Below are 1,153,433 nucleotides of genomic sequence, written 5' to 3' on the forward strand. Positions count from 1 at the left end.
ATGACTCATAATTTTTCATGACAAAATTCTCAAGCTCGGATCTTTTAACAGTCTTCAGCCTTCATCTTCAGGCTGTTAACGAGAAACGAGCTTTCAATTGTCATAAAACTATCTCATCTATTATCGATGTCCTCGGGATATTATTACTGAAAATTTTCCCATTGAAAATGACCGTTTAACCTTGATTCCATATATGCTCTATCAGATTATTGTCCGGCGATATGAAAACATCTAACTTTCCAAGGAAAGGCCTAAGAGTTTTTGTTAACATGGAAGTCCTAGATGTAAAAAATCGCGCATTGCGGCCAAATACTATGAGACACGTCAAATTCGTTATTTCCTGGAATTATTTCGCTATCCATTCAACAATCCCATGAAAATATTTCAAGCGAATATTCTAAAAACTTATAGAGTCCCTCAATGCCATTTCTATATCGCGATGTCCAGTTTCGATTCTCCTTCGCCCTAAAAGATGCCACAAATCTTATCTACCGATCTGAATCCCCTTTCAAAACAAAATTCGAACTGTTCACATGTCACATTTGTCTTGCGACGTTCACAAAAAACCGCACGCTACCGTTAAATGGATGAACGTATGAATGCGACCACCTTTAAGAAGCGTCAGTCTCAAGCTGTAAAATATTATCACTCTATTATTTCTGAAGATCTAATCAGTGTCAAGTCTGAAAAGGAGGAACGTGGTACATTGAATGAAAAACAGTGCAAAGGGTTGTGACCGATGTCAAGAAGGGTGGCTGAGAAATCATGCGGTGAAATAACGGAAACCAGTTATCGAGATTTTTCAATAGAAAAAAAATGAACGGTGTCCCTGCGTGATTTGTGAACCTTGTTCCGTTATTATGTGTGGTTCTGGGGTGGCCACTTCGCTTCAATTCGATGTGGATCGCTATAGCTCGTGAATGTCTTCTAGATTTATTATCGATTTGGGTGTTGGAAATTTGTCCTTTGCGATCAGGTGCTACTGCATTAACTGAGTAGGAATTAACCAAAATAAAAATTATTTTGGAATCAGTGAAATAATTTCTGCAAATACGAAATACTACAGGAACCTTGTCTTGATTTACTCTTCTAATTGGAGTTTTTTTTAAGAGTTTGAAAACTTCAAATGATAATGAAAGGTGTTTTTTTAGAGCTATAGAACTTCAAATTGCAATAAAACAACGATGGATTATTCGATTGACATGAATTTTATTTATCCGCAAGATAATCTTGTGGCATTACATTTAAAATATGATTTCTGGCATATGACCGCCACGGCTGGCTCGGATGTAGTCCAATCTGGACGTCCAATTTTCGATGAATTTTTTCAACATTTGTGGCAGTATATCGGCAATAACACGGCGAAAGTTGTCTTCCAAATGGTCAAGGGTTTGTGGCTTATCCGCATAGACCAATGACTTTACATAGCCCCACAGAAAGTAGTCTAGCGGTGTTAAATCACAAGATCTTGGAGGCCAATTCACAGGTCCAAAACGTGAAATTAGGTGGTCAACAAACGTGCCTTTCAATGAATCGATTGTGGCACGAGCTGTGTGACATGTTGCGCCGTCTTGTTGGAACCACAGCTCCTGGACATCATGGTTGTTCAATTCAGGAATGAAAAATTTAGTAATCATGGCTCTATACCGATCACCATTGACTGTAACGTTCTGGCCATCATCGTTTTTGAAGAAGTACGGACCAAAGATTCCACCATCCCATAAAGCGCACCAAACAGTAAGTTTTTCTGGATGTAAAGGTGTTTCGACATACACTTGAGGATTAGCTTCACTCCAAATGTGGCAGTTTTGTTTGTTGACGTATCCATTCAACCAGAAGTGCGCTTCATCGCTTAAGAAAATAAAATGGACGTAGTGCGCGATACGTATTCCGCACAGAAGAACCATTATTTTTGAAATGAAATCGCACTATTTGCAAGCGTTTTTCGGGCGTGAGTCTATTCATGATGAATTGCCAAACCAAACTGAGAATAAATCACTTGAAAGCTGTTAAATCGGTAGCCATCTTGAACAGTAATGCCAACTTAAAGTTATATATCACGAAAAAAAATACCCGTTACAAGACATGAATATTGTTGGAATGAATCCTTTCAGATTATGGTGCAAAATTTCATTTATTTTTTAAATATAATTTTCTGCATGTCTGCCGATGCTACAAGTTACACACTTCGTAAAAAGTCTTGCCCCCCCCCTTCCTAGATTTCTCAAGAAATAAACAATCTATGTTTTGGAAAATCTTTGTTTGTTGCTCTTTGCTTTATGCAAGATGAGACAAACTAGGAAAAATATGAAAAACTCTTAATTTATCGATTAATTACAGTTATTCCACAACTAAATCCAAATTCTGTGGTCCGTTTCACTACCTCTTCTTTCAACTAAGCCTAAGCACCCCTCGAATCAAGTCATAAATGAAAATTTCAGGAATATCGTTCCCTTCTTCCTGAAGGGCTAAATTCAATTTCTGAAAAGTTGAAGCTCGTTTTTGGCGATAAGATATTTCTTTCCGTGAGTAATCCCATACGTGCTCAATTGGATTAATTTCTGGTGAGTTTGCTGGCCAGTACATTCTCTGGATATTGATCTCTTGAAAAACATTCTGAACCCTTCGAGGTGTGGTGGGGCGTTAACATTCTGATAAATAAAATTATCCCCAAATTCGTTGCACAGAATTCAATGATGTTTTCTACGTAGATGGCACCAGTCATTGTTCGTTCAAGGATAATAAGAGGGGTATCCGACCGACCTCACACATTATTAATCCGCCTTGGTAGGGTACAACTTCCTGGACGAATTTAAGTCGCCTTAGTCTGCCTGGCCCTGTACCTCTCCAAACCCTTTCTCCTGGACTATCACTTTTTGTGGTAAAAGCCAGTCTTGTTGGTGTTCTGCCCATTGCCGATGTATAGAACTATATTCAGGTAATAGCGAAGGTACTCTTAAATGTCTTCTTACCCTTAAATTTGAGGAATGAAACCGTCTCCTTATGGTACTGGTAGAGACTACCAGTCTATAGGTCCTTGAAAAAATGACTTTGAAGGGCTGTTACAGATACCGTTCGATTCCTTCGAGTAAAATTTGCCATATAATGATCTTTCCTTGCAGATGTTACTCAGGGTCGACCAGGCACCGGTCACCGGGCAACGCTACCTGTTTCCAGGAAAAGGGCCACTATGCACCTTACTGAAGTCCGTGGAATATTCAAAAGTTACGCAATCTGGTGGTTCGACAAAGCTTCTTGATGTAGAGCTACTATTCTTGCCCAGATGTCCCAGCATTTTCCACGGAATATTCTCAATATTACAACTCTTGTTATCCGCTGAAAACTGATTAACTTCGAATACACCTGTATTCTCCCGAACAAGAAACATTTTTTGCTGATTTATCGTTCTCATTTAAGTGATAAGATATTGTGAAGATTCTCCACACAAAAAATTGCCATGTTACATTCAACAAGTTGAGATTTGAAAGGGATGCCAAGACTTTTGACAATGTGTGTAGTCCATTTCGATCAGTCCAATTTTTCCAATTTCCAATAATGACTTCCAATGCTTCAAGAGTTGCCGATTTGTTAATAAAAACCAATAACGTAACATAGCATAGCCCTATAAAAATTAATCAAGAGGCATTAAGTCACACGAATGAGGGGGCCATTTTACAGGATCACTCCTGGAAATAAAGTTGTCACCAAAATGATTTTTAAATAAATTGATAGCCAAGTTGCGCCTTCTTATTGAAACCAAATGTCGTCGATGTTCAACTAATTAATTTTTGGAAACAAAAAATTAGTTAGCATGGCTCGATTGTACTAGCCATTCACCCGGCAACTCCTTCCTAACCGCACCAAACAGTCAATTTTAATGGATGTAATGGTGATTCGTTAATGGCTTGACGATCATCTTTTTTCCTTATAAGGCAATTTTCATTACTGACGGAGCCATTCAATCAGAAAATAGCTTCATCACTAAACTTCGTTGAAAATTATCATCTTCGGCCAGTTTCAAATTAGCCCAATCAGCAAAAATGCGACGTAAACGATGGTCATTTTGCTTTAATTCTTGCACGAGCTGTATTTTATTGGCACCTAAGCCAATATCCATACTTAAAATTCTTCACGTAGTCCAAGGAAAAAAGCAAATAAGTTGAGAAGGGCCTCGTATCGACATTTCGGAGGACATTCTTTGTCTTGTTGATGGTTTTGAATAGAGAAGAGTAGAATTAGTGCGAAATCAATCAAAAACTGCACGAATTCCTTGCTCTCTAGGTCGATTTTATTGACCCTAAATTGGACGAAGTGCTCTATGAAGTTCGCGAACTGATTCATTTTTTCAGAGTAAAGTTCCACAATTTAGAAACGTTGTTCTAGTGTTAAACGATTCATGATTAATTGCCTAACCTTACTGAACAGAAATGTCAACACAGTTTGACATACCATCGAACCATAGACAACAACTATCGAAACTTCTCATGCAGTTAAAAAACACCCATTATATTTAGAATAATCATTTTAAAATTTCGTGTTGATAAGATCATCAGAACCATAAAAAATTATATCAAAATATAAACAAATATTTCTGTCACTATAGATCCAATCAAGTTGAAATTTTGCGTGTACTTTTATGAAGAATATCAATTTGAAGTCTCTTGCAAAATTTTATGCTGATATCGTCACCAAAAGCGTACCAAATTCAGGAAGAATATCGAAAAAAGGTAGGAAACTAATTACTAGATTGTTCATTCATTCTTCAATTGCGGTCATAGTGACCACATATAAACAATTATATGATCTCCGAGAGTACAATTTGTGAATCAATGAGAGCCCTAAAGGACCTGAATTCACATCAGTGCCTTCTTTTAGTTATATTCGATATTTGGTATATATATATATACATTCTAAATCGTAAACTGTGAAAACTTCATTAATAATGGTTCAAAAGAAAAAATTTTTATGGAAGATTCCAAAGATTTTGCACTGCAAATACTTATCGATATTTCTATGAAATAAATTTTCCAAATTTTGGTAATTTTCTAATTGTATCTACTCAAAATGATCTCACAAATTTTATAATGAGTTATGCAATATTTTGCTGTTCTCGCAAAACGTAGTATCAGTATCTGAATGGATAACCTCTCCGTTATATTCACTGTTATGTTGTTTAATCAGGAATAGTAACATTATTTTATGTGGTAAATTTTAAGTGTAAATTGAAAATCTTCCAAATTCAGTGTTCTTCTTGAGTATTTTAGATATATAATTTTTATATGACCAGACAGCTGTCTAGGTCTAGGCAGATGCCTAATTCAAAAATAATGAACGCACCACAACATATATTTATGGTATATGGTTCAAATGATGCAAAAAGTCAATTCAATTACGAGAACATTCACTTATATGGACTCAAATTGAGAAAATTTCAGTGAAATATCTCAAGAACGTCATAAAAAAAGTAATCGATTACATCGGCTTCTTCAGATACTACAGAAATTTGCTTTTTCCAAAAGGATTTCATTAGTTTGGCGGCTTCTCAAAAAGACCCAACTTCAAAGGGATTCGCCGTATAAGAAGCAAAAGTGTAAACTACGGAACAATCGAAATTATTACAAATTACGTCGGAAAAACCGTATTAAAATTCTTCGGATCTCGATCTTATGAAGACTACTTATAGGTATCGATACAAATAAATGGCGGTGAGTAGGTTTGTTAAGAAGATGATATCTGAAAATTGTAGCTCATTAAATGAATTATGAAAGACAGTGCTGTTATGTATTGTTGTTAAAGTGCTCGTTTTGAAAATTCTTCATGACATTTTCTGTGATCTAGAGGAACTTATGTATTATACCGGGTGATTCAAAAATATTTCGACAAACTTCAGGAGATGATTCCTCTGAATATTCAAATATAAATTGTCCAAATAAATATTTGTCCAGAAACTCTTCGTTTCCAAGCTACAAGTTGTTGAAGTGTCATATTTATTTTGTTTTTTTTTTAAATAACTTTTGAAATACTTATCACAATTGAACGAAGGTTTTTGAGGTGACAAATATGTGTTATTATTACTCCCATTCGTAGGGGGCGCCACCTTCATCTCTTCTATGGAGATTCATAACTTTTTGAGCGTACTTTTAGAACATTTTTCATCGATTCCTCTATCATATCTACGTAAAAAAGCTACGCTTGTTACAAGTAGCTAAATAATAATAATAGTTTATTAAACATAAACAATAAAACCGTTTTTTAGATATTTGACTAGATTGGTGAATTTTGGGCTAGGAGAATGGTTCAAATTTTGACTGAATCAACAGCACTCAGCGGATAAGCTTAAATTATTTTTGTCTCTACAGGCTGGTCCGAAAGGGGTACAACATGATAATACCTTGTTTTAAATGGGAACGCCCGATCATACTGATAATCTCCATGAAATTCTGATTTCGAAATACCCAATTTGTCATCATTTATCTGTGGTAGTTCTTTTCGGAACACATTTCTTTCGGAAAATTTGTTGGTTATAATCGTTTAAACTGAAGATCATATCTTGGAAACCGTTCTAGATAATTGTACGATTTATTTTTTATCGAATTCCCGAAAAGTTTTAACGTCTTCTCCAAATTCACGGATCACTCTACAGTTGGTCGGAAAGACAGTATTTTTTCAGAAATTACCTTGAAAAAATACAATAAGTTCATTTTTTTCAAATGGCATGCCCTGAAGTTTTTTGTCTTTCGGATCGCCTAGTGAGTAGTCTCATTTTTTGTCTCGACAAGTTGTGCCTGAAATTAATAATTTTTAAAATGCTCCGCATTTAACGTTTTGTATTGGGGCTGGCAGTATATATAATTGTATTCACACATACAATTTATTTACTTATTTAATACATATACAATGTTCTACAGTACAATGTTCAAACGGATAAGACTCAACTTAATATCTATTAATAATATCAATAATATTCAAAAACATTTATTTCAAAAAAATGAAATGGAATCCGGTCCACGTGAACAAACATAGTAAGATTTCTCTCAAGGATGAGTTCGAAATGACGGCACATTTTCAGCTGAAAAAGTCTCATCAATATTCATCGCTCATATAATCTGCTTGGATGTCTGTAAATATTTTCTCAGATAGGACTGCACCTCATTTCAATCATGTTTTGTCAAAAAAGTTTTTGCAGGCGCAGATCATATGAGCGATAAATATTGATGCGACTTTTTCAGCTGAAAATCTGCAGTCATTTCGAATTTCTCAAGAAAATTCATACTATGTCGCTGTTTTTTCATGTGGTCTTCTTTTCATTTTGTCCAAACGAATGTTTTAAATTATTTTGATCATTTCTTTGATTTGGCTTATCTTTAATTGAATATTAGTATTAGATATTGAGTTGAGTTGAGTATTTTTTTCCCCATGAAACTGTATTATTATTTTATGGCAAATACGAGAGAAATGGAAAATTTTAATTTTTCCCGAAGAATGAAAAGAGAAATGAATATTCCCTATTCAACGAAATATACTCAATCTTGAAATGACCTTGATATCAAACTCCAAGGTCACATTGAATGCCCGCATTCGATGTCCCCCTGAAGACTAAGAAACTTTCATTTAAAACATTTTTGATCCAGGGTCTTTCCAAGGAGTTATTTCAGTAGATCTTTTAAAATGGGTCACCTTGTTAATAGTTTCCTCATGACTATCAAGTATGTGTCATATCAACTTATCAAATCGGATCACACCATAATCTTCTACTGTTTTGAATAATTGGGGAAATACTCTGATTCACTAGTTTAAAAAAAAATCAACTGTTTACACGTCACGAACCCTCCAACTCATAGAACAGACAGAAAACGTCAAAAATAAAATTTCAATAAAAAATACATACATATACAATACCTATACATATAACGAGAGTTGAAATCTGAATTACACCTCGTTTCAGTCGTTTCTCCATATTTATAAGAGTATAGAACTACTATTTCATGATCATGATAAAAGAACCATTTAATATTTTCTGGAACCATTATATGATATAGCTGAAATAATATCCGTCCGAGTGACTTGGTTATTTGTTTTAAATCTTGGACGACATAGCAGCTGAAAAACTTCGTTGGTATTCGACGTGTTGTCTTGTCAGCATCCTGTGTGCATATCTCATTCTCTTCGAAGATCTCTTTTGTCGAATCATTTTCAGTTTGTTAATGATTTCCAGTGGTAAAGGATGTAATTTCTAGCAAAAAAGTTGGAATAGAGGAATTCGTTAATTCCTCCTGATGAGACACTCAATGACTGGAATATTTTATATGTTATTATTGAAGGAGTTAATGATTTAGCAAGTGGGATTTCATTCATGAGGCTAAAAGGAATGTGAAAAACTGCTTTATAATATTTATGTGTGAAACACATTAAAATAGTCATCGGACAACTTCTGAAAATTTATATTGACTACAATTCTTTTTAAAATATCTCAACTACAATTTTTTCATATACAACTGCCTCTCAAAATATATTATGGCAATATATCCTGAATATTTTCCTTTTTCTAATTGTATTTTAGGATTCAAATCATTTGTACCCTTCAGTGAATTAAAGAATGATAAATATCAGAAAGGAAAAATTATATTAGGTGTACCTACAACTTTGCTCCCGCCGTTTTGCCTTAAGTGGCTGTAGCGTGTATCGGTAAGTGGTAGTCCAAATAAACAGAATAGATCTTAAAGATATGATAAAGTGGTTTTACAGCATAACAATGCTAGACCCCATGTTGATAAAGTGGTCAATAAATACTTTGAAACGTTAAAATGGGAAGTCCTACCCTATCCGCAGGATTCTCCAGACGTTGCTCTCTCGGACTATCACTTGTTTCGATCAATGACACACGTCCTGGCTGACCAGCCCTCCTTGTCTTACGAAGAAGTAAAAAATTTGATCGATTCGTGGATCGCTTCAAAAGATGACCAGTTTTTTCAACGCGGGATTCGTACGCTGCCCGGAAGATGGAAGAAAGTAGTTAAGTAGTAGCCAGCGATGGACAATACTTTGAATCATAAATGTATAACCAGTTTTTTACAATAAAGCCTCGAATTTCGAAAAAAAAACGATGAAAGCAAAGTTGTATGCCTATGTACAGGTGGGCAAAAAAGCGAGGTAAGCGGCTATATCTCAACCGGTGTGAAAGCAGCAAACCGAGATAGCAAACTTTGACCTTGAAATCCTCGTACGAGACTCAATGATTGGGCGGATTTCGATGCAAAAATACTTATTATTAAATGTGCCGAATTTGCGGTTTCTCGAAAACTATATATAGGATCGAATTCAAATTTGGAGGTGTCCTCCAGGAGCCATAGCGCCTAACAACTGCATATACGGCATTTACGTACACCTCAAGGGGGCCCATGGGGGGCATCAAATGTGTCAAATTTGAGGTTTCTCGAAAACTATACATAGGATCGAATTCAAATTTGGAGGTGTCCTCCAGGACCCATAGCGCCTGACAACTGCATATACGGCATTTACTTACACCTCAAGGGGGCCCATGGGGGGCATCAAATGAGATAAAAAAATTCGGTTTCTCGAAAACTATACATAGGATCGAATTCAAATTTGGAGGTGTCATCCAGGACCCATAGCGCCTAAGAACTGAATAAACGGCATTTACTTACACCTCAAGGGGGCCCATGGGGGGCATCAAATGTGTCAAATTTGAGGTTTCTCGAAAACTATACATAAGATCGAATTCAAATTTGGAGGTGTCATCCAGGATCCATAGCGCCTAAGAACTACATAAACGGCATTCACTTACACCCCAAGGGGGCCCATGGGGGGCATCAAATGTGTCAAATTTGAGGTTTCTCGAAAACTATACATAGGATCGAATTCAAATTTGGAGGTGTCATCCAGGATCCATAGCGCCTAAGAACTACATAAACGGCATTCACTTACACCCCAAGGGGGCCCATGGGGGGCATCAAATGTGACAAATTTGAGGTTTCTCGAAAACTATACATAGGATCGAATTCAAATTTGGAGGTGTCATCCAGGATCCATAGCGCCTAAGAACTACATAAACGGCATTCACTTACACCCCAAGGGGGCCCATGGGGGGCATCAAATGTGTCAAATTTGAGGTTTCTCGAAAACTATACATAGGATCAAATTCAAATTTGGAGGTGTCATCCAGGACCCATAGCGCCTGACAACTGCATATACGGCATTTACTTACACCTTAAGGGGGGCCATGGGGGGCATCAAATGTGTCAAATTTGAGGTTTCTCGAAAACTATACATAGGATCGAATTCAAATTTGTAGGTGTTCTCCAGGAACCATAGCGCCTGACAACTGCATATACGGCATTTACTTACACCTCAAGGGGGCCCATGGGGGGCATCAAATGAGATAAAAAAATTCGGTTTCTCGAAAACTATACATAGGATCGAATTCAAATTTGGAGGTGTCATCCAGGACCCATAGCGCCTAAGAACTGAATAAACGGCATTTACTTACACCTCAAGGGGGCCCATGGGGGGCATCAAATGTGTCAAATTTGAGGTTTCTCGAAAACTATACATAGGATCGAATTCAAATTTGGAGGTGTCATCCAGGATCCATAGCGCCTAAGAACTACATAAACGGCATTCACTTACACCTCAAGGGGGCCTATGGGGGGCATCAAATGTGTCAAATTTGAGGTTTCTCGAAAACTATACATAGGATCGAATTCAAATTTGGAGGTGTCCTCCAGGAACCATAGCGCCTGACAACTGCATATTAGGCATTTACTTACACCTTAAGGGGGTCCTTGGGGGGCATCAAATGAGATAAAAAAATTCGGTTTCTCGAAAACTATACATACGATCGAATTCAAATTTGGAGGTGTCATCCAGGACCCATAGCGCCTAATAACTGCATATACGGCATTTACTTACACCTCAAGGGGGCCCATGGGGGGCATCAAATGTGTCAAATTTGAGGTTTCTCGAAAACTATACATAAGATCGAATTCAAATTTGGAGGTGTCATCCAGGATCCATAGCGCCTAAGAACTACATAAACGGCATTCACTTACACCCCAAGGGGGCCCATGGGGGGCATCAAATGTGTCAAATTTGAGGTTTCTCGAAAACTATACATAGGATCGAATTCAAATTTGGAGGTGTCATCCAGGATCCATAGCGCCTAAGAACTACATAAACGGCATTCACTTACACCCCAAGGGGGCCCATGGGGGGCATCAAATGTGTCAAATTTGAGGTTTCTCGAAAACTATACATAGGATCGAATTCAAATTTGGAGGTGTCATCCAGGATCCATAGCGCCTAAGAACTACATAAACGGCATTCACTTACACCCCAAGGGGGCCCATGGGGGGCATCAAATGTGTCAAATTTGAGGTTTCTCGAAAACTATACATAGGATCAAATTCAAATTTGGAGGTGTCATCCAGGACCCATAGCGCCTGACAACTGCATATACGGCATTTACTTACACCTTAAGGGGGGCCATGGGGGGCATCAAATGTGTCAAATTTGAGGTTTCTCGAAAACTATACATAGGATCGAATTCAAATTTGTAGGTGTTCTCCAGGAACCATAGCGCCTGACAACTGCATATACGGCATTTACTTACACCTCAAGGGGGCCCATGGGGGGCATCAAATGAGATAAAAAAATTCGGTTTCTCGAAAACTATACATAGGATCGAATTCAAATTTGGAGGTGTCATCCAGGACCCATAGCGCCTAAGAACTGAATAAACGGCATTTACTTACACCTCAAGGGGGCCCATGGGGGGCATCAAATGTGTCAAATTTGAGGTTTCTCGAAAACTATACATAGGATCGAATTCAAATTTGGAGGTGTCATCCAGGATCCATAGCGCCTAAGAACTACATAAACGGCATTCACTTACACCTCAAGGGGGCCTATGGGGGGCATCAAATGTGTCAAATTTGAGGTTTCTCGAAAACTATACATAGGATCGAATTCAAATTTGGAGGTGTCCTCCAGGAACCATAGCGCCTGACAACTGCATATTAGGCATTTACTTACACCTTAAGGGGGTCCTTGGGGGGCATCAAATGAGATAAAAAAATTCGGTTTCTCGAAAACTATACATACGATCGAATTCAAATTTGGAGGTGTCATCCAGGACCCATAGCGCCTAATAACTGCATATACGGCATTTACTTACACCTTAAGGGGGGCCATGGGGGGCATCAAATGTGTCAAATTTGAGGTTACTCGAAAACTATACATAGGATCGAATTCAAATTTGGAGGTGTTCTCCAGGAACCATAGCGCCTGACAACTGCATATATGGCATTTACTTACACCTTAAGGGGGTCCTTGGGGGGCATCAAATGAGATAAAAAAATTCGGTTTCTCGAAAACTATACATAGGATCGAATTCAAATTTGGAGGTGTCCTCCAGGACCCATAGCGCCTAATAACTGCATATACGGCATTTACTTACACCTCAAGGGGGCCATGGGGGGCATCAAATGTGTCAAATTTGAGGTTTCTCGAAAACTATACATAGGATCAAATTCAAATTTGGAGGTGTCATCCAGGACCCATAGCGCCTAAGAACTGCATAAACGGCATTCACTTACACCTCAAGGGGGCCCATGGGGGGCATCAAATGTGTCAAATTTGAGGTTTCTCGAAAACTATACATAGGATCAAATTCAAATTTGGAGGTGTCATCCAGGACCCATAGCGCCTAAGAATTGCATAAACGGCATTTACTTACACCTCAAGGGGGCCTATGGGGGGCATCAAATGTGTCAAATTTGAGGTTTCTCGAAAACTATACATAGGATCGAATTCAAATTTGGAGGTGTCCTCCAGGACCCATAGCGCCTGACAACTGCATATACGGCATTTACTTACACCTCAAGGGGGCCCATGGGGGGCATCAAATGAGATAAAAAAATTCGGTTTCTCGAAAACTATACATAGGATCGAATTCAAATTTGGAGGTGTCATCCAGGACCCATAGCGCCTAAGAACTGAATAAACGGCATTTACTTACACCTCAAGGGGGCCCATGGGGGGCATCAAATGTGTCAAATTTGAGGTTTCTCGAAAACTATACATAGGATCGAATTCAAATTTGGAGGTGTCATCCAGGATCCATAGCGCCTAAGAACTACATAAACGGCATTTACTTACACCTCAAGGGGGCCTATGGGGGGCATCAAATGTGTCAAATTTGAGGTTTCTCGAAAACTATACATAGGATCGAATTCAAATTTGGAGGTGTCCTCCAGGACCCATAGCGCCTGACAACTGCATATACAAATCATGATGAAAGACACATACTGAAAACCACATTGAAATAAATAATTTTTCAAAATATAAAATTGCGTGAAAATTCAAAAAAGTTGAAGGGGATGGCACAGGGTGCAACAAATATCCTTCATAAATGCATCAACATTTGCCAAAACTAAAACAAAAATTGAACTGTTTCAGGATTTTCTTTCAAAATATTCTTCTTTTGAGAATATGAATTTGTTTCATAATCTTGTCCAGCAAATTAAGTTTTATGGACGACTTGATATTAGTTACTGATCCTGCTACTCACAAAAACATATTTTCTTTCATCACGGTATGATATGAAAATGAAGCGTTCATTCATTACAGCATTTTCAATGCACACTTCTGAGCATAGGCCTCTACCAAATTCTTCTACCTTGAACGATCTTGCGTCGAGACCATCCAGGTTTTTCCCGCAGAAGCCGTTGGGTCATCTGAATGGGGGACGACCAACATTGCGCTTGGTCTCTCGAGGACGCCACCCATGACGGCTACAGTCCATTTTATTTCGTCCCTTTGCAAAATGTCCCACCCAACGCCATTTCAGTCTCACTATACGGTTACATCTGACACCCCCGTTTGAGATTTTAAGTCTTAATTTCTAACTTTGTCTCGTCTAGTGATGCCCAATAGAGCGTAGATTTCATCGTCATATATCTTGCCAGTGACAACTATTCTGCTGAAGTGACATTTCTGCATAACTGAAGAGGAAAAATTAATTCAATTAACCATTACTTTATTATTTGTTAATTTGTTTAACCGCATGTGATATTAGAATTTAATAGATGTTTTATGACAGGCGTTCACTTGGAATCTCATTGGGATGTAGAGGGACGTCTTTGATGTATTTTATTTTTATTACATAACCCACTGATCTACAAATTTTTAAATTTTCATTCGGTGGTATTAGTGTTCAATGCTTTTACCAGGTTTTTTGTTTATTTACCTTATTATTCATATATTTTTTTCAGTTTTCATATTTTCCTTACATTATGTATTTGTATTTTCACTGAAAATTTAATAAGGAAATTGATATTATTCATAGTTAGAACACGGATAACTGATAAACTCTGGGTGATATACGTTTTAAACATAATTGTATTCGAAGCAGTTTACTTTAATATTTGTGTGCATAAATTACTAACATAATTGTAACTCCAAATTCTACATCATAATCTATGCTATTGTATAATTTTTAAGAAATTTTTTTAAATTTTGCTACTAAAATTATCCACCAACGACCTTCAATGGGTGTAGATAAATGCCGTATATGGAGTTGTTAGGTGCAATAACTTTTTGATAACACCTCCAAATTCGATCCCATGTATAGAAATAAGGAAAGATGGCAAATTTGACACATTTGATGCCCCCCATGGGCCCCCTTGAGGTGTAAGTAAATGACGTTTATGCAGTTATTAGGCGCTATGGGTCCTGGAGGACACCTCCAAATTTGAATTCGATCCTATGTATAGTTTTCGAGAAACCTCAAATTTGACACATTTGATGCCCCCCATGGGCCCCCTTGAGGTGTAAGTAAATGCCGTTTATGCAGTTCTTAGGCGCTATGGGTCCTGGATGACACCTCCAAATTTGAATTTGATCCTATGTATAGTTTTCGAGAAACCTCAAATTTGACACATTTGATGCCCCCCATGGGCCCCCTTGGGGTGTAAGTGAATGCCGTTTATGTAGTTCTTAGGCGCTATGGATCCTGGATGACACCTCCAAATTTGAATTCGATCCTATGTATAGTTTTCGAGAAACCTCAAATTTGACACATTTGATGCCCCCCATGGGCCCCCTTGAGGTGTAAGTAAATGCCGTTTATTCAGTTCTTAGGCGCTATGGGTCCTGGATGACACCTCCAAATTTGAATTCGATCCTATGTATAGTTTTCGAGAAACCGAATTTTTTATCTCATTTGATGCCCCCCATGGGCCCCCTTGGGGTGTAAGTAAATGCCGTATATGCAGTTGTCAGGCGCTATGGGTCCTGGAGGACACCTCCAAATTTGAATTCGATCCTATGTATAGTTTTCGAGAAACCGAATTTTTTTATCTCATTTGATGCCCCCCAAGGACCCCCTTGAGGTGTAAGTAAATGCCATATATGCAGTTGTCAGGCGCTATGGATCCTGGATGACACCTCCAAATTTGAATTCGATCCTATGTATAGTTTTCGAGAAACCTCAAATTTGACACATTTGATGCCCCCCATGGGCCCCCTTGAGGTGTAAGTAAATGACGTTTATGCAGTTATTAGGCGCTATGGGTCCTGGAGGACACCTCCAAATTTGAATTCGATCCTATGTATAGTTTTCGAGAAACCTCAAATTTGACACATTTGATGCCCCCATGGGCCCCCTTGGGGTGTAAGTGAATGCCGTTCATGTAGTTCTTAGGCGCTATGGATCCTGGATGACACCTCAAAATTTGAATTTGATCCTATGTATAGTTTTCGAGAAACCTCAAATTTGACACATTTGATGCCCCCCATGGGCCCCCTTGGGGTGTAAGTGAATGCCGTTTATGTAGTTCTTGGGCGCTATGGATCCTGGATGACACCTCCAAATTAGAATTTGATCCTATGTATAGTTTTCGAGAAACCTCAAATTTGACACATTTGATGCCCCCCATGGCCCCCCTTAAGGTGTAAGTAAATGCCGTATATGCAGTTATTAGGCGCTATGGGTCCTGGATGACACCTCCAAATTTGAATTTGATCCTATGTATAGTTTTCGAGAAACCGAATTTTTTATCTCATTTGATGCCCCCCATGGGCCCCCTTGGGGTGTAAGTGAATGCCGTTTATGTAGTTCTTAGGCGCTATGGATCCTGGATGACACCTCCAAATTTGAATTCGATCCTATGTATAGTTTTCGAGAAACCTCAAATTTGACACATTTGATGCCCCCCATGGGCCCCCTTGAGGTGTAAGTAAATGCCGTTTATTCAGTTCTTAGGCGCTATGGGTCCTGGATGACACCTCCAAATTTGAATTCGATCCTATGTATAGTTTTCGAGAAACCGAATTTTTTATCTCATTTGATGCCCCCCATGGGCCCCCTTGAGGTGTAAGTAAATGCCGTATATGCAGTTGTCAGGCGCTATGGGTCCTGGAGGACACCTCCAAATTTGAATTCGATCCTATGTATAGTTTTCGAGAAACCGAATTTTTTTATCTCATTTGATGCCCCCAAGGACCCCCTTAAGGTGTAAGTAAATGCCATATATGCAGTTGTCAGGCGCTATGGTTCCTGGAGAACACCTACAAATTTGAATTCGATCCTATGTATAGTTTTCGAGAAACCTCAAATTTGACACATTTGATGCCCCCCATGGGCCCCCTTGGGGTGTAAGTGAATGCCGTTCATGTAGTTCTTAGGCGCTATGGATCCTGGATGACACCTCAAAATTTGAATTTGATCCTATGTATAGTTTTCGAGAAACCTCAAATTTGACACATTTGATGCCCCCCATGGGCCCCCTTGGGGTGTAAGTGAATGCCGTTTATGTAGTTCTTGGGCGCTATGGATCCTGGATGACACCTCCAAATTTGAATTCGATCCTATGTATAGTTTTCGAGAAACCTCAAATTTGACACATTTGATGCCCCCCATGGGCCCCCTTGAGGTGTAAGTAAATGCCGTTTATGCAGTTCTTAGGCGCTATGGGTCCTGGATGACACCTCCAAATTTGAATTCGATCCTATGTATAGTTTTCGAGAAACCGAATTTTTTTATCTCATTTGATGCCCCTCATGGGCCCCCTTGAGGTGTAAGTAAATGCCGTATATGCAGTTGTCAGGCGCTATGGGTCCTGGAGGACACCTCCAAATTTGAATTCGATCCTATGTATAGTTTTCGAGAAACCTCAAATTTGACACATTTGATGCCCCCCATGGGCCCCCTTGGGGTGTAAGTGAATGCCGTTCATGTAGTTCTTAGGCGCTATGGGTCCTGGATGACACCTCCCAATTTGAATTCGATCCTATGTATAGTTTTCGAGAAACCGAATTTTTTTATCTCATTTGATGCCCCCCAAGGCCCCCCTTAAGGTGTAAGTAAATGCCATATATGCAGTTGTCAGGCGCTATGGTTCCTGGAGAACACCTACAAATTTGAATTCGATCCTATGTATAGTTTTCGAGAAACCTCAAATTTGACACATTTGATGCCCCCCATGGCCCCCCTTAAGCTGTAAGTAAATGCCGTATATGCAGTTATTAGGCGCTATGGGTCCTGGATGACACCTCCAAATTTGAATTTGATCCTATGTATAGTTTTCGAGAAACCTCAAATTTGACACATTTGATGCCCCCCATGGGCCCCCTTGGGGTGTAAGTGAATGCCGTTTATGTAGTTCTTAGGCGCTATGGATCCTGGATGACACCTCCAAATTTGAATTCGATCCTATGTATAGTTTTCGAGAAACCTCAAATTTGACACATTTGATGCCCCCCATGGGCCCCCTTGAGGTGTACGTAAATGCCGTATATGCAGTTGTTAGGCGCTATGGCTCCTGGAGGACACCTCCAAATTTGAATTCGATCCTATATATAGTTTTCGAGAAACCGCAAATTTGGCACATTTAATAATAAGTATTTTTGCATCGAAATCCGCCCAATCATTGAGTCTCGTACGAGGATTTCAAGGTCAAAGTTTGCTATCTCGGTTTGCTGCTTTCACACCGGTTATATCTCAGGATCCACTCATCGTAGAGACTTGCGATAAAAATTTTTACCACTAAAGTGTACAAGAAAACACACTGGAAATTGTTTTGAAGTTCATACCTCTACCGCAAGGGGGCGTAATAGCTAACGTCGAGTAAAAAAATGAATTTTACTCGAAAATGTTTCATATGAAGTTGAATAAAAAATATCATCAATGTAATCCTTGGAAAATTCTTTATCTTTTTGAATTGTCACTTTAGATTTTACGACATCAAATAAGGGTAGGTGGAAGGGAGAAATCTGACTGATCGCCTGTAACTTCAGTTAGGCTCAACATTTTTGAGCAAATTAGATCTCGTCTGGAAGATAATATCTTGTTGATTGAGGACAAAATATACTCATGATAAATTTGTTTTTCTACTTTCCTAACAGAAACAGAAATTCCATCAAATTTGCATGAAAAAACCTGATGGTCGCAAAGCGATAGTTTCAGGCGTTCTGAAGTTATGGCCGAAAAAAGATTTTCTTCAACTGATGGACTACGAAAAACCAAATTGTGTCTTTAAGTTCTGACAGAAACAAAAATCCAATCACATTTGTATGAGAAAACCTAAAGGTCGCAAAGCGGTAGCTTCAGGCGTTCTGGAGTTATGGCCTAAAAAAGATATTCTTCAACTGATGCAATGAAAAACTGAATTGTGACTTCTTTCGGCCATAACTCCAGAACGCCTGAAGCTATCGCGACCTTTTGGTTTGTTCATACAAATTTGATGGGATTTCTGTTTCTGTCAGAACTTAAAGACACAATATCACTAAGTTGTCCCAACAGCTTAAATTTTCCCACCAGTTCCAATATTGTCGACCTAGAAGGTGCTTCACGACACAAAAGTGCTTTATTTCTGCGTGACTGTTTACCATTTTTATATAGAAGTTTAACAATTTCAATTCGTTGTGAGATCGTCCATTTTCAGTAATGGCAGTAATTGTCAAATGTCGAAATATGACAGCTTTCTAACTAAAATCTTCCCAGATAGCGGGCTATTCAAAATGGAACCTCTCATTGGAAAACTCTAAACTACATTGTGATTATTACAGAAATAATTGCATCTACAGTTCAATTCGTATATATCAAGTAGAAATGAAAGGAAGTGAATAATAGATGTATTTCATCCTACTCCAGACAATTGATTAAGGAACATATACATTACAAATTTTCATTCAGTATTATGGAATCCTATCACGTTCCAATAGAAAATTTATTCAACATTACAACTAATTCTCGAATAATAAATACAACTTTTGCTGTGATGTCATCTATTACAAAGTCTCGTTAGACCAGAATCTCCATCATAAGCACGTGCATCTTCCCCTGTATATCAAATTCGTGATCGAACGTAATTATCCTGACAAGATTATCTGAGTAAATCAACTTCTAATGGCATAAATTCATACTCTCCGAGGAACCTGCATCCTGCAGCTTGCACCTTCTGCGGACACCGCGAAAAAACTAGGATTTGCTGATTGCTCACATGGAAGTAGACAGGATGGAATGTGACTAACCTAGAGACCTAGAGCAAGTGTCTAGTAGTTGTCTCGGGTGTACTATTATAGAAGATCCCAACCAGCATCTCATTGAAAGTGTTTTATGTTTTTATTAAATGCACGCAACTCGCTTCGTACACTGTTATTCGCGCAATTTTAAGCTTCAATTAGGTAATTGTTCACAATTTCTAATAACGAGGCAATAACTATGATTATTGATGGTGAAGATGAACTAAGGCAAATGGTGACTGAGGTTTCCAAAAGAGTTGGAATTAAAATGAATCTCCAAAGACCAGAATCAAGAGTCCCAAAACTACAATGATACAGAAAACGACAAAACATATACTATATACTAACAGCAACATATAGAAATAGGAAAAAAATGAAACCGAAGAAATTGGAAAAAAACGTTCATTTCTCTTAAGGTCTTTGCAAACTTTCCAAAATATTAATAATGAAATCCAAGAAAAAACATGCACAATTTTTTTATCGATTTGTACCTGATAGTCTTCATGACCCATGGAGCTTAAATATGATCTGTGAATCAATAAACAAAGATCTCTAAGAAGAATAGAAAGAACCATGAAGAAAGCAATTATGCTTTCTCGTCTTACCTCTCTCTCATGAGGAGTCGGCCCTCCATAGTAAAGGGTTTTCGAATAAGAGGTTTCATTTTGATATTAACATAAACCAATAATCAATTCAAAAATAATGGTTTTATCAATTGTGAATTAATAACAAAGTAAATAGTATATTAGCATGCACACAAATTTTCAAATCTGGAAAAAGTACCTCCTCGAACAGGCCTCGAACCCGCAACCTCCGAATCATTAGTCCAGTACTCCACCACTAAGCCACCGAGGATGTTGAAAATTCCAACCGCATACGGGGAACCCCTTCTCTCCCGCTCGATGATTGAATGATTTACCAATAATCAATGTGAGTTATTTCATTGTAAAGAGAGAGCTATGCTATTAACGATGGAAAATGATATCAGCCAAATGGCCGCCACTGCTATCACCATATCCTTTCATGAAATTTTCCTTCGACCAGTTAGCACCTTTTGCGGCTGTATGCTTTCGATATCTTCGCGAATTCCGTCTTAAAGGTCTTGAATCGATTGTGGAGCATTGGCAGTGACCTTATCTTCCACGCGGCTCCAAATAAAAATGTGTTAAATCACAAGATCTGGCTGGCCAATTGGGATCAATTCAAGAAATAACAATGTCAGAAAACTATTCTTGCAAAATCGCTATCGTTTCGTTGATTGTGTGGCACGTAGAGCTGTCTTGTTGGAAATATATGTCACATAAATATTTTCTAATTCTGGCCATGAAAAAACATTAATCATAGATCGAATCCATTCACCGTACCCATTGCACCTGCCTCATTTTCGTATAAGTAAGGTTCAATCACACCGCAAGCCCAAAAACTGCACCAAACAGTAATACGCTGAGGATGAAGACATGAAGAGGAAGATGAAAATCCGGATCATTTTGATGCATTTCAATGACCCAATCAGCGAAGATACGACGTTGCTGGTGATCGACCGACTTGTATTGATAGAACATTAAAACCCTTAAGAATTTATGCAAAATATGCAGTTATATCGTTTGTGGAATGCCTAATTCCCAAGATCGACGAGGAATCGACAAATCTGGGTTATCTTCAACACTACGGGCTACAGCAGCAATACTATCAGTTGTTCTTGAACGACGCACACAGTTTCTATTCTTCACATCACATCTCAGTAACTCAAGTTTTCCCTTCTGCTTCACTTTTGCCGGCCGAGAAGGTGCTTCACGATGACTGTGACTGAAAAAATTTTCACCATTTTCGTAGTTCAATTTTAACAATTTCAATGCGTTGTTGAAATATGTATCATTACATTTTTAGGAGTGGTGTAGTTTCATTTATTAAATGCGAAAAGGTGACAGCTTCAAAAGTGATAGCTGCCCAGATAGAGGGCTGTTCAAAATGAGACCTCTCATTTGAAAGTTCTTTATTTACGGCAAGGTGCAGTCCATGTCGTTTGAAAAACTAAAAAACTGCGATGAAATTGATGTATTCAAACCTTGACTGTTCTTTGAAAACTCATCTCCTTGTCAGTTATTGTATTTACGTCCAGGACCGGCGATAGGGGTTAAACAGTGAAGCTAACGTTTCAGACGCCCCTATTTGAGGGGCGGCAATTCGGCGCAGTTTGCTGGACGTTTCATCGTATTTCATCCTTGATTTTCAAAAATAACACATAGAATCAGAATCCCAACCAATATAAACAGAATTCCCTATTATCCTCATTGAAAAAGGAATAAAATTATTATGTATTTCACAAAGTCGAAGAACACTACCTTCGCTTTTGAATTATTTAAAAGCTGATGTTAACACATTCAACATATGGAAAATGTTAATGTTTTTTACGCACAATAGCAAGATTCCTCTTCGGAAGAAGCAAGTTCTGTATTATCATCAGAGCAGGTGCTGTTGTTTTGGAGGGGGATGGTTATGAGGTAGTTCATGTTATTATTGATTCTTTTTCAATGGGGAATTCAAACAATTCTTTGCTTTAAGTGCCAAAATTACTCACGACGGCCCTGTTTACATCCATACTGACTGCTGTTATATAGAAATTAGCATGCTATCTAAATTCGTCTAATATTAGAATTTTAAACTATTCTTCAGATCCCTAGATCAACCGTGCAAAATATATGAGCAACAAAGTAATGTGTGATGCTGAATGGGAGATTTAGGCCCCAAAATTATTATCATGGTCTCCCTGCAGTTCAGTTATAATTTTCATCTTATGAAGAGAGATTTTACACCTATGAAATATTTACAGATCGGAAACTCAAGAGAAGGATTCCTCTGTAAATTTTTCAGATTTCAATATTTATGGAGAAGTCCTTTTGTTTGACGCACCGAGAAATTTGTAGCATTTCTGTCTCCATTCAATGAAACACATGAAATGAAGGAATGCAAACTGACACATTCTTGTAGAACAATTTCTTTTGAAATTCGATGCAAAAGACCCCAATCATGTCAATGCAACCAGCTGAGGAATTCGGGGTACTTGTAACATATCAACGACATGATCAGATTTATCGGTAATTCAAGAGAAATATAAGAACGATCACCAACGTTTAGTTCAGTCATTCGCTCTCAATTTTAAATTGAGAAATTCGAAGGTAGATAACAAACATGAATGAAATTTGTTGCATTTTCCTATTTGATCAGTAGAATAATGTTTATAAATTGCAATCATAGAATAATAAACATAGATAGAGGGATTATACGCAATTTTACATGTCCCCAACATTAATTTAGATTACGTTATCGTATTGTGATTTCTTTTCAAATCCACAATCTTACTATATCCTTATGAATGTATATCATATTGAATGAAATATATTTATTTGAGGGACTCCTGATTTAATATGCAAATTTGAATATTTGGAATGCGATATTTTTCCTAATTGTCGAATTTATAATAAGCAGAATACTTATTGTTTTCTGTACCTATCTACCTGCTGAAATCCAAGGTTTAGCTCTCCAAGTGTCATCGGCGTTTTTTGGCGTGTTTGAAGTTTGTTTTCTGAATTTCTGAAATATTAAGGTATTTATTTCAATATATTTTGAGTTAATATAAAACGTTGATTCACTAAGGGACATGAGAAGTGCGTTCTTTGTGGAGAAACTTGCGAATTGACTTAAATATCGTATCACCGATATGTTTTCATTTCCGCGCGCTTCATGTCAAATTTGATAGTTTATATTGGGGACAAAAATTTGCTTACTGAAAATGGCATATGCTCCCTCTATCTATGTTTATTACTCTGAGATTGCAATAGTCTTACCGATAAAGTGCTCTCTGCTTTCACACAGCACGGCACTGTATCAGGATGTAAGGGGCAGGTTGAAGGATTGAAATGGAAGAAAATGGGATTTATACAATGCATACTGTCCTCCTAATAAACTGTATTCTTGATGTATGTAAAATGTCCGTAAATGAAACCAAAACGTTCTATGCAACAACGAAAACTATTACCAAACTTCAATTTCTGCCTTTTCTTTCCGATAACAATACCTCTAATAATTAATTTAGCAAAACAAAAAAAAAGCGCTCAAAAATCATTTGACTAACCCTTGTTTGGACACAGCCCCTCAAAAAGAATGAAATTGAACAGACATATTTTGCATATGAGGAAACTCAACAAATAGTTGGTTGGTATTCTTCTATGGTTGTTTTAAGAGGTAATAAAAGCTACCCACTTTATTTTCCGACCAAGAATTATCCCTTCAATTTCTTTTCACTTGCTGCTTGTATACATTTTTCAAATTTATAATGAAAAAAAAATTTTTCGTATGATTATATTTTATTTTCTATTGTACAGGGTGGGCAAATAAGCGAGGTAAGCGGCTATATCTCAGGAACCACTCATCGTAGAGACTTGCGGTAAAAAATTTTACCAGTAAAGTAAACAAAAGAAAACACTGGAAATTGTTTTGAAGTTCATACCTCCACTGCTAGGGGGCGTAATAGCTATCGTCGAGTAGAAAAATGCATTTTACTCGAAAAATTTTCATATTAAGTTGGAAAAAAAATATCATCACTGTAAACCTTGGAAAATTCTCTATCTGTTTGAATTGTCACTTTCGATTTTGCGACATCAAATAAGGGTGGGGAAAGATAGAAATCTGACTGATTGAAATGTCTGTAACTTCAGTTTGGCTCAAAATTTTTGAGCAAATTAGATCTTATTTGAGAGACAACATCTTGTTGATTAAGGAAAAAATATACTCATGATGAATTTGATTCAGCTGCTTCCAATAGGGAGCGCTAAGTCAGAAGTTCATTGTTTTGTTCATTTTTCTCTGAAATTGCAAATGTAATGATAGGATTTTCTTAACAGAAACAAAAATTTCATTGAATTCGCATGAAAAAACCTGAAGGTCGCAAAGCGATAATTTCAGGCGTTCTGAAGTTATGGCCGAAAGAATATATTCTTCAAGTGATGCACTGCGAAAAACCAAATTGAGTCTTCAAGTTCTAACAGAAACAGAAATCCCATCAAATTTGTATGAAAAAACCAAAAGGTCGCAAAGCGATAGCTTCAGGCGTTCTGGAGTTATGGCCGAAAGAAGACACAATTTAGTTTTTCAGTGCATCAGTTGAAGAATATCTTTTTTCGTCCATAACTAGAGAACCCCTGAAGCTATCGCTTTGCGACCTTTTGGTTTTTTAATACAAATTTGATGGGATTTCTGTTTCTGTTAGAACTTGAAGACTCAATTTGGTTTTTCGCAGTGCATCAGTTGAAGAATATCTTCTTTCGGCCATAACTTCAGAACGCATGAAATGATCGCTTTGCGACCTTCAGGTTTTTTCATGCAAATTAATGAAATTTTTGTTTCTGTTAAGAAAAACCTATCATTACATTTGAAATTTCAGAGAAAAATGAACAAAACAATGAACTTCTGACTTAGCGCTCCCTATCGGAAGCAGCTGAATCAAATTCATCATGACTATATTTTTTCCTTAATCAACAAGATGTTGTCTCTCAAATGAGATTCAATTTGCTCAAAAATTTTGAGCCAAACTGAAGTTACAGACATTTCAATCAGTCAGATTTCTATCTTTCCCCACCCTTATTTGATGTCGCAAAATCGAAAGTGACAATTCAAACAGATAGAGAATTTTCCAAGGTTTACAGTGATGATATTTTTTTTCCAACTTAATATGAAAATTTTTCGAGTAAAATGCATTTTTCTACTCGATGATAGCTATTACGCCCCCTAGCGGTGGAGGTATGAACTTCAAAACAATTTCCAGTGTTTTCTTTTGTTTACTTTAGTGGTAAAATTTTTTACCGCAAGTCTCTACGATGAGTGGTTCCTGAGATATAGCCGCTTACCTCGCTTATTTGCCCACCCTGTACATTTATTACAAGGGATAAAAATTAAGAATTCAAAAATGAGAATCTTTTCAATGATGTTGGTTTAAAAACTAATTTGCGTTATAGTGAAAATTTGTTGTTGGTTCTTGAATAAATACAGTTTTACGTCTTTATTTTGAATTTTACAATAACCGTTTTTTCAGCAATTGCCAAGCCTTTCTGTATAGGTAATATTTTCATTTGAAAATTCTTAAGAAAAATAAATATTTGTTCGTAATTTTCAATCTGGCAGGATTCCAATCAACTCACACTTATCCGACAAAAATTGTTGTTTATTTTGTACAACACATATTTAACTGTTGATGTCGGCAGACAAATTATTACCTGTTACTGAGCGTGTAACAAAATGAAGAAATAAGCTCAATAAAAGGATACTTTTCGATTTATAATTCATATAGTAAACACCATCCATAAAATGTATTGGGAATAAATGAAGAGTTTTGCCACACCATTGCTTGACTCTTGAAGATTTGTCACTTTACCTAGATCATATATTGCAGTGACAACTTAATGGGTTTGGTTTTTTTTCCCAACCAAGTGCTCCATGGTATTATAAAATCATTCAATACGTTATGCGTTTCGGATGATTCCATGATATTTACGAGTTACATACAACTAGAATTATTCTGTAAGATGAGGCTGCGAGACTACATATTCAATCAATTTATAACTATTGTTTGATATTTTAATGCTATCTGACATTGACAGAAGCCATTATTTCGAGAGATTCATAGACGATATATATCAAAATATTAAAAAGCTCTCTCGCATGAAGAATTGTAGGTGTAAATAATGGTACAACGATAGAATAACACTTCTACAGTTTCATTTCGAATGAGAATACACGGTTTTCGTTACAAGAGGCGATATATTTTTCGGACGTCATGGCAGCCATGTTTTAAGTGACAGAACTATCACTATCTGTCATTTGTATCTCGTTAAAATCGAGAATTGATTATAGCAAAATACACTGCGGAAGAATGATCTGATCCTCAAGATGATTATGATTTTAAGAGCGCATTCGAGTATTTCATAATTTAATTTTTTGATTTTTAATCTTTGAACTGAAACTGGTTCTGGAACTTAGAAGATTGATGGAGTAAAACAATAACCATTTTTGACAGAAAAACTTTGCTTAGGGCAATTCTATCACCTATGACATAAAAAATGTGTCCATTCCAACTCATTAATTTGACCAGTAGGTAGTAACTAAGTACTGTTATTTCATATTCGGATTACCATTTTTGATCTGATCATTTTATTTATTTCAATAGATTATATACTGCGATACTTTTATTTTATATACTATAGGGTGATCCAGGTTGAGACCTTGATTTCACAACCCTGTTTCAATGACAGATGTCAAACAAAACTGTATATTTCGTTCATCTACTCCCAAACGTGTGGAATTGTGAAAATTTACTACAAAAAAAAAATAATCTCTAGTAAGTACGTTTTATGCATTACGGGCAAATTATGGCCGGCATAATCGTCCATCTGAGCAGACAATTGGTAGATAGAGAAACAATTTGAAGATACTGGATCTGTAACTGGTGTCTTAGTGCCCATACATCATCGAAATGTACGCTCAGCCGAAAACATTGCTGCTATAAGTGAAAGTTTTGAAAGATCCAAATTTTTCCATCCCTCTCCGAGCACAACATTGGGCCTCTCTTACGGCACGCTATTGCATATTTTGCATCTGGATTTGCATCACCATCCTTACAAGGTTCAGTACTTCTGTATTCCTGGATTCATTCCAGGTATTCGACAAGGTATGGCATAATGGCTTATTCATCAAATTGAAAAATCTTCTTCCTCAACCATACTACTCAATTCTAAAATCATATCTCCCCAATCGATATTTTTCTCTATCAAAACCAACTAAAATAAAAGCAGGGGTAACATAAGGAAGTATATAGGGTTCATTGCTTTATCTCGCATATACAATCGACATTCCAGAGAATCAGACACTTCAATAGTATCATTTGCATATGACATAGAAACAGTCACAACCCATGAAAATGCGGCTACAGCTTCCGAAAAGCTCCAAGAACATCTGAATGAACTGGAGATAGAGTATTAAAAATTGCACCTAACCATCAATGAAACAAAATCAGTCCAAGTAACATACACCAACAAACGAAACATATGTCCACCAGTTAAAATAAATGAAAATCAAATCCCGGTAAAAACAGAAATCAATCACCTAGGAATCCTTTTAGACCAACGCCTCACCTGAAAGCAACACATTCAAGCTAAAAAGACCAATATAAAAATCAAATTCCGATAAATGTACTGGCCAATAGGCAGAAAATCCAAGCTATCCCTCCAAAACAAGGTACTGATTTACAAAGCCATAATTAAACCAATATGGACAAACGGTATTCAATTCTGGGGATATGACAAAGCCACAAATATTCAAATGATACATAGCCTGCAATCCAAAATACTTCAATCGTTAACAGATGCACCATGGTACGTTTTCAATTTGACCATAAATAATAATGATTTGAGAATCCCCTTTATGAATGATGAAATAAAAAATTTACCAAGAAAATATCAACAAAATCTGGAAGGACATGAAAACAGCTTCATAGACCAATTAGCAGAAAATCTGTTCAACAGAACGAGATTACAGAAAATTTGACCAATTGACTTCAATTGAACTTTTGTGAATAATATGTGTCAATATGTTTGATAAATTCTAGATTTCATTTTAAATTAACCACAGTTATTCCATACTTGTGAAGAATAGATTGTAAATTTCAATAAAGGATATACAAAAGGCTTCGAAAGGCAGTGAACATCCTCATGAAACTGCTGAGAGGCCATTACATCCTAAAAACTCACTGTATGGTGCGCAATTTGGTCTGGCCGAGTGTTTAGCCAGTACTTCTTGTAATATGAAGATGGTGTTATTCAAACCGTCAATTCTGATCGCTTAAGCCTAATGATGACCGATTTTTTTGGTCGGAAATTAATAATATGGTATTGGAAGAGATGTGGTTCCAGCATGATGGTCCAACAAGTCACATAACATGTCTCGTTTTGTCTTTATTGCAAGAAGAATTCTCAGGTCGCGTAATTTACCGTTTCAGTTAACTGAATTGGCCACCAAGATCTTGTGATATTTTTTGTGAGGTTATGCCGATAATCCTTAATCTACTGACGATCTGAAAACTAAGAAGTTATTCGTTAGATATTTCCCGAAATATGCCGGTAAGTCATCAAAAATGATCTCACAAGGATCAAGTGAAGTGCTCACTTCCCGGACGCTTTTTCTCTGAGAAAGTAGCATTTCCCGGCCTAGTCCGGAAAGTACGTACTTCCCGGACTAGGCCGGAAAAAAATCATAGAATCCATAGCAACCGAGATAACGGCTGACAGTTCATATGAAATTAGTTGTCAAAAATTTGCATGTTTTTTGATCGCAATCGCAATTAAATATGGAAAGCAGCATAGCGATAGTGTTATTTAACATGGTTGCCGAAAAAATATTTATTTATTTATTTAATAATTACACCATTCTACAGCCTAGGCCAATTACAGAATGGAAAAATAAATATACAAGAAATGAAACTTAAAAGTTATACACTGAAAACAAAGAATAAATATATTGTACGCAACACGCCCGAAAATGGTTTTTTTGGACTCACAGACTTCTAGGACTCGCTTACGCTCGTCCTGGGATTTTGTCTATTCGTCCAAAAAAACCCTATTTTCCGGACTTGTTACGTAAATTACTATTGTATTCCATACAGAATAGTGAGATCCAAGCATTATATTGAATAAAAAATTCAATCGGTATTCTTAAAGAAAGTGTGTTTTATTCACGTTCACTACAACTACAGAATGGATAACCCTGTACATGTTACTTAGTTATTATCTCAAGTCTATAAATTGAACAAGTGGTGATATCTCGGATCAAGAAAATTATCTCTCTGCCGTCTGCATCCATCAATCTCTTCATGCGACGGAACAAATTACCATCGTTCAAAGCCGCTTTCAGGCTATCCCATGATTTCGGCTGTATCACTAGGTGGTGGTCAAGAGCGAATACTTAAAGGTGCAAAAGCTGCCAGCTGACCGACTTGCCTTGACCATGGACACACGAGGCACGTTGAGGTAGGTTAGGAAAGAGTCCGGCAAGACCGGAAAGAAAATAAAAGTAAGCTACTCTAATGAAACTTGTTTTTGAAATGAGTCAGCGACACTTTCAGAATAAATTCGCCTACATCTGCCGATATTTTTCCATGTTGGAAATTGATGATTAAGATTGCTAATCGTACTCCGCCATGTCTTATATCTCTCATCTGACAAAAGGCTAATGACTTTATCCATCCTCCCGAAGAAGTTGTTTTATCGGACAAAAGGGACTGTGATTCGGTCGTTAGGTTTTTCGACTTGGGCAAAACGTACCGGGCTCGATTTCCACTTTTTACGGTGTGTAAATTACGTTTTAAGTTCCCAGCTATAATTTTCATGCAAACAGATCGTTTCGAGATTTCATGGTGAGTTTTTTCGTTGCCATAAAAACATCATTATTATACCAGGACTCGCATTCTGTGATTTGCAGATTCGAAATGATCCCCCTAAACACCTCGAGATATCTCTGTATTTTATTTTCGAGTAGAGCGGAACGACACGTGTGGAAGACTTAGGTGAAAAAAAAATAAAGTCATAATATTATCGGCATTCAGATATTTTCTATGTTTATCCGGATTTCTGTGCCAAGTGTAGTAACATCATTCACTTAAGCCTCCTTAAGATTGTTATTGGTTGCTCAACTCGTTGATATTTATGAATAACAGATTTAACCACCAACTGAGGGTATTAATATAGAAAGAGTTAGCAAAACTGTTTCTACATAATATGTCTTACAAAAATTTGTAGATATAACCATGAATCCCAGGCTTTTTATTCTTATCAAACAAGAAGTTTGAGTTTTGGGTAAATTAGACCATAATGTGAATTTCCAGATAATATTCAGCATAATTGTAAGCTGAAGTCAAGATTGTTATGCCGAAAATGTTAGGTCCACGTGGAAAAATATTCTATTTGCCATCCTACATACTTGCACCCAATTTTAATGATTCTTTGTCATTAAGATTTCAAGAAATATTCAAACAGCAAACCATTCTTCAATGCAACATGGATTTTAAATGATTAATAATAAGTGAAATTACTTAAATCAAATGTATTCAGAGGTTCAAGGATACGTCCAATATATTCGTGAATTAAGTATCTATCCAGATCATTTCCTTCGCTTCAGTTTTTAGGAGACATGTTCCTATATAGTTATTTATAATACAAGTGCAGAAGGCATTGATATTCTTCCACGAGTTCAAAATTCAAAAACGAGCCACGAAGTGGCGAGTTTTGGAATGAACGAGTGGTAGAATGAGCCTTCTGTACGAGTATTATACATTATTTTCTCTAATTCATTGCATTTTCATTTAAATTAATGAAATATTTCCATAAATATAATTTAGTGATTTTTGCATTGAAAAATGTTGGTTGGCAGAACTAATTTCTTTAAGGCAAATTGATGAATTGACAGATAAAGCCGCGGCGGAAAGTTCGGAGTACCAACATAGAATAATAAAATATAACCATGAAAACTGTGCGTTTCTGATATATTCTCGCACGATTTTGTTCTACAAGATGTGGAAGAATGAACGGAATAACCACAGAATTAGAGAAAATTCATTTCCGCAATTAGCTGCAGAAAATTGTGCTTGTGAGGAAATCTCTGGTAACTCTTGTTATTTTTTCAGTCCAAATATGCGAATTAAGATCATTAAAAAGTTAAAATCCAAGGTCATATTTTCTTTATGTATCTCGAAAAAGTAAAAACAAAAAAAGGTTTCACCTACACTTATACCAATCATTCAATATACTCAATTCTACTCTTCTGAATTTCCATGAAATTTTCCAAGAAACATTCGCACATTTACAACTGTATGTCCTCGATAACTTCTCCAATTACATGTTTAAGGTCCAATCACACCACTAGCCCAAAAAACCCACCAAACAGTGACACTTTGAGGATGGATAGGCTTTTAAACAACCATTCTTTTTCTGTACTCCAAATTCGACAATTCTGCTTATTAACGTAACCCCAGAGGTGGAAATCGGCTTCATCACTCAACAAGATTTTTCGATGAAAATCCGCGTCATTTTGATGCATTTCAAGAGCCCAATCAGCAAAGATAAGACGTTTCTGGTGATCGACCGGTTTAGGTGTTGTGTTATCTGAACTTTCAAAGCCTTGAGATCCAAGTCATTATGCAAGAATGCATAATTGCCACAATCGACGAGGAAACCACCAAAAATCTTGGTTTTCGTCAACAATACTGACTACAGCAGCAATATTCTCAGTTTTTCTTGAGCGACGGTCACGGTTTCGATTATTAGCTTCTAACTTGTTCTAACAGCTCAAATTTTACCACTTGTTACACTATTGCTGGCCGAGAAGGTGCCTCGCTACGACCAAAAGTGCTTTAGTTTTACGAACTGTGAATGGAAAATGTCAACCATATTTGTACTGAATTTTGACAATTTTAGTGTGTCATTGAGGCGTGCTTGTATTTTCCATTTTTAGTAATGGTGTAGTTTTAACTTGTCAAATGTCAAAATATGACAAGATCAAAAGTGAAAGCTGCCCAGATAGCGGGCTATTTATACATAAACATATTTCAGAATGAAACCACTTGATAATACGAATTTCAAATAAGATATTAACTAACGGCAAAATGACGTTGAACGTTAGAAATTAAATTCACCCGATAGTTGCAACAAAAGATGGCACGTGCCCGCATAGTTTTTCAATGATAACTATTACAGGTGTTTTTACCCGATGTATTATCGCTATGCGTTAGGCACGTTTCACATTTCGCTCATTAGGAGCACATTCCCCTTTATCCAGAAACGTGCATGCCTATTATTAGATATTCGAAAGTGCTAGGGTGTAAGTGTTTATTCAGTTTTTTGCGTTTTCCGCCATTTTATTATTCGCATTTTTGAAAATACCCACTACAGGCACCCAACATAGGATAGAATAAACTATGTTTTCGTATTGAAACTGTCAGAAGCAGCTATGGTTCGTTAATTAATTTCCTTCATCAATAATTTTCTTCTGATAACAGTGGTCTCGTGAGTATGAAATGAACAGAAATTCAATTAGAAAATATATGATTTCCATTTCCAAATCAGCATAACCACTATTATGAGGTAATTAGAATAGAATATGACCCGACTAAAAATATTTTGAACACAATTTTTTGCCCTACAATTCTCAGCAATTGCTCAGAACACTTCGGTACAAATATCTTACTCAATAATTCAAATAGTTAGTTATTTCATTTTTACATCTGAAGAAGTATGATGAATATTATATCGATGCATGCTGAAACACTATATTCACTAGATAATTGGTATTTGGAAGGAGGGGAAAGTTTGCCCTGTTTTCAAGAATGGCTGAGACGTTGAGAACCTTAGACCATTTATCACGGTTCACTGTAACCAACTTGATTCGTTTTACTCAGTATGTGTCCACTGCTTTGGATGAGTCCTCCCAAGTGGATATTATATATACAGACTCTTCCCAGGAGTTTGGCAGGCTGGACTATGGGACTATGGAGTTATTCTGACAAAGTTGTCTTCTTTTGGCTCAACAACGAATTTCATCTTTGTTTGGAATCTTACCATACAAATAGAAAATTATTCGTTCAGTGTTTTGGATTCAGGTTATTTCAATTCTTAGCGCCCTCTGGAGTTCCACAGGGGTCTATTTTGGGGCCTCTGCATTATGTTATTCATGAATGATTTGAATTCATTTCTGATCTCTCATTTCTGTTATATGTTGATGATTGTAAGTTGTTTTGCTGTATTGTTTTTGTCCAGGATTGTTGGGATATTCGGGGACATTGATAACCTGATAGATTCATGTAAGAGAAACTTGCTTTCATTAAATATAAGAAGGTGCAATGTGATGTCCTTTGGTCGTGGGAAATCTAAAATTCTTTTTCAGACCAACATTGAAGGGAGTGTTTTGAACCGAGTGAATGGATGAAGCGATCTTTGGATTTTATTTGATCGAAGGAAAACTTTTGTGCCGCATGTGATGTTATGAATTTTGATGCATTTCAATGACCCAATCAGCAAAAATGCGACGTTGCTAGTGATCGAGCAGCATGAGTTCTTATGCTAAGTGAACATTAAAAGCCTTAATATCTAAGTCTTTATGCAAAATACAGTGTAATGACGTTTGTGGTATCCCTAATTCCCAAGATAATAATAATAATAATAATAATAATGGACGAGGAATAATGGACGAGGAATGGACGAGGAATAATGGACGAGGAATAAATAAAACTGGATTTTCATCAATACTACGTGCTGCAAAACCTTTACTATGCGTTTTCGTGAACGAAAGCCAAATTTTCAGCAGGATTTCTAGTATATTGTAATGAGACAGAAAAACAATATCCATATTTGATTGTTTTAATGGAGAAATCAGTATTCTTGATCGTTATTTTTTTCCTTCAACATAAAATATCATGCTCATATCGATTCCCTAGAAACCTGACTATCTTGTAGTCTTGTTATTGACTGTGAACAACTTGAATTCGACTAGAACACAGCATTTTATCACCCCATTTCCACTCGGTAATCAGAAATTAATGTAGAATCTGATGAAATTCACGATCATCGAAGACACAGTGATTTTCTGCACAGCTCTTAATGAAGTTAATAAAATTCTCAATCAACACGAATTTTGAAGCAGCCAATGGATAAAATTCCTGAGATTTTATCGACTGATTATTCGAAAGTCACCAGGTAAATTTACGATAAATTGGATTTGCGAAGTGTCCATACACTGTTTGACTGAACGAATGGGGTGTTCTTCCAGGAACAGATACATTAATAACTCTGGTTTTTCCCGATATCATCACCGGTTCTTGGGTTCTGGTAGTGGCAGTAGCATTTTGTTGTGCCTGGTAAGTGTAATTATCATGTATAAATTTTGTGATAACATCCAAACGGCCACAGTTGGTATTTCAGTTGTCTATGCAAGAGTAATATCGGTGAATAATTTGTAGTACATACCTCTGGGTGATTTCGTCTTGCATTGCAGAATTCTTAGCAGTTACACGAGTTTGTAGTACAAGGAGGTGTGGTCGAGATATCTATGCGTTGCCTGGGTCGACATTCTCTTTCACTTATCTTACCAACACGTGTTTTATTGATTGGAAATTGGAAATTTTCTGGTTAAATTTCTTTTGATTTCATACTCGGGAGAACGATGCTATCTGAAAAAGCAAACGAGTTTCAGTTGATATAGTCTTTGACAATTATTCACCATTTATCTATTACTTTCAGATGTTCCGATCGAGTACCTACAAGTACATTTAGGATTCGTGGAAAAAGTAGGTACATGAGATGAACTTAAAAATAGATATACCTTGTTTCTAAGTATTCAGAATTGTGCAAAGGCTCAATAACCGTGAATAACTCAAGAATCAATAGATTTTTCTTCTTCTCCTTTCTCAGAAAACCCCACTCTGGACAGTATCAATGGATTTTTAGCATTTAAAAATACATATTATAGTTTATGTTGAGTAAGGTTATGTTAAGTGAAGATGGGTTCGTTATCATCATAGGTCAGAGTATTACTCTGAAAATTCAAATACACGAATAAAAAAAATGTTAGCGAATGTTTTTTTAGCTGCATGAGAAGTTTCGATGATAGTTGATTATGGTTTGGGAGTTGAGAATGTCAAACTGTGTTGACATTTCTGTTCAGTAAGGTTTTGCAATTTATCTTGAATTTAACATCAGAACAACGCTTCCAAATTGTCGAAATTAAATTTGAAAAAATATATCTGTTCGCGTTGTAGTTCATAGAACACTTCGTTCATTTTATGGTGAATATAAACGGCCTAGTGAGCAAGGAATTCGTATCGTATATACATTAATATTACTCTTCTAGATTCAAAACTGTCAACAAGACAAAGAAATATGCGTACCGAAGAAAATATTGCTGCTGCAGCGCGAAGTGCTGAAATGTCGATACGTCGCCATTATCAACTTGTTGGTCTTTGTCCTTCGACTACATGGAAAATTTTACGTGAGGATTATGGCTTCCGCGCCTATATAATACAGTTTGTGTAAGAATAACAGCCAAATGACCATCGTTCATGTCGGATTTTTGCTGATTGTGCTAATTTAGAACTGGCCGATGATGGCATTTTCGCTGAAAAATTGTGTTCCTAAGTATGAAACCGACAGTCCTGAGTGCCTGCGAAATTTTAAAATTCTCTTCATCCTCAACTCGTCACTGTTTGATGCGCTTTTTGGGCTGGTGGTGTGATTGAACCTTACTTATGCAGAAATGAGGCTAGTGCAACTTTTACGGTGAATGGATTGCGCTACCGAGTTGTGATTTACGATTTCGTATGGTCGGAATCGGAAGATATTGATGTGGGTACATTTATTTCCAACAAGAAGGCAGTACGTGCCTCACAAGCAACGAAACAATTACATTTTTGCAAGAAAAGTGTTCTGAGTGTTATTTCTCTAAGGAGAGACTATAATTGGCCACCGATCTCTTATGATTCAACATCTTTAGATTATTATTTTTGGGACCACGCGAAAGGTAAGGTATATCCCAATGCTCCACAATATATTGAAGACCTTGAAAATGAAATTCGTGAAGTTATCGAAAATGTGCAAATTGTTGATGAAAATTCAGAAGTGTAGAATGGAGTATTTAAATGATGTATATAAAATAAGAAAAAGTAAAAAGTACAAAAGTAAAAGTATAAGTTTCTGAAAATACTTTTATTTTTTACTTCTCATGAAATGGACAGTTCACCTGAAACCAAGCTGCTTAGTCCCAAATTGAAAAATATTTGTTTATTTTGTCAAAATTCGAGTTCAGTTCATAGAACCAGAAATCAGTAATTTTTATGTTGTGTTTGGCGGTAAAAATCAAGGCAAGATGAAGATGCATCTCCTTTCAAACCAGAAAAAAATTAAAAATCAACACCCAAGTCATACAACGACCAGTATTTCAACGAAAATATATCCTATCGCGATTTGTTCAATAATTCAAAATAAGCAATCTACACGGTTGAAGCATACCAAATAAATAGCCATTAAGAGATCGTCTAGCAAAGATAAAACTACAAGCGAAAAATAAAAGTCACATGAGAGAAACAAAACGGAATTTATATCAGTCTTCAAAAAGATATCGTGATTCTAATAAATTCCGATTTCCATTTTTCATATATTATTTTCGAAATGTTCCTACAAGACATATCGACTTGATCTGGTACTGTGGATGGTATAAATTGTCACTACGTAATGACAATTTAATAGGGTGGTATAGAAGTATCGAATATTACACAAGGCTCTGTTCAATTCCCAACAGTGAAGTGATTCGTTTGAGCCGGTTTACAAGGCGGTTTGTATGGAGAGAATTTGTTTGTTTGATACGGGATCAAAATAAATAGTTGGCTTTTGAGACTCCTCCGATATCACAGATATACACAGGATAATTCAGAATAACGATTATCCAAGTTCGCAATTATCGGACAATCTTGAGATATAATTCCTATATGCTATTGTTTATGAAAGCTTCAGTTCTCCAATACGGCACGAAATTTTATTAAAAAAAATTTCAATATTTTTGAAACTTCTGGAATTCTAAAAAGGATCACGCATCGCATAAAAGGGAAATCGGCTTTTGTTGAAATTGCTTGAATTTTTTATATGTTGTACTGGGTGTCCCAAATTCGTTGCTCACTGAAAGTATCTCGAGAACTAAAAAAATGAATGAAAAAATTAAATAAAATCATTGAATAATAATATTTCAGGTGACTGAAGAATATGCTGTCGCCGACGAAAAAATCAAAATAGTTCACAAAATAATTTTGAATGACCTTGAAGTGAAGATAATCGAGAAAGTAAATATTGTGAAGATATAATTCACGAATATTTGTACATGAGAAAGCTGTGTGCAAAATGGGTGCCGCGCGAGCTCACAATCGATCGAAAGCAACAACGTGTTAATGATTCTGAGCAGTGTTTGAAGCTGTTTAAGTGCAATAAACCTGAATTATTGCGTCGATATTTGACAATGAATAAAACATAGCTCCATCATTTCACTCCGGAGTCCAATTGACTGTCAGCTGAGTGGACTGCACACGATGAACCGAATCCAAAGCGAGAAAAAACACAAGATTCAGCTGGCAAGGTTATGGCATTAGTATTCTGGGTATAATACTCATTGATTACCTCCAAAAGGACCAGATCATCAAAAGCGATTATTATATAGTGTTATTTGATCTCTTAATGGATGAAATCGTTAAAAACCGGTCCCATTTGAAAAAAGGTGCTGTTTCATCAAGACAATGCGCCGTGTCACAAATCAATGAAAACAATGGCAAAATTGCATGAATCGGCTTCGAATTGCTTCTGCATCTACTGTATTCGCCAGATCTGGCCCCCAGCGACTTTTTCCTGTTCTCAGACCTCAAAAGAATGCTCGCTGGAAAGGAATTGAGCACCAATGAAGAAGTAATCGCCAAAACTGAGGCCTATTTTGAAGCTAAAGAAAAATCATACTACAAAAATGGTATCGAAAAGTTGGAAAATCGCTGTAATCGCTGTATCGCCCTCGAAGGCAACTATGTTGAATAATAAAATCGAATTTTGCCAAAAAAAAAATGTGTTTTACTATTGTAGACCGGGGACCTTTCAATTGGCCTGTTACATACATAATTCGTCAGTTTAATCCAGGAGATGGTAACATCATCAATCGCAATTGGTATTCTTATCTGAGGGGGTGGATGAATTATGTATTTTATAATGGCTTCAAATCTTACGAGTATGAGCTCAAAACTTTCTCAAGGATCTAATCTAGGTCCATTATTGTTTGTCATCTTCATAAACGATCTTCTGTGCTCTCTTAGTTGCAAGGCTTTGGCCTATGCGGATGATTTGAAGCTTTATTTCAGAATATGACGAACTGCTGATGTTTTGCGTCTTCAATCGAGTCTGTAGTTTGTTCACGAATGGTGCTTGCGGAATGGGATTATTTTGAATTTGAAAAAGTGCTTTAAACTTACTTACAAGAGAAAAATGCAGCCGCTCACTTTTACTTATCATATTGTGGACCACCTGATTGCTACTGGAAGCCGCTTTCGTGACCTGGGAGTCCTATTTGGCAATGATTTGAGTTTTGTCCCACACGTTGAAGAGATATGTGCCTCTTCTTGTAGGTCATTGGGATTCCTCTTCAGAAGCTTCAGGGAGTTTGATCATTTGTCTGCTCTCAGGAGCGTTTACTTCTCGCTTGTTGTTAGTAAGTTGGAATAAGCTGATTTGATATGGTTTTCAATATGTGCAACTCATCCCTCTCCAGTTGAGCGAATCCAAGGATATTTCTTAAGTATTTCATGTTCAGAACCAATAAGTAGTTCATCTCGAGTCTTCAAAAAATGCATTTCATTCCACTAATATCTTATAATCTAACTAATTACGAATATCAAATTAAATAATATAACAACCCTCTGAATGGAAGCTCTTCTGTTGGAAACAATAAACGTTTATTCTTGTTATATTCCTTAAAATATCTGAGCATGAATGGAATTTCATAGCTCAATTTTTTTTTAACCCACTCCGTAGATCTTCTGTGCGTGAAGAAATCATTTTTCCCTATTGTGAACTTCAATCAACTGTATTAACAATCGATGCATACTCGATTTAGTTTATATCTTTGAAAAAATTTTTCGACAATTGCCAAATTTTAGAAAAGTTATTTTAAGCACCCAATATAATCTAAACAGTGGTATACAGGGTGGCCACTTTTTTAATGGGATTGTATTGGTAACTTTTAAACCATAAGAGTTAGAAGGTCGGTCAAATGGAGAAAAAGTTGCATGCATAGAAGCATTATCAAGCAGTTCAAACAAATCGAGATTATCAGGGCCGGTTTTCGAGATATCATAAGAAAAGTAAATTATGTCATTTTGATTTTTCTTTTTTTCCCACTCTATTTCAAATATTATCAAAAAATGTTACAGGAATTTTTTATTCGACAGTAAATTATCCTCAATTTGACGTAATCAGATTTCGTATCCAACGTTTCGTACTCTCAGGGCCACCCTCAACCTCATTTTTTTCAATACGGGCCTGTATATTTTATGACATTTTTCGAAATAACTTTTGACGCTGAATTCAACGATATATCATACAATGTCATTCAAAGTAGATTTTCAGGTGATTTTGACCCTTATCCAATTTTCTTTGGGTCGGATCTGTATTACCTTCATTTAGTTTAATTAACAACATCCATTATGCAATAAATTTCGATAAGAAAATCAACTTACCCATCTTGAACTGAATGGAACATATTAGAATCAAATCAAGAACCCAGTATATTGGTTTCTTGGTTCTTCTTTTATAATAATCATTTAAATATTTCAATTCATAATAGATAAACGAAAGTATCATTTAATGAAAGAAAAATCAAATGATTATTCGAAAGTAAATGAAAATTAATGAAGTAAGTGTTCGAAATGTCCATCATTTTGTAAAATGCACTTTACGGTTCTGGAACCCACACTCCTTATACATTTGCTTGTTTGATCTCCTTAAATACCTTCCAAAACATTCTCAATTTTCTCCAGAGGTATCACTATGGTTGTATTTGTCATTTGTTCCGTTGAAACAAATTACAGAATCGAACTTTATTTTGGGATCATTACGATATAATTTTTGCAAGGCTTGGTATTCAAATTTAGAATCATTGTATTCGCGTCTCTTGACTATTTTATTAACATCAGTTTTTGAAAAATTCCATTCACTGGCCACAGTTCTCGATTTTTTTCTGGGTTCGATTGAATTTGGGTCAGATTATTGATATCGTTAATAGACTTGTTTTTTCTTACAGACACACCATTAGATTTAGATGAGGGTCAAAAGCACCTGAAATTCTACTTTGAATGACATTGTATGATATATCGTTGAACTCAGCGTTAAAATTTATTTCGAAAAATGTCATAAAATATACAAGTCGGTATTGAAAAAAATGAGGTTGAGGGTGGCCCTGAGAGTACGAAACGTTGGATACGAAATCTGATTACGTCAAATTGAGGATAACTTACTGTCGAATAAAAAATTCCTGTAACATTTTTTGATAATATTTTACATAATTTACTTTTCTTATGATATCTCGAAAACCGGCCCTGATAATCTCGATTTGTTTGAACTGCTTGATAATGCTTCTATGCATGCAACTTTTTCTCCATTTGACCGACCTTCTAACTCTTATGGTTTAAAAGTTACCAATACAATCCCATTAAAAAAGTGGCCACCCTGTAAAGAGCGATGATGCAATGAAGACATTTGATCAGCATCACGGGCTCTGCTTAATATAAAAAACTCAAGCAAATTCACCGAAAGTCCAATTACCTTTGATGTGGTGCGTGGTTCTTTGTTTTGATAGGCTAAGTTTAAATTTATAGCAATATCCTATTGTAAATAGTTTAACACTTATGGCATGTTAGTAACCTAGGCGTCACGTTATTGAGTCAAAAAATCGTAATAGTTCAAGAATACAAATGGAGTTCGAAATTAGAGATACAAGCTGCTCAATAAAAAAATATATCAATATCAAAATCAATATACTCAAAAGCCTGTTATGATTTCATCTCGAGTGAAACATTGAATAAATGATCGTCTTGCCATCTATAGCAATCAACATTCAATCAATGTATTGGTTAGTTTATGATTCATGAAGTTCTCTACCACTGCACCATTAAGTGAAGATTTTTTTCAAAATTACATACTGCAATCTCAGATTGCTGTAGCGACCTGGGTGACCAGATACTCATTAAATCCATGGCAGCTGCAAATTCTTTGACATTTTGACAGTGATTGATACTGAAAAAATCTTGATAAATCCAAGAACAATAATTGAAGGCCGTAGGTTGTTTAGATAAAACCTTAATTCAATCGGTCAGAAGGTATAATTTTAATTCATTAAGAAGACAGATTGCTACCGAAGATTATGGTAAAATGTCTTCAGTTTGAATTTTTTTCATATTTTCCTTATTGAAATACTGCTCACTTCACGATACATTTCAGGACCTTGCTCCCATTCTGTTCATGTACTCTCATTTAGTTCCGCCTGGCATTCATTGCAACTTCCAGAGTTCATTCAGTAAGGTTTGGACTGCCGTATTGAAACATGAAAATTTTCAAATCTTTCTCATTTTAAGGATCAATCTTTTGTTATTTCTTCCTAATTTTCCTGATTTCCTTTATCTCTTCCATTGTAGGGAACAAGCTCTTATTTCCTAATAATTTTCGTAATTTCTTAATTTTCATTCAATTCTATTTATTCAATGATAATGAAGAATGAGGTTCTACCGAAGAGTCACTGAAAGTATTAGGTCCACAACTCTGCTTCCGCCGTTTTGCAATAGATTGTTGTAGGGGTAAGTGGTAGTCGAAATAAATAGAACGTAGATGTCATACAATAAGCTTAGGTATTTGTAATCATAACGCCATCGAAATATCAGTCGATTTTTGTGTGCATCATAAAGTTATTCTTGATTAAACATGACAGCTTAGGAGCCAAATTCTCGTCATTTGCGGGAGGTTTCAATTTTCTGCTTTAATATGAAGAAATCTGCTGCTGAGGCTCATCGAATGCCCTCAAATACCTATGGTGAGGCCGTTATTAGTGAAAATACGTACCGAGAGTGGTTTCGACGATTCAAGAACGGTGATTTTGATGTTGAAGACCAGTATTGCGGTAAAAGAGAGAATTTTTTCGAAGATGCAGAATCGAAGGCATTACTCGATCAAGACTTGTGTCAAACACAACAAGAATTGGTGGGATCATTGGAAGTGACGCAAGAAGTCATTTCAATTCGCCTGAAGTCATGGGAATGATTCAGAAACAAGGAAATTGAGTGCCTTACTAGTTGAAACCGAGAGATGTTGAACGGCGTTTGTTTGCTTGTGAAAAACTGCTTGTGAGGCAAAGACGGAAGGAATTTCTACATCGAATTGTGACTGAAGACGAAAAATGGGTTCAATACGAGGTTCAATACGATAAACCCAAGAGCAGAAAATCATGGGGATATCCCGACCATGCTTCCACATCGACGGCCAAACCGAATGTTCATGGTTCCAAGGTGGTTTGGTGGGACCAGCTCGGCGTAGTGTTTCATGAGTTTTTAAACAACTGAAACAATCACGTTATCGTAGTTAATGTGTTTGAGCCAAGCATTGGAAAACAAACGGTCACAATACAACGAGAGACATGATAAAGTGATATCACAGCATGAAAATGCGCGACCCCAAGTTGCAAAAGTGGTCAAGACATAGCAAAAAAAATTTATTCAGAACAGTTAAAATTTGGAAGTTGAATTAATTTACAACTTTCTCATCAAAGGAAACAGTAGATTGATGCCATATCCTTAAAATAAAGTTAAAGTTAACTTATTTTAAAAAAAAAGTGGAATCTTTTCCAATTCAATAAATATTATCTTTAGTAAATATAGAAATGAAAAAGACTATAGGATTAAATTCATCTTCATTTTAATAACATCCACCTGTCTGTTGTTGGTATACTTCTATAGTGTCCCCTTCCTCCATGTCCAAAGATGTTGGGGTATCTGTTTCATTGATTGAATTTCCATCGAATCGGAATCGAAGTACATACTGGAAAACGTTGACATGGAAAGTCCTACTCCACCCGCCGTATTTTCCAGACGTTGCTGCCTCGAACTATCACTTGTTTCGATCAATGGCACACGGCCTGGCTGATCGGTCTAATGAAGAAGTGAAAAATTGTATGGATTCGTGGATCGCTTCAGAAGATGACCAGTTTTTTTCGTACGCTGACCGGAAGATGGAAGAAAAAGAAGTGGCCAGCGATGGATAATACTTTGAATCATAAATGTATAACCAGTTTTTTACAATATATCCTCAAATTTCAGAAAAAAAACGACGAAAGCAAAGTTGTACGCATTCGTAAATAAACAAAATAACGGACTAGCTGAAGTGTAGATCAACAGTTAATCACAAGAAAACATGCTGGCTTCGTAGGTGAATAGCGATAGACCAGTTTCGGTATTTTTAGAGCTCATCAGCATCATAACCCAATCCACGATGACAGCCAAGTGAAAAAGAAGGGCATTTCATTGAAACCAACAGTAGCATTAATATTATACAATGCGAAGAAATTCAGGATATTATTTTCTGAGTGATTTGGGGTGGGAAAAATCCTTCAGGCTTCCTCCGGAAATGCTTCGTTTTCAAGATAAGGTAGTTAAATGTATTCCAAATAAATAACATATTCCTCGATTTTTTCGAAACGGCATAACGGATATTTGAACGAGATTTGGTAAAAATAAATATATAAATAGGAATCGATGCAGGCCAAGCATACGAAGACTTGAGTAGAGTCAAATCGCTTGAAGGTCTCCTTATTGAAGAGCTAAACTGCAATAAATTAAATGGCAAACAACCATCGACCCTTGACGCATCGAATAAAATGAATAAGCTAAGGAAAGACAAATAAAAAGTATAAAATAAGTAAGTAGTGAAAAATCATTTTTTTTTACTACCACTTTTTATTTCAATGCACTTAAAAGGAGAAAATAATGTTAAAATGAAAGAAAATTCATCAGTGCATTCACATCATGAAATTTATATGATTTAAAAGCTAGTCGCGAGATTTTCTTTATGCAGGAATTAAATCTTATACAAGACTCAAAAGGCAGAGTAGTAGTACTCTCTATCTCGACTTAACCCTTTGTGTCCTAGTGTGTCCACTGTGGGGACACAAGTTAATAATTTTTTCTCAGACGCCTAATGCGCTCATCGTATAGCCACATATTGCTTAGTTCGCGTAAATACCGTATCTACACATAGGAGCGCGAACTACATCGCTGATCCATACGGAAACGCATTGGATGTAAACTAATATCCACGATTGTGTACTAGCTATATGAAGCAGCTATTTTATAGTTTTTCGAAGTGAAAAAAAAACATGGAAGGTAGGTTTTTTTCTCGGGAAATATATAAAAACTTATTATAATTTGTCATGTTCGTGAGCTAATGTGAATATCATCTAATAATAATTTTATTTTTCGCGTGAATGTCGGTGGTCTCGTCTTGGGGACACAAGGCAAATGGTAACTTTTTCATTTTTTTTTTCAGAGAAAACATCATTGTTATTTCGTGATTTGGAAGAGTTGAATTCTCAGGATTTATTCTCTCTTCTAGAAGAAATACCATCTGGGAACAACTCGGAGGTTGATGATTGTTCTGATGCTGAGTTACTTCAAGGGAATGATGTGGAAATTGAGAATGACTTGATTGACATAAATTCTCTCGATATCGTTTATGCGGACAATCTTTTAGAAATTGACTATTGTGTTGTACATCATTCCAATAATTCAATGAATGTAGCTGCAGATCAAGATTTATGTAGCAGCGAAGATGAAATTGATTTGAATAATGTTAAGCAAAAAATTTTACGGAATAATACGATTTGGACAACTGAAAACTCGTACTGCCCACAAAATAAAAAAGAATTCAACGAATCTTATGGATAGTTTAAAAAATTTTTTCAGAATTTCATACGAAGTAGATTTTTGTATTAGGTTTCATTAAAAATAATAATATGATTTACATTGTGCGAAATTTCTTGATTGCCTAGTGTCCCCACAATGAGGACACTTCCTAAAGCAAAAATCCCTTGTCCGAAAACTCAAAAACATGTTTATTCACTTTATTCAATCATACTTGAATACTATTATTTGATTTTCAACAGAAAAATATGGATAAAATTAATTCCGGTCACAAAGGGTTAAACACTAGGTTCATTTTCCTAAGGATCACACATTCATATTTTTCACAAACAAATCTCGCGACAAGCTTTTGAATCATTCAAATTTCATAATGTAAATGAATTGATGAATTTTCTTCGATTAACTTCATTTCCTCCTTTTGTGCTTATTATAGTAAAATGATATTTTACTATTCATTTTATAATTTCTCCACGGATCATTTCAATATTACTGTCCTACTTCACGTTCTTCAACAGATGCTGTGTTGTCGCCCATAAAAAAACCGCATCTACATGAAAATAACGCACCTTGGGCTATATATATTTATGCAGCATTAGAAGTTCTCTATATTCCACCAACGTTCGAAATTACAGGCTGCACAATTTTTCGTAACAAATAATATAGGTGATGGCGACGTGTATAAAGCTTGGAAAGGCGCGTGTCAAACACCTTGTCATTTGTATTCAATCCGGGGAACAGCTTCTCCTCTACAGACCGACTATTAACAAACATGAACTCGGTAAACGCAGTAGGCATATGAAATGCGATCCCTCAGTGGGACAGGCCATACATAAATCACCTAGGAAGAATGCCGCATGTATGGTTATTGTTACCTATTTTTCAGTTGTTTCATGACGCACAATATAGTTATCAATCTGAGATGTCAGTCCTTTTGATGGATCAAGTGCCAGTTCTTGTATGTGTAAGTAAATCATTTATCGATGCTTCGAAAGGCACAATTATAGGTAGGATTTGAGTGGGGTGGGCAAAATCGGGATTGGAAACGAATAGCTTAATTTGAAATTTCATTATTTCCACTATTTTCCATAACATTAATACTCTACACAAATGAGATAATATTTGTTTATTACCTACCCACATTTGATGGAATTTTATTTCAACCAAACATTTCGGATATATTCTACTTCCATATTTTACTTGATAAAAGTATCAACGAATGTCACAGAACAGGAAGGCATTTGACGCTTTACAAAACTGGAATTGGCGTTTAGTTATACACAACTAGTGATACCTTCTTCAAATTAGTGTAATTGGCTATGTGCATGTTTTATTTGTTGTTACATGTAACCCCAGAGTAGATCGGACCAAAGAGTGGTGATACTACTTTTATTCTGTTTATTGAGTACAAGATTTTCCAATAAGATATTTCATTTTAATGGATCAATATATGGGAAGCTGTCACTAAAAATTGAAGCATATACGCTTCAAAACCCCATTGAAATTGTTAAAATTCTCTACAAAAATGGCAAAAATTTTGAAGTCGCAGTTCACAAAACTAAAACACTTTTGGATCATCGTGGAATACCTCCTCTATGGGCAATCGTGAAACTAGTAGAAAAATTTGGGATTGGGATAACTGAGAACATTGCTGCAGTAGCTCGTAGAGTTGACGAAAACCCAGGTTTGTTGATTCCTCGGATATCTTGTGTATTAGGACATAGTAATGATTTTTTATGAACAAAATTGGATATTTTTTTCGACAACGTTTCTTTTCAATTAGTTTTATTGCCTATGATCGTAATAAGCGAGTTGTTCATTTCACAATATCTGGTGAGTCCCTAAAAGAGCTTGAGTTCGGAATGAACAGCATTGCCAAATGTTCAAGCAACTTCTCAACAGTTTACTGCGTGTTCATTGGCTCATGTGTTGGAATCAAATGATGTCAAACGTATGTGAATTCTTGCATGTGGTAGAAAAGGACGGAAAATCAGAAGAACGTTTGAGATTGCTCCACTCATACTGAAAAGTGAGGGCTTCTAAGTGGGGCTGGGGGAGCTCAATTGGCAAACTTTGACAGATGCGGACAAATGCTCGTGGTATAATTCCCCCTTAATAAGAAGAAATCGTCGGATGAGGCTCATCGAATGCTCTCAAATACCTATGGTGAGCCAAGAGTGGTTTCAACGCTACAAGAATGGTGATAGAATTGATGAAGAGAGAAGGTTTTCGAAGATGAAGAATTGAGGGCATTACTTGAACAAGACTTCAAACGCAACAAGAATTGGCAGGATCATTGGGAGTGACGCAATAAGCCATTTCAAAACGCCTGGAAGTCATAGGGATTATTCAGAAACAAGGAAATTGGGTGCCGTATACGAGTTGAAGCCAAGAGATGTTTGCTTTTGAACAGCTGCTTGCGAGGCAAAGACAGAAAGGATTTCTGCATCGCATTGTGACGGAGACGAAAAATGGGTTCAATTCGATAATCCCAAGCGCAGAAAATCATGGGGTATCCTGGCCATGCTTCCACGTCGATGGCCAAACCGAATATTCACGGTTCCAAGTTCATGCTCAGTATTTGGTGGGGCCAGTTCGGCGTAGTGTATTATGAATTGTTCAAACCGACTGAAGCAATCACAGGCAATCGTTATCAAACGCAATTGAGGCGTTTGAGCCGAACATTGAAAGACAAACGGCCGCAATACAACGAGAGACGTGATAAAGTGATTTCGCAGCATGACAATGCTCTACCTCATGTTGCGAAAGTGGTCAAGACATACTTGGAAACGTTGAAATGATTATTCTCCAGACATTGCTCCCTCGGACTATCAAACGAACTGCATGATCAGCACTTCGTGTCTTATGAAGAAGTAAAAAATTGGATCGACTCGTGGATTTCTTCAAAAGATGACTAGTTTTTTCAACGCGGGATTCGTACGCTGCCCGAAAGAAGGGAGAAAGTAGTGGCCAGCGATGGACAACACCTTGAATCATAAATGTATAACCAGTTTTTTATAATGAAGCCTCTCATTTCGGAAAAAACGGCGGAAGCAAAGTTGTACGCCTATGTAATTAAAAAGGAACCTGAATCTTCCATAGGAATTTTAAGAGTTTTCAGCTCCAATTCTTCATCCAAATCATCAGTTCATTTGAGAGTATTCTCAGCTCGAAATTCGAAGCATACCAACATTTGAGCAAAATGAGAGTCCTCTGTTCACCTGGAACAAGCTCAGAAAATGCAGCAGCGCATCAGTCGAATTTACGACCCTGAAAATATTCATGGAGCAAACAAATGCATTGAAAAATATATCAAGATGTGGGGCCATCTGAAGACAGATAAACTTTTTTATTTCATTCCATATTTTAAAAGACAGATTTACTATCACTAGAATTTTTTCGCTATATCGTCTTGAAGTATTTGCATTCAATAGGTCATCTAGGTGCGATGAGTATTCCATGTAAGGAGAACATGTTTGGTCCTATTTGAATCTGTCAACACATCTTATGAATAATTCTTGGAGATTTTGGTTGAACGATAAGAAAACTTTGAAAGACGCAGTTGGTATTCATTTTTTCTATTTGTCCTATATCTTTCATACAAAATCATTTGTTTTATTGGACGGAATTGATGACTTTTCTGTATCAACACTATGAGCTCTTGCCTAATCTTGAAAAAATTTCTAATTGAAAATATTTTTCAGGAGACTTCATTTTGCAAATATCAAGAACGGTAAGGTCGGTAATTTTTGACGTTGGTGAATACGTATGCATGATAGAACTTTCCGAACAAATATTAATTTTTTTATGAATTTTCACATGAAAATATCATACAAAAAGTCTTGTCAAAGGTTGAAACTGCAATAGCAATTCTTAAATAATTAAAAACAAAGACGTAAAAACGTATTTCGAATTATTGCATGTGGTAGAAGAGAAGGGTATAAATCAGAGGAACGTTTGAGATTGCTTCACTCATCCTGAAAACTGGTGAGAAAACGCTGAGAAGAGAGCAGTACTTTAACTTTGGCAGATCATGTGGTATAAACCTCTTGAAGCTTTTTAAGTTCAGGTAACACAAAAAATCAAGCCGGTCGAGTACCAGGAACGTCGAATCTTCGCTGATCGAGTCCTTGGAATGCATCAAAATGATTTTCATCCAAAAATTATCTTCAGCAAAATGAGACCCATTTTCACCTAAGAGGCTATGTTGATATTCTCGGAAAATCCAATGATTTTTGTTGAAAAGCCTCTTTATTCTCAACGTGTCACTGTTTGATGCGATTTTTGAACTAGTGATGTGATTGTACCCTACTTATTCCAAAATGAGGCTAGTGCATCTGTTACGGTGAATGGATTGGGCTACCGAGCTATGATGAATTTTTTTTATGGTTGGAATCAGATAATATGATGAGGACGAAGTTTATTTCGAACAAGACCACGCTGCATGCTACACAAGCAACGAAACAATATCAATTTTGCAAGAAAAAACCTAGTCTAGTAATCAATGAACAAGAAGTACCGTCTTGGAAACGGATACCGTTGGTAATCTAGAATACTGGATTATGCTAAAATGTTGACGAAAGAGCTGGAGGTCAGATTATTCATTTTAGAATGTTCAAATTACAAAACTTAATGCTTATTCTGACACAATCCTCACGAAATACCCTCGAATATCTCCAAAATAAATAAAGATGTAATATCATTAACATTTTTGCGTTGGAAAAATCCTAAAATATAAAACAAAATGCGAGTCTTTTCAGCTCATAGTGGGTATAAATAGTTTGAAAATAACTTAATTGCAGATTCTGGATCGTGAGATATAATTCTGGTGGCCAGAAATCTGTGAAACAATGAGACCGCAGCATGCAATAAATGGAATTCTTTTCGGAATCAGACGAATATTTTAAATCGTGAATTTCAAGAATTTCACGTTTCTTTCATTGATCCAGATTAACATTAATCAATTGAATACAATGTTTCTTCTTCGAATATGTTATGGACAATGGAGTTTTAAAATGATCATTATAAATTTCAATTTCCAACATTGTTAGTACGAAAAATCTGGTTTGACAAATTACGGCTTCATCGGATTAGTCGCTAAATGGACTGTACATAATACGAATTTTTGCTTAGTTTTCTAGTTACTGGAGCTGAATTCTGATATCAGGCAATAAATAAATGAAAAATTACATTTCTCCATTCAAAGTATGTCCAATGAAACGATCAACTATAGCAAGGTTTCATTTTAGATTAAAAATGTTCAGGAAAATTTTTATTATATGAAAAAATAATTTTTCTTCATTTAAATTATGTCCAATGGAATGATCAACTGCAGTTAGTTTTCATTTTCAAATGAATACCTACCGAATGTTCCTAAATCGGAGGTACAAATCAAAATAAAAGATTCCTTGGATAATTTTAAGAAAAAGTCCTACAAAAAAGGGCCCCCAAACACTTTGTTTCGAGATACAGGATGTTTTTGTAGTCCTTTTTTATGAATTTTCTAGTTTATCGACTCTTCATTAATCTTCGCTACGGATTGGTTGAATAAGTATCAAAACTTATATTTGATTTATTCATCAATGCTTAGTAACAGGATCTAATAAATTGAATTACTAAAATGCTAGTAGCAGACACGACAAAACTACAAAAAATCAAAAGGTGTTGTACGGGACCAACGTTTTTTTTTTTACATTTTCTAAACTACCAGTGGTCCATCATAAAAAAAAAGGTTCTGGAAGATAGAAGCAGACACTGTTCCAGAAAAAATATTGCCTGTAGATTTGCATTCAAAATTAGCATATCTTATGATAAAATCTTTGAATTGGAATACATATGCCAAATTTTGATATCTTGTGGGGGAAAAGTACTATCAAAAAACTTGAAAAAAAAACAAACAACCTGTATCTTGAAATCAAAGCGTTTCCAATCCGAAGAATCTATAATTTTCGTTTGTACCTTTAGTTAAGGAACACCCTGAATATGTGAAATCATTTCTTTGTCATTCACATTTTTTCAATTTCAGTCATTTAATATCGACTTCAACGTAAAGAAAATGTAAATAAATTCAATGAAAATAATCTCATGAAAAACAATGATAAATTAATTTTAGGTTGTCATTTGAGGAAAGAACAACATAGGTTTGATATAAAAGACAACACCAAACTAATTCATCACTGCGAATTGAGCTACAAATAGGCAATTCCAGAGGAGGTAGAAATATTTAAACATATCAAGAACACATAATACAGGACACTAAATACAATGTTAACAAAGAATGTTAAAGACGCATATAAAATTTTATATTGATGCTCCTCAAGGACACCACTGCATCGTCGGGAAATTCAACACCTGAGTCAACCTTGATTGGGAGAAGAGAAATCCGTCAGCACGAACGTCAGTTTTGTTTGTGTTTTTGTCTGTCATTTTATATTGTTTGACCTTTCATATTATGCCTTTTTGACCGTTTATATTTTTTTATCTTTATTTTCCACTTTGTGACTTTTATAATTTTGATCGATGTTTTACCATATGACTATGGAACCTTAAAATCGTAAGTTTCAGTGAGCAATTACCCGAACTGTAGAATTATGTTCTTCACCTTTTCTTTAAATTTTTCGTTCAACTTGATATATTGTACTTAAGAGTATAAACTTTTTCAGAATCTTTGGTTTGATAATGGCGAATACGCCGAAACATGTAAATAGATGATTAAATATACAAGGTTCCACCAACGGAAATTTTTTATAGACTTTTCCTTCAACTCAATACAAAATAGACACAATTAAATATTATTTAATAAACCCATCATTCTTGTTATGATTTGATAATTCAGGACTATTTTGATGGAACTTCTATTTCTATTTTATATGTCATTAATATTTCCATGTTCAAATGATTTTTCTATCAAAAATTTTTTTGTGTTCATCAATTTATTCAGGTTTATGATTCTATTGATATTTTTCAGTTTTTACGTGGTACCTACGCAATGTCAACAAAACTCCCTTTCTGTTAATCTCCAAAATCAATAATGTATGTCTATGACTTTTTCTTAGAAATGTTGCGACAAATTATGTCGAACTTAAATTTTAGGGACACCTCCTGAAACGAAAAAAAAAATAAATTCCTTAATATTATGATAGAACGAAAAAAAATAATTAACGAAAATAGGAATGAATAAATTTTCAAAGAAATTCTAAATTCCTTCACGTATATTAAACGCCTCTGAATTCAACGTACTAGACACCTATAAAGTGTTACATTTGTAGAAGGGGTTGCAATTCCCATTGAATATTTCACAAAATCCTCATTATATCTCCCAGAACGATAGCCACCTTCTTTTATTCCAACCTTTCTTCTTTGGTCTTGAAGTGTAAGTACTCTCCAAAAATTTAATCATAATCATATAGGCCTTCTATTAAGTACTTTCTCAAACAAAGATCACATAATGAATCATTCAGGACCGTTAAATGATCAAAACAAAGCATTATCATGATTGAAGCTGTATTCCCACGGACTATATTCAACTTTTTATCCAATGCATTACCAGAGAAACAGTGGTTTAGTGTTACCCATTGTTTATGACACTTCAAAAAACAAAAGTGAATCATTTACAGTGTTTTGTCTATTGTAGTTATTAGGGTGCTTTGGCGTTTATTATCGCAGAGCCTAATGGGAGGGTGACATAAGGTCGGTTTCGGCGTGACCGTCGACTTCATTGCAGATATTTCACCCTTGAAGGATGCAATATGCTGGTGGAACTCCTGCGGAGGTTTTGTGTTCATTCGGAGGGTAGTTTAGATGGTCATTGGTTATATTAATTTATGGATGTAATGTTACTTTGGCTTGTGCCCTTTAGACGTTTGACCAACGACGTTCACACGAATATTTTAAATAGATTGATGATTAGGGTCCCCCGAACAGATTTTGGTATATCACATTCATAAATTCACTACAAAAACAGTCGCTCAAAAACAACATATTATTGCTATTGTAGCACGTAGTGTTGAAGAAAATTCAGGTATGTATATCGATTTCTCGTCGATCTTGGAAATTAGGCATTTTTTATGGCCTGAATTGAATGATATTGATGTGGACGGCGTTATTTTCAACAAGACGGCGATAGCTACTACACCAACAATTAAACAATCGCAATTTTGCAAGAAAAATTAACTGGCCATGTTATTCCTCGAAAAGGTGATCATAATTGGTCATCATGATCTTGTGATTCAACACCTTTAGAATTATTCTGCCTGAATTTTCTGTGATATGGTCGAGTCAACAGGACAATAGAAAAGAAGAAAAATATTAAGTGGGTTGGTATTTTCTCTCCGATATTCTTTTTGAATTTTCTATGGTTTTGGTGACGCAATCAACATAAGAGCAGCCTAATGGAAAAATTGTCACCGATTAATTTTTCTGGTTTTTTTCGTATTTCGTAGGATATGACCACCTGAATTAGAAAGTCTTTTTTGATCCAACTCAATCCTATGACTAGTTTTAAAGATACTCAAATTCAAATTTTTGTATAGGAAGGTCATTCACGAATAATTGATATTTTTTGGGTTTTAGGTAAATCAAAAAAAACGCCAACAAACGAAAAAAAGTGGGGTTTTGCAGAGACAGATAGAGTACGCCAATTTTCAACTACCGTTTGAGCTACAACGGTTTCATCTGTCCTCTTTGTCGGCATTCGTCATCAGTTTACACACCCGTTGTTTTCGGTTTTTTGTTTCATTTTCCTCACAAAATTTCTTTACTGCAGTTATCAAAGAACTGAGCTGAGTTATTCGCATCGAAAAATTGTCTGGTCTGTAGTCTGTACCTATTGTACAATTTATTGTGTTTCATTCAAATTCCAATTCATTTGTTGAGATATCACTTTCAAATTGACTATATCTATATGGTGTTTCTAAATTGGGGGTACAAATGAAAATGACAGATTTCTCGGATCATTTCGGATCTCGGATCTCGGATCGGAGTTTTGTTATTGTTTTTCATGAAATAATTGAATAAAGACCTTTATTATTTTTATTATTATTATTTTTATTTACACCTTCCCTTCACAATATATTCAACATGAATTGGCATAGATATAGATAGGTATTCCATTTTAAAGTTATCATCTTGTGATATGCTTATTTTGTATGTAAATCTACAGGGTAATTTCTGGAAAGGTAACCGCTCTATTCCTCCAGAACTATTTTTTGGTGAAACACTGGTACTTCAGAAAAATGTAAAAAGAAACTCTGGTCTAGTACTACACTTTTTGGTTTGTTGTAGTTTTGTCGTATCTATGCTATCGATTTCGAGAAAAAGAGTTCAAATAGCTCTATAGTAATCCTCAAGAAAATCCTTTTTCTCACTCGTATTTTTTGGGGACTCGTCTTTCAGGCTCGTGCCACAAACTTCCACACTCGTGAGAAAAGTTCGATTTTTCCCACTTGTTGCACAAAATACTATTTCCTACAATTGTATTAATTTAAATGATGATTTAAGGTCCGGAATTTACATTCCCTTCGCCTCTAATTTCATTTCTCCCATTTTTTGCTGTTTTCTGATCGGGAGGCTTTCCTCCCTACTTCATGTCACTTTTTTCTTTTATTTAGTTCTTTGAAAGAGGTATTTCCTCTCATCTGTCTCTCTTATTTTGATTCGTATTATCTTTCTTAATTCCTTATTCTCGTGCTCTTTCAGCGTCTCTATTGTCTTCTTTCTTTGTTTATTGACTATTTCTTCAATAGTTTCAATTTTCAGTTCTTCTCTGATTTGTTGGTTAGTTATATACCATGGGGCGCCAACCGCTGTTCTTATTACTGAATTTAGCGTACTTTGCAACTGATCATTATTATTGTCCTTCGTATTGTACTAGGTAACTCCTGCATACGTAATGCTTTGTATTATCTTCAGCTTGTTTTCTAAGGAAAGTTTTCTTCTAGGGTTGAGCAATGGGTACAGTCTGCCGTGCAATTGCCTTGTTTTTTTTTCTGTTTTGGTCTATCTGTTTGTTAAAATTCATTCTTTAATCCAGTATTACTCCCAGATATTTTGCTTCCTTTTTCCATTCTATCGTCTGGTTTTCTATTTTGACGTTTCCTGCTTTCTCTTTCTTTAATGTTGTTCCTCCGAAGTAGATTGCAACTGTTTTCGATGTGTTCACTTTGAATCTCCATTTCTTGAAGTATTCCATCAGTCTATCTGTAGCTGCCTAGTGATTTTCTGAATTCTACTGTGATAATAAATGGCAGTGTCATCTGCAAACTGGGCTATCTTGCATCTATTCCAAATCGAATTGACCTTCGTTGGCAGTATTTATACATTTCTTGAGTTCCCATAGAAACAACTTTTCAAAAACCCAATTTCATTGGTCTATCAAGCGAAGCCTGGACAAAGTGCCGTGAGGATTAATATTTCTCACTCTATGAGCAATACATAGTTAGGAAATTAAGTGAGCTATGAAGAATACGCTATTTTGAATTCTTGTATGTGGGAGAAAAATCAACGGAAAATCATCAGAGGAACGTTTGGGATTGCTTCATTTATCCTGAAAAGTGGTGGGATACCAGAAATGCTAAGGAAAGGGGAATAGTTTAACTTTGGCAGAATGCCATGTGGTATAAACTCCTCTTAATTGAATGAATTTGTAGGGAATTTCATTCATTTTGTTTTCGTATAGAATGTTCATTCACGAAAAATTTATATTTTCCGAGTTATTTACAAAAAAAGGTATACATGTAATTTTTTACCTTTTTTCCCATTTTTTTAATGTTACGCTACGAAATTTTGGTGCAAAAACTCAGATTCGGAATCAGCACTCCAAGAAACATATAAATCGAAGAAAGCAAAACCACCCCAAAACATTACCGAGAGGGCATTTTGTGAGCACAAATTGACTGAACTAATAGCAAAATAAAAGTAAAACTGAACAAAAAAAACGGGTGAGCCACTTCCACTAATCTCATAATATATCTCTATATGTATATGTATGCATATTTTATGATGATGTTAAAATAGCCTGAATAACGAGCTAAATTGTTCTTTTCGACGGCAATATCCAACACGGCAAATACACCCGTACTTGAGATATCGTAAAACTCCGTAATGGCTGTACGGAGTCGATCGAAATGCTGCTAAATTACATCAATAACGATTCGTTAAGAAACGTGATTTATCGGGTACCATCACACGGTGGAAGATTAAAAGAAGTCGTGTATCTGATGAGTTCGAGATAAAATCTGTCGGTGTGCGTTGTAAATATGTTTCATTAAAGGGTTTGGAGCAGGGAAATTGGGACTGGCTACGATAGAGCTCGAAACGAAAAACGTGTTTTGCAAAATAAGAAAACGACATTTTAAGATCTTTATAACTATTCGTCTCGTGTTTCTTGAGTCTATTTGCCGGTTATACAGGGTGAACAATAATGAAATAGTACGGTTTCGATGAATCTTCTTTTTTAGGTCTTATCTCTTTGGTATATATCAGTGCATTAAATCACGAGATGCATTTTCGGAGTACTGCCTGATAACTTCGGGTGCTCCTCAAGGTTCTATTCTTGGCCCTCTACTATTCCTTGTATATATAGCTGATATGTATAAGGTTGTTAAGTTTGTTTTTATTGCGCTGACACTCAGAGGTTCAAATCTTTTTCCTACCCTTTGCGATTTCTAAAGCTGTCGGACGGTTAAATGAAGATTTGTCAAGCATTGTGCAGTATTGCAGAAGGAACAATCTGAGAATAAACGTTAAAAAATGTTTTTATAGAACATTCTTTTCAAGAAGCAGCATGTCTCGATGCAGTTGAGAAATTATTTTTTGGCACTATGTTATTTGTATCGCCAGAGGCAGTTTCTAGATTTCCATTCGAAAAGAAAGTCGTGTATCTGATGAGTTCGAGATAAAATCTGTCGGTGTGCGTTGTAAATATGTTTCATTAAAGGGTTTGGAGCAGGGAAATTGGGACTGGCTACGATAGAGCAGTGCTCGAAACGAAAAACGTGTTTTGCGAAATAAGAAAACGACATTTTAAGATCTTTATAACTATTCGTCTCGTGTTTCTGAAGTCTATTTGCCGGTTATACAGGGTGACCAATAATGAAATAGTACGGTTTTGATGAATCTTCTTTTTTAGGTCCTATTTCTTTGGTATATATCAGTGCGTTAAATCACGTGATGCATTTACGGAGTACTGCCTGATAACTTCGGGTGTTCCTCAAGGTTCTATTCTTGGCCCTCTACTATTCCTTGTATATATAGCTGATATGTATAAGGTTGTTAAGTTTGTTTTTATTGCGCTGACACTCAGAGGTTCAAATCTTTTTCCTACCCTTTGCGATTTCTAAAGCTGTCGGACGGTTAAATGAAGATTTGTCAAGCATTGTGCAGTATTGCAGAAGGAACAATCTGAGAATAAACGTTAAAAAATGTTTTTATAGAACATTCTTTTCAAGAAGCAGCATGTCTCGATGCAGTTGAGAAATTATTTTTTGGCACTATGTTATTTGTATCGCCAGAGGCAGTTTCTAGATTTCCATTCGAAAAGAAAGTCGTGTATCTGATGAGTTCGAGATAAAATCTGTCGGTGTGCGTTGTAAATATGTTTCATTAAAGGGTTTGGAGCAGGGAAATTGGGACTGGCTACGATAGAGCAGTGCTCGAAACGAAAAACGTGTTTTGCGAAATAAGAAAACGACATTTTAAGATCTTTATAACTATTCGTCTCGTGTTTCTGAAGTCTATTTGCCGGTTATACAGGGTGACCAATCATTATTGGTCACCGTACTATTTCATTAAATAGTACGGTTTTGATGAATCTTCTTTTTTAGGTCCTATTTCTTTGGTATATATCAGTGCGTTAAATCACGTGATGCATTTACGGAGTACTGCCTGATAACTTCGGGTGTTCCTCAAGGTTCTATTCTTGGCCCTCTACTATTCCTTGTATATATAGCTGATATGTATAAGGTTGTTAAGTTTGTTTTTATTGCGATGACACTCAGAGGTTCAAATCTTTTTCCTACCCTTTGCGATTTCTATAGCTGTCGGACGGTTAAATGAAGATTTGTCAAGCATTGTGCAGTATTGCAGAAGGAACAATCTGAGAATAAACGTTAAAAAATGTTTTTATAGAACATTCTTTTCAAGAAGCAGCATGTCTCGATGCAGTTGAGAAATTATTTTTTGGCACTATGTTATTTGTATCGCCAGAGGCAGTTTCTAGATTTCCATTCGAAAAGAAAGTCGTGTATCTGATGAGTTCGACATAAAATCTGTCGGTGTGCGTTGTAAATATGTTTCATTAAAGGGTTTGGAGCAGGGAAATTGGGACTGGCTACGATAGAGCAGAGCTTGAAACGAAAAACGTGTTTTGCAAAATAAAAAAACGACATTTTAAGATCTTTATAACTATTCGTCTCGTGTTTCTGAAGTCTAGTTGCCGATTATACAGGGTGACCAATAATGAAATAGTACGGCTTTGATGAATCTTCTTTTTTAGGTCTCATCCCTTTGGTATACATAAATATCAGTGCGTTAAATCAGGTGATGCATTTTGTGAGTACTGCCTGATAACTTCGGGTGTTCCTCAAGGTTCTATTCTTAGCCTTCTACTATTCCTTGTATATATAGCTGATATGTATAAAGTTGTTAAGTTTGTTGATATATATTTTTATTGCGATGGCACTCAGAGCTTCAACTCTTTTTCCTACCCTTTGCGATTTATATAGCTGTCGGACGGTTAAATGAAGATTTGTCAAGCATTGTGCAGTATTGCAGAAGGAACAATCTGAGAATAAACGTTAAAAAATATTTTTAGAGCAGTGCTTTAAACGAAAAACGTGTTTTGCGAAATAAGAAAACAACATTTTAAGATCTTTGTAACTATTCGTCTCGTGTAGTTGCTGGGTATACAAGTTGACCAATAATGAAATGGTAATTCGAATGGTGAAAGGAAATTGACACGCAGCGTTGATCAAAATGGTTGACAATTTTTGAGTTCATGCTTCCTGAACTGAGTGCTATATCATATCATCACGATCTTCGTATTTAGGTTTCAACCAATTCGGATATAAAATCTCCCGCTGAATCCGAATTTGCAATAAAAAAGATTGCATTTGAAATTTCAAAGTTGAGCCTCATTTCTCGTATAAGGCCCTTTTGGGCCCAAAATCTGATGGGCCCATTCGATTCCTCGGACGAAATTTCTAAAGACCCCAGTATCAGAATTCCTATTTTCCACCTGTGCGCGAAATAAATTCACCGTTTCCCGACTTTTGAACCACCAGGTATAGTTCTGTGGTCTCCAAGGAACTTAAATGAACGTGTGCTCAAAGCTCAAAGCTTTACTCGAATTTTGTTAATATATCTTATTGAAAGAATTCATATTTCTCCGCGAATTGTCGACATGTAATCATGAACATATACAGGGTCATTTAGGAAAGGTTGATCATAAGACATTTCTGAAGAATAAAATAGAATGTAGTGAATTCTTTCCTTTTTTTTGCAACTTCCGGTTATCCCTACCAAAAGTTAGCCATAGTTTGCTTATTTTAAATGAAAATGACGACTACATCGCCCGAAAAAAAATCTACAACTATATTATATCAAATTTGTGTGAGGTAATAAAATTGGATATCCAAAACATAATTCCAATATTTGATACCTATATTGAACACGTTGAGCAAAGATAATTTCTAAAGATTCTACTTAAAATCTTTCAGAAACATTTTATGATTACCCTTTCATATAAGTATTGTAAAAAATGTGATTGTTGCAAAAACAGTAAAAGAATTGAGTACCTTTTCAAAGATTAATATCTTCTTCAAAAACTGTACAACAAATGTGTAATGGTAGGTACTAATACTAATGATAGGAAGGATGATATTGAATACAATATGCAGGTTCTACCCTCAGTGGAGATTTATTGAATTCATGGAATTCAAATGAATTGATTCACTGCATAATATTCTCCAATAAATTTTAATTATTTTGTGAAATATAAGAAAATAATTATCTGCAGTTTCCTAGTGGTTTTCATTTCCTTCGACGATTTTAAAGATTTATTTTCAAATATGACGAATCTGAACTCTTAAACTTTTTTTGTCTATCTGAAACTGTCTCCTTCGTAGATATCCCCTCAATTTTTATAGCTTTTGTGGTGTGCGAAATACACTATTGCCTTTTGTTATGAATTTAGAAGTTATTCACGAACAATGACTTATGCAGATCAATGACACTTGGGGTGAAACAAAATACTAGTAATTGTCTAACCTCATAATTTTTTTGAATTTTATAGGAACATAAAGATGTCACTCAAACCCTTTGAATATTTTGTCGATATTCAACGGTTGAACAGATAAATCAGGACTCACTGTAGCTTCCCATATCTCCCGTTTTATGCGTTGGTCGTATCATAAAATTTTATTACTTTTTTTATAGGGTGAGGTACCCCTGTTTGTTTATAAAGAATATTTCCTGGGTTAATTCCATCACAACATTTGAATTTATATGTGTGAATTCGAATATCGCTAATGCATCTCATGGAAAAATCGAATATAGCTAACACATACATAGGACATAGGTATAAATACGTATTTCTTGTTGAGGAAGAAAAAAAGAATTAAGAAGTAATTTTGGATATATATACATTATTTTATCTCAAAAAATTATCAGTAGAAATATAACCTGATGAAGCCACAATGTTTGCAAAACAATTGTTGAAAACATTAGCAGACAGAGGAAATTACTTTGTTTTATTTCATTTCATCAGTAGAAGGACACTAAAGAACAACATGCATCTAGGAATGGACCTAAAAATTACAAGAAATTACTACCAAGAAGACAAGAATAACAAAGGAAAATATGTATCAGCTCAAACAGAACTATTTTGATATATCTTGGAAATACATTTTGGGTCAAAAGAATGCGGAAGAAGCTTTTTCTCAGTTACATCAATACTTCTTCAAGGTTATATACCAAATAATGCTACCGAAAGAAAAAGTTATGAAATAAGGGAATTATATATTTTTTTAAATGATTTATTCAATGGAATTATAAAAGTACAAAAAATCAACAATCATAATCCTCTTAATAGTAGGTACCCTAAACTGGTATCGAGGATAATAAATACAGAATTCAAACTAAATTAAACAATGCGTCTGTAACCAATTAAATGTTGTTGCGTACATACACACTTGATGTTTGATGGAATCGCAGTTCCACATCAAAACAAAATCTTAACGAAAATACCATATCTAACATAAATTTGATTTAATAAGGGGACACATCATATTACACTAATTCTAAGCACTCTTTTATTTGAATTGAAATTTGCTAATAGAACTCACAGATTTTATGGAAGTAGGTAATTGATTCAATATTTTTGAGAGCTTGTGCTCTTGGGTTATTCAATCCTTTCTGGCTTTTTACTTTTGTCTAATTTAAGTTTTGATGTATTCTTGTTTCATAACTATGAACATTTTTTGTATACTCTGTATTGCACTTCTGTATTTTATTAATGATTTTAAAAATTAGTTTACATTGTTTTAATTCTAATACTTTCTGTAAATTTTCGTATTTGCAAATCAGAGTTGAGTTGTGTAGTATTTGTTAATCGATGATAATTGAACAATATTTCAATAAATTTATTTTGTAGCGTTTGTATTTTTTTGAAGTGTGTTTTTCCACAGGATCCCCAAATCGGTATGGAGTATCTTATATGTGACATGAAAAACGCATCTGAAGTTTACTTTTTTTTATGAATAAGATCGAACCTTATATATATAACTGAAACCATCGGTATTATCTTATTGACCATGGAATCAAATCAAATTAAGATGGAAAACTCTTGAAATCGAGGATATGAAGGACACATTAGAAGTTTTTCACACAATTCCAATAATTGAAGCAGATCATTCACCCTCAAGGGCATACAAAGCTTACAAAAAAGTATACACAGATGAAATACAGAGCGATAAAAAAAAGAATGAAGAGTATTTGAGAACAGCTGAGAATAAAGAAAGCATTATTGGTCAATACAATGTAATTAAAAATCGAAAAAAGTAGAAATAAATCGATCTACTAAACTTGAAGCTGATGAATTAAATGTTCATTTTACTACAGTAAATAAGAAAATTTTCGAGGAAATATAAACCATATCTCATAACACAAATAAAAAACCGAAAATTCATAGTTCAAATGATGAAAAATCATGCTTATTATTCGAATGTACTAAGTGAAGTGAAGTTGAAAAAATAATAAAATGCATTTAACCGGAAAAAGTTTCTGATATACTGATATTTATAATTAATCTATTGGTATCTTAAATGATGTCAGGGAAGAAGAAGCGAAACCGATTTCTTTTATTATAAATAAATATTTGCGGTATGGTTATTTTTCCGAAGAACTGAAAATTGCTAAAAGGAGTCGAAGATAACTGCAACAATTATTTATTTATTTATTTAAATGTATTTCATCCAACAGGCACATGCCCAATTACAGGTGTAAGTAACAATGTTACTATGTTGTATAACAGAGAGTTGATTAGGGGGTACCTCAAGGATCCGTACTGTGGCCCATTTTTTCCTTATATACACTAATTATCTTCGTCTTATGCTAGTTCTGTGATGATACATCTATTATTTTGAATTCAGGGTACGAAAAAGAATTAATTGAGGGTGTCAAACTACCTATTGAAGAAGTTTTGTCGAATTCACTCAAGTTTAAATCAGATAAACTAGTAAAGTGAGAGTTTGGAGGCAAGAAGAATCGAGCTTCTGTGAAGTTCGCAGGAATTATAATGGACAGTATATTGAATTGGATTGCATTGAGTTGATTATATTTGTAGTGAATTGTTTGTGGAAGCTTGGCTAATATTGTTTTAGATCGTTGATGACATACGGCATATCTTTCTCTTCACAATTAAATGAACAATCAATAATTTCTCTTGGAATATATCTACCTAATCATTCTTTTAGTAACATCAAAATGAAACCTCTCATTAGAAAACCTTTCATTTCACAAGTAAGTATATTTAATAAATGAATTTTAAAAGATAAAGTCAAGGTGAAAAAAAAATTTGAAAGGTTCAAACAACTAATCTGATTTATGACAATATCGCATTGTACAACGTCAAATTATGAAAGTTAAAACATTTTAACAGGGTGAAAAGTCTTTCATAAGGGGCATAGGGATCAAAGATATTTCTTACAGAAGGTACCCGCACAGCCACCAATAGTGCCAATTAAATTTAAAGATTTTACTTCGAGATAAAGCTGTAGTTATTCAAGTCGGTATGTTAACAGCTACTGAAATCAGTTATCTGGAACAAGGGGTGTTAAAATCCTAATTCAATCTCTGCTCGCCATCGCTCTGACTTAAATGATTACCTCCATTCTCAACATGTTTCTATCGGGTGTAACATAAGGCAGCAAAAAGTATTATAGCACACTTCAAACACCAATTCTGATTTTCACACTGATAACAGTACATTTTTCATTGTGTTTCAGTTACTACCTTCATTAAACGTTGGCTTCATTGATTTCTTTTCGATAAGAAATATACACGGTGAAGGGTCAAGTGCAGAAAAACGATGCAAACTTTACGATGGAGTTTATTTTTTCGTCCAATATGCATAAGAGAGTACCAACAAGGCCTGGTAAGGAATTTCATTTTCATTTCAAGCTTGGTAGGTACATCGTTTAAGTAATATATTCCATACATAAAAAATTAGGAAATTACCATTCAAATCTCCCAAAGCCGGCCAAACACTGCTACTATAATCAGATTAATTTCAAACGTTAGGTTCTGTTCTATCGTACGAAAAGCATAAAACCTTTTTTTTATTAGAAATCGGTGATTGCTTAGAAATTTAACGAATTCTCGTTAAATTTCTTTATTCGTTTCGTTTATTCAAACGAGACTTATAGAAACAAGACAACGAAGCTTATATGAGATAAATTACTTGAGTTGAAAAATTTTAATTTATCGAATGTCGAAGAAAGATCAAGAGTTTTTTGACTAGAGAAATTCACGAAGCTGTAAAGGTTCATTTCTCAATATTTTAAACGCAAATTTAATTTTAGCAATATATTCTGTTGATTAGAAACGAAAGAGAAGATCTACTCAATTATGATTTGAAGTGGTTTTTATCGCTAGTAAAAAACGATGCTGCCAATGGGACAAAATTGGAAGTTTTCTAGTTTAGGTATGAATAAAATTCGTTTGCTGTTTTTACATGTTATGTGCTGGATGGTTGGGCATAGCAGACACCTTTAAAGCATACAAGAGGAGAGTTGGTCCCACCTCTACAAAACCTATGAAGTTACTCTCAATTCCACAGCTTGTCCAACAGCATTCAGAATTCATAAATCTTAATTCAATGGTTCCCTTATGATCTGCTCAAAACATGCTCCCTGGTCCAGATACTATTTAAAACTATTGAAAAATTCGATGAGGAATTTCACAAACTCAATAAAACAGTAGTCCCATTTCGGCACCATGACGCCAGACCAACATACAGCAGTATTCACAAGCTCACTATCATCAATTCAGTTGATATCCAACATCTACTCTAATAACAAAGACATCTCTTCGACCATAATTTGCATACCATATCATGTAGGCATAGAAGGAAATGAAGTTGCAGACCAATCCTCGAAACTGGCAAGATCCTCTGATCTTACCACCACAAACTTTCAGATTCAGTCAGCCCTAAAGGCGACAATAAAGTTGACTGGCAAACCAATTGGAATAGCAGCAATAACAAGCATTCAGGCATTCTAGCCTGAATTCGATTCCCCGATAAAAATCAGTCTCAACAGAAAAAACAAAATACTAATGAGGAGATTAACTACCAAGCTACCACACGGCTACTTGAACTTGATGTCATCAGAAGAACATCCTTTATGCGATTACTGTCGAGAAACTAGTTTAACTATAGAAAATCTTCTATCTCGCTGTCCACATTATGATGAACTCCGTCATTGAATGGGACTCAAAGAAAATATAAAGGACAACCTCAGCTCAGCAACACATATTGAAGCAACAATAAAATTTCTGAAAGAATGCCTATCGTACAATCATATTTGATTAATGTAACTTTAGTTCTATGTTTCCTTTTCTGTAAATATTCCTAAATATTTTCTAAACATTATTACCTGTAAGAGGAATAGAATATTGTACCATATGTCAATGGCCTAGTTGTCGAGACATGTTAATTCAAATAAAAAATTGTTCGCAATGATCCATTCTGTCAGCTCATTACTTTGCTATTGTGAAAATAGTGAAATGAAAATATATTATAAAAAAAGAATTATTTTAAATGCCTACCAGAACAAAATACTCATCAGATTGAAAGAGCACGAACATAATACTAGAGAAAATATAATTATGAAAGAAAAAAAGCGGAAAAAAGGATTGGCCAAGGTTGTTGTACGTATATAGCTTCAACAATTTATCAAATTGTACCGCAGAAAACCAGGGAACTGACAGATTCAAAAAAGAAATAAAAACATGGCTTATAACAGAGGATCGATACATGTTCCATAGAGTGATCAATTCTAGTTGAGAATTTAATGAGAAAATCTAGACTGGAATCACCCGAATGCAGAAATCACAGGCTGAATTAGGATTCTTTATAAATTCCCAAACATGTACCTACCACCGATGAAGATGATACACACCCGATAATGAGAGAAAAAAAATACCGATTATGACAAAGAAAATGATGATTTGAATAAGAATTGAAAGGGTTGAAATTGTTCATTTTGGTTTCTGTTTTCGAGTGAATTTAATTTTGATTTAAAATAGCTGTACACATTTGTCATTGAATAACTCCACAGTATTTTAAAGTTTATTTTTAGTTTTCGAACCAATAAAAAAATTTTGGCGTTAAAAATATGCACGACACATATACCATGTGATTTTCTTGAGTTGAATTAGTCAAAAATATCGAAAAGGAAAAATAACTCACGAAAAAAAATCGAATAAAAGGTTGCTGGTCTTGAAGAGGAAATCCACGTAAGCCAGAATCTCTTCCATTTAATTCTGCCTTGTGGAGAGTACGGGTGTCAACTTTCAAACTTCAAATTAAACCCCTGTTTTTTATTGGAGATTCCTATTCTATCTCAGAAAACAAAAGTTTTCTACGAATAATTTTTCACCAATAGTTACAGATGACTCCGTTATCCGAGTTTGAATTTTCCGTCTGAAAGACCTTAACGTATCCTTAACCTATATGTACCTTAACAAATATGAACGAATACCACTGATCAAAAATGTAAAATAACCGCATTTGCTCCAAGTTTGTTCATCCATCTTCATCACAATTACGTTTTTTTACTGATTTTTTTTAATGACTGTGTTATGAGGAATTTTCTTTAATGTTTTCACTATTTTTGTTTTGTTATGTTGACTTATTCTATTTTTATAATACGTTATTTCTACCTAGTATATATCTTTTGGAAATGCGTTTTATTTGGTTTTTGCATATGCAAAATTCATAAATGTATTATTGAAATAATTGAAAACAAATTATTTTTTCAATTATTTCCATGTCGGGAAGAAATTGTGAACTGGAAATATATTTTCATCTCATTTTGGTGGCAAACCTAACTATATTATTTATTTAAATTATTTCGTATGCATATTGTCACTGTCACTTGAGATATGGTGTGTTAAATTGGGGTTGTGCCACTGATGTTGGGAGAGATTCATACTGCAGAAGTACGCAATAAGAATTACTGGGATTCCTTTTCTAGAATCATGTAGGGCATCCTTCAAGGATTTAAAAATACTCCTTTTGGTAGGAATCTATATTTTTGAAGTTTGTAAATATGTGTTCATGAATAGATATTTGTTTGTTAATGATATCAAACACTGTAATAATACCAGAGAAAAACTTTTGTAAGCACCTACAAATCACAGTACTGGGTATTATCAAAAAAATCTGCAGTATATGGGTTGTAAAGTTATTAATAGGTTACCTGTAGAAGTACAAAATTCTCCAAATTTATTTATTTTCAAGTAGAGAGTTAAGTCATTACTTTTAGATAAAAATTCCTATTATATTTTCTGAATGAATATGTTTATTTCGACGTTGTCTTTTGTTATATGCTTTGTATATTCAACATAAGAAATAAAGATTATCACTATTATTATTATTGAAAATATATTCATATTTTACCTACTTTTTTCCAATGAGAATTTTTATAACCAATACCCCTTATACAGTAACATGGATCGGCCACTGTTTCTTTTCTATATTTTCTGGGATTTCAAAACGTAGTTTGATGATGATTGAGTAAAACAAGAAGGAAATATCAATGTTAAGTTTGAACTCCTTTCTTTATCGTTCTCGATAGCAATTTTTCTACATTATTATTATAATATTTGTTTTTGATGCCACTATCATGATCATTCATAAAACCTCCACTGAGATATATTATTGGGAACAATAAGCCGATATCTAGGCGTGAATCGGTAGACATTAAAATTAATTCTGCATAGACTTCCAACTGACTGACGAAGCTAAACTATAACTTTCAATACAGCTGCAGTTCATAAAGTACATAATACGAATTGAATAAACCACTTACGATTGTTCTACACTGTCTGGTGACCACATCGCCCAAATGGAACCCTAAAACGGTCGTTTGTTAAACGCAAGAATAACCACTTCAAGTGCCACCTGAGCGGCAAAGATATGAGTTCACTCGAGAACATAAGTGGCCATTATATTTCACATACGTATGAAATTTGTGACAATTTCATTGTTATATTCTGTGGAAGTTAGGGTAGAATATCCCTCTTCTAATCTCGTAACCATCGGAAGTCTAAATTATTGAAAATCAGGGAATAAAGTCAGTTTAAGGGAGATTTCTATACAAAAGATCGATCTGGAAGTAGATAAAGTTATTTTTCTGTTGAGTGGGTTTTGTAGTCGAGTATTTAGAATGGGCAGGAATATATGGAGGCACAGGACTTTAACAGATGATTTCCTTGTAAACCACTTGATTTTGCCCTCAATTGAATAGAAAACTTTCAATGGGATATTTTACCGGATCAACGATAACTTGGACGTCAGTTTCGTTCGATACAATGGAACCCCAATTATGGTTTATCGTTCGATTGTTGGATTGTGTTACTTATTTTTGAAAAAAACTACTTATGACGGTCAGTCTGCCAGTCATTTGAGACTAACTCCGCCAACGCTGTCTAGCTAGCTTCTAGATTAGAAATGCTTTCTTTGCATAGACATACATATACTGCTGTTGCAATTTTATAATAATAATAAACTTTATTTAGCACTTGGCTATTGAAAACAATACAAATGTAATCCACTAACTTAATTAAATTCTTCATAAATATAACTCATTAAACATTTTTTGAATTCTCTATAATTATTACAATATTTGATCTTTTCAGGTAGTTCATTGAAGATAACTAATCCCCTGCTAACTGTGGATTTATTCATTAATGAAGTATTAACTTTTTCTATGTAAAAATCATCTCGACGTCGTGTATTATAATTATGTATCTCATTAGCAAATTTTAGGTTTTCACTCAAATATTCAGATAACATTTCATTCCTTGCTTTGAATATTAAATCTAATGTTCTATAAATAATCCTTTGATTGACACTCATCAATTTCAAACAATTTAACATATTTCTTATGGGAGTTCTTTTATTACATTTCAAAATAATTCTCATACCTCTATTTTGTACTTTTTGTAACCTATCTATGCTACCTTCATTTAAATTAAACATAACTGACGAGCAATAATCCACATGAGGAAGTACCAATGATCTAAACATTCTAAACAACATCAGTGACGTATTCATATCAATTTTACCCCTTATTCTAGATATGCTCTATAAGAGTCTTCTTAGTTTGAATACTTCAAAAACATTTTTCTTGACATTTTCAGCAACAGCCCATGATCAACCAATTTCTGAAATATTAAACATCTACTCTTTGAGTTGTGTAGAATCAGACAGGTGCTGTGGTTGCGAATACATAAAGAAAACCGAAATAATTAAATATTTGGGAGTGATCATAGATCAACATTTGAGGTGGAATCACCACATTACTTTCATAGGCAGAGAAATAGGAAAGTTGTTCAACAAATTTTATCTACTTAGAGAAATCCTCAATAAAAACATCTTGTTCATTTTATATATTTCTCTTGTTGAGTCAATTCTAAGGTATTGTATTATCGTATGGATTGGAGCTTATGATAGGAATTTTCATATTTTAGAAGTTATTCAGAATACAGTTATTAGGATAAAGCTTAGAAAACCCAGGCTTTTTCCAACCAAGGATCTATATGACTGTAACCAGCTATTGAATCTGCGCAACCTACGAGTATATTGTCTGTAATGCTCAATATACCTCTCAAAGATAAGCCAAATATTTCCATCGCTAACCCACGATTATAAAACCAGAGGAAATGAATTACAAAATCTAGAGATACCACTTTTCAATAGAAACCCAAATCAGAGGTTCTTGCTTTACTTATTGCCGAAAATGTACAACATCCTGCCTGTCGAAATGAGATCTCTTCAGATCAATAACTATAAAATTTTTAACAAAAAATTGAAGAAATTTGTACTTGATAATTCATCTATATTCAGAAAACTTTTTTCCATTTGACCATATGTTTCCATATAATTGCTAAGCACTCATCGCTTCACCTTAATTTTTTTCTTGCTTGATCACCTTTGTATTGATGATTTATTTTAATGATTTTTGAAGTTCTAATGTTCATGTAGGTACGAGAGTATAATATTGAATTAATGTGCCAAATATTATATCAGAAGAAAGTGGCGCACAAACCTTAGTTTTGGCTAATTTCTCTGTTATATGAAATACATGTATCTTTCGTACGTCAATTAAGCAAAAGCAACTACATAAAATTTAAGAAAGCTCAGAAATTTTGAGATTGTTTCGAATCAATCAATCAAATTTATTTCTCAAATTATGTATTACAAAACATCCTGTAACCATTAATAGTCAATAAAAATGCAATGAACCAAAATATCGACAACATTTAAATGAAATTTACTTGAAACCATCTGACAAAATTCGTCAACATAGTAGTAAATCTAGAAATCAGAAAGAATCTGAGACATCTTTTATATGAATGGGAGATGGTTATAATTTTGATGGCCAAATAATTCGTGGCTTTCTGTGCTAGCTTTATTTAATGATCCTCAACTTTTGTGAAAAGTATGTTTATATGAATTTTTGATTTTCTAGTGTACTAATCTACACTAAAATTTTCAGTAAAATCTGATAGATGTCTTCTTACATCGTCTGGCATCTGCTAAGTCTGGGGTCCTATGTTCTACAATATTATCCCAAATCATTTAAAATCCCTGGATGATGAACGATTCAGAGCGGAGGTAGAGTGTTCTACTGAGGATGGCAGTGTATGAGGTGATCGAACTTTTTGAGAGCAATATTTTTTAAGATAAAATTGACCTCGATTGACCTCATTTGTGAAATATGTCAATGTTTAATATGTCATTCACACTTTATATATGTATATGGTTAATAATAGTATATTCTAAAACGCAAGTTTCAGAATGGGCTCCTATTCCAACATGAATGCGAAATTCGTAAACGAGCGACGAAGGAGCGAGTGTTGGAATGGCCTTCTGCAACGAGTATTCGATGATATTTTCTCTATTTCAGTCGAGTTTTGTGTAATATAGTCGAAATTCAACGAAAATTTCAGATTATACATGCTAGTGATTTTTGTATTGTATCTTGGCAGTTGGTGTGACTGTTACGAAAATTGACAGATTATGGAATTTTAATTTGATCGTACGTTTCGAATTTTTGAAATAATTTATAATTACGCATTAAAATCGTGAATTATGCCTGACGAAATCGATTTAACACCACCAGAATTAAGAGAAATTGCGAATAATATTTCAACTCAATTCACTATATCCGAATTATAAAATATTGACAATTGACGTGAGTTGAAATTTGATAGGATATTCTGTGCTGACAACCACAAAACGAAAAATATAACTGAAAACAGTGCTGTAATGAATTCATTACAGCACTGTTTTTAGCACTGTAATAAACTCATTACGATACTATAAATAAATATTAAATAGCTTAATTCACACTTTCCATTTTTTTTACATTTATCACGGAGCTCAAACATTGGCACCAAGGACTAGGTTCTCAATTCCACTAAAAACATCAAAACTGAATTTCAAAACGTTTCTATTAAAATTTTTCGACACAATGGACACACTAATTCAACTGAAAAAAAAAACAAAAAGAAGTAAATGATAGAATACCTAATTTCTGGAATAGACTGCTGTTCAAAATATGTTGTGATTTCTATCAAATAACGCACATACCTACCTGTAAGAATAATTCCAACAATGAAACAATTTCTGACCCTGACGAAGACAGAATAATAATAATAATGGGGTGGTTTACTTGCTAGAAACAAACGACTACCCCTATCTATTTCCGGAAACAGTTAACCTTATCGAAGTCGATGATAAGTACGTTCCACTTCGTCCCCAATTAAGTAGATTTGAACGTTAACGGACAATTATTAGCCTTTATCGGAACTATTCTTCGAATGCATCGGTTTTTATAGACTTTTCTTCAGTCGTGAAAATTAACGCAGATTGATGCTTTGGGTTCGGTCTTCTCCTTATCTCTCTTATTCTTTCACATCACCAAATAAGTCACAGGATCAAGTGAGGATATGATAATCCTTGTAATTACTGATAGAGGGGATGCGAGAATCCTTTATATGCCTCAACTTAGGAAGAAATTGGTGTTCATTTCCTGGTAGACAAACAGTGTCAATATTAGAGATACTATCAGTTTTCTAAGAAACCTCTGGAATTCTTTAGGTTCTTTTAGTTTATTGTGGGTAAATAATAATAATAATGCCTTTATTTTACATGAAGAATTAAGAGTATTACAACAAAAAAAAACACAACAAAAATCATCATGCAAGATGCAAAAATGGCGAAGTCCAGATGAGCAACTCCAAGAGTAGCTCCCTGATCTACTCAACCAAAAATGGACGATGAAAATGTAACTGGCCTTAACTTTGAACTTTTCGAAATAAATTTTTGTTACAAAGGTTGTTTTTGTTAGAGCTATAGAACTTTAAATTGCAATAAAACAACGATGGATTATTCGATTGACATGAATTTTATTTATCCGCAAGATAATCTTGTGGCATTATATTTTAAATATGATTTCTGGCATATGACCGCCACGGCTGGCTCGGATGTAGTCCAATCTGGACGTCCAATTTTCGATGACTTTTTCCAACATTCGTGACCGTATATCGGCAATAACACGGCGAATGTTGTCTTCCAAATGGTCAAGGGTTTGTGGCTTATCTGCATAGACCAATGACTTCACATAGCCCCACAGAAAGTAGTCTAGCGGTGTTAAATCACAAGATCTTGGAGGCCAATTCACAGGCCCAAAACGTGAAATTAGGCGGTCACCAAACGTGTCTTTCAATAAATCGATTGTGGCACGAGCTGTGTGACATGTTGCGCCGCCTTGTTGGGACCACAGCTCCTGGACAGCATGGTTGTTCAATTCAGGAATGAAAAAGTTAGTAATCATGGCTCTATACCGATCACCATTGACTGTAACGTTCTGGCCATCATCGTTTTTCAAGAAGTACGGACCAATGATTCCACCAGCCCATAAAGCGCACCAAACAGTCAGTTTTTCTGAATGTAACGGTGTTTCGACATACACTTGAGGATTAGCTTCACTCCAAATGCGGCAGTTTTGTTTGTTGACGTAGACATTCAACCAGAAGTGCGCTTCATCGCTAAACAGAATTCGCTTATGAAAATCGGGAACAACGGCAATCTCATTTGGGGCCCATTCGACGAATCTACGCCTTACTTGATGATCGTTTGGCTTCAATTCTTGCACGAGTTGGATTTTGTAAGCACGCAGACCAAGATCCTTCCGCAAAATCTTCCATAAAGTATCCACTTTTTTCCACATATTTTAGTTATATTTGCATTTTATTCGTTGGCAATACCGCTTAACCTCTGCCAATTTTTGGGTGGAGATTTGAAATGTTGTATTCGTATTGCCCATCCACATATAATAATAATATATATTTTTTTTTTATTATCCCCGACTTTTTTAGGCAAAAGTCGGGGATAATGACTTTATTTTCTCAATATACATAAACATAAGTATTACAAAGAGGAACATTTATATAGTCATATCCTCATTGAGAAGAAAGGCCGTCCAGGCTTGAGCATCTATACAGATTGCTCAATCCTGTTGTACTTAACCTATGTATTTACACAAATGGTTGCTCACATTAAAACTAAAAATAAATTGATATTTCAGAAACAACAACGAAAAAAAGAAAAACCAAGACATTTTTCAAAATTCAATAATTGTATCAAATGACTTAATTATTATGCAATCCAAAATAGTGCTTGAAGAGTGTTGCTTTAAATAAAGATGGTTTAAGGGATTTGATAAACTCTCTTATTATTATTATTATACGACTTTTGCCTATACGCGTAGGATTTTTCCTCGCCGTCGGCTTCTCACTCCTCGCTAAGAGGAACATTCACTCAATCCCAGATATTTAAAATATCAGAAGGGCTGAGCTCGGTCGTGTCCGGTCCTTGTGGTCCCCCTGGTTCTCGTCGAACTTCTGGTCCTCTTACACGCGATCCTTGGACCTGTCCTTCGCTTCCTAGGAATTTTCTCACCGTCCTTGCAGTACCTAAAAGAACAGCTTTTTGCATTATATTACATATATACTCACTAAGTCCTAGTTGCTTGATATTTCTCTTGAGATTTTTGGGTACTATTCCTGTTGTTGAGATGATAATTGGAATAGTTCTCGTTGATATCATTCCCCACTGGCGCTTTATCTGAAATTCGAGGTCCCTATATTTTGAAATTTTTTCGACCTCTTTTTGACGCATGTTGTTGTTATTAGGTATTGCTACGTCGATGAGTATTGCTGCCTTTTGTTGTTTATCAACTAGCAATATGTCTGGCCTGTTGTGAGGGACTGTTTTATCAGTCAAAACTGTACGATCCCAGTACAGTTTATAGCGTTCGTTTTCCAGGATGGTTTCCGGTCGGTACTTGTAGTATGGCACTTTTTCAGAATTAATTAGTGTTAATTTAGTTGCCATTTCTTGGTGTAGTATCTTTCCTACTGCATCGTGTCTCTCTTTATATTCATTTCCTGCAAACATTTGACATCCTCCCGTGATATGTTGGATTGTCTCGTTCGTTGGACAACCATAACGGCATCGATCGTCAGTAATAGTTCGATCCTTTATGATATGTTTGCAGTAATTTTTTGTTGAGATCACTTGATCTTGGATGGCTAAAAGAAATCCTTCCGTTTCTGGATACATCGCACCTGATGTGAGCCAATAGTTCGACGCTTCAATGTCGACATGATCCTGGTTCACCTCGTTGAAATGTCGTCCATGTAGGGGCTTTTCTCTCCATCTTTGCAGTTTTTCTTGGATTGTCTGGTGGTTGTATGACAATTGCTCCTTATGCAGTTGTAAAGGTGTTGATTCGTCTGCTTCACACAGTACTTTGTAGATCTCTGACGTGCCTGATTTGTCTTTGAAGTATGTTCGTAGGCATTCAATTTGACCATGGGCAAGTTCCATGATGTCTATCAGACCTCTGCCTCCTTTATTCCTCGGCAGTGTCGTCCTCTCAATGCTACTTTTCGGATGGTGCTTGTGTGCTTTCGTCATCAAGGTTCTCATTTTGCGTTGCAGGTTTTCCATATCTGTTTTGGTCCATGGAATGATACCGAAAGAGTATGTAAGAATTGAACATGCATATGTATTGATAGCTCTCGTCATGTTCTTGCTGTTGAGGTTTGTTTTCAAAATTTTGTTGATTCTCCTAATGAACTCAGTTGTTAAGTCTTCCTTCATTCTTTGATGGTTTATTCGTCGGTTTTGTTTCATTCCTAGGTATTTATAAAGATCGTCCGATTTCATTGCTTCTATCTCCTGTCCATTGGAGAGAGCTATCGGTTCATCTTGGATTTTTCCACGCACTACGCTAATAGTACGACACTTGTCCAATTCGAATTTCATCCCCACGTCTTCCGAAAAATTTTCCACCAGTTTGACCATAATTTGCAAGTGGTTTTTGTTGCCTGTTATAAGTTTGAGGTCATCCATGTATAGCAAATGATTGAGTGCAATATTATTTCTGTTTCCTTTCACATTGAAACCTTTTTCAGTAGCATTCAGTTGTTTAGAAAGGGGGTTCAGCGCCAAGCAGAACCATAAGGGACTCAACGAATCTCCTTGGAAAATTCCCCTTTTTATTGGAATATATTTAGTAATTATGTTCGCTGTAGAGAGTTCGATATTCGTTCTCCAGTTGCACATTGCATACTTCAGAAAGTTTATTGTAATTGGATCGATCTTGTATATTTCCAAAATTTTTGTCAGCCACCCATGTGGAATAGAGTCGAAGGCCTTCTTATAGTCAAAATATGTCATAAAAAGATTTCTGTGTTTTTTGAAGGCTTGGTTGCATATGATGGAATCTATTATCAGCAGTTCCTTCGATCCTAGTGCATTCTTGGAACATCCTTTCTGCTGTGCTGTCATTATATTATTTGTCTCGCAATGTTTGTAGATACGAGATGCTATACATGATGTGATGATTTTATATATTGTTGGTAGACATGTAATTGGTCTGTATTTTGATGGATCCGCTGTGTGTTGCATATCCTTCGGTAAGAGGTAAGTGGTCCCTGTTGTTAAAAATTTGGGCATTTCCGTTGGATTACTTATAACATCATTTATGGTTTTTATTATTATTATTATTATTATTATTATATCCGGAAGACTATTATATACTCGGACAACGTTGTAGGAAAAACTTCGTTGAACAAATGTAGTTCTGGCAGATATAAATTTTAAAAAATTATATTGAATCGAATTTTACTGAAATCCAGAAAATAATGTCTAATATTTTAAAGCTCGTCGCACTTCAAATTCGAATTTAAGACTTTGATAATTTATTACCAATAACTAGTAGATATATCTTTATGATAAGTCTGTAGATACATCCTCGTATATTCATACAATTCGATACAAAATCCGCCAAAACGTTTTCCATGCATGAGTTCATGCCGAGCTTCTTATCGCCCCAATATCACACTTGATTGTGCAACAAAATATCACTCTCGGCCTACAAATTCTCCCTGTCGGAGGTCTCCAGATGCCCTCTCCGAAGAGCAGAGTATCGTAGTTCGATTGCGTGTGAACGGGGTGGTCCCAGTGCTCTTATCTGATCGGTGGTACGCCGCTGGATGCCACTTCGATGCAGAAGTTTGGGGTTGTGATTTTTATTGTGGCTTGATCTGTATGAGAAAAATGGTCTTCCTGGAATTGGATATTAACGCCGTAACGGTTTCTGTTTTTGGATTGTTTGATTTTCATTTCAAAATACCTGCTTAAGTACTACCAGTTTATAATTTCGGTTTATTATTTTCGATAATAAATATCGTAATCGTTCGAAACCAAAGGACTATACACCGCATCAAAGGGAAAGTGGCTTTCGGTAAATTTCTCAATTTTTTTTTTATGTTGTTGATCTTGTGATGCTGATCAAATTTGTTCCGCTCTAAATCATCCATTCAGATAATACAGAGTGGTCCATTTTTCAATTAAATAACTGTGGCGTTAGATAGAACAACTCTTTTCATGAAAAATATTCATTTGAACATATTTTCTAACAAGCTTCGTTTTCAAGATTTAACTCATCTTAATAGTTATTTATGCAACAAGTGCAATAAACAATTTTTGCACGAGTTGCATACAACATTTTTTCTACGTTCATGCAAAAAGCAAAAAATGATTTTTTGAGGTGCGGCACTAGGTGTAGGAAAATGAAAAGCGCAACTTGAATACTTTATTATTAATATCGATTTGAATTAAAACAGGAACTAATACGTTACGAACAATTTAACTCAAACTTTATTTTTACCCTCAATGTTGAAAGTGAATGAACAATTGGTGCAATTTTCAATATGAATATTTCGTAGTGAAGTACTTTTTAAATCCACTTCTTGATTTGTTACTGCTGTAAACGTACTAGTACTTGGTAACTGTACATCGTTATTTCCTTCAGGCTGAAATATTTGTTTGTCATGATGACAGCACGTTGAAGTATAATGACAGATGAGTGCAATAAAAACTTTATTGCACTAGTGCAATAAAGAACTTCTTTTTCCACTAAATATAGTTCAATAAAATCTTGCTTTTTGCATGAATGTAGAAAAAAAAAAAGTTTGGAAAAATCAGTTTTTACCTATAACTATAGTATTATTACATTCATTGATTTGATTTTTAGGTATTGAAGTAAAGATAATGTAGTGTTTCGAATGCCAAAATTATCCAGTGACGTAGATATAGAGATGTACATCTCTATATCTACGTGAAGATCATTTTCCTATTGAAAATCTACAACACTGTCTTTTTATCGAAAAAACTATTTCAAATATGATATTGACAGTTTCACTAAAATGAGGTCTCTTGAACTTTTTCCATTAAATGTCTCGTTTTCAAGACAATCGAGTACAAAGCAAACACAATCCGCAAAAATCTACAAAATAGTTATTTCAAGTGTGGAAAGTGATACTTTTCAGCAAGAGACTGCTGTCGAGTGCGAAAAAGGCACTTTCCACATGAATTAGGAACAATATTTTTCCTACTAGCGTAAATGAAACACTTTCACAGATAGTTTTCGTTTTTGATTCCGACTGACGTTATATGACGTTATATTTTTGTGGGCTCAGTCGCATTGTGAATTTTTGAATTTTATTATTGGCGCATAGAGACATGCCAAAATTTCATGATTGATGCTATTCACTTTCCGCACGCATATGCGTGCGGAAAGTAATACTTTCGAAACGCTAGTAGGAAAATTAATTTTTCTAATACAGGCACTGTTTTATGCAGAATCTAATTACGAAGGTTTTTGTTTTTTTTAAATGAGTGCACTAGATTTCTGTGCCATTATTCGAAAGCTTAATTTTTACTGATTTCAAAAATATACAATATCGTTCCGTTTGTATCAATTTAAATAATAGAAAATGCTCAAAAAGCCTTTTTTCATCTAAGAGTCTCAATATTTTTATGGTTTCAACTAGGGATTCACGGCTTGGCTTGATATTCAAGCTACTTGGCTAAAGCTCAAGCTCAAGCAGCTTGAGCTTGACTTCAAATCGACTTAAGTTCAAGTCAAGTATCAGTTGTTCAATGGCAAGTCAAGTATTCATTCATCAAGTACTTGACTTAACATTGAAAAATTACTACTTGACTTCAACTTGAGTTGATTTCAAGTCAAGCTAAAGCTACTTGAGCTTGAGCTTGGGTCAAGTAGCTTGAATATCAAGTCAAGCCGTGAATCCCTAATTTCAACTGTCTATGGACAGAAGGAGACTGATCTTATTATAGGAAGCTCTTTTTTTCACTGCTCATCAAAAGTTGAAACCATAGAAATATTGAGACTCTTATATGAAAAAAGTTTTTGACCATTTCCTTATATTTATATTGATACAAACCATACAATGCTGTATATTTTGAACAGTACAAATTAAGCTTTCACAAAATGGCACAGAAATCTAGTGTTTCCTATTTAAAAAAACATAACTTTGGGTCATAGCTTTCTAATTGAAAATCCTACCTGCTACAAAGACGAGCACGCCACTGGATCTTACGTTGAAAAGTGCCTGTATAATGTTCAAATTTTAAAGATCTATCATAAGTAGAGCGGAGTTATAATTTTTTTTCGATATCGCCATTTTTCCAATTTTCGCTTAAAACTCGAAAACAAAAGAAAGTGGCCAAAACTGAATACTACTCTTATTGGTTTCTAAGAAAAATAGAACGTGAATAGGGTATCAGATTTGGTCTATCTCCTCTGATTCAAAAGTTGTAGTGCTAAAATCATATATAAATACAAAAGTAGGGAAAACCCCAGTCCCCAGTACAGAACACAGGTAAGTATTCACTTTTCATTGGAAGTTAAGAATCAATAGTTGTGCGCCATCTGTTAAGAAGTTAGTTAAGTATTCAATAAATGTAATATATGCAACCAATAATGCATGGAATTGAAAACTTGTCTGGTGGGTTGATTTAGGAATATTCAACATTCAACAAAATTTACTCAATTTCTACTTCCTGTATGTTGTCTTCATTTTCAGTATTGATGCTAGGGTTTGTAGTTTTTGGAGGTTGGATTGAATTTTGTAACATGTTAATTTGAAATGCACTTTTGAAGCTTACAGAAGAATTCGTATTAACTCCTCCCTTTTGCCTGTTCATTGAAAATTGATTCTCTTGAGGATCCTGAAACAATATTCCAGTAAATATTGTTACTTTTTTTATTAGGTCTATGGGTAAGAGAAATATATTCTGTGGTCATTATGACAAGCCCAAGATATGATATAAGAAGACATAACCCTAAAATTACTTCAAATGCAAATGAAAACAAAGCATAATATATATAATATATAACTTTCATATTATATTTCCTCTCAATAAAATATTTACTATATACTTTTAGTAGATCAGCTTTATAAGTTTTATATCTTCTGAGTAATAATGGTGGTTATTGGTTAGGTATGACAGATTGTAAACTAATCAGAACTTTCACTCCTATATTCTCTTTAATAAACTTCGGTTGTATTCTAGTTTACACATAATACAAGAATAAATTAGGACAAAGCAGATGATAAATAAGACCGTAAAAAGCAACTATAATTTATTATATTACAATTTTTTCTTTAATAAAGATATTCCTATGCCATATATATTTTCATTTTGCAGAATCCAGTTCGCCTTGATGTGTTTGACAAAGACCTTCTTCTCAGAAAGAAATATAAAGGATCAGATGCTATTAGAAATAGACTACTGAAATCATTGTCATGCTCAATTTCAACTAATGCAATGAGTTCTCAGCACAAGAAAATTGGTAAATTCTGTAAATATCCCTTTTGTGAGACCACTTCTAATAGAATGATTAGACAGCCTTCCCATTACAGCAAGAAAAATTTTTACAAATTTCCCAAAGATTCTCGATTAGCAAAATGGAAAAAAGTTTGTAACATTCATCCAAATGTTAAATGTACACATTTTTATATTTGTGAAGATCATTTTTTACCATCAGACTTCATGCTAAATTGTCCAATTAAATTGAATAGCAAAGCCATTCCTAAGGAAAGATCAATGCCTGAAGAAATCAAAGAGCACAATTATGCAGTTTCCCCTAAGGATTTTATTTCCACTGAGCAAAGTCACAAAAAGAAATATGAAAAAAATACACAAATGCATATCAATTGGGCAAGAGCTTCAACGGATGATAAAATTAATTTCTTGAATTCTTTTTTTGAAAATCAAGAAAATTTGATGTGTGCTAAACCAAACTCTCAAAAATCTATCAAACAAGATGAAGCATCTCCAAATTTCATCTGTTCAGAACAAAGTGAGTTAAATGTTAAAACAATGAAGTCATCTAGGGATACCAAAAATGATTGCATCAATGGATATAATTCTTTGAATATTAATTTTTTTGAGAATGAACAAACACTTATTGATAGCAAATCATTTCATGAAAAAACTTTGAATACACGCCCTTATGTACAACCAAATTCTTTAACTGATCTAACTATTATTGATGGCTCTTTAATATTATTTTTACCAGTTCAAGTAGGACTGCCTCCTTCAGAAAGTAATATGGATATTTCAGATAATTCTGCATTTCAAAATTATACTCTAGAGAAAAATAATTCAGATTTGCCATTTCAAATCACGTCAGTTTATTCTTTGAGTGATTCAAAAAGCAGGGAAACCAATTAAAAACCAGGACATTTGGGAATGTAAGTTTCCATCATGTTTTAACTCATATTCTCATTTCATAAAGTCAAAAAGCAAAAAACATTTTTTCCATTTCCCAACTATAATTTCAATGTTGAAAGCTTGGAAGAAAGTTTGTGGAATGGATTCATCTGTTGATTGCTCTAATTTCTATATATGTGAGGATCATTTTTCACTTGCAGATTTCAATGATGCCAGACATCCTATCAAACTTCATATAAATGCAATTCCTAGATCTCTATCAAAAGATGAACACAATTATGCTCATCAAAAGACTTGTCTACTAAATGATCATAATTATGCTGTCAATTCAAATGAGTGAATATATATTTGTTAATTTAGAATGTACAAATTAGTTTGTGTGATTATAATATAATAAATTCATAACATTTTTAATTTTTTTTTAAATGAATTCTTTTTTTAATTCAAACTTTTATATGTGATATATTATATTTGTATATAATATATTTTGACTTGTTTCATATCATGTAAATGATCGATTGGACTAATAAATATTATTATTATTATTACTGAATAACTTGATTTGGAATTATTTCAATTGTACAGTATAAATATCAAAAAACTCTTTCACTCTTCATTTTTAATAGATACACAGGGTGTTAGTGCGTTAGGCTTCCATAGATGCCAAACCAGACGTTTTAGGAATTCAGTTGCAAAGCATTCCCTCTGTACTCTCAATTTTGCATCTCAGGAAATTATTTGCTGATATACAGGGTGTTCCTAAATAAAATTATTCAACAGATGAGTGATTTTTTAAATGGAACAGCTCTTATATTTTTGCATATTTTCAATGCTCTTCAATACTTCTATCATGATGCAAAATATTAGGGATATTTTTCCAATGGTACGGATCTTGTTCAGAAAAAAATGCAAAATTTCGACGAAACAGTAGTTCGGTGAAACCCCTTCACCGATTTCCAGAAGCGATAAAAACATTAATTTGATCAGAATTTCTTTTAACTTAAGAATTTGCCTAGTCATCATTCCTAAGTGATCAACCTCTTTCATACAGTTTGTCCGTTATCAATGTCTAAATATGAAGAATTTCAAATTGTTTTTTCTCGATTTTTTCAAACGTAACACCCTGTATTTTTTCAATGATAATGAACACAGTTTAAAACCTTACATTTTTTTAAGAATATTTTGCGTCATGTGATAGAGGTATTGAAGAGCATTCAAAATATGCGAAAATATAAGGGATATTCCATTCAAAAAATCACTCATTTGTTGAATAATTTTATTTGGGAACACCCGGTATATTAGAAAATAATTTCTGGAGATGCAGAATTGAGAGTACGAAGGGAATGCTGTTTTGGCAACTATGGAAGCCTAACGCAGAAGCCTGTTGAATAAATTCATATGTCTAAATTTTTTCACGATTGGGATCATAAACTAATAATCAATCTTATTTAAAAAAATATCCACTGCTATTGAAAAAATTTCTTTTTATTTCCATATGGTCGTGCTAATATTCTTAGTCTCTTCATGGGCTCAGAAGGAATATTCATGGTATAAGATCACTTATTATAGTTAACAGATATACCATTCTTTGTTTTTCAATAATAACCTTGATTATATGTTAGATAATTTCAATGATTATTTAAATATTCAATGAAATGTTATAGATGTTTCTGATTATCAAGTACAAACAGAATTAATTCATTCCATAATTGAAGATTCAAATAAACTAAGGTTCGCAAGCAATTAGTTACTGATCTACAGGATGATGGAATTTTGATATTTTTTTGGTGTGCCACTGCCATTCTAAAAAAACAAAATCTACGCATCGCAGTTTGTGAAGTCCTCAGTTTTATACTTGGTCCACTATTATGCTGATGGTTGGCAGATATATATGTTTTTCATCTTGTGAAGAAGATCAGACTGTAACAGCCCTGAATTTCATTAAATGCAATTCCTAGATCTCTTTCAAAAGATGAACTCATCAAGAGACTTGTCTACTAAATGATCATAATTATGATGTCAATTTAACTGTAACAGCACTGAACTTCGATCTATGCAACATTTTGGAAGTATTTCACAAACATTATTCATTGCTTAATGTAGGCAAGATAGTGGCAGTTTTATTCAGGCTTAAAATTAGGGACTACTCTTTTTGGTTTCAGGTGGGTCTTTTATAAAAGGGGAAGACATTGTGTGAGGACATGCCTCCTCTAGATATCTTTCTGGAAAGTGAGGCTTCGAGATAAGCTCCTCAGGGTGGAAAAAAAGCAGGAACCTAAAATTGGCGACTACTCAGGGCACCTTCACATTCTAAATGAATGCAAGGAACTCCTGGATGTGGTCACAGATAACCTACCTCTGAGATTCAAGTTTCAGAAAAACTTCAACAGGGCATTTCTTAGTACTAAGCAATGGGCTAATAATGAAGGAGGGTCTGCGGTATCTATACTAATGGCTCAAAAACTGAAGATGGACGAGTGGGAGCCGGTGTACAAGGTTTCTTTACCCAATTAGCCTTACCAATGGATTTCTGCCCTTCAGTGTTCCAGGCAGAAACTCTTGCCATTAGGGAATGCGTTTTGCTATATATGGAACGCAAATACCGAAGAGCAAAAATATGTATAATATCTGACAACAGAGCAGCCCTGCTAGCTCTTGATTCACCACAAGTTAAGTCAAAGGAATGTAAAACGTCCCTCAACGTACTCGGAGAAAGCAACCAGGTTAACCTTACATGGGTGCCTGGCCATTCTGTGAAACCCGGCAATGAAACGGCAGACTGACTGGCCAGAGAAGGGGAGTCGCAATCCCCTTCACCGGGATAGGCCAGAGCCATTTTGTGGCTTCCCAGCCAGTCATCAAGCGAGGGCAGTAAAGGAATGAAAACAAAAAAGGAACCTTATTGCATTCTGGCGGACGAACAATGGTCGAAGACATGCCAAGTCACTCCTCATCTACTTGACGAGCTGGACTAAAAAAAATTCTCTCACTCAGTAACAGGAACTGGGGAAACTGACGGGCGCACTCATATGGGACTCTGTCCTGTGATGCATCATCAGAAAAACATGGGAAAAGCGCCTGAGGACACATGTCGCTTCTGTCAAAAAGCCACTGAGACAGTCAAACACTTGCTATGCGAATCTGGAGCTGTTCACCGAAAAAGCTACAACATCCTTGGCTCCTGGTTTTTAAAGTTGGAATTAGTGATGGATGTAGCCCCCGAAAGGTGATAAAGTTCATTGAGACACTATTGCCGGACTTAAAAACATCACGGGGATGCACAATAAATCTTTAAGTCAAGGCCCAAGGTACATGCGAACTCGAATGGTCTATCTATCCTCTCTAATCTAATCTTTTGTTTTTATTTTATTTATGAAGAAAATCCAAGTGTGAACCAACCGAATCCATTAAATATCTATTCTTTATTAAAATACTGAAAATATACGAGTCAAAATTTTACATATTTGTTATGAAATATAACAGATATAATACGAGAAATCGCAGATAGCTGCAATGAATTTTGACATGAATTTTAAACGTTGGACATTTAAAGACAGCTTAATATAATATTATCTCCTATATAATAATGAAGATAATACGAAGCCTTCTTCCGATGTTCCTTGCTAAAACTTTTTTCACAGAATACTGCGGACAAGTCAGTTAGCACATAACGTAACCCACAATTTGATTTTGAGTAAGAGTTCATATCCAAAATCTTATGATTTGAACAAGGTGAAGTGATGCGCACAACGTTTTTATGAGATTCTTCCGGTTCCCGCCCAATAATAATCATTAAAAATCTAGGCAACCATGAATGTGGCAAATCTAATTCAACTATGCAACACAGGAAACTTTAGGAGACGTACCCGTAAGCCGAAAACAGCTGACTTATATTAGAATGACGTTAATTCAAATTACGAATTTCTCATTATTATATTATATTTAATCTCCAAGATAATGAAACAGGAAGAAAAATAATTCATATAATCTTATGGTATAGGTAAATCAGAGGAGAACTGAATTTCAAACGAAAAATATCTTCATTTTATGGATAAAAATACAGAAAAATCAAATTTCTTCCTTCCCGGTTCCTCAAGAATCCAAAAAATTCAATATTCTGGAGCTAATCATTCCTTAGCGAATTCTAAATTTTCTGAAGAAGATAGCTTCATTGTAAATAGGCAATCTCTAGTAAAGAACAGGAATACTATAAACCCAAATAATACTTCAGAAGATGGAACTGATTGGAGTTGTAGGGGAAATAAATTTATTGAAAGTTCCCAGAACTTATGTGTTCCATCGAGAGAATTATATTTATCTTGTACATCAAGTAAGCACATTTCTCCACGAAAAAATATCGACTTTTCTCAATTAAAAAAAAATAATGCTGAAAATGTGTCCCCATATTCAAAGTCAACAGTCAGGCGTAACAGAAAAAGAAGTGGAAATAAGGATAATCAGCAAATTTCTATTGACAAACATTTTCTTTTATCAAAGGATATTGCAAAGAAACAATTATTGACTGAAAATTCAATGCAAAATTCTAAATTTCATTCTAAACCATTAAATGAATCAGAAAAAAATATTAATGTTTCTGAAACAGAAAACAATTACGATGAGATGGGGAAAAATGAATCTGATTGCAAGTTCAATATGAATATTGCTCTGGAATTAAGCTCAAAGGTTCTAAATGTGGATTCGAGAAGATCTAAATCCCATAAAAAGATTACAGACTATTTTCCCCTTAAGAAATCTATTTATCAAAAATCATCAACCACAGGAATGAGATCAAAATGGATTTCAATTGATTTGTTCGAACAAAAAGCAGTGTGTGATGAAACACTTGAAAAATCAAGTGATGAAACTAAAAACGAAAATGATGAGAAATGTCTAAAATCCACTGAATTTCTTCAGACTTATTCAAAATCTGATTCAATTTTCAGAGGGTTCAAAAATAATTGCATGGAGATATCTGTTCCAGCTACTGAATTGTTTATTAAACGTAATGTTTTGTGTGATAGGTCAGAAGACAGAAAAATATCAATGAAAAAGAGTTGCCTCAGTTCCATGGAACAATATTCCTCTACCAAAAAAATTCACAAGAATTTGAACAAAAAAAAATTTCTTACAGACAATGAAGGAATAAGGCAAATTACTTCATATGATAATTTTCCTAAGAAATACAAAAAAATATCGATCAAAAAAATTAAGTATGATGGCTATAGCAAACAAATTAATAACACAATTGATGATCGAGATATTGAACCTTTGCAATGGGATTATAACAAAAGTGATGAGAATAAAAAAATCAGCAGTCGATCATTAATATCTAATCATAAAGGAGAACAGATTTTCGAAGAAAATATTTCTGAATATCGTTTCCCCTCAAGCCTGGAGGTCCCTGAGATATTAAAGGATAATCAAATGGAATCAAGCTCGTCTAATATAATGAATGATTCGAACCAGTTGAATTTTATACATGATGAATATGATTTCTCTTCATTGCCTCAAAATGTGAATGCTAATGGGGAAATCAACCAAACAGAAATTAACTGTAATATTCCTAAAGCTGATTCGTTTCAAGAAAAAATTCCGAGAATTTCAACTCCTAAAATTATCAGTTCAAAGACAGATGAAGAGGGTAAAATTAAGAACTATATCAATTACGAATCCCCCAATGAACATTCTTTATTGGTTACTATCCATGACAATTTGAAAAGAAAATGTTCATCTTCACCAGAACCTCGACCAGAACATAAATTAGAAAACCAAAAAATAGTCTGTGCAATCCACACAAATGAAATTACACAAAAATCAGATGCTGGCAACTTCTGTGTGAATATAAAGAGTGCTAGGCAGGATAATGATAGAATTGATAAATTTCAGGTGAAAATGAAAAGCAATAGTCAAACCTCTGAAATTAATTCACCATTCAACATAGCTGAGAATAATATATGTGAAAATGATAACTTCTATGGAAATGTGGAAAAAAAATATATTTCAATAAATACACAGAGTTCTAAGATAGACATAAATGGTACTTATGGATATAATAAAGAAACAATTCAAAAAAATAACCAGATGTCCAGATGCAAAGCAGTACTACCATTCACCACATATGAATATGATAGTCTCGAAGGTGTATCAAGTTCTATTGTTAGAGATCCAGAATGTAGGCAGTATTTGAAAGATTTAATTGAGAAAAATAATACCTCTGGAAAGCAGTTATGTGAGAAACCACTGCATACATCTGGAAATATTATAGATGATATTTGGTCTTCTGACAAAAATGTAGCGCATTTTGAAGAAAAAAATTTTCTGCATTACTGGGAAAATATTTTATCACAGAATCAAGAAGATTATTCTCAAAACTTAATATACTATAACAATGAGTTGGGGTCACAAAGAGATATTCTAGAAAAAGAAAAAATTTCACAAGAAGGTTCTGAAATCTTTCAGTATTTATTGAGTCAAAATTGTGTTGAATCAGATTCACTTATGAATAATGCACTCAAGAACATGAATACAATGAGTCAGAAGATTACGCAGAAGAGGTGTTCAACTTTTGAGAGTAACAGCAATTCTAACAAATTGTTGGAAATAGCTTTAAATATCTATAGAGAACAAATGGAAAAGTCTATTTTATTTAGATCACAGTCAACACCGACTGTGAAATCCTCAGAATTCAAAGTTATAAAAGAAAACGAGAACCATATATATCTTTATAAGATAATTAGAAATCATAATGCTGGAATTTCTGAGAATATTGATGAAGTTTTCGAAAACGAATCATCCACATTGTGTAATGATTATATTTCCATAAGATCTGAAGCCGATGAAAAAATATTATTTGGTTTGAAAGCGATATGTGAAAATAAATCATATCTTTATGCAAAGATGGATGATGGTCCTCTCAGTTTAGTGAGAACTAGGCTTAATGTTATTAATGAAATAAATAATATTTTCGAACATATTCTCAATGATTTGGATGCACAGAAGTCACCATATTTGGAGATTCCCCGACAAACATTTGATGACTGCATGTTCATGAATGGCAGGTAATTAATTCATGTATGTATAATTACAGAAAATAATTTGGGTAGTGTGAACATTCACATAAATATACAAGGTACTTCTAATTAACTTAAGCTAGTAGTATCTGATCACACAGACGCCTAGGAGAGTCCTATTTGAAAATATTATAAACGAAATTTAGTATCATTTGAAATCAATATCTCTGTGTTGTATTGAAATAATTTACAATTTTTTATATTCAGAGCTCATATCTTGATATATTAATTATCTCACCATCTCTCCAGGTTTCATTATAATATTATAATTTGACGGATAGTCTGAAATAAGTGTACAATACAATTTTTCTCCTCAGATTGGAACTTAAATCGAAAGAAAATCTCAAAATGATAAGGGTAAAGTACAAAAGCACTGCTAGTCAATTCAAATTTTGTTTAATGATGTATATATTGGCAAAAGTGCTCCAGGTTCTAGAGGCAAACTCAAAAATAACACGAAGAGAACTTTATTACCAAATAAAGCATTTGGTATCAAACCAAGGCTATATTAATCGAGCTGTAAGAGCAGTTAGTTGTATGCTATTTGTAGGACCATGGGATTTGAATATTATAGCACACAAAGGAATGGTTTTTGGAAATTTGAAAATTATTATGTCTTCAAATGAAATTGTGGACTGTAATTTACCTGGTAATTTTCATATGAGTTGTTTATATGCAACAGCAATGCAATATTTAATGTTTACAGGTACTTTAATACCACAAGATACAGATGAAATTGTTGAGTTCAGGTCTCCAGCTTCCTTCGTTCTAGTGGTAGAGAAGGAATCCATATTTTACAAGTTACTGGAAGAAAATCTTCCCAATAAACTCATCAGGTCTTTTATTATGATAACAGTAAGTTTTCAAGGAAAATATCTGAAGAGTTGGAATTCAAAATTGAAATAAAAATCAAATGAGAAATTTAGTATATATTGAATAAACAATGTTGAGAAAGTCCAAGCCCAAACAAACACTTAATTTTCATCTCATATTTTCGCATTCTATGAATTCCATATCAATATTTTTCATATAGTCTAATCAAACTCCTCTCAAAAAATTATATTTTATAAATAATATTTGATTAGATATATTCTTTCCAGGGAAAAGGCTTTCCAGATCTAAACACTCAACTTTTTTTGAGGAAACTATGGATGGTAATGTCCATTCCAATATTGATTTTCACAGATGCTGATCCTCATGGTGTAAATATTATGATGACATATAGATTTGGTTCTTTGGTAGGTAAATATTTTTTCCTCAATATTTTTAGACATACACAATAAAAATATACATGAAAAAGTTCATCTCTTTTCAGGCTAATGCTCATTTATCTCATCATCTTGCTATTCCGAAGGCTCAATGGCTTGGTGTATTTCCATCTGAGGTTGCGAAATTAAATGCAGAAAAACAAACTTTAACAGAAACTGAGAAGAGTGTAATTCGAAATTTATTGAAAAGTCCTTATATGAAGTTAAATAGTAAGATTGAAGAGGAATTAAAAATCATGCTTCAATCTGGTTACAAAGCAGGAATAGAAGGAATAATTAAAAATAATACATTTCTGAGTGAATTTTATTTTCCATTGAAATTTTATAACAAAGATTTAATATAACTAGAGATATAAACACATTGGAAACTCAGATGTTAGACTACTATAGTTTTCAAGAACATTTGTGGTGATAAATTTTGAATAATAAATATATTTAAATTCATAACAAAACTTTCATTTCAAGTGGAAGTTACCATAAATGCAAATTACCACTTGCAAACAATTATAACAATAATTTTTCTATAATTCAACAGTAGTTAATATTCCACTATGAGAATTCATCAGTTCCATCAACTTGGTAGGTTTTTATGAGAGTTTCAACAGGGATATCATCGGTTATTATGTTTTGTGGTGAGCAAAAGTTGAGGATATTAATATCATCTTCAATTTCCAAAGAGTGTTCGATCATATTTTGATCCTCCTCTTGTAGCTCTACCATCTGATCATTATATATTCGTTTGTTTTTGTTTAGAGAATACAATCGCTTCGGTATGTCACAATTTCTGATTCCACTTGTATGAATCTCATTTACCATAGCTAAACAACTAGCAGACTTAGCATTTTTGTTTAGGGATAATTTAGGGCCATCAATAGAGCTCAGCAGATGTGATGTAGAAGCTGTACAAGCTAAATTACAATTTTCAACTAGATTTGTATAAAATCGATGACAATTAGAAAATTTTGCATATTTCGATATTGGGAAACCTTCCTCACTTTTGATACTAGTGATACTTTCGGTCAAATCAATTAATGAATATTTTTCGTTCAAGGTATAACTTCCAACATAAATTATTGATTCAGTTGATAAATTTCTGCTTAAGCTTTTGCACGAAGTTTCTGTTTTCTCCATATCATCAAGTTTTTTTATAACAGTTTTTAACTTTTTGCCTCGATTTGTAGAATACGATGATTTCAAATTTGTGGTCTTTACTGACGAATGAGCTGATATATTACTCTCGTTGTAGCGCTTCTTGGAAATCTACAATATAAACTTGTAACTTCATAATTCTGGATAGTTTATGGTATCTTTACCCTAGGCATCTTGTGAATTAAAATTTACTGCAAGATCGTTTCATTATTCATACTCTACGAAATACGTTTGAATTTGAATGAAAAATTGAATTCTGCGATTCAGCTTGACGCAATCGTACTTTCATTTTATTTTCTGCGCAGACGGTAATGGTTGCTATGCAGATTTTGAACCAATCATATCTTACCATAATTCGGTTAAGTTCGGGAAATTGCGTAATTCATTTTTCAAACTCATTGATTAGCGGTCAAACCTTTGTATTTATCTATGATCAAACCATAAAAAAGCCATTGCTTGATAATCACTAGATCTTAGGGCAATTCATTGTTGGTAGAAAGTACCCGTCTTCAATGAAAAATACTGCACTTCATAATCTGAAATGGCATGGTGAGCCATAAAGTGAAGTTTAGTTAAAGTTGAAGATACCGGCGAAGTTGGAGATACAGCGTCATCTATTGACCATATATTGGAAAACACCCTTATAGTTCAAGAGGGCCAAGGGCCTGAAGAGAGGGTTACTCTTTCCTGAATACTCATGAAGAGGATGTTGGAAATTATTATTGATATTTGTATAGATTCATATTCAAAAAATTACCAGAATCGTATACATGGTATTAAGAACAGATTCCTACTTTTTCCCAAAACCAGTCCTACTCGAGCTCCACCCCAAGCCGGCGATTGCGCGGAAAATAATGTTCCATTCATAGACCATAGACCTATAATAACATGGACTGGCCCATTTGATTCGTTGTTGTAAATCGAGTAAGTTGCGCTTTGATCACACCACGTTTATTTCTTAACTCTAATGTTGAGTCCATCGTGAAATATGATAGAATTTGAGAATTAGGAAAGAAAATGAAGAAGAAGAAAGAATTTGAGAATTTTAAAATGCGATAATATGTAAATGAAGTTGAATGTTGTACAAATGTATGTGGATATAAGGAAATAGGATTGATAAGGATTTGGGGCTCACCTTGCTGATCTTTTGTACCGCTTTCGTGCTTGTATCAAAAGAGACCTGGTGGACACCTTGACTCGCTGAAGTGGCTTCTCCTTTTCAAAGTCGACGATGTACGATGTTGTGCTTCCTTCGCTCGCTGTGGAAAATCTTGAATCGAAAATTATATGCAGTATTATTCAGGACGCAACAGTCTATGGCCCAAAGACAATGTATGGACGCAACATAGTATGCTGGATAAATATACATATATTTGGAATATACTACCAGAAAATAGCAAGGTCTTATCCAACTGCATCTGGAAAATAATAAAATCTACTATAATAGAGGAAAGTCACCAAATATGGAATAGTATCCTAATATGGAATACCTCCATTTCTCTAAAACTATAAGTATGAAACTCAACATTCGACCATCTTCTGTTTCATTCGGTCTACTAACTATCGCACCCACACCATCGAGTCAATTGCGCGAATGCTTCACGTGTGGCAGGCGTATTTTGTTTTGTTGCCGTGCAGAAAATTTTAAAGGTAAGTAATAAACGAGTATTACCAGCTGTTATGTTTGTTTACATAAGTCTTATACTATTTAGTATATCGGTATTATGTTTATTTCACCATTTTGTGATCTTTTGTCAATAAAATATTGTGACTTTAAAAAATATTTAGAGGAGTTTGAACTAGTATAAAAATCCAAATATGGACAGTCGTCGGTGTCTAATTATGGAATATTCCATAATTAGGTTTTAAGATTTCATATGATAGATACTTGCTATTATTAAATATATGTAATGTTTGCTTTTAGAATGTCTGTTTCACAATCAACCAAACAAAAAACCTGGGATGAAGAAAAAATGGCACAAGCTATAAAATTCGTCCAGAGAAACGAAGAAAAGTATCTAGCAGAGGAAGAAAAGCTGCTGTAGCTAGAGTCATAACATCTTCTCCCTACAAAAATGATTTAGAAAATAAAAATATGAAGAGACAAGAAAAAGAAAGTAAACTAGTCAAGACAAAGAAAAAGAAGAAAACTGCGAAGAGAAACAAACAAACGGAGAAAAATAGTGAAGAAGAAGACTCTGAGGAACTAGACGTTATTCAGTTTGATGATGGTAGTGAACATGATGAGTTGATGGAACAATTACCTCCTGACTCTGCTGATGCAGAATGTATGTTCTGTTCAAGACTTTTTTCCATGGATAAAAGTGGAGAAAACTGGATTAAATGCTTGATGTGTGGGCTCTGGGCCCATTATGATTGTGCTGGTCCAGAGTTTGATACTTGGATCTGTGACTTTTGCAAGTAATTATGTAACTTCTTTCATTTATCACAATATATTATATTTATTTGATTGATCTCAAAGATATTAATGTCCATTTTTGTTATTGTTAAGTTGATTTATGCTTATATTCCATATATGGATACCTATTCCATATTTGGTTACTCATTTGTGATTTTGTTTTTTGTGTTAGATTTTAATTTGATAACTAATATATTTGATTAAAGGCTGTTAATTACTACATATAAATGTATGACTGATTAGTAAAAACATTAAACTGATTTAATTTATATGAAGTTTTTTTTTTATATCCCAAAAACAAAATGGTATTCCATATTTGGTGACTTTCCTCTATTAAAGGAGAAAGTTGTTTTATTTGCTCAGGGGTTAGCGGTTTTTCATCCCGAGATTTGCGATTGAATCATCATTTTGGCATTCAGTGATCCCTGCCAAATATACCTTTCATTTCCATCATAGAGCATAATGGCGACTCAGCCGTGGCATGTTTTGTTTTAATGGTTTTATAGAGTGGCACAGCCTACGACGCCATCTCTCGGGCAAGCACAGAGTTACTACATATGTGTTTGAATTCCATTGTTTTATGTCAGTCAACTTATAAATGTGGATAAGATAAAATACACAGAATTTTCTTAACGATTTGTTCATTGCAAACATTTCTTCATTGTTCTCTTATAACTTATAATACAAAAACGGAACATTCAACATTCCATTATCTAACATGATCTAACCTAACGGAACAGTTATTAAGATACTTTAATGGTAATTGGTGTTCTGCACATTATTTTACAAACACGGTGTACAACAATTATTTCAGGCAACATTACGAAAAAATGTATTCACTTATTTAAGAATGAATTGAAATATCAACTTTTGTTTAGGTATGTGAACATTGTGAACTCTAGTGGTTCTGGAAGAGTATGAAAATTAAAATGAAATACATATTATCTACCTTTCAAAACATATATGTACTTACAAAATTGCAAGGGAATGTGTTTTTTATATATTAAAAACGTGATGGTATATTGATTGATAATTATTCAATTCAATCTGTGTCTGCAGAATTGATTTATGAAAATCTGATTGCTTACGATCTCGTCAACTAGGTTTAGGTCACCATGATATGATATTATGAGCTCGAACCGTCTTTATCAAGCTGGCTTTTCCGAATATACCTACATGATTTATAGTTTGAATTTTCACTATAATCACCAGAATATTATTGTAGCAAAAGCCTTAGATAATTTTTTATAGATACCTGCTTGAACGTTAAAATGTTATCTATAAGGAATGAAATTCAGAAGAAGCTTGATGAAAATACATATAGGATGTTTCGATCTCGATGAAATAGGACTTATTATTTCTTGCAGGTGCTATTCGATGGAAACAGTGTACCTATATAAATTTAGATTTCGCATTTTTTCAACAAATTAATGTTTCTATTGAATATGATTAACCTATTTTTAATTAAATGGAAAAAAATATGAATGCAACAGAAAAATTTAATTCATTATGTATTTATATATATTTGAGAAAATATTTTCATTTTGGCGTCAACGTAATCAGCAGATTATTATTATTCTTCTGAAGTTGGATTGCACATTTATATTGAAGTAGGTATCAACGTTGGTTAGTAGGTAACTATAACTGCTATCTGAATGCAATCATTACCATCCATGAATTTTTTATTCAAACAAATAATAATTGAAAAAATTGAATTTTTAAAAATTCATAACTGAAAAACTAAAATTCTCAAGTGTATGGTGCTACGAGGATACTCAATACATTAGTTTAAGGGCAGAGTTTTGCAATTAAACGTTTTTAATAGGCATCTCTGAATACGTATCTGAATCATCCTCGATAAATCTTTTTTACATTCCTAGTTAAAAATATTCTTCAAGACTACTTCTACGGCATAAGTTCCCCTCAATGATTAGGGTGTAACGTATTCCAGAGAATACTCATGGTCTAGTGGAATAACGGAATTCGGAATGCTCAGCCATTCTTCTTTGTGATGACGTAATCAAATTTCAAAAATTGTGTCTTTCAGATTTCAGATGAAATTCAAAATGATCGTTTGGGGCTATACCACTTAGTGACTTTTTTCTTATAGACATGCTCAGAAATCGCCAAAGGACAACAGATAAAGCGGTTTGCAGTGAAGAAGACTTTCAATATGCTAACACGATAATTGATGAAGGGATATCGAAAAGACAAGCTGCAAAACAATATAACATCCCAATCAACACTTTGAGAGATCGAATGAGAAATGAAAATAGGAGCAACCCATGACTAAGTCGTAGGCTCATTTTCATCCCACAGCAAAAAAAATGAAATTGTTGTACAAGTTAACTTGCTGAGCTTAACATTATAAAAAACAATGTTGATCAAAGCAGCAGAACAGCAGAATTGGTTTGAATATAAGGCTTCATGAGACACAACCCTTCAGTTTCTGTACGCAAAGCTGAAGCAATTAGATTCAATAGAGTTTCTGCCTTTAACAAAGAATAAATAACACTTTTTTAGAACCAGCTTGGAATCATGATGGAACTACAAGTTCATTCCGATCAATATTTAGAATGCTGACGAAACTTGTATAGTATATCCAAAGTCACTTGGAGGAAGCCAGAATGTTTTGATTATACAAGGGTTGTCCAAGATTCCAGAAATTCCTTTGGGGTCAATGAATTCATTGCCTAACTAATGGTTATTTGTTAGACACATTTCTCAGCGTTTATTAAATGTAAATGATAAACTTTGAAATAAACAGAAAAAACGTGAAATTCCATCCTACCTTTAGTGTGAAACCCATAATTTATAGCTTAATCTATGCATGTTCTCTTAATATGTCAATTTCTGTAACTATTACACCAAAAAGAAGTCTTACGGAAAGATGAAAGTCCTGTTTCATTGAGAACTTCGATCCAAAAAATGTTCTACATAATTTTAAGAGCCTAGAATACATACATTCAATATCTTTTATCTTTTAAAAAATTTTAATGAAAGGCTTATCGAAAATTATTGAACTTTTAACTCTAAGGATTGTCATTCGGCCATTGAAAAAGCACAAGGCAATAATCTTATTCTATAATAATACCATCCAATCAAATTATACAGTTCTCTTTCGCGGTTGGCATGTTCAAAAAAATTCAACAATTTTAAACAAGCTAAAAAATTTCAATGGTAAGCATTGCCCATGATGAATAATTTCTTACTGCTTAATAATATGAAATGTAGTCTACGCAAATAAAAAATCAACGAAAATCAAGAAAATTCTGAAAAGTACCATTGAAATACCCTGTATTACAACTTTAAAACAAATAGCTAGAAGTCAATATTGTAAATACATCAATTTAAGATTCGACAAGTTTTTAAGTTTTTAATATATATATTCTTTTGAGAAAGAGCAATACAAAATATTAATTCCAAACAATCAAGCATATGTGTCGATGAATCTCAGTATTAGCAGAGGAAATGTAACGGGGCATCATACATTTCAACGTATGATACAAGAGAACAGATAAAAACCTCAGCAAAAACTCTGTCTCCCCGTATCGGTGTAGTGACTGGTTTGTGTAAACGTTTACAGAATAAGCTGACATAATTTATATTGAAGGACTTCCTCTTCAACCAAAACAAAATTTCCTTTATCCTTTCTTTTCGGTTGACGACTCTATAATTTCCAATTGGATCCTAAAACAAAAAGAAAAGAAGCAGAAAGGAGTACTAAATATTAGTTTTCATTATATCGATTTGAAGTTAACTACCCATTCTAAAAAAGAATCTGAAACTGAATGGATAGCTTGGAAACCATCATGAAATTTATAAATCGGACAATCATTCACCAAGTGGTCAATGGTCTCTTCTACACCACACTCACATAGTGGGCCATTTGAAGAGGGTACTATTACAACGACCATGACCAGTTCTAAGTCTATTCAAAATACACCAAATTTTCCTAGGAAGATTGAAACCTAGAACTTTTTCTGAGGGATCAACAATAAGACTTTTGTTGAAAACGTTAGAAGAAGTCCATCCCGAACGCCAAATTTCCTTGTCGCTTTCATTGAATTCAAGGAAGGTGTTAGTCCATAAAGGTTTGCGTGATTTTAATCTAGCAGTTCTAGAATATGGGAAATAGGATAAAATAGGAAATGAGTTCGGATAGAAATGAAATTTATCCCAAGATTTCTTGACTGCAACCTGTCTACGAATATGAGGTGGAACTATATGTGATAGCACCGGTAACCAAACTAAAGGAGTAGATCTAATAGTCCCACTAATAATTCTCATAGAAACATTAAGCTGTGCATCAATTTTATGAACATGAGCACTATTAAACCAAACAGAACAGCAGTATTCAGCAGCAGAAAAAACCAAGGCCAAAGCTGCTGTACGAAGAGTGTTGGCATCAGCCCCCCTTGAAGATCCTGCTAATTTTTGGAGGATATTATTCCTCGACTTTAATTTCAAACGCAAATTTTCTAAGTGAACCTTGAAATTCAAAGAAGAATCAAGTTTAACTCCAAGATATTTGGGGGCAAAATTATGATTCAAGACGGAATTATTGAAAGTTACTCTCAATTTTCTGTGTTTTTGTTGATAATGATCTCAGTGTATGAGTATTCAACTTTATTGCCGATAATTGTATAATGTTATTCTGATTTTGATGTTCATTGAATTTAGGTATTGATTGTTATTATTATCTGAGTTTTTTGGTGTATAACAAAAGCGAAAAATGGACACAGCAGTCATTATGTACTTACATTATTGCCACTAGGAATATAATGCATTGAAATTTCTCGTGAGAAAAAATGAAGGTACAATGAGAAATGCCAACATCAATTATTAAAACATTTCATCACAACCATTTTCAGACACTTTAAATATAGAAGAAGCTTAAAATTCAAGAGATCTTTCAAAATGACAACATTAGTAATTGACATGTTCTGTTCTACTACCTATATATTAATTTTTACAAAATATAATAAACATGTGCAGTCATTAATCTTTTAATTACAGACCTACAAAATGAGTAGATGTATTATTATTTTGTTACATAAAATCTCAGTCATGTCAATGAGCTTTTGTAGAAAGTGCTCATAAAATCAAGAATATTAAGTTTTCTGTCTGAGAGAAATTATAACTCACACAATATTAAATTATAATTACTATCTATAACATTTTGAATTTTCCTACGTGTAAATTTTGTAGAGGTCTGTAATACGCGTTGTCTGCTTTCAAGAGATTGAAGGGAAAAAGAAAAAGAAAATTTCAAAAATAATCAACAACAAACATTGAAACATCAAGATGATTTTATACATAATGAGTTACTTATACTAGTTTGATTTTTAACGATTTCTAACGATAGCTTCATTATAATATTCATAAAATATTGAAATTCTGTTCAATTTCTTCAACAATTTGTAATTATTATATCAATAAAAAATTGATTTAACAAATAATTTTAGTTAAACCTGATTTTATAATGCCAAGAATTAGGGAATCTTTGCAAGATAATAATACTTGAGTCTCTTATTGATGACATAACTATGTACATCGACATGTACATCGATATGTATATCGACACCAGTTTGAAGTTTCTTGGATAGACAAACCTCATCTTAGATTGATTTATTGAAAATTATGAAGGAATCAATGCTTATCATTCTCAAATTGAAGTTTGAATTTTGATTATTATTTACAAATGGCTAAAATATGTTTTGAGATATTATCTATGTCTAAAAAGCGGATTAGTAACATAGAATTTACAATGAGTTTGCAGAATTACGATCTGATTGCCTACCAACGTAAAAATAATTTGATGAATGAAAGATTCCTTTTTGATTGTTTTTCTTTATTTACCAATGGAGCAAGGCAAGTTCTATGTAAGAAAAAGATATAGCGGCAATGCTCAGTTCTAGTCGCTAAAATTATGTTAAAAAAAATTTGATATATTGATTAGTCGCTAAAATTATGTTAAAAAAAATTTGATCAGTGGATATACCAGTCTTTTTAGACTTCTTATATTCTACAAACGTATTGTCAATCCTATGTTCCGAGAATTTGGCGAATGTGTATGTGAATTTGAATAAATGGATAGTACTTGAATACTAAAGATTTGAAGAACTCAATGACATTTGCTCCTCAAAAAATGTTTATCAATTTAGTTTAACCTAATTTAAATGATGATATTTTGAATGAGAAGCGTATACACGATGATTTATCAGATCACCGATAAACTTATGCCATATGAATGATCAAGTCATTTTAACAAAAAAATATTAAGGGAACATATGTCCCATTTCAAGTTGAAGTTTTATTGTTATTTTCGTATAACTTTCGGAAAATTGGTATTGAGAGGTTTTTTGAGGTGTCGAATTCGAACCTGATGTTATTGCCAGTAAAGTATGTCCCCCTTGAATAATTCAATTTTCATATTGTGAAATTTAATAGTATGTGAATAATGAAATTTTTATATTCGAACGAGCCCTAGGCTTAAATTAAGACGAAGAAGAAGAAGAACAAAGATACAAATTAACAATAGAATTCTCATCCCTATTGCTGAAAGCATAGAATATCTTGTATATAATGATTTTTGAAATTATTATCATATGTATAGCATTATTATGACCGAACTAGTCACTAACTTTGACTTGTCTTCCATTAAATTCAATTTTTGATATCAATGATATTCTCTTTCAACTTTAATTCACAGATATACCAGGTGATTTTTCTGAATTGAATCAGTCGAAAAACTCATGGAAAAATGTTACGATAAAAAATTTATGGTTTTGAAGGGGAAATCCACTTATGTTTTAATTTCCTTCATTTCTCTCACCCTTGAGGGGGGGGAAGAGGGGCAAACTTTAATAAAACATGCGCAGTACAATTTTTGAAACAAAACAATCCTACTTTCTCTTAATGAGAAATAAATGGATATACATTCTCCATAATGGTTAGAAATTCAGTGTTGTTTGTAATCTTGCCCTGACTAGTGTTGTTATTTATATATTTGTTGAATCTTCTTTGTGCTTGAGACAATGTCGTTTAATAACCAGAGTTCCGACATGATCCCAATACAAGTTGGTAAGTACTGTTATATGGATCGTCTATATTGTTTTATATTTTCGAATAGATTATTCAATTTGAAATTTGATATTATGATCCAATAATAAAAAAATAAATTATGACTTTTCAAAATATCACTGAATTTTCTTAGGAGTTTTTCAGGGTTCAAAATATTTATTTTAGAAAAAAAAAATTTAATCAAGAATGACAAATTGAAAATGAAACGTTTTACTCTAATACCTAATTAAATCTTAAATTTCTTATCTATAATTCTTCAACCTTCTAACAAACTTCAAATTTTTGCGGACACTTGTCCGCAAATAATTCGATTAAATGTTTCAAAGAAATGTCTTATTTTGACCTGAAAAATGCGCCTCTGAGATCTTGACATATTTTCAAACACCATGTATTATGATTTTTGAATTAATTATTATCATATTTATTTGAGATTTTATGCAATGAATTGATCTTGGCATGAAAGTATTAGTCATTTTCGATTTCTACGGAAGTTATGAAATATTATCCTCAATTTTATTATTTTCCCGATTTTTATGAGATATTTAAAAAAATAGAGTAATAATCTTACTTTATTAGAAAATTATATCATCTAGATTTGAAACATGATTTTTATTGCAGAATATGCAGAATATAAACGGAAGAAAGAATATTTGAAGAGAATAGTGAGACTCACGACATCAAAGATGCAGGATGACGAAAGTGATGTGGAGAGCGGCTCAATGAGCTACAGAATCCATTACAAAATCTACATAGAGGCTCTGGAGCAATTATTAGGCAAGGAAGTAGTTGAGAGAAAAATAAAAGATAAGGAGGAAAGAGAAAAGAGAGAGAAAGAAGAAAAGAAAATTGAAGAAAGAACCTGGACCGAAAAGTTAGCAATTTTCAAAGCTATGAACAGAGCTTCTTGCTATAAGCAACTCTTGGATCAAGTAATTATCGGACAAGAAAGTATAAAAGATGCAAATTTGTTAATGGCGAACCTCTGTAGCCAGGACAAACAAAGAAATACACATAGACATTTAGAATTCACTCCTACTGTACCAAAAAGGGCTTTGTAAACTGATGGTTGTTAAAATATGAATAGATAGAACCAAATATGTTGAATCAAAAAATATACCAAAGAAATATTAAAAACAATTTCTCATTCTGGAGTTTTAGCATTTATTTTCAATACTCCATTAAATTTATCAGAAAAAATTATAGGGTTCTAATTCAAATTATTATCTGAGATGATCTGAAAATATGTAAATATATTGTATATAGTTCTGTATTAAAATAAAAAAATATAAAAAATAAAGCTTTTTAAATTATTCGAAATGAACTCAACTGGTAAGATTGCGGACTAACAGGTCATTAAAAATAAAGAAAATCTTCCCTTTGAATCATTCAATTTTCATTTTGTGAAATTCAATCGGATGTGATTAGTGGAATTCTTATCTTATCTATATGAGAAAAGTTACAAAATTATAATAGAATTTTCATCCCCATTAATGAAGGCAATGAATATCTTGTTTGTAGTACCTCCTTAAAAGATTATTCCATAAGAAAATCATTTACTGATGTAGAGAAAATTCATATCTATGAGAAAAATTCATATTTTCTTTATTCGTGAAATATATCAATGTTGTGCAAAAAAATTATCAAATAATATTAGATTCAAGCATGTTGTGTCACTCATATAGAAATTGCATGTAGTTATATTTCTGTTTCTACTCTGCATCTATATTTTCAGGTTAATAATAACTTTTTCCGAAAGAGAGAAATTCGTATTTTAAAATTTTTCAACAAATATTATGTAACACAGCTGAATTTACCTTTTTTTCAACGCAATTTTCAAATATAATTATTTGAATCAACCTGCACATGTGCAGTTCAATTTATGTAACAAAAAAATCCTACTTCCTGCTAATGAAAAATAAGTGTATAAATATATTCTTAGTACGAGTTATAAATTCAGTGTTGTTTTTAATCTTACCCTGATTATTATTTATATTTATATATTTGTGAGTTCTTCTTTGTGCTTGAGACAATGTCCTCTAATAATCAGAGTTCCGACATGCTCACAATGCGAATTGGTGAATACCTATTTCTATGTCGTTATCAATCTGTATTTCAATTATTCCTAAACATATAATACTCATATATACAGGCTCCTGCAATAGTGTGTTAGGCTTCGATAGTTGCCAAACCAGATGTTTTAGAAATTTAGTTGAAAAGCATCTCCTGTGTACTTTCGATTCTGTATCTCTGGAAATTATTTTCTGATATACAGGGTGTTACAATTACATAGATATTTTTCTATGTAATTGTTGATTTATTTGGAAATGAACATATATTTATGTATTTATTTTTAATTTTGCATCTCTGGAAATTATTTTCTAATATACAGGGTGTTCCAAAAAAAAATATTCAGCAAAAAAAAATGATTATTCAATAAATGAATAAACATCCTAATCATCAACAATCATGGCGCCACGAAGCAATAACAGTGTTGAAATAAAGTGTAATAAATGCCTCAAAGAAGTGAAAATTTTTATCTCGTGTTCAAAATGCAATAGGTCATATCATCCTAGTTGTGTCCTGAAAATTTGTGGGATATATGTGGATGAAGACGGAGAAGTAATATGTTGTAAAAATATAACCTCAAAAAAATACCAATGCCAAGAAAAAGATCTTGAAATTCAGAATCTCAAAGGCCAGTGCGATATGAAAAACTTGGAAATACAGAAACTAAAAAGTCGTCTTTCCGATTTAAATGAATTATGCTTCGAACAATCTATGGGGCCTCAGCAAGCAACAGTGCTTAACGAAGACTTGGAGCATTTGGGGGATGATGTTGCTGTGAATGCCATTACTCACACCAGAGACACTGAGGGACTGAGGTAAATTATTTGAATAAATTATTAGATGAGAAATCCTGTTTAATAATAGAGTTGCATGACAAAATTGATATATTAAAAAAGCACATAAACCTCCTTGAAAAGATAGAGAAGATTTACCCGACAGAGCCATCTACGAGAATGGTGCCGGATGAATTAGTCGCGTCTGTGGAGGAAACTGTAGTGACTGATGATTTCATTCCTGTCATCACGAAGAAATCTGCAATGTCCATTTCCAAAGATAATGGAAATATATCAGATAGCGGTACAAAGAGCAAGACAGAAAACTTTCTAACGAATTTCGTTTCCAATAAAAAAGGTAGAAGATCGCAAAAAAATAAGTTGAATCGAGGAAATCATGAAACGAAAAAGGACTTGATGGTGACTGGGGCTGGTGCTGTTTCGTCAGATTTTATGGGTGCACCCAGACGTGCTTGGATGTATGTGGGACGTGTAAACGTAAATGTAAAAGAGTCGCAAATAGAAAATCATTTAAAAGGAAAGTTTCCAGGGGAAGACTTTTCCGTTGAGAGGCTGACAAAGCGTGATGCAGCGCATAGCGCGTCCTTCAAAATTGGCGCAAGTTTATCACTCGTAGAGGATCTCTATAAGCCTCAAAATTGGCCTACGGGTGTGGTAGTAAAGCGTTTTCGTTTCTTTCAAAGTTCAACCAACCAATAATCTAGAGGGAAATGTGAGAAAAATAAAAAAATCCAAAAAATTTCGATATGACGCACTATTGAATATAAATGTGCAGAGCTTGGGTAACAAACTGGAGTTAATTGAGAAGGTTTTGAACACTGATAATTACAAAGTGGCATGCATCACCGAACATTGGATGAATACCAGTCAGATTAATGCTTTAAACATTTTAAATTTCGAGGTGGCTAGTGCCTTTGCTCGTAGTACATTCATCCACGGAGGTTGCGTAATACTGGTACGGAGTGATTGCCAGTTCGAACCAGTGGAATCTATAAATGATTTATCGGTTGAAAAACACATTGAAATGTGCGCAACCTTCGAAAAGTCCACTAAAACATATTATTTCTGTGTCTATAGATCCCCTCAAGGAAATTTCGAAATATTTGCCGATCGGCTGGATGAAGCCCTTAATATAATTGCCAGTACACCATTTGAAAGTAAAGTACTGATAGCTGGCGATTTCAATATAATCTTCAATGAAATAAACAGTGAGACACGAAAAGTGAAAGAAATATTAAACTCGTATGGTATGCATGTCATTTTTGATCAGGCATCCCGTGTTACACAGACATCGAGAAATTGCATCGATAATGTTTTCACGAATCTAAATCGTTCTTCCTATAAAACAGCCACAGTTAATTATCACTTGTCGGATCATCTGGCCCAGAGACTGGATATACAGCAAGCGAACATCCCTGTGAAACAGAGATATAAGATGGTGCGCATTATGAATGAGAAAAATACAAACCTTTTTCGTGAACAGCTACGGAACATAGATTGGAGTTCTCTTCGTGTTAGCTCAGCCCAAACTTCCTTCAGAGATTTCCACCGGATTGTGATACATTCTTTCAATCAATGCTTCCCTGAAAGAAAAAAGAAGATAGTTAATCCTTTGAAGAAAAAATGCTGGGAAAATCCAGAAATGGTAAACATCAAAAATAAACTTGATGCAGCACACACAATCTATGAGGTAAAAAGAGATGAATGTTCAAAAAAACTGTACATGGGATTAAAACATCAATTCAGGCAGCTCTTGGATGTTCATATCAGAAATGAAAACTCTAGATACTTGAATGAGGCGGAAAATAAAAATCGTGCAGTGTGGCAGATTATGAACTCAACAATAAAATCAAACGCAGGGAAAGTATACCCCCCCACACTATCGGAAGAAACTTTTAACCGGTATTTTTCAACAATTGCTGAAAAATTAACCGGAAAAAACACAAACCCTGAGTCGAGTGAGAGACTATTGAAGAATAGAAAGGTTGAATCTTCTCGATCATTTTTTTTGAGCCCCACAACCCCAGAGGAAGTTAAAAAGGTCATATTAGAAATGAAAAACAAAGGTTCGCAGGATGTCTATGGCTTCTCAGTGAAATTGCTGAGGGAAGTTGTCGACTGTTTGGTGGTGCCAATCTCTGACCTCATGAACGATTGTTTTCAGCGAGGATATTTTCCAGATGAACTGAAAATTGCAAGGGTAATACCTGTGCATAAGGCGGGCAGTCGGGAAAATTACGAGAACTACAGGCCAATATCGATCCTGCCAGTTATGTCAAAAATCTTTGAGACGCTTCTCAAAACAAGATTGGTCTCGTTTCTGGAAAAAAATTCGTTGCTCTCCATCTCACAGTATGGTTTTAGAGAAGGTAGGTCCACCATATCGGCATTGGTTCACCTTGTCGAGTTCATTATAAAGGCGCTGGATGATGGGGATGAAGTTATGCTAACCTGCATGGATCTTAGTAAGGCGTTCGATTGTGTCAACCACGATATGCTTTTACGTAAGCTGGAGTATATCGGTGTGAGGGGTCCAGCATTGGATTTGTTGAGGTCGTATCTGAGGGATCGGTGCCAGGTGGTGGATGTGGATGGTAAGAGGTCTTCCAAAGTTAAAATTGCTGCAGGAGTTCCCCAGGGATCAGTGCTTGGGCCCATTCTATTCCTCATATTTATCGATGACCTGACAAGTAACGTTGCTGCAGACGATGAGACTATTTTTGCTGATGACACGTCGTTTTTGAACAGAGCAAAAGACAGAAATTTACTGCTAAACAAATCACATGGAACGATTAAAAGTGCTATCGAATGGTTCCATTCAAATGACATGAAAGTAAATGAAGAGAAAACCCAGGAGATGGTAGTGAGTACAAAACTTCATGAAACGAAAACTATTTTATTGCTCGGGGTTTCAATCAGCGCAAATTTGACATGGATGAAACAAGCTAATGAGTTATGCAGCAAACTATCCTCAGCATTATTCGCCATACGACGAATAAAAAATATATTAACAGAAAAGGAAGCGTTACTCACATATCACACACACTTTCACAGTAGGATGATCTACGGCATAATCCTATGGGGTGCATCTCCTGAAGCAAATAGAGTGTTCCTGAAACAAAAACAGGCATTGAGGTTGATGGCGGGAGTAAGCCAAATCTCAAGCTGTAGACCTCTTTTCAGGAAATATGGTGTGCTTACCTTGTCATCCTGTTATATCTTAGAGTGCCTACTATATGTACACAAAAATCGGGACACTTTCCAGAGACATTCGGCGGTTCACGACCATAACACCAGGTTCGGAGGCAACCTTATAACCCCAAGGCATAGATTGACTAAAACCCAAAACACGCACATCTTCAATGGTACGAGATTTTACAACAGACTTCCCCAGCGGCTAACATCGCTGCATGACATAACATTCAAGCGTCAAGTCAAAGCGATTCTCATCGAGGGTGCATTCTATTCCATGGAGGAATTTATGTCATACCAGTTCTAGTCAGTATTACATCGTATTTTATCTAATTTATTTTGTACATTGTGTGTATATTTTTATATATCTCTGTGTTTTTAGTTTGTCCAATATGTTAAAGTATTGTTTTTTATTAATTTGTATATTTTTAGAATTGACATCATTTAGTATTCCACATTTATGGAAGATTTTTCTTGAAATATGTATTAATATTTCTTGATTGTTGACATTCCCTGTAAAATTTTGAGGGTGACGAATAAATTTGAATTTGAATTTGAATGAATAAACATCCTAATGCTTTTCAACTAAATTCCTAAAACGTCTGGTTTGGCAGCTATGGTAGCCTAACGCACTATTGCAGGACCCTGTATAATATTCTCTTCCCTTTGAATTAAATTTTCATATGTGAAATTCAATCGGCTGTGATTCGTGAAATTCAATCGGATGTGATTAGTGAAATTCGAGCGATACAAGTTTAAAATAAAATTGTCATTTCTATTGATGAAGGCATTTAATAACTTGTATATTGCGTGAAAGAATTATTGAAAATAAAAAAAAAACAAATAAATTTTTCGAGTATACTTCAAATTGATTATATAGAACGAAATATATGAGGAAGGACTACTACAATTCAGAACATTAATGAAAAAATTAAGTATAAATCAAAACATTATGCCAATTTGACGTGATAATATCCTACCAAATTTCTACCCAACCTGAGACGTATATGTAGTTCATTTGGACGGCACACCTCAAGAAAAGCATTAAAATTACGTAAGAACAATAAGGAAGATGAAATTTATTTTGTATATGTATATTGTAGGTTTATATTCCTGTATTGAAATATAGAATTTAAAAATGAAACTTTCAATTAATTGGAAGAAACTCAAATGAGGAGATTGCAGACTAGCAGTAAATTATGTCTCCCTTGAATAATTCAATTTTCATATTGTGAAATTTAATAGTATGTGAATAATGGAATTTTTATATTCGAACAAGCCCTAGGCTTAAATTAAGACGAAGAAGAAGAAGAACAAAGATACAAATTAACAATAGAATTGTCATCCATATTGCTGAAAGCATAGAATATCTTGTATATAATGATTTTTAAAATTATTATCATATGTATAGCATTATTATGACCGAACTAGTTACCAACATTTGACTTGTCTTCCTTTTAATTCAATTTTTGATATCAATGATATTCTCTTTCAACTTTAATTCACAGGTATACCAGGTGATTTTTCTGAATTGAATCAGTCGAAAAACTCATGGAAAAATGTTACGATAAAAAATTTATGGTTTCGAAGGGGAAATCCACTTATGCTTTAATTTCCTTCATTTCTCTCACCCTTGAGGGGGGGGAAGAGGGGCAAACTTTAATATAACATGCGCAGTACAATTTTTGAAACAAAACAATCCTACTTTCTCTTAATGAGAAATAAATGGATATACATTCTCCATAATGGTTAGAAATTCAGTGTTGTTTGTAATCTTGCCCTGACTAGTGTTATTATTTATATATTTGTTGAATCTTCTTTGTGCTTGAGACAATGTCGTTTAATAACCAGAGTTCCGACATGATCCCAATACAAGTTGGTAAGTACTGTTATATGGATCGTCTATATTGTTTTATATTTTCGAATAGATTATTCAATTTGAAATTTGATATTATGATCCAATAATAAAAAAATAAATTATGACTTTTCAAAATATCACTGAATTTTCTTAGGAGTTTTTCAGGGTTCAAAATATTTATTTTAGAAAAAAAAAATTTAATCAAGAATGACAAATTGAAAATGAAACGTTTTACTCTAATACCTAATTAAATCTTAAATTTCTTATCTATAATTCTTCAACCTTCTAACAAACTTCAAATTTTTGCGGACACTTGTCCGCAAATAATTCGATTAAATGTTTCAAAGAAATGTCTTATTTTGACCTGAAAAATGCGCCTCTGAGATCTTGACATATTTTCAAACACCATGTATTATGATTTTTGAATTAATTATTATCATATTTATTTGAGATTTTATGCAATGAATTGATCTTGGCATGAAAGTATTAGTCATTTTCGATTTCTACGGAAGTTATGAAATATTATCCTCAATTTTATTATTTTCCCGATTTTTATGAGATATTTAAAAAAATAGAGTAATAATCTTACTTTATTAGAAAATTATATCATCTAGATTTGAAACATGATTTTTATTGCAGAATATGCAGAATATAAACGGAAGAAAGAATATTTGAAGAGAATAGTGAGACTCACGACATCAAAGATGCAGGATGACGAAAGTGATGTGGAGAGCGGCTCAATGAGCTACAGAATCCATTACAAAATCTACATAGAGGCTCTGGAGCAATTATTAGGCAAGGAAGTAGTTGAGAGAAAAATAAAAGATAAGGAGGAAAGAGAAAAGAGAGAGAAAGAAGAAAAGAAAATTGAAGAAAGAACCTGGACCGAAAAGTTAGCAATTTTCAAAGCTATGAACAGAGCTTCTTGCTATAAGCAACTCTTGGATCAAGTAATTATCGGACAAGAAAGTATAAAAGATGCAAATTTGTTAATGGCGAACCTCTGTAGCCAGGACAAACAAAGAAATACACATAGACATTTAGAATTCACTCCTACTGTACCAAAAAGGGCTTTGTAAACTGATGGTTGTTAAAATATGAATAGATAGAACCAAATATGTTGAATCAAAAAATATACCAAAGAAATATTAAAAACAATTTCTCATTCTGGAGTTTTAGCATTTATTTTCAATACTCCATTAAATTTATCAGAAAAAATTATAGGGTTCTAATTCAAATTATTATCTGAGATGATCTGAAAATATGTAAATATATTGTATATAGTTCTGTATTAAAATAAAAAAATATAAAAAATAAAGCTTTTTAAATTATTCGAAATGAACTCAACTGGTAAGATTGCGGACTAACAGGTCATTAAAAATAAAGAAAATCTTCCCTTTGAATCATTCAATTTTCATTTTGTGAAATTCAATCGGATGTGATTAGTGGAATTCTTATCTTATCTATATGAGAAAAGTTACAAAATTATAATAGAATTTTCATCCCCATTAATGAAGGCAATGAATATCTTGACTACTGTCAAGAAGTTGTCATATTTTCTTTGTATTTTTGTAACGTTTTTTCAATAGAATACAATCAGTATAAATCTACGGGAGATGATTACCCAATATAAGGGGCCTGTAGCGATCCTGGTATACCTGAGGATTCGAAAAATCATCACTTGGAGAATCGGTCCTGGTTGAATAAACCCTCCCGATTTTGGAGCAGATTTGGTACCATTCACTTGAATATTGAAGGGATTTCTAAGAACAGGAGTGATTTATTTTATCGACATTGGTCATAGACAATGACGTGGCGGTCATTCTTCTTCAAGAAAATTTTTCTGAACAACAACTCCGTGAAAGAGGATTTTTAGCAGGTTATGTATTGATACATTTCCTATTGAGTTCTGTTTGTTCTTTGGCTTATTATGTTGGAAAATCATTAGTTAGGTTTTGGCCTATAAATTTCGATTTGATTCTTTCTTATCCTTCAATTCATTGTGGTGATGTCAATTGTCACCATTCAATGTTTTATAAGATGGAACTTATAACATTTATTGCTCCTCTCTGGTTCTTTTCTTTTTTGTTTTCAGATTTGATTACAATATATATGCGTTGTCAACTTCTGGTGAAGAGGAAGGATGAAAGGATTTTATTTGAATGAAGAAGAAGCCCTTCAATATAAATGTGTCAGCTTATTTTGTAAACAAACACATAAACCAATCACCACACCTATACGGGGAGACAGAGTTTTTGCTGAGGTTTTTATCTGTTCTCTTGTATCATACGTTGAAATGTATGATGCCCCGTTAATACATTTCCTCTGCTAATACTGAGATTCATAGACACATATGCTTCATTGTTTGAATCAAATAATTTGTATTGCTCTTTCTCAAAAGAATATATATATATATATATAAAAGATTATTCCATAAGAAAATCATTTACTGATGTAGAGAAAATTCATATCTATGAGAAAAATTCATATTTTCTTTATTCGTGAAATATATCAATGTTGTGCAAAAAAATTATCAAATGATATTAGATTCAAGCATGTTGTGTCACTCATATAGAAATTGCATGTAGTTATATTTCTGTTTCTACTCTGCATCTATATTTTCAGGTTAATAATAACTTTTTCCGAAAGAGAGAAATTCGTATTTTAAAATTTTTCAACAAATATTATGTAACACAGCTGAATTTACCTTTTTTTTTCAACGCAATTTTCAAATATAATTATTTGAATCAACCTGCACATGTGCAGTTCAATTTATGTAACAAAAAAATCCTACTTCCTGCTAATGAAAAATAAGTGTATAAATATATTCTTAGTACGAGTTATAAATTCAGTGTTGTTTTTAATCTTACCCTGATTATTATTTATATTTATATATTTGTGAGTTCTTCTTTGTGCTTGAGACAATGTCCTCTAATAATCAGAGTTCCGACATGCTCACAATGCGAATTGGTGAATACCTATTTCTATGTCGTTATCAATCTGTATTTCAATTATTCCTAAACATATAATACTCATATATACAGGCTCCTGCAATAGTGTGTTAGGCTTCCATAGTTGCCAAACCAGATGTTTTAGAAATTTAGTTGAAAAGCATCTCCTGTGTACTTTCGATTCTGCATCTCTGGAAATTATTTTCTGATATACAGGGTGTTACAATTACATAGATATTTTTCTATGTAATTGTTGATTTATTTGGAAATGAACATATATTTATGTATTTATTTTTAATTTTGCATCTCTGGAAATTATTTTCTAATATACAGGGTGTTCCAAAAAAAAATATTCAGCAAAAAAAAATGATTATTCAATAAATGAATAAACATCCTAATGCTTTTCAACTAAATTCCTAAAACGTCTGGTTTGGCAGCTATGGTAGCCTAACGCACTATTGCAGGACCCTGTATAATATTCTCTTCCCTTTGAATTAAATTTTCATATGTGAAATTCAATCGGCTGTGATTCGTGAAATTCAATCGGATGTGATTAGTGAAATTCGAGCGATACAAGTTCAAAATAAAATTGTCATTTCTATTGATGAAGGCATTTAATAACTTGTATATTGCGTGAAAGAATTATTGAAAATAAAAAAAAAACAAATAAATTTTTCGAGTATACTTCAAATTGATTATATAGAACGAAATATATGAGGAAGGACTACTACAATTCAGAACATTAATGAAAAAATTAAGTATAAATCAAAACATTATGCCAATTTGACGTGATAATATCCTACCAAATTTTTACCCAACCTGAGACGTATATGTAGTTCATTTGGACGGCACACCTCAAGAAAAGCATTAAAATTACGTAAGAACAATAAGGAAGATGAAATTTATTTTGTATATGTATATTGTAGGTTTATATTCCTGTATTGAAATATAGAATTTAAAAATGAAACTTTCAATTAATTGGAAGAAACTCAAATGAGGTGATTGCAGACTAGCAGTAAATTATGTCTCCCTTGAATAATTAAATTTTCATATTGTGAAATTTAATAGTATGTGAATAATGGAATTTTTATATTCGAACAAGCCCTAGGCTTAAATTAAGACGAAGAAGAAGAAGAACAAAGATACAAATTAACAATAGAATTGTCATCCATATTGCTGAAAGCATAGAATATCTTGTATATAATGATTTTTAAAATTATTATCATATGTATAGCATTATTATGACCGAACTAGTTACCAACATTTGACTTGTCTTCCTTTTAATTCAATTTTTGATATCAATGATATTCTCTTTCAACTTTAATTCACAGGTATACCAGGTGATTTTTCTGAATTGAATCAGTCGAAAAACTCATGGAAAAATGTTACGATAAAAAATTTATGGTTTCGAAGGGGAAATCCACTTATGCTTTAATTTCCTTCATTTCTCTCACCCTTGAGGGGGGGGAAGAGGGGCAAACTTTAATATAACATGCGCAGTACAATTTTTGAAACAAAACAATCCTACTTTCTCTCAATGAGAAATAAATGGATATACATTCTCCATAATGGTTAGAAATTCAGTGTTGTTTGTAATCTTGCCCTGACTAGTGTTGTTATTTATATATTTGTTGAATCTTCTTTGTGCTTGAGACAATGTCGTTTAATAACCAGAGTTCCGACATGATCCCAATACAAGTTGGTAAGTACTGTTATATGGATCGTCTATATTGTTTTATATTTTCGAATAGATTATTCAATTTGAAATTTGATATTATGATCCAATAATAAAAAAATAAATTATGACTTTTCAAAATATCACTGAATTTTCTTAGGAGTTTTTCAGGGTTCAAAATATTTATTTTAGAAAAAAAAAATTTAATCAAGAATGACAAATTGAAAATGAAACGTTTTACTCTAATACCTAATTAAATCTTAAATTTCTTATCTATAATTCTTCAACCTTCTAACAAACTTCAAATTTTTGCGGACACTTGTCCGCAAATAATTCGATTAAATGTTTCAAAGAAATGTCTTATTTTGACCTGAAAAATGCGCCTCTGAGATCTTGACATATTTTCAAACACCATGTATTATGATTTTTGAATTAATTATTATCATATTTATTTGAGATTTTATGCAATGAATTGATCTTGGCATGAAAGTATTAGTCATTTTCGATTTCTACGGAAGTTATGAAATATTATCCTCAATTTTATTATTTTCCCGATTTTTATGAGATATTTAAAAAAATAGAGTAATAATCTTACTTTATTAGAAAATTATATCATCTAGATTTGAAACATGATTTTTATTGCAGAATATGCAGAATATAAACGGAAGAAAGAATATTTGAAGAGAATAGTGAGACTCACGACATCAAAGATGCAGGATGACGAAAGTGATGTGGAGAGCGGCTCAATGAGCTACAGAATCCATTACAAAATCTACATAGAGGCTCTGGAGCAATTATTAGGCAAGGAAGTAGTTGAGAGAAAAATAAAAGATAAGGAGGAAAGAGAAAAGAGAGAGAAAGAAGAAAAGAAAATTGAAGAAAGAACCTGGACCGAAAAGTTAGCAATTTTCAAAGCTATCAACAGAGCTTCTTGCTATAAGCAACTCTTGGATCAAGTAATTATCGGACAAGAAAGTATAAAAGATGCAAATTTGTTAATGGCGAACCTCTGTAGCCAGCACAAACAAAGAAATACACATAGACATTTAGAATTCACTCCTACTGTACCAAAAAGGGCTTTGTAAACTGATGGTTGTTAAAATATGAATAGATAGAACCAAATATGTTGAATCAAAAAATATACCAAAGAAATATTAAAAACAATTTCTCATTCTGGAGTTTTAGCATTTATTTTCAATACTCCATTAAATTTATCAGAAAAAATTATAGGGTTCTAATTCAAATTATTATCTGAGATGATCTGAAAATATGTAAATATATTGTATATAGTTCTGTATTAAAATAAAAAAATATAAAAAATAGAGCTTTTTAAATTATTCGAAATGAACTCAACTGGTAAGATTGCGGACTAACAGGTCATTAAAAATAAAGAAAATCTTCCCTTTGAATCATTCAATTTTCATTTTGTGAAATTCAATCGGATGTGATTAGTGGAATTCTTATCTTATCTATATGAGAAAAGTTACAAAATTATAATAGAATTTTCATCCCCATTAATGAAGGCAATGAATATCTTGTTTGTAGTACCTCCTTAAAAGATTATTCCATAAGAAAATCATTTACTGATGTAGAGAAAATTCATATCTATGAGAAAAATTCATATTTTCTTTATTCGTGAAATATATCAATGTTGTGCAAAAAAATTATCAAATAATATTAGATTCAAGCATGTTGTGTCACTCATATAGAAATTGCATGTAGTTATATTTCTGTTTCTACTCTGCATCTATATTTTCAGGTTAATAATAACTTTTTCCGAAAGAGAGAAATTCGTATTTTAAAATTTTTCAACAAATATTATGTAACACAGCTGAATTTACCTTTTTTTTCAACGCAATTTTCAAATATAATTATTTGAATCAACCTGCACATGTGCAGTTCAATTTATGTAACAAAAAAATCCTACTTCCTGCTAATGAAAAATAAGTGTATAAATATATTCTTAGTACGAGTTATAAATTCAGTGTTGTTTTTAATCTTACCCTGATTATTATTTATATTTATATATTTGTGAGTTCTTCTTTGTGCTTGAGACAATGTCCTCTAATAATCAGAGTTCCGACATGCTCACAATGCGAATTGGTGAATACCTATTTCTATGTCGTTATCAATCTGTATTTCAATTATTCCTAAACATATAATACTCATATATACAGGCTCCTGCAATAGTGTGTTAGGCTTCCATAGTTGCCAAACCAGATGTTTTAGAAATTTAGTTGAAAAGCATCTCCTGTGTACTTTCGATTCTGTATCTCTGGAAATTATTTTCTGATATACAGGGTGTTACAATTACATAGATATTTTTCTATGTAATTGTTGATTTATTTGGAAATGAACATATATTTATGTATTTATTTTTAATTTTGCATCTCTGGAAATTATTTTCTAATATACAGGGTGTTTCAAAAAAAAATATTCAGCAAAAAAAAATGATTATTCAATAAATGAATAAACATCCTAATGCTTTTCAACTAAATTCCTAAAACGTCTGGTTTGGCAGCTATGGTAGCCTAACGCACTATTGCAGGACCCTGTATAATATTCTCTTCCCTTTGAATTAAATTTTCATATGTGAAATTCAATCGGCTGTGATTCGTGAAATTCAATCGGATGTGATTAGTGAAATTCGAGCGATACAAGTTTAAAATAAAATTGTCATTTCTATTGATGAAGGCATTTAATAACTTGTATATTGCGTGAAAGAATTATTGAAAATAAAAAAAAAACAAATAAATTTTTCGAGTATACTTCAAATTGATTATATAGAACGAAATATATGAGGAAGGACTACTACAATTCAGAACATTAATGAAAAAATTAAGTATAAATCAAAACATTATGCCAATTTGACGTGATAATATACTACCAAATTTCTACCCAACCTGAGACGTATATGTAGTTCATTTGGACGGCACACCTCAAGAAAAGCATTAAAATTACGTAAGAACAATAAGGAAGATGAAATTTATTTTGTATATGTATATTGTAGGTTTATATTCCTGTATTGAAATATAGAATTTAAAAATGAAACTTTCAATTAATTGGAAGAAACTCAAATGAGGAGATTGCAGACTAGCAGTAAATTATGTCTCCCTTGAATAATTCAATTTTCATATTGTGAAATCTAATAGTATGTGAATAATGGAATTTTTATATTCGAACAAGCCCTAGGCTTAAATTAAGACGAAGAAGAAGAAGAACAAAGATACAAATTAACAATAGAATTGTGATCCATATTGCTGAAAGCATAGAATATCTTGTATATAATGATTTTTAAAATTATTATCATATGTATAGCATTATTATGACCGAACTAGTTACCAACATTTGACTTGTCTTCCTTTTAATTCAATTTTCGATATCAATGATATTCTCTTTCAACTTTAATTCACAGGTATACCAGGTGATTTTTCTGAATTGAATCAGTCGAAAAACTCATGGAAAAATGTTACGATAAAAAATTTATGGTTTCGAAGGGGAAATCCACTTATGCTTTAATTTCCTTCATTTCTCTCACCCTTGAGGGGGGGGAAGAGGAGCAAACTTTAATATAACATGCGCAGTACAATTTTTGAAACAAAACAATCCTACTTTCTCTTAATGAGAAATAAATGGATATACATTCTCCATAATGGTTAGAAATTCAGTGTTGTTTGTAATCTTGCCCTGACTAGTGTTGTTATTTATATATTTGTTGAATCTTCTTTGTGCTTGAGACAATGTCGTTTAATAACCAGAGTTCCGACATGATCCCAATACAAGTTGGTAAGTACTGTTATATGGATCGTCTATATTGTTTTATATTTTCGAATAGATTATTCAATTTGAAATTTGATATTATGATCCAATAATAAAAAAATAAATTATGACTTTTCAAAATATCACTGAATTTTCTTAGGAGTTTTTCAGGGGTCAAAATATTTATTTTAGAAAAAAAAAATTAAATCAAGAATGACAAATTGAAAATGAAACGTTTTACTCTAATACCTAATTAAATCTTAAATTTCTTATCTATAATTCTTCAACCTTCTAACAAACTTCAAATTTTTGCGGACACTTGTCCGCAAATAATTCGATTAAATGTTTCAAAGAAATGTCTTATTTTGACCTGAAAAATGCGCCTCTGAGATCTTGACATATTTTCAAACACCATGTATTATGATTTTTGAATTAATTATTATCATATTTATTTGAGATATTATGCAATGAATTGATCTTGGCATGAAAGTATTAGTCATTTTCGATTTCTACGGAAGTTATGAAATATTATCCTCAATTTTATTATTTTCCCGATTTTTATGAGATATTTAAAAAAATAGAGTAATAATCTTACTTTATTAGAAAATTATATCATCTAGATTTGAAACATGATTTTTATTGCAGAATATGCAGAATATAAACGGAAGAAAGAATATTTGAAGAGAATAGTGAGACTCACGACATCAAAGATGCAGGATGACGAAAGTGATGTGGAGAGCGGCTCAATGAGCTACAGAATCCATTACAAAATCTACATAGAGGCTCTGGAGCAATTATTAGGCAAGGAAGTAGTTGAGAGAAAAATAAAAGATAAGGAGGAAAGAGAAAAGAGAGAGAAAGAAGAAAAGAAAATTGAAGAAAGAACCTGGACCGAAAAGTTAGCAATTTTCAAAGCTATGAACAGAGCTTCTTGCTATAAGCAACTCTTGGATCAAGTAATTATCGGACAAGAAAGTATAAAAGATGCAAATTTGTTAATGGCGAACCTCTGTAGCCAGGACAAACAAAGAAATACACATAGACATTTAGAATTCACTCCTACTGTACCAAAAAGGGCTTTGTAAACTGATGGTTGTTAAAATATGAATAGATAGAACCAAATATGTTGAATCAAAAAATATACCAAAGAAATATTAAAAACAATTTCTCATTCTGGAGTTTTAGCATTTATTTTCAATACTCCATTAAATTTATCAGAAAAAATTATAGGGTTCTAATTCAAATTATTATCTGAGATGATCTGAAAATATGTAAATATATTGTATATAGTTCTGTATTAAAATAAAAAAATATAAAAAATAAAGCTTTTTAAATTATTCGAAATGAACTCAACTGGTAAGATTGCGGACTAACAGGTCATTAAAAATAAAGAAAATCTTCCCTTTGAATCATTCAATTTTCATTTTGTGAAATTCAATCGGATGTGATTAGTGGAATTCTTATCTTATCTATATGAGAAAAGTTACAAAATTATAATAGAATTTTCATCCCCATTAATGAAGGCAATGAATATCTTGTTTGTAGTACCTCCTTAAAAGATTATTCCATAAGAAAATCATTTACTGATGTAGAGAAAATTCATATCTATGAGAAAAATTCATATTTTCTTTATTCGTGAAATATATCAATGTTGTGCAAAAAAATTATCAAATAATATTAGATTCAAGCATGTTGTGTCACTCATATAGAAATTGCATGTAGTTATATTTCTGTTTCTACTCTGCATCTATATTTTCAGGTTAATAATAACTTTTTCCGAAAGAGAGAAATTCGTATTTTTAAATTTTTCAACAAATATTATGTAACACAGCTGAATTTACCTTTTTTTTCAACGCAATTTTCAAATATAATTATTTGAATCAACCTGCACATGTGCAGTTCAATTTATGTAACAAAAAAATCCTACTTCCTGCTAATGAAAAATAAGTGTATAAATATATTCTTAGTACGAGTTATAAATTCAGTGTTGTTTTTAATCTTACCCTGATTATTATTTATATTTATATATTTGTGAGTTCTTCTTTGTGCTTGAGACAATGTCCTCTAATAATCAGAGTTCCGACATGCTCACAATGCGAATTGGTGAATACCTATTTCTATGTCGTTATCAATCTGTATTTCAATTATTCCTAAACATATAATACTCATATATACAGGCTCCTGCAATAGTGTGTTAGGCTTCCATAGTTGCCAAACCAGATGTTTTAGAAATTTAGTTGAAAAGCATCTCCTGTGTACTTTCGATTCTGCATCTCTGGAAATTATTTTCTGATATACAGGGTGTTACAATTACATAGATATTTTTCTATGTAATTGTTGATTTATTTGGAAATGAACATATATTTATGTATTTATTTTTAATTTTGCATCTCTGGAAATTATTTTCTAATATACAGGGTGTTCCAAAAAAAAATTATCAAGAAAAAAAATGATTATTCAATAAATGAATAAACATCCTAATGCTTTTCAACTAAATTCCTAAAACGTCTGGTTTGGCAGCTATGGTAGCCTAACGCACTATTGCAGGACCCTGTATAATATTCTCTTCCCTTTGAATTAAATTTTCATATGTGAAATTCAATCGGCTGTGATTCGTGAAATTCAATCGGATGTGATTAGTGAAATTCGAGCGATACAAGTTTAAAATAAAATTGTCATTTCTATTGATGAAGGCATTTAATAACTTGTATATTGCGTGAAAGAATTATTGAAAATAAAAAAAAAACAAATAAATTTTTCGAGTATACTTCAAATTGATTATATAGAACGAAATATATGAGGAAGGACTACTACAATTCAGAACATTAATGAAAAAATTAAGTATAAATCAAAACATTATGCCAATTTGACGTGATAATATCCTACCAAATTTCTACCCAACCTGAGACGTATATGTAGTTCATTTGGACGGCACACCTCAAGAAAAGCATTAAAATTACGTAAGAACAATAAGGAAGATGAAATTTATTTTGTATATGTATATTGTAGGTTTATATTCCTGTATTGAAATATAGAATTTAAAAATGAAACTTTCAATTAATTGGAAGAAACTCAAATGAGGAGATTGCAGACTAGCAGTAAATTATGTCTCCCTTGAATAATTCAATTTTCATATTGTGAAATTTAATAGTATGTGAATAATGGAATTTTTATATTCGAACAAGCCCTAGGCTTAAATTAAGACGAAGAAGAAGAAGAACAAAGATACAAATTAACAATAGAATTGTCATCCATATTGCTGAAAGCATAGAATATCTTGTATATAATGTTTTTTAAAATTATTATCATATGTATAACATTATTATGACCGAACTAGTTACCAACATTTGACTTGTCTTCCTTTTAATTCAATTTTTGATATCAATGATATTCTCTTTCAACTTTAATTCACAGGTATACCAGGTGATTTTTCTGAATTGAATCAGTCGAAAAACTCATGGAAAAATGTTACGATAAAAAATTTATGGTTTCGAAGGGGAAATCCACTTATGCTTTAATTTCCTTCATTTCTCTCACCCTTGAGGGGGGGGAAGAGGGGCAAACTTTAATATAACATGCGCAGTACAATTTTTGAAACAAAACAATCCTACTTTCTCTTAATGAGAAATAAATGGATATACATTCTCCATAATGGTTAGAAATTCAGTGTTGTTTGTAATCTTGCCCTGACTAGTGTTGTTATTTATATATTTGTTGAATCTTCTTTGTGCTTGAGACAATGTCGTTTAATAACCAGAGTTCCGACATGATCCCAATACAAGTTGGTAAGTACTGTTATATGGATCGTCTATATTGTTTTATATTTTCGAATAGATTATTCAATTTGAAATTTGATATTATGATCCAATAATAAAAAAATTAATTATGACTTTTCAAAATATCACTGAATTTTCTTAGGAGTTTTTCAGGGTTCAAAATATTTATTTTAGAAAAAAAAATTTAATCAAGAATGACAAATTGGAAATGAAACGTTTTACTCTAATACCTAATTAAATCTTAAATTTCTTATCTATAATTCTTCAACCTTCTAACAAACTTCAAATTTTTGCGGACACTTGTCCGCAAATAATACGATTAAATGTTTCGAAGAAATGTCTTATTTTGACCTGAAAAATGCGCCTCTGAGATCTTGACATATTTTCAAACACCATGTATTATGATTTTTGAATTAATTATTATCATATTTATTTGAGATTTCATGCAATGAATTGATCTTGGCATGAAAGTATTAGTCATTTTCGATTTCTACGGAAGTTATGAAATATTATCCTCAATTTTATTATTTTCCCGATTTTTATGAGATATTTAAAAAAATAGAGTAATAATCTTACTTTATTAGAAAATTATATCATCTAGATTTGAAACATGATTTTTATTGCAGAATATGCAGAATATAAACGGAAGAAAGAATATTTGAAGAGAATAGTGAGACTCACGACATCAAAGATGCAGGATGACGAAAGTGATGTGGAGAGCGGCTCAATGAGCTACAGAATCCATTACAAAATCTACATAGAGGCTCTGGAGCAATTATTAGGCAAGGAAGTAGTTGAGAGAAAAATAAAAGATAAGGAGGAAAGAGAAAAGAGAGAGAAAGAAGAAAAGAAAATTGAAGAAAGAACCTGGACCGAAAAGTTAGCAATTTTCAAAGCAATGAACAGAGCTTCTTGCTATAAGCAACTCTTGGATCAAGTAATTATCGGACAAGAAAGTATAAAAGATGCAAATTTGTTAATGGCGAACCTCTGTAGCCAGCACAAACAAAGAAATACACATAGACATTTAGAATTCACTCCTACTGTACCAAAAAGGGCTTTGTAAACTGATGGTTGTTAAAATATGAATAGATAGAACCAAATATGTTGAATCAAAAAATATACCAAAGAAATATTAAAAACAATTTCTCATTCTGGAGTTTTAGCATTTATTTTCAATACTCCATTAAATTTATCAGAAAAAATTATAGGGTTCTAATTCAAATTATTATCTGAGATGATCTGAAAATATGTAAATATATTGTATATAGTTCTGTATTAAAATAAAAAAATATAAAAAATAGAGCTTTTTAAATTATTCGAAATGAACTCAACTGGTAAGATTGCGGACTAACAGGTCATTAAAAATAAAGAAAATCTTCCCTTTGAATCATTCAATTTTCATTTTGTGAAATTCAATCGGATGTGATTAGTGGAATTCTTATCTTATCTATATGAGAAAAGTTACAAAATTATAATAGAATTTTCATCCCCATTAATGAAGGCAATGAATATCTTGTTTGTAGTACCTCCTTAAAAGATTATTCCATAAGAAAATCATTTACTGATGTAGAGAAAATTCATATCTATGAGAAAAATTCATATTTTCTTTATTCGTGAAATATATCAATGTTGTGCAAAAAAATTATCAAATAATATTAGATTCAAGCATGTTGTGTCACTCATATAGAAATTGCATGTAGTTATATTTCTGTTTCTACTCTGCATCTATATTTTCAGGTTAATAATAACTTTTTCCGAAAGAGAGAAATTCGTATTTTAAAATTTTTCAACAAATATTATGTAACACAGCTGAATTTACCTTTTTTTTCAACGCAATTTTCAAATATAATTATTTGAATCAACCTGCACATGTGCAGTTCAATTTATGTAACAAAAAAATCCTACTTCCTGCTAATGAAAAATAAGTGTATAAATATATTCTTAGTACGAGTTATAAATTCAGTGTTGTTTTTAATCTTACCCTGATTATTATTTATATTTATATATTTGTGAGTTCTTCTTTGTGCTTGAGACAATGTCCTCTAATAATCAGAGTTCCGACATGCTCACAATGCGAATTGGTGAATACCTATTTCTATGTCGTTATCAATCTGTATTTCAATTATTCCTAAACATATAATACTCATATATACAGGCTCCTGCAATAGTGTGTTAGGCTTCCATAGTTGCCAAACCAGATGTTTTAGAAATTTAGTTGAAAAGCATCTCCTGTGTACTTTCGATTCTGCATCTCTGGAAATTATTTTCTGATATACAGGGTGTTACAATTACATAGATATTTTTCTATGTAATTGTTGATTTATTTGGAAATGAACAAATATTTATGTATTTATTTTTAATTTTGCATCTCTGGAAATTATTTTCTAATATACAGGGTGTTCCAAAAAAAAATATTCAGCAAAAAAAAATGATTATTCAATAAATGAATAAACATCCTAATGCTTTTCAACTAAATTCCTAAAACGTCTAGTTTGGCAGCTATGGTAGCCTAACGCACTATTGCAGGACCCTGTATAATATTCTCTTCCCTTTGAATTAAATTTTCATATGCGAAATTCAATCGGCTGTGATTCGTGAAATTCAATCGGATGTGATTAGTGAAATTCGAGCGATACAAGTTTAAAATAAAATTGTCATCTATTGATGAAGGCATTTAATAACTTGTATATTGCGTGAAAGAATTATTGAAAATAAAAAAAAAACAAATAAATTTTTCGAGTATACTTCAAATTGATTATATAGAACGAAATATATGAGGAAGGACTACTACAATTCAGAACATTAATGAAAAAATTAAGTATAAATCAAAACATTATGCCAATTTGACGTGATAATATCCTACCAAATTTCTACCCAACCTGAGACGTATATGTAGTTCATTTGGACGGCACACCTCAAGAAAAGCATTAAAATTACGTAAGAACAATAAGGAAGATGAAATTTATTTTGTATATGTATATTGTAGGTTTATATTCCTGTATTGAAATATAGAATTTAAAAATGAAACTTTCAATTAATTGGAAGAAACTCAAATGAGGAGATTGCAGACTAGCAGTAAATTATGTCTCCCTTGAATAATTCAATTTTCATATTGTGAAATTTAATAGTATGTGAATAATGGAATTTTTATATTCGAACAAGCCCTAGGCTTAAATTAAGACGAAGAAGAAGAAGAACAAAGATACAAATTAACAATAGAATTGTCATCCATATTGCTGAAAGCATAGAATATCTTGTATATAATGATTTTTAAAATTATTATCATATGTATAACATTATTATGACCGAACTAGTTACCAACATTTGACTTGTCTTCCTTTTAATTCAATTTTTGATATCAATGATATTCTCTTTCAACTTTAATTCACAGGTATACCAGGTGATTTTTCTGAATTGAATCAGTCGAAAAACTCATGGAAAAATGTTACGATAAAAAATTTATGGTTTCGAAGGGGAAATCCACTTATGCTTTAATTTCCTCCATTTCTCTCACCCTTGAGGGGGGGGAAGAGGGGCAAACTTTAATATAACATGCGCAGTACAATTTTTGAAACAAAACAATCCTACTTTCTCTTAATGAGAAATAAATGGATATACATTCTCCATAATGGTTAGAAATTCAGTGTTGTTTGTAATCTTGCCCTGACTAGTGTTGTTATTTATATATTTGTTGAATCTTCTTTGTGCTTGAGACAATGTCGTTTAATAACCAGAGTTCCGACATGATCCCAATACAAGTTGGTAAGTACTGTTATATGGATCGTCTATATTGTTTTATATTTTCGAATAGATTATTCAATTTGAAATTTGATATTATGATCCAATAATAAAAAAATAAATTATGACTTTTAAAAAAATATCACTGAATTTTCTTAGGAGTTTTTCAGGGTTCAAAATATTTATTTTAGAAAAAAAAAATTTAATCAAGAATGACAAATTGGAAATGAAACGTTTTACTCTAATACCTAATTAAATCTTAAATTTCTTATCTATAATTCTTCAACCTTCTAACAAACTTCAAATTTTTGCGGACACTTGTCCGCAAATAATACGATTAAATGTTTCGAAGAAATGTCTTATTTTGACCTGAAAAATGCGCCTCTGAGATCTTGACATATTTTCAAACACCATGTATTATGATTTTTGAATTAATTATTATCATATTTATTTGAGATTTCATGCAATGAATTGATCTTGGCATGAAAGTATTAGTCATTTTCGATTTCTACGGAAGTTATGAAATATTATCCTCAATTTTATTATTTTCCCGATTTTTATGAGATATTTAAAAAAATAGAGTAATAATCTTACTTTATTAGAAAATTATATCATCTAGATTTGAAACATGATTTTTATTGCAGAATATGCAGAATATAAACGGAAGAAAGAATATTTGAAGAGAATAGTGAGACTCACGACATCAAAGATGCAGGATGACGAAAGTGATGTGGAGAGCGGCTCAATGAGCTACAGAATCCATTACAAAATCTACATAGAGGCTCTGGAGCAATTATTAGGCAAGGAAGTAGTTGAGAGAAAAATAAAAGATAAGGAGGAAAGAGAAAAGAGAGAGAAAGAAGAAAAGAAAATTGAAGAAAGAACCTGGACCGAAAAGTTAGCAATTTTCAAAGCTATGAACAGAGCTTCTTGCTATAAGCAACTCTTGGATCAAGTAATTATCGGACAAGAAAGTATAAAAGATGCAAATTTGTTAATGGCGAACCTCTGTAGCCAGCACAAACAAAGAAATACACATAGACATTTAGAATTCACTCCTACTGTACCAAAAAGGGCTTTGTAAACTGATGGTTGTTAAAATATGAATAGATAGAACCAAATATGTTGAATCAAAAAATATACCAAAGAAATATTAAAAACAATTTCTCATTCTGGAGTTTTAGCATTTATTTTCAATACTCCATTAAATTTATCAGAAAAAATTATAGGGTTCTAATTCAAATTATTATCTGAGATGATCTGAAAATATGTAAATATATTGTATATAGTTCTGTATTAAAATAAAAAAATTTAAAAAATAAAACTTTTTAAATTATTCGAAATGAACTCAACTGGTAAGATTGCGGACTAACAGGTCATTAAAAATAAAGAAAATCTTCCCTTTGAATCATTCAATTTTCATTTTGTGAAATTCAATCGGATGTGATTAGTGGAATTCTTATCTTATCTATATGAGAAAAGTTACAAAATTATAATAGAATTTTCATCCCCATTAATGAAGGCAATGAATATCTTGTTTGTAGTACCTCCTTAAAAGATTATTCCATAAGAAAATCATTTACTGATGTAGAGAAAATTCATATCTATGAGAAAAATTCATATTTTCTTTATTCGTGAAATATATCAATGTTGTGCAAAAAAATTATCAAATAATATTAGATTCAAGCATGTTGTGTCACTCATATAGAAATTGCATGTAGTTATATTTCTGTTTCTACTCTGCATCTATATTTTCAGGTTAATAATAACTTTTTCCGAAAGAGAGAAATTCGTATTTTTAAATTTTTCAACAAATATTATGTAACACAGCTGAATTTACCTTTTTTTTCAACGCAATTTTCAAATATAATTATTTGAATCAACCTGCACATGTGCAGTTCAATTTATGTAACAAAAAAATCCTACTTCCTGCTAATGAAAAATAAGTGTATAAATATATTCTTAGTACGAGTTATAAATTCAGTGTTGTTTTTAATCTTACCCTGATTATTATTTATATTTATATATTTGTGAGTTCTTCTTTGTGCTTGAGACAATGTCCTCTAATAATCAGAGTTCCGACATGCTCACAATGCGAATTGGTGAATACCTATTTCTATGTCGTTATCAATCTGTATTTCAATTATTCCTAAACATATAATACTCATATATACAGGCTCCTGCAATAGTGTGTTAGGCTTCCATAGTTGCCAAACCAGATGTTTTAGAAATTTAGTTGAAAAGCATCTCCTGTGTACTTTCGATTCTGCATCTCTGGAAATTATTTTCTGATATACAGGGTGTTACAATTACATAGATATTTTTCTATGTAATTGTTGATTTATTTGGAAATGAACAAATATTTATGTATTTATTTTTAATTTTGCATCTCTGGAAATTATTTTCTAATATACAGGGTGTTCCAAAAAAAAATATTCAGCAAAAAAAAATGATTATTCAATAAATGAATAAACATCCTAATGCTTTTCAACTAAATTCCTAAAACGTCTAGTTTGGCAGCTATGGTAGCCTAACGCACTATTGCAGGACCCTGTATAATATTCTCTTCCCTTTGAATTAAATTTTCATATGCGAAATTCAATCGGCTGTGATTCGTGAAATTTAATCGGATGTGATTAGTGAAATTCGAGCGATACAAGTTTAAAATAAAATTGTCATTTCTATTGATGAAGGCATTTAATAACTTGTATATTGCGTGAAAGAATTATTGAAAATAAAAAAAAAACAAATAAATTTTTCGAGTATACTTCAAATTGATTATATAGAACGAAATATATGAGGAAGGACTACTACAATTCAGAACATTAATGAAAAAATTAAGTATAAATCAAAACATTATGCCAATTTGACGTGATAATATCCTACCAAATTTCTACCCAACCTGAGACGTATATGTAGTTCATTTGGACGGCACACCTCAAGAAAAGCATTAAAATTACGTAAGAACAATAAGGAAGATGAAATTTATTTTGTATATGTATATTGTAGGTTTATATTCCTGTATTGAAATATAGAATTTAAAAATGAAACTTTCAATCAATTGGAAGAAACTCAAATGAGGAGATTGCAGACTAGCAGTAAATTATGTCTCCCTTGAATAATTCAATTTTCATATTGTGAAATTTAATAGTATGTGAATAATGGAATTTTTATATTCGAACAAGCCCTAGGCTTAAATTGAGACGAAGAAGAAGAAGAACAAAGATACAAATTAACAATAGAATTGTCATCCATATTGCTGAAAGCATAGAATATCTTGTATATAATGATTTTTAAAATTATTATCATATGTATAACATTATTATGACCGAACTAGTTACCAACATTTGACTTGTCTTCCTTTTAATTCAATTTTTGATATCAATGATATTCTCTTTCAACTTTAATTCACAGGTATACCAGGTGATTTTTCTGAATTGAATCAGTCGAAAAACTCATGGAAAAATGTTACGATAAAAAATTTATGGTTTCGAAGGGGAAATCCACTTATGCTTTAATTTCCTTCATTTCTCTCACCCTTGAGGGGGGGGAAGAGGGGCAAACTTTAATATAACATGCGCAGTACAATTTTTGAAACAAAACAATCCTACTTTCTCTTAATGAGAAATAAATGGATATACATTCTCCATAATGGTTAGAAATTCAGTGTTGTTTGTAATCTTGCCCTGACTAGTGTTGTTATTTATATATTTGTTGAATCTTCTTTGTGCTTGAGACAATGTCGTTTAATAACCAGAGTTCCGACATGATCCCAATACAAGTTGGTAAGTACTGTTATATGGATCGTCTATATTGTTTTATATTTTCGAATAGATTATTCAATTTGAAATTTGATATTATGATCCAATAATAAAAAAATAAATTATGACTTTTCAAAATATCACTGAATTTTCTTAGGAGTTTTTCAGGGTTCAAAATATTTATTTTAGAAAAAAAAAATTTAATCAAGAATGACAAATTGAAAATGAAACGTTTTACTCTAATACCTAATTAAATCTTAAATTTTTTATCTATAATTCTTCAACCTTCTAACAAACTTCAAATTTTTGCGGACACTTGTCCGCAAATAATTCGATTAAATGTTTCAAAGAAATGTCTTATTTTGACCTGAAAAATGCGCCTCTGAGATCTTGACATATTTTCAAACACCATGTATTATGATTTTTGAATTAATTATTATCATATTTATTTGAGATTTTATGCAATGAATTGATCTTGGCATGAAAGTATTAGTCATTTTCGATTTCTACGGAAGTTATGAAATATTATCCTCAATTTTATTATTTTCCCGATTTTTATGAGATATTTAAAAAAATAGAGTAATAATCTTACTTTATTAGAAAATTATATCATCTAGATTTGAAACATGATTTTTATTGCAGAATATGCAGAATATAAACGGAAGAAAGAATATTTGAAGAGAATAGTGAGACTCACGACATCAAAGATGCAGGATGACGAAAGTGATGTGGAGAGCGGCTCAATGAGCTACAGAATCCATTACAAAATCTACATAGAGGCTCTGGAGCAATTATTAGGCAAGGAAGTAGTTGAGAGAAAAATAAAAGATAAGGAGGAAAGAGAAAAGAGAGAGAAAGAAGAAAAGAAAATTGAAGAAAGAACCTGGACCGAAAAGTTAGCAATTTTCAAAGCTATGAACAGAGCTTCTTGCTATAAGCAACAGTTGGATCAAGTAATTATCGGACAAGAAAGTATAAAAGATGCAAATTTGTTAATGGCGAACCTCTGTAGCCAGGACAAACAAAGAAATACACATAGACATTTAGAATTCACTCCTACTGTACCAAAAAGGGCTTTGTAAACTGATGGTTGTTAAAATATGAATAGATAGAACCAAATATGTTGAATCAAAAAATATACCAAAGAAATATTAAAAACAATTTCTCATTCTGGAGTTTTAGCATTTATTTTCAATACTCCATTAAATTTATCAGAAAAAATTATAGGGTTCTAATTCAAATTATTATCTGAGATGATCTGAAAATATGTAAATATATTGTATATAGTTCTGTATTAAAATAAAAAAATATAAAAAATAAAGCTTTTTAAATTATTCGAAATGAACTCAACTGGTAAGATTGCGGACTAACAGGTCATTAAAAATAAAGAAAATCTTCCCTTTGAATCATTCAATTTTCATTTTGTGAAATTCAATCGGATGTGATTAGTGGAATTCTTATCTTATCTATATGAGAAAAGTTACAAAATTATAATAGAATTTTCATCCCCATTAATGAAGGCAATGAATATCTTGTTTGTAGTACCTCCTTAAAAGATTATTCCATAAGAAAATCATTTACTGATGTAGAGAAAATTCATATCTATGAGAAAAATTCATATTTTCTTTATTCGTGAAATATATCAATGTTGTGCAAAAAAATTATCAAATAATATTAGATTCAAGCATGTTGTGTCACTCATATAGAAATTGCATGTAGTTATATTTCTGTTTCTACTCTGCATCTATATTTTCAGGTTAATAATAACTTTTTCCGAAAGAGAGAAATTCGTATTTTAAAATTTTTCAACAAATATTATGTAACACAGCTGAATTTACCTTTTTTTTTCAACGCAATTTTCAAATATAATTATTTGAATCAACCTGCACATGTGCAGTTCAATTTATGTAACAAAAAAATCCTACTTCCTGCTAATGAAAAATAAGTGTATAAATATATTCTTAGTACGAGTTATAAATTCAGTGTTGTTTTTAATCTTACCCTGATTATTATTTATATTTATATATTTGTAAGTTCTTCTTTGTGCTTGAGACAATGTCCTCTAATAATCAGAGTTCCGACATGCTCACAATGCGAATTGGTGAATACCTATTTCTATGTCGTTACCAATCTGTATTTCAATTATTCCTAAACATATAATACTCATATATACAGGCTCCTGCAATAGTGTGTTAGGCTTCCATAGTTGCCAAACCAGATGTTTTAGAAATTTAGTTGAAAAGCATCTCCTGTGTACTTTCGATTCTGCATCTCTGGAAATTATTTTCTGATATACAGGGTGTTACAATTACATAGATATTTTTCTATGTAATTGTTGATTTATTTGGAAATGAACATATATTTATGTATTTATTTTTAATTTTGCATCTCTGGAAATTATTTTCTAATATACAGGGTGTTCCAAAAAAAAATATTCAGCAAAAAAAAATGATTATTCAATAAATGAATAAACATCCTAATGCTTTTCAACTAAATTCCTAAAACGTCTGGTTTGGCAGCTATGGTAGCCTAACGCACTATTGCAGGACCCTGTATAATATTCTCTTCCCTTTGAATTAAATTTTCATATGTGAAATTCAATCGGCTGTGATTCGTGAAATTCAATCGGATGTGATTAGTGAAATTCGGGCGATACAAGTTTAAAATAAAATTGTCATTTCTATTGATGAAGGCATTTAATAACTTGTATATTGCGTGAAAGAATTATTGAAAATAAAAAAAAAACAGATAAATTTTTCGAGTATACTTCAAATTGATTATATAGAACGAAATATATTAGGAAGGACTACTACAATTCAGAACATTAATGAAAAAATTAAGTATAAATCAAAACATTATGCCAATTTGACGTGATAATATCCTACCAAATTTCTACCCAACCTGAGACGTATATGTAGTTCATTTGGACGGCACACCTCAAGAAAAGCATTAAAATTACGTAAGAACAATAAGGAAGATGAAATTTATTTTGTATATGTATATTGTAGGTTTATATTCCTGTATTGAAATATAGAATTCAAAAATGAAACTTTCAATTAATTGGAAGAAACTCAAATGAGGAGATTGCAGACTAGCAGTAAATTATGTCTCCCTTGAATAATTCAATTTTCATATTGTGAAATTTAATAGTATGTGAATAATGGAATTTTTATATTCGAACAAGCCCTAGGCTTAAATTAAGACGAAGAAGAAGAAGAACAAAGATACAAATTAACAATAGAATTGTCATCCATATTGCTGAAAGCATAGAATATCTTGTATATAATGATTTTTAAAATTATTATCATATGTATAGCATTATTATGACCGAACTAGTTACCAACATTTGACTTGTCTTCCTTTTAATTCAATTTTTGATATCAATGATATTCTCTTTCAACTTTAATTCACAGGTATACCAGGTGATTTTTCTGAATTGAATCAGTCGAAAAACTCATGGAAAAATGTTACGATAAAAAATTTATGGTTTCGAAGGGGAAATCCACTTATGCTTTAATTTCCTTCATTTCTCTCACCCTTGAGGGGGGGGAAGAGGGGCAAATTTTAATATAACATGCGCAGTACAATTTTTGAAACAAAACAATCCTACTTTCTCTTAATGAGAAATAAATGGATATACATTCTCCATAATGGTTAGAAATTCAGTGTTGTTTGTAATCTTGCCCTGACTAGTGTTGTTATTTATATATTTGTTGAATCTTCTTTGTGCTTGAGACAATGTCGTTTAATAACCAGAGTTCCGACATGATCCCAATACAAGTTGGTAAGTACTGTTATATGGATCGTCTATATTGTTTTATATTTTCGAATAGATTATTCAATTTGAAATTTGATATTATGATCCAATAATAAAAAAATAAATTATGACTTTTCAAAATATCACTGAATTTTCTTAGGAGTTTTTCAGGGTTCAAAATATTTATTTTAGAAAAAAAAAATTTAATCAAGAATGACAAATTGAAAATGAAACGTTTTACTCTAATACCTAATTAAATCTTAAATTTTTTATCTATAATTCTTCAACCTTCTAACAAACTTCAAATTTTTGCGGACACTTGTCCGCAAATAATTCGATTAAATGTTTCAAAGAAATGTCTTATTTTGACCTGAAAAATGCGCCTCTGAGATCTTGACATATTTTCAAACACCATGTATTATGATTTTTGAATTAATTATTATCATATTTATTTGAGATTTTATGCAATGAATTGATCTTGGCATGAAAGTATTAGTCATTTTCGATTTCTACGGAAGTTATGAAATATTATCCTCAATTTTATTATTTTCCCGATTTTTATGAGATATTTAAAAAAATAGAGTAATAATCTTACTTTATTAGAAAATTATATCATCTAGATTTGAAACATGATTTTTATTGCAGAATATGCAGAATATAAACGGAAGAAAGAATATTTGAAGAGAATAGTGAGACTCACGACATCAAAGATGCAGGATGACGAAAGTGATGTGGAGAGCGGCTCAATGAGCTACAGAATCCATTACAAAATCTACATAGAGGCTCTGGAGCAATTATTAGGCAAGGAAGTAGTTGAGAGAAAAATAAAAGATAAGGAGGAAAGAGAAAAGAGAGAGAAAGAAGAAAAGAAAATTGAAGAAAGAACCTGGACCGAAAAGTTAGCAATTTTCAAAGCTATGAACAGAGCTTCTTGCTATAAGCAACAGTTGGATCAAGTAATTATCGGACAAGAAAGTATAAAAGATGCAAATTTGTTAATGGCGAACCTCTGTAGCCAGGACAAACAAAGAAATACACATAGACATTTAGAATTCACTCCTACTGTACCAAAAAGGGCTTTGTAAACTGATGGTTGTTAAAATATGAATAGATAGAACCAAATATGTTGAATCAAAAAATATACCAAAGAAATATTAAAAACAATTTCTCATTCTGGAGTTTTAGCATTTATTTTCAATACTCCATTAAATTTATCAGAAAAAATTATAGGGTTCTAATTCAAATTATTATCTGAGATGATCTGAAAATATGTAAATATATTGTATATAGTTCTGTATTAAAATAAAAAAATATAAAAAATAAAGCTTTTTAAATTATTCGAAATGAACTCAACTGGTAAGATTGCGGACTAACAGGTCATTAAAAATAAAGAAAATCTTCCCTTTGAATCATTCAATTTTCATTTTGTGAAATTCAATCGGATGTGATTAGTGGAATTCTTATCTTATCTATATGAGAAAAGTTACAAAATTATAATAGAATTTTCATCCCCATTAATGAAGGCAATGAATATCTTGTTTGTAGTACCTCCTTAAAAGATTATTCCATAAGAAAATCATTTACTGATGTAGAGAAAATTCATATCTATGAGAAAAATTCATATTTTCTTTATTCGTGAAATATATCAATGTTGTGCAAAAAAATTATCAAATAATATTAGATTCAAGCATGTTGTGTCACTCATATAGAAATTGCATGTAGTTATATTTCTGTTTCTACTCTGCATCTATATTTTCAGGTTAATAATAACTTTTTCCGAAAGAGAGAAATTCGTATTTTAAAATTTTTCAACAAATATTATGTAACACAGCTGAATTTACCTTTTTTTTTCAACGCAATTTTCAAATATAATTATTTGAATCAACCTGCACATGTGCAGTTCAATTTATGTAACAAAAAAATCCTACTTCCTGCTAATGAAAAATAAGTGTATAAATATATTCTTAGTACGAGTTATAAATTCAGTGTTGTTTTTAATCTTACCCTGATTATTATTTATATTTATATATTTGTAAGTTCTTCTTTGTGCTTGAGACAATGTCCTCTAATAATCAGAGTTCCGACATGCTCACAATGCGAATTGGTGAATACCTATTTCTATGTCGTTACCAATCTGTATTTCAATTATTCCTAAACATATAATACTCATATATACAGGCTCCTGCAATAGTGTGTTAGGCTTCCATAGTTGCCAAACCAGATGTTTTAGAAATTTAGTTGAAAAGCATCTCCTGTGTACTTTCGATTCTGCATCTCTGGAAATTATTTTCTGATATACAGGGTGTTACAATTACATAGATATTTTTCTATGTAATTGTTGATTTATTTGGAAATGAACATATATTTATGTATTTATTTTTAATTTTGCATCTCTGGAAATTATTTTCTAATATACAGGGTGTTCCAAAAAAAAATATTCAGCAAAAAAAAATGATTATTCAATAAATGAATAAACATCCTAATGCTTTTCAACTAAATTCCTAAAACGTCTGGTTTGGCAGCTATGGTAGCCTAACGCACTATTGCAGGACCCTGTATAATATTCTCTTCCCTTTGAATTAAATTTTCATATGTGAAATTCAATCGGCTGTGATTCGTGAAATTCAATCGGATGTGATTAGTGAAATTCGGGCGATACAAGTTTAAAATAAAATTGTCATTTCTATTGATGAAGGCATTTAATAACTTGTATATTGCGTGAAAGAATTATTGAAAATAAAAAAAAAACAGATAAATTTTTCGAGTATACTTCAAATTGATTATATAGAACGAAATATATTAGGAAGGACTACTACAATTCAGAACATTAATGAAAAAATTAAGTATAAATCAAAACATTATGCCAATTTGACGTGATAATATCCTACCAAATTTCTACCCAACCTGAGACGTATATGTAGTTCATTTGGACGGCACACCTCAAGAAAAGCATTAAAATTACGTAAGAACAATAAGGAAGATGAAATTTATTTTGTATATGTATATTGTAGGTTTATATTCCTGTATTGAAATATAGAATTCAAAAATGAAACTTTCAATTAATTGGAAGAAACTCAAATGAGGAGATTGCAGACTAGCAGTAAATTATGTCTCCCTTGAATAATTCAATTTTCATATTGTGAAATTTAATAGTATGTGAATAATGGAATTTTTATATTCGAACAAGCCCTAGGCTTAAATTAAGACGAAGAAGAAGAAGAACAAAGATACAAATTAACAATAGAATTGTCATCCATATTGCTGAAAGCATAGAATATCTTGTATATAATGATTTTTAAAATTATTATCATATGTATAGCATTATTATGACCGAACTAGTTACCAACATTTGACTTGTCTTCCTTTTAATTCAATTTTTGATATCAATGATATTCTCTTTCAACTTTAATTCACAGGTATACCAGGTGATTTTTCTGAATTGAATCAGTCGAAAAACTCATGGAAAAATGTTACGATAAAAAATTTATGGTTTCGAAGGGGAAATCCACTTATGCTTTAATTTCCTTCATTTCTCTCACCCTTGAGGGGGGGGAAGAGGGGCAAATTTTAATATAACATGCGCAGTACAATTTTTGAAACAAAACAATCCTACTTTCTCTTAATGAGAAATAAATGGATATACATTCTCCATAATGGTTAGAAATTCAGTGTTGTTTGTAATCTTGCCCTGACTAGTGTTGTTATTTATATATTTGTTGAATCTTCTTTGTGCTTGAGACAATGTCGTTTAATAACCAGAGTTCCGACATGATCCCAATACAAGTTGGTAAGTACTGTTATATGGATCGTCTATATTGTTTTATATTTTCGAATAGATTATTCAATTTGAAATTTGATATTATGATCCAATAATAAAAAAATAAATTATGACTTTTCAAAATATCACTGAATTTTCTTAGGAGTTTTTCAGGGTTCAAAATATTTATTCTAGAAAAAAAAAATTTAATCAAGAATGACAAATTGAAAATGAAACGTTTTACTCTAATACCTAATTAAATCTTAAATTTTTTATCTATAATTCTTCAACCTTCTAACAAACTTCAAATTTTTGCGGACACTTGTCCGCAAATAATTCGATTAAATGTTTCAAAGAAATGTCTTATTTTGACCTGAAAAATGCGCCTCTGAGATCTTGACATATTTTCAAACACCATGTATTATGATTTTTGAATTAATTATTATCATATTTATTTGAGATTTTATGCAATGAATTGATCTTGGCATGAAAGTATTAGTCATTTTCGATTTCTACGGAAGTTATGAAATATTATCCTCAATTTTATTATTTTCCCGATTTTTATGAGATATTTAAAAAAATAGAGTAATAATCTTACTTTATTAGAAAATTATATCATCTAGATTTGAAACATGATTTTTATTGCAGAATATGCAGAATATAAACGGAAGAAAGAATATTTGAAGAGAATAGTGAGACTCACGACATCAAAGATGCAGGATGACGAAAGTGATGTGGAGAGCGGCTCAATGAGCTACAGAATCCATTACAAAATCTACATAGAGGCTCTGGAGCAATTATTAGGCAAGGAAGTAGTTGAGAGAAAAATAAAAGATAAGGAGGAAAGAGAAAAGAGAGAGAAAGAAGAAAAGAAAATTGAAGAAAGAACCTGGACCGAAAAGTTAGCAATTTTCAAAGCTATGAACAGAGCTTCTTGCTATAAGCAACTCTTGGATCAAGTAATTATCGGACAAGAAAGTATAAAAGATGCAAATTTGTTAATGGCGAACCTCTGTAGCCAGGACAAACAAAGAAATACACATAGACATTTAGAATTCACTCCTACTGTACCAAAAAGGGCTTTGTAAACTGATGGTTGTTAAAATATGAATAGATAGAACCAAATATGTTGAATCAAAAAATATACCAAAGAAATATTAAAAACAATTTCTCATTCTGGAGTTTTAGCATTTATTTTCAATACTCCATTAAATTTATCAGAAAAAATTATAGGGTTCTAATTCAAATTATTATCTGAGATGATCTGAAAATATGTAAATATATTGTATATAGTTCTGTATTAAAATAAAAAAATATAAAAAATAAAGCTTTTTAAATTATTCGAAATGAACTCAACTGGTAAGATTGCGGACTAACAGGTCATTAAAAATAAAGAAAATCTTCCCTTTGAATCATTCAATTTTCATTTTGTGAAATTCAATCGGATGTGATTAGTGGAATTCTTATCTTATCTATATGAGAAAAGTTACAAAATTATAATAGAATTTTCATCCCCATTAATGAAGGCAATGAATATCTTGTTTGTAGTACCTCCTTAAAAGATTATTCCATAAGAAAATCATTTACTGATGTAGAGAAAATTCATATCTATGAGAAAAATTCATATTTTCTTTATTCGTGAAATATATCAATGTTGTGCAAAAAAATTATCAAATAATATTAGATTCAAGCATGTTGTGTCACTCATATAGAAATTGCATGTAGTTATATTTCTGTTTCTACTCTGCATCTATATTTTCAGGTTAATAATAACTTTTTCCGAAAGAGAGAAATTCGTATTTTAAAATTTTTCAACAAATATTATGTAACACAGCTGAATTTACCTTTTTTTCAACGCAATTTTCAAATATAATTATTTGAATCAACCTGCACATGTGCAGTTCAATTTATGTAACAAAAAAATCCTACTTCCTGCTAATGAAAAATAAGTGTATAAATATATTCTTAGTACGAGTTATAAATTCAGTGTTGTTTTTAATCTTACCCTGATTATTATTTATATTTATATATTTGTCAGTTCTTCTTTGTGCTTGAGACAATGTCCTCTAATAATCAGAGTTCCGACATGCTCACAATGCGAATTGGTGAATACCTATTTCTATGTCGTTATCAATCTGTATTTCAATTATTCCTAAACATATAATACTCATATATACAGGCTCCTGCAATAGTGTGTTAGGCTTCCATAGTTGCCAAACCAGATGTTTTAGAAATTTAGTTGAAAAGCATCTCCTGTGTACTTTCGATTCTGCATCTCTGGAAATTATTTTCTGATATACAGGGTGTTACAATTACATAGATATTTTTCTATGTAATTGTTGATTTATTTGGAAATGAACATATATTTATGTATTTATTTTTAATTTTGCATCTCTGGAAATTATTTTCTAATATACAGGGTGTTCCAAAAAAAAATATTCAGCAAAAAAAAATGATTATTCAATAAATGAATAAACATCCTAATGCTTTTCAACTAAATTCCTAAAACGTCTGGTTTGGCAGCTATGGTAGCCTAACGCACTATTGCAGGACCCTGTATAATATTCTCTTCCTTTTGAATTAAATTTTCATATGTGAAATTCAATCGGCTGTGATTCGTGAAATTCAATCGGATGTGATTAGTGAAATTCGGGCGATACAAGTTTAAAATAAAATTGTCATTTCTATTGATGAAGGCATTTAATAACTTGTATATTGCGTGAAAGAATTATTGAAAGTAAAAAAAAAAACAAATAAATTTTTCGAGTATACTTCAAATTGATTATATAGAACGAAATATATGAGGAAGGACTACTACAATTCAGAACATTAATGAAAAAATTAAGTATAAATCAAAACATTATGCCAATTTGACGTGATAATATCCTACCAAATTTCTACCCAACCTGAGACGTATATGTAGTTCATTTGGACGGCACACCTCAAGAAAAGCATTAAAATTACGTAAGAACAATAAGGAAGATGAAATTTATTTTGTATATGTATATTGTAGGTTTATATTCCTGTATTGAAATATAGAATTTAAAAATGAAACTTTCAATTAATTGGAAGAAACTCAAATGAGTAGATTGCAGACTAGCAGTAAATTATGTCTCCCTTGAATAATTCAATTTTCATATTGTGAAATTTAATAGTATGTGAATAATGGAATTTTTATATTCGAACAAGCCCTAGGCTTAAATTAAGACGAAGAAGAAGAAGAACAAAGATACAAATTAACAATAGAATTGTCATCCATATTGCTGAAAGCATAGAATATCTTGTATATAATGATTTTTAAAATTATTATCATATGTATAACATTATTATGACCGAACTAGTTACCAACATTTGACTTGTCTTCCTTTTAATTCAATTTTTGATATCAATGATACTCTCTTTCAACTTTAATTCACAGGTATACCAGGTGATTTTTCTGAATTGAATCAGTCGAAAAACTCATGGAAAAATGTTACGATAAAAAATTTATGGTTTCGAAGGGGAAATCCACTTATGCTTTAATTTCCTTCATTTCTCTCACCCTTGAGGGGGGGGAAGAGGGGCAAACTTTAATATAACATGCGCAGTACAATTTTTGAAACAAAACAATCCTACTTTCTCTTAATGAGAAATAAATGGATATACATTCTCCATAATGGTTAGAAATTCAGTGTTGTTTGTTATCTTGCCCTGACTAGTGTTGTTATATATATATTTGTTGAATCTTCTTTGTGCTTGAGACAATGTCGTTTAATAACCAGAGTTCCGACATGATCCCAATACAAGTTGGTAAGTACTGTTATATGGATCGTCTATATTGTTTTATATTTTCGAATAGATTATTCAATTTGAAATTTGATATTATGATCCAATAATAAAAAAATAAATTACGACTTTTCAAAATATCACTGAATTTTCTTAGGAGTTTTTCAGGGTTCAAAATATTTATTCTAGAAAAAAAAAATTTAATCAAGAATGACAAATTGAAAATGAAACGTTTTACTCTAATACCTAATTAAATCTTAAATTTCTTATCTATAATTCTTCAACCTTCTAACAAACTTCAAATTTTTGCGGACACTTGTCCGCAAATAATTCGATTAAATGTTTCTAAGAAATGTCTTATTTTGACCTGAAAAATGCGCCTCTGAGATCTTGACATATTTTCAAACACCATGTATTATGATTTTTGAATTAATTATTATCATATTTATTTGAGATTTTATGCAATGAATTGATCTTGGCATGAAAGTATTAGTCATTTTCGATTTCTACGGAAGTTATGAAATATTATCCTCAATTTTATTATTTTCCCGATTTTTATGAGATATTTAAAAAAATAGAGTAATAATCTTACTTTATTAGAAAATTATATCATCTAGATTTGAAACATGATTTTTATTGCAGAATATGCAGAATATAAACGGAAGAAAGAATATTTGAAGAGAATAGTGAGACTCACGACATCAAAGATGCAGGATGACGAAAGTGATGTGGAGAGCGGCTCAATGAGCTACAGAATCCATTACAAAATCTACATAGAGGCTCTGGAGCAATTATTAGGCAAGGAAGTAGTTGAGAGAAAAATAAAAGATAAGGAGGAAAGAGAAAAGAGAGAGAAAGAACAAAAGAAAATTGAAGAAAGAACCTGGACCGAAAAGTTAGCAATTTTCAAAGCTATGAACAGAGCTTCTTGCTATAAGCAACTCTTGGATCAAGTAATTATCGGACAAGAAAGTATAAAAGATGCAAATTTGTTAATGGCGAACCTCTGTAGCCAGGACAAACAAAGAAATACACATAGACATTAAGAATTCACTCCTACTGTACCAAAAAGGGCTTTGTAAACTGATGGTTGTTAAAATATGAATAGATAGAACCAAATATGTTGAATCAAAAAATATACCAAAGAAATATTAAAAACAATTTCTCATTCTGGAGTTTTAGCATTTATTTTCAATACTCCATTAAATTTATCAGAAAAAATTATAGGGTTCTAATTCAAATTATTATCTGAGATGATCTGAAAATATGTAAATATATTGTATATAGTTCTGTATTAAAATAAAAAAATATAAAAAATAAAGCTTTTTAAATTATTCGAAATGAACTCAACTGGTAAGATTGCGGACTAACAGGTCATTAAAAATAAAGAAAATCTTCCCTTTGAATCATTCAATTTTCATTTTGTGAAATTCAATCGGATGTGATTAGTGGAATTCTTATCTTATCTATATGAGAAAAGTTACAAAATTATAATAGAATTTTCATCCCCATTAATGAAGGCAATGAATATCTTGTTTGTAGTACCTCCTTAAAAGATTATTTCATAAGAAAATCATTTACTGATGTAGAGAAAATTCATATCTATGAGAAAAATTCATATTTTCTTTATTCGTGAAATATATCAATGTTGTGCAAAAAAATTATCAAATAATATTAGATTCAAGCATGTTGTGTCACTCATATAGAAATTGCATGTAGTTATATTTCTGTTTCTACTCTGCATCTATATTTTCAGGTTAATAATAACTTTTTCCGAAAGAGAGAAATTCGTATTTTAAAATTTTTCAACAAATATTATGTAACACAGCTGAATTTACCTTTTTTTTTCAACGCAATTTTCAAATATAATTATTTGAATCAACCTGCACATGTGCAGTTCAATTTATGTAACAAAAAAATCCTACTTCCTGCTAATGAAAAATAAGTGTATAAATATATTCTTAGTACGAGTTATAAATTCAGTGTTGTTTTTAATCTTACCCTGATTATTATTTATATTTATATATTTGTAAGTTCTTCTTTGTGCTTGAGACAATGTCCTCTAATAATCAGAGTTCCGACATGCTCACAATGCGAATTGGTGAATACCTATTTCTATGTCGTTACCAATCTGTATTTCAATTATTCCTAAACATATAATACTCATATATACAGGCTCCTGCAATAGTGTGTTAGGCTTCCATAGTTGCCAAACCAGATGTTTTAGAAATTTAGTTGAAAAGCATCTCCTGTGTACTTTCGATTCTGCATCTCTGGAAATTATTTTCTGATATACAGGGTGTTACAATTACATAGATATTTTTCTATGTAATTGTTGATTTATTTGGAAATGAACATATATTTATGTATTTATTTTTAATTTTGCATCTCTGGAAATTATTTTCTAATATACAGGGTGTTCCAAAAAAAAATATTCAGCAAAAAAAAATGATTATTCAATAAATGAATAAACATCCTAATGCTTTTCAACTAAATTCCTAAAACGTCTGGTTTGGCAGCTATGGTAGCCTAACGCACTATTGCAGGACCCTGTATAATATTCTCTTCCCTTTGAATTAAATTTTCATATGTGAAATTCAATCGGCTGTGATTCGTGAAATTCAATCGGATGTGATTAGTGAAATTCGGGCGATACAAGTTTAAAATAAAATTGTCATTTCTATTGATGAAGGCATTTAATAACTTGTATATTGCGTGAAAGAATTATTGAAAATAAAAAAAAAACAGATAAATTTTTCGAGTATACTTCAAATTGATTATATAGAACGAAATATATTAGGAAGGACTACTACAATTCAGAACATTAATGAAAAAATTAAGTATAAATCAAAACATTATGCCAATTTGACGTGATAATATCCTACCAAATTTCTACCCAACCTGAGACGTATATGTAGTTCATTTGGACGGCACACCTCAAGAAAAGCATTAAAATTACGTAAGAACAATAAGGAAGATGAAATTTATTTTGTATATGTATATTGTAGGTTTATATTCCTGTATTGAAATATAGAATTCAAAAATGAAACTTTCAATTAATTGGAAGAAACTCAAATGAGGAGATTGCAGACTAGCAGTAAATTATGTCTCCCTTGAATAATTCAATTTTCATATTGTGAAATTTAATAGTATGTGAATAATGGAATTTTTATATTCGAACAAGCCCTAGGCTTAAATTAAGACGAAGAAGAAGAAGAACAAAGATACAAATTAACAATAGAATTGTCATCCATATTGCTGAAAGCATAGAATATCTTGTATATAATGATTTTTAAAATTATTATCATATGTATAGCATTATTATGACCGAACTAGTTACCAACATTTGACTTGTCTTCCTTTTAATTCAATTTTTGATATCAATGATATTCTCTTTCAACTTTAATTCACAGGTATACCAGGTGATTTTTCTGAATTGAATCAGTCGAAAAACTCATGGAAAAATGTTACGATAAAAAATTTATGGTTTCGAAGGGGAAATCCACTTATGCTTTAATTTCCTTCATTTCTCTCACCCTTGAGGGGGGGGAAGAGGGGCAAACTTTAATATAACATGCGCAGTACAATTTTTGAAACAAAACAATCCTACTTTCTCTTAATGAGAAATAAATGGATATACATTCTCCATAATGGTTAGAAATTCAGTGTTGTTTGTAATCTTGCCCTGACTAGTGTTGTTATTTATATATTTGTTGAATCTTCTTTGTGCTTGAGACAATGTCGTTTAATAACCAGAGTTCCGACATGATCCCAATACAAGTTGGTAAGTACTGTTATATGGATCGTCTATATTGTTTTATATTTTCGAATAGATTATTCAATTTGAAATTTGATATTATGATCCAATAATAAAAAAATAAATTATGACTTTTCAAAATATCACTGAATTTTCTTAGGAGTTTTTCAGGGTTCAAAATATTTATTTTAGAAAAAAAAAATTTAATCAAGAATGACAAATTGAAAATGAAACGTTTTACTCTAATACCTAATTAAATCTTAAATTTCTTATCTATAATTCTTCAACCTTCTAACAAACTTCAAATTTTTGCGGACACTTGTCCGCAAATAATTCGATTAAATGTTTCAAAGAAATGTCTTATTTTGACCTGAAAAATGCGCCTCTGAGATCTTGACATATTTTCAAACACCATGTATTATGATTTTTGAATTAATTATTATCATATTTATTTGAGATTTTATGCAATGAATTGATCTTGGCATGAAAGTATTAGTCATTTTCGATTTCTACGGAAGTTATGAAATATTATCCTCAATTTTATTATTTTCCCGATTTTTATGAGATATTTAAAAAAATAGAGTAATAATCTTACTTTATTAGAAAATCATATCATCTAGATTTGAAACATGATTTTTATTGCAGAATATGCAGAATATAAACGGAAGAAAGAATATTTGAAGAGAATAGTGAGACTCACGACATCAAAGATGCAGGATGACGAAAGTGATGTAGAGAGCGGCTCAATGAGCTACAGAATCCATTACAAAATCTACATAGAGGCTCTGGAGCAATTATTAGGCAAGGAAGTAGTTGAGAGAAAAATAAATAAATAAATAAATAAATAAATAAATAATCATCTTTATTCCCTATCATCTTCACATATCTAAAAAATGAAATGGAATAGTGTCAAAACAACAAAATTATATTCTGTTCACAAATTAGAAATATATTCATCCAAAGAGTATGGCTCCAAGTCAAGGAGATATCCGAATAAGCTCTTCTTAAATATAGTTATATTTGACATTGCTTTCATCTTCCTTGGAAGAGAATTATATAATTTCAAACATCTATATTCTGCCTGCTTCTGAGATGTTGTTAGGTTATGTTTGGGATAGATAAAATCTTCATTTCTGGTGTCGTAGAAAGTTCTATTATTCTTATGCTTCTCAAATAGCATATCATTGTTTCTGATGAAAAGGACACATTCTTGTATATAGAGTGCATATATTGTCAGTATTCCAGATTTCTTGAAAACACCTCTGCAAGAGTCATTATATTTCATGTTATTGAGTATTCTTATTGCCTTCTTCTGTAGAATAAATAGTTGTTTTATATTCCCGGACCCATAAAAAACAATACCGAACCTCAGTTTTGCATCTATCATCGCATAGTAGACCATCTTCAGGTAATTACTGGAGAGATACCTGTGGTGGGATTCTGTAACGGCAAAGCGAAGCGAAAACGTGACGAAACGACAGTTTTGCTCGGTTCGGTATTCTGTAAAGGGATTCGGCAATAGTCGTGTTTGCCGAAGCAAAGAACGACCTCATGACGATAACGAAACATTTTAGGGTTCGTTGTCATTACGAAAAGTCCGACGACGTTTTCGATTGGTTTACTTTTACCACGTGACCAAGTCTTAAGCGTCATATTATGACACTTGAATGATTTCGATTTCGAGGTTATAATTTTGAATGTTTTGCTTCACAATATCACAATTCTTAATATTAAGTTTGAAATTCATTCTATTAATTATTGAAAAATTTCCTTTCTCCTCTTTGGTATTGATTCTCCATATGAGTCTTGATTAACGATTGGCGCCATATAAAGGAGTCATGACAACTTCCAGGAAATCGAGCATTGGCATTCAATATTGAAAGATCAGAATTGCAAATCAACTGCACATTAATTGAGTGATATCCTTTTCTGTTCAAAAAGGAATGCTCTTCTTCTGATGGCTTCAAGATTTTTATGTGTGTACAGTCGATTGCTCCAATTATTCCTGGCATTCCACATTTTTCAAAAAATTTCATTTTATTTTGGGTCTTCTCAGAATCATTAGGGAATTTAATTCTTCCTTGGAATACATGGTTAATCAATTTAGTCACTTCACTAACACAACGACTGACCATGGGTTGACTTACTGCTAGCAAATATTCTTGTCCAATACCGCGTTGGTAATTTCCACTGGCAAAAAATCTCAGAGTTATCAATATTCGCTGTTCAAATGGCGTTCTCGTGTTCCTCCAATAATTATCCATAAATGGTTTCAATTCATCGAATAGAACGTGAACTAAATGTTTCGACAAACGGAAAACGTCTATGAATCTCTCATCCGTTAAGTTAAATGGATCACTTCTATCTCGAAGAAATCTATTCTCCTCTCTTGTAAGAGTTAGACGAACTCTTCTTGAGATTTCCTCGTCGATGATCAGAATCATTGAAAACATGATGAATATTTCTTTATACCTATACACTCTATTAGTTGACTCCCCGAACTTATTTTGTAGTATGGGTAGGTTTTGTAACTGGAATAAGAATGAAGGTTTTGAATTATAATCCATTGAACGAGGTTCCATTTCGAATTTCTTCCAGTGCTCAAATAAGACTTTTTGTAATACTCAATATTTGCATTCAGGTGCTGTATTCAATTAGCTAATTCATTCTTAATGATAAACTAAACATTTCAAAATGGTATGGAACCCTTTGTTAAGTTACTTCCAATGAGAGTCATAAATCAAAATATAATTTCTGACAATACTCAAGTTAAATACTGTGGATTATTCAAAGGACATTACAGCTAGAGTCCATAAAAGGGACTCTTATCTCATTGCTCTTATTAGAGATTATCTCAGGTACCTCATATGTCAAAACCTGCAGAATCCTAGAGTAGCTTAAATATCTACTTATTTGCAACGTTGCCAATGTTCCTTCGTGTAAAGTCGGTAAGCTCCGACAACGAAACTAAAAGCGTAAAGATAACGAAACGATAAAGAAAAAGACGCTTACAGAATACCGCATTCGCTTCGCTTCGTAACGTTATCGCTTTCGTTTGCTATGGTAACGAAAGTTACAGAATCCTACCCCAGGCCACAACTCTGAAACCATAAACAGATACCATTATTTTCTCATGAACATAATTGATGTGTTCCTTCCAATTGAGATTCTTATCTATATCGGGTGTCCCAAGGTGAGTGGCCTATTAGATTATTATGGAAACTATTGATGGTAAAGATTTCAAATTTTGTGGATAGATATTTGGCCATGTAAGGTACATTTTTAAAATAATTTCACATTTCCAGTGTTGCCGGATGTACGACAATTTGGCAACAACTTTGTTATTTTGAATAGGACATCCGGTATTTCTATTTTTTTTATGATACTCCATAAAATATTGAATCTATTCACTCTTACTTGTCCATCCATATCTTCAACAGTTTTTGAGTTATTAATTATTTTTCGAAATTTTTGATCAAATTGGCGTATTACGAAAATGACTCTAGTTCGTTCAATATTTGAGATTTAAGTCAGAGATTTTGCAAGTCGTTAGATATTGATCTAACAGTGACATGTGTCACTGCTCTTTAATTATGGTTGTCAATAATACAGGACGGACCAAAAAAAATCATCATTTGCCAAGTTACAAAATTGTAAAAAAGTCTATTTTTTCAAATTAGACACCCAGTATATTTTTCAATTTTTGGAATCAGTACAACACACTGTACAATTTTTCTATTCACGTCCCTATACCTATCTCAACTGAATTCCGAGTTATATGCGTTATATGTGTATATCTTTCTTGAGCCATTATTTATAGAAAAACCTCGGAACAAAACACCTGTTAGGCAATTATTGTTTATTTTGACATTTATGGATTGAACTGATTCATTGATATATCGATCTATGAACCACATAGAGAACATAACAATACAAAAGATATTAACACTTATTGAATCAATGTGAAATCTAATAAACGCATATAACTCGGAATCCAGTTGTGATAGGTATAGGGACGTGAATAGAAAAATTGTAGAGTGTGTTGTACTGATTCCAAAAATTGAAAAATATACTAGGTATCTAATTTGAAAAAATAGACTTTTTCACAATTTAGTAACTTGGCAAATGATGATTTTTTTTGGTCCGTCCTGTATTATTGACAACCATAATTCAAGAGCAGTGACACAGATCAGATCAATATCTAACGACTTGCAAAATTTCTGACTTAAATCTCAAATATTGAACGAACTAGAGTCATTTTCGTAATACGCCAATTTGATCAAAAATTTCGAAAAATAATTAATAACTCAAAAACCGTTGAAGATAGGGATGGGAAAGGAAGAGTGAATAGATTTAATATTTTATGGAGTATCATAAAAAAAATAGAAATACTGGATGTCCTATTCAAAATAACAAAGTTGTTGCCAAATTGTGGTACATCCGGCAACACTGGAAATGTGAAATTATTTTAAAAATGTACCTTACATGGCCAAATATCTATCCACAAAATTTGAAATTTTTACCATCAATAGTTTCCATAATAATCTAATAGGCCACTCACCTTGGGACACCCGATATGTATGCCTAAAAATTTGGTTGATTCTAAGCAGTTGTATTTTGCTTGGCTCAGTGATATTGTATTATTTTCTTCATTTCCTGAATTGGTTGGTGAAAAAAGTATGAACTTGGTTTTTTCTTCATTGAGAAGTAGATTGTTGTTCTTGAACCATTCATTTGTCTTATTTAATGTAATTTCACATAACCTTTCCAGCAGTGTGTAATGGCTTTCAGTCAGAAGTAGATTTGTATCATCTGCGTAATTAACTACAGTAACTGATTGTTCTCTCATCTCAGCATCTAGTCTGAAATCATTCAGATATATAATAAACAATAACGGTCCCGCGATACTTCCTTGGGGTATTCCTAGTATCAGTTCTTCCATATTCGATGTGGTGATTTTTCCATTTATTTCGATTTCAACCATTTGTTTCCTGAGTGATAAATATGACTTGACCCAATCTAGCGCCGGTCCTCGGATTCCATAATTCTCCAATTTTTTGAAAAGTTTTTTACTATCCAAACAGTCATATGCCTTCGTTAAATCGAGAAATACTCCCATTGCAAACTCTTTGTTCTCAAAAGCTGCCACTAGTTTGTTTATGAATTGGTAAATTGCTGTTTTTATAGATTTTCCCTTCAAATAACCATGCTGATTTTCTCTGAATATTTTATTTTCTATCAAATATTCCATTAATTGTTGGCAGTAGACCATTTCCATAACTTTGGAAAAACTGGGTAGTATGCTTATAGGTCTGTAGTTGTTATAATCATTTATATCACCTTTTTTATGGATTGGCTTCACAATTGCTATCTTCAGTTTGTCTGGAAAAATGCCATGTCTCAATGAGTTGTTCATGATGTGAGTTATATGTCCAGATACCTCTTCAGCTGTTTGTTTGATAATGTGGTTAGAGATCTCATCAAATCCACTTGAATATTTGTTTTTCAATGATCCTATAATCTTTTTTGTTTCCATTTCGGTAATTCTTCTCAAACGCATAGATTTGTTAATTTCTTGGAAATTGTCAACAATTTTTCTGTCTTGAATGCTCCTCGTCAATGTCGTTCCTGCTCTTATGAAGAAGTTGTTCATTTCATTTGCTGTTTGAAAAGGATCTCCAATTAATTCAGTTTTCTTTTTATTTGTATTCTTCAAAGAATTTACTACAGCCCATACCGTCTTACTCTTGTTATCTGATCTTTCTATCAAAGTTCCATATTTTTTCTTTATCTGTTTCAATAATAGTTGGTCATATTTAATTTTTGTATCACGATATTCTCCTTTGAATCTCCCATCATAAGTACTCAGTACAAGTAATATATCCAGTCTGTTTTTTATCTCTTTAATCTCAGGATCAGAACTGACCATTTTTCTTCTCTTATTCTTTGATATTTTTCTCAATGTAAAAGCTCTGTTAAAAAGTTGCAAATATATGCTATGGAACATATTGAATTGGTCATTTACATCCTTTTCAGTTATTTCATAAAGAGCTGTCCAATTTTGGTCTCGTAACAATTGTTTGAAATGTTGAATATTTTGTTGTGAGTATATTCGCTTATATGTTTCATTTGATTGTTGATTTCCCATTTTGAAAATAATTTTCTGTGCTGTGTGATCAGAAATATGTGTTTGTATAATTCTGGTTTCATAGGATTCCTCAATATTTGTAAAAATGTTGTCAATACAGGTTGCTGTTGTGGCTGTTATTCTTGTGGGTTGATATATTGTTTGCTGTATGTTGTAAGTTTTCAACATGCCCAATATTTCACATTTTCGGCTTGTGTCATCCATAAAATTAATATTGAAATCTCCAATCAGGGATATTTTTACATTTTCATTGAATAATTTTATTAATATTGGTTCTAATGCTCCAGTCAATATGTCTACGTTCCCATCATTATATATGGCCATACAAACATGCGTGCTTCCATTCAGGCTATACTCTATTCCTACACACTCAAATTTTCCTTTTCTTGATATCTTCTTGATGTCTTTTCTTTCTTTGACTTGCATTCCAGTTTTTGTATATATTGCTACTCCCCCATGTTCCTTCTCATTTCTACAAAAGAAAGTAATAAGTGCAAAATTATTGATAGCATAGAATTTTAGTTGGTTTTCTGTTTTCCAATGTTCTGTTATGCACAGGATTTTAACATCTTCATTTTCATTCAGTATTTCCTCTAGGCGATCCTTAGCATTTCCCAAAGAGCAAACATTTTGATGTAGTATACTGAATTGTTGTTCACTGTTTTTGCTCATGACTTCTTTTTTTGTATATATATCTTTGATAGATTGTGGCTTCAAGCTTTGTTTTTCTCTAAAAAATGTTGTCCCCTACGGAAATCAAATCTTGCAAAATTGATTCCCTCTGGCCAGAATTCATTTTTATATATTTCATCTTTTATTTTCAGTGGAACTCCTACAAGAACACATTTATAGTTCAAATTTTCTTGTTTTCTGGTGTTTATTCTTGTCACAGATACTTCATTCTCTTCTAACTTCCCTTTGTTCATTATGTATTCTTTTACAACTTCTTCCTCTACACTTTCTTTTACTTGAGAGATAAATAGCCATAATTTCTTATCTGCTTTGTCAGATTTCACTGATTTGAATGTTGTTTCTCCTGTAAGTGTTGTTCCAGTTCCGACATTAATTCTTGGTTTCTTCTGTCTTCTTGCTCTGACTTTAATGAAATCCTCTGACGGTGAATTGGGAGCAGGTCTTATCAGTTTGTCTGTGGGTGTCATTTCATGTGTTTCCGTTACTATTTTCGGAATTTTGTGTTTATTTATGTTTTCGGATTTAGAGTGAATTTCTAGGTTAGAATGGTACCTGTCATGCGTGGTCACAGACAGTAAATTATCATTGACACTGGTTTCTGTTTTCTCTGCTGGAATTGCACTTTGTGTAGCCATCTGTTGTCTGGTAGATGATCTTGTTATTTTGTTACGCTCGTAGGGTTCTATGTTCAAACCTCTGGTAGGGATCTTCTCAATTACGTCAACTGAATTAATCGAATGGTTTTTTGAATTGTTTACCTTTTTTTCAAGGATATCATTTTTTTCCATCTTTCGTATTCTGTCTAATAAAAGGCTATTGTTTAGTTTGAGAATTTCATTTTTATCTCTCATTTCCATAAGTAATTCCTGTAGATATCGGATTTCCATCCTAAAGATATTTGTTTTGGCATCCTCGCTTTGCTTTAATTCTCTTTGTTCGTTTGTTCCAGCGCAACAAACAATCTTATTTCCATCAATAACTTTTAGGTTTGGTAACTTTTTGGCACAGGCTTGATGGAAAACTGAAAAGCACTGCACACAGATTTTTATTCTACTCATTTTCGAAGCACAACACAATAAAAGATAAGGAGGAAAGAGAAAAGAGAGAGAAAAAAGAAAAGAAAATTGAAGAAAGAACCTGGACCGAAAAGTTAGCAATTTTCAAAGCTATGAACAGAGCTTCTTGCTATAAGCAACTCTTGGATCAAGTAATTATCGGACAAGAAAGTATAAAAGATGCAAATTTGTTAATGGCGAACCTCTGTAGCCAGGACAAACAAAGAAATACACATAGACATTTAGAATTCACTCCTACTGTACCAAAAAGGGCTTTGTAAACTGATGGTTGTTAAAATATGAATAGATAGAACCAAATATGTTGAATCAAAAAATATACCAAAGAAATATTAAAAACAATTTCTCATTCTGGAGTTTTAGCATTTATTTTCAATACTCCATTAAATTTATCAGAAAAAATTATAGGGTTCTAATTCAAATTATTATCTGAGATGATCTGAAAATATGTAAATATATTGTATATAGTTCTGTATTAAAATAAAAAAATATAAAAAATAAAGCTTTTTAAATTATTCGAAATGAACTCAACTGGTAAGATTGCGGACTAACAGGTCATTAAAAATAAAGAAAATCTTCCCTTTGAATCATTCAATTTTCATTTTGTGAAATTCAATCGGATGTGATTAGTGGAATTCTTATCTTATCTATATGAGAAAAGTTACAAAATTATAATAGAATTTTCATCCCCATTAATGAAGGCAATGAATATCTTGTTTGTAGTACCTCCTTAAAAGATTATTCCATAAGAAAATCATTTACTGATGTAGAGAAAATTCATATCTATGAGAAAAATTCATATTTTCTTTATTCGTGAAATATATCAATGTTGTGCAAAAAAATTATCAAATAATATTAGATTCAAGCATGTTGTGTCACTCATATAGAAATTGCATGTAGTTATATTTCTGTTTCTACTCTGCATCTATATTTTCAGGTTAATAATAACTTTTTCCGAAAGAGAGAAATTCGTATTTTAAAATTTTTCAACAAATATTATGTAACACAGCTGAATTTACCTTTTTTTTCAACGCAATTTTCAAATATAATTATTTGAATCAACCTGCACATGTGCAGTTCAATTTATGTAACAAAAAAATCCTACTTCCTGCTAATGAAAAATAAGTGTATAAATATATTCTTAGTACGAGTTATAAATTCAGTGTTGTTTTTAATCTTACCCTGATTATTATTTATATTTATATATTTGTGAGTTCTTCTTTGTGCTTGAGACAATGTCCTCTAATAATCAGAGTTCCGACATGCTCACAATGCGAATTGGTGAATACCTATTTCTATGTCGTTATCAATCTGTATTTCAATTATTCCTAAACATATAATACTCATATATACAGGCTCCTGCAATAGTGTGTTAGGCTTCCATAGTTGCCAAACCAGATGTTTTAGAAATTTAGTTGAAAAGCATCTCCTGTGTACTTTCGATTCTGCATCTCTGGAAATTATTTTCTGATATACAGGGTGTTACAATTACATAGATATTTTTCTATGTAATTGTTGATTTATTTGGAAATGAACATATATTTATGTATTTATTTTTAATTTTGCATCTCTGGAAATTATTTTCTAATATACAGGGTGTTCCAAAAAAAAATATTCAGCAAAAAAAAATGATTATTCAATAAATGAATAAACATCCTAATGCTTTTCAACTAAATTCCTAAAACGTCTGGTTTGGCAGCTATGGTAGCCTAACGCACTATTGCAGGACCCTGTATAATATTCTCTTCCCTTTGAATTAAATTTTCATATGTGAAATTCAATCGGCTGTGATTCGTGAAATTCAATCGGATGTGATTAGTGAAATTCGGGCGATACAAGTTTAAAATAAAATTGTCATTTCTATTGATGAAGGCATTTAATAACTTGTATATTGCGTGAAAGAATTATTGAAAATAAAAAAAAAACAGATAAATTTTTCGAGTATACTTCAAATTGATTATATAGAACGAAATATATTAGGAAGGACTACTACAATTCAGAACATTAATGAAAAAATTAAGTATAAATCAAAACATTATGCCAATTTGACGTGATAATATCCTACCAAATTTCTACCCAACCTGAGACGTATATGTAGTTCATTTGGACGGCACACCTCAAGAAAAGCATTAAAATTACGTAAGAACAATAAGGAAGATGAAATTTATTTTGTATATGTATATTGTAGGTTTATATTCCTGTATTGAAATATAGAATTCAAAAATGAAACTTTCAATTAATTGGAAGAAACTCAAATGAGGAGATTGCAGACTAGCAGTAAATTATGTCTCCCTTGAATAATTCAATTTTCATATTGTGAAATTTAATAGTATGTGAATAATGGAATTTTTATATTCGAACAAGCCCTAGGCTTAAATTAAGACGAAGAAGAAGAAGAACAAAGATACAAATTAACAATAGAATTGTCATCCATATTGCTGAAAGCATAGAATATCTTGTATATAATGATTTTTAAAATTATTATCATATGTATAGCATTATTATGACCGAACTAGTTACCAACATTTGACTTGTCTTCCTTTTAATTCAATTTTTGATATCAATGATATTCTCTTTCAACTTTAATTCACAGGTATACCAGGTGATTTTTCTGAATTGAATCAGTCGAAAAACTCATGGAAAAATGTTACGATAAAAAATTTATGGTTTCGAAGGGGAAATCCACTTATGCTTTAATTTCCTTCATTTCTCTCACCCTTGAGGGGGGGGAAGAGGGGCAAACTTTAATATAACATGCGCAGTACAATTTTTGAAACAAAACAATCCTACTTTCTCTTAATGAGAAATAAATGGATATACATTCTCCATAATGGTTAGAAATTCAGTGTTGTTTGTAATCTTGCCCTGACTAGTGTTGTTATTTATATATTTGTTGAATCTTCTTTGTGCTTGAGACAATGTCGTTTAATAACCAGAGTTCCGACATGATCCCAATACAAGTTGGTAAGTACTGTTATATGGATCGTCTATATTGTTTTATATTTTCGAATAGATTATTCAATTTGAAATTTGATATTATGATCCAATAATAAAAAAATAAATTATGACTTTTCAAAATATCACTGAATTTTCTTAGGAGTTTTTCAGGGTTCAAAATATTTATTTTAGAAAAAAAAAATTTAATCAAGAATGACAAATTGAAAATGAAACGTTTTACTCTAATACCTAATTAAATCTTAAATTTCTTATCTATAATTCTTCAACCTTCTAACAAACTTCAAATTTTTGCGGACACTTGTCCGCAAATAATTCGATTAAATGTTTCAAAGAAATGTCTTATTTTGACCTGAAAAATGCGCCTCTGAGATCTTGACATATTTTCAAACACCATGTATTATGATTTTTGAATTAATTATTATCATATTTATTTGAGATTTTATGCAATGAATTGATCTTGGCATGAAAGTATTAGTCATTTTCGATTTCTACGGAAGTTATGAAATATTATCCTCAATTTTATTATTTTCCCGATTTTTATGAGATATTTAAAAAAATAGAGTAATAATCTTACTTTATTAGAAAATCATATCATCTAGATTTGAAACATGATTTTTATTGCAGAATATGCAGAATATAAACGGAAGAAAGAATATTTGAAGAGAATAGTGAGACTCACGACATCAAAGATGCAGGATGACGAAAGTGATGTGGAGAGCGGCTCAATGAGCTACAGAATCCATTACAAAATCTACATAGAGGCTCTGGAGCAATTATTAGGCAAGGAAGTAGTTGAGAGAAAAATAAATAAATAAATAAATAAATAAATAAATAATCATCTTTATTCCCTATCATCTTCACATATCTAAAAAATGAAATGGAATAGTGTCAAAACAACAAAATTATATTCTGTTCACAAATTAGAAATATATTCATCCAAAGAGTATGGCTCCAAGTCAAGGAGATATCCGAATAAGCTCTTCTTAAATATAGTTATATTTGACATTGCTTTCATCTTCCTTGGAAGAGAATTATATAATTTCAAACATCTATATTCTGCCTGCTTCTGAGATGTTGTTAGGTTATGTTTGGGATAGATAAAATCTTCATTTCTGGTGTCGTAGAAAGTTCTATTATTCTTATGCTTCTCAAATAGCATATCATTGTTTCTGATGAAAAGGACACATTCTTGTATATAGAGTGCATATATTGTCAGTATTCCAGATTTCTTGAAAACACCTCTGCAAGAGTCATTATATTTCATGTTATTGAGTATTCTTATTGCGTTCTTCTGTAGAATAAATAGTTGTTTTATATTCCCGGACCCATAAAAAACAATACCGAACCTCAGTTTTGCATCTATCATCGCATAGTAGACCATCTTCAGGTAATTACTGGAGAGATACCTGTGGTGGGATTCTGTAACGGCAAAGCGAAGCGAAAACGTGACGAAACGACAGTTTTGCTCGGTTCGGTATTCTGTAAAGGGATTCGGCAATAGTCGTGTTTGCCGAAGCAAAGAACGACCTCATGACGATAACGAAACATTTTAGGGTTCGTTGTCATTACGAAAAGTCCGACGACGTTTTCGATTGGTTTACTTTTACCACGTGACCAAGTCTTAAGCGTCATATTATGACACTTGAATGATTTCGATTTCGAGGTTATAATTTTGAATGTTTTGCTTCACAATATCACAATTCTTAATATTAAGTTTGAAATTCATTCTATTAATTATTGAAAAATTTCCTTTCTCCTCTTTGGTATTGATTCTCCATATGAGTCTTGATTAACGATTGGCGCCATATAAAGGAGTCATGACAACTTCCAGGAAATCGAGCATTGGCATTCAATATTGAAAGATCAGAATTGCAAATCAACTGCACATTAATTGAGTGATATCCTTTTCTGTTCAAAAAGGAATGCTCTTCTTCTGATGGCTTCAAGATTTTTATGTGTGTACAGTCGATTGCTCCAATTATTCCTGGCATTCCACATTTTTCAAAAAATTTCATTTTATTTTGGGTCTTCTCAGAATCATTAGGGAATTTAATTCTTCCTTGGAATACATGGTTAATCAATTTAGTCACTTCACTAACACAACGACTGACCATGGGTTGACTTACTGCTAGCAAATATTCTTGTCCAATACCGCGTTGGTAATTTCCACTGGCAAAAAATCTCAGAGTTATCAATATTCGCTGTTCAAATGGCGTTCTCGTGTTCCTCCAATAATTATCCATAAATGGTTTCAATTCATCGAATAGAACGTGAACTAAATGTTTCGACAAACGGAAAACGTCTATGAATCTCTCATCCGTTAAGTTAAATGGATCACTTCTATCTCGAAGAAATCTATTCTCCTCTCTTGTAAGAGTTAGACGAACTCTTCTTGAGATTTCCTCGTCGATGATCAGAATCATTGAAAACATGATGAATATTTCTTTATACCTATACACACTATTAGTTGACTCCCCGAACTTATTTTGTAGTATGGGTAGGTTTTGTAACTGGAATAAGAATGAAGGTTTTGAATTATAATCCATTGAACGAGGTTCCATTTCGAATTTCTTCCAGTGCTCAAATAAGACTTTTTGTAATACTCAATATTTGCATTCAGGTGCTGTATTCAATTAGCTAATTCATTCTTAATGATAAACTAAACATTTCAAAATGGTATGGAACCCTTTGTTAAGTTACTTCCAATGAGAGTCATAAATCAAAATATAATTTCTGACAATACTCAAGTTAAATACTGTGGATTATTCAAAGGACATTACAGCTAGAGTCCATAAAAGGGACTCTTATCTCATTGCTCTTATTAGAGATTATCTCAGGTACCTCATATGTCAAAACCTGCAGAATCCTAGAGTAGCTTAAATATCTACTTATTTGCAACGTTGCCAATGTTCCTTCGTGTAAAGTCGGTAAGCTCCGACAACGAAACTAAAAGCGTAAAGATAACGAAACGATAAAGAAAAAGACGCTTACAGAATACCGCATTCGCTTCGCTTCGTAACGTTATCGCTTTCGTTTGCTATGGTAACGAAAGTTACAGAATCCTACCCCAGGCCACAACTCTGAAACCATAAACAGATACCATTATTTTCTCATGAACATAATTGATGTGTTCCTTCCAATTGAGATTCTTATCTATATGTATGCCTAAAAATTTGGTTGATTCTAAGCAGTTGTATTTTGCTTGGCTCAGTGATATTGTATTATTTTCTTCATTTCCTGAATTGGTTGGTGAAAAAAGTATGAACTGGGTTTTTTCTTCATTGAGAAGTAGATTGTTGTTCTTGAACCATTCATTTGTCTTATTTAATGTAATTTCACATAACCTTTCCAGCAGTGTGTAATGGCTTTCAGTCAGAAGTAGATTTGTATCATCTGCGTAATTAACTACAGTAACTGATTGTTCTCTCATCTCAGCATCTAGTCTGAAATCATTCAGATATATAATAAACAATAACGGTCCCGCGATACTTCCTTGGGGTATTCCTAGTATCAGTTCTTCCATATTCGATGTGGTGATTTTTCCATTTATTTCGATTTCAACCATTTGTTTCCTGAGTGATAAATATGACTTGACCCAATCTAGCGCCGGTCCTCGGATTCCATAATTCTCCAATTTTTTGAAAAGTTTTTTACTATCCAAACAGTCATATGCCTTCGTTAAATCGAGAAATACTCCCATTGCAAACTCTTTGTTCTCAAAAGCTGCCACTAGTTTGTTTATGAATTGGTAAATTGCTGTTTTTATAGATTTTCCCTTCAAATAACCATGCTGATTTTCTCTGAATATTTTATTTTCTATCAAATATTCCATTAATTGTTGGCAGTAGACCATTTCCATAACTTTGGAAAAACTGGGTAGTATGCTTATAGGTCTGTAGTTGTTATAATCATTTATATCACCTTTTTTATGGATTGGCTTCACAATTGCTATCTTCAGTTTGTCTGGAAAAATGCCATGTCTCAATGAGTTGTTCATGATGTGAGTTATATGTCCAGATACCTCTTCAGCTGTTTGTTTGATAATGTGGTTAGAGATCTCATCAAATCCACTTGAATATTTGTTTTTCAATGATCCTATAATCTTTTTTGTTTCCATTTCGGTAATTCTTCTCAAACGCATAGATTTGTTAATTTCTTGGAAATTGTCAACAATTTTTCTGTCTTGAATGCTCCTCGTCAATGTCGTTCCTGCTCTTATGAAGAAGTTGTTCATTTCATTTGCTGTTTGAAAAGGATCTCCAATTAATTCAGTTTTCTTTTTATTTGTATTCTTCAAAGAATTTACTACAGCCCATACCGTCTTACTCTTGTTATCTGATCTTTCTATCAAAGTTCCATATTTTTTCTTTATCTGTTTCAATAATAGTTGGTCATATTTAATTTTTGTATCACGATATTCTCCTTTGAATCTCCCATCATAAGTACTCAGTACAAGTAATATATCCAGTCTGTTTTTTATCTCTTTAATCTCAGGATCAGAACTGACCATTTTTCTTCTCTTATTCTTTGATATTTTTCTCAATGTAAAAGCTCTGTTAAAAAGTTGCAAATATATGCTATGGAACATATTGAATTGGTCATTTACATCCTTTTCAGTTATTTCATAAAGAGCTGTCCAATTTTGGTCTCGTAACAATTGTTTGAAATGTTGAATATTTTGTTGTGAGTATATTCGCTTATATGTTTCATTTGATTGTTGATTTCCCATTTTGAAAATAATTTTCTGTGCTGTGTGATCAGAAATATGTGTTTGTATAATTCTGGTTTCATAGGATTCCTCAATATTTGTAAAAATGTTGTCAATACAGGTTGCTGTTGTGGCTGTTATTCTTGTGGGTTGATATATTGTTTGCTGTATGTTGTAAGTTTTCAACATGCCCAATATTTCACATTTTCGGCTTGTGTCATCCATAAAATTAATATTGAAATCTCCAATCAGGGATATTTTTACATTTTCATTGAATAATTTTATTAATATTGGTTCTAATGCTCCAGTCAATATGTCTACGTTCCCATCATTATATATGGCCATACAAACATGCTTGCTTCCATTCAGGCTATACTCTATTCCTACACACTCAAATTTTCCTTTTCTTGATATCTTCTTGATGTCTTTTCTTTCTTTGACTTGCATTCCAGTTTTTGTATATATTGCTACTCCCCCATGTTCCTTCTCATTTCTACAAAAGAAAGTAATAAGTGCAAAATTATTGATAGCATAGAATTTTAGTTGGTTTTCTGTTTTCCAATGTTCTGTTATGCACAGGATTTTAACATCTTCATTTTCATTCAGTATTTCCTCTAGGCGATCCTTAGCATTTCCCAAAGAGCAAACATTTTGATGTAGTATACTGAATTGTTGTTCACTGTTTTTGCTCATGACTTCTTTTTTTGTATATATATCTTTGATAGATTGTGGCTTCAAGCTTTGTTTTTCTCTAAAAAATGTTGTCCCCTACGGAAATCAAATCTTGCAAAATTGATTCCCTCTGGCCAGAATTCATTTTTATATATTTCATCTTTTATTTTCAGTGGAACTCCTACAAGAACACATTTATAGTTCAAATTTTCTTGTTTTCTGGTGTTTATTCTTGTCACAGATACTTCATTCTCTTCTAACTTCCCTTTGTTCATTATGTATTCTTTTACAACTTCTTCCTCTACACTTTCTTTTACTTGAGAGATAAATAGCCATAATTTCTTATCTGCTTTGTCAGATTTCACTGATTTGAATGTTGTTTCTCCTGTAAGTGTTGTTCCAGTTCCGACATTAATTCTTGGTTTCTTCTGTCTTCTTGCTCTGACTTTAATGAAATCCTCTGACGGTGAATTGGGAGCAGGTCTTATCAGTTTGTCTGTGGGTGTCATTTCATGTGTTTCCGTTACTATTTTCGGAATTTTGTGTTTATTTATGTTTTCGGATTTAGAGTGAATTTCTAGGTTAGAATGGTACCTGTCATGCGTGGTCACAGACAGTAAATTATCATTGACACTGGTTTCTGTTTTCTCTGCTGGAATTGCACTTTGTGTAGCCATCTGTTGTCTGGTAGATGATCTTGTTATTTTGTTACGCTCGTAGGGTTCTATGTTCAAACCTCTGGTAGGGATCTTCTCAATTACGTCAACTGAATTAATCGAATGGTTTTTTGAATTGTTTACCTTTTTTTCAAGGATATCATTTTTTTCCATCTTTCGTATTCTGTCTAATAAAAGGCTATTGTTTAGTTTGAGAATTTCATTTTTATCTCTCATTTCCATAAGTAATTCCTGTAGATATCGGATTTCCATCCTAAAGATATTTGTTTTGGCATCCTCGCTTTGCTTTAATTCTCTTTGTTCGTTTGTTCCAGCGCAACAAACAATCTTATTTCCATCAATAACTTTTAGGTTTGGTAACTTTTTGGCACAGGCTTGATGGAAAACTGAAAAGCACTGCACACAGATTTTTATTCTACTCATTTTCGAAGCACAACACAATAAAAGATAAGGAGGAAAGAGAAAAGAGAGAGAAAAAAGAAAAGAAAATTGAAGAAAGAACCTGGACCGAAAAGTTAGCAATTTTCAAAGCTATGAACAGAGCTTCTTGCTATAAGCAACTCTTGGATCAAGTAATTATCGGACAAGAAAGTATAAAAGATGCAAATTTGTTAATGGCGAACCTCTGTAGCCAGGACAAACAAAGAAATACACATAGACATTTAGAATTCACTCCTACTGTACCAAAAAGGGCTTTGTAAACTGATGGTTGTTAAAATATGAATAGATAGAACCAAATATGTTGAATCAAAAAATATACCAAAGAAATATTAAAAACAATTTCTCATTCTGGAGTTTTAGCATTTATTTTCAATACTCCATTAAATTTATCAGAAAAAATTATAGGGTTCTAATTCAAATTATTATCTGAGATGATCTGAAAATATGTAAATATATTGTATATAGTTCTGTATTAAAATAAAAAAATATAAAAAATAAAGCTTTTTAAATTATTCGAAATGAACTCAACTGGTAAGATTGCGGACTAACAGGTCATTAAAAATAAAGAAAATCTTCCCTTTGAATCATTCAATTTTCATTTTGTGAAATTCAATCGGATGTGATTAGTGGAATTCTTATCTTATCTATATGAGAAAAGTTACAAAATTATAATAGAATTTTCATCCCCATTAATGAAGGCAATGAATATCTTGTTTGTAGTACCTCCTTAAAAGATTATTCCATAAGAAAATCATTTACTGATGTAGAGAAAATTCATATCTATGAGAAAAATTCATATTTTCTTTATTCGTGAAATATATCAATGTTGTGCAAAAAAATTATCAAATAATATTAGATTCAAGCATGTTGTGTCACTCATATAGAAATTGCATGTAGTTATATTTCTGTTTCTACTCTGCATCTATATTTTCAGGTTAATAATAACTTTTTCCGAAAGAGAGAAATTCGTATTTTAAAATTTTTCAACAAATATTATGTAACACAGCTGAATTTACCTTTTTTTTCAACGCAATTTTCAAATATAATTATTTGAATCAACCTGCACATGTGCAGTTCAATTTATGTAACAAAAAAATCCTACTTCCTGCTAATGAAAAATAAGTGTATAAATATATTCTTAGTACGAGTTATAAATTCAGTGTTGTTTTTAATCTTACCCTGATTATTATTTATATTTATATATTTGTGAGTTCTTCTTTGTGCTTGAGACAATGTCCTCTAATAATCAGAGTTCCGACATGCTCACAATGCGAATTGGTGAATACCTATTTCTATGTCGTTATCAATCTGTATTTCAATTATTCCTAAACATATAATACTCATATATACAGGCTCCTGCAATAGTGTGTTAGGCTTCCATAGTTGCCAAACCAGATGTTTTAGAAATTTAGTTGAAAAGCATCTCCTGTGTACTTTCGATTCTGCATCTCTGGAAATTATTTTCTGATATACAGGGTGTTACAATTACATAGATATTTTTCTATGTAATTGTTGATTTATTTGGAAATGAACATATATTTATGTATTTATTTTTAATTTTGCATCTCTGGAAATTATTTTCTAATATACAGGGTGTTCCAAAAAAAAATATTCAGCAAAAAAAAATGATTATTCAATAAATGAATAAACATCCTAATGCTTTTCAACTAAATTCCTTAAACGTCTGGTTTGGCAGCTATGGTAGCCTAACGCACTATTGCAGGACCCTGTATAATATTCTCTTCCCTTTGAATTAAATTTTCATATGTGAAATTCAATCGGCTGTGATTCGTGAAATTCAATCGGATGTGATTAGTGAAATTCGAGCGATACAAGTTTAAAATAAAATTGTCATTTCTATTGATGAAGGCATTTAATAACTTGTATATTGCGTGAAAGAATTATTGAAAATAAAAAAAAAACAAATAAATTTTTCGAGTATACTTCAAATTGATTATATAGAACGAAATATATGAGGAAGGACTACTACAATTCAGAACATTAATGAAAAAATTAAGTATAAATCAAAACATTATGCCAATTTGACGTGATAATATACTACCAAATTTCTACCCAACCTGAGACGTATATGTAGTTCATTTGGACGGCACACCTCAAGAAAAGCATTAAAATTACGTAAGAACAATAAGGAAGATGAAATTTATTTTGTATATGTATATTGTAGGTTTATATTCCTGTATTGAAATATAGAATTCAAAAATGAAACTTTCAATTAATTGGAAGAAACTCAAATGAGGAGATTGCAGACTAGCAGTAAATTATGTCTCCCTTGAATAATTCAATTTTCATATTGTGAAATTTAATAGTATGTGAATAATGGAATTTTTATATTCGAACAAGCCCTAGGCTTAAATTAAGACGAAGAAGAAGAAGAACAAAGATACAAATTAACAATAGAATTGTCATCCATATTGCTGAAAGCATAGAATATCTTGTATATAATGATTTTTAAAATTATTATCATATGTATAGCATTATTATGACCGAACTAGTTACCAACATTTGACTTGTCTTCCTTTTAATTCAATTTTTGATATCAATGATATTCTCTTTCAACTTTAATTCACAGGTATACCAGGTGATTTTTCTGAATTGAATCAGTCGAAAAACTCATGGAAAAATGTTACGATAAAAAATTTATGGTTTCGAAGGGGAAATCCACTTATGCTTTAATTTCCTTCATTTCTCTCACCCTTGAGGGGGGGGAAGAGGGGCAAACTTTAATATAACATGCGCAGTACAATTTTTGAAACAAAACAATCCTACTTTCTCTTAATGAGAAATAAATGGATATACATTCTCCATAATGGTTAGAAATTCAGTGTTGTTTGTAATCTTGCCCTGACTAGTGTTGTTATTTATATATTTGTTGAATCTTCTTTGTGCTTGAGACAATGTCGTTTAATAACCAGAGTTCCGACATGATCCCAATACAAGTTGGTAAGTACTGTTATATGGATCGTCTATATTGTTTTATATTTTCGAATAGATTATTCAATTTGAAATTTGATATTATGATCCAATAATAAAAAAATAAATTATGACTTTTCAAAATATCACTGAATTTTCTTAGGAGTTTTTCAGGGTTCAAAATATTTATTTTAGAAAAAAAAAATTTAATCAAGAATGACAAATTGAAAATGAAACGTTTTACTCTAATACCTAATTAAATCTTAAATTTCTTATCTATAATTCTTCAACCTTCTAACAAACTTCAAATTTTTGCGGACACTGGTCCGCAAATAATTCGATTAAATGTTTCAAAGAAATGTCTTATTTTGACCTGAAAAATGCGCCTCTGAGATCTTGACATATTTTCAAACACCATGTATTATGATTTTTGAATTGATTATTATCATATTTATTTGAGATTTTATGCAATGAATTGATCTTGGCATGAAAGTATTAGTCATTTTCGATTTCTACGGAAGTTATGAAATATTATCCTCAATTTTATTATTTTCCCGATTTTTATGAGATATTTAAAAAAATAGAGTAATAATCTTACTTTATTAGAAAATTATATCATCTAGATTTGAAACATGATTTTTATTGCAGAATATGCAGAATATAAACGGAAGAAAGAATATTTGAAGAGAATAGTGAGACTCACGACATCAAAGATGCAGGATGACGAAAGTGATGTGGAGAGCGGCTCAATGAGCTACAGAATCCATTACAAAATCTACATAGAGGCTCTGGAGCAATTATTAGGCAAGGAAGTAGTTGAGAGAAAAATAAAAGATAAGGAGGAAAGAGAAAAGAGAGAGAAAGAAGAAAAGAAAATTGAAGAAAGAACCTGGACCGAAAAGTTAGCAATTTTCAAAGCTATGAACAGAGCTTCTTGCTATAAGCAACTCTTGGATCAAGTAATTATCGGACAAGAAAGTATAAAAGATGCAAATTTGTTAATGGCGAACCTCTGTAGCCAGGACAAACAAAGAAATACACATAGACATTTAGAATTCACTCCTACTGTACCAAAAAGGGCTTTGTAAACTGATGGTTGTTTAAATATGAATAGATAGAACCAAATATGTTGAATCAAAAAATATACCAAAGAAATATTAAAAACAATTTCTCATTCTGGAGTTTTAGCATTTATTTTCAATACTCCATTAAATTTATCAGAAAAAATTATAGGGTTCTAATTCAAATTATTATCTGAGATGATCTGAAAATATGTAAATATATTGTATATAGTTCTGTATTAAAATAAAAAAATATAAAAAATAAAGCTTTTCAAATTATTCGAAATGAACTCAACTGGTAAGATTGCGGACTAACAGGTCATTAAAAATAAAGAAAATCTTCCCTTTGAATCATTCAATTTTCATTTTGTGAAATTCAATCGGATGTGATTAGTGGAATTCTTATCTTATCTATATGAGAAAAGTTACAAAATTATAATAGAATTTTCATCCCCATTAATGAAGGCAATGAATATCTTGTTTGTAGTACCTCCTTAAAAGATTATTCCATAAGAAAATCATTTACTGATGTAGAGAAAATTCATATCTATGAGAAAAATTCATATTTTCTTTATTCGTGAAATATATCAATGTTGTGCAAAAAAATTATCAAATAATATTAGATTCAAGCATGTTGTGTCACTCATATAGAAATTGCATGTAGTTATATTTCTGTTTCTACTCTGCATCTATATTTTCAGGTTAATAATAACTTTTTCCGAAAGAGAGAAATTCGTATTTTAAAATTTTTCAACAAATATTATGTAACACAGCTGAATTTACCTTTTTTTTTAACGCAATTTTCAAATATAATTATTTGAATCAACCTGCACATGTGCAGTTCAATTTATGTAACAAAAAAATCCTACTTCCTGCTAATGAAAAATAAGTGTATAAATATATTCTTAGTACGAGTTATAAATTCAGTGTTGTTTTTAATCTTACCCTGATTATTATTTATATTTATATATTTGTGAGTTCTTCTTTGTGCTTGAGACAATGTCCTCTAATAATCAGAGTTCCGACATGCTCACAATGCGAATTGGTGAATACCTATTTCTATGTCGTTATCAATCTGTATTTCAATTATTCCTAAACATATAATACTCATATATACAGGCTCCTGCAATAGTGTGTTAGGCTTCCATAGTTGCCAAACCAGATGTTTTAGAAATTTAGTTGAAAAGCATCTCCTGTGTACTTTCGATTCTGCATCTCTGGAAATTATTTTCTGATATACAGGGTGTTACAATTACATAGATATTTTTCTATGTAATTGTTGATTTATCTGGAAATGAACATATATTTATGTATTTATTTTTAATTTTGCATCTCTGGAAATTATTTTCTAATATACAGGGTGTTCCAAAAAAAAATATTCAGCAAAAAAAATGATTATTCAATAAATGAATAAACATCCTAATGCTTTTCAACTAAATTCCTAAAACGTCTGGTTTGGCAGCTATGGTAGCCTAACGCACTATTGCAGGACCCTGTATAATATTCTCTTCCCTTTGAATTAAATTTTCATATGTGAAATTCAATCGGCTGTGATTCGTGAAATTCAATCGGATGTGATTAGTGAAATTCGAGCGATACAAGTTTAAAATAAAATTGTCATTTCTATTGATGAAGGCATTTAATAACTTGGATATTGCGTGAAAGAATTATTGAAAATAAAAAAAAAACAAATAAATTTTTCGAGTATACTTCAAATTGATTATATAGAACGAAATATATGAGGAAGGACTACTACAATTCAGAACATTAATGAAAAAATTAAGTATAAATCAAAACATTATGCCAATTTGACGTGATAATATACCACCAATTTTCTACCCAACCTGAGACGTATATGTAGTTCATTTGGACGGCACACCTCAAGAAAAGCATTAAAATTACGTAAGAACAATAAGGAAGATGAAATTTATTTTGTATATGTATATTGTAGGTTTATATTCCTGTATTGAAATATAGAATTTAAAAATGAAACTTTCAATTAATTGGAAGAAACTCAAATGAGGAGATTGCAGACTAGCAGTAAATTATGTCTCCCTTGAATAATTCAATTTTCATATTGTGAAATTTAATAGTATGTGAATAATGGAATTTTTATATTCGAACAAGCCCTAGGCTTAAATTAAGACGAAGAAGAAGAAGAACAAAGATACAAATTAACAATAGAATTGTCATCCATATTGCTGAAAGCATAGAATATCTTGTATATAATGATTTTTAAAATTATTATCATATGTATAGCATTATTATGACCGAACTAGTTACCAACATTTGACTTGTCTTCCTTTTAATTCAATTTTTGATATCAATGATATTCTCTTTCAACTTTAATTCACAGGTATACCAGGTGATTTTTCTGAATTGAATCAGTCGAAAAACTCATGGAAAAATGTTACGATAAAAAATTTATGGTTTCGAAGGGGAAATCCACTTATGCTTTAATTTCCTTCATTTCTCTCACCCTTGAGGGGGGGGAAGAGGGGCAAACTTTAATATAACATGCGCAGTACAATTTTTGAAACAAAACAATCCTACTTTCTCTTAATGAGAAATAAATGGATATACATTCTCCATAATGGTTAGAAATTCAGTGTTGTTTGTAATCTTGCCCTGACTAGTGTTGTTATTTATATATTTGTTGAATCTTCTTTGTGCTTGAGACAATGTCGTTTAATAACCAGAGTTCCGACATGATCCCAATACAAGTTGGTAAGTACTGTTATATGGATCGTCTATATTGTTTTATATTTTCGAATAGATTATTCAATTTGAAATTTGATATTATGATCCAATAATAAAAAAATAAATTATGACTTTTCAAAATATCACTGAATTTTCTTAGGAGTTTTTCAGGGTTCAAAATATTTATTTTAGAAAAAAAAAATTTAATCAAGAATGACAAATTGAAAATGAAACGTTTTACTCTAATACCTAATTAAATCTTAAATTTCTTATCTATAATTCTTCAACCTTCTAACAATTTTCAAATTTTTGCGGACACTTGTCCGCAAATAATTCGATTAAATGTTTCAAAGAAATGTCTTATTTTGACCTGAAAAATGCGCCTCTGAGATCTTGACATATTTTCAAACACCATGTATTATGATTTTTGAATTGATTATTATCATATTTATTTGAGATTTTATGCAATGAATTGATCTTGGCATGAAAGTATTAGTCATTTTCGATTTCTACGGAAGTTATGAAATATTATCCTCAATTTTATTATTTTCCCGATTTTTATGAGATATTTAAAAAAATAGAGTAATAATCTTACTTTATTAGAAAATTATATCATCTAGATTTGAAACATGATTTTTATTGCAGAATATGCAGAATATAAACGGAAGAAAGAATATTTGAAGAGAATAGTGAGACTCACGACATCAAAGATGCAGGATGACGAAAGTGATGTGGAGAGCGGCTCAATGAGCTACAGAATCCATTACAAAATCTACATAGAGGCTCTGGAGCAATTATTAGGCAAGGAAGTAGTTGAGAGAAAAATAAAAGATAAGGAGGAAAGAGAAAAGAGAGAGAAAGAAGAAAAGAAAATTGAAGAAAGAACCTGGACCGAAAAGTTAGCAATTTTCAAAGCTATGAACAGAGCTTCTTGCTATAAGCAACTCTTGGATCAAGTAATTATCGGACAAGAAAGTATAAAAGATGCAAATTTGTTAATGGCGAACCTCTGTAGCCAGGACAAACAAAGAAATACACATAGACATTTAGAATTCACTCCTACTGTACCAAAAAGGGCTTTGTAAACTGATGGTTGTTTAAATATGAATAGATAGAACCAAATATGTTGAATCAAAAAATATACCAAAGAAATATTAAAAACAATTTCTCATTCTGGAGTTTTAGCATTTATTTTCAATACTCCATTAAATTTATCAGAAAAAATTATAGGGTTCTAATTCAAATTATTATCTGAGATGATCTGAAAATATGTAAATATATTGTATATAGTTCTGTATTAAAATAAAAAAATATAAAAAATAAAGCTTTTCAAATTATTCGAAATGAACTCAACTGGTAAGATTGCGGACTAACAGGTCATTAAAAATAAAGAAAATCTTCCCTTTGAATCATTCAATTTTCATTTTGTGAAATTCAATCGGATGTGATTAGTGGAATTCTTATCTTATCTATATGAGAAAAGTTACAAAATTATAATAGAATTTTCATCCCCATTAATGAAGGCAATGAATATCTTGTTTGTAGTACCTCCTTAAAAGATTATTCCATAAGAAAATCATTTACTGATGTAGAGAAAATTCATATCTATGAGAAAAATTCATATTTTCTTTATTCGTGAAATATATCAATGTTGTGCAAAAAAATTATCAAATAATATTAGATTCAAGCATGTTGTGTCACTCATATAGAAATTGCATGTAGTTATATTTCTGTTTCTACTCTGCATCTATATTTTCAGGTTAATAATAACTTTTTCCGAAAGAGAGAAATTCGTATTTTAAAATTTTTCAACAAATATTATGTAACACAGCTGAATTTACCTTTTTTTTTAACGCAATTTTCAAATATAATTATTTGAATCAACCTGCACATGTGCAGTTCAATTTATGTAACAAAAAAATCCTACTTCCTGCTAATGAAAAATAAGTGTATAAATATATTCTTAGTACGAGTTATAAATTCAGTGTTGTTTTTAATCTTACCCTGATTATTATTTATATTTATATATTTGTGAGTTCTTCTTTGTGCTTGAGACAATGTCCTCTAATAATCAGAGTTCCGACATGCTCACAATGCGAATTGGTGAATACCTATTTCTATGTCGTTATCAATCTGTATTTCAATTATTCCTAAACATATAATACTCATATATACAGGCTCCTGCAATAGTGTGTTAGGCTTCCATAGTTGCCAAACCAGATGTTTTAGAAATTTAGTTGAAAAGCATCTCCTGTGTACTTTCGATTCTGCATCTCTGGAAATTATTTTCTGATATACAGGGTGTTACAATTACATAGATATTTTTCTATGTAATTGTTGATTTATCTGGAAATGAACATATATTTATGTATTTATTTTTAATTTTGCATCTCTGGAAATTATTTTCTAATATACAGGGTGTTCCAAAAAAAAATATTCAGCAAAAAAAATGATTATTCAATAAATGAATAAACATCCTAATGCTTTTCAACTAAATTCCTAAAACGTCTGGTTTGGCAGCTATGGTAGCCTAACGCACTATTGCAGGACCCTGTATAATATTCTCTTCCCTTTGAATTAAATTTTCATATGTGAAATTCAATCGGCTGTGATTCGTGAAATTCAATCGGATGTGATTAGTGAAATTCGAGCGATACAAGTTTAAAATAAAATTGTCATTTCTATTGATGAAGGCATTTAATAACTTGGATATTGCGTGAAAGAATTATTGAAAATAAAAAAAAAACAAATAAATTTTTCGAGTATACTTCAAATTGATTATATAGAACGAAATATATGAGGAAGGACTACTACAATTCAGAACATTAATGAAAAAATTAAGTATAAATCAAAACATTATGCCAATTTGACGTGATAATATACCACCAATTTTCTACCCAACCTGAGACGTATATGTAGTTCATTTGGACGGCACACCTCAAGAAAAGCATTAAAATTACGTAAGAACAATAAGGAAGATGAAATTTATTTTGTATATGTATATTGTAGGTTTATATTCCTGTATTGAAATATAGAATTTAAAAATGAAACTTTCAATTAATTGGAAGAAACTCAAATGAGGAGATTGCAGACTAGCAGTAAATTATGTCTCCCTTGAATAATTCAATTTTCATATTGTGAAATTTAATAGTATGTGAATAATGGAATTTTTATATTCGAACAAGCCCTAGGCTTAAATTAAGACGAAGAAGAAGAAGAACAAAGATACAAATTAACAATAGAATTGTCATCCATATTGCTGAAAGCATAGAATATCTTGTATATAATGATTTTTAAAATTATTATCATATGTATAGCATTATTATGACCGAACTAGTTACCAACATTTGACTTGTCTTCCTTTTAATTCAATTTTTGATATCAATGATATTCTCTTTCAACTTTAATTCACAGGTATACCAGGTGATTTTTCTGAATTGAATCAGTCGAAAAACTCATGGAAAAATGTTACGATAAAAAATTTATGGTTTCGAAGGGGAAATCCACTTATGCTTTAATTTCCTTCATTTCTCTCACCCTTGAGGGGGGGGAAGAGGGGCAAACTTTAATATAACATGCGCAGTACAATTTTTGAAACAAAACAATCCTACTTTCTCTTAATGAGAAATAAATGGATATACATTCTCCATAATGGTTAGAAATTCAGTGTTGTTTGTAATCTTGCCCTGACTAGTGTTGTTATTTATATATTTGTTGAATCTTCTTTGTGCTTGAGACAATGTCGTTTAATAACCAGAGTTCCGACATGATCCCAATACAAGTTGGTAAGTACTGTTATATGGATCGTCTATATTGTTTTATATTTTCGAATAGATTATTCAATTTGAAATTTGATATTATGATCCAATAATAAAAAAATAAATTATGACTTTTCAAAATATCACTGAATTTTCTTAGGAGTTTTTCAGGGTTCAAAATATTTATTTTAGAAAAAAAAAATTTAATCAAGAATGACAAATTGAAAATGAAACGTTTTACTCTAATACCTAATTAAATCTTAAATTTCTTATCTATAATTCTTCAACCTTCTAACAATTTTCAAATTTTTGCGGACACTTGTCCGCAAATAATTCGATTAAATGTTTCAAAGAAATGTCTTATTTTGACCTGAAAAATGCGCCTCTGAGATCTTGACATATTTTCAAACACCATGTATTATGATTTTTGAATTGATTATTATCATATTTATTTGAGATTTTATGCAATGAATTGATCTTGGCATGAAAGTATTAGTCATTTTCGATTTCTACGGAAGTTATGAAATATTATCCTCAATTTTATTATTTTCCCGATTTTTATGAGATATTTAAAAAAATAGAGTAATAATCTTACTTTATTAGAAAATTATATCATCTAGATTTGAAACATGATTTTTATTGCAGAATATGCAGAATATAAACGGAAGAAAGAATATTTGAAGAGAATAGTGAGACTCACGACATCAAAGATGCAGGATGACGAAAGTGATGTGGAGAGCGGCTCAATGAGCTACAGAATCCATTACAAAATCTACATAGAGGCTCTGGAGCAATTATTAGGCAAGGAAGTAGTTGAGAGAAAAATAAAAGATAAGGAGGAAAGAGAAAAGAGAGAGAAAGAAGAAAAGAAAATTGAAGAAAGAACCTGGACCGAAAAGTTAGCAATTTTCAAAGCTATGAACAGAGCTTCTTGCTATAAGCAACTCTTGGATCAAGTAATTATCGGACAAGAAAGTATAAAAGATGCAAATTTGTTAATGGCGAACCTCTGTAGCCAGGACAAACAAAGAAATACACATAGACATTTAGAATTCACTCCTACTGTACCAAAAAGGGCTTTGTAAACTGATGGTTGTTAAAATATGAATAGATAGAACCAAATATGTTGAATCAAAAAATATACCAAAGAAATATTAAAAACAATTTCTCATTCTGGAGTTTTAGCATTTATTTTCAATACTCCATTAAATTTATCAGAAAAAATTATAGGGTTCTAATTCAAATTATTATCTGAGATGATCTGAAAATATGTAAATATATTGTATATAGTTCTGTATTAAAATAAAAAAATATAAAAAATAAAGCTTTTTAAATTATTCGAAATGAACTCAACTGGTAAGATTGCGGACTAACAGGTCATTAAAAATAAAGAAAATCTTCCCTTTGAATCATTCAATTTTCATTTTGTGAAATTCAATCGGATGTGATTAGTGGAATTCTTATCTTATCTATATGAGAAAAGTTACAAAATTATAATAGAATTTTCATCCCCATTAATGAAGGCAATGAATATCTTGTTTGTAGTACCTCCTTAAAAGATTATTCCATAAGAAAATCATTTACTGATGTAGAGAAAATTCATATCTATGAGAAAAATTCATATTTTCTTTATTCGTGAAATATATCAATGTTGTGCAAAAAAATTATCAAATAATATTAGATTCAAGCATGTTGTGTCACTCATATAGAAATTGCATGTAGTTATATTTCTGTTTCTACTCTGCATCTATATTTTCAGGTTAATAATAACTTTTTCCGAAAGAGAGAAATTCGTATTTTAAAATTTTTCAACAAATATTATGTAACACAGCTGAATTTACCTTTTTTTTCAACGCAATTTTCAAATATAATTATTTGAATCAACCTGCACATGTGCAGTTCAATTTATGTAACAAAAAAATCCTACTTCCTGCTAATGAAAAATAAGTGTATAAATATATTCTTAGTACGAGTTATAAATTCAGTGTTGTTTTTAATCTTACCCTGATTATTATTTATATTTATATATTTGTGAGTTCTTCTTTGTGCTTGAGACAATGTCCTCTAATAATCAGAGTTCCGACATGCTCACAATGCGAATTGGTGAATACCTATTTCTATGTCGTTATCAATCTGTATTTCAATTATTCCTAAACATATAATACTCATATATACAGGCTCCTGCAATAGTGTGTTAGGCTTCCATAGTTGCCAAACCAGATGTTTTAGAAATTTAGTTGAAAAGCATCTCCTGTGTACTTTCGATTCTGCATCTCTGGAAATTATTTTCTGATATACAGGGTGTTACAATTACATAGATATTTTTCTATGTAATTGTTGATTTATTTGGAAATGAACATATATTTATGTATTTATTTTTAATTTTGCATCTCTGGAAATTATTTTCTAATATACAGGGTGTTCCAAAAAAAAATATTCAGCAAAAAAAAATGATTATTCAATAAATGAATAAACATCCTAATGCTTTTCAACTAAATTCCTAAAACGTCTGGTTTGGCAGCTATGGTAGCCTAACGCACTATTGCAGGACCCTGTATAATATTCTCTTCCCTTTGAATTAAATTTTCATATGTGAAATTCAATCGGCTGTGATTCGTGAAATTCAATCGGATGTGATTAGTGAAATTCGAGCGATACAAGTTTAAAATAAAATTGTCATTTCTATTGATGAAGGCATTTAATAACTTGTATATTGCGTGAAAGAATTATTGAAAATAAAAAAAAAACAAATAAATTTTTCGAGTATACTTCAAATTAATTATATAGAACGAAATATATGAGGAAGGACTACTACAATTCAGAACATTAATGAAAAAATTAAGTATAAATCAAAACATTATGCCAATTTGACGTGATAATATACTACCAAATTTCTACCGAACCTGAGACGTATATGTAGTTCATTTGGACGGCACACCTCAAGAAAAGCATTAAAATTACGTAAGAACAATAAGGAAGATGAAATTTATTTTGTATATGTATATTGTAGGTTTATATTCCTGTATTGAAATATAGAATTTAAAAATGAAACTTTCAATTAATTGGAAGAAACTCAAATGAGGAGATTGCAGACTAGCAGTAAATTATGTCTCCCTTGAATAATTCAATTTTCATATTGTGAAATTTAATAGTATGTGAATAATGGAATTTTTATATTCGAACAAGCCCTAGGCTTAAATTAAGACGAAGAAGAAGAAGAACAAAGATACAAATTAACAATAGAATTGTCATCCATATTGCTGAAAGCATAGAATATCTTGTATATAATGATTTTTAAAATTATTATCATATGTATAGCATTATTATGACCGAACTAGTTACCAACATGTGACTTGTCTTCCTTTTAATTCAATTTTTGATATCAATGATATTCTCTTTCAACTTTAATTCACAGGTATACCAGGTGATTTTTCTGAATTGAATCAGTCGAAAAACTCATGGAAAAATGTTACGATAAAAAATTTATGGTTTCGAAGGGGAAATCCACTTATGCTTTAATTTCCTTCATTTCTCTCACCCTTGAGGGGGGGGAAGAGGGGCAAACTTTAATATAACATGCGCAGTACAATTTTTGAAACAAAACAATCCTACTTTCTCTTAATGAGTAATAAATGGATATACATTCTCCATAATGGTTAGAAATTCAGTGTTGTTTGTAATCTTGCCCTGACTAGTGTTGTTATTTATATATTTGTTGAATCTTCTTTGTGCTTGAGACAATGTCGTTTAATAACCAGAGTTCCGACATGATCACAATACAAGTTGGTAAGTACTGTTATATGGATCGTCTATATTGTTTTATATTTTCGAATAGATTATTCAATTTGAAATTTGATATTATGATCCAATAATAAAAAAATAAATTATGACTTTTCAAAATATCACTGAATTTTCTTAGGAGTTTTTCAGGGTTCGAAATATTTATTTTAGAAAAAAAAAATTTAATCAAGAATGACAAATTGAAAATGAAACGTTTTACTCTAATACCTAATTAAATCTTAAATTTCTTATCTATAATTCTTCAACCTTCTAACAAACTTCAAATTTTTGCGGACACTTGTCCGCAAATAATTCGATTAAATGTTTCAAAGAAATGTCTTATTTTGACCTGAAAAATGCGCCTCTGAGATCTTGACATATTTTCAAACACCATGTATTATGATTTTTGAATTAATTATTATCATATTTATTTGAGATTTTATGCAATGAATTGATCTTGGCATGAAAGTATTAGTCATTTTCGATTTCTACGGAAGTTATGAAATATTATCCTCAATTTTATTATTTTCCCGATTTTTATGAGATATTTAAAAAAATAGAGTAATAATCTTACTTTATTAGAAAATTATATCATCTAGATTTGAAACATGATTTTTATTGCAGAATATGCAGAATATAAACGGAAGAAAGAATATTTGAAGAGAATAGTGAGACTCACGACATCAAAGATGCAGGATGACGAAAGTGATGTGGAGAGCGGCTCAATGAGCTACAGAATCCATTACAAAATCTACATAGAGGCTCTGGAGCAATTATTAGGCAAGGAAGTAGTTGAGAGAAAAATAAAAGATAAGGAGGAAAGAGAAAAGAGAGAGAAAGAAGAAAAGAAAATTGAAGAAAGAACCTGGACCGAAAAGTTAGCAATTTTCAAAGCTATGAACAGAGCTTCTTGCTATAAGCAACTCTTGGATCAAGTAATTATCGGACAAGAAAGTATAAAAGATGCAAATTTGTTAATGGCGAACCTCTGTAGCCAGGACAAACAAAGAAATACACATAGACATTTAGAATTCACTCCTACTGTACCAAAAAGGGCTTTGTTAACTGATGGTTGTTAAAATATGAATAGATAGAACCAAATATGTTGAATCAAAAAATATACCAAAGAAATATTAAAAACAATTTCTCATTCTGGAGTTTTAGCATTTATTTTCAATACTCCATTAAATTTATCAGAAAAAATTATAGGGTTCTAATTCAAATTATTATCTGAGATGTTCTGAAAATATGTAAATATATTGTATATAGTTCTGTATTGAAATAAAAAATATGAAAAATAAAGCTTTTTAAATTATTCGAAATGAACTCAACTGGTAAGATTGCGGACTAACAGGTCATTAAAATTAAAGAAAATCTTCCCTTTGAATCATTCAATTTTCATTTTGTGAAATTCAATCGGATGTGATTAGTGGAATTCTCATCTTATCTATATGAGAAAAGTTACAAAATTATAATAGAATTTTCATCCCCATTAATGAAGGCAACGAATATCTTGTTTGTAGTACCTCCTAAAAAGATTATTCCATAAGAAAATCATTTACTGATGTAGAGAAAATTCATATCTATGAGAAAAATTCATATTTTCTTTATTCGTGAAATATATCAATGTTGTGCAAAAAAATTATCAAATAATATTAGATTCAAGCATGTTGTGTCACTCATATAGAAATTTCATGTAGTTATATTTCTGTTTCTACTCTGCATCTATATTTTCAGGTTAATAATAACTTTTTCCGAAAGAGAGAAATTCGTATTTTAAAATTTTTCAACAAATATTATGTAACACAGCTGAATTTACCTTTTTTTTCAACGCAATTTTCAAATATAATTATTTGAATCAACCTGCACATGTGCAGTTCAATTTATGGAACAAAAAAATCCTACTTCCTGCTAATGAAAAATAAGTGTATAAATATATTCTTAGTACGAGTTATAAATTCAGTGTTGTTTTTAATCTTACCCTGATTATTATTTATATTTATATATTTGTGAGTTCTTCTTTGTGCTTGAGACAATGTCCTCTAATAATCAGAGTTCCGACATGCTCACAATGCGAATTGGTGAATACCTATTTCTATGTCGTTATCAATCTGTATTTCAATTATTCCTAAACATATAATACTCATATATACAGGCTCCTGCAATAGTGTGTTAGGCTTCCATAGTTGCCAAACCAGATGTTTTAGAAATTTAGTTGAAAAGCATCTCCTTTGTACTTTCGATTCTGCATCTCTGGAAATTATTTTCTGATATACAGGGTGTTACAATTACATAGATATTTCTCTATGTAATTGTTGATTTATTTGGAAATGAACATATATTTATGTATTTATTTTTAATTTTGCATCTCTGGAAATTATTTTCTAATATACAGGGTGTTCCAAAAAAAAATATTCAGCAAAAAAAAATGATTATTTAATAAATGAATAAACATCCTAATGCTTTTCAACTAAATTCCTAAAACGTCTGGTTTGGCAGCTATGGTAGCCTAACGCACTATTGCAGGACCCTGTATAATATTCTCTTCCCTTTGAATTAAATTTTCATATGTGAAATTCAATCGGCTGTGATTCGTAAAATTCAATCGGATGTGATTAGTGAAATTCGAGCGATACAAGTTTAAAATAAAATTGTCATTTCTATTGATGAAGGCATTGAATAACTTGTATATTGCGTGAAAGAATTATTGAATTGGTTTTGGCTGATATTTGATATAAATATAATAAATTCAGTCAAAGTCTGAAAGGAAAGAACAGGGTATTCAAAATTCAGCAAGATTTCAGGATGTATTTGTTTTTTCAGGTCAAAAACCATTCGGGCGATTGAAACCTCTTGATACAAGTTCTCCATGATGACCTTCATTCATGGTATACGTTTGTTTCATTCTTCCCGGGACACCCTGTATGATGGTTTTTAAAATTATTATTCCATTAGTGAATCATTAACCAATGTGGTGAAAAGACGGCTTCAATTTAATCCGCCATTAATTAATTAACTGCTTCTTGGAACTGCATGAAATTGAGATGATTTTAAACAAATATTTCGTAGAAAGTTTACAATCAACCTTACAGCAAAATAATTGTGAAGAATAATACTCCTTTTATATAGAACTTTCCATTACAGGAATTCAAAAATTGAAAAATAACAGAGGTATTAAATTGCATCAGTTTGATTATGTATTATTTTCGATAAAGTATGCGCTACAGTTGTTTATTAGCCTGTATCAGGCCCAACCAGACATAGCAAAGACATCTTTTACATCTGCGTGTTCAACTGTCATTTATCTGCATTTTTATTTGTTTAATAGCGTGTACAACACAATTTTGTTCAGAGATATGATATTTATTAGAAAAGTTTAAAAAATTCAATATCCGTGAAAAGTACCATGTTTTATGTTGTGCATAAAAATGATCAGATAATCTTAGATTCAAGCATGTTGTTTCTGCTATGAAAATTGCATTTGTATATTTTCATATTATGCGGAAAAGGGTCCTTCCGCCAAGACATGAAAAAAAATCCTGCGATTTTTGGATTATACTATTTTTGCGTAATCATCGGTAATTTTCACGCCATAATTATTACGTAATATTTTTTACGTGGAAAAAAAGCAGGATAGTTTCACTGAATAAAATAAAAACGCTGACAAAGTTCCTCGATTATGACTAGAACTAAACGAATAAAAACTGTGTATATTATGGGGAACATTTTCCATTTTTTTTTGTTTCTTTCTTTCCATTTATTTTACTTTGTTTCAATCGTTCGATATTCGAAGCTACCCTGAAAATTTCAATTGATTATTTCTCTCCGTTAAAGAATGAAAACGTCGAAATCTATATGTTAATAGAATTTAATTTTTTTTAAATTTTATTCTATTCATTTTATACATTTTGATTTTGTTATATCTTTTCAGGTTGATAACTTGAAATATAAAAACCTTTTCTCATTCAAAATATCTTACTATTTCGAATCGGTTCAATTCAGTTAAGTTCTGCTATACTTCTACTCTCACCCGTCATTAATAGTACTTATGATGAAGAGGTTCAATATTTATTGCGATTAAAAAACTTCACTTTCAACGGTTTCTAATGAGGTGATCAGTGTTAAGAGCTCGAAATATAGAATACCTTGTATAAAGAGTTTAGTATTTGCAATTTTTTTTTTGGTAATTGGTGCTTAGTAATCGAAGCTCTTTTTCAAGTGCTTAGTGCTCGAAGTACATTTATCAGTACTCGTCAAAGCTACGATGACAGGCAATTATTCTTAACGACGTCATCATCATAAATAATTGAAACAATCAGAGTCCCATAGATACATCCAAAATCAAATACACAAAGGGCTTGGGTAATAATGTAATAATAATTGGTGATTACATTAGTAGAAGACCTTCCTGGAAGTGTTCTTTCACAAATAGAAAAATTGTACCTAGATAATACAAACTTTCTTATCGATTTTCCAACAAATTCCTATATTTATCATCCAGCTAATTAAAGTCTAAGATGTACTAAAATTTTTTTTTTCGAATTATTATTTAGAATTTTTTCGTTTTTTCTATCAATGAGGGGGTTATGTCACCAATAACTCCCACTCAAATATGGCAACAATACTCGAAATGAATACGGCATCGATGATTTAACATCAAATAATTTTCTCAATAGAATGGAACCAATTCGAGGAATCATTGCCAAATAGGTAATTCAAATTTATATAGGGAATTGGAATCAGTAAATGACATAGACAAATGCATCAATAATTCGACAAAAACAAAATCAATTCAGCCCATATAGACCTTCTAAATAACTTATTTTAAACAATTAAGCCCTAATTGACATTATGTGAAAGAACTAACCATATAAAAAACAGGCTTAAAAAAATTTTCAACGAAATTATAACATAATTTTTTTCAATAATATAAAATTCAGTTAAATCGAATCATTGAAGAAATAATCAGCTTTCTCAAATCGAAATTCATAGATCGACACGCGATATGTCTAATCAACACATCAGAGTATTAGTAAATTGAATAGTTCAAAATTTTACCAACAAACATTACGACATACCACCAAAGGCATGAAGCTTTTGTAAGGAAATTTAACATCATGAATAGTTTCAAAACTCAAAAAGCTCCAGGTGAGGATGAAATAAATAATAAAATCCTCAAAAATCTTCATCGAAAGGCCATAGTTCAGCTTTATTATATTTTAACACTGGCCTGACAATGAAATATTTCTCAGATGCCTGAAAAAACACCAGTGTATCTTTCTCTGAACTGAAAATATATTCAAAATTTGCAACAAACTATCGCCCCATAAGTCTTTAATCAAACATGTTTAAAGGTTTTAAGGAAATCATTCAAAACAAAATAAAAGTACATAAATTCAAATATAAAGACCTCATTGATGAATCGTGAACTCCTTATTCAACTATATTCAACAATCATACTAATCGATGAAAAATATACTATAACAAATGAAAAATAAAAATCAATTCAAGGAAAACTAAAGTCATCTATTTCACCCATGAAAGGGAGATCAACAAAATTGTGAATAAGTTAATATTAAACAGCAAATCAATAAAAATGAAACTATCTAAAAAAATTATATTTAAACGCACATTTGAGAAATATAGCACAAAGGCTATAAATAATACTTCGAAACATACAATAATACTTCGAAACATTTCCATTCATCGACAGAAATAATAAACTCAGTAGAAAGTTAAAACTAACAATATACAAACAAAGTATTGAACCGCCTTTCTTGTATGCAAATCCAATTAGTTGTATCTACTACATTGAACACCAATTACAGAAAACTTCAAATGATCTAGAATAAATTTCTTCGAACTATTTCAAATAGAACGAAACGAATCAATATCGGTAAGATAAGAACCATCCAAGAAAATAAAAAAAAAAACAAATAAATTTTTCGAGTATACTTCAAATTGATTATATAGAACGAAATATATGAGGACTACTACAATTCAGAACATTAATGAAAAAATTAAGTATAAATCAAAACATTATGCCAATTTGACGTGATAATATCCTACCAAATTTCAACCCAACCTGAGAAGTATATGTGTTTCATTTGAACGGCACACGTTAAGAAAAGCATTAAAATTACGTAAGAACAATAAGGAAGATGAAATTTATTTTGTATATGTATATTGTAGGTTTATATTCCTGTATTGAAATATAGAATTTAAAAATGAAACTTTCAATTTATTGGAAGAAACTCAAATGGGGAGATTGCAGACTAGCAGTAAAGTATGTCCCCCTTGAATAATTCAATTTTCATATTGTGAAATTTAATAGTATGTGAATAATGACATTTTTATATTCGAACAAGCCCTAGGCTTAAATTAAGACGAAGAAGAAGAAGAACAAAGATACAAATTAACAATAGAATTGTCATCCCTATTGCTGAAAGCATAGAATATCTTGTATATAATGATTTTTAAAATTACTAGCTGACCCGGCAAACTTCGTACCGCCCTATAATCAAGAAATATCTGTTACCTTTTCATCTGAATTAAGTTAATTTCTTCATTAAGTTCGAGCAACACAATGCAGGGCTTCATTTTTAAACTTAAATGCCTTGCAATATTGACAAACAACGTTCATTCGTCCAATAGCAACGATATGCAGTGCACTGTAGTCAATTTCTTTGTTATAATTAAATGCAGCTCTATAGGGGTTAAACGCAACACTTCTATTTTGTTGGTTTCGTTTCCATCGATTCCGTTCAACTTCATTCCGCTTTTCACGTTGCTCATCAGCTTGACTTGCTCTTGTATTTCTTTGACTTGCAGCATTACGGGTTCTGCGACTTAAGTTTGTACGTCTAATTTCCGGCATTTTTATGAACAAAAATTCAACTGAAAATAACTATAGTACCATAGTATAAATCCTTCTTTATACTATGATAGTACCTATTTTTTGTGAAAGTATGAAAATGGTCTATCAAATCTTTCCAACACTATATTACAACGTGAACACCAGATGGCTCTCGAAATCGCTTCAAATCGCTTTAACATTAGGACTGTCTTACTATCCTTCTTTATACTATGATACAAATTATCCTGTAGAAACCAATGTGAAGAATACACTAAGAAATGGTAAATGAATTACGTAGGTATCTTGTTATTATAACTCCGACCACAGACAAACCCTGACCGATATTGCATTCATTCAATGTTTCTCGCTTGTTGGGCTCAACCTTTGGTTATGTACACAGTCACAACTTTGTGGAATTTCTCCTAATTTTCCCACATGTATTACATATAATTCACACTCGCATTCATCCTTATGTCAACATAAAACTTTTATTTTTTCTCAAAGACTTGAACAACCACTAAACATCCATGCCCTCAACGGGATTCGAACCCGGACTTTCGGTGCCTCAGTCGAGATCTCTGTCGACCACGCCACCGAGGCGGCTCTAACCTATATTTGCAAAGAGTATATAAACATTATAAACTACGTTTCTTTGTTTCAATGTCAACTACGTGAATTATGCAACTTTCGTAATTTTTTCTCAAATAAGAACCTTCTCCTAATAATAACAAATACAACAAAAAAAGAATTAGTGAAATCGGTCCAGCCATTCACGCGTGATGCCATGACCAAGGGAAAAAGGGATTCATTTATATATATATGGAATTTTTTATTCTGTCATGACAAATTAAAGATAATTCTTACCAAAAAAATTGAAGTTTATAATTAACAAATGGAAAAAAGTGGTTAATCGTAGAGGGATGAAAAATTGAGAGTATAATCAGATTTCTTTTTTCGACAGTCGACAGAATAAAAAAAAATGTTTGCCAAATATTAAAGTTTATAATTCACAAAAAAAAATTGGGGTTGATCGTAGAGGGGTGAAAATTGAGAGTTATACGAGATTTTTCATTTAAAGTCATGAAAGAATAAAAAAAAATTTTTGCCAAAAAATTAAAGCTTATAATTAACAAATAAAAAATGAGGGTTGAACGTAGAGGGGTGAAAAATTGAGAGTCATATGAGATTTTTCATTATAAGTCATGACAAAATAAAAAAAAATTCTTGCAAAAAAAATTAAATTTTTAAGTACCAAATAAAAATAAGGGTTGATCGTAGAGGGGTGAAAATTTAGGGTTGCATGTATTTTTGTATGATGTATCATAAAAAAATAAAAACAAAAAATTTTGTCTGAAAAATAAAGAAAAAATTAAGGGGTGGACCACCCTTAACATTTAGGGGGATGAAAAATAGATGTTGTCCGATTCTCCCCCCTGACTAATATCCTCGCTAAGGATCACGAAAATCGGTCGAGCCGTTTCGGAGGAGTTCGATAAGGCACACCGTGACAGAAGAATTTTATATATTAGATTATCATATGTATAGCATTATTATGACCGAACTAGTTACTAACTTTTGACTTGTCTTCCTTTAAATTCAATTTTTGATATCAAAGATATTCTCTATCAACTTTAATTCACAGGTATACCAGGCGATTTTTCTGAATTGAATCAGTCGAAAAACTCATGGAAAAATGTTACGATAAAAAATTTATGGTTTTGAAGGGGAAATCCACTTATGCTTTAATTTCCTTCATTTCTCTCACCCTTGAGGGGGGGGAAGAGGGGCAAACTTTAATATAACATGCGCAGTACAATTTTTGAAACAAAACAATCCTACTTTCTCTTAATGAGAAATAAATGGATATACATTCTCCATAATGGTTAGAAATTCAGTGTTGTTTGTAATCTTGCCCTGAATAGTGTTGTTATTTATATATTTGTTAAATCTTCTTTGTGCTTGAGACAATGTCGTTTAATAACCAGAGTTCCGACATGATCCCAATACAAGTTGGTAAGTACTGTTATATGGATCGTCTATATTGTTTTATATTTTCGAATAGATTATTCAATTTAAAATTCGATATTATGATCCAATAATAAAAAAATAAATAATGACTTTTCAAAATATCACTGAATTTTCTTAGGAGTTTTTCAGGGTTCAAAATATTTATTTTAGAAAAAAAAAATTTAATCAAGAATGACAAATTGAAAATGAAACGTTTTACTCTAATACCTAATTAAATCTTAAATTTCTTATCTATAATTCTTCAACCTTCTAACAAACTTCAAATTTTTGCGGACACTTGTCCGCAAATAATTCGATCAAATGTTTCAAAGAAATGTCTTATTTTGACCTGAAAAATGCGCCTCTGAGATCTTGACATATTTTCAAACACCATGTATTATGATTTTTGAATTAATTATTATCATATTTATTTGAGATTTTATGCAATGAATTGATCTTGGCATGAAAGTATTAGTCATTTTCGATTTCGACGGAAGTTTTGAAATATTATCCTCAATTTTATTATTTTCCCGATTTTGGAGAGATACCGTTAAACTTTTTATGAGATATTTAAAAAAATAGAGTAATAATCTTACTTTATTAGAAAATTATCATATATCATCTAGATTTGAAACATGATTTTTATTGCAGAATATGCAGAATATAAACGGAAGAAAGAATATTTGAAGAGAATAGTGAGACTCACGACATCAAAGATGCAGGATGACGAAAGTGATGTGGAGAGCGGCTCAATGAGCTACAAAATCCCTTACAAAATCTACATAGAGGCTCTGGAGCAATTATTAGGCAAGGAAGTAGTTGAGAGAAAAATAAAAGATAAGGAGGAAAGAGAAAAGAGAGAGAAAGAAGAAAAGAAAATTGAAGAAAGAACCTGGACCGAAAAGTTAGCAATTTTCAAAGCTATGAACAGAGCTTCTTGCTATAAGCAACTCTTGGATCAAGTAATTATCGGACAAGAAAGTATAAAAGATGCAAATTTGTTAATGGCGAACCTCTGTAGCCAGGACAAACAAAGAAATACACATAGACATTTAGAATTCACTCCTACTGTACCAAAAAGGGCTTTGTAAACTGATGGTTGTTGAAATATGAATAGATAGAACCAAATATGTTGAATCAAAAAATATACCAAAGAAATATTAAAAACAATTTCTCATTCTGGCGTTTTTGCATTTATTTTCAATACTCCATTAAATTTATCAGAAAAAATTATAGGGTTCTAATTCAAATTATTATCTGAGATGATCTGAAAATATGTAAATATATTGTATATAGTTCTGTATTAAAATAAAAAAATATAAAAAATAAAGCTTTTTAAATTATTCGAAATGAACTCAACTGGTAAGATTGCGGACTAACAGGTCATTAAAAATAAAGAAAATCTTCCCTTTGAATCATTCAATTTTCATTATGTGAAATTCAATCGGATGTGATTAGTGGAATTCTCATCTTATCTATATGAGAAAAGTTACAAAATTATAATGGAATTTTCATCCCCATTAATGAAGGCAATGAATATCTTGTTTGTAGTACCTCCTAAAAAGATTATTCCATAAGAAAATCATTTACTGATGTAGAGAAAATTCATATCTATGAGAAAAATTCATATTTTCTTTATTCGTGAAATATATCAATGTTGTGCAAAAAAATTATCAAATAATATTAGATTCAAGCATGTTGTGTCACTCATATAGAAATTGCATGTAGTTATCTTTCTGTTTCTACTCTGCATCTATATTTTCAGGTTAATAATAACTTTTTCCGAAAGAGAGAAATTCGTATTTTAAAATTTTTCAACAAATATTATGTAACACAGCTGAATTTACCTTTTTTTTTCAACGCAATTTTCAAATATAATTATTTGAATCAACCTGCACATGTGCCGTTCAATTTATGTAACAAAAACATCCTACTTCCCGCTAATGAAAAATAAGTGTATAAATATATTCCTAGTACGAGTTATAAATTCAGTGTTGTTTTCAATCTTACCCTGATTATTATTTATATTTATATATTTGTGAGTTATTCTTTGTGCTTGAGACAATGTCCTCTAATAATCAGAGTTCCGACATGCTCACAATGCGAATTGGTGAATACCTATTTCTATGTCGTTATCAATCTGTATTTCAATTATTCCTAAACATATAATACTCATATATACAGGCTCCTGCAATAGTGTGTTAGGCTTCCATAGTTGCCAAACCAGATGTTTTAGAAATCTAGTTGAAAAGCATCTCCTTTGTACTTTCGATTCTGCATCTCTGGAAATTATTTTCTGATATACAGGGTGTTACAATTACATAGATATTTTTCTATGTAATTGTTGATTTATTTGGAAATGAACATATATTTATGTATTTATTTTTAATTTTGCATCTCTGGAAATTATTTTCTAATATACAGGGTGTTCCAAAAAAAAATATTCAGCAAAAAAAAATGATTATTCAATAAATGAATAAACATCCTAATGCTTTTCAACTAAATTCCTTAAACGTCTGGTTTGGCAGCTATGGTAGCCTAACGCACTATTGCAGGACCCTGTATAATATTCTCTTCCCTTTGAATTAAATTTTCATATGTGAAATTCAATCGGCTGTGATTCGTGAAATTCAATCGGATGTGATTAGTGAAATTCGAGCGATACAAGTTTAAAATAAAATTGTCATTTCTATTGATGAAGGCATTGAATAACTTGTATATTGCGTGAAAGAATTATTGAAAATAAAAAAAAAAACAAATAAATTTTTCGAGTATACTTCAAATTGATTATATAGAACGAAATATATGAGGACTACTACAATTCAGAACATTAATGAAAAAATTAAGTATAAATCAAAACATTATACCAATTTGACGTGATAATATCCTACCAAATTTCAACCCAACCTGAGACGTATATGTGTTTCATTTGGACGGCACACCTCAAGAAAAGCATTAAAATTACGTAAGAACAATAAGGAAGATGAAATTTATTTTGTATATGTATATTGTAGGTTTATATTCCTGTATTGAAATATAGAATTTAAAAATGAAACTTTCAATTAATTGGAAGAAACTCAAATGAGGAGATTGCAGACTAGCAGTAAATTATGTCCCCCTTGAATAATTCAATTTTCATATTGTGAAATTTAATAGTATGTGAATAATGAAATTTTTATATTCGAACAAGCCCTAGGCTTAAATTAAGACGAAGAAGAAGAAGAACAAAGATACAAATTAACAATAGAATTGTCATCCCTATTGCTGAAAGCATAGAATATCTTGTATATAATGATTTTTAAAATTATTATCATATGTATAGCATTATTATGACCGAACTAGTTACCAACTTTTGACTTGTCTTCCTTTAAATTCAATTTTTGATATCAATGATATTCTCTTTCAACTTTAATTCACAGGTATACCAGGTGATTTTTCTGAATTGAATCAGTCGAAAAACTCATGGAAAAATATTACGATAAAAAATTTATGGTTTTGTATGGGAAATCCACTTATGCTTTAATTTCCTTCATTTCTCCCACCCTTGAGGGGGGGGAAGATGGGCAAACTTTAATATAACATGCGCAGTACAATTTTTGAAACAAAACAATCCTACTTTCTCTTAATGAGAAATAAATGGATATACATTCTCCATAATGGTTAGAAATTCAGTGTTGTTTGTAATCTTGCCCTGACTAGTGTTGTTATTTATATATTTGTTAAATCTTCTTTGTGCTTGAGACAATGTCGTTTAATAACCAGAGTTCCGACATGATCCCAATACAAGTTGGAAAGTACTGTTTTATGGATCGTCTATATTGTTTTATATTTTCGAATAGATTATTCAATTTAAAATTTGATATTATGATCCAATAATAAAAAAATAAATTATGACTTTTCAAAATATCACTGAATTTTCTTAGGAGTTTTTCAGGGTTCAAAATATTTATTTTAGAAAAAAAAAATTTAATCAAGAATGACAAATTGAAAATGAAATGTTTTACTCTAATACCTAATTAAATTTTAAATTTCTTATCTATAATTCTTCAACCTTCTAACAAACTTCAAATTTTTGCGGATACTTGTCCGCAAATAATTCGATTAAATGTTTCAAAGAAATGTCTTATTTTGACCTGAAAAATGCGCCTCTGAGATCTTGACATATTTTCAAACACCATGTATTATGATTTTTGAATTAATTATTATCATATTTATTTGAGATTTTATGCAATGAATTGATCTTGGCATGAAAGTATTAGTCATTTTCGATTTCGACGGAAGTTTTGAAATATTATCCTCAATTTTATTATTTTCCCGATTTTGGAGAGATACCGTTAAACTTTTTATGAGATATTTAAAAAAATAGAGTAATAATCTTACTTTATTAGAAAATAATCATATATCATCTAGATTTGAAACATGATTTTTATTGCTGAATATGCAGAATATAAACGGAAGAAAGAATATTTGAAGAGAATAGTGAGACTCACGACATCAAAGATGCAGGATGACGAAAGTGATGTGGAGAGCGGCTCAATGTGCTACAGAATCCATTACAAAATCTACATAGAGGCTCTGGAGCAATTATTAGGCAAGGAAGTAGTTGAGAGAAAAATAAAAGATAAGGAGGAAAGAGAAAAGAGAGAGAAAGAAGAAAAGAAAATTGAAGAAAGAACCTGGACCGAAAAGTTAGCAATTTTCAAAGCTATGAACAGAGCTTCTTGCTATGAGCAACTCTTGGATCAAGTAATTATCGGACAAGAAAGTATAAAAGATGCAAATTTGTTAATGGCGAACCTCTGTAGCCAGGACAAACAAAGAAATACACATAGACATTTAGAATTCACTCCTACTGTACCAAAAAGGGCTTTGTAAACTGATGGTTGTTAAAATATGAATAGATAGAACCAAATATGGTGAATCAAAAAATATACCAAAGAAATATTAAAAACAATTTCTCATTCTGGATTTTTAGCATTTATTTTCAATACTCCATTAAATTTATCAGAAAAAATTATAGGGTTCTAATTCAAATTATTATCTGAGATGATCTGAAAATATGTAAATATATTGTATATAGTTCTGTATTAAAATAAAAAAATATAAAAAATAAAGCTTTTTAAATTATTCGAAATGAACTCAACTGGTAAGATTGCGGACTAACAGGTCATTAAAAATAAAGAAAATCTTTCCTTTGAATCATTCAATTTTCATTTTGTGAAATTCAATCGGATGTGATTAGTGGAATTCTCATCTTACCTATATGAGAAAAGTTACAAAATTATAATAGAATTTTCATCCCCATTAATGAAGGCAATGAATATCTTGTTTGTAGTACCTCCTAAAAAGATTATTCCATAAGAAAATCATTTACTGATGTAGAGAAAATTCATATCTATGAGAAAAATTCATATTTTCTTTATTCGTGAAATATATCAATGTTGTGCAAAAAAATTATCAAATAATATTAGATTCAAGCATGTTGTGTCACTCATATAGAAATTGCATGTAGTTATATTTCTGTTTCTACTCTGCATCTATATTTTCAGGTTAATAATAACTTTTTCCGAAAGAGAGAAATTCGTATTTTAAAATTTTTCAACAAATATTATGTAACACAGCTGAATTTACCTTTTTTTTCAACGCAATTTTCAAATATAATTACTTGAATCAACCTGCACATGTGCAGTTCAATTTATGTAACAAAAAAATCCTACTTCCCGCTAATGAAAAATAAGTGTATAAATATATTCTTAGTACGAGTTATAAATTCAGTGTTGTTTTTAATCTTACCCTGATTATTATTTATATTTATATATTTGTGAGTTCTTCTTTGTGCTTGAGACAATGTCCTCTAATAATCAGAGTTCCGACATGCTCACAATGCGAATTGGTGAATACCTATTTCTATGTCGTTATCAATCTGTATTTCAATTATTCCTAAACATATAATACTCATATACAGGGTGTTTCCTAAACATGCGGCAAAAATTCAGGGGGTTGTTCCTTGGACTATTCTAAGAATATTTTGTCCTTTGATGATTTTTGAAAAACCTATTTGTTTCGAAGATATAGGGGAAACAAAATTTCAGATAATAACATTTTATTATGAAAAATTACATGAAAATTCAACTCAACCTACAAAAACTGTTGAAAATGACCACCTCTACAGCATACAAGCATCCAATCTTCTCCTCATTGACTACCGAACCCTTTCAAAAACACCAGGATCATTTCTTATTAAGTTACACCCAGCAATGATCCGATTTCGCAAGTCTTCCACATTTTCTACTGGAGTGGTATAAACTAATGATTTTAGTCAAAAAACTGGCCGTTTTTAGTAATTGGAATGTTGTTAAACAAATTTAAAAATAAATTGTACCTACTTAGTAAACACAGTGCGGTACGCATTTTTATTTAAACTATTATTAATTTTAAAAATATGAAAAATGTTGTTCGCCCTGTATCTTCGAAACAAAGAGGTTTTTCAAAAATCATCCAAGGACAAAACATGCTTAAAATAGTCCAAGGAACAACCCCCTGAATTTTTGCCGCATGTTTAGGAAACACCCTGTATACAGGCTCCTGCAATAGTGTGTTAGGCTTCCATAGTTGCCAAACCAGATGTTTTAGAAATTTAGTTGAAAAGCATCTCCTTTGTACTTTCGATTCTGCATCTCTGGAAATTATTTTCTGATATACAGGGTGTTACAATTACATAGATATTTTTCTATGTATTTGTTGATTTATTTGGAAATGAACATATATTTATGTATTTATTTTTAATTTTGCATCTCTGGAAATAATTTTCTAATATACAGGGTGTTCCAAAAAAAAATTTTCAGCAAAAAAAATAATTATTCAATATATGAATAAACATCCTAATGCTTTTCAACTAAAGTCTTCAAACGTCTGGTTTGGCAGCTATGGTAGCCTAACGCACTATTGCAGGACCCTGTATAATATTCTCTTCCCTTTGAATTAAATTTTCATATGTGAAATTCAATCGGCTGTGATTCGTGAAATTCAATCGAATGTGATTAGTGAAATTCGAGCGATACAAGTTTAAAATAAAATTGTCATTTCTATTGATGCAGGCATTGAATAACTTGTATATTGCGTGAAAGAATTATTGAAAATAAAAAAAAAACAAATAAATTTTTCGAGTATACTTCAAATTGATTATATAGAACGAAATATATGAGGAAGGACTACTACAATTCAGAACATTAATGAAAAAATTAAGTATAAATCAAAACATTATGCCAATTCGACGTGATAATATCCTACCAAATTTCAACCCAACCTGAGACGTATATGTGTTTCATTTGGACGGCACACCTCAAGAAAAGCATTAAAATTACGTAAGAACAATAAGGAAGATGAAATTTATTTTGTATATGTATATTGTAGGTTTATATTCCTGTATTGAAATATAGAATTTAAAAATGAAACTTTCAATTAATTGGAACAAACTCAAATGAGGAGATTGCAGACTAGCAGTAAATTATGACCTCCTTGAATAATTCAATTTTCATATTGTGAAATTTAATAGTATGTGAATAATGAAATTTTTATATTCGAACAAGCCCTAGGCTTAAAATAAGACGAAGAAGAAGAAGAACAAAGATACATATTAACAATAGAATTGTCATCCCTATTGCTGAAAGCATAGAATATCTTGTATATAATGATTTTTAAAATTATTATCATATGTATAGCATTATTATGACCGAACTAGTTACCAACTTTTGACTTGTCTTCCTTTAAATTCAATTTTTGATATCAATGATATTCTCTTTCAACTTTAATTCACAGGTATACCAGGTGATTTTTCTGAATTGAATCAGTCGAAAAACTCATGGAAAAATGTTACGATAAAAAATTTATGGTTTTGAAGGGGAAATCCACTTATGCTATAATTTCCTTCATTTCTCTCACCCTTGAGGGGGGGGAAGAGGAGCAAACTTTAATATAACATGCGCAGTACAATTTTTGAAACAAAACAATCCTACTTTCTCTTAATGAGAAATAAATGGATATACATTTTCCATAATGGTTAGAAATTCAGTGTTGTTTGTAATCTTGCCCTGACTAGTGCTGTTATTTATATATTTGTTGAATCTTCTTTGTGCTTGAGACAATGTCGTTTAATAACCAGAGTTCCGACATGATCCCAATACAAGTTGGTAAGTACTGTTTTATGGATCGTCTATATTGTTTTATATTTTCGAATAGATTATTCAATTTAAAATTTGATATTATGATCCAATAATAAAAAAATAAATTATGACTTTTCAAAATATCACTGAATTTTCTTAGGAGTTTTTCAGGGTTCAAAATATTTATTTTAGAAAAAAAAAATTTAATCAAGAATGACAAATTGAAAATGAAACGTTTTACTCTAATACCTAATTAACTCTTAAATTTCTTATCTATAATTCTTCAACCTTCTAACAAACTTCAAATTTTTGCGGACACTTGTCCGCAAATAATTCGATTAAATGTTTCAAAGAAATGTCTTATTTTGACCTGAAAAATGCGCCTCTGAGATCTTGACATATTTTCAAACACCATGTATTATGATTTTTGAATTAATTATTATCATATTTATTTGAGATTTCATGCAATGAATTGATCTTGGCATGAAAGTATTAGTCATTTTCGATTTCTATGGAAGTTTTGAAATATTATCCTCAATTTTATTATTTTCCCGATTTGGAGAGATACCGTTAAACTTTTTATGAGATATTTAAAAAAATAGAGTAATAATCTTACTTTATTAGAAAATTATCATATATCATTTAGATTTGAAACATGATTTTTATTGCAGAATATGCAGAATATAAACGGAAGAAAGAATATTTGAAGAGAATAGTGAGACTCACGACATCAAAGATGCAGGATGACGAAAGTGATGTGGAGAGCGGCTCAATGAGCTACAGAATCCATTACAAAATCTACATAGAGGCTCTGGAGCAATTATTAGGCAAGGAAGTAGTTGAGAGAAAAATAAAAGATAAGGAGGAAAGAGAAAAGAGAGAGAAAGAAGAAAAGAAAATTGAAGAAAGAACCTGGACCGAAAAGTTAGCAATTTTCAAAGCTATGAACAGAGCTTCTTGCTATAAGCAACTCTTGGATCAAGTAATTATCGGACAAGAAAGTATAAAAGATGCAAATTTGTTAATGGCGAACCTCTGTAGCCAGGACAAACAAAGAAATACACATAGACATTTAGAATTCACTCCTACTGTACCAAAAAGAGCTTTGTAAACTTATGGTTGTTAAAATATGAATAGATAGAACCAAATATGGTGAATCAAAAAATATACCAAAGAAATATTAAAAACAATTTCTCATTCTGGAGTTTTAGCATTTATTTTCAATACTCCATTAAATTTATCAGAAAAAATTATAGGGTTCTAATTCAAATTATTATCTGAGATGATCTGAAAATATGTAAATATATTGTATATAGTTCTGTATTAAAATAAAAAAATATAAAAAATAAAGCTTTTTAAATTATTCGAAATGAACTCAACTGGTAAGATTGCGGACTAACAGGTCATTAAAAATAAAGAAAATCTTCCCTTTGAATCATTCAATTTTCATTTTGTGAAATTCAATCGGATGTGATTAGTGGAATTCTCATCTTATCTATATGAGAAAAGTTACAAAATTATAATAGAATTTTCATCCCCATTAATGAAGGCAATGAATATCTTGTTTGTAGTACCTCCTAAAAAGATTATTCCATAAGAAAATCATTTACTGATGTAGAGAAAATTCATATCTATGAGAAAAATTCATATTTTCTTTATTCGTGAAATATATCAATGTTGTGCAAAAAAATTATCAAATAATATTAGATTCAAGCATGTTGTGTCACTCATATAGAAATTGCATGTAGTTATATTTCTGTTTCTACTCTGCATCTATATTTTCAGGTTAATAATAACTTTTTCCGAAAGAGAGAAATTCGTATTTTAAAATTTTTCAACAAATATTATGTAACACAGCTGAATTTACCTTTTTTTTCAACGCAATTTTTAAATATAATTATTTGAATCAACCTGCACATGTGCAGTTCAATTTATGTAACAAAAAAATCCTACTTCCCGTTAATGAAAAATAAGTGTATAAATATATTCTTAGTACGAGTTATAAATTCAGTGTTGTTTTTAATCTTACCCTGATTATTATTTATATTTATATATTTGTGAGTTCTTCTTTGTGCTTGAGACAATGTCCTCTAATAATCAGAGTTCCGACATGCTCACAATGCGAATTGGTGAATACCTATTTCTATGTCGTTATCAATCTGTATTTCAATTATTCCTAAACATATAATACTCATATATACAGGCTCCTGCAATAGTGTGTTAGGCTTCCATAGTTGCCAAACCAGATGTTTTAGAAATTTAGTTGAAAAGCATCTCCTTTGTACTTTCGATTCTGCATCTCTGGAAATTATTTTCTGATATACAGGGTGTTACAATTACATAGATATTTTTCTATGTAATTGTTGATTTATTTGGAAATGAACATATATTTATGTATTTATTTTTAATTTTGCATCTCTGGAAATAATTTTCTAATATGTTCCAAAAAAAAATTTTCAGCAAAAAAAATAATTATTCAATATATGAATAAACATCCTAATGCTTTTCAACTAAAGTCCTCAAACGTCTGGTTTGGCAGCTATGGTAGCCTAACGCACTATTGCAGGACCCTGTATAATATTCTCTTCCCTTTGAATTAAATTTTCATATGTGAAATTCAATCGGCTGTGATTCGTGAAATTCAATCGGATGTAATTAGTGAAATTCGAGCGATACAAGTTTAAAATAAAATTGTCATTTCTATTGATGAAGGCATTGAATAACTTGTATATTGCGTGAAAGCATTATTGAAAATAAATAAAAAACAAATAAATTTTTCGAGTATACTTCAAATTGTTTATATAGAACGAAATATATGAGGACTACTACAATTCAGAACATTAATGAAAAAATTAAGTATAAATCAAAACATTATGCCAATTTGACGTGACAATATCCTACCAAATTTCAACCCAACCTGAGACGTATATGTGTTTCATTTGGACGGCACACCTCAAGAAAAGCATTAAAATTACGTAAGAACAATAAGGAAGATGAAATTTATTTTGTATATGTATATTGTAGGTTTATATTCCTGTATTGAAATATAGAATTTAAAAATGAAACTTTCAATTAATTGGAAGAAACTCAAATGAGGAGATTGCAGACTAGCAGTAAATTATGTCCCCCTTGAATAATTCAATTTTCATATTGTGAAATTTAATAGTATGCGAATAATGAAATTTTTATATTCGAACAAGCCCTAGGCTTAAATTAAGACGAAGAAGAAGAAGAACAAAGATACAAATTAACAATAGAATTGTCATCCCTATTGCTGAAAGCATAGAATATCTTGTATATAATGATTTTTAAAATTATTATCATATGTATAGCATTATTATGACCGAACTAGTTACCAACTTTTGACTTGTCTTCCTTTAAATTCAATTTTTGATATCGATGATATTCTCTTTCAACTTTAATTCACAGGTATACCAGGTGATTTTTCTGAATTGAATCAGTCGAAAAACTCATGGAAAAATGTTACGATAAAAAATTTATGGTTTAATTTCCTTCATTTCTCTCACCCTTGAGGGGGGGGGGAAGAAGGGCAAACTTTAATATAACATGCGCAGTACAATTTTTGAAACAAAACAATCCTTCTTTCTCTTAATGAGAAATAAATGGATATACATTCTCCATAATGGTTAGAAATTCAGTGTTGTTTGTAATCTTGCCCTGACTAGTGCTGTTATTTATATATTTGTTGAATCTTCTTTGTGCTTGAGACAATGTCGTTTAATGACCAGAGTTCCGACATGATCCCAATACAAGTTGGTAAGTACTGTTTTATGGATCGTCTATATTGTTTTATATTTTCGAATAGATTATTCAATTTAAAATTTGATATTATGATCCAATAATAAAAAAATAAATTATGACTTTTCAAAATATCACTGAATTTTCTTAGGAGTTTTTCAGGGTTCAAAATATTTATTTTAGAAAAAAAAAATTTAATCAAGAATGACAAATTGAAAATGAAACGTTTTACTCTAATACCTAATTAAATCTTAAATTTCTTATCTATAATTCTTCAACCTTCTAACAAACTTCAAATTTTTGCGGACACTTGTCCGCAAATAATTCGATTAAATGTTTCAAAGAAATGTCTTATTTTGACCTGAAAAATGCGCCTCTGAGATCTTGACATATTTTCAAACACCATGTATTATGATTTTTGAATTAATTATTATCATATTTATTTGAGATTTTATGCAATGAATTGATCTTGGCATGAAAGTATTAGTCATTTTCGATTTCTACGGAAGTTTTGAAATATTATCCCCAATTTTATTATTTTCCCGATTTTGGAGAGATACCGTTAAACTTTTTATGAGATATTTAAAAAAATAGAGTAATAATCTTACTTTATTAGAAAATTATCATATATCATTTAGATTTGAAACATGATTTTTATTGCAGAATATGCAGAATATAAACGGAAGAAAGAATATTTGAAGAGAATAGTGAGACTCACGACATCAAAGATGCAGGATGACGAAAGTGATGTGGAGAGCGGCTCAATGAGCTACAGAATCCATTACAAAATCTACATAGAGGCTCTGGAGCAATTATTAGGCAAGGAAGTAGTTGAGAGAAAAATAAAAGATAAGGAGGAAAGAGAAAAGAGAGAGAAAGAAGAAAAGAAAATTGAAGAAAGAACCTGGACCGAAAAGTTAGCAATTTTCAAAGCTATGAACAGAGCTTCTTGCTATAAGCAACTCTTGGATCAAGTAATTATCGGACAAGAAAGTATAAAAGATGCAAATTTGTTAATGGCGAACCTCTGTAGCCAGGACAAACAAAGAAATACACATAGACATTTAGAATTCACTCCTACTGTACCAAAAAGAGCTTTGTAAACTGATGGTTGTTAAAATATGAATAGATAGAACCAAATATGGTGAATCAAAAAATATACCAAAGAAATATTAAAAACAATTTCTCATTCTGGAGTTTTAGCATTTATTTTCAATACTCCATTAAATTTATCAGAAAAAATTATAGGGTTCTAATTCAAATTATTATCTGAGATGATCTGAAAATATGTAAATATATTGTATATAGTTCTGTATTAAAATAAAAAAATATAAAAAATAAAGCTTTTTAAATTATTCGAAATGAACTCAACTGGTAAGATTGCGGACTAACAGGTCATTAAAAATAAAGAAAATCTTCCCTTTGAATCATTCAATTTTCATTTTGTGAAATTCAATCGGATGTGATTAGTGGAATTCTCATCTTATCTATATGAGAAAAGTTAGAAAATTATAATAGAATTTTCATCCCCATTAATGAAGGCAATGAATATCTTGTTTGTAGTACCTCCTAAAAAGATTATTCCATAAGAAAATCATTTACTGATGTAGAGAAAATTCATATCTATGAGAAAAATTCATATTTTCTTTATTCGTGAAATATATCAATGTTGTGCAAAAAAATTATCAAATAATATTAGATTCAAGCATGTTGTGTCACTCATATAGAAATTGCATGTAGTTATATTTCTGTTTCTACTCTGCATCTATATTTTCAGGTTAATAATAACTTTTTCCGAAAGAGAGAAATTCGTATTTTAAAATTTTTCAACAAATATTATGTAACACAGCTGAATTTACCTTTTTTTTCAACGCAATTTTCAAATATAATTATTTGAATCAACCTGCACATGTGCAGTTCAATTTATGTAACAAAAAAATCCTACTTCCCGTTAATGAAAAATAAGTGTATAAATATATTCTTAGTACGAGTTATAAATTCAGTGTTGTTTTTAATCTTACCCTGATTATTATTTATATTTATATATTTGTGAGTTCTTCTTTGTGCTTGAGACAATGTCCTCTAATAATCAGAGTTCCGACATGCTCACAATGCGAATTGGTGAATACCTATTTCTATGTCGTTATCAATCTGTATTTCAATTATTCCTAAACATATAATACTCATATATACAGGCTCCTGCAATAGTGTGTTAGGCTTCCATAGTTGCCAAACCAGATGTTTTAGAAATTTAGTTGAAAAGCATCTCCTTTGTACTTTCGATTCTGCATCTCTGGAAATTATTTTCTGATATACAGGGTGTTACAATTACATAGATATTTTTCTATGTAATTGTTGATTTATTTGGAAATGAACATATATTTATGTATTTATTTTTAATTTTGCATCTCTGGAAATAATTTTCTAATATGTTCCAAAAAAAAATTTTCAGCAAAAAAAATAATTATTCAATATATGAATAAACATCCTAATGCTTTTCAACTAAAGTCCTCAAACGTCTGGTTTGGCAGCTATGGTAGCCTAACGCACTATTGCAGGACCCTGTATAATATTCTCTTCCCTTTGAATTAAATTTTCATATGTGAAATTCAATCGGCTGTGATTCGTGAAATTCAATCGGATGTAATTAGTGAAATTCGAGCGATACAAGTTTAAAATAAAATTGTCATTTCTATTGATGAAGGCATTGAATAACTTGTATATTGCGTGAAAGCATTATTGAAAATAAATAAAAAACAAATAAATTTTTCGAGTATACTTCAAATTGTTTATATAGAACGAAATATATGAGGACTACTACAATTCAGAACATTAATGAAAAAATTAAGTATAAATCAAAACATTATGCCAATTTGACGTGACAATATCCTACCAAATTTCAACCCAACCTGAGACGTATATGTGTTTCATTTGGACGGCACACCTCAAGAAAAGCATTAAAATTACGTAAGAACAATAAGGAAGATGAAATTTATTTTGTATATGTATATTGTAGGTTTATATTCCTGTATTGAAATATAGAATTTAAAAATGAAACTTTCAATTAATTGGAAGAAACTCAAATGAGGAGATTGCAGACTAGCAGTAAATTATGTCCCCCTTGAATAATTCAATTTTCATATTGTGAAATTTAATAGTATGCGAATAATGAAATTTTTATATTCGAACAAGCCCTAGGCTTAAATTAAGACGAAGAAGAAGAAGAACAAAGATACAAATTAACAATAGAATTGTCATCCCTATTGCTGAAAGCATAGAATATCTTGTATATAATGATTTTTAAAATTATTATCATATGTATAGCATTATTATGACCGAACTAGTTACCAACTTTTGACTTGTCTTCCTTTAAATTCAATTTTTGATATCGATGATATTCTCTTTCAACTTTAATTCACAGGTATACCAGGTGATTTTTCTGAATTGAATCAGTCGAAAAACTCATGGAAAAATGTTACGATAAAAAATTTATGGTTTAATTTCCTTCATTTCTCTCACCCTTGAGGGGGGGGGGAAGAAGGGCAAACTTTAATATAACATGCGCAGTACAATTTTTGAAACAAAACAATCCTTCTTCCTCTTAATGAGAAATAAATGGATATACATTCTCCATAATGGTTAGAAATTCAGTGTTGTTTGTAATCTTGCCCTGACTAGTGCTGTTATTTATATATTTGTTGAATCTTCTTTGTGCTTGAGACAATGTCGTTTAATGACCAGAGTTCCGACATGATCCCAATACAAGTTGGTAAGTACTGTTTTATGGATCGTCTATATTGTTTTATATTTTCGAATAGATTATTCAATTTAAAATTTGATATTATGATCCAATAATAAAAAAATAAATTATGACTTTTCAAAATATCACTGAATTTTCTTAGGAGTTTTTCAGGGTTCAAAATATTTATTTTAGAAAAAAAAAATTTAATCAAGAATGACAAATTGAAAATGAAACGTTTTACTCTAATACCTAATTAAATCTTAAATTTCTTATCTATAATTCTTCAACCTTCTAACAAACTTCAAATTTTTGCGGACACTTGTCCGCAAATAATTCGATTAAATGTTTCAAAGAAATGTCTTATTTTGACCTGAAAAATGCGCCTCTGAGATCTTGACATATTTTCAAACACCATGTATTATGATTTTTGAATTAATTATTATCATATTTATTTGAGATTTTATGCAATGAATTGATCTTGGCATGAAAGTATTAGTCATTTTCGATTTCTACGGAAGTTTTGAAATATTATCCCCAATTTTATTATTTTCCCGATTTTGGAGAGATACCGTTAAACTTTTTATGAGATATTTAAAAAAATAGAGTAATAATCTTACTTTATTAGAAAATTATCATATATCATTTAGATTTGAAACATGATTTTTATTGCAGAATATGCAGAATATAAACGGAAGAAAGAATATTTGAAGAGAATAGTGAGACTCACGACATCAAAGATGCAGGATGACGAAAGTGATGTGGAGAGCGGCTCAATGAGCTACAGAATCCATTACAAAATCTACATAGAGGCTCTGGAGCAATTATTAGGCAAGGAAGTAGTTGAGAGAAAAATAAAAGATAAGGGGGAAAGAGAAAAAAGAGAGAAAGAAGAAAAGAAAATTGAAGAAAGAACCTGGACCGAAAAGTTAGCAATTTTCAAAGCTATGAACAGAGCTTCTTGCTATAAGCAACTCTTGGATCAAGTAATTATCGGACAAGAAAGTATAAAAGATGCAAATTTGTTAATGGCGAACCTCTGTAGCCAGGACAAACAAAGAAATACACATAGACATTTAGAATTCACTCCTACTGTACCAAAAAGGGCTTTGTAAACTGATGGTTGTTAAAATATGAATAGATAGAACCAAATATGGTGAATCAAAAAATATACCAAAGAAATATTAAAAACAATTTCTCATTCTGGAGTTTTAGCATTTATTTTCAATACTCCATTAAATTTATCAGAAAAAATTATAGGGTTCTAATTCAAATTATTATCTGAGATGATCTGAAAATATGTAAATATATTGTATATAGTTCTGTATTAAAATAAAAAAATATAAAAAATAAAGCTTTTTAAATTATTCGAAATGAACTCAACTGGTAAGATTGCGGACTAACAGGTCATTAAAAATAAAGAAAATCTTCCCTTTAAATCATTCAATTTTCATTTTGTGAAATTCAATCGGATGTGATTAGTGGAATTCTCATCTTATCTATATGAGAAAAGTTACAAAATTATAATAGAATTTTCATCCCCATTAATGAAGGCAATGAATATCTTGTTTGTAGTACCTCCTAAAAAGATTATTCCATAAGAAAATCATTTACTGATGTAGAGAAAATTCATATCTATGAGAAAAATTCATATTTTCTTTATTCGTGAAATATATCAATGTTGTGCAAAAAAATTATCAAATAATATTAGATTCAAGCATGTTGTGTCACTCATATAGAAATTGCATGTAGTTATATTTCTGTTTCTACTCTGCATCTATATTTTCAGGTTAATAATAACTTTTTCCGAAAGAGAGAAATTCGTATTTTAAAATTTTTCAACAAATATTATGTAACACAGCTGAATTTACCTTTTTTTTCAACGCAATTTTCAAATATAATTATTTGAATCAACCTGCACATGTGCAGTTCAATATATGTAACAAAAAAATCCTACTTCCCGCTAATGAAAAATAAGTGTATAAATATATTCTTAGTACGAGTTATAAATTCAGTGTTGTTTTTAATCTTACCCTGATTATTATTTATATTTATATATTTGTGAGTTCTTCTTTGTGCTTGAGACAATGTCCTCTAATAATCAGAGTTCCGACATGCTCACAATGCGAATTTCTCTCACCCTTGAGGGGGGGGAAGAGGGGCAAACTTTAATATAACATGCGCAGTACAATTTTTGAAACAAAACAATCCTACTTTCTCTCAATGAGAAATAAATGGATATACATTCTCCATAATGGTTAGAAATTCAGTGTTGTTTGTAATCTTGCCCTGACTAGTGTTGTTATTTATTTATTTGTTGAATCTTCTTTGTGCTTGAGACAATGTCGTTTAATAACCAGAGTTCCGACATGATCCCAATACAAGTTGGTAAGTACTGTTATATGGATCGTCTATATTGTTTTATATTTTCGAATAGATTATTCAATTTAAAATTTGATATTATGATCCAATAATAAAAAAATAAATTATGACTTTTCAAAATATCACTGAATTTTCTTAGGAGTTTCTCAGGGTTCAAAATATTTATTTTAGAAAAAAAAAAATTAATCAAGAATGACAAATTGAAAATGAAACGTTTTACTCTAATACCTAATTAAATCTTAAATTTCTTATCTATAATTCTTCACCCTTCTAACAAACTTCAAATTTTTGCGGACACTTGTCCGCAAATAATTCGATTAAATGTTTCAAAGAAATGTCTTATTTTGACCTGAAGAATGCGCCTCTGAGATCTTGACATATTTTCAAACACCATGTATTATGATTTTTGAATTAATTATTATCATATTTATTTGGGATTTTATGCAATGAATTGATCTTGGCATGAAAGTATTAGTCATTTTCGATTTCTACGGAAGTTTTGAAATATTATCCTCAATTTTATTATTTTCCCGATTTTGGAGAGATACCGTTAAACTTTTTATGAGATATTTGAAAAAATAGAGTTATAATCTTACTTTATTAGAAAATTATATCATCTAGATTTGAAACATGATTTTTATTGCAGAATATAAACGGAAGAAAGAATATTTGAAGAGAATAGTGAGACTCACGACATCAAAGATGCAGGATGACGAAAGTGATGTGAAGAGCGGCTCAATGAGCTACAGAATCCATTACAAAATCTACATAGAGGCTCTGGAGCAATTATAAGGCAAGGAAGTAGTTGAGAGAAAAATAAAAGATAAGGAGGAAAGAGAAAAGAGAGAGAAAGAAGAAAAGAAAATTGAAGAAAGAACCTGGACCGAAAAGTTAGCAATTTTCAAAGCTATGAACAGAGCTTCTTGCTATAAGCAACTCTTGGATCAAGTAATTATCGGACAAGAAAGTATAAAAGATGCAAATTTGTTAATGGCGAACCTCTGTAGCCAGGACAAACAAAGAAATACACATAGACATTTAGAATTCACTCCTACTGTACCAAAAAGGGCTTTGTAAACTGATGGTTGTTAAAATATGAATAGATAGAACCAAATATGTTGAATCAAAAAATATACCAAAGAACTATTAAAAACAATTTCTCATTCTGGAGTTTTAGCATTTATTGTCAATACTCCATTAAATTTATCAGAAAAAATTATAGGGTTCTAATTCAAATTATTATCTGAGATGATCTGAAAATATGTAAATATATTGTATATAGTTCTGTATTAAAATAAAAAAATATAAAAAATAAAGCTTTTTGAATTATTCGAAATGAACTCAACTGGTAAGGTTGCGGACTAACAGGTCATTAAAAATAAAGAAAATCTTCCCTTTGAATCATTCAATTTTCATTTTGTGAAATTCAATCGGATGTGATTAGTGGAATTCTCATCTTATCTATATGAGAAAAGTTACAAAATTATAATAGAATTTTCATCCCCATTAATGAAGGCAATGAATATCTTGTTTGTAGTACCTCCTAAAAAGATTATTCCATAAGAAAATCATTTACTGATGTAGAGAAAATTCATATCTATGAGAAAAATTCATATTTTCTTTATTCGTGAAATATATCAATGTTGTGCAAAAAAATTATCAAATAATATTAGATTCAAGCATGTTGTGTCACTCATATAGAAATTGCATGTAGTTATATTTCTGTTTCTACTCTGCATCTATATTTTCAGGTTAATAATAACTTTTTCCGAAAGAGAGAAATTCGTATTTTAAAATTTTTCAACAAATATTATGTAACACAGCTGAATTTACCTTTTTTTTTCAACGCAATTTTCAAATATAATTATTTGAATCAACCTGCACATGTGCAGTTCAATTTATGTTGATTTATTTGGAAATGAACATATATTTATGTATTTATTTTTAATTTTGCATTTCTGGAAATTATTTTCTAATATACAGGGTGTTCCAAAAAAAAATATTCAGCAAAAAAAAATGATTATTCAATATATGAATGAACATCCTAATGCTTTTCAACTAAAGTCCTCAAACGTCTGGTTTGGCAGCTATGGTAGCCTAACGCACTATTGCAGGACCCTGTATAATATTCTCTTCCCTTTGAATTAAATTTTCATATGTGAAATTCAATCGGCTGTGATTCGTGAAATTCAATCGGATGTGATTAGTGAAATTCGAGCGATACAAGTTTAAAATAAAATTGTCATTTCTATTGATGAAGGCATTAAATAACTTGTATATTGCGTGAAAGAATTATTGAATTGGTTTTGGCTGATATTTGATATAAATATAATAAATTCAGTCAAAGTCTGAGAGGAGAGAACAGGGTATTCAAAATTCAGCAAGATTTCAGGATGTATTTGTTTTTTCAGGTCAAAAACCATTCGGGCGATTGAAACCTCTTGATACAAGTCCTCCATGATGACCTTCATTCATGGTATACGTTTGTTTCATTCTTCCCGGGACACCCTGTATGATGGTTTTTAAAATTATTATTCCATTAGTGAATCATTAACCAATGTGGTGAAAAGACGGCTTCAATTTAATTCGCCATTAATTAATTAACTGCTTCTTGGAACTGCATGATATAGAGATGATTTTAAACAAATATTTCGTAGAAAGTTTACAATCAACCTTACAGCAAAATAATTGTGAAGAATAATACTCCTTTTATATAGAACTTTCCATTACAGGAATTCAAAAATTGAAAAATAACAGAGGTATTTAATTGCATTAGTTTGATTATGTATTATTTTCGATAAAGTATGAGCTACAGTTGTTTATTAGCCTGTATCAGGCCCAACCAGACATAGCAACGACATCTTTTACATCTGCGTGTTCAACTGTCATTTCTCTGCATTTTTATTTGTTTAATAGCGTGTACAGCACAATTTTGTTCAGAGATATGATATTTATTAGAAAAGTTTATAAAATTCAATATCCGTGAAAAGTACCATGTTTTATGTTGTGCATAAAAATGATCAGATAATCTTAGATTCAAGCATGTTGTTTCTGCTATGAAAATTGCATTTGTATATTTTCATATTATGCGGAAAAGGGTCCTTCCGCCAAGATATGAAAAACAATCCTGCGATTTTTGGATTATACTATTTTTGCGTAATCATCGGTCATTTTCACGCCATAATTATTACGTAATATTTTTTACGTGGAAATAAAGCAAGATAGTTTCACTGAATAAAATAATAACGCTGACAAAGTTCCTCGATTATGACTAGAACTAAACGAATAAAAACTGTGTATATTATGGGGAACATTTTCCATTTTTTTTTGTTTCTTTCTTTCCATTTATTTTACTTTGTTTTAATCGTTTGATATTCGAAGCTACCCTGAAAATTTCAATTGACTATTTCTCTCCGTTAAAGAATGAAAACGTCGAAATCTATATGTTAATAGAATTTAATTTTTTTTGTTAATTTTATTCTATTCATTTTATACATTTTGATTTTGTTATTTCTTTTCAGGTTGATAACTTGAAATATAAAAACCTTTTCTCATTCAAAATATCTTACTATTTCGAATCGGTTCAATTCAGTTAAGTTCTGCTATACTTCTACTCTCACTCGTCATTAATAGTACTTATGTTGAAGAGGTTCAATATTTATTGCGATTAAAAAACTTCACTTTCAACGGTTTCTAATGAGGTGTTCAGTGTTAAGAGCTCGAAATATAGAATACCTTGTATAAAGAGTTTAGTATTTGCAATTTTTTTTTGGTAATTGGTGCTTAGTAATCGAAGCTCTTTTTCAAGTGCTTAGTGCTCGAAGTACATTTATCAGTGCTCGTCAAAGCTACGATGACAGGCTATTATTCTTAACGACGTCATCATCATAAATAATTGAAACAATCAGAGTCCCATAGATACATCCAAAATCAAATACACAAAGGGCTTGGGTAATAATGTAATAATAATTGGCGATTACATTAGTAGAAGACCTTCCTGGAAGTGAATAGAATAGAAAAATTGTACCTAGATAATACAAACTTTCTTATCGATTTTCAAACAAATTCCTATATTTATCATCCAGCTAATTAAAGTCTGAGATGTTCTAAAATTTTTTTTTTCGAATTATTATTTAAAATTTTTTCGTTTTTTCTATATATGGGGGGTTATGTTACCAATAACCCCCACTCATTACTCCTATGGCAACAATACTCGAAATGAATACGGCATCGATGATTTAACATCAAATAATTTTCTCAATAGAATGGAACCAATTCGAGGAATCATTGCCAAATAGGTAATTCAAATTTATATAGGGAATTGGAATCAGTAAATGACATAGACAAATGCATCAATAATTCGACAAAAACAAAATCAATTCAGCCCATATAGACCTTCTAAATAACTTATTTTAAACAATTAAGATTAATTATGTGAAAGAACTAATCATATATAAAACAGGCTTGAAAAAATTTTCAACGAAATTATAACATAATTTTTTTCAATAATATAAAATTCAGTTAAATCGAATCATTGAAGAAATATTATAATCAGCTCTCTCAAATCGAATCATTAGTTTTTACGAAAGATGTAATAACTTGTTCCTTAAAGAATAATGCAATCTCCATCATTCACAGACCTAAAGGATTAATTTATGGTGATGCAACTAGAGCTGAACATCTGGCAGAATCGTATGCCGAAATTCATAGATCGACACGCGATATGTCTTATCAACACATTAGAGTATTAGTAAATTGAATAGTCCAAAATTTTACCAACAAACATTACGACATACCACCGAAGGCATGAAGCTTTTGTAAGGAAATTTAACATCATGAATAGTTTCAAAACTCAAAAAGCTCCAGGTGAGGATGAAATAAATAATAAAATCCTTAAAAATCTTCATCGAAAGGCCATAGTTCAGCTTTATTATATTTTAACACTGGCCTGACAATGAAATATTTCTCAGATGCCTGGAAAAACACCAGTGTATCTTTCTCTGAACCGAAAATATATTCAAAATTTGCAACAAACTATCGCCCCATAAGTCTTTAATCAAACATGTTTAAAGGTTTTAAGGAAATCATTCAAAACAAAATAAAAGTACATAAATTCAAATATAAAGACCTCATTGATGAATCGTGAACTCCTTATTCAACTATATTCAACAATCATACTAATCGATGAAAAATATACTATAACAAATGAAAAATAAAAATCAATTCAAGGAAAACTAAAGTCATCTATTTCACCCATGAAAGGGAGATCAACAAAATTGTGAATAAGTTAATATTAAACAGCAAATCAATAAAAATGAAACTATCTAAAAAATTATATTTAAACGCACATTTGAGAAATATAGCACAAAGGCTATAAATAATACTTCGAAACATACAATAATACTTCGTAACATATAATAATACTTTGTAACATATAATAATACTTCGAAACATTTCCATTCATCGACAGAAATAATAAACTCAGTAGAAAGTTAAAACTAACAATATACAAACAAAGTATTGAACCGCCTTTCTTGTATGCAAATCCAATTAGTTGTATCTACTACATTGAACACCAATTACAGAAAACTTCAAATGATCTAGAATAAATTTCTTCGAACTATTTCAAATAGAAGGAAACGAATCAATATCGGTAAGATAAGAACCATCCCAGAAAATAAAAAAAAAACAAATAAATTTTTCGAGTATACTTCAAATTGATTATATAGAACGAAATATATGAGGAAAACTACAATTCAGAACATTAAGGAAAAAATTAAGTATAAATCAAAACATTATGCCAATTTGACGTGATAATATCCTACCAAATTTCAACCCAACCTGAGGCGTATATGTGTTTCATTTGGACGGCACACCTCAAGAAAAGCATTAAAATTACGTTAGAACAATAAGGAAGATGAAATTTATTTTGTATATGTATATATTAGGTTTATATTCCTGTATTGAAATATAGAATTTAAAAATGAAACTTTCAATTTATTGGAAGAAACTCGAATGGGGAGATTGCAGACTAGCAGTAAATTATGTCCCCCTTGAATAATTCAATTTTCATATTGTGAAATTTAATAGTATGTGAATAATGAAATTTTTATATTCGAACAAGCCCTAGGCTTAAATTAGGACGAAGAAGAAGAAGAACAGAGATACAAATTAACAATAGAATTGTCATCCCTATTGCTGAAAGCATAGAATATCTTGTATATAATGATTTTTAAAATTATTATCATATGTATAGCATTATTATGACCGAACTAGTTACCAACTTTTGACTTGTCTTCCTTTAAATTCAATTTTGATATCAATAATATTCTCTTTCAACTTTAGTTCACAGGTATACCAGGTGATTTTTCTGAATTGAATCAATCGAAGAACTCATGGAAAAATGTTTCGATAAAAATTCATGGTTTTGAAGGGGAAATCCACTTATGCTATAATTTCTTCCATTTCTCTCACCCTTGAGGGGGGGGGGGAAGAGGGGCAATTTTTAATATAACAAATGGGAACAACTTTTTTTTCTGCAGATTCCAATTCTATAATTTTATTTTTAAATGTTCTGATTTGATATTTAATAACTTATCAATCTGTAATTTCAATTACTCTTGAACATATAATACTATCATTTCGAACTTCGTGAATAAGTTATTGAATTGGTTTTGACTGATATTTGATATAATTTATAATAAATTTAGCCAAAGGCGATGAATATCTAGAACAGAGTATTTCAAAATACAGCATCAAGATTTCAGGATGTATTTGTTTTTTCCGATCAAAATAAGAAGTTTCTTTCCATAAACATGTGTCCGCATACGCTTCATTACCGAAGTACCTATAAAGCGTTAACAATTCAAGAATTTTTTAGGTTTTTCTTCATAGCTTTTTCAGTTTATGAGATATTAAGATCAAATTTGAAATTAAGGTTATATTTTAGGGTTTACGTCATCCACATCCTTTTTCGCCTCAAATACTTTTTCGTAGTAGGTCGCTGGTGGATTCTAACATATATACTTACTTGTCTCATACATTCTCTGTAATATCTATTATACCAATAAATATTATTATGAAATGAATTTCAATGCATTTTTGAGTTGAATAATTTTTTGGAATTCGCTACATTTCTTTGAAATTTTTAACAAAAAGTAGGAACCTTTAATCACAATGAAAACAAATATTTCTATGTGTTTGGTTTGTGATCTGAATTACAGAAATCCTTGAAAAATGTAAGAAACCCTACGAACCTATATTTCAAATTTGATCTCAAAAACTTTTTGGGATTTGTGGGTTTTTTTCTTTTAAGGTGTTAACTGTTTCATTGAATTTCTGTATTGTTGGAAGAGTTGTCTTTAGTGTATTGCTAACTTTATTTGTATATTTTTGTAAAGGATTATTTTTCGACATATGCTGTCTTTTCTGACATTACAAGTCCCGCATTTTTGTCTGCTTTCGTTAATATAAGGTTGTTATCAGTCCTACTTTTTTGTATTGATTTTATAATTTTTTGAATATATTTATTATTTTTAATTTGTGTCTGGTTGCATACTCTTACCTTTGTGTTCTTATAGATTTTCAAATCATCTGCTATATCTTCTGCTATTCTAAGGTATTCCGGGTTGTTTTTTCCTTGTACTTCTATATCAACTGACGTCCTATAAACATCTATAGTTTTAGGGATTGGTGCGAATTTGTGTCCTAGGTTTAAAATTCTCAACTCGTCTTCATTAAAATCAACCTCTGACATATTAGTAAACCTCGTATGAAATTTGTGGTTGTTCGGTGTTGGCGTTCTTATGATGTCCTAGAATCTTGACCTTGAATGTATGTTCTTGTCCGCTATTAGTTTCCAGAGTTTTGCTCTCCTTTTTCTATCTGGTTCGTAGTTAGAATAATATATGTCTTCTTCCAATTTTTCTATTAAGCTCTGATATTCTATGGTATGCAGGTGTATAATTCTTCAAATTATTTCAAATAAAACAAAACGATCCATTATTGATAAATTACATAAGATCGGTATCATAAAAACCATCCAAGAAAATAAAAAACAAATAAATTTTTCAAGTATACTTAGAATGAAATTGAATTTAATATCTGAACTACTTCATTTCGGAACACTAATATAAAAATTAAGCATAAATTAACACATCATACCAACATGACGCGATAGTCTCCAACCAAATCTTAACCCAACCTGAGACGTGTATTTTATTTATTGTATGTATTTATTTGGACGACACAACTCTAGAAAAATATTAAAACTACATAAGAACAATAAGGAATATGAATTGTATTATGTATATGTATTTTGAAGGTTTATATTTCTGTACTGCAATAAAGAATTTAAAAAATACAAATTTATATTTATTCGAAAGGAACTTGATTGAAGAGATTGCAGACTAGCAGTAAATAATGTTCTCTTCCTCATGAAACATTCAATTTTCATATTACGAAATTTGATAGTATGCCAATAATAAAATTCTTATCTTCGTACAAAGATTCAAATATACAATAGAATTGTCATTCCCACTGCTGAAGGCAATGAATTTCTTGTATAAATGTAATTTTTAAAATTATTATCATCATGTACAGCATTATTATGACTCAACTATATACTAAATATTATCTTTTATTTCTTTGAATCCAATTTTTGGTATCAATGATATTGTTTATCATGTTGTTCACAGGTACACCGGGTGATTTTCTGATTATTAATTATGAATTATTGATTATCAATTATGAATGAGATTATTTCTCTCAAATTTGAATCTATCTGCACATGCGCAGTACAATTTTTGAAACAAACAATCCTACTCTCGCTTAATGTGAAATAAATGGATATATATTTTCCGTTAGGGTTAGAACTTCAGTATTGTTTGTAATCTTGCCCTGACTAGTGTTCTCATTTATATATTTGTGAGTTCTTTTTTGTACTTGAGACAATGTCGTTTAATAATCAGAGTTCCGACATGCTCCCAATCCGAGTTGGTAAGTACCTATTCTATGTCGTTATCAATCATCTGTAATTTCAATTATTCTTGAACATATATAACTTTCATTTCAGTTTGCGTGAATTAATGATAGTCAAAATATAGAAAACAGGTTATATGATAGATAGATAAATGATTATTTAGATTCAAATTAATCATGAAATTATATTTTTTACATGCATGCATTTTTTTTACATTTTATGCAATTAATTGATCTTGGTGTTATAGTATTAGTCATTTTCTATTTGACGCAATTCATTGAAAAAATATTCGGCTGTTTTCCATGTTTTCTGATTGTGGAAATGTACCCTTCAATTTTGAAAAGAATATATGAAAAAATAGTATGCGAAACTTTTACTTTATTAGAATATTATTTTATGTTTATTGCAATGGAAACTGTTATTTCAGATGCAGAAACTGAAAGAAAGGGATACTTAATGAAAATATTGAAACTCACTATTCCAAAGCTGAATGACAAAAATATTTTGGATAGCAGTTTAATGAGCTACACAATTCATTACAAAATTTACAAAGAGGCCATGGAGCAATTATTTGGCAAGGAAGTAGTTGAGAGGAGAATAAAAGATATGGAAGAAAAAGAAAAGAGAGAGCAAGAAGAAAAAAAACATAAAGAAAAAACCCCAGCCGAAGAGTTAGAAATTAGTGAAGCTTTGAACAGAGCAGAGTACTATAAGCAGCTCTTGAATCAAATAATCAGCGGACAAAAAGATAAAAAAGATGCTAATTTGCTGATAACTAACCTCAGCAACAGGGACAAACAAAAAAAGAAACGAAGACATTTGGAATTCACTCCTACTGTACCAAAAAGAGCGTTGTAAACTGATGATTCTGGAGTACAAGCATTTATTTTCAATGCTACAAGTAATTCAACAGAAAAAAATATAGGGTCGTTATTTAAATTATTATTTTAGATGATGTGCATATTCATATTGTTTATAGTTCTGTTTTAAAATAAAATTTAAAAAATTAAACTATTTCATTTCTTCGAAAAAACTCGGGGAGGGCGAGCAATTAAAAATACATTATGTTATCTTTCCTTTGAATCATTCAATTTCCATATTGTGAAATTTAATGGGATGTGATTAGTGAAATTCTTATCTTTGAAAAGATATACAAGTTTACAATAGAATTGTCATTTCTATTGCTGAAGGCATAATGAATATTTTGTATATAGTCCTTTTTAAGATTATTATTCCATTAGCAAATCATTTACTAGAGCTGCGAAGAATGATGACATTATTTGATGATTATTCAATGAATTTCTTCTTGGAATTGAATGACACTTGTTCTTGAGAATAATTCTCTGAAATAGAGAATTTCTCATTGCAAGAATGTAATAATGGAAAAATTACGGCGGTATCTGATTTCATTATATTGATTGTATATTATTTTCGTATATATAATCTGTAGCTGTCAAAGAGCTTGTATCAGGTCCTACTAGTACTAGTCAGAATAACGACAACTTTTACAACTGCGTGTTCGACTGTAATTTCTGTGAATTTTAATTTTTCGGTTTGAAAGCCTGTCTGTTACAATTTTCTTCAGGGCTATACATGGTGTAACATGAGCCTAGTGGTGAATGCAGGCCTTTCAAGCCTTTTCCGCATTCATATGCGTGCGGAAAGTGAATAGCAGGGCCTTTTTCCGCACGAATTTGGAAAAGTACTACTTTCCAAACGTCAATGCGTGTAGAAGGTAATACTCTCGAAACGCTAGTAGAAAAAATAGTAAAGAAAAAAATGCTCCTCAACATAGCTGTCAAAATCAAATATTTCAATTCTAAAATTGAATTATGACTCGGAAAATAGCAATAATGGGTATTTCGATATGATTTTGTGTAACCCACTATCTGAATGACAACTATTCAAATAAATGGATGGATAGGAAATAGTGGCCCTGTGTCATGGCAATCAAGGTCACGGGATCTAACTATTCTCGATTACTTTTTGTGGGGTTATTTGAAGGATGAGGTATATGCCACTGAAATCACTTCGCGGAATCGGGTACAGCAGATATGCCTCGATAACTCTTATAGTATTCATTTAATGTATAGTAACCCTCTCTATTTTTGTATGTAGAATCCATTGAAATAATAAAAAATATAGGTTCTAATTTGTAAATCTTGAATTTTGATGAATTTTAGTCGCCCAAGTTCATGATCTTCTGATAAATACCCTTTTCATTTTTTGTCCAAACCGCAAACAATCTTATAATACTACGTATTCGCAGAATTGAAAAAGAAAAAAAATCGAAAAAATCTTTTTCTGCCGAAATTATGCCGAAAAATATGAGTCCTCATACCATTTTTTTCATAAGAATCCTATCAACTTATGAACCGTCGAGTTTTCACCCAAAGTGTGGCATATTGCCGAAATTGCCGTCAAAATCTATCCAATGATGCAATAATATACTGGGTGTGCCGTTTGAAATGAGGAAGTAGTCGTCTGTTGCCAGTAAGTTGTAGAGATCTGAAAATATTTTAGGGAGAAAGATCATTGTCTCAAACCCCAATATGCAAAGTTTCAGCTCAAAATTATAATTAGTTTTCCATAAACGTCTAATAGCCCATCCAGGTGAATCACCCTGTATGAAGGCTAGAGGACTTAGCTCTGAAACAAGCGTCAAAAACGCATAGTGTAATGGACAAATAAAGTCCAGAAATAGACATGAAAACAGGCGTCAGAAGAGGTACGAAAATGAAATAGTGTCATATAGAGTTTGAAGCGACAGAATACGTGCTTCTGGAAGGAAATGACACTTACAAAACAAAATCTTACTGTCATGAAACAAAGCAATAAGCTACAAATCACAAAATGCAGTATAAATATAAACATGAAAAAATTCTCAACCAATATTTTCATTAGTCGAAGATAATAATAATAAGGTTAACAATTAATTGTCTACATGACAGATGTAGACACAACACAAGCATGCATCACATCTGATCCGGATAGAAATATACAGGGCGCGTCAAAATTATGGAACAAATTTATTTTCTCAGAAGATAAATATTTGGCAACAAAATCCTGAGACAGATCAATTTTTGTTTCACTTTTACCAAATTTTTATGCATTTTTGAAGTATTTTTGTTGCATCCTGTGCCATCCCCATCAAGCCTCTAAATTTTTTGAATAAGGAAAGTGGGTCATGTGGTAATTTTTTGGCAAGGTCTCTGTATCTTCTTTACAGGCGTGCAGAAATTTTCAAGAAAAACATTTTTTTTCTTCAAAAATTAGTTACTTCGAAGAGGTTTTCAGTATGTGCACTTTGTTGTTTGAAGCGACTTATTCAAACAGAATACGTGCTTCTGATATAAGACAGTGTCATACATTAATCTTCGGCCATTTTTTACGATTGAGCTTGACACCGATGTGATGAATTTATCTCTGTAACGACTGCTGTAGATATTTATCTACACGACATGCCTACTTGATATATTCTCGTCTTGGATCATTGTGTTATACCCGTAACCGCGAACTTAATTTCAGTTCAGCACACGCTAAAATGCCGTTTATTGCTGAAGGAAAATGCATTTACATAGATTTTTTTTAACAGTTGTCTTATCATATTTTCATATCTTCTCTACATAAAAGTAGGTTTCGGGTTACCCTTAACTTACTAATATCTTTCTAATTTACTGATATCCTGCTGAACCTTTTAAAGTCAATCTTCATTCAATTTTTCGCATATTGCAAAAAAATAACACATTTCGTGCACAATGAGTTAAAGTGATATTCATCAATTTTAGAAAAAAACACATACTTAAATTGATGGGGTAATGGGTATAAAAGAATTTATTTGCGAAAGTGTAGATAATATGTCGAGAAGTATTTCGTTTTGTATGCGTGTGTCTGATTTCAGCCAGTTTTTAATTTTTTTTTAAATTTCTAAAATTTTTCCCTTTGGTATGCTCACATCCCTTAGGGGGCTCTCTTACAGAGTAGAAATGCTGCCTTAAGTTATTTCACTCAGAAATTGAATTCATTAAATATGAATTAACACATTATTCGGAAAAACACAGGTCCACGTTTACAATTAATCGAAAATTCTAGATATTCAATAGCTAATAAAATAATGATGCGAAGTGTGCTATTATTTCAAATGAACTTGTTTGAAAGAGTATCAATCCTAGATTCTGAGGAAAATTTAACTTTTCGAAAATTCGATGTACAGGGTGTTTCACAAGATGTGGAATAAAGAATATAATTTTCTCAGTCCGAACCTGCGATATCGACAAGTCATCAGGTGCAAATGTTAGGCATTGGTCTATACTCAATCCCCTCAAATTTTCATGAAGATCCATGCAGGCGTTCAAAAGTTATGCCGATTGAAAGTTTTTGATAAAATAAATAAAACAGCCCGTATTTCTGAAACGAATATAGCTAGAGCATATTTCGACACTGATTCAGACTCACCAAAATGCCCCACATCTGCTCTGGAAGCCTGTACAATCATTCGTGAAACACCCTGTATAATAGACCCATCTCATTGATAATAAAGAATTATCTCTTGACTTATTCGGATTCATTAAAATTAAGACAACAAGAGCAATACAAATTTCCACAGATATAAGAGAGTACTCACTGTAAAATAACCAATCTGCGATGGGACTGACTGCAACACCACACTTATAAACCTTTTGTTGGTTCCCTAATCCAAGAACCATAGTGGTAACGTATCCACCGTAACCCCATCCCCACAAACCCACACGAGTCTTGTCCAAATATTTGTACTTTTCGAACAGATACTGTAAAACTGACATTTGGTCTTGAACTTCTACACCACCGAGCTGGTGGTATAAGGCTTTGTCACTGAGTCCACAAGCACCTCTAACGTCTAATTTCACGTAAACTACATCACTGTGGCTGGACATGTACGTCCCCCAGTCCACTTCGTATTCGTCAGTCACTGATTTGCTGCCTGGCCTGCCATTACTGAAGCAAAAAATAAAAATTAGGCAAGTTCTCTTTTCTGGACTAAAATTAAATTAAATTGACTCTCCTTCTTTGGAGTCCATTTCATTGACTTTTGGTTTATTAGTCCAGTAGACAAATACAAAAAAGGTGAGTCTGCTGGTAAAAATTCCGAACTTAATGATACTTCTACAGGTTGTTCGGGGGTGTTGTGGGATGACTCTGTCAAGTTATCCAAGGACCATGTGCTTACTTGAGGGCGGCCGAAAAACCTCAACATTTCCGGCCTTTTTTCAGTTTTTTGCTCATAACCTCTGAACTAAGTAGTTTTCGAGCAAAACTTTCATTGTTAAAGTTGTAGATCATTAAATTCCCCACAATTTTGTATTCACAAACTTTTTCGTAAACCTAATATATATATATAGATTTGTTTGACCGCTTATACAGACCCGAATCGATATACTCTACCGACTTTTCAGTCCAAAACTGACGTTGTCAGACCCGACTCCGGGACTGGTAGCGTTTAACCATATATTCTTGATCAGGGACGTTCGGGGATGCCAGGGATAAATTTTCAGCCGGGTGTGAAAAATCGGTGAAACATCATAATATATACAGAAAACTTCAGGGTTCGGCCAGTGCGAGGGCGCTTATATCGAGAGTAACACGCTGTATATAATTGATATATTCGATCGACTACTCCAGACCCTAAATATGACAACGCTGTAGATTGTATATAAACTTAAACCTCACACTCCACACTGCTTATACAAACCCGGTATATAGGACCGACGTCGATAGAAATCATTTTTTATTTGTTCTTATAGAGCTCGTAAATCGGATATTCCATTTTTCTGAAATATACATCTAAAAACCATACGATTTGAAGCTTATACAAACCCGGTACATTGAATCGACGTCATGAGAATTGGATAGTGATCCTTTCGATTATGAACCTAGCAGTCATACTTGAAGAATTTATTAAAACTAATAGTATTTTTCCATAGGTAGTCGTTGTGATAAATGCTTTCTTTTAGAGAACTTGGAATTCTGCTTAAGGGAACAGAGATACATGAAAAATTTTATGAGTGGTACAAATTTTCTTATTAACTTGAATGAAACGCATACGTGAACGTAAGAGGTTCTTTCATATACATTTTTTTTAAATCTGTCCCAAACGTAAAAATCCGAAGTTGATGGAGCTGTACTTCTCACTGGGCACGAAACAGGTTCTGTCATATGTATCCTTCGATAAGGAAGCAATTCGTTCAAAAATATACCAACGTTGGGCCTAGAGCATGCGGAACACTCATTCTATTGAAAAATGATTTCACGCCTATCAATCAACGAAACTTCCAGAAAAGAAGTTTCATATCTGTTTCCGAAAATTCTTCATAATTTTCCTGCCTATGATTGCACGAAACTAGTGAATGCGGAACTTTCTCTTGAGAAAAAAAGAAGTAAATTCGCCAGATTCGAAAATATTTCTGGCAAATCAAAAGTTGCATGCCAAACATACTATTCAACCTCAAAGCGAAATAATTATCGAATTGGGATCAACGTGGAAAATGAAGACGAAAAATGAACTAAGGTAGAAAATCTTTTAAGAATCAAAAGAACTTCAAATTGAGGGTTATCAATAAATATGACTCAAACGACCGCAAATGAGTCATACCAACTTATTCTCCACGGTTCAAGTCTTATTTGGAATCATCCTGTATAGAACTTGAGTTATTGTGTAGTGCAGCATGTTTTTCTGCTTGTTACAGGAGAGCCGCATGCGATCATTTTTCTCCAAAGACTTTGATCTTCGGATTTTGAAAAAAAAAAATTATCAAGCAATTGAATTCGAATATTTGATGAGTAATTGTCGTTCGAAATCGATTCTGTCGGGCGCAGACATGATGAGTATAGAATCAAGTTTAATGATTTATGACTAACTATGATATAACCTTATTTTATATTGTTTTGTATAAACAATGAAAATATTATATAAATGAACCGAATAAAAACCATGCTTAACAATCGAAACTATGTTGGAAATGATGGCCAATCATAAAAAGAACGGTTTGAATTCAATCAATTAGGAGTGTTAAGGAAGAATACAATAGATTGGTATAGTGTTATGAGGAGATATTGAACGTTTTCTGTGAAATTCATAGGAATATCGAAACTAAAAAGAATGAATCAAAATAAAATCATTGATATAAATGTTATATCGATAACTGGAATGATCTAATTCTTAGTTACAACTAGTTGAATAAAATAAATATTCTTAGAATTTGTCTCAGAACTGAAATCATCTGGAAAAATAAGAATGTGTGAGTGAAATAGATATTGTGAGCGGGTACTTGATTGAAAAATTCATTGAAAATATAATTATAATAAAAACTGAAAATATCAAATAACTGCAAGTCTGCAAATAAGGTTTAAAAATAACAAAACAAAAATAAAATGAATACTTTTCAGTCTCAAACAAATATTTTCAATTACACTCTATTTTTGCTAGTATTTTTTATATACCAGGATTTTAATTCGAACTCGGGCATCATTCTGGAAACTTGGCGAATGCATGGAAATGAATTCCATACATACATGTTTTCTAGGAGGATTCTTATTCCTTACATGATTCTTGAAGTGTATTAGTACTAATTGCTTCTCCTCTCCTGACCTTATATGGCGTTTTACTTCTTTGAGTGATCACGTCAGTTGATGAGCCTTGAAATATAAGTATCAAATATAAGATTTCTGGGCTTTTCACGGCCATTATCTGAAACAGAACCTATATAAAACATTTAATATTCCTGCATATTGAGAAGGTGTACACTCTGTTTGTGAGGTGCGAATCAAATTTTGCCTCAGATATAAACATTAATTATTGAACTGTTCAAAATAATCATCATTCGTTTTTCATTACAATAAATATTGGAAGTCATAACACAAACATGTATTTTGTTAGATGTAAATCAGAAAAATTTCTATGGAAAATAACAATTCTTTTTCTTTCTAAACATATATAACACTAAATGTAAATTATTCATCAAACTTAAAGAATCATCGAAAGTTTTACTTTCACATGGCAAATGACTTATTGAAATCTGTGGACTTCAGATAAGGGAAATTGTCCGTGGCCACCAAGATTTACTATCGTTAGATTTGTTCCTTTGGTCAAATTCAAAGAGTATCATTCATCAGTTGAAAAATTTCGAAATAAATTATCCGGCACTGCTAAATTCAGAGAACTTGGTGGCCACCGAATATATCTGAAGTTCACAGATTATAATGGATAGGCTTTAGGGTGACTTGCTATGTGGAACTGAATTTTTTGATTATTTATATAGTTGGATGAGCAATTTATATTCCATGTTATCATTATGAAAAGGAAATAAAAAGCGATTTCATTTCTCATAGAAATTTTTTCGATTAACATTCAAAAACCACAATATTGTATCACATCTATAATAACTAACAGCAATAAAAAATGATTACACGAATAGATTCTACTGAAAAAAGCTCCTGTAGAATGTTTTTGTTTCATTACTATAGTACCAATGATAAGAATGGTATGGGAACTTTTCTTTATACTCCATTTTCAACTTTCTTTGTGTAGCTTGAAAACAGATATACAGAAGGGCAGACCAAGAAACAGATGAATGGACGGACATACAGACGTACGAAAAGATAATCAGACATACGGATGGAATGTCATACATACATACAGACAAACAGGCATATGGACGGAAGGACAGACAATGAATTTGACTTATGATTTTTCATCAGGGATTCGCAACTCTATCGTTTCAGATAATTTTCGGCTTAACATTCGAAAACGAAAACTTTCCTCGAAAAACGAGTGCGCAAGTACTATTTTTCTAATCTTTAACATTCTGTGTGATTCGAATTAGGAATGCATGTATGAGGTTCTAAGAAAAAATTAAAATTTTCTTGGTTAGGAATAACTTTCGATATACTTACATAATCTCCCAATCTATAATGATGACCCATCGATGCACATTGCTTATGAACCTCTCTTTCAAAGTCGATACCTACAGAACAGATTATCAGTTGTTTCATAATTTGTATCACTAAAATTAGCGAGGCAATAATGAGTTATTGCTTCGAACAATATCATAATCTAAAGAAATTGTCTCATGGAGTATTCATAATCTATTCTATTTAAAAATATAATAATAATTTTTACTATGCAGTTGCTGCGCGCGGACATTGTTCCTTCACATCTCAACACAACTCATACCAATTAAACGATACCACAATAACACAAAAATTTCGAGCCCTTTTGTATATCAAATAAACAAGATCGGACCCAAATGCGAGAACGCCCCACTCTGTATATAATTGTTATGGTCAATCAACGTCTCCATTCCCTCAATGTGGTTGACCGCAGATGAAAGGCAACGATTTCAATATTAGATATTTTATGTTATCCGTATATAAACCTAAAACTAACACTTGGCTACTTATACAAGCCAGGTAAAAACAGCCGTCGTCATGAGAAATGCTCATTTCGAATTTTCTGTACCCAGATCGAAAATGAAATATTTAAACTATTTGCATTATATGCATGTGATGTATGTAAGGAAGTGAAACGACTTCATGATTTGATTCTTGTATGAAAATTAGAAGGAGTAGTTCAATTATTTTTCGAAATCAGCCTCATTTCCAAGATACATTCCGTACAGCTCTAATAGTGTGTTGGCGAGTTTATGGTTATTGATATTTGTAACTGCTCTGAATAAACATCGAATACAATTACTCTACACAATGTTCGAAATTATTTTTGTGAAGATGATATTTCAGACATATAATCAGACTTTGGAAAAGAATATCGAAAGAGTAGAGTAGATACTTTTTTGAAATAAATCGATGCTTACGAGTATATCTGACCACTTTCAATACAGACACACGAAATCTTAGAATATTTCATTCTATGGTGCACTAACTCATTGATATGAAATGAGAAGAAGAATTTTTTCGAATGACCAACAATTTTTCATTCTCATAAGATTTTGATGGAACAAAGCGTAGATGTTGTTTGTTGTTGTGAAATAGATAAATTAATCACTTTATTTCCATATACAGTTGATACTCCTTCTAATTTTCATACAAGAATCAAATCATGAAGTCATTTTCCTTCCTTACATACATCACCTTCATATAATGTAAATAGCTTAAATATATGATTTACGAGCTGCGTACAGAAAATTCCAAAAGAGTATTTCTCATGACGACGCCCGTATTTACTGGGCTTGTATAAGTAGCCAAGTGTTACTTTCAGGTCCATATACAGAAAAGATGAAATATCTAATGTAGAAATAGTTGCCTTTTATTTTCGGCTCACCACATTGAGGGACTGGAGACGTTGATTGACCATAATAATTATATACAGAGTGGGGCGTTCTCGCATGTCGAGTTCGATCTTGATTATTCGATATAAAAAGGGCGCGAAATGTTCGTGTTATTGTAGCATCGTTTAATTGGTATAAGTCGTGTTGAGAAGAGAAGGAACAATGTCCGCGCGCAGCAACTGCATAGTAAAAATTGCGACAGGAATGGGTATTATTATTATTACATTTTTTTATAGAATAGATTCTGATTACTCCATGAGACAATTTCATTAGTTCATAATATTGTTTGAAGCAATAACTTATCATTTTCTCACTAATTTTAGTGATACAAATTATGAATCAACTGAAATCTATTCTGCAGGTATCGACATTGAAAGAGAGGTTCATTGAAATAAGCAATGTGCACCGATGATCTAATATTGAAATCGTTGCCTCTCATCTGCGGTCAACCACATTGAGGGAATGGAGACGTTGATTGACCATAACAATGATATACAGAGTGGGGCGTTCTCGTATTTGGGTCCGATCTTGTTTATTCGATATACAAAAGGGCTCGAAATTTTCGTGTTATTGTGGTATCGTTTAATTGGTATGAGTTGTGTTGAGATATGAAGGAACAATGTCCGCGCGCAGCAACTGCATAGTAAAAATTGCGACAGGAATGGGTATTATTATTATTACATTTTTTTATAGAATAGATTATGATTACTCCATGAGACAATTTCTTTAGATTATGATATTGTTCGAAGCAATAACTCATTATTGCCTCACTAATTTTAGTGATACAAAGTATGAAACAACTGATAATCTGTTCTGTAGGTATCGACTTTGAAAGAGAGGTTCATTTAAATAAGCAATGTGCATCGATGGGTCATCATCACAGATTGGAAGATAGTGTTAATATATTTAAAGTTATTCCTAGCCAAGAGTATTTTAATTTTTCCCTAGGACCCCATACATGCATTTCTAATTCGAATTACACAGAATGTTAAAGATGAGAAAAATAGTTCTTGCGCTTCGAGGAAAGTTTTCGTTTTCGCATAATAAGCCGAAAATTATCTGAAACAATAGAGTTTCGACTCCCGGATGAAAAATCATAGGTCAAATTCTTTGTCTGTCCTTCCGTCTGTATGCCTATTTGTCTGTATGTAAATTCATAGATCTTGGTGCCCACCGACAATTCACATTATCTGAAGTCCACAGATTTTAATATGATATTTGACATGTGAAAGTAAAACTTTCGATAATTTTTGAAGTTTGATGAATAATTAATATTAAGTGTTTTATATGTTTCAGACGGAAAAAAATCAATTAGCATAGAAATTTTTCAGATTTACATCTGAAAAAACACACGATTGTATAATGATTTCAAAACTTAATTGCAACGAAAAATAAATGATGACTATTTTGAGCAGTTCAATAGTTAATTTCTGTTTTATATCTGAGGCCAAATATGATTTGTTCCTCACAAACAGAGTGTACCGGGTGGGCAAATTTCGATGTTTTAGCACTACAACTTTCAAACCTGAGGTGATAGACAAAATCTGATACCCTATACTCGGTCTCTTTTTCTGAGAAAATAGCAAGAGTTGTATTCATTTTTGGCCACCTGCTTTTATTTTCGAGTTATAAACGAAAATTGGAAAAATGGCGATATCGAAAAACTTTTATATTTCCGCTAATACTGATGCTAGAGCCCCGAAATTAAAACATTATACAGGCACTTTTTTACGTAGAATCCAGTTATGTTTCTTCAAAGGGGAACACTAAATTTCTGTGTCATTTCTTGAAAGCTTAATTTTTCCTGATTTCAAAAGTATATAACATTGTGTGGTTTGAATCAAAATAAATAACAGAAAATCGTCAAAAATCTTTTTTTAACTAAGAGTCTCAATATTTAACTTCAATTTTGGGTCGAAGCTTCGTAATTATTGACCCTTTTGAAAAAACAAGACCGCTACTGGATTTTACGTGAAAAAGTGCCTCGATAATGTTTCAATTTCAGAGCTCTATCTTCAGTATTTTCCCAATTTTCGCTTATAACTCGAAAACAAAAGAAGGTGGCCAAAAATGAATACTACTCTTGTTACTTTCTCAGAAAAAGAGACCGAGAATCGGTATGAGATTTTGTCTATGTCTAATGGTTCAAAAGTTGTAGTGCTAAAACATCGAAATTTGCCCACCCTGTACACCTATTGAAGTAGGCAGGAATATTAAATGTTTTATATAGGTTCTGTTTGAGATAATGGCAGTGAAAGCCCAGAATGTTTCAAAAAAAATCTAATATTTGATACTTATATTCCAAGGTTCTTCAACTGACGTGGTCACTTAAAGTGAAGAAGTAAAACAGAAACGTCATATATGGCCAGGAGAGGAGAAGAATTTAGTACTTCAAACACTTTGAGAATCATGTAAAGAATAAGAAGCCTCCCAGAAAACATAAATGTATGGAATTCATTTCCACGCATTCACCAAGTTTCCAGAATGATGACTAAGTTAGAATTTAAATCCTAGTATATATAGAATTCCAGCAAAATAGATTGTTAATAAAAATATTTCATGGAGACTGAAAAGTATTAATTATATTTTCAGTGAGTTTTTTAATCAAGTACCCGATCACAATATCTATTTCACTCACATATTCTAATTTTTCCAGATGATTTCAGTTCTGAGACAAATTCTAAGAATGTTTATCGTATTCAATTTAGTTGTAACTAAGGAGTATTAGTATTAAACTTATTATAAATTAACAAAATCATAATATCTATTTTGCCATCCTTGATGTTTTCTCGCTATAATGGTCGATCAAATACAACTCATCTCACAAAAGTTTCGCTGTGCTCTCATCAAACACAAGAACTCATAACCAAAATTTCAGATAACTTATTTCATCACCTAACTCCAGATTCAGACATAATATAATCGTGATTGGTGGATATATTGTAAGATATCGATATTTTCTGAATTCAATTACAATCGTTTGAGATCATTTCTACTCGATATTCGAAAATTACGGACATTCTAACAAATTTTCATTCATTCAAAGTAACAGTTGAGATTATTCAATAAACATATTTCATGAAATAGCTGAACCATGCGAAAAATGCAATATTATCTTGATTTTTTCAGTTCTCAACGCCACTTATACAATTATAACAAAATGGTATATCGAATAGACGCGATAAGACCCTGTGATCTGACAACACCGCTGGGATCGACAAGGTGGGCTGTACATGTCAGTCGAGTATATGTGGGAATGAAAAGTCGGCGGAACGTGACGGGTCTCAAAAAGAGAACAGAATATATAACTTTCTTGAATGAAAAAAAATTTTTCCCCTCTATGGATGCCTAAGGAGTTATATTTTCAAACAGCTGATTTTTCACATATACACTCCAAGAAAACACTCGGATCACATGGGTCTGAGGTAGCCTGCCAAGTATAACGGGACTGAATACGTCTGTTGGATAAATATATATATATATATATATATATATATATATATATATATATTGATATATTGATATAGTCGATCAAATTAATATTCCAGTAGTCAAAGCAAAAAAGGTAGGGTCTGCTGAAAAAAATTCCGAACTTGATGAAACTTCTACAGATTGTTCGGGAGTATTGTGGGATGAGTAATGCAACAAATGGACCCTGTGCTAACTTGAGGAGGGCCGAAAACCCTAACATTTTTGGACCTTTTTCGGGTTATACACAATCATTATTTTCAATTGATTCTTGGTTATTATTTATTGATTTTACCCAGTTGATCTGAATATTAAGGTTCAAAATAATTATGGATTGATAGGAATTTACAGTAAAGTGCCACGATAACATTGAAATATCTACTCTTCACATAAATAAATAAATAAATAAATAAATAAATAATAAATAATAATTTTATTTCAAGGAATCCTCAAGATAACAGAGATCAAATGAAATAGACGTCACAAAAAAATATAACTACAAGAGTTTAGTAGCTTCAAAGTATTCGCTCAGCGAATATGGCTCAATATTTATAAGAGAGTTTTTCAGTCTTTTTTTGAACACATTAAGGTTACATGAAATTCTTAAATTACTAGGAAGTGCATTGAACAATTTTATGCACATGTGAGATGGATGTTTTTCCGTCACTGATAATCTGTGAATTGGATAGTGTAGATTTTCTGATCTGGTTCTATAATTATGATGAGTTGTATGTACTTCAAACACTTCTCTATGTTTGAAAAAAAATACTAAACACTCAAATATATATAAAGCGTACAGAGTCAAAATACCGTTCTTTTTGAACACCCCTCTACAAGACTTTCTAAATGACATATGATACATAATCCTAACAATTTTTTTTTTAACTCTGAAAATTACATCTACCGCAGAACTACTGCCCCAGAAAATTAATCCATACCTCATAATCGACTCAGCATTTGCGAAATATACAATCATTAATTCTTTTTTACTTATATACTTTGACAATGTTCTTATGCCAAAACTAATCTTACTGAGTTTAATTCATAAGTTCCTACTCAATGTGGTCGTACCATTTCAAAAATCTATCAACATGTAGACCCAAAAATTTTGTTGATTTTTCTATTACTACAATTCTATTTCCGAGCTGTAAGGTGTCATCCAGATCTCTACGCGATTTATCAGTACTGAAAATTAATGCTGCAGTTTTATCTTCATTTATTTTAAGTTTATTGGAGCAGAGCCAATTTTTAATTATTGTGAAAATTCCATCAGCTTTCTCCTTTAGAACAAAAAAGTCTCACCTTGTAATAATACGTTTGTATCATCCACAAAGCAAGTAATAATAATTAAAAGGTATTCAACCAATATACACAGATCATTTACATATAGAATAAATAATAACGGGCCCAGTACACTACCCTGAGGTACTCCTGTTTCAACTTTTGTGAACTCTGATTCAGATAACACACCTTCTACTGTTATAACAACTTTTTGATGGCGACCTCCAAACATAGGCTTTTAGTCGAAGCTACCTCCCCCCTCCACCTTCCTATGTTCAATATGTCGATATTGATGAGTAATTACTATAATTACCATAGCACGGCTGGTAATTGTTAGTTAGAGGGTCAAAACCTTTGTTTTTTGTCAATTTTTGGCTTTTTGAGAAAATTCCTCTAATTTTGATTTATGGAGATGATAATGTTTTTGAAGAAAAACTCGCGGAAGCTGGAAAACTAGCGGCTGCTTTTGAGATAGATTAAGGTTTTTCTCTATTATATACTGTAAGACGAAAGTATTAAATTGTTCGATTATGAACACACGGATGAGGCACCTCAAGATCCAAAAATCGCTTTTAAAATAAATTTCTCTTTAACATAATTGATCAAACACTAAGTTCCTTAAAGTTTTTTGTTTTATTGTGATATTCTTAAAATAAATGACGAATATCTATCAAAATGCTGTCATGCTCTTCAACAAAAGCTAACTGATCAGGAAAAAAAGAAGCTGACGTGAAAGAAAATGATTCATTCAACGAGATAAAAGCCCTAATATTGTTTTCATTATCTGGAGCGTCAAATCCTCTTGAAATTCTACAATATATTTTTGAAAATACTCTAACTTTTTCTCTACCGAATCTTAGAATCCTTCTCACTTTACCAGTGTCTGTTGCTTCTGGTGAGAGATCATTCACTAAATCAAAAATGATTAAATCTATTTGAAGTCTACCATGTCATAAGAAAGATTTTCTGGTTTGGCAATCTCAGATATCTTCTTCTTAGTACGCCGTCTCCTAACGAAGGTTGGCGATCCATCTGGCAATCAAAACTCTGGATGTAGCTGCTCTATATCTCAGATATAGAGCAAGAGATACTCGATAAAATTGATTGATTGATAATATAAAAGAATTTGCAGCAGCCAAATCTAGAAAAACATCCATTCAATTTCTGAATTGATGCTAAATAAATGATTATGCCTTTATGAATAATTTATAGAAGAATACAGCTTAATTTTTGAAACATACATTTGAATAGTATTATGAAGCAACTGACACCATAAAGTTTTTAAGGCAATAAAGGTTGCTGATAGATTTTCAACCATTCTACACTGAATTCTTAACAAAATTTGAAAAAATATTTTTTTTCTCCACCTCCCCCCTTTAAGAGGCGCTAATAGTAATTTACGTAACAAATCCGGAAAATAGGGATTTTTTGGACGAATAGACAAAATTCCAGGAGGAGCGTAAGTGAGTCCTTGAAGTCTGTGAGTCCAAAAAAACCATTTTCGGGCGTGTTGCGTACAATATTTTTTCGGCAACCATTTAATTTTACACTATCGCTGCTGCTTTCCATATTTCATTGCGATTGCGATCAAATAACTAGCAAATTTTTGACAACTAATTTCATATGAACTGTCAGCCGTTATCTCGGTTGCTATGGATTCTATGATTCTTTTCCGGCCTAGTCCGGGAAGTACGTACTTTCCGGACTAGGCCGGGAAATGCTACTTTCTCAGAGAAAAAGCGTCCGGGAAGTGCTCACTTCCCGGACGCTTTTTGCCGAAAAAATATGTTCCGCACGCGGGCGTTGATGTCCCTTGCGCGGGCCCTGACTGTATCTCAATTGACATTGGGTTTACGAAAAAGTCTGTGAATACAAAATGGTAAAGAATGGTCTTCAACTTTGAAAATGAAAGTTCTGGTCGAAAACTACTTAGTTTGGAAATTGAGCAAAAAACTGAAAATTGTCCGAAAATGTTGAGGTGCTTCGGCCCTCCTCAAGTTAGAACAGGGTCCTCGTATTGGATAACTAACTTTACAGAGTCATGCCACAGCACCCTCGAACAACCTGTAGAAGTTTCATTAAGTTCGGAATTTTTTCCAGGTAAAATTTATTTATCCACTGGACTATATATTCTTCATTTTTTTTGAGATATTTCGATTTCTCATAAATTAGAAAGTCTTTGAATTGGTGTTACATTTTACTCACACTTCAACAAGAACAGGATAAGCAGCATCTCTCAGTTCTTCCCGCCAACTTGGGGGTAGCAGCATTTGTACCTGCGCTCTATTCCCCTGGGGAAGTGGGACTTCCAAGAACTTCTGCTTGGGCAGGACTAGTTCTTGCAAACGTGGAAGATGTGTGATTCTAGTATCGTACAGCACCTTCAACAGACGGTGGGACGTCGCGTTATGAACGCCTGCTAATGGAAGACCTGGCCCTTCGCACTGAAGGACATAGTAGGAATGGCTGGAAGAATCTGTACGAGGGCTAACCTGAAGATGTGAACGTTTATTACAATATGAAATATTTCGGATTCACATTGAGTTCTGTATTTTACATTCAGAATATTCATTCTGAGATAACCTTTAGTTTACGAATAGGCAACACTGTCTACAGTGTTAAACACAAATAAAGATTGCGTGAATAAGGTTCTGGTTATGTAAAACTTAAGCTCAGTGCCATATCTAGGGCGTGGCAAAGGTGGCACTTGCCACGGGCGCAAAGCCCACAGGGGCGCCCAAAAATATCAAAAGAAAACAATATTGGAGCTCCAGGCGCAATAGTTCGAAAGATCGGTTTTCATTTTTATATGTATATACGCCTCGCAAAGAGCGATGCCGAGGGATCTGGGAACATTTGAAAGTTTGCTAGCCTTCCATAGAATTTGCGTACTAAGCCTAAAATAATCTAAAGATCAATAAAACTTTTATTTAAGGGAAGAAATAATATAAATATGGCTTTGTTCAAGCGTGCCGTAATCGAGTCATAAATATATCTGTTGAACGTCGGCATGTTCAAAGGTGCCGCATTCAGATCTTAAATATTACGGTCGAGCGTCGACATGTGCTATTACCCATATTTTCTCGAGTTTTTTGCGCTTCATCAAACTTGTCGGTACCATCGTTTTAACATAATTTTTCTCCCGAAAACCGAAAAATTCACAAAAATGAAGTTGAGCTGACATTTCATGCGAGCGAGTGGGCATTCGAAAAATTGTTGGTGGTGTTCCTCTATGATTCCAAGGGGTAGAAAAGCCCACCCTCAAAACTTCGTGATAACTTGTTCTTTATTCATATTTTACAATAAGTAAATTAATTTTGGATAGACTAATCCATCCTTAACAAATAAGGTCTCTAGTAATTTTTCGATATTATTCACAGTTTTTGAAAAAAAAAAATCAACAGATAATACGCCCGAGTTGTGGAGGTTGGAATTATTTTCGACCTCAAATTTATCCAATAGGCGGATGTCAAAACGATTTTTATCGAGAAATGGTACGAATACAAAATTAATGAAAAAAAAAAATTATAAATTTTTCACAAATTGAAAACTACTTTTCTAGAGCCATCTTTAGGGGGCTGTACCGTAGGAGAGGCAGGCGCAAAAAAAAAGTTGTCAACCTATTTTTTGACAAGTAATTACTCTCTGAATTTTTTTTGCAAATATTCATATACACCCTGTATAATATTGTTTATTAGTTTAAACTTCAACGAAAGTATATGACTTAAATTATGAATGAAAAAAGTACTATAAGAAAATATAATGGGTGAAAAAAAAACTTCGAAAATGGGGGCGCTGTCTAACATATTGTCACAGACGCAATAGTACTTAGATACGGCTCTGCTTAAGCTTGTTAAATACAAGTTTAAATATTACCATGAAGACGATACAACCTAGGACACACATTATACAAAGTTTTTCATAATTATTACCTGAAATATTTAGGATTTTTACTACCTCCACCGATTATTATTTATTTGAGATAGAATATACTCTGTCGGTTTCTCGAAGGTTCATCACCACATGAATTCAGAATATATACAGAGTGCGCAAGATATTAATTGCAACTTCATTTTTCAAATGGAAGACCCTGTATATTTTTTATATTTGACTAGCCCTTTTTCACCTGATTTCGAATATATATATAACATATGTTTGGCCTATCTTTCTTATTCTGAGTACCACAGAGTTTCAAATTTTAAGAACCACCTGGCAAGCTAAGTAATCAGTTTTCAAGTGGAAGGCTGCATGCCCTTTTTTGAGTTATCTCATTGGCAACGATATATGACATACGTTTGTCATTGAATGAAAATATTCATCGAATATACACTATCCAGAATCGGAAAAATTTGAAATATTTTCACATTATGTCAAGAACAATAAAAATAAGAAAGCTACAAGGAGAGAATATATGGAGTTGCATCCAAATCATCGAATTCCAATTTATATTGAAAAACGTATGTCATATCCTTGCCAACGAGATAACTCAAAAAAGGGCATTTTGAGTTATCGCAGCCTACCCTCGAACCTACCACTTGAAAACTGATTACTGAGCATGCTAGGGGATTCTTAAGATTTGAAACTGTGTAGTACTCAGAATAAGAGAGATAGACCAATCCTATAGTAGATATTTGAAGTCAAAGAAAAAAGAGCTAGTCCAATATATGAAAATATATTCCATTTGAAGAAATCAAGTTGCAATCAATATGTTGTCCACGCTGTATATATTTCGTTTTGTGAAATCATTTTAAAACACACTAGTCGATTTCGTGAAACTTTTGTAAAAAAATTTTTTGTACCTCTTCTAGTAACAAAGTTATAGGGGGGTCAAATTATGGTGAAAAACCCGGTACGATTTAAAAATCTTGAAAGATATTTATTAATTTGTGTGGATGATGAACGAAATATCAGCACACATGTTAGCGAATCAATGTTGTCAACTGCTTTGTGACTCGATCAATGTAATGCGCGAAGCATGTTTATCTGTATTTGCACATTCCTTGGCGTCCGTTTAGTAAACATTGGCATTGATTTTTCTTCGAGGAACCTTATTCTTTAAGTTGGTAGAATACAAAAAATATACATATATACTGAAGTACCTACATGAAAATACCAGTTCAGATATTTTGCCCTAGGATATTCATACTATTCGATGAAAGATTTTTAAAGGATAAACTTACCAGTGCATTAAAATGAGTGCAATTACCATACAAATATCTACTACTCCATAGTACATCGGATAAGTCACATGTGATGCACCGACGAGGATCGTCTGTTGTTGGGTCTCTTACAACAAAAAGGTGTCGTTGACCAGGTTTATTTTCTTCTGTTGCTAGGTAGTATCTATGGAAAATAGTAAATTATAACATTTATGGATTTGAAATGACATGATATTATGAAGAACATCAGAACACAAATAACGATCCAGGTTGATAGTATAATAATAATAATAATAATAATAAAATATATTTGTACAGGGTGGGCAAATAAGCGAGGTAAGCGGCTATATCTCAGGAACCACTCATCGTAGAGACTTGCGGTAAAAAAATTTACCACTAAAGTAAACAAAAGAAAACACTGGAAATTATTTTGAAGTTCATACCCCCACCGCTAGGGGGCGTAATAGCTATCGTCGAGTGGAAAAATGCATTTTACTCGAAAAATTTTTGTATTAAGTTGGAAAAAAAATATCATCACTGTAAACCTTGGAAAATTCTCTATCTGTTTGAACTGTCACTTTCGATTTTGCGACATCAAATAAGGGTGGGGGAAAGATAGAAATCTGACTGATTGAAATGTGTGTAACTTCAGTTTGGCTCAACATTTTTGAGCAAATTAGATCTTATTCGACAGACAACATCTTGTTGATTAAGGAAAAAATATACTCATGATGAATTTGATTCAGCTGCTTCCGATAGGGAGCGCTGAGTCAGAAGTTCATTGTTTTGTTCATTTTTCTCTGAAATTTCAAATGTAATGATAGGATTTCCTTAACAGAAACAAAAATTTCATTGAATTTGCATGAAAAAACCTGAAGGTCGCAAAGCGATAATTTCAGGCGTTCTGAAGTTATGGCCGAAAGAAGATATTCTTCAACTGATGCACTGCGAAAAACCAAATTGAGTCTTCAAGTTCTAACAGAAACAGAAATCCCATCAAATTTGTATGAAAAAACCAAAAGATCGCAAAGCGATAGCTTCAGGCGTTCTGGAGTTATGGCCGAAAGAAGACACAATTCAGTTTTTCAGTGCATCAGTTGAAGAATATCTTTTTTCGTCCATAACTAGAGAACCCCTGAAGCTATCGCTTTGCGACCTTTTGGTTTTTTCATACAAATTTGATGGGATTTCTGATTCTGTTAGAACTTGAAGACTCAATTTTGTTTTTCGCAGTGCATCAGTTGAAGAATATCTTCTTTCGGCCATAACTTCAGAACGCCTGAAATTATCGCTTTGCGATCTTGAGGATTTTTCATGCAAATTCAATGAAATTTTTGTTTCTGTTAAGAAAATCCTATCATTACATTTGAAATTTCAGAGAAAAATGAACAAAACAATGAACTTCTGACTCAGCGCTCCCTATCGGAAGCAGCTGAATCAAATTCATCATGAGTATATTTTTTCCTTAATCAACAAGATGTTGTCTGTCGAATAAGATCTAATTTGCTCAAAAATGTTGAGCCAAACTGAAGTTACACACATTTCAATCAGTCAGATTTCTATCTTTCCCCCACCCTTATTTGATGTCGCAAAATCGAAAGTGACAATTCAAACAGATAGAGAATTTTCCAAGGTTTACAGTGATGATATTTTTTTTCCAACTTAATATGAAAATTTTTCGAGTAAAATGCATTTTTCCACTCGACGATAGCTATTACGCCCCCTAGCGGTGGAGGTATGAACTTCAAAATAATTTCCAGTGTTTTATTTTGTTTACTTTAGTGGTAAAATTTTTTACCGCAAGTCTCTACGATGAGTGGATCCTGAGATATAGCCGCTTACCTCGCTTATTTGCCCACCCTGTACTTGAGCTGTTTACAAGAACAGATGTACACGTCAGTCATACATAAAATCAAATTAAAATCTATCACACATAAATTCTTCTACGGAATAATAACATTTAGCTATAAGGATCCTTCGGACAGCTATTTTGAACTTCCTAATATCAAGGTCAACAATTTCAGTCGGGAGTCGGTTGAACATTTTTACTCCCGCATATGTGGGTGACTTCTCATACATGGACAGCCTGTGTCCTTCCAACAAGAGTCTGTTTGCATTTCTCGTCTCGTACGGATGCCAAAAGGAATTTACTTTCATGGAAGATATATTATTTTTCACATGTAGTAAAAGTCTGTAAATATACAGGGTCTTTCACGAGGAACCTCACCCATATTTATACGGGAAACTACTGAACGTATTTTCATGAAATTCAGCACTTATAAGTATTTCACGATGCTGATGAAATCTAAAATATTTTCAAGGCATGAGCACCACCGGTTTTTCCGGAAATGACGTCAACTTCCGTTTTTCAAATTAGAACACCATTTTTTTATTGCAGAAATAGATTCCTTAGAAAATTTCAAGTTATTTTGATGTAACATTTTTCAGTTTTGGTTGGAAAATTCTCTCTGAGCGGGAAAATTCGAAAAAAAAATCGAAAATAGAGCTCCGCTGAAACAAGAAAAACTTCGAGGTTTTTGGATGGAAAATTTTCATTTTTGGGATTTTTCAAGATGTAAGATTGATGTATCCACTTTGAAAATCGAAATCGCGATTCATGATACAGGGGGTGAAAAAATCGCTATCAATGTTAGGGATGACAAAATCGTGAAAAATCGATTTTTTCAAATTAGAACCCCATTTTTTTATGGCAGATATTGAATCTACGTTAAAAAATAATGTGAGTGTATGCATCACACCCTTGCCCTAAAATGGATATTTTCTGAGTTATTCACAAAAAACTGTTTTTCGTCTTGAATTTTCAGCTATTTCTTTTCCCTTCACGCCAAAAAGATGAAATTTTCAGGAACTGTTATTTGAACCATGCTGTAGATTTTTCACCCCTTCTTGAAACCGACTTCAAGTTACTATTAGGAGAACCATGGCAAACTCTCGCAGTTATAACTAGAGAAGATGCTCAAAGTTTTGACCGTTAATTTCTAGACATTTATTTATACGTCTCAGGAATGCTTCGTGCGTTGCTCTTCTTATTTCATCGGGAGGAAGAGATCCGCAAAAGTGTTTAAAAACCAAATTGAGTTTCAAAACTATGAATCTAAAAATCTAAACAAACCTGAACGCATTTCTGACTCGTTCTATGCAGTCCTCTTCATCAGTCAGGGGAGTTGAGTAGACAATATTTTTTATCCTACCCCAAACATAATAGTCTAAAGGAGTTAAATCGGGAGAACGTGGTGGCCAAAGATGTGGACCATTGTTCGCCAACCATCGATCTTCAAATAGCCTGTAGAGGGTATTTGACACATTGAGTGAATTGTGTGGAGGCGCGCCATCTTGTGGATACCATAAGTCATTATGGTTCTGTACTACTGGCTCAATTATTTGAGTCAATATGTCAGAATATCTATCTCCTAAGGGAGAACATTCTTTAAATAATGCAAACATGTGTAGTGTTCTATCTTACCAGTTAAAGTCCCATCATAAATGTGAACATCGAGAATTGCATTATTTTTGATGGCGCAAAAAACATTGAAACTCCAGGTCTCTTGACAGTTCCATTGTCTGAAGTGGTGGTTGTTCTCTTCATCCCAATAATGACTATTATGCCTATTGAAAGAACCATTCTTTGTGAATTTAGATTCATCTGTCCAAATTATACAGTCCAAAAAGTTTTCATTCTCTTGAAATCGAATCATCATAGCTTCGCAAAACTCTGTTCTCCTGACGAAATCATGTACCCTATTGAATTTATATGGGTGCATTTTATGTTTTTTCAATATTCTCCAAACACTCGATTGAGATAATCCCAGATCAATCTCGGTATCTTTGAGAGAATTTTGAGGATTCACACGAAAATATGCAAGAACTGTAATTTCGTTGTTCTCATCTTCTACTACACGTTTTTCTCTGTGTATAGTTTTCTTAACGAAAGATCCGACATTTCTCAAGTTTTTCATGGTTCTGTTAATGGTATCTCTCGTTTGTCTGGGTCGGTCAGGAAACCTCTCAATGAACAGTCGAATCGTTCTATCTACAACTTTATTACATTCTCCATGAAGTAGAATGAGATTCAAATAATCTGCATTGGTAAAATTAGACATAGTGATCGATTTCATAACTTAATACGAATTATCACCAAATTAATAGTAAACACAAAATGCTACTGAATAAAGAGGAATTTGGCAGATGTAATTAATGATATCTATCATTAAAAAAAAGAATGTAAAACATGGTAAGTATTTGCATATGGTTCATAAGGAATTATTTATTTATCACTGGAGAGAAAACCGATGGCCGATTAGTTGAAATAAAGAGGTTTCCGATACAAATTCGAATCAAAATTCGCCATCTATTTAGGAACAACCTGTAACTTTTTTCTCTTGCATATTAGGGTAGTAAAATCTAAAACATGGTTTAAGTAACAGTTCCTGAAAATTTCTTTTTTTTGGCGTGAAGGGAAAAGAAATAGCTGAAAATTCAAGACGAAAAACAGTTTTTTGTGAATAACTCAGAAAATATCCACTTCAGAGCAAGGGTGTGATGCATACACTCACATTATTTTTTAACGTAGATTCAATATCTGCCATAAAAAAATGGGGTTCTAATTTGAAAAAATTGATTTTTCACGATTTTGTCATCCCTAACGTTGAAAGCGATTTTTTCACCCCCTGTATCATGAATCGCGATTTCGATTTTTAAAGTGGATACATCAATCTCACATCTTGAAAAATCCCAAAAATGAAGATTTTCCATCCAAAAACCTCGAAGTTATTCTTGTTTCAGCGGAGCTCTATTTTCGATTTTTTTTTCGAATTTTCCCGCTCAGAGAGAATTTTAGATTTCATCAGCATCGTGAAATACTCTCAAGTGCTGAATTTCATGAAAAGACGTTCAGTAGTTTCCCGTATAAATATGGGTGAGGTTCCTCGTGAAAGACCCTGTATATGCAAGGGAATGGGAGAATATTATATCTTTTGAAAAATGGTCTGCACGAGTCAGTTTGTTTGAGGTCAAATATCAAGCGTATTATGCGCTTCTGTCCGACGAACACCCTATTCGCGTCCACACTATTGCCCCACAGTATAGTTAAATAACTCATATTACTGTAAATCAATGCATAGTACATTGACATGAGTACATCTCTCTTTGATGTCCATTTCATTGTGTTAATAGCAAAGAAACCAGAGTTAATTTTTATGCACACATCATTCACGTGGTGCTTCCAGTTTAAGAACTCATCGGTCTTGACTCCCAAGAACTTCGTTTCAGGTGCAGTATGGATGCTCCCCAATTCTACCTCCCTAATATAGCTAGTTTTAAAATTCAGGCAAACGGTCTTACTTAGGTTCAATATGATATTATTACTGCTGCACCATGCATCGAAGTCACCCATTACAGTTCTCAGCTTAAGTTCTAGCTCCCCAGGCGACGCCGCCGAGACCACAACTGCTATATCATCAGCAAACATGGTTACCTTGCCGCTTTTTATTATTTCTGGTACTTCATTTATGAAAATTAAAAAGAGAAGTGGTCCCAGCACCGACCCCTGGGGGACACCTGTATCGATGTCGAAGTCCTCCGAAACATACCGGCCAACTCTTACACAAATCTTCCTGTCATTCAAATATGATCTTATCAGTTTCACTATATTTCCTCTGAAGCCACAGGCATACAGCTTATCGATCAAAAAGTCATGATTAATTATGTCAAATGCTTTTGACAGGTCGAAAAAGAGAACAGCTACGTGATTACCGACATCCAGCTCAATATAAACCTTCTCAAACAAGGACGCAGCCGCACTCTCAGTCGACCCGCCAACACAAAATCCATGCTGTGACTCAGAAATGCCAGAATTCTACCAACAAAGGACATCATTCTATCGAATAACAGTCGTTCAACTACCTTATCTATAACATTCAATAAAACTATTGGTCTATAATTGTCAAGATTGAGAGGGTTATCTTTTTTGAGTATGGGGATCAGCAGCCCCCTCTTAAGCCCTGTAGGAAACATTCCAGTCACAAACATCTGATTCGCCAGAAATTGAATGGGGGAAGCCAATTCAGCGGACAATGATTTAACCAATTTTATAGTCATTCCGTCCGTACCAGAGCTGTTCTTTAATTTCATTTTCTTAATTATATCCACTATTTCGCTTGAATCTACATGCGTAACAAAGAAACTTTCGGAGATGCTCCTCTTTGACACCGTACAATTCCAACAATTTCACTTTCTGAGGACCATTGTCCAGGTATTTAACATTAAAGTCTCCACAAAAGAATAAACAATTACTTATTACAATAGGACAAAAGTTCAAACGCCTTGCTTAGAAAGACATCAAAGTCAACCGACGGAGATCGATACACACAGATCACACAGTAACTGAACTTCTCTAAAGAGACCTTTATAGCACATACCTCACACACATAGCTTAGTGCATACTTGCTGCAGTCGATTGAACGCACATTGTGTCTCAAATCTGCTCTACCATAAATTAATGAACCACCATGGCTACCATCTTCTTTTATGTAATTTGCAAGGATATTGTAATTAGGAACATTCATGAGATTAACATTTACGCTACTACACCAGTGCTCAGTAACGCACATAAAATCACAGTTGGTCTCTCTTGAAAACACTTCCATTCGTCGCAACTTGTTTGCCAGACTCTGGACATTCACATGACAAATCTAATAACATGGACTGGCCCATTTGATTCGTTGTTGTAAATCGAGTAAGTTGCGCTTTGATCACACCACGTTTATTTCTTAACTCTAATGTTGAGTCCATCGTGAAATATGATAGAATTTGAGAATTTTTAAATGCGAAAGTATGTAAATGAAGTTGAATGTTGTACAAATGTATGTGGATATAAGGAAGTAGGATTGATAAGGATTTGGGGCTCACCTTGCTGATCTTTTGTACCGCTTTCGTGCTTGTATCAAAAGAGACCTGGTGGACGCCTTGACTCGCTGAAGTGGCTTCTCCTTTTCAAAGTCGACGATGTACGATGTTGCGCTTCCTTCGGTCGCTGTGGAAAATCTTGAATCGAAAATTATATGCAGTATTATTCAGGACGCAACAGTCTCTGGCACAAAGACAATATGGACGCAACATAGTATGCTGGATAAATATATATTTGAAATATACTACCAGAAAATAGCAAGGTCTTATCCAACTGCATCTGGAAAATAATGAAATCTACTATAATATTCAAGGAGAAAGTTGTTTTATTTGCTCAGGGGTTAGCGGTGTTTCATCCCGAGATTTGCGATTGAATCATCATTTTGGCATTCAGTGATCCCTGCCAAATATACCTTTCATTTCCATCATAGAGCATAATGGCGACTCAGCCGTGGCATGTTAAGTTTTAATGGTTTTATAGAGTGGCACAGCCTACGACGCCATCTCTCGGGCAAGCACAGAGTTACTACATATGTGTTTGAATTCCATTGTTTTATGTCAGTCAACCTATAAATGTGGATAAGATAAAATACACTGAATTTTCTTAACGATTTATTCATTGCAAACATTTCTTCATTGTTCTCTTATAACTTATAATACAAAAACGGAACATTCAACATTCCATTATCTAACATGATCTAACGGAACAGTTATTAAGATACTTTAATGGTAATTGGTGTTCTGCACATTATTTTACAAACACGGTGTACAACAATTATTTCAGGCAACATTACGAAAAAATGTATTCACTTATTTAAGAATGAATTGAAATATCAACTTTTGTTTAGGAATGTGAACTCTAGTGGTTCTGGAAAAGTATGAAAATTAAAATGAAATACATATTATCTACCTTTCAAAACATATATGGACTTACAAAATTGCAAGGGAATGTGTTTTTTATATAATAAAAACGTGATGGTATATTGATTGATAATTATTCAATTCAATCTGTGTCTGCAGAATTGATTTATGAAAATCTGATTGCTTACGATCTCGTCAACTAGGTTTAGGTCACCATGATATGATATTATGAGCTCGAACCGTCTTCATCAAGCTGGCTTTTCCGAATATACCTACATGATTTATAGTTTGAATTTTCACTATAATTACCAGAATATTATTGTAGCAAAAGCCTTAGATAATTTTTCATAGATAACTGCTTGAACGTTAAAATGTTATCTATAAAGAATGAAATTCAGAAGAAGCTTGATGAAAATACATATAGGATGTTTCGATCTCGATGAAATAGGACTTATTATTTCTTGCAGGTGCTATTCGATGGAAACAGTGTATATAAATTTAGATTTCGCATTTTTTCAACAAATTAATGTTTCTATTAAATATGATTAACCTATTTTTAATTAAATGGAAAAAAATATGAATGCAACAGAAAAATTTAATTCATTATGTATTTATATATATTTGAGAAAATATTTTCATTTTGGCGTCAACGTAATCAGAAGATCATTATTATTCTTCTGAAGTTGGATTGCACATTTACATTGAAGTAGGTATCAACGTTGGTTAGTAGGTAACTATAACTGCTATCTGAATGCAATCATTACCATCCATGAATTTTTTATTCAAAAAAATAATAATTGAAAAAATCAAATTTTTAAAAATTCATAACTGAAAAACTAAAGTTCTCAAGTGTATGGTGCTACGAGGATACTCAATACATTAGTTTGACGGCAGAGTTTTGCAATTAAACATTTTTAATAGGCATTTCTGAATACGTATCTGAATCATCCTCGATAAATCTTTTTTACATTCCTAGTTAAAAATATTCTTCAAGACTACTTCTACGGCATAAGTTCCCCTCAATGATTAGGGTGTAACGTATTCCAGAGAATACTCATGGTCTAGTGGAATAACAGAATTCGGAATGCTCAGCCATTCTTCTTTGTGATGACTTAATCAAATTTCAAAAATTGTGTCTTTCAGATTTCAGATGAAATTCAAAATGACCGTTTGGGGCTATACCACTTAGTGACTTTTTTCTTATAGACATGCTCAGAAATCGCCAAAGGACAACAGATAAAGCGGTTTGCAGTGAAGAAGACTTTCAATATGCTAACACGATAATTGATGAAGGGATATCGAAAAGACAAGCTGCAAAACAATATAACATCCCAATCAACACTTTGAGAGATCGAATGAGAAATGAAAATAGGAGCAACCCAAGTCGTAGGCTCATTTTCACCCCACAGCAAAAAAATGAAATTGTTGCACAAGTTAACTTGCTGAGCTTAACATTATAAAAAACAATGTTGATCAAAGCAGCAGAACAGCAGAATTGGTTTGAATATAAGGCTTCATGAGACACAACCCTTCAGTTTCTGTACGCAAAGCTGAAGCAATTAGATTCAATAGAGTTTCTGCCTTTAACAAAGAAAAATAACACTTTTTTAGAACCAGCTTGGCATCATGATGGAACTACAAGTTCATTCCAATCAATATTAAGAATGCTGACGAAACTTGTATAGTATATCCAAAGTCACTTGGAGGAAGCCAGAATGTTTTGATTATACAAGGGTTGTCCAAGATTCCAGAAATTCCTTTGGGGCCAATGAATTTATTGCCTAACAAATGGTTATTTGTTAGACACATTTCTCAGCGTTTATTAAATGTAAATGATAAACTTTGAAATAAACAGAAAAAACGTGAAATTCCATCCTACTTTTAGTGTGAAACCCATAATTTATAGCTTAATCTATGCATGTTCTCTTAATATGTCAATTTCTGTAACTATTACACCAAAAAGAAGTCTTACGGAAAGATGAAAGTCCTGTTTCATTGAGAACTTCGATCCAAAAAATGTTCTACATAATTTTAAGAGCCTAGAATACATGCATTCAATATCTTTTATCTTTTAAAAAATTTTAATGAAAGGCTTATCGAAAATGATTGAACTTTTAACTCTAAGGATTGTCATTCGGCCATTGAAAAAGCACAAGGCAATAATCTAATTCTATAATAATACCATCCAATCAAATTATACAGTTCTCTTTCGCGGTTGGCATGTTTAAAAAAATTCAACAATTTTAAACAAGCTAAAAAATTTCAATGGTAAGCATTGCCCATGATGAATAATTTCTTACTGCTAAATAATATGAAATGTAGTCTACGCAAATAAAAAATCAACGAAAATCAAGAAAATTCTGAAAAGTACCATTGAAATACCCTGTATTACAACTTTAAAACAAATAGCTAGAAGTCAATATTGTAAATACATCAATTTAAGATTTGACAAGTTTTTAAGTTTTAATGTAGATAATGATCTCAGTGTATGAGTATTCAACTTTATTGCCGATAATTGTATAATGTTATTCTGATTTTGATGTTCATTGAATTTAGGTATTGATTGTTATTATTATCTGAGTTTTTTGGTGTATATCAAAAGCGAAAAATGGACACAGCAGTCATTATGTACTTACATTATTGCCACTAGGAATATAATGCATTGAAATTTCTCGTTAAAAAAAAATGAAGGTACAATGAGAAATGCCAACATCGATTATTAAAACATTTCATCACAACCATTTTCAGACACTTTAAATATAGAAGAAGCTTAAAATTCAAGAGATCTTTCAAAATGACAACATTAGTAATTGACATGTTCTGTTCTACTACCTATATATTAATTTTTACAAAATATAATAAACATGTGCAGTCATTAATCTTTTAATTACAGACCTACAAAATGAGTAGATGTATTATTATTTTGTTACATAAAATCTCAGTCATGTCCATGAGCTTTTGTAGAAAGTGCTCATAAAATCAAGAATATTAAGTTTTCTGTCTGAGAGAAATTATAACTCACACAATATTAAATTATAATTACTATCTATAACATTTTGAATTACGTGTAAATTTTGTAGAGGTCTGTAATACGCGTTGTCTGCTTTCAAGAGATTGAAGGGAAAAAGAAAAAGAAAATTTCAAAAATAATCAACAACAAACATTGAAACATCAAGATGATTTTATACATAATGAGTTACTTATACTAGTTTGATTTTTAACGATTTCTAACGATAGCTTCATTATAATATTCATAAAATATTGAAATTCTGTTCAATTTCTTCAACAATTTGTAATTATTATATCAATAAAAAATTGATTTAACAAATAATTTTAGTTAAACCTGATTTTATAATGCCAAGAATTAGGGAATCTTTGCAAGATAATAATACTTGAGTCTCTTATTGATGACATAACTATGTATATCGACACCAGTTTGAAGTTTCTTGGATAGACAAACCTCATCTTAGATTGATTTATTGAGAATTATGAAGGAATCAATGCTTATCATTCTCAAATTGAAGTTTGAATTTTGATTATTATTTACAAATGGCTAAAATATGTTTTTAGATATTATCTATGTCTAAAAAGCGGATTAGTAACATAGAATTTACAATGAGTTTGCAGAATTACGATCTGATTGCCTACCAACGTAAAAATAATTTGATGAATGAAAGATTCCTTTTTGATTGTTTTTCTTTCTTTACCAATGGAGCAAGGCAAGTTCTATGTAAGAAAAAGATATTGTGGCAATGCTCAGTTCTAGTCGCTAAAATTATGTTAAAAAAAATTTGATCAGTGGATATACCAGTCTGTTTAGACTTCTTATATTCTACAAACGTATTGTCAATCCTATGTTCCGAGAATGATTTGGCGGATGTGTATGTGAATTTGAATAAATGGATAGTACTTAAATACTAAAGATTTGAAGAACTCAATGAAATTTGCTCCTCAAAAAATGTTTATCAATTTAGTTTAAACTAATTTAAATGATGATATTTTGAATGAGAAGAGTATACACGATGATTTATCAGATCACCGATAAACTTATGCCATATGAATGATCATGTCATTTTAACAAAATACATTAAGGGAACATATGTCCCATTTCAAGTTGAAGTTTTGTTGTTATTTTCGTTTTTTTAATAACTTTCGGAAAATTGGTATTAAGAGGTTTTTTGAGGTGTCGAATTCGAACCTGATGTTATTATTGCCCTCATTCGTAGGGGGCGCTACCTACACATTTCTTTCTTTTATTGAGATTCATAACCTTTTGAGAGTACTTCTAGCACATTTTTTAGTCAAATAATCGATTCCTCTATCATATCTACGTAAAATTTTTCACAATAATGCCAAGGAAATGATTCTGACGTTTAATTAAGTAGTTTTGTTTTTTTAGGGGACGCCACCTATTTTATTACTATTTCCTCGTTTGTGGAGGTCATCAAATAAAAATAAAACTTCAACACCTTGTTCTTCGATGAGCTGATAAACCACCCTGTATTCGCAATAAGAAACTGGTGTTTTTGAGCTGTCTTCAATTTCGATGAAAAGCATTGATATCAGATCCACCTCAAACAAAAGGAAAAATTCCTGGATAAAAACAAACATCAGTCAAACACAATTTCATAATAACCATTCACTATTTAATAAAATTTCGTACTTCATTTATTCTTCGCCTCTGCTACTCAAAAATTGATTTCACTTCCCTGTTTTTAACCGAGTGGAAGCTCGGTTGAGGGGTCGCTTTCTTCAGTTTTTCAAACGACACTACGAAGCAGGTTTCGCTCTAGGTTTGCAGTCTTAAAAAGGCCATGAATCGGTGGTAAAACAACAGCCGATTGGCCAACCTTCAGGTATCTGCTTCTCTATCTTTGCTACTTTCATCTGAGTCTAAACTAAGGCACTCTTCAAAAAATTCTTGCATTGAACGATAGACGTGTTCCAACACGCCACGCAGTTCGTGGCCCTCATCAGCATAGCTCTGGAAAGTTTTTTTTAACAATGTAATATTGATCATTTGCTTTAATTAGATATTTTTTTAAATGAAAGTGATCCAGATGAAATAATTTCTTCAACTTGATATTTCGTCTACCTATTTTCGAAACATGCTTTTACGCTAGTCTTGCATCTTTGTTCACAATGAGTAGCAAATATAGTACATCTATTACAAATACAAAAAGTGACCGTTAAATTAAAAAAAAAAAAGACAAAAATATCAAAATATCCAAAAACCTGTCTGTTGTAATGTCCGTACACACCTCGTAATATATGCCTATGCTTTATCTCATCACGCTAAGTTCATCACACTTTATACAGAATAGTCTCATCAATCATCATGCATATACCCCCAAGTTAACGTATACAGGCAATATCTAGCTTATTTAATAATAATAATAATAATAAGCTGTTCTCTTAGGTACTGCAAGGACGGTGAGAAAATTCCTAGGAAGCGAAGGACAGGTCCAAGGATCGCGTGTAAGAGGACCAGAAGTTCGACGAGAACCAGGGGGACCACAAGGACCGGACACGACCGAGCTCTGCCCTTCTGATATTTTAAATATCTGGGATTGAGTGAATGTTCCTCTTAGCGAGGAGCGAGAAGCCGACGGCGAGGAGAAATCCTACGCGTATAGGCAAAAGTCGGGGATAATGCCTTTATTGAAGAGAATAAAAAATATTACAATTCCAAAAAAATACATCAGAAAAAATCAAATATTTGACAAGATAATAAAAAAAATTGCTTTGAATAACATCAAAGTACCTTTCCAAAGATATATAAAAACGTTCTTACATTCTTGTTAATAATAATAAAATACCAAGTATGTGCGATCGTTGTATTCCAAATAGAATGATATGCAATTTTCACTGACAATATACAGGTGGTGCCATTTTTAAATGAGAAGTAGGGGGTAGGTACCACAGGGCTGTCAAATGTACCACCCTTTTTCAAAAATCATTGGGAAGGTACTTTCATGTTAAACAAAGTAATTTTTTCATGTTTTTTATTATCTTGTCAAATAAGCCAGATATTGTTTGTATACGATAACTTGTTACACCCGGTCGATATGTAAGTTTAAGTTAAGTGAACCCTGGATTCATACATAAACTTCATTTGTCTAGACAACTCAAATCAATCTACTCAGTTAATCTCTTCAATTTCATTATAACCTTTGGTTTCTGACATAGTTGACAATTTTATTTTTATTCCTTGCAAAATATAAAAACCCACAATTTAAATTATAAAATCAGTTCACCATCCCTATGTACGAGTTATTGTTTCATGAATCCGTATATTTTATAATTTACTTTTTCTACATTCATGCAAAAAGCAAAACTTCATTGAACTATATTTAATGGAAAAAAAAGTTCTTTATTGCACTAGTGTAATAAAGTTTTTATTGCACTCATCTGTCATTCTACTTCAACGTGCTGTAACCAATTGTTCATTCACTTTCAACATTGATGGTAAAAATAAATTTTTTCTACATTCGTGCAAAAAGCAAAACTTTATTGAACTATATTTAGTGGAAAAAAAAGTTCTTTATTGCACTAGTGCAATAAAGTTTTTATTGCACTCATCTCTCATTCTACTTCAACGTGCTGTCATCATGACAAACATAAACGTTCAAACCCACTACATATTTATCAGATATGATGCGAGATTGGCAATACGTTTTAAACAGTTACATATTTTATATTATTTTGTATTAATGTTAGCAGCCAGAGATAAACCAACAATGCCTTCCCGAGAATAAATCCTTAATCAAAACTGATCCGATATTAATAATGAATTATTCAAGTTGCGCTTTTCATTTTCCTACACCTAGTGCCGCACCTCATTAAATCATTTTTTGCTTTTTGTATGAACGTAGAAAAAATGTTGTATGCAACTCGTGCAAAAATTGTTTATTGCACTCGACGTGTTGTCCAACTCGGCCTAACGGCCTCGTCGGACAATTTCACGTCGAGTGCAATAAACATTCACTTTTTGCACTTGTTGCATAAATAACTATTAAGTTCAATCATGGTTATTGAGATTATTATGTTGTTGAAGTAATAAATATTTTTAATTATAATTTTTCATTTCATTATTCACAAATACCTCACCTTTCCGATCCATCACATTATTCATTCATCTAACACGGTTGTGATATGACATTCACTCAATTTGCAAAAGAAGGCAAGAAAGGTGACGTTTTTTTCGTTTCTCTCCAGGAAACTCTGTCACACTTGCTACAGTGTCTATTCGGTCATAAGTTCCATTTCTTAACAAATCGCCGGTTTCAAAAAATCTGAAAAACTTTGGAAAACTTCCTTCTTCAAAAGTCCTCACAAATAAATTCTAAATGCTAAGTTCGGGATACCTTGAGAACCAAGAAAAATCTCCATATCTTGAGATCACTGGAACCTGGAAACAAGTTCTGCAGCAAGTTCATAGAATCTATTGATCTGATAGCAGTGATTCTATCTTGCTTTCGGAGCCATATGTCCTATTGCAAGGAAAACATTTGGAGTTGTGAGAGACATATTGATTCGAGTTGAATATTACCACTACTCTTCAAAATAGAAGAGAGCAACAATTTTTTTCTTGTCCAGTGTCTGTATTTTTAATGGTTAGCTGCCCCATTTGGGCAGATGGCCTTCATTGCTCAAGAAAATTGGAGCATTATCGTGAATAAGAGTTTTCTCGCCAAAAAATGGTTTCAGAATCCAACTGTTAGGAGGTAGTTAGTTTTTTTTGACTCCTGCACATTTATAGTATTGTATGGATGAAATTTGAGATCCCTTAATGTTCTCCGGTGTCTGCAATATTCGTGAACTGCCTAATGGGTTTTCTTCATAATATTGCCTTATTCTTCATTCTCTAATCTAGGCAAGTTGCCTGTTCATTCTTCGCCTTCTTGCCTAGTCAGGTCTTAGTTTGTCGCTCTATATTTTCCTCAATCGTCCAATAATCCTGCATCCTGAAGACGACTTAAGGCGATTTTCACTATTCGCTTATCGTTCATTCGGTTGGTGTGCCTGTTCCATTTGACCTTTCTTTTCAGAATCCAATCGTTTATATTCTCTATACTAAAGGGTGTTTTTTTTTCGAGGTATATAACTTTAAGTTGGCATTACTGTTCAAGATGGCGACCGATTTAACAGCTGTCAAGTGATTTTATCTCAGTTTGGTTTGGAAATTCATTATGAATAGACTCACGCCTGAACAACGCTTGCAAATAGTGCAATTTTATTTCGAAAATAATGGTTCTGTGCGCACTACGTCCATTTTATCTTCGACAAAATCGTCCATCAGAGCAGTTAATTCGATTAACCATGGAACGTTTTAGCACCACGTTTACTCTCATTGATAACTCGCATCCCCAGAGACGCCGTACGGTGCGTACAGAAGAAGCTATTGCTGCTGTACAGCGTAGCATTGAGGAAGACCCGAATTAGTCTATCCGCCATCGAGCACAGGAATTGGATCTGTGTCCATCCACTTTATGGAAGATTATGCGGAAGGATCTTGGTTTGCGTGCTTACAAAATCCAACTCGTGCAAGAATTGAAGCCAAACGATCATAAAGTAAGGCGTAGATTCGTCGAATGGGTCCAAAATGAGATTGTCGTTGTTCCTGATTTTCATAAGGGAATTTTGTTTAGCAATGAAGAACACTGGTTGAATGGCTACGTCAACAAACAAAACTGCCGCATTTGGAGTGAAGCTAATCCTCAAGTGTATGTTGAAACACCGTTACATCCAGAAAAACTGACTGTTTGTTGTGCTTTATGAGCTGGTGGAATCATTGGTCCGTACTTCTTCAAAAACGATGATGGCCAGAACGTTACAGTCAATGCTGATCGGTATAGAGCCATGATTACTAACTTTTTCATTCCTGAATTAAACAACCATGATGTCCAGGAGCTGTCGTTCCAACAAGAGGGCGCAACATGTCACACAACTCATGCCACAATCGATTTATTGAAAGACACGTTTGGTGACCACCTAATTTCACGTTTTGGACCTGTGAATTGGCCTCTAAGATCTTGTGATTTGACATCGCTAGACTACTTTCTGTGGGACAATGTTAAGTCATTGGTCTATGCGGATAAGCCACAAATCCTTGACCATTTGGAAGAGAACATTCGCTGTGTTATTTCCGATATACGGCCACAAATGTTGGAAAAAGTCATCGAAAATTGGACGTCTAGATTGGACTACATCCAAGCCAGCCGTGGCGGTCATATGCCAAAAATCATATTTGAAATGTAATGCCACAAGATTATCTTGCGGATAAATAAAATTCATGTCAATTGATTGATCCATAGTTGTTTTATTGCAATTCAAAGTTCTATAGCTCTAGAAAAAACACCCTTTACATGCTCTCCTGATTATCTTGCTTCGCTCCCTATCCAGCAATGTCTTCCCAGCAATTCTTCTAAGCACCCGCATTTTGTTGTTTCCAGTATTCTTCTAGGCTTTGTCGTATTTCAGCAGTGTAGGTTATTATCGATCTCATTGTTGCCTTATAAATTTCTTTACTTTGTTTTAGTTCGGACATGTATTCTTCTAGGCTTTGTCGTATTTCAGCAGTGTAGGTTATTATCGATCTTATTGTTGCCGTATAAATTTCTTTACTTTGTTTTAGTTCGGACATGCTTTTTACGCCAAATTGAGCTGTTATTGCTGTTATTCTAGTGGATTTGTTGGTCTGTTTTAGTATCTCAGTTTCGACATCCCCAGATCCTACTCCTAGATATTTAAACTCGATCACTTGTTCGATAATTTTATGGTCAATAGCCAGCTTGTAACGTGACGGTATTTCTCATGTTGTCAAGCATTTGGTTTTAGATGCTGATATAACCATATTGTGTGATTTGGCTGCTCGACTGAAAATTTGTGAGAGCCTTTGTAGATCGTCTTCATTTTCATCTGCGTACCATAAGATCGTGATTTCTGTATTACTCATTTGGTATCCTCTTAGTTCAAGCACTTTTATTATATTTTGGTCCATGACAATGTTAAAAAGAAGTAGACTTAGGGAGTCCCCTTGTATTATACCTTTACCCAAAGTAATCGGCTCGATAAGTTCATTGTTAACTCTGACGTGAGTTTGGTTCGCCTCATATATGTCTTCGATGGTTTTGATCAGGGAGTGGGGACCTGTCTCATATGATGTCCTTGAGTTGAACTCGATCAAATGATTTTTCTAGATCTATAAAGCATAAATAAGATAGTTTGTTATATTCGATCGATTTCTTTTCTTATCTGCCTAAGAAAAAATACCACATCTGTACCCCTCCTGTTCATCTGAGAGTATAATCAAGGCGTTAATTTCGTTCGTTATGATCCTGCTGGACAGTTTCAATTTAGTGTTCAGGAGATTAAACCTTTTATAGTTGATTGAAAGTATTTTATCATCCTTTTTGAACATATGAATAGTTATACTTCTGCGCCACTCATCTGGAATTTTGTGTTCAGAAATGATCTTTCGGACCGAGCTGGTTAGTTGATGTGTTAGGATTGGTCCACTATATTTCAGAAGTTCGTTTGTCTTAATATTATTTGTGGTTCGAAAATGTTCAAAAAAACCTCATAATCGTTGATAGAATTCAGAAAACCTTGAATCGCTGCCACTGAGTCCTAGGTCGTAGGTAAACACTATGCTCGATCGCCCATTGCAGCGCATTGTGACTTAAATACCTAAATGGTTATCCCAGGGCAGGAGTATAGAGTAACTAAAGCCTCAGCTCAATGCAGAGCTCATTATGAATTCGAAATATTTCATACTTAGTTGGCTAGAGAAGTAAAAAAGAGACTAGATACTTAGTACATGATTATTATTTCTTCTTCGGATGAATTGAATTTTATGCAGATATTATGGTTTAGTTTCTGGACTACCAAATTGTCAAAAAATTGTTGAAGAAATTATTCCTACCGGGTGTAGCAGTCCACTGAGTATATGAAGATCGCATAGGAAGAATAACAATCGTCTTACCTGATACCGAAAGAGAATTCCAGCATCTGTAAGCGCCCGAGCTAGCTGGACGCCATGTTGATATGGCGTCGTGAGGTCAGCCAATCCGTGGATTAGGAAGAACGATTTTCTAGGAATGTTTTTCGCTCGTTGAGTAGCGTCAGCCTCCACGTATCCCTTATAGTTGTCGGTTGGAAGACCAAGGATACGTTCCGTGAAAGCAGAATCTGAAAAAATTGTTGAAATTAGAGGTGTGTAGATAGAAAAAGTGTCAAGACCATATTTGATTCTTTCACCCATTTGAAAGTATATGCCCCTCAGATGGTGAATACATTATATGGTTATTCTAAAAATTATGAATATTTCTCGTTTTTCAGTACGCTTTTGGTAGAAGTTCTCCGGGTTCACGTTCAAGAGTCTTTCGAGTGCGCCTACCAGATGTCTTGAAAATTCTGAAGAACGGAAAAATAGATCCTAAACACATAAAAGTTATTGAACAACTCAACAAGAATAACAAAACAAGGGTCAAAACTCAACACGGCTTAACCGAAGACATACCCATACTGACAGGAATTCGCCAGGGCGAAAGCCTAAGCCCACTATTATTCAAATTGATCATGAATGAGATTATAACTAGTGTCAACCAAACCAGTAGAGGATATAGAATGGGGCCAAGAGCATTGAAGATCTTATGCTATGCGGATGATGCTATTTTAATGGCTGAAAACGAAGATGACCTACAACGTTTGCTATATCGATTTCAAACAACACCCGATAAATTCAATATGATTATTTCATTGGAGAAAACGAAATCGATGGTCATCTCTCGGGAACATATCCGATGCAAATTGGCCGTCAATGACAAACCCATCAAACAAACTATTCAATGTACATAATTAGGAGTAGAAATATCCAGCTGCAAGAACTTGTATCAAGAAGTGCAGACTCAGACGAATAAAGCATCCCGAATATCTGGATGCTTAAGAGAAATAATATGGAAAAACAAACATATAATAGCAGAAAGTAAAGTCCGTATATACAAAACGGCTGTGAGGCCAATATTAACATACGCAGCAGAAACCCGTGCTGAAACTTCCAAAACCAGAAATACGGAGATGAAAATCCTAAGGACAATAAAGGCAGTAACACTGCGGGACCAAATAAGAAGCAGTGTTATACGGGACCCAGCAAACACTGGGAGGTAACTGTGAAGTACCATGGAAGTAACTTTGCAACTAAAAGCTCGCATGCGATGTATTAAAAACATTGCCTCCCGCTCGCATTTGCAGCGAAATGTCCGCGACATCATGTACGCATTTCAAGTCGTTGTGTTGTTCAAATTGAGACATGAAAAAATATCCCCAAAAAAACATCCATTTGTTGTCACTTTTATGGAAGTTTTTGAGTCAATAAATGTCTTTTTAATAACCACATTGGGTCGTTTCATGCGAGGTCTCTTTTATATCTCTATATTCCATTCCCTTTTTCACCACACATAGAGAACATTATATCAATTTCAATAGGAAGTTTGATTATGATTTCATTAGGATATCATTATTAGACTTCTCAATTCTATTCTTTTTTTCACTACACATAGAGTACACATATTGACTTCCATGTAAGATAAAATTTTGAACTTAATAAAACTTTTGGGACAGCGTGACGACTTGGTCGATGGTGGGGTTTAATGAGGCCTCAATCTGCCTACTCCTGATTAACCTCGGGATAACTATAACGGGACATGCGCTAACTAGGTCTCAATCTGCCTACTCCTAGTTAGCGGGGAAATTAATGGTTTTCTAACTAGGCCTTCCTTCTATCTGCCTACTCCTAGTTAAACGGTTATAAAATAAAAAAGTAAAAATAAAATATAGAACAGATATAATACAAGACACAAAATGCTACATGATGTAGGTTGCTATTTGAAGAAGAAAAACAACTGCTGTACAGCAGTTTAATATAAATTTCTATAAAATATGTTACAGAGTTATATACAAGGGGATATATACAATGTTTACATGCTTCTTAAAGTATGAGTTGCAGACTAGTACCTAACTCAAAGTTTTACCTAGTATTGAAATTTGGATAATGGATTACATAGGTTTTATAAAAGAGAGTGTAAATTTTTACTGAGGCATGTCGAGTGCTTGAAGAAAAACAACTGTCGCTCAGTTGGGTTAACAAGAAGAAGGTGGTTTAGGAAGGGATCGGGAAGGGGGTTGGATTCACATCATCAAGTGTTGAATTAGTTTGTGTTTAATTTTCCTAACTGGAATTGAATAATTATTGAGGTGCGATGTCTTTTTCAGTTTTGTTATTTTGATTCCGAAAAATGATCGAGTTTCGTTTTTGATAACATTATCTAATGAGTCTATTTGAGAGTCTTTTTGGAGATCGCTAGATTTGGTTTCTTCAGGCTTATTGAGTATAATCCTTAAGTATTTGTTCTGAATACGTTGTAGTTTGTCATAATTTGTTTTTGAAGTTTTACTCCAGACCGGGCTCGCATATAGAATCATTGGTCTTATACCCTGTTTGTATATTTTAAGTTTGGATTTAATACTAAGTTTACTATCTCTACAAATCAATGGGAAGACGCTACTGAGTTGCGAGTTAGTTTTCCTAATTATTTCATGAATATGTTGATTGAAATTCAATTTTTTATCAAGAGTGACCCCTAAATATTTCAAATAATTTTTCTCTTCTATAGGCTGGTTATAAAATAACAATAATTTGTTGTTTGATAAACGTCTTTTATGAGTGAAGTAAATTAAGTTGGTTTTGGATGCATTGATTTTGATTTTCCATCTGTGGTAATATTCCTCCAAAATGGTGAGGTGCTCTTGAAGATATTTGGTTGATTGCGGTTTGGACCAGGACTCAGAAGTTATAGCCGTGTCATCCGCGAAAAGATAAATTTTTGTATTTTTATATTTGGGAATGTCATTTATAAAAATTTTGAATAGATCGGGTGATAATAATCCCCCCTGCGGAACTCCTGCTGTAATCGGGGTTTTTTCGGATAATACGTTTCCTACTTTGACTTGAAATGTCCTGTTTTCTAGATATGATATAATAATTTTGATCAGGAATGATGGAATATTATTTTTAATTAATTTGTAAATGAGGCCCATATGCCAGACCGTATCAAATGCTTTTTGTATATCTAAACTAATCATAGCTGAAATTCTGTTAATATTGAAGTTTTTGGCAATTTTATCTGTGAGATTAGCAAGTTGCAGAATAGTGCTATGTTTTTCACGAAAGCCATATTGTTCATCTATAATCAAATTTTTCTCCTCCATGTATTTTCTTAGGCGAACTAGGGTTATTTTTTCAAAGATTTTTGATACTGTTGGTAGTAAGCTAATAGGTCGATAATTATTCGCAAATTTTGGGTCTTTTGAAGCTTTAGGAAAAGGAAGAACTATTGCATTTTTCCACATGGTTGGGAAATAATTCAGCCGGAGACAACTATTGAAAATATTCGTTAGTTGAACAATCGCTTTTCGTGGTAGATTTTTCAGAGTTTTATTGCTGATACGGTCTTCGCCGGGTGCTTTTCTGTTTTTGAAGGATTTTATGATTTTTCTAATTTCCGCAGGGGACGTCAAATTTTCACCTGATATGACTAATGGAAGTTCCAGAAAAGTTTTTATTGTTTGATCTACTAAATTGACCGTTTCTGTATTTGAAAGAGATTTCGTGGAGTCGTGGGTTTCCGCGTATGACTTGGCTATATGATCTGCTTTGTCCTTGTCATTGAATAAGAGACCTTGGTGGCTTTGAAGGGGTGGAATTTTACGAGGACTATCTCTGTGTTTCAATGATTTGACCATCTTCCACATATCGCTTGAATTGTTTAAATTACGAGTAAAATCTTCCCATCTTTTTGTTTTTAAAGTAGATAATGACGATCTTATCAAGTCGACAGCTTCCTTGTATTTTTGATGAAGGTTATTGTCGAAATTACATTGAAGGCGTTTACGGATTCTATTTCTATTACGAATGAGTTCCCTTATATCAGTGGGAAGTTCTGGATAATTGCTTCTTTCGGGCGATTTCTTAGTTGAGGAATTAAAGCACTTTTGAATGGATGTTGTGATATTTTCAACAGCTTCATCAATTTCAGGTGTGGAATTGATTTGATGATTCACCTTAATATAATGGTTGCACCTATCTTTAAATTTTTTCCAGTCAGTTGAGTAAGTATGGTTTTGTTTGTAAATGGTCTTGAAAGCAATGGATTTTGAGATTACCGAAAATACAGGTAGATGATCTGAATCAAGGTCGTTGATCGCAAAAGGTTCCCTTATCGATAGGTTCTTTGTGAGCATCAGATCTATTGTTGAAGGATTTGCGTTTCTTGTTGGATAGAAAGTATATGAATTATGAGGATAGTTCAGAATATAGTTTGAATTTCTTAGAAAATTTTGAAGCAACTTTCCATTTTTATTGGTTGTCCGGCAATTCCATAGGGTATTCCGGCTATTGAAGTCGCCTGTAATGAGGGTTTTATGACCTAGCGCCATTAGGGTTGTCAGTTCGTTTGTACATAATGGGGATTTATGATCATTGTAAATATTCACTATTGTAAAATCCTCGATTTTAATTGCCTGGCTTTCTAAATTTACGGTACGCGTTACTATTTCTATTGGGGTTAGATGCTTTTTATAATAAATTAGAAGACCTCCATTTGATTTCGGTTTCGGTTTATTGTAATAATAGTAATTTCGAAGTTTGGGAGGTTTAGTGGTACCTAATTTTGATTCTTGAATACATACTATATCAAATTTGTTTTCGTTCGTAAATATTTCTAATTCATTAATTTTGTTTCTGATGCCATTGGTATTCCACGATATAATGTTGATATTTTTCTTTTTGTTTTTATAATCCATATTTCTGAGCTAAATTAGTCAAGATTTGGATTTTTTCCATGGGAGAAGAACTATTTTTCAGCGAAACTTTCAATTCTCTTATGAGAGATATAAGTTGAGATATGTTACAAATCTCATTCAATTCGTTTATTTCTCTCAGAAGCTCTTGAAAATCTGTTGCATTAGAATTATTGGGTTGGGTGATAATATTCTTAACAGCGTTGACATAATTCATGTTATGAGGTTTAAGAATTGGTTTGGGTTTAGGGATAGGTGGACTGGGTTTTGGGGAAAGTGGACTAGGTTTTTGAATTTTGGGTGGAGCGGTTACATTAGAATGCGACTCGACATACCTTATATAAATGGGGCATTTCGTATAGTTGGCCGTGTGGGGTCCGGAACAATTTGCACAATTCACTTGATCAGTTCTTCCTTTAATTGGACAGTCCTTTGTCTGGTGGTCTTTACCGCATTTGACGCATCTTGGCTGGAGAAAACAGTTGCTAGATCCGTGGCCGAACCGTTGGCAGCGGAAGCACTGCGGAACTTTAGATTTTTTTGAATATCTCTGCCATTCAAGTTTAATGTGGTCCAGTTCTGAGGTTTTCCTGAGATCTTTGAGATTTATTGCCTTTGGCACTGAAACGAGGAATGAATGCGATGATCCATTTTTCCCTTTCATTTTAAGGCAGTTCACATCTTCCGATTTTAAATTGTGATCGCTCAATAAGCGTGCCTTAATTTCCTCTTCGGTAGTAAAACAAGCTGCTTTCACAACAATCTTCTTCTTTTTCTCTTCTTTAGCACAGAAAGAGTAACCCTGGATATCATCTGTTTTAAGGGATTTCAACAGATTAGTATAATCAATGTGGTTGATGATGAAGATTTTTGTTTCATCAGCGTAATATTTTATGCTGAAGTTGTCGTTTGTTACAATTTTTTTCACCATGTTGTGAAATTTCCTACAGTCTTCTATTTTGGAAGTTATTATGATAGGTGGGCACTTCCTCATCTTCTTGGAGATTTTTGGCGATAAGTCCGGTACGGGGGTGGTTTCAGTTTCCATGGCTTCAACTTTGAGAATGCCAAATCTATTCGTTGTAGCAACTTCGTTAGGTTTCATTACATTTTTTTTCAGGTTGTTTGCACGTCCTCTTTGGATTTTGAAATACTTGGTGGTCTTCGGACCAATCTAATTTCAAGGATTCCATCAATATGTTAGGGTCCATTTTCTTGAATTTGGCTAAGACACGGGTGTTTAACACACCGTTGTCTTTCACAGAACTTTTTTCACAACACTTAGCTTTAAACTTAATGATGGGTAAACACAAATAAAACGTGGCCTTAAAAATCAACTGCCGGGGTCAGTCTGATCTCCAGTCTCAGGGGTATTGCTATTTGACTGGGATTCCTCGGCTTATCTCCGTTTAAGATGCTTACTTCGAGGCTTAAGTAGATTGTTGCGCCCTCTGTTGGGGGAAGCGTTAACCTGGTTGGCAGCGCCACCATGACCGTAACGCAGGAATCTGTAATCCCCACAAAACATTACTCTTGTGATATTCATAAAAAAGTCCCTTTGGCACTATACAGTGTGTTTCCAAATTGTATGTATGACTTTGTAGAAGATATTCTACCCATTGAATAAATGATATTTAATATAGGTCAAATGCCTTGTATTGTTCAAATTCGGACAAGGATTCCTATATAGAATATCATTTATTTAATGTGTAGAATATCTTGTACAAAGTCATACATACAATTTGGAAACACACTCTATAGTGCCAAAGGGACTATTTTATGAATATCACAAAAGTAATCCTGTAGAAATTTGTACATACAATTTGGAAATGGGAAATGAAGTAATGAAACATCCATATAATAAATAATTATTCAATCTAATATAAAAAAACAAACGTCACAAAAAAGTGAAATTATCTCTCATAAAATAATAAAATTAACAAACAGAGCCGGTCTTCATTTGACCACTTATAAAAAAATACTATATATATTTTAATTTATTGGTTTTTTGGTGATATAGCTATATCACCAGCCACATGGCAGACACCAACGCACAAATAAAACTGAAAAAACGGGAAGCCTATAGCTATTGTAGTTTTCGAAATATCGCTCGATCAGCCAGAAAACGGACCAAGTGAATACGTAATCTGTATTTTGTTGCAAAAATGCTTCTATTAGGATCACGTTCTGGTTTCACCGACGACCTCTCGGATTGCTCTGAATCGTTTGTTTTTGTTTATTACATCCAGATGAAGGAGAATAAATAAATATTCGTCGGACTCTTTGAGGGCTGGATATTTCAGTGCCACAGATGGATAATTGAAAATAATAATGGGAATTGGGAACATAAAGTGACCCACTCAAAAAGGATTTGAAATATCATCCAATTCATGTTAACATTGTGTAGTTCTCAAAAAGACTTCGTTGCGAAGTCGCTCGATGGTAAACTTTTTACATACTAATTTACCACTTTCTATGGGGATGGCATTGTGGTTATTTATTAATATCCTCAAATTATTATCACTGCATCTTCGAATTGTTGTTAACAAAGCAATGTCGCAAAATAAATATGTTTAGAACAAGTATGCGTAATCGCAATGAAGATATCTGTCAATGTGCAATTTGAGACTTCGCGAAACTGCCAAGTGATGTAACGTGTTTGCTGGGGAAGAACTGGAAGTGCATGATATTGTTTGGTTTGTACGGTCAAGGCGCAGGAACTGGAGAGATCACGTGGAAAGAATGAGCAACGATCGTTGGGCAAAGTGGGCAAACAACGAAAAGCCAAACTCAAAACGCCCTCCCGGCCGACCACCAAAGAGATGGTATGAGAATTGGACGTCAACATCGCAAGAGGCTGGATGAACAGAAGATGACAAGACATGGTCTAAAGAAAGAGGAAGAAGAAGAAGAAGTACTGATAGCATCTGAGGTCAAAATAAATTCTGGCCAGCCAGGTGTATGGACAGAATTTATTTTGACCAGCCTTCCAGTGTGTATCTACACGATAACTCTCCAATGGAATGTGCATGTTAAAACAATACTAAGGACGTTGAAGCAACTAACCACATTACGCTTCAAAATTATTTTCAATCTATTTATTTCTAGAGCTTCTAGGAATGTCATAACTAAAATTTTCGATATGTAAAATTTCAAAATTATGGTTGGACGAATGTCCTGATAGTACTAAGTGATTGGAATATTTAGAAATGTTCTTGCTATTAAGAAAACCCTTTAAAGTTCCTCAATTCTAATCTGAAAAGATCTTGTTTGTCGTATATATACTTTTTGGCAATCATTACAAGTTGACTTATATACTCCTGATTTATAATCTTTAGATGTAGTATCTTTGCTGTTTTTTCATGAATTTCAAAACAAATTCAAACCTAAGTAGATGCAGTTCAGCATGCTCAAAGATATTGTACCGACCAGTTTACTGTCTTTCGTTTCAGACTTCTCAAACTGTGAAGAAACCCCGACAACAAAGTAATAATAAACCAACAAATACGGTATTCATTATAGGACATCTGGAAGAACTGCGAAATATTAAATATTGCGTACTTAGATTATTTGAGGCTGGTAATCATGAATTAATGATTCGAATATTCATTGAATAATTGCGGATTGCATTATTCGAATATTCATGGATATTCACTGAATAGCATTATATTTTGATGGCTAACAGACAATTAATTTCAGTCATCAACCAACTTTTCTGATTCACTGAATAGTTGAATAATCAATGAATAGTTTTCTATTCATGACTATACAGTGAATAGTTTTCTATTCATGAATAGTTGAGTATTCACCGAATAGTTGAATATTCAATGAATAGCTTTCTATTTATAAATAGTTGAGTTTTCAGTGAATAGTTAGTTACAATATTTATGAATATTCGTTACTATTTATAACTGGTGATGAGTAATCAGTTGAGTAATTTATCATTTGTGAAGTTACGAATGAAAGCTTGAATAATCATTTAACTTACTATTCAGGAATAATTGAAACTGGTTCTTGTAGTTAACTATAATTATATTAACATTAAAAATACATTGAAACTGATGTGATACAATTTGAATTCAAATTATTGATTCCATCCTTGAATAGGGGTACTTACATTTTATTTCATTCAATAGTAGAAACTGGTACTTATTTATATGAATAGAATTGAGATTTCATCAATGAAATAATATAAAATTGAATATAAGATTTCACATTCGAATTGTAAACGCGCGTTCTGTCAAAGTTGATGTTGATGGTATACAATTACATAGATATTTTTTGCTAGTTCAGACAGTTTTTGGGTACTTGTTCTGATTATTTTTCCACCATTCAAGTGGATTTAAATCTTTGGATATTCGATAATATATGGCGTAAATATCTATTGCATTTTTACAATTCGTATTATTTTTTTTTTTCGATTCAAATCAATTCTTTCGAGGAGGAAATCTAATGCCGTCATTTCAATCGATTGCGAAGTTTTTTCATTTGAAACTTTGCTTTTCTATACCGTATGCTGCCATTTCTAGACATTTCTCTATTTCAGTGGTCAAATATATTGTTTGATTCTGAATTGCGAAACGACGAGTCTTTATATTTTTTTCAAATCCGGACCCCAACAATATGAATTGAAGTAACATCCTCCCCTAACAAAGTGAATAAGAAAAACAAAGTTTGTTGAATCTTTCGTAGAATTGAACAAGACTGTATTTTTGAATGATTTAATGTTCTCATAATCCGTTTGATCGATAACATTTTGTGATAATGATTGAATTATCGGCATGATCATTGAAAGTATTGGTTGAGATTCCACAAATAATAAATTGGTGACGACCTCAAAAGGTTTCAGAGATTGCAAAAGGCGAGAAAAAAGTTAAATCATTCATTGTAATTCGTTACAATTACAAAAAATAAATTGGTGACGACCTCAAAAGGTTTTAGAGATTGCAAAAGGCGAGAAAAAAAGTTAAATCATTTATTGTAATTCGTTACCTTTCATCGAAATGAAAACAAAAAACTCTAGACATTTGGTTTGTGATCTGAAGTTTTCATTAAACATTAACTAAAAATAAGACAACCTAACGAACCTATATTTCAAACTTGACGTAAATATCTCAAAAACTATGAGTTATGAAGAAAAATCTTGAAACTTTAATGCTCTGTAGTTCTGTAACGAAGCGTTTGACCTGAAAAATACGGTCCTGAAATCTTGATACTGAATTATGAATCACCCCGTATAATGGGATTATGTACCTCTGTACCAGTAATGGGTCGATGAAGAGCCCCATCAACAAAGGTTTTACCACTTCTATTTAACCAAGGGGTAATTAAAAGGTTCAATTATCTTCTCTTGTCATTAAAATAATTGTTAGATTTTCCAAAAGATCATTTGATTATAAAAATATGATCATTTTTTCGGTATAACACTGATACACTGTGTTCAGGATTAGGTGATCGTTGAATAGATTGTCAAATACTGCATATTTATTGCTAGAGATTAACGAAGATCCAGTCCTGTCATCGGTGTCTAGTGTTTTTTGTGTGGAATAAATATTAACTTATACTGGAATACTCATCTGTGGTCTGGTCACCCTATTATGAAGTGCACAAAAATAATATTGAACGTGTGCAACGAAAATTTTTAAGATGGGTTGCTTACAAAATGAATATTCCCAAGATCTCAATAAATTATGACCTTTTACTCGAGACTCTATCAATGAAACAACTATATATAAGGAGAAATAATTTTGATATAATGTTTATTTATAAATTACTTAATAATTATATTGATTGTGAATACTTACATTCTAAGATAAAACTGAATGCAAAAAGTGTATTTCTTAGATATAGAGATATCTTTTATGTCGAATATAACCCCACTAACTATGCCATGAACAATCCTATTGAAAGAGCTATAAAGGAGGCAAATGCATCTGAAATTGATCCATTCCAGATATCTATTTTTAGTCTCAAAAGTTATTTTGAGACTATTTGAATTTGTTAACTGTTCTTTTAATTTTTTTCTCTTTGATGTTTTTTTTTCTCTAGGGTTAAACATTTTTTTTTTGTTGATTGTATTATATCTTAAGAATTAATTAATACTGTATATCTTGGAAAATTGGCTCTGCCGTTTGTAATAAATAAATAAATAAATAAACTTAATAATCACTGAATAATCAATGAATATTCAGTGAATACTCAGCTCTTTTCTGTTTCGTTTTTCTTTCCTTCATTTTAATTGGTTTTAATTATTTTTTTTCAGATGTATTTTAATATAAGAACAAATATTCAGTTATGATATCATGAGAGCATAGACAATATTCGATTATACACCGATTTACGAGACGTAGTTCGCGAAACATCACGAGAGCGCAGCTCGAGTGGTATTCGTTACGATTATATAACGAATAATTTCAATAACATAACTAAAGCACTGCATTTCGATAATTCAATGACTTTTCACAGAGCTTCACTTTTATTTTTTGGCGAACGTCCAAGAATGTTACTATGGAAATGATCTCAATATAGCAGGAGGCGAAACACCAAAACGATTTTCAATAAAATACGCGGTAACTATGGGAAATTTACGGATTATATTGATTCATCAGAACATGAGTTGTATAATCAAAATAATTGAATGTATGTAGAAGTATGTGAATTATCCAATTTTCCTGCCTTCTTGTTTTTGATTTTGTTAAATATCCAGAGTTAAACAACAAAGTTTCAATATTTTGGGAACTGATTATAAACCTAAGTAAAAATTCATATAAACATAAATCCGCAAATGAGCTGTTTTGGAGACATTTGATATTCGAAGCTACCCTGAAAATTTCAATTCAGTATTTCTCTCCGTTTGAGAATTATCATGATTATGCCGGACGGATAGAATCGAATTCGAGGGCGTATTCATCATCAGTATGTCTAACATCTAACCTTATCGTTTAGGACCATTTCTGGCTCAAAATTAGTAAATTATAAACGTTATGACGAAATGAAATAAAGCGATGTTCAGGTAACGACAGCTCGGAAATGAATAGTCATCAGTTTTCAAGTATGGAATGATATGTTTTCTTATTGTCCCTTTATATGCCGATTATTGCAATTTGATATTCAAACAATAAGTAGGTTAACTAATATCAATCAATGCATATTTCAATTGTAACTTCCATTTGAATAACGTCAAAAATGTCTCACAAAAAAATTATAATAATACTTATAATAATAATAAACTTTATTTAGCACTCGGCTATTGAAAACAATACAAATGTTATCCACTTAATTAAATTCTTCATAAATATAACTCAATAAACATTTTTCAAATCCTCTATAATTATTGCAATATTTGATCTTTTCAGGTAGTTTATTGAAGATAACTAATCCCCTGCAAAATGTGGATTCATTCATTAATGTAGTATTAACTTTTTCAATGAAAAATCATCTCGACGTCGTGTATTATAATTATGTATCTCATTAGCAAATTTTAGGTTTTCACTCATTCAGGTAACATTTCATTCCTTGCTTTGAATATTAAATCTAATGTTCTATAAATAATTCTTTGATTGACACTCATCAATTTCAAACAATTTAACATATTTCTTAAGGGAGTTTCTTTTATTACATTCCAAAATAATTCTCATACCTCTATTTTGTACTTTTTGTAACTTATCTATCTATGCTACCTTTATTTGAATTAAACATTACTGACGAGCAATAATCCACATGAGGAAGTACCAAAATGATCTAAATGACGTATTCATATCAATTTTACCCCTTATTCTAGATATGAAATCGACCTTTTTGGACATTTTATTTGCAATATAATCCACGTGAAACTGGAACTTCAAATTATTTTCTAATATCAATTATTTATTGCAGAATAGAAATAAATGAAATCCTCTTCCTCTTCATTCATTCCTTTTTTCATATTGTGAAATTTAATAGTATGTGATAAATGAAATTCCTATCTTTGAACAAAGATACAAATTTACAACAGAATTGTCATCCCTATTGCTGAGACCAATAAATATCTTGTATCAAATGATTTTTAAAATTATTATCATCATGTAGAGCATCAAATTCAATTTTTGATATCAATATTCTTCATCAACTTTAGTTCACAGGTTTTTCTAAACTGAATCAGTTAAAAATCTCTAAAAGGAAAAAATGTTTCTAATCAAAAGTATGGTTTTGAGGGAAAGGGGTTTTACTCTGATATTCCAAGTGGGAACACCCCAAATACAGAAGTGTGGACGAACAATTTTTCCTATTTTTTTAAAATAATATTTGATAATCTGTAACAAAACTGAATTTTTCCATTCTTCATCAACGTAATTTTGAGATGGATTATTTCTCTCAAATTCGAATCAAACTGCACAAGCGCAATACAATATTTGAAACAAAACAATCTTACTTTGATATTACAAATGAGAACACGGTTCAAAAATATAGCAGTGTCGACGAACAATTTTTCGTACGAAAGTCCTAATTTGAAATTTTTGGTTTCGTATTCCGTAAGAAAATAAGATTTTTCTATTTTTCATCAACGCAATTATGAAAAAAATATTTCTCCCAAATTTGAATCAAACTGTACATGCGCAGTACATTTTTTGAAACAAAACAATCCTACTCTCTCTTAATGAGAAATGAATGAATATATATTCTGAGTACGAGTTAGAAATTCAGTGTTATTTTTAATCTTGCCCTGACTAGTGTTATAATTCATTTATTTGTGAGTTCTTCTATGTGCTTGAGATAATGTCGTTCAATAATCAGAGTTCCGACATGCTCACAATTCGAGTTGGTAAATATCTATTCTTATGTCGTTATCAATCTGTAATTTCAATTATTCTTAAACATACAGGGTGTTCTGATTTGTTTCCGACAAACTGGAACGGGTGATAGATCACATCATTTTAAGCAAAAAAGTTCCTATGAACATGGGTCCGGAAATGCTTCGTTTCCGAGATACAGGGTGTTAAAGTTGAAAAAATAATTCGCGTTTTCTTAAATATCTTTCGACTGATTCCAAATAATTGCATGAAAGTTGGTACATAGGGTTTTTTGAGGTGAGAAATTCAAATTTGTGGTCGATTTGGTTGTATTCTCTAGAGGGCGCCACTGGCAATCATTTCGTCCCCTTTAAACCGTAGCAACTTTTCTGTGCTACCCTGTACGTCATTCTGAACTGAAAAAATCGATTTCCCTGACTTTTATAGTTAAAAAAGGTATACCTAACTCATTTAAGTTGCTAGGGGCAACCGTTTCAGAGAAAAACGCATTTAAAGCCAAATCCATATTTTTGTAATCTCTAAAACATGTAGAAACAAATTTGTAATAATTTTAAATTAAATTTTTTTTAGAAGTAACAATTCAGAACAAAACAAAATAACATAATAATTTTTAAAGAAGGTGTTCGAAATGTCCACCGTTCTGTTGAATGCACAAATGACATCTTCGAATGATTGATTGTTTTACATTCAACAGTTGTTGCGGCAATAGATTTAAAATGGCTATACACAATGACAGATTTAAAGTGTGTTAGGTTCAGATGTCATTAATTATAATTATAGTTAACTAAGTTAATAGCTTATCAACAAATACAGGAAAATGGTATTGGTTACCAGAGGCCCGAACGAAGCATACAAAGAAGAAATCATCTACAGAGAAATAGGATTTTACAGACCTTCGAAGAAAATAAAAACTCAGTATTCGTGAAGCATCCCAACAACGCAATATTTCAGGAAACAGAATATTCAGAACACTTGAAAACAACAATTACATAGCATACTACTTCTACTTATTAGTGGGCAATAGAAAATCCGCATGCATTTCGCCTTAGAAATTTTCAAAATGAATTTAAATTTAATATTTGAATAGGATTAATTTCATGAAAGGATTTCGAAGCAGTCAAAACATATTAAAGAAAACGCGAATTATTTTTTCAACTTTAACACCCTGTATCTCGGAAACGAAGCATTTCCGGACCCATGTTCATAGGAACTTTTTTGCTTAAAATGACGTGATCTATCACCCATTTCAGTTTGTGGGAAACAAATCAGAACACCCTGTATATTTCTTTCATTTTGAATTAATTATGGAAATGGTTTGTTGTTGATATGTGTTATCAAAAAATAATAAATTTAGCTGAAGGTGATGGATATCTAATAAACAGGGTTTTTCAAATTTCAGTATCAATATTTCAGGATGTATATTTTTCAGGTCAAAATAAGACTATCCAACATGTGTCCTCAAACGCTTTTTTACCCAAGTACAGAGCGACAGTTTCAACATTTTTTGGTTTTTCTTCTTAGATCTTTCTGGGATATATGGATCAAATTTGAAGTAAAGCTTACGTTTTAGGTTTAACAACATCCAGTATGCCTTTCTCGCCCCATTAACTTTTTTGTAGTACGCCGCTGGTGAATTCTAACATATTATGAAATTTATTATATACTTTGTTCATACATTATTTTTTCATTGTAATTTTATTGCATCTTCGATCATTATCGAGAGAAAAGTAAAATAATTTTTTTGGGATTCACTAGATTTCATTTAATTTTTAACAAAAGGTAGGAACCTATTATCACAATAAAAACAAAATGCATCTATGTATTTGGTTTGTGCTCTAAATTACAAAATTTATTTCTAGAAATAAGAAACCTAACAACCCTACATATTTAAATTTGATCTTAATATCTCAAAATTGAAAGAACTTTGCAGAAAAAACTAAACATATTCACATTCGTGAAAAATCATTTTCTTATTTTGACCTGAAATCTTGATGATTTATTTTGAAATACCCTATTTAATGATCTTTGAATTAATTATCATCATATACATAACTTATCATGGATTAACAATGAACTGCATTTTGCGGTGCCCTTGAATTTGATTTTTGATATCAATAATATCTTCAACTTGAGTTGTATAGGTATGTCTCTACAGGGTGATCATTGGGAAACGGAAATACTTCACAGGTGCATAGATGACACCAAAGCGGTTCTGGAGATACCCCATTTATTGGGTCTTACTGTCTTCGTAGCCGAGATACAGGGTGTTTTATGAAGTATTTCCGTTTCCCAATGGAACACCCTGTATCACATAAAATCAAAATCACATCAAAATATGGAATAGAGTTTTATGAAGAAATTATTCTTGTTTCATTTGTAATTTTATGCAATGAATTGATCTTTCGATTTCGATAAAACAATTTTCAAGGAGTATATGAAAAAATAGAGTGGTAATATTGCTTTATTAGAATATAATATCATCTTGATTCGAAACGGAATTGTTATTTCAGATGCAGAAACTAAAAGGAAGACAGAATATTTATTGAAAATAGTGAAACTAGCGACCTCAAAACTGAAGGATGACGAAAGTGATTTGGCTCAATGAGCTACAGAATCCATCACAAAATCTACATAGATGCTCTAGAGCAATTGTTAGGCAAGGAAATAGTTGAGAAAAAAATAAAAGATAAGGAAGAAAAAGACAAGAGAAGAAAAGAAGAAAGGAAAATTGGAGAAAAAACTCCAGCCGAAGAGTTAGCAATTTCTAGAGCTTTGAACAGAGCAGAGTGCTATAAGCATTTCTTGAATCAAGTAATTAGCGGACAAAAAAATAAAAAAGATGCTAATTTGTTGATGACAGACCCCTATGGTCAGGGCATACAAAGAAAGAAATATAGACATTTGGAATTCACTCCTACTGTGCCAAAAAGAGCGTTGTAAACTGATGGTTTTTGAAAAATGAACAGATAAAACAAAACATGTTCAATCAGAAAACATATCGAAAAATATTAAAAGGAATTTCTCATGCTGGAGTTTCAGCATTTATTTTAAATACTACAAAGTAATTCATCAGAAAAAATTATAAAATAAAAGATAATCATTTAAATTATTATCTGAGATGATCTGAAAAAATGTATATGTATATTGTATATAGTTCTGTATTGAAATAAAAGAATACTAAAAATGACTACCAGGCCATTAAAAATACATTATGCTCTCTTCCCTTTGAATCATTTAATTTTCATATTGTGGAATTTAATCGGATGTAATTAGTGAAATTCTTATTTTGAAGAAATATACAAACTTAAATAGAGTGCCTTCGTTCGGTATATACAGGGTGATGTCCATCTCATCAGTAACATTTCACAGTTCAATTAGTCTTTAACTAATCGACCGAATAATTTCAAATTTTGCAGTTTTGTCACCCTTTACTTCAACTCTACAATTAATCCACCGAATAATTTACTATCGCCCTCATTCAATATTCCTGAAATCTAATCAATCAGATCCAGACTAGGAAATTTAAGACTTTTTCTATTTTCGTGAATATTGGATCAACCTGTACGTAAATAACATGATTTTTTTCCGCTTTCGTAATAACAAAGAATAATTACATAATTAAAATTCTAAAATTCTGCTTGGCAGGAATGAGGAGGTTCATTTTTTTTGGTGATTGGTGCTGAGTAATCGAAGTTTTTTTCAAGTGTTTAGTGCTCGAAGCACATTTATCAGTGCTCGTCAAAGCTATAATTAATGGAAATTATCCTTAACGATGTCATCATCATAAAAAATTAAAACAAACATCAGAGTCCCATAGATACATCCAAAATCAAATACCTAATGGGTTTGGGTAATATGGTAATAATGTAATAATAATTGGCGATTACATTAGTAGGAGACCTTCCTGGAACTGTTCTACCTCAAATAGAAAAATTGTACCTAGATAATACAAACTTTCTTATCGATTTTCCAACAAATTCCTATATTTATCATCCAGCTAATTAAAGTCTAAGATGTACTATAATTTTTTTTTCAAATTATTATTTAGAATTTTTTCGTTTTTTCTATCAATGAGGGGGTTATGTCCCCAATAACCCCCACTCATTACTCCTATGGCAACAATACTCGAAATGAATACGGCATCGATGATTTAACATCAAATAATTTTCTCAATAGAATGGAACCAATTCGAGGAATCATTGCCAAATAGGTAATTCAAATTTATATAGGGAATTGGAATCAGTAAATGACATAGACAAATGCATCAATAATTCGACAAAAACAAATCAATTAAGCCTATATAGACCTTCTAAATAACTTATTTTAAACAATTAAGCCCAAATTGACATTATGTGAAAGAACTAATCATATAAAAAACAGGCTTGAAAAAATTTTCAACGAAATTATAACATGATTTTTTTCAATAATATAAAAATTCAGTTAAATCGAAGCATTGCAAAAATAATCAGCTTTCTCAAATCGAATCAATGGAAGTTTTAACGAAAGATATAATAACTTGTTCCTTAAAGAATAATGCAATCTTTGGAATCTCCATCATTCACGGACCTAAAGGATTAATTTTTGGTGATGCAACTAGAGCTGAACATCTGGCAGAATCGTATGCCGAAATTCATAGATCGACACGCGATTTGTCTAATCAACACATCAGAGTATTAGTAAATTGAATAGTCCAAAATTTTACCAACAAACATTACGACATACCACCAGGGCCCCCGCAACCGCGCGTTCAACGCGTGCACCGCACGCGGGCGCCACTCTTAAGGGGCGCCAAAATCTCTTATAGACCGCATGAAAATCCGAAAGACCAAAGGTTTTTGAAAAAATTTTTTTTATTTTTTCAACAATTTTAAAGGTTCAAGTACATCTTTTACACATCCAAACAAGTTCCCGAACGTCACAATCCCTATAAAATAACCTCGGCCACAGATTGCAATTATACGATTCTTTTCGAGTAAACAAATCATAAATAATTATCCCTTTGTCGGTACGGGATTTCTTTATGGACCACCTTGCACCGGACGGCGGGCACCATTTCTTCGATCATGACTAAAACGCATATGGTACACATAAACAATCATAAATACCGAAGCGATAGCTTTTAGCCAGAGGAATTACTGAAACTTTCGCCACCATCTGTAGGAAAAATACTACATGTTACAGAGAATTTCTGAACCTACCAAAATCTGCTTGCTATGCTATAACAGCAGAAACCTATCCAAAGAATAGTTATTTTGTTATGAAACGTTTAGGGGTTGAGGTCAAAACGCAAAAAATTAAAATACTCAGATAATTGGAAAGATTTGTATTTTGTGTAATTGTGGTTTGTTTTACTGTTTCTTGTTGTGATTAAATTAAATTTTATGAAATGGTAAGTACCTATCCACATACAGTATTAGCATTTCTATTAGTCTATAAAATTCGATATTTTTTTTTTCTATTTAAAATGGTGCACATCCTAAATTAGCCCATACCTATATACTATATCATTATTTTTATTTGCTTCAAATAGGGAAGTATTGTTTGTAATCTTGAAAAAATTGAATCGACTTTGATATTTTGAATTTGTTACCTGGGGCCACCATCATACTATACTTAATTTTTTTTTTAATATGCACCCTGGATCTGTATTATTTATTTGATGTTCGTAGCCGTTTGACATTCTAAAAAAATTATATTTCACCTTTGCCAAAAATTAATTATTATAACAGGAACAGGGTATGTGCTTCAGATCGGTCTTAACTTATTATTATTATTAATATTAACTCCGTTTAGGTTTAAATTCATAAAAATGAAAACATACGGGTTATTCTCAAAGGGATGGCGCAAAGTAAATCATGGGTGAATGTCCTTACATATTTTGGATCAAGTTTTTCTTAAATTCTAGGAGCCATACAAGAGAAAACGACCTTCTGGTGCAAAATTTCGAGAGCAAAAAAAAGCTAGACTTCAACAAAGGAGAAGATGGCTGGAAGTATGGAATAATATTTAATAATTGTTAATAATTATATTAATATTTTGATATAATATTATGAATAATTTGAAGAAGAATAAAGCTCAGGTTTTGAGAACTCTGCAGTTTCATTACAAAATTAAAATAAAATGCGGTTTTGATCGAATGCTTGAATAAAATAATGAAACATTTAAAAAATGTATTGTGCAACAACTGACAGCATAAAGTTCTTAAGGCATTCAATAAAGGTTGCTGATAGTTTTTTTAACCCTTCCACAAATAAATTCCTAACAAAAACTGAAACATTTTTTGCCGATTATCCTGCGACGTTTTTCTCCACTTCCCCCCTTTTTGGGGCGCCAAAATATTTTCGGCACGCGGGTGTTGATGACCCTTGCGGGGGCCCTGCATACCACCGAAGGCATGAAGCTTCTGTAAGGAAATTTAACATCATGAATAGTTTCAAAACTCAAAAAGCTCCAGGTGAGGATGAAATAAATAATAAAATCCTCAAAAATCTTCATCGAAAGGCCATAGTTCAGCTTTATTATATTTTAACACAGGCCTAACAATGAAACATTCCTCAGATGCCTGGAAAAACACCAGTGTATCTTCCTCTGAACCGAAAATATATTCAAAATTTGCAACAAATTATCGCCCCATAAGTCTTTAATCAAACATGTTTAAAGGTTTTGAAGAAATCATTCAAAACAGAATAGAAGTACATAAATTCAAATATAAAGACCTCATTGATGAATCGTGAACCCCTTATTCAACTATATTCAACAATCATACTAATCGATGAGAAATATACTATAACAAATGAAAAATAAGAATCAATTCAAGGAAAACTGAAGTCATCTATTTCACCCATGAAAGGGAGATCAACAAAATTGTGAATAAGTTAATATTAAACAGCAAATCAATAAAAATGAAACTATCTAAAAAAATTATATTTAAACGCACATTTGAGAAATATAGCACAAAGGCTATAAATAATACTTCGAAACATACAATAATACTTCGCTACATATAATAATACTTCGTAACATATAATAATACTTCGAAACATTTCCATTCATCGACAGAAATAATAAACTCAGTAGAAAGTTAAAACTAGAAATATACAAACAAAGTATTGAACCGCCTTTCTTGTATGCAAATCCAATAAGTTGTATCTACTACATTGAACACCAATCACAGAAAACTTCAAATGATCTAGAATAAATTTCTTCGAACTATTTCAAATAGAACGAAACGAATCAATATCGGTAAGATAAGAACCATCCAAGAAAATAAATATAAAATAAAATTGTCATTTCTATTGATGAATGCATTGAATAACTTGTATATTGCGTGAAAGAATTATTGAAAATAAAAAAAAAACAAATAAATTTTTCGAGTATACTTCAAATTGATTATATAGAACGAAATATATGAGGACTACTACAATTCAGAACATTGATGAAATAATTAAGTATAAATCAAAACATTATGCCAATTTGACGTGATAATATCCTACCAAATTTCAACCCAACCTAAGACGTATATGTGTTTCATTTGGATGGCAAAACCTCAAGAAAAGCATTAAAATTACGCAAGAACAATAAGGAAGATGAAATTTATTTTGTATATATATTTTGTAGGTTTATATTCCTGTATTGAAATATAGAATTTAAAAATGAAACTTTCAATTTATTGGAAGAAACTCAAATGGGGAGATTGCAGACTAGCAGTAAAGTATGTCCCCCTTGAATAATTCAATTTTCATATTGTGAAATTTAATAGTATGTGAATAATGAAATTTTTATATTCGAACGAGCCCTAGGCTTAAATTAAGACGAAGAAGAAGAAGAACAAAGATACAAATTAACAATAGAATTCTCATCCCTATTGCTGAAAGCATAGAATATCTTGTATATAATGATTTTTGAAATTATTATCATATGTATAGCATTATTATGACCGAACTAGTCACTAACTTTGACTTGTCTTCCTTTAAATTCAATTTTTGATATCAATGATATTCTCTTTCAACTTTAATTCACAGGTATACCAGGTGATTTTTCTGAATTGAATCAGTCGAAAAACTCATGGAAAAATGTTACGATAAAAAATTTATGGTTTTGAAGGGGAAATCCACTTATGTTTTAATTTCCTTCATTTCTCTCACCCTTGAGGGGGGCGGAAGAGGGGCAAACTTTAATATAACATGCGCAGTACAATTTTTGAAACAAAACAATCCTACTTTCTCTTAATGAGAAATAAATGGATATACATTCTCCATAATGGTTAGAAATTCAGTGTTGTTTGTAATCTTGCCCTGACTAGTGTTGTTATTTATATATTTGTTGAATCTTCTTTGTGCTTGAGACAATGTCGTTTAATAACCAGAGTTCCGACATGATCCCAATACAAGTTGGTAAGTACTGTTATATGGATCGTCTATATTGTTTTATATTTTCGAATTGATTATTCAATTTGAAATTTGATATTATGATCCAATAATAAAAAAATAAATTATGACTTTTCAAAATATCACTGAATTTTCTTAGGAGTTTTTCAGGGTTCAAAATATTTATTTTAGAAAAAAAAAAATTAATCAAGAATGACAAATTGAAAATGAAACGTTTTACTCTAATACCTAATTAAATCTTAAATTTCTTATCTATAATTCTTCAACCTTCTAACAAACTTCAAATTTTTGCGGACACTTGTCCGCAAATAATTCGATTAAATGTTTCAAAGAAATGTCTTATTTTGACCTGAAAAATGCGCCTCTGAGATCTTGACATATTTTCAAACACCATGTATTATGATTTTTGAATTAATTATTATCATATTTATTTGAGATTTTATGCAATGAATTGATCTTGGCATGAAAGTATTAGTCATTTTCGATTTCTACGGAAGTTATGAAATATTATCCTCAATTTTATTATTTTCCCGATTTTTATGAGATATTTAAAGAAATAGAGTAATAATCTTACTTTATTAGAAAATTATATCATCTAGATTTGAAACATGATTTTTATTGCAGAATATGCAGAATATAAACGGAAGAAAGAATATTTGAAGAGAATAGTGAGACTCACGACATCAAAGATGCAGGATGACGAAAGTGATGTGGAGAGCGGCTCAATGAGCTACAGAATCCATTACAAAATCTACATAGAGGCTCTGGAGCAATTATTAGGCAAGGAAGTAGTTGAGAGAAAAATAAAAGATAAGGAGGAAAGAGAAAAGAGAGAGAAAGAAGAAAAGAAAATTGAAGAAAGAACCTGGACCGAAAAGTTAGCAATTTTCAAAGCTATGAACAGAGCTTCTTGCTATAAGCAACTCTTGGATCAAGTAATTATCGGACAAGAAAGTATAAAAGATGCAAATTTGTTAATGGCGAACCTCTGTAGCCAGGACAAACAAAGAAATACACATAGACATTTAGAATTCACTCCTACTGTACCAAAAAGGGCTTTGTAAACTGATGGTTGTTAAAATATGAATAGATAGAACCAAATATGTTGAATCAAAAAATATACCAAAGAAATATTAAAAACAATTTCTCATTCTGGAGTTTTAGCATTTATTTTCAATACTCCATTAAATTTATCAGAAAAAATTATAGGGTTCTAATTCAAATTATTATCTGAGATGATCTGAAAATATGTAAATATATTGTATATAGTTCTGTATTAAAATAAAAAAATATAAAAAATAAAGCTTTTTAAATTATTCGAAATGAACTCAACTGGTAAGATTTGCGGACTAACAGGTCATTAAAAATAAAGAAAATCTTCCCTTTGAATCATTCAATTTTCATTTTGTGAAATTCAATCGGATGTGATTAGTGGAATTCTTATCTTATCTATATGAGAAAAGTTACAAAATTATAATAGAATTTTCATCCCCATTAATGAAGGCAATGAATATCTTGTTTGTAGTACCTCCTTAAAAGATTATTCCATAAGAAAATCATTTACTGATGTAGAGAAAATTCATATCTATGAGAAAAATTCATATTTTCTTTATTCGTGAAATATATCAATGTTGTGCAGAAAAATTATCAAATAATATTAGATTCAAGCATGTTGTGTCACTCATATAGAAATTGCATGTAGTTATATTTCTGTTTCTACTCTGCATCTATATTTTCAGGTTAATAATAACTTTTTCCGAAAGAGAGAAATTCGTATTTTAAAATTTTTCAACAAATATTATGTAACACAGCTGAATTTACCTTTTTTTTCAACGCAATTTTCAAATATAATTATTTGAATCAACCTGCACATGTGCAGTTCAATTTATGTAACAAAAAAATCCTACTTCCTGCTAATGAAAAATAAGTGTATAAATATATTCTTAGTACGAGTTATAAATTCAGTGTTGTTTTTAATCTTACCCTGATTATTATTTATATTTATATATTTGTGAGTTCTTCTTTGTGCTTGAGACAATGTCCTCTAATAATCAGAGTTCCGACATGCTCACAATGCGAATTGGTGAATACCTATTTCTATGTCGTTATCAATCTGTATTTCAATTATTCCTAAACATATAATACTCATATATACAGGCTCCTGCAATAGTGTGTTAGGCTTCCATAGGTGCCAAACCAGATGTTTTAGAAATTTAGTTGAAAAGCATCTCCTGTGTACTTTCGATTCTGCATCTCTGGAAATTATTTTCTGATATACAGGGTGTTACAATTACATAGATATTTTTCTATGTAATTGTTGATTTATTTGGAAATGAACATATATTTATGTATTTATTTTTAATTTTGCATCTCTGGAAATTATTTTCTAATATACAGGGTGTTCCAAAAAAAAATATTCAGCAAAAAAAAATGATTATTCAATAAATGAATAAACATCCTAATGCTTTTCAACTAAATTCCTAAAACGTCTGGTTTGGCAGCTATGGTAGCCTAACGCACTATTGCAGGACCCTGTATAATATTCTCTTCCCTTTGAATTAAATTTTCATATGTGAAATTCAATCGGCTGTGATTCGTGAAATTCAATCGGATGTGATTAGTGAAATTCGAGCGATACAAGTTTAAAATAAAATTGTCATTTCTATTGATGAAGGCATTTAATAACTTGTATATTGCGTGAAAGAATTATTGAAAATAAAAAAAAAACAAATAAATTTTTCGAGTATACTTCAAATTGATTATATAGAACGAAATATATGAGGAAGGACTACTACAATTCAGAACATTAATGAAAAAATTAAGTATAAATCAAAACATTATGCCAATTTGACGTGATAATATCCTACCAAATTTCTACCCAACCTGAGACGTATATGTAGTTCATTTGGACGGCACACCTCAAGAAAAGCATTAAAATTACGTAAGAACAATAAGGAAGATGAAATTTATTTTGTATATGTATATTGTAGGTTTATATTCCTGTATTGAAATATAGAATTTAAAAATGAAACTTTCAATTAATTGGAAGAAACTCAAATGAGGAGATTGCAGACTAGCAGTAAATTATGTCTCCCTTGAATAATTCAATTTTCATATTGTGAAATTTAATAGTATGTGAATAATGGAATTTTTATATTCGAACAAGCCCTAGGCTTAAATTAAGACGAAGAAGAAGAAGAACAAAGATACAAATTAACAATAGAATTGTCATCCATATTGCTGAAAGTATAGAATATCTTGTATATAATGATTTTTAAAATTATTATCATATGTATAGCATTATTATGACCGAACTAGTTACCAACATTTGACTTGTCTTCCTTTTAATTCAATTTTTGATATCAATGATATTCTCTTTCAACTTTAATTCACAGGTATACCAGGTGATTTTTCTGAATTGAATCAGTCGAAAAACTCATGGAAAAATGTTACGATAAAAAATTTATGGTTTCGAAGGGGAAATCCACTTATGCTTTAATTTCCTTCATTTCTCTCACCCTTGAGGGGGGGGGAAGAGGGGCAAACTTAAATATAACATGCGCAGTACAAGTTTTGAAACAAAACAATCCTACTTTCTCTTAATGAGAAATAAATGGATATACATTCTCCATAATGGTTAGAAATTCAGTGTTGTTTGTAATCTTGCCCTGACTAGTGTTGTTATTTATATATTTGTTGAATCTTCTTTGTGCTTGAGACAATGTCGTTTAATAACCAGAGTTCCGACATGATCCCAATACAAGTTGGTAAGTACTGTTATATGGATCGTCTATATTGTTTTATATTTTCGAATAGATTATTCAATTTGAAATTTGATATTATGATCCAATAATAAAAAAATAAATTATGACTTTTCAAAATATCACTGAATTTTCTTAGGAGTTTTTCAGGGTTCAAAATATTTATTTTAGAAAAAAAAAATTTAATCAAGAATGACAAATTGAAAATGAAACGTTTTACTCTAATACCTAATTAAATCTTAAATTTCTTATCTATAATTCTTCAACCTTCTAACAAACTTCAAATTTTTGCGGACACTTGTCCGCAAATAATTCGATTAAATGTTTCAAAGAAATGTCTTATTTTGACCTGAAAAATGCGCCTCTGAGATCTTGACATATTTTCAAACACCATGTATTATGATTTTTGAATTAATTATTATCATATTCATTTGAGATTTTATGCAATGAATTGATCTTGGCATGAAAGTATTAGTCATTTTCGATTTCTACGGAAGTTATGAAATATTATCCTCAATTTTATTATTTTCCCGATTTTTATGAGATATTTAAAAAAATAGAGTAATAATCTTACTTTATTAGAAAATTATATCATCTAGATTTGAAACATGATTTTTATTGCAGAATATGCAGAATATAAACGGAAGAAAGAATATTTGAAGAGAATAGTGAGACTCACGACATCAAAGATGCAGGATGACGAAAGTGATGTGGAGAGCGGCTCAATGAGCTACAGAATCCATTACAAAATCTACATAGAGGCTCTGGAGCAATTATTAGGCAAGGAAGTAGTTGAGAGAAAAATAAAAGATAAGGAGGAAAGAGAAAAGAGAGAGAAAGAAGAAAAGAAAATTGAAGAAAGAACCTGGACCGAAAAGTTAGCAATTTTCAAAGCTATGAACAGAGCTTCTTGCTATAAGCAACTCTTGGATCAAGTAATTATCGGACAAGAAAGTATAAAAGATGCAAATTTGTTAATGGCGAACCTCTGTAGCCAGGACAAACAAAGAAATACACATAGACATTTAGAATTCACTCCTACTGTACCAAAAAGGGCTTTGTAAACTGATGGTTGTTAAAATATGAATAGATAGAACCAAATATGTTGAATCAAAAAATATACCAAAGAAATATTAAAAACAATTTCTCATTCTGGAGTTTTAGCATTTATTTTCAATACTCCATTAAATTTATCAGAAAAAATTATAGGGTTCTAATTCAAATTATTATCTGAGATGATCTGAAAATATGTAAATATATTGTATATAGTTCTGTATTAAAATAAAAAAATATAAAAAATAAAGCTTTTTAAATTATTCGAAATGAACTCAACTGGTAAGATTTGCGGACTAACAGGTCATTAAAAATAAAGAAAATCTTCCCTTTGAATCATTCAATTTTCATTTTGTGAAATTCAATCGGATGTGATTAGTGGAATTCTTATCTTATCTATATGAGAAAAGTTACAAAATTATAATAGAATTTTCATCCCCATTAATGAAGGCAATGAATATCTTGTTTGTAGTACCTCCTTAAAAGATTATTCCATAAGAAAATCATTTACTGATGTAGAGAAAATTCATTTCTATGAGAAAAATTCATATTTTCTTTATTCCTGAAATATATCAATGTTGTGCAAAAAAATTATCAAATGATATTAGATTCAAGCATGTTGTGTCACTCATATAGGAATTGCATGTAGTTATATTTCTGTTTCTACTCTGCATCTATATTTTCAGTTTAATAATAACTTTTTCCGAAAGAGAGAAATTCGTATTTTAAAATTTTTCAACAAATATTATGTAACACAGCTGAATTTACCTTTTTTTTCAACGCAATTTTCAAATATAATTATTTGAATCAACCTGCACATGTGCAGTTCAATTTATGTAACAAAAAAATCCTACTTCCTGCTAATGAGAAATAAGTGTATAAATATATTCTTAGTACGAGTTATAAATTCAGTGTTGTTTTTAATCTTGCCCTGATTATTATTTATATTTATATATTTGCGAGTTATTCTTTGTGCTTGAGACAATGTCCTCTAATAATCAGAGTTCCGACATGCTCACAATGCGAATTGGTGAATACCTATTTCTATGTCGTTATCAATCTGTATTTCAATTATTCCTAAACATATAATACTCATATATACAGGCTCCTGCAATAGTGTGTTAGGCTTCCATAGGTGCCAAACCAGATGTTTTAGAAATTTAGTTGAAAAGCATCTCCTGTGTACTTTCGATTCTGCATCTCTGGAAATTATTTTCTGATATAAAGGGTGTTACAATTACATAGATATTTTTCTATGTAATTGTTGATTTATTTGGAAATGAACATATATTTATGTATTTATTTTTAATTTTGCATCTCTGGAAATTATTTTCTAATATACAGGGTGTTCCAAAAAAAAATATTCAGCAAAAAAAAAATGATTATTCAATAAATGAATAAACATCCTAATGCTTTTCAACTAAATTCCTAAAACGTCTGGTTTGGCAGCTATGGTAGCCTAACGCACTATTGCAGGACCCTGTATAATATTCTCTTCCCTTTGAATTAAATTTTCATATGTGAAATTCAATCGGCTGTGATTCGTGAAATTCAATCGGATGTGATTAGTGAAATTCGAGCGATACAAGTTTAAAATAAAATTGTCATTTCTATTGATGAAGGCATTTAATAACTTGTATATTGCGTGAAAGAATTATTGAAAATAAAAAAAAAACAAATAAATTTTTCGAGTATACTTCAAATTGATTATATAGAACGAAATATATGAGGAAGGACTACTACAATTCAGAACATTAATGAAAAAATTAAGTATAAATCAAAACATTATGCCAATTTGACGTGATAATATCCTACCAAATTTCTACCCAACCTGAGACGTATATGTAGTTCATTTGGACGGCACACCTCAAGAAAAGCATTAAAATTACGTAAGAACAATAAGGAAGATGAAATTTATTTTGTATATGTATATTGTAGGTTTATATTCCTGTATTGAAATATAGAATTTAAAAATGAAACTTTCAATTAATTGGAAGAAACTCAAATGAGGAGATTGCAGACTAGCACTAAATTATGTCTCCCTTGAATAATTCAATTTTCATATTGTGAAATTAAATAGTATGTGAATAATGGAATTTTTATATTCGAACAAGCCCTAGGCTTAAATTAAGACGAAGAAGAAGAAGAACAAAGATACAAATTAACAATAGAATTGTCATCCATATTGCTGAAAGTATAGAATATCTTGTATATAATGATTTTTAAAATTATTATCATATGTATAGCATTATTATGACCGAACTAGTTACCAACATTTGACTTGTCTTCCTTTTAATTCAATTTTTGATATCAATGATATTCTCTTTCAACTTTAATTCACAGGTATACCAGGTGATTTTTCTGAATTGAATCAGTCGAAAAACTCATGGAAAAATGTTACGATAAAAAATTTATGGTTTCGAAGGGGAAATCCACTTATGCTTTAATTTCCTTCATTTCTCTCACCCTTGAGGGGGGGGAAGAGGGGCAAACTTTAATATAACATGCGCAGTACAATTTTTGAAACAAAACAATCCTACTTTCTCTTAATGAGAAATAAATGGATATACATTCTCCATAATGGTTAGAAATTCAGTGTTGTTTGTAATCTTGCCCTGACTAGTGTTGTTATTTATATATTTGTTGAATCTTCTTTGTGCTTGAGACAATGTCGTTTAAAAACCAGAGTTCCGACATGATCCCAATACAAGTTGGTAAGTACTGTTATATGGATCGTCTATATTGTTTTATATTTTCGAATAGATTATTCAATTTGAAATTTGATATTATGATCCAATAATAAAAAAATAAATTATGACTTTTCAAAATATCACTGAATTTTCTTAGGAGTTTTTCAGGGTTCAAAATATTTATTTTAGAAAAAAAAAATTTAATCAAGAATGACAAATTGAAAATGAATCGTTTTACTCTAATACCTAATTAAATCTTAAATTTCTTATCTATAATTCTTCAACCTTCTAACAAACTTCAAATTTTTGCGGACACTTGTCCGCAAATAATTCGATTAAATGTTTCAAAGAAATGTCTTATTTTGACCTGAAAAATGCGCCTCTGAGATCTTGACATATTTTCAAACACCATGTATTATGATTTTTGAATTAATTATTATCATATTCATTTGAGATTTTATGCAATGAATTGATCTTGGCATGAAAGTATTAGTCATTTTCGATTTCTACGGAAGTTATGAAATATTATCCTCAATTTTATTATTTTCCCGATTTTTATGAGATATTTAAAAAAATAGAGTAATAATCTTACTTTATTAGAAAATTATATCATCTAGATTTGAAACATGATTTTTATTGCAGAATATGCAGAATATAAACGGAAGAAAGAATATTTGAAGAGAATAGTGAGACTCACGACATCAAAGATGCAGGATGACGAAAGTGATGTGGAGAGCGGCTCAATGAGCTACAGAATCCATTACAAAATCTACATAGAGGCTCTGGAGCAATTATTAGGCAAGGAAGTAGTTGAGAGAAAAATAAAAGATAAGGAGGAAAGAGAAAAGAGAGAGAAAGAAGAAAAGAAAATTGAAGAAAGAACCTGGACCGAAAAGTTAGCAATTTTCAAAGCTATGAACAGAGCTTCTTGCTATAAGCAACTCTTGGATCAAGTAATTATCGGACAAGAAAGTATAAAAGATGCAAATTTGTTAATGGCGAACCTCTGTAGCCAGGACAAACAAAGAAATACACATAGACATTTAGAATTCACTCCTACTGTACCAAAAAGGGCTTTGTAAACTGATGGTTGTTAAAATATGAATAGATAGAACCAAATATGTTGAATCAAAAAATATACCAAAGAAATATTAAAAACAATTTCTCATTCTGGAGTTTTAGCATTTATTTTCAATACTCCATTAAATTTATCAGAAAAAATTATAGGGTTCTAATTCAAATTATTATCTGAGATGATCTGAAAATATGTAAATATATTGTATATAGTTCTGTATTAAAATAAAAAAATATAAAAAATAAAGCTTTTTAAATTATTCGAAATGAACTCAACTGGTAAGATTGCGGACTAACAGGTCATTAAAAATAAAGAAAATCTTCCCTTTGAATCATTCAATTTTCATTTTGTGAAATTCAATCGGATGTGATTAGTGGAATTCTTATCTTATCTATATGAGAAAAGTTACAAAATTATAATAGAATTTTCATCCCCATTAATGAAGGCAATGAATATCTTGTTTGTAGTACCTCCTTAAAAGATTATTCCATAAGAAAATCATTTACTGATGTAGAGAAAATTCATATCTATGAGAAAAATTCATATATACTTTATTCCTGAAATATATCAATGTTGTGCAAAAAAATTATCAAATGATATTAGATTCAAGCATGTTGTGTCACTCATATAGGAATTGCATGTAGTTATATTTCTGTTTCTACTCTGCATCTATATTTTCAGGTTAATAATAACTTTTTCCGAAAGAGAGAAATTCGTATTTTAAAATTTTTCAACAAATATTATGTAACACAGCTGAATTTACCTTTTTTTTCAACGCAATTTTCAAATATAATTATTTGAATCAACCTGCACATGTGCAGTTCAATTTATGTAACAAAAAAATCCTACTTCCTGCTAATGAAAAATAAGTGTATAAATATATTCTTAGTACGAGTTATAAATTCAGTGTTGTTTTTAATCTTGCCCTGATTATTATTTATATTTATATATTTGTGAGTTCTTCTTTGTGCTTGAGACAATGTCCTCTAATAATCAGAGTTCCGACATGCTCACAATGCGAATTGGTGAATACCTATTTCTATGTCGTTATCAATCTGTATTTCAATTATTCCTAAACATATAATATTCATATATACAGGCTCCTGCAATAGTGTGTTAGGCTTCCATAGTTGCCAAACCAGATGTTTTAGAAATTTAGTTGAAAAGCATCTCCTGTGTACTTTCGATTCTGCATCTCTGGAAATTATTTTCTGATATACAGGGTGTTACAATTACATAGATATTTTTCTATGTAATTGTTGATTTATTTGGAAATGAACATATATTTATGTATTTATTTTTAATTTTGCATCTCTGGAAATTATTTTCTAATATACAGGGTGTTCCAAAAAAAAATATTCAGCAAAAAAAAATGATTATTGAATAAATGAATAAACATCCTAATGCTTTTCAACTAAATTCCTAAAACGTCTGGTTTGGCAGCTATGGTAGCCTAACGCACTATTGCAGGACCCTGTATAATATTCTCTTCCCTTTGAATTAAATTTTCATATGTGAAATTCAATCGGCTGTGATTCGTGAAATTCAATCGGATGTGATTAGTGAAATTCGAGCGATACAAGTTTAAAATAAAATTGTCATTTCTATTGATGAAGGCATTTAATAACTTGTATATTGCGTGAAAGAATTATTGAAAATAAAAAAAAAACAAATAAATTTTTCGAGTATACTTCAAATTGATTATATAGAACGAAATATATGAGGAAGGACTACTACAATTCAGAACATTAATGAAAAAATTAAGTATAAATCAAAACATTATGCCAATTTGACGTGATAATATCCTACCAAATTTCTACCCAACCTGAGACGTATATGTAGTTCATTTGGACGGCACACCTCAAGAAAAGCATTAAAATTACGTAAGAACAATAAGGAAGATGAAATTTATTTTGTATATGTATATTGTACGTTTATATTCCTGTATTGAAATATAGAATTTAAAAATGAAACTTTCAATTAATTGGAAGAAACTCAAATGAGGAGATTGCAGACTAGCAGTAAATTATGTCTCCCTTGAATAATTCAATTTTCATATTGTGAAATTTAATAGTATGTGAATAATGGAATTTTTATATTCGAACAAGCCCTAGGCTTAAATTAAGACGAAGAAGAAGAAGAAGAACAAAGATACAAATTAACAATAGAATTGTCATCCATATTGCTGAAAGCATAGAATATCTTGTATATAATGATTTTTAAAATTATTATCATATGTATAGCATTATTATGACCGAACTAGTTACCAACATTTGACTTGTCTTCCTTTTAATTCAATTTTTGATATCAATGATATTCTCTTTCAACTTTAATTCACAGGCATACCAGGTGATTTTTCTGAATTGAATCAGTCGAAAAACTGATGGAAAAATGTTACGATAAAAAATTTATGGTTTCGAAGGGGAAATCCACTTATGCTTTAATTTCCTTCATTTCTCTCACCCTTGAGGGGGGGGAAGAGGGGCAAACTTTAATATAACATGCGCAGTACAATTTTTGAAACAAAACAATCCTACTTTCTCTTAATGAGAAATAAATGGATATACATTCTCCATAATGGTTAGAAATTCAGTGTTGTTTGTAATCTTGCCCTGACTAGTGTTGTTATTTATATATTTGTTGAATCTTCTTTGTGCTTGAGACAATGTCGTTTAATAACCAGAGTTTCGACATGATCCCAATACAAGTTGGTAAGTACTGTTATATGGATCGTCTATATTGTTTTATATTTTCGAATAGATTATTCAATTTGAAATTTGATATTATGATCCAATAATAAAAAAATAAATTATGACTTTTCAAAATATCACTGAATTTTCTTAGGAGTTTTTCAGGGTTCAAAATATTTATTTTAGAAAAAAAAAATTTAATCAAGAATGACAAATTGAAAATGAAACGTTTTACTCTAATACCTAAGTAAATCTTAAATTTCTTATCTATAATTCTTCAACCTTCTAACAAACTTCAAATTTTTGCGGACACTTGTCCGCAAATAATTCGATTAAATGTTTCAAAGAAATGTCTTATTTTGACCTGAAAAATGCGCCTCTGAGATCTTGACATATTTTCAAACACCATGTATTATGATTTTTGAATTAATTATTATCATATTTATTTGAGATTTTATGCAATGAATTGATCTTGGCATGAAAGTATTAGTCATTTTCGATTTCTACGGAAGTTATGAAATATTATCCTCAATTTTATTATTTTCCCGATTTTTATGAGATATTTAAAAAAATAGAGTATTAATCTTACTTTATTAGAAAATTATATCATCTAGATTTGAAACATGATTTTTATTGCAGAATATGCAGAATATAAACGGAAGAAAGAATATTTGAAGAGAATAGTGAGACTCACGACATCAAAGATGCAGGATGACGAAAGTGATGTGGAGAGCGGCTCAATGAGCTACAGAATCCATTACAAAATCTACATAGAGGCTCTGGAGCAATTATTAGGCAAGGAAGTAGTTGAGAGAAAAATAAAAGATAAGGAGGAAAGAGAAAAGAGAGAGAAAGAAGAAAAGAAAATTGAAGAAAGAACCTGGACCGAAAAGTTAGCAATTTTCAAAGCTATGAACAGAGCTTCTTGCTATAAGCAACTCTTGGATCAAGTAATTATCGGACAAGAAAGTATAAAAGATGCAAATTTGTTAATGGCGAACCTCTGTAGCCAGGACAAACAAAGAAATACACATAGACATTTAGAATTCACTCCTACTGTACCAAAAAGGGCTTTGTAAACTGATGGTTGTTAAAATATGAATAGATAGAACCAAATATGTTGAATCAAAAAATATACCAAAGAAATATTAAAAACAATTTCTCATTCTGGAGTTTTAGCATTTATTTTCAATACTCCATTAAATTTATCAGAAAAAATTATAGGGTTCTAATTCAAATTATTATCTGAGATGATCTGAAAATATGTAAATATATTGTATATAGTTCTGTATTAAAATAAAAAAATATAAAAAATAAAGCTTTTTAAATTATTCGAAATGAACTCAACTGGTAAGATTGCGGACTAACAGGTCATTAAAAATAAAGAAAATCTTCCCTTTGAATCATTCAATTTTCATTTTGTGAAATTCAATCGGATGTGATTAGTGGAATTCTTATCTTATCTATATGAGAAAAGTTACAAAATTATAATAGAATTTTCATCCCCATTAATGAAGGCAATGAATATCTTGTTTGTAGTACCTCCTTAAAAGATTATTCCATAAGAAAATCATTTACTGATGTAGAGAAAATTCATATCTATGAGAAAAATTCATATTTTCTTTATTCGTGAAATATATCAATGTTGTGCAAAAAAATTATCAAATAATATTAGATTCAAGCATGTTGTGCCACTCATATAGAAATTGCATGTAGTTATATTTCTGTTTCTACTCTGCATCTATATTTTCAGGTTAATAATAACTTTCTCCGAAAGAGAGAAATTCGTATTTTAAAATTTTTCAACAAATATTATGTAACACAGCTGAATTTACCTTTTTTTTCAACGCAATTTTCAAATATAATTATTTGAATCAACCTGCACATGTGCAGTTCAATTTATGTAACAAAAAAATCCTACTTCCTGCTAATGAAAAATAAGTGTATAAATATATTCTTAGTACGAGTTATAAATTCAGTGTTGTTTTTAATCTTGCCCTGATTATTATTTATATTTATATATTTGTGAGTTATTCTTTGTGCTTGAGACAATGTCCTCTAATAATCAGAGTTCCGACATGCTCACAATGCGAATTGGTGAATACCTATTTCTATGTCGTTATCAATCTGTATTTCAATTATTCCTAAACATATAATACTCATATATACAGGCTCCTGCAATAGTGTGTTAGGCTTCCATAGGTGCCAAACCAGATGTTTTAGAAATTTAGTTGAAAAGCATCTCCTGTGTACTTTCGATTCTGCATCTCTGGAAATTATTTTCTGATATAAAGGGTGTTACAATTACATAGATATTTTTCTATGTAATTGTTGATTTATTTGGAAATGAACATATATTTATGTATTTATTTTTAATTTTGCATCTCTGGAAATTATTTTCTAATATACAGGGTGTTCCAAAAAAAAATATTCAGCAAAAAAAAATGATTATTCAATAAATGAATAAACATCCTAATGCTTTTCAACTAAATTCCTAAAACGTCTGGTTTGGCAGCTATGGTAGCCTAACGCACTATTGCAGGACCCTGTATAATATTCTCTTCCCTTTGAATTAAATTTTCATATGTGAAATTCAATCGGCTGTGATTCGTGAAATTCAATCGGATGTGATTAGTGAAATTCGAGCGATACAAGTTTAAAATAAAATTGTCATTTCTATTGATGAAGGCATTTAATAACTTGTATATTGCGTGAAAGAATTATTGAAAATAAAAAAAAAACAAATAAATTTTTCGAGTATACTTCAAATTGATTATATAGAACGAAATATATGAGGAAGGACTACTACAATTCAGAACATTAATGAAAAAATTAAGTATAAATCAAAACATTATGCCAATTTGACGTGATAATATCCTACCAAATTTCTACCCAACCTGAGACGTATATGTAGTTCATTTGGACGGCACACCTCAAGAAAAGCATTAAAATTACGTAAGAACAATAAGGAAGATGAAATTTATTTTGTATATGTATATTGTAGGTTTATATTCCTGTATTGAAATATAGAATTTAAAAATGAAACTTTCAATTAATTGGAAGAAACTCAAATGAGGAGATTGCAGACTAGCAGTAAATTATGTCTCCCTTGAATAATTCAATTTTCATATTGTGAAATTAAATAGTATGTGAATAATGGAATTTTTATATTCGAACAAGCCCTAGGCTTAAATTAAGACGAAGAAGAAGAAGAACAAAGATACAAATTAACAATAGAATTGTCATCCATATTGCTGAAAGTATAGAATATCTTGTATATAATGATTTTTAAAATTATTATCATATGTATAGCATTATTATGACCGAACTAGTTACCAACATTTGACTTGTCTTCCTTTTAATTCAATTTTTGATATCAATGATATTCTCTTTCAACTTTAATTCACAGGTATACCAGGTGATTTTTCTGAATTGAATCAGTCGAAAAACTCATGGAAAAATGTTACGATAAAAAATTTATGGTTTCGAAGGGGAAATCCACTTATGCTTTAATTTCCTTCATTTCTCTCACCAGGGCCCCCGCAACCGCGCGTTCAACGCGTGCACCGCACGCGGGCGCCACTCTTAAGGGGCGCCAAAATCTCTTATAGACCGCATGAAAATCCGAAAGACCAAAGGTTTTTGAAAAAATTTTTTTTATTTTTTCAACAATTTTAAAGGTTCAAGTACATCTTTTACACATCCAAACAAGTTCCCGAACGTCACAATCCCTATAAAATAACCTCGGCCACAGATTGCAATTATACGATTCTTTTCGAGTAAACAAATCATAAATAATTATCCCTTTGTCGGTACGGGATTTCTTTATGGACCACCTTGCACCGGACGGCGGGCACCATTTCTTCGATCATGACTAAAACGCATATGGTACACATAAACAATCATAAATACCGAAGCGATAGCTTTTAGCCAGAGGAATTACTGAAACTTTCGCCACCATCTGTAGGAAAAATACTACATGTTACAGAGAATTTCTGAACCTACCAAAATCTGCTTGCTATGCTATAACAGCAGAAACCTATCCAAAGAATAGTTATTTTGTTATGAAACGTTTAGGGGTTGAGGTCAAAACGCAAAAAATTAAAATACTCAGATAATTGGAAAGATTTGTATTTTGTGTAATTGTGGTTTGTTTTACTGTTTCTTGTTGTGATTAAATTAAATTTTATGAAATGGTAAGTACCTATCCACATACAGTATTAGCATTTCTATTAGTCTATAAAATTCGATATTTTTTTTTTCTATTTAAAATGGTGCACATCCTAAATTAGCCCATACCTATATACTATATCATTATTTTTATTTGCTTCAAATAGGGAAGTATTGTTTGTAATCTTGAAAAAATTGAATCGACTTTGATATTTTGAATTTGTTACCTGGGGCCACCATCATACTATACTTAATTTTTTTTTTAATATGCACCCTGGATCTGTATTATTTATTTGATGTTCGTAGCCGTTTGACATTCTAAAAAAATTATATTTCACCTTTGCCAAAAATTAATTATTATAACAGGAACAGGGTATGTGCTTCAGATCGGTCTTAACTTATTATTATTATTAATATTAACTCCGTTTAGGTTTAAATTCATAAAAATGAAAACATACGGGTTATTCTCAAAGGGATGGCGCAAAGTAAATCATGGGTGAATGTCCTTACATATTTTGGATCAAGTTTTTCTTAAATTCTAGGAGCCATACAAGAGAAAACGACCTTCTGGTGCAAAATTTCGAGAGCAAAAAAAAGCTAGACTTCAACAAAGGAGAAGATGGCTGGAAGTATGGAATAATATTTAATAATTGTTAATAATTATATTAATATTTTGATATAATATTATGAATAATTTGAAGAAGAATAAAGCTCAGGTTTTGAGAACTCTGCAGTTTCATTACAAAATTAAAATAAAATGCGGTTTTGATCGAATGCTTGAATAAAATAATGAAACATTTAAAAAATGTATTGTGCAACAACTGACAGCATAAAGTTCTTAAGGCATTCAATAAAGGTTGCTGATAGTTTTTTTAACCCTTCCACAAATAAATTCCTAACAAAAACTGAAACATTTTTTGCCGATTATCCTGCGACGTTTTTCTCCACTTCCCCCCTTTTTGGGGCGCCAAAATATTTTCGGCACGCGGGTGTTGATGACCCTTGCGGGGGCCCTGTCTCTCACCCTTGAGGGGGGGGAAGAGGGGCAAACTTTAATATAACATGCGCAGTACAATTTTTGAAACAAAACAATCCTACTTTCTCTTAATGAGAAATAAATGGATATACATTCTCCATAATGGTTAGAAATTCAGTGTTGTTTGTAATCTTGCCCTGACTAGTGTTGTTATTTATATATTTGTTGAATCTTCTTTGTGCTTGAGACAATGTCGTTTAAAAACCAGAGTTCCGACATGATCCCAATACAAGTTGGTAAGTACTGTTATATGGATCGTCTATATTGTTTTATATTTTCGAATAGATTATTCAATTTGAAATTTGATATTATGATCCAATAATAAAAAAATAAATTATGACTTTTCAAAATATCACTGAATTTTCTTAGGAGTTTTTCAGGGTTCAAAATATTTATTTTAGAAAAAAAAAATTTAATCAAGAATGACAAATTGAAAATGAATCGTTTTACTCTAATACCTAATTAAATCTTAAATTTCTTATCTATAATTCTTCAACCTTCTAACAAACTTCAAATTTTTGCGGACACTTGTCCGCAAATAATTCGATTAAATGTTTCAAAGAAATGTCTTATTTTGACCTGAAAAATGCGCCTCTGAGATCTTGACATATTTTCAAACACCATGTATTATGATTTTTGAATTAATTATTATCATATTCATTTGAGATTTTATGCAATGAATTGATCTTGGCATGAAAGTATTAGTCATTTTCGATTTCTACGGAAGTTATGAAATATTATCCTCAATTTTATTATTTTCCCGATTTTTATGAGATATTTAAAAAAATAGAGTAATAATCTTACTTTATTAGAAAATTATATCATCTAGATTTGAAACATGATTTTTATTGCAGAATATGCAGAATATAAACGGAAGAAAGAATATTTGAAGAGAATAGTGAGACTCACGACATCAAAGATGCAGGATGACGAAAGTGATGTGGAGAGCGGCTCAATGAGCTACAGAATCCATTACAAAATCTACATAGAGGCTCTGGAGCAATTATTAGGCAAGGAAGTAGTTGAGAGAAAAATAAAAGATAAGGAGGAAAGAGAAAAGAGAGAGAAAGAAGAAAAGAAAATTGAAGAAAGAACCTGGACCGAAAAGTTAGCAATTTTCAAAGCTATGAACAGAGCTTCTTGCTATAAGCAACTCTTGGATCAAGTAATTATCGGACAAGAAAGTATAAAAGATGCAAATTTGTTAATGGCGAACCTCTGTAGCCAGGACAAACAAAGAAATACACATAGACATTTAGAATTCACTCCTACTGTACCAAAAAGGGCTTTGTAAACTGATGGTTGTTAAAATATGAATAGATAGAACCAAATATGTTGAATCAAAAAATATACCAAAGAAATATTAAAAACAATTTCTCATTCTGGAGTTTTAGCATTTATTTTCAATACTCCATTAAATTTATCAGAAAAAATTATAGGGTTCTAATTCAAATTATTATCTGAGATGATCTGAAAATATGTAAATATATTGTATATAGTTCTGTATTAAAATAAAAAAATATAAAAAATAAAGCTTTTTAAATTATTCGAAATGAACTCAACTGGTAAGATTGCGGACTAACAGGTCATTAAAAATAAAGAAAATCTTCCCTTTGAATCATTCAATTTTCATTTTGTGAAATTCAATCGGATGTGATTAGTGGAATTCTTATCTTATCTATATGAGAAAAGTTACAAAATTATAATAGAATTTTCATCCCCATTAATGAAGGCAATGAATATCTTGTTTGTAGTACCTCCTTAAAAGATTATTCCATAAGAAAATCATTTACTGATGTAGAGAAAATTCATATCTATGAGAAAAATTCATATATACTTTATTCCTGAAATATATCAATGTTGTGCAAAAAAATTATCAAATGATATTAGATTCAAGCATGTTGTGTCACTCATATAGGAATTGCATGTAGTTATATTTCTGTTTCTACTCTGCATCTATATTTTCAGGTTAATAATAACTTTTTCCGAAAGAGAGAAATTCGTATTTTAAAATTTTTCAACAAATATTATGTAACACAGCTGAATTTACCTTTTTTTTCAACGCAATTTTCAAATATAATTATTTGAATCAACCTGCACATGTGCAGTTCAATTTATGTAACAAAAAAATCCTACTTCCTGCTAATGAAAAATAAGTGTATAAATATATTCTTAGTACGAGTTATAAATTCAGTGTTGTTTTTAATCTTGCCCTGATTATTATTTATATTTATATATTTGTGAGTTCTTCTTTGTGCTTGAGACAATGTCCTCTAATAATCAGAGTTCCGACATGCTCACAATGCGAATTGGTGAATACCTATTTCTATGTCGTTATCAATCTGTATTTCAATTATTCCTAAACATATAATACTCATATATACAGGCTCCTGCAATAGTGTGTTAGGCTTCCATAGTTGCCAAACCAGATGTTTTAGAAATTTAGTTGAAAAGCATCTCCTGTGTACTTTCGATTCTGCATCTCTGGAAATTATTTTCTGATATACAGGGTGTTACAATTACATAGATATTTTTCTATGTAATTGTTGATTTATTTGGAAATGAACATATATTTATGTATTTATTTTTAATTTTGCATCTCTGGAAATTATTTTCTAATATACAGGGTGTTCCAAAAAAAAATATTCAGCAAAAAAAAATGATTATTCAATAAATGAATAAACATCCTAATGCTTTTCAACTAAATTCCTAAAACGTCTGGTTTGGCAGCTATGGTAGCCTAACGCACTATTGCAGGACCCTGTATAATATTCTCTTCCCTTTGAATTAAATTTTCATATGTGAAATTCAATCGGCTGTGATTCGTGAAATTCAATCGGATGTGATTAGTGAAATTCGAGCGATACAAGTTTAAAATAAAATTGTCATTTCTATTGATGAAGGCATTTAATAACTTGTATATTGCGTGAAAGAATTATTGAAAATAAAAAAAAAACAAATAAATTTTTCGAGTATACTTCAAATTGATTATATAGAACGAAATATATGAGGAAGGACTACTACAATTCAGAACATTAATGAAAAAATTAAGTATAAATCAAAACATTATGCCAATTTGACGTGATAATATCCTACCAAATTTCTACCCAACCTGAGACGTATATGTAGTTCATTTGGACGGCACACCTCAAGAAAAGCATTAAAATTACGTAAGAACAATAAGGAAGATGAAATTTATTTTGTATATGTATATTGTACGTTTATATTCCTGTATTGAAATATAGAATTTAAAAATGAAACTTTCAATTAATTGGAAGAAACTCAAATGAGGAGATTGCAGACTAGCAGTAAATTATGTCTCCCTTGAATAATTCAATTTTCATATTGTGAAATTTAATAGTATGTGAATAATGGAATTTTTATATTCGAACAAGCCCTAGGCTTAAATTAAGACGAAGAAGAAGAAGAAGAACAAAGATACAAATTAACAATAGAATTGTCATCCATATTGCTGAAAGCATAGAATATCTTGTATATAATGATTTTTAAAATTATTATCATATGTATAGCATTATTATGACCGAACTAGTTACCAACATTTGACTTGTCTTCCTTTTAATTCAATTTTTGATATCAATGATATTCTCTTTCAACTTTAATTCACAGGCATACCAGGTGATTTTTCTGAATTGAATCAGTCGAAAAACTGATGGAAAAATGTTACGATAAAAAATTTATGGTTTCGAAGGGGAAATCCACTTATGCTTTAATTTCCTTCATTTCTCTCACCCTTGAGGGGGGGGAAGAGGGGCAAACTTTAATATAACATGCGCAGTACAATTTTTGAAACAAAACAATCCTACTTTCTCTTAATGAGAAATAAATGGATATACATTCTCCATAATGGTTAGAAATTCAGTGTTGTTTGTAATCTTGCCCTGACTAGTGTTGTTATTTATATATTTGTTGAATCTTCTTTGTGCTTGAGACAATGTCGTTTAATAACCAGAGTTTCGACATGATCCCAATACAAGTTGGTAAGTACTGTTATATGGATCGTCTATATTGTTTTATATTTTCGAATAGATTATTCAATTTGAAATTTGATATTATGATCCAATAATAAAAAAATAAATTATGACTTTTCAAAATATCACTGAATTTTCTTAGGAGTTTTTCAGGGTTCAAAATATTTATTTTAGAAAAAAAAAATTTAATCAAGAATGACAAATTGAAAATGAAACGTTTTACTCTAATACCTAAGTAAATCTTAAATTTCTTATCTATAATTCTTCAACCTTCTAACAAACTTCAAATTTTTGCGGACACTTGTCCGCAAATAATTCGATCAAATGTTTCAAAGAAATGTCTTATTTTGACCTGAAAAATGCGCCTCTGAGATCTTGACATATTTTCAAACACCATGTATTATGATTTTTGAATTAATTATTATCATATTTATTTGAGATTTTATGCAATGAATTGATCTTGGCATGAAAGTATTAGTCATTTTCGATTTCTACGGAAGTTATGAAATATTATCCTCAATTTTATTATTTTCCCGATTTTTATGAGATATTTAAAAAAATAGAGTATTAATCTTACTTTATTAGAAAATTATATCATCTAGATTTGAAACATGATTTTTATTGCAGAATATGCAGAATATAAACGGAAGAAAGAATATTTGAAGAGAATAGTGAGACTCACGACATCAAAGATGCAGGATGACGAAAGTGATGTGGAGAGCGGCTCAATGAGCTACAGAATCCATTACAAAATCTACATAGAGGCTCTGGAGCAATTATTAGGCAAGGAAGTAGTTGAGAGAAAAATAAAAGATAAGGAGGAAAGAGAAAAGAGAGAGAAAGAAGAAAAGAAAATTGAAGAAAGAACCTGGACCGAAAAGTTAGCAATTTTCAAAGCTATGAACAGAGCTTCTTGCTATAAGCAACTCTTGGATCAAGTAATTATCGGACAAGAAAGTATAAAAGATGCAAATTTGTTAATGGCGAACCTCTGTAGCCAGGACAAACAAAGAAATACACATAGACATTTAGAATTCACTCCTACTGTACCAAAAAGGGCTTTGTAAACTGATGGTTGTTAAAATATGAATAGATAGAACCAAATATGTTGAATCAAAAAATATACCAAAGAAATATTAAAAACAATTTCTCATTCTGGAGTTTTAGCATTTATTTTCAATACTCCATTAAATTTATCAGAAAAAATTATAGGGTTCTAATTCAAATTATTATCTGAGATGATCTGAAAATATGTAAATATATTGTATATAGTTCTGTATTAAAATAAAAAAATATAAAAAATAAAGCTTTTTAAATTATTCGAAATGAACTCAACTGGTAAGATTGCGGACTAACAGGTCATTAAAAATAAAGAAAATCTTCCCTTTGAATCATTCAATTTTCATTTTGTGAAATTCAATCGGATGTGATTAGTGGAATTCTTATCTTATCTATATGAGAAAAGTTACAAAATTATAATAGAATTTTCATCCCCATTAATGAAGGCAATGAATATCTTGTTTGTAGTACCTCCTTAAAAGATTATTCCCTAAGAAAATCATTTACTGATGTAGGGAAAATTCATATCTATGAGAAAAATTCATATTTTCTTTATTCGTGAAATATATCAATGTTGTGCAAAAAAATTATCAAATAATATTAGATTCAAGCATGTTGTGCCACTCATATAGAAATTGCATGTAGTTATATTTCTGTTTCTACTCTGCATCTATATTTTCAGGTTAATAATAACTTTCTCCGAAAGAGAGAAATTCGTATTTTAAAATTTTTCAACAAATATTATGTAACACAGCTGAATTTACCTTTTTTTTCAACGCAATTTTCAAATATAATTATTTGAATCAACCTGCACATGTGCAGTTCAATTTATGTAACAAAAAAATCCTACTTCCTGCTAATGAAAAATAAGTGTATAAATATATTCTTAGTACGAGTTATAAATTCAGTGTTGTTTTTAATCTTACCCTGATTATTATTTATATTTATATATTTGTGAGTTCTTCTTTGTGCTTGAGACAATGTCCTCTAATAATCAGAGTTCCGACATGCTCACAATGCGAATTGGTGAATACCTATTTCTATGTCGTTATCAATCTGTATTTCAATTATTCCTAAACATATAATACTCATATATACAGGCTCCTGCAATAGTGTGTTAGGCTTCCATAGTTGCCAAACCAGATGTTTTAGAAATTTAGTTGAAAAGCATCTCCTGTGTACTTTCGATTCTGCATCTCTGGAAATTATTTTCTGATATACAGGGTGTTACAATTACATAGATATTTTTCTATGTAATTGTTGATTTATTTGGAAATGAACATATATTTATGTATTTATTTTTAATTTTGCATCTCTGGAAATTATTTTCTAATATACAGGGTGTTCCAAAAAAAAATATTCAGCAAAAAAAAATGATTATTCAATAAATGAATAAACATCCTAATGCTTTTCAACTAAATTCCTAAAACGTCTGGTTTGGCAGCTATGGTAGCCTAACGCACTATTGCAGGACCCTGTATAATATTCTCTTCCCTTTGAATTAAATTTTCATATGTGAAATTCAATCGGCTGTGATTCGTGAAATTCAATCGGATGTGATTAGTGAAATTCGAGCGATACAAGTTCAAAATAAAATTGTCATTTCTATTGATGAAGGCATTTAATAACTTGTATATTGCGTGAAAGAATTATTGAAAATAAAAAAAAAACAAATAAATTTTTCGAGTATACTTCAAATTGATTATATAGAACGAAATATATGAGGAAGGACTACTACAATTCAGAACATTAATGAAAAAATTAAGTATAAATCAAAACATTATGCCAATTTGACGTGATAATATCCTACCAAATTTCTACCCAACCTGAGACGTATATGTAGTTCATTTGGACGGCACACCTCAAGAAAAGCATTAAAATTACGTAAGAACAATAAGGAAGATGAAATTTATTTTGTATATGAATATTGTAGGTTTATATTCCTGTATTGAAATATAGAATTTAAAAATGAAACTTTCAATTAATTGGAAGAAACTCAAATGAGGAGATTGCAGACTAGCAGTAAATTATGTCTCCCTTGAATAATTCAATTTTCATATTGTGAAATTTAATAGTATGTGAATAATGGAATTTTTATATTCGAACAAGCCCTAGGCTTAAATTAAGACGAAGAAGAAGAAGAACAAAGATACAAATTAACAATAGAATTGTCATCCATATTGCTGAAAGCATAGAATATCTTGTATATAATGATTTTTAAAATTATTATCATATCTATAGCATTATTATGACCGAACTAGTTACCAACATTTGACTTGTCTTCCTTTCAATTCAATTTTTGATATCAATGATATTCTCTTTCAACTTTAATTCACAGGTATACCAGGTGATTTTTCTGAATTGAATCAGTCGAAAAACTCATGGAAAAATGTTACGATAAAAAATTTATGGTTTCGAAGGGGAAATCCACTTATGCTTTAATTTCCTTCATTTCTCTCACCCTTGAGGGGGGGGAAGAGGGGCAAACTTTAATATAACATGCGCAGTACAATTTTTGAAACAAAACAATCCTACTTTCTCTTAATGAGAAATAAATGGATATACATTCTCCATAATGGTTAGAAATTCAGTGTTGTTTGTAATCTTGCCCTGACTAGTGTTGTTATTTATATATTTGTTGAATCTTCTTTGTGCTTGAGACAATGTCGTTTAATAACCAGAGTTCCGACATGATCCCAATACAAGTTGGTAAGTACTGTTATATGGATCGTCTATATTGTTTTATATTTTCGAATAGATTATTCAATTTGAAATTTGATATTATGATCCAATAATAAAAAAATAAATTATGACTTTTCAAAATATCACTGAATTTTCTTAGGAGTTTTTCAGGGTTCAAAATATTTATTTTAGAAAAAAAAAATTTAATCAAGAATGACAAATTGAAAATGAAACGTTTTACTCTAATACCTAATTAAATCTTAAATTTCTTATCTATAATTCTTCAACCTTCTAACAAACTTCAAATTTTTGCGGACACTTGTCCGCAAATAATTCGATTAAATGTTTCAAAGAAATGTCTTATTTTGACCTGAAAATGCGCCTCTGAGATCTTGACATATTTTCAAACACCATGTATTATGATTTTTGAATTAATTATTATCATATTTATTTGAGATTTTATGCAATGAATTGATCTTGGTATGAAAGTATTAGTCATTTTCGATTTCTACGAAAGTTATGAAATATTATCCTCAATTTTATTATTTTCCCGATTTTTATGAGATATTTAAAAAAATAGAGTAATAATCTTTCTTTATTAGAAAATTATATCATCTAGATTTGAAACATGATTTTTATTGCAGAATATGCAGAATATAAACGGAAGAAAGAATATTTGAAGAGAATAGTGAGACTCACGACATCAAAGATGCAGGATGACGAAAGTGATGTGGAGAGCGGCTCAATGAGCTACAGAATCCATTACAAAATCTACATAGAGGCTCTGGAGCAATTATTAGGCAAGGAAGTAGTTGAGAGAAAAATAAAAGATAAGGAGGAAAGAGAAAAGAGAGAGAAAGAAGAAAAGAAAATTGAAGAAAGAACCTGGACCGAAAAGTTAGCAATTTTCAAAGCTATGAACAGAGCTTCTTGCTATAAGCAACTCTTGGATCAAGTAATTATCGGACAAGAAAGTATAAAAGATGCAAATTTGTTAATGGCGAACCTCTGTAGCCAGGACAAACAAAGAAATACACATAGACATTTAGAATTCACTCCTACTGTACCAAAAAGGGCTTTGTAAACTGATGGTTGTTAAAATATGAATAGATAGAACCAAATATGTTGAATCAAAAAATATACCAAAGAAATATTAAAAACAATTTCTCATTCTGGAGTTTTAGCATTTATTTTCAATACTCCATTAAATTTATCAGAAAAAATTATAGGGTTCTAATTCAAATTATTATCTGAGATGATCTGAAAATATGTAAATATATTGTATATAGTTCTGTATTAAAATAAAAAAATATAAAAAATAAAACTTTTTAAATTATTCGAAATGAACTCAACTGGTAAGATTGCGGACTAACAGGTCATTAAAAATAAAGAAAATCTTCCCTTTGAATCATTCAATTTTCATTTTGTGAAATTCAATCGGATGTGATTAGTGGAATTCTTATCTTATCTATATGAGAAAAGTTACAAAATTATAATAGAATTTTCATCCCCATTAATGAAGGCAATGAATATCTTGTTTGTAGTACCTCCTTAAAAGATTATTCCATAAAAAAATCATTTACTGATGTAGAGAAAATTCATATCTATGAGAAAAATTCATATTTTCTTTATTCCTGAAATATATCAATGTTGTGCAAAAAAATTATCAAATAATATTAGATTCAAGCATGTTGTGTCACTCATATAGGAATTGCATGTAGTTATATTTCTGTTTCTACTCTGCATCTATATTTTCAGGTTAATAATAACTTTTTCCGAAAGAGAGAAATTCGTATTTTAAAATTTTTCAACAAATATTATGTAACACAGCTGAATTTACCTTTTTTTTCAACGCAATTTTCAAATATAATTATTTGAATCAACCTGCACATGTGCAGTTCAATTTATGTAACAAAAAAATCCTACTTCCTGCTAATGAAAAATAAGTGTATAAATATATTCTTAGTACGAGTTATAAATTCAGTGTTGTTTTTAATCTTACCCTGATTATTATTTATATTTATATATTTGTGAGTTCTTCTTTGTGCTTGAGACAATGTCCTCTAATAATCAGAGTTCCGACATGCTCACAATGCGAATTGGTGAATACCTATTTCTATGTCGTTATCAATCTGTATTTCAATTATTCCTAAACATATAATACTCATATATACAGGCTCCTGCAATAGTGTGTTAGGCTTCCATAGTTGCCAAACCAGATGTTTTAGAAATTTAGTTGAAAAGCATCTCCTGTGTACTTTCGATTCTGCATCTCTGGAAATTATTTTCTGATATACAGGGTGTTACAATTACATAGAAAAATATCTATGTAATTGTTGATTTATTTGGAAATGAACATATATTTATGTATTTATTTTTAATTTTGCATCTCTGGAAATTATTTTCTAATATACAGGGTGTTCCAAAAAAAAATATTCAGCAAAAAAAAATGATTATTCAATAAATGAATAAACATCCTAATGCTTTTCAACTAAATTACTAAAACGTCTGGTTTGGCAGCTATGGTAGCCTAACGCACTATTGCAGGACCCTGTATAATATTCTCTTCCCTTTGAATTAAATTTTCATATGTGAAATTCAATCGGCTGTGATTCGTGAAATTCAATCGGATGTGATTAGTGAAATTCGAGCGATACAAGTTCAAAATAAAATTGTCATTTCTATTGATGAAGGCATTTAATAACTTGTATATTGCGTGAAAGAATTATTGAAAATAAAAAAAAAACAAATAAATTTTTCGAGTATACTTCAAATTGATTATATAGAACGAAATATATGAGGAAGGACTACTACAATTCAGAACATTAATGAAAACATTAAGTATAAATCAAAACATTATGCCAATTTGACGTGATAATATCCTACCAAATTTCTACCCAACCTGAGACGTATATGTAGTTCATTTGGACGGCACACCTCAAGAAAAGCATTAAAATTACGTAAGAACAATAAGGAAGATGAAATTTATTTTGTATATGTATATTGTAGGTTTATATTCCTGTATTGAAATATAGAATTTAAAAATGAAACTTTCAATTAATTGGAAGAAACTCAAATGAGGAGATTGCAGACTAGCAGTAAATTATGTCTCCCTTGAATAATTCAATTTTCATATTGTGAAATTTAATAGTATGTGAATAATGGAATTTTTATATTCGAACAAGCCCTAGGCTTAAATTAAGACGAAGAAGAAGAAGAACAAAGATACAAATTAACAATAGAATTGTCATCCATATTGCTGAAAGCATAGAATATCTTGTATATAATGATTTTTAAAATTATTATCATATGTATAGCATTATTATGACCGAACTAGTTACCAACATTTGACTTGTCTTCCTTTCAATTCAATTTTTGATATCAATGATATTCTCTTTCAACTTTAATTCACAGGTATACCAGGTGATTTTTCTGAATTGAATCAGTCGAAAAACTCATGGAAAAATGTTACGATAAAAAATTTATGGTTTCGAAGGGGAAATCCACTTATGCTTTAATTTCCTTCATTTCTCTCACCCTTGAGGGGGGGGGAAGAGGGGCAAACTTTAATATAACATGCGCAGTACAATTTTTGAAACAAAACAATCCTACTTTCTCTTAATGAGAAATAAATGGATATACATTCTCCATAATGGTTAGAAATTCAGTGTTGTTTGTAATCTTGCCCTGACTAGTGTTGTTATTTATATATTTGTTGAATCTTCTTTGTGCTTGAGACAATGTCGTTTAATAACCAGAGTTCCGACATGATCCCAATACAAGTTGGTAAGTACTGTTATATGGATCGTCTATATTGTTTTATATTTTCGAATAGATTATTCAATTTGAAATTTGATATTATGATCCAATAATAAAAAAATAAATTATGACTTTTCAAAATATCACTGAATTTTCTTAGGAGTTTTTCAGGGTTCAAAATATTTATTTTAGAAAAAAAAAATTTAATCAAGAATGACAAATTGAAAATGAAACGTTTTACTCTAATACCTAATTAAATCTTAAATTTCTTATCTATAATTCTTCAACCTTCTAACAAACTTCAAATTTTTGCGGACACTTGTCCGCAAATAATTCGATTAAATGTTTCAAAGAAATGTCTTATTTTGACCTGAAAATGCGCCTCTGAGATCTTGACATATTTTCAAACACCATGTATTATGATTTTTGAATTAATTATTATCATATTTATTTGAGATTTTATGCAATGAATTGATCTTGGTATGAAAGTATTAGTCATTTTCGATTTCTACGAAAGTTATGAAATATTATCCTCAATTTTATTATTTTCCCGATTTTTATGAGATATTTAAAAAAATAGAGTAATAATCTTACTTTATTAGAAAATTATATCATCTAGATTTGAAACATGATTTTTATTGCAGAATATGCAGAATATAAACGGAAGAAAGAATATTTGAAGAGAATAGTGAGACTCACGACATCAAAGATGCAGGATGACGAAAGTGATGTGGAGAGCGGCTCAATGAGCTACAGAATCCATTACAAAATCTACATAGAGGCTCTGGAGCAATTATTAGGCAAGGAAGTAGTTGAGAGAAAAATAAAAGATAAGGAGGAAAGAGAAAAGAGAGAGAAAGAAGAAAAGAAAATTGAAGAAAGAACCTGGACCGAAAAGTTAGCAATTTTCAAAGCTATGAACAGAGCTTCTTGCTATAAGCAACTCTTGGATCAAGTAATTATCGGACAAGAAAGTATAAAAGATGCAAATTTGTTAATGGCGAACCTCTGTAGCCAGGACAAACAAAGAAATACACATAGACATTTAGAATTCACTCCTACTGTACCAAAAAGGGCTTTGTAAACTGATGGTTGTTAAAATATGAATAGATAGAACCAAATATGTTGAATCAAAAAATATACCAAAGAAATATTAAAAACAATTTCTCATTCTGGAGTTTTAGCATTTATTTTCAATACTCCATTAAATTTATCAGAAAAAATTATAGGGTTCTAATTCAAATTATTATCTGAGATGATCTGAAAATATGTAAATATATTGTATATAGTTCTGTATTAAAATAAAAAAATATAAAAAATAAAGCTTTTTAAATTATTCGAAATGAACTCAACTGGTAAGATTGCGGACTAACAGGTCATTAAAAATAAAGAAAATCTTCCCTTTGAATCATTCAATTTTCATTTTGTGAAATTCAATCGGATGTGATTAGTGGAATTCTTATCTTATCTATATGAGAAAAGTTACAAAATTATAATAGAATTTTCATCCCCATTAATGAAGGCAATGAATATCTTGTTTGTAGTACCTCCTTAAAAGATTATTCCATAAGAAAATCATTTACTGATGTAGAGAAAATTCATATCTATGAGAAAAATTCATATTTTCTTTATTCGTGAAATATATCAATGTTGTGCAAAAAAATTATCAAATAATATTAGATTCAAGCATGTTGTGTCACTCATATAGGAATTGCATGTAGTTATATTTCTGTTTCTACTCTGCATCTATATTTTCAGGTTAATAATAACTTTTTCCGAAAGAGAGAAATTCGTATTTTAAAATTTTTCAACAAATATTATGTAACACAGCTGAATTTACCTTTTTTTTCAACGCAATTTTCAAATATAATTATTTGAATCAACCTGCACATGTGCAGTTCAATTTATGTAACAAAAAAATCCTACTTCCTGCTAATGAAAAATAAGTGTATAAATATATTCTTAGTACGAGTTATAAATTCAGTGTTGTTTTTAATCTTACCCTGATTATTATTTATATTTATATATTTGTGAGTTCTTCTTTGTGCTTGAGACAATGTCCTCTAATAATCAGAGTTCCGACATGCTCACAATGCGAATTGGTGAATACCTATTTCTATGTCGTTATCAATCTGTATTTCAATTATTCCTAAACATATAATACTCATATATACAGGCTCCTGCAATAGTGTGTTAGGCTTCCATAGTTGCCAAACCAGATGTTTTAGAAATTTAGTTGAAAAGCATCTCCTGTGTACTTTCGATTCTGCATCTCTGGAAATTATTTTCTGATATACAGGGTGTTACAATTACATAGATATTTTTCTATGTAATTGTTGATTTATTTGGAAATGAACTTATATTTATGTATTTATTTTTAATTTTGCATCTCTGGAAATTATTTTCTAATATACAGGGTGTTCCAAAAAAAAATATTCAGCAAAAAAAAATGATTATTCAATAAATGAATAAACATCCTAATGCTTTTCAACTAAATTCCTAAAACGTCTGGTTTGGCAGCTATGGTAGCCTAACGCACTATTGCAGGACCCTGTATAATATTCTCTTCCCTTTGAATTAAATTTTCATATGTGGAATTCAATCGGCTGTGATTCGTGAAATTCAATCGGATGTGATTAGTGAAATTCGAGCGATACAAGTTTAAAATAAAATTGTCATTTCTATTGATGAAGGCATTTAATAACTTGTATATTGCGTGAAAGAATTATTGAAAATAAAAAAAAAACAAATAAATTTTTCGAGTATACTTCAAATTGATTATATAGAACGAAATATATGAGGAAGGACTACTACAATTCAGAACATTGATGAAAAAATTAAGTATAAATCAAAACATTATGCCAATTTGACGTGATAATATCCTACCAAATTTCTACCCAACCTGAGACGTATATGTAGTTCATTTGGACGGCACACCTCAAGAAAAGCATTAAAATTACGTAAGAACAATAAGGAAGATGAAATTTATTTTGTATATGTATATTGTAGGTTTATATTCCTGTATTGAAATATAGAATTTAAAAATGAAACTTTCAATTAATTGGAAGAAACTCAAATGAGGAGATTGCAGACTAGCAGTAAATTATGTCTCCCTTGAATAATTCAATTTTCATATTGTGAAATTTAATAGTATGTGAATAATGGAATTTTTATATTCGAACAAGCCCTAGGCTTAAATTAAGACGAAGAAGAAGAAGAACAAAGATACAAATTAACAATAGAATTGTCATCCATATTGCTGAAAGCATAGAATATCTTGTATATAATGATTTTTAAAATTATTATCATATGTATAGCATTATTATGACCGAACTAGTTACCAACATTTGACTTGTCTTCCTTTTAATTCAATTTTTGATATCAATGATATTCTCTTTCAACTTTAATTCACAGGTAAACCAGGTGATTTTTCTGAATTGAATCAGTCGAAAAACTCATGGAAAAATGTTACGATAAAAAATTTATGGTTTCGAAGGGGAAATCCACTTATGCTTTAATTTCCTTCATTTCTCTCACCCTTGAGGGGGATGAAGAGGGGCAAACTTTAATATAACATGCGCAGTACAATTTTTGAAACAAAACAATCCTACTTTCTCTTAATGAGAAATAAATGGATATACATTCTCCATAATGGTTAGAAATTCAGTGTTGTTTGTAATCTTGCCCTGACTTGTGTTGTTATTTATATATTTGTTGAATCTTCTTTGTGCTTGAGACAATGTCGTTTAATAACCAGAGTTCCGACATGATCCCAATACAAGTTGGTAAGTACTGTTATATGGATCGTCTATATTGTTTTATATTTTCGAATAGATTATTCAATTTGAAATTTGATATTATGATCCAATAATAAAAAAATAAATTATGACTTTTCAAAATATCACTGAATTTTCTTAGGAGTTTTTCAGGGTTCAAAATATTTATTTTAGAAAAAAAAAATTTAATCAAGAATGACAAATTGAAAATGAAACGTTTTACTCTAATACCTAATTAAATCTTAAATTTCTTATCTATAATTCTTCAACCTTCTAACAAACTTCAAATTTTTGCGGACACTTGTCCGCAAATAATTCGATTGAATGTTTCAAAGAAATGTCTTATTTTGACCTGAAAATGCGCCTCTGAGATCTTGACATATTTTCAAACACCATGTATTATGATTTTTGAATTAATTATTATCATATTTATTTGAGATTTTATGCAATGAATTGATCTTGGCATGAAAGTATTAGTCATTTTCGATTTCTACGAAAGTTATGAAATATTATCCTCAATTTTATTATTTTCCCGATTTTTATGAGATATTTAAAAAAATAGAGTAATAATCTTACTTTATTAGAAAATTATATCATCTAGATTTGAAACATGATTTTTATTGCAGAATATGCAGAATATAAACGGAAGAAAGAATATTTGAAGAGAATAGTGAGACTCACGACATCAAAGATGCAGGATGACGAAAGTGATGTGGAGAGCGGCTCAATGAGCTACAGAATCCATTACAAAATCTACATAGAGGCTCTGGAGCAATTATTAGGCAAGGAAGTAGTTGAGAGAAAAATAAAAGATAAGGAGGAAAGAGAAAAGAGAGAGAAAGAAGAAAAGAAAATTGAAGAAAGAACCTGGACCGAAAAGTTAGCAATTTTCAAAGCTATGAACAGAGCTTCTTGCTATAAGCAACTCTTGGATCAAGTAATTATCGGACAAGAAAGTATAAAAGATGCAAATTTGTTAATGGCGAACCTCTGTAGCCAGGACAAACAAAGAAATACACATAGACATTTAGAATTCACTCCTACTGTACCAAAAAGGGCTTTGTAAACTGATGGTTGTTAAAATATGAATAGATAGAACCAAATATGTTGAATCAAAAAATATACCAAAGAAATATTAAAAACAATTTCTCATTCTGGAGTTTTAGCATTTATTTTCAATACTCCATTAAATTTATCAGAAAAAATTATAGGGTTCTAATTCAAATTATTATCTGAGATGATCTGAAAATATGTAAATATATTGTATATAGTTCTGTATTAAAATAAAAAAATATAAAAAATAAAGCTTTTTAAATTATTCGAAATGAACTCAACTGGTAAGATTGCGGACTAACAGGTCATTAAAAATAAAGAAAATCTTCCCTTTGAATCATTCAATTTTCATTTTGTGAAATTCAATCGGATGTGATTAGTGGAATTCTTATCTTATCTATATGAGAAAAGTTACAAAATTATAATAGAATTTTCATCCCCATTGATGAAGGCAATGAATATCTTGTTTGTAGTACCTCCTTAAAAGATTATTCCATAAGAAAATCATTTACTGATGTAGAGAAAATTCATATCTATGAGAAAAATTCATATTTTCTTTATTCGTGAAATATATCAATGTTGTGCAAAAAAATTATTAAATAATATTAGATTCAAGCATGTTGTGTCACTCATATAGAAATTGCATGTAGTTATATTTCTGTTTCTACTCTGCATCTATATTTTCAGGTTAATAATAACTTTTTCCGAAAGAGAGAAATTCGTATTTTAAAATTTTTCAACAAATATTATGTAACACAGCTGAATTTACCTTTTTTTTCAACGCAATTTTCAAATATAATTATTTGAATCAACCTGCACATGTGCAGTTCAATTTATGTAACAAAAAAATCCTACTTCCTGCTAATGAAAAATAAGTGTATAAATATATTCTTAGTACGAGTTATAAATTCAGTGTTGTTTTTAATCTTACCCTGATTATTATTTATATTTATATATTTGTGAGTTCTTCTTTGTGCTTGAGACAATGTCCTCTAATAATCAGAGTTCCGACATGCTCACAATGCGAATTGGCGAATACCTATTTCTATGTCGTTATCAATCTGTATTTCAATTATTCCTAAACATATAATACTCATATATACAGGCTCCTGCAATAGTGTGTTAGGCTTCCATAGTTGCCAAACCAGATGTTTTAGAAATTTAGTTGAAAAGCATCTCCTGTGTACTTTCGATTCTGCATCTCTGGAAATTATTTTCTGATATACAGGGTGTTACAATTACATAGATATTTTTCTATGTAATTGTTGATTTATTTGGAAATGAACATATATTTATGTATTTATTTTTAATTTTGCATCTCTGGAAATTATTTTCTAATATACAGGGTGTTCCAAAAAAAAATATTCAGCAAAAAAAAATGATTATTCAATAAATGAATAAACATCCTAATGCTTTTCAACTAAATTCCTAAAACGTCTGGTTTGGCAGCTATGGTAGCCTAACGCACTATTGCAGGACCCTGTATAATATTCTCTTCCCTTTGAATTAAATTTTCATATGTGAAATTCAATCGGCTGTGATTCGTGAAATTCAATCGGATGTGATTAGTGAAATTCGAGCGATACAAGTTTAAAATAAAATTGTCATTTCTATTGATGAAGGCATTTAATAACTTGTATATTGCGTGAAAGAATTATTGAAAATAAAAAAAAAACAAATAAATTTTTCGAGTATACTTCAAATTGATTATATAGAACGAAATATATGAGGAAGGACTACTAAAATTCAGAACATTAATGAAAAAATTAAGTATAAATCAAAACATTATGCCAATTTGACGTGATAATATCCTACCAAATTTCTACCCAACCTGAGACGTATATGTAGTTCATTTGGACGGCACACCTCAAGAAAAGCATTAAAATTACGTAAGAACAATAAGGAAGATGAAATTTATTTTGTATATGTATATTGTAGGTTTATATTCCTGTATTGAAATATAGAATTTAAAAATGAAACTTTCAATTAATTGGAAGAAACTCAAATGAGGAGATTGCAGACTAGCAGTAAATTATGTCTCCCTTGAATAATTCAATTTTCATATTGTGAAATTTAATAGTATGTGAATAATGGAATTTTTATATTCGAACAAGCCCTAGGCTTAAATTAAGACGAAGAAGAAGAAGAACAAAGATACAAATTAACAATAGAATTGTCATCCATATTGCTGAAAGCATAGAATATTTTGTATATAATGATTTTTAAAATTATTATCATATGTATAGCATTATTATGACCGAACTAGTTACCAACATTTGACTTGTCTTCCTTTTAATTCAATTTTTGATATCAATGATATTCTCTTTCAATTTTAATTCACAGGTATACCAGGTGATTTTTCTGAATTGAATCAGTCGAAAAACTCATGGAAAAATGTTACGATAAAAAATTTATGGTTTCGAAGGGGAAATCCACTTATGCTTTAATTTCCTTCATTTCTCTCACCCTTGAGGGGGGGGAGGGGGGCAAACTTTAATATAACATGCGCAGTACAATTTTTGAAACAAAACAATCCTACTTTCTCTTAATGAGAACTAAATGGATATACATTCTCCATAATGGTTAGAAATTCAGTGTTGTTTGTAATCTTGCCCTGACTAGTGTTGTTATTTATATATTTGTTGAATCTTCTTTGTGCTTGAGACAATGTCGTTTAATAACCAGAGTTCCGACATGATCCCAATACAAGTTGGTAAGTACTGTTATATGGATCGTCTATATTGTTTTATATTTTCGAATAGATTATTCAATTTGAAATTTGATATTATGATCCAATAATAAAAAAATAAATTATGACTTTTCAAAATATCACTGAATTTTCTTAGGAGTTTTTCAGGGTTCAAAATATTTAATTTAGAAAAAAAAAATTTAATCAAGAATGACAAATTGAAAATGAAACGTTTTACTCTAATACCTAATTAAATCTTAAATTTCCTATCTATAATTCTTCAACCTTCTAACAAACTTCAAATTTTTGCGGACACTTGTCCGCAAATAATTCGATTAAATGTTTCAAAGAAATGTCTTATTTTGACCTGAAAAATGCGCCTCTGAGATCTTGACATATTTTCAAACACCATGTATTATGATTTTTGAATTAATTATTATCATATTTATTTGAGATTTTATGCAATGAATTGATCTTGGCATGAAAGTATTAGTCATTTTCGATTTCTACGGAAGTTATGAAATATTATCCTCAATTTTATTATTTTCCCGATTTTTATGAGATATTTAAAAAAATAGAGTAATAATCTTACTTTATTAGAAAATTATATCATCTAGATTTGAAACATGATTTTTATTGCAGAATATGCAGAATATAAACGGAAGAAAGAATATTTGAAGAGAATAGTGAGACTCACGACATCAAAGATGCAGGATGACGAAAGTGATGTGGAGAGCGGCTCAATGAGCTACAGAATCCAATACAAAATCTACATAGAGGCTCTGAAACAATTATTAGGCAAGGAAGTAGTTGAGAGAAAAATAAAAGATAAGGAGGAAAGAGAAAAGAGAGAGAAAGAAGAAAAGAAAATTGAAGAAAGAACCTGGACCGAAAAGTTAGCAATTTTCAAAGCTATGAACAGAGCTTCTTGCTATAAGCAACTCTTGGATCAAGTAATTATCGGACAAGAAAGTATAAAAGATGCAAATTTGTTAATGGCGAACCTCTGTAGCCAGGACAAACAAAGAAATACACATAGACATTTAGAATTCACTCCTACTGTACCAAAAAGGGCTTTGTAAACTGATGGTTGTTAAAATATGAATAGATAGAACCAAATATGTTGAATCAAAAAATATACCAAAGAAATATTAAAAACAATTTCTCATTCTGGAGTTTTAGCATTTATTTTCAATACTCCATTAAATTTATCAGAAAAAATTATAGGGTTCTAATTCAAATTATTATCTGAGATGATCTGAAAATATGTAAATATATTGTATATAGTTCTGTATTAAAATAAAAAAATATAAAAAATAAAGCTTTTTAAATTATTCGAAATGAACTCAACTGGTAAGATTGCGGACTAACAGGTCATTAAAAATAAAGAAAATCTTCCCTTTGAATCATTCAATTTTCATTTTGTGAAATTCAATCGGATGTGATTAGTGGAATTCTTATCTTATCTATATGAAAAAAGTTACAAAATTATAATAGAATTTTCATCGCCATTAATGAAGGCAATGAATATCTTGTTTGTAGTACCTCCTTAAAAAATTATTCCATAAGAAAATCATTTACTGATGTAGAGAAAATTCATATCTATGAGAAAAATTCATATTTTCTTTATTCGTGAAATATATCAATGTTGTGCAAAAAAATTATCAAATAATATTAGATTCAAGCATGTTGTGTCACTCATATAGAAATTGCATGTAGTTATATTTCTGTTTCTACTCTGCATCTATATTTTCAGGTTAATAATAACTTTTTCCGAAAGAGAGAAATTCGTATTTTAAAATTTTTCAACAAATATTATGTAACACAGCTGAATTTACCTTTTTTTTCAACGCAATTTTCAAATATAATTATTTGAATCAACCTGCACATGTGCAGTTCAATTTATGTTACAAAAAAATCCTACTTCCTGCTAATGAAAAATAAGTGTATAAATATATTCTTAGTACGAGTTATAAATTCAGTGTTGTTTTTAATCTTACCCTGATTATTATTTATATTTATATATTTGTGAGTTCTTCTTTGTGCTTGAGACAATGTCCTCTAATAATCAGAGTTCCGACATGCTCACAATGCGAATTGGTGAATACCTATTTCTATGTCGTTATCAATCTGTATTTCAATTATTCCTAAACATATAATACTCATATATACAGGCTCCTGCAATAGTGTGTTAGGCTTCCATAGTTGCCAAACCAGATGTTTTAGAAATTTAGTTGAAAAGCATGTCCTGTGTACTTTCGATTCTGCATCTCTGGAAATTATTTTCTGATATACAGGGTGTTACAATTACATAGATATTTTTCTATGTAATTGTTGATTTATTTGGAAATGAACATATATTTATGTATTTATTTTTAATTTTGCATCTCTGGAAATTATTTTCTAATATACAGGGTGTTCCAAAAAAAAATATTCAGCAAAAAAAAATGATTATTCAATAAATGAATAAACATCCTAATGCTTTTCAACTAAATTCCTAAAACGTCTGGTTTGGCAGCTATGGTAGCCTAACGCACTATTGCAGGACCCTGTATAATATTCTCTTCCCTTTGAATTAAATTTTCATATGTGAAATTCAATCGGCTGTGATTCGTGAAATTCAATCGGATGTGATTAGTGAAATTCGAGCGATACAAGTTTAAAATAAAATTGTCATTTCTATTGATGAAGGCATTTAATAACTTGTATATTGCGTGAAAGAATTATTGAAAATAAAAAAAAAACAAATAAATTTTTCGAGTATACTTCAAATTGATTATATAGAACGAAATATATGAGGAAGGACTACTGCAATTCAGAACATTAATGAAAAAATTGAGTATAAATCAAAACATTATGCCAATTTGACGTGATAATATCCTACCAAATTTCTACCCAACCTGAGACGTATATGTAGTTCATTTGGACGGCGCACCTCAAGAAAAGCATCAAAATTACGTAAGAACAATAAGGAAGATGAAATTTATTTTGTATATGTATATTGTAGGTTTATATTCCTGTATTGAAATATAGAATTTAAAAATGAAACTTTCAATTAATTGGAAGAAACTCAAATGAGGAGATTGCAGACTAGCAGTAAATTATGTCTCCCTTGAATAATTCAATTTTCATATTGTGAAATTTAATAGTATGTGAATAATGGAATTTTTATATTCGAACAAGCCCTAAGCTCAAATTAAGACGAAGAAGAAGAAGAACAAAGATACAAATTAACAATAGAATTGTCATCCATATTGCTGAAAGCATAGAATATCTTGTATATAATGATTTTTAAAATTATTATCATATGTATAGCATTATTATGACCGAACTAGTTACCAACATTTGACTTGTCTTCCTTTTAATTCAATTTTTGATATCAATGATATTCTCTTTCAACTTCAATTCACAGGTATACCAGGTGATTTTTCTGAATTGAATCAGTCGAAAAACTCATGGAAAAATGTTACGATAAAAAATTTATGGTTTCGAAGGGGAAATCCACTTATGCTTTAATTTCCTTCATTTCTCTCACCCTTGAGGGGGGGGAAGAGGGGCAAACTTTAATATAACATGCGCAGTACAATTTTTGAAACAAAACAATCCTACTTTCTCTTAATGAGAAATAAATGGATATACATTCTCCATAATGGTTAGAAATTCAGTGTTGTTTGTAATCTTGCCCTGACTAGTGTTGTTATTTATATATTTATTGAATCTTCTTTGTGCTTGAGACAATGTCGTTTAATAACCAGAGTTCCGACATGATCCCAATACAAGTTGGTAAGTACTGTTATATGGATCGTCTATATTGTTTTATATTTTCGAATAGATTATTCAATTTGAAATTTGATATTATGATCCAATAATAAAAAAATAAATTATGACTTTTCAAAATATCACTGAATTTTCTTAGGAGTTTTTCAGGGTTCAAAATATTTATTTTAGAAAAAAAAAATTTAATCAAGAATGACAAATTGAAAATGAAACGTTTTACTCTAATACCTAATTAAATCTTAAATTTCTTATCTATAATTCTTCAACCTTCTAACAAACTTCAAATTTTTGCGGACACTTGTCCGCAAATAGTTCGATTAAATGTTTCAAAGAAATGTCTTATTTTGACCTGAAAATGCGCCTCTGAGATCTTGACATATTTTCAAACACCATGTATTATGATTTTTGAATTAATTATTATCATATTTATTTGAGATTTTATGCAATGAATTGATCTTGGCATGAAAGTATTAGTCATTTTCGATTTCTACGAAAGATATGAAATATTATCCTCAATTTTATTATTTTCCCGATTTTTATGAGATATTTAAAAAAATAGATTAATAATCTTACTTTATTAGAAAATTATATCATCTAGATTTGAAACATGATTTTTATTGTAGAATATGCAGAATATAAACGGAAGAAAGAATATTTGAAGAGAATAGTGAGACTCACGACATCAAAGATGCAGGATGACGAAAGTGATGTGGAGAGCGGCTCAATGAGCTACAGAATCCATTACAAAATCTACATAGAGGCTCTGGAGCAATTATTAGGCAAGGAAGTAGTTGAGAGAAAAATAAAAGATAAGGAGGAAAGAGAAAAGAGAGAGAAAGAAGAAAAGAAAATTGAAGAAAGAACCTGGACCGAAAAGTTAGCAATTTTCAAAGCTATGAACAGAGCTTCTTGCTATAAGCAACTCTTGGATCAAGTAATTATCGGACAAGAAAGTATAAAAGATGCAAATTTGTTAATGGCGAACCTCTGTAGCCAGGACTAACAAAGAAATACACATAGACATTTAGAATTCACTCCTACTGTACCAAAAAGGGCTTTGTAAACTGATGGTTGTTAAAATATGAATAGATAGAACCAAATATGTTGAATCAAAAAATATACCAAAGAAATATTAAAAACAATTTCTCATTCTGGAGTTTTAGCATTTATTTTCAATACTCCATTAAATTTATCAGAAAAAATTATAGGGTTCTAATTCAAATTATTATCTGAGATGATCTGAAAATATGTAAATATATTGTATATAGTTCTGTATTAAAATAAAAAAATATAAAAAATAAAGCTTTTTAAATTATTCGAAATGAACTCAACTGGTAAGATTGCGGACTAACAGGTCATTAAAAATAAAGAAAATCTTCCCTTTGAATCATTCAATTTTCATTTTGTGAAATTCAATCGGATGTGATTAGTGGAATTCTTATCTTATCTATATGAGAAAAGTTACAAAATTATAATAGAATTTTCATCCCCATTGATGAAGGCAATGAATATCTTGTTTGTAGTACCTCCTTAAAAGATTATTCCATAAGAAAATCATTTACTGATGTAGAGAAAATTCATATCTATGAGAAAAATTCATATTTTCTTTATTCGTGAAATATATCAATGTTGTGCAAAAAAATTATCAAATAATATTAGATTCAAGCATGTTGTGTCACTCATATAGAAATTGCATGTAGTTATATTTCTGTTTCTACTCTGCATCTATATTTTCAGGTTAATAATAACTTTTTCCGAAAGAGAGAAATTCGTATTTTAAAATTTTTCAACAAATATTATGTAACACAGCTGAATTTACCTTTTTTTTCAACGCAATTTTCAAATATAATTATTTGAATCAACCTGCACATGTGCAGTTCAATTTATGTAACAAAAAAATCCTACTTCCTGCTAATGAAAAATAAGTGCATAAATATATTCTTAGTACGAGTTATAAATTCAGTGTTGTTTTTAATCTTACCCTGATTATTATTTATATTTATATATTTGTGAGTTCTTCTTTGTGCTTGAGACAATGTCCTCTAATAATCAGAGTTCCGACATGCTCACAATGCGAATTGGTGAATACCTATTTCTATGTCGTTATCAATCTGTATTTCAATTATTCCTAAACATATAATACTCATATATACAGGCTCCTGCAATAGTGTGTTAGGCTTCCATAGTTGCCAAACCAGATGTTTTAGAAATTTAGTTGAAAAGCATCTCCTGTGTACTTTCGATTCTGCATCTCTGGAAATTATTTTCTGATATACAGGGTGTTACAATTACATAGATATTTTTCTATGTAATTGTTGATTTATTTGGAAATGAACATATATATTTATGTATTTATTTTTAATTTTGCATCTCTGGAAATTATTTTCTAATATACAGGGTGTTCCAAAAAAAAATATTCAGCAAAAAAAAATGATTATTCAATAAATGAATAAACATACTAATGATTTTCAACTAAATTCCTAAAACGTCTGGTTTGGCAGCTATGGTAGCCTAACGCACTATTGCAGGACCCTGTATAATATTCTCTTCCCTTTGAATTAAATTTTCATATGTGAAATTCAATCGGCTGTGATTCGTGAAATTCAATCGGATGTGATTAGTGAAATTCGAGCGATACAAGTTTAAAATAAAATTGTCATTTCTATTGATGAAGGCATTTAATAACTTGTATATTGCGTGAAAGAATTATTGAAAATAAAAAAAAAACAAATAAATTTTTCGAGTATACTTCAAATTGATTATATAGAACGAAATATATGAGGAAGGACTACTACAATTCAGAACATTAATGAAAAAATTAAGTATAAATCAAAACATTATGCCAATTTGACGTGATAATATCCTACCAAATTTCTACCCAACCTGAGACGTATATGTAGTTCATTTGGACGGCACACCTCAAGAAAAGCATTAAAATTACGTAAGAACAATAAGGAAGATGAAATTTATTTTGTATATGTATATTGTAGGTTTATATTGCTGTATTGAAATATAGAGTTTAAAAATGAAACTTTCAATTAATTGGAAGAAACTCAAATGAGGAGATTGCAGACTAGCAGTAAATTATGTCTCCCTTGAATAATTCAATTTTCATATTGTGAAATTTAATAGTATGTGAATAATGGAATTTTTATATTCGAACAAGCCCTAGGCTCAAATTAAGACGAAGAAGAAGAAGAACAAAGATACAAATTAACAATAGAATTGTCATCCATATTGCTGAAAGCATAGAATATCTTGTATATAATGATTTTTAAAATTATTATCATATGTATAGCATTATTATGACCGAACTAGTTACCAACATTTGACTTGTCTTCCTTTTAATTCAATTTTTGATATCAATGATATTCTCTTTCAACTTTAATTCACAGGTATACCAGGTGATTTTTCTGAATTGAATCAGTCGAAAAACTCATGGAAAAATGTTACGATAAAAAATTTATGGTTTCGAAGGGGAAATCCACTTATGCTTTAATTTCCTTCATTTCTCTCACCCTTGAGGGGGGGGGAAGAGGGTCAAACTTTAATATAACATGCGCAGTACAATTTTTGAAACAAAACAATCCTACTTTCTCTTAATGAGAAATAAATGGATATACATTCTCCATAATGGTTAGAAATTCAGTGTTGTTTGTAATCTTGCCCTGACTAGTGTTGTTATTTATATATTTGTTGAATCTTCTTTGTGCTTGAGACAATGTCGTTTAATAACCAGAGTTCCGACATGATCCCAATACAAGTTGGTAAGTACTGTTATATGGATCGTCTATATTGTTTTATATTTTCGAATAGATTATTCAATTTGAAATTTGATATTATGATCCGATAATAAAAAAATAAATTATGACTTTTCAAAATATCACTGAATTTTCTTAGGAGTTTTTCAGGGTTCAAAATATTTATTTTAGAAAAAAAAAATTTAATCAAGAATGACAAATTGAAAATGAAACGTTTTACTCTAATACCTAATTAAATCTTAAATTTCTTATCTATAATTCTTCAACCTTCTAACAAACTTCAAATTTTTGCGGACACTTGTCCGCAAATAATTCGATTAAATGTTTCAAAGAAATGTCTTATTTTGACCTGAAAAATGCGCCTCTGAGATCTTGACATATTTTCAAACACCATGTATTATGATTTTTGAATTAATTATTATCATATTTATTTGAGATTTTATGCAATGAATTGATCTTGGCATGAAAGTATTAGTCATTTTCGATTTCTACGGAAGTTGTGAAATATTATCCTCAATTTTATTATTTTTCCGATTTTTATGAGATATTTGAAAAAATTGAGTAATAATCTTACTTTATTAGAAAATTATATCATCTAGATTTGAAACATGATTTTTATTGCAGAATATGCAGAATATAAACGGAAGAAAGAATATTTGAAGAGAATAGTGAGACTCACGACATCAAAGATGCAGGATGACGAAAGTGATGTGGAGAGCGGCTCAATGAGCTACAGAATCCATTACAAAATCTACATAGAGGCTCTGGAGCAATTATTAGGCAAGGAAGTAGTTGAGAGAAAAATAAAAGATAAGGAGGAAAGAGAAAAGAGAGAGAAAGAAGAAAAGAAAATTGAAGAAAGAACCTGGACCGAAAAGTTAGCAATTTTCAAAGCTATGAACAGAGCTTCTTGCTATAAGCAACTCTTGGATCAAGTAATTATCGGACAAGAAAGTATAAAAGATGCAAATTTGTTAATGGCGAACCTCTGTAGCCAGGACAAACAAAGAAATACACATAGACATTTAGAATTCACTCCTACTGTACCAAAAAGGGCTTTGTAAACTGATGGTTGTTAAAATATGAATAGATAGAACCAAATATGTTGAATCAAAAAATATACCAAAGAAATATTAAAAACAATTTCTCATTCTGGAGTTTTAGCATTTATTTTCAATACTCCATTAAATTTATCAGAAAAAATTATAGGGTTCTAATTCAAATTATTATCTGAGATGATCTGAAAATATGTAAATATATTGTATATAGTTCTGTATTAAAATAAAAAAATATAAAAAATAAAGCTTTTTAAATTATTCGAAATGAACTCAACTGGTAAGATTGCGGACTAACAGGTCATTAAAAATAAAGAAAATCTTCCCTTTGAATCATTCAATTTTCATTTTGTGAAATTCAATCGGATGTGATTAGTGGAATTCTTATCTTATCTATATGAGAAAAGTTACAAAATTATAATAGAATTTTCATCCCCATTAATGAAGGCAATGAATATCTTGTTTGTAGTACCTCCTTAAAAGATTATTCCATAAGAAAATCATTTACTGATGTAGAGAAAATTCATATCTATGAGAAAAATTCATATTTTCTTTATTCGTGAAATATATCAATGTTGTGCAAAAAAATTATCAAATAATATTAGATTCAAGCATGTTGTGTCACTCATATAGAAATTGCATGTAGTTATATTTCTGTTTCTACTCTGCATCTATATTTTCAGGTTAATAATAACTTTTTCCGAAAGAGAGAAATTCGTATTTTAAAATTTTTCAACAAATATTATGTAACACAGCTGAATTTACCTTTTTTTTCAACGCAATTTTCAAATATAATTATTTGAATCAACCTGCACATGTGCAGTTCAATTTATGTAACAAAAAAATCCTACTTCCTGCTAATGAAAAATAAGTGTATAAATATATTCTTAGTACGAGTTATAAATTCAGTGTTGTTTTTAATCTTACCCTGATTATTATTTATATTTATATATTTGTGAGTTCTTCTTTGTGCTTGAGACAATGTCCTCTAATAATCAGAGTTCCGACATGCTCACAATGCGAATTGGTGAATACCTATTTCTATGTCGTTATCAATCTGTATTTCAATTATTCCTAAACATATAATACTCATATATACAGGCTCCTGCAATAGTGTGTTAGGCTTCCATAGTTGCCAAACCAGATGTTTTAGAAATTTAGTTGAAAAGCATCTCCTGTGTACTTTCGATTCTGCATCTCTGGAAATTATTTTCTGATATACAGGGTGTTACAATTACATAGATAGTTTTCTATGTAATTGTTGATTTATTTGGAAATGAACATATATTTATGTATTTATTTTTAATTTTGCATCTCTGGAAATTATTTTCTAATATACAGGGTGTTCCAAAAAAAAATATTCAGCAAAAAAAAATGATTATTCAATAAATGAATAAACATACTAATGATTTTCAACTAAATTCCTAAAACGTCTGGTTTGGCAGCTATGGTAGCCTAACGCACTATTGCAGGACCCTGTATAATATTCTCTTCCCTTTGAATTAAATTTTCATATGTGAAATTCAATCGGCTGTGATTCGTGAAATTCAATCGGATGTGATTAGTGAAATTCGAGCGATACAAGTTTAAAATGAAATTGTCATTTCTATTGATGAAGGCATTTAATAACTTGTATATTGCGTGAAAGAATTATTGAAAATAAAAAAAAAACAAATAAATTTTTCGAGTATACTTCAAATTGATTATATAGAACGAAATATATGAGGAAGGACAACTACAATTCAGAACATTAATGAAAAAATTAAGTATAAATCAAAACATTATGCCAATTTGACGTGATAATATCCTACCAAATTTCTACCCAACCTGAGACGTATATGTAGTTCATTTGGACGGCACACCTCAAGAAAAGCATTAAAATTACGTAAGAACAATAAGGAAGATGAAATTTATTTTGTATATGTATATTGTAGGTTTATATTCCTGTATTGAAATATAGAATTTAAAAATGAAACTTTCAATTAATTGGAAGAAACTCAAATGAGGAGATTGCAGACTAGCAGTAAATTATGTCTCCCTTGAATAATTCAATTTTCATATTGTGAAATTTAATAGTATGTGAATAATGGAATTTTTATATTCGAACAAGCCCTAGGCTTAAATTAAGACGAAGAAGAAGAAGAACAAAGATACAAATTAACAATAGAATTGTCATCCATATTGCTGAAAGCATAGAATATCTTGTATATAATGATTTTTAAAATTATTATCATATGTATAGCATTATTATGACCGAACTAGTTACCAACATTTGACTTGTCTTCCTTTTAATTCAATTTTTGATATCAATGATATTCTCTTTCAACTTTAATTCACAGGTATACCAGGTGATTTTTCTGAATTGAATCAGTCGAAAAACTCATGGAAAAATGTTACGATAAAAAATTTATGGTTTCGAAGGGGAAATCCACTTATGCTTTAATTTCCTTCATTTCTCTCACCCTTGAGGGGGGGGAAGAGGGGCAAACTTTAATATAACATGCGCAGTACAATTTTTGAAACAAAACAATCCTACTTTCTCTTAATGAGAAATAAATGTTTAATGGATTCGGTCCTTACTTGGCGGAATATAACCAATATAACTTTGTAATTTATACCCTTTCGAATATTTTTGTGTCAATTTTGTTCCTATATAAGATTCCGAAAACCTTTGTACTCTTATCAGTTCAGAAATGTAGCCTGATGAAGCCACAGTGTGGCGAAACAATTGTTGCTAACAATTAAATAACATAGTGGAAATTACTTCGTTTTATTTTATTTAGAGAAATAAATGGATATACATTCTCCATAATGGTTAGAAATTCAGTGTTGTTTGTAATCTTGCCCTGACTAGTGTTGTTATTTATATATTTGTTGAATCTTCTTTGTGCTTGAGACAATGTCGTTTAATAACCAGAGTTCCGACATGATCCCAATACAAGTTGGTAAGTACTGTTATATGGATCGTCTATATTGTTTTATATTTTCGAATAGATTATTCAATTTGAAATTTGATATTATGATCCAATAATAAAAAAATAAATTATGACTTTTCAAAATATCACTGAATTTTCTTAGGAGTTTTTCAGGGTTCGAAATATTTATTTTAGAAAAAAAAAATTTAATCAAAAATGACAAATTGAAAATGAAACGTTTTACTCTAATACCTAATTAAATCTTAAATTTCTTATCTATAATTCTTCAACCTTCTAACAAACTTCAAATTTTTGCGGACACTTGTCCGCAAATAATTCGATTAAATGTTTCAAAGAAATGTCTTATTTTGACCTGAAAATGCGCCTCTGAGATCTTGACATATTTTCAAACACCATGTATTATGATTTTTGAATTAATTATTATCATATTTATTTGAGATTTTATGCAATGAATTGATCTTGGCATGAAAGTATTAGTCATTTTCGATTTCTACGAAAGTTATGAAATATTATCCTCAATTTTATTATTTTCCCGATTTTTATGAGATATTTAAAAAAATAGAGTTATAATCTTACTTTATTTGAAAATTATATGATCTAGATTTGAAACATGATTTTTATTGCAGAATATGCAGAATATAAACGGAAGAAAGAATATTTGAAGAGAATAGTGAGACTCACGACATCAAAGATGCAGGATGACGAAAGTGATGTGGAGAGCGGCTCAATGAGCTACAGAATCCATTACAGAATCTACATAGAGGCTCTGGAGCAATTATTAGGCAAGGAAGTAGTTGAGAGAAAAATAAAAGATAAGGAGGAAAGAGAAAAGAGAGAGAAAGAAGAAAAAAAAATTGAAGAAAGAACCTGGACCGAAAAGTTAGCAATTTTCAAAGCTATGAACAGAGCTTCTTGTTATAAGCAACTCTTGGATCAAGTAATTATCGGACATGAAAGTAAAAAAGATGCAAATTTGTTGATGACGAACCTCTGTAGCCAGGACAAACAAAGAAATACACATAAACATTTAGAATTCATTCCTACTGTACCAAAGAGGGCTTTGTGAACTGATGGTTGTTAAAATATGAATAGATAGAACCAAATATGTTGAATCAAAAAATATACCAAAGAAATATTAAAAACAATTTCTCATTCTGGAGTTTTAGCATTTATTTTCAATACTCCATTAAATTTATCAGAAAAAATTATAGGGTTCTAATTCAAATTGTTATCTGAGATGATCTGAAAATATGTTAATATATTGTATATAGTTCTGTATTAAAATAAAAAAAATATAAAAAATTAAGCTTTTTAAATTATTCGAAATGAACTCAACTGGTAAGATTTCGGACTAACAGGTCATTAAAAATAAAGAAAATCTTCCCTTTGAATCATTCAATTTTCATTTTGTGAAATTCAATCGGATGTGATTAGTGGAATTCTCATCTTATCTATATGAGAAAAGTTACAAAATTATAATATAATTTTCATCCCCATTAATGAAGGCAATGAATATATTATTTGTAGTACCTCCTTAAAAGATTATTCCATAAGAAAATCATTTACTGATGTAGAGAAAATTCATATCTATGAGAAAAATTCATATTTTCTTTATTCGTGAAATATATCAATTTTGTGCAAAAAAATTATCAAATAATATTAGATTCAAGCATATTGTGTCACTCATATAGAAATTGCTTGTAGTTATATTTCTGTTTCTACTCTGCATCTATATTTTCAGGTTAATAATAACTTTTTCCGAAAGAGAAATTCGTATTTTAAAATTTTTTAACAAATATTATGTAACACAGCTGAATTTACCTTTTTTTTCAACGCAATTTTCAAATATAATTATTTGAATCAACCTGCACATGTGCAGTTCAATTTATGTAACAAAAAAATCCTACTTCTCGCTAATGAAAAATAAGTGTATAAATATATTCTTAGTACGAGTTATAAATTCAGTGTTGTTTTTAATCTTACCCTGATTAGTATTTATATTTATATATTTGTGAGTTCTTCTTTGTGCTTGAGACAATGTCCTCTAATAGTCAGAGTTCCGACATGCGAATTAGTGAATACCTATTTCTATGTCGTTATCAATCTGTATTTCAATTATTCATAAACATATGATACTCATATATACAGGCTCCTGCAATAGTGTGTTAGGCTTCCATAGTTGCCAAACCAGATGTTTTAGAAATTTAGTTGAAAAGCATTTCCTTTGTACTTTCGATTCTGCATCTCTGGAAATTATTTTCTGATATACAGGGTGTTACAATTACATAGATATTTTTCTATGTAATTGTTGATTTATTTGGAAATGAACATTAATTTATGTATTTATTTTTAATTTTGCATCTCTGGAAATTATTGTCTAATATACAGGGTGTTCCAAAAAAAAATAATCAGCAAAAAAAATGATTATTCAATAAATGAATAAACATCCTAATGCTTTTCAACTAAATTCCTAAAACGTCTGGTTTAGCAGCTATGGTAGCCTAACGCACTATTGCAGGACCCTGTATAATATTCTCTTCCCTCTGAATTAAATTTCCATATGTGAAATTCAATCGGCTGTGATTCGTGAAATTCAATCGGATGTGATTAGTGAAATTCGAGCAATACAAGTTTAAAATAAAATTGTCATTTCTATTGATGAAGGCATTGAATAACTTGTATATTGCGTGAAAGAATTATTGAATTGGTTTGGGCTGATATTTGATATAAATATAATAAATTCAGTCAAAGTCTGAGAGGAAAGAACAGGGTATTCAAAATTCAGCAAGATTTCAGGATGTATTTGTTTTTTCAGGTCAAAAACCATCCGGGCGATTGAAACCTCTTGATACAAGTCCTCCATGATGACCTTCATTCATGGTATACGTTTGTTTCATTCTTCCCGGGACACCCTGTATGATGGTTTTTAAAATTATTATTCCATTAGTGAATCATTAACCAATGTGGTGAAAAGACGGCTTCAATTTAATCCGCCATTAATTAATTAACTGCTTCTTGGAACTGCATGAAATTGAGATGATTTTAAACAAATATTTCGTAGAAAGTTTACAATCAACCTTACAGCAAAATAATTGTGAAGAATAATACTCCTTTTAGATAGAACTTTCCATTACAGGAATTCAAAAATTGAAAAATAACAGAGGTATTTAATTGCATCAGTTTGATTATGTATTATTTTCGATAAAGTATGAGCTACAAATGTTTATTAGCCTGTATCAGGCCCAACCAGACATAGCAACGACATCTTTTACATCTGCCTGTTCAACTGTCATTTCACTGCATTTTTATTTGTTTAATAGCGTGTACAGCACAATTTTGTTCCGAGATATGATATTTATTAGAAAAGTTTATAAAATTCAATATCCGTGAAAAGGACCATGTTTTATGTTGTGCATAAAAATGATCAGATAATCTTAGACTCAAGCATGTTGTTTCTGCTATGAAAATTGCATTTGTATATTTTCATATTATGCGGAAAAGGGTCCTTCCGCCAAGACATGAAAAAAAATCCTGCGATTTTTGGATTATAGTATTTTTGCGTAATCATCGGTAATTTTTACGCCATAATTATTACGTAATATTTTTTACGTGGAAATAAAGCAAGATAGTTTCACTGAATAAAATAAAAACGCTGACAAAGTTCCTCGATTATGACTAGAACTAAACGAATAAAAACTGTGTATATTATGGGGAACATTTTCCATCTTTTTTTGTTACGATGACAGGCTATTATTCTTAACGACGTCATCATCATAAATAATTGAAACAATCAGAGTCCCATAGATACATCCAAAATCAAATACACAAAGGGCTTGGGTAATAATGTAATAATAATTGGCGATTACATTAGTAGAAGACCTTCCTGGAAGTGTTCTACCTCAAATAGAAAATTTGTACCTAGATAATAGAAACTTTCTTATCGATTTTCCAACAAATTCCTATATTTCTAATATCATCCAGCTAATTAAAGTATAAGATGTACTAAAATTTTTTTTTTTCGAATTATTATCTAGAATTTTTTCGTTTTTTCTATCAATGAGGGGGTTATGTCCCCAATAACCCCCACTCATTACTCCCATGGCAACAATACTCGAAATGAATACGGCATCGATGATTTAACATCAAATAATTTTCTCAATAGAATGGAACCAATTCGAGGAATCATTGCCAAATAGGTAATTCAAATTTAAATATTGAATTGAAATCAGTAAATGACATAGACAAATGCATCAATAATTCGACAAAAACAAAATCAATTCAGCCCATATAGACCTTCTAAATAACTTATTTTGAACAATTAAGCCCTGATTGACATTATGTGAAAGAACTAATCATATAAAAAACAGGCTTAAAAAAATTTTCAACGAAATTATAACATAATTTTTTTCAATAATATAAAATTCAGTTAAATCGAATCATTGAAGAAATAATCAGCTTTCTCAAATCGAATCATTGGAATTTTTTACGAAAGATGTAATAACTTGTTCCTTAAAGAAAAATGCAATCTTTGGAATCTCCATCATTCACGGACCTAAAGGATTAATTTATGGTGATGCAACTAGAGCTGAACATCTGGCAGAATCGTATGCCGAAATTCATAGATCGACACGCGATATGTCTAATCAACACATCAGAGTATTAGTAAATTGAATAGTCCAAAATTTTACCAACAAACATTACTACCTACCACCGAAGGCATGAAGCTTTTGTAAGGAAATTTAACATCATGAATAGTTTCAAAACTCAAAAAGCTCCAGGTGAGGATGAAATAAATAATAAAATCCTCAAAAATCTTCATCGAAAGGCCATAGTTCAGCTTTATTATATTTTAACACTGGCCTGACAATGAAATATTTCTCAGATGCCTGGAAAAACACCAGTGTATCTTTCTCTGAACCGAAAATATATTCAAAATTTGCAACAAACTATCGCCCCATAAGTCTTTAATCAAACATTTTTAAAGCTTTTAAGGAAATCATTCAAAACAAAATAAAAGTACATAAATTGAAATATAAAGACTAATCGATGAAAAATATACTATAACAAATGAAAAATAAAAATCAATTCAAGGAAAACTGAAGTCATCTATTTCACCCATGAAAGGGAGATCAACAAAATTGTGAATAAGTTAATATTAAACAGCAAATCAATAAAAATGAAACTATCTAAAAAAATTATATTTAAAAGCACATTTGAGAAATATAGCACAAAGGCTATAAATAATACTTCGAAACATACAATAATACTTCGTAACATATAATAATACTTTGTAACATATAATAATACTTCGAAACATTTCCAATCATCGACAGATATAATAAACTCAGTAGAAAGTTAAAACTAACAATATACAAACAAAGTATTGAACCGCCTTTCTTGTATGCAAATCCAATTAGTTGTATCTACTACATTGAACACCAATTACAGAAAACTTCAAATGATCTAGAATAAATTTCTTCGAACTATTTCAAATAGAACGAAACGAATCAATATCGGTAAGATAAGAACCATCCAAGAAAATAAAAAAAAAACAAATAAATTCTTCGAGTATACTTCAAATTGATTATATAGAACGAAATATATGAGGACTACTACAATTCAGAACATTAATGAAAAAATTAAGTATAAATCAAAACATTATGCCAATTTGACGTGATAATATCCTACCAAATTTCAACCCAACCTGAGACGTATATGTGTTTCATTTGGACGGCACACCTCAAGAAAAGCATTAAAATTACGTAAGAACAATGAGGAAGATGAAATTTATTTTGTATATGTATATTGTAGGTTTATATTCCTGTATTGAAATATAGAATTTAAAAATGAAACTTTCAATTTATTGGAAGAAACTCAAATGGGGAGATTGCAGACTAGCAGTAAATTATGTCCCCCTTGAATAATTCAATTTTCATATTGTGAAATTTAATAGTATGTGAATAATGAAATTTTTATATTCGAACAAGCCCTAGGCTTGAATCAAGACGAAGAAGAAGAAGAACAAAGATACAAATTAACAATAGAATTGTCATCCCTATTGCTGAAAGCATAGAATATCTTGTATATAATGATTTTTAAAATTATTATCATATGTATAGCATTATTATGACCGAACTAGTTACTAACTTTTGACTTGTCTTCCTTTAAATTCAATTTTTGATATCAACTTTCAACTTTAGTTCACAGGTATACCAGGTGATTTTTCTGAATTGAATCAGTCGAAAAACTCAAGGAAAAATGTTACGATACAAAATTTATGGTTTTGAAGGGGAAATCCACTTATGCTTTAATTTCCCTCATTTCTCTCACCCTTGAGGTGGGGGGAAGAAGAGGGGCAAACTTTAATATAACATGCGCAGTACATTTTTTGAAACAAAACAATCCTACTTTCTCTTAATGAGAAATGAATGGATATACATTCTCCATAATGGTTAGAAATTCAGTGTTGTTTGTAATCTTGCCCTGACTAGTGTTGTTATTTATATATTTGTTAAATCTTCTTGTGCTTGAGACAATGTCGTTTAATAACCAGAGTTCCGACATGATCCCAATACAAGTTGGTAAGTACTGTTATATGGATTGTCTATATTGTTTTATATTTTCGAATAGATTATTCAATTTAAAATTTGATATTATGGTCCAATAATAAAAAAATAAATTATGACTTTTCAAAATATCACTGAATTTTCTCAGGAGTTTTTCAGGGTTCAAAATATTTATTTTAGAAAAAAAAAATTTAATCAAGAATGACAAATTGAAAATGAAACGTTTTACTCTAATACCTAATTAAATCTTAAATTTCTTATCAATAATTCTTCAACCTTCTAACAAACTTCAAATTTTTGCGGACACTTGTCCGCAAATAATTCGATTGAATGATTTTAAGAAATGTCTTATTTTGACCTGAAAAATACACCATGTATTATGATTTTTGAATTAATTATTATCATATTTATTTGAGATTTTATGCAATGAATTGATCTTGGCATGAATGTATTAGTCATTTTCGATTTCTACGGAAGTTTTGAAATATTATCCTCAATTTTATTATTTTCCCGATTTTGGAGAGATACCGTTCAACTTTTTATGAGATATTTAAAAAAATAGAGTGATAATCTTACTTTATTAGAGAATTATATCATCTAGATTTGAAACATGATTTTTATTGCAGAATATGCAGAATATAAACGGAAGAAAGAATATTTGAAGAGAATAGTGAGACTCACGACATCAAAGATGCAGGATGACGAAAGTGATGTGGAGAGCGGCTCAATGAGCTACAGAATCCATTACAAAATCTACATAGAGGCTCTGGAGCAATTATTAGGCAAGGAAGTAGTTGAGAGAAAAATAAAAGATAAGGAGGAAAGAGAAAAGAGAGAGAAAGAAGAAAAGAAAATTGAAGAAAGAACCTGGACCGAAAAGTTAGCAATTTTCAAAGCTATGAACAGAGCTTCTTGCTATAAGCAACTCTTGGATCAAGTAATTATCGGACAAGAAAGTATAAAAGATGCAAATTTGTTAATGGCGAACCTCTGTAGCCAGGACAAACAAAGAAATACACATAGACATTTAGAATTCACTCCTACTGTACCAAAAAGGGCTTTATGAACTGATGGTTGTTAAAATATGAATAGATAGAACCAAGTATGTTGAATCAAAAAATATACCAAAGAAATATTAAAAACAATTTCTCATTCTGGAGTTTTAGCATTTATTTTCAATACTCCATTAAATTTATTTTTAATTTTAGAAAAAATTATAGGGTTCTAATTCAAATTATTATCTGAGATGATCTGAAAATATGTAAATATATTGTATATAGTTCTGTATTAAAATGAAAAAATATAAAAAATAAAGCTTTTTGAATTATTCGAAATGAACTCAACTGGTAAGATTTCGGACTAACAGGTCATTAAAAATAAAGAAAATCTTCCCTTTGAATCATTCAATTTTCATTTTGTGAAATTCGATCGGATGTGATTAGTGGAATTCTCATCTTATCTATATGAGAAAAGTTACAAAATTATAATAGAATTTTCATCCCATTAATGAAAGCAATAAATATCTTATTTGTAGTACCTCCTTAAATGATTATTCCATAAGAAAATCATTTACTGATGTAGAGAAAATTCATATTTATGAGAAAAATTCATATTTTCTTTATTCGTGAAATATATCAATGTTGTGCAAAAAAATTATCAAATAATATTAGATTCAAGCATGTTGTGTCACTCATATAGAAATTGCTTGTAGTTATATTTCTGTTTCTACTCTGCATCTATATTTTCAGGTAAATAATAACTTTTCCCGAAAGAGAGAAATTCGTATTTTAAAATTTTTTAACAAATATTATGTAACACAGCTGAATTTACCTTTTTTTTCAACGCAATTTTCAAATATAATTATTTGAATCAACCTGCACATGTGCAGTTCAATTTATGTAACAAAAAAATCCTACTTCCCGCTAATGAAAAATAAGTGTATAAATATATTCTTAGTACGAGTTATAAATTCAGTGTTGTTTTTAATCTTACCCTGGTAAGTATTTATATTTATATATTTGTGAGTTCTTCTTTGTGCTTGAGAAAATGTCCTCTAATAGTCAGAGTTCCGACATGCTCACAATGCGAATGGGTGAATACCTATTTCTATGTCGTTATCAATCTGTATTTCAATTATTCCTAAACATATAATACTCATATATACAGGCTCCTGCAATAGTGTGTTAGGCTTCCATAGTTGCCAAACCAGATGTTTTAGAAATTTAGTTGAAAAGCATCTCCTTTGTACTTTCGATTCTGCATCTCTGGAAATTATTTTCTGATATACAGGGTGTTACAATTACATAGATATTTTTCTATGTAATTGTTGATTTATTTGGAAATGAACATATATTTATGTATTTATTTTTAATTTTGCATCTCTGGAAATTATTGTCTAGTATACAGGGTGTTCCAAAAAAAAATATTCAGCAAAAAAAAATTATTATTCAATAAATGAATAGACATCCTCATGCTTTTCAACTAAATTCCTAAAACGTCTGGTTTGGCAGCTATGGTAGCCTAACGCACTATTGCAGGACCCTGTATAATATTCTCTTCCCTTTGAATTAAATTTTCATATGTGAAATTCAATCGGCTGTGATTCGTGAAATTCAATCGGATGTGATTAGTGAAATTCGAGCAATACAAGTTTAAAATAAAATTGTCATTTCTATTGATGAAGGCATTGAATAACTTGTATATTGCGTGAAAGAATTATTGAATTGGTTTTGGCTGATATTTGATATAAATATAATAAAATCAGTCAAAGTCTGAGAGGAAAGAACAGGGTATTCAAAATTCAGCAAGATTTCAGGATGTATTTGTTTTTTCAGGTCAAAAACCATTCGAGCGATTGAAACCTCTTGATACAAGTCCTCCATGATGACCTTCATTCATGGTATACGTTTGTTTCATTCTTCCCGGGACACCCTGTATGATGGTTTTTAAAATTATTATTCCATTAGTGAATCATTAACCAATGTGGTGAAAAGACGGCTTCAATTTAATCCGCCATTAATTAATTAACTGCTTCTTGAAACTGCATGAAATTGAGATGATTTTAAACAAATATTTCGTAGAAAGTTTACAATCAACCTTACAGCAAAATAATTGTGAAGAATAATACTCCTTTTATATAGAACTTTCCATTACAGGAATTCAAAAATTGAAAAATAACAGAGGTATTTAATTGCATCAGTTTGATTATGTATTATTTTCGATAAAGTATGAGCTACAAATGTTTATTAGCCTGTATCAGGCCCAACCAGACATAGCAACGACATCTTTTACATCTGCGTGTTCAACTGTCATTTCTCTGCATTTTTATTTGTTTAATAGCGTGTACAGCACAATTTTGTTCAGAGATATGATATTTATTAGAAAAGTTTATAAAATTCAATATCCGTGAAAAGTACCATGTTTTATGTTGTGCATAAAAATGATCAGATAATCTTAAACTCAAGCATGTTGTTTCTGCTATGAAAATTGCATTTGTATATTTTCACATTATGCGGAAAAGGGTCCTTCCGCCAAGACATGAAAAAAAATCCTGCGATTTTTGGATTATACTATTTTTGCGTAATCATCGGTAATTTTTACGCCATAATTATTACGTAATATTTTTTACGTGGAAATAAAGCAAGATAGTTTCACTGAATAAAATAAAAACGCTGACAAAGTTCCTCGATTATGACTAGAACTAAACGAATAAAAACTGTGTATATTATGGGGAACATTTTCCATCTTTTTTTGTTACGATGACAGGCTATTATTCTTAACGACGTCATCATCATAAATAATCGAAACAATCAGAGTCCCATAGATACATCCAAAATCAAATACACAAAGGGCTTGGGAAATAATGTAATAATAATTGGCGATTACATTAGTAGAAGACCTTCCTGGAAGTGTTCTACCTCAAATAGAAAAATTGTACCTAGATAATACAAACTTTCTTATCGATTTTCCAACAAAGTCCTATATTTATCATCCAGCTAATTAAAGTCTAAGATGTACTAAAATTTTTTTTTCCAATTATTATTTAGAATTTTTTCGTTTTTTCTATCAATGAGGGGGTTATGTCACCAATAACCCCCACTCATTACTCCCATGGCAACAATACTCGAAATGAATACGGCATCGATGATTTAACATCAAATAATTTTCTCAATAGAATGGAACCAATTCGAGGAATCATTGCCAAATAGGTAATTCAAATTTAAATAGGGAATTGGAATCAGTAAATGACATAGACAAATGCATCAATAATTCGACAAAAACAAAATCAATTCAGCCCATATAGACCTTCTAAATAACTTATTTTGAACAATTAAGCCCTGATTGACATTATGTGAAAGAACTAATCATATAAAAAACAGGCTTAAAAAAATTTTCAACGAAATTATAACATAATTTTTTTCAATAATATAAAATTCAGTTAAATCGAATCATTGAAGAAATAATCAGCTTTCTCGAATCGAATCATTGGAAGTTTTTACGAAAGATGTAATAACTTGTTCCTTAAAGAATAATGCAATCTTTGGAATCTCCATCATTCACGGACCTAAAGGATTAATTTATGGTGATGCAACTAGAGCTGAACATCTGGCAGAATCGTATGCCGAAATTCATAGATCGACACGCGATATGTCTAATCAACACATCAGAGTATTAGTAAATTGAATAGTCCAAAATTTTACCAACAAACATTACTACATACCACCGAAGGCATGAAGCTTTTGTAAGGAAATTTAACATCATGAATAGTTTCAAAACTCAAAAAGCTCCAGGTGAGGATGAAATAAATAATAAAATCCTCAAAAATCTTCATGGAAAGGCCATAGTTCAGCTTTATTATATTTTAACACTGGCCGGACAATGAAATATTTCTCAGATGCCTGGAAAAACACCAGTGTATCTTTCTCTGAACCGAAAATATATTCAAAATTTGCAACAAACTATCGCCCCATAAGTCTTTAATCAAACATGTTTAAAGGTTTCAAGGAAATCATTCAAAACAAAATAAAAGTACATAAATTCAAATATAAAGACCTCATTGATGAATCGTGAACTCCTTATTCAACTATATTCAACAATCATACTAATCGATGAAAAATATACTATAACAAATGAAAAATAAAAATCAATTCAAGGAAAACTAAAGTCATCTATTTCACTCATGAAAGAGAGATCAACAAAATTGTGAATAAGTTAATATTTAACAGCAAATCAATAAAAATGAAACTATCTAAAAAAATTATATTCAAACGCACATTTGAGAAATATAGCACAAAGGCTATAAATAATACTTCGGAACATACAATAATACTTCGTTACATATAATAATACTTCGTAACATATAATAATACTTTGTAACATATAATAATACTTCGAAACATTTCCATTCATCGACAGAAATAATAAACTAAGTAGAAAGTTAAAACTAACAATATACAAACAAAGTATTGAACCGCCTTTCTTGTATGCAAATCCAATTAGTTGTATCTACTACATTGAACACCAATTACAGAAAACTTCAAATGATCTAGAATAAATTTCTTCGAACTCTTTCAAATAGAACGAAACCAATCAATATCGGTAACATAAGAACCATCCAAGAAAATAAAAAAAAACAAATAAATTCTTCGAGTATACTTCAAATTGATTATATAGAACGGAATATATGAGGACTACTACAATTCAGAACATTAATGAAAAAATTAAGTATAAATCAAAACATTATGCCAATTTGACGTGATAATATCCTACCAAATTTCAACCCAACCTGAGACGTATATGTGTTTCATTTGGACGGCACACCTCAAGAAAAGCATTAAAATTACGTAAGAACAATAAGGAAGATGAAATTTATTTTGTATATGTATATTGTAGGTTTATATTCCTGTATTGAAATATAGAATTTAAAAATGAAACTTTCAATTTATTGGAAGAAACTCAAATGGGGAGATTGCAGACTAGCAGTAAATTATGTCCCCCTTGAATAATTCAATTTTCATATTGTGAAATTTAATAGTATGTGAATAATGAAATTTTTATATTCGAACAAGCCCTAGGCTTAAATCAATACGAAGAAGAAGAAGAACAAAGATACAAATTAACAATAGAATTGTCATCCCTATTGCTGAAAGCATAGAATATCTTGTATATAATGATTTTTTAAATTATTATCATATGTATAGCATTATTATGACCGAACAAGTTACTAACTTTTGACTTGTCTTCCTTTAAATTCAATTTTTGATATCAATGATATTCTCTTTCAACTTTAATTCACAGGTATACCAGGTGATTTTTCTGAATTGAATCAGTCGAAAAACTCATGGAAAAATGTAACGATGAAAAATTTATGGTTTTGAAGGGGAAATCCACTTATGCTTTAATTTCCTTCATTTCTCTCAACCTTGAGGTGGGGGGAAGAAGAGGGGCAAACTTTAATATAACATGCGCAGTACAATTTTTGAAACAAAACAACCCTACTTTCTCTTAATGAGAAATAAATGGATATACATTCTCCATAATGGTTAGAAATTCAGTGTCGTTTGTGATCTTGCCCTGACTAGTGTTGTTATTTATATATTTGTTAATTCTTCTTTGTGCTTGAGACAATGTCGTTTAATAACCAGAGTTCCGACATGATCCCAATACAAGTTGGTAAGTACTGTTATATGGATCGTCTATATTGTTTTATATTTTCGAATAGATTATTCAATTTAAAATTTGATATTATGATCCAATAATAAAAAAATAAATTATGACTTTTCAAAATATCACTGAATTTTCTTAGGAGTTTTTCAGGGTTCAAAATATTTATTTTAGAAAAAAAAAATTTAATCAAGAATGACAAATTGAAAATGAAACGTTTTACTCTAATACCTAATTAAATCTTAAATTTCTTATCTATAATTCTTCAACCTTCTAACAAACTTCAAATTCTTGCGGACACTTGTCCGCAAATAATTCGATTGAATGATTCAAAGAAATGTCTTATTTTGACCTGAAAAATGCGCCTCTGAGATCTTGACATATTTTCAAACACCATGTTTTATGATTTTTGAATTAATTATTATCATATTTATTTGAGATTTTATGCAATGAATTGATCTTGGCATGAAAGAATTAGTCATTTTCGATTTCTACGGAAGTTTTGAAATATTATCCTCAATTTTATTATTTTCCAGATTTTGGAGAGATACCGTTCAACTTTTTATGAGATATTTAAAAAAATAGAGTGATAATCTTACTTCATTAGAAAATTATATCATCTAGATTTGAAACATGATTTTTATTGCAGAATATGCAGAATATAAACGGAAGAAAGAATATTTGAAGAGAATAGTGAGACTCGCGACATCAAAGATGCAGGATGACGAAAGTGATGTGGAGAGCGGCTCAATGAGCTACAGAATCCATTACAAAATCTACATAGAGGCTCTGGAGCAATTATTAGGCAAGGAAGTAGTTGAGAGAAAAATAAAAGATAAGGAGGAAAGAGAAAAGAGAGAGAAAGAAGAAAGGAAAATTGAAGAAAGAACCTGGACCGAAAAGTTAGCAATTTTCAAAGCTATGAACAGAGCTTCTTGCTATAAGCAACTCTTGGATCAAGTAATTATCGGACAAGAAAGTATAAAAGATGCAAATTTGTTAATGGCGAACCTCTGTAGCCAGGACAAACAAAGAAATACACATAGACATTTAGAATTCATTCCTACTGTACCAAAGAGGGCTTTGTGAACTGATGGTTGTTAAAATATGAATAGATAGAACCAAATATGTTGAATCAAAAAATATACCAAAGAAATATTAAAAACAATTTCTCATTCTGGAGTTTTAGCATTTATTTTCAATACTCCATTAAATTCATCAGAAAAAATTATAGGGTTCTAATTCAAATTATTATCTGAGATGATCTGAAAATATGTAAATATATTGTATATAGTTCTGTATTAAAATAAAAAAAATATAAAAAATAAAGCTTTTTAAATTATTCGAAATGAACTCAACTGGTAAGATTTCGGACTAACAGGTCATTAAAAATAAAGAAAATCTTCCCTTTGAATCATTCACTTTTCATTTTGTGAAATTCAATCGGATGTGATTAGTGGAATTCTCATCTTATCTATATGAGAAAAGTTACAAAATTATAATATAATTTTCATCCCCATTAATGAAGGCAATGAATATATTATTTGTAGTACCTCCTTAAAAGATTATTCCATAAGAAAATCATTTACTGATGTAGAGAAAATTCATATCTATGAGAAAAATTCATATTTTCTTTATTCGTGAAATATATCAATGTTGTGCAAAAAAATTATCAAATAATATTAGATTCAAGCATGTTGTGTCACTCATATAGAAATTGCTTGTAGTTATATTTCTGTTTCTACTCTGCATCTATATTTTCAGGTTAATAATAACTTTTTCCGAAAGAGAAGTTCGTATTTTAAAATTTTTTAACAAATATTATGTAACACAGCTGAATTTACCTTTTTTTTCAACGCAATTTTCGAATATAATTATTTGAATCAACCTGCACATGTGCAGTTCAATTTATGTAACAAAAAAATCCTACTTCCCGCTAATGAAAAATAAGTGTATAAATATATTCTTAGTACGAGTTATAAATTCAGTGTTGTTTTTAATCTTACCCTGATTAGTATTTATATTTATATATTTGTGAGTTCTTCTTTGTACTTGAGACAATGTCCTCTAATAGTCAGAGTTATGATATGTTCACAATGCGAATTGGTGAATACCTATTTCTATGTCGTTATCAATCTGTATTTCAATTATTCCTAAATATATAATACTCATATATACAGGCTCCTGCAATAGTGTGTCAGGCTTCCATAGTTGCCAAACCAGATGTTTTAGAAATTTAGTTGAAAAGCATCTCCTTTGTACTTTCGATTCTGCATCTCTGGAAATTATTTTCTGATATACAGGGTGTTACAATTACATAGATATTTTTCTATGTAATTGTTGATTTATTTGGAAATGAACATATATTTATGTATTTATTTTTAATTTTGCATCTCTGGAAATTATTGTCTAGTATACAGGGTGTTCCAAAAAAAAATATTCAGCAAAAAAAAATTATTATTCAATAAATGAATAAACATCCTCATGCTTTTCAACTAAATTCCTAAAACGTCTGGTTTGGCAGCTATGGTAGCCTAACGCACTATTGCAGGACCCTGTATAATATTCTCTTCCCTTTGAATTAAATTTTCATATTATGTGAAATTCAATCGGCTGTGATTCGTGAAATTCAATCGGATGTGATTAGTGAAATTCGAGCAATACAAGTTTAAAATAAAATTGTCATTTCTATTGATGAAGGCATTGAATAACTTGTATATTGCGTGAAAGAATTATTGAATTGGTTTTGGCTGATATTTGATATAAATATAATAAAATCAGTCAAAGTCTGAGAGGAAAGAACAGGGTATTCAAAATTCAGCAAGATTTCAGGATGTATTTGTTTTTTCAGGTCAAAAACCATTCGAGCGATTGAAACCTCTTGATACAAGTCCTCCATGATGACCTTCATTCATGGTATACGTTTGTTTCATTCTTCCCGGGACACCCTGTATGATGGTTTTTAAAATTATTATTCCATTAGTGAATCATTAACCAATGTGGTGAAAAGACGGCTTCAATTTAATCCGCCATTAATTAATTAACTGCTTCTTGAAACTGCATGAAATTGAGATGATTTTAAACAAATATTTCGTAGAAAGTTTACAATCAACCTTACAGCAAAATAATTGTGAAGAATAATACTCCTTTTATATAGAACTTTCCATTACAGGAATTCAAAAATTGAAAAATAACAGAGGTATTTAATTGCATCAGTTTGATTATGTATTATTTTCGATAAAGTATGAGCTACAAATGTTTATTAGCCTGTATCAGGCCCAACCAGACATAGCAACGACATCTTTTACATCTGCGTGTTCAACTGTCATTTCTCTGCATTTTTATTTGTTTAATAGCGTGTACAGCACAATTTTGTTCAGAGATATGATATTTATTAGAAAAGTTTATAAAATTCAATATCCGTGAAAAGTACCATGTTTTATGTTGTGCATAAAAATGATCAGATAATCTTAAACTCAAGCATGTTGTTTCTGCTATGAAAATTGCATTTGTATATTTTCACATTATGCGGAAAAGGGTCCTTCCGCCAAGACATGAAAAAAAATCCTGCGATTTTTGGATTATACTATTTTTGCGTAATCATCGGTAATTTTTACGCCATAATTATTACGTAATATTTTTTACGTGGAAATAAAGCAAGATAGTTTCACTGAATAAAATAAAAACGCTGACAAAGTTCCTCGATTATGACTAGAACTAAACGAATAAAAACTGTGTATATTATGGGGAACATTTTCCATCTTTTTTTGTTACGATGACAGGCTATTATTCTTAACGACGTCATCATCATAAATAATCGAAACAATCAGAGTCCCATAGATACATCCAAAATCAAATACACAAAGGGCTTGGGAAATAATGTAATAATAATTGGCGATTACATTAGTAGAAGACCTTCCTGGAAGTGTTCTACCTCAAATAGAAAAATTGTACCTAGATAATACAAACTTTCTTATCGATTTTCCAACAAAGTCCTATATTTATCATCCAGCTAATTAAAGTCTAAGATGTACTAAAATTTTTTTTTCCAATTATTATTTAGAATTTTTTCGTTTTTTCTATCAATGAGGGGGTTATGTCACCAATAACCCCCACTCATTACTCCCATGGCAACAATACTCGAAATGAATACGGCATCGATGATTTAACATCAAATAATTTTCTCAATAGAATGGAACCAATTCGAGGAATCATTGCCAAATAGGTAATTCAAATTTAAATAGGGAATTGGAATCAGTAAATGACATAGACAAATGCATCAATAATTCGACAAAAACAAAATCAATTCAGCCCATATAGACCTTCTAAATAACTTATTTTGAACAATTAAGCCCTGATTGACATTATGTGAAAGAACTAATCATATAAAAAACAGGCTTAAAAAAATTTTCAACGAAATTATAACATAATTTTTTTCAATAATATAAAATTCAGTTAAATCGAATCATTGAAGAAATAATCAGCTTTCTCGAATCGAATCATTGGAAGTTTTTACGAAAGATGTAATAACTTGTTCCTTAAAGAATAATGCAATCTTTGGAATCTCCATCATTCACGGACCTAAAGGATTAATTTATGGTGATGCAACTAGAGCTGAACATCTGGCAGAATCGTATGCCGAAATTCATAGATCGACACGCGATATGTCTAATCAACACATCAGAGTATTAGTAAATTGAATAGTCCAAAATTTTACCAACAAACATTACTACATACCACCGAAGGCATGAAGCTTTTGTAAGGAAATTTAACATCATGAATAGTTTCAAAACTCAAAAAGCTCCAGGTGAGGATGAAATAAATAATAAAATCCTCAAAAATCTTCATGGAAAGGCCATAGTTCAGCTTTATTATATTTTAACACTGGCCGGACAATGAAATATTTCTCAGATGCCTGGAAAAACACCAGTGTATCTTTCTCTGAACCGAAAATATATTCAAAATTTGCAACAAACTATCGCCCCATAAGTCTTTAATCAAACATGTTTAAAGGTTTCAAGGAAATCATTCAAAACAAAATAAAAGTACATAAATTCAAATATAAAGACCTCATTGATGAATCGTGAACTCCTTATTCAACTATATTCAACAATCATACTAATCGATGAAAAATATACTATAACAAATGAAAAATAAAAATCAATTCAAGGAAAACTAAAGTCATCTATTTCACTCATGAAAGGGAGATCAACAAAATTGTGAATAAGTTAATATTTAACAGCAAATCAATAAAAATGAAACTATCTAAAAAAATTATATTCAAACGCACATTTGAGAAATATAGCACAAAGGCTATAAATAATACTTCGGAACATACAATAATACTTCGTTACATATAATAATACTTCGTAACATATAATAATACTTTGTAACATATAATAATACTTCGAAACATTTCCATTCATCGACAGAAATAATAAACTAAGTAGAAAGTTAAAACTAACAATATACAAACAAAGTATTGAACCGCCTTTCTTGTATGCAAATCCAATTAGTTGTATCTACTACATTGAACACCAATTACAGAAAACTTCAAATGATCTAGAATAAATTTCTTCGAACTCTTTCAAATAGAACGAAACAAATCAATATCGGTAAGATAAGAACCATCCAAGAAAATAAAAAAAAACAAATAAATTCTTCGAGTATACTTCAAATTGATTATATAGAACGGAATATATGAGGACTACTACAATTCAGAACATTAATGAAAAAATTAAGTATAAATCAAAACATTATGCCAATTTGACGTGATAATATCCTACCAAATTTCAACCCAACCTGAGACGTATATGTGTTTCATTTGGACGGCACACCTCAAGAAAAGCATTAAAATTACGTAAGAACAATAAGGAAGATGAAATTTATTTTGTATATGTATATTGTAGGTTTATATTCCTGTATTGAAATATAGAATTTAAAAATGAAACTTTCAATTTATTGGAAGAAACTCAAATGGGGAGATTGCAGACTAGCAGTAAATTATGTCCCCCTTGAATAATTCAATTTTCATATTGTGAAATTTAATAGTATGTGAATAATGAAATTTTTATATTCGAACAAGCCCTAGGCTTAAATCAAGACGAAGAAGAACAAAGATACAAATTAACAATAGAATTGTCATCCCTATTGCTGAAAGCATAGAATATCTTGTATATAATGATTTTTTAAATTATTATCATATGTATAGCATTATTATGACCGAACAAGTTACTAACTTTTGACTTGTCTTCCTTTAAATTCAATTTTTGATATCAATGATATTCTCTTTCAACTTTAATTCACAGGTATACCAGGTGATTTTTCTGAATTGAATCAGTCGAAAAACTCATGGAAAAATGTTACGATGAAAAATTTATGGTTTTGAAGGGGAAATCCACTTATGCTTTAATTTCCTTCATTTCTCTCAACCTTGAGGTGGGGGGAAGAAGAGGGGCAAACTTTAATATAACATGCGCAGTACAATTTTTGAAACAAAACAACCCTACTTTCTCTTAATGAGAAATAAATGGATATACATTCTCCATAATGGTTAGAAATTCAGTGTCGTTTGTGATCTTGCCCTGACTAGTGTTGTTATTTATATATTTGTTAATTCTTCTTTGTGCTTGAGACAATGTCGTTTAATAACCAGAGTTCCGACATGATCCCAATACAAGTTGGTAAGTACTGTTATATGGATCGTCTATATTGTTTTATATTTTCGAATAGATTATTCAATTTAAAATTTGATATTATGATCCAATAATAAAAAAATAAATTATGACTTTTCAAAATATCACTGAATTTTCTTAGGAGTTTTTCAGGGTTCAAAATATTTATTTTAGAAAAAAAAAATTTAATCAAGAATGACAAATTGAAAATGAAACGTTTTACTCTAATACCTAATTAAATCTTAAATTTCTTATCTATAATTCTTCAACCTTCTAACAAACTTCAAATTCTTGCGGACACTTGTCCGCAAATAATTCGATTGAATGATTCAAAGAAATGTCTTATTTTGACCTGAAAAATGCGCCTCTGAGATCTTGACATATTTTCAAACACCATGTTTTATGATTTTTGAATTAATTATTATCATATTTATTTGAGATTTTATGCAATGAATTGATCTTGGCATGAAAGAATTAGTCATTTTCGATTTCTACGGAAGTTTTGAAATATTATCCTCAATTTTATTATTTTCCAGATTTTGGAGAGATACCGTTCAACTTTTTATGAGATATTTAAAAAAATAGAGTGATAATCTTACTTCATTAGAAAATTATATCATCTAGATTTGAAACATGATTTTTATTGCAGAATATGCAGAATATAAACGGAAGAAAGAATATTTGAAGAGAATAGTGAGACTCGCGACATCAAAGATGCAGGATGACGAAAGTGATGTGGAGAGCGGCTCAATGAGCTACAGAATCCATTACAAAATCTACATAGAGGCTCTGGAGCAATTATTAGGCAAGGAAGTAGTTGAGAGAAAAATAAAAGATAAGGAGGAAAGAGAAAAGAGAGAGAAAGAAGAAAGGAAAATTGAAGAAAGAACCTGGACCGAAAAGTTAGCAATTTTCAAAGCTATGAACAGAGCTTCTTGCTATAAGCAACTCTTGGATCAAGTAATTATCGGACAAGAAAGTATAAAAGATGCAAATTTGTTAATGGCGAACCTCTGTAGCCAGGACAAACAAAGAAATACACATAGACATTTAGAATTCATTCCTACTGTACCAAAGAGGGCTTTGTGAACTGATGGTTGTTAAAATATGAATAGATAGAACCAAATATGTTGAATCAAAAAATATACCAAAGAAATATTAAAAACAATTTCTCATTCTGGAGTTTTAGCATTTATTTTCAATACTCCATTAAATTCATCAGAAAAAATTATAGGGTTCTAATTCAAATTATTATCTGAGATGATCTGAAAATATGTAAATATATTGTATATAGTTCTGTATTAAAATAAAAAAAATATAAAAAATAAAGCTTTTTAAATTATTCGAAATGAACTCAACTGGTAAGATTTCGGACTAACAGGTCATTAAAAATAAAGAAAATCTTCCCTTTGAATCATTCACTTTTCATTTTGTGATATTCAATCGGATGTGATTAGTGGAATTCTCATCTTATCTATATGAGAAAAGTTACAAAATTATAATATAATTTTCATCCCCATTAATGAAGGCAATGAACATATTATTTGTAGTACCTCCTTAAAAGATTATTCCATAAGAAAATCATTTACTGATGTAGAGAAAATTCATATCTATGAGAAAAATTCATATTTCCTTTATTCGTGAAATATATCAATGTTGTGCAAAAAAATTATCAAATAATATTAGATTCAAGCATGTTGTGTCACTCATATAGAAATTGCTTGTAGTTATATTTCTGTTTCTACTCTGCATCTATATTTTCAGGTTAATAATAACTTTTTCCGAAAGAGAAGTTCGTATTTTAAAATTTTTTAACAAATATTATGTAACACAGCTGAATTTACCTTTTTTTTCAACGCAATTTTCGAATATAATTATTTGAATCAACCTGCACATGTGCAGTTCAATTTATGTAACAAAAAAATCCTACTTCCCGCTAATGAAAAATAAGTGTATAAATATATTCTTAGTACGAGTTATAAATTCAGTGTTGTTTTTAATCTTACCCTGATTAGTATTTATATTTATATATTTGTGAGTTCTTCTTTGTACTTGAGACAATGTCCTCTAATAGTCAGAGTTATGACATGTTCACAATGCGAATTGGTGAATACCTATTTCTATGTCGTTATCAATCTGTATTTCAATTATTCCTAAATATATAATACTCATATATACAGGCTCCTGCAATAGTGTGTCAGGCTTCCATAGTTGCCAAACCAGATGTTTTAGAAATTTAGTTGAAAAGCATCTCCTTTGTACTTTCGATTCTGCATCTCTGGAAATTATTTTCTGATATACAGGGTGTTACAATTACATAGATATTTTTCTATGTAATTGTTGATTTATTTGGAAATGAACATATATTTATGTATTTATTTTTAATTTTGCATCTCTGGAAATTATTGTCTAGTATACAGGGTGTTCCAAAAAAAAATATTCAGCAAAAAAAAATTATTATTCAATAAATGAATAAACATCCTCATGCTTTTCAACTAAATTCCTAAAACGTCTGGTTTGGCAGCTATGGTAGCCTAACGCACTATTGCAGGACCCTGTATAATATTCTCTTCCCTTTGAATTAAATTTTCATATGTGAAATTCAATCGGCTGTGATTCGTGAAATTCAATCGGATGTGATTAGTGAAATTCGAGCAATACAAGTTTAAAATAAAATTGTCATTTCTATTGATGAAGGCATTGAATAACTTGTATATTGCGTGAAAGAATTATTGAATTGGTTTTGGCTGATATTTGATATAAATATAATAAAATCAGTCAAAGTCTGAGAGGAAAGAACAGGGTATTCAAAATTCAGCAAGATTTCAGGATGTATTTGTTTTTTCAGGTCAAAAACCATTCGAGCGATTGAAACCTCTTGATACAAGTCCTCCATGATGACCTTCATTCATGGTATACGTTTGTTTCATTCTTCCCGGGACACCCTGTATGATGGTTTTTAAAATTATTATTCCATTAGTGAATCATTAACCAATGTGGTGAAAAGACGGCTTCAATTTAATCCGCCATTAATTAATTAACTGCTTCTTGAAACTGCATGAAATTGAGATGATTTTAAACAAATATTTCGTAGAAAGTTTACAATCAACCTTACAGCAAAATAATTGTGAAGAATAATACTCCTTTTATATAGAACTTTCCATTACAGGAATTCAAAAATTGAAAAATAACAGAGGTATTTAATTGCATCAGTTTGATTATGTATTATTTTCGATAAAGTATGAGCTACAAATGTTTATTAGCCTGTATCAGGCCCAACCAGACATAGCAACGACATCTTTTACATCTGCGTGTTCAACTGTCATTTCTCTGCATTTTTATTTGTTTAATAGCGTGTACAGCACAATTTTGTTCAGAGATATGATATTTATTAGAAAAGTTTATAAAATTCAATATCCGTGAAAAGTACCATGTTTTATGTTGTGCATAAAAATGATCAGATAATCTTAGACTCAAGCATGTTGTTTCTGCTATGAAAATTGCATTTGTATATTTTCATATTATGCGGAAAAGGTTCCTTCCGCCAAGACATGAAAAAAAATCCTGCGATTTTTGGATTATACTATTTTTGCGTAATCATCGGTAATTTTTACGCCATAATTATTACGTAATATTTTTTACGTGGAAATAAAGCAAGATAGTTTCACTGAATAAAATAAAAACGCTGACAAAGTTCCTCGATTATGACTAGAACTAAACGAATAAAAACTGTGTATATTATGGGGAACATTTTCCATTTTTTTTTGTTACGATGACAGGCTATTATTCTTAACGACGTCATCATCATAAATAATTGAAACAATCAGAGTCCCATAGATACATCCAAAATCAAATACACAAAGGGCTTGGGTAATAATGTAATAATAATTGGCGATTACATTAGTAGAAGACCTTCCTGGAAGTGTTCTACCTCAAATAGAAAAATTGTACCTAGATAATACAAACTTTCTTATCGATTTTCCAACAAATTCCTATATTTATCATCCAGCTAATTAAAGTCTAATAGGTATGTACTAAAATTTTTTTTTTTGAATTATTATTTAGAATTTTTTCGTTTTTTCTATCGATGAGGGGGTTATGTCACCAATAACCCCCACTCATTACTCCTATGGCAACAATATTCGAAATGAATACGGCATCGATGATTTAACATCAAATAATTTTCTCAATAGAATGGAACCAATTCGAGGAATCATTGCCAAATAGGTAATTCAAATTTAAATAGGGAATTGGAATCACTAAATGACATAGACAAATGCATCAATAATTCGACAAAAACAAAATCAATTCAGCCCATATAGACCTTCTAAATAACTTATTTTAAACAATTAAGCCCTAATTGACATTATGTGAAAGAACTAATCATATAAAAAACAGGCTTAAAAAAATTTTCAACGAAATTATAACATAATTTTTTTCAATAATATAAAATTCAGTTAAATCGAATCATTGAAGAAATAATCAGCTTTCTCAAATCGAATCATTGGAAGTTTTTACGAAAGATGTAATAACTTGTTCCTTAAAGAATAATGCAATCTTTGGAATCTCCATCATTCACGGACCTAAAGGATTAATTTATGGTGATGCAACTAGAGCTGAACATCTGGCAGAATCGTATGCCGAAATTCATAGATCGACACGCGATATGAATAATCAACACATCAGAGTATTAGTAATTTGAATAGTCCAAAATTTTACCAACAAACATTACTACATACCACCAAAGGCATGAAGCTTTTGTAAGGAAATTAAACATCATGAATAGTTTCAAAACTCAAAAAGCTCCAGGTGAGGATGAAATAAATAATAAAATCCTCAAAAATCTTCATCGAAAGGCCATAGTTCAGCTTTATTATATTTTAACACTGGCCTGACAATGAAATATTTCTCAGATGCCTGGAAAAACACCAGTGTATCTTTCTCTGAACCGAAAATATATTCAAAATTTGCAACAAACTATCGCCCCATAAGTCTTTAATCAAACATGTTTAAAGGTTTTAAGGAAATCATTCAAAAAAAAATAAAAGTACATAAATTCAAATATAAAGACCTCATTGATGAATCGTGAACTCCTTATTCAACTATATTCAACAATCATACTAATCGATGAAAAATATACTATAACAAATGAAAAATAAAAATCAATTCAAGGAAAACTAAAGTCATCTATTTCACCCATGAAAGGGAGATCAACAAAATTGTGAATAAGTTAATATTAAACAGCAAATCAATAAAAATGAAACTATCTAAAAAAATTATATTTAAACGCACATTTGAGAAATATAGCACAAAGGCTATAAATAATACTTCGAAACATACAATAATACTTCGTAACATATAATAATACTTCGTAACATATAATAATACTTTGTAACATATAATAATACTTCGAAACATTTCCATTCATCGACAGAAATAATAAACTCAGTAGAAAGTTAAAACTAACAATATACAAACAAAGTATTGAACCGCCTTTCTTGTATGCAAATCCAATTAGTTGTATCTACTACATTGAACACCAATTACAGAAAACTTCAAATGATCTAGAATAAATTTCTTCGAACTATTTCAAATAGAACGAAACGAATCAATATCGGTAAAATAAGAACCATCCAAGAAAATTAAAGAAAAACAAATAAATTCTTCGAGTATACTTCAAATTGATTATATAGAACGAAATATATGAGGACCACTACAATTCAGAACATTAATAAAAAAATTAAGTATAAATCAAAACATTATGCCAATTTGACGTGATAATATCCTACCAAATTTCAACCCAACCTGAGACGTATATGTGTTTCATTTGGACGGCACACCTCAAGAAAAGCATTAAAATTACGTAAGAACAATAAGGAAGATGAAATTTATTTTGTATATGTATATTGTAGGTTTATATTCCTATATTGAAATATAGAATTTATAAATGAAACTTTCAATTTATTGGAAGAAACTCAAATGGGGAGATTGCAGACTAGCAGTAAAAAAAAAATTTAATCAAGAATGACAAATTGAAAATGAAACGTTTTACTCTAATACCTAATTAAATCTTAAATTTCTTATCTATAATTCTTCAACCTTCTAACAAACTTCAAATTTTTGCGGACACTTGTCCGCAAATAATTCGATTAAATGATTCAAAGAAATGTCTTATTTTGACCTGAAAAATGCGCCTCTGAGATCTTGAAATAATTTCAAACACCATGTATTATGATTTTTGAATTAATTATTATCATATTTATTTGAGATTTTATGCAATGAGTTGATCATGGCATGAAAGTATTAGTCATTTTCGATTTCTACGGAAGTTTTGAAATATTATCCTCAATTTTATTATTTTCCCGATTTTGGAGAGATACCGTTCAACTTTTCATGAGATATTTAAAAAAATAGAGTAATAATCTTACTTTATTAGAAAATTATATCATCTAGATTTGAAACATGATTTTTATTGCAGAATATGCAGAATATAAACGGAAGAAAGAATATTTGAAGGGAATAGTGAGACTCACGACATCAAAGATCCAGGATGACGAAAGTGATGTGGAGAGCGGCTCAATGAGCTACAGAATCCATTACAAAATCTACATAGAGGCTCTGGAGCAATTATTAGGCAAGGAAGTAGTTGAGAGAAAAATAAAAGATAAGGAGGAAAGAGAAAAGAGAGAGAAAGAAGAAAAGAAAATTGAAGAAAGAACCTGGACCGAAAAGTTAGCAATTTTCAAAGCTATGAACAGAGCTTCTTGCTATAAGCAACTCTTGGATCAAGTAATTATCGGACAAGAAAGTATAAAAGATGCAAATTTGTTAATGGCGAACCTCTGTAGCCAGGACAAACGAAGAAATACACATAGACATTTAGAATTCACTCCTACTGTACCAAAAAGGGCTTTGTGAGCTGATGGTTGTTGAAATATGAATAGATAGAATCAAATATGTTAAATCAAAAAATATACCAAAGAAATATTAAAAACAATTTCTCATTCTGGAGTTTTAGCATTCATTTTCAATACTCCATTAAATTTATCAGAAAAAATTATAGGGTTCTAATTCAAATTATTATCTGAGATGATCTGAAAATATGTAAATATATTGTATAAAGTTCTGTATTAAAATAAAAAAATATAAAAAATAAAGCTTTTTGAATTATTCGAAATGAACTCAAATGGTAAGATTTCGGACTAACAGGTCATTAAAAATAAAGAAAATCTTCCCTTTGAATCATTCAATTTTCATTTTGTGAAATTCAATCGGATGTGATTAGTGGAATTCTCATCTTATCTATATGAGAAAAGTTACAAAATTATAATAGAATTTTCATCCCCATTAATGAAGGCAATGAATATCTTATTTGTAGTACCTCCTAAAAAGATTATTCCATAAGAAAATCATTTACTGATGTAGAGAAAATTCATATCTATGAAAAAAATTCATATTTTCTTTATTCGTGAAATATATCAATGTTATGCAAAAAAATTATCAAATAATATTAGATTCAAGCATGTTGTGTCACTCATATAGAAATTGCTTGTAGTTATATTTCTGTTTCTACTCTGCATCTATATTTTCAGGTTAATAATAACTTTTCCGAAAGAGAGAAATTCGTATTTTAAAATTTTTTAACAAATATTATGTAACAGCTGAATTTACCTTTTTTTTCAACGCAATTTTCAAATATAATTATTTGAATCAACCTGCACATGTGCAGTTCAATTTATGTAACAAAAAAATCCTACTTCCCGCTAATGAAAAATAAGTGTATAAATATATTCTTAGTACGAGTTATAAATTCAGTGTTGTTTTTAATCTTACCCTGATAAGTATTTATATTTATATATTTGTGAGTTCTTCTTTGTGCTTGAGACAATGTCCTCTAATAGCCAGAGTTCCGACATACTCACAATGCGAATTGGTGAATACCTATTTCTATCTCGTTATCAATCTGTATTTCAATTATTCCTAAACATATAATACTCATATATACAGGCTCCTGCAATAGTGTGTTAGGCTTCCATAGTTGCCAAACCAGATGTTTTAGAAATTTAGTTGAAAAGCATCTCCTTTGTACTTTCGATTCTGCATCTCTGGAAATTATTTTCTGATATACAGGGTGTTACAATTTTATATATATTTTTCTATGTAATTGTTGATTTATTTGGAAATGAACATATATTTATGTAATTATTTTTAATTTTGCATCTCTGGAAATTATTGTCTAATATACAGGGTGTTCCAAAAAAAAATATTCAGCAATAAAAAATGATTATTCAATAAATGAATAAACATCCTAATGCTTCTCAACTAAATTCCTTAAACGTCTTGTTTGGCAGCTATGGTAGCCTAACGCACTATTGCAGGACCCTGTATAATATTCTCTTCCCTTTGAATTAAATTTTCACATGTGAAATTCAATCGGATGTGATTAGTGAAATTCGAGCAATACAAGTTTAAAATAAAATTGTCATTTCTTTTGATGAAGGCATTGAATGACTTGTATATTGCGTCAAAGAATTATTGAATTGGTTTTGGCTGATATTTGATATGAATATAATAAATTCAGTCAAAGTCTGAGAGGAAAGAACAGGGTATTCAAAATTCAGCAAGATTTCAGGATGTATTTGTTTTTTCAGGTCAAAAACCATTCGGGCGATTGAAACCTCTTGATACAAGTCCTCCATGATGACCTTCATTCATGGTATACGTTTGTTTCATTCTTCCCGGGACACCCTGTATGATGGTTTTTAAAATTATTATTCCATTAGTGAATCATTAACCAATGTGGTGGAAAGACGGCTTCAATTTAATCCGCCATTAATTAATTAACTGCTTCTTGGAACTGCATGAAATTGAGATGATTTTAAACAAATATTTCGTAGAAAGTTTACAATCAACCTTACAGCAAAATAATTGTGAAGAATAATACTCCTTTTATATAGCACTTTCCATTACAGGAATTCAAAAATTGAAAAATAACAGAGGTATTTAATTGCATCAGTTTGATTATGTATTATTTTCGATAAAGTATGAGCTACAGTTGTTTATTAGCCTGTATCAGGCCCAACCAGACATAGCAACGACATCTTTTACATCTGCGTGTTCAACTGTCATTTCTCTGTAATTTTATTTGTTTAATAGCGTGTACAGCACAATTTTGTTCAGGGATATGATATTTATTAAACAGTTTATAAAATTCAATATCCGTGAAAAGTACCATGTTTTATGTTGTGCATAAAAATGATCAGATAATCTTAGACTCAAGCATGTTGTTTCTGCCATGAAAATTGCATTTATATATTTTCATATTATGCGGAAAAGGGTCCTTCCGCCAAGACATGAAAAAAAATCCTGCGATTTTTGGATTTTACTATTTTTGCGTAATCATCGGTAATTTTCACGCCATAATTATTACGTAATATTTTTTACGTGGAAATAAAGCAAGATAGTTTCACTGAATAAAATAAAAACGCTGACAATGTTCCTCGATTATGACTAGAACTAAACGAATAAAAACTGTGTATATTATGGGGAACATTTTCCATTTTTTTTTGTTACGATGACAGGCTATTATTCTTAACGACGTCATCATCATAAATAATTGAAACAATCAGAGTCCCATAGGTACATCCAAAATCAAATACACAAAGGGCTTGGGTAATAATGTAATAATAATTGGCGATTACATTAGTAGAAGACCTTCCTGGAAGTGTTCTACCTCAAATAGAAAAATTGTACCTAGATAATACAAACTTTCTTATCGATTTTCCAACAAATTCCTATATTTATCATCCAGCTAATTAAAGTCTAAGATGTACTAAAATTTTTTTTCTCGAATTATTATTTAGAATTTTTTCGTTTTTTCTATCAATGAGGGGGTTATGTCACCAATAACCCCCACTCATTACTCCTATGGCAACAATATTCGAAATGAATACGGCATCGATGATTTAACATCAAATAATTTTCTCAATAAAATGGAACCAATTCGAGGAATCATTGCCAAATAGGTAATTCAAATTTAAATAGGGAATTGGAATCACTAAATGACATAGACAAATGCATCAATAATTCGACAAAAACAAAATCAATTCAGCCCATATAGACCTTCTAAATAACTTATATTAAACAATTAAGCCCTAATTGACATTATGTGAAAGAACTAATCATATAAAAAACAGGCTTAAAAAAATTTTCAACGAAATTATAACATAATTTTTTTCAATAATATAAAATTCAGTTAAATCGAATCATTGAAGAAATAATCAGCTTTCTCAAATCGAATCATTGGAAGTTTTTACGAAAGATATAATAACTTGTTCCTTGAAGAATAATGCAATCTTTGGAACCTCCATCATTCACGGACCTAAAGGATTAATTTTTGGTGATGCAACTAGAGCTGAACATCTGGCAGAATCGTATGCCGAAATTCATAGATCGACACGCGATATGTCTAATCAACACATCAGAGTATTAGTAAATTGAATTGTCCAAAATTTTACCAACAAACATTACGACATACCACCGGAGGCATGAAGCTTCTGTAAGGAAATATAACATTATGAATAGTTTCAAAACTCAAAAAACTCCAGGTGAGGATGAAATAAATAATAAAATCCTCAAAAATCTTCATCGAAAGACCATAGTTCAGCTTTATTATATTTTAACACTGGCCTGACAATGAAATATTTCTCAGATGCCTGGAAAAACACCAGTGTATCTTTCTCTGAACCGAAAATATATTCAAAATTTGCAACAAACTATCGCCCCATAAGTCTTTAATCAAACATGTTTAAAGGTTTTAAGGAAATCATTCAAAACAAAATAAAAGTACATAAATTCAAATATAAAGACCTCATTGATGAATCGTGAACTCCTTATTCAACTATATTCAACAATCATACTAATCGATGAAAAATATACTATAAAAATTGAAAAATAAAAATCAATTCAAGGAAAACTAAAGTCATCTATTTCACCCATGAAAGGGAGATCAACAAAATTGTGAATAAGTTAATATTAAACAGCAAATCAATAAAAATTAAACTATCTAAAAAAATTATATTTAAACGCACATTTGAGAAATATAGCACAAAGGCTATAAAAAATACTTCGAAACATACAATAATACTTCGTTACATATAATAATATTTCGTAACATATAATAATACTTTGTAACATATAATAATACTTCGAAACATTTCCATTTATCGATAGAAATAATAAACTCAGTAGAAAGTTAAAACTAACAATATACAAACAAAGTATTGAACCTCCTTTCTTGTACGCAAATCCAATTAGTTGTATCTACTACATTGAACACCAATTACAGAAAACTTCAAATGATCTAGAATAAATTTCTTCGAATTATTTCAAATAGAACGAAACGAATCAATATCGGTAAGATAAGAACCATCCAAGAAAATGAAAAAAACACAAATAAATTTTTCGAGTATACTTCAAATAGATTATATAGAACGAAATATATGAGGACTACTACAATTCAGAACATTAATGAAAAAATTAGGTATAAATCAAAACATTATGCCAATTTGACGTGATAATATCCTACCAAATTTCAACCCAACCTGAGACGTATATGTGTTTCATTTGGACGGCACACCTCAAGAAAAGAATTAAAATTACGTAAGAACAATAAGGAAGATGAAATTTATTTTGTATATGTATATTGTAGGTTAGTATTGCTGTATTGAAATATAGAATTTAAAAATGAAACTTTCAATTTATTGGAAGAAACTCAAATGGGGAGATTGCAGACTAGCAGTAAATTATGTCCCCCTTGAATAATTCAATTTTCATATTGTGAAATTTAATAGTATGTGAATAATGAAATTTTTATTTTCGAACAAGCCCTAGGCTTAAATTAAGACGAAGAAGAAGAAGAACAAAGATACAAATTAACAATAGAATTGTCATCCCTATTGCTGAAAGCATAGAATATCTTGTATATAATGATTTTTAAAATTATTATCATATGTTTAGCATTATTATGACCGACTTAGTTACTAACTTTTGACTTGTCTTCCTTTAAATTCAATTTTTGATATCAATGATATTCTCTTTCAACTTCAGTTCACAGGTATACCAGGTGATTTTTTTGAATTGAATCAGTCGAAAAACTCATGGAAAAATGTTACGATAAAAAATATATGGTTTTGAAGGGGAAATCCACTTATGCTTTAATTTCCTTCATTTCTCTCACCCTTGAGGGGGGGGAAAGAGGGGCAAACTTTAATATAACATGCGCAGTACAATTTTTGAAACAAAACAATCCTACTTTCTCTTAATGAGAAATAAATAGATATATATTCTCCAAAATGGTTAGAAATTCAGTGTTGTTTGTAATCTTTGACTAGTGTTGTTATTTATATATTTGTTAAATCTTCTTTGTGCTTGAGACAATGTCGTTTAATAACCAGAGTTCCGACATGATCCCAATACAAGTTGGTGAGTACTGTTATATGGATCGTCTATATTGTTTTATATTTTCGAATAGATTATTCAATTTAAAATTTGATATTATGATCCAATAAAAAAAAAATGAATTATGACTTTTCAAAATATCACTGAATTTTCTTAGGAGTTTTTCAGGGTTCAAAATATTTATTTTAGAAAAAAAAAATTTAATCAAGAATGACAAATTGAAAATGAAACGTTTTACTCTAATACCTAATTAAATCTTAAATTTCTTATCTATAATTCTTCAACCTTCTAACAAACTTCAAATTCTTGCGGACACTTGTCCGCAAATAATTCGATTAAATGATTCAAAGAAATGTCTTATTTTGACCTGAAAAATGCGCCTCTGAGATCTTGACATATTTTCATACATCATGTATTATGATTTTTGAATTGATTATCATCATATTTATTTGAGATTTTATGCAATGAATTGATCTTGGCATGAAAGTATTAGTCATTTTCGATTTCTACGGAAGTTTTGAAATATTATCCTCAATTTTATTATTTTCCCGATTTTGGAGAGATACCGTTCAACTTTTTATGAGATATTTAAAAAACTAGAGTAATAATCTTACTTTATTAGAAAATTATCATATATCATCTAGATTTGAAACATGATTTTTATTGCAGAATATGCAGAATATAAACGGAAGAAAGAATATTTGAAGAGAATAGTGAGACTCACGACATCAAATATGCAGGATGACGAAAGTGATGTGGAGAGCGGCTCAATGAGCTACAGAATCCATTACAAAATCTACATAGAGGCTCTGGAGCAATTATTAGGCAAGGAAGTAGTTGAGAGAAAAATAAAAGATAAGGAGGAAAGAGAAAAGAGAGAGAAAGAAGAAAAGAAAATTGAAGAAAGAACCTGGACCGAAAAGTTAGCAATTTTCAAAGCTATGAACAGAGCTTCTTGCTATAAGCAACTCTTGGATCAAGTAATTATCGGACAAGAAAGTATAAAAGATGCAAATTTGTTAATGGCGAACCTCTGTAGCCAGGACAAACAAATAAATACACATAGACATTTAGAATTCACTCCTACTGTACCAAAAAGGGCTTTGTGAACTTATGGTTGTTAAAATATGAATAGATAGAACCAAATATGTTGAATCAAAAAATATACCAAAGAAATATTAAAAACAATTTCTCATTCTGGAGTTTTAGCATTTATTTTCAATACTCCATTAAATTTATCAGAAAAAATTATAGGGTTCTAATTCAAATTATTATCTGAGATGATCTGAAAATATGTAAATATATTGTATATAGTTCTGTATTAAAATAAAAAAATATAAAAAATAAAGCTTTTTAAATTATTCGAAATGAACTCAACTGGTAAGATTTCGGACTAACAGGTCATTGAAAATAAAGAAAATCTTCCCTTTGAATCATTCAATTTTCATTTTGTGAAATTCAATCGGATGTGATTAGTGGAATTCTCATCTTATCTATATGAGAAAAGTTACAAAATTATAATAGAATTTTCATCCCCATTAATGACGGCAATGAATATCTCATTTGTAGTACCTCCTAAAAAGATTATTCCATAAGAAAATCATTTACTGATGTGGAGAAAATTCATATCTATGAGAAAAATTCATATTTTCTTTATTCGTGAAATATATCAATGTTGTGCAAAAAAATTATCAAATAATATTAGATTCAAGCATGTTGTGTCACTCATATAGAAATTGCTTGTAGTTATATTTCGGTTTCTACTCTGCATCTATATTTTCAGGTTAATAATAACTTTTTCCGAGAGAGAGAAATTCGTATTTTAAAATTTTTTAACAAATATTATGTAACACAGCTGAATTTACCTTTTTTTTCAACGCAATTTTCAAATATAATTATTTGAATCAATCTGCACATGTGCTGTTTAATTTATGTAACAAAAAAAACCTACTTCCCGCTAATGAAAAATAAGTGTATAAATATATTCTTAGTACGAGTTATAAATTCAGTGTTGTTTTTAATCTTACCCTGATTAGTATTTATATTTATATATTTGTGAGTTCTTCTTTGTGCTTGAGACAATGTCCTCTAATAGTCAGAGTTCCGACATGCTCACAATGCGAATTGGTGGATACCTATTTCTATGTCGTTATCAATCTGTATTTCAATTATTCCTAAACATATAATACTCATATATACAGGCTCCTGCAATAGTGTGTTAGGCTTCCATAGTTGCCAAACCAGACGTTTTAGAAATTTAGTTGAAAAGCATCTCCTTTTTACTTTCGATTCTGCATCTCTGGAAATTATTTTCTGATATACAGGGTGTTACAATTACATAGATATTTTTCTATGTAATTGTTGATTTATTTGGAAATGAACATATATTTATGTATTTATTTTTAATTTTGCATGTCTGGAAATTATTGTCTAATATACAGGGTGTTTCAAAAAAAAAATATTCAGCAAAAAAAAATGATTATTCAATAAATGAATAAACATCCTAATGCTTTTCAACTAAATTCCTAAAACGTCTGGTTTGGCAGCTATGGTAGCCTAACGCACTATTGCAGGACCCTGTATAATATTCTCTTCTCTTTGAATTAAATTTTCATATGTGAAATTCAATCGGCTGTGATTCGTGAAATTCAATCGGATGTGATTAGTGAAATTCGAGCAATACAAGTTTAAAATAAAATTGTCATTTCTATTGATGAAGGCATTGAATAACTTGTATATTGCGTGAAAGATTTATTGAATTGGTTTTGGCTGATATTTGATATAAATATAATAAATTCAGTCAAAGTCTGGGAGGAAAGGACAGGGTATTCAAAATTCAGCAAGATTTCAGGATGTATTTGTTTTTTCAGGTCAAAAACCATTCGGGCGATTGAAACCTCTTGATACAAGTCCTCCATGATGACCTTCATTCATGGTATACGTTTGTTTCATTCTTCCCGGGACACCCTGTATGATGGTTTTTAAAATTATTATTCCATTAGTGAATCATTAACCAATGTGGTGAAAAGACGGCTTCAATTTAATCCGCCATTAATTAATTAACTGCTTCTTGGAACTGCATGAAATTGAGATGATTTTAAACAAATATTTCGTAGAAAGTTTACAATCAACCTTACAGCAAAATAATTGTGAAGAATAATACTCCTTTTATATAGAACTTTCCATTACAGGAATTCAAAAATTGAAAAATAACAGAGGTATTTAATTGCATCAGTTATTTTATGTATTATTTTCGATAAAGTATGAGCTACAGTTGTTTATTAGCCTGTATCAGGCCCAACCAGACATAGCAACGACATCTTTTACATCTGCGTGTTCAACTGTCATTTCTCTGCATTTTTATTTGTTTAATAGCGTGTACAGCACAATTTTGTTCAGAGATATGATATTTATTAGAAAAGTTTATAAAATTCAATATCCGTGAAAAGTACCATGTTTTATGTTGTGCATAAAAATGATCAGATAATCTTAGACTCAAGCATGTTGTTTCTGCTATGAAAATTGCATTTGTATATTTTCATATTATGCGGAAAAGGGTCCTTCCGCCAAGACATGAAAAAAAATCCTGCGATTTTTGGATTATACTATTTTTGCGTAATCATCGGTAATTTTTACGCCATAATTATTACGTAATATTTTTTACGTGGAAATAAAGCAAGATAGTTTCACTGAATAAAATAAAAACGCTGACAAAGTTCCTCGATTATGACTAGAACTAAACGAATAAAAACTGTGTATATTATGGGGAACATTTTCCATTTTTTTTTTGTTACGATGACAGGCTATTATTCTTAACGACGTCATCATCATAAATAATTGAAACAATCAGAGTCCCATAGATACATCCAAAATCAAATACACAAAGGGCTTGGGTAATAATGTAATAATAATTGGCGATTACATTAGTAGAAGACCTTCCTGGAAGTGTTCTACCTCAAATAGAAAAATTGTACCTAGATAATACAAACTTTGTTATCGATTTTCCAACAAATTCCTATATTTATCATCCAGCTAATTAAAGTCTGAGATGTACTAAAATTTTTTTTTTCGAATTATTATTTAGAATTTTTTGGTTTTTTCTATCAATGAGGGGGTTATGTCACCAATAACCCCCACTCATTACTCCTATGGCAACAATACTCGAAATGAATACGACATCGATGATTTAACATCAAATAATTTCCTCAATAGAATGGAACAAATTCGAGGAATCATTGCCAAATAGGTAATTCAAATTTAAATAGGGAATTGGAATCAGTAAATGACATAGACAAATGCATCAATAATTCGACAAAAACAAAATCAATTCAGCCCATATAGACCTTCTAAATAACTTATTTTAAACAATTAAGCCCTAATTGACATTATGTGAAAGAACTAATCATATAAAAAACAGGCTCAAAAGAATTTTCAAAGAAAATATAACATAATTTTTTTCAATAATATAAAATTCTGTTAAATCGAATCATTGAAGAAATAATCAGCTTTCTCAAATCGAATCATTGGAAGTTTTTACGAAAGATGTAATAACTTGTTCCTTAAAGAATAATGCAATCTTTGGAATCTCCATGATTCACGGACCTAAAGGATTAATTTATGGTAATGCAACTAGAGCTGAACATCTGGCAGAATCGTATGCCGAAATTCATAGATCGACACGCGATATGTCTAATCAACACATCAGAGTATTAGTAAATTGAATAGTCCAAAATTTTACCAACAAACATTACTACATACCACCGAAGGCATGAAGCTTTTGTAAGGAAATTTAACATCATGAATAGTTTCAAAACTCGAAAAGCTCCAGGTGAGGATGAAATAAATAATAAAATCCTCAAAAATCTTCATCGAAAGGCCATAGTTCAGCCTTATTATATTTTAACACTGGCCTGACAATGAAATATTTCTCAGATGCCTGGAAAAACACCAGTGTATCTTTCTCTGAACCGAAAATATATTCAAAATTTGCAACAAACTATCGCCCCATAAGTCTTCAATCAAACATGTTTGAAGGTTTTAAGGAAATCATTCAAAACAAAATAAAAGTACATAAATTCAAATATAAAGACCTCATTGATGAATCGTGAACTCCTTATTCAACTATATTCAACAATCATACTAATCGATGAAAAATATACTATAACAAATGAAAAATAAAATCAATTCAAGGAAAACTAAAGTCATCTATTTCACCCATGAAAGGGAGATCAACAAAATTGTGAATAAGTTAATATCAAACAGCAAATCAATAAAAATGAAACTATCTAAAAAAATTATATTTAAACGCACATTTGAGAAATATAGCACAAAGGCTATAAAAAATACTTCGAAACATACAATAATACTTCGTTACATATAATAATACTTCGTAACATATAATAATACTTTGTAACATATAATAATACTTCGAAACATTTCCATTCATCGACAGAAATAATAAACTCAGTAGAAAGTTAAAACTAACAATATACAAACAAAGTATTGAACCGCCTTTCTTGTATGCAAATCCAATTAGTTGTATCTACAACATTGAACACCAATTACAGAAAACTTCAAATGATCTAGAATAAATTTCTTCGAACTATTTCAAATAGAACGAAACGAATCAATATCGGTAAGATAAGAACCATCCAAGAAAATAAAAAAAAAACAAATAAATTCTTCGAGTATACTTCAAATTGATTATATAGAACGAAATATATGAGGACTACTACAATTCAGAACATTAATGAAAAAATTAAGTATAAATCAAAACATTATGCCAATTTGACGTGATAATATCCTACCAAATTTCAACCCAACCTGAGACGTATATGTGTTTCATTTGGACGGCACACCTCAAGAAAAGTATTAAAATTACGTAAGAACAATAAGGAAGATGAAATTTATTTTGTTCAAGTGTATATTGTAGGTTTATATTCCTGTATTGATATAGAATTTAAAAATGAAACTTTCAATTTATTGGAAGAAACTCAAATGGGGAGATTGCAGACTAGCAGTAAATTATGTCCCCCTTGAATAATTGAATTTTCATATTGTGAAATTTAATAGTATGTGAATAATGACATTTTTATATTCGAACAAGCCCTAGGCTTAAATCAAGACGAAGAAGAAGAAGAACAAAGATACAAATTAACAATAGAATTGTCATCCCTATTGCTGAAAGCATAGAATATCTTGTATATAATGATTTTTAAAATTATTATCATATGTATAGCATTATTATGACCGAACTAGTTACTAACTTTTGACTTGTCTTCCTTTAAATTCAATTTTTGATATCAATGATATTCTCTTTCAACTTTAATTCACAGGTATACCAGGTGATTTTTCTGAATTGAATCAGTCGAAAAACTCATGGAAAAATGTTACGATAAAAAATTTATGGTTTTGAAGGGGAAATCCACTTATGCTTTAATTTCCTTCATTTCTCTCACCCCTGAGGTGGGGGGAAGAAGAGGGGCAAACTTTAATATAACATGCGCAGTACAATTTTTGAAACAAAACAATCCTACTTTCTCTTAATGAGAAATAAATGGATATACATTCTCCATAATGGTTAGAAATTCAGTGTTGTTTGTAATCTTGCCCTGACTAGTGTTGTTATTTATATATTTGTTAAATCTTCTTTGTGCTTGAGACAATGTCGTTTAATAACCAGAGTTCCGACATGATCCCAATACAAGTTGGTAAGTACTGTTATATGGATCGTCTATATTGTTTTATGTTTTCGAATAGATTATGAGATATTCAAAAAAATAGAGTAATAATCTTACTTTATTAGAAAATTATATCATCTAGATTTGAAACATGATTTTTATTGCAGAATATAAACGGAAGAAAGAATATTTGAAGAGAATAGTGAGACTCACGACATCAAAGATGCAGGATGACGAAAGTGATGTGGAGAGCGGCTCAATGAGCTACAGAATCCATTACAAAATCTACATAGAGGCTCTGGAGCAATTATTAGGCAAGGAAGTAGTTACGAGAAAAATAAAAGATAAGGAGGAAAGAGAAAAGAGAGAGAAAGAAGAAAAGAAAATTGAAGAAAGAACCTGGACCGAAAAGTTAGCAATTTTCAAAGCTATGAACAGAGCTTCTTGCTATAAGCAACTCTTGGATCAAGTAATTATCGGACAAGAAAGTATAAAAGATGCAAATTTGTTAATGGCGAACCTCTGTAGCCAGGACAAACAAATAAATACACATAGACATTTAGAATTCACTCCTACTGTACCAAAAAGGGCTTTGTGAACTGATGGTTGTTAAAATATGAATAGATAGAACCAAATATGTTGAATCAAAAAATATACCAAAGAAATATTAAAAACAATTTCTCATTCTGGAGTTTTAGCATTTATTTTCAATACTCCATTAAATTTATCAGAAAAAATTATAGGGTTCTAATTCAAATTATTATCTGAGATGATCTGAAAATATGTAAATATATTGTATATAGTTCTGTATTAAAATAAAAAAATATAAAAAATAAAGCTTTTTAAATTATTCGAAATGAACTCAACTGGTAAGATTTCGGACTAACAGGTCATTAAAAATGAAGAAAATCTTCCCTTTGAATCATTCAATTTTCATTTTGTGAAATTCAATCGGATGTGATTAGTGGAATTCTCATCTTATCTATATGAGAAAAGTTACAAAATTATAATAGAATTTTCATCCCCATTAATGAAGGCAATAAATATCTTATTTGTAGTACCTCCTAAAAAGATTATTCCATAAGAAAATCATTTACTGATGTAGAGAAAATTCATATCTATGAGAAAAATTCATATTTTCTTTATTCGTGAAATATATCAATGTTGTGCAAAAAAATTATCAAATAATATTAGATTCAAGCATGTTGTGTCACTGATATAGAAATTGCTTGTAGTTATATTTCTGTTTCTACTCTGCATCTATATTTTCAGGTTAATAATAACTTTTTCCGAAAGAGAGAAATTCGTATTTTAAAATTTTTTAACAAATATTATGTAACACAGCTGAATTTACCCTTTTTTCCAACGCAATTTTCAAATATAATTATTTGAATCAACCTGCACATGTGCAGTTCAATTTATGTAACAAAAAAATCCTGTGTTATCTTCAGCGTGTTGATGGATTGAATTTTAACTTGTTAAACTGTGTTAACTGATGTTTATATTTATGTTAGTATGTTTTTTTTTCTCATTATGTAATATTGCTGAATGTGTTTATATGACGTGCCATGTAATTCTTTCTTGATGGCGAATAAAATTTACTATTACTATTACTATTACTATTACTATTACTATTACTTCCCGCTAATGAAAGATAAGTGTATAAATATATTCTTAGTACGAGTTATAAATTCAGTGTTGTTTTTAATCTTACCCTGATTAGTATTTATATTTATATATTTGTGAGTTCTTCTTTGTGCTTGAGACAATGTCCTCTAATAGTCAGAGTTCCGACATGCTCACAATGCGAATTGGTGAATACCTATTTCTATGTCGTTATCAATCTGTATTTCAATTATTCCTAAACATATAATACTCATATATACAGGCTCCTGCAATAGTGTGTTTGGCTTCCATAGTTGCCAAACCAGATGTTTTAGAAATTTAGTTGAAAAGCATCTCCTTTGTACTTTCGATTCTGCATCTCTGGAAATTATTTTCTGATATACAGGGTGTTACAATTACATAGATATTTTTCTATGTAATTGTTGATTTATTTGGAAATGAACATATATTTATGTATTTATTTTTAATTTTGCATGTCTGGAAATTATTGTCTAATATACAGGGTGTTCCAAAAAAAAATATTCAGCAAAAAAAAATGATTTATCAATAAATGAATAAACATCCTAATGCTTTTCAACTAAATTCCTAAAACGTCTGGTTTGGCAGCTATGGTAGCCTAACGCACTATTGCAGGACCCTGTATAATATTCTCTTCCCTTTGAATTAAATTTTCATATGTGAAATTCAATCGGCTGTGATTCGTGAAATTCAATCGGATGTGATTTGTGAAATTCGAGCAATGCAAGTTTAAAATAAAATTGTCATTTCTATTGATGAAGGCATTGAATAACTTGTATATTGCGTGAAAGAATTATTGAATTGGTTTTGGCTGATATTTGATATAAATATAATAAATTCAGTCAAAGTCTGAGAGGAAAGAACAGGGTATTCAAAATTCAGCAAGATTTCAGGTCGATTGAAACCTCTTGATACAAGTGATATAATGATTTTTAAAATTATTATCATATGTATAGCATTATTATGACCGAACTAGTTACTAACTTTTGACTTGTCTTCCTTTAAATTCAATTTTTGATATCAATAATATTCTCTTTCAACTTTAGTTCACAGGTATACCAGGTGATTTTTCTGAATTGAATCAATCGAAGAACTCATGGAAAAATGTTTCGATAAAAAATTCATGGTTTTGAAGGGGAAATCCACTTATGCTATAATTTCTTCCATTTCTCTCACCCTTGAGGGGGGGGGAAGAGGGGCAATTTTTAATATAACAAATGGGAACAACTTTTTTTTTCTGCAGATTCGTATTCTATAATTCTATTTTTAAATGTTCTAATTTGATATTTAACAACTTATCAATCTGTAATTTCAATTACTCTTGAACATATGTATAATACTATCATTTCGAACTTCGTGAATAAGTTATTGAATTGGTTTTGACTGATATTTGATATAATTTATAATAAATTTAGCCAAAGGCGATGAATATCTAGAACAGAGTATTTCAAAATACAGCATCAAGATTTCAGGATGTATTTGTTTTTTCCGATCAAAATAAGAAGTTTCTTTCCATAAACATGTGTCCGCATACGCTTCATTACCGAAGTACCTATAAAGCGTTAACAATTCAAGAATTTTTTAGGTTTTTCTTCATAGCTTTTTCAGTTTATGAGATATTAAGATCAAATTTGAAATTAAGGTTATATTTTAGGGTTTACGTCATCCACATCCTTTTTCGCCTCAAATACTTTTTCGTAGTAGGTCGCTGGTGGATTCTAACATATATACTTACTTGTCTCATACATTCTCTGTAATATCTATTATACCAATAAATATTATTATGAAATGAATTTCAATGCATTTTTGAGTTGAATAATTTTTTGGAATTCGCTACATTTCTTTGAAATTTTTAACAAAAAGTAGGAACCTTTTAACACAATGAAAACAAAAATTTCTATGTGTTTGGTTTGTGATCTGAATTACAGAAATCCTTGAAAAAAGTAAGAAACCCTACGAACCTATATTTCAAATTTGATCTCAAAAACTTTTTGGGATTTGTGGATTTTTTTCTTTTAAGGTGTTAACTGTTTCATTGAATTTCTGTAATGTTGGAAGAGTTGTCTTTAGTGTATTGCTAACATTATTTGTATATTTTTGTAGAGGATTATTTTTCGACATATGCTGTCTTTTCTGACATTACAAGTCCCGCATTTTTGTCTGCTTTCGTTAATATAAGGTTGTTATCAGTCCTACTTTTTTGTATTGATTTTATAGTTTTTTGAATATATTTATTATTTTTAATTTGTGTTTGGTTGCATACTCTTACCTTTGTGTTCTTATAGATTTTCAAATCATCTGCTATATCTTCTGCTATTCTAAGGTATTCCGGGTTGTTTTCTACTTGTACTTCTATATCAACTGACGTCCTATAAACATCTATAGTTTTAGGGATTGGTGCGAATTTGTGTCCTAGGTTTAAAATTCTCAACTCGTCTTCATTAAAATCAACCTCTGACATATTAGTAAACCTCGTATGAAATTTGTGGTTGTTCGGTGTTGGCGTTCTTATTATGTCCTAGAATCTTGACCTTGAATGTATGTTCTTGTCCGCTATTAGTTTCCAGAGTTTTGCTCTCCTTTTTCTATCTGATTCGTAGTTAGAATAATCTATGTCTTCTTCCAATTTTTCTATTAAGCTCTGATATTCTATGGTATGCAGGTATATAATTCTTCAAATTATTTCAAATAAAACAAAACGATCCATTATTAATAAATTACATAAGATCGGTATCATAAAAACCATCCAAGAAAATAAAAAACAAATAAATTTTTCAAATGAAATGAAATTGAATTAAATATCTGAGCACTACTTCATCTCGGAACACTAATATAACAATTAAGCATAAATTAACACATCATGCCAACATGACGCGATAGTCTCCAACCAAATCTCAACCCAACCTGAGACGTGTATTTTATTTATTGTATGTATTTATTTGGACGACACAACTCTAGAAAAATATTAAAACTACATAAGAACAATAAGGAATATGAATTGTATTATGTATATGTATTTTGAAGGTTTATATTTCTGTACTGCAATAAGGAATTTAAAAAATACAAATTTATATTTATTCGAAAGGAACTTGATTGAAGAGATTGCAGACTAGCAGTAAATAATGTTCTCTTCCTCATGAAACATTCAATTTTCATATTACGAAATTTGATAGTATGCCAATAATAAAATTCTTATCTTCGTACAAAGATTCAAATATACAATAGAATTGTCATTCCTACTGCTGAAGGCAATGAATTTCTTGTATAAATGTAATTTTTAAAATTATTATCATCATGTACAGCATCATTATTATGACTCAACTATATACTAAATATTATCTTTTATTTCTTTAAATCCAATTTTTGGTATCAATGATATTGTTTATCATGTTGTTCACAGGTACACCGGGTGATTTTCTGATTATTAATTATGAATTATGAATTATTAATTATCAATTATGAATGAGATTATTTCTCTCAAATTTGAATCTATCTGCACATGCGCAGTACAATTTTTGAAACAAACAATCCTACTCTCGCTTAATGTGAAATAAATGGATATACATTTTTCGTTAGGGTTAGAACTTCAGTATTGTTTGTAATCTTGCCCTGACTAGTGTTCTCATTTATATATTTGTGAGTTCTTCTTTGTGCTTGAGACAATGTCGTTTAATAATCAGAGTTCCGACATGCTCCCAATCCGAGTTGGTAAGTACCTATTCTATGTCGTTATCAATCATCTGTAATTTCAATTATTCTTGAACATATATAACTTTCATTTCAGTTTGCGTGAATTAATGATAGTCAAAATATAGAAAACAGGTTATATGATAGATAGATAAATGATTATTTAGATTCAAATTAATCATGAAATTATATTTTTACATGCATGCATTTTTTTTACATTTTATGCTATTAATTGATCTTGGTGTTATAGTATTAGTCATTTTCTATTTGACGCAATTCATTGAAAAAATATTCGGCTGTTTTCCATGTTTTCTGATTGTGGAAATGTACCCTTCAATTTTGAAAAGAATATATGAAAAAATAGTATGCGAAACTTTTACTTTATTAGAATATTATTTTATGTTTATTGCAATGGAAACTGTTATTTCAGATGCAGAAACTGAAAGAAAGGGATACTTAATGAAAATATTGAAACTCACGATTCCAAAGCTGAATGACAAAAATATTTTGGATAGCAGTTTAATGAGCTACACAATTCATTACAAAATTTACAGAGAGGCCATGGAGCAATTATTTGGCAAGGAAGTAGTTGAGAGGAGAATAAAAGATATGGAAGAAAAAGAAAAGAGAGAGAAAGAAGAAAAAAAACATAAAGAAAAAACCCCAGCCGAAGAATTAGAAATTAGTGAAGCTTTGAACAGAGCAGAGTACTATAAGCAGCTCTTGAATCAAATAATCAGCGGACAAAAAGATAAAAAAGATGCTAATTTGCTGATAACTAACCTCAGCAACAGGGACAAACAAAAAAAGAAACGAAGACATTTGGAATTCACTCCTACTGTACCAAAAAGAGCGTTGTAAACTGATGATTCTGGAGTATAAGCATTTATTTTCAATCCTACAAGTAATTCACCAAAAAAAAAATAAAGTGTCGTTATTTAAATTATTATTTTAGATGATATGCATATTCATATTGTTTATAGTTCTGTTTTAAAATAAAATTAAAAAAATTAAACTATTTCATTTCTTCGAAAAAACTCGGGGAGGCCGAGCAATTAAAAATACATTATGTTATCTTTCCTTTGAATCATTCAATTTCCATATTGTGAAATTTAATGGGATGTGATTAGTGAAATTCTTATCTTTGAAAAGATATTCAAGTTTACAATAGAATTGTCATTTCTATTGCTGAAGGCATAATGAATATTTTGTATATAGTCCTTTTTAAGATTATTATTCCATTAGCAAATCATTCACTAGAGCTGCGAAGAATGATGACATTATTTGATGATTATTTAATGAATTTCTTCTTGGAATTGAATGACACTTGTTCTTGAGAATAATTCTCTGAAATAGAGAATTTCTCATTGCAAGAATGTAATAATGGAAAAATTACGGCGGTATCTGATTTCATTATATTGATTGTATATTATTTTCGTATATATAATCTGTAGCTGTCAAAGAGCTTGTATCAGGTCCTACTAGTACTAGTCAGAATAACGACAACTTTTACAACTGCGTGTTCGACTGTAATTTCTGTGAATTTTAATTTTTCTGTTTGAAAGCCTGTCTGTTACAATTTTCTTCAGGGCTATACATGGTGTAACATGAGCCTAGTGATGAATGCAGGCCTTTCAGAAGAGTAGCTTGTTTTGTATCCTAAGACTGTTAGTTTCGGAGATACAAGGTGATTCATATAAATTCGCCTAAATTTCTGGTCTCCATAACTTGGGAATCAGCTGTACGGTTTTGTTCAATTATGTTGGTTTATTTACTTCATGCAGCCCTTCAAAGTGATCAATATAATTTCAATATTTTCAGGGCAGTACTCAGATTATTGACTTTTTTCCTTCAAGACTTCGGAATCTATATTTTTACACGTTTTAGGGAAAAATCGTTATTGGCTTGCAAGAATGAATTCAAATTTCACTTTGAATGGCACACTATTTTCAAAGAAGTAACAAACGAAAGAATTCGTATGTTATGTAACTTTAATGAAAAACGGTCCTGTTTTTATTCCTTTGTGATAATATTCGATGTAATCTGATAATTTTTCGGATTTTATATAGAATGAAATAAGTTTACATTTTTGAGATAATTTATACCTTTTCATTTCAATTTATAGGATAATATCGAAGGAGAAGTTTCAAAAGAAATTTTGGGAATGAAGGCCTTTGATTCTTTCAAATTTTTTATTCAAGATATTATTTATTGTTATTCTGGGGATTGTGTCTTATATTGAAATATTTTTCCTACTAGCGTAAATGAAACACTTCCACGGAGAGTTTTCGTCTTGATGCCGACTGACGTTATAACAAATTATATTTTTGTGCGCTCAGCTGCATAGAGAAATGCTTGAATTTTATGATTGGCGCATAGAAACATGCCAAAATTTTATAATTGATGCAACTCTTTGATATTTGCGTGCGGAAAAAACCCTTGCTATTCCCTTTCCGCATTCATATGCGTGCGGAAAGTGAATAGCAGGGCCTTTTTCCGCACGAATTTGGAAAAGTACTACTTTCCAAACGTCAATGCGTGTGGAAGGTAATACTCTCGAAACGCTAGTAGAAAAAATAGTAAAGAAAAAAATGCTCCTCAACATAGCTGTCAAAATCAAATATTTCAATTCTAAAATTGAATTATGGCTCGGAAAATACCAATAATGGGTATTTCGATATGATTTTGTGTAACCCACTATCTGAATGACAACTATTCAAATAAATGGATGGATAGGAAATAGTGGCCCTGTGTCATGGCAACCAAGGTCACGGGATCTAACTATTCTCGATTACTTTTTGTGGGGTTATTTGAAGGATAAGGTATATGCCATTGAAATCACTTCGCGGAATCGGGTACAGCAGATATGCCTCGATAACTCTTATAGTATTCATGTATAGTAACCCTCTCTATTTTTGTATGTAGAATCGACTGAAATAATAAAAAATATAGGTTCTAATTTGTAAATCTTGAATTTTGATGAATTTTAGTCGTCCAAGTTCATGATCTTCTGATGAATACCCTTTTCATTTTTTGTCCAAACCGCAAACAATCTTATAATACTACGTATTCGCAGAATTGAAAAAGAAAAAAAATCGAAAAAATCTTTTTCTGCCGAAATTATGCCAAAAAATATGAGTCCTCATACCATTTTTTTCATAAGAATCCTATCAACTTATGAACCGTTGAATTTTGCACCCAAAGTGTGGCATATTGCCGAAATTGTTGTCAAAATCTATCCAATGATGCAATAATATACTCGGTGTGCCATTTGAAATGAGGAAGTAGTCGTCTGTTGCCAGTAAGTTGTAGAGATCTGAAAATATTTTAGGGAGAAAGATCATTGTCTCAAACCCCAATATGCAAAGTTTCAGCTCAAAATTATGATTAGTTTTCCATAAACGTCTAATAGCCCATCCAGGTGAATCACCCTGTATAAAGGCTAGAGGACTTAGCTCTGAAAAGAGCGTCAAAAACGCATAGTGTAATGGACAAATAAAGTCCAGAAATAGACATGAAAACAGGCGTCAGAAGAGGTACGAAAATGGGATAGTGTTGTATAGAGTTTGAAGCGACAGAATACGTGCTTCTGGAAGGAAATGACACAAAACAAAATCTTACTGTCATGAAACACAGCAATAAGCTACAAATCACAAAATGCAGTATGAATATAAACATGAAAGAATTCTCAACCAATATTTTCATTAGTCGAAGATAATAATAATAAGGTAAACAATTAATTGTCTACATGACAGATGTAGACACAACACAAGCATGCATCACATCTGATCCGGATAGAAATATACAGGGCGCGTCAAAATTATGGAACAAATTTATTTTCCTGAGACAGATCAATTTTTGTTTCACTTTTACCAAATTTTTATGCATTTTTGAAGGATTTTTGTTGCATCCTGTGCCATCCCCATCAACCCTCTAAATTTTTTGAATAAGGAAAGTGCAGAAATTTTCAAGAAAAACATTTTTTTTCTTCAAAAATTAGTTACTTCGAAGAGGTTTTCAGTATGTGCACTTTGTTGTTTGAAGCGACTTATTCAAACAGAATACGTGCTTCTGATATAAGACAGTGTCATACATTAATCTTCGGCCATTTTTCACGATTGAGCTTGACACCGATGTGATGAATATATCTCTGAAACGACTGCTGTAGATATTTATCTACACGACATGCCTACTTGATATATTCTCGTCTTGGATCATTATGTTATACCCGTAACCGCGAACTTAATTTCAGTTCAGCACACGCTAAAATGCCGTTTATTGCTGAAGGAAAATGCATTTACATAGATTTTTTTAACAGTTGTCTTATCATATTTTCATATCTTCTCTACATAAAAATAGGTTTTGGGTTACCCTTAACTTACTAATATCTTCCTACTTTGCTGATATCCTGCTGAACCTTTTAAAGTCAATCTTCATTTAATTTTTCGCATATTGCAAAAAAAATAACACATTTCGTGCACAACGAGTTAAAATGATATTCATCAATTTTAGAAAAAAACACATACTTAAATTGATGGGGGAATGGGTATAAAAGAATTTATTTGAGAAAGTGTAGATAAGATGTCGAGAAGTATTTCGTTTTGTATGCGTGTGTCTGATTTCAGCCAGTTTTTATTTTTTTTTAAATTTCTAAAATTTTTCCCTTTGGTATGCTCGCATCCCTTAGGGGGCTCTTTCACAGAGTAGAAATGCTGCCTTAAGTTATTTCACTCAGAAATTGAATTCATTAAATATGAATTAACACATTATTCGGAAAAACACAGGTCCAAGTTTACAATGAATCGAAAATTCTAGATATTCAATAGCTCATAAAATATTGATGCGAAGTGTGCCATTATTTCAAATGAGCTTGTTTGAAAGAGTATCCATTCTAGATTCTGAGGAAAATTTCACTTTCCGAAAATTCGATGTACAGGGTGTTTTACAAGATGTGGAATAAAGAATATAATTTTCTCAGTCCGAACCTGCGATATCGACAAGTCATCAGGTGCAAATATTAGGCATTGGCCTATACTCAATCCCCTCAAATTTTCATGAAGATCCATGCAGGCGTTCAAAAGTTAAGCTAGGGCATATTTCGAACACTGATTTAACCAAAATGCCCCACATCTGTTCTGGAAGCCTGTACAATCATTCGTGAAACATCCTGTATTATAGACCCATCTCATTTGATAAAAGAGAATTATCTCTTGACTTATTCGCATTTATTAATATTAAGACAGTAAGAGCAATAAAAGTTTCCACAAATATAAGAGAGTACTCACTGTAAAATAACCAATCTGCGATGGGACTGACTGCAACACCACACTTATAAACCTTTTGTTGGTTCCCTAATCCAAGAACCATAGTGGTAACGTAACCACCGTAACCCCATCCCCACAAACCCACACGAGTCTTGTCCAAATATTTGTACTTTTCGAACAGATACTGTAAAACTGACATTTGGTCTTGAACTTCTACACCACCGAGCTGGTGGTATAAGGCTTTGTCACTGAGTCCACAAGCACCTCTAACGTCTAATTTCACGTAAACTACATCACTGTGGCTGGACATGTACGTCCCCCAGTCCACTTCGTATTCGTCAGTCACTGATTTGCTGCCTGGCCTGCCATTACTGAAGCAAAAAATAAAAATTAGGCAAGTTCTCTTTTCTGGACTAAAATTAAATTAAATTGACTCTCCTCCTTTGGAATCCATTTCATTGACTTTTGGTTTATTAGTCCAGTGACAAATACAAAAAAGGTGAGTCTGCTGGTAAAAATTCCGAACTTAATGATACTTCTACAGGTTGTTTGGGGGTGTTGTGGGATGACTCTGTCGAGTTATCCAACACGAGGACCATGTGCTTACTTGAGGGCGGCCGAAAAACTTCAACATTTCCGGCCTTTTTTCAGTTTTTGCTCATAACCTCTGAACTAAGTAGTTTTCGAGCATAACTTTCATTGTTAAAGTTGTAGATCATTAAATTCCCTACAATTTTGTATTCACAAACTTTTTCGTAAACCTAATATCAACTGAGATATAGTCGATCAAATTTATAGTCCAGTAGTCAAAGCAAAAAAGGTGGAGTCTGCTAGGAACTTCTACAGATTGTTCGGGAGTATTGTGGGATGAGTAATCCAACAAATGGATCCTGTGCTAACTTGAGGAGGGCCAAAGAAGCCCAACATTTTTGGACTTTTTTCGGGTTGTACACAATCATTATTTTCAATTGATTCTTGGTTATTATTTATTGATTTTACCCAGTCGATCTGATTATTAAAGTTCAAAGTAATTATGGGTTGATAGGAATTTACAGTAAGGTGATAACATGCCACGATAACATTGAAATATCTACTCTCACATAAACATAGGCTTTTAGTTGAAGCTACCTCCCCCCTCCATCTTCCTATGTTCAATATGTCGATATTGATGAGTAATTACTATAATTACCATAGAACGGCTGGTAATTGTTAGTTAGAGGGCCAAAACCTTTGTTTTTTCCCAATTTCTGACGTTTTGAGAAAATTCCTCTAATTTTGATTGGCTGTATCTCGGTTAATATAAGGTTTAGAAAAAAGTTTCGAGAAACAAAATTATAAGGAATTCAATTATCTACAACTTTGAAAATAAAAATTTTGGTCTAAAACTAATTGAGTTGAATGTTATGAGCAACAAAACGAAAAAAGTCCGTAAATGTTGAGATTCTTCATCCCCTCCTCAAGTTAGCACAGGGTCCTCGTGTTGGATAACTTGACAGAATCATCCTACAGCACCCCCAAACAACCTGTAGAAGTTTCATTAATTTCAGAATTTTTTCCACTTTTTTGCTGTGTCACTGGACTTTTCTTTTGATCGACGGGTTTACGGAAAAGGCTGTGAATACAAAATTGTAGAGAATTTAATGAGCCTACAACTTTAAAAATGAACGTTCTGGTCGAAAATTACTTAGTTCAGAAGTTGAGCAAAAAACTGAATAAAGTCCGAAAATGTTGAGGTTCTTCGGCCCTCCTCAAGTTAGCACAGGGTCCTCATGTTGGATAACTTGACAGAATCATGCCACAGCACCCCCGAACAACCTGTAGAAGTTTCATTAAGTTCGGAATTTTTTACAGGTAATAGTATATTGTGCAACAAGTGGGGAAAGTCCAACTTTTCTCGCGAGTGTGGAAGTTTGTGGCACGAGCCTGAAAGGCGAGTTCCGCAAACACACGAGCGAGAAAAGGACTTTCTCCACATTTTGCACACCATTCTTTTCCTACAACGGCACAAATTTCAATAATTCAAGTAATGGACTTGATTCAAATCAAAATGACCTTCGTTGACAGTATGTGCTAATTTATTGCGTTTCCATAGAAACGACTCAAAAGCCCAATTTCATTGGTCTACCAAGCGAGGTGTGGGCAAAGTGCCGTGGGGAATAATATTTCCCACAGTATGAGCAATACAAAGTTTTGAAATTGAGTGAGCTATGAAGAATACGCTACTTTCCATAGCAGTAGAAAAAATGTATTTATCTACTGGACTATACAGGGTGTCCCGGGAAGAATGCGACAAACGAATACCATGAATTAAAGTCATCCTGGAGGACCCGTATCAAGAGGTTTCAATCACCTGAGTGCCTTCCTTGGGGATTTACAGGGTGATGTTCATCTTATGAGTGAAATTTTAAGTTTGATAACTCTTTAACTAGTCGACCGAATAATTTCAAATTTTGGAGTTTTGTCACACTTTCCTATCGCCATCCTTCAATATTTCTGAATTCGAGTGAATCAGATCCGGACTAGGAAAATTTCAGACTTTTCCTATTTTCGTGAATATTGGATCACCCTGTACGTGAACATTATGATTTTTTTCCATTTTCGGAACCACAAAGAATAAATTCATTATAAAAATTCTAAATCTTTGCTCGGCACGGTCATACAGGGTGATCAATAAACATACCCTTATGAGTGAATTTTTTTTAGTTCAATAACTCTTCAACAAATCCACCGAAGAATTTCAATTTTCAAAGTTTTGTCGCCCTTTACTATCGCCTTCCTTCAATATTTCTGAAATCGAATAAATCAGATCCGGACTAACAAAATTTCAGACTTTTTCTATTTTCATGAATATTGGATCACTCTGTACGTCAATATCATAATAGTTGTTCTCGATCAATTCTAGTGATCAATAGTTTTTCTTTCGTTTGATTTTCTACACTCGATCGCTATGCAACGCGAAACACGCAATTTGACCCAAGAGGAATGTGCCCGAGCGGTAGTTTTGCGAGAAGAAGGGTGGACATACACAAGAATTGCACAAAGGTTTGGAGTTTCCCATACAAGTGTGTCCAGAATGTTGCAGCGATTCAGGGAGACAGGTATGAATGTCCGAAGACCAGGACACGGGTAACAACTGCCATTCAAGAACGTTACTTGAGAGTTTCTTCGTTGAGACAACGGTTTGCAACCCCTCGCCTCCTTCAAAATCAGCTTGAGCAAACTCATGGGGTGCAAATTAGCACTCAGACAATGAGAAATCGCCTCAAAGAATATGATTTAAGGCTTCGTGTCGCGGCAAGAGGCCCAGCTCTTACCCCAGCCCATCGAAGGGCGCGTTTGAAATTTGCGAGAGAGCATATCCATTGGGAAGAGGCTATTTCTTAATTCGAGTAAATCAGATCCGGACTAACAAAATTTCAGACTTTTTCTATTTTCGTGAATATTGGATCACTCTGTACGTCAATATCATAATTTTTTTCGTTTTCGTAACCACAACGAATTAATTCATAATCAACATTCTAAAACTCAGCTTGGCACCGTCATACAAGGTGACCAATAAACATTCCCCCATTCACGAAAATAGAAAAAGTCTGAAATTTTCCTAGTCCGGATCTGATTTACTCGAATTAAGAAATATTGAAGGAAGACGATAGGAAAGGGTGACAAAACTCCAAAATTTGAAATTATTCGGTCGAATAGTTAAAGAGTTATCAAACTGTAAAATTTCACTCATAAGATGAACATCACCCTGTATATCCCCAACGAAGGCACTCAGGCGATTGGAACATCTTGATACGGGTCCTCCATGATGACCTTAATTTATGGTATTCGTTTGTCGCATTGTTCCCGGGACACCCTGTATATGCTTAATTTTTTTTGAGATATTTTGACTTCTCATAAATCAGAAAGTCTTTGAATTGGTGTTACATTTACTCACACTTCAACAAGAACAGGATAAGCAGCATCTCTCAGTTCTTCCCGCCAACTTGGGGGTAGCAGCATTTGTACCTGCGCTCTGTTCCCCTGGGGAAGTGGTACTTCCAAGAACTTCTGCTTGGGCAGGGCTAGTTCTTGCAAACGTGGAAGATGTGTAATTCTAGTATCGTACAGCACCTTCAACAGACGGTGGGACGTCGCGTTATGAACGCCTGCTAATGGAAGACCTGGTCCTTCGCACTGAAGGACGTAGTAGGAATGGCTGGAAGAATCTGTACGAGGGCTAACCTGAAGATGTTAATAATTATTACAATATGAAATATTTCGGATTCACATTGAGTTTTGTATTTTACCTAAGGTTGAAGTAACCACATTCAGAATATTCATTCTGAGATAACCTTTAGTTTACGAATAAGGCATCACTGTCTACAGTGTTAAACACAAATAAAGATTGCGTGAATAAGGTTGTGGTTAGGTCAAACTTAAGCTCAATGCCGTATCAAGGGCATGGCAAAGGTGGCACTTGCCACGGGCGCAAAGTCCACAGGGGCGCCCAAAAATATCAAAAGAAAACAATATTGGAGCTTCAGGCGAAATAATTCGATAGATCAAAATTCGGTTTTCATTTTATATACAGGGTGGCCACTTTTTTAATGGGATTGTATTGGTAACTTTTAAGCCATAAGAGTTAGAAGGTCGGTCAAATGGAGAAAACATTGCATGCATAGAAGCATTATCAAGCAGTTCAAACAAATCAAGATTATCAGGGCCGGTTATTGAGATATCATAAGAAAAGTAAATAATGTTATTTTGATTTTTCTTTTTTTCCCACTTTATTTCCAACAGCATCAAAAAATGTTACAGGAATTTTTTATTCGACAGTAAATTGTTCTCAATTTGACGTAATCAGATTTCGTATCCAACGTTTCGTACTCTCTGGGCCATCCTCAACCTCATTTTTTTCAATATCGTTCTGACATAATTTTTCTCTCGAAAACCAAAAAATTCACAAAAATGAAGTTGAGCTGACATTTCATGAGAGCGAGAAGGCATTCGAAAAATTGTTGGTGGTGTTTCTCTACGATCCCACTCTCCAAACTTGTTTCGCAATAACTTTTTCTTTATTCATATTTTACAATAAGTAAATTTATTTTGGATAGACTAATCCATCCTCAACAAATAAGGTCTGTTGTAATTTTTTGCTATTTTTTACAGTTTTTGAAAAAAAAAAACATCAACATATAATACGCCTGAGTAGTGGAGGTTGGAATTATTTTCGACATCAAATTTATCCAATAGGCGGATGTCAAAACGATATTTTTATTGAGAAATGGTACGAATATAAAATGAATGAAAAAAAAACTTCGAAAATGGAGGGCGCTGTCTAACATATTGCCACAGGCGCAATAGTACCTAGATACGGCTCTGCTTAAGCTTGTTAAATACAAGTTTTAATATTACCATGAAGACGATACAACCTAGGGCACAAATTATACAAAGTTTTTCATAATTTTTACCTGAAATATTTAGGATTTATACTACTTCCATCGATTATATTTATTTGAGATAGAATATACTCTTTCGGTTTCTCGAAGGTTCATCACCGCATGAATTCAGAATTTCCTAGGGGACTGTAAAAAATTTTCAGAGATTTGATCTTGTACGATTTAAAAATCTTGGAAGATATTTATTTATTTATGTGGATGATGAACTAAATATTAGCACACATGTTAGCGAAAAAATGTTGTCAACTACTTTGTGACTCGAGCAATGTAATGCGCAAAGCATGTTAATCCGTATTTGCACATTTCTTGGCGTTGTTTAGTAAACATTGGCAATGATTTTCTTTCGAGGAACCTTATTCTTTAAGTTGGTAGAATACAAAAAATATATATACTAAAGTACCTCCATGAAAATACCAATTCGATGAAAGATTTTTAAAGGATAAACTTACCAGTGCATTAAAATGAGTGCAATTACCATACAAATATCTACTACTCCATAGTACATCGGATAAGTCACATGTGATGCATTGAGATTCTAACCGACGAGGATCGTCTGTTGTTGGGTCTCTTACAACAAAAAGATGTCTTTGACCAGGTTTATTTTCTTCTGTTGCTAGGTAGTATCTATGGAAAATAGTGAATTAAAACATTTATGGATTTGAAAAAAAAAATTTACAAATTTGAAATCAGAATGTTCTCCTATGGCTTGGTGTAGATATATAATGGAATAGGGGAAAAATCAACAATTCCATTTTTATTTTATAAGGTGTGTGAATAAGTCTTTCCCGTTTTTTTTCAAATTTTGAGCCTTTATTGTGAAAAAATGGTTACAAATGAATTATTGAAAGTATTGGCCATCGCTAGCTACAACTTTTCCCCATCTTTCTGGCAACATACGAATCCCGTTGCGAAAAAATTCGACCGGTTTGGCCTCTATCCAGTCATCCACCCATTTTTTTGGTTCCTCGTAGGAATGGAAGTGCTGGTCAGCCAGGCCATGCGTCATCGATCTGAAGAGATGGTAATCAGACAGAGCAATGTCTGGACTATACGGCGGGTGGTGTAGGACTTCCCATTTGAGCGTTTCTAAGTATGTTTCCACCGGCTGTGCAACATGTGGGCGAGCATTGTCATGTTGCAAAATAACTTTGTCGTGCCTGTCGGAGTATTGTGGCCGTTTTTCTCGCAGTGCGCGGCTCAAACGCATCAATTGTCGTCGATAGACCTCGCCTGTGATCCTCTCATTCGGTTTCAGAAGCTCATAGTAAACCACACCTAGCTGGTCCCACCATATACAGAGCATGAGCTTGGCGCCATGAATATTTGGCTTGGTCGTCGATGATGATGCATGGCCGGGTAGTCCCCATGATTTTCTTCGCTTCGGATTATCGTAACGGATCCATTTTTCATCGCCAGTCACGATACGATGCAGAAAACCCTTTCTTTTATGTCGCTGAAGCAGCTGTTCGCAAGTGAAAAAACGCCGTTCGACGTCTCTCAGCTTCAGTTCGTACGGCACCCAATTTCCTTGCTTTTGGATCATTCCCATGGCTTTCAAACGCTTGGAAATGGTTGTTCGGTCAACTCCTAATGCTTCAGCAAGTTCTTCTTGCGTTTGACATGAATCTTCATCAAGCAAAGTCGCCAATTGTTGATCTTCAAAGATTTGCGGCCGCCCGGAACGCTCCTTGTCTTCCACGTCGAAATCGCCACTTTTGAAGCGTCGAAACCATCCGCGAACACTTGAATCATCGACACAACCTTCTCCATAAGCTTCCTGAAGCAACCGATGCGCCTCGGCAGCAGATTTCTTCAAATTGAACCAATAAAGTGAAACTTCCCGCAAATGACGTCGACTCGGCTCAAATTTCGACATTTTCACGATTTCAAAAATTTATGATGCGAAAAAATTTCAACTAATGTGTTAGTGTGGAATTGTTGACAGATGAATAAGCTTTGATTATGACATATGTAACCATTAAATACTCGCACAGTATTGGTGGCGCCATCTCTTACAAAAAACGGGAAAGACTTATTCACACACCTTATATATTTTTTTTTATAAGAAAATTGTTTCAACTTAAATTGTGTTCGGAATGGACAATGATAACATTTCGTGAAAAAATAACATAAACACGAGCGTCCAGAATCTCTTGATTTTACGACAATACACTTCTCTCATCGAGTATATAGGTTTTTTAGGCTCCAAAAATAGTGTGTACTGTGGACTGCGTGATAGATTTGAATGGAATTGAAATGTGATTATCTCGTACCATAATGAGAAGTTCAAAATAAGAAAAACATTTTTCAAGGAAAATTAGCCTTCAACCAAAATCTTCGTCGAGGAAATATTTGGAAACTCTTTCGTTCTTGATACTCTTCTTCAATTTCGATTCGAGACTTTTGTTTATGCCACACATTGATTCTACTTTGTCTGCTGCGAATGGGATGTACGGGCTCAAAGCGCGAATCTCTCGCGATTTCTCTGACACAGTCACCTTTTATTATGCATATGTCAGATCAAAATTAGAATACGCGTCTATATTATGGTCTTCTTGCTACCAGGTCCATATTGAGAGAGTTGAGTCTGTGCAGCGGCGTTGTCTAAAACTTTTTTCATATAGAGCAGATGGTGTCTACCCGCCTATCGGTTTTCCACAGAACCTGCTTTTGAGCAGACACTGCATGAATAGTTTGAAATGTCGACGAGAATGTCATTCAGTTGTATTTACTCACAAACTTATGAAGGGTGCCATTAAAGATTCTTGCAATTCTCGAAAAACTAAATTTTGCTATTCCAAGATCAGCCTCTAGAGTTAGAAATACATTTTATTTGCCGACACCTCGAACGAATACATTGAAGTATTCACCTCTTTATAATTTGTGTGATGCCTGTAACACTGTAAGTTCTCACTTGGATATTTTTAATTGTTCAATTTCAAACATCAGATCTTATAATTTTGACTGACTGAGCATTTTTTGTTATTGTTTTTTTCCTCAGAATATGTAATATATGTGTATAAATTATTTTTCCTATGCTCCTTGTTCTGTAGTTGGGTTTAAACCTGTAGAACATTGTATATTAAATAAATAAATAAATTTACTCTCGTTCTAGTGACGTGATCAATATGAAATAATGTATGAATTTTGGAATGGTTTTTTCTTTTCTGGATAATACCAACATTGAATAATTTTCGAGGGTGACAGCTTTACTTCCAGCATAACAACAGGCACAATACTTTCATATAACGTATAGCAATTACTCACATGAGATTAGCGAATGGATCCCATGATAGAATACGGTCGACCTCATGCCTTCCATGACCAAGAACAGCTATATGCTGCCTTGTGACGATAACATGCTTGATGTGTGTGAAGGTTCCTGTATTGCCCTCTCGCACCTGTGCCAGCACCAGGAAGCTGTCTCCATCTGGAGAAAACGTAGGCTGTTCTTGAATTTCCAACCAAGAATGCTCGAAAGCTCTCTCTGTATGGATCTGAAAATATTTGAAGCAGCAGTGATATTATTGCTGGCGGATTTTTTTCATTGTTGGTAGACGTGTTTCCGAGGCCTGGAATGATATTTATTTTGAGGCAGTCGAGGAAACTATACAAGGAACAAAATGAAATATAGCATATTGTATACATGTAGGATCCAGTTACTTATTGTTTCCCTGTAAATAATTGCGATGGTCAACCGGATGCTTGGCGACCTATTAGTTTCTTTTAGTGTCGAGGGCATGACAGTTTCAATTGATTTGCAGGGAACGAATCGTTATTGTACATTATGTAAAAAGGATGTGTTATTCTTCGAGGTGTCGAAGATATGTCAAGAGTTGTAAATCTTGAAGATATTCATTGAGGGGTTGATAAGGTTCGAAGACAACACGGTCGTGCCAGATGGTTACATCTGTTTTCTCGGGTTCTAGTCCTTCTAGAATATTCGATTTCCAGGAATCCGCGAAGATCTTTGGGAACCAGGAACGGCAATAGCCCTTATTGAACTAGGGGGATGGTACCTTCCACTAATGGTGTGGTCAAACCGTGAGAGGTCTATATTCGAGAGAGGGTAGTTCCAATCGGCAGAGAGCACAGTTCAAATTAAACCGAAGACGGGTACAGACGGTACAGTTTAACTTAAGTCTAAGACGGGATACAGAAAAAGTTCGGTCGGTCAACTTAAGACGTACGACGTAAAGACGGTTCGCGGACTAAATTAAGACGAGTCGCGAACAAATTTAAGACGAGACGACCGAAAACTTGAAGTACGACGAAGACGTGATGAACGAAGACGTTTCGAGTAATTAAACTAGAGTTAAAGACGAAATTCAGTATCGTAGCGAGAAACTTGTTAATTGAGACGTAATCAGGATCTTCTCAATACTGAGTTTGTACTGTATGAGTGTGGCTTTGTAAATAGATGTAAATAATTCAAAAGAGTTTAATTATTGCAAATCCAACAAAGTCACGGAGAAAAAGACGAAAGGCCAGGTAATCGAATCATACCTCTAGACGATCGATTAACCAAGCCTACATACATGAAATTTATGCAGTCATTTCGATCTCCTTAAGAATCTAGACGAAGTTTTTGGTTTTTACGAGATGTCCATTTCATCGAAATGAATGTTTCTAAATATGAAAAGCAGCACCGTAAAATTGAGATAAGAGGGGTTCATACCACGTGGCATTCTAGTGATCTGCCAAAGTTCAACTATTTCTCCCTCTCCTCAGCGTTTTTGAGATCTCAGCACTTTTGAGGATGAGTAAAGCAATCTCAAACGTTCCTCTGATTTACCATCTTTTTTCACTACATGCAACAATTCGAAATACGTTTTTACGTCTTTATTTTTTAATTTTAGAAGAACCGTTTTTTCAGCATTCAACGAGACTTCTCGTTCGATATTTTCATGTTTGAGTTCATTAAAATAATAAATGTTCGGAAAGTTATATCATGCATATGCATATACATATCTTCAATAAAAATTGATTTCATTCTTTTTTTTCGTTCCAAGAAAATTAATAAATAAGGACTTTCCGCAATGACTAACTTAAAACGAATATTAGTGAAAATTTTATATAAATCGGTGATCTCTAGCGTAAAAAAAGCTTACTAATTTTTGAACTGATCACTGAAACTATATAGACCCCTCTTGAGTGAAAGCTGGATATTGCAAAACATCAATTCACTCTATTCAAATTCAACTGAATATCTGTACTTCTTTATGAAATAAATGAAATCGAATGTTGCTTGAAAGAGAACAATTGTAAAAATTTACCAATGTATTTGTACTCCTCAACTAATGTTTATCGTTGAAACTTTTTCAAATAGAGTGAATCATACTGAAATACGAAATTGCAAATGATATTTCGTTTGCAAATTGAATTTTTGAACTGCATGGTTTTTTCAATTTATATTTTCGATTCTATACCTTGTGTACTTTAAAGAATGAAACGTTGTAGATTGGAGATTCGATTGAACACAATTTCCGTATTCAAATTAACTGACTTCAAACAATTCTTATCAGATTTTAATAGTTTTTAATCGAATTTTCGAAGTTAAATCGCTCCACATTTGTTTTTTCTGATATAAAACCCTGGAATTGTTCGATGAACAAAACAGTTTTTAATGATTGAGTGCGAAGAATTTGGTTCGCATTTAAATTATCATCACTGAAAATCGGAAAATCACATTTGATGAACTACGAACTTACTTTGATGCACATCAGAATTGAAAAGTATTTTTACTACACGTAAAATCATAAATGAAATAATACAAAAATTGCGGACTTCATCAAATTAGTTTTGGTTTATTCAAACGAAACTTCCACCTAAAAAAAATTCGTGAAGTATGTATTGAAATGTGAACATATGGCAGATGAACAGCTTTCGTATCCATTTTTATCGTAGATAAGCGATGTTGACGAACTTTAACGTTCCAACTTTGGCTTCTCCTTTTTTTCCGCTCCATTTCTATTGTTGTCAATATTCTGTTTTTGTACGAGAGAATATCAGTTGAACCACCAGTTCCGAATAAAAGTTTTCTGCGGTAAACATAATAAAATCCTGGAACTCTCCCAAATGTGGCTGAACGAAATTTTAATCAGAGATTTCATTCACGAGATGAATCTATGGCATCGAACTTCCATCTGAACTTTATAGTTGGATAACCTTTTAAAAATGCAATTCCAACTCATCTATAAAAATGTAATCGTGTTTCATATGTTTGTCGACAATGGATTTATTATTTGTTTTAAGATATTTGTAGATGTATCAGACAGTTAGGTAACATTGTGCAGTTAGTTTTTTCTTTTAGGTGAATGATCAGTAAATGCAATGAAAATGTGTATTTTATTCATAAGCTATTGGAATAAGCTGCAGGAATTTTTTGAATCAATTATGTGTCTTCCAATTTGAAATTGATAAGGCAACTAGTTTGTATTAAAATAATTTATGTGCACCAATATAGGAGAATTTTATTAGGTGTGCTACTAAATTCCCCCTGTTTGTCAATAGATGGCTCGAGTAGTGAGTGCTGGTCGATTTAGATATATCCAGAACATCATGAACCAAGATTAGACAAATGATAACCAAACTGTTTCAACACATTGGCAATTTTGTTTTGGTGTCATATACTTTAGATTGTGTGAATATGTCTGATTTACTGCCTTAAAACTTTCGAAGACGCTGAATTGGGGGTATTGCTCGATGAGGATCCGAGGCAAACCTAAGAAGAGCTTTCAGGAACATTTTTTACAATTGAAAAATGTTCCTGGGAATGTAAGTATAGAAAACTTTTATACAGATGGTGCTTTGTATGTTCTGGGGAATCTTTCATGTTCATTTGTATCTCCAATTTAGGAACAGTCTGTATAGTGTATAGTTTTAAAATTTCTAGTATGTTGCAAAATGGTGAATGCGCGAGGGATTACCCTTACGTGTCTAGTACTACACTTTTTCATTTCTTGTAGTTTCGTCGTATCTGCTACCGACTGCATATTTTTTCATAATGATGTGGTATAATGAATCATCAATTGAAAATTGGATGATTTTCATAATTTTTTTATTGAAATTAAAATTTTGAACTACTGGATTAGCAAATGCTTAATGTTGACCACGAATGAAGAAAATTCTATCAATGAAAAGTGGGTTTACCATTATCTGATTCCATTTATTCAATGAATAATTTCTACTGAATAAACTCCACATCGCTGAATTCCGTCTGAACTCAATCGAAAGTTTGAAAACATTTTGTATCAACACTATCTTAATACTTAAGCACCAAAATTCAAATACTTCTTAGTTATGAAAAACTTCTTCTCCACCTTTATTTCAATTACCATTATAGGTATCGAAGAAATAATAGGATATGCATTAATATAAATCAATATTTCATATTTTTCTTTTATATCTATATTTGCCATTTTTTATTTTGTAGAATTTATTTCATAACATGTCAATGTTAAAAGAAAAAAATTTGTTAATGTTATTTGAAAGGCGATTAAACCCATTTTGACCATAAAAATACATAGTTTGTGCATATTTTTAATGTTTTATCAAAGCTTTTCATGATGTATATAATTCATTTCCTAGCTATAACAATAAATTAGTTGTGAATCGAGCTACAAAAACTCGGTAAATTGAACCTTAACCATTGATGGTTCGAGAAATCGAATTAAATAATTACGTAGCAGTTTATGGTTAATACAGACATCGAAAATGTGGAACATGGAGCATCCGTTAGACATAAATTTAGTACAATTACTGCTACAATGAACTCTTAATCCCATTCTTTTTAGTATGGAGTTGTTAGAGAAATGTAGTTTAGTCGTTGGAGAAAGTAGTTTACATTTGAACCCCAGATTTAATTATCACTGTAAAAGGAACATACAATACAATTGTAAGAAAGGCTTGAAGGGCTTTCTGTCCAGGTTTTAGACTTTTTAGAATGAATAAGTACAGTTGATTGAAAATGAAACCTTTTTTTACTTCAAAATGAAATAATATCTAATTAAAATATCTTTTCAAATATAAATGAAATAAAATAAAATAAAAAGTTTCACAATTTTTGTTTAGAAAATTTATTTTATTTCCTTTTATTAATATTAAAGTTATGTTTCACCAAGCGATATACGAGGAATCAATTTCGATTTTAATTGTTTTTTCAATGCTACAAGAATTTTTACTTACATCTATACAAGTCCAATTCGGCGACAAGCAGGAAGAAACAATGCTCAGATTCTGTGCTCTGTTCATCCAAACCACCGAGAGATGTGTATTCTTCTGGCCGATCCAGCCGGCTGACGTCAAATAATAATCTCTGAAATAACAGACATATTTTCATAAGCACCTGAACTGAACCGGTTAATAATCGGTTTATAAGGCTGGAATCCCAGTGCAAATTCCCAATATGTACACGAGTCACGTAGAACAATGTTTTCATTGATCTCTAACCTCTATGTAATGGAATTTCTAGGAGAAAGGTTTTTCGGAATTCACGTTGGATTTAACACCTCTAGAATGCATTTAGGATGGGAGACGATAAAAGGATTTATTCATATTTTTAACTGTGACATACACTTCGCCATTAAATCAACCCACCACTAAAAATAAGACAAAAATTTAAGATACTTTTTCGTCAAAACTACTTGTCCGATTTGAACGTATTTTTTTTTTTTTGAATGACAGATTAATTTCTTCTGAACGTTAATGTGTAAACCGTATCCGCATAGAAAGTTCTATTTTATAAATAACGGGTGTCCCAATTATAGCGTGTTTTTTTAGAATAATTTGTAACACTCTGTAGAGTTTAACAGTTACATTAATAAGTTGGAAATAAACTTATACTTAAGCCTCATTTTTTTTAACATTTTCTTTTTTTTATTCCTTTTATTCATCTTTTTTATTACTCGAGAAACTCAATTTTGTAGCATAATATTTATGGAAAATGAAGATTCAAATTTAACAACGACAAACGAAATAAATGAAAAGAAAGAAATTGAATGAATAACTTTTTGGCAATGATGGCCCATATTTAGAATAAGAGACTTCATGTCATTTTACTCCAGGTCTTTCAATCAGTCTCTTCGTACGTCTTCCAAAGTATTCAAGTTACATTCCTCTAGTAATCTTCTCCCAAGAATCCCAGATATTCTTTATGTGATTTAAATCCTGGCTACGAGCTGGCCATACCTTGAATACCGACTTCCTCTATATAATTTCATACAACTTGAGTGGATTAAGGCCTGGCTTATTTTGCATCAACAAAAATCCTTGCCCTTTACAGGGTGATTCACCGGGATGGACTATTGGACGTTTATCTTTCTCCCTACAATATTTTCAAATCTGTACAACTTCCGGTTAAACAGGAAGCAGACTACTACTTTCTTATTTCAAATGGCACACCCAGTATATTACTACATCATTAGATAGCTTCTTCGATGACAATTTTGGCAATATGCCATATCTTAGGTAAAAACTCGACGGTTTATTAGTTAATAGGATTCTTATGAAAAAATTGGTGGCGATGAGGACATTTTATTATTATTTCGGCAGAAAAAGTTTTTTTCGAAAATTTTTTTTTCTTTTTCGATTCTGCAAATACGTAATATTATGACAATTTTCGGTTTGGACCAAAATGGAACAGGGTGTTATTTATGATTTCATTAAAATTTAAATTAACATTAGATTCCTTGCTGTTCTTTATTATAAATGATCTATTACCATTGTATCGTGGGCATCTCGGGCTGAATTAAATACTCTACTGTTAAACGGGTCAATCATAATGTTGTAGTCATCGATGTATTATCCCATTTTGATACGTCTATGGATATAGTCATTATAGTAGTTTTTTGGAAGAGTTTGCACAAAACGTTCCACATTGTCTTCACCGTTGCTTCTTTATATTCGGTCCCGTTTTTCTTTCTCATATTGACCGCCCAATCTTTTAGTATCAACGTCAATTATTCTAAGCTTTATGTTCATGCAATTTATATTCTCATTCGCAGCAAAAATCCATAAATATTCCCCACATATATAATTGTGATTGTCTGTTGTATTTCTGGGAATTTTCCATCGATTAGCGCATTTATATTTATATATTTGTTATACCTTAAACATAAGCATTGCCAAATGAATGAATGAATGAAGTTGTCAAACTCAATCGTGTTGTCATTATGATTGAATATTTCCCTCCTGTCAAAAATTCTATGTAAATGGAATGCAATTATCGAAAATTACAGCGATAATTGCACTGAATGCAATTAAAAGTGTGATGTTGACATGATTAGGTAAAATTGTTTCGTATGAACAAAATTTGATTAGTTGTTAGAACTATTGAAAAATTTGCAATATAATTAGATACTCACTGTCCAACAAGAGCCTTAGGTGGGATCACTTGATACCTCTGCAAATCCGTGATATTCGTAATATCCAGGATGTACAACTCCACCTTAGGATTGTTGCTACCTGGCTGAAAATGACCTGAATGACAATTCTTTCAATGGGGCAGCACCAATAACTTACCGTTGGATACCTAACTGTTCTATAATTCGGAAAGGAGGGTTTGTGGGTAGATTTTCCTGCGAGAACTGGCGCCGTTGAAAACCAGGGGAAATTCAATAGTCCTACTTCGGAATCGTTGAAAGATGCATATAATATGTGAGTGTTATCACGGGAAGTCCATAAGGCTTCGGGATTCCTCAAGATGTCCTCTAAAATTCAAATTTAAATATGACGTATAGGTGATGAATGGAAACATAAAGCTGCATTTACACTAGGCACAATTCTCTGAGTAATTGCGGTGTATGGGATTTCGCTCATCGAGATTTGGTTAATGTAAACGGGATCCCAATAGATGCACGAGCGATGAACTTTGCAGCTCATCGAGGGCAACAAAAATCTAGAATTCTGGTGGAATCAATCAACCAGAAAATACTATAATCGAAATGAAAGAGCAGGTGTATGGATATTTTTTCTGAACTTAGCTTTCCTTTTTACAGGACAAGTAGAGGCTGCTCGCTTGAGGCCCCACTCACGCACTTTTCGCGCAGAATTGGCTCTGTTCTGTGTAGTGCGAAATTTCACTTGAAGCGAGTAAGTTTCCTCAGAGTGACTTTCGCGAGAGAGTTTCGCTAATGTAAACACAGCTTAATGATGTAGATATTTTGGAAAGAACAAGAATATACACAATTAACGTAACACCAAAGAGTAGGCAGAAGTTTGATAGAACTTTTGCCTAATTTTTAGAGGTGCGTTAATTTTTTTGGGGAAGTGTAGTTGAGGTGAACACACTCTTGAAGTTGAAAAACTGATCCGCTAAAATTTTTCAGGAGACGGATCAATAATAGAAATATTTGTTGATCTTTTACTTGAAGCTGGTTTGTAAATCTGAGTAATATTATTATATACATGGTGTTTCCAAATAAGACGTGAACCTTGCAGGACGTGTTAGTATGACCCATTTGCTTTCGTTTGAGTCATAGTTAGTGATAACCAAAAATCAACAGTTTACGAGATATTTGAGTTATTTTGATTTTTAAAAGATTTCCCACCTTAATTTTGGTCAATTTTTTCAATGACAACAAGTCCGGATCTAACACGAAGCAGTGAGAAGATTGAGAGTAAATTTCAAAAAGGAACAACTGAAGAAAAAGGCAAAGGGGCACGTGCTCGTATGAGGAATGAGATAATTTCAAACATAATTTATGAATATATTTATTACTGAAATTTTGAATTTAATTGAAATAAAAAATATATTTAATTCATAACTTTCCTTTTTTGTTTCTTTCCCCTTTCAAATCGAAATCAGCTGGACCAAAACTAGTGCTTGCATTCTAACGAAAACTTTTCTAGAAATTCGATGAGATATTTAGTAAGTTCTTTAAATAATTTTATCACACATAAATTTTCTATTCTTTTCTTCATATACCAACTTTCAAATCATGCTCATTCTTATTCAACATCCAATACAGCATAGTTTTGCATTTTCTATAGGTAGATATCATATCCTATTCTGATGAAAATAATACAAAATTTAAATCAAACTTGGTAACGTAAAAAAAATTGACGAAAAACGAATGTGAGGGATTTATTTGAAAACACAAAACTCAAATATCTTGGAAACTGTTGATTTTCAGTTATTAATAAATATGGCTCAATCGACAGCAAATGAGTGATCAAACAACTCTTTCAAGGTTCACGTCTAATTTGGAAACACCCTGTATATTTCCGGAAAGTGAATGAAATTGAGACTCATATACAATAATATACATACAGGGTGGCCACTTTTTCAATGGGATTGTATTGGTAACTTTTAAACCATAAGAGTTAGGAGGTCGGTCAAATGGAGAAAAAGTTGTATGCATAGAAGCATTATCAAGCAGTTCAAACAAATCGAGATTATCAGGGTCGGTTTTCGAGATATTATAAGAAAAGTGAATTATGTCATTTTGATTTTTCTCTTTTTCCCACTTCATTTCAAATATTATAAAAAAATGTTACAGGAATTTTTTATTCGACAGTAAATTATTCTCAATTTGACGTAATCAGATTTCGTATCCAACGTTTCTTACTCTCTGGGCCACCCTCAACCTCATTTTTTTCAATACGGACCTGCATATTTTATGACATTTTTCGAAATAACTTTTAACGCTGAATTCAACGATATATCATACAATGTCATTCAAAGTTGATTTTCAGGAGATTTTGACCCTCATCCAAAATTAATGGTGTGTATGTAAGAAAAAACAAGTCTATTAACGATATCAATGTTCTGACCCAAATTCAATCGAACCCAGAAAAAAATCGAGAACTGAGGCCAGTCAGTGGAATTTTTCAAAAACTGCTCTTAATAAAATAGTCAAGAGACGCGAATACAATGATTTTGAATTTGAATACCAAGCCTTGCAAAAATTATATCGTAATGCTCTCAAAATAAATTTTGATTCTGTAATTTGTTTCAACGGAACAAATGACAAATACAACAATAGTGATACCTCGCGAGAAAATTGAGAATGGTTTGGAAGGTATTCAAGGAGACCAAACAAGCAAATGTATAAGAAGTATGGGTTCCAGAACCGTAAAGTGCATTTTACAAAATGGTGGACATTTCGAACACTTACTTCATTAATTTTCTTTTACTTTCGAATAATCATTTGATTTTTCTTTCATTAAATGATACTCGTTTAATTATTATGAATTGATATATTTGAATGACTATTATAAAAGAAGAACCAAGAAACCAGTATACTGGTTTCTTGCTTTGATTCTAATATGTTCCATTTAGTTTAAGATGGGTAAGTTGATTTTCTTATCGAAATTTATTGCTTATTGCATGTTGTTAATTAAACTAAATGAAGGTAATACAGATCTGACCCGAAGAAAATTGGTCCAAATCACCTGAAAATCTACTTTGAATGACATTGTATGATATATCGTTGAATTCAGCGTTAAAAGTTATTTCGAAAAATGTCATAAAATATGCAGGTCCTTATTGAAAAAAATGAGGTTGAGGGTAGCCCAGAGAGTACGAAACGTTGGATACGAAATCTGATTACGTCAAATTGAGGATAATTTACTGTCAAATAAAAAGTTCCTGTGACATTCTGATGATATTTGAAATGAAGTGGGAAAAAAAGAAAAATCAAAATGACATAATTTTCTTTTCTTATGATATCTCGAAAACCGGCCCTGATAACCTCGATTTGTTTGAACTGCTTGTTAATGCTTCTATGCATGCAACTTTTTGTCCATTTGACCGACCTTCTAACTCTTATGGTTTAAAAGTTACCAATACAATCCCATTGAAAAAGTGGCCACCCTGTATACAAGTCCATAAACTTTTGTGGGTTTTAGGATGTTTATTCATTTATTTATTAATTTATCAATATAATGGTTTATTTATTTGGGAATAAACATATATCCATTTATTTATATATTGGGAACATGAGTTTTTTTCCAAACAAATTTTTCTTAGAATTGACTATTTGAACGAAATGGGGAATTTTGTACTCACCTTGGTACAACCAATCTGGAATCCCATTGTAAACGATGTCCGATTTACCAGTGAAAGTTAATCTATTGTCATTTTCATATAAGGGAGATTCCCTCAGATAAATATCGTTATTGTACACTATGATTATGGAATTAGTACTTCCTAGCCACTTTGCGTATTGGAGTCTTTCGGGTTGAGTTTTCGGCGAATGTTCTAGTCTCAAGGGTATGTGGTGACTGGAATTAATAATAATAATAATAATGAATTGCTTTATTCATTCGTATACATATTCGAATGAAAAATAACTCACAGAGATATATAATGTCTGTACGGGGAAATAAAATTCAGGGATTTCCAATAAGAGGTTTCAATTTCTTCTTTCTTTTTTTTATATTAAAAAATCAGTATATTTTGAAAGAAATCATTGGATGTTTATTTTATTGCGAAGACGAAGTCATGCCATTAACGACGAAAAAAGATATCAGCTATGGCTACGATGGTAGCACCATACCCTTCTCAGAAAATGTTCTTGACCAATTAATATAATAATGAAGGCTTTTATTCTGCAACAAAATACATATTCTCTCACAGAATGGGCAAGATTCAGTGCATCCAGGCCGGATGCACTGTTCTATTTAACCCTGGACTCATTGAAGATCTAAACATCCAAAAAAAAAAAAACAATAGAATCTCAATTTCAATTTCGGTTATACATGTATGTAGCGTATATGTATGTTTTCGTACATTTGCGGTAGTATGTCCTCTATAACTTCAAGAATTCCATCTTTAAGTTCTTGAAAAGATTGTGGAGCATGTAGCATAGACCCCAAAGAAAAAAGTCTAAAGGTGTTAAATCACAAGATCTCGGTGGACAATTGTGATCACCACACTCTTATACGGCCAGGTAATTTCTCTTGCAAAATTGCGGCGGTTTCGTTGCTTGTGCTCACAAGATCGACGAGTAATCGACAAATCTGAGTTTTCGTCAACATTATGGGTTACAGAAGCAAAATTCTCAGTTTTTCTTGAACGACGTACATGATTTGATTCTTCACATCACTAACGTGTCACAACAGCTCAAATTTTTTCATCAGTTTCTCCATTGCCGGCCGAGAAGGTGCTTCACGACAACTCAAAAGTAGCGTATTGTGATTGTAACATTTTCACTATTTTTGTAATGAATTTTCATGATTTCAATGGGTTGTTGAAGAGTGTATCGTTCCATTTTTACTAATAACGTAGTTTCTACTTGTCAAATGTCAAAAGATAACAGCTTCAAAAATGCTGTCCAGATAGAGTGCTATTTAAAATCAAACCTTATTAAGAAAATTATAGTTCGAGCTATTTTGTAATGATTTTTGGTATGTTTTTTTTTTCATGAATATTTCAAAAAGTGCTGATTTGTTATGATTGAAATTGAAATAGGAAACAAGAATCAGAAAAAAAGGAAGCTATCTCCAACAGATAGTAATCATTTACATTTGTACTTGAATCCAATTTGCACCTTGCACTTCAGATCATCCAGCCCTGCTGAATTAACATGCTTTCAGAGCCAAATCCATTGACTTAAATTCTTCGTGTTGGAGATTAACTGAATGGATTTTGTACCGACATTCTAGTGTTTTCAACAACATTTTCACGGTGAATCTCAGAAAGGTCTCGTAAAAGTAGGGCACGACTATATTTTTTCGATTAGTTCATATGACGTTTTGATAAACGATTGTTATGAGATGAATAGATATCCAGAATTTTTTTTTATGAAACGCTAATTTTTTTATCTTGAATCGTCATCGACTACGTGGTCGTTATCGCTCTCTTTGAATTCAGAAGTCATATGCAAATAATTCATATAATTTGGAAAATTTCATAGATTCTTGAGAGTAGAAAAATTAGAATCATTGCTTTAAGAAATAATCCTAATTTGTAATTATCTTTCTCTATTTCAGTATCGTAATGAGGTCATTACAGTTCTAAAAACAGTGCTGTAATGAACTCATTACAGCATCGTTTTTAGTTATATTTTTCGTTTTGTGGTTGTCTATACTGACTTCCAATCCTATCAATTTCCAAAAAACGTCAATATTTGTGAAAATGATATAATTTGGATATAGTGTGGAATGATCTGCAACATTATTCGTAATTTCTCTTAATTCCATTGGTGATAAATCGATTTCGTCAGACATAATTAACGAATTTAATGCGTAATTGTAAATTATTTCAAAATTCGACATATACGATTCAAATTCATATTCCGTAATCTGTCAATTTTCGTAACAGTCACATCAACTGCCAAGATTCAATACAAATGTCACTAGGATGTATTATCTGAATTTTTCATTGAATTTCGACAATATTTCACAAAACTTGACTGAAATAGAGAAAATATCGTCTAATACTCGTTGCAGAAGGCCGTTCCAACACGCATGCGTTCGAAAACTCGCTCCTTCGTCGCTCGTTTTCCAATTACGCATTCGTGTTGTAATAGGAGCCCATTCTGCAACTTGTTTTAGAATATACTACTCGCTCTGCTCGCCGAAGGGGCTCCGCCCCTTGGACCCCGTCACTATGCCGGTAGATCCTTCACTGGGTATCCCTCTAGAAAATAAAAGATTTTTTTCGGAAACCTTGTATCGTTAGCTGATTTCAGACGATTCACTCGGTATACTATGCTGATTCTAGGGTGGAATTCTGTATGATTTTTTTTCCTAGAACATACCGTTTGGCCCTTGTTCACATGAAAATATTTGATGCAAATAACTTTCCATGACGACAAATCAAGGGCGGTCCTAGCCTTCAATTTTGAGGGGGTTCGCCGTTATGGGCTTCGAGTATTTCTATGGGACCAAATCGCAGATTATACCGATATCAAGCCTTACCTCTCAAAAATATTTATATTTAGATATTCATATGAATATTTATATAAGGCGTACAACTTTGCGTCCGCCGTTTTGCAATAGATGGCTGTAACTGTAAGTGGTAGTAGAATAGTTATTTATAATACAAGTGCAGAAGGCATTGATATTCTTCCACGAGTTCAAAATTCAAAAACGAGCCACGAAGTGGCGAGTTTTTGAATGAACGAGTGGTAGAATGAGCCTTCTGTTCGAGTATTATATATTATTTTCTCTAATTCATTGCATTCTTATTGAAATTAATGAAATATTTCCATAAATATCATTTAGTGATGTTTGGCTTGAAAAATGTTGGTTGGCAGAACTGATTTTTTTTAAGGCAAATTGATGAACTGGCGGATAAAGCCGTGGCGGAAAGTTCGGAGTACCAACATATAATAATGAAATATAACCATGAAAACTGTGCTTTTCTGATATATTCTCGCACGATTTTGTTCCACAAGATGTGGAAGAATGAACGGAGTAACCACAGAATTAGAGAAATAAATATATCGTAGATGTCATACAATAAGTTTAGGTATTTGTGAACATAACGCCATTGACATGTTAGTCGATTTGTGTCTGCATCATAAAGTTATTCACGACTAACCATGTTAGCTTACGAGCCAAATTCTCGTCATTTGCGGGAGGTTTCAATTTTCTACTAAAATATGAAAAAATCCGCGGCTGAGGTTCATCGAATGCTTTCAAATACCTATAGTGAGAACGATATTGGTGGAAGAACGTACCAACGATATTGTTTATGTCTAGGTTTAGTTATTTTCTGGTACATCTGTAAAATGGCTTGTTCCGTTTGATTAAATAAATAAAGAAATAGATGAGTGGTTTCAACGCTTCAAGAATGGTGATTTTGATTTCGAAGACCACCATCGCGGTGGAAGAGAGAAGTTTTTTGAAGATGCAGAATTGGAGGTAATAATTGATCAAGATTCATGTCAAACGCAACAATAATTGTAGGATCAATAGGAGTGACACTAAAAGCCATTTCAAAACGCCTGAAAGTCATAGGAATGACTCAGAAACAAGGAAATTGGGTGCGGTACGAGTTGAAGCCGCGAGGTGTTTGAACGACGTTTATTTACTTGTGAACAGCTGCTTGCAAGACAAAGACGGAAGGGGTTTCTGCATCGGATTGGGACTGGAGACGAAAAATGGGTTCATTACGATAATCCCAAGCGCATGAAATCATGTGGATATCCTGACAATACTTCCACATCGACGGCCAAACCGAATATTCACGGTTCTAAGGTCATGCTCAGTATTTGGTGGGACCAGCTCGGCGTAGTATATTATGACTGAAAGAATCACAGGCGATCGTTATCGAACGCAATTAATGCGTTTGTACCGAGCATTGAACGATAAACCGCCGCAATACAACGAGAGAGAAGATGAATTGATTTTACTGCATGACAATGCTCGACCCCATGTTGCGAAAGTAATCAAGATATACTTGGAAACGTTAAAATGGGAATTCCTACCCCACAACCCTACCCGACGTATTCTCCAGACGTTGCTCCCACGGACTATCACTTGTTTCAATCAATAGCACATGGCCTGGCTGAACAACACTTCCGATCTTATGAAGAAGTAAAAACTTGGATCGATTCGTGGATCGCTTCAAAAGATGACCAGTTTTTTCAATTCGTACGCTGTCCGAAAGATGGGAGAAAGTAGTGACCAGCGATGGGCAATACTTTGAATTATAAATGTATAACCAGTTTTTTACAATAGAGCCTAGAATTTCGCAAAAAAAGTTTTACCCTTATGTATTTGTTGTATTATAATACCATTATTTACTTATCAGGGTTTTAACCATTCAGGTAGAAATTAAAAAAAAATAGATTGTTTAATATGAAAAAAAAAAACAATTGGCAACTACATCACAAAATCTAATTTGGTCTTCAAAACTTTGAACCCTTTGAGAACCTTGTAATCACAGCGTCCTCGTCAACATCAATGTCCCTATGAATGTTCAGGAGGACAAAATACTCCATAAAAATGGAAGCAAACTACTAAATATGTCGTTTTCCACTGAATCTTATTATTATCCTCTATGATAGAAAAACTTTATTCAAATCAACAGAATTTTCTCACACCAAAATATCACAGCGATATATTCCCGATTCAAGGGTAGGCAGCGCCCTCTTCAGCATGCTTTTTCGGCTAAAGGTAAGATATTGTAAACAAAAATATTTTGAGTGTTATTTGGGAAGAAAGAAATATGATGGACAAAGAAAATAGTGTATTCCTCAGTTTAACTGAATATTTCCGGTATTTGGAAGCAACTCCAAATAATAGGAATGTGATAGAAGGTGAATTCATTCTTATTTAAGAATAATCGTCCATTATCTAAAAAACAAACAAAAAAAATATATTGAGAAAATGTTACACCATATTTGTAATGAATAATTGAAAAATTAATATATTTTTTGAAATAAAATTACAGTTATTCTATTTCCACTTATTTATTATTTAAATAACAACTAACCCATACACTGAAAGGTAACAAATGGGATACAGATTATATATATATATATATATATATATATATATATATATATATATATATATTTATATATATATATATATGTATATATATATATATATATATATATATATATATATAAATAACAACTGTTTCGCTACACAGAAGCTTTAGATTTAACATCTACATTGCTACTCGAAATAAAGGCAAAATACAAAAATATTCAGAAATTATCTTCAGAAAAAATGGGGCTGGACAGGTTTACAATCGCACAACATATAATCATTATTTCTTCTATTTAAGGAACCAGGTTCCACGGTAAAACATTACTCAAAATTTTTATTCTCTGGTTCACACGTTTGATATGGACTCTTGCTCTAGCTATGAATATATTTTGTTCAACCTCCTGAAGAGACATTTGTTTTCTGTTTCGCATGAATGGTGGGCGAATCAGTTTTATCCCGTTTTCCGGAAAAATTTCATCAATTAGAAAACTTCGATCCACCATAATGGCATCCTCATTAGGCTTCAGGGAGGATATGAGACCACTCTGCTCAAAAATTATTTTGTCAGATGCTCTTCCACCATAAGCTTCACTGACAAAACTGATCAATCCTGCAGGCGTCACGGCCACCATGAATTTTACAGTGTTATTCCCTTTATAGTTAGAATAACATCTTACTCTACAACACAGGCATTTAGTTCTGTGAACAGAGATTTCTGTACAATCAAGAATGACTCTCACATCAGTAAATTGCTCAAAGTGTTGCGGCAAATTATTACGAATTTCCTCAATAGGTGGAAGATAGCTCGCAGGTTTCAATACTGTCGCTAACACAGTTAGCATGTCATAAAAAATTTCTTTTATACTTTGGGAACTGATGTTTCCAAAGAGTAAAGACAATACAACATAGCTAGTGTCATTCTTTAGTTTTGTAAATGTATTTTTTCCCTAATATTGAGGGATGAAACAAAATTTTCTCTTTTTATTCTTAATACTAAAATTTCAATAGTTTTCAGCATTTCGAAAGAATTCAACCCTGTCAAGCTGTTAAGCTTTTGATTTGTAGTAATATTGTCACAAATTGTCCTTATTGATAAAAGCACATAGAGCTTCAGCAGCCAACAATTCATCAGGCCTGTGAATCATTTCCTGAAATTTCAATATCATCATTTGATTCAACTAGAATATCTCAATACTTTACCTGAGCATGAAGTTCATTTTCATCTTGATTTTGTGTCATTACTTCACAGTCAGATTTCAACTGAAAATTTTGTAAATATTAGATTTATTTTCATTTAAAAGGATCATTATATAATTACAATTGGTTGTTGCACAGGATCATATCTAGTTAAATTTCGTCTTTCTATCTTCTTTATGTTCTCATGAGTACCTGTAGGAAGGTTTTTTGTTGGGACTGCATTTCTTTTCAAATTTCGGCGTCTCAAGTTAGTTTTTCTCGGTCTCAAACACAAATCTGCGTGTCTCAGCTCCTTACCTGAATATTGAAAAATATTACTACACATGGAGCTCCATTGATACTGATATTTTTACAACTTACTTTGTGTATGAAAATCAGACTCTTCAAAATGCTTTGAACAAACTTTCATATATATTATAACTCCTCGAACACTAAAATATAAAAATTTAACCTGCAGAAATGCACGCCGTCAAAGCTTTCACTCCTACCGTACCTTAAGCCGATATTACAGTTTCTTCCGATAGGTGGCTTGGGGATGAACTTGAATCGCTAATATCGATATTTTACTCTTACATATTTCGATACATTTCGATAGTGTCAGAAAATATCGACACAATATATAGATATCGATAGTTTTCTGACCTTTGCCTATCCCTAGTGTGGATTTGCCGAACGCAGTCATAACCATAAACAAAGATTTCTCTATGACCATAATTGTCAGTCAAACTCAGACGCATGTCTTAAAATTTTGTTCGAATATAAATCGTATATTGTATTCTTTAATAATGAATAAAAAATAACCGATATCAACCAAATTCTCAGATCTCATTTTTCCAGAAATGGCAATTTCTTTCTTTGAAGAATTTGGGAGAAATGAATAATCAAAATGTGAGCGTCAGTCTTTCAAGAAAGTTATTCATGCTTATAGGTTTGTAAAAAATTTTTAGAGAATATTGAATAATAATCATAGACCTAATATCCATGGACCGAGTGTCACGTGATTTTTCAGAAGCTCGTAGAGGAGAAAGACCTAGAGAGAGAAGAATATATGATTTCTCTTGATTCGAACAGAGATGCTACTGATGGAAATCTGTAAAGAACCTAAAAGCAATAAAATACAGTCCATTCAGGAATTATTGACATCGAAGCAGGCCGTGAACGTCTAGTCGCGGCATTATTTCTGGTTACAAAAATATCACTAAAAATTGCTGTGGTTCATCATAGAAGTAACCAGTTTGAATTATTTTCATCATTTTTGTATCCGAAAGATCCTGAATTTTCAAAATTACGATTATTACGAAGGGACGCATACAGTCTTGATTTCATAAATTGGAATTTAGATTATATAACGTATAAATATAGTGAAATGCTATCTCATTTCAAGGAAATCCGATGAAGAGATATCTATTCATTTAAGAGTCAACCATGAAAGATCCTATTGAAGATCATCAAAATATGCATGTTCCTTTTCACCAAATGCTCTTCAAAAATTGTTGCATTCTTGATGGACACTGGATACCAACCTGCTTGCAAAATTCTTATCATATAACTCTTATGGACCATTTTAACTGTGGTGTCTAAACTGGTGGAAAAAACAGAAAAAACTGGTTGATAAATTTAAATAGTGTAGCTTAGTGAATGGGAGAGTCATATCATAAGACAGAAATAAAATTCAAAGAATCCATTTAGTATATGAAGAATTTTGACATCACAGTTGTACTGTAACTTTCAAAATTGGAACCAATTTATCAGCCGATGTGTCAATTACTTTCCAAAGTCACTATTTATTGAAACTGTTCATGACATGAATGATTAATTAAACTTGTATGAAAAATATAGATACTAAATATACACTTCTATTTTTATTGAAATGCTGTTATACTATTTACTATTAACTTACATAAGGTATTTTGCCCATAACAGTTTTGACTCACTCACTAAAAGCATTTTTGCATGAAATTATATATAATTCATGAATTTTTAAATTTTATTGCATTCTGTTATTATCTGTAAGTGGTTAAGAGGTGAAGGAATTCTTAAATTTACTCTTCTGAATATATTTTCGATGAAATACTCAGTAAAACTTCTATAAACCAATCAGAATTTATTAAATAAATAAACTATAGATGCAATGCCACAGCTTTGTTTACAGATCTTTTTCATATAGTTTAATATAATATAACTATGGTTATGCAGAAAAGGTATCAATTTAGCAACTCAATTATAAAATAATTCTCCCTTCTTAGATTTATATAATCCTCATTCCTCCAGATAAATGAATTTCACATTTTGTTGCAAATATTCTCTGTATTCACCATAAAATCGTACTCAACTTATTATATTTTTCTGTTTATCAATAAGAATTTTCCTTTCATTAACTGTTTTGAACTTGACCAATTAATTTTATGTAATGAAGTCTTTGATTGATCAAAATCCAGATGCTTTTTGGTCAAATTTCATCCAGGCTAATATATCGGTTGCTTTTGGCTCGGCTTTTGGTAACAAACAAATCATTCAATGATTCTTTGAAGATGAAATCGTATTGCACAGGTTTTCTATTACTAATAATCCAGGCTGTAATGACTTGCCTTCTTCTTTTTTCAAACAGTACTGTGAGAAATACTTAAATAAACTAATCAATATGTATTTGAAATTGATACAACTTTTTTGTTTCAAAATTTCTTGGGTCAAAAACAATAACACAAACAAACTGAAATCTAACCTCCTATCAATGACATTTCCAATGCCAACCCGAAATCTGCAATTCAAAATGTTACTGAATGAGCCAGTACCAACTTAATTTCGATTTTCCACAGCCACCCGGGATGTCAATAATTCCTGAATGGACTGTAGGTGATTTATTACTCTGAGATGGTCAAATGTCAAAATCATCTGATTGAAAGATAGGTATAAAGACATGATATTTATTTATACGTTTTATGAACTGAATAGAATGAAATTTACATACTTTTTTATATTTATCATTTCGATTTGCCTAATTCAATGATGGAATAAAATATGGCATATATTTGGATGAACTTCTACCATGTGAATCAGGAAAATTGAGAAATTTTGGACCATACTTCTTTCTGACATTGTGGGGACAGAACAGGATTTAATGTAACAATGAGTTGGACTCGTTGATATCTCAAGGAAATATAATATACATATAAATAATTGCTTATAGGAATCAGCAATACTCTTATTGGCTATAGGTGAAGATAAGTAATATTCGATTCAATCATCTTTTGAATTGGTAATATTTCTTTTACTTCAGGTAGAAAAATTATGCTACAGAAAATTTTTATTAGATAAAAGAGAACATTCATTCATCCATGATTATCGAAATACCATTAGGATTGAGCATTGAGGTTCTATGCTATTCCATTCTCCAACTCATGATCTATTTCACCTTTCAATCTATTTCGAATAGAATCAAATTTAATAGATTAAAGCAGCCATAAAACAGACAGATAGTTTTTAAAGTTAAATTTAGATGGAACAGCATTTTTCTTTAAAACTCTTTTTCCTTGCATATTCGTTAGATAATCATTTTCCTGAAAATGATTGCTGCATATCCTTGAATATTGAGTAGGAACAAAATTGGCTCTTCTCAAAGCCAATATCCATTCATTTCTCAATGTGCCTGGATTCGGAAAACTAAATTCGAATGTTTTTCATCAGTTTTCGTTGCTTTAAAGGGATGATAAAACTTACAAGTGTAATGTTATATTCTCCCCTTTCTTTCTTTTAACTGTGCAGTTATATGCTGAGCAACTTTGAGGCATGATGGATGTTCTCAAAAGAACAAAAAATTTGAAAGTCTTTCTTTCCCAACAAAATAAATTTAGTAGCAAAATTCCACTAAAAAAAGTCTCTTCTTCTCACTAGATTCTCTCAAAATAAAAGTACACTGCCATCGTAAGTAGCAAAATTTGTAGAGCTAGTATTCACAATTCTTTGCTTTAAATTCAAATTTGAAATAACGATTTAACGTTCAACTCTTCGAGTTGAAAGAGATGTATATTGTTCTCTTTCTCTAGGGCAATATATCAAGAGAGTTGACAGACTTCCATCCGATGTTCCATCTCATTCGTTCTCTCGACTTCTCTCTCTAACGCGACGTCCATGGATATTAGGTCTATGATAATAATATAATCCCAACATTAAGATTTTAAATTAGCACATTTCTTCTTTATAGAGACATGTATGACGCATAAGTCCAAATTTAATTGATGATTGGGTGGGAAAAATTGACAAAAAAAGTTTATGTTTGTTAGTTAAGTTGTAATCCTTTTTATGGTCCTTTTTTTTGTTTATTTAATAGTTACAATAGACAATTATTAGCATATTTTTCTCTGAATTTCAACTTTGAAAGAAAATTTGTCATTTTATGTCTTGCCGATGAAAATATTGATATTCTTGTAAGTCAATTCAAAATGAATAATAGATATATTTTAAGGGCTATCATTCCATTGGATATTTACTTGTGAGCCCTAAAATGAAGTTACATTTATTCAATTGACTCATTAATAGAAATACTACCTGAAATAAAGAAATTGCATTCAATGTTTATTTTCAGTTTTGACAAATATTGAATTTACATAATCGTTCGATAAGATCTATGAAAAGACCTACAGTGAGATTTTTGTTTTAGGAATATTCAGTATAAGTGTAATAAACAAACTGAAAAGAGGCAGAATGAATAATAGATCTACCTTTCCGATACCCATATCTGAGAAATCAGGTTATAAGAAGTCCCTCATTTCCAAGGTTTATCAATACATTTTTCAGTTGAGCAGAAAATTATTCTTCTATTCCATATTTTGTGAGGAAATATAATATAATTGCAACAATTTGAAGGTCCTATTGGAAATTCCTGACGAACTAGGAACTAAGGAGTTTATTAGTATCTGAAGATTGTATTGATGCTATGTTATAGAACGAGACTTGTGGCTCTGGGTTTTACTCAGAAGTGAATTAAACAGGGCAATTTATGTCCTATATAGTAAATAAAATTTTGATAGATATAAGTTTCAAAAGATCAACAACTGATCATAGTATTTACATAAATCAAAAAATAACTGGCTTACTATTGTTGCATTGTACGTGGATGACTTTTTTGTTTTAACTAATGTTAATTCTGAATGAATTTTCTGATAGAAAATTTTATGATAAAGAAATTAGGGGAAGCTAAAAAATGATTAGGGTTGAATATTTCTAGAAATAATGGAAAAAGTAGTAACGCTATCGATTATATTCTTCAAATATGTATTGCAATAATTCAACATGTCTGATTGTGAACATGTGAAAACTAAATGGAATTTTAATTCAACAAAAGAGAATTGTAATGATGAACCATATAAGAAATTAATAGGTTTATTAACATCTTTAGCAGTATTAACTACTCCTGATATAGCATACTCTGTTAATTTCTTGAGTCAATTTAATAATTATCTCATTGTTGAACACTAGAAAAGTGCAAAACTCATTTCAAGATACAAAGATCATTGTTCAATTTTTACTTCAGTCAAAAGGAACTGAGTATTTGAAATCGGTACTAAAATTGTATCGGCCAATACTATTGACCCATATTAGTGGGTTCGATATCTGACTTGATTTTTTCAAATGTTAACTTTGGATCTGAATCAATGAATAATTTAATTTCTACCAAAATGAAAAGCAATGAATAAATCAGTAGGATAGCATTTTTGAAATGGCCATATAGCACCTATTTCCATAACGATTAAAAGATTGGAAACTTTAGTGAACAAATAGGTAGGTATCTACATTTTTATACAAATTTGATCATTCATTCATGACATGGAAATTTTCAATAAATAGTCTGCTTTTTAAAGTATTTTATACCTTCATTGAATTGCTGGAAAATTGATACCAATTTCGAAAGTGACTGCCATTTTAAAATTCTTCATATACTGAATGATCCTTTAAGATTTATTTCTGTCGTAACATTTTGACTAGTATTTCAACTGATATATTCCATACGTTATTGAAATCAATATCTTCAAAGTACTATTCAAAAGACTTATAATGGAATTTAGAAGAATATATCTTTCTCAATTTCATAGTCATATATGATATGATGCATAAGTCCAAATTTAATTAATTCACATCTAAAGTGAATGTTATTTTTAGAAATATTCAGTATAGCTATAATAAACCAACTAAAAAGAGACATAATGAATAGACTTGCCTTTCAAATACCCATGGCCTATGTTACCTCATAAGCAATTACCTATAATATCTTATCTTGGTGAAACCTTTTTGAGAAATCAGGTTATAAGTTTGAGAGTCTCTAATTTCCAAGGTTTATTAATACATGTTTCAGTTGAGCGGAAAATAATATAACAGGGTATATATAGTTGAAATTATTAGTATGAAAGATTTGACTTATTCATTATAAATTCAACAGCACTGCACTCAAATTCTTCAAAAACGGAGTGGTCACTTATATTTTTGCACTCCTCTGTCGTAAAAGTGTATATTTTAGATATTCAAAAAACATATGGAAACTTTTGAATGTTATCTGACTAACTTGGCTCTTTTTTTCCAGTAATAAAGCCAATTGTGAATTATCTATAAGGAGTTTTTCTATCTGTTTAATACTGTTTCATAGTAGCACAACTTTTACTCCAATCCAAGACTGAATTGATGAATGAAGCTTCTGTTCTCTTTGGTAGTTCCATCTTCTGTCGCAATAAATTCAAATTTTCACGAAAGGGAATGTAGTTTTATAGTTTGTGGAAAATAAACGAAAAATTCCTGAAATAAAGTAACATTCATCCAATTAATTCCAAATAATACAAACACTTAAAACAAACCTGAATTGAGGAAAATGCATTCGATGATATAAATGTTCATTTCCAAATTTTGACAAATATCTATCGAATTTTCGATTCGCGGAAGACTTTGCATTTTATCTGTCGGCATTTATTTAAATATTGAATAACAATTTTGGAAACTGCAAACTTTTTCAAGAACTTTCATATATCGAAATGGAATATTTATTACTAACATGACACTGACAGCCAAATTGTCCACAGATACCACAGAAATATGGGACTTGAAATGTCAAAATGATCCGAAACACCCCGTATACTCGAAAACCGCGGGGAGAATCGAAGGTTTGGGATTTTTCCCGGGATCTCCAGACGATTTTGAGGGGGGTCTTATTCTTGTCATTTTTGCTCTAGATGGTCCCGTTTGGGCTGTGATTTTACGTTTAAAGTTTGACGTATATGTGCAAGCGGTTTTATATATACTTAGATTCTCTATTTCAGTATCGTAATGAGATCATTACAGTTCTAAAAACAGTGCTGTAATGAACTCATTACAGCATCGTTATCAAGTTATATTTTTCGTTTTGTGGTTGTCTCAAATTCCGTAATCTGTCAATTTTCGTAACAGTCACCAACTGCCAAAATACAATACAAAAGTCACTAGGATGTATAGTTTGAATTTTTCATTGAATTTCGACAATATTTCACAAAGCTTGACTGAAATAGAGAAAATATCGTCTAATACTCGTTGCAGAAGGCAATTCCAACACTCTTGCGTTCGAAAACGAGCGACGAAGGAGCGAATTTCGCATTCGTGTTGGAATAGGAGCCCATTCTGCAACTTGTTTAAAGGCTGCCATTCACGATGCGCCCAGGTTCGAGCGTTTCGATAATTTTACAGTCGGGCAGCTCGGGACACGACCGCACGACTGTAAATCAGAGAATGAAATTGACTGCCCGACTGGAATCTCTTGAACGCTTGCTACCAAACGCTCGAAAAAACTTTTCGTGAATGGCGGGCATCAGAATATACTATTGAATAAATTGTAAGGGTGCTCAAATAATGAAGGAGTAGGCTCAAAGAATGTAAAGTTGCACTTGAAGTCAATACTGGAATTCATTGATGATGTTCTGTTGTTGTTATTGTTGCTATTTATAGTGAGATTTGGTATTATCCTTCTTCGATGTTCTCAGTGGAAATCAATGTATGTATAATGCATAATTTGTTGCCACTATTTCATGCGAAATTCCGTTACATTTCATTAATTATTTAGAGTTATTCGAAACGCTGTTGGAATATTCGAATTCTACAAACAACATCATATCGTGTTTTTAATGAAGATCCAGTCGACGTTTATTTTCAGCAAGACTGTGCTACGTACCACACAAAAAATGGAACATTTGCAATTATCTAGTCATGTTAAGTCTCGAAGAGGTGATTGACCGCCTAGATCTTGTGATTTAACATCTAGAGACCTTTTTCTTTGGGGTCACGTGAAATATTAGGTCTATGCAAATGCTCCTTAATCGATTCATAACCCTAAAAATGGAGTTATAGAGGACATATTGTCGCAAATATGTGAATTGGTCATGGGAAATTTCATGAAAAGGATATGGTACCTAAATCGTAGCCATGCCAGCTATTTGGGTGATATCATTTTCCATCGTTAAAAGCACATCTTCCTCTTTACAATAAAACAAAAATCATTGATTTTTTCACAAAATATTGGTTTTACCTCTTTTGTGATGATTTTGGTTAGGTAGATTTTTTCTTACGAATATTTCAAAAAAATATCAGTACTTTATACAATGTATAGGGTTACCCAAATTCGTTGTCTAGTGAGGGGATCTCAGAACCCCTTTGAACTAGAAAAAAAAAATGAATGACACATTATCGGGCTCGATTTTTGAGAGAATTCATTTAGTGAAAACCGCAACCTCATTACATCAACTGTTTTCGAAATATAAGAGAATATAAATAAATTATAACACCAATGGATTCTACAGAAAAAAGTGCCTGTAGGATGTTTTTGTTTCATGTTAATAGCACCAATATTAAAGAAGTTATGAGAACTTTTCATTTCGCGCCATTTTCCAATTGTCTCTTCGAAAATATGCCATTCATTTTTTTCTAGCTCAAAGAGAATCTCAGATCGCCTCACTAGAATTTGGGACATCAATTCTTTTGCGAAAAGCGAAAAGTTACCAAAATTTTGTATTTTATTCGCGAATTAGAAATATTGACTCGCCACAATGTAGATTATTGTTGAAGAAATTATATAAAAACCCCATAAAATCGGTGGTTCTAAGAGAAAAAAACTATAATTTCGTTTTGAACTGAGCAGTCACGTAGGTACTGGAATTCCCTCTTAAGGGCATCAATAGTTTCGGGACATTCCTTTCTCTAATTCTGTGGTTATTCCGTTCATTCTTCCACATCTTGTAGAACAAAATCGTGCGAGAATATATCAGAAACGCACAGTTTTCATGGTTATATTTTATTATTCTATGTTGGCACTCCGAACTTTCCGCTACGGCTTTATCTGTCAATTCATCAAATTGTCTTAAAGAAATCAGTTCTACCAACCAACATTTTTCAATGCAAAAATCACTAAATTGTATTTATGGAAATATTTCATTAATTTCAATGAAAATGCAATGAATTAGAGAAAATAATGTATAATACTCGTACAGAAGGCTCATTCTACCACACGTTCATTCCAAAACTCGCCACTTCGTGGCTCGTTTTTGAATTTTGAACTCGTGGAAGAATATCAATGCCTTCTGCACTTGTATTATAAATAACTATTCTCGCATTTTGAAATTCATGGATTTCGAAGTTCTTATATTAGAAAATCAATTAAGAGACAAAATTCATAGTCGATCTACATTGAAGATTCAAGACCATTTTCTATTTAGGACAATAAAATGAGCGGATTCATGTGCGTCCCACGTAACTCCTTAAAAACGTGATTTCACAACATATTAAGGGGCATCCTAAAATCCCGGGTGTTCAGCATATTGAAATCAACCAGTTTCCTACTTCCTAGTTCCCTGCCACTATAATCATAAGGGAATACTCGGTCCACGAAAATAAACAAAAACAAAATCCCGGATTTAGCCTATATTGACCAGATTGTATCTGTCGGAAAACGTAAATTATTTGAGATGAAATTGCCGGCAGTGGAAAACTGCCCCGAATAATCTGAGTGGGCCTCGATTCATCCAAATAAATCGTTGTTCAAACGTATTTTTGGCGTGGGATTGGGCCGTTTCTTATTGGAACGAAACTGGTATACTATGATTTATTCAGGTGGCGGTAGTTTCGCCTGGAATTGAGGCCGGAAAGTTTGGATGTTGCGGGTGGATGCTGTTAGTGTCGATCTTGAAATACACCCCGCCGGTTCTTTGGAACTTTCCCGGGGTTTTCCCCTCTAATACAAATTTATAGCCGGTACCGCATTTGATGAGGAACGCGGAAATGTGCAACTAAAACATTGTTTCTCCTCTTCTAGCGCTTTCGCCTCTATGGAAAGTTGACGTTCCCTCGGTTCAAATTTTCTTTGACTTCTATCAACCCTTCTGAATTGAATTTCCTTCAATTTCTAATATTTCCAACTAATAGAACTATAGAACTTTAAATTGCAATAAAACAACGATGGATTATTCGATTGACATGAATTTTATTAATCCGCAAGATAATCTTGTGGCATCACATTTTAAATATGATTTCTGGCATATGACCGCCACTGCTGGCTCGGATGTAGTCCAATCTGGACGACCAATTTTCGATGACATTTCCAACATTTGTGGCCGTATATCGGCAATAACACGGCGAATGTTGTCTTCCAAATGGTCAAGGGTTTGTGGCTTATCCGCATAGACCAATGACTTTACCTAGCCCCACAGAAAGTAGGTAGTCTAGCGGTGGTAAATTACAAGATCTTGGAGGCCAATTCACAGGTCCAAAACGTGAAATTAGGCGGTCACCAAACGTGTCTTTCAATAAATCGATTGTAGCACGAGCTGTGTGACATGTTGCGCCGTCTTGTTGGAACCACAGCTCCTGTACATCATGGTTGTTCAATTCAGGAATGAAAAAGTTAGTAATCATGGCTCTATACCGATCACCATTGACTGTAACGTTTTGACCATCATCTTTTTGAAGAAGTACGGACCAATAATAATAATAATAATAATATTTATTGATCCTGTGGATTGTGACATAACAATATAGGACAAGTCAATTACAAGGAAAAAAAGGCTCAAATAAATAAACTGAAAAAATTACATAACAAAAACAGCCATCCTAGCTCTAATGTAACTCATTATCATTGAGAAACTCTTGGACACAATAGTAACACTTTTTTATTAATAAATTTCTTATAGTATGTTTAAAGGCAATTTTATTCTGTAGTTGCTTAATTGAATTAGGTAACTTATTATATAATACAATACCCATATAGGCAGGGTCATGTTCAAATATGCTCGATCTATGTCTAGGTACAGAAAGCTCCCCACTGTGTCTTGTAGAATAGTCATGGTAGTCACAGTTTTTCCTGAATTTTTCCAAGTTAGATTTCACAAATATCAATATTTCCATGATATATATATATATACAAGGCACCGTGAGCAGCTCGATTTTAACAAACAATTGCCGACAAGGAGCACATCTCTGTGCACCCAGCATTATTCGGATAGCTCTTTTTTGAACGCGGAATACTCTCAAGCTCAATGATGAACACCCCCAGATAATTATACCATACTTTATTCTGGAATATATATGTGAATAATAGTATGACCTCATTATTTCAAAATTGGTCAATCCTCTCAACCTATACAGGGCATAACAGGCTGACGACAAGCCACCACATACAGATTCAATATGACTTCCCCATCCCAAATCATTTTCTAGACATAAACCCAAAAATTTGGTTTTCGAGACCTGTTGGATACTTTTCCCATCTTTTTTCAGTAAAAGCGATTCTGTATAATTTCCTGTCCTTGGTGAAAAACACACAAATACAGTTTTTTCTGTGTTCAGATGAAGATGATTTTTATTGAACCACTCTACAAATTGTATGTATGATTCCACCAGCCCATAAAGCGCACCAAACAGTCAGTTTTTCTGGATGTAACGGTGTTTCGACATACAATTGAGGATTAGCTTCACTCCAAATGAGGCAGTTATGTTTGTTGATGTAGCCATTCAACCAGAAGTGCGCTTCATCGCTAATGGACGTAGTGCGCGATACGTATTCCGAACAAAACCATTATTTTCGAAATGAAATTGCACTATTTGCAAGCGTTGTTCAGGAGTGAGTCTATTCATGATGAATTGCCAAACCAAATTGAGAATAAACTACTCAACAGCTGTTCAATCGGTCACCATCTTGAACAGTAATGCCAACTTAAAGTTATATACCTCGAAAAAAAAACACCCTATAGAATGTCTTGCGCTTTCCAAGAGATTAACATCGCTACTTAGAGAGGAATGTTGAGGGGATGCCCTTTCAAAATATCAAAACACTGTTTATTAAAACTCTCTATAGAACAAGAACACCAATTCCTCTGTAATCTGACGAATACGAATTGGTCGTTATCCTTGATCAACTATTGAATTATCATTTTTTATCCACATCTCAACACACGTGCGGATCTGAATATTGGTGTTCACCTTTGCTTCCGCCGTTTCGCAATAGATGGCTGTATCAGTTATAGTAGTCTGTGATGTATACGAACGATATACATTAATAGAATGTGACTTTTATTTGTTTAGAATGTGAAATACACTTTCTGTTCTTATCATAAATATGGTATAATATATGCTTTTTTTGATGTTCATTTGATTCAGTATGTATTTGGTCGTTAAGAAATAAAGATATATAAAATAGTGTGTTGGTTTAATATATCGAGAACATTACAAGTCGAAATAAATAGATCGTAGATATCAAGCTTAGGTATTTGTTAACAAAACGCCATCAAAATATTAGTCGATTTGTGTCTGCATCATAGAGTTAGGCTCGATTGAACATGTCAGCTTACGAGCCAAATTCTCGTCATTTGCAGGAGGTTTTAATTTTCTGCTTTAATATGAAGAAATCTGCAGCAGAGGTTCATCTAATTCCCTCAAATACCTATGGTGAGGCCGCTATAAGTGAAAGAATGTGTCGAGAGTGGCTTCAACGCTTCAAGAACGTTGATTTTGATGTCGAAGACCAGCATGGCGGTGGAAGAGAGAAGGTTTTCGAAGATGCAGAATTGGAGGCTATACTTGATCAGGACTCTTGTCAAACGCAACAAGAATTGGCTGGATTATTGGGAATGACGCAACAAGCCATTTCGAAACGACTGAAAGTCATGGGAATTATTCAGAATCAATCAATTCGTGGATCGCTTCGAAAGTTTTTTCAACGCGGGATTCGTACACTGCCCGAAAGATGGGAGAAAGTAGTGGCCAGCGATGGACAATGCTTTGAATCATAAAAGTATAACTAGTTTTTCAGTCTCGAATTTCGGAAATAACGGCGGAAGCAAAGTTGTACACCCATGTAATATTATCCTGCCTTATGATGAATGCTGTGATCATAGGCTAAAATAGAGAAATCAGCAAATATACATTGTATCTCAAATATTATATCAAATATTGTATTTAATATGGAAAATACGTCATGTAATTATAAATATGATGGGATCGCCCACACACTGCCCTGTGCGTGAAAATAGCAGAGTTGACAAATTGTTTATCATGGAATATGCAATAATAAATAGGGATTCAAAAATACGTTGCAGGAATAAAATGGGACCATATTATGCAATAATATATACATATGCCATCAACACAGATATTCCTATGTAATATAGAGTGTGTACAAGTGTGATAAAGATCAGGGGGGGAGTTGCGCATAAAAAAAATAATGACACTTTGCAATATAAATTTGGTCGAAAATATTTCATATTTCGAAATACGGAGTTTTTCCAAAAACTGTCTATTCATTTCTAGCTCTGGAACATCTGGTTATATTGGCTGTAGGTTGCATAAAAAATCAAATATGAAAAATTCATTCTTTCATTCAAAGAATGAACTAAAAAACAGAAAAAGTCAGGCAGAAACAAAACAATGAGAGTCATCTTTATAAATATGTAAACTTCCAGGTCATAAAATTAAAAACTAAAAGATAGGTATCATCCACAGTTCAATTATCTATTTTAAGTAAACAATAAACATTTTTATCGTGTACTATTATTTAGTTTTTAATTTTATGGCCTGGAAGTTTTATTTATAGACTCTCATTGTTATGTTTTTGCCTGACTCTTCACTGTTAGATTCAGATTAATTTGCCCTGAAGATGGCCATGTGAATGGTCGAAAGCTTGGAAAAATTTAATAAAGAACTTCAATAAGATCTTTGAGTGACTTTATACCCAATATATTATTTCGTTTATCTTGTTACAAAGTCGATAATTCTTTTCTTACAACTTAAAGGTAATGTTTGAGAAGCAACACACAAGGAATTCTATCTAATTTGAGTTGAAAATCGAAGCAACAAATGAAGCTGGGTTATGAATAATAAACTAAAATCAATTGAAGACTGTTCTTTCCATTGAAGAACATTTTTTCTATTGTTGGTATTTTTGGGGAGCCTGCAGCCCCAAAGCTCTCCTAGCTGCGCTAGTAATATCAAGCAACTTAAAATTGTCCAACAAGACGTTTGAAAACATGACGAGCAAATTGAAAAGATTATGAAACAAAACAAAGAATATGTATAACAATAAAGTGTAAAAAGGTTTTTAAAAATACATGAGCGCCATCTAGGTGGCAATTCTGACGTGAGACTATACTTCCCGGAATATCATACTTCACGTCATAGTTCATATGGGAGCATGACAATGTGTAATTAAGCGTTTTCTAATTAACGTATTTAGCATCGTTCCAGTTATCTAGGTATAACCTATAAACACATCATCCTTTTGTGGGAGGTGTATTCGTAAGCTTTTATGGAAATGAATCGTTCGAGATAAGTGACAATTAAAAATACACACAATCGCTCTATACTGAAACTTGCACGCTATGTTCTATGCTCATTAATTACATAGATAACTATTACCTGTCCACGGCCCAGAGGTGGTCGTAAAACAACTTAAAGGTAGGTTGCAGAAATGGGGGAATCTATTCAGTGAAATTTGCATTCACTTCAATTTGCATGAAAATTCTAGGTGTTAGGAATTTTCAGGTTGGCGAGGATTGAGAATCGATACAGGCTATGTCCTACTTATTGTGTTGATTTAGTACTCAGAGTTTGAACTTTTTATTATGGGGAAATTCATAATACCTGAAATATTGGGTGTTTTTTGAGAGCTTAAGAACTTTATAATAATACGAGATGAAAAGATTGATTTACTTAGTCCATTAGATCATCCAATTTTTCACTATTTTTTCCAATAAATCTGGCCGATGGCGTCAATGTTGGCTTTAATATTGGCTTCGAATGCTTCAAGAGTTAAGGCAAAAACCAATTTCTTAATATAGCCGCATAAAAAGTAACCAAGAGGCGTTAAGTAGCACGTACTTGGGGGCCAGTTAACAGCACTACTACTGGAAATGAAGCTGTTCCTAAATTGATTTGGTTGAGCGCGTTATATGGCAAGCCATCTCAATTCTTAAAAACAACTTAAAATAATAAAATCATTCTCTATTTCTCAAATACGAAAAGCAATACTATCTTTACTTTCGAATTATTTGGAAGCTGATGTTTACACATTCAAAATGAGGAAAATTCCTACGATTTTGCATTAGAAAATAGTTATAGTTGAATGCTTAATGTTTTCAGCGGAACACATGTTTGAAATCACAATTAGTTTTCGAAGCAATACTGAAACTTTGTATGCCCTACCGCCCTTTGTATCTTGTGATGTGATAGTACGTAGTGTCATGTGGATGTGAAAATCAGATATAGTACCCACGCATTATTCATTTTTATCGAAGAAATCCGGGAATAAATTGAGATATCTACTGCAATAAAAACGTAAGGTAAATAGAGGTCATGTTGTTATTGCTTCATCATTAAAAAAAATCCTTCGGTGAATAATGCTCATATTCGGACAGTTTCAAATCAACCCAATCAGCAAAAATGCCATCTAAGCGATTGTCATTTTCTATTAATTCTTGCACGGGCTGTATTTTGTAGGCACACCAAGATCATTAGGTAAAATTTGCCACATTGTCGTAGGACAAAGGCCAACAAGTTGATAACGGCGACGTATCGATATTCCGTCATCTTCTTCAACATTTCGCGCTTCATCAGCAATATTCTCTGCGGTACGTACTTTTCTTTGTCTTGTTGATGCTTTTGAAGCGAGAACAGTAAAATTAGTGCAGAAAAGATCAATAACTGAACCAATTGCTTGCTCATTTGTTAAATTATGTTGACCGTGAAATGAACGAAGTGCTCTATGAAGTTAGCGAACTGATTCAGTCTTTTACGAGGTTTTTTTCAGAGTAAATTTCCACAATTTCGAAGAGTTGTTCTGACTTCAAACGATTCATGATGAATTGCCAAATCTCACTTAACAGAAATGTCGAAACAGTTTGACATTCTCAACTGTCAACATCATATACAACAACTATCGACACTTCTCATGCAGCTAAAAAAACACCCGTTAATAACAAGCGTTCATTTAAAATCGTGGACAAGAAAGAAGTGGCTGAATTAGAGTTGATTTTCTGTGATGACAAGTAGCGCTTAGCCTTGTACCATATGTAGTTCCCAGATTCGAAGTATGTAAACAAATGTTAGTGATATGGTACAAGCTATGAGCTACTTGTAATCACAGAAAATAAACTCCAATTTCTCAACACCCCTCTTGACCACGAATTTAAATGGACGTTAACATAAACTTCTTCACTTTCGGTAATAATCATAATTACTACAGTGATTAGAAGAATTTCCAGAAAAAAATCAATTTTAAAAGGCTTTTTGTTTCATAGTTATAATTATCCCGGGTATATCGTATCTATGAATAAAATTAAGCAGTAGAAACCGATGTATCTGTACATTTCATTAATTTATGATAAAATCAACTCGGTAATAAGAGAGGAGTAACACAAAACAAATATTGTTTTTAAATTTTTTGTCTGTCTTCACTCCCTAATATCAGGAACTACTGCACGGATTTCATTTCGATTTCCACAGTTCGATTGAGATGCGCTTGAAGTAACATTTGGACTTTGTTACATTGAAATTGGTTGAAATTCAAAAAAGTTATCGTCTATTCAAGTAGCGGACTCAAACTAGTAACGAATAAAATTCATCACCAAGAATCATGTTACTTTCAACATTGTATTAATGCAACAGTATGCTCATAGGAGTAAAATGTTAGTTTTAAAGGATATAACTTACTCTTTTTCGACGTCATATATTGTATAATGAGCTGTGAAGGATTGTCTGAATACCTGAAATGAATTATAATCAGAGATCAATATACAGTTTTTCATGCTTACAGAGGAATGAAAATATGCAATAATAGTAACGGCTTAGATGTTAAATGATATTAGTCTATGAATTGAACAGTTCCAGTTCTGTCAGTAAAGAGCAAGCAAAAATATGAATAGCTGAAATTTTGGTTGCAATAGTCGTTAATACACACAATAAGTAAGCTAGCAGATCTACCTCGTTAGTAATAGTAATCTTTATTAATCCTTTAGATTGAGAACATTCAATATAGGACAAGTCATTGAACAATTATATTATAGGTGGTACACAATTAATTAAATTCACTATCATTCAAGAAATCATTAACATGGTAATAACATTTATCCAGTAACATATTTCTCACGCTTTTTTTGAATGCAGAAATATTTTTCAGTTCTCCAATGGAGTTTGGTAGCTTATTGTATAGTAATATACCGAAGTAAGCTGGATTCTGTTCACAAATACTGAGATTATGCCTAGGTATACAAAATTTCTCACAATGCCGTGTGTAATACTTATGATAATCGCTATTCCTCCGAAATTTATCTAAGTTAGATTTAACAAATACAAGAGTTTCCAAGATATAAATACAGTCCAAGATATAAATACGGTCGTTGGTAGATCTACGCGATTTTTAGGTAGATCTACATAATCTAAGTAGCCGGCTAGATGCTGAATATCTATATGTCAATATTGAATTTATTTCTATCATTTCTGAATAAAACATTACCTACGTTTCCTTGAAAATTCTATGTAAAGCAATCATTCGGATAAACTGAGTGAAATGAGAAATCAAAATGTATACCATTGTTTACTTAACGAGTCAAGAGATCTAGCAAATGAGTGAGGAGAAAGAAATCTTTTCAAAATAAACAGACAGCGGAAGAAATAACTGCCATTTTTGTCTGTAAAGGTAGAAACTTGGACGATTCGATAAAAAAGTAATTTTGCCTAAAAATGGCTAGAAAAGTGTATTTTCGATTTTAATTCAATTAACTTAGCTGTTAGTAGCATTAAGAACAAGTTACAACTGTTAGTTATATAATCATCATAATAAAAATCCTAATTTGTCCACTGTTGACATATGTCTCCCTTCATTTGTGCTATCATTTGTATCCTAAGCTGTTTTCGTTCGTTTCCTGTCACTGCTTTTTGTCGTCCTTTTATATACTGGGTGGTCCTCCATCATTTCTAAATGTCTCAAGAATTTGTCTAGTCCATCGGCCGCCCCTCTACCTTTGCCACATGACTAGCCCAATTTCATTCAAGGTGGAAAACTGTTCCTACAGGGTTTCGTACTCCCAAACGGCGTCTAATGATCTGATTAGTAATTCTACCCCTTTAAGTGATCCCTAACAACGATCTCTCCATCCTTCTCTGCATGCATTTTCTGGATGATTTTCTTTGTCAGTGTCAGATTTTTGGCGCTATAAGTAAGAACGGGAAACACACATTGATTAAAGAATAATTATATACAATTCTTCTTCTTAGTGTGTCGTCTTCTTTCCGAGGTTGCGAACATCATGATTATCTTCATTTTATGCATTGTGGCTCTAATCATATAATAATATTATTATTTCAATTAAATTCGAGCATTCTTCGTTTCTTGAAAAAAAAAAACTTGTCGAAACACTTTACTCTTTCTTTTGGACCCCTAACACTCTAAGGTGGGTTTTGGCAATTGAATATTGCTCTCCCTGAGCAATCCCATACGTGCTCGATTGGATTCATATCTAGTGAGTTTGCTGGCCTGTTCATTCTCTAGTATCGTCTTGAAAAGAGCACCACTGTCCAGTCAGTCTTGGTGGTGTTCTGCCCATTGCCGATGGGTAGCTCTATGTCCATATAATAGCTTAGGTACTCTTAAAGGTCTTCTTGACCTTAAATTTGAGGAAGGTGACGCCTCATTATGGTACTGGTTTAGACTACCCGTCTATAGGTCCTCAAAAAATGACTTCGTAGGGCTGTTACAGATAAGGTTCAATTTCTTCGAGTAAAATTTGCGATATAATGGTCTTCCCTTGTATGTAGATGTTACTCTGGGTTGTCCGGGCAATGCTGTCGGTTTTCAGGGAAAGTGCCACTATGGTGCTCACTGAAGTCCATGGAATATTCAAACGTTGCGCAATCTGGTAGGTCGACAAAGCTTCTTGATGTAGGTCTACTGTTCTTGCCCAAACTGAGAAATTGGATGTCCGGGCATTTTCTACGGAATATTCTTAATATTATACACCTGTATTCTCCCGAACAAGGAACATTTTTATGTATCGATGACATTGATGTTACAATGGATGCCCAATGTTCATTGGCCTCAGCTAGAATTGCTATTTCTATCTCATCTTCCATAATCGTGAAATTAACGATGAAAAATAATAAGCTATTTGATCACTATTGACTATACGCTAGTAGCCAGACTAGACTAGTAATTAGGGATTCACTGCTTGGATTGATATTCAAGCTAATTGACTCAAGCTCAAGTAGCTTGAGCTTGACTTGAAATCAACTCAAATTCAAAATTTCCAATATTAAGTCAAGTACTTAATAAATAAATAATTGACTTGACTTTATAAGAAACTACTACTTGACTTGAACTTGAGTTGATTTCAAGTCAAGCTCAAGCTACTTAAGGTTGAGCTTGAGCCAAGTAGCTTGAATATCAAGCCAAGCCGTCAATCCCTACATAGTAATTATCAGCTTATGAATGAAGTTGTCATAAATTGAAACTTTATAGAACTATTACTTTCGTCTATCTCTCATTACAGGATTCTTTATTAAATTCAGCGCTTTTTGCCTATTACCGAGTTGTATTTTCCTTCGAATAAACAATCTACGTGCCGGAACGAGCCCGGACGCACCACCGTTCGCTAAGATTATTCAAAGAACGAATACCGTCAGCAGGGCAGATTGTTAAACGAAGAGGAACGCGGATGCATCCAGAACCATCTCTGCGACAAATTACCTCCATTCATATCCGTTCTGCAGAAGTCTCCAGTTTGAATTGTTCCCAGACAGCGACCTCCGAGATATTCCAGTTATAATGAATTAAGTAGGTAGTAGCTGGGTTCCTATTTCGTTCTCGTTTCGCAAAATCCACGGTATAAAATATCCTAATTTATGGACCTGTGTCATGCAACAGGATCCGGGAGCTCGGTTCGGTTATTGAGGTCTCCGACTTTTCGGCTGCAAGGCTTCAGATTTCAGCGGCAGGTTAGTTATGGCTTGGAGATACGGAAACGAACGTTATAATGTCACATTCGGAAATGTTCTCCAGGTTTGTGACGTCATTGGTGATCTTCTAGATAGAACGATGTATAATTAAGAATTAAATATGCAACGATTTTGCACGCTTCATTCCATGTTACGCTACTGGAATTTTTGAAGACGCGGTAATTTGTCAATTAATCGTGTCATATCATCGGTTGGAATGCATATGCGCGGATTTAGAGAGAATCTTCTGAAAAATTTTCAATGATTAGTGAGACTTCAGCAAGAATACGTACCTAAGATTCAGATTTCAGTCATTATCAATATAATTTGAGACTCGGAATCTTATTTATCGGCGAGAATTGTGTCGGGATTCTCGGTAAGTGAATATTTGTATTCAACAAGTAATAATTTCACCAGAACGAATCAATTTGATTTGAAACAGTAGTTTTTTTTTAGAGTCATCCATCTTGTCGAAACGTATTTCAGGTTTGGTAGAATTCTTTTTGTATCAAATAATGTCAGCAAAACTCCTTCTCAGGTTTATTTGATAATAAATGTAATGATTTCTTTGTAATTTCTTGGTTAGAAATCCGAGAAGGAGTTGTAAATTCAGTTAACATATTCTGATATCTTTGTTCATTTTCTCAAAGCACCTCCCGTGAGATTGGAACAAAGAAAACCTCCCGTGAGATTGGAACAAAAAAAACCTCCCGTGGAATTGGAACAACAGAAACCTTCCTTGAGATACAGAATTTGGGATAGTACCTATGTTAGACCACTTCAGTTCCTGAATCTGAAAGAATACCTGCGTAATACCTGGCATTATCACATCAACTTCGTTGGATGAGGATTGGAATACTATAGCTTCCTGATAAGAACTGGTGTTCAGAAGGCTGAAGATAATTTACAGAAGAGGTTCCATCCTAGTAGCAGAGTAAATCATTTAAAATCGTTTTAAGTTAAGTTTCTAATTTATTATTTTTTTAGAGTGAAAAGGATCGATTAATGTATATTTTAATTTTATTAAATTTGTAAAAACCTGGGTAGGAGTTTTGTTGCCAAATAAGTCAAACCACCCCTAGAAATTAGTCTTAGAGACTCATGGGCAATTGTAACGTTACAAATATTTGAAATGAGCGTCGTTTTGTGTCATTCTAGGAATGGTGGTGCGCCTCACACCTGATACAGTTTAAAAAGGGTCTTTCAAATTGAGTTGTCAAAAGTAAATAGGTGATGAAAAGACACAAAATTTGAATTAAAACTGAAATATTTATTTATAATTAAAATTATAAATAATTAAAAATTATAGTTCATTATCGTGAAAACCTGTAGGAGATCACACGTTTCGGTGGTGATCCAAGATTAGTCGATTTATTCGAGTGTTATATCGTAAGATAATTTCATTTTCTGTTCTATGTGATTTACAAACTTCCACAATTTTTAATCGTACATAATTTGTATTAATTCCTTTTGGTATGATCTGGTTGATATTGCGTTAATTTGAATCACATTGTTTGTTTTAAATCCTCGTTACTTAGGTTTTTAATTAATTCAGACCTGACGCTCTGCATATGTTGCTTGAGATTTCTGATAATCTCGAGCACATTCTGAAGGAAGCCATACCAGATCTGACTTATTGCTTATTTTCACCTGTGGTTTTGATCCTCTGTTTTCTTTTATCCTATTCTCATCCTAGGCCCACCTTGTACGTTTATTTAAGTCTCACCGATCGACCTCGGCTGAGTGAAACGTGTATCTTTTGTTTTTCATCCTTTTTTTATTATTCGAAGTTCGATCATCCTAATAATGTCCAGCCAGCAAAGAAATAATCCTCGTCCTCTTCGGAGTAAGACAGGTGTAGCGGATTCCCAAACCGCTGCTTCATCAAATCAGTTGGACATGGTTTTGTGCAGATTGTCTATCCTCGACGGTATCGCTGGAGATATTGCCGAAATTAAGCAGGCATAGAAAGAGCTTTCAGATAAACTGAGCAGCTGTTTATATTATTCAAGAAGTGTAGAGGCGAATGGCAAAATGTTCAAGCAGCATGCATCATCATAGCAACAATGCAGTGGTGAGCTCAGTGTCCTTAAAGCTTCCCATTCAGTTTTGAGGGAGGACGTCTCGAGGTTGAAAATCAGTTGGGATCGGTTGATGTTGTGGTGTTGGAGAAAGCTAGCATTATATTGAAAAGTGAAGTGTTGACCTTGGTTCTTCCACCTCGGCAGCGGCAACTGCAACCGATGACTCTTCATTAATTACGTTAATCCAGTCGAGTTACTGGATCGTTTTAAGCGAGCTAACAATCTCATTGTCCGAAATGTTCCTGAGTCTGTAGATGTTACAACAGATAAAGCTTTAATTCTTGATATTATTTCGAAGATCAGGGACTGCTCACCCTGCGATGTGATCGCGACCAGAAGACTCGGTAATTTTCGACAGGGGGCGCCCAGACTGGTTAAGGTAGAGTTTTCGAACTCGGCGGTACCTGCCAATATTCTACGTCATTGCTGCCTTTGAGAACTACAGGAAGATTTCAATAGATGATGATAAGACGCCACTGCAGATTAAGCAGCTTCAGGATCTTCGCAAGTAGCTTGAAAGAAAACGTTCTTCTGGGGAGTCTGACCTGACTATTGAATACAGAAAAGGAATCCCTTCTATAATCAAAATACCGTCCTCAAAAAACTGAAGTCTAACTTGATTACGTTGCCACTCAATTATATTGATATTCTTCCACGAGTTCCAAACAGTCATAATGACAAATTTTTCGAATCAATTGACCTTTGTAGGCCTTTGTTCGGCATTTCATGAATTGTAATTAATTGTTCCTTGGGATTGGCATCTTATTCGATATTCCCTGTACGTACCAAGATACCTTTCACGTAGTCCGTTTACTCGCCAGTCTTTGCCGTATACAGGGTGTCTCATTTAAAAGTGTTCACCCTCAATAACGAATCAGAATTTATGAAAACAAAGAGACAGGTCGATTTTTGATGACAGGTGGACATGATCTAAAATGCAAAGCTTGTTTCCACTAGCAACTCCCTGGAGAAGGTTGCAAACTCATCAGGAATTTGAAAAGGAAAAGTTGGTAGTTTTGTAGCACAAATGTATGCATGGATTCAAATTTGTATCAACCTGCAGTTTGTGTTATATTCAAAAAGTTACAGGGTGTTTTTCATGGAATTATGGTACCGATAAAACTAAATGAAATGGAGATGTTATAATTGATCGCATAATTTCTATTGAAAGAAAAATATTTTTAACAAAAAGTTTCAATAAAATTCACCACAAATTCTCAAATTTCTCACCATAAGATTGCATGCAGAGTAAAACCGTGATTATCTTTTATTCGGATGATTAAAAAGTGTTAAATGCCTTTTTTCTCTCCATGCTTATCAGAATCTGCACTGTCATGTCTAGGCAATACGCAAAAAGATCATTGCTTTGAGAAAATTCCGCTTGAGTATTCTGTATTGCAGAATTATTAGAGGTGTGTTTTATCATTTCTTGATAAAAATTACCAAATAGTTTACACGATGGAGGAAAGAAAGTAAATGTTGAAAATTTATTTCTAGAACAATGATTGTGCTAGGGCTACTGCGAGGATGAAAATGATCAAGTCGCCGTAATTGGTCAACTAATGGCTGAACAGGAACAATGTTGAAGTGTTAGAAAGTTGTCACAGGAAACTGGATAATCAAGGGTAAGTGTCCACAGAATATTGAAGCTTGCTAAGTTCCATCCTTATGAAATGGCACGAAGATGTTATTGGTTATGGTTATCGGATAATGGAATTTTGTCAAGAAATTATTGCAAATCCTGTGTTTTTGTACAACGTGTGCTTTTCGGATGAATGCACCTTTTTCCTTAACGGAAACGTCAACAAACATAATTGAAGGTTTTGATCCGATAGAAATCCTCACTTCTTTAGGGAGCAACATTCTCAACACCCACAAAAACTTAACGTCTTGATGGGTATTTTGGGAGATCACTTGATTGGTTCTGTGTTCATTCCTGGAAATCCCACTGGTGACGTGAATCTGGATTTAGTCGAAAACGTGATTGATCTTCTAATCACCGAAGCTTCAAAGGCAGATAAAAACCTTTTAGAAGAGGAGTTACAGTTTGAGCAAGACGGAGCTCCGCCGCACTTTGTAGCTCAGGTGAGATAGTATATGAATGGTAGGGGTCCTCGACGTTGGATAGGTCGAAAGGGCCCAGTGTGGCCTGCGCGATCGCCGGATCTAACACCGCTTGATTTTTTCTTTGGGGCCACTTGAAATCACAAGTTTATATAAAACCAGAGTTGCAGTTTTAGAGGACTTCGGAGCACGAATTGTGGCAGAATGGCGTAAAATTACTGCTGAAATAGTACAGCATGTGCGAAATAATTTTGAAGAACGATTGTATGGCTGCATGCAATATAATGGCGAGCACTTTGAACATTTGCAGTAAATTTTTACTGATACTGTTTGTTAAAAAATATTTTTATTTCAGTAAATTTATACGATCAATTAGAACATGTCTGGTTCATTTAGTTTTATCGGTACCATAATTCCATGAACATATTCCAAAAACATCCTGAAACTTTGTGAATATTCACTTACAAACTTCATACAAATTTGAATCCATGCCTACATTTGTGCTACAAAACTACCCATTTTCCCTTTTCAAATTCCTTATGGGATTGCAACCCTATCCAGAAGGTTGCCAGTAGAAACAAGCTTTATATCCCAGATCATGTCCCCCTGTCATAAAAAATCAACAGTTTGAGTGTTTTCACGAAATCTGATTCGTTCTTGAGTTAATGACGGTGGACACTTTTGAATGAGATACCCTGTATTTCCATTCCTATTCTGAGGCTTATCGAAGCTAAAAGTAGCTTCATTATCAATTTTACTGGTGTTGAGTAGCTGGCCCAACGCCCAAAACCCATCCTTGGAGGACTAGGCTATTCCAGTTTCAAGTCACAAGAAAATCGTAAGTTCTCTCGTAAGTTCCATCACACATGCATAAGTTGCATGATTTGTACCCAGCTACTACGCGATGACTTGCCTTCGAGGACGTGGGAGTAGGATTTGCTGATAAAGCTGAGCTCTTTTCCTAAAGCTTACGACCTTTTCATCGGAACATAGTGGACATTACCTAGAGTTTCATTGCACTATGACCATCGACAAATCATATTGCCTCCGAGATCCTTTGTCAATTTTAAGTAGCCCCACTCTTTTCATCTGCTGAAAATAATCACCTACTAATGACTTAATGCATTGAGGATATACTAACGTATAATTTATCAATCCTTCAACCATAACCCACCATGGCCTACTATTATTCGCTGATCATTCATTGAATAAGTCATAGATCTTGTTCATGAGAAGAAATTTGTAACAAAATGAAAATAGATCATTGAATGTATCAACAACAATAAATGATCCTACCACGGTATTCCATATGATGTTCAGGTGTTCATAAATTTCTATTCTATTGCTTTCCGTTCTCCGATAATGTAAAGACGCACTCGTCTGGAGGCGGCATAACATCGAAGAGAGATACATGAAGCCGCCGTGTTTTTATGTTCGTCAATCAACATTGGAGGGAATATAACAGGTCTTGATTTCACTTATTCTGAATTGAAATGGTCTAAAAAGACCTACTTTTCGCACTTGAATAACTATTTCAGATTCATGTTACAAAGAATACAATTTTCCTGTAGTCCGTTTTCGAGCACCCTCATAATATGTCGTCATTGCAGTAACTATCAATCAGGATAGTATATAGCAGTTATTTAATACATACATCCCGATATGGTTCAATTTAAAACTGCCCTAGTCCACTTATTCATCATTCGCATAAATCCATAAGCCGAATATACAATATTATTGGGCACGGAGCCAACTAATAATTTTTTATGCAATTCGGATATTCATGCCCTGAAAGAAACATGGGTGTTCCTGCACTCTCATTTTCGGTAAGGCTTTCAAATTAATGACTCTAATAAAGTACGTATTGGCGTAATATACCTGTATGATCAGAGGTTATATATAAAGAACTGCCGATGTTATAAAGATTAGCCTGCGTATATAGTGCCGATCTGAGTCATAAATACACGACTCTGCACTTTATGACCCCAAAGCATCATGTTCGTATTTTATTCCACCCATAAAACGAGGAAAATTCGAACCATTCCTGTAATCATCGATGATTTTCAGAAATATGGCCTGGCAAACTACTAGATTGAATTTTAAAGCTGAAATATTGTGAACAACGTAGAAAGGAGGATAGTGGAACTTTACTATACTGATAGAGTTCTCCTACTGTTTGCGAGAGGATAAAGATTGAGCTCGGTGGAAAACAACGTAGAGTGAAAATATTCATTCTATATGGTATCTCATTGATTTCTTACAGAAATTGTTTTGAAATAAAACGACAAATATTCTTTTTCCACTTTCAATTGTTTAGCTATACGTTACTTCTTCAGAATATAGATTTCGAATAACGAATAAATGACCTATTTTACAGGGTGTCCCAACGAAAATTTGACCTCCTCCAGAACTCAGTTTTGAAGAATACGAAAATAATTTTCAAGTTCTGTATTTAGGGAGAAAGAATTTCTATTTCGAAAAAACCACCTGGAGTGGCAACAATTTTTTTTCTATTGGGAATAGTAGGCTGATGTGTTCTAATAAAAATGCATCCTAGTTGAAATTTTCAAATAGGGTGGTTTTTTCAGCTGCGATGTTTGAAGAACAGAAAAACTTCTCAACTAAAACCACATTGTACATCTTCTTCCTATTCAAAGAATGTTGCTACCCTCAGGTGTTTTTTTCGGAACAATGACGTCATGAAATTATTTCTCCTCAATAAATAACTTGAGAATAATTTTTTAATTCTTCAAAACTCTTAGGTTCTTGAGTTTGGGAGTTTCAACTTCACTTTTTGACGGTTAAGTTCAATATTACATTATTTCTTGAATATTGAATCAATTTTGACAATTTTAACTGGGTTTTGTGCAGAAAATAAATAACTTTCACAACAAACACTCGACATCTGGGGGTGTATGTCTTCGATAAATTCCATCTTCAAAGTCTTGAATCAATTGTGGAGCATTGGCATAGACCTTATCATTTACGTGATCCGAAAGGAAAAAGTTATAAGGTGTTAATTCACAAGAACTCGATGGCCAATTGTGATCACCTTTTTGAGAAATAATACGACCAGGAAAATTTTCTTGCAAAATTGTGATTGTTTCGTGGCTTGTGACGCATGTAGCGCCGTCTTGTTGCAAATAAACGTCGTTCACATAATTATCTTCGAATTCCAACCTTTAAAATCATTATACATAGTCAAATTTTCAGATGGCGGGATATTCAAATTAAAACCTCGTATTTCAAAACCCTGTATACAGGGTGTCCCGGGAAGAATGCGACAAACGAATACCATGAATTAAGGTCATCATGGAGGACCCGTATTAAGAGGTTTCAATCGCCTGAGTGCCTTCGTTTGGGATATACAGGGTGATGTTCATCTTTCGAGTGAAATTTCACTCTTGAATAACTCTTCAACTAATCGACTGAATAGTTTCAAATTTTGAAGTTTTATCACCCTTTACTATCGCCTTTCTTCAATATTCCTGAATTCGAGTAAATCAGATCCAGACTAGGAAAATTTCAGACATTTCCTATTATCGTGAATATTGGATCACCCTGTACGTGAACATTATGATTTTGTTCCGTTTTCGTAACCACAAAGAATTAATTCATTAGGAAAATTCTAAATCTCTACTTGGCACGGTCATACAGGGTGATCAATAAACATTCCCTTATGAGTGAAATTTTTTTAATTCAATAACTCTTCAATAAATCCACCGAATAATTTCAAGTTTTGTCACATTTCACTATCGGCTTCCTTCAATAATTCTGTAATCGAAATAATCAGGTCCGGACTAGGAAAATTTCATACTTTTTTATTTTCGTGAATATTGAATCACCCTGTAAACCAATATCATAATTTTTTCGTTTTCGTAACCTCAAAACAACTTCTATTTTGTTCATAGAATTGAAGCCAAAATTATATAGAATGTTGAAATCTTAATTTGCTCTACGATCATTTTTTCTTACAAACTATGATCTAGACTCGACCAATCCTCAATTGAAACAATTTCATCACAAGGAAAATAATAATATAAGATGATCTCTTAACCAGATATTCCAGACAATGTTGTTTCCAACATTGCTTGGCCTCGAGTACAATATTCATGACCATCCCGAGAAGTAAATGTAAGGAGAATATACCACATCTAGAATGAACGGTAAGTGCAGATATTATCGCTACATTAATCTCGTGGAACCGTAAAATAAAAGATGAAATGCAAAAAAGAACAATATTTGGATGGAAGAGACACAATGACTGTTTTATTTCCTGCAGCCGCAAAAGGGCCCGACGGTAATCAGTGTAGAGATACATGGCGGTCCTGCAGTGTTTCAGGAACGTCAATGGCTGCTTGCCAGAATGTTTTTATTCCTCTACGACAATTTCTTCTCATAAATAACTCGACGTAATCCCAAATGGCGTTTCAATAATCTCCTTTTGGTTTTTCTCGCACATTTTCGTCTGTAGCTGTGGCAGAATTATTTGGCCCCAGAGATTAATTTCTTCTTCTTTTGATGGTATTGGTTGAAAAAAAAATTCCACTCGAAAGTTCATCATCTTCATCAATTTCCTGAATTTATCGTTTTCTAAGGTTTAATATGGAAATCTAGAGAATGATTAGGTATCATTATTTCCTAACAATAGAATACCTTTATCTATTTTGAGTATATCCAAACATTTAAGAGGGGTTTATACCACGTGACTCGTGATCTGCCAAAGTTTAACTACTCCTTCTTCCTCAGCGTTTTTGAGATACCACCACTTTTCAAGATGGGTGAAAAACTACTCCTCCCTCCTCAGTGTTTTTGAAATGCCACCACTTTTCAGAATGGGTGATGCCAATTCAAACGTTCCTCTAATTTACCGTCCCTTTCTATCACATGCAAGAATTCAAAATTCGTTTTCACGTCTTCATACATTCTTTGTAATGTCGAGAGATCAATAAAGAATATTTGAAATTGAATTCATTTTTAATTTCAGAAACACCGCTTTTGCATCCTTTGACAAGACTTTTGTTGATATTTTAATGTGATAATTCATAAAAAAATTAATATCTTTTCGGAAAGGTAGACGATCCAATTATTTATTCTTCAATAAAAAATTCATTTAGTTCTTTTTTTTCATTTCAAAAAAAAAATAAGGACTTTCCGCAATGACGTAATCTTTCAAATGAATAATTATAGGAAACCTCATATAAATCGATGGTCTCTAGGGTAAAATAAAGCGTACTAATTTTAGAACTGATATCTGAAACGATATAGACCCCTCTTAACAGCAGAATAATTATTTATAATACAAGTGCAGAAGGCATTAATTTTCTTCCACAAGTTCAAATGTCAAAAACGAGCAATGAGGTGTTGAGTTTTTGATTGAATGAGTGAGGTGAATTCAAAGTTCAGAACCACAGCTCGAAACAAACGACTGTGCATTTTGAGTTGTAACCAAAATGTACTCATAATTTTGGCGCCCAACGAGGGGTGCTAAGGTCTTTCTGGTCATTCGATCACTAGATCTCTCAGTTTTCCTGGTGAAGGTGACTGGTAATTCGGGATAAATTTACATCCTTGATCCGGATAGTTCAAATTTTCATCATCTCTCGGCAATTATATCTGATTTTGCAGTTGGGATTTTTTTTTAAATAAGTTTTCAAATTTTCCCTTTACTTTATATAACTTCTTTGAATTTTCTTTTTTGAGAAATATAACTCAACCCGAAAATATATGTAACCTTTGTGTTACAACTCAAAATGCCCGAACACAGTCGTTTGTTTTGAGTCGTGGTTCTGATATCTGAATTCACCACAATGGAAGGGACAGAAACCCAGGTCGATCAAACACCTCTTATATTTAAACAAGTATTTTACAATTTGAATTTTTGAAATATCTGGTAACAGAAAGATTCACTTACAATATTTCACAAAATGAGAATATATATAAGTGAATCCGAAATGTATATATGTACAAGAATAAAGAATAAAATTTTCCAAATTCACAAATTACTTCCCAGAAGTGATGAAAGTCCTAGTTCTATACTGAGCCAACATTCCTCCACCATAGTTGATAAGAACTAAGATCTGACAGTTCTTTAAAAGCAAGCTGAGAATTAACAATGATATTGAGCTGTCTTTTGACGAGGGACTCTCAATGTAATAATCGAAATTTCAGCTTTTATCAGGAACTCCAATCAGGAATTTAGTAAAAAAGATATACCAAAAATAAACCTTTTTTGAGGGTTGTATCCATATAATGAAGAAAACTAAATTTATAATTTTCCTGATATGTAGCAATAAATCATGAAGATTCGATAAACTCGTATGATCATCTCAAAAAAGTTGTACACACAGAAACACAGTGTATCTCGAAAAAAAAGCGTTTTCTTGCCCATGTTTATGGAACTTTTCATTCTTAAAATTAACCAAGATATCTTTTATTTACATTTGTACCTCCAATTTATTAGATAACCTGTATGATATGACACTGTGTTCGGGAAATGAGTGCTCAAAAATTGTAAATAGCCTGGTCAGATCATATAAATGATAAATAATTCCTGATAATTTCAGAGGTAGGAAAGCCGATGAAGATGACTCTAAAAAACTAGCGACTACAAAAAGAATAATATTTTTTCTGTTCACCCCACCCCACCTCTCTCAAATCAACAATTTCCATTCATTTGGAAAATATGGATGAGTTATTCAGATTTTTCATTCAATTCTTCTTTCACAAAACTCCAGTGATATCCGACTCAATATAAACTACCTCCAAGCCGATCACCCATAACATTATAATAAAATGCATGAATACAGAAATTTATTGGGCGATTCTATGCTGTATTGCCGAATTCGCCGCCATTTACGACTTGAAGTTCTGCTTCCACGCGGTTTACTGCATGCTAAGGTGGCTCATAAAAGTTTTCACTCCACCAAGGCAGTTAATCTCGAATTCGATAATAGCACTCTAGAAAGTGATCTACGAGCTCGAAATTAGGCAGGAGCAAATGGAACGATAAACGTCGGGACTTCACGGTGAATGTTCTTTCTTGCTTTTGAAATCTTAATCAGACTATCGATCGTGATGGATGCGATTCATATTCTGGGGATTTTCTCTGGTTACCGCGATCACCTATCAAAGCTGTTGGATTTTTCTGCTTGACGAGCATTGTTGGAAACTCATTTCAAAAAAATAAATGAAATACATCGTTATATGCCAATTAGATTATTTTCACGCATAAGGCTGGGACTTCATCAAAACAAAACATTCAGAGATAAGGAAATTATATCATATAGCTCAAATGAGTCTACTTGATGGGGGCAATCTAATATTATTATCAAAACTATGATAATATTATGCCAAAATTCTCACTATCTGATATATATTTTTTGTTAATAAAAACAATTCCTACTGATATTCGTATCAACAAAAAGAGAAATAAATTATCCAAAACAGTTAATGAATTGAATAAATAAATCACATAAAGACAGAAGTTTTAAGTTGGTTTTAATATTTTGTTAGTTGGAATTGTATTTCTAGACATAAAAGTATATATCAGGTATTTATCAGGTATATAAAAGGTTTTGGCATAATGTCGTCATAATTTTGACATTTATATTAGATTGACTTCATTATGTGAACTCTTTCGACCTTTATATAATTTAAGTAAAAGTTAAAGTTTTTCTTTAAAGCAATAATGAAATTCATAATAATTCATATACAAGTGAGATCAACTGAATGGTGAAATTAAATTCTCGAAAAATGTTATTTCAATTGTGAATCGGTTTGCATATCCATTTCACAGAATAGTAAGGAAGAAAATCTATGACTTTATTAATTCAGATCACTACCTCTGTAAAATGTGTCAGGTACTCTTCCTTTCAATTAGCCTATGCTGTTCTCTGTTTCTGTGAAAATGAACATACAAGTTTTAAGTTTGTAAATTTGGACTATAAGATACTGATTAGGAAAAATTGTATGAAAACATACAAAAATTCTGAAACGTACGTCTGTATTCATGTTATTTCATTCATTCATTATCTGTTTATTCAATTGTATAGTTTTGGACGATTTATTTTTCTTTTGGTTGGTTTCAATATTTTGCCAATTGGATTTTCGTGACAAAAAGTATAAATCAAGCTTTGACAAAATTTTTTGAAATTATCTAATGTCGTAATTTTACGAATACTAGGTTTACATCTCATGCTGTCTTCGCGGTTTGGGTATCAAAAAAAAAACATAGAAATTTTTAAAATTTCTACTACAAATAATTATAGAAAACGGTTAGTAGAAAAACCTATAAACAAGAAAAATAACGTTCACGGGATGTTATTATGTTAGAGAGAACACCGAATAGCCTAACCTATAGTTGGAAATATTTCAGAGTAAGTAAACATGAAATGAACATTTTAGAACCACAACTGAACCTAAACAATCTTGGCTAAAGATAAAATTGAAATCAGGTATGTACGAAATTGAAATATTTAGATTTTGAAAGTGTGGAAGCAGCACGCTGAGCTTTGCATATATGTTTTCAATTCAGTTATCAAACTGCTGTTTCTGATGATGATAGAAAGAATAGAACAAGAGTATGAGTACGAGTACTTTCGAACTTGTTCATTTTCAGTTTATATTTTTCTCGAAATTCACCTGAATATACCAAATTACGTAGAAGAATTACAGAAATCATCGAGTAGCTAGTATATTACCATGAACATCAAAACCATCTTCGAAGCATTCAGAAAGATCTAGGAGGCTTCAAGAATATCAAGAATTCTTAGGGCTTGTGTTAGTGGGAACAAGTTTGTTACTGTGCCCTATCGTCATTTCAGGAATAGCAATATCATTCGTTTAACGAACAAGGTATAAATATGGGTTAGTAGCCAAAGCAATTCTCACAAAATTCAATACACAGGAACACAAAAAAGCACGTATCGGCTGATGTGTACAGGGTGGGCAAATTTCGATGTTTTAACACTAAAACTTTTAAATCAGAGGAGATAGACAAAATTTGATACCCCATTATCGTTCTTTCGCGGATTCTACGTAAAAAAAGTGCCTGTATGATGTTTCGATATCAGAGCTTTATCATCAGTATTAACAGAGATTTTTTTTTCGATATCGCAATTTTTCAAATTTTCGCTTATAACTCGAAAACAAAAATTAATACTGCTCTTGTTAGTTTCTAAGGAAGAGAGAACGAGAATGGGTATCAGATTTCCTCTCCTCTGAATTAAAAGTTGTAGTGCTAATACATCGAAATTTGACCACCCTCTACAGTTTGACTTTCAATGAAAGACACAATAAAATTTGAAGAATAAGAAAGAAATTTGGATTATAATTTGCAAGAAACACTATTTAATAAAATAAATTAGTTTTGATTTTCATTTATGTATCTACCTTGCTTATTAAAAAAAAACTCCTCATGAGATTCTCTCAGATTCATTTTCATTGAAATATGAAAAGAAAAGACGATATAGTCTTTATTTTCACGCTTTGCATTTTTTTTTGCTCAAATTACTTTCTGCAAATAATCGGATAATTCATTCGATGAAACTATTTGGATACTGAAAATTTTGTATGAAATGAACATTTCCGGAGAAAAAATCAGGTTGAGAAATATAAAAAAAATTTAATAATCACCTGTTGAAATTTATTAATATAAGGTTCATGATCGCTTTAGTAGTACCTAACCTATTAATTGTGTTATGATTGGAAATGTGAAAAATATTTTATGCTTATATTTTAACCTTATATATTTTCTTGATCAGATCAAGTCTTCAAGTATCTTATGATTGAATGTTTGTTAATTAGAATGCCTTTCAAACCTCACACTACCAATTTGGAACAATAAATTGGTCGTTCATATCATTTTTTCAAATCAGGATGCATCAAATTTTTCAAAAAATCGAATCACTCGTTCAACTCACCGATTTAATTCGATTTATGTGTTTCTTATTATGTTCTAAATGGTAATAGTCATCAAAGCATGGATACTGAAGAAGAAGAGATGATGATATAGTGAAATATGCAACTAAAACATTGTGAGAAACTGATTAACTTACCGTTTTTACATTATGTTGAAAAAGAACATATTTAAGATCCCTGGAACACTGATATCCTTTGACGTTGAGTTGTCTCTGAAAAAAACAGAACTGTTATTCATCGAAAAACATAGTTCTTTGTTTAGAAAAAATCAAATGGAGATGTAATATCAGCTCATAACGAATATAATTCATAGATAAATAATGGTTTAACGTGTCTGTGTATTAACATGTTAATTGTCTGAATGCCGTGAAATTAATTTAAAATATAATCTATATTTTTCGGACGAACCGTACCTCCGAGAAATATTATTAATAATATTATTTCAACAAGCTTATACTGCCATCATATTTCGCGAATTACATTTGTCAATGTGCACGACCGATGTAATCACCAATTGGCTCTCAAAAAATTGTGATTTAACACTTTCGAATTGATTTTTATGAAGATTGCAGACTTCGACGAGAAACGTTGGATGCTATTGGAGTTCATCTGATTTATTGGTAATCTCAATGAAATGGGTCCTGCTCGAGAATAACGTGTTATTCCAAATTGAATCGTTATGCGCTGCATTTCTGTGAATCAAGATATACACATATAAATAGATTTTAATGAAATGAAAATTTCACACAGAGGTAGAGAAGGTAAACGTTTGGATTTCTTCTTTCTCCCAATTCTAAACTATCAATCAGATTTCCTCCTATCTCCGGTTTTAACATCTGTTATGTAGAATTTATTAATACTTTGTGTATATTTTATATTCAGTTTTAAGAATGGGATGAAACCCGAAACATGCATGTCAACAGTAAATTAAAATTATATGCGTTTGATCGTTCAAGTGATTATCTTTCTCGACGCAAACAGGGTGTTAATGTATATTTTAATTAAAATTGTGAAACGTATAGCCACCTGTTAATGTTCTTTGATCAATATTGAAATGCCTTCCTTTCATGTGGAAAATAATATAATGATAATAGTTCAGGTAAGAAACATATGATTTCCGTTTCATCTAAATCCACAAAAAAGTCAACCACAAGAAATGCAGTCACTGGAAGGAAAAATGAGGAAAGGATTGACCTGAAGTGAACAGTTTTGGAGTTCTATTTCAAGCATGCGTCAATTCCACCCTTGGAGACCACATAATTGTATAAGGGTATATAAAACCTCAAAAGGCACAACTGACGCATTAATAAACTAGCGCTCAAACACTATCGATTTCAATCAGTGCATTCCTCAGTTGTTAAGATATTCCGCTAGAATTTTCTAAAATAATGACAAGGAAAATATAACAAGACCTTGATATCTATCTGATCTAAATTTCTAACGTATTTCACAATAATTTGAATAGATATAATTTTTGCGTTGATAATCTGATAAGAAAACATTGCTCTGCTTGTTTTTCTTTTTAATTAGTATGGCCTGAAGATGATCTCTTCTTCTTCTTCTCGTGCCTTATCCTTATCTCTAGGAGATCGAAACATGTTGCCAATTTAATAAAACATTTGTATTCGCCATAAAAAGTTTCTCCTTTTTTTTAATTGTTTAGTTATTTGAAGTGTATCAACGTATCTATATGTATATCATGATGCAAGCGTATTCGTACTTTTAAAAACAACGTTAAATATTGATATAATACTTTGAGTAAGTGACAGTTATTTTTACTGATAATAAACGGTTGGTTACAAAACCATTTCACAACGTTATATCAACATACCTGTGCCCTTTTGGTATGTTCGCTTCTGGAGTGAAAACCCTTTCATTCATAGAAATAGGCGAGAATATTTCAGCATAGAATGCGAATCAAGTTACCTATAAGGCCAATCATTTCTCAGATATTTCAAACAGAATGTTATGTTCTTCCATTAGAATATTCGAATTTCGTTGTTAAAAACTATTCCTTGATTTGATCTTGATCCTTGATTTGATTTTGATCCTTGATTTCAATTTGATGAAATGGGTATATTTCGAGTTATTGGAAAAATAAAAATTCAACAAGTTGTAGAGTTTTTCAATGTGAGGATTCATTTTGAATAGCCTACTTTCTAGACAGCTATCATCTTTCAATATTAAAAAATAAAATAATATTAAATATTAAAAAATAAATAATATTATAAATAAAATAAAAATTATGTCTTTACTAAGAATGAAACGATACACGCTTCAACAACACTCAGAAATTGTTGAAATTCACTACAAAAATGTTGAAAAGTTTGTAGTCTCAGTTTGCAAAACTAAAGCATTTTTTGTCGTTGTCGTCAAGCATCTTCTCGACCGACAATAGTAGCTATTGGGACAAGTTAGTGATAAAAAGAATCGAAACCGCGAGCGTTGCTCAGGAACAATTGAGAATATTGCTGCTGTAGCCTGTAGTGTTAACGAAAACCCAGGTTTGTCGTTTCCTCGTTGATCTTGAGAATTAGGCATTCCACAAACGATAATACACAGTATTTTGCATAAAGTCTCAAGCCTTTTAAATTTCAGTTAACCCAAGCAACGTCTTATCTTCGCTGTTTGGATCTTCGAAATGCATCAAAAGCCTATCCAACCTCAAGATGTAATTTTTTGGTGCAGTTTCTGGCTGGTGGCATAATTGGACATTACTCATTCGAAAATGACCTCTCATTGAAAAACTCTTCTCCATTTTGAAATCATTGATCATATTAGGAAATCAAAATTTCCCTGTGAATTTCATATGTCTATCTTTTCTTTGAAAATTTATATTTATGGCTATATAAACAGGAAGAATCGAATTCAACCATAATTGCGAAGCCCTAACTAAGATTTTTTTTTCAAGTTACCAGTTTTTTCGGCACCGAACAAAATACCTACATAAGGTTCACAAAAATGAAAAAACTAAGCATTGATGAAATGACACTCTAATGAACTGACCGGTGATGTCCTTCACCCAGTGACCTCATTTGGGAACTGAAGACCCGAAAGATTAATAGTCTCACTGTCCCCCAGTATCCTTCTACATTTCTCAACACACCCCTTAGGTTCAACAGTTTGTCCCATTCGCTGTATTACACCGGCTACCCTAGGGAGAATTACCAGGGGTTAAGGAAATGAGATACTCACCAAAGTATGATTTGTCACCAGAACGCTGACAGTGATGTTGTTTCCCATTTCCAAGACTGCCAGACTACCGTCGTCAGATTGAAAAACGAAATGTGTTGAGGATATCCAGGAGGAAGGCAATCGTCTTGGGTTCAGGTCTCCCTGGAAATTCATCATGTGGACAGTTTACGTGGTGGAAAACACATTGTGAATTTTGCACTGTGAGTTGACAGTGATTGCAATTTTATAAAAAACTTTTTTGGTTATATCGTTCTTTGTTTTAATACATTAAACTAAGTGTTACTGTTAATTTCCAACATTTTTTGTCCTCACAATGATAATTCGACCCTTTCACCTTTTATTTATACATATTTGCATTTTCAACTTATACCAATTTTATTTGTTTTTCTCTGTAGTCAATATGACCCAGTCCAAATAGGTAGCCTAATTTCGTCAATGATTCTTACTCTGTAAGTTGAATTGCAAAGCAATGATTTATTATTTATACTTCAGTTTCGATTTCTTAAAACATCTAATTGAAATATCTCACTATGGGGAATGAATCTGGGGTTATTCAAACCAATATCAGAATTGAATTCATGGAATCTTTTCCGAAATTATTGTTGAGACAAGTGAGTACAAAATTCCCCTTTTTCTCTCAATTAAGATGATCCTGGAAAATGGCTATATTTGTGATCAAATTTTAATGTATTCTAATTCTAATTGTAATTTTCAAATTGAAAGCTCAGAACGATAGACTTATAAACATTTATCATCAAAATTGTTCTTTGCATAATTGCACACAATCATCAATAAACTGAATGATCCATCTATGGGAAATATTGAAACAAATAACTTATTGCTGACATTTAATTATCAAAGATATTACCAAGAGTGCTTCAAATTTTATCGATATTTTTTTTACACGATACCTTGTTCATTTGGCGAAAATATGGAAACAAATCAATTGATCACTCCTACTAACGAGCTCACGACTTAATTTTCGTTTTGTTAGAATACTCTTGCCTCAAATGTACAAGTTTGAGTGGTGGAAATGAAAAAAATCTGATAAAATTTGAAGAACGAGTTGTATATTTGAGAAAAATATTTTTTTCAACAATTTAAATGACCAATATTCCTTTGGGTGATTGCACTGAATCGGTTCGTGTTCATTTCTCAATAAACTTCGAAGAACTTTCAGCTGACCATAATGACAAATTCAAAGTAAAATTTTGACATTTCAATGTAAACAAGGTATCATCGATGAGGAAGCAGTGTTTTAAGTATAATACTGAATGATTTGCTAGATGATACATTGCTATTAGTTGAAACCACCAAAATGTCAGATTTTGACATGTGAAAAAAATAATCTGGGGTAATATTACAAGAGCTCAGTTTTAGCCGTATATTTTTTGTGGTCATTATCGAATATTTACATCGGCAAATTTAACGAGAGTTGAAAGACGAAAGACAAAAACATGAGAGCGTGATTCTGTCAGAACTGATCGACTTGAATTACATATAGGGTTTTCCAAAAAGATGTTTCATTTTGAATAACCTGCTTTCTGTCCAGCTCTCTCTTTTGAAATTGTCACCTTTCGAAACTTGACAAGTAATAACTACGTCATTTCTAAAAATGGAACATGCTCTTACTCGAAGAAGTGAACTTTATTGGTCATCGAGATCCAGGGCCCCCGCACTCGCGGGCGCCACTCTAAAAGGGCGCCAAAACCTCTTATAGACCGCATGAAGAACCGATGGACCAAAGGTTTTCCAAAAAGATTCTTTCAAATTTTTCAACATTTTTTTTTCCAAACTTCTTTGTTGCAATTTATACAAGTTTCCGAACGTCGCAATCGGCATGAAATATCTAGATATTGGTTTACAAAAACGCATACTCGATGCTAATCCTAGGGCATTTTTTGCGCTATGTGCTGCACACAGCTTAAATTTAACTGAAAATTATGCTGATAAGGTTTAAAATAAACAGTGGACTCTTTTGATATTGTAAAACAACTTTATATATATTTCTCTCCATCCACAAAAAGATTGGAATGTTATAAACAGCATGATCCTCAGTTACGTCTAAAACCCCTAAGTGATACTAGATGGTCAAGTAGAATTGATGCTAAAGTTTCATTTTATTCAAATATGTGATAGCCTTTTAGAAATAGCAGAAAATGATACTTTTAACATAAAAACAAGACATAAAGCAAGTTCTCTTTGATTAAATATTCATTCTTTTAAATTTATTTGAAGTATCATAATTTCTTATGATGTTTCATTCCAGATTAATATTGTAAGCAACATGATGCAAAGTGTAGCGATTGACATTTAAGTGTCAAAACCATTTGAAGAATTTAGTTGATCATTTCAAAAATTATAGGGATGATATTGTTCTTGAGGAAAAACTTGCGGGAGCTGGAAAACTAGCGTCTGTTCTTGAGATAGATCAAGGTTTTTCTCCATTATATACTTTAAGACGAAAGTATAAACCGAAATTGTTCGATTATGAACAGACGGAAGATCCAAAAATCGCTTTTAAAATAAATTTCTTTTAGAAAATAATTGATCAAACACTAAATTCCTTAAATAGTAGATAACGTTAACGTTTTCGGTTTTATTTGTGATATTCTTAAATTAAATGACAAATATCTATTGAAATGCTGTCATGCTCTTCAACAAAAGCTAACTGATGACAGGAAAAAAAGAGACTGACGTGAAAGAAAATGATTTATTCAACGAGATAAAAGCCCTAGGATTGTTTTCATTATCTGGAGCGAAAATCCTCTTGAAATTCTACAATATATGTATTTTTGAAAATAATCTAACTTCTTCTCTACCGAATCTTAGTATTGCTTCAAGAATCCTTCTCACTTTACCTGTGTCCTGTGTCTGTTGCTTCTGGTGAGAGATCATTCACTGAATTAAAAATTTTTAAAAACTATTTGAAGTCTACCATGTCTTAAGAAAGATTTTCTGCATTGGCAATCTTAGATATAGAGCAAGAGATACTCGATAAAATTGATTGATTGATAATATAAAAGAATTTGCAGCAGCCAAATCTAGAAAAACTTCCATTCAATTTCTGGATTGATCTTAATTGAATGTTTATGCCTTTATGAATAATTTATAGAAGAATACAGCTTAAGTTTTGAAACACATTTGAAATGTATTATGTTACAAATAACACCATAAAGTTCTTAAGGCAATGAAGGTTGCTGATAGATTTTCAACCATTCTACACTAAATACTCAACTAAACTTAAGAAAAAAAATTTCCGATTATACAGTAGTACTTTTCTCCACCTCCCCCCTTTAAGGGGCGCCAAAATATGTTCCGCACGCGGGCGTTGATGTCCCTTGCGAGGGCCCTATCGAGATCTTGTTATTTAACACCTTCAGACTTTTTTGAGGCCACGTGAAAGATAAGGAGTATGCCATTGCTCCACAATCGATTCAAGACCTTAAGATGCAATTCGTGAAGTTATCGAGGACATAAAACCGCAAATGTGAGAATTGGTATTGAAAAACGTCATGAAAAAGGTATGGTGTGTTGGCACCGTAGCCGTGGCCGACATATCTTCCTGATGAAAAAATCTAAACATTAATGTAGAAAAACTGGGACACTGTGTGAAGTGTGAATTTTTAACCATTTCTAACCACATAGTGCTTTTTTTCTCTGAATTTCGTTGCAAAACGAGCCTATAAAATCAAAACAAAGAAAAATCTCAAAAGAGATTACAGAATGATATAGATACATTTCTATATTTCGATATGAATGATATACATTTCTGAGGACGCTGAGGTTACTAGTTCAGTAAGTTCAGTTTGTGGCTGCCAAGGGAAACTTTTTTGACAATTACAAAAAAATATTCAGTATCAAGTGCGGTAAGCATATTTTGTTGATCGATGACAAGTTTTTGTAGCGACTCTAATCATTGTCTGAGATCGGTAGTGTATAAAACGTTATTTTTACAACGTTTCTGCACGACTCATTTTTTATATCTGAATGATACCCCTCATTGGGAAACCTTTTATAAGAAAATTGCCCTAACAGTGACGAATTTTCGTTTATCCAACTGAAAAATATGAAATTACACTCAAGACCAAGTTACCTGCAAATATTCTTCTAGCTGCATTCTCCTACCGTGCCAGTAAAGTAACTCATCCACGTATCCTACGAAGAAAATGGCAGCAACTATCCCGGAGATAACAAGACCAATTACTAGGAGGGAGAAGATAATAGACCACCAGTTATGTCCTTCGTCATCCTGCAGTGCTAGCTCCTATACAAAGAAACAGGTGGATCAGATGTACTTTCGAGCATAAAATATGAGAAGGAAGTATAAAGGGTGCTGTTTTATGTAACAATTCTAGGGGTTGGAAAGTACGGCAATAGCCAAAATGATGCATGCGTTGAACAATTCAAAATTTCTTCGTTATCTTGCGTCGTTGAATTTAATTCTTTGGAGATGAAATATATTCGTTATGGGCTTCTCGAAACGTAATAGATTTTATATCTAAAAAGGCATAATTTGGAACATTCAATGCAACATAAAGATTTTAGAAGGAGTCCTCAAAAGAGTTCTGCTTAGTTGGTGAAATTTTACAAACTTAGGATATCACAACACAATGCTTTTCGATTAACGTGGACAAGAAAGCATATTTTATGGTAATAGTATATTATTTCATAAGGGGAAGTGTTACGGCAACTCAATTACCATACTTATTTAGTATTTTTGTCCCGATATTCTTCTTATATTTTGCAACATGCTTGGTATTGTCATTCTACATTATTATTCCAATTTTCATCTCGATATCTTCCGCAGTAACAAAAAAAAGTCGAATTTTTCCTATTAACGAATATGAGATTCAAACCTGCCCTGAAAATTTCAAGTTCTATTCAAGTTATCGTGTTCAGGAACAGACGTCCGGCCAAATGGACAAAATCGAATTTAAGAACGGATTCCTCATTTGTAAGAAGAAACGTTTTGTAATCGTTTGAAACCATTCCCGACTAAAAATTCGAAATTGAACAAAAATCGTGACTATATGATACAACGATCTGAAAAAGCAAGCCAAGGTGCAAAAATATAATAAAATACAATTAATCTAATAATAATTAAACGATGAAGAAGTCACTCAATGAAATATAAATAATAAAAGCTAATAATGGATAAGAGGAAATAATTAAATGAAGTAAAATGACTGCTATTGATAAATGAAGAGAAAAAATAGTTCGTGTTATTCTGGATGATGAATCCACTCGTTCGAATATATGTAGGCTTGGTTAATCGATCGTCTAGAGGTATGATTCGATTACCTGGCCTTTCGTCTTTTTCTCCGTGACTTTGTTGGATTTGTAATAATAATTAAACTTTTTTGAATGATTTACATCTATTTACAAAGCCACAATTATACATTACAAACTCAGTATTGGGAAGATCTTATTTACGTCTTAATTACAGGTTTCTCACTACGGTACTGAATTTCGTCTTTAACTCGTTTGTTGATTACTCGAAACGTCTTGGATTATCACGTCTTCGTCGTACTTCAAGTTTCCGGTCGTCTCGTCTTTAACTTGTTCGCGACTCGTCTTAATCTAGTCCGCGAAACGTCTTTTCGTCTTACGTCTTTAGTTGACCGCCCGAACTTGACTCGTCTTCGACTTAAGTTAAAACTGTACCGTCTGTACCCGTCTTCGGTTTAATTTGAACTGTGCTCTCTGCCGATTAGAACTACCCTCTCTCGAATATAGACCTCTCTTCTCTCGGTTTGGCAACACCCTTAGGGGAAGGAACTATCCCCTAGTCCAATAAAAGCTTTTGCCGTACCGCCCCCAAAGATCTTCGCGGATTCCTGGAAATCGAATATTCTTGAAGGACTAGAACCTGAGAAACAGATGTAACACATCTGGTACAACCGTCTTGTTCTAGAGCTTTCCCAACCCCAGTAAATCTCTTGAGTTTTACAACAGACATGACACATTCTTCGACATCCCGAAGAATTACACATCCTCTTTACATTATATACAATGACAATTCGTTCCCTGTAAATCGATTGAAACTGTCATGCCCTCGACACTAAAAGAAACTAATAGGTCTCCAAGCATCCGGTTGACCATCTCAATTCATTACAGGGAATAATAACTGGATCCTACATATATACTGAAAAAAACGTTCAGGAACAGTTGCGAATACTTAAAAATTCTAGATATCGTACACAACAATGAGAAATATTCGATCTATTGAATTCAATTCAATTGAAGTTGAAACCGCCATATTGCTGGTCTTTTTTAGGAAAAGAATGTAGTAATGTGAACGAATAGGTTTTCTAAGTGTTGAATTTCCAATGTTCCAATTATGTGGGTAGAAATATAGAAAATTAAGATACAAAGCAAGTATTTGTATGCAACAACATAGAGATATGGAACTTAAGCAAATAGAAAATCCAAATAAATAAATGAAAAATACAAAATGGGAAATAAATTTTCCATTTAGTGATGAATGTATAAAAATTGACCTAGTTCATTATAAGGCTTTCAGATGAACATTTCAGAAAAAACTTTCATCAATAATTCAATTCAATAATCAATTTAAACAATAAAAATATTAACAAAAATTTTTTATTGTTCGGACAATTGTCCTTTTTCAAATGTTTAATCAAATGCCACTTGAAAGCGTTATGATACACTAAGTCAATTTTTATACTTGCATTTATCACTAATGGGAAAATTTGAAAAATTAATTTTTGTAGATTTTCGTGTATAGTCTTTGCTTTGTACTCGTTTATCTCGGAAATGGTACATTCTATGCAAAACATTCAGAAGACCTTTTATTTTTGTGAACCGCTGTTGATTTCAGAAATAAAATAACTTTCTGGAAAAAAGAAAGTGATGTTGATTTTCCATAAGAAGAGGATCATCGCACCCCTATATATACACCTCTAGATAATTTTGGAAGGACACCCTACCTAATTCGGAACATTACGTTATCTAAATTTCAATACCAAAAAATCAAAATGATGAATGTTATAATAATAGAGTTGTGATTAAAAAACAAATTTTTTGTCGAACTTCAACACCCTGTATTTCGAAAACAAAGCTTGTTAGGATAAATGTTTTATGAACTTTTTTCATGAAAAGAGTCATTCTATCAGACGCCAAAGTCATTGAAATAAAATCTGGATCACCCTGTATATTGGTACTATAAGAATAGAGGACATTCATTTTGCCCATTTAGGAATAAATTGATCTTTTCATTGAAATTAAAAAATTAACAAAAAATTAATGCTGAGTCTTTTCAATTGCCATGTATTCGATATCCCACAAAATTCTGCCCTTGTATATCTTGCGAACCTCTCTCTAGGTTTGAAGGAGTTTCGACAAAACTACGAAATAACTTGACCAATCACATGAATATGAATTCAAGCAAGTGCTATTCGCATTTTCTTACTGAAGGATATAGGTGGGGATTCAGTTTTCACTCACATTACATTGTCCTTCGTGAAACCGACCACAATCTCTGCATGTCACTTTTCTGCTCTTCTGAAACCATCGATTTGTTCTTTTTCTTTTCACGGACGAGCATTTGGGCTGATTAAATTTGGTCACAATCACTTCTATGAATCCACCAACACCACTGTCATTCTCTCTATGGTCTTTCGCGATCGGTGGTTCGGACATTTGGAGCTTTCGAATTAACTCTTGTACAAACTACACAATATACTGGCGCTTCTGTTTATCCATAGAGATGATTTATTGGACCCGTATCGAATGAAGCGATGTTGCCGTCGTAGAATTGTTTTTTAGAGGTGGGAAGGATGTTTTCAATATAGAAAGATGCGACGTGGTTCTATTACCCCTCAGTTTTCAATTTGACTAATAGAATCGTGCTAGGATTGTTCTCCGGGCCCATTCATCTTGTAAGAAAAACGATCCCAAAGGAATTTTCAGTTAGATTTTGATCAGGGGGAAACGTTCGCATATATCTGGACTTCGCCTTTTCTCATATCTATTATTATACCAGTGAATATCATGAAACAGTTCAGTGATGTGAGAATAAAGATAATTATTATTATTATTACGTATTTATTTTTGCGGAAGTCTCCATTCAAAATTATGGAGATGAAAAAATTTCTCGGTTGTCTTCTGTAACATATTATGATTCATCTTAGGTGAGTCCAAGAGTCTTATTATGAATATATGTAGTCGTGCGAATTTTGAACGCAAAAATTATTTTTTTTCCAATATAAATGAAATTTTAAAAATTATCCAGAGTAGAAATTCTTCTATCAAGTGATTAAAAAAGTTCGTGCAACTCGTGTTAATCATCAATCACGTATTCAAATGTGTTTCATGATTATTTTTCTTCCTGTAGATTTGGTCCTAGTTGACTTCACAATAAGCCCTCATTTGCTCCAATTCAATAAAAGTTCTTCTATTAATGATGTTTCATGATTTTGCCCAGTAAATTATTATTATTATTATTGAAACCAATATTAAAAATGAGGAAAGAACTTAGTGAAGTAAGGAACTTTTGAGTCTTCATTCATGTTCCAATTGATACGGTGAAACTAGGCCTAAAAATAATTTTTTCCAAAGGGACCAAATTAATCGAGTCAGTTATCTTTTCGAGCTCTTCCATTTCATGCATAATTCGAAAATTCAATTCATTTTAGCTACCTATTGTAGTATTACAAAGTCTTCTAGAATAATTTGATCATCAATCATCAGACACATGTTTTCTCTCAAAATTTACTTAGGTTTTCTTCAATATGAAAGGTTTTTCGATAAGATTTTTCATTTTGAATAGCCCACTATCTGGACTGCTATCATCTTTTGACATTTGATAATTAAAACTACGCCACTAGAAAAAACGGAACGATACACACTTCGACAATGCATTGAAATTGTTAAAATTCTTTTGAAAGTTGTAACGGTGAGTGGATTGAATTAATGAATTTTTATGGGCGGAATTGCAATAAACTTTGGTTTATTTTGAACAAGACGGCTCTACGAGCCACACAAGCAACAAAACAATCACAATTTTGCAAGAAAATTTGCTTGGTTGTGTTATTTTTCGTAGATGATCACAATTGACCGCCGAGATGTTGTGATTTAACATGTTTGGAATTTTTCCTTGGGGCAATGTGGAAGACGAGGTATAATATGCGAATGCACCATAATCGTTTCAAGAACTTGAAGATGGAATTCGTGAAGTTATCGAGGACATACAGTTGCAAATGTGCGAATTGATCATGAAAAATTCCATGGCAAAGATATGGTGCTGCAACTGTAGTTAATGGCATATCACTCTATTCACAATGAGAAAAACATCCACCGATTTCTCTTAATTGTTAAGAGGTTAAAAGTAGCTTCAGCTAATCTTCGCCTTTTCAGGGCAAATGTATGTAACGGGGTTTTCATCATAATTTGACCCCTCCTTCAACTTTGTTACTAAAAGAGGTACAAAAAAATGTTTTTTACAAAAGTTTCACCAAATTGACTAGTGTTTTCTAGAAGAATTTCACAAAACGAAATATATAAGGAGGGGGCAACATATTGATTGCAACTTCAGTTTTTCAAATGGAGCACCCTGTATATTTTTCTATATTTGACTAGTTCCTTTTCTCTTGACTTCGAATATATAACATATGTTTGGTCTATTTCTCTTATTCTGAGTACCACAGGGTTTCAAATTGTAAGAACCACCTGGCATGCTCAGTAATCAGTTTTCAAGTGGTAGGCTGCAATCTCTCAAAATGCCCTTTTCTGAGATATCTGGTTGGCAACGATATGACATACGTTTCTAACTAAAAATTGGAATTGGATGATTTGGATGCAACTCTCCTTGTAGCTTTCTTATTTTCATTGTTCTTCACATAAAGTGGAAATATTTCAAACTTTTCCTCTTCTATAGTGCATATTCGATGAATATCTTCATTCAATGACAAACGTATGTCATATATCCAACTCAAAAAGGGGCATTTTGAATTATCGCAGCCTTCCACTTGAAAACTGATTACTTACTTGCCAGGTGGTTCTTAAAATTTGAAACTCTGTGGTACTCAGAATAAGAGAGATAGGCCAAACATATATTTGAAATCAGGGAAAAGAGAGCTAGTCAAATATAGAACAATATACAGGGTGTTCCATTTGAAAAAATGAAGTTGCAATCAATATGTTGCCCACTCTGTATATATTTCGTTTCGGGAAATCATTTTAAGGAACACTAGTCAATTTCGTGAAACATTTGTAGAAAACATTTTTTTGTACCTCTTTTAGTAACAAAGTTAAAGGCCGGTCAAATTATGATGAAAAACCCGGTACATTTGTTGAATGAAGTCAATTTATTATTATTGGTTTTTTATTTCAAAATGAAACCTCTTAGTGAAAAACCCCTCTATCTAGTACCTACAGGGTGAGTCATGCGAAATGAACCGAATTTCAGGAATGTGTTCTTTATATGAAACTTTATTAAAAGTAACTCATATGATCTTATTCGATTTTCATTCTAGATTAGCAAATGATTTTCCATTGTGATGAGCTCCTGTACAACTCTCAACATTAATTAGCGGCGTGGGATTGGTCGCAAAGGTTCTATTAGTTAGCCTCCTAGGTCCCCAGACCTAATACCATTGGATCTCTATTTATGGCACTGGTTCACGAATGAGATGTACAATCTGAAACTAAATAGTGATGCACTGATTCATCAAATAAGAAATACTGCCTAGTATTATAACAAACGAATAGGCAATGAGAAAACAATGAATGCTGTTGAATGACGAAATAGAAAATTTTTGAAATTAATTGCTATATCTTTTGTAATAAGTTATGATTCAATGCTATGTTAAAGTTTTCGATGATAGAGCTTTGACTCGAAAACAAATGAAAACATGAAATTTATTTCTACATCACATTCCTGAAATTTGATCATTCATCACGACTCACCCTGTATACCATGGCACTAATGAAGCCATACTTGTTTAATGTGAAATCCATCGATTTCTGCAGCATACAAAACTAGATTGCAAATTGGCAGAAGGTCATCGAGTACGATGAAAATTACTTCAGATTTATAATGAGATCATTTTTATATTTTTTATCAACAACAGCACGAACTTTTCCGGTTACCTGGTGTTACTACATATTAATAAAAACACATATAGGAAAAGGCAACGCGGCCGAATCCATGCACTAAATCAACGTCCAGCAAATTAATCAGAACTCCCTTTTAAAAATAGTCCGAATGGCGCTGCTAACATCATTCAGTTATCAAGGTAAATAAACAGTCTGTACCGAACACTAGACGCGATTTCAATCAAACGTAATTGATGTTTTAATTTGTTCCTCTCGCATTGGCGGGGTTTCCCATGCCTGACAGAATAATACGCTTGTGTCAGGGACACGTTAGTTTCACGTGCTGTAGACATTAATTCATTTCCTTACTCCGTTGGCAAATGTCGCTTGCCAATTTTTCCTTCACGATAAGGGACCTAACGACGTGATTTCGGCCAGAACTTAATTGAAACTGTTTAGATTCGATTAGATGGAAATGGAGAATAGTCCGGGTATTTCCTAATTATTGGTTTATGTTTTTATGGTTTACAATTGGGGTATCGGATGCTGCCACGCCAATTGAGCGTTATCCATTTCGTGGTTTCGAAATAAGTAGATAAAACATACATTAATTCAAAATATCGATCAAATATTTATTTGAATACCTAATAGTCCAATCAATTTGTGCTGTGGCGGCTTCTCATAAAGCCCACATAGCAACAATAATAAAACACAGCACTCAGTGGCCTAGAGGCTAAGACTGTGTTCTCACTCACTGAGATGCAACAAGGTCCCGGGTTCGAGTCCCGGCGGCTCCCGATAATAATAAATTCCCCAAGCGTCTGTGACACGGCACACACAATTATACCAAAGTCACACTGATGAGTCCGGTGTGTGTGCCAGGGACGAAACGCATAAGTAGGTATACGTGAAATCCTACAGTGCTAACAAGGACCCCTCAAGGGAAAGTTTTGGGGTAGATTTGATTTCTTCGATTTCACATGTTTTTTGGGGTGCTGAATCCGAATCTGAGGTTGGAACAAAAATTTCGTGACGGAACATTGAAAAAACTGCAAAAAAGGTGAAAAATTTCGTTTTTTGGGTGTTTTTTTGCATTTCACCTACTCGGAAAATATCAATTGTTCATAAATGACTGTCCTATATAAAAATTTGAATTTGAGCACTCTATTTTACAAGGACGGTATGAATATGTTGAATATTCATTGAGATCAATATAAAGAAATAAACTAAATTTCAAAAAGTGATTTTGAAAATGCTTTCTTCTAAACTGATGATAGCTTTATAGTTTAAACTCATCTGGATCGTATTGAAAGAAGAAATCATTGAGTAGTAGCATAGTATAAGGATCTTATATATCCTTATAGGTCCTTATACTATGGTAGTAGACATGCCATTTATAATAATTAATTCAAGATTCGTAGGAGTGGAGAAAGTGAGATTTATTAGAGACATATGAAATACGCCAATTTTCAACTATCGTTTGCCAGAACGAATTATACATATACAAAAAACCTCCCAAAAATTGAACTTTTCAACATTTTTTGCAAACTTCAGATTCGGATTCAGTACTCCAAAAAACCTATGAAATCGAAGATATCAAATGTAAGGTTTTTGCGAAGACAGGTGAAGTATGCCAATATGCCAATTTTCAACTATCATTTGAGCCAGAACCGTTTATAGCACAGAAAAACTTAATGAAACGAAAAAACAGGGAGGTTTGTAGAATTTAATTTCGAATAGGAAGGTTATTCAAGAGAAATTGATATTTTTTTTCATTTCCCCATTAAATCTTGGTGGCCAATTCACACCGCCTGAACGAGAAACTAATCGTCCAGGGAATTTTTTTTCAATTAAAATCAAAACAGGCCGTTTTGTATGGCTGGAACCACATCTCTTTCAATTCCATATCATTAATTCAAGGACAAAATAAAATTGTAATTATTTGGCTATAGAGATGATAATTGTTGTGTTTGAGTGTTACATTCTTCATTCTCAAAAAAAGAACGAGCCAATCACTCCACCAGACCAAATTGCACATCACAACAGTGACTTTGTGGATGTAATGATCTCTCAGCAGTTACAAAAGGATTTTCATGCCCCATATGCAATACTTTCGCTGGTTTTCATAACCACCGAATGAAAAATGTGCTTCGTCGCTGAAGAAAATTTGATGCGAAAAATCGTCATCCAAACGTTTTTGTTCAAACACCCAATCGGCATATGTTCTACGCATTCCACGTTCAACTGGCTTTAGTTCTTGTGTGAACTGAACCTTTTAAGGATGGAAATGAAAATCCAGATGAAAATGGGCCATAGCATGCCGTAAAAAAGGCCCAAATAATGTACGCGCCGAGGAATGAGTAAATTAAAATTTTCTTTAAAACTTTCACTTACAGCATCAATATTTTCGGTCGATCGTGCGTTTCGATAATGTATGGGACATCAGTTTCAGATCTTCGATATGTTTCACTGTCTAACCAATTGTATGCTCAGATGAATGATTATGTCGATCATAATTTGATCAGTAATGCACGGATCGTGTTCACTACAGAATGATTATTTTTGTTGTCAGTTCTACTATACTATATGACAATTCGGATGATAGTACCGTTCGACATGGATGAATTGGTACAAAAGGTTACTCGAATATTTCCATGTTTATCATAAAACCTTCAGAACCATGAAAAATTCAAGCAGAAAATCGAATAACAAAAACCTTATATTTCAGTGACAGCAGTGACGACGATTGGGTTAAAATTTTGCTTATATGAGTATATAGAAAAGTCCAAGCCACGAGTTAAATTTCTTGTCAAGAGCGGCGTCAGAACTATAGAAAAAACGAACAGAATATCGAAAACAAATGAAGAAAGCAATCATGTGAAGTCAAGATCTTTTTGGCGCCAGTTCATTTTTGCACCAATCGCATCCTTGGAGGTCACATAGAAACCTATAAACAGTTATGTGTCTTCAAGAGTGCAATTGACACAAAATTGAACGAGCGCTCAAAAGCTCTTGATTTCACGCCAGTGCTTTCTTCATTCAAACATTCGTATTAATCTCAAATTATTTTTCTCGATTTTTTTTAAAATACAAAAACTAAAATTACCGTCTTATCCTTTCTCTATATTCCGTTCTTGTTGGTGGTAACAATAAATAAATATAAAAATTTGAATTCACGAAATTAAATGAGAAGAAATATTTTTCGGAATAGATAGTGAAAATTATGCTCCGTCAATTTTTGAAAATTCCTCGAATTGTGTATCTTTCGCTGGTAAATTTTCTATGAGGATTTGATGAAATGGAAATGATTTTATGTGAAAAATCTGATTCTGTTTTTTTTTATAGAAAAAAAGAAAATCTGGAGGAGTTTTGGCGTTGTTAAAATTTAATATAACATGCTATGTCATTTGAAGAAGAAACTAATGGATTGAATTAGGATTAACTTACTTTTTCAAAAAAAATATTTTAATAGTATCAATATTCAATTGCATGTCCTTAGTTCATTCTTGTGTATGTTTGTTTCTGGGCTTTTTTTTCTATAATTGCCAATACTGCCTCTGAAATGTCAAATCCCTCACATGACTTCTTATCTATACGCAATTACGTCACAGATAAACCGAATTTGAGTGAGTTGGGGTAGATAAATTTGATGTATCCGCTCGTTCCGATTTAATGCTGATAAGAATGTCCAACATCATGCGATGATGTTGAAGGATGTAGTTCAAGGTTTTTCTTACCATTCCGATTTCGACTCCAAATCTGATTTTATGTCAAGCGTTGTGGAATTATGGTGCACGTTCGTGTATTTATAATTAGTTGAAAGCTCAGATCAATTCTGGAAGCTAAAGAATCAGTTTTTAGTGATGAAAAGAATCAAAAACGCTGAAAATTCCTCGATGTGGTTTCAAATTAAATGATGGGCATTTCTTTGATGGCATTTCTCAGCCTGAAGGTTTTTGATTCCTTATGATTTTTCATTCGATCTTTAATTGAACACTTCTCGAAATGTGTAAACTAGGAAATGAATTTTTGAAATTAGTTCAGAAATAATAAATCATTGAAGAAACTGAAATTGGAAAATAATGAAAATTATATTAACTGAAATAAACTAATTTCTATCAAAGTTAAGTCTTGAATTGATTCTGAAGGTTTGTTCAATTGAATTGGAAAATTCAAGGGTTTCTAGCCGTGGCATAATCTATTTTTACCTGACGTTTTCCTCACTGCGAAGATAATAATCTTCAGATGTTTCTACCAGCTTGATTAGATCACGGCTGATAATCCCGCAATTATTCAATTCTATTTAATATGTTATGGACAATATCAGCCCCTGGTGGAAAATATGAAATTGAATTGTGAATTCATATTTTGTATCGGTCTCTGACATTCACTTCTAAGTAAAATGGATCAGAAAAATTTTCCAATCATTCGTGTCATTCAAAATTAATATTACCAGCACACTCTCAAAAGAGTGGTTTATTTAATTGTTGGCATTAATTAATGGAATTTATCTCCACCCTTTCTACCTACTGTGTTTTCACGGCCAGCGTGAATTCGGCTGCCAGCTGAGCGCTGTCGTGAATACTAGAGCATTCCTAGCAATGGATAGCTGAAATTCAATTGATTTCACGTTGAGGAAGTTATACACTGTGTCCTTAAAGTATGGAACAAATTCATTTTTAGCTAAACAGACCATTTTAAGAAATAATCCTGAAACACGTCGATTTTTGTTTTTAATTTACCGTATTTTGAAATAGTACCTACTCTGAGATATAGGGTGAATTACTTTCGAGTGAGGACGTCACCGTCAGTTTTTTAAATGAAACACCCCCATTTTGTCTCAATTTTCCGATTACTCTAGCTGAGCTGATTCCAAAAATGTATCACATGTTGATTCCAATTGGTACAGTGTGGACAAAAATACAATAGTTTTGTATGTGCTCAATAAGTAACGCGTAACATTCTTTATTATTTAAATTAACAATATTATCAAAAATACTTATTGTCTAAGGGTAATTGTTTTGAGTGTTACACCCTGTAGTTTGTTACATTTTAAGATTAATAAAAATGTATAAAAATAAGAAATAATTTCTGTTAGACGACAAGTACAAAACATGTTAGGAAACAGCTCATTTTTATCAATCTAAAAATGTAACAAACTACAGGGTGTTACATTCAAACTAATTGCCGCCAGACAATAAGTATTTTTGATAATATTGTTAATTAAACTAATAAAGAATTTTACTCGTTACTTTATGAGCACACACAAAATTATTGTATTTTTGTCCACCCTGTACCAATTGTAATCAACATGTGATACATTTTTGGAATCATCTCAGTTAGAGTAATCCGAAAATTGAGATAAAATGGGGGTGTTCCATTTGAAAAAAATGACGGTGACATCATTACTCGAAAGTAATTCACCCTGTATATTATTTCAAAATTCGGTAAATTAAAAACAAAAATCGACGTGTTTCAGGATTATTTCTTAAAATGGTCTGTTCATCTAAAAATGAATTTATTTCATACTATACGGACACAGTGTATATGAAAAAGGTCACATTAATAGATTTTAGTCTCTTATTCTACCAAACATTTTTCCAATGAGACCCAAGCAATTCGAAGAGGACCTTTGAATGTTTTTTGTATTTTTTCAATGTTTCTGAGTTGTATATGAAAGAATTAAAGTTTGAATCACGTTACGTATTCTTTTTATTTAATTTACTGTTCGACTCCATGGATCTTTTAAGAAATCTAATGGAACAAAATACGTACGTAATTTGTACGCAAAGTTCCCTGAAGTTTTTTCGAGTACATACCTGATTGAAAGAAATTTTCTAAAAAAAAGTCGAGCTCACTTAAAACCATTCACTTTTATGAGTTTCTGACTACCATTTTCTTTTTTGAAGTGAACACTCATTTTTCAGCTTTCGAGTAAGCATCAATTGAATTTTCAGGTCTTCACAGTCTTTTCCGAAAAAACTCAGAGGTTTTCTGAAAAATCGAGAAACACCTACATCTCTGTAACCATCTACTATTGACTCCTAGTTGACTGGACTTTGAATTTGTTGAAAATGACCTCTTCTATGACCCCTTCAGAGGATCACGTCGAATTTCCAAACACTCTGTATTGGCGAACTACTCGAATATCGGAACAATATATTTAATAATGGTTCCTTATATATTTTTTATGAAAAATTATTACAAACGAAAGCAAGAGGAATAACTGATTTTTCGAATTTTTCAGAAATGACAAAATGGCGAATGCGCCTTTCCTTTGAACGAAATTCAATAAGCTATTGAAGAAGCCCATAATTCAATATTTTCAATAGGCACATATTTGCCAGTAATTTTCATTAGGAATCATCTAAACAATCCAAATCTATTCTCTGCTCTATATCCCAATTAAGGAATGAAGGAAATTCCATGCACAAGGGTTCTGAATTATTTTCCATTCATATAGAAAAATCAATTGACAATTAAATGAATCCCTATAATTCACACGAGTGGTGAAGATAAACTAATGAATCGTTAAAACTTTTATATATCGTTGACACATTGATTGATAGGTGAATCCTTTAAGTCTTTCGAATTAATTGATTTGTATATAGAATAAATTTCTGCCACAGGAAACGAAGTTATTGGTCATAGATGTAAATTGCTGAAATATATTCTAGTTGAAATTCATTATATCAAAAAGAAACGAATGAGATACGAAATATGTATCATTATTTCAAAATCATTCCATTACCTTTTGAAATAATACACATATGCCAATACAATGAGTTTTTAATAATATCATAATAGTAAATTTTTTTTTTTTTGCAAACAATTCTTTTGGCATTTTTAGGAAAAAAGCAATTTTCTGCTAGGAATACGTTTTATATTTCTTATCGACTTTATTCGTTTGTCGCAAACAAGAAAAAGTCAGCCGGAGTCATATCAGGGAAATACGGTAGGAGTTGTTTTCCATTAATCTGTTTTTTTATGAGTTTTCTCGTTCAAATATAACATAACGCTCTTTATTCACCTTTTGGTAAAAATTGCTCTATTTTTAATCGAATCCGAGTGTTTTTTCGGTTTCGGCTCAGTTGGATAGGGTAATTTGAGAACTAGAAAAAGGTGCTGGCAGCAATTAATAGACTTTTTTATTTTTTTTTTACGTTGAGGCCTAGAAAAGTAAGAATACCTTATGAGAAGCCTATTTTCGTTGTATTTGAGTGATCCTTGTTAGCACTTGGGAAGTAAAATTCAAAATGAAATAACTATGATGACATTTCATCAAGAATGATCGGTTGAACAGAGTTTCATGAATATTATGAAATATAGGAACGAAATTATGTATGTTCAAAATTCATATTCCGAAATTTTCATTTGCAGATATTTTTGGGAAATTCCTGAAAGATTATATCAATAAATCAACCTATTCATCAATCCAATTCCGATGGAAATGTACATATCAATTAGCGATATTGATTCCTGTATACGAGCACAGCCGAAAATTGAAACCACAAAACCGAAAACCAAGTACTGCCGTTCCATAACATTCATTCTTGTGTGATAAACTAGTTCTGTCTGGGGTTGTTTGAAAACGTGCAAACCACCTGAAATATCAAACAGCACACATGTTGAAACTGCAATATTTCATCGTTAACTTTCCACTCTACAGTAATTTATTCCTGACGTTCTGGTAAAAATATATTCCCATTCACGGTGCAGTGATTAATTTCAGAATTCTGGAAAAAATATACCGAGAACATTTTTTATGTGGAAAAGTATTATGTTTCCAGGATATCAGTCTTTTTCAATCGTGGTTTTTCATTTTGCATAACAATGGAATGAACAAAACTTTTATGCTTTGAACATAGCGATATTTCTGTGTTAACTAATTACATAAGATTATAAATTTTTCTCTGTTTGAGAAGTATGTGCATGAAATATCGTTATGTTCTTTAGGAATGATCTGAAGAATTGAAAAATTGATGGTTTTCAGTGGAATAATTTCTAAATTTTTTCAGCTTTGGTTATTTCTTTCTTTATAGGGTTTTCTAATAAGAGGTTCAATGGATCTGATCATGCCACATCATATATTCAGACTCCAGCGATCTAGATACCTCACCTGTGATCGAGTTTGACTTTAGGAAAAACAATTCCTATATAATGAGAAAAATATAAAAAAATATGAATAATTTCTCCTGTGATAGGAATATTGTATGCAACAAGACGAAAGACAGTTTGAACATGTGAGACAATGAATTGGAATTTCGTATTCGGTTTTCTTGAATTCTGGGATGCGTGGCCTTGGAACCTCAAACGACATTTTAGTTTTTCAGTGCATCTGTTGAAGAATATTTTCTTTCGGTCATAACTCCAGAATGCCCGAAGCTATCGCTTTGCGACCTTTAGGTCGTTTCATGCAAATTCAATTAAATTTCTATTTCTGTTGAAAAAATTCTATCATTTATTTCGGAATTTAGGAAAAACAAAACAATGAACTTTTGACTTAGCGCCCCCTATTGGAAGCAGCTAAAACAAATTCATCATGAGTATATTTTTTTCCTTGATCAACAAGATGTTATCTCTCAAACGAGATCTAATTTGCCCAAAAATGTTGAGACAAACTGAAGTTACAGACATTTCAATCAGTCAAATATCTCCCTTTTCCCTACCCTTATTTGATGTCGTAAAATCGAAAGCGACAATTTTACAAGGATTACAGTGATGATATTTTTTCCTAACTTGATATGAAACATTTTCGAGTGAAATGCATTTTTCTACTCGAAGATAGCTATTACGCCCCATGGCGGTAGAGGTATGAACTTCAAAACAATCCACGATGAGTGGATCCTGAGATATAGCTTCTTACCTCGCTTATTTGCCCACCCTGTACAACCTAGTCCGTATCTCCGTAGGGAGGGCCGCTAGGAAAAAAATCGATGGGAACTTGTCATCTTATTTTTTTATGTTTTATCTGAATCCGAGAGATTTCCCGCATTTTCCCGGACACCCTCTATATAGATTATTCAAATTATTACGAGTACATAATAATCAAAATGTAAAGAAGTTCTTCTCATGAGGAGAAAAATCAGTAGTAGCTATGTTACTACAATGTTCCCACAGTAATTATTTGCTACAGAACAACTTATTGAAAATGGAATCACTGAGTTCGTATTTTTGTTGGTTGCTAATGCTTCACATTGTCATAATATACTGCTCAGAATCGAGATTCGAGATTACCATTCGGTACCAACCATTCCAATTTCAAAAAGTTATATAGTATATCCAAAGTCACTTGAACTTGTCCATAAAAACGCTTGGCCATAGATGTCCCTTTGAAGTGGATACCGCAATCCGCTAAATACAAGGGTGTATTTGAATGTATTGTTAGGCAATAATAATAATAATAATATGTCTTTATTGCAGTTGACAGAGAAAAAAAAATACATCATAGTAGATTAATATGGCAAAGGGCGAGGTTCAGTTCACTCCAAGTGAAGTGTCTGCTCTTCCACCTAACCCATGAAAGACAAAAAAATGTATACACAAAAAAAACATCATATACCTATACAGATTGAAACAATTCAACTAAAGTAATAATCTCTCAGCCCAATGAAACAAACAAAAAAAAAAACATTGTAATTACTTATACCTAATTTGCAGAAAGGGAAATAAAAGATTGCGGGGACGAAATGAGGTTTTCAAAAATCTTTACTTTGAAACGTCTCCGTGAACCAATTTCCAAAATGTCAAAAGGCAGTTTGTTCAAAAGATTAACAATTTGATATGAGAAGGACCGCTCGAACAGCCGCAGGGAATGTTTCAGTATCGATAGTCTACCTCTTGATCGTACAATGACATCATGAACTTCAGATCTGAAAGTTATTTTATTATAAAGATAAAGTGGAATTTTAGTTTTAAAAATTTCCCGAAAAAAACAGATTGTATGCAAATATCTGCGCTCGCTCATGTTCAACCATCCATTTGTCCTAAGATAATGACTAATATGATCGAACTTTCTCACACCAAAAATCAGTCTTAAACATGAATTCTGCAACCTTTGCACACGTACAGCATCACTTTTGGTCAAACATGGGCCATATATCGTGTCACAGTAGTTAAGCTGTGATAATACCAAAGAATCACATAGCATAGACTTAAGTGGACGCGACAAAACAGTCCTATTCTGATAAATTAATTTTAGACTTATATATGCACTTCGTAATTTTTTATTTATATGATCCGTGAATCTCAAGTCTTGGTCAATCACGAGCCCCAAACTCTTTATATTTTTCTGGAACATAATTTGTTCGCCATCGACAACTATGCAATTCCTATAATTATCCTCAAAGTCAGATCGCCCACCACCAAATACCATAATCGCAGACTTAGAAATATTCAACCTCAGGCAATGCTTCTTAGAAAATTCTGAGATGGAAGAGAGGTCATAATTGATTGCCGCCACTGCCTGATCAGACTCTGATGGAGAAAAGGACAAATACATCTGAGTATCATCAGCATAATAATGAAAAGCGAAAACTTCTGTACCTGGGCCATATAATGAGAGGCAGAAAGTACACACTTCTCCAACTGATAGTCCAGGGAAAAATCAGTGGACGAAGGAACATTGGTAGACCCCGTATGTCCTGGCTTAAGAACCTGAGGGACTGGTTTAACTGTAGTAGTGTAATTGTTCAGGGCTGCAGTCAACAGGGTCCGGATTGCTGTGATGATAGCTAACCTCCTATAGGAGATGCACTGCAAGAAGAAGAATAATGAAACAAACACGATAGAAAACAGCGAGAGAACTGGCTCACATATATTGAGTTCTAGAAAAGAAGATATAATACCATTGATGAAAACCGCTTGGCATCTCCCACCAGTGAAGTTAGCTATTAGTCTTCTGCTGTTTGGAGAGATACCGATAAATTCCAGAATAGCATCTAGAAGCTCGTGATTAAGACTATCAAATGCTCTTGAATAATCTAGAAGGATCAAGGCAGTTGTTTTACCCTGATCAGAAGCATGGAAAATCTCATCAGTAGTTTTTGACAAAGCGGTCATGGAACTATGACCCGTACGGAATCCCGACTGATGTTGGGGAATAACGTTCTCAGCATAGACATACTCAACAAGTTGAGCCTCCAAAACCTTTTCGAGAATCTTAGACATAATCGGCAAAATACTGATAGGTCTAAGATCGCAGAATGCTTCAGGGTTTGTGACCTTGGCCACAGGTATTATCTTAGCCTTCTTCCACTCACGTGGAAAGACAGATTTTCCAATACAAAAATTAATAACGTGTGTGATATAAGGCAATTGAAAAGGAATGCACAAATTTAGAGTAAAGAGATTTATACCATCAAAACCCATAGCCCCAGTCTTTAATTTTACAATAATGTTTAAGATATCAATTTCTGAAACTGACGAAAAATTAAATTCTCTTTTGCTACCAAAACGCCGAGACCTATAGTATGACAAGATTGACGGATCAAGAGGAAGATCGCCACCATAATTTGCGAAGAAATTATTTATCTTATTAGGATCATTAATATGATCTGGCAAATCCTGTGCACTCCCTTTCTTTTTTATCTTAAGAAGTTTCAATGATTTCCATCTGTCTGACTGTGAGAACTGACGACTGAATTAATCTTTTTTTTCTCTCTCCAATGCGTATGTCACTTGATTTCTTAGGCGCTTGTATGTAATAAGATCGCTCGAATTTCGGTTTTTCCTATAAATTCTCTTGAATTTGTCTCTATCAGCCAACATTTTGCGTATCTGGGTTGTCAACCAAGGGGCATTTTTTTTAGAAATACGTACTAATCTCTCAGGAGTGTGTATATTCAAGACTGCTCTAATATTATCTGTGATAAACTCTACTTTCTTATCAACATCATTGATATCATACGCCACGGAATCGATTCAAGTTGATTTTCGAAATTAACAATATTGATTTCTTTATAATCGCGGATGATTTTGAAAACCTGGGAGCCCTTGGAGGTGTTTATTTTAAACTTACTGAAAACGAGTTGGTGGTCTGCTATTCTATCAGGAATTGTTCCACTAGATATCGTCCCGATATGATCGTTAGAAAGAATTAAGTCAATCATTATTGCAGAATTGTCTGTGAGGCGAGTGGGTTCATTTATTAACTGTTTAAGGTCTAACCCTTCAAAAATTTTATATGCATAACGAGAGTTAGGTGCTTCTGGCCGCATAAGATCTATATTGAAATCACCCACACAAATAACCTGCTCGACTTGAAACATTATCTCAGATGCAGTTGCCTCAAATTTTGAAAAAAAAATCTACGTAAGACTGCTCTGGAGGCTTATAAACTATACCAAATGCAACCGTGCAGTCATCTAAGAAAATCTTTATCCACAACTGTTCAATTTCATCAGAAGTTTGGATAATATCGAATTTTAAATGAGATTTTACATACACCCCAAGACCACCACCTCTTCTACAAAATCTATCCCGCCGTACGAATTTATACCCATCAATCTGAAGTATGTCAGATTCAATACCTGGTCTGAGCCAAGTTTCAGTTATCCCTACCACATGAAATGATTCTCTTCTCACAATATCAAAAAACTCGGTTAGATGTGCCATTATGGAGCAAATATTAACATGCGCTGTATAAAATCCTTTCTGCATTTTGAAATATTAATTCAAATGAAAAACAAAAACTTAGATCGAAATATGAACAACACAAATTTGAATCTGAAATAAAACTGAAATTCTTGAGGAAGTGTTTAAATGAATTATAAAATTTTGAGTATTTCTGGGCTGGAGAATAATAAAAACAAAAGAGATAGAGAAAAAAAAAATTAACAAAAATGACTTAAATCAATGAGGGTTTGAAGCTGAGTTGAAAAAAATCAGTGATGAGGTCCCGCTGACGCTCATAATCAGTACATTCACGTATATTCACGACAAGAAAAAAAAAGTATATATTTATTATTCATCAAAAGTATATATTTATCATTCATCAATAAATTCACTGGCCCCATGAGAATTTCTAGAAACTTGGACAACCCTTGTATAATCGAAATATTCAGCTTCCTCCAAGTGACTGTATATACTATACATATTTTGATTAGGGCGGTAAGGGCGTTGCCTTACTATACTCATATCATAAAAATTGACTTGATTTTGAGAAGCCCACAAATAATTTGATATTGAAAAGTTCTGAAAATAAAAGTAATGAATCATAAAAATAGGTTCGATGCTTTTTCGTAGACTACACTCACATAGGTAATGATTTATTATTTTATGGTATCGAAAATTATATGAATATAGATCATTTCTAGAAATCAGGGAGTCATTACTTTCAAACCTGATTGATTTCAGATTTGTATTCCGAAGGACCAATTAATTAAGTATTCAATAACAAAATTTAATCGATTTCACCAAATCTTCGGCTAGAACTAGCTTTACTTGAAATAAAACTAAGAAAGGTGCAAAATAACTATTTTAAAATGAAGTGAACGATTATCTAATTATCAGATAAATACTTTTTCTAGGAAAGTAACTCTATTTCGACTGTGAAACTATCTACAGTTCAATGCAAAATTATATATTTCCTAAATTTGTGCACCTTGATAATACTTTATCAACAAAATATTAATAGATATATTAACTGGTACAAGATAATTCAAAGTTCCTCATAGACATTTATTGAAAAATCGTTTTCGCTAATGCTTTTCCAAATGATTTGATTGATCTTGTACATGAACAATATTATTGATATGAAATTATGACCATTAAAAATTAATTCATGAATTTATGCCACTGATTTAACAACAAATGCCCCATTTTGCTGCGCTTGTTTCTAGTTTGGGTCATGAGAACATCTAATATAAAACTGTAATTTCAATGTCAATATACCAAGAATTAATAATGAGCTGTTTGTTCAAAAGGTATCCAAATTCGAATTTCCGACTGAAATCATTATAAAAGACATTGAAATGATCATTATTTCATATTCATTGATATACAGATTTCAAATAAAAGCTTACAACAAAAGATTTGGAAGTTCAAAAAATATATGTGTTTAATAATATGATTTCTGTAGTGGTCATATTGCAAATCTGTATATAAGATAGATATGTTATTCTAAGAAAGATACTAAAACTAAGTCAGTACTCATTCCTCTTTAATTATCATACCACTAGACCAGTCCATAATGCACTATTTCACTAATAACTAATTAATATTAAAAGTCCAATCCTGCTATTCGAACTTATCTGCAGCGTATTGCTATTCTTATTGTGAAAGTACTTCATCCAATCTCTTTCGGAAAGAATTTTTTCAATCAAGACGTTTCAATTTGAGAGTTTCATCAACGTATCTAATGATAAGGATGAGTTCTATATCTTGGCGTGTTCCTTTTTATTACTTCGACAATACTTATCGAAAAATACTTCAATAAGATTTTCACAGAAAACATCAGATTATTTTCCCACTCCACTTATATTGCCATTTTCTCTACAAGAATTTCCAACTCAGCAGACAGCCACTCTTTCGAGTTCTTTATTGCTTATTCAAGGAATCTCAATGTTATCTGCGAAACAAAAGAGGACGCTATCGGTATGATCTAGTTCCTGTTATTCAGACAAAATGAAGGTTATCATCAAGAATAGCATATCTTTCTGTCAAAAATAAAAGTGTTGAGATATTATTCGAATATTATCGATCCAATTCTAAATTCAATCGAAAATATACAGAATCTGCATCATTCCTCGATATAGGAACGGAACCTGAATATGGGAAAAACCGATTTTTATACTGAAGGGAAAATGGTCACGTTTATCGCATCGAATTGAATGCTTTCGATTGCTTCTGTAGCATGTGAAATATTTCTCCATTGAATTCGAACGATACCGATATTCCTGAATATTGCTTTTTCAAATTGCTAATAGAAATGTAGTAGTGTTTTCCCAATATCGCTATTGTGGATTATTAGTTCGCTTCAGTTTTTCAGATGAAATAATTTGAAATCCAAATCGCGAAATATTCATTCCATTAACCATTTAATTTTTATGAAATTTTCAACAGAGAATATCTGGAGTCCATTGGAGTGAAACAATTATCAATTAGTAGATTAATTCATTAATTTTATTGCATTTGAATGGCCATGATCTCAGGTTTTAGTGTGGATGGAAGGGAAATTCAAAATGATCTGCTCTACTGACTAAACGGCGATCTGTCGATTAGAACTTAGTTTTTACAGATCTTTTTTTTCGCTCCGACGATCGTAGTGTGAGTAAATGATCGGTCGATCTAACCAACAATCTCAATTTCGAAGAGGTTCTTTGTTTTTTGAAAAAGCCGAAAGATCTTAACTAAAAGTGTGTAATCATATCCACGTAAGCTTCAGCTCTTCGATCGTCTGATATCGATTTTAAGGTTTGAAAGGATTCAAACCTGAAAATCGATATCAGACGATCGCTACACAGGAAGGAGTGTACAACTTGTCTTTCACCGCTTTGTAATAGATGGATGTAGCGGTAAGTGGTAATCGGAATAAATACATCGTAGCTGTCATACTTTTGAACATAACGCCATCAAAATATTAGTCGATTTGTGTCTGCATCATAAAGTTATTCTCGATTAAACATGTCAGCTTACGAGCCAAATTCTCGTCATTTGCAGGAGATTTTAATTTTCTACTTTAATATGAAGAAATCTGAGGCTGATGCTCACCGAATGCTCTCATATACCTATGACAATACCGCTATTTGTGAAAGAACGTTTCAGAGTGGTTTCAACGTTTCGAAAACGTCGAAGACCAGCATGGCGGAAGAGATAAGGTTTTCGAAGAAGCAGAGGCATTACTTCATCAGGACTCCTGTCAAACGCAACAAGAATTGGCAGGATCATTTTGTGAGTGACTCAACAAACAATTTCGAAACGCCTGAAAGTCATGGAAAGGATCCAGAAACCAAGAGATGTTGAACGGCGTTTGTTTGCTTGTAACCAGCTGCTTGTGAGGCAAAGACGTAAGGGATTTCTGCATCGCATTGAGACTGGAGACGAAAAATAGGTTCATAACGATGATCCCCAGTGCGAAAAATCATGGGGATATACCGGCCATACTTCCACGACGACTGGCAAAACGAATATTCACGGTTCCAAGGTCATGCTCAGTATTTGGTGGGACCAGTATGGCAAGGTGTATTATGAGTTGTTTAAACCGGCTGAAACAATCACAGGCGATCGTTATCAAACACAATTAATGCGTTTAAGCCGAGCATCAACGCAATACAACGAGAGACATGATAAAGTGATTTTACAGCATTACAATTCTCCACCCTCTGTTGCGAAAGTGGTCAAAACATACTTGGAAACGTTGAAATGGGAAATCCTACCACACCCGCCGTATTCTCCTGACGTTGCTCCCTCGGACTTGTTTCGATAAATGGCACACGGCCTGGCTGAATAGCACTTTATGTTTCATGAAGAAGTAAAGAATTGGATCGATTCGAGGATCACTTCAAAGTATGACCAGTTTTTCCAAGGCAGGTTTCGTACGTAAATTGGAGATATTTCATCTTACAAATCACTGATTTTTATAGAGTTTCCAAATAATTCACTTGAAGAACAATCTACATTGTAGAAAGTAAATATTTTCAATTTGCGAATGAAAAAAAAATTTTGCAACTTCTCGTTTTTCTCAGAAGAATTGATAATATGTACAATATACGAAGCACTGATATATTTTCAAAATCTTCGTGAAAAAAAATCTTACCAGAAATCATTACAAAACAGCAAAAACCATAATTTTGTGAAAAAATAATTGACCGTCGAACAGTGATGCCCTCTACTTTTTTGCTTCGAAAAGAGATAGAAGATGAAGGGAAAGTACCGTATACCGTACAAAGTTTGGTCTTCGCAGGACCGCCAGAGGAGAAATGAATGGGTATAAAAGTTTTACTGGTACGCGGAAAGCCACGTGGTGGTAATCCCTTTTAATGAAGAATTACAAAAGCAAAAACGAATCTTTTCACAGAAAAGGTATTGCGAGGTTAGAGGGGCATCGGAGTACATGTATCATTCTTTGAGGTGAATATTGTAACTTTTGTTGACGAATATAGTGAAATTTGAAAGGAATGTGTTTTTAAAAGTTAGGCCTGAGACTTATTGAGAGAAGTGTTGTTATCGAGTAAGATTTTAGAATTTGACAACTTGTGGATATTTCTTTTTCTTTTTTTTTCAATAAATAACTTCTATCAATTTTTCTAAAACAATCCTCAATTCAGGGTAAAATTTCATATAATTCTTGAAGCATTATCGGAAAGAGTGGGTTTTTCGAATGAAGAAATCGTTTTCGCTGTGCGTATCTTTTTGAAATCTTAAAGCATTAATCGCCTTTCAGTTATCTTTCATGTTCCTACTAATCCTACTAGAATAGGTTCATCTATTGGGAGACAGCAGATTTTCATATACATTTTATCGTATGTGTTCTTTTAATCCACTCCAACAGATAAAACACCATATATTCAAGATTTAAAAAAAAATCTCTTCAGAAATCCTTATAACATTCGCTGCAGTTAAAGTTCGGAACAGCAGGACGAAATCAAGAAAATTAAGAAATAGAAAAGTATAAATACCATAACCAGGAACTAACTTGCCGGGGTGCAGTGGTACCTGTAATCGAGTACTGACCTCTTCATCACCTACCTCGGCCTTTTTGGCCTTCGGGTCGGCCACCTGAAGCGTTTCATCAGGAGGTATACGCCAAGAACTTCGATCTGCTGTCGATGCGCTGTGCATGCCGCTGTCGACCCCGTGGTCCCGCCTTTATCCGCCGCCACTTTATCGAATGTTGGTCACCTCACAGCGATGAAATACTTAGCTTTGGCCGACGAGCCTACCCTGGAACAAAAGATATGGAGCTTCATATTGCCATCAGGAACAAAGGTTCGATATTACGGCTGAAAAAAAAGTTTCTAATCCTGACTTATGTTATATGTGCAATAGCCTAAAAAAAGTTCGTAAAGTCATTTATGATCTGTTCCAAACTGTAAAGTACGCTGTCCTTTTTATTACACAAAACTATAATTGTCATCTGATAGTCAGACGTGTTCTTGGAGAGTATTCAATAGAAGTGTCAGAAAACTCCGATAACTATGGTTGTGGTAGCACTATCCACATGAAATTTTGTACAAAACTTGAAATAGTAATTTACGTAACAAGTCCGGAAAATAGGGTTTTTTTGGACGAATAGACAAAATTCCAGGACGAGCGTAAGCGAGTCCTGGAAGTCTGTGAGTCCAAAAAAACCATTTTCGGGCGTGTTGCGTACAATATTTTTTCGGCAACCATGTAAAATGACACCATCGCTGCTGCTTTCCATATTTTATTGCGATTGCGATCAAAAAACATGCAAATTTTTGACAACTAATTTCATATGAACTGTCAGCCGTTATCTCGGTTGCTATGGATTCTATGATTCTTTTCCGGCCTAGTCCGGGAAGTACGTACTTTCCGGACTAGGCCGGGAAATGCTACTTTCTCAGAGAAAAAGCGTCCGGGAAGTGAGCACTTCCCGGACGGTTGCCGAAAAAGGATATTTTTTTCACGCAAAATTTCAACCCTCTGAAAGCCGTAGTGATATTGTTTTCTTATAACTCTTAACGTATCGATATCTAATATCTATATATTATCTATAATAATAATTTTGAACAATGAAGCATGTATGCTCCATTGTTTGAAATTGAAAATAGTTATTTTCCTACAACTGCTATGAAAAGTAGTGTATTCTTCATAGCTTACTCAATTTCAAAACTATGTATTGCTCATACTGTGAGAAATATTATATTTCTCACGGCACTTTGCCCACACCTCGCTTGGTAGACCAATGAGTAGTTTTTATGGAAACGCAATAAATTAGCACATACTGTCAACGAAGGCCATTTTGATTTGAATCAAGTCCATTACTTGAATTATTGAAATTTGTGCAGTTGTAGGAAAAGTATAGTGTGCAACATGTGGAGAAAGTCCTTTTCTCGCTCGTGTGTTTGCAGAACTCGCCTTTCAGGCTCGTGCCACAAACTTCCACATATGCATATGGAAAGGAAATAGCAGGGCTTTTTTCCGCACGAATTTGGAAAAGTACTACTTTCCAAACTTTAATGCGTAATACTTTCGAAACTCTAGTAGGAAAAATTTGTTTTGCTCTTTCTGGAAAGAATTTATATAATAATAATTTTTATTGTATCGATCAAATTACAGTTTTCCTCATAGCCAAAAAATGTGAAAATTCCTACAAGATCCAATATCATTCTTATTCTCAATATAAAAAGAAATTACTCAACCAGATGTTTTCTCTCGAATATTTAATATTCAGTTAGTATAGCAGATCAAAAATTTCAAGGCCAGCAACCAACAAATTTATTTCCATATAATTACTTATAGGGGAAACATATTGATTTATAAGTGCCAATATTTAAAATTCAATGAAATAATAATTTTGGAATATTTCATAGTCTTCTTTGCTCATTTTGAAATAGATTCTCTCTGCAGGGAAGATAATAAAATATTTGAGAGCAATTTATTTTAGAATATCAGATTCATTGTTATGCCAGAATTTTAATGCATCAAATTCACCGGCGTGAAGATAGCTATTTTTATCCGAGTTGCGTCGTTAGAGAAATATATTATATCGTGACTTTCGTTTGGGACACTCCAGCTTTTTGAAATTTTGATAGATCCGTTGTATATTTATTTTGAACCGCATACTTCGATAACAATTTCTGTCAATTTTATAAACTTATATGAGGCCGAAGAATGGAAATGGACATGACCTCAACATTTATCATATTTCACTCTTACTCAATAAATGATCACTTTGAATTATAACATCAGAGCAGTTTGATTATAATTGTAAGTCATAATTTGAAGTATTCATTTATTAATCAGTGTCAACATCAACCAAAAGATGAAATTGAACTCTCACAAATTGTCATTTCAATTGTAAATGTTGATTTGTATATCTATTTCACAGAAAAGTGATAGAGAAGATCCATGAATACCTATTATGAATGCTAGCATTGCTAGCTCTGTAAATTCATACCAGAGAAACATATTTTTCCAGTTAGCCTTCGGTTCCTAAAATGCAAATTTGTAAAATAAATATACTATAAGGTTTAGTTCAATTTGTTGACCGTTTACTCAATTTATACAGTAATGTTTATTTTTAATTTTCGTTCGGTTGATTATTACTATTTTGTCATTTTTCGAATTGGAATTGTATTCCAATACAAAAAAAAACGAATATATCATAAGAAAGATATATTATATTGTGAAGGAAAAAGTATACCATGTTGTCAATTAATTGATAACAAATTTTAATCTTTGCAAGGAAAAAAGAATATCGGAAAAATAAATAAAAAAGTAGTGACGCGAAGTCAGGAGCTCCAATTGAATTATTTTCTTTCATATTAGTGAAGATATTTGACGATTTACTTTTTTTTTCAAAATTTCACAACAGTATCTTACAGTAGACTTCAACTCTTCATATCCATATACTACCAAAGTATTCATGTAAAGAGACTGTGAGATTATGAGTGTTCCATTTTTCACCCCGTAAGCGAGAAATTAAACCGAATTTGCCTTGCTCTGGTTCTTGAAACTGAGTAGGCCGTTCCAGCTATCCGATAATATAAAGATACCCGGCTTGTAACGAAGTGAAATTCGTTACTAGAATCACCCGGTATAATTTAGCCCAGGTTAAGAATTCAATAATTATTTTACTGGAATCACCTGGTATAATTTACCACAGGTTTAGAATTCAGTAATTATTTTATTAGAATCACCCAGTATAATTTGCCCCAGGTTTAGAATTCCATCATTATTCTACCAGTCATATGAGTAGGTGAAAATAAAATATTTATTTGAGAGCAGTGAAGGTATTTTTCGTCCAATTCAGAAATTTTCATTTGGAATAATTTCTGATTTATTTATTTCATGAAAATATAACGATGCAATTTAAAATATCAGTCTATGTATAAAAACTTCCGTGCGACACCGCTACAGGCGTTATCTCTTCAATATGTTCTTTTTTACATGTTGTCGATTGTTTTTCATATTCACATTGCCGATTTTGAGACTCGAAATTTTTCCAATTATTCTTGTCGGTGTCTTCGAAGTAGAAAGATATTTTTCCAATTAGTCTCGCCGGTGTCTTCGAAGTATCAAGATATTTTCCGATTTACTCCTGTCGGCGTCTTCGAGCTATATATTTTCATAGTTATTGAGCGGATTTTCATGAGTAACAATTTAGAGTTAAATTTTTAGTTTGCAATTTTTCTTTTGAACGTTGGACGTTTTAGTGCCGTATTTTATATTCGTGAATTTGACACTTAGCCCGTACACGAAAAGAATTTGAGTTCGTGTAGTGAAGTGGGAAATTCTTAGGATTGGTAAGAACCGTTTTATTCCTGTCTGTATTATCGGTGACTTTCCTGTGTTCCATCGATACTTTCCGAGTGTGATTTATTTGTAATTTATTTTATTTCTAAGATCTTTCTTTCTCAAGTGGAGTTTGTCTGTTCGGTTCCTTATTGCGAGCAACTCTTATTTGGAACTACCAGGCAAGACTCCTTATCTTGGGGAGAGGGGTCGTTTATTTCCGATCTCCGGATCACTGCGGTCTTTAAGGATAATTATCCTGTCCGGTCCGACTCGAGTCGTTAATTGGTGGATGCGCCGAGGTATACCGTAAGTGAAATTTATTTCTTTGATCTTTCTTTCTCAAGTGGAGTTTGTCTGTTCGGTTCCTTATTGCGAGCAACTCTTATTTGGAACTACCAGGCAAAACTCCTTATCTTGAGGAGAGGGGTCGCTAATTTCCGATCTCTGGATCACCGTGGTCTTTTGGGCTAATTACCCTGTCCGGTCTGACTCGAGTCGTGAATTGGTGGATGCGCCGGAGTAAACCCTGAGCGAAATTTATTTCTTAGGTCTTTCTTTCTCAAGTGGAGTTTGTCTGTCCGGTTCCTTATTGCGAGCAACTCTTATTTGGAACTACCAGGCAGAACTCCTCATCTTGAGGAGAGGGGTCGCTAATTTCCGATCTCCGGATCACCGCGGTGTTTTGGGCTAATTACCCTGTCCGATCTGACTCGAGTCGTGAATTGGTGGATGCGCCAAAGTATACCCTGAACGAAATTCTTTCTTAGATCTTTCTTTCTCAAGTGGAGTTTGTCTGTCCGGTTCCTTATTGCGAGCAACTCTTATTTGGAACTACCAGGCAGAACTCCTTATCTTGAGGAGAGGGGTCGCTAATTTCCGATCTCCGGATCACCGCGGTGTTTTGGGCTAATTACCCTGTCCGGTCTGACTCGAGTCGTGAATTGGTGGATGCGCCGAAGTATACCCTGAGTGAAATTTATTTCTTAGATCTTTCTTTCTCAAGTGGAGTTTGTCTGTCCGGTTCCTTATCGCGAGCAACTCTTATTTGGAACTACCAGGCATAACTCCTTATCTTGGGGAGAGGGGTCGCTTAATTCCGATCTCCGGATCACAGCAGCCTTTTCGGCGAATTACCCTGTCCAGTCTGACTCGAGTCTGGAATTGGTGGATGCGCCAGAGTATACCCCGAACGAAATTTATTTCTTAGATTTATTTTGGTGGATGCGCCGACAAATACCCTGATTGAAATCTGTTTCTAAGACCTAACTTTCTCAGGTGGAATCTGTGTGTCGGGTCCCTTATTGCGAGCAACTCTTATTTGGGACCACCAGACAGAATTCCTTATCCTGTGGAGCGGGGTCGCTTATTTCCGATTCACGGATCACCGTGGTCATTTCGGTGAGTCACCCTGCCCAGTCCGACCTGAGATTTATTTTGGTGGATGCGCCGACAAGTACCCTGATTGAAATCTGTTTCTAAGACCCAACTTTCTCAAGTGGAATCCGTGTGTCGGGTCCCTTATTGCGAGCAACTCTTATTTGGGACCACCAGACGGAATTCCTTATCTTGTGGAGAGGGGTCGCGTATTTCCGATTCACTGATCACCGTGGTCATTTCGGTGAGTCACCCTGCCCAGTCTGACTTAATATCAATTTTTGGTGGATGCGCCGATACAAGACCTGATTCGAAGATATTGTTCAGGCTTGCTGTTTCTAATAAAGAGGTATCGAACCGGACCGTACGGAACACAGGATAGGTAGTCACATCTGACTTATTAGAGTGCATTTCACACGCCAATCTGCATGCTTTCCACGCTTGTCCGCACTTAACCGTTTTTATCATCGCTCAATTTGCTTGCTTACTGCTTACTCATTTCTGCTGCTTGATATACGCCACCTGCTCACCTCGCTTAGTTCTCGTTCCGTACCGTGTTGCATTGTAAATATTGGCTTTTGGTGTTTAGTAGCCTTTTGCATTATTGTATATATAGGATAGTATTGTATATAATTTGGTGTTGTACATAAGGGAACGGATATTGTTAAATATAGTGTGTTTCGTCAGGGTGTCTTTTATTTATCTCATAGACATTTACTGCCGTTTAGCGAAATAAATCACCACTGGTCAATCGCTCTTACCTTAGATTGAATCGAACCCTTCTCCAACTGTTTAAAAGCTACCCAGGGTCGATAATAGTGAGCGACGTAAGGAATTGCGACCTTATAAAACCTATCGCAATTGGCGCCCGAGGTAATTTAGGAGAGAAATAGTAAACAATCATCAATCCGAAGAAAGTCGCCGTCACAAATTGGCGCCCGAGCAGGGACCTGATTTTTTTTTGCTATAGGACTGACAGAAGAGCCCTTTAGAGTATTTTTTGTGTAGAATATTTTTCAGAGGATAATGGAGGTGAACAGATTGAGAGCGGAAGAGTTGAGATGGGAGCTGGAGGCTCGTGGCCGTAGAGCCGGCAGAACCGTACAGGAAAACCGAAAGGAACTAAGGAAGGTGTTGGCACAGGATGTACAGTTCTGTCCCATGGAAAGAGACACCGAGGAGGAACTGAACGATGCCAGTCGAATCCTGAGAAGCTTGGTGGAACATGTTCAAGCTTTTGACGAGGAGAACACCGCGAATGAGGAGCCACGTATCAGGAGTAGACTCATACACCTACAGAACCGTCTCAGCCTGGTGAGACCGACTACGATGGAGGAACAGGCCAAGGCCGACGAGCTGTCTGAGTTATGGAAACAAACAGACGAGATGCTGGTGGATGCCGTGGTCTTGGCCAAAGCAAAAGTTGCCCGGAATGGGTTGAGGGATGTTTCGGAAAACCCTGAGCTGGGTGAAGCATCTCAACCGGAAAGAGAAGTAAGTCTTATCTTCTTCGAGGATTCTCCCATGGAAGACCAACAAACCACCGGTGCTGATAACGGAGGCACCTTCAAGGGAGACCAAACGCAGATTTTGCAGCAGGAAAATAGCGAGGGAGGTTTCTCATTGAATTTCTTCCGGCGGTTACACAACAGGGCTTGTGAAGCTGTCCGTCGACGATTAAACTTCACTAGTCCCTGGAGAACAGATGAAACTTCTGGACCGCTCATGCGAGGGAATAGGCCGGTGGTGGCTGAGTCGACTCGGAGAATTTCGTTCCCATTTTTGGTACCCGAGGATTCGAGAGATACCGAGGAGGATGTAGCCCACACGACGGCTACGGGAGGTCAAGCTGATCTAGGCAGATCAGATAGTTTGGAGCGAGGCAGAACAGGACAGGACAACAGGACTGGAATGGATAGATCATTTAACCAGCCAGCCGTACCTGTTTATAAGTGGAATATACAATTCGATGGATCAACCAGCGTTAATGCATTCCTGCAGGAGGTCGAACATCTAGCCGAATCTCGCAAGGTTACTCGACAGTACCTCTTCGAATCTATCTTCGAGTTACTACGGAAGGATGCCAGGGATTGGTATATTCCCAGGAGAGGTACATTCAGAGGTTGGGAAGACTTCAAGGAGCAACTGCGTGAGGCTTTCCTCCCCCTCGACTACGAGGAAACGCTTCTAGAGGAAATCAGGAAACGAACTCAGGGGGAGGACGAAAAGCTGTTGATGTTCGTCACAAGGATGCAGAACCTGTTCTTGAAGTTGACTACAAAGCGACCTCCTGAAGAAGAACAGGTGAATATGATCAGGAAGCGTCTGTTGCCGACCCTGCAGAAAGCACTGGCTTTTCAAGAGATCAACAATTATGCCCAGCTGTTGTCCAAAGAAAAGGTGTTTGAGTTGGTTCAGTGGCATGCGGACCAATACACTCCACCTCCAGCCCATAAAGGTCTAATCGATGATCCACACCTGGTATATGAAAGACCTCGCCGAAAACCTCCACAGACCTTGACCGTCGAGTTTCCACCGTCCAAGAGGCCGGAAGAAATGAAGCCACCGGAAAATGTACCAAAGTCGACGCCTAAGGCCCGGAATGAAACACCAAAGAGGGAGTCTACATCCGTTGGAGTCAAACCTGGAGGCCCACCACCCCGTGATGCCAAGGTCGTTCGGTTCGAAGACACCAGGCTCCGAGAACTTCAATGCTGGCGTTGTGGTAAGGTCGGACACTTGAGAAGGGAGTGTCAATCAACTCCGAGGCTGTTTTGTTCCCGATGTGGGAAGCAAGGCGTGATGTCCAGGGATTGCCGATGTTCGGAAAACTAGAGCGGAGCTGCCCCGCGGGGAAGAGACAGTTCCGTTCCATGGCATCCCCAATCAAGCAGTCAGCGTACACGCAGGATAACCGGCCAATAGTCGCTGTCCACATCGGAAAACAATCAGTGGCAGCCCTGCTAGACACTGGTGCGTCTAAGTCCTTTTTGAGCAAAAAGGCAGCAGAGGCATGCAGGAGGATGAGAGTTTTTCCGTCGGAGATCGCAGATATGGTGGCCACAGTGGCCGACGGAAGTTCAATCACAGTGAAAAAGATGTACGAGCCCATAATACGGTTTGGGGAGGAGGAGATCAAATCTCGACTCTATTTGGTGCCCCATCTACCGATGGATCTGGTTCTAGGAATGGACCTGCTGGCTTCGCACGATTTCAAGATTGATTTCCGTACCTCGCAGTGCTTCCTCAAGGGCAAGTTGCTAAAGAAAGCCGTTTCGCCGATCTCTACGCCACACAACACGTCGATTAGTTCTTTAGATCGTCAGGAAGAAAGCGTCCTTCAGAAGTTCCTGGAGAAAGAACTTACAGTCTTCGAACAGATACGAGGACCGACGAAAATGGCGCAACACGAGATCAAGGTGAAGCCCGGGACCGAGCCTATCAAGCAGAGATACCGACCATGTAACCCCAAAATGCAGGAGATAATAGACCAGGAAGTGGACCGAATGTTGGAAGAGGACATTATAGAACCGTCAAAATCACCGTGGAGCTCCTGTGTCGTTATCGTAAAGAAGGCTAATGGGAACCCCAGATTCTGCATCGACTTCCGAGCAGTAAACGAGGTCTCGGTCAAAGACGCATACCCTTTGCCATACATTGCTGGGATATTGGACAAACTGAGGCGAGCAAAGTACATCTCTACGTTGGATTTGAAACAAGGATATTGGCAGATTCCTCTCACGGAGGAGAGTAAGCCCATCACTGCTTTTGCTGTGTCGGGAAGAGGTCTGTTTCAATTCAAAGTGATGCCGTTTGGTCTTCATTCCGCCGGTGCGACGTTCCAGAGACTCTTGGACCGTGTCATAGGTCCTGAGTTGGACCCAATTGCCTTCGCATATCTGGACGACATAGTGGTCTTGGGAGAAACGTTTGAGGAGCACCTGGCTAACTTAAAGTTAGTGTTTCGCCGTCTCAGAGAAGCAAACCTCAAGATCAATCCAGATAAATGTGAGTTCGTGAGGAGTTCCCTGAAATACTTGGGTCATGTGATAACCGAAGAAGGGATTGCGACGGATCCGGACAAGATTGCTGCCATAAATTCGATGAAGCCGCCGAAGACCGTACGAGAACTTCGCCGATTTCTGGGAGTGGCGAGCTGGTACCGAAGATTTGTGGATGACTTCACAAAAATAGTTACGCCACTCACATTATTGCTGAAGAAAAAGCAAAGATGGAAGTGGGAAATGGAGCAACAGCGAGCGTTCGATACGCTGAAGGAGAAACTCACTGAATCACCAGTGTTAGCCTGTCCGGATTTCTCCCAGCCGTTTACGTTGCAGACTGATGCATCCGAGAGCGGGCTCGGGGCTGCCTTAACGCAGATCCAGGAAGGACGCGAACGAGTTATAGCCTACGCCAGCCGTACCCTAAATGGTGCCGAAAAGAACTATTCGGTGACCGAAAAGGAATGCTTGGCAATCGTATGGGCCATAGACAAAATGAGGCCGTATCTGGAAGGGTATCATTTTACCGTGATCACTGATCACATGAGTTTGCGCTGGTTACGATCGATAAAATCTCCCTCAGGCCGGATTGCAAGGTGGTGTGTCTTTCTACAACAATATGATTTTGAGATCAAATATAGAAAGGGCGCCCTGAACCGAGTGGCAGATGCCTTGTCCAGGGATCCGTTGCCGTCAGAGGAGCAGGTCTGTGTGGTCAAGAACACGACCCGATGCCCGTGGCATACTAGGAAATACCAGGAGGTCTCGAAGAAGCCTGCGGATGTTCCAGATTACCGGATACAGGAGGGAAGGTTATACCGACATTTTTGGAGCGCCGACGACTTCACGGAAACGGAGATGGGAACACCGTGGAAACTGTGCATCCCGACAGAGGATCGGCAGTTGATACTGCGGGAGAACCATGATGAGCCGGTAGCTGGTCACTTGGGAATCGCAAAGACCATATCTCGAGTGGCCCAAAGCTACTATTGGCCTGGGATGTTCCGTGAAGCAGCCCAATACGTTCGAAGGTGCAAGCAATGCCAGAGGTACAAGGTTTGCCAACAGAAACCCCCAGGGAAAATGCAACCGTACCACATCACCGAACCATGGCATACGGTCTGCACGGATCTAATAGGCCCATTACCTCGTTCCAAAAGGGGTAATACTTTCCTCGTGATGTTCCAGGACCGTTTCTCGAAGTGGATCGAATGCAAACCACTCCGGGCAGCCACGGGTAAAGGTGTGTTCCAGGCGTTTTACGATCTAGTATTGCTGAAATTTGGATGTCCAAAGACCGTAATTAGCGACAATGGTTCTCAATACGATGGACGTCTATTTAGGGAAAACCTGAAGAGTTTGGGTATCCAACATAGGTTTGCTCCGGTCTATTCGCCGCAGTGCAACCCCGTAGAAAGAGCTAACCGGACCATCAAAACCATGATAGCACAATTCTGCGAGCAGGATCATCGCTCCTGGGATGAGCGAGTTGGAGAACTGGCTTTCGCGTTGAACTCTGCCAAACATGAGTCCACCGGATTCACACCGGCGTTCCTGAATTTCGGTCGGGAGGTCCACTCCCCAGAAATGAACCGTCGGACATCAGGAACCAAAGGTGACGCAGAGAAATCAACGGAGGAACCACAGGTCCAAGGGGTAGACCAATACGCAAATCGCATCAAGCGACTCCAAGAGACCCGGGAGTTTGTTAGACTCCAGCTGGCTCGTGCATTCAACCAACAGAGTCAGTATTATAATCTCCGGAGGAGAGCGTGGTCGTGCCGGGTAGGTGACAAAGTTTTACGCCGGGAACATCCGTTGTCTTCGGCGGCAGGAGGCTTTGCATCTAAATTAGCGCCCAAATATTCTGGTCCATATACCGTTACCAAGGTCATATCTCCAGTGGTTTACGACTTGAAAAGCGGGTCGGGTAAATGCCTCCGTCATATCCACGTGAAAGATTTGAAACCGTTCCACGAGGATGAGCTAGATGGAGAGTATGCCAATAAGGTGTAACCGTGTTAGCCGCTCGTTTTCTGAGAAGCCCCGATCTTTGGCGGTCACATCATCCGCCTCTTCTGTAGATGTGACCACAATGCGAATTTGGACTCCCAGAGTGTGAGGCCGTCCATCAAGATGTCCTTATGTTGGAGTCCGAAGTGGGTAGTCGTTGGTCGTGGGGGATCCATACGAATGGTCGCTAATCCTTTTATGTTTCAGAATAGAGATGTCTAAAAGTAGTAGGACCTATTCAATGTCAGGCTGGTGGATTCCATGTTAGAACGCCTAGACGAGCTGGTGGTAGAAGCATTCGACTACTGGCCAAGACTACGAGGGGGTAATGTCCAGGGAATACTTGTGCCCGAAAGAGTTCCCCCAAGATAGTCGAGTCCAAACGAGGCGACAAGAGAAGCCATCGCGAGCTGAAGAAAACCGCAATCAGCAGGCGAGGTCAGACCAGCCCAACCCCGAGTCCATTGGAATCCAATGCGAGCTGCTGCGAACCTCGACGAACCTCCATCGCTGGTCATTGAAGATTCATCCAGGGGTTATATTGGCCGTCTGCCAATAGATTTCTGAACAACGAGGTAGCAGGTGGTGACTAAAAAAAAACTATAGTTTTTTTTTGGGGAAGTAAGGGGGGTGTGTAACGAAGTGAAATTCGTTACTAGAATCACCCGGTATAATTTAGCCCAGGTTAAGAATTCAATAATTATTTTACTGGAATCACCTGGTATAATTTACCACAGGTTTAGAATTCAGTAATTATTTTATTAGAATCACCCAGTATAATTTGCCCCAGGTTTAGAATTCCATCATTATTCTACCAGTCATATGAGTAGGTGAAAATAAAATATTTATTTGAGAGCAGTGAAGGTATTTTTCGTCCAATTCAGAAATTTTCATTTGGAATAATTTCTGATTTATTTATTTCATGAAAATATAACGATGCAATTTAAAATATCAGTCTATGTATAAAAACTTCCGTGCGACACCGCTACAGGCGTTATCTCTTCAATATGTTCTTTTTTACATGTTGTCGATTGTTTTTCATATTCACATTGCCGATTTTGAGACTCGAAATTTTTCCAATTATTCTTGTCGGTGTCTTCGAAGTAGAAAGATATTTTTCCAATTAGTCTCGCCGGTGTCTTCGAAGTATCAAGATATTTTCCGATTTACTCCTGTCGGCGTCTTCGAGCTATATATTTTCATAGTTATTGAGCGGATTTTCATGAGTAACAATTTAGAGTTAAATTTTTAGTTTGCAATTTTTCTTTTGAACGTTGGACGTTTTAGTGCCGTATTTTATATTCGTGAATTTGACACTTAGCCCGTACACGAAAAGAATTTGAGTTCGTGTAGTGAAGTGGGAAATTCTTAGGATTGGTAAGAACCGTTTTATTCCTGTCTGTATTATCGGTGACTTTCCTGTGTTCCATCGATACTTTCCGAGTGTGATTTATTTGTAATTTATTTTATTTCTAAGATCTTTCTTTCTCAAGTGGAGTTTGTCTGTTCGGTTCCTTATTGCGAGCAACTCTTATTTGGAACTACCAGGCAAGACTCCTTATCTTGGGGAGAGGGGTCGTTTATTTCCGATCTCCGGATCACTGCGGTCTTTAAGGATAATTATCCTGTCCGGTCCGACTCGAGTCGTTAATTGGTGGATGCGCCGAGGTATACCGTAAGTGAAATTTATTTCTTTGATCTTTCTTTCTCAAGTGGAGTTTGTCTGTTCGGTTCCTTATTGCGAGCAACTCTTATTTGGAACTACCAGGCAAAACTCCTTATCTTGAGGAGAGGGGTCGCTAATTTCCGATCTCTGGATCACCGTGGTCTTTTGGGCTAATTACCCTGTCCGGTCTGACTCGAGTCGTGAATTGGTGGATGCGCCGGAGTAAACCCTGAGCGAAATTTATTTCTTAGGTCTTTCTTTCTCAAGTGGAGTTTGTCTGTCCGGTTCCTTATTGCGAGCAACTCTTATTTGGAACTACCAGGCAGAACTCCTCATCTTGAGGAGAGGGGTCGCTAATTTCCGATCTCCGGATCACCGCGGTGTTTTGGGCTAATTACCCTGTCCGATCTGACTCGAGTCGTGAATTGGTGGATGCGCCAAAGTATACCCTGAACGAAATTCTTTCTTAGATCTTTCTTTCTCAAGTGGAGTTTGTCTGTCCGGTTCCTTATTGCGAGCAACTCTTATTTGGAACTACCAGGCAGAACTCCTTATCTTGAGGAGAGGGGTCGCTAATTTCCGATCTCCGGATCACCGCGGTGTTTTGGGCTAATTACCCTGTCCGGTCTGACTCGAGTCGTGAATTGGTGGATGCGCCGAAGTATACCCTGAGTGAAATTTATTTCTTAGATCTTTCTTTCTCAAGTGGAGTTTGTCTGTCCGGTTCCTTATCGCGAGCAACTCTTATTTGGAACTACCAGGCATAACTCCTTATCTTGGGGAGAGGGGTCGCGTATTTCCGATTCACTGATCACCGTGGTCATTTCGGTGAGTCACCCTGCCCAGTCTGACTTAATATCAATTTTTGGTGGATGCGCCGATACAAGACCTGATTCGAAGATATTGTTCAGGCTTGCTGTTTCTAATAAAGAGGTATCGAACCGGACCGTACGGAACACAGGATAGGTAGTCACATCTGACTTATTAGAGTGCATTTCACACGCCAATCTGCATGCTTTCCACGCTTGTCCGCACTTAACCGTTTTTATCATCGCTCAATTTGCTTGCTTACTGCTTACTCATTTCTGCTGCTTGATATACGCCACCTGCTCACCTCGCTTAGTTCTCGTTCCGTACCGTGTTGCATTGTAAATATTGGCTTTTGGTGTTTAGTAGCCTTTTGCATTATTGTATATATAGGATAGTATTGTATATAATTTGGTGTTGTACATAAGGGAACGGATATTGTTAAATATAGTGTGTTTCGTCAGGGTGTCTTTTATTTATCTCATAGACATTTACTGCCGTTTAGCGAAATAAATCACCACTGGTCAATCGCTCTTACCTTAGATTGAATCGAACCCTTCTCCAACTGTTTAAAAGCTACCCAGGGTCGATAATAGTGAGCGACGTAAGGAATTGCGACCTTATAAAACCTATCGCAATTGGCGCCCGAGGTAATTTAGGAGAGAAATAGTAAACAATCATCAATCCGAAGAAAGTCGCCGTCACAGGCTTAAACTAAAAATTTATACGTTCTATTCCCAGAGCGAAGGATCAAATGAAAACAGGCCTAATTCCATTAACTCGTTTCTGCAGTATGGTGTTAATATAATGCTTTCGTTTATGGGAGAACGTGGGGTTGGAAATGGTTGGGGATGAGTTATTTCCTTTTCCGAGAATACGATTAATGCTTTTAGTTTTTCATATTTCTCATAAATGAAACGAAGATACACCGCCATGTAATTCGTTCGGTAAGTTTCTGTTTCACCCCATTCATGAAACTTTCATCTTAACTCTGTTGTTAGCTGTGATGTTATCCGAAATATCAAGACAGACAGAATTGAGTAGAATACGCACTTTTGTTGTTTGTGAAGGCAACAATCGGTACTCTTATTATAACGTCCAATTGAGATTATCTCTTTTTTGTCAGTTCTACTTAACCATAAAAGTGAGAGTATCTAAATATTTAACATATATTAATTATTCTAATTTCTAAGGTATACATATACATAGATTCAACTTGTTATTCTGAAGGAAATTTTTTGTCAGTATATATCTTTTTGTTTTTCATCTTGGCAACGTTCGAAGTTTGACCGTTCACAGATGAAAATAAAAATTTACTCTTGTAGGAAATGAATTAAACAACAATAATAAATAATTGGAGATGAATAGAGCAGAAACGATTGAAAAAAACTTATGATTTTGATATTCTGAAGGTATTGTTGATGAATTTAAATTTGATAAATTTGATATCAGACCTATTATGGATGGTTGCAAGCTGCATACCTACGTTGTTATTACCGAAAATGAAATATAAAGCAAGAGGAGGATATTTATCACAAACAAATTTTCGGTAACTCATTTATTGTATTATAAATACTTATTCGTTCATCCAATGGAAATGAATAGTTAGCTTATGCTGGTTTTTCTAATATAGTAGCTTATTTCCAAAGTATGTCTTATAGTTGGAAAAACTTTAGTGTGCAGGTTTCAAACGTGGCATAGCTAATTTTGAAAATTTGAAATGGCTAGTATTTAGTTTAAGATTTTAGGCCGAATCGGAATCAACCGTTGAAAATATATCGGGTGTCCCAAGGTGAGTGGCCTATTAGATTATTTTGGAAACTATTGATGGTAAAGATTTCAAATTTTGTGAATAGATATTTGGCCATGTAAGGTACATTTTTGAAATAATTTCACATTTCCAGTGTTGCCGGATGTACGACAATTTGGCAACAACTTTGTTATTTTAAACGGGACATCCGGTATTTCTATTTTTTTTATGATACTCCATAAAATATTAAATCTATTCACTATTACTTTTCCATCCCTTTCTTCAACGGTTTTTGAGTTATTAATTATTTTTCGAAATTTTGGATCAAATTGGCGTATTATGAAAATGACTCTAGTTCGCTCAATATTTGAGATTTAAGTCAGAAATTTTGCAAGTCGTTAGATATTGATCTGATCTGTGTCACTGCTTTTGAATTATGGTTGTCAATAATACAGGACGGACCAAAAAAAATCATCATTTTCCAAGTTACAAAATTGTAAAAAAGTCTATTTTTTCAAATTAGACACCTAGTATATTTTTCAATTTTTGGAATCAGTACAACACACTCTACAATTTTTCTTCTCACATCCCTATACCTATCTCAACTGGATTCCGAGTTATATGCGTTTATTAGATTTCACATTGATTCAATAAGTTAATTTCTTTTGTATTGTTATTTTCTCTATGTCGTTCATAGATGGATAAATCAATGAATCAGTTCAATCCATAAGTGTCAAAATAAACAATTATTGCCTAACAGGTGTTTTGTTCCGAGGTTTTTCTATAAATAATGGCTCAAGAAAGATATACACATATAACGCATATAACTCGGACTCCAGTTGAGATAGGTAAAGGGACGTGAATAGAAAAATTGTAGAGTGTGTTGTACTGATTCCAAAAATTGAAAAATATACTGGGTGTCTAATTTGAAAAAATAGACTTTTTTACAATTTTGTAACTTGGCAAATGATGATTTTTTTTGTTCCGTCCTGTATTATTGACAACCATAATTCAAAAGCAGTGACACAGATCAGATCAATATCTAGCGACTTGCAAAATTTCTGACTTAAATCTCAAATATTGAGCGAACTAGAGTCATTTTTGTAATACGCCAATTTGATCTAAAATTTCGAAAAATAATTAATAACTCAAAAACCGTTAAAGATAGGGATGGAAAAGTAGGAGTGAATAGATTTAATATTTTATGGAGTATCATAAAAAAATAGAAATACCTGATGTCCCATTTAAAATAACAAAGTTGTTGCCAAATTGTCGTACATCCGGCAACACTGGAAATGTGAAATTATTTCAAAAATGTACCTTACATGGCCAAATATCTATCCACCAAATTGGAAATCTTTACCATCAATAGTTTCCATAATAATCTAATAGGCCACTCACCTTGGGACACCCGATATATACACACCGGCAAAATCAGGAGAATGGACTAAATCTCAAGAAATTTGGTAATTAATTTTCGTAATTGTAACCCTCTGGCCGGTTTTAGCAATTATTTTTTTCAAATTGTAGCTTGGAAACATAACTGTTCACATACCTTCCTTATTTACTTCCTTTTTTGTTTGACAGTATACAGCGATGAAAAAAATCGAAAGAAAGGCTTTATTCAGAACTCCGTGTGAAGGGACAATAAACTACAAACTTCTTTGAGATTTTGTCTGTTCTCCTTGCCGGTATGAATATGTAGAAGTCAAAGACTTGTCCTGTTTTCGGAGATTGGAATACCATAATTGAATATTCATTATCTAAACTAAGTTGGCACTCATCAATTAATCTTCAAATTAATTTAAATGAGATATTATTGCTTGAAACATATAATCCACTGAATCCACAAAGAGGTTATTCATTTTCAACAATTAGTTTCGGAGATTCTCCTGAAGGACCAGAGAACAGCCTAATGGAAAAATTGTCGCCAGGTATTTTTTTTAAGTTTTGGTGTGTTGTAGAATATGATTTCACGCACAAAAAAGTCTTTTCGCAAATCCTTAAAAATTCTTGAATCAAGTTTTTAGCATATGTCGATTTTCTTTAGTCTTGCTGATTTTATTTGGACTTGTGGTGAACACACTTCTGTAAGTATTTACAATTTTTTAATGAAATGGAAAATAGAACCAGACAACAGCCTAATGGAAAAATTGTCACCGATTCATTTTCTGAATTTTTCGTATGTTGTAGAATATGACCTTCTGAACATTAAAGTCTATGGGTCCAACTCAATCCTAAGACTATTTTCCGAGATACAGGGTGTTGACGTTGAAAACTGGCAGTTCTTTGAAGTAACATTTCTCGTAGGAAATTATCTTGATTGATACATTTTTGCGCGACAAATATTTTTTTACCCATTTGATAATAATTTAAGACCGGTTTTTAATGGAAATTATTGTACAATATGGGGTGAGTCGATCATAATTCAAAATACGTGAATAATGGTTTAACGTTTGTGTGTTAATAAATGAAATTAATTTCACGCTCGAGGGGGTACTTTTTCCGGAATTGTAAATATGTCTGAATGCCGTAAAAATAATTTCAATTATTTAAAATGTAATTCATTCATTTCATAATTCACCCTGTAATTAAAAAAGTCGTCCGTGGAATTTCCAATTTTTCCATTAGGCCAGGTGCTCTTTTCAATTTTATTGAGTATGTACATCACAAATCCAAATAAAAGCAACAAAACAAAAAAAGAACGACGTACACCATGAATTTTTAGTGCATTAGTGAATTTTTAGTATCCAAGAGTTCCTGTCCAGTAGTTTGAATTTTTAATATCTTTTAAATTAACTTATTTTTTTGTGTTGCAGTGTTGTAGTGAGAAATGGTATTTTATATCATTCATAGTCGTATTACTTTATTGAGTAATGCATTTATATTTTATATTTTGACAATGATACTCTATATCATTTAAAAATTGTATAACTTTATTGAGTTATTTCTACTATTTGTATATTGTGACAATGATGAGAAATGATTTATACCATTTCGAAGTTATTACTTTATTGAGTAATGCATTTATATTTTATATTTTGACTCTATGATACTCTGTATCATTTAATAATTGTATAACTCTATTGAGTTATTTCTACAATTTGTATATTCTGACAATGATGAGAAATGCTTTATACCATTTCGAAGTTATTGTATTTTTTATTGAGTCCTGTGACGTATGCAATACAATGAATTTTTGTAAAGGAGCATCAATAAATTATCTATCTATCTATCTTTTCAAGTTTTTCAAGGATTTTCGAAAAATTGTTGAAAAAAATTTCACATTCACAATTTTTCATCCAAGTAAACATAATTAACCCTCTCAAAAATATTATTTCACCGAATTAAAATTTTCGACAAAAAGTTATTATTATTCAGCCTAATCTGCTAATCGGTTCGTTTTCAACGAATTAGGGTGGATCCAAGCTCGCCTTTGAAATGAAAAGTATAAGTTTATCGAACGCTTCCGTATCACCGGGACAAGGGTGGATATTGTCCTGATAAAATCAGGACGGGAATACCGGGATGAAGGGGAAAGAACTGACGTAAGCTATTAGATATTTCACGAACGAAAGGGATTTATACCACTATACAAGATTGGACTTCCGTCTTTTATCATCTTACCGATGTCATTTCGCTAGTTCTTCGGGGTCACAATTCATCCCGAAATCCAATAGTAACTTGGCGATGAATCATATGAGAATGAAATGAAAACGGAAACTACTGGAGTTTCAATGTCAATTTTGTCTGCAATTCACGATGCACTGGGTCGATATTTACCTATATGGGAAATTACGCAAGAATATTCTGCGAATTTGTATGCGAGAGTTATTCATTGTGTGTTCATTATTAAAATGTTGGAAGCACACCTTTCACATGAAGAATATTTTAATCTACAAACTTATATCTAATGTAAATATTATTTTTTCTATGATAATATAAAAGAAACGTAAATAAAACACGCCTTCATTCAGAATATCGATCAATTTGTTATTTCAATACAGGGTGATTCACCGGGATGGCCTATTAGACGTTTATGGAAAACTAATCATAATTTTGAGCTGAAAATTTGCATATCAGGGTTTGAGACAATGATCTTTCTCCCTAAAATATTTTCATACCTCTACAACTTCCGGTTATATCGGAAACAGACTACTACTTCCTTATTTTAAATGGCACACCCAGTATATTATTGCATCAATAGATAGCTTTTTCGATGGACATTTCGGCAATATGCCATAACGTGGGTAAAAATTCAACGGTTCATGAGTTATTGGGATTCTTATGAAAAAAAAAGGTGGCGATGAGGACTCACATTTTTCTGAATGTTCCAGCAGAAAAAGCTTTTTTCGAAAAATTTTCTTTTTTCTCGATTCCGAAAATACGTAGTATTATAAGACTGTTTTCGGCTTGGACCAAAAATGTACAGAGTGTTTATAAAAGGATCATGAACTTGGATAACTCAAATTCATCGAAACTCAAGATTTTCAAAATGGAACCTACATTTTTCATTATTTCAATCGATTCTATGTACAAAAATAGTGGGGGTTACTCTAGCAAACCCTATACCTAAAATGGATACTTCAAAAGTTATCGGGGAAGAACTTATGAAAACATCGAATTCCTGTACTATTCACGTCCAAGTTAAATTGCTCAATCGAATTTTAGTTTCTTTCTGTGTTTTTCGGAAATCGCAGACTACTCCACACAGTTATAAATAGCGGTCTTTCCTCATTTCAAGTTCTTCCTCGATAACTCATGAAGAATTCATTTTAGGTATAGGGTTTGCTTAAGTAACCCCAACTATTTTTGAACGTAGAATCGATTGAAATAATAAAAAATATAGGTTCTAATTTGAAAAACTCGAGTTTTGATGAATTCGAGTTGTCCAAGTTCATGATCCCCTTATGAACACCCTGAACATTTTTGGCCCAAACTGCAAACAGTCCTATAATACTACGTATTTGCGGAATCGAAAATGAAAAAAATTTGGAAAGAGCTCGTTCTGCGGTAATATTAAAAAAATGTGAGTCCTCATCGCCACCATTTTTTTCATAAGAATCCCAATAACTCATGAACCGTTGAGTTTTTCTCAAAAAAGCTATCTAATGATGCAATAATATACTGGGTGTGCCATTTGAAATAAGGAAGTAGAAGTCTATTTCCGGTATAACCGGAAGTTTTAGAGATCTGAAAATATTTTAGGGAGAAAGATCACTGTCTCAAACCCAGATATGCAAATTTTCAGCTCAAAATTATGATTAGTTTTCCATAAACGTCTAATAGGCCATCCCGGTGAATCACTCTGTATAATGTTTCTACCTTGTCATTGGGTGTGGTATGCCTATAACATCATTCAAATTCCTCTCTTACATGACTCGATCTTTATGAGTTCATTTTCGATGACTCGCCAGCACATTCCTCAGACTCTCAGATCTTTTTGTTTAAGGTCCGGAATTTACATTTCCTTCGCCTCTAATTTCATTTCTCCTGTTTTCTGCTGTTGTCTGATCGGAAGGCTTTCCTCCCTACTTCATGTCACTTTTTTCTTCTATTTAGTTCTTTGAAAGAGGTATTCCCTCTTATCTGTCTTTCTTATTTTAATTTGTATTATCTTTCTTAATTCCTTATTCTCGTGCTCTTTCAGCGTCTTTATTGTCTTTTTTCTTTGTTTATTGACTATTTCTTCAATAGTTTCAATTTTCAGTTCTTCTCTGATTTGTTGGTTAGTTAGTTACCATGGGGCGCCAACCGCTGTTCTTATTACTGAATTTAGCGTACTTTGCAACTGATGATGATTATTGTTCTTCGTATTGTACCAGGTAACTCCTGCATACGTAATGCTTGGTATTAGCACTATTTTTATTATCATCAGCTTGTTTTTTTGAGAAAGTTTACTTGTAGGATTAAGCAATGGGTACAGTCTGCCGTGCAATTGCCTTGTCTTTTTTCTGTTTTTTTCTATCTGTTTGTTAAAATTCATTCTTTCATCCAATATTACTCCCAGATATTTTGCTTCCTCTTCCATTCTATCGTCTGGTTTTCTATTTTGACGTTTTCTGCTTTCTCTTTCTTTACTGTTGTTCCCCCGAAGTAGATTGCAACTGTTTTCGATGTGTTCACTTTGAATCTCCATTTCTTGAAGTATTCCATCAGTCCAGCACATTTCGAGCAATATCTCACCAATAACGGATGTTGGAATCCAGATCGCCAATAGTCTGAGTATAATTAGTTATACTATCACAAGAGCATAGACAATATTCGATTATATACCCATTCACGAGTCGTAGTTCGCGAAACATCACGAGAGCGCAGTTCGAGTGGTGTTTCGCGAACTACGTCGAGTGAAGAGGTTCGTATAATCGAAATATATTGTCTATGCTCGAGTGGTATTCGTTACGATTATAAAACGAATAATTTCAATAACTATAACCAAAGCACTGCATTTTAATAATTCAATGACGTTCCACTGAGCTTGACTTTTATTTTTTGGCGAACGTTCAAGAATGTTACTATGGAAATGATCACAATATGTAGTATAGTAGTATAGTGTATTCACTTATCAATACGCCGTTACTATGGGAAATTTACGGATTCTATTGTTTCATCAGAACATGAGTTGTATAATCTGTTATAATAATACAACAAGAGCATAGACAATATTCGATTATACACCGATTCACGAGACGTATTTCGCGAAACATCACTGCTCGCTGCTCGATGCTGATTTTACTGCATGACGATGTTCGACCCCATGTTGCGAAAGTGTTCAGTACATACTTGGAAACGTTGAAATAGGAAGTCCTGCCCCACCCGCCGTATTCTTGTTGCTCCCTCGGACTATCACTTCCTTCGATCAATGTCACACGGCCTGGCTGACCAGCACTTCCGGTCTTAGAAGTGAAAATTAGATCGATTTATGAATCACTCCAAAAGCTGACCATTTTTTTCAATGCGGGATTCATACGCTGCCCGAAAAATGAGAGAAAGTAGTGGACAGCGGTGAACAATACTTTGAATCATAAATGTATAATTTTTTACAATTAAGCCTTGAATTTCGGAAAAAAACGGCGGAAGTAAAGTTATATGCCTATGTACTATTTTCGCTCGATCATTACTCAAAATCATATCAGAAAAATGCACACCAATGTCTTCCAAGAGATATTTTGTCTGTCTGTTACTCAATCTTGATTATTAATTATAATTTCTTCATTATAAGACTTCGAAGTTTTTTTCACATCCCCTTCAATTTTCACAGTTTACCATTTAGAATGCAAAAAACACAAAATTGAAAAACTAATACACTTACTGTCATTACATAAAATGGAACTTCATAATCCTTTTGTTGAGATATTGATTTATTCATTATTTTTCCAACACTCTATTAGTGAAATAACAAAACCGATGAAGGTCCATTCTAGATATTGGATAAACTGAACTTTCCAGAATTTATGGCCACATCCGAGAAATTTTAAGGAGTATTGTTTTATTGTAGCCGTCGAACTTTATTCGCAGTTGTTCTGCTGCAATGCACGATTTCGGTTCTTCGCATCACCAACTTGTCCAGTGATCGCTTGACAAGAAAACTTTTCGAACCGCTCTAGGGGAATATTTAAAGTCAATTCCAATTGTTTGCTTGCTCTTCTGTCGCGGTCGATAGTCGAACTATAGCAAAGTATATTGTTTTCTCGTTGCCCAACCAGTAATGTTTATTTTTTCGAATTTTCCAAAACATACAGAGTGGTCCAGATTTTAGTGCAATAACTTTGGCGTCGGATAAAACAAGAATTTTCAAAAAAAATTCTTATAAACATCTATCCTAACACTAACAGCTATATTTTTTGAGATAAAGTTTGAAAAAAAAAACAATTTTCACTTATAACTCTAGTACTACATTCCTTGTATTAATTTTTGGGTATTGAAGTCTTGATAATGTAATGTTTCGAAATAGTTGAGTGTCTCCAGCCAAAATTATGCAGTAGTGTAGATTTAGGGGTGAGATTATCCTTTTCTAATTGGAAATCTACATCACTGTCTTCTTTTTGAAAAAAATTTTTTATTTCTGAAATAAACACAGCTTCATCAAAAAAACAAGTCACCTAAATTTTTCTCATAGAGTGTACCATTTTCGAGATAATCGAGTACAAAGCAAATAATATCCACGAAAATAAAAAAAAAATTAATATTTCTAATTTTCCATTAGTGACGAATAGAAGTACAAAAATTGGCTTAGTGTATTATAACGATTTTAGATGGCATTCAATTGAACATTTCAGAAGAAAAAATTATCAGACACTCAAACAATAGAAAATATTCACTACATTTTTCATTGTTTGGGTGTCTTTTGAGAAACGTCCAAGTTGGTATCGTATTTCACCACTTTCGGAGCAGCCTGTAGAGTCGAAAATAATTCAAATTTATGCGCTAAGTACTTTCAATTCCGTCAAAATTTGAATCATTTTTCTAGCTCAAAACTTCCCAGAGTTATCGACTCACCATTTACACAGGGTGATTCGCCGGTATGGCCCATTAGACATTTATGGAAAACTAATAATAATTTTGTGTTGGAAATTTGCATATTGGGGTTTGAGACAATTATCTTTCTCCCTTAAATATTTTCAGATCTCTACAATTTCGGTTTTACCGGAAACACAGTTTACTTCCTCCTTATTTCTTCTATTTCTTATTCATTATTTGCCATTGTGGTTTTTTTTTGTAGTTTTTATTGTGTCTTATTATTGTGATGTATTGAAAATTTATTATATCATTTTTTTTTTTTTTGAATATTTAACTGTGACGCACCTTTTAAACTATTGAAGGTTAATTTGATTTATTTGTGATGTTTAGGAGCAAATGAATTCTATTCTATTTCAAATGGCACACCCAGTATATGATTATATCATTAGATACCTTTTTTGATGACTATTTCAGCAATATGCCATACCTTGGGTAAAAACTCAACGGTTCATGAATCAATGGAATTCTTATAAAAAAAAATGTGGCAATGAGGACTCGCATTTTCTGAATATTTATGCAGAAAAAAAATTTTCTTTTTCGATTCTGCAAATACGTAGTACGATAAAACTGTTTGCTTCTTGGACCAAAAATGTACAGGGTGTTTATAAGAAGATCATGAACATGGACAACTCAATTTCATCAAAACTCAAGATTTTCAAATTAGAACCTATATTTTTATTATTATTTCAGTCGATTCTACGTATAGAAATAGTGTGGGTTGCTCAATTGAACCCTATACCTGAATACTTGAAGAGTTATCGAGAAAGAACTTTAAATGAGGAGAAACCGCAATTTATAACTATGTGGAGTAGTCTGTGAAAAACTCAGAAAGACACTAAAATTTGATGTTTCCATAACTAAATTTGACATTTCAAGAATTGTAATGAATTATTAGTAATTGTAAATTGTATTGGGGTGTGGATTTCTCAACAATCCCAACGAAAAATTAATTATAATTTATGAAATGTAAAATTTAGTTATCCAAACATCGAATTTTAATTTCTTTCTGTGTTTTCCAGAAGTCATAGATTACTCCACACAGTGAGGAATTGCGGTTTTTCCTCATTTAACTTCAAGGTTCTTCCTCGATAACTCTCAAAGTATTCCTTTAGTAACTCCTACTAATTTTGTACGTTGAATCGACTGAATTAATAAAAAAATATAGGTTCTAATGATTTTGAAAATCTTGAGTTTTGATGAATTTTAGTTGTCTAAGTTCATGATCTCCTTATAAACACCGTGTACAATTTTGGTCCAAACCGCAAACAGTCTTATAATACTACGTATATGCAGAATCGAAAGAAAAAAAACTTTTCGAAAAAAACCTTTTCTGCCGAAAAGTGGTGGCGATGAGGATGGCGAAATTGTCATCAAAGAAGCTTTCTTATGATGCAATAATATACTGGGTGTGCCATTTGAAATAAGGAAGTAGTAGCATGTTTCCGGTACAACCAGAAGTTGTAGAGATCTGAAAATATTTCAGGAAAAAAGATCATTGTCCTATACCCAAATATGCAAATTTTCAGCACAAAATTATGATTAGTTTTCCATAAACGTCTAATAGGCCATCCCGGTGAGTCACCCTGTATACTATTGTGATGAGACCAGTAGCTTTTGATGTCGAGGATTGATCAAATTGAGATGTCCTCAAAATGAAAGCTTCCGTACAATGTTTTCAGCAATAAAACTCATCGAAAAGAAATATTCCTTGCCTTCCACTCGAATAAGTATGCGATTCTTCAATTCAATATGGCATAGCGGAGAAATGTAACGAAACTACATATGCTCACCGTTTGAGGGCGTCCTCTAGTATTCCTGAAGCTGAATGGGCGGATTGCTATTGGCAATGTTTCAAGCACATATAAAACTTCCACGCCAAATCGATGGATGTGGCAGAAGTCAGATTGTATGCGATTTGTCCAAAACGGCTGGAATCCGAAATCGAAAAGATTATGGAGATGAGCACCGAATTCTATAACGATGTTGTCTTGAAAGCGTGACCTACATTTCTATGCATCATGCTATCCTTGGGACCCATCGAAAAATGCCTCAGCAGAAGTATGGATGTGGGTCAAGAAAATAAATTCCTCCCGTGAAATATGATGAATATTTCGCAGAAAACTTTCGGGGAACTCAGATTATGGCAGGCGGAAATAAGAAATATTCTTTTTTTTTGATATGACTTAAACCTGTTGATCAATCAATATATCAAGTAGCATTCGGTTTGACAAAACAGAAGTATAGGTATAACTATGTATTTATCTACCGATTTCCATCCCTTAGGAAAACAGATTACAGCAGTTACTGAGATAATTCTCATTGGTTTCAAAACTGGTGTCGGAATTAAATTGATTATATTGGAAAAAGGAGAAAAAACGTATGAAATGTTGCTGTAGATGGAGCCTGATTTTTGAAAAAATAAAACAACTCATTCAACCCATCGAATTCTACATGCTATTTGGCTTCCACTGTAATCAATTCAGATATGGACCCCATAGAAAGTTGATTAAATTAGATCATATAAGATTGATTACTTCAAAATACAATACAATACAATAGCTTAAGCACGGGTTCTATCATTACCTTTGATATACTCACAAAAACAATAATAATAATAATGGGAAATGGATATAAAAAGAGACACGATGCACGATATAAAGAGAGACACGATGCAGTAGGAAAGATACTACACCAAGAATTGGCAACCATATTAAAACTTATTCATTCTGAAAAAATGCCATATTACAAGTACCGACCGGAGACTATCCTGGAAAACGAACGCTATAAGCTGTACTGGGATCATACAGTTTCGACTGATAAAACAGTCCCTCACAATAGACCAGATATATAAATAGTCGATAAACATCAGAAGACAGCATTACTCGTTGACGTAGCAATACCAAATAACAACAACTTGCGTCAAAAGGAGGTCGAAAAAATTTCAAAATATAGGGACCTCGAATTTCAGATAAAGCGTCAGTGGGGAATGATATTAACGAAAACTATTCTAATTATCATCTCAACAACTGGAATAGTGCCCAAAAATCTCAAGAGGAATATCAAGCAACTGGGACTTAGTGAGTATATATGTGATATAATGCAAAAAGCTGTTCTTTTAGGTACTTCAAGGACGGTGAGAAAATTCCTAGGAAGCGAAGGACAGGTCCAAGGATCACGTGTGACAGGACCAGAAGTTCGACGAGAACCAGGAGGACCACAACGACCGGACACGACCGAGCTCTGTCCTTCTGATATTTCAAATATCTGGGATTGAGTGAATGTTCCTCTTAGCGAGGAGTGAGAAGCCGACGGTGAGGAGAAATTCTACGCGTATAAGCAAAAGTCGGGGATAATAATAAATAATAAACATCTGATGATGAAATTTAATATTATTCCAACTACTAGGAAATTCTTCACGAAAAAAGTTTCAGTTCCACTTTTGGAGTCAATCTAATAAGTAGAATTTTTTTCTAACAACAACAGAGATCGACAAAGTCATCAATACATTGAAAACCAAAGAGATCCAGGAAAGAACTAAATAACAAGTTTTATGGAAGATACCCATAACAAGAATAGCAATGAATTCAGAAGAGATCACCCCATAAAGCTGCAAAAACTGAGGGTACCAAATATGTTACTAAAAGATTTCAGAACAAGTGAGCTAAAGGACTAGTACTATTAAATGTTGATAGACAGGAATTTCCACTTCAAAATAGATGACTCAGTATCTACAAACAGACAAGTAGAAGTGAGAGTGCCCAAGGGTCAGTTCTAGGACCTCTAGGACATATGCATCCCAAAAATCTACGGAATCTCTTAGCCCATATGCAGATGATATGGTAATATCAGTCAGACATCGACGAAAAATTGTCAAATACAGAATACTACAAGAAGCACTATAAGATGTAGACGAATGGTTCATTAAATGGAAAATTCAAATGAACACCAAAAAGGGCCAGGCTATTCTCCTAGCTCCTACAGAAAAGAGGGCTAGAGATCAACTCAAATTTAAAATTATATGGATAAAAGATAAAATGAGCATACAATGTCAAGTATTCACATGGAAAAATTGAATAAAATACGCAGTGCAGGAAGAAAGAGCGAAATGAATCAGAATACGAAACTTAAAATGATGAACTCAATTGCAAGATCTCAACTAAGATATGGATCGGCAACATGGGACTATGCAACCAAAAACCATATAAAGAAGATACAGAAAAAATGAACTATTAAGAGCTGTTGTAATTAGAGATTCATACAAGTCAAGTCAAGTAGCTTGACATTTTAACCAACTACTTGACTTGAAAATCAAGCTCGTGAAAAATTACATTCTTTATCTTGACTTGACTTGATTTTAGATATTTATAGCTGGACTTGATATCAAGCTGCTTGATATTACTTGAGCATGATATGCACGCGTCGCACGCCATATATTTCTGCAATCTCGTGCGCGCTTGGACTAAATAAGGGGATTCCTTGAGCGCCGAGAGACCGAAGCATTCGCCAGTGTGACTTTATTTCTCACATTTCTATGAAATCTATTGATAGATTTTGGTAGTTTCAGAAATATTTTTCCAAACTTGGCCAAAATGGCCAAGGATTTTTTATTTACGGCAGCATCTTCAGCTTGTGTTGAAAGACAATTTTCCCAAGCTGCTCTTACAGTTACAAAAACCCGCAATAGGTTAGGCGACAAATCTATAAGATGCCACATCATGACTTGAAATCAAGTAAAGCTCAAGCCAAGTAGCTCGAAAATCAAGCTAGGTCGTGAATTCTAAGTTGTAATATATATGCCGTGGTTCATAAGAAACCAATAAATCTATAAAGACTTCACAGATTTCCTTAAGAGGAAGGATAAGATTTTTGAAAAAGCAGGTCAACATCCTTTGACGAGCTAAAAAGACTAGTAGACTGTCAACAGGGTTATTGTAGGTTGAATTCTCCTAATGAACCAACCCATTATAAGAGACCCAGAGATCAACTACGACATAGCAGAAGTTCAGAAAAACTCAATTTCAAATATCAAAAAGAAAAGATTCTCCCACGTTAACAACAAAACCAACCAAAAAGAGTTAAAAGAGACGCAACTAAAAAAGTCAGAAGGTTAATAGGCAAATAGATAGCCGAAACATTTACAACAGCAAGTTATGTATCTAGTTATTGCGGTAGGTCGTGTTCATCAAAAGCGGTGTTCTACACTGTTCGACCTTTTATAAGGTAGAATGTCCATGAGAATTTTAACCGCTTCCTCAAAAAAAAAAAAAAATCAAATGGTTCATCTATCCCAGCTGTAAGGGGATCAATTATCAATTTTAGTCCTGTTCAACAATATTTGTTTGAAACATATGATGTCGATATATTCCATGCATAATCAGTTAGAAATGGAAACCCATTGAAGCTGCACCAAAAACACAAGGCAAAAAAAGGTTGCTTCCTACATTGAAATTAATCAGTGCTTTGTATAAATAAAAGAATGTATTATGAAACACTTACCATAGGAGTGCGATCAGTCATACTCAATTACAATAATTTAACTCAAAAAATAAATGAAAACTTCCAAGTCCACAGTATAAAACACACATAGTTCCCAAATTCAAAACTATTCTTCCATAAAAATTCATCACTTAGCACATATATCACCTATAATTGTGTGAAAAATATCCAACGATCGGTGTTCGACGTGTTCATATATAAAAGCACCACTTTTGAAGCCACTCACTGCGATGATATTTTAAAAATTTTCACTGGACAATATTCCACACGAGAATGTTTTTGAAACTATTTTTGTGTGACCTCCAGTTGTTGTCATGCTGCCAAGTGTTTTCTGATATGCAGTAAAATGGAGACATGAATTTTTGTTGACAATTTATATGCCGCGAATTTTCCGTTGTATTGATGTGAAAATTGTATGCATGGCGGGAAAATGTATTTGTTCACTGATGTGTGAATGATTAATGTTCGAATATTCCTCTGAAGACTGATAGAAAAGAGCTTGAAATGTTTAATATAAAATGAAATATATAGAACCATTTGATACCGGTTAATGGATAAATATATGTAGGTATGTCATATTTTATCATATGAGCAACGCTATAAAATAATTCGATAAAACAATGTTGTATTGAAGAGATACAGGTTGGACAAGAAATCTGACTGGTTAAACTATGATACGTTTATATAAGGTGGGTTCCATGAAACATGGATACGTGGAGATTTGATCGATCAAATCATTTCTGATCTCGATTTCACGATTTCAGTTCATTGTGAAACTACATACCATCTATTTAAAACTACTATCAACGAGTTAATCGGTCAATCAAAGTTTTATGGAACCCGTTGTTAATCAAAAATCATTCGATTGATTTTGATTTGAAGAAATGTGGGTTTTAGTTTTTGAAACATTATGCAAATGTGAGTCTTGTCGAATATAAAGCATTTCGTTTCGTTAATCTCTTCATAAAAGGGGTTAACGAAATATTCTATTGCATTGAGGTGTGGTGAAAACGAATCCATTATTTTTGCTTTGAATCCTATAGTTAGAGTGATCCGATTTAGGTCAAATATGCGCCGTTTTGTTCGCCGCTTTGGGCAATTGCTTCCTTCAGATTGTGCAATTGATGACAGAACAGTTTCGAGTTAACAGTTGTGGCATAAAGTTGCAGCTAATGGTAGATAATTCCCTACCAATTCCACCAAACACACAGCAAAACCTTCGTGATCGTCAATCTTAGCTTGGCCACCGTTTCCGCCAACTCGCAACCTTTCGACCACGACCGTTTTTGCTTGACGTTGTCGTAAGTGATCCACTTTTCATCACCAGTCACCAACCGCTTCCAAAATAAGTCCAGTTTGTTGCGATTTGCAGATGGAAATTCGGACCATGAGGTTTTTTGCGTTAACTCTTGTATTACCTATACATCGAGCTTCTTCCTAAGACCAGCCTTATGCAAATGATTACAAACGGTTTTTTGTGTAATCTTCAGCTCTTGGGAAATCGAAATAGTACATATATGACGGTCGAATTCGACAATGTCTATGATTCTATCGGAATTTTCGACAATTAGCCCTCCTGTGCGTGGTGCATCTTTGGTATCGAAATTACCGGAACAGAAAGGGCGAAACAAAAATTTCACGTTATTGGCCGTTACAGTATTAGGACCATAAACACCATTCACAGATTGAATATTCGCCTTCATCGGGGAAAAACTATAAAATATAACGTATTTTCTCTCTGCTAGTGTCCATTTTAGACGAGCGCTCAAACTAAACTGAGTTAACTATCACACAACTATCACAAAAGTTTTTGTAGTACAAAATCTCATTATTTAACGCCATCTGGTGGAACCCTATCAGACTTGTACAACACAAGATACAGATAATTAAAGCCATCTATTGGAAAATGATGGATTCCTTTTTACCACACCTGTGATATGTTTCTTTTAAAACTTTTTTGGACAGGCGTTCATAGTCAATTTCGAAGATGCGCCCTCTCTCTGAAGATTGCAGTGTTTCATCTGGGGAACATTGATGGAATCATCAGTAACGAATTGAGTGTTACCTCAAAGAGGTTTCTCGTTTACCGCCATTCGAATTACATTGGTTAATTTGATTCGGTGCCGAATAGGTGAAAACCGATCGGGAAAATTATATAAATTTGTTAAAAGGATAAAACAGGTTATTGAAGCACTGAAGAGGTCAAAATTAAAGGAGGCGCCATGTACATAGATCATAGATCCTTGCATAGAAACGATGTCCTGGATACAATTGAGTATTCCAATATCTTTAAAGTTTTCGGGTTCTCCTGATGCGATAGAAGTTTCTCAATAGTATGAGTCCATTCAAAGTATTCAAATAAAAAATGCATTCATTGAAATGCATGGAAAAATACAACAACTTCATATCTGAAAGCTGAAAATTATGGTCTGTAAATGAAATTAACGAACAACTAATAAATAGCGTTATTATGGTAAATAGTCCCGACTATAATTTCTCTTCAGTCCAGTATAATTTAACACTTCCAATCAGTATAAATTAAATAGCAAAACATGTCGTAATATAATTAACAGCCCCACGCGAACCTTGAAACTATAAACTTGTCCCAGTAGTTATTTAGAGAACGACCTAGTGGAATACGATATAAATACTTCACCTTGTTGCACTTCTAGAGGCAATTTTGGATTATTTCGGGTTCATTATACTCACTAAGTTTGGAACAATTTTTTTCTCGTTGAAGAAAAGAATTAGAAAACTAACCCGGAAGTTTTTCGATTGAAATAGGTGAATACAAATGAACACAAAAGTTTCAATGACGTTCTTTTCACAAGCTTTTAAAAAATAGGGTGCTCCTAAATTGGAAGTATGTACAAACAAAAATTACAGATTCCTCGGGTTTTTTTGAGAAAAAAAATACCTAAATATATAGGCCGCAAAACGCTTTGTTTTAGAGTGAAAGGGTGTTAAAGTTTTTTTTTTCACAACACCTTCCCTTCACAAAATATTCACCTAAAAATTGGCATAGATATTCCAATTGGAAGTATTCATCATGCTTATGCCAATTTTGAATGCAAATCTACAGGGTGATATTTCATCTGGAACAGCTTTTTTCCTACAGAACTTTTTTGGTAGACTAGTATTGGTTTAGAGAAAAAAACTTCGATCGTCGATTTCTACACTTTTGGTTTTCTGTAGTTGTGTCGTATCTGATGTCGATTTCCAAGAAAAAAAAATTTTCTAATCCTCGAGAAAATCCAAATTATTATGAAGAGCCAGTTAAAAAGCTGTGATAATTAATTAAATATTAGTTTTGTTACTTATTTACAACAGACAACAAGGAACATCCTGAATCTCGAAAAAAAGCGTTTGCGGGCCCTGGTTGATAGGACTCTTTTTCCTGAAAATTATCTCCAATTTAGGAACACCCTATAAAAAAATTACTAAATTTCAACAAACTTTCAAATAAAATTTGTTTAGAAATTGGACCACTTGATGTTAATGCTCTTTATTTGTTAATTTCGAGTGTTTTTGCTTTTGTGGAGTTTTCAATAAGCGATTTCATTTTGAATAGCACGCTAATCTCGGCTACTGTCACTTTTGAAGCTGGCATCGTTCAACATTTGAGAAGTAAAACTACGTTATTACAATTATAGGGACGATGCAATGAATTGAAATTGTTGAATTTCACTCAAAAAATGGTGAAAATCTTGCAGTAACAGTTCGCTGAACTAGTTTGTAATCAACATGAAGCATCTTCTCAGCCAGTAGGTAATAATGACAAGTCAGCGATGTGAAGAATCGAAACCGTGAGGGTCACTCGAAACAACTGCTGTAGCCCGTGTTGACAAAAACCCAGGTTTGTCGATTCCTCGTCGATCTTGGGAATATAATCAAGGTAAATAATTTCTTGTTATTTAGTATCAATGTAATATGTACTTAGTCCATGTTGTCAAATGGTGTTATAGAAACGAACTAATCTTATTTAATTTCTTTCAAATACATTTTTGAGAATGTTCGGAATGCTATGGTTCAAAACTATTTTATCTAGTCCTATTTAATTATATATCCATTATTCAACTGCTTTTGATTAATTAATAGTATTTATTAATAAACAACGTGAGTTATAATAACACACTGCTATAACTCACAGATGGCTCTGTGCTTCTATACTTCTGTGCTTCTATTCGGTTGGCCGAAAGGGAACATTCCATTATTGTATTGAGGGAAGGTAATTCACTTTGATAATTTTGACGTTTATAGGTAACTTTTGTGGTCTTCCAATAAATAAAGTTCCTTCTCTATTCTTGTATTTTAGTATTTTTTGTTATAGTCGTAAATAAAGTATAGTATTCAACTTGCGGTAATATTCATAACTCACTTGATGAATTACAGTACTCGCCTGCGGCTCGTGCTGCAAACTTTATATGCGTGAGTTATGACCTACATTATCGCTCGTTGAATAATATACTATTATTCTTACTATTATTCTAAGTTTATTTTTAAGTGAAGGAAAAACAACAATTATTTATTTATAATTCTTTAATTTATTCATTTATATTCATCCTAATTCATCGAATTTGATTTTACGGGCTATGGACTATTTCGGATATTCTTTGGTGTTAGTGTTGGTAAAAGCAATCTTTCCGACGCCCTCTTCTTAATTTACAAGCTGTTGGAGCTAACACATCAGCGGAAAGGGTCGATTTCCCCCTCCATTATGCTGTATAATTAGTAGGAGGCTTCGACGAAAATTTGTCCCCTTTTGACAATTTATTGCAGTTGGAATGTTAGTAGATTAAACCCAGCGAGAATATTTATGTCAGAGTGGACTGTTCCACGACTAGAGTGAGAAGTTCTTGCTTGGCCTTCATCGAGTGGGCGTTTGGTTAACTCCCGAAAAATACATTCTAATTTCGCAGAAACCGTATAGCCATCTCGAAAACAAAACGAAGCCGTTAATTCTTGATCTGGAAGAGTTATGGACGAAATCAATTCATTCGTTGTACGCTATTCGGAAGGCAGAATTGATTGGTATTAAAACTGCTCTGTTTTTATTACGACTGTTTGAAACATCTTTCATATATTATACCGAGTGTCAAACACGAATGGGAAGATTATTTCCTGAACACCCCTTAGATTTGATTAATTTTTTTCATTGGCGTGCCAAAGCTATATTCCCAATCATAATGTAAAGAAATGATTTTAACGTGTGTGTTTTGCCTGTTCTCACCACGGAGCAGATACTTCACCTCTAACCAAAACATCGGCACGAAAACTACAAAAAACGCAACGCAGGATGGAACGCTCGAGACGTAGAATAATTTTAAAAGATATAATTCGTAATGGGGAGATTTGTAGGAAAACTGGCGTGGATGATATTCTGGAAAGAATAACAAGGACCAAGTGGAGATGGGCAGGACATATTATACAAACTGCACGACAATATACACTGCGCAAAAAAATTAACGCACATTATGGAAATCTCAAATTTATTCTACAACTGAAGGTGTTCTCAATGAAAGTTATTTTCATCAGAATTATGCATGCATATGTTATCCACTTTCAACGTTTTTCTTCAATAAAGATGTTTTTTCCCAGCAGGAATAAAAAAAGGTGAGATTATCAGATTTTGAATGTATTGGCTCCATTCTGAAATCAGTTGTTCTCGATCAATTCTAGTGATCAATAGTTTTTCTTTCGTTGGATTTTCTACACTCGATCGCTATGCAACGCGAAACACGCAATTTGACCCAAGAGGAATGTGCCCAAGCGGTAGTTTTGTGAGAAGAAGGGTGGACAAACACAAGAATTGCAGAAAGGTTTGGAGTTTCCCATACAAGTGTGTCCAGAATGTTGCAGCGATTCAGGGAGACAGGTATGAATGTCCGAAGACCAGGACAGGGTAGACCACGGGTAACATCTGCCATTCAAGAACGTTACTTGAGAGTTTCTTCGTTGAGACAACGGTTTGCAACCGCTCGCCTCCTTCAAAATCAGCCTGAGCAAACTCATGGAATGCAAATTAGCACTCAGACAATAAGAAATCGCCTCAGAGAATATGATCGTGTCGCGGCAAGAGGCCCAGCTCTTACCCCAGCCCATCGGAGGGCGCGTTTGGATTTTGCGAGAGAGCATATCCATTGGGAAGAGGCTGATTGGGAAGAGGCTGATTGGGAAAGAGTTCTCTTTACAGATGAGTCTAGATTCTGCCTCTACCATTGTGATCGACGTTCCCTTGTATACAGACGTCCACATGAAAGATATGCTCAGTGCAATTTCCTGAATACTATTGGTTTCGGGGGAAGATCGATTATGGTATGGGGTGGAATATCTTTGACTGCTCGCACAGACTTAGTGGTCGTTGATAATGGAGCTACGAATGCTGATAGGTATATAAGGAACATTCTCGAAGAGCATGTAGTGCCATTTGCCCCATACATTGGTGAAAATTTCATTTTTATTGACGATAATGCCAGACCCCATCGTGCGCGAATCGTTCAGGAGTACCTTGAAGAGGTTGAAGTCTCTCGAATGGAATGGCCAGCAAGAAGTCCAGATCTCAATCCGATTGAGCAGGTTTGGGATAACCTCAATAGAAGGCTGAGAAGTTCAGAAAATCATCCAGCTACTCTTAATGACTTAGGAATCCAACTCAGAGAAATCTGGGAAGGATTAGATCAGAACATTTTAAGATCACTCATTTTGAGTATAATCGTCGTTGCCGAGCTGTAATTAACGCAAGGGGTGGAAATACCAAGTATTAAATCACTTATCAGCATTCCAGTATTTTGAAAATTGTTTATTTCTCTTCTTTCACATAAGATTCGGTGAAATCCTGAATTTTTCTTCTATTTAATGTGTCTTGTTTCGTTCAAAACCTTCCTGAGAGAACATAAAAAATAAGTTATAAAGTCAATGTAGAGTAAACTTTCATTAAAATTGAGATTTTCAGAATCTTATGGAATGGCGACCAAGAGCGGATCAACGAAGCCGAGGTCAACCTTCAACCAGATGAACCCAACTGAAGAATCAGGATCAATTGGATGGCAACCACCTAGGACAGGAAAAAATGGATATGTCTTGGAGAGCAGCAGTGCAGGTTTCAAGGCTAAATGTTGATGATGATGATTGGCATTTTAGATAATTTTCTTAAAATCAGCTGGTTAAGGGATCAGCCAAGTGGAGAAATGTTTCAGAATATATTCACAGAAATAAATAGTTCGCTGAAAATAATTTAAAAAAATGTTTTGACCAGAGTTTCTCCACTAATATTTATGGCGAGCCCTTTTTTGAGGGATTGCGTTGATTCTTCTCGAGATCAAAGAAGGAATCGCCAGTTAGGCAGCTATATAGCGGAACTGTGGTTTTGCTATGGGACAATTATGTTTTTTCTCGATGTAAATTACCCATCAATTTTGATCCACAAGCAAACCTTCAATCCACATATCAACATTTCGTGAAAGAAGAAGACATGCGACATGGGACTGATTCGTAATACACGAACAACTCAAACACGACAAGGGTCGATTCTTCTATTAAACTGGTCGTAGTACGACTCTTGCATTAATTTTGTGGTTTTATTTCACATTGTTTTGATCACAGCTTCTTTGAAGTCCTTCAAAATAATGGCTAGTTTTGTTGTTGATGTCTTCTCTTCCAATTTATATTCCCTCTCGTCGCAAAATAGTTGGAATTGTTTTCAATTCGCCGCGCTGCTCATTTTGGTATTCTTACATGCACTTTCAATGATTATATTATTTATATCATCGACTAGTGTTTCACTAAAACGTTCGGGATTCATTTTCCGAATTTCTTGAAACTTTATGAGAACAGACGCGTCAAATCAATAAATTCCGTTGTCATGTGGTTGTCATTCAATGAAAACAATGCACATGGAATTATTCTCGCTGGAATAATGTAAGTATATTATTTCTACCATAAAAACGTGGTTATTGGCTAGAAGGTATATAGAATAGAGTTTATTTAGTACAAATACAAAAATAAACAATGAAAATGAAAATAAATATGAATTACTGGAATTGAAAATTTCAATTGTTTTTGAGAAACATCAAAAAATAATCACCATAAAAATTCTAAAACATTTAGGTAATGTCAATAAAGAATCATGGACTCTGTGTCGGATTTAATTGAATATTTTTCTCCGGAGTAATCTCTGCAGTCTGGACCAGCTATCACTATCGGTCTCCCCTTCGAGGCATCTATCATCAACGTTTTGCTAAAAGCTCTATTCGCGCACTACGTATATATCAGCGAAAAAGCTGTTGTTTACGGGAAAACGCCTGTCCGTTCGGTAAAAAAAATATTCTTCCGAATCATAAATCTCTTTTCACCTATCGCCTATTCCGGTTCCAGAAGTAGTCGGATCTATTAAAATTCCATCAGGCCTGCCAGGAATAAAAAGAGCAGGGGCAAAGTGGGTAATATAATTCCCGGGTAGATGGTACAGCTGGAGATAAATAATTTTCCGGAGAACTCTTCTCACATCTTTCAGAGATTGGGTTCTTATTTATATGTTAATGAATACTTTTTGTGAAGGAAATTTCACAGAATCTAAGGATATATTTTCGGGGTACCTGTGTCTACATTTTGAATAATTATATTGTAAAATCCATAAAAAATACTACTATGCAAAAACAAAAGCTTAAGTGTTCTACGAAATAATCACCTTTAGGTGCATGATATCAACTGAAAAGTACATATTTCAGAAGTCATATAATCATATAAAGGTTTTTCCAATAAGACGTTGTATCCTGAATAGCCCGCTACTTGAGCAACTGTCACTCTAAAAGCTGTAATCTATTGACATTTGACAAGTAAAAACTATGCTATTACTTAAAAGGGAACTAAACACTCTTGAACAAAGGATTGAATCGTTAAAATTCACTACAAAAAAAGTGCAGTGCAAGATCCCATCCGGAGCACATGCATATTGATAAAGTATCAGATTATTATTTAATAGGCGGAAAACGAATTTAATTAAAATTTCACGTGCAAACTCATTCAGCGCATCGGATTTCGAGGCAGTTTTCGCTAAAATGTCCGATCCAACTTCAAAAACATCGCAGAAAAGTACCGAAGATTCAACGGACGACGATCCTTCATTTAAGAAACCTAAAAATAGAAAACGGAAAAAGAAAGGTATGGAAAAAACCGACAACAAAAAAGTGAATGATAACAAAACTCCTGAAAGAGAAATACCACATATGGAACCACAAAAGAAGATTCAAGATAACGACGAAATCGTGCATATGGAAACAGAAACAATCAACACCACACAAATCGCTTCTACTTCTAAAGGTCCCCATAACCGCCAGGATGGCCTCCAGGCCGGATCACATACAAACACAAATATCAAAACAAACATAAAGAATTACTCAACAAGAATGCTTGAAATAAGCAAAGCAGAATACAAACATCTTTTCTATCTCGCGGTAGACGAAAACCTAATAACAGACAGGATTAAAATGGCAGATGAGTGGAACAAAAAATTTCCTAATTCCACAGATATTGTTATAAAAACTAAATTAGGTTACCTAATCAAATCCAATAATGAGAAAGAGAAATTAATAAAAGTGTTGGAAGAAATGAAAAATGAAAAAGTCATTTCAGGACACAAAGAAACTAAACCCTACATCCAGGGAAAAGTGAGAACAGAACCACAACAATCTTTCTCAGTAATAATAACAGGTGTTGAAAAAAATATAAAGGACGAAGAAATCAGTCAACACCTGAATGAACTGAACTTGAAACACAGATTCTGCAGAACAATCACTTCTAGAGCATTTAATACACCCACAACTTATATAAGAATAATCACAGGTGAAGCTACAACATCTGAAAAACTCCTCAATGATGGATTGTTCTTCAAAAATAGACACTACTTGGTATACACAAGCCATCCACCTGAACCCATGCCTGTTCCATGCAGCAAATGCTGCCAATTTGATCATATTACAGAAAAATGCACCCAACAAGTAAAATGTAACAAATGTAATGGCAATCACAAAACAACACAATGCAAAACAAATCTTGCACCAAAATGTAGTGCATGCGGTTCTGAGGAACATCTTGCATGGTCAACCAAATGTCCCAAACACCCCAAAAAACCCATCGAAGGCATACCAAACGTTACCATAAGAACTCTCAACAAAAAACCAGAGAAATAGAAGATTTACACAAAAAAAGCAACAGAATTCATGCTCCTCTCACTATCCATGACGATATCATTAACACATACACCAGAAAGTTGAACAAACCCAAAAACACCAACAGAGATGAACTTCTAGACAAACTGAAAAGAAGATTCCTCTCACAATATAAAATCGATACTACGGCAATCTTTTCAGGCAACCGAATATATATACTTATGTTTGATGTGGAGGATCCTAACGAACCCTCGCCAACAGAACCTGTAGACAATAATATTAACCGGCAAGTTCAACTCGAAAATTAAAATCCTCTACAATAACATTAATAGTTATACACCAAAAAAATACCTGATCAATAATTTCATAGAAGAGAACGAGATACAATGTGCAATGTTTGTAGAAGCCAAAATAAAAAAAGATCATAACATCGCATACAGAGACTGGGACGTCATACATCGGGTGGGTCACACAGTTGATAATACACGTGGAGGTAGCATTGTACAGTGCCATCCCGGTTTAAAAATGGGTAAGAACAATTCTCCTGCACTGAATAACAATTTCAATGAAACATTGCATTTCACAATCCCTTTCAAAGAAGATAAATTACACATATTTTTAATATATATTCATCCACACTCAAAAATTGAGGAAACTATATTTACGAAAGCAGCTCTGTATAAATATTCAATAATAATAGGAGACTTCAACCCCAACCAAACAAAAAACAAACAAATAAATAAATTTCTTCAAAATGGTACCTTCAAAAAATTAATTACGCCTCCAACGTTTTTAATGGACAATAACCCGGACAGTACACCAGACTTATTACTTTACTCCTCAAATCTGGAAAATAACATCAAAGACATACTACTTGTACCAGACCTGGGTTCTGATCACTTAGCAATGCTGATTACGTTAGACTTGGATACTATAACTGAAGAGACTGTAGAAAGAAAAACTTTACAATTTAAGAAATGTAAGATTAATAAAGTGAATGAAGAGATGAACAACTTTATAAACTCTCACAAACAAACAAATATGAATGAAGATTACATCACATTATTCAATAACAAACTCTCAGAATGTATCCTGAAATATACACCTACGACAAAACACCATCCATTTCTCCACGTTTTACCACCTTTTATTGTGAATATGATCAAGAATAAACGGAAATTGTATAGAGAATACAGGAACTGCCCTAATCCTAATTTCAAAACCAAACTGAATGAATACAATACTAGTATACACAAAATGATCATGCAGTACAAACGTCATAGGTGGACGGAAGCTTGTAAGTCAATAAGAGAAGCCAAAGGGAAAAATTTCTACAGACAAATAAACAAACTCTCCAAGTACAAGAAATTTCACAAGATACCTACTATTCTAGCCAACAATAGAGAGTACAAATCAGATGAAGAAAAGGCGAACATCTTTGCAGAACACTTCAAACAGGCATATCAATATGACAATGACATTAACTTTGATAATGAAACAGAAAGAATCGTAGAAACTTGTTATTTTGATTACTTCAACAATAACGAGCGGGAAAGGGAATCAGAGCAAATTGAGGAAGCCACGTACTATGAAATCCTACATAATACCAAAAATAGTGCGCCAGGGACAGATAATATTCCATGGAGTATCGTCAAACAATTGAACCAACACATACACGAACACATAATGAAGATATATGAATGGTGTCTGAATAACCAAACCTTTCCAGAAATATGGAAAACTGGTACCATCATTCTAATAGCAAAAACTAATAAAGATCATAAAAAAGTAGAAAACTATAGGCCCATAACACTCTTGCCAGTACTAGGAAAGCTAAACTTGAGGAACACTTCAAATATTTCATTCCCAAATACCAATTTGGTTTCCGCAGAAAGAAAGCAACAGTTCACCCCCTCACAATTTTCTTCTCAAATCTACAAAATGCACAATTAAACAATAGGAAAACTGCAGCAGTATGTATGGACACTAATAAAGCATTTGACAGCATGTGGATAAAGGGTTTACTATACAAATTGTTCAAGAAAGACACACCATCATATCTTATCCATATAATAGGTTCATACCTAAAGCATAGAAGATTGAAAATAAAAATTGGCGACTCAGAATCTAACTTCTTCACTCCCATGCAGGGTACACCTCAAGGATCCCCACTCTCTCCTCTTCTATATAACATATATTGCAGTGACATTCCCACAATCCATAATACCCAACAATATATACTACAATATGCAGATGACACTTTAGCAATTTCACATGGGAAAACATTGAAAGACTGCATGAAAAATCTTCAAGAGCATGTTAATAACATCACATCATGGTTTTCAAAGTGGAGATTGAAGGCCAATCCAGAAAAATCACAGTTAATCATATTCAACCACAACATAAATCACCAATCTCCAACTATTGCAATAAACAATAAAATAGTAGAACCAACACCATCAATAAAATACCTGGGTATTCAAATTGACAGCAAAGCCAGCCTGAAACTTCATGCGAACAACATAAAGAAGAAAATGATAGCTAGAGCTAAACACTTTAGATGTTTGACCTACAACAATCAAGGAATTGACATGAAAACTGCAACGATCATTTACAAGTCTATATGTCGACCAATAATTGAGTATGGACACCCCCTATATGCGAACTGCAGGGAGTCGGTGATCCAAATTCTAGAGGTTGCTGAAACAACATCCCTTCGAGCAATAACCAAAATGAGACATCCAAACAACCGACTGCACAATCCCCCAAATCACCTTTTATATAGCAGAACCAAGATAGAACCCATTGGAGGGCGCATTGAGAAACTCAACAATAAATTCATACATAGGCTAGAAGAATTGGACGATATAAGTGATCTCATGCACGACGAACCAGCAGATAACCCACGCAGAAAATTTCCAACTTGCACTTTACTCCAAAAATTAAGAAGTTACTTAAATTCCTAAAGTACTCATGCTTTTTTTTTTTTTTTTGTAGATATTTAGAAATGTATTTCAACCCAATATGGGCTGAAGGACTTTGGTCGATGGCCTGTTGATAACATATCAATAAAGATCAGTTATTATTATTATTATTATTCACTACAAAAATGGTGACAATTTGGCAGTCACTCGGCCGGCAATAGTAGAATTGAGAAAAAAATTTGAGCAGTTGGGACAAGTCAGTGATGTTAAGAATTGAAACCGTTTGCGTCGCTCAAGAATAACTGAGAAAACTGCAATTTGTCGATTCCTCTTCGATCTTGGGAATTAGGCATTTTTTTGGCCGGAATTGGAACATATTCATATGGATGACGTTTATTTTTAATAAAACGGAGATTCGTGCCACACATGCAACTGAACAATCGCAATATTGCAAGAGAAGTTTCCTGGCCGTGTTATTTCTCTAAGTGGTGATCAAAATTGGCCATCGAGATCTTGTGATTTAACACCTTTAGACCTATTTTTAATGTGGCCTCGTGAAAGATAAAGTCTATGCCAATTCTCTACAATCGATTCAAGACATTAACGATGGAATTCTTCAATTTATTGAGGACATACAGTTGGTACAGATTTGCAAATTGCCATGGAAAACATGAAGAAAATATGAAGCTGCATGTATTTTTAATACAGTTAGTTTACTTTGTGAGTGACATATAGTAGGGAGGTAAGTTTAAGATTCATTTGATCTACCCTTAAGCTTCTCTTATTGATTCTTTTATTTTGTTTTTTTTTTGATGAGTTGTCGGATATTAGACAGAAAATGTTGTGTGAGGGCCTGGATGTCAAAGATATTTTGGTTTTTCTGTGGTATTTATAGCATATGAAACTCCAGAGTTAACATGAGACGATTCGCTGAATTATTTTGTGTTTTAAAAATCATTTTAAGTGGATACAAATCCGAAGATTGCAATTGATGGTACGCAATGAGCCGGTATATTTATTTCTGATACAAAGTAAGTATTCATATCGTGACAGAATTTTTTGAAGATAGTTAATTCTTAACTGACCTTGAGCTCAATGTCAGTCTTAGAGACAGAAAAAGAAATGAAGAAATCCGACAAAGCACCAAAGTCGTTATTATAGCACGAATTGAAATGGCAGAGAGCAGGACACGTGGCTCGACAAGACAAATCGAGATGGACATATAAAATAACACACTGGCGACCAAGAATGACGAAACGCAGTGTAGATAAACCACAGTGAAGATGGCTTGATGATATAAAGCAATATGGGGCAAATAGATGGTTTCAGATAGCTCAAGACAGGACAGCATGGAGGAACATGAAAGAGGCCTATATCAAGGAGAGGATAAGGGAAGACTGACGAAAAAGAAGGAGAAAAACCCTTAACTTGTGTGAGCTTGAAAGAACATGGTCGAGGCATCAATTTTTTTCCTTGAACCTCAATTTGTTCCTGTATTGTAAGGTAATAGACTCAGAAGAACGACAGAATATATTATTGTGTTGATGTCAATATTTAAATATTCGCGAACATATGAAGAATTACCAATATCCCACTGGTTTCTTCCATTATCTTTCACTATTCAGGAATGTTTGACGTTACATCGTTATACAGTGTGTTCCAGCTATTTCATGTTCAATTATTCGAAAATGGTTACAAATCACCTTAGCTATAATCAAAAAATGTTTATGAATCCTTTTATAAACCTTATTCTACATCACATTCTATCTAATTGGCCAAATGTAAAAACACCAAAGTTATATATATACTTTTAATAGTATCTATATTATTCTTATCTTGATTACTCAGAATAATGATGATTATCCAGGATAACGTTTAGTATTGTTTAACAATAGAGAACAATTGAGAGTTTTCAGGAGCCTCTAGTGTCAAAACTAGCTTATAAGAATACATGTGCCCATTGAGCTCTTTGTTTGGAATGTCTTGGAATATAACATATCAAAAATTCAGCCAAGTTTACAGGGGGCACTTTCTTTTATGAAGTATGTGCTATTCTTTGACATCAGATTGACGGGCTGTAGAATAAAAATAGTTATAATTCAGAAGATTATCCAACTCAATCATTCAAATTCATTATTATTTCAATATTTCTTAATTTGCAACACATGTATTTCATGCACAAATTATGATTTGAATCACTTGAAATTAGGTAGTATTATTGACGTGCAATAATTTTTTTTGAGCACCAGCTAATAGCAAAATAAAAGAAATATCATATCGTTCGACCTTCAATTGACTATTAAAAAAAAAGATAGAAATTAGAGCCAGGTCTCCCCAACAATGCCAACTGAAATCCATCGATATCCCATGAAAGAGACCCTAAAATAACAAGAGCTTTCAGCTGTCAACTGATCTGTTCGTGGTTATATTTACACGCCTATAAAAATGACCCAGAGTAAATAACAATCAATCAAACGACACCTCCTTTTATTTCGCTCTGTTGATATTTTCCGAAGATCCCGTCGTGTTGTCTTGAAAGGTACGTGCCCAGAGAATTGGCGGATATTTTTTGAACACTTGCACCTAGCAGGAGCAGTGGCAGGGGTAGGGGGTGTATCGATCTTCTGCGAGCGTATCCCGGCAACTCTGTGGTTCACCTGCAACCAGTCTCTCTCTTCTCCTTAACAAAAGGTTCATCGAAGATTCCGATCTACAGGTAAACGTGCTCGAAATTTGGGAACGGGGGTAACAATACATTCCGTTAGTTCAAGGAAAAATCAACGCGATCTGGATTTTATCGATAGTTTAATAAATGGAAGGGAATTTCATTGAAATCTCTTCATCGTGCCAATTCTATTTTATAAGATATGTTGTAGATTTTCTCTTATTCTGTGGCAAATCTGGTCGAGAAATGCGAATGAAATTTGAGGTAGTTACTACGCTTTTTTACATGCAATTAATATTTTATGTTCATCATTGGCGCTCATACTGGTAATGACCTGATTTTTTTTTGCGAAAGAAAATGGTACGCCACTGAGATATTTCAAACCAACTATCATTTTTCAATTCTTCGTTCAATTCGTGACAAAAAACCTCTCTTACCATTTTTTCGCATGGGGCGCTGTTTTTATACAAAAAAACAAAACATCTTAACGTGTATTTTGCATTTTTTGATACATTATCCAGTAGGGACGTTGTCGCAAATTAGAATTCATAAATGATTTTCAGTTTGGAATATTTCAATGGCATACCATTTTTCTTCCAAAAAAATTCAGAATGTGTGAGAAATAATTGTTCACTTTTTAATGAAAACTTCAACACCCTGTATCTCGGAATACGAAGCATTTTCGAGCAAAAATTATATACCAATACTGTCATTATTTTTCACGCAGACTCTCCTGTCGCAGATTTATCCATTATCTATCAAATTTGTGATACATAAAACAGTTCTACCAATCAACATTTTTCAATGTAAAAAACACTAAAAGATATTTATGGAAATATTCCAGAATTTCAATAAGAATTCTGTGAATTAGGGAAAATAATGTATAATATAAGGCCAATTGAAAAGTCCCTGATCTGATGCACAGATTACGGTGCTAGTATTAAATCCATGAAACGCAGTGGACGCCCAAAAGAGGCCGTCACCGACGAAAAAATCAAAAAAGTTTACAAAATAATCCTGAATGACCACATGATGCACACGATGAACCGAATCCAAAGCGAGGAAAAACACAACAGTCAGCTGGCAAGGTTATGGCATCAGTATTCTGGGATGCGCAAGGTATTCATTGATTACCTCCAAAAGGGCCAGACCATCAACATTATAATATAGCGTGATTGAATCGTTCAAAGGATGAAATCGTTAAAAAACGGTCCTATTTGAAGAAAAAGGTGCTGTTTCATCAAAACAAAACGCCGTGTCACAAATTGATGAAAACAATAGCAAAATTGCATGAATTAGGCTTCGAATTGCTTCTACATCTACCGTATTCGACAGATCTGGCCCCCAGCGACTTTTTCCTGTTTTCAGACCTCAAAAGAATGCTAGCTGGAAAGAAATTTAGCGCCAGTGAAGAAGTAATTGCCGAAACTGAGACCTATTTTGAAACGAAAGACAAATCATATTATAAAAATGTTATCGAATAGTTGAAAGATCGTTATAATCGCTGTATCACCCTCGAAGGCAACTATGTTGAATAATAAAATTGAATTTTGCCAAAAAAATGTATTTTACTATGGTAGACCGGGGAATTTTCAATTGGCCTGTCTTACATAAGGTTCTAACACTCGTTCACACAATTCGAATCTAGTGAATTTTGATCTAGTGGAAAAATATAAATGCCTTCTGCACTTGTAATATAAATAACTATCATCGCCAAAGTGCATGAAGGGATAGACGATAATTCGTTTGCGAAAGTTATATGTAGGCTTGGTTTATCGATTGCCTAGGGGTATGGTTTGTTAACTTGTCCAATCGTCTTCCTCTGGTCGACTTCGCTTAAGGTTGTACTAATTAAACACTTTTTCATTATATTCACATCTATTCATAAAGTCTTACAATATTACAGTACACAGTATTGAAAATTTCGTCTTTACTCTCTAGTTTTTCAATAAAAAAAAAACCATCACGTCTTCTGAGTATCGTCTATGTCTTATTTATGATTCGTTCGTTTCATGCTTAATTCGGAACTCGTCTTATATTCAATTCACGACCCGTCTAACTATAACGACTCCTAACTTCGCCTTAACGTGTTTACTCTGAGACTGACCACGGCTTTCATGAATAGGTCGAATAGTAAAAATATTATTGAAATAAAAACATCAACATCGCTATTGAGTGCTCAGAGTTGGTTCACTTCGAATGGTCTACTGATGAACAAAAATAAAACCCAGCAGCTCTTGTTCACTAATAAAGAAAGAACAAATAATTCTTTGAAATATCTGGGTGTGACCTTTCACTCATCATTAAGCTGGAGTCAATACATAGACGAATTATGTAGAAAACTCTCGACCTCGATCTACTTAATAAAAAGAATGAGAATTATTTCCAACAGTGACACAGCCAAACTCGTGTACTACTCGACATTTCATGCGAAAATGATATATAGCATTTTGGTGTGGGGACATTGCAGTGATGCACAGAGGGTTCTGCTGAAACAGAAGAAGGCCATAAGGGCTATTTTTGGGATACATCATACAGAAAGTTGTCGAGATATTTTCAGGAGGGAGGGTATACTCACCTGCACTTCGGTTTTCATCCTCGCTGCCGTGACTTATGTCCACCGAAATCTCGAGAAGTTTCGAACCAACGCCGACTTCCACGAGTACAACACCAGAAGAAAGCATTTACTTAGCATTCCTTTCAACAGAATAGCGAAAGCGCAGCAGGGAGCAAATCACATCGCACTGAAATTATATAATAAATTGCCTGAAAATCTGAAGAGTTTGAATGACCTGAAATTCAGTAAAAATGTAAAAAAACTACTACTGAGAAAGACTATTTATAAACTCGAAGAGTTTTAAATGTTTATTTTATCTGTGATGTATTTATTATGTGATACTCACCTTTTTAGTCCATTGTCGATATTGGCTTTTGCCTTCATATTTGTATTTTACTGTTCTGACAAGTCGTGTATTATTTGACGACAACTATTTATCATGTACAACATTCACTTATTTATGACAGTTATTAATTATTTTTACACACTGTACATGTATAAATAAATAAAATAAAAAATAAATAAAAAAAAATTGTTAACTTCTGACTCCTTGACTGTTGACTGATCGTTAATGGAGTTAATTGCCTTCTCATATCATTCCATTCACCCCTTTATCATCTCCCCGGTATCGGGAGAAGTATCAGCCTTGTCCAAAAAACTTTTGGCCGTACCGCCCACAAAATACTAAAAATTTAGATGGTTTTCACCGTTGAATATTCTCGATCGTCTTGCATGTGTTATGCACATGGTACATGTGTTATACATCATGTTTGTTTTCGAGTGTTCTCAGCCCCTCAATAAATTCACAACAGAAATTAGTTTCATTGTGAATCAATTGAAAACGACATGCCTTCGACACTTTTAAGGAATAAAATATCTCTTAAGATTTAGGTACAACAGGAATTGGTTCCTTGAAACAATAACTGCAGTCCTACATATATGCAGAGATTAATCAGATATTTTAATGAAGAAATGTTAAGAATGGGACAGAATGATATTATTGTGTGGGAACATAAAAATATTTAGAAGTTCAATTACAGAAAAGATAAATTGGAAATTGTATATAAGAATGAGTAAAAGAAGTAAGAAACATCTTCAATAAAAGTAATAAAACGGTAAAAACATGAGAGATAAATATAAAAACAATATTACGAACACACTTCTATACATTTGCTGAAACTTAAAATAACTATATTATATGTTCATTATTGGAGATAACTTGAGGAAATATGAGTTACCGAAGCTGTTTTATAACTTTTTTTCATCTTCGTAGCATGGAAGATTCACCGGATAGATATACATATAAGAGGTTCCATTTTGAAAAAAAAAACAGAATATTTTAAGAGACATCAATGGATGCAGCATGACTGCAGCACCATATCATTAACACGTTGATGATAATTTTCTTTTCGAGGTGAAGCATGGCTTCTTAAATTTCTTTAAGAGCGACATTCCAAAAATGTTGAATAAGTTTTCTATCACCTTTGCAATCCCAATTTTTTACTAATACTAACTGACTAATTAACATTCTTATCGTGATCATTCAAAATTATTGAGTTGTCTTAGTTTATTATTGCGTTTTATTACTTGGTTATCATCCATTGTTGTTTAATTAATAAAAAAGTAGTATTATTGCGTTTTTTTCAAAACGAAATGTCGATGAATAAGGTATTGTCAAAATAACAAAATAACAAATTCTCAATTCCTGTTATTGTATGAAAGCTTTCAAGGTGGCTCCAAAATTCAGACAAAAGCACCGCGCTTTATCAAGTTCATGATCAGCAAATTGACGAAGTGTTCGAAGAATGCTTGCATGTTGAAAGAACGTCAACACATATTTTCGGGGATGAATTGCAGTGAATATAAAAGGGGATTTGTATAATATTAATACGACATGCACGAAAGGTTGTTCTGTTATGTTAATCGGGATTTCGTGCGACTCAACTTTGTTATAGTTATTACATTTATTCATAGACCCCCAAGAACAATTATGATACTCCCTTCACAGGATAATTATTCTATTCCAGTTCTGTACGTGATAATATGTAAATGAGTGAATTAAGTCTGTGGAATTCTAAATCATCGGAAGGAACTTCTCTAGACGAAATATTAATCAACACTGTACGAAGAAAGATATCAGTAAGGCGGTGGTAAAATAACTGGGAATAATATTTGTCTGGAATTCCACTAAAATCCAAAAGTCACATTATTGTTAGAATATATTTTCATGTCCCATGTAAAAAATTTGGAATATTTTTCTTCGGAGGACTTTTTCGTGAGGTTCGGGATTGTATGTTTTGTTCGAGAGAATATTTACATGTTGATAATGAAATTTTATGACTGTATTTTACACATTCATTAAATTCTATTCAACCTTTCCAAAGATGAGATTCTTCTCATCTTTGGATGAGATGGTCAATTACTGAAATAATTACAAAATGATTTTTCTAAATCATTTTGTAATTATTTCAGTAATTTTTTAATGGATGTTACAATTACAATGGTTAACAATTAGAACAAGTTAGCTAGGTGATTATAATAATAATAATATAATAACAATATCCTTTATTGACCCCATAAGACAAACCAATGTACAGGGTTAGAATTATTAAGAGGGGCACTACAGCGATATCAAAAGCCGTTAGCATTACAAGATGGCTTAAATTACAAAGAAGTTGCGATATCTAGGGATGAGTGGTGTGAACAGATCCAAAATATCTCCTATAGTTCCCGAGTTATCTCGGAATAACTAAAAATCGAGATTATCTTCTTTTTTGTTTCTGGAGATAGACATAATCCAATATAGAGATTCTAATAGTTTCGTCAGTGTTTTTCTATTTTCCATTATTTTAGAGACGCGATAGTCGATTTTTTGGGCGCAATATTGGTTCACCTTATGCGATGATGAAGAAAAAATTCACGAATTCGACAATTTATCACACAACGATTAACGAATTGCTTGCTTCCTAGTTCGATTATGTTGACCGTAAAGTGCTCTATGAACTTCGAGAAGAGATTTATTTTTCAAAATAAATTTCCACAATTTGAAGTCGTTATTCGAACATTTCGATCTGATCGAAACATAGTAAATTGAAGAAGAGTATTGAAAAAGAAATGGACTAACAATATCAAGCTTCGTCCGAAATTTCGTGCTGATAGTGTCGTTAGCACCAAAGAAAATTCAAGCAGAATATCGATAAAAATTTGAAAGCACTAACTTGAAGTGAGGAGTTTTTGTGCTATCGTTAACCCATGTGCCAATTGCATCCTTATTGTTATCCAAGAGAGCAATTGGCGCATGAATGATGACTGCTTGCAAGCTCCTGACATCACATATGATCATTCCAATTATGCTTACTCTGGTGGTATATTTATCAGAAATGAAGAGGCATGATTAAGTGTCAGTATTCCACAAAAACCAAATCGTTTATATACCAACTGACAAAGAAACTGCATCACCCAGAAGGAGCTGTTTAAATTTTATATATTTTTCTTCATTTAACATAGATAGTATAGCAAGGAGTAAATGATTGAAATTTGGAAAAAAAAACGAAGGGTTTGAAATTTGTTTTGATAAATTCGTTAATAATGTTTTTATACACCGCGATTATTCATACACTTCCCAACACGTTTCGGCATTGATGACATAAGATGGTCTATTTCTTCTTTAGGGATAATATCCCAAGCTACCTGTACTTCATGTTTCAGAGCCTCCAAAGTCCATGGGGGCTGGAATATTCCTGAAATTATGGATTCTCGAGCCGGTTAAGGTAAAGGAGAACAAATGGCTCCACTATTTCTTGAAGGTAACGCAGCGCTGTCATGTTACCCCGAGAATGAAGACTAAAGGTGACCTATTTGCATGTGCAATAGTTTACCATAACATAACGCCTACTGTCCGGTGTACATAACGCTCAATATCAAACTTAGGTTCACGTCTTTCTCCCCGACGTCGTCTAAACCTTCTTCGGCCACCATGTGCACCTTACCTAACCTAACCCTTCTTCGGCCACCATGTGCACCCAAGTAGAATCGAGATTCATCCGAAAAGACGACCTGATGCCATTCCTCATTCCAATGTTGACGTTCTCTGTATCACTGTAATCGTTGCCGGCGATGCTCAACCGTCAGAGTTAACACAAGATGGGGTCAATAATGCTGCAGTCCAAAAGACCTTATCCGGCGGTAAACCGTTGCAGGATGGCCTTGTTCTCCTAACCACTTGTAGTGATTCTGTCTGCTCACAGCTGGCGCTATGATTGTTCGCGCCACTCTACTTCGGCCCCGGCCGATTTAAATGGGTCGTTGCAGCGCAAGAGGGTCACCTCTCACGATGGTGTCAGAGGGTGTGTCTTGGACAGAGATCGCTGGATAGCCTAACTGAAGAGTCCACCAGCCAGCGATCTCGGGATTAAACACCAAATCCCTGGGAAAGAGCGCACCTCGTAACTCTCATCAGCCAAAGATCGCGTTCTCTGATCGTTGTCGATCTCTGATGGCCATGAATCTAAGACGTCGATCTTGAACTTCCGCTGCCTACTCTTCTTCGATTTTGGGCATTATCAAACTATGCTCGACAACATCTCATAACAATAGTTGCATTCTTGGTTGGATTTCTGTTCGTACAGTTAGCGATTTCTCGAAATGACAACCCTCCTCCCGTAGACCAATAATTCGACCTCTTCACTTAGCTGGTGATGAATTCAGCGTACACGTGCTCTAGGCATTTCAACAACGAAGAGCTGATTTGTTGTAATATTAAAAAAAAAATGCAAAAAACGACTACAGTATTCAGTAACAAAAATTGTTCACATGAAAAAACCTTCACGATTTTTTTCTCCAAATACAATCATCAACTCCTTGCTATAGTATCTCTGTTTTACCAACAAAAAAATTAATTTAAACAGCTCTTTCTGGGTGTTGCAATTTCTTTGTCAGTTAGTATATATACACAAAACTCAATAACTTTTCGATTATCTACAGAAATCATGAGTTATATGTGAATGTTAGGGAATGCAGTAGAATTAGTGAATATTTTCACTCATTACTAGAACTTTATAAACACAGGATTAAAACAGGACATACAAATTTTTGGGAGATTGATGTTATGAATTCTGAGATGTAGGTATAGGTACCTATCCCTAAAAAGAGATTGCATTATTCATAGAATATATATGAAAATATATCCTGAAAGTTTGAAAGTGTAACGTCGCCAGACTAAACACCAGCTAACGTGAAAGTAAAGTTCCTGTTTATTCATTCATCTAAATTTTCTTCCAAGACTTTTTCATGCTATCCTGACGTCTAACGTGGGACCAGCAGAGAGTCTTTTCATGCTGCAATGTAGGCCTTGTTTATCGTTTTACTCCATACTCGACATTTGCATCAACCTGAGAAAAATTCAGGAGAAAAGTGTGAGCTGTCAAGAACATTTTCCCTGGCGAAAAACGTAAACAATCCCACTTCCTTCTCCAAACTATAGTGGGTGCTCTCAACGGAGTGAACTACTTTCTCCTACTGAGGACTTTTGAAACTTTCTTTATGAATATAGTTGGCTTCATATCGTGTTCACAACGTATTGTAGGATTTCCACTTCGGAGTTGTTTGGGTAACGTGTACAAACATTGATCGTAAGACTTGAGAGAGTTAACTCCTTTCCAAACATTTCGCAAGCATTCATCAAACCGGAAATGGCTGTATGCATATTTCTTCATTAAAATATAGAAACGCGTTTCCACCAGCTCGTTTCAAATCGAATTACAAAACTTTGGCGTGTTTGGTTTTTAATGTACGTGTTATTTGATCACAACTGACTGAAAAATATCATTTCCCTAATTCTGTGGCTAATCCGTTCATTCTGTTATACCTTGTAGAACAAAATCGGAATATTTCGATATCACACAGATTTCATAGTTATATTTGATTTTTATGTGTTGGTACTCGGAACTGTTTCCTGTAATTGATTATCTGTCAAAGGACCAGGCAACAGCCTAATGGAAAAATAGTCACCGGTTAATTTTGTTGAATTTTTCGTATTTCGTAGAATATGACCTCCTGAACAAAAAAATTTATGGGCCGAACTCATTCCGATGACTATTATCATAGGACTAATGACTATTGTCATAGTCCTATGACTATTATCATAGGTCTAATGACTATTGTCATAGTCCTATGACTATTATCATAGGACTATTGACTATTGTCATAGTCCTATGACTCCTATGACTAGTTTTCAAATGGCCTATCTTCAAAGTAAGATTTCACGTAGGAAAATATCTCGAATGAAACACTTTTGCGTGTCTCTTACCGTTACTCTGTATGAAATATTCATTGTATTCAACTTTTTGACTACTTTTGTAATAACAGTCCCCCCTCTTATCTTGTGTGTCAGGTCATAGCAAAGTCAATACTGTTTGAAATTATAAAAGTGTACTCGAATTAAGAGAATGACAAAAAATTGGAAAATTCCACGGACGAATTTTTCAATTACAGGGTGAAATCTAAACGAATTTTATTTTGAATAATGCTGGCTCGCCCAGTATCTAACAATAAGTTTTATCAAAAACCAGTCTAAAATTATTACATTTTGGGTAAGCAATATTGGTCGCGCAACAGTGTTTCATTCAAGATGTTTTCCTACGAAAAATGTTACTTTGAAGAAATGCCATTTTCCAACTTCGACATCCTGTATCTCGAAAACTAGTCATATGATTTATTTGGGCCCATAGACTTTCTTGTTCAGGAGGTCATATTCTATTCAATACGAAAAATTTTGAAAAATTTACTGCAGACGATTTTTCCATTATGCTGCTGCCTTGTCCTTTGTGATACAGAAAACAGTTCTCCAAACCAACATTTTTTAATCCAAAAATCTCTGGAATTTTGAACTCGTGAAAGAATATCAATGCCTTCTGCACTTGTATAAATAATTATATTCATACTAGTAATTTTATAGCCCTTTCGACAGATAACTTAGCTCGTTGTTCACTAGAATCAATGAATCAAATTAAATCAATCCTCATATACATCAGTCCATCAATAATAGAAAATATATATAAAAGATATATCAGTTTTTATATTGTTATTATATTGAAAAATTCAGGAACTTTTTGCAGTTCTAATAATGAAACATTGACATGTCTGATTTCAATCCTCTAATGGAGCAAAATTGAATGACGTTCGAATATGATTCACATTCAAATAATTTCATGAACATCAAGTAAGTAGGTACATTGAAAGGTCTACACAAAAAGCTTGCAAGATAAAACAATAATTTTCAAATTAGGTACAACAAAAACATTTGGCATACCTACAGCAACTTTTTATGCGTATGAATCTCAGATTATTAATTCAATTATATGCTGGAGCCGATTTTCATTTCTTTCATTTTATATGAAGGGATTTCCAATTAGAGGTTAGATTTTGAATAGCTCGCTATCTGAAAAGCTGCCATCTTTTGACATTTGACAAGTAAAACTAGGGTATTACAAAAAATGGAGCGATACACGCTTCGGCAACTTATTGAAATTATTAAAATTATTAAAATTATTGAAAAAAATGATGAAAAAGCCGAACTAAACAACTTTTGGGTCGTTGTGAAGAACCCTCTTGGCCGTCAATAGTAAAAAATTTGAGCTGTTGGGGCAAGTTAGTGATGTAAAGAAATGAAACCATGTGCGGCGCTCAGGAACAACTGAGAATATTGCTACTGTCGCCTGAACTGTTGACAAAAATCCAGGTTTGTACATTCCTCGTGGATCTTGGGAATTAGGCTAAGATTAATGATTTTCTCTGGCCGGAATTGGAAGATATAGATGTGAACGACTTTCATTTCCAACAAGACGGTACTTCGTGCAACAAAAATAACAAAAAAATCACAATTTTGCAAGAAAAGTTTACTGGCTGTGTTATTTATCAAAGAGGTTATGCCTCCGCTATTAAACACCTTTAGACTTTTTTCTTTGGGGCCACATGAAAGTTGAGGTGGTCTATGGCAAAGCCTTTTTAATTTTTCAAATCACAGGTAAACTTTATATTCATGTGGGATCCAAATTCTTAACACCCGACTGAATGATACGCTACTGACTTTACGAAACGAGAACTACACGATCGACCCTAAAAGGTTGGACCATGCAGATATATCGATATAGGGAGACGTAGGGGGAAGAGGTACTTGATATTTAAGGCTGAGGTAAGGTTAAAGAATTCGACGTGATAGACGCATATGATTCGACGTAAAATATAGTTGACGCAGCGAGTTAGATAATTCGATAATTAGACTATTAACAATTAGACGGAATAAAATAGCTTCGATAGTTCGATAACCGAAAGTTCAGTGGCTGTACATTCAATTGACGTTGAATTGTACATAGTGTAAATAAACAATAGTTAAGTTCCGGCGGCCTTTTTATATAAACCCCTAGACAACGATATAAAACCCTACATTCATAAAATTAAAATAAATAAATAAACATATATTTATTTATTTATTATAATGGATAACAAGGCCGACATACATAGAACTACATACAAGTAAGAAGGGTAGCATCTGAGTTAAGTTTGTATCGATAAACAATGTTTGTCAATAAAATATGTCAGGCGAACTCAATATCGGTGATATCTATCTGAAGTCAAGAACCAGGAAGGCCTATAATTTTCATTTCTTAGATACCTTTACCTTCAAGCGAAGCACCCCTGTACATAGTAGTGAAGTTGAAAAAATATTATAAATACCTTTCACTCCATTAGAGGATTCAAACTACGAATTCATTCATTATGAATTTCTCAAATTCCCTAGAGAAATATAAAAATTATCCACAGCATAAATTCAGTGGAGCTGTTGAAACTTTAATCCGAGTTTTCTCTCATTTGTATCTCTTCAACCTACGTATTCTTGGAATAAGAAAAACTTGGCGCAGAGAAAAATCCGCCAAAACTTAAAATTGCACAAGTAATACATTTATGTTTTGTTTTAAAGTTCGGAGTTGTATTATTCCCGAAATAACGAGTCAAAGGAAAGTAGGTCGTATTTTTGTCGAGTCCTGGAGATGATGAAAACTTTCCGAAATGTTCTTTCACATCTGATTCAGAGGGATCAGTCCCGTGGATTAGGAGGATCATCACGGCAGATTCTGCCTCAAATACCCGACAAGTTGGTGCAACAAACTATTGGTAACTGTCTAAGAACGGAGATTATCTTGCCTGATGTGGGAATTGGGGAAATTGGTCAAAGTTAAGTAGAATTCAGAGTTTTGTTCTTCTTTTTGATGAATTCTAGGGAATCATTCCAATCGGCTGACTTATTCCTTCTTACAATACAAAACAATACCAAGCACTGACGTAAACAAAAGGAGTTTTTGTAATTATTGATCTATCTATTCACAATAGAACCTGACAATATAAATCATTTATAAAATAAAGTTGTCCTATCCAAATAAAGACCACATACAAAGTGATGATAAAAACGGAATTGAAATATTGAATTTATAATTTCTAAAAGAAAAATCTTAAGAACATCAATAAGAATAGGTATGCAAATACATTTAAACATATACATTATATCGTAAATAATCCATTATTCATCATAATTAAAAAAAAATACTATTTTTCGGCAACCGTCCGGGAAGTACTCACTTCCCGGACGCTTCTTCTCTGAGAAAGTAGCATTTCCCGGCCTAGTCCGGAAAGTACGCACTTCCCGGACTAGGCCGGAAAAGGATCATAGAATCCATAGCAACCGAGATAACGGCTGACAGTTCATATGAAATTAGTTGTCAAAAATTTGCATGTTTTTTGATCGCAATCGCAATAAAATATGGAAAGCAGCAGCGATAGTGTTATTCTACACGGTTGCCGAAAAAATATTGTACGCAACACGCCCGAAAATGGTTTTTTTGGACTCACAGACTTCCAGGACTCGCTTACGCTCGTCCTGGAATTTTGTCTATTCGTCCGAAAAAACCGTATTTTCCGGACTTGTTACGTAAATTACTATTTTGGTAAGACTGAATGTTTGACAACCGAGCTTAATGAGCAACAATTAATGCTGTTCTCTAAATGAAACCTCATCCAAATCATTTTTTATATTCTAAAAACGTACGTGCAGTCCAAAGCTTATGAGCGCTCGTTCATTCATTCGTCAATTGCGCTATGGGAGACCACACTACTGTATAGAGTATATCCTAAAGTTCCAGCTAAGCTAAATATAAGTTTATGGACATCACACTGTGGTGTCGACGTTCAAAGGAAAATAATTTTTTTTTAGAACTAACAGGCAAACCCTTAGTGAGCCTGTGTTCATCATTTTTATTTGCATTATTCAATAGAAGATTATATTAGATTGTGTTGAAAGCAAATAAACTTCATTATCATTATTATCAAATGCGATAATTTCAACACCACCTACACACATCGTCAAGAGCCTTGTCCATTTCCCTCTATCAACTCTCTTGAATTTAACATGACAATTATTTATGTGGAATCTTCATTATCGTATCACTTAAATGGAAACAATAAACCAGCAAAAAATGTTTCTTGTTCGGGAGGATACTGATATATTCGAAGTTGATCAATTTTCAGCTAATAATGAGAGTTGTAATATTGAGAATATTCCGTGGAAAATGCCGGGACATCCAATTTCTCAGTTCAACTGGGCAAGAATAACATCAAGAAGCTTTGTCGGACCACCAGATTGCGAAACGTTTGAATATTCCACGGACTTCAGAAAGAGGCAAAGTGGCCCTTTTTCTGCAAACTGGCAGCGTCGCCTGGAGACCGGTGCCTGGTCGACCCAGAGTAACATCTGCAAGGGAGACCATTATATCGCTAATATTACTCGAATGAATCGAACGGTATCTGCAACATTCATTCATTGAGGACCTATAGACGGGTAGTCTCAATCAGTACAATAAGGAGATGGTTACATTCCTCAAATTTAAGGGCAAGATCTTTAACAGAATCTCGGTTATCACCTGGACATAGAGCTACCCGTCGACAATTGGTAGAACACCACCTAGACTGGCTTTTACCACAATGGTGCAACGTACTTTTTTCGGAGAATGCGGAAAACAATCACTAGGCAGCTACCTAGATACACTGATGGAATACTTCAAGAAATGGAGATTCAAAGTGAACACATCGAAAACAATTGCAATCTACTTCGGAGGAACAACAGTAAAGAAAGAGAGAGCAGGAAAGGTCAAAATAGAAAACCAGACGGTAGAATGGAAAAAGGAAGCAAAATATCTGGGAGTAATACTGGATGAAAGAATGAATTTTAACAAACAGATAGAAGAAAACAGAAAAAAGACAAGGCAATTGCACGGCAGATTGTACCCATTGATCAACCCTAGAAGTAAACTTTCTCTAGAAAACAAGCTGAAGATGATAATAATAGTGCTAATACCAAGCATTACATATGCAGGAGTTACCTGGTATAATACGAAGGACAATAATAATGATCAGTTGCAAAGTACACTAAATTCAGTAATAAGAACAGCGGTTGGCGCCCCATGGTATATAACTAACCAACAAATCAGAGAAGAACTGAAAATTTAAACTAATGAAGAAATAAACAAAAAAAGAAGACAATAGAGAGGCTGAAAGAGCACGAGAATAAGGAATTAAGAAAGATAATACAAACTGAAGTAAGAAAGAACGATGAGAGAAAATACCTCTTTCAAAGAACTAAATAGAAGAAAAAAGTGACATGAAGTAGGGAGGAAAGCCTCCCAATCAAACAACAGCAGAAAATAGGAGAAATGAAATAAGAGGCGAAGGGAATGTAAATTCCGGACCTTAAACAAAAAGAAGATCTGAGTACTTTTTTCGGACGAGTCAAGATTCGGTTTAAAAATTGATAGTCGACGAGAAAGGGTTCGGAGAGGTCCAGACAGACTAGAGCGACTTAATTTCACCCGGGACGTTCTGCACTTCCAAGGCGGATCAAATATGTGCTAGGGGGTGTATAATATTCGGTCACCGTTCCGCTCTTATTATCGTTGAAGGAACAATGACTGGTGCCATCTACGTAGATAATATCATTCAACCAATCGTTGTCCTTCTGCGCAACGAATTTGGGGATAGCTTCATTTATCAAGATGATAACGTCCCACCAGACACCAAATCGCACACGAAGGGTTCAAAACATTCTTCAAGAGAACAATATCCAGAGAATGAACTGGCCAGAAAACTCACCAGACATGAATCCAATTGCAGACGATTGCAAGAAGAGATGGTAATACGGACTACTGCATTTGGATTCAGTTGTGGAATAACTATAACTAGTCAAAAATAAATAATTGATAAATTTAGATTTTTTCTCATATTTCCTATTTTGTCTCATCCTGCATGAAGCAAAGAGTAACAAACAAAGATTTTCTATCAAAAAGAATGCAGTTGACATAGAGAAAAATATTCATCTCATTTCCAAAACGTAGATTGTTTATTTTTTGGGAAACCTAGGAGGGTCCAAGACTTTTGACGCACCTATACTTTGTATAATTTCTCAATTTTGATGTCAACAAAAATTTGACAATTAATTCCAACACTGTCGAAAGATTTTCTTTGGAGAATTGTTTTTATACATGACATATTAAAATTACATGAAACATTTTGAGGGCCAGTATGAAGTAAACAAAATCGGACAGCTGATGTCCAAGTTACAGATATAAGAAAAATATCAAAAAAATTTTCATCACCCTGTATCTCCCAAACTAACAGTCTTAAACAACAAGCTAGTTTTCTTGAATTCGGTTTCTCACCACAATAAATCAAGTAGGTACCGTAAGAAATACTGCAAAAGTCAATGATGCCACTTATGCTTAAAATCAATCATTAAACTCATTAATGAAGTTTTCCTTCCCCCAAACTGTTAAGTGGGCCACTATCCGGATTTCCGAAAAACCGTCGAACTGTAAGAGTATCCGAAATCAATACAATCAATCATCATAAAACTTTCCCCACAATTTTCCTCACCAACTGAAACCAATATATCCCATTACCCGAAGATCTGGTTAAAATCAATAGCGTCAAGATTGAGTGGGCTCAGTTCGCACATATAGGGGCACGAAGATAAATGATCTCACGCACTCTCGTTCATAAGTCTGTGGTCCACAAAGGGCTCTCTTCCCCAGGGAAACTCCCAGGCAACCCGACCATTCCATTCGAAAGATATCATTATAATCTAGAAAAGAAGACTTAAAGTTGAGATGTAGGAGGTGGCAAAGGTTCAAATGAGCTTTCCGGCAGAATGTTGCCAAGTTTTAATTGAATCCGAGACTTGCCCTCAGCTTACGGAATTAAAAACGCTGCAAAATTTACAAGGAATTCACCATTTCCCCTATCTCGCAGAATGTTTCAACTTATCAAAAAAAAATGTGGAAATGAATATCATCCCGCGGAGTTGGAACCCTAGAATTCACCACGAATATTCGAAATTACAGTCGATAGAATATTCAAATTTGCATAACTTTAATTAAATAAGGTTTCTGCACCAATAATTTCCATGTCAGATAGACTGTATTAGTGATTAATTAGATCTACAGATCTAATAGATCAATGTCGAATGTCACTCGAATAGCCCACATAAAGAAGTTCAGCCCAATTTTCCGGTTTATTCGTAGGACATTTTGTGAATGTAAATTCGTGGGCGTACAATCTTACCGTTATGCCGGGTGTTAACCCCACTTAAGTACAAAATGGGAAAACGCTCCGTTAATGCTTACGTCACTCCGCCATTCTCAGGGTTCTGTATCCAAACAAATAGAATTTCATTCAGTTTAGAAGGGTGTCCGCGAAGTCGGCTTTTTTTATGAATAAGAAGATCCCGAGATGCCCACGATGCAATGGTAATAGATCATCTATAGTGAAGAACAGCAACCAATCAGTTAAATTCAGTTAAATGAGTCAATAGTCATAAATTTTAGGGAATTGACAAATGCCTCATAATTTCATCACAAATTTCTCAAGCTCGTATCTTGGTAACGAACTTTCGATTGTCATAAAATAATCTCGTCTATTATTAATGTTTTGAAGATTTTACTACTGATAATATAGAACCCAGTATGATACTATGAATATTGGAACGGCTATTGAAAAGTAGCAGTTTCAAAATGGCAACTATCATAGCAATAAAACTAGAATAAGACTGTACCTGAGGAACAACTTTGATATAATAACAGTTTTAACAAAATCTCCAGTAATTACTAGCATACAATAAAATAGATACATATCTAGTCAGTAAAATGTGCCAATGCCTTAAAATGTTCCTTTTATGATTTCGTTTCAGCTTTACTATGGTTACGATTCATGTTTAATTTCAGTTAAAAGTGAATTAATAGTTATTTATAATACAAGTGCAGAAGGCATTGATATTCTTCCACGAGTTCAAAATTCAAAAACGAGCCACGAAGTGGCGAGTTTTGGAATGAACGAGTGGTAGAATGAGCCTTCTGTACGAGTATTATACATTATTTTCTCTATTTCATTGCATTTTCATTGAAATTAATGAAATATTTCCATAAATATATTTTAGTGATTTTTGCATTGAAAAATGTTGGTTGGCAGAACTGATTTCTTTAAGGCAAATTGATGAATTGACAGATAAAGCCGTGGCGGAAAGTTCGGAGTACCAACATAGAATAATAAAATATAACCATGAAAACTGTGCGTTTCTGATATATTCTCGCACGATTTTGTTCTACAAGATGTGGAAGAATGAACGGAATAACCACAGAATTAGAGAAATTATATTTAGTATATCTCTTTCAATTCCATATCATTAATTTCAGATCAACAAATATCGATGAAGAACATGTCATCCATGTTCTTCAAGCATCCAATTGGAATATGTTTATTAATTCCATGGTAAACTGACTTCAGTTCTTGTGTCGACTGAATCTTATAAGGATGCAAAATAAGCCATATCATGCCCTAAAAGAGGCCCAAATATTGTGCGCGCAGAGGTAATTTGCACTTTCAATATCGATCACAATCTGCCCGTAATATACGAAACCTATTTTCTACAGAATCATTATTTTTATAGTTAGTTTCCACACGTTCAGCAGTAGATTAACGATCCTTATTGTCAAATGGCTAATCTTCACCATATGTCGCTTCAAATGACACCTGCTTGACATATAACATTGAAACAGAGCTATGAAATCCGGACCACGACATAGATAACCCAGTATGTCTCTCAAATTCTTTTCCATTATTTCTGTATCGTCAACTATTAATTTTCCAGTACATTTTCAATTTCATTTCATGTTAGGAAATCCAATTTCTGCGTGTAATCACCGAAGAACCCGAATGTTTGAATAACAAATCTGAATTTCTGGCGAAAAACGACAATTAAAAAGAAACACGTAGAATAAAAACCAAAGGATTATCTGCTTGGAATTGTTCCAAGTTAAACGCTGCCTTCTATTTCCCAAAGAGGGGCTCCTTAAGAGCAATTCGGCGTTGTGAAGGTCCAGATTCTGTCGTGTATTTTATTTCCCGGAAATTTTGGAGGCTGGAATTGGAATTTCGGAACAAAAGGAATGGGAATTATTGAGATTTCTATCACTTCTCGTATCAAGAGGTTCCTTCGAGTGGAAAAAGCAGATATGAAGGCGTTGAGATGTATTACTTCGTGTCAAATTTTTCTGTTTCGTCTAGTACTTTTCTTATTTTCAAGGCCTTTCTGGAGTAGGAGGTGCGAGCATTCTTATGCATATCAAAGTACAAGATTATGAAGTGTTCGACGCTGCAGGATTACATTTCCAGCTTTGTTTCCGCTTGAGTTCACTCAAACGTTTTCAACTTCATCGTCTTCATTGACTTCAAGGGCGTAATTCAATTTCAGTATGTTAATTTCTTCGGAAGAGCTATCGCAGTTATTTGGGAGTTTTTCACCTGCCCTGGAATGCTCTCAACTTGAAACATGCAATATTGAAAAATGGCAGACATATCCAAAGACAGGGAGGGATTGAAATCTTTATTACTCCTGAAAATTGGAATCATTGCTTTAAAACTCCCGATTTTTCTATTGTAAGAAATTAAATTGTGCATACGCTATAGGGTGTCCCGCAAACTAGTCCCCTTCACTTCACTGATGTGACGGAACAATTTTCTGGACCCAAAAATAAACTAATGAGATGTTCTCTCACTTTTCACCATGCAAAACGGATACTGTTAAATTTGCTATCTAATTTCTGTTTAGTGTTTCATGAATCGACTTTGATTCACGATGTACAGTGCATCCCATTTTGGGTGAGACAACCAGGTTTCTCGCTTGTTATTCAAGAAAGAGCCTTGCGGTTTTCACGTTCCTGTCCTACTTTTTCTTGAAACTCAAGTTGGTCTAATCAGATTTTGCACAACTGTTTCCGTTCAAGAGATACAGGGCGATTTTGGAAATTGATACTTTTCGGACCCCTCCTTTATCTCCAAAGTTATTAGAAATAATGCTGAGGTAAAAACTACGTCTGAATCAGAATTCTGCGTAGAATCCAGTGGAGTACTAAATTTTTTTTTCGGGGTATGGTTTTGAAGATTCAACACAAACCTATATTTTTTTCAATGGAACACCATGTATGTCATTACTTCGTTGAATTCGTTATTCTTTTCCCTTCAAAATGATGTATGATACTATGTAGGTAGGATGTTCAGAAATGTTAAAAAAACACTAAAACATCAAATAATGATGTTTTTTCCTTAATGGACAATGGATTTCCCATATAAAAGAAGAATCAATAATAATTACAATAATTCATAGCGATGACAGCTAGATCAGATTGGTTTTTTTCCCTCCAATGCCTACTTGATAAGACAATGCTCCCAAATGCCTAGTACCCTAATAACAACAAGGATGTTTGTATCATCAATGACCTACTACTTTTAAAAATCGAAACTGATAATCCTCTTATCGAAACATAGAAAATTCATGGCCCATTTACAAAAAATCATCATTATTTGATGTTTTAGTGTTTTTTTAACATTTCTGAACATCCTACCTACATAGTATCATACATCATTTTGAAGAGAGAAAAATAATTAATTCAACGAAGTAATGATATACATGGTGTTCCATTGAAAAAAATATAGGTTTGTATTGAATCTTCAGAACCATACCCCGAAAAAAAAATATTGAGTACGCCACTGGATTCTACGCAGAATTCTGATTCAGACGTAGTTTTTACCTCAGCATTATCTTTAATAAGTTCGGAGATAAAGGAGGGGTCCGAAAAGTATCAATTTCCAAAATCGCCCTGTATCTCTTGAACGGAAACAGTTGTGCAAAATCTGATTAGACCAACTTGAGTTTCACGAAAATGTAGGACAGAAACGTGAAAACCGCAAGGCTCTATCTTAAATAACAAGCGAGAAACCTGGCTGTCTCACCCAAATGGGATGCACTGTACAGGTTGTTTCGCGTAAGCGGGTCACTCGATTTTGTAGCTTATCCTTCAAGTAGAATTGAAAAGTGACCCAACAGAGAGAAAATTGGACAATCAAATATTTGTGGAACCATAGACAATATGGATATATTTTCCGAATATATGGAATCTGAATTCTCACAGGTTGATTTTGAATGGAATAGCTTGAAATAAATATAAATATACCGCTATATTAATACCTTCGTATTCAGAATAGATTGAGCATTCAAAAAATATGAAAAAATATTAAGTATTAAATATATTTTGCGAGAAAAATTTTTCTGTGTTCTAGAAAACGAAAATTAGAGGTTTAAATGAAGGAAAAAATGGTGAGAAATTGTCTCTAGGCCTCCTCATTTTAAAAAACCAGTCAAATTTGTAAAAAAAAAAAATTCTTGGAAAAACGGTTTTTACTCAATAATTTTCTATGCCTTGGATTGATAGATTTTACAATAACATAATTGGATAGCCCGTGAAAAATACTGCGAGTATCATTGTGATTTTCAATTTCGCTTGATGAATAAGCCACAAAATCCAGTGACCCGCTTACGTCAAACACCCTGTACAAATGCTGACCTTTAAACGCATAAACGATATAAGACTATCCTTTTTGGAGTTTATCTGCATTACACTCTTAATGAGATCCTCTAGTGACATGGAAGAAACCTAAGTTATTTGGGCTTCTGTTAAGAAGTACAAGTTGAAAAATATGACTAACTAACTCATTATTAAATACAAGAGGTATTCAGTTAAAGAATGTACGAGTAAGGTGTCTGAAAAGAAAATTTATATTCGTTTAGTTTACTGAGTGAACTCAATGATCGAGCAATCTGTACATATTCTTCGAAAGAAATTCTATTTGAGATATGATTGAAAATCATTGAAATTACAATCGATCTCATTCAGCAAATACTGGTGTTCATTGTTAGAAACCGCAATTTAAAGTAACAAACTTGAAATCCTTGGGGAAGTGTGTGTAGAATTAGTTACCGTCTACTCTGATTGATAAAGTTTGTTGTGGACTCGAAGAAAGCAAATACCTAACTTCTCGATTCTTTTTAATTGAAGGATAAAAAGTTCCATCGTTTTAAAATGAAGGCTGTGAATTCCAGCTCCAGAATATTCAACACAATTTCGCCGTTTTACTGAAGGCTGAAAGAAATTTTTGCAATAAATTAGAAGGTTGATTCGCAAGAAACTGTAAGGGCATATATTCATTGCATTAGATGCTTTCATGGAACAAGTACTCAGTACGAAAATTTCTTAATATGTGATTTAGACTTTTGGGATGAAAACATTTTGATTTTCATATCAAAATTTTCGCTCGTGGACCGTGGTTGAGTGTCTGTCATTCTGTGTATGTACATAAGTGTAACAGGCGTTATTTTATTTTTACAATTCTTATCCGATTGCAATGATTTTTGATATCGCTCCACCTTCGGTGTCGCTATTTTATCATGTCAGTTTTTCTCGTAAAATTAGTGATTGGCAAAACTGTTTCGTTGCAAAAAAAATTTATTCGATAAAAAAAGCTTTTGTGTTTTTACTGTTGATGAAATCAAAACTTAATAGTGGTTTGTGGCTTGTTGCACCACCTTACTGAAACCATATCTTTTTTAATTCCATATTCTCAATTTCAGGTGAATAAATTTGGTAATCTTTAGGCTGTAGCGATAAGCGATAATTGACGGTTTGAGTGAAGCCCTCATTTTCAAAGAAGTACAGGCCAATCACTCCAACAGACCAAATTATACACCATACAGTGACTTTTTGAGGACGTAATGGTCTCTCAGCAGTTACATACATTAGATTTTTCATTGCCCGATATGCGACAATTGTTGTCATTTACGTGAGGTAATTTTCAAGAATTTGGATAAAATAATAGAACATAGATATAGATATATAATAATAGGTTAAAGTTTTGTAGTAATTTAAGTATAATATCAGAAATTAAAGGTTGTAGGACTGAGAAAGTTGAAGAAGTGAAAAACTGTGTAATTCATGAATGTTCATTTATTTTTGTGTAATCCATTCCTCTGGTAATTTCAGAATATTGGTGATAAGGCGACTAAATTACTTGGCGCCCTCAGAATTCATATATAAAAGGAAAAGAAAAGAACCCACACCCTTCGAACTAGCTGATCACCCATTTGTTAAGAGGATTCTTCAAAATTTCTAAACTTTCAGCTGGTTTTCTCATTTCACCCATTATAGATGTTTTCAAAAGGTACTAATAGGCAGTTGTTCGTGTCTAATCATAAAATATAAAATTTTCAATCATTTTGTCAATTTGTCGTCGATTACAAAATATGTTCAAGGCTGGATCAGAATAAATCATTCACGCAGAAATAGACGCGTTTCAAGACTGAAAGACTTTAAAACAACCTATCAAATGTAATCTCTCGCAGATGTATGAAATCTCTTATGATTTATATTGATGCCATCAACACGTAAACAGACTACGTGCCGGCAAGATTAATGAAAATAATCCAGGAGGTGAACAAATGCTTAAGAAGTGACGCTCAAAAACATTTCTTGATTAATTATAAGGAACCGTTCTCCACTTCTTGATTCACTAGAACAATTTCATTAGAAGACTGCTCAAAAAATTGATTCTCATGTCGTTTATCATCCTTCATTTCCAAAGACTGAGCAGAGGGTTAATTATTTTTCTTTCACAATATTATGGAGGAGATCAGGCAAGGAATATGATTTCTCGTTCCGGATTTTGACAGTTTGTCCGTAACAGCTCGAAATAATTCTGCTGAAGTTTACATAATCCTCTTTCTATATCGGGTGTCCCAAGGTGAGTGGCCTATTAGATTATTATGGAAACTATTGATGGTAAAAATTTCAAATTTTGTGGATAGATATTTGGCCATATAAGGTACATTTTTAAAATAATTTCACATTTCCAGTGTTGCCGGATGTACGACAATTTGGCAACAACTTTGTTATTTTGAATAGGATATCCGGTATTTCTATTTTTTTTATGATACTCCATAAAATATTAAATCTATTCACTCTTACTTTTCCATCCCTATCTTCAACGGTTTTTGAGTTATTAATTATTTTTCGAAATTTTAGGTCAAATTGGCGTATTACAAAAATGACTCTAGTTCGCTCAATATTTGAGATTTAAGTCAGAAATTTTGCAAGTCGTTAGATATTGATCTGATCTGTGTCACTGCTTTTGAATTATGGTTGTCAATAATACAGGACGGACCAAAAAAATTCATCATTTGCCAAGTTACAAAATTGTGAAAAAGTCTATTTTTTCAAATTAGACACCTAGTATATTTTTCAATTTTTGGAATCAGTACAACACACTCTACAATTTTTCTATTTACGTCCCTATACCTATCTCAACTGGATTCCGAGTTATATGCGTTTATTAGATTTCACATTGATTCAATAAGTGTTAATTTCTTTTGTATTGTTATTTTCTCTTTGTCGTTCATAGATCGATATATCAATGAATCAGTTCAATCCATAAATGCAAAATAAACAATTATTGCCTAACAGGTGTTTTGTTCCGAGGTTTTTCTATAAATAATGACTCAAGAAAGATATACACATATAACGCATATAACTCGGAATCCAGTTGAGATAGGTATAGGGACGTGAATAGAAAAATTGTAGAGTGTGTTGTACTGATTCCAAGAATTGAAAAATATACTAGGTGTCTAATTTGAAAAAATAGACTTTTTACAATTTTGTAACTTGGCAAATGATGATTTTTTTTGGTCCGTCCTGTATTATTGACAACCATAATTCAAAAGCAGTGACACAGATCAGATCAATATCTAACGACTTGCAAAATTTCTGACTTAAATCTCAAATATTGAGCGAAGTAGAGTCATTTTCGTAATACGCCAATTTGATCTAAAATTTCGAAAAATAATTAATAACTCAAAAACCGTTGAAGATAGGGATGGAAAAGTAAGAGTGAATAGATTCAATATTTTATGGAGTATCATAAAAAAAATAGAAATACCGGATATCCTATTCAAAATAACAAAGTTGTTGCCAAATTGTCGTACATCCGGCAACACTGGAAATGTGAAATTATTTTAAAAATGTACCTTACATGGCCAAATATCTATCCACAAAATTTGAAATCTTCACCATCAATAGTTTCCATAATAATCTAATAGGCCACTCACCTTGGGACACCCGATATACCTACAACTTTGCTTCCGCCGTTTTGCAAAAGATGGCTGTAACGGTAAGTAGCAGCCGAAATAAATAGATCGTAGATATCAAGCTTAGATATTTGTAAACAAAACGCCATCGAAATATCAGTCGATTTGTGTTTGCATCATAAAGTTAGACATGTCAGCTTACCAACCAAATTCTCGTCATATGCGGGAGGTTTTAATTTCCTGCTTTAATAAGAAGAAATCTTCGGCTGAGGCTCATCGAATACTCTCAAATACCTATGGTGAGGCCGCTATTAGGGAAAGAACGTACCGAGAGTAGTTTATCCGCTTCAAAAACGGTGATTTTGACGTCGAAGACCAGCATAACGGTGGAAGAGAGAAGATTTCGAAGATACAAAATTGGAGGAATTACTTGATCAAGAATCGTGTCAAACGCAAAAAGAATTGGCAGTATCATTGGCAGTGATGCAAAAAGCCATTTCAAAACGCCTGAAAGTCATGGGAATGATTCAGAAACAAGGAAATTGGGTGCCTTACGAGTTGAAGCAGAGAGATTTTGAACGGCGTTTTTTGCTTGTGAACAGCTACTTGCAATGCAAAGGCAGTAGAGGTTTCTGCATAACATTGTGACTGAAACCGAGAAATGGGTTCATTACGATATTCCCAAGCGCAGAAAACCATGGGGATATTCCAGCCATGCTTCCACGTCGACGGCCAAACCGAATATTCACGGTTCCAAGGTCATGCTCAGTATTTGGTGGGAACAGCTCGGTGTTGTGTATTATAATAATAATAATAAAATGGTTTATTCTGTAAGCTACAGTGTATAAACATATAATCACAGAGGCGTGAGCCTGTACGTGACTTATAAGTTGTTAAAACCAACTGAAACAATCACAGGCGATCGTTATTGAACGCAAGTTATGCGTTTGAGAATTACAAACAGCAGCAATACAACGTAAGACATGACAAAGTGATTTTACACCATGATCCTATGTTGAAAAGGTGGTCAAAACATACTTGGAAACGTTGGAATGGAAAGTCCTACCCCACCCACAATATTCTCCAGACGTTGCTCCCTCGGACTATCACTTGTTTCGATCAATGGCGCACGGGCTGGCTAACCAGCACTTCCGGCCTCATGAAGAAGTAAAAATTGGATCGATTCCTGAATCGCTTCAAAAAATTACCAGTTTTTTCAACCCGGGATTCGTACGCTGCCCGTAAGATGGGAGAAGGTAATAGCCAGCAATGGATAATTCTTATGAATCGTTTGAATCGTCGAAACACCCTGTACATCGGAATTTTGAAAATCTGTTTTAATATCCGGAAACACCACTAAAAACTAAACTGAGACGTGTCCTTCAAATTTTCGCGAAGATAGTTTTACTGCACAAATTTTCAACGTAAAAGTGAAGTTTTTAAAAACTTGGATACCTGAAAGTGGTTTGAAGTGACTTTTAACAATGAATTATCAAAAATATTGATCCATAATTTTTTCAAGATTACTTTGTAATTCATTTTTACATTGGTTTTCCTTTTTATAGCTGTATACTATTTCTTGATCGTGTTATTTCTCGAAGAGGTGATCATAATTGGCCACCGAGATCTTGTGATTTAACACCTTTAGACTTTTATTTCGGTTAATTTGAATGTTCAATAGAACGTTCAACAAAGTCCTCATATTGTTGTTATCTCACAATCAGCTATCAACAACGATTTCGTGATTTTTTTCCAAATATTAAATTAAATATCTATAAAAATTAATATCTCAAAAATTAATTATCCAAAAATTCGACAAGGAAAAAATTACATGACACATGAGGTCATATTCTTAAAGTAGATTTTTTAAATATCTCGAATAATTTTAATAGATGTCCAGAGTGAAATTCAAATATAAATACCCAGAAGAAGAAACACATGAAAACTCTGGAATACATGTCGGTGCTTTTCGTGGTTTTTAGGTCAGCAATGTCAGTTTCATTGCGTGATTCAGTCTACTATCGTTGTAATTCTTGCAAGTTGTCGACTATCACCATGGTATCTTCGACTCATCTAATTTTGCCTAATCTGATACTGTTCATTTTTGCACGAATCTTTGTTGAAGAAAGTTAAAGATTCCCTTTGGTTTTGCATAACAATCGGTGGAAAAAGAAAGCATAAGAAATTTTCAGATGTCTAGATGCATTTGATGATCCACCCGACTGAAGCAAACCACACAACTGCAGACTATTGAAACACGCAAAATAGGACATTTTCATCATTTCATGAGTTCCGCATTTTTTTAATTTCCTCAACAAATACAAGATTTTAGAAAGTTTTTCACAAACGTTATCAACATGCGAGTACCAGTCAGTCTACTACTCCGAAAAATATCAATATCAAAACCTAACAGTTCAGTTAGTTCAATCTTATCTAGGACATCTACCAGGACAAGTCGTCTTGATGTTGGAAATTAATTTCACTAACGAAGTTTATGAAGAGAATGAGCCCTAAAATAGACCCTTGAGGCACCCTAAAACATAAGTCTTGTTATATGGAAATCGTGTCATTGCAATTAACTCTTTGGCCCGTTAATATAGGGCTCATTCCAAATGGCACAACCTGTATTTTATCGATGTTTAGAGACTTTTATGAATAAGTGAAATTACTCAAAAACGGTAAGTTTAAGACGTATATAACTTAATAATAACTGAATAGACTTGGGTTCCCTTATTTACAATTTGAAATTTGCATAAGAAACAGGATGTTCCAAAAGGAAAAACCATATGTGTCGAAAAAATTTCGGCGCTCAATCGTAATAAATTTATTTTTTTTTATTTACTCAGCTCATTCGTTAATTCTGATTTTGACATCATCACTATTAGGGCTTCAACTTATTTGTTCTTGGTTCATCATTATCTGGAATGATACCAGAAAAAACACCAAATCACAATATACGTTGAGTTCAAATCCCTCAGGATACCATATTTTATGCTTCTGCTAACGAGTTGGGATATTCTGTGAGGAAAGAATAAACCTTTGTGTTCCCAACTATCAAAAACCGCGCAACAGAAATGAAGCGATTTCAAACAAGTGAAAAGGTCTTTCTGTTTTAAACTCAATATGCAGGCTCTCATTAAAAATGAATTCAACCGCCACAATTCTTCTACAATCTGCAGCCTCCTACAAATGCTCTATTCTTGGTCGGAACTTTCTCGACAACTCATTAACCAATAGCGAGAAATTAAGTCCTTTTCTACATAATACTGAATTTATTCCGAACGAAGATCTCGAAAAATTGAAAATGATTCAGAAATTTTCTTGGCCGTGTTCCAACTCATTACTTCTGCTGCACCATTTCCAAGATTTCCAGCAATTGTCATCATTATCAGTTGTGACATTCCAATCTCACTCGATTAAATTCACTATGGAATTTATATAGACGTGAAATCTTCATCTTTCCAGGGCGGTCTCAATCAACGGATTTTTCAATAGGAATGATACAATGCAATGCACCTTATTCTTGGAGTCCAGCTTTCGTACCAGCGTTTTGGTGGTCTTTTCTGTCTTTGCTAGTTTGGGTAGTCGGTTTTCGGACATCCTATCTACGTGTTCTCTTCATTATCTTCGTCTTGTTTTGGCCTATCTTACCCCTTTTTGTAGCCTGCAAATCTCTCTCATTTCCTGATTTCTCTTATGGTCGTGTAATGTATTTCCATTTATAATTCTCAGTATTCGCATCTCTAATATTCTTAGTTGTTTTTTCGTTTCGAAATTTTTTGGTCATGATCCAATGGCATATGTCATGATTGGCCTAACACACATTTTGTAAATTCGGACCTTGGTAGATGTACTTAATTGTTTGTTCCTAAATATTATATTACGTAGATATCAGAGAAGCTTTTGTTTGGCTATGCAGCTCTTCTTTTAGATTTCTACTACTCATTATTTTGCATCGAATGGTATGTATATGACAGTACTCTCTCGATATCCTTAGCCTTGCTCTTAACCCCTCTTTTAATTTCAATTATGATTATGTTATTATGTGAATATTTAAAAAGGCGATTCATCTCTTGTGGAAAACTACCGACCTATTTCTGTGCTGCCAAATTTCGCCAAGGTTTATAAGGATATTTTATTTTCCTTCATTTACCATAATGTCAAGCCACATTTTTTCTCAAGACAGCATGGTTTCATACGAGGTAGGTCAACAGTAACTAATTTGACCACATTATCGTAAAATCTTGCTGAGTCTCTTGATGACGGAGGTCAGGTAGATGTCATCTATACTTACAGATGCATCATTTGGCTTAGCCCCTTCTTGTCAGATTTTAATGCGTTCTTATTTGAATGGTAGGATGAATTATGTATTTCATAATGGCTTCAACTCTATATTATATTATATTACGAGTATGAGCTCAAAACTGGCATTCCTCAAGGACTTGATCTAGGCTCGTTATTGTTTTTCTTCTTTATAAACGATATTCTGTGCTTTCTTAGTTGCAAGGCTTTGGCCTATGCGGATGATTTGAAGCTTTATTTGAGAATATGTTGAACTGCTGATATTTTGCGTCTTCATCGAGTCTGCAGTTTATCCACGGATGGTGCTTGCGGAATGGTATCATTTTGAATTTGAAAAGTGCTTTAAAGTTACTAACAAGAGAAAAACGCAGCCGCACACTTTTAGTTATCATATTGGACATCTCCTGATTGCTGCTGGAAGCCGCTTCTGTGACCTGGGAGTCTTATTTGATAGTGATTTCAGTTTTGTCCCACACGTTGAAGAGATAAGTGCATCTTCTTGTAGGTCATGGGGATTCCTCTTCAAAAACTTTAGAGAATTTGATGATTTGTCTGCTCTCAGGAGTGTTCACTTCTCGCTTGTTGTTAGTTAGTTGGAATATGCTAATTTCATGTGGTTTCCAATATATGCAACTCATCAGAGCGAATCCAAAGGAAATTTGTAAAGTATGTCATGGTCACGAGGACTGGGAGATTCCCTGAGCGTGGTGCTGATATTTCGATTATCATGGAGGAAATGAGAATTTGAACTCTCCTTTCACTTCAGACCCTGCAGTATCAAAATTCGCACAGAGACTCCTTAGCGAAAGGATAGCTGCTCTCCCGAGTCAATATTCAGGTGCCGAGAGTGGTGACCAGGCGTCCGCTGACGTTAGGCCTGTCTACTCCTCGGACCAACATACTTCGAAGTGCACCCGTGTATCGGTTTTGTTAGAGTGCTAATAAGCTTGGTTTTGGTGTATTTTTATAGTTATAGTTTTGTAGTTAATTTTTAAGGTTGTAGAAATTTTTGAGTTTTGCTTATTTATTTGTACCCTCTAATTGGGAGCTCTCCTATTGGGTGTATTAAAGATTTATTATCCCTGCCTATACGCGTAGGAGAAAAAACTCCCTTCGCCGTCGGCCTTCCCACTTCCCGCTAAGAGGAACATTCACTCAATCCCAGATAGGTAGGTTTGATTTTTGTATTCGTACTATTTCAGTTATTCGTACCCTATCAGATGCTTGAGCTAGGACAATAAATTATACACGAGTATATGCCATTTTGTGATTCTATAGCTTTTTCGGTGATTTATATCATGGTATGATAAATATGTAGGCTTGGTTAATCGATCGTCTAGAGGTATGATTCGATTACCTGGCCTCTCCACTTCTTCTCCGTGACTTTGTTCGGTTTAAGTAATAATTAAACTCTTCTGAATTATAAACATCTATTTACAAAGCCACACTTACAGTACAAACACAGTTTATACGGTACTGAAATTCGTCTTTAACTCGAGTCGTCTTCGATATTTCACGTCTTTGTCTTATTACAAGTTTCGGTCGTCTCGTCTTTGATTTGTTCGCGACTGGTCTTAATCTATTCCGCGAACCGTCTTTTCGTCTTACGTCTTAACTTTCAACCGTCAGAACATACTCTTACTTCGAACTTGAACTTCACTCGTCTTCGACTTAACTTGAACTGACTCTCGACTCGAACTTACTTCGTCCCCTGACCGCAACTTACCCCGTCTACTCTGAATATCCTTCCCTCCTGCCGTCTTGACCACACCCTTAGGTTAAGTACCATCCCCTAGTTCAATAAGAGTTTTGGCGTAACGCCCACAAAGCTCTTCGCGGATTCCTGGAAATCGAATATTCTCGAAGGACTAGATACACAGATGTGACACATCTGGTACAACCGTCTTGTCTTCGATCTTTCCTCCTCCTCAGTCCTTTCTCCTACGTAAGGAGATGGTGACGTCATGACGTTTGTTCGACTGTGATCGATCATTTGTCTCTATTCTGAGCTCTGTGAGAAGCCTCCGGAAGGGAAAGTCCTGTAAAAGATTTTATTTGATCAGACCACCGTGAAGGAGATCTTCCTCTTGATCTTTCCTAACCCCACTAAATTTCTCAAGTTTTACAACCGACATGACACATCTTCGACACCCCGAAGAATTACACATCCTTTTCACATTATATGTACAATAACAATTCGTCCCCTGTAAATTCATTGAAACTGTCATGCCCTCGACACCTGAAGAAACTAATAGGTCTCCAAGCATCCTGTTGACCATCTCAATTATTTACAGGGAACAATAACTGGATCCTACAAATATAGAATCCGTTTTTTTCTGGAGCCTTGTTATTCCACGGATATTCCTGCTGGTGCTATCTCATCTGATATTATTCCTGTAGGAATTTTAGATATTGAGCTCAAAAAAACATTACTCAAAAGATAAAAGTTGAAATAATCGAATAATTAATCAATAGTTAGCTATTCCACAGTAAACTCAAGTACCAAATCTTCATGAGGAATTCCATCGTAAAGAAACTCCAGACGATGAATTCACTAATTAGATATTCATCCCTCTCCGATATCAGCAATTAGCATAATGTCTTTTCCGATGATGACACTGAAAATTCAATCAAGAGATATCGAAATTAAAGCATACTCCTATCTCCGACCAATTTCATCTGCAGATCGTCCTCCCGTCAGCTTTAGAGGGCGGAGGTCGTAATGGACCAAATTGTATTGTGTTTTCTACCGAATGCTTGATTCTCATTTGCATTCGTCCCTATTCATTGCCTGAAATTAGCATTTTGTCGAGATCACCAGCCTGGATCGGGAACAGAGTAAAGAAGGGAATTTTGAGGGTTCCTTCGTGAAATGGGGCATTTAGATTCACACTCCATGGCGTTCTCGCCAGTTTATTTCGTTACTATCTTCGAACTGTGAGTAGAGAGGGTGCTGAGATGAGATGGGTGGCAAACGCCAACGTTTGAGTGTATGATGAACTGCGGTACGATCTTATCGAGAGTGAATACCGTTTTTCTTTGATTTCCTGGAATTCAATTGTGAGCAGAAATGAATTTTTTGTGGATAATATACTGCTCCACTAAAGTTAAGGAAGTTCAGACTTGGGACTGTTTCAAAAGTTGCTGATTCTTGTCTTCCAAATGTTCATTTATGAGAAATTAAATGATTACTTCCTTATATCTGAATGGTTTTTTGCTCCTCGTTTGATTTCAATTTCAGGCATGCTCTTGTCGTTTGCGTTTCTTATAATTTTGGATGAATTATTGTTTTACGTTGTAACGTTACAATTGTCCATGAGACTCTAAAGACTAATTTCTAGGGGTGGTTTGGTTTATTTGGCAACAAAACTCCTAACCAGGTTTTTATAAATTTAATAAAATTAAAATATACAAAGATCGATCCTTTTCACTCCAAACAAATAATTAAATAAAAACTTAACTTAAATCGGTTTTAAATGAGTTACTATGCTATTGGAATGTAACCTCTTCTGTAATTCATTTTGAGCCTTCTGAACACCAGATCTTATCAGGAAGCTATAGTACCCCAATCCCCATTCAGTGAAGTTGATATGATAACGCCAGGTATTACGCAGGTATTTTTTCAGATTCAGGAACTGAAGTGGTTTAACGTACGTACTATTCCAAATTCTGTATCTCAAGGAAGTACTTCTCGATATTTTTCAATCCCAAGAAAGGTTTCTGTTGTTCCAATCCCACGGGAGGTGTTTTGAGAAAATGAACAACGACATCAGAATATGTTAACTGCATTTACAACTCCTTCTCGGATGTCTTAACAAAAAATTATAAAGAAATCATTACATTTATCATAAAATAAACATGAGAAGGAGTATTGTTGAAATAGTTTGACACAAAAAGAATCCTACCAAACTTGAAATACGTTTCGACAAGATGGATTACTCTAAAAAAAACTACTGTTTCAAATTAAATTAATGCGTTCTGGTGAGATTTTTACTTGTTGAATACAAATATTCATGTCAACACTTACCGAGAATCCCGACACAATTCTCGCCGATAAATTAAATTTCAAATCTCAAATCAGACTAATAATGACTGAAATCTAAAACTTAGGTACGTATCCTTCCTGAAGTCTCGATGGTTATTGAAAATCTTTCAGAAAATTCTCTCTATATCCGCGCATCCGCGTTCCGACCGATGGTATACGATTAATTGACAAATTACCGCGTCTTCGAAAATTCCAGTAGAGTAACATGGAATGAAACGTGCAAAATCGTTGCAACGTTCTCGCAATCAGCATTTATTCGAATTGTGGAAATTTGTTTTTCGATAATGCCTAGACATAAACTTAGTGCGGATAAAGCCAATAGGGTTATTGGTAAGATCGAGCCAAGACGTAATCAGAGAGATGATCCGAATTTCTTTGAAGTTAGTGAAAGCGTAGTTTCCCGACTCGTCTATTGATATCGAGAAACTGGAAACATGACCAAAATACCGAGAAGTGGATACCCAAGATCTACCACTCATACCCAAGATAGCTTCCTGACTTCAAATAGAGAGCCTTTGAGTAGGTCGAATGGAACAGCGGTTTTTGAACTCTTCTGGTGTTTTGGTTTCGATTGAAACAGTTCGTCGAAGAGTTCAAAGCATTAATCTAGATTCTCGACGACTTTTGAGAGGTATTCCATTAACTCAAACTCATATCCGATCGCGACTGGAATGGACCAATGAGCAAGTCAATTGGAACGATCAATGGAGGTCTGTATTGTTCACAGATGAGTCGAGTTATTGACATTGTCAATATCATTTTTTTGTTTCATCCTAATATTGAGCCAAATTTCTTATTTTTGGACAATAATGCGCCACCCCATCATGCAAGAATTGTCAATGAAGCTCTGGAAATCCATGGTATTCCGCAGTTGGCCTTGTCTTCTCGGTCGTCCGACCTCAATCCTATTGAACACGCTTGGTATCACCTACAAAGATCTTTAGATTCTCACCAACCATCTCCTCATACGCTTCAAGAGTTCTGGAGAGAAATTAATCAAGAGTACTTCAACAATCTAATCGAAAGTATTCGAAGGCGTTGTCAAGCTGTGGTTGATGTGGGAGGAGGACACACTCTTTACTGAACATAATTTTTAAAATTTTTCGAGTGAACTGATTTTCTTTTGTAATACAAAAATTGAAAATAAATCTTCAACTGGAACTGTGAAACTCATAAAGGAATGGGAAAAAAAGTTATTCAGATAAGTGAGTAAACATTTAATTTTCTCATTTTCAAAAAAATTCTGAAAAAAATTTAAACTTTTGAAACAGTCCCAAAAAGTCTGAACTTCCTCAAGTAGCCTTATAACTGATATCTTCACGAAAATTGAGGTCAACGTTCAGAAGAGGAAAGCTTTTTTGTTTTATTCTATTACGACTTACATCAAGAATTATTCGAAGAAGGCTAGGTTGGGTTAAGTACCCTGCAAAGTTTAAGGAATCGTTAAAACTTTTTTTCAGGGAAGAAAATATAGCTTTTGGAGAATTTGAGTCCTCAGTATAAACATGTTTGTTCATAGCTCTAATTCTATTAATTTTTCCTGGTCTAAATTGTAATTAATCTAGGCAGTGTGAAATAAACCGATACATTTATTTTAGTTAATACTATTTCCTATCTGAATTATGCAGTAGTTTCATTTTAATCTGGCCTGAACTTGGTAGCAATATCTGATTTATTGGGTATTAAAGTATTTGGGTAAAATATACAAATAGTCGTGGGTGGTAGTTAGAGAGATACAGATGAATAATAGAATAATCATTCACCATTATGCATTTAGTACTAGTGCATTTTAGATGCTGTTCGAACTACAAGTTGAATATTTGCTGTTCTGTCTCAAAAATCCATTATATAATTGTCTAAATAATTGTCGTTTTTTCAAGAAGTTGAATAATAATACAAGACAGAAATATTGTTGTAATGCATTTTTTTATTAAAATAATTATTATAATCTAGTAGATATTTTCATGGCATTTATCATTATTATCATTTACTCGTATTATAGTCCATTCAATCAGTCCAGTTTTTCAACACTTTTTTCAATCAATCTGGCCGTTTGACGTCAATGATGACTGGTTTGTCCGCATAACTAATGAGGTGACATAGCCCCATAAAAAATAATCGAAAGACGTTAAGTCGGAAGAACGAGGGGCCCTTTAACAGGACCACTTCAGGAAATGAAGTAGTCACCAAATTTTTGAATTGATGGTTAAGTGCGGTCTTGTTGCGACCAAATGTCTTCGAAGTTTAGCTGATTCATTTTTGGAAACAAAAATCAGTCAGCATGTCTCGAAAGCGCTTGATATTCACCGCATATTAACCGCAGCTCCTTCCTCATTTCGAAATAAAAACTGATGATGCCACCAGCGTGTATTTCGCACCAAAAAGTCAATTTTAAATGGATGTAATGGTGATTCGTTTATGGCTTGAGGATTGTCTTTGCTTTTTATGAGGCAATTTTGCTCATTGGCGAAAGCAGAAATGAGCTTCATCACTAAACACAATTCTTTGGTAAAAAGAATTATTATTATTATTATTTGGCAAGTTTCAAATTAGTCCAATCAGTAAAAATGCGACGTAAACAATGGTTATTTGGCTTCAGTTCTTGCACAACTCGTATTCTATAGGCACCTAAGCCAAGTTACTTACGTTGAATTTTCCACGTAGTGAAAGGCCAAAGTTTAACAAGTTGAGAACGGCGACGTATCGACATTTCGTATTCTTCAATACTTGGGGCTACAACAGCAATATATTCTTCGATACGCACATTTTTTCGTCTTGTTTATGGTTTTGAATCATTTAGAGTAAAATCATTATGAAAACTGAGTGTATTGCTTGCTTGCTTCGCGAACAGATTGTTTTTTTTCAAGGTAAATTTTACACAATGTGGAAACATTTTTTCGGCGTTAAACGTTTCATTATGAATTCCCAAACCTTACTTAACCTAAATGTCAACACAGTTTGACATTCTCAACTGCCAAATCATAGACAATAACCATCTAAACTTCTCATGCAGCTAGAAACACCCGTTACCATCAAATTAAAGCTCAATTGGTTGGAAGGAAATCTACTGTCACATAAATCATGCAAATAATCTTCGAAATTATTTTGTAAAGACTAAAAATCAGATCAAATAAGAAACTTCTGTTGAACAAAAATTCATAAATATTATGATTTAACCTCGGATTTAACCATACAAAATATTTACTGTGAGTAATGAGTGAATAAAGACTTTATAAAGCTTGCGGCTTTTTATTGCCTATCTGTGACATTAATCTCGTTAGGTCGTTGAAACAGCAAATCGAATGTGAGAATTCATGAAATCACTCGTGTAGACGCTTCCTAACCCCACATCATCCTCGCTAAGCAGGCCGACAAGAGAAATCGGAAACAACAATATTTCCAGTCGAAAGAACTATCCCTCAAAGAGCCGACAAAAGGAAGCTTACTGAAATGGAATTACTCCTGTAGGTTTTTATTTCTACGGGACATGTTCCGTTTCTTCTTCCCTTTTGTGCCACTGTATACGTCCAAATTGAATGGAGAGGGGGTTATAGCGGACGGGAAAATTGAAGGACTAATTGGAGGAAACCTTTTTGGCCCGATGCAAGTAAGAAGCCCGACCTCATCGACTCCTTTTGTATCGACCTAATTGCCCCCTACACAAGATAAATGAGTGATTGGAGGCTAGCAACACGGAATGATTTATGGGATCTATCACGCAGCTCGTTATGAACCCCCGTCATATTGGAATTTCCCTATCTTTATCTGCTCGTGCTTCGCTAATAGACTCAGCGGAATTTAGTTTAACCGTCTGTTATTGAAATGGTTAGGAATGAACTACAATTTTAAGAATAAAAGGTGTTTTTTTTTAAAGCTGTAAAACTTCAAATTGCAATAAAACAACGATGTATTATTCGATTGACATGAATTTCATTTATCCGCAAGATAATCTTGTGGCATTACATTTTAAATATGATTTTTGGCATATGGACGTCCAATTTTTGATGACTTTTTCCAACATTTGTGGCCGTATATCGGCATTCTGTAATTGGCTTAGGCTGTAGATGGGTGTAGTAATTAAATAAATAAATAAATAAATAACACGGCGAATGTTGTCTTCCAAGGGTTTGTGGCTTATCCGCATAGACCAATGACTTTACATAGCCCCACAGAAAGTAGTCTAGCGGTTTTAAATCACAAGATCTTGGAGGCCAATTCACAGGTCCAAAACGTGAAATTAGGCAATAAATCGATTGTGGCACGAGCTGTGTGACATGTTGCGCCGTCTTGTGGGAACCACAGCTCCTGGACATCATGGTTGTTCAATTCAGGAATGAAAAAGTTAGTAATCATGGCTCTATACCGATCACCATTGACTGTAACGTTCTGGCCATCATCGTTTTTGAAGAAGTACGGACCAATGATTCCACCAGCCCATAAAGCGCACCAAACAGTCAGTTTTTCTGGATGTAACGGTGTTTCTACATACACTTGAGGATTAGCTTCACTCCAAATGCGGCAGTTTTGTTTGTTGACGTAGCCATTCAACCAGAAGTGCGCTTCATCGCTAAACAAAATAAAATGGACGTAGTGCGCGATACGTATTCCGCACAGAACCATTATTTTCGAAATAAAATTGCACTATTTGCAAGCGTTGTTCAGGCGTGAGTCTATTTATTATGAATTGCCACACCAAACTGAGACACTTGACAGCTGTTAAATCGGTCGCCATCTTGAACAGTAATGCCAACTTAAAGTTATATACCTCGGAGAATAACACCCGTTATAAGGTGGATGAAACACAAGGCTGTAATTACCATAGTTAGAATATTCCCATTTAGGTCAATTATGCTCCGTTTTGTTCGATAACTTGTTGCCATTTTGAAGGTAATATCATTATTTTTCTCTACAAGAAGCTCTCGTCTCTATGGGCAAAAAAATTGAGACAGTCGATTTTCAGAAGACTCTGTGGAAGTGAATTTTCCACCAGCAAAATTGTTCGCTCTGGACACGAACAGATGGTAATCACTTGGTTCCAGTTCTGGACTATGAGGCGGATGCATTAGGACCTCCTAACCAAGCTGCCGGAGCTTCTAGCGAGTCACTATCGATGTGTGTGGCCTGGTGTTGTTCTGATGGAGAACAATTCCTCTCCTATTGGCCAAAGTTGGCCGCTTCTGGGCGATTGCTTCCTTCACCGGTCTAATTATTGACAGTACAGTTCCGAGTTAACTGTCGTACCGCAGCTCATAGTAGATAATTCCTTGCCAATCCCACCAAAAACAGGGCAAAACCATCGTGGCCGTTAATCCTGGCTCACCGGCTCACCTCGTTTCAAGCACGACCGTTTTTTCTTGACGTTGTCGTGAGTGATCCACTTTTTATCACTAGCCACCAACCACTTCAAAGATGAACATACATGGCATACATAGTGTAGAATTTGCAGTGTTTTTTTCGATTTCATATTAGGTGTAGTAAAAATAATCCATTATTTTTTCAATAGATGAATTCACTTATTTGTATCTTGCGTTGTGGTTTTTTGGTAAGTTGACTCAGTTCAGTTTGAGCGCGCATCAAAGATGGACACTAGTAAAGTGAAAGTACGCTATATTTTAGAGTTTTTTCGGAGAAACTGTAAAATATTGTGTGTTTTCCCATTTTTGTCTTTATCGAAATGAAGAGGAAAATGCAAGCCAGGCGGCTGAAAATGTAAACAGTGCTTATGGTTCCGATACTGTAAGAGCCAATCATGCGCAATTTTTATTTCGTCGATTCCGTTCCGGTAATTAGGATGTCAATGATGCACCACGCACTGGAAGGCCAATTGGAGAAAATGTCGATAAAATCATGCACATTGTCGAGTCCGACCGTCATGTAAGCACTGGTTCTATTGACCTCAGAACTGTAGATTGTACAAAAAACTGTTTGAAACCGTTTGTACAAGGTTGGTCTCAAGAAGATGCTCGATGTAAGGTACCACACGAGTTAACGCAAAAAACCTCATGGATCGAATTTCCATTGCCATAAATGGTTGGTGTCTGACAGTGATTCGAATAAAATGAATAAAACTATGATTTAATTTCCTCAGGATAAAGTTCATATTTGTTTGGGGTTTCCTTGAATTACGGAGCATACTTGCCAAGACGTCATTAGGAATTAGGACTGAATTAGTGTCGTAAACGCGAGGGAAAATAAATTCCTAAATAGTGTATTTTTAATACCTATCAATAAACATTTTTCGACAAACAGTTCATTTTTTTTATTCGCTTTTTTACATATGAACTGTCTTTCAATACACCTTCTACAAGAGTTCATTTTTGGTTATATTAGGTTGAACTTAGCAAGGGTATTTCACTAGGAGGGCCTTTCCCTATATGTTGAGAATTCTCTTCATTCTTTTTCGGTAGGGCCAACACAAGCAATATCAATGCAAGTCTTAATTTATTTTTTATGTTTTAGGAATTCCTGAAATATTAATTATTGGAAAACTCAATTCATAGTTCAATTTACTTTTCAGTATCTTCACATATTCATATTCTATCAAAACAAGTCAATGAAATGTCTTTCTGTGTAGACTGACTCATCTTACAAAAATCTTAACCACTATGCGTTTTTCAAATATTTATTAAAAGAACTCAATTTGTTGAGATGCCATTTATATTGCATTATCCTTATAGGTCTCAATTATTTCCACTTGAAAAGCATTTGACTCAACCCAATACAAAGAGGTAGGTGTAACAAAATGGCGAATGCGCTACATATTTCTTCAAATAAATGATCAAGAAGTTTTCATTTTAGCAACTATAATTTCTGCATTGGATGAGGTCAGTTATTCATTATTTTTGGAATAAATGGAGGAAACATTTTTTCAACCCCTATGAAATATCAGTTCAGGTTTTGTATGTAATATGTAACGCAATCAAAAATTCAGACGTACAGAGCTTTTCTCAGAAACTATAGGATCTATTCGGATGAAATCATATACAAAAATCAGCTGTTATACCGCATTGAATCCAGACCGAGAACGCTATCCATCAAATTCAAACAAAGAATGCAGAAATTTCATACACATGATATTCGAAACGCTTGTTGCGATAGTAACTGCTACAATATTCATCAGCGTGAAGTTATAGACCTATTATTTCACAGTTATGAATTTTTGAATAAACATTCCCATTTATGACCATCGTAACTGCAATTCACTTCATACGTCTCAATGAATTCAGAAAAGCTTTCGGTCGGTAGTCTTGAGGTTGAGGTTGTACAGGGTGGGCAAATTTCGATGTTTTAACACTACAACTTTTAACCAGAGGAGATAGACAAAATCTAATAGCCCATTGTCGGTCTCTCTTTCTGAGAAACTAACAAGGGTAGTATTTATTTTTGGCCATCTTCTTTTGTTTTCGAGTTATGAGCGGAAATTGGAAAAATGGCGATATCGAAAAACATTTATATCTCCGCTAATGATAGAGCTCTGGAAATCAGGAAAAATTAAGCTTTCAAAAAATGGCACAGAAATCTAGTGTTCCCATTCGAAAAAACATTAGTTTGTGTCATAGCTTCGTAATTAAAAACTTTTTTGAAAATACCAGCACGCCACTGGATTCTACGTCAAAAATTGCCTCTATAATGTTTTAATTTCAGAGCTCTATCATCAGTATTAGCGAAGATATAAATGTTTTTCGATATCGCCATTTTTATAATTTTCGCTTGTAACTCGAAAACAATAGAAGGTGGCCAAAAATTGAATACTACCCTTGTTAGTTTCTCACAAAAAGAGACCAAGAATGGGGTATCAGATTTTGTCTATCTTCTCTGGTTCAAAAGTTGTAGTACTAAAACATCGAAATTTGCCCACCCTGTACACTACCATTTTCAATAGGTTCTTCATTTTGATTCCGTGCAGAAATAGCTTGATCAATTGTTTCATTTTTTGTAAGAAACCATTTTCGCATACAGCGAAGAAAAACTGTAAAATATAGCGTATTTTTTCCTATTATAAAGGTTTAATGAGTCTACTTGATGAAAAATATTCAATATAAATATCGAAAAATTGACAACTTTGTGTCGATTCCTTCACAATAATAGTATATTGTGCAACAAGTGGGGAAAGTCCAACTTTTCTCCACATGTTGCACACTATACTTTTCCTACAACTGCACAAATTTCGATAATTCAAATAATGGACTTGATTCAAATCAAAATGGCCTTCGTTGACAGCATGTGCCAATTTATTGCGTTTCCATAGAAACGACTCAAAAGCCCAATTTCATTGGTCTACCAAGCGAGGTGTGGGCAAAGTGCCGTGAGAAATAATATTTCCCACAGTATGAGCAATACATTGTTTTGAAATTGAGTAAACTATGAAGAATACGCTACTTTTCATAGTAGCAGTTGTGGGAAAAATTGTATTATTAAATACAAAAGTTGTCTTCTTCATGTTAATTTAGTAATTAAATTGGGTAACCGTTTACTCAATTTGTACAGTTTTGGTTATTTTGAATTTTCTTTTGGTTGATTATTAATTTTGTCATTTTTACAATTTGAATCATAATCCAAGACAAAAACAAACCAAATATGATAATGATAAATTATTTTGAAGGAATAGATACAATTTTTGGTTATTTGTATTTCTTTTTACCTATTGTCCATTGTTGACGCGCGCTCAAACTGAAGTGAGTCAACTAATCACAAAACTGTCACAAAAGTTTTGGTAGTACACAACGCAAGATACAGATACCTAACTCACGATCTGTCGAAAAAATAACACGATCTATCGTGATCGTAATATATGTCTTTTTTACTACACCTTCTATTAAAAATGACAACAACAAAAATTGAAACCGCAACGCACGCACCGCACATTTCTGCCGCAATCAGATGCGATTTCAACTTTTCCACGGTTAAATTTCCCCAGCACATAAATGTTATTGCATCGTCCTGAACTTGAACCGTTTCAGCTGTGAAATACCGTATTTATGCCCGGCCATAGCCTGTCGTAGAGACATTTAATCTGACAACCCACCATTGAGAAGTTGTAACTGCCTGCCGCAGGACCAAATTTATGGCGGACTGTGTATTTGTGCGCGAACTGCGAAACTTTTTGAACGAATTCTCTCGTAATTTGAATCTACTGTCTAGTAAATTATGTTCGTAATGCGGACTCGAAACTACCTGAATTGCGACAGTGCAAAGAGACTGGTTTTTCATCTCGTTCCGAGTTGCAGCAATTTGTACCAGTGGTGAGAAAGAAAAATTGGGCTTTCAGGTGTTCGATTGGACGTTAGGATTGACGTCGGTTATTTTCTCAGTGGATTCCATTTGCATCCTGACTGAATGGGGAGACAATTTATCTCATTAATGAAAAGGGTTTTCCAATAGGAGGTTTAATTTCATTATTAAATTATATTTAAAAAAAATGAAAATTTTCAGTAGTAATATACCTAGGACATTGATAAATAGATGAGATAATTTTATGACAATCGAAAACTCGTTGCTCGGTAACAGACACTGTTGTCAAGATAGGAGCATGAGACATTTGTCATAAAATTTTGGGGCATTTGTCAATGCTCGAGGGATATTCGGCGGAAATTTTCCGACCAAAAAATTTATGACCTTATTAAAATTCAACTTAACATTAGAGTGGTTGCTGATATCTACTATAGATGATCTATTACTATTGCATCATGAGCATCTCGAGCTGATTTAAGTACTACATTATTAAAAGGGTCAATCTTCTTCTACATATTTTAAGCCGGTGGCTTGTATTTCCCAATTATTTATGCCTCTTGGGAGATTGACGTCCACGAGTCCTTCCACCGTTTAGGCGGTCTTCCCAGCGGTCGACGTGTTCCTGTATTTCCATCCCTTACTATTCTGGCAATTCTTTCTTCATCCATCCTTTCCACATGGGCATTCCAAAATCTTCTTCTATTGCGTCCCCATCGAAATATATCTGGAACTTCACACTCGTTGTCACACACGGGTCAATCATAATGTTAAATTCATTAAAGTACCTTTTTCGGCAACCGTCCGGGAAGTGCTCACTTCCCGGACGCTTTTTCTCTGAGAAAGTAGCATTTCCCGGCCTAGTCCGGAAAGTACGTACTTCCCGGACTAGGCCGGAAAAGAATCATAGAATCCATAACAACCGAGATAACGGCTGACAGTTCATATGAAATTAGTTGTCAAAAATTTGCATGTTTTTTTATCGCAATCGTCATAAAATATGGAAAGCAGCAGCGATAGTGTTATTTTACATGGTTGCCGAAAAAATATTGTACGCAACACGCCCGAAAATGGTTTTTTTGGACTCACAGACTTCCAGGACTTGCTTACGCTCGTCCTGGAATTTTGTCTATTCGTCCAAAAAAACCCTATTTTCCGGACTTGTTACGTAAATTACTATTTTACATGAGTTCGCACAAAACGTTCCACATTGTTTTCGCCATTGATTCTTAATATCCCGCCCCGTCTTTCTTTCCTTTAGTATCCCCTCCAATCTTTCGTATCAATGTCAATTTTTCTAAGCTCCCAAGTTCATTCAATTCATATTCTCGTTAGCAGCAAAAATCCATAAATATTCCCCAAATATATTTGTGACTGTATGTTGTATTTCTGGGAATTTTTCTTCAGCGCATTTATACTTTGTTATACTTTAGTCATTCGCATTGCCAGACGTGATGTTTAAATTCAATTTGGAATGAAATTGTCAAACGCAATCGTGTTGTCATAGTGATTGATAATTGCACTGAATGCAATTAGAACTATCAAAAAATTTTCAAAGAAATCAATAGACGTTCATTTGATTGTAAAGAGCATTGTATGCCATTAACGATGGAAAACGATACCAGCCAAATGGCCGCCAAAGCTACGGTTGCAGCAACATATCCTTTCCATTAAATTTTCCATGTCCAATTAGCACATTTTCTGCAGTATGTCCTCGATAACTTCACGAATTCTATCTTCACGATAGATTGGGGAGCATCAGTATAGACCTTATATTTCACGTGACCTCAAGTAAAAAGTCTAAAATTGTTAAATCACAAGATCTCAGTTGCCAATTAACACCTCTTCGAGAAATAACATGGCCTATTTGCCATGTTATCACTTGTGTAGCTTGTGTAGTGCTAAGTGCTATTGTTATTGCAATGGCACAGAGCTCTACACATGAATGGTGAACCGATTTTGAAAATTGAAATTTGGGTGTGCATAGAACATGAATAACTTTCAAACTAACGATCACTCGACATATCTTTCTTATTGTTGGGGTTAATACCTCCTTCATGGGGATGGTAAAAGCTTTGTTGGGACACCCTGTAAATTAAGTATTCCGATCACTCAGTGGACAAGTACGTAAATTATATTTCACGAAATTTGATTTGTGTTCCGAGCCAATCAGACATCAGTGTTTTTATAATCCTGAACCAATGTGATACCTTCAGTTTATGATGACAACATCCTTGACGAAATTACTTCAGATAGAGATTCCTTAAACGATAGTTTTCCAAATAGTTCTTCAATTTAATTTCCTCAGACACCGAGACAGTTTTAGTCTCTCTTTGATAGTTCTACGGTTCGCGACAAAGATGAGAGGACCACTCAGAAGCTTGGTATGAAACACCGGTATCTTTGACTTGAGGCAGAAGACAGCAACTAACGTTACACAGTGTCATGTTGATCACTATGACTGTCAATGTATCTGATTCAGATTTTTCCGATCCTTCAAGAAAATTTAGAAAAAGAACTATCGGAATTATACAAAGACCCAGATATTGTGAAGGAGATAAATATAAGGCGACTACAATAGGCAGGCCATGTGCAAAGAAAACCCAAAACATGAATGGTTAAATTGGCCTGGAAAGAAATGCCAACTGGACGAAGACCTTTGGGGCGTAGTAGAATGAGGTGACATGGCTACATCAAAGCAGACCTATGGGCTATGGTGTATGGTACAGTTGTCCAAGACTCACGCCGTGTTTTAAGAGCCATTGAGTTAGTAAGTAAGTAGGTAGACTTTCATACTTACCAAGAATTAATCTGTTGATGTTAGGTTTGGTTTAAAGTCCTATCTATACTTAGGTTTCTTTATTGCAGAAAATTTCATCTGCATTTAAAGGTATTTTGATCACCAGAAACTTATGTAGATACTGAACATAGAAACTTAAAGTTTCTCAACATAAAAACTCAAAGTTTCTTAACATAGAAACGCAATGTTTCTCAACATAGAAACTCGAAGTTTCTGAAGATGGCAACATCATTAAACTCAAATTTAGAGTCCTTGGACAATAATTTTAGAACTTGTTCCTTAATTACTTCGCACAGGGACAGTTTGAGATTCATCAGGAAATTAACATGCCATCTTTCAAATCTAAGATATTGAATCGATTAAAAAAACAAGTCAACAAGAAACAGGTCATTTGGTATTATTCGTCTTTGACCTGTTTCCGAGGATGAAAAAAAATAAGGTGGGATTCGATTTTCCTTCGTAAAAAGGGTTATGGAGCCAGATGATGAATGTTCGTCTACTTGGCAACAATTTCACGTATCTTTTATTCAGCGGAAACTTTCAGTATACAACGTTCAAGTATTTTATCTAGTGCTTGATTGATGACCATTCAACGGATAACCATTCAATAATTATTGGGAGATAGATGAATAGAGCCCAATTCCACACACACCGTTCTTCTATACATGAACTTCCTTCACATGTAAAAATTAGGATATCTGATATACAGGGTGTTTCCTAATTTAATTTCAATATTTATGAGGATTATTTTTGGGCCTATTTTCAGAAATAACTTCATATGAACATATGTCCTATACCTTTTGAGATACAGGGTGATAAACTTTTCAAAAATAAATCAATTATTATTAATATTTACAATACAACTTCAAATATTTCAATGGAATTTGTCATACATTTAATATGAATATAGAGGAATTTTTTAATGTATCCCCTTTTTTTATTCTCACCAGTGGCGTTCGTACGTAATTTGACCTGCCTATTTTGGCAGACGTTGATCGTACGCCCCAGATTTTTCTTGAAATAAAAATTGTTTTTGAAATTTCCTATAATTTCTTTCCAAAAAGGATTACTTGTTTTTTCCAATCCGATTTACGGTTTTCGCTTACAAAAATAAAAACCGTTTTTATTTCAGGAAAAATCTGTTGCGTACCATCAATGTCTGCCAAAATAGGCAGGTCAGATTACGTACGAACGCCCCTGGTGGAATTTTTAAAAAAAATTTATTGAAAAATACCTCTTGATTTAGAGTATATGTATGACAAATTTCATTAAAATATCTGAAGTGGTATTGTAGATATCATTAATAATTGATTTATTTTTGAAAACTTCACCACCTTATATCTCGGAAAGTAAGACATTTAGGACATATGTTCATATGAAATTTGTTTTTCAAATTGGGCCCATAAATATTGACATTGAATTAGGAAACACCATGTATAATATGCTGATATTTAAGAGGGTGATTTTATGATTAATTTCAATAAAAAAAATTATCATTGATATGAATGAATGTCTTGAACGTAATTATTTTCTAGATACAGGGTGATAAAGTTTCCAAAAGAAAAAATTTCTATATTTTTTTCAAATGTTCATATCGAATAACCTTCATCAAGTATAATTTCATTTGAATTCTACAGTGTGTTTCAAAAATCGGTGACTCGGTCTCTAGGATAGTAAAAAAACGGAAAAATTATTGGGGTTTACTTAATAAACAACTTCCTAACGCCATCCGTATTCAAGATAAAAGCCGTTGAAGAAAAATGTATATACATTTTTTACGATTTTGCCGACACTATTGGCAACATATCAATGAAATTTTATACAAATATGTTTTGGAAACTGATATATCCCATAAATTCGTTTTTATATCTGACTCTCATTCAGGTCGTACTAGGTAAGTCGTACTGAACATAACTTTTTAAGGTTAGAATTATAAATCAAAATTTCAAGTGGACATCATTCAATTTTACACCAAAAAAGTACTCTTGGTAGAACTGTGTACCGTTTTCGGAATATTTCGATTTGAAAATTATGTACTAGTAACCAATTCTGATATAAAGTAATGAAAAAGTTATTAATTATTTAATGTTGCTAGTAGAATTGGCAAAACCGTGCAAAGTATGTATACATTTTTTTTTTCTTCAGCACCCTTTATCATGAATACGGATGGCGTTATGAATTTTATTAACTAAGAACACACCAATTATGTTTCAGTTTTCTTCCTCTCCTAGAGATGGTGTCGCCTTTTTTTGAAACACCCTGTATAATTTCGTAATAGATTGATTTTAACTCACCCACTCTAAGACTGAGAACGAGGAAATAGTAAAAAGTAGGTAATTAAAAATCTCCACATTCCGTGGTATAAATTCACGAAAGCAATTCCTTCGATTATACTCCACAATAAAGGAAGTGGGGAACGGAAAGCATCATTTCCGATGTGTGACCTGATACGATTCCATCGTTAAAGTCTTGCAGTGAGGGCGTTCTTCGATATCTGATTAAATTAGCTCCAGTCATTTTCCAATCCGTTTGATCGAGAACTCACCACGGCTGGAACGATCCATTCAATGCTATCTGGAAAGATATCGCAGGTTAATTTAGACCTTCAATTCAACGCGATGCCTATTCAGTCAAGCCTGAGTATTGTTTGAAGATCGTGCAAACCCACGTACGTTGATTCAACGTTATATCATTGAAATTCACGTTTCCGGTTGAATTTTGAATGGTGTCATTTTGGTTTCAAAATCTAGCGTGTTTCAGATACGTGTTTATGAAGATATTTGACGTATTTTTTCATGAGTTTATTTTGAAACTGGTTTTCTAATTAATATATGTTCTTTTGTATACATTATCAATATATAGATATTGGACGTCATTTCAACATTGCATTGAAACCATTCAATAACCACATATCTATAGAACACGTTGATTTTACGTTTTCTAAAATCTATATCATCAGGTTTCCACTCAACGTTGATATACACATATCATTCCCACTCTCTGTCGTTTATTTCGGTAACATACACGTTTGTGTTAAACATTATATCATCGTTCATGTTGATTACATCTTTTAATCGACCTCTCAACATTTTTTGACTCAAACAGTTGATAGTGATAATGGAATATTCGTTTTAAATCGATGATGAAACTACGATCTGATCATATTACTATATACGTTGTTATATGCGTTATTATCCTCAATCATTGTACAGTGCATCCCATTTTGGGTGAGACAGCCAGGTTTCTCGCTTGTTATTTAAGATAGAGCCTTGCGGTTTTCACGTTCCTGTCCTACTTTTTCATGGAACTCAAGTTGGTCTAATCAGATTTTGCATAACTGTTTCCGTTCAAGAGATACAGGGTGATTTTGGAAATTGATACTTTTCGGACCCCTCCCTTATCTCCGAAGTTATTAGAAATAATGCTGAGCTGAAAACTACATCTGAATCAGAATTCTGCGTAGAATCCAGTGGCGTACTCAATATTTTTTTTCGGGGTATGGTTTTGAAGATTCAACACAAACTTATATTTTTTTTAATGGAACACCCTATATATCATTACTTTGTTGAATTCGTTATTTTTTTCCCTTCAAAATGATGTCTGATAGGTAGGTAGGATGTTCAGAAATGTTAAAAAAACACTAAAACATCAAATAATGATGATTTTTTGTAAATGGGCATAAATTTTCTATGTTTCGATAAGGGGATTATTACTTTCGATTTTTGAAAGTAGAAGGTCATTGATGATACAAACATCCTTGTTGTTATTATGGCTTCTATGCATTTGGGAGCATTGTTTTATCAAGTAGGCATTGGAGGGAAAAAAACCAATCTGATCTAGCTGTCATCGCTAAGAATTATTGTTATTATTATTGATTCTTTTTTAATATGGGAAATCCATTGCCCATTAACAAAAAAACATCATTATTTGATGTTTTATTGTTTTTTTAACATTTCTGAACATCCTACCTACATAGTATCATACATCATTTTGAAGGGAAAAAAATAACGAATTCAATGTAGTAATGATATACATGGTGTTCCATTAAAAAAAATATAGGTTTGTGTTGAATCTTCAAAACCATACCCCGAAAAAAAATATTGAGTACGCCACTGGATTCTACGCAGAATTCTGATTCAGGCGTAGTTTTTACCTCAGCATTATTTCTAATAACTTCGGAGATAAAGGAGGGGTTCGAATAGTATCAATTTCCAAAATCACCCTGTATCTCTTGGACGGAAACAGTTATGCAAAATCTGATTAGACCAACTTGAGTTCCACGAAAAAGTAGGACAGGAACGTGAAAACCGCAAGGCTCTATCTTAAATAACAAGCGAGAAACCTGGCTGTCTCACCCAAAATGGGATGCACTGTACATTATGAAGCTATGTTATTTCCCTATTTTCTAAGAAGCTTTCAACAAATTTTTCATTCACGAGAAGTTCAAATGAAAAAAATTAGTCATTAATTGTCTTTAAACCATTTAATTGCGAGAGCCAGTCGAATTCGCTGATTTTTTTTTTTTTTTGAAACGGTTTCTCCTCAATAACTTTCCATGACTGTGTTCGATAGTTTTTCCAGTAACATTTTTGAATAGCCCATAATTTTTTTCTTAATTTCGTTTCAAAAATCAAAAACGAAATTCAATAACGAAATCCCACTTATGTGAACCACCTTGTACAAAATTTGAATTCATGTTAAATTTGTTATAAGAAAATTGCGAACATTTTCACATTTACTCAAGTTGTTTCTTCACTATATTATATAAACACATAACTCTTTGCTAGTCCAGCAAAGTCACCCATAACACGTTGAAATAGTCAGTTCACGTTGGAATACTGAAGTCAAGCAGCGCCGACAGCGGTTAGGACATGGATTAGTGTTCGCTTAGAAACACCGTGGACTTGTGAGCTTCAAGTTCATTTCCATCAGGCAAAGTTCTCCGCTATAGAAATGTGAGGTTTTTTTGGCAGAGATCACTGAGTGCCAATCCGATGATTCTATCAGTGATCTCAAGATCAAACAACGCAATCTTCTCGAAAAATTAGCTTCGTGGAAATGTGCGAATTGGTAATGGAAAATTTCATGAAGAGTATATGGTGCTGCGACAGCAGCCGTGTCGGCCATTTGACTCATATCATTTCCCATTGTTAATGACATACTTTCCTTTGTACCATGGAGTAATAGTTATTTATGCAACAAGTGCAAAAAGTGAATGTTTATTGTACTTGACGTGAAATTGTCCGACGAGGTCGTTAGGCCGAGTTGGACAACACGTCGAGTGCAATAAACAATTTTTGCACGAGTTGCATACAACATTTTTTCTACGTTCATGCAAAAAGCAAAAAATGATTTACTGAGGTACGGCACTAGGTGTAGGAAAATGAAAAGCGCAACGTGAATACTTTATTATTAATATCGATTTGCATTGAAACAGGAACTAATACATTACGAACAATTTAACTCAAACTTCATTTTTATCCTCAATGTTGAAAGTGAATGAACAATTGGTGCAATTTTCAATATGAATATTTCGTAGTGAAGTACTTTTTAAATCCACTTCTTGATTTGTTACTGCTGTAAACGTACTAGTACTTGGTAACTGTACATCGTTATTTCCTTCAGGCTGAAATATTTGTTTGTCATGATGACAGCACGTTGAAGTAGAATGACAGATGTGTGCAATGAAAACTTTATTGCACTAGTGCAATAAAGAACTTTTTTTTTCCACTAAATATAGTTCAATAAAGCTTTGCTTTTTACATGAAAGTATGTACAATGTAGAAAATATACATTGATTTCTCTTAAAATATAATCTCAGTGAAACTTAATTAAAAACCTTCAAATCAAATTATTTTGTGTGATATAGACAAAATATTATCATTTCTCTCCATTTTACTTTTCTTTGTTTGTGATATAACCTTACTAATGGATTTTACTGAAAAAATTCCCTGTAGAATATTTTTGTTTCATGTTGATAGCACCAGTAATGAAGAAGTTATGGGAATTTTTCATTTCACGTCATTTTGAAATTTTCTCTTATGGCTTGAGAACAGTTGAATTGAATGTTACTGTTTTCATCATATTGTATAATTCTATCAAAAATCGAACCCGACAATGTCATTCATTTTCTTTTATCTCAAAGGAATTCTGCGATTTCCTCACTAGACAACGAATTTGGGACATCCGATATCTACATCACGTACAATCGAAACCAACAATCAACTCTATCCAGATTATTTTCTCCAGTAGGTCGAGAACCTTAAAATATTAGAGTATTCTGTCGTCCGAGATCTACATCTCCCATGCTACCCACCATTTCATCGATTGAACAGATCTCCTTCAATTGTTTTCGGCCACAATCACACGAAAGCTTCATGTCCTGTCGGAAAATGCATCTTATTTTCTGGGTCTTTCCTTGATATCTTTCATCCTGTCTGTGTGAACTCCAATTGCTGATTTCTTCGGTCTTTGAGACGTTCGTTTGACCGGCTCATTTCCATCTGGAGTTCGCTGATCTGTCTCTCAATATCCGTAGCTTCCATTCGGTTTTTCATCCCCTCGTTAGGTCTTTTATCTTCGGGGTTTCGGATTTCGATTGTCCTTGAGCTTTGTGTATAACGCTTTGAATTTGGGATGGCCGATAGGTTACTTCAGATATAAAACAGAAATCGATGGTGGTGAAATACAATTTATATACATTTAATATCTATTAGACAAAAACTAGTCTTGGTCCTTATGATTTATATTTTTGCTTTGATATAATTTGAATCTCAATGTCATCTCAAATGATATCAGTGACATCACATAAAATAATTTTTTGAACTTGATTTCTTACCAATGTCTCACATCTTGAATGAAAACTTACATTTGCCAGAAACGAGAAATTATACATCTTATGAATTTTTTCAATTTGAAATTTGATTTGGTGCATTTGATTGGCCTGTACTTCTTCGAAGATAAAGAAGGACCTATCCCCATTTTGAAAATGCACACTGCGACTTTTTGTGGATGTTAAGGTCTCTCAGCAGTAACATGAAAATTTTCAATACCCCATGTTCTACCCACCCATGATTATATTTGATTATCGTGTCCTCATAGGATGTAGATACCAATTCAGATGCAAAATTCACCATAGCTTGCCGTAAAAGTGGCCCAAAAGTTGTGCGCGATGCGGAATGAATACATTTGGATCTTCTTCAACACTTTCACTTATAGCAGCAATATTTTTGGATAGAGGGTGTATTTAGATGATGTATGGGTCTTGAGACATGAGTTACAGAATACAGATCCAGTCTTTCCGAATTTTTTAACTGTCTTACTAATTACACGCTCAAATGGGTGTACTTGCTTACTACAGAATTATTATTTTTATAGTGAGTTTTCGAAATTTTTCACGTTCAGCAGTAGAAAAACCTTGCATATTGTTAAATGACTAACCTTCTACTGAACATTTGGCGTTCAGATGATAGATATTTCTGTTTGTTATATGTCATCGAAATGGGGTTGTGAAATCCGGACCAAGCCATGGATAACAGTATTAAATGTGTCATACTATACGACGTATACATACAGGGATATAACTATTCAGAGGGACACTACAGGAATATCGAAAACCGTTAGAAATACAGAGTGACTAATATCACAAAAAAGTTGCGTTATTTTGGGAAAGAGTGTTTGTGTGAATAAATTGAGATAGGGTTTTTCGAAAGGCTTTGATATCTTTAATGATCTTAATTGCTCTAGGAAGATAACTAAATAATTTAATTCCCATATACATTGCACTGCGTTCAGTAAGTGAGTATTTATGCGCAGGAAAAAAATATGAGAACATTCTTCTAGTATTATTACAATTCCTGTATGCATCCCAGTAATTATTATTTTTGATGAAGAATAACAAAACTCTGAATATATATAGTCCTGGGAGTGTCATTATGTTATTGCTCCTAAATATGCCCCTGCATGTAGACCTGAATTTCATTCCAAACATAGTTCTTAATGCTAACTTCTGAACAATAAATATACCTTCTGCTTGTGAGCTACCACCCCAGAATATAATTCCGTAGGACATCAGTGATTGGAAATTCGAATAATATAAAGTTTTTAATGTCGTAGTGTCAATTTGATATTTCAGGACTTTAAGAGAGTAAATCGCGATATTTAGTCTTTTTATAAGGGCATCACAGTGTGGACCCCAATTGAGGTTTTTATCAATCATAATGCCCAGTACTCTTGTTTGTGGGCTTACTTGTATAGTCTGATCGTGGTGAAATATATGATTCGGACAAACTATGTTCGATCGTATGTTGTTGAAAAACACGATATTAGTTTTCGATGTATTGAGCACAAGATTATTGTCAGAGCACCAGTTCTCTATCCCACTCATGGTCTTCGTTATTTTTTTAGATACACTCACTACGTCATTTCCACTTACTATGACGTTAGTATCATCTGCGTATATGTAGGATTCTATTACACCCCCAGCTAATCCGTCATTCTCGACATGTTCCTCCAATTCCTGAAAAATATCCGGCAAGTCATTAATATAAACTAGAAACAAAATTGGCCCTAGTATAGTTCCTTGAGGTACTCCTGAAGTGATTTCGCATTCTGAGGATAGAAACTTTGAATTTACCCCATCCAACATCACTCTTTGCTTTCTATCAGATAAATAGCTTTTCAATAAATCCAGTGTTGTTCCCCTAATTCCACATTTATTCAGTTTCATTAATAAAGTTTTATGGTCTACTCTATCGAAAGCTTTAGAAAGATCTACAAAAAGCCCAGCGGGTATCTTATCATTTTCGATTGAATCAATGATCATCTGTAATAACTCAAATACTGCTGTTTCAGTGCTACGACCTAGAATGAAACCGTGTTGTCTGCACGAAAGTATCTTAAACTTGGTGAAAAACTTTATTAGACGATTCGCTAAGATTTTTTCGAATATCTTAGCGAAAGCTGTTATTAAACTAATTGGTCTATAGCTTGAAAAATCGTCAATATCTCCCTTTTTAAAACATGGCTTCACTATGGCAAGTTTCAACATGTCCGGAAAAATTCCAGTTTTAAAAGCACTATTAATAATATAACAGATTGGATGGACTATTTTTGTTATATGCTTTTTAATAACTTTGATGGGAATGTCGTCGTGTCCGCATGAATTCTTATTTTTCAATCTACCAACAACCGAGACAATCTCCGCTTCCGAAACCTCAAACGAGTAGAAAGATTTAGTGGAAATCTTCAAATTTTCCTGCCTAGTAACACCAGATCTTGCAAGGTTTCCTGTTGCAATATTTGCGAAAAAAACAATTGAAATCATCTGCCAATTTGCACATTTCATATTGGTCAGACTCGTCCCAGAATTTTGTAGGCAGTTTTCTTCTGGGATTCATGTTATTTCCTGATAATTGACCAATTATTCTCCAAGTAACTGCCGATTTATTTTCCGCCTTATCTATGATCGTTCTATAAAAAGCTTGAATATCTCCAATGGTTCCCAAAATATCTCGAAAAAACTAAAAATTGAGATTTTCTTCTTCGGTATAACCGAAATCCGGTTTGTAGCCATTATCCAACATAGAGATTCTTATGGTGTCGTCAGATTTTTGCTATTTTCCATTGTTTCAGAGATGCAATAGTTATTTTTTTTTTCTTATGGACTCCATATTGGTTCTCCTTATGTGATAATGAAAAAAAAAGAATTCAACAATGTATCACACTCTACAAAAATATCGAATCTAGCTATACAAATTTGAAATGCCTTTTTATTCTTTAAGTCGTAGACGTAGGGTCGAAGAAATGCCATGATGCAAGTAGTTAAAAGGTGATTCAGAAAAAGTTTAACGATTTGTAAAGCTAGTGAAACCTGAATTATAATTATAAATACAATATTATAGGTGCGCATATAAACATCCCGATGCAGAATCATCTCCTCTACCAGCAGCTACATTTGATGGTCATGTCACTTTTTCGAAAGTTTGACACCCATTTATCAATTCTCTTTTTATCAGAGAACTGGATCATGTAGCCCGAACTCGAAGTGAATCCAAACCGACATTTCGAATTAACTCTTCAACGTCGAGAACACGGTGCTGCCCCTACCAAGCCATGGTTCATATTGAACATGGCATGAATACACACGTCCAATGATATATCCTCAACCGCGCTACCACCCCCATAGCCGTGACTAAAAGGTGTACAAATTGGGGAGTTCTTTTTTCCCCACTCTGTACAAGAAGGATGGAAGCACTTGTTTTCCAAAGTAGTAAAGGATACCGCACACTTTATTAGGGAAAGGGAACTACTGTCAAACTGGTTGAATTTTTGATATGTTATAGTACAAGTCATTTCAAATAGAATGTTCAGTAGACGAAAGTTTTTCTATAGGCTAGGTTTGACACTAGAGGCCCCTGAAAACTTTCATTTGTTCCCATTGTTAAACAATACAAAACGTTATCCTAGATAATAAAAAGTATTCTCAGTAATCAATATGTGAACAGTCATTAATTTGAGATAAGCATTATTTTTTGGTGTTGTTACATTTGGTCAATTATACAGTGTGTCCAAGCTACTCACAATTCTTTAACTTTAATTATTCGAAAATAGTCACAAATCGTCTTGGCAATCTACAATTAAATATGATTATGAATCCTCAAAAAATTGTAAGTAGCTGGGGCACACTGTATAATTGACCAAATGTAGGAACACCAAAGGACAAAGGCATTCAATAGTATATTATATTAATGAACGTCTTGTATTGTTTAACAATGGAGAAAAAAATTAGAGTGTCTAGGGACCTCTAGCCCAAGAAAGAATCTTCGCCTATTAAACTTTTTGTTTGAAATGACTTGGATTATAACATATCAAAAATTCAGCCAATTTGACTGGAGGCCACTTTCCTTGATAGCGTGCGGTCCTTTCACTAAAAATATCGATTTGATCTAAGACAGACAAATTTGGATGCAAAATTTTCTGCTTCCATGGTTTGGTGCCGATATACAACGCCATATAACGAAAGGAAAAATATCGAATTTTCTAATTTCTTATTTTATATGCTTATCCGTTTCCTACAGAAATTTGCCCAAATTGTCCAAAAAAGTTGTAAATCAGTCTGCGCATGCTCAATCGTGACAACACTTATAGTAGCAACAATTCGATGCTTTCAATTTGTTTCGGTAGCTTTCTGTTGAGTGGAATGCTTGCTCTGAAATCTTTTGGAATGATTTAATCTCTTAGAACTTGGCTTGTTCTCTATTAGACAAAGGAAATTGGTTTTTGAGTTTCTAATTCTTCGAATCACAATTTTCCTACACATGATTTCAGTATCGTAGAATATCTGGTATACAAACTCCTTCTCAAATTTTTCGTCGATGCAGAATTATTCTTCATGAATGTTATGCTAGAAACCCGGGTAGGAGCGAATGTATTTTTTATATGTACCTATGTATTTCAGACTTCAGTCTCATTCTGGTTAAAACTAATGTGTCATTGGATAGGAAATTCTGGATTTTGACTGTCAGTGTGTCATTTGTATCCATATGGAAACTTATTGGACCTTCTGTCAATGTTAAGCTGAGAACCTTTTGTAAATTCAGATATAATTAATTGTGAAACCTTGAGGAGAAAACATTAAATTTAGAGTCTCTCCCCAATAATGGCCACTATAAGAAGTGGTCTATTCTAATGAATCTCGGTCATTTATTTAAAAAAAAAGTTTAAGGAATTTTTCCTCTTAGGTGTTACAATATAGATATTGCGGTAACATATCGACCTAGTGGTGATTATGTGCTAGTTCGTTACAACTCGTGCATTTTTTTATGAATAACGTATAAATACTCACTTTTGTGAGCTAGTGATAGCAACCGATAAAACTACGTATTACGTACTGAATATGTCTATAATATTGTCAGAATCTAATTTACGAAATTGTTAAAATACTCCTTGAATATATTGGAATATTTATCTTCAACAGAGGCCTATTGGCAAAGTCTGCGAGTTCGAGAATTATGATGTCCTAATTGGATAGGTAAGAGGTGGATAAACCTAGCACATGATAGGGAGACATGGAAGCGGTTGAAAGAGACCTATGTCCAGGAGTGGACGAATGCAAGTTGAAGAAGAAGAAGAAGAATTGGATAGCAATAAATCTAGCTTGACATTAACAACATAATCAACCTCTCTTTGCGAATAATTCCTATGAAATCATCTTCTAAAAATAACTGATTATGCATTAATAACCACTACACTGTATATTCATGTCAATAACTTTCTTAACTTTTCTAGGAGCATATTGCCAACTTCTTTTTTTTTGTTCATTGTGGGAATAAGTCAAAGGATTGGTAGATAATAAAGCGGACACAGATCAGCACGAACATCAGCTTGAATTTTAATTCGCGCCATAACGAACTTATTATCTGCAAAACTTATTCAGAGCATGAAAAACTTATGTCTACTCGAGCTCTCTTAACGGATAGGATATAGCGTGCTGGAACTCTTTCAGAATTCAGTGGGGAAATTAAGTTCCCAACTTTTTCGAAAGTTAATTCCATAGTCGGATATTCTTAGTAATCTAATATGTACGGTTTCGAATATTCCTATTTTTTCCACATTTGATTGATACTAATAATTCACTAATATCATAAATAACAACATAATTTCTTCAAAAACTTATAATGTGATTCCCCGCTATTGCCTATTAGGCATTCAAAAAAACTAATCCTAATTTTGCATATTGGGGTTTGAGACAATGATCTTTCCCCCAAAAATATTTTTAGATCACCACAACTTTCCGTTATACTGAAAACAGACTACCTATTCCTTATTTCAAATGGCACACCCAGTATATTATTACATCATTATATAGCTTTCCTGAAAACAATTTCAGCAAAATCCATACTTTGGGTATACACTCGACGGTTCATGAGTTAATGGGGTCCTTAGGAAAAAAAAAGGTGGAGATGAGGACTCACATTTTTTGAAAATTTCTGCAGAAAAGTTTTCTTCGTCTTAATTTCCACCAATCACAAACACTCAATTTTGAATTCAAAATAGTTTCTAAATGGAAAAACTGTATGACAGCACCTGTCAGCAGTTTTTCGAGTTTACTCGCGGCAAATCTTGACAGCTATTGTCATGAAAAATTGCAATATCTTTGAAAACAAGCAATTATGGCCTCATGAAATAGTCTTGTCAAATACCATTCGGGCATTCAATTTTTCCTATAAAAAAAAATCGAAAACAAAATGCAAAGTAATATTTTTTTTCAGAAAGCATTCGTGCAGGTGCAAAAATCCTCGTCTTTTGTTGCCACCAGTATTCATGATTTTTGTTAAAATATTACTTAGCAACGTGTTTTTCGATTTTTTTTCGGAAAAATCAGATGCCCTTATGATATTACGGATATGCTTTCCGCAGGTCACAGACTACATATTCTCATTTAGAAATTGCGCTTTTTCCTCATTTCATCAAGTTCTTCCACGACAACTCTTGAAGGTTTCATTTTAGGTATAGGGTTTGCTTAAGTAACCTCCTCTCCTTCTATACGTGGAATTGACTGAAATGAAAAATATAGGTTCTAGTTTGAAAATCTTAATTTTTGATGAATTTGAGTTGTCTGAGTTGTAAAGGGTGTTTTTTTTAGAGCTATAGAACTTTAAATTGCAATAACACAACGATGGATTATTCGATTGACATGAATTTCATTTATCCGCAAGATAATCTTGTGGCATTACATTTTAAATATGATTTCTGGCATATGACCGCCACGGTTGGCTCGGATGTAGTCCAATCTGGACGTCCAATTTTCGATGACTTTTTCCAACATTTGTGGCCGTTTATCGGCAATAACACGGCGAATGTTGTCTTCCAAATGGTCAAGGGTTTGTGGCCTATCCGCATTGACCAATGACTTAACATAGCCCCACAGAAAGTAGTCTAGCGGTGTTAAATCACAAGATCTTGGAGGCCAATTCACAGGTCCAAAACGTGAAATTAGGCGGTCACCAAACGTGTCTTTCAATAAATCGATTGTGGCACGAGCTTTGTGACATGTTGCGCCGTCTTGTTGGAACCACAGCTCCTGGACATCATGGTTATTCAATTCAGGAATGAAAAAGTTGGTAATCATGGCTCTATACCGATCACCATTGACTGTAACGCTCTGGCCATCATCGTTTTTGAAGAAGTACGGACCAGTGATTCCACCAGACCATAAAGCGCACCATACAGTCAGTTTTTTTGGATGTCACGGTGTTTCGACATACACTTGAGGATTGAATTGAGAATAAATCACTTGACAGCTGTTGGAACGGTCGCCATCTTGAACAGTAATGCCAACTTAAAGTTATATACCTCGAAAAAAAACACCCGTTACAATCCGTAAACAATCCGTCTTATAATACCTACTACATATTCGAAAAATCGCAAATGAAAATGTGAATATTTCGACCTTTAATTCCTCTTTCTGTCATTTCCGGAAAGTGTTGAAAAAAAGTATTCGTTAAATACCGTTTCAACTTCATAACCCAACGAGTCACCATTTAGTTCTACTCGAGTGAGAGATCTTGGATCGAAGGAACACTTTGCCAGTGACACCAAAGTTCTAAATATAGGAAGCTGTCCAATAAAGTTTAATTTAAAATCGATTGGATTGCTTCCTTTAATATCGGACCATCCTGCGGAACTCCCTTATAATGATTAAGGATAACCTTTTTATAAAGGAAGAAGGGTTTCACTCTCAATTATGTTGAAAGTCCGAATGAAATCTGAAGTTATCTTTAATAACCTTTCAAAGTATCGGACCCTCCTCTAATCGATATATTATGGGATGGTTAATGATGAACACAGATATCCATATTTCCCTTGTGCGCCAATGCTCGAATAACAGGAGTCCCATGTTCTACCTCAACAACCATAATTATACTAACTGAAAAAGAAACTGCAACACCCAGAAGAAGCTGTTTAAATTTTAAAATTTCTTTGGTAAAACATTGATAGTATAACAAGGAATAAATTATTGAAATTTCGAGAAAAAACAAAGGTTTTGCATTTTTTTTTTAATAAATTTGTTAATGATATGTTTGTCAATTGCGAGTTTTCTTCATGTAAAAAATTACTGTTACTTAAATATTGTAGTCATTTTTTGCAAGTTTTTTAAATTTCACAACAAACCAGCTGTTCGAAGGATAATTTATTTTTTGGTGAGCCACTGGTAGTTTGAAAAAAATGTAAAAAAAACTCTGTTTTAGTACTACACTTTTTGGTTTTTTATAGTTTTGTCGTATCTGCTATCGATTTCGAGAAAAAAATTTCTAACAACTCTCTAGTAATCCTGAGGAAAATCCAAATTTACCGACTCCGTAACAAAGATTAATAAGATAAACTCATGTTCATAGGACTTTCTATTCTTAAAATTATCGAAGGAATCTCTCCAATTTAAAAACACTCAGTATAAGGTAAGAAAATTATTTCGAGTAATTTGGTTCAAACTTCATTATCAAACTTTTTCTTACATTACAGATATGATTAAACGTTATTGTCAAAAAATTTTTTTTCGATTACCTCCTCCCAAGAAAAAAAAATCTACGCCCTTGACCAATCGGCATATGTTCTAAGCATTCCATGATCAGCTGGCTTCAGTTCTTGTGTATTTTCTCGTGTTTCACATATAATACTTTCGATAAATCATAGTTATTTATGCAACAAGTGCAAAAAGTGAATGTTTATTGCACTCGACGTGCAATAAACAATTTTTTCACGAGTTGCATACTACATTTTTTTCTACGTTCATGCAAAAAGCAAAAAATGATTTATTGAGATGCGGCACTAGGTGTAGAAAAATAAAAAGCGCAACTTGAATACTTTATTATTAATATCGATTTGCATTGAAACAGGAACTAATTCGTTACGAACAATTTAACTCAAACTTTATTTTTACCCTCAATATTGGAAGTGAATGAACAATTGGTGCAATTTTCAATATGAATATTTCGTAGTGAAGTACTTTTTAGATCCACTTCTTGATTTGTTACTGCTGTAAACGTACTAGTACTTGGTACCTGTACATCGTTATTTCCTTCAGGCTGAAATATTTGTTTGTTATGATGACAGCACGTTGAAGTAGAATGACAGATGAGTGCAATAAAAACTTTATTGCACTAGTGCAATAAAGAACTTCTTTCTCCACTATATATAGTTCAATAAATTTTTGCTTTTTGCATGAATGTAGAAAAAATAAATTAATAAACTTGAGTAATTCAAACTTCGGTATTTATCATAATAACCGGATCATCCGCCATTTCGTACATTGTCAAAACGTATAATATTCTACCTATTGAAGGATTTAAATTCACTTCCTCATATGAATATTATCATAAATAAGAAAAGAATATTCTCAATAGGTCTAATGAAATGAGTACAAGTAAATATAAATGTGGTAACAAAAACAATCTTCTAATACTCTGGTTTCCATTTCAGTGACCAACACATAAGAACTAAATTTCATTTTTCCATGCATTAAAGAAACGAACACGAAATGAAGTTTTGTTCGAACCGTTAATTGGAAAGGAAGAAATCCTCTTTTGTGGTCAAGAAAGTAATAAGAAAAATGAATCACGAAGGTAATAAAATAACGTTTCAATCAGTTATAATATAATACAGACGTTTTCACCTAGTCTCGTATACTGAAATGAAAAGGGTTAAAATGATTTGTTTTTATTTCTTCCTTGTTTAAATAAATTTCATTCCATTTGAAGCAAAATGAACAATTTTCGGTTCTTACTAATCTTACTAAAGAAAATGAATTCTATTGGAATGAATGTCATAAGTATCCTTCAAATGGTGTTTTTCTCTAGAACTAGTGAATACATTTCCTGTGCCTATACAATATTAGTTGCTGTCATATATGAGAACGGAAATATCAATTTCCAAAGTCAAACAAAAAATTCAACCAACAACAGAACAAACAAAAAATCAAATGATAATGAAAAAATTTCTATCAAAAAAGAAATTTGGGTAACAGGCTATATTGTGAAATTTGTTAATGAAAGGTTATATCTTGTAAGAGAATCTAATAGTGAAGAGAAGAAAACGATATTTTCTCAAGCCTTATTCTACAAAACGAAATAGTTATATTTCAGAAACTGACGATGAAAATAATCCTCCAAATAGTCCTTACGATAGTAGAAATATCAACAATGATGTTAAAGTTAAATTAAGTAATTCTGAATTGAATGATGATGAATATTTCACTAGTTATGACTTATTTAAGTGGAGAAATGCCAAGTACAAGTACAGATGAAAATAATGAAAATTATGTTAGTACAGATAAGGTAGATGATTTTGAATCATCATTTGAATTAAATAGTGAAAATACCATTGTTGGAGATAGGGTAGATGATTCTGAATAAGATCATTTTGAATCAACGAATAACGATTCACATACTAAGAGAACTATTTACATATCCAAATATGGATAGGAAGTTCGACGTCCAAAATGAAATTTATGTATAGGTATAATGTAAAATATATTCGAAGTTGATAAATTCAGGTTATTAATATCCATATAAAATTAAGTATTGTTTCATTTTATGTTTTGAAAAATAGGGGAGAAGCCATATATGAGAACACATGTGTATATATTTTATATTGACTGCCGATTCAATGAAAGTAGTACCATCTGAGATCTCATTGAGTTAACAAAAAGATTATCTATACTTGCTATGCCAAAGATCATCCGATTTGAATCAAATGACCAAATTTCCCCCCAAATCAGTCATTATCCATCGCATTTTTGTAGATATTTTGAATATATCTGATCACCCACAAAAACCATAATATTTCAAGAACAACCTACTCTTTCTCAGTTATTGGTTTTCAAATGTTCTAATTGAATTTTTTTTTCTTTAATTTTAATCTAATCCGATAATTTATTATTCATGATAATTTCACTTCCTGCTATCTCAAAATCATGAGAATATCAGAAGAAACTTGATAATGAAGTAAATTAATTTGCTTTTTCTTACAATGTCTGGAATTCAGTTCAACAATAATTAATACGTTCACTCTGTTCCTTCAAATTAAATTGAAGAACAATTTAAAAGCCTATTCTATTCTACTGCCGTTGAGTCATTGAATCATTTCGAAATTTATAATTAAAAATATATTTGATTGGCTGGAATCATTACCTTCCCATCCTATCAGCATTAAAAAGAAAACTATAAAATCCAAACAAAAATAATGATATAAACCGGTGATATTATTAAGTAGATAGTAGTTCCTCTTCCCGCACGGCTATTAAAAAGCCATAAAACGGAGATTCAGCAACCAAACACGACAGTAAATCAACAACTCCATGAAGAATGATTCAATCCCAAGTCAGACATATAAAGAATTTCCATTTCACATAAAAAACAAAGGGTACTTCAAAGATCTGAGCGTTTCCCCTCTGAATAAAGAAAGTCGATAAATCTACGAGAACCACACTATATATCATATCAACTTACGCCCCTTTGGAAAACTCTGCACTTTTGGCTGGTAATCAGTGGGTTTAAGGTTTCATTCGAGGAATTCGAGTTGTCGATTAATTCATAGAATCGGAACACTTTCCGTTCGTGTAAGAATAGTTATTTCTCATCGACTGCTTTATATAGGGTGATTCATTGGTAAATGGGTGGAACCCAAATTTCTTTTTTCGGATCCGGCCTAGGAAAAATTGATGAATAGGATTCAACCCAAAAAAACATCTTGTAAAGGGTGTTTTTTTTAGAGCTATAGAACTTTAAATTGCAATAAAACAACGATGGATTATTCGATTGACATGAATTTTATTTATCCGCAATATATTCTTGTGGCATTACATTTTGAATAACATGATTTCTGGCATATGACTGCCACGGATGGCTCAGATGTAGTCCAATCTGGACGTCCAATTTTCGATTACTTTTTCCAACATTTGTGGCCGTATATCGGCAATAACACGGCGAATGTTGTCTTCCAAATGGTCAAGGGTTTGTGGCTTATCCGCATAGACCAATGACTTTACATAGCCCCACAGAAAGTAGTCTAGCGGTGTTAAATCACAAGATCTTGGAGGCCAATTCACAGGTCCAAAACGTGAAATTAGGCGGTTACCGAACGTGTCTTTCAATAAATCGATTGTGGCACGAGCTGTGTGACATGTTGCGCCGTCTTGTTGGAACCACAGCTCTTGGACATCATGGTTGAACAATTCAGGAATGGAAAAGTTAGTAATCATGGCTCTATACCGATCACCATTGACTGTAACGTTCTGGCCATCATCGTTTTTGAAGAAGTACGGACCAATGATTCCACCAGCCCATAAAGCGCACCAAACAGTCAGTTTTTCTGGATGTAACGGTGTTTCGACATACACTTGAGGATTAGCTCCACTCCAAATGCGGCAGTTTTGTTTGTTGACGTAGCCATTCAACCAGAAGTGCGCTTCATCGCTAATGGACGTAGTGCGCGATACGTATTCCGCACAGAACCATTATTTTCGAAATAAAATTGCACTATTTGCAAGCGTTGTTCAGACATGAGTCTATTTATGATGAATTGCCAAACCAAATTGAGAATAAATCACTTGACAGCTGTTAAATCGGTCGCTATCCTGAACAGTAATGCCAACTTTAAGTTATATACCTCGAAAAAAACACCCGTTATATCCAAATTCCTTGAATTTTAAATTATATCGGAATAAAGCAGAAAAAACTGAATGGAGCAAGATATTCTTCATTTGGTATTTATTGATTTTTTCGATCAAATTGAATCTTCAGCCTCTTATCAGGCCCTTATTTTTTGGGTCACAAATTGAAACATAACAAATGAACAGATTTATATTTGGATAAATATGTGATAATTTCAAGTGATTTTACCACTGAAAACGATAACATTAATTTATTGGATATCTGAATTTAGTAAGTATGAACAATAAAATTGACACATTAACATCTTGAAAAACGAACATCATTTCAAAAAACTTTTATTCTAATTTATTTTATTATCGAAATTATTATTTGAATATTCATATCATTGGTCCCTCATATGTATGTTTATGTATATGTAAACTTCGATGATGAATATATATTATTATTATTATTATCGATAACATGGACGAAAATACTGATACAGAGTTTTATTCTAACCTTGACACACTATTATAATACAAGTAGAAAAGGATTTGATATTCTTCCACGAATTCAAAATGAGCCACGAAGTGGTGACTTTTTGAATGAACGAGTGTTAAAATGAGCCTTCTGTAGAATATTATATTTTTTTTTCTAAATCTGTGGTAATCCGTCCTTTCTACCACATCTTGTAGAACAAAATCGGGCGAGAATATATCAGATTCACATAGATTTCTTGGTCATACCTATTTCATTATTATATGTTGGTACTAGTCTCTACCAACCTACATTTTTCAATGCAATAATTACTTAACGATATTCATGGAAATATTTTATTGAATTCAAATAAAATTCAATGAATTAGAAAAAAACTTGCCGCTTCGTGGTTCGTTTTTTAATTTAATTTAATTTAATTACCTTCTCCACTTGTATTATAATAGTTATTTATAATACAAGTGCAGAAGGCATTGATATTCTTCCACGAGTTCAAAATTCAAAAACGAGCCACGAAGTGGCGAGTTTTGGAATGAACGAGTGGTAGAATGAGCCTTCTGTACGAGTATTAGACATTATTTTCTCTAATTCATTGCATTTTCATTGAAATTAATGAAATATTTCCATAAATATAATTTAGTGATTTTTGCATTGAAAAATGTTGGTTGGCAGAACTGATTTCTTCAAGGCAAATTGATGAATTGACAGATAAAGCCGTGGCGGAAAGTTCGGAGTACCAATATAGAATATTAAAATATAACCATGAAAACTGTGCGTTTCTGATATATTCTCGCACGATTTTGTTCTACAAGATGTGGAAGAATGAACGGAATAACCACAGAATTAGAGAAATAACTATTCTCTGATTTTTCATTAAAATTAATGGCAGAATAGATTTCTGTATCACGAATTCAACAGATAATAGATAAATCGGTGGCAGGAGAGTTCCATCATAAAATAATAAAATATGACCATGAAATCTTTATGAATCTAAAATACTCTGGCACAATTTCGTTCCACAATATACGACAGAATGAACAGATTTTCCAAAGAATTATAGAAGAATATTTTCGTGGTAGATTATAATATTTTAAAAAATTCGTTCATTTCAATTCACAAAAGCAATAATTATTTTCAAGTGAAGTTCACGTGTTATACTGCGATCCTAATCCATGTAATTATGCGGAATGAGTGTGAAGCATTAGGGTCACGCTGTTAATTAAATGTCCTCCTTTCACGTGTTCCAACCAATGGAAATTCAACTCGTGAAAAAGAAAAAAATTGTGAAACGTTTCTTCTCCTTATATTCCCGGATTGTGTTTTCGGTGGTTGCATATAATAGGGTGTGTCCAAATTAGACGTGAACCTTGAAGGAGGTGTTAATATCACTTATATTCTGTCGATTGGGCCATATTCATTGATAACCGAAAGTCAACAGTTTCCGAGATATTTCAATTCTTGTGTTTTTTAAAAAATTTCTCACCTCACTTCATTTTTCGTCCATTTTGTCTACGTTGACCAAGTTTCATTTAAATTTGGATTAATTTAATCAGAAAAGGATATGATATGTATGAAAAAACAAAAACTATGCTGTATTAGATGATGAATATGGATTAGTATTATTTGAAAGTTGGTACATGAAGAAAAGAAAAGTTAATTTATGATATGAATTCGACTGCAACTTTCGAATTTCATAATTTATGTATGACAAAATTATTTTGAAAATTTCCAAAGTCCTCCTTCACTTGCTTAAAAAGATTTCATTAGAATGCAGGCACTAGTTTTGTTCAGGAGGAAGTAGGAAGTACATTTTGATGTTCCATTATGTGGAAGAGTATTTTACGTTTTGGTAATTACAAATTGGCGAATGCGCCGATGTTCAAAAAATTGATTTTTTTTTTTGGTTATTCATTATTCATGAATCAACCAGTTGATACTCTGATCGAATTATAATTAGTGATCCAGAAGATAAAAAAAATTAGGTCCATGAATAGTTCCTTCGAATTGTCGATGGTATGATAAGTCAAGAAAGCAATTGATCAAAAAACTGAAGAAATGTATTTTACTCGAAAATTTATTATATAGACCTTTCAACATATTCAGTTCAAGGAATAATCGAATTATGGAAACATTTTTCAATGTAATTTTTCAGGAATAGACTTAGTACTCTTTTCCTTTTGAATACGAAATACGTACAATGGTTATTCGATTGGAATTTTTTCAGTTCTTGACGCGAAATCACAAGAATGAGATTGGGTATTGACCCAATCTCATTCTTGTGATTTCGGTAGCCTGGCTTTTTGATTTTTGTTTCTATGGAGCGTTTCTCGGAAGCGGATCGCGCGTTGTGCGTACGCTAATTATATAAAAATGGTAATTCTGCGACTATGGCGCGAAGAAATTTCTCCAATATTAAAGGTTCTCCTTAATTGAATGATGTGCCAACTGCCAACCATTCTTCTCAATCGAAAATGAGTAGAAAAGTTTGAGGAGATCGGTTCAACACTAGATAAACCAAAATACAGGCGTTCAAGGTTCGAAGAAAGCGGAAGAGAACATTGAAGTGTTTAATAGGTATGTTCGTGATGATCCCGACCTCTCTAAGCGTGCAAATACTTTGAATCTGAATAGATGATTGCTGCAATTCATTTTACACAAATATCTAAAGCTGCATCCGTAAAAAATTTCATCGGTGCGAGAATTGGAACTCCAAGATGCCATTCACAGGTTAAAATTCATAAACAAGGCAGTTAAGCGCTTACAAACGTTTACCAACATCTTGATTTCAAATTAAACTTATTTTCATCTTAATGGCCACGTAAATAAGCAGAACAGCAGCAACTGAAGTGCAACCAATCCGAAACGCAAGCATCAGAAACCCTTTCATTGGTCAAAGGTGTATTCCTTGTCTGTAATAAATAAATATGACCTGCAATGTCATCGTGAGTAATTATCAGCCCTTTCTTTTTTGAAGATGGGCGTGCACTTATTGGGAAATCAGAGCGTTAAATGAAAGTGTTAGATGAGCCTGAACTACAGAACTTTCCTAGCTATAACAAAAGAGCATGGTAACAGCACGATGGAGAAACTTCTCGCACGTCCAACGTGTCCTTGCAACGAATTTGAAATTTTTCCAGACAAATTAATCTCCAGGAGAAATGACATTCATTGGCCATCCCGCAGTCCTGATTTGATTCCCTTGGACTTTTAGCAGTGAAGCTTCCTTAAATTTCAAGTTTACGTTGGTAAACCAACTTCCCCGACCCAGTTAAAACAATGGTAGCATTTTTGCCTAGCTGTTATTAGGAACTAGTGTCATATTGAATTAGTGTCGTAAACACGAGGGCAGATATTCGGACGGCATTGTTTTCAAGAAAAAAATTCTCCGACTGAACTATGTCTAAAAAGCTTGGATTTTTCAAACTCTGTTGAATGAGCTGGTTGTTCGATCAGATTTGTTTTATTTTCGACCAGAAAGTCGTTCATCGTTAGAACATGCAATATGGTGTTTATTAAACTGTGGATTCACCATAAGTGTCATGAATTATTTTCAGTTATATGAAATTCATATCAAATTCTATTTGAAATTAATTTTTTTATCCAATTGACAGCCAATATTGATTTTGAAGACACATGAATCAGCAAAGTATTACTTTTCCTACTGAAATGAGTATTCTCAACAACATTGTTTCGACATACACTTGAGGATTAGCTTCACTCCAAATGCGGCAGTTCTGTTTGTTGACGTAGCCATTCAACCAGAAGTGCGCTCCATCGCTAAACAAAATAAAATGGACGTAGTGCGCGATACGTATTCCGCACAGAACCATTATTTTCGAAATAAAATTGCACTATTCGCAAGCATTGTTCAGGCGTGAGTCTATTCATGATGAATTGCCAAACCAAACTGAAAATAAATCACTTGACAGCTGTTGAATCGGTCGCCATCATGAATAGTAATGCCAACTTAAAGTTATATACCTCGAAAAAAAACACCCTATATTACATAGGTTGTCATAATTATACTGGACATATACATTTCCATATCAACCAATCATTCCAACAATTGCGATTTCTATCAAATTTAATTTCACTTTATCAGTATCATAATCAGAAAAATAAAAAGATTGTGGGAATTGTAATAATTTGCAAATACAATATCCTACATATATCATTATAAACAATCGAAGAATGGCTATGAACTATCAGCCGCGGCAGTCAATCTACCACTTGAGATGAACTGTTAAAATAAAGCACTATAGAGTGTAAACAAGCAAAATAACAAAAATGATATTCAAACTCCTCGTGAGTAAAAACTCATCATTTTAATTTATAACAGTGAGTTGATAGTGTACTTTGAATAATAATTAATATCATTCCTTGTTCATTACCGAAATCTAAGAGGTTTAGGTCTTGTGCTTCGATATTTTTCCACCACACAATATTCAACTGATGCTAGGAATTGCATACAAGATTCTTTCTCCAATATTCCTTGAATGTGTTTTCCATTAAGGCGAAAAGATAAAACCCTATGAAAAACTACATCTCTAAGCTTCTTCCATAAACCTGACGACTGGAATGAATGGAAATTCTATCTAATACACAACAGTTAGTAAACATCTCCATAGAAAAGTATTAAACCCTCAATCAGATACAGATAAAGAATATCCATTTTCCTTGAAAAAAAAACGAGGCGAAGATTGCAGAACTGAGCGTTTTTCCTTTTATTGTATTTCGACACAATCCTACTTAACCAAACTTTAGGTTCTTTTTGAATTTCGAGTTTTATCCAAGGTGTTACCCTCTAGAAAGATTCTCTCAAATTAATTAATTTTGGAAAAAAAGTCCACTTCGTTATTGAATTTTTGTGAATTATTATTTTTGTTGTTAATTGTATGTGTTACTATCAAAACATAGAATTGTTAGAATTGCACCAAGGGACGTTTTCCTAATATTCCTGAAATGTTTTTTTGAAGGAAGAAGTTGGAAAAAAATTTAAAAAAACGATTTAACCTCATGATTAATAATAATATCAATAAATTCTGAACTATAAGGTTATCAGGAAACATAATCGATTAGTTTCAATCGAGAACTGAGAAGAAATTTCCTGGTTATGAATAGCTGACCGAACGTTCACTGTTGCTTAATAGTTTTCTTAGAAGCTATAAACTTCTCACTTTTCACGTCTCATGGAGGTCTAAGAGTGTCGAGATAAAAAGTATGTCATTCGATGCTCTATATGTTGAAAGAAAATTCCAGCGGAATGTGACAAATAATTTCTGAGATATTGAAAAAAAAATATGGATGTTCGAGCCATATTCTAGTCGTATAAATATTGGAAACGAACGAAATATTCTATAAGGTGAGTAGATCCTTATGAATAAATTATAGAGCGATATGTTTGGAGAAAGAGTGCTGAAAAATTGAAAGATTATCATAATATTTGATTGAATTGGTGTTTGCTTAGTGAATATTTAGTATAAATTATCTCAATTGCAGAATTTATTCTTCTGGGGTTGAGTTGAATAACTCGCTAGACTTCACACTGGATGTCATAATTGCCAGGCATATTATAATCCTGCTTCTATGAATGAAGACGTTATTTATTTATTTATAAGCCAAAAAGGTATTTTTCCATGAAAATGAAATAAAAAGGAATACTAACTGTTTAGCTTATTACATTAACCTCACAATTCAGATGAATGAAGATTAATCTCAATCCCAATAGCAACCAAACATGTACCAAAAAAAAATATTTAATTTCAAATCAAACATAAAATTTTACAACTTTAAAAAAAAATGTACCATATCATTTTACTACTGAATATCCTCTAAGAAGAACCCTCAGCATTCCAGACTATTTCCGTTCGAATTTAAATTTGATCAAAGACTTCGAGGTGTCCAGAGTTGATGTCAACTACATGCAGAACCCTTGCAATTATTTGTGCAGAAAAGTAATCTCTAGTTTAATACAGCTAAATTTGTTTTTTTGCCGAAATTCGGGAGCAATGAGGAAATACATGATAAAAAACAACGCTTCATCAAAATATGTAGTTTAAGCATTGAGGTCTCGTTGATAATTGAATTTTTTCCGCCAATTCCCTCTTTTCGTGAAATCGACAAAATTGCGAAGCTGAATCTTTTCCTATATTCCTGCGATGTAAAAGCAGTAAAAACTATTTCAGTATCTATTTCCATTGATCCCACGAATGAGATGAACTGAGATTCCATCAAAATCATTTCAGTAGATCCACATTAACTCTATTTCGTAGAAAAACTGAATAGTACTTCGAATATACGATCTTTTTCCTGCTGAATCAGATTCAGCAGGAAATAAATAGAGGAAATATATGACACATCATATTATCCAACTTACGCCTCACTTGGGGAATACCCCGCACTTTTGGGTATTCCCATCAGAATTTCAGATTTTTATCAAGGATGTCCAAGAATGAAGTCAGAGCTCGTGCTTTTTCATTTTATGAGAACAAACAGCTTTACTTTCAAGAAATGAATATCTTACTTGTGGAATCAATTTTCGTTCTTCAATTTAAGTGATACCAATTGAAAGACTATCTTTCTTAGTTGGAACTATTTCAGCTATTACTAATTTTTAGTTGATCAAGATTGAAAAAATCCATAATTTTTTTTGCTACCAATAATATGGTGTTAACAATTTGGGGATTACATGTCTTAGTTTGTTCCATCTATCTCTCGAATTAAAGGTGAGCTAAGTTCCTACCGAACATACATCAGTAGATCAGCATCATAGCTATTCTGCCTAAAAACCAAAGAGTGTCTCAAAGATCTGATCATTTTCCCTGTGAAGGAGGCCATACATCAAATCTTCGAACAGCATACCACAAAATATTATACAACTTACGCCCCCCTTGAGGGAACGCCCCGCACTTCTATCTATTTCCTTCAGAATTTCAGTTTTTATCGAGGATTTAGAGGTCACCTAATGATGTTGAAGCAAGAGTAAAATTCTTGTCATCTTTAAGAGATCTAACAGTTTCGTTCGTAGGAGGAATGCCAATTTTCGGTTTTCACCCAAAATTAATGAAGGTACAATAAACTAATTGATCTAATTAAATTAACAGACCATTGAGTGAACAAGCGCATCTCTTTCCACTCACCCTCACCGATAAAAACTGAACTCCTGGAATTAAGAAATCCGCAAAAATGTTCCTTTTTTCGGTATCCCAGAGATGCGTATTCCGGATCTTAGGGCAAGGGAAAGATGAATGAAAAACTACCTTTCTTAGCTTCTTCCATCGGACCAGCTAGTGAGGTGAGCGAAGGTCCAGTCCAGGACACAGCCGGAGCCAGGGAACATAGCGCTCTCAGGGTATATCACTGGCACTACAGGTAGGGGTTAATACGAGCGCATGGGGTAGGCAATCGCGTGGCGCAGACAATTCGAGATCCGGCCAAGTACTGCAGCAGGGTTTGCCGGGCAGCCAGATCTGCCCTACTCAGCGCCCCTTGCGGATCCCACGAAAACTCCCCCGTGTCTCCGTTCTCGGGATAAGATATTGTAGGGGATGAATGGGAAATTGACAGTGGCGAGATTAATACTACGTCAAGGTTGACACGAATGTTTCGGTTGTTCTCTGATAAGATTTTTTTGTTATGCGAATGGTGGGTTTCATAAAACTTTAATCGTCTAATTTTTCCAATGAAATTCGAAAAAACACGTTGCTCAGTGATATTTTAACGAGTAGCTCGAGTGCTGGTGGCAACGAGTCAAAGACAAGGACTTTTGCACCTTAACAAGTGCTTTTTGTGAAAAAAATATTACTTTGCATCGTGTTTTTACGATTTTTTCACAGGAAAAATCAAATTCATGAATCGTAGTATTTGCCAAGACTATTTCATGAGACCACAGAATTTTTTATGACAGCAGTTATCAAGTTTGCTCTACTCTTTTGGTGAACTCGGAGGTAAACTCTAAAAAACTGCTGACAGGTGCTGTCGTGTAGTTTTTCCTTCTGGAAACCGTTTGTAATTCAAAATTTTCGACACTTCCATAGATTCAGAACTAACGAGCGTTCATATAAATTTGTGGTCAAGAGTGCTGTGGAGAAATAAGAATTTATTTTCTGTGATTACGAGTAGCGCTAAGCTTGTATTAAATCACTAACATTTTGTTCACATACTTCGGATCTGGTAAGAATATGGTACAAGCTAAGCGCAACTTGTTATCACAGAAAATCAAGTCTAATTTCTCCACTCTTGACCACGAATTTAAATGAACGCTCGTTACAATCAACGAGTTGATCGGTCGATCAAAATTTTATGAAACCCGTCGTTAATAATATTCTTTAAATTAAGGCATATCCACATACATAAACCTTGTTTCTCTATTTCAGTATCGAAATGAGTTCATTACAGTACGACAAACAGTGATGTAATGAACTTATTACAGCATTATTTTCACTTACATAAGCGTACAACTTTGCTTCCGCCGTTTTTTACATTTATGATCTAAAGTATTGTCCATCGCTGACCATTACTTTCTCCCATCTTTCGGGCAGCGTATGAATCCCGCTTTGAAAAACTGGTCATCTTTTGAAGCGATTTACGAATCAATCCAATTTTTTACTTCTTCATATGACCGGAAGTGTTGGTCAGCCAGGCCGTGTGCCATTGATTGAAACATGTGATCGTCCGAAGTAGCAACGTCTGAAGAATACGGTGGGTGGGGAAGGCCTTCTCATTTCAACGTTTTGACCACTTTCGCAACATGAGTTTGATCACTGGCAGGCTGTAATAGCACGTATATCATGTTTTTCGTTATATTGCGGCCGTTTGTTTTTCAATGCTCGGCTTAAACGGATTAATGCGTTCGATAACGATCGCCTGTGATAGATCCAGTAAGTTTTAACAATTCATAATACACTACGCAAAGCTGGTCCCACCAAATAAAGAGCATGACCTTGCAACCGTGAATATTCGGTTTGGCCATAGACGTGGAAGCATGGCCAGGATATCCTCATGATTTTCTGTGCTTGAGATTATCGAAATGAACTCATTTTTCGTCTCAATGCGATGAAGAAATCCCTTCCGTCTTTACCTTGCAAGCAGCTATTCACAAGCAAACAAACGTCATTAAACATCTCTCGGTCTCAACTCGTACGGTGACCAATTTTCTTCTTTCTGTATTATTCTCATGACTTTCAAGCATTTCTTGTTGCGTTTGACACCAGTCTTGAATCTTGATCAAGTAATGCCTCCAATTCTGCATCTTAGAAAACCTTCTCTTTTCCATCAACATGCTGGTCTTCGACGTCAAAATCACCGTTCTGGAAGCGTTGAAAAAACTCTCCGTACGTTCTTTCTCTAATAACGCCCTCACTGTAGGTATTTGAGAGCATTCGCATTCGTGTTGGAATAGGAGCCCATTCTGCAACTTGTTTTGGAATATTTTCCTATTACTAGAGTAGGTCAAACGCTTCTAACATAATAATGCTATTTCCACGAATAAATACTATCCCAATGTTGTTTTTAGATCCAGCTTTACATTCTTCTACTGTTTCATCAACGACGAGATTCATGAAGAGGTAAAATTCTTTGAGCTTTCCAGATATACATCTTCCCCCATTTAGTTAAAGGGATCTTGGAAAAAATTTAGGCATACGCCCATATCGTTAGAAACAGATATGGCTAGTATTTTCTAATAAGAGGTTTTATTTTTATATTGAAAAAAAAAACGTATATATTTTAAGATAAATCCATGAATGTTTACTTCATTGCAAAGAGAAAAGTATGCCACTAATGATGGAAAACAATATCAGCTAAATGGCTACCACGTCTACGGTTGCAGAACCATATTCTCTTCATGAAATTTTCCTTGACAAATTAGCACATTCGGGGCTGTATGTACTCGATGAATGCACTAATTCCATCTTTAAGGTCTTGAATCGATAGTGAAGTGTTAGAATAAACCTAATCTTTCACTTGGCCCAACAAGGAAAAAGTCTTAAGTGTTAAATCACAAAATTTCAGTACAAACTACCTTCGAGAAATAACAGGACCAGTAAACTTTCCTTGCAAAATTGCAATTTTTCGTTGCTTGTATGGCACGTAATACTATATTGTTGAAAATGAACATCAATATCTTCCAAATGGCTATAAAAAATCATTAATCATAGCTCGATAGTAGTCTATTCTCCATTACAGTGGCCTCATTTTCGAATGAGTGAGGTCCGTTTTATATCACCAGCTCAAAAACCGCACCAAACAGTAACACGCTGAGGATGGAGAGGCTTAAAAACAATCTTTCTTGGATATAACGAGCGCCAAATGCTTATTAACGTAGCATGCGAGATGAAAATGGACTTCAGCACTGATAATGATTTTTCGATCAAAATCATTTTGATGCATTTCAAGGACCCATTTAGAGAAGATACGACGTTGCTGGTGATCTACCGGATTGAGTTCTTGTGTTAAATGAACTTTAAAAACCTTAAGACCTGAGTCTTTATGCAAAATATGGTGTAATTACGTTTTTGGAATGCCTACTTTCTGAAGTCGACGACAGCTTCAAAAGTGACAGCTGTCCAGATAGCAGGCCCTTCGAAATAAAAAACTTATTGGTAATCCTCTCATGGTCTCATATCTATAGAATATCGAAAAAAGCGTAATATTTCATTGACAGCGCAAAAATCTACGTGTAGGTATATTGTTGGCAACCCCTATAACAATAAGCTCGTTCATTGGTACTTTCTGCTGACAGCAGCATTTATTAAAACAATATAAAAGAAGCAGCACACCGCCATTAAATCGGTTCAGATCTAGTTTCCACGCAGTTCAGATCTGTTTTCCATGTATTTAGTTCAGATCTGTATTCCGAGTAATATAGGTAGTTCAGGTTTGTTATTCGCGTCGTTCAGATTTATCTTACGTGTAGTCCTATATTCCGTCAAGTTCAGTTCTAATAAATACCGTTTCTCAATATTTGGTAATCTTCCTCAACTATTCCCTTAAAAATGATAAATTCTTGAATAAGTGAAAGTTAAGTGCAACCATAAAAGCGAACTTAACCTAATCAACGCATCTACTCCATCTGCAACATCTTCTCATCTCATCAAATTTTACGCAGCTTTCCTTCATAAAGCTGCTCTGGTGACAGCAATCCCGCTATTCTTTATTTAATATCGTGTATAATTCCAAAGAGAAATATAATAATATACAGAATAACAATTCAATCTTCGTGCAAAAAAGTGTAAGATAATTCATATGAATATAAGAAAATTAGGAAAATACTGACGTGAAGTCATCTGTTTTTGAAAGCTCACTCATTTATGCGTCGATTGAGTATGTTTAAAATGTTTCACATGATTTGTTGTACGAATGCAATCATCAAGGTAATAATTAAATATAATTATATTCCTCCTCCCTCATGACAACAAACGATAGAAATATCAGAAGCCATCAACAAGTCAAAGAACCCTGCAGCAGGAGTTGGTTGTGGCTATTCAAACCGTAACTCAATTAACTTGCATTCCTCTTGGGAACAATCGTCGATTATACACTAATCGAAACGTCGTGTAACATCTCATTCAATAAACGAGAGCGTGGCTGAAAACAACGATTATTTTCACAATGGTGATGATGAACTCGATGGATCAGGGTCTGAGGTTGCCACACTGATATGTATATTCGTCCGTTTTTTTTACGTGTCATTACAAAATATACTACTGGTATTTTACTAAAACACTAAGTTGAAATGTTTAACGAAATTTTAGTAGAAGAATTTCGTGAAGAGTTTTCCAATAAGAAGTTTCATTTCTTAACAGCTTTAGTTTTTTTGGGGTAGGTTAATCTCCTCCCTTGGCCATCTTCTTTTTATCATAAAGAGTACCATTCCTGCTTGCGGTCTTTTTCAATGTGAGGAAAGGTTGATATTAGAAATACGAATATATTTTAAGAGAAATTAATGTATGTTTATTTCGTTGTGAATAGGAAGATATGCCATTAATGGTGGAAAATGGTATCAGCCAAATGGTCACCACGACTACGGTTGCAGCACCATAACCCTTTCACATTTGCGGCTGCATGTCTTTAATTACTTATCGAATTCCATCTTTAAGATCTTAAATCGATTGTTGAGCCTTGAAATTGACCTTATCTTTCACGTGGCTTCGAAGAAAAAATTTTTAAGGTGTTAAATCACAAAATTTCGGTTGAAATTGTGATCCTAATACGGCCAGGAACCATTTCTTGAAGAATTGCAATTGATTTATTGCTTTTTTGGCATGTAGCCCCGTCTGAGTGTTGAAAATACACGTCAACCACATCAATATGACCAATTCCATCAAAAACTTTCACCTTTGCAATTGAACAGCCTCATTTTCGAATTAGTGAGGTCCAAAAATCGCAACCAAACAGTGATACGTTGAGGATGGAGAGCCTTTTCAACAATCATTCTTTGATTTGCCGAACCTCAAATGCAACAATTCTCTTCATTAACGTAGCTTTCGAGGTGAAAATTATTTTTCGATGACAATCTGGATAATTTTGATGCATTTCAAGGATCCAGCGAAGAAACAACGATGATGGTGATCGACCGGCTTGAGTTCTTGTGTTAACTGAATTTTGGAAGCCTTAAGTCCCAAGTATTTTCGTAAAATACGATAGAAGGTTGTTTGTAGAATGCTTAATTCCTAAGATCGACTAGGAATCTTCAAACCTGGGTTTTCATCAACACTACGAGCTACAGCAGCAATATGCTCAGTTATTCTTGAGCAACGCACAAGGTCAAATTTTACGAATGAGGATTTCTTAGTCTTCGGGAAGACATCAAATGCAGACATTTGATGTAACCTTGGAATTTAATTTCAAGGTTAAGTAGATTTTCTTGAATGAAGAATATCCGCAGTTGTTCATGAGCGACGCATAAGGTCAAGTTTTAGGAATGAAGGTTTCTTAGTCTTCAGGAAGACATCAAGAGCAGATATTGGATGTAACCTTGGAATTTGATTTCAAGGTCAAGTAGATTTATTCAATGAAAAATTTACAGAATATTGATCTTCTTGGAAAAGTTAAAACATTCTGACGCCTTTTTTTTATGAAACGAATTTTTCTGAAGATATGAAGTGTTTCATGCTTAAGATGACCATGATAAAGTACATCAAAGTTATTTCTCATAGAATCATTCGTTTTTGTATTCCGTATGTACATATTCTGATTTTTTTCTCAACCACGCAAATGAGTTTACACCGCTATAATAAAATCTCTCCGAATGCCGAATTTGGAAAGTGTTACCACTGCAAACAGGCCAATTTGTACATAATGATGATTTTTAGATTGTGAGTAATTTCATACAATTTTCTTTAATTTTATTTTTCTTACTCATTTTTTCTTCTTATCTTGTTTTCTCGTTAATTGATGCTTTTATCAACCGTTTTAAACGGAAGATAGGTCTATGCATTCTTATCATAGGGAAAATTGTGTACATTTAATTTGCTATTAATTCAATTTTCGTTGGCATCTTTCAATTGAAAGTTCATTTTTAATTTGTTATTCGTTTGTCTATGAGTTGCAACTTCTTCAAATATGCTCAGTAGTTTGTGTATAGAAAATTTTCATCATCCATTTTAAGCATAAAACACATCATATCCCCACAACGATCGATTCCATCGCAAAAACAAAAGAAACAAACTATTCCTAGTTTTTCACGTAGAATGAGATTCTGCAAAGAATTATTCGAAAAATCTGAATCTTGATCTTGAAGATCTTGAAATGATCTTGGAATTAAAGTCCAAGGTCACATTCGATATGCTCCTGAATATTACGAAACTTTCATTCAAACATTTCTTCCCAAGGATTTATTTCAGGGGATATTTTAAAAGGCGCTCTATATATTTCCAAAGAAAACATTTTCATTTCAAAACCAGAAACTCAAGTTGATTCCTCAAGTAACAATTCACCAAACAAGCTTGACGTTTGAGTAATGCATTCACAAAAATGAAAATTGAAATTGTCAGTGGGGTCAACCGCTGCCGAAAACGTCAAAATTACCAAGTAAAATGTCTCAACAATCTGAAACCAATCAAACACATTTGCCCAGAAGAACACCGGTTAGTCTTAACAGCATCAAAGAACATGTTCGCCACTTGGCTGAAGAACTAGGTACCTAGAGTCGAACCGAACACGAAATATGACGATTTCAATCAATTTCATTCACTTCATAGAAATAGATGGTGCTGATGGATTACAAGGAAATGAAATGGAAATAATCGCTTTGATCAGGAACTGTCCTCTTTTATACGATAAATCGTTTCCAGATTATAACGATTCCAAGAAAAAAGACCAGGCTTGGAAAGCAATAGGGGAAGTGTTCAACGTTACAAGCAAGGATTAAAATTGTGTCCTCTCGTTTCATCTCACAAAGTCACTTTCGTTTTTAGGTAGAGATCTTCAACAATTCTGGGAAGCTTTGAAACAATCATTCGTTGAATTTTCAGGAAGAAGAGTCAAAGGGAATGCTACGAATTATCCTACATACTTTGATGAAATGCAATTCTTGAATGCTGTCAATACGAGTATGAGAAGCAGGTATTGTACAGGTAGTTTTTTTAATATTCATTGCTGGTCTTTAGAAGAACTCTCTTACTACAGCTCCTATATTTCGAATAGTGTTTGCTTTACTCGTTTCAGTAATTAGTTTTTATAAGTGGATGATTTCCTTTCTGAAAGCAATTTATCTATCTGGATGAAGTCTTGCTACCTTTTCAGTGGTGAACTTTGAAATTTTTTCGTACAATAACAAATTTGGTGCTTTTCGAATAAAGAATATAGTCAGGTAGAGAAAAACGTTTTTTTTTTTCGTTTCATTTTTAATAACCCACTATCTGTAAAGCAGTCTCTTTTGAAATTGTTTTTTTCATTTGACAAGTAAACATTGCCTGCGCAATTACTAAAAATGGAAGATACACGCTTGACAACGCAATGATATCATTAAAACTCACTACAAAAATATTAAAATGCACCTTCAAGAACGTTTTTTATAAAATGGACAAAAACGTCATTCGATAAAGGACCCCGCACGGTTCTTATGGAAAATGGGTCCCAGTCGAATTGGCTGAAAATTTAGTATAATGTAGTTTATGAAATCCTGATCAAATGTCTCTATGAGCACAACAAGATCTAATGTACAGTTTTTGAGATACAGGTTGTCAAACATGCAGAGAAACGGTTGTTACTCACCTTAGGAAAATCAATAATGTGGCGATTTTTTTGTTACAAAAAGTTGAAGATAATAATTACAATCTCAATATTGTCGACACGAGTTGTAATAAGAAGTAATAAGACTCCGTATAAAGGGGTTATTAATAATTACATTTTTATGTGATTCTTTGAACAAACTCAGTCAAACGCAAAAGCTCGTAGACTTGCAGAATAAGTAAAAAACATTTGATTTTAATATTGGGTGATCTGAGGATACTATTATACGGGGTCTTCCACTTTTTTAGTTGTAATAATTTAATTTTTTCAGGGACATATAGAAAAATTCAACATAAAAGTAGAAAACTAAATATAATATGATCAATATTCTGTGGCTCTTGTCTATTTGTTGCATCTTGTACCGCTGTAGCCTGTATAGTGTTGACGAAAAACCACTAGCCAGAGTATGATGAGATTGTTTATGATTGTTCATTTTTACCCATTTCATTAGGCATATATGTCTTATTTATAATGATATCGATAAGAGAAAGTAATTTTAATGCTTCATCTAGTAGAATATTATACGTTTTTAGAATGTGCTAAATGGCGAATGCGCCGGTGTTAAGGAAATTAATATTATTATTGTTATTTTTCCGTTATTTATGGTTCAATCGGTTAACTGATTGAATTATGATCATGGATCCTGAAATTTAGAACATTTAGGTTCATGAATAATTCCTTCGATTTATCGATAGTATTCGATATTTGATATTTGGTACAATAGTATTTTCTTCAAAAATTTATTGAATGGTCTTCAAAAAGGACCCCTTTCAATATAATAAATACAGGTCGAGGAATAATCGAATTATGGGAAAACAATTTGCAAAGCAATTTTTTTCAGGAATAATATTTTGAATTCAGAAAAACTGTGGTTGTCCGATTAGTTTTGTCAGTTCTTGACCAGAAATTTGTTTTCACGAACCTTGGATGATAGGTTGCTGCGTCTCCCTATACAGAGTGTCCTGAAACTATGGTATCAAATTGAAACAGATGATTTGTCTTGAGAAATAAATAAAACTTTCCTAATATTGTATTGATAATTTCCACAATTTCCAAAATTTTTCTATCAAATTTGAAAGAATATTTGTGTTCAATAGTTGCTTCATTTCGAGAAGAAAATCATATTTTCAGATGCAACCAGTGGCGTACAAGAAGGGCATCATGCTACTTTTTCTTCCCTATTTTGACGCCACTAGTGAAATCAGAATAATTATGCATATTTTGCATCCCCTTTTCAATTTTGAGGAAAAATGTAAATTCGTTCCGGAAAAAATAATCGTTTTCAAGATAATTGCGTTTTTATAAATACAAATAGTAATGAAAAATTTGTTCGACAGAATAGTAATTTACGTAACAAGTCCGGAAAATAGGGTTTTTTTGGACGAATAGACAAAATTCCAGGACTCGCTTACGCTCGTCCTGGAAGTCTGTGAGTCCAAAAAAACCATTTTCGGGCGTGTTACGTACAATATTTTTTCGGCAACCATGTAAAATAAGACTATCGCTGCTGCTTTCCATATTTTATTGCGATTGCGATCTAAAAACATGCAAATTTTTGACAACTAATTTCATATGAACTGTCAGCCGTTATCTCGGTTGCTATGGATTCTATGATTCTTTTCCGGCCTAGTCCGGGAAGTACGTACTTTCCGGACTAGGCCGGGAAATGCTACTTTCTCAGAGAAAAAGCGTCCGGGAAGTGAGCACTTCCCGGACGGTTGCCGAAAAATTAATTTTACCAAATACTGATCCGAATAACAACTGAATAGTCAACCAAAAAAAATCATGACAAGACACCTTTCAAATGATAATCAATCTACTTTTAAGCAAAATCATTGGTCACACAGGCATAAAAGTGTCATGGCAGTTTATCAAAAATGAAAAAAGAAGACTCTAGGAGTTATTTATTGAACAGTTTCTTCCAATTCTTTTCTTGTAATAAATCGTAAATTGTTGAAATTACTATTCAGAATGAAAAATACGTTGAAATCAGACGAGCGGGTGAAATCCGATCTTATCTCAGAAGCAGGATGTATCCATTTTATCGATTATTGCATTTCTCAGTTATCGTCTCACTGCGTTGGTGAAATCGATATATTTTTTTAGGGATAAGAAAAAACAAACTAGATACGGGGAAATCTTGACTTATCTGAGTTCGACAAATGCGTAGAACCGTTATGGTCGTTCCCAGATGACACAGCAGAAAGTTTGTATGGATCCAGCTGAGACAGCAGAAAAAATCTAGCCTTGAGCTGAGATTGAAGGCGGGGTCTGTTGACGGAAAATGAAGAAGGATAAAAAAAAATTCTGAGAATGATTTAATTGGGGGTGGTATACTGGGCAATTTCTGGGCGGACTTAGATAAGTACGAGGTTAAGATTTTGGTGAGACGGAAGTAGAAAGATCAGTATCATTTAGGCCATTTAGGGACTCGTATTGAGAACGGTTTATATCAAACGTCGGTCGCGAAACCGGACTTATAGCAAAAAAATTTCTTTTTCAAGATCAGAGTGATTTTTAATGAGGTCAAGTTAAATAGAAAGGTAAATTAGTAAATGAGAAATTTTAAAAAATTTTGAGTATTCAAGAAAGAAGGAATTGTTTTGATATAGAAAGAGATTAGCAGATTAGCTCGGAGTGCGCGAATCGGAAGTGGAGTTATTAAGAGGAATGAGGAATTACAGTCTAAAGTGAAAGAGTTGAAGAATTGAAACTAGGTATAGGCAGGACCCACCTAGCACAGCTTTTTTATTTGATGAGAAACCTCTACTTTCTTCGATGAAGATAAGTTTTAATGAGTAGTCCCGATTCTCCCTAAATTCAAAGTTGAATAGATAATTTTGTTTATTTTGTTTCTCTTGTTTGAGTAGAAGATTATTGGAGATATTTTTTTAATCATAAAGTTTTTCGTCGTTTAGTCAAATATACACAAATTTTGTGAATATTGTAATTTTGGTTTTTTTTCTTTATTATATTTAAATTTTAAAAAATTACTCGATTTTTATTAACCCAGAAATCTTATCCAGTCCCTAAAGAAAAAAAATCAACTTAAAAGACCTGTCCATATAAGCGACGGGCCGAACTCACAATAACATCTTTGTGAATCAATATATTATAATTATTCATTTTCCGAGACCTCTGGAAAGCCGCTCTTCCAGGGGTTGAAAGAACATCTCAACCAGAGATAGTGCACTTGGTCAACATTCGAAGACCACCCGTTCATTACAATCTTATAAATTGTTCGAAGTGTCCACTATTGTTTTGGATACAAGCTCTTGACCTTTCGAGGAAATCGAATTTAAGTTTTCTTAGGAAGTTTTCATTCAGCTGCACCATGTACCTCAGCAATAAAACAGGTTTGTGAAAAAGCATGTGAAAGTGTTATTATTTTTCATGGTTGAATTTCCGGTTGTTAGTTGGAATAGTTATTCGGATTGTAGAATTAATTTCTGCCAAACAAATTTTTAATTTCATTACTAGTACATATGTTTGTATTCATAAAAGCGCAATTATCTTGAAAAATGTTAGTTTTTCTAGATTCAAACAAGTATACTTTTCATCACAACATTAAATGGGATATTCGAAAAATATGTAATTTTTCTGATTTAACCGGTGAAGTAATGAATAGAGGAGAAAAGGGATCATGAGGCCCTTCTTGTACGGTACAGGTGGCAACTGAAAATGTGATTTCAACACCCTGTATCCATGCAAGGAAACTCTATTTGAGAAAAGAAATATTAGGAAAGTCTTCCTTAATGTTCAAGGCGAATCTTCTGTTTAAAATTGGCATTATAGTTTCGAGGCACCCTGTATTTGATCTTTTTCTACAAATTTCTCACTCAAACACAGATATATAGTTTTCACTCCATCATCTTCTGACAATAATTGTGAGGGCACCACACCGAAATTATATGTTTATACAAAGGCGAAATTCGAGGCTTGTTTGTAAAAAACTGGTTATACATTTAGGATTCAAAGTATTGTCCATCGCTGACCACCTGCTATGACAAAATTTCCATTACAAAAGTCTTACCGTTTCGAGATATTTTTTTTTGAAAATAATGAATTTTTGACCCTTTCACTAGATTTGTCTTTACTGTTGGTACAATTAGATGGAAGTTGTTTACACATTCAACATATGGAAAATTCCTACGATTCTGAATTTCAAACTAGTTACTGATAAATGCTAAATGATTTCAAGGGAATATATGTTTTTAATCCCATTTAGTTTTCGAAGCTTTGTATACCCTACCTCCCTTCGTTTCTAGTGGTGTGATAGGTAATCTATCATCGATCATATGTGATCGATTGTGAATATGAGAATCAGATATATTACTTACGTATTATTCATCATCGTCGAAGAAATCCAGGAATTTATTGAAGGTAAAAATGTCCGAAAAAAAAAATAAACCCGCAGTGTAAACGACTTTAGAAATAAATGAGTAGCAAAATCGCTAGAGAAATAAAAAATGAATGGCGAATTATCATCGAGTCAGATGATATTTTTTGTTGGGGGGGGGGGGGGGTTGGTTATTGATACTATTTCAGCAGGGGCGCCAAAAAATTATTTGCTTCAGGCGCCAAAATTGCTCGCGTCGGCCCTGTTATTGACATTAGACAATCTGAATAACAGGCTTAGTTTATATGGGAAAACAGTTCAATAAGGGCGGCCACTCACGATGCGCCCATGTTCGAGCGTTCGGATAATTTTACAGTCGGGCAGCTCGGGACACGACCGCACGACTGTAAATCAGAGAATGAACTTGACTGCCCGACTGGAATCTCTCGAACGCCTGCTACCAAACGCTCGAAAAAACGCTTCGTGAGTGGCGGACATTACATACCTACCTACTATTCGCACACAATTATTTCACTATGGTACTTTGGGGCTGAGTTGGTGCAGTGCTATCTTTCTCATTCCTTTTGCATTTCATTTTGTTCATGATCGAAAACTTTCAATCAATTGTGTAGCTTGAAAAGGGGTGTTTTTGCATATGTTTTTTCTTTTCAGAAAACCATCTTGTAGTTCTACCATTCAACGAAGAGATGATAGTGGTTCTACTGCTTCGAGCGAACCAGGTGATAAATACAATTTATCCATTCATTTGTTGATTGAGTGTTATCATAAAACACCCCATGAATGTTGAAAATCTTTTCCGTAGAAGATCTTGTTTCAATAACGTTATTGATAATAAGATGTGTTATCTTATAATTGAAATGGGACGTTCAGTAACTCAACTACCTTTTTAATTTGAAAATTATCAAACAATGATTTTCACAGATGATACCAATACATGCAATGAGCTGAATGTAGATGCTCTCATAGAAAAAATTCGGATCAATCCGATTCTTTATGATCGAAAACACAGAGATGCAAAGAATCACGATTTGAAATTGAAAACTTGGAAAAAACTTGCGAAAGAAATTGGAATACCAGGTAAGTCAGAGTTAAGAGTCGCTCTTATATATTATATATAGCTCTAAGTTAAACATTTTTTCTTCCTTAAATGTTTCCGGTACATTTCAATCTTCAAAAAAAATATCGAAAAAAAAATGTTTGGAAAACTAACAGAAGTCGGAAGTTCTTGACCGCTCGTTCGTTCATTCGCTAATTTCGCCCCTGAAGGCCACATATTTATACCTAAGGCATAGGTCAAAAGCTTCTGGCTTCTATACCTGACTCATAATATCTGCACATATTTATAAATGAATGAATGAATCGTTCGAAATTTATGAACCTGATCTTTCAGTTTCTGATTGTGTGAACAGATGGAAAATTTTGAGAGAAAAATATGCTAAGGAAAGGAAATATAGGAAAAGTAACCCAGATGGACGTAAATGGTACTTATTCGAGAAATTGTCATTTCTAGAAGCCCACGTCTTTAAGAAGTAAGTATTTATAGATTGAATTAAAGGATAATTTTTTGAATGCACTATTATTGCTTTATTTTGCAATTTATTCCATCAAATATTCAGAAAAATAAACACCAATCCAGATTTTCTATGAAGCACCCTTCAATACTTTTATAAATTTATTTATGAGAAAACGTTCAGAAACAGTGTTTTCCAAGTTTATTTACTCCTAGTTTTAAAATTGTTTCGAAATTGTTCACCCCATAATTAAAGAGACACATTTTTCTCCCAATATATTAGAAGATAGACTGTAAAGTAAATTGTATTTTTCTAGAGTTGTTTGGTTGGAAATAAGGAGAAATGTCCATCCACTAAACCATTTATTTGAAACCATCAAATTATTTCTGAAACCTTGTTGATACCAATTGTGATAAGTATTTTCTCAATTGTTTATAACCTTTTTTGTTGAGATGCGTGAAAATGCCTGATTTGTGTAACGGCGAGCTGCGTATTGAATTTTCACTGTGATTTCAACTCCCGCTCCCTTCCAACCGGTTTTTCTGTCGCGCTTGATGCGAGATAATAATTCACAGATACAACATAATGAACGAAAATTCAACTTATCTTTATACAGGGTGGTCGAGCTGACTCCCTGATTTTTAAATTCAATAAAAACAAATTCCAATTTCCAACATAGACAGTGTGGTCCAACTAAAACTTAACACCTCGGTTTTCCGGCTTTAAAATAAAAATGTGGGAAATCACTCGGATCCGTCAATTTCTGATTCGGGGGAACAACTTTTCCGCTCTTCGCATCCCCGTAACTGCAACCCCGTAACGGGGGTGAGTACAACCCCTTGATTTTGAATAGGGATGAGGAGGTCTGTGTTTCCGCCCATTTGGCCGGTCTTTCTGCTGGCATCCTCTCCACATGGTCTTTCCAGAACCTCAGGCTTAAGTTATGCTACGAAAACTGAATTGGGGAATTTCTGTGGTTTGGCTGCCGTGTGTTATTATTTATTATAAAGGCAACTTGAAGATTTTTTCATAGGGAATGTTGAAAAACACATCGTAGCAGAACAACCTTATGTTGTTTTTAAGAATCGAGGATGAAATATGAAAAGGCGATCAACAAACTGAGCCGACTTGCCGCCTCTCAAATAGATGCGTCTGAAACAGTCGCTTCACTGTTTCACCCCTAACGCCGGCCCTGCCTATTGTGGTGGGTTGTTGCTCGATTTCCCAGATAATTCATTTAAAATGGCTCCAACTGAAAAATTCAAATAACAGTCTATGAAAAGAGATTTGAGTGATTTGACCAAAGAAAAAGTTAAGCTTCCATGTGGTAGGCATAATCATTTTATCATCAGAACAGAAGAGGGAAAAATAGTGTTTGTATGAAGGCTTTCGATGTTGCCGTTAGGATACATTTCTCAAATGAGAGGATGAATATGCAATTGGAAGCGAATCGACAAATAAAATACCTGAACACCTCTGCACAAAAGACCTAAATCTTCTAACTTCATAAAAAATATCCTTTGCATTATTATTATTATTCTTCCTTCAGCTAGGGAATTCTCCATTTGCTTAGTCTCTTTCGGTGGTCTTCCATTGAGTCCTGAATGATTGAAGGTGTATGCAATTCTATATGACTCCATCCTATCAACAATAAGGTCTCTCCATTCCTTCCTTCTTTGCCTACACCACTTGACAATATCCTTTATACCAGACTTTTCTCTTATTGACTTGCTGGTCTGTTTTTCTCTCAATTTTACATCTGACATCCTCCTCAAGATTTTCATTTCTAAAGATCTGAGCTTCTGTTTGGTTGTCTATGTTTTACCGCACGGGTTTATAAGGCGTAGGTCATAACTGTGCGCACCATTGCTCTGTAGAGTATCACCTTACTTTCCTTGATAATGTATTTGTTTTTCCAAACCATTATGTTTGGATACCCATTTATCTGCGCTGTCTTTACGGCTTGCTGTCGGACTTCTGCATAGAGATCTCTGTGACTGGTGATTTAAACTCCTAGATATTGGAAGACCATTGTCTGTTGAATGACGGTGTTTTCCAGTTCTAGTTTGCATCGACCAGGTTCTTTACTTATCACCATACATTTAGTTTTGTCACCAGATATCTTAATGTTGTATTGTTTGCTGATAATATTGCACAGATGTAGTAACCTCAACAGATCATCCTCACAATCCGCTAAAAGAAGCACATCAATGTTTATAACAATGCAAACAATGTTTATGTTCAGGATTCTAATGTGGATTCCTTTCTTTCCTTTCAAAGATTAAGTTATGCGATCCATTATCAGACTAAAGAAGGGGCTTAGTGAATCTCCTTATCTCATACCTATGCATGTTTATACTCATAGTGATAAGTTTTGTGATTCCATCAATTGTTTTGACTCTAGTTGATATATTATTGCATTATGACATTCAAATTCAAAGGTCATTTTAATCGTTGAATTATATGAAAGATCCCTTTATTTCAAGAAACATTTCGACCAAGTTTTTGAGTGCTTGTTAAAATACCGAATTCTTAATATAAACATCTTTCGACTCATTACAGAAAGTACAGCTTCACATACCCATATGCCAGCTAAAGTTTAAATATCCCCTTGTTTCCAGATATATTTGTTTTATGTTTCCTCAATTCTTGTTACAATATTGATATTTGATCTAATTATTTTTCAACTTATTACAGAAGGTATTCACATACCCATATGCCAGCTAGAGTTCCTAGAGGATTTTTGAACAATGATGCAGCTAATCCTCTGAGAGATGATATGTACTCGTCTTCTAAGTCAGTTGTAAATGATAATCAGGCTCAAGGATTGGTGTTAGAGTCAAGAGGACCGAAGTCAAATGCTGAATATGATATGATTCTTGACCAAATGAGTACACGTCAGTTTTTTGAGGACAATAATGGAACAATAGATGATATTTTTGTTTCAAGTGTTATTGAAGAATCACTTAAGGACGAAGATGAATTATTTGCACTAACTATTGCAGCTGAATTGAAGAGAATCACTAATTCTAGGAAAAAAATTAAGCTGAAAGCGGATATTTACAAATTGCTTCAAGCAAATTTGCAACAGTAAGAAAAGGAGATTCTTAGTTACTAGATGTTATACATTATCTTAAAATTGGAACATATTATACTTAAAAGCTAAAAATAAAAATTATACCCTGTATTTCGAATGAAGTGTAATATTTCAAACCTTGAACCTGAAGTCCAGAGACAACAAAGTTTTGTTTTAATTTCAGTAAATTTAAGTTTTTTTATAGGGTATAATAAACCTAGATTTGGGCTTGTGTTATGGGAAAAAAGGATAAAAATAAAAGCTTGATAAAAATATGGGATCTATTGATCAAAACTTTCTATTCATCATAATATATAAATAAATAAATAAAAAAAAACTATTACACTTAGTTATCTACTGTTTCTCTGAAAAAATGTTAGCTACTATTAATAGTCAAAGCATCAATATGTTCGCTTATTATATGTTTATCAAATTCACTTTGCGTAGAACCAACATATTTGTCACAAGTTGGACATTTGAAGAGTTTTGCCAAATGTTCATCAGTTTTTACATGTTCTTGTAGCACTTTTTCCGAATGAAAAGATACATTGCATAAGTCACAAGTGTACTTTGATTCACCATAACGCTTCATATGTGTAGTCAGACAACTGGACTGCGAGAATGACTTGCTGCAAATTTTACACACAAAGGGTTTTTCTCCTGTATGGGATCTTTTATGAACTATTAACGTACTTGAGCCATTAAAACCTGAAAAAAATACGTAATTTTTATAAAATAACACATACATTTTCAGTAAAAAAAAGTAGGTTGTAGAAAATATATTTCATATTTATTTCTACCCTCAAAAAAATGATTAACGAAGAGCTGTTGAATAATCAATAAATCAAATTAAATATTTCCTGAAACATCTTCCAACAACCTTCGGCATTCAAGATGAAAATCAAAAGATCTGCTAGGAATATTTTATCTAGGAAATGTTCAAAAGATTTCCCAAAAAAAAATTATGGAAGAGCTTTAGCAATGGGCTAGTATGAGAAAAACATAATTACCTTTATTGCATATATCACAACGATGAGATTTTTCACCTGTGTGTGTTCTCATGTGCTTTGTTAGTTCATTTGATTGGCAAAAAGCTTTAGAACAAACAGAGCACACATAAGGGCGTTCTCCAGTGTGGGTTCGTATATGTGCTATTAAATTTGAACCGGCCGAGAATGCTTTCCAACACATGGGACACTTATGAGGTCGTTCACCTGAAACATAATTAATACTTGGCTTGTAATTGATATCACAGAAGCACCTAAATTTATATATCATAATTCAAGATCAGAAAAAAGTTAATGTATTTTATAGCATTAACAGAATCAATATTGCCTCAAAATTTATCTTTATATACAGAGTGTTCCTAAATTGACTGACGAAAATGAGAGATTCCTTCAATAATTCTAGAAAAAAGAAATCCTATTAATAAGGACCAGCAAACCCGTTGTTTTTGAGGATACTATGTTTCTTGTAGTCCTATTTTTGGTGATTATATAATCTTATCCAATCTTTATGAATTATTGCTACAGATCGAGAAAATGAGCACCAAAACTAATAATTATTTATTCATCACAGGCTATTTACGGTAATTTGGTTTTTCCTGAGTATTTCGAGTGAATTATTGCTTGAAAGTAATGTTTGATTTAAATAAAGGTAGCAGATATAAGTTACAAAAAGTAGAAAATAGAGGTATGAGAAAAGAGGTATTTTGAAATGTAATATAAGAACTCCCATAAGGAATATATTATATTGTTTGAAATTGATGAGTGTCAATCAGAGAATTATTTATAGAACATTAGATTTAATATTCAAGGCAAGGAATGAAATGTTACCTGAATATTTGAGTGAAAACCTAAAATTTGCTAATGAGATACATAATTATAATACACGACGATTTACATGGAGAAAGTTAATACTACATTAATGAATAAATCCACATTTAGCAGGGGATTAGTTCTCTTCAATAAACTACCTGAAATTATCAAATATTGCAATAATTATAAAGAATTTAAAAAATTGTTTAATGAATTATATTTATGAAGGATTTAATCAAGTTAGTGGATTACATTTATATTGTTTTCAATAGCCGAGTGCTATGTATAAAGAAAACAGCAGGCAACTAAATTTAAAGAACTCAAAAGCAAAAATTATTGTACTGATGAAGACCATTTTTGAATAGTTCGGGATAAAAAACATTTTTAACTATTCACCTGTATGTGTCCTCATATGCTTCTCTAAATCCTGAGCTTGCACAAATCCTTTTGGACAGATTGTGCATTTAAAAGGCCTATCATTGTTATGCATTCTCATATGAATCTTATAGTTGCCACCATGCATGAATTCTTTGGTACAAACTGTACATTTATATGGCATATCTGTTTTGGAATGAATTTTCATATGTCTATTTTTCTTAGTCGAATTCAAAAATATTTTGAAACAAACAGGACATTGGTTTGGATTCACTGGAGGTTTTTTCGAATTTTTCATTTTATCTGAATTCTCCTCAATTGGATTATTCTCAGTAGTTATTTCTTTAGATACTGATGTTATCTGTTCAGGCATTTGTTGAATATTTTGTGGAGTTTGGGATTGTATTTGTTGTATTGGTACTGAGGAAATCATCTGAAAAAAAAAATTGTGAATATCTGTATGACTATGATCAAGAGTAAAATATCCTCAACTGGGTACTCTTTTAAAGGTCACAGAATCAAAAGGACTTCATAATAAATACAGGGTTCTTATAAAGGAATTCGACGTAGCAGTGGACCTTGAAATTATTTATCTCTTTTCACAAAGGCTTGTTCCTGATTTGTCGATATGGGATCGGTGAAAACAATACCACACTACTTTCATTTACAAATCTGACATTATACATACCTAGCAAGGATATTTTATTTGACAAATCACCCCATATTCTCTTTATAATGATATAAACCAGAATATTTCTCATTTTCTTGGATTAAAACTACATGTTTGTCCGCAATTTTCTCAGCGATATGAAATCTGTGACTGTAAATATACTGATACCACTCCAAAAAGTCAGGAAAAGACCTGATACTGGTATCTATTCTATATAACATTTCAAAATTCACAATCATAAATTTTTTATTAATTCTTAGTGAAATTTTGAGAATTTTTTACCTCCAAACCCTAGACAAGTAAATTAAAATATGTCAAAGACCACTACGATGTAAAAATAATTTTCAAAAGACCCTTTATTATTGAATTCAATTCATTTTCATTTCATCACATTAATGTCTTTACCTGATTATGCATCAAGGCAGGTTGCAAGGGCTGCAGTGTGATAGGATAGGATGTACTGTATATAACATTTGAAATATTATAATTTGAAATTTGCAGTGGAACGTGAATCGTAGAATTAGGTGGATTATAATTATTAATAGGAACTAAATTGCCTTGCTGTATAGGTTGTCCATTCTGAATGTAGGAAGAGTCTTGAATGTAAGCATCAACAATATCACTATTACATTCAACATATCTACAGTCACTCTGAGTCTGCATATTATCTATTGAATTCTGTTGCAGTTGATCTTCATGGATATTTTGATGTTTATTCAGTTCCTCAAGCTGTTTATTGAGTACATCCTGATTGTTAATAGCTACTGAATGCTGATTCAAATCTTCTGAGTGTATTTGTTTTTCTTTAGATTTTAGTTGTTCAGTTTGTGCAACATAAGTTCTCAATTTAGAGTCAGACTTCTCGCATAGCTTTTTGAACTGAAAGGCAACATGTAACTTGGCACAGCATTTATTACAAATTTGTGCTGGCAGTTCATCATTTGGCCAGACCTAGAAGTATCATAAATAAATATTTATTGTTCAAATTGGACTATAATTTTCTACCTGTACTGAAGCACAAGCCATTAATTTCCTAGAAACGTTTACTTTGAATAAAGACATCATCTTGTCACTTCCAACTAGACAGACACGACATATTTTTTTAAAATCATATTCCATTTTCACTACTTCAAAAGTGGTTTCAATTTGATGTCGTTAATTATTGCATATTTGTGATATTTGAAAATTAAATGTTTTTATTATTGTTTAGATTAACCTAAAATAATGAGATGTCATGCGAGCCCTTGTCTGTCAGTTTTGGGATAATGAAGGGTGAACAAAGGAAATAAGAATCTTTTTCTTCTTCAAATATTTGATCAAAATTACAATATCTTCATAACCAGTTCAAAGTATTTTAAACCAAGCTAAATTACTTCAAGAATTGTCCGTTCAACACCTATTTGTATTACTAGCGATAACCGCAACATATACACAATTTGATGTCCTGATTTTCCGATAGTGATTTGGAATTGTCATTTCATTTATTTTTCCACTGAAATGGCACTGAATACAGCTGCTCTACATTTGTTCATAAACAATGCCTACACACCTCAGTTACCTATAAATGGGTTAAACCTTTATTGTTATTGCAGCTGCATGAATTGTATTTGCTCCACATTTGAAAGCATTTCAGAATAACACTCTTACGATAATAAATATATTGAAATCGAAAGCCAATATAATATATATCTATGAACTGCCCAAACCTGAGTGCTTTCACAGTTTTTGAAAATTGGCTGCATGAGGTGTGAAGTTTCAATAGATAGATATCGATTATATTATGTATTAGTAATTCGATTCGATCTGATGACTTTTCATTTTTTTTTAGTTTACGACAAGAAAAATCATTATACCTTATTGCAGTCCAATGAAATTACTGCAGAAATTACCTGCTCTAGCTTTAGCTCTAATTGACATTGATACTCAATTTTGTGGATATAATTATTTCAGAATTTCAGTGAAATAGAATAACGTTCGAAATATTTCATATTATTAATTCTGAAACTTTCAATAAAGGACTCTGCTTTTATACCCGGATAAGTTTTTGTCGTTTTTTCTCTTAAGGATCGAACTCGGCAATTCCATTTCGGCGTTCTTTCCATAAAAGGCCAAAACAAGTTTATCTTTAAGTGTATTCGACCGTTGATGGTAAGATTCCACTTCCTGTAGAGCCAAATTTAATTATTCGTCACCCACGTATGGATAAAAAAACGACAATTTCAACTCGCTATCATTATCAATCACATGAAGTTCACGAAAGATCAAAATAATTAGTTGCGAAATATAACGTTCAGAATGATTCGAAAATAATTGATCTTGTTCATCATGCAATATGTTGCTATCCAGAAGTATTGCCTTCCTCTTCTCAAAACTCTGTTTGACCTTTCTCACTTTCCATTATTTGCTCCAGGACCGTTGAAATGAATCATCTTGCAATAGTTGTTTATAAATAAATTCACCGAACGTACTTCTTTGTTCTAAATTTGAATTTGGTGGTTACAACTATTTGAATACCGGTCGTCGAATCACGTTCGTTCATTTTGAAAAATGCACCAATGGCAAGTAGGCTTTCCCCGTGTGTATCTGACGGCCGTTTCTGTCAGAAGTTTATAAAAGAACTGATGGGTATCCGCTTGCAAACTATTCATCTTGCAGATTCAGTCCAATATATGGGAGATACGTTTTAAAAGTGTACCTCAAGTTATTTTTGAGTGACAGTTTTTATTTGAGTTTCCTTTTATTCGACCTGGTAAGTTGGAATATTCACCTATGTTTCACCTGTTCATGTAGAGGTTAACAATTTTTTTTTAACTGAACGATTTCCAGATGTCGATGGACATTACAATCCTCAACGAAATTATTGTCAGAATGAATGTTTTCCTTTTTTCTCTTTCAATTCCAGCATGAATTATATTCGATATTCCTACACCATTATCATAAGTGTTGTCTTTTTTGAGCAACAGGTGTATAATCTATAGGTCCCCATTTGAGTATAACCGTTTCGAAAAAACTGACATAATCAGCAGTTTTTATGTTAATGTGGATGTCAATTTTGAGTTCTATATTTTGTATCGGTATTTTGAAGTTTCCACAATTATATAGAAAAGTTTCAAATTCTGGAGACGAGGTGTGGATGTTAGAGGACTCTTGGGTCAGAACCGTATTTGAAATAATTTCAACACAGTGATTCTGGAAATCTAATTTACCTTTATAGGTACTTTGAAGTAGTCAGAAAGTGTCAGGGATTGGTAGTTTTTATTCAAGCAAATTTTCAATAATGCTTTTACGGGTTTGCATGAAATCAAAAATGATAATTGAGATTTGCTGGATTATTTTGTATATTATATATTTTCACAGGTGAACAATCCTTAATACTCTATACAATGGCCGAAGTTATGAATGTTTCTACTCCATTAGAATGTAAGTACCTACATAAATTTCTCTTGAATTTTCCTATAAGATTATATTAATATTCGTATTTTTTTAAGTCGGTGATAAATGAGTTTTACTGAATATTTTATCGGAAGAATTTATTCCGTTAAGTTAACAACGTAGCCATTTGATAATTCTTATCGGTCAAGATACAATTTCTAAGGCAATTAATTGTCTTTATGGCAATATACCGTAATCATATCATGAAAAATTCTCTATTGTATTATGATATCTCAAGCTGAAGGGTTACTGTCCTAGCGAATAATCACTCTTTATCTAACTTGAGACGAGAAAACCATTTACGGTAGGGAAATATTCCTTTCATTAGGTTCTCAAAATATTGCAGAATTTTTCAACTTTGTCCTTAATATAGATTTCTGGTTGGCCTTATTAGCGATTTACTTGTGTGGGTTTTACTGACACCCATCTGTCTCTAGGAAGTGGTAGTTTTACATGGATACAACTCGCAATAGAATGGGCGCTCATATTTTCAAAAATTTCGGTCTTATTCCTTTTTGTCCAGTGCGGTAATCATATGAACTCTCAACCTTGGTAATGAATGATCGTAAGTATAATGACTAGGTACTTAACATTCGTGAACATACTGCCCACAAGAAGTATTCTCCTGAAATTGGGTCAGATCTAAATCCGAGCTTTATTTTTTATTTATTTTCATCTTTGATGAATTTTAGTAAATTTTTTTTCGAAGTATTCTATTCTAGCTGAGATATTTGTGGTTGATTGAAGATGAATTCATACTAAGTTTCATTTTGTTGAAGTATTTTCTGATGAAGGAAATTGGGAGAAACAGCAATATAATTTATTGAATGATTATCTCAATTCAATTAAAAAAATAGATTCCTAATGTTTGAAATTCGAGGAATAGATTTCTTCGAAAACTTGCATACATTTATAACATAAAGAAAAAAATTACATTTTACAAAGTGAGATCTTCTAGAATATAAAAGGAAATTATAAATTACAGTGTAAAATGTGCAGTGTTTTTATATTTCCTGTTATCCTGATGTATTGAACTGCTCCTTTTGTGAGATCGATTTCAGTCACTGGAGTTATACAAGGTCGCTTTGATCGTATACCAGAAAAAAGTGTTAAAAATTTTTAGGCGTTTTAGGCAAATGGTATTGGACAAGAGTGTTATTTCAAAATTGAAAGAATGTTACACTCTAGTTGAGCTTCAGCTTTTTTCCTCATATTTCATAATTTTTGAGAAATAACTTCAGTATCACCATTTTTCGATTCACAATAACCCTTTCAACCAATTAATTTATATGTATTTAATAATGATGGATATTTCAACATAAAAAATATATGAAGGGTTTCTGATATTTATACCTACCTACTTGAAAGTTTGTTTTGGTCTATACTTGACGCAAACTCATCTTGGATTGATTCAAATTAAAATTCCTACTTGAACTTGAAGGCACTTACGAATATCTTGTTTCATTATGAAATGATGAGTCGTTGAGAAAATAATTTCTTCTTGGAAATACAGCGGCGTATCAATTTTGTTTCCGAGCCTGCCGAAGGTAGAATTAAGGGCAAGTACTTATGGAATGAATTATATTTTAGGTCTGAAAACCAGATCCCCTGTTCACCTGTATAAAGACATAATTATACAGGGTGTTCCACCATAGACGCGGTGCTGTATAACGGTTAAGCACTGATATTTTCAAATTTTTCTTCGACCCAGTATCATTAGGCTCCATAAGAGCTAGTCTAATTATTTTGAAATACTCGGGGTGTACCAAAAAGTGTGAATGACAAAATGTTTTTTATGGTATACCCTGTTTTTTACTGAATTTTCTGATTACATGGAAAAAATGAACGAAGTTTTGTGTACTCAAAACTTTTCTGAGATATTTTGATTCTTCATAAATTTAAGGGTCTTTGGAAAAACCTTATACCTTCGAAATTAATTAATTTTTTTAAATAATATTTTGAAAGTGAATACAAGAAGAACGGAGGTACGTACTGACTTTTCGATAATCATTGAGAGTTTGACTGGTTGTTCAAAATGAGACGATTCATTGATAACTTCTTTAAATGGCAAATCCTATATTTTATTTTTTCATTTGGTAGATTATTTTTGGAGGATGCTAATATTTGCACATAATAACATTCATTTTGAACATTTAATAGTGTTTTCATATCTTATCAAAAATTTTTAGGGCGAAAGACCATTGTCTCAAACCCCAACATGCAAATTATCAGCACAAAATTATGGTTAGTTTTCTATAAACGTCTAATAGGCCATCCCGGTGAATCACCCTGTATATTATTCAAGCTGAAAGGAGCATATCGAATAAAACTGGTCCAAGCGGTTACATATCAGGTCGTGAAAGACCCTCTTGCACTGTGTGTCTATGTCCTGTGTCGCCTACGTCGGTAAACGTGCTCGAACGGGTCCACATTTCTTAGGGCCCAGAGGTCCCATGCATCCGAAGCGTTCACCTCCATATATGTGTGACTAACTACCGTATTAATTCTTTTGTCTTGGGCGCTAGAGCTCTCTGGCACCAGATCGTGTCTTTGAATCTCTGAATAGGTAATGGGTGCAATCGTAGATAATGCGAAGGCGGAAACAGCCGTTTATTGCATCTATGCGATGGTCGAGGACCGTACGAAGAGGTGGGTTCTTGGGTATTTGCAGTCGAGGACCGATTTGTGGTTTTGATGTCTTTAGTCGTTACGGTTTACTTGAATTTTAAGTTGAGTATTTACTTATGTTCGTAGATTCTGGTTGGCTTCCAATTTGGGCCCTGAACTCATACTATTTACCGTCAAGGTTATCGGATCCAACACCAACAGATTTTTCAAGGACCTTTTCCACTGGGGTTAGTTTATAGCCCCTGATGGTAGACCAATTTTGTCAACTTCGGTCATATTTCTCAGTTAATCTTAAAATCGAATTCAGTATTTCTACCGAATGTGATTTTCTGCTTTGAGATCAATCGATTTCAATTTCAAAGCAGGGAATGGTATTCTTTTGGATTCAATTTTAAAGAAGGAAGCACCGAAGTTAAGTCAGGACTTTTTGAGCGTTCGACATTCATGCTCCAATTGAGCCTTTGTCTTGTCTTCTTCTTCCAATTCCTATCCATTCCGGTTTTTGGCATCTTATCGTCTAACGAATAGGCAATAGCAGGTTTCTGTAACTGTAAGAGCAGCTCTGCAAAATTTGCCTTTCAACAAAAAATCCTTGGCTATTTTGTCCGAGTTTGGAAGGATATATCTGAAACTACATGCATGCTAGTTTTACTTTGTTGACAAGGGATTCATCAAGCCAAGTAGCTTGACATTTTAACCAACTACTTGACTTGAAAATCAAGCTCGTGAAAAATTACATACTTGAGCTTGTCTTGATTTTAGATATTTATTGCTTGACTTGATATCAAGCTACTTGATATTATATGAGCTTGATGTGCACGCGTTGCACTGCATATATTTTTGTGATCTTGTGCGCGCTTAGACCTCGAGTGCTGAGAGACTGAAGTATACGCCAGTGTGACTTTATTAGTAGTTTTCTCACATTTCTATGAAATCTATTGGTAGTTTCTGCTATTTCTGCTATTGCCTATTGGTTAGGCGACAAATCTATAAGATGCCTCGACTTGTGCTTGACTTGAAACCAAGTCAAGCGATCTGGTTTAATCTGGTGACCAGCCCGCCCACCTGATTCAATTCCCTTAGTTCACTGGTAAAAGAAAAAGATCATTTAAAGCGAATTGAAGTGTTATGTGATGGCTTCTTAACAAATTTCTCATCCTGTCGAAAGTTGATCTGGCTTTCTCAATTTCGCTGATTTTTTCTGCGAATGATCCCATTCTTCATTCACATTAGTTCCGAGGTAAGTGGAGCTTAACAGAATTGTGTACAGGTATATGTGGTCTCCAAGGGCAGGTACCTGAATGATTTGATCATTTACTTATTCAGACGGATTTTATTCATGAAGTACTTTTCAGTCATTGAATCCTTTCAGTGAATTTCAATATTAATTACTTATAAACTACGAATGATATACCCAATTTTTTGTAAATAAACCTAGGCATGAAACTTTCAACGTTCTGCTGTTTGAGAAAATTATTGGGAATTCATTTTACACCGGTGACTGTATATTCCCATTGATTTGATCGAAGTATAGAAGTTACGAGCATTGTGGTTTCAATCATTGAAACATACTATATTCAAATTCGAGACATTGACCGAATGTAAACTCCTTCGCATCAATTGTCATGAATGATTTTCACTCGCCCACCTTACTCTCCAGACATGGCTTAATTCGTTACTCCACTTTACGGGTTATTGAACGTTTTAAGATACATATTTATTTAGAATTCCTTGTTGATGTATAACGGTCGTTCCTTATATTGTTGGTTTTGATGCAACTAAACTGATGGTGACGATTTTATTCGTAATAATTTAAATTACAGTTACAGTTTGATACATTTGTTGTCATTTATTATGAATTAGAGTGATGATTTATTTCAGTTTTGATATTCTGAAATTCTGAGAAGTAGTTTATTGAATTTGTTGTGAAAGTATCTCGACCTCTCCTTGATTCTACAGTTGAGGAAAAGTATACAACATTTTATGAAATTACACATTCAATGACACATTCTACGTCGAAAAATAAAAAAATATATCTTCATATACATAGAAACCTTATCTGAAAAGGTAACATTTTCAAATACAGGATGTTCCCCAAAGATGGTTTTTCTTGAATTTCGAAATAAATCGCTCGTATCGAGTCAGTGACAGTTAGTGCCGAGGGCAAAGTTAGCAAAAAGTTTAATTCATTTCGGGATATAGAACACAAAGCTGTTGATGCTGTTTTCGAGAAGAATCTATAAACGTCAGAAATATATGGGCATTAAATGTAAATCAAAATATTCCATTTGATTTTTTGGGTGCTACTTTTTCAATAAAAGAGATTTTTCGCTCATTTCTCTTATCCGTTTGGTGAAGGACTATATCTTTTAATATTCGAAATAAAAACAAGAAATGTGAAATATCGAAAGTGAAAATTCAATTCGAAGAAAAATATATGGATTTTTGAGAGAAAAGTGTGAAGATATACTGCTAGATTTGCTATCTTCCTACCAATAGTCACTCTTCAAATCACAAGGATGCACATTCTGATAAAAAACGAAAGCATATAGGCTGCCCCAGAAGTTGATACCAAGGCGGAATCGGGAAACAGGCTAAGTCATAATAGTAATCAGAAAAATATAAAAAGCAATTTTGTACAATCACGTGGCCAGCCCGTACGCCTGATTCAAATCCCGTAGGCTTTTTCACCGGAGAGCAATGAAAGAAACAGTTTATTTGAAGCTGATTCAAAATGTAGCTGAACTGCGGAAGAAATACTTTCTTCCGCCTTCGACAGTAAATTGTTCTCAATTTAACGTACCTAATCAGATTTCGTATCCAACGTTTCGTGCTCTCTGGGCCACCCTCAACCTCATTTTTTTCAATACGGACCTGTTTATTTTATGACACTTTTCGAAATAACTTTTAACGCTGAATTCAACGATATATCATACAATGTCATTCAATGTTGATTTTCAGATGATTTTGGCCCTTATCCAATTTTCTTTGGGTCAGATCTGTAGTGAATGCAATTTATTAAAAACTGCTGTTAATAAAATAGTCAAGAGACGCGAATACAATGATTTTAAATTTGAATACCAAGCCTTGCAAAACTTATATCGTAATGATATCAAAATAAAGTTCGATTCTGTAATTTGTTTCAATGGAACAAATGACAAATCCAACAATAGTGATTTCTCGCGAGATTGAGAATGTATTGGAAGGTATTCAAGAAGACAAAATAAGCAAATGTATAAGAAGTATGGGTTCCGGAACCGTTAAGTGAATTTTACAAAATGTTGGACATTTCGAACACTTACTCCATCCATATTCATTTACTTTTGAATAACCATTCGATTTTTCTTTCATTAAATGATAATTCGTTTAATTATTATGAATTGAAATATGTAAATAATTATTACTCGTTTCTTGATTTGATTCTGATATGTTCCATTTAGTTCAAGATGAGTAAGATGATTTTCTCATCGAAATGTATTGCATGTTGTTAATTAAACTAAAGGTTCTTAAATGTAATACAGATCCGATCCAAAGAAATTTGGATAAGGGTCGAAATCACCTGAAAATCAACTTTGAATGACATTATATGATATATCGTTGAATTCAAAGTTGAAAGTTATTTCGAAAAGTGTCTCAAAATATACAGGTCCGTATTGAAAAAAAGGTTGAGGATGGCCCAGAGAGCACGAAACGTTGGATACGAAATCTGATTAATTGAGAACAATTTACTGTCGAATAAAAAATTCCTGTAACATTTTTTGATAATATTTGAAATAAAGTGGGAAAAAAAGAAAAATCAAAATGATAGAATTCACTTTTCTTATGACATCTCAATAACCGGCCCTGATAATCTCGATTTGTTTGAACTTCTTGATAATGCTTCTATGCATGCAACTTTTTCTCCAGTTTACCGACCTTCTAACTCTTATGGTTTAAAAGTTACCAATACAATCCCATTGAAAAAGTGGCCACCCTGTATATTGCGGTTGAAAGAGGGCAGTTTGAACGTCTTGTAAATTCAGTTTATCTTACCATTAAACGAAACTGAATTTCGTCAAGAAAAAACTTATTTTTCTCCGATTGACAGCAAATATTGATTTTGCAGGCATATTTCAATCAGCAAAGTATTACTTTTCATGCTTAGGCAGCAAAATAACTGATTTTCTGCCTAGACAGCAAAGTGATCATTCTCATTGGGAATAAAACATTCGACATTTTCTGACAATCAATGGTTTTTGTCACCTTTCTCATTTCTTGAGGAGTAAGTACTTCTAAGTCGCTATCACCGTCCATAATATAAATATGTAGGTATATCCGATATTTTCCAAAAAAGTTGTCAAACTATAATTATCATGGACATAGCAACCAATCATTCCAACAATTGCGATTTCTATCAAATTCCGTTTTAATTTATCACTACAGGAAAAATAAAAAGAGTGTGGAAATTGTAATTATTCGCGAATACAATATCCTACAAATATGATTAAATACAATCGGAGAAAAAATTATAGGTTCAACTTGGCAGCAAAATAGATTGACAGTGCCTTGGCTGAATTTATAGCCTCGCTACGTTCGGCTATGAACTATCAGTCGCGGCAGTCAATATATTACTTTGCTGCCTAGTGAAACAAATAACTATTTTCGCCCAATCTAAGAAATAATGTAGTAAGTATTATACCATTTTAGAATCCTTATTGAATGCGCTGACTTTTGAAGTCATTCACCGAACTGATGTAGTACAATTTTTTTTCAGTAGAGTCAGTTAAAATTGGGCGAAATGCAGGAGTTCCAAAATTAGAGGTAAACTGGAAAAAACTGCTGACAGTTGCTGTCATACAGTTTTTCCATCTAGAAGCCATTTGTAATTCGAAATTTCGAAAAATATTACGAAATCTTCCTTTATTCGATATATTCGATCATAATCCGCGCTGCAAAGAGTTAATCCACTCGGAAATACACTCGTATAGCTCTCGAACCGTTTTATCTCAGTCCCTCGCATTGTCCTCTTTGCCGCGGTTTCTATGTCGGAATATTCAAGCATGTAACCCGCTCGAAAAAAAGATTCCGGACGGGATCGTCAAGGTTGTCGGGAGATACACGGTTTCCATATGTGCGTTGTTCTCGGCGCGACTCGCCTCTTGCTGCACGCTCAACGGAGCTCGATAAAGGGTTTCCTTGACGGACCCACCCTGACCCTGATCGTCTAGTCTGCTCACCTGCGGTTTCTCTTTCGTTCCAAACTTGGGGCTGAAAATGACGCCGATCTCTGGTTTTGGAGGTCGGGATTTCCACGTTTCCCCGTTTTCTCTTTCTACGTTAGGTTGAATAATGAAGGTTTTTAATTATATTAACGAACGTTTGTGTTTTAACGTTTATTATTTCCATTGACTTATTCACGCTCTTGTTAAATGAACCGTCAGGTTTTGATTATCGATATTCCAATCTGGACTATTGCCTCTGATTGTTCTGTCAAGTTTGGTTTATTTTTATAGAGTAATAAACATATATAGAGGAAGTATACGCAATTTGTACCGGGTTTTCACCATAATTTGACCCCCCCCCCCTTTAACTTTGTTGCTGAAAGAGGTACAAAAAAATGTTTTTCACAAAAGTTTCACGAAATCGACTAGTGTTTTTTAAAATGATTTCACTAAACGAAATATATACAGAGAGGGCAAAATATTGATTGAAACTTCATTTTTTCGAATGGAACACCTTGTATATTTTACTATATTCGACTAGCTCTTTTTCCCCTGATTTCGGATATATAACATATGTTTGGCCTATCTCTCTTATTCTGAGTACCACAGAGTTGCAAATTTTAAGAACCACCTGGTATGCTCAGTAATCAGTTTTCAAGTGGTAGGCTGCGATAACTCAAAATGCCCTTTTTTGAGTTATCTCGTTGGGAATTTGACTATATGTCATATCGTTCCAACGAGATAACTCAAAAAAAAGGCATTTTGAGTTATCGCAGCCTACCACTTGAAAACTGATTACTGAGCATGCCAGGTGGTTTTTAAAATTTGAAACTCTGTGGTTCTCACAATAAAAGAGTTTGACCAAACATATGTTATATATTCGAAGTCAGGGGAAAAAGAGCTAGTCAAATAGAGAAAAATATACAGGATGTTCCATTTGAAAAAATGAAGTTGCAATCAATATGTTGCCCACTCTGTATATATTTCGTTTTGTGAAATCATTTTAAAAAACACTAGTCGATTTCGTGAGACTTTTGTAGAAAACATTTTTTTGTACCTCTTCTAGTAACAAAGTTAAAGGGGGGGTCAAATTATGGTGAAAAACCCGGTACATGTCCCCAACATGGTTAGATTACGTTGTCGGATTGTGATATATTTTCAAATCCACAATTTTACTATATCATTATGAATGTATATTATATTGAATGAAATATATTTATTTGAGTGATTCCCGATTAAATATGCAAATTTGAATATTTGGAATCCGATATTTTGCCTAATTGTCGCATTAATGATAAGCAGAATATTTATTATTATCTGTATCTACCTGCTGAAATCGAAGATTTTGCAACTTTTGCTCTCCAAGTATCATCGGTTGATTCACGTCGTTTGGCGCGCTTGAAGTTTGTTTTCTGAATTCTGATATATTTAGGTATTTATTTCAATATATTTGGAGTTGATATGAAACGCTGATTTACTCTGTTACATTAGAAGTGTGTTCTGTGGAGAGAAACTAGCGAATCGAGTGAAATATCGTATCACTGATGTTTTCATTTCTGCGCGCTTCATGTCAAACTCGATGTCAAATTTGATAGTTCATGTTGTGGTAAAATTTGCTTACTGAAAATGACATATACTCCTTCTATTTATGTTTATTACTCTTATGTTTATTATACAGGGTGATTCACCGGGATGGCCTATTAGACGTTTATGGAAAACTAATCATAATTTTGAGCTGAAAATTTGTATATCGGGGTTTGAGACAATAATCTTTCTCCCTAAAATATTTTCAGATCTCTACAACTTCCGGTTATACCGGAAACAGACAACTACTTCCTTATTTCAAATGGCACACCCAGTATATTATTGCATCATTAGATAGCTTCTTTGATGGCAATTTCGACAATATGCCATACTTTGGGTAAAAATTCAACGGTTCATGAGTTATTGGGATTCTTATGAAAAAAATGGTGACGATGAGGACTCACATTTTTTTTAATATTCAGGCAGCCGGAAATGTTCGAATTGCTTATGAAAAATGTCATGAAAAGGATATGGTGCTGCAATTGTAGCGGTAGCAACCATTTGGGTGATGTCGTTTTTCATCGTTAATAGCATACTTCCCTTTTTACAACTTAATATACGTTCATTGATTTCACTTAAAATATACTCGTTTTTTTTTTAATATCAAATTGAAACGTTTTATTAGGAAACCCGTTATTTTTATTATTATATTTTTCTTCAGTTTCATGTCAATCATTTTTCAATTCCTGTTTGTGCATATCCATTTGTTTAAAATCAACATTCCACAATCTAATTGATTGAAAATGTGTCCATAACGTTCAATCAAATTAATAGGGACTTTAGAGAACCCTCAGAGAACAGGGGGTTTAAACTCCGACTGTATCTGAAATGGCAATCTGTACATTTGCGGAACGATAGTAATTTATTGATGAAATATACATGTCCTCGCTAATGTCACAGTGGTCCCGGGGGACTTCGTATCAAAAAGAGTCGCTGATATACTACTCATAGATTCATTCTGTATCCCCTCAGCGGCACGCAATTCCATTGTGGAATTAATGGCCGAAAGTTGTAAGAGAATGGAAAGCCGTATAATTAACACTCGACAAACGAAAGTGATTTCCCCATAAAGGGATCGCGCCCGAGGGAACGAGAATGGCATGATGGAATTTATTTGTTGGTCTTTTAGGTGCAATAATAAACTTTTAAAAATAGCACACAACAAAAATTTCGACTGGAACTTTTGTATATTCGTTTCGAATGGTGAATATATTTATAAAGTATTTTCCTATTTAAAGGAAATGTCATTTTGATATTAATAATTAAACGAGTATATTTCGAAAAAATCAATGGATGTTTATTTCATTGTAAAGAGGAGTATGTTATTAACGTTGTAACGGTATTAGGATATGAGACAAAAGGCCGCCACGGCTCCAGTTGCAGCACTATATCCTTTTCATGAAATTTTTCATGACCAATTCGCATATTTGCGGCTGTATCTCCTCGATAATTTCTCGAATTCCATCTTCAGAGCATTGAATCGATTGTGGAGCATTGGCATAGATGGACCTTATCTTTCATGTGGCTCCAAAGAAAAAAGTCTAAAGGTGTTGAATCGCAGAATATCGGGGTCTCTTCGAAAAATAACAAGGACAGGAAACTTTTTTTGCAACATTTCGATTGTTTCATTTCTATAAAAAATCATTAATCATAACTCGGTAGCGCAATTTATCCACCGTAATAGTTGCACCAACTTAATTTTCGAATAGATAAGGCCCTATCACATAACCTCAAAAACCGCACCAAACAATGACACGTTGAGAATGGAGACGCTTTTCAACAATCATACTTGGATTTTTCGAGCCTTGAATGCGACAATTCTGCTTATTTTCGATGCCTTATCATTGAAGATGGTTTTACAATCTTCCATCAGCGAGGATACGACGCGACGTTGATAGTGATCGACCGGCTGGAGTTCAAGATCTTAGTCCTCATGCAAAATACGGCATTATGTCGTTTGTGGAAAGCCTTATTCCTAAGATCGACGAGGAATCGACAAACCTGGGTCTTCGTTAGCACTAAGAACGGCTATAGCAAAATTTTTGGAAACTGTAACAGTCAAATTTTCTCCATTTTCGTAGTGAATTTCAACAATTCAAGTTTTATTAACAAAATTAGAACTTGCGCACATAAGTAACTTTATTTTTTATGAATCAATATTAAATTGGCAATTATTTTTTGAGGATATACTGTCCTCAATATATCTTTCAGCAACAATCCTATCTTTCCCAGCACCTAACCACTCAGCACGATTTTGTTCCACAAGATATGGCAGAATGATCGGATATGCAACAGAAATAGGAAAATTAATATACATTTACTACGATAAAATTAAATTGAATTTTCGAATTTATGGATACAGATGATACTGATATTAACGGGTATTGAGAGATGTTGATGCCCTCGAGTTTGTAAGTTGTGGCAAAAACATCTTCTCAATGCCGTTGGTACCGGGTTTTTCACCATAATTTGACCCCCCCTTTAACTTTGTTACTAAAAGAGGTACAAAAAATGTTTTCCACAAAAGTTTCACGAAATCGACTAGTGTTTTTTAAAATGATTTCACACAACGAAATATATACAGAGTGGGCCACATATTGATAGCAACTTCATTTTTTCAAATGGAACACCCTGTATATTTGACTAGCTCTTTTTCCCCTGATTTCAAATATATAACATATGTTTGGCCTATCTCTCTTATTCTGAGCACCACAGTTTCAAATTTTAAGAACCACCTAGCATGCTCAGTAATCAGTTTTCAAGTGACAGGCTGCGATAACTCAAAATGCTCTTTTTTGAGTTATCTCCTTGGCAACGATATGATATATAGTCAAATTGCCAACGAGATAACTCAAAAAAGATCATTTGCAGCCTACCACTTGAAAACTGCCAGCTTGCATGCCAGGTGGTTCTTAAAATTTGAAACTCTGTGGTACTCAGAATAAGAGAGATAGGCCAAACATATGTTATACATTGAAATCAGGGGAAAAAGAGCTAGTCAAATATAGAAAAACATACAGGGTGTTCCATTTGAAAAAATGAAGTTGCTATCAATATGTGGCCCACTCTGTATATATTTCGTTTTGTGAAATCATTTTGAAAAACACTAGTCGATTTCGTGAGACTTTTGTAGAAACCATTTTTTTGTACCTCTTTTAGTAACAAAGTTAAAGGGGGGATCAAATTATGGTGAAAAACCCGGTACATAAATAACTATTAAATTCTTTTTCATTTCTTCAAAATAGTTGTTTCAAAGTGCCCCTTTGCATGTTATTAATGTAATTTTCTGGACGAATATGAATGGGTGCAATCCATCGAATTAGTATTTTTTCGAAGATTTATGGGACAATTTTTGAAAAATTACGTCAATACAAATTTGAACAAGATCGTAAAGGCTTCCTTCCGACTTCACAGCAGTTGATGTAATAAATAGAAACAATTATCGAACATTGGATTGTTTAATGGATTCGGCCATTACTTGGTGAAAATTCATTAAAAATGAAATAAAACAAAGTAATTCTCACGAAACTATTTAATTGTTAGCAACAATTTTCTCTATGTGGCTACATTTTTGACTGAGTCGACATCAGTCAAAAATGTAGGCTGAGGAAGCCACAGTGTGGCAAAACAATTGTTGCTAACAATTGAATATAGTGGATTGTTGTTCAACATAATCTTTTTTCTCTTTAAATTATATATTCAGTGCGATGAAAAGTTAAACGACATTCATTTAGGAAATCATGATCGTTCTGATGGGGACAAATACTGTTTTCTTCTTCTTATTTTTTTTTTCGGTTTTGCGTTTTTCCCCTTTCTTCATCGGTTCCACTGCCACCTATGAAGAACAACATTCAGCGGTCAAGCAAGTAAAATGTAACAAAGTTTTCTGCTAACATAGAAGTTTCGTTGTTTATCCAAGCAGTGATCCCAATAACAGTATCTTCTCTAGAATACAATTTAGAATCGTTACATTGTGTGGTGGAGACTCGAGAAAATCTCTTGAATTTTCCGGGTGTGCGCAACAATAGCCTTTACGCTCCATTTCCTCGAATGGGTATCGGAGGGTTAAAGATGCCACAGATCGCAGAGCTACCAGCTTTGATATCTTCCGAAGTGTATTCGGGTTTTCCACGTGTTTCTATTCCAACTTATCCCTTTTCTTACAAGAAAATGAGATATAAATAAAGGCTGACTCAACTAGATGATTCGTTTTTTAAATAAAATGAACTGCCTTCCGTTTGTCTCAGAAATTCGCAAAATATTATTGAATAGACATATTCATGGTGTTGATAGGTGATATCAATAAGCTCAGGGCAAAATTTTGACATGATCTCATCATCGGAATCATAGAAAATTCGATAATTTGGAAGAGAAATACTAAATATTTCTGTCGAAATTGATTCCTCGCATATCGCTTGGTGAATCATAATTTTAATATTAATAAAAAAAAATAAAATAAAACACTTGACTATACGCTAGAAACGTATGGTCAATTTTTTTTACATGTAGAGATTTACGGCTTGACTTGATATTCAAGCTGCTTGACTTGAAATCAACTCAGGTTCAAGTCAAGTAATGATTTTTCAATATCAAGTCCAGTACTTGATACATAAATACCTGACTTGGCATTGAAAAACTATTACTTGACTCAAACCTGAGTTGATTTCAAGTCAAGCACAAGTGAAGTAGCTTGAATATCAGGTCAGGACGTGAATCTCTAATTGCATGAAACACTAGGTTCTTCAGTGCAGATTCATTCTGATTCTGCTAGGAATTCGCTTGATCCATTCTTTCAATTTTTGGAAGAAATCTTAGTATTGCAGTTAATAATGAACACAAAAAATTTATAGTTTTTGTTTAATATCTCTTCGAAATTTGAAAGGTTCATCAATCGTATCTCAATTATTTCTATGATGAATTTCAAAATTTTTGCATTAATAACATTATGATGAAAAAATAAAAATCAAGCCATTTGAAGTTTTTCAAAAGAAAAAACATTCCGTTTTCAATTCCGTGTACATATTTCATTTTGAAAATGCAGAATATCTATAAATGGAAATATTATCAAATGAGAAAGCGTGGGACAAATGAAATCGTAAGGGTGTTTTATAAAAATTGATAATTCCATGATAAACAAAATTTTGAAATTCATCATCGAAATAATTGAGATACGATTCTGAAACTTTTTAATTTTGAGAGTGATATAAAACGAATACTATAAATTATTTTGAGAAGATAATTAGTGAGTTTGTTCTAAACTGCCATACGAATGTTTCTTCCAAAAATTTGAAGAATCGATAAAGCGATTTCCGCACAGAATTCAAATACACGTGCACTGAAAAACATAGGGAGGAAGGTATTGTATACACTTTCTTGAAATATTATTTCACAAATTGCAACAAGCAGTTGAGGTGTTGAGACTGAAAATATAATCAAGCAAAAATATTATCAGAAAAATAACAACATACCTACTTGGAAATAAGAAAGGAAAGTATCATAAAAAATATTTCTTATCTAACTAGGTATTCAAGAATTCTTTTTCTTGAAGAATTGATGGTGTGTACTTCTTTCTAATCATTGTTTTCCGCCGCCAAAGATAACAAACGTCAAAATTCCAACGACCCGCTTTTCCAACATTTTATCGGGAATGTAAATTCATACATTGTAACTTCTAAGGGAGATATCGGGCATCGTTTCTATTCCTCCTCATCTCCTGTTCTTCCAACGGGAGACCGTTTCGTTGCCTCGTAATGGAATGTAGGAACAGCGAGGTTGAGTCACTTCGAGGAAATTACTTCAGGTCATAACAGGCTGGTGCGCAAATAGTGCGAGGGTTCTTTGTTTTTTTGGTAGGTATCTATCTTGAGTCATGTGCAGAGATGTGAACGACCCTGATTTAATTTTAGTGTCTTTGTGTGTATGGATGTTTGCCTTGTAGTAGGTCAAGAGCTAATTATCTGTATTTTACGGTATTGTAAGTAATCTGACTCATACGGTGTTTTTTTGGTTTGTCGGTGTGGAGTTATGGAAATGAGATTATTCGATTCATTTCGATTGCGCGATAACTGATGTTTTGTTTTGACGTCTCAGATTCATTATTTTCGATGAAGAATTTTATTTTGAATTTGTAATGAGCTGAGGTTACCGACTTTTGTTGATCACAATAAAGATTGTCGTGTTGTGAATGAGGCCAACTACTTCATTTTTTTGGTCTTTTAGATTCATTTAAATTTAAACAGAATTTTATTTTGATTCTGATATATAAGCTGAGGGGACTGACGTTTGATGGTTACAAAAATATTGTCTTGTTCCGAGACCTACTACCTCAATTTGAGTCATTTTAGCACTGATGAAGGAATATTTTCGTGGGAAATTGAATCAACTTAGTTTGTTTGTTGTCGTTTCAACTCGCCTTGTCACTTAAAATCTGTGATATTAACATGTGTGAAGGATAACAAAGGGGTTATCAAAAAAAAAATCAAAGAAAAGGTAACTGACTTTTACCGTACTGATGAGGGTCGAAACTGAAAGCCCGAAACACGTGTCTACGGTTAGCACCTTTCCTTGAAGGATGTCCGTTATCCTTTTCTTCGTTTTTTTTTTGTAATATTAATGTTGTCAGCCATAATGACAAACAAGCATTTACTTCATCCGATTTTTCTAATAAATAGTTTTTTTTAAGCTTTTAAACAATAGAGTCCTTATTTCGCAAGAAATGTCAGAAAATCCTCCACGCAAAGGTAGGGTTGGAAATAATCTGAATTATTCGAGAAGGATAGTGATAGTAAGTAATGGGTGTGCATTTAGCTGCATAAGAAGTGTTAGAACTTATACAGGAAAAAAAAGATTTCTCTGTGGTTAAACTCCGTGCTGATTCGCACCATGTCCTTCGAACAAGAATCAACATTTCGAATAAGAAGCAATAAGAAGTTTCAATGGTTATTGTCTATGGTTTGACAGTTGAGAATGTCAAATTTATTAATTAACGCCAGAACAACAACTTATTTTGGATAAATAAATCAGTTCGCGAAGTTCATAGAGCACTTTGTCCATTTTACGGTCAACATAATGGGCCTAGTGTGTAAGCAATTCCTGCTGTTATTGATCGCACTAATTGTACTCTTCTCGATTCAAAACCATCAACATGATAAAGAAATGTTCGTACCAAAGAGAATATTGGTGCTGTAGTGCGATACGTCGGCGTCGCCAGCAATTCCTGCTGTTATTGATCGCACTAATTGTACTCTTCTCGATTCAAAACCATCAACATGATAAAGAAATGTTCGTACCAAAGAGAATATTGGTGCTGTAGTGCGATACGTCGGCGTCGCCATTCTCAACTTGTTGGCCTTTGTCTTTCGACTATGTGAAAATTCAACATAAGGATCTTGGCTTAGATGCCTATAAAATACAAATCGTGCAAGAATTAAAGCCAAATGAGCATTGTTTACGTCGCATTTTTGCTGATAGGGCTAATTTGAAACTGGCATAAGATGAGTATTTTTTACAGAAGAATTGTGTTAGTGTTGAATGGCTTAGTAAATAAGCAAAATTGCCGTCTACTGAACAAAGACGATTTCTCAACTAAAAATCGACGACATTTGGTTCCAACAAGACGGCGCCATAAAGTGCGTTTAACTATCAATTTATTGCAAATTCAATCTGCTGACAATTTTAACTAGCCCTCTAGTTCTTGCGACTTAACGCCTCTCGATTCCGTTAAGAAATTGGTTTATGCCGACTAACCAGCAACTCTCGAAAAATTGTAAGCCAATGTTCGAACTACCTTTGAAGCCATACGTCCAGATTCAAAAGGAAAAGTAGTAAAAAATTGGACTGATCGAATGGACTATTAAACTCGTAGCCTCGGCGGACATATGCCAGAAATTATATTTGAAAAATAAATGCCATGAAATTATCTATCAGATCATAATGAAATAGTTTAATTATACAGTGGGGAAAGTCCAACTTTTCTCAAGAGCGTGGAAGTTTGTGGCACGAGGCTGAAAGGCGAGTGCCGCAAACGCACGAGTGAGAAAAAAACTGTTGCACACTTTACTTTTCCTGCAACTACTATGCAAATTAGCGTATTCTTCATTGCTTACTCTATTTCACAGTATTGCTCATACTGTAAGATATATTATTCCACACGGCACTTTGCCCACACCTCGCTTGGTAGACCAATGAAATTGGGCTTTTGAGAAGTCGTTCTTATGGAAACGCATGAAATAAACGAAATAAACAGATACTGTCAACGAAGGCCATTTCGAAATGAATAAGGTACATTACTTGAATTATTCAAATATGTTGCAGTTGAAGGAGAAGTGTAATGAGCAACATATGGAGAAATTCCTTTTCTCACTCGGGCGGAAAGTTGGACTTTCCCCACGTGTTGCACATTATACTATTTCCTACAACTGAACAAATTTAAATAAATTTACTTAATTCAATTCAAAATGGCTTTCGTTGGCAGTATATGTTCTTTTTTTGCGTTTCTATAGAAACGACTTCTCAAAAGCCCAATTTCATTGGTCTACTAAGCGTGGTGTGGGCAAAGTGCCGTGTGAAATAATATTTCTCACAGTATGAGCAATACATAATTTTGAAATTGAGCAAGCTATGAAGAATACGCTACTTTTCATAGAAGTTGTAGGAAATAGTAAATTGTTTCCAACAATATTTCTGTTTGAAAACCATAAATTGCTTTTTGAAGGAAAGATGGTAAAAGCATTTTCGCAACTATGTTGATATCGAAAACATAGATATATCAGATAGTGAAAGTATCGGCACAATGATTTCATAATTTTGATATTTATATGCATCATTCACACATAAATTTTCCTCAAATCATTCGCGTTCCATGATAAGGCGCGAAAGAAAAATCTTGTTATAGGTAGTTACGAAATTCAGCATATCAGATAGATAGTTGTGGAAATTATAAACCTACATACGTAACTTCCCGAATTGAAACGAAAAGAGAACAACAACGAATCCGTCGGATTTCCCATATCAATTTTCACCCGGGGCGGACCCTCCCAATGAATCATACCTCGAGCTATACGATACGCAACCCCCGGAAAAATCCCCTGAGTACAGCACTGCCGGTGCAGGATCGGAGCGGCGCGTCACGCAATCGATAGGGGCAGGCGTCGACGACGGGCACGCCGTCGGCGACGCGACGGCGACGTCTTGTACATACCGCGCGCGGTCCCGCTTCGTTCGGACGCACACAACGACGCCGCGCCAGGGGAAGCCGTATCGCGACGGGGAGATCGTAAAACTAATAAAGCCGCTAATTAGGGATCTCTTTTTAGGTGGATTAATGCGGGGGAGGAGGTGACACCCGCAGGGATTCCTGTGGGGAAACCGCCGGATGATTGGGCCGAGCCACGCGGTCTACGCAAACGGTAGTATTGGACCCGTTCGGGTCTCGAAAATCGTTTTATGAAGGCCTGGAACACCTGCGACGGTGTTACATAGGCATTTTTTTCGAAATTAGAGACTTGTGGAAAACTGGTTATAACGGGTGTTTTTTTTAGAGCTATAGAACTTTAAATTGCAATAAAACAACGATGGTTTATTTGATTGACATGAATTTTATTTATCCGCAACATAATCTTGTGGCATTACATTTTAAATATGATTTCTGGCATATGACCGCCGCGGCTGGCTCGGATGTAGTCCAATCTGGACGTCCAATTTTCGATGACTTTTTCCAACATTTGTGGCCGTATATCGGCAATAACACGGCGAATGTTGTCTTCCAAATGGTCAAGGGTTTGTGGCTTATCCGCATAGACCAATGACTTTACATAGCACCACCGAGAGTAGTCTAGCGGTGTTAAATCACAAGATATTGGAGGCCAATTCACAGGTCCAAAAGGTGAAATTAGGCGGTCACCAAACGTGTCTTTCAATAAATCGATTGTGGCACGAGCTGTGTGACATGTTGCGCCGTCTTGTTGGACATCATGGTTGTTCAATTCAGGAATGAAAAAGTTAGTAATCATGGCTCTATACCGATCACCATTGACTGTAACGTTCCGGCCATCATCGTTTTTGAAGAAGTACGGACCAATGATTCCACCAGCCCATAAAGCGCACCAAAAAGTCAGTTTTTTGAATTTTGCTCATAAGCTGATATGTGCAATCGAGAATAAATCGACTAATATTTCGATGGCGTTATGTTTACAAATACCTAAGCTTATTATATGACATCTACGATCTATTTATTCCGACTACCACTTAACGTAACAGCCATCTATTGAAACACAGCGGAAGCAAATTGTACACTTAATAAAAAGTACGTCTTATCAAATGGAATGACCTGCATATCATAAGATGCATTGGAAGAAAATGGAATTTCTTTTCAGATGATACAACATGTTCCTATACCTAAATTGTAAGGTTTCCTAATTAAGAGCAAGTTTTCATCCCAATGGTAATATTAAGATACATTTGTTTTAGATATCAATGAAATGCCATAGAACTTGTGAATTATGATCTGACTATCGGTATCGCTTGTGAAACATTGTTGAACTCTATTATTCAATATTTCACGAAAAAACGATTTAAATGAAAGGCAATAAATGATATACACAGGTTCTGATGAAATTGTTAATTCTTCACAGCCAATATGATCAAATTGCAGTACGAACATGCAAAATGTTTAATGAGATTTGTAGATATCCTAACTATTAAGTATTAACCAATGAACAAGAGGAAATTTCTACGCATTTAGTGAATAAATCATTTCCTAAATTGACTGTGATTTTCATTCGAATCCTCTATGAATTAAATATTCGTCGATAAATTCAACTTGTCTGTACAATCGTTGCTGATTGTCGATTTTCATAATTTTATAGTTCCATTACATTTCATGGGTATCTAAAACCAATGTATCTCAATATTGCTCTTGGGATGAAAGCTTCCTTGTAATCAGGAAACCTTACAATTATTTTGGTAAAGAAACATGGAAATTTTATTTTCTTTCAATACATCTTATGATATGCAAGTCATTCCATTATTGAAATAACGCACTTTTTATCATTTTAGTATGCCTCGTTGAAGTCTGTGATTTTGAACAACCCTGTATTATTAGGGGCGTATTGTATAACACGTAAATGATAGACGGGAAATCGGTAATCCATATCCGAAATTTCAGCTTTCAGATTCCAAGTACCGAAGTGATCTCCGTTTTGTACAGATTACTATTGACCCTGGCCCACCCTGTATACTTTTTGTCTAGAAATACAATTTCAAATTGACAAATTATCTAAATACAAAAACAGTTTTGACAATTCACTTTTCTTTCGGTAGTTTCAATATTTGTAATGTTGAAATTTCTTCGCGAAATAATTTCGCGAGGAAATTGCTCCTAAGAACTGTTAAATGAACACAAATTGATTCAGTACCATAGAGCCCACCCAGCACCCAAGAGAATATTGAACATTTAAATTGTTGAAAATAAGAATCTTCCAAATATAACTCATTCTTCAATTTTTATCGAATAATTTTCTAATTTCATCAACAATTTTATTTATATGAGGCAAAAATATTCAAACAAACCGAATTTAGTTAATAATCACTAGTCCTATCGGACTCGTGATTTTATCAATCGATTTGTTCTTATATTTTTGCCAAATAAACAAGTGTTTGTGGAAAAGAAAAAATTATCGATAAAATTTGAAACACTCGTGGTATAACCTCCAATAATTTAATATTCGAACTCATAACGAATAAAATTATTAATACCAAATTTTCATGCTGATTGATATGCCTATATACAGGGTGTCCCGTAAAGACCACGTCAAACCGAGGGAGAATGTAGATCAAAGAATAACCCACCTGCTATGACAAAATCCTTGGTACAGGAAGACTTGTCGCTCCAAATGATCTTATTAAAAAAATCTGGATCTGCATGATGTTTTCCAAAATTTGCCGGCAAAATTGAATTTCGTTGGGGTGAATAATTATGCGAGTAATATTTTCGCACGTAAACAATTGCCATTGTTCAATAAGTAATGCAACATCGAAGATTTCTTAACAGAATTGACAAACTTGATTTTGTCAGAAACGTACCCATTTGGATAAAAACAGCCATATCTTTTTTTTTTTAATAACAAATGACTTGTGTGATACCTCTTTGAAATCACTATAAAATATACAATTTATTGGTGTAATGTGCAACAGTAGCTCGGTTCATTTTTTTTCCACTACGATGGGCTAAACTCCATGAACAAAATAATCCACTACCAAAATTTCCAATAAAAATATTTCTCATAGTCCCCCTTTGAAATTTTCGGAGGATGTTTTTTATGTAAACGTTAAAATCATTCTTCAGCAATATTTTACTGAAAAAATTAACCATAAAGATGAAAAATTGTACCAACCGTAAGGGCAAAACTATTGAAAGGGGCAAAAATTCATTATTTTCAACAAAAAAAAAATATCTCGAAAACGGTAAGACTTTTATAATGGGAATTTTGTCATAGCAGGTGGGTTATCCTTCGATCTACATTCTCCCTCGGTTTGACGTGGTCTTTACGGGACACCCTGTATAAGCCGAGGTTACTGACGTTTGATAGTCACAAAAATATTGTCTTTTTTCGAGACCGACCGCCTCAATTTGAGTCATTTTAGCACTGATGAAGGAATATTTTCGAGGGGAATTGAATTAATCTAGTTTGTTTATTGTCGTTTCGACTTGCCTTGTCACTTGAAATCTGTGATATTAATTTTGTCATAGCAGGTGGGATATCCTTTGATCTACATTCTCCCTCGGTTTGACGTGGTCTTTACGGGATACCCTGTATGTGAATACTCGTATCCCTCCAGACAGTGTCGACACTACGCAATCTAATTGATTGGAAATGTATCCAGATCATTTAATCGAATTTATAGGGACGTTTGGGAGGCATAGAGATCCAACTCCAACTGTATGCGAAATACCCTCAACACTCTGCACATTGCAGGAAGATCGTAATTTAAGGTTGTGATGTACAAATCGTTTCTTGCGAATTCCATAGTCGTCCTGAGCGCTATGGATTCCTTTGTATAAGAGGAGTTCGCTGATTTACTCATGGTTTCATTTTGTTTACCACTCGAGTGCTGGAAGTGCAGCGGAAAATGAACGAGAAATTTGTTTTGGACAGTCGACAAAACAAAGTAATTAGCGCGGCAATAAGGGATGCTGAGATTGGGGTGCTTGAACGTCATCATGTGATTTATGTGTCGAATTCACAGAGGGGTTTATTTCTCAATAGGGTTGTTCATTTTGTGAATTGCCCCGTAATTTTTTTTTTGAGGTAAAAGATTTCTCATTTAAAGTATTTATTGAGCGGACTGGGTTCTTTAGATTGAGATGAACATTTTGCTTCCTAGTCTGCCAAAGGTAGATGAAGCATTAGGATTCCTTAGAAATAGACCAAAAAAATATATATTTGGTTTCTGATTTCAAATTTACCAATTTCAGTATACCTTTCAGACCATTCTAAGCTATTCTCGTTTCGCGTCTGTCTGTGAGTCTGCACATTCTTGTGACATTCCTTTACTTTCACAATTCTGATGTAATGTTGATGACATTTGGTATGGATATTCATTTTGAATAGTATATTTTCTCATACAAAATACAGTTTTTCCAGAGGTACGTGTTTAGCATACGCAAAGGTGAAGTACTCAGGGTTTACAGATCTCACTTTGTACTACAACTTTGTGTAGGTTGTTAAATGAAAATTTCAACATTGTTGGATATACTTTGCTCGCTCATACACTAGGTTGAAATATCCAATACCTCAATTTTTCGTGTTCTAGATTCAAGTCCTATTTTGATGAAAATTGGTATTGGTATTCATTGTAGATCTAGTGTTCGCCTTCCAGTTCGAGAGTTCTAATGAACTCCAATAACTGGGATGGCTTCAAGGAGGCTATTTCCTCACTTCTATGAGTTTCTTGTCCAAAGCAAATTTTGCTTTGGCTAGTGATGGCAAGGTATTCCGTACCAGGTGATCTAGAGTTTCTTCCTCCTCCCCAAAGAAACTGCACTCGTCATTTCCTGGTAGACCCATTCTCATGAGGTGTTTCCTCACAGAGCACTGGAAGGAATCCAGTGAGGAGATGTAGTATATTCTTGCTAAGATCCAGATACTTTTTGGATCTCGCATTCAACTTCAATTCGTTTTCTAGTTTTTTTTTAATATACAATGTTAGTTATGCGTAAATTAGAACTTCAAAGATTATAGTGTTACCAAACAGTAGTTAACGTACTGTGGTGTTTTGAGCACACCAGAGCTTCTTCTTGATTACTATTGTGAAATGAAGTGTTTTTCAATTAAAGGTTTCATTTTGATATTTCCATGGCCAATTTGCAGATTTGCGGCTCTATGTCCTCGATTACTTTAAGAATTACATATTCAAGGTCTTTGATCGATTGTGTACCATTGGCATAGACTTTATCTTTCACGTGGCCCCAAAGAAAATGTCATAATAATAATATTAATCATAATATCTCAGTGGCCATTTGTGATAACTTCTTCGAAAAAGAACTTAAGATATGATACATTTCTTGCAGAATTGCGATTGTTCTGTTGCTTGTGTAGCACGAAGTGCTCTCTCGTTTGAAATAAACGTCGTCTAGGTCAATATCTCCCAATTTCGGCCATAAAAATCATTAATCCGCTAGTATTAATAATTTTTTAGCACAATGCTTTCCGTCAACTGCTGCACCAATCTCATTTTGAAATCAGTTAGGTCCACTATCAGTTCTCAGTTGTTCTTGAGCGACGGTTTCTATTCTCCACATGACTAATTTGTGCCAACAGGCAAAAGCTTAAATGTTTTCACCGGTATCTTGACTAAAAAAAAAAATAATCCAAAAACCTATACCTATTCCGATCTCAGTGAATTGCCTAATTATTCGCTACAAATTCAGGAAACAAATAATAATTTTCCAACTCTCACAAGTTTTTGACAGATCTAGTGCTTTCAGAATAAAAAAATTAAGCAAAATATAAGATATAGATAGATAACTGTCGTTTATTGCGGAGCAAATGGCCATCGACCTTGGGTCCTTCAGCTGCTCTTTCAAATACATTATTTTTACATTTCTGGTAATGAAAAAAACAATAATAAAATAGTAATTTACGTAACAAGTCCGGAAAATAGGGTTTTTTTGGACGAATAGACAAAATTCCAGGACGAGCGTAAGCGAGTCCTGGAAGTCTGTGAGTCCAAAAAAACCATTTTCGGGCGTGTTGCGTACAATATTTTTTCGGCAACCATGTAAAATAACACTATCGCTGCTGCTTTCCATATTTTATTGCGATTGCGATCAAAAAACATGCAAATTTTTGACAACTAATTTCATATGAACTGTCAGCCGTTATCTCGGTTGCTATGGATTCTATGATTCTTTTCCGGCCTAGTCCGGAAAGTACGTACTTTCCGGACTAGGCCGGGAAATGCTACTTTCTCAGAGAAAAAGCGTCCGGGAAGTGAGCACTTCCCGGACGGTTGCCGAAAAAATATTTTTTTAATAAAATCTTAATATATTAATTAAGGTCTGCCTTGGATGTTTTTTTGAGGAGCTGTGGTTGCTATCATCTTGGTAGAGGGATGATAAATAATAGTTGTTGATGATTGTTTTATTCGATCACTAGATTCTACTTTTGTAAATGTGTGAATTTCAGGGATGGTTAGGGCAATTTTTATTCTGATGTTTCCGGAGGTTTTTTCATCGGAAATAGTAAACCGGAAATATACGAAAATATATCTGGCATATAAGAAATCGGCCCCCCCGAAAATCCGCACAACTCTTCCTGTCAAAACCGGTAAAATCAATTCGGCGTCATTCTTGTGCTTTTCGCCCCTTGGCAACAAGCCGCACAACACGCCATCGTTACAGTCCTGCCTCCCGACGTCGCTCGCCATGGCGCCGTCTCCGTCGGCGTACCACACCTGTGCGCGTCTCTATCCGGCGACGCCGAAAGAGCGCCGCCGACGCCAGAACCATATCAGAATACCGTCGCGTTACATCCGGTCAACCTTACGGAACCCGGCCGAATTATCAGCCAGAAGCGCATCTAGCAGCTCGCAGTTTCGGGTCTCACACACACATTCGCCGAGTTTCGGACTTTATCTCGCATCTTCAGGCGATATCTTAACTGCCGGCCGTCAACATGCTGATAGGATTGGTGAGGGAATCTGTGATGCAGTGCTTCTGCCATACGTGCAGAGCACCGATCGCAGCAGTCCGTAAGTATTACCTTCTTTCATTTGTTAATCTTTGGTTAGGGTTGCTTTTTCGTGGAGATACCTAGGAAAGTATCTCCGAAGTTGATAGGCTCAACAGATGCTCCTAAGGGTGTGATTACCGGCTTTATAGCATAACTTTTTATTTTGGGCCTAAAGGGTTTTTCATCCGAAATTACCTTCTCGAGCATTATATAATCTTGAGATTTTCCAAAGAAAAAACCCCAAAAAACCCAGACAGATCTATCGAAATCCGGTTGAGCATGGTCTGTAAAAGCCGGTAGGTGTAAAACGCATGTCACAACTTGTCATTGCGGAACTCGTTGAAGTTTTTTTGGTCGCCAAGCCCAAATAACTTTTGGCTCGAAGCACATCTTTTTTTAAAAGGAGTTTTTTTTAGGGATGTCTAATGGCACAGTTGGATCATGTTGGTGGTAATCTTTTCTGATTTATTTGTGTTTTGGAGTTTGGCCTTCACTTTTTTACGCACGATATACACCAAATTAACAGTATTTTACCGATATATCATATTTACATCGCTTGGTCAAAATACCTAATTTAGTATCATTAACTTACGACTTATTCACTGTTATTCTTACTGCAATTGAAGTTTGCTAACTTCTTCTTTAGGACAAATAAATAGTGAGAGCAAATCTAGCCGGTTTTTACAATATACAGGTTGTTTCCAAATTAGACGTGAACCTTGAAGGATGTGTTAGTATCACTTATTTGCTGTTTATTGAGCTATATTTATTGACAACCAAAAATCAACAGTTTCCGAGATATTTGAGTGTTTGTGTTTTTTAAAAAAATTTCCTACTTTCATTTTTCGACAATTTTTTCAACGTCTCTAACAGAATTTTTTTTGGCTGAACTCCTCTAAATTTCATAAAACTGATCAGATTGAGAATGAAATGATTATATATCTTATACAGGGTGTTTCTGAATTGTAGATACAAATGAAAGTGGGAGATTCCTTGGATAATTTTAGGAAAATAATGTCCTATAAACATGGGCCTGCAAACGCTTTGTTTTCGAGATACAGGGTGTTTCTTGTTGTGCTATTTTTATAAGGTTATACGATTTCATCGAATCTTCATGAATCATTGCTATAAATCGTCAAAATAAACACCAAAACCAATTTATTAATCACAGGATTTTTATGATAATTACGATTTTCCTGAGGATTTCGAGATGAATGTTTGATTTTTCTTCTCGAAATTGGTAGCAGATACGACAAAACTATAAGGAATGAAAAAGTTCAGTATCAAAGTTTCTTTTCGCATTTTTTAAACTTCTAGTGGTCCACCAAATAAATGTTCTCGTGGAAAAAGCGGACACTACTCCAGAAGAAATATCACCCTGTAGGTTCTCATTTGAAATTGGTATATCACGTGATGTAAATTCTAATTTGTAGTATCTATGCCAAATTCAAGTTGAATATCTTCTGAAGTGCAGATGCTATCAGAAAAAGACAAGAAAAAAAAATTGAATTTAACGCCCTATATCTCGAAAACAAAAAGTTTGTGGACTCATGTATTATATAGGACTTTTTTCTCACAATTATCTGAGTAATCTTTCATTTTCGTTTGTACATCCACTTTAGAACACCCTGTATTACACAATTTGAACATTCATGACATAAAAACATAACGATCAACACGATATACTAAATTGTAAGGTCCAATATGATTGAATTTTCATCGATTCCAATCATTTAACAACATGAATGTATATTGTATATGATGTTTATTTAAGTACATCTGTAATTAATAGTTTTGTGCAATACTATCAGAAAGCCATTCATTCATTTGACCTGTAAGTCTTTCATTTTAAATGTTAAGAAATACGAGTACTATAGCTTACAATTCTATTCAACAGAATAGAATTCTATATCATTTTTTTGAGCAGTCATTAACTGTTGAGTTTTACCCTTGGATAATCCACGAAAAAGCAATCTGAAATTATTCTTGTAAAAAGTAATAATGAAAAATCAGATGAGAATGAAGACTGAATGAGTAGAAACAATACTGTGATAAATAACTCGAAGTTGTAGACCATGGATCCATTCTTGTTGGTCCATATTTGGTCAATGCAGCGAATGATTATGGCAGTGAGGAGACAGTCTTCTATCTCCATTGATTGTTCTCTGTCGTTTCTTGGTCTGATTTTTATGTCTCACATTTTCATTATTGTTTTATTAAGTTACGTTTCTTTATACAGGATCGGTCAAAAATGTGTACCGAGCTTTCTGGAAGGTGATAGTATATTGAAAAATAAATATAGTTTGATGAATTAAATTATGGCCCTAAATACATATTATATATCCTTTTAAAGTTGATAAAATTTTGAAAAATTTGGAAATTTCGTGCTTAAATGTATGTTGTTGAAATATATTTTTTTATTACACTATTACATTTCCGGTATTATTATAAAGGGTGTTTTTAGAGGGTGAGTCATGATTTTTTTGAGACAACTTCTTTCGTTGTATTCGTTTTGGTGAAAAAATAGGAGCATTCGATGAACCGAAAAAAATTACATGAAAAAGGTACTCTCATCCGAATACAAAAAATTGAACCGTTTTCGAGAAATTTGAGTTTTTGTAGTCAAATGATGTCAGCAGTTCATTCATCGCGAGATTCATCGTTAACCATAAAAGTTGTTTCGAAAAAATCATGACTCACCCTCAAAAAACACCCTTTATTACAATATCAGAAATTTAAAAGTGTATTCAAAAAATGTATTTTAACGACATACGAAATTTCAATCTGGTGGCTTTTACCGTTGAGAATTTTTTTTTAATTTGATCAAATTTGGAAGGATAAATCTCCTTTAATATGCATTTTAGGCTATAAGTCTATTCATGAATGTTGAAAATTATAGAATAGTTATAGGTCATAAGTACTTTAATTTTTGCGGGGAGTAATTGAGGAAATTTTTTATTTTTATGTTACTCACAGGATTCATTAGGAGTCCTCTTGTATGTTTATTGACAATTGTCTTATTGATTGATTGATTATTGATCAAACTATACTTATTTTTCAATGTACTATCACCCCCAAAAAGCTCGGTACATATTTTTATATTTTTGACTCACCCTGTATATTTGATATTTAATGACAAATATGTCGAACGTTATTTAGAAGCCACGAACGAGTCACGAACCGTCACTAGTACAATACTAATCTCCCCCCATCGATTAAATAACACCGAAGTAGCAATGTCCTTGAAACTCGAGTATCGATCAACATCTCTCACGAAAGAAACGCTGTTGTCGCAAATATTTGAGAAACGAGAAACGAAACAAGCGGGGGGGAGGAGGCAGCAATTCATAATTTATGAAGTAGCGGAACGGCCTCCTCCCCGATCTTGAAGGAATAAGAAACGGGGTGGTGGTATTGGGGTTGCAACGGAATAATTCGCTTTATGTGTTTGTTGTGTTGAAGCTGTACGATTGAGGGGGGGGTTGAGGGTGAGTTTGATATAGAGCCGGGAGAGAAATCTTGCCGAGTTTATGGGAGGTTTGTTAATGCGAAAACGATCGTGTAGATCGAGCCTGATATATGGGTTGTTAGCAGGAGAGGGGTTGTTATCGACAAATATGTATGATCTTGCTTCCTCGAGAATTGCATCGAAGGGAACCTTGGGAATTTTAAGCACTATGTCAATTAATACTGGAGTATATTGACTTTCGCAGTAAGAATACAAAGATTGTCGGAATAGTTCAATAATATTAAATGTTGTCATGAAGCCATGTATTATTCTTTCTAAAATGTAAACATTGTTTTTATGATTTTGACTGATGAATTAAACAGTCGAAAACCGTTTCAATTGTTTAAAGTCCTTCCCTGAAAAAGGCCATTATGAGGGCGAAACATACATATATGTAGGATAAATATAAAATGAGAAATTAAACAACTTTTCCCTTATCAAACATTAGTGCGAAAAATTCCAAGAAAATATTCAGAATATCTCAAATATACAATAATATTTTGAATACAAGTAAATTATATAAAGTAACATGAACGTCTAAAGATAAAAAAAAAATCGGTGACATATGAATAAAAAACCAGAATTAAAGATATTCAATAGTTGCCTACATTATTTAAGTACATATAAACAATAGATACATTACATATACCTTTAATCTTACTCAATCTTACTCAGACTTCAACATCTACAAGTTTGATATGTTTCGTGTTCAGTGTTGTCTATTTCAACGCTCCTATGTTCTTAGACTTACAGCTAACACACAGCCAACTCTTTCTCTGCCTATTTCTATGTCAATTTAAAGCTAGTTATAACCAAAATACTAGTCTGAGATGATGTACCAATTATGTACTCCGAATTCTGATCAACTAGTAGGTAACGATATAACTACCGAGAATGTGTGTAAAAACCAATGTATGTCTGTTTGTCCTGCATGCATTACTACATAATTCATATGGCGCATTCGCCATTTTGTCGTGCTGAGTGTTTTGTAAATGTTTTCAATATGAAAATAGCACGATTCAAATTAATTTTTTTAACGGTATTAATCGACTTACTTGTGACTTGATAATTATTATTGTCGGAATAAAGTTATTAATTCACTTCATACATTAAAAATACAAATATATTATTCATACCCAAGAATGTTCCAAAGGTGTTTCTATGACTTCTTTCCAATGGAAATACGAGTACTGGAATTTTTCTTATACATTATCTAATTATCAACTGAAACAATTTAAATGGGAAAAAGAAAAAGCATCCAAGATTATGACTCACGTTTGCCAGAAATTAATGTGAAAGTTTCAGTAAATAACAAGCTCAGTATCGAGGTGAGATTCCATATAAGTAGAATGTAATTGTCAATAATGACGAAAAGTTTTATATGGTGTGAATAATTCACTTACTTCCTCACTAATATTGTTCTATTAATAGCATAAGAAAAGCTTCCGAAAGACATGTCTAAACGAAGTTTGAAGACGTAAAAATTTCAATTATGTGGTGACTTAGGGAAATAGATTGGGGCCTTTCGATATGTTTATTCTACCATGAAATTGACGACAGTTAACAGTTGTTCTGAGACGTACCAAGCGCTTAAGATCTGGCCCTTCGAGACCTCGCTTTTACTCTACAAATCAATATCTAATAATTCGGGAAAAAGTAAGACCTGTTACTAAACATATAATAATCCTTGTGTCGAGCATATGGCGGTGATTTTTATTACATATGTCTATGATTTCCTTGATTGAGGAGGTAAATCGCTGCCGTGAAGAGCGTTTCTGCAAACAAGCACATCCCCAGATATAATTGAATCAACGTGAAAAAACAATGCATAACAATGCATCTCAATTAAATCTGTGGATGGCTCAAATGAAATTATTCGAAGTCAAATATCTCAAAAGTGATTTTTTACAGATAGGCCTTTTTCAATTGATACGGCAGCGTAGTAGACTGTAGATTTAAGTGGAGTTTCATTACACCACAACCTTATGGTCTAATATGCTCCCATCAGAGCTGTTCCCGCCATTAGTCGTCGTAGTCTACAGCTCGCCTTCAAATTCCAGAATTCTAATGAGCTCCAGTATCTGGGATAAATTCAAGGAGGTTTCTTCCTCACATCTACAAGTCTCTCGTCCAAATCATTTTTTGCATTCGCTTGCGATGGCGAGGCATTTCGTCACCGAGTGATCTGGAGTTTCTTCCTCCTCCCAATATAATGTGTTTATTGCTGCGCTTTTTGAGGCGGCAAAGCCCTCTAAGGAACCCAGCAAGGTGTCGCATATTCTTTCTAAGATCTCACAATATCAAAGTTACGAAGATCTTTAAGGAATGATTCAACCCAGGAAGATTCCGCTTGAGTGTTGTTCTCTCGGTTTTTCTTTCTCCTGAAACCGTTTCTTTTTGTCTAAACCATAGAAAGGCTTCAGGCCAATGAAAGGTGACTGTGTTCCTTTTCTGGCAAATGTGTTGACCTCTTCATATCCTTTAATTCCCGAGTGAACAACCCAGACTGAACAGACCTTGATGTTATTCTTGTATTTTTCTTCACTTCATTACTTATAGAATTTCCAGTGTTATGATGAACCTTCTGACTTAACAAAACATACATCATGAAATTTATGTCATCAAATAAATATCCACATCTATATTGAGAGGGAACACCACCAAGTGACTGCTCAGTTCAAAACGAAAATAGAGATATGGATCACTTATGTTTATGGGTTTTTGCATTGTGGTATTTAAATGTTTTCAATCTGAGAATGAAAAAAAAAGAATTTGGAACTTTTCATTTTTCACAAAAGAATCGATGACATGTTATCCCTACAAAGCACCGATGTATTTTAAGAAAATCGTACAAAAAATCATTACAATCTCAAATTTTGTGGAAATTTAAAAAAGACTCATAAAGCACTTCCTTCCGACGAAAGTTGGAATTATTGTAATATTCCTAACTTCTACAGGTCATTCAATCTTTCTAGCAAGCACATTATTTTTGTCCCTCCTCTCGACAAATATTGACTGATCACGAGAAGGTCACGTGGTGATGTTCCCTCCTAATTACTCACATATTTTGTTCGGCCAGTGGAGTACATAAGGCGATTTATGGTGTTTACCGCGTTTCGACCGCCGAAAACTGGAAGTTGGCCGCCGACATCCAGAACATATCGAAGTCCGGGGTCGGTCGGTCTTGGGGGGCGGCAGCTGCGATGAGTCACCGGGAAAAGGGGGATGAAAGTTCAGCCGGCTATTCCGGGGCTCCGGGTTAGCGTGTTGGATAGACACGGTGCCCGCCAGTCGTAATGACGCCACTGTGGCGCAGAGGGGCAATAAACTCTGCTGCCCCGGCCTCTCTCCGGTTCTCTTTCCTCCTTTTCTCCGACGCGGAGAAGTGCGCCCCCCCCCATTTTTGGCGGTGGATCGGGAGAGAAAAGGAACGAAATAATCGGTTTATCGGAGGCTGTTTGCATCCTCGTCACGCCGACCTTCCGGACGATTACATTTGAAAGGATGACGTTTTTCAATTTTCGACTCCGGGGCGTCTTTTCGCGTATGGTTCAGATGACGGAGACGTGTGAACATTTTTTTGGTTATTGCACGATGAAATCTTTTCTTTTCAATATTATATCCCGAAACTCTATGCCTATGAGATTTGTTTTTTAATGTGTTTATCTGGTACGGAAACCTAAAGCCAAATTACTATGATTCACAAACGTCTCTTAATGAAACAAAAAGAAATAGCTCCCTTATCGTACTTAACAGAACTCACGTGAATCTGTTCTAGAATGTTTTCCAAAAAGGGTTCGTTTGTTGATCGAAACAAGTTATAGTCCGAGGAAGCAACGTCTGGAGAATACGACGGGTGAGGTAGGACCCATTTCAACGTTTCCAAGAATGTTTTGACCACTTTCGCAACATGGGGTCGAGCATTGTCATGCTGTAAAATAACTTTATCATGTCTCTCGTTGTATTACGGCCGTTTGTCTTTCAATGTTAAGCTCCAACGCATTAAATGCATTCGATAACGATCGTCTGTGATTGTTTCAGTTGGTTTTAACAACTCATGATAGACTACGCCGAGCCGATCCCACAAATAGTTTCAATAATCGTTGATGTGTGTGTGTCGTTGCATTTTCGGTAATGGCCTAGTTTCTACTTGTCAAATTTCAAAGATGACACCTTCAAAAGTGAAAGCTGATCAGATTGCGGGTTACTGTAATGAAGCCTATTATTAGAAAACCCTTTTTATAACTCAACTACATACTTTGCAACTCTTCTCTCAGCACTTTTAACATTTTATATCGATGCAACAGACCTTAGCATTGCTCAATGAAATATGTTCTGTAACAGCTTTATTTTTCACTTTGAAAAATGAAAAACACGAAAATTGAAAACTTACAATGTAGTTTGCCGCAATAGACAGATCCCTTGTTTTCATGACACGTTTTCATGAAATGCTCTACCGAGACATTATTATTCAATGAACGAATGTGCTCCTGTTTGTCCTTTGTGCATAGATGCAGATGCCCCATTTATCCAATGAATAAATTTTTGTAATGCACAGTTGTACATACCCGCGAAGGTTTCTGGCTTAGTACAATGTCGAAATAAAAACTTCTTGAGGATGATCATCCAATATATTTGCTTAGGTTAGGTTAGAGATATGATCCAGTCTGCGCATTCGCCAATTTGTAGCACATAACAATTTTTCTGTGGTTTTGGTGACATACTTTTTTGTTATAAATAAATCATATCAACATACACGAATGAAACCTTTGGAGCCATTTGTTTCTTTAGATAATTGAAATCTGACATATGTTCTCATGTTTCTTGATTAAAATTACACGACCTTTCATATGGCAAAGTTTGTCGGTTAGCTTATAAATCAGCTTGTATATACACAAAAAAACTCCGTTATTGTGGTCACGGAAATATTGAATTTTTTTTTCAATATTTTTGAAGCTTTGGTAACTGTGGATGGCACAAAGTCTTCAAAGTCAAATATCTCATAAGTACTGTTTCGCAGAATTACAGATACGCCCTTCTCAATCTCAACACGGCAGCGTAGTAGACTGTAGATTTAAGGGGGGTTAGAATCCACCGCAATCTTATAGTCTAATGTGCCCCATCAGAGCTGTTCTCGCCATTAGTCGTCGTAGTTTACAACTCGCCTTCAAATTCCAGCTGTATATACACAAAAAAACTCCGTTATTGTGGTCACGGAAATATTGAATTTTTTTTTTCAATATTTTTCTTGAATTTTCTGTTGTTCCGGAGATTCGATCTACATAGAACTTCAAATTAATTCCATCCAAATTTGTAGATTTGAAATTATAAGGAGAACAAAATTTCGAATATCTATAATTGCGGAATCTCTAATCGTATTTGTCCAAGTACGAGATGCGAACCTTCCTTGAAAATTTTGAGTTTCTAGCTTTTTGAGAGTTATTGTCAACACGATAACTCTGGAGAAGCTGTTCTCAACTAACCGGGCCGAATTTGAGAAGAAATTGGTCATCATTGAGTAGAACCTTACCGTTTGAGACCATTCCCGGCTCAAAATTCGAAAATTGCTCCAAAAGTATCCCTGTCTATCAAAGTGAAGAAAACCTCAGGAACCGTTATTATTCTGCCTAAATTGTATTCCCAAGAATATCGTTGAATTCTTGCAATATACAGAAGTGCCGACCCTGCTTCTCCCCCAGTCCATTCAAAGTCTGCCTTCCATCGGTCATGGCCGTATTTTGCGGCCGTTGAAGTCGATTCGATGCGAAGGCACGTTTCCTAATTTTCGAGAGTCCTCTGATGGACGAACCGGGTATCGGCCTTTGGCCTAGATGAGATTCAACATTGGGGCTTTCGGGACGTAACGACGTCTCGAAGACGAAAAATCGATCCGATCCACTTCGGACCAACTGGCTCCGATGGCTTTTATGATGTCCGTTCTGAAATTAAACGGGCATTTGAAATTGCCGGTTAACGGGGGTATTTGGTGCCGTGCGATTGGCAGCACTTCCTCTTTACAAATTGCCTACCCAGTAACTCCATTGTTGTAATTCCATAGCTTACCTTTTATATCGTTCTGAGGAAAGCCCGTGTGATAGTAATGGGTTTCGTTGTGGGCATGTTTATTGGGTTATGTCCTTTGCTCATTAACCGTAGAAGTCAATTGAACAGCAAATCAATCAAATTTGAAAAGAAAGAACATCTTATATTCAAACAAACTATCTAAAAAACAAGTTTGGAAACTATAAAAAAAATTTATTTGTCGTCGGCGTTATCGATTGCTTCTGATCTCTTCAGTGTTCAATTGTTAAAAACTGGATCAAGACGCTAAAAATGTTCAGAAACTCAAACATCATCATACATTTCGCGAAGAGTACCCGCAACCAATTGTATGTAAGTCCAATTCCAAACAATTTCGCGGAAACCAGCTGACCAAAATAACAACAAATTCTCAGCCAATGAGTGTGGCACTAAGCTTACTCGTCGTTCGCTCGAAAAAAAATCAACACTCCACTGTATGATCTTTTCATAAAGACACTTCTGGTGGAAAAAAAAAAGCAAATAGGGATGCTCGTATGGACAGTCGTTTTCCTAAAAGTGACCTGTCACAACTTCTTTGCTTATCTTCGATCGAGATCTTCAGTCAGCTTTTCATTATCAGGTCAAATCAATAGTTCTGAAATGACAAATTCCTTGATATATCCTTCTCGTCCTATCCTTACCAAAATAGAACTTTCTACTATCTACTGTGTTGGGAAAGGATAGTAGTCGAGTCTCTTTGTGGGCTATGCGAATCAGCAGTTGATCCTCTAAAGGCTTACTATGCGAATGCTAAACACATGCAGAAAGGCCGATTAACACCTACAGATATAAGATGAAAGTCTTCTTGGATACCTGTTGCACTGAAGAGCTCAATTTCCTGGTACATCATCAGTTGTAGAATTTACCAATTATCTCATTGTGGAACTGTCAAGGATTAAGACCTTGACATGTCAAACTCAACTTTTTTATGCTTTTCATTTAGCCACATTAAGTGAATAACTAAAGTATGTGGTGAAGTCAGTTTTATGCTTTTTTTGGCAAGGTATTAACATGATCTTGGGAAGTATTCTTTGGAGTCAATTTAACGCTTTTTGCGCAAGGTATTCACGATCTCGCGGAAACTGTTCTTTACTCGATGCTTCCAGTTGTTGTCATATTCAGAACTTAAGTTAAAAAACTTTTTAGAAACGTTTTAGACGTTGATTGCCAACGTCCGGAACGGATAGGGCACGCCAAGAAGAAGAAGTTAAAATAATCTCTAATATATTCACAGTAAAGATTCTGTGTAAAATAATGAGGTTACCACAACTTCAGTAAATCTTGCTGCCAGTTTGTAGAATGTAGATTCAGGGAGAAGGGGTCATTGCAGCGCGACCTCATGGTCTATTGTGTCCCCATCAGAGCTGTTCTCGCCATTAGTGGTCGTAAACTACAGCACGCCCTCCAACTCCAGAATTCTTATTAACTCCAGTATTTGGGATGGTTTCAAGAAGGTTGTCCGGAGATTTTTTGCGTTGGCTGGCGGAACATTCCGTCACTAGGTGATCCAAAGTTTCTTCCTCCTCCCTCAGAATCTGCCGTCGTTTTCCGCTAGAATCATTCTCATCAAGTGCTTCCTGAAGCGACAATGCCCTGTAAGGAACATATTCTTGCTAAAATCCACATACATCTTTCAAAGAAACTTCATGGAATGGTACAACCCAGGAAGATTCTGACCACTTACCTATTTCACAGAAAGGTTCGGGGCCATTGGAAGGGGTTTGTGCTCATTTTCTTCCGATTGTGTTGGCAATGTTGGCATCTTTATTTCCTTCAATTTCCAAGATACCAAATCCAGACTAGGCAGACCTTATTATTCTTGCCTATTTCGTTGAGTTTTCTTTTTCTTCGCCACTCGAAACCACTTTCGAATCGGTGATATGTGAGCTCTATTCTGGTTGCGGCCTGAGTATCAAAGTGTTAAGTACTACTAGCTTACAACAGTACACTGTTGACCTTCAATTTCTGACGATGTCAATATCATTGTGGAAAAGACGTTGATCATTTCCGTGAATGATTACAAACGTTAAAAAACTAAGTTGGGAACCGTACTGCCACCACAATCTCGAAAGTGCATTAAAGGAACCAGCCACCACAAAACTCCCCCCCACCAAATCCGTTGTCATTTCCACAAACCTCGAAACTCTCCCCCTCCACAGTTTACTGCTACCCGTCTAGAAACAAATAATTCATATCAAAATTCAATTAGCCGTTTCAATGTGCCCCCTCTTGTCTTATGGCGGAAAACAAGTTCCTCCTTTCCCCGCAAGTTCAACGGGGAAGAGGAGAGAGACCAAACGGGGGATAATCAAATTCACTCCAAGGGTACGAAACGCCTTTGCCTTGGGTTCTGGCCGGCGCGGGTTGAAATTTAATTGGGGGTTGGGAGTTTTATGTGCCCCCGAAGATTCGCGGAGAATTTTAACGTTTGCTGTCGGGGCGAACTGGCCGCTTTGGCTCTTATGTTATTTTTGGAAAGTTTCTATTTTTAGGGGTATCAAACGGATCCAGAACAGAATTTTTATGAGAATTAATGGTGTCTGGAGTGTTATGGCTGGCGCAAACTGCTTGATGAACCGATAATAAAGTTCTTTTTCTAGTAACCCTACAGAAAATGACAATATTCATACAACTCGTCAACCATGTACTTGTCTATTTAAGCACTGTGGTTGTCTATGCTGACTTCCAATCCTATCAAATTTCAACAAACGTTAATAATTGTCAATATAATATAATTTGGGGATATAGAGAAATGATTTGCTACATATTCGCAAATTCTCATAATTCTGGTAGTGTTAAATCGATTTCGTCAGACCTAATTCACGAATTCAATGTGTAATTGTAAATTATGTCTAAATTCGAAACGATTCATATTCAAATTCCGTAATCTTTCAATTTTCGTAACAGTCACACCAACTGCCAAGATACAATACAAAAGTCACTAGGATATATAATCTGAATTATTCATTGAATTTCGACAATATTTCGCAAAACTCGACTGAAATAGAGAAAATATCGTCTAAATTTTCGTTGCAGAAGGCAATTCCAACACTCTTACGTTCCAAAACTCGCTCCTTCGTCGCTCGTTTTCGAATTTCGCATTCGTGTTGGAATAGGAGCCCATTCTGCAACTTGTTTTAGAATATACTATTCTATCTGTAACTATCTGTAGTTTGCTATTCTTGAGCCGAAAATACATTCAGAACCCCTAAATAACAAAGATTGGGGTTTTTGTTAATTCTTTATGGGTGTATCTGAGATGTGATTTAATATGATGTCATTGGTGTAAGCTATTTTATCCTGATAATGTTAAGATACTCCTGAAATTTGGTACATATTTGGGTGATTATATTACATCTCGTCCGATCTGTTGTTACGGAAATATTGGACATTTTCATTTCAATATTCTGCTTGAATTTTATATGGTTCTGTGATACGATTGATATAGAATTATGCATAAATCTCCAAATTATTTGATGAAAAAGCGGGATATGACCAGTTGTCACCCAAATACGAAATTTTTATTTGATACTCTGCTTGAATTTTATATGCTTCTTGAGAAAAAGTGAACACGAAATATTGAGCGAAGCTTAACATTATTACTCAATAGGTACACGCAAAATCTCAACTCTGTCGGAGTACTATACTACTGAGTATGTTTTCCAAAATTCTTTGCGAATTTTTCAAAATTTCGTATATACAGTAATCCTAGTTTGAAAATTTTGGAGTTCTGTTTATTGTACCTCTGAACATATGCTAATTAACGAAGTCAAACGCAATATTCGAGTTCTGAATCTACACTAAAAATATCAAGTTTTTAGTTTATTCCATTTGTTAGTTATTCTGTTTAACTTTGGGTCCATTCTTCTCTCAAAACCACTAAAAATGTTTACATCGTGACGAAATGATAGAGTTTAGGGAAGGAGCATTCGAAAAGAAGAATTGAGCCGAATTGATTCTTCGAAAATTGTTCAATGACAATGCGTCCCCTGTTGAAATTGAAATGGAAAAAAAAAATAATTTGAATTACATGCAAACAGCTTTGTGTGAAAATTGAATGGATTTCCTTTTTCCTTCAACCTGAGGTTTATCATTGGAAATCATAAACCAACATTCGAAATCGAACCATGGTCACGTGATATTTCCTCGTCGAGATATATTGGCTAAAACCGTTCGTGAAGCTCGTAAATAACCAAAGGGTCAACACAACTCGTTCATTATGAGAAGTACATATACGACCTCGGTAACCGATAGCGATTGATTTTCACTAAATGAAGGGTTTGCCTGATCACTTTCCAGAAGTTCTAGAATACTCTACTGCTGGATTTCTCGTTCTGGGTTAATTTTACGTAAAGACGTTAACAAATGATTAACGTTTTAAAACTTTACGTCAGTACTGTCTATACCTCTCAAGAAAATTTCATCCTTGTGCATTTTTTCTTTTTGTCATAACCAACGAAATTCACAAAAATTGTTCAGAAAAACTACAACTGACACTATTATGGGAAATATTATTCTCTTTTCAAATCTAATAGATACCTAAAGTATTAATGAAGATCTTTTGATAGAAGACTTGATGAAGTTAAGCAATTTTTAAATCTAATAGATGCCTTGAAAAAAGTTAGTAGTCTCTCTTTCACATACTTAAACGTTACTTGTTGAGGCTTAACAAGTTCTAAAACAATACACGATTGTGAGAAGAGTAAACCATGCGCGTTTAGCGTCGAGCTGAGCTAACGAGAATTACGAGGAGTGTCAATTCTATCGATACATATCGATTACTAGGTTATATTTTGAAAATCCGAAAAAGGAAAAATAATATAATACCATAATCATAATTCATATTCTTAACTACCCAAAATCTAAACAGTAAATGTCTTTTAGGGAACGTTTTCCCATCGAACATATCCCAAAGCTCATTATCGAAAATGAAACGACAATTCGAACAGAAAATGTTCATACCACAGATCGATCGAACAATAAGAGGATTGATGAATTCAAGTCATGTGGAATGCTCTCGGTTCCGCCATATGCCGTCTCAGCAATTCTCGGCGTTGTTTCAATCTATTCCAGTGGAATGGATTCCGTTCCAGGAATATCTCAGATTCGGTATGCTTTGTTGCTACGGAGAATATCGATTTTGAAATTAGGCAAGGCCGATATTGAACTTCCTATAACAGGCAGAAATGTGGAAGCCTATAAATGAAGGCTTGAGTTTGTAGAAGCGAGGCTCTCTGATTATAAGGCGTTGCGGTATCAGAGGAAGCTCCATTTGAGTTATTTACAGGATGTCCTAACGAAAATTTGACCTCCACCAAAAGTCAGAAACGAAGAATTTTCGAAGATAAAAAACAGGTCAACTTCTGTTTTGAGAGGGACGAATTTCCATCATGAAGGTGGCATCAACCCCCAAAAATGTCGAGTGTTGGTTAGTTCGAAAGTTGCTCGTGACCTTCATGAATAATATTCGAAGAATTATAAATAAAATAAAACAAAAAAAAAAAAGAATTATAAGATCTATAGAAGGACATTCAATTATCTACTTCGGTTCCCGGTACTTCTTAGTATGTATGTGACACTTTTGATAAGATTCAAAATATGTGACTCATTCGTGGCGGACTCTATAAAAAACTATGTTCAGATTAGAATAGAATTGATATGTTTCAGCAAGCAGGAGGAACTTTCCCATAACGAAAGTCAAAACGAAACCTAGAACATCACAGCCAAAACGTGTCCAATTTATCAGTAAGTATCGAAGTACTTTGAAATATGTAGAGGAGCACATATACTTTGGTTTTATTTGTTTGCACATTCAATAAATTTCGTGTATTTTGCTGCCTTTTATTTCATTTTTGAATGCAAAAATTTTCCTTTCAATTTAGTATTCAAATCGCAATTTCTTTGTAGTGTTGCAAGTGATTTGTTTAGTATTGCATTCCTCATGTTTTTTATTAGAGGTTTTTTCAATAGATGTGACCACATGTTTTCTTGTCAAATTGATGTTTTTCAAAAATATGGGACATCTACATGAACTGGTAATGAACTCTAATGATCACCTTGGAAAGTATTCGTTAACAGTTTTTTAAACTACTCTACACTCGAAGTTGAATGGGAGACAAAATTTAATTTTCTTCTCCTTCTCTATCATTCATGTGATTGAACCCTGCAATGCGCTATTGGACTAAGAACAAAGAGAGTTTTTGTTAGATGCAGTTTCAGTAATAGCTGGGCAATGGCATCTTGCCATTCGTGCTACTTCAAGGGACAATAACACGAAACGTTAGATGAGTTTTCAAGTAGACACGAAGGATTATTATGTCGAAAATACATTTTCGAGGCTAACTGTTTATTTATTATCACTACAAAATTTAAGGGTAAAACAAAGATCTCTAAATGCAACTTCAAGATGCAGCGTGTTAAACTATGTAACATATAATCCAGACATCGGAATCGGAGTTGTTAATCAAAATCAAAACAATTTCATTCAACGGTTGATTCTATTTTTGGAATTACACATTTTCAAATTGAATATTTCCAATTTTCTTCTTATACACTAGGGGAATAAATAAAAGGATCAAAATAAAATTCAAAATTTCAAGCGGTTTTTCAAATGGATGTATTTTCGATAACAATGGTCGTATATCACTTTGAAAAAAAGCTTTTTTCTTTTTCAATTTTTTTTTATTGACTCCAAATAAATCAATTCAACTGGTCATTATCATTTCTAATGCGATTCCGTAATTTCATTCCAAGATCTTGATGATAGAAACCAAATTAAATTCGAAATAAAGTTGATATACCCAAGGGAATTTTGAAATCGATCTACTCACTTTTCAGAAATTGCATATCTCAACTTATCATCTATCGATTTTTTACAACGCCAAAAAAGGCAGTTTATTCTCAAAACAAATTTGCGAAATTTGACATTTTTTTTTGATTTCCTAACATGGTTAAAATGCGTGGTCCTTTAATTTTTTGAACATTCGATCGAATGATACAAAATAACCGCTCCATGGATTGAATTGAAATTCTCTGGGATTTTTGTGGTGATATTGAACTATTAAACGCACACTCAACATTGATGGTTTTTTTTTGATATTTTCAATTCAACGCTTGATTATCCAAAAAGCCTCCAAAAGCCCTTTTTTATCAACTTTTCGAATTAATGTAGAGAACGAAGAAAATTTCAAAACATCCCCTAAACTTTCTGTGCAAACATTGATTGGTGAGATATTGATGGTTAAAGACAAAAAGGTCCTTTTCAATTCAAGTTCGATATTTCAGAGAGAAATGCTCGTATCGAAATTTAAAAAAAAAGTATATTGAAGCTGAATGAACAAGTTACCTCATCCATATAGTGGTTAAGTTGGAAAAAAAATTTCCAAATCTGTAGGCCAAATAAAAACTGAAAAAAATTCGCAGAAATTTTAGACACTGTATTCATTAGGATTGAGCGTTACACGTTGCTTGAAAAATTTTTTCATCATTAGATCTCTAAACTATAAACTTCAAACTTCAAAAAGCTTCTTTTCAAATTGAGATACGACCATTGTTATGGAAACTACATCCATTTGAAAATCCGCTTAAAATTTGGAATTTTATTTTGATCTTTTAATTTATTCCCCTAGTGTATTATGAGTTAATATAAAACATTGATTCACAATGGGACATAAGAAGTGCGTTTCTTGTGGAGAAACTCGCGAATCGAGTGAAATATCGTATCACTGATATGTTTTCAATTCCTCGAGCTTCATTCAAATGTGATAGTTTTTGTTGGGGACAAAATTTGCTTACTGAAAATGACATATGCTCCCTCTATCTTTGTTTATCACTCTGAGGTGCCAACCATCAGAATTAAACTTTACTTTATATACATATACAACAAACATTATGTGTATAAAGTTCTGATGTATTTTATATGACCTGTTAAATCTTCTGTGGATTCAACTAACGAGAGTTCTCTCGAAATATGAGACAATTTGTATCCCTCCATTTCTCTCCTACACCCCATAAAACTGTCCAAGGCTTCGCATTAGAGAGATGGACCAAAGTTCAACGTCCCTTACGGAAAATGGCAATTTCCCCCACTGAATCGAATTTTCACTCGGTTTCTTCCCCATAAGTTATTAATGTCTGTTGTACTTCTTCTCCAACTTGTTTCTCTCGACTCAAAACCATTTGTCGTTCTTTCCGAGTTATAACAGTGAAGCATGAACGAGACAAACTTATTGTGGGTGAATCTGAAATTTCCGCATGCTGTTTGTGAACAAGTGGAAAGAGAGTTCCGGATATTTGAACCTGGTGCTTTCGCTCTCGCTTGGACATTCTCTCTCGACAGTCTATCTTTGGATATACAGTTCCGGGATGATTTTTTTTTACTGTTTCCCTCGTCTCAATTTCCAGCAATCACAATCGCGCAATTTTGAATAACAAATGGTTTCTAGATGGAAAACATGTATGACAGCACCTGTCAGCAGTTTTTTTTTTAGTTTACCCGCGGCAATACTTGACTGCTGTTGTCACCAAAAATTACAATACCTTTTATACCAAGTAATTATGGTCTCATGAAATAGTCTTTTTTTTCCTGTGAAAAGATCGCATTCGTGCAGGTGCAAACATTTTCGACTCAGATGTTTGTTGCCACTAGCACTCATGCTTCTTGTTGAAATATTACTTAGCACTGTGATTTATCGTAAGAATCAGATGCCCTTATGATATTATTACCTACGAAAAGAGTTCGGTTATTATTTGGTAAAATTTGAACACTTGAACTAATGACATGTATCAGAAATTCAACATGCAGCTCGATTATGATAGACAGTTTCTTCTCGAGAACATTTCGAACACATTCTTCTTCCCTGATCATTTTTGTGATGGTGCTCGATATATGTTTAGTTAAGAAGTCTTTTCCAAACTTCCAGAATCTTAAGAAGCGGAAATTTTAATGCATCGCTGAACGTGTTATCCATATGTTGATTATTATGAACGCAAATTTACAGAGTGATATTTTTTCTGAAACAGTGTTTTTTTTTCCTCCAGAACTTTTTTTTGTGTACCATTGGTGGTTTAGAAAAAGGTAAGAAGTAATTTTGGTCCAGTACTCCACTTTTTGGTTTCTTGTTACCTATATTGTCTTATCTGCTACCGATATCGAGAAAAAATTCAAACAATTCTCTAGTTATCCTCATGAATATCCAAATTATTATAAATATACAGTAAGCTGTGATGAAAAATTAATTAAAAGTTTTCGTACTTATTTACCTAATATTGATCGGAGATTATTAAAGATTCGATAAACTGGTATAATCATCACAAAAAGTAGGACTTCAAGAAATACCCTGTTTCTCGAAAACAAAGTATTTGCGGGTCCATGTGTTTGGACTTTTTTTCCTCAAAATTAGCCAAGGAATCTCTCAATCCATTTTTTATATCCAATTTAAGATCATTCTGTATTTAGTGTTTTCAGTATTATGGAATGAGTGCCCTAGAATGAGTTATATTTATAATTGATCAACAGATATTTAATGTCAAGCCAGGGTGAATTTAATTGGAAACATTTTTTATTACGAAAGAAGACAAATGATAATATACCGTTCTCCGCCAAATGGCCGTGGTGGCTGCTGTGCCAGGACCATATCCTTTTCATGAAATTTTCCATGGTCCATTCGCACATTTGTGACTGTCCTCGATAATTTCACGAATTTCATTTTTAAGGTCTTGAATCGATTGTGGACCATTGGTTTAGACCTTATCTTTCACGTGGTCCCAAAGAAAAAAGTCTAAAGGTTTTAAATCACAAGATATCGTTATTAATGGTGTTTACCTCTCAGGAAACTAACACGAACAGAAAATTTTTCTAGCAGAATTGTGATTGCTTCATTGTTTGTGTCAGGTAACGCCGTTTTGTTAAAAAATAAATGTATACATTAATATTTTTCAATTCTAACAATAAACAATCAAGATTGACACTCCTGGATTTTGAGTTGAGTTCAATTATTTCTACACCAAATAGAAGATAAATTCTTTGATATCAAAACAAGCTCCAGAAAAGTTATACAAACGTGTTGATGGTCATTTATTCAGGGTGAAAAAAAATTTATTTGTAGTCCAATTTCTCTTAACATCCTGTTGAAATTTGTAGAGGTCACGTTCAGTTTTTTACAAAGACCGTTCTTTTGTCACCTTTTTGTTTCAATTTCACCTTTGTATCTTGATTTTTTTCGAAGATATACGTATTCAAATTTCCCGAACGGTTCCACAGGGTGTTAAGAAATTGAACTACAAATACATGGTTGTTTTGTCACCCTGTATAAATAAGCTATCAACATTTTTGGGAAACTTTTCTGGAGTTTGTTCTTATTCCAAAGAATTTATCTTCAATTTGGAGTAGAAACAATTGAAACCGATGAAATGCCCAGAGACAACCGGGAATACCTTTATAAGGTATGCAAACCACATCCTTTTTTGTACTCGGCCCGATCTGGATTGATGTAAACGAATCCAGGTGAACTATAATTGATCGAAAATAATACTAAATATTCATAGAGGACCTTTTTGGTATTGATGGGCAAATATGAACTGTATGGGAATAGCATCTCAATACGCCAAAAGCTCTCCTAACCACGCCTCATGAAGAGTGATCTATAATCCAACCGTTTCTTGGCTCTCAACAAATCCGATTATATCATTACATACCGTAGGCTTGAGATTGTCTGATAATTTATTATTATTATTGGAGCCGAAAAGACTTCTTTCACATTGAAATTCCTTCTTTTTTATTCGAGATCTTTGCAGTATATTCACTAAAAAATGTTGTCACATCAATCACTCAAGTCTATTTCGCCTTTTTCTGGCGATACGACGTTCCACCCCTGTCGACCATATCTTCGACTTTTTGTGATGACAAAACGAAAGGGCGCAAGAGACGGAACCTGTTGATTTCATTCTTCCCTCACCTCCCATCCGCCTCTTCACTTTGGGGGTTGACGGGAGAATAATTGTGTTGAAAACGGACGGTTGTTGGCCCATTTTTTGTTCGAGCAGCTCCACAAAATGAAACTCATTTCCTCCGTAATTGAGTGCTTTCAGCGGAAGACAACGAAGTCGTCTAGGGCACGTTTCCGCTGGTGGTGCCTTTTGGAGAAATGTAATCTCGGTGAGAAATGGCCGCTGGGTTGCATTCTCCAGACTGAAGATTTATGCTTCAATAGAAAAAGAAGCCGCCAGGTCAATGTTGGGAAAAGCTTGTGTTCAGTTATTTTCATTTAGCGCAATAAGAGAAGATGGTTTGAAGTTGAAATATGCAACAGCAAAACAATAGCCCAATGGTTTCGGAGTCATATTATTATATTTGAATAAATATTATTTATCAATATCTTATTCTACTTGACCATCTTATAATAAGACGTAGTCCTGTCAATTCTGCCATCTGTCTTCCTTCAACGTTGATATCCAGCTGTCATACCAACGTTTTGGGGACCTACCTGTTTTTCGTCTTGTTTCTAGTATACTATATTAAACTCGTAAGCGCTCCTCCCACCGAAAATCGAACGATTTTGGACCGATTTTGCGGTCGAGTGTTCTCGGCTCTGGGAGAGATACGAGAAAAACTAAAAGTACGGGAAGAAAGAGAAAATGTCGAATTAACTCCCGCGGATATTCCCGTTTCCCGATTTTTCGGGATTACCTGGGAATGAACGGATAAAGTTTGGGAAATTTCCCGACGAATTTCCAGATTCACGTCGACGTGAACGACCAATAGGAAAATACTACGATGTCCTTGGGTAGCAACGGACCTAGCAACGTCCGCGGCAATTGACGTTTCTAGAATATTTCTAATTGTCGATCGAACCAGAAATAATGATCAATTCAGTTAATTATATCGATTCAATTACAGAAATTCCATATTTCACTAAAATATCGATACTAAATATGCCCCGATGGATGCTTTTCGAATTTTAGAAGCTGCAATAAGTCAATACTTGGACAGAAGACGACAAATGTCAAAATTTATTCATGCCGTGATTTCTTTCCATAATTATGATATAAATACGAAACGTCAGATGATATTCGACTAGAAACATTGAAATTTGGACGAATTCAGAGGGAAAATTCAAGAAACGATGATTCAGATTCGATTCAGATCCGTTTTTCGAGGTATATTTGATGATATTTTCAAACAGAATCATTTTGTGGCAGTCGAATACATTGGTTTGCTGAAGCTTTTATAGGAGTCATTTTGGTTATTTGAAGTGTTTTCAACGAGATATTCAAGCAAATAATGAACGGGAATGGTTGGAAACGTCCTTTTCTGATGGTATTTTTGCATTTTGTTGAGATTTTCATGGAAATTGGTGAAATCTTATAGCATTCCGTTTCATGTAAGTTGTCAAGGAGAGACTTGAATTTTTCATATAGGACTGATAAATCGGTAGGTACAGATATAAATATTCGATTTCCTTCATATCTAACGGTTTTTTAGACGAAAATCATGAAAATTATTCATATTTATAGAATCTCTGAAACCTGTGATTTTGATGATTCCCTATAAGTAGCACAAATGCACCAAATTTCGCAATGCCATTGTGGCCGGGTGGTTAAGGATGCGGTCGAATGATATGAAGCCTCTATGGGCTGCAAGTTCAAATCTCGCTGCTGGTTGAAATTTTTTTCGTATTTTTTCGCCACTTATTAATTTTTATATTATTTGGCAGTGAATACTTTGGAATAGTGAAATGGATCAAATGAAGTCAATGATGATTTTAAAATAATAGGGATTTCCACATTCCCATTTCATACAGGGGGTACAATTTTCAAGCGTCAATTATACATTTCTGGAAAATCGAGACCTTATAAATCTGAAAATTGGAATTAGAGCTTCAGGTTAGTTTTCTTTTGCATAATTTGCGAAGATATACGTGCGATGAATATTTTTTATACAGAGTGCACAATTTCCGAGTTCCAATTGGACGACTCTGAATAACTGAAACCTGTTGAAATCTGATTGTTGAGATCTTAGATCCAGGTTATTTTTTTTACATAATTCTTGGAGGTATACACTGAGTGGTTGACGATTTCATACAGGGTGTATTATTTTTGAGTGGCAATCAGACATTTATGCAAAATTGTAACCTATTGAAACATCGGATTATCAGCTTAAGGTTATTCTTTTTTTGCATAATTTGTGAGAAAATATATAATAATTGATTTAAAATTATATAGGGTGTATAAAATTGGGATACCAATTTGATATTTTTGGAAAAATAGGCAACCTAAAATATATAAATTTGGATAACAGCTTTAGGTTACTCTTCTTCCTTTTACATAATTCGCGAAAATAAGTATGAATGAAGTTAATACAGTGTGTACAATTTAGAATGTCCCAATTAGACATTCCTGAAGAATTCATTCCGCATGGAATTCGAAAATTGGTTTCATAGCATTTGCTTTTTCTGCCACCTTGAAGGTATTCGATTAACGAGTCGGGCATGTCCATTGGTGTTTTTGGTTCCTTTTTTGTGTTTCAACAATAACTTCATATACAGGATCTTTCATGTCGACTTGATCAAAATTATTCCTCAAATTACATACAGACTGTGCGTTGCTAACGCGTATTTATGGAATTACTGAAACCTTTGAGTCTCGCTGTATATTAGTCCGATATCGATAATACAGGAGGTATGCAGTATTTGAATGAATTTTATATAGGGTGTACATCTAGATCTGTGGCCAATGCAGATCTATGGACAATGTGGATCTATGGACAAAGAGGATCTATGGGCTATGTAGATCTACCTACAAGGTGTATCTACGGGCAAAGCGGATCTGTGGGCAACATTGATCTACCTACAAGGTAGATCTATGAGCAACATTGATCTACCTACCTATTGATCTATGGGCTACATTGATCTACCTACAAGGTAGATCTACGGCGCGTACTAGTTTTTAATTTAAGCCCACTTTATAATTCGATCTGGAACCATCCGATCTACGTGATCACTCCAATAGCTGTGTGTAGATCTAAACTTGTGTTGAGAATTCTTCGTCAGTCGTTGGAGTACAAGGGGCTGATACCAAATGCTCACTATTGTTAGGTCGCTGTCTTTCAGGCAGAGATACTTTCAATAGAAATATATGTAGAAACTAGCGGACCCGACAGACGTTGTCCTGTACACACGTCTTTAATTTCATACTTTTTTTAATGAGCTGAAACAATCTGGACCTCTTTGATGAAAATTATTATTGAAAAGTTATTACTTTGTTAAATAAATAACAGCATCGTAAATGAAAACTTTAACTCATTTTAATGAAAGGTGAAAAAGCTTGCACTCAAAACATTTTATAACATATATATTTATTTTTTTTTAATTTACAAAAACTTAATTTATCGTAATGCCATTGGATGTACAATATTTTTAGTTAGTCCATGAGGAGTATAAACAAACAAACTCGATGGTTTTCCAACTCTGGAACACGCAACGTAGAATTGGCCGTGAGAAAAACACGGATTTTCTATGTCTAAGCCACAAAATGTCATCGTTTGACATTCCAAAATCAACAACTCCTTATAAATAAGAAATTAATTGAAAAAACATTTTCCAGTAGACCAAACTGTAAATCTAAACCATTCTCGAATCTCCACGAACACACACAAAAAATTTCATCAAAATTGGTCCAGTCGTTTAGGAGGAGTTCAGTCACATACACACGCACACAAGAAATATATATATTAAGATTAACCTAGCTAAAAACTATCAGAAATGTGATATAGCGATACATTCTGAAGGTCAGGATGCAATCAAAGCACTGAGCTCACATATCATCTATTCTAAGATGGTATTAGAGTGCCGAGGAAAAAATCAATGAAATAGTCAAGTATAACAAGGTCTTTTTAGTCTGGGTTCCCGGCCACTCGGGAATTAGAAGGAATGAAGAGGACAACACACTTTCCAGAAGGGAGCACAAACTCCTTTCAATGGCCCAGAATTTTTCTCTAGTATAGTTAAATGTACCTTCACTAGAGTTTCAGGAGAAGGAAAAGAACGAAAGAGAAGCACTCCAGCGGAATATTTCTGGATTGGATCATTGAAAAAGCTTTTCTGAAACTTTGATACTCCGAGATCTAAGAAGTGAATGGATCTTAACAAGAATATGCTACAACTCCTCTCTGTATTCCTCACAAAGCATTGCTGCACCAGGAAGAACCTCATGAGAATTATGACGAGAACAACTCTGATGGAGCACAATAGACCATATTGTCACGGTGCAATGAAACCCTTGAATATAAATCTAGAATAAACTTAGGGATGAAGAATCCATGCTCAAAATCAACTCTTCCGAACTCAATGTTCTTCTAATTACTTACTTAAAAAATATTTCAAATGTAAAAGAGGTTATAATTATGGAATGCTATTGTCAAGAATGTTGAAGAGTTACACTGAACACAAAGTTCTAAATAATTCAGATGACAAAAAATAATGTGATAACCCTGTCTCTTATTTTTCTAGCCTCAAAAGTAACATCAATAGTTAGAATAATAATCAAAAAATGATAATTCAAAATAAAATTTGAATTTGAATGAACAATTCAACATTGTATGTTGAAAGAGAACCTGTACTCGAAGCAATAACACTTTTGTCTATACAATTTTCATTTGCGTTTAATACACTTTCGACAACTACGTTAAACTAAACTAAAGTTATTTATATCTTATATGGGTTATTTACTTGTTTTGGGTAACTATGATTTACCTGCTTACTTACAAATCTGCTGGTTACTCTAGAATCTGGATCTGATGCTGGGGTAGATAATAAAAAATCCATAGTCCAAAATATTGTTCCTTCAGCCTTTTAAGTTAATACTTCCAAGTTGAAATAAAAAAAATTTCTTGAACCACTTAAAACTCGAAGTTTTGTTTATGTTCACCTTTTCTGACAGTTCATTGTACACCTACAGTTGCATGACAACTAATACTTCACTTTTAGGCAATTACTCCAAATATCATTTCAACTGAAACTCCCCATTCACATCATGTGTCTGTGACATTGGGGTAGAATATTCCCCTCCATATTGAAGTGAATTCAAACCAGATTCATATGCAAGGGTATGAAAACAGTATATCGTGAAAACGACAAACGGAAATCAATTATTATCATTATTCATAAACTCAAACGAATGTCACGACAAGCCTACCGTTCGTTTATACGAATATTGGATATTCCATAGTATGATTCACCTTGGCCTTCAATTGCTTCTGTCAGGCTCCATAGCGTCAGTGAAATCAACTGCATGTTTTATATGAAGTACTCTAGTTGTCCGTGTCCACATTTTCTATAATTTTAACAGATCGATAGATAGTCGTCAACGAATATAGAGCATATTGACATCAATTGGATATTTGAACATATAGAAGTAGTTGCTGATTTCACAAACCAAAATTATTTTTTTTTAAATCCTTTTTTCATCTCAGTGGTATCGTTATTAAGCAAAACACAATTAAGAAATAATAATACAAGACAGAAATATTCTTCTTCTTCTTCTTCTGGTACCATGACCGTGTTACCATCGTTAATCAACATGTTGGCTATCATGTTGACAACTATTGCTTCATCGACAGCTGCTCGAAAAAGTGGTACTGTAGATTTCCCGTACCACTGCCTCAAATTCTTCAACCACGATGTTCTCCTTCTTCCTGGACCACGCCTGCCTAGGATTTTTTCTCCATAATGAGATGTAAGATCTCGTATTTATCTGGGTGCCTTATGATATGACCAAAGTATTCCAATTTGCGTCGTTTGGTCGTTTTAACTATGTACTTCTAAATCTTTTGCCATGCGATTGATAACTATGTTGTTACTTATTATGTCTACCCAGCTGATCTTTAGTAATCAAATGATTCCAGTCGGTCACAACTTCAACGTCAAGTTGTGACTTGTTAGTACTTTTTTCATTTTCACGAAGGTGGCTCGAGCTTTCTCTATTCTCGTTTCTCAGTTGGATCCCACTGATCATTGATGTTGCTACCGAGATACACTAATCTATGAACTCTCTCCAGCTGAAATTAATTCTTCATTTTTATAATCTGGTAGATAATTTCATGCCAAATTCTCGCTATATGCAGGAGGTTTTAATTGTCTGCTTTAATATGAAGAAATCTGCCGCTGAGGCTTATCGAATGCTCTCAAATGCCTATGGTGAGGCCACTATTAGTGCAAGAACGTGCCGAGAGTGGTTTCAACGCTTCAAAAACGGTGATTTTGACGTCGATGGTCAGCATGAACGTGGAAGAGAGAAGGTTTTCGAAGATGCAGAATTGGAGGCATTACTTGATCAAGACTCGTGTCAAACGAAACAAGAACTGACAGGATCATTGGAAATGACGCAACAAGCCATTTGAAATCGCCTGAAAGTCATGGGAATCATTCAGAAACAAGGAAATTGGGTGCCGTACGAGTTGAAGCTGAGAGATGTAGAACGGCGTTGGTTTGCTTGTGAACAGCTACTAACACAGACAGAAGGGCTTTCTGCATCGCATTGTGACGAAAAATGGGTTCATTACGATAATCAGAAAATCATGGGGATATCCTGTCCATACTTTCACGTCGACGGCCAAACCAACTATTCACGGTTCCAAGGTCATGCTCAGTATTTGGTGGGACCAACTCGGCGTAGTATATTATGAGTTATTGAAACCGACTGAAATAATCACAAGCGATCGTTATCGAACGCAATTAATGCGTTTGAGCCGAGCATTGAGAGACCTACGGCCGCAATATAACAAGAGGCATGATGAAGTGATTTTACAGCATGACAATGCTCGACCCCATGTTGCGAAAGACAAACTTGGAAACGTTCTCCAGATGTTGCTCTCTCAGACAATCACGTGTTTCGATCAATGGCACACGGCCTGACTGACCAGCACTTCCGGTCTCATGAAGAAATGAAAAATTGGATCGATTCGTGGATCGCTTCAAAAGATGACCAGTTTTTTCAAAGCGGGATTAGTACACTGCCCGGAAGATAGGAGAAAGTAGTGGCCAACGATGGGCAATACTTTGAATCATGAATGTGTAACCAGTTTTTCACAATAAAGCCTCGAATTCCGGAAAAATACGGCGGAAGCAAAATTGTACGCCTATGTAAAGGGTGTTTTTTTAGAGCTATAGAACTTTAAATTGCAATAAAACAACGATGGATTATTCGATTGACATGAATTTTATTTATCCGCAAGATAATCTTGTGGCATTGAATTTTAAATATGATTTCTGGCATATGACCGCCACGGCTGGCTCGGATGTAGTCCAATCTGGCCGTCCAATTTTCGATGACTTTTTCCAACATTTGTGGCCGTATATCGGCAATAACACGGCAAATGTTGTCTTCCAAATGATCAAGGGTTTGTGGCTTATCCACATTTAGCAGGGGATTAGTTATCTTCAATAAACTACCTGAAAAGATCAAATATTGTAATAATTATAGAGAATTCAAAAAATGTTTAATGAGTTATATTTATGAAGAATTTAATTAAGTTAGTGGATTACATTTGTATTGTTTTCAATAGCCGAGTGCTACATAAAGTTTATTATTATTATTATTATAGACCAATGACTTTACATAGCCCCACAGAAAGTATTCTAGCGGTGTTAAATCATAAGATCTTGGAGGCCAATTCGCGGGTCCAAAACGTGAAATTAGGCGGCCACCAAACGTGTCTTTCAATAAATCGATTGTGGCACGAGCTGTGTGACATGTTGCGCCTTCTTGTCCTGGACATCATGGTTGTTCAATTCAGGAATGAAAAAGTTAGTAAGAATGGTCATCATCGTTTTTGAAGAAGTACGGACCAATGATTCCACCAGCCTATAAAGCACACCAAATAGTCAGTTTTTCTGGATGTAACGGTGTTTCGACATACACTTGAGGATAAGCTCCACTCCAAATGCGGCAGTTTTGTTTGTTGACGTAGCCATTCAACCAGAAGTGCGCTTCATCGCTAATGGACGTAATGCGCGATACGTATTCTGCACAGAACCATTATTTTCGAAATAAAATTGCACTATTTGCAAGCGTTGTTCAGGCGTGAGTCTATTCATGATGAATTGTCAAACCAAACTGAGAATAAATAACTTGACAGCTGTCAAATCGGTCGCCATCTTGAACAGTAATGCCAACTTAAAGTTATATACCTCGAAAAAAACACCCGTTATATTCATTCAAAAGAGAACATACATCACGATCAATAGATAACCCCCTCCACCGCAACCTTATTTTCACCAAAACGTTTCCAGGTCCTCGTCTAAATACGTCAAATTGTTTTTCCGAACCGCGTCATCTATTCGAATATTCACGTTCGTAAAAAAAAAAACATAAGCTTCGCCCCTCGGCAATTGGAGAATGCTCATTTCACGTGCGGTCTGTATCGATTCAACCCCCCCAGGTTGTCGATCGACAGCATCACCGTCTCCCTTGACGGACTTGGGCGCCTTCAAGTCTGTGCGCAATTACATCGGGACAGACGATGGGACGCCGCATTGCCCTCCTGAAGCCGTCTATGACGTAATCGACTGCGGTTCTGCCTGTTTTCTCGATCCGTCCTGGATCTTTCCGGAAAAGCTCGGTAGTTTTTGATCGGTTCCAGTCTCGACCAGATGGCGATGTTTTCTACTTTTTTTTTTCATGGAAAGCTGGCCTTTTTCATATTTTGGAGGGTTTGATTTAGGATAAAGTTGCTTATTTAGCAGATGTTTTTTTAAGAGCTTCAGAACCTTAATAGTTATTTACTATACTAGTGCATACTTAGCTTGAGATATTTAAGGACACGAATATAGTAATGATGCATTATCACACATGTATAGTATAGTGTGTTTTTTTTCGAGGTATATAACTTTGAGTTGGCATTACTGTTCAAGATGGCGACCGATTTGACAGCTGTCAAGTGATTTATTCTCATTTTTTTGGCAATTCATCATGAATAGACTGACGCCTGAACAATGCTTGCAAATAGTGCAATTTTATTTCGGAAATAATGGTTCTGTGCGGAATACGTATCGCGCACTACGTCCATTAGCGATGAAGCACACTTCTGGTTGAATGGCAACAAACAAAACTGCATTTGGAGTGAAGCTATATGACGGTGTATGCCGAAACACCGTTACATCCAGAAAAACTGACTGTTTGGTGCGCTTTATGGGCTGGTGGAATCAATGGTCCGTACTTCTTCAAAAACGATGATGGCCAGAACGTTACAGTCAATGTTGATCGGTATAGAACCATGATTACTAACTTTTTCATTCCTGAATTGAACAACCATGATGTCCAGGAGCTGTGGTTCCAACAAGACGGTGCAACATGTCACACTGCTCGTGCCACAATCGATTTATTGAAACACACGTTTGGTGACCGCCTAATTTCACGTTTTGGACCTGTGAATTGGCCTCCAAGATCTTGTGATTTAACACCGCTAGACTACTTTCTGTGGGGCTATGTAAAGTCATAGGTCTATGCGGATAAGCCACAAACCCTTGACCATTTGGAAGACAACATTCGCCTTGTTATTGCCGATATACGGCCACAAATGTTGGAAAAAGTCATCGAAAATTGGACGTCCAGATTGGACTAAGTCCGAGCCAGCCGTGGCGGTCATATGCCAGAAATCATATTTAAAATGTAATGCCACATGATTATCTTGCGGATAAATAAAATACATGTCAATCGAATAATCTATCGTTGTTTTATTGCAATTTAAAGTTCTATACCTCTAAAAAAAAAAACACTTTACAACGTTCTATCTACGGCTGTTCATAATGAATAAAAATTAACCCAACGTTGTACAGATGTTGAAATCATTTCCCTTGAGATCATCGAAATACGTGTATTACATTGACAACTACTTTACGTCTATCAAGTTGGTTTGTGAACAATGCTTTTCAAGAAAATTTGTTTGATGTGTTTGATCGAAACAAGAGATTCAAAACGACTCAAGTTAAGCCCACTTGTGAATGCAGATTCTCATCCTCATCCTGCCGAAGGAAAGACTTGTAGCAGATAATAAGTCCTTTATTTTTTCAACAGGTAAACACTCAATTACAGAAAATAATTACACTTGCAATAAGAAAAACCAAGCTACAGCTCCAACAACAAAAAAAGATTACAGAAATGAATTGACAATATCGAGTCACAATAATCTAAATTAGCTTCAGTACGAGACGCAGTAACAATCAATACTGGGAATTAATATAATATTTCAAGCGCAAGGAAATAACCGTATACCAAAAATATAAAAATACAATCATATACATTCAACAACATTCAACCTAACCCTATTACATATTTATCGCCAATGAATCAAAGTGAATGTCACACTCTCTCGCAACTGAGTTGATAGCAAAAATGTAAAACTATGCTACTAGCTTCGTGATGCAAAATGGCGAATGCGCATGGTTTATGTTCATCTCGGTCAATTCTTGAATTGTTTTATTTCGCTATTATTTTAGATTGCAGATTTAAAATGGATTTCATTACACTCTGACCTTATGGTCAGTAATCGCCATAGTCTACAGCCCGCCCTCAAGTTCCTTAGTTTTAATGAAATCCAGTATTAGCGATGGCTTCAAGGAGGTTTCTTCATTTCTGCAAGTTTCTTGCACAAAACATTTTTTGCGTTGTCTAGCAATGGCAATAAATTCAGTCCTTTCTGCTCTCCACAGGATCTAAACTAGATTTTCTAGAAACTTTTCCGGAAGTGTAATCTAAAACTGTGTAAATAATGGACAAAAGGACATATATCCCATTTTATATAAATCGAAATACTTTTGTAGAAATGCTTATTTCTGCAATTCGGGAATTATTGTACAGCGTTTAAAAATTTAATTGAAATAAGAAATGCATGTTGAGAGGCTTGATTTTTTCTCTTTCAATCCTTATCCTATACAACTATAGAACAAGTATGTAATATTCATCCAAATGAAGAACTTTTTCGAAATAATTGTTACACTTATGTCAATGAATATTCCCATTCTGCGAGAGAATATGTATTTTGTTCGCAGAATAAAAGCCTTACTTATTATTGTTATTATAACATTTTTAAAATTCTGTTCATGAACCGACTCAGTACACAGGCTATTATCTTTGATGTATTTTTTCGGCTGGAAACGGTTGCCTCCTAGTGAATAAGTTTTGGAAATAGAAAATAAATAATATCAATTATTTGTTGAGTATGTATTGACCTTGAATTTTTTCTAGTGGTGTGGAATCTATTTTTTTCCCTTCAAAAATAGGGGAAAAAAATCACAGATCGTGAAACTTTTCGATAGTCGTGAAGCACCATCTCGAGCGGTAATGGTGAAACAGGTGGCAATATTTGTGCTCTTGGGATAAGTTAGTGATGTGAATAATCCAAACTGTACTGGTCGCTCAAGAACAATTGAGAATATTACTGCTGTAGCCCGTAGTTTTGATAAAAACTGAATTGAGCAACAAAAAGTCTGCAATACCTCAAACGCACTTTTCATATAGTCAATTGTATAGGGACATTTTTGACAGAATGTATTTTCAATCTTTAGTTTTATGGTCCAGAAGTTATGTAATTTAAAATATTCAATTCTTAATTTCGAAATATTCTTGGACATTTCAGTTCGAATATTCCTTAAGATGAAGGATTTAATATATGTACCTACCTTTGTTCAAATTCTCAGTGTTCCTGACATTATTTCAAGCTAGTATTTAGCGTTATTGTTGAAGTGTCATACTCAACATTCTTCCTGACGTTCAAGATTAGTGAGGAATATAAGAAAATGCAGGCCGTCATGCTTTATGTATTATAACCCTTAATATATATGGATCTATATACAATGATAGTTCTAAAGGGATAATAACTCATTTTGACAGATATACACTTGCATAACAGTCGACGTTGCGCTCCAGATAAGCGTCTTGGATCTTAGATCTAAAAGGGACCTCCTTTCATTGCCAACTTGAGGAAAACAGTAATTAAATTGGAAAGGATCTCACTAAACTTCCTGTGATTTTCTTTTCTTCTTCGAATCGGTCGAAACTGTCCAGACAGTCGTATATCTTCATCTAGACTTTATGAACCACAAGAAGTAGGAGGAAGCCGTAATTTTCCCCCATGTGTGTTGTATTTCTTTCCCCCTCGTCTGTTTGACCTTCCTTGTCATATTCAGCCTTCTTGATCCCATCACGAATTGATAACTTGCCGGGAGGATTTTTTGAGGATGTCCTGTGTCCACATGCTTGTTCGACAAGGGTTTGAGGTCGTATTACATTTGGTCAGCTCAACGCAGAAATAGGGGAGTCAAATACATAGTGCTTCAAAGAAAATGTGGCCCCGTTGCTGGGATAGGCATAACATTGCATAATAAGTAGGGATTTGTTTGGTTATAAATTTCCGTAGGTGTATTTAGTCAAATTCTTCTTAATTTTCTTCTGGCGATTCTTTGTTCAATTAACTTAAGCACTGGAATAATGTTATTGTTTTTCGTTCTCAATGATTAAGTAATTGTTTATTATCATAGTTATTCTATACCAGCATCAGTTATTATTATTATTTCTTCTTTTTCAAATCAAAATATTCAAAAAAGCGTACAGTGGGTTGGTATCTTATGGTATCTTCTTATTCTTAAATTGAGTTACTTATGTTTTGATTAGTTTAAAATTTGAACTAGAAAATTCATCCTGAAAAATATTTAAAACTTCTCAGTATGAACCTCTATCGGTCCATCAATACCTACAGAATGCCAGATAATTTCCTCTTTCAGCAATAACAGCCTTTTGCACTGACTTGCTTACTAATACCAGGCTTTAGGGATTTTCGTGGTTAGTATTCCTGTCGGAACTGTGATCACGGTGAATTGAATTATATCTGTATCTCAGAGTAATAAACATAGAATCTCATTTTCAGTAAGCAAATTTTATCCCCAACATTAACTATCAAAATTGACATGAAGGGCGCGGAAATGAAAACATATCAGTGATATGTCACTCATCTCGCGGGTTTCTCCACAAAGAGCGCACTTCTTATGTCCAATAGTGAATCAACGTTTTGTATCAACTCAAAATATATCGGAATAAATAAATCCGAAATTCAGAAAACAAACTTCAAGCGCGCCAAACGACGTGAAACAACCGATGACACTAGGAGAACAAAAGTTGCCAAACCTTGAATTTCAGCAGGTAGATACAGAGATTAATAAATATTCTGCTTATTATAAATTCGACAATTAGGAAAATCATCGGATTCCACACATGGGGACATTTAAAAATTGAGTGTACTTCCTCTATCTATGTTTATTACTCTATGGTTGTGTCAGCTTCCAAAACTTATCATCGAAAATTTTATTACAACGTTGCCAGTAGTTTCAATATAATAGTAGAATATTTGTGTAAAAAAGGTCCTTTCATATCTTGGCTATAGATCAGTGGCGGAACTAAAAGAATAATCAATTCCTGGTACTCTTTTTACTCGAGGCAGGGTCACGAAGTGAAAAGCTGCATAGAAAAATAAAACAAATTCAAACTGTCGGAAATTTAATAGAGCCACATCGTATTTCATCGAATGAACCCATTCTACGTCGAGGAAATAAGTAAGCCGAAACACAATCGAGTCTCCCACTCGATATTTTCGCCTTTCCCATTTCCGAGATAAGATCTCCCGACTCATCTTTCACTGTCATTCCGGTTTCTCCGGATCGATATCCCGTAAAGGGCAAGGCCCGGACTCAAGGAGACAGAGCCTACCCGGATTCGAATCCCCCCCTCCCTCTCGTGAGACTGGTCTACTCTCACTGCCGGCGAGACGGTGACGTCACGGGAAAACGATATTTGTCCGATAGGAAGGAGGACCGGAAAGTTGGATCAATGCGGGATAAAAACGAGGACGAGAAAGGTCGTTTTAGATTGTGTGATTGAATCGGTAAAGATTTGAAGACTTGTTGCAGGTTGATAATTGCACGACAAAAAAAATCAAGAAAAAAGTGGGGAGATTTTCGCGCTGGTTCATACGAATACTGACCTAGTTTTACGCGTTGAAGACTTGAAGCCGGAAATTATTTATATGTGAAAAAAACACTGCAAATTTCACACATGGTTTATTATTTCCTCAACACAAAGTATCTCGACACGTGGTTCGCTTATGGTAGATATATGCACCGTTCCTAAGAACTAAGACTAAAACTAAGGATTTAACACTAACAATTCAATGAGGCATTTATGCATTTTACCTGAGAATTAAAAACTAACAACGACTAGAAAGTTGGCCAACTTTAACTAAGAACTTAGCTCTTAGTTAGAAATGAAGAAGTTTACATGCGCCGCATAGCATTTCAATATTTACAAGTGACAGTTTCGATCGTTTCATGTTCCGGTATGCGTGATTATCGATAATAAGTTTGAGGTGTATCTGAAAAAAATTGAATTTTATTTTTTCACAATCAATATCAATGTCAAACATCAAAGTATAGAGCAAATCGTCTTAGGGTTTGAGTATTGGAAAAGTGGGTGCATAACCCATCTGAACTCCGCCCTGAAATCGAATTTGAATTATTATTATTTTTTCTTTATGCTCATTCTACTCAACAAATTCAATGAAACCCATTAGAAAGTTAGTTCTTGCATGCTCGTTCTACTTCACTAAGAACTAACAAGAGAGTGCACAAACACCACAGAATTCTTAGGTAGAGTTCTTAGTTCTTAGTAATTTTCTCCAAGGGAATGGTGCATAAACCAATCATTAATATTTTGCCCTAAAAATTCATTTATCGCGTTTTCTGGAGGTACGTTTTCCACAGACAGTTTCCGTCGACGGCCACGTTTCGACGACTTCATCTAACCAATCGCAATTCTAGCAAACGCGTAGCTCCTCCCAGTTACGGGATTACCAGAATTGCTATTGGTTGAATGGAGTCGTCGAAACGTTGCGGTCGACGGAATGTTCGTGTTTCACAGAGATGGAATAGTTATGTCAAAATGTCCTGAAATCTGCCAGTTTTTGCGTACTAGAGTTCAATTTTTTATTTAATTTATGGCATAAATGCATGTAACCATTTTTAAGATTTCTTTCATTTTCAATGAAAGCAAACCAGGTATAAAGTTGTTTTAAAATTATGTTCTATTTGTTATCACATGTTTCAGATTATATTATGTTATGATAATGTTTTTACTATTGAGTTCATGTAGCAATATATATTATCATTGCAAGCAGAAAATAAGACTTGTTTTTTATTACAGCAACCGAAGTTAGGTGTCAAGAGAAGACCAGAGGGGGGTTGAAATATGAGGTGATCCTAGGCGAACCAGAAGTCAAGGCAACTCCACCAAAGAAAGAAACATCCTCAAAATCTAATCTTTCCTATGAAGTAATCGAAGAGAAACTCAAAGCTGCCGAAGAACGTAGACAGGTATGCATTTTGTGCGCATCAATGTAGGTTTTTGTTATTCGAGCAAGATTTTTTCGTTAACAGCAAATAGAATCCAACAAAATCGCCTCGCTGGCAGCGAAAATGCAGAAAATCGAGGAGGCCTCCCGTAAAAAGGACGAACAAACCACCCAATTTATATCCCAAACCAAAGAGGCTCTGGACCAGAAGATGGAAACCCACACGGAGAAACGCGAGGCTTATATCACCGATTTGAAAACCAAACTGAAGGTAAAATATTCTTTGTTTTTCGTTATTTCAGTAACGGCTACGAATTATCGATGAACAGGGTTTGTTAAAATTGACCTACCATTAGGCTCCATTCGAGTTACATTCTCAAATTGTTGGAAATACACAGGGGGAGTACCAAAAAAGTGTGAATGACAAACAGTTGTTTCTTCTTATGGAACACCCTGTTTTTTTATTGAATTTTCAGATTGCATTGAATAAATGAACCCAAGTTTGTTCGAAGTTACATATGCTCAACATTGGCCTTTTTTGAGATATTTTAATTTTTCTTAAATTGAGGAGTATTTAGAAAAACCTAATCACTCTGAAATTAAAGAATTTATTTATTTTGCATTTTGTTTTCGATATTATTCTCGAATTTCTTAAGATTCCGCGTATGTGATCAGATTGAAATTCGGCACGGAACTTCAAAAAGGTATTCCATATAGATATTGGTTTTTTTTTTTTTTTTTTATATTCTTCTCGAATTCTCCATTATTCTTTTGTCAAGCGATCAACATGAAGTTAGTGAGGAGTTCGAGAACAAAATATAAACGAGTGAAGATATTGAAAGAATTTGGAATTGGAATTTGAAAAAGGAAAATAAGGAGCTAAATTTTGAAACATAAACCAAATTTGAGGTTAGAAAAATGTTTCTTCCTCATAAATTCCCGATAAATGACCCTTTTTGGTAAGAAAAAGGATCTTTTTTGTTTGCGTGTACAATTTTTTCTCCTTTTTGACAACAAAATTTCAATTCCTATGAAATATCACTAAATGCAAGCAATAAATCTCACAATACCCAACCCTAGGAAATTGGACCCTTGCGAATAAAAAAACTTTTTCCAAAAGACAGTCGGATTATGTTCATGAAACCGGAGCTACTTTCAAGTTCCCTATGAAGCCGACTTTCTAATGAAGTGGTCCTTACCAAATGAAATTTAAGAGACTATGAGTTTGATAAAGTGATCTGTTCGGAGAACCTGCTCTCAAAAACGTAACAAATTTCTACTCAAAAATCCGAGAAGTACACAATTTACATCTTCTAATCATATTAATGGATTTATCTCAAAACTGTTTTCTTTCTTCTTTTCTTGAGACTTAGTTATTTTTGTTACCATCTACAAACAACTATATGAAGATGTACCTGTGAACTAACAATATCAAAGATGAATCGATATATTTTAAATAAAAACACGGTTTTTTTTTCTTTTTGTTGAACTGAAAATAAGAACAAGGCAAATAGTATAGTGGCATGCAGAAGATTAACTCTGAAAAAAGTACCCCCTCAAGCGGGACTCGAACCCGCATCCTCAGAATCACTAGTTCAGCGCTCCACCACTGAGCTACCGAGAAAGTTGAAAGTTCCAACCGCATTCTCCCATAATCGAATGTTGCGGGTTCGAGTCCCGCTCGAGGAGGTACTTTTTCCACTTTTACCTTGTAATTAAAACACAGACTATTAAACCATTATTTGAAAAAAAAGAACGTTCTGGCTCTAGAGATAGCTATAGATTGTATCATCGCAAACATACGCAAAAGTGTCTCGTGAAGTAGTCAGAAGCCTTCATTTCAAGATTGAATCTTGACTTAATTTGTCCTGTTTCAACAATGGGAATTCGCGAATACATAATTTCATCAAACCTTAAAGTGATATTGATAAAACGTGTATCCTTTCAATAATACATGTTGAGTGTCAAACTCCTATTATTGATAATAATTCCTATATTTCTAATCACTCCACAGGATCACATTGAAAATGTAGAGAAAACCAGACAATCCCTTGATCTACAGACCGAAGAAGTTAGGTTGGCAATGGAAGAGAAATTGAATTCCGCCAACGCCCTACGAGATGAGAACATCAAAAAGATGTTGGAACGCCTGAAGGAACACGTGAGTTTGAATCTCCCTTTCAATGTTAATTTTTATTTTTTAAACGTTTTCCTCCACCATTTTTTTTTTGGTCCAATTCATTATCACGCCTGCATGTTCAATATCGCTGCTTGACGTATGCAGGAGGAACAGGTGCAAAAAGTCAGGGCTAGCAATATGACAAAACTACAACAGCTTGAAACCACAGTACAAGAGAAACTGGAGTTGGCACAGTCGAGAAGAGAGCAATTGGAACAAGAACAAAAGGAGAAATTGAGGAATTACGTGAGTTTTGATTCTCAATGTAGTAATGCATGAAAAGCTAGAGGCTCACATATTCACAAAAATGTGTTATAATGAAGGAAGAATATGTCCAGATCAATTCATTTCAATGTATTTCTAAAATTTTTTTACCTTGCGGAGCGTTTCTCACTAAATAAATCGAAAATTGTAGATATCATATTCTTTATTACTTACTGAGGGATAGGACACGACATGAGGACTGTTTAAAGTTTATATTACAATTATCGAAATAACCAACCAACTGGTATGAATTTTCATTTTTTTTTTTCATTTAACCACACAAAATGGGTGTAATACAACTGTATGTATGTATTACAGGGCATTCTTATTAGCTTGTCTTCAAGATTGATCTTTGAAAAAAAAATTAATATAACATTAAATTTGATCTATAATTCTCATAATTCCCTCGTATCTAATTTTCTTTCCTTCATTTTGACACATTTCAGAAAAATTATTAGTAGTAACTACTAACTTACTTATCATCAACTTAGTACTACATCTGCATGCCTAAATTTGCTTGTTTAGAATAATCGAACGTCAGAACTGAAGCAGTCGATAGAGAGTTCAATGGAGGTTAAGAAAACAGAAGCTTACGCCCAATTAGAGAGTAAGTTAACGGCAGCTGAACAGAATAGAGAAAAAGAAATCCTTCGGAAACTAGAAGCAGTCAAAAAATGTGTAATTATCCATTCTTTATTCATTTCAATCGTGACTTTCGTAGATTTTTCCAATGTTACCTACATTCAATTCAAAAGAAATTGTCGTACACACTGGTATTATGTTTTTCGTTTCAATAATTACTGTTGTCAGCTTGCAATGTTTCAATGTTTTCGTTTCTACTTGATATTTTAATATTGATTAAAAATAAAATTATTTATTTTCGGCAAATAATTGGGACAATGTTCCGAAAATACTAAATAATAGTTGACTTACTAATACTATGCAATACTAACCTAACCATACTAATAAAATAACATGAAATGTCTATGTGCTCTTTTAAATATGATAAAAAATGATATAAAAATTTTCAAAATTCGCGGTAACTTATGCAATAGGTATTAAAAAATCAGGTGATGGTTTCAGTAGTCATACTAGTCTATTTTTTGCTCTTAATCCTAGATTTAGATTCATTGATCAACATAGTATATGTATATGGTTTTGAGTGAATAGTATATAGATATATTTTGGGGTATTTGGTAGAATTAAATGAATAATTTGACGAAATACAAAATAGAACAGAATTTACAAAGTATAATGTTATACAATTCTCAATATTCTCTCTTCCTACAGTTTAGTGATTAATCAAAAAAATATTCAAACCGTTCATCTTGAGCATAACTCAGATTGAATATCTATAATGAAATAAAATTACCAATCGCGTTTCAACATTGAAATTTTTGTTGATAATATTTGTCATTCATTTTCATGTATCCATTCATATTTCTCATGGACGTTCGTTTACTAGCCTTCCAATAATATCATGTATGAATTCTTTCAATGTCTGATGGCTTGAATTGGCAAAGTATTTTTATGAAATTGGGAAATCAGAAATTCATAAAGGGCATTGATGGAAAGCTTTTAACAATGTAAAATTGATTAAGTTTTGTTTCAAAAGTTATAGTTATCAAATGTGATTGACATGTCTTCGTTAAGGTTGTTTTTGTTTTTGTCTACAATATGACGAATAGTGAGTAGATTAACTCAATTTTGTTTGTCCATGAATTATTCCTAAATTTTTCATTTCTACTTACAAATGAGCAGTGATTTCGTTCAAAGAAATTAACATTTTCTAAACTTGCTGTAAAGTGTATCTTTCCATGATTGAATGCCATAACCTATCGAACGTAAATGAAAAAGAATAGTCGAAAAATAATACACATTATAACCATTTCGAATTCTATATCATTCCTATTGGAAAACCCTTTATTAAAGGGGGCGTTTCTTGGATTTCATGTATGAACGAATGTCGCAAACGATTCAAAATGTTATAGTTTCGAAAAAATAATCCTTTTTTTTAATTACAACTGTGCTGCGATTGTAAATTTTATAAATATTGTTGCACGTCTTCAAAGAATTTCCTAATGTACACATGATCATCACATCAGTCTTCAAAACTGTTAGAGCTTCTTCAAGAAATTTAACGCTGAGCGCACTTTTCAAAGAAAAATTATGAATGCAATAAAAAAAAATACTTAGACTTGTAGAAGACAATTTTATCGACATCGATTTTTCTTGGAAGTTTTCATCAGAATTCCCATATTTCATACAGTACAAATGTAGGTTGATTTTTCGAATTTTGAGCCAAAAATGGTATTAAATGATTCGACTCGACTCACTGATGATGAATTCGTGGTCAAAATCAGTTCTGCTCATCCGTCTGCTTGTATTTTCTATAGTTTTGGTGACGCAATCATACTGCAGAATATCATTCAAGGGAAAGTAGTAGGTAAGAGGGGACCCGGAAGAAGAAGTATATCATGGTTGCGAAACCTAAGAACCTGGTTTGGGTTGGGAAAAGCTCAGCAGAACTGTTTCGAGCTGCTACCAACAAAATTATGATTGCCAACATTCAAAGCGGATAGGTACTTGAAGAAGAAGAATCACACGAAATTTTGCATGGAGCGAAATTGTTATAATGCATCTACACTACACGCAGAATTTAAACTAGGGTCGGATCTGTTGTCACTGAAATATTAAGCTTTTTTCCATATTCTTCTTGAATTTTTTCTGGTTCTTGGTGTTTTCCACATCTAAATGTAAAATTTTATTTTCATCGATTTCGTAGTTTTGAAAATATCAAGTATACAAAATTTCGAACGGCCATTCGGATTTTGACCAACTCAACTATGATGCTAATGCATCACTTCTCCGTAGAGTGGCCGCAGGCACTAGATTTTGTTGAGTCTGATGCAGTAAGACACTGGCAACTTTTCAGTCTCGGTGATTTTATTACATACTTATAGTCGCCTAAAGTTGCCTGCTACTGGAACAAAGCCACAATAGTCTGATGAATAGAGGTGTTGGAATTTTTCAGTTGCCGCAACCTGTGAGAGGTTTCTCATTAGAACTAATATGTTCTAATTTTGTGATGAAAAAGTTGCTTGACAAAAATTGCCAATGTGCAACTGGTCTATAACTACATATGTTTTCAATAAACATTCAAATCGAATGCTGTTAACTGGCTTCTCCTTGTACTGCTGCTGCAAGAGCGCGAATGAAACTATTGAACCTACACACATCGTCAAAAGTCTTGGCCCCCCTAGTTTTCTCAAGAAATAAACAATCTACGTTCTGGAAATGACATGAATATTTTTCTCTATTTCAACTACAATATATTTGATAGAAAATCTTTCTTTGTTACTCTTTGCTTTATGCTGGATGGATGAGATAGAATAGGAAAAATGAAAAAAAATCTAAATTTATCGATTATTTATTTTTGCTCAATTATAGTTATTCCACAACTAAATCGAAATTCAATAGTCCGTTTTACCACCTTTTCTTCCAATCAACTGCCTAATACGCCTAGTCATCCCACGAATCAAGTCATCAATGAAATTTTCAGGCATATCGTTCCATTCTTCCTGAAGGGCTAAACTCACTTCCTGAAAAGTTGAAGGTGGATTTTGGCGATTGGATATTGTTCTCTCTAAGTTATCCCATACGTGCTCAATTGGATTCATGTCTGGTGAGTTTGGTGGCGAGTTCATTTACTGGATATTTTTCTCTTGAAGAATATTTCGAACCCTTCGTGTGGTGGGACGTTATCATCCTGATAAATTAAATTATCCCCAAATTATAGGTTCAATGATTTTCTATTTAGATAGCACCAGTCATTGTTCGTTTAACTATAATAAGAGGGGTACGGCGACCGAATATTATACCCCCCCAGCACATTATTGATCTGCCTTGAAAGGGGACCACTTACCGAGTGAAATTGAGTCCCACTAGTCTGCCTGCACCTCTCCAAACCCTCTTTCATCGACTATCACTTTGAAAACCGAATCGTGACTCGTCCGAAAAAAGTACGTTGTGCCATTGTGATAAAAGCCAGTCTTGGTGGTGTTCTGCCCATTGCCGATGGGTAGCTTTATGTCCAGGTGATAGCCGAGGTACTTTTAAAGGTCTTCTTGCCGTTAAATTTAGGAATTAACCGTCTCTTTATGGTACTGGTCAAGACTTTTGACGATTTGTGTATTCTGTTCGTCTGTGTTAACCTTACCAAGTTAAGGATAGCACAGCTATGAAACCCAACACCTACTATTCCTAAGGTGACAGTGACCTACTGACCTATCTTTATAGGCTCGCGGCATTCTTGTCGGCTTATCTACTGATTCCAGTCACATGCGAAGGAACAATGGACCACAAGGTTTCAGTTCAGCCAGGATTGACGCTGTACAAGATGAAAATTATATATCCAATGATTTATGAAAGTTCTAATGACTCGATAATACTTTTCATTGAAAACTAACTTTTCCAAATTTCATGGAGCCCTAATAGATATCGCTTTTTTGGAAGAATTATTCCAAGGACTGCAACTGGAAATTACTGTTCTAGAAATTTTATTACAATTATGAAGCTCTTCTTTGGAAGTTTTACCGTGTCCACAAGTAATATCGATGTGATAAAATTGTGCATATTCATTGGAAACGCATCCATCGTGAATATGTTTTTACTTAGTCTAATGTGAATTAAATTTTTTTCTAAATATTTCAATAGAATGTTGGAATTATCTCGAAAGTCAAATTCATCTCTTAATCATCTTTTTTTTATCATATACACATCCCCTTATTTTTTGTTTTCATTCCTATCTTCACAGAACGAACGTATGGTAGAAGTTAAAACCACTGTTGAGAATGCAGAGGAAAGCAGGAAAACAGAGAAGGTTACAAAAATAGAGACCAAACTATCGATAGCCGAGCAAAACAGGGAAAAGGAAATTCAAAAGAAATTAGAGATTGCTAAGAAATATGTAGGTATCACAATATTTTATTTTTTTCATGTTGTAGGGTTCTGTTTAATTGTTCAATTGCCTTATAACATGTATTTAGTGACTATTATATTTTATTGAATATGGTCGAATCTTAGTGTGAGGTAATTTTTATTGATTAAAAAAGGACATTGGACAATTTTTTTATCCCAATATTTCAGTCATGCATAGCCTACGTTTCGAATCTGAAGGAAATTTAATCTTCATTTATATTCGAAACTTATGAGGCTATGTGACTGAAATATTTGAAAAAAAATTGCCGAATTTCCTATCAATTTTTTCAATAAGTTTATATAAACATGGACGCTACTAATCAACAATATTATTATTATTTATTCAAATTGATATTTCAATCAAGTTCAGTAGTTCTAATTTTTACTTCCAATTAAAAAGTGTCAAAGATCATACATTCAGTATGTGAATGCAATAGCGTTTTTTCTTGATATAAATCATTATTTTTTTCAACATTTTATTCCTGAACGGTGCTTGATCTTCCTAAGCATGAGAAAATATTTCTCTGGGCTTAAATGAAATTAAAACACGATTAAAAACCTTACATTTCAACCGAAATGCCAATTTTTTTCTTGGAGTTTTTTTATGGACAACTGAATATTACAGAAAGTCAAAGAACATTGCTAAAATATTCTTTTTTTACAGGAAAAACGGGCTGAGGCTGTTCGTCAGAATAAAGCAAATATTCTTGCCAGCAAGGAAAATCCATCAAGTGGTTAAATGTCCGAAGGCGTAGTGAATTTATAATATTTATCATATAAAAGTATCAAGATTGAGGCGAAAACTCGTTTATTTACATAGACAAAACTTTTGATCTCAATCTTGGTTCTTTTATATTCAGGATTCAAAATATCGTTCAGGAGGATATTCTGTAGTTGGGTTCTTCTCTTGAAAGTATTGCTTTTAGACTGATAAATTATGTGATTTCTTTTAACATTTTATTTTTTCTCTAATGTATTCCTATTAAGAATATTACATGATGCTCACTTGAAACTGTTACTTAAATTCATTTGAATAATATTATAGCGGATATTGAACTATCAGACTTTCAAGGTAAGTCAGAAACTAAGTTAGGAATAAAAATTAATATGTGTATACAAAAGTAATATACTTTTTTGGAAACGACCAGCTAGCTTTAGCAATTTGTGTGGAACTTGAATAGGATATATCAAGGATCTTAATGCACATTTTTGATGAAAAGAATTTCCATATTTTTTTATTCCATATTTTGATATTTTTAATTGTAGAGTAGAATATATCAGTTTATGTTGTAATGTGCATCATAAGTAATCAAAATCATATTGTTACATAACAAAATTGTGTCTGAAGATTCTTCGTAATAATTTGTTTCAGTGTAGTAACCTTTGGAATAAAAAACTGTTTTTAATGTTTAGTTTTTAGTGTGGTGTTTCTTTGAAATTAATGAAAATCTTCAAATCTAGAAGAGAATATATAGATCCGAAGCTGGGTTATTACTTTGAAATAATTACTTCCAAAGAAAAGAGGATAATCAATGTAAAATTTTTGTGCTTCACTAATCAAAGGAAGGGCTTGCCCATATCATTAAGAGAATATGCCTCGTCTGCCTTGTAAGTGATTGCTGAAAGAGTATGTTTGTAAAAATTTATGCTTAGCAGTTTAGTTATTCCAGTTTGTTCTATTCATCTTACTCTGAAATGTTTTTATCAAAGTTATCGAAAAGAACATACTTGAAACACTAGACAGGCTTCTGTGATCAAATGTTGGAATATCTTAATAAATTTATAAAGCGATTAACTTGCTAAAATTATTTAATATAGTGTTTGTGTAGTGAATTGGTCACCCTACATTTTATTGTCCTTGTTTTCCATTAATGTTCATTTTTTTTACGAATTTGTATTTCGATTTTATTAAACTGAAAGTAGGTTAAGATGTTTCTTTCACCAATGTTGCTTAATAAAAATTACTAAACCATATTTTACTTATTCACATCCTCATCAAAATTCCAATCTATGAAAACAATTGCGGCCTTAGAAACACATTTTATTCTATCATTGAAATAACGAGAATTGATCATTTGGAAGCTTCATTTGTTCATACATCTCATACGATTTGAAGTGTTATTGGAATTTCTTGTTGAACAAAACTGTTATTCAAGTTGTATAGTCAACAACACTAAAAAACATTCAAAAGCAAAGATCTCAATTTTGTGAAAATATACCCATGTCTGTTGTGGCTCTGACCGGAATTTTTTCCAAAACTACTACAAACTACCATTCGAGGTACTCTTGTCAGGTAGGGGGTGGACATGTAACAAATGAGGCATAGGCATAGCCCATTGATTGGTTAGATTAATTTGAAGTAGTCGTGACCAATCAGAGAAGCCTATATCAGTTATTTTATTGCCCGCCCTCTCTTGGTGAATAGAGATGTTTCGTTCAGGAACTGAATGAAGGAATCGTCATTGTTTCCTACTGTTTTCGACTCCATGGTGGAGCCAAATAAAGTAAATCAACATCGACTAATATGTTGGTTTAAAGGAGTTTGCCTTCAAATAGAAAGGTGGTGTATTAGTTTATTTTTTCTTTTCAAGTTATTTAGAGATGTTTCGTTTTTTTATTACATTTTTGAAATATTTAAATATGTATTTGTTTTATAATTTCACAGATGGTCATTGAATGTTAGGAACTACTGCGACTTTGGGTTTGGAACTTATTTCGAAGTGTTAGTATTTTTTATAGTTGGTTTTTACGTAATGAAACAGGACTAATATCTTTTTTAAGAGCCCTCTGCACCTCTCCCCTGAATCCATTGAAAACTACTTTTTTTGTAATAGGTTGACATATTCTCTGTGCAAGGAATGGATAAAGGTTGTTTTATTTGAATTTATTTTAATTTTGTATTTATTATATTTTTCCCATTGGCGGAAACAACCCAAAGTTTGTTGCATGTTTTGAAATATCATCAAATTCTCTCAACTCTGATGCAAAAAATAACTTATATTCAATTGCATCTTCATTTTGATTTCTATTGTCACATGGATTCTTGGAGTTTTCAGACACTAATATCTGGCATGTGTGACTATCAGATGACAACCAGAGATTTGTGTACCAGCAGTTTACTTGGGTTTGAAAGAAATTAGAAATTCCTATATTAATACAGTTTTGGTTATTGTGTTACATTATTAGTGATCTGAAATTTTTTTCTCGCAGCTCAGATAATGAACCTTATGTAGTGTTTATAAAATATATGAACTCATAGATTTTATTACCGGTGATCTTAAAAAAACAATATGCAATAAGCTTGTTCCATGTAATACAAAATTTCGAATTGATTACCCATTGAATTAAAAACAATACACTATACTACTATAACTTTACAACCTTTTTATATACAAAAATCTGAGTATTCAATTATATACCTAAATATGAACATAATATAAAAGTGAGAAAAATAGCAGCAACAAGTATCACAATGGCGAACCAGACAGGAATGGTTTCTGCAAAAAAATATATATATATATATTAGATAGGAAAACTAGAAGTTGAGTTGCCTGTTATGCAGCTATAGATTGAACCAATTAATGATCATTATAACATAATGTGAAATTAAGACTTTGTTATGGAACACTCAACATTCAATAAGCAGTAGTTAGATGAGCAAAACATCCCCAGAAAAACCTGGATATCATCTAGATTCTTATTGTACAAAAATAATTCATAAGTAGATTTAATTATGATGTTACAATTTTTTTTGTTATATTATGAATGATAAAGTAGCTTAATAATATTGATTGGGTACTGATTGCGATCCAAATAAAGTTCATCAATTCACAAAAAAAAAAAGGGTTTCCTGAAGAAATTGTTAATGACAAAATTTACGCTCGAAAAATGAGACTATTCTGAACAACTTTAGTTTCTGTCGGAGTGTCTGAAAAGCCTGAATTTCAGCTTCCTAGAGCGTGTGCAAACGTGAAATTTTTTATATTTTCATATTTCATATTCTTGGCTTGTCCCATACAGATTGGGTTGAAAGTGATTTAATAATAATAATAATAATGATGAGCTTTATTTCAAATAAAGTAGGTTCATAGATATTTAACTTTTCGGAATATAGGGCATGTACAACCAGGAAATTCTCGATATATCTATAGTACCCATATCACGTTCTGCATGTCTGGTTTTTGAAGAAAGGTGTTATATATATTCAACAGGTTGAAAGATAACTTCTTTGGAATAAACGGTCCCACTGTGCACTCATAAGTGTTAATTTCCTCAAAGTCTCAATATTGAAGGTTTTTTTTCAATCAAATTGGGCATGGATATTTGGGTTGTGACAACAATGTTTCATGGGAATTTCAACTTGTACTATAGAAGACGATGAAGCATAATGCCTGATCCATTGGCAAAAAATTTTCATTATTCACAATTTTATGGAGTACTTTGAAAACACAAATTACCTGAGTTGCCACAATGCAGAATGTTCTACATATACATTAAAGAATAAAATTTGATTATATTATCTTTGAAACACTTACTTCTATAATTTAGAGTGTGGATACATAAATGATTATCCACTGATATGGACAGTACAGCAGCTTCAGCATTACTGGTAACTGTAGTCAAATCTGAATTTACAGGTAGAAATTCAAGGCCTGTCACAAACATAGAATGCGCCCCAGGAACATTCAAAACTTTCTGAAAAATAAATGATAATGCATAAAGTATAGAATGACTTGAAAGTAATCTTGGTTCTGGGGAAAGAAATTAAATTTGACAATGGGCCCCAAATTCTAAATAAAGCATAATAATTGCAAAAGATTTCCTACCTGCAAACTGAAACTTGCATGAATAGAAACGGATCCACTAAACATACTCCCAACAGCAACAAATCTTCCATCATCTCTAACAGCTAGAGCTGAGAGACTTTCATCAAATGTACATACATTTATCAATTCACCAGATTCAGGAATCCATTTCTGTAGAAATGATTTTTGTTTTTTGGCAAGTCCAGTGGGATTAGATAATGTGTACACAGCACAAGAATCTGTGTCTTCAATTTTTCCAAACCTGAAGTTATGAAACTTTAATAGTAATAAATAGTTTACGGAAAATAATCCAAACTGATAAGAGCAATCAAAGGATGGAAATACAGTGGAAGCACTACAAGACTTCCTTATTTGTAACATCATTTCCTCACCTACATCTCTTGAAAAGGTACTTAGATCCTTCAGGTTGTTGCCATTTTAATTTAGTTATTTCTTTTGCTTTCACGCAATCCCATACAATGGCAAGTCCATCTTTAGCAATAGTTATAAGATGGTTATTCAAGGAGCTGAAATCCATATCATCTATCTCTTTTGTATGGCCCTGAAGAACTTTAGTTGGCTCTAATTTTGGAAATTTCCATAGGCGTACTTGACAATCAGTTCCTCCTAAGGAAATAATTTGAGGACTTGATACCTATACCAGATAATTAAATATACCTGTAGCTAAGAGCTGTCCACTAGGGTGAATCCTGATAACTCTCAGTAAAGGTTCTTCACCACTGAAGTCACTTTGTACACTGTCAGAAGGTTTTATCACAAATTTTAACTTTTTGGAGTTTTTATTGTTGTCTGTTTTCAGTTTAGATTTGGGTTTACGTTCCCTCAACTCTAAGCCATTTTCACTACCTGCATTAACTACATCTTCTTTTATTATAACACTATCAACACTATACAGTTGGCAATGATTTTCCTGTCCTGCAACTATGAATGTATGTTTGCCATTTTTGAATGTAGAAAAATTCATTACAACACTTGGCCCAGTTTCATGCCTTGTCACTTCTTCTGCTAAGAATATTCTTCCATTGTGGGAAATTTCAAATATTTCCTATAAACATATAAATGAATTAATAGTAAGACAACAGTGATATATATTTCATTAAGTAATAAATTAATTACAAAATCATTAGTTACTTCTGAAGTTTACTTACAAAACCATTTGCTACTCCCGTTTTTGATGACCCTCCACCTCCACCAACAATTACATGCCTATTTGATAACATTTGAACTGCATACAGAGGAAAATTAACTCTTGCTAATATATCTTCTCTATTTTTTCTGTTTCCCATTTTATATAAAAGATAATCGATTTAATTCAAATTATGAAAAATTCAAAACACCACGTAGGTTATTGAATGTCAAAACAGGAACTACAACTACACATAGAATAGAAATTTAATTAATATCTGTGTTCGTGTCCCAGAATTTGTAGCAGGACTAGCAAGAGTTCCATCGGTAATAACGTACTTTTATTACGTAGGATTATTTAAAGGAGCAGGATATATGCACTAAAATTCATTGATTTTCAATGCCTGTCGCAAATGCAGCCACAGTTCACTGCACAAATATTACATGAAACTCGATGAACTGTTTGTTTTGACAAATGTGTCATTCAAAAAATTTTTCAAAGTAGGTGTCAGAAAGAGGTGTATGGAATATGTTTACATTCCTATAGTTATGACCTGATTATGTTGTTTAGATATATGAATTCAAACATTAGAAGTGTTTCAATATGCCAAAATCATTATACACGTTAAAACATGAACAATTACTTAGAGATCTAAAAAATACTATAGATGGATTGCTTTCAACACAAGTGTCCAATGTCTGGTCTATTTATGGGGGTTTGAATAGATTACATAGTTTAATGGATAAAATATTCAAGCATGGATGTAAGATAACCGATGAAGTAAGTAGAAGTAATCCATTCTAAGCAATGACTTATAAGTCTTTATTTATAGGCCAATGGTTCGTACTACAATTTTGTTGAAGGACTTGAGTGGCTTCAACCACATACTTCAACTTGTTTTTTCTCTATAGATTGTGAATATCAGTCTTACATGCCAACACATCTTAAAAATCATAAAGGTGGTATTTGGCTTTACAAGAATTTGGAGAACCTATCACTCTCTACAAAATTAGGATGGCTTTTATCTGACAAAGGTCATTTGAGTGCATGCTATTATTCTCATGCATTTTTGTGTAGTGAAGAATACTCTGAAGCAGTATTAATCTGCCTGAAAGCCTTAGAAAGGAACCAACCTAGTCTTATGGCAGAGATCAATCCTTGTTTGTTCTTATTACAACCCAATGCTAGGGATTTTCATAAAATACATAGAAGATGTTCATCATTTCCTGATAATTATCTCGGCAAAATGGAATGCAAGTCAATTCGAAGAATAAAAAAATTAGATGAAAGGCATAGCATTTGTGATATTACTGATCAAACCAAAAAATCTAAAAATATTCTCTTTAAGTTAAAACCTTGGAGTAGCACACCAAATTTGTTTTTAGATAAAATGGATATTGTCAAAGAAATTGTACAAAGTAAAACTGTGCCTAATACTCCAATGCATTCTAAAAAAATCTCTAAATCAGTTAAAAAAATAATAAGGAATTGTACTTTCTTTAATAAGGGTAAAGAAGAAATAGTCCAAGCCTTGTCTGCTTCGACTGCTTCCAGTACAGACATACCTAAAAATTTAAAACAAATTGTTATAGATAATAAAGATATTGTTGAATACACTCCAAGTACTTCTTTTAGTAGTGGAACTACAATAGGGGAAAAATATGACAATTTAGAACCTAAAACATCAATTGGACTGCCCAAATCCTCAATGTCAGTTGTAGACTACCCATTCAGAGCCTTACCAGGAGAAAAAGATTATATAAAAACTCCTAAAAAATCATTTATAGAAGATGGGGGTAAAAGTGTTCTTCCTATGTCTACAGGGTAAGACTTAAATTCAAAAGAACAAATTGAATTATACAGTGATCTTTTTTTTTCTAGATATATTCCCACTCCAATGGCAGGACAAAGTTTATTATCATTCTTGACATCAAGTCAACAAACTCATTCCAAAGCCGAATTGGATCGTGAAAATGCCCATTTCAGCATTTGTGAAGCAGTAATTTCGGCTATTGAACAAATGAAATGTAAAAAAGACTTGAGGTTGAGTGATGATCCCACAGATGATAGTGACCCCGAAATTTTAGAACTAAAGCAAAGAATAAGAATTAGAAGAAGACAAAAGATGGTTGAAAAACAAAGAAGATTATGGGCTTCATCTTTGATGAATGATGGAATTAATGAAAGTAAATATTAATTATATTCTAACTACTTCTCAATAACTCCACAATATCGAGATCTGATAGCTGTGACTTTATTATAATTATAAACATTTGAATTTGAAGAATCAAACTAAAGATCATATTAAAGTAATACATCTATTTTCAAATAAAATAAAACGAAGTAATTTCCACTATGTTATTTAATTGTTAGCAACAATTGTTTCGCCACACTGTGGCTTCATCAGGCTACATTTCTGAACTGTTCAGAAATGTAGCCTGATGAAGCCACAGTGTGGCGAAACAATTGTTGCTAACAATTAAATAACATAGTGGAAATTACTTCGTTTTATTTTATTTATAATGAATTTCCGCCAAGTAAGGACCGAATCCATTAAACATCTATTTTCATGTTGATATTCATAAATTTATATGACTTTTTGCTTCAATTAATCTAGTTTTTGCATTCAAAACTCATAGATAGAATTCTTAAGTAAATGAAATCAATGTTGAATAGTTCATAAAATGAAATTTTGTTTAGTTTCAAGCATCAGTAATGTATTACACAAAACGTAAACCTTTTAGAAAAATTAAATTGTTTAGATGATGATGTAAATGTCACTGATGAATTGAACCCCTTTGTCAATTGTTTCTTCTTTTTTAACCATTCTTTTTTCACTGAGAAAACATGACTGATGTGGATAAAAATACTTTGATGCGACGCTTTATTTGAAAACATCAATTTTTATTATATAATTCTTATAATCATAATCTTAAAATGAAAAGTATTTCTTTCTAGCTATCCGTGCAAGTCCACCTTCTACATCTTCAAATACATATTCAGAAAGCTCAAATTCTGATAATATTGATGATATTGAAATAGATGAAGCTTCTAATTTAGTGGAAACCAAGGGTCTTTCAAACTCCATGGCCTCCCTATTTTCAGAAGCGGATTTAAGAAGGAATAGAGGAATACCAGATGGGGCATCTGATATATTGTCAGCTGAGAGTGTAGCCATATCCCTCATGAGTACCTTCAAAGGCAAAAAACTGCCAAAGTAAATAAATATATTTATATATATTAATTATTGAGTTTGTAATTATAATTACTTTCAGAGCCTCTGATTTACAATGGATTGTATCTGAAAAAGATGCTCCTCAAGCATTGCTTCCATTACCAAATAGTTGGCCGATAAATCCAGATGATCATTTGACTACATCAGTTTCTCTGAGGGGTACTGACGAATGGGCGCCACCAAGACCACAAATTATCTTCACTTTACATCCTTCATCAACGTAAGTACTTTGTTACATTTGCAAAAGACATAGTTAGTATAATAATGTGTAGTATTATCATTATTACAATAGAGAAGGGGGGAGGCTGAAGTCTATAACCCCACAAGTATATGTAATAATTATTTCAAACTTATTCTCCTAGATGAAAATCTTGGTCATATCTCATAAGGTTTTTTATCTATTTATTTGAATTCAGAGTTAAAATAATTATTTCTAGAAAAGCATTGACTAGGCATCATAAGCTCTTCAGCACTTGATGTACACTCAGGTGCAAAAAGACGCAACAAGTTATAGTCGATAAAATTTGAAGTCTCATAGTTTTCTTATTTTTATCACAATTTTCAAATTTTTTTCTACGAACTGTAGATAAAATCATCAATTTCAACTTGCATATTCACTTTTTTGTTTAATGCTGGCTTGTTAGTCACTTTACAGGGTTTATTAGTATAGTGTTTGTTGTTAAACCCTAATTTTGAAACATCCTGTGGATTAATTTCATGGTTGAATTTTTTCAAATTACCAATTTTCATCAATAACCATTCTTTTTAAAAATTTTGTTTTTTGGTTTATGGCTTTAAGTGCACTAGTTCAGTTCTCGAAGACAAACAAACTCAAATTAACAGTTTACCCAATTTAAAGAAATTGTCAGATCATCAGAATAACGTCATAATTAATCACATCTCATATGAATCAATGTTCAAAAGCTCTTAGTACTTTTCTCAATTTTTTTTTATATTAGGAGTCTAGCGCATTTCTTTGGAAGGTTTTCATCGAACTCAATCATTTGAGACAGTTCTTTGTTCAAAATTAATAAATTACAAACATTTAGGGAGAATGATAGCATGTTTCATGCGAGTAAAAACTATTAAGATAAGGACTATTTGAAGTTTTTTCAGGAGAAAAAAACTTATGATAAAACAGAACTTCAGATGTGCAGGATGTGGAATGAGGGTAGCACCACAGTATGCTTCTAAGTTTAGATATTGTGAATACCTAGGGCGTTATTTTTGTACTGGATGTCACTCAAATCAGCTAGCTCTCATTCCAGCTCGAATATTACACAAATGGGACTTCTCAAGGTAAATTCTAAATCGTAAATGTGTTTTATGTCAGTCTGACTTTTCTTCATAGATTCCAGGTATCCACATTCTCATATAGGCTTCTAGACCAAATGTACACTGATCCTTTATTCAGAATTTTTGATCTGAACAAAAAGATCAGCAAGTTTTCCAAGGATATAGATTTTCATAGAAAATATTCTTTAGGATTATATTATATAAAGGATTTCATTCTAGCATGTGATAATGCAGAAAGGTAGGTTTTAAAACTATAAGGTACAATTCATCAATCAGGTCAAACATATCGTATTATTCTCATTGTTTATCATTTTATGCATATACATACATTATAATATATTAAATGGGGACTCATTCATTTGAAATAAATAGGAAAATAATTTTTTTCGGCAACCGTCCCGGAAGTGCTCACTTCCCGGACGCTTTTTCTCTGAGAAAGTAGCATTTCCCGGCCTAGTCCGGAAAATACGTACTTCCCGGACTAGGCCGGAAAGAATCATAGAATCCATAGCAACCGAGATAATGGCTGACAGTTCATATGAAATTAGTTGTCAAAAATTTGCATGTTTTTTGATCGCAATCGCAATAAAATATTGAAAGCAGCAGCGATAGTGTTATTTTACATGGTTGCCGAAAAAATATTGTACGCAACACGCCCGAAAATGGTTTTTTTGGACTCACAGACTTCCAGGACGAGCTTACGCTCGTCGTGGAATTTTGTCTATTCGTCCAAAAAAACCCTATTTTCCAGACTTGTTACGTAAATTACTATTACATTTGTATAACAGTTCATTAATCAAATTATTGATACTTCATTTTCAGTGTGAGGAAAATTTTGAAGCCTCATATTAAAAGTACCAAAGAAGAACTTGACATGTATTCTATGGAGGATTTAGTAAAGATCAAATCAGGAGAAATGAGAACTAAACTGAAGAATCTTGTTGACTTATCCATCAAACACATTACAGAATGCCAGGTAAATTCCTCGCAAACAATAAGGGCTATGAGCATCAACTTGCTTACTAATACCAAGTTAAATTGTTAAATATTTTTCTGGGATTAATTTTATTTCATGTGCACCAAGCATTCCATATGGAAAATTAGTAAATGCCCAATTATAACCGGCAACATTGTACAGTACTAGGAAATTTCGCGAGCTCGTTGGTATTCCTTTCTGAACTATGATCACGGTATTGTATATACTGTTACATATCTATTATACAGTATGTTAATAATAATAATATACTTGTGATGATATTTAGTGATTGCATGACTGAAAATATTAAAAAAAGAGTTAGAACTTCGCATTTATTGTCTGAAATAAATAATTTTAAAAAAATGATTTATCCATTTTTTAGTAGTTTTCACTTGTTGCACTATCTTAACTCTGAACTAAATATTATAGGTTATTAAAGTAGTTATATTTTATGTGGCAAAGAATCCGTTTATTTTGATTTGTTTAATCTGGTAGTAAATTTAATCTATGGTCCAACAGAAATGAAAGATTCAACTCAAGTTGAAAAATAATTTTGGATAGAAATCTCAAACACATTTTACATTCTTTGGTGCACATGACCGTAAATGTAATAGACCTAGAAATATGCACAAATATCTTAAACTGCAGCAAATGAGATAACTTTGTATGAAAAAGTTATTGCTACTTTTTTAATTTTTTTTAGATTTGTATGGCCAGGGGACACATCTGTGAAGTATGCAAGTCAAATGAAGTTATATTTCCTTGGCAAATGACATTAGTATCAAGGTGTGATAATTGTGGTTGTTGTTACCATAAAACTTGTTGGAAGGTTGGTATTAATCCATGTAAAAAATGTATAAGACTTAGTAAAAGGCGGGAAAGCACGACTTCCTAGTTTTTAAATTTAATATATATACTCGAATTTTATTATTATTGTTGTATTTATGAAATATTTATTAGTTTATATATATATACATGTTGATCCATTAAATATTTTTATAATTTACAATTATTTTCATCCTACATTCAGAGGTACTCAGGAGTTGAAAATTTTTCATTAATAAAATTCTCTAGGTTCAATATTGGAAATTAGTAAATGAAACGAATATAAGCAATATGAGAAACATATATTTTGTACCAAGGTTAGAAAAAAAATTTGAAATAAACTATCACAAATTTGATCCCATTTAACTCACTTTAACATTTCCATGACTAGTTACATAGAATAAAATAAAGATTAGCATAGATTCATGCTTGTTTTGATGACTAAAAACAATGTTTAATTCGAAAATGAAATTTCTAAAAATGCTTAAAATTATTTTGACAATTAATTTGGATGGATCGCAGATGGTTTTTTATTCTCCATGTGGGTTGAAGTTAGTAAAAAAATCCAATATCATCAAATGGAATGAAAGACACTAAAATGAGGAAAGCACCTCAGCCGTCTTTATAGGCCTGGAACGAAGTATGGCATCGCTGCGTTGAAACATAAATGGTACGAGATATTGTATTATTTCACATTCCAATCACTACACCTTTTCCATTTCTAATTCAGAATGCGTAAAATGTAATTGAGAATTTCAGAATAGCAATATGTAATTCAGAAAATTGATTGCCAACATCCAAATCGGATAGGTACTTGAAGAAGAATTCAGAAAAAGATCGATCTCAGAAAATATGATTTGGAATAGGAAATCGTAATAATAAAAATGAATAGCCATACCTATGTAATATGTAATTCAAATTGTGAGATGATTTCTTCCAAAATGAGCAGTGGAGCTAGAAGAGGGAGATATGTAGATAGATTTTGGGGATGTCTTAGGCACTCACAGTAGAAATAGTATGTAGGTAATAGATCGTAGCAGAAGAGTTATATATCTTGAGGATGATAGCAAATTCTGTATGAAGGGTCGAGTTCCTATACATCTTTCAAAGAGGTCTACGTAAACCACAATATCAAATTTCTTACAACTGATAAAGATGACATATGAAAACCAATGGCCTCTTAATATTGCATATTGTACTGATACCTCACAGAACTGTTCTGATCAAAACATAGGGTATGGTTTGTATATCACCTTGGTTACTATAGTTAGTAAGTTGGTGGTCCGTATATGTCAAATTTCTCAAAAACCTGTGACTATTTCTTCAAACTTCGTTGAGTTATCTGTCAGCAGAGCAACCATACTTTTATTCTGGTTAGGATCGGTAGCCACGCCCACTCCGGTTGGTAGTTGTCATTTTAATTTTCAGATTATTGTTCATGAATATTTTCCATGTATCTGACTCTCAAAAAACTGTAATATTTTAATTATGAAACAAATACCCTTCAGAGCCATTAAGAACTATTAGTTATTCACAAATTAAAAGAGATCAACCAATTATAACCTCCAAAATTCTCTCAATGAAAAATTTAGTTGACCATTGACAGGTGTCAAGCGGTCCGTAAATACGAAGCAGATTACTTCAAACATTGAAAACCACTAGTAACCACTCTGAAATTCTCGGCGATATACAGACCATACCCATATAATGTTATCTGAAATTGAATTGATAACCTCTGAAATGCAACTTTCCATTTCTGAAATATAATTTTCATTTTCTGAATTCCAACTTTTTAATCTGAATTTCAATTTAGTTTCTCTGATATAAAATTAACTATTCTCAAATCCTTTTTTTTTTCTGAATCATACTTCCCTATTTTGAAATACATGGTCTCTTTTCCGAAATTGAACTTTTATTATCTAAAGTAAAAGTGGAAAAGGTCATAAAATTAATTGTTTGCTGAAAGAAAAAAGAACTTCAGACCCTACTTAGTCAATAAATTGAATATTTGAGTGACTTCTGCACAATAATCTCATGGTAAAGTTGAAATTGAAGGTTATTCCTCTGAATGGTTATTCAATTTATTGTTCAGCAAGAACCACGAGAAGGTGTAAGGCCATCTCTTGCCAAAATAAGAACTTATATAAAATTCTCAACATAAATATAAACCCTTAAGCATAACAAATATATTTTAGATATTGAAAATTTCGAAAAACAAATAACAAAGTTGATTTTTTTCTCAATTTGTTCGACATTTACATTCTTATTTTTTACATAATTTTTCATTAGTGAATTCGTGAATACGGAACAAAGTGAATTCAAAATTGGATAAAATTTGTAATGTCTATTCGAATTGGATCATCAGTAGTCTCATAAGAGTTCAAGCTCTTTGGGATATAACAGACCAATTGAAAAGTCCCCGGGTTTACCATAGTGAAATACATTTTTTTGGCAACATTCCATTTTATTATTCAACATAGTTGAGGGCGATACAGCGATTATAGCGCTCTTCCAACTTTTCGATATCATTTTTGTAGAACGATTTCTCTTTCGCTTCAAAATAGACTTCAGTTTCACCGATTACTACTTCATTGGCGCTATATTTCTTTTCAGCGAGCATTCTTTTGAGATCTGAGAACAGGAAAAAGTCGCTAGGGGCCAGATCTGGCGAATACGGTGGATGTAGAAGCAATTCAAAGCCCAAATCATGAAATGTTGCCATTGTTTTCATTGAAATGTGACACGGCGCATTGTCTTGATGAAACAGCACCTATTTTTTCTTCGAATGGGGCCGTTTTTTAACGATTTCGTCCTTTAAAGGATCCAATAACGCTATATAATAATCGCTGTTGATGGTCTGGCCTTTTGGAGGTAATCAATGAATATTATACCTTGCGCATACCTTGCCAGCTGACTATTGTATTCATTATTTTATTTTATTTTTTTTTTTCGTGTGCAGTCCACTCAGCTAACTGTCGATTGGACTCCAAAATGAAGGAACCATATTTCATCCATTGTCACATATCGACGCAAAAATTCAGGATTATAGCATCTAAACAGTTACAAACACTGCTCAGAATCATTAACACGTTGTTGCTTTTGATCGATAGTTAGTTCGCGCGGCATCCATTTTGCACACAGCTTTCTCATGTACAAATATTCGTGAATGATATGATGTACACGTTCAGATGATATCTTCACAATGTCTGCTATCTCGATCAACCTCACTTTACGGTCATTCAAACTTCGTTGAGTTATCTGTCAGCAGAGCAACCATACTTTTATTCTGGTTAGGATCGGTAGCCACGCCCACTCCGGTTGGTAGTTGTCATTTTAATTTTCAGATTATTGTTCATGAATATTTTCCATGTATCTGACTCTCAAAAAACTGTAATATTTTAATTATGAAACAAATACCCTTCAGAGCCATTAAGAACTATTAGTTATTCACAAATTAAAAGAGATCAACCAATTATAACCTCCAAAATTCTCTCAATGAAAAATTTAGTTGACCATTGACAGGTGTCAAGCGGTCCGTAAATACGAAGCAGATTACTTCAAACATTGAAAACCACTAGTAACCACTCTGAAATTCTCGGCGATATACAGACCATACCCATATAATGTTATCTGAAATTGAATTGATAACCTCTGAAATGCAACTTTCCATTTCTGAAATATAATTTTCATTTTCTGAATTCCAACTTTTTAATCTGAATTTCAATTTAGTTTCTCTGATATAAAATTAACTATTCTCAAATCCTTTTTTTTTCTGAATCATACTTCCCTATTTTGAAATACATGGTCTCTTTTCTGAAATTGAACTTTTATTATCTAAAGTAAAAGTGGAAAAGGTCATAAAATTAATTGTTTGCTGAAAGAAAAAAGAACTTCAGACCCTACTTAGTCAATAAATTGAATATCTGAGTGACTTCTGCACAATAATCTCATGGTAAAGTTGAAATTGAAGGTTATTCCTCTGAATGGTTATTCAATTTATTGTTCAGCAAGAACCACGAGAAGGTGTAAGGCCATCTCTTGCCAAAATAAGAACTTATATAAAATTCTCAACATAAATATAAACCCTTAAGCATAACAAATATATTTTAGATATTGAAAATTTCGAAAAACAAATAACAAAGTTGATTTTTTTCTCAATTTGTTCGACATTTACATTCTTATTTTTTACATAATTTTTCATTAGTGAATTCGCGAATACGGAACAAAGTGAATTCAAAATTGAATCTGCATTCGAACCTCAACTGCAAGTTTCTGTGAATTCTGTATAATAAAAGTCCAATTCAATGCTTCCAAGTTGAACTAAGGTCGTTTTTGGATTTGTAATGTGTATAAATTTAGATAAAATTGATTAATCATTTAAAATATATTCCAAAATCAAACACATATGAACAACTATGAAAACTGATTCGGTGGGAATTGACCTCAGAGTAATAAACATAGATAGAGGGAGCAGATATCATTTTCAGTAAGCAAATTTTGTCTCCAACATGAACAGGTAGATACAGAAAATAATAAATATTCTGCATTAAAAATTGGACAATTAAGAAAAATATCGATTCCCAATATTCAAATTTGCATATTTAATCGGAAATCACACAAATGAATATATTTCATCCAATGAAATATACATTCATAATGATATAGTAGAATTGTGGATTTGAAAATATATCACAATCCGTCAATGTAATCTAACCATTTTGGGGGGGACATGTAAAAATTACGTATACTCCCTCTATCTATGTTTATTACTCTATGGAATTGACAAAATGTTTCTTTGTAGATTATCGAAATATTCATTATTTATTTTGATTTTTAATTTGAAAAAAATTTGGGAATATCGTTTGTATCAATTTAGGATACAAGTAATTATTTCTACATTTTGGAACACAAGTTTGCACCATCTTTTCAGTAGACGATCTCAAATGTACTCACCTAAATTACTCAAACCTATACTAAACTTATTTCACTCACAAAAACACAACACAAATAAAACCATATGCGTAACCTACATACATTTGTTCAACTGAATCAATCACCTAACTCAATCTTTATAAAACTTGGTGAACTGAATCGATGACACAACTATGGGCAAACTCTATCCTCTTGCTAGTGTTCTCTCCTTCCAGGCTACCCATAAAAACAGCTATTTGGGTATTTCTTTTATAATATACTCCTTGGGTGGTTCTGATGATGCGAACAGCATGAAATTTTGCTTGAAAATGGTATTTCATATCAACACCCAAAACCTGAACAACATTGGTGTTTTGGTCACGAAAATATGGGTTAATGTTTTTTTGGTATTCCTCTAAGATTTTGAATAAGGCTCAGAATTGTAATTCTACATCCAAATGCAAACTTTCATCTTGATTGAATCTTCTAAATTAGTAAAAAACATTAATTTACCCAAGGCATTCAAAATCCGAATCTAGCCTGCCAATTTGATATTTCTGGCTGCTTCCATTCAAAAGTTATCATACTTAATTAAATTTGATAACAGTTTGTCATCATTGAGTCAAACCTCGAATCATTTTGCTCAAAATTCGAAAATTGTAGACATTGAGAATAAATAATAGAGCGATCGATTTGAAGACGATCTCTCAGAAATGCATATAAAACGCGGTATTATAGAATGATTATTTCATGTGAAGCTGCTTCCTTGGAGAATTTGTTTGTGATGTTTTTATTAAAAATATAATTTACAATCATGTACACAATGATGATTAGTCCTAATTGAATGAATCTATTGATTTCAATAATTTATTGAGTTCGAATTACATACACCTTAGAAATTTAATGAATCTAATGATTTCAATAATTTATTGAGCTCAAATCACATACATCTTAAAACGGCAAATTAAAATATCTATAAAATATATAATATACACAATTTCCTTTCAAAACATTGGATTGTGCATATTTTACAGTGCTTGTGTGGTGTTCTGTAAAAATTACCTAATATGTATATAAAAACAATGATTACTGTAGAATACCTCTAGACCAACATGGTTGAAAATTTTGCAATGTGTAAAATTGTCATATAAGTGAATATATTAGGGCTTAAGCTCTTCGTTACTGACAAGAGGCGTTTTTGCTACTTCAAAGAATATTTTATGATTGTACTTATTACGTATCGTTTTCAACTGAACTTTTTGTGTTTTCTGCAGATCATCATTGAGTAAGTATACTGTACTTAAAATGTCTTCAATTTTGTAACCTAAAATAACAGTCTTAATAGAACAGAGAAATCGGAAGTTGGATTTGTTTATTTATACCTGTATAAAATTCCAAGGTTGGTGTCCATCCACTAACCCCTTTCATTTTTAGTGCCATATACAACGATGCAGCTGCAAGTTTTGATTCCTTAACTGTCACAACTTCATAATTCATCAATGACATTTCAAGGATGTATCTTGCCAAAGTCAGTACTGGCATGGTTACCTTGGCACACTAAAAGTTTGTTCAAATGATCAAATAATACTATATTCATTTTTGATAAGATGGGGTTTCACTTAATTGAGAGGTATTTCAAATAATTGAACATGTTTGGAATTATTCTTAATAATTGAAAAGATGAACTTCTTTAACAAATTTGCCATCAAGACTATCAAAGGTAGAGAAAGCTTTGGTAGAAGAAAAAAAATTGGTCCGTGATTTCTAAATTCCCATTCGTGAGATGGATACCATTGTGGAAAACTTCTGTTAAATATCTGCATGTGTATTTGCAAATCCTTATAATTCATTTTTACAATTCTTTTTCGATTTAAGAGGACAGAATAGATTTAATAAACTCAACTTACGTTGGGCGCCAAGTTTACTGAAGTAAACCAAAGATAAATCTTGCTTGAACGTTGATGGAATGATTAATGGAACGGAGACATTAGGGGTCGTTCAGATCGAAAATTCAAATTTGATTACAGAGCCATCTGCGATGAATCGTGAAAAATTGTTCATGCAAAACTTATAGGCAAATTGAATGAAAATGATGAAATTATAATTATTAAGTAAAATAAAGAAAAACTTAGAAATGAATGAAAAAAGAAAAATATTTGTTATTATAATAATATAATAATAAATTAAATAATTAAAATGAGTAAATAAGGTTAGACTGCTCAGATGCCGTGTTCTTTGTGCTTCTATATGGTGTGGAATCGCGGACCTTGTCTGAGGCTTTGTGCAAGAGATTGGAAGCATTTGAGATATGGGTATATCGTTGAATTTTGAAGTTATCGTGGGTGGATCACATTACAAATGAGGAAGTTTCCGGAGAATGCGTAAACAAATAGAAGTGCTATATCAGGTACATCGGGGTAAATTTGAATTTTTGAGAAATATGAGAAATCCTGAGATATCGCATTTTACAGGTCATACTCCAGTGTTAAATACAAGTTAAAACAAGTGTTGGCTGAAGAATCTGAGGATCTAGTTCAATTTACTGAAAGTGGGTTTATTTCGAGCAGCTATCGATTAGGTCCGTATAGCCATCATGTTAGCCAGGATCCGGAAGGGATAGGCACCAGAAGAAGAAGAAATGAGCACCTCTTTCTAAGAAATAAATATCAAATGTGTTCTTCCCTGTTCGGTGAATTTTTATGTTCTACTTGTCCAAATTGGATAAAATTTGTAATGTCTATTCGAATTGGATCATCAGTAGTCTCATAAGAGTTCAAGCTCTTTGGGATATAACAGACCAATTGAAAAGTCCCCGGGTTTACCATAGTGAAATACATTTTTTTGGCAACATTCCATTTTATTATTCAACATAGTTGAGGGCGATACAGCGATTATAGCGCTCTTCCAACTTTTCGATATCATTTTTGTAGTACGATTTCTCTTTCGCTTCAAAATAGGCTTCAGTTTCACCGATTACTACTTCATTGGCGCTAAATTTCTTTTCAGCGAGCATTCTTTTGAGATCTGAGAACAGGAAAAAGTCGCTGGGGGCCAGATCTGGCGAATACGGTGGATGTAGAAGCAATTCAAAGCCCAAATTATGAAATGTTGCCATTGTTTTCATTGAAATGTGACACGGCGCATTGTCTTGATGAAACAGCACCTATTTTTTCTTCAAATGGGGCCGTTTTTTAACGATTTCGTCCTTTAAAGGATCCAATAACGCTATATAATAATCGCTGTTGATGGTCTGGCCTTTTGGAGGTAATCAATGAATATTATACCTTGCGCATACCTTGCCAGCTGACTATTGTATTTTTCCTCGCTTTGGATTCCGTTCATCGTGTGCAGTCCACTCAGCTAACTGTCGATTGGACTCCAAAATGAAGGAACCATATTTCATCCATTGTCACATATCGACGCAAAAATTCAGGATTATAGCACCTAAACAGTTACAAACTCTGCTCAGAATCATTAACACGTTGTTGCTTTTGATCGATAGTTAGTTCGCGCGGCATCCATTTTGCACACAGCTTTCTCATGTACAAATCTTCGTGAATGATATGATGTTTACGTTCAGATGATATCTTCACAATGTCTGCTATCTCGATCAACCTCACTTTATGGTCATTCAAAATAATTTTGTGAACTTTTCTAATTTTTTCGTCGGCGACTGCCTCTTTTGGGCGTCCACTGCGTTCGCTGTCTCCAATGCCCATTTCACGACCACTTAGCATACCAATCTATCAATCATCAATCTATGATGGTTGATTTTCCTGGTGCAGACCCCGAAAAGTCTTCACCAAGCCAAGATTTTGCTTCAACTGTATTTTTTCCCTTCAAAAAGCAACACGAAATTCTTTTTTTCCATCTTTTTTCAAATAACAAAAGTAGCTACACACACAACGTAAAACCTCACAAACAAAAGGTCGTACTGCTGTCAAATTTTGACACGTATCGTTTGAAGGTTGGTACTAACTAAAAATCATATGGATTTAATACTAGTACCGCCATCTGTGCATCAGACCGGGGACTTTTCGATTGGTCTAAAACTTGCTCATGCAAGAACGTGAAATTCCTGGGAGTTGTTTTCATATTATGCTTGTTTGATGTTTATAAAATTCGGTATGTTTATTTAGTTCGTATTGTAAGGAGTTCCGAAGAAGTTTCTACTAATTCCGATATTCAATATGCATTGCGCACTCGCAAGCGTGCATTTTTCAGAACCTTCAATATTTCGTGTTCAACAAATACGATTTTGATATGTGGCATGGGTATTCATATTGAGACATAAATGGTTCCATAGAGATTTCAGCACTGTCCCATCTACAGTGTGTGTTGCGTATATATGAATTAAAGCTTCTCGAAAGAAACTTATTACAACACCAGAAATAACTTATTGTACTAGGAGCAAAGCTTAGTGCCACAAACAATGATGAAATAATTTACATGTCATAAACAACTAAGAGATGAAAATGATCAGATTTGCCGTTCTTGAGGTGGCTGCAAGTTGTAGTTGTAGATCATTCATCGGGTCGGATGGTTACATTTAGAATGCTATCTATATAGTGCTTATTATTGAAATACCTTTTTTTTAAGATTACTGATACTTACCCTACCATATCTCCTGAGAAATCTGTAGCTTATGGATACTCCTAGATCAAAATTGCAAACCTTCAACAAATTCATTTCCATCCGTATCAATTCTCTCCTAGTATAGGCCCCATCGCAAATATACAAAAAGTCTTCAACTAATGGTGGGATTCGTTCATCATATTTGCTAGCAACAAACATTGCTGCTGCACCAACCAACTGGAGGGTCTCCTTACCAACAGTTACTTTACTAAGGTAATGGTCAACTAATTTCACACCTAGATAAAGAGTTTCATGATTTAGCTCAAAACTTTCTTGTATTTCAACCATCCAGTCCACTAGTAGAGAACGCATCCATGTTGTTATACAGACTTGATCTTTCATGTAATCAGGTATTTGTTGTTGATCCTTCGAAAATATTTTAATCACTTTTTAGACATTCATCAGTTTCAACAAAAAAAAAACAAAAATGAATTTGAGCAAAAATTTCACCAATTTAAATTCTGATAAATGTCTTACTTCTTTTTCTCTGAGGTAGTTGAATATATCCATGGCATACTCTGATGACTGGTTGACATCATTCATATTCTCCTTATCAAAATCGTCTATTCCTTCAGGTACTTCATACTTGCCAAGGTGAAGTTGTTCTTTCAATTGAATAGCTACTAGAGATATATTAGATGGTTTTGTTTCAGGCTCAACTTCTTCCATTTTAATCTCTTCTATAACTTTTAACTTAGGTCCTTCTGCACTTGCATATACTGAAGTGACACTGGAAATTAAATATATAAATAATTTTAAGTACACATGAAAAACTAAAGGTAAAATAATCTGACGGCAATATCATTTCGAAGCTCACCTTGATTCTTCTAAAGGTGTAGAATACATAGATTCCTCAGTCTTTTCAAATTCATTGCTCAATCGCTTTACTTTCCCATTAGTTTCCTTCAATGGTACTTTAGCTTTGACTGTTTCTGTTTCAGTTTTCACAGGTAATCTTGTTTTCACCTTCATGCCAGGAGCATTTGGAGGTGCAACATTTTCATTATTCTTTGGTTTTATGACGGTTTTGAGGGAGGATGATTGTCTTGACTTTGGCACAGCCTTCAATATAGGTTTTTCCAAGGAGTTTTTCTTACACAAAACATCATTTTTCTTAACCACAACTTCATTTTTCTTTCCCAAAACGTCATTTTTCTTGGCCAAAACGTTTGTATTCCTTGGCAAATCACTCAAAGCTGATCTTTTGATATTATTGGTCTTTGTTTCTTTGGTAGGAGAACCATCTGCTTTTCTTTTTATCGTTCTGGTCATATTATTTTCGACATCGGCTAAGGCAGATTTGCTTCTTGTAGTCATTGAAGTCCTTTTTGTGTTAGGCCCTTGGTAATTCTTGTTCGTCAATGCTCTTAAAGGGGCCATATCTGTAAGTTAATTTTGTAATATAGAAGATGCTTTAATAATTAATTGGTAAAAATGAGGTTCAATAAATTTAATTCTAAGGATATTCATGTAAACTGACCAATCTCATGAAAACTTTAATGTGTGGTTTAATGATAAATATGGATATATGAAACGAAAGATCATCATAATCATAATATCATAATTAAACAACAATAAATATGTATCGGGAAAAGCAACAATTACATTACAGAAGAAATCGTTCTCCTTGGACGCCTAGGAGGCATAATACAAATTAAAAAAAGGTTTCGATTGGAAAATTCACGAACCAATCGAATATTCATTGAATCAATACAGAAAAGCAAGAGTTCCAAGTACCATACAAAGATGATAATATACAAGAAATAAAAGCGATAAGAGTGAAGTAGACAGATAATTTGTTGATAACCAGACTCAAAACCATTTAATGAAGGTTAGGAGACGAATATTGCAAACCATTAGGCTGTCCAGTGTTTTCATGTCTGAGATGGACAACCAACATTAAATCGAATCTTGAGACATTAAAAGGAAAACTGAATCATGTTTATCCAGGTTAAAAAAGACAAATATGAAATATTTTGGGTCAATAGGAACTCAGTATCCTACCAAATACAGTTCAGTGTCCACCATGTTGAGTGGCGTTGAGTAAACAAAAATCAAGCATTAACTAAACACTAAATATATGGGATATTCTGCCAATAAAATAAAGTTTGCCATTTTGATTCCAAACGTCCGGAAAAGATAGGGCACGCCAAGAAGAAGATAGGTGTGTTCTCTCTATTGAAATGGAAAATTTCCATGCCAAAAGCCTACCCTGGGTTGTAGAGCTATGGGAAGAAATTGGCGCTTGAAAGTCATCTTTAAAGATGATAACTTTACCTAAATGTTGTTCCAAGATGAGATTAACCTAACATGCAAGAAACAATATTTGACAATGATTTTCTCTGCCCCAACTCACTATATAAATATAAAAAAATTAGGAAGTCAGGAACTTTCAGATTTTTTCGCTCGGGAGATAAAATGTTTACGGACGTCCAGACAGAAATTAATTCGACCACGGATTCGTCATCAGTGAGCCCAACCTTATCGTTTGAGACCATCCATGGCACAAAGTTCAAAAATGCAGATATCGTTACAAAATGATATAGTATCCAATAGAGTTTCATAAGTTGGGAAAAATAATAATTGATTTCCTGATCCTTTTCTATTATTCTAATGAGGGTAGGAAGATCAAAGCGGTAGATCTTAGTTATGTAACAAATTATCGTAAGGAAAACATGAAAAACGTATGGATATATTTTAAATCAATTTTTCGCATTCTGATAAGTGAGCAATAAATATTTCGGGATGAACGTTGAAAAAAATGAGAAGAACACTAACATCAGCTCACAAAATTTCTCATAATAGTATATTCTAAAACAAGTTGCAGAATGGGCTCCTATTCCAACACGAATGCGAAATTCGAAAACGAGCGACGAAGAAGCGAGTTTTCGAACGCATGAGTGTTGGAATTGCCTTCTGCAACGAGTATTAGACGATATTTTCTCTATTTCAGTCAACTTTTGTGAAATATTGCCGAAATTGAATGAAAAATTTAGATTATATATCCTAGTGACTTTTGTATTGTATCTTGGCAGTTGGTGTAACTGTTACGAAAATTGACAGATTACGGAATTTGAATATGAATTGTACATTTCGAATTTAGAAATAATTTGCAGTTACGTATTAAATTCGTGAATTATGTCTGACGAAATCGATTTAACACCACCAGAATTAAGAGAAATTGCGAATAATGTTGCAAATCATTTCACTATATCCAAATTATATTATATTGACAATTATTGACGTTTGTTGAAATTTGATAGGATCGGCAATTAGTATAGACAACCGCAAAAAGAAAACTATAACCGAAAACGATGCTGTAATGAGTTCATTACAGCACTGTTTTTAGAACTGTAATGAACTCATTACGATACTGAAATAGAGAAACATTCATACCGCACTAACAAAATACAATTATTCAATTACGCCGCAAAAATCACATGCAATAATATACAGGGTGAGTCAAAAATGTGTCCCGAGCTTTCTGGGGGTGAAAGTACATTGTAAAATAAGTATAGTTCGATGAAAGATATATCCTTTCAAAATTGATAAAATTAAAAAAAAATCTCCGCATAACTTTTGAACGGTGAATGCCACCAGATTGAAAATTCGTGCGTAAATGTATATTGTTATAAAGGTTGTTTTTAGAGGATGAGTCATAATGATCTCTCTCTTTCTCTCTCACGATTTTTTTTGGAACAACTTCTATGGTTATCGATGAAGCTCGCGATGAACGAATCTGCTGACATCATGTGACTAAAAAACTCTAATATCTCGAGAAAACGGTTCAATTTTTTGTATTTGGATAAGAGTACCTTTTTCATGTAATTTTCTTTGCACCATCGAATGCTTCTAATTCTTTCACCAAAACGAATACAACGAAAGAAGTTGTCCCAAAAAAATCATGACTTACCCTCTAAAAATACCCTTAATAACAATATCAGAAATGTAGAAGTGTAATAAAAAAAATTATTTCAAAACACGAAATTTCAATCTGGTGGCATTAACCGTTTAGAAGTTATGCGGAGATTTTTTTTAATTTTATCAACTTTGGAAGAATATATCTCCTTTAATTTGCATTTTGGGGCATAAGTTTATTCATCAAACTATACTTATTTTTAAATGTACTATCACCCCCAGAATGCTGGGTACACATTTTTGATTCACCCTGTATAGATAGCGCACAGAGAGAATAAGAGTGAGATGCATAATGAGCACCCGACTGGATGCACAGCATAGTTTGATTGGTTCTACATAAGACTAATGCATTATGAACTAATAAATACTATTTTATCATTGGTTGAAATTCTCTCCCTTATGATCAAGTGGTCGTTGTTTTTCTCTTTCTCTCTTTTATATTGGAGTCAATTCATCCGATGCTCTGTACTGATCGCCCAAGTGCGCATCGCATCTATGTATGATTAGATCATGGGTGACATTCCATGAAAAACAGAATACGTATGCTATCAAAACAATGTCATTTATCAGTGTTTTGGAAGTTACCAAAATTTTTTCTCGAAATAATAAGATATTAAAAAACAGATATCTTGATTCGTTCTCGAGTTTCTGAAAAATTACTGTTTCGAATATTTCGCTATATCTTGGTTTCTGTTAGAGATATCCAGACGATTCTAAAACGTGTTTTCAGTAATTTTTATGATTTATATACTACTCGTAACAGACTTTAGAAATTAATTACTATTTTAGAGAGAGTTGGTGTTTTTTAAATGGGACATTATATTTATCAACGCTGTTTTTAGCTGCAGATTTGTCTAAAAGTATGTCATTAACGGGTTTTCAAAAATGATATACGTTTCAGAGATATTGGGATATTCTCTTCATTTTTATAATGGGGCACCTATATGTAAATATCTTTCATTTATTTCGAAAATTAATTCATTTTGTGCCCATTGTATAAGTGTAATCGAGTCATATATATGATGTCCTATTTAATCAGAAATTATCATTTTAGAGATATAAAGGAGAGAGTAGAAGTAGAAAAACTCAATATCTTTAAAAAAGGGTCACATTTTTGAAAAACCGATAACGCGATGCTTTTCGACAAATCTTCGAAAAATTTAGGGTGTCTCATTTAACAAATACCAACTCTCATCTATGTCTCCAAAATGGTAATTAATTTCTATGATAATGTTGTGAGTTTCATATAACCCATAAAAATTACTTGAAAGAACATTTCAGAATTTTTTTAATATCTCGAACCAAAATATTTGAAAGTCATTTTTCAAAAACGCCCTGGAGAACTCGCGAACGAATCAAGATATTTATGATCGGCTTTCCGATATCTGATTATTTCGAAAAAAGAGATCGGGATCCTTGAAGATTTTTTCTCTAGGTCTTATAGTTTTCGAGATGCTTTCAGTGAGCTTTCTTTGGGACACCCTGTACACTCTGGCCGGAAGAACAGAATCCATTTTGACCACGAATTATCCATCAGTGAGTTGAACCAAATTCCAAAAATTATAGACATTTGGGAGAACTAATGCTTTCAAGTGGCTTTCTAGTCGAACGATTTTCAATAACAGCTAAGCTGGACATAACCATTTGTACAAATTCGAGAATTTACTATCCGTCAAGTGTTACAAAAACGAAATCTTCCTTTTCCGTTTGCAATGGTTATTCATCCGCACAGAATCGGATCTAGGTACTATTGCAATATATTAGACAGCGCTCCCCATTTTCGAAGATTTTTTTTCATCCATTATATTTTCTTATAGTATTTTTTTGTTCATAATTTAAGTCATATATTTTCGTTTTGCTGATATTGTGATTATTTTGGGCTTAGTACGCAAATTCTAGGGAAGGCTACCAATATTTTAAATGTTTTCAGAATCCTCGGCTTCGCCTGTTGCGAGGCGTATACATGAAGATCGAGTTATGATCTTACGAATTGTTTCGTCTGGTGCTCCATATTTTTTTCTTTTTATATTTTTGGGCGCCCTTGCGGACCTTGCGCCCGTGGCAAGTGCCACCTTTGCCACGCCCTAGATACGGCCCTGCATCCGCAAAGATTTTTGCTTGTTTCCTGGAATTGGCTCAGGAGTTTGGAACAAATTTCATCTCTTGCCCTGAAGATGCCAAAGGAGACGAAACATGTCATTTGAAAAAGTTTAAATACCTAAGGAAGATTTCAGGTGTTTGCGGTCTGTTATTGAATAAAAACTTTTTTCGCAATATTTCCTCATTTTATTATGACTTAATCAGGTATTATGAAAATAAGAGTCCATCATTTCGGACATAACCTTATAAAAATAAATATTTCCACCTTTCTGATGTTAGTGACCGATATGTTGACTCTGCTACACAGTCTCATTACCTCCTTTTATAAGTTTAATTTTACACAATAACAAATATGTTATGTCTTCATTTGATTCAAAACCCTCACAATGAATAGATATGGAATAGCAAAAACAATTTTTTCAGTTAATGTTACGGGATCCAAAAATTAACTAAAAGATTTTCGAAATTGATTCCTCGCATATCCCTTGGTGAAACATACTTTCAATATTAATTAAAGGAAATAAATAAAAACACTTGACTAGACGTTTCACAATTTATTGACAAAATGGGTTTCATCCCATTTTCAAAACTGTTTTTTGTTTTTGAGAGTTTTGAAAATGGGATGAAACCCGAAACATGCATGTCAACAAGATTTTATATATTTTATTGATAAATTGTGAAACGTATAGTCAAGTGTTTTTATTTATTTTCTTTTATTAATATTAAAGGAATTTCAGATGAAACAACTCATTCTTATAGTACGAAAACTCTATCGATGAAATTACGACTTGAAATTAAAGAAAAAATATTAAATATTACCCGAATTTTATAACCTGTATAAATACTGATATATCATATTTTTATAATGCAATGCCTAGGATAAATGCTTTCAGGAGTTTTTGATATGTCATCAGGAATTTCGGAACGAATAAGGTTTACCTCAGAGTGATTTTGAATTCACTACATTAGACGTCTCTTAATTAAACGGAATTGAGTTTTGAAATTTGCCATATTATGATTTTTGGCACGAGACTTTTCCTACTAAATTATTTTCATGCCACTTCCTGTTATACCGGAAGTTGTAGATTATTTTTCAGATCGTTGGTTTTTCAAAAATTTTGGCAGGTCAGTCACTTTGTAGTCACTTATCATTTAAAAAATAATTGATGTCACCTTTGTCATAAACAGTTCCGGCATTTGCTCCATTATAATATTGAAATGATTCTTGAAAATGTTGCTGCTTTAATCGATTTTTTCAAATGGAAACTATTTTTTTTTTCAGAAAATTAGCAATCTGCGATTTTATTTTCGTTCTTTCACGAAAATTCATAATTTCTGAATAAACTGTTCAGAACACATATTTTCGGAAATTATTTTTGGAGCATTCAATAGAGGAGGAATTAATAAACTACACTGTCAAATTCGCTGTTTTATTGTATTGAAAAATATAGAACTCTTCTGGGAGAATCGGAACCGCTATTTGTATTAAACTTAAGCAAATATCGGTTACTCTGCCTTTCTGACCAATGAATTTTTAAAGCTTTTTAAATTTTATATACTTGCTTCCGAATTCAAAACAAAAAACTGCAGGTTCCTATTCCGAGGTGTAATATTCATGATTGTATTTTATTAAATCCTTAAAAATCATTTTGCGAAATTACCAACAGTTGTCTATATCTATCTATTAATAGGTATTGAGAAAACGCTTTCCGACTATGTCATATTCACACCTGGACCTTCAACGGTCTGAATTATTGCGAGAGTTACCTGAAGATAAAATAGTTGTTTTGGGACGTTCAGAATCATGAAATTTCATCATAAATGGTCAAACAGACAAGAAATGTTCTGTTCGAAGTAAATACATTTTCGAACTTCTCGGTATTTAAACGGATTCTTCATCAACTACAATAACAGTAACACCCGAAGCAAGATCAAGATAATCTAGTTTCCGAATATATTGATGGAAACATGAAGAGAAACGAAATAGTTATACAGTTGATAGATAATGGACAGTACAGGGAATGAAGTGTTGATGAGTGTTGATAGTACTAATAGGTACTCATCAACCTCTCTAAGATATATTTGATGCCTACCTCTTTCTACAGAACGTAGCATGTACTTTGGTAGAACGAAGGGTTCGACATGGCTATGATTTCGGATCCTCATTTTCACAAAACCACTAAAAAACCGAACTATTCAAAAGAATCAACAAGTTGCACTCAAATTTAACCTCAAATCACAGAACGTTTCTAAGGGATAGGACCGACGACTACGTGCGCAGTGTGGTAACTTCTTTCTACCCTAAAATTCACAAAGGGCCTTGACCCAACACGGTTTCTTGAAATTTTGGTACTAATTCCCAATTCCCCTCAAGGTAAGTTTTGGGCTAGGAACTTCGGTATTAGCATAAAAAAAAAAGAATTTTCGCAACTATGACTTTAACCTGAAAAAATAGCCGATACGCGTTTGTGTGTTTAGGTAAGTATTCAAATTTTGTCCGTTAGTCCCCTTATAGTGTGCCTCCAAAGTATTTCTCCCATCAGCCTTCTGATTTCAATATTAAGCCTAGGTTTTCGGAAAATGGATGGGATACTAAAAACGAACTGGGGGACCTGCAACAAATGAATTTATTAGGACCATAAAATATTTAGCTATTGTGCGATAGTCGACTGAAAAAATCGCCTGTCTTTTTATAATGTCGCATTAAAATTAATAGTGATGAAGTATCCATCTAGATTTCCTTTGATTTAAAATAGTGAATCACAGTATACACTATAAACAGGCAAATTTCATACAAGGATATTTCATCGAAAATACACTGAGAATACATCGATTTACTATTTCCTCGAATCTGAAAAAATAAAAGATATTACGATTACGATTCGATCTCCGGTTTATTAATCCGATATCAGAATCTAATTTTCAAAAATTATTATAATTCCGAAGCTATTAGGGATAGGATATTTTATTCGGGTCTTGTAATTCATACAAGCTCCAAGTTTCTGAGGACTTACTGAGACCTAGGACAGTCGGGATAGAACACATAAAAAAAGACATACAAAACATAGTTGTGAATATCATGGTTGTCTCGAATTTCGAAGAATGTTCTAAGGGATACCGAACACTTTATTAGGGAAAGTGGCCTTCTTTAAATTGGCTAAATTTTTGATATGTTCCAAACATCAAGTTCAAACTGTCATTTGTTCTCCATTGTTAAGCAATACAAAACGTTATCCTGGATAATTTTCACTATTCTGTGTAATCAAGATGTAAACAGTCATCAATTTGAAATACTATTGAAAACCTAATTCTTTGGTGTTACATTTGGTGTTAAATGTAGAATTTAATCGAGAAAAGTTTCAAATTCTGCTTGAATTTTTATGGTTCTGAAGACGCTATCAACACGAAACTTGAAATTGTTTTTCTAAATATACAAGGTGATTCACCGCGATGGCCTATTGGCCGTTTATAGAAAACTAATCATAATTTTGTGCTGAAAATTTGCACGTTGGGTTTTGAGACAATGATCTTTCTCCCTAAAATATTTTGAAAACTCTACAACGCTTATACCGGAAACATACTACTACTCCCTTCTTTCAAATGGCACACCCAGTATATTATGTATCATTAGACAGCTTTTTTGATGACAATTTTAGCAATATGCCTTACCTACAAATTTTCAGCACAAAATTGTGATCCGTTTTCCATAAACTCCTAATAGGCCATCGCGTTGAATCACCCTGTATATGCGCAAAATCTCATCGGATCAATTGTCACGGAATTATAATGAAATTCGTATTTCACAGCTTGAAATTCTTATTTCATATTAACACCCAAAATCTCAGCTTCGTCGCTTTTGTTGTCATCCACTACATCCACACGAAATTTTACTAGAAGCTGGAAATGGTTATTGTATACATACAGGAAAAATCTCGACCCGATTGGACTATGTTAAGATGCATAGAATCCCTGGTGTGTGTGTACTGATTCGATGTTCTGTAAGGTGGCGCTCTTCAGAAATGTTCGAATTCCCGTTATCTGCCTGGCGCCGTTTAAAAATGAAATACTGATTTTAGACATAACAAACTTTCACAATAAATTACAATTAAATTCCTATCGAATTTTCAATTAAATGAATGGAATATAATGACATAGTGTAGAAGATTGTTATGAGCATAGAATATAAAATATTATTATTCTATACCCATGGTCACGAGAGCTGAGAATCGAGAGAAATGTCAAATATAAACGATGTATGCGCCATCTGAAACAGACGTGATCCCTCGAAATCAAGTAGGTATAAATCTTAAAAATATCCCATTTTGTCTGAAAGTTTTGCAGGTATAAGTAGACACACCAGGTTTTCTATGTTTCTTAGACTATGTGAACAAGGAAATATGTACTATTTCTTTCCCAATATCCTTCTTGAATGGCTTCGACATTTTCTTTGATTCTGGTTATGTGATCAACATTAAATTCTGCACAATGCTTCAAATGGACAAAATTTCAGCCTTATCGAACATGTAATCACGGAAAAATTTAGTATTTCTTTTTGTTCCCAATTTCCCAAATTTTCTACGGTACTGATGAAGTGATCAGCTCGAAATTTTGCACGGAGCTCAGAATTATTGCTATTTCATAAAAACACCCAAAAACTCAACCCTGTCGGTTCTGTGGTCAAGTAAATATTGGATATATTTTTTGGAAAATCTTGGTTCGAATGCAAATTTTGATCTCCATCGAATCTGCAGCGTCATTTGAGATCAAAATGTACCCGAAAAATTTCAAATTTTTCGGTTTTTCCATTAGTGTTAGGAAAGAATCGAATTTGGGGACGGAATCAACTTCATTGTGACGAACCTCACAGTTTAAGACCATTCCTTGCCCAAAATTACAAAGATTGTGACGAAATGGTAGAGCGATCTGCTCAGGGGACAATCGCACAAAATTATATATTGAAACTATGATTTCCAATGCTAAAAACAGTTGAGTCGTCGGGAAAAATATGAATCATTTGAATTTTAATTTAGAAGAGATACCTATTATTTCAGTTGTCTATATCAATAGACAGTTGGCGTTCTCATTTTGTACGGATTAAATATATTTTGCTGTTCTATATTTGCTGCCTTTTTGGGTTATACACCGTCTACACATAGCATAGTTTCATGGGGAGAGTGAAAAATCTAGAAATAAATTGATTTTTCCTTACAAAGATCCCAAATTATCAATCTAAACGATAAACGCCGAACCAAATTGAACGTTATTAATGTGAATAGTGCTTCCCTTTTGTACCCATTCTCATTCCATTCGCTTAATAACCCTCAAAGAAAAGCTTTGTCTAATCAGAAAATTTTAAGAAGACGAAGCAAGGATTTAAACTCATTGCCTATAAATAACCTGCAGCAATCGAACCTTCTTTACTAGATATAGAGAACTTCCAATTAACTCTGCAACATTATGATAAAATACAAACCATTGATTGCCATATTCAATTAATAATCAATGCATATTATGAATTTAAGGAAGAACTTTATCTTTCGTATTTGAATCTATGAACGATAATAAAACTAACGATATCGTTATCGAAAAAGTAGACCAAAATACGCAATACGATCTATTTAAATGTTTATGGTACGACAAGAACAAGTTCCGAGTTTCACATCAGAATAAAATAAATCGATATTTAGTTTGGATTTTTCACAAAATCAATTACGAAAACTTTTGATGATAGAAGATGTGTGAATATTGGGGAAGTGAATTTGAAAAAATCAGTCTACTTAAAATTTGTGTCATATACACTATTAATAAATCAATATTTTAAAATACGGTGAGCGCACGGAATGTCAACTCGTAATACAAGATACGTGATCTTGAAGTTAAACTCATCATAAGAATTTCATATTTCATTTATTATAAGAGTCTACCTTATATATAAAGCCAAAACGTTATGAAGTTAAGTACATTTTTTCACTTCAAGAACTTCAAATACATCTAAAGGAAGAATATACCCCGGGTTGATTTTAATTAGGTAAACTTTACAATGTGTGTATATATAAATTAACCTTCTTAGACCCCAAAAAGTTCAAATATTTATGACAACGCAGATAATAATGACTTCTTTTAGAACTTACAATATGTCGTCTGATGAGTTTTGCTATAGATATTTTCATTAATTCATTTGATGATAAGTAACATCATCTCTAACCTCTAAAAAAGGATGGGCAATAATAACAAACAACAATAACAAATAACAATGTCAATTATTAATTCTTTCCGACATAATTTTAGGGGCGAACAAAAGTTGGTGTACTTTAATGAAATAAATCAATATCAAATTCAGTCAATGTGGATCAGAAATACTTTTGCATGTATCTTTTCATGGTATCCAAAAGGTTAATTGTAATTCAAGAATATGAACATTTTCAGGAATATAAAACAAAAAGATTAAGTTCACCCTTTTGGACTAATTTCATGACTGGAATTATTTGCTCTTGGTCGCTGTACTACAATGTGGCCATTGAAAACAATAATGATTAAAAAATGATAAATTCCCACTATAACGAAGAAATGCTTGGAATAAATGACTGAGGTCTTAAGAAAACTGCTCAAATATGATATAATTCTGATTTATCCAGATAAACACTAAGAAAATAGCAATAGTAATATGATGAGACATCATATAAAAAAATACTACAATACCAATAAATCTATCGAATAGGAATTAAAGGGAAATCGTTCAGAAAAATTGACCAACCTTTATTGAAGCAATGAAAGCTGTATAATAAAAGAATATGTTCAAGGAAACACATTTATACTACTATAAATCTATATACAACAAAATTAAATTGAATATTGTTGAAGAAGAATCACATAAGTGTTTCATCGAGTCGATTTCCGAAAGTGATAAATGAGCATATAAATGATTTTTTTAATAACTAATAACATAAATGAGAAAGAACTCAACTTTCATCAACTAAAATTCAATTTCTCTACTAATTGTTGAGAAAATATCTGGATATTTTCAAACATTATATCGATTCATTAAACGATTGAACATAAGAAAGAAAAAAGATGTTACATAAGTAAAGGTTGTGAAATCATATCAAATGTCCAGGATTATGCCAAAAAACAAAGAAATTGTCCAAAAGGATTTCAACTTTAAAGAGGTTGCATTAGTTACGTTGAACCAAGAAAACAGACATAAAAAACTTTTTGAATTATAGCTCCTTACCTATATAGTTAGCATAACAAATGTGTGGATGTAGTAAAGCATCATAAATAGCTCCAATATTAAATCAGGAAATCGTCTAAGCCAAGTTCTCCATCAAAGGAAGTTTAAATTTATAATATTATTATACAAAAACACCTTTAAACTTCTAAATCCATTCGTTGAATTGTATAGAATACATCTTGATTAATACAAAAATTATAATATTTCTATTATTCACTTTTTTCATACATTCTACATTCTTTTTGAAATCCATAATCTATATTGTGGGAAATGTTCCTAGTTTCCTTTTTTCAGAAACAGAAGAGGGTCGTTTTTCATTAAATAACAAAATATTTCAAAGACTCTGGAGGTTTTAGCTTAACAAGATATTAGTTATTCTGAACGTTCAATATACTACAAGAAAAATATCTGGCAAATTTCAGATAAGTTTTATTCTGGAGCAAATAAATAACACTGTGAATCTCAGTTCATCAGTAGATGTGTAGATTTTTTTACGGGAAATCCAGAATAATATTCAATTAATTGTGAAGAATATTGAATTATGATATATAATGTTATACAGAAAAGCTCCAAAATTTTAAAAAATATTCTGATGTGGCTGAATACATACTTCCAAAACCGTGATCTTCGATATACCGCCTTTTTCCTTTTCCGAGAATTCAAGCTTAGATTTCAGAAATTTAATTGAATATACGGATTCACATTCACATGTGTTGCAATGAATATAGTTATGAAAAAATATATTTAACTAATATCAGATAACATGGTGGACATCATATAGGTAGATATAATTTTTTGAATATTTTATGAATTAAACATTATATTTTAATTATTGAAAGATTTTTTTCATTTCCTTACCGTTCAAATGAGGTCAAAATTGTAGCATTAAAGTTCCAAAAACACTAATATGGGATTCACATTAAAAAGTTCGTTATTTTTCACTTCAGTCAGTTATTTGACGGTTTCAGTTCACCGTTGTTTTGAATAAGGCAGTTTACTTCTATTGGTTCAGAAAATACCGCCTGCTGACATAGAATAGTTCAGAAGTTATATGTATTGACATAAGTGGAATTGTTTTTCGTTGGAAATATTTTTGGAGTTCATATTTATCACTATCACTACGCGATACCAAAATTTACGTTTTGAGTATAGTTAATTTCTTGCATTTTTGGTTAAACCCCTATTCCAATTAACAGCAAAGTATGGTACATACATATTAAGGTTTTAATTTTTCAGAACGGTCCTTTCATTTAGAAAGGCATGTTTATTCTGATTCAACAAAAATATTCATTTTCAGTTGTATTTAAATGGAGTAGGATTTTAAAAGGATTTTATACCTTTATCTTCTTAATCAGAAAGAAGTAGATCAAATGTACCTCTTAAAAAAGTAATTCAGTCTAAAATTGACAACTGGATAACCTCATTAACCTCACTTTTATAGCTTTAGATATCAAATCTAGGTATCAAACTTATAGAATCAATAGAAAATGTTAGATAAAATATTAATGGTTCAATATTTGAACGTTAAGAACAATTTTTGTTACTTGGGCTATAATTTAACAAAAGAAATTGGTTCAAATGTGAGTTAACAGGGTCAATTAGTTAGCCTCATAATCTCTCACTTAATTATTTTTTGATAGGCTCAAATTAAGGTTTCATACGATCAAACTAGAGAAATATTTCTCTCAGTTGGTCCTCAAATGCAAAACGTTCGAGAAAACTATATAGGAATAAATTCGTTATATGCCAAATTCTTGAAAATTGAAGAAAATTCTACTGTTGTGCTAACACATATAGGACCTGTCCCAAGAGTCAATAGTTTTACAATTCATCCGATTAGATCTGATGACTTTCATGTCTTGGTATTATGATATGTTAATTATGTTCTATTTGTAAGACTCATTTTTAGGATTTACTGAAAAATGAAGTTGAAAATTGTGTATTGAATCAAACCAGTATTGTGGGAAATAATCAAGAACTTCTCATTTGGATTGGTGAAAACTTAAACATTCCAGTGAAAGTAGGTGAGTTCAGATTATTTGGAGAGCATATCGAATATTCAAATATTTAATGAAACTATTGTAATAATCTACCATTACAATTCATTTTGTTATTTCAGTATATGTCGATCCATCCTCCCCTGGTAAACTTGATAATTTGACTGAATTAGTCATACTACCTCAAATGAAGGAAACAGAAATATCCAAAACAAAAAATAATGATGAAAATAAATTAGTGCCTCAGTTTAATGGTGTCTATAGAGAATCTTACAATTATCAGTGATAAAATAAGTGAATTTTAGGTGAAACAACACTAAAAACACTCATTGTTGATATATTAAATACCCCTTCCAATCTTACTGATGCTGAAAGAGAAATTGAGAACAAAATTAGGAGGTATTCTAACAGAAAAGGAAATTTTAAGGGAAGAATGGTTCCATGGAATAGTCTGGATTCATATCAAATTCAAATTTGTTCACATGAATTCAATGTGTTCTTATATAAAAAGTCAGCTCCTTCATTGTGGAAACTCTCAGAAGAACCAATTTTTTGTTCACTTAGTATTATTAATAATAGTGACTCTAGAGAAATATACGTGAGAGTTTTTTTGATAGAACAAATTCCAGAAGAGTCAATATTGATCAACAATATTTTTGTACATGAAAATTTACTAACAATTCTTAAATGTGACTTAGGAACTGGGGTTCTATTGAAACCTTTGAAAAGGAATGATATTTGTGATGAAATAGAAGTATATACCAAGCATGAAAAGAAGGAAGTGAAGAATATGCTGCAGAATTACCTTGCTAATAGAAGTGAACATTATGAATTTATTGTTAATGCCGATATTCCCATTATATTAGCCAGTAATATTATCTGCAGTTTGAGGTTCAAACCACATTATGCAAAATATTGTTTAATTGATCAGGATTTCTTGAGAAATTGTAGATATTCATTTATAGATGAGCATGTACAAGGACTTCCAAATTATGAAAAGATTGAGAACATTGATTTTATTGAAACATCAAACAATAATTTATGTAACAATATACTGGAAAGTATTGCAAACAATTTGGTTCAAAATATGAGATTAGGATGTTACTTAATAACTGGTAATTATGAAATTTTTGAAGATCTGCTTACAGGATTAATGGATTACACCTTTTTCAAAAAAACTATAAAAAAGCTATCAATATTAATCTTTTGATCAATACCTTTTTTGGTTCCCTATTTCCATACAGTTTTCAATCATATTTACATGCCACTTTTCACCAGGTGATATTGGTACTGGAAAATCAAAAATTGTTGAAAAGATGAAGAATTCTTTGTGTCAATGTCCAAATTTTATATATTCTGAAGTTGTGCAATGTAAATCATTAAAAGGAAAAACATTAGATTCATTACATAAAGTTTTCTCTACAATCTTGGAAAATTTGATTGCTCATGAACCTTCAATTCTTCTTATCGATGATCTACATATATTATGTAAAAGTATACCAGACAGCGATGCTCATTTACAAAACACAGTGTATTATGACAGGTAAGGTGTTTGAATACATTTAATTTTTTCACCATGAATTTCATTTTCAGAATATCTGAAATGTTGTATTTACTCTTCATTTCTGTTGTTGAAAACTATTCTATTGGAATTGTGGCTACTGCAGAATCAAAAAATATGTTGAATAAAAATATTTACGATTCAAGAGGAACGTATTTGTTCGAGAAACAATATAATATAGATGAACTGACTCAGGTAAAAAAAAAGTGCACTTAATGCTTATAGTATGACATATTCCCATAATTGATAACTGCATTTTAATTGAGTTGATTGATATAAATTATTGTACATAACAGAATGATAGAATGGAAATTATAAAATATTTCTTCAAAGATTATGAGTGTGTGGTAGATTTCGAAATTTTTTCCCAAAAAACTGAAGGATATGTATTCCAAGACCTTTATGACTTGATTCAAAGAGTCATATTTCAATCTTTGAAAACTGGTGAGTTTATAAATTAGCTTAAATTTTTTTTATTCACTAAATTTGAAATTTAACCGCAGAAAGTAACAGAATTGAAGAAGAACATTTTGAAAAAGCATTATCTCAAATGGTTATTTTATCACATAGTGAGATCAAACTTCACACTCCTGGAGAAAAAGATTTTTCAAATGTCGGTGGTATGGATGATATAAAAAAACTGCTAGGGGAGAGTTTGATGTGGCCTCTAAAGGTATGTTGGATTCCAGTTAAATATTCTTGATTTAATTTTTGTGTGATGTAACATAAATTGGAATGACAAGTGACTCATTTATAATTACTCCTAGTATCCAAATTTATTCAACTCTGCTCCACTTCGTTTACAATCTGGACTTTTGCTGTATGGGCCTCCTGGTACAGGAAAGACGTTATTGGCAGGTGCTGCCGCCAAGGAGTATGGTGTAAGGTTGATATCTATAAAGGGGCCGGAATTACTTTCTAAATACATCGGCGCCAGTGAGCAAGCTGTTAGAGATGTTTTTGTGCAGTATGTAGAAAATTTTTAGTTTTTCTTTCATCCAATGAATATTTATTTCAGGGCTCAAGGTGCTAAACCATGTATATTATTCTTCGATGAATTTGACAGCTTAGCCCCAAGGTGAGTGAGCATATTTCAGGGAGAAATAGTCGACTTTGAAGTCTTGAAAAGATGTTCAATGGAAATTCATATTGTAATAATTTTATATCGTTTTTTTCAGACGTGGTCATGATATAACGGGAGTTACAGATCGTGTAGTTAATCAGCTTTTGACACAGATGGATGGTATAGAAACGTTGAATGGAGTTTTTGTATTAGCAGCTACCTCAAGACCTGATCTGCTGGATCCTGCGCTCTTAAGACCAGGACGTTTAGATAAGCAGATTTATTGTCCATTTCCCGATAAGGTACACATGGTTTTCTATTTTTCTCTGAAAAATCAATTACGTTAAGTAGTCCAATAGAAAACCATTGTTTTCTTTATGTTTGAGGCTTTATTGCAGGAAAAACTTTTTTTTTGCATCTTCAATGTCTTTTTTTCAAAGTTGTAGAGCACAAAATTGCCGATAAATTCTATTTGAAGCAATTTTTCATATGCTTAAGCATGTATGGCTGAGCGCCTCATACACACTATCTCAAAAACGATTAAACATATAAATAATTACAGACAAAATTTATATAGAATTTTATGCTCTACAACTTTCATAATAAATGTGAAAATGATTCAAGTTAGAGAAAGTGAGATATTTAAAAAAATATATTTTTGCTAATTTTGACATTGAATAACCTAGAGTCCTTAAATAAGACCATATGAGCTCATCAGGGTATTTTGATCGCTTGCTGATTCATGCGCCATTTGTGCTCTTGGAAACCATTTTAACTTCCATTGAGTTACTCCAAAATAGTTAAAGTTTTCACTGGGAAATCGTCTTGTGAAAGCTTGAATTACTAACCGATAGATGGTGTATGTGTCACTTTCACGTGACGATTTTCAATTGAAAACTTCAACTGTTTTGGAGTAATTCAATGGAAGAATTTAGAAATTCAAATTTCTGAGATGTGACACTTTTCTTTCAGATGAGCGATATTAGTTTTGTTTTTCGATATTCCTCAGAAAATTGTTATGGTTCTGATGAGGCAATCAACAAGAAATATGGCACGAAATTGTTATTTTATATAATACACGCGATATCTCAACTCGGTCGAATTTGTTACCACTGAAATACAACGTTCTCTTCCTATATTCTGTCTGAATTTTCTATAATTTTGATGAAACTGTGAAGATGTCTAAAATACTGGTGTATTCACTGATTAGATTTTGTTTAAAGTTAAGTATGGGGACTCGGCTCGGCATTGGTTCTTTTTCTCTTTTCTTCCTTGGGGTGGCGCTATATAAAGAATTAACGGCAACATTTCAAAATTTTCTTTTGTTCTGCCAAAAGTAGTTTAATGTTGATTTAACCTAAAAACGACATTGATAGAAAGGCGATTTGAGCGCTGCCATAAGAAAAGATGCGGAAATCAAGTGAAAAGGGACCAATACCATTAAAATCCAAGAAGACTGGTCCTTTCAAAAGTCGCCACTTCAATCTTAAGGTTTTTCAAAAGTAATATATATATACATCCTTCGCTGGGACACAGCAATACAATCTAAATGCCATAAATAAATTCATTTTCATTACAGGTATACAGATACAAAAAGAATGATCGAGCGGATTTTGAGAACATTAAATCCTCCAAGAATACACTTCGTGCTCAATTCTATGAATGATTCAAAACACTTTGTTTTTCTGATTCAGTTTAGTTAGAGGAGGATGTGTGTACATTTCAAGACCCCAGGTTTAAAAGAATAGAAAGATTCGTCGGTTCTCAATTCAGAATAAAAAAATATTTGACCACTGAAATAGAGAAATGTCTAAAAATCACAATGCATAGGGAACAGAAAAGCAAGGTTTCAAATGAAAAAACTTTGCCAACGATTTAAAAGACGGCATTACATTTCGAATGTGGAATCTTATATTATTATTTTTAGAACTCTTTATTGCTAAATTCATATGTTTGAATCTTATATTCAATTTTTATATTTTTTTCATTGATAATATCCCAATTCTATTCATATTTCTTCGGATGAAACCACTTTCTACTATTATATGAATAAGTTTAATTCAATTGTATCTATCAATTTGTTTTAATTATTCCTGAATAGAGAGTTAAGTGATCATTCAAACTTTTATCGTATTGCAAAACGCAATTATTCGAAGAAATATTCAATGAATATTCGAATATTCAAATGTAGTGGTAACTTAATAATAACATAAAAATTGTTGGCAATGTCATGCGACCCCTTTTCAACGACGCCACTGAATGAATTATCGTATTATTTCTGCGCCATCTATAGCTCATGATTCAGCGCCATCTATTATCGAGTTACTTCTCCACTTTGGGTAGTCAATAGTGTTCGATATATGCAACCCGTAAAACACCGGATCCAACTACAGTAGCGACCCCAAGTGACCAGTTCCTTGCCGTCAAACGGCGGTTGGCTTACTATCCATTCCTTATACTATGGTATAACCGAGTATAATCTTGCAAAGTCGTGAAACAAAACACGAAACGTTTACTGGAATTAATTCAAATATTTGAAATAGAGAGAGAGAGAGAATTTACTGGTATTTCAATTACAAGAATTGCTTCCATAGATCATAACTATAATGAAAGATATACATATATCGGGTGTCCCAAGGTGAGGGGCCTATTAGATTATTATGGAAACTATTGATGGTAAAGATTTCAAATTTTGTGGATAGATATTTGGCCATGTAAGGTACATTTTTAAAATAATTTCACATTTCCAGTGTTGCCGGATGTACGACAATTTGGCAACAACTTTGTTATTTTGAATGGGACATCAGGTATTTCTATTTTTTTTATGATACTCCATAAAATATTGAATCTATTCACTCTTACTTTTCCATCCCTATCTTTAACGGTTTTTGAGTTATTAATTATTTTTCGAAATTTTAGATCAAATTGGCGTATTACAAAAATGACTCTAGTTCGCTCAATATTTGAGATTTAAGTCAGAAATTTTGCAAGTCGTTAGATATTGATCTGATCTGTGTCACTGCTTTTGAATTATGGTTGTCAATAATACAGGACGGACCAAAAAAAATCATCATTTGCCAAGTTACAAAATTGTAAAAAAGTCTATTTTTTCAAATTAGACACCTAGTATATTTTTCAATTTCTGGAATCAGTACAACACACTCTACAATTTTTCTATTCACGTCCCTATACCTATCTCAACTGGATTCCGAGTTATATGCGTTTATTAGATTTCACATTGATTCAATAAGCGTTAATTTCTTTTGTATTGTTCTTTTCTCTATGTCGTTCATAGATCGATATATCAATGAATCAGTTCAATCCATAAATGTCAAAATAAACAATTATTGCCTAACAGGTGTTTTGTTCCGAGGTTTTTCTATAAATAATGGGTCAAGAAAGATACACACATATAACGCATATAACTTGGAATCCAGTTGAGATAGGTATAGGGAAGTGAATAGAAAAATTGTAGAGTGTGTTGTACTGATTCCAAAAATTGAAAAATATACTAGGTGTCTAATTTGAAAAAATAGACTTTTTCACAATTTTGTAACTTGGCAAATGATGATTTTTTTTGGTCCGTCCTGTATTATTGACAACCATAATTCAAAAGCAGTGACACAGATCAGATCAATATCTAACGACTTGCAAAATTTCTGACTTAAATCTCAAATATTGAGCGAACTAGAGTCATTTTTGTAATACGCTAATTTGATCTAAAATTTCGAAAAATAATTAATAACTCAAAAACCGTTAAAGATAGGGATGGAAAAGTAAGAGTGAATAGATTTAATATTTTATGGAGTATCATAAAAAAAATAGAAATACCTGATGTCCCATTCAAAATAACAAAGTTATTGCCAAATTGTCGTACATCCGGCAACACTGTAAATGTGAAATTATTTTAAAAATGTACCTTACATGGCCAAATATCTATCCACAAAATTTGAAATCTTTACCATCAATAGTTTCCATAATAATCTAATAGGCCACTCACCTTGGGACACCCGATATAGGTACAAAATGGTACAAAATTCATAAATAATAAATAACAAGAATCTTAATTTGTTGATAGCGCTACCTACAGTTGACATAACGAAGCTTAATTAATATTCTCAAAATTGGCAAAACAAAAGCTAATCAGTCCATACATCTGGTTTTTAGACATCTTACTCTGAATAGACCAATAGCCGTCTGTCAATATATTCCATTCATTTCATTGAAAATTCGATATGAACTGAATTGTAATTTTTAGTGAAAGTTTGCAGTGTCTCAAATCATTATGTCATTTTTAAACGGCGCTAGACAGATAGCGGGAATTCGAACAATTCTGAAGAGCGCCATCTTATAGAACTCTGGTAAGCAGAACAACAAAGCAACAGGTGGAATATCACAAAAAGTCTGAAATAAAATCGAATCAGTGCAGACACCAGGGATTATATGCATTTTAGTCTCATGAAATAGTCTTCTCAAATACTATTCGGGCATCTAATTTTTCCTGTGAAAACCCTATCGGATCTGTTGTCACAGAAATATTGGGTGTTTCTTTTCAATATTCTTCTTGAATATTCTATGGTCCTGTGATCATCTTGAAAATTTGCATGAAGCTTGAAAATGTTATTTATATTTATATTCAAAACTTAAATCCTTTTATTTTGTGGTAACAGAGATTAGGTGATTTTTATCGAAAGAAATATTGAGTTTTTTTCGATATTCCTCTTGAATGTTTTCTGGTTCTAGTTGTAGAAGTTGTAGTTTTTAAAATATCAGGGAAACAAGCCTATATTTACGGAACCCCAAGTCGACTTTTGCCTATTACTCAGCTTAACCGCATTCGAGATACGAACACCACTAGAAAATTTAAAGTCTTTATGTTTTTCTATGTATACGGACGGACGTACCTGATTTCAACCACGGTTCGCACCAAATGCTCCAATGCTTAGTAACATAGCCTCCAAGGTGAAAATGGATCTTATCACTGAAAATTATTTTTCTATTGAAATCCGGATCATTTTGATCATCTCAAGGAACCCAATCAGCGAAGATACTATGTGGTTGGTGATCGACCGTCTTGGGTTCTTGGGTTGTGTTAATGCAACACTCATTGTTTATTTTGTTCTAATTTTATTCTAAATTCAGTTATATAATTATTTATTTTGTTTCGAAACAATCGTTGAATCAATGCGTCGATTTCTTTAATTAATGTTCACATTTATTCCGTTCATTTATTCATTTCATTTAGTTGTAATAAAATACGTTGGGAAATCTCGGACTGCATATGGTGACATATGGGCGAGAGATCAGTTCGAATTCTCGTTCCAAAAAGTGCGCTACGCCGTGAATTGATTCAATCGAAATCACGAAATTTTTGGACATTTTCGCTATTTTCTGCAAGTTTTCTCAAGACAATAGATACTGGGAAGTACCATCTCCAACTCTGGCGTTCATTCCAACAAAGGTAGGTCGAGTGCTTCCAACGTATCTTTTGTGTATTCTTTTTCTCAAATTCTTTTTCCTTATTTTTCTAAATTTTCTGAGCTATCGTAACATTGGTCCTATTCGAGCCAAATTTTCTTTAATTTCCGTTGCTTCGACGATTGTTTCGAAATTATTTCAGTTCTATATTTCACTTTCATTTTTTTCACTATCGATAAATCGATTCACATATTGAGTGTTGCAGTATAATTTGATTTCTTCTTAATTATTTATTTACATTCAGCTTGTTCATTATGAGTGCTAATAAATTGAAACAAAATTATGCTATTCGACAATTACAAATTGACGATGTTGAGGAAATTCTTTCTTTAGCGACAGCAGCGGTCGATGATGCAAGTCGTCATGTTAGATTCCGACTTCGATATGAAGAGTTGGAGGATATTCATGAAAAATTTCATAACACTCACAATTCAATTATTTCAACCATTTCAGTTTTAGAAAACCCTGATTTAGTGTCAGAAAAACAGATAAAGTCAGCATTCAATGATACATATTTCACCATAAAAACCATTTATAATAATTTATTCCCCACAATCAGTGGTGATGTTTCGGTCAAATCCTTGAAAGTTACACCTAATGTCAAACTTCCGAAGATTTCTTTGCCATCATTCAGCGGAAATTATAAAGATTGGACAACCTTTCATGACATATTCACTAGTCTGATTCACAATAATGCTAATTTGTCTGATATTGAAAAATTCCAATATCTTCTAAGTTCCTTAAAATCTCAAGCTTTGTCATTGTTGAAAGGTTTTCCATTAACAGCACAAAATTACCATATTGCATTCGACACCTTGACTAAACGTTATCAAAATAAACGTCTTTTGGCGAATTCATATTGGCAAGATATCACGAACATATCAAAGTTGACAAATGAGTCGGTTGAAGGTTTGAGGAACCTACTCGATACATTCTCTGAGAATTTGTCATCTTTGAAAAACTTAGGTTTGCCAGTTGATCAATGGGATTTTGTACTTTTTCATATGATTATTCAGAAACTAGATAACGCTACAATTAAACGTTTTGAATTACAAGAATGCTCGTCAGATATTCCATCGTTCCGAAATTTACACAATTTCCTTCTGAATCAGTGCACCGCTTTAGAATCTGCAGCTCTCTCTACCTCCATTAAACCCAAATACAGTCCACTTGCTCAAACTCAAACCAAACAGCAAAAACCTTCCTCGAGTAAATCAACCTCCACTTTTCTGGCTCAAACTAATAATATTTCTTCAAAAATAAAATGTAATTTTTGCAATTCACCGCATACTATTTACAAATGCTATTCATTTCTGTCCAAAACTCCAACTGAAAGATTGAGAATTGCCCAAAGTAACAATTGGTGTATTAATTGTTTGCATTCAGCGCATGACATTTCGAAATGTGCTTCTAAATCAAGTTGTCGCACTTGTTCTAGGAAACACCATTCTCTGCTCCATATCGATTCCGATGAAAATGAAAAACAAACCTCTCCCTCTTCTTCTGATATCAATTCATGTAACTCAGCTCAGAGTTTCACTACCACTGCGTCTTCCAACGTTCTTCTCGCTACAGCTCAGGTAGAAATTCTCGATGCCTGGGGGAATTATAAAACTGTCAGAGTTCTTTTAGATAGTGGTTCCCAAACTAATATAATTACTAAAAAGTGTGTTGCTTCACTAGGGTTAACATTATCTAAATCATTTCTATGCATAAAAGGCATAGGAGAAAGATCATCACCATCAACTTCCACTGCCACTTGCACAATCCGCCCCCGAGAAGGGATTCACCCAGTCTTTACCTTCGATGCTGTTGTCATCCCAAAAATATGTTCAGACTTGCCAAACTTCACAACAAAATTTTCATTCCACGATTCACTGAATTTGGCGGATCCAAATTTCAATAAACCTGGTAGTGTCGACATACTTCTGGGAGCTGAAATATTTCCCTCTTTACTTCTTGATGGTCGTCAAGAAGGTGGAGTAGGAGAACCTTCAGCACTCGAAACTGTTTTCGGTTGGGTCTTGATGGGTAGAACTCATTCTTCTTTTAAGGTAGTAAATTCATTGCATGTGACTCTAGATTCATCTCTGAACGCAACTTTGAAGGCATTCTGGGAACTCGAAGAACTTCCAATTTTGGCATCAGAATCACATTCTCCCGATGAAATTCTCTGTGAAGAGATTTTCAAGAAAGATATCTCTCGAGATTGTAAAACAGGTCGTTTCAGTGTATCATTACCCTTCAAACAATCAATTCCCGTTTCATTCGGTGACACCTATTCATTGGCATTGCGTCGTTTCTTGTTGCTGGAGAAACGACTCAATAAAGATTCCTCTCTGCGGAAACAATATAGTGATTTCATGAAAGATTATTTGAAATCTGACCATATGACATTGGTAGATTCAATGCCTTCTGATGAATTCTCCTATTTTATCCCACATCATTGCGTTCTCAAACCCGATAGCACTTCCACCAAACTAAGGGTTGTGTTTGATGCCTCAGCAAAGGTGGCTGGTCATTCATCTTTGAATGATTGCCTTCTTACAGGCCAAAAGTTGCAAAAGGATATTGCCACCATCCTTCTCCGATTTCGTACACATAAGTTTGTCTTCACGGCCGATATACGACAAATGTATCGGCAAATTCTGATTCATACGAATCATCGTAAATATCAGCGCATTCTCTGGAGATTTTCACCCTCAGAATCCATAAAGTGTTATGAGTTAAACACTGTCACGTATGGGCTGTCTTCGGCTCCTTTTCTAGCGCTTCGAACCTTGCGTCAGTTGGCTATAGATGAAAAAGATAGTTGTCCTTTAGCTTCTAGGATCCTTGATGAGGATATATACATTGATGATGTCGTGTCAGGTTCCGATAATGTTCAGAATGCCATTGATCTCAGAAATGAGCTCATTTCTCTTTTGAACAAAGGGGGCTTCGAATTGCGAAAATGGGCCAGTAATGAGCCAGAAATCCTCGAAGGAATTCCAATAGAATATCAGCTGATGCAGTCATTTTCATTCACTGATGGGGAATTCATGAAGATTCTTGGACTTTGCTGGAATCCGAATATCGATACTTTTTCATTTGTTACATCTAAAATAGATTCCATTTGCACGAAACGTAGCATATTATCACAACTTGCTCGAACTTACGACCCCTTGGGTTTCTTAACTCCTTTTACTTTTTTCATGAAGCATCTCATACAAGTTCTTTGGACTCAAGGTTTACAGTGGGACCAGACCCCTACTTCTGACGTCGTAAACTGTTGGAATCAATGTAAGTTTGAACTTTCTCATCTACAAAATCTACGTATTCCTCGTTGCATTTTTCCAGAATCATATACCAGATGTGAATTACATGGATTCGGTGATAGTAGTGAAAAAGGTTATGCAGCAGTCGTCTACTTTCGTTTCTTTTATTCATCGGGACAAATTGAAACTTTTCTTATTTGTGCAAAATCCAAAGTTGCTCCCATTAAGCGCATATCTCTTCCTCGTCTGGAGTTATGTGCTGCTCTATTATTAGCGAAACTTATTTCTTTCGTAGTCTCAACCTATCCATCAGGTATATTTTCTGACCTATTCGCCTGGTCAGATTCAACCGTTGCTCTATCTTGGATAAAATCGTCCCCTCATAAATGGAAATCTTTTGTGAGCAATCGAACCACAAAAATTCAAAATATTGTTCCCCCTGAAAACTGGTTTCATGTTAAATCAGAGGATAACCCTGCTGACTTTGGCTCTCGCGGTTTAACTCCGCTAAAATTGATAAATTGCAGTAAGTGGTGGTCGGGACCAGCTTGGTTGAGATCGAACCAAATTCTGAGCACTTCATTTGTTGATTCGGAAGATTCTCCTCTCTGTTCGGAAGAAGAACGGAAAATTGTCCTGATAACATCAGTTCAGGCATCCTTGACTGATGACCTAATAACAAAATTCTCATCTCTCCCGAGAATTCAACGGATTTTAGCATATGTCTTAAGGTTCTGCTTCAATACTCGAAATTCTTCATCGCTTTGCCAAGGCAAGTTGACTTTTCCGGAGCTAACACAGGCCTTACTTTTTCTGGTGAAACAAGTTCAAGCAGATATATTTGCCGTGGAAATCGATCAGCTTCGAAAAGGTAAACTTTTATCTAAGCCCCTCAGAAAACTGAATCCTTTTCTTGACTCAGATGATGTTCTCAGGGTGGGCGGTAGAATTTCTCTTTCAGGGCTCTCTTTTGAGAGCAAACACCCTGCCTTACTTCCTTGCCAACATCCTCTGACGGACCTCATAATTCGTCATTTCCACCTTAAACACCTACATCCAGGTCACCAAGCATTGCAATACCTTATTTGTCAGCAATTTTGGATACTTTCATCTAGGCGAGCTATACATCGCGTGCTCTCCAAATGTAACACTTGTTTCCGTTCGAATCCTAAGCCAGTTCAGCCGTTTATGGGAAACTTGCCTTCTAGCCGTTTACACCAGGTGAAGCCATTTCAATGTGTTGGTGTTGATTTCGGTGGTCCTTTCCTCATCACTATGACAAGGTCAAGAGGTACTAAATACACAAAAGCATACGTTTGCCTTTTCATTTGTTTCGCGGTTAAGGCAATACACTTAGAGTTGGTTTCTGACCTTTCTTCAGAAGCGTTCTTAGCAGCATTACGACGCTTTATAGCACGTAGAGGTCGGTGTAATCGAATATTTAGTGACGGTGGTACCAATTTCCGTGGTGCCTACACTCTTTTACGTACTTTGTTCCGCAATGCTACCGAGGCTGAAAATATTGATTGGAGTTTCAATCCTCCATCTGCACCTCACTTCGGCGGTCTCTGGGAAGCTGGCATAAAATCAGTGAAAACACATTTAATGAGAGTGATAGGTGAGCAGAAATTGACTTATGAAGAACTGTATACGGTTCTGACACAAATTGAAGCGGTTCTAAATTCACGACCCCTCTGCCCATTGAGCAGTGATCCAAATGACCTATCCGCCTTGACACCGGGTCATTTTTTGACTCTTGCACCCTTGACTGCGCTACCAGATGATGATTTGTCCCATTTACAAATCAATAGGTTGTCTCGATGGCAATTGCTCTCGCGGCTTCATGCTGATTTTTGGAAACGTTGGCACACCGAATATCTACATACGTTACAACAACGTCAAAAGTGGGATAAACATTCAGATTCCACCCTAAAACCAGGAATGCTTGTCCTCATCAATGATGGACCTATTTCTCCTTTGCGCTGGCGATTGGCAAGAATCGAGAAATTACATCTGGGAAAAGATGGAATAGCTCGTGTAGCTACCATTCGCACAAGCCAAAGTGTGATGCAACGACCTATTGTAAAGTTGTGTCCATTGCCACAGCAATAGTCATTGCTAAATTTCATTTTCAATTTTCTTTTTTTTTTTTCTTTCTTTAAAATATGTATATTTTAGGTGGGCGGTTATGTTAATGCAACACTCATTGTTTATTTTGTTCTAATTTTATTCTAAATTCAGTTATATAATTATTTATTTTGTTTCGAAACAATCGTTGAATCAATGCGTCGATTTCTTTAATTAATGTTCACATTTATTCCGTTCATTTATTCATTTCATTTAGTTGTAATAAAATACGTTGGGAAATCTCGGACTGCATATGGTGACATATGGGCGAGAGATCAGTTCGAATTCTCGTTCCAAAAAGTGCGCTACGCCGTGAATTGATTCAATCGAAATCACGAAATTTTTGGACATTTTCGCTATTTTCTGCAAGTTTTCTCAAGACAATAGATACTGGGAAGTACCATCTCCAACTCTGGCGTTCATTCCAACAAAGGTAGGTCGAGTGCTTCCAACGTATCTTTTGTGTATTCTTTTTCTCAAATTCTTTTTCCTTATTTTTCTAAATTTTCTGAGCTATCGTAACAGGTTGACTGAACTTTAAAATCCTTAAGAACCAAGTCTCAGTTGTTCTTGAGTGATGCTTACGGTTTCGATTCTTCACATCACTGACGTTTCCCAACATCTCAAAATTTTCCACCTGTTTCACAATTCCCGGTCGAGAAGGTGCTTCATGACGATCCAAAAGTTCTTCAATTTTGCGAACTGTGACTGAGAAATTTTCACCATTTTTGTAGTGACTTTTAACAAGTCCATTGCGTTCTTGAAGCGTGTATCGTTTCATTATCAAATATCAAAAGATGACAGCTTCAAAATTGGCAGCGGTTCAATCAGATAAGCAAAACTTCGAAAGGATTATTCTTGCTAGATTTATAGAATACCTGCATTGAAAACCGTTGAATTCAGCAATTTGTTTTAGGTTTTTTTTTTAACTTCTGATTTGATACTTAATGTTTATTCTGATTACGATCAAAATATTCATTTTCGTATTGAGACAAGACCATATACGAATAATCCTATAAGAAATATAATAAGGGTATTAAGAGAAAATGATGAAAGGGATATAACAAAAGTTATAGATACCTTGAAAATTTTTGACTTTCTGAATCTTCAATCATTTATTTATTATTTATTTATTTGATACATTAATTCTACAAATCATCAATGCATTGATGTTCCCATAGAATGAATATGTTTATTTGTAAAATTAGTACAATGCAAAAGTAAAAAGCCCCCATTATGAATGTGTCATTTTATAATTTTTAAGTGATCTAATAAATAATTTTAATGAATTTTTCTTCTTTACTTCTTCTGGTAACTTGTTATATTCCATTGCAGCCTGGTAGATCGGTGAATTTTCGGCTCAATTTGTTCTTATATTATTTAAATGGTAATTGTTTATTTGTCTTGTCTGGTAATTATGTACGTCTAATCTTTTTTTGAGTTCTGTGTTGAATTTGAGCAGGCCATGCTCCATCTTGTATATCAGTTTAGATTTTGAGATTCACTATTTTTTTTTGCTACGTGAGTTCGTCTATCTAGATCTGGTATTTACAATAATGAAATCAATGTATTTGTGTGATGTTGCATTGAATTTTCAGTGTATTCTTCCATTTTGTTCAATTAGCGGGCTATTCAAAATGAAACCTATTACTGGAAAATCCTGTGTATACAAATTATACACTGCTTATTATTCATCACCCCCATATATTTTTTTTCCAGGAATCCCGGCTGGATATACTCAGAATTTTATCCAAAAATCTGAAACTTTTAGACGATGTCGACTTGGAAGAGATCGCCGAAACCACAGAACATTTTTCAGGTGCCGATTTACAATCCGTCCTGTATAACGCCCAATTATCTAGCATGGAGGATTTGCTGAAGTCGGAAAACAACAAGGTGAGCTTCTCCTATCTACGATCTTAATGTCTAGGGGGATCGATGCAAGGAGGTTTGGTCTTAGACGTTCCGGAATGGCCCGTAATCGAATCAGATATCATAATGCACGTGCTTAGTTGCCTGATCACTGTCTTGGAATATATAATGAACTTGATGACAGTAGAGGTATTATGCCAGAACTTGGCCATTATCACTATAATGTGCGAATTGAGTTCTATAAATGTGAGGGAATGCTGATACGCTAATGGATTCATTATTTGTGTTGCCGCTTGGAGAAACATCATTGAAATTTGTTTGTGTTAGACTTCCCATTCACACTAAAAATCTATCCCGCCAAACACTGCTGAACTTTCAGACCATATAAACTTAAATGTCTTTGTATAAGGTGGGCAAATAAGCGAGGTAAGCGGCTATATCTCAGGATCCACTCATCGTAGAGTCTTGCGGTAAAAATTTTTAACACTAAAGTGTACAAGAAAACACACTGGAAATTGTTTTGAAGTTCATTCCTCTACCGCTAGGGGGCGTTATAGCTATAGTCTAGTAGAAAAATGAATTTACTCGAAAATGTTTCATATGAAGTTGAAGAAAAATTATCATCACTGTAATCCTTGGAAAATTCTCTATCTTTTTGAATTGTCACTTTCGAGTTTACGACATCAAATAAGGATAGGTGAAAGGGAGAAATTTGACTGATTGAAATGCCTGTAACTTCAGTTTGGCTCAACATTTTTTAGCAAATTAGATCTCGTCTGAAAGATAATACCTTGTTGATTAAGGTCAAAATATACTCATGATAATTTTTCTTTACTGCTTTCTATAGGGGGCGCTTAGTCAGAAGTTCATTGTTTTGTTCATTTTATTCCGAAATTTCAAATGTAATGACAGGATTTTCTTAACAGAAACAGAAGTTCCATCAAATTTGCATGAAAAAACCTGAAGGTCGCAAAGCGATAGTTTCAGGCATTCTGGAGTTATGGCCGAAAGAAGATATTCTTCAACCGATGCACTGCGAAAAACCAAATTGTGTCTTCGATTTCTGACAGAAACAGAAATCCCATCGAATTTGTATGAAAAAACCAAAAGGTCGCAAAATGATAGCTTCAGGCGTTCTGGAGTAATGGCCGAAAAACGATATTCTTCAACTGATGCACTGAAAAACTAAATTGTCTCATCTTTCGGCAATAACTCCAGAACCCCTGAAGCTATCGATTTACGACCTTCTGGTTTTTTCATAAAAAATTTGATAGAGTTTCTGTTTTTGTCAGAACCTTAAGACAGACTTTGGTTTTTAAGTGCATCAGTTGAAGAATATCTTCTTTCGGCCATAACTCCAGAATGCCTGAAACTATCGCTTTGCGACCTTCAGGTTTTTTCATGCAAATTTGATGGAACTTCTGTTTCTGTTAAGAAAGTCCTATTATTACATCTGAAATTTCGAAAGTGACAATTCAAAAAGAACAGTGATGATGTTTTTTCTTCAACGTCATATGAAACATTTTCGAGTAAAATTCATTTTTCTACTCGAGGATAGCTATTAAGCCCCCTAGCGGTAGAGGTATGAACTTGAAAACAATTTCCAATTTTTTCTTGTACACTTCAATGGTAAAAATTTTTACCGCAAGCCTCTACGATGAGTGGATCCTGAGATATAGCCGCTTACCTCGCGTATTTGCCCACCCTGTACAGAGCGACTTTTAAGTATAGAACGCCTCATTTATCTCGGAAAAGGTTGCACAAATTTTAAAAGTTTTGTTGTGCAAGGATTAAGGATATGGTCTTTATTAGTCTAAGAGCCTGTGCCGCACCTATTTTAGGAAAGCCTAAAATTTCCTCCGCGAGTCTGTTGTTCCTACCAACCATGACGTGAGGGTTTGCTAATCGCGGTTGCAGTTGCCTCAGCTACAATTATAGTGACTTAATTAAACATAGTGACGACAATTCGTTCAAATTGAGTCTAAAAATGGCGAATGGGGACATTGAACCATAGACCTTAAGAATACAATTGACTGAACTGACACACTACAAAATCAAAATTATTGGGCCTGATAACGAGCGTTCATTAAAATTCGTGGAGAAATTTGAGTTGATTTTCTGTGACAACGAGTAGCGCTTAGCTTGTACTATATCACTAACATATTTTCTCTATTTCAGTATCGTAATGAGATCATTACAGTTCTGAAAACAGAGCTGTAATGAACTCATTACAGCATCGTTTTCAGTTATATTTTTCGTTTTGTGGTTGTCTCTACTGCCTTGCAATCCTATCAAATTTCAACAAATGTCAATAATTGTCAACATAATGTATAATTTGCATATAGTGAAATGATTTCCACCATTATTCGCAATTTCTCTTAATTCAGGTGGTGTTGAATCGTTTTCGTCACACATAATGCATGCATGGAATTTAATGCGTAATTTTAAATTATTTAAAAATTCAAAACGTACGATTCAAATTCAAAATCCGTAATCTGTCAATTTTCGTAACAGTCACACCAACTGTCAAGATACAATACAAAAGTCACTAGGATGTATAATTTGAATTTTTTATTGAATTTCGACAATATTTCACAAAGCTTGACTGAAATAGAGAAAATATCGTCTAATACTCGTTGCAGAAGCCAATTTCGCATTCGTGTTGGAATAGGAGCCCATTCTGCAACTTGTTTAAGAATATACTATTATTTATATACTTCGAATCTGAGAAGAATATAGTATAAGCTAAGCGCTACTCACACTCACAGAAAATAACTCTAATTTCTCCACAGCACTCTTGACCACGAATTTTAATGAACGCTCGTTAATATTTTATTGTATATAGAACGAATTTTATTAACCGAAGAATACTGTAGTGACTAAATAAAATGGGCCTTACATTTTGTATAAATCCCAAAAATCAAGTAAATGGAGAATGTAAACAGAAAGCCGCCATATTTAGGCTCACCCAATCAAAAACGAGATCACGCTTGTCGCCACTGTGGTGTGGAAGTCACTGTAGCTACAATCAGCAGCGACAGGTGTGAAAATTTTATGAACTAAAAAAGTTTTTGGGGAAAGTTGCCGGTTGGATACAAACGGCACCACAAAATTCACTCTTATAGCTGCTATTCATAAACGAAATGGCAGACGATTATCGCGGTTCTGGTTCCAAAAGAGGTTGCTTTGTATGAATTAAATTTTCGATGATATCACTATTGCTTTCTAGATGGCGCTTCAATTCAAATTTGACCCGCGTTGTCAATTTTATTTTCATACAATGATTACAATGCTTACATTATAAATATCACCGACATAGACGTCGCTAGTAAGGTTGAAAGTTATTGACAGAATTGATTTTGAAAACTAATTACATATTATTCGGTTAGTTGATCCTAAGGGCCAATTGCACCATTCAAAAAATAAACGCTGTTTACGTAATCAATGTTTAGTACTAATCGATGATTATAATTTATACCGATTGCACCGTTTGATAATAATCGATGTTTAACTAAACAGGAGATATGTTTGGCAACATTTCAAAATATCGACGATGATCATAGAGAAATCAGGAATTTCATTTTTCTAGTACAATGTTTTCTGTTCTTGTGGTGACAAATTCAACATAAATTATAAATTATTATTATAAATTGTCATTGAATTCACGATCTGAATCTATAATAATAATAATATAATGATGAATCTGAATCCATATTTCAATTTTGGAATTCCTCACAAAACCACACAGAAACACACGATGTAACACAATCAGATTATGTCCATAGAGAAATAATGTTTATGGTTATGTAATAAATTATATTTTTCGACGTTTCGAGATGCGCTGAACCATAGACCTAATATCAAATTGATATTAGGTCTATGTGCAGAACCCTGTTTAAAACTAATCGGGAAAATAAACGTCCAAATTTTCCTGTTTAGTGTAATCGGTGATTAGGCCACATTATACGTCATTTGACAGATGGTGCAAGAGAAATCAGAAAGTAATCAATGTTTACATTTTTAATCAACGATTAGGCAAATGGTGCAACTGGCAATTGTTTTAAACCAATTTTCATTGAAAATTGGGAATGAAATGCTCCTTCCTAGAAGAACACGTTCGAAAAAAATGATTGAATTCAATGAAATTTAATTCAAGCCATGAAGAAAACAATTTTATTTTTCGTAATTTTGTTTATTAAAATTCACCCTCTCAAATTTTAAAGCCGTATTGAAACCATTCGCATTATATATTAAATTTACTGGCTAATAGATTTTCCAATACGCAATAATATTTTGAAAATCATGCGTCTTTTCTTGGTAGCTTGATAATCAATGAACAGTAATGAAATTGAAGGCCGACCAAATCATAACTGAAAAATTGAGTGCTTCATTGAATAATACGATAAAAAACGTACAAGGGTAATTATCCCCCACTGCCATTTTCCACCACAAAGTCTCGTTTTTTTTTTTTTTAATTTATATATTTTGGATAGGATTTATTTTACATTTTTTTTATTATATGAAAAATTTTCTGTAATGAAGAAAATAACACATAAAACATTGTGTGGAATTTGTTTCGTTGGATTGTTATGAAATTAGTATAAGAATGTCGAACACTGTATTGGATAATAATGAACTAATTAATAAATATAAATGAATTTTCCCCCATACTTGAAATCGTTCTCGTTACAACAATATGGTGAATAATTACATAAAGAAGACTTTTAACTGTTTCCATTCAGACTAGCAACCAATATCAGCACAGTTCATTAAAATGAAAAGATTAATTAAGTTCCATTTCAAAATGGTAATGTGGGGGTATGTGTTTAATTGCATTTGATACTTGGAGGGATTCCTTAGGTATTATATATATGCGAATATTTTATAGACTATTTAGTTGCTCTTTGAAGCGAACTCTCATTCTCTGGACGATTGTATTTCAGTGACTCAATACTGTTTTGTGTATTGATATTCTCCCCCTGTTCTTATTGTTTTAATTGCAGAGCAGTAATGATTATTTTGATTTTGAATTAGGGTTTTATGAAATATTGAGATTGGAATTCCTAATCACACTAGATATACAGTGTGTCAATTTGAAAAGATACCATCCTTAATATCACGGCCACATGCGAAATCAGAAAAAATGCAAAAATGGGTACACTTTGGTTCCTAGGGGGACATTCTATACTGTTGGTTCCAACTAAATTGTATAAGCCTTGTGAGCGTTTGCCAATAACCCCTAAAATCCTAAATGGGAAAAGGGATTGAGTGACATCTTGTTTCAAAGTTAATTCGAATGGCTTTTCAAAAATGATATACACTTAACCATTTTTTTCAGTACATATACTTCCGAAGAATAAAAAAAAGAGTAGAATAATTTCGATATCCAGAATTGCATTGAAACATGAGAAATCATGAAAATTTACCACTATTTTGTAGGCAAAAATATAATCTATTACGGCCTTACGTTTTTGGAGAACTTCAACTTGAATTTGTTGCGTATTCCACTTCTCCTACATCTCGGGGCTGTGTTTTATAAACAACTGACTTTGAATGTCACCAGAGGAAAAAGGCGTCAAGTTTGGGGAGTGTGGTGGTCATTCAATCGGTCCCCTTCTTACAATCCATTTCTCTTGGAAATTGTTTGTGACCCCTATTTCTTTCTTTCTTTGATTTTTCGAAAGTACTAACAAAAAAGGTCAAGTTTACGTCATTTTTGAAAAGGCTATCGAATTACCTTCAATTTAACACATTCATTTCTCATCGTGTTTTCGTCTTGACAATTTAAGGAAAATTTCCATTTTTTTAGTCTTATTCAATTCGTTTCTGTTTTTAATTTTCAATAATGTTTTTGTTTTCTGAACTATTTTCTTGACAGGGTTGAAGGTCAGGTTGTTGGAACAAAAACCACCTCTCAGACCATTGCCGACATGTTTCGACTTTATTCTAAAATCTTCTTCAGGGATTTAATAAATTACAAGATTTTTTTGAAAACACTAATAAATAAACCATTTAAATAGGACCTTACAATTGAGTAAATAATTACATGAATGTCTGAACAATACAATGCAAAAAGGAATTTTTTAAAAATGAATAGTGAGAGAAACATTGAAAACAATACAGATCAGCATACAGGTACTTGATGATTTCACATTAAAAAGGAGAAACCAATTACTTACTTGCGGTTTTTTTGTCAGAATCATGAAATATATGAAATAAATATCACTTTTTGACACCATCAAATTAGAATTTAAAACGAACGAAATGATAAAATGATGAGACCAACTTTACACTATCAGGTTATAAATCTTTCTTTCAATTGTGAATTGACAAAGCTTAAGAGATGGTTCTTAGGAAAAAAATTAATGAGGGTTCTTCATTTCTAACAAGTTATTCACTTGATTTCGTTATTCATTACCCATTTTGTTTATGTTGCATTCCAATGAAAGTTTACCGGTAAGATGTCGAAAAGGTTCTATTATTATTTTGCCGTTGAATATTTTTCAATCATATTTTGAAGTTTTGATCTACAAAATATTAAAATGATACTCATATTCATAAATCAGTTCTCCAAATTTATTCAGCTTTACCATTTTTCCTCCTAATGAACTTCGAGAAGTTTTCTTTAAATTGAATTTTTAATGATAAAAATGTTTTGTTATCAATTAGTTGTGATATGAAATATTGTAGGGATTTATTTTTTCACCCTCTCGTGATTACATTTCGAGAACACTAAAATTGTAGGGAAATGATACATATTTAATTACCGTTGACTGACTGCCAAAATTTCAATTTCAAATCATATTTTTTTGAATGTCACCAACTAATTCTCAATTTTTTTTTATAAAACAATGTTTGATATTCTATGGAAAGGAAATCAGTTTCTTTCCCGAGGAGAACCAGGATTATTTACAAAATGGCGAATGCGACGGTTAATTTTGATTCATAGAATTTCGTAATATCGAGCTATATTATAAAAAAAAGAATTCGCTCAAAAGGAGAAGCTAAGAGTAAAACCATTTGCTTTTAGTAGAAGGTAGAAGTAGAAGTATATCTCCCAATCCGTATTAACGATGATTCCTTTTTGTTTGCGAACAAATTCTTCTGCTCAGAAGTAAATGGATCCATACGGAAAACATGTTGAAATGTGAAAATCAGCCGTTCTGATTGTTGAGAATATTGTACAGCAGAAATACATCCCTGTGGAACAATTTAAGTCATTGTTTAATTTTCCAAGTAATCTGTCTGTGCGCGGATTAGTAAAAATTGAAAATACGAGAATAACTGAACATTTTCCATTTTAACGCGGCAGAAGTTACTCCAATATTAGAATCCTTTTTTTTTTAAGCAGCTTACTGAATTTCCTCTCTGTTTCATCATCTGGATCTGAGAAGGGTGTCATCAACCATGGCTCCAAACGATATCCATCATCTGCTATCAGTACTGCGTTGGATTTAGATATATGCATAACTTCTTCAATTTTTTAGAATTTTTCCCAATCCTGGCATCGTCCACGGATCCAGGCCAATTGATATCAAATCTTATGAATACTTCTTTTATGTCTCCACCCATGATTCTATAAACTTTACATATTGTTTTAAAAAACCGATGATTTTTATGAACAAAAACTTGCTTTGAGTGTTTCTTCGTTTTTTCAATTGCATAGTAGGTATTTTGGTCGCACTTTATAAAATGTTAATGTTTTTGTTGTTATTACTAAAAAATACCACCTATGTGCTATCGTTGTATTCCAAATAGAATGACACGCAATTTCCACTGAAAATATACAGGATTGCCATTTGAAAATAAAAAGTGAGGAGTAGCTACCACAGGGTTAATTAAGCGAACCTCATTTATACATTATTGGGAAGGTACTTTGATGTTATTCAAAGAAATCATCTTGTCAAATAAGCTCGATATCGCTTGTATACGATAACTTGGAACACCCGGTATACTTACTTTGTCATGATTCCTTAGCCTGCACAATTTCATCTGGGGTAATGGGAAATTTATACATCAATCGGCCTTCTTAATAATTTTATTAACGACATTACTCACGGTTAGCGATACCATACTTTGTGATACCTCTAGTTCCCCTCCGATTCCACTTTGATACTCCAAATTAGAAGTTATAGCAAGAATACCTTCTTTTGTTGTTCCGAAGAGAACACTCCCTTCGGACTCTACGATTTGGACTGAAAAGTGGTTTGAATACCACTGTACATTATTTTCTTCAAAGCGAAATAACGTTTTGAAGCCTCTGGTTTGTGGGATTTTACGCTCTTTGTGAAATTTAACCTCTCTCACGTTCACTCCATCAGCCATATTGCACTACACACCATAACACACACTTTTACTTCAACAAATAATGAAAGGATTTGCTTAGAACTTGATCTATGCAATAATTGTATGTTTCAGGATATAGAGCAGTTGAAACCGATTACTCGAGAAATATTGAAGGCATCGCTCGATAAAACACGACCATCTTTAACCAAGAAAGAGAGACAAAAATATAATTTGATGTAAGTTGGGTGTTCGTCCGAACTGAATTGAATTTTTTTCATGAAATTCTTGTTTCAGATATTCCAAATTTCAAGGTAAATCAAATAATGATTATTTGAAACCAGGTACCAAAGCTAGTTTAGCATAAAAGTATAGCATAGCTCATATATATGAATATTTTATTGGGGATTGATTGTATAAATGTTATATATTTGTTAAATGAAATGAAAATATATTTTCATGTTTTTATTACTTTAGTACTTTTCTCGAAGAATCCTAGAGTTTTCATCCAAACTTTAAAACAAAGGATTTCGATTCATTATTAACATGATTACCCAAATTGCGAGAAACGTTCTCAGGCAAATTGAAATAAGGGATAGGGTATCAGCATTCAGCCCTATTTCAACCTTCAAATCGAATAGAGATGGTATGGATCGAATAGAAATGCATCGGAATCGTTTCGAATTGGTATTCTGTAACTCAAGTAAAAATACTATGGATATCAATTACAAATTAAATATTGCGATAGAAGAAGATTTGGATACATAATACCAAATTTGGACGCGATAGGAGTGAAACATTCCGATTTCTCAGATTATGATCCGCGTTCGTTTCTATTCGAATTAAAAAATAGGCGCCAATATCCTCTACCCTTGATAAGAAACACACCATAGTTCGTTTGAAATTTGCAAGGGAACACTTTAGTTTGGTCATTAATGATTGGGCGAACATAAATATGAAACACGGAACAAGACGAATCAATACCTTACTCCAAGAGCAGGAAAACGTATAGGCCAAAGATGCTTTGCCTATCTGGCCCCAAGAATATATGCCGCTGTTCCAAAAGAATTGAAGAACATCACAACACTCATTAAGAAGAGAAAAAGATTGAAAAATTGGGTAATTAACAAGGGCAGAAGATATTTTAATTCAATAATAAATCCCCAATAACGCTCACCATTTTTCACTGATTTTTGCTAGAAGAGAAATGAATAAATTACTTACCGGATTCAACCTTCCTCCATATAAATATATTGATGTAACTTGAAATAAAGAATGAGCTTTTTGATGCAGTGTTATTTGATGACCGAGTAGTTGATGGTGGACATGACCGAATGAATGCGCCCCTGAGTTTATGATATAATGTATGTATATAATTGTATGTATAGAATGGGCACTCATCTATGATCATTACTGTGCTATTGAGTTTTTGTTGATTTTTATATTTTTATTGAAAAATGTTAAAAGAATTTGATCTTGATTTGTGAATTTATTTGAATACTGGCTACTGCATTATATTTTGTTTATTTAGAAGTCACGTACAGGCTCACGCCTCTGTGACTATATGTTTATACCCTGTAGCTTACAGAATAAACCATTTTATTATTATTATTATTATACTGTTCACAGATTAATCGCTTTTTCACCTCAGACCTAGATATTTCACCCCTACTCATCGATCATTAGGTAATTATCAACTATAACAATGATTGAAAAAACAAATCAAAGCTTACGTAGGCCATATTGGACACAGTGACTTTGACGTAGATCTTTTTTTTTCTTGGGGGATAATTGGAAAAAAAAATTACCACAACGTTTACTCATATCTGTAAAGTGAGAAAAGCAGGTTTTATAACGAACTTTGAACCAAATTATTCAAAAAATTTGTTTTTATTACCAATAATAATAATAATAATATATATTTATCCTTTAGACCATTATTACATCATATACACAATATCAATTATATATACAACAGCAACAACTATAGGTATAGGATATGTCAAATACAAAAAATAACCTAAATTAAGCTTTTTTATCTTTCGCATATATTCATCAACACTATAAATACATTTAGACAACAACAATTCAGAGAGTGAGGTCTTGAATATTTTCTCATCCTTCAAATTTTTCAGTGAAGCTGGCAAATCATAGAACAATTCGACTCCCATGTATTTGGGACTTTTTTCAAAGGCAGAAATGGAGTGCTGAGGTATCACAAAATCATTAGAAGACCACGTGTCATATTTATGACAAAAATTATTCCTATTAAATGAACTCAAATTTTTTCTAACATAAATCAAAATCTCCAATATATACAAACTTGCCAATGGCAACACTTTAAATTTCTTGAACAAAGATCTACATGATGTACGGCTTGATACACCTGCCACATACCTTAGCGCTTTATTCTGAAGTCTAAAGACTCTTCTCCAATGTACAGAAGCCCCCCAGAACAAAATACCATACAATATTCTCGATTTGAAGTGTGCATTATAATATAAAAGGCATATATCCCCATCAGTGAGTTGTTTCAATCTGAACAGGGCATAACAAACCCCGAAAGCAATCTACACAATTCATCCAAATGCTGTTGCCACGATAGGTTCGCATCAATAATGACACCCAAAAATTTTGCCGAATGGACCTGTTGAATCGATCTATTTTTGACTCTTATCAGTGAACTTTTATTGATATATTCAGCTGTGTTTTTAAGTGTGAAGCTAATAAAGGCAGTTTTATCGGTATTCAGAAATAGACGATTGCTATCGAACCATTCAGATAAACCATGTAAGCGCAATTTTGCCCTTTCTACAGCTCCATTCGTGGTTGGGTGAGAACATAGCAATGTATTGTCATCTGCAAACATTGTCAAATCGAGAGGACAATCCATGATGTCAGGCAAGTCATTCACAAATAGGAGAAATAATAGCGGTCCCAAAACTGAACCCTGAGCCCTGAGGTACACCGCACTCCACATCCCGGAACGAAGATCTTATTCCGTTAATTTCTACCATCTGTTCTCTATTTTTTAAATAAAATTCAATTAGTTGATTTACGATACCTCTAAATCCCAAACACTTCATTTTATAGAGAAGTAAATCATGGGGTACCAAATCAAATGCCATGGGCGCCCGCAGGGGGGGGCCAGGGGGGGTCATGGCCCCCCCTGATATTTTGATTGCCTCATTTTTCAGCACGACAACCCTCAATATTACTTTCTCAATCCAGAGGGCATGGAAAAAAGGAAGTAATGGATTCTCAACAATTTTCCGGTTTTCGATGACAATCATGGACGCCTTATCGTTTTTCAATAATTTTCATTTTGCCCCCCCTGAGAAAAATTTCTGCGGGCGCCCATGTCAAATGCCCTACTGAGATCCATCATGACAGCAAGGCACTTGTTCCCATCATTCATACTTTCATAAAGTCTTTCAATAAAATTCATAATTGCCGATTGTATTGACCGTCCCTTCCTAAATCCATGTTGACAGTTGGATATTATAGTGTGCTTTTGAAGGAACGACAACATTCTGTTGAATATAAGACGTTCATAAACTTTTTTGATATTTTTTGATTGTAGATCACTAAGTCTATTTGAAACCATTTTCGAATAATTGATTTTAAAGAATTGTTTGTTACTGGGACACACTACAACAGCACCAAAGGACAATGCTTTTAATAGTAGGTACCTCGTATTAATGACTGTTCTCATCTTGATTATTCAGAATTGTGGAAATTATCCAGGATATCGTTTTATATTGTTTAACAATGAAGAACAAATGAGAATTTTCAGAGGCATCTACCGTCAAAACTAGCGTATAGAAGAACTTTGGCCTTCTGGACTTTTTGTTCAGCAAATTGGACAGAAGGTAGGGGAAAAGGGGGCAATGAGAGTCAGAGGGCAATGGTGGTCAGCGTTCTACCACAGACTAACCAGACAATTCACTCTGCCGTTTTTAGGCACGGCGTTTCGTTGACCTTGAGTTTCACTATGAACTACTGTAGTAAAAAATGACAAAGATAACCAAACTTCCCACTCTTTCTAAAAGGTTCAAAACGCATGTGATTTGTCAGATTAACCCATTCAAATTTTTGAATTCACCGGACTGCTTATATTCAACTCCTATTCTCTTTGAATATTGAATGCCAAGCAAAATTCATCAAAGTATTCAAAATACCTGTTTTTTTAAAAACATTAAATATATTTCTTTGAATTAAAACAACAAAGGAACTAAATATTTTATCATTTATAATATATTTGGAATTAGTAAATATGGAAGCCGGTCAAGGTAAAAAACGTACGAAGTGTTCTGTTAAAAATTGTAATAGTGCAAGATATCAAAGGATTTCTACGAATTCCATAAGATTCTTCAGATTTCCTAATCCAGTTTATAAGGACCGAGTGATGCAATGGAAATTGGCTTGTAGTGATGACATAATAATGAACAAAGATGCAATGCTGTTATATTCAAATAACAGAATATGCAGTATCCACTTTGATGCCAACCTAATGACAAATCACTGTTTATGCAAATGCAATTCCAACATTGAATCTGTTCCGAAAACCAAGAGGAATAGATGTTCAAACCCAAACAGAAGATAAAATGGGAACCGAAGGAAAACGAGTTGCACATATAGAAACTCAAACAACCAAAGAATTATCTCACCAAACACCAAGAAAAAGAAAGTTGAGGCATCTAATTGAGGTAATATATAGTTAAATTTGGAGAATATATAGTCAATAAAAAAAACCTTATTTTTCAGTCAAAGGAAAATTAAATTAAAAGAATTAAATTAAAGACATTCAACCTCGAACAGTCTATTCAGGAAATAGATCCCTGTAAGACACAACTATCTAAAGACAAATTCAAAAAGGCTTGTGATATTCATCGGCCAAATAGTTTTGGAAATATAGCCAAAATAATCAATGATCTCAATGATAAAAATCTAAAAGGAAGAAGATATACCAAGGAATTCGAACAGCATGCCCTTTCATTATATCATTCCGGGCCTAAAATTTATAAAAGAATGGTTGCCATATATAATTTTCCATCAGTATCTACATTGAGAAGAATGACAGAGAATATTCAGAAAGGAACTGGTTTAAATGATTTTATATTCAGAAGTCTCAAATGGCGACTAGAAGGTAAAAGCAAAGAAGACAGGATGTGTGCTTTGTCAATGGATGAAGTATCGATCAAAGCAAATTTGCAATATGATACAAAAAATGATGAAATTGTGGGTTTCCACGATATTGGTTAGCATTAAGAGCTGAATTTTTTCATTTGCTGAATACTTGATATATAGATATAGAAAAAGTTTTTACAAAACCTTTTTATTTCAGGCAAAGAGAAAAAATATATCCCAGCAAAAAATGCCTTAGTATTGATGGCAAGAGGAATAAACGATAATTGGAAGCAGCCATTAGGATATTATTTTTTAAATACATCCTGTAGTCCAACAGACCTGAGTGGAATTATTGGAGATTGCATCGACAAAATGGTTGAAATAGGACTTGATGCAAGAGTCCTAGTGTCTGATTTGGGCTCTAACTTTGTTGCATTTTCAAAAAATTTAGGTGTATCTGATAAATATACTAAATTTGATATGAATGGAAAGGAATTGTATCAAATAAAAAAAAGGAAATAAACAGGATTCATTCATTAGTGTTGTATTTCTTAGCATATTTAATGATTTTTTTTTTGACAAATATTTCTTTCGAAAACATACATTACACATTCAGGCTCATCGAATTTTTCAATCAATATCTAAATGCACAGAAGATCAACAACTAGATACTAAACAAAACAACATATATTAAAAATCAATTTCTATTCGATACTGATTCAAATTGGTATAGATTTTCATTGAGCCTGCTACTAGCTCTGATGAGGAACACTGCACAATTGATAATTAATTTGAAATGTTGCAATCAAATCAATGATAGAGATTGCAATATATCTAATGAAAACTAATATGGATTCCTCATAATTTTCAGAAATGAAAAGCACATACTTAACATTTCATTTTAGACACTTTCAAAAAACAAGAGTATTTCTGAGAGCTTTAAAAAGGTACACCGCAAGAATTAAAAATTACACCACACTTCTAACAATACACTAAAATAACTGAGTGTGAAAGTATGTATCAAAAATGAAATTCCTTGGAATACTAGCATGATTACTAAAAAAAACGTCTATTGGTTGCTTCTTAGAATCTTATTAATGTTCTAAGGGTTGCTTGGTATCTCTGAGATTCAAAAAATCTTTTTCGTCTTACTGATGAATGACTGTTTACGGCAGACTATGATTGCAAGGAGAGCTCGAGCAGCGATCCTACATTGAGAGAAATATTTGAATGTAGAAATATTTGCGATTAATATTTTAAATCAAGCAAGAACAAAATAAAATTTATTTTCTTAGAACCGTCATTTTCAATAACATAACCTAAGCGAACGCAAAATCCACGATTCAAATTGAACTATCGCTGCGATTAGTCGAAAGAATCAATCTAGCTCTCTGATTGGTCACCCCGAATCACCCCGAACTCATTCATAAATACGAGTAGAGCGAATTCGAGGTCAACGAAACGCCGGTGACGATTTCCTTCGTAAATGCATAGAGTGAAACATCTGTAGTAATCTGTGGTTCTACGTCCTAGACGAAAGTAGCTAAACAAACAAATATCGTCCATAACGACACGTTAAGTGATACCTCGCGGCCCTTCGCTCGCCCGTTCAGTACACGTCCACCATTTGCACTGGAAGGACGATCCGATGTTTCGCGCGCATTTGATGTAATTTTACGTGTTCACGAAATGAGCGGTAAGTACACCAATACATGAAAATCAAATATTTAAAGTAGGTTATTGTGTGTCTGTAAGCTTCAATTGTCGATTCAAAAAATATTTCCGGTATTTCAATGGCATATAAAAGTTTTATTCAAATTTGTTTCAAATTTAGTACGATCGGGTTATGAGAGTCACTGCAGTGCGCAATCAGTGTAAGGTATTTCAAAAAATTTATTCTCATTAATCTCTATTCCAGAAATGCCAAAAATACGTCAAAGGTCAACGAGTAAGGCTCAGTGGTCATCTGAAACACTGTCAAAAGCTGAGGTTCTCATAAGTCAAGGCCACTCTATGAGAAGTGCTGCTAAAACCTTGAATATACCTTTTTCAAGCCTCCAAAAACGTGTAAAGATGAACAATTCATCGGATCCACGTCTAGGACGACTTCCTGTATTCACAGCAGATGTGGAAAAAGTTTTTTCAGGCCGGATAAAATACTTATCTTCTATTTTTTATGGAGTCACAGCGATTCAAATAAGGAAAGCCGCCTACCAGTATGCAGAAGAGCTTAAAATTAAACACAATTTCGACAGGAACGCTAAAATGGCTGGACGAGACTGGCTAGATGGCTTTTTGAAAAGAAATGGGATCTCTGTACGAAAACCTGAAGCTACAAGTGTCAACAGAATAACGGCTTTCAATAAAAAAGAAGTCCAACTGTTCTACAAACTATTAGGAGATCTAATGGACAAATATAAATTTACTCCTAATAATATTTATAACTGCGACGAGACAGGCATCTCCACAGTGCAAGATCCTGGAAAAATATTGGCTCCCAAAGGAATGAAAAAAGTTGGTTCCATAACAAGTTGGGAAAGAGGAAAAAATATTACACTATTGTGTGCCATGAGCGCTGCTGGTAGTTTTGTCCCACCAATGTTCATTTTTCCGAGAAAAAGAATGACTCCTCAGCTTGAGAAAGACGGACCTGCTGGAGCTATATACAAGTGTTCGGATAATGGCTGGATTAATGAACACCTATTCTTTGAGTGGCTACAACACTTTGCTATGTATACCAAGCCATCATCACAGGCGCCTATTTTATTAATACTGGACAATCATGCCAGTCATTCTTCTTTGATGAGTTATGATTTTTGTAGGCAAAATAATATACATATGCTGTCACTGCCTCCACATACATCCCACAGGATGCAGCCGTTAGATCTCACATTTTTTGGTCCTCTTAAAGCTATTTACAAAAAGGAGTGCGATTTATTTTTAAAAAATCACCTTGCAGAGAAAATTACCCCTTACGACGTGGCGGCTATTTTGAATAGAGCATATTCTACCGTGGCATCTATCAATAAAGGTGAATCAGGATTTCGAGCATCAGGTATTGTCCCATATAATCCGAATATTTTTTCTGAAGAAGATTTTACCGCAGCTGAAGTGTTAAACCAATCTGATGTAGTTATTCAAGATACCTCAATCGTCATTCCATCTACGTCTGCTCCAACAGATCCAATATCATCTACATCATCTGGCACAATACATCCAATGCCATGTCATTCAACACCACCTACATCACCTGCAGAAATACATCATATGCCATCAATACCACCCATAGTAGTCGATTCAATACCATCGACATCATCTGAAACGTTAGCTCCTGGAACATTGCAATACAATATTGACGATCTACTTCCGTTACCAGCCAAAACGATTCCTGAAAAGCCCATAAGAAAAGGACGATCGAAGCAACACGCAAAAATTATGACATCAACGCCCGTCAAAGATAGTCTCATGGCAAAAGAAAATAAGAAAGCATCTAGAGCAGAAAAAGGAAAAAACCTTATGCCGAAAGGTAGCAAGAAGCAGAATAGAAGGAAAGATGCCGCAAATAAGGCCAAAAGGCGCGTACTTCAAGATCTAAATAACTCTTCTTCAGAATCAGATATTAGTCTTAATCAGATATGTGACGATGACGAAGACGACGATTTGAATAAATGCCTTGTCTGTGATGAATTTGGTCGCACCAATGAACTTTGGTACAGATGCACTTCTTGTGGCTTATGGGCACATGCCAGCTGCTCAGGATGGGACTCGCCCAAAGGTTACCTTTGCGACAATTGTTAGGTAGGCTAGGCTGACTCTCATTGTCCCCATAGTGACTCTGATTACCCTCAGATGTGGACAATAGTGGTCAAAGCTGTTTTTTTCTTAGGTTTGATAGCAATTAATATGTAGCTCTTAAGAAAATAAAGCTGTCTGAAACTGAAAGGGTAATGATTAAACTACCTTAAAAATTGATTGAAATAAAGATGAAATAAAAATTGTGTATTTTATTGTACATCTTGCTTAAGTGACTCCCATTACCCCCTTTTCCCCTATCCTTGTTTCAAATGTTTTTGATTGGTTGAGTGGATTAAATTAAAGTAGTATTGAAAAAAATCTTCTCAGTTTTAAATAGATTTAAATAGGAACTGGATATCAAGTATTTTGAAATATTTGCAAGAATTTACAAAATGGGAAATTTTGAATCATACTTACTGAAATAGTGGATTTTTCATGTAAATGCAACGATGTTTCTCATAATTTAAAAATAGTTTAGGGAGATAATAGGCGTAAATTTATATTCGACAATTTACTATAATATTTTTTATGGTGAAGTTCAATAGTAAAAATGTAAATTCATTTGAAAATATAAATATAACCTTTGAAAAATGTTCAATTCGAATTTAATGAACGATTTTTTAATACATATTTAAATGCATAATTTTAGTGTTTTAGATGCATATTTAAATGTTATAATAGTTTGAAACTTTCAACTGCATACTTTTTCCGAAGCCTAATTATTATTATATTCGCTGCAAAAAAGGAGGAAATCAATTCAAATAAACTGACAAATGCACTGCGAGCATAATGAGAAATGGTCAACTACTACGATAACATAATCTGACCTTTTAGTCAGCTGGTTGTGTGTAAAATCTATTCATATCAGAAATTTTCCATCAAAATTTATGTATGATATTCTCCTTTTTTTTATTTTACTATAATTTAATTTCCGGGCAATTATCACCATTTCATCATTGCCAATTTTCTCTTCGAGAATTAAAAAATCTATAGCAGGGCTAATTCTATTGAAAATTCAAGGAGGATAATTCAAGCTACCGTCAATGAATTTAGAGAAGGAAGCAGAAACCTTCTGGCTTCAATTTGAGTCTAACCCCAAGCGCCACTACTACGTCCACATTGAAATTTCCATCAAGGAACAATTTTCCACGTAACAATGTTACGATACAGTTGACGACTCCCTAATCGTTCGCGTAAAACAATTTAAATAGGAGCGAAAACAATTTCCACACCTACGTGTTGTTTCACGCTTATTTTCATCAGAAAATCGAACACTGTATCGAGTTTTGATTTTGAAAGATGGCTTGATTGAACGAAAAAAGTCCTTCTAAGATTTCGAGGAATTCGGAAATATATTTCTCTAATTCTGTGGTTATTCCGTTCATTCTTCCACATCTTGTAGAACAAAATCGTGCGAGAATATATCAGAAACGCACAGTTTTCATGGTTATATTTTATTATTCCATGTTGGTACTCCGAACTTTCCGCCACGGCTTTATCTGTCAATTCATCAATTTGCCTTAAAGAAATTAGTTCTGCCAACCAACATTTTTCAATGCAAAAATCACTAAATTATATTTATGGAAATATTTCATTAATTTCAACGAAAATGCAATGAATTAAAGAAAATAATGTATAATACTCGTACAGAAGGCTCATTCTACCACTCGTTCATTCCAAAACTCGCCACTTCGTGGCTCGTTTTTGAATTTTGAACTCGTGGAAGAATATCAATGCCTTCTGCACTTGTATTATAAATAACTATTCTCTAATTCTGTGGTTATTCCGTTCATTCTTCCACATCTTGTAGAACAAAATCGTGCGAGAATATATCAGAAACGCACAGTTTTCATGGTTATATTTTATTATTATATGTTGGTACTCCGAACTTTCCACCACGGCTTTATCTGTCAATTCATCAATTTGCCTTAAAGAAATCAGTTCTACCAACCAAAATATTTCAATGCAAAAATCACTTAATTATATTTATGGAAATATTTCATTAATTTCAATAAATATGCAATGAATTAGAGAAAATAATGTATAATACTCGTTCAGAAGGCTAATTCTACCACTCGTTCATTCAAAAACTCGCCACTTCTTGGCTCGTTTTTGAATTTTGAACTCGTGGAAGAATATCAATACCTTCTGCACTTGTATTATAAATAACTATTCTCTATTTCAGTATCGTAATGAGTTCATTACAGTACTAAAAACAGTGCTGTAATGAACTCATTGCAGCATAGTTTTCGGTTATATTTTTTGTTTTGTGGTTGTCCACACAGACTTCCAATCCTGTCAAAATTCAACACACATCAATTGTCAATATAATATAATTTGGATTAAGTGAAATGATTTGCGACATTATTCGCAATTTATCTTAATTCTGTTGGTGTTAAATCAATTTTGGCACACATAATTCACGAATTCAAATTATGAATTATTTCAAAATTCGAAACGTACGATTCAAACTCATATTCCGTAATTTGTCAATTTTCGTAACAGTCACACCAACCGCCAAGATGCAATACAAATGTCACTAGAATGTATAATCTGAATTTTTCATTGTATTTCTATAATATTTCACAAAGCTTGACTGAAATAGAGAAAATATCATTTAATACTCGTTGCAGAAGGCAATTCCAACACTCGCTCCTTCGTCGCTCGTTTTCGAAGTTCACATTCGTGTTGGAATAGGAGCTATTCTGAAACTTGTTTTAGAATATACTAGATATTATGTGCAGATTTGGAAAATATTTTGAACTGATAGGATGCAATATAATCTAATGCTGTTTCATTAAAAATCTTCAAGGACATTCGATCTCTGTTTTCGAAATAGTTAGATATCAGGAAGCAGATAATTGAAATCTTGATTCGTTCTCCAGTTCCTGAAAAAAAAAACTGTTACAAAGATTCCGCTATATCTTGGTTTCCGTTCGAGATAACTGAAAAATTCTAAAACGATTTTTTTCAGTAATTTTTATGATAAGGGATTCATCCAGCCAAGTAGCTTGGCATTTTAACCGACTATTTGACTTGAAAATCAAGCTCGTGAAAATTACATACTTGAACCTGACTTGAATTGATTTTGGATATTCATTACTTGACTTGATATCAAGCTACTTGATATTACTTGAGCTTGATATGTACACATCGCACGGCATATAATTCTGTAATCTCGTGCGCGGTTAGACTAAATAAGGGGATTCCTCGAGCGCCGAGAGACTGAAGCATTCGCCAGTGTGACTTTATAAGTAGTTTTCCCATATTTCAATTAAATCAATTGGTAGATTTTGGTAGTTTCAGAAATATCTTTCCAAACTTGAGCAAAATGACTAAGCACTTTTTTATCAACGCCAGCATCTTCAGCTCCTATTGAAATACAATTTTCCAGAGCTGCTGTTACAGATACAAAAACCCGCAATAGGTTAGGCGACAAATCTATAAGATGCCCCATGTGTCTTAGATCCTGGATGGAAAATTATGAAATCAAACAAAACCAGGAAGTTTCTCAATATCAAGAAACTTTATTTTTTTATTATTTTTCATTTTGTTATGATTTATAGTGATTTCATTTATGTTTCTATTCTAATTCTATTCAATTCTATTCTAAAAAAGTTGATATTTTTGGTTCTTCCATACAATGAGTTTAATAAATAAAAGTGTTTTTTGCAAGGTTCCTTCTCATTTCTTCATTTTTTTAAGATGTGACGCTACACAATAAAACTGCTAAAAGTTAAGTAACTTGATATGATTCAAGTACTTGATGAATAAATACTTGACTTGCTTGAGATTGAAAAACTACTAGAAAAAGATCTGTAAACAAAGTCTTGGCATTGCCTCTATAGTTTATTTTTTTTATACTTTAATACTTTATTTCTCCATAACTTACAAGCTGTGTTCCCCCCGCGAGCTCAAGAAAGCTCAATAATTAAGTATTGTTATATCTGTTTTTTGTTCTTCAATGAGTAATCCAAAAATCTAATAAATTCCAATTGCTTTATAGAATTAGTATTTAATCGAAAAATATATTCAGAAAAGTAACTTCAAGAATTTCTTCACCTCTTACCCACTTGAAGATAATAATAGAATGCAATAAAATTTTAAAATTGACAAATAAAAAATAATTTCATGCGAAAATGCTTTTAGTGAGTGAGTTAAAGCTGTTATGGGCGAAACACTTCAGGTAATTTAATAGTAACTAGTATAAAAGCATTTCAATAAAAAACAGAAAACTTGAATACAAATAGTACCTATATTTTTCATACAAGTTTAATCAATCATTCATGTCATGACCAGTTTCAATAAATAGTGACTTTAGAAAGTAATTTACACATCGGCTGATAAATTGGTTCCAATTTTGAAAGTTACAGTACAACTGTGATGTCAAAATTTTTCATACACTAAATGGATTCTTTGAATTGTATTTCTGTCTTATTATGATATGGCTCTTCCATTCACTAAACTACACTATTTAAATTTATCAACCAGTTTTTTCTGTTTTCTTCGCCAGTTTAGACACCACAGCTAAAATGATCCAGAAGAGTTATTTGATAAGAATTTTGCAAGCAGGTTGGTATCCAGTGTCCATCAGTAATGCAACAATTTGTGAAGAGCCTTTGGTGAAAAGGAATATGCATATTTTAACGATCTTCAATGGGATCTTTCATGGGCGACTCTTAAATGAATAGATATCGCTTCATTGGATTTCCTTGAAATGAGATAGCATTTCACTATATTTTCACGTTATATAATCTGAATTTCAATTTATAAAATCATGACTGTATGCGTCGCTTCGTAATAATCGTAATTTCGAAAATTCAGGATCTTTCGGATACAAAAATTATGAAAATAATTTAAACTGGTTATTTCTATGATGAACCATAGCAAGTTTTAGTGATATTTTTGTAACCAGAAATAAAGCCGCGACTAGACGTTCATGGCCTACTTCGATGTCAATAATTCCTGAATGGACTGTACCTACATTCAGTTACCTATATAACATTCATACAGGGTGGCCAAGAGATTGACGTCAAAAAGAAAAAAAACAGGTCCCTCGTTTCATTGGCTATTCGAATCACCCTCAGAATTATGTAAATTATGCGATTTTCCAAGGTTTTCGAGTTATGAATTTTTTATGAACTTTGAGAATTTTCGACTTGACTATCATAAAGAAGTGAAAGACTTTTCTGTGAAATTTTTGTTGGTAATTTAATTTCTACTTTTAATCATAATATAACCAGCTTTTATTCTGAGCTATATGAAAAATCAATTGATATGTTCAATCCACAAACTACAGCCCGAAAATATTCATTTCAATTTTAAATATGAGGTAAATATAAAAATAAAACATTATTTTATTTATTTTCAACAAAATTGAGATATTTCAATATAATTTGGTTGTCAAGGTGTACTTTTCTTCAAATATTCATGAAAAAATGGGCTGATATTTCGGTCATAAAAAATTATTACACTCAAATAATAAAATACATATTTCGAAGAAATCGTAAAAAGTTGGAAAAAATTATCGAAACCAACTGTCATAAGCTAAATATAGCTTTTGAGAAATTTCTTTGGAACTTACGACATTAGGAAATTAATGTTGATATAAACTTTACCTATTCTCATTCAATCTATAACAAAACAATATCAATCGAATATTCTTCAAATACATTCAATTGCAATATCGATATTCCGGAAAATGGAGTTTATTCCATTCATAAATCCTGAAAAAACCTAGAGATATCATTTCATGACGACTGGACCTGATTAGTGATTTCATAATAACTTGTAGCATTGTACTTGTTTATCAGAAATACACGCCACTGGCGTGAATTCTTATTACAGAGCAGAAAAATATCAAAATATAGAAATCTTCTGACCACTCTATTTCAAATATTTTAGTTCTTCAAAATAACACCAATTTTTTCAAAGGGCTCCACTTTACGGACCAATTTTTGACAGTAAAATTCGAGGTTAAACGTGAGTGCAACTAGATGGCGCTCAACATTAACAAAATCGAAATAAGCACTACACTGGCTTACTATCCTTTCTTTATACTATGCTTATACTATACTGAAAGTAAGGTTTACTATTTGAACATTCTGCCAGTTAACACAGTGGTAAAATATTACACGTAAATTGTACGTCAAGCGTCATTTTGGGTTTCTGATACGCATTCTAATTTTTCTTTTCAAGTTGAAAGCTCCAGATATTATAGATTAGTTAATTTACCACTGTGCAGGGTGGCCAAATAAGAGAGGTAAGCGGCTATATCTCAGGATCCACTCATCGTAGAGACTTGCGGTAAAAATTTTTACTATTAAAGTGCACAAGAAAACACACTGGAAATTATTTTCATGTTAATACCTCTACCGCTAGGGGGCTTAATAGCTATCGCCGAGTAGATAAATGAATTTTACTTGAAAATATTTCATATCGAGTTGATGAAAAAAATATCATCACTGTAATCCTTGGAAAATTCTGTATCTTTTTGAATTATCACTTTCGATTTTACGACATCAAACAAGGGGGGGAGAAATCGGACTGATTGAAATGTCTGTAACTTCAGTTTGGCTCAACATTTTTGAGCAAATTAGTTTGTTTGGGAGATAACATCTTGTTGATAAATTTGTGTTTGTTCCTGCTGATGGGGTGTGCTCAGTCAGATGTTCACAGTTTTGTTCATTTTCCTCTAAAATTTCGAATGTAATGATAGAATTTTCTTATGTAACTCCAGAACGCCTGAATCAATCGCTTTGCGACCTTCTAGTTTCTTCATACAAATTCAACGAAATTTATGTTCCTCTTAAGAAAATTCTATCATTACTTCGAAATTTTGGAGAAAAATTCACAAAACTATGAACATCTGACTTAGCGCCTCCTATCAGAAGCAGAAAAAACAAATTCATAATGAGTATATTTTTTCCTTAATCAACAAGATGTTATCTCTCAAAAGAAATATAATTTGCTGAAAAATGTTGAGCCAAACTGAAGTCACAGATATTTCAACCATTCCGATATCTCCCTTTTCCCCACCCTTATTTGATGTCATAAAATCGAAAGTGATAATTCAGAAAGATACAGAATTTTTCAAGGATTACAGTGATGACATATTTTCATCAAATTTATATGAAATATTTTCGAGTAAAATTCATTTTTCTACTCGACGATAGCTATTACGCCCCCTAGCGGTAGAGGTATGAAATGGAAAACAATTTTCAGTGTGTTTTCTTGTACATGTACACTATAATAGTAAAAATTTTTACCGCAAGTCACTACGATGAGTGGATTCTGAGATATAGCCGCTCACCTCGCTTATTTGCCCACCCTGTACAACATTTCAGAAACCAAAACGGATTTGACATCGCTGTTTTGTTGAATGTTGTATTAATTGAACGAAGATTTGATCAGGTTAGTTCAGAAGAGACAGGGTGATTCATGAAAATTGGCCCAAATTTCTGATATCCATAACTTGTGAATCAGCAGTCGATTTTGTTAAAATTTAGTGGGTTTATTCACTTCATACAATCCTTCAAAATGTTTCATGTAATTTTAATATTTCCAGGGCAGTGCTCAGATTATTGACTTTTTTCATTTAGACTTCGGAATCTGTTTTTTTACACGTTTTAGATGAATGTCGTTAATGCCATGATAAAATACATAATTCAGTGTAATGAATTCAATTTTTACTCTTAATGGTAACTTTTTTGGAGTACGGTCTTGCTTTTATTCGTGATGGTATTCGATGTTATCAGCTAAAATATTGAATTTTATAGCTTTTATTTGAAATTTTTTTCATTTTGAAACCCTCAGCACCTTCTGAGTGTCGTAACACGCTGCGTGAAATATTGATTTGAAGTGTTGGGTAGGATTCAGTTATTTAATTCTGTGCAGTTCAGAATAATTTAATTTGAGAGAAAAAAAAGTAAAAAATGAAATTCTAAAAAAACAGTGTAATTGTAAATTTTCAAATATTTCCCAAAACAAATGAAAAGATAAATGTACCTACCCAATCAACGATAAGAATTCTTCTTACCCTCATCAGCAAGTTAAGTTGAAGTGGAACTTGGATGGTGTCTCCGAGAGTGTCTTCAATGACCATGAACAGAGTGATCGAGCTCCAAAAACTATCATGGACACGAATAATTCTAGTGATGATTGCTGCTAGAGTTAAAAGGGTAACACTCATCCTTGTGGTTTTTTATAATCCCCGCCACTGGTAACCAGAATCAAAATTTGCCCACCCTGTATAATTGGATAATGTTGCATTCTGGAAATTGAGATGTAGTAATGGACGGTTGGACATATGAGGATATTGAATCAACAAGATTCAAACTAGTGCTGGGAATCATGAATGAATGATTTGAATATTCGAATATTCATTGAATATTTATTCGAATAATTGCGTTTTGCATTATTCGAATAATCACTGAATATTCGAATAATATTCAGTGAAAAGTTGAATAATCAATGACAACTTTTCTATTCATGAATAATCAGTGAAAAGTCGAGTATTCACTGAATAGTTGAATATTCGATGACTAGTTTTCTATACATGAATAATCAGTGAATAATTTTCTATTCAGTGAGTAGTTGGATATTTATGATTTCACAACTCATGTTCTGATGAACCAATAGAATCCGTAAATTTTCCATAGTTACGGAGTATTGATAAGTGAATATACTACTTGACGACGTGGTATAATCGTTTTGGTGTTTGGCCTCCTGCCCATATTGTGATCATTTCCATAGGGACGCCAAAAAATAAAAGTCAAGCTCAGTGAAATGTCATTGAATTATCAAAATGCAGTGCTTTGGTTATAGTTATTGAAATTATTCGTAATATAATCGTAACGAATACCACTCGAGCATAGACAATATATTTCGATTATAATAACCTCTTCACTTGACGTAGTTCGCGAAACACCACTCGAGATGCGCTCGCGTGATGTTTCACGAACTACGTCTCGTGAATCGAAGTATAATCGAATATTGTCTATGCTCTTGTGATATTATAACTTAATATTCGTTACTATTCATAAATATTCACTGGTGATGAGTAGTTAGTTGAGTAATTAATCATTTGTGAAGTTACGAATGAAAGTTTGAATGATCACTTAACTCACAGGAATAATTAAAACAAGGTTTTGTAATTTACTGTGGACAAATCGTTTTATTAATATTAAAATTACTGAAAATTACATATATTGAAATTGAAAGATATAATTGAATTAAAATTATTCATTCAATAGTAGAAACTAGTATACATCCAAAGAAATATGAATAGAATTGGGATTTTATCAATGAAAAAATAAAAAAAATTGAATATAAAATTCTAAAATTTGAATTCAGCAATAAAGAGTTCTGATAATAATGTGAGATTCTACATTCGAAATCTAATGCCATTTTTTATTCGATTGCAGAGTTTTTTCATTTGAAACCTTGGTTTTCTGTTCCGTATGCATTGTCATTTCCCTATTTCAGTGGTCAAATATTGTTTGATTATGAACTGCGAACCGACGAATCTTTCTATTCTTTTAAATCTGGGGTCTACAGATGTACACACATCAACTGGAGTAATATCCTCCTCTAATAAACCTGAATCATTAAGAACTCTACTGGGTGTTCAAAATGATAAAATTCATTGATGAATCATTCAAAGGTTATAATTGGGCTTATTTCAACAGGTACACCCCATAATTTATTTTCTCATTCAGTACACAACTTTTCAAAGATATTAAAATTTGCTATGTCATTTGGAATGAGCCCGATAATAACGTTTGAATGAGACATCAATGAATTGCCCCATTTTGAACACTCAGTAGAGTTCCCAATGTTCCCAAGTTCTTACCTCCATTTGTCTAGAATTCAATTCAATTGACTCATTCAAAATTTAATATTGGGTTTATTTTAACTGTTACACCCTATATTTCATTTTCTCAATCAGTAAACAACTTTTCAAAGATACTTAAATTTGCTACCTGATAAGAAATTTTAATACATGTTGTGCCATTTGGAATGAGCCCAATAATAACGTTATAATGACTCATCAATGAATTGTCTCATTTTGAACACTCAGTAGAGTTCCCAATGATTATCCAAAAGTGAGTAAGAGATTTGGAGGTATCCATTTGTCTAAAATTTCAAAATCTCAACCGAATAAATTCATTCATTTCGGAAATATCAGGTTTTTCCAAAGCCTCTTCACTTTATGAAAAATCGAAATATTTCAAAAGCTGTAAGTGTTAAAAAACTTAGTAAGAACTTCGGTTAATTTATTCATACCTAATTTTATGAAAGAACAATATACTAGCAAGATATTTATAATTCATAAATAATCAAATATCTCATGTTTGGAATCGCAAAATGGTCTAAAATATTTTATTTCACGAGATCAAAATAACTTCAATAAAATATGAAAATAAAGTTCATAATGAAAACTGAAAAGGTAGATAGAGGTATAAGGATTTAATATTCATTTGTATAATACAACGCGAGCATAAAAAATAAGGATATGATTTAGATAAAGGAATTGTGATCAAGTATTTTTACAATTCCCGACACGAAACAATCATATTTCCAGAAAATTAATCAATTTTATAGTTAACTACGCTGTATTGATTGAACTTTGTTAGACTTTCTTCAATCACGCAAATATTGAAATTCTTATTGATATTTGAAAAGAGAGAATGGCACTTTCTCCATTACCTTCAAGATTTGTATGAAACGTAAAATTTCCAAATCTTGATAATTCTCTATATCGGTACTTTATTTTATGAGAAATATCCTATGAAATGATTCAAAATTCTGAAATTACATATTCTACTTTTTCTTGATGAATGAATCGAGCACTAAATTTACACAAAAGTGCCAGCGTCACTGTATTGAATGCAGACATTCAATGTGATGCTTCATTTCAAGCTCAAGTTGATTTTTTTTGAATAGGGAATATATTTTTTTGCAGAATCTCATTATTCGTGAAAAACTAGCAACATTTTATTTCTCGTTTTTGCCAAAGAATGGATCGTTGTGGGGATATGAAGTTATGATTAGAAGAGTTATGATGAAAATATTCTAATCCTAAACTACTGAGCATATTTGAAGAAACTAATAATTCATGGAGGGACAAATAAGAAATCGAAAATATTTTTTTAAATAAAAGATACAATCAAGGATTAAATTAATAGCACATTTCACCTAATTGAATGTACAAAAGTTTACCATGATTAGCAATGCTCAGTCCTATCTTCTGTTCAAAGCTTCAGAAGGTTGATAAAAGCATCAATTAACGAGAAAAAACAATCAGGAGTAATAAATAAATAAAAAAAATACATTGATGAAAATGTTGTAATTACGAACAATCTAAAATTCATAATTATGTACTAAAGCTCATGTGTGCCGTTGGAAAAAAGGGTTAATTTCGAATATGTTCATATGGATTATAAAGAAAATGATTCTGCGAGAAATAAATTTGAAGTACTTCATCATGAAACACTGCATAATATATACTCAAGCATGAAACAGATTTTCAGAGAAATCAACATTATGGAAAAAAGACTATATTTTTTTAGTTTTTCGAGAAGAATAATATGCTGAAATGCAGAATGTATATTCCTCATATAAACCTGCTTAATTTTGACGTCAAACTCCAAGGTCACATAGAATGTCTGCATTGAATGTTCCCCTGAAGAACAGGTACATGCTTTTTTTAAGGAGTTATTTCAGTGGATTTCTTCAATGGGCCACCCCATCTTGTCTCAAAAATCAAACACCTACTAGGATTCTGTGATTTTGATTTGCTTAGAAGGCTCTATGTTGTTCTGGTTCAACCTCGTTTACTTTATGGAATATTGGGATGGGATCATGTTGTGAAGAGTCACCTGAGGAAGCTAGAAGTAACACAAAAATGATTAAGATAATTTATCGAAGGCCTTACTTGTTTTCGACAAAATGTTTATTTGCTTAGAGTGAAGTTATGGATCTTGACTCTGTCATTTTACAAAAAAAAACATAATGTTAATAAGCTTTAACGAACATCAGTCTAGTACCATAAATAGAGGAAATTGGATTATTTTTTCACGAACAACTAAAACTATAACAATAGGATTCCAACTTTCTTCAACACTTAATCAATTCAAGAAAAGAATGAAAAATTAGTTGAGGTTGATGTCGTCAGAGGGAGTTGATGAAATGCATAATAATCTAGATTCGATTTTGTAGAAATTAGTAAAAAGCATAAAAATAATCAGATTGATGGAAGGACACTGCTCTTGTTATAGAACACTCAATTTTTCTGTGTTCATCAACAGTTGAAACCATAGAAATATTGAGACTCTTAGATGAAAAAAGGTTTTTGACCATTTTCTGTTATTTATTTCACTACAAACCATACGATGTTATATATTTTTGAAATCAGGAAAAATTAAGCTTTCCAAAAATGGCACAGAAATTTAGTGTTCCCATTTGAAAAGACATAACTTTGGGTCATAGCTTCGTAATTAAAAACCCTTTTGAAAAGTCAAGCACGCCACTGGATTCTACGTAAAAAAGTGCCTGTATAATGTTTGAATTTCAGAGCTCTATCATCAGTATTAGCGGAAATATAAATGTTTTTCGATATCGCCATTTTTCCAATTTTCGCTTATAACTCGAAAACAAAAGAAGGTGGCCAAAAATGAATAGGGTATCAGATTTTGTCTATCTCCTCTGGTTTAAAAGTTGTAGTGCTAAAACATCGAAATTTGCCCACCCTGTACAGGGAATGTACAATTTATAATGATATCAACATACATCAGTTCGACCAAGATTTGCGCTCTATACCATGGCGCAACATTTACGATATTGTTATGCCGATGTTAAGGTTGACTTCATAAATGAGAATATAAACATACTGCTTGACTTACATTTTACATGCACCGAAAAAAAACGATTAAACTATCAAAACCGAAAAAGCAGCCTTGGCTTGAAAATGTTAATTATTAAATGAAACTACGCCATAAGGTTTTGAGTAAAAATAAAAAGCACCGTACTGAAGAGAATCGAGCCTATTATAAATTGATGAGAAACTCAACTACCTCAACAATTGAAAGTGAAAGAAAAGCTTTTCTACGAGAAAAATTATCAGTCAATAATAACTTCTGGCGAGATCTAAGGTACTATTGCAGTTTGAGAAACCCTGATGAAGTAAATCAGGCATTTTTTTCATCAATTCCAAATAGTCTGGTTGATCTGAAGTAAGAACGATTATAGACATAAAAATTGTAGAAAAAAGCATAAAAATTAAAAACAGCAGACATACCTTAGGATTGATATTAGACAATAAACTCAGATTTGATGATCACATCTCGAGCTGCATAAGTCGCGCCTATTTTAAGATGAGAAAACTTTGTGAATCTCTTATTTTGTCTACATTTAATTTTGGGGACATGGTGTATGGAGATTGCTCAACTGAAATTGCTAAAAGTAGAATTCAAAAAGTTCAAAACTCTTGTTTACGATTCATTTTTATAGAATCAGAAAAGGATCTCATACAAGCTGAGGGAGATAGGAAGGTTGAATATGAATTTCCGGAGAAAGCTTCATTCGGCATGTTTCCACCATAATGTCGTGATGAATAAACTACCTTGCTACGTACATCGAAAAATATTTTAAAGGACCGATGTTCTCAGTATTAATGTGAGAAATAAAGGTCTTATCACTATTCATAAAACAAGTATTTTTGAAAGAAGCTTTACTTACAATATCGCCAAGATCTACAACTCTCTTCCTTTTAGCCTCAAGCTTCTGAACATAAATAATTTCAAGGTGAGCGCTTTTCGATACTACCTCAATGCACAGAATAAATAATGATTTTTCTTCTTGCTGTTTCCTGAGTCCTGTTTTTTTTCCTTTTTAAAATAGTGAACACAGAACGCCTTTAAGTAAATAAATATGAATATCTTTTTGGGTTGAGTTGAGCAGGATATGCATTCATGACTGGACTCCGCCTTTTTTCACAATCGAGCTACAACTCCAATACTATATATGTTTGTACTTCTATTTGCGGAAATAAAGTTCATCATCATTAAAATTTCATCTTATTCAATTATTTCAGACATAGCATGAAGACTTTTCTTAATATACATCACCACACCATCATTTTTATTATAACTTGAATTATTATAGAAAATATCAAAATCCTCAATAACATACTCATTGAGGTCCTCAATTGTGAAGGTTTCGGAAAGAACTACAATATCTATATTTTTTCTATCGAGTTCATTTAAATAGATCAATAATTCCTTGAAATTCTTCCGCATACTTCTTATATTGAAGTGTATTAAATTGAGTTTATTATCACCAACAGAAAAAATTGCCTATCTGATGCCCAAGCCGATCCACCACGCTCACCTCCAGACTGCCACCTTACTCTACCTCATTGCTAAATTCCTAAAAACTCGAAATTTCAAACAACTGAAACTTAAAAATCAAAATAATTACATATTGAATGAAAATTGCTTGAATGAAATAATAATAATAATAATAATTATAATATATAGTTTATTGAAAAAGTACAATTTGTAAAAAAAATCAATAACATTTAGAATATAGTTTCAATAAACCGCAAAAAAAGGCAGATTGCCTGTGCGTGAGTTGATAGGATTTAAGATATTGGCTGCTATACTAATACTAATTCTATTTTAAAAATGAACATCTATTTTTGTTACATTGATTATTGTTTTTGAATAAATCCCTGACCTAGAAACCTGTTAAAGATCACCGAATTGTTTTTGATATTGTAAAAGTTGCAATTTGTTTTTTATTCTCACTGCGTTTCCATCAACGTTTGCGTAAATATGACCACACACTTGTTTTTCCAACGAAAACTTTATTGCACTAGTGCAATAAAGAACTTCTTTTTCCACTAAATATAGTTCAATAAAGTTTTGCTTTTTGCATGAATGTAGAAAAAAACTATTTTTGGGCCAGAAAAGGTAAACTGGGTGTCAATTATATAGGATTTGCTAACATATTATTTCTTTGGTTTACTTTGATCTGAAGCTTGGGCGCTACTCCATAGGTCGGGATCCTTCTTGGGGAGTGATTGAAACCTTAACACATGAAACTTATGGTTTATCGCCGAATTAACGATTACGAAAAACCGGCAGTGATTTCAGATAATTCCTCTTGACTTTGCGGTCGCACTTCTTGATCGAATCCAATTGCAAAGAACCGACGATTTTTACTTGGAATGATTTACCATTCCATTTTCATCCTTGTCACCTCACTTATGTTTTTTATGATTGAAACCGATTTTTTAAAACAAAACCTCATTTACAAACAGAAGCTTGCTTCCTAATCATCTCATTGACTGAACATTTCTAATTGGCACAACATATTAAAGTATTTTTAATAGTATCATATATCTATGATTAAATATGGTGTGCTGCTAGACACCGCAAAGTATGTGATTAAGCAATTAAACAAAGGATAAAATATATAATATTGAATAGGGACTTGAAAATATATCATATATGCTCAGAATGAGGCCATATTACATAATTATATACAGAGTGAGTCTTCGGCTTTGATTTCAACCAGAAATTCTCCAGGTCAAAGGAAACACTTTTTTCCGAGCTTTTTTCCTATTCGCCTCGATTGGAAAAGATAAAGGTTGTTGAACATCCAAAAGAAAATTTTAAGTTATATCTCGCAAGTGAAATAGAATCGAAGGAAATGATTTTCGGAATATAGTTTTCTATTGATGTGATGAATCTTTTTCGAACATAAAATTCCATCAAAATCCGGTCAACTCAAAAATGCCCGCTACACTGAAGTAGAAAAAAAAAGTCGAATCGGAAAAAATAGTTGAGAAAAAAAGAGTTTTTTTTGACAACAGCAATCTTCGGTTGAAATATATTTCCAAGTCAAAGACTCACCCTTCACAGTTAGGTGGATGATTTTCATACTTATATTGAAAATTTAATATGAATAGTCTCAACCTTTTATGGACTCAAGGTGAATTTTTTAATTTTTTTTTCAAAACGTTCAAGGTTAAAATGTCAGAGAAAAAACTTTTTGTTTTATAGAATCCATATTATGGGCAGTAGTGACGCTAGGGAGGGCGTAAATTCTCCTGCCCCCCCTAAAGTTTGACATACTAAGGCTAAATACTACTACTATAATTTCGCTGTACATTCGCCACCCCAAAAAAAATCCGGCCTCCCCTTGGCCACCCCTGTTTTTGAACGCTGGCGTCGCCACAGATTATAGGTAGGTACTAAGAACTTCTAAAATTGTAAATCGGTTCTGAGTATCAAATCTTAATGATTATACTTTCTATTTTCAGAACAGTTACTGACAATTGACTTGAAGACAACCCTTATGATTTTAAAGTTTCAATTATCCTCCCCATTTCTACCATTTCTACCTGAAAATGATTACTCATAACACAGAATGAATTTAAGACGATCTGATTGACATGTTATTTGTTTATAAATTACTGTAAGCCCTTCAACTAGTTGCAAAATTAAACATCATTATAGCTCTTTAAATGATCATTATGTTACATCCATAATGTGTCACTCCATTCAATTTTATCACTGAATTTTGTAATATAAGGTAACTACTTCTTCAGAAAGTCTCAGTTGAGTATTTTGCTTCGAAGTTTTACTATACGTGAAATATTGTTCCAGTATTTTAGTTGACAATTCGAGAGATCATGATGTCTGTTAATACAAGTTCAGTTTACAATTTTATTGTATATACTGGTGAAGAGAATTCTATTCTCAAGTATATTGCATCAAAAAAAAATGATGTTCGATTTCTGAATTTTTATTTAGAAGCTTTAGTGTTGAAAAGAAATCAGGAAAATTTTACAAGTAGGGACTACACAGTGGTATTCTCTCTTCTATTTAATGGAGCGAAACCTATGTCCAAGTGTGTAATGGATAAGAGACGATGTACGATATTGGACTTGGCTCTGGAAATTAATGGTAAGTTGAAATATTTTCACATAGTTTAGTTGTTAAAAATTTTCGAACTGTTTGCTTTGTTATTTCCTTTTACATTACCATATAATTCAACGTATGAAAATGAGGAAAGCACAGACGTGAGCTTTCGAGCACTTGTTCATTCATGGAAACCACGTATATATAGTTAGCTAAATAACATTTATATACATATAAATGTAAGAGCACTCAAAAGCTGCTTTCTTTACGTTAGTGATTCCTACATTTTTTTTCGTTATTCTTTTTGAATTTCAAATCTGTGGTTCTGATGATTTTATGTGCATGAATTTTGGAATAACTTTTATTCTGTACAGGGCGAGTCTTTCACTTGTACCTACATATATTTCAACAGTAGATTCTTGAGGTCGAAAGGAACATTCTATTACCATTTTAAATTTTCATGATGAGCTATATCACCCATGGAAACCGGCACATTGAATTTTTTCCATGCATATGGCATACCACTTTATTCTTGGAAATAAGTAACTATATTAGAAAAAGCATCATAAACTCACTTTCAATTCGTTGTATGAAGTAGAATTTAATATTCATAATACAATAAATGAGTTATCGCAATTTCGTTGGCCATAAATAGGTATTGAATTCTCTAGATTTTCTATTTAATTTTCGTTTCATGACGAACTGAGCTTGCAAACACCCATATTAGCTCTTTAGATGAATATCCCCATTCATTTTATTATCGTTGTTTATTTCATTTCGTACAGGAGTTAGCATTTAAACGGCGCATTATACGAGAAAATTTGATGAATACTTCTATTTTTCAAAATGGTCAAATATTCATTAATGAACGTTCAACTTACATTTAAGAGTTGACTTCTTCGATTTTCTGGCATCTTTATGGAATGTAATGGCCACAGTAAAGTAAATGAAATTTTGTGTTCAGAAAAGATTCATAATATCAAGGAAACTATATATTCCGACAATAATTTCCTTCGATAGAACCATTTCCAAGATATAGCCGAAACTTTTTTTTTATATTATTGGTTTTCAACAGCCTGTATATTTTTAACTAAGCCTTATCTGAATAAATGGTGAAAAAAAATTATTCCTTCGACCTCGGGAATCTTCGTCTGAAATATATGTACGAGTCAAAGACTCGCCCTGAATAATTCAGAAAAAAATATATTATGACATGTGATGAAAAAGGAAATAATAAGTCGTTGTCTTTAATGCTCCAAGAATTTATTCAACATTATTCTCCATTTCAATTTCAGATGCACGTTTGATTAAATCGTTCCTACTATTCTTTGAAGATTTTGAGAACGCCGTTTTCGCAGCTGTTCACTTTCAGTCTTTGAGACTGTTGGAGATCGCCCTAGAAGTAAATTCTAACTGGAATGGTCCAACCTCTCATTCTCGCGACACGCCGCTGCATAAAGCAGTATCAATGTCATCTTTGGATATATCAAGACATATTTTGATGAGCTGTGGAGGTTGGGAAGCGAGGAACTCCTTGGGAGAAACACCGTTGTTCTTCGCGGTTAAGAACAACCAAATTGAACAGGCGATTTTGCTAATACAATATGGAGCAAACGTCAGAGCGAGAGATAATAATTCTAATACTCTTCTTCATGTTCTATGCTCTCAAGAAGAGGGAATAAACATCGAATTCTTAGAATTCCTGTTGGATCTGGAATGTAATCCCAATGCATTAGATCAAGATGGACGAACTCCTTTGCAATTGATTGCTAAAAATCAAATTGTACCTTTTGCATTGGACTCTGCGAAAATATTAATTCGTAGAGGAGCAGATGTCAATCTGGGAAATGAAGCCGGCGAAACCCCTCTGCACATATTAGCCCAATATTGTGATCCAGACAATTTCTTCGCTCTTTTCAATTTATTCTTGGAAAGTGGAGTTGATACGAAGAGTATCACTTATAGCAATGAAACTTTCCTAGATATCTTATTAGCCGGTGTTTGTCTAAATAGACAAAAAAAGGTTTTGAGGTATCTGATTCTGAAAGATAGGGATGGAAAATTCCAATTTGGGGCTAACTTAATGTGTGCCAACTCGTTTTATTTCGAATATGAGGAGAAATGTAGAAGGGAGTTGTGCCGGTTGGAATCGAAAAAAATCGATCCATTTCAAACACAAGAAGAGAGTTCTCTTTTAAAGATACTCAAATCTAATGAAATCCAAATATCGAAGCTTTGTAAAAACCCAAATCTAAGGGCAATTATGTCCGAATTGGATGAAAGTCAATTTCCCATTTACGGTTTTGACCTTAGAAATAATTTTGAGTCAGGGTTAAAACTATTCCACGAAGAAGAGCAAGCTCTTGAATTTTTGTATGCAATATCAAACGGAGTCCTTGATTATGATTCCATGATCGTCATAATGAAATATATTCCACTGCAGGAACTAGGTAAACTAGGAAAATTTCTATCATAATCAAGGATTCATAGATATGCAATATATTGCTAAATTTAATATTTTGTAGATATGTATATATGTATATGTTTTTTTTTTAATTTAATTTGATTTGATGTGAATTTCTGTTTTTTGGTCTTTGTTAAATATGATTTTTTATGTAGAAATAAATGTTTTTGATTAAATGTCTTAGTTTTATTCGACTTTCTTCCTGATAATGGTTAACAAATTAGATACTATTAGAAAATTCTTCAATTGCATTTGTCATGAAGGAGAGGTTGTAATTCAATTCATTAATTCGCCTTTCGAAGTTTTTAATACCAGCATTAGTATTGTGCCACATTTTGTCATTGCATACTTCTTATTATATTTATATATTTATATTTATATATTTATATTTATATATTTATATTCATAAAAAAGGGATTTATGAATTAATTCATTACTTGGGCGTAGAAACTGTACAGAATTATCAAAGGTAATACCACGAGTGCTTCAGATTTTATCGATAATATTTTATTTTATGTATTTGGCAAACATATGAAAACAAACCTAAATATCAACAAAATCACTCATCCTAACGGACTCGTTATTTTATATAAATTCGGTTCATTTGAATCATCGAGATAGAATAGAGAGGAGACGCTATGACCTGTTATTGTGTTAGAAAAAAGTGACCAGTAGGCGGGTCTAATTCTATTAGAATATAATTGGAGGAAGATCAGGGTCGGATTAAGTCAACTTTCACGAAGGAATACAAAAATAAACCGAGTTCATCACTTTTTAAACAGTCTAAGCATTGTTCACAAACAATTTTTTGTTTCAAATAATAAACAACATATCCTGCCGTATAAATTGTAATATATTTAGAGTATGGTGAAGATGGATATGCATATATGCAAAAATTGTGAATACGGATCTGTTCACTACTATGAAATGTTATTGGTCAAACGTTGACTGAGATCTATATCCAAAATGGCGAAATGGTACCGCTTTAAATCACCTGATGTCGTCTCCTCTCTATTCTATCTCGATGGTTTGAATTGAATGGAATAAACCACTCTGCTACTTCTAATTGATGATTAGCAAAGCCAAAACCTTTTTATCTTTCGTCCGTTATTTAATTATTGGAACATCTTTTTTGCTTCCTGAATACTATTTCAGATCGAAAATAACCGTTATCATATTTACAATTTTGAAAATATGAAAAATCTTTTCGGAGATCCTCAAGATATGATTTTCAATGATGTTTATACATATATTGTGGCTAAAATGACAATTTACTCATTCAAAATTTAATATTGGGTTTATTTCAACTGTTACACCCTATATTTCATTTTCTCATTCAGTAAACAACTTTTCAAAGATACTTAAATTTGCTACCTGATAAGAAATTTTAATACATGTTGTGCCATTTGGAATGGGCCCAATAATAACGTTATAATGACTCATCAATGAATTGTCTCATTTTGAACACTCAGTAGAGTTCCCCATGATTATCCAAAAGTGAGTAAGAGATTTGGAGGTATCCATTTGTCTAAAATTTCAAAATCTAAACCGAATAAATTCATTCATTCCGGAAATATCAGGTTTTTCCAAAGCCTCTTCACTTTATGAAAAATCGAAATATTTCAAAAGCTGTAAGTGTTAAAAAGCTTAGTAAGAACTTCGGTTAATTTATTCATACCTAATTTTATGAAAGAACAATATACTAGCAAGATATTTATAATTCATAAATAATCAAATATCTCATGTTTGGAATCGCAAAATGGTCTAAAATATTTTATTTCTTCTTCAGCCCCTGTCCATCCATTGTCGGATATAGGCCTCTTCCAGGTTTATCCATGCCACACGATCTGTTGCCAATCTCATCCAAATTATTTCACGAGATCAAAATAACTTCAATAAAATATGAAAATAAAGTTCATAATGAAAACTGAAAAGGTAGATAGAGGTATAAGGATTTAATATTCATTTGTATAATACAACGCGAGCATCAAAAATAAGGATATGATTTAGATAAAGGAATTGTGATCAAGTATTTTTATAATTCCCGACACGAAACAATCATATTTCCAGAAAATTAATCAATTTTATAGTAAACATTTTGGCTAACTACGCTGTATTGATTGAACTTTGTTAGAAATGATTCAAAATTCTGAAATTACATATTATACTTTTTCTTGATGAATGAATCAATTTTTTAATTTGATTAAATAAATATAAAATGTATGTGTCAAGGTACATAATAAAACTCAATACAAGTGAGCACTAAATTCACACAAAAGTGCCAGCGTCACTGTATTGAATGCAGACATTCAATGTGATGCTTCATTTCAAGCTCAAGTAGTTTTTTTTGGAATAAGGAATATATTTTTTTTTGCAGAATCTCATTATTCGTGAAAAACTAGCAACATTTTATTTCTCGTTTTTTCCAAAGAATGGATCGTTGTGGGGATATGAAGTTATGATTAGAAAAGTTATGATGAAAATATTCTAATCCTAAACTACTGAGCATATTTGAAGAAACTAATAATTCATGGAGGGACAAATAAGAAATCGAAAATATTTTTTTAAATAAAAGATACAATCAAGGATTAAATTAATAGCACATTTCACCTAATTGAATGTACAAAAGTTTACCATGATTAGCAATGCTCAGTCCTATCTTCTGTTCAAAGTTTCAGAAGGTTGATAAGAGCATCAATTAACGAGAAAAAACAATCAGGAGTAATCAATAAATAAAAAGAATTACATTGATGAAAATGTTGTAATTACGAACAATCTAAAATTCATAATTATGTACTAAAGCTCATGTGTGCCGTTGGAAAAAAAGGGTTAATTTCGAATATGTTCATATGGATTATATATATATATATATATAAATTTGAAGTACTTCATCATGAAACACTGCATAATATATACTCAAGCATGAAACAGATTTTCAGAGAAATCAACATTATGGAAAAAAGACTAAATTTTTTTAGTTTTTCGAGAAGGTTAATATGCTGAAATGCAGAATGTATATTCCTCATATGAATCTGCTTGATTTTGACGTCAAACTCCAAGGTCACATAGAATGTCTGCATTGGATGTTCCCCTGAAGAACAGGTACATGTTTTTTCTAAGGAGTTATTTCAGTGGATTTCTTTAATGGGCCACCCCATCTTGTCTCAAAATTCAAACACCTAGTAGAATTCTGTGATTTGGATTTGCTTAGGAGGCTCTATGTTGTTCTGGTTCAACCTCGTTTACTTTATGGAATATTGGGATGGGATCATGTTGTGAAGAGTCACTTGAGGAAGCTAGAAGTAACACAAAAATGATTAAGATAATTTATCGAAGGCCTTACTTGTTTTCGACAAAATGTTTATTTGCTTAGAGTGAAGTTATGGATCTTGACTCTGTCATTTTACCAAAAAAAAACATAATGTTAATAAGCTTTAACGAACATCAGTCTAGTACCATAAATAGAGGAAATTGGATTATTTTTTCACGAACAACTAAAACTATAACAATAGGATTCCAACTTTCTTCAACACTTAATCAATTCAAGAAAAGAATGAAAAATTAGTTGAGGTTGATGTCGTCAGAGGGAGTTGATGAAATGCATAATATAAGAATTTCATTTGTTCAGGTTTGAATTAGTGTATCTCGATTTTTTTCCTCATCAAAGTGAAAAAAAGTTGTATATATTTTTTATCTTTTGGTGATGTTTTTCTTTTTTTTTGGAAGGATGAAATACAGTTGATTCATTCCAGCATGCAGAAGGCTGAACAAAACTTCGAAAAACTTGTTAACGAAAACAACAGTAGGAAAATAATATAGAGGGGCATTCCTGAGAAGGAAAATACGAAGGAAATGACAGAGGAGTCGTTACATATATTCAACTATTACATGAATCTGATTAATCAAAGAATTGAAGTGGTCACCTGTTATCGTCTCCAAAAAAACGATAACAAACAGGAGGAAAACAAACCGTCACCAGTTGTTGCAGAATTTGTCACCCAGTGGCGGCGAGATGAAATCTTCTACAAAAAAAGACGACTGAAAGGATCCAATTTCTCGATCCCCGAAATGCTGAAGAGGAAAGAATTCCAACTCTTCCAGAAGGCGCGAGAGATTTTCGGGAGGAACTCCTGGATAAATAGGGGTAAAGTCTTTATATACCATGGTAACAAAAGGGTACATGTTCTTGAGGAAAATCAGTTGCATTTATTTGACTGACAGCGGAGTGGAAGCCTGAACTGTTTATTTGGTTCTCACATTTTTTTTTAAACTGAGTTTTTTGTGAATATTTTTGTTGTTGTAAGCCTGCGTCTGTGTTTACTTTTTTCTTTCTATTTCTTGTTTTTTTTTTACACACGGTGGACAATTGGAGCATCTAAGCCTCAACCGCAAACGAATCATTTGCAAAATTTGAAGTAATCGAATCATAAAATAGTATATTAATTCTTTCTATTACATTTTAATCAAAAATCACAACTACAAACTTTGACATATTAATATATGATCATTTAATTGAAGACGTTAAACAGTTCATTAGGACAAATGATTTTGACTTGTAGAAGTATCGGAAACTTGGTTCGGTGATCTTACAAACTAAGTGGACATCAGAATTAACGGTTATGAGAGTATATATCAAAACAAATATGGTAGGGGTGGAGACGTGGGATTGGTTGTTAAGAATTGCTATAATTTCACGAGAATAATAAATGAATATACTAATAACTCCAACGTTGAACAAATTTGGATACACCTTCGCGTCGATAGGGCAGATTTCGTTCTGGGTTGTAGATATAAACCTACACACTAGAACCAATCTGCCTTTTTGAGAGACTTCGATAATATTTTGGCCTCGTTTGTACCTTTATATGACAAAGTTTGTTGTGTTGGAGACTTTAATTTAAATTATATGAATTTCTCATCGGGGGATGTCATGGAGTTCAACTGTTTGTTGAATTCCATGGGAAGTTATCTCTTTTCCCACTAGAATAACTTCACAAACTGAAACTTTAATTGATTTCATCATCCTATCTGACAATAAAGAAATAATCAAATGTGACACTATACCGTCAATGTTTTCAGATCAAGAATTTATTTTCTGTGAGTTTCAGAAGCCCGCTGTGAGAAAGGAAGTAGTGTACAGGAAATGTAGAATTTATAATGATATCAGAATTATATTACAGAATAGTAATTTACGTAACAAGTCCGGAAAATAGGGTTTTTTTGGACGAATAGACAAAATTCCAGGACGAGTGTAAGCTAGTCCTGGAAGTCTGTGAGTCCAAAAAATCTATTTTCGGGCGTGTTGCGTACAATATTTTTTCGGCAACCATGTAAAATAACACTATCGCTGCTGCTTTCCATATTTTATTGCGATTGCGATCAAAAAACATGCAAATTTTTGACAACTAATTTCATATGAACTGTCAGCCGTTATCTCGGTTGCTATGGATTCTATGATTCTTTTCCGGCCTAGTCCGGGAAGTACGTACTTTCCGGACTAGGCCGGGAAATGCTACTTTCTCAGAGAAAAAGCGTCCGGGAAGTGAGCACTTTCCGGACGGTTGCCGAAAAAAGCATTTTAAAAATCATTTGTGGAAAAACAAGATCATTTTCCACAAATAAAATGTACGAACTATCGAAGGTACTGGATATACGTCAAATATTTGCACAAAAAATAATAATAAATGTCAAACAAGAAAAAATACCAATCATGTTAAGAGGACACAACTATTCCACGAGAGCAGAACACGACAACTTCAGTAGAACTAATTGCCCCAAGATTGTACTCGATTGTGCCAGTGAGAATAAGAAAAATTGAAAATATTAATAAATTCAAGAGAGAAATAAAAAAAAGGTTGCTAGAAGTGGATCGAAACTCAATAAATAATATATTAAATTCAACTTAAAATATCATTAATCAATTTTAAAATTGAGAAAACTATTTAGATCTTCCAATTACCGACTTCGACCTATGAATCACGGCTAAGAGAAATTTCAATAACGAAGATGACACCCACCGAAGTACGAAAAACCAAATTGCTACCTGATGTTGACGTTCCCTGATGAAGACGAAAATTTCCGAACGTGACCGAATAGAGAATTTTTTAGTGAGTTTATGATTAACTGTAATCGAAATTGTAGAAATATTTTTTGAATTAGTGCCTTACCGTTTAGAATATGATTTATTACTTTCAAACAGCTGTATACAGTTAGCACCTCTCAGTGTAAATAACTCACAGTTTTTTTTAGAGTTGTGAGATAATTGTAAAAAGCTGACAATAAACTCTCTTTATTATTATTATTATTATCAACATACATCAGTTCGACCAAGATTTGCGCTCTATACCATGGCGCAACATTTACGATATTGATATGCCGATGGTAAGGTTGACTTCATAAATGAGAATATAAACATATGGCTTGACTTACATGCACCGAAAAAAACGATTAAACTATCAAAACCGAAAAAGCAGCCTTGGATTGAAAATGTTAATTATTAAATGAAACTACGCCATAAGGTTTTGAGTAAATATAAAAAGCACCGTACTGAAGAGAATCGAGCCTATTATAAATTGATGAGAAACTCAACTTCCTCAACAATTGAACGTGAAAGAAAAGCTTTTCTACGAGAAAAATTATAAGGCAATAATAACTTCTGGCGAGATCTAAAGGAGGCCACGCACAGTTTGAGAAACCCTAATGAAGTAAATCAGGCATTTGTTTCATCAATTCCAAATAGTCTGGTTGATCTGAAGTAAGAACGATTATAGACATAAAAATTGGAGATAAAAGTATAAAAATTAAAAACAGCAGACGTAACTTAGGACTCATATTAGACAATAAACTCAGATTTGATGATCACATCTCGAGCTGCATACGTCGCGCCTATTTTAAGATGAGAATGCTGTACCGTTATCTTCATGATATACCACAGAAACAAAAAAAGTTACTTTGTGACTCTCTTATTTTGTCTACATTCAACTTTGGGGACATGGTGTATGGAGATTGCTTAACTGAAATTGCTAAAAGTAGAATTCAAAAAGTTCAAAGCTCTTGTTTACGATTCATTTTTATAGAATCAGAAAAGGATCTCATACAAGCTGAGGGAGATAGGGTGGTTGAATATGAATTTCCGGAGAAAGCTTCATGCGGCATGTTTCTACCATAATGTCCTGATGAATAAACTACCTTGCTACGTACATAGAAAAATAATTTATAAGACCGATGTTTACAATATTAATGTGAGAAATGAAGGTCTTATCACTCCACCTATTCATAAAACAAGTATTTTTGAAAGAAGCTTTACTTACAATATCGCCAAGATCTACAACTCTTTTCCTTTAAGCCTCAAGCTTCTGAACATAAATAATTTCAAGGTGAGCGCTTTTCGATACTACCTCAATGCACAGAATAAATAATGATTTTTCTTCTTGCTGTTTCCTAAGTCCTGTGTGTTTTTTTCCTTTTTAAAATAGTAAACACAGAACGCCTTTAATCAAATAAATATGAATATCTTTTTTGATTGAGTTGAGCAGGATATGCATGCATGCATGACTGGACTCCGCCTTTTTTCACAATCGAGCTACAACTCCAATACTATATATGTTTGTACTTGTAATTTGCGGAAATAAAGTTCATTATCATTAAAATTTCATCTAATTCAATTATTTCAGACATAGCATGAAGATTATTTTCAATATACATCACCACACCATCATTTTTATTATAACTTGAATTATTATAGAAAATATCAAAATCCTCAATAACATACTCATTGAGTTCCTCAATTGTGAAGGTCTCGGAAAGAACTTCAACATCTATATTTTTTCTATCGAGTTCATTTAAATAGATCAATAATTCCTTGAAATTCTTCCGCATTCTTCTTATATTGAAGTGTATTACATTGAGTTTATTATTACCAACAAATAAAATTGCCTATCTGATGCCCAAGCCGATCCACCACGCTCACCTCCAGACTGCCACCTCATTCTACCTCATTGCTAAATTCCTAAAAACTCGAAATTTCAAACAACTGAAACTTAAAAATCTAAAATAATAATCAAAATAAATGTGAAATCTGAAGAGTTATATGCCTATGAATCTAACCGCCTGAATCGATATCTCCATTTAGTGATAAATATTTACATATTGAATGAAAATTGCTTGAATGAAATGAACATCTATTTTTGTTACATTGATTATTGTTTTTGATATTGTAAAAGTTGCAATTTGTTTTTTATTCTCACTGCGTTTCCATCAACGTTTGCGTAAATATTTCCACCAAATGACCACACACTTGTTTTTTCAACGATAACTTTCGCTGCATTCACGTACAGGCTCACGTCTCTGTGATTATATGTTTATACCCTGTAGCTTACAGAATAAACCATTTTATTATTATTATTATTATTATTATTATTATTATTATTATTCAACAAATCAAGTCTCGACCTTGTAAGATCCTCACGAATAAAGATTTTGGAACCCTCAAAATTTTTGAGGGATTTTAAAACTTTCCGTTTCTTTGTGATGTATTCAAATTTAACGATAACAGGTCGTGATTTTCCATTTTTCACTCCTTTCTCAATTCTATATGCATTCATATTCGCAGATATGTTCGGAATTCGGATATTCAGAATGTTTACTGTTTTTAATGTTATGTTTTCTTGTTTTTCATCGGTGACTCCATGAATATAGATGTTATTTACTTTCTCAGCCTGATGTATATCATCAATTCTTTCCTAAAGAGATTCTATCACTTTTGAGGATTCTTTTCTATAAAGATCAAGTCTATCATTGATTGGTTTGAACATACTTGCAACGAATTCTCTATCTTTGAATAATTCAATGATGGATTTCTTTATCAGCTGTTTCATTTCAGCCTTTTCTTGTTGATTTCTTGTTGGAGCCATAGTTACTTAATCGAAAGTTTTCTTTTTAATGTACAGTGCATCCCATTTTGGGTGAGACAGCCAGGTTTCTCGCTTGTTATTTAAGATAGAGCCTTGCGGTTTTCACGTTCCTGTCCTACTTTTTCGTGAAACTCAAGTTGGTCTAATCAGATTTTTCATAACTGTTTCCGTTCAAGAGATACAGGGTGATTTTGGAAATTGATACTTTTCGGACACCTCCTTTATCTCCGAAGTTATTAGGAATAATGCTGAGGTAAAAACTACGTCTGAATCAGAATTCTGCGTAGAATCCAGTGGCGTACTAAAATTTTTTATTCGGGTTATGGTTTTCAAGATTCAACACAAACCTATATTTTTTTTAATGGAACACCATGTATATCATTACTTCGTTGGATTCGTTATTTTTTTCCCTTCAAAATGATGTATGATACTATGTAGGTAGGATGTTCAGAAATGTTAAAAAACAATAAAACATCAAATAATGATGTTTTTTTGTTAATGGGCAATGGATTTCCCATATAAAAAAAGAATCAATAATAATAACAATAATTCTTAGCGATGACAGCTAGATCAGATTGGTTTTTTTCCCTCCAATGCCTACTTGATAAAACAATGCTCCCAAATGCATAGTTGCCATAATAACAACAAGGATGTTTGTATCATCAATGACCTACTACTTTTAAAAATCGAAAGTAATAATCCTCTTATTGAAACTTGGAAAATTCATGGCCCATTTACAAAAAATCATCATTATTTGATGTTTTAGTGTTTTTTCTAACATTTCTGAACATCCTACCTACATAGTATCATACATCATTTTGAAGGGAAAAAAATAACGAATCCAACGAAGTAATGATATACATGGTGTTCCATTAAAAAAAATATAGGTTTGTGTTGAATCTTCAAAACCATAACCCGAATAAAAAATTTTAGTACGCCACTGGATTCTACGCAGAATTCTGATTCAGACGTAGTTTTTACCTCAGCATTATTCCTAATAACTTCGGAGATAAAGGAGGTGTCCGAAAAGTATCAATTTCCAAAATCACCCTGTATCTCTTGAACGGAAACAGTTATGCAAAATCTGATTAGACCAACTTGAGTTTCACAAAAAAGTAGGACAGGAACGTGAAAATCGCAAGGCTGTATCTTAAATAACAAGCGAGAAACCTGGCTGTCTCACCCAAAATGGGATGCACTGTACGTTGAAAACGCAGAAATGAACTATCTCTCAATCGATATTTAATTAATCCATACTTTTCCGGTTTTGGTACGGAGCTCTTCAGACACGTGTCTACTCCTCGCGCATCTCTTTCTGAATAGAAGTATTCATGATTCAATTTGAATTGATCGGTTTTATTTTAAAAAACCTAGGAAAAACTTTGTCAGTACATTGGGATTAAATTAGAGAATTTTCTTGTTTCGCTGATTGAATATTTGTATTTCTTGATATTCTGACAAATTTTCTTGAGTATTTTCCAGAAACGCATGGCTTGTGTTGTGACAAGTTAGCAACAATGAATAAATGATTAAACACAAATAAATGAACAAAAAAAAAACATTCTAAAAGGATCGCAGATGTTGTTCGAAAAGACAATCGTTTTGTGCTCGATACACATTCCCACCCCTTTGAAATTATATCGAATAGCCTTTTTTATCATGTCTGGATTAATACGGATCTTATTCAATGCAACTTTGATACGTTGTGAGAATTTACTCACTTCATATCTCAGAGGAATACACTAAGGATTTCAAATATCCCCAAACGAAATAATCGACAGGATTAAAATCTGGTGATCTAGCGGGCCATGTAAGAGATCCACCTTTGCCTGTCCACATATTCGGAAAGTTCTGGTCCGAAAAGTTCCTGACGTTAATTAAAAATTGACGTGAAGTCCCATCATGCTGAAAATACATCCCCGCAATGTCCATATTTTCTTCAACCCACATATCCGAATTCTTTAGATTGAAGACGCCATTCCTCGTGAAAATGGCTCTTCAGCAGTTGATAAAATTCAATTTATTATTTTTGTTTCTTAAAATCCATCGACTTCAATCGTATTTTCTAGAGTCTAGCATGAACAATACTCCTAGTGCTATTTTCTGGACGTATCATTTCAAGAATGTTCACTTTCTTGAAAATAAATCAATTTTTATGTTGAAAACTGACCATTTTCACGAATATAATCTTAAACTGAAGAAAAAGTTTCTTAATTTGTTAATCTTTAATTAGGGAATATCGATTGGAATTCCCGTACAGCCGCTCTACCGTCACAAAAACCATACATGAACTACATATCAGCATACTTTAGATTTGAGAATTCATGAGGCATTATTATGTTCGATTTCAATATCGAGAAGAAACCACAATACCTCAAAAAAATGTCTGTATCATTTTAAAATTTTATCTCATCGATATTGTTGTAGTGTACTCGAAAAAACTCTCATGGTATTTGACAAAACATAATTTCTCAAAATTTTATTATTCAGTGAAAAATAATTGTCAAGATATCAGGAAATGCAACTGCATTAAATGTATTCAATCAGCGAAACAAGAAAATTTTCCAATTTAATCTCAATGTACGATTTTTCTGAGAAGTTAGTGAAATTCCAATATTGAACTGAATTTTTGGCAGAAAATTTCGATGACTTGAATGACGTGCGGGACATGAAAATCTACTAACCCCCATTGAAACATTTCTGCTCCTTCTGAATATTTCCATCAAATTCCAATATTCCACTATACAGGGTGTTGAATCTCAGCTTATGAAAAGTTTTCTAATACGAACCTGATTTCTTCAATTAGTTTAAAGATTAATCGAAGGACCTAATAAAGTGAGTTGTTCGTTCCAAATATCAATCAAATATACTGGGTGGCTCAAAAGTTATAAGGAATTGAAAATATTGGTGATTTCCTAAACCACCCTGTCTCTCGGCTATGGGGAAGATTTGACCTATCATATATGGGTTTTTTGGACTCATCTAGGACAGCTCTACCTCAGGTTAACTTATGTATATGGTGTGCTCCTAGACACCCGCAAAGTAAGTGATTAGGCAATTAAACAAAGGATAAAATATATAATATTGAATAGGGACTTGAAAATATATCATATATGCTCAGAATGAGGCCATATTACATAATTATATACAGAGTGAGTCTTCGGGTTTGATTTCAACCAGAAATTCTCCAGGTCGAAGGAAACACTTTTTTCCGAGCTTTTTTCCTATTCGCCTCGATTGGAAAAGATAAAGGTTGTTGAATATTCAAAAGAAAATTTTTAGTTATATCTCGCAAGTGAAATAGAATCGAAGGAAATGATTTTCGGAATATAGTTTTCTATTGATGTGATGAATCTTTTTCGAACATAAAATTCCATCAAAATCCGGTCAACTCCAAAATGCCCGCTACACTGAGTTAGAAAAAAAAAGTCGAATCGGAAAAAATAGTTGAGAAAAAAGTGTTTTTTTTGACAACAGCAATCTTCGGTTGAAATATATTTCCAAGTCAAAGACTCACCCTTCACAGTTAGGTGGATGATTTTCATACTTATATTGAAAATTTAATATGAATAGTCTCCACCTTTTATGGACTCAAGGTGGATTTTTTAATTTTTTTTTCAAAACATTCAAGGTTAAAATGTCAGAGAAAAAACTTTTTGTTTGATAGAATCCATATTATGGGCAGTAGTGACGCTAGGGAGGGCGTAAATTCTCCTGCCCCCCCTAAAGTTTGACATACTAAGGCTAAATACTACTACTATAATTTCGCTGTACATTCGCCACCCCAAAAAAAATCCGGCCTCCCCTTGGCCACCCCTGTTTTTGAACGCTGGTGTCGCCACAGATTATAGGTACTAAGTACTTCTAAAATTGTAGATCGGTTCTGAGTATCAAATCTTAATGATTATACTTTCTATTTTCAGAACAGTTACTGACAATTGACTTGAAGACAACCCTAATGATTTTAAAGTTTCAATTATCCTCCCCATTTCTACCTGAAAATGATTACTCATAACACAGAATGAATTTAAGACGATCTGATTGACATGTTATTTGTTTATAAATAACTGTAAGCTCTTCAACTAGTTGCAAAATTAAACATCATTATAGCTCTTTAAATGATCATTATGTTACATCCATAATGAGTCACTCCATTCAATTTTATCACTGAATTTTGTAATATAAGGTAACTACTTCTTCAGAAAGTCTCAGTTGGGTATTTTGCTTCAAAGTTTTACTATACGTGAAATATTGTTCCAGTATTTTAGTTGACAATTTGAGAGATCATGATGTCTGTTGATAAAAGTTCAGTTTACAATTTTATTGTATATTCTGGTGAAGAGAATTCTATTCTCAAGTATATTGCATCAAAAAAAAATGATGTTCGATTTCTGAATTTTTATTTAGAATCTTTAGTGTTGAAAAGAAATCAGGAAAATTTTACAAGCAGGGACTACACAGTGGTATTCTCTCTTCTATTTAATGGAGCGAAACCTATGTCCAAGTGTGTAATGGATAAGAGACGATGTACGATATTGGACTTGGCTCTGGAAATTAATGGTAAGTTGAAATATTTTCACATAGTTTAGTTGTTAATAATTTTCGAGCTGTTTGTTTTGTTATTTCCTTTTACATTACCATATAATTCAACGTATGGAAATGAGGAAAGCACAGACGTGAGCTTTCGAGCACTTGTTCATTCATGGAAACCACGTATATATAGTTAGCTATATAACATTTATATACATATAAATGAAAGAGCACTCAAAAGCTGCTTTCTTTACGTTAGTGATTCCTACATTTTTTTTCGTTATTCTTTTTGAATTTCAAATCTGTGGTTCTGATGATTTTATGTGCATGAATTTTGGAATAACTTTTATTCTGTACAGGGCGAGTCTTTCACTTGTACCTACATATATTTCAACAGTAGATTCTTGAGGTCGAAAGGAACACTCTTTTCTATTACCATTTTAAATTTTCATGATGAGCTATATCACCCATGGAAACCGGCACATTGAATTTTTTCCATGCATATGGCATACCACTTTATTCTTGGAAATAAGTAACTATATTAGAAAAAGCATCATAAACTCACTTTCAATTCGTTGTATGAAGTAGAATTTAATATTTATAATACAATAAATGAGTTATCGCAATTTCGTTGGCCATAAATAGGTATTGAATTCTCTAGATTTTCTATTTAATTTTCGTTTCATGACGAACTGAGCTTGCAAACACCCATATTAGCTCTTTAGATGAATATCCCCATTCATTTTATTATCGTTGTTTATTTCATTTCGTACAGGAGTAAGCATTTAAACGGCGCATTATACGAGAAAATTTGATGAATACTTCTATTTTTCAAAATGGTCAAATATTCATTAATGAACGTTCAACTTACATTTAAGAGTTGACTTCTTCGATTTTCTGGCATCTTTATGGAATGTAATGGCCACAGTAAAGTAAATGAAATTTTGTGTTCGGAAAAGATTCATAATATCAAGGAAACTATATATTCCGACAATAATTTCCTTCGATAGAACCATTTCCAAGATATAGCCGAAACTTTTTTTTTATATTATCGGTTTTCAACAGCCTGTATATTTTTAACTAAGCCTTATCTGAATAAATGGTGACAAAAAATTATTCCTTCGACCTCGGGAATCTTCGTCTGAAATATATGTACGAGTCAAAGACTCGCCCTGAATAATTCAGAAAAAAATATATTATGACATGTGATGAAAAAGGAAATAATAAGTCGTTGTCTTTAATGCTCCAAGAATTTATTCAACATTATTCTCCATTTCAATTTCAGATGCACGTTTGATTAAATCGTTCCTACTATTCTTTGAAGATTTTGAGAACGCCGTTTTCGCAGCTGTTCACTTTCAGTCTTTGAGACTGTTGGAGATCGCCCTAGAAGTAAATTCTAACTGGAATGGTCCAACCTCTCATTCTCGCAACACGCCGCTGCATAAAGCAGTATCAATGTCATCTTTGGATATATCAAGACATATTTTGATGAGCTGTGGAGGTTGGGAAGCGAGGAACTCCTTGGGAGAAACACCGTTGTTCTTCGCGGTTAAGAACAACCAAATTGAACAGGCGATTTTACTAATACAATATGGAGCAAACGTCAGAGCGAGAGATAATAATTCTAATACTCTTCTTCATGTTCTATGCTCTCAAGAAGAGGGAATAAACATCGAATTCTTAGAATTCCTGTTGGATCTGGAATGTAATCCCAATGCATTAGATCAAGATGGACGAACTCCTTTGCAATTGATTGCTAAAAATCAAATTGTACCTTTTGCATTGGACTCTGCGAAAATATTAATTCGTAGAGGAGCAGATGTCAATCTGGGAAATGAAGCCGGCGAAACCCCTCTGCACATATTAGCCCAATATTGTGATCCAGACAATTTCTTCGCTCTTTTCAATTTATTCTTGGAAAGTGGAGTTGATACGAAGAGTATCACTTATAGCAATGAAACTTTCCTAGATATCTTATTAGCCGGTGTTTGTCTTACTAGACAAAAAAAGGTTTTGAGGTATCTGATTCTGAAAGATAGGGATGGAAAATTCCAATTTGGGGCTAACTTAATGTGTGCTAAGTCGTTTTATTTCGAATATGAGGAGAAATGTAGAAGGGAGTTGTGCCGGTTGGAATCGAAAAAAATCGATCCATTTCAAACACAAGAAGAGAGTTCTCTTTTAAAGATACTCAAATCTAATGAAATCCAAATATCGAAGCTCTGTAAAAACCCAAATCTAAGGGCAATCATGTCCGAATTGGATGAAAGTCAATTTCCAATTTACGGTTTTGACCTTAGAAATAATTTTGAGTCAGGGTTAAAACTATTCCACGAAGAAGAGCAAGTTCTTGAATTTTTGTATGTAATATCAAACGGAGTCCTTGATTATGATTCCATGATCGTCATAATGAAATATATTCCACTGCAGGAACTAGGTAAACTAGGAAAATGTCTATCATAATCAAGGATTCATAGATATGCAATATATTGCTAAATTTAATATTTTGTAGATATGTATATATGTATATGTTTTTTTTTTAATTTAATTTTATTTGATGTGAATTTCTGTTTTTTGGTCTTTGTTAAATATGATTTTTTATGTAGAAATAAATGTTTTTGTTTAAATGTCTTAGTTTTATTCGACTTTCTTCCTGATAATGGTTAACAAATTAGATACTATTAGAAAATTCTTCAATTGCATTTGTCATGAAGGAGAGGTTGTAATTTAATTCATTAATTCGCCTTTCGAAGTTTTTAATACCAGAATTAGTATTGTGCCACATTTTGTCATTGCATACTTCTTATTATATTTATATATTTATATTTATATATTTATATTCATAAAAAAGGGATTTATGAATTAATTCATTACTTGGGCGTAGAAACTGTACAGAATTATCAAAGGTAATACCACGAGTGCTTCAGATTTTATCGATAATATTTTATTTTCCACGAAAACTTATGTATTTGGCAAACATATGAAAACAAACCTAAATATCAACAAAATCACTCATCCTAACGGACTCGTTATTCTATATAAATTCGGTTTATTTGAATCATGGAGATAGAATAGAGAGGAGACGCTATGACCTGTTATTGTGTTAGAAAAAAGTGACCAGTAGGCGGGGCTAATTCTATTAGAATATAATTGGAGAAAGATCAGGGTCGGATTAAGTCAACTTTCACGAAGGAATACAAAAATAAACCGAGTTCATCACTTTTTAAACAGTCTAAGCATTGTTCACAAACAATTTTTTGTTTCAAATAATATACAACCTATCCTGCCGTATAAATTGTAATATATTTAGAGTATGGTGAAGATGGATATGCATATATGCAAAAATTGTGAATACGGATCTGTTCACTACTATGAAATGTTATTGGTCAAACGTTGACTGAGATCTATATCCAAAATGGCGAAATGGTACCGCTTTAAATCACCTGATGTCGTCTCCTCTCTATTCTATCTTGATGGTTTGAATTGAATGGAATAAACCACTCTGCTACTTCTACTTGATGATTAGCAAAGCCAAAACCTTTTTATCTTTCGTCCGTTATTTAATTATTGGAACATCTTTTTTGCTTCCTGAATACTATTTCAGATCGAAAATAACCGTTATCATATTTACAATTTTGAAAATATGAAAAATCTTTTCGGAGATCCTCAAGATATGATTTTCAATGATGTTTATACATATATTGTGGCTAAAATGACAATTTACTCATTCAAAATTTAATATTGGGTTTATTTCAACTGTTACACCCTATATTTCATTTTCTCATTCAGTAAACAACTTTTCAAAGATACTTAAATTTGCTACCTGATAAGAAATTTTAATACATGTTGTGCCATTTGGAATGGGCCCAATAATAACGTTGTAATGACTCATCAATGAATTGTCTCATTTTGAACACTCAGTAGAGTTCCCCATGATTATCCAAAAGGGAGTAAGAGATTTGGAGGTATCCATTTGTCTAAAATTTCAAAATCTAAACCGAATAAATTCATTCATTCCGGAAATATCAGGTTTTTCCAAAGCCTCTTCACTTTATGAAAAATCGAAATATTTCAAAAGCTGTAAGTGTTAAAAAGCTTAGTAAGAACTTCGGTTAATTTATTCATACCTAATTTTATGAAAGAACAATATACTAGCAAGATATTTATAATTCATTAATAATCAAATATCTCATGTTTGGAATCGCAAAATGGTCTAAAATATTTTATTTCTTCTTCAGCCCCTGTCCATCCATTGTCGGATATAGGCCTCTTCCAGGTTTATCCATGCCACACGATCTGTTGCCAATCTCATCCAAATTATTTCACGAGATCAAAATAACTTCAATAAAATATGAAAATAAAGTTCATAATGAAAACTGAAAAGGTAGATAGAGGTATAAGGACTTAATATTCATTTGTATAATACAACGCGAGCATCAAAAATAAGGATATGATTTAGATAAAGGAATTGTGATCAAGTATTTTTATAATTCCCGACACGAAACAATCATATTTCCAGAAAATTAATCAATTTTATAGTAAACATTTTGGCTAACTACGCTGTATTGATTGAACTTTGTTAGAAATGATTCAAAATTCTGAAATTACATATTCTACTTTTTCTTGATGAATGAATAAATTTTTTATTTGATTAAATAAATATAAAATGTATGTGTCAAGGTACATAATAAAACTCAATACAAGTGAGCACTAAATTCACACAAAAGTGCCAGCGTCACTGTATTGAATGCAGACATTCAATGTGATGCTTCATTTCAAGCTCAAGTAGTTTTTTTTGGAATAAGGAATATATTTTTTTTTGCAGAATCTCATTATTCGTGAAAAACTAGCAACATTTTATTTCTCGTTTTTTCCAAAGAATGGATCGTTGTGGGGATATGAAGTTATGATTAGAAAAGTTATGATGAAAATATTCTAATCCTAAACTACTGAGCATATTTGAAGAAACTAATAATTCATGGAGGGACAAATAAGAAATCGAAAATATTTTTTTAAATAAAAGATACAATCAAGGATTAAATTAATAGCACATTTCACCTAATTGAATGTACAAAAGTTTACCATGATTAGCAATGCTCAGTCCTATCTTCTGTTCAAAGTTTCAGAAGGTTGATAAAAGCATCAATTAACGAGAAAAAACAATCAGGAGTAATCAATAAATGAAAAGAATTACATTGATGAAAATGTTGTAATTACGAACAATCTAAAATTCATAATTATGTACTAAAGCTCATGTGTGCCGTTGGAAAAAAAGGGTTAATTTCGAATATGTTCATATGGATTATAAAGAAAATGATTCTGCGAGAAATAAATTTGAAGTACTTCATCATGAAACACTGCATAATATATACTCAAGCATGAAACAGATTTTCAGAGAAATCAACATTATGGAAAAAAGACTAAATTTTTTTAGTTTTTCGAGAAGATTAATATGCTGAAATGCAGAATGTATATTCCTCATATAAATCTCCTTAATTTTGACGTCAAACTCCAAGGTCACATAGAATGTCTGCATTGGATGTTCCCCTGAAGAACAGGTACATGTTTTTTCTAAGGAGTTATTTCAGTGGATTTCTTCAATGGGCCACCCCATCTTGTCTCAAAATTCAAACACCTACTAGAATTATGTGATTTGGATTTGCTTAGGAGGCTCTATGTTGTTCTGGTTCAACCTCGTTTACTTTATGGAATATTGGGATGGGATCATGTTGTGAAGAGTCACTTGAGGAAGCTAGAAGTAACACAAAAATGATTAAGATAATTTATCGAAGGCCTTACTTGTTTTCGACAAAATGTTTATTTGCTTAGAGTGAAGTTATGGATCTCGACTCTCTCATTTTACCAAAAAAAAACATAATGTTAATAAGCTTTAACGAACATCAGTCTAGTACCATAAATAGAGGAAATTGGATTATTTTTTCACGAACAACTAAAATTATAACAATAGGATTCCAACTTTCTTTAACACTTTATCAATTCAAGAAAAGAATGAAAAATTAGTTGAGGTTGATGTCGTCAGAGGGAGTTGATGAAATGCATAATATAAGAATTTCATTTGTTCAGGTTTGAATTAGTGTATCTCGATTTTTTCCTCATCAAAGTGAAAAAAAGTTGTATATATTTTTTATCTTTTGGTGATGTTTTCTTTTTTTTTTTTGGAAGGATGAAATACAGTTGATTCATTCCAGCATGCAGAAGGCTGAACAAAACTTCGAAAAACTTGTTAACGAAAACAACAGTAGGAAAATAATATTGAGGGGCATTCCTGAGAAGGAAAATACGAAGGAAATGACAGAGGAGTCGTTACATATATTCAACTATTACATGAATCTGATTAATCAAAGAATTGAAGTGGTCACCTGTTATCGTCTCCAAAAAAACGATAACAAACAGAAGGAAAACAAACCGTCACCAGTTGTTGATTTGTCACCCAGTGGCGGCGAGATGAAATCTTCTACAAAAAAAGACGACTGAAAGGATCCAATTTCTCGATCCCCGAAATGCTGAAGAGGAAAGAATTCCAACTCTTCCAGAAGGCGCGAGAGATTTTCGGGAGGAACTCCTGGATAAATAGGGGTAAAGTCTTTATATACCATGGTAACAAAAGGGTACATGTTCTTGAGGAAAATCAGTTGCATTTATTTAACTGACAGCGGAGTGGAAGCCTGAACTGTTTATTTAGTTCTCACATTTTTTTTTAAACTGAGTTTTTTGTGAATATTTTTGTTATTGTAAGCCTGCGTCTGTGTTCACTTTTTTCTTTCTATTTCTTGTTTTTTTTTACACACGGTGGACAATTGGAGCATCTAAACCTCAACCGCAAACGAATCATTTGCAAAATTTGAAGTAGTCGAATCATAAAATAGTATATTAATTCTTTCTATTACATATTAATCAAAAATCACAACTCCAAACTTTGACATATTAATATATGATCATTTAATTGAAGACTTTAAACAGTTCATTAGGACAAATGATTTTGACTTTGTAGAAGTATCGGAAATTTGGCTCGGTGATCTTACAAACTAAGTGGACATCAGAATTAACGGTGATGAGAGTATATATCAAAACAAATATGGTAGGGTTGGAGGCGTGGGATTGGTTGTTAAGAATTGCTATAATTTTACGAGAATAATAAATGAATATACTAATAACTCCAACGTTGAACAAATTTGGATACATCTTCGCGTCGATAGGGCAGATTTCGTTCTGGGTTGTAGATATAAACCTACACACTAGAACCAATCTGCCTTTTTAAGAGACTTCGATAATATTTTGGCCTCGTTTGTACCTTTATATGACAAAGTTTGTTGTGTTGGAGACTTTAATTTAAATTATATGAATTTCTCATCGGGGGATGTCATGGAGTTCAACTGTTTGTTGAATTCCATGGGAAGTTATCTCTTTTCCCACTAGAATAACTTCACAAACTGAAACTTTAATTGATTTCATCATCCTATCTGACAATAAAGAAATAATCAAATGTGACACTATACCGTCAATGTTTTCAGATCAAGAATTTATTTTCTGTGAGTTTCAGAAGCCCGCTGTGAAAAAGGAAGTAGTGTACAGGAAATGTAGAATTCATAATGATATCAGAATTATATTACAGAATAGTAATTTACGTAACAAGTCCGGAAAATAGGGTTTTTTTGGACAAATAGACAAAATTCCAGGACGAGCGTAAGCTAGTCCTTGAAGTCTGTGAGTCCAAAAAATCTATTTTCGGGCGTGTTGCGAACAATATTTTTTCGGCAACCATGTAAAATAACACTATCGCTGCTGCTTTCCATATTTTATTGCGATTGCTATCAAAAAACATGCAAATTTTTGACAACTAATTTCATATGAACTGTCAGCCGTTATCTCGGTTGCTATGGATTCTATGATTTTTTTCCGGCCTAGTCCGGGAAGTACGTACTTTCCGGACTAGGCCGGGAAATGCTACTTTCTCAGAGAAAAAGCGTCCGGGAAGTGAGCACTTCCCGGACGGTTGCCGAAAAAAGCATTTTAAAAATCATATGTGGAAAAACAAGTTCATTTTCCACAAATAAAATGTACGAACTATCGAAGGTACTGGATATACGTCAAATATTTGCACAAAAAATAATAATAAATGTCAAACAAGAAAAATACCAATCATGTTAAGAGGACACAACTATTCCACGAGAGCAGAACACGACAACTTCAGTAGAACTAATTGCCCCAAGATTGTACTCGATTGTGCCAGTGAAAATAAGAAAAATTGAAAATATTAATAAATTCAAGAGAGAAATAAAAAAAAGGTTGCTAGAAGTGGATCGAAACTCAATAAATAATATATTAAATTCAACTTAAAATATCATTAATCAACATTAAAATTGAGAAAACTATTTAGATCTTCCAATTACCGACTTCGACCTATGAATCACGGCTAAGAGAAATTTCAATAACGAAGATGACACCCACCGAAGTACGAAAAACCAAATTGCTACCTGATGTTGACGTTCCCTGATGAAGACGAAAATTTCCGAACGTGACCGAATAGAGAATTTTTTAGTGAGTTTATGATTAACTGTAATCGAAATTGTAGAAATATTCAATAGGGACTTGAAAATATATCATATATGCTCAGAATGAGGCCATATTACATAATTATATACAGAGTGAGTCTTCGGCTTTGATTGCAACCAGAAATTCTCCAGGTCAAAGGAAACACTTTTTTCCGAGCTTTTTTCCTATTCGCCTCGATTGGAAAAGATAAAGGTTGTTGAACATCCAAAAAAAAATTTTTAGTTATATCTCGCAAGTGAAATAGAATCGAAGGAAATGATTTTCGGAATATAGTTTTCTATTGATGTGATGAATCTTTTCCGAACATAAAATTCCATCAAAATCCGGTCAACTCCAAAATGCCCGCTACACTGAGTTAGAAAAAAAAAGTCGAATCGGAAAAAATAGTTGAGGAAAAAAGTGTTTTTTTTGACAACAGCAATCTTCGGTTGAAATATATTTCCAAGTCAAAGACTCACCCTTCACAGTTAGGTGGATGATTTTCATACTTATATTGAAAATTTAATATGAATAGTCTCCACCTTTTATGGACTCAAGGTGGATTTTTTAATTTTTTTTTTCAAAACGTTCAAGGTTAAAATGTCAGAGAAAAAACTGTTTGTTTGATAGAATCCATATTATGGGCAGTAGTGACGCTAAGGGGGGCGTAAATTATGCTGGCTCCCTTAAAGTTTGACATACTAAGGCTAAATACTACTACTATAATTTCGCTGTACATTCGCCACCCAAAAAAAAATCCGGCCTCCCCTTGGCCAGATTATAGGTACTAAGAACTTCTAAAATTGTAGATCGGTTCTGAGTATCAAATCTTAATGATTATACTTTCTATTTTCAGAACAGTTACTGACAATTGACTTGAAGACAACCCTAATGATTTTAAAGTTTCAATTATCCTCCCCATTTCTACCTGAAAATGATTACTCATAACACAGAATGAATTTATGACGATCTGATTGACATGTTATTTGTTTACAAATTACTGTAAGCCCTTCAACTAGTTGAAAAATTAAACATCATTGTAGCTCTTTAAATGATCATTATGTTACATCCATAATGAGTCACTCCATTCAATTTTATCACTGAATTTTGTAATATAAGGTAACTACTTCTTCAGAAAGTCTCAGTTGGGTATTTTGCTTCAAAGTTTTACTATACGTGAAATATTGTTCCAGTATTTTAGTTGACAATTTGAGAGATCATGATGTCTGTTGATATAAGTTCAGTTTACAATTTTATTGTATATTCTGGTGAAGAGAATTCTATTCTCAAGTATATTGCATCAAAAAAAAATGATGTTCGATTTCTGAATTTTTATTTAGAATCTTTAGTGTTGAAAAGAAATCAGGAAAATTTTACAAGCAGGGACTACACAGTGGTATTCTCTCTTCTATTTAATGGAGCGAAACCTATGTCCAAGTGTGTAATGGATAAGAGACGATGTACGATATTGGACTTGGCTCTGGAAATTAATGGTAAGTTGAAATATTTTCACATAGTTTAGTTGTTAAAAATTTTCGAACTGTTTGCTTTGTTATTTCCTTTTACATTACCATATAATTCAACGTATGAAAATGAGGAAAGCACAGACGTGAGCTTTCGAGCACTTGTTCATTCATGGAAACCACGTATATATAGTTAGCTAAATAACATTTATATACATATAAATGAAAGAGCACTCAAAAGCTGCTTTCTTTACGTCAGTGATTCCTACATTTTTTTTCGTTATTCTTTTTGAACTTCAAATCTGTGGTTCTGATGATTTTATGTGCATGAGTTTTGGAATAACTTTTATTCTGTACAGAGCGAGTCTTTCACTTGTACCTACATATATTTCAACAGTAGATTCTTGAGGTCCAAAGGAACACTTTTTTTCTATTACCATTTTAAATTTTCATGATGAGCTATATCACCTATGGAAACCGGCACATTGAAGTTTTTCTATGCATATGGCATACCACTTTATTCTTGGAAATAAGTTACTATATTAGAAAAAGCATCATAAACTCATTTTCAATTCGTTGTATGAAGTAGAATTTAATATTTATAATACAATAAATGAGTTATCGCAATTTCGTTGGCCATAAATAGGTGTTGAATTCTTTAGATTTTCTATTTAATTTTCGTTTCATGACGAACTGAGTTTGCAAACACCCATATTAGCTCTGGAGATGAATATCCCCATTCATTTTATTACCGTTGTTTATTTCATTTCGTACAGGAGTTAGCATTTAAACGGCGCATTATACGAGAAAATTTGATGAATACTTCTATTTTTCAAAATGGTCAAATATTCATTAATGAACGTTCAACTTACATTTAAGAGTTGACTTCTTCGAATTTCTGGTATTTTTATAGAATGTAATGGCCACAGTAAAGAAAATGGAATTTTGTGTTCATTCATGATATTCATTCATGAGATTCATAATATCAAGGAATCTATATATTCCGAAAATAATTTCCGTCGATAGAACCATTCCCAAGATATTGCCGAAACTTTCTTTTTTATATTATTGGTTTCCAACAGCCTGTATATTTTAAACTAAGCCTTATCTGAAAAAATGGTAAAAAAAGTGATTCCTTCGACCTCGGGAATCTTCGTCTGAAATATATGTACGAGTCAAAGACTCGCCCTGAATAATTGAAAAAAAAATATATTATGATATGTGATGAAAAAGGAAATAATAAGTCGTTGTCTTTAATGCTCCAAGAATTTATTCAACATTATTCTCCCATTCAATTTCAGATGCACGTTTGATTAAATCGTTCCTACTATTTTTTGAAGATTTTGAGAACGCCGTTTTCGCAGCTGTTCACTTTCAGTGTTTGAGACTGTTGGAGATCGCCCTAGAAGTGAATTCTAACTGGAATGGTCCAACCTCTCATTCTCGCAACACTCCGCTGCATAAAGCAGTATCAATGTCATCTTTGGAGATATCAAGACATATTTTGATGAGCTGTGGAGGTTGGGAAGCGAGGAACTCCTTGGGAGAAACACCGTTGTTCTTCGCGGTTAAGAACAACCAAATTGAACAGGCGATTTTGCTAATACAATATGGAGCAAACGTCAGAGCGAGAGATAATAATTCTAATACTCTTCTTCATGTTCTATGCTCTCAAGAAGAGGGAATAAACATCGAATTCTTAGAATTCCTGTTGGATCTGGAATGTAATCCCAATGCATTAGATCAATATGGGCGAACTCCTTTGCAATTGATTGCTAAAAATCAAATTGTACCTTTTGCATTGGACTCTGCGAAAATATTAATTCGTAGAGGAGCAGATGTCAATTTGGGAAATGAAGCCGGCGAAACCCCTCTGCACATATTAGCCCAATATTGTGATCCAGACAATTTCTTCGCTCTTTTCAATTTATTCTTGGAAAGTGGAGTTGATACGAAGAGTATCACTTATAGCAATGAAACTTTCCTAGATATCTTATTAGCCGGTGTTTGTCTTACTAGACAAAAAAAGGTTTTGAGGTATCTGATTCTGAAAGATAGGGATGGAAAATTCCAATTTGGGGCTAACTTAATGTGTGCCAACTCGTTTTATTTCGAATATGAGGAGAAATGTAGAAGGGAGTTGTGCCGGTTGGAATCGAAAAAAATCGATCCATTTCAAACACAAGAAGAGAGTTCTCTTTTAAAGATACTCAAATCTAATGAAATCCAAATATCGAAGCTCTGTAAAAACCCAAATCTAAGGTCAATCATGTCCGAATTGGATGAAAGTCAATTTTCAATTTACGGTTTTGACCTTAGAAATAATTTTGAGTTAGGGTTAAAACTATTCCATGAAGAGGAGCAAGCTATTGAATTTTTGTATGCAATTTCAAACGGAGTCCTTGATTATGATTCCATGATCCTAATAATGAAATATATTCCACTGCAGGAATTAGGTAAACTAGGAAAATGTCTATCATAATCAAGGATTCATAGATATGCAATATATTGCTAAATTTGATATTTTGTAGATATGTATATATGTATATGTTTTGTTTTATTTTAATTTGATTTGATGTGAATTTCTGTTTTTTCGTCTTTTTTAAATATGATTTTTTATGTAGAAATAAATGTTCTTGTTTAAAAGTCTTAGTTTTATTCGACTTTATTCCTGATAATGGTTAACAAATCAGATATTATTAGAAAATTCTTCAATTGCATTTGTCTTGAAGGAGAGGTTGTAATTTAATTCATTAATTCGCCTTTCGAAGTTTTTAATACCAGAATTAGTATTGTGCCACATTTTGTCATTGCATACTTCTCATTCATTCATAAAAAAGGGATTTATGAATTAATTCATTACTTGGGCGTAGAAACTGTACAGAATTATCAAAGGTAATACCACGAGTGATTTTATCGATAATTTTTATTTTCCACGAAAACTTATGTATTTGGCAAAAATATGAAAACAAACCTAAATATCAATAAAATCACTCATCCTAACGGACTCGTTATTTTATCCAAATTCGATTTATTTGAATCATCGAGATAGAATAGAGAGGAGACGCTATGAGCTGTTATCGTGTTAGAAAAAAGTGGCCAGTAGGCGGGGCTAATTCTATTAGAATATAATTGGAGAAAGATCAGGGTCGGATTGAGTCAACTTTCACGAAGGAATACAAAAATAAACCGTGTTCATCACTTTTTAAACAGTCTAAGCATTGTTCACAAACAATTTTTTGTTTCAAATAATATACAACATATCCTGCCGTATAAATTGTAATATATTTAGAGTATGGTGAAGACGGATATGCACATATGCAAAAATTGTGAATACGGATCTGTTCACTACTATGAAATGTTATTGGTCAAACGTTGACTGAGATTTATATCCAAAATGGCGAAATGGTACCGCTTTAAATCACCTGATGTCGTCTCCTCTCTATTCTATCTCGATGGTTTGAATTGAACGGAATAAACCACTCTGCTACTTCTACTTGATGATTAGCAAAGCCAAAACCTTTTTATCTTTCGTCCGTTATTTAATTATTGGAATATCTTTTTTGCTTCCTGAATACTATTTCAGATCGAAAATAACCGTTATCATATTTACAATTTTGAAAATATGGAAAATCTTTTCGGAGATCCTCAAGATATGATTTTCATTGATGTATATACATATATTGTGGCTAAAATGCCAAATGGGTACCTATCAGTAGTGTTATCGAATTCTAATTTTGCAATTGTTTCACCGCTGTATTCAGAAGATTTGCAACTTCCGTACAAGTTTGAATAATAGAATGACTTTCATTATCAATAGTGTTTTTTCCCACAGTGACAATGGAGAAACATAACTATATATTCGTTTTTTATTTTCTGAAAACCATCAGTTCTTGGTCTGTTTGCGTTTAGTGTGATTGTTACAATTTACAAGTTACAAGTTATTTTTCCTTAATTCAATATTTTTCGTTTTCACTTGTAGGACAAATTTTCATTTTGAAGAAAAGTTGATTCGACCAGGGGCCCCTGAGGACCTCGAGGCCCTTCACTTCAGCGTACTAAGCGTACCGGTTGATACGCCTCTATGTTAATGTAAAACAACAATTTCATATTTGTTCCGAAATTTTACGTTGACCTCATTCGCAAGGGCTTCTTTCATTGTATAAAATATTGAAGTGCTACTGAAATTGATATAAATTTTCCACGCCAATGAGAGCATTGGGTAGTTTTACATTTTCGAGTCAATAAGGTAGGTACTTGTGTAACTCTTGTGCAAATGAATACGTAATTGATGTACAAATAAGGAATTTTCCATGTATAGTATATCCAAAGTCACTTGGAGGAAACTGACTATTTCAATTATACAAAGGTCGTCCAAATTTCCAGAAATTCCTTTGGGACCAGTGAATTTATTGCCTAACAATACCTTCAAACAAACTCTGGTATTCAGTGGATCGCAGTATTCACTTCAGAGATACATCTATGGCCAAACGTTTTTATGGATTAGTACAAGTGACTTTGGATATACTATACATATTCCAACTGTATGAAGTTATCTCCAGAAACAAATGAGTTATACAGAAAAAAAGAAAATGTCGATTTTTATTTCTTTCGAGATATCTCAGGAACCATCGGAGATATTTTGGATCTGTTAATATCAACACACTAATAGCTAAATATCGCATTTTCTGTAATTTGAGCTACCCTGTATTTCTAACGGTTTTTGATATCCCCGTAGTGCCCCTCTAATAGTTCTAACCCTCTATGAATTAACATCGGGTATTATTGAGGCAATTGAACAAGGTGAGATGCCCACCGGACTTTTTATAGATCTCTCTAAGGCTTTTGATTGTGTAGATCACCAGAGACTTCTGAATAAATTGGAATTTTATGGTGTTCGTGACAACCAACTTGAACTGCTGCGTAGTTATAGTATATCCAAAGTCACTTGGAGGAAGCCTGAATATTTCAATTATACAAGGGTTGTCGAAGTTTTCAGAAATTCCTTTGGAATTTATGAAAATATTGCTATCAATACTATCAAATAAACCCCGATATTTAGCAAATCGTCTTGGAAACAAGAATGTCCCGATTTGATTGATCTAATTGGCTGAATATTTCCCCTCGTATTCCCCTTTCCACTTTGAGAGCGTTTTTGTTTACACTCATTGGCTGCATCTTTCACTTCTTAAATACTTTCTAATAATTCGCATAGACCAGTGTGGTCCATAGGGGTATTATTGAAATGCATTTTTACGTAGTTTTAGTTCGTTGTGTGACTAATGCTTTTAATGATTTCGACTATGATGTTTGGCATAATTCCATGGCTTATGTAAAAAAAGATGAATATTTCGCAATCAAATATATTCCTCCATTTACTTGCAAAGTCAGAATTGATATATGACGGGTTCTGAAGAAAATGATTTCGCATCCTAAATATCTTCATTCCACTGAAGAAAGAATTGTTTAGAATGAGATTAACCAACAAAATTTTCATTACATTTTCTGATTTTAGTAATGTTATTAGTGGTTTGAGAAATCATGTAGAATAGGCATATGATGTTGAGGCTCTTAGTACGTCAAATTAGCAGCTACGTAGCCAGATCGAAAAACCAATCAAGTATTTTATAGAAAATAGAAATATTTCACCATTTCCTGCTATCAGTTAGGGACAGTTTCAATAATAGGTTACATATATCTTTGAATATTTATTCTGATTCTGAATATGAAAAATTTAAGAGTTACCGAGGAAAAACTTCAACTGCGGAAATACTACAATTTCTGACTGAGTAGAGTAGTCTATGACTCGGTTTCTGACTTCCGGAAAACATAGAAACTAAAATCGAAATTTGGATAACTAAATTTGACATTTCATGAAATGTTCATTAATTATTTTTTGGTTTATGGATTTTCAACCATCTTAACGAATAATTTATTACAATTCATTAAATTTAGACTTTTTAATTCCTTTTTATGTTTTCTGCAAGTCATAGACTACTCCATTCAAAGAGAAATTGCAGTTTTCCTCGATAACTCTTCAAGTATAGTATTTGCTTGAGACCCCTCTCTTTTTATACCTACGTAAAATTGACTGAATGAACAAAAAATATAGGTTTTTTCCAAAAAACTTTTCATAAGAGATCTATAGGAATCTATAGCTTATATATAGCTCTATATAACTTATGAACCGTTGAGCTTATACTCAAGTATTGCCATATTGCTGAAATTATCATCAACCATCATCTGATAATGCAATAGAATACTGGGTGTGCTGTTTTAAATGAGAAAGAAGTAATCTGTTTCCGGTATAAAAGGAAATTGTATAAATTTTCAGCACAGAATTATTATTAGTTTTCGATAAACGTCTAATAGGCAATCGCGGTGAATCACCCTGTACATCATTATCATTTAGCCTTCTGCTTCCACTGAGGAACATAAATTTCGCCTCACAATAACGAAGAAATAAAATTCAATTCGGCAACGGCTGCTAATTTGACGTAGAAAATTGGATGTCATTCAATGTTCTCAAGGTCATGCACCTATTCTACCCTAGTTTGTCTTATCTTCAGACAGAACATTTCCGAATTCATCTAAAAGATTTTCGTGCACTTATAATTCTATGTAACGATCAGTTCATCATCGTTGATAACGTTCCTTGATAGTATATTACAGGTCGAGAATAAAGAATAATCAAATTATAACACCGTAGAATGACATAGTATCATTTTTGATGTAACAGCAAAAGCTACTCATGTCACAAATTTTCTGAAAGAATCGACATCTCCCATACATACGCAAAAATATTATTTTCAATTCAAGGGTTTGAAAAGTGTGCGCCTATGGTTTATGACTGTTTTGCAATTATCTCTGGCCAAGCGTTTTTATAGACTAGTTCAAGTGACTTTGGATATACTATACCTATCTCATAACACAAAGAGTTTCCGTTAGCACGGGCGACAAAGTTCACATGTCCAAAGAAGAAGTAGTTGATGTAGGTGTACCGCAAGGGAGTATTTAGGGACCCCTTCTTTTCCTTCTATATATCAATGACCTGCCTTCATCTATATCATCTACTTCAATACAATCAATTATGAATATAATTTTATTTGTTGACGATGCAAATGCACTTATTAAAAATAAAGACCTCAAAACTTGCATCGAACAGACGAAAACAGCCTTTGATCTAATAAATATTTGGTGTAGTCAGAACGGGCTTCATTCAAATGTTGATAAAACTGAATGCGTCATATTCAGGACTAATAGATCTTAAGAAAATTTCCCGAAAACAATAATGTTCAGCAACACCGCAGTTGAAGTATCACATACCAGTAAATTTTTGGGAGTTTATATTATGTGGACAATCAGTTGAGTTGGTGCGAACATATTCATCAACTATGCAAAAGACTCAATCGCGCTATTTATATGATAAGGGTGTTATCTCGACGGATAGATAAGCAACTTTTAAGATCCATTTATTTTGCGAATTTTGATTCTATACTCATGTACGGAGTCGTGATTTGGGGTAGTGGTTACGATTGCAGTAAACTGTTTGTGCTGAAAAAGTCTGCTTTAAGATCTATGATTGGTCTAAAATATAGGGAATCATGCCGAGGGCACTTCAGACAGAATAGAATTCTCACTTTCTTTGGGATATTTGTTTTAGAGTGCGTTCTTTTTGTGAAAACAAATCCGCATTATTTCGAAAAGCTAAGAAATATCAATAACACAAGACGTACCATTCCCTTTCACTTTCCGATACATAAAATGACATTAACTGAAAAAAATACCAAGTATATGTGTATTAAGTTTTATAATAATCTAACCAAAAATGTACTAGACATAGTTGATATTAGGAAATTCAAGAAAAATCTCACAGACTTGATTTTAAATATAGAACCTTAGATACTCTATTTCAGAATTTTTGAGTTATTGTGATATGAATTCTAGGATGTAGTTTGAGTTTTTTTTCTGTTTCCCATTTCTTTGTATATTTCTGTACAGGATTCAGGGAATAAAGCTATTGTTATTGTTATTGATATTCTACACCTAGTTATACCTACATACTCCTGGATTCAAACGATTTGAAGTTTGTTATGTCTGAATTTCACACAATTTTTGAGAGGATTCGATACAATCGAATGCATGTACCGATTATTCCTACCAATAATAAAGTAGCCAGGACTCTGTTTTCCCACCAAATATTGGAACGTAATGAAAAGAAAGCAGCCAGAATGGGACAATCGCAGTGAACAGTGGCACACCCTCCATACTTCATATATTGCACTTCGAGAACCGGACGATTGTGTTTAGCAATGGGATATTTCTATTTACTCTGAAAGTTTTCGTCTTTTGATATTGGAAAGTAAAACAATAATGGAAAAGATGGTTTAAGTTGATGTCCGAGTTCTATGTACCTTGCGATATTAATGAAAATTCCTTGAACGTTCGTAACTATAACTAACTACTCAACTTCCTAAATAAGTTTGAATACCTCCGTCTCGATATTATTGGTATGTACTGCTAGGATTTTGATAGGAGTTATTTCGACAAATTTTAAGATTTGGCCTGGGTTCTAGTCCCACTATATAAAATATTGAAAATTCAAATTTAGAATGATGTACTTTTTTGAATAAACAACAATAAACTAACTTACTTAACTAATTATGTACTTATTTAAACTTATCTCATATTGTTTGTTGTTATTCAATGTCCTATTGAATTATAGGTGAATCTTTCCTGAAAAATTCCAATATATTGATTCTGTAGATTCTTCTAAATATAAGTTTTCATTTATATTCTTCAGCTTTCAATAATATGTAATCTGCTTCTGCATGCTCTAAGGTTTTGAATAAATAATTGGAAATCGACGTCAGCTCTCGAATTCATTTTTCTCATAAGTCAAAAAAAAATCTGACTTGACATCTCTCTTCTTATGTTCTCCTTGCAATCGTCGATCGTTAATTATCAATAGGTTTTTTCCTAGTTATATCTCTATTTTAATATCGGTTCTGAAAAAACCTAACAAATCCCCAAAAATTTGTTGATATTTGAATATTCTGCAAATAGAATAGTTATTTATGCAACAAGTGCAAAAAGTGAATGTTTATTGCACTCGACGTGAAATTGGCCGAGTTGGACAACACGTCGACTGCAATAAACAATTTTTGCACGAGTTGCATACAACATTTTTTCTACGTTCATGCAAAAAGGAAAAATGATTTATTGAGGTGCGGCACTAGGTGTAGGAAAATGAAAAGCGCAACTTGAATACTTTATTATTAATATCGATTTGCATTGAAACAGGAACTAATACGTTACGAACAATTTAACTCTAACTTTATTTTTACCCTCAATGTTGAAATATAAAAATCAAAATCATAGTAGCCGTGAGCGCGTATGTTATCATGAGGTGTGGTCGTAGTATAGACAGTTTGCTCTTTGGAGGTAGACGGTTACAAATCGGATCAGTTTTGATTGAGGAGTTATTCTCGGGAAGGCATTGTTTGTTTATCTCTGGCTGCTAACATTAATATAAAATATGTAACTGTTTAAAACGTATTGCCAATCTCACAGCATATCTGATAAATATGTAGTGGGTTTGAACGTTTATGTTTGTCATGATGACAGCACGTTGAAGTAGAATGACAGATGAGTGCAATAAAAACTTTATTGCACTAGTGCAATGAATAACTTCTTTTTCCACTAAATATAGTTCAAAAAAGTTTTGCTTTTTGCATGAATGTAGAAAAAATAATTTTATCTTCCTTTCATTTATTTGGAAACTTTTCTATCTTGATTTTCCTAACTGGCTAGCTCAATCTCTCGTATTAATGAATTTTCGAATATATTATCTTGTTTTCCGTTCCCAAATTTATATCTTGGTTTTCCTTATCATATTTTTGTTCTTCCCCTTTCCTTTTCTCTTGTCTTCCATTTATTTAATTCTATAACACTTATTTCAATAAATTTTTGTTTGTCTGTAATGTTTGATCATAAATACGATTTATAATTTCTTCATTCATCCAAAAATTTTCAATAATAAACGAGCTCTTCGTATAATCACTCATGAATTTTTCAAAATTATCAAACTGCCAGAAAAAAAAATTCGTATAAAATGTTTGTCAGATTTATATACCACAAAAATAACTTTATTTTGAATTCTTCTATGTTGTTAATTTCTTCTTTACTGTAATAAGAGCCGTATCAGGGCGTGGCAAAGGTGGCACTTGCCACAGGCGCTAAGTGCTTGTTTTGATATTGCAATATATACATAGAATTACGGATTTGAAATATATGGAAAAAACGATACGCACTGTTATATTTACGGAACATTTTGTCGGCTATTAACCGCAGTAATCAAGATCCAAATGACCCTGAAAATTTCTAGGTTCTTTTGATCGAAATTTATTATGCATAAAAGCATATACATGAATTGGAAAATGTAGCCTCTAAATTGCAGTATTGAGAAATTTTCAATCTTAGTAAACATGGTCACTCCAATGGCTTTATTAATAATCATAAAGCCATCATGTTGATACTCTATATTGCAATGAGGGTTATTATTCTGCAATTAATTCAATTTCATAGAGGCATGATTGAATATCTCGTAGTTGGGAGGTAATCGATATTTATTGTTTCAATCTATAATAGGAACACGTATAGTGTGCATTTAGTGTGACCATAGACATTGAAATGATGGAATACACCCTAATTTCACTGCATTCAATCAATTTTCACCTAAATCGGCAGTTTTCTCGGTTTATAAACTTGAATAGTAATGGAATCGCTCGAGGGGAGAATATTCTCACTTCCTGATTATCTACATTTTTATCTCATGAATAATCCTTCGCAATACAAATCACTACGTCGACATATACAATAGACATAATGAAGGAGACTTCAAAAAAGGGAAGAACGGAAAAGAGACGCTTCAATTCTCAAAGTTTTCATGGAGCAAACTCGATTAGCCGTGAAAATTCGTTTATTTAGTTCATAAGAAAATTAAAAGTAAACTCGCGGAAACTTTTATCCTGCACAGGCACAATCGTTCGAGTACATGTTTCGGTAGTTGCCAAAATGTTCACTGCCAACCGCAAAATCATTGAAATCTCTATAGAGAAGTTTTTTTGTTTTTTTTTATATTAATATAATAATAATATTTATTTGCTCCATCAAATATGTTACATGGAAAGTCAGGATATATAGATACTAATATTTAACACGAGTTAAATGTACACAACAAACACTGTTACAAGTTTAACAAACAATGAAAATAAACATTTAAAAAGTACGATCAAGGAATTCTCGCACAGAATAAAAACAATTATCTTTCAAAAAAGTTTTCAACGAATGCAAGAACTCTCTCCCTCTTAGATCTTTCAGACAATCTGGTAACCTATTGTATATCTTGGCACACATATAATTTGTACTTGATTGGGTTCTCGTGAGACGATGATGTTTAAGCAGTAGATGGTCCCTGTGCCTCGTTTCATAACAATGAAAACTTCCGAGAGTTGTAAAGTCCGAATTATTCTCTACCACATATTTCATACATGCGAGGATGTAAGCAGACGGCAGAGTCAGTATTCGCTCCTGTCTAAACAAATGTCTGCAACTTGTTCTGGTTGAGACTCCACACAAAGCGCGAAGAGCCTCTTTCTGTCTCAAAAAAATCCTATGTGCAGCAAATGAACATCCCCACAGAAGTATACCGTAGGTGGCACGGATTGAAAGTTTGCAAAATAAGTAACTCTACAGACATCAGCCGAGGAGACTGCTCTCATCCGCCTTATCGTATATATGGCCGTAGACAACCTTCTTGATAATTCAGACATATAGGGTTTCCATGAGAGATTTCTGTCAAATATTATACCTAGTAATTTAATCTGTTCTGCATCGTGATCCTCGTGGCCTCCGAATCTCAGAATCTGGGTTTTATTTATATTTAACTTCAAACCATTTGCAGAAAACCATCCCTGTGCAGCCAGCATAGACATTGAAGACGCATCTCTCAGTAACTCCACAGAATCGGCTCTGTTGAACAAATTCGTATCATCAGCATAGCGTACAGTCGCACTGACAGGGACATTCAGAGGGAGATCGTTTGTGTATATATTAAATAATACTGGTCCCAAAATTGAGCCCTGTGGAACCCCACGCTCTGTAGTATAGGTTGTTTTTTGACCCTTCCAGTCAACTATATTTATTCTTCCCTGAAGGAATGACTGAAAGATAGAGAGTGTTGTGCCACGAATTCCATAATACTCCATCTTGTTCAGTAGGATCTCCCCCACCACACTGTCAAATGCCCTCGAGAGGTCACAACTCAGCACTTCGCATTGATCTTTATCATCTAGGGCCGTTGTTATTGATTCTAATGAGCTAGTCAATGCAGTATTAATCGATTTGCCAGAAGAAAAACCATGCTGATCCTCACTTAGGACATTTTTACTCTTTAAAAATGCTATTAGCCTTCTCTTCAGGAGTTCTTCGAGGATTTTCGAGAAGACGGGCAGAATGGAAATGGGCCTGTAGTTGTCCGCATCATCGGCATCTCCTTTTTTGTGGAGTGGTACAACTCTGGCCATTTTTAAATTCTCTGGAAATATTCCCTGTTGCAGACACTGATTTAAAATTTTACTCATAATATCTGCCACATATGGAAAAATCCTTTTCAATAGTAAGGTGTTCAGCCATAAATGTCTTGCGTTAATTTTCCCTTGAGACCTTTCTAGGCCTCTGTGAGATCTCTTAGTAGCTTAGAGCTTGTTCGAGTTAATATCTTTCCATGACATTACCTAGGACTCGTACCTAGGACCCCGTTTCCATTCCATTACTCCAGAAAAACTAAGATCAATCAAGAGCTTCTTTAAATACAAGAAGGAATTGAAATATTGGATAGGGGGAAGAGGATTCTTCGACTCGCTTATAAACCCAACCTAAAACACTTAATGATGTGAACAATTACATTCCGTTCATTTTACACATCTCATGAAAATGTCCAGAAATAACATGTCACTTATTTTTGTCTTTATTACTTATTATCCCGACTTTTGCCTATACGCTTAGGATTTTTCCTCGCCGTCGGCTTCTCACTCCTCGCTAAGAGGAACATTCACTCAATCCCAGATATTTAAAATATCAGAAGGGTAGAGCTCGGTCGTGTCCGGTCCTTGTTGTCCCCCTGGTTCTCGTCGAACTGCTGGTCCTCTTACACGCGATCCTTGGACCTGTCCTTCGCTTCCTAGGAATATTCTCACCGTCCTTGCAGTACCTAAAAGAACAGCTTTTTGCATTATATTACATATATACTCACTAAGTCCTAGTTGTTTGATATTTCTCTTGAGATTTTTGGGTACTATTCCTGTTGTTGAGGTGATAATTGGAATAGTTCTCGTTGATATCATTCCCCACTGGAGCTTTATCTGAAATTCGAGGTCCCTATATTTTGAAATTTTTTCGACCTCTTTTGACTCATGTTGTTGTTATTAGGTATTGCTACGTCGATGAGTATTGCTGCCTTTTGATGTTTATCAACAAGCAGTTTATCTGGCCTGTTGTGAGGGACTGTTTTATCAGTCAAAACTGTACGATACCAGTACAGTTTATAGCGTTCGTTTTCCAGGATGGTTTCCGGTCGGTACTTGTAGTATGGCACTTTTTCAGAATGAATTAGTGTTAATTTGGTTGCCATTTCTTGGTGTAGTATCTTTCCTACTGCATCGTGTCTCTCTTTATATTCATTTCCTGCAAACATTTGACATCCTACCGTGATATGTTGGATTGATTCGTTGGACACCCATAACGGCATCGATCGTCAGTAATGGTTCGATCCTTTATGATATGCTTGCAGTAATTTCTTGTTGAGATCATTATTGTTGTTATTATTATTGTTAGGATACTGCAAATTATTTTGTTAATTATTAATCATGTACATGTTCACGCCTCCGTGACTAAGTTTAGCTTGAATTCTAATTTCAGAATAAACGATCATTATTAATTATTCCACAAGAAATTTACATGTTGAACATGACGATCACCCTCCCAGATGCTAACTCGAGTCAATGCTGGCTTTGTAGATGAAGGAAAATACTGCATTATGATTAAGTTGTGAGAGAACCCGAAATAGACATTCAAGAGTTTAAGCGTTATTGGCAGAAGCACGACTGTAATTTTTACAATGGATGATTATGTCTTAGGAAGAATTTCTATTGAATTCTGTATTGCAAATAAAATTTCTCTTGGCAAAGCTAAATGAACAAGTTATATAAGACTTTATGAAAATAAATGGATGTTTATTTTATTGTAAAGTCCATTGGCCAATTGTGATCATCCCTTCGAGAATTAACACTTTCAAAAAACTTATCTTGCAAAATGACGATTGTTTCGTTGCTTCTGTAGTACATCGATATCTTTCAATTACGGTCATTGAATATCATTAATCAAAGCTTAATTCCAAAGATAGACGAGAAATCGACGAACCAGCATACCCTCGATTAGGGCTGGGACTTTTTCGCCTTTTTGTATTCGAATATTCATTATTAAATTCATTCGATTATTCGAATTATTCATTCAAACAAATATTCATGCTTGATTATTCATGAGTAGTCATGAATATTCAACTATTTGTTGAATATTCAACGAGTATTCATTGATTATTCATTGAATTCAGTCAATATTCAGTGATTAAACTCATGTTTCAATGAACCAATAAAATACGCGCGTTTTGATAAGTGAATAAACCCTTGGCGACGTGGTATATCGTTTTGGTGTTTCGCCCCTCGCCATATTGCGATCATTTCTACAGTAACGTAATTGGACGTTCGCCAATACAAAAATAAAAGTCAAGCTCAGTGAAATGTCATTGAATTAAAAGAAAAAATCCTTTAAGAATACACTTCGTGTTCAATTATATGAAATTTTCAAAAAACTTTGTTTTCTAATTCAGTTTCGTTAGGGGAGGATGTTACTCCTGTTGATGTGTGTACATTTTTAGACTACAGATTTAAAAGATTCGTCGGTTCGCAATTCAGAATCAAACAATATTTGAACACTGGAATAGAGTAATATCTAGAAATGGCAGTGCATACGGAATAGGAAAGCAGAGTTTCAAATGAAACAACTCTGCAATCGATTAGAAAGACGGCATTAGATTTTGACGGTAGATTCTTAGATCAGAATGTAGAATCTTATATAATTATTAGAACTCTTTATTGCTTAATTCATATGTTAGAATCTTATATTCCATTTTTATATTTTTTCATTGATTAAATCCCAATTCTATCCATGTGTCCTTGGATGAATACCAGTTTCTACTATTGAATGAATAATTTCAATTCAATTGTATCTATCAATTTCAATATATGTAATTTCCAGTAATTTTAATATTATTGAAACGATTTGTCCATAGTAAATTACAAAACCTTGTTTTAATTATTCTTGAATAGTAGGTTAAGTGATCATTCAAACTTTCATTCGTAATTTCACAAATGATTAATTACTCAACTAACTACTCATCACCAGTTAATATTTATGAATAGTAACGAATATTCATGAATATCTAACTTCTCACTGAATAGAAAACTATTCACTGAATAATCAGTGAATAGAAAATTAGTCATTGATTATTCAACTGTTCAGTGAATACTCGACTATTCACTGATTATTCATGAATAGAAAAGTAGTCATTGATTATCCGACTATTCAGTGAATAAGCAACTATTCAGTGAATATTCGACTATTCAGTGAATATTCATGAATATTCGAATAATGCAAAATTCAATTATTCATTCATGATTCCCAGTCCTACTCTAGATGTTCTTCAGTAAGTTAGCGATAGGATTGATAGGAATGTTTAGGGTTTAAATTAAAGTTGAGTTCTAATCATCTGGAGTTATTTGTATTCTTACAGGAAATATAAAGCTGTTGGTTTTTACCAAAAAACGAACATAATCTTAATATACAGTGTGTTTCCAAATTAAACGTGAACCTAGAAGGAGGTATAAGTATGATTATGTTGCTATTGATTGAGCCATATTTTTTGACAACCGAAAATCAACAGCTTCCGAGATATTTTGCGTTCTTGTGTTTTTTGAAAAAATTTTCACCTTACTTCATATTTAGTCAATTTTCTTACGTTGACCAAGTTTGTTTCAAATTTTAGATTATTTCATCAGAAAAGTATATGATATGTATGAAAAAAGCAGAACTATGCTGTAATAGATGTTGAATAAGAATTAGTATGATTTGAAAGTTGGTATAAGTATGACGAAAATAATAGTAAATTTATAATATCAATTTGCCTGCAACTTTCGAATTCCACAATTATTTTAAAACTTGCCAAATTTGTTCTTTATGTCCTAAAAAAGTTCTAGTTAGCATGCAGACAGTAGCTTTGTTTCAGCAGATTTAGATTTGAAAGGGAAAAGAAGAAAATAGAAGAGAGTAATGAAATAATTTTTTTTTATTGCAATTGAACTCAATATTCCAGTGGAAAATGTATTGATAAATTTTATTTGAAATGACCTCCACTATTCCTTACACAAGAACGTGCCCTCTTGCTTGTTTCTTCAGTTGTTACTTTCCGCCTGAAATTTACTCTCAATCTTCTCGCTGATGCTCCATCTATTCTAACGATGTTAGATCCGTACTTCTCGCTGGCCACGATAATAATCCAAAATTATAATAAAATTTGATCAACGTAGAGATAATTGACAAAAAATTAAGTAAGGTGAGAAATCCGAACATATTTCTTAATATTCTTTTTTGCACAATGAAGATTGATCTCAGGTTAGTATTTCCCCATCGAATGATACCGTACGACGTTATTGATTGTGCATTTGCGTAATGTAGAATATTGTTTTGAGTATATTTTCACCTACTTGTTTTTTACAACCTTCAAACTAAATAATCGACCGAGCAGTCTCTTCAGGACATATTCTGTGTGTTCCTTCCAAGTCCCATACAAGCTCTGCATCCAACAATACATCCAAGAAGAACTGCTAAATTTTTTTGCAATATTTTGTAAAGTTTTTGTGCGGAAATCTCGAGAACTAGGAGAAAACATTATGCATTCGTTTTTTTTGGCATTCAATGTTGGTTTGTTGTGCTCAAACCAAAATCCATTGACTCGTACGTATCAATTTCAAATTTTTATTCAAAATTCTCGAGCTCTTAAAAAACACACATTACAATAAAATCAGTTCGGTATTCCCGTTATCGTATGTAAGAACTAACCCCAGTTTGAGTGCCACTGTAACCCAACAATTAGTTAGGCACTTTACAATTGAAAAAATGTAAGCGGCATTTTCGCCGATTCCAAAATGAATTCTTCAATACCATCTAATTTGGCGCCTGCATTTCGTGCCTCTTTATTGCGCTTTTTAGCGGAACAAATTCTTTCATCAGGAAGGTTTTCACAACTTCTTTGGAAGTGTATGAATGAAAGATAACTAACGCCATGAATATGCATTCGATTATCTTTTGCTTTCATTTGTCGAAATAAACAGCGTTAAATGTTGGGAATTCTAAGTGGAAACGAATGGGAATTTTTGTTTCTTTTAGTGTTCCGTTTTATATAAGAAATGAACACAGTGACATAGAGAAATACATGGGAATTAAACGAGCAATGATCACAAATAAATGGAAGAAGATCCAAAGGAAATGACTTAAGAAGAATTTAAAGAAATAATCACTACATTGAAAAATAGAGAAGCACCCAGCATAGACGGAATACAAAATCAAGCAATCAAAAACTTAACCAGGAGAAGCTCTAGATGAAATCATTGAAATTGCCAGATCATACTAAAAATGTAAGTAAGGTGATAGAAAAATCAATTCAAAGAAGATCATCAGATTTCGAGAAGAAAAGAAAATAGTTCCAGTCACCAGTTTGGGTTTCACAAAAAGCATTCAACGATTCACCATCTGGTACGACTCACAGAAAATATTAAGGAACAAATGAACCTATCTACAGACACTGGTGCAATATTCCTGGACATAGAAAAGGCATTTGATAAAATGTGGCATCAAGGTCTGATATAAAAAATGGAGTTGATGAAATTTCCAATTAAACTTACCAGGTTAAAAAAATCGTACCTGGAAAATAGACAATTTAGAGTGAAAATCGATACTACCAGGTCCCCGATTAGAGAAATTGAAGCCGGAGTTCCCCAAGGATCGGTGATAGGATCGCTGTTGTTCAACTTATGCATGGCGGACATTCCGAAAATGAATAGAAGCAATATAATATAGCACAGTTTGAATAATATGACACCGTTATTAACTATCTCAGTAGAATGCGAAAAACAATTACTAGGCAGTTACAGATAGACCTAGATAAACTGATCGAATACTTCAAGAAATGGAGATTCAAAGTGAATACGACGAAAACAGTTGCTATCTACTTCGGAGAAATAACAGTAAAGAAAGAGGAAGGAGGAAACGTCAAAATAAAAACTCAGACGATAGAATGGAAAAAGGCAGCGAAATATCCGGGAGTAATTCTAGATAAAAGAATAAACTTTAGCAAACAGAAAGAAGTAGAAAAAAGGCTAGGCAATTGCACGGGAGACTTTACTCACTGCTCAACCCAAAAATTAAACTTAATAAAAGAGATACAGTTATCGGAACAGTGGTTGGCGTTTCATGGTATATTAGCAACCATACATATATCATCATACAAAATTACAAAATTAATAAACACTGAAACAAGAGTAGCCAAAGATTCTGAAACAGGTATTGATTATATGTGTGTCAATCATATTACTTCACACAGTACATATTGTCAGGTAGTTTTCAATGGTCTATCTGATCATTCATGTCAAATATTGAACCTTAAAGATGATATCGTAAATAAATCTGCATCTGACAAAAACAATTACTACAGATCATTCACGGAGAAAATTTATGACAGATTTAGAACGTATTTGAATAAAGAAACGTGGGATGAGATAATAAATTGTCAAGATGTTAACGACGCGTTTAATCAGTTCTTAGAAAATATAAAATATTATATTGATGTTTCATTTCCATTGAAGAAACGTTCGTTGAGAGATAACATTATTAGAAAACCTTGGATAACTCCTGGCATCCTCATATCTTCCATACACTTGAAAGAAATATACCGTGAAGTAATAAATAGCAACTTTGATGGGAAATTTTTGACATATTACAAAAAATACAAAAATATATATACAAAAGTAATAATAGAAGCAAAAAAAATCACAATATCCGAATATTTCAGCAAACTGAAAACAAATCTAGAGCGGCTTGGAAGGTTATAAATGGCAATATAGCACAAAAAAGGGCATTAAATCGTAAACCTAAAAAAATCCGAACTAACGATGGTATAATTAGTGAAAATAAAAAAATCGTTAACTATTTTAATGATTTCTTCATAAACATTCCGGTAAAATTTAATAAACAAATTCCACAGCGTGCGGTTGTATGTGACTTGCCCTCTAGGGTGTCAGAATAGTTATTTATAATAATACAAGTGCAGAAGGCATTGATATTCTTCCACGAGTTCAAAATTCAAAAACGAGCCACGAAGTGGCGAGTTTTGGAATGAACGAGTGGTAGAATGAGCCTTCTGTACGAGTATTATACATTATTTTCTCTAATTCATTGCATTTTCATTGAAATTAATGAAATATTTCCATAAATTTTTGCATTGAAAATTGTTGGTTGGCAGAACTGATTTCTTTAAGGCAAATTGATGAATTGACAGCTAAAGCCGCGGAGGAAAGTTCGGAGTACCAACATAGAATAATAAAATATAACCATGAAAACTGTGCGTTTCTGATATATTCTCGCACGATTTTGTTCTACAAGATGTGAAAGAATGAACGGAATAACAACAGAATTAGAGAAAAAATGTTTCTTACACCTATGGATGCCATAACGGTTACTAATGTTTTGAAAAGCCTTAAAAATTCAAATAGCGTTGGGATTGATGAAATAAACGCTAAAGTACTGAAAAGGTGCGCTAATCTGTTATCGGAACCGTTGGCTCACCTAGTAAACTTGGTGATGGTGCAGGGAGTCTATCCAGAGGTATTCAAATTAGCGAAAATTGTACCTATATATAAGAAGGGAGACCATGAAAGAGTGGAAAATTATAGGCCCATTGCGCTTTTATCTGTGGTGTCGAAGGTTGTTGAGAGGATTCTCTTTGATAAGATAATCATATTCCTAAATAAACATAAACTGTTGCATGATGCACAGCACGGATTCCTTAAGAAAAAGTCGACAACAACAGCTATTTATGACTTTATGAGGGGGTTATATGATGCTATAGATGGAAATATGAAAACGTTAGGCATTTTTATAGACTTAAGTAAGGCATTTGACCTGGTACACCACGAATTACTACTGGAAAAGTTAAAGGCCTACGGTTTACGAGGGAGGATAAATGATTTATTGAGAACTTATTCAACAAGACGAACTCAACTCGTTGAAATCAATTCAACGAGATCAAATCCAAAAATGTCAGAGTTCGGTGTTCCCCAGGGATCTGTACTGGGTCCTTTGTTATTTATCCTGTACATCAATGATTTACCTCACATAGATGAAAAAAATTTGATCAAAATGTATGTAGATGATATAAGCTATTTATGCTTCAGGAAAAAGAAGGAAGATCAGAGAAAGTGTGCCCAGGGAATGCTCGGCAAATTTGTAGAGTGGTTCAATAAGAATCATCTTCATCTGAACCCAGAAAAAACTGTATTCGTGTGTTTTTCACCAAGGACAGGAAATTATACAGAATCGCTTTTATGGAAAAAAGATGGGAAAAGTATCTAACAGGTCTCGAAACCCAAATTTTTGGGTTTATGTCTAGAAAATGATTTGGGGTGGGGAAGTCATATTGAATCTGTATGTGGTGGCTTGTCATCAGCCTGTTATGCCCTGTATAGGTTGAGAGGATTGACCAATTTGGAAACAATGAAGTCATACTATTATTCGCATATATATTCCAGAATAAAGTATGGTATAATTATCTGGAGGTCTTCATTGTTGAGCTTGAGAGTATTTCGCGTTCAAGAAGGAGCTATCCGAATAATGCTGGGTGCACAGAGATGTGCTCCTTGTCGGCAATTTTTTGTTAAAATCGAGCTGCTCACGGTGCCTTGAATATATATCATGGAAATATTGATATTTGTGAAGTCTAATTTGGAAAAATTCAGGAAAAATTGTGACTACCATGATTATTCTACAAGACACAGTGGGGAGCTTTCTATACCTAGACATAGATTGAGCATATTTGAACATGACCCTGCCTATATGGGTATTGTATTATATAATAAGGTACCTGATTCGATTAAGCAACTGCAGAATAAAATTGCCTTTAAACATACTGTAAGAAATTTATTAATAAAAAAGTGTTACTATTGTGTTCAAGAGTTTCTCAATGATAATGAGTTACATTAGAACTAGGATGGCTGTTTTGTTATGTAATTTTTTTTGTTTATTTTTTTGAGCCTTTTTTCCTTGTAATTGACTTGTCCTATATTGTTATGTTACAATCCACAGGATCAATAAATATTATTATTATTAACAAATCAGAGAAGAATTGAAAATCGAAACTATTGGGTAAAATAACAAACAAATAAAGAAGACACGAGAATAGAAAGATGATACAAATTCTAACAAGAAAGACAGATAAGAGGAAATACCTCTTGCAAAGAATCAAATAGAGAAAAATCATCATGCAGAAAACTCTTCCTAATGAACAACATAAGCAAATTGCAGAAATTATAGTAGAGGCGTAGGGAATAAAATTCCAGTCTTTCTACAAAAAGAAGACCTATGTACAGTGACATAGAAAACGTGACGTCAATATAGGGATAATTCTATTTCTTCAAATTCGGTATAAATTTTCAACTTTGTGAGTATAAAGAATGTAATATAAAGATGCTATAGCAGGTAGTAGATGGAATTTGTGAAGAAGCATTTGTAATTGTATGCGAGCGAATCCAAATTAGCGAACGACAGTTGTTAAAAAACTAAGCGCTTCAGTTCTTTTGTACTCTGTCCAGTCATAGACAAAAATAATATGGACTGATAGTTAGAGCAGGGCCGGCGCGAGCAATTTTGGCGCCTGAAGCAAAGAATTTTTTGCGCCCCTGCTGAAAAAATATCAATAACAACATAACCTCCTTTATGAACCCCCTCCCCCACCAACCGAAAAACATCACCTGCTCCGAACATCCTACTTCCGATGAAGAATCTTGTAATCATGCTAATAAAAAATTCAATTCTAGTGAATGAAGAACATTGGAATTTTTTAATGTATACCAGGGTTTTTTTTAAGGTTTTTTCAGTTGAATAAAACAGCTACTTACGCTGTAGATATCTCGATTTCTTCGACGCGTAAATAATATATCTGATTTTTCACATTCACAAGACACAGCGTACGATAGATGAAAGATAACCTATCACAATACAAGATACAAAGGGCGCTAGGGCATTCAAAGCTTCGAAAACTAAATGAGATTAAAAACATGTGTTCGGCTGAAAACATTTGGCATGCAACAGTAACTAGTTTCGAATGCAAAATCGAAGTAGAAATTTTCCATATGTTGAATGTGTGAACAACTTCCACATAATTCGAAAACGAAGATAGTGTTGCTTTTCGTCTTTGTGAAATACATTTTATCCCTCTTTCAATTAGGGTTATAGGAAATGCTGCTTATATTGGTTGGGTTGCCATGTGTAATTTATTGAACATGCGGCTTAATGAAGACGGTTTGGAGTTTTTTATTGCAGGAAATGTTGATAAATGCAGCGGAGCGGACCAATCTCATGTTGTTTTCAAGAATCAAGACTATATTTCTTCAGAAATATGAAAAGGCGGCCACAAACTGAGCCAAATTGCCGCCCCTCGAATAGAGGCGCCTGAAACAGTCGCTTCACTGTTTCACCCCTAACGCCGGCCCTGTGTTAGAGATATATAGACCATTGACAACTGAAGTGACGGAAAGGATAATTAATGGCCAAATAATGGTTTCTTGTGGTGATTACCGATTGTTGAATGATTCAGTGTTTCTTTCAATTCTTGTAGTTCTTGTTACCATGTTGATTCAAGATTCAAGAAAGGATAGGTAATGAGATATCATAGCTGAGTAAGCATGAAAATAGTAGTGAATTCTCAATTTTCTTTGAATATTTTCACAACAGGGGCCTAGATATTTTTTTTTGTGGGGGGGGGGAGGGAAATGTTTACACCCACGTTTACTCATATCTGTCATGTGAGAATAAGAGTTTTGATAAATAAGTTTGAACCAAATTATTCGAAATAATTATAAATAGCAGTCCCATGAACATGAGCTCGAAAACTCTTTGTTTTCGAGGTACAGGGTGTTACTTGTATGGTCGTAAAGTATATTGACACTTTTAAGTGGTGCTTATATCAGTTTAACGAATCTTTATCAATCTTTGCTACAGAATGAGTACCTAAATAATAAGTATCAAAACTTATAATTAATTTATTCATCACAATTCACTAACTGGTTTTTATAATAATTTGGATTTTCCTGAGGAGTACTACAGAGCAAGTTGAACTTTTTTTCTCGAATTCGATAGCAGATACCTACGATAAAAATACAACAAATCAAAAAGACCAGAGTTCCTTTTTACATTTCTCTAACGTACCAGTGCTTCACCAAAAAATAGTCCTAGAGGCAAGAAGCGGAGACCCTTACAGAAAAAATATCACCTGCATATTTGCATACAATATAAGGATATCACAAGATGAAAAATATAAATTGGAATATCTATGCAATTCAAGTTAAATATCTTGTGAAGGGAAGGTACTTTGAGAAAAGAACTTGAACTTCAACACCGTTATCTAAAAAACAAAGCGTTTTCGGACACATGATATAAGACTTTTTTCTTAAAATGCAATCTGTCATGTTCATTTTTACCTCCAATTTAGGCATACCGTTTAATCAATTCAAAAATGATATCGGCACAAATGAATTGCAATTGGAATGAAAATGTATAGGTATATCTTCCAGTAATCCAGATTTCTCGGAAGAAGTAGATAATGCCGCCCTCCATTATTTGCCGCCCCCCTAGAGTGGGCCCTGTAGTTTCAGATTCCTAGCTCAGTTTCGATTTGAGAAAGAGCTTGCTTTTTTTGGTTTAAGATTATCGAGTGAAACTATCGGATGATGCGGATGAACCACGCCCAACACTAGATAATTTGATTCTACAGGTCAAAGGAAAAACTTTTTTTCCTTTTCGCCTCAGTTGGAAAAGATACAGGTTGTTGAAGATACAAAAGAAAATGTAATTTTTAGTTATATCTCGCAAGTGGAATGGAATCGAAGGAAATGATTTTCGGAATATAGTTTTCTCTAATTCTGTGGTTATTCCGTTCATTCTTCCACATCTTGTAGAACAAAATCGTGCGAGAATATATCAGAAACGCACAGTTTTCATGGTTATATTTTATTATTCTATATTGGCACTCCGAACTTTCCGCTACGGCTTTATCTGTCAATTCATCAAATTGCCTTAAAGAAATCAGTTCTGCCAACCAACATTTTTCATGCAAAAATCACTAAATTATATTTATGGAAATATTTCATTAATTTCAATGAAAATGCAATGAATTAGAGAAAATAATGTATAATACTCGTACAGAAGGCTCATTCTACCACTCGTTCATTCCAAAACTCGCCACTTCGTGGCTCGTTTTTGAATTTTGAACTCGTGGAAGAATATCAATGCCTTCTGCACTTGTATTATAAATAACTATTCTATTGATGTGATGAATCTTTTCCGAACATAAAATTCCATCAAAATCCGTTCAACTCCAAAATGCCCGATATACTGAGTTGGAAAAAAAAGTCAAATCGAAATAAATAGTTGAGGAAAAAAGTGTTTTTTTTTGTTAAAATATATGTTTAAGTCAAAGACTCACCCTTCACAGTTGGCTGGATAATTTTCATACTTATATTGAAAATTTAATATAAATAGTTTCCACCTTTTATGAACTCAAGGTGGATTTTTAATTTTTTTTTTCAAAACGTTCAAGGTTAAAATGTCAGGGAGAAAATTTTTTGTTTGATAGAATTCATATTATGGGCAGTGGCAACGCTAGGGGTGGCGTAAATTCTCCTGGCCCCCCTTAAGTTTGACATACCAAGGCTAAATACTACTACTATAATTTCGCTGTACATTCGCCACCCCAAAAAAAATCTGACCACACCTGTTTTTGAAAGCTGGCGTCGCCACTGATTATAGGTAAGTACTTCTAAAATTGTAGATCGGTTCTGAGTATCAAATTTTAATGATTATACTTTCTATTTTCAGAACAGTTACTGACAATTGACTTGAAGACAACCCTAATGATTTTAAAGTTTCAATTATTCTCCCCATTTCTACCATTTCTACCTGAAAATGATTACTCATAACTCAGAATGAACTTAAGACGATCTGATTGACATGTTATTTGTTTACAAATTACTGAAAGCCCTTCAACTAGTTGAAAAATTAAACATCATTGCTCTTTAAATGATCATTATGTTACATCCATAATGAGTCACTCCATTCAATTTTATCACTGAATTTTGTAATATAAGGTAACTACTTCTTCAGAAAGTCTCAGTTGAGTATTTTGCTTCAAAGTTTTACTATACGTGAAATATTGTTCCAGTATTTTAGTTGACAATTTGAGAGATCATGATGTCTGTTAATACAAGTTCAGTTTACAATTTTATTGTATATACTGGTGAAGAGAATTCTATTCTCAAGTATATTGCATCAAAAAAAAATGATGTTCGATTTCTGAATTTTTATTTAGAAGCTTTAGTGTTGAAAAGAAATCAGGAAAATTTTACAAGTAGGGACTACACAGTGGTATTCTCTCTTCTATTTAATGGAGCGAAACCTATGTCCAAGTGTGTAATGGATAAGAGACGATGTACGATATTGGACTTGGCTCTGGAAATTAATGGTAAGTTGAAATATTTTCACATAGTTTAGTTGTTAATAATTTTCGAGCTGTTTGTTTTGTTATTTCCTTTTACATTACTATATAATTGAACGTTTAAAAATGAGGAAAGCACAGACGTGAGCTTTCGAGCACTTGTTCATTCATGGAAACCACGTGTATATAGTTTGCTATATTACATTTATATACATATAAATGAAAGAGCACTCAAAAGCTGCTTTCTTTACGTCAGTGATTCCCACATTTTTTTTGTTATTCTTTTTGAATTTCAAATCTGTGGTTCTGATGATTTTATGTGCATGAATTTTGGAATAACTTTTATTCTGTACAGGGCGAGTCTTTCACTTGTACCTACATATATTTCAACAGTAGATTCTTGAGGTCGAAAGGAACACTTTTTTTTATTACCATTTTAAATTTTCATGATGAGCTATATCACCTATGGAAACCGGCACATTGAAGTTTTTCTATGCATATGGCATACCATTTTATTTTTGGAAATAAGTTACTATATTAGAAAAAGCACCATAAACTCACTTTCAATTCGTTGAATGAAGTAGTATTTAATATTTATAATACAATAAATGAGTTATCGCAATTTCGTTGGCCATAAATAGGTATTGAATTATCTTCTCTCGAGTTTCTATTCAATTTTCGTTTCATGACGAACTGAGCTTGCAAACACCCATATTAGCTCTTTAGATGAATATCCCCATTCATTTTATTATCGTTGTTTATTTCATTTCGTACAGGAGTTAGCATTCAAACGGAGCATTATACGAGAAAATTTGATGAATACTTCTATTTTTCAAAATGGTCAAATATTCATTAATGAACGTTCAACTTACATTTAAGAGTTGACTTCTTCGATTTTCTGGCATCTTTATGGAATGTAATGGCCACAGTAAAGTAAATGAAATTTTGTATTCGGAAAAGATTCATAATATCAAGGAAACTATATATTCCGACAATAATTTCCTTCGATAGAACCATTTCCAAGATATAGCCGAAACTTTTTTTTTATATTATCGGTTTTCAACAGCCTGTATATTTTTAACTAAGCCTTATCTGAATAAATGGTAAAAAAAATGATTCCTTCGACCTCGGGAATATTCGTCTGAAATATATGTACGAGTCAAAGACTCGCCCTGAATAATAAAAATATATTATGACATGTTATATAAAAGGAAATAATAAGTCGTTGTCTTTAATGCTCCAAGAATTTATTCAACATTATTCTCCCATTCAATTTCAGATGCACGTTTGATAAAATCTTTCCTACTATTTTTTGAAGATTTTGAGAACGCCGTTTTCGCAGCTGTTCACTTTCAATCTTTGAGACTGTTGGAGATCGCCCTAGAAGTAAATTCTAACTGGAATGGTCCAACATCTCATTCTCGCAACACGCCGCTGCATAAAGCAGTATCAATGTCATCTTTGGATATATCAAGACATATTTTGATGAGCTGTGGAGGTTGGGAAGCGAGGAACTCCTTGGGAGAAACACCGTTGTTCTTCGCGGTTAAGAACAACAAAATTGAACAGGCGATTTTGCTCATACAATATGGAGCAAATTTCAGAGCGAGGGATTATACTTCTAATACTCTTCTTCATGTTGTATGTTCTCAAGAAGAGGGAATAAACATCGATTTCATAGAATTTCTGTTGGATCTGGAATGTAATCCCAATGCACTAGATCAAGATGGGCGAACTCCTTTGCAATTGATTGCTAAAAATCAAATTGTACCTTTTGCATTGGACTCTGCGAAAATATTAATTCGTAGAGGAGCAGATGTCAATCTGGGAAATGAAGCCGGCGAAACCCCTCTGCACATATTAGCGCAATATTGTGATCCAGATAATTTCTTCGCTGTTTTCAATTTATTCTTGGAAAGTGGAGTTGATACGAAGAGTATCACTCATAACAACGAAACTTTCCTAGACATTTTATTAGACGGTGTTTGTCTTTCTAGCCAAAAAAAGGTTTTGAGAATTCTGATTCTGAAAGATAGGGATGGAAAATTCCAATTTGGGGCCAACTTAATGTGTGCTAATACGTTTTATTTCCAATATGAGGAGAAATGTAGAAGGGAGTTGTGCCGGTTGGAATCGAAAAAAATCGATCCATTTCAAACACAAGAAGAGAGTTCTCTTTTAAAGATACTCAAATCTAATGAAATCCAAATATCGAAGCTCTGTAAAAACCCAAATCTAAGGTCAATCATGTCCGAATTGGATGAAAGTCAATTTTCAATTTACGGTTTTGACCTTAGAAATAATTTTGAGTTAGGGTTAAAACTATTCCACGAAGAAGAGCAAGCTCTTGAATTTTTGTATAGAATTTCAAACGGAGTCCTTGATTATGATTCCATGATTGCAATTATGAAATATATTCCACTGCAGGAACTAGGTAACCTAGGAAAATGTCTATCATAATCAAGGATTCATAGATATGCAATATATTGCTAAATTTAATATTTTGTAGATATGTATATATGTATATGTTTTTTTATTTTAATTTGATTTGATGTGAATTTCTGTTTTTTGGTCTTTGTTAAATATGATTTTTTATGTAGAAATAAATGTTTTTGTTTAAATGTCTTCGTTTTATTCGACTTTCTTCCTGATAATGGTTAACAAATTAGATATTATTAGAAAATTCTTCAATTGCATTTGTCATGAAGGATAGATTGTAATTCAATTCATTAATTCGCCTTTCGAAGTTTTTAATACCAGCATTAGTATTGTGCCACATTTTGTCATTGCATACTCCTTATTCATTCATAAAGAAGGGATTTATGAATTAATTCATTAATTCGGCGTAGAAACTGTACGAAATTATCAAAGCTAATACCACGAGTGCTTCCGATTTTATCGATAATTTTTTATTTTCCACGAAAACTTATGTATTTGGCAAACATATGAAAACAAACCTAAATATCAACAAAATCACTCATCCTAACGGACTCGTTATTTTATCCAAATTCGGTTTATTTGAATCATCGAAATAGAATAGAGAGGAGACGTTATGAGCTGTTATCTTGTTAGAAAAAAGTGACCAGTAGGCGGGGTTAATCCTATTAGAATATAATTGGAGAAAGATCAGGGTCGGATTTGGTCAATTTTCACGAAGGAATACAAAAATAAACCGTGTTCATCACTTTTCAAACAGTCTAAGCATTGTTCACACACAATTTTTTGTTTCAAATAATATACAACATATATATGCCGTATAAATTGTAATATATTTAGGGTATGGTGAAAATGGATATGCAGATATGCAAAAATTGTGAATACGGATCTGTTCACTATTATGAAATGTTATTGGTCAAAAGTTGACTGAGATATACATCCAAAATGGCGAAGTGGTACCGCTTTAAATCATGTGATGTCGTCTCCTCTCTATTCTATCTTGTTGGTTTGAATTGAATGGAATAAACCACTCTGCTACTTCTACTTGATGATTAGCAAAGCCAATACCTTTTTATCTTTCGTCCGTTATTTAATTATTGGAACATCTTTTTTTGTCTCCCGAATACTATTTCAGATCGAAAATAACCGTTATTATGTTTACAATTTTGAAAATATGAAAAATCTTTTCGTAGATCCTCAAAACATGATTTTCATTGATGTATATATATATATTGTGGCTAAAATGCCAGACCTTGGTACCTATCACTATTGTTATCGAATTTTGCAATTGTTTCACCGCTAAACTCAGAATTTTTGCAACTTGTCAGTTTGAATGATAGAATAACTTTCGTTATCTATAGTGTTTTTTCCACAGTGACAATAGAGAAACAAACTAAAGATTTTTTTTTTATTTCCTGAAAACCATCAGTTCTTGGTCTGTTTGCGTTTCGTGTGATAATTTCAATTCACACGTTATTTTTTCCTTAATTCAACTTTTTTCGTTTTCACTTGAAGGACAAATTAACATTCTAAAGAAAAGTCCATTCGATCAGGGGCCCCTGTGGACCTCGAGGCCCTACGCTTCAGTGTACTAAGGTTACTGGTTGATCCGCCACTGTGTTAATGTAAAACAACAATTTCATATTTGTTCCGAAATTTTGCATTGACCTCATTCGCAATGGCTTCTTTCATTGTATAAGATATTGAAGAGCTACTGAAATTGATATAAATTTTCCACGACAATGAGAGCATTGGGTAGTTTTACATTTTCGAGTCAATAAGGTATGTACTTGTGTAACTCTGAGTACCTATGCAATTGAATACGTAATTGATGTACAAATAGGGAATTTTTCATGTACCGGGTTTTTCACCATAACGTGACCCCCCTTTAACTTTGTTATTGAAAAAGGAACAAAAAATGTTTTCTACAAAAGTTTCATGAAATCGACTAGTGTTTTTTAAAATGATTCCACAAAATGAAATATATACAGACTACAGAGTGGGCAACATATTGATTGCAACATCATTTTTTCAAATGGAGCACCCTGTATATTCTTTTATATTTGACTAACTCTTTTTCCCCTGACTTCGAATATATAACATACGTTCGGTCTATCTCTCTCATTCCGAGTACCACAGAGTTTCAAATTTTAAGAATTACCTGGCAAGCTAAGTAATCAGTTTTCTAATGGAAGGCTGCGATAATTCAAAATATCTTTTTTTGAGTTATTTTGGTTTTAATTTCGAATAATAATAATGAAAAATAAATAATAATAATGATAAAACTTTTATATTTCTTAAGAAGGATCAGTTGGAAGTGATGAAATGTAATTGTTTTCTTATATTTTGCATTCCATTCTGAGAACTCAACATACTGATTAGAGAATTGAAAATAAATAATCTAGAACCCCAAGTGGCAATAAAATTCGGCGAACGCGGACAAGCCTGATGAGTATATGTGTTTCATTTTTCGTCTTTGCGAGAATTCTGAAATTTTATATTTTGGAATTCTCTTGTATGCATACAAAATTTTACTTTATGCCCGCCACTACGGGGCGTTTTCTCGAGACTTTGGAAGCCAGGCACCAAAGAGATTCCAGTCGGGCAGTCAAGTTCATTCTCTGATTTACAGTCGTGCGCCCGTGCGGCCGTTTCCCGAGCTGCCCGACTGTAAAATGATCCGAACGCTCGAACATGGGTGCCTCGTGAGTGGCCGCCTTTAGTGCATTATCTGGTCTGGGAGGACCGAAATAAATAAATTGGCCTTCCTCTGCTAAATCAAATACGGAATTCCAGAAACCGTCATGTTTGTCCACTGAAACATTATTATAATTCCAGAAAAGAAGATATATAGTATACAACAAATGAAAATTCACTGGAATTTCAGAATTCTCTTCCTGAAATTATTGAATCTCCTCATATAAACTCCAGAACGCCTGGAGCTATCGCTTTGCGACCTTTTGGTTCTTTCATACAAATTTGATGGGATTTCTGTTTCTCTTAGAACTTAAAGACACAATTTGGTTTTTCGCAGTGCATCAGTTGAAGAATATCTTCTTTCGGCCATAACTTCAGAACGCCTGAAATTATCGCTTTGCGATCTGCAGGTTTTTTCATGAAAATTTGATGGAATTTCTGTTTCTGTTAAGGAAATCCTATCATTACATTGGAAATTTCGGAGTAAAATGAACAAAACAATGAACTTCTGACTTAGCGCCCCCTACCGAAAGCAGCAAAAACAAATTTATAATGATTATATTTTTTCCTCAATCAACAAGATATTATCTTTCAGACGAGATCTAATTTGCTCAAAAATGTTGAGCCAAACTGAAGTTACAGGCGTTTCAATCAGTCAGATTTCTCTCTTTCACCTACTCTTATTTCATGTCGTAAAATCGAAAGTGACAATTCAATAGATAGAGAATTTTCCAAGGATTAAAGTGATGATATTTTTTCTTCAACTTCATATGAAACATTTTCGAGTAAAATTCATTTTTCTACTCGACGGTAGCTATTACGCCCCCTAGCGGTAGAGGTATGAACTTCTAAACAATTTCCAGTTTGTTCTCTTTATCACTTTAGTGGTAAAATTTTTTACCGCAAGTCTCTACGATGAGTGGATCCTGAGATATAGCCGCTTACCTCGTTTATTTGCCCACCCTGTACATGAAAAATATCATACTCGTTTTATCAGCTGGTAAGGAGAAAAGAAGAGAGATTATATTGTCCTGATTCATCCTGATTGAATACATTTGAAAATTCAATGCGAAATCGGATGAGCATATCAAACTCTTCAATAACTGGCCCTAGCCCTTTATTGAACAAGCCCTCAACCCTCAACCGCAAATATTGCGCATACAAACATAACTTCATCGTTTCAATAACATGTTATACAGAATTCTTCACAAAATATCAATTCTCCAGTTTTCTATTTCAATAATTGTCAAAAAACAATAAATAGAGCGAACTTCTTCAACCACGACAGTACAATAAATAGAAGTGTCATTGGAAAGTGGTTTTCGACGTTCGAGATGTTTTTGTGTTTGTGTTGTTTTGTGGACCTTAATAAAAATAAACGTATTTTTTTTTAGCTCAAAAGTCGTGGAGAAAAAATAGTTTTTCGGCAACCGTCCGGGAAGTGCTCACTTCCCGGACGATTTTTCTCTGAGAAAGTAGCATTTCCCGGCCTAGTCCGGAAAGTACGTACTTCCCGGACTAGGCCGGGAAATGCTACTTTCTCAGAGAAAAATCGGAAAAGAATCATAGAATCCATAGCAACCGAGATAACGGCTGACAGTTCATATGATATTAGTTGTCAAAAATTTGCATGTTTTTTGATCGTAATCGCAATAAAATATGGAAAGCAGCAGCGATAGTGTTATTTTACATGGTTGCCGAAAAAATATTGTACGCAACACGCCCGAAAATGGTTTTTTTGGACTCACAGACTTCCAGGACTCGCTTACGCTCGTCCTGGAATTTTGTCTATTCGTCCAAAAAAACCCTACTTTCCGGACTTGTTACGTAAATTACTATTTTTACTAGGCTAGAATATACTATTCCGATATTCTTCCAACGGAAATGGAAAATTTTATAAAACTTTTAACGTTTCTCATGAATCTATGTTCCTTCATATTATCGATGGCTCTCAGAGTAGATAAAGTCCAATTCTGAATGACATATGGACTCTTTTGACGTTATCCTGAAAACGTCAGGGTTTTCAAGTTAATTAGATAAAATCTTCAATTTTTATGACAGAGAGGTAAATAAACTTAGCCCTGAAATATTTTTTCGATAATACCAAACTAAATAATGGTTACAGGTGAATAACGTGAGTAAATGATGATTCACTCTACGCAGAAGCGAATTAACCACTCAAAATTGAATAGGTAAGTGGTATGTCTTTTGTCTTCAGAAGATCGAATAATTGTACGTAGATACCCGAATCAATTCTGCATGATAACATATTCACAAAACGGTGTTTCGAGCATGAATACGAATAGATTTTTTTATTTTCGAAAATATGATATAAATCTTTCTTCGAATTTAGTGAATTAAATGGATTAAGTGAATCTAATGAGTTCATGTAAAATGAAATAAGATCTTATTCTTTATTTGTTACCTGACTGGTATCACAGACTAATGTATTGGAAAGAAATGTAAACTTCTTTTGGTACTTAAGAGTAATAATGAATTTAATTCTATTCTATTCTAATTCGTTTTTATTTCCCAATGAATCATCATTTATCAACCACAAGTAATTACAGCTTGGGAATTGGTGAAACAGCAAGGAGGGAACAAAAACCTTTATCAATATTGCCAACGTTTCGAATCTTTGCTAATTCTTTATCAGGACTCTTTATTAGGTTTTATAGATTTCTTCTTCAAATTCATCTTAGATTACTTCAGACCATAAAATAGTCTTAATTGAAATTATCCAAAGGCATTTTTTGGGTATTGGATAAATCGTAAAGGTAACTCACGAGCTCACAACACCCTCAGCTCACAATGACAACACTTATTATGTGTATTTCCCTTACTCGGATTGTTATTATAAGGTAAAAAGTCTTTAATGAAACCTTTTTCATTTTTCATTCTGCCAATATTATAAGACTGTTTACAGTTTGGATCGAAAATGTACAAGTTGTTTATAAGAAGATCATGAACTTAGACAACTTGAATTCATAAAAACTAAAGATTTTCAAATTAGAATCTATATTTTTTATTATTTCAGTCGATCCTGCTTATAAAAAGAGTGGGTTCACTTTTTTTTCCCTATTTACTTAATTTCTGACCTGTCCCATATGAATGTGAATTTGACTCTTGGGATGTAATAAATGATTATGATTATGATTAAGCAAACCCTACACCTTAAATGGGTACTTAAAGAGGAAAAACCACAATTTCTAACTGTGTGCAGTAGTCTGTACCATCGTTGGGATTGTTTAGAAATCATGATAATCATTGAAATGCCAAATTTAGTTATCGAAACATCGAATTTTAGTTTCTTTCTGTGTTTTCTGGAAGTCATAGACGACTCCACAAAGTTAGAAATTACGGTTTTTCCTCATTAAAAGTTCTTCCTCGATAACTATAATAATAATAATAATATAGTTTATTCTCAGAAAAAAAACAAAATTTCTCAAAATGACATCAATTCCCAAAATCTACATACTATGAAAATAAACATAAATCACAGAAGTAGCGTTGCTACTTGTAAGTGATGTTCTTTCACTTCTACATATCAACGAGGTCACAACAATGCTGATCAAAAATGACAACAAAAAAAGAACGAAAAACAATTTTACAAAATTCAGACTCATAACAGTATCACAATATCCTATCATCAATATATCTCTTCTAATTTTTGAGTACATTTGTTGTTTATCAAGTGGTGGATAATATTTCTGTCTGAACATTGAAGCCATTTCCTCACTTTTCCCTTGAAATTAGGGTGGTATACGGAAGATTTATATTCTCCAGGAAGCAAGTTGAACAACTTAGGAGCTATATACTGGGCACATCTTTGACTAACAGTCTTGGAGGTTCTAGGAACAACGGTTTTTTTCGTCGGTTGATACTCATCAAAAGGTTCAGGGCGAATAACTGTCTCTTGAAGTATTCATTTTAGGTAAAGGGTTTGCTCAAGTAACCCCAACTCTTTTTTTACTTAGAATTGATTGAAATAATGAAAAATATAGGTTCTAATTTGAAAATCTTGATTTTTGATGAATTCGAGTAATCCAAGTTATTCAGATGAATACCCTGTACATTTTTCCTGCAATCCGCGAACAGGTTTATAATTTCGCCACTATTTTTTTCATAAGAATCCCATTAACTCTTGAACCGTTGAGTTTTCACCCAAGGTATGGCATATAGCTGAAATTGTCATAAACAAATATCTAATGATGCAATAATATAATGGCTGTGCCATCTGAAATAAGGAAGTAGTGGTATGTTTCCGGTACAACCGTAAGTTGTAGGGATCTGAAAATATTTTAGATAGAAAGATATTTGTCGCAAACCCCAACATGCATATCTTCAGATAGAAATTGTGATCAGTTCTCCATAAACTCCTAACCATCGCAGAGACCCTGTATTTGTCGCGCAAAAGTGTTCCATTCAAGATGTTTTTCTACGAGAAATGTTACTTTAAAGATATGCAATTTTCCAACTCCGACACGATGTATCTCGGAAACTGATCATAGGAGTTGTACCCATATACTTCAGGAGGTCATAATGCTACAAAATACGAAAAATTCAGAAAAATTAGCCGGTGACAATTTTTCCATTAGGCTGCTGCCTGGTTTTTGGAATATCAGTAAAATCGACGCATCGGCATAAAATGCAGAGTCTCTGCCTTCATCCTCACAATTTTTCACGGCCTAGGACGTATCCCGCCATGACGTAACGGCCGAGCGCGTAAAAGAGAAGAAGAAGAAGGCGCGAAAGTAACTGGCGAAAATGAAGTCCTCATTCTTTGTGTACTAATTTCCACAATGTCTGAGCGCTCCTATCTCCTCCGCAAACTGCAAATAAGAGAGCCGGCGATTTATGTTTGCCGGCGCACGTGCGAGAGATACCGATAAAGTATATACGGGCTTGGAGGTCCCGATAACGCCCCCGCATAATAGGATTTACTATACCTAACATAATGGTCCATTCTGCGCCGTTTTCTTATTCTTTCTCGCGATAAAATGTACGAATACACCCCGCGATATCTAGTTATCTATGGTGGCGCAGCGAGCTACCGGAAATGAACGAACCTGCGCGATAACCGGCGTCTTCCCCCACCCCCACTCACAAAGGGAAATAATGTTATCGTTCGGCTTTTTATGCGCCCCTTTGTATTAGGGCAGTTTTTCTTTCTGCTCGGCCATTGTCTAGAACAATGGCTGCTGATTGTTAATTGGGTTGTGCAACGATGAAATTTTCTAATTTTCCCGATGAATGCCTTGCTGATATTAGATTTTCTCAAGGCTCTCTCTCTTGGCTGAGTTTTGGAAGAAAACGTTGATTACGGATCTGATTGGGTTTGGACACTGAAGGGTGTAATGCACTTCTTGTTTGTATCTTCTTCCACCGATTACAACAGGTCTTCCTACGTCACGAAATCTGTGTTTTTCGTATTTTGTATGAGGAATTTGACTGACTGGTGATGGATTTGTCTTCAATCTGTCTGGGCGTCCGTAACCTAAATTATCTCAAATTTTTTGTACGGGACTTCAATACTTTGATAGGTTTCCTCAAACCTTTAACGATTATATTATCTCATATACATGCTAAAATTCATGACATAACCTTGAAACATAACACAGTAAAACAGTGGCGTACGCAGATAAAAGTCTTGTAGGGGGATAAAGAAAAAAAAAATTATTCGTTTCTGATGTCCTTTGAATGTACAGACACGTCTTGATATTGATTTTCAATTCGAGTATTTCGGAGCTTTTAATTTAGAATCTTATTAATTTTTCACGATTGTTTATTTTCATTATCAATTTGGCATTTATAGCCCGTAAGAAAATACCTACGACAGTCGGACCGGACCAATCCCTTTGATATAGCCAGTGGCTATAAAAGAACAGAAAATATGAACTTTTTTGAAATAGAAACATCATTTAAATCACTATAAATCATAACAAAATAAAAAATAATAACAAAATAAATAGTGAGAAACATCCAGGCTTTGTTTGATTTCATAATTTTTCTGACACATGAGGCATCTTATAGATTTGTCGCCTAACCTATTGCAGGTTTTTGTAAGAGCAGCTCTGGAAAATTGTCTTTCAACAGGAGCTGAAGATGCTGGCGTTGATAAAAAATTCTTGGCGAAGTTTGGAAAGATATTTCTTAAACTACCAAAATTTACCAAAAGATTTCATAGAAATGTGAGAAAACTATTAATGAAGTCCACTGGCGAATGCTTCAGTTTCTCAGCGCTCGAGGAATCCCCTTATTTAGTCTAAGCCAAGGTCTAAGCGCGTACGAGATTGTAGAAATATATGCCATGCGACGCTTGCTCAAGTAGTATCAAGTAGCTTGATATCATGTCAAGCAATAAATATATAAAATCAAGTCAAGCCAAGCTCAAGTATTTAATTTTTCACGAACTGATTTTCAATTTAAGTAGTTGGTTAAAATGTCAAGCTACTTGGCTTGATGAATCCCTATATTTGACGTTTATGGAAATAATTTTGCATATTGCATGTTTGGATAATTGACAATAAGACAATGATCTTTCTCCCTAAATATTTTCAAACCTCAACAACTACCGTTTATCGGAAATACTTTTTTATTTCGAATTGAACACTCAGTATATTATTGCCTCATTAGATATCTTTCTTTGATATGATTTGATACCTTGTGTAAAAACTCAACGGTTCATGAGTCAATGGGATTATTATGAAAAAAATGATGGCGACGAGGACTCGAAAATGAAAAAGGATTAAAAAAAAACAATTCGAAAGAATGTGAGTCCTCGTCACCACATTTTTTTTCATAAGATTGCCATTTACTCATGAACCGTTGAGTTTTTACCTTTACATCTCAAAGTATGATACAAGAGCACAGATAAAAACCTTATTAAAAACTCAATCGACAATATTGAAAAACCTTAAAAGTTACCTATAAAAATGCATTAAAATATACCAAACAACATTCCCTGTAAGCGATGACTTAATGATCTTACTACTACACCAATCTTGAAAATTTTTTCAAACTCCTATATATTTTTTTCGGGCAAGTAATTCTGTATGGTAACATTAGCTGTGTGTCTTTTTGGAAATGTATACCTATATAATATTCCATCTTCACTATCTGAATTAATCGTGTTCAGCAAAACATTCATAATAATTAGATATCAACTTAATTTGGAAACGTCGAAAGTATTAAAGTAACATTCCCTCGGACATTCCTCCCCTCAATAACAATAATGAAATGTTCTTTTTCGGCCAATCGTATAGAAGCAGAGAAGTAAAGAAGGACAGATCCATATTTTCCGATTTATTATAGTGAGTTATAGTAGTGAGTTATTATAACTCGGGCTGTTTGTTAATAGATACTATCAATTCCTCAAAAGCAGTTGAATAATGAATATATAATTCAATAGAGTAGATAAAACATTTTTTCTTGTTTCTTATATTCATTTTTTCCAAGTCCTTTTCATATTGAATAAAAATATTAATTAATTTCAATGGTTTTTCAAACCTATATATTCAATGTGGCTCCAGCTTTTAGATTTCTGAAACTACCAAAATCTACCAATAGATTTCATAGGAATATGAGAAAACTAATAATTATTCACTGAATACTCAACTATGAATAGAAAATTATTCATTGAATATTCAAATATTCATTGAGTACGCAACTATTCATTGAATATTCAGGAATGAAAAAATATTCATTGAATACTCAAATATTCATTGAATATTCAACTATTCAGTGAATATTCGAATGATTACGGATTGAATTATTCGAATAGATATTCAATGAATATTCAAATCGAATGATTTGAATATTCATTGAATATTTATTCTATTCTTATATCATATTTATATATTTTTATATTTTATTATAATATTCTATATTATGGGAATCATAAATGAATATTTATGATTCCCAGCCCTAGTTCCTTACCAAGAAACCATATATGTTCAATCAAATCGTACCTTCCGTTCTCCGTAAAAGTCTAGAGTACCATCGACCGTGGCCCATCCTGTTTAATTACCTATAAAATAATTAAACTATATAATATCTATATAGATGCACATATTCAAATGCATTATCAAAGGTCACATCATCCTCCTGCTGTACCATCTTCAAAACCTAATATCATCCCCAACGACGTCGGTTGCCCGATATTTTCCGCCACTCTGCACTAATTTAGATGGCGTTGTGTACGTTTTTCTATTTTTCCCTGATGATTGTAATTCTTCACGGTGTCACGGCTTTGACGCGCCGAGCAGACTATTAGATTATTATCATTATTTCCGCATCATGTTTACATCAATTTATCTCCCGGAGGGTTTCTGTGGTGTACGCGCGGAGGAGGTTTTCTTCCTTTTTGTTACCCCACGAATTATTACGTTGGCTGCTATGAGATTGTGCTAAACTCGATCAATTACAATACACGAGTTCGAGGTATCAGAGCTGTCGTTGGTGGTCCTATGAATTTCTGAAAATTTTTCTACGATAGTGGAATATATCGAGGATTTGAAAACATATTTAGATTCTTTTGCGAAATAGCAATACAAAAAATTTTCAAAATTTCAACTTCCTCGGTAGCTCAGTTGGTGGAGTACTGGACTAGTGATTCGGAGGTTGCTGGTTCTAGTCCCGCTCGAGGAGGTACTCTTTCCGGAATTAATAATTGTCTCTATACTACCATATATTATGCAATTAAAAATATCAGTATTAGCAGTATTAGCATTATTACATTTCAACATATGACACAAGAGCATCAAATAAAAACCTCAGCAAAAACTCTGTTTCTCCGTATAGGTGCAGTGTCTGGTTTGTGTATTTGTATACAGACTGAGCAGACATATTCATGTTGTAGGCCTTCGTTTTCTACCCAAACAGAATCTTTTTCATAATTCCTTTTCGCCAAAAGTTGACGACGCATATATTATAACTAAATCTGAAAACAAAAAAGAAAAGAACCGAAAACAGTTAAATAAAATGTTATAGTTTTCATTATGTTGATTTGAAATTAGCGATCCATTGAAAAAATTTGGACAATCTTTCACCAAGAGCTCAATGGTTTCTACTGCGCCACACTCACTTAGTGGGCTTTCAATAGAATACCATTTAAAGTATTGCAACGACCATTACCAGTCCTAAGTCGATTTGTACTACACCAAATTTTCCTAGAGGAATTGAAACCTGGAACTTTCTCTGATGAAGGATCAACGATCAGACTTTTGTTGAAGACATTACAACTCCATTCCGGACGCCAAGTTTCCTTGTCACTTCCATTAGTTTAAGGGATTTTATTGATATAAAGGGTGTTCTTTCTGGAGCTATAGAACTTTAAATTGCAATAAAACAACGATGGATTATTTGATTCACATGAATTTTATTTATCCGCAAGATAATCTGTGGCATTACATTTTGAATATGATTTCTGGCATGACTGCCACGGCTGGCTCGGATGTAGTCCAATCCGGACGTCCAATTTTCGATGACTTTTTCCAACATTTGTGACCGTATATCGTCAATAACACGGTGAATGTTGTCTTCCAAATGGTCAAGGGTTTGTGGCTTATCCTCATAGACCAATGACTTTACATAGACCCACAGAAAGTAGTCTAGCGGTGTTAAATCACAAGATCTTTGAGGCCAATTCACAGGTCCAAAACGTGAAATTAGGCTGTCACCAAACGTGTCTTTCATTAAATCGATTGTGGCACGAGCTGTGTGACATGTTGCGCCGTCTTGTTGGAACCACAACTCCTGGACATCATGGTTGTTCAATGCAGGAATGAAAAAGTTAGTAATCATGGCTCTATACCGATCATCATTGACTGTAACGTTCTGGCCATCATCGTTTTTGAAGAAGTACGGACCAATGATTCCACCAGCCCATAAAGCGCACCAAACAGTCAGTTTTTCTGGATGTAACGTTGTTTCGACATACACTTGAGGATTAGCTTCACTCCAAATGCGGAAGTTTTGTTTGTTGACGTAGCCATTCAACCAGAAGTGCGCTTCATCGCTAAACAAAATAAAATTGACGTAGTGCGCGATACGTATTCCGCACAGAACCATTATTTTCGAAATAAAATTGCACTATTTGCAAGCGTTGTTCAGGCGTGAGTCTATTCATGATGAATTGCCAAACCAAACTGAGAATAAATCACTTAACAGCAGTTGAATCGGTCGCCATCTTGAACATAAATGCCAACTTAAAGTTATATACCTCGAAGAAAAACACCCGTTATAAACGTTAAGCGCATTCACCATTTTGCGACTATTTCCTTGCCCGTGAGATGGCGTCGTGAGTTGCGCAATCCGAGTGTTTTATGGAAAAGTCACTATGCTTTGCGATGAGGATGGAAGGTGTATTAGGCAGGGTTCACCAAGTTTAAACTGATGATGCCATCAGTGATTCCGGGATGAAATACCGCAATACCCTGAGAGAGGGCGCATCTTCGCCAAAATCATAATCCAAAGGACCAACTCATAAAATATGGTCTCATCACATTTGAATAAGTTCGCTCAATTGCACCTTCCTCGTTTGTAGGCTATGGACAAAGCTCGCTTTGACAGAAAGACCCGTCCGTTGTACACGGGTGTGATTTAGAAGATTATTTTCCTGAATAACTTTACGGCATTAGCGAAATTCATTCGGATACATTCAGATGTACACGATGAACATCCCTTAAGACCTTCTTCTTTCGATATTCCTTATATTTCATTTTACGGTCTTCTTGATGCGAATAGATGCCTTCGCAAACGGAGCATTCGCCTCCTTTGCCATAATCGAAATATGTATAGATTTGAATAAAGCCTAAAACGAAGCTTCGGTTGCACTTCTGTTTGAAGTTCTTTTACATGGGGTTTGTTACGATGGGGAGATGAATGTTAATTCGATGAATACACTCGAGTGGAGATTTTCTTATGCGGGATAATTTCGTATAATATCTGTGAGTGTCGAATATTATTGGGAGATTTGATTTTTAGCTGTCTTAACTAGACACCCACAAATTTTTGAGGATTAAGTACTGAATAGAGAGAGTAAACACGATATTATATCTAAAACTTATATTATAAAACTTTATTTTCGATATTTTTGCCAATTTTCTGGAATGTTATTATTGATATTACGGATATACTGAGGATTAGTTTTCATTTTTTGTTGAGGATTAATTCTAAAAATTTGAGTAAAGTGAAACAAAAATGTGGAAGAATCATTGAAATATCTCTAGAAATGAAAAAGTTATGGGACTTTGAAGTTGCGCTTGGAAGAATAATTTCATAGTACGCAGCGTCTAGTGTGTGACGTCACGCCACTTACACGAGGCGACTGGTATTCGCAGAGTGCTTACGAATTCATTGGTGCACAATCACATGTGCCGTTCGTGTCGTGTTTTGTTCGTTACACGATGGCTGAAATAAAAAAAAATCCTACAAATATTGTACTGTGCCTATGTGTGCAAGCACGACAATGAAAAACCCCAATAAATTATTTTTTCATGTACCAAATGACATGAATCAAAGGAAGAAGTGGTGCAAATTAATGAGGCGTGACTTAATTGGACCTAAAACTACTTCATATGTGTGTGAAGATCATTTTGATCTTCATCACGTTGTCTCAGGAAAGACACCTATTTAGATCGTTTCGAACCCTTACCGACAATATTGAAATCTTTGAATTCACACACAAAACGTTTTTTAAATAAATCATCGTTATGAGTTGAACCATGATGAAGCAAACTCAAAAGTAGATACTTACTTGAAAAGTTTAACTCCTTTTATTTCAGCACTGACATAAAATGGATTTGAAGAAAAAAACTCCATCACTGCGAATATATCTATTTTAGGCAAATTGTCACTTTGTCCTTTCACGAAGCCTTCTTCCATTATGGTGACATAAAAACAAAACTCGAGTTAAAACTACACTGTACAACTACAAACGGCGCGAGAGCCTTGGCTCGGTTAAGTATTTAAACGTAATTTATGGTGTAGCGATCACAGGCAAGAGCCGTGACGTCACAGACCAAAGACGTTCCGCACTAAAATACGTAAATTTAAATAATCTATTTCTCAGTCATTTATTGATGGATTTTCAAAATTTTTTCACTGATTTATCAGTTTTGCTCTATATTTTAATTCAATCGTGTCAAATATAGTATTATCAACATCACTAAACTAGTCTATTGTGTGAATATAAAACGAAGGACCCAAAAATCTTAAAGTACGTACATATATCAAACATATTACAAAATCATGTTCAATCATCGGAATAAACAAAATACCTACCACATATGAATTCTGACAGTTATATTTGAGGAAATGACTGTAGGCTACATATATTTCATATGGAGATATTTTATTTATTCGAGAAAATACAATTATGTCACATCATAACATGACATACGACAAGGGCATACATTTTTTTTTTCTTAGGAGGGGGGGTAATCGAAAAACATTTTTTTTCAAGACAACGTTTACTCATACCTGTAATTCAAGAAAGAAAGGTTTGATAACGAAGATTGAACCAAAAATTACTCGAAATAATAAACAAATCGCTGGATCTTATAATAATTTGAATTTTCCTGAGGATAACTGAAAAATTGGTTGACAGGAACCGATAAGAAACCATAAACCACGGTTTTTACATTTTTCTAAACTACCAGTGGTTCACCAAAAAAACATGATGAATCCAAATGGATTCATATAGGACTTTATTTCCTAAAATGATCCGAGGAATCTGTCATTTTCGTTTATACCCCTAATATAGTGGGACTATTAGATCTACTCCTTTAGTTTGGTTACCGGTGCTATCACATATAGTTCCGCCTCATATTCGTAGACAGGTTGCAGTCAAGAAATCTTGGGATAAATTTCATTTCTATCCGAACTCATTTCCAATTTTATCCTATTTCCCAGATTCTAGAACTGCTAGATTGAAATCACGCAAACCTTTATGGTCTAACACCTTCGTTGAATCCAATGAAAGCGACAAGGAAATTTGGCGTTCGGGATGGACTTCTCCTAACGTTTTCAACAAAAGTCTTATTGTTGATCCCTCAGAAAAAGTTCTAGGTTTCAATCTCCCTAGGAAAATTTGGTGTATTTTGAATAGACTTAGAACTGGTCATGGTCGTTGTAATAGTACCCTCTTCAAATGGCGTTCTATTGATAGCCCACTATGTGAGTGTGGTGTAGAAGAGACCATTGACCACTTGGTGAATGATTGTCCGATTTATAAATTTCATGATGGTTTCCAAGCTATCCATTCAGTTTCAGATTCTTTTTTAGAATGGGTAGTTAACTTCAAATCGATATAATGAAAACTAATATTTAGTACTCCTTTCTGCTTCTTTTTTTTTTGTTTTAGGATCCAATTGGAAATTATAGAGTCGTCAACCGAATAGAGAGGATAAAGGAAATTTTGTTTTGGTTGAAGAGGAAGTCCTTCAATATAAATTATGTCAGCTTATTCTGTAAACGTTTTCACAAACCAGTCACTACACCGATACGGGGAGACAGAGTTTTTGCTGAGGTTTTTATCTGTTCTCTTGTATCATACGTTGAAATGTATGATGCCCCGTTACATTTCCTCTGCTAATACTGAGATTCATCGACACATATGCTTGATTGTTTGAAATTAATATTTTGTATTGCTCTTTCTCAAAAGAATATATATATATATATATATATATATATATATATATATATATATATATATATATATATATATATATATATATATATATATATATATATATATATATAGTCAATTCAAAACTGATGTCTTTACGAATAAATTGCAATTTGAATGAAATATATTAAATTGTAAAACCGAGCATAGACAATTTTTCGAAGTGAATAATAACTCAGTTCAGTTCTTTGATAACTGCAGTATTAAAATTTTCTAAGCGAAGTGATACAAAAAACCAAAAACAACGGGTAAGTGTTTACACCAATGACGAATGCTGAAATCACAGATGGCAAAATAAGGGGGACGCCGACAAAACGGGTAGATGAAGAAAAATAATAAACCTCGGACATAGACGAGCTCGTAGTGCAATAAAAGTAATCATCTTGAAAGCGATAATAAACTCATAATCCGTAAAAGGGCCCGATTTTTTGCTGTCGTGTCGATTTGACAGAAAAGTAAAAAGAGTATTGGTTCATTTTATGTAAGAATTTTCTTTCTTTATCTTTGAGAGAATTCTGAAATGTTATATTTCAGAAATCTTGTGGGGTAATTACCCCCAGTACCCCTCTATTTCTTCGCCTTTGACATACGATAGCTATTTTGAGCTGATAATAAAATATTTGATATATACAAGATGGGCTAAATTGGACTCTTTTGAATGGGAAGTCCTATTTCTATACTAGAATACTAGATAGACGAAAACTAAGGGCCAATTCTCATGAGAAACTCATTGGAAAACCTTAACTCCATAGCCGTTACAAAGCTACAGGGTGTTTTTCGAAATAACGCTGTAACTTTTTTTCTTCTGAAAATTTTCCTTTTCTGTGAAAACATTCTTGTGACAACTTTCCACGTAGAATTCAATGACTCTAATTGAATAATAGGGCGAGCTGTTTGGGGGACGAGCGCTCAGAATATCTTGACCTCAAACTACAGTGCTTTTCCGATATTTTTGCTGGTAAGAGCGCATAAAAGATAAAATTTCCAACGACCCCAAAATCAATTTTATATGAAGATTTCACGTCACATTTTGGTTGATGTAATAAGGGCGGCGAAGTTCTTTTTATATCTCCTGAATTTTCTCCAGTATTGAAGATATAAAGGGGTTTCACAGAGGAAGCGTATTTTCAATATTTGTCGATATACCTATTCGTATTTCATGTTAAACAAACCGTAGAGATTGAAAACGGTATCGTATCATTCAGAATGATTTTGCCCGAATAGAAATTGGTTCTGCTCATAGCTGGTTGGTATTTTTTCAATTTCAAGAAGGGAGAGCCAACAACATTTTTTTCTGGATTTGTACATAACCTGACAATTAAATGAATGAAAAGTTTAAAAAAGTTTATTTCATAAATAAACAGTTCAAATCACATAAGCATTATACATTTCTATAAAAATCAAAATAATACTAATATTACTCATTCAATAGTTTGTTCTGACGGTGATTTCAATTTTATACCTAATAGACTTTTTAGTGATGCAAACTATCTTAGTTTATTTACATTCAATAAAATGTTACTGTAAATTTCCAATATTATCTGGACTCGGATTCATTAATATTTTTTCGACTAAATAACTTGTGACTAAATATTTCAAACTTTGACTTTGGTATTTGAAAAAAGATGAAAAAAAAAGACTTTCGTGTGCTGATAAAATATTGCTTTTTGAAGGGAAAAATACAGTTGAAGCGAAATCTTGGCTTGATGAAGAGTCTCCGGGGTCTGCACCAGGAAAATCAACCATCATTGATTGATATGCTAAGTTTGAACGTGGTTAAATTAGCACCTAAGACGGTGAACAAAGTAGACGTCCAAATGAGGCTGTCATCCACGAAAAAATCGAAAAAGGTCACAAAATAATTTTGAATGACTGTGAAGTGAAGTTGTTCGAGATAGCAGACATTGTGAAGATATGATCTGAATGTCTACATCATATCATTAACGAATATGTGTACATGAGAAAGCTGTGTGCAAAATGGGTGCCGCGCGAGCTCACAAACGATCAAAAGCAACTACGTGTTAATGATTCTGAGCAGTGTTTGAAGCTGTTTAAGTGCAATAAACCTGAATTTTTGCGTCGATATGTGACAATGGATAAAACATGGCTCCATCATTTCACTCCGGAGTCCAATCGACAGTCAGCTGAGTGGACTGCACACGATGAACCGAATCCAAAGCGAGGAAAAACACAACAGTCAGCTGGCAAGGTTATGGCATCAGTATTCTGGGATGCGCAAGGTATAATATTCATTGATTACCTCCGAAAAGGCCAGACCATCGATAAAAAATCTGTTTTACTGGACATTTCGATTAGCCTGTTATTTGTCACTTCAACATATACCTACCTATTTTATTTATTTTTCTCTGTAGCCTTGATGAAGTCTAAATATATAGACGAAACATTGGCTTAGTCCAAATTGGGCGCCTAATTTTAATGGTTCTGAACCTGTGAATTGCACTTCAACTTGTTTACTCAAAAATCTGAAAACGCCGAATCTGTATTCACCTACATTTACGAAAAACTTAGTTTTCTATAGAAAATGAATTTATACTATACTGCCTATATGTGTAAAACTCAGTTTTATCACCTAAAATTTGAAAACAGAAATATTCGGCAGAGATATCTTCCCTGGAGATCTGTATCCGCTTGAAATAATACCCCACATCGGTAAATAATACGAAACGAATTGAAATGCTTGTTTGCAATCGAATCCTATGAACGGAATCTAATCTGCACAAACCCATATTTCGGATTTAGGCAAATATTTGCTGTTTGTACTGCCTAGAAAGTAAATTTAAAACCAATTCCTTCACAATGGCAATAAATTAAAACTCCAAATTACTTCCAACCCACCAACAATTGACATTGAGCGATACAAAAAAAATTGATTGAAATGAACCCACTATTATCTGATCCGCGGATTCATTCATTCAATTACTTACTGTTTACTAGCGTTGAAGATGCTTCAGTTCGGGATTAAATCTGTATCGTTTGATGAAAGAGGTAATTATTGTATAATGTTTAATAATGCATTTAAATTGAGAAATTTTCAGAAAATACTTGTGGTTTTGATTACTTTTTTTGAAAGGCTATATTAATTCAGAATGGTTGGTATTCTGATAGGTGAATTTTTTCAAGTTGAATTAGTTAAATATCTCGAAAAGGAAAAATCTTATGGAAAAATGTTTCGAATAAAAGTTGATCCTTTTGAGACGAAAGTCCACTTATGCTAAACCTTCTTCCATTTATTTCCCCCTCTTGGGAGAGATGGGGTTAACTTTAGAATTTCAAATAGGAAACTCTGTTTTTTATTGCAGATTCGTAATCAACAAAGACAAAAGATTTTTAGATTCAACTTTCCACGATTCGTCACAGATGACTCAGCAAATCGAATTCGAATTTTCTGTCGGACGAATCCGTGAAAATTGTGATTTCCTGCTGACTCAGTTAGAACTGTTATGTTCTGTCATTGATAATTTGGTAATGGCGAATTTATTTGTTCTTCTTCATTTTGGTTAATCCATTCCAATGAAAAGTATTCACAACAGCCAGAATAAAAATAGATATTCAAAATTATAAAAAACAGTACATGCATTGAACTAAGGACAACTATCAGTTAACTCAACTACACACAACATTTTGAGTCTAGCAAGAAAAGTTACAATTTCATGTGAATGATTTATGAAACGCATACGTTAAGGTTTTTCAAATGAAAAAATCCAATCAGATCACAAAGACATCTGTGACGAATGGATATATATGTACAAAAAAAAGTTTGTATTGTTAATCGTATAAAACGAATTTGCAATAAGAACAGGGGTCAAAGTTCAATTTGAAATTTATCATGACCAATTCGCACATTTGTGGATGTATGTGACCTTCTCTTTCACGTAGCCGCAAAAAAAAATCCAAAGATGTTGAATCACAAGATCTCGGTGGCCAATTGTGATCACTTCTTCTATAAATAACACGGCCAGAAAACTTTAATTACAGAATTGTATTTCGTTGCTTGCGTGGCATGTAGTGCCATCTCGTTAATAATGTCAATATTTTCCTATTCTAGCCATACTTATTGATAATAATCAAAGCCTAATTCCCAAGATGGCCGAGTGATTCACAAATCTGGGTTGTCGTCCAGATTATGGGCTACAGCAGCAATATTCTCAGTTGTTCTTGAGTGACGCACACGGTTTTGATTCTTCACATCACTAACTTTTCCCAACAACTCAAATTTTTCCACCATTGCAGGCCGAAAAGGTGCTTCACGACGACCCGTACTTTAGTCTTGCAAACTCTATCTAGGGATTCATCAAGTTAAGTAGCTTGATATTTCAACCAACTACTTGACTTAAAAATCAAGCTCCTGACAAATTACATACTTGAACTTGACTTGATTAGAAATATTTATTGCTGGATTTGATATCAAGCTATTTGATATTACTTGAGCTTGATATGCACTAGTCGCACGGTATATATTTCTAAAGTTTTGCGCACTCAGCTTACATAAAATAATAATCTTTAAGGGATTAATAGGTGAGTTAGACATCGATCTCCTAAGTTTATTCGAGAAATCTCATGTAAATCGAGCAAATGTTATGTTTCATAGTGATTTTATTTGTATTTTGGTTCTCGTATGAAAAAAGTTGTTTTTTGAAATGTTCCTTCTTATTCCATCATTTTTTTATTGATATGCACATTACACAATAAAACTGCTAAAAATAAAGTAGCTTGATATAATATACTTGATTTTTCAACTACTTGATGAAGAAATACTTGACTTGACATTGAAAAACTGCTACTTGACTTGAACTTGATTTGATTTCAAGTCGAACAAAGTCAAGTAGCTTGAAAGTATGGATTCACGGCTTGACTTGATATTCAAGCTACCTGACTTGGGCTTGACTTCAAGTTTGAATTCAAGTTTAAGTCAAGTAGTAGTTCTTCAATGTTGAATCAAGTACTTGATAAATAAATACTTGACTTGACAACTACTACTTGACTGAACTTGAGTCGATATTAGCCCAGATATTGCCCAGATTAGGGATTCACAGCTTGACTTGAACTTGACTTGAATTCAATATTCAAGTCAAGTTGAAGTCAAGTAGCTTGAATATCAAGTCAAGTATTTAATTATCAAGTAGTTGTCTTAACATTGAAAAATTACTACTTGACTTGAACTTTTTTTTTCACTTTTTATTGAGGTTTACAATCTACTTCTGTGAAGTATTAAGCAAACATGATGAAGATATTGAATATTAATACTCCTTCATTATTCTTCAATTCAAGTCAACTGGCCAGGTTCTCTTCAATCTTCTGATATTGCATGGACTTTCAACTAGCTGATTTATTAGGTTGTTTTCGTGGCCCTGTAGGTTCTGCTGATATTTGTTGAAACGGTTTCTGATTTCTTCTTCGATGAATGGTATTCCCAGATCATTGTGGATGGTGAGATTGGAGACGTACCAATGTGCGTCTGTTAAAGTGCGAAGTATTTTTGATTGAGTTCTTTGGATAATGTTTTTGTTTGATGGTTTTGCGCATCCGCAAAGTTGAATGCCGTAGGTCCAAATTGGTTTGATTATTCTAATATATAAAATTCTTCTGTCACGGGGTGCGTAATCGAACTCCTCCGAAACGGCTCGACCGATTTTCGTGATCCTTAGCGAGGATATTAGTCAGGGGGGAGAATCGAACAACATCTATTTTTCATCCCCCCAAATGTTAAGGGTGGTCCACCCCTTAATTTTTTTTTTTATTTTTCAGACAAAATTTTTTGTTTTTTTATGATACATCATACAAAAATACATGCAACCCTAAATTTTCACCCCTCTACGATCAACCCTTATTTTTTATTTGGTAATTAAAAAGTTTTATTTTGTCATGACTTATAATGCAAAATCTCATATGACTCTCAATTTTTCACCCCTCTACGTTCAACCCTTATTTTTTATTTGTTAATTATAAGCTTTAATTTTTTGGCAAAAATTTTTTTTTATTCTATCATGACTTTAAATGAAAAATCTCATATTACTCTCAATTTTCACCCCTCTACGATCAACCCCAATTTTTTTTGTGAATTATAAAATTTAATTTTTTGGCAAAAATTTTTTTTTTTATTCTTTCGACTTAAAAAAAAACTGTCAATTTTTCATCCTTTTACGATTAACCACTTTTTTTTATTTGTTAATTATAAACTTCAATTTTTTTGGTAAGAATTATTTTTAATTTGTCATGACAGAATAAAAAATTTCATATTCACTGAACCTCGCCCTATTTGTTAGTATGATATATTTTCTGTAACTTATGTCTAAATAATAAAGACCTTTATTATTATTATTATTATATCTCTATCAATTTTCACTCTTATACGATCAACCCCTATTTTTAAATCCCGATTTTTATCGTTTTTAATCTATCCACAGATCCGCAATAAGGTTGCAAGATGGCAATCAAATATTTTAATTGTAGTACGATAAATTCTTATTCAGAGTTTATAATTTCAAGTTCCTTTCATTATGATTTTTTTTTAAATTCAATTTGATCTCCCGCCCTCGCTGGTCGAATACTGATCAACTATCAATCGATCAGTTATCCCCGCCAGGTGTCACCACTTATCCAGAGTAGGGATGAGGACGAAGCTGGTATATATATAAAAATGAATCCCTTTTTCCTTGGTCACGGCATTACGCGTGAATGGCTGGACCGATTTCACTAATTATTTTTTTGTTGTATTTGTTATTATTAGGAGAAGGTTTTTATGTTAGAAAAAAATACGAAAGTTGCAAGATTCACGTAGTTGACATTGAAACAAAGAAACGTAGTTTATAATGTTTATATGCTCTTTGCAAATATATCGGTCGTAGCCGCCTCGGTGGCGTGGTCGACAGAGACCTCGACTGCGGCGCCGAAGGTCCGGGTTCGAATCCCGGTGAGGGCATGGATGTTAAGTGGTTGTTCAAGTCTTTGAGAAAAAATTAAAATTGTATGTTGACATAAGGATGAATGCGAGTGTGAATTATAAGTAATACATGTGGTAAAATTAGGAGAAATCCAACAAATTTGTGACTGGGTACATAACCAAAGGCCAACAAGCGGGAAAGAATGAATGAGTGAATATCGGTCGAAGTTGGTCTATGGTCGGAGTTATAATAACAAGATATGTACCTACATAATTCATTAACCATTTCTTAGTGTATTCTTCACATTGGTTTCTACAGGATAATTTGTAGTGTGTGTTATTTTCTGAAGTGTTTGTTCAACAAGGTTAGTCAAATTAATATAGTGTTGGAAAGTTTTGACCATTTTCATATTTTCACAAAAAAATAGGTACTATAGTTTTTTTTTATTTTCAGTTGAATTTTTGTTTTTAAAAATGCCGGCAATTCGACGTACAAACTTAAGTCGCAGAACCCGTAATGCTGAAAGTCAAAGAAATACAAGAGCAAGTCAAACTGATGAGCAACGTGAAACGCGGAATGAAGTTGAACGGAATCGATGGAACCGGAACCAACAAAATATAAGTGTTGCGTTTAACCCCTATAGAGCTGCATTTAATTATAATAAAAAAATTGACTACAGTACACTGCATATCGTTGCTATTGGATCAATGAACTGAAATAACTGAATAAATACTTAATAAAGAAATTAACTTAATTCAGATGAAAAGGTAACAGATATTTCTTGATTATAGGGCGGTACGAAGTTCGCCGGGTCAGCTAGTTGCCTTATATATTAGTGTTTTATTCTTAAGGGATAATTTCGACTTCCTACCTATGAGCCAGTACATGCTGCGGATTTTCAGATTGATCTGTTGTTTTTTTGCTTGAATATGTTTCCTCCAGTTCAGACGTTGGTCTAGAGTCTAGATGTATGCCAAGATATTTCGCCTCAGTACTGAATGGAATTTGTTCGTTGTTCATTTTGACCGGAGGACTAAAGTACACCGCCTACGACAAGACAAAATACTTTCGAAGCAGAAATACCTTTAGAAATCAGAGAATTATTGAAAGAGAAAAGGAGAGCGAGAAAGAGATGGCAAAGATCCCGTAATCCCATCGACGAAACTATATGCAATCAGTACTCGAGAAAAATTCATAAAGTACTCCAGGAACATTTTAACTCAAAATTTGAAAATCATCTCCAGCAGATCTATGATTACAACATATAGAAGGCTACAAAGAAGCTAAAGAGACCCACAATAAGAAAACCGCCTTTTAAAACACTGAACGGTGATTGGGCAAAGTCAGATGAGGAAAAAGCGAACACTTTTGCTGCACATCTTCATCAAGTTTTCTCCCCAGATCATCCACAATCGAGCAATATTGAAGAAGAAATAGAATCGTTTTTGGATGTTGCCTGCCAAGTTTCTCTTCCCATCAAACCATTTACCTCTAGAGAAGTATGGCAAGGAATCAAAAAACTTAAAAACAAAAAAGCACCAGGATACGATCTTATTACTGCAGAAATGTTGAAAAAACCGCCAAAAGATGTAATATCTCTCCTTACAAAAATTTTCAACAGAGTGATGAGCCTATCATATTCTCCCACTATATGGAAATATGCTGACATAATAATGATACATAAAGTGAATAAACCCGAAAATGATGTGAAATCTTATAGACCCATAAGTCTGTTACCTGTAATTGGAAAACAATTTGAAAAACTAATACTGAGACTTGAACTTGAGTTGAATTCAAGTCAAGAAGCTTGAAAATCAAGTCGAGCCGTGAATCCCTTCCCAGATAGCGGGCTTATTAAAATCAAAATGAAACATTAGCCATAGAGTTAGAGTGACAAAATTTTATGAATGTCAAATTAAAGCTGACATTTGCTCAAATAACATTCAGTATGATTCCTTCTCTCCTCTTCCAACACCATCAGGAAATCGGAGAAGTGAAAACTGTCCGGCAGGACGTCATCCGGGGGTCTTTCACGTTACTCTTTCCGCCCAAACCCTAATTCGAGTCACGTGCGAGCTCAATCAGTACACAAAGGGTGGAATTTGCACGCGATCTAAAGTGGGATTGGCGAACACAGCACGCGGCGAGATGTCACATCGGTGTGAATTGGCGGGCCTATTCACCAAACAAACGGTACAATGTTAAATATTCATGGCGTATTGTTCGGCCGTGAAGACAGAAGTGGAGATGCGAAACTTTTCATTAGCGGAAAATGGGCCTTTGTCACGGTTTGAATATCAATTCGGGAATGCGCATCCTGTGTGGAAATTTCGCGAAGAATAGGGGCAATGATTGGGCGGTACAGCGTATAAGCAGATGCTGCAAATTGTACAGTTCGATTTATCAATCAGAAAGTAAATAATTTATTATACAGCTTGAAAATCAACTGTTGTTTTTTCTCTGAAAACAATATGAATAAACTAGACGTATGTTTTGGGTATCATTTTGAATAAGTAGACCTACTTCGTCATTGGCTAATTAAAGGGTAAACGATTTTGAACAGTTTGCCATCTGGGTACCTTTTGACATTTGACAAGTAAACACTACCATATTGAGCCCGATTCTGTTACTTCAAATCGAATAGAGATGGTATGGATCGAACAGAAATGCATCACAATCGTTTCGAACTGGTATTCTAAAGGGTGTTTTTTTTTAAAGCTATAGAACTTTAAATTGCAATAAAACAACGATGGATTATTCGATTGACATGAATTTTATTTATCCGCAAGAGAATCTTGTGGCATTACATTTTAAATATGATTTCTGGCATATGACCGCCACGGCTGGCTCGGATGTAGTACAATCTGGACGTCCAATTTTCGATGACTTTTTCCAACATTTGTGGCCGTATACCGGCAATAACACGGCGAATGTTCTCTTCCAAATGGTCAATGGTTTGTGGCTTATCCGCATAGACCAATGACTTTAATAATAATAATAATCCTTTGATTGAAACTCATCAATTTCAAACAATTTAACATATTTCTTATGGGAGTTCTTTTATTACATTTCAAAATAATTCTCATACCTCTATTTTGTACTTTTTTTAACTTATCTATGCTACCTTTATTTAAATTAAACATAACTGACGAGCAATAATCCACATGAGGGAGTATCAATGATCTAAACAACATCAGTGACGTATTCATATCAATTTTACCCCTTATTCTAGATATGAAACCAACCTTTTTGGACATTTTATTTGCGATATAATCTACGTGAAACTGAAACTTTAAATTCTCGTCTATAATCAGTCCTAAGTATTTCATTTTAGTAACCCTCTCGATTTCATCTTTATCAATATTAATTCTGAAATTACTTATGTTGGTACTACGTGTAATATATTCACTACCTATTAACATATACTTCGATTTTTTTATATTGACTTTCAAGTTATTGTCGCAAAGCCAAATGAACAACCTATCCAAATCCTTGTTTACTAATTTGAACAAAATTTCAACATCATATCCAGAAACATATATCATAGTATCATCTGCAAACAAAGTAATCTTACAATTCCATACATATTTCACTATATCATTTATATACAATAGAAATAAAATTGTTCCCAAATTTGTACCCTGAGGTCAAGTAGAATTAGTATGGAAATAATAATAATAATAGGTGCATAGCTTTTTACGAAGTTTAGCAATGCTATTCAACTTAATCCCCCGAGTAGAGTAAGACACAATAACATGATTCATATTGAATAATTACATGAGAAAATGAATATTCTAATACTAAAAAAATAATCAAGAAAAAAATAGAACAAAATGGGAACCTTGAAAAGGGAAACATGAAGCATATCAATTACGAATTCCGATTTTTCAGATTACGATCGGATTCGTTCCTTTCTATTCCAGTTAAAGAAAAGGGACCATTATTAGAAATAGCACGATACCTAGTTCATCGCAACGCAACACTTTGAAATCGTTGAAATTCACCACAAAAATGATGAAACTTTTGCAGTCACAGTTCACATAACTGGGTCATCGTGAAGCACCTTCCATACTGACTGTAAAGGGTTAGAACTATTTAGAGGGCACTACAGGGATATCGAAAACCGTTAGAGATACAGGATGACTTAAATAAAAAAAAGTTTCGTTATCAAGGGATTGTTGGGGTTAACAGACCTAAAATATCTCCAATGATTTCCGAGATATCTCGAAAGAAACGAAAATCGAGTTTTTTTCTGTATAACGCATTTGTTTCTGGAGACAGGGGCGGATCCAGGGGGGGGGCCATGGGGGCCATGGCCCCCCCCTCGCGGACCTTATAACTATAAAAGTGTATCCTGAATTCCCGAAAAATATGCACTCATTAAGTTTTAAATTTTTTTTTCCAATAGATAGCTTTAGTTATCTGTATTACGCGTTTAATAAGTCCGATCGGGTTCCACAACATGGCGTTAGAAAGATGAGATTTTGTACTACATAATCTTTTGCGACAGTTTTGTGATAAGTTTACTCAGCGCGCGTTGAAGATGGACAAAATAACAAAGAAAAAATACGTTATATTTGAGTTTTTCTTCGATAAAGGCGAAAATGCGAGCCAAGCGGCTGAAAATTTAAATAGTGTTTATGTTCTTGATACTGTAATAGCCAATTACGCGCAATTTTGTTTTCGTCGATTCCGTTCCGGTAATTTTTATGTCAAAGATGCTTGATGCTGGAGACCAATTGTCTAAAATATCGACAAAATCAAGGACATTTTCGGGTCCTGTTTCCATTGCTCAAGAGTTAAAGATTGCGTAAAAAACCTTTTTGAACCATTTGCAAAAGGCTGGTCTCAAGAAGAAGCTAGATGTATGGGTACCACACGAGCTAACGTAAAAAACCGCATGGACCGAATTTCCATTTGCGAATCGCTGCTGAAACGCAATAAAATAACCCCATTGTGGAAACGGTTGGTGGCTGGTGATGAAATGTGAATGACTTACGACAACGTCAAGTGAAAACGGTCCTAGTAAAAAAGCGGTGAGCTGTCGGAAACGGTCAGGAAGGTTTTGCTGTGTATTTGGTGGGATTGGCAGGGAATTATCTACATAAGCTGCTCCCCTAAGGCACAAATATTGACTCGGATCTGTACTGTCAACATTTAGACCTTCTGAAGGAAGCAATTGCCCAGAAGCAACCACCAGGAGAGGAATTGTGTTCCTTGGGGACAACGTAAGGCCACACACATCAATAGTGACTCGCCAGAAGTTCTTATGCATCCACCTTATAATCCGGACCTGGCACCAAGGGATTATCATATCTTGCTGTCCATGGCGAACAATTTTGCTGGTGAAAAATTCGTTTTAACAGAGGCTTGTGAAATTCGACTGTCTCAATTTTTCGCCAATATCGACTAGGGCTTCTATGAGGGAGGCATACACAAACCTTCAAAAAAGCAACAAGTTATAGAACGAAACGGCGCATATTCGAAAGGAAACGGATCATTCTAACTGTGGTAATTAAATCTTGATTTTTATGCAAAAATAATGATTTTTTTCTATACCTCATACTTTCTTGTGCCCGAGTTTTCTCATGAAATACATCTACATATATTCATGAAATTGTTCGAACTTGTTTTTGTACTACAAATATTTTGGAAACTAAATATGATATGATTTACTAAAATACATATTTCTATAAAAAAACACGTGTCTTGATAGGCACCAACAAAAAATTCCGCTATTTTGCTAATCGATATCAGCCGTGACTTTCTATGGCCCCCCCTCAGACATCGCCTGGATCCGCCCCTGTCTGGAGATAATGTCACGAAATTCGGTTTGTAGCCATTATCCAATATAAAGATTTCAATGGTGTCATCAGATTTTTTCTGTTTTCCATTGTTTCAGAGACGCGATAGGCATTTTTCTTCTTATGAACGCCATATTGTTTTTCCTTATGGAGTGGTAAAGAAAAAAATTACGAATTCAACAAAGTATCATACTCTAGTTACGCAAATTTGAACTTCCTTTTTATTTTTTGTTTAAGTACAAGGCTGGTGCCAGAATTGTCATATAATTTGTTACTTACTTCGTTCAGTTGTTATGTGAAACCATCACTTAATTTTTGCAATAACCTAAATCCTGTTTGATAAGTATGATAATAAAAGGAAATTATTGCGAAGCTGATAGGATAAATGTAGTAAAACTTCAAGTCATTGAATTTTCATTTAACAATTTATTTCATAACAAAACTGAGTTGCTACGAGTCCGCAGGACCAGGGGTTATGTTCTTATCAATTAACTAAATTAGCTATTAAATACGACAAGTTTTAATTGATAACTTGATGGAACAATGACTTTAAAAGGATATTTAGATAAGATTATAGGAGCGATAATTATAAGTACCTACTCTTTGTAGTGGTGTCGACACCATTCGAAAATTCCGAACAATCTGAAAGAATATGAAGAAATTACAAGAAGGAATTGACCACCATGTTCAATGGACCCGAATGGTTTCAAGAAATTGGAAAATTAAACAATGGTGGTCATTTCAAACATAATTTATGAAAATATTTTCTACTGAAATTTTGATTTTAATTGGAATAAAAAAATATTCAATTCATTACTTTCCTTTCTTTACTTCTTTCCCCTTTCAAATAGAAATCTGCTGAAACACAACTAGTACCTGTATTCTAACGAAAACTTTTTCAGGCCGTAAAGAAGATTTGGAAGTTTTTAAAATAATTTTGTCATATCTATATGAATTGTGGAATTCAAAAGTTGCAGACAAAATAATATTAGAAATTTACTATTCTTTTATTCATACACCAACTTTCAAATCATACTAATTCTTATTCAACATCTAATACAGCATAGTTTTGATTTTTTCATACATATCAAATTATTTTCTGATGAAAATAATCCAAAATTTAAATCAAACTTGATCAACGTACATAAAATTGACGAAAAATGAAGGGAGATCAGAAATTTTTAAAAAACCCAAGAACTTGAATTGATTTTCGGTTATCAATAAATATGGCTCAATCGACAGCAAATGACTGATACTATTATCTCCTTCAAGGTTCACGTCTAATTTGGAAACATTCTGTATATTTTTTGAATTGAAAAATATTATTTTGAAAAAGAAATTTGGGAACCACAGCGCAGCCAATGCGGTCTGCAACTGCTGGGAATAATGCCAATGTTTCTTGTTAACACCTCTAAATCTTCAACAAATAATGACCCAAAGAATTTATATACTTAGAGGTAATGTCCATTATTATTATTTTTCAACTTGGATTCCTTCATCTATTTCTTCAGTAACGTAGAAATTCTAAGTTTCAATTTATTTTCATTATTCAGCAAACATTTTTCAATTTTCCAGCACCGACCTCAAGTTATTACCTCCTGATGGGAAGTTAATAACTTAACTAATCATCTGCATATTGTGGCTTGTTTCGCTTGCGACAATCTGTTAATCAGCCATACATTCCATAATAAATCTGCGGAGGGTTGAGCCCAAGTGGTAAATACTCTTCCACTGTAGCAGCAAATTTTCCTGATTATCTCCTTGATAATGTTTTCCTTATTAAATTTTCGGAGCAGACTTAATGGCTTCATGATAGACTCGGGCGTCTTTAATTATTGTGGGAATAATTGAGTTGCATCTCCTAATATTGCGTCGTTTATAAGCACCAACAACGATTTTCATTTATATCTGTTACAGAAATTGAAGGCGGAGAACATTGATGTGATCAAAATAATCATATAAGTCTGGTAAAGACAATCTTCAGGTTTTTATGTAATTTTTTCAAAGCTGAGATGATAGAAGGAAGAGCCATTGTTACCAACAATGACGTAAGCGCCGCTGTGAAAACCGATGCGGAAATCAAGTGAAAAAGTGAATAAATAGAGATACAAAGTGAATATATCGACAACAGTTGCAATCTACTTCGGAGGAACAACACTAAAGATGATAGAATGAAAAAAGGAAGCAAAATACCTGGGAATAATACTAGATGAAAGAATGAATTTTAACAAACAGATAGAAGAAAACAGAAAAAAGGCAATGAAAACAAGCTGAATATAATGAAAATCGTGCTAATACCAAGCATTACTTATGCAGGAGTAAATGGGTATAATACGAAAAACAAAAATAAGGATCAGTTGTAAAGTACGCTAAATACAGGAATCAGAACAGCGGTTGGCCCCCCATGGTATATAACCAACCAACAAATCAGAGAGGAATTGAAAATTGAAACTTTTTAGGAAATAGTTGACAAAGAAAGAAAACAATATAGAGACGCTGAAAGAGCATGAGAATGAGTAATTAAGAAAGATACTACATATCAAAATGAGAATGACAGATAAGAGGTACCTCTTTCAAAGAACCAAATAGAAGAAAAACATGACATGCAGAAAGGAGGAAAGTATCCCAATTAGACAACAGTAGGAAATAGGAGAAATTAAAGTATAGAGGCGTAGGGAATAAAATTTCAGTACTTATACAAAAAGAAGATCTGCATCAAGTGAAAAGGGACCAATATGATGAAAATTCAAGAAGGCTGGTCGCCACTTCAATCTTAATGTTTTTCAAGAATAAGTGAGCTTACCTGTGTTTTAGACATCTTAGCCAGACCCGATACTTATTAAGTGACTTGATAAACCTCTTTTTGTACTTGTTACCTGTAAACTTCTTTTGTTGTATTCGTTGTTCATTAATATTGTCGGTGATATTCACATATAGTAACTTATTGTTTTCATTTAATGGATTCGGTCCTTGATGGGAATTGATTATAGAAAAAATGATATTTCGAAATATAACCTGATGAATTCACAATGTTAGCGAAACAACTGTCGAAAACATAGAAAGATTAGTGGAAATTACTTTGCACTATTATTTATTGTTTTTATTTATAATTTGGATTCCAATCTTTGAATCTTTCATTATAAAATTTTCTTATACATTTCCTTCTAGACAGTGAACAAAGTTATTGCGTTGGATCCAGAATTGAACCTTATTATTAGGGACATTTTCAGCACATAATTGCAGTCATTCGGGCTAAATGAAAGCGCCCTATTCACCTATTCTCTATAACAAGCCAACAAAAATTGTTGGGCTGTTGCTGCAGATTCATAAAGAAATAGTTCATTCAAACTGCAATATCTAGCAAACGATTTGATTGGCATCCCTAATGAACTGCCGCGCTGAATACAGAAACTCAACTTATTTACATCGCATCGTTCATCAAAAAAAGCCTACTCGATTAAAGCCGATATTCCAAACCTATCTCGCCAATTTAATACGAATTTTATTGCGTGCAGAACAGTTATCTTCCTGAGATTTAATTAGTTGGTATTTGTGTATCTAACAAGCATATGTTTTTATTGAGCGCCAAATTTTTGAACCGGAGCTTCATCATTGTGGGGGTTCGAATGCAGTGGCTTGATTGATGTCTGGTCGCAGGGTTGGTGGTTGGACATATGCTCGATGGGACTCAAGTGGTTGGGTGAATGAAAAGGGTAAATAGGAATGATTGAACTTAGTATTTGAACAAAGCGAGTTGATATTGGTGGGTTATATGTCGACAGATGACAAGATAAACTTTCGGTTAATTGAAGTATACTGGAGTTATGGCAGTTCTGGTCAAGGGCGTACCTATTATTTTGTAGTGGAGGAAAAGAAAAATATATTATGTATATATACACATAAACTTTACTGTATTAGATGTTGAATAAGAATTAGTATGATTTGAAAGTAGGTTGGTATATGAAGAAAAGAATAGTAAATTTTTGTTTAAATTTGACTGCAGTTTACGAACTCCAAAATTATAATAAAAACTCACCGAATTCTTTATTTGTTTTCTAAAAAAGTTTTCGTTAGAATGCAGACACTAGTTTTGTTTCAGCAAATTTTGATTTGAAAGAGGTGAGAAAGGAAAGTAATGAAATGAATATTTTTTTTTGCAATTACACTCAAAATTCAGTAGAAAATGTATTCATAAATATCTTTGAAATGACCTCCACCATTCCTCATACATGCACGTGCCCTCTTCTTTATTTTTTCAATATTTCAATTGTTATTTTCCGCCTAAAATTTACTCTTCTCGCTCCTTCGTCTTTTCTAACGGTGTGAGATCCGGACTTTTACCAGGCTACGAAAATAATCCAATATTATAATAAAATTTGGTCATCGTAAAAATTGACAAAAATTAAATACGGTAAGAAATCTTTTGAAAATCATAAGAACTCAAATATTTCGAAACTGTTGATTTTTAGATATCACTCAATATGGCTCAAACGGCAGCAAATGAGTCATACTAAAACGTCTTTCAAGGTTAACGTTTACTTTGAAAACACCCTGTATATATACAGGGTGAGTCTTTGACTTGTACATATATTTTAACCGAAAGTTCTTCAGGTCAAAAGAAACACTTTTTTCATTTACCATTTTTTCCGATTCGGCCCTGTTAAAAAGATATAGCCATTTTAAATTTTCAAAATGAGCTAATTCACCCCTGAAAACCGGAACACTGAAGTTTTCTCAAGCATAAGATATACCTCTTGAACCTTGGAAATAAGCTACTAAATTAGAAAAACCATCATAAACTCACGTTTAACATTCCATTTGTTGAACAAAGTAGTGTTTATAATCAAATAAATGAGTTATTCCAATTTCGTTGACGCTAAAGATTAAATATTCTTCTCTTGATTTCTATTTCATTTTCGATAATTATAACGAATTGAGCTCGCTACCACCCATATTAGCTCTGATACTCATATCCATTCATTCATTATATTTCATTTATATGATATCGTTGTTTATTTTTCGTACAAGAATTAACCTTAAAATCTCAAATAAATAATATTCATCTATGAAAGGTCTAACACAGACTATAGTAATCTGTGTTTTCAAGTTTGAATTTCAAATTTCGAGTGATGCCAAATATAAACACAGCAGTTCGGTTCGAATAATCTATGTTCTAACCTAAAATTTTCATTTACAGTTTACACTGTTATTGTTATAAGATATTTGTTATGAAATGAAGCATTTGATTTGTTCCAACTATCTCATAAAAATATTGAAATGCATCAATATTTTTGAAACCATCAGTATGAAAATATGGAAATATGTAAAATATTCTGGCTCTGTAATCAATGGAAAATGTTAGACTCCACTTGTAATCAAATTTGTTCTTAATGTGTACCTACATTATAGCCAACTTTACTACTTAATTCATCTTGATTTTGGCATTGAAAATAAATGAGAAGTATTCAATGTAAATATCCACAATAGAATATCTTGTTTCTTTCAACTCACCTAATTTGTTTTCACATTAAAACAATTATGGCCCTCTTGAAAGTATGTCAATCATAAGCTCTTAGGATGAATTTATGGAATAGCAAAAGAATAAAAGTATTCAATCTCAATCACATGAAAATTTGTCTAGTATGTACCTAGTCCTAGTGGTATGTTTCGATGTGAGTTTGAATGAGCCGAAGAATACAGTATTGTTCGATAGCAGCAGTCTTTAGTGGGATATTGATTGTTGTCATTATAATGGGACTATTTTGTGAAAACTTTTTTAAACATGGGCTTTATGAATAATCTGGACTTTTCAAAAAGAATGTTGATTTTAGTGAAGTATCTTCTTATTATCAGAGCTGTGCCAAAGCTCAGTAATTTTTAATCAAATCGAGGAGTTGAGGTGAGCTTATTCAAATAACTTCATTTTCAAACTAAATTGGCTAGTACTTCAATTCTTAAATCTGAGACATGACATCATAGTAAATATTCATTTCTGTGGTTTTTTTTTCCACAATAGAACAGAGTTGCATTCAGCCTAAGTACCCAATTTTTTGAATTTCACAGTTAATTTTTTTTTTTAAGATCAAGTTATTCGAAAACGGCGCTTTGTACGAGGAAACATGAAGAATACTTTTATTTTTTAAATTAGCCAAATATTCTTCAATGAACGTTCAAATTACTATTAAGAGTTGGTTTCTTCGAATTTCTGGTATTTTTATGGTATGTTATGTTCATAACAGAGAAACAGAAGAATGTGTATGGAATCTGGTGTTCGGAGAAGATGTATCACATCAAAAAAAAGCTATATTTCAAAAATCATTTCCTTCGATACAACCATTTACGAGATATAGCCGAAAATCACATTTTTTTAACGATTTTCAACAGCCTGTATCTTTTTAACCGGGCCGAATCGTAAAAAATGGTGAAGGAAAAAAGTGTTTCTTTTGACCTCAGGAATCTTGGGTTAAAATATATGTACAAGTCAAAGACTCACCCTGTATATTATATAACAAAGAGATTCTATTCTATTCCTATCATTTCAGACAAATTTGTGAATTTTATCGTCAAAGTGATTTAAAATTTTAAATTCTGATATGCTTATGAGGAAGTCATGATCAAATCATAACTATATTTGTTCATTTGTAAACAGTTAAGTATTCTGAACAAAAGCCTAGAAACTTGATAATATCAGAATTCATAAGTTGGCAAAATAATATCGGCGATATAAATCTCTTATTGAATTGTAAAAAATATTTTGAATCAAATTGAAACTCAGTATATACTTAGTTGGTTAACTCAATTCGCCTGATGTTAGTGTTGTATATACCTACAGGGTGATTCACTGCGATGGCAGTATTAGACCTTTTCGGAGATCTTATCACAATTTTGAGCTGAAAATTTGCATGTTGGGGTTTTAGACAATGATCTTTCTTCCTTAAATATTTTCAGACCTCTAGAACTTCCGGTTATAAAGGAAACAGCCTACTACTTCCTTACTGTAATTGGCAGATCCAGTATATTATTGTATTATTAGATAGCTTATTTGATGAAAATTTCAGTTATATGCCATAACTTGAGTAGGTATAAGGTCAACAGTTTATGGACAGTTATGGAAAAAATTGATGCGACGAGCACTCACATTTTTTTAATATTGCTGCAGAATTTTTTTTTTTTTCGGAAAAACCTTCTTTATTTTCAATTCTACCAATATGTAGTATTATAAGACTGTTTGCAGTTTGGACCAAAAGTGTTCAGGGTGTTTGTGAGAAGCTCATGAACTTGGCCAAATCAAATTCGAATTAAAAACCACATATTCTAATATTTCAGTCATTTCTACGTATAATGGAGGAGGGTTACTAAAGCAAATCCTATACCTAAAATGAAAACTTCAAAAGTTATCGAGGAAAAATGTGAACTAAGGAAAAATGCATTTTCTGAGTGAAGTAGTCTGTGACTTCCGGAAAACATAGAAAGAAACTAAAAGTCGATGTTTCGATAACTAGATTCGACATTTCATGAATTGGAATTAATAATTCGTATTATTATTGATAATTTTGTTGGTTAATGGATTCTCAACAACCCCAACGCACTTGAAATGTCAAAATTGATTATTGATTAAAACGATTAGTTGTAGAGGTCCGAAAATATTTCAGGAAGAAAGCTCATCATCTCAAACCTCAAAGTGCAAATTTTCCGCACAAAATTATAATAAGTTTTCCATTAACGTCTAATAGGCCATCGCGAAAAATCACCCTGTATATACAAGGTGTTGAGCATAACAAATATCAAGTAATCGAGTATTAAGTATTATTATCATCAGTTCATATCTTCCTATATAGTTTTTCTACCTCCTACAGTCCTACTCTATAATTTCTGAAATAAAACATAGTCAATGTTGGACATTTCTGTTTCTTAGATACTGCGTTGCTTTCTACCACAATGATATCAAAAATCATTAAATGATATATTTTTATTATGTTATCATAATAGGCATTCATCCTTTTCAAACATTGTAGCAGGATCAACACGCTAGCGAAGCCGCAGGTTGAAGCTGATTTCTAATGAATTAATAACTATCATATATGATTTCAAATCGAGAATCTTATTTTATAGTTTTTCAAAAATTATATTTCTCAATTTATTTCCGCCTCAAAAATTATTCGAATTGTATTCTTATCAATTTGAAACTTCTTATCCCTAACTTCAGTTCAGTTCATTGAAAATTCTATATAAAAAAACTAAGGGTTGCGCGAGCAACAGTAACGATAATCTTTTTCGAGTATGAATATCATCCCTATCTGAACTTCGATTGATGTTAAACTCTCCCCCTGATGGCCTCACTGTCCCTACGCACCATTCACAATTCATTTCTGCGATGCATTATCAGACTTCATTCAGAACACACTTGAGTTTTTATTTTCCACCGTTTTGATTCTTGAGGGTTTATTACCCTATGAGGGTTGGTGGGGGCGTGCTCTGTTGTGCGAAAATTATAAACGCTTTTTCATTACTTCGAGTATCGAGTCGAAACCATTCAGCTCGAATTATAGGATTAACTTGTTTGAATAGGTTCCTGTAGGAGATTAGGTTTAGATTAATCGATATTTCTACGTCTAGTTGCAGGATGGTTAATTATTCAGGGAGAATTATAAGAAACCTCATTTATTCAAGTACCAAATTTATAACAGATAATACATATTGCGAAAAAAATATTCCGAGTGAGGTTGATGACTCTTCAAAACAACAATACACATACAAAATAAAATAATATCGATAAACTTTACATAGAGTTACAACTTTGCTTCCGCCGTTTTTTCCGACATTCGAGGCTTTATTGTGAAAAACTGGTTATTCATTTATGATTCAAAGTATTGTCCATCGCTGACCACTATACTTTCTCCCATCTTTCGAGCAGAGTACGAAACCCGCGTTGAAAAAACTGGTCATCTTTTGAAGCTATCCACGAATCGATCCAATTTTTTACTTCGTCATAAGACCGGAAGTGCTGGGTGGCCAGGTCGTATGCCATTGATCGAAACAAGTGATAGTCCGAGAGAACAACGTCTGGAGCGGGGAAGGACTTCCCATTTCAACGTTTCCAAGTATGTTATGACCACTTTCGCAACATTAGGTCGAGTGCTGTCATGCTGTAAAATCACTTTATCATGTCTCTCGTTGTATTGCGGCCGTTGGTCTTTCAATGCTCAGCTTGAACGCATTTATTGCGTTCGATAACGGTCGCCTGTGATTGTTTCAGTCGGTTTCAACAATTCATAATACACTACGCCCAGCTGGTCCCACCAAATACTGAACATAACCTTAGAACCATGAATATTCGGTTTGGCCGTCGACGTGGAAGCATGGCTGGGATATCCCCATGATTTTTTGCGATTATCGTATTGAACCCATTTTTAATCTTCACCCAAAATGCGATGCAGAAAACCCTTCCGCCTTTGTATTTCAAGCAGCTGTACTCAAGCAAACAAACGTCGTTCAACATCTCTCGGCTTCAACTCGTACGGCACCCAATTTCCTTGTTTCCAATGATTTTCAGGTATTTTGAAATTGCCTGTTGCGTCACTATCAATGATCCTGCCAATTCTTGTTGCGTTTGCTACGAGTCTTGATCAAGTGATGTCTCCAATTCTCCATCTTCGAAAACCTTCTCTCTTCCGCCTCCATGCTGGTCTTCGACGTCAAAATCACCGTTCTTGAAGCGTTGAATCCACTCTCGGCACGTTCTTATACTAAAAACGGCCCCGCCATAGGAGCATTCGATAAGCCCCAGGCGAAGATTTCATCATATTACAGTACAAAATAAAATCCTTCCGGAAATGACGACAATTTGTAATTTTTAATCGAGAATAACTTGATGATGCAGACACAAATCTACTAATATTTCGATGGCGTTGTTCTCAAATACTCAAGTTTATTGTATGACATCTACGATTGATTTATTTCGACTACCACCTACCGCTATTGCAAAACGGCACTTGCATCTATTGCAAAACGTCGGAAGCAAAATAACCTAATAACATAATGTAAAAAAGAGGGAAATACATATTACATACATCAAAATTTCACTCAAAACAAATATCCACTCTGTCTTCGTATTCTCACATCAATCATTTTTATTATCCTTTTAAATTTATTTCACCAATGGTGACTTGTTAAGCTTAATTCATAGGGATTAAAAGATAATACCTATAGTCAATATCATAAATCTGAAATAATTCCAATTGAGACTCCCTCTCTCATTAATTAATTAGTCTTTCCTTTCTTTTTCTTTATCTGATAGTTTGTTGTTCCTATATAATAGGCAGTACTGTATTGTACGCCCCCGTAACCTCTACTTCGAATTATAAATTCGAACCAACCATTCACTGTTGAGTACAAAATACTGTGCCTGAAGTAGCTTTGAAATGCAATATAGTACATCCAAAGTCACTTGGAGGAAGCCAAAATATTTCTTTTATACAAGGGTTATCCAAGTTTCCAGAAATTCCTTTGGGGCCATTGAATTTATTGCCTAAAAATACTTTAAAATGAAACCCGGTATTTAGCGGATCGCGGTATCCACTTCGAAGGGACATCTGGCCAAGCGTTTTTATAGACTAGTTCAAGTGACTTTGGATATACTATAACAAAGCCTGCACAGAGCACACAAGCACACAATCTGAAATTCTGGAAGGTCCTATAAAGGTCTTGGAGGTACTCGAAAGAAGAAGAGCTTAAAATTTTAAAGCACAATGACTCGAAGGCTATCTCAATAAGAGGTTTCATTTTGATATAAATCCAATTCTATATTTTAAGAAAGGTATTAGGGGATGTTTATTTCATTGTAAAGAGGAAGGTATGCCGTTAACGATGGAAAATGATATGAGGTAGACGACTGCCACGGCTACGTCTGCAGAATCATACTTTTTTCATGAAATTTGCCACAATCAATTTGCTACTGTATGTCCTGGATAACATCACGAATTCTATCTTTAAGGTCTTGAATCGATTGTGGCCTTATTTTTCATGAAGCCCCAAAAAAAAAAGACTGAAGGTGGTAAATCAGAAGATGGCGTTGGCCAATTGTTATAACACGACGAGGATATTTTTCTTGCAAAATTGCTATTGTTTCGTTACTTGTGTGGCACGTAGAGTTTTCTCGTTGAAAATGTACGTCCTCTACCAATTCCGGTCACAAAAAAATCTTGAATCAGCAGCAATATTATCAGCTGTTCCTATTCTTCACATCACTAACTTGTCCCAATAGCTCCAATTTTTACACCAGTTTCACTATTGGTCGGGAAGGTGCTTCGCGACAACCCAGAAGTGCTTTATTTTTGCGAAATGTAAATGCAAAGTTTTCACCTTTATTTCAGTGAATTGAATGAACCTCTTATTGGAAAACCCTGTTTATAGGATCAAGTTTCTAATGACCTGCATAAATGTTTTATAAAACCTGTGTTGGTCTGGACCAGTAACAATCTTAATCTTTTTAAACTTTGAATCAAATGAAGAAGCAACATATAAGCTGCCAACTTTAGGTCACCTATCTGCTTGAATTTGTGGTAATGGTTTTTCCAAGATCTCCGCGACAATTCCATCATATTAATGGCATCCAGCGCAAGAATCATTATATCCGATCTAGCAAGTCAGATTCTCCCGCGACTTCTGTTTCGAATAATCTCCATTTGAGTATCCGAAGCGATGAGGTCTTCGTTAAGGATCTCTGTGCTAATGAAAGGAAACCGTGCATTTTTGGTTGACGTACTGAGATGGCGGAGTTAATTAAGCAGTTATGAAACTTGAGCAATTTGTAACAATTAAAAACTTTGTGCGCCTTGGCATCCGAAACACAAAGTGCACGAACTTTACATATTCTAATTACAACTTCGGGCGTTGTTGAGAAAATCCATTTAATTATCTACTAAATTAACCGCTTATTCCTCTCTTCTACGTATACACCGAGATCACAGAATTGTTCATTTTGTACCGTTATCTGGGAATGATCATGAATATACAGGGTGCGAATTGAATTTAGGGGGTGATTCCTTCTTTCAAAATGGATGCATAATGTTATATGTCATACTTCAACAACGCTGTGAACTCATATACCTATCATTTCTACCGGAACTTATATACAATTGTATTTTACCTCTCAGATATTTAAACTGCCAGATTGAAGCCACGTAAACTTTTAAGTTCTATGGATACATACTTTCCTTTAATCAGATGAAAGTGACAAGGAGATTTGGCAATGAAATTCTTGTAATGTCTTCAACAAAAGTCTAATCGTTGATCCTCAAGAGAAAGTTCCAGGTTCGATATTCCTAGGAAAATTTGGTCAACTTTAAATCGGCTGAAACTGGAATATTTGTGTCGATTATTATTCAATGAGATATACTTATGATAGTGGCAAAATACCTTCTGAATGGTTGAAATCTACGTTCATAGCTATTCCAAAAAAAAACGCCCACAAGTGTGAGGAGCATAAACTGCTATGTCTGATGGGCCATGCTGACATATACAAAAAATGTGAAGAATTCAACGGTACAACTCAATTTGCATATTTTTTCGATGTGCAGTGATACCATAAATTCTAATTTTCGAATCCTGAATTCGATTCCTTGTAAAAGATAGTATGACGCGAATAGTTGCTGTCCTCAATAGCAGGTAAATCAGTATTCGACCTGTATATTCTAAAATTATCCACATTTTGAGTCAAGAAAAACTATAAAATAACATTTGAATAAGATTAACGCGTCTGACTACGGATCAGAAGATTCCAGGTTCGAATCCTGGCAGGATCGCAAAATTTATGTGCCTAATGCCTTTCGAAGACTGTAGACATCCGAAACCAGAAAAGGCATAGGCGTCCCCAGCGTACTATGGGGGCAGCTGACCCCCCCTGAAACCGTACATATTGCCGGGGCTACAAATTGAAGGAGCGCAAAGTCAGTTGATAAAACAATGTTTTCTTAGTGGTAACATAATAAAATTTCCAAGTGACCATTTTTTAAAAATCAAATAGGCGCTCTCAACTAAAGTTATGAAAATACAAATAGGCACTAAAATGCACCTTTATGAACTACGTCGTCTTTTAACTGCATATAGACATATAGAGCATCGTACTTTTGAACAATTCGGGAAGTTTTTTGATGAAATCGACAAAACCTCCTTTAATAAATTTGACAAGGTGATATTGAGATAAAAAAGACGATTTCACATGGAATTGAAAGGCTCCTTCAAAGAAAATTCAGATAAATAGGGCAAAGCAGTGCGGCGAAATTTTGTTTGCCGGGCTCCAAAATGTCTAGCGGCAGCCTCAATAGCAGGTAGATCAGTATGGACCTGTACATTCTAAAATTATCCCTATTGTGAGTCAAGAAAAAGTATGAAATATTCTTAGAATAAGGTCCTGTGGCGCAACGGATAACGCGTCTGACTACGGATCAGAAGATTCCAGGTTCGAATCCTGGCAGGATCGCAAAATTTTTGTACCTAATGCCTTTCGAAGTCTTTAGACAACCGAAACCAGAAGAGGCATGGGCGTACCCAGCCTACAATGGAGGCAGCTGCCCCCCTGGAAGCAAGAAATTTAATCGTTATTAAATTTTTGTTGCAGGAATTCATTACAATTCTTTAAAATTAAAAATATATATATCTACATCATTGAAAATGATGAAATCAGGGTAATTTATTGTTATTTTATAAAATGTCACAACCTGAACAACCATGGTTTGCCCTTCTCCCCTTATTTTGATCCTAGGTACGCCCTTGCGTAGAAGTGTTGATCTTTGGCATTTGCTAGAAAAGAGGTGCGCCAAATGACAATCAAACGTCCACGAAAAAGTAGCATTAAAAGTAATCATTATTGTTAACGTCACATAAGAAGTATTTCCAAGTTTCATGTTGAATTTGCATATTCAGCGTCAACTCTTGGTTAAAAAGAAGGACCTTCACTATGAATATGTCAGCTTATTATGTAAACAAATACACAAACCAATAACTACACCCATACGGGCAGTCAGAGCTTTTTTTGAATTTTTTTTTATCTGTACTCTTATGTCTTAAATCATAATTGAAAATGTATGATACCACGTTCACATGCTTTGTTGTTGAATTTTTTGTAATGCTCTTTGTCGCAAAATTTTTTTTTTCAATTCAAAAAATTATTTATACAGGACCAACCTCAAACCTATATAATTTTTTTATTTATCATCAAATTATAAATTATTATTATCAGACGTATTCACACATTGGTCTTTAGAAACAAAACGACCCGATACTTTTCGTTATCTGAAATAAAATACCTAAAAGAGAGGAAATCATTTCCAATTCAAGTGAGAATATTTTCGATACCGGTTATAAATCACAAAAAATATTCCATCCCAGAATGAGGTCGTCCACAAACGTGTGTAGTATAGTATTACCATCCCCAATCTTGAATAAGTGCTATACATGTTCGGAAATAAAAGGCAGTTTGTGGTCAGTTATGATACTTCGTCATGGGATAGCGATCTTGTATTTCCTGCGTTTGACCAAAAGACGGTCGTATATTCGAAGGGGGCGAGTGTTTATCTTAATAGAAAAGGAGTAGAGTGACCATAACAAAATATGTATTCTTCGACACCTAAGGGAGATGAAGAATGGAGAGATGTGATGGCCAATACTTAATCAAGAAAGACAGCTTTACTAAACTTTGATCTAGCGATCAACTCGTGGATTTTGATTCGAAATACCTATACAGGGTATTTCATTATGCATTGGACTAACATATACATGGTGATTCACCGCGATGGCCTATTAGGAGTTCATGGAAATTTGTATGTTGTGGTTTGAGACAATGATCTTTCTCCCTAAAATATATATTTTCAGATCTCTACAACTTCTGGTTATACCAGAAACAGACTACTACTTCCTTATTTCAAATGGCACACCCAATATATTTTTCATCATAAGATAGCTATTTTGATGAAAATTTCAGCTATACCTTGGATGAAAACTCAACAGTTCATGAGTAAATGGGATTCCTATGGAGAAAATGTGGGCGACGGGGACTCACATTTTTTTGAATATTTCTGCAGACAAAGTTTTTTTCGAAAAAAACCTTCATCATTTTCAATTCTGCATATTGTAAACCTGTTCGCGGTTTGGACGAAAATGTACAGAGTGTTCATCAGACACGAGAATCTGCGCAGCTCAAATCGTCAAAACGTATCCATATGACTTAAAGATATTATTTCTCTATGGATATAACCTATAACAAAAGGGGCAGCTGTCCCTAATCCCTATTGTTACGCTGGTTAGGCCCATGCCTCTTCTGGTTTCGGATGTCTACAGACTTCGAAAGGCATTAGGCACAAAAATTTTGCGATCCTGCCAGGATTCGAACCTGGAATCTTCTGATCCGTAGTCAGACGCGTTATCCGTTGCGCCACAAGACCTTATTCAAGTAATATTTTATACTTTTTCGTGACTCACAATGTGGATAATTTTAGAATATACAGGTCGAATAATGTTCTACCTGCTATTGAGAACAGCAACTATTCGCATCTTACTATCTTGTCATCTGTGTCATCTGAATTACCGCAATAGCAGAGTATAGAAACTCATAGAAACTATAGTTCCTATACTGTGGCAATAGTTCCCGAGAATGATTCATTAAGTTATCAGATGGTACTAAAATAACAAATCCCAATTATGGATTATGGACCTTTTGAATGAGCATGATAGCTAGATTTCTATCTATTTGATAATTTATTATTTGAAATAAAATTATCTATTGCTCCTTTAATTATTATCAAAGCATAATTCCAAAGATGAATATTTGAAATGATCTTTCAGCAATTTTCCCCGAAGGGTTGGATGAATATTCAAAAAGATGTTTAAAATTTTCTGAATTTACATCTTTTATATCATGAACTTTTTATAGCGAAGGTGTTATAAAGCATTCTTAATTGACTGCAAGCCTAGTCGGTTATTGAATTTACATATTTTAAAGAATGAATTTCATATTTTTTGATTGTGCTAATCACATAGTCTCGATTTTTGTCTGCATTGATAAACTTCTGAAATTTGCAGGAATATGTTCTGATAGTGATACGATATGATTCACCGTATGATACTAATCATACTAGTCGGAGTTTCATTAATTTGAAATATTTTTTATTTATTTTAACTAGGTTAGAAAGAAGAGATTTCATAAATTTAGAAAAAAAGATTCATTTTAGGATTAGATCACAAAAAATTCAATTATTTACATACTTTCATTTCAATCCAAATCTTTACACAATATTTAAATATATTCATATCAATCCACATAATGATTGAAATTACAATTCTTCATTTTTTCAAAGACACTTCATTTGTGGTAATGAAAATTGAATAAATGAACTTCCAAATGTCTGTTTTTTATTTCAATGTTTGATTTCCTGGAATCTACGATTACAAACAATATCTCTAGCAAGTTAATTTACCAAATAACCAATTAGTTGACCATGCCTGTGATACTATTTGATCTCTGCTTCAGCTTTAAACTTCGTTTCAGCAGGTCCGCCGCCAGGAGCGGCATACCGGACATTTTGCCAGGGCGCCAAATTGTAGGGGCGCAAAGTTAATAAAACAAGACTTTTTGCAACAACGTCGTCTTTTTACTATAGATTTATAAATAGGGCATCGTACTTTTGAACAATGCAGGACGTTTTTTGATGAAATCCAGAAGAATCACAGGGGCTCTTTCAAAGAAAATTCATATGAATTAGGCAAAATTTTATTTTGCCGAGGTGCTAAAATTTCTGGCGGTGGCCCTGCGTTTCAGAAATCCAAAATGACAATTAACGTACAATTCACTTGCGATATTTGACCGTCGACAGGTTGATAATAATAATATATATTTATCCTGATTTATATTAATATACAAAATCAAAGTTGTAGGTAGGTATTTTGATACCTCAATAAATGAATTAAGATATCAAAATATTTTTTGCATTATTTTATTCTCAGCAGAATATTTTCACAATTTCAAACTGAAAATTCAAATCTACTGAATTCTGAGTTCAGTGATATAAGAAATTATTAATGAGTACGAGAAATATCGAATTCCAAAAAGAAACACAATTATTATGAATTCAATGTTATATGAATTAATTCACTCTTCAACAAATACCACATATAATAATAATATTCATTTGAGAGTATTATTTGAAATTAAATCAAATTTTAATATTTTCGATAAAAAAAAATTCAAAAATCACAATCTTCCCATAAATTCACTCAATCTGTTTTCAGTCCAAATTTTACTGAGTGTTCTTATGTCACTAATATTTCCTAGGATCCAGTTAGGTAGCTGTGATAAGTAAATTAATTATAAGTTCAAGTATAAGTAACACTGTAGTAAAGATTAATAAAGATTCGATAAACTGGTTCAGCATCACAAAAAAGTAGGACTACAAGAAGCACCCTGTATCTCGAAAACAAAGCGTTTGCAAGCTCATGTTTATGGGCCATTTCAATTTTAAAATTATCCAAGAAATCTCTCATTTTCCTTTGTAACTCCAATTCAGGAACACTCAGTATAAGATAAAACAATCGAATTGGTAATAAAAAAAAATGATTTCGAGTAATTTGGTTCAAACTTCGTTATCAAACCTCTTTTTCTCACATTATAGATATAAGTAAACAATGTCGTCAAAAATGTTTTTTTGGTTAACCCCCCAAGAAAAAAAAATATCTACGGCCTTGCTAGGATATGTCGTGACTCATAAGAGAAAGTTCTGTTAATTGATGGCTAAGGGCCTGTTTCATAATGGCGACGCCAGCTTTCAAAAACAGAGGTGGCCAAGAGGGGGTTGGATTTTTTTTGGGCGGCCAAAGTAAAGCGAAACTACCAAAATCTACCAATATTTCATAGACATGTGACACAACTACTGATGAAGTCACACTGGCGAATGCTTCAGTCTCTCGGAGCTCGAGGAATCCTCTTATTTAGTCTAAGCGCACACGAGATTGCAGAAATATATGCCGTGCGACGCGTACCTAGCAAGCTCAAGTAATTACAAGTTGCTTGATATAAAGTCAAGCAATAAATATCTAAAATCAAGTCAAGTAGTTGGTTAAAATGTCAATCTACTTGTTTTGATGAATTCCTATTTGTGAACTACAACAAGCGGAAGTTATTCAATTCCTGCAAACTTGAATATTTTATTTCAGTATAAACATAATAAGATTCGGCTTTTTCCAAGTGATATTCCTGATGGAACAAGGTTTCCATTTTTCAGGCCTTCGTGACGTTAAATTTTTTTAGTATATAAAAGCATTCGAAGAAGTCAATTTAAAGTGTTAACCCTTTCATTCGGAGCTGTAATCTTCCATCCATTTACCTCCTTTGTATCGGATTTTTCCTGTTGATTGTTCGCTATTTTCCAACCCTTATTTCAACTGACAGAAGGAGAATTTCAGTTAGATTGTCTGAGATAAAGTCATTTTATAGTCGAATAAAGGCCATTCGAATTTTATACGTCTCGTTTGATGGAACTCTGAATGCTGAAAATGGGAAATCAATAGAATTGGGTGCTATTTATACCGTCTACTGTAGCGTCTTCACTCTTCTTGTCATCTGAAAGAGAAAGATAACGAAACTCAATGTTGAATAATAATCAACAAACAAAGATTGTAAAAGAACCACGCACCGCATCAAAGGGAAATTTTGCTTTCGGTGAATTTGCTTGAATTGTTTATATGTTGTAGAACTCGTGATGCTGATCAAATGTCTTTATTGCATCACCGCTCTTAATTCAACCATTCAGATAGTATAGGGTGCTAGAATAGTTATTTATAATACAAGTGCAGAAGGCATTGGTATTCTTCCACGAGTTCAAAATTCAAAAACGATCCACGAAGTGGCGAGTTTTGGAATGAACGAGTGGTAGAATGAGCCTTCTGTACGAGTATTATACATTATTTTCTCTAATTCTGTGGTTATTCCGTTCATTCTTCCACATCTTGTAGAACAAAATCGTGCGAGAATATATCAGAAACGCACAGTTTTCATGGTTATATTTTATTATTCTATATTGGTACTCCGAACTTTCGGCCACGGCTTTATCTGTCAATTCATCAATTTGCCTTAAAGAAATTAGTTCTGCCAACCAACATTTTTCAATGCAAAAATCACTAAATTATATTTATGGAAATATTTCATTAATTTCAACGAAAATGCAATGAATTAGAGAAAATAATGTATAATACTCGTACAGAAGGCTCATTCTACCACTCGTTCATTCCAAAACTCGCCACTTCGTGGCTCGTTTTTGAATTTTGAACTCGTGGAAGAATATCAATGCCTTCTGCACTTCTATTATAAATAACTATTCTCTAATTCATTGCATTTTCATTGAAATTAATGAAATATTTCCATAAATATAATTTAGTGATTTTTGCATTGAAAAATGTTGGTTGGCAGAACTGATTTCTTTAAGGCAAATTGATGAATTGACAGATAAAGCCGTGGCGGAAAGTTCGGAGTACCAACATAGAATAATAAAATATAACCATGAAAACTGTGCGTTTCTGATATATTCTCGCACGATTTTGTTCTACAAGATGTGGAAGAATGAACGGAATAACCACAGAATTAGAGAAATGACTTTTCTAAAATTTCAAATGGTCATTTTGAAGAAACTTCTTCGAATATATGAACCAAATCGAATTCGCATCGATTGTTTATACAGCTGTTTAAAGTCCATTATAGAGAAGAGTGATTCCTGCACGAACTGAAGATATTCGGGGTGAGCACAAAGATATCGAGTTCTTCAGTTACTTACTTCCACAAAAATGAGCGGTGGAAAATCATACATCTTTAGATTCCACTCAAAATCGCCATCACCCGAACTATACCCGCAGACAATGGATGTAGTATCGGATAAAAATATACTGCAGCATTCAAAAGAGAGCTCCACATTATAACTATCTAAAGACATCTCTTTACGGGATATAAATAGTTCCTGCTTGATATAAATTATGGAATCTCCATGACATACCAGACATTTTTCCGGGGTGCCAAATTGTAGTGAAACAAAGTCAGTTAATAAAACTGACTTTATGACACAAACATGGTTTCTTAGTGAAAATATTTAACTAGTTATGAAAATACAAATAGGTCATTAAATGCTCCTTTAAGAACTATATCATTTTTTTACTATTGACTTATAGAGCGTCGTACTTTTAAAGAATGCTGGACGTTTTTTGATGAATTCGACAACACATCCTTTGATAAATTTGACAAGCTGATTTTGAGTGAAGAATACGATTTCATATGAAATTTAAAAGATATCTGAGGGAAATAATAGAAAATCCAGATAAATAAGGCAATTGGCGAAGGAAAGCGGCGAAATTTTATTTTGCCAGGTCGGCAAAATGTTTAGCAGCGTAATCACCATCAAATTTTACATGGTTCGTCGAAACAACAATAATATTGAAATTAGAAACATAAAAATTCTTCTAAGGAATAAAATGCACCCTTCACCAATATCTCCTTAATTTTTTTCTTGAAATTTTTTTCTGGTAAATTTTTTATTTCATTTGGAAAGCTATTGAAAAGCTTCATTCCCCTAACTCGAAATATTCTGTTCTGTTCCTTTACCTGTGGAGTGAAGTGAGAAGGTCGTTCCTGCATCGAGTGTTGAACCTGTGGTAAGTTCCATTTCTTGGCATATTATTTCCTCTGTGATACACATATTTCAAACATTCTCTGATGAGTAGACATGGAAAAGTTAATATTTTATGATCTTTGAAGTATGTTCTACATGAAATTCTACTTGTCACTCCATACATAATACGTGTGCTTTTTTTTGCAGGATGAAAATTTTAGACGCATCTGAAGCATTTCCCCACAGAAGGATACCATATGCTCTGGAAATTTGCAAAATACGCTATTCTGAGTCTTCTCAAAAGGTAGAGACACTTAGACAATTTACCACAAACAAAATCGACAAGCGCAGCCCAATTCAATTTATTGTCCATTATAACTCCTAAGAACTTCACAGAAGCTCGATTTTCCCTGCCTCCAATTCAATTTATTGTCCATTATAACTCCTAAGAACTTCACAGAAGCTCGATTTTCCCTGCCTCCAAACTGCAACTTTACTGTTTTATCTGAATTCAACTTGAGTGAATTCAACAAAAACCATCTCTCAACTTCTCCAATAGCTAGTTTGACTTCCTCATTGACTGCTTTTTTGCACTTTGAATGCACAATAATAGACATATCATCACAGAACAGGCATAAGAAGTTACAGGATGGGATGATCAGATCATTAATATAAATAAGGAAAAGTATTGGCCCCAGCACTGATCCTTGAGTTACCCCAAATTCAATCCCCTGCTCCGCTGAAAAAACACCTTTCCACTGGACTATCTGTTTTCTCCTGTTCAAATATGACTTCAGCTATGTGAGCACATTTTCCCTGAAACCATATAACAATCATATTTTATATATTGGTGTGAAGGCAATATTCAGGTTTCATTTGGAATGACTATTAGCTACTTTTTCACTTCTATCAGCGAAGTACGAGAGTGAAAAAGCTTTTTTGGTTTCTTTGGTGTTTATGATGGGGTATACTCGATATATACCTATTTGTGGAAATTTGGAGAGGAGTACTGAAGCCTATTCCTGTTTTATTTCTACTTAATACTTTTACTTCATTTATTCTCTCTATAATATTACAGTTTTCTTCTATAAATGATCTGTACCTTGAAGAACTTTTGAATTGTTAGGTGTTTCAGAAGTTAAAAAATGGAACCACATGTCATCTATCATTTATTAAACATAAAACAGAAAATAATCACATTAATTAAGTATGTACAATATATAACAGAAATGGTGCTTCTACTTCATAACGATCTTTTTGTGTCAGTTATTTACAAGTTTAATATACATATTAAACAACGCCATCAAATCAACATTAACATCCACATATAATAAAAAATATCGAAATGAAAATAACAGGAAACAATACGAATAGTCTTGTGAAACATTTTCCTAAATACATATAGGGTACTGCAACAATTTAACGCTAAATATTACGTATTGCTCAAGCTATGAGGTAACAATAAAAAATACAGATATGGAGTACCACGCTACTGTTGCAGTAACCTGTATATAAGAAAGAGTTTCCTCGAAGTTAACAATTTTAGTGAAGTGGAAGTTTTATTTACAAAAACAAATTCAATTGCACTAATCCATCTTATTTACTTCCGATTCAAATCATCTTTTCTCGAGAATCTGGTATTTTTTGAACAACATTTTGTATATATCTACCATTTCAAAATATTACACTTTATCGAAATTGATGAGTTTACACTTTTGAAAATACACACACTATGAATATCATCAGGTAGATAAATTTATTTGATGAGTTTTATGTTTACTATATAACAGCTGTAATTAATTTTATTTTATTAGCCTTGTTATGTCAGAAATTTATGACTTTTATGATGAAAATTCAATTGTTATTTCAAATATGAAGGAATGAAGTGGTGCTGTTTTCTTCAATGAACTATTTTGGTGTTATCCACAATAAACAACTTAGTTAACAAAGAACATGATTATATTAAGTCTTGGATCAAACAACGTCTTTCCTATGACTTGCTTCTATTATTATATTATTCTCTTGAATGCAATTACGATTTCGTTGATATGGCTTGGATTCAATTGCAATTTTGAGTCATTTAAGAGAATCAATAATCATTTCAACACTGAAATTTCGAACTCAACAAGTTTATATAAGTATGTTATTTGTAACACTCAGAGGTTGGTACTAATTTACCGAACGAATATCTAGAGAAATATCCATAGCGCGTGTAGCTTCATTTCATCACTTATCGTCCAGTTTGGTTGATTTCTTCCAGTTTTAACTATATAACATTCTATTCGTTTGATATGTGCACGTATACTAAATTTTCCCGATTCCTATGGACTCTTCGTATCTCTCTCGGACATACTATCTTGATATTCACTTGTCACTGTGGCGGACGGCGTTTTGACAGAACTGGTCGCCAGATTGGCGATATCACTAAACCAACTTCCAAGGCTCAACCGTTCCGGCAGAACCGGAAGCGGTTTTCAAATGACATGCGCGGGTGCTAGTTGGTCGCTCCTGAAGTCCTCGTTCTTCATGATGACGCAGACGGGCCGTTTCATGTTCTCGGGACTGGGAGTCCTGTGGGGAAAACTGGGAGGGCAGAAGTTGCAGGCGGGACTCGTGACGTTCCTTATCAGGTTGGGCCAGTCCAGACCTGGAGAATACAGATGGTTGTTGCTGTAGAACAGCGCCAATTCTCTCAGTTTGTTTTCGTCGGGATAACGGAAATGGTTGAAGTAGGGGAATGAGGGGAAGAGGGATGATGGGAGTTTCAGCGAGTCGGTATCTGTTGGTAGCAGTGACGGTAGGCCAGTGGCTGCGGATATGGGTGGCATCATTGTCCTTTGAAGGTTCTGGTTTTCCATGGATGGTGAGAGAAGGGGTCCTATCGAGAAACCGAATTTGGTTTCTTTCTTGAGCTGAGGCTTTGGCTTTCTTCTGGGGCGGTATTTGTAGTCTGGGTGTTCCTTCATGTGGAGTGCTCTGAAAAAATGTTGATATTTCAAAAAGGAATCCAAATACAGTATTTAATAGGTAATATAGTCAGTGAGTTTTGAGTATATAACGCCGTTTTGATCTGGAATACAGATCACACTAATTTTTGAATTTCAGTGTGCAAGGGGTCTTGTAATAATAATAATAATAAGAGAGTTTATTCATGAAAATACATTCAATAAACTCTATAATACTGTAGAGTTTTATAAAAATGTAAACTGTGCACAGTAATAATATGGCTGATATTATGGTGGTATTAATATTGTTGTTAGATCTCTCCTTTTTCCGGAATGATAATGAACTTTGTCATTCCCTGTATGTTTTCGGCATACTACTTTTTTTCCATGCTTTTTTGATGCCATTGTCAACATAAATTAGTAGGATACATTCATGATCTGAATCTGAATTCATATTTCAATTTTGAATTTTCTCACAAAACCCAACATAGAAACAGAAACACATAATGTGAAACAATCAGTTTATTTCCATAGAGTAATGTATATGGTTATGTCTATAATTCATATACATCTTCATGTTTCAAGCTGTGCGGATCCCTGTTTAAAACTAATCGGGAAGATAAATTTGCCTGTTTAATGTAACCGGTGATTAGGCCACATTAAACATCATTTAAAAGATGGTGTACGAGAAACTAATCAATGTTCAAATTTTTAAACAATGTTTAGGTAAACGGTGGAACATGCCATTTTATGGCAATGATTGAATAAACTCGTTTAATTTGAATAATCTTCAAAGGTTTGCTAGAAAATTATGAATTTTAGACAACATATTGTAGCATTCATAGACATCTGTATTATCTTCGGCGAAAATAATCTTAATGTACCTATCCCTCCGAAGTTATGGCATTTAGCTATAGGGGACAGTATTTCTTAAGGACTTTAGAAGACAAAAAATTTACAGAGTGATCCATTTAAAAAAGCAAAAGGAAAGATCTGACAAGCATGTGATTACCATCAAAATAATTCGGCCATATCACGAGATTCTTTCACTTCAAATTCTATGAAAATCGTTCAAAATTTTAATCTGATCACATCATCAGAACACTACAATATTCAATAGGTATCAATATTGAAAAAAATGGCATGGCACCCATGCCCCCCCCTCCTCGCGGACCTTATAAATATAAAAATGTATCCTTAAAAATCGAAAAATATGCGTGGACACTCAAAAGGGTGAAAGATTGGATATAAACTAGAATGGTTGAAGACAGGTTGAATGTATATATAATGCATATACATAGGACCATTTGCAGCAGTCTTAATGTTGAAAGATACGATAGTCAAAAAAATACGAGACTAGAATTTGTTATTGAATTTTTAATATTTGATCATATGTCTTAATTTAATAGGTGTAGTAAAAAGGAATTCATTATTTGTCCAATAGATGGCTTTAGTTATCTGTATCTTGCGTTGTACAAGTCCGATCGGGTTGCACTATATGGCGTTAAAAAGATGAGATTTCGCACTACAAATACATTCTGACAATTTTGTGATGAGTTGATTCAGTTAAGTTTGAGCGCGCCACAATGATGGACACTAGCAAAAAGAAAATACCCTATATTTTATAGTTTTTCTTAGATAAAGACAAAAATACCAGTCAGGCGGCTGAAAATGTAAATAGTGTTTTTGCCCTTATATTGTAATAGCCAATCACGTGCAGTTTTGGTTTCGTCGATTCCGTTCCGGTAATTTCGATGTCAAAGATGCACCACCCACTGAAAGGCCACTGGCCAATTGTCGAAAATATCGATAAAAGCATGGATATTGTCGAGACCTGTTTCGATTGCTCAAGAGTCCACAATAAACAGTTTGGAACACTTGCATAAGGCTGATCTCAAGAAGGTGCTAGATGTATGGATATCACATGAGCTAACCAAAAAACCGCATGGACCGAATTTCCACTGCGAATCACTGGAGAAACGCAACAAAATCGCCCTATTTTTGAAACGCTTGGTACCTGGTGATGAAAAGTGGATCATTTATGACAACGTCAAGCAGAAACGGTCGTGGTCGAAACGCGGTGAGCCTTCGGAAACGGCCAGGAAGGTTTTGCTGTGTGTTTAGTGAGATTGGCAGGGAATTATCTACCAAGAGCTGTTCATCTAAAGCACAACTGTGTTAGCTATGGTAATTGAAGCCTTGTTCTTTATGCAATAATAATGGTTTTCTTTTTACTACACCTTATACATTCTTGCGCCTGGGTTTTCTTATGGAATAAATTTACGGAATATATTTATGGAATATGTGAAATTTTTCCTTGTTTTTGTCCTACAAAAATTTTGGAAACTGAATATGATATGATTTACTAAAATCCATTTTTCTATAAAAAAAAACACTTAACCCGGTAGATACCAACAAAAATTCCGCTATTTTGCTAACCTACATGAGCCGTGACTTTCTATGGCCCCCCCCCTCAAACATCGTCTGGATCCGCCTCTGGTATACAGGGTGAGTCTTTGACTTGTACATATATTTTAACCGAAGGTTCTTGAGGTCAAAAGAAACACTTTTTTCATTTACCATTTTTTCCGATTCGGCCCTGTTAAAAAGATATAGCCATTTTAAATTTTCAAAATGAGCTAATTCACCCCTGAAAACCGGAACACTGAAGTTTTCTCAAGCATAAGATATACCTCTTGAACCTTGGAAATAAGCTACTAAATTAGAAAAACCATCATAAACTCACGTTTAACATTCCATTTGTTGAACAAAGTAGTGTTTATAATCAAATAAATGAGTTATTCCAATTTCGTTGACGCTAAAGATTAAATATTCTTCTCTTGATTTCTATTTCATTTTCGATAATTATAACGAATTGAGCAATGAGCTCGCTACCACCCATATTAGCTCTGATACTCATATCCATTCATTCATTATATTCCATTTATATGATATCGTTGTTTATTTTTCGTGCAAGAATTAACCTTAAAATCTCAAATAAATAATATTCATCTATGAAAGATTTAACACAGACTATAGTAATCTGTGGTTTTAAGTTTGAATTTCAAATTTCGAGTGATGCCAAATATAAACACAGCAGTTCGGTTCGAATAATCTATGTTCTAACCTAAAATTTAATTTACAGTTTACACTATTATTGTTATAAGATATTTGTTATGAAATGAAGCATTTGATTTGTTCCAACTATCTCATAAAAATATTCAAATGCATCAATATTTTTGAAACCATCAGTATGAAAATATGGAAATATGTAAAATATTCTGGCTCTGTAATCAATGGAAAATGTTAGACTCCACTTGTAATCAAATTTGTTGTTGATGTGTACCTACATTATAGCCAACTTTACTACTTAATTCATCTTGATTTTGGCATTAAAATAAATGAGAAGTATTCAATGTAAATATCCACAATAGAATATTTGGTTTCTTTCAACTCACCTAATTTGTTTTCACATTAAAACAATTATGGCCCTCTTGGAAGTATGTCAATCATAAGATCTTAGGATGAATTTATGGAATAGCAAAAGAATAAAAGTATTCAATCTCAATCACATGAAAATTTGTCTAGTATGTACATAGTCCTAGTGGTATGTTTCGATGTGAGTTTGAATGAGCCGAAGAAGAATACAGTATTGTTCGATAGCAGCAGTCTTTAGTGGGATATTGATTGTTGTCATTATAATGGGACTATTTTGTGAAAACTTTTTTAAACATGGGTTTTATGAATAATCTGGACTTTTCAAAAAGAATGTTGATTTTAGTGAAGTATCTTCTTATTATCAGAGCTGTGCCAAAGCTCAGTGGTTTTTAATCAAATCGAGGAGTTGAGGTGAGCTTATTCAAATAACTTCATTTTCAAACTAAGTTGGCTAGTACTTCAATTCTTAAATCTGAGACATGACTTCATAGTAAATATTCATTTCTGTGGTTTTTTTTCCACAATAGAACAGAGTTGCATTCAGCCAAAGTACCCAATTTTTTGAATTTTACAGATAATTTTTTTTTTTTAAGATCAAGTTATTCGAAAACGGCGCTTTGTACGAGAAAATATGAAGAATACTTTTATTTTTCAAATTAGCCAAATATTCTTCAATGAACGTTCAAATTACTATTAAGAGTTGGTTTCTTCGAATTTCTGGTATTTTTATGGTATGTTATGTTCATAACAAAGAAACAGAAGAATGTGTATGGAATCTGGTGTTCGGAAAAGATGTATCACATCAAAAAAAAGCTATATTTCAAAAATCATTTCCTTCGATACAACCATTTACGAGATATAGCCGAAAATCACATTTTTTTAACGATTTTCAACAGCCTGTATCTTTTTAACCGGGCCGAATCGGAAAAAATGGTAAAGGAAAAAAGTGTTTCTTTTGACCTCAGGAATCTTGGGTTAAAATATATGTACAAGTCAAAGACTCACCCTGTATAGGTATAGGCAAGGGTGACATCACATTAGTGCTCTCCTCATTTCTTGTGATTGTACAGTTAAGCGTTATTTGAAGCTGTTCAAATTATATTTCAGCATTGAAAACAGTAAATAAATGAAAATAAATGTTAATATAAAGATAAAAATTAGAAGAAGAAACAAATTAAAAAACAATAATTCAGAATATAGTTTGACTAAATATAGTATAATCAAGAAATAATAAAATATAATCAGGAAAAACAATCAACGAAAAAAAAAAACATTGAAATTTCGTACCGAAAATCTCCCCTATCTAAAGAACCATCTAATAAATCGATTCAGACGATAAGGATGGGAGTAAGTAGCCGTGAAGTGAAATATAAAAATATTTGTAACAGTGAATCTATAACAGTTTGTTTCGATAGGGGTTGAATTGTAAAGGCAATAATAGAGTATCTAAGGCAACACGATCAGTGGAGGCGACGGAAGATAATGCTCCTATTGTTGAACGTATCGCGGCTTCTGCTGTGATCCTATTCACCAGGGGAATTGTGTGAAATCAGCGAATACGAAACTGTATTTTCTCACTCGGTAGAGAATTTCCAGGGAATGCATATGTAGTTCATATGTAGTATTCTTATACATAAGGTCATTAACCTAAATGAAAAGTTATTTTAATAAAGATACAATATATAGGTAGTTGTTTTCCTAACAAGCAAAGTGCTACTTTTCCGCACGCAAATAGAGGATTGTCCACCTAGTGGTTCCGAAAGTAAACGTAAAAAAAACACACTTTCATTCAGAAGATAGATCAAATTTTGATTTCAATGAAATGCTTCGACCTTGCCATTATATGTAGAATACAACACCATTTCGATGTCCTCCACGTGATCTTCTATAGGACTCGATCCTTGTGAGATACTTTTCAGTACATTTCGGGCAATATCTCACCAATATCTTGACGGATGTTGGTTTTAAAATCGTCAATACTCTGAAGCAGTGGGTTGTCGTATTATAATTGTCCAAAAAATAAGAAATTTGGCCCAACAAAGGCATGAAACAAAGGAATGATATTGTCAATAACTTGATCTATGTGAATTCGAAAATTCATAGTAGCATCAAGCACCATCAATTCTGTATGACCATTGAAACAAAAGCCTCCACAAACAGTAAATGTACGACCTTTGAACGGATGAAGTTCCTGAGCTGATCTGCGATTTCTGGACACCAGAGGATGGGTCCATACACGAAAACCATCCATATTGCAAAATTCGACAAGTACTCAAAGGGCCAAAGGCTCTCTACTTAAAGACACAGTCTGAAACCGATCTTGTTCATGAGTGGCAGATCTTGGGCGTCCACTTCTCGGAGTTTCAGTCACGTTTCCAGTTCTGAAGATATTTTAGAAAACGAAAACGTTTTTGCCAACTTGGCCAAACATTTTTATCAACGCCAGCATCTTCACCTCCTGTTGAAAGAAAATTTTCCAAAGCTGATTGTTACAAAAAACCGCTATATATTAGGTTACAAATCCATAAGATGCCTCATGTGTCTTAGATCCTGGATGGAAAATGATGCTTGCTTACAGTGCTTGGAGGTTCCTCAATGTTAAGATTCTCTATTTTTCATTTTGTTATGTTTTATAGTGATTTTATTTGTGTTTCCATTTTGAAATCATTTTTTATTGATAATAAAACTGCTAAAAATCAAGTAGCTTCATTGAATTCACTTGGTTTTCCAAAAACTTGATAAATAACTCGTCCTGACTTGATTTCAAGTCAAACCAAGTCAAGTATCTTGAATTTTCAAGCCGTGGCCACCAAGATTGTGTGGTTTATCATCTTTGGATTTTTTGTTGTGGGGTTAAGCCAAGGATCGTTTTTCTGGCGATAATCCTAAGGCTGTTAACGATCTGAATACCAACATTCATCAAGTTATTGGTGAGATATTGCTCGAAATGTGCTGGCGAATCATCGGAAATCGTGTCTTTCAAGACATCACACCGAGGACATAAAAATGAATTTGTATTCCACATATAATGGAAAGGTCCAAGCACTGAATTGAAACAAATAGAATTTACTTGGTTTTTCAAGTACTTGATGAATAAATACTTGACATTGAGAGACTACTACTTGAATTGATTCCAAGTCAAACCAAGTCAAGTAGCTTTAATTCTCAAGCCGTAAATCTCTAATCAAGGTTTTTTGTAAGAATGTAAAACAATAACTGATCCAAACTGCTCAGAAACGTAAATGACAATAACATGTCTGATACTGAAAAATTTGTCAAACGAGGAGAATAAAAAACCATTTGGATATAAGAAAGTAAACATTTTATGGCTCATAAATGAACCTTTGGTGAACAAGAATCAGAGCCGGCGCGATTAATTTTGGCGTCTGAAGCAAAGAATTTTTCAGTGTCTCTTCTGATAATCAAATATGCTGATAATATTTGATATTCAATAGTTACCAGTTTCGAATGCACAATCGAATTTTCTATGAGTTGAATATGTAAACATCGGTTTTTGAATAATTCGCAAGTTAAGGTAGTGTTTTTTCGTCTTTGTGAAATATATAATGATTTTATCACTTCTTAACGAAAAACTTCATGAGTGTGTCTGGTGATGAATTAGGAAAGAAAATTTTATCACTCTTTCAAAGAGGTAATAGGGAATTTTGTTTATACTGATTGGGCTGCCATGTGTTATTTATTATACAGGCAGCTAGGTAAGGGCGGTTTGGAGATTTTCATTACAGAAAATGTTGACAAAGGCAGCAGAGTGGAACAATTCATGTTGTTTCTAAGAACCAAGGATGAAATATGAAAAAGTGACCAGCAAACTGGGCCAAATTGCCGCCCCTCAAAAAGAAGTGCTTGAAACGGTTGCTTCACTGTTTCACCCCTAACGCCGACACTGACAAGAAATGGCAACTTTCGAGACGCTCGCGAAATTTTTGAACTTTTGGGGAGCAGTATATTTATCAATTAATTTAAATTAACCTAATTGGGTTCTGATTTCTCTGATATCGGAATTGCAGGAATCTAAACTATGCACTCAACATATCTGAAGTGAACAGTTTGAGGACCGCTAAGCTGCATCTTTCTCTCTAGGCGGAGGTGCCGCCATCGTCGACAATGCGGCTTTTCCGCGCCACCTCTCTTTGTTCTAGCCCGACAATTGGGGTATATTTGCTTTCTGAGAGCGCCAAAACGCCTACAATATTGCGCCTGTATAATCCCCATGTTACTTGATTCATCGATTCAATCGTTTGACAAAACGCCACTGTCTACCGATGTGAGTTTCCAATTGGGATTTTCCGACGCCGTTTGAATGGGTCTTTTGTTCGCTTGTGAATGGGTTGGAACAGTAAATGTTCATATACAGGGTGATCGTGTGTTGGTTTGAGTTGGATGTTGAAATTATAAGATGTTTTTTTTAATGCACTTTGAGTGAAAGGAAGGAGGGTTGTGTTTGATGAATGGTCGTTTTATTTGTTTGTTCCGCAGTTTTTTTTTCATGACACTGTATAAAGGATATTTTCCAATGAGGTAAAATACTAACTCAAAATGTAAAAATTGGTGCTATCATTCCCACCTAGAGAAATAAAACCTTTCAAAGGAGATAAATTTAAAGAAGATAGTTTTTCGCATATAATTCCTAAATTTTGTCTCATAACAATGTGGCCAGCGCATCAATAAACGAGTGTTCAAAATCTCCTTACTTCAGGACAGTGCTTTTCATATTGTTAAGATAAAATTTCCAAATGATATTCGAAAAACTTTCACGTTGGGTTAGAGTTATCCATATCGTGATCCATATTTCATAACCCTGTTTCAATGACATGTCGAACAGAACTGTCATTTGAAGCGCCATAGGACTCCTATGTTTAGTTGAAGGTTAGCCATTTAACAATATGGATCGTTTTTCTACTGCTGGAAGTGAGAAAATTGCGAAAATTTGGTACAAATATAATGATTCTGCAGTAAATATTTAAGTTCGCTTCAGATAATAGTCGTCATAATCTTCATCTGAGGGTAGAGTTAGTGAGACGGTGAAAAATTCGAAAGACTGAATCTGTTACTGATGCCTCAAGGCATCCATACATCAATCGAAAAAAAAAATTTTGACGACAACGTTTACTAACATCTGTAATGTGAGAAAAAGAAATTTGATAACGAAGTTTGAACCAAATTACTCGAAATAATTTTTTTTATTACCAATTTGGTTGTTCTTACCTTATACTGGGTGATTCTAAATTGGAGTTACGGAGGAAAATGAGAGATTCCTTGGATAATTTTAAGAATAAAAAGAATATGAGCCCATAAACGCTTTGTTTTCGAAATACAGGGTGTTTCTAGTGTGTCGTACTATTTAGTGATGGTTATATCAGTTTATCATTTTTAATAATCTTCGCTACAGAGTAAATAAGTACCAATACTTAATATTAATCCATTTTTCTAAACTACCAGCGGTTCTGGAAGAAAGAAGCAGGCAACCTTCCAGAAAAAATACCACCCTGTAGATTTGCATTCAAAATTAGCATATCACATGATAAAAATCTTAAATTGGAATATCTATGGCCAATTCAAATTAAATATCTTGTGAAACGAAAGTTCAATAAGAAGAAAACTAGAACTTTAACACCTGTATCACAAAAATAAAGTGTTAGAGAACTCATGTTATAGCATTATTTTCTTAAAATGATCCGAGAAATCTGTCATTTTCATTTGTACCTCCAATTTAGAAATACCGTGCAGATATAGTCTTGTGATGAGAAGATGCAAACAAACCAAAAACAACGGGTAAGTGTATACCATCGAGATAGAATAGAAGGAGACGCTATGAGCTGTTATCGTGCTAGAAAAAAAGTGACCAGTAGGTGGGGTTTATTTTATTATTAAAATTAGAGAAACATCAGGGTCGGATTAAGTCAACTTTCACGAAGGAATACAAAAATAAACCGTGTTCATCACTTTTTAAACAGACTAAGCATTGTTCACAAACAATTTTTTGTTTCAAATAATATACAACATATCCTGCCATATAAATTTTAATATATATAGAGTATGGTGAAGATGGATATGAAGATATACAAAAGTGTGAATAAGGATCTGTTCGCTACTATGAAATGTTATTGGTCAAAAGTTGACTAAGATCTACATCCAAAATGGCGAAGTGGTACCGTTTTTAGTCACGTGATGTCGTCTCCTCTCTATTCTATCTCGATGGTGTATACCGATGACGAATGCAAAAATGACAGATGACAAATAAGGGGCCAACAAAGCGGATAGATAAAGGAAAATAATAAACCTCGGTCAAAGACGTGCTCATCTTGAAAGCGATAATGAACTCATAAACCGTGAAAGGGTCCGATTTTTTACTACCGTGTCGATTTTTGAGGAAAGTAAAATGATTATTGGTTCGTTTTATGTAAAAATGTTCATTCTTCGTCTGCGAGAATTCTGCATTTTTATATTTTGGAAATCTTGGGGGGTTAATTAGCCCCAGTACGCCCCCATTTCTACGCCCTTGGGTTTCATAAAATTTTGATTGACCGATCAACTCGTTCATTGCAGTTTTAAATATTTGTGTCAAAACTGAATTGATCGAGTAAATCAACACGATAAAAGTTTTATGAAACCTATAAATCTACCAAAACTTGGTATTCATTTTTTCAAGTACTACAGAATTTTCATGGTAATTATAAAACATAGAATTACTCAAAAGTTCACTACCTCAACAGCTAACCAGATCGCTCTCCGAAAAATCTGGGTGATTTTAGTGAAGAACATCATCAGGACATTAAAGTTTATACAGAAGATGGGATATTAGCCACATGAAGAAGTGACTTATGTGTGTAAATTTTGTGATGAATAGTAAAATCCATGTGATTCTGTTAAATCCATGTCTTTTTTAAACTGGCAATAGTGATAGTAATAACGTGAAAAATACACAAGATGAAATTAGAAAATGCTGAATGTAGCATCTCATCAACAATATTTGAGGGTTATTTCGGATTCTGCACCTTAAATTAACCAGGAACAGATGAAAATCATAAAAAAAATTTCTACTGTGTAAGAAATAGAGTATGAAGGTATATTTTCCTTTTTATTAAATGACAAACAAATTTTCTTGACTTTCCCTCACTGAATAAAACATAATCTGAGTATGGTGATAACTCAACAACCCTTGGGGTGCGCTGTTGTGGATTTATTATTAAATTTGAATAAATATGAAGAAGGACTATCTTTTTGATGAATTAATTCCCTGTCTCACCTCCATTCCACCGTAGCTTCTTCACAACAGATTCATATGTACAGTAAAAAGAAAGCAAATAAAGAGAGATACAAACCAACAAACATGCATGAATAAAATCTACATCCAGTATTTTTCTAAAGAAACCAACAATTCATACAATGCCCATATTTGTATTCCCAGACAAGGTGTTTGTTCGACAGATAAAACGCAGAATGAGCATTTGTATCAATATAAAAGGGCATATTATCTTATTCACACAAATATACCGTCTTTCTTGAAAACCACTAACAGAGGACCATCTATGAGGATCATAAAATCGAACAAATAAGGAAACGGTTATCAGAGCAACTGTGATAAAATTTTCACACGTGTTTATTTTGTGTAATCAATACTTGGTTGAGTGGTACTTTATTTTTGCCAAGAGTCACCTTTCGAATAGTTTAGAAAAAATTTCAAGAGATCTTAGGATCTTTTACTGGGAAATTGTAGTACACTTGAATCGATTGCTTGAATTTGTTTTTAAGTTTGCTTTCAGTTCACTTTTTCCTTGAAAATTTCATATTTCTTGTTTTGGTTGATGAAGAATCTGAATATCGAATGAATGTGTTCATTTTCATTTATTATTATTTATTCTTAAGCTAATTGAAAGGTCTTATTTGAATGAACTAATTCTTCGAAACCCTGAGTATGAGCTAAAAAACCAATAGACGGCTAATTAGTGCTCACAAATATGTATGAATTTTCTATAAAAGTAAAGATTTTATTGAGCTTTTTCTTGAGACTTGCACTCCATCCATCCGAAATTGAAAACACTATAAATTTTCGATCCAACATATCCGGATATGGAAGAAAAAACTTAAAATAATTACCAATTACTGTCCAGGGCCGCCATCAGACATTTTGGCGCCCCAGCAAAAAAAAAATTCGCCGTCCTGCTTTGCCTAGTTTATCGGAATTTTCTTTGAAGGAGCCTCTATTATTCCTGTCAGGCATCTTTTCAATTTCATATGAAATTGTATTTTTGAACATGAAATCACCTTGTCATGTACGGCGCTCTATAGTAAAAAGACGACGCAGATCGTAAATTCATAGTCAGTTGAGAGCGTCTATTAGATTTCAATAAGATTAGCGCTTGGCAATTTTTTTATATCAATACAAAGAGTGGTCTTTCCAATAATGAAACTTTTTATGTCAAAAAGTATGTCTTGTTTTATTAACAGACATTGCGCCCCTACAATTTGGCGCCCCGGCAAAATGTCCGGTATGCCGCTCCTGTTGCTGTCCATATAGGAGATGGAAACAGAAAAAAGTCATATCATATGTATCATGAATAGAACTCATTCATTTAGAAAAAAAAAATTCTATCAAAAAACATAGCAATTTGAAGTGAAGAGAAAATGTGAACTTTTTTGGTGTTGTCTGTTTGATCTTCACTGTTACATTTAAAAAGGGTTTTTCGAAAAGAGGTTTCATTTTGTCATTAAAAAAAAGAGTATTTCAAAAGAAATCAATGGATTTTCATTTCATTGTTATCATCTTTAAGGACTTGAATGGATTGTGCGTATTGGCATAGATCTTATCTCTCCCATACCAAAGAAAAAAGTCTAAAGATGTTAAATCGAAAGGTCTTTGTGGCCAATTGTGCATCGGTTTGAGAAATAATATGGCCAGGAATTTTTCCTATGAAATTTCGATTGTTTCGTTGCTTATGTGGTACGTATTGTCATTTTGTTGAAAATGAATATTAAGACCTAAGTCTTTTAAGCAAAAAAACGGTGTAATTTCGTTTGTATAATGCCTAATTACCAAGATAGATGGGAAATCTTGGGTTTTCATCAACACTACAGGAGTAATATTATCAGTGGTTCTTGAGCAATGCACATGATTTCAATTCTTTACATCACTAGCATGTCCCAACAGCTCAATTTTTCCACTAATTTCAATATTGCAGTGCGAGAAGGCGCTTCAGCACGACCAAGAAGTGCTTTAGTTTTGCCAATTGTGCCTGTAAAATTTTCACCATTTGTCTGGTGAATTTTATAAATTTCAATGCATTGTTCAAGCATATTTCGTTTTTTGTAATGGTATAGTTTTTACTTGTCAAATGGCTTCAAAAGATGACAGCTTCAGAAGACACAGCTCTGAGATAGCGGGCTATTCAAAATGAAACCCATTTATTATAATGGTATCAGCGGATTGTGACATTTTTTTTTTAAACTTCACGTGAGAATTCTTCTCCAAAACCTTAATTATGATTTCTCATTCAATAATATATATAAAGCTCAATGTTTGTATCTCCCATGCGAAACCTCATATAGACACAATAAAGCAACAACCTAAGAATTATATTACAAAAAAAATTTAAAATTTAATAGCATCCACATAAAATTCTGATTTGTGAGAGGGGTTTATACCACGTGGCATTCTCGTGATCCGCCAAATACTTCTCCCTTCTCAGCGTTTTTTAAATCCCATCACTTTTCAGGATGAGTGAAGCAATCCCAAACGTTCCTTTGATTTACCGTCATTTTCTACCACATGCCAGCTTTCAAAATATAATTTTACGTCTTCCTTTTTAATTTTAGAAGGACCGTTTTTTCAGGCTTTGACAAGACTTATTTTTATGTGCATATTCAAAAAAAATAAATGTTTATTCGGAAAGTTATATCATGCATTCCTATATTAACTTTTCAATAAAAGGTTTATCGATATTTTTTTCATTCCAAAAAACTAATAAAAAATGACTTTCCGCAATGACGAACTCTTCAAAATGAAAATTTGAAAACCTCATATAGGTAAATGAATGGCCTCAAGCGTAAAATAAAGCCTACTAATTTTTGAATTCGCTGAAACGTTTTAGACCCTTCTTTACTTGATCTAAGAAAGAAGTGAGTCCCACAATCCCTACACAATGTTAATTTTCGAGAATATAAAGAAGTTTTGAAGAAAGAAATATGATCATACATCATACATGTTACATATTTACTAATCATCGAACGCCTAAGAAAGGTGAAAACGAAGTATTGCTGTCAAATTAAGCCCTACCCTAATTACGAGCCTAATTATAGGAAATAAAGGGTGATTTTTCTCGAGGTATAAGACTTTAAGTTGGCAATACTGTTCAAGATGGCGACCGATTTAACAGCTGTCAAATGATTTATTGTCAGTTTGGTTTGGCAATTCATCATGAATAGACTCACGCCTGAACAACGCTTGCAAATAGTGCAATTTCATTTCGAAAATAATGGTTCTGTGCGGAATACGTATCGCGCACTTCGTCCATTTTATTTTGTTTAGCGATGAAGCGCACTTCTGGTTGAATAGCTACGTCAACAAACAAAACTGCCGTATTTGGAGTGAAGCTAATCCTCAATGTGTATGTCGAAACACCGTTACATCCAGATCAACTGACTGTTTGGTGCGCTTTATGGGCTGGTGGAATCATTGGTCCGTACTTCTTCAAAAACGATGATGGCCAGAACGTTACAGTCAATGGTGATCGGGATAGAGCCATGATTACTAACTTTTTCATTCCTGAATTGAACAACCATGATGTTTGGTTCCAATAAGACGGCGCAACATGTCACACAGCTCGTGCCACAATTGATTTATTGAAAGACACGTTTGGTGACCGCCTAATTTCACGTTTTAGACCTGTGAATTGGCCTCCAAGATCTTGTGATTTAACACCGCTAGACTACTTTCTATGGGGCAATGTAAAGTCATTGGTCTATGCGGATAAGCTACAAATCCTTGACCATTTGGAAGACAACATTCGCCGTGTTATTGCCGATATACGGCCACAAATGTTGGAATAAGTAATCGAAAATTGGACGTCCAGATTGGACTACATCTGAGTCAGCCGTGGCGGTCATATGCCAGAAATCATATTTAAAATATAATGCCACAAGATTATCTTGCGGATAAATAAAATTCAAGTCAATCGAAGGATCCATCGTTGTTTCATTGCAATTTAAAGTTCTATAGCTCTAAAAAAAACCTATTTCAAAAAAAATTTCTTCCCTCCACAGAATTGGCATAACTCAAGGAATACGAGATAATTGTTCTGGAGTAAATTATCCATGACCGAACAGAAAAAGAAAGAATATTTTCTGCTATTCCTGAATTAATTTCACCCCCTGATAAACAGGGTGTATAAACTTTGAGCTGCTTCAATCCGATATCGTCTTTTATACGAATAAATCTTTTGTTTAACGCTAATCCTCTCAAAGCCTATTAAGGAGATACACAGCATCACGACTTTATTAATATGCCACGTATAATATTCTGGTCATAGTCATAAAAGGCTACATAAGGGCCGATTCTGGAACGCGCCCTGTTATCTTTTGTAAGCCAGACGACCTGCTTTGTACTGAATCATTTTAAATCTCCTATTATGGAGATGAGGATGCTGAGACCATCTCTTCTCGTTCGCTACCCTATTGCCGGGTAATACTTGTGAGAATTGTCACATTTTATTGTGTGTGTGTGTTGAATTGCAGCCCTCGGTTTGTATTTGTATTAATTGTTTTGTAGTTTATGGTCGATTTGTTGGGAGGGTGATGATAGTGGGAATGAATAATTGATACGTTTCTGCTGAGTGATAAGGGATGAATTGAATCATTTGAATCAGTGATTCAGTCTCATTTCCATATGAATTTTGTATAGAATAACATACCTGTATATTTGTCAATATTTTGGATTATTTCCAAAGAAATTCGATTTTTTTTTATTTATTTATTTATTACAGACAAGGAATACAACAGACTATTTAAAGTCCACTACTGCATTCACAAATATCTACAAATTCGAGGTTTTATTACAATATATAACAATCAAAAGAAGAAAAACGATTCCATTGAACCCAACTCAAAAATGAAAGTTTGAAAGAAGTGAAAAAAAAACAAAACAATAAGATATAGTATAAAAAAAAAATTGAAGAAAACAAGATAAAATAAACATGCATACTCAAATGCAACTATAGTAATGAAAAGTGATTTTTCAAGGATTTCTTTAATGCACTCGAATTAACGGAAAATAAATTAAAGTGGTCATTTATGTTATTACACAATAGAGTCATTCTCGGAAGTGACGAATTCTGGGCGCATCTGGTATTTCGAAACTTGATATGGAAGACATTAAAACGTCTCAGTCTCCTATCAGGAATATTAATATTGATTTGCCGTAAAAGGTAACTGTCATGAATCTCGAAGTTAATTAGTTTGACGAAGAATAAAATATCATTAATCTTCCTTCGATCATCAAGACTGATCATATTGAAGAATTTAAGCCTGATATTGTAGTTTCAGTATTACCAGGAACAAGGCGAAAAGTACATTTAAAACTCAAAAATCTGAGAAACCTTTTCTGAACACTTTCAATGCGATTTATGTAAGTCAAATATTGAATATTTCGATTAATTCGAAGAAAAAATGAAGAGTACCTACTGACATGAAGTCAGGATCTATGATGAATGTGACCACCAAAGGTGCAACTCGCGCAAAAGCTTCTAGCTTGAACTATCTTGGTTTACTATTTTCTTTATCGTAATATAATATCATATTACATATAACATAAGAGAAGTCATATTATTAAAAACACCACAATAAAACCAAATGAGGAAAGCACTGACGTACATTAGGGTGCTTTTATATCGGGTGTCCCAATTTCGTTGTCTTGTGAGGGGATCTCAGAACCCCTTTGCGCTAGAAAAAAATGACTGTCACATTTAAGGACTCAATTTTTGAGAAAATCATTTTGGTGAAAACTGCAACCTCATGAATTCAACTGTTATCAAGTTATGAGAGAAAATTGCAAAATGACGTTCAATGAATAGTTCTTTCAACATCTTTATTACCTGTGCTATCATCATAAAACAAAAACATCCTGCAGGCAATTTTTTCAGTAGAATCCATTGGTGTTATAATTTATTTTTTGTTGCCATTAATTTTGAAGTTATAATACAAAATCTTGTTTTTCCAAATGTAAACCATGAATATTTCTATAACAAATGAAATATTTAACAAGATTTTTTTTCTCTGCTAACTTTTTCAATATCATGTAAATGGTTTTAATGGAATAAAAACTTATTATTATTATTACATATATGAATTTCTTATCAAACTATATAAATCACCAGAAGTTTCAGTTTCACACGGCGAATCAACCAAGTGTCTATCTATAATAATCTGTAAACTATAATAATATATTCGGTGGCCACCAAGGACTACGGATTTAACACCGTTAAATTTTTCAACATTTTCAAATTGATTAATATTGTTCTTTGAATATGACCAAAGAAAAAATCTAACGATGTAAATCCGGAGACCTAGGTGGCCACCAAATATTTTAATTATCTGAAGTTCACGGATTATTAATGGTTCATGTTCATGTTATACAATATTATTGTTTTTACATATTCTTGAAAAAGGAAACATTAGGCGATTTTATTTATTATAGAAAGAACACAAGTTCGTATTATAGCTTCAACACTAATTGCAATAAAAAATAAATTATTACACCAATGGATTCTACTCAAAAAAATGCCTGTAGATGTTTTTGTTTCTTGTTGATAGCACCAATAATAAAGAAGTTATGAGAACTTTTCATTTCACGTCATTTTCCAATTTTCTCTTAGAGCTCAGTTGAATTTATGAGGGTTCGGTTTTCACCAAATTTAATCTCTCGAAAATCGAGCCCGAAAATGTGTAATTCATTTTTTCTTACCTTAAAGAAGTTCTGAGATCCCCTCACTATACTCATTATATTCGTCACCAAAAAACCCAGGGAGATGAGATTTTTGGTATTCAAAGCAGATAGCAATTTCAAACTCCACTCAAAATTTCAAGCAGACAACAAACTCAAAACCATAGAAAATTCAAGAAGAATATTGGAAGAAAAAATACTGAATGAGAAATATTTCTGTGATTACGGAATCACGGGTTGATATGTTCCCTGTATTAATGTATGATATTAATACAATAATCATTTAAAGCTTCGTGCGAAATTTTGTGATGATAGCTTAGCTTCAACTAACAGAAGCATAGGAACTTCGAGAGGAATATTGAAACAAAATTGCCAAACATTTCCGTGACTACAAATCCGATGTAGGTGAGATTTTGAATGTTGATATAAAATAACAATATCGAAAAATATTACCCAATATTTTGGTGACTGCGGAAACGATGGAATTGAAATTTCGGAAATTCATATGAAATGACAGTTCCAAGCTATGTGATGAATTTAAATTTCAATTCACAGTGGATACTACTAGAGGTAATTGAAGATGCTATAGACTAGAGTGTATAAAATCCACGGAATCTTTATATACGTTTAACGACGTTTCGACAGCGATGTTGTCAACTTCAGAGATAAGGAGCCAATCAGAAGAATTGATGAACTAGTACATTTCTCAGCAATTCAATATGTATCTACATTGAATTTCGCAGAAATTTAATGTATTTCTACATTGAAGGCATCGGACCAGAAGAGTGATCGGATATAAGAGCCAATTAAAAACAATTGTTTGCTAAATGATTTGAAGAGTACTAGTGCGATCAAATTGAAACTTGGTGTATCATAGTGATAAGTAAGAATACATAAAGTTTTGGAGAATTTTATGAGAATAGTATCGATATTTTAAGAATTATTCACCATATTCTGCTGAAATTTTGTGTATAGTTAGAGAACATCATTCAAATCAGTTGTATGAAAATACAGATACATATTTCTAGAAAATGAGAAGTAAATTAAGTTTTGTGGTTTCATTTCATCTAGTGCGTTTGGTTTCTAGAGGAAAATTATAAAGATGGTTCTTGTTGAAATTTTCTATGCATTTATGTTTCATATTAGGTATTTCCAATATTTTTGTATACCAAGCACTTGGCGGGTACTCAGATCAGCGAGTCGAAATATAAAGTTTCTCCCTATAAACAAAAAGCTCAGTTTCCGGCGTAGATTGTAATTTACTCTTCAAACTCTCGATATTATCACCATTCACTAAGACTCACCTCAGCCTCTTAGCCTCATCGATAAACGGCCTCTTCTCCGACTCACTCAACAGCTTCCACTCGGCCCCCAAACGTTTCGATATCTCCGAATTGTGCATCTTCGGGTTCTCCTGGGCCATCTTCCTCCTCTGCCCCCTGGACCACACCATGAAGGCGTTCATGGGTCTCTTGATGTGCTCGTGCTGCTGGTGGGTAACCGGCTTAGGAGACGACATCTTCGATGATGCCTCCGAAAAGTGTGTCACTAATGAATATTTGAGCGCCCGACGAAGGTGTCACTTTGCGGTGGTGGCACAAAGGTGATTACTGAACGGTTTCTCTTCGGGTTGAGGCTCGCGCTGAGTGATAAGAGAAACATCCAGCGGCGTGTTTGGGCCGGGGGGGTGGAGATGGTAGTTTAGGGGGCGGGCGTATGCGCAAGAATAATGCCGGAGTTGTGTAGGGTCGCAATTTACGCCGGCTAGTTGTCACGTGCTGTTGTTGTATCTGCGGGGCCTTCGGATTTGTGTACGAGGGGAGGTCGCGACACAGTTCGGGACAGTTGGGCAGTTGGCTGATGAAACTTTGAAATCTTTAAGAATAGAATAAAGTTGGCATATTATATGAAATGCCAATTAATTGTGGTGTAATAACGTGGAAACTAATATATTAGGGATTGCAATATATATTTGGTCAATCAGGGCCACCACTAGATATTTTGGCGCCCCGGCAAAATAAAATTTCGTCGCCCTAATTAACTAATTGTCTCATGGTATCTTCATTGACTGCTATTAAATTGACATTTTTCAGAAAAAAACAATTTTTTTGGCAGCAGAGGACACTGTAGAACAGGGGTGCTCAAACTTGAACTGCTGGCGATCTACCTCAATATTGTTAGACTACGATCGATCGACTCTGAGAGGCTGCAAGTATGTGTAATGAAGGATTGTCGTCTAGATATGGTGTATCATGGCATAGATATTAGTTTTCCGCACAATATGCATTTGTTTAGTCAAGATAAGTCTAAAAATGCAAAATGAAATAAATAAATATTGGAAGACAATTACACAATCCTATCTAGTCTTAAGCTAAGTATAAACTAAGCTGCGTCACTACCGCTGCACCATTGGAGTAGGAAAATAAAATAAAGATCTGCTCTGAAATGAAAAACTCATTGTTATTTAAAATTATGAGTTTATTGGTTATTACAAAACAAAAGAGTGTTAAACTTAACTAAAGAGTAACTTTGGATGTTGAAGCGTGGCACTGCATGTCCTCAGCATACTTTTCATAAGATGGTACATAATTACCGAGTGCTAATCTCAAGCATGATGACATATGTTCGTCAGTTAGTCGATTGCGATACTTTGACTTAATTATCTTCATTTCAGAAAATGCAGACTCGCACAAGTAAGTTGATCCGAACATTGTCGTCAGTTGAAGGGCAATTTGCCTCAGATTCGGATATTTATCTTCTGCTATAAAACACCAGAATTTTGTGTCAGATGCTGTGGCTTTGAGATGTATATCTGATATAATCTGCACTAACTCATTTTCAACAGAACATGAGTCCATGTTAAACTGACTTGCTATTTCAGTTGCTAATTCCTCAATGTTTGAACACGAAAAAGGATAACTCATAAATGATGCGATATTTGCCAATTTGTTGAAATCATAAAAACGTATTTCGAATTGTCCCAAAATATTTGATAATTCTGCCTCATAAATATCATAATTTAACAGAGGAATCCTTGCTTTCAAAGATGGAAAATGTTTCAGATCCTTTCTTTTCAGTTGATCTATCATAAGTTGCAATTTAATTTTGAATGCGTTTATTGCGCTAATCATATCAATAATAGTTTTTCCTTTACCTTGAAGCTGAAAATTGATGGTGTTTAAATGCATTGTGATGTCTGTCAAAAATGCCAAATCAGTCAACCATTTTTCGTTTTTCAGCATCTTAGTATCGTCACCTCTTTCTTCCATAAAAGCGGTTATTTCGGGCAATAATTCTTGAAACCTTTCTAGAAATTTTCCGCGACTCAACCACCTGACGTCTGTGTGAAGAACTAAATCAGTGTGTTCAGCCAACTCACTATTTTCTAACTGCAATGTAAAAAGCCGCCGCTGCAAACTACGTGCACGGATGGAATTCACAATTTTTATTGCAATGCCCATAATCTCCTCCATATTTAGAACTTTTGAACACAAAACTTGTTGATGTATAATGCAATGGAAGGAGAAAAATGAAGGGAAATCGTCATTAGCTCGACACAATGCCACAAAACCGTTTTTGTTTCCAATCATTGCTGGTGCTCCATCAGTTGTAATGCATACTAATTTATATATTGGTAGCTTATAATATTTTACAAAATTGAAAAAAACGTCATATATATCCTCGCCACGGGTCTTTCCTTTCAGAGGAATCATTGTCAAAAACTCTTCCTTGGCTGACATGTCACTGAAAACCATTCGAATAAAAATACATAGCTGGGCAGTGTCTGTAATATCGGTGGATTCATCGAACTGTAAAGAAAAGTATGTAGATTTCATGATATCATGTTTTAGTTGATCTGCCATGTCCTGACTCATGACTTCAACACGCCTCGTGACAGTTGCACGAGATAACTGAAGTTCTTTAATAGCAGATATAATTTCAGTTTTATTTTTAAATTCTGCAAATAAAGTTTCTCCCGCTTCAATAAATGCTTCCTTCACAACCGATCCATCTTCAAATGGTTTCTTGTGTTTCGCCAATATATGAGATATTTTAAATGACGCGATCGTTGCAGCTTTTGATTGTTTCACTGGTCTTGTGAACATGGCTTGTTCTTTTTTCAAACAAGCTAACAAATCACGTACTTTTCGTTTTCTTAATTCGCTCTGCGACGGAAAATCCTTTTCATAGTTTTTATGAACTGTTTTATGATGCCTCTCTAAGTTCCCACGCTTAGGCATTGCTACTGACGCACGGCAAATGAGACAGATGCACTTATCCTTCACCATACAAAAAAAAAATTCTTCCTCCCAATCGTTATTAAAATGATACGTTTTACTTTTTTTCACCGCACTCATTTTGCGCTGTTCAACAATATCGACGTGTTGCTTTCAAGTTGCTACTCAGACTGACTCAAAATTCAAATCCCTGCAATCGCAACATTAATATCGCCGCGAACGATGTCTTGAATGTTCCCGTCAAACTCGCCGCCCGAAGTTCCTAGAAAATGCGGCGGGAATCAAAGACGCAACTTTTCTTTGACAAATACCGCGTTCCTTTGATAAAGCGTCCTTTTGCCGCTAGCAGCGGACTTTTACACACGATAAAACAAAGTGATGAGGGGGTCATTCTGACATAATTATGTGGATCGAATAAATTTTAGTAGTTTATTCATAACATTTTGTTTAGTTACCTACCTATTAAAACAAAATCTGTGAATAGTTCTATATCGGATTTTTTTCACGAGATCGACTCAAAAAGCATTCGCGATCGACCAGTCGATCGCGATCGACTGTTTGAGCCCCCCTGCTGTAGAACAACCATATAGGTATAACAATATGTAATTATTTTCTTGATTGTGGAAAGTGATACTTTTCCGCAAGAGACTGCAGTCAACATTTTATGGGCGCAGGCAATTAATAAAACACGACATATTTTTTTAACTCAAAACTTTCTTTTTATACAAAATTCCACTCTTTGTAGTGACATAATAAAATTACCAGGAGACATTTTTTTTAATCTAATAGGCGCTCTACTAGGTATTGAGCGCTGTATTTTCAAACAATGCTGGACGTTCTTTGATGAAATAAAAAAAAAAATTTCATATGAAATTGAAAAAATGCCTGAGCGCTATAAAAGAGGCTGCTCCAAAGAAAATTCAGATGAATTAGACAGAGCAGGGCGGCAAAATTTAATTTTGCCAGGGCGCCAAATATCTGGCGGCGACCCTAAAGGTAAGAGACCATTAGCGGTTACTTATTGTAATTTTGTTATTGTACTGTTATTGTACAATGGAAGACATTGTACAGGGTGTCCCAGATTCGATGCTCAGTGAGAACACCTCAAGAATTATAAGACTCAGAGAAAAAATCTTCAAAAACCCTCTACCTTTTTTTCGATACAGATCTTGATTTGTTCTCGAGTTATAAACAGGGCTTTTATTGAAGACTTTCAGATATTTCGCATTTATGATCCGTTATGAATCATATGAAACATAAAAATTACTGAAAAAACGTTCTGGAATTTTTCAAAACAGAAACCAAGGTATAGCGAAATATTTGAAACAGAATTTTTCAGAAACGAATCAAGATATCGATGACCTGCTTTCTGATATCTAATTATTTCGATAAAAGAGATTCTTGAAACATTTTTTTCTGAGTCTTTTATTTCTTGCTGCCTGGTGCTCAAGATGAAATTATATTTGATAATTATTAAATTCAGAGCTATATGGTTGGTTGCATAAAACATTTATCGTGGTAATTTGCTCGATCAAATCGTTTCTGCATTCAATTTCAGTTTTTTTTTTACCCTTCCATAAGTTTCAAACTGCAATCATTGAATTTTGAATTGATCGGTAGATCAAATTTCATGAAAACCGTGGTTAATGTTTCAAATTCACTTTTTGGGCCATCTAGTTACGGCCTTGAACTCAATGCTCTATTTGTTATAGCAGACCATATCGATTGTCGTTAATATTCTACCACCTCATACCTAAACAATGTCATCGTGTTTTAAAACAGATTTTGTTTCAAATGGGGGAGTCACAAACCATTTTAAACTCTCAGCACGGTCAAGCTTCAAATTAATCGAAAATATAACATAACATTTTCAAATGTTGTTGTGGTTTAATGTCACTTTTTGTTTACAGCAGAACTCTGCAGCTATAACGATTGCTATGATAACATAATTATTCCAGCGATAGAGCCACCGGCTAAGCCATATAAGTCCCTTTGGAAGTGGATACCGCGATCCGCTAAATATCGCGGTTTATTTGAAAGTATTGTAGGGCGATAAATTCACTGGCCCCAAAGAAATTTCTGGGAACTTGGACAACCCTTGTATAATCGAAATATTCTGGCTTCCTCCAAGTGACTTTGGATATACTATAGGTAGGTACTTACATTACATATACCGATTCTGCTCTAGTAGTTAGTAGGTATCTACCTACTGACGAAAATTGGAGCGATTGGTATATTTTACCTCTTCTTATTATTCATCTCATTTTAGCGTTTCAAGATTATTCTATTCAACCCATTACAACAGGGGTAGGATGGCGTTTATCTACTCAGTGAATCAAACATTGTTTAACGTGGGTACTTGTGAATTAAAGAATGTTCAAATAACTAGTGCAATAACGCATTGAAATATTTGGAATCAATTTTCAGAATCTGCTTATAATAAGAACAATCTTGATTAATAAATATTGCTCATCTGAGGTAGTATTTAAAAAACATTTTATTTTATCAGTTTTAGCCAATGACCCAATTATTTATATCATATTTCATAATTTTCTTGTTCTTGTTATCAACTTTAGATACCTACAAAATAATCCGTATTTCATGAAAAGTTTTCTTTCGTTTTTCATACGTTCAATAATTTTTTTTGTTCTAACCAGCACTATCTTTTTTCATGAAAAATTCATATAATACATATAATATACATATATAATATATAAAATACATATAATACTTTTCTTTTTCCCTTCTTTCTTCGATTTCTCATATTCCCTCCCAAAAATCTTCTCCCTCCCAAAAATCTTCCCCCCCTTGACAAATCATAGCCCCTCCTTGGCCCCATTAGTAAAAGCTGTATTCTCCACTTTGAAGAAATATTATTCCTTCATTTTATTTAAATACTCTCATTCAAAGAGGCAAAATTCAAAACTTCATGAAAAGTAATTGTTCATACCTACAATGTTCTTGAGGTAGAATAAGCCCACTGTGCAAAAACTCATACAAAACTCATTCAATACAAGCCCTTCAATTCCGTACAATGATTCAGCAACATGTCGCCCTGGTACCTACTTATTAGTTTTTATGTAATATCAAATATGAAGCAAAGCCTAATGGACAGGTCATACTAATTTGAAGCAGTCGTGAACAATCATTGTTATCGTCTTGATGCTTAATGAAAAGCCTTTTTTGTGGACTGTATATTTATTACTTTATTGTACATTTACATTCAAGAAGGCCGGCGATCTTGGACTCGCGGTCTCTTCATGTGATCTGTTCTAGCTCTGCGACTAGACTATACTAGACTAAAAACATTCGCGGCATGGAGGTTCGTGCAGGTGCACTGTGTGCGGTGTTGTCATATGGCTTCTCCATACCGCCGGCCTTGAAATATTATTTCAAAACAAGGTTTACAAACAACAAAAATAAACAATTCTTGTATAAAGATAAAGTAAGTATAGTTCTCCTTTTTTTATATACCAGACACTGGTAAAACACATAATTTCGAAATCGCTCTTTTACAGACCGAACCATCACTAAACTTCACTGTGGCAACCCTGATGATGTTATCAGTTCCACGATGCAACTCGATGATTCTGCCCAAACGCCAGGAGTAGGTAAGTGCATCTTCTTGTTTAACCAGTACCAAACTGCCGACTTGGAGGAGATTCTCGACATTTTCTTTCCATTTCGTTCTTGCTTGCAGGTCAGAGACATATTCGACTGACCATCGCTGCCAAAAGGTTTGAATGATCTTCTGTAGGTATTTGTAGTGACTCAGACGATTGTCTGGCATTTTAACATATGCAGGCTCAGGAATAGATGAGACTGTTTTCCCAAGCAGAAAATGAGATGGAGTCAGGGGATTAAAATCGGAAGGATCAGATGATAAGGGACAAAGGGGACGAGAGTTAAGTATACCTTCTATTTGTATCAAAACTGTCATCATATCTTCATACGTTAAGCTAGTATTTTTCAATATTCTTTTCAAATAATATTTAACTTGTTTTATATTGGACTCCCAGAGACCGCCGAAATTAGGGGCCCTAGGGGGAATGAAATGCCAAGTTATATTTTCGTTAGTATGTGCAGCAGCTATCGAAGTCGAATAAGCTTCTATGAACCTTTTCAATTCATTATTGGCTCCTATGAAAGAAGTCCCATTATCGGAGAATAAATGAGATGGTCGACCTCGTCTGCCAATGAATCTCTTGAACATTGCCAAGAATGCTTCAGATGATAAGTCGGTAAGCAACTCTAGGTGGACACACTTTGTACTCATACAAATGAACAAACAAATGTACCCTTTTATTAATTTTGCCCCTCGTAATTTTCTATCTTTAATGAGAATAGGTCCGGCATAATCTAATCCAACATTTGTGAAAGGAATATATTTGTTGACTCTTTCTGAAGGAAGATTTCCCATTAAATATTTGCATCCCATTGGCTGGGCCTTACGACAAGTAATGCAGCCTTTTACAACAGATCGCGCTAGTCTGCGTCCTGCTATAGGCCAATATTTTTCTCTTAACGAATATAGAAGTTGATTTGGTCCACAATGCATCAGTCTCACATGCTCCTCTTGTAGCAATAATAAAGTCACATGATGCCTTGTGTCCAATAGAATAGGATGTTTCTTGGCAAAATCTATATCGGCATTTACTAACCTGCCTCCTACTCTAATTAGACCGTCGGTACCAATAAATGGATTCAGGGCCAATAATTTACTCGAAGTACTGATTTTATCTCCCTTTGTTAACATTCTATATTCATCCGGAAAAGATTGTTTTTGAGATGTTTTTATTATTATATCATGAGCATAGCTTAGTTCTGTGACCGTTAAAATTCCGGTTGTCTTCATTGACTTGTCTTTCATATTTGATATGAACCTTATACGTTCATTTCTAAAGCAAAACGCGATGAAATGTTGTCAGCAGTTAAAGTAAAGCGCAATCAATTGGAAAGAAAAGATGGTTTCAGATTAGATGGACTATCGAATAAGTTTTATGTTAATGAACACCTCACTATCAGGAGCAAAATTGTTTTCAGGGCAGCTCGGGTAATGGCTAGAGAGAAAGGATTCAAATTCGTTTGGACTCAGAACGGTAATGTTTTATTGAGGAAGAATGATACATCTAGAATCCTACATATTCAGAGCGAGGCTGATTTGGCAAAATTGTCCTAGTCACCGTATCCCTTTATCACAACATAATGAGCATAAATGGTTTATATCTCAAAAATGGCTTTACACGTTCTATATCAGAATGTGCGTGGACTGCGCACCAAACTGTCAAATTTTAAAATCAATTTTTTATGTGGTGCTTTTGATTTGATTATGGTAACAGAATCGTGGCTGAACAAGGATATATGTGATCGTGAATTGGTGGACAATAATTACAACGTTTTTAGGAGAGATAGAGATCTGACTAATTCTTCAAAAAAAGACGGTGGTGGAGTGCTTGTGATTGTGCGCAATGAACTAAATGCAAGTATAGTTCCGGATTTCAATAGTGAGGCAGAGGATATTTGGATAGTGATTAAAGTTAACAAACGTAGAATATATATTTGTTGTGTATATATTGCACCTGGTAACGATATGGCTTATTTGTCGTTTGCGAGGAAACTGGAATCAAATAGGAACAAAATGGGAGTACAGGATTTAATTCTGATCTGTGGTGATTTCAACTGCCCATCTGTAAAATGGGTAAATCAATCATTTTCAATCGTGCTTAATCCTACTGAAGTGGAAAATAAATTTGCAAGTATTGTCGATACCTTCAATTTTCTAGAGTTTAAGCAGTTTAATAATATTTTGAATAAAAACAACAGAATATTGGACTTAATTTTATGTAGTAAAAATAGAGTGAATAACATAAGTCGTTGTGATACTCCACTAGTGAATGAGGATGACCACCATCCAGCTGTTGAGTTTTTATTTGATGTTAATAATTATGAGTATTTAAAGGATCATCCAAGGTATCATTTTAATTTTAGAATGGGCAATTATGATGCCATAAACTTAGAGCTGTCAAGAATAAATTGGGAAGTGGTTTTGGGGGGTTCTGATGTTGATACCAGTGTACATGTTCTTTACGATATCCTGGATAGATTAATTGTTGAGTATGTACCCAAAACAAAAATAAATAAAAAATTTCCTTCATTTTATTCGAAAGAGACAATAAAAGTTATTAATCGAAAAAATAAAGTTCATAAAAAATACAAAATTTATAATGATAAATATGATTACGACCGTTTCAAGCATTTTAGAACTCTTTCAAAAAAACTTATTTCAAGGGATTTTTATCGGTATTTAGACACTGTTGAACAAGAACTTTCAAATAACTCAAAAGAATTTTTCAAATTTATTTCGCATAAAAAACGTCATAGTAATCTTCCCTCAGTTATGAAATATGGTGACGTTGAAGCCTCATCATCACAGGATATTTCAGATCTATTTGCGGATTTTTTTAGTTCCGTTTTTGAACCATTTTCAGACAGTGATGAAAACCTGGATGTTGAGGGGGGCGTCTGCACTAATAATTATTTGTCGAGTGTTTCACTCTCTAAAGCGAATATAGAAGAAGCCCTGAAGTCTTTAAATTGTAGTAAAGGTCCGGGCCCTGATGGTATTCCGCCTGTGTTTCTGAATCGGTGCCGTGAGTCTATTTCGTTGCCGTTGACTCTTGTTTTCAATAATTCGCTCAGAAGTGGTGTTTTTCCTACTCGTTGGAAACTCTCAAAGACTATTCCGATACACAAAGGTGGCCAAAAGGATTTTGTTCAGAATTACCGACCCATAACTATTTTATCGACAATTCCTAAAATGTTTGAGTCTTTAGTTTATAAATTCATCGCTTATCATGTTAAAAACTTGATAATAGAGAATCAACATGGCTTTATTAAAGGTCGTAGTCTGGAGACCAATCTTATAAGCTTTCTTGATGACCTCTATGAGGGGATTGAATGCCGAAGTCAAATCGACGTAGTATATACTGATTTCAAAAAGGCGTTTGACAAGGTGAATCATTCAGTATTGTTGCGTCGCCTGGCTGAGGTAGGTGTATGCGGTAGCTTGTTCAGATGGGCGAAATCCTACATATTAAAAAGATCCCAATTTGTGTGCATAAATGGTCAAAAATCTAGACAATTTTTTAGTACATCTGGTGTGCCCCAAGGTTCTCACCTTGGGCCCCTCTTTTTCATTATATATCTAAACAATATGTCATCCTGTTTTCGTTACACTCAATTTTTAGTATATGCAGATGATTTGAAAATATTTCTGAGAATTAATAGTGTTGAGGACTGTATTCGGTTTCAGGAGGATCTGGATAGACTGTGTGAATTTTGTAAGAAAAATTTTCTCTTTTTAAATTTAGATAAATGTTTCAAAATAACTTTCACACGGAATAGAAACATCATAAATTTCTTTTATTCTATCGATCAAAATCAGCTGCAGCAAGTTAGTAGTATCCGAGATTTGGGGGTAACGCTGGATAGCAAATTAAATTTTATTGAGCACATAGAAAACATCATCTCGTCATCGAATAGAATGCTGGGATTTGTCCTTCGACACGGTAGATCATTTAGGAGAAATAGATCAGTTTTAACCTTATATCATGCCTTTGTGGTGAGTAAGCTCAATTTCGCATCTCCAATCTGGAACCCTCATTACAAATATTATATAAAGAGATTAGAAAGCGTGCAGCATAAATTTTTGAAACACCTTGCTTTCCGTAATTACTTTCAAATTGATAACCATGATTATGCAGAAGCTCAACAGAGGTTTAATTTGATCAGCTTGGAGGATCGTAGGAAATTAAATGATTTATGTTTGTTGTACAAAATATCGAATGGTGTCCTCTCTGTCCCGAGCCTCCTTCAGCAGGTAACATTTCGGGTTCCTGAGAAGAAGTTAAGATCTAAAGAATTGTTTGCTATACCTTTTCGTAGATTAAATGTTACACAGAATTCGCCACTATGTAGATTTATGTCAACTTTCAATTCATTGTCTCTTGATGTCGATATTTTCAATATTTCTCTTGTTCAACTGAAAAATTGTTTGAAGAATAAGTTCATGATGTGTACCTATTAGTTTATTATTATATTGTGTTTCTCTGCATTTTTTTTTCTCTCTGGAGTGCAGGGGAACTGTTTTGTTTTCTTTTCGCGTTTCTAGGTTAAGTATTAAAATAAGTATATGTACAATGGGTTAGGTTTATATAATGCTGAGATTGTATGATGATAAAGTTTTTTGTTTTTTTGAATTGTGAATACTGTATTGGGTTGGAATACCTGTTTGTGTTCTTCTTTCTAATAAATAAATAAATAAATAAATAAATACAGTAGGCTATTGTTCTCTGTAATTTTTTAAATCTTGAGAATTTAGTAAACGGAAGTTCCAATTGATTCGTTTTTTGACAAAAATTAACTAATATTCTTTTTTCAGGCAATTCTCGGTATGGTAAATCTAGTACAAATTCAGATCTGTCTCTGTTCGCCAAGAAATGTGGACCTTTCCACCAAATATCGCATTCTAAAAGATTATTCACCGTTGTACCTCGTGACAATAAATCAGCTGGATTGAGTTTGCCAGCAATGTGGTACCATTGACTTGGCTTTGATAAATTTTGTATACTAGAGACTCGGTTCGCGACAAATGTTTTCCACTGACTGGGGCATCCGTTTATCCAACCTAGTACCACAGTGGAATCCGTCCAATAAAAACATTGATCAAATGTAATTTCACTAGCCCTAATTACCTTTCGCATTAATTTAGCTAAAAGTTCGGCTGCGCATAATTCTAGGCGAGGCAGTGAAATTTGTTTCAACGGACAAACTCTGGATTTGGAACATAGTAATTGAGTCTTGTAAGGCTTATCTTGTACTTTACAAGAAATGTAAATACATGCACCGTATGCCTTTTCGGATGCATCTGCAAACCCGTGTATTTCGATAATTGTATAATTTTCGCAACAAACATATCTTGGAATTTTAAGATTATTTAATAGTAATAATTCTTTACAGAAATCGTTCCAAGTGACACTAAGATGATTGGACACTTGTTGATCCCAATCTAGTTTTTCTTGCCATAAACGTTGCAGAAACATTTTCGCTATAACTACGATAGGGCCAACTAATCCCAAAGGATCGAAGATTTGACTTGTCATAGACAAAATGATTCGTTTCGATAACCTTTCTACAACTTCGAAATCTTTAATTGAATATTGTATATTATCATTAAATGCGTTCCAATAAATACCTAAAGTTTTATTGTTTTCCTCTTTTCCTAAATGTAAAATTCCTGAAGATAAATTTTCATCAACATTAATTTCTTTCAATAATTCCTTGTTGTTACATAACCATTTACGCAATTGAAAACCTCCAGACCTTAATATATTCGTAACGTCTCTTTGAATTTCGCGTAATTCAGAAGGGCTGTCTGACCCTGTTAATAGATCGTCAATATAAAAATCTTTTAAAATTACTTTGCTCGCGATTGGGTATTCATCATTATTCTCTATACCCATTTGCCGAAGACAACGCACAGCTAAGTATGGTGCTGATGAAGTTCCATACGTTACGGTGTTCAGCTCGTAGCATTGTATCTGTTCTCCATCATTATCTCTCCAAAAAATTCTTAAATATTTTCTCTCGCTAGGGTCTATAAGAATTTGGCGATACATTTTTGAAATATCAGCATTTAAGACAAATTTATGTTGTCTGAATCTCAATAATATGGAGAAAAGATCATCTTGTAGTGTAGGTCCGACGTACTGAACATCATTCAGCGAAATACCGTTGTCAGATTTAGCTGACGCGTCGAAGACAATTCGAGTTCTTATGGTTATACTTGTGTTTTTTATTACTGCGTGATGAGGAAGAAAGTAGCCGTCTAGACATTTCTTGTTTATATCGAAAACTTCCAATTTGCGCATATGACCTAGTTCGATGTATTCTTTCATAAAGTCACAATAATCATTTTTCAAAACTTTATCTCTGTTTAGACGTCTCTCCAATGCATGAAACCGATTCAATGCCATCTCGTCAGAATGTCCTAACTTGATTACATTTTCTTTAAATGGAAATTTCACAATGAATCTACCCTCTGGAGTCCGCTTGACATTATCCAAAAAATGTTCTTCACAAAAAATTTCATCTTTAGTAAGAATTCTCTCGTTGTCGCATTCTTCGACTGTCCAAAATTTAGTTAAAGCATTTTCCAAAGACTCGTTAATTGTTATGCAAGAAATAGTTTTGCTCGTCTTTGATTCTACAGACGGAATATTACCTCCAAAAACCCATCCTAGCTGTGTATTCTGTAATATAGGCATGTTGTTATTTTTCCTTTGTTCCATGATTAAAATGTCATAAAAAATACTAACTCCCAACAGCATATCTATATCTTGAGGCAAATTGTAGTTTGGATCCGCTAGAGTTAGTTCGTTTATTCTTGATCGCGGAGAAACCTTAAACGACGCATTTGGTAATTTTTGTGCTATTTTAGGAATAATGAGACACGAAATATTTTTAGTATAATCATTAATTCTTGAACTGAACCTCACGTCAGTCTTGTATTGAGCAGCTAGGACCTTTGACTCTCCTACGCCTACTATTGAATAATTTACTGGTTTTTTGTCTAAATCTAATTGTTTCGCTAATTTTTCCGACATGAAATGGCTTTGACTGCCTGCGTCTAGTAATACTCTTGCGTAAAGGAACCTATTATTCTTGCCGTGAACACGAATGACCGCTGTACTCAGTAAAGGCTGTGAATTATCCTCCAAATTGTTAATACCGGCAACATTGTAAGCCCTACTACTCGCGGATCGCGCTATCTTATCGGCTCCTGCGGAATTGCGACGTACCGACGTATTGCTATCTCTGTCGTACGCGATACCCTCACCCTCTTGCGTGCTCGTCATGTATGTACCGCTGGTCGATTCTTTCGAGTTGGCGTTGTTTACGTTTTCTTTCGCATCTGACTTGGAATTTAAATGTAAAAGAGTATTATGACGTTTTTTGCAGATTCTACAATTGGATCTTTTGCAATCGTTATTGATATGATTGGGATCGAAGCAATTGGTACATAATTTCAGCATTTTTACCTGATCAATTCTCGCAGGAATGTCTAATTCCCGAAACTTTTCACATTGATAAATTGAATGTTCTTTTTTACAAAAATAGCAAGTTAATTTTCTTTCTGTCGTAGTATTGAACGACCGGGTTTTTTCTGTACGATTTGATTTATTATATGGAAATTTAGAGAATTGTTTTTCTATTGTTTTAACATCGTTCTTGGTAATCTCTAATTTTTCTAAAACTTCGCATTTTTGTTTAAGAAATTCTAATAATTCGTTTACCGTTGGTAGTTCGCCTTTTGTCCTATACGATTCCCACTCTCGTCTAGTAATATTGTCAAGTTTAGTACAAAGCATGTACACTAAGAGAGCATCCCAACTATCAGTTGGTTGACCTGATACTTTCAAAGATCTCAAATTTTTTACAAAATTATCGTGCAGATTGCGCAATTCAGCGTGCGATTCCTTGACAACTACTGGGCTGTCAAAAAGTCCTTTGATATAATTGTGTACAATCAATTTTTTATTCTCGTATCTATCTTTTATTAACGACCATGCAACTGTATAATTACTTTCACTCACTTCTACAGAGCTAATCAATTTCGATGGCTCACCTTCCAAACAGGATTTGAGATAATAAAATTTTTGAATATTACTAATATTGGCATTATGATGTACTAAAGAATAGTAAGTATCTCTAAATTCTAACCATGTCTCGAATGAACCTCTGAAGATTGGCAATTTAATGTCAGGTAATTTAAAATGTGATTGTACTGAACTATTGACCGAATTTTTATTAGCTGATATTGAACTTACACCATCGTTTAATTCAGAATTGTTGATAAGGTTTTGAGTGAAACTAATTAATTCAAAATAAGATTTTTCAAAATTTATAAGTTCATTTAGCTCTTGTTGTAACTCTTGTTCTTGGTTTTCTGATCCACTTAATTCGTATTCGATCGAAGCTTGCACAGATGAAAATTCGTTCAGAATCGGTTTAATTTTGTCTAATCTTACTTTCAGTTGGGTTATTGTTATCTCGTCTATATTGTCTAAATCAATTGAATTAATATAACCTTTGAATCTTGTTAAGGTTGCCTTAAATTGACCTCTTTGAAATCTGAATTTAGTTAAATTCGACATTGTTCTTGATTAGTAATAAATTGCACTTGTAATACTAGCTTATCGTATTGAATTGACTTTAAATTCAACGTGAATTATAATATTTAACTCTCGTATAAGATAAAGGAACGAGCTTACTTGGAATTGTGGAATTGTCTCACTCTGCTTCTTGTTGCAGTCGTACAGCTGTCCTCGTCTATCGTGGCGTGGCCGTTAGCAGGTGTTCGCTCCAGTGGAATCGTCGAAGCTCCGTCTCGCTCGGTTTCTGTACAGGAATACAGCCGTCTTACTCGCTCGTTTCTTCCCTTCAGTTGAATCGTAGTAGTTTTCTTCCTACCGTTCTTGAAATTTTGAAATTCTTGAAATCCGGCTCGAAGGACCAATGTTATCGTCTTGATGCTTAATGAAAAGCCTTTTTTGTGGACTGTATATTTATTACTTTATTGTACATTTACATTCAAGAAGGCCGGCGATCTTGGACTCGCGGTCTCTTCATGTGATCTGTTCTAGCTCTGCGACTAGACTATACTAGACTAAAAACATTCGCGGCATGGAGGTTCGTGCAGGTGCACTGTGTGCGGTGTTGTCATATGGCTTCTCCAATCATCAGAAGCCTATTCCGCAGTCATACATGTGAAGCGTCAGATTTGACTCCAGAAGATGTTCTGGGACGTTAGCTGATGAACTGAAGATAAAGCATCTACTTAGGAAGAAAATTATTAAACTTAAACCACTGCCCAGTAGTTGATACTGATTTATGAGAGATGTGGCAACACTATCTTGAGACTTCAGATGTCTACCTACTTACCTCCCTATTGTGCAGAAATTTCAACCAAGAGATGTAATCAAATATTATCAACCAATTTGTTTTGTCAAAAAACGTTTGCTTAATCAAAAGCTCCTACATCAGTGGTTCTCAAACTTTTTTTTCGTGGACCCCTTTCATAGTTTTCCTGTTTTCGGTGGACCCCCGCAATATACAAATATAGGAATTTACAACCTTTTTTCCGTTGGAGAATTGCTTGAAAAAACCAAGAAAGGAATAGTAAATTAAATTCGCTAAGGACGGATTACATTTTTGTCCATTATGGTCATGCAAATTCCAGGTATTATTTGAAAACGTTTTTTGGATTAACACTATAAATTTGGATATTAACTATTTGAGATTGTTTTTTGCTATCGAAACCAGAAAAATTTTCGTGGACCACCCATTTGTTCTTCACAACACCGCGGTCCCTCTACGAGTCCCCTGTGGACCCCCGGGAAACCACCTGGACCACTTTGGGAATCACTGTCCTAGATAGAAATTGAAACAGCAGTAACCGCATTCGCAAACGGCAACGATAATAATTCCCATATCAATTACCACGATAAAACAAAAATCCTCCTCAAATTACCACAACAACCAGAAGCGATCCCATTTGTACCTGATCACAAACTCATTAACTTCCCTCAATTCCCCCCACCACCGCCTCTCCCTTTCCGCAAATTCGCATCAAATCGAAAATGAGTCCTCGCTCCAAATGAGATGTTTGTTTAATAGAGGTGGCGGTGCACTGTGTTCAAGGATCGGATTAGCCCATATTCCCATCATCCCGGGATTTAATTCTTGAACATTCATTCCGATACAACTTGTTGCTTTTCGAATTGCCGCTTCGAGCCGACTTCCCCCACCCTCAGGGGAGCATAGATTGGGCTCGCTCCGCCCACCGTACGCGGCCATTGGCTGCGGCGGTTTACCGTAATGAGCTCCCCTGTATCTTGTACGGAATCTGAAGGAAACAATCTCTGATGAGATAGAACGGGTGTTGCGTTGCGATGGGAGAAACGCGGGAATTTCTGGATGTGAAGTTGGAAGAAGTTGGGGATGGAGTTATACAGGGTGTGAAGGGTATATAGATCTCTAGATTTTTTAAGGTGCTCTGTATCTGATGAGAAAAAGTTTCCTCATAGGTATACAGGGAGGTCACACATTTATTCGAACTTTTTGGGATAAAATTGAATATTTGATTTTAAAAATTACTGATTGTCTCGATATATCTGATGTATGATGAAGATCATTATTTAGGGGCGAATATTTGTTTTGATTTTGAGAAACATTTATTTTTCTTAGAGGGGGTATCTGTCATGCTCCGGAGGGGTAAGTACCTACTACCCCTAGGGTACAACAGAGCTAAGATTTTCCTTCTGATTCTGTCCATCTACCTACCTACATACAATTGGAATTTAACCTGAGAATTTCATGTCCCTAGTCCGCAACATCTATATACACTGCTCAACAATTGATAGGGATCACTTACTTGTTCTAAATTTATTTCTGAAATATTCGCTCCAAGATTATAAATTTAGTCAGATATCAGAGTATTTTCAGTTGATAATATGGTTCACTTGAGAAAAGAATGAAAAAATGGAAAGTTGGAGAGAAAAAAAGACTTTATTAGGAACACTCAAAATTCTGTGTTTGAATAACATAAAAAGGCTGAAGTTTCGGTTAAGCTAGTACCTAGTTGGTCCCCCACGAGCTCGTCTCAAGCATTCTATCCTACGAGGCATACTTTTGATCAAACGATTTATAAAATTTTGGGGCAAATTTGTCCAAATATCCCGTAAAGCGTTAGAAAGGTCCTCCAGGTTATTGATCGGTTGTTCTAAGGTTGACAATTGTCTAGACATCTCAGACCAGACATGTTCGATGCAATTCATGTCTGGAGAGCGAGCTGGCCAGTCCATCTTATCAATAGCATGAGTTTCTAGCGCTTCATTAACCAGACGACTACGGTGTGGACGGGCATTATCGTCAATTAAAATGAAATTCTCGCCCACGGCAGCCGCAAACGGAACAATTATGGGTTCAATAATCATATCGGGATATCTCTGGTTGGTCATGGTGGTGTTCTGCAGAACAACCAACTCTGTGCGTTGGTTCAAACAAATGTCTCCCCATACACATATAGAACCTCCGCCAAAATCTGTTGTGGGTACCATATACTGTTCTGCATACCTTCGACCTCTTTCCCTCCAAGCAAGAATACGTCCATCGGAGTTGACCAAACGAAATCTAGACTCATCCGTAAATAAACATCGGCTCCAATCTTCAAGTGTCCAATTGCGGTGCTCCTCAGCCCATTGCCGTCGATGAACCCGGTGTTCCCTATTCAAACGGGGATGTTGTACCCTCCTACGTGCTCTCAAACCACGAACATGTATTCGTCGTCTTACAGTCTGGTTCGAAATTAGAACTCCTGTTGCAACTCTCAGTGATCTATTGAGCCGCGACGCCGGGTAAGTGGGATTTCTCCTAGCATTGAGGATCAAAAGACGATCTTGGGTAGCTGTTGTACTGCGCTGCCGACCTCCCCCATGAACATAAGCTACTGAGTCGTTTTGGATGAACCTATTCCAAGCCCGACTCACGACAATTTGCGAAACATTCAACCGCCGGGACAGTTCTCGCTGGGACAAACCTTCCTGTATCCACCGTATGATTTGGTCCAGTTGCACAGGAGCCAAACGTCTTCTCGCCATGACTGATAAGCTGATATTGTTCTCATTTCTTCAATTATTGTCACCTTATGTGTTTGAACGAGAGAAAAAAACAGATTTAATAACAAATACCACATTGCTGTTCACTCCACCTGTAACAGCCTACAGATAATAATCGATTTTGTGAACAAGAGCCGATGAAGTGAGGAAGACTTTGATGTAATCAACTCAAAACATCTTACTTTTTCCTTAGAGAACATATAATGTAGATATTCACGAGATAACTTGAAAAAAATACAAATGAAGAGAAGTTCATAAGTGATCCCTAGCAATTGTTGATCAGTGTAGATTAGACAGGTTGGCTCGAAACTTTCAACTTGAATGGGGATACCGGCCACCGGGTGACGTCACGAATAGTTGAAACTGATTGGTTGTTTAGAGGCAACCTGTCTAATCTATAGACCTTGGCCGATAGCGATATGGATTAAAGATTCACGGCATGGCTTAATTTTCAAGCTACTCGGCTTGAGCTTGACTTGATCAAGACAAGCTCAAGTCAAGTAGTAGTTTTTCAATATCAAGTCAAGTTAAGTGTTTATTTATCAATTACTTGAATCATATCAAGCTACTTGATTTTTAGCAGTTTTATTGTGCAGTCTCACATCAATAGAAAAAATGATGAAATGAGAAAGAACCTAGCAAGAAACACTTTGATTTATTAAACTCATTGTAAAAAAGAACCGAAAATATCAACTTTTCTGAAATAGAAACATAAATTAAAGCACTTTAAATAATAACTAGATAATAGATACTTAAATGATAAAAAATGAAGAGAAACCTGCAGGCTTTGTTTGATTTCATAATTTTCCATCCAGGATCTTAGACACATCAGGCATCTTATAGATTTATCGCCTAACCTATTGCGGATTTTTGTTACTCTAAGAGCAGCTCTGGAAAATTGTCTTTCAACAGGAGCTGAAGATGATGGCGTTGATAAGAAATCTTTGGTCCTTTTGGCCAAGTTTCGAAAGATATTTCTGAAACTACCAAAATCTACCAATTGATTTCATATAAATGTGAGAGAACTACTTATAAAGTCACACTGACAAATGCTTCAGTGTCTCGGCGCTCGAGGAATCGCCTTATTTAGTCTAAGCGGGCACGAGATTGCAGAAATATATGCCGTGCGACGCATGCATATCAAGCTCAAGTGATATCAAGCAGCTTGATATCAAGTCAAGCAATAAATATCGAAAATCAAGTCTTGTAATTGGTTAAAATGTCAAGCTACTTGGCTTGATGAATCCCTAATATGGATAAGTAAGGTGACCAGACGTCTCTTTTCGAACGGGACTGTCCCTTTCCTTCATTACTCGTTCCGGTGTCCCGATACTGAATTCCGGGACCCAAAATTGTCCCGTTTTCAGAAACCGCGCGAAAATTATTTCTCTATTTGTAATAATAATAGCTATTTGATTTTTTCCACTAAATCTCTGATTTCTGAATACAGCTGCACTACGGATGGAAATGATTATTACTTCCGACAGAACACCATTTTAAAACATATGTATAATATTTGGAGTTCTTTGTGAAAAATTTTTGATGAAATTTGTGTGTGCTGATAAATATTCAGAACTGGATTACGCTTTGGGTTTGAAAAATCACAAGCGATGCTCAACATCTGATTAATTGGGGATAATCAGTACGCTCGTCAAAGGCTTACCCAGGATCAAAATTAGGGGAGAGCCAACCATGGTCGTTCAATTTCATAATTTTCAAAAGTGTTCAGTATTTTTTTTTTTCATTTTCAAAATAATTATTTGAAGAATTGAAAATAATTCCTACAGTAAAATTCAATAACGATCAATTTTTTTGCTTCCAGGGGCAGAATATTGTGAATAAAATTCCTTATATTTCCGTGATAACCAATTCGATCTAGATAGAATTTTGCTCGAATATTTAGAATAACAAAGTCAATCTTCGCTCAGAATTTGGTGTGTGTAGCCTCATCACAACTATAGAAAATACCAAATATCAAAAAAAAACAATATTTCATTGACAACTGTATATAGGATGGTATATAACGGGTGTTTTTTTCGAGGTATATAACTTTAAGTTGGCATTACTGTTCAAGATGGCGACCGATTCTCAGTTTGGTTTGCCAATTCATCATGAATAGACTCACGCCTGAACAACGCTTGCAAATAGTGCAATTTTATTTCGAAAATAATAATTGTTCCGTGCGGAATACGTATCGCGCACTACGTCCATTTTATTTTGTTTAGCGATGAAGCGCACTTCTGGTTGAATGCCTACGTCAACAAACAAAACTGCCGCATTTGGAGTGAAGCTAATGCTCAAGTGTATGTCGACACACCGTTACATCCAGAAAAACTGACTGTTTGGAGCGCTTTATGGGCTGGTGGAATCATTGGTCCGTACTTCTTCAAAAACGATGGCCAGAACGTTACAGTCAATGGTGATCGGTATAGAGCCATGATTACAAATTTTTTCATTCCTGAATTGAACAACCATGATGTCCAGGAGCTGTGGTTCTAACAAGATGGCGCAACATGTCACACAGCTCGTGCCACAACCGATTTATTGAAAGACACGTTTGGTGACCGCCTATAGGCGTGAAATTATAATTTCACGTTTTGGACCTGTGAATTGGCCTCCAAGATCTTGTGATTTAACACCGCTAGACTTCTTTCTGTGAGGCTATGTAAAGTCATTGGTCTATGCGGATAAGCCACAAACCCTTGACCATTTGAAAGACAACATTCGCCATGTTATTGCCGATATACGGCCACAAATGTTGGAAAAAGTCATCGAAAATTGGATGTCCAGATTGGACTACATCCGAGCCAGCCGTGGTGATCATATGCCAGAAATTATATTTAGAATGTAATGCCACAAGATTATTCTGCGGATAAATAAAATTCATGTCAATCGAATAATCCATCGTTGTTTTATTGCAATTTAAGTTCTATAGCTCTAAAAAAAACACTCTTTATGTGTTCTCGAAGGGTGAGATTTATGCTTTGATCGTTTTCAATTATCTGATTATATATGTAAATATGTAATAGGTAAGTATGGGTTTCTATGTCACCCAGTATATTTTCAAGGAGCCATACAGAACAGAAAGCTCCCAGGTATGTCGCATCAGACCTGCCACCAGTAAAAACGCTACATCAGTGAAAATAATCATTATAGCCAATACCAGCCCGTTTGTTGTAGAATGAATCGCATTCAATCGTTATGAATTCAAAGGCATTAGTTCTATTGTTGCGAACACATTGTCCTGTGTTTTGATGGTGATTTAATGTAACAAAATACATAGACCGATGATCAGATATTGAGAGAAAGTCATCCAATGTGATAAAACTAATAGAACAGGTCCTAATGATTAGGTATTTGAATTCATTGATTAGTACAATGAAAATTGAATCTTTTATCGTTTCCGAAGTGTTAGGTACAGTGAAAAAGAATAAATGATGAATTGAATTCGGAAAGCACATAAAGCGCTTCGATAATTAGTTTCAGTGTTATGTGGTTAGATACTATCTACGATACCTGTAAAAATACTCATACCAAGGCATTTAAATTTTATTCGATTATTCACAATAAATAGATACATTTGAAGAAACATTTTAATTATTCATAGATTGATACGTAAAGGGTTTTCCAATAGAATTTTGAATTTCCCGCTATCTAGGCAGCTGTCACTTTTAAAGCGGTTACATTTGACAAATTCAAAGTATAGGCCATTACTTGAAGTGAAACGATATATACGAATTATTAAAATTCCCTGTGAAATTATGCAGTCACATTTCGCAAAACTGAAGCACTTTCGTTTTTGAATCTGAGCTGTTGGGACCAGTGGCGACTCCAGCTTTCAAAAACAGGGGTGGCCAAGAGGGAGCCGGATTTTTGTTTGGGGCCAAAGTAGAGCGAAATTTTAGTTTGTCTAATCTTTTAGCCTTAGTATGTCAAATTTCCCTGGCTCATCTCCTAGCGTCGCTACTGGTTGGAACAAGATCGTTCGTATCCAAAACCCACCTAACCGAGACACACCATCTTCATCTACTACGTTCGAAACTACGTGAAGTACCACTGCTATTCATCAGCCTAACGAATGATCAGCTGATGGGCTGTATCTAATTCCGGTCAAAACATAACCATAACGAACGAAAAACTACTTGACCATTTCCGATCTAGGACGTGAACACAAATAAAGAGAATCTTATATATTTTTTCCTTCCAAGAAGTATATCAGGCGACAAGATCCGAAATAGTGAACAAATATAATACAGAACCAAATCGGACTACGCAGGGCCTCTGCCAGACATTTTGGCGCCCCGGCAAAATGAAATTTCGCCGCCCTGATTTGCCTAATTTATCTGAATTTTCTTTAAAGGCGCCTCTGTGATTCTCCTCAGGTATGAGTAAAACCGAGAGTAAAACAAAGTCAGCAATGTGCAAACTTCAACCAATTATATAAAAGAAGAGCCAAATCCATTCAAATACGAAACTGGGAATGATCAAGACCATTTCAAGACCTCAAGCAACATTTGGACCAGCAGCATGGGCAATGCTGCCAAATAACATATATCAAAAAGATACCAGCAACATAAAATAAACTGCTAATAGCTAATAGTAAATATAGATACCTCGTTCGTTAGAAATCAATAAATCTACAGAGACCTATAATGGGAACCGGATGTCACAGATTTCCCCAAGACAAAGGCCGGGAAGGTTTTCGAAAAAGCTAGACAACATCCAAATGGCCAGCTAAAAACACAAATCCGTTGAAGAGATGATTAGGATACGGACGTATCACGAAAATTCAGATATCAACAAGAAGAGAAGTTGAGTAAAACTCAATTTCGAATCAGAAAGATGAGACTCTCCTATGAGAGATGTAGGTTATTATTAACAACACCTCATGTAAAAGAAAGTGATAGAGTTACAAATAAAAAGAGGCAAAAGGTTAATAGGCGAATAAATGCCCAGGACCTTAAGGGGGCTTATACCACGTGGCATTCTTGTGATCTGCCAAACTTTAACTACTCTCCTCAGCATGTTTGAGATCCCACCACTTTTCAGGATGAGTGGAGCAGAGTCCAACACTGTTCCACTTTTAATAAGGTGGTTCGATTGTTCGTTCATGAGAATTCCCTCGTCTTCATAAAAAAAAACTATAACAGATGCATTGGTACGTAATTGTGAATTTTAGATTGAGCGTAATTTGGTATACTTTATCCAAAGTCACTTGAACTAGTCCAAAAAAACGCTTGGCCATAGATGTCCCTTTGAAGTGGATACCGCGTTCCGCTAAATACCGGGGTTTGTTTGAAATTATTGATAGGCAATGAATTCACTGACCCCGAAGGAATTTCTGGAAACATGGACAACCCTTGTATAATAGAAATATTCAGCTTCCTCCAAGTGACTTTGGATATACTATACCATTTTCTTTAGTGTTCTTTAGTGTCTGAAGCTTTGAACACAGTATAGAACTGTGAATTGTTAATCATGGAAAGTTTTGAACATTTAATTTGGTGAAATGTGCTATTAATTCCATTTTTGTTTGAATATTTCAATTGAAAAAATAATTTTGATTTATTATTTGTCTCTCCATGAGTACTCACAACTTCGAAGTAGTTTCTATGCAGAATATTTTCATCATAGCCATTCACTCTAAGCATAAAACACTTCCGATAATGATTCATTTTATCGCAAGAACAAAAACAAAAATTGTTACTAGTTTTTCACGTGAATTCTGCAGAGAAAAAAGTATATTTCCTTATTCAAGAAATTCACTTGACCTTGAAATCAAACTCCAAGGTCACATTGAAAGTCACGTTCGACGTTCCTTTTGAAGACTTTGTTCATTTGAAACATTTTTCAATCCAGGCTTTTCCCAAAGAGCTATTTAGGTAGATCTTTTAAAATTGATCACCATGTATTGATTACTCCTTTACATATTATTATTATTTATTATTATAACAATAGAGAAGGGGGAGGCCGAAGCCTATAACCATATTATATTCTTGAAACAATACTTGCATCTTTCCAATTTCGTTATCTTCAGTTGATTATCCGAAATTCATATATCATGTTACGAATATCGGTAGCTGAATCTATTGAATTGTTGCTGCAAGCTTGAAAACCCTGAATTTCAATGATTCCAGGTATCATCAAATTTGAAGTAATTATTATAATAATAATAATAACGTTTATTCACTTGTAAAGAGAAAAAAAATACATTTTTGTACCATCATAGATTGAATAAACTCAAACTATCGAAAGTGTTCATCGGGATATCAATGACATTATAAGCGAAATATAAAAAGGAAATAATAAATCCTAATGCCAAACTGTATTCTTCACAGAAAATGATAAAACACTGAAAAAATACATCCAGATCGTAAGATGCATTGCGAAAAACCGATGACGTAAGTCCAGGCGACCACAAAGCTCCATTGAATGAGATAATAATTACAATCAGAGGACGAGCATAGAATGGAGAAAGACGTGATCGGAGCAGTATGAAATGACGTCTCTTCTTCTCCTCTTCGCCGACAAAAAGAGCCAATAGCCCAAATCCGCTTTCAGTCGACATAAAAGTCACAATTCCAAATGGGATTTGTGAAGTTTACGATATTATTCCTCGGCTATTCTCACTTATAGAAAGCGTTATCAAGATCGCAGGGAGTTTGTTCCTTCAAAGGGAGGCCATTCAAAAAGTATTAGAGAAATTGAGAGGACCCAGGAAAAAATCTATACCGACTTGCGCGTCATGATTTCGATGAGGTTGCTTCAGTTGAATAGAAAGAAGGGTTCATGATTTGTTGTAAGGAGGCTTTGAAGGAATGAGTTTTTATGGTTGGAGGCTTTTTAACTTTTGACAATTATTGGAATTATTGATTGAAGTTTTGATTTTTTTTGACTAACTTCCTCTTGATTGAATAACCAGGTCAAAGAGACATCGACTGATACTGTTTGGTAGCAAAATTTAATGTTCAATGCTGGAAAATTTTTCATGGGGGATATAACTTTATACAAATACTTCAAAATTAGGAATTGGGCAGTTGTCCACCATGACAAACATGTAGATTTGGATATTTGATATTTTAAAAATTCTAGAAGAGGTCGGACGTAGATTCAGGAACTTTTGAGCGCTCGTTTATTCATACGCATTTAGCAAACTTTGGGACCACAGAACTAATAAAGGTATGTATGAAATGTAATTCATTATGTCTTTGTTGTCAGTTAGTGTTCTAATTCGGTATGAATAATCAAGTGATAATTTCTCATACATGGTTTTCTACAAACTTTGACAGATGAAAGTTGTACTCATCATCAACTTTTTTTTCTATGCGAATAGAAAATTTTATATTTAAATTCAAAGTAAGCCAACTAACCAACGCACCGGTTAAAATGGCAACTATATTATGTAAGTTCAATTTTAATTATTCATTTGATGTACCGGGTTTTTCAACATAATTTACCCCCCCTTTTACTTTGTTACTAAAAGAGGTACAAAAAAATGTTTTGAACAAAAGTTTCACGAAATCGACTAGTGTTTTCTAAAATGATTTCAAAAAATTAAATATATACAGAGTGGGTAACATATTGAATGCGACTTCATTTTTTCAAATGGAACGCCCTGTATATTTTTCCATATTTGACTAGCCCTTTTTCCCCTGATTTCGAATATATAACATATGTTTGGTCTGTCTCTCTTATTCTGAGTACCACAGAGTTTCAAATTTTGAGAATCACCTATAGTATGCTCCAGTAATCAATTTTCACGTGGTAGGCTGCGATAACTCAAAATGCCCTTTTTTGAGTTATCTCATTGTTAACGATATATGACATACGTTTTTCATTATAAATTGGAACTCTAAAAAGGGCATTTTGAGTTATCGCAGCCTACCACTTGAAAACTGATTACTGAGCATGCTAGGTGGTTCTTAAAATTTGAAACTCTGTAGTACTCATCAGAATAAGAGAGATAGACCAAACATATGTTATATATTCGAAATCAGGGGAAAAAGAGCTAGTCAAACATAGAAAAATATACAGGGTGTTCCATTTGAAAAAATGAAGTTGCATGCAATATGTTGCCCACCCTGTATATATTTAATTTTTTGAAATCATTTTAGAAAACATTAGTCGATTTCATGAAGTTTTCATGAGTTATCGAGGATATATTGCCGCAAATGTGCGAATTGGTCTTGAAAAATTTCATGAGAAGGATATGGTTCTTCAACCGTAGCCTTGGCGGCCAATTGGCTGATATATTTTTCCATCGTTAATGGCATATTTTCGTCTTTGAAATGAATTGAACATCAATTGATTTCTCTCAAAATCTACTCGTTATTATTGGAAATATTTTTACATCGCAGATTCTTTTAATTTCGCATCGCCATCCAAAAAACACGTTCTTGAGTGTTCAATACGGGGTTTGATAAAAATTAATTACATAAAGTCGAGCTTTACTAGAAGATTTTAGAAACAGTAGGTAGATACACAAGTGAAAAATATCCATGTCTAGTCAATATGTGCAAAAAGAACCACACGAACTTTTATGGTCGCCTAATACATACGTTGCGCACTGATTGAACATACACTGCGTGAATTCAAAATTGATCGTTGACAATAACGAAAATACCCCTATATTGGGCGTAAATGGATGAGAAATCAGAATTCCATGCTCGCTTGTCCTGACTGAATAGTTGTAAATTGTTGGCTCTGTTTGTCGCAGTTCACCCCATTGTGAGCGATATAAAAACAAATTGACATTTCAAAAACCTCCAATTGTCTCACCAATCAACCGCTATTGTGCCCTCTATGGATATTCCATCGGAAGAATGGTAAAGGGTGGATCACAAAGCGTGGAGTGCGTTCGGAAAGGGTGGATTTATTAGTGGGGAATGGCGTGTAATGAACGGGGATGATTCTTTCATAACATACGATTAACTTTTAGCTGGACCATCATGAAAGAACTAGAAGGCTCTTCGATTTCAAAAAATCATTCAACTACGACTGCTTCATTTTGAAGGTTTTTGACCACTGAATTTGCTGCATTTGCGTTCCATAATGAAACTAATTAGACAACTCAAATTTCATTTCGTAACGCATTTTTTTCGGAGAATTCAGACAATAAATGTAATTTGTACCTAACCAATAACCGCCACTGCTTCTTCTATATAGGGTGGAAGTCTTTCTGAAACACTAATTTCGAACAAACACTCAGAAGCGGTGCGAATATTCGCATTTTCATTTCTTGTGTTACCTGTATTTTAAAAGCCTTAGGTAATACCTAAGTTTTTATGCAAAATACGGTTTAATGTTGTTTGAAGAATGCCTCATTCCTGAGATCGACGAGGAATCGACAAACCTGGGTTTTCGTCAACACTGTGGGCTACACCAAATATTCTCAGTTGTTCTTCAGTGACGCACACGGTTTCGATTCTTCACATCTCTACGTTGTCTAACAGCTCACTTTTTTTACCAGTTGCACTATTGCCTTCCCAGAAGATGTATCACGACGATACAAAAGTGCTTTAGTTTTGCGAACAGTAACTGCAAAATTTTCACCATTTGTGTAGTGAAATTGAATGATTTCAATGCGTTGTTGAAGCATCGTATCGTTTCATTTTTAGTGATAGTATATCTTCAAAAGTGACAGTTGCCCATATAGCGAGCAATCCAAATGAAACCTCTTATTGGAAAACCCTATAGATGGTATATATGTTTTTTTCTAAACGTTGTTTTTTTTTGAGAAAAGGAAATGGATGTTTCGCGAAATAATTTTAATAATTTTTTTTGCTCTTTTGTTTCGTCATTCTGATTTTGGAATTATTGAGAATACTTTCAATGAAGATCTAAAAATTATGGACAATTATTTTCTTGAGTGGCGCTTATGCCCTAATCCAAATAAAACAGAAGTATCATGTTTTCATTTGAATAATCAACAAATATACAGAAAATTGAAAGTAACTCTCAATAATTCCGTCTTGGATCATAATTTTGCTCCCAAATATCTTGGAGTTAAACTTGATTCTTCTTTGAATTTCAAGGTTCACTTAGAAAATTTGCGTTTAAAATTGAAGTCGAGGAATAATATCCTCCAAAAATTAGCAGGTTCTTCATTGGGTGCTGATGCCAGCACTCTTCGTACAGCAGCCTTGGCCTTGGTTTTTTCTGCTGTTGAATATTGTTGTTCTGTTTGGTTCAATAGTGCTCATGTTCATGAAATTGATGCACAGGTTAACGTTTCTATGAGAATTATTAGTGGGACTATTAGATCTACACCTTTAGATTGGTTACCAGTGCTATCAAATATAGTTCCGCCTCATATTCGTAGACAGGTTGCAGTCAAGAAATCTTGGGATAAATTTCATTTCTACCCGAACTCATTTCCAATTGTATCCTATTTCCCAGGTTCTAGAACTGCTAGATTGAAATCACGCAAACCTTTATGGACTAATACCTTCCTTCACTCGAATGAAAGCGACAAGGAAATTTGGCGTTCGGGATGGACTTCTAAAGTCTTCAACAAAAGTCTTATCGTTTATCCTTCAGAAAAAGTTCTAGGTTTCAATCTCCCTAGGAAAATTTGGTGTATTTTAAATCGACTTAGAACTGGTCATGGTCGTTGTAATAGTACCCTCTTCAAATGGCATTCTATTGATAGCCCACTATTTGAGTGTGGTGTAGAAGAAACTATTGACCACTTGGTGAATAATTGTCCGATTTATAAATTTCATGGTGGTTTCCAAGCTATCCATTCAGTTTCTTTTTTAGAATGGTTAGTTAACTTCAAATCGATATAATGAAAACTAATATTTAGTACTCCTTTATGTTTCTTTTTTTTTTTGTTTTAGGATCCAATTGGAAATTATAGAGTCGTCAACCGATGAAGAAATACCTACTTAAGGAAAGCCTTATTTCCAAAAATTATATCAACAATTCTGTTCATAAATGAAAATTCGCTAGTAAAAATTTTCATAAAATTTATATATTTATGTCCTAGTTTTTACTTGTCGAATGTCAAAAGATGAGAGTTTCGAAAGTGACAGCTGCCGAACAAATTGCGTAAGTTTTTAAGATTATAGTGTGTTTTCTACATATTCGATGTAAGAATTTGCATAACAAACGTAAAGCTTTATCTCTTTATCAACAAAAACTAACTCATTCATTACTTTATTCTCGATGTGAATTTCATTTAGAATATAGTAAGACACAGTAGACACTAGTAGTTCAGATCTTCAATCAAATATCATAATATGTTCACGTCCTAAATTTTCTGAATTTGTCTTCTAGGGAGGTTTGATACAGTAAATCTCACCTCAAATGAAAAGTTTTCAACAGAAATGCAAAAATGAAAAAAAGGGTGTTTGGTGACTTGGACCCCGAGGACGAAAATGACAAAGATCCATTTTCTGATAAATGTCGAAAATAATGAATTGCTGTAGATGCAAGCTGGATCGTCATCTTCATCAGAAAATGGAGTCCCATTCAGCCTGTGCAAGTGTCAGTAGTGAAATAAAAATGTTTACTTGCGAATTATGTAGGAATTAGGTAGTGCTATGACAATAAAAGATTGATTTCTTATTATTGCTTGTACCTTATTTCTTATTGTATCAAACTTTCCTTTTAGTGTATCCAGCCTCCCATTTATAGGGAGGTTTGAGACACTTTGCACCGACAATTTCAATAACTCATAATCCAGGTTGAAATTTCCATTTTCAGTTATTGAATATTTTAAGCGAAGTCCTTGAATCTCACTCTGACATAAATGGATTGGTAAATGTAAAACACAAATTTTTTATTAACAATTTTGTAAAAAATGTATCAACCCTCCCCAGTCTCCCCTACTATTCTAAATGAAACCTGTTATTGGAAAACTCTCTATGGTTCAAGTAACGAATACTCAAAAAGCATTCTAAAACTTTGTAAGCAAAATTCAACATTATTGAATAAGGGCCTAACAGTCCCCAATGCCTAGTAACGGATGTGTTGAGCTTGTGAACTTTAAATAATAACACAAGAGAGAAATATTGTTGGAATGAATATTTTATTGTTATGATATCTGGTAGATAATTTCATGGTATTTGTTTCTTAAGTATGATTTTCGTCATATGTCTGCCGCGGCTACGAGTTTCATAGTCCATTCCATCAGTGCAATTTTTCACTATTTTTCCAAAAAATCTGTCCTTATAGCGTTAATAGTGACTTGAATATTGGCTTCCTATGCTTCAAGAGCTGCTGATTTTGTTGGCATTAACCAATGATTTAACATATTCCCATAACAAGTATTCCGCCTCTCGATTACTTTTTATGGGAATATGTAAAGTCGCTCGAACGAGTAGGCCAGCAATACAGGACCACTTTTGGAAAGAAAGGGTGTTTTTTTTTGAGCTATAGAACTTCAAATTGCAATAAAACAACGATGGATTATTCGATTGACATGAATTTTATTTATCCGCAAGATAATCTTGTGCCATTACATTTTAAATATGATTTCTGGCATATGACCGGCACGGCTGGCTCGGATGTAGTCCAATCTGGACGTCCAATTTTCGATGACTTTTTCCAACATTTGTGGTCGTATATCGGCAATAACAAGGCGAATGTTGTCTTCCAAATGGTCAAGGGTTTGTGGCTTATCCGCATAGACCAATGACTTTACATAGCCCCACAGAAAGTAGTCTAGCGGTGTTAAATCACAAGATCTTGGAGGCCAATTCACAGGTCCAAAACTTGAAATTAGGCGATCGCCAAACGTGTCTTTCAATAAATCGATTGTGGCACGAGCTGTGTGACATGTTGCGCCGTCTTGTTGGAACCACAGCTCCTGGACATCATGGTTGTTCAATTCAGGAATGAAAAAGTTAGTAATCATGGCTCTATACCGATCACCATTGACTGTAACGTTCTGGCCATCATCGTTTTTGAAGAAGTACGGACCAATGATTCAACCAGCCACAGCCCATAAAGCGCACCAAACAGTCAGTTTTTCTGGATGTAACGGTGTTTCGACATACACTTGAGGATTAGCTTCAATCCAAATGAGGCAGTTTTGTTTGTTGACGTAGCCATTCAACCAGAAGTGCGCTTCATCGCTAAACAAAATAAAATGGACGTAGTGCGCGATACGTATTCCGCACAGAACCGTTATTTTCGAAATAAAATTGCACTATTTGCAAGCGTTGTTCAGGCGTGAGTCTATTCATGATGAATTGCCAAACCAAACTGAGAATAAATCACTCTTAACAGCTGTTAAATCGGTCGCCATCTTGAACAGTGATGCAAACTTAAAGTTATATACCTCGAAAAAAAACACCCGTTAGTTGTTGAAAAAGTTGTCACCAAATTTATTTTGCAATAAATTGATGATTATGCGCGCTGTATGGCAAGTTGCGCCGTCTTGTTGGAACCCAAAAAATTTGAACGGTAATGGATCAACATTTCGGCGTCTTCTTAAATACTCCGAGCCATATTATCTTTCTTTGTTTTGTTGGAGGTTTTGAATCTCTTGAAGAATTAAATGAGGGCAAAAACGATCAAAAACTGCACGAATTGCTTGCTCACTATTTGACAGTAATGAACGAAATGTTCTATGATCTTCGCGGACAGATTTCTTTTTTTCTAAGTAAATTTTCATAATTTGGAATCATTGTTCTGGCGTTCAACGTTTCATAATGAATAGCCAAACCGTTCTGCAGAGAAATGTCAACGCAGTTTGAAATTCTCGACTGTCAAACCATAGACAACAGCAGTTACAAAATTTTAGATCTGAATCTATGCAAGCCATATAAGCTAAATAAACAATATCTAAAGGTTCAATCCGACTTTCAATAACGGTTAATCGAAACGTTGATCTCCACATCCGAATGTGAGTGTCCGCACTTTTCTAACCATTATTATGCCACACAGACAAGCGAACCGAGCCGTGAAAAGGATGATGGCTGGATGAAAAGGGACGAAGAACTATCTGCGGTGGGCCGGAGCGATTCTTCCCTTATACAGATTCCAATTCGACGTCACACATTCAGATATCGTTTTTATGCCGGGATCCAATATACCATTGAGAAGGATTTGGTTACAGAATTGAGGGAGCCGCTTTATATTCAGCGTACAGATCCTTAATACCGGAATTTATCGGAAGGACCGAAATCAATGAATAATTCTACAAACTAGGCGGCTGCCATTCTTCGGTTCTGCCTGGGTTGATTGCATTTGTCTCTTTGGAAGATCACTTTTTTTTCTTTCAAATAATTTTTTTTTTATTAGTGTCTTTTTATGACTTATAGAAATAAAGAATTATCCAGTTTGTGTAGGGAATCCAATCCCGCAAATCCGCGGGATAAAATTATCAATCCCGCGGATCAGCAACAATATATCTACTCTTTGTAACCACCTATTAAACATGCTCATTAAACGGTCTTATGGCCAGTTGCACCATTCGCCTAAACATTGATTAAAATTTAAACATTGATTACTTTCTGATTTTTCTTAAGAAATCAGAAAGTAATCAACGTTTACATGGTGCAACTGGCCATTATGCTATTAAAAACATATTATGTACTATTATAGTAGGGGAAAGGTGACAAGATGATCCCCTTAAGCAAAAACATAGACGTAATTCTTTAGTTTCCCCGAGTAGCGAAAAACTGAAAACGAATACTTCTCCTAGCATTATCCATCTTTCTATTGCTCTACTCAAAATATTCCGTCACAAAAGATTTTTTGAATTATTTTCGATTTCCCAAAACCTTACAAAAGGATGATACACCCCGTTGTTTAAGATGTGGTATCGGTAAGATGATCCCAGGGATCATCCTACTCCTTTTTAATTATCTCCAATATTTTTAATGATGCAGTCTGCAAAAGGAATATCTGCAGTTATTATAAAATGATTTTATTGAGGCATAAAACATATTATAGATTATCAACTCAATAAACAACTGAAAATCAACATATAGGATATAATATCACAAAAAAACTGAAACTCTATTCTGAGTTGGGGTTTCATCAATAATAAAATAAAAACAAAATAAAAAACTATTAATTATCAAGAAAATATTTTTTTCGGCAACCGTCCGGGAAGTGCTCACTTCCCGGACGCTTTCTCTCTGAGAAAGTAGCATTTCCCGGCCTAGTCCGGAAAGTACGTACTTCCCGGACTAGGCCGGAAAAGAATCACGTCGTTCGCGTCATTGTGAATCTGAAAATCTTGGTAGGTATATTTTTAATCAATGCATTTGATCATTACCATAGCAACCGAGAAAACGGCTGACAGTTCATATGAAATTAGTTGTCAACAATTCGTATGTTTTTTGATCGTAATCGCAATAAAATATGGAAAGCAGCAGCAATAGTGTTATTCTACACGGTTGCTGTAAAAATATTATACGCAACACGCCCGAAAATGGTTTTTTTTTGGACTCACACTCGCTTACGCTCGTCCTGGAATTTTGTCTATTCGTCCAAAAAAACCCTATTTTTCCGGACTTGTTACGTAAATTACTATTATAGAATTGACTAGACTTTTTTTCACTTTTCTATAATATAAATTTCCTTTTGGCAGGTGTTGTTATGCAAATGTCGCAAATGAATGAATTCCTTTGAATCATCACTATATCAATGCCAGTACAGGCTGGCATTGATCACCTGTATCGGGAAATAATCAAATCTAAATATATTAGGAAGCCACAAACATAAAAATCATTGTTATTTACCTTTCACAATAAAAGATGCATAATCTTAAAGTTTCCCCTATGATTTTAACTTTAATAAAGAGTGTTTTTTTTAGAGCTATAGAACTTTAAATTGCAATAAAACAATGATGGATTTTTCGATTGACATGAATTTCATTTATCCGCAAGATAATCTTGTGGCATTATATTTTGAATATGTTTTCTGGCATATGACCGCCACGGCTGGCTCGAATGTAGTCCAATCTGGACGTCCAATTTTCGATGGCTTTTTCCAACATTTGTGGCCGTATATCGGCAAAAACACGGCGAATGCTGTCTTCCAAATGGCCAAGGGTTTGTGGCTTATCCGCATAAACCAATGACTTTACATAGCCTCACAGAAAGTAGTTAAATCACAAGATCTTGGAGGCCAATTCTCAGGTCCAAACCGTGAAATTAGGCGGTCACCAAACGTGTCTTTCAATAAATCGATTGTGGCACGAGCTGTGTGACATGTTGCGCCTTCTTGTTGGAACCACAGCTCCTGGACATCATGGTTGTTCAATTCAGGAATGAAAAAGTCAGTAATAATGGCTCTATACCGATCACCATTGACTGTAACATACTGGCCATCATCGTCTTTGAAGAAGTACGGACCAATGATTCCACCAGCCCATAAAGCGCACCAAACAGTCAGTTTTTCTGGATGTAACGGTGTTTCGACATACACTTGAGGATAAGCTTCACTCCAAATGCGGCAGTTTTGTTTGTTGACGCAGCCATTCAACCAGAAGTGCGCTTCATCGCTAAACAAAATAAAATGGTGGTAGTGCGCGATACGTATTCCGCCCAGAACCATTATTTTCGAAATAAAATTACGCTATTTGCAAGCGTTGTTTAGGCGTGAGTCTATTCATGATGAATTGCCAAACCAAACTGAGGATAAATCACTTGACAGCTGTTAAATCGGTAGCCATCTTGAACAGTAATGCCAACTTAAAGTTATATACCTCGAAAAAAAAACACCCGTTACATAAACTTTTAACTTTTATACTTAAAATTGTCTCACAGTTTCTCCAACTAGAAACCATTTCTAATTCAAAATTGATATGATCGTTTGTGATTCCAAGCATGTACCCGTACTCTTATTGGCCTATTCCGTCTGCATTCAAAAAGAGTCATTTCATGTCTTAATAACTGGTCAAGTGTTGTTCGTACTCGTGCTCGTACAGCCATAGAAGAAGCCTTTGATTCTGGTGCTCACGCAATACGAATACTATGATTCGATTCCATCATAGGCGATGGTTCACGTCTGGTTGTTGGATTAAATAAAGGTACCTTATCCTCATCAGTATAAGTGAAATGTTCTTCGGTTTGGGATTGTGTTTTGTCTTCTAAAGACGTCTCTATTTGCAGCCTGTTAGTCAAACTCTTAACTTCATTTCGTAATGTTGATTTGCTATGAAGTACTGTAATCCCATTAATTCCAGATTTTTGCCTGGCTTTTCCAATACGGTACCACACAAGTGTTTTCAAGATTCCGGGCATCTATTTGCCTATAAACCTTTTTACTCTTTTTATTTCTAACCCTATCACTATTTCATCCTTGTGCTTTTTGTTTACACCTATGTCCTTCACAGAAGAGTCTGTGATATTCTTTCTTTTTGATATTTGAAATTGATTTTTACCCAATTCCTGTTCTTTCGTAGTTGATTGTAGGTGAGCTTGACTTGATATCAACCTACTTGATATTACTTCAGCTTGATATGCACGCGTCGACGGCATATATATATTTCTGCAATCTCGTGCGCACTTAGACTAAATAAGAGGGTTCCTCGAACGCCGAGAGACTGAAGCATTAGCCAGTATAACTTTATTAGTAGTTTTCTCACATTCCTGTGGAATCTATTGGAAGATTTTGGTAGTTTCAGAAATCTGAAAGCTGGAGGCACATTGAAAATATTGGTTTGAAAAACCAATGGAATTAATTTATATTTTTATTCAATATATATGGAAAAGACTCGGAGAAAGAGAATATTAGAAACAAAAAAAATATATAGAATCATTCGATTGTTTGACTCAAACATCTCAAAGAAAAAAAATGTTCAAGCGTTTTATAAAATCGAACCTCAAGAAGATCTTGAAGTCGTAGGTCCCGCTCTAGAGTGGCGGCATATATTGGAGGGTGGCATTTTCTACTTTTTCCAAGAATTCGAAATTGATTCCTCGCATATCCTTTGGTGAAATATTCTTTCAATATTAATAAAAGAAAATAAATTAAAACACTTGGCTATACGTTTCACAATTTATTAATAAAATATATAAAATATTGTTGACATGCATGTTTCGGGTTTCATCCCATTCTCAAAACTAAACAAAATAATATACACAAGTACATATAGATGACTAGGTGACAGATGTTAAAAGTGGAGACAGACGGAAATGTATAAAAGAACCGAAAATATCAACTTTTTCGAAATAAAAACATAAATTAAATCACTTTTTTTTCATATGTAGATGACTAGGTGAAAGATGTTAAAAGAGGAGACAGGCGGAAATCTAATTGATTATTTACAATTGGGAGATTTTGTTTTTGCGCAGAGGATATTTCTAAAAACTCCAAGAGGTCTAAACTCTAAACGTTTTTCTTTATCTCCTTTGTGTAAATAAATGTGTAAATAAGACAAAAATTTTACACAAAGGAGATAAAGGAAAACGTTTAGAGGTTAGACCTCTTGGAGTTTTTAAAAATATCCTCAGCGCACGAACAAAATCTCCCAATTGTAAATGATCAATTAGATTTCCGCCTGTCTCCTATTTTAACATCTGTCACCTAGTCATCTACATATAAAAAAAAGTGATTTAATTTATGTTTTTATTTCGAAAAAGTTGACATTTTCGGTTCTTTCATACATTAAGTTCAATAAACAAAAGTTTTATTCTCATTTCATCATTTTTATTGATGTGACAGTCCACAATAAAACTGCTAAAAATCGAGTTGCTTGATATGATTCAAGTACTTGACTTGAAATCAAGTCAAGCTCAAGCCAAGTAGCTTGAAACTCAAACCAAGCCACGAATCCCTAGCGGTCGGTCTTTCGAGATACGTTGGTATTGTTATCACATCTTTAACAGGGTTGTTTTTTTAACTCGACATAGGGATATTTCCTTGATTTTTAAAAAATCTTCTAGGATTTTCTCTCCAAAAAATCTGTGACACTTTGCCATTCTTTGTGTGATTGTTGGTTCCGTATGAACCACGGCCTATTCATTTCAGCTTTAAACAGTTCATTTTTCGTCACTTGATTCTTCTTGATAAAGCTTTTTGTTGTATAGCCTAATACTGATCCGATCCATATGTTAGCTGAGGTCTTGCAATTCAATGTTTAGTATTTTGATTCATTTTGCTCTTTCTTCTAATAAGTGGGTAAAGTCGGTACATTAGTAATTTTGTTTTATCCACTGCATATTTTTCTGGTTTTTCCACGTGAGTTTATAACCTTGTCTTACACAAAAATTTTGTCTTCATTTTTCCATTTGATTTGTTCTCCAACTATTCTTAGATTTGGTTTGATCTCTGATCTTCTTTTATGTAATGAGAATAGCCTGGCTCTTCTTTCCATTCATTTGAATGTTCCATTCAATGAGCCATTTGTCTATATCTTCTTATTCTCCTTCTTCCAATTCTTATCCGTTTCGGATATTGGCTATCATACATGTTTACTTTCATTGTTGCTGATCGGAATAGCTATATCTTCTAAGTGCTTTCCTTTTTACTAATGGCGTAGTTTTTACTTGTCAAATGTCAAAAGATGACAGCTTCAAAAGTGACAGTTATCCAGAATACAGAGTCTTCAAAATGAAACCTCCTATTGGAAAACCTTTCGTTCAGCTGGAACAATGCTCTTTGGTTTAAGTCAGAAATTTTATCAGGGGGGGGAAAAAACTCGTCTTGTATCTCTAAATACCTACCTAATGCTATAAGGCCCTACGCAGTGCTTGTTCAATCCATAAGAATAATAATACTTAATAGTACTTTACTCCTGTCGATTTATATGAAATTCAAATTTCACTCAAATGGGTCTATTTTCTCGTCACATTGGAAAGAAAATGATATTTTCTTAGAGAAAAAACTACAAGTAGACTTTCTGCCTAACCTTGGTGTATACCTTGTGATATTAATCTATTTTGATCATCACTTGAAACCATTGAATATGGCTTGAAAGTCACAATTTAAGAATATAAATATTTTTTTAAGATATGATAACTTGAAAGAAATTGCTTTCGTGCAAAAATTATTCCCGAACATCATTAAAAATAATTTTTTCATGAAAATAAGCTTCACAATCGATTTATATTATTGGAATGCTTTTATATCCCTTTCAACAAAAAACATTTGTCATGAGACATTTTCATGAATTCATGACATTATCTCATATCATTTCAGAAGCCGACAATAAGGGATGTTACTTTCGTATGAGGAACAAACGATAGTCCCCCTAGTTATTTGACCTAACACCCACTGAGTGGTAGATTTGTTGATATTCGAGCGACGCTGTATTATTGGTTTTTCTCTCCTGTTGATTCTTTCTTTTCGTTCAATGAGTTTTTTCCCAAATATTTGGGGTGGAATGGCCACAGGCTATCATATTCTATTGTAAGCTTTCAGCCTCTTTCGTGAGAAACCCTATTTTGCGGGAATTGTTGGTTTTGCACAAGAGGATTAAAAATAAACCAGTATTTCTGGATGATTGAACTTTCCGTTTATTTCGCTTCATCGAATATTTTTCTATCCTTGAATAAAAAAGGCATTCTTGACTCAGATGTTAATTCATATGGAAAATATCCGATCTGCGAAAAATAAAACATACAAATTTTAAATCAATTGTGAAATTACGGGACATTAAAAAAGTATTTTATAAACTTGTGATCATTTTTAAAAGTAGCAAAGGATGCATGTCATTTCGAAACAATATAATTCGATATCATACATTTTTTAACATTAATTTTCTAGACAAGCTAACGACGGTATAGAAAAAGAAATTTCTCATCGGAATTTTGGATTCACCAATACCTAGAACAGAAACTGGTGGATTTGATTTTTTTTCCGTATGAGAATTAATATAGAAAACTATAAATCAATCAACCGAGTTAGTATATTTTTCCCAAAGAAAGATTTCACAAATTTCATCTAGAAATCAAAGAGATTACGACACTGCCATCTATTGGATAACGACAGAGTCTTACGCAAATAGGTTTCTTCTATCAATCGGCGAAAAAGAAATCTGTAAATTGAAGAAGTAATCGATCGTGTTCCGAAGGTTTCTTCATTGCTATTGGAGAGAACTTTTCTGAGTGATCGCTAGATGCCACTACTCGAATATTTGTACGAAATCAATCGAAACGGTTGAACAAAAATTTCATTACAACATGGAATGGAATCGAATATTTTTATCATTTCATAGATTTGATTTTAGCGGGGGAAAACTAAACAAGAATTGATCAAGATGAAACAAAAACATGAAAATACATGAAGAAAAAAAATGATTCAATGATTAAAAGAAAACGATCTCTAACTATCTTCATATGTTTCATGAATGTCTCAAATGAAACACTGAAAAAATTTAAATTTTTGGTATCTTGAGGAAGGGGTTCTGCTGTTCTGCACCACCAAGCTTTTTTATTATTCCTAAAAATTAAGCTTGCCCAGGGACCGTATTCTCGACAAGTGATCTTTCAAAACGTATACGTTCATTCAGTGTTCAGAGCACTGAAAAAACGTATACGTTTTGAAAGATCACTTGTCGAGAATACGGGCCCAGAAATAAATTTTAACTATTCTATATTCTCAAATAAACTTCTGATCTATGAACAAACAGCATGAAAAATTTGACGAAAATAATCTTTTCAACGAATTATACAACAAATATTCAATTAATTGATGAACAAGATACAGAAAAAAATTATAGACACCTATCCAACTAACTGCCTCTATGTAAATCGTTTTATATTATATTATATTCCATTTGGATTTCGACTGAAAAAAATTCATATATTAAAATTGAGACTCACTTAGAATGAAGATATTGTGTTTCGACATAAACATACCTACTTTATCGAATTGATCAATTTGTTATTTCTAACTGAATTTAGAAATACCTCTTTTGAACTTCATATGATTAATCCTTCCAATTTCCAATAATATATTCAGAACTTCTTTTTTTTATTAGGTATTTAGCATTTCAACGAAAACCGCTCTCAATTGTTGGATACATAATTCAAAAAGAGGACGACATCAATTACGTTTTGAAATTGTATAATCCGCAACTTTTTTCTGTCAGAGGATCTAAATAATAACTTCATTGGGCTTGTAGTGTATAATTAGTTACATACCTACTTAATCTCTTTTACATGGTGCAAAGATGTATTGTATTGTGACAGTGCGTAATTATAGGAGATTTATTATATCCGGTATTTACAATGCATCGAGGTGTCTCAAGGTGTAGATATCAGCGAATTCTTCGGCTGTTGAAAAGATACGAAGAGAGATATTTCGTTGTTGAATCATTTGGTGTAACAAATTAGATACGGTTTTTGAGTTTTGAATGGTAGATCTGAAATGATAGTTTGTTGCCATCTGTATTACCAAAACAGTCCCAAATGAAATAAGGTAAGCAATTACGTGAAGTCAGGAGCTTTTGGCGCTAATAATTCATACGCCAATTGCAATATTAGATTTCACGTCAGTGCTTTGAGAATTTTTTTTCTATATCTTTGGCACTTAAATTTTCTATGATTTTGACTCATCTATTCAGTCGAAATTTTGCAAGAAACTTGTTATAGTTAATAAATGAATATGAACATGCAAAATTCCAAATCTGATTTGTTGTTATTGAAATATTAAGTTTCTTTTTTTTTGATATTCTGCTCGAATTCTCTTTGGATCTAATAGTGCAAAATTTTGCAGCTTGAAATGGTCATTCTTAATATACACAAGAACTTTCAACCCGGTCGTATCTGCAATTACGGAAATAGGTAAGTACATATATCTTTTCTAATATTCTTCTTGAATTTTCTGTGGTTTTGGATTATGTTGTCAGCTCGAAATTTTGTATGTAGCTTTGAATTTATATCGATATCCAAAATCCATGGCTCTTTTTACTAAGGATTGTTCATTTTTCTCTTTTTTCTTATTCTTCTTGAATATTCTATGGTTCTGGTTATTAGATCAATATGAAATTCTGCATGAGGCTTGAAACTGCCATTCAACATCTAAATGAAATTCAATATTACAAAATTCATTGTTAGATTATTTTATGCTAGAAGTATCAATGCAAAATACAACCAAGTTTTTGATTCAACAATCCGAAATATACGTATGAAATTTGTGGTCAAAACGTTTTAAGCTGAAATTTGTATAGTTTACGTTTTGCATTGTGTATAATAATAATCAAATTAAAAAATTTACCCGTTCGTCATCCAAAACGAAAGCTTTGCTTGAGAATGATCAAAGCCATTGGCATAAAAATAAACTACAAAAATCGTTTTCTATAGATACCATCATGGATTCTTTCAGCGCAAAAAATCGATAGGTGAAATTGAAATAAGTTGATTTCCCTGAAACTCGAGGACATACAATAATGAATTTCAAACATCCATTGCACCGAAGATACTTTCCACTGCAAAGTATTACTCCTAATTAATTTTTTGACAATTTTACTTGTATTTAAGTGAAAGTTTTTGATACAAATTGGGATTTTTACTGAGATTGAAGTATGTTCCATTGTGCAAATTTCTTAAATTTGCTTCATTTAATTTTTGAAGCGTTGGTTGGGGATTGCAATTAAATTTTTAAAAATGAATGGAGGAATCGGCTGTCCACAAAGTTCGTTATTTGTAATGATCGTGAAATCATAAAAAAATCTAAAAGAAAAAGATTTTATAGAATGTTTGATAATGCCTACACGATATAGGTAGATAGGTATCTTTAGTTGAATGAATATGTATAAACCGTATTTTGAAAAAGTTACATAAAAAATGAATTCTTTCTTTTGCTACTCTTTTGGAGAACGTGTGCCATTCAAAGTGAAAATTTAATTCATTAGACTGAGTTATGTATTTTTTCATGGTAATAACGGCATTCCTCTAAAATTCGAAAAGAATCAAGAGTTCGAACTAAATAAAGGAAAAAACTCAATAATCTGAGTACTGATTAAAAAATATTAAAATTACATAAAACGTATTGAAGGGTTATATAAAGTGAACAAACCCACAAAATTTAAACAAAAGTGGACTGGTGATTTCCAAGTACCAATATCATGAATCACTCTGTATCTTCGAAACTAACAGTCTTAGGATACACAATAAGCTACTTTTCTGAAAGGCCTGGATGACCTGCATTCACCACTAGGCTATGGTCAACCACTCATATTACACCCTCTATAGGTAATAATGGTTATCCTTACGAAGCAACATCACCTTTAAATTTCAACATGTACTGGATTCTCCCTCTGCAGAACCTTCATATAGAAATGGAATTGTGGCAGGGTCCAGGCAGTCGAAACACAATTTCTATTGCAAATTTCGATAGTAGAGATCGTCTTTTGCCACGGAAAGTATTCCGTGGCAAAATAAGTATATTTGGCGCCATTTCAATGCAACCTACACATATTTATTCCATGAGGAGCATTTCAATTCGTTTTAAGGTTACTGAATATTCGAAATATATTCCTCGCATATCTCTTGGTGAAACATACTTTCAATATTAATAAAGGAAAATAAATAAAACACTTGACTATACGTTTCAAAATTCAAAATTGTTAAACGTATAGTCAAGTGTTTTATTTATTTTCTTTTATTAATATTACAGTATATGGTTGAATGTAAAATTCAGTAAAGCGTAACAAAACAAACGCAAAACAAATGAGAAGTTCTTTAAATTGTTTCGTCTCATAAAGACGAGAAAAAATTAAGATTTATATTAGATTTAGATTTAAGGGAGTTTAATTATACCTTATGGTCTAATGTGTCACCCATCATTTTTTCGCCATAGTTGTCGTAGTCTACGTACGTAGTCTACGGCTCACCTTCTAGTTCTATTGAACTTCTAGTAACTGGGATGCTTCTAGGAGGTAACTTCCTCTTTTCGAAATGACTCTTGTCCAAAGTTTATTTGCATTGGTTAGCGATGGCAAGGTATTCCGTCACCAGGTGATCCGGAATTTCTTGATACTCCCGTTGAATTTTGCTAGGCTCAATCAAATGAGGTGATTCCTGATCCATTGAGGAGTTCCAGCTGAGATCCAGATGCTTCTTAGAACTCGCAGTATTTTTTTTTTTTAACACAGAAAGGTTCTGGGACAATAAAAGAAGTTTGTGATGGTCTCTTCTCTCTTCATTTCCTTTAATTCCTTAGTGACCGGGACCTCAGACTAAAAATAGACCTTGTTGCTTGCGTAGTTTCCTATTTCATCTCCAATTTTAGAATCGATGATATGATGAGCTCAATGTTTTGATTGAAGCCTGACTGTCGGAATGTATGGCTATATCACATATTGAAGTTTCTTACTAGGTTTTTCCACACATCTTTCGATTGCAACAGAATATCATTGGCATTAGATGTCAGCTTCGGACACTTCACCGCCAGTCCCCATCGTGGTTTTAGAATCATATGTGTACTGAGAGACAGTGGCGTACCCAAGGGGGGAAAAGGGGGATATATCCCCCTTCTTCTTCTTGATAGTGCCAATCCGTTATCGGATATTGGAGACCATTCTGGCTATTGTGACCTTATTCACTGCTGCACGAGACAGTCCAATTGTTGTTTCCGAGAACCAGACTCTCAAATTTCTGAGCCACGAAATTCTCCTCCTGCCGGGACCTCTCCTTCCCTCAACCTTGCCCTGCAGTATTAGCTGGAGAAGGCCGTATCGTTGTTCATTCCGCATGATGTGGCCCAAGTACTCCAGTTTCCTCCTCTTCACGGTGTCAACAATTTCAGTCTTCTTGTTGACTAATATTAGCACCCTCTCATTGGTCATGTGCTCTGTCCAACTGATTCGGAGTATTCATCTATAGAGTCACATCTCGAATGCTTCAAGCTTCTTACACGAAGCTTCCCCCCAGAAGGAATATCCATTATATGTAACAACCTTATATATCACAATCTTATTATGAGTGAGCAAAATTTTTTGGAAAACTTCTTCAAAAGAAGGAAAATTTAAATTTTTTTTTCTTAATCACCCCCCCCCCCCTCAAGACTTATGTCTGGGTACGTAACTGCTGAGAGAGAATTTTGTTTGATGCAATGTGCATTATTAAGTTTGATAGTATGGATAGGTAGTCAGGATTAGGAATTGGTCTCAGGAAAATATAGTCTAATACATTTTATTCTGCGTATTCATTCTTTTGTGTAAATTTTTTGTTGTTCTGTGTTAAGGGCAGAGCCGACACTCGAAAAGACTGAACTAAACCACAACCTTTGGATACGCACTTTATTTCTCAATTTTTAAATTCAGTGTTCCATTGACAAATTTTAGCTGACCTTCGGTATGTTCAACACTTGTATAGTTCCGTTGTACACATATGGCCAATGGACTAGTTTTCATTTTTTTGTTAAGGATTAATTCTAAAAATTTAAGTAAAATGAAACAAAAATGTGGAAGAATCATTGAAATATCTCTAGAAATGAAAAAGTTGTGGAACTTTGAAGTTTCGCTTGGAAGAATAATTTCATAGTACGTGTAAGTGTCGTGACGTCACAGACTAGACGACTGGTATTCGCAGAGTGCTTACGAATTCATTGGTGTACAATCACTTGTGCCGTTCGTGTCGTGTTTTGTTCGTTACACGATGGCTGAAATAACTTACTATATACATACATATAAATTACTTTTTTCGGCAACCGTCCGGGAAGTGCTCACTTCCTGGACGCTTTTTCTCTGAGAAAGTAGCATTTCCCGGCCTAGTCCGGAAAGTACGTACTTCCCGGACTAGGCCGGAAAAGAATCATAGAATCCATAGCAACCGAGATAACGGCTGAGAGTTCATATGAAATTAGTTGTCAAAAATTTGCATGTTTTTTGATCGCAATCGCAATAAAATATTGAAAGCAGCAGCGATAGTGTTATTTTACTTGGTTGCCGAAAAAATATTGTACGCAACACGCCCGAAAATGGTTTTTTTGGACTCACAGACTTCCAGGACTCGCTTACGCTCGTCCTGGAATTTTGTCTATTCGTCCAAAAGAACCCTATTTTCCGGACTTGTTACGTAAATTACTATTTCCTCTTTTTCCTTTTTACTCCTCAGATAAATATGTTTTGCCATTGATAGACTTCAACAACCAGTACTCAACTACAAACTGTTTATGAAACGTTTTTTAAATAAATCATCGTTATAAGTTGAGCCATGATGGAGCAAACTCAAAAGTAGATACTTGAAAAGTTTAACTCCTTTTATTTCTGCACTGACAGAAGATGGATTTGAAGAAAAAAACTCCATCACTGCGAATATATCTATTTTAGGCAAATTGTCACTTTGTCCTTTCACGAAGCCTTCTTCCATTATGGTGACATAAAAACAAAACTCGAGTTAAAACTACACTGTACAACTACAAACGGCACGAGAGCCTTGGCGCGGCTAAGTATTTAAAAGTAATTTATGGTGTAGCGATCACAGGCAAGAGCCGTGACGTCACAGACCAAAGACTTTCCGCGCTAAAATACGTAAATTTAAATGATCTATTTCTCAGTTATTTATTGATGGATTTTCAAAATTTTTTCACTGATTTATCAGTTTTGCTCTATATTTTAATTCTATCGTGTCAAATATAGTATTATCAACATCACTAAACTAGTCCATTGAGAAAATAACTTAGGTAAATTCCTAAACTTTTTCAAAATTCATATCGAGATTTAATGATGAAAAAAACCGAAAAAAAAATTTCCATACTAAAAAAGTTTTTATACGGAAAAATTTGAAGTAATATCTAAAGTTAGCATAGAATTATAAAGGGCTGAATTTTAGACCACTTTTCCCAAGGGGAAATTCTTATTAAGTATAAGTTCATTTTTATTCTTCTCTATATATACAAAGGTCCTACATACCTTTTATCACAACCTCAAATGAAATCTAAGTACCGCTGTTCAAGAAGTCCAAGAAGTAGCCACGACCAGACGTCATACCACCTCTAATTGCTCGATTCAACACCGGCCTGTCATTGCCATTTTCAACTGCATAAATCTTTTGGCATAAAAGGATTAATTTTAGCAAGGAGCGAAAGAATGAGAACACCAGACCGTAATATTGATTTATATCCTGTTGCAGAGCAAGGCTCTCTCCACTATCGTGTGGGATAATCATTCTCCATATTAATTTCACGGATATTTCAATTTATTTACACTGGCGTATTCATTGCCACTCGGAAGACATCCCTCTTTATTTTGATTCTGAAGGATGATATAGGGTTTAATTAATTTAAATAGAGCCAGCTCGAATGGGGCGACGCTCAATGGCTTGTAGCAACAAACCGAGCTTTTTATCGGCACCTGAACAAATAGTGTCGTTAGGAGTACTTTTTGTGCTTCCGTGGACGAATCTTTTTGAATATTATCACTCACTTTAAAATTACTATTTGCCATAATAGTTTCAGAAGCACTCATGCTGAAATAGTGCTTGTTTGTGGGGTGGGATGTTATTGAATAAAACCGTTAAATGGTTTCTAAATCAACACATAACGAGTGAAATTAAAAGACGCGGAGAAATTCACACAAATTGAGCCGATTTACATTAGAATTCTTCAATACACTTCAATCTACAAAGAATAACATTGGTCACGTAGAAAAGAGGGAACAGGCTTTGAGGCCAAATAATTGCTCAATGGACGATGCTACATACTTAAAGGGTTATTCAATAAGAGGTTTCAATTTGATATAAAAAAGGACATTTTTAGAGAAATCGAAGGATGTTCAGTTCATTGTTAGGAGAAAGGAGTACCATTAACAATTGAAGAAGTGCGTAGAAATGGGGGGATACTGGGGTAATTACTACCCCCCAAGGTTTCCCAACTATAAACTTTCAGAGTTCTCTCAAAGAAGAAAAACGAAAATTTTTTCCATGATATGAATCAATAATCTTTTAACTTTTCTTTTAAATCGACACGGCATCAAAATATCGGATTCTTTTACGGTTTATGAGTTTTTTATCGCTTTCAAGATGATTACTTTCGTCTTTTATTGTACTACGAGCACGTCTATATCCGAGATTAATTATTTTCTTTTATATACCCTCTTTGTCGGCGTCCCCCTTGTTTTGTCATCTGTGATTTTTGCATTCGTCATCGGTATACACTTACCTAGTGTTTTCGGTATTTTGTATCATTTTCGTCAAAAAAGTTTAATACTGAGTGATTCGCATCGAAATATCGTCTATACTGTGTTTCACAGTTCAATGTGTTCCATCAAAATTGCAATTTATTTGTGAAGACATCAGTTCTGAATTGACTATAAAGGGTGTTCCTAAATTAGAGATACAAACGAAAATTACAGATTCCTTGAATCATTTTAAGAAATAATGCCCTATAACATGTGTCAGCAAATGAGATGTTGAAGTTCAAGTTGTTTCCTCATAGCACCTTCCCTTCATAAGATATTTAATTTGAATTTGGTATAGATATTCCATATTAAACTTCTCATCAAGTGATATGCTAATTTGAATGCAAATGTACAGGTTGATCTTTTTTATGGGAGAGTGTTCGCATCTATCCACCAGAACTTTTTTTTCCCAAAACCAGAAACCACTGGTAGTTTAGAAAATTGTAAAAAGAAACTGTTTACAGTACTACACTTTTTGGCTTCTTCTAGGTTCTTGTCAAACAACATTCTTCAGTAATCCTCAGGAAAATTCAAATTATTATAAGATCCAGTAAGGTGTGCTGAATAAAATTATTAATAAGTTTTGGTACTTATTTACCCTATCTGTACAGAAGATTAATAAAGATTCGATAAACTGTTATAAGCATCACAAAAAGTAGGACTACAAGAAACACCCTGTATCTCGAAACCAAAGCGTTTGCGGGTCCATTTATGGGAATTTTATTCTTGAAATTATTCAAGGAATCTCTCACTTTTCTTCGTACCTTCAATGAAGGAACACCCTGTATAAGGGAAGAACAATCAAATCGGTAATCAAAAACATACTATTATTTCGAGTGATTTTTGCTTCAAATTTCGTTATCAAACATTTTTTCTCACATTACAGATATGAGTAAACGTTGTTATAAAAAATTGTTTTCGATTACATCCCATATTTAACGAGTTCCCGAACTTTCTTAGTATTGATACTCAACAGTAAGGACTATGTCAGTATTTAGTGTAGCTAAAATTCCAAAATTATCTCAATGTCTATACAATGATATCAAGATTGGGGTAATGGATCAAATGTACATTAGAATATTAGACAAGTAAAGAATACGCCATTATTATTATCATCATTACTGAAAATAGAACTGTGCATGCTTCAAAAATGTATATTGAAATTGTTCAAATTTACTACGAAAATGTTGAAAATTTTGCAGTCACGTTTCGCAAATGTAAATCACTTTTGGGTTTTCGTAAAGCTAGTGATGTGAGACATCGAAACCGTCTACGTCCCTCAAAAACAACTGAGGATATTCCTGATGTAGCTCGCAATGTTGACAAAAACCCATGTTTGTAAATTCTTGGGGATAAGACTGCGTTTAATGATTTTTCATTACCGGAATAGAAAGATATTCATGTGAACAACAATTTTGCCAAAAACGTTTTCTGGCTGTGTTATTTCTCGAAGGAGTAACCACAATTGATCAACGAGATCTTGTGATTTAACACCTTCAGAATTTTTTCTTTGGGTTCACAAATAGTGTGTCAACACTCCACAATCGATTGAAGACCAAAAAGATGGAATTCGTGACGTTATCGGGGACATACTCCCTCAAATCTGGGAATTAGTCTTCTTCTGCGAATGTTGGCAATCATAATTTTATTGGTAGCAGCTCGAAACAGTTCTGCTGAGCTTTTCCCAAACCAGGTTCTCAGCATCCGCAACCAGGATATTCTTCTTTCGGGTCCCCTCTTTCCCACTACTTTCTCTTGAATTATATTCTACAGTAGGGAGTACCTATCTTTCTTCATTTCTCATAGCTCTCTTCCGTTAACTGTATAAACGATTTCCAGGTCTTTTCTCATTCTTTCTAGCTCTTCTCTATTTATTATGTGAGCTATCCAAGGTATCCTAAAAATAACCACATTTCGAAAGCTTCTAGATTTTTCGTGGTGACCAAGTGTCCAAGATTCTACGCCATACATAATACGGAAAAAACAGCAACTTAGTTGTCTTACTTTCGTTTCCAGAAATAAGTTATGGCTCTTGAAGATGGCAATCATTTTGTCGAAACCGGTCCTGTGGGAATTGGTCATGAAAAATTTCATGAAAAGGTGCTGCAACCGTAGCAGTGGCAGCTTATTCGACTGATATCGTTTTCCATCGTTAATGACATACAGGGTGTAACATGAGTGACTGGCCATAGCCTAGTGGTGCATGCAGGTCATCTAGGTCTTTTAGAAAAGTAGCTTGTTTTGTATCCTAAGACTGTTAGTTTCGGAGATACAGGGTGATTCATGAAATTGGCCTAAATTTCTGATCTCCATACCTTGGGAATCAGCAGTCCGATTTTGTTCAAATTTTGTTGGTTTATTCACTTCATGCAACCCCAGAAATTTAGGCCAATTTGCATGAATAATTCTGTTTATCTGAAACTAACAGTCTTAGGATACAAAACAAGTTACTTTTCTGAAAGGCCTGAATGACCTGCATTCACCAGTAGGCTATGGCCAGTCACTCATGATACATCCTGTATTTCCTCTTTACAATGAAATAGACATCCATTGACTTCTCTTGAAATATATCCGTTTGTGTTAATATAAAAATGAAACCTCTTATTGTAAAACTCTTTATTGATGAAGTATTGAAAGAATACGTCGAAAGAGCGAGAAGAGGAAGTAATGAACCCGCTTATGAAATATGCAATATTTCATACATCAAACGTCCACGAAATGTAACACTTCTCTCTATTCACCCAGTGCAAGAATTCCAATTTAATCCCTTACAACAGGACATGCACAAATTCTCCAATGTGATTTCATTGTCTCAAAAAGTAATTAGGAGCAAATCCCCCCTTTCAGCATCGACACGACCCCTCCCATCACGTTCGCCAATTAATCAGCAAATATTAAAAAAGCCACGAGAGTGTAAATAATAAATATTTTTCGGGGTAATAAGTACGATATAAATCAGAAGGTCCCTATCTCGTGAGCTTATGGGGAGAAGAGCTATTAGCGGGTACTCATAAGGGCCACTCCTGTCACCCTATGCGCTTTCACATCAGCAACTAGCGTGGAATTAAGCAATATGTTTGTAGCTGTTAGGGCCATGGGGTTGGTCATGCATACCGTCTTCGCCACTGTTCTCATGAGAGGGTGGCACGGATTTCGACGTAATCACATTTATATCGTCGAGATGCGTGGACAGGTTTTAATTCTGCTCGTTAGTTTGATCGATTTTCGCACAGGAGGGGGACGAAGAGGTTCGGATTTGGGGTGGGCGTTTTGGATAAAGTTACATTCAATTATCTGAGGCAAGTTGGATTTTTTGACTTTGAAATTCAGACGTTTGTGAATTTTTTATTGTGTTCCAAAAAATACCGAAAATTCATCCAGGACCATAGGGATACTTATAAATATTCAAATGCCCTCGTTTCTTGAACACATCGTTCCTATTGGGAGTTTCAGCGTCTGTAAGACTTGAAAATGTTGCATTAGTGGAGTTCAAAGTGTCATAAGCTGTTATAGCGGTTCTCTGTAGATAGGGTAAATGCACTGGTTAGCCGACCGGCACTGGTTCTCGACCATTCCGTGATTTGACTGATTTGAGATAAAATAATAATAAAAATATATCATGTAGTGCGAAATATTTTCGCGGTACGTGTTCTCGAGCATTCTACCCTTCCAAGATAGTTTGCATAGTAGGGGTATAGGTCAAAGTTTTCGCGCTAAAAATTAGTTTATAATCGTCTATCATAGAAAAGGGTTCTTTCTCGTTCTCTCTTAGAACAGTGCTTTGTGATATATGACCAGAAAATAGTAATTATTTCTTATTTCAAATGAATTATGTGTGTATAGGTATATTTTATTCCATATCAACTATAAGATATATTTTTGAGCGTATTTCAATCAAGAAGCAGATAAATGTATATTTTTTTGTTAAATATTCGGCGGTCGCGTACTGGTATTGGAAAATTTGTATCTTTTATTTCTCGACCAAAGTGTTCGAGAACCAATATGTTACTTTAATAATTGTTTATGTCAACCGATATATTTCTGTTGGATCATTTTCGTTTTTTTTTCGATACCCTGATTCATTTATATATCTACTTTCTGAATATTAGTTTGCGACCACCGAATTAACGTTGAAACACTTATTTCTACCCTTTGTTTATTCGCGGTCGAGAACCAATTTGATTGTACTGAATTCTCGACCACTGGTGGTCGGTGTTTTATATTTTATTTACTCATTAGTTTCTAAATAGATATTAAGAGCAAAATAACCAAATAATGTTGTATGAGTTGCTATTTTGAAATATTTATAGAAAGTGGAAACTTTTGCAAAATAATTTTTTTTTACGTTTCGAGTGTTTCTTACTTGATTAGCTCATCTGAAACCCATCTGAGTGATAGGTAGTGATGTCGATGGTACGGTACGAAAGTAAGTACTAATCACTCATCTCGCTCTAAAGTTTTTTATAAAATTTTTAAGTGGAGCGGCCACTATAATTAGTGGTCGAAAACTAACACAAAAATGGTCGAGAACTCTGCGGCGTGGTCGAGAACCGACGGTTATTGAGATTTTCTATATGTTTTCACATTTCAAAGGTTAAATGCGGAAAGATCGTTTAAAATTATATGACAAATCATTTAAAACTCGCCAAAGAATCGATGAACACCAACACCATTGAAATTTGATAAGTTTATGTGTGAAAAAATCGTGCTCGAAATCGATGTTTCTGCTAACTGGTCGAGAACCAGTGCATTTACCCTATGTGAAAAATTCAGTTTTGTTGAATTGAAATTTGGTGTTCTTTCACTTGAAGGTATTGGGATATGCCGGCAATATGTACTATTCAGGCATCCTATACAATTCCTAGGCAATGTGTAGAATGCCTGGGTCTTCTAGGCAATATATAAAATAAAACGTATGCGTTTTTACATTTCATACTTTATTGTATTGTATAAAATGCCTAGGAATTGTATACAATTCCTAGGCATTGTATACAATTCCTAGGCATTGTATACAATTCCTAGGCATTGTATGTATAAAATGCCTAGGAATTGTATACAATTCCTAGGCATTGTATACAATTCCTAGGCATTGTATACAATTCCTAGGCATTGTATGCAATTCCTAGGCTTTGTATACAATTCCTAGGCATTGTATGTAATTCCTAGGCATTGTATACAATTCCTAGGTATTGTATACAATTCCTAGGCATTGTTAGAATGCCTGCTGGTTTGCCGGGAATGTGTGAAATGCAATGCTTCAGGTGTGAATTCATTAAGTTATCTGAATTGGTTTATCATTTCCTCTTTTGATGGAGGAGCGAAGAGATATCTGAAAATCCATTCTGAACAAAAATTATTAACACCGTTGTAATTTGGGTCGTAAAAGCAATTTTCATGATATTTTGAGTTATTTTAACAGTAGAATTAGAAACCAATGCAGTCAAAAATTTTCGTTGAATATTAAGTACTCAGATCCTAGATGAAATGCTAAATATTTACTTTTTATTTCAAAATGGACTATTTTTTTACTCATTTGAATTTGAAGCTGATCAAGTCATTATGACAATACAAAATTCAAGAAGAATATGGGAAACAAAATACAAGCGCAAAATTTCGTGTAGATAGCGTTATCAAAACCGAAGAGCAGAATATTGAAAAAAAAACTAATATTTCATTGGAGACATGCAGATCCCAAAAAATTGTGGTTTTACAAGTAAGTAAATATAAAATGAGAATTTCAAGTTTTATGCAGAATTTCACGTTGATCGCGCAATCACAATAATAGAAGCAGACTATCGAAAATAAACAAAAAATCTCTGACGTGAAGTCATGAGATATTTTGTATGCGAATTTCTTCTTTGGAGGCCACACAGGAATAGGTATACAAGTAGTACAGCTTTAAGTTTCTGAGAGATCTCACAAAGGTCAATGAGAGTCGGGATAGAAAATATGACACACACGACGGCTTTCATAAAATCGATCATCTCGTTGATTGTACTTTGAAATATGTATCAAAAATGAACATAGTCCAGGAAAAATCGGCGCATGAGTACCGAAAACTATTACACCTCAATTTTTTTATGTGATCCTCTTCAAATTGTCATACTGATAATATAAATGCATATTGCCATGGGGCAACCCCGGGCCATATTGTTTAAACCGAAATTGTTTAAACAATTGCAAGGAATTGTTATTTTTCAACCGTACAATTTTTTTTTTCTGTATTGAAATACAAATAAAGAAGGCCTTTTGACTTTTCACGATAAAGTTAATATTTTCAAAGATATGAATTTTTAAATGTTCGAAAAATCTCAAATTTGGGTACTTTCGACCCATGAAAAATATATTAAAAAAAAAATAAATATTAATAATACTTTTTTCTTAATTCTTCATACAATAGTTAATAATATTGTTAATAGAGATCTTAAAAAATTTCATTGTTTATACCTGTTTTTTAATTTTTAATTTCGCGCACACACAAGTATGCGTCGCTTACCTTTAGGTATCGCCGTTTCTCTCTGACTCATGCGCTGCATCGGCCTCTCTGTGTCTTGAATCATTATTTATCATCTATCTTGTAAATTATCAACTTTATCAAAATTTTTAATTTTAATTACATGTTCCGATTTATGCTTGAATAACTTTTGAAAAATTGAAATTGATTTCAGAAAAAAATTTATACAAAACAAATTGTAGAAAATTTAATTAATAATAACATTGCTCTCTTTAAAAATCTTGATAAAGTTGATAGTTTTTAAGATAGATGATAAATAATGATTCAAGACACAGAGAGGCCGATGCAGCGCATGAGTCAAAGAGAGACGGCGATACCTAAAGGTAAGCGACGCATACTTGTGAGTGCGCAAAATTAAAAATTAAAAAACAGGTATAAACAATGAAATTTTTTAAGATCTCTATTCACAATATTATTAACTATTGTATGAAGAATTAAGAAAAAATTATTATTAATATTTATTTTTTTTTTAATATATTTTTCATGGGTCGAAAGTACCCAAATTTGAGATTTTTCGAACCTTTAAAAATTCATATCTTTAAAAATATTAACTTAATCGTAAAAAGTCAAAGGGCCTTTTTCATTTGATTTCAATACAGAATATAAAAAAAAATTGTCCCGTTGAAAAATAACAATTTCTTGCAATTGTTTAAACAATTTCGGTTTAAACAATATGGCCCGGGGTTGCCCCATGGCATCATGCATTTATATTATCAGTAGGACAACTTGAAGAGGATCACATAAGAAAATTGAGGTGGAATAGTTTTCGGTACTCATGCGCCGATTCCTCCTGGACTAACAAGGAAATGATTTGATCGAGCAAATCACCATCATAATAGTTGTATGAAACCCACCATTAGTTTAGTTTAATATGTGCTTAACTCCTTTTTTTCGATATTCGACTTGACTTAACTCGACTTTCATTTAGCTGGAATTGTCATTTTATTTTTATTTGCCAAATCTCAACACAGTGAGATCTGTTGTTACAGAAAAATAAGGTATTTTTTTTCGATATTCTGCTTGCGTCTTTATGGGTTTGACGACGCTATCAATGCATATTTTTTTTATTGAATTGGCATATATTGTAAAGGGTCTTTCAGTAGGAGGTTCCATTTTGTTAAAAAAAAAATAAACGACGTCCTTATCAATATGTTCCAATTTCGACCATAAAAATCATTAATCATAGATCTTAACTCGATGATCGATAGCGCAAGCCATTCTCCGTAACAGTTGCACACGCATCATATTTAAATAATAAGGTTCGATCACACCACCAGCCCAAAAACCGCACTTAAGAGTGACAGGTTGAAGATGGACAGGCATTTTAATAATCATTCTTGGATTTCCGAGCCCCAAATGCAAAAATTCTGCTTATTAACATAGCCTTCGAAGTCAAAATGGGCCCGATCTTTAAAGATGATTTTTCGATGGAAATCTTGATCATTTTGATTCATTTCAAGTGCCAATCCGCGACAATACAATGTTGCTGATGATTGACCGGCTTGAGTTCTTGTGTCTATACTGTTTGAACGAGCAGATCAAAAATTAGTACATAAGCATTATTATTTATATGAGATTTTCACTCTTATTAATTTTAAAGAGTTTTCTTTGCGAAAAGTCCTTATTTATTATTTTTTTGTAATTGAAAGAAAAATTTGATGAATAAATATATGCATGATATAGGTAACTTGCCGAAAAGACTCATGAATTTTCACATGAAAATATCATACAGAAAATCTTACCAAAAGCTGAAAATGGGGTTTTTCTGAAATTTAAAATAAAGACGTATATACGTGTTTTGAATTCTTTCATGTGGTAAAAAAGGAGTAAAAGGAGGGTAAATCAGATGAACGTTTAAGATTTAGTGTAGTTGTGTAGTAGTTAGTGTAGTGTTTAATAGATTTAAACAAATTTCAATGCACTGTAGAAGCGTATATCGTTCCTTTTTTAGTGATGACGTAGTTTTTTTCTTGTAGAATGTCAAAAGATTACAGCTTCAGAAGTGACATCTGCCCAGATAGCGGGCAAACCCTAAAATATTCTCATTTTTAGTACCATATCAATGAAAGAAAATAAACAAAACACTCAACTATACTATGTAGTTCCATATCAAATTCCAATAGATGAAATCGATTTTTAAACATTCTCTAAACGTACCTATCTAATATCATCCTCAAAATATCTGGAAAAGTACTCGACGACAGATCATAAGAAATAATGCACTGAATGTCAACGTTCCCCCATGAATGGAAAACACATAACAACTTTTTCCATCGAAGGGTACAAGAAAAGACACAATAAATAAACCAGATTAGCATTCCGGACTTGGGCCAGAATTCATCGCAACAAAAGAGACGTTCGCTTTTCTCAAAGGTGGAAATATTTTTACCATGTATATTTGGAAAAAAGGATTTACATCGGAGAAAAGAGCCGTTCGTATGGAAATGCAAATCTAATGTAGTGCATTGTCAAAGCTCGATAAAATATAAGATGGCAACAATGGACTCCGGTTCGGAGAGAACGGCTAAAACCATTCGTTTGATGTATTGGGAATGGGGTTTTGGCTCGATTTCCACATCGGCAAAACATGGTAGGAAGTCCGGTTCTTGTATTTTCGGTATATCGGGAATAAATAAGCCATTAGTTCTGTTTTACAATTCATTCTGTTTAATCAACACTGAGTCATTTATCTTTTCTAGTCGATGTAGCGTCTGATGGCAGTTATAGGGTTAATTTCAACCCCATATCGATGCGATAAATCACCGGAGTATGTGCTCTTTTTTAACGAAAATGGGGTTGTTCGACTACATTTAACGGAATAATGTCGAATACTGGGAACATAAGTGGCTATTCGGCGAGGGGAATTTGATTTAATTTCTTTTTACAATATATTTCAGTGGCGTAACTAGAGTTGACTCATGGGGGGGGTTATGGGTAGTGGCATGAACTGAAGTGAAAAGCGTAGATATGATGAAATACGTGTAAGAATTGAAAAAAGATTGAAAATATTCTAAAATATAATTGCTATCACGCTCCTCTATACAATCATTCAAGAAAGTCTAAATTCAAGACGGCGAGGTCTTGAAGGAAGGTCATACTTCCTTAAGTATGTTTTCAATCTTCTAAGAGATGAGAAGGACCTTTCACTGGTTGATGTCGATACAGGAAGAGTGGTAAGAATTTTCAGGAGGGTGTTGATAGTGGGGAAAACATCCTGATGGCAGGCAGTGTAATAATTGATTGCCTTCCTTGAGCTAATTTTCAAATCTTTCACCCTCTCGTACCACATATGGAGCTCCCCAATGGCAGCGATGTCATCAATTTGAATATCTTCCTGATAGAAATTCAGGAGCTTTTTAAAACTTTTTTCCTGTGTTCTGGTGACTTCAGCATTACTGGTAGAGGTCGGTATAAGACACTCAAAACTTTTCAGTACGTCTTAATGTTTCAGAAAGCGACTATTTAATTCACTTAAAAAGTGATCTAAAAATGGCAAAAATAGGGATATCTTAAAGTATGATTGAGGATTGTGATTGTCGGTTTCAATGTTGCACCTAAGAGTTTGTCGTCCAGTTCTTCTTGGGGCTTTTATTGAGGTACTGAGTAATTCAGCCATAGTCTCTGATGCGTTAAATATGGTTGCGAATTCTTCTTCAGCATTGGTTCTGATTTTTTCTAACGTCCCTTTTAGATTAGTCACCATGTTCATAGCATTTAAAAGATCGATATGTTCATGCTGCAAAAATCGAGCAAGGGGTAAACTTAAGGAAAATACTCTAGCCACTTGCAAACTGTTTATAAAGGATGAACTCTTAAGTGCACATAAAAGCTGCGATGCCATCGACGCTAACTCTACATCCTTCCACTGTGAAACTTCTTCAAGAGCCTCCTGGACAGCAGGTAACATTTCTTGAAGTAGTAATATTGAATCATGGCGCTCAACCCACCTAGTTGGACAGAGTTGTTTTAGACGAGTAGATTTGGCTTCAGGGAACAGTTTATCAATTGCTCTTGTAATAACCTCCATTCTTTTTGGGGTGTTAAAAAACAAACATAGTTTTGTTGCAGTCCCACAGCAATTTCTGATCTCAGAAATTGAACATGATGCACTTATAGCAAGGTTTAAGCTATGGGATACACAATGGAAATATATTGCAGTCGGATGCTCTTCCATTACATCTGCATGTGCTCCTTCGAATTTTCCATTCATTGCAGCGGCCCCATCATATCCTTGCCCCCTCAAATACTTTGTATCAATTCCAAACTCGCGTAATGATTTCAAAATGACTGTCGCAAGGTTTTTACCAGTTAAATCAGAAACAGGTACAAACTGAAGGAAATCTTCTTTAATATCATTGTTGTATAGGTATCTAACGCCGATTGATGCTTATTCTTGTGTTGAGATGTCTGTCGTTTCATCTGCAAGAACAGTAAAACATTTCGCGGAATTGACCATCTCAACCAATTTCTTCAACATTATATCGTTAATAGCCAAAATAATTAGTACAATTTAAAAATATTTTTCTTCTCACAATGATACTTCTGTAATTCCACAATAACAACTTTGAAAAAGCAAAATCTTCCAAGTTATTTTTTTATTGTTCTGCCAAAAAAATGTTTTCCTTCTGATCAATGGGGGGGGGTTACGTCCCCAATAACCCCCCCCTCGTTACGCCCATGATATATTTATTGTCATTTTCAAATGGAAACATTGTACGTACGATTCAGCATGACTGATAATATACGAGTTATCCATTTGGTTATACATTTATACAGGGTTATCCACGTTGTGGTCCGGATTTCCAAGCCCTCTTTCATTGACATATGTCAACCAGAACTGTCATCCGAAGCGTCACATGTTTAGTTGAAGGTTAGCCATTTTACAGAAATAACGATTCTATGGTAAGAACGTTTCGTGTATTATCGTTCATCTGAGCGTATAATCGGTAAGACAGTGAAAAAATTCGAAGAGACGGGATATGTTTCCGATATATTAAAGTCCATACATAATTGAAATGCACGCTCAACCGAAATCCAAATTTATCCATTCCTCAGCGCGTACAACATTTGGGCCTCTCTTACGGCACGCTATGGTATATTTTGCATCTCTATCCTCATTAGATTCAGTTGATACAAGAACTAAAACTAGCTAACCATGGAATACGTAGAACATATGCTGGTTGGGCGATTAAACACCAACGTTTGAAGATCATTTTTTGCATCGAATTTTATTTTGGGAACAATCAAAAATTGTCGTATATGAGACAGTGTAACTGCTGAGAAACCTTTACATTCCCAAAAAGTCAGTGTATTGTGTGCAATTTGATCTGGTAGACTGATCGGCCCGTATTTATTTGAAAATGAAGAAGGCTTCACTCATACCTTCATTCTCATCGCTATACTCAATAGCCAAATGATCAACATTCTTTTTGGCCTGAAATTAATGATATGGAATTGGTGGTGGCTTCAGCAGAATGGTCCTCTAAGCCACACAATACAACGTTTTGGCTTGATTGCAAGAAAAATTCCCAAGACTACCTATAGTAATTTCTCGTTTCGTCGATGTGAATTGGCCACCAAGATCTTGTGATTTATCACCTTTGGATTTTTTGTAGTTTAATGCGAAGAACTGTGTTGATGCCGATAATCCTTTAACGATTGACGTTCTGAAAACCAACATCCGTCAAGTTATTGATGGTATATTGCCGGAAATGTGCCGGCGATTCATCGAAAATTACCTTACAAGGATCGAATCCTGTAAGAGATCACACGGGGGACATTTGAATGATGTTGTAGTCCACACATACTGGCAAGGTCCAAATATTATATTGAAATGAAAATTTAATTTATATTTTCAATGGAAGTATATTTTATTTACGTTTACTTTTGGAACCACAAGATTCCTGAGAAATTATGTCGGTATGTTTCAAATTTATGAATAATTAAATATGCACGAATGAAATTGTTATTTTTATTGATAAATTGCTGATAATGAAGAATTAAACTGGTCCGGCGTTAGGGGTGGAACAATGAATTGACCGTTTCAGCCGCCTCTATTTGAGGAGCGGCAATTCGATCTATTTTGCTGGCCACCTTTTCATATTTTATCTTCGATTCTTGAAAACAAAATTAAGGTTGTTCCGCTCTGCTGGGTCATTTCCTACAATAAAAATCTTCAAACCGCCTTTACCAAGCCACTTGTATAATAAACAACACTTGGTAGTCCAACCAATAAAATAAATTAAATTCTCTATTATTTTCATTAGAGGATAAAATTATTATGCATTTAATTTACAAAGACGAAAAATAATATAACCTTCGCTATGCAGTGTCATTTGGATGTGAAAATCTGATAACCATATCAGATTTTCACATCCAAATGACACTGCAAAAGAATTTTCAACGCCGATAATTAAATGGTATCTAATATACCAATATTAGATACCATTTAATTATCGGCGTTGAAAATTCTTTTTGTGCTATTTTCTTCTCATAAAAATCTATTCGACACATTACATAGAAGTTGAATTTCTTATGTTTACAATATATTATGTACTATGTGTTTTACGATATTTTTGACTTATGTATTTGTTCTGTTTTGCTGCTTCATTTTATTCATGAATTAATGGTATTCTTATGAAAAAATGGTAGCGGCAAGGAATCAAATTTTTTAAACATTTTGTAGAAAAAGTTTTATCGAAAAATCTTCTCAATTTCCGATCCTGGAATTATGTAATATTATAACACTGTTTGCGGTTTGAACTTTGGAAAATGTAGAGTGTTCATGGGGAGATCATGAACTTGGGCAACTCAAATTTATCAAAACTCAAGATTTTCAAATTAGAACCTATAAGTACTTATTTTTTTCATTGAAGAGTCGACGTGGCTATGAGGGGGCAAATTCTTTGCTTCAGGCACCAAAAATACTCGATTACTTTTATAAATCAGAAAATTTCCATTTGTTTGTTACAAAGTAGGTTTATACTGAAAGTTATCTTAATTAGTTTTTGAAGATCAAAGTACTTAACAAACTGTCGTTTTACATACTGAGTAAACCGACGTTCAGCATATTAGGCATTATGTTAATATGTTGGAATTGGTGTCAGCCCAGTAGTGCATGTTTTGTTTGCTGACGCTTCCACACAAATGAAAATGGGCTTTATCACTAAAAAACAGCAATAACTTGCAGGAGAATCTCACTCGTATTCCTTCGATAATTGTCACGTTCAGAATGTTCCTGTCCAATCAAGACCTTGTAGGGAATGAAGAACATCATGAAGAAATTATCCTCGATGGGAAAGTCCTAGAGCAGACACGTAGAACAACGTGTGAATTGCAACATTGCAGCTCTCAGTGACTAATTTTAAGACTTATTCAAAATCTCACGACGATCTCTTGAAAAATTCAAGCAGAATATTGAAAAAACACACTCAATATTTTAGTGACAAAAGTCAACAGATCAGACTACTTATTTTTATTATCTACTAGAAGTTAAAATGCTACCTACTCGAAAATTATTTCATTTTCGCATGTATGCAGGAAAATTTTTCATCATCATTCCATTACATCGATATCATCCAAACGAACGAATTTTCCGTTGTTACAGCATCACTGTTTCACCCTGTATAAGACCCTTTCGCCGAATCCACCTAATTCCTTCCCAAACCCGACCACGATCCACATTAGATCGAAACAGTCGATAAGAAGCCATCGGCAGGGCCGCCTGTTCCAATAGAATGGCTCATTAGCGATGGCCCAACGCAGCTGACAGGAGGATCATCCATTCTCCGGGCCTGCGGAACGCCACAGGCCGCCATACTGCAGGCGTACGTTGTTTTTTCCCGGCCACGAGAGATGTCCCGCCTCTCGAAATGATTCATGGTGGATAAGCAAGGAAACTGCATTCCGCGTCTCCATTGTGTGGATTTTGTTTTTGTTGTGCAGCTCGCGAGACGGTGTCAATTTCGAGTTACTCGATACCCGCCTATGGCGGGGCTCTTCTCTAGCTCCTTGATATTTTGATTAAGAAGTCGCACCTCTTGCGCCTTCTCTGCGCTCATTAATGTTATAGAGCCCGAGGCGCGACCTGGAGATGAATGGGGTATCTATAGTTTACGTGGTGTCTTAAAATTTTCTCGTTGAGTAGGTAATGCGAGGTTGGTGGAATTTACAGTGTTGGTAGAAATGGATTTCCACTCAAATGATGCTAAGTTGATCGTTGATTATTGATAAACCAACCATGATAAAGGAATATGAAATAATGTCTGAGGAAGTTTCGCATTCCGTTGAAGAAATGAGACATGCATGCCCGATATGGTTCAGGACCAATCTGAAGTTAGTATTAACACCTACTTGTATGCAGATGATACCAATATCCTCATAACTTCCGAAAATGTTGATTTAGTGACCAATAATCTGAAAGAAACAATGTCAAAAGTTGCAGTCTGGTGTGATAAGAGTGATCTTAAATTAAATACAAAAAAAACCAACGTTATGTATTTCTCCAGAACAAGATCGAACACAATATTTCCAAGGAATATCAACATCAACGACACGGAAGTTGAAATAAGCTCAAAATTAAAGTTCATAGGAATCACAATTGATAGGAATCTCAACTGAAGATCTCGTTGTGGACAACTAATTTCCAGATTGAACTCTGTATGTTATACATTGAGGACTGTCAGCAATAGTATTATCAAGACCATTTATTACGCCAACTTCCAGTTCACAAGCTGAACAAGTTTTCATAATACAGAAGCTAGCAATCAGGACCATGTTCAATATGAAACTTTTACAAGTAACAATATTCTCACAGTGCCTGGACTATATATTTACAGAAGCCTACTTTTCTTTCGAAAAAATATCAACTATTTTCAAAGATTTAAAAATCAGAATAACACTATAGAAGAATGAACGAGTACTTTTTCCACGTCATAAATTAACGTTAACTGAGAGGAGCACGACTTATATGTGCATTACATTATCCAACTTTTTACCTAAGAGTATCAGGAATTTGACAGAATATAACACGTTTCGTAAAAAAATTTATGCCCTTATTACTGATTCAGAACCTTATAACTTACTAGAATTCAAGGAAGCATGCCAAAGATCTCATTAATGTTCAAATCAATATTCAAATCTGTTTGACTTATTTTCATTTTGTTGTCATGTAGATGATAATTCTGAAAATAAATATTTTTGTTGTTGTTGTTGTTATCGTTTGAGTCTTTTTGAGAGCCCGTACCCCGATAAGATCGTTCTATATGTCTTGAATTTTCAGCTGGGAATGATCAAATGATGAGGTTGCTCAAATTCGATATTGTCCGGCTGTGGGTGTACAACTAAAGGACCTAAAACTTAAAATTTACATGGTAGGTTAGGTTCTTGAATGCTGGTTCAAGTTGGTCAATGGGCAAAATCCTACAAGGGGTTCCGTGGATACGGCTGTTAGTAATTCAGTTAACCTGCAGTTTATTTCGATTCGATGGAAATTATACATTTAAATGTCGAATGATACTTTTAAGCCTCTCGCAAAATTTCATGTTAATCCCATTACCACAAGCATAGAAAATTCAATAAGAATATTTGAAAAGAAATATCCAATAGGTATGCCAATACTTAAATTCAACATACAACACTTCAACAATTTACTAAAATTGTTAAAATTCACTACAAAATGAACATTCTGTTGTCACAATTCGCAAAACTGAAACCCTTTGGGTCGTCGTGAAGCTCATTCTCGGCCGGCAACAGTGAAATTGATACAAGTTAGTGATGTGAAGAATCGAAACAGTGTGCGGCACTCAAGAACAACTGAGAATACTGATGTAGCTCGTAGTCTGGACGAAAACTCAGGTTCGAGGATTCCTCTTCGATCTGGGGAATTAGTCTATGATTAATGATTTTTATGGCTGGAATTAGAAGGTATTGATATAAACGACTTTTGTTTTCAACAAGACGGAGCATGTAGATACCTTAGAAGCAAAGAAATAAACACAATTTTCTTAGAAAAGCTTTTCTCGTAGAAGCAATCACAATTAGCCACCGAGATCTTGTGATCTAACACCTTCAGACTTTTATTGGGAGCACGTGAATGACAAGGTTTATGTCAATGCTCCACAATCGATTCAAGGCCTTATAGATAGAAATCCATAGCCGATACCCGGCAAAACAGAATTTGCCGAATCAATTGGTATTTAATCATTTCAGTAAATCCTGTTTCGTTCAAGTTGTAAATCTTATCGTAGTAAGTACTGTCATTCGATTATGACTTGATTTCTCTAATTATTCGTGAAATAATTTTTGGGTATTAATTGTTGCCTCAAGGAGCTAACCGGAGCTATTCATGGCTATCTGGGGAAACTGTGCGCGGGTAAGTGTGAACATTAGTTCACTCACCACTATGATCCTTTTATTGCACACTCTTTATTATTCAGTATTATCATGCGAACAAATTGCTATAGAGCTTATTCTACTTGGAAAGATAGAAAGAGGTGCTGCGAATGCCTTTGGTGTTAGTGAATCCTGTGTACGAAAAACTTAAGCTACTCTCCATGCTCCTTTTTCGAGCATTTGGAGCAGGTTTCCAGTTGATTTGAAGTCGGGCATCTCTGGACTCGGGCGCTCGGCTCTAAATTAAAGAGAAAGATTAAATTCGACAGCATGACTGAAAGCCGGCTCCGATGCTCAAAAAAGGTGCCTGGTGAGCGGCCGTTTTCAAACTAGGTGCACCTAAAGATTCAATGGGCCGTTTCAAACCGACATTTTTCGATGAAATGCAAGAAGAAGATTTGGAAATTCATTGCAAGAGGATGGATGTAAGATCATACTATTGATGATTTAAGGCGATTAGCGTATGAATTTGCTGTAGCTATAATAAAATTGATAACAGATATGATCAATCTTCAGAAATGGCGATTTAAAACATCATCTAGATCTAATTATTCGACTTGTATGAAGAATTCAAAATTTAGCCAATTCGCATTCGTAATGAGGATGAGACAGATATAATCACCGTATCGTGAAGCCAGAGTTTCTACAAGTAGTCCTTACAAATGAGAGTGAGAGGAAAAAAAAACACTATGACGAAGAAAAAGGAACAAACAGGATGAGGGTGCCAGGTTTGTCATTAAATGCAACAAAAATCAAGAAAACACAATGATAAGCCAGGAACAGAAAGAAAGAGAATTCTACTCTCCACTTTATTCAGAGAAATAGTCAGTCGCCAGCAAAAGAGTGGATAAAATGTAGAGCTTGTGAGGTATGGTGGAACAAACAGTGTACATACTGTATATGAAAGGGTTGTTTTTTTATTTTATAATTGCATGGACAATTGACTTTTTTCTTGTTTAATGTTGCTTGTAATGAAAATACATGGAATGAAAAACTGTTCGAAGAAATTGACCCAAGTTCTTCAGCATTCTCGTGATAATAATAATACTTTCATTCGTATTGTTTGTGTGTTTTGTTTAGAAATAGGTTCACTTACACCACATGCGTTTACTTACCCCGTATAGGTGCGCACAGTTACATGCAATGTGGTGGCAACTCGATTTTTTTCTGTTCAATTGTTTGTTGCGAAAAAAACTTTGTATTCGCCTGATTATAATAACAAATTCATATTTTGATGAATCAATAGAATCCGTGAATTTCCTATAGTTACGGCGTATTGATAAGTGAATATACCTTTGACGATGTGGTATAATCATTTTGGTGTTTCACCTCCTGCCATATTGAGATTATTTCCATAGTAACATTCTTGGACGTTCGCCAAAAAAATAAAGGTCGAGCTCAGTGAAACGTCATTGAATTATTAAAATGCAGTGCTTTGGATATAGTTATTGAAATCATTCGTTATATAATAGTAGCGATTACCAACTCGAGCACAGATATTATATTTCGATTATACGAACCTCTTCACTCGACGTAGTTCGCGAAACACCACACGTGCTGTGCTCTCGTGATGTTTCGCGAACTAGGTCTCGTGACTCGTATAATCGAATATTGTGTATGCTCTTATGATATTATAACTGATTATATTTTTACTCACAATCGGTGGCTGATCTATGGATTTCTAACCTTCAAAGCAGTCGGGAAGCGAATCATGCATACTTCATACTTTCTCGGCTAGCAAATGTCACTTTCCCAGCTAGCTAGTGACATTTTTCCGGCTAGCAAGCGTCACTTTCCCGACTAAATATGTTATTCTCCTTACCTGCACATATTATTGCCACCATTGTCATCTATCTTATCTATCTAATAATCATTACATTTTGTCAGATCCAATCTATGGTTGAATCAACTTACTTTTTATGTATCCTAGCAAAGAACTCACAAATTGCTTGGAATAATTTGTAATATCAGAATGAAATTCAATGCAAGTAATAATTGTTATCAAACCCTGATTATTGATGTGATAGATAGTGAATCAAATAGTATACAAACTTCGGGGAAAATCATTCCAGCCTCGCATCTGCATCATATACCTTGGCGTAATAGATCACTTCCCCACTCGGTATGTAATATACTTGAAGTTAATCTAACATCAGGTGTCAAAAAAAAGGGTGATTCGAAAGCCAAATGTTCCTACAATTTGCCCAAAATCACTTTGATTCTATGCATCCAGTTGAAGAGGATTTTATTTGGAAGCAAATAACTGTACTGGAAAGTGGAAATTATTATTGAATCATCTGAAAAAGAATACGTGGTGATCGTAAGAGAAAACTTTACAAATTTTCCATTTTCCACGGAGTCACCAAATAATTTCTCGATCAAATAAACAGGTCTTTCGTTGGAAAAGCGGCGATACCACGGAAGAACCCGGCTGAATAGAACATTTTCCAACTCTTCTTTGAGGATTTACCGGAAGAATGAGAGGCCATTGTAAGTGAAAATATATGGAATGCACGATAATTAAATTCGGTCGTGGGTAGACAATGGACCAGAAACGAGAGCCTGGAAGGACAATAAAAAGAAAGTGGAGGCCGAGTCTGCTGTGTCCGCGCCAGTGGCTCACGTATAGAAAACTCAGACAATTTAATTAAATCAGAACCGTGATGAATTGGAAAGAAAAACGAAATAACTCGAAACCCAATTAAAATTTCACCTCACGAGAGCCACGGCGGGAACAAAAAACAATCGAACGTGAAACAAAAGACACAATTAAAACAAAAAGCGATATGAACAAAACGCACGGGCTGCCAGGATCCCCAGTTAATCACTAAAATGGCGTCTACTGTTTTCCCATGTGTTTTTATTGTGTTGTAAATTAAAACAGCGGGGACAATGGACTTCCGCGCCGAGCGCCCCCTGACGACGGACGTGTGCAAGGTTGCGATTATGCCGCAGACTTGCCTCAGCTTGGTCTGGCGAAATGACAACCGATGCCCATGGGGGTTCATTTTTGCAGTTCCCCTCGTTGTCGCCTACCATTAGGCTGAGTAGTTCTTATCTCACTCGCTTCACTTTAAACTTCGGGTCGTATGGAGACCTCTTACAATGTGCTGCTGCTGGATGGAAGGAACGTTATGAAAGATGTCTTGCTACATCGCCGTAAATATGTTTCTTCTGCTCTTCCTTCTTTCGTTTTTGGCTTCGGAAATGCTCTCCATCGATAATGTCTTGATTATGCATGTAAATTATCGCGTCATCTCTTTTTTGGTTGTTCTTGTCTTCTTCCTCATTAAAATGATTAATATTTGGACTTTTCACTTGAAGGTATTTCTTGAGAAAAAATTTTTTTTCCGGTAGGCTACCTTCTCACAAAGCTTTTTTTTTTAAAAACTCTGACGTGCAAGAGTCGAAAAGTAATTGCTGAAATAAGGGTGTCTCCAAATTAGACTTGAACTTGAAGGTGTGCTAACCCCTTCTTCAGTGATGAGTGAAACTGATCATTCATTTGCTGTCGATTGAGCTATATTTATTGGTAATCGAAAATTTATAGTTCTTGAATTTTTCAAGAAATTTCTCACTTTACTTCATTTTTCGTCGAAAAATAACCAACAGTGAGTGTTTGAAATTCATTCATGTCGTTTGTAGTTTTTATGGTTTAAAACAACATTCGACTTCAGAATGATGTTTGTGCGTCAAAACTTAAAAACCAGACTCAAAAGTTCAGAGCAATTCTTTACTCCACACTTTGTCGATAACACAAGGTAACAAAAAACATTTTTTTTTTGGTGCCTGGGATTTTAGAGCTGATTTCAATTATATATGGGACGCAATCCGTTTTACTCTATCAGCTGCCTTCATAAATTCAATAAATCAAGTTGAACAACAAGCTTGGTTATCATATATTGCAGTTGTAGAAAATTTTCTGGGCAAACATAAAGCTAAAAACTATGATGAAATGGTTAACAAGGTGCTAAATAGTTTCAAATCCTTAGGGTTCAATATGAGAATTAAAATAAATTAATTAATTAAATTAAATTAAATAAATTTAGGGTACATGAGTGAGAAACAAGGTGAAATATTTCACCAAGATATTTAAGTTATGGAGGACCGCTACCAAGGAAGATGGGACATGCACATGATGGCAGATTACTGCTGGAGTTTGAAAAGGGACTGTCTAAAAAAACATTCAAGAATGTCGCGGAAAATAAGCTTTCGAAGTGTTGAATGACTATTTGATTTCTTCAATGTTTTTTTTTGTTTGTAAGTACGACATAATATTGTATTTTGTATAACTAAAATAAAAATTTCGTATCTACTTCTGTTTACTGCACTTACGAATTTGAGTTGAAATAATGTAACTTTTATTTCTCTAAAATTGTTTATATTAAAAATTTGAGCGCCTATATGTTGAAATGAATACCTTATCTGAATTCAGGACATCAAATTTATATAGAATCAGCTCAAAAAACCTCGACACCAAAACAGCCAGGGCCGTCGTTAGCCGTCTCATTTTGCCGCCCTAGACAGAGACCCATTTTGCTGCCCTAACAGAAGCTAACTCTGCAGAATGCTAAACATTAATATTGGATAATCGAGGTCCAGCGCCTGCTCAAGCGTTTCTACCGTTCCATTTTTTATGGATTCAATTTTTAATCCAATATAGGATAAGTGGAATGTAATAAACAATAAACGTGGTCAACTGTATTCTAATGAATAAATGATAAAATATATTAATTGAGTTCAGGTTTTAGATCCTTCGTTTTTTTTTCTTTGATATGATGAATATGTATTCAAGATACAAAGATGTTAAAGATTAGTAAATTTGATGAAAAAAATCATCAGTGAAATTCGTTCAAATAAAAAAATTTTCAGTCATAAAAACGACTGTCCATTCCACAATCACGCTATCAGTTTTTTCTCAAGGTTTATATCATAAAATTTTTAGCTTTTTATGTTTTGAAGTTACTTTTGAGATAGAGCAATACAAAAAAAAAATTCAACTTCAAACAACAAAGCATGTGTAATCTCAGTGTTAGCAGAAGAAATGTAAACGGGGCATCATAATATATTCCATCGTATGATACAAGAGCACAGATAAAAACCTCAGCAAAAACTCTGCGTCCACGTATAGGTGCAGTGACTAAACCACTGTATTTGTTAACAGAGTAAGCCGACATATTTATATTGAAGGGCATCCTCTTCATCCAAATAAAATCATCTCCATTCTTTCTCTTCACCAACAGTTGACGACTTTATAATTAAATCTGAAAACAAAAAAGAAAAGAACCAGAAAGGAGTCATAAATGTTAGTTTCCATTATATTGATTTGAAGTTAGCAACCCATTCTAAAAATGAATCTGGAACTGAATGGATAGCATGGAAACCACCATGAAATTTATAAATTGGACAAGTATTAACCAAGTGGTGAATGGTTTTTTCTACATCACACTCCCATAGTGGGCTTTCAATAGAATGCCCTTTGAAGAGCTTACTATTGTGACGACCATGACCAGTCCTAAGTCGATTTAAAATGCACCAAGTTTTCCTAGCAAGATTGAAACCTAGAACTTTCCCTGAAGGATCAACGATTTTGTTGAAGATATTAGAAAAACTCCATTCCGAATGCTAAATTTCCTTGTCACTTTCATTAGACTGAAGGAAGGTATTAATCCATCTATAATGGCCTACTCACCAGGCTTCTTGGAAGCTGGCATCCTTCCAGTCTATTTACAGTCGGGCAGCTCGAGACTCTGAATCAAAGACTGAACTTGACTGTCGACTGGAAGGCTCTCGAATGCTCGAAAACGGGAGCCTGGTGAATAGAGAGTTCAAAACTTAAGTTCAACTGAACTTAAGTTTTGAACTTTGGATTTGTGAAAAATCTCACAAGAGATCAGATCTGATCTCTTGTGAGATTTTTCACAAATCCAAACCTAAAATAGTCCAACAAAATCCGGATCTCTATTGAGCCAGATAAATTAGAGCAAGTCGCGAAGCGCCAAAATTTCTGTTGGCTGCCCTGATAACACTAGCTTTTACCTTTATAATATGATCCTTTCACAACAATCAAAATCGTGTAGCTCTTACTATTATTTGTAGAAAATGATCCTTTCAAGAGCTTGTGTAACTATTAGATGTAGAACATCCATACATAACTTGGACTGTAAGGTACTGGGTTATGAAGTTCGAAGGACCATGAGATTTTCCACACTATTTATTGAAGTAGGTCTATATATACAATTACACAATGTACACTTTACAAGATTCGCTTAACTAGTTATCGAAACCTATGAATCAGTTCCACGCACTTATCCAATTACAATTTACCGACTTGGGTACTAACGAAGATTTTGGTGACTGAGACCGGTGACCGACTGTAGGGTCTTTTCTAACCACGTAGCGACAAGGCCAATATTTAACTAACTTGAAATGTGCAACCTGAACACTGTGTCTCAAGAGGCGAGAGCAACGACGAACTATACTATATTGTACTTGACTTGTACTTACTAGACTGTGTGTTGAATTTTCTGAACTGACTATTCGATCTATTACCCTACCTCGACATCGATTCACTTTTTGGTCGAACCATAGAAAAAGGTTAAGAACATAGAACTGCTACAGATAAAACGGACATAGTTAAAATACCATTATAGCAAGCCGTCATTATAAGGACGACTGGGCGCAATGCACTCATAAAGTGCGCGGAATTATCTGTAACTAACCTCAGGGGTGAATCTTTGTATAATGGCGGCGCTCAGTTCTACGAACTCTGATCAAATCTTAACAGGTTGTATAACTTATTAAATAAATAATTAATTCAAGATTGATTCACTTCAAAAAAATAAAATAAATTCTCTCAGAGAAAAACTCGAAACTAGCTGGATATCACCCTTGAAAATAAGAAACGAAATGACACTATATGCAAAACATCGAATCGATCCCGAGAAGGCAAAAAAACAACCTCCTTTCTAACAGAGAGAATGCCGGTTCTGAAACGTGTAGCTAAAAATCCGTAAAAATGAAAGGGGACTGAAATGCCATGTTTTCATAAAACTAATTGCTACTTAGGGCAAGTAATGAACGGCGCTGCCACACAACTGAAGGGCGCTCTCCAGGCATGCGACGGCTCTTTAACCTTCAGCCTTCTTGATATGGTTTATACATCGATGACTTCCCAAGTAAGACTTTAATTTGTCGTGCATGTCTTTTCGAGTCTCCAGGAGGGAAAAGAAATCGCAGAGAAAATTTCCGTAATGCCTACCAATTAAAACTGCCGACGTTGAAAAGGACGCCATCTTAATTACTGCGACGTGAAAAGAAAACTGTTACTTAAACACCTTTGAAGCAGCAAATCCCAAGACGCGCCATACTTTTGAAAGTTTATTCGACATTTTCACTTTGATCTGTTTCAACAGCATACTTGCAGATTCGCATATGCGGTATGTAATTTTAATTGAGAAAATTGCTAAATTTACTTGGCGATATCATTAATTTTCTGGGTGGTGGCGTCAACGGAATGGGTATCAAAGTTGAATAGTGTTGAGATTTAGGCTCTTCAGACTTTCTTTGTAAGGTTGATGGTATAGGAAAGGATCAAAGTCCCGTCATGTTGGTGATAAAAATCATACTCAAATTAAAAAAGGTGATGTTGCAAAAATTGTAAGTTGTTTTATTTCATTATCATTAACATAGGTAGGTGCATATGTAAAGAAAATCACGTTTTCATTAGTGTGCTTAAGTTAATTAGGTTACCTGAAATGTAAGAATAATTGAATTTTAAGAATTGTTGTAATAAATTGTGTTTTTTTTGAGAATTTTAAAGAGGAAAATCGAATTAGAGGCTTTAAATGTTGTTTCGCTCTATTTTTACAGGTTTGTTGTTATACCAATTATGAATTTAATTAATGTTGATATTGTTATTGAATCCTTTTAATTTTGCCGAGAAATGCAAGAGGAGTCTATAGGTACTGTTTTAGCGATCAGTTCAAAAATTAGTACGATTTATTTTACGCTAGAGACTAACGATTTATAAGAGGTTCTCACAATTATTCACCTCAAAGAGTTCGACATTGCTTGAACTCCTTATTTATTAAATTTTTTGGAATGAAAAGAAAGGACTAGATGAAATTTTTATTGAAGAAAAAATATGTGCATAATATAACTTTCCGAACAAACATTCATTTAAAAAAAAAAAGACAAAGAGTCTTGTTAAAGTCTGAAAAAACGGTTCTTCTAAAATTAAAAAGAAAGATGTAAAAACGTATTTTGAATTCTCGCATGTGGTTGAAAAGGACGGTAAATCCAGAGGAATGGGAATGAGATATGTTTTCTGGAAAAAATTCTTTTATGTATATTGTTGATTATTCGCAAGCTGTAAACAAATGGATTTTCCGATGAATATTTTTTAATCAATTGAGTAATCAGAAAGGTGCATAAGCTTTCAGATCCTGAAATAAAAATTCCCATTATCAATCAATTAACCTGGATATCATATTTACTTCCTATTACCTTCCTATTTACTTCCATATCACTTCCTTATAAACTTTTAAAATTCACAACATAGACTCTTGTAGGTTATACAGAGTGATGCGACGCCCTAATACGTTTAAGCGCTGAAATTTTCTAATTTTTTTCGACACAAAATCATTAGGCACCATCGGAGCTACATTCTCAAATTGTTTAGAAATACGTAGGGTGTAACTGACCTAATATATATTTTTTCATATGAAACACCCTATATTTTATTCAATTTTCTGATTGTATGGGAGATACAGACCCAAGTTCCATCATATGATTAGAAATTACAGTTTTGAGATATTTCGATTGTTCATAAATTGAAGGGGCTTTGGATATTTATTTGAATGAGATTTTGATATTGAATATTAGAAGTACCGAGATAAGCTCGGAGATAAGTATTCACTTTTTAATAATTATTCAGAACTCTACTGGGTGATCAAAATTATACAATTCATGAATTCATGAAACGTTAATATCAGGCTTATTCCAAATGGCAGAGATAGAAACTTATCCTTATTGTTGATAAAACTAAATATATGATCTTCAAGTTGAAACTTTTCCGGCGTTAAAACATCAGTAACATGAAACAATTACAAGTTTTTCAATAGCCATGGTTGAGTACCAAATTAGCTATGGTATACTTGGATGGGGAGGTGCATATCAGAACTGAATAAAATCTTTGGAATTCAGTTATCCAAAAATAGGCCCTGAAAATCACCCACAAAAAAAGAGTATTTTTCGCGCTCAACAGATATTTGATATAGCAGAAGTCCAAGATATGAGACAGCTGTATGCCCTGAAGCTTATATTTCTAACATCATCTGAAAAAAATACCCATACGCAACATTGACAACAACTACCATAGCAACTAACCAGAAGCAAAAAATGTATACGTTGGAAGTTACACCTCTTAACATAAAAAAATTATAATGCTATTTCCTATCAACCCAAGAATTTCAGAAAATTAAGAACATTCAAAAAACGATTTGAATCTTGGTTGGATGGGAATAACATGATCATATGATCAGTGAACTAATAAATAATAATGGAATCAAATTATTCAAATGGCCAGCATTTTTGAGTTCGAAAAGTTAAGTTTATTCTATCAATTTCGACAGATTTTAAAATGAACATATGTACAAGATCTTCCCAAATTCATGCGACAAAATTTAGGAGGTGAATGCTCGTATGAAATCAGTATGGGTCTTTTCTATAAAAAAATTTCCTCAGCCCACCCCTTTCCTTAATGCTGATTTGATTAAGACAATTCTTCAGTACCAGATGAGAAATGACTTCGAAACGAAAAACAAATATAATTTATGTTTTTCATGTTTTTATGTGGTCATCATGGTAACATTTTCAGAATATTTATAATTATGTGGATATCACATACAAGTTATAAAATATACAGGGTCTTTCACGAGGAACCTCACCCATATTTATACGGGAAACTACTGAACGTATTTTCATGAAATTCAGCACTTATGAGTATTTCACGATGCTGATGAAATCTAAAATATTTTCAAGGCATGAGCACCTCCGGTTTTTCCGGAAATGACGTCAACTTCCGTTTTTCAAATTAGAACACCATTTTTTTATTGCAGAAATAGATTCCTTAGAAAATTTCAAGTTATTTTGATGTAACATTTTTCAGTTTTGGTTGGAAAATTCTCTCTGAGCGGGAAAATTCGAAAAAAAAAACGAAAATAGAGCTCCGCTGACACAAGAATAACTTCGAGGTTTTTGGATGGAAAATTTTCATTTTTGGGATTTTTCAAGATGTAAGATTGATGTATCCACTTTAAAAATCGAAATCGCGATTCATGATACAGGGGGTGAAAAAATCGCTTTCAAAGTTAGGGATGACAAAATCGTGAAAAATCAATTTTTTCAAATCAGAACCCCATTTTTTTATGGCAGATATTGAATCTACGTTAAAAAATAATGTGAGTGTATGCATCACACCCTTGCCCTAAAGTGGATATTTTCTGAGTTATTCACAAAAAACTGTTTTTCGTCTTGAATTTTCAGCTATTTCTTTTCCCTTCACGCCAAAAAGATGAAATTTTCAGGAACTGTTACTTAAACCATGTTTGATTGATTTTACTACTCTTATATACAAGAGAAAAAAGTTACAGGTTGTTCCTAAATAGATGGCGAATTTTGATTCGAATTTTTATCGGAAACCTCTTTATTTCAACTAATCGGCCATCGGTTTTCTCTCCAGTGATAAATAAATAATTCATTATGAACCATATGCAAAAACTTACCATGTTTTACATTCTTTTTTTTCAATGATAGATATCATTAATTACATCTAATGTATATGTTCGTTATATTTCGTTGTATTTTATAATATTTTGATATGTTGTACTATATTGCATTTTATTGCAGTTTATTATTGTGAGTTCATTGTGATACTGTTTTTTTTTTTCTTTTCTTTTTCTTATATCTTTACGTTATGAATGTTTATGCTTTTTACACTTCACATTTTTATGATTCTAACATCTTACATATTAATATTTTTGCATATATACTTTACAACTTTACATTTATATTTATTTTTAATTTTAATACCTCATCACTGTTTTTTTTTTTTCATATTTTTATACTTAAACAGTGAATCTATCTGTCTTTTGTAATGGGAAACAAGTGCTTTGCACTTATCTCTAAACCACTTTATTCATATCCAAAATGTAGCCATTTCTTCTTTGTAACCATATTATTGTTTATTTATTCTGAATAAAGTTATATTATTATTATTATCTGCCAAATTCCTCTTTATTCGGTAGCATTTTGTGTTTACTATTAATTTGGTGATAATTCGTATTAAGTTATAAAATCGATCACTATGCCTAATTTTACCAATGAAGATTATTTAAATCTCATTCTACTTCATGGAGAATGTAATAAAGTTGTAGATAGAACGATTCGACTGTTCATTGAGATTTCCTGACCGACCCAGACCAACGAGAGATACCATTAACAGAACCATGACAAACTTGAGAAATGTCGGATCTTTCGTTAAGAAAACTATACACAGAGAAAAAAGTGTAGTAGAAGATGAGAACAACGAAATTACAGTTCTTGCATATTTTCGTGTGAATCCTCAAAATTCTCTCAAAAATGCCGAGATTGATCTGGGATTATCTCAATCGAGTGTTTGGAGAATATTAAAAAAACATAAAATGCACCCATATAAATTCAATAGGGTACAGCATTTGAAGGAAACTGATTTCGTCAGGAGAACAGAGTTTTGCGAAGCTATGATGATTCGATTTCAAGAGAATGAAAACTTTTTGGACTGTATAATTTGGACAGATGAATCTAAATTCACAAAGAATGGTTCTTTCAATAGGCATAACAGTCATTAGTGGGATGAAGAGAACAACCACCACTTCAGACAATGGAACTTTCAAGAGACCTGGAGTTTCAATGTTTTTTGCGCCATCAAAAATAATGCAATTCTCGATGTTCACATTTATGATGGGACTTTAACTGGTAAGATAGAACACTACACATGTTTGCATTATTTAAAGAATGTTCTCCCTTAGGAGATAGATATTCTGACATATTGACTCAAATAATTGAGCCAGTAGTACAGAACCATAATGACTTATGGTATCAACAAGATGGCGCGCCTCCACACAATTCACTCAATGTGTCAAATATCCTCTACAGGCTATTTGAAGATCGATGGTTGGCGAACAATGGTCCACATATTTGGCCACCACGTTCTCCCGATTTAACTCCTTTAGACTATTATGTTTGGGGTAGGATAAAAAATATTGTCTACTCAACTCCCCTGACTGATAAAGAGGACTGCATAGAACGAGTCAGAAATGCGTTCAGGTTTGTTTAGATTTTTAGATTCACAGTTTTTAAACTCTATTTGGTTTTTAAACACTTTTGCAGATCTCTTCCTCCCGATGAAATAAGAAGAGCAACGCACGAAGCATTCCTGAGACGTATAAATAAATGTCTAGAAATTAACGGTCAAAACTTTGAGCATCTTCTCTAGTTATAACTGCGAGAGTTTGCCATGGTTCTCCTAATAGTAACTTGAAGTCGGTTTCAAGAAGGGGTGAAAAATCTACAGCATGGTTCAAATAACAGTTCCTGAAAATTTCATCTTTTTGGCGTGAAGGGAAAAGAAATAGCTGAAAATTCAAGACGAAAAACAGTTTTTTGTGAATAACTCAGAAAATATTCATTTTAGGGCAAGGGTGTGATGCATACACTCACATTATTTTTTAACGTAGATTCAATATCTGCCATGAAAAAATGGGGTTCTAGTTTGAAAAAATTGATTTTTCACGATTTTGTCATCCCTAACTTTGAAAGCGATTTTTTCACCCCCTGTATCATGAATCGCGATTTCGATTTTTAAAGTGGATACATCAATCTTACATCTTGAAAAATCCCAAAAATGAAAATTTTCCATCCAAAAACCTCGAAGTTATTCTTGTTTCAGCGGAGCTCTATTTTCGATTTTTTTTTCGAATTTTCCCGTTCAGAGAAAATTTTCCAACCAAAACTGAAAAATGTTACATAAAAATAACTTGAAATTTTCTAAGGAATCTATTTCTACAATAAAAAAATGGTGTCCTAATTTGAAAAACGGAAGTTGACGTCATTTCCGGAAAAACCGGAGGTGCTCATGCCTCGAAAATATTTTAGATTTCATCAGCATCGTGAAATACTTATAAGTGCTGAATTTCATGAAAATACGTTCAGTAGTTTCCCGTATAAATATGGGTGAGGTTCCTCGTGAAAGACCCTGTATATCTCTTTAATTCAAACTGTTTATTCATGATATAAACTTTTTTATTATTATCATTAAATTGAACTTTATCGTCTGAATTACGGCTCAAAATTCGAGAAACGGAAAAATGGTGACGAAATGACATACCAAGTGCTCAAAAAAAATAACGTATAGACTTTTTTCATACCGGATAACAAAAAACAGCTCGAAATAAACCCATCGAAGCGACCTTATTATTCCCAACATCTCAGGTGCTCGCTGTAAAACTCGATTTCCATGATTCCAAATTGAAAAATGGCCAATGGAGTCAACACACTAGAGTAGGTCCTTACTTCTGAATCCAAGCATAAAACTTCACACCTTATTCTATTCTACTTAACCTCAATATGTCCTTTCTTCGTTTCCTGGGAAATCCCCATCCGAGTATACATTGAAAGGAGAAAAATCTGCCGATATTGCCGAATCTGGAGGGAATTTGTAAGCTTTACTTCATTACAAATGGTTCTATTATTCACCGGTCAATCTCATCCTGGCCTTCAGATATGGGTTTTGGTCCTTTGTGAGGGGCTTATTCCCCATTTCATGCAGTCCGGTCAGTCAGAGGAGATCTGATGCGGAAAACGTCGATTGGGCATGCAGCCATCCGAGATGTCGTAGAAGATTGAAATAATGCACTCTGTTCCGCTGCTTGATCGTAAACGTTGTGTAGGATTATACTATTTGAAGGATGAAGTTCGTTATTGATTTCTTATTAGCACTGATGACAGAAGAACTGGGAATTTGTAAACTGAACAAAAAACAATCCCTTCTGAAGAAAATTTTAATCTCCGATATATTATAGTCTGATGAAAAATTCAAATCAATTTATGTTTATAATAGTTCAATATGAAATTCATACCCGAAGCTTTATCTACTTGCGGTCAGCAGCTACCTCACAAATTTTTTCAATGGCTAAGATCGAGTGGAACATCATTGGAAAGGTCTCTTGTCACACTACCTTTGTTTTAGTTCAATAGTTCAATTTACAAGGTTAGGACCTTTGGATTCAAGCGACCAATTTGTACTAAGATATTATATAGACGTTTCGTCTATATATTTAGACTTTATCAAGACTACAGCGAAAAGCAAACAAAATAGGTATAAGTTGAAGTCACAAATAGGTTTTTATGATAACTTTCTGTTATCAACGTCATTTGCCATTGAAGAAATATAGAAAAGTACAATACGGAAAAAATACAAATAAATCAACATCAATATGGATTGAATTCTAGGAGTATAGATAAACTACAAAATGAATGGATAAAACTGCAGAAGAAGAAAGAATTACATATTGAAATAAAAACAATTAAAAAAAGGTAGTGTTATAAAAATAAGAAAAATTAATAAATAAATGAATGGATATAAGAATATATTGCGGATGAAGGGAACAAAGTCGAAGTTTAACATATTTAACATATTTGTTCGTTCAGTCGAATGAAGAAGAAAATTGGAAATTAACAGTACCACTAAAATGTATAAAAACTAAGAAAGAACGACATAAACACTAAAAACACTTAAATTGCTATCAATCCAAATTGGTCGTCTGATGATTTCAATGGTCTTGACCCTGTAAATTTAACTGCCACATGTTAAGATAACGACAAGAATTTACAATATCTGTATTTTTTAAATTGGTAGTCGTTATCAAAAAATTTTGGACCCATCCTTTAGAATCAGAAATAGACGTGTTATCAGAATTTTCTAAAAACACATCAAATTTAGTTCCTAGGGGCTCCAAGTTTGATAAGAAATCAATTGAAGCCAGCGATTTTCATTTTATTGTTTGCACAAAACGGTGAACATAGAATTTCTTGCAAGAATGCGATATTATCGTTGCTTTTGTGGCTCTAAGTGCCGTCTTGCGACAATTTTACTTATCAATAAAGCAGCCGATATTGAAATGGGCCTCATCACTGAAGATGATTTTCCATTGAAAATCCGGATCAGCAATATGTTCTCAGTTGTTCTTGAGCTAAGAGATTCAATTCTTCGCATCATCAACTTGTCCCAACAGCTCGATTTCTTCGTATTGCCGGCCGAAAAGATGCTTCAGGACGACCTGCAAAAAAAAGTGCGAACTGAGTCCAAATATTTCACCACTTTTTTAAGGAATTTTAACAAATTTTAATGCCTTGTTGAAGCGGGTATAGATTCATTTTTAGTAATAGTGTAGTTTTCACTCATCAAATATCATAAGATGACAGCATCAAAAGTGACAGCTATCCAGATGAGGGCTATTCAAAATGGAACCTTTATTTGGAAAACTACTAGGACTTTTCAGCAAGAAAAAATGTATTCATCATAGTACCATAGCAATACATGTTTTCAAATTCATGTTTGTGTTCTCAAGTTTTCAAAAAATTAATTATTTTTGGTTTCCGTGTTTTTTGCTTTGAAATTTTATGTCTCATATTCTTGAGCTAGGAGGACCAATGCGGTATAGCGACTGATTCATGTGCCCAATTTCATACAGAAAGCTCCTATAGCTCCCCCCCTGCTTCAAAATGCAGGGAGTGTTGAATTATAAATCAAAAGGCAATTTTTTCGTCTCTCGTCACCTCAGCGGTTATATTAAGTACCCAAACAATGAATATACCAGTTGGATTGGAGTAGTTATCGTGGAATATAACTGTATTTATATTGTTTTTTCCATATTCCCGGATTTTTAATTCACAATGCTATGGGTTTCGCCAAAAAACGAACACGAATTCAACAAAACAAATAATAAAGCATCCAAACATAGAAAGGAAGCAGAAGTAGAGTTCATTTCGCTGAACAGAAAGCTTTTGACCAAATGCTCCATATCTCCAGTTTATCCACAAGTTCCCATATTCTTTTGCGAACAGTTTTTTCACTAGCCATTTCCAGAATGGTTTATTCCCTGATTCCTGACAATCGGTTATTCTTTCCGGGTTGTATCTTCGGTAGGAACGGCCTTTTCAACGTCTCCGTCATTCTATCCAGGGTCCGAAATGAGGATTTGATTTTATCCAAACAAAAGTCAAGTTTCCCTTCGATTCCTTCTGAAAAACAACTCCAATTCAAGAGAAGTTATTTCGTTTTCTTCTCGACCCCCTGGTGCCTTTATTTGCGCTGTTATTGTGCTCTGACTGATAGGTAGTGTAGAGACAATAACATTGATAGACTGGGGAATAGGGGTATAGTCGAAGGAAATAGATTGATTTTCCAAGGAGAAGGGGAAAATTTTCACGTTTCGGTTTATTACAGCAAAAGTAAGCTAAACCTAATAATCCTGGTTTTTTTTGTTGAAAATGTTATAACTTTGGTATATGAATTTTGGCGCTCCATAAATCTAATCGATTTTTCTGTCAATACCTACACTGAATTCATAGAGGTCAAATGAGTCTACTTGATTGAGGTAATTTAAAATAATATTAAATCTCGAAAATTTTCATATTGTAAACTGCTGATTTGCTTATTCATTTCACAGAAGAGTAAGAAAGATCTATGAATTTACCCTATAAGACACTGATGAGGAAAAATTGTATTAAAAATACAAAAGATCCGAAACGTAGGTAAGTCTATATGTTGATTTAGTTATTCAATTTATAAGTCGTTTACTCAATTGTACAGATTTGAATTTTTTTTTTTTTTTTGGTTGGTTCCAATATTTTATCCTCGTATTTCTAGACAAAATAGTAATTTACGTAACAAGTCCGGAAAATAGGGTTTTTTTGGACGAATAGACAAAATTCCAGGACGAGCGTTAGCGAGTCCTGGAAGTCTGCGAGTCCGAAAAAACCATTTTCGGGCGTGTTGCGTACAATATTTTTTCGGCAACCTTGTAGAATAACAGTATCGCTGCTGCTTTCCATATTTTATTGCGATTGCGATAAAAAAACATGCAAATTTTTGACAACTAATTTCATATGAACTGTCAGCCGTTATCTCTGTTGCTATGGTAATGATCAACTGTATTTATTAAAAATATACCTACCAAGATTTTCATATTCACAATGACACGAACGACGTGATTCTTTTCCGGCCTAGTCCGGGAAGTACGTACTTTCCGGACTAGGCCGGGAAATAATACTTTCACAGAGAAAAAGCGTCCGGGAAGTGCTCACTTCCCGGACGGTTGCCGAAAAAAGTATATATCAACAAAGATGTATAGGATTGTGATGGTTTTGACACAATGCTATCATAATTTTGATATTATCACTCAATTTACCTCGAGAAGACATACCTTCCATCTGCATGGGCTTGTAAGTTATATGTATCCAAAGTTTCAGAAACGATGATAATGAGATTATGGCAAGAATATTTTAAGAAGCGTTGCATTCTGAATCTGACCACAGCAGCAGGAGGAAATCTCAAAATTTGATCATAGCCCTATTTTGGTGTGGTTAATCCCACGAACCAGACAGGCTCATGGTGGTGTACGATTATGCAGTCAAGACTCAGTTATCAAATTTTTCAAGGTACTGAATCCGAGTGTGCATTTATGTAGCATAAAAATTAGAAATAAGGGCTATGAAAAAATGAGATTATTTCAATTCAAATGAAATTTGAATTAATATAAAAAACAGAACATTAACATATAGGGATTAAATCTTGCTTCAAACTAATTGGGATTTGCAACGACCTTCAGTGATAAGGTCCATTTTCACCTCGAAGGCTACTAAGCAGAATTGCTGCATTTTGGGCTCGGAAATTTCAAGAATGCGATGAAGTTGAAAAGCTTTTCCATCGACTCTATCCTTAACGAGTCAGTGTTTGGTGCGGTTTTTTGGCTGATGGTGTGAATGTTCGAAAATGAGATCAGGGCCGTCGCTAGGGGGTAGGCACTATAGGCAGGGTAGGCGGTCGCCAAGGGAGGCATTTCCAGCTTGGTCAACAAAAATTACATGTGTAGAAATTCAAAGTACCAAATGAGGTATAATTCAGTTAGCAACAACAGGAAGGAATACCGATAAATTTGATTAACATCAAAAACCATCAAAGGTGCCGCATTATATTATACATTATACTAATAAATATCCAGATGTGGCGTGATCCCCTCATAGTGCTGTTTACGAATTATTGACGCTAAAAAAACACATGCACTCATCAGCCTTGTCAGCGTTCCCTTTATGTTGCCGAATTTTATTGCCACTTGGGGTTCTGGATTACTTTCTTTTCTATTCTCTTATCAGAATATTGATTCCTCAGAATGGAATGCAAGAAAGAAAACAATTTCATTTCATCACTTCCAACTGATCCTTATTAAGAAATATAAGATGTTTCATTAATTCATACCACTTTCCATTATTTTATAATATTCTTCATTTTTTTATATCAAATTATTTAGTGTAGGGTTTAAGCGCATTCGAATTGAATAATGGTTCATCCGCATCATCCGAATGTTTTACTCAATAATCTTAAACAAAAAAAAAACAAATTTTCGAGGTTTTTCTAAAATCTAAACTGAGCTAGGAACCTGGAACTGCAGGCCCCATCTCAGAGGGGTGGCAAATAATGGAGGGCGGCATTATCCACTTTTTCTGGGAAATCTGGATTACTGGAAGAACGAATTAAATATTTTTTTTTATTGAAACGAATTTCATTAATGATTTTTTTTATCAAATTCATTAATCTTAAACATATTTGCATCGTGAATATCTATAACATGTATCCGAATTTAAAATAATTGTTCATTCGCATCGAAATTTTTGAGCATTAGGTATATGTAGCCAAAACTCAGCAGAAAGATCTAAAACCTGAATTCAATTGATATATTTCATCATTTATTCATTAGAATTTAATTGAGCACATTTTTTGTTCATTGCATTCCACTTATCCTAAATATCTATTGGATTAAAATTTGAACCCATAAAAATAATTACCCTTAAAATACATTTTTTCTTCTCTTGAATACTTTTCATGAAAAAGTATAGAGTTTTTCACACTCCCACACTAAATCTTTGGAAACAAATTCACTAAGCCAACATCCCCCCCAAAATAGTATTTCAAATTAGAAACTATATTTTTTATTATTTCAGTCGAACCTACGTCCAAAAATAGTGGGGGTTACTTAAGCAAAACCTATACCTAAAATGAATACTTCAAGAGTTATCGAGGAAGAACTTTAAATGAGGAAAAACTGCTATTTATAAATGTGTGGATTAGTCTGCGATTTCCGAAAAACACAGAAAGAAACTAAAATTCGATGTTTTCATAACTAAATTTGACATATCAAGAATTGTAATGAACTATTCGTAATTGAAAAATGTATTGGTTTATGGATTTCTCAACAATCCCAACGAAAAATGAATTAAAATTCATGAAATGTAAAATTTAGTTATCCAAACATCGAATTTTAGTTTCTTTCTGTTCTTTCCGGAAGTAACAGACAGTTATTAACATAGTTATAAATAGCGGTTTTTCCTCATTCGAAGTTCGTCCCCGATAACTATTCAAGTATTCATTTTAGGTATAGGGTTTGCTTAAGTAACCCCCACTATTTTTGGATGTAGGTTCGACTGAAATAATAAAAAATATAGGTTTTAATTTGAAAATCTTGAGTTATGATGAATTTGAGTTGTCCAAGTTCATTATCCTCTTATAAACACCCTGTACATTTTTGGTCCAAGCCGAAAACAGTCTTATAATATTACGCATGTGCGGAATCGAAAAAGAAAAAAATTCTTCGAAAAAAGCTTTATCTGCTGAAATATTCAAAAAAATGTTAGTCCTCATCGTCACCTTTTTTTTCATAAGAATCCCAATAACTCATGAACCGTTGAATTTTTATCCAAGGTATGGCATATTGCCGAAATTGACATAAAAAAATCTATCTAATGATGCAATAATATACTGGGTGTGTCATTTGAAATGAGGAAGTAGTAGTCTGTTTCCGGTATAACCAGAAGTTGTAGAGATCTGAAAATATTTAAGTGGGAAAGATCATTGTCTCAAACCCCAATATGCAAATTTTCAGCTCAAAATTATGATTATTTTTCCATAAACGTCTAATAGGCCATCCCGGTGAATCACCCTGTATATCTAGTACTTGACGTCAAGGCTCAATTTCCAACTTGAAGCAGTCAACAATATGAAAAAATTCAAATAATATGGAGCTGAATCGACCCAACCCACGTGCATCAATTTTCGTATTAATTAAAACACACATATTACGCTCTATATAATTCGCGATATTGTCGCAATTCATATCAAATGCGAGATGTGATACTGCCGGCAAGTTATTATGCCAGAATACGTCGTTAAAACTTTTCAGACTTGCCTTTATTGTGTCAGTAGCAATGCCATACCTGACTGCTTTGTCGAGTCGAGCTTTGTTACAACTCGAACAATATATTGTACGGAGTTGTGTACGATACAATTGTAATTATGTTACGGTTTTAATTGTGCCTTCTATAATTAAAAATGAGAGTGATATAATTGAATCACGAGTGGCTTTGGTCTGATTTCGAATTATCGGGTTTCATCTCAGTTGTCTTGGTTACGTACTTATAGTAAGATGGAGGGGTGTATTGTTTGTCATGAGAAAATTATTTCGGTAACTGTTAGCTTGTATACGGTAATAATAACTGCGAATTGTTTCATGGTCTTGTTGAAGAATAATATGGGGTATCAAAGAAACAGTAATTTTTTTCTTCAGTCATATTTGATAAATATTTTGGCATACCTAACCATTTTGCTAAATTAGTGGGCCAAAGCATGGATATTCTGTAGATATCCAAAAGTTTGATACGCCTGGCCAAAAGTTTAATACACAGGCTCAAATGAGATAACTGCTGAAGTATCACAAATCTCGACGCCAAATTATTCCTTTCAACTACTGTTTACCATACGTAAGAGAACTCTTCAGTTGATCATTGGTCCACCAAGCGAGGCGTGGGCAAAGTGCCGTGAGATATATTTCCCACAGTATGAGCAATACATAGTTCTGAAATTGAGTAAGCTATGGAGAATACGCTACTTTTCATAGAAGTTGTAGAAATAGTAATTTACGTAACAAGTCTGGAAAATAGGGTTTTTTTGGACGAATAGACGAAATTCCAGAACGAGCGTAAGCGAGTCCTGGAAGTCTGTGAGTCCAAAAAAACCATTTTCGGGCGTGTTGCGTACAATATTTTTTCGGCAACCGTGTAGAATAACACTATCGCTGCTGCTTTCCATATTTTATTGCGATTGCGATCAAAAAACATGCAAATTGTTGACAACTAATTTTATATGAACTGTCAGCCGTTATCTCGGTTGCTATGGTAATGATCAACTGCATTTATTAAAAATATACCTACCAAGATTTTCATATTCACAATGACACGAACGACGTGATTCTTTTCCGGCCTAGTCCGGGAAGTATGTACTTTCCGGACTAGGCCGGGAAATGCTACTTTCTCAGAGAAAAAGCGTCCGGGAAGTGAGCACTTTCCGGACGGTTGCCGAAAAAAACTATTACTTGACTTGAACTTGGGTTGATTTCAAGTCAAGCTGGAGCTACTTGAGCTTGAGCTTGAGCCAAGTAGCTTGAATATCAAGCCAAGCCGTGAATACCAATTAATTTAAAAACTGCAGATTCGATCGAAATGAAAATTTTCATTTGAATATCATTAAACTGACAGTTTATATGTTTGTTATGAATAGGCTCAATAACTACTGAATCAATGTTCTACAAAAATGAATGTTTTGAGTAGATCTAAAAAAAAGTCTGCGACACCATGAATCTTAATTTCATAAATAAGTCACAATTGGTCATTTTGTAGGGAAATAATAAAGAAAATTAGAAATTGATTTTCGGGCAACATTATGAGGCAAGTTTTTGAATCCTCACTAATAAAATTCAGATCATCCTAAAGGTTATTTCATGATGATGAACTTTGTTTCTCAAAGTTCTTCATTTGTGCGCATACTTTGAGAGATAACGTGGAATGAAAATATTTTACCATTGTCCATTACTACATTGAAGTGGACGTGGAGTGACCGCTGGTAAGTGTATAAAGCTATTTTGACATGCCTAGTGGATCACAGTTGTGGTTCAAGAATACATGTAAAACGATTCGTGTCAACAGAACAGTCGTGCAAACACAAAATGAACCTAGTTGACATGGGTAGTGAAGCGCAAGCGAGGTTAGTGATGGGTGGAGATCGACTTGTGTAAACGGAAGAGTTGTGAAACTATTCTCGGAACAGATGGTTACGGAAAAAAATTCGTAAAATGGGATATCAAACATGTTAGATATTTAACGAATTCTGTTAGTCGTTGAGCGACCATAGTGCAAGAAGACAAGGGCTATTTTCCATATTTTTTTTATACTGAATTGTACTAGGTTTGTGATTCTTCCTACCATTGATTTTTTTTTGTTACATACGGTTCTGAAAATATTTCTGAAAACATGTTTATTGGATTTGAACGAATGAAATAAATATATAGTACACGTATTGAAAATCACAGAATTCAATTAAAAGCTAGGCCAGTCATAAATTTATTGGATCCCGAAAAATAAAAAAAAACTCACCCCGGCACATCTGTATTTCGATTTTTTTTCATGAAAATATGTCTGAAAATTGTGATTCACTTATAGGAAGTTGTGCCCTTGACATTTCGTTAATACATTTCGTAAAAAATATGCATTTGCTACATTTGTGCAATTGTCTTGATCTGGTCAGATTTTCAGAAATAACTCTCTACTTTTAGAAAGGAGGGAAATCAGTTATCAGTAAATTGTTTGAAAATCTGAGAGATATCAGTCAGCAGAAATATGTAGCCCAACAATATAGAGTCTGTCTTTGCATATATTTCAACCACCGAAGATTCCTGAGATCAAAAGAAACACTTTTTCTCTCACTTAGTATAGCAGGCATTCTGGAGTTGACCGGACTTTGATGGAATTTTATGTTCGGAAAAGATTCGGAGAGACCCAGAGCAAAAAAAAAAGAATGGGACAGATATGTAGTGAATATATAGCTGCAAGATTATACCCGATCGTACCAAAAGAAATTAATAAGAAAAATAAATTCAAAAAAGAACTGAAATTATAAATTCCATTTAAAAAAAAAAAAGGAGGGAGAAACGATGAAGAGGAAAAACACACCGCTAAAAACTACAGGGGGGGGGACAGATCCGAGAAAAAAGAGTCACCGATGAGGACGAAGTAAAACTGATGAAGAGACGAACCTATACCGACTGAGACAGGGATCACTTAGAGTTGGCACTATTCATCATTTATTGTGTATAGTTGCTAGTTTTTCAATTTTTTTGTTGCCGTGAAATAGGGAATGAATAATAATTTGAATGCTCAGTGTGAATAACTCACAGCTCTATTTTCTGTAGTTTATTTTGTATTTGTACTAAATAAACTCTATTCTATTCATCATATCAGTAAAATCCATATTTCGAGAATCATTTCCTTCGATTTCATTCCATTTGCGAGATATAACTGAAAATTATTTTGTTGTGGATTTTCAACCGCCCATATCTTTTCAACAGAGCCGAATCGGAAAAATGGTAAAGAAATAAAGTATTGCCTTTGACGTCAGGAATCTTCGGTTGAAATATAAGTCAAAGACCAAACTGAGTTAACTTCAACTAATTTTGTTCGGATCTGATTTATTAGCGATTTCAAAAATATTGAAGGAAGGCAATAGTATAGTGGCTACACTTCAAAATTTGAAATTATTCGGTCGATTAGTTAAAGAGTTATTGAATTGTGAAATTTCACTTATCAGATAAACATCACCCTGTATATAGTAAACGAAAACACTCAAGCTATCTTGATACGAGTATTCCATAAAGACCTTCATTTGTGTTATCCGTTTGTCGCATTATATAAAACAAATCTCAATCAAAACTTTTTGTGAAAATATTAACGCATGAGCAAACGAAAAAGGAAGATTCCTTGGATGAAAAAGTCCTATGAACATAGAGCCACAAACGTTTCGTGATTGATCAACAAAAATCACATGTTTAGAAATTCGGAATGAGAATTAATTCGTTCATAAACAACAAGCAGGAATACCGACAAAGTAATTCCCATCAAAAAGGTGCCGCATCATAGTCATAAATATCCAGATTGACGCTGAAAGACACGTGGAGGGTTTGTCGGCTTCCCTTTGAGCCGATGAAGAAACAACATAAAGTTGGCATATAGGTTCTTGAAAAACGAATATACGTCATAGTATTCCCGTGAATAAGAAAGTGAAATCAACGATCGCCATTCACTACCCATGCCAACCTAGCAAATAACGAACTACGTTCTCCGATTCTTATTACGTTTATTTTTCATTTTGGTTTTGTCCATCCACGCAATTTTTCAGAGCACGGGTGAAAACACGGGCTTCAGCTAGTTGAATTATTACTATAATATTATTGTTAATAATTCGATAGCTTTTTTTGTAATGCTATTCTGAAATATTATGTGTTGTGATAATTTGATTTTGGGACTAAGAAGCTATAACCATAGAAAGCTATTTTGATTTGAACTTACAAATATTCCAGTATGTTCTTCAATAATCCGAAACCATTGTGAAGAAAGTAAATTGAAAGACCTCATGTTGGTAGGTATGATGGTTTATTATGTAAATCATCACCATATGGTCGCGGGCTCCAGAAGATCATTCGATTTATTCATCACGCTAACATAATAGCCGATTATGAGCACAGGTGTCTCAAGAAAATACCGTGTGTTGTTTCGATTTGTGCTGAGTAATAGCATTCCTTCGACGAGATAGGAATCAATTTAGGAGCTGCCAATAAGGAGATATTGTTGATTTCAGGAGTGCAGCTTCTCTACTACTTGAGAAACTTGTTTCCTGATGGAATTCTCACCATTGTTCGCATATCACTATCAAAACCGCCATTATACACGGTGTCCAAACAAGAAATGCATTCTATGGTACCATACGATTGGAGGAGTCCACTAATTGATAGTTTGGAATAATTGGATTGAATTCGAGGTATGTAATTTGGTGCCTACTGATGGATAGGTGTGTTATCTAGCAAATCACTATAATTGGAGTGGTTTAACACTTGTGAAGATGTGTTTTTTAAGGCATCTCAATTCTGATTCCAATCTTGAACAGAAACGATGCTAACTTTACACAATGGGTTTATTATTTTCTTCATTTCACAGCATTTGTGGAGTCATCGGAAAAAAATAATATCCTGCAGGGTTTTAAGTCAAGTATAGTACCTACCTATATTCGAATGAAATTTTCAAAAATCTCAAAGTGGTGGAGATATTATGTGTATCATCATCTCTCGGTCATTAAAAGATTGTTGGAACTAGACTAGTAGTTTAGCCGAGTAGCTAGTATTTAGTATTTTAGTAACAAAATGTATCACCAATGGATAGTCGAGTCGATCCATTATATTCTATTTTTTCAGTGCCTCTCATCACTTGTCCTTGCGTACTGGAAATCTGCTGAATTAAGGCTGGTTCGCATTAGGCTATTATTTTGATCGTGGGGCGAGTAATTAAGCAACTGAAATACTCGCTTCTGCCCAAAAATCGTTCGCACTTTGCTTTAATACAGTTCAGATCGATGAGAAAATTCGTGTGATTATTAAAGGAACAATAACAATGGGTAAAAACTGATCGATTGAAGTTTTCTTCAATTTCTATTCAAAGAAATTTCGCGCTTGCAACACTCTGTGTAGTTCTCGGCCTCATGTCTATTTCCAATATTTTAGTTTTTTCTATATTCAAGAGGAGGCCGTTGGAATTGAACCAAGACTTAGCTTCTTGAAGAGTTTTATGTGTCTTTCTTCTGAGTGACTCTGAGTTTCTACAGGCGTTCAAGAATGATCATACGCATAATTACATACATTTTCACATGTTATATTGCAGGGTAGATCGTTCATATATACAATGAAGAGGAGAGGCCCCTAAATAGAACCTTGGGGTACACCCTTGCTGATTTTCATACAAGTTGTTGATTTATTATTGACTAGAACATATTGTTGTCTATTTTCCATAAATGAAGCGATCAGTTTAAGAGGCAGGCCTCGTATTCTATAATATTCTAATTTTCTCAGGAGGATTTAGTGAGAATAGTTATTTATAATACAAGTGCAGAAGGCATTGATATTCTTCCACGAGTTCAAAATTCAAAAACGAGCCACGAAGTGGCGAGTTTTGGAATGAACGAGTGGTAGAATGAGCCTTCTGTACGAGTATTATACATTATTTTCTCTAATTCATTGCATTTTCGTTGAAATTAATGAAATATTTCCATGAATATAATTTAGTGATTTTTGCATTGAAAAATGTTGGTTGGCAGAACTGATTTCTTTAAGGCAAATTGATGAATTGACAGATAAAGCCGTTGCGGAAAGTTCGGAGTACCAACATAGAATAATAAAATATAACCATGAAAACTCTGCGTTTCTGATATATTCTCGCACGATTTTGTTCTACAAGATGTGGAAGAATGAACGGAATAACCACAGAATTAGAGAAACATTAACGAAAGCCTTCGATAGATCGCATAAGCTCAGTTGTCGGTTGCCGTCATCAAGACCTTCCGTAATTTTTTCTATGACTTCTATCAGTGCTGTAATAGTCGACTTTTTCTCTCTTTATCCATGCTCTTCATTTGTTAAATATTTAAATCCTTTATGCGAACAAAATATCTCATATTACATTAGAAACCCCTTCACAAATAGTATGATTTATCCACCCTATAGATCTACCCCAGTCTTCATCGAAATATATTTCTGGAAACTGTTCTTTGGATTCCTGCAATTGCTTATTATCCTCGAAAATTCAAAAGGTCTGAAACATCTACGGATCCGTGCAATCAAAAGCGAATGCAAAATTGCAATTTCTGTGGAGGATTGCGTTATTTGTGTTTGTCAGTGTATCACGTACTTCCTTTGTGGACTTTTAATGCTATTGAAACAGGACACATTTGCATGAAAAGCTCGTGTATAGCTTTTGATGCTTAGTTCCAGGCCTTTTTATATTTGTCCGTTCATATTTCACAGACGGCGCTGCATAATGAAGCTTTCAGTATTGAAATTGCTTTGTTGTTCACTGGCGTTTTATACCGATACAAGGGAAGGAGTCTTGGAAACGGAAAAGCTAGGAAGTTATTTGGTTCGTTCGGGGACGTGATTTGGTTCGTGAATAATGCGCACCTGAGAAATGCGGACCTGAATCGGAAGCAAATGCGACGATTTCGCACAAAGGATCCTTATTGAAAGTAGTGATTTTTTTCAACTCACTAATTTGACGACTTCATGATATTGTTTTTTTTTTCTGCAAGTTGTGTAGTTGAGTATGAATTTTTTATCAAGAGAGGGAAAGTTTTCTGGGAAGAATCTCTAGAATTTCCATTTTAACCCTTAATTACTACACAAAAATTTTGTAACATAAGTACTACGGTGGGTCAATTTGACCCGATTTCTAGATAGATATTAACAGAAGAAAATAAACGATATTTTTACATTTTATTCGGGAATAATAATTTTCAAACATTAATTTTTAACTCAAGTATTTTATTTGGTATTTTTGCATAAGGGGCAAACATTTATGGCACATTCTTTGCAAATCGGTTTTCTACACATCGAACAGAAGGTGTTTGTTTTTCGATCTTTTTTCGATGGACAAATGGCACATCTCTTTCTTTTCGAAGTTCCTACCCGAGGCTGAGGCTCTAGTGGATGGGAAAACTCAAAATCAAATATGTCCGCTGCTAAATTTCGAAGTTTGAGTGATATCTTAGGGTTAGATATCCTGGTTACTACATGTGGTCTACACAACTCCTTGGCTAATGTTTTCAGGAAGTCTATTCTCGTTAGTTCCTTTCCGGTGGGTGAAAGCTGATAAAGAACTCTGGCATTCACTCCAGAAACATTCAAAATCATCTTCAATTTTCTGTGGAATAACAATCCTCCCAGAACTGTTCATTTTCAACAATTTGTAGGATTTCAGCTTCAGTGAGTGGCCTATTCATACTGTAGAAAAAAAAACAAAATCAATGAATTGATATTGATATAAATTTGGAATGATTCATTCATCCAATTGAATATGAAACGTACCTCATATTCCATATAACACTACCGTTCAAACTACGCACGGGTCAATTTGACCCAAATACAGCAATATCAGCAAACATGGGAACGCACACAGCTCGACTAACACGTCAGAACAGAGATTATGTAGGGCTAGGAGAATACTAGAAGAATCACCCCACTACTCACACGCGAAACTAAGAATTTCGGCTCGTCTTATGACGTGTGGGTCAAAATGACCCGTCCGTAGTGACTAAGGCCCAGTTTCACCAAACAGCACTTGATCCCAGATTGATAAAACTCCGCTTGTTACTAAAGCAGGCTTAACAGTGTTTTCTGTTTCACCATGCATCAACCCGTCCAAAGATGATCGCGATTAACCAAATCGCGATTAAATAGTCAGACCATTTGGCAACGTTGTGAACAAAGAGTTATAATAGTGTTCTGTATCGTATTAGCAGTGATGACCACCATTGGCGCTAGGTGTCAGGTGTCATTCATTCATAACTCATAACATTTCAAAACATTTGTCATCTTGTAAACAAAAAACAAAGTTAATTTTTGCCGAAAATGTCGAGTGATGTGCTTCGAAATGTCGGAAACTTGCAGAAGTTAAAAAGAAATTATCCCATTTCACAAAACCACATATTCTGGAAAAAAAACTATATAAGTAATTTTATTAACTTATTTATTTTTATTAACAAGTTTAACTGCTTCTTAAATAATATTTCAATCAAACATATGAATAAATTATTATTTGCAATAAATTTCATAAAACACAAAAACAAAGTTTATTTTAAATGGGAAATATTGAGCCTCAGCCTATACATATAGTCATATTTTGATAAAATTGACCCAAAAATTAGAAATTTCCGGAAAAATAATTACATAGACAGGAGTTCCATACTGATAAATAATTATTAATCTCAACTTGAAAGGTTATAATCCTCCAAAAATGGCCGATTAGTGCTAAATCGCGATTGGTCGATTAAATGGCGCTTTGGAGTGTGGTGAAACGCTACATTACATTAATCGTGATCTAAGGCCTCACTCAAGAGCTAAGTCAAGATTAAAGCATTTGGTGAAACTGGGCCTAAGGGTTAATATGCTGTTTTAAGTTTCAGTTTAATTGGTTACGCAGTTACTGATTGTTTCATCGATATTTTATTATGTATTTTTGTAGTTGAATTTGTATGAATTTCTTGTCCATTTTATGTCCAAATGTTCATGATTATGAAATTGCTTATTTAAAACTGAAAGAAAATGTTTTCCACCGTTATACTAATATCTGAACTAATATTCAGATCAACATACCTTCTACTGATATCACAGTATCAGTGGGAGTTTTCATGAAAAATAGTGAATTGTTATTACGTCATTTGTAGGAGCTGATACGATTTCCCTGAGTAATTTGAAAATACAGCAATAAGATGATAAGCTAACAGATTTAATGGAGAAAGATATGATATGTAAAAAAAGTTATTTAATAAAAGGTGTCATTTCGAATTGCCTGCTATCTGGTCAGAGGGCAGCTGTCATTCTTATTCCATTTGACCAGTTAAAATTAATCCATGACTATAAATAAAAATAATAACATTTATTTGCATCAGAAATACCTACAATATGAATACAATATAATAATCACAATAACGAATAAAACATAATATTCTGACACAAACAAATAAAGAGGAGGAACACAAATCTTTCGCTGTCCGTGTTATATCTCATTTATTTATTCATGTGCCACATGATAATCTTAACACTTAATTATGAAAAAGTTCAAGTAAAATACATATATACTAAAGCACACATAAACATATACACACTTATATACTGACATACCCACTCTAACAACACGACGATACACGCTCTAACAACGCATTGAAATTGTTGAAATTCACAACAAAAATGATGAAAAGATTGCAGTCACATTTCGCAAAACTAAAGCACTTTTGTGTTGTCGTGAAGCAATAGTCAAACTGGTGGAAAAATTCGTGTTGTTAGGGCAAGTTAGTTAGAGGAAGAATCGAAACGGTGTGCGTCGCTCAAGAACAACTTAAAATATTGCTGCTCTAGCTCGTAGTATTTAGAAAACCGAGACGAGAACCCAGGTTTGTAGATTCCTCGTCTATCTTGGGAATTGGACATTCCACAAACAATGATTGATCTACACTTACGCCTAAGTTGAATTTCAAAGTGTTTTCTATTTTTGAAAGTCGTGGAAAAAGGATGTCAGAAAGTTCAACAACATTATTTATGAATAAAAGTTGGGCTCATCACTCATCGACCAATTGTTCAATGAAAACTGATCTTAATAGTTTGGTAATCCAAACGAAGTTAGGTGTATGATTTGAATGTATATATCATTTAAAGTACCTTTAAATCAGTGAAACCCTAAAAAAGTAAATAAGAACTAAATACCAGACTAATAAGGTTCCATTTTTCTTTTTGTGAAATTTGTGTGTTTTTATTTACATCTTCTTTCAATAATACAGCTATGAAAAGCAAATTTTGACCACTCACGAGTAGGAATTCACTTGATTTCCAAGCTACTTGGCTTGAGCTTGACTTGATTTCAAGTCAAGTAGTAACTTTTCAATTCCAAGCCAAGTCCAGTTTTTATTTATCAAATACTTGATATCGAGATACTCGATTTTCAGCAGTTTTATTGTGTAGTGTCACATAAATATAAAATGATGAAATGAGAAGAAACCTTGCAAAAACCACTTTTATATATTAAACTTATTGTATAACAGAACCGGAAATATCAACTTTTTGAAATAGAAACATAAATTGAATCACTATAAATCATAACAAAATAAAAAATAATGAAAAAATAAAGTTTTTCAATATTGAGAAACCTCCAGGATTTGTTTGATTTCATGAATCTCCATCCGGGATCTAAGACACATGAGGCATCTTATATATTTGTCGCCTGACCTATTGCGAGCTTTTATAACCATAAGAGCAGCTCTGAAAAAAATTGTCTTTCAACAGGAGTTGAAGATGGTGGCGTTGATGAAATATCCTTCCACTTTGGCCAAGTTTGAAAAGATATTTCTGAAACAACCAAAATCTACCAATAGATTCCATAGAAATATTAGAGTCACACTGCGGAATGTTTCAGTCTCTTGGCACTCGAGGAATCCCCTCATTTAGTGTAGGCGCGCTCGAGATTGCACAAATATATGCTGTGCGACGCGTGCATATCAAGTTGAAGTAATATCAAGTAGCTTGATATGAAGTCAAGCAATAAATACCTAAAATCAAGCTCAGTATGTTATTTTTCACGAGCTTGGTTTTCAATGTAGTAGTTTAAAATGTCAAGCTACTTGGGTTGATGAAGCCATAGTCACGAGTCGCCTCTCTTCCTGAATTGAAGCAAAAAATCGAGGAAAGAACTGACATGAATTTAAGAGCTCTTGAGTGCTCGTCAGTCATGTCATGTGTCAATTGCGCCATTAGCGACCACAGAACTGTATATGTGTTTGGTGTATGTGATCTCCAAGGACACAATCCGAACATGAATGAACGAGCACTTCTGACTTTTCTCATTTTTTTTATGTTCTTCTTACATTTTTCACAATTCTTACGACGCTACTAGTATAAAATTCCTAAAATAACTTTTTTAAACCTGGACGGATTTTTGTAACTACAATATTTGTTTTTTGTCGATATTCTGCTTGAATTTTCTATGTCTTTCATGTAGCTATCTGTACAGGGTGGGCAAATAAGCGAGGTAAGCGGCTATATCTCAGGAACCACCCATCGCAGAGACTTGCGGTAAAAAATTTTACCACTAAAGAAAACAAAAGAAAACACTGGAAATTGTTTTGAAGTTTATACCTCCACCGATAGGGGGCGTAATAGCTATCGTCGAGTATAAAAATGCATTTTACTCGAAAAATTTTCATATTAAGTTGGAAAAAAAATATCATCACTGTAAACCTTGGAAAATTCTCTATCTGTTTGAATTGTCACTTTTGATTTTGCGACATCAAATAAGGGTGGGGGAAAGATAGAAATCTGACTGATTGAAATGTCTGTAACTTCAGTTTGGCTCAACATTTTTGAGCAAATTAGATCTTATTTGAGAGACAACATCTTGTTGATTAAGGAAAAAATATACTCATGATGAATTTGATTCAGCTGCTTCCGATAGGGAGCGCTAAGTCAGAAGTTCATTGTTTTGTTCATTTTTCTCTGAAATTTCAAATGTAATGATAGGATTTCCTCAACAGCAACAAAAATTTCATTGAATTTGCATGAAAAAACCTGAAGGTCGCAAAGCGATAATTTCAGGCGTTCTAAAGTTATGGCCGAAAGAAGATATTCTTCAACTGATGCACTGCGAAAAACCAAATTGAGTCTTCAAGTTCTAACAGAAACAGAAATCCCATCAAATTTGTATGAAAAAACCAGAAGGTCGCAAAGCGATAGCTTCAGGCGTTCTTGAGTTATGGCCGAAAGAAGACACAATTTAGTTTTTCAGTGCATCAGTTGAAGAATATCTTTTTTCGTCCATAACTACAGAACCCCTGAAGCTATCGCTTTGCAACCTTTTGGGTTTCTCATACAAATTTGATGGGATTTCTGTTTCTGTCAGAACCTAAAGACACAATTTGGTTTTTCGCAGTGCATCAGTTGAAGAATATCTTCTTTCGGCCATAACTTCAGAACGCCTGAAATTATCGCTTTGCGACCTTCAGGTTTTTTCATGCAAATTTGATGGAATTTCTGTTTCTGTTAACAAACTCCTATCATTACATTTGAAATTTCAGAGAAAAATGAACAAAACAATGAACTTCTGACTTAGCGCTACCTATCGGAAGCAGCTGAATCAAATTCATCATGAGTATATTTTTTCCTTAATCAACAAGATGTTGTCTCTCAAATAAGATCTAATTTGCTCAAAAATGTTAAGCCAAACTGAAGTTACAGACATTTCAATCAGTCAGATTTCTATCTTTCCCCCACCCTTATTTGATGTCGCAAAATCGAAAGTGACAATTCAAACAGATAGAGAATTTTCCAAGGTTTACAGTGATGATATTTTTTTTCCAACTTAATATGAAAATTTTTCGAGTAAAATGCATTTTTATACTCGACGATAGCTATTACGCCCCCTAGCGGTGGAGGTATAAACTTCAAAACAATTTTCAGTGTTTTCTTTTGTTTTCTTTATTGGTAAAATTTTTTACCGCAAGTCTCTACGATGAGTGGTTCCTGAGATATAGCCGCTTACCTCGCTTATTTGCCCACCCTGTACAAAGTTCTGAACGAAATTTGAGAGGATTATTCACTCAAAATCTAAATCCCATCGAATATCAATCACGGTGTTTTTTTTTGTATTTTCTATGGTTTTGATGATGTGATCAGTTTGAATTTTGCACGGAGGTTGAATTTGTTCTTGGAAATCAACAACCAAGATTTCTATTCGGTCAGTTGAGTGGTGACCTCAGAGGTGGTGACGGAATAATTGATTATTCTTTTTTCAAATTCTTTGGTAATAGTTTATACGATTAACATGAATTTTGCATGGAGTTTGAAACTGCCATTTCACATCCAAATGCATTTTTTCATTTCTAATATTCAGTATAATGAATAAAATAACTGAATATTTCGAACTTTCAAATTCACGAGAACCTTTATCGGAGATTCTAGGTCTTTCCGTTCGTTTGAGACGTTCTCCAGGTTAAAATTAAAAATTACAGATTTTGATGAAATAATGAATCGATCTGCTTGAAGAACGAGCGTTCATAAAGAATAAAGCATTCAGGTCCAACTATAATTAAGTAACAATTCTTTATGGAAAATTAAAATTGAAATTAATTTAAAAATTTCTCATAAAACTCAAGAACTAAGCTCCTGTAGAAGTTTTATGGTTAAGAAATTGGAGGTAAGGAGCTTTTCGGTCCATTTCACCGACCGGCAGCTTTTCTCATTTACAGTCGAGAACTATTTCCATTGGTGGGGAGAATTTGAACGTTGCGGTCCCCTCAAAGTAGGCCTTTTACCACCTGGGGTTTTCGGGAACTACTCCAGAGGCAACAATTATGTCAGACAAAAGTCGAGTGTAGAGTCATCGTAGGCCGGTTGGTTCTAAATTCAATTGATGTTGAATTGATCTCAGTATGAGATCCTTTTTAAGCGATGCTGCTACCGGGGAAGCGATCTAGAGTTGAGATGGAAAAACACAAAGAGGCTGATGTCAATATTGTTCCTTCAAACGAAATGCCTTATCATTCATTAAGATTGAAAATCATTTGGAAGAGGATCGAACGACTTGGAAAGACGATAATTTTCCTGTCAGTAGTCATTCACGGGTCTGAAGTGTTACGTATGTTCTTTTGTCGAGCTTATTACGGCTTAGGTACAACTTGTATATTGGTTCATTATTCACAACAATAAATCCCTGTAATTTTTCGAATTAAAAAAATTATTACATTCATTGAACTTTTATGAGTTGAATCTGGAAGTCTAAAAAAACATTCGTCTGTTATTCAAAACTGAGATAGAAAACTATAGGTATAAACGGTTTTACGTTAAATCGACCAATTAGAGATCAACATTTATTTGTTTGAATATAGATTACATAAAATTGACGATATTTTACTGTCGAATAAAAAATTCCAGTAACATTATTTTATAATATTTGAAATAAAGTGGAAAAAAAAGAAAAATCGAAATGACAGAATTTACTTTTCTTATGATATCTCAATAACCGGCCCTGATAATCTCGTTTTATTTGAACTGCTTGACAATGCTTCTATGAATGCAACTTTTCCTCCATTCGACCGACCTTCTAATTCTTATGGTTCAAAAGTTACCAATACAATCCCATTGAAAAAGTGGCCACCCTGTATATTTTGAGGTGTTAAATACGAATCTGAGGAATGCCACCAAAATTTCGTAACGGAATATGGAAAAAAAATACAAAAAAAGTAAAAAATCCGATTTTTCAGCGGTTTTTAATAAAAATTCTTCGTGAAAGACTTTTCTTTTAATAAGGTTTTTGTCAGATAAACTGTTTTGACTTAAACGATAGTTGAAAATTGGCGTATTTCATGTCTCTACAAAAATCTTTTTTTTCTACGCCAAAACTTTAATTTATTATTGATGGCATGTCTTCTACTCAGTTACGACGCCAGCTTCCAAAAACAGGGGTGGCCAAGAGCGGACCGGATTGTTTTTTGGGGGGAGGCCAAAGTAAAACAAAATTATAGTTCTGCTAATCTTTTAGCCTTAGTATGTCAAATTTTAGGTGGGGGGGGCAGCAGAATTTGAAGGGGGGGCTCGGGTCCCCCTGGCCCCCTATAGCGTCACCACTGCTTCTACTTAATTTTTTTCTCCTTTCAATACAATCCAGATGGGTTTAAACTATAATCAGTTAAGAAAAAAGCTAGGTATTTAAAATCATTTTTGAAATTTATTGTATTTCTTAATATATATTTCACTATATGAAGGAAATGAAACCGTTGTAGTATTCATACAATAAAGAACACAAATTAAATTTTTGTGTGAGAAGGTCATTCACGAAAAATTGATATTTTCCGAGTTATATGCAAAAAAAACCGCCAAAAATAAAAATTTTACCTTTTTTTTTGCATTTTTTCATTGTTCCGTCCCGAAATTTTGGTGGCAAACCTCAGATTCGGATTAAGTACCCCAAAAAACAATAAATCTAGAAATCAATACTACTTCAAAGAGGGGATTATTCCAGACAGATAAAATTCGCCAATTTTCAACTATCGTTTGAGCCAGAATCGGACAGAAAAACTTAATGGGAGAAATTTGTATGGAATCTTATATACTTGGTTTTTGTATAGTAAGGTTATTTACAAAAAATTGTTTTTTTTTTCGAGTTATATGCCAAAATCACCAAAAAATGACTTGAGACTTAATGCAAAATACGGTATAATGTTGTTTGTGGAATGCCTAATTGCCAAGATTGACGAAGAATCAATAAACTTGGGTTTTCGTCAACACTACGGGCTATAGCAGCAATATTCTCAGTTGTCCTTGAGCGAGGCACACGGTTTCGATTCTTCGTATCACTTACTTGTCCCAACAGCTCGAATTTTCATCATTTTTGTAGTGACTATTAGCAATTTCAATGCGTTCTTCAATCGTGTATCGTTCTGTTTTTAGTAATGGTGTAGTTTTCACTTGTCAAATTTCAAAATATGACAGCTTGAAAAGTGGTAGCTCCCTAGATAGCATTCTATTCAATTATATGCATCTTATTGGAAAATCATATAGGTACTTGTCCAATTTTGAAGACATTATTTTGATCGGATTTTGGTTGCATTTTAAAATATACGTAAATTATGACTTTCCGAGAGACAATAGTTTTACAAGACCGAAAATCTCTTATCCTATTGATTTTTTCAGGAACAAAGGATGAAGAAGCATCCTCACCTATTAGTAGAGTTCTTCACTTTCATTTTTGTAGAACAAACATCAGATTGAAGATAAAGGTAAGAAATAAAATCATTTCCTTTAGAAATAACAACATATCCATAGAAACCAATCTAATATGCATATATTTCTGTATTTTCGAAATGTATCCTGATCCGATCGATCCATCAATTGCATATATCTTCCTCAACTTCCAAGAAAAAAATACGGACAAAGAGATCCGCTGAATGTGTAGAAAAAAGGATGCTAGTGACCTTCATTTGAACTGGTATTCATTTGTCTGAAATCCATTTGGTTCAGACGTCGATGATGCAAAAAATTCAATTCGCGATAATAATACGCAATTATTATAATTATCGACTCATTTGTTCGAGGCGCGTTCAGTTAATAATCGTAGGATGACGTTGTGAGAACATTATTGCATAAGTTACAAAACAGTGACTCTTAAGAATTTGACCGATGATACAATGATTTCCTTCATTGTGTAAGTTATGCTGTATGCAGAACCGATATTTTATATCTTATTGCAAGGGCTACTTGTTTGGTAAACTCACTGATTGCTTATATCTATTCACAAGGCTTTTGTATTTACTTCTTAATACGTCAGAACAATGAATTATCATTATCATAATAATGAAAAATGTAGGAGTAGGTTCATTATCTTTTAATGAAAACCATATTATTGAAGATGGATAACTACTAACAAGGAAATAGTATATTTTTAAGACCTTCCTTCATTATTCAGCCATTCAATCAGAACTAGCGAAGCTTACTCAGAAGACAAGAGGTATTATGTACGAGTTAACCTTACAGAGCTCCTGCAGGATAATTTGGTTTTTGAGAAGACATAGACGAATTTTAATATATGGAAGTATAGGAACAGAACATAGGATATAAAAAATATATAGATAAGCAGAATATGAGAAGCAGATAGGTTCTAGACTGTTATTAATATTCTGAAAATTATACCTGTATATGGATGACGAATTACAGGATTATCCATGTCGTGATCCATATTTCACAGCCCTATTGCAATGATATAGTCAACCAGAACTGTCATCCCAAGTGTCATATGTTTAGTTCAAGGTTAGTCATTAAACAATAACAGCAATTCGAATGCTGTAAATGTGAAAATTGTAAATACTTACTACAAAAATAATTATTCTATACAAAGTACGTTTCTTGCATTACGGGCATATTATGATCGATATAATGATTCATGTAAGCGTACAATTGGTGAGAAAGGAAGAAATTCGGAGAGATTGGATCTACAGTTTATTCACCCTTTTAGACAAAATGAAATTTGTATAGGATACATCATACATCAATATAAAACAAAAGAAGAAAAAAAAATTTATTATACCCAAACAAAATTCAAATCAGACAATAACTTGAATATTCATTTCTGCTATAAAACCATCTCTCCGCTAGGAGTGATTTCACATGTTTTCTGAAACTCCTGTGTTCCAAAACCTTCAGCCTAAGAGGCAGATGATTGAAAAGTTTAGCTCCGCTGTATGACGGAGACTGCTGAAATTTTGTTGTACGATTTATGCCTGGTATGATATTCAGAACATTTGAACATTGAATTAAAATTTTTATGTATATACAGCAGGGATTTCAAGATGTATATGCAAGGTACAGTAAGAATTCTATAATTGATAAATACAGGTCTAACCTTGGTTTAAGATTGAAAATGAGTCGAATTATTCTTTTTTGTGCCACAAAGACCGAATTGATGTCAGGCGATTCACCCCACAGAATCACATCGGTGGGCAAAGTGGGCAAAGAACGAAAAGCCAAACTCAAAACGCCCTCCCGGCCGACCACCAAAGAGATGGTATGAGAGTTGGACGTCAACATCGCAAGAGGCTGGATGAACAGAAGATGACAAGACATGGTCTTATGAACAAGGAAGAAGAAGAAGAATCACATTGTAATTCAGGTTAGAGTACACTAGCGAATAGTATACTCCCAATAACGAATTCTACGGCAATAAATGTTTTAAAGCTCTTATAGCATAATAAGAACAACATAACTTTCTACAAACACTATCAACATGATTCCTCCAATCGAGAGTGATATCGACATGTAGACCAAGAAACCTCAAACAGTCGGATGATTGCAAGTTTCCTGAAGGGACATTTAAAATAAGTCGTCGACCCGAATCTCGAGTTTGTAAATAAATAAGATTAGTTTCACTAACATTTAATATGAGAGAGTCCCTGTAGCACCTGTCAGAAAAGATTTGCACCAACAACTCGCACCTCATCTTGAGTTCCGTCAGATTCCGCGCTGTGATGAGAAATGAAGTATCATTCGCAAAGAGCAAAACCTTGACGGAACTATAAAGTGACGGGTAATACTTATTTATATGATTGGGTAGATCATTCACAAATATAAAGGCCCTAGAACAGATCCCTGCGGGACACCCATCTTCACAGGATATTTATCGGAATCATGCTGATTCACGCTCACATAAAGGCATCGACTAGTTAGGAAACTCTGGACCCACTCCAGAAAAACACCCCTGAATCCAAGACTATATAATTTGTCAATAATGAAATTGAACTTTAGACAATCGAATTCCCGAGATTGGTCGAAGAACAAGCCCGCAACACAAATTCCATCGTCCAAGCAGCCATGCACAAAGTTTACCATCTCACAGGCTGCGGTCTCAGTTGATCTGCCCATTCGAAAGCCCTGCTGAGAACTGGTGATCGCTGAAGTTTTGTTCAGAAATTTCATCATTCTATAACTGATGGTATTGAGCACAACACTTGAGACTGCCTTACGGCACACAAGTATGGCGAATTTTGCATCTGGATTTGCATCTCCATCCTTGTAAGTTCCAGGTGACAAAAGAATTAAAACCAGCTGACCATGGAATGCGTAGAACATATACCAATTGGATGCTTGGATGACGATTTTTCACACCGAATTCTCTTCAGCGAAGCACATTTTTACTGGAGGAATATGTAAACAAGCCAAATTGTCGCATATGGAAGAAAACCTCATGTAACTACTGAGAGATTATTACATCCACAGAATGTCACTCTAATTAGTGTTTTTTGGTCTGGTGAATTGATCCTGTACTTCTTTGATAATGAGGGCGGTGTCACGTAAACCGTAAATTGTCATCGTTATAGCCAAATGATAATCGATTATTTGGCCTGAAAATGATAATATGGAATTGGAAAAGATGTGGTTCCAGCAAGATGTTGCTTTATTGCAAGAAACATTACCAGGACACGTAATCTCTCGTTTCGGCGATTTGAATTGCCACAAGATTCTATGATTTATCATCTTTGGATTTTAATTTATGAGGCTATGCCAAGGATCTATTTTATGGCTATAATCCTCAGACTATAAGATGATCTGAAAACCAACATTCGTCAAGTTATTGGTGAGATATTGCCCGAAAAGTGCTGGCGAATCATCGAAAATTTCCACACAAGGATCGTGTTCTTTAAGACATCAAATTATATTAAAATGATGTTCTTCTTCTTATTCCCTCTTCCACTTAGACTTGGAGCCTGTTCTTCATCGATGATGTCTGTATTCGGTGTGTAAGTTATCGCTCCATCTCTTTCTGAGTAGACTGATACTTCTCCTTCCTAGAGGTGATTTACTCTAGCCTTGTTCACCATTCTGTCTTGCCCCATTCTTTTTATGTGTGCGTTCCATTTTTCCTTTCTGTTGTCTATTCACTTCCCGATATTCTTCACTTCACACAGCTTTCTGATGTTATCTCTCCTTTCTCTGTCATACAGAGTTTTTCCGGAAATTCTACGAAGAATCTTCATTTCTGCTGTTTCCAGCATACGTCTCGTCTTCGAAGTCTCTGTTCTGGTTTCAGCCGTGTAGGTCATGATCGGACTTATGGTACTCTTATGAATTCTTGCCTTCGTTTTCATGTTCAGATGTTGAGATTGAGATTGTTGAGATACTTCATCTTCAATACATCCAAAACTGAATAAATCTAACCCCAAGTATTTGAATGACATTACCTGTTTTATTATCTTCTGATTAACTTCCAGTTTAAAAGGGAGAGGTTCTTTTGGTTTTGTCGTGCATTTAGTTTTTCCAGTGGCTATGTTCATATTCAATTGCTTCGCGATATTGAAGAAGAGTTGGAGGATTCTCTGAACGTCCTCATTTTCCGCGAAGGGTACTGCATCATCGGCATAACAGAGGATTGTCAATGATGTTGTATTCCACAAATAATGGCCAGGTCCAAGCATTGAATTGAATAAACATTTGATCGATATTCTAAATGAGAGTTTGTTTTAACGTGCATTCATTTAATTCTTGATCAAGAGTGCTGTGGAGAAATAATAGTTGATTTTCTGTGATTACAAGTAGCGCTTAGCTTTTACCATAATTTACCCAGATAGGAATTATGTAAACAAATGTTAGTGATATGGTACAAGTTAAGCGCTACTTGTAATCACAGAAAATTCACTCTGATTTCTCCACAGCACTCTTGAACACGAATTTACATCAACGCTCGTTATTTACTTTTACTTTGAAACCACAAAATGAATAATCCTTTTAGTCGTTGGGAATATCGAATTAATGAACGAATACACTTTTTCTGAACTTCTTTATACCTTGAAAACACGATTTTATCAACACCTGCTTCCTACTTCCACTGATAATGCAATCGATAAAAGAATTAATTAACCCATTGACGAGGACGCCCAAGAATAGAATGTTTGTGTAGTTAAGGAAAACCGAATATAATGCCCTGAATAGCGCTGTTGTACTTCCAAACGTTTGTTTTCGTATTGAACAAAATTGACACTTTAATAACATTCACAGATAATGAAGCCAGAGAGTCCATTAATCAAAACTTGACAGCTTGTCTATATTTCCTCCTGCATAGGTTAGACTTATTTATGATGTGTAATGTATTCACATTTTTCATTGCGATTATGTACCGCACAACTTGATACAATGACAGGTTAAATGGCAATGAATAATGGTACGAAAATGATTTCATTCGAAGTACTGCAACGTGGAAATATGGTTAAACTTCCTTCTATTATTGATTTGATGATGATTAAAGAGTATTCAATGCTTCCTCCAAAGTACTATATGAAAACTAAAGAGCCTCCAAAAAATTCGCTCAGAGTTTTTGTAACAAAAATCCAGGTTCCTCAATTAAAATTCAGGAAAGCTGGTACAAACCAATAAAAACCTAATAATAACAGGCCAATTGAAAAGTCCCCAGGTCTACCATAGTAGAACACATTTTTTTGTCAAAATTTGATTTTATTATTCAACATAGTTGCCTTCGATGGCGATAAGGCGATCTTCCAACTTTTCGATACTATTTTTGTAGTACGATTTGCCTTTCGCTTCAAAATAGGCCTAAGTTTCGGCGATTACTTCTCCATTGGAGCTAAATTTCTATCCAGCGAGCATTCATTTGAGGTCTGAGAACAGGAAAACGTCGCTGGAGGCCAGATCTGGCGAATGCGGTGGATGCAGAAGCAATTTGAAGCCCAATTCATGCAATTTTGCCATTGTTTTCATTGATTTGTGACGCGGCTTGATGAAACAGCACCTTTTTTCTCCAAATGGGACCATTTTTTAACGATTGTATCCTTTAAACGATCCAATAATGCTATATAATGATCGCTGTTGATGGTCTGGCCCTTTTGGAGGTAATCAATGAATATAATTCCTTGCGCATCCCAGATTACTGATTCCATAGCTTTGCCAATTGACTGTTGTGTTTTTCCTCGCTTTGGATACGGTTCATCGTGTGCAGTCCACTCAGCTTCACTGTCGATTGGCCTCCGGAGTGAAATGATGGAGCCATGTTTCATCCATTGTCACATGTCGACGCAAAAATTCAGGTTTATTGCACTTAAACAGCTTCGGACACTGCTCAGAATATGTAACATATGTAAGTGATTCTGAGCAGTGTTTGAAGCTGTTAAAGGTGCTCAAAATCGATCAAAAGCAACAATATTGTTGCTTTTGATCGATTTTGAGCTCGCGCGGAACCCATTTTCACACAGCTGTCTCATGTACAAATATTTGTGAATGATATGATGTATACGTTCAGATGATATCTTCACAATGTCTGCTATCTCGATCAACTTCTTTTTACGGTTATTCAAAATTATTATGTGAATATTTCTCGTTGGTGACAGCCTCCTTTGGGTGTCCACGCAATATCTCACAAACTAATGGTCGGACTGCTGTCAAATCTTGACACGTATCTTTTGAACTACTAATACTAGTTCCGCCATCTGTGCATCAGACCGGGAACTTTTCAATTGGCCTAATACATAGATGCGTCGGTTGTGCTATGCACAGCGGTGACTTCAACATCAGAGAGAGAGAAATACCGAGCCTCATGTCACGTGATCACAAGCGAGAGAATGAAGATGTTTGAATATCAACCAACGAAGCTAAATCCAAAAAAATTTCATATTTTATTCGGAGGAGGGTGGCACCTCTTCTTATGAAATAATATACTATTATTGAACTATGGATGAAAATTCGAAAAATTGCCTACCAAGGTTTTTACAACACATTTCCTAATATTGTTCCAAAGTTTAGAAGCATCGGGAGTAAGTTTTTTGTCTAAATATTTGTGTTCAAATGTCCTTAAAACTATTTATGTCGAGAGTGGCCACATCATTTTTGTTTCTATGTTGATAAAAACAAATCTGACACTTCATTTGAGGGTTGACTCTTAAGTAGTCATTGTAAACTTCATAAAACTTTTAGTTTTTGCGGTCATGCATTCATATACATTACACATACCAGATGATCCGTCCTCTAAAGATTGTTGTATAAGTTAAACTTAGTTCTTAAAATTACAAAGATACAGAACTGTTCTGGTAAGAGTATCAAAGAAAAAGCGCTGTTACTTTTTGGTTTACTAGATAAGAACCATTGCCAATTGAATGTTTCATCAATAATCTTTTTTTCCCAGTACCAGAAGCTGTTCTTGAGTAATATTTGAACAACTGCGAATTCTTCTGCTAATTACTTTTCAATAGGAAGGAAAAGAAAATATAAGTTATCGCTGGAACAGCCACGCACTAGTTTATTATTCTTCTTTGCATATAACTTCACATAACACTACATTTAAGACTATCTTCATAATAAGATCAATATAAATAACAATTTACATAACTTCTAAAGAATCTAAAGTTGCAACTTCCTGCAAATCTCTACTGCAAATAGGAACATAAATGGAAAATACTAGGTGATACTGCGTTTTTAAAGTACTTTATGTAGGTTATTTCATAACAAATGAATATATAAACATAAACGAGAGAACATCTAACACGAATTTCTTATCTGTTTAATATTTACAATTTGTACAACGGGAATTGAAACGAATCATGAATATTCGAGATAAGCTGTAACCATTTGGTTTTTCGTAAAATTTTCGTTTCTTCTTTTGATATGAATCGATGGAAAACCGAGTCCTGTTGAGAAATAAAACAATATTCGTATTCATAAAACAGACGAAGAAAATACACAAATATAGTTTTAATTGATAACTGTCTGAAGGTGGTCGTCAATAGAGTTGGCTCAACATCTGTTGGTTCATTCGAATAGGTAAATTCTTGCCATTTGTTAGAATCATTTCAAGAAATTATATTGGTCTTTTCGGTAGAAAGAATTTTGTAATTACTGATATTATGTCACAATTCTTTCAAATTATTCAATTTAATTTGATATGCTGAATGTATAGTCCTCAGATCATTAATGTATCTGAAAGCAATTGAGCTCTTTTACGAAAGACTATTTTCTTTAGATGTTCAGCATTATTTTCTGATATTTCGTTCATGAATATAAGACAACAATTCTTTCAACCAAAAAATAAACCTTTTTATTGAACGAATAGATGTTGAGTTTTTATCCCTGGTTGAAAACCTTTAGACTTCTTTGGACATTTAAAAAGATTCATATCGTTATTATAATCTCAGTTAGGGATTCTGTTAGGTTTCCTCTAAATAGAAAGCTGAAATTTTTAGGTTAGATTATTGGACACGGGGATGATATCTATATGGCTCTATAGTTGTGGATTCTCAAATTGATATATTTTTACAAATACCCACTTGAGTATTGATGATACTTTCTAGATTCGTTAAAAATCTAAACCTGTCACAGAACAAAGAGTTCTTCTCTGTAGTAATGTATTTGAAATTTAAAAACCAGTCAAGTCTGAAGACTCCAAGCTGTATTCGGGAGGTGAGAGATTCTTTACCATATCTGAATAAGAGGAAGAAACAAAAACTTCAACGTGAGAATAAACAAACCAACAGATTCGATAACTACCATTCACTACCTCCAAGTTATCCAAGGACTGAATATACAATAAGCTACTTCTCGAAATAAATAAATATCACAATATATAAATTGAAATTCGCCTCATAAGGAAAACCGAGACTTCCACATGATCACTTGACACATTGCCACAAACAGTAACATGGTTGAGAATCACATATTAACTATTCACGCCGTGGTAGGAGTCACAGTACACGTTCACATGTGGTCTGGTCAAAGTATAACCGTCAAGGGCCTCCTAAACTCGCCTGTGTTTGAGTATTGACTAGTGTACTGCGGCATTGGGAGTAACCCAGGCACGGAATTGCTCTGCTGTAGCTGAGTGCTGGGGTAGTAGCTGGACAGTCCCCCTGGCGATGCACCAGCAGAAGACGTCGTCGTCGAGGAGGACGATGACGTGGCGTCGTGACGCTCTTGGCTCTGCTTCACGTCAGGAGAGTCAGAGCTACGGGGTGAGCCGATTCCAGCGGACACTTGTTGGTTACCGGAATGATCTTGGTACATCTTGCAGAGATCGAAAGATGGGTAGCCCCTAGAAGCGTCTTGGTACTTGTCCATGTACATCTTGTTGGGGTCGTAGAACTTCTGTTCCAGGTAATTCCTTTCGAGGAAGCCTTTTGACGGAGATTCGGAGTACATGGACATGGCGAGAGAAGATGGCGGCATGAATGGCGCTCTGAATTTATCGGCGTCCATGGAATATTTCATGGGGTCCATAACCTGAAAAAAAGAAAATGTGGTGAGTACAGGTTGGAGCATGCTTTTGGAATAGTTAGTAAAAGAAAAGATTGTGGTATACAGTTGCAAAAGTGGATTTTGTCGTTCAGTTAAATGGTTTAAGGACTTTAATTCCATGAAGGTTTTCTTCTTGAAATCATCGAAGGCTAAAAATCCCTGAAAATCAGGTTATTTCAAAACGTCCATAAGGACGATACCCTCTGAACGAAAAGTCCTAGCTATTCAAAATTTTCAACCATTTTTTCTAATTGCTTCAGCTATTAGGACTTCTAAATATTTAAATGTCTTTTGTACCGAATGTCCCAGAGGAGGTGTAACAAATTGATAGAAAATACTTATAAATTTAATGAACACTTTATCACACATTATTTGCATAAAAGGAACCAAACTATTTTCAATTCCGAAACACATGGTGTTGTATAAGATGAAAAAACTCTTTTTCCGATAATAACGAAATAGCTGAAGATAATTGGATGTGATTCAAAAAAGTTTGTATGAAAAATAATTGTGATCATTTTTCATATCTACTTTGCTTCGTTTCAACTTCTCCACTCAGTGACATTCAAGTTGAGGTAGGCTTGATATCTTGAAATGTTTTCATTTACGTCACTGAAAATGTTTGAATCATGCAAGAACGAGAAGATTAACCTAATACGTTAAGTGAGGCATCGAAATATCTACAGCTATATTGGAATTATTGAAAAAGTGTGAGTAATTTTTCAAACATTAATAGCCTGTGTCTCAGAAGTGAAAACAGTAAGAATTCATTTTTGTAGGAAATTTGTTCTCATTTCCATAATTTTTAGTATCTACATTATCAGTGTGTCGTACCTACTAGGGGACAACTGCATAAAAAAAAGTCTGGTAAGTCACATCAATTAGAACTCAAGCAGGACAGAACCGATTCTTATGATATTCGATTTGTTAAATTTGCGCCATCGTGAGAATACTAATAACAATAAAAAAATCGAAAAATCCACGAAAAAATAATGAAAATTAGTATATAAAGATACTAAACTAAGGTTTTCTAGAAATTTTGTCAAGAGAGAATATAGAGACAAACAAAGAATTCAGGATAAGAAATTATTACAATTATGATATCAAACTACATGTATTTGTTGAAAACTCTCAATATTTTTATTCAAATGGCATTGAGATCTTTAACCTTTTTGTGAGAGTTTTGTCAGCAGATATTCTATTCAAGAAAATATTGAAAGGTTGACGTTTCCATCAACTTGCACTGAATCGACTGAATGTACCCGCCACACTCTTATCTACAGAATTAGAATTAAGTAACGTTAAGTTTCTGAAGAGAACAACGTTTTTGTCGAAAAGTTCGCTAACTACAGTTTCAGTGGAATATTATGTCCACTGTGAGCTATCTACTTGGTTAACATATTAATTGATCACATTTGAATTTAATGCTAGTCGCTTTTGATTTATGTGACTTATAGTACCTTATTCGTTAGGAAAAATTGATATAGAAGGTGAAACATTATCCAATAGTGAATAAAACATAATGAGCTATTTTTAAAAATATATTTAAACGTGGCCATGAATTTCTAATAATTGGTCATATAGTTCAAGTAAATAGAGCATTAAAGCCTATAAAAACACACTGATTCCTAACTGCTTAATATGCTGATTTCAATGTTAGCTACTTCCAATGTATTTTCTGAGAAATAATTTCATTTAATGTAATTCCAAATTACAGCGGAATTTATTCAAAGGTTCTTCAAATAGAAGGTTTCATCTTGAATAGTCCTCTATCTGAACAGCTGTCACTTTTGAAAGTTTCATCTTTTGATATTTGACGAGTAAAAACTATGCTATTAGCAAAAATTGTTGAAATTCACTAGAAAAACAGTGAAATTTTTACAGTAACAGTTTGCAAAACTAAAGCACTCTTGGTTCATCATAAACGAAAATTTCAATGACTATTAGTGAGGAAGTATCGACATCATATATTCTATGCATTTTGATAGCAAATTAGAGCACGTTCACATGACAAGCGGTCTACGCGCGTTTGAATGAGCGGTGGATAATTGGATACCGTTCACATGGAACGCGGTTGCCAAGCGGTGAACGCGCGTTGGCGTAACGGCCCGTATTCAGTTCGAATTCTACATTTTGGTTTGAATCTGGATTCAGTATCAGATTTAGGTGAGAATTAAACGTTTTTAAGTTTTGATAGGTGATTATAGATCGAATAGTTTCTATTATTCATCAATTAAAACTGATCCTACTTAAATCATCTTCGTTTTGCCGATGACATCGTCCTAATAAGTAGCAACATGCAGGAATTGAGCGAGATGTTAAAACAACTTATTGATGCTCTGAAAAAAGTCGGTTTGAAAATTAATGTTTCGAAGACCAAACTTATCAAAAACACCACAGAACACATAAACATTGACGGCACACAACTTGAAAATGTAGAAGAATATATATATTTGAGACACTCAATAAGAATCGGCAAAGAAAATCAAACAGCAGAGATAAAAAGAAGAATCAGGCTAACTTGTATGGCTTTTGGAAAGATGAAATATATATTCAGGAATAACGACATCCCAATAAACCTTAAAAGGAAAGTTTTCGATGCCTGCATATTACCGGTAGCGACATATGGCCTGGAAACTATGGCAATAACTAAGAAGACCGCAAACGGCGCAAACCAGCTGAGGGTGATGCAGAGAGCGATGGAAAGAACTATGCTCAATGTCTGTCTTAGAGACAGAAAAAGGAATGAAGAAATCCGACAAAGAACTAGAGTCGTAGATATTATACCGCGTGTTGCAGAATTGAAGTGGCAGTGGGCAGGACACGTGGCTCGACAGGAAAAAAAAATGTAAATTAAATTCAACACAAACAGCAGCTAGAATACAGTTGTTTAAAGTTTTTCAATAGACTGCCTAATGAAATCAAAGAAATAAATAATTATAAACCATTTAAGAATATAATATTTAATTTATTGTTGAATAATTATAATTAGAACCATATACTTAGTATAGTGGATTTCTGCTGTTAAGTGGTAGGTGAATGTTATTTTGATACTATTTCTAATCATTTGTATTTGTTCTACGTGTATCTCATGATTTCTAAATAAAGATCATTTTTATGTGGTCACATAATAAATTTTTTTTCTTCATTAGCATCTCCTTCACAGGATATGATGACGAGTTCTTCCCCTTGAGTTTTTATCTGAATATACACTACTTGTCATGTCGCATATTACAGGAAAATTCTCAATTTTATCTATGAATAATTCAGGAGCGTCCGGTTCCATTTTGAAATATTTCTGACCGAACGGATCGAAGGAAAATACGTAAATACGTCTCTGGCATCTATCAGCTCGTGCAAACGCGGTCATCTGAACGGATACATTAGAAACCTATGATCTCAAACCGCGAGCCAACGCGCGGTTACTACGGGCAAGCTCTAGAACAGCGCTCTACGCGCGGTCCATAAAAACGCGCGGAGGCATGTGTACGCTTCGAAGAAAATTCATGTACTTGTAAACGCGCGGTTTCAAACCGCGCGTAGACCGCTCGTCATGTGAACGGGCTCTAACACACCAAAATTCTATGAACTATTTGCATTAGACAAGAGTAGCCGTCGAGAAGCACTCAACTGGAGTAAGGCCTTCCAAGAACAAACATACGAAAAACAATAACACGCAATTCCACGACTCGAATAAAAGACGATTGTTCCAAGGAGTTTGTGTTTATGAATAGACAACAGAAATTACCAGTGTCGTTACGTGCGATCACTTAAACAAACCCAAGTTGGTATTTCACAATTATCACAATTCAGATATGAAACAAGTTAAGCGATAATTTAATTTTCACCCAAAGCAGAACATAACCACATTTTTGACGGAACGTCAATAAGACAATATTTGCCGACCATTCTGTTCCAAACGACCAAATCTAATACTGTTTGTGCTCCTCGTTAGTACCCTTCATTTCGTGTAATTGGGTAGTTATTTGGTTTGTATATTCTGAAAGAGAATATTGTTAACTCAAGTGGTTAGCTGGCATTTTGACTTCGTCTCTGTGTCGCCACTATACGTGATACGGATCTTAAGAGATTGAACTAATTTTTAGGTCTTAGTTCATTGCTAAAACCTGTTGCCGTAAGTAAAAGGTTATACAACATCATGTAAATGCCCTCTACGTGATCTTCTACAGAAATCGATCCTTGTGAGGTAGTTTTTGATGACTTGCCGGAACATTTCGGGAAATATCTCATCAATAACTTGACTATGTTGGTTTAGAGATCGTCAATAGTCTGAGGATTATCGGCATAAGCACGATCCTTCGCATAACCCTACAAAAAAAAATCCAAAGGCGATAAATCACAAGATCTTGCTAGCTTATTCACATCGACGAAACGAGAAATTACGCTTCTTGTAATTTTTTTTGCAATAAAGCCAAAACGAGTCTTGTGTGGCTTGTTGCACCATCTTGCTGGAACCAGACATCTCTTCCAATTCCATATAATTAATTTCAGTCCAAAAATTGACGGTTTGAGTGACTTCTTGTTCATTTTCAAATCTCTCATGCCTCAAGAAGATTGCCCCTGCAAGGATGATGATCAACTGACAATATTTTTGATTAAACTGTATAAATTGGCATTGGCAATCACTCCACCAGACCAAATTTAAGGTACACCATAGGGTGACTTTTTGTGGATGTAATCGTCTCTGAGCAGTTACATTCCCTAAATGAGACAATTCTGTTTGTTTACATAGCCACCGAGTGAAAAATGTGCTTCGTCGCTGAAGAAGATTCGATGCGAAGAATTGGCGTCTAAACATTGTTGTTAAAGCACTACTTGCTTTAATTTTTGTTTCTACTGAACCTAATGAGGATGGAGATGTAAATCCACAATGCAAAATTAGTCATAGTGTGCTGTAAGAGAGACCCAAATGTTATGCGCGCCGGGGAATTAATAAATTTGGACCTTCTTCATCATTTTCACTTACAGCAGCAATATTCTAGGTCGAGCGTGTATTTCAAAGATGTATGAGCTTCGAGACATCGGTAATGAGATCCAGTCTCTTCGAATTTTGTTTACTGTCTCAACAATTGTACGCTCAGATGGGTGATTATGTCGACCATAATCTGCCGTACTGCACGAAATGTACTTAGCACAGAATCATTATTTTTGTAGTAAGTTCAACAATTTTCACGCGTTCGGCAGTAGATAAACGATACATAGTGTTTAATGGCTCAACATAGTATGACCCCACGGATGACAGTTCTGTTTGACATATGTCATTGATATGTCAGGAATTTCCGGTAATTGAATCTTTCAAATTGAAATATCAGTTAGCTACTTCAATATTCCTACAAATTTCCTACTCATTTGGATCCACTTCTACCAATATGTATTAAATCCTCGATATGGTGAAAATACAAAAGTTTTTTATCGGGTCGCCTACACTATATACACACATCGTCAAAAATTTCTCCCCCTAGGTTTCTCAAGAAATAAATAATTTATGTTCTGGAAATGAAATGAATATTAACCTCCAATCAACTGCAATATATTTGATAGAAAATCTTTGTTTGTTACTCTTAGCTTTATACAGGTTGAGACTTCCCAATACGCCTAGGCATCTTACGAATCAGGACATTTATGAAATTTTCAGGCATATCGTTTCATTCTTTCTGAAGGGCTAAACTCAATTCCTGAAAAATCGAAGGTGGGTTTTGGTTATTGGATATTACTCTGTCTAAGTTATCCCACACATGCTCAATTGGATTCATGTCTGGTGACTTTGCTGGCCAGTTCATTCTCTGGATATTGATCTCTTGAAAAATGTTTTGAAGCCTTCGTGTGCGGTGTGGTGGGGCTTTATCATTCTGATAAATGAAATAATTAAACCCCAAGTTTTCTACGTAGATGCCACCAGTCCTTGTTTGTTCAACGTACGGCGACCGAACACTATACCCACTCAGCACATTATAACGAGTGTTTTTTTTCGAGGTATATAACTTTAAGTTGGCATTACTGTTTAAGATGGAGACCGATTTAACAGCTGCCAAATGATTTATTCTCACTTTGGTTTGGCAATTCATCATGAATGGACTCACGCCTGAACAACGCTTGTAAATAGTGCAATTTTATTTCGAAAATGATGGTTCTGTGCGGAATACGTATAGCACACTACATCCATTTTATTTTGTTTAGCGATGAAGCGCACTTCTGGTTGAATGGCTACGTCAACAAACAAAACTGCCGCATTTGGAGTGAAGCTAATCCTCGAGTGTAGGTCGAAACACCGTTACATCCAGAAAAACTGACTGTTTGGTGCGCTTTATGGGCTGGTGGAGTCATTGGTTCGTACTTCTTCAAAAACGATAATGGCCAGAACGTTACAGTCAATGGTGATCGGTATAGAGCCATGATTACTGACTTTTTCATTCCTGAATTGAACAATTCCATGATGTCCAGGAGCTGTGGTTTCAACAAGACGGCGCAAGATGTCACACAGCTCGTGCCACAATCGATTTATTGAAAGACACGTTTGGTGACCGCCTAATTTCACGTTTTGGACCTGTGAATTGGTCTCCAAGATCTTGTGATTTAACACCGCTAGACTACTTTCTCTGGGGCTATGTAAAGTCTTTGGTCTATGCGGATAAGCCACAAACTCTTGACCATTTGGAAGACAACATTCGCCGTGTTATTGCCGATATATGGCCACAAATGTTGAAAAAAGTCATCGAAAATTGCACGTCTAGATTGGATTACATCCGAGCCAGCCGTTGCGCAATCTGGTGGTTAGACAAAGCTTCTTGATGTAGGGCTACTATTCTTGCTCGTTAAAACTGAGAAATTGGATGTCCTGGTATTTTCCACGGAATATTGTTAATATAACAACTCTCGTTATTCCTTGAAAACTGATTAACATCGAATATGCTAGTATTCTCCCGAATACGAAACATTTTTTGCTGGTTTATTGTTTTCATTTAAGTGATAAGATAGTAAAGATTCCACACACACAAAATTGTCTTGTTACATTCAACAAGTTGAAAGTTGATAGAGGAGGCCAAGACACTTGACGATGTGTGTAGATCATTTTCACTATACAATCCAAATGACACAATTATGGATGAATATTACGAGGATACAATTCCATAACACAATTAATGTGAACAGGGGTAACTATTCAAATTGAACGATTCATTGAATTTCAAAAAAACATCCCATATCAATCACACACCCAAAAAAGCCCAAGCCGGGAACATAAACATCATTCCTGAAACAGAGGTCGAAATTTAATTTGGGTCCCATTCAATCTTGTCCCAACGCAATTTAAAATTCCGTATTCATAACCTCCATTTCACGTATATAACATTTTATATATGTCTCAACAATAAGAGAAGAAGAGAACCGGTATTATGATGGCTGCGTCTTTTTGTCTCGCGAAAGCCAGCACCTTGCCCGACAATGCTGGACCATATATCATCCGGCACAATGAGCTTTAACGATTCGAACGGCGACCGCGTTACGCAAATTCGTGTCTCGTTCCTTGGGAATGTCCTTTTAATGCCACTCGCATTTTTGTCATCCGGATATCTAGATACCAGAATGGGGTGATAGATTAGCCTGGATACAATAATGGTAATTATTCAAATGCGGCAGAATGCCGGGATATTTTTGTCCCTTCGTAGTCTTCACTAAGACATTCCTGGTGTTATTATTTTCCTTTGGAGCAGTCAAGGGGACGTTCTTGTGGAGGGTGTAATCGGCCCTTATCCTCTTTCGCCATTTTAGCTGCTTGATTTTCTTTCCGCTGATCAATAGTAAGTAAATAATAACATGTTAACATGGCATTTGAATATTTCTCTGATAATTGCAATATCTACATTCACTGATGTCACTTCATGGCAAATAATTTTGGCACATTTGTTTCCCTTCTTGTCTTATTGTCATATGTATTGATACTGAAAGCATGAAGGTGTGTCTCAAATGGAAGTCGCTTTGCGGTTGAATGTATCGTAAAGAGTGGTGAGTCGACGATATGCTCGATATTTGAACATGGCAAAATAAATTCGAATTAATAAAACTATCAGTACATTATAACTAACTGACAAAGAAACTGCAACACCAAGAAAGAGCTGTTTAAATTAAATTTTTTTTGGTAAAACATAAATAGTATAGCAAGGAGTAAAATATTGAATTTAGAGAAAAAATCTTGAAAGGTTTTTCATGTAAACAGCTGTTCGAGGAGATCCAAAGTCGATGTTTAGTTGTTGTTAAAATTTGAAAGAGGTCGGATTATTGGTCTACGAGAGGCGGTGTTGTCATTTTGAGAAAACGCTAACCGTACGAACAGAACTCCTACTATTGTTATGAGATGTTGTCAATCGTGGTTTGATAATGCCCAAAATCTAACAAGAGTAGGCATCGGACGTCGAAGGGGCACAAATGAAGTTCAAGATCGACGTCTAAGACATATGGCCATTAGAGATATTTGCTACAAATCGATCATTGGCTGATGAGTGATTAGGAAAATCGCAACGGTTTACCGCCGGATAAGGTCTTTTGGAATGCAGCATTATCGACTCTATCTTGTGTTACCTCATGACGGTTGAGCATCGCTGGCAACGATTACAGTGATGCAGAAAACGTCAACATTGGAATGTGGAATGGCATCAGTTCGTCGTTTCTCATGAATCTCGATTCTCCTTGGTTGCACATGATGGCCGAAGAAGTGTTAGACGACATCGGGGAGAAAGACGTGAACCTTAGTTTGATATTGAACGTCATGTACACCCGACAGGAGGTGTTATGATATGGGGTGCTTTGCACATCCAAGTAGGTCACTTTTAGTCTTTATTCGAGGTAACATGACAGCGCTGCATTACCTTCAAGAAATAGTGGAGCCATATGTTCTCCCTCACCTTAGCCAGCTCGAGAATCCAATATTTCAGCAAGATAATGCCCGACTTCATATTGCATGTTGTTAGTTTAAACTTTTTCGAAGAGAACCATGTGAATCTTTTGCCATGGCCGTCCAGATTATCCGGTCTTTCACCCATAGAGCATATTTGAGACATCATGGGTAAAAGGCTTGAAAATTTACCGCACCCCTCACGGACTTTGGAGGCTCTGAGACATGAAGTAAAGGTAGCTTGTGCAGTATTTAGGGATTCATGGCTTGGCTTGATATTCAAGCTACTTGGCTCAAGGTCAAGTTCAAGTAGCTTGAGCTTGACTAAAATCAACTCAAGTTTAAGTCATGAAGTAGTTTTTCAATTTTAAGTCGAGAATTTGAATGAATACTCGACATGATATTGAAAAACTACTACTTGACTTGAACTTGCGTTGATTTCAAGCTACTTGAGCTTGAGTTTTTATTTTGGAACACTTTCGGTTCTCTGAGAAAATATTTTTAAAAAGAACAATATAAATCAACTGAAATCAACTCATTTGATAAAATCCGAACTGGATATAGAAGTTTTGAAAACGCAATGTACGTGGTGTTTTTTCAACGTGTACAATTAACCTGAAATGATCACAATAACAACTCTGTACCTATTTTGAAGAAAGTGTTGGAATTATTGAATGAAACGTTAATTTAAATATTATAATTTAAATTGATTCAGATTTTTGAATTGTTAGCTATTTTCCTCGAATATCAGTTTGGGTATTTGTTCATTTTTTATAATCAATAATAATTTTTGTCATTGAGAGAAAAGGTAATTCGAGAAAAGTCAAACAATATATAAATCTAGAGTTTTTAGGCAGAATTCCTGTGAAATTGTTATTGTTGTAGTGTTAATTATACAAAATAACCTTTACCAAGAATGACTCATCGGAATTTAAAAATACCAACGTTTTCGAATGACAATATCCAAGAGAATCGTATATCGTTGTCCCCTCGAACACAATCAAACAGATAAAGCGCTAATTCATTCCTACCACATTACGGGCTGAAGTGTTTGAACTGTTCGAAGAGCCGGAAAGAAGTTGATGGAGTACGTCTGAAAAAATAATCTCATCGAAAGCGGAGGGGGGATATAATTCGAATCAAATTAAACGAAAACATATGGGAAATATAAACACGGTCGGACCCCAATGGAAAAACTGGCAGACCCCTGTACCAGTCACAACAGGATATGTAAATAGGGTATAGGCCGATTTAAACCTCGGTTGTGATGCAAAATAGGCCCGTGGATATCGCGAGGGAGGTGATCTGTAGCCACCAAACGGGATCTTTCGGGATGTCAAAGAGACAAAGATGCAGGGATTATTAAATCAGGATTAGCGACATGTTTGTGACTGGTCTTGTGGTTTGATGAAGGAGTAGGAATATTGTTCGATGCGATGAGTGTTGGTGTACAGGGAATGACTGGGTTTATTTCTATGGATAGAAAAGGTACAAACCGATTCAAATTTTTTTGTTGGATTTTTTTTCGAGGAGTTATTGATTGCTAGGATCGTTCGTCGCTTGTGTTAGATTAATTTTTTTATTCAAGATTGGAAAATTTCACTCATTTCGACTACGAAATGGAATGATATCGATTTGAATTCCCACTCAGAAAGGATGGTTGGTTCAGTATATGGGAATATTTCACATTGCTTGTATTTCATCATAATACTGCTCCCATAAACTGCGGAATCGCCGCAAATTTCACCTGTTAGAGAACTGAATTTCTCGTATCAAGCAATAAAAAGGAATTCAATAGCTACATTAACATTATTAGGCCAATTCAAAAGTCCCCGGTCTGATGCACAAATGGCGGTGCTAGTATTGAATCCATATGATTTTTAGTTAGTATCAACCTACAAACGATACGTGTCAAAATTTGACAGAAGTCTGACCATTAGTTCGTCAGATATTGCGTTGTGAGTGTGGCTATTTTGGTCATTTGAAAAAAGATGGACAAAAAGAATTTCGTGTGCTGATGAAATATTGCTTTTTGAAGGGAAAAAATACAGTTAAAGGAAAATATTGGCTTGATGAAGAGTTTCCGGGGTCTGTACCAGGAAAATCAAGCATCATTGATTGGTATGCTAAGTTTAAACGTGATGAAATGAGCACCGAAGATGGCGAACGCACTGGACGCCCAAAAGAGGCTGTCACCGATGAAAAAATCAAAAAAGTTCACAAAATAATTTTGAATGACCGTAAACTGAAATTGATCGAGATAGCAGACATTGTGAAGATATCATCTGAACGTGTACATCATATCATTCACGAATGTTTGTACATGAGAAAGCTGTGTGCAAAATGGGTGCAGCTCACAATCGATCAGAAGCAACAACGTGTTAATGATTCTGAGCAGTGTTTGAAGATGGATAAGTGCAATATACCTGAATTTCTGCTTCGATATGTGACAATGGATGAAACATAGCTCAATAATTTGACTCTGGAGTCCAATCGACAGTCAGCTGATTGAACTGTACACGATGAACCGAATCCAAAGCGAGGAAAAACACAACAGTCAGCTGGCAAGGTTATGGAATCAGTATTCTGGGATGCGCAAGGTATAATATTCATTACCGCGATTATTATATAGCGTAATTGGATCGTTTAAAGTATGGAATCGTTAAAAAACGAGAAGAAAAAAAGGTGCTGTTTCATCAAGACAATGCGCTTTGTCACAAATCAATGAAAACAATGGCAAAATTACTTGAACTGGGCTTCGAATTGCTTCTGCATCCACTGTATTCGCCATATCTGGCCCCCAGCGACTTTTTCCTGTTCTCAGACATCAGAAGAATGCTCGCTGGAAAGAAATTAAGCGCCAGTGAAGAAGTAATCGCCGAAACTGAGGCCTATTCTGAAGTGAAAGACAAATCGTATTACAAAAATGTTATCGAAAAGTTGGAAGATCGCTATAATCGCTGTATCGCCCTCGGAGGCAACTATGTTGAATAATAAAATCGAATGTGTTTTACTATGGTAGACCGGAGACTTTTCAATTGGCCTGTTAGCTGTAAATAAAATCAACAAAATGAGATACTTATAAGTTACAGTCTCGAGAGAAGGAGGAAACCAAAAGAGAAATACTCAGGATGAATATTCCAGGGATTGGTCGCTCCAAAAAGTCTCTTGGAACTTTAATGCTGCAAAATTCAAAAAGTATCAGAATCTCAGTAAGACCAACACATCACTGGCTTCCTCACAGGGCCTCAGGAAGCACCTAATGATATTAGATCATAAGAAACTGACGAGTGCAGATTGTGTGGGGAGGAAAAAACTTCTGATCACCTAATCCCAGAAGGCTTTGGCATTGCAAGCCTACACAAAAATGCTTTGGACGAGAAACTTGTAGGAGGATAAAACTTTTTTGAAACCATCCCGTATACTTGAGTTCTTGGAAACTTTGGAATTGGAATGTAAGCTGATAATGGTGCAGTTGAGAACAGCTTTTGAGGTCGCGGTGTAGTGTAGCTTTTGACATGGTAATCAGTAGCTTGAAGTGTTAAGAAGACTAAACTGAGACAATAACTTTATCGAATTGAACAGTTCTTGGTAATCAGTAACTTGAAGTGTTAGAACACTAAACTGAGACAATAACTTCATCGAATTGAAGACTTTCTTTACTTACTCTAACTTATTTAAGGGTTTGATATTGAAGAAAGAGTATCTCTTAAAAGAAATCAAAGGAGTTAATTTCGTGGAATGCATGTCATTAACGATATCAGCCAAATGGCCGTCACGGCTACAATTGCAGTACCATGACCAATTCGCAAATTTGCGACTGTATGTCCTCGATAATTTCAAGAATTCCATCTTTGTCCATCTTGGTCCTTCCACCATAACAGTTGCACCAGGCTCATTTTCGAGTAAGTAAAATCAAAAAACTTCACCAAATAATCACACCTTTATGTTGGAGAGACTTTTCAACAATAATTTTTGAATTTTCCGAGCCCCAAATGGAACAATTCTGCTTTTAACGTAGCCTCCGAGGTGAAAAGAGGCTTAATCTATGAAGATGATATTTCGAGGAAAATCCTATTCATTTTTATGCGTTTCAAGGACCCAATCAGCAAAGAAACAATGTTGCTAGTGTTCGACCGGCTTGAGTTGAGTTGTATAAACTGAACTTTCAAAACATTAGGACCTAAGTCTTTATGGAAAATACGGTATAATGTCGTTTGTGGTATGCCTTATTTCCAAGATCGAGGAGGAATCGACAAACCTAGGTTTTCGTCAACACTACAGGATACAGCATCAATATTCTCAGTTGTTCTTGAGCGACCCACTTAGTTAAGAGTCTTCGCAGCAATAACTGGTCCCAACAGCTCAAATTTTTCCACCAATTTCCTTATTGCCGGCCGAGAAGGTGCTTCACATTTTAGTAGTGAATTTTAACAAATTAATTACGTTGTGGAAGCACTTATCGTATTTTTAGTGATGGCGTAGTTTTTTCTTGTCAAATGTCAACACAGCTTTGAAAATGACAGTTGTCAGATAGCGGCCTATACAAAAGGAAACCTCTTATTGGAAAATCCTTCAGATGGTAATGAGTGTCCTCTTCTGAAAGCCGATCCTGTCCAACCCAATTTGATCACCACAAAACTCATGCATACCAAATTCGAATTGTCAGATAAAACGTCGTTTTTATGTCATAGAGATCTGGTTTGTGGCGCGTAACGCTATGAAACTTGCGGTTTATATTGGATAAGTGACTCCTGAAGAAGCGAGTACACTAGAACGTGAATGATCTTAATCACCGAACAACAAGCTAACAAGTTCAGAAAAATGTTTTCTTTCATCTCAGAATTTATAATATATGTTAATACAATTTCTTGTTGATAATTCTGATTTATGACGATGATGCTAGTTGGATTTAATTCAATGCCTATATGTGAATCTTGTCGCTTCTTAAAAAAAATGGTCGGGTATCGTGTAACAAGGAATTTAGTTATCACGCTAACGTGTGTGTGTGTGTGTACAGAGACCATCTTAAATTGATTATAACAAATATCTTCGGTGTTGTGAGTATCAGAAATAAGCAGCTTTAGGAAACTGGTTATTTAACATATCTTAATATACAATTATATTCAAATGGGTGAATCATCAGAGATATGTATTTGAATGAATGAGCATTTTATTATTCTTGTCATCACAAGATGCTTCTTTAGGTTCATTGAAGTTAGGTAAGAAAAGACCAAAATTTCAAAAAATTTGAATTCGACGAAAACCATGATGGCTGGTTATTGGAACGAGATCTTCAGGCGATGGCTCTACCGCTCTTTAAGAGAAAAATGTGAGGTTTTTTATGGAACCGCTTTTTTCGAAGTTACAAAACATGATGATGAAAACTTGCAATCATACTAATGGAACTTTATATCTGCTCCTCGCTTAACATATCTATAATATCTATACAGACATATCATTGCCAATTATGTAGATCAGTTTGTTGAGGAAACAAGTGTCAAAAAATCCTCACCTCGGGAGCCCAGAGTACTTGTAGGTGAAAGATTACCCAAAAAAATATATTAAAATTGTATTCACTCATTTCAACAAAAAAAAAACCTTCATTATGAGAACCGTCTTTTGGTCCTTAAAGCCTGGAGTGTATTTAAGCTATTATAAGTAACATATGTTGGTATATGTAGTTTTACGTGTCCAATCTTGTTTGACATTTAAATGACTATGTATTTCCAACGAATACCAAACTCTCAGTCATTTTACCATTAGATATGTCATATCACGTCCACTCACAGAAGCTTTGAGAGAAAATGAATGGATCTCAGCTCAGCTAAAATTCTGAATCTAGGTTTATGTGTAACAAAGGCTTTTCAAATAAGAGATTTAATTTTGATATACAAGTATATTTTAAGATGGATGTTTATTCCACTGTGAAAAGAAAGGCATCCATTAATGATGAAAAACGATATCAACCAAATGGCCTCCAAAGCTATGGTTGCACCATATGTTTCGGTGAAAATCATTTCGAGGAACCAATCAGCGAATATGTGCCATATAAAATATGTCTAGTAGACTGATCATGCATGGGACCACCACACCAGTGTTTGAGACAGCCTATAGCGTATTCGACTGGCTGCAGCAGTTCGAATTAATTCGAGCTAATTATGTCATTTAACTCTACAAAAATTCGAATTAATTCGCACTGGTGCAGCCAGTCGAATACGTAATTAGCCATATCTTGGCATAGTTTTACTTGTCATCTGTCAAAAGATGAAAGCTTCAAAAGTGACACTGACAGCGGCCCAGATACCTTTCATTGGAAAACACTTCATACGTGTGTATATTTCAACAATACTTTCTTGGAAATTTTCGCACCCACAAGAAGAAACTCCAGACTCAAAACGTTTTCAATTCACCTTTCACAGCTCAGCAACACGAGAACTAAACGCTAACTCAAAGAGTGAGGACCATATAGGACGGATCTCGGAGTCAGAAAGCTAGTAGTAAAAATTGAGAACCAGACAGCAATTGACGTGTAAATACTTCGAGGCATCAGATTCTAGTCTGAAGACGAAATACAATTAGAGTAATTCATCGATAGTATCGCGTGAATCAGTTAACTGACGGGTGTTTTTTTCGAGGTATATAACTTTAAGTTGGCATTACTGTTCAAGATGGCGACCGATTTCACAGCTGTCAAGTGATTTATTCTCGATATGGTTTGGCAATTCATCATGAATTTTATTTCGAAAATAATGGTTCTGTGCGGAATACGTATCGCGCACTACGTCCATTCTATTTTGTTTAGCAATGAAGCTCACTTCTGGTTGAATGGCTAGGTCAACAAACAAAACTGCCTCATTTGGAGTGAAGCTAATCCTCAAGTGTATGTCGAAACACCGTTACATACAGAAAAACTGACTGTTTGGTGCGCTTTATGGGCTGGTGGAATCATTGGTCCTTATTTCTTTAAAAACGATGATGGCCAGAACGTTACAGTCAATGATTACTAACTTTTTCATTCCTGAATTGAACAACCATGATGTCCAGGAGCTGTGGTTCCAACAAGACGGCGCAACATGTAACACACAATCGATTTATTGAAAGACACGTTTGGTGACCGCCTAATTTCACGTTTTGGGCCTGTGAATTGGCCTCCAAGATCTTGTAATTTAACACCGCTAGACTACTTTCTGTGGGGCTATGTAAAGTCATTGATCTATGCGGATAAGCCACAAACCCTTGACCATTTGGAAGACAACATTTGCCGTGTTATTGGCGATATACAGCGACATATGTTGGAAAAAGTCATCGAAAATTGGACGTCCAGATTGGACTACATCCGAGCCAGCCGTGGCGGTCATATGCCAGAAATCATATTTAAAATGTAATGCCACAAGATTATCTTGCGGATAAATTAAATTTATGTTAATCGAATAATCCATCGTTGTTTAATTGCAATTTAGAGTTTTATAGCTCTAAAAAAAAACACCCTTTATATTAGATTCCGAAATTGTTCTAGCGGGTATACCCTAGTAGTCTTCAATTGGCCAGAAATAAATTCAATAAACCTCTGTCTAAATTTGCCGCATTTTAACGAAAGATTTTCCACTCAACTTTTCACCAGGATGTGACTAATTCCAGTGAAGGGGGGCAAGTCCGTGTATCGATTTTCCGGTTGCTCCTCAAAGTGATTTATGTCGACTTACGTCGCGAATCGTGATTTGCAATTCCTTGTACCCGTAGGTTTTCCGCTTGAGCCAGTTTAAAATTGATGTTGTCCGGAACAATGGATCGTCTAGTATATACCAGAGGATGAACCGATATCCTCATCCACCCCCCAAGTTACACGGAAAATTTGTGTTTACTGTAACTAACGAAGTGTGAGAAATAGTGCACCAGTTTTTATTCGGTAAAAAAAATACGCGAAGTCACGATACGAGTGATTAGCCCTGGGGACAGTATGTGATGTGCCAGGTGTCCGACGGCGTTCCATAATTAGTTTTTCAGGTGAGAGATCGATCAATTTGGACGCCTTCTGATCGTGAAACGATGCCTTTGGTCCTGCTGACGACCTGGACAATGTCCCTATCGAATGTGTGGTCCATTATGACGCGTTTTGAATTAAATTGGGAGGTGAAAATAGCGCATCGGCTTATGCCGAAATTTCGATCTAATCTTCTACGGTCTTTATCTAGAGGTTCAGGTTTGGAGAATCCCATCATTTGACAGCTGTTCGATTGACAGTTAAATATGCTGTGGTCTATGAGAACAGGATGTTCGGAAGAGAGCAGTAAGGTTGAAGGAGGAACACAGGCTCCAAAACTTCATAAAATGCGTTAAAAACTCATATTGAAGGTTTTTTGTAAGTGTGTGTGTTAAGTTGAAATTGATCGAATAATTTTAGGAAAAAACATGGACCCGCAAACGCTTTGCTTTCGAGATTCAGGGTATTTCTTGTAGTACTACTTTCTTGTGATGATTATGCCAGTTTATCGAACATTTATTACTATTCGTTTCAGATTTGATGAATTACTTTAATAATAACTTATAATTAATTTGTTCATCACAGCTTACTAATTGGATTTTTATAATAGTTTGGATTTTCCTGAGCATTACTAGATGATAGTTTACCTTTTACTCGAAATCAGTAGCACATACGATAAAACTGTAAGAAACCAAAAAGTGTAATAATGGACCAAAGTTTACATTTTTCTAAACTACCAGTGGTCCACCCAAAAAAAATTCTGGAGAAAAAACCAGAAAAAATATCCGCTGTAGATTTGCATTCGAAATAAGTATCACATTACCAAAACTTCAATTTGGAATATCTAAACCAAATGTAAGTTAAATATATTGTGAAGGGAAGGTGCTATGAGAAAAAATTTAGCTCTATTAATCTCTATCTCGGGAACAAAGGGTTTGCGGACCTATATTTGTGGGACTTTATTTTCAATGATCCGAGGTGTCTATCATTTTTGTTTTTACCTCCAATTTAGGAATACTATTATAATTAATGGTTCGAAAATATTAAGAATTCCTCATCTGGAATCGACCAACAGTCCCTATTTTTTGTGATATTTATAGATATTTGCATATTGCACAATTTTAAAGCAATTTAGCTTTATCCGTCACATTTAGAAAAATATTGAAGAAGAAGATAAGACTTCTTCTATATTCTTCTTCTATCGGTAAGTCTTATTATCCACTTGTGTCTTGACTATTCTTAGACAGCACTGACAGCAGTTTCTATTCGATATTGATACAAAAATTCTTGGGTGTGATAAATATCTAATAACAAGGTAGAAAACTCACTTGTGGAGAAGAGCTCAAACCAGCTGACATAGCTGCTGCAGACTGTTGAGCAGCAACTGCAGCTGCCATAGAACCAAGGGAACCATAAGCTGCTGGATGGTTGTAGTAATTCGCCATGGTAGAGCCCATACTACTCGCTGCAACAAAAAAGAAACATTTTAATGCAAATGCAATTATAAGAGTACATATTAAAAGAACAGTTCATAAATGGAAAGGTTTCAATGTATGTTCATATCAAGAGAAATAAATAAAATAGAGAAAAAATAAAAAACAATCAAGTAGAGATCTAGAAGTATGAACAACAGAACCAGAGAATGCGTAGGTGTGGCGGCTTTTGTATCTGAGAAATGAATAACTTTCACGATTGTTCTTTGGTTGGTCGCATTTCATGTTCAATCAATCTTTTCAAGTAATTGTTGATCTGTTTAGCTCAGATATCATTTGAATATTTTTCTATTGAACTAGGTGCATATTGAGATGCAACACGACGAAGTGTATAGCGTAGTTTCTGTAAATCACACCAACTATTCGGGATGCGCATATTGAAACATGGGGTAGGTGGCAGTTTTCGGTGTTGAAGTTCCCTACGCTACAATGTGTTGTGTGGCTCTTGTTTAATTGTCACTTCTTATCGTTTTTTCGGTTATTCCTTTAAATAAATAAATATATATTTATTCCCAAATAAATCAACAATTACATAGATGAATTAATAAATAAATTAATGGAACCGGAAGTTATTGTTGCTGTGAAAGTGAAAGATTTTAATTAAGAGAACCGATTAAACATGTGCTAATCAAAAAAACCTATGTGATATTTATTTGGGAATTTGAGAAACACACATCTTATGGCCAAAATAGCAAAGAGCTCGAATCTCTGAACTTGCCGGAAAAAGTAGTGCATTGTTGCGAATCGTACCTGGTAAATAAAAAATTTGGAGTGAATATCAACGATCAGAGAAACAAAAGCCGGAGTTCCCGAAGGATCGTTGATAGGACCGCTGCTGTTCAACGGTATGGCAGACCGAAAATTAATATATGCAAGATAGCCCAGTTTGCAGATGACATGGCTATTTACTGACACAAAAGAATGCCTAGAACAATTACCAGACCGTTACAGATAAACCTAGATAAACTGATGGAATACTTCAAGAAATGGAGATTCAAAGTGAATACGGCAAAAACAGTTGCAATCTACTTCGGAGGAACAAAAGTAAAGAAAGGGAAAGTAGGAAACGTCAAAATAGAAAATCAGACGATAGAATGGAAAAAGGAAGCAAAACATCTGGAAGTAATTCTAGATGAAAGAAGAAAACAGCAAAAGGTAAGGCAATTGCACAAGAGACTGTACCCACTGCTCAACCTAAAAAGTAAACTTTCCTTAGAAAACATGCTGAAGATAATAAAATAGTGTTTATGCCTAGCATTACGTATGCAGAAGTAACCTGGTATAATACGAAAGACAATAATAAGGATCAGTTGCAAAGTACACTAAATACAGTAATCCGAACAACGGTTTGCACTCCATGGTGAATAATCAACCAACAAATCAGAGAAAAATTGAAAATTGAAACTATAAAGGAAATAATAAACAAATAAAGAAAAAAGACAATAGAGACGCCGAAAGAGCATAATAATAGTGAATTAAGTTAATTAATTACTACAAATCCAAATAAGAAATACAGATAAGAGGAAATACCTCTTTCAAAGAACCAAATAGAAGAAAAGAGCGACATGCAGAAGGGAGAAAAGTCTCCCAATCAGACAACAGTAGGAAATCGCAGACATTAAAGTAGAGGCGTAGGGAATAAAATTCCTTTCCTTATACAACAAGAAGACCTGAGCATGCTTGGTTGGCGTTCGATATGAAAACGGTCCAAAGATTCTTCCAGTGTACAACGTAGGTACAGCAATTTTTTGGGTCAAAGAAGACATCGAGATGCAAATAGGACCAATCACTGAAAATGATTTTGTGCAGCGTGAAACCTTCTTGCACTTCATGTTGATCAAGGATTCAATTTACAGTGTCATATAATTTATGGCCGCTATGACGTTTTGCGAGCAAAACTATCCCAAATGTGGTCTTTATTGACTCATACGCGCCAATTAGCTGGATACATTATTTCCGATACCGAAACTGTTGATATCCATCCACCACATAAACTCACTCCAGTTGATGAATTATATCGCCATATATCATTACGTCCCATAAACTTCCAAAGTTTACGACCGGTTCAATTACACCGTAAAAGTAAAACGATCAATGCGATTCATTCCATTACCCAGATGAATATTTAAACTAACGCTTGTGCTGGTTCACAAAACCGTCGATATAAACAAGCAAAAAACTACTGAAATAAATGGGAAATAATGAAACTAATGGAGGAATCGACAAAGGATTCATTTGTAACCGGGCGGTTACAGGTGGTAAGGTATTAATCATATCAATTTGAGCCGCTTCGGATGGCGTGGATGAATGAGAGGACGTCGATAAGGAGCTTCGGGATTCACGAAGAATATAGTCATCATTTTTAAACGCGCGATAATCAGCCATTCGAGATATAAAATTATATATATACAACTGTCATTTACAGGCGATTCTGTCTTCACTCCGGAGAGATGCAGGCGATAAATCATTAGTTGCGCGTCAATATCTGCTTGTCAAAAGGCTGATTTTAAATGAGGCTTGATTGACAGCTGAAGACGCGGTCTCATGAATGCTTCGGTTGATTTTTGTACGATTCGATGGTGTGGGTTGATAAGATGGATTTGATATTGTCTATCGGAAAGGTTGGCACTAAACGATACTGATAGGTTTCTTCCTCGTAACACTATTTCCAGGTATTTATCATTTAGGTTTTGGCTGAATGTTTTTGTTTTGTTTAGGGATTGGTCATCTTCGCTGATAATGGAAGGTGAAAATTGTTTGAGAAGAAATTTGTGGAAGCCATTTGATTCACCATTGATCAACCGCCTTAAAATTTCTAATACAATGATTGGTAATTATTGTTGTAGTCCTTAATGAGACGTTGGAATTTTTTTCTAATAATATGAAAACTACACATTCGATTGAGATGAAAATTTGCATTTGGATGTAAAATAATGAATTTCAATTCATTCAATTTCATTTCAATGACATTGAGATTTTACGTGTGATGACAATTTCAAGCTAAGGGCAAAATTTCGTGTTAATTGGGCATCAGAACAATCAATGATTCAAACAAAATATCAAAAAAAAAGTTAGGAGTTTTTGAGCGCTCATCATTCACCGGTGCCGTACGTGGAGATCACATATAGGTTCAGAAAATGTTCATTTTTCCAGAGAATACTATTGTTCCAGTGTAGCAGTGCAACAGTCAAAACATCTGCGCGACTATCAAACCGTAGCGTAGCTCGCGAGAGTGACATCCTCACTTCGCCATTGAAAGAGCACTCGTTTATTCGATATCGAATCGCTATACACTATCAGGTTGGGTCGTATAATAGTCAGCAGAAATATATACCAAAAATCCAAGTAATGTACTTTAATAATTAATGAAAACAAGAATATCTACATACTGTGGCGGTCTTTCCGTCCTGTTACTACAGATATTCATTTTTTAATAATGTTTTTTGTTATGGTATATTGAATACTGCTTCATCAAACTTCTCAATATTGACTGGAATTTAAAGTCAACTGATCCAGCTTGGAAGTAATTGTCACTTTTGTCCAACCAAATATTCAAAATTGATATAGAAACTAGCTTGAACTGGGAAACTACTGGGGAAAAATCTCTAAGGCGAGGTTGGCAGTAATTTTAAAATTTTGCGTATCTAATGAGGATTCCAAAATTGTATAAAACCTGATAATTTATTTCTCTAATTCTGTGGTTATTCCGTTCATTCTTCCACATCTTGTAGAACAAAATCGTGCGAGAATATATCAGAAACGCACAGTTTTCATGGTTATATTTTATTATTCTATGTTGGAACTCCGAACTTTCCGCCACGGATTTATCAGTCAATTCATCAATTTGCCTTAAAGAAATCAGTTCTGCCAACCAACATTTTTCAATGCAAAAATCACTAAAATATATTTATGGAAATATTTCATTAATTTCAATGAAAATGCAATGAATTAGAGAAAATAATGTATAATACTCGTACAGAAGGCTCATTCTACCACTCGTTCATTCCAAAACTCGCCACTTCGTGGCTCGTTTTTGAATTTTGAACTCGTGGAAGAATATCAATGCCTTCTGCACTTGTATTATAAATAACTATTCTTAAACTGCGGGAAAAAATATTTTCAATGAAAAACAAATTTTTGTCGCCTACTTGAGAATGATTCTGAGGTACCCTCGGCTTTACTCAAGGACATGATTTCATTTGGATTGAGTGTGAGAGAAACTCTATAAATGAATGTGTCAATGCTTGGCTCAGCTAAAAGCACTAATTTTTTCTGTATCTATACTATGTTCATCTGACCATTGTGATTAGAATTGTATGATTTGCTGCCGTTATACAGGCAGTACAAAAAAGTGTACCGAAAAATAAGTTTAGCTCGATGAATAATCTTATGAATGAATCTGCTGACATCATGTGACTACAAAAACTCAAATATCTCGAAAACGGTTCAATTTTTTGTATTCGGATAAGAGTACCTTTTTTATGTTATTTTTTGCTCCATCGAATGCATCTATTTTTTCACCAAAACGAACATACCGAAATCATGACTCACCCTCTAAAAAACCCTTCATAACAATAACAGAAATGTAGAAGTGTAATAAAAAAATGTATTTCAACAATATACAGTTGTGCACGAAATTTTGGGCCATAAGTTTATTCATCAAACTATACTTATTTTGCAATGTACTATCATCCCCAGAAAGCTCGGTCACATTTTTGACTCACCCTGTATTGGACTCGAATACATTGGAGTTTTCTCTAGAGTCTAGAGTCTAGTTTCATCAATTCTATATAGTGATTTTGAACATTATTAGATACTTTTACCTCCTAAAAAACAACTAGGAAACAGTACTAAAAATTTGTCTTCAGTATTTCATCCTACCTCGTTATAATAATTTCACTTTTTCGACATTCTAATACATTATCTACAACATAAACATATAAATAGCACAGCGAATATATTTTTCTCGAAAATGATAGCACAACTTAGTTCTTCATTGAGTTATACTTTTCTAGCCCGCAAGTAGCAAGCGATCTCATCATGTCAAAAGTTGAAATATAAATTCTCATCTATCGAAGATAATACCCTGAAAAGGCTTTAAGGTTAACGGAGCTTGAGATAAAGATCATCCTAATGTACAATAACAAATGGTTCAGATTAATCCAATCGACAATGAACAATTTGTCCGACCGTTCGTAGAAAATAGCATAATGAACACAATGGAGAAATGACAGCATATTAGTCTTTCTTCTATTTTATTTCATTCTATTCGAGCCTTACGTAATTTCCAGTCATTTGCATAGAATAACCATCAATCAAAACTGCTGCTTCGGATGACGAATGAGTCGAAGGTAAATTATTCTGATGTTGACGCCTGGCATTCAAGGAACCACGAATTAATAGTGCAAATAATGGAGGTACGATGCGTGCGCAAAGCCGCTATTTTGTTTTTATGGGTTTCGCTGGGCTTTTGTTCGGCAAGGAGTGTTGGATATGTTTTGGAATGTTCAATCGAATGTGTGAAATGTTGTAATGGCACTACTGGCATTTTTAATTCAATATAATGCTTGGACCTTGCCATTATGTGTGGAATATAACATCATGCTGGAGTTCCACAGGAGTCAATTTTGGGGCCACTTCTTTTTATGATTCACACTCCGAGTAATGGATAAATATGGATCATATTTATCCAATTCTTCAACACTTTCACATACAGCCACAATATTTTCGTTCGAGCGTGCATTTAGCTAATGTATGGGCCTTATAAGAAATCAGTAACACATCCAGTCTCTTTGATTTTTTTTTACTGTCTTACCAATTGTATGCTCAGATGGATGATTATGTCGATCATAATCTGCGTACTGATTACAGCACCATTATGTTTGAAGTAAGTTTTCACAATTTTATTACGTTCAGCAGCAAATGAACGATTCATATTATTGAATGGCTAACCTTCAACTGAACATATGACGTTTCGGATGACAATTCTGATTGACATATGTCATTAAAACAGGGCTGTGAAATCCGGACCACGACATAGATAAACCAGTATATTAATTGTTCCTTATCACTTTCTGAGTTCCATAAATGCAGTTTCTTTAATGTATTAACTTCAGATTTCTTATTTCTATTTTTTTCATTCATTATTGTACAGATATTTTCAAGGTTTAATAGTTTCAAATTTATAGGTCGAGTAATTTACGGCAACTTTATTACCAAAAAAATATGAATAAAATAATTTTTTCTGATAATAAAATTTGACTTCACAACTTGGTAAGTGTACTACATATTTCATAAATATAAAAGGGAATTTCATTCGTTATAAGCATGCTTGCATTAAGTACAGAAAATGGTTATTTATTATTTTTATTTATTTTTTATGTATATGAATTGTGGGGGGGGAAATTCAAGGTGTAACAAATTAATTTCTGAAAAACTGTACCCAAATAATGAAATCGAAAATAAGGCATATAAACAACTATGAATAATAATAAGAGAACGACCTATGTTTATGAATGAAAAACATAAACCTACCACCATAAATCGACCTCCTAAATTTTCTACGAAAATATCGCAGAGATTAAGCTCATACATTTCAGTAGGCCTCTCTCGCGCAACCAAAATAATAATCACCAGATTTATTGTTTATCGGGAATTTATTGAGGTCCATAAAATATCTCGCAAAACACGTTGTCAAAGCAATTCTTTAATTCGGTCCGAAGTGACGCTGCTTGGCCCCCCATGATGCAACAGGAGGGGGCTTTCAAGTGAAGAAATTCCATCGCTGTGCACGTGGTATTAATTTTTTTTTCAATTCTCTGCCTATACAAGGTGTTGTTTTGCGATTCGGGACTATCAGAAAGTTTGCCGATAGACCGCAGATTAATCAGAGGCGTACGTTAGTGCCAGATTTGATTTAGTTATTTTCTTGAATAGTTTTTGAGGGGTTGTTTCCGAACAGAACGCTCTATCATAACATTATTTGTATTTACGAATAATTTGCCGAATTGGGCAAAATCCAATTAAGGGTTCTGAAGATATGGATGATTGAAATTTTTTTGTTCTGATAATTTTAAAACTACATATTCGCTCTAGATGAAATTTTAAAAATTCCTCTCGAAAGATTCCATTAAAATCTGGGAAATGGTTTCTGAGATTTGTGAACTTAATATGTTTCAATGACTTTAAGTTATACGAAATTTCAAGATTTCATCTTCTAGATATTCTACAACAACCTTTTTCACATAGGCCTACAAGGCCATTTTTTTCCGAATTTCGAGGCTTTATTGTGAAATAACTGCTTTTAGATTCATAATTCCAAGTATTTTTCATCGCTGACCACTACCATCTTCCATCTTTCGGGCAGCGTACGAATCTCGCGATAAAAAAATCTGGTCTACTTTTGAAGCGATCCACCCATCGATCCAATTTTTTACTTCTTCATTGGACAGGAAGTGCTGGTCGGCCAGGCCGTGTGCAAGTCCGAGGGAGCAACGTCTGGAGAATACGACGGGTTGGATAGGACTTTCCATTTCCAAGTATGTCCTGACCACTTTCGCAACATGGGGTCGAGTATTGTCATGCTGTAAAATCACTTTATCATGTCTCTCGTTGTATTGCGGCTGTTTGTCTTTCAATGATCGGCTCAAACGCATTTATTGTGTTCGATAACGATCGCCTGAGTTTTAACAACAACTACACTACGCCGAGCTGGTCCCACCAAATACTGAGCATGACCTTGGAACCGTGAATATTCTGTTTGGCCGTCAACGGGGCCAATTTTTCGTCTTCAGTCACAATGCGATTCAGAAATCATTTCCGTCTTTGCCTTGCAAGCAGCTGATCACAAACAAACACCTTCCAACATCTCTCGGCTTCAACTCGTACTTACGGCACCCAATTTCCTTGTTTCTGAATCATTCCCATGACATTCAGGTGTTTTAAAATGACTTGTTGCGTAATTTATAGTGATCCTGACAATTCTTGTTACATTTGACACGAGTCTTGATCAAGTAATTCCGCCAATTCTGCATCTTCGAAAACCTCTTATCTACCGCCATGCTGGTCTTCGACGTCGAAATCACCATCTTTGAAGCGTTGAAACCACTCTCGGCATGTTCTTTCACTAATAGCGGCATCACCATAGGTATTTGGGAGTATTCGATGAGCCTCAGCCGCAGATTTCTTCTTCATAATAAAGCAGAAAATTAAAAACTCCCGCAAATGAGGAAAATTTGGCTCATAAGCTGACATGTTGTATCCAGACTAGCTTTATGATGCAGACACAAATCGATCAATATTTCGATGGCGTTATGTTTACAAATACCTAAGCTCATTTTATGACATCTACGTTCTATTTATTTCGACTACCACTTACTGCTACAGACATATTTAACAAAACGGCGGAAGCAATGTTGTACATTATTTCATACTCGAAAATCATTTAGCCCCTTAATGAACTTTGTAGGCGTTTTAAGACCTCCAACATATTTCTAAAATTTCTTGTCTCTCTGATTACCTCTTTTTATACGTAATGTATTAAGGGCTGATGAGATTTTTATTCAACCAGTTCATCAGTGAGTATAGTCTTATGGTTTCAGATTAAAATTCACAAATTACAGTCTAAATGACTGCGTCTTGTTCCCAACGATAACTTCCGCTAACCCCTTAACAAGTAAAACATCCCAAATCCACCCATACCTTAAATTCGGTTTTTTCAGACCGCAAAAACGCGGGCTGCATATCCGCCATCACGCCACATCGAACAATGGTCGAGTACAGAATGAGTGCACAATTTAATTCCACGATTTGAACCATGTGAAAATGCGTTTCTACACTTCATTATCGACGGGAACCGGAGCCAAACAATGGCGGGGACTTCGAGTGGGGGTTCGGTCGATGCATCAAATTTTTCCGCATAATTTAACATTCGAAATCAACGGTAAGAGGTCAAAATTACCATTAACCGGGGCGTTTTAATTAAAAACACTACAGTGAATCATGCGCGCAGTCCGGTACGTGTTGTAGCTGTCAAGTCTTGCTTATATAGACAACGAAATAATTAATTAACGGGAAAAACAAAGAGGTCCTCATCAACACCGAAATTTATAAGCATATGATGTATGCGTGAATGTAGAGTGGCCATTTCGTCATAATGGGGTGAAATAATTCGATTCAACTAATTCCCATTCACACAACTTATTTATCCAGATAAAAAGTGATGATATAGTATTTTTTTCTCTAATTCTGTGGTTATTCCGTTCATTCTTCCACATCTTGTAGAACAAAATCGTGCGAGAATATATCAGAAACGCACAGTTTTCATGGTTATATTTTATTATTCTATGTTGGCACTCCGAACTTTCCGCTATGGCTTTATCTGTCAATTCATCAAATTGCCTTAAAGAAATCAGTTCTGCCAAGCAACATTTTTCAATGCAAAAATCACTAAATTATATTTATGGAAATATTTCATTAATTCCAATGAAAATGCAATGAATTAGAGAAAATAATGTATAATACTTGTACAGAAGGCTCATTCTACCACTCGTTCATTCCAAAACTCGCCACTTCGTGGCTCGTTTTTGAATTTTGAACTCGTGGAAGAATATCAATGCCTTCTGCACTTGTATTATAAATAACTATTAATGCACGCTATTAACATACAACACAAAAACTCGGCCACTTAAAATTTGGCTGAAGTTCGTTGCTCAAGAACTTTCGTAATTTTTCATCTAGTTCAATTGTTTCTATGCCAAATCGAATTGAATTTTGTTGGCATTACAAAAAATTGCCAGAAAAGTTTTCTGAAATTTTTGATAGCTTATTTATAAACAGAGAAAGAAAACACGTATTTGTAGTCTAATTTCTTAACACCCTGTGAAACAGTTCAGGAAATTAGTAGAGTTTTCATGCATATTAATTCTTCAATAAAAATACTAATTTCATCTATTTTTTTCTTCCATTTCAAAAAAATTGATAAGTGAAGACTTTCCGAATTAACGAACTCTTCAAAATGAATAATAAATGAGAACTCCATATTCGATGATCTCTAGCGTAGAACATAACTTGGTTACTTATTTTTGAACTGACCGCTGAAACGGTTTAGACCATTTATAATAAGAAAAGCTGGTGAGAAGACGCTGGTTCACTAAGTTATAGGAAGTTCAAAGTAAACATAGCGATAAAAGCTACAAATGCAATATAACTAGCCAATTCAAAAGTCCCCGGTCTACCATAGTAAAACGCATTTTTTCAGCAAAATCGATTTTATTATTCAACATAGTTGCCTTCGAGGGCGATACAGCGATTATAACGATATTCCAACTTTTCGATACCACTTTTGCAGTAAGATTAGTCTTTCGCTTCAAAATAGGGCTCAGTTATGGCGATTACTTCCTCATTAAAGTTAAATTTCTTTCTAGCGAGCAATTTTTTAAGGTCTGAGAACAGGAAAAAGTAGCTGGGGGCCAGATCTGGCGAATACGGTGGATGCAGAAGCAATGCGAAGCCCAATTCATGCAATTGTACCATTGTTTTCATAGACTCGTGATATGGGGCATTGTCTTGGTGAAATAGCACCTTTTTTTCCTTCAAATGGGGGCGTTTTTTAACGATTTCATCCTTGAAACGATTCAATAACACTATATAATAATCGTTGTTGATGGTCTGGCTCTTTTGGAGATAATCAATGAATATTGGGCGTCCACTGCGTTCGCCGTCTTCGGTGCTCATTTCACCACGTTCAAACTTAGCATACCAATCAATGATGGTTGATTTTCCTGGTGCAGACCCCGGAAACTCTTCATCAATCCAAGATTTCGCTTCAACTTTATTTTTTCCCTTCAAAAAGCAATATTTTGTCAGCACACGAAATTCCATTTTTTCCTTATTTTTCAAATAACAAAAGTAGCTAAAGTCACAACGCAATATCTCACAAACTAATGGTCGGACTACTGTCAAATCTTGACACGCATCGTTTGAAGGTTGGTACTAACTAAAAACCATATGGATTTAATACTAGCCCCTCCATCTCTGCATCAGACCGGGGCCTAATAATGATATTTGAACAGCTTTTTCGCTACTTTGCAGCTAAAAGGGCTATTCTTCCTTCATCGCTGAGATTTTTTAATTTTTCAGGGGTATTTATCGTCCTTACTTATGAGTTACCTTATTTTCATTGGAATATTAAAGACAGAAGTGTCTCTCTGCTCTGAAGCAAAATTCAGCCTCTATAGTGGGCTACAAAGTTGATATGGGTAACTTTGTTCCTTTTTGATCATGAAAAGTAAATCAATGGGTGAATCTCTCTGGTGCTTGACATATATCATATCAATTTGGCTCTTTCCTGTATTCGAGGTGAAATTGCACTAGCTAAATCTTGAATCCTGGAAATTGACAACTTTAGATATGAGTGGGGTCTTTCACGGATGTCAGTGTATTCACGCTTCAGAAGACTAACCATCAATTATGGATACAGATATGGTATACAGATAGCGATATGGTTCAGGCCAAGTCTGAAAACGAAATCGAAGATGCAATTAAAGGTTTTTACTGCATATGTAGAACATTAGCCAGAATGTTGAGAACCTGCTCTCATATCGCTAAAACAGCTTTGTAAAATGTTCAAGATGTTACCCATACTAACTTTGTAGCCGAGGATACTTGCTGAATTCAATTCCAATTAGAGCAGAGAGATTGTCTGGATAGAGTGCCATTCAAGAATGCTCTGTTGCCTTGCAGTTTTCCACCTAATAATTCCAATCATAAAGACGATAAATACCCCTAAAAGATTGCAAACTCTTAGCCAATAATGAAGAATAGCCTCGTTTTAGCTGAAAAATATAGAAAAATGTTCCTTGGTTCAAAAGTTGATAATATTACATCTGTAGCTTTTATCGCTATGTTTATTTTGAACAACCTATAACTACTTGGGAAGGAACCAGCGTCGACTTGTGTCTTCTGATCCACTCTTCTCATTAACGGCACAAATACAAATTTATCATCTTTTCATATATTCAGATGCCTGGTCCTTTAAGAAAATCAATAGGAACACTATTGTGAATTCAGATATTCGCTTGCATGATAATCGCCTGAAGAAGAAATGAAGTTATCATTTCATTGAATAGGTTATTTGACAGTATAAAATAAATTCGAATCTATTAACACTTCCATCAATTTTTAATATTTGTTTTCCTTCTGCCATTTCGTACCAATGCTGTTTTCCAACTTCTCGAGTTACTAATATCCACAAGTTAAAACAATTGCATCATAAAGACGACTTCAAGAGCTTTCCAAATGAAGACGCAAAAGCTGTTTGGTTCTGCCCATTCCAGGCGATAATAAATATCGAAGAAAGTCCCTCTGGTCACTTCGTGACACTAACTCAATTATCTCAAGACAGTTGTGGCTGACGTCGATACTAAATGTCGAAAGAATCGTATATTGGCGAAATTATGTATGTACTTGTACCGCAAAACTCGTTTTATGAAATTTCCACAATAATAAGTTTATGTTAGAATGCTACCTGTATTAGCATTGGATAATGCCGTTTCAATTGTCAATTCGAAAGATAACTTCCTATAGGTGATAAAAGATCAGATGAGTTAATTTTCTCAGGATTGGACTGTACATTCGTTAATGTTCATTGTTGTCCTAAAGGAGGAATAACTCCTATTTTCCATTAGTGTAATTGGACTTATTGTATTCAATTTCAAAGGTGCGACACATTCAATGACGGACGTATTTCTCTAGATCTGCTTGTTCAATCGATTGACTTGAAAATGAAAAGTGTAGATTGAACTGTCATGCAGTAACGGGGAACTTCTAAGAGGGGTTGTCAACTTACAGCATTCGTATGTCGAAAGTAATAATTTCCCTAGTTGTACACTCGCAACTAGTGAGTGAATATGTATTTAATAAATACTAAATAGTTATTTATTTTACTAGTAGTAGTAGATTGACTGCCGCGGCTGATAATCCATAGCCGAGCGTAGCCAGGCTAGGAATTCAGCCAATGCAGTCAATCTACTTTGTTGCCGAGTAAAACATAAATGTTTTTTGTTCCATAGTTTATAATGATATATGTAGGATATTATATTCGCAAATTATTACAATTTCCACAAGCTTTTCATTTTTCCTGTAGTGATAAATTAAAACGAAATTTGATAGAAATTTGGAATAGTTGGTTGCTATGGAAAAGTATATGTCCATAACAACTATAGCTTGATAACTCTTGAAATCTGTGACAGTTTTTTGGAATAATATCGGATATATTTATATTATGGACAGTGATAGCGACTTAGAAGTACTTACTCCTCCAGAAATAAGGGAGGAGGAAAAAAATATTGATTGTATTATGTATTGTTTTATTAAATATATTCACTTACCAGCAGTGAATTTTCACTGTCGTGTTATCGATTATATTACTACATCATTAGTAAGTGTACAATACAAATATAGCAATAATTGAACAATCGAAATCGATAGTTTCAAATATTTACTTATGAATTGTGAAAATTTATTATATTATTCAATTAGTCAAACTGTTTCCTATACTCAGGCGGACTTCGTCATATTAACAATGCAATAAATTGTTACATAACGCTTATAGGTATACGATCATTTAATGTATTCGGTTCATACTTGATGAAAATTCATCATAAATAAAACAAAATAATTTCGATAAATATTTTTTTCGAATTATTTTATATTATATAACGTTTTCATTGAATTGACTGTCATTCGAATGTGACTTAATTTAGAAAGAATATCAAAAATAAAAGAAATGATAGAATTGGCTCAAAAGTTTGTAACAGATAGATATATTTCAACTAGAAATAACATGAATTCACGAGAATGACAAGAAAACTAGTCAACAAGCTGAAAGTCTTACAATCAAAAACGTTATAACCAATATCAATTACCATTTTGAGGCAATCGTTTCCAATCGATATAAGAAACGAGGATTCGCTGCTACAGTCGTTGGCGTACTATAAATTTGAATGAATAGTCCATATTTTGCATTTTATTGACTAGCATGTATGCTCTGTGATTATTGCTCTCTTCAAGAAAATTGTTAGAGAATTGCTGAAATAAAATTATATTGGTAGAAGGTATACCATATAATTTTTCATCAAAGGTAAGTAATTGAACATTTCAAACTTCAAGATACAATGTATAATCTTAAACTTGTATGTTGCTTGTTTGTAATTATGAATATTCTGTTTGCTTTTCTTAGTATCCTTAATTTCCTTTGTACCTCACTTTTTATAATTTCACAAAATAATTGTTTTATTTGAATTTTTAATTGGGAAATAAATAGTTGTAAGGAAGAATAAATGTACATTCATAATCGGTTCTCTCACTTTCTAGTAAGTCTAGAAGTGTCGAGAAAGGAAAATATTGAACAAGACAAATAATTGTAGCATAAGTAATCTTCATCAATAACTACAAAAGTGCTGTAGTTATTAGTGGATTAAATTTAAATAAAACTATATTCCATATAAAAATGAACTGCTAGTACAAATATAAAAATTCAATGTCATATGCAAAACGAGGGATAAAAATCGAATAAAAACGCTCAAGTACTAATATCGCGACGTGAAGAGGTTGTTTTTAAGCACAAAAAGATCGTTCCAATTTTATTAACAATAGTGAGGCGAAACGTGAATGCTTAATATGTAAAATACCTATCTCCGATCCTGGTACATCGGATACCAAGGTTTATAATGCGTTATCTCATAAAATATGAGCCACGTAGCGTGTTCTGTCCATACTTGTCATATTCGTTGAGAAAAGTTGTTATTTTAGCGAACATCTTGCCTAAATTCAACATTATGCCTTTATTTATGGGCCTCTATATCAACCGACTTCTTTTCTATAAATTACGAATAGTTTAGGCTGTCATTACAGCGAAACTTTTTGTATTATTTTATTGTTATGGTATTTTGCTCCCTATTCTGACATTTCTTCATGTTGGTCACAATAAGAAAAGATTTAATTAAATGTATTTTGTATTTGACAAGATGAAATAAATAATAGAGACATAAATCTCTAATAAAATTAGAATCAACCAAAACGCCAAAACTACCAAAAGATATCATTTTGTGTTTTGCGTCATATCATGTCCTATAAATTGGCGGATGACATCTGATATTGTAACTGATGAAGTATTTGCAGAACATTACCTTTTATTGAATTATTCTGTAGATTTTGAGTTAAAACAATTGTTTGACAATTTCCAAATTTTGATTTTTTTCGAGAACGACGCCTTCAGAAGTGAAATGGTAAAAATTATTTGTGGACTGAATATGTGTAGAGATTTGCAGTGACCGTCCGTGTCCTGTTCAGGAAGCATTTCTTGCTGTAGAGCCCAAATAATAACATTGAAAATTTGAAAACATCCAAATAAGAAATACTAAAAAAAAAGTATTTTTCGAGATAAATCCAGGGATGTGAAAGCACACTTCTGGAAGATGAAGCTGTGCTGGATTTATCACTCATTTCATACCAGGGAGTATAAGGTAGATAGATAAAGATTTCACGATGATGACATAACGAAACTAGATAATTGTATTTGCTGCTGCAAAAATTTAACATATTCTTCATTCCCAAAACTGTATCTCTTAGACACCAGGCGCTACTGCTGTTTTGTATTGTCATTCAAATAACCATGAATAATTGTGTTATATCATAAATCGGTCATAATTTGAAATCATTGAGCTTCGAACAAGTTTTCGTAATAAGCGACTACTAAAGAACCTATACAATGGAAAGTCTTAATAAATTAAGATTCGAAACAAATGTTGATCAACTATCCCAAATGTCATATTTGCAATAATTCTCTGCGATATATAGCGACGTTAAGTGCAAAACGGCATTCAACCTCAACGCTCCTAAGTTGGCTGCAAACATCCGAAAGTCATTTGGTTTGAGTGTCATATATATTAGCCGTGGCCATAATAATGTAGTTGGCATTGTATGGAACAAAGCGATCCATCGTACAGAGTGTTACTGAATAATTGTGTAAGTTCTTAGGGCGTGAATCTTTGTCAGAACGAAAGATCTTAGAATTTTCCTTGAAAAGTTACACGCTCACAGAAATGAGAAATGGAAAAAGAAAGCAAAATATCTGGGAGTAATTCTAGATGAAATAATGAAATTTAACAAACAGATGGAAGAAAACAGCAAAAAGGCAAGGCAATTGCCACGGAGTCTGTACCCCCTGCTCAACGCAAAAAGTGAACTTTCCTTAGAAAACAAGCTGAAGATAATAAAATAGTACTTATGCCAAGCATTACTTATGCAGGAGTAACCTGGTATAATACGAAAGACAGTAATAAGGATCATTTGCAAAATACTTTGCTGGGAGTTTTTGACCTGGCCATGACAGTAGTGTCATCTTCGTGTATGACTAAAGTTGTTCGGTCAGATTTGGGAATGTCAGCTGTGACTGCTAAATATAGAAAAGGAGACAACACATCACCTTGGGGGACTCCAGCTTCGAGATCTCTCGGATCAGAGAGTCTTTTGGAGATTTGTGATTGCTGAAGAAATGGCATTATTCCTCCAATGAGAAGGCCTCCAATGCAACCTCTATTACATTTTTACCAGAAGTTTTTACGAAACAAAATTTCTCAATATTAAAATAACGAATCATTGTATTGCGTCTGTGAAATCAATAGTTTCCTAATGAAAAATATAAAATACAACATTTTGCTTGCATAAATGGATGTTCTGTTGATGGAAACGAGATATTCTATAGTATTTGTTTAGTTTGTTTTTGGTAGGACAAGATCACAAAATGCAATTACTTCCAAATCTTCAGAAATTTAAAGAAAAAAAGATTTTTTTCTCATTTTTGGAAGCTGAAACTTCCTCTTCAATTTTCGACAAGGATTCGCCATCCAAAAACTTGGGCACTTATTTGGTAACACCCTGTATATGTTCTTAGGTGTCCGTGCGTGTTCGCAGGATAATTTATAACTGAAAAAGCACGCGAGGTCACTTTCAACAGTAAAATGTCATTCGACCATATCGGCTCATCTAGTAGGCATGGTAAAAAATCGGGTTCCTTCGTCTTGAGCACTGAAGACGAAGGAGTTAATCCTGAAAAATTAATCATGCTCTATGCCTCTGTCGCAATAGAGATCCTAACAAATGGTTGCGCAGTGCATTGTGTGTTCACTGCGAATCAACTCAGGTAAAATCTTTTTTACACAGTTGTTAACTTTATATTATCGCGAATTGCATGCATTGCAGAAATGCCTTATAATTTGATGTATTGTTAAATGATGAATATTCGCTTCAACTCGTTATATTTCATCTTGTCAGATATCTAATACCCAATAAGAATTCAAGAAAAGTACCGACTTGTTGTCAGGAGCTTTTGATCGCTCGTCATTCATACGCGTATAGTACCTACTTACTTTTGAAGACAATTTTAGACGTATTTGTAAGATGTACAAGATTAAACGTTCTGAAGATATGATTCTCCTGAAATTTGGCACGAGGAATGTTGAATGGTTAGTTTCCCCAATACAAATTGAATTTCAACCTAGTCGAATCCTAGTACCTATATTGCTCAAAAAGTCAAACATCAAAACATCAGCTTTTTCGTATTAGTGCAAGTATGAATATTGTGAGGAGATCATCTATTTTTAAACCACAATGTTTATTTGTTGTCTTTTTATTTTACGTGTGAAAAAAACGCGGTAAATGAAATTGAAGTTTAGTCTGCTAAAGGTTGTTGGCTGTTGAAGAGTGAATTCATAGAAAATTTGTTGAATTATTCACTACACCTATTTGGAAATCCATGAATAAGTTTTCCTCAAAAGTTGCGAATTCGAGTAAAGAATTCTACGAACACAGACAAACCTCTGTGAAGTTTAAGCATATATCTGGCAGATGTTCAATATTACATGAAAACGGCAGATTTAAATATAGATTGGAAGTGTGATCAATAAATTAGAAAGTCAAAACTTGACTGAGGAAAACCTGATTAATGTTGCGGTTATGATTCGCACTGAGCACCCTTATCTTCAACAAGGTTCCGTAGTGTAGCGGTTATCACGTCTGCTTTACACGCAGAAGGTCCCCGGTTCGATCCCGGGCGGAACCATATTTTTTATGATGGAATTTAAATATTTTTATTATTAGTCCATGAGTTCATAATTGTGATTTGATATAAATCGAAAATTAGATATTGAATATTCTATTGAATATCACAATACCCTGAGAGAATAAAAGACAAGTTTATTGATTTTTTTATATCTACGCATTATTCGTTCTACCTATACCTCATCATCATCAGGAAACCACTATAAACTATTTTACCATAACCAAAGAAGGTCGTTGAATATCTAAGGTGGTCTAAAAAGTTTGGGAATATTTGGATAATATCAAGGATATTGCGATTCAAGCTACTTGACTTGATATTGAAGCTACTTGGCGTGAGCTTGACTTTAAATCAACTCAAGTTCAAGTCCAGTAGTTTTTCAATGTTAAGTCAAGTACTTAAAAAATACTTGATTTGACATCGGAATACAACTACTTGACTTGAACTTGAGTTGATTTCAAGCCAAGCTCACGCCAAGTACCATGAATATCTGGTGAATCCCTAGTTAATATGAATATTTTGAAAGGAGGTAGTGAAATGATAGGTATCTTTAACATTTAAGTTGGCGCTATTCCATTATCGATTGCAGTTCTTCTTTATGTATTTTCAGCGAATATTATTTTTAAATAAAGATATATATCTACTAATGCGAAAAACCTTTGTATAGTGAGAATGATAGTTGTATTGTATGGTAATTACTTATTATTTTTATTTTTGTAGTAGAAAAGATTGTTGAAAAAATATGGATGTATAAACTTTACAATTTATTACGGTTAATAGAATCATCAATGTCTTAATGTACTAAAACTATTTATCATCCATGAAGAGTTGTAATTTAAGGCAACAAGATTAAGTGTAATAAACAGCTGTTCTCAATAGGGGTGAAAAAAAATTCTATTGATTGTAAACAATGAGTCTAAAGATATAATAACACATCCACGACACTTGTATCCTGGATGAAATAAGGACGAAGCGCCCACCAGTGTCAGTAAAAATTCAAATGAAAAAATTTACGACAGGAACGAAGTTTGCATAATATACAACTCATAAAAGTTTATACGACAGACTTGTTAATTGCTGGATAAATCATACAACCGTCTCCGCAGTTTTCACGACACAGCGTTACTTTTTTTGAATCGAGAAAAAAATTGATGAAAGACGCTATGTTAATGTTGTTTCAATAAAAGTTTATAACCCATTGTCCTTTCCATTCACGGGTCGATTAAGAAATATTGATGTCTTTTATGTTTTTTTTTCAGTTTCTATAGAGTGGGCGACACGTGACAAGCTACTGTTTTATTGAAAAAACAGATATTTTTCATTATGAACTGTTTTTTTTTCTTCATATTGAAGTTCAATTCACAGTTTCAGGTAAAGTCTACTTAAGGAGATTTCTTAGAAACTCAGATAACCTGACGTTTGGATATTGAATATAAATTGCCAATTTTTTCAAAATGCCAGTACGCTAACTTAAGATATTTATTCTTTTCAGATGAAAGAATAAATGATTTAAATCGAGATGTTTGATCTCAACATAATCTAAGTATATATAAAACCGCTTGCACATATACGTCAAACTCTAAACGTAAAATCACAGCCCAAACGGGACCATCTAGAGCAAAAATGACAAGAATAAGACCCCCCTCAAAATCGTCTGGAGATCCCGGGAAAAATCCCAAACCTTCGATTCTCCCCGCGGTTTTCGAGTATACGGGGTGTTTCGGATCATTTTGACATTTCAAGTCCCATATTTCTGTGGTATCTGTGGACAATTTGGCTGTCAGTGTCATGTTAATAATAAATATTCCATTTCGATATATGAAAGTTCTTGAAAAAGTTTGCAGTTTCCAAAATTGTTATTCAATATTTAAATAAATGCCGACAGATAAAATGCAAAGTCTACGGCGAATCAAAAATTCGATAGATATTTGTCAAAATTTGGAAATGAACATTTATATCATCGAATGCATTTTCCTCAATTCAGGTTTGTTTGAAGGGTTTGTATTATTTGGAATTAATTGGATGAATGTTACTTTATTTCAGGAATTTTTCGTTTATTTTCCACAATCTATAAAACTACATTTCCTTTCGTGAGAATTTGAATTTATTGCGACAGAAGATGGAACTACCAAAGAGAACAGAAGCTTCATTCATCAATTCAGTCTTGGATTGGAGTAAAAGTTATGCTACTATGAAACAGTATTAAACAGATAGAAAGACTCCTTATAGATAATTCACAATTGGCTTTATTACTGGAAAAAAAAGAGCCAAGTTAGTCAGATAACAGTCAAAAGTTTCCATGAGTTTTTTGAATATCTAAAATATACACTTTTACGACAGAGGAGTGCAAAAATATAAGTGACCCCGTTTTTGAAGAATTTGAGTGCAGTGCTGTTGAATTTATAATGAATAAGTCAACTCTTTCATACTAATAATTTCAACTATATATACCCTGTTATATTATATTCCGCTCAACTGAAACATGTATTAATAAGCCTTGGAAATTAGAGACTCTCAAACTTATCACCTGATTTCTCAAAAAGGTTTCACCAAGATAAGATATTGTAGGTAATTGCTTATGAGGTAACATAGGCCATGGGTATTTGAAAGGCAAGTCTATTCATTATGTCTCTTTTTAGTTGGTTTATTATAGCTATACTGAATATTTCTAAAAATAACATTCACTTTAGATGTGAATTAATTAAATTTGGACTTATGCATCATATCATATATGACTATGAAATTGAGAAAGACATATTTTTCTAAATTCCATTATAAGTCTTTCGAATAGTACTTTGAAGATATTGATTTCAATGACGTATGGAATATATCAGTTGAAATACTAGTCAAAATGTTACGACAGAAATAAATTTTGAAGGATCATTCAGTATATGAAGAATTTAACATGGCAGTCACTTTCGAAATTGGTATCAATTTTCCAGCAATTCAATGAAGGTATAAAATACTTTAAAAAGCAACTATTTATTGAAAATTTCCATGTCATGAATGAATGATCAAATTTGTATAAAAATGTTGATACCTACCTATTTGTTCACTAAAGTTTCCAATCTTTTAATCGTTATAGGAATAGGTGCTATATGGCCATTTCAAAAATGCTATCCTACTGATTTATTCATTGCTTTTCATTTTGGTAAGAATTAAATTATTCATTGATTCAGATCCAAAGTTAACATTTGAAAAAATCAAGTCAATGTAGTTATTGACCCATATGGGTCAATAGTATTGGCCGATACAATTTTAGTACCGATTTCAAATACTCAGTTCCTTTTGACTGAAGTAAAAATTGAACAATTATCTTTGTATCTTGAAATGAATTTTGCACTTTTCCAGTGTTCAACAATGAGATCATTATTAAATTGACTCAAGAAATTAACAGAGTATGCTATATCAGGACTAGTTAATACTGCTGAAGATATTAATAAACCTATTAATTTCTTATATGGTTCATCATTACAACTCTCTTTTGTTGAATCAAAATTCAATTTAGTTTTCACATGTTCACAATCAGACATGTTGAATTATTGCAATACATATTTGAAGAATATAATCGATAGCTTTACTACCTTTTCCATAATTTCTAGTAATATTCATCCCTAATCATTTTTTAGCTTCCCCTAATTTCTTTATCATAAAATTTTCTATCAGAAAATTCATTCAGAATTAACATTAGTTAAAACAAAAAAGTCATCCATGTACAATGCAACAATAGTAAGCCAGTTATTTTTTGATTTATGTAAATACTATGATCAATTGTTGATCTTTTGAAACTTTTATCTATCAAAATTTTATTTACTATATAGGACATAAATTGCCCTGTTTAATTCACTTCTGAGTAAAACCCAGAGCCACAAGTCTCGTTCTATAACATAGCATCAATACAATCTTCAGATACTAAAAAACTCCTTAGTTCGTCAGGAATTTCCAATAGGTCCTTCAAATTGTTCAATTATATTGTATTTCTTCACAAAATATGGAATAGAAGAATAATTTGCTGCTCAACTGAAAAATGTATTGATAAACCTTGGAAATGAGGGACTTCTTATAACCTGATTTCTCAGATATGGGTATCCGAAAGGTAGATCTATTATTCATTCTGCCTCTTTTCAGTTTGTTTATTACAGCTATACTGAATATTCCTAAAACATTTCACTGTAGGTCTTTTCATAGATCTTATCGAATGATTATGTAAATTCAATATTTGTCAAAACTGAAAATAAACATTGAATGCAGTTTCTTTATTTCAGGTAGTATTTCTATTGACTGATAATAACTCTCACATTTTGATTATGCATTTTTCCCAAATTTTTTAAATAAGAAAGAAATTGCCATTTCTAGAGAAATGAGAATTTCAGATTTCAAAATGTCTCATTTCTCCAAAAATGACTAATTACTACTTCAAATATATACACCCTATATAATAGTTGATCAAATATTGTGTATTTCTTTACAAATTAGTTAATAATTTGAAGCTTTAATCTCAATTTTCAGACTTGAATTGGTCCAACATCTCTAGATATTTCTAATTGATATTCCACAAATAAAAATCCTGTATAATTATCCATCCAAATCCTGTATAATAATCCATCTTCTGAAAAGAAAAACAGGTGAATGTTTACTATATAGAATTAATTTTGATAATGATTCAAAAGTGATGAAATTTTGCTTACTTACTAATTTTGGGTATTAGATCACGAATCCGGTGACATAAATTCCTCAATCCTGCTGGTTTTTTTTAAAAATTTGTAAAATTGGCTTGATGAAGGTAAGGTTATCCACATTAATAGCTAGTTTTCTTGTATTTTATCAACTGATTCTCGTTAGAAATGATTAATTAATCACATTTCAAGCTTTTCCCTAAAAAAAAATGGCTTTTTCTCGTCAAAAACTACTATTTTATTCATTGTTTACATCCGGTGGCGGCAATTATGTTCAATACGTAACGTCTGTCAAATGCCAAATAATCTGCAACGTTGCCAGTATGCCCAGATCATCTTGATGGGATCGGTCTTTACTTGGTAGAAATTCATATTAATAAATTGTTTGAGATTATGACGTATTATAAAACTGTATGGAAACTCATAACATGACAAGTCTACAGGGTGGCCACTTTTTTAATGGGATTGTATTGGTAACTTTTAAACCATAAGAGTTAGAAAGTCGGTCAAATGGAAAAAAAGTTGCATGCATAGAAGCATTATTATTGAGATATAAGAAAAGTAAATTATGTCATTTTGATTTTTCTTTTTTTCCCACTTTATTTCAAATATCATCAAAAAATGTCACAGGAATTTTTTATTCGACAGTAAATTATCCTCAATTTGACGTAATCAGATTTCGTTTCCAACGTTTCGTACTCTCTGGGACACCCTCAACCTCAATTTTTTCAATACGGACCTGCATATTTTATGACATTTTTCGAAATAACTTTTAACGCTGAATTCAACGATATATCATTCAAAGTAGATTTTCAGGTGATTTTGACCCTTATCCAATTTTCTTTGGGTCGGATCTGTATTACCTTTATTCAGTTTAATTGGCAACATGCAATATGCAATAAATTTCGATAAGAAAGTCAACTTACCCATCTTGAACTAAATGGAACATATTAGAATCAAAGCAAGAAACCAGTATACTGGTTTCTTGGTTCTTCTTTTATAATAATCATTTAAATATTTCAATTCATAATAATTAAACGAAAGTATCATTTAACGAAAGAAAAATCAGATGATTATTCGAAAGTAAATGAAAATTAATGAAGTAAGTGTTTGAAATGTCCACCATTTTGTAAAATAGGTACACTTTACGGTTCTGGAACCCATACTTCTTATACATTTGCTTGTTTGGTCTCCTTGAATACCTTTCGAAACATTCTCAATTTTCTCGCGAGGTATCACTATTGTTGTATTTGTCATTTGTTCCGTTGAAACAAACTACACAATCGAACTTTATTTTGAGATCATTACGATATAATTTGTGCAAGGCTTGGTATTCAAATTTGAAATCATTGTATTCGCGTCTGTTGACTATTTTATTAACAGCAGTTTTTGAAAAATTCCATTCACTGGCCACAGTTCTCGAATTTTTTCTGGGTTCGATTGAATTTGGATCAGAACATTGATATCGTTAATAAACTTATTTTTTCTTACATACACACCATTAAATTTGGATGAGGGTCAAAATCATCTGAAAATCAACTTTGAATGACATTGTGTGATATATCGTTGAATTCAGCGTTAAAAGTTATTTCGAAAAATGTCATAAAATATGCAGGTCCGTATTGAAAAAAATGAGGTTGAGGGTGTCCCAGAGAGTTCGAAACGCTGGATACGAAATCTGAATACGTCAAATTGAGGATAATTTTCTGTCGAATAAAAAATTCATGTAACATTTTTTGATAATATTTTAAATAAAGTGGGAAAAAAAGAAAAATCAAAATGACATAATTTACTTTTTTTATGATATCTCAATAACCGGCCCTGATAATCTCGATTTGTTTGAACTGCTTTATAATGCATCTATGCATGCAATTTTTTCTCCATTTGACCGACCTTCTAACTCTTATGGCTTAAAAGCTACCAATACAATCCCATTAAAAGAGTGGCCACCCTGTAGACTTGTCTTGTTTGGTTTCCAAAATAGTTATTTAGTAATCTTCCATTCAACTCTTTCTTAGTACCTATCCTCTCAATTAAATTTTACTTTAATCTTCAATAACAGTAATTAATGATTTTTCAATACTTTCAATCGGTTTGTCAATCAGAAATGCTTGACTGTGTAGAAATAGAGTATAAAGTTCTAATAAAGAGTCAAAAAAAATCGGTTACAGCTTTTAAGGCCTTTTTTTCAGCTAAGAATTTTTTTTTCAATGGCACCCATAGCTTCAGCAAGCGTTCAATAGCTAGAACTAGTGAAAGCCATCGAATTCTAGAATAAGAAAGAACATTGCTGTAAGTTGTTTCTGCATACTCACGAAAACCTTTCATCGTTCGACCCTTACAAAAAATATCGAAAAATATTTGAAAATTTTAAGACCAATAGAATGCACAGAAATTAAAATCATATCGGCGGAAGTGGAAGCAGTATTGTGAAGTCTATGCGCTGGACAACCGATAGTTTCATTGTCGAATTAAAAAAAAACTCGCCTTTATTTTACTTCGAAGTAAGTACCGCACTGACAGCGAAAATATTTTATATGGAAATATTAAGGTACTCTAAGGATTCAATATAAAATAAAGTGATTGCATAAGACTATTTTTTTGAACCATTTTAATAATTTTATTTTCAATCCTTCGGTTTCTGAAAAATAATGTTTGAGCAACGGAAACAGCATTTCAGATTTATGATTACTGGAATCCGTTGAGATTCCATGAAAACAAATTTTGTCTCACCTACACTATATAAGGAAATATGAATCTCATAACGGTCAAATTACTGACCGGGACAATTGAATAACTAACCGGGACACGGGGACTCAATGGTCCAAACCGGGACATGTCCCGGCGTACCGGGACGTATGGCAGCTAATCGTGAATAACTTTATGATGCAGATACAAATCGACTAACATGTCGATGGCGTTATGTTCACAAATACCTAAACTTATTGTGTGACATCTACGTTATATTTATTTCTACTACCACTTACCGTTACAGCCATCTATTGCAAAACGGCGCGCCGTTGCCGCGGCGGAAGCAAAGTTGTACGCCTTATATAAATATTCATATGAATATCTAAATATAAATATTTTTGAGAGGTTAGGCTTGATATCGGTGTAATATGGGATTTGGTCCCATAGAAAAACTCGAAGCCCAAAATGGCGAACCCCCTCAAAATTTAAGGCTAGGACCGCCCTTGATTTGTCGTCATGAAAAGTTAGGATTTGCATCAAATATTTTCATGTGAGCAAGGGCGAAACGGTATATTCTAGGAAAAAAATCATATAGAATTCCAACCTAGAACCAGCATAGTATACCGAGTGAATCGTCTGAAATCAGCTAACGATACAAGGTTTCGGAAAAAAAGCTTTTATTTTCTAGCCGGATACCCAGTGAAGGATCTACCGGCATAGTGACGGGGTCCAAGGGGCGGAGCCCCTTCGGCGAGCAGAGCGAGTCAGTTTTATAAAATGGATTCGGTCCTCTATGGACGAAAATTCATTATAAATAAATTTTGAAGATTTTGATAATATATCGAATATTTTTCCCCCAATATCGAATTTTTGTTCCTATATAATTTTCCGAAAAACTCTGTACTCTTATCAGTCAGAAATGTAGCCTGATGAAGCCACAGTGTGGCGAAACAATTGTTGCTTACAATTAAATAATCCAGTGGAAATTATTTCGTTTTATTCAATACCTTGATCAATACCTTTGCTTTTCTAAATTTTCAAATTGACCTTGAAATCGAACTACTGTATCTTGTTTGTTGTTTTTATTATATTTTTTTTGTTCTTATGTTTCGAGAAATAAGTCTCTAATTTTGCCATAATTCCCATAAATTAATTAAAATTCGAAAACACTAAATTTCCACTAGAGTAATTTTTCTGAAGTCAAAACTTGAACGATATGAATGTTATAAAGAACGGTTCAGAAGCTTATGGTTGCTCTTTTAGTAACAGTTGAATAAATTTCAAATTGAATTATTTTAATTTAGTCACTATAGGTTTCAATTGCAATGTTTTTCGTTTCATCTACAGTGTGTATAAAAAAAGGTGACCCCGTCTCTAGAAGAGGTAGAAAATTGAAAAATAATTGGGGTTTGCTCAATTATGAATTTTCGTAACACCCTCCGTATTAAGATGAAGGACGCTGAAGAAAAAAATATCTATACACTTTTACGATTTTGCCGAAACTACTGGCAACATTGGAATGAAAGTTCATAAGAATATTTTTTTTTAAAGCTGATACATCTCATGAATTTGTTTTTATATTTGAATAATCACACAGTTCATATCAAGTAATATTGAACATAACTTTTTTAAGGAAAGATTTATCAATCAAAATTTCAAGTGAACTCAAACAGCATTCAATTCTACACCATAAAGGTACCTACTCTTGGTAGAACTCGATTAATGTATGAAGTAATAAACGAGGCTGTTATAGACTGATGACAAAGTTATTAAAAATTTCAAGAAAATTGTCGTAATCATTGAAAATTCTAGCTTTTAAGAAATCAGAATCAGATCAATGTTTAAATTTTAATCAATGTTTAGGCAAATGGTGCAACTTGCCATAAAAATTCGGTTTTTTAATGCAACGTCTTTTTCTTGGAAATCTATCGTGCTTGGGGAAGGACCATAGAACTGTCATAGTCCTGTAATAGAACTAGCGCATAAAAAATATTCATTACATTAGGTTGTCGACTTCTCTCTTGCCAATCTGGAAAGAAAGGTGTGACCAACTCATACGTTACATTCGTAGTTTTTGCTTCAATTCCTAGGCACAAATATTTCCCCAATTCGAGCTGCGGAAGACGTTTTTTGTTCTCTCAGAATCCGAGGGTGTTCCACCTCAAAAGGAATATATGGAAATGAATATTCATGCCATTCTTTTCGGCTATCAATCTGACAGTTCATCGAATCGGAATCCTTTGCCTCCGTCCAGGTGCGTGTTATGCTCACGTCAAAATCTGTCAGATGGGTTCCTCGATTCGGGTTTTAAATGAGAATGAGAATACCTCCTATTCCGTACAATGTGAGCACCTTCTCACAATGGAACACCTCGTATATCGATACAGATTCGGGATATACAATTGAAATTTGATTTTGTTCTGTTTTCTTATAATCAACCCAGGTAGATCTACTGGTTTTTGCGCCCATTGTGTCCATGGATATTTATATGGAATTGGATGCGTAAATATTTGATTTCGGATGGCATAATCCGGTCAGGGACGCATTTAGTGACCCGCTTTTGGATTAGAAAAAAAAATAGGAACTTGCGGATATTGGAAGGTTATTTTTTGCTGATTTCCATTTGGAATAGTTTTTATTCAACTTTTTTTAATGTTCACCGAAAACTATGAAGCCAAAATAAGTTAATTGTATTAAATTAAACTTTTGATCCTTTCATTTTAATGGACTAAAGAATGAATTGCAAAAAATGATCTTCGACCAGTAGCTACGATTCTTTCGGTACTACCTCAATAGATATATTGGAAATAATCTGTTATACGATATTTATTTCAAACTTTATCAATTTTCCCTTTATAAATATTAATTTAACTGTTTAATTTTTAGGGAATATATTTTCCATTCATCACTCGGAATTCTGTTACTTTATCCTAAAAAGTGTTCGTGAGTGTTCGTTTTAAAATTTAGGAAAGATTGATTCTATTCAGGATTGAACCAGATGTTGAGATGCTCTGCAGAATTTTATTGTCGGTGAGGTTTTCGGAAAAATGGAAATTCTTCTGATCAGGTTCTTAGTTTATCTACTTTCATTGAATCAGGTTTCAATAATATTTTGAAAACAGCCTTCAAGGATTTATCTGCAGCTTACGAGAGTGTGAAAGGATGGTTTGAATAAAAATTTACATTATTATTTGATCTACGGAAAAATGATTCATTTGATTGAAAATATGTTATCTGACAGGAGACTACTACAAAAATAGTAGTTTCAAAACGTTGAATAATGGACTTCCGCAGGGATCGGTTATGTCTCCCATATTTTTTAATTTATACTTGTGTGACATCGCTGTTACCTTAACTGAGGAATTCATCAATACCGATGACAATGATCTTTTGTTTCGTCATACTGATTTCGGAATTATTGAAGATACTTCAAATGAAGATCTAAAAATCATGGAAAATTCTTTTCTTGAGTGGCGCCTATGCCCTAATCCAATTTTCCTGTTTTCATTTGAATAATCGAATATATAGAAAAATATAGAAAATGGAAAGTAATTTTCAATAATTCCGTCTTGAATCATAATTATACTTCCAAATATCTTGGAGTTAAACTCGATTTTTCTTTATATTTCAAGGTTCACTTGGAAAATTCACATTTGAAATTGAAGTCCATTCTTCATGGGGTGCTGATGCCAGCACTCTTCTGCTGCTGAATACTGTTGTTCTGTTTGGTTTGATAGTGCTCATGTTCATAAAATTGATGCACAGCCCAACGTTGCTATGAGAATATCAGTGAAACTATCAGATCTACACCTTTACATTAGTTACTAGTGCTATCACATATACTTCTGCCTCATATTCGTAGACAGGTCTCAGTCAAGCAATCTTGGGAAAAATTTCATTTCTACCCGAACTTATTTCGAACTCAATCTTACCCCCCAAATACTAAAGTTGCCAGATCAAAGTCAAGCAATCCTTTATGGATTAATACCTTCCTTCACAATAATGAAAATGACAAGGAAATTTGGCGTTCGGACTGGAGTTCTTGTAATGTCTTCAACAAAAATCTAATCGTTGATTCTTCAGAGAAAGTTACAGATTTCAATCTTCCCACTTCTGTAAGTTATTGAAGATTTGAAAATGACAAAATTTGTAATTTCAATCTTTTTTGATTTAACAACACATCTACTGCCGAGCAGGTATAGAATTCTTTCTCCAATTCAGAAGTCAATGGTTATTTCTGAGAAGAAAAAAATTCCGAAGGATATTTTTGTTTCCAGTTTTCAAGTTTTAAGTTAGCGAAGAATCATCACAAATTCGAAGAATCCCTCACTGACCACTTGTTCTGAAATTTACCGATACGGTCCTGACCCATGGGCAGTATTGAATTTCACAGAATCCGAGGTTTTTGATGTTGCAATTGAAAAGGACCTTTTGTCACGCCACTGGGGCCGATTTGTTTCCGATGTGAAATATAGCGAATTCGATTTTAAAATTGAAACGTTAGCAGAGCGGAATGGAAGCGCATAAAAGGGAACCAACAATGGATACCCGTAAAAAGTCACCGATTGATATAACTAATAACAAAATGCAATTGTTTCGCACTTTGGATGAATTTCTATTGCGCAAATTGCGAACATATGATCGCGTAAAATTTTAATGTCGCGGATACAAAATCGATCAGCAGGAATGGATTTTTAAATCCTGGTATTTCAATTGTTGCGCCCGCATTCAGTTTTCTTTTGTATTTTGTTCCGATATTCAGCCGTCATTCCAAAATAGAATTTGGAGTTATATTTTACTGGGAAGTTTATTATCTCCTTATCAATCGATATGGCATTTCAAAGCTGCAGAACCGATGGGCTGAAAATAATACATATAAAGGGTTTTCCAAGAAGAGGTTTCAATTTGATATTAAAAAAAAAACGAGTATACTGTGTACTCTAAGAGAAATCAATGGATGTTTATTTGATTGTAACGAGCAAGATATCAGTCAAATGGCCTCCACGGCAACGGTTGAAGCACCAAATATATTTGCACATTGACGTATGTCTGTCCTCGATAACTCCTCGAATTCCATATATGAGATCTAAACTGTTAAATCACAAGATCACAGCGGCCAGTTGTGATAATCTCTTCGAGTAATAACAAGGAGAATTTTTTTGCAAAATTGCGATTGTTTCGTTGTTCACATTAATATCTTCCAATTCCGGTCATGAAAAAAATCATTAATCACAGCTCGGTAGCGCAATTCATTCAGCGTAACAGTTGCACCAGCCTCATTCTCATAAAAGTAAGATCATTTCACACCTTCAGCCCAAAACGTATCAAATAGTGACACGTTGAAGATGGAGAGGCTTTTAAACAATAACAATTGGATTATCCAAGCCCCAAATGCGACAATTCTGTTTAATAGGCAGAGAAAAAGTAACGGGCCAATTGAAAAGTCCCCGGTCTACCATAGTAAAGCATATTTTTGTGGCGGAATTCGATTTCATTATTCAACATAGTTCCTTCGAGGGCGATACAGCGATTAGAGCAATCTTCAAACTTCTCGATACCATTTTTGTATTACGATTTGTCTTTCGCTTCAAAATAAGCCTCAGTTTCGGCGATTATTTCTTCATTGGCGCTTGATTTCTTTCCAGCAAGTATTCTTTTATGATCTGAAAACAAGAAAAAGCTGCTGGGGGCCAGATCTGGCAGAAGCAATTCGAAGCCCAATATTGCAATTTGCACTGTTTTCATTGATTTGTGAAACAGCACATTTTTTTTTTCAAATGGGGCCATTTTTCAACGATTTCATCCTTTAAACGATCCAATAACACTAAATAATAATCCCTGTTGATGGTTTGGCTCTTTTGAAGGTAATCAATGAATAATATACCTTGCGCATCCCAGAATACTGATGTCATAAACTTGCCAGCTGACTGTTGTGTTTTTCCTCGCTTTGGATTCGGTTCATCGTGTGCAGTTCACTCAGCTGACTGTCGATTGCACTCTGGAGTGAAGTGATGGAGCCATGTTTCATTCATTGTCACATATCGACGCAAAAATTCAGGTTTATTGCACTTAAACAGCTTCAAACACTGCTCAGAATAATTAACACGTTGCTTTTGATCGATTGTGAGCTCGCGCGGCACCCATTTTGAATACAGCTTTCTCATGTACAAATATTCGTGAATGATATGATGTACACGTTCCGATGGTATCTTCACGATGTCTGCTATTTCGAACAACTCCACTTTACAGTCATTCAAAATTATTTTGTGAAGATTTTTCATTTTTTCGTCGGTGACAGTCTCTTTCGGGCGTCCACTGCGTTCGCAGTCTTCGGCGCTAATTTCACCACGTTTTAACTAAGCATACCTATCAATGATAATGATGGTTGATTTTCCTGGTGCAGACCCCGGAAACTCTTCATCAAGCCAAGATTTCGCTTCAAAAGTATTTTTTTACATTCAAAAAGCAATATTTTATCAGCACACGAAATGAATTTTTTTTCTTTTTTTTCCAAATAACAAAAGTAGCAACACTCACAACGCAATATATCACAAACTAATATGGTCGGACTGCTGTCGAATTTTGACACGTATCGTTTGAAGGTTGGTACTAAAAATCATATAGATTTAATACTAGCACCGCCTCTGTGCATCAGACCGGGGACTTTTCAATTTGTCTCATAGAATTTTTCGATTTCAAAATTTGACGTTGTTATGTTAAAAAAAAAATAATATTTATGATCTGGAAGGAAATATGTATGTAGCTTTAGCTAGAAATATGAATGTGAAATATTTATTTTGTAGAGATTTCCGAGGTTCATTGATAATCTAAATAAAAATTAAGCAATCAAAAGCAATTTAAGTTCAAAGTCATACTAAAATAATAATATGTTGAATCAATTTGTAACTTGAATTGGAAACATAACCCCATGAAATCTCATGTAATCTCCCAGACGTCTCCATAAAAATTTCATCGGAATTTCAGGTATCTCAAGGTGTTAATTTTGGTCGTTTTGTCTAAACCTCTCGACGGGGTGCAACCATTTTGGCTGCAGGGCTTCACACCTCGAGAATAAAGTCCAGATGTTATTTGGCTTCTTCACAGAGCCAGTTGTCCGAAGAATGAAATCATTCAAGAATGTAAACACGGATAGCTGACCAGTTTAAATTTAGATTCCCCAGTTGACCGATCTAGCGTACCTGGGGCTTGTGAAAGGTTATAATTTCCACTGGGGACTATTAATAAAGATTATGTCTCACTCGGTATTCATACACATATATTATGTCGCGGTAACGGAAAATTTTCGGAGAAAAGGGATATTCGAATAACGATTAATAATATGATCTATCTAGTTTCCATTCAATAGTTTTTAAATTTGATTCAACCTAATAGACATGACTAATATTTGATCTATTGGCTCTGTAGACCTATCTGCTAGGTAAATCAGTTCATAATAATTCACAATTAACAATTGGAGCTAAGTGGAGTTTCTCAAGTTCAGACCATAATATTTTATGAAAAAATATAACATAAAAAAATTCAAATAAAAGATTAATTTAAGAAAAATAGTATATTCTCAAACAAGTTTCAAAATAGACTCCTATTCCAACACGAATGCAAAATTCGTGATGAAATTCACATGAGTGTTGGAATTGCCTTCTGCAACGAGTATAAGACGATAATTTCTCTATTTCAGTCAAGTTTTGTGAAATATTGTCGAAATTCCATGAAAAATTCAGATTATCCTAGTTACTTTTGTATTGTATTTTGGCAGTTGTTGTAACTGTTACGAAAATTGACAGATTACGGAATTTGATTTTGAATCGTAGAAAGAAAGAAATTTTGCAATTCATTTCACTATATCCAAATTATATTGTATAGACAATTGACGTGTGTTGAAATTTGATAGGATCGGAAGTCAATCATAAAACGAAGTTTAGTACTTTAATGAACTCATTACGATATTGAAATAGAGAATAGTTCTTTGAACATGGGCCCGCAAACACTTGGGTTTCGAGATAGAGGGTGTTTCTTGTGGTCCTTCTTTTTTGATGACTATACCAGTTTATCGAATCTTTATTATTCTTCGCTACAGATTAGTTGAATAAGTACCAAAACTCATTATTGATTTATTCATCATAGTTTACTAACTGAATCTTCATAATAATTTGAATAAGTAGAGAATTGTTTCAAATTTTTTTTCGAAATCTGTAGCAGATACGACAAAACTATCAAAAAAAAAACAAAAAGTGTAGTACTGGACCAAAGTTTCTCAATATTCAGATTTTCTGTCCTCAAGTTTTCGCTAAATTGTTTTTTTTCTATTTGAATCTTTGAATCCTCCTATGAAAATTTCAGAGGGATAACATTTTTTTTGTTCTTGAACGATTTCAATATAGTTTATTGTTGGATATAATAAACCATAATAGAAATCAATCGAAATTATCGGAATTGTTGGATTAATTCCACTGATATTAAATATATATTGACAGGTAATGAATACATTATTATCACAATTAATTCCATCAGTAGAGTGCATACGGACATTGATTTCGATAACTGATCCAATTCATTGTCGGCTGAATATTAATTTTGAATTTCCTGTCCGATTCGGAATAAAAATATCATCATTATCGTTCATGAAAATTAATGTTTCAACTATTTCTTTAAGAGAATATTTGCGTTAGTGGTCAAACAATTCTATGGTAAAAAGTGTCAGACTTTTTCGTGAAAGTCAAAATTCATAATATTCAATGCCGGCTGTTTACTCGCTTGCAATTTGCTCTGCGAATTCATGCCGTGATTCTTTGCGTTAATTAAGCATCGAAGGGTGTTCCAAATTCGATGCCAACTGAGAGAATCTCGAGAACTATAAGGCTTAACGAAAAAATCGACCCCCAGGTCTCTTTTTTTGAAATAATAAGATATCAGAATGCTGATCTGTTTCTGAAAAAAGGCAGTTTCAATTATTTCGCTATATCTTGGTTTCAGTTCAAGATATTAGAAAAAATTTTTTTCAGTAATTTTATGGTTTATATGATTCTCATAACAAATCATAGAATTCATTTACCGTTTTAGAAATATAGAGGAGAATTGGTGTTTTTGAAATCGGTCATCCTACATATTACCTCATCACGATTAGGTATACAAAAGACATAAAATGAATTGAATCTGTGAAAAAAAAGAAAATAATTATTTATAAGGTGTCCTATTTCCAAAGTCGTAGAACTCAATATCTTTGAAATGGCTGACATTTTTGAAAAACTGTCCCATTTAAAACGAAATCTATAAAACAATAGAAATTACTGAAAAAAAATTTGAGAATTTTTGAGCAAAAACCAAGATATGGCAAAATATTTGAAACAGACATTTTTCAGGAACGCCCTGATGTAACTCGAGAACGAATCAAGATATCAATTATGTGCTTTCTGATATCTACAGTCATCAAGAAAAAACATGTTTCTCTTTGATCGACAGCAAATATTGATTTTGCAGACACATATAAATCAACAAAGTATTACTTTTCCTGTCTGTTCTGTAGGCAGCAAAGTGTTACTACTGTCTATGATATAAATATATCCGATATTTTTCCAAAAACAGTCAGATATTTCATAAATTGTCAAACTATAATTATCATGGACATATACATTTCCATAGAATCCAACCATTTCAAAAATTGCGATTTTCATCATATTTCGTTTGAATTTATCACTACAGGAAAAATAAAAAGATTGTGGGAATTGTAATATTTTGCAAATACGATATCCTACATGTATCATTATAAACAATCGAAGAAAAAATAATGTGTTCAACTCGGCAGCAAAGTAGATTGACTGCCTTGCCTTGGCTGAATTCCTAGCCTCGCTACGCTCCTCTATGAACTATCAGTCGCGGCAGTCAATATACTACTTTACTACCTAGTAAAACAAATAACTATTCTCTATGTTTTATAGTTCTCGATTTGCTTTCAGTGAGCATCTCCATACTCGCACAGAAATTAGGAGATCACATTTTTCCTTTGAAAACCAAAAGTCTGAGTCTTGAAAGTCTTGAGTCTTCGAATAAATAGTAATATTGCTAACTCGTCTAAGATCATTCTTAGCTTTTGAAAGGCTTAGGAAAGACTAAAAGAAAGTAAAAATAAATAAACTTTTCGTCCAAGTAATGAACAGCATTTAAACGAGTTGCACGAGCAAGGAACATAATACGTAATGATTGAATAAGTAAAAAGATATCCACTCGTTTCAAGTTCAAAAGACAAGGTAACAGCAAAATATCGTATTTTTACGAGTGGCACCCTATCAAGAATTTTCAAACGGCCTTGTCGTCCCAAACCGAGCAATCCACTCGAAGGCAAATTCGCTCTGTTCTTCATCGATATCAAAGAGAAAACCACGGAAGGAACAGAAAAAGCCAAACATCGTTTGGCGAGGTCCAGCAACAGCATCCAAAGACGTATAAAATGTGAACCGATTCGTGAATACCGAACGATTCCGATAAGAGCGGGAATTGCCAGGCACTTGTGGACATAAAGGATCAACTGACCTGCACGTAATGCTTCCATGTTCACAGAGGGATAGGATATTGCGTAAGGATAACCGCCCTCCTTACGCAACGTCTTTGGTTTCCTTCGAGGTCTGTACTTGTAGTCGGGATGTTCCTTCATATGCATCGCCCTGAGTCTTTTTGCCTCGTCGATGAAGGGTCGCTTGTCATCTTCGGAGAGTGTTTTCCATTCAGCTCCTGCAAAAGAAATGTTTATTGTGAATATTTGTTTGTGAATGGTGAATATTGATGAAATATTGAATCGAAAGGATCTAAAGAGTTTTCCAATAGGAGGTTTCATTTTGTATAGCTCGCTATCAAGGCAGCTGTCACTTTTGAACAGTGGCGACGCTGGCAGGGGGGCTAAAATTCTGCTGGCCCTCCCAAAATGTGACATACTTAAGCTAAAAAATTAGCAGAACTATAGTTTCGCTTTATTTTGGCACCCCAAAAAAAACTGGCCCCCTCTTGGCCACTCCTGTTTTTGAAAGCTGGCATCGTCACTGCTTTTGAAGCTGTCTCCTTTTGATATTTGACAATCAAAAACTACGCCATAACTAAAAATTCAATGATACTACTAAAATGGTGAAAATTTTGCAGTCACAGTTCGCAAAACTAAAGCACTATTGGGCCGTGGTGAAGCACCTTCTCAGCCAGCAATAGTGAAACTGGTAAAGAAATTTAAGCTGTTGGTTAGTGATGTGAAGAATCGCGAAACCGTCTACATCACTGAAGAACAACTGAAAATATTGCTGATGTACCCCATAGTGGCATAGTGTGGATGAAAACCCAGGTTTGTCGATTTCTGGTCGATCTTGGCAATAAGACATCCATAGACGACATCCATTATACCATATTTTGCATAAAGGGTTAGGTCTTAAGGCTTTTAAAATTCAGTTAGCACAAGAACTCGAGCCGGTCAATCACCAGTAACGTTGTATATTCGATATTGGATACTCGAAATACATAAAAGTGTCTAGGATTTTCATGAAATGAGGCTCATTTTCACCTTGAATGTTGATAAACAGAATTGTCGGATTTGGAGCTTGGAAAATCCAAGAATGATTGTTGAGAAGCCTCTCCATCCTCAACGTCACTGTTTGGCGTGGTTTTTGGGCTGATTAGAACTTGCTTATTCGAAAAGGCTGCTGCAACTGTTGAGGTGAACGAATTGATCTACCGAGCTATGAGTAATAATTTTTCATGGCACAGGGGAAAATAACGAAACAATCGCAATTACCTTTACACTTTTTTCTTTGGGGCCACGTGAAAAATAATGTCTAGGCCAATGCTCCACACTCGATTCAAGAACTTAAAAATGAAATTTGTAGACTACTGCCCCAAATGTTCGAATTGGTCATGGAAAAATTCATGAAGAGTATGGATCTGCAACCGTGCAACGTGAAAGCCACTTGGCTTATGTCGTTTTCCACCGTTCTTGGTTAATTTCTTCCAAAATGTCCTGTTTTTATTTTTTTTCATATGAAACCTCTTATTCGAAATCCTTTTTCATATGATTTTGTTGTCTACTTTGAAAGTGCAGTGTTACACATGAAGGATACAGCCATTTGCAAAATATTCGAAAAGTGGATACAAATAGATACTTTGTTTATTGAATTATTGACATTTTTAGAAAAACAAGAATATCTAAAATTGTCTAACATCTTTGACAAGATTCGATAAGGTAAGCGTGAAACCATTGGGCCAATTTTTCCAGTAACCAATTTAACCGAAACTGAAGTCTTACCCTCGAAATTAGTTACTGACTTTATTCTCTTGAAAATTATAATGTTGATGAGTCTGTGATGAATATATTTTCAAATTAAATATAGATGGTTTATGAACATTTTTCCCATGGGTGGTTACATTTCACGAAATAGTCCCCAATAGGCCTAGCCTCAGCTCCAATTTATTTATAATAATAATGATAATCTCTATTTGAGATCACCTATATATGTGAAAATTGGCTCTGATTGCAATATCCAAATAATAGAAAAATCAAAACTGATGAGTGAAGACACATTGAGAGACTAACAAATTGTTTCTGGTATAAAATTGTGTTATTCTCATTCCATTACAAAATACCTTTCATAAGCCAGTTTTATGTCAAAATACCAAGAATTGACATATAGAATTTGTATTATTCTTCCAAATTGGTTTCATTCCCTCGGAAATTTCAGAAATAATAAACTCAATTATTAATGATATCATTTTTCAGATGATTTTTTAGTTATCAACACAACATTATATTTCTAAGCATTGGAAACATAAAAAATTAATTGAAGCCAGAAATTCCCTTCTTTGGTATAGAATTGAATGGATTCATTATCACATATCTGATCTTCCATAGAATTGAACATTTTCAGTGATATGGCACAAGAAATTCAAACTTCAATGCAAAGATTTAATATGAAACAGATGTACCAACTTAAATGAGCAAATTTGACAACCTGCTTCCTATCAATGAATATCTCCGTTTGTGCTTTACTCAAATTTTCTGTTACTTAATTTCGAGCAAATCAACCCACGAAAGGTTTCCATTTTATTCGAATTACATTTTTTGTCTTGAATTAAAATAGGTACACTTCCGGACTCCCTCTTTCCCTGAGTCTATCACACAAGCTGCACCGGGATCCAAACAGGTATTCTCGAATCCTTGAACAATAGTCGAAAATTGAGCTTTATCCAAAACCCATGCATATAATGAACACGTGAAAGGTGTCAAATGGATCTAGCAACAAAAAGAAACCAGAGGCTCATTGTTAGGTTTCTGCAAGATGTTTGTGTCCAGTATTGGAAATGCCCACTCTGTAATTGTGGCCAACAAAGGGCAGTGACAAGGGAAGAGAGAGGATATCGAGGCAGAATAGCTTAAAATCAGTTATATTTTCCTATAGATTCGCAGTCGAAACTGCCCCTTTATACGAAACAAACACTTGGAATTAGACAATGGATACAGCGACGTCTTTTTAGGTGGCGTTGTTTGGCCTCATTGTTCGAGGAAGAGATACTTCAGTTACATCATTTCAAAGAGATTGCTTTATCTTACTCAGCGCCACAATGGCCTGAGTACGGAAAATCGGAAAAGTTCCTTTTGCGAAATTGCTTTTCGTTGGAGACTCAATACGCGATTCAACTGGAAATAATGAAGATTATTCGAGATGGATTTTTCCATTCTAGAATACGCCAAGAGTTTCAATTTAATTCGATATTGATTGAACCGGCTGAATGGAGGCTTTTATTCGTTTCTTCTCTCTGCAGTTCCTATATTTTCTCGAAGGAAATATGGTTGTTTGGTGGTCTATTTTGCTGAATGGCGTTAGAAGGGATCGCGCAAAAATGGTCTACTTTGCTTTTGTGAAGATAAAGGAATTTTTCAACAAATTGGGCAGTAATGATTATTATAATCACACTCTTACCACATGATCTGTACAAGAAGTTGAAGAACGTTCAGATAACGATGTTGTCATTTTCGGAAATTAAAAGTTACTGAAACAGTTGCAGTTGGTGTTGGAGTAACATTTAACTACAGTTACTATAACAGTTTCGATTACTGAAACAGTTACTGTTAATATTACGGCATCTTTTAGTATCTGAAGATGACAATATGGCTGTCGAAAAGTTCTTGAACGTAAGTGAGGATTCTGTGGATCAGAAAGTGATTACTAGAACTTCAGACTTCAGTTCATTGCTTCGATCATCCTGCTCAATGGCAATAGCAAAATATGAAGATTATTGTTTAAAAAGTGTGTAGGTACAAAATAAATCACTGTGCATTCTGATACCTCATAAAAATATTGATCTATGTTGATATTTCATCAGTATGAAAATTTGGTAATGAAATGTTCTGTTTATGTATCAACGGAAAATGGATAAGTTAGACTCCATTTGTAATCAAATTTGTTCTATAATGTGTACATTATAGCCAACTCTACTATTTGATTGAACTTGATTTTGTCATTGACAATAAACTAGGAGTATTCAGTATAAATTTCCACAAATGAATTTACTGTTTCCTTAGACTCGATTAATTTGTTTTCACATTTAAACAATTATGGCCTTCTTGAAGGTATGTCAATGCAATGATCTAGGATGAATTAATTCAATAACAAACGAATAAAGTATTCTCAATCACATAAAAATTTGTCTAGTATGTACCTAGTGGTATGTTTCGATGTTAGCTTGGATAACCTGAAGAAGAATACAGTATATTCGATAGCAGAAGTCTTTAGCCGGATTTTCAGATCTTGATTGTTGTCATTATGATGGGACTGTTTTGTGAAGACTTTTTTAAACATGGGCTTCGAGTGTGATCTGAATTCTTCAAAATAGAATGTTGATTTCAATGAAGTATCTTCATATTACCAGAGCTGAGCCAAAGATCAAATTTAATTTGATCTTTTCAAGTAATACTTGAAAACGGCGCCGACGCTTTGTAAATGGTGTTTTTTTAGAGCTATAGAACTTTAAATTGCAATAAAACAACGATGGATTATTCGATTGATATGAATTTTATTTATCCGCAAGATAATCTTGTGGCATTACATTTTAAATATGATTTCTGGCATACGACCGCCACGGCTGGCTCGGATGTAGTCCAATCTGGACGTCCAATTTTCGATGACTTTTTCCAACATTTGTGACCGTATATCGGCAATAACACGGCGAATGTTGTCTCCCAAATGGTCAAGGGTTTGTGGCTTATCCGCATAGACCAATGACTTTACATAGCCCCACAGAAAGTAGTCTAGCGATGTTAAATCACAACATCTTGGAGGCCAATTCACAGGTCCAAAACGTGAAATCAGGCGGTCACCAAACGTGTCTTTCAATAAATCGATTGTGGCACGAGCTGTGTGACATGTTGCGGCGTCTTGTTGGAACCACATCTCCTGGACATCATGGTTGTTCAATTCAGGAATGAAAAAGTTAGTAATCATGGCTCTATACCGATCATCGTTTTTGAAGAAGTACGGACCAATGATTCCACCAGCCCATAAAGCGCACCAAACAGTCAGTTTTTCTGGATGTAACAGTGTTTCGACATACACTTGAGGATTATCTTTACTCCAAATGCGGCAGTTTTGTTTGTTGACGTAGCCAGAAGTGCGCTTCATCGCTAATGGACGTAGTGCGCAATACGTATTCCGCACAGAACCATTATTTTCGAAATAAAATTGTACTATTTGCAAGCGTTGTTCAGGCGTGAGTCTATTCGTGATGAATTGCCAAACCAAACTGAGAATAAATCACTTGACAGCTTTTAAATCGGTCGCCATCTTGAACAGTAATGCCAACTTAAAGTTATATACCTCGAAAAAAAACACCCTATACGAGAAAATATGAAAAATACTTTCATCTTCCAAATCAGCCAAATATTCATTAATGAGCATTCAAGTTATATTTTAGAGTTGGGTTCTTCGAATTCCTGGTATTTTTATGGAATGTAATGTTCAAAATAAAGGAACTGTAAGATGTGGATAGAATTTCATGTTCGGAGAAAATGCATCACACCAAGGAAAAGCTATATTCCAAAAATCATTTCCTTCGATGGGTCCATTTACGAGATATAGCCGAAAATAACATTTTTTCATCGATTTTCAACAGCCTGTATCTTTTTAACTGGGCCTTAAATATGATAAAGGAAAAAACTATTTCTTTTGACTAGGAATCTTCGGTTGAAATATATGTACAAGTCGAAGATTCACCCTGTAAAGCTATATACATTTATGTGGTCCTTTAAGGGCGCAATATGCACATGAAAGAAGGGGCGCTCCAAAACTCTTGAATTCACGTCCATGCAATCCCAATTTTCCTCATTTCAAAATCGTATTGTAAAAACTGCAGTGCTTTTGTCTCAATAATTTCTATTGACGAACTTTTCAATATAAAAGTCATGCAAAATTGAATAGGTGTTAATAATATCCAAGATCTTCGATAATTGGGAAAACCTACCTACTCAATAATTAATCGAGTTTTCCCCCTCAAGTATCGATTCAACTTTCACCAATCTAGCGCAATGACTCACACAAACAGAATTCCTTTGTCGATCCACACAAGAATAAATCACGCGAAACATAAACGATGATTAAATGATGGGATCGCAACCATCATTTTAACATCAGAAATAATAATTACTGAATCAAGGGACCTAACGAGTCGCCCCAAACACAAACCTACAAATAGAGATGAAGGATAACAATCAGCGGAATAACACTTAAAGAAAATGACACATCAATTTCGTTTCAAAGAACGCCTTTTGCCTTTTAATACAGTAATATTGATTCGATAAGATCTCCACCTGCCACACAAAAGTCGACCCGTAGTCTTAGAAAAAGAGGAATCTAGCACGTCTGGGATAATGACGGAATTATCATTCTTGCTCTAATTGGTGAGGAACCCCGAGTCTGCAGGGTAGGCGCTCCGTGGTGTTTATCTTCGGAGGAAATTAGACCGCGTTCTAAAATTTTTGTTTGACGATGGGCGCCACATGTTTTGTTTATTCTGAAGAATGCGTTTGTTGGGGTTGATGCGTAAAAGATATTTGACGACAATTAGTATGTGTCATCTACTTCTGTCAATAGGTAAGGACAACAGGTCGTAATAATGTTTCCTGTGGGCAAATATGGAGAATGCGTTAGTGGATATCTGAATTGGGACCATTCTGGTCGGTGCAAACAATCTGTTTCTTGAATAAATTATCGGATTCTATGAATACTAGTGAATGGGTTTTCAAAAGAAGTTTGTTGAGCATTAGAATATTTGTGAGCAGTAGAATCACAGTAGCAGACACAATTTTTAGTTAAATAAGGTATTGATTAGTTTTATAATCATTTGCACACCTTTCAAATAATAGAATATTTTTTCTTCTAACTCATTTCGCGTCATGTGCATTCTAGGTAGGGATTCACGACTTGACTCAAGCTCAAGATCAAGTAGCTTGATCTTGACTTCAAATCAACTCAAGTTGAAGTCAAGTAGTATAGGTTTTCAATGTCAGGTCAAGTATTAATTCATTAAGTAGTAGTAGACTTAATATTGTAAACTTCAATTGACTTGAATTTGAGTTGACTTCAAGGCGAGCTCAAACTTTGAGCTCACTTTAAGTCGAGCTCAAGCTACTTGAGCGTGAGCAAAGAGCTTGAACATCAAGCCAAGACGTGAATCCCTATTTCTAGAGCTCATCATTCATGCGCATATTGCGTGTTTAGAGGAAAATTTATAGGTACGAGAATAAAACGACCTATGCCCATTGCTAAGACTTATCAGAAGATTTCGTTAGAGTCGATGACACCCTATTGGCAAAATTGGAAAATATGGAATAGTAGGAATTGCACTGAAGCTTATTCGATATCATTGACATCTGAATCAAAGCACGTCGAGATAGGTGTCCCACAAGGATCCATTCTGGCCTATGGGTCCTTTGCTGTATATTTCAATATGTGGTAATACAAGTATTCGATCCCAGGACTCCATCATACTTGCTAAGATAGATGAAAAATTCATTTATGACAATTTTCCAGGAATGATCTTTTGAATCTGATAAGGTTGGTACTCAAATTCTAATCGTAACCAATTCATTATCGAAATAAAACAATTTGATTAATTCTGTTACTTATTACAAATACCAACTTGATGAAACTTTGGGAGTTTATTAAAATATGTACCTATATGATTATCTCTGATTTTTTCGGCACAAGTTATTTGCGCTAATTTCCGGTCAATATTTCTGAAAATACACTAAAAGCTTGCTAAGTTTCCATAGAAACTAAGGATGGCTGTATACCTATCCAATCCAAAAGGGGTTTTCTATGTGAAATATTGTTGCAAATAACTGCGACCAACTTCGGTACTCTAATATTAAATTTTGATTTGGTCAAGAGGAAAGTTGATTTTACGAATCACTATACCGTTTTTCTCTGAAAATTAGGCTTGATTGCCATTTTGTTAATTTGTTTTTTTTTTTTTTGCTTACAACTTACTATGTACCTGTAATGAGGTCATTCTATATCAAAACTCAGAGTGTTCCGTAGTCATGATTTTTTGGAATCCCCAAAATACCAACAAGGTTCCATGGTGTAATGGTTAGCACTCTGGACTTTGAATCCAGCGATCCGAGTTCAAATCTCGGTGGAACCTACCTTTTTTTGGGGATCACAAACAAGTTCGGTTATAAATACTGCTTTGGAATCGAGTATATTATATTATGTATATGCGTTGTATAAATGAATAGATATGAATTTTTCTGTTCATATATTTCTTTCATTTTTAAAGATTCAACAAACTCTATTGCATTGGTTAGGTTTGAAAGGTAATCAATTCATGATGTGCGAAGTGCACATCTTTTAATGATACTAAATTTATATAAATAGTTGACCTAGCGCTAGCAAGGTCGTTAACCGACTATGACTTACATATTCTAATCGGTTTCTTAATATGTATAATATGGAAATCGCTATTTTGGTAATTTCAGAATTTCTCTCACAGTACCTATACTATAGAATACGAAATATCCAACAAATAATCAATGTATACATATACAATTTGCATATGTTCAAGATAATTCAAGACAACTAAGTTTTCTCACAAATAAAACATTTGCTCTTAGGGATCAGATTTTCCCTATAAATTCCGACACGTTTTCCGCATTATAATATGAAGTAGTGAGTTTTTGAATAAACTATGATTAAAATGAGCCTTGTTCACAGGTAATATGCATGCTTTTCTATATTTCAATGGAATTTTATTGAAATTAATAGAATATTTCCATTAATATCGTTTTGTAATGTTTACATTAAAAAAGAATGTTGTTTCGTGTATCACAATTTTAACAAATAAATCCGTGACAGGAGAGTCCCGAGTACCAACATATAATAATGAAAATAACCATGAAATCTGTGTAAAAATGAGATATTCCCGAACGATTTTGATCTACAAGGTATATGGCAGAATGAACGAATTTTACACAGAATTGGAGGAATATTCCAATCGTTCTGTGGAGGTTATATAATGTATGTACTTTATTTCAATATTTTGAACAAACTACTTGTAAACCCGCGATCGACTTCACACTACTAATCGTTTTCTCAAAATGAAGATGATAATGATTTGAAATTTGAATTAAACAGACCCAGAGAGAATTGTTTGAAAGTTCCTACCTCAAATTTTCTAGTTGTGTTCTTCGATGCTGAAGATGATGCTTCAGAAGTAATATCGGAGATGAAGGCTTAAAAGGAGCATTCACTCACAATATCTCAACTTGATCTATTTAAACTGATGAAAATAAACACTTATTGGTTCAGATAATGATGAAAGATTAATTATTCTATTATTATATAAATATTTCAACGATTTTGAAGGTTATGATTTGTGCAGGAAAAAACTGTAAACAACTTCTTTCATGTTAGCGAGAGCAATTGATTGATTGTTCAACATATGTATTATTCTGTCGAATTTCACGTCGCTGGTTAAGGATATGATGCCAGGTCATTCAGTTTTGATGCGAACTAACAAAGATTATTGAATTTTTTCGATCAGTCTGTTACTGGAAGTCTGGTTGAAAAAATACTGAATGCACTTTGTTGTAAAACGAAGCTAACTGTAGAAATAAGAAGGTTAAAAATTCGCGTCTTCTGATGGAACAAAAATCTTCTTTCAGAAACAGAATGTCTTCTGTTAAAGCAAGAGAAACGCCAACAATGGGCCGATTCGCGAATTGTAGGAGGGAAAACATATCAGTCCCTCCGTTCATTCGAAACCTGCAAGAATCAACGGAACTATTGAGAGCTCATCGTCTCAACAATCACCTCCAAGTCGATTGCGACAATGGGGGAAGAAGCAAACGAAGGGAAGAGCATTAAATTTATCTCCTGAACGTAAATGAAATTCAGCAAGTGAACAAAAGGACCTCATCATGCCTTGTAATTAATTCTTATCTCGCTCCAGGAGGCAGTCACAAAGGGCCTACAGTAGTTCCATACAAAGTTTCAGACACAAAATGACAAAACATAGAACAAAAAGCCAGTGTAATGTAATACAGCGCTTCTATTGGACGATCCGATCGCTTGCTCTTTTGTTGCCGCCAATGGCGACGGAACAGGTGCAAGCTTCCGGTATAATGGAGCTACGTCCCGATGTTTCTAAGGAAACAAACGAATTTCAAGTCGGATTTTATCTACCCCCGGTCTGCTCGGCGCAATCCAAGATGAGATGTTACGCGAGAACGTCAAGGATGACTTCGGGAATGTTGAATTCAACATAAATGAATAATTTTGCATAACTCGCTCAGACCAATTCATGAAAGAAGAAGAAAAATTCGAAACAATAGTCTGTCGTCAATAGATTGCAACGATATTCCACACATTTGAATCGTCTTACATCACGATGGGACTATTCACTTGTTTATTCACTTGTACTATACTGTACTTATTCTTTTTACAGCGTGTTAGGTAAACATACAGCAAAAATCAGAGGTTTTTCTATGGACTATTTTAAGAGGGGTCTATACCCTATATTCAGCGATCAGTTCAAAAATTGATACGCTTTATATTACCCTAGGGATTATCGATTTTTATGAGGTTTTCACTATTATTTATTTTGAACAATTTGTCATTGCGGAAAGTTCTCATTTATTTATTTTTGTTGGGATGGAAAAAAAAGAATTAGATGAGTTTTTTATTGACGAATGAATATATGCCTGATATAACTTTCCGAACAAACATTTATTTTTTTATGAATTCTCACATAAAAATATCATAAAAAAAGTCTTGTCAAAGGCCAAAAAAACGGTTCATCTAAAATTAAAAAGACTTAGAAACGTATTTTGAATTCTTGCATGTGATAAAAAAAAGACGGTGAATCAGAGGAAATTTGAGATTGTTTCACTGATTCTGAAAAGTGGGTGCCTCAAAAACGCTGAAAAGAGAGGAGTAGTTAAACATTGGCAGATCAGAAGAATGCCACGTGGTATAATCCCATCTTACGAATATTTTACCCTTGATGATTTTTGAAAATGCGCCATTTCCCGCAATTGTTGTAGGTTAAGCAATTTTAAATGTGTTTTAAGTAATGAATTTTTATTTGTTGAAAATTTGTTTTGTCCTATATTTCCGCCACAAAGCTCTTTTTCGAAAATAATCAAAGAATATGTCTACCTAACACTCTCTATAAACTTCAGGATTAAGTTTGACGTTATAATTTTTACATTTTTCTAACATTTCTGATAATATGATGAAGGTTTATCCCTCCCTTTTATGGTTAGCTTACTGTGTAGTAGAACGTTTGTTCAAATACTCTAATATATTTTGGAATCGTTTTGTTTCTTAGGACTTATGTACCTATTTATCGGCCATATTATTATATGAGAATCTCAACAGGAGAGAAAATTGATTTTTGAGTTCGTAATTTCTTCAATAACCCGTTTTTTGTTAGCATGTTGATACCTGGAATACAAAACTTCTTTCATGTTTATTGTTTTGTGGATCTTAATTTTCCGTTATAAATTTTTTGTAAAAACACGAGAACAATTATAAAATGAATTTTTTTTTGTTTTCTTTCAAATATTTGTTCTTTTCTTTAACTCTCTTCTGGTGTTATTGGAACACTCCGATCATTCTTTCACTGGGATGTAAAGGTATCATTCTTCTACTGAGAAAATTCGATAATTTAGCCACTGAGACAAGAAGTTGTGAATCATTTTTCCATCAAGAATGTCTTGATATTTAGGCAATTTGACAAAATCTGTGAATCTTCGATTTTTCTGTAAATATTAAGCTAATTACCAATCTTTTATGAGTGGAACGAATCGATTTTTTATATATTCTATTTTAATAACTTTTAAAATCTTAACAAGAAAAGTTTGTTGTCAGGTTATTCAAACGCTTGTGAAAATTAGAAATATATTCTCTGCACGAGAAATATTGTCACTCATAAGGAGTGCCAGCCGCCAGGACCGGCATACCGGACATTTTGCTGGGACGCAAAGTCAGTTAATAAAACAAGACTTTTTGGCACAAAATGTTTTTTTAGTGAATATACCAATCATTGTAGTGAAATAAAAAATTGCCAACAGCCAATTTTATTGAAATCGAATAGGCGCCCTCAACTAGTTATGAAAATACAATTAGGTACTAAAATACATCTTTAAGAGCTACGTTGATTTTTTACTATAGACTTATAGAACGTCATGATTTCCTTTGATAAATTTGAAATGGTGCTTTCAAGTTAAAAAAAAACGACGTCATGTGAAATTGAAAAGATGCCTGAGATGAATAACAGAGGTCCTCCAAAGAAAATTGAGATAAATCAGGCAAAGCAGGCCTGAAATTTTATTGCGCTTTAAAATATAGTGGGCACAGTCCAAGTACACAAATGCATAATAAATACATGAGGTGCATATCTAAACACTCCAAAACCGAGGAGGCCGTGAAACAGCAGCTGTTCGCCGTCACTTGTCGATCAGGGCCTTCCTAGATGATCTGAATATGAATACGAATAAAGCATACCATCCCCGTTACATAAACAGACAGCCACAATGTGTTATGATACGTATATGGCTTTATATTGCTATTTAGGGTGGAAAATCCATACGGAAAGTGACATTTACAGGATACATGTATGATGGATCTATTCATATGATAAGTTGGGTGTTTAAAAGTGTTTTAAAATTCATACGGAGCTTCATGAAGTTTGGCGGATGGCGTCTGTTCGATGAGAATATTATTTTGCGATGGCCGGACAGGTATTGTTCGGGTTTATGAACTCTATTCATAAATTAAATGAGGTTTTTATCATCATATCATTTGCTATTCAAAGAGACATAGGCAGAAAGTAAATAGGGAAAAATTGAATTGAACAAAAAGTAATTCTGACTCTGACATTCAGAACATTTGGTTCGTTACATTACCAATTGTTGTTATTTTGGAGCGCTCGATCCCCAAACAATTTCAAGCTTCATACCTACACAATTTCATATTGATCGCACATCCAGAAACATAAAGTTCAAAAACATTATCGAAATATTAATATAATTGTGTGATAATAGGACCGATCGGGTTGAAACTTTACGTGTATATTTTTATAAAATAAAAATTGCTTGAAGAGAATGTTGCTGTCGATCACCTCACCAGAACCATAGAAAATTGAAGCAAATTATCGAAAAATAATATCCAATATTTCCGTAACAACAGCTTCACTAGGTTAAAATTGAAATTACTATGTAAAATATCACCAGATTAGTCTTCAAGGGAAGGCGCATGAAAAGGCGCTCAAAAGGTCCTGAGACCAAGTCAACGTGTCTCTCTTCGATTCTGATCGCTCATATGGTATGAGGTTCAAGAGGGAACACCACCACTTGACTGATCAGTTCAAAACGAAATTATTGATTTTCCCCTTACAACCACCGATTTTTATATGGTTTTCATAGGTATAATTTGCTTAAACAATAATCTTCATTGTAGAATGACAATATTTTTAATTTGCGAATGAAGAAAATGTTTTCGTTTTTCGCAAAAGAATTAATGATATGTTCAATGTACAAAGCACTAATATATTTTCAAAATATTCGTGGAAGAAACCTACAAAAAATCATCACAAAAGAGTTAAAACTATCATTTTGTGAAAAAAATAAATGACCGTCGTACAGTGCTGCCCTCAACTTATAAGCTTCGTAAAGAGAAATATGATAAAGTGAATGTACAACTTCGTAAACCGCACAAAGTTTGATCATCGCAGGAGCTACATAGATCAAATGTTCGACTGATACCCGGAAAGCCACAAGGTGGTAATCCCTCTAAGTTATCCTGTAGGGATAAATCTTCCTTCTATTTTTTATAACATACTGTTTCTGTATGAAATATGATTTTGCTCGATGAAACTAATTATAGTAAATACTCTTAAACAGTTGTGGTGACTTGAAACCACTTCAAAAAATTCAAATATTCTGGCTAATATCCACCAAGCATATATATTTGTTGTTGTTGTGGAGGGTAATGAACAAGTTTGTGGGAACAAGATTGCTTGCTATTTGAGTTCAATATTCGCATTCCGTGTGCATTAACTACGGATAAATAAGATTCCATTTAATATCTTGATAAAGCTGAATAAATATCGACAATTGTAATAAGCAAGATTTATTCAGAATCGATTAGAGGATTAACTGTTGATGCAAAATTCATACTAGGCATCAAATGTCAGAGAATCAAGTCGAACAAAACTTGGATGCTAGGAGACTAAAGGATTCAATAATTAATTGAAGAAGTATGAACCATTCTGTCTCATCATTCTGTCAATATTATTAAAAAGACTACGTGTGAGCTGATGAAGAAAGGGAACATCACAATTTGGATCTATGGATCAGACAGGAAGACGTAAGCCAAATGCTTTCTCTCTCGAAACGGTGGAATTAAATGACAAGATGCTTGAGGATCCTGAATGGTTCAAAATAGTATTATTATTATTAACTATAGCAGCAGTAGTAGGTAAAGAATCAATCTACTCAATCGAGTCATGAGTTAACCATCTAGAAGCCAAATAAAAATCAATGAAAATTCAGTAGAGGATATAAAATAACAAACAGAACTAATGAAAGATCAAGAGATCATTCATTTCTAAATATCTGAGAGATATTTTCGAGAACAATAGATATCTATAAACCGAGATTACCTACATAAGTATGGAAACTTGAAAATTATGGAAGTTAAAAGACTTGTTAAAAACTACATTTACACATTTCAAGTTTAGTGGTCCCAAGTACACTTGTCGGATGTAAACATGCTTGCCAACACAAGGTAGATTTACCTACAGCATTCAATATTTTTCAGTAATACACCTTGCTTCTTCTTTTCTACTTGTTTTAAACCTATTTTTCTTGTTTATAACACGGAAGACAATAAATCTGAATGAATCAATATCAATTGCAACAAAACTGTACTTACCCAGCCTTTTGGAGATCTCAGAGTTGTGCATTTTTGGATTTTCCTGGGCGATCTTTCTCCTCTGAAGCCTCGACCACACCATAAATGCATTCATTGGTCTCTTTATGTGATCATCTTGCTTCTTAACCGACTGTGCCGTAGGGAGACCTTGGGGACTTCCAAAGCTGGCTCCTCCGAGAGAGGCCATCCTTGAAAGCCCCTCAGCAGCGCTGAAGCCCCCTTCACACATAGGCCCGACGGACCTGCAAAAAAACACCTATCAGAAAAATTTGTAGGCTTTTCTAATACATAATCATAAATGTTGTAGCTTTTCATCATTGAGAAATGATATTGAAATTGAGAAGAACGCATGAAAAATAAAACTATATTGCTGCTTTCATCAAACTAGAACAATTTAATTTCAAATTGAGTAGTTTTATGGACTCAACTCGTTGTCTGAGGATCATCAAAGCTACAGAGGCGTACAACTTTGCTTCCGCCCTTTTTTCCGAAATTCGAGGCTTTTTTGTAAGAAACTGGTTATACGTTTGTGATGCAAAGTATTGTTCATCGCTGGCCACTACTTTCTTCCATCTTTCGGGCAGCGTACGAATCCCGCGTTGAAAAAACAGGTCATCTTTGGAAGTGATCCACGAATTGATCCCATTTTTTACTTCGTCATAAGACCGGAACAGCTGGTCAGCTAGGCCGTGTGCCATCGATCGAAACAAGTGATAGTCCGAGGGAGAAACGTCTGGAGGATACGGCGGGTGGGGTAGGACTTCCCATTTCAACGTTTCCAAGTATGTCTTGATCACTTTCGTAACATGGGGTCAAGCATTGTCATGCTTTTAATGGTGGATTTATGCACCGTACCTAAAAACTAAGGACTAAGAACTATGAACTAAGAACTAATCAGTGGCGTTTATGCACCCTCTTGTTAGTTCTTAGTTAAGGCATGCGCACGTGCTCGAACTACTTTCTATTTGTTCTTTACTTTGATGTTTGACGTTGATATTTATTGTGAAAAAATTAAAATTTAATTTTTTCAAATACACCTAATACTTTTCATCGATAAACACGAATAAAGAACATAAAATGATAGAAACTGGTACTCGTTAATATTGAAATTCTATGCGGCGCACGTGCACTTCTATATTTTACCTGAGCCCTTAGTTCTTAGTTGACAGTTGGCCTGCTAGTGTTAGTTCTAAGGAAACGTGCATAAACGCCCTCATTTATTTGTTAGCGTTCAATTCTTAGGTTTAGTCTTAGTTCTTAGGACTGGTGCATAAATCCACTGTAATTCACTTTATCGTGTCTCGCGTGGAATTGCGGCCTTTTGTATTTCACTGCTCGGCTCAAACGCATTAATTGAGTTCGATAATGATCGCCTGTGATTATTTCAGTCGGTTTTAACAACTCCATATACACTACGCCGAGCTGACCCAACCAAAACTGATCTTGTCCTTGGAACCGTGAATATTCGGTTTGGCCGTCGACGTAGAAACATGGCCGGGATATCCCCAAGATTTTCTGCGCTTGGGATTATCGTAATGAACCCATTTTTCGTCTCCAGTCACAATGCGTTGCAGAAATCTCTTCCGTCTTTGCCTTGCAAGCAGCTGTTCACAAGCAAATAAACACCGTTCAACATCTCTCGGCTTCAACTCGTACGGAACCCAATTTCCTTGTTTCTGAATAATTCCCATGACTTTCAGGCGTTTTGAAATGACTTGTTGCGTCACTCTCAATGATCCTGCCAATTCTTGTTGCGTTTGAAAGGACTCTTGATTAAGTAATGCCTCCAATTCTGCACCTTCCAAAACCTTCTCTCTTCCACCGCCATGCTAGTCTTCGACGTCAAAATCACCGTTTTTGAAGCGTTGAAATCACTCTCGGCACGTTCTTTCACTAACAGCGGCCTCACCATAGGTATTCGAGAACATTCGATGGGCCTCAGCTGCAGATTTCTTCATATTAAAGCTGGAAATTCAAACCTTCCGCAAATGACGAGAATTTGGCTTGTAATCTGACATGTTTAATCGAGAATAACTTTATGATGCAGACATAAATCGACTAATATTTCTATGGCGGTATGTTTAGAAATACTGAAGCATATTGTATGACATCTACTATCTATTTATTTCTCTAATTCTGTGGTTATTCCGTTCATTCTTCCACATCTTGTAGAACAAAATCGTGCGAGAATATATCAGAAACGCACAGTTTTCATGGTTATATTTTATTATTCTATGTTGGCACTCCGAACTTTCCGCCACGGCTTTATCTGTCAATTCATCAATTTGCCTTAAAGAAATCAGTTCTGCCAACCAACATTTTTCAATGCAAAAAGCACTAAATTATATTTATGGAAATATTTCATTAATTTCAATGAAAATGCAATGAATTAGAGAAAATAATGTATAATACTCGTACAGAAGGCTCATTCTACCACTCGTTCATTCCAAAACTCGCCACTTCGTGGTTGGTTTTTGAATTTTGAACTCGTGGAAGAATATCAATGCCTTCTGCACTTGTATTATAAATAACTATTTCACTATCACTTCTCGCTATAGCCATCTATGACAAAACGGGGAAAGCAGAGTTGTACACCAAATAGAAGAATAGGTGCAGATTACTCATATTTGTGCTATTTTTTAGGTCGTTCTATCATTTCGTCAAATTTTGATCCAGGAATGTTTTCGATGATAAATTTATATTCAAATTGTTTCTGTCCGTTCATCTTTGACACTGACGACGCCAGCTCTCAAAAACAAGGGTGGCCAAGAGGGGGCTGTTTTTTTTTTGGGGGGCAAAGTAAAGAGAAATTATAGTTCTGCTAATCTTTTACCCTTAGTTTGTCCAAATTTAGGGGGGCTCGGTCCCCTCTGGCCCCCCTAGCGTCGCCACTGATCTTTGAACTGGATAATTTCCGAAACTTTACAATAATTAACCTTTGACACAAATAGGAAAAACTATTAGCCATAACTATTAGATAAATCTTATGTCGATTTTTTCAGGTTCACCCAGTTCATAGGAACTAGTAGCTTTATGCAAAACCAGGTGAATAACACCAACCAGCCGTCGGTTAGAAGCTTCAAGGTTATATTGAATTCCCCCCGGACGCGCTATCTCTATTAGTATTTTAAAATACGAGACACCCAATATATTAGCCATTTTATATCGTTCTTGTGTTACAGCACGCAGTATAAACGTCTTATATTTTACGGTACCGCAAATCAAGTTTTATGGTCATACGCTGCCAACGCCTGCGGAGTAATTATGTTTTCGGTATGGATATTCGGTCCAAGTGTTTCCGAGTTACAGATTTAACCTTAATTATTGAGAGGATGTGGTGTTTTCAGGAAACAATTAATAATTGGTACTGAGGCTGTTGAGGATTTAATGTTATAGAGCTTTGAGCTTGTCAATTCTTTATTTATTATTTCCACGTATAGGACTCCTTAAATATGGAATAACACTGTGAATTGTTCAAAAAGGTTGATTATTTCATTCAATCCGCAATTCAACTTATAATTCAAAACATATAAAATAATTAATTCAAAGTAACATCTGGTGTTTTACCATTACCTTAAGTTCTCAAATAACAGCTTAAAAATCATATTATTGTCATTCAATAACGAAAAAATTAAAAAGAAGCACTGACTTAGTCATGAGGTCAAGAGCTTTTGACCAGTGGTTTATTGATCTGGCTATTGGAGTCCACATAAATGCTGCATGTATTATAATAGTTATCCATTTTGTGGTTTCGAAAGTAACCGTGAATAAAACACATTTTCATTTAGAACATCGTTAAAATTTGTATTTCAATATACGTTTAGAACTTGCAATTATGTGTCTAATACAACATAATTGTGATCTCTGTGAGTTAATTTTCAATGACACACTGGCACATTTCAGCAATAACTTGACAGTTGTTGGATTTTAGATAGTCAATAGTCTGACTATTATAGGCAGAAACAGGGTCCTTCGCATAACCCAAAAAAAAACACAAGCGATAAATCACAAGATCTTGATGGCCAATTCACATCGACAAAACTATAAATTACGCGTCCTGGGATTTTTTCTTGCAATAAAACCAAAACAGGTCGTGTTGTGTCACTTGTTGCACCATCTTGATGGCACCACATCTCTTCCAATCACATATCATTAATTTTAGGCCAAAAAAATCAGTAATCATTTGGTTATAGTGGTGATAATCGACGGTTTGAATGACACCTTTATTTTCAAAGAAAGACCAATCACTCCACCAGACCAAATTATACGCCATACACTTTTTGGGGTTTCAATGGTATAGTATATCCAAAGTCACTTGGAGGAAAATGAATATTTCAATTATAAAAGGTTTGTCCAAGTTTCCAGAAATTCCTTTAGGCCCAGTGAATTTATTGCCTAACAATACTTTTAGATAAACCCTGGTATTTTGCAGATCGCGGTATTCACTTCAAAGGGACATCTATGGCAAAGAGTTTTTATGGAATAGTTCAAGTGACTTTGAATAAACTATATCTCAGTAGTGGCATGAGGGTTTTCACTGTCCCATATTACAACAATTTTGTATGCCATCCACAAGTTGTTCAAGCACCCAATGAGAATGTGTTCAATACATTCCATGGTTGGCTTTAGTTCTTGTGTCAACTGCAGGCGCGGATCCAGGGGGGGAAGTGGGGGAACGTTCCCAATGGCCCAGGCACCTCTTAAATTTTGCCGGCCCTCCTAGAATTTGACATACTAAGGCTCAAATAATTACAAGATCAGCAAAAATTTCACCTTCAATACATTTTGTGAAAACCCATATTAAAGAACGGCAAAAAAAATGACGTCCCAAAATGGCGGAAGTGTCTGGGGTCCACATTTTGAGTATCTAAAAGTTCCCCCCCCAAAAGTGGGTCCTGGATCCGTGCCTGGTCAACTGAATATTATAAGAATGAATAAGCAAATCCAAATGCAAATTAAGCCATAGAGTGCCGTAAGAGGGGCTCAAATTTTGTACGCACCAACGAATTGATAAATTTGGATCTTCTTCAACACTTTCTCTGACAGAAGCAATTTGTTCGGTCAAGAAAGGGAGGATTTCAATGAAGATAGGCCTTGAGACATCCATCAGGCAAATCCAGTCTCTTCGAATGTTTTCACTGTCTTACAATCAAATGGACGATTATGTCGACCATAATCTGCTCTTAATGTATCAAACTGCAGAATCATTATTTTTGTAGTAAGTTTCCACAATTTTCACACTTTCAGCATGGATAAAAAATCCATATTATTTAATGGCTAATCTTGAACTAAACATATGACGCTTCGGATGACAGTTCTGTTTGACATATATCATTAATACAAGGCTGTTAAATCCGGACCATGGCATGGATAACACAGTATGAAATGTTATTTTTTATGGTGTAATCTTGTCGGTTATTTGATCTGGTAGATGGGGAGTTCTGATTATATGATTTTCCTGAAATTCGACAAGAATATTCGAGTAATTACTTTACATATACAAACTAAATTGCAACCTACTTCGATCTGTTGTTATAGAGTATTTTTTGGATGTTTCTGCTTGATATTTTTATGGTTCATGTAATCAGAGAGAAAAATTGCAAAAGCTTGAAATTGTTATTATTCATCTAAACGCAAAATACCTGACATATTGATATGATTGGAGCTCACCGAAATATTATTTTTTTCAAATTCTGTTTGAAACTAACTGTTGTACTAAGCTCGAAATTGGTGTCATTATACCTACACTAAGCATATCAACACGAACAAAAAATTCATGAATTCCTAAAAACATGTTTTCAAGATTTTTACCCCTTTTGTTTCAGAACGCAGTATTTGCGGCTCATAATCTAATTTTTATTTGAAAATGTCCTAAAAATGTTCTTTTAGAATGTTATTCTAAACTATCAAGTACCTACTTTAGTTAAGTACATCGTTTAGAACAGATCCTGATTAAAATTCATTCTTGACACAGTAGATAAAATCCGTCCAAAAACATTGTCACAACGCCTTTTCATTCCTCAGATTTGTTTTGTAGTCGCATACAAGATTTAATATATATTTACTATTCCCGAACATGTTATTATTTCTTGCAAAAGAGTCTTAATTCGTTAAGTAGCTATTTACTTCTGAGAACTAACAAAAACGCAGTGGTAATAACGTGCCCATGACAATGTAACTGAATTTCGAATAATCCTCACCCAAAATACATCTTTTCTACTATTCTCTAACGGTTTATGACAATAGCGACAATTGCTGTTAAAGATTTAAAAGAATCGGTAGAAGGTATTTTTTCACAAAGGTCGTTAAGGCAGCTTAGTTAAATCTCTAACTTTATTGCTACTCGTCTTTTCTGGCACCTGTAAATCAATTCTAATTTGCAAAAAGATGTAAACTTCAGTTTTATAATTTCCATGATAAATAAGAAAATAGAAAAATTTATAAATAAGTGCACATATACAGAATGTTGGTACCTTCATTGACGCGATGCTCAATTGCGGTTGAGCGCTGAACATTTCGATTTTTTTCGGCAGTGCCAATAGGCTTCATAAGACCTATAATTATCTCAAATTGTTTGTAAATACACAGGGTGTGGCAAAAAAGTGTAAATGACCAAAAGTTTGTTCTTCTTATGAAACACCTTGTTTTTTATAGATTATTTTAGAATCCAAAGAATAAATGAACAAATGAATTCAATTTTGTTGTTATTTTCATATGCGTAGAACCGTTTTCGAGATATTTCGATTTTTCATAAATTGAAGGGTCTTTGGAAAAACCTAATAACTTCGAAATGAATGAATTTATTTGAATGAGATTTTGAAAGTGAAGCCTAGAAGAATAGGGATAAGTATACTGGCTTTTTGATCATAATTGAGAACTACAATGGATATTCATGGACTTCACGCCACTGTGGAAACGGAAACAAGAATTGGCCATTTGCAAACATTATTTCGGCCTCACCTGAATGAACGAGATTCTATGCTATTCTTTGATCTAAATAATTTGTGGTGAAGGGATTATCCCAAAATATTTTTTTCACAAGTGTTTGAATGAGAGTAGGCAGGGCCGGCGTGAGCCATTTTGGCGCCTGAAGCAAATAATTTTTTGCAGGAAAAGTATCAATAAACATCCCCCTCCCACAAAAAACATCACCTGCCACGATGAAAATTCGCCATTTTTTATTTCTCTAGCGTTTTCGCTAATCGTTTCTTTCTAAAGTCGTTTCCACTGGGTTTCTTTCTTTTTTCGGACATTTTCACCTATAATTAATTCATAATAATAATACTTCACGTGCATGTGTCTATTTACCTTATATTGTTACGCTGAACAATGCGTAAGTAATATATCTGATTTTCACATTCACAAATCGATGATCGATGAAAGATAACCTATCACACCACAAGATACAAAGGGCGGTAGGGCATGCAAAGCTTCGAAAACTAATTGGGATTAAAAGCATATGCTCCGCTGCAAACATTTGGCCTCTATCTGTAACTAGTTTCGAATGCAGAATCGTAGGAAATTTCCATATGTTGAATGTGTAAAAAACTTCCACGTAATTCGAAGTGTAGTTTTTCGTCTTTTTGAAATAAATTTCATCCCTTTTTCAATAAGGTAATAGGCAATGCTGCTCATATTGGTTGGGTTGCCAGGTGTTATTTATTGAACAGGCGGCTTAGTAAAGACTGTTTGGAAATTTTAATTGCAGGGAATGTTGATAAACGCAGCGAAACGGATCAACCTCATGTTGTTCTTAAGAATCAAGACTATATTTTTTCAGAAATATGAAAGGGCGACCACAATCTGAGCTGAATTGCCGCCCCTCGAAAAGAGACGCCTGAAACAGTCGCTTCACCGTTTCACTCCCAACGTCGGCCCTGACAGTAGGTACATTTATTGATTCAAAAATTAATCGATAATTGTAGGACGTCTAATATAATAAAAATAAATAAGAATTTTAAACTCTTATTGTAGATTATGATCAACAATTCAACAAAGTTGTTCGGAGATACGAAGAAGAATTATAAAATGAAATCAAGTATTAGATTTTTAAATTGAATGATATACATTTGCAAACCAAAAACTACTCATTCTGAGTGAAAAAAAAAAAGTTCATAGAAACCTATGATATGATTTTAACGTAGTGAAGTCTTAGGAGCACGTGGAGTAAATCGAGCTGCTCGGAGTGCTCCGTAATCGGAGCATCGTCCTGCTAACCATTTAACCCGGCCGTTATTCAATAAACAGAATCTCTACGTCAACAAGCATCGTTTAAATGGGCCTGAGAGGTCTTAATAAATCCACAGTGGGTGATTTCTCACTTCACCCCTAGGGTGCGCCACAAGTGTCCTGCAGGGGTTGTTTAACCTCCGGGTCCGACGCTCAGAGAGCAAAGGCGGTCAGCTTTGTAATTCCGAAACGATCTATGGGCTTTGGGAGGTCAATTAAGGTTAATTCCGGTCGGTACAAATGGATTGACTTCCGGACAACTGCTGGACTTTCGGTAGATTTATTGGAGAATATAGGAAATCTTTGAATTTTAAAGGCATATAGTTATATAGGTTATTATATCATTATAAAAATTTTAGTTTAATTTCATTTGTTTTTTTTTAATGGATGATGTTTATTCAACATTTTCACGTATACAGTTAAATTAGATATTTGAAACAAATTTAAATGTGGCGTGAGCTTAGCAGCACAAAATAAATAGAAGTGTAGAAGGTATTGATTGATATCTTTCCACGAATTCGGAATTCAAAAACGCACTACGAAATGGACAGTTTTCGAAAGAACGAGTGTTTGAACGAGCTCTGTTATATACAGGGTGAGTCTTTGACTTGTACATATATTTTAACCGAAGATTCCTGAGGTCAAAAGAAACACTTTTTTCCCTTATAGTTTTTTCCGATTCAGCCCGGTTACAAAGATACACGCTGTTGAAAATCGGTAAAAAAATGTGATTTTCGGCTATATCTCGTAAATGGTTTTATTGAAGGAAATGATTTTTGGAATATAGCTTTTCCTTGAATTGATACATCTTCTCCGAACACAAGATTCCTTACACATCTTTCAGTTTCTTCATTATGAACATTACATCACATAAAAATACCAGAAATTCGAAGAACCCAACTCTTAAAAGTGAAATGATCGTTCATTGAAGAATATTTGGCTAATTTGAAAAATAAAAGTATTCTTCATATTTTATCGTACAAAGCGTCGTTTTGGAGTAACTTGATCTTAAAGAAAAAATTATCTGTGAAATTCAAAAAATTGGGTACTTTGACTAAATGCAACTCTGTACTGTTGTGGAAAAAAACCACAGAAATGAATATCTACTATGATGTCATGTCTCAGATTCTAGAATTGAAGTACTAGCCAACAGTTTGAGAATGAAGTTATTTTAATAAGCTCACCTCAACTCTTCTATTTGATTACAAATTACTGAGCTGTGACACAGCTCTGATAATAAGAAGATACTTCATTAAAATCAACATTCTTTTTTGAAAAGTTCAGATTTCACATAAAGCCCATGTTTAAAAAAGTTTTCACGAAATAGTCCCATTATAATGACAACAATCAATATCCCACTAAAGACTGCTGCTATCGAACAATACTGTATTCTTCTTCTGGTCATTCAAACTCACATCGAAACATACCACTGAATACATACTAGAGAAATTTTCATGTGATTGAGAATAAATACTTTTATTCTTTTGCTATTCCATAAATTCATCCTAGAGCATATGATTGTTTTAATATGAAAGCAAATAGGTGAGTTGAAAGAAACAGGATATTCAATTGTGGATATTTATATTGAATATATCTCATTTATTTTCATCGGCGAAATCAAGATGAATCAAGTAGTAGAGTTGGCTATGATGTAGGTACATATTATAGAACAAATTTGATTACAAGTGGAGTCTAACATTTTCCATTGATTACAGAGCCATAAAACTTCATTTCCATATTTTCACACTGATGGCTTCAAAAATATTGATGCAGATCATAATTTTTATGAGATAGTTGGAACAAATCAAATGCTCCATTTCATAAAGGAATTACTTTCTATCAGAATGCACACTTATTTATTTTGTATCCACACAATTATTTTGGAAATTGTTTTAAAATTTTTTGAAAATATGTATGGAACTTCAATATTCTGTTGGGTTTCTTCAAATCTTCGATGATTTTCATCTTATGCAAATATAATATCAAATATCATATAACAATAACAGTGTAAACTGTAAATGAATATTATAGGTTAGGTTAGGTGTTTCAGTTTTCCGGTTACCAGAGGGGTGAATTAGCTCATTATGGAAATTTAAAATGGCTATATCTTTTCAACAGGGCCGAGTCGGAAAAAATAGTAAATGAAAAAAGTGTTTCTTTTGACCTCAAGAATCTTCGGTTAGTCAAAGACTCACCCTGTATATTATTTTCCCAAATTCATTGAATTTCAATTGAATTCAATGGAATATTTCCATATTTTATATATTCAGTATTTTTTGCTTTGAAAAATGTTGATTGGTAGAATTGTTTTCTGTATCACAAATTTGACAGATAATCGATAAATCTGTGTGAAACTGAGATATTCCCGCACGATTTTGTTCTACAAGGTACGGCAGGAATGGGCGGATTTGTCACAAAATTAGACTCTAGTTATTTACAATACAAGTTCGGAAGGCATTGATATGAGAACATCTGACGCGTTTTTGAAAGAAGCCACGACGAGGCGAGTTTTTGAATGAGCCTTCTGTACATTATTTTTTGGTTTTCTCAACTTTTTATGAAATTATTGGAATATTTGCATAAAAATCGTTCATTGATTTCTGCTTTGCAAAATGAGGGTTGGCAGAACAGTTTTCTGTATCGCAAATTTGACAGATAATAGAAAAAACTATAGCAGAAGAGTTCCGGGTACCAACATATAAAAATAAAATATAATCATGAAATCTGTGCGAATTTATGATAGACATTTTTTTGTTCTACAAGATGTGGCAGAATGAACGCATTAGACAAAGAATCAGAGAAAAGTAAATCGTAGCTCCTCAAAACATTTGAGCACCTACTCTAATTAGGTATTACGCAAAAACAGAGCCGAATCTAGGTACTTATGTGCCTGTGGCAATTTATTAGACAGCGCCCCCCATTTTCGAATATTTTTTTTCATTCCATATTATTTTCTTATAGTTATTTTTTGTTCATCATATATGTCATATATTTTTGTTTTGCTGATCTTGTGATTATTTTATGCTTAGTACACAAATTTTAGGGAAGGCTAGCAATATTTCGAATGTTTCCAGATTCCTCGGCTTCGCGATTATTTCGCCTGGTGCTGCAATATTTCTTTCTTTCGATATTTTTGGGCGCCCTTAGCAAATGCCACCTTTGCCACGCCCTAGATACGGCCCTGCGCAAAAAAATAAACTGCGTATAATATACACATACAAAATTCCTATAACTAATTCAATATTAAACAATGTTAAATGGATTACAAAAGTATACACAATGTGTTTTTTGATGTGAAGAAAATTTACAGAAAATATGTTTGAGATATTTCATTGAAATGAATTCCGTGAAATTGTTCCAAATTATGGGTAGGTATCTATAACTTACAAAATTTTGATTGAAATTATTAGATCTTTAATTTCTTTTCATATCATCGTATTTTTATTATTTGTCAATTTATTTATATTCATTTATTAAATATTTGTAGAATACATTTTAAATTTCACGTTTCATTTTAGAATAAATAGCTATGAAAAAATTCGAAAAACGCACTCACTTGGCGTAGGCAGCCCATGAACGCTCTTTTATTCATGCACCTTTTGTGCCCTTAGAAACCACAAAACTGTATATATGAGATGTGATTTACTCTATATCGGTTACCTACATTTTTTAATATTCCGCTGGAATTTTTTATGGTTATGAACTTTGTACACAGCTTGAAATTGTTATAGTATCTACATCTAATGCAAAATTTGATATAAGTATTTCTCATTAAATTGTTTTTTGTCGTTTTAGATTTTCTTCGTGAATGTTCTAAGGTTCCCATGAGGTCATTAACACAAAATTTTGTATTATGCTTGAAATAAAATTGTTATTCACAAATATAATCAGTTTTCTTTATCCGATATTTTGTTTAAAGTTTCTCTGGTTCGTGATCCGAAACTTTGAAAGTTTCTGGTACTCTCCTTTTTTAGAGTTATCGTGTTTACGTATACTGCCGACCGACCTTCTGGAGAGAGTTCAATTTGACCGCGGAATAGTAATCGGTGAGTCAAACCTTATCGTTTGAGACCATTCCCGTCTTAAAATACGAAAATTACAGAAATCGTGATGAAATTGTAGCTGATCCGGAAATGAACGCAAAAAAAAATAAAATGAAGGAAATCCGTCATTTCTCCACTACAAGGTATATGAAAAATTTTTTTTTATATTTATTGAAATTTATTGTGATTGAGTTTTTTTTTTAAGTGCTTGTCATAATCAACCTGAAGAAGGACCTGAAGACTTTTTTATCATACTTGTTATAGGATTGAATTCAAAATTGGTAATGTAATTAGGATTCGGTTCACTGAAATCCAAGAAGTAATACCTAATTCTCACTAGTTACTACATATTTGTTTTTTTAACTGCAAGACTATTTGAATACAATCCAATTATGATGCTTGAATTTCCACAGACTACACAGATGGAGACTTCTTCCACATAATATACCTACCAACATACCTACCAAATTTAAGAAGGCATAACGCCTAAATATCACGTTCAAAGTGGATTCTCAGAATTTCGGTGCCTCTGTAAAGTCCAAAAATTTGGGAAAAGATTTAGGTAACTAAAGGGACAACGCAAGAGGCAAGTCCCAAACATGTGAACAATTTGTGCATGGGAACCCGAAGGAATGAAATGTCTATTGAAAACATTTCAATCTCAATAAAACATTGCTTTTAGTTGGATCTATCATTTGCGGTATGTGCAAATTCATTTTTTTCGATCAAATACCTCAGAAAACATCTAAAAACAAGCATTTTGCGACTCCTGATTCACTGTGTTCAACATGAAATTTATTGATAAAAAAAATAAAACGAAGTAATTTCCACTATATTATTTAATTGTTAGCAACAATTGTTTCGCCACACTGTGGCTTCATCAGGCTACATTTCTGAACTGATCAGTTCCGAATCCATTAAATAAAAAAAAATTATTGATATCTATCAACATAGTCAAATCACAATTTCGATTTTTTGTACAGGTAGCAGTAACACTCAATATACCTAGTTGAATAGGTCTTCATTTAGTTCATCGAAGGGTCTATTGAATACCTCTTTATGGATGACTGTTATGTATATCTACGCAATTCACATAGACATATACCTACCTATGACGCTCGCTAAAATCACTTTACCTAGGTATCTAATTCTGTGTCAAAACCGTTCATTCTGTTATATCTTGTATAGAACAAAGTTGTGCGGGAATATCTCAGTTTTACACAGATCTAACGGTTATATTTCGTTATACCTAATAGGTATGTTGGTACTCGGAACTCTCCTGTCACGGATTTATCTATTATCTGTCAAATTTGTAATACAGAAATCAGTTCTACCAACAACCATTTTCCAATGCAAAAATCACTAAACAATATTTATGAAAAAATTAATTCCAATGAAAAGTTAGTTATTTATAGAAAATTATGTAGATATACTTAATGATTGCAGGGAGAATTCATTTTGATTTTGGTTCAATCAAATTCGTGCAAGAATATCAATGCCATCTGCACATATTAATTACATAAGAATAACTATTAACACATAGTAATTGGAAATACATTTAGAATAGGTGCAGAAAGCTTTATGATTGAATTACAATGATTGGACAAAACAGCGAGAGCTATGTTAGAAAAAGACGTTGGTTGTTTTGATGAGATTTCTGAGTTTTGGATCAGAAATTTGTCATCATACTTTGTTTTGGTACAAAAGTTATTCTATTCAAAAATTTGGTATTTGTCATCGAATTATGTTATAGTTTCAGTTCTCGGAATACATATTTCCATTGCAAAATTGAAGACAAATTCATTGTTTTATTCCGTACATTGTAAAAATCGCAAAAACACAAATTAACTGACAAAATGGCATCACTGTTACCGAACGGAATGACACATTAGACTCAAACTCCGGGTGAGTATATGGGTCATTTATGCCAACCTAGTGACAATAAAAGGTCCTACAATCTCTTCATGCGGGCTTTTCAATTGATTAAATCCTGGTACTTTTTAACTGTAGGTATGTATTATTTGCAGCACATACCCACTTTTAGAATGACACGGACAAATATTTTTTATTTCGTGGCTTGAAAATGAATTTAATTGTATATTACAGTATAATCAAATAGGTACCGGAATACCGGAAGTTCAGAGTGAAAGGTAAAGAATTGGATAATCATTTCTCAAAATTAAATGGCTAGGTTGCTGATCTATGGGTACTGAGTACCTACTGTCGAATAGGAATATTATATTCCACATTCATATTCAATAATCAAGGTCGTAGTTGTCATTGTTTATCCTGATAATTAAACACATCGTCCTACCTTATGAAATGGCCGTTAGAGGCCTGTCTCTGTAATTCTAGATCAATCTTGAGGCCGTCAATCAACACGTACTGTCCGAATAAAGTAACACGACGTCACAATTGTTTTTGCACAATTATAAAACAATCACAACAAACGTATACGTCTATAGCACGGTCGGCAACAGAACCCTTTGCATGGAGTCTCAACATCTTCAGGGACAGCTGGCCGCTGAGCATGCGTCAGAACAGCCAGCCTCTCGCGACCAATCAATAGGCGGGGCGGGGCCTAGTTTATTATCTAAACACGTCATGGTATGAAACAGAATGAGTCCCGCCTCTGGTTTGTTATGTTAATTTTTTGTCTCTCCTCGTATTGTACAGGTGTTTCAGAGTTATAGTTCCTACAATGTGGTACACGTTTTACTGACAAGGAGCGGTTTCAGGGAAGTTTTCCATCTTTTCTTGATGCTGTGAATGGGCTGCTGGGATAGGTGGGTATCTGTTTCAACACTGGGTACTTGATACCGGTCGAAGATCACTTCAGTATGAAGTCATTGTGGTGTTTTGATTATCTCGAGTGCTTTTTTGGGCCATGAGAATTGCTGATGGAAGTAGTTCCCCTTTATTCTTATTCTAGGACAATGCATACATGGAGTGACCGGTTGACTACCGAATAGAAAAGAAAGTTTCATAGGTATAGGTATTTCTAAAAGAAATAAAAAATCTTGTTTTTTCAATGTAGTCACTCCACTCGGGAACATAAGATTTTCATGAAAGGGTTTGGTAGTTACTTTTATTGTTGTATAATTATGAAAATAAGCAAAGCAAGTATATTAACATTGAAGGAATAGGATTGAAAAATAACATACCTAAATTGAAAGGAAATTGAATGTCTGCCCCCCTTCGAACATTTTACCACATTAGACGTTTACCAGTGGCGCATCCGAAGGTATGGACTGAGGGGTAGTAGTGAGGTTATATTTCAAGCGTGAAGAATATCTATAAAATAAAATTTGCTAACTGACTTGAACAAGCTTAACTTGGATTGATGCAGATGTTACATTTTAAAATCTACAAATATTTCATTCTTCTGGCATTAGTGGAAGCTATTGGGAAAAGTTTCTTAATTTTAAAATATGTGTTAAAAATAACGATTCATTTCAATTTTTTTTCTTTAACTTCTGTGTTGTGTGCGTAAATGAATAAGAATTTCCTGGAAAAAAAATAAAATGAAATGTCCATCACTGGATCATTTGTGAATGAGATCGAAAAAATCTAGGTGGCTGTCACGATTTTTTATTGATAGAACATGAACACTAAATGCTATTTCTTCTACTCTTCAATTTAAAAAAAAATATTGGAAGCTTGAAACTTTTCAAGAAAATAGGGTAAATGCACTGGTTAGCCGACCGGCACTGGTTCTCGACCATTCCGTGATTTGAGATGAAATAATAATAAAAATATATCATGTAGTGCAAAATATTTTCGCGGTACGTGTTCTCGACCATTCTACCTTTCCAAGATAGTTTGCATAGTAGTGGTATAGGTCAGAGTTTTCGCGCTAAAAATTAGTTTATAATCGTCTATCATAGAAAAGGGTTCTTTCTCGTCCTCTCTTAGAAAAGTGCTTTGTGATATATGACCAGAAAATAGTAATTATTTCTTATTTCAAATGAATTATGTGTGAATATTTTGTTCCATATCAACTATAAGATATATTTTCGAGTGTATTTCAATCAAAAAGCAAATAAATGTATATTTTTTTGTTTAATATTCGGCGGTCGCGAACTGGTATTGGAAAATTTGTATCTTTTATTTCTCGACCAAAGTGGTCGAGAACCAATATGTTACTTCAATAATTGTTCATTTCAACTGATATATTTCTGTTGGATCATTTTCGTTTTTTTTCGATACCTTGATTCATTCATATATCTACTTTGTGAATATTAGTTTGCGACCACCGAATTAACGTTGAAACACTTATTTCTACCCTTTATTTATTCGTGGTCGAGAACCAATTTGATTGTACTTAATTCTCGACCACTGGTGGTCGGTGTTTTATATTTTATTTACTCATTAGTTTCTAAATAGATATTAGGAGCAAAATAACCAAATAATGTTGTATGAGTTGTTATTTTGAAATATTTATAGAAAGTGGAAACTTTTGCAAAATAATTTTTTTTTACGTTCCGAGTGTTTCTCACTTGATTACCTCATCTGAAACCCATCTGAGTGATAGGTAGTGATGTCGATGGTACGGTACGTAAGTAAGAACTAATCACTCATCTCGCTCTAAAGTTTTTTATAAAATTTTTAAGTGGAGCGGCCACTATTCTTAGTGGTCGAAAACTAACACAAAAATGGTCGAGAATTCTGCGGCGTGGTCGAGAACCGAGGTTATTGAGATTTTCTATAAGTTTTCACATTTCAAAGGTTAAATGCGGAAAGAACGCTTAAAATTAGATGACAAATCATTTAAAACTCGCCAAAGAATCGATGAACACCAACACCATTAAAATTTGATAAGTTTATGTGTGAAAAAATCGTGCTCGAAATCGATGTTTCTGTTAACTGGTCGAGAACCAGTGCATCTACCCTACCTTTTTTCGGCAACCGTCCGGGAAGTGCTCACTTCCCGGACGCTTTTTCTCTGAGAAAGTACCATTTCCCGGTCTAGTCCGGAAAGTACGTACTTCCCGGACTAGTCCGGAAAAGAATCATAGAATCCATAGCAACCGAGATAACGGCTGACAGTTAATATGAAATTAGTTGTCAAAAATTTGCATGTTTTTTTATCGCAATCGCAATAAAATATGGAAAGCAGCAGCGATAGTGTTATTCTACACGGTTGCCGAAAAAATATTGTACGCAACACACCCGAAAATGGTTTTTTTGGACTCACAGACTTCCAGGACTCGCTTACGCTCGTTCTGGAATTTTGTTTATTCGTCCAAAAAAACCCTATTTTCCAGACTTGTTACGTAAATTACTATTGTTCACATGAAAAACTTTTCTCTTTGTTAAAATCCTGTATCGATAGGTATTCGTACCTAATTTATAGGGAAATGAATAAGTATTAGTGTAACTATTCCATGTGAAGAGGATTTTCAGTTCAAGTAGTTTGATTGTTAAAATTGGGTAGCCTTCTTGGGAAAATAATAATAGGAAATTTATTCCATTTTAGATAGTGTAAATGAGCAGATGAACAAGATGATAACAGCTTCAGAATTGGCTTCAGTAGTTTTGTCGACTCTCTACTGAAAAGATTTCCAACCATGAAACCCATAAAAAAAACAATCAAAAATCTGCACAATGAGCTCCTAACCTAATAAAGTATAGCCATCAGTCTTATGCAAATTGAAATTTTCCACATACCACTAAACTACAATATAAATAGCACAGTGAAAATTTGAATAATGGATCTACATTGATCATGACCCTTTAGAATTGAAAGCCCCACAAGGCTTAGACGCAGGGTGTATCAACATTAATATTACCATGAGAGTCACGAAAAGGGATTAAATAATTACCTCATATGGAATTCTTTATGGGAATAATATGATTATAATACGTTTTATCGCATGCATAGAGAACAATTTGGATTGGTGTGGCACACTTTCGTTGTGTTCTGTGTTTACCGTATGGATTTTCATTATGGAGGTAGGTAGGCTAGGAATGAAATAGGTATGGGCTTTATAGGTTTATGTTATCATTATATTGCATTATTTCGAGCAATGGGAAGTCATAACATGATAACTTTATAGCTTAACATCAGTGGGGGTTTACTGAAATTAATTGTAATTCGGTATTAATAGGTAGATAGTGTTAATTGAGGAAGGAATTGATAATTATTCAAGTGATTCAAGTACCTAGACAGCTAATAAAGGTGAATATACATCATCATAATGTGGGTACTTTTGTAGTTGTGAACAAACAGACATTAATTAACGTTTTCTTAATTGAACAGCACTTTACCATTTCATTTTTTATTTCGAGATTTCTCTTCAATTTTCAGAAAAAAAAACATACCTGTTCCTAATATACAGGGGTTTTCCTAATTGTGGGGCAAAACTTCAGTAGGTGATAGTATTCATCAAATTAAAAAAAAATTACCATCATTTGTAAAAAAATGCTTCCTCTTTGAATTACAGCCATCTGAAGACTTCATTTTAATCATAGGTGCATTTTCTGCGATAAGCTTTAAAGGTTTCGATTGATTTTGATGAAAATTTAGTGGTAGGCGCAACTTTTCACGGCCAAATTGATGCTAATTATTTTTTTTTTCACAAAAAAAATTTAGGGCGGGTTTTCTGCCAAAAATATTAAGGGGTATATATCCGATGAATTTCAAGTAAAAAATTATCTTGTAATTTTTTGATAGGATGAGCAGTTCCTGCGATATACCTAGGTTATAGGAATTTACGTTAATTAACATATCAATTTCAAGCATGAAATTAACGCAGAAAAGGAAAAAATTATACTGAATATTTATAATTTGAGATTTGAAATCGAGAATTAGAAATACAACATCAACGTATCATACAGAAAAAATCAATAGTATCGATCAGAGACAACAATATGGTTTACGTTCATTCTATCCATTATTTTTTTACATATCGTACTTACAGAAAGGTATCATTCGTGACCGTGATTTCCTTTCAACTACTTTAGATTTTGAGATAAGATTTCATTGCTAGAAAAGCATACCTACAAGTACAGTTTACGATCCTTCCTAAATCCTTGACTTTTTCTCCTCAATGTCCTAATCCTAAAGGTTCCAAAATATGACATTCTGACTAAAAGTTAATTTGTTTTTAAATATAGGTAAAACCCAATTGGAATGATTTATACAGGGTGCCTATTAGACCTTTCTAGAGGACTTCTTCTTCAAGAGCATCAGAGGTTTGCTATCATCACCAGCATCCAGACTCTTTTGACTGCAGCTCTAGAGAACTAGGTCTGTTTGAAATCTGAAAATTGAGATTTTTATATTCTTCGGTATTTTCTACTAAGCTGAAATATTTTTGTCACCAAGGTAGGAACCTACTTTCAGTTATAAAGCGAATTGAAATAATATTTTTTTTTCTCTGATATGATTATTTATTCCATCCTGAACGATTTACCTATGTAGTTTATCAACTGTTGAATTATTCCGAAGAGTTTTCAAAATATAGGTAAATTAAAAAAATTTGAAGGAATAGAAATTTGAAATATACAAATGTATAACCAAATTGCACCATGATAATTAATATGACGTTCTATCAACATTTGTCATTTATATCACTGTTATTGCAAATAATCGGCAAAAATTCAGAAATAATTTGTGATTAGGTTTTGACAACAGCTGACAGTCAAGATACAACCTGAATTTAACGTAGACTAGATGAATTTGGAAATCTTGGGCCTTGGCCTCCTTTAAAAACCCTGGATCCCTATTCTTGAAAGCTGGCGTCGCCAGAAACGTTGAATTTAAAGAATCATGATTATTGCTTTCTATTCCATCCAGAGGAACCATGGCAACGTTCAATGGACGAATAAAAATACAGATTATTCAGATAAGAGTTATTTGTTTTACTAGGCAGCAAAGTAGTTGGTTTACTGCAGCGGCAGAGAATTCAGCCCAGGCAGTCAATCTACTTTGCTGCCGAGTTAATCATATAATTTCTTCGATTGTTTATATTGATACATGTAGGATATTATCTATATTTGAAAATTATTGCAATTATTGGAATCCTTCTATTTTTCATGTAGTATATATATATATATATATGTAGTGATAAATTAAAATGAAATTTGATAGAAATCGCTATTGTTGGAATGGTTGGTTGAAATGGAAAAGTATATATATCCATGATAATAACAGTTTGACAACTTATGAAATATCTAATAGTTTTTGGAAAAAATATCGGATATATTATATATTCATGTTATGGACAGTGATAACGACTTGAAAGTACTTCCTCTTCAGAAATAAGGAAGGTGGCAAAAAATCTTGATTGTCAGAACATGTCGAATGTTTTATTCGCATTAAGAATAGGGATTCATCAAGCCAAGTAGCATGACATTTTAACCAACTACTTGAGTGAAAATCGAGCTCATGAAAAATTACATAGTTGCGCTTGACATTAGATATTTATTGCTTGACTTGATATGAAGCTACTTGATATTACTGAGCTTGAAATGCACGCGTCGCACGGCATATATTTCTGAAATCTCGTGCGCGCTTAAACTAAATCAGGGGAATCCCCTTATTTAGTTTGAGCGCCGATAGATTGAAGCATTCCCCAGTGTGACTTTATTAGTAGTTTTTTTTCACATTTCCAGGAAATATATTAGTATTGGTAGTTTCAGAAATATCTTTCCAAACTTGGCCAAAATGACCAAGGACTTTTTATCAACGACAGCATTTTCAGCTCCTGTTGAAAAACAATTTTCCAGAGCTGCTCTTACAGTTACAAAAACCCGCAATAGGTAAGGCTACCAATCTATAAGATGCCTCATGTATCTCAGATCCTGAAGGTTTCTCAATATTAAGAAAGTTCATTTTTAATTATTTTTTATTTTTCGATTTATAATGATTTAATTTTTGTTACAATAATACAATAACAAATAAAATTTTCTTCTCATTTCATCATTTTTTCATTGATGTGACACTACACAATTAAACTGCTAAAAATAAAGCTAAATAAGTCTTGACATGATTCAAGTACTTGATAAATAAATAATTGACTTGAAATTGAAAAACTATACTACTTGAGCTTGAATTGATTTCAAGTCAAGCTCAAGTGAAGTAGTATCTTTCAATCTCAAGTCAAGTATTTATTTATCAAGTATCAATTATATCAAACTACTAGATTTTTAGCAGTTTTATTGTATAGTGTCACATCTATTCTCTTTTTCCGAGTCTTTTTCATATGAATAAAAACCTTAATTAATTTCAATGGTCTTTCAAACTTGTATTTTCAATGTGACTTCAGCTTTTAGATTTCTGAAACTACCAAAATCTACCAATATATTTCATAGAAATGTGAGAAAACTATTAACAAAGTTACACTGTCGAATGCTTCAATCTCTCGGCGCTCGAGGAATCTTTATTTAGTCTATGCGCGCAAGAGATTGCAGAAATATATGCCGTGCGACGCTTGCATATCAAGCTCAAGTAATATCAAGCCCAAGTGATATCAATAGCTTGATATTGAAGCAATAAATATCTAAAATCAAGTCAAGACAAGCTCAAGTATGTAACTTTTCACGAGCTTGATTTTCAAGTCAAGTAGTTGGTTAAAATGTCAGCTACTTGGCTTGATGAATCCCTACTTAGACATTATGGAACAGTATCTCAATGACCAAAGTTTATTTAACTTTATTTAGCACCCCAAATGTTGCAACTCAGCAGCAACAGCAGTAACATCACCGATGTGTAAAGTGACTTTTGCTAGAAATGGGAGAAAATAATAATGAACTGCTTCAGTTGTTTTGGCATATTATGAAATTTTTTAGAAGTACCTTTTTCATCAAAATGTTCATGATTCTGTACAAAAACAACGATTTCACCACTTTTCAAGATGAACCAAATTCCGAACGACATCCCTTCCCATCGCAATCTTCTCACAACCCCTATCCGGCCTTCCCTCCGGAGGGGGTAGCTCCATTCTGCCATCCATCTCATAAGAGAAACGATCAAGCTTTTTATTACCCTGTGAAATATCGAGCTAAATGATGCTGCATTAATACAGCGCGTGTCCGCAATATGTTTCACAAATTTAATCATCTAATACATATTTGCCAAGGGATGGCGCTGTTAATGTATTCTTTTCGGTACTGCAAATATGCCATGTAATCAATTTATCCTCTCCAGTGGAGAGGTTTGGGTGATGATGGAGATGAGGACAAAGCGTAACAAAGCGGTGGCGAGTATCAGATCACTATATGAGATTTTTTGCTGTATTATATGCACATTTGTCTCATCAATTATTCCTGTGGGATGGTAGGGAAATTTGTCTAATTTGAACACAAATAAATTGATGGCACCAATGACGAAAGTCAGGACTTCAACCACCTCATCATGATACTCAGTAAATTGTTATGTGAAAAAAAAAATTGAGCGGACTGCAGTAATACATGAGTAGGAACTCATAACTTTTGTGATGAAACCTGTATTTGATATTATTTTCACATTAATTGATGAAACATGTATTTGAAATGAACAAAAGACTGATATCAAGTCAAGATTTTCTCATTGCTCGTTCATGCGTGTGCCAATTGCGCCCTTGGAGACATAATTAATGAACGAGTGATTAAAGACTCCTGACTTCACGTTTTTTTCAATACCTAGGTTTATAGGTAACAGAAGCATTGTTCACATCAGTTTAAATGTGTAAACATTCGTACTTCAAAGTTATCATTATTTTAATTTCAGAGCACTGTACTAGTGATTCGGAGGTTGTGAGTTCGAGTCCCGATAGAGGAGGTTCTTTTTCCGGAAGTGAAAAATTGTCTGCTATGCCGTGATATATTATTATTAGATATTTTCAACATTTGCCAAGTGGTTTTCAGTAGAATGTACATACATACGTACAATTTACTAAATATTTATTTTATTATATTGTTGATATTCAAGAGTTTATATCTAATATGTTTATGACGAAGTGCACATTTCATCTCTTTTTTGAGAATTCTTGTGATTGACTTATTCCTTTCAGGATTCCAGTTTAAGTCAAGTAAATAAATCAACACCAATCAAAACCGATATTTCATTTCTTTAAACCTTATTATTTTCTTTTAATATTGCAGAATATCGTATGTTGTACGAAAAATTTACCTTAAAAAAATTATATTTACTATGTGGTTGGAACTCAAGACTATTCGTCCCTTTTTTACCTCTGTTCATAATTTACTTTTTGAATCCAAAAATCAGATTGAAAAATCTGGATATACCGTCCAGATTCAATCGAAAAATATAAGGACTATTTCAAACGAAGATTATTACCTACAACACTCGTTCACTATATGTATGTATATCTACTGTATTGATCCTACTAGCTCGAAAAAACCATACATGAATTTAAAAATGTTGGTATTTATATTAAAACTTACAAAATTCATGTCCCAAAAAAATGACGGCACACAGTCATGAAATTGGGAGTATTTGTTTCTACAATATCTACCTGTTGTGTTGTGCCCTCATCGAGGAAAATAATTTTTATCACACACATTTTTAAGTCGTAGCTATCAGCTTTGGTTTTATAAAAATTTTATTTAGATTTCATTACGAATACGCACAGGTTCAAACCCAACCAAGGAACCAAGATACTTGAGTTTTCCATTTGTTACAACATATTTTCGAACGATTTGAGATAAAAGAGCAAATAAAGTATATTTATATTCCGAATTGTGAACAGTGAAAAGGATTCATATAGAGGAATCAAATACAAAAGATAATATTTCAGAAATTCAACCATAAAAAAATAATGTCGTGAAAATCTGTTTTTGTACGCGTCCGTCTACTCTCATATCTTGGACTGATAGAGACATTTTTGCTTGTTCACTGACTAAAACTTTTTCAAAATCACCTTCTGCCGTTGTCCCCGAAAGAAAAAAGCCTAGAAAATACTCCCCGATTCTCATCATTCCTTTTTTTCCATATTATTCACATAGTGGAGCACTCCGGGATATCTAAAAATCTATTCATAAATGCCATCTATTCTACTCGTCTTATATCGTAGGTATCACCAATTGCCGAGAAAATGCTTGAAAAATAAAAACTACAGCTTACTTTCATTACTTTTATTAACTATTTGGCATTCCTCTGAGGAATTAATATTCTAATTAGAGATTCGAAAATTATTCTTGAAATATCCAGAAGCCGCCTCAAAAATGGAATAAAATTCGACAAAGTTTATCGAAGAGAATGCTGAGAACCTGATGAGTTTGAGCATCAATAACTTGTGAAAAAGTACTGTGACTTCTATGAAGGGGATTAAGTGTCTTCTAAGTTACTTATGATATGATGTGATACTATATTGCATAATGCCACACCTTTGATGGCTTTTGAATTCTTGGTGTTTCTAACTGAATCATATTCTCATTTGGAACACATGAGATTTTTGGTAATCATTCTTGAAATGCTGCCCCTGAATTTTGGCGATCTAGTCAACCGCCTACCCTGCCTACCCCCTAGCAACTGCTCTGGTCTCATCAAAACCAAAAAAAATGAGGCAGATTGAAAAAAAAAAACTAATATTTCAGTGATGACAGATTTGAAATTTCTTCTGTAGATGTCCGATAATTTTTTCGCAGAATTTTATAATGATTGCGTCACCAGCACTATAAAAAATTCAGAAGAACATGGGAGAAAGCCCAATATTTCCAAATTTGATAGGGATATGTAAAACAATCACGCGAATGCTCGTTAAAGTTTCATCAGTTTCATCATCAAAACTCCGATGACATCAATAATATATCATATTTCATATAAAAGTAAAAACGATTCTCTGGTGTCCTATAAGCGCATGAATGAACAAATCTTCAAAAGCTTCTGTCAATAAGTCAATTATTTTCTTGAATTTTTTCATATTCTTTAATATGTTTCGTTAGATAGGAGGATAGATAGTAGATATATACTATAAACTTAGGTTTTTTTCATCTTATCCCACAAAACATCTCAAATGTCCAAGGATCAACCAATCCGTAAAACCTTTCACAATCCTCACCACCGGTAAGTTGTACATTAATTAAGCTGTACAAATCCGTGATCCAAACAAACAAGAGCGAACAACGACGCCAATTACCAATTCAAAGCAAGCAGAACACAGCAAGACTCTTCAAGCCCTCAACCGAACAGTTTAAATCGCATTTAAACCTCCCAAAAAGGCCGACAAAATAATAACTTCGTGGTGGTGAATAAAACTGGTTTGAATATTTTACACCTACGGAGTATCAAAAGAGAGAGAAAAGAACTCTCAAGAAATAGCCCTTAGACGAGAATCTAGTGGCCGGGGACAAAGAGAAAGGTCGGTTTTGGCGACAGGCAGTCTAGCCACTACGACGGTATTTTCCCAAATTATGTTCAGAGCATCAGCTCCAGGTGCTATTGATTGGACACCTGCACCAGAACAATTGACTCACGTTGCTAGGATACCAACGATTGCACGCTAAATCTGAAGATTTGTCAAATCTGCATGCGTCGCGGGGTCTATTCTTATGGAGAAACCCCTCGACGTTGCACAGTGGCGGGCGGGGGATTTGAACGGGTATGAGGGTTGTGATCGATTCACTTCAATTGATGTTTGCTCATAGACCGTGGGTTGTTATGAAGTTTCTTCAATTACAATTAATTACTTTGAGTTATTTCTGAAGAAAGCTACATAACCCCAGGAATCATCCCACAATATCAGAAAGAGAGGATTAAAGCATCACATATTACAGACTTTGGGTACATAGCATCATTGCTGAGCCCAGTTCCCCCCTGGTTGGAGCAAGGGGCTTATTGCTATCCAGTGTGGGGATTTTGTGAAAGAAGAAGAAGAAGAAAGCTACATAACCTCAATAGACCGGGAACCTGATAAAGGCCCGGCTCCATGTGTTTCTTGAGAAATAATATAAAATGCAAACCCATCTTTTTCATTCAGTTGCTATAGAGAAAACCAATTGCTATATCTAATATTCTTAAGTTAATATTATGTTTATCTTTGTAATTTTCTGGGAAAATGAAAAGAAACTCCAACATCACCATTTTACATTCAAGCTGATGTTGTTACCCGAATTTACGAAGCAATAGGAGACTTGAATGAATCTTTTGTTATTGGTTACAAGAATGTATTGACAAAAATGGTCATGTTTTTGAGGGTTAAAATGACCCAAGAGGTCCTTTATCTTTAATATTTCCACATTTAGGGTATTGACTACTTTCTCTTTACAATTTTAGCCGAAAACTAAGTTTCGAAAAAAGTTTTTACTTTTGACTCTTCTATTAATAAATTAATGGTCTTAATTTTTAGGTATGTATTAATTGAAGCCTTTATGATGTATTATATCTTTTGTCAAACTTGTCCAGTGGCGTAGATATAGGGGTGCGATGATCCTTTTTTTATTGAAAGTTTGCACTACTGTTTTCTTTTCGAAACATTCTTCAATTTTTGAAATGAACAGAGCTTCATTAAAAAAAGAGGTCTCTTGAAATATTTTCATAGAATGTACCATTTGCGAAATAATCGACTACAAAGCAAATACTATCCACAAAAATCTACAAAAATTAATTTTTCAAATTTTCCCATTAGTGATAAATGAAAGTACAAAAATTGTTGTAGTGTATTAGAACGCTTTCGGATGGCTTTCAATTGAACATTTCTGAAAGACACTCAGACCCAAAGATCGTGTTAAAATTTTTCGTTCAAGTGTCTGATGATTATTTTTCCTGAAATGTTCAATTAGATAAAATCAGTACTATTATTAGTACTTTCATTCATCACTCATGAGAAAATTTGAAAAATTAAATGTTGTAGATTTTGCGGATAGTATTTTCTTTGTACTCGATTATCTCGAAAATGGTACATTCTTTGAAAATAATTCAGAATAACTTTTTTTCAATAAAGCCCTGTCGATTTTAAAAATAAAACAATTTTTGCGAAAAAAATACAGTAGTGCAAATTTTCAATAAGAAAAGATCATCGTACCCTATAGGTATACGGTGCGCCACTGGATAAGTTTGGCAGGAGACACTTACCTAATTCGAAAAATTCAAACAATGAATGTAATAACACTAAAGTCATAAATAAAAAACTGATTTTTTTCAAACTTCAACACCCTGTATCTCGAAAACGAAGCTTGTTAGGATATATGTTTATAGAATTTTTTTCATGAAAAGAGTTGTTCTATCTTCTATACGACGCCAAAGTTCTCACACTGAAACTGGACCACACTGTATCAGGTAGTTTTTTCAATATTCTTCTTTAATTTTCTATGGTTCTAACGATGTGAAGATCATTTCGCCATGATATCTGTATGTTTCGAATTTTTAGCCAGGGCCTAGGAATGGTCTCAAATGATTAGGTTTGTCTGTCACGAACAACAATTTATCAACAATCAAACAGAAGATTCAAATTTCAGGATGGGAATTGTCACCCATAGAAATTGCAAAATTTTTTGGGGCTTGTTGAAGCATCAGATCAAAGAATAACTTGAAATTTTTATGAAGCTCCCTTTGAGGATATCTATTAGTATTTATTTCCAAGTAAATAGTTTGGTGGCGTGCAGACAAATTTTCAATTCTGAAAAAAAGTACCTCCTCGTGCGGGACTTGAACCCGCAACCTCAGAATATCTAGTCCAGCTCTAATCACTAGGATACCGAGGAAGCTGAAGGTTCACTTCCTCGTTGGCTAGTGATTCGGAGGTTGCGGGTTCGAGTCCCGTTCGAGGATGTAGGTAGTCTCTCCAAAATTGAAAATCAATGATAATCAATTCACAGAAGCTAAAATCCATTATTTTCGAATTAATATTTATGTCAGACTTTTTCCTTTTTTTTTCATATTGCTTCTTTTCTTTTCAATTTCTCAGATATTTCGGATATTCTTAATTCGAACACATGAGTTGAAAGCCGAAGAAAACTCTTATACACGAAAATTTTTGAATAAGCGTTTGATGTAGTTTCAACAACTAAGTTGTTGAAACGTAAAACGCTAATATAAAAACCAGAGGTCAATGTCTGGTTACTTCAGCTTCCAAGTTTGGTAGGTACCACAGAGAGGTACGCCATATTGAGCACATAGTAACATTAAGAATGAGTTTCTATAAAAATAACAAGCTTGCTCGATAAGAAATCAGGTGAAAGCGTTATATTTCCATTCATACCTCTGGAAGAACCTAAGATAACATTCGCAACAAATGATGACAATGCGTAGCTCAACATTCTCACAACCTTGCAAAGCGATATACGAACTTGACTGAAACTTAAGATTTTAAATCGTTTATCGCGTATCAGAATCAGAATTGGACCGATTCCATTCAAACTTTAATCCCTATATGCAGTACCAGGAAATACTACACTGTCAATGTGGTATTTTAAAGGTCCAGTTTGCGATCTGCCACATGCAATGCAACACACGGTACCGATAGAAACCATAATCCCGAAATTGCTTATCAGATCTGCGAACAATGAGATGGCAATCTTCCAAAACCTGAAGGGTCCTTTGATGCCCATTCAAAAATGAACACTGACACTGGTATAGGTTAATCGATATTTGCCAAGTTTTTTTATTGGAATTATACCGATGGGAGCTAATAGGATTTCACACGTATTTGGCTGTTTCGTATACAAAAAATAACATTGCTTTCTTGATTTTTCTAGTGGAAGTAAGTTGTTTATAGGATATTATGATAAGAAATCTATAGGAAGTCCTGCTTAACGGATATGTTTGTCAATACAGCCATGTGTTGGTCGAGCATATGCTGTTCGACGAAATTATCGATCTGTAAAGAAGATAAAAATCGAGAAGCTTCTGCTATAATGAACATCATTATTAATTCCCACAACGAATGGAAAAAGCCGCAATAAAAACTGCTTGAAAGGTTTTCTCAATGTATGCCAAAATCTCTCGATTCTCTCTTCATCTTATGTTCATCGAAAATCTGGGAGCTTGATACATTTTACATGTAAAAGATCGGAAACTGAATATTGACGACTTCATTTCATCTTTTGAAATCTTGTTCAAAATACCTAGCGAAACTATTTTAACTAGGTCTTGATATGAGAAAAATATTTTTATTTATTGCAGAACCTGTAAAATTCGAAAAATACATAAAAACCAGATTCATGTATTGATCAAAGACTTTTTTGGGAAAAAATATTGTGCAAGCCAAGCAATGTGTTATTCAGATTCTTCTCCACCGACAACAACGGTAAAAGGTGGTATACTGACTTTGAGCGTGGTCAAACAACAATGATGTGAACGATCTGGTATCCCGAATTGGGAAATTGTTTCAGAAAGCATCGAAAAAAAAGTTGCATGAACATTTTTCCATGAGAAAGCTTTGCACGAAATGAGTGCCGCGCTTGATAACCGCTGTTCGAAAGCAACAACATCCTCATTTCGAATGCAGTTTTGAGTTATTTAAAATGAATAAATATATTTTTCTAATTCATTATGCAACTGTTGATGAAACAAGGATTCATCGTTACACTCTTGAGTCAAAGAGAGCAACAGCAGAGTGGGTAGTATTCAGTGAAAGCTATCCAAACCCACCAAAATCAGCATAGCATTTTTATGGAATTGTTGGTATATTGTTTGCTGAATATCTTGACACAGTAAAACCTTAAACAGTGAGTATAAGATACATAATTATTATTATTATTATTGAATCGATTGAGTGCAGAAATGAAGAAAAAACGTCCCCAAATGCAAAAAAATTCCTCCTTGAGACAATGCTCCTCCTTGTCACAAATGGATGAAAACCATACTCAAATTAATGGAATTGTGATTCTAACTGTTTGCAAGAACTTCTAGCTCATTCTTCAGATCTGACCTTTTGCAGACCTCAAAAGAATGCACCAGGGAAAGAAATTTGGCTCTAATAAAGAAGTCTATTTTTTTTTGGACGGTTCTATTGGCTGTTGGTACGTGAAGTGTTACCTATAAAATTCGTACTACTCACTAATTTCACCTTGTTTCTAGGACAATGACAGGACGATGAGAATGCTTCATCAAAATTTTTGAGAAACTATGATAACTAGATAATAATAATAATGAAGTTTATTGTAGCATAAACAGATATATGGATATAAAGTTTTGCTATTTCACAGTGGACACAACGTTGTTATACTGAAATTGTAATAGTCACACTCTCAACTACAGAATCTTTAGAAACGTTTAACTAATATTTTCGACTATGTTGTCATCTTCTAGTACAAGTTCAGTATTTATTTTTATTTATTTATTTGATCAGACGGCAAAGCCATTTTACATTGATGAAAAATTTCAACAAAATAATCTTCATTATAATATATAAGAACATAGATATAGAATAGAAGGACGAAAATGCTAATTTTAGATCAGGGGTTCCCAACCTTTTCTTAGTCAGGGGCCATTTTTATATTATTCTTGTGAGCACGGACCACTATATTGATATAATAAAAACAAACTGTTATATTGACTGAACCTCAATTGAGAGGAGAAAAGTAAATTTCATAAAAAAAAATTTTCAGTATAAACTTATATAATTATGTATAAATATTAATGTGATTTCTGAGCTTGCATCTTCTTCAAGAGTTCGGCTATCTTAGGAATAATATTGTTACTCAAAACTACACGCAAATCATCAGTCACTAGCAAACCATGCCTTGCCTTGTTTTTAATTGCCTACAGATCAGAAAATCCCTCTTCACACAAATAAGTCGCTGAAAAAACTATAAAATAGCGCAAGGTGATTTCTCGAAGTTTGGTATAAGAAAGTGCTTCTTCACACCAGAACGACTCGAGTGATTTGATTCAAAAGCATCCTTGCAGTTTCTATCATATTGCAATTCAATGAGTTCTTCCTAAATTTTTTCTGTTACTTCTCCAGCGTCCGTACTAAAAGGGTTACGAATCAGTTTTTGATCAACTTCAACTTCTGTGGTATATTCTGGGAAGTAACGATCGAATTCATCAATCAGTATTTGTAAAAGTGTCTCGATGATTTTCTTTGAATTTGCCTTACTATCATCATATTTCGGTTCTCCCAAAAGTGCTTTCAATGTCGCAAATGCGGAATAATTACTCTTTTCAATTTTACGCATCCACATCTGAAGTTTGCAAATAAAAGCTCGAAGTTGATCTTCAAAAATGAATATATTGGCGACGTTTTCTAATTTTTCATTTTCGGAACCTTGCAGTTGTAAATATTCAATTTATTTAAATGTCTGAAAATATCCACAAGATACGCCAAATTTATCTGACATGCAGCATCAGTGAACTGTTTCAACAAATCATTAATTTTTTTGTCAACCAAAAAAATCTCATCGTCTTTTCTTAGTTCATATAATCTTCCCAACATATCACCTTTCGATAGCCATCGAACTTCTGTGTGAAAAAGAAATTCCTCAAGGCCAGAGTCTATTTCTTCAATGCACAATTTTTTGAAAAGGCGAGTATTTAAGGCACTGCTTTTTATAACATTGACAACTTTTATGTCCATTTGCAGTGTATCATTGAGGCACACAGGAAGACTTTTAGAAGCTTATGCCTGGCGATGTGTGATACAATGCGTTCTTATCATCTTCGGATTTTTCTTTTTTATTAACGTCGCCAGCCCGGAACATGATCCCAATATTGCCGGAGCACCATCAGTAAAGAAGTCAACGAGTGGTCTCACATAATATTATGCGGATATTAAATGAAAAACTTTGAACCATTCGCGGACCATATTTTGGCTTCTGCGGACCACTGGTTGGGAACCCATGTTTTAGATGAAAGTGTCTCCATCATTCAGGTTCACAAAGAGTGTAAATACTGTGAATGAAACGAATGCGAAAGAAAAATCATTTCATGAACCCTATTCAATTATTTTTCAATGAATTGATACATTTTATGAGATGAAGACCATATAAAGACCCGTTGAGGGCTTGCAGAGTTTTTGTTTCCTGAGTGGATTCTTATTCGGCTGTTAGTTTTCCATACTTTGTGTTCATCTCATCTGTGGAATCTCTTCTGTGTGGTTAACCCCATTCTGGCCACAATGCCTCATATGGACGTAATCTGATTATCCTCCAAAACGTAGAAACGAAAGCTTCCTAACCACGATTCGAGCTTAAAGCCAACCCCTTGCCTAATATTGGGGAAATATATAACAAATTATAACAATATCAATAACAAGAGCTTTGCCATTCAGGTGAATTCTACGTTTCCATTGAAAGGGAATCCTTTGAAAAATTCAACATTGTATGCAGTATTCGTACGAAAAGGCATTATGCCAGTGGAAGTAGACTTGAAAAATCCGATTTCTTTCCTAAACCACCCTCGCTCCTCTTTGATGCCACTGTGAGCTTTCGGTCGGTTTACATAAGGCCTATATTCGCATCCTGGAGGATATTGCATTGTTATATTGTCGTTCGCAGATGTTTAACCTATTCTGAGAAGCTCCTTGTAGGTAGCTCTTGTTGTACTCTGATACTAAATGGTCACTCTCGTTCATTATTGTGGTCCAGCCTCAATAGATTATTATTTGCGTAAAATTGGAACTGAATGAACAAAATACATGTGCAATGTGTTTTGTTGAAAGACGTGCTTTTGGTTTGTGATTGCCGACATTTGAAATCGTTTCAGAAAATTGCGTGAAATATAACTGAAGGATCTTTCGAAGTAGAAAATTATATCTTTTTGGGGATATGAATTACCGAATTATGGTGTGATATGGGGGGTGAACTATTTTTAAAGATATACTGAAATAATTCGTTGGAAAGAGCCTGGATCAAAAGATGTTTCAAATGAAAGTTTCTCAGTCTTGAGGGGGACATCAAATGCTGATATTCACAGGGCAGGCGTCAGTAATTTTGGAACCTGCAGGAAAAATTTTCTGGCACTCTGCTAAAAAACCTTCAATAACAACATGACCTCCCTCATAAACACCACCACACCGCCTCCCCCTCAAAAATAAAGATCCTGCTCCGATGATAATAATTCTTTCGAATGAGAATATTGCAATCGTGCATAAAAAAATTAAATTCTTGTGAATGAAAAATATTGAAATAGGTATCTTAATATATAACATAACATCAAGTGTTTCCAAGGTTTTTGAATAAAGAAAACAGCAAAACAGAATGAATAAGTCAAAAAAGCAAGCATAGTATTGTTTCGAAAACTAATTGCGAGAAAGAAACATTTGTCATTGGACCTTAACTAATTTCGAATGCAAAATCATAGGAATTTTCCATATGATTTTGAATATGTAAACTTCGGCTTCCAAATAATTCGAAAGCGAAAATAGTGTTGTTCTTCGTATTTGTGAAATACATAACGATTTTATTCCTCTTTCAATGAGGGTAATAGGGAATTTTGTTTACGTTGGTTGAACTTCCATGTGTTATTTATTATACAGGAGACTAAGTGAAGGCGTTTTGGAGATTTTCATTGCAGGGAATGTTGACATTCCCTGCAACCTTATGTTGATTTTAAGAATCAAGGATGAGATACGAAAAGTCGGCCAACAAACTGGGCCGAATCGTCGCCCCTCAAATAGAGTCGCTTCACTGTTTCACCCTTAACGCCGGACTTGGATATTCAATGTAACCTTGATGGAGTTTGATTTAATATCAAGATCAAGTATATTTTTTCAAAAAGAAAAATCCATTTTTCTCTGCTGAATAATCTTCATGAAAAACTAAAAACATTTCATCATTGTTTTTTTCCATGAAATTAATTTTTCTAGATGTATGAAGTGTTTCAGTCTAAAGATGATGAAGGAGGTACTTCTAAGTGATTTTGCATAGAATCACTAGTTGTTGTATTCCATATTAAAAATAAAAACTAGTTTGTATTCTGAATTTTTTTATCCTACTCATGCTGAATTTTGAAATTGTTATAAAATTAAAAAGAATTATTAAGTAGTGCATAATTGAGAATTTCAGAATGTGGGTAATTTGAAACAAATTTTTTTTAGTATTATTTTTGTTATCCATTTAATTCACCTTATTGTTTCTTCTCGTTACTCTCTCTGAATCTTTGAACGGAGGAGGATAGAACTCTGCATTGCTTATCATGGGGAAAATTCTGAACTTTTAATTGGGTGAATTGTACTATTAATTCAATTTTCATTTTATTCTTTCAATGAGAAATTAATTTTTGATTTGTTGTTTGTTTCTCCAGAGACCAGAATACTCACTTCTGCAAATATGCTAGAAGATTTTCATCATAATCATTCTAATCATATCATATCTCCACAACGCTTCTTTTTTGGCAAAAACGAAAGAAACATACTTCCCAGCGTATCTCGTAGAATAAGATTCGGCAAAAAAAATGCATGTTCCCTATTCCAAAAATCTACTGAACATTGAAATGAACTCGAACTCAAACTACAAGGTCACATTGAATGTCTGCATTTGATGTCCTTCTGAAGACAAGAGCTTTTAATTGAAACATTTTTTGAACCAGGTTCTTCCCACAAGAAGAGATCAATTCCGTGGATCTTTTAAAGTGGATCATCCTGTAAGGTAGGTATATTATGAAAAATGACTTTAGCGGAATTGTTTGTTAATGGATAAAATCACAATCTGGGTTCCGTGGACATCGCCATTCAATAGGTATTTTGTTTTCCTAATAATTTCCAAACAACGTATTCCCAAGATAAGAAATTTATGTTAGTTATGGTAGATATTACTATATTATGGATTCGTTGACATCCTGGCTTAAAACTCGAAAAGTACAAACATTGTGTTGTGACGAAATGACACCAGAGAAAATATCTCAAGGCGAAATGAGGAATATTTTAGGTAGATGAAGATATTGCCATGTTGCCAAAATCTTATACATTCTATGGATGAGTGATTTTGTCGACATTACAATGCCATTATAAATTGATGATAACTAAAGCTGAATACACTCATATCAAGGATGAATGTAACTGAGCTGAACAACATTGGGAGTGACCAAAAAATAAGAGGTGAAATCAAATATTTTAACATTTCAAAAGATACTATATATAAACCAACAGAGTTTTCGTTATAACCGTGTAACCGTTATCGTTTGAATTTTGAATCATTGATACATTTCAATATCATGATATCAATATCAACTTGATCTTACTTGAGAAGACGAGATAAATTCTGAACAAACCCATGGGAATTTTATTCAACAAACAAATTTAAAGTACGTACAACTGTAGGTAACTGATATTTTCACGATTCACATATATCCATATCAATACTATAAGAATTCCTAGAATCAAGATACGCCCCATTTCTTTACAGGATAACGTTCTAAATTAACATCTGAATCCTTCAGTGAAGACGATAATAACAAATCAATCGAAGAAGCCAAAAACGTAATCGATACTTTGTTCGGATGAACATGTGGCGATAAAACCGATAGGAATAAATTTCAGCGAATAATCGATCTAATTCAGATTGACTCCGAAACGCATAACCCGAACACGCCCCTAACCGATTTTACATTTTAAAAATCACATCAGCCACGGCCGTCACAGTTCAATCGATACAATCGGCATAAATATATCCCTTACTGTTATGTTAATGTCGATTTTGTTCGATTTAGAAGATCGTTTATGGGAATCCATACGCATAAATCAAAAAATATGGGGTTAAGAGGTGCCCCAAATGAATACCAAATTGGTCCGCGCACCATATCAACCCTTGCGAATTGTATTGTCAACCCTTGGTTCCTTCGTTGCGTATCTCGACGTCAATTCTCTTTCCTTTCTTCAACAATGATTTTTTTTTGTGCAGGGAAGCTATTCATGGTCCAGAAATCCCATTGAGTAGTTTGGGCGTACATTTTTAATACACGATTTATACCCTTACGTGGGGTGGGTAAAGTACGAAATGGAGTGTTAATGGTTCGATTGAGATGTAAACCATAAATTGCAAAAAGGAGATATGTAGGTCGAAATCTGTATTTTTTTTTCAATGTTGCCGACGTTTTATGTTTTTTATTGTCCGTTGAGAAGAAGAATACAATGTAGGGTAGCGAAGGTTACGGTCGATCATGAGGAAATCGAACGGAGTGAAAACATTGGCTTTAGCATAGAGTCGATATTAGGTATTCATAAGTTGTATTCATACCAAGGATAGAAAACGATGCTGTTGAGGCATTTAAATATAGGGCTTTCTTATGAGAGTTTTTATTTTAAACAGCCCGTTTTCTCTGCAGATGTTACTTTTGAAGCTGTCATCTTTTCACATTGGATAAGTAAAACTACGCCATAATTAGAAATGAAACAATATATTCTTCAACAAAGCAATGAAATTGTTAAAATTCACCAAAAAAAAAGTGAAAATTTTGCAGTCACATTTAAAAAAAACTAAAGCCCTTTTGGGTCGTCGTGAAGTAACTTCTCGGCCAGCAATAGTGAAACTGGTGAAAATATTTGAACTTTTGGGACAATCAAGTGTTGTGAAGAATCGAAACCATGTGCGTCTTGAAAGAACAACTGATGGCTGGTTTATGCACCATTCCTAAGAACTAAGGACTAAGACCCTAAGAACTTAGACCTGAACGCTAACAAATCAATGAGGGCGTTTATGCATTTTACTTCTGGACTAAGAACTGACACTAGCACTAGAAAGTTGACCAACTTTTAACTAGAAACTAAGCTCTTAGTTGAAATGATGAAGTTTGCATGCGCCGTATAAAATTTCAATATTAAAGAGTACCACTTTCTATCATTTTATGTTCCGTTATTCGTGTTCATCGATGAAAAGTATTCGGTGTATCTGCAAAAATTAAATTTGATTTTTTCACAAACAATATCTATGTCAAACATCAAAGTATAAAACAAATAGAAAGTAGTTCGAGCACGTGCGCTTTCCTTCACTAAGAACTAACAAGAGGGTGCAAAAACGCCACTGAATTCTTAGGTTTAGTTCTTAGTTCTTAGGAATGGTACATAAACCAGCCATGAGATAATTGCTGCTGTTGCCAGTAGTATTGACGAAAATCCAGGTTTGTCGACTTATTGTCGATCTTGGGAATTTGGCATTCCACAAACGACATTACACCATATTTTGCATAAGGGCTTAGATCTCAACGTTTATTTTCGGCAAGACGGACGCTATGTACCACACTAGCAACGAAACAATCGCAATTTTTCAAGAAAAATCGTCTACATCAATTTCTTCCAATTTTGGCCATAAAAATGATTAATCGTAGATCAGTAGCGCAATACATTTAACGTATATCACAGCTGCACCAGCCCCATTTTTGAATGAGTAAGGTCCACTGGTCCAATCACACCACCAAACCAAAAATTGTATAGTATATCCAAAGTTACTTGGAGGAAGCTGAATATTTCGATTATACAAGGGTTGTCCAAGTTTCTAGAAATTCATTTGGGGCCAGTGAATTTATTGCCTAACAATACTTTAAAATGAACCCAGGTACTTAGCAGATCGCGGTAGCTACTTCGAAGGGACATCTATGGCGTTTTTATGGACTAGTTCAAGTGACTTTGGATATACTATACCAGTGACCTGTTGAGGACAAAGAGGCTTTTCAACAATCATTCTAGGATTTTCCAAACTCCAAATGTGACTTCTTACTAACCTAGATTTTGAGGTGAAATTGGGCCTCATCACTGAATATTTTTATGAGAATCTGTAGCTATCATTTCGATGCATTTCAAGAACCCAATCGACGAATTGATAGATAAGATAAATAAGACGTTGATCAACCGTTATTATGTAAACTGAACTCTAAAAGCCTTAAAACGTAACTTTCTAATTAAAATGCAATACGGTATAATGTCGTTTGAGGAATGTCTGATTGCAAAGATCGACGAACAATCGACAAACCTGGGTTTTGGTCAACAGTACGGGCTACAGCAGCCTCATTTTCGGTTGTTTTTAACCTACGCACACGGTTTCGATTCTCAACATCATCAACTTGTCCCAACAGCTCAATTTTTACCACCAGTTTCACTCTTGCCGACCGAGAAGGTGCTCCACGACGACCTAAAATTGTTTTAGATTTTTGTGAACTGCATATGCAATATTTAACTGGGTTAAAACTTCCAAAGATGATAACTTCAAATGTGACAGCTGCCCAGATAGCAGGTAATTCAAAATGAAACCTCTTATTGAAAAAATCTGTACCTATAAAACTTGAAATTAGTCCGTCTTCTGACTTCCAGCTATTTTTTGAATAGCCCTATGGAATTATGGAAATTACCTTCATGAAATTTGGTATAGAAATCGGTTACTATCCACATCGGTCCTTTTTAAGTTCAATAATATAAACGATAAAAACATTTTTAACTTCAATACTTTATCCTTTCTGTGAAATCTATTGATTTTTTATGCAGGGAAGCTATTCATATGGCTCAGAAATCCCATTGAGGATTTTGGGCGTACATTTTTAATATAGGATTTATACCCTTCCTTGGGGTGGTTACAGTTACTGACAGAAAAATGGAGTGTTAATAATTCGATTGAAATGTAAACTATAAATCGCAAAAGAAGATATCTAGGTCAAAATCTGTCTTTTTTAAGGTTACCGACAATTTATGTTTTTACTGTCGGTTGAGAAGATGAATAGAATGAAGGGTTATGAGGGTTACGGTTGTTCAGGAGGAAATCAGTTCGATAGCACAGAAACAATAAATTTATGACTTACCGTTTCATATTCCATAGAACTGTTGCTCGTAAAATTTCTGTATCAATTTTGTGTTACAGATGCTAAAAATAGTTATTTACAATATTAAGGGAGGCAAGTGACACTTCACAAACGAGGACGTAATTTGCAATAAGCTGGTCAAAAAAGTTGCCTCCTGAGTCTTGTATTATTTTCTTTTTCACTACAAAAGTAAATTTTTAATTATGTATTTTTCTTTTGATGAATTTGTAATTTATTTACTTTCAATGAAATATCAGTTTGCTTTGGATTCCTAAGGCTTTCATCTGACAAAGTATTTATCGAAGCATTATTTCCATCTCTAAAATGAATTCCAAAGAAGATGAAATTTTTGAAGCAGCAAAATGCTGCATGTGATTTCCTTCTACAGGAGAGGTACAACAAATGTCACTAAATAGCATATACGCGTTACAAGAATGATGCCTAAAAATGAATTCAACCTAAATATCGGAAACAACAATGCTGGCTTATGGAAAAGAGCCAAATATTAAAATTGCCAGCAAGTTTGTGGTACGAATATTCCATGTTTTAGACAACGCTGTTTATTCTAGACAATATAGATATTTCGAAATTTCTAAAACGCAGATTAAAAAAAAAAAAAATTAAGTGTATTAACCTCGGTATAAACCTAGAAAATCGAATGTGTTTGCCTGTGAGGAAATAAATGGATTTTTGTGGATGATGAGGACAATAATTTGTATTGATGAAGTTAGTTATGATAATGAGAATAGCCGGTACTTGTCATTCTTAGGAACTATGTGACATGATGCTAGAGAATGTTTGAAAGAAAATATAGCCTAGCCACCATGGACAACATTAAAAAAAGGAAAAAAAAAACAATTTCTTCAATTTCAAGTGGAATTGCCAGTTTTCTTGGGTTGCTAAACGGCGAGACTTATACTGACGTGCTTCATTTAGGAGAACTTCAGCTACTTTGTAAGCCAATACTTGAGTCAACGTACTTGTTCTAAAGGGACACGAGGGCTGGAAATCGAATACAATTGCTGAAAGCTATGTTTCAGACAGTAGCTTTCAAGCAAAGATGGGCTACATGATTTTGGCCAATAATAGATGTCATACTTGGGACATAATACCACAAATATCCTGAAACTTAACAGGTATATCATTTATTAATGAAAGTGAGATCGTAATGTCTACAACTCTAAACAGAATTTGCATATCTAGAAGAGTTTTTACTTACTTCCTGTTGTCAATAGTAACCCAAGCTATCTCAGTAATTATAGTTTGTACTTACTTCAATCAAATTAATGTCGTAACAGACCACTTACTATGTCAGTAGTGGAAAAACTATGTTAAACAGATTGAAACATTTTCATTTATAAAGGGTGTTTTTTTTCGAGGTATATAACTTTAAGTTGGCATTACTGTTCAAGATGGCGACCGATTTAACAGCTGTCAGGTGATTTATTCTTAGTTTGGTTTGGCAATTCATCATATTCAGCCAAACGATCATCAAGTAAGGCGTAGATTCGTCGAATGGGTCCAAAATGAGATTGCCGTTGTTCCCGATTTTCATAAGCGAATTTTGTTTAGCGATGAAGCGCACTTCTGGTTGAATGACTACGTCAACAAACAAAACTGCCGTATTTGGAGTGAAGCTAAATTTAAGTGTATGTCGAAACACCGTTACATCCAGAAAAACTGACTGTTTGGTGCGCTTTATGGGCTTGTGGAATCATTGGTCCGTACTCCTTCAAAAACCATGATGGCCAGAACGTTACAGTCAATGGTGATCGGTATAGAGCCATAATTACTAACTTTTTCATTCCTGAATTGAACAACCATAATGTCCAGGAGCTGTGGTTCCAACAAGACGGCGCAACATGTCACACAGCTCGTGCGACAATCGATTTATTGAAAGACACGTTTGGTGACCTCCTAATTTCACGTTTTGGACCTGTGAATTGACCTCCAAGATCTTGTGATTTAACACCGCTAGACTACTTTCTGTGGGGCTATGTAAAGTCATTGGTCTATGCGGATAAGCCACAAACCCTTGACCATTTGGAAGACAACATTCGCCGTGTTATTGCCGATATACGGCGACAAATGCTGGAAAAAGTCATCGAAAGTTGGACTACATCCGAGCCAGCCGTGGCGGTCATATGCCAGAAATCATATTTAAAATGTAATGCCACAAGATTATCTTACGGATAAATAAAATTCATGTCAATTGAATCATCCATCGTTGTTTTATTGCAATTTAAAGTTCTATAGCTCTAAAAAAAAACACCCTTTATTACCTAAACAATTTTAGATCTAGAGCAAGTTTCTCTTCATAAAAAATCAGGTGGAGTTGAGGTAGGTAGATATTCATTTTCTGCCGAAATACATCTTATAATCAAATATAAAAAAAGAGAAATTCCTCAAATGAAACCCAAAAAAGCAAAGTCATTCATATCCTCCTGATCTTAAACTCATTTAACAGGTCCGTGGTTCACCACAATAATATCTCCAACTTTATTCATATTATATATGCACATATTTAAGTTCTTTGTAGTTTGCCGCTTTATGGAATTAGACACACTACATCCGAGCTGAATGTGAAAATGGCGAGCTCAACAATGGTTTCGAAGATACACAAACAAATATGATTTGTATTATTTTGAGCACAACGTTCCACATGGAAAATGCTCGACAATGGAACGATTCAAAAGCTCGTTTTTAATCCGTTCGGTGTTATTATTTGCAGGTTAAACATTTTGTTTGCTTTATTATGTATTACTTTTACGCGGATGTCGGTAGGCTTTGATCTGAATTTCTTTTCTAGCGCTCGTTGCCCTTACCAAAGCTATATCATTAGCCACGATTTTTTATTTTTAGAATTTTGAGCGAATGATGAGGTTCCGTGGTTAAATTCAATTCTGACCGTCCGGCAGCCCGGACTGCAAACAGGATAACTCAAGAACGAAGGGACCTGAAAACTTGAAACTTTCAGAGTACCTAGATACATATCTTAAATACCGCAGTTGAGTTTGTTTACGGACAAAATGCAACTAAGGGTTCCGTAATCATGGCTTTAGTACGATTTTTTTTTTGGTAATTTCAAAACTACCTATTCGATGGAAAGGGAATATTGCAATTAGAGCTAGAATAATCATTTCAAGCTTCTTTATAAATTTTATATTGATCGCGTCGCCAGAGCCAAAAGAAGAGATTCTTCTTTGAAGTAGTTCGGGTAACAGATTGCTTCTGAAATGATCTCAAACGATGAGCTTTGTCAAACATGAACAACAATTGATCAAAAATCGAAGAGAAGATTCAAATTTTCGGTTCTATTGTTCACATTGTTCACATTGTTAGACCCATAGAAAATTAAAACAAAATATTGAAAAAAATATCGAATATTTCCGAGATCATCAATCCGAATTTGATAAAATTTTGCGGGTATGTATGAATGAAACCCTGTCCTAAGCTGTAAACCCATTTTTTCTTGAAAATTCGATCTTATTCTTCTACATAGTCACCTTCAAGGTTGAAACATACTCCAAAGCTCCTCTTATTATTCAATACCTACCTTTTTTTGTAGGAATATCCGTCTTTGCCTTCATTACAGTCGAATTTCTTTCCTTGGAAATTTTTTTTGGGGTATGCAAGAACGCATTAATCATTGGAAAGGAACAGATCTCGAAAATAAGTTGAGTGATCAAGTAAATGAAAGCGCAATTCGTTCAATTTGACCTTGATTTCATCGATTTGTGACACGGAGCATTGTCAATACACGAAACTCGTTTTTATTCATTCATTATTCAAACAACAAATGGCAATATGTCGATCTTTTGGTTTAACTCTATGTTCCGAAATTTTCACACGTTTTTTTTTTAGCTTGGTACTAACGAGAAAAAAGTGGGATTGGTGTGACAGGCCCAGACAAATGGAGATGACATTCCACAGCAACCGATTGAGTTGTGATTCTGTAGTGAGTACGTTTATTGCATTACAGGCAGATTATGGTCGATATAATCGTCCATCTGAAGGTACAATTGCTAAAACAATGATAAAATTCGAAGAGACTCTATCCATGCCCCGGCGCCCACAATATTTGGGCCTCTCTTACGTCAGCTATAGTTCATTTTGCATCTAGATTTTCAAATCCATCCTTATTAGGTTCAGTTAAACAAGAACCAAAGCCAGCTGTTCATGCAATATTTAGAACATATGCCAATTGGTTGCTTGAACAACAACGTTTGGATGACAATTTTTAGCATCGAATTTTCTTCAGCAAGAAAGAACATTTTCCACTAGGTATCTATGTAAATAAGCAAAATTGTCGTATATGGGGTAGCGAAAAATCTGTGTAATTGCTGATAGTCCATTACATCCACAAAAAGTCACTTACAGTGTGCAATTTGGTCTGGAGGAGTGATTGGCCCAGACTTCTATGAAAATGAAGAAGGTGTCACTTAACCTGTCAATTCTCATCACCATAATAGGATGAATAACGAGTTTTTTTGTTATTAATAATGGATTTGTAAGAGATTTGGTTACAGCAAGATGGTGCAACAAGCCGCACATCAACATGACCTGTTTTGGCTTTATTGCAAAAAACATTGCCAGGAGCGTTATTTTTCGTTTTGACCATTTGAATTGGCCACCAACATCTTCTGATTTATCACCGTTGGATTTTTTTGTGGGGTTATGCAAAGAATCGTTTTTATGCTGAAACCGAGGCTGAAACCAACATCCGTCAAGTTATTGGTTATTGCCCGAAATTTGCTGGTATCTGGTACCTCACAAGGACAGAGTCCTGTGAGGGGTCACGAGAAGGACATTTAAATGATGTTGTATTCGACACATAATGCAAGGTCCAATTATATTGATAATTGAAATAAATGTTTAACCACAAAATGAATAACCCTATATTTTCTGAGGATGACTCATTAAGAAGAATGGGCTGAGATTATTTCCATTCAAATTTTCGGTTCTGCAATATCCAGATCTAAAAGATTTATAATCAGAAAAAACGAAACAGCAATTGATTTAGTTTTCATTCGAACAGGATCTTTACATTAAATTGTCAGATTTTCTTACAGTTTTTTATGAATAATTTTTCGACCGGTGTTTCATAAGCAAAGAAAAAAATCAGCATTGTATTATCCATTGATCCTCGAATTCTAGGAATCATAGAAGTTAGGTAGGTACCTATGTTCATTATACAATTGCATAATAGTAACATTATTTTCGAATGTGTACTATGATGAACAAACCAGAAATCATTATTTCTCACGTTCGAAAGAATCAAGCATGAATATTTCAACCCATGTTGGTTCGTTTTAATTCCCAGCATGTGGTACTTTGACATTCTCAGGTGTTATTCTACCAACCACTGCTCAACAACAGACTCCAGCCAGTCTGGTAGGTACCAGAACTTTCGATACACTTTATTCAAGTTCGATTCTTTTGACTTCCTTCCAACAACAATCTCTCTCTTCTTTAATTGGATAAAGTTCCTAGTTCTATAAACTGCGTAATATATATTGTTGGCAATTAGAGGATTTCGATTACTTTCAATGTTGTGCATGTAAATATTCGATTAGAATATTTCTGATTAGGTTCAAGGGAACTATAATTGGCATGAACTTATTTATAACTTGCTTGAGAATGCATATTATCGATGATAACGAGGTCTGCTAAGGGACATGATAATTAAATTCGTATTTGATGGGTTTGAGAAAAACCTCTGCTATAATCGAGGCTATAATTATTACATTCAAGTGAGGACATTTTAAAAAAACATTATAGGTATTGCAATACATATGTGAATAATTTCAAATTTGTTCCAAATCTGTTGTATGAGTGAGAAAATCCAAATCACACAATCACACTCAACCTGAAGAAAGGTCCGATTCATCCAGATATAAAAAATAAAGAAAAAGAAAAAAATATACAGAGTGTTCCACCATTGGCGCGATGTTTTTTCATGGTTAAGCGCTGAAATTTTCGAACTTTTTTTCTGACACACTACGTATCATTATGCATTAGAGCTAAGTTCTCCAATTGTTTTGAAATATACACACGGTGTATCAAAAAACTATAAATGACCAAACATATTTTTTTCTTATTGAACACCCTGTTTTTTTTATGGAATTTTCAGATTGCTTCCACTCTGTTTCGGAAAAATGGTATCACCGCTCAAAAGTCTTTTTAAAATAGAGTATACTGCGAATTCGTGATTCCAATTACCGTTGAGTGTGCTCAAAATTACATATTTTCTTAGTTCGGTGTTTAGCCGCAAGGAATATTTACATATCTTTGATATCCCACTATTTACAAATGGTTTTTTTTTCTGGAAAAATATGCAATATCCTAAATAAGCAATTCTCTGACCTGAAATTAATGCAACTGCATAAATTCTTTTATTCCTATACCGCACTATGATCATGAAAAATATTTTTGAATAATTTTATTGGAGAATGAAGAAAAAATTTATTCACAATCCAGTATTATTATTATTTTTAATCAATACACTTGCGCCTGGAAATAATTTTAAATCGGATAAAAGAAATACAGAAATCTTTCTTATGTTCATAGCTACTTTCCATTGCATGATTATTCAAATTAATATACAAGGTGGTTCAAAAGTATGGAAACGGTGAATTTATTTCGCGCACAGGTGGAAAATCGGAATTCTGATACTGGGGTCTTTGGTAATTTTGGAATCAAATGGGCCCATTATTTCACATCCGAATTGGTTGAAACCAGTGTTTTTTGTTCAAAAATCGGAGGCTTCAAATTCTGATACTGAGGTCCTTAGTAATTTTTCTCTCGAATCGATTGAGCCCATCAGAATTTGGGTGCAAAAGGGGCTTATATGAGATAAGAGGCCCAACTTTGAAATTTCAAAGTCACCCTGGATCACCCTGTATATGTTTTCACTTTTGAAATCCTTGAGAAATACTGAATACTTTTTATGTAATGTTCCCTATATTTAGATGACATATTTTTGGAGTTATAGGTACATGTACATAATCTTTCCGAAGTAACAAAAATTCATCTGTTGTAATCCTAATTTGTCTACTATTCAAATGTGGACATATCTCTTACATAAATATTTAAGTCTTATTGAAATTAAACGAGTTTATTCAATTATAACTATTAAAGCCATCTAAATGTTTTATTTTAACTTGCGTGAAGATAATGTAGATGTAGCTATTGTAGCTATAACTCCTTAATTATGGTATTTAGGTATGGAGAACATTACATGAAAAATAATCAGTATTTCAAGAGGCAATAAATATATAGGGTGATCTATTTGAAATAACAAAGTTCAGTATTCCTACCATAATCACAAGATTCTTAAATTAAAATTTAATTCAAGGCCGTTGCACTGCGATCTTATGGTCTTTTGCACCCCCAATCAGAGCTATTCTCGCCATTACTTTATCTACATATCGCCTTTTACTTCCAGGGTTCTCTAGTATCTATGATGGCTTCAAGGAGGCTACTTCCTCACTTCTACAAGTTTCTTTTTCGAAGCTAATTTTGCGTTGGCTAGTGATGGCGAGGCATTCCGTCACTAGGCGATCCGGAGTTTCTTCCTCCTTCGCACATAATCTGCACTCGTCATTTTCTGCTAGACCCATTCTCCTGAGGTGTTTCCTGAGGCGACAATACCCTGTGAGGAATCCAGAGAGGAGATGTAGTTCCTATATTCTTGCTAAGATTCAGATACTTCTTGGATCTCACAGTGTGAACGTGTCGAAGAATCTTTTTGGAACAGGAAGAACCCAGGAAGATTCCGCCAGCGTGTTTCTTTTTCGTGTTTTTTCTTCTCCTGAAACTCTTTCTTGTAGGTACATTTGCCTATATCACAGAATGATTCCGGGCCAATCGAAAGAGTTTGTGCTCTTTCTCTAGCAAGTGTGTTGAAATCTTCATTCCTTTTAATTCCGGAGAGATTTTTGGAAATAAGAGATTAATGAGGTGTTCCATACATAAAACTCACTCTGTATATAATATGGAAAAAAGATGAGATCAGAGATCATCTGTCGACTAATCAAAATCAGTAACCCAAAAGGGACGTCTGTCAAAACTCGTAAAATTTGAGGTTTCAGTAAAAAATACCGGCTTCAATCCTGCCTCCACAGAAGCATATACGATACAAAGATGTATGTATTTCAATCCGTATAAGTACCAATTACAGAAGTTGCAGACTTGCATCTCCATCAATTGAAGTACCTATCCGCATACAGTAACATAAATCGAACAAAGACAATAATTTCTGGAGCTCGTATAGGGTCTCCATTCTCCACCAGCAGTTCACTCCCATTCCAGTTCAACAAATTGGAATACTCGACATATTCTCCTCGCACAAACGCCGAATGAACTGCAACTGAATGCGGAGAACTTTTCATACGACGGCCGAACCGTATACGGTTGAAGGGCAGAGAGGAACCTTCACGAGCACTCATCATAATCAAAATCACGAACAGTGCAGCAGTTGAATGGCGGAATTCTAAAGAAGAGGAACCCTTCACTCGACTTAATCTCTTTACTAACACATCATCAGCAAGACACAACAAACAAACCTTCCACTGATTACACCTAGCGTGCGTTCCATCTTGCCGGGGCCCGAAACCTATTCACGCAAATCCACTTGCGAACACTTACGGCGATGGCAAAAATCCCCATTATCGTTTCCGGGGTCCTTTATAAATGTAAATAGAGGAGAGGACATAAAGGGCTCAACGTCGTACTTGCGGCCTGGATAGATGCAAGTGACGGGACGCTAGGCGTCGCCGAGGGATTTCGGTCAATTATTTAGGCGGGCGTTATGCATCAGATTGAAAATGGCATATTCTTCTCGTATTTGCGATCATATTGTGTTAGGTCTGTGGGGACGAGGAGATCGGCGAGGGGCTAAAAATTGAATTTTTGAGACTGTTATTCCGGATGTGGACTGATCTTCGACAGCTTAGATTTGAGGGGGGAAGTTTTTCATTCGCGTTTCACAAGTTTGAAACTGGCGCATACATTTACTCAACATATTGATTTCTGACTCCGAAAATCGAGGTTAATTATTTTAAGAAAATTTTCTTATTCTATGGCCATCGCAGTGAAAAATTTTGTCTTTCTCTTTCTATGGTTCAAATCCTGTAGATAAGGATATGTTAAGGTCTTAATAGGTCTGTTCGAGCAGTGGTCCAGGTCAGTTCGAAATTAAATGACACCTACTAAGTCATATTCTCTACGCCAATATCCTACTGATTACTTGGTTTTCGATTCTGAAATGATACAGACTGCTTGCTAGAATAGGCTATCTATTAACAAGATATAATTTGCAAAATTCATAGTGCCTTGTTCATTTGCTTTCTTCTAGAAAGCTAGTAGTGCAAATGTTGGTTGAATATTTCCAATAATCATGACTTCATCGGCTTGAAAGGCTACTTCAATCTATCTACTTTAATCCTGAATATTGCTCCCAGATGAGCTTGTGAAAACACCCCAATAAAAAATATGAGACAGAAATACTTTTTATGTACCTACATAAAATGGGAATACTTTCTGTTTTGAAGGAAGCAAAATGTTTCTTCCGGGAATTTTCGATGAATAATGACTTTTTCCTTTTTTAACGATGTGAATTTCATTTTAAAGAGGAGGGTATGCCATTAACAATGGACAAAAATATCAAATCCTTCGGTTGCAACACCATTACCTTCTCATGAAGTTTTCCATGATGAATTCGCACATTTGCACATTTGCTGTATGTCCTCGATAACTTTGACGATTTCTATCTTTAAGGTCTTGCATCGATTGTGGCGAATAAGCATACACCTAATTTTTCGCATGGCTTCAGAAAACCGGGTCAAATACCCAGTTGGAGGAACGTTCATTAAAATTTAATGCCGAAATTAAAATTTCAATCCTTCAATACGAGGAGATTATGAGCTACCTGCGCCGTTTAAGGTGGCATTTAATTTTAATGAAAGTTCCTGCAACTGGATATAAAGGTGTTGAATCATGAGTTCTGTGATCTCCTTTCCGAGAAATAACACAGCTGGGAAATTTTTCTCGCAAAATTTCGATTTTTTATTATCAACATCTTCCATTTCCAGCCTAAAAAGTCAGTCCAAAAGGTAGCACAATCGTTACAATAATTGCACCAGCCACATTTTCGAATAAGTAAGGTTCAATCACACTATTAGCCCAAAAACCGCGACAAACAGTGACACGACACGTTGAGGATGGGGAGGCTTTTTCAGATCCACAAATGCGACAAATCTGTTTATTAGTGTAGTTTGCAAAGTTAAAATGGGCCTCTTCACTGAAGATGATTTTTCGAAGAAAATCCGGATCATTTTGATGTATTTCAAGGACACAATCGAAGATATGACGTTGCTAGTGACTGATCGGCTCGAGTTTTTATGTTAACTCAACTTTAAAAGTCTTCTTACGACCTAAATCTTCATTGAAAATGTGGTGTAATATCATCTGCAGAATCTCTAATTCGACAAACATGGGTTTTCGTCAATTTTACGGGCCACAGTATTGATATTCTCAGTTGTTCTTGAACGACGCACACGGTTTCGATCCTTCACATCACTAACTTGTCTGAACAGCTTAAATTTTTCCATCAGTATAACTATTGCCGGTTGAGGAGATTCTTCACGACAACCTGAAAGTGCTATAATTTTGCGAACTGCGACTATTTGTATTTAATTTCAACAATTTCAGTACGTTGTTGAATCGTGTATCGTTCCATTTTTGGTAATGCGTAGTTTTTACTCAAGAAATGTCAAAAAATGTATGCTTCAAAAGTGACCGCTGCCCAGACAGCGTGTTATTCATAATGAAACCCTGAATTTCGGACAGTGAAAGAACAAGATATCTAAAAGGGAGAGTCAATAATATGTCCTCACTCAAAATTTCGAATAAATTATTGATTTACGCAAAGTCTTGATATACATAAATCAAACAGTTATTTCATCAGGTTTTTTATTCTTTTTTTTTATTGTTTTATCAGGTGATAAAATTTTTACTGATAACTAAAAAGAAATTGCTAAATGTAAAGTAAACATTTAGATCAGAAGGAAATGATCTCAGATTTTTTTTTTTCAAAATACATATCGAAACTTGTCATTTCTATTTTGTTGTAAGTTTTTCTGAAGAAAATGTTATCGTAAGAAATACTGAAAAGCAAATTAATAGAAATGAAAGGACATAAATGATTAATATGATAGGAGAACACGAAGATAATGAAAACATTTCAGTTGAAAAAAAAATAAAGTTTGAGCTATAGTAATTCGACAAATGAGAATCATCATACTATTTTCGAGTTGAAAATAAAAGGAACAACAAGAAAACAATACTTTCTGGATAAAAAAGAAGTTATAACCGTAGCTCATATATCATAAAGAACTGGGGCACATTACCAGAGTTAACTACACCATTCAAGCCCTCAGAACAAGCGCTGAGATTTAAAAAATTTTTGTTCTCCATTTATATCTAGTTTTCATCTATTCGGAAAGTTCAAAGGATTTTTTTTATATTTTTGGCAAAAACAGCTGCAATACTACCCCTATTAGTATAGTCGATAAACAATTTGTGTTATTCAGGTATAATAAAGACTGAATAATATAACAATCCAACAAGTTGTTACGCCCTACAATCAAGCACATCCGCCATAAATTCAAGTCAAAATGAACGAAAAAAAAACACACTAAAGTATACAATGTCTTATACGACATCGTATAATGCTATAAATACAAAATAGAGATTACTGCAATAAAAATGGCCGCGTTCAGAAAAAGTCAAACCCTCGAAATTTATTTCTACAAGGGGCCACGCTGTCTGGTCTTTCGGCCGTGGTCCTTTCTCACAGATTGCATCTACAGGTATTCCAGCAGATAATGCCCCTTATGCGGTGGTTGCTAAAGGTCCATATGGCGTGAAACAAAAGCCGATCCATCATTTCTAATGTGACGTGACAGTAAGCACCGTATTTTGTCTATTGTAATCTGCCTTTTGTTGTCAGGGTAACCGGCGCTCTTTTAAAGCTTTTTTTTCGGATTTTATGAATTGCACTCATGTAGTCTGTAGTAGGTTATTATTTATGTTTTAACCCATTCAATTCGCTAATTGTATATTGTGGCCCGAGTTGGAGTTTTGAATTATAGACCGGGTTTTCATGGGGTACTTTCCAGTTTATGTTCTGCTTGGTGAATCGATCGTTCCGGTTTTCCCTTTTTTGCCCAGAGAAATTATAGAAATATTTATGGGTGATTGTACGTTGTTTTTGTATCTAGTAAACACGAAAATCCGTGTTAGGGGCTCATCTTTCAACTTTAACGACCGGGGTTAGATGATTTCCATGACTGGAATGGATGCTTCGAATTGTTTAACTCATTTATTCTGAATCAGTAGAGAAAAAAATATTGTGAACTCTCTTGAAAACTCATGAAGAACGATGATAGGTTTAAAATGTATATTGCCTACGATGATACCGAATTCAATATTCTTTACTGCGTCGTTACAGCAAATTTTTGGTAATTGAATCCAAATTAATTTCAGTCAAGACTTCCAATAAAAAAAATGAAGGAATGTTGGTTGATGTGGAATCGTATTTCTTATGTAACCCGCTTAAAACTAATTGAAACTGGTTTCCACCTTTGGAACAATAATTTGAAATTGAATTGAGAATTATTCCATTGTTTCTGAATATAGTGCTCAAAAAATGGCTAAATTAAAAAAAAAAATTAAAAACTTTCAGACAATGATTCTGGCACTATGCTTTCTTATTCTTCAGTTCAATATTTTTCACACTATCATATAAAGGTACCAATTTCTAATTTTCGCATGCGTAACTCACAGAGCATACCTACTCCGAACCTTCTATGCCCCAACCCATAACATAAATATTGAGGCATAGGAAATTTCAAGTCTGCACATGAGTATATCTAACTGAAATTCCTCTGGAACCATTTACAATCTGATCCTAATATCCATACAAGGGCAACATCTACGGAAAATTTCATCAAAAAGCAATAAGAATCATAAAAATCAATGTTGTTAGAAGGATTTGCGAACATACAGACTGACAGAAAGACAAACGCGAAGCCAAAGTTGTTCAAAATTTTTTGAAACGAATTTTAAGAACGTAAATAAATCCAACAGAGCTCATCTTCATTTTATAAATGAGACAAGAACTGCAAATTTTACACTCAACGCTCTGCGATGCAGGGATCAGGGAAGACTTCCTGGGCTGGCAATAATCTGTATTGAACACGTAAGTAGCAAAATTGATTTTGAAGATATTATAGATGATTTTGCTAGTATTAAATCCAGAAAGGTACAATTATTGTGATTTCCAAGAACAGAAATAAAAACTACTGAATAAAAGGAGGTCATGTTATTGATACTTTTTCAGCAGGGGCGCCAAAATATTCCTTGCTTCAGGCGCCAAAATTGTTCGCGCCGGCCCTGCGGTGTGCCATTAATTGAAACAAGTGATAGTCCGAGGGAGCAACGTCTGTAGAATACGGTGTGTGGGGTAGGACTTCCCATTTCAACGTTTTCGAGTATGCAACAATGGTTCGAGCATTGTCATGCTTTCAAATCACTCTATTATGTCTCTCGTTATATTGCGACTGTTTGTCTTTCAAACATATTAATTGCGTTTGATAACGATCGCCTGCGATAGTTTCGGCCGGTTTTAACAACTCATAATTCCCTAAGGCGAGCTGGTTCCACCTAACTCTGAGCATGACCTTGGAACCAAGTAATGCCTTCAATTCTGCATCTTCGAAAACCTCCTCTATTCCACCGCCATGCTGGTCTTCGACGTCAAAATCGCTGTTTTTGAAGCGTTGAAACCAGTCTCGGCACGTTCTTTCACTAAAAGTGGCCTCACCATAGGTATTTGAGAATGTTGTAAGAGACTCAGCCGCAGATTTCTTCATATTTAAGCAGAAAATTAAGACTTCATTGAAGAGTAAATTGAAATTTTTAGGACAATTTGAAAGTTTGAATGAACAGGTGAACAAGCACGAATGCAAAGGTGACGGATAAATTTTTCAAGTAGAGAAATAACGAATATAAACCCAGATTAAAATTCTACCAGATATCGAAGTAGAATACTATAAGTTTTCTTGGGTAGCAGTAAATCCCATTTATTCATTGTATCCCTTCAACGACCATGTTTGTGCGAACGGAATCGAATGAAGATCATCCATTACAGAATGTGAAGTGAGGTAAGACGAAAACCGTTCCATAATTCCCTTTTCACACATTGTGACACCACAATAGCAATGAAATACTGAATCAAAAGTCAGTAATTGTAAAAACAGCCCGGGTTGTCATCCTGTCAAACTGTGAGACGTTCTTTTCTTAAACCTCCTCCGTGTCCTTTTCACCTTTCTCGATCCAGCTTCAATTCTACCTCCCTGTTTTGCTGGGAAAAGTTTGCACCAAATTTAATTTGATTCGTCTCGATAGCTGCCCCGTAAAAAGGGATCACCCAATAATTTGGTTCTATTGTGACAACGCAGGTATAACTTCAGCAAGGGTTAGATTTTTTGTGTTATTTTACAATTAAGAACTTTTTAAAAATGGATTTATTTGCGGCACCTTGGGACGAAAGGGCATTCTCTAAATGAAGGGGTTGTCCCTTTTGGCTTCCGGAATGGGGTGATTCTATCAAACGGAAATTCATGACGTCTGAGATGGAGCATTGTCTCAACTCCTTTTGATACTGTAAGATGTTCACTGCTGATAAAGGTACAACTCGTCACCTCTGAACTTTATAAAAAAAAAGTGTATCATTCTGTTCGGAGTTCACACAGCGTTGTTGTATCAGAATGATTATTTTTGTTCAGTCCAGTACATATTGTGAACAAAGTTTATGGAACCTACATTTTCACTCGAAGCTAACAAAGTACCAATTACTATTGCCGCATTTTATGAATAGTAGTAACAAAAAATGAATTGGGGAAAAACAAACTAATATTTTGGGTGATTCAAAACCTGGAAATTTCAAATCTGGAATGAAATAATACTAAAAGACACTTGAAATAGTCCATCAGTTGAAATATTTTCTAGTTGTTGTTTCATCGATTTTCATTTTTCTTCCTAAACCATATCTTCTATACCCTTAATAGGTAACACAACCATTATTTGTGTTTTTTCTGTTTTCAAATTACGTTCAGACAACTCCTACATATGATGTAAATGTTGAGTTATAAGGGTTGGCACTGTTGGCAGTAAGATATCGCTTCGCGATAGGTCCACCCATTTAAAATTCTATACACAATTCTGAAAAGTATGAATTTCGCAATAAAGAGTTCTAAAAATAGAAATAATAACAGCCGAGCTGTACAACATAAAACTACCTATTATACAGATTTCGGTTGGAACTGTGCCTTCTTCGCCCATACAATGTCTTTCCCTCTTTCAAAAGGAAGAGCTATTAATTGAGAAAGTGAAATCTGTTGCTAGTTGTGTGAAAATCATTTGGAAGATGTTTTCATTATATGGTATATTAAAGAATTGCTAGATGATAATTGACTATGAAGATGAGTTCAGCTCTTACGAACTCTTGGTGAATGAATTTAAGTGAACCTTCTTCCTCTTGCAATGTTTATCATAATGGATGTTTGCAAATTTGCAATATCTCATCTCTACTTTTCGCAGTGTGAATTAAGATTCGTATGGTTCAAAGTCAAGTCCACTGTCGAATTTTTCAGAGCTAAGACATCCTTTTACTGCCATTCTTTTGCGGCCCTCTGATTTACCCTCATTTATTAGTTGTAGGAATGGGTACTTCGCATGTCTCATATGTGCCTCAAATGAGCAATTATTTTAACCTTAGTATGTCAAATTTTAATACGAGTACCTATAGTATATTTGAAGACGAAGTTCGTGTTGTCAAGCCTTGGCTGAAGTTGCAGATGTAGGTACTTATTCTGATTCTGCGTATTTATTTCATTACTAATAAGAATTGGTTTTGGTGGTTCACGAATAGATTTTCATCTGGTACACTAAGAAAACTTCGCAATGAGAAGTATGCCATTGCTGAAATACATGAATTACATAACAATTAACAACCAGAATGGAGAGAAATAGAAATAGCGTTCGTTCGTTTCGATGTAAAAAACTCCTTGATAAGCAGAGTGTATTTGCTGTCCCAAATATTGTAAATAATAATTTTTCTGAGAGTTGGGCTGGCAGAAGTTGGAGAAGTTCTATTGAATGACACCCAAGATCTACTGAGTGAACATCTTTAATTTTTTTCTGTTGGGTGATTTGCCAATTCCCGATAGATCATATTCTACATAGTAGTAAAAGATTTTCCAATAAGAGATTTCATTTGGATATAAAAAAAAACGAGAATATCTAAAGAGAAATCAAGTGATGTTCATTTCATTATAGAGAGGTAGGTGTCTATTAACGATGAAAAACGAAAATTCCATGATCAATTCGCACAATTGTGGCTGTATATCCTTTATAACTTCAATTCCATCTTTGATTGACGTCTTGAATCGATTGTGCGGCATTGGTTTAGACGTTATCGTTCGAGTTGTCCTAAAGAAAAAAGTCTGAAGGTGATAAATCACAAGATCTTGGTGGTCAATTGTGATCAATAAGGACTTGAAAATTTCTTGCAAAAATTGAGATTGTTTCATTGCTAGTGTGACAAGTAGCACAAGTAGCAGTCTTGTTGAAAATAAACGTTGTCCACATCAATACCTTTCAAATCCAGTATTAAAAAACATTAATCATAGCTCAGTCCCGCAAGATCGAAGAGGAATTGACAAGCCTGAGTTTTCGTCAATACTAAGAACTACACGCTACAGCAGGTTTCTAGTCTTCACATCACCAACTTGTAGGGATTCACGGCTTGGCTTGATATTCAAGCTACTTGGCTGAAGCTCAAGCTCAAATAGCTTGAGCTTGACTTGAAATCAAGTTTAAGTCAAGTTGTAGTTTTTCAATGTACTCAATAAATAAATACTTGACTTGACACTGAAAAACTACAACTTGACTTGAGCTTGAGTTGATTTCAAGTCAAGTAGCTTGAATATCAAGCCAAGCCGTGAATCCCTACCAACTTGTTCCAACATCTCAAATGTTTCAACCAGTTTCACTATTGCCTGCGATTTCAATGCGTTTTGGAAGCGTGTATCGTTCCATTTTTAGTAGTAGCTCAGTTTTTACTTGTCAAATGTGATAAGAGAACAGCTTTAAAAGTGACAACTGCCCAGATAGCGGGCTATTCAAAACTTCTTATGGAAAAACCCTTTATCTACTCAATATCGTAACTGCAGCAATGTTACAAGAGGAAAATGTAGCCGATGAAATTTTTGGTTCAAAATTTATTGCTCTTCCAATTTTGCAAATGATATTCGTTGGTAAGCTACGAGCAGACCACATGAGTGAATACATCAGCGAAATGTCAAAAAGCAACAAACTTTCTCTCAATCAACATGTTTATCAATAGCATCGAAAGTAAGTTCGATTTATTGGAATCGAACATTTTAGGCCTCTGAAAAACAATTTTGATGTTGCCAATACTACTGAAGAGTTTTCCCACTAGAAAACAAGCCGTTACCTTTGCCAGTAAGAAACATAAGCTTGAAATAATCAGTACAATCTACAATATCCATTTTTAGCAATTTCCTCATTTGAATTATTTAATTCCACTTCAACACTCCATTCACAAAACGAAATACTAAAAATTCTTCTCATTATCCACCATGAAATCGAAATCTCCCCTCTCTCTCCTCGGACACAATGCCCCAAATTAATGGAAGAAGGACACGACAAACCAGATAAAACCCAAACGTAACACTTTCAGGATGGGGCCGGGCGTTGTTTCAAACAAATCTCTCTTCAGGACCGGCCCTCTCGACGCAAAGAACTCTGGCCCTTGTGGCCGCGCTCAAAAGTACGTAAAATTGGATACCGTGGCGATAGCTTATTGTTGGAGTAATACCCTATTCTCTAATGCCACACACAAACGCATTGTCACGGCAAAAAGACCATATGACAATGTATTATATCAGCTATTCGTCGCATTGAATCCGCTGAGCAGTTTTATTCTATTCAATATTTTCAACAATGGCCGTCTGCTAAAATATACACGCGTTTCAAATGCCGTAAGGTTTTGTTCTTTTGTGCGACAGTGTCGGACCCATTCACCAGTTTTTGTTGAGAAGGAAGTACGAAACAAATGCGAAAACGAGGAGGTTCGGTGTTTTCCTCTGAAATTCCGTTTCGAGATCGTAGGAGTGTTCAGGTAAATTGGCGTATTCGGTAGCTTTTTGTCAACGTGTTTTGGGCAGATTGGAGCACAACCGGATTGACCTTCTTGCATAAACATTAAACTGGTTTACACTATCACTCAATGAATTTTTAAGTTTGACGTCCTCCATTTTTATCCCTCAAATTTCATGGATCAGATTGAAAAGCTGGAAAGATCAATTTAAACTGATTTTGAGAGAATTCTTCAGTAGGTAGTGTTATAATACCTACTGAATAGTTCTCTAATATCCATGTAAAAAAGATTAAACAGATTGAGTCAAAAATGTGTAACGAGCATTCTGGAGGTGATAGTACATTGAAAAATAAGTATAGTTTGATTAATAAACTTTGACCTAAACTACATATAGATTTCAAAGTTGATAAATTTTAAAAATTTCTCCGCATAACTTCTGAAGGATGAATGCCACCAGATTGAAATTTCATGCATGAATGTATGTTGTTGAAGTACATTTTTTTTTACACTTCTACATTTCTGATATTGTTATGAAGGGTTATTTCAGAGGGTGAATCATGCTTTTTTTGGAACAACTTCTATGGTTATCAATGAATCTCGAGATGAATGAATCTACTGACAACATGTGACTACAAGAACTTAAATATCTCGAAATGGTTCATTTTTTGTATTTGGATGAAGAGTACCCTTTTTGGTGTAATTTTCTTCGCTCTATCGAATACTTCTATTTTTTTCACCAAAACGAATACAACGAATGAAGTTGTCCAAAAAAATCATGTTTCACCCACTAAAAACACCATTTACAATATCAGAAATGTAGAAGTGTAATGAAATAGTAATTTACGTAACAAGTCCGAAAAATAGGGTTTTTTTGGACGAATAGACAAAAGTCTGTGAGTCCAAAAAAACCATTTTCGGGCGTGTTGCGTACAATATTTTTTCGGCAACCATGTAAAATAACACTATCGCTGCTGCTTTCCATATTTTATTGCGATTGCGATCAAAAAACATGCAAATTTTTGACAACTAATTTCATATGAACTGTCAGCCGTTATCTCGGTTGCTATGGATTCTATGATTCTTTTCCGGCCTAGTCCGGGAAATGCTACTTTCTCAGAGAAAAAGCGTCCGGGAAGTGAGCACTTCCCGGACGGTTGCCGAAAAAAAATATTTTAACAACATTCATTTATGCACGAAATTTCAATCTGCTGGCATTCATCGTTTAAAAGGTATGAGGAGAATTGTTTTTAATTTTATCAACTTTGGAAAGTTAGGTATATCTCCCTTAATATGCATTTGGGGTTATTTTACAATGTACTATCACCCCCAGATAGCTGGGTACACAAATATGCAAATGATACAGTGAAGCGATTCACAATTCAATGAGTCATCCGATTATGAATTAAACAATTGCGTGTTACATTAATAAAAAGGGGAAGTTGATATAATTTTCGGTGAAACCAGAAGTCAGACAAATCTAAAATTAATCTTTTCCAACAAAACTTCACTATAAAATTTCGTGTGTTTATTCGATTTTCCAGTCTCTCTTTGAAATATTCTCACCAAAGGTTTTCGTGAATCACCCTGTATAAAATACATATAATCTAGTTTTTAAATCCTGAAGTCAACCAGTTTTTGTTTTGGTTGATAGATGAACTAGAATTTTATACAATTTTAGTTTACTATCTAATGACTCAGAAACAAGGATGAATAAATCAACAAAATCTAGAATTTTATGTGATAACAATTTAAGAAAACTCAATATTTTATTATTGGTGAAAATCAGAGCCATGAATTTGGATGGATTTAAATCAAAAAATCCAATTCGAACTTTTTTTTCTGGCAAATGTCTTCGTATAGGTGTACAAATATTCCTTCGATTTTTCACTTTTCATATATTAAATAAAATCAGGATTATTAGGAATTTTTCATTGAAATACATTGGTTATATGATAAATTGCTCAATTGGTTATATTCATTCAAATTTAGGTAGGCATTTAAAGTAAGCCCCTTCAATGAATAACCGAATTACCAAAACATTTTTCAAAAGCAGTCTCAGGAACTGACAGTACTACTCGAGATTTTTCTTTAGTAGATATACCTCGTTTTAGTCAGTTTTCAGAAGAAAAATTCGTAGCCAAATTCATAAGTTTCATTTTCACCAATCTGGCTTTCAACAAAGAATTTATTTCAAGCTCTCCGGGACGCGAATGAGAATTTTGAGGGAATTTCTTGATTTATTCAATATTTATGCACTTTGTTAAAGTCCCAGACACTTCTAAAAACACCTAATAGAATAAACAGTTTTGTTCAACTAAACGATAGATGATGCTAAACTTCGAATAGCATAAAGGTCATTGTGTTACAATCTACACATCCTTGATGATTAATGCTTTCGGATTCAGTAAACTCCAAATTTACATCCTCAAACTGACCCAAAAAGAAAAAAAAATCAGAAAGGCCATATATTCTAAAATAGTCATATCCAAAAATCAAGAAAAAAAAATAACACATAACTTGTAATGAACCATAAAAAAATCCACTTTCGTTTGCCTTGAAGTTTGAAATTTCGAAGTTTTAACATAACATATTAGGTAGCTACATGTAAAATTAAAAATTTCTCTTTTTTCAACTGTTCATCCCCACAATCCCATCTCATTTTCGGTTATATATGTACACAAAAAAAAATTCCAAATCAAAACCTAAAAACGTCATAAATCGGAATTAAAATTGAAAAACAGATGGTCCAAATGCAACAGTTATCGCCGAGAAGACGCTACACATCTAAATTATACCCTATAAACTGTCCCAATAGGTATCTTGACCTCTAAGCATCCACGCACCTTCTTTCTAGGTACCTACCGACGATCAGGTTCGTTTTCGTTTATCGACCAGTCCGAAAGCCAGCATGTCTAGCATGATGGGTCTTCAGTCGCCGAAATGTCTGGTAGGTCCATCGCAGGACCATTTGAATAAGAAACAAACCCTAGGGTCCCACACTCGACATTCCTTTCCAAGGTGGTTGATGCTGAATGAATGCAGTACAACGGAAAGTGTGAGACAAATTTATTCAACGATACTCCGGAATTGTATGGAAATTATTGACTGAGATGTATGGGATGATGTTATACAATATCGTCTGATACTATATAAAGAAGTTACACTCGTTTTGTTTTGTCTATTGAGGTCGATTCGTTGTGTTTATTTGATTTTTGAGCGCTTGTTCTCTGGACAAATCGCTCGATCATTTACTCAAGATGTCTGTTATTTTCGAATTTTGATCCAGAAATGGTCTCGAATGATTATGAATACTTCCTTAAATTTGATCGGTCATATACATGAATACCTTTCGAACGGAAGAATCTAGAACCTTGACATTTTCAGGGTAGTTTTGGTCGGTTTAGATTGGAATGCAATTAAATTAGTTACTAAAGTACTAAAAACAATTAAACCCTTAGTTTACTAAGGATTTCTGAATAAGACCACTTGAAATTTTGTTTTTCAAAACTGCCGTTTTAATCGAAATAAAAATCTTCACTTAGATATAAAATGGCAATTTCAAGCCTCGTGTAAAATTTCATGTTGATCGCCTAACTTCGAACAATGAAAAAAAGAACACAAAATTTATGAAGATTATTATTATCATTTAATATTCCCGTGACCACAAAACCGACAGAGTTGAGATTAATTGTTTTTTTATAACGGGTGCTTTAGCTGCCTGTGAGGTTCTGATGGTTGTTGTCAATGGTTTGACAGTTGAGAATGCAAACTGTATTTATATTTATGTTCAGTTAGGCCACAACAACGCTTTCAAATTGTGGAAATATACTTTGAAAAAATGAATCTATTCGCTAAGTTCAGAGATCACATTTTACGGTAAACATAATCGGCCTAGTAAGCAAACAAGTTATTCATCGTTTTTGCACTAGTTTTACTCTTCTCGATTCAAAACCACCAACAAGACTAAGAATTATGCATACCGAGGAGAATATTGTTATTGTTCTAGGATCTAAGCTTCTGAGTAGTTCGTAGAGCCTGGTACCGAGATAAAAATTTTTTTTAATAAAAACATGAAAAAAACGAAATATCAATTTCATTCTGTTATTCCAAAGTAGATTGATCCATTTTCTCAAAATTTTTTAGTTACTCAAGTTGACTCATTGCTTGAAATGAAGACCATAATCGAATTGTCGAATGCAGATAAGTGAAACCTCCCAAGTAGCTGAAGCTTTTAACAGTCATTTTGCGTCTATTTCACCTAGGCTTGTGGAGGAAATGAAAAATAGATCAACAAATGCAACAAAAAATAGTTCACAAATGATATCGGAGAAAACTGATGAAGCAGAGATTTTGAAGGTGATATAGGCCAGTGTGAGTCACACAGAGCACCTGGATTGGATTAAATATCTTCAAAAATCTTGGAGCATATAGTGAAGCCATCAGTATACCTTGTTGATCTCTAACTGAAAAATGGACAATTTCCGGCAGTACTTAAATCTGCCGTGATAAGACCTCTGTTTAAATCTGGAAGTAATACATCTTATGGATAATAACTGTCCTATATCCATAACCTCAAGTTTGTCGAAAATCTTCAAGAAAATTTTCCACAAAACAACAATGAAATTTCTGGATGTCTGCAGTGTTCTGACCAATATTGTTTGTTTTTTTAGACTGTACAATCTAATTTCCCTTAAAAAACAAAACTTTAATATAAATAAAGACTGTTAAAAAACAAAGAAATGACTGTTTGGACAGATCTATACCATATTTGTGTGTTTTTCTCGATGAAGCTAATAAGGCATTCGATTCGGTCGATCATAAGGAATTGCTCAGAACACTGGAGAACTATGTTTTCGTCGGGATAACACTGGTTTAGTTTAGAATTTTTTTGACCGGAACAAGTCAGTGCGTTCAGGTTGAGGATTCATTGAGCTCCTTCACTGCTGTTACTACTGAGGTTGCCCAAGGTACCATTCTCGTTCCCATTCTGTTTTTGAAATACACGAATTTGGAATTAACACGAAGTCAAAAATAATTCCATTTGCGGATGAAAATGCAGTATTTCTGGACGCCGAGACATGGCAAGAATTGAAAATTATAGCATATTTGTGTATTGGTACAGCCTCATTCTATGGTTTGCTGGGCTGGGGAAGAATTGCTATAACTCATCTAACGAGCTCTTCAGAATGGCTAATGTAATGTCTATAAGGCAGTTGTTTTTTTTAACGTTTGACGTTGACCAGAGAAAATAACATAATATGTGCCAGTTTTCAGGAGCATGGGCATGATACTAGAAAGAGAGGACAACTCATTCTATACGCTCTATTAGTGTGAAGTCACACACCGCCATTTTTGGTTCTCCTGTCAGTGTTCGGAATCCAAACAAATAAATTGTTAATCAAATTAGTACGGTGACGTTGAAGGAATTGGCTTATTTTCATAAATAAGAGTATTTGAGCAACGATTCCAGTATTAATTGATAGACAGAAGGAACGAGGTTGATACCAGTAAGTTTGAATCCTGTATCATTCCCCAGATTTTGTAAAAAGCCGTGTTTATTAGTTCAACTTCAAGCTCGAACTTACTGGCATTAATCTCGTTCCTTCTGTCTATCAATTAATAGTAAAATCGTTCCTTAAATAATTTCTCAAAATAAGCCAATTTCTTCAACGACAACGTACTAATTTGAATGACAATTTGTTTGTTTGGATTCCGAACACTGACAGGAGAACCAAAAATGGCGGTGTGTGACGTCATCACTAATAGAGCGTATTGCCGACCACAAGTCGAAAGTCGTGGACAGAGAAAACATCAAGGATAAGACATACAACATTTTAAATTTGAACATAAGATCAATCACAAATAAAGTTGAACTCCTAGAAAAAGTCTTGGAAGAGGAAGATATACATGTTGCTGTGTTGACTGAACACTGGTTGAAGGAAAATCATACTGAACAACTAATAGTGCAGAACTTTGCCTTGGGTGCCCATTATTCTAGACCAAATGGATATGGTGGAGTTCTGATCCTTCACAGAGATGACTCAAAAATGTTGCCACTGGAGTGTGTGAGGAAATACTCTGTGGAAAATCACATTGAATTGGCTGGAGTTTATGAGAGACTTCATAGAAAAATTATAATTGGGGTATACAGACCACCACAAGGAGATTTTGAGGTGTTTCTGACAAATTTTCGGTCCTGTTTGGATGAGTTGGGGTGCATGAATCTGGGTTATGAAGAAATCTATGTTGCTGGAGACTTCAACAGTGACTTAATAAGATGCAATACAAATGGAAGAAACCTGCAGAATCTAATGGGTGAGTTCAATCTCCATGCTAAATTCAATGAACCTTCTAGAGTATCAATTGAAACTACATCTTTAATTGATAATATATATTCAAATAGTGATACAGACTCTGATCCATGTACGATAGAACCACATATTTCGGACCATAGAGGACAGGTGTTACGATGTTCTGGTATGTTAATGAAACCTAAGAAAAGAAAAAGTAAATCAGTAAGAAATCTGGGTAAACAAAGTTTAGATCGATTCATTGAGGTACTCTCAAGTCAGTGCTGGGATTTCGTATATTCCGACTTATCTGCGGGACAGATCTTTGACAGGTTCTGGGCCCAAATTCTAGAGATCTATGAGTTAACTTGCCCTCAAAAGGTTTTGAAAGTTGAGAGAGGATATTGGGTGTCAAAGCTGAAGAAAAACAGGGAGATCAAGGAATTGAAGAACAGGTTAGATGCGCTTTCAGTGATACATCATATAAAAGGAGATTCAGATAGTGGAAAAGCATATAATGTTTGTAAAAGATTGTACAGGGAAAAATTGGTTGAAATAAAGAGGAAAGACAATCTTAGAAAAATTAAGAACTCATCAAACAAAACCAGGGAAATATGGACGGTTATAAGGGGTAATCAAGGAAAAAATAAACAGCATGATGAAGCAGAAATAAATCCTATGACCTTCAACGAACATCTTTTGAAAATAGGTAAAGATATTGAGAAAAACTGCCCAAAAGTTGACGTTAGTTCTGGAGACCTACGGAAAAAAGCAGGAAAATTCATGCGAAATTCATTTTTCCTAAGAGAAATAACTGAAATAGATGTCCTGAAGATAGCGAAGAAGCTCAAGGGTAAAAAATGTAGAGATATCTATGACATGTCACCGAGCATGTTGAAGCTGATCATTCCAAGTATAGCAGAGCCTTTGGCAGAGATTATAACGAGATGCTACAGTGAAGGTTATTTTCCTGATCAGTTAAAACGTGCCAAAATAATTCCTGTATTCAAAGGAGGAGATAAATCTGAACCTTCAAACTACAGGCCTATTTCAATACTCCCAAGCCTCTCCAAAATATTCGAGATTGCTTTGAAGGATAGACTTTCGGAATTTTTCACGAAGTACAATATTATATGTCACGAACAACATGGCTTCCAAGAAAATAAGTCCACAAGTACAGCAATAACTTCGGTACTGGTTGAGGTTGCAGATGCTTTGGACTCAAGAAAGAAGTGCAGGCTGATGGCATGCGATCTGAGTAAGGCGTTTGATACCCTTAAACATGATATCTTGCTGCAGAAGTTGGAGAGCTATGGCATTAGAGGTGTCCCGCTGAAGTTGATCAGTAGTTACTTGCAAAATAGATATCAAAGAGTTTGTATTCAGGATGAGTACTCGGACTGGGGATGTGTGGAGTGTGGAGTTCCTCAAGGGTCCATACTGGGGCCTCTATTATTTTTGATATACATGAATGACCTACCTCCAAATGTTAAATCACACAGCACAGTGCTCTATGTTGATGACACTTCATTCCTCACAATTGGTACTACTGAAGAAGAGCTCAAAGATATTTCATCAAAGATCCTCGAACAGGCTGAACTATGGTTTAGTGCAAATAAGTTCAAAATAAACAAGGAAAAGACACAATATCTCACCTTTGAAACTAAACCCGCGACTGAGATGAACCTGAAATTCCTGGGTATATATCTGGAACCGAATTTGAAGTTCTGGAAACACATAGAAGAATTAGAAAAGAAATTGTCAGTAGCTACTTACCTCATTAGAAGATCTAAACAATTGGCAGGAAAGCAAGCAGCCAAAATCGCTTATTATGGATATTTCAGTAGTGTTTTGAATTATGGGTTGCTGTTTTGGGGTGGTGGACCTGAAATGAAGAAGATTTTTACAAAACAAAAAAATGCAATTCGTATATTGTGTGGATTGGGGAGTGCTGAAAGCTGTAGGAGTTACTTCCAAGAAGAGAACATACTCACACTCACCTGTTTGTACATACTCTCCTGCATCCTATACATCCACGACAACAAGGAGAAACTGACGCGAAATGGAGAGTTCCACAATTACACCACAAGGAATGCGAGGAACTTTTCAACACCATATCATAGGGTCGCGGCGACTCAGCTAAGCATTAACCATGAGGCCATACAAGTATATAATAAGATTCCTGAAGCTTTCAAAGTTATGAACAAAAATAAGTTGAAACATGAAATAAAGAAAATTCTGTACAAAAAAGCCTTCTACACAATGAATGAGTTTTGGATTGGCCATTTTGAATAGTTTGTCATGTATATATAATGTTTGTCTTATACTCGATTATTGACTATCAATGTCTAAAGATTTAACCTGTTCTGAATGTTAATTTATTGGTTTTGTTTAATTTATTTCAATGTTAATTTATTTTAAATTTTGACTTTATTTATATTTACATTTGATTATTATAGATTTGATGAAATTTATTTAACTACTTTGAACTAGAATTTATTGATGTATTGACGCCCCATGGAATATGTTGATGGGTTAAAATTATTCACTTGTATATTATTGTGAATAAATAAATAAATAAATAAATAAACAAAGGGCCTGAGATCACACCTGTTCCTAGTGCCTCGAATTCACAATGGTATCTCTCGAATTTTGAAAATGCCTGGTATCAAGAAGAAAATTAAAAGTAAAGTAAAAGAAATAAACATTTTTATAATAATAATAATCATCATTTACTATTGGATATAGAAATCCATCCGCTTTTTTAATTCTGTACGATTAAAAACATCAGATCTGTAACTTTCAGGTAGGAGTTAGAGTTTTTGCCCACGAACAATTCCAAAGAGAGACGATTGGAGTAATAAACCAATATGGAGAAGAAACGCGCGAGAACAATCCGAAAACAGACAGCTCCCAATATTTCCATTTCCATCCCTTGTTCTACCAGCCAAACCCGGACAAACAAATGGAATAAAAACGAATTTTCAATTCCAACCGCCATTGGAAAACTCGGAAAAACAAAGTAATCGCCGAAGAATGAATGACAGGTCCTAGATACCTAGCGGAATTAACAACAAATAACGTACACGTTCTTCAAAAATCGCGTATATCGCTGTAGCACCAACGGCGTCCATTGTGTCCACACTATTAGTAGTTTATTATAACGTCAGACATAAAAGAATTCGATTTAGCCGAAATGAAAAGGACGCTTTTTTCCAATCGGGCGTTTTTATACGTCCTGAAAGACACGCAGTCTAGTCGATAAACAAAACACGGTCGCATTGAAACAATCCGCCCGAAATCCCAATTTCAGCTCTGCCAACGGGTTTATCGGGAAAAAAATTTGTTTGCTTACAAACCCGAACGTTCTAAGTAATAGATTTTTTACGTCACAATGACTATCCGATAGATGGGAGATATGGAATAAATCATTTCCGAGTGAAAAAACATCCCGGACATTTCACAGACAGGTATCGGGAGAATATTAGTGATTTATTGTTGATAAGCAAGCGGAGCAGAGGCTTTTACTGGGTTGATATATTTCAATCATACGCTGGCCTGTCGCAAACAATGATGAGGTGGAAAAAACCACTCTCGACCAGTGGTCGGCAATATACTTCATTGGTCTACCCATTCATCGTTAATGCATTCATTCTATACACCTGCTAAAGGGTTCCCTCTTTTAGCTGATATGATGGATCATCTGAAACAGTGAAAATAACTGGCTGTTTTCAGGATCTTTAGTTATAGTAGGTGTTTTATCTACTCGTCATCGGTTCATTATTTCTTACAGAAAACTACTAAATTGTTTATCTGTCCAATTACAAAGGGCCCAATGAGAGGTTTTGAATTAGGGATTCACGGCTTGGCTTGATATTCAAGCTACCTGGCTTGAGCTTGACTTGAAATCAACTCAAGTTCAAGTCAAGTAGTAGTTTTTCAATGTCTAGTCAAGTATTTATTCAATAAGCACTTGACTTGACATTGAAAAACTACTACTTGGCTTGAACTTGAGTTGATTTCAAGTCAAGCTCAAGCTACTTCGCTTGAGCTGGAGCCAAGTAGCTTGAATATCAAGCCAAGCCTTGAATCCCTATCCCGCTATCTGGGAAACTGTCACTTTTTGAGCTGTATATTTCGACATACTACGTCATTAACTTAAAATGGAATGCTTCAATAACTTATTGAAATTGTAAAAACTTACTACAAAAATATTGAAAATTTTGAACTCGCAGCACCTTCTCGATCGACAATTGTGAAACTGGTGGAAAAATTTGAGCAGTTCGGAGAAGTTCATGATGCTGAGATTCGAAACAGTGTACGTCGTTTAGAACAACTAAGAAGTTGCTGCAGTAGCACGTAGTGTTGACAAAAACCTAGGTTTGTTGATTTGTCGCCGATCATTATAATTAGGCATTCAACAAACGAAATTACATCTTATTTTTCATTGAGACTTACACAGATCTTAAGACTTTTAAAGTTTGGTTTACAAATTCACGGCTAAGCTTGATATTGAGCTACTTGGCCCAAGCTCAAGCTAAGTAGCTTGAGCTTGACTTGAAATCAACTCAAGTAATAGTTTTTCAATGGTAAGTCAAGTACTTATTGAATAAATACTTGACTTTCGACTTGAACTTGAGTTGATTTCAAGTCAAGCTCAAGCTACTTAGCTTGAGCTTGGGCTTGGAATTCGTGAAGGTATCGAGGACACACATCCGCAAATGTGCGAATTGTTCATGGAAAATTCCATGAAAAGGATATGGTGCTGGAACCATAGAGTACCGGCGATTTGTCTGATATCGTTTTCTATCGTTAACTTATCTTCCTCTTCACAATGAAATAAACATCCAATGATTTCACTTAGAATATGCTCACGTGACTTCCTTCTTCTAAGGTTTGAAGTATGTGCTAATACAAAGAATTTTAATTCAGATTCAAAAACCAATCTTGAAGATGTTATGTGAAATAACACATGATATAAGATGAATTGCTAAAAATTTAGTATCACCTTAAATCTTCATCTTTTTGCGAGATCAACATAATTGTACAACCATTATTTTGTTGATAGTTGAAATATTTTGATTTAGTGGGAACGTTTTTGTGAAAGATCACTTCGAAATTTCATTTTTTCAAGTATTTGAATAAGTGCTACTAATACCTATTCAACAGAACCTACTCAAAATAAAAAAATTCACTATTTTGTGAAATATGCTGGATTTCAATCGTAGCAATTACTATGAATTGTTCAATGCAGTAGTTTTCATCAGTATTAAGTATTTAGGATAATATTTATATTTTATATTTGTGTAGTTATTTGTCTTTTATAGAATTAATGAGTATGGTTAATTTAAAGCACGAAAGATCTTCAACATACATTTCCGAGGGTAAAACCAAAACATTCACTTAGATCCCGAACGAACCAATCATCCCAATGATCCACCCTTCCAATCTCAGAACCTCGCTGATTGCTAATTTTGTCACCATCAATAGGGATCCTGAAAAATCCAGTATTCAATCTGTAACCCATTCAAAATATTGTCAACTCACCCATTATCAATTAATTCACCTTAATTCAATCTCATTTATTATCCTCTTCTTCCAGAGACGTTCTATGGTGATACGCATTTTCATGGGCGATCAATCAAACATGGCCACCTTCCAAAGATCCCGCCGAAGAAAATAGACGCGAAGGCCCAAAACTCATGAATGAACATCAGACAGGGGTGGATTTATTTTTTACGGTGTATTAGTTTTTAAATACTACTTTGTTACCTTGCTGCCCATTGTGTATAGAAACCCTGAATGATCAGTTTGGTCCAGCGTCAAAAGCACAGTTCCTCGAAAGTAGAATGCTTTCTTTATCGTCCTACTTGTGGAGATGAATGAAGCGGGAATAGAATAGGAATTGGCCAATTATGCTTTTTCTTTGCTTCGAGTGTTAACAAAGCTTTCGAATACTATGAGAATTGTAGCCAAAAATCTTTCATTCTCAAATTTGCTGAATGAACACGTAGTAATAGTGTTCTGTAGGGGTAGATTTTACAAATTTCGGCATTTTAAGAGGTTGGCACCGCCTCTGATTGTATATGGACTTTACAATTCACAAGTTGTTTCCATTCAACTTTTTCTTTCGTTATTATGGCGAAATCACATCCATTCATGGTGGCAAGATTCTAAATTTAGAGGATTTATTGAAATATAGGTATCGCGTCGAATTTATTGACTCTTTTGTTGAATTCATAAGTATTTGATTTTTCTTATAAGGGTTCTGAATAAAATTAACAAGAATTCATTCAAAATTTCCCGAAAACAATAAAATTATTAGGTACTATGAATAACTTAATATAAATTTCAAACTGCATCACCTCTATATCAATGAATAAATACTTTTTCGAAAGCCATGATTTTAAATTTCCCAATAGTTACACTATAAATAACTCATTGTTTCATGTCCCACTATTTTTTTTGACAATTTTTTCTATTTTATGTACTTCAGTTCTTAACTTTTAGTAAAGTATTTCAAGTTTCAACTGAAGAATATCATTTATAAGAACATTGATTCTGTAAGTAGATAGTCGGTATACCAGTTCTGCAAATGATGTCACACCGCCATTTCAGTTCTCCTATCAGTGTTCGGAATCCAAACAAGCAAATTGTCATTCAAATTAGTACGTTGTCGTTGAAGAAATTGGCTTATTTTGATAAATAAGATTATTTAAGGAACGATTTTACTATTAATTGATAGACAGAAGGCACGAGATTAAAGCCAGTAAGTTCGAACTTGAAGTTCAACTAATAAACACGGCTTTTTATAAAATCTGGGGAATGATACAGGATTCAAACATACTGGTATTAACCTCGTTCCTTCTGTCTATCAATTAATACTGAAATCGTTCCTCAAATACTCTTATTTATGAAAATAAGCCAATTCCTTCAACGACACCGTACTAATTTGAATGACAATTTATTTGTTTGGATTCCGAACACTGACAGGAGAACCAAAAATAGCGGTGTGTGACGTCACACTAATAGAGCGTATAGGAGGTTTCGAGAACAAGCATAAACATCATCCAAAGAATGGTGTGCCTATTGCTTCGTAATTTGTGATGTTTTCAAAGGAGTTTTTTTACGATACTTTTGAAACGGCTGCGAATAGAAATAGCACAAATCTCATTTTTTTTAACCCGTATTATTGAGAAAACTACTGATGACCATCAGAAAAAATTACATCTGATATCAATTCTATCAATCACGATTACTCAAAATTCCATGGAAATCTGAGAAACACTTTCTTGGAAATTGAAAAAGAAAAGATTATGTACATGTGAGATTAGCATATTATTCAACGAGCGGTAATGTAGGTCATAACTCACGCAGATGAAGTTTGCAGCACAAGCCGCAGGCAAGTGCTGTAATTTATCAAGTGAGTTATGACCATTACCGCACGTTGAATAGTATACTTGATCTACGACTATAACAATAAATACTTAAATACAAGAATAAAGAAAGAATTTTATTCACAAACCCGAAAATTTACCTTTAAACGTCCAAATTATCAAAGTGACATTCCTTCCCTCAATATTAATAATGGAATGTTCCCTTTTGCCCAACCGAATAGAAGCACAGATCCATTTTTTCCGATTTATTATAGTGAGTTTTAGCAGTGAGTTATTATAACTCACGTTGTTTGTTAATAGACCCTCATCATTGCTCAAAAGCAGTTGAACAATGAATATATAATTCAATAGGAGTAGATAAAATAGTTTATTGATTATACCTCATCTGGTGGTTAAATTGATAGCGGGAGACACTAACAAAACCTTCACAGAAAGAATCGCACTACACAAGAACCTCTAGAAGTCTAGGAGAGTATATAAAAAACTTATTTTATAAATTAGACTTCGAATTCTAATTTGAATCTCAGAAAGATTTCCCGTATTTTATATAATTTATTTTGTTCCTACAGACAACATTCAGTGATGAAATATTTCGATTTGTTGGGCCGATCTTGGAACTAATTCAATTTCAGTATCAACAACTCTCGTTCCTATAATCTAGAAGATATTTCCTCTTCAAAAAAAGAACTCTTCAGGTTCCACCGAGATTTGAACTCGGATCGCTGGATTCAAAGTCCAGAGTGCTAACCATTACACCATGGAACCTCTGATGATGCTAATGGTACTTGAAGAATCTTTTTTTTTAGTAACAATCAAGTTATTCAATATACATTGTAGATACAGATGAATCGAAATAAATTTACAGAAGTAAGTCATAATTACTGAAAAAAACTTGATTAGAATCCATACTTGAAATACCCAACGGAAGTAAAACAACTGAAAAAAAATTCAGGTTCCACCGAGATTTGAACTCGGATCGCTGGATTCAAAGTCCAGAGTGCTAACCATTACACCATGGAACCTGCGATAATAATAATGGTACTTGGAGCAAATTTTTTTTTTACTAACAATCAACTAACTCAATGTAGATTGTAGATGAAGATGAATTGAAATAAATTTACAAAACTAAGTGATAAATAAGTACTGCAAAAAACTTGATTAGAATCCATACTTGATTAATTAATTTTTTCTACATTCATGCAAAAAGCAAGACTTTATTGAACTATATTTAGTGGAAAAAGAAGTTCTTTATTGCAGTAGTGCAATAAAGTTTTTATTGCACTCATCTGTCATCTACTTCAACGTGCTGTCATCATGACAAACAAATATTTCATCCTGAAGGAAATAACGATGTACAGTTACCAAGTACTAGTACGTTTACAGCAGTAACAAATCAAGAAGTGGATTCAAAAAGTACTTCACTACGAAATATTCATATTGAAAATTGCACCAATTGTTCATTCACTTTCAACATTGAAGGTAAAAATGAAGTTTGAGTTAAATTGTTCGTAACGTATTAGTTCCTGTTTCAATGCAAATCGATATTAATAATGAAGTATTCAAGTTGCGCTTTTCATTTTCCTACACCTAGTGCCGCACCTCAATAAATCATTTTTTGCTTTTGCATGAACGTAGAAAAAATGTTGTATGCAACTCGTGCAAAAATTGTTTATTGCACTCGTCGTGTTGTCCAACTCGGCCTAACGGCCTCGTCGGACAATTTCACGTCGAGTGCAATAAACATTCACTTTTTGCATTTGTTGCATAAATAACTATTATCTGTTACTCGAAGTAAAGGAAGCAAAATAACTCATTAAAAATCTAGGTTCCACCGAGATTTGAACTCGGATCGCTGGATTCAAAGTCCAGAGTGCTAACCATTACACCATGGAACCTCCGATGATGCTTATGGTACTTGGTGCAATTTTTTTTTACTAACAATCAACCAACGTAATGTAGATTGTAGATGAAGATGAATTCGAATTGAAATAAATTTACAAAAGGTCGTGATAAATAAGAACTGCAAAAAACTTGATTAGAATCCATACTTGATTAATTGATCTTATTTGTTACTTGAAGTAACGGAAGCAAAATAACTGAAACAAAATATAGGTTCCACCGAGATTTGAACTCGGATCGCTGGATTCAAAGTCCAGAGTGCTAACCATTACACCATGGAACCTCAGATAATAATATTTGTACTTGAAACACAACAAAATTTTATATTCTCAGAATCAATCAAAATATTACTATGTAGATCAAATTTCACCGGAAAAATTTCTCGATTGTAACATGAAAGTTTGTTGTCTGGTAGTTCCTTGAATTACATTTTTTCAAAATCACTAGCCTTTAGGCGAGTGATAATTTTAAGAAAAAAAGTCATATTAACATGGCCTTGCAAACGCATTGTTTTCGAGATACAAGTTTTTAAAGTTTTTTCTATTCCCACTTTTTTGTGATGATTATTGATTATGCCAGTTTATCGAATCTTCATTTATCCTCGCTACAGATTGGGTAAATAGAAACCAACACTTATAATTAATTTATTCATCACAGTTTACTAACGGGATCTTTATAATAATTTATATTTTCCGGAAATAATTGTTTGAGATTTTTTTTTAATCAGTAGCAGATACGACAAAACTATAGTAGTGTAGTACTTCTTTGAACTGGATCAAAGCTTCATTTCACATTATTCTGAACTACTGTGGTCCATCAAAAAAAATCTTGAGGAAAGAAGCAGGCAATGTTGCAGAAAAAATATCACCCATTCAATATTAGCATACCTACCTATCACATGATGAAAACTTAAAATTGGATTAATTATCAATGACAAATTTGAGTTGAATATCTTGTGAAGGAAAGGTGTTTAGAGAAAAAAATTTGAAAAAAAAACCTTCAACACCCTGTATCTCGAAAACAAAAAGTTTGCGGGCCCAAGTTTATAGAACTTTTTTTCTTAAAACGATCCGAGGAATCTACTATTTCCGTTTGTACTTCCGATTCAGGTACACCCAGTATATTATGTAATTCTCTAATTACACAAAAATATGTGTGCAAAAACATGCAAAAGGAATCGTTTTTTGAAATTCAAAAAAATATCTTCTTTCAGACTAGGTACTATTTCCGTTATTCGATGTGGAAGATAGTATTCATAAAAATTTTCTATTCGAGAAAATTTATTTTTTGTTATGATCCTTTGCAAAGTGTCATAATCAATCATAACTTTCTTGTAGATTCAAATGAACCCTAGCATGCCCCATTGATACTTCACGACGATAACGCAGAATATACCTTTCTACACCAATAGGTCTCACTCATTCATCTTCTGGCCTCCACCACTGTCCTCGAGTCTACGTCGAATCGTAGAAGGGCTGAGCGAGATCCATTAAGAAAATCTACCTAGTCAATGATAAATTTCAAAGGCCAGCCGTCCATTTCTGGGCGCCGATGTGTCTGAAAGGTACAGACCCGAACTGACCGCTATTCAAACTACCACCCTCTGCATTTTTTAATGCTCACAGGTGTACTGTGAATGACGTTTCCCTTCAGAAATTCCGTTGTGTGAATGACACAGCTAGAATTCTAGACGCGTCAGCGGCGGGTTTGGAATTTCTTCTTTCGATAGATTCTGTTCCTTGTTATAAGAGTGAATGATTTTTATCGTGAGTAAGATCATAAGGGTATCTAATTTTTTCGGAAAAAATCGAAAAGACAAATTGCAAATCAATATTTTTTGCAGTGCAGTGCAGGTGCAAAAGTCCTCGTCTTCGACTCGGATTTTTGTTACCACCAGCACTCATGCTTTTTGTTAAGAAATATTACTTTGCATTGTGTTTTTCCGATTTTTTCACTGAAAAATTAAATGCACGAATGATATTCTACAAGACTATTTCATGTCAGATACTTTTTATCGATAGTAATGTAATGTAACAAATGTCAATTTTTGCCGTAGGTACCTAAACTCGAAAGAAATGCAGTTTTTCATTTAAAAACTATTATTATTTTTCATCTAAAAACTATTATTAATTAAAAATCGAGCGTTTGTGATTGGTGGAACATGAAACGAAGGAAATAGTCAGTTATGAAATCACAAAAGCATAGACAATATTCGATTATACACCGATTCACGAGACGTAGTTCGCGAAACATGTGTTTCGTATAATCGAAATATATTGTCTATGCTTGAGTTGGTATTCGTTATGATTATATAACGAATAATTTCAATAACTATCACAAAAGCACTTCATTTCGATAATTCAATGATAATTTCACTGTACTTGAGTTTTATTTCTTTGGCCAACGTCCAATGATCCCAATTTGGCAGGAGGCGAAACACCAAAATGATTATACCACGTTGTCAAGGTGTATATTCACTGATCAATACGCCGGATCTATGGGAAATTTACGGATTCTATTGGTTCATCAAAACATGAGTTAATATAATATATTAATATTATAATCTATATTATACATTTTCAGAAAAAACTTAAGGGAGATGTTGACTGAAAGTGCTCTCTCTACCTCAGCTAATATTATCTACATTGGACATGGTACATTTGAGGGTGTAAAGTAAAATAAATCAAGAACAAATTTTAGGAAGCATTGAATATTGGATATGCCGTTGTTCAAGTATGTTTTTATTCGTAATTACCGAAAATTTTAAATTTAGATCATATAGGCTATAAACTTTTCCAATGAGCGGTTTCATTTCGATATAAAAAAACACGAGTATATTTTCAGGGAAATCATCCCATGTTCATTTCATTGTAAATAGGAAGGTGAGCTATTAAAGACGGCAAAAGATTTTAGCCAGATGGCCACCACAGGTACGGTTGCAGCAGCATACCCTTTTTATGAATTTTTCCAAGACCAATTTGCACATTTGCGGCTATATGTCCTTGATAACTTCTTGTGGTTCAGAAAAAAAACTAGCTGTTAAAGTACAAGATCTCGGTGGGAAATTTTGATCACCCCTTCAGGAAATAAGACAGCCAGGAAATTTTTTTTGCGATTGTTTCGTTGCTTGTATAGAACTTAGCGTTGTCTTGTTGAAAATAAATATCCACAACCACATCAATTTCAATTCTGGCCATAAAGAAATCATTAATTGAAGGTCGGTAGCGCAATCATGGTTATACAGTTTTTCGATTTTTCTAGCATATTCGTTCTTATTGACAATTTTAAGTTTAGAGCATTTCAATATCTCATTTTGAAGTCAGATATTAAAAATCATGGAATAAATTTTTATATAGAGATGTTAATTGATTATGAATATGGAAATTTGCCGACAAATCCCATATTGTTCAATTTTCGAAAGAATTTTTATGAAAAATTAAATATCTTTAGGAAATAGTGCTTATATAAGTGCTCAGAATATGGGTTTTCTTAGAAATGTGCCTTATCGATTTCATTGCATAATTTCATGTTTACACAAAATTCAATCGAATGTTTCTTTAGAAATTGATGTTTTTATGCAAGAAACCTGACCTGAAATTTTGACAAATCCGTCAGTGTGAGATTATTTGAAAATAAATACTTAATCGTCGATCTGATGTTTTCAACAAAACCTAAACAAAACACACACCTAACTCGCAAAAGTTTTGAGGTCTCATGAAGGTCTAGAAGAGTAAGGATAAAAATGACAATAAATTATTAAAAACAAACCCAAATAAACGAACTGTCCTCTAGATTCTAGATTTCTCTTTCGAAAGTAATGAGTATCTAAGAGGTGTCTTCGAAGCTCTTCTGTTATAACAAAAACAGTATCTTATTTTATATTTTTTCATTTTGATACCATTGCACATACAACTTCTTGAAAATATTCTATTGGATAAATATCAGCCCATCATAAAAATTTCAAATTGTTTGGAATCATTAATTTTTCGGAATATGATCTTCACCCTGATTTCAGCCTTCAAAATTCTCTGATTGAATATTTGAATTAGATGCGCCGATCTCAGAGTTCAATCCAATTCTGAAACTCAAACAACTTTTTTCGAGTTCCGTTAGATCTAAAGATAAACAGAATAACTTTTCTTTCTAAAAAAGATGGAAAGGTTCCACCGAGATTTGAACTCGGATCGCTGGATTCAAAGTCCAGAGTGCTAACCATTACACCATGGAACCTCTGATGATATTTCATGTACTCAAAGCACAAAAAAGCTACATTTTTATTAGTAGCATTCAAGTTACTCAATGTATATACAGATAAAATAAAATTAATTCAAAGAAATAACCCTTCCTTACTTCATAACTACAGAAAAAAGGATTCGAATTCATAATTGAAATAAATATATACAAAAATAACGAAAAAAAATTATAGGTTCCACCGAGATTTGAACTCGGATCGCTGGATTCAGAGTCCAGAGTGCTAACCATTACACCATGGAACCTCGCTTGCATTAAAGGGTAACACGACAGCTGTTGTGCCATATTATTTCCTCGAGGAAATGATAATTTCCTTTTTTGTCCAGTGTAGAATTCAGAAAATTTACTCTGGGGGAAATTTCAACGTCTATTCAAAAATTAGGTTCGATTTCCTGAGATACTCTGAATAGGGAGATAAAAATGTGTAGCTAGGAATTTTTTATAAGTAAGATTCACGCCATCTATACCTACCACAGTCCACAAAACTAATATTCATTGAGTTTCAATGCACTACAGGTATTACCCTGTTCACGACTGAAATATTTCCGAAAAACAAATAAATCAGAAGCAGATTGATTACCGTCATATGTAGACGTCATAGAGTATATGTCTAACACCTTATCATCCTCAAACCAACGAGAATTTAGAGAATATATTCATAAGTAGATTGTATTTTAGAATCCAGTAAACATCATTACACATTATCCGATAAATCAGTAGTTCCTTCCCTACAAAGCAAAATAATAGGGCATAATCTATTTTTTTTACTTCCTGAGTACCAAGAGACACCTCCACAATAAACACTGAAATACATCCTCAATGCGTTTCTTGTATATCCTTCCCAACCACCCTCTTAAGTACCGAAAAATCTCTCGACATTATAACATTATACCAACCTACAATCGGCGTGTAAGGCTTGAATACATCCAGTGACAAAACAGAATGAATAAAGGCCATTCTATGCGAGAGAGTAGTATCAAAAAAGAACATTCTGTATCAATGACAACTCCCGGTGGAATGCCATAGAATCAGGTAGAAGAGCTGGGAGGACACATTGAAGACCTATTTTGTTTTCTGTGAAAACTGACCACACCTTTTGTGGCATCAAATGGTTTCTCTCACACGTTTTGAAGGTTTCCGGTTTATTGTTAGGGCATTCTTTTCACCGCCAACATTGTTACACTGAATTGTTTAGCTTATAAATGCCGATGGGAGGATGGCTTGTATTCCTATTCTGCGTACGAGCCCCCGTTTTCGAGATATATACAAGGTGAATAGGCATAATGCCTATCGGAAATTTATCGTTATATTGTTTTATTAGTTTGTGTGCTTTGCAGGTGTCAGTTGTTCTGCGGGATGTTCCTTATTTTTTATGGGTACTTTATCATGATTGGCCAAAAGAGGTCGGATCTTAGGAATAATTGAGATTAGATTGAGATTGAGATTAGATTACAATATGTCATGTTATCCGAATCATTTTACTATAATTCAAATGATTGTAGAGTTTATCTTTTCATACTGTATCATAAGCTGCAGATGAATCCATGAAGGCAGCTCCTATTTTCAGCTTATTATTGAAACCTGATTCAATGAAAGCAGTAAGACTAAGAACCTGATGAGAGTAATTTCAATTTTTTCTAAAATCACCCTGACAATTCTGCAGAGTATCTCCAAAATATGGTTCAAAAGTGGATAGAACCAACTTTTCCAAAACAATCAAAAGACTACTACTTGGACGATACCTACTTGGTTCGGAAGAATTTTTACGAGATTTCAAAATAGCAATTAGTTTTGCTTTAGGAAATTTATTTGGACAATGACATGAACCCTCAATATATTTTTATACAAAAATAATATCGAAAAGAAAATACAAGATAATATCCTTTTCGAATTATGTTCGACATAATTTTCCATCTGAGCGTACAATTAGTGAGACAGTGAAAAAATTTGAAGATACTGGATCTGTTGCTTATGTCAAAAGCACATACATCATTGAAAGGCATACCCTACTGGAAATATTACTGATGTCAATGAAAGTTTTGAAAATCCATATTTATCCATTTTTAGGCGCGCACAATATTTGGGCCTCCTTTACGGCACGCTATTACATATTTTGTTTCTGGATTGCATATCCATCCTTATAAGGTTCAGTTGACACAAGGACTAAAGCCAGTGGACCATTAAATGCGTTTAACATATGTTGATTGGATGCTCAAACAACATTTCTCGCATAGAATTTTCTTCAGCGATAAGGCACATTTTTAATTGGGTGGCTATGTAAATAAGCCAAATTGTCCCATATAGGGCGTGAAAATCCTCATGTAACTGCTGAGAGACCATTACATTCACAAAAAGGTGAAGTCATTTGGCAGTATCTACTTTTTTGAAAAAGAATGAGGTTTCACTCAAACCGTTAATTTTCATCGCTATAGCCAAATATTTACCCATTATTTTTGGACTGAAATGATTTACATGGATTAAGAAAGAATCTAGTTCCAGTAAGATGGTGCAACAAACTACACAACGCCAACTGCTTTGGCTTGATTGCAAGAAAAATTCCAAGGACGCGTAATTTCTCGTTTTGCCAATGTGAATGGGCCACCAAGATCTCGCGATTTATCGCCTTTGGATTTTTTTGTGGGGCTATGCGAAGGATCGTGTTTATGCCGATAATTCTAAGACTATTGATTATTATCTAAGAACCAATATCGTTCATGTTATTGGTCAGATATAGTCTGAAATGTTCCGGCGAGTCAGCGAAATTTTCCTTACAAGGATCGAGTCCTGAAATAGATCATGCTGAAGACATTTAAATGATGTTGTATCCCACACATATCTAATGGCAAAGTCCGAGCATTATATTGAAATGAAAAATTTGATCCATATTTTAACGGGTGTTTTTTTTCGAGGTATATAACTTTAAGTTGGCATTACTGTTCGAAATGGCGACCGATTTAACAGCTGTTAAGTGATTTATTCTCAGTTGGGTTTGGCAATTCATCATGCATAGACTCACTCCTGAACAACGCTTGTAAATAGTACAATTTCATTTCGAAAATAATGGTTCTGTGCGGAATACGTATCGCGCACTACAATCGATTTATTGAAAGACACGTTTGGTGACCACCTAATTTCACGTTTTGGACCTGTGAATTGGCTTCCAAGATCTTGTGATTTAACACCGCTAGACTATGCGGTTAAGCCACAAACCATTGACCATTTGGAAGACAACATTCGCCGTGTTATTGCCGATATACGGCCACAAATGTTGGAAAAAGTCATCGAAAATTGGACGTCCAGATAGGACTACATCCGAGTCAGCCTTGGCAGTCATATGCCAGAAATCATATTTAAAATGCCATAAGATTATCTTGCGGATGAATAAAATTCATGTCAATCGAATAATACATCGTTGTTTTATTGCAATTTAAAGTTCTATAGCTCTAAAAAAAACACCCTTTATATAAAAATGCGTATATGACATATAGATCTCAGGTAATTTATTAGAAAGGAATAACTTCGGAGGGATTCCGTGCCTCGCGAGGTGTATCACAGGGCTCCATTCTGAGACCTCTTCTCTTTATCGTTTATACCAATGATCTATCCCAGCGAATGTACTTACCAGTGAATATCTGCGTTACGCCGACGATACGAACTTTCTAAATAGGGCAAATTCAATAAATGAACTAAAACAGCTTTCATCTCTGGCGTTTTATAAAAATGGACTACAGATTGACAAAGAAAACACGTAGAAGGTCAGTTTTGGATGTGGTGAAGATACTGAAAAGATAAAGTTGCTCGCTGTAGTTTTTGACAACTCTCTCTCTCTCTTGGATCCCGTATTTAGATGATATGTCATAACATACTATGCTAATTTCCATTCCAACCTACAGTATTTTACTGTGAGGAAATAGATCTGCAACGAAGAGAGTATTTCTGAAGAAAGAATTGCCTTATGTGGGGTCTCAAGAACAAGTATTATTGTAATTGTTGACTTTCCAATGTTCAAAGAGGCTCTGCGAACTCCTCCATACCTATACATAAGTTCATTTTGACTTATTATGTAATGTTTTTTGATGGTTGAATAAAATTTGAAAAAAATTATTTGCTTTTACTCTCGGATCCACATTATTCCTTTAAATAAATAAAATACTCCGAACTGGATGACACAAATTCTCTGTTCTCGCAGTCACACTAATATCAAAACAGCCTGTATAGAATTAATTGTGATGTGTAATTAGTGCTTCAAAAACTATCATCAATTCCTGATTTGTTAATTATAATATCATTCATTTTCATCATATTCATTTCAAATAGTATCTGACCACGACATTTTCTAATGAATTTAAACATGTTTATGATGGAAGATGGACACGTTTCTGAAGAACACAAAATTGTCATAATCAATTAGCTGTGCCATGCCGCTGACGGTACGAACCGCATTTTCGGATCGATCCTCATTCTCAAGATTGATGACCGCCATTATTTTCGTTCACCGCGTTGTTTCCCAAACTATAAACAAAACCACTCCGTTTCACGTTCCATAAATCTGAGGCGGGAATAATATAAACCATTATAAATATTTGGTCGAAGACGATTCATAACCAAACGTCCTTCTTATGCTAGTACCTCGGTATTTATACTCGTTCCGAGCATTGTAATGGCTGCCAAGAGGTGTTCAAATGAATGAAAATCCTGAAATTACGAGCCTGCATAAATACCGTATAAATGCCCATGTGTGACATGTTGGAAAGCAGTAGATCAAGTCGCCTATACGCGAGAGATGCATATGTGCCTAAGTGGGCTCTGAGAATGTGAAATTTCCACTTTCGAAAACGTGCCTCTTGTAAACAAGACGAACTCTATTTGTAAGAATAATTAAAAAAAAACTATACCAATCTATTCCATAAGATGATCTATCAGTTATTTTTGTTCATAAGGGAGAAATATTCGGCAGTTCCTAGTTTCTCCTCAGGACTAAAACTGATAAAATCAAACTCATTTGAAACCTCTTGTCTTATTTGAAACACTTTCTTCTACAGTTTCTTTTAATTAGTTAGTTAGTTGTTAGCAACAGTGTTTTTTTCTTTACTTGTTTTCATCCTACTTCGATATAAAACAACTATATGTGGAAAATTCTGGAGGAGTTCCAGCCCTGCGGTAAGTTTCAAGGGGGTTCCCCAGGGGTCTTTCCTTGGACCCGGTCCTTCATTTTCATTATTTATTTGCAGGAGCAGCCGTCAAAGGTGGAAAGCGATCAATGCTGTATTTTGTAATTGTAATAACAAATTGTTTTTGTTTGTTTTCATGAACCGTAAAATCGCTGAAAGTTACTGTAATATGGTTCACAGGTTCCTGGATCAAACTTAAATAATAATTTCAAACGATCCCTTTATTACCAGCGAAAAATCAAATAGAGTTGAGTTTCTTGAGGTTATAATATGTATAACAAAATTTTCGATTTGGAGTCGAATCCAAAATTGATACAAAATAGATTTAAAGCTTTCGATAGCCTACCCCAAACCACTTTAACTGAACTGAAGTGGAAGATGAAAACAAATGAGACTACTTTATTTCTACTATTCTCTGTCTCATGCAACCTCTGGTAACATAGTACGGGTCCAATGTTCTCTTTTTCGGTTACACGCAGTTGATCTCATAGAGGCGTTCCACTTCAAATATCATTTCATTTTTCGTTATGACCAAAAATAGAAGTTGTGGCTTCTTTGTTTGGTGATGTCATTCTGATCACATCAGCATCTTGGATTCCTTAGGCTGCTAGGTTTCCTTGTGTAGTAGTGATATCCGTATCTATCTGATTGCAGAGTAGACTTTTTCTCTCTTCTCTATAAAGAATGTCAAATTCTTTCTTCCGACTTTCTAAGAATATTGCCATCTTCCTGTGGTCTTATGGAGTTTCTAGGGTAACACTGATGCCGTCCCTTACTGTAGTCATTCTTGTGTATCGTATGCTATTTGCTGACATTCCCGTCCAGTCTGATGTCCCTTCCATGGCAATTGAGGGTTTTTCTTTTTTTGTCTTGGTCAAGAGGAATGCTCTACTATGTCCTTTGATGGAACATTTGACTTCTTCAGGGTTCTGGAGTAATACATTTTTCGGATAGGATTTCTTTTGGAAGGTCATCTCTTCTGACTCTCTGTCATTTCTGAAGTGTTTTCGAACTGTTCCACGTCTTGATATCTATTTTTTAGCTGTGTAATAATTCTTTTGAAATCTTGTTTATGCTTGCCGTTAAGACTTGGAACTGCCTCTTGATTTGTTTGTTCTCAACGTACTGTCGATTCTTTTTTATTAACCGATTCTTCTATGGTTTATTTCACTTCCATATCGGAAATTATCATCGAATTCTTTTTCATATGTCACTTTTGAACCTATTATTTGAAATAGATCAAGGAGTTATATTGTTTTTCTGTGTAACCGTCGATCAATTGATCTGGACTAGACACAGGTTGTAAGTAAGTAATAAGATGAACTTAATCTGTTATCGTTCTTGCAGAAAAAAAACACAATTTAAATGTTCCGAGAAGAGCATTTTTTAATTGCCATCAATAAGATATATGATCTTATAGCGTGAGTTACAGTGCGAACTACAAAGTTTAAAATTTTAGTTGTTCTGAGAAGAACAACTCAGAGGTATGTTCTTTGCGGTCTCGCAACCTTCATATTGAGTATCAAGTATCAACAGAGTAAAATATTTATTCAATTTCATAATTGATGTTGTCTTTTTTTCGAGGAATTAATGCTTTAAATTTTATTTCAAACAAAGTTAGGGATAAGATTCTCCAGCATTTGAGATCATAAGATCAATTCAGTGTAGAACCTAATTTTTGTACCAACTTTCACACAAAAAGCTAATGAAATTTCATAGATAGGTTTCGACATTAGATTGACTATGAAAGTATTATTCGAAATTTGGACCTTTTCAAAATGTATACTTTTAAAAATTTCAATATTTTTTCTTGAATGATTGTGAAGGTAGGTTACCTAGGCATTGTGGTGTAAAAAAATAATTAAATCTAGAAATAAAAATTCAAATGTTTTTCTAGACTTTCAATTTGTTTCTTGAAAGTGAAAAAATACATATGTTAAAAGTGATCACCCATCTAGATAATGAATTTGGCCAATACTGCTTATATTTGAAATCAGAAAAACTAAATTTACTCATGAGAACTGGAGCAAAATGATCGCACCTATTATATGCAAATCCGTTGACATTTGTTCTAACCCATCTACAGTTAGTCGATCTTCTCTGAAGTAGGTATAAAATAGATGTAAAATTTTCGATAGCTCACCTAAAACACATTCCAAATGCGTTTAATTTTTTTTGGGGGTGCTATAAAAAGTTTTATATCTTGTACCAATCCAATCTGAGGAAGATGATGATTTGTGCTACAAATTGCCGGGATCTTCTTCTTCTTTTGACCAAAGTGAGAATAATTTTATTTGCCGATAACACCTCAGCAATAGTTGCTGCGCAGACCTTTGACAAGTTACAGAAGTTGTGTAGTCTATAGGTCCAGTGCTTTGTTGATTGGTGTCGTTTCAATCCAATCATGATCAATATTGAAAAACTGAATGCGTTCATTTCGCGCTAAGAAGCAATGAACACAGATTGGTTGTAAGCTATTAAGATGAAGTTGTTCTATCTGCAGAGCATACCAAGTTCCTTGGCATCCACATCGATTCCCACTTGAATTGGAAGATTCATTTTGACGCTGTTTGCGAAAAACTCAATAGCTCTCACTTTGCCATAGGTAGAGTTCAACGTTCACTTCCTTTGCGATCCATCCTGAGCATCTATTGCAGCTTAATTTATAGTTACCTATCTTATAACATCCTGCTTTGTGGTAATTCATCGGACATTGGCAGATTTGTAGTTCTGCAGAAGAGGATTCTGCGTATGATATTCAATATCGCGCCGAGGTCCTCCTGTTGACCACATTTCATTGAAAATGGTCTCCTCACTACGGCCCCGATTTTCTTTTTCAAATGTTTGATTTATATCAAAGAAAACGTATGTAACATGACCAAACTTTCGAGCTTTCATAGCTACAGTACAAGAAATGAGGGATTATTGTGTATACCAAAACATAATACTTCTAGATTCGAATTTTCACCAATGTATCAGTGTATAAAAATTTTTAATCACTTACCTAAATCTTTGCGAAGTCTCAAGTAGAATGAATTTGAAAAACCAATTGAGATTATGTTAGTCAGTAAATGTTATTATTCTGTTCCCGAATATTTTTCTGATTTTTTTGAATAGTTTTCTATTTTGATTTTTTTCCTTTGAAGTATCCTATAAATTTTTGTCTGACTGGATGAATAAAGTATTATTATTATTATTACCTACGTCCAAGGGCGTCGACTTATAGTTAGTAGATGTGTTAGAACCAAGGATTTGCATATAGATAAATGAAACAGTCAATTTTCAGCGTCTAAAGTGATGTTAGATTAAAATCATTAACCCGCATGATTCTGAAGACTTATTCAAAACAATAAACCATAGAATCAGTGATATGTTTATGACGTATGAATCTCCCTCATATTTTTCCGCTTGTTTATTATCAAAACAAACATCTAGCCGAAGAGAAGTCGCTTCCGTAACTCCATACATCTAATGACGGTTGTTAGTATTCAAATGGATCAAAAGGACTTGGTTGTTAGCAGCGTCCAGCACTATAAATTGTCGTCATCACAAAGCATTCGCACCAGTGATATACGACGTCTTATGATAGAATACCACAATAAATGTAATGCATTATATATGCGTTTCTTCGGCACAAAAAGCTGTAATTCTGTACAAATATTTATGGTTTTATTGCAGCAGGTGAGATGAAATCCGATGGTGTGGAGACGTAGTATGGTATCTATGGAGTCACGCGGATACAGTTCAATGGCGGAGGAAGGACGATCTTTAGATGGTGTTGGTTTTTATTCTATCATTTATTTTATTAGATTTTTTTAGAACCTTAATTTTTGGAAGAACCATTTGTTCTTTCCCTGCTTGTATCTCTCTTCAAACTTAACTCTAGTTTGGAACCTTAACTTCTTCCTCTTCGTTGAGTCTTTAGGTGTTACTCAAATCAATCAACCTTAAGCTTTTCTTAGGGAAAGCTTCTAGATTTTTAGTGAACATTTCTGAAAAGGGGACGAAATATCATAAAATGACGTAATTGACGTATGCAAAACGGTGAGCATATTTTACCGATCGTTCATTGAGATCAGAAGTTGTTAACATTCGGGGGAGGTATAGTTTCTCCTGATCCATTTCAATTTCTTAATTGAAATGAATGAATTTCCGCCCATACTCAGAAGGGGGTGAATAATTGTATTAATTCTAGTTGCACATTCGATATGATTCTGTTAAAAAGTTTATCGAAATTTTCTTATATTCGGGTAAGTTTTCAGTTAAATTGAATGTATTATTAGGAAGACGTCGTTTGAAAATTTAGGTATCATTAGATCAGAGGGCATCACAAAAACTGATGGACCGAATCACGAATCACAATCAGCAATATGATCTTAATATCAATGTGCAAAGACCAAGCAGATGATAATGAGTAAAGTTAATATAAGAGGAGCTCACTTGTACGTGAACGGAACTCGAATAGAACGAGTAAAGCAGTACAATTTTGGTGCTGTAATAAATGAGCAATAGGACAGCGCACAAGAAATAAAAAGTTTTATAGGAAAAGCTAGGACACTTTTCTGTTTTCAACAAAATGAGTGTCATCTTCAAGAACCACAACTCATCTCTGGAAACGAAGGTAAGACAACTAAGATACTATGTCTTTTCCGTATTACTGTATGGCGTAGAATTTCGGACACTACCAGAAGTCACCACGAAAAAACTGGAAGTTTTCGAAATGTGGCTAGGGAGAATGAGAAATGACCTGGAAATTGTTTATACATTTAAGAAAGCTCGAATGCCTGGGGCATATTATGAGAAATAAAGAGAGATACTCCCTACTGCAGAATAAAATTCAAGGAAAAGTAGTAGGTAAGAGGGAACCCGGAAGAAGAAGAATATCATGGTTGCGGAATCTGAGAACCTGGTTTTGGAAAACCTGAGCAGAACTGTTTCGAGCTGTTACCAACAAAATTGTGATTGCCAATATGATTGCCAACATTGAAGCGGATAGGTACTTGAAGAAGAAGAAGATCAGGTAGGTTCAAATATAAGGGTTTCCATTGCACTGCAACCTAATGGTCTATTGTGCCTCCCATCATAGCTATTTTCGCTATTACGTGATCTACAGCTAGCCTTCCAGTTCCAGAGTTTTAATCAACGTCAGTATCTGGGATGGCTTCAAGGAGGCTACTTCATCGCATCTACAAGTTTCTTGACCAATGCAGATTTTGTGTTGGTTAGTGATGGCGAGGCATTTCGTCATCAGGTTATCCAGATTTTAGGCGTCAGTAAGTGATTAACTTACCGACGCGACTCCTTTAGGTTAGCATAATCAGTAAGAAATAGGTACCGTAACTAATTAAGAAAGTTTATCGCACCAAATGAATTGTTGCATCAAATCAGTATCAAGATAAATATCAATGTTGAATATGCATTTTTTTCACATTGCTGATTTCTCCGTAGACGTCAATCTCTGTTTTCATGCAGTAATAAGATGATGTAATTAAATCATTTCCAATAAATTGTATACTCAGTTTAGAATTTAACTTATTGGGTAATCGAATAATCCAGATTATGAGTGTTTGCAAGCTAGGTGTCAAAATTGATAAGTGATTCTGAGGTGAGATCAATAGTGACCCAGGTCTTCTTAAGATGAGAATATTTCCTTTCTTGTGAAAAAAATAATATATGTAGATATTCTAAATGAAAAATCATTAAGGCATGTTGACATACAAAAATTTAATTTTTTTTCTGTTATTATTTCCTCATCATCCACAGTGGTTTTTTGATCAAATCATTGAATATAGGGACACACGTCTTCTGCGACTACATATAAAAATCAAAAATATTCTAGGTGAAATATAAGTGCATTTGAGTGGCAGTGATGCAGAAGAATTTAGACCATAATATATAAATTGCATGAAACAGAAATGAGCAGAATGGTAGGTGATTTGTGTTGGATAAAACAACATCTATCTTCTTTCATTTTTAATGAAAATTGTGGTCGATATTGCCGAATATTGAGATATTCGAAAACTGCTAATTAAGCATCTTCATTATTATTTTATCTTCTGTAATAATATTTTTTATGAAATTGACGTAACAACTCAAAGCTGCTCTCGCAAACGTAGTCTATTATCATTATCGTTATCATTCTTCCCATAATTCTACGAAAAAAACCTGTTTCATCGGTAATAAAATCATTGAATGTTGCCAGGACATATAATTTTTGGATTTCAAACACAATTGTGTTAATACAAAAGTCTTTAAAATCGAGAAATTAATTTAAAATTCAGAATGGATGAAACGAATTTTTATAATTACGTATATTTTGATACCCTTTGCTAGATTTTAGTCCTTCAAATTTAATGCCTTTGTTAAGTGATAAACACGAAGTACTATCCAAAAATAAAACACCCTGAATAATTGACACACATAACCAACCAGTAGCATGAGAACGTTGGCCATCGCCCACCTCAACAAAAGAAAGGGTGCATTAAAAACAATGTGAAATAAATAAAATCGAGAAGTGCTCTCCGCCACTGCATGCTGCTGCCGCGGAGCCTGCTACTCTCACACCTCGAATATTAATATTTATTATGACTTGTCCTGGACCAGAGAGTGCTTTTACGGCTACTGCCCCTTCGCGAGACCAAACAACCTCCTCTATCGGCCACAATAGGAATTCCACGTATGGAAATTACGATTTAATTTATCACTCTTATTTTCCATTGTCCATTTACATCGGGGTGTTCATTTTATTTATTTGTCGTATTCATTAGTCCTATCCATTCGGCGTAAAAATTATCTGTGTCTATTTTCGAAGGAACGGGAATTCGAATCAGAAGATGGAAACTGTTATTTTATTGCTGTTTTCAAAACAATATACGTTTGATCAGTTTATGTATTCTGGCTTAAATCCAACGTTTCGGAAATTGAAGTTAGTCCAACAGGCCAGTTGCTTTATTTTCACCAGTAAAAACTTGGGAATTTACTTTTTTTTAATTTTAGTGTTGGCTCAGAATTCCACGACCTACTTTACTGAGTAAGGTTTTTTTGGTCAACGACCAACTAAAAGTGCTTCGCAGTATTTTCGAAATGATTGACCGGTACCTATATGAGTTTGCATTTTTCAGTTTCAGCTACTGTTTCAGGAACCTTATACATTTTTTTTTCCCACAACTTCATTGAAATTTTTCTCATTGCGATATGCTTAAAATATGAAGCGGTCCTTTTCTACTGCTGGACGAAGTGCTATGTATTGGGTGTCCCAAATTTGTTGTCTAGTGAGGGAATTTCAGAACCCCTTTGAGCTAGAAAAAAAGGAATGTCACTTTTTCGGGCTCGATTTTAAGGAGAATTATTTTTGTGAAAACCGCAACCTCATAAATTGAACTGTTTTCAGTACAGAATAATATAACAGAAAATTGGATAATGTCGTGAAATGAATAGTTCATAACTTCTTTATTATTGGTGCTATTAAAATGAACCAAAAACATCCTATAGGCAATTTTTTCAGTAGAATCTATATAACACGATATACAGGGTGAGTCAAAAATGTGTACCGAGCTTTCTGGGAGTGATAGTACATTGAAAAATAAATACAGTTTGATGAATAAACTTATGGCCCAAAATGCATATTAAGGGAGATACGAGGGGAGATATATCCTTCCAAAGTTGATAAAATTAAAAAGATTTCTCCGTATGACTTCTGAACGGTGAATGTCACCAGATTGAAATTTCGTGCATAAATGTATGTTGTTAAAATACAGTTTTTAAATACATTTCTTCATTTCTGATATTGTAAAAAAGGGTTGAGTCATGATTTTTTTGGGACAACTTCATTCGCTGTATTCGTTTTGGAAAAAAAATAGAAGAATTCGAAGGAGCGAAGAAAATTATATAAAAAAGTACCCTTATCCAAATACAAAATTGAGTTTTTGTAGTAACAGAAGATTCATTCATACCAAATTCATCGATAACGATATTTTAGCAAGCCATGAACATTTCCGTTCTTAATTTTGTCCCTGATATAACCTTCCTGTGCCATTGATAAACAATAAGTACATACATTCATGGAGGAAATTTCAATCTGGTGGCATTCACCGTTTTGAAGTTTTGCGGAGAAATTTTCACTTTTATCAATTTTGGAAGGATATATCACCCCAGAAAGCTCGGTACACATTTTTGACTCACCCTGTATAAATGTTCTATCAAACTATAAAAATTTTCAACAGTTTCAGTTTCAGACGACAAATACACCAAATTCCTATCTCTAAAAATCAGTGAACTTCAGATAATTGAAATATTCGGTGGCCACCAAGATATCCGTTTAACATCAGTAGATTTTTTCCTTTGGTCACATTTAAAGAACAATATGTATGTATCAATTTGAAAATGTTGAAAGAATCTAACGGCCTTAAATCCAGAGACTTTGGTGGTCACCGAATATGTTTATTATCTGAAGTTCACAGATTATTTAAGATAGGCACTTGGTTGATTCGACGTGTGAAAGTGAACCTTTTGAAGATTTTTAGATTTTGATGAGAAATTTATATATCATGTTATATATTTCTGGAAAGGAAAATAAAGCGATTTTATTTGTTATAGAAATTGTTATGGTTTAAATCACAAAAAATCACAAGTCAGAATTATAACTTCAAAGCTAAAGCAAGAAAAACAAATTATTACATCAATGGATTTTATACTTAACAGAGTGCCATTCCTGTAAGATGTTTTTGTTTCATGTTAATAGCAGCAATATTAAAAAAAAAAGTGAACTTATCATTTCACGCAATTTTTCAATTTTCTGTTACCTATAACTTGAAAACGGTGATTTTATGAAGTTGTGGTTTTCACCAAATTAATTCTCCCAAAAATCTAGCCCAGAGATGTGTCACTCATTTTTTCCTAGCTCGAAAGGATTCTGAGATCCTCTCACTAGATAACGAATTTAGGACACCCGATACTTTAGGTGAATTTAATATGTTCATCAGTATCTACAAATCTGCTTATACAGGGTGTAACTGAATAAGTGTAAAACATTTAAGGAGGTGATTCCTCATCGAAAAAAAGATAGGATCTTTCATATAAAGAAACTTCATTGGAGCATCCCTTGTTAAGATACAGCCCCTTAAAGGGGGTACATAAAATTTGTATAACAATTTTTTCACAAGCACTGAAAAAGTTACAATATTGAAATTAACCTGACGTTTTGTACTACCAAAAAGACCCTTAGCCAGTAATTTATTTGGTTTACCCCATGGTTGTAAGGGGTGAAAAACGCAACCCCTAAAATTTATTTCCAATGTAACTTTTTGTCTTATTATTTGTTTACCATTTAAAAATTTATTTCCTATAGCCTGTTTCATTCTAAACAAAAAATGTCTCTTGGGTTTTTTGCCCAAAATAAACCAGTAAGCAGCAAAACATTATTTTACGAACAACTACAGAGATACATCGTCATAAATGCGAACTGGATTTATTGTTATTTTGTAGTTAGTACCTGCATTAAACGATTAAATGGTAATAAACAAAACTAAGTTATTAATAACAAAACACACAACATGTAGAAATCATAGTGAATGTTTAATATGTCTACCTTCAAACATTACGCATGCGTCTAGACGTCGGCGCATTGAGCCACGTATTCGCTCAAATATTCCTGGAGTCTCTCTGATTACCCTGCACGCATCGATGATGCGGTCCTCTACATCGCGAA

The 1,153,433-nt window shown here is 33.4% G+C and overlaps 48 protein-coding genes, 3 long non-coding RNA genes and 10 other non-coding genes across 85 annotated transcripts; 40 read left to right on the forward strand and 21 right to left on the reverse strand.

Annotated features, from left to right (window-relative positions):
* Positions 1-79,472: 79,472 nt before the first annotated feature.
* On the reverse strand, positions 79,473-98,854 carry LOC123677716. Its single transcript, XR_006747128.1, has 3 exons — positions 97,684-98,854; positions 91,637-91,919; positions 79,473-79,505 (listed from the first exon to the last, which is right to left on the reverse strand). It is a non-coding gene; the product is annotated as an uncharacterized LOC123677716 (long non-coding RNA).
* On the forward strand, positions 79,584-81,428 carry LOC123677714. Of its 6 annotated transcripts, XM_045614401.1 has the most exons (4): positions 79,764-79,902; positions 79,986-80,640; positions 80,905-81,034; positions 81,215-81,428. In XM_045614401.1, the coding sequence occupies exons 1-3, from the start codon at positions 79,888-79,890 to the stop codon at positions 81,012-81,014; spliced, it is 780 nt and encodes a 259-aa protein (XP_045470357.1). In that variant the 5' UTR covers positions 79,764-79,887; the 3' UTR covers positions 81,015-81,034; positions 81,215-81,428. The 6 variants fall into 6 exon arrangements, with proteins under 6 accessions (XP_045470354.1, XP_045470355.1, XP_045470358.1 ...); XM_045614398.1 differs by having other exon boundaries at positions 79,584-79,778; positions 79,986-81,034; XM_045614399.1 differs by having other exon boundaries at positions 79,584-79,773; positions 79,986-81,034.
* LOC123677713 lies at positions 84,509-90,104 on the forward strand. Of its 2 annotated transcripts, none has more exons than XM_045614396.1 (5): positions 84,509-88,072; positions 88,402-88,733; positions 88,791-88,939; positions 89,185-89,326; positions 89,400-89,540. In XM_045614396.1, the coding sequence occupies exons 1-5, from the start codon at positions 85,062-85,064 to the stop codon at positions 89,402-89,404; spliced, it is 3,639 nt and encodes a 1,212-aa protein (XP_045470352.1). In that variant the 5' UTR covers positions 84,509-85,061; the 3' UTR covers positions 89,405-89,540. The 2 variants fall into 2 exon arrangements, with proteins under 2 accessions (XP_045470352.1, XP_045470351.1); XM_045614395.1 differs by having other exon boundaries at positions 84,511-88,072; positions 89,185-89,322; positions 89,400-90,104.
* On the reverse strand, positions 89,639-90,825 carry LOC123677715. Its single transcript, XM_045614403.1, has 2 exons — positions 90,666-90,825; positions 89,639-90,612 (listed from the first exon to the last, which is right to left on the reverse strand). Exons 1-2 carry the CDS (start codon positions 90,672-90,674, stop codon positions 89,902-89,904), a joined length of 720 nt encoding a protein of 239 aa, XP_045470359.1. The 5' UTR covers positions 90,675-90,825; the 3' UTR covers positions 89,639-89,901.
* A 974-nt stretch (positions 98,855-99,828) lies between the features above and the next one.
* LOC123678113 lies at positions 99,829-101,795 on the forward strand. The gene is made up of 2 exons (XM_045614924.1): positions 99,829-100,006; positions 100,625-101,795. The coding sequence occupies exons 1-2, from the start codon at positions 99,961-99,963 to the stop codon at positions 101,062-101,064; spliced, it is 486 nt and encodes a 161-aa protein (XP_045470880.1). The 5' UTR covers positions 99,829-99,960; the 3' UTR covers positions 101,065-101,795.
* A 1,231-nt stretch (positions 101,796-103,026) lies between these two features.
* Positions 103,027-106,366, forward strand: LOC123678705. Its single transcript, XM_045615855.1, has 2 exons — positions 103,027-103,521; positions 103,643-106,366. Exons 1-2 carry the CDS (start codon positions 103,027-103,029, stop codon positions 106,364-106,366), a joined length of 3,219 nt encoding a protein of 1,072 aa, XP_045471811.1.
* Positions 106,367-106,742: 376 nt separating this feature from the next.
* LOC123678034 lies at positions 106,743-109,439 on the forward strand. The gene is made up of 2 exons (XM_045614804.1): positions 106,743-107,938; positions 108,557-109,439. The coding sequence occupies exons 1-2, from the start codon at positions 107,893-107,895 to the stop codon at positions 108,994-108,996; spliced, it is 486 nt and encodes a 161-aa protein (XP_045470760.1). The 5' UTR covers positions 106,743-107,892; the 3' UTR covers positions 108,997-109,439.
* Positions 109,440-111,975: 2,536 nt separating this feature from the next.
* Positions 111,976-113,628, forward strand: LOC123678706. The gene is made up of 2 exons (XM_045615856.1): positions 111,976-112,570; positions 113,189-113,628. The coding sequence occupies exons 1-2, from the start codon at positions 112,525-112,527 to the stop codon at positions 113,626-113,628; spliced, it is 486 nt and encodes a 161-aa protein (XP_045471812.1). The 5' UTR covers positions 111,976-112,524.
* A 2,523-nt stretch (positions 113,629-116,151) lies between these two features.
* LOC123678135 lies at positions 116,152-118,082 on the forward strand. Its single transcript, XM_045614970.1, has 2 exons — positions 116,152-116,329; positions 116,948-118,082. Exons 1-2 carry the CDS (start codon positions 116,284-116,286, stop codon positions 117,385-117,387), a joined length of 486 nt encoding a protein of 161 aa, XP_045470926.1. The 5' UTR covers positions 116,152-116,283; the 3' UTR covers positions 117,388-118,082.
* A 1,554-nt stretch (positions 118,083-119,636) lies between these two features.
* Positions 119,637-121,144, forward strand: LOC123678707. The gene is made up of 2 exons (XM_045615857.1): positions 119,637-120,087; positions 120,705-121,144. Exons 1-2 carry the CDS (start codon positions 120,042-120,044, stop codon positions 121,142-121,144), a joined length of 486 nt encoding a protein of 161 aa, XP_045471813.1. The 5' UTR covers positions 119,637-120,041.
* Positions 121,145-123,611: 2,467 nt separating this feature from the next.
* LOC123678708 lies at positions 123,612-124,903 on the forward strand. The gene is made up of 2 exons (XM_045615858.1): positions 123,612-123,843; positions 124,464-124,903. The coding sequence occupies exons 1-2, from the start codon at positions 123,798-123,800 to the stop codon at positions 124,901-124,903; spliced, it is 486 nt and encodes a 161-aa protein (XP_045471814.1). The 5' UTR covers positions 123,612-123,797.
* Positions 124,904-127,153: 2,250 nt separating this feature from the next.
* On the forward strand, positions 127,154-129,410 carry LOC123678151. The gene is made up of 2 exons (XM_045614999.1): positions 127,154-127,604; positions 128,223-129,410. Exons 1-2 carry the CDS (start codon positions 127,559-127,561, stop codon positions 128,660-128,662), a joined length of 486 nt encoding a protein of 161 aa, XP_045470955.1. The 5' UTR covers positions 127,154-127,558; the 3' UTR covers positions 128,663-129,410.
* A 1,776-nt stretch (positions 129,411-131,186) lies between these two features.
* LOC123678169 lies at positions 131,187-133,170 on the forward strand. The gene is made up of 2 exons (XM_045615036.1): positions 131,187-131,364; positions 131,983-133,170. Exons 1-2 carry the CDS (start codon positions 131,319-131,321, stop codon positions 132,420-132,422), a joined length of 486 nt encoding a protein of 161 aa, XP_045470992.1. The 5' UTR covers positions 131,187-131,318; the 3' UTR covers positions 132,423-133,170.
* Positions 133,171-134,946: 1,776 nt separating this feature from the next.
* LOC123678133 lies at positions 134,947-136,913 on the forward strand. The gene is made up of 2 exons (XM_045614968.1): positions 134,947-135,124; positions 135,743-136,913. Exons 1-2 carry the CDS (start codon positions 135,079-135,081, stop codon positions 136,180-136,182), a joined length of 486 nt encoding a protein of 161 aa, XP_045470924.1. The 5' UTR covers positions 134,947-135,078; the 3' UTR covers positions 136,183-136,913.
* Positions 136,914-138,803: 1,890 nt separating this feature from the next.
* On the forward strand, positions 138,804-140,391 carry LOC123678283. The gene is made up of 2 exons (XM_045615254.1): positions 138,804-138,883; positions 139,502-140,391. The coding sequence occupies exons 1-2, from the start codon at positions 138,838-138,840 to the stop codon at positions 139,903-139,905; spliced, it is 450 nt and encodes a 149-aa protein (XP_045471210.1). The 5' UTR covers positions 138,804-138,837; the 3' UTR covers positions 139,906-140,391.
* Positions 140,392-143,478: 3,087 nt separating this feature from the next.
* On the reverse strand, positions 143,479-149,436 carry LOC123678709. Its single transcript, XM_045615859.1, has 2 exons — positions 147,178-149,436; positions 143,479-143,502 (listed from the first exon to the last, which is right to left on the reverse strand). The coding sequence occupies exons 1-2, from the start codon at positions 149,434-149,436 to the stop codon at positions 143,479-143,481; spliced, it is 2,283 nt and encodes a 760-aa protein (XP_045471815.1).
* A 3,338-nt stretch (positions 149,437-152,774) lies between these two features.
* Positions 152,775-164,011, forward strand: LOC123678418. 2 transcript variants are annotated; one of them, XM_045615438.1, is made up of 3 exons: positions 152,775-153,494; positions 154,113-154,268; positions 163,722-164,011. In XM_045615438.1, exons 1-3 carry the CDS (start codon positions 153,449-153,451, stop codon positions 164,003-164,005), a joined length of 486 nt encoding a protein of 161 aa, XP_045471394.1. In that variant the 5' UTR covers positions 152,775-153,448; the 3' UTR covers positions 164,006-164,011. The 2 variants fall into 2 exon arrangements, with proteins under 2 accessions (XP_045471394.1, XP_045471393.1); XM_045615437.1 differs by lacking the exons at positions 152,775-153,494; positions 154,113-154,268 and adding an exon at positions 162,233-162,947 and having other exon boundaries at positions 163,566-164,011.
* Positions 164,012-165,838: 1,827 nt separating this feature from the next.
* LOC123678114 lies at positions 165,839-167,769 on the forward strand. Its single transcript, XM_045614925.1, has 2 exons — positions 165,839-166,705; positions 167,324-167,769. Exons 1-2 carry the CDS (start codon positions 166,660-166,662, stop codon positions 167,761-167,763), a joined length of 486 nt encoding a protein of 161 aa, XP_045470881.1. The 5' UTR covers positions 165,839-166,659; the 3' UTR covers positions 167,764-167,769.
* A 1,827-nt stretch (positions 167,770-169,596) lies between these two features.
* Positions 169,597-172,722, forward strand: LOC123678052. Its single transcript, XM_045614825.1, has 2 exons — positions 169,597-170,463; positions 171,082-172,722. Exons 1-2 carry the CDS (start codon positions 170,418-170,420, stop codon positions 171,519-171,521), a joined length of 486 nt encoding a protein of 161 aa, XP_045470781.1. The 5' UTR covers positions 169,597-170,417; the 3' UTR covers positions 171,522-172,722.
* A 10,258-nt stretch (positions 172,723-182,980) lies between these two features.
* LOC123678409 lies at positions 182,981-184,176 on the forward strand. Its single transcript, XM_045615424.1, has 2 exons — positions 182,981-183,085; positions 183,731-184,176. The coding sequence occupies exons 1-2, from the start codon at positions 183,040-183,042 to the stop codon at positions 184,168-184,170; spliced, it is 486 nt and encodes a 161-aa protein (XP_045471380.1). The 5' UTR covers positions 182,981-183,039; the 3' UTR covers positions 184,171-184,176.
* A 6,961-nt stretch (positions 184,177-191,137) lies between these two features.
* LOC123678710 lies at positions 191,138-192,352 on the forward strand. The gene is made up of 2 exons (XM_045615861.1): positions 191,138-191,268; positions 191,913-192,352. The coding sequence occupies exons 1-2, from the start codon at positions 191,223-191,225 to the stop codon at positions 192,350-192,352; spliced, it is 486 nt and encodes a 161-aa protein (XP_045471817.1). The 5' UTR covers positions 191,138-191,222.
* Positions 192,353-194,972: 2,620 nt separating this feature from the next.
* Positions 194,973-196,103, forward strand: LOC123678711. The gene is made up of 2 exons (XM_045615862.1): positions 194,973-195,018; positions 195,664-196,103. The coding sequence occupies exons 1-2, from the start codon at positions 194,973-194,975 to the stop codon at positions 196,101-196,103; spliced, it is 486 nt and encodes a 161-aa protein (XP_045471818.1).
* Positions 196,104-214,648: 18,545 nt separating this feature from the next.
* LOC123679072 (dipeptidyl peptidase 4) lies at positions 214,649-577,626 on the reverse strand. Of its 11 annotated transcripts, none has more exons than XM_045616439.1 (21): positions 577,340-577,626; positions 460,287-460,514; positions 435,667-435,837; positions 431,571-431,711; positions 428,513-428,587; positions 428,378-428,443; positions 411,028-411,080; positions 387,251-387,465; positions 383,761-383,948; positions 383,604-383,707; positions 381,427-381,556; positions 376,507-376,736; positions 373,689-373,863; positions 371,736-372,022; positions 367,820-368,169; positions 249,101-249,306; positions 240,750-243,097; positions 237,256-237,532; positions 230,350-230,512; positions 227,375-227,661; positions 214,649-215,075 (listed from the first exon to the last, which is right to left on the reverse strand). In XM_045616439.1, exons 2-17 carry the CDS (start codon positions 460,410-460,412, stop codon positions 242,966-242,968), a joined length of 2,649 nt encoding a protein of 882 aa, XP_045472395.1. In that variant the 5' UTR covers positions 460,413-460,514; positions 577,340-577,626; the 3' UTR covers positions 214,649-215,075; positions 227,375-227,661; positions 230,350-230,512; positions 237,256-237,532; positions 240,750-242,965. The 11 variants fall into 11 exon arrangements, with proteins under 11 accessions (XP_045472395.1, XP_045472397.1, XP_045472394.1 ...); XM_045616441.1 differs by lacking the exon at positions 577,340-577,626 and adding an exon at positions 489,685-489,872 and having other exon boundaries at positions 460,305-460,514; XM_045616438.1 differs by lacking the exon at positions 577,340-577,626 and adding an exon at positions 489,685-489,872.
* On the forward strand, positions 270,979-272,379 carry LOC123679078. Its single transcript, XM_045616449.1, has 2 exons — positions 270,979-271,156; positions 271,775-272,379. Exons 1-2 carry the CDS (start codon positions 271,111-271,113, stop codon positions 272,212-272,214), a joined length of 486 nt encoding a protein of 161 aa, XP_045472405.1. The 5' UTR covers positions 270,979-271,110; the 3' UTR covers positions 272,215-272,379.
* On the forward strand, positions 274,740-276,140 carry LOC123679079. The gene is made up of 2 exons (XM_045616450.1): positions 274,740-274,917; positions 275,536-276,140. Exons 1-2 carry the CDS (start codon positions 274,872-274,874, stop codon positions 275,973-275,975), a joined length of 486 nt encoding a protein of 161 aa, XP_045472406.1. The 5' UTR covers positions 274,740-274,871; the 3' UTR covers positions 275,976-276,140.
* Positions 278,652-280,227, forward strand: LOC123679082. The gene is made up of 2 exons (XM_045616454.1): positions 278,652-278,678; positions 279,297-280,227. The coding sequence occupies exons 1-2, from the start codon at positions 278,660-278,662 to the stop codon at positions 279,734-279,736; spliced, it is 459 nt and encodes a 152-aa protein (XP_045472410.1). The 5' UTR covers positions 278,652-278,659; the 3' UTR covers positions 279,737-280,227.
* On the forward strand, positions 287,835-289,410 carry LOC123679083. The gene is made up of 2 exons (XM_045616455.1): positions 287,835-287,861; positions 288,480-289,410. The coding sequence occupies exons 1-2, from the start codon at positions 287,843-287,845 to the stop codon at positions 288,917-288,919; spliced, it is 459 nt and encodes a 152-aa protein (XP_045472411.1). The 5' UTR covers positions 287,835-287,842; the 3' UTR covers positions 288,920-289,410.
* LOC123679075 lies at positions 294,975-296,604 on the forward strand. The gene is made up of 2 exons (XM_045616447.1): positions 294,975-295,382; positions 296,000-296,604. The coding sequence occupies exons 1-2, from the start codon at positions 295,337-295,339 to the stop codon at positions 296,437-296,439; spliced, it is 486 nt and encodes a 161-aa protein (XP_045472403.1). The 5' UTR covers positions 294,975-295,336; the 3' UTR covers positions 296,440-296,604.
* On the forward strand, positions 298,944-300,794 carry LOC123679077. The gene is made up of 2 exons (XM_045616448.1): positions 298,944-299,141; positions 299,759-300,794. Exons 1-2 carry the CDS (start codon positions 299,096-299,098, stop codon positions 300,196-300,198), a joined length of 486 nt encoding a protein of 161 aa, XP_045472404.1. The 5' UTR covers positions 298,944-299,095; the 3' UTR covers positions 300,199-300,794.
* Positions 302,813-304,358, forward strand: LOC123679080. The gene is made up of 2 exons (XM_045616452.1): positions 302,813-302,899; positions 303,517-304,358. The coding sequence occupies exons 1-2, from the start codon at positions 302,854-302,856 to the stop codon at positions 303,954-303,956; spliced, it is 486 nt and encodes a 161-aa protein (XP_045472408.1). The 5' UTR covers positions 302,813-302,853; the 3' UTR covers positions 303,957-304,358.
* LOC123679074 lies at positions 313,999-316,424 on the forward strand. Its single transcript, XM_045616446.1, has 2 exons — positions 313,999-314,176; positions 314,795-316,424. Exons 1-2 carry the CDS (start codon positions 314,131-314,133, stop codon positions 315,232-315,234), a joined length of 486 nt encoding a protein of 161 aa, XP_045472402.1. The 5' UTR covers positions 313,999-314,130; the 3' UTR covers positions 315,235-316,424.
* Positions 324,605-325,828, forward strand: LOC123679081. The gene is made up of 2 exons (XM_045616453.1): positions 324,605-324,742; positions 325,354-325,828. Exons 1-2 carry the CDS (start codon positions 324,697-324,699, stop codon positions 325,791-325,793), a joined length of 486 nt encoding a protein of 161 aa, XP_045472409.1. The 5' UTR covers positions 324,605-324,696; the 3' UTR covers positions 325,794-325,828.
* LOC123679084 lies at positions 393,557-394,324 on the reverse strand. Its single transcript, XM_045616457.1, has 4 exons — positions 394,189-394,324; positions 393,950-394,125; positions 393,832-393,891; positions 393,557-393,779 (listed from the first exon to the last, which is right to left on the reverse strand). The coding sequence occupies exons 1-4, from the start codon at positions 394,235-394,237 to the stop codon at positions 393,705-393,707; spliced, it is 360 nt and encodes a 119-aa protein (XP_045472413.1). The 5' UTR covers positions 394,238-394,324; the 3' UTR covers positions 393,557-393,704.
* Positions 577,627-584,041: 6,415 nt separating the features above from the next.
* On the forward strand, positions 584,042-594,376 carry LOC123679355. Its single transcript, XM_045616929.1, has 7 exons — positions 584,042-584,219; positions 584,282-584,440; positions 584,498-584,645; positions 590,326-590,393; positions 590,596-590,751; positions 591,065-591,203; positions 593,883-594,376. Exons 1-7 carry the CDS (start codon positions 584,117-584,119, stop codon positions 594,277-594,279), a joined length of 1,170 nt encoding a protein of 389 aa, XP_045472885.1. The 5' UTR covers positions 584,042-584,116; the 3' UTR covers positions 594,280-594,376.
* A 152-nt stretch (positions 594,377-594,528) lies between these two features.
* Positions 594,529-598,752, reverse strand: LOC123679353 (zinc finger protein 79-like). Its single transcript, XM_045616922.1, has 5 exons — positions 598,129-598,752; positions 597,529-598,074; positions 596,475-596,886; positions 595,272-595,475; positions 594,529-594,969 (listed from the first exon to the last, which is right to left on the reverse strand). Exons 1-5 carry the CDS (start codon positions 598,240-598,242, stop codon positions 594,638-594,640), a joined length of 1,608 nt encoding a protein of 535 aa, XP_045472878.1. The 5' UTR covers positions 598,243-598,752; the 3' UTR covers positions 594,529-594,637.
* Positions 598,753-599,442: 690 nt separating this feature from the next.
* Positions 599,443-671,575, forward strand: LOC123679354 (inner centromere protein). Of its 6 annotated transcripts, XM_045616924.1 has the most exons (10): positions 599,715-599,872; positions 600,481-600,543; positions 641,457-641,534; positions 662,031-662,200; positions 662,264-662,449; positions 664,193-664,339; positions 664,463-664,603; positions 665,147-665,299; positions 669,438-669,590; positions 670,266-671,575. In XM_045616924.1, the coding sequence occupies exons 2-10, from the start codon at positions 600,507-600,509 to the stop codon at positions 670,338-670,340; spliced, it is 1,140 nt and encodes a 379-aa protein (XP_045472880.1). In that variant the 5' UTR covers positions 599,715-599,872; positions 600,481-600,506; the 3' UTR covers positions 670,341-671,575. The 6 variants fall into 6 exon arrangements, with proteins under 6 accessions (XP_045472884.1, XP_045472881.1, XP_045472880.1 ...); XM_045616925.1 differs by lacking the exon at positions 641,457-641,534 and having other exon boundaries at positions 599,710-599,872; XM_045616926.1 differs by lacking the exons at positions 599,715-599,872; positions 641,457-641,534 and adding an exon at positions 599,994-600,250.
* Positions 671,576-672,849: 1,274 nt separating this feature from the next.
* On the reverse strand, positions 672,850-675,813 carry LOC123677892 (prolactin regulatory element-binding protein). The gene is made up of 6 exons (XM_045614624.1): positions 675,576-675,813; positions 675,085-675,472; positions 674,799-675,033; positions 674,428-674,668; positions 674,137-674,296; positions 672,850-673,098 (listed from the first exon to the last, which is right to left on the reverse strand). The coding sequence occupies exons 1-6, from the start codon at positions 675,711-675,713 to the stop codon at positions 673,013-673,015; spliced, it is 1,248 nt and encodes a 415-aa protein (XP_045470580.1). The 5' UTR covers positions 675,714-675,813; the 3' UTR covers positions 672,850-673,012.
* A 202-nt stretch (positions 675,814-676,015) lies between these two features.
* On the forward strand, positions 676,016-682,066 carry LOC123677891 (run domain Beclin-1-interacting and cysteine-rich domain-containing protein). Of its 2 annotated transcripts, none has more exons than XM_045614621.1 (9): positions 676,016-676,333; positions 676,386-677,377; positions 677,435-677,739; positions 678,512-678,770; positions 678,829-679,008; positions 679,896-680,087; positions 680,140-680,322; positions 680,907-681,060; positions 681,764-682,066. In XM_045614621.1, the coding sequence occupies exons 1-9, from the start codon at positions 676,157-676,159 to the stop codon at positions 681,953-681,955; spliced, it is 2,634 nt and encodes an 877-aa protein (XP_045470577.1). In that variant the 5' UTR covers positions 676,016-676,156; the 3' UTR covers positions 681,956-682,066. The 2 variants fall into 2 exon arrangements, with proteins under 2 accessions (XP_045470577.1, XP_045470578.1); XM_045614622.1 differs by having other exon boundaries at positions 676,018-676,333; positions 679,905-680,087.
* A 5,583-nt stretch (positions 682,067-687,649) lies between these two features.
* LOC123678252 (G2/mitotic-specific cyclin-B3) lies at positions 687,650-705,692 on the reverse strand. Of its 2 annotated transcripts, XM_045615164.1 has the most exons (7): positions 705,539-705,686; positions 699,543-700,061; positions 692,249-692,813; positions 691,909-692,161; positions 691,411-691,797; positions 688,179-688,353; positions 687,650-688,120 (listed from the first exon to the last, which is right to left on the reverse strand). In XM_045615164.1, exons 2-7 carry the CDS (start codon positions 699,613-699,615, stop codon positions 687,957-687,959), a joined length of 1,617 nt encoding a protein of 538 aa, XP_045471120.1. In that variant the 5' UTR covers positions 699,616-700,061; positions 705,539-705,686; the 3' UTR covers positions 687,650-687,956. The 2 variants fall into 2 exon arrangements, with proteins under 2 accessions (XP_045471120.1, XP_045471121.1); XM_045615165.1 differs by lacking the exon at positions 699,543-700,061 and having other exon boundaries at positions 687,710-688,120; positions 705,539-705,692.
* Positions 705,693-705,941: 249 nt separating this feature from the next.
* Positions 705,942-730,789, forward strand: LOC123678251 (peroxisome biogenesis factor 1). Its single transcript, XM_045615162.1, has 15 exons — positions 705,942-706,260; positions 706,321-706,542; positions 706,590-706,704; positions 706,800-706,931; positions 706,983-707,792; positions 707,956-708,220; positions 708,271-708,433; positions 708,535-708,682; positions 708,742-708,911; positions 709,006-709,205; positions 709,257-709,316; positions 709,417-709,603; positions 721,883-722,059; positions 730,454-730,557; positions 730,616-730,789. Exons 1-15 carry the CDS (start codon positions 706,168-706,170, stop codon positions 730,683-730,685), a joined length of 2,916 nt encoding a protein of 971 aa, XP_045471118.1. The 5' UTR covers positions 705,942-706,167; the 3' UTR covers positions 730,686-730,789.
* Positions 728,331-729,265, reverse strand: LOC123678253. The gene is made up of 2 exons (XR_006747211.1): positions 728,626-729,265; positions 728,331-728,562 (listed from the first exon to the last, which is right to left on the reverse strand). It is a non-coding gene; the product is annotated as an uncharacterized LOC123678253 (long non-coding RNA).
* A 26,629-nt stretch (positions 730,790-757,418) lies between the features above and the next one.
* Positions 757,419-758,650, forward strand: LOC123678712 (ankyrin repeat and SOCS box protein 3-like). The gene has a single exon (XM_045615863.1). The coding sequence runs from the start codon at positions 757,643-757,645 to the stop codon at positions 758,648-758,650; it is 1,008 nt and encodes a 335-aa protein (XP_045471819.1). The 5' UTR covers positions 757,419-757,642.
* A 13,411-nt stretch (positions 758,651-772,061) lies between these two features.
* On the forward strand, positions 772,062-786,190 carry LOC123678713. The gene is made up of 5 exons (XM_045615864.1): positions 772,062-772,110; positions 773,366-774,520; positions 781,977-782,129; positions 783,401-784,247; positions 786,082-786,190. Exons 1-5 carry the CDS (start codon positions 772,062-772,064, stop codon positions 786,188-786,190), a joined length of 2,313 nt encoding a protein of 770 aa, XP_045471820.1.
* Positions 786,191-808,013: 21,823 nt separating this feature from the next.
* Positions 808,014-810,495, forward strand: LOC123678714 (transient receptor potential channel pyrexia-like). Its single transcript, XM_045615866.1, has 2 exons — positions 808,014-808,062; positions 809,315-810,495. Exons 1-2 carry the CDS (start codon positions 808,014-808,016, stop codon positions 810,493-810,495), a joined length of 1,230 nt encoding a protein of 409 aa, XP_045471822.1.
* Positions 810,496-852,971: 42,476 nt separating this feature from the next.
* On the forward strand, positions 852,972-853,044 carry Trnar-acg. The gene has a single exon. It is a non-coding gene; the product is annotated as a tRNA-Arg (tRNA).
* A 1,887-nt stretch (positions 853,045-854,931) lies between these two features.
* Trnar-acg lies at positions 854,932-855,004 on the reverse strand. The gene has a single exon. It is a non-coding gene; the product is annotated as a tRNA-Arg (tRNA).
* A 6,344-nt stretch (positions 855,005-861,348) lies between these two features.
* On the reverse strand, positions 861,349-882,268 carry LOC123678254 (transcription factor Sox-14). Its single transcript, XM_045615166.1, has 2 exons — positions 881,848-882,268; positions 861,349-863,182 (listed from the first exon to the last, which is right to left on the reverse strand). The coding sequence occupies exons 1-2, from the start codon at positions 882,060-882,062 to the stop codon at positions 862,681-862,683; spliced, it is 717 nt and encodes a 238-aa protein (XP_045471122.1). The 5' UTR covers positions 882,063-882,268; the 3' UTR covers positions 861,349-862,680.
* A 732-nt stretch (positions 882,269-883,000) lies between these two features.
* On the reverse strand, positions 883,001-885,232 carry LOC123678255 (general transcription factor II-I repeat domain-containing protein 2-like). The gene is made up of 2 exons (XM_045615167.1): positions 883,698-885,232; positions 883,001-883,304 (listed from the first exon to the last, which is right to left on the reverse strand). Exons 1-2 carry the CDS (start codon positions 884,899-884,901, stop codon positions 883,060-883,062), a joined length of 1,449 nt encoding a protein of 482 aa, XP_045471123.1. The 5' UTR covers positions 884,902-885,232; the 3' UTR covers positions 883,001-883,059.
* Positions 885,233-888,247: 3,015 nt separating this feature from the next.
* LOC123678715 lies at positions 888,248-889,651 on the reverse strand. The gene has a single exon (XM_045615867.1). It carries the CDS (start codon positions 889,649-889,651, stop codon positions 888,248-888,250), a length of 1,404 nt encoding a protein of 467 aa, XP_045471823.1.
* A 3,807-nt stretch (positions 889,652-893,458) lies between these two features.
* Positions 893,459-896,996, reverse strand: LOC123678716. Its single transcript, XM_045615868.1, has 2 exons — positions 893,535-896,996; positions 893,459-893,467 (listed from the first exon to the last, which is right to left on the reverse strand). Exons 1-2 carry the CDS (start codon positions 896,994-896,996, stop codon positions 893,459-893,461), a joined length of 3,471 nt encoding a protein of 1,156 aa, XP_045471824.1.
* A 14,532-nt stretch (positions 896,997-911,528) lies between these two features.
* LOC123678256 lies at positions 911,529-912,092 on the forward strand. The gene is made up of 2 exons (XR_006747212.1): positions 911,529-911,570; positions 911,799-912,092. It is a non-coding gene; the product is annotated as an uncharacterized LOC123678256 (long non-coding RNA).
* Positions 912,093-990,223: 78,131 nt separating this feature from the next.
* Positions 990,224-1,076,330, reverse strand: LOC123678257 (transcription factor Sox-2-like). Its single transcript, XM_045615168.1, has 5 exons — positions 1,076,173-1,076,330; positions 1,061,587-1,061,828; positions 1,046,654-1,046,851; positions 1,010,459-1,010,595; positions 990,224-992,223 (listed from the first exon to the last, which is right to left on the reverse strand). The coding sequence occupies exons 2-5, from the start codon at positions 1,061,813-1,061,815 to the stop codon at positions 991,717-991,719; spliced, it is 1,071 nt and encodes a 356-aa protein (XP_045471124.1). The 5' UTR covers positions 1,061,816-1,061,828; positions 1,076,173-1,076,330; the 3' UTR covers positions 990,224-991,716.
* Trnav-uac lies at positions 1,028,672-1,028,744 on the forward strand. The gene has a single exon. It is a non-coding gene; the product is annotated as a tRNA-Val (tRNA).
* On the forward strand, positions 1,054,721-1,054,792 carry Trnaq-uug. The gene has a single exon. It is a non-coding gene; the product is annotated as a tRNA-Gln (tRNA).
* Positions 1,076,331-1,099,873: 23,543 nt separating the features above from the next.
* On the forward strand, positions 1,099,874-1,127,983 carry LOC123678717. The gene is made up of 5 exons (XM_045615869.1): positions 1,099,874-1,099,910; positions 1,105,793-1,105,863; positions 1,121,574-1,121,772; positions 1,124,600-1,127,175; positions 1,127,816-1,127,983. The coding sequence occupies exons 1-5, from the start codon at positions 1,099,874-1,099,876 to the stop codon at positions 1,127,981-1,127,983; spliced, it is 3,051 nt and encodes a 1,016-aa protein (XP_045471825.1).
* Positions 1,127,984-1,133,099: 5,116 nt separating this feature from the next.
* Trnaq-uug lies at positions 1,133,100-1,133,171 on the reverse strand. Its single transcript has one exon. It is a non-coding gene; the product is annotated as a tRNA-Gln (tRNA).
* Positions 1,133,172-1,133,356: 185 nt separating this feature from the next.
* On the reverse strand, positions 1,133,357-1,133,428 carry Trnaq-uug. The gene has a single exon. It is a non-coding gene; the product is annotated as a tRNA-Gln (tRNA).
* An 801-nt stretch (positions 1,133,429-1,134,229) lies between these two features.
* On the reverse strand, positions 1,134,230-1,134,301 carry Trnaq-uug. The gene has a single exon. It is a non-coding gene; the product is annotated as a tRNA-Gln (tRNA).
* A 215-nt stretch (positions 1,134,302-1,134,516) lies between these two features.
* Positions 1,134,517-1,134,588, reverse strand: Trnaq-uug. Its single transcript has one exon. It is a non-coding gene; the product is annotated as a tRNA-Gln (tRNA).
* Positions 1,134,589-1,138,463: 3,875 nt separating this feature from the next.
* Positions 1,138,464-1,138,535, reverse strand: Trnaq-uug. The gene has a single exon. It is a non-coding gene; the product is annotated as a tRNA-Gln (tRNA).
* A 194-nt stretch (positions 1,138,536-1,138,729) lies between these two features.
* On the reverse strand, positions 1,138,730-1,138,801 carry Trnaq-cug. Its single transcript has one exon. It is a non-coding gene; the product is annotated as a tRNA-Gln (tRNA).
* Between the last annotated feature and the right edge of the window lie 14,632 nt (positions 1,138,802-1,153,433).

This window comes from Harmonia axyridis, chromosome 4 (assembly GCF_914767665.1).
Source record: "Harmonia axyridis chromosome 4, icHarAxyr1.1, whole genome shotgun sequence".
Taxonomy (NCBI): Eukaryota; Metazoa; Arthropoda; class Insecta; order Coleoptera; family Coccinellidae; genus Harmonia; species Harmonia axyridis.

What these genes read in the sequence shown, in the direction of transcription:
- LOC123677713 (XM_045614395.1), top strand. Translation starts at nt 85,062, where the DNA reads ATGGATAAAAATACAGAAAAATCAAATTTCTTCCTTCCCGGTTCCTCA. An exon ending in TGTGGACTGTAATTTACCTG is followed by an intron (nt 88,734 to 88,790) that starts GTAATTTTCATA and finishes TAATGTTTACAG; the next exon opens with GTACTTTAATACCACAAGAT. An exon ending in CATATAGATTTGGTTCTTTG is followed by an intron (nt 89,323 to 89,399) that starts GTAGGTAAATAT and finishes ATCTCTTTTCAG; the next exon opens with GCTAATGCTCATTTATCTCA.
- LOC123678113 (XM_045614924.1), top strand. Translation starts at nt 99,961, where the DNA reads ATGTCGTTTAATAACCAGAGTTCCGACATGATCCCAATACAAGTTG. An exon ending in CATGATCCCAATACAAGTTG is followed by an intron (nt 100,007 to 100,624) that starts GTAAGTACTGTT and finishes TTTTTATTGCAG; the next exon opens with AATATGCAGAATATAAACGG.
- LOC123678705 (XM_045615855.1), top strand. Translation starts at nt 103,027, where the DNA reads ATGGTGCCGGATGAATTAGTCGCGTCTGTGGAGGAAACTGTAGTGACT. An exon ending in AAAATTGGCCTACGGGTGTG is followed by an intron (nt 103,522 to 103,642) that starts GTAGTAAAGCGT and finishes ATAAATGTGCAG; the next exon opens with AGCTTGGGTAACAAACTGGA.
- LOC123678034 (XM_045614804.1), top strand. Translation starts at nt 107,893, where the DNA reads ATGTCGTTTAATAACCAGAGTTCCGACATGATCCCAATACAAGTTG. An exon ending in CATGATCCCAATACAAGTTG is followed by an intron (nt 107,939 to 108,556) that starts GTAAGTACTGTT and finishes TTTTTATTGCAG; the next exon opens with AATATGCAGAATATAAACGG.
- LOC123678706 (XM_045615856.1), top strand. Translation starts at nt 112,525, where the DNA reads ATGTCGTTTAATAACCAGAGTTCCGACATGATCCCAATACAAGTTG. An exon ending in CATGATCCCAATACAAGTTG is followed by an intron (nt 112,571 to 113,188) that starts GTAAGTACTGTT and finishes TTTTTATTGCAG; the next exon opens with AATATGCAGAATATAAACGG.
- LOC123678135 (XM_045614970.1), top strand. Translation starts at nt 116,284, where the DNA reads ATGTCGTTTAATAACCAGAGTTCCGACATGATCCCAATACAAGTTG. An exon ending in CATGATCCCAATACAAGTTG is followed by an intron (nt 116,330 to 116,947) that starts GTAAGTACTGTT and finishes TTTTTATTGCAG; the next exon opens with AATATGCAGAATATAAACGG.
- LOC123678707 (XM_045615857.1), top strand. Translation starts at nt 120,042, where the DNA reads ATGTCGTTTAATAACCAGAGTTCCGACATGATCCCAATACAAGTTG. An exon ending in CATGATCCCAATACAAGTTG is followed by an intron (nt 120,088 to 120,704) that starts GTAAGTACTGTT and finishes TTTTTATTGCAG; the next exon opens with AATATGCAGAATATAAACGG.
- LOC123678708 (XM_045615858.1), top strand. Translation starts at nt 123,798, where the DNA reads ATGTCGTTTAATAACCAGAGTTCCGACATGATCCCAATACAAGTTG. An exon ending in CATGATCCCAATACAAGTTG is followed by an intron (nt 123,844 to 124,463) that starts GTAAGTACTGTT and finishes TTTTTATTGCAG; the next exon opens with AATATGCAGAATATAAACGG.
- LOC123678151 (XM_045614999.1), top strand. Translation starts at nt 127,559, where the DNA reads ATGTCGTTTAATAACCAGAGTTCCGACATGATCCCAATACAAGTTG. An exon ending in CATGATCCCAATACAAGTTG is followed by an intron (nt 127,605 to 128,222) that starts GTAAGTACTGTT and finishes TTTTTATTGCAG; the next exon opens with AATATGCAGAATATAAACGG.
- LOC123678169 (XM_045615036.1), top strand. Translation starts at nt 131,319, where the DNA reads ATGTCGTTTAATAACCAGAGTTCCGACATGATCCCAATACAAGTTG. An exon ending in CATGATCCCAATACAAGTTG is followed by an intron (nt 131,365 to 131,982) that starts GTAAGTACTGTT and finishes TTTTTATTGCAG; the next exon opens with AATATGCAGAATATAAACGG.
- LOC123678133 (XM_045614968.1), top strand. Translation starts at nt 135,079, where the DNA reads ATGTCGTTTAATAACCAGAGTTCCGACATGATCCCAATACAAGTTG. An exon ending in CATGATCCCAATACAAGTTG is followed by an intron (nt 135,125 to 135,742) that starts GTAAGTACTGTT and finishes TTTTTATTGCAG; the next exon opens with AATATGCAGAATATAAACGG.
- LOC123678283 (XM_045615254.1), top strand. Translation starts at nt 138,838, where the DNA reads ATGTCGTTTAATAACCAGAGTTCCGACATGATCCCAATACAAGTTG. An exon ending in CATGATCCCAATACAAGTTG is followed by an intron (nt 138,884 to 139,501) that starts GTAAGTACTGTT and finishes TTTTTATTGCAG; the next exon opens with AATATGCAGAATATAAACGG.
- LOC123678709 (XM_045615859.1), bottom strand. Translation starts at nt 149,436, where the DNA reads ATGAGCAAAAACAGTGAACAACAATTCAGTATACTACATCAAAATGTT. An exon ending in TACATATCGGGTGTCCCAAG is followed by an intron (nt 143,503 to 147,177) that starts GTGAGTGGCCTA and finishes TTCATTTTTTAG; the next exon opens with ATATGTGAAGATGATAGGGA.
- LOC123678418 (XM_045615438.1), top strand. Translation starts at nt 153,449, where the DNA reads ATGTCGTTTAATAACCAGAGTTCCGACATGATCCCAATACAAGTTG. An exon ending in CATGATCCCAATACAAGTTG is followed by an intron (nt 153,495 to 154,112) that starts GTAAGTACTGTT and finishes TTTTTATTGCAG; the next exon opens with AATATGCAGAATATAAACGG. An exon ending in GGCTCTGGAGCAATTATTAG is followed by an intron (nt 154,269 to 163,721) that starts GCAAGGAAGTAG and finishes AGCAATTATTAG; the next exon opens with GCAAGGAAGTAGTTGAGAGA.
- LOC123678114 (XM_045614925.1), top strand. Translation starts at nt 166,660, where the DNA reads ATGTCGTTTAATAACCAGAGTTCCGACATGATCCCAATACAAGTTG. An exon ending in CATGATCCCAATACAAGTTG is followed by an intron (nt 166,706 to 167,323) that starts GTAAGTACTGTT and finishes TTTTTATTGCAG; the next exon opens with AATATGCAGAATATAAACGG.
- LOC123678052 (XM_045614825.1), top strand. Translation starts at nt 170,418, where the DNA reads ATGTCGTTTAATAACCAGAGTTCCGACATGATCCCAATACAAGTTG. An exon ending in CATGATCCCAATACAAGTTG is followed by an intron (nt 170,464 to 171,081) that starts GTAAGTACTGTT and finishes TTTTTATTGCAG; the next exon opens with AATATGCAGAATATAAACGG.
- LOC123678409 (XM_045615424.1), top strand. Translation starts at nt 183,040, where the DNA reads ATGTCGTTTAATAACCAGAGTTCCGACATGATCCCAATACAAGTTG. An exon ending in CATGATCCCAATACAAGTTG is followed by an intron (nt 183,086 to 183,730) that starts GTAAGTACTGTT and finishes TTTTTATTGCAG; the next exon opens with AATATGCAGAATATAAACGG.
- LOC123678710 (XM_045615861.1), top strand. Translation starts at nt 191,223, where the DNA reads ATGTCGTTTAATAACCAGAGTTCCGACATGATCCCAATACAAGTTG. An exon ending in CATGATCCCAATACAAGTTG is followed by an intron (nt 191,269 to 191,912) that starts GTAAGTACTGTT and finishes TTTTTATTGCAG; the next exon opens with AATATGCAGAATATAAACGG.
- LOC123678711 (XM_045615862.1), top strand. Translation starts at nt 194,973, where the DNA reads ATGTCGTTTAATGACCAGAGTTCCGACATGATCCCAATACAAGTTG. An exon ending in CATGATCCCAATACAAGTTG is followed by an intron (nt 195,019 to 195,663) that starts GTAAGTACTGTT and finishes TTTTTATTGCAG; the next exon opens with AATATGCAGAATATAAACGG.
- LOC123679078 (XM_045616449.1), top strand. Translation starts at nt 271,111, where the DNA reads ATGTCGTTTAATAACCAGAGTTCCGACATGATCCCAATACAAGTTG. An exon ending in CATGATCCCAATACAAGTTG is followed by an intron (nt 271,157 to 271,774) that starts GTAAGTACTGTT and finishes TTTTTATTGCAG; the next exon opens with AATATGCAGAATATAAACGG.
- LOC123679079 (XM_045616450.1), top strand. Translation starts at nt 274,872, where the DNA reads ATGTCGTTTAATAACCAGAGTTCCGACATGATCCCAATACAAGTTG. An exon ending in CATGATCCCAATACAAGTTG is followed by an intron (nt 274,918 to 275,535) that starts GTAAGTACTGTT and finishes TTTTTATTGCAG; the next exon opens with AATATGCAGAATATAAACGG.
- LOC123679075 (XM_045616447.1), top strand. Translation starts at nt 295,337, where the DNA reads ATGTCGTTTAATAACCAGAGTTCCGACATGATCCCAATACAAGTTG. An exon ending in CATGATCCCAATACAAGTTG is followed by an intron (nt 295,383 to 295,999) that starts GTAAGTACTGTT and finishes TTTTTATTGCAG; the next exon opens with AATATGCAGAATATAAACGG.
- LOC123679077 (XM_045616448.1), top strand. Translation starts at nt 299,096, where the DNA reads ATGTCGTTTAATAACCAGAGTTCCGACATGATCCCAATACAAGTTG. An exon ending in CATGATCCCAATACAAGTTG is followed by an intron (nt 299,142 to 299,758) that starts GTAAGTACTGTT and finishes TTTTTATTGCAG; the next exon opens with AATATGCAGAATATAAACGG.
- LOC123679080 (XM_045616452.1), top strand. Translation starts at nt 302,854, where the DNA reads ATGTCGTTTAATAACCAGAGTTCCGACATGATCCCAATACAAGTTG. An exon ending in CATGATCCCAATACAAGTTG is followed by an intron (nt 302,900 to 303,516) that starts GTAAGTACTGTT and finishes TTTTTATTGCAG; the next exon opens with AATATGCAGAATATAAACGG.
- LOC123679074 (XM_045616446.1), top strand. Translation starts at nt 314,131, where the DNA reads ATGTCGTTTAATAACCAGAGTTCCGACATGATCCCAATACAAGTTG. An exon ending in CATGATCCCAATACAAGTTG is followed by an intron (nt 314,177 to 314,794) that starts GTAAGTACTGTT and finishes TTTTTATTGCAG; the next exon opens with AATATGCAGAATATAAACGG.
- LOC123679081 (XM_045616453.1), top strand. Translation starts at nt 324,697, where the DNA reads ATGTCGTTTAATAACCAGAGTTCCGACATGATCCCAATACAAGTTG. An exon ending in CATGATCCCAATACAAGTTG is followed by an intron (nt 324,743 to 325,353) that starts GTAAGTACTGTT and finishes TTTTTATTGCAG; the next exon opens with AATATGCAGAATATAAACGG.
- LOC123679084 (XM_045616457.1), bottom strand. Translation starts at nt 394,237, where the DNA reads ATGAAAGTTTGTTCAAAGCATTTTGAAGAGTCTGATTTTCATACACAA. An exon ending in ATCCTGTGCAACAACCAATT is followed by an intron (nt 393,892 to 393,949) that starts GTAATTATATAA and finishes CAAAATTTTCAG; the next exon opens with TTGAAATCTGACTGTGAAGT. An exon ending in AAAATGAACTTCATGCTCAG is followed by an intron (nt 393,780 to 393,831) that starts GTAAAGTATTGA and finishes TTGAAATTTCAG; the next exon opens with GAAATGATTCACAGGCCTGA.
- LOC123679072 (XM_045616436.1), bottom strand. Translation starts at nt 439,235, where the DNA reads ATGTCCGAACCACCGATCGCGAAAGACCATAGAGAGAATGACAGTGGT. An exon ending in CCTAAGGCTCTTGTTGGACA is followed by an intron (nt 381,557 to 383,603) that starts GTGAGTATCTAA and finishes CTGTTATTTCAG; the next exon opens with AGATTATTATTTGACGTCAG. An exon ending in CGAATTGGACTTGTATAGAT is followed by an intron (nt 376,737 to 381,426) that starts GTAAGTAAAAAT and finishes AAATATTTTCAG; the next exon opens with ATCCATACAGAGAGAGCTTT.
- LOC123679355 (XM_045616929.1), top strand. Translation starts at nt 584,117, where the DNA reads ATGTCTCAACAATCTGAAACCAATCAAACACATTTGCCCAGAAGAACA. An exon ending in AATACGAGTATGAGAAGCAG is followed by an intron (nt 584,646 to 590,325) that starts GTATTGTACAGG and finishes TTTTCTTTTCAG; the next exon opens with AAAACCATCTTGTAGTTCTA. An exon ending in GAAAGAAATTGGAATACCAG is followed by an intron (nt 590,752 to 591,064) that starts GTAAGTCAGAGT and finishes CTGATCTTTCAG; the next exon opens with TTTCTGATTGTGTGAACAGA.
- LOC123679353 (XM_045616922.1), bottom strand. Translation starts at nt 598,242, where the DNA reads ATGGAATATGATTTTAAAAAAATATGTCGTGTCTGTCTAGTTGGAAGT. An exon ending in CTGCCTTGATGCATAATCAG is followed by an intron (nt 596,887 to 597,528) that starts GTAAAGACATTA and finishes TTTTTTTTTCAG; the next exon opens with ATGATTTCCTCAGTACCAAT. An exon ending in TTGTGATATATGCAATAAAG is followed by an intron (nt 594,970 to 595,271) that starts GTAATTATGTTT and finishes TATTTTTTTCAG; the next exon opens with GTTTTAATGGCTCAAGTACG.
- LOC123679354 (XM_045616923.1), top strand. Translation starts at nt 626,144, where the DNA reads ATGCTGATAGGATTGGTGAGGGAATCTGTGATGCAGTGCTTCTGCCAT. An exon ending in ATTTGAAAACCAAACTGAAG is followed by an intron (nt 662,450 to 664,192) that starts GTAAAATATTCT and finishes ATCACTCCACAG; the next exon opens with GATCACATTGAAAATGTAGA. An exon ending in TGGAACGCCTGAAGGAACAC is followed by an intron (nt 664,340 to 664,462) that starts GTGAGTTTGAAT and finishes TGACGTATGCAG; the next exon opens with GAGGAACAGGTGCAAAAAGT.
- LOC123677892 (XM_045614624.1), bottom strand. Translation starts at nt 675,713, where the DNA reads ATGGGAAACAGAAAAAATAGAGAAGATATATTAGCAAGAGTTAATTTT. An exon ending in TACCTTTTCAAGAGATGTAG is followed by an intron (nt 674,669 to 674,798) that starts GTGAGGAAATGA and finishes TCATAACTTCAG; the next exon opens with GTTTGGAAAAATTGAAGACA. An exon ending in ATGCAAGTTTCAGTTTGCAG is followed by an intron (nt 674,297 to 674,427) that starts GTAGGAAATCTT and finishes TTTATTTTTCAG; the next exon opens with AAAGTTTTGAATGTTCCTGG.
- LOC123677891 (XM_045614621.1), top strand. Translation starts at nt 676,157, where the DNA reads ATGCCAAAATCATTATACACGTTAAAACATGAACAATTACTTAGAGAT. An exon ending in GAATGATGGAATTAATGAAA is followed by an intron (nt 677,740 to 678,511) that starts GTAAATATTAAT and finishes ATTTCTTTCTAG; the next exon opens with CTATCCGTGCAAGTCCACCT. An exon ending in AACACATTACAGAATGCCAG is followed by an intron (nt 681,061 to 681,763) that starts GTAAATTCCTCG and finishes AATTTTTTTTAG; the next exon opens with ATTTGTATGGCCAGGGGACA.
- LOC123678252 (XM_045615164.1), bottom strand. Translation starts at nt 699,615, where the DNA reads ATGAGGATCCGAAATCATAGCCATGTCGAACCCTTCGTTCTACCAAAG. An exon ending in GCTACGTTCTGTAGAAAGAG is followed by an intron (nt 692,814 to 699,542) that starts GTAGGCATCAAA and finishes ATTAACTTACAG; the next exon opens with ATATGGCCCCTTTAAGAGCA. An exon ending in AACCTTGGAATTTTATACAG is followed by an intron (nt 688,121 to 688,178) that starts GTATAAATAAAC and finishes CTGTTATTTTAG; the next exon opens with GTTACAAAATTGAAGACATT.
- LOC123678251 (XM_045615162.1), top strand. Translation starts at nt 706,168, where the DNA reads ATGTTAGATAAAATATTAATGGTTCAATATTTGAACGTTAAGAACAAT. An exon ending in AGGATGTTACTTAATAACTG is followed by an intron (nt 707,793 to 707,955) that starts GTAATTATGAAA and finishes ACTTTTCACCAG; the next exon opens with GTGATATTGGTACTGGAAAA. An exon ending in AACACAGTGTATTATGACAG is followed by an intron (nt 708,221 to 708,270) that starts GTAAGGTGTTTG and finishes TTTCATTTTCAG; the next exon opens with AATATCTGAAATGTTGTATT.
- LOC123678712 (XM_045615863.1), top strand. Translation starts at nt 757,643, where the DNA reads ATGTCATCTTTGGATATATCAAGACATATTTTGATGAGCTGTGGAGGT.
- LOC123678713 (XM_045615864.1), top strand. Translation starts at nt 772,062, where the DNA reads ATGGATAAGAGACGATGTACGATATTGGACTTGGCTCTGGAAATTAAT. An exon ending in TATTCCACTGCAGGAACTAG is followed by an intron (nt 774,521 to 781,976) that starts GTAAACTAGGAA and finishes ATTTTTATTTAG; the next exon opens with AATCTTTAGTGTTGAAAAGA. An exon ending in TGTAGAAGGGAGTTGTGCCG is followed by an intron (nt 784,248 to 786,081) that starts GTTGGAATCGAA and finishes TTTCACTTGTAG; the next exon opens with GACAAATTTTCATTTTGAAG.
- LOC123678714 (XM_045615866.1), top strand. Translation starts at nt 808,014, where the DNA reads ATGGATAAGAGACGATGTACGATATTGGACTTGGCTCTGGAAATTAAT. An exon ending in CTTGGCTCTGGAAATTAATG is followed by an intron (nt 808,063 to 809,314) that starts GTAAGTTGAAAT and finishes ATTCAATTTCAG; the next exon opens with ATGCACGTTTGATAAAATCT.
- LOC123678254 (XM_045615166.1), bottom strand. Translation starts at nt 882,062, where the DNA reads ATGTCGTCTCCTAAGCCGGTTACCCACCAGCAGCACGAGCACATCAAG. An exon ending in GATGAGGCTAAGAGGCTGAG is followed by an intron (nt 863,183 to 881,847) that starts GTGAGTCTTAGT and finishes ACATTTTTTCAG; the next exon opens with AGCACTCCACATGAAGGAAC.
- LOC123678255 (XM_045615167.1), bottom strand. Translation starts at nt 884,901, where the DNA reads ATGAGTGCGGTGAAAAAAAGTAAAACGTATCATTTTAATAACGATTGG. An exon ending in CATCAATTTTCAGCTTCAAG is followed by an intron (nt 883,305 to 883,697) that starts GTAAAGGAAAAA and finishes GGTGTTTTATAG; the next exon opens with CAGAAGATAAATATCCGAAT.
- LOC123678715 (XM_045615867.1), bottom strand. Translation starts at nt 889,651, where the DNA reads ATGAAAGACAAGTCAATGAAGACAACCGGAATTTTAACGGTCACAGAA.
- LOC123678716 (XM_045615868.1), bottom strand. Translation starts at nt 896,996, where the DNA reads ATGTCGAATTTAACTAAATTCAGATTTCAAAGAGGTCAATTTAAGGCA.
- LOC123678257 (XM_045615168.1), bottom strand. Translation starts at nt 1,061,815, where the DNA reads ATGTGTGAAGGGGGCTTCAGCGCTGCTGAGGGGCTTTCAAGGATGGCC. An exon ending in CATGGAAGCATTACGTGCAG is followed by an intron (nt 1,010,596 to 1,046,653) that starts GTCAGTTGATCC and finishes TTTTTGTTGCAG; the next exon opens with CGAGTAGTATGGGCTCTACC. An exon ending in GTTTGAGCTCTTCTCCACAA is followed by an intron (nt 992,224 to 1,010,458) that starts GTGAGTTTTCTA and finishes TCTTTTTTTCAG; the next exon opens with GTTATGGACCCCATGAAATA.
- LOC123678717 (XM_045615869.1), top strand. Translation starts at nt 1,099,874, where the DNA reads ATGATAACTTCAAATGTGACAGCTGCCCAGATAGCAG. An exon ending in AACAGACTCCAGCCAGTCTG is followed by an intron (nt 1,105,864 to 1,121,573) that starts GTAGGTACCAGA and finishes CCTTCTTTCTAG; the next exon opens with GTACCTACCGACGATCAGGT. An exon ending in TTAACCATGAGGCCATACAA is followed by an intron (nt 1,127,176 to 1,127,815) that starts GTATATAATAAG and finishes TGTAACTTTCAG; the next exon opens with GTAGGAGTTAGAGTTTTTGC.